Here is a 1,153,433-nt window from a genome sequence, read left to right on the forward strand (position 1 = left end):
AACTGCGTCACACATACCTAGGCCTAGACTCAACACACATACAGGAAGAATTTTGTATTTAGTGTCGTGTTCTGTGTAGCTGTGGGTACATACCTCAGAATTGGTTGACTCTGTGGTCGCTGTTGTCCTTCTTAGGCACCGTCAGCTGGGACATTTGAGGAGATGGCGGAATCCTCTGATGTACCGACTGCTGGTGGACCTGTTAACAATGGAGGAGAGACATTTAATCATCACCTACAGGTTTGACCGTGCCACAATCCAGGAACTGTGTATCCAGTTGGAGCCAGACCTGATGTCACCAATCCGCCATCCCACAGGAATCCCCCCTCAAGTGCAGGTGCTATTAGTGCTCCATTTCCTAGCAAGTGGGTCATTTCAAACAACAGTGGCCATGGCATCAGGGATGTCCCAGCCTATGTTTTCAAACGTGTTGTCCAGAGTGTTGTCTGCCCTGCTGAAACACGTGAGGAGCTACATCGTTTTCCCTCAGGTGGAGGATTTGGCTACAGTTTAAGGTGACTTCTATGCCCTGGGACATATCCCTAACATCATAGGTGCCATTGATGGGACCCATGTAGCTCTGGTCCCCCCCGCAGGAGTGAACAGGTGTACAGGAACCGGAAGAGTTATCATTCGATGAGTGTACAGATGGTATGTTTGGCAGACCAGTACATCTCGCAGGTAAATGCTATGTTACCTGGCTCAGTGCATGACGCCTACATCCTGCGGAATAGCAGCATCCCGTATGTGATGGGCCAACTCCAGAGGCACTGTGTGTGGCTATTAGGGGACTCTGGTTACCCCAACCTGTCATGGCTACTGACCCCAGTGAGGAATCCCAGGACCAGGGCAGAGGAACGCTACAATGAGGCCCATGGGCCGACTAGGAGGGTGATCGAACGCACCTTCGGCCTCCTGAAGGCCAGGTTCAGGTGCCTAAATATGACAGGTGGGTCCCTATTCTACTCACCAAGGAAGGTGTGCCAGATCATCATCGCCTGCTATATGCTTCACAACTTGGCTTTGCGACAACAGTTGCCTTTTCTGCAGGAGGATGGTCCAGATGACGGTGTTGTGGCAGCTGTGGAGCCTGTGGACAGTGATGAGGAGGAAGCAGAGGAAGAAGACATTGATAACAGGGACTCACAGGTGAGAACACATTCCTGCCTACTGCAAGTACTTTCACACTTCTACCTCTATCCTGTCTGTCAATTTGAAGTAGTATTTGCTAATTGAGTGATACATTTCCATTACGGTTTCACAGGTGTGGTTACCAACGTGTGTCATCTGCTTGCATCCTTCATGGGCTTGTGATGTGTAACATAGGTATGTTGACATTACATTTTCGAACGGTTTCTGTCATTGTCATAGATATTACAATTTTTCAAAATCACAGACTGACTCCAGATTGTTTTGTGGTTCAAGGGTGTTTATTGAAGTGCGAATAATTGGAGGGGGTGGCAAAATGGTGATGGGTGATGGTGGAGGAATGTACATGGCAGAGTCCAGTCTATTAGTCTCACAGGTGCTTTGCCATATGGGCATAGGAAGTGGAGTTCGGGCAGTTCCAATCTGGACAGGGTAACAAAGTGGGACAGTGGGAGGACAATCAGGGTGGTCTCATTTCCTGGCGGGGGTCTTGCCATCTTGCTCTGTCCTGTTCCTGGATCTCAGGGACCGCTTGCGGGGTGGTTCACCGTCTGCAGGGGGTGGGGTGCTGGTGTGGTGGTCCTGTGGCAGGGCGTCCTGTCCACTAGCGCCGACAGAGGTGGTGAGCAGTTCATCGTCCAGGCTAGTGTCAGGGGCCCCTTGGAGTGCCACGGTGTCCCTCATGGTCTTTTGTATGTCCTTCAGCATCCCTACGATGGTGCCCAGGGCGGAGCTGATGGTTCTGAGCTCCTCCCTGAACCCCAAATACTGTTCCTCCTGCATGCGCTGGGTCTCCTGAAACTTGGCCAGGACCGTAGCCATCGTCTCCTGGGAGTGGTGGTGTGCTCCCATGATGGAGGAGAGGGCCTCGCAGAGAGTGGGTTCCCTTGGCCTGTCCGCCCCCTGTCGCACAGCAGCCCTCCCAGTTCCCCTGTGTTCCTGTGCCTCCGTCCCCTGGACCGTGTGCCCACTACCACTGCCCCCAGGTCCCTGTTGTTGTTGGGGTGGTGGGCTATCCTGGGTTCCATGCAGTGGTGGACACACAGCTGATTGACGTGTCCTGGGGACGGAGGTATGGGCCCGCTGGGTGGGTGCTGTGCTGGTGTTACCAGAGGGTGGAAGGTCAGTGTTGGGCTGTGCCTGTGTGAGGGGAACCGACTGTCCCGAGGCCCACGATGGTCCGGGCTGGTCATCTGGATCCAGTTGGCCAGAGCTGCTGTCGTCACTGTGGGCCTCTTCTGTGGGGGGAGTGGAGATGTCTGGACCCTCCTGTCTGGTGACATTACGTAGTGGTCCTGCAGGGGTATAAAAGCATGATTATTGCATCTGTGTGTGTCATGGTGTGCAATGGGTGGTTGTGCGTGTACCCCAGTGCAAGCATTCCTGTGTGGGGGCTTGTGTGATGATGGTTGGGGGGGTGTTATGGGTATGTGCAGTGGGCATGCTTTAGTGATGGGTGTCCATGCTTTGTTGTGTCATTCAGGGCTTGGTGTAGGGATGGGTAGTTTGTGTTATTAGTACATTAGTGAGGAGTTGGAGTGATAGGGGAGGGGGTGAGTGTGAGGGTGTGTGATAGCAGGCAGGTAGGGTGGTGGATATTATAGTTAAGATTTGACTTACCAGTGTCCATTCCTCCACCGACTCCTCCGAGGCCCTCTGGATGCATAATGGTCAAGACCTGCTCCTCCCATGTTGTTAGTTGTGGGGGAGGAGGTGGGGGTCCGCCGCCAGTCCGCTGAATCGCGATATTGTGCCTGGAGACCACTGAAAGCACCTTCCCCCGTAGGTCGTTCCACCTCTTCCTGATCTCCTCCCGATTGCTTGGGTGCTGTCCTACTGCATTGACCCTGTCCACGATTCTTCGCCATAGCTCCATCTTCCTAGCTATAGAAGTGTGCTGCACCTGTGATCCAAATAGCTGTGGCTCTACCCGTGCGATTTCCTCCACCATAACCCTGAGCTCCTCCTCCAAAAACCTGGGGTGTCTTTGGCGTGCCATGGGGTGGTGTAGGTGATGTGTGGGGTGGTGTATGTGTTGATGAGTGTAGTGATGTGTAGTGGTGTGGGGTGTTTTGTGCGTGGATGTTGTATGGGTGATGGTGTTGTGTGCCTCTGTGTGGTGGGGTTGTCTATTGCTGTGCTCTCTGTCTGTCGCCTTCGTCTCTAATTTATTGTTGTAGGGGTTTGTGGGTGATGTGGGTGTGTGTTTTATATTGTGATGTGTGTGTGGGAGTGGTGTTTGTATGTGTATCAGGTGTGTGTATATGGAATTGTCCAATGTGGCGGTGTTTTGGAGATGTGTGTGTATTTTGAGCGCAGCGGTGTGTACTGCCAATGGAAGACCGCGGTTGAAAGACCACCGCGTGGATTCGTGGGTTGTAATAGCATGGGCATGTTTCTGTTGGCGTGACGGTGGAGGTTTTTTTTTCGCCAGTTTATCACTGACCTTTGGTGTGGTGAACTTGTGTGGGTGTCTGAATTTCGTCGGATTCCGAACAGTGGGTCGTAATAGCTGTGGCGGAATTCCACGGCCGGGGCGGTGTGTTGGCGGTCTTCTGCACGGCGGTAAGCGGCTTTTACCGCCAATGTTGTAATGAGGGCCTCTGAGTATTGTGATTCTCATGATATAGTGCTATATGATATAAGTGGTGTAGTAGGAGCTTTGCCTGTCTCCTAGTTCAGCCTAAGCTGCTCTGCTATAGCTACCTGTGGTAGGCTACTGACGGTGCAGAGGACTCGAAGCCGTAAATAAGGTAAGTGATTTTTATTTATATAAGTAGATGGTGCAGTTCACGTGATGCAAGGGTGCTGGGGTGACCGCAGATCTGATAGACTCTTCTTTGTTCGCTATTCACCGTCTCTGCTTCTCTCTTCCTTTAGGTTTGGGTGGACGTCACTTCATCTTCCCTCCCGTGGATACCGGAAAAAGAACACAGGGTAGGACAAAGGTAAGTCGGTTGTGGGGTGCTTTGAGGGGTTTCTTTTAACTGTTGGCATGCAAGGAGGAAGGGTACTCTGGGTTGGAGGCGGAGGGATAGAAGGGAAGTGTCCAGTCGTGAGGGTGTGGGTCACAGGTGCTGTTGACAGGTTCTCTTACTCTATTTCTCAGAGCCCTGTCCAGTAGTGCTTCAAGTGCTGACCCGGTGTCCCTTTTCCCCCTGTCCCAACCCCGACCCTCCCCTCGTCTCCCCGGTTCCCTTTCCTTGCTCCCTTATAACTCTGCTAGTGGTTCGCTGTCCTAAAAAGGATCGTACCTTGCTGAGCCACGGGACTCGTAGGCCTTTGCGTCTGGGTTCCTTGGGAAATCCTCTTCGCGGGTCTCGGGCGTCTCTTCCAGATATATGCGCTCGTTCTCGGCGTCCGGTGTCTTTCCCAGGTGTAACCGCTCCTTCTCGGCGTTCGGCGTCCTCTCCTCGTTCGTCTTCCTCTCTGTTGTACGAAACTCCTCACCCTCTTGGGAGTCCGTTCTCTCTTTTCTGCCGAAAACCCAAAAATCCGGGTTTGACGCGTCTGTTAGCGTTCCCATGTCGTCATGGGAACGCGGGAGTGTCTCTAGGTAGGTGCGCGAACGGCGCCAGCTCCGGGAGCTACAAGACGCGGTCGAGGAGACCCGTCTACATTCCCCATCCCATGATCGGGACTGGTAGAGGACCGAAGAGGCGGGAAACTGGGACAAATAATCAGCAGGGCCCTGCTGAGAACCTGGTAAGTGGCGGACCTGGAAGGTAAAAGGTTGGAGCTCAAGAAACCAGCGTAGGACCCTAGAATTGGTGTCTTTATGAGAGGCCAGCCAAGTGAGAGGGGCATGGTCGGTGTAAAGAACGAAAGGTCTGCCCAGGAGGTAATATTGTAAGTTTTCCACAGCCCACTTAATGGCGAGACACTCTTTTTCAATAGCGGGGTAATGACACTCCCTAGGAAGGAGTTTCCTGCTGATGAAGACAATGGGATGATCATGACCCTCTCTGTCAGGCTGCGTGAGAACCACACCCAGACCGACATTAGAGGCGTTGGTATATAAGTGGAAAGGTGCTGAAAAATCCGGACACGTAAGGACTGGTTCGGTTGTAAGGGATCGTTTTAAGTGCTCAAAACTGGCAAGTCAATAGTCGGATAAAGGGTTAAAGTGGAGGGGTGCTGTTTTTTTAGGAGGTCGGTGAGAGGGGCAGCAATCGTGGAATATTGGGGTATAAACCTGCGGTAATACCCCACTAAGCCCAAAAAGGATCGTAGGTCTTTCTTGGTCTTTGGCACTGGTACTTGTGATATGGCCTCAATTTTACTTTTCTGGGGTTTTAGAGTCCCGTTACCTATTAGATAACCGAGATATGATATTTGTGTGTTACCTAGGGTGCACTTTTTCGGATTAGCCGTGAGCCCTGCTTCAGCCAAGGCATTGAATACTTCATCAAGATGGTGTAGATGATCGGACCAAGTGTCACTATAAATTACAATGTCATCCAAGTAAGCTGCCGCAAAGTCATGGAACGGTTTCAATAGCCGGTCCATTAACCGTTGGAAGGTAGCTGGGGCCCCGTGGAGACCAAAGGGCAGCACAGTAAAGTGATATAGGCCTGATTGGGTCGCAAAAGCTGTTTTCTCTTTGTCTTCCGGTGCAAGGGGAATTTGCCAGTACCCCTTTGTTAGGTCGAGGGTGGACAGATATTTAGCTCTTCCTAACTTTTCTAATACATCATCTACACGGGGAATAGGATATGTGTCAAAGAGTGATATGTCATTTAACCTACGGAAGTCTATGCAAAATCGAACAGATCCATCGGGTTTTGGAACGAGAACTACCTGGGAGCACCACGGGCTCACCGAGGGTTCGATCACCTTCAGGGCCAGCATTATTTTTATTTCCTCTTCAATAATGTATTTCCGGGCTTCTGGAATGCGAGAAGGACGGAGACGAATAGTCTGGCCCTCTGGTGTTTTGATTTTGTGGTGGATTAATGTGGTCCTCCCTGGTGTCTCAGAAAAGAAAGGTGAGTGATTTTGTAAGAGGGTGGACAGTTGTGACTTTTCAATGTCGGTAAGAGATTTATTTATGCATGGAGCTACTCCCGGTTCTTTGCTCATAGTGGGACAGAGCTCTAACCCTAGAGCCGTGGATGGTGTGATAAGAAACCCGTTAGCAGAGGTGTTTGTGCTATCTTCTGGCTGTTCCCATTTTTTTAGCAGATTGACATGGTATATTTGAGTTTTTCTTGGGTGTGGATTTAATTCAATGAGATAGGTGACAAGGGAAACTGCTTTTATCACTTTATAGGGTCCCTGCCATTTGGCTAACAATTTATTTTCAGAGGTTGGTCGCATTATGAGTACTTGGTCATCAGGGTGGAAAGATCGTAATTTAGTCCCTTGATCGTAATACGTTTTTTGATTTGTCTGTGCTTTCTCTAGATGTATTCGTACATCTTCCCATATGGTCTGCAAATGCGACTTCAGTTTATGTACATACTCTAGTAAGGGTTTCCCTTCATCCGCTTCCTCTTCCCATGTTTCTGCGGCCATATCAAAGAGGCTACATGGTTGTCTCCCAAATACTAATTTGAAAGGACTGTGTCCCGTGGAGGATTGTTCATGAGTCCGGATGGCATAAAGGACCAGAGGTAGCTTCTGGTCCCAGTCTTTTCCGGAATCATCTACTATTTTTCGCAATAGGATTTTTATGGTACACTTATAGCGTTTCACTAAACCGTCCGTTTGGGGGTGGTATACAGAGGTTTTAATCTGAGTGATCCCTAATAGTTTACAAATCTGCTTCATAAGGCCTGACATAAAAGGAGTGCCTTGATCGGTGAGGATCTCTTGGGAAAAACCTATTCTGGAAAAAAAAGTTATCATGGCTTGAGCTACCGTTTTCGTAGTCATGCTAGATAAAGGAATAGCTTCTGGATATCTTGTAGCGTAATCTACTAGTACCAGAATATAGGTGTGACCTCAGGGTGAGGACAGGAGGGGTCCGACAAGATCCATACCTACGCGGCTAAAAGGGATTTCGATAATGGGTAGGGGTTGTAACGGAGCTTTCCTAGGGGTTCCTGGTTCCGTTAATTGACATCTAGGACACTGAAAACAGTACCGTCTGAGGTGGGCATAGACCTCTGGCCAATAGAACCTCCGTAATAGATATTCTTCAGTCTTTTCCCGACCGTAATGGCCACCCCCTGGCTGGTTATGAGCTAAGAACAGGACTTGATTTCGATAGGGTTCCGGTACCACCAATTGCTTTTTCTCTCCATTTGTAGATGTGGTAACTCTATACAGAAGATTTTTCTGTATTAAGAAATAGGGACCCTCCTCCTTTGTAGACTCCGTTTTGGCTATTTTCCAGGCGTGGCTGAGCGTAGGGTCTTGTCGCTGACTATCCCTAAAGGAGACAGTTGAGTCACTGGTACCGGCTCCCAATTTGCTAGGAACTGGTTCAACCTTTGACTCCTGATATTTTAATTTTTCTTGCCTTTTCTCCCTCCTGGTTAGTTTTATGCGAACGGGAGGACTCTCAATATGACTGTTGGAAAAAGGTGCTTCTGTCCACCAGTCCGGGGATTGTCGGGGTACTCTTGTTTTATCTAAGATATCAAAGAACCGGATATAGTCTGTCCCGATGATACAGTCTTCTATCAGTCTGTCCATAATCCCTACCGGGAGGAAATCATGATACTCGTCCCATTCTACCCTAACCAACCCCAGCGGATACTGTTCCTTGTCCCCATGAATACAACAAATAGTGACCCATTGGCTCGGTGTTTGATCAATTGGGTTCACTAAGTCTTTACGTATCACTGACTGGCTACAGCCCGAGTCAATTAAGGCTTCAGTGGGATGTCCGTTTATTTTTATGACCTGTCGGAACTTATAATTTCCCCTACCTGTACATAATACTCTACGTCGGGTAACCCCGATTTCCAAAGGTTCAACCCCGTCATTTTTCCTGGGACATGTTCTCGCAATGTGACCCCACTCCCCACAGCTAAAACACTGGGGTTGTTGCATAGGACTACCCTCTCCATGTTTGTGTGTTCCGGCTTCTTCCAGTGTATGTCGGGGCGTATATTTAAGTGGGGCCATAGGTGGATCTGGGGGTTATCGGTTTAACATCCACAGATCGGTGATAGGCACAAGCCAGGTCTATGACCAGCTCTGTGTCGACCTTAGGATGTTGTCTTCTCCAATTCCGGGTACTGTTCGGGAGAGAGTCTAGGTATTGCTCCAGAATAATCGTTTTAATTACATGTTCTCTGCTTGTTCCCAGTGGCCCCAGCTACTTTAATCCCAAATCTTTTACCTTGAAGTAAAAGGTACGGGGATTTTCACACTGTCCCCATTTCACCTTCCTGAACTTCATTCTGTAGTATTCTGCGTCATGACCGACCCTTTCTAGGATACTACTCTTAATGTTTTTATAAGGTGTGGTGCCTCCTGGATTACCGGCTTGGTAGGCGGTCTGTAGGATTCCCGTTAGGAAAAGCGCAATATACTGTCCCCACTGTTCTTCAGGCCACTGTGCCGAAGAGGCTACCCGCTCGAAGTTTGTGAAGAAGGAGTCGGGATCTTCTCCTTCCTGAAATTTTTGTAAGACAGAGCTCGGGACATTAGGATGTACCTTGCTGGCTGCTATGGTGTCAGTTAGTTTTTGCAGCGCAGTCTCATGGACCAGATGGTTGTTGGCCATAATCGTTGCTTGGCTTTTTAAGGCCGTTTGAAGGGCCTCTCTGTCTTCTTTTGCCTCTCGTTGATGTGCCTCCCAGACTAGTTGGAGGTGTCGTTGGCCCTCCGCCAGTTGTTTAATCATGTTTTCTAGTGTAGGCTTCTCCCCCATTTTGAGTACCTCTCAGTAGCCTCGCAGGTCTTACAATCCCACTTCTGACACCACTGTGGTAGGCTACTGACGGTACAGAGGACTCAAAGCCGTAGATAAGGTAAGTGATTTTTATTTATATAAGTAGATGGTGCAGTTCACGTAATGCAAGGGTGCTGGGGTGACCGTAGATCTGATAGACTCTTCTTTGTTCGCTATTCACCGTCTCTGCTTCTCTCTTCCTTTAGGTTTGGGGGGACGTCACTTCATCTTCCCTCCCGTGGATACCGGAAAAAGAACACAGGGTAGGACAAAGGTAAGTCGGTTGTGGGGTGCTTTGAGGGGGTTCTTTTAACTGTTGGCATGCAAGGAGGGAGGGTACTCTGGGTTGGAGGTGGAGGGATAGAAGGGAATTGTCCAGTCATGAGGGTGTGGGTCACAGGTGCTGTAGACAGGTTCTCTTACTCTATTTCTCAGAGCCCTGTTCAGTAGTGCTTCAAGTGCTGACCCGGTGTCCCTTTTCCCCCTGTCCCAACCCCGACCCTCCCCTTGTCTCCCCGGTTCCCTTTCCTTGCTCCCTTATAACTCTGCTAGGGGTTCGCTGTCCTAAAAAGGACCGTACCTTGCTGAGCCATGACCCTCCAGGGTCGTGGCGGGACTCATAGTACTTTGCGTCTGGGTTCCTTGGGAAATCCTCGTCACGGGTCTCGGTGTCTCTTCCAGATATATGCGCTCGTTCTCGGCGTCCGGCGTCTTTCCCAGGTGTAACCGCTCCTTCTCGGCGTTCGGCGTCCTCTCCTCGTTCGTCTTCCTCTCTGTTGTACGAAACTCCTCCCCCTCTTGGGAGTCCGTTCTCTCTTTTCTGCCGAAAACCCGGAAATCCGGGTTTGACGCGTCTGTTAGCATTCCCATGTCGTCATGGGAACGCGGGAGTGTCTCTAGGGAGGTGTGCGAATGGCGCCAGCTCCGGGAGCTACAAGACGCGGTCAAGGAGACCCGTCTACACTACCTCTATCAGACTAAGCTGCTAGAACACTACTAATCTACTAATAAGGGATAACTGGACCTGGCACTAAGTGTAAGTACCATCAGGTACCAACTATAAGCAGGCCAGCCTCCTACAACCTGGTCCTTCCTGGACATGGACAGTGACATTTTCCGCTAACCGCGAGCTTTGCGTGTGCCAAGGCTTGTTGACAGACTCCGATGACGCAAACCCAACTGCACTCCTCCATCCAGCGTGGGACACCACTTGCACCCTCCAGGAACCCGACTCTGTTTTTTTTTTGGGTGCAGTACTGACTTCTCTGCTCCACTGGTGGTTCTCCTTTTGCAGCTTCATCCAGATTAGTAGGGGCTCCTGTTCTTCCTGGACTATTCTGTGGTTCTTGGACTTAGTCCCCTTCTTCCAGAGGTCTTCTGGTCCAGGAATCCACTTTTGGTGTCTTACAGTCTCTTCTGGGTTTTGCATACTTCTTCTTCTAGTTTCTGTGTGTGTTCTGGGAACATTACTGTGATTTACTCCTGCTTTCCTGATCACTAGGGTTGGTTGTGGTACTTACCTTTGGCTTTCCTAATACTGCTAGCTCCCCTATACACACTCCACTTACCTAGGTGGGGGACCAACTTTCGTATTCCAATTTTTTAGCATATAGTTTGTGCTCCCCCTCAGCCCATTATTCTCTATGAGTGATTCTCTATATTGCACAGTTTTCTAACTGTTCTTATGCCTATTTCTGCATTCTAGTGTATATATATAATGTATTGCTTACGTCCTAAGGGAGTATATCCTCTATGGTATTTTTGGTATTTGTGTTGACAAAATAAGGTACCTTTATTTTTGTAACACTGAGTGTATTCTTTCATGTGTGTGAGTACAGGGGTGACTACAGTGGTATTGCATGAGCTTTGCATGTCTCCTAGATAGTCCTTGGCTGCTCATCTACAGCTACCTCTGGAGAGCCTGGCTTCTAGACACTGACTACACTACAATGATAAGGGGATACTTGGACCTGGTATAAGGTGTAAGTACCACAGGTACCCACCACACACCAGGCCAGCTTCCTACTGGGAGGGTCTGTTTCACCTATCTCACTCAGTTTTTTCCTTTAATCTGTTTACTCTCAATGTTTGTAAACACAAGCTTTATTCGGTCAACATAACAATTAAAGCTACCATAAGAAAATACAATTTAAGAATATAAATAATTTAAAAAAACACAGAAACAAATTAAAAATCATCCAACAATTAAAATAGAAAAATATGAACACTCCCACTTCATGTACATGGCATACTTATTCACAAAGATTTTGAATTCTTGATAAAAACGAATCCATATATACCAAGCAGCCACAAGGAACTTGCTGACCGCAGAGATTAAAATAGTTGAGGTATCACTTCTAAAAATCCTTAAAGCAGTATGACATTGTCTTATGCCCATATTTCGGCAAATTGTGGAAATCCACTTACACCGAGGAATGGAGTATGCCGGGCAAAAGAACATAAAATATTCAATATATTCAGTGCAATTGTAACACGCAGGGCATTGGTCAGATGTTACAGGCAATCCCATCTCCTTGTTAAGGACAACAATGGCAGTCATCCAAAACGGAATCGAGCATACAAACTCTTCCCCAATGTATCAGGTATGAGATCTACATATGGTTCGACTTGGGGATACCACTTAAAAGCAAGAAATTGATCAGAAAAACGACCGTGTGATGTACAGGAGAGAGATTTGTTTTTTACATAAGACCGATAGGTCGCTTTCAGAATGGATTTATGGTTTCTCCCTAGGTTGTGTGGATTTTCCCAATAGGATCCAAGCCCCAAAATACGAAACCATTTTGACACATGCCTGAACCATGAAATGGATACTACCTTAGGTCTTCTCAAAAGATCAAGAAGGGAGTCCCTCTCTTCAATAAGCTCAGGAGTAGTCCAAATCCTTACCCAGAAAAGCAGGGTTCTCAGGGCTATCAAATCAGCAACACGATTGAACCCGAGATCCAAAAAATACAGGATCAAGGGTGAACTGCGAGGGCACGCAAGTAAGGCCCTGCCTAAATCATTTTTGCCCACAGTTAATTTATTGCCATTGTAAAACCCCCACACCTCGGCACCGTAGGCAGCCGCGCCCTGCGCCTTGGCCAAATAGATCTTAATGGCCAGAGATACTTTTTTTGTTACAGAACTTTTATAGAAATGCAGGATAGCGCCTGCCCTGTGCTGAAGAAGTGCCGCACTTTTGCTGATCTGATCCTCCCATTGTAGATTATTTGAAATCCTCACCCCCATATAATCTATTGAACTAACCTTACTTAAAGGAGTCCCATCTAAAATAATAGTGCATTTCCTAGTTTGTCCTGGACTAATCACCATTAATTTAGTTTTATTAACATTCAATTCCAGGCCAAAATCTGCACAATATAATTTAAACCTATAGACAAGAATTTGAAGACCCATAGGGAGTCATCAGCAAACAGCAAAATAGGAATTTCCTGTGCATTTAGAGAGGGGGCATCATTCTGACAAGAAGACAAAACTTGTACCACCTCATTTATAAACAAGGTAAATAAGGTTGGAGCCAGAACACATCCTTGACAAACCAACCTCTGAATAGGGAAGTGATCTGTTAGTTCTCCCAGATTGCCCCATCTCACCTGGGCATTTGTGTTCTCGTGTAACCGCTGTAATAGCAGAGTTATACTATTAGGAATACCCATCCTATATAACACTTCCCATAATTTTTCTCTAGGGACCATGCCAAAAGCAGATCGAAGGTCCACAAAAACAACATATAAGTTTTGCTTAGCAAGAACTGTATATTTCCAATATAAGAGCATCAACCTAAAAACCTGATCTATCGTACTGGTTTTTGGGCAAAAAACCGCCTGTAGTTGGGAAAGCACCTGATGGTCTTGAATCCGACTTAATAGCCTTCCCAAAAGCTGTTTGGCAAAACTGTTTTGAAGGTTATCCATAAGTCTAATAGGTCTGTAATATGCTGGGGAGCTCACATTGCCCTTTTTAAGGATCATAATTATTTCAGCCCCTTTCCACATACTTGTTATTGGGCCCTCTGCTGCAATTTTGTTTGAAATCATATTTATGTACCATACTATTGGTTCGGATTTATATAAATCCCCCGAAATCTTATCCGGTCCTGGTGCTTTGGCAGACTTTAGTGAGTTGATTGCTACTATAGTCTCATCCATGGTAAAAATAATTGAATCTTCGTATGTAAAACATTCTGATCCTGGATTATCCAGAGAAAAATACATTCTAGTTATCATCAGTGAAGAGAGTTCATGAATTTGGATATTACTAGGTAGGGCATAAAGTTTAGAGCAATAACTCACCCAGCTCTCAGGTTGAATATAGTTACTCGTGGTGCTCTTGCACCCTCTTTGTCTATTAGGCAGTAACTTCCAAAAAGTCATGTTGTCATTGGTTTTATTTGCATTAAGCAGATTAAGCAAAACTGAATCTTCCCAGCTTTTCTTGGCTTGCATTACGGTCTTATTATAGGTGTATCTAGCTGATTGGATTGCTTCCTTAGAATGTGTCACAATAGCTGTTTTTAGTGCTAATTTTGCCTCTGAGCAGTCCTTATTGAACCACACATTGGTTTTAGAATTAAAATCAGGATATTTGATACTAGACTTTTTATTAAAAAAGTCTGAAGTTTCTTCCATAAATCTCAGTGATTACTAAGAAGAGGGATATTGTTAATTTCAAACATCTCATATATATCAACAAACAGCTGATAAATCCCTTTCATCAAGGAGGGATTGGACAGCACTTTGGGCCAACAGACCCAAAGGGAACTATTATCCAGCAATGGTGTTGGAATCACAGACCGGTAACCATTCTATGATCTCCTGAATATATCACTATACATAGTAAGAAGCAAGGGATTATGATCACTCTCATAACGTGGGTCCACCTTCATTTCTTTTAGGAGAGGCCATAGCCTGACATCCACTAAGATATAATCGATTACACTGGTGGACAAACCACGTTTAAAGGTCAGTGTAATCCCCAGATCAGAAGGAGTTCGGCCATTGCACGCCGTGAGACCACATTTAAGACATAAAGGGGGTCATTCTAACCCTGGCGGTCCAAGACCGCCAGGGCTAAAATGACGGGGGCACCGCCAACAGGCTGGCGGTGCCCCACTGGGCATTCTGACCGTGGCGGTTCGGCCGCGGTCAGAAATGGAAAACCGGCGGTCTCCCGCCGGTTTTCCGCTGCCCAAATGAATCCTCCATGGCGGCGCAGCAAGCTGCGCCGCCATGGAGGATTCTGACACCCCATACCGCCATCCTGTTCCTGGTGGTTCTCCCGCCAGGAACAGGATGGCGGTATGGGGTGTCGCGGGGCCCCTGGGGGCCCCTGCAGTGCCCATGCCAATGGCATGGGCACTGCAGGGGCCCCCGTAAGAGGGCCCCAAAAAGAATTTCAGTGTCTGCTTTGCAGACACTGAAATTAGCGACGGGTGCAACTGCACCCGTCGCACCTTCCCACTCCGCCGGCTCAATTCTGAGCCGGCGTCCTCGTGGGAAGGTAGTTTTACACTGGGCTGGCGGGCGGCCTTTTGGCGGTCGCCCGCCAGCCCAGTGTAAAACACAGAATAGCCGCAGCGGTCTTCCGACCGCGGGGCGGTATTCTGGAGGGGGGAAGTCTGGAGGGCGGCCTCCGCCGCCCGCCAGACTTAGAATCACCCCCAAAGATATCATCTGGGAGGCAACACAAGAACGAGTAAACAGTTGTTTAGCCATTAAATGTGGAATACCCCAAAGTTCGTCTTCTTCATCCATTAAACCACTGTTTAAGCAGGAAGGTTCAAAATTGCAGTTCATATCTCCAGCTATCACTAAGGGGGTTATTACAACATTGGAGGAGGTGTTAATCCGTCCCAAAAGTGACGGTAAAGTGACGGATATACCACCAGCCGTATTACGAGTTTCATAGGATATAATGGACTTGTAATACAGCTGGTGGTATATCCGTCACTTTACCGACACTTTTGGGACGGATTAACACCTCCTCCAAAATTGTAATAACCCCCTAAGTTTGTCAGAGGGTGTAAGGTATCCAGAAATTCAGACAACTGCACTAAAGTCTGAGACTCTATTCCCCGTGGGCCAGATCGAGCATAAACATTAATTAAAATAATCTTAAAATCTTGATCAAAGGTGAGTTATATGCCCATTAAATCCGGTGAGTCGATTTTTAACACAGAATGGGCGCACTGTAATCTCTTATTTAACAATACCATTAGGCCCCCTTTTGCACGACCTAACCCTCTCTCCGCTGGTTGAGCCTCGGTACAATATGATAAGAACCCATCTATGTATATTTGGTCCTCAGTCCAGGTCTCCTGAAAAAGACAAATATCCTGATTATTAATATAGCTGACCCATTCAGGATCACCCAACTTCCTGTTGAGACCTGCTAAATTCCAGGACATGATAGATAATTCCGAACTAATTACCTCATATCTGGACTCAGGGCACCATGACTCCCAGCAATGTGGATTCTTGTTGAGTACTCCCTGTCTAATCTCCAGGGGCACTTCCAATTTTATCTTTCTCCTCCACTTTTCTCTTTCCAGCTCTTAAAATCCACACATTACCAGTTTTGCTCTTTTTTTCAACTGTTTATTTCTACTCCTCTCCCTTTTGTTTTTCCTCTTCCTCTTGCTACCTCCTCTTTCAAACTCGCAAAACTTGGCTGTTTCTTTCCTTGTTTCATTCCTTTCTTTTTTCTTCATCAGACGTTCATTCTTTCACTTTGTTTCTTTCCCTCATTCTTTCTTTGTTTTTTGTTTGCTCTTTCATTTGACTCGCTATGCGTCTTTTCACTTTTTTTTTAGATCTTTCTTCCTTCCTCTGGTGTTTTTCTTACCTTTGTCTGTCAATTCACATTTTACTATAAATTCCTCTTTTTCCCTTCTGTATGTGGAAGTCACAAGTTACTTGTCGGGACCCAAAGTGTCAAAGTTTTTTTCCCATTCTGTGTCTGTGGGAAATGTCAGTACCTACATTCCCTGGTTCTTTTGCTGCTTGTTTTCCTCACCATCTCTCTTTTTCTCTAATGTTCATTTTTATTTATTTTTTCACCCTTCTTTCATTACTTTTCCTCCTTATCTTTCATTTTTTCTAGCTTTCTTCCCTTTTTTCTTTTGTCTCACACGTTTGCTCTATTTCTTCTCTTTGTTGTGTTTTCATTTTCTCATTCTTTCTTTCCCTTCTTTCATTTGTTTCTTTGTGATCCCTTCTCTTTCTTTCTTTTTTCTGTTGTATTTCTTTTGCTTTTCTTTTTCTGCCCCATCTGCTTTCTCTCCTGAGGCCTAGTTATCAATGGAGCAACAGGTGTAGAGGCACCGGGGACCAAAGACCTATGGACCTCACTCAACTCTAATTACTGCTGTATTTTCCTACCAAAATTGCAGTCAACCATTTTCCTTTCTTACTCCAGGGCCCACGACACCGCTCCTACGCCACTTGTCCTCTCCATCTTTACTCCCAAATCCCTCTTTTCTTTCACCCTCCAATTCTTCCCAAATTATATTTTTGTTATGGTGTTTTGAGCATTACACTCTAATGCAAAAAGTTTATTTCTGCTAAAGGTTTATATGATTATATATGCTTTAAGATAGAGGGAGAAAGGTAAATGGAAGTGCTTTAGTTAAATGCTGGGCCACAGGAATTATATGGCAGGAAAAAACAAAATTATGAGGTAGGGTTGGCCAATTTATGTGGCAAGAAAAGTCCAGTTATGAATTTATGATGCCAATGGGTCTAACTCAAGAAAATGTAAGCAAAGTCCCGCCGTCAGAATACCGCTGCGCGGTCAAAAGACCGCCGCGGTAATTCTGAGTTTCCCGCTGGGCTGGCGGGCGACCGCCAAAAGGCCGCCCGCCAGCCCAGCGGGAAACCCCCTTCCATGAGGATGCCGGCTCCAAACGGAGCCGGCGGAGTGGAAGGGGTGCAACGGGTGCAGTAGCACCCGTCGCGATTTTCAGTGTCTGCATGGTAGACACTGAAAATCTTTGTGGGGCCCTGTTACGGGGGCCCCTGCAGTGCCCATGCCATTGGCATGGGCACTGCAGGGGCCCCCAGGGGCCCCACAACACCCCATACCGCCATCCTGTGCCTGGCAGCCAAAACCGCCAGGAACAGGATGGCGGTATGGGGGTCGGAATCCCCATGGCGGCGCAGAGGATTCCCCAGGGCAGCGGAAAACCGGCGGTACACCGCCGGTTTTCCCTTACTGACCGCGGCTGTACCGCCGCGGTCAGAATGCCCATGGGAGCACTGCCAGCCTGTTGGCGGTGCTCCCGCGGTCGTTGGCCCTGGCGGATTTTACCGCCAGGGTCAGAATGACCCCCCCTAATACATTGTAAATGCTTGTTTATACATATGTCACCCTTAGGGCAGGGTGACATTTTTTTTAAAAAGAAGACCAGTTCTTTCAGGCTCTACATGTCCTGGTATTGAAAAACTCTTAAATAGTTTTTTCACTACTGCAAGGCCTGCGTCTCCAATAGGATAACATGGGAGTTAAATTAATTTTATACGTGCAATTTCCAAATGGGAGTAGGTTTTCCGATACTGTTTGGTGTCTTTGGAAGGCTCCTACACCGCAGGGGAACCACTCAGGAAGCTGTGTGTCACGGGAGGGAGTGCTGGGTGCTGTAGCTGTGCTCTGCGTGAAGAACTTTGTGGAAGGTTGCACACAAGGCAACTGCAAATCACACGGTGCATGGGGTACTGTCTTGTGTGGGGAGGCAAGCTCTTACCTCCACCAAAGTTGGACAGCTGGACCTCAGGACAATCGGGACCACTACAGTCTACCACCCCTGTTGCTGGATCCACGCATTTCACCAGAAGAGGGGACCCAAGCCACTGGTCGTTGCTGCAGAGGGTACCTGCTGGAGCAGGGAAGTGATACCTTCACTGCTAGGGAGATTCCTTCACTCTTCTGGTGCAGGCTGAAGACTGAATGCCCTCTGAGGATGCACGACTGAAAAACAGTTGCAGTTGCTGGCAGGAGCTGAAGATACAGTGTTGCAGAAGTCTTCCTGGCTTCTTTTTGAAGTTTTGTAGAGCTCCTGGAGGTCCAGCTGCAGTTTCTTCAGGGAGAAGGTGAAGTAAAGGATGCAGAGGATTCCTGCTGGAGTCTTGCAATCCGAATCTGAAGAAGCACCCAAAGGAGAGACCCTAAATAACCCTGAAAGGGGGATCGGTCACCTAACCAGGTAAGCACGTATCAGGGGAGGGTTCAGACATCACCTTCTGGCACTGGCCACTCAGATGCTCCCAGAGTTCCCTGCCAACCTTGGAACCAAGATGGCAGAACCCAGGGACCCTCTGGAGGAGCTTTGAGCACCACCCCTGGGGTGGTGATGGACAGGGGAGTAGTCACTCCCCTTTCCTTTGTCCAGTTACGCACCAGAGCAGAGATTGCGGGTCCCTGAACTGGTGTAGACTGGATTATGCAAGGAGGGCACCAAATGTGCCCTTCAAAGCATTTCCAGTGGCTTGGAGAGGCTACCCCTCCCAAGCCTGTAACATCTATTTCCAAAGGGAGAGGGTGTAACACACCTCTCCCAAAGGAAATACTTTGTTCTGCCATCCTGGGCTCAGACTTTTCAAGCAACAGGAGGGCAGAAACCTGCCTGGGAGGTGACAGCAGCTTGGGCTGCCGAGAAACCCTCAGAAGGCTGAAATGGCAATAATGGGGGTCCTCTAAGGAGCCCTCAGAGTGCATGGAATCATACAACCAATGCTTTCAAACCCTTAGGGTATGATTCCAACATGTTTGATAGCAGACATGCCTATATTCATGGTTACCATTATGTAGCTAGACATAGGTAGTAACCTATGTCTAGTACACCCATAGTACACTCACAAAGTTCGGGAAAGTGGTCCTGGAGGTCATGGAGGCACCTCTGCTAGTGCAGGGGTGCCCTCACACACAGGTACTCTGCACCCTGCCCTCGGCTGGAGGGCCAGCCATAGGGGTGACTTATGAGTAACCTGGTGCAGTGTAAATGGGAGTGAAAGGGTGCATGCAGCCTTTCACGCAGACTGCAGTGGCAATCTTGCAAACGCTTTTGCATGGGCTCCCTATGGGTGTCAAAAAATATGCTGCAGCCCATAGGGATTCCCTGGAAACCCAATGGCCTTGGCACCTAGGTACCATATTCTAAGGACTTATAAGAGGGCACCAGCCTGACAATTGTGGGTGAAATAATGGGTTACCAGTATGCAGCAACCAAATTTAGAGGAGAGAGAGCATAATCAGTGGGGTCCTGTTTAGCAGGATCCCAGTGAACACAGTCAAGCACACTGACATCAGTCAGAAAATAGGGGTAACCGTGGCAAAAAGAGGGTACTTTCCTACAGCAGGATCTTGTGAACAATGGAGACTTTCTTTTGACGTTTGTCTACTTTAAAGCAGGAAGGAGAATAAGTAGTTGACCCAAAACCCCAGACTTTTAGAACACTTCTGGATCAAGGGGAACATCTCCAAGGAGAAGAGCTGAAGAGCTGGAGGAGGAGTACTGCCCATTTGCTGTGTGTGCTTTGCTGGATTGGCCTGCAGTTGCTGCTTCTGCCTTTTGGGGGCAAAGACTAGACTTTGTTGTGTATCCTGCTTGTGAAGTTTCTCCATGGGCTTAGACTGAGCTTGCCCCAGTTCTGAAGTCTCAGGGCCATCAAAGACTTCCTCTGCCAGCACCAGGACTCTCTTGTTGCGATTCCTACACTACTAAGTGGTGCCTCATCTAGTCCCTGGGCCCTTGAAAGAAGGAGCTGTTAAAAAACCAAGAAACTGACCAAGAAACAGACACCCTGACTGACCCCGCTGTCAAATTCCCCAACACCGCCTGCAACTGAAGCTGTGGTCCCTGCTGGAGTGTGACCCCAATCGACCCCACAGGCCTGAAATCGCTGCAGCCTCGCTGAAGTCCACGACTCTGTAAGTCCCGAAGTGCTGTGTCACAGACGTCCGTGACACCTGACTTCACAGCGGCGTTTGCAGCCTGATGGTGTGACTGCCCTGTGAGGTCGCTCCACCGCATCTTGACTGCTGGACATTGACCCCGTTGGAAGTGTAGGGACTGACGTTTCGCACCGACACCACCTCATCTCCACAGCTCTGCAGCAAGGACCTGACACCTCGAACCGACTGCTCTGCACCGCAGCACCAGAACTGACACCACACCGGATCCAGTGATGCCTTCATCCCGACTCCCGTGCAGCAGCTTGTTTCCTAATTTTCACAAGGTAGTGTACCTGGGAATCCGTGTGACTCTGTGACTGGCACCACTGGTGTTGGATTGTTGGGAATGACTCAATCACGATATAGTAACATCACCAAATTAAAGTGTAGGAAGTTGGCTCTGTATGCACTATTTCAAAGTAAGGAATAGTATGCACAGAGTCCAAGGGTTCCCCTTAGAGGTAAGATAGTGGCAAAAAGAGATAATTGTAATGCTCTATTTTGTGGTAGTGAGGTCGAGCAGTAGGCTTATCAAAGGAGTAGTGTTAAGCATTTGTTGTACACACACAGGCAATAAATGAGGAACACACACTCAGAGACAATTCCAGGCCATTGTATAGAAAAATATATTTTCTTAGTTTATTTTAAGAACCGCAGGATCAAGATTTACATGTAATACTTCAAATGAAAGGTATTGCAGGTAGGTACTTTAGGAACTTTGAATTAGCAAAATAGCACATACAGTTTTCACATAAATGACATATAGCTATTTTAAAAGTAGACACAGTGCAATTTTCAACAGTTCCTTGGGGGAGTAAGAGTTTGTTAGTTTTTGCAGGTAAGTAAACCACCTACGGGGTTCAAGTTTGGGTCCAAGGTAGCCCACCATTGGGGGTTCAGAGCAACCCCAAAGTTACCACACCAGCAGCTCACGGCTGGTCAGGTGCAGAGGTCAAAGTGGTGCCCAAAACGCATAGGCTTCAATGGAGAAGGGGGTGCCCCGGTTCCAGTCTGCCAGCAGGTAAGTACCCGCGTCTTCGTAGGGCAGACCAGGGGGGTTTTGTAGGGCACCGGGGGGGGAAACAAGTCCACACAGAAAGTACACCCTCAGCAGCGCGGGGGCGGCCGGGTGCAGTGTGCAAACATGCGTCGGGTTCTCAATATGTTTCAATGGGAGACCAAGGGGTCTCTTCAGCGATGCAGGCAGGCAAAGGGGGGGGCTCCTCGGGGTAGCCACCACCTGGGCAAGGGAGAGGGCCACCTGGGGGTCGCTCCTGCACTGGAGGTCGGATCCTTCAGGCCCTGGGGGCTGCGGGTGCAGGGTCTTTACCAGGCGTCGGATCTTAGAAGTAGGCAGTCGCGGTCAGGGGTAGCCTCGGGATTCCCTCTGCAGGCGTCGCTGTGGGGGCTCAGGGGGGGGTACTCTGGCTACTCACGGTCTCGCAGTCACCAGGGAGTCCTCCCTGAAGTGATTGTTCTCCACAAGTCGAGCCGGGGCATCGGGTGCAGAGTGTCAAGTCTCACGCTTCCGGCGGAAAACACAAGTTGTTTCAAAGTTGCTTCTTTGTTTCAAAGTTGCAGTCTTTGGTGAACAGGGCCGCTGTCCTCTGGAGTTCTTGGTCCTTCTAGATGCAGGGCAGTCCTCTGAGGATTCAGAGGTCGCTGGTCCCTGTGGAAAGCGTCGCTGGAGCAGTGTCTTTAGAAGTGGGGAGACAGGCCGGTAGAGCTGGGGCCAAAGCAGTTGGTGTCTCCGTCTTCTCTGCAGGGTTTTTCAGCTTAGCAGTCCTCTTCTTCTTAGGTTGCAGGAATCTGAGTTCCTAGGTTCTAGGGAGCCCCTAAATACTGAATTTAGGGGTGTGTTTAGGTCTGGGGGGTTAGTAGCCAATGGCTACTAGCCATGAGGGTGGCTACACCCTCTTTGTGCCTCCTCCCTGAGGTGAGGGGGGCACATTCCTATCCCTATTGGGGGAATCCTCCATCTGCAAGATGGAGGATTTCTAAAAGTCAGAGTCACCTCAGCTCAGGTTGCCTTAGGGGCTGTCCTGACTGGCCAGTGACTCCTCCTTGTTTTTCTCATGATCTCCTCCGGCCTTGCCGCCAAAAGTGGGGCCGTGGCCGGAGGGGGCGGGCAACTCCACTAGCTGGAATGCCCTGGGGTGCTGTAACAAAGGGGGTGAGCCTTTGAGGCTCACCGCCAGGTGTTACTGTTCCTGCAGGGGGAGGTGTGCAGCACCTCCACCCAGTACAGGCTTTGTTACTAGCCACAGAGTGACAAAGGCACTCTCCCCATGTGGCCAGCAACATGTCTGGTGTGTGGCAGGCTGCTAAAACCAGTCAGCCACACGGGTAGTCGGTTAAGGTTACAGGGGGCACCTCTAAGGTGCCCTCTGGGGTGTATGTTACAATAAAATGTACACTGGCATCAGTGTGCATTTATTGTGCTGAGAAGTTTGATACCAAACTTCACAGTTTTCAGTGTAGCGATCATGGTGCTGTGGAGTTCGTGCATGACAGACTCCCAGACCATATACTCTTATGGCTACCCTGCACTTACAATGTCTAAGGTTTTGCTTGGACACTGTAGGGGCATAGTGCTCATGCACTTATGTCCTCACCTATGGTATAGTGCACCCTGCCTTAGGGCTGTAAGGCCTGCTAGAGGGGTGACTAATCTATACCTGTAGGCAGTGTGAGGTTGGCATGGCACCCTGAGGGGAGTGCCATGTCGACTTAGTCTTTTTATCTCCACTAGCACACACAAGCTGACAAGCAGTGTGTCTGTGCTGAGTGAGGGGTCCCCAGGGTGGCATAAGATATGCTGCAGCCCTTAGAGACCTTCCCTGGCATCAGGGCCCTTGGTACCAGTTACAAGGGACTTACCTGGATGCCAGGGTGTGCCAATTGTGGAAACAAAAGTACAGGTTAGGGAAAGAACACTGGTGCTGGGGCCTGGTTAGCAGGCCTCAGCACACTTTCAAATCAAAACTTAGCATCAGCAAAGGCAAAAGGTCAGGGGGTAACCATGCCAAGGAGGCATTTCCTTACATAAAGCATTTGTGTTTCTAAGCGCTATATTGAAGTTTAATCTTTGAAAATGTATAAGTTTGCTTGTGTATGTTGGATTTTTGTCGTTTTGGTCTTGGTTTACTCAGATAAATATTGGCTATTTTCTAAACTGGTTTTGTGTCTATTTTGTAGTGTTTTCACTGTGTTACTCTGTGTGTTGGTGCAAATACTTTACACATTGCCTCTGAAATAACCCTGACTGCTTGTGCCCAGCTACCAAGGGAGTGAGCATGGGTTATCTTAGACGTATATCTCCCTTACCCTGATGCAAGTTAGGGTCCCTGCTTAGACGGAATGCAAACTGACTGCCAACCAGAAACCCAATTTCTAACATCAGCCATGTTATTCAAAATTTAAAATGCAGAAAATGGTTGAAGGAGTGAATTTTGAAAAAATCAAAATCGATATAATAAAAATCAAAACCCAAGTACATATTGAAAAAGTAATTTTGCTGTTAATTTCAAAATGTATTTATTTTAACTCAATTGAATTAATTAATTGTGGCACTGCAAAATGAAATGTCCTGGATACCACCTCTGAACCTTAATGTAAACAAGCATTTGCAATGCAATTGGTCTCACATTTGTAAGAGCAAGAGATATTGGCATTGTAAATTACAATGGCCCTCATTTCAACATTGGCGGGAGGCAACCGCCGCCTGCCAAGTTGAAACCACCGGGCGGCCGCCAATGCAGCCACACTCCTGTGGGGTCTATTTGGAGATCCCCGCTGGGCCGCAACACTGGAGGAAGCCGGCTCCAAATGGAGCCGGCGGTGTTGCGGCTGTGCGATGGGTGCAGTTGCACCCATCGCGGTTTTCACTGTCTGCTATGCAGACAGTGAAAAGCTCCATGGGGCCATGGCAGAGGGCCCCTGCACTGCCCATGCCAGCGGCATGGGCAGTGCAGGAGCCCCCAGGGGCCCCGCGACTCCCCTTTCAGCCAGCCTTTTCATGGTGGTTCATACCGCCATGAAAAGCCTGGCGGGAGGGGGACTCGTAATCCCCTGGGCAGCCCTGCAAGCAGCGCTGCCCTGGGGGATTACAACCGACGGGACAAAAGTGGCGGGAAAACACCGGGACAAAAGTGGCGGGAAAACGCCAGGACAAAAGTGGCGGGAAACCGCCAGTCCCAGCGGTGCAACTGCGGAGCTTCTGCCGCGGTCATAATGCCCGAGTTTATACCTCCAGCCTGTTAGCGGTACAAACTCCAAAACAGCCCTGGCGGTCTTTGACCACCAGGGTTGTAATGAGGGCCAATGTCTTTTATCCATGTGTTTTGGGTTGGAGTGTAGTGAATGTATGCCAGGTGCCAGAGCACCCTTCCCAGGCCTGTCACTGCAGAAGACAGGACACAAGGCAGCCATATTTTGGGTGTTTTTTGCTTCATTCCTACAGACTGGCTGTGATATTATACACAGGAGTCCAGAGGCTGATGGGGGAGTGCTCTGCACCTGTGACAGTGCATGAGGGCGGGGGAATGAGGTGGGGCCTCTTCAAACAGGAAGCAGTGCTTTTTGACTGCTGTTTTAGGCAGTACTTCTGGAAGTGGCATCTGCAAGGTAGAAGTTTCTGTGAGGGGACTGTTAAAGCTATTACACCAGTGAATTCTGAGAGGAGGACGTGATGGACTTTGCTCCACTTTTATGCCCTATGATATGCTGCTCCTCTCAGTGTGGCACCCTTGTGTTAGCTTCTTTGTGCTACAGAGTTAGGAAAATGGCTGCCTCTACTGACTGAACTCTATTTGAAAAGGCCCAATTTACATCCAAGGCTAGATGTTTTTTGCTATCAAGCTTGAGGTCGTGAAGTGCTTGGGTCTGGAGTCACAACTATTTTCCCACCATTTTGAAGACAACACCTTTCACAATCTTCTTGCCTAGAACTAACCTATGTGCTTGCTTGGTAATCCTCCAGAGGTTATCAAGAACACGTGATATTGCCTAGTGTTAAGCTCTACTTAAGTAAGTTGGGTAATGCACCAAATAAAGAGATCTTGACAGAACGCGAATGTCACAGATTCCAATCCTGATATAGCTTGTTTCCCTCTTTATCTCTGCAAGGTCGATGCAAATTAATTATAGTGATTTTGTTAAGAATGGCAGCTACTTTGAAGCTCTATGAAGTGGCAGAACCTGTATCACCAAGTGCTATATTAAAAAAATGAGTTATTCACAGACTGCCCCAGCACACACCACACAAGGAACCCTAGGGGGAGAGGATGTGGCTTAAGAACCAGAGCTGCCAACTTTGGATTTGTGGAACACGGTTCGAGTCTTGTGCTAGGTCAACATCTTGTGATTCTAGGCGAATCACTTATTCTCGCCCTTGCCACCAAAAATTAAAGTGTTCTTGTGTAATGTACCTGGTGCTCACGTAAAGAGCTTTAATACATTTGTATTGGTTTTGTGCTAACGGAAATCTATTTGGAGAGGCCCAATTTACATTTAAAGGCTAGATGTATTTTGCTATCAAGTTGGAGGCCGTGAAGTGCTTCGGTCTGGAGTCAGGACTTCTTTTCCACCATTTTGAAGACACCACCTTTCACCATCTTCTTGCCTAGAACTAACCCATGTGCTTGGTTGGTGACCCTCCTTAGGTTATCAAGAGCATGTGCTATCGTCTTTTGTTAAGCTTGACTAAAGTCAGTTGGTTAATGCACCCACTGCAGAGGTCTTGACAGAACGAGAATGTCACAGATTAGAATTCTGGAATAGCTTTATCATGTCTTCATCTCTGGAAGGTCGATGCAAAGGAATAATAGCGATTTTGTTAAGAATGGTATCTTCTTTGCAGCACTATGAAATGGCAGAACCTGTATTACCAACACTGTATAAAAAAACAAGTTATTCCCAGACTCCCCAACAAGCACCAGACAAAGAGCCCTAGGGGAGAGGATGTGGTGAAAGGGCCAAAGCTGCTGACTTTGAAGGTAGGGAACACAGTTAGAGTCTCAGCACCAGCTAAATAGCCTGTGATTCTGGGCAAATCACTTAATTTCCCCTGGCTACCAAAAAGGAATGTGTTCTTGGGTAATATAACCGATTCTCATGTAAAGCGCTGTAATAACTTTGTATCAAGTTTGCGCTATATAAAAATGCACAAAAAAATAATGAAGTGCTCCAACATGTTTGTATCGAGTTTGCGCTACATAAAACTGCAAAAAAATAAAATAAATAAAAAAGACCCACCCCAAAGACATTGCAAAGAAACTGCAGGATGCCTGAAAACAAGGAGGAGGAAAAAAACAACATACAGCCACTAGTCACGGCTCGCACGACTGTGAAGGGGTGGGGTGGCACGCAGGGTGTGTGGGGGGGAATTCAATTAAAAGTTAAAAATAAAAAAAAGTACCTGGGCCGCCGCCGCAAGAACCGCACTGCTCCTCACCTCTTTCTACAGACACAGGCTCCCAGCCTGCCCTGCGCAAATCCTGACACTGCTCAGAGCAGTGTCAGGATTGGCTGGGAGCCCCCAGCCAGGGTGCCCCCAGGTAGACTAGGAGCCTGTGCATGCTCTCTCCAACCCAGCAACCGTGTTGCTGGGCTGGAGAGAGCCCTGTGCCCATGTGTGTTTGGCCGGCCCGAGATGGCCGGCCAAACATACATGCGCTCTAAGGGGGATTGCTGCCCCCCTCATTGCTCATCACCCCTGTGGTCCTGCCCCTTTTCCTCAAAAACCATAATAAACAATGTTTATTATGGTTTTTGTGAAAAGGTTTTGCAGCTGTCGCTGCTGGCGGGGGCGGTGCAGCTTGAAGCAGCGAGGCAAAAGAGAAAAATAGTGAGCCACACTAAGGGGCATAATTATACCCTGTTTGCGCCAAATATGCACCATTTTTTAATGCAAATTTGACGCAAACTGAGCTCCATATTTATATTTTGACATTAGACATGTCTAACGTCAGAATAAAGGAGTTTGCGCCATTTTTGATGTGTGCACCTACCTTGCATTAATGAGATGCAAGGTAGGTGTTCCCATCCAAAAAATTGTGCTATCCCCATAGCCCCATATTTATACTCCATGCTAAAATAATGCAGAGGTAGGAGGAGGGGCTAAATAATGGTGCTTAGCTTACTTAGCACCATTATTTAACTCCTGGGTCAGACCAGATGTTAGGGGACCTGTGGACCTATTTCCATGGTCAGACACCATGGAATAGGTCCACAGGTGCCCACCACAAGCTCCAAGAACACCTCCACCCACACCAGAGGGACACCAGAGGGTGGGGAACCCCATCCCAGGTAAGTAGAGTAAGTATGTTATTTTTCTTTTTTAAGTACCATAGGGGCCCTGACTTGGGGCCCCTTGCATGGCACAGGGTGCAATGGCCATGCCCAGTGGACACTTGTCCACTGTGCTAGCCATTGGGGTAGTGGTCATGACTCCTGTCTTTCTTAAGACAGGAGTCATATTTTTGGTGGTTGTGCACCAAGAAATGGCGCTAGTCTGGTTAGAGGCATTTTTTTTGCCTCTAACCAGGCGCGTGTCATTTTTTGGGGCACAACTTCATCCTTCCCTACCGCCACCCCCTCCCGGCTAACATCATTTTAGTTGATGCTAGCCCAAGCTGAGCACCGGCTTGCGCCATTCCATTAATTTGGAGCCCGGCTGGCGCTATACTTTTTGGTGCAAAACTGCATTCCTGCAGTTTTGCACCAAAAAGTATAAATGCGGGCCTAAGTTACATGGTTGATCGTGCAATATTCTATGTAGGAGGGTCAGTCTGCAAGGAAGTAACAAACAAGCCTCAAGCCAGGACAAACGTAAAGCATTTAACAACGACATCAAGGGATTTTTGAAAGGCAGGCCCAGGAGGCAATGAGCGCCTTGAGACCCTAACGGGTGAGTAGCTGCGCGTTATAAACACTGATTAATTGAATGAACATGATGGGCGTGCAATAAGCGTGGATAAAGCCTACAGAATAGATTACAACATGTTGAGAAGAGCAGCGCTTGTGCGCGCCTGTGCTCGACCTAACAATTCTTAGTTGATGGCAGGGTATCCTCCTCAAGAAACAAACACAATCCTTCTCAGGTAGGTCTCTGCTCTGGGAGCAGTTTTCACATCTCATTAAGGGCTTGAGTACTAAGAGGCCTGCAGCTGGAGCCTTCTGCAAATTAGCCTCAAAAAGCATAAGGCAGGGAAAAGGTAACTTTCGAAAAGTACCTTTCCCTAATCATTTTTTTTTTTAAACCAACTTCACCAGTGACTTGGAGATGAACTTGGCCCTTCCTGCAGAATTATTCCCAAATGTTTTGCTTTCACCCTCCTGTTTTCTGAACCCATTTGTGTTGACTTTTAAGACTTGGCATACTTTACCTTTGCTAACTAGTGCTAAGGTGATTGTGCTCTCTCAGTACATTTAATTCACTTTTCAGTCCCTAGTAAAGTGGTACTGCATGTACCAAGGGCCTGTAAATTTAATGCTACTAGTGAGCCTACAGCACTGATTGTGCCACTCACTTAAGTAGCCTTTTAAACATATCTCAGGACTGCCATCACAGCCTGTGGGTGCAGTTTAAACTGCCATTTCCACCTGGCAAAATGAATGTTTTGCCAGACCTAACCCTTCCTTTTTAATAGATAGTAGTCACTCCTATGGTAGGTTCTACACAGCCCAGAGGGCAGAGTGCATCTTATTTAAAAAGATGAACATGTACCTTTCAATTTTACATGTCCTAATAGTAAAAAAACTCTTACATTTGATTTTCACAGCTTCAAGGCCTACCTCTCCCATAGGATAACTTTGGGTTACATTATTACATTTAATAAGTGATAACTTTAATTTGGGAGCAGATAGGAATTGTGAGTTTGGTGTCTAAAGGATTGTAATTTAAAACCCTTTTTAATTATAAAGTCTGATTTTAAGTCACAATTCTGAAAATTCCACTTTTAGAAAGCTGGAATTTTCTTGTTGTAACCATTTGGTAACCATTTTGTGCCTGCTGCATTTATCCTGGGCCACATGACTAGGTGTAACTGGCAGTTGGTCTTTGTGTATTGCTCTCAGGCAGTGAGAGAAAGAGGGAATAGGTGTTAGCAGGATAGGCCACCTCTGACCTGATGGGGGCAGAGTTGTCACCTATCACATTTGTACATCACAGAGCCTCTGATTTAGCACACTCACAAAAGGGTTTGACACTAGTCTTTTGTGTCCCCCAGACAAGCTGGGGCCAGGGCAGAGAGGCAGAAGATTCCAGACACTTCTGAGGGTGGAACCCTCCAGAACCTTCTCCCACTTCAATGCTGGCACCCGATATAAATATTGGACCCTCAGACCCTGCTCCTCAGTTCACTTTCTGGACCTGTGGAAGGAATCTTAGAGGACTGTCTGCTGCTGTGTAATTCAGAGGAAAGCTTTGCTGCACCAGAAAGGACTTATTTGTTGCCTAAAGCCTGTTTTGAACCCTCAGAGGCCTGCCCTGCTGTTTGAGGCTTGTTCCACTGCTGAACCTGGTACTACTGGAGTGACTCAAAGGCCTAGTTTGCTAGCCACCTGATCAGAGCCTCAGGGACAGAAAAAGATCCAACTATCTTGAACCCACACCTAGACCCAGGGTGAGTGAGTCCTAAACCCCTAAGTGGTGACCAGTCCTAGTTCCTTGCTTGTGATGTTGTGTTAAAGGTGCCTGATAGACAAAATCTACAACTTGGAACTTCGAAAATTTCCTCCGAGAGGAGACCTGGACCAACCTGTTCGTACATATGCCCAAGGTACATCTCCGGTTGGCCTGCTTAACAGCAGCTTGTGCTTTGTTTTTCTCCACAGCAGCAAATCCTGTTCAGCAGTCTTTAACCAAAGGGTATATGGCCTCCTGGAACACGTGCCAACTACAGCCTTCAGCTTCGTCCTACTCAAGATATTTGACATCCCACAATGAGACAAAAGGCCTGATTTAGAGTTTGGCAAAGGGGTTATTCCGCCACAACAGTGATGGATATCCCATCCGCCGAAATCTAAATCCCATTATATCCTATGGAATTTATGCTTTGGCAAATGGGATACCTGTCACTGATGTGACAGAGTAACCCCTCCGGTAAACTCTAAATCGGGTCCTAAGTCCGAATGTAGAAATCTTTATTGTGACTCCATCCAGCGGCTCCCCAATGACTACTGCTCATTTTCTGACACCCCCTGCAGCAATGCTCTGTTGAACTTTACCTTCTCAGAACATTTTTGTTTACATTTCTCATAAGTCTGTAGGTCAGAACCAACAGGGCCCAAGCCACACTTTGCATCCAACTCACACCCCATCGCAGTCGGCTGTATTTTTCGACTATGAGCCGAGTTACGCAACTGGATGGCCACGGTTGGCAGTTTGATCTTTTAAGTGCTAGTTTTTACCTTAAACTTTATGAATTCATAACTCAGGTTCTACTAATTGGATTTTTGTCATTTTGGTGTCAACTTATTTATTGAAATGAACTCTATTTTTCTAGTTTGGCTAGAGATTCTTCTTGTGTTGTGTTTTCAAATTATTACTGTTTGTGTGCTGCATAAATACTTTAAACATTGCCTCTAAGTTACATCTGACTGCTTTTGTGCCAAACTTCCAGAAGTTAAGCACAGGTTAATTTAGTGAGTTTTGTGGCTCACACTGACAGGGACTGTAACTTTTGCTTGAGCAGGGTTAACATCCCACTCAACCAACAACCCAATTTCTCATAATTGGGTTATAATAAATACTACAAAGAGTTCTTGAATTAAGTTTCTGGTATTATTAAATGTAACAGTTAATCCCAGTGTTTCTCTATGGAGCAGCTAAGCTTGCTACATCGAAAATAGCTTTTAGGTGCTAGTCAATGACTAGGCATATTTAGCATTCATTTTCAAGGTGTCCTACTTTTAAGTACCATGCACCTTGCCTAATGGGCTATAAACTCTACTTAGGGGCGACTGATTAATACTTAAAAGGAAGGTTTAGAGCTGTCAAAAGGATTTATTTTAATAGGGCGCATTGCAGTTTTAAACTACTCCATTCAGGCTACAATGATAGACCTGAAGCCATCTTTGCACTGCCACTGCAGTGGATGGCTCAATTGTGCTTCAGTCCACTGGTGGTATTTAACTTACTAGTCCGGGGTACACCTTGCACCATATACTAGGGAGTTATGCGAAATTTAAATATGCACATTAGGGTAATGCCAATTGAACCATAATAAAAGGGGATCACAGACACTTTACTACTGGTTAGCAAGGGGTAACTTGCACAAAGCTTTAAAGCCAGCAAAAAACAGATGGAGCAAAAATCTGAGGGGTGCACCATGCAAAAGATAGTCATTTCCTACAGTGACCTCTTTTTTAAGATGTATAAATGGAGGTAATTAGTAGTCATGCAGACCTAGATATCAGTATTCAAAGTCTAATCCAGAAAAAAGATGAGAGTAGAATGGGAAATACAGGTGACAGACACTGACTGCTCCGAGAAAGGACAAGAAGTGGGAGCAGGTCTACATTTTTAAGAGCACATATTAGGAAGAACCCTGGGGAAGACTGCAGTCTAACCACTTGATCTCAGAGTTAGAAAAATATATTTAACCGTGCTAGGAACAATTACCTAGCAAGGAAAACAACTTGAGGCTAGTGTGCTATATGATGTGTTAACTACGGCAGACAGGACCTCAAATAAGAAGAAGAGAATACAAATGGGGTTGAACTGCTATCGCTTCCAGTTTTACATGCTAATATTTACACTGCATGCTTGATAAAATTAAGAAGACGTATGGGCTACTACATGTATTTTATCACATTAATGATGGCCAGACTCAAAGTTTTCCTGGAAGCGTAGGCTATGGAAGTAGGGGGCAGAGTGGAGTGCTGCAGCACCCCCACAGAAACCAAGCTAGAGTTCAGAAGGTGAATAAGCAATAAGAGGACTTTAAATTTTGTTTTTATTTTTCACATTTATATTTATATATACAGTGGCCAAATGTCAGGCTATGTATTCTGACAAACTGCTGCTTATTATTTTAACATGGAGATTGAGGTTTACTTTTTTTCTCTGTCTGCAAAGTTAGAGGATTTTGTAAAGTGAACCATCTGACATTCTTGCTAGGGTACAGGGAGTGTGAAAAAAGCTGTACGTAATCATTCGTTTTCTAACATGTTACAAAAAGTAAAAGCCTGCAAATAAACTGTACAAATATTTCAAAATAAGCCATCAGTTAGGAAAGCACAAATGAAGCACATTTTTACAAATTCTGAAGTGTGATGGAAACAAAGATTTTAATAGGATCAAAACAAATCAAGACACTTCATTTGGTGATGTGCAAAAGATAAATATTTGCCGAAACCCAATTGCACACATTTTCATTTGTGTGTTGTATAGTATCATAGTAAAACTGTTAGTGCAAATTTTGTGTCATTTCAATGGGAAATGTGTTTCCGTAAATGCCAGTGTGTTACAAGCCCATACTTTAGTATTATATTTTCAACAATGTATTCCAAAATGCACCGCTGGCTACTTATCACGCCCTTACCACACTCCTGCTGAATAGGCATGACTGATTTGCTGTGCTTGTTCTTTGTGAAATGCTTGGATTTTTCACAACCCCTATGAATTCAGTGATGTAACTTTGATTGCAGCACCCCCACTCTATAAAGTTCTTAAGCACCACTGCCTAAAATGTTTCTGTGCATCACATGAAGACAACACATACAGTGGCGGCCGACAGCTTTAGGAGGAAGGGGGGCGGGCGGGGCATGCACACACACACACATTGTTTCACACACAGACATGCACGCACACACGCACATCCATTAACAACACTCATACCATTCAAACATGCACGCACGCACCAAACATTCATTTTAAAACATCACACACACTCATTCTTTCACATACGCAGGCACGCACGCACATCCATTAACAACAGACATACCATTCAAACATGCACGCACACACCAAACATTCAATTTGAAACATCACACACACTTACCTTCGGCCTCCAGGTCCCAGGAGGGTTGGGACTGCTGCCTTCCCTCATTGGCTATCCCTATGTCAGCCAATGAGGGAAGGCAGCAGTTCCAGCCTAGTCACAGAGTGGGATGGGGTCAGTGAGACTGCTGACCCCACCCTACTCTGTGACGAAGTGTCACTGATTGACACTCGCCCTGGGCACTTCAGGGCTTAAACTGAAGCGCCCAGGGAGAGAGTCAATTGGTGACACTTTCCTCGTCACCCAGGAAAGGGCCTCGAGGCACCTTTGCTGGGCTGAGGAGGTCACGCCCATAGGAGCTGTGATCTCCTCAGCCCAGCAAAGTTCAGCTCTGACAGCCAGGAGTCTGCACAAATCGTGCATGTTTGCTCCTGGCTGCCTAACCTGAACATGAAGAGTCTGTCAGGCTGACCTTTGTTCAGCCTGACAGACACTCTTCATGGAGGGCAAAAGGTGTGGGGGGGGGTGGCCCCTCCGCCGTACAGGACGGGCTGCCACTGCAAACATATGACAAATAGAGCACAATTACCAGGAGGCTCAGTGCCTATGCTTATCTAGGTTAGATTGTCTTGCTCCATGCATGACGGGGCATAGGACCTGTCGTAAATGTTGCAACGAAGGTTATACCACTGAGTTTACATTGTAAGAAGAGGGAAGGCCTTGTCCCTCCTCCCCTCAGCGTGAGACCAGGCCCACCTTGTGTAGAATAGATCCTGCCTCTCCCCTGCACGCTGGTCAGTTGCGAGGTCAGCCTGGGATTTCGCGCTACTCTTATTTTAAGGATGTTTGCTCTTTACACTGCCGCGGCCGGGTTGCTCTTCTTGCCTCTGTTCCTCAGTCACTTCTTCCCTTACTGGTGGCAAGATGTCTCCTTCGTCCTAAGCTTCGTTTGGTCCTATATAAAGTTCCAACGCAAGGTCAAACGCAATCCGAACTTCACTTTTCTGGACACTTTCAAAGAGCACGTGCAGCGGGTACCGGACAAGCCGTTTCTGGTGTTCGGTGATGAGGAGTACACGTATTCCCAGATGGACAGACTCAGCAACCAGGCAGCTCGCGCCCTGCTGGAGCACAGCAGCCTGCGCCCTGGAAGCTGCGCCGCCGTCTTCTTGGAGAATTGTCCCGCTTATGTTTGGACTTGGCTGGCATTGTGCAAGATCGGATGCTCCATGGCCTGTCTCAATTATAACCTCCGGTCGAAATCCCTGCTGCACTGCTTTAAGTGTAGTGGGGCCAGTATGCTTATTACATCTGCAGGTGAGTGGGTCTTCGTGAGAGTAATTTACTAATCAATGTCAGTAGTATAAAGAGGCATCTTACGTTCAGAAGTGTGCGCAGGTTTACACTTCACCTTACAGTCGAGGGGCGGCTCTGTTTCGTGAGGAGAAACTGAATATTCTGTGTGAAGCCTGGAAGTCTGTCACCAGGACGCGACACCGTGTTTCAGTCTTGGGACAGCATTTTACAAACCATTCCATTCTTGCACTGGAGTGCATTTGTACCATGTAAAGTATACAAAACTGCAACTCCCAGAATTGAACGGTTGTGAGATGAGCGCCCTGTACTGGAACACATGGAGCTATCAGGTAGCCTTTTTAGATGAGACGTAAGTGTCCAGTGCTCAAACAAAAGAACTAAATGCACAGGGATAAATTAATTAATTGTGACTTCAAGGGGAACGAAAAGTGCATATTTTTTAAGATCGAATGTGTATGTACTAAGCTCACAGCACAAACTAAAAAAAAATGTCTTTATCACCTGCAAACAAGAGTCGAGTATTTGCACACCCCACAGGGTGTGAAGTAACCCACTTCTCACTAATTACTAACCTCTGTCATTATGCACAGCACGCTCAAAAACAGTATAAGGAGCCGACCACTACACTCGCCAGTTTATAAAACCCGCTACTAAATGGCGGTTCTTGGGTTGCTGAAAACACTTCGCTGAGGATCTAACGTGGTTTACTACTCAATGGTGTAATCAATCTCCCTTCTCTCAATACCGCAGGCACTCTGTGAGAAACACCATGCCTCACCACGTTAACAGCTGCAATCTTACAATCTTCGAAATTTAAAGACACTCCAACGAAAATCCCCAAAACTCATTTCATATCAAACTGGTGTTTTAACATCCGTGCCTACGTAGTGTGCACAAGGTAAAGTTGTGTCTACAGTAAAAAAGTATTGATAATGTTCAGCTCTGGTGGCGCCTTGTGCATTAATCTTTTTTGGCACTCCCTTCCCCCCATAAACTACTCCTCGGATTATCTCACTCCTCCCTACTCCCCTACCCCCCTTTGCATAAATGCCCCTCATCTCTCCATGGCCCCTCTCTCCCTCATGCATTTCATTTGTTTTAAAGCGCTGGTAAAGTCTGAGTTTTCTAATCCACTCACCGAACCACATATTACAAACCTGTTCTTTGCAGCAGGCATAATAACTTTCTGCGCTGGCGAGTCAAAACAGCCACTAGACAAATCTCTCGCTAATCACAAGTTATCTTCGCATTTTTATTGCTGACTGAAAGCGGGGGACACTAAGCACTCTGCCGCACCTGCTTTTAAATTAGAAGCCATTGCTAAACACAGCGCCCCCAGTCGCCCTCCCTGCGCCCTCCCCCCGTCAGCGAGCTCCCTCCAGGTCAGCGCCCAGCGTGACCCTTCACACTGCCCTAAATCTGGTCCCGATAACGTTCCAGAAAAACAAATCGATACAAGCAAACTCTGCAGTCAAAAGGGGAGTAACTGGACCGGAACTTCGGGGGAGGGCCAGCTAACAGGTCAACCAAATTGAAGCGAGGCTAACACCAAGCAACGGGACTGAGCTATCTTGATCCCCCAGTACAAGGAGGTAGCGCAAATTGGTAGCACAACAAACGAGTTTGCTTTAGTCAGTGGTCGAAGTGCATATTAAACAAGCATTTGCAATGCAATGGATCTCGCGTTTGCTCGAGTTAGAGCTATTAGCATTGTAAACTCCTAACCCGACTTTTCTTGCCACATAAATTGAAAATGAAAAGTAAAACAGTTTCACATAACTAACCAGACTTTTATTATCACGTAAACTGAAAAGTAAAAGTTCCATATAAGCGAGCTGACAGCCGCCATCAGCACAAAGCAGACACTCAAAAGGAAACAGAAGTTCGTGCGCAGTGAAACGTATCAGCAAAAGTGCAATTATCCATGTAACCTGCAAAAGTGCAATTATCCATGTAACCGACAAAAGTGCAAATATTCATGTGACAGGGTTGATGTCATGCAAAGCGCTCAACTACTGCCCAGCGAGATCGCACTGCAAAATAAAGAGAAAAAGTATTCCAGAAACCATACGGAAAACATGGAGCCTCGCATGTTTTCAGTAGTTGGCTGGTGCTCTTGAGGAGGGCTGAACACTGGAAAAGGCATGACGTAGGCATGCCTTTTACTAATCAAATCAAGCGAATGTTAAAAGGCAAGCCCACGAACCAAACCAAACTGATGGGAGTGACGTGGGCGTGGTTACAAGCCCATAGAGAGATTACACCAGGGACAGAGTGCTTTGCGCTCGACCCTAAAAATTGTGATGCTGCATGCAATGGAAGCAGGGTCAGTCACCATGGGGGCAGGATCAACAAGGTGTCTAAAAAATAAAAATATTCTGTAAGTTTTTTTTGTCGTTCACTTTCAGGTAGCTACATATAAAATAACATGCAGCTTAAATGAAAAATAAATACAAACATTTTTACTCATTGGGAAATGCACTATAGTCACTATAAATGGGCCGGTACTCTCCGGTACTGAGTACCGGCACTTTTTTATTTTGAGAGGGAGAGTACCGGCATATCTTAAGATAAACGTAATACTTTTAATTGGAGAGTACCGGCACTTCTCGGAAACAAGCAGGTACTCTATCACAGAGTACCTGCACTTCTATTTTTCCATTTAAAGCACTGACTATAGTAAATTATGAAACCTCTGTTAGCTAATGCATTGCAGAGTTCTGTGTGTAACCAGAGATCCCCCGAATTAAGCCTTGGTTGGTGCAGTAGAGAAAAGAGACTACGAGGTCACAGCCTGTGACAGAAAGCACTGTGAATATGAAATTCATTATTTTAAACATGCATTACATACAGTATAAGATACACTGCTACAAAATGCACAACATGTTTAATATAAAATAGTGCTTCCAAAATATAATTTTTAGTAGTACCCGGAGTGTATAAATGCAATTGTTTTTACATTACTGCCCCTTCAACACTTCCTAGTGTAGTTACAGTGATATAAATACAATTACAATTAAAAGCATGCACTTTACAGCCCAGTGGCGTAACAAAACTTAAGCCCCCCACCTGCAAAGTACATGGAGGGCCCCCGCTCCAAACTCACTCAGGAGATCTTAGGCCAGGGTACTATGGTGAGGGGGCTCCATGGAGCTCTGTGCCCCCTGCACTGCAGGAGCTGCACGGGCCTTTGTTACACCAATGTCACAGCCCAGAGCTATGAGTGCCATGACCTCACAAAACAATTAAATCCCACATTCCATCACTACAATAGATAATGTCCAGATTTAGTATCCAGATCGTTGATAAAACACTGCTCACCTGGCATAACACTCAGATCCACTCTATGTATGGCCATGATCAGTCCCACTCCCACCTTTAATTAACACATTGCCATAATTGATGCAGTGCTGATGTTGACATTAATTAGTGGCAAATCATTTTAGGCTGCACACAATGTCACACAGTCAGAGCTCTGTCAAAATCATCAAGTTAGTACTTCACAACCCAGCTGTTAACTCTTTGAAACTACCATTCCAAAAGAATACATCTTTGTCATCACAAAGGTTTGAGTGATAAGGTCAATTAAAGCCAGTCCCGGCTCCAAAAGCATCGTTTACATTTGCAGGTTAACTTGCATCTCACATTTACATTTCTTTCAGGCAGCATGCACCCTGGCAGGAAGTTTTTTTTCTCTGTCTGCCCGTTTCCGTTTTACTGCACAGGAGACACACTGAATGACACTTCAGCTGAGGCATTTAAACTGTTGAAATTAACTGTCTGGGACTTTTTACAAAAAGTAGGGGAACAGTGTTTCATAAATCATAAAAGTATGGGCACGTCATGCACCTCCTATCCCACCCACTTCGACCACTGGCTTTAGTGGGTTTAACCATGTTTCCAGGCTATTTATAGAGATCTCTGAAATGGCAAATGAATGATCTGATAATTAAAAAGCAGCTTCTACGCATTTAATAGAAAGGACGTTACAATCGAAAGCTGCTTCTATGCATTTAATAAAAAGGACTTTACAATCAGTTTTAATAAAGCTGTTTAAAAACAGCGAACATTTTTTCCAATGCTCTTAAAATCCCTTCTGTCAAATGACAATGTATTCATGAAATATTTTCAATTGCATCTTCCGAAACACTCTACTGACTGTTGACCAATGTTGTATTTTCGGTCTACTCATTGGGTTGTTCCAACCTATGCTTGTTTGAGGTCCAACACATGTACAGCTGTCAGAATGCTGAGCTAAGTGAGTTAAGGCATCTAACTTCGGGATGTGTGACTAGCAAGTCAGCAGCTTTATTTTGTCTGTGATTGAATAAGTGAGAGCTAATCATTTGGCAGTATTCCCATCTGTTAATTACTCTGTCAGGAATCTGTACTATCCACAGGGTCTTGATTCAAAATGAGTCTTTCATTTTGTGTGTGATTGAAAAAGTGAGAGTCAATCATTTGGCAATATTCCCATCTGTTAATTACTGTCAGGAATCTGCACTATCCAAAATAAAATAATAAAATAGCACTCCACTGTAAGAAAATGGGTTGCTGGTTGAGGGGGGTAAAGCCATAGTCAAGCAGAAACTACATTCCTTGTCAGGGTGAAGTCACAAACAAACCTAAATTACCCTGTACTCAATTCCCTGATAGCTTGGCACAGAGCAGTCATGCTTAACTTAGAGGCAATGTTTGAAGTATTTGTGCAAAACTTTAAACAGTAATACAGTGAATAAGCTCCACAAAAGAATCCCACACCAGAATAAAATAGATTATTCTTTAAAAAATACAACAAAACCAAAACAACAAAAATCCAATAAATCAAACCTGAGGTATGCAGTTTTAAGGACTGCAGTGAAAATAGTCCCAAAAAGCACAAAGCGCCAACTGTGGGTATCTGGTCGTGCTGTACTGGCACAAAATCACAAGTTCAGGCTGACCGTGATGGAACTTGGGCCAGCTCCAGGGACCCAGTTAGGCCTGCTGAACAAGAGTACTTTACATCCTGGTTGTGGAGCATTGCAAGGTCCAGCACCAAGGATGCATCGCTCAGCTGAGGTGATACGTTGGTTCCGAGAAGCTATGATGCAACGTCTGCATCATTGTCAAGAATTCCATCAATGAGGGCTTGCGATGCGAAGTCTGGCATCAAGGATGCATAGCGCAGTTGAGGCGATGTGTTGGTTCTGAAGAGCTGCTGCTGACTAGAGATTTGATATGCGAAGGCCTGTGTCGGGAGAGCTTCAAACAGTTGATGGTTCCAATGTGTGCTGCGAGGTTGATGCAGAGTCTTTGCCCTGAGATAGTCCTTGCAGCAGAGGAGATGCATCAATCTTGCTGGGTCAAAAGATGAGCTGAAAGAGATTTAGAAGTCCTCTTCCAAGGGTCCGGGACTGGGGCGGCACCACTTGGCAGGGTTGGACTCACATATGGCAGAGTCCAAGTGCCTGGTTCAGGTCTGTTAGATCCTTCTTTCCCTGAGGTTCTAGTCAGGAGACCAGCCAACCAGCCCTTGGAGTCACTCTGTGGTCCTGAATTCAGCAGATGCAGGTCCAGTCCTTCTCACCCAGGCAGGAGGACAGCGGGCCAGCACAGCAGGGCAGAAGTTCTTCAGAGCAGAATTCCAGCAGAGTGACAGTCCTTTCAGCAGCACAACAGTCCTTCTTCCTGGCATAACATTCACAGATCCAAAAGTATACTGAAAAGTTTGTGCCTGCAGTCAAATATTTATACCAGGTCCTTCCTTTGAAGTGGGAGAAGCTTCTAGAGGTTTTTCTTTAAAGTCTAGAGGCTTCTTCCCTTTCCTAGTTCCATGCTAACTACAGGTGATAAGCAGCCCTTTGTGTGGAGACAGGACACAGCTTTTTCAAGTGTAAGTAGGGCTGTGCCCTGCTCAGCCCTCCCATCCTGCCAGTGATGGCCCATCCAGGGAATCCTAAACTCCCTATTGTGTGTGGCTGTCTAGGCTGTCTATAAACAGAGCTCATGTGACCCGGAGATGGGCTAACAGGCACTAAAATGGTTACGACAGAAAAGTGGTAACTTTCTAAAAGTGGCATTTGCAAAGTTTTAATTAAAATCCAACTTTACCATAAAATAGTATTTTGCATTACAAATCTAAAGACATCATGCATGAACTGTTTACCTGTTCCCATTTGGAAGTTACAGCTTATTAAGGGCCATATTTATACTTTTTGACGCAAAACTGCGCTAACGCAGTATTGCGCCAAAAAAATTAGCACCGGCTAACGCCATTCTGAAGCGCCATGCGGGCGCCGTATTTATTCAATGACGTTAGCCCATCCCCCATTGAAATGACTCCTGTCTTAGCAAAGACAGGAGTCATGCCCCCTTGCCCAATGGCCATGCCCAGGGTACTTCTGTCCCCTGGGCATGGTCATTGGGCATAGTGGCATGTAGGGGGGCACAAATCAGGCCCCCCTATGCCACACATTTTTTTTAAAAAAAATACTTACCTGGACTTACCTTAATGTCCCTGGGGTGGGTCCCTCCATCCTTGGGTGTCCTCCTGGGGTGGGCAAGGGTGGCAGGGGGTGTCCCTGGGGGCAGGGGAGGGCACCTCTGGGCTCATTCTGAGCCCACAGGTCCCTTAACGCCTGCCCTGACCCAGGCGCTAAAATCCGGCGCTAATGCGGGTTTTTTAGACCCGCCCACTCCCGGGCGTCATTTTTGCCCGGGAGTATAAATACGACGCATATGCATCAGAGTCATTTTTTAAGACGGGAACGCCTACCTTGCATATCATTAACGCAAGGAAGGTGTTCACGCAAAAAAATGACACTAACTCCATGAACTTTGGCGCTAGACGCGTCTAACGCCAAAGTATAAATATGGAGTTAGTTTTGCGTCGAATTTGCGTCGAAAAAACGACGCAAATTCGGCGCAAACGGAGTATAAATATGCCCCTAAATATAATAAGTTTACATTCAGTGTTATCATAGGGGAGACGTCGGCCTTGCTGTAGTGAAAAACAAATGTAAGTGTTTTTCATCAGCTGGACATGTAACACTAAAAGATACATGTCCAACATTTGAAAAACATTGCACCCTGTCCTCTGTCATAGAACTGGCTTACATGTATTAACAAGCATTTGAAATGTAATGTGTCTCACGTTTGCTCGAGTTAGACCTATTAGCATTGTAAACTCCTAACCGGACTTTTTTTGCCACGTAATCTGAAAATGAAAAGTAATACAATTTCATACAAGGGAGACGATGTAAAGCGCCACGCCATGAGTGTGAAGGTGACTAATCAGAACAAAAAGACTTGCCCGGTTTCGCCTTTGCATAGTAAAAAAAAAAAGAGCGCCATAGCACTGTGCAAAATGCTGAATTTGCAAAGGAGTGCTAGAATAAACAATAGAATGAAACTGGTATTTATGAAAAGCAATCGATTAGTTCCCAGCAAGATCGCGCTGTGAGAAAGTAGCCTCTTTCTAGCCTTGTTACCCCCACTTTTGGCCTGTTTGTGAGTGTATGTGAGGGTGTTTTCACTGTCTCACTGGAATCCTGCTAGCCAGGGCCCAGTGCTCATAGTGAAAACCCTATGTTTTCAGTATGTTTGTTATGTGTCACTGGGACCCTGCTAGTCAGGACCCCAGTGCTCATAAGTTTGTGACCTATAGGTATGTGTTCCCTGTGTGATGCCTAACTGTCTCACTGAGGCGCTGCTAACCAGAACCTCAGTGGTTATGCTCTCTCTTTACAAATTGTCACTAACAGGCTAGTGACCAATTTTACCAATTTACATTGGCATACTGGAACACCCTTATAATTCCCTAGTATATGGTACTGAGGTACCCAGGGTATTGGGGTACCAGGAGATCCCTATGGGCTGCAGCATTTCTTTTGCCACCCATAGGGAGTTCTGACAATTCTTACACAGGCCTGCCACTGCAGCCTGAGTGAAATAACGTCCACGTTATTTCACAGCCATTTTACACTGCACTTAAGTAACTTATAAGTCACCTATATGTCTAACCTTTACCTGGTAAAGGTTGGGTGCTAAGTTACTTAGTGTGTGGGCACCCTGGCACTAGCCAAGGTGCCCCCACATTGTTCAGGGCCAATTCCCCAGACTTTGTGAGTGCGGGGACACCATTACACGCGTGCACTACATATAGGTCACTACCTATATGTAGCTTCACAATGGTAACTCCGAATATGGCCATGTAACATGTCTATGATCATGGAATTGCCCCCTCTAGGCTATCCTGGCATAGTTGGCACAATCCCATGATCCCACAGGTCTGTAGCTCAGACCTGGGTACTGCCAAACTGCCTTTCCCGGGGTTTCACTGCAGCTGCTGCTGCTGCCAACCCCTCAGACAGGTTTCTGCCCTCCTGGGGTCCAGCCAGGCCTGGCCCAGGATGGCAGAACAAAGGACTTCCTCTAGAGAGGGTGTTACACCCTCTCCCTTTGGAAAATGGTGTGAAGGCAGGGGAGGAGTAGCCTCCCCCAGCCTCTGGAAATGCTTTCATGGGCACACATGGTGCCTATTTCTGCATAAGCCAGTCTACACCGGTTCAGGGACCCCTTAGCCCTGCTCTGGCGCGAAACTGGACAAAGGGAAGGGGAGTGACCACTCCCCTGACCTGTACCTCCCCTGGGAGGTTCCCAGAGCTCCTCCAGTGTGCTCCAGACCTCTGCCATCTTGGAAACAGAGGTGCTGCTGGCACACTGGACTGCTCTGAGTGGCCAGTGCCATCAGGTGACGTCAGAGACTCCTTCTGATAGGCTCCTTCAGGTGTTGCTAGCCTATCCTCTCTCCTAGGTAGCCAAACCTTCTTTTCTGGCTATTTAGGGTCTCTGTCTCTTGGGTTTCCTGAGATAACGAATGCAAGAGCTCATCCGAGTTCCTCTGCATCTCTCTCTTCACCTTCTGCCAAGGAATCGACTGCTGACCGCGCTGGAAGCCTGCAAAACTGCAACATAGTAGCAAAGACGACTACTGCAACTCTGTAACGCTGATCCAGCCGCCTTCTCAATTGCTTTCCTGGTGGTGCATGCTGTGGGGGTAGTCTGCCTCCACTCTGCACTAGAAGCTCCGAAGAAATCTCCCGTGGGTCGACGGACTCATCCCCCTGCAACCGCAGGCACTAAAGAACTGCATCACTGGTACCTTGGGTCTCCTCTCAGCACGACGAGCGAGGTCCCTTGAATCCAGCAACTCTGTCCAAGTGACTCCCACAGTCCAGTGACTCTTCAGTCCAAGTTTGGTGGAGGTAAGTCCTTGCCTCCCCACGCCAGACTGCATTGCTGGGAACCGCGACTTTTGCAGCTACTCCGGCCTCCGTGCACTTCCGGCGGAAATCCTTTGTGCACAGTCCAGCCTGGGTCCACGGCACTCTAACCTGCATTGCACGACCTCCTAAGTTGTTCTCCAACGACTTGGGACCCCTTTGTGCGACTTTGGGTGAGCACCGTTTCACACATCCTCGTAGTGCTTGTTTCTGGCACCTCTGCGGGTGCTGCCTGCTGCTGAGAGGGCTCCTTGTCTTGCTCGACGCCCCCTCTGTCCCCTGATGCAATTGGCGACATCCTGGTCCCTCCTGGGCCACAGCAGCATCCAAAAGTCTAACCGCATGATTTGCAGATAGCAAGGCTTGTTGGCGGTCTTTCGGCGGGAAAACACTTCTGCACGACTCTCCACGGCGTGAGGGATCCGTCCTCCAAAGGGGAAGTCTCTAGCCCTTGTCGTTCCTGCAGAAACCTAAGCTTCTACTGTCCAGTAGCAGCTTCTTTGCACCCACAGCTGGCATTTCCTGGGCATCTGCCCATCTCCGACTTGCTTGTGACTTTTGGACTTGGTCCCCTTGTTCCACAGGCACCCTCGACTGGAAATCCATTGTTGTTGCATTGCTGGTTTGTGTCTTTCCTGCAGAATTCCCCTATCACGACTTCTATGTCCTTTGGGGAACTTTAGTGCTCTTTGCACTCACTTTTCAGGGTCTTGGGGTGGGCTATTTTTCTAACCCTTACTATTTTCTAATAGTCCCAGCGACCCTCTACAAGGTTACATAGGTTTGGGGTCCATTCGTGGTTCGCGTTCCACTTTTGGAGTATATGGTTTGTGTTGCCCCTATCCCTATGTGTCTCCATTGCATCCTATTGTAACTATACATTGTTTGCACTGTTTTCTAATACTATTACTGCATATTTTGGTATTGTGTACATATATCTTGTGTATATTTGCTATCCTCATACTGAGGGTACTCACTGAGATACTTTTGGCATATTGTCATAAAAATAAAGTACCTTTATTTTTAGTATATCTGTGTATTAAGTTTTCTTATGATATTGTGCATATGACACTTGTGGTACTGTAGGAGCTTCACTCGTCTCCTAGTTCAGCCTAAGCTGCTCTGCTAAGCTACCATTATCTATCAGCCTATGCTGATAGACACCCTATACACTAATAAGGGATAACTGGGCCTGGTGCAAGGTGCAAGTACCCCTAGGTACTCACTACAAGCCAGTCCAGCCTCCTACATTGGTTGTGCAGCGGTGGGATAAGTGCTTTGAGACTACTTACCACTTTTGTCATTGTACTTTTCATAAGAGAAAAATATACAAAACAAGTTCAGTGTGTGTACACATAACCAAAAAGTTTTGCATTTCTTTTCTCACCTCTTTTCTAAAGTGCTGAAAAGTACTTCTAAACTTTCAAAAAGTTCTTAAAAAGTTTAAAAAGTTTTTTTTCCTGTCTTTCTAAAAGTTCTAAAAAGTTTTTCTCACTTTTTCTGTCACTTAAACTCTTTCTAAAATGTCTGGCACAGGCCAAAATGTTGATCTGTCCAAACTTACATATGACCACCTTAGCTGGAAAGGAGCAAGGAGTCTCTGTGTAGAAAGAGGTTTGAGTGTAGGGAAGAATCCTTCCTTGGAATTATTGCTTAACATGCTTAGAGAACAAGATAAGGCCAAAAGGGCCCCATCTGTTGAAAAAGTAGCTAATGGTTCCCAATCTGATCCAGGGACCCCCCTAGGAAAAGATTCAGGAAAGAAACTTCAGAGCCTGCCCATTACTAGACAGTCTAGCATAGTTAGTACTGATGTAGAGTCACACCATACAGATAGTGTTGTCTCACATCATAGCAAAAGCATTCATTCTCACCACAGTAGAAGTGATGTTTCTGTTAACCAAGCTGTTAGGGTGCCTTCTGTAAGGGATAGGTCTCCTTCTGTCCATTCTCACCATACTTCTGTTTCAAGGCATGTCCCTCCCACCCACCCTGATGACAGATTGTTAGAAAGGGAGCTCAATAGATTGAGAGTGGAACAAACCAGACTGAAGCTCAAGAAGCAACAGCTGGATTTGGATAGACAGACCTTAGAAGTAGAGAAGGAGAGACAGAAATTGGGTTTAGAAACCCATGGTGTCAGCAGCAGTATTCCCCATAGTCATCCTGCAAAAGAGCATGATTCCAGGAATCTGCATAAGATAGTTCCCCCTTATAAGGAGGGGGATGACATTAACAAGTGGTTTGCTGCACTTGAGAGGGCCTGTGTTGTACAGGAGGTCCCTCAAAGGCAGTGGGCTGCTATCCTATGGCTATCATTTAGTAGAAAGGGTAGGGATAGGCTCCTTACTGTGAAAGAAAGTGATGCCAATAATTTTACAGTTCTTAAGAATGCACTCCTGGATGGTTATGGCTTAACCACTGAACAATACAGGATAAAGTTCAGAGAGACCAAAAAGGAGTCTTCACAAGACTGGGTTGATTTCATTGACCATTCAGTGAAGGCCTTGGAGGGGTGGTTACATGGCAGTAAAGTTACTGATTATGACAGCCTGTATAACTTGATCCTGAGAGAGCATATTCTTAATAATTGTGTGTCTGATTTGTTGCACCAGTACTTGGTGGACTCTGATCTGACCTCTCCCCAAGAATTGGGAAAGAAGGCAGACAAATGGGTCAGAACAAGGGTGAACAGAAAAGTTCATACAGGGGGTGACAAAGATGGCAATAAGAAGAAAGATGGTGAAAAATCTCAAGATAAGCATGGGGATAAGGGTAAAACCAAAGATCCCACTTCTAATCTTAAACACTCTTCAGGGGGTGGGGATAAAACAAATTCTTCCACTTCTTCTCAACCTACACAAGTTAAAAAGCCTTGGTGCTTTGTGTGTAAAAATAGAGGCCATAGGCCAGGGGATAAGTCCTGTCCAGGTAAACCCCCTGAGCCTACCACCACTAATACATCAAGCTCTAGTGCCCCTAGCAGTAGTGGTACTAGTGGTGGGACTGCTGGCAACAGTCAAGTTAAGGGTGTAGTTGGGTTCACTTATGGGTCCATAGGAGAAAATGGGGTGGTCAGTCCCAAGACAGTTTCTGTCACACCTAGTGGCATTGGCCTTACCACACTGGCTGCTTGTCCCCTTACAATGGATAAGTACAGGCAGACAGTTTCAATAAATGGTGTTGAGGCCTTGGCCTACAGGGACACAGGTGCCAGTATCACTTTGGTGACTGAAAACCTAGTGCACCCTGATCAACACATCATTGGACAACAGTATAAGATTATTGATGTCCATAACTCCACTAAGGCCCGTATTTATACTTTTTGACGCTAAACTGCGCTAACGCAGTTTAGCGTAAAAAAATTTTGCGCCGGCTAACGTCATTCTGAAGCACCATGCGGGCGCCGTATTTATTGAATGGCGTTAGCCGGCGCAAGCAGACCGGCGCTGCCTGGTGTGCGTGGAAAAAAACCACGTACACCAGGCAGCGCCGGCGTTGGGAAAAGTGGCGCTATGGCGTCTTAAAAATGGTGCAAGTCAGGTTGACGCAAAAAATCGCCTCCACCCGATTTGCGCCATTTTTAACGACGCCCAGACGCCATTTACATGACTCCTGTCTTAGTAAAGACAGGAGTCATGCCCCCTTGCCCAATGGCCATGCCCAGGGGACTTATGTCCCCTGGGCATGGTCATTGGGCATTGTGGCATGTAGGGGGGCACAAATCAGGCCCCCCTATGCCAAAAAAAAAAATTAAAAAAAAAAAAAATTATACTTACCTGAACTTACCTGAATGTCCCTGGGGTGGGTCCCTCCATCCTTGGGTGTCCTCCTGGGGTGGGCAAGGGTGGCAGGGGGGGTCCCTGGGGGCATGGGAGGGCAGCTGTGGGCTCATTTTGAGCCCACAGGTCCCTTAACGCCTGCCCTAACGCAGGCGTTAAAAAGAGGCGCAAATGCGGGGTTTTTTGACCCGACCACTCCCGGGCGTGATTTTTGCCCGGGAGTATAAATATGACGCATTTGCGTCGCAGACATTTTTTTGGACGGGAACGCCTACCTTGCATCTCATTAACGCAAGGAAGGCGTTCACGCAAAAAAATGACGCTCTTTACTCCTACTTTGGCGCTAGAGGCGTCTAACGCCAAAGTATAAATATGGCGTTAGTTTTGCGCCAAATTTGCGTCGAAAAAAAACGACGCTAATTCGGCGCAAACAGAGTATAAATATGCCCCTAAGTTTCTTCCCTTAGCTATAATTCAGTTTAGTTGGGGTGGAGTTACTGGCCCTAAGCAGGTGGTGGTATCACCTAGCTTACCTGTAGACTGTCTCTTAGGTAATGACCTAGAAGCCTCAGGTTGGGCTGATGTAGAGTTTTATGCCCATGCAGCCATGCTGGGCATCCCAGAGGAATTGTTCCCTCTCATTTCTACTGAAATGAAAAAGCAAAGGAGAGAAGGCCTGAAACCTCAGGATCCCTCTCAGGTCAAAAGGGTATCACAGTATCCCCTAACCACTCTGCCATTCAGGATACCATTCCTGTGGTGGGAGAAACCTCTCCTGGGGTGGCACCTGTTCCAAGGGAATCATCAGCTGGCAAAGCTGGACTCCCTGAGGTAGAAGTACCTCTCTGTGGGATAACTAACATTGGTGAGAAAAAGAGCACCATTTTAGTTAACATGGAGCATCCCTCCAACCCTCCCAGAGAATCTTTAGTGCAGAAACCCTGCACTGCCTCACAACACTTAGGACAGCATCCCTGCCCTAGTGTGGAGCTAATAGGGCAGCATCCCTGCCCTGCTCCAACTCAAGAGAAACAGCATCCCTGTTCTCTCTTCCAGCCATATGGACAAAGTTTTTGCCCAGCTATGGCTTTACTGAGACAGCATCCCTGTCTGACATTTCCATCACTGCAAATAGGTTCAGTGGACAATTCCCACTGCTCTAAACTAAAACTTACTGATAGAAACTCTGAAAATACATCTTCACATTGTTGCTTAGCTAAAAAACTTCAAACAGGGTGGTTTACATCCCCACAGGGAAGTAACCATATAGTGGATGATAAAGGGAGTAACCAGTCTATTGCAGAGCTACTCTCTACGTATCATCACTTAGACAATAAAGTCTCAACTTGCCAAGGTTAGCCTTATTGTCCTTCGTTTGGGGGGGGGTTGTGTGAGAAAGTAGCCTCTTTCTAGCCATGTTACCCCCACTTTTGGCCTGTTTGTGAGTGTATGTTAGGGTGTTTTCACTGTCTCACTGGAATCCTGCTAGCCAGGGCCCAGTGCTCATAGTGAAAACCCTATGTTTTCAGTATATTTGTTATGTGTCACTGGGACCCTGCTAGTCAGGACCCCAGTGCTCATAAGTTTGTGACCTATAGGTATGTGTTCCCTGTGTGATGCCTAACTGTCTCACTGAGGCTCTGCTAACCAGAACCTCAGTGGTTATGCTCTCTCTTTACAAATTGTCACTAACAGGCTAGTGACCAATTTTACCAATTTACATTGGCATACTGGAACACCCTTATAATTCCCTAGTATATGGTACTGAGGTACCCAGGGTATTGGGGTTCCAGGAGATCGTTATGGGCTGCAGCATTTCTTTTGCCACCCATAGGGAGCTCTGACAATTCTTACACAGGCCTGCCACTGCAGCCTGAGTGAAATAACATCCACGTTATTTCACAGCCATTTTACACTGCACTTAAGTAACTTTTAAGTCACCTATATGTCTAACCTTTACCTGGTAACGGTTGGGTGCTAAGTTACTTAGTGTGTGGGCACCCTGGCACTAGCCAAGGTGCCCCCACATTGTTCAAGGCCAATTCCCCGGACTTTGTGAGTGCGGGGACACCATTACACGCGTGCACTACATATAGGTCACTACCTATATGTAGCTTCACAATGGTAACTCCGAATATGGCCATGTAACATGTCTATGATCATGGAATTGCCCCCTCTAGGCCATCCTGGCATAGTTGGCACAATCCCATGATCCCACAGGTCTGTAGCTCAGACCTGGGTACTGCCAAACTGCCTTTCCCGGGGTTTCACTGCAGCTGCTGCTGCTGCCAACCCCTCAGACAGGTTTCTGCCCTCCTGGGGTCCAGCCAGGCCTGGCCCAGGATGGCAGAACAAAGGACTTCCTCTGAGAGAGGGTGTTACACCCTCTCCCTTTGGAAAATGGTGTGAAGGCAGGGGAGGAGTAGCCTCCCCCAGCCTCTGGAAATGCTTTCATGAGCACACATGGTGCCCATTTCTGCATAAGCCAGTCTACACCGGTTCAGGGACCCCTTAGCCCTGCTCTGGTGCGAAACTGGACAAAGGGAAGGGGAGTGACCACTCCCCTGACCTGTACCTCCCCTGGGAGGTGCCCAGAGCTTCTCCAGTGTGCTCCAGACCTCTGCCATCTTGGAAACAGAGGTGCTGCTGGCACACTGGACTGCTCTGAGTGGCCAGTGCCATCAGGTGACGTCAGAGACTCCTTCTGATAGGCTCCTTCAGGTGTTGCTAGCCTATCCTCTCTCCTAGGTAGCCAAACCCTCTTTTCTGGCTATTTAGGGTCTCTGTCTCTTGGGATTCCTGAGATAACGAATGCAAGAGCTGATCCGAGTTCCTCTGCATCTCTCTCTTCACCTTCTACCAAGGAATCGACTGCTGACCGCGCTGGAAGCCTGCAAAACTGCAACATAGTAGCAAAGACGACTACTGCAACTCTGTAACGCTGATCCAGCCGCCTTCTCGACTGCTTTCCTGGTGGTGCATGCTGTGGGGGTAGTCTGCCTCCTCTCTGCACTAGAAGCTCTGAAGAAATCTCCTGTGGGTCGACGGAATCGTCCCCCTGCAACCGCAGGCACCAAAGAACTGCATCACCAGTACCTTGGGTCTCCTCTCAGCACGACGAGCGAGGTCCCTTGAATCCAGCAACTCTGTCCAAGTGACTCCCACAGTCCAGTGATCCTTCAGTCCAAGTTTGGTGGAGGTAAGTCCTTGCCTCCCCACCCCAGACCGCATTGCTGGGAACCGCGACTTTTGCAGCTACTCTGGCCTCTGTGCACTTCCGGTGGAAATCCTTTGTGCACCTTCCAGCCTGGGTCCACGGCACTCTAACCTGCATTGCACGACCTCCTAAGTTGTTCTCCGACGACGTGGGACCCCTTTGTGCGACTTCGGGTGAGCACTGTTTCACGCATACTTGTAGTGCTTGTTTCTGGCACTTCTGTGGGTGCTGCCTGCTGCTGAGAGGGCTCCTTGTCTTGCTCGATGCCTCCTCTGTCCCCTGACGCAATTGGCGACATCCTGGTCCCTCCTGGGCCACAGCAGCATCCAAAAACACTAACTGCACAATTTGCAGCTAGCAAGGCTTGTTGGCGGTCTTTCGGCGGGAAAGCACTTCTGCACGACTCTCCACGGCGTGAGGGATCCGTCCTCCAAAGGGGAAGTCTCTATCCCTTGTCGTTCCTGCAGAAACCTAAGCTTCTACTATCCAGTAGCAGCTTCTTTGCACCCACAGCTGGCATTTCCTGGGCATCTGCCTATCTCCGACTTGCTTGTGACTTTTGGACTTGGTCCCCTTGTTCCACAGGTACCCTTGACTGGAAATCCATCGTTGTTGCATTGCTGGTTTGTGTCTTTCCTGCAGAATTCCCCTATCACGACTTCTATGTCCTTTGGGGAACTTTAGTGCACTTTGCACTCACTTTTCAGGGTCTTGGGGTGGTCTATTTTTCTAACCCTTACTATTTTCTAATAGTCCCAGCGACCCTCTACAAGGTCACATAGGTTTGGGGTCCATTCGTGGTTCGCATTCCACTTTTGGAGTATATGGTTTGTGTTGCCCCTATCCCTATGTGTCTCCATTGCATCCTATTGTAACTATACATTGTTTGCACTGTTTTCTAATACTATTACTGCATATTTTGGTATTGTGTACATATATCTTGTGTATATTTGCTATCCTCATACTGAGGGTACTCACTGAGATACTTTTGGCATATTGTCATAAAAATAAAGTACCTTTATTTTTAGTATACATGTGTATTGTGTTTTCTTATGATATTGTGCATATGACACTTCTGGTACTGTAGGAGCTTCACTCGTCTCCTAGTTCAGCCTAAGCTGCTCTGCTAAGCTACCATTATCTATCAGCCTATGCTGCTAGACACCCTATACACTAATAAGGGATAACTGGGCCTGGTGCAAGGTGCAAGTACCCCTAGGTACTCACTACAAGCCAGTCCAGCCTCCTACACGTGCTGCCTAAGAAATAAAGAGAAAAAGTAGTCCAGAAACCATACGGAAAACATTGAGCCTCGTATGTTTTCAGTAGTTGGCCGGTGCTCTCGAGGAGGGCTAAACACCGGAAAAGGCATGAGGTATGCATGCCTTTCACTAATGAAGTCAAGCAAATTTTAAAAGGCAAGCCCAGGAACCAATGAACCTGATGGGCAAGACTTTGGCATGGTTAAAAGCCCACAGAGAGATTACAACAGGGACAGAGAGCTTGCTTGCTTGACCCTAAAAAAGAGGAGGATACACAGCTCTTCTGCCAGACGCTGAGAAACACTGCAAACATGCTGAGAGATTGCCACTTCTGGCTTCGGACCTGCACATCAGTAGTAAAAGTTGGAGTGTGCCAACCCAAGCAGTCACTTGACAATCAGAATTTTGAGTATTAGCAGCATTTTTTATTTAAAACCAAAATACATATTTCCTCTTGTTAATGTACAATATAAATCTGCTTACAAAACATTTGCACTACCTGCTTGTGCGCTTGTATATACAAGTTACAGATGTTGGATGCCTGCAATCAAACAGTTGTGAGACAAGGACTTTGTCCTTCTCCGCATCATGTGATACCCCTTTCATAGTCACCATAACACGATCTGCCAAGCTGGTTATACAGTAACAGAGGACTGCTCTCAGATGAGTTTCAAATGAGCGGGGAAAGAGTGGGTTACTGTGTATCGAATGTACAATTTAAAATATTTTAGTTCTCTGTCATAAACCAACTTGCTAACAGTGTCTTCCCAATAGCAACACAATCGTCGAAGTCACAAAATTGCAATAAAATTGCAAGCATGTTAAAATATATGAATGTGTTGAATTGAAGATTTTATGTAGCGCCCTTTACTCCTGGTAAGATGTGAACACACTGTAGAACAATAATAATTATTTAAAAATCACATGCTTTCATTGCTGCGCACTTCTTTCTGTGTGCGAGGCCTTGGTCAGAAAAAGCGAGTCTATGTTGGTCCATAGTGGTGGGGGACGCTTGCAACATATCATAACATTGCATGTTGAGAGTCTGTTCAGGGAGCCCAAAATCACAGAAGCAAGTAACTCAGTATAAGATAAAATGTGCCTCCCTTAAATATATCGACATATAACTGCAAACGTTTATTATACAGCGTCTGGAACATTATGGGGCATATTTATACTTTTTGCCACAAAACTGTGCTAATGCAGTTTTGCAGCAAAATCCTTAGTGCCGGCTACCGCCATTCCATAGCGGCAGCAATGCACCATATCTATGGAATGGCAAACAGCGGCGCTAAGGATAGGCTAAAACAAAGACATTAGCTGGGGGGATGGTGGTAGGATAAAAGGTGTTAGTGGGTCAGAAATTATGGTAGGCTGGAAAGCGGCAATAAATATGCTGCTAACCAGCCTAGCGTTATTTTCTGAAGCACTAGCACCCAAAAATGACACCTGTCTTAGTAAAGACAGGGGTCATGCCCACCCTCCCAGTGGCCAACACAGGGGACCAGTGTCCCTTGGGCATGGCCATTAGACCCAGTGGCATGCGGGGGGGACATGTAAGGTGCCCCCAATGGCACAGGAAAAAAATACTTACCTATACTTACCCAGGAGGGGGTCCTCCATCATGTGTGGGTGGAGGTGTTGCTGGGATTTGGGGTGGGCATCAGTGGGCCCCTTCCATGGTGTGCGGCCATGGAAATGGGTCCACAGGTACTCTAATGCCTGGTCTGACCCAGGCGTTAAATAATGGCGCTGAGCAGGTTCAGCTCCATTATTTAGGTCCGCCTCCTCCGTGCATGACGTTTCTGCGCCGGATTATAAATAAGGCAGTAGGGGGTTAGCGTCATGATGAGGATGGAAACGCCTACCTTGCATCTAATTAGCGCAAGGTAGTTTGCTGCATCCACCACATGGCGCTTACTCCAATATTTCTATGCTAGACAGGTCTAGCATCAAAATATAAATATGGAGTTAGCTCAGTGCCGTTTTAGCGTCAAAATTGTTTACTCTAAAACCGCGCAACCAAAGTTTAACTATGCACCTATATTTTTTAACCGCTACTGAATAACCACAAATTAAAGAGACCCTTAGTCTAATCGGTTGACACCGTGAATTATTGATGGTAAAACTGCTCTCATTTCAGGGAAGAGGTGGGTTAGCCCTGTACTGGCAAGTTCACGTTGTTTACGTTGTGTTTAAAATTCTGCTTTTGTCTCCACAGAGCTAATTTACACCCATCAATAAGCTGGGGACCTGTAAGTACAGGTGTAACATGTGGTCTGTCATAGGCAAGTAGGCTTGTATTTAGAGCGGCGAGAAGACCCACATGTTCCCATGTAATACACTCTGGAGAAAAATAAACAGATGACTATTTAGCGCCTGGCATGTTCCAGTGGGGCTTCTCTGAACTTTCCCATGGCCTGGGGCCTCTGCTATTTAACTATGATGGGAAAGGGCAGAGACTCACACCTCTGGGCATGTATATAGGATCCCTCTATTCTCTAAAGAATAAGCACGAAACAGAAGGCTAGTTCAGCAGTCTGCCACAGAGAAAATGGAGGACCGAACCTTGTAGATAAGAATTGTATGATGTGTAGAACGTAGAGAAGATATTTTAATTAACTGAGTGAAAAATGTAATTTGAATTAGCTATGTGAGAATGATTATCCAAATTAAAAAAAGCATTCGGCCACTCGAGTGTGACCTGTGAGCTTTGTGTTTCACGGCAGTGATTATTGTGTAATCAGTCTTGTTACAGGCTGTAGAAAAATGACTGTTTGCACAACACACGGATGGCTTGTCTTCCGATAAGTGTGCATTGTGGAGTGAGCCGTGCCTGGCTTTGTAGAAACAGACCCCAGGCTGCAGGCAGCCTCCAGAGATTGCTGAATGACTTAGGGTGACCACTTGGCATTGAGGCAAATTCTGGACAGGACTGTAAAAAATTCAGGACAAAGGGTCAAAATTCAGGACAAAATTTCAGGACAAAAGGTCAAAATTCAGGACAAAAATTCAAGAACAAATGTGGGTGTACAGACCTATCCTGCAACATGGAAACTACTCCAGGTCTTCTTGTCATACTACCTGGGTGATTGATGTAGCCAAACCTCTGCAAGATATGGACTAAAATACTGGACTTTCCCCACAAAGTATTCCACAGCTGTCACTTTAAGTAAATTCATAGTGCTTCCTTGTGAATGCATTCTGCCCGTTGCTTGCCATTGGCCTTGTGGTTTGTAACTCACAATTTGTTGCTTTCAATTTGCTGGCTTTATTTGTTTTAGGCTATGCAGCTTGAATTTATCCCTTCCCTTGCCAAAACCTTATTTACAGTATCCTGCTGAGTGCTCCCTTTCTGTAAACAGGCCTGTAAATCTTGTTCTTATCTTATCATATTTGCTGTGCATTCAAAGAACAAAGTCAAATGTCAGGCTCTGTCTTTGGTGGGAACTTAATGTTTACTTCCCTTTCTCTGACTTCAAAGTGAGAGGATTTATGCAACAATCTTGCTGGATACTGGGGTTGGATACTGGGGTTAGGAAAAAGTTTTTTCTATCACATGACAACATTTAAATAGACTTCAGAATATATCAGAGTTAGAAGTACAAATGAAGCACATTTTTGTTAATTCTGAACTGTGCTGGAAACAAATACCTTTACATGATTAAAACAAATAATTGCATTAGGTGATGGAATTTCCACACATCATCGTCTGTGCACAATATAGTTTGATTTGAAAAACTGTATATCTGTGCAAATGTAATGGTCATTTCAATCAAAAATGTGTTGTCTGTAATGGCAGTGTGTTACCACACCATGCATGCTCCACTCCACTCTGCACCACTCCACACCACTGCATCCTACTCTGTATCACTCCACTTTACGCCACTCTTCTCTTCTCCATTCGGACCCACTCCACATTATGCCACTGCTCTCTATGCTACTTCACACTATGCCTCTCTACTCTTTACTACTCTACTCTAAGCCACCGCACTTTGCGCCTCTCTACACCACTGCGCTCTGCTCGTCTGCACGCCATACCCCTCCAGTCTAGGCAACACCAATCTAATCCGCACAACTCCACTCTCTGCCACTCTGTAACACTCAACTCTATGCCCCTGCACTCTACATCAATACACCGTACATCATTCTAATCTACTCTGCACCTCTGCACTCTATGCCATGGCACTCTACACTACTTTGCTCTATGCCATCACACTCTATGCCACTTTATGCAACTCCACTCTAACCTGCACTTCTCCACTCTAAGCCACCTCACTCTACTGTGAAATAATCTACTTTATGCCACTGCACTCTGTGCCACTGCATTCTATGCCACTGCACTCTACCCTGCACCTCTCCACTCTATGCAACTGCACTCTACTCTGAAACAATCTATTCTACGCCACTGTACTCTATACCACTCTCACCACTGCACTCTAGTTCAATGCACTCTACACCACTGCAAGCTGACACTCTGCAACACTGCTCTGGCCGCCACTATACTCTACACCACTCTGCTCTGTACTACTGCATTTTGCACCAATACACTCTATTCCACTGCATTCTATGCCACTCTACTCTGCCCAATGCCACTCTATGCAACTGCACTCTACACCAGTGCACTCTAAACAACTGCACTGCCCTTTACTCTGCACCACTGTACTCTATGCCACTGTTCTCTGTACCACTCTACACCACTGCACTGACACTCTACTCTGCAACTCTGCACTCTACACCACTCTACTCTATGCCACTGCACTCTAGGCACTATACTCTACACCACTCTACAATACTCCACTCTGCACCACTCTACACCACTACACTCTATGCCACCTGAGTCTAATCTGCACTCTATGACACTGCACCACTCTGCATTACTGCACTCTCTGCTACTCTATTGTATGCCACTCTACTCCAATGCACTCTATGTAACTCTACCCCATGCCACTGCACTCTGCGGCAATGCACTCTAAACAACTGCACTGTACGCCACTGCCCTCTACTCTGTACCACTGTACTCTACGCCACTGCTCTGTGCCACTCTACTCCACTCTACTCCACTCTACATCACTGCACTGACACTCTACTCTGCAGTGTTGCACTCTCCACCACAGTACTATACACCAATGTACTATGTACTATTGCGTTCTATGCCACTGCACTCTTTGCCACTCTACTCTGCATCACTCCACTCTACAGCACTTTGCCCTACTCTGCACCACTCTACACTACACCACTGCACTCCCTGTAACGTGAGTCTACTCTGCAATCTATGCCACTGCACCACTCTACACTACTGCTCTCTCTGCTACTCTATTGTATGCCACTCTACTCCACTGCACTCTATGCCACTCTACTCTGTCTCATGCCACTGTACTCTAAACCACTGCACTCTACGCTAACGCACTCTAAACAACTGCACTGTACCCCACTGCACTGTACTTTGCACCACTGGGCTCTACGCCACTGCTCCTATGCTACTCTACTCCACACCACTATGCCACTAGCTTTAAGCCATGCTGAAAAGCAGCTACTCTGGTGTATTACATGGCTAATGGCTAAAACACATTAGCAAAGCCAATAACTCTTTCGTAGATGAGACCTATTGGCTTTGCCAATGTTTGTTAGTACTATGAGGTACCGAAGTACCTGAAAGAACTGTGAAAAATACAATTACATCATAATTAAAGCTGCTACAAAATGCGCAAATACATTTCGGTTAAATTAAAAAAATGTTCTTCTCAAATACAGATTTGAATAATATACAGTTTATACCTAGTGATAAAAAAATGTATAACACTCCATTAAAACCGCATACTCCACAGCTCACCTTGGAACACCATTACAATACCTCTCTGAAAGAAATATCTTTGCCACCAGAAAACTTCAAGTGACTCCCTTTAGTAAAGTCAATACAGGTTTTCAAGCCCCTTTGTATTTGCAGATTTACCAGTTGCCCACATTTGCATGTCTTTAGGGAAGGAGACCCCCTGGCAAGAAGGCCTTTTCTTATCTGTCTGCCCCTCCCTCCCTCAGAGCACAGGAGACCCCCTGCCTGGGAAACTCCTCTGCCCCTAATTTCGCCCTGCCTCCGTTGCCCTTTAGGTGAAAGGCAAAAATTAAGGACAAATGCCTGAGTTAAAGCTTTTTATTTATTTTTATTTTATTTAATGCGTTTTTATATAGCGCGGACTTTACCCGAAGGTGTCAGAGCGCTTCACAATAGGCAAAGTAAAGATACAAGAGGAGAAGAATTACAAGTGAGCCTGTTACAAAAACAAACGTTACATTACATGAGGCAATAGTGATAATTGTGCAAGTATCAAGAGCAAAAAAAATAAATGAGGTAGCAAACAATACGTTACGAAAGGAAAAAGTGACGTGTGCAGGTTACAAGAGCAAATAAAGTACGAGTAGAGGTAAAAAAAAAAAAAAAAAAAAAATTGCAATAAATGGTAGACACTCAAAACACTAAAACAATAGTTACGTTACATGAGGCAGTGGTGGCCGTTGTGCATGTATCAAAAGCAAACAAGATATAAGAGGTAGCAAATGATACGTTGTAAAAGGAAAGGTGCCGTGTGCATGTTACAAAAGAGTACAAAATACAGGTAGAGGTATAATACTGCATTAAGTGGCAGACACTCAAAACACAAAAACACCCTGGGAAGGCACTTCTATAGGCATGGAGAACAGAATTTCCTATAATGGAAGGACTTCCTTCAGAAAACAGAGGGCTTGAATTAAATTTGGAAGTGTCTTTGAAGGAGGAGAGCTTTGAGGTCAGTTTTGAAGGCCTGGGAAGAGGTGGTGGTCCGAAGCTGAGGCGGAAGTGAGTTCCAGATTCTCACCGCGTTGCCTGAAAAGGATTGGGCCATCGATCTTTCCTTCTTGAAAATGGGAAGGTTCAAGCAATAACTTTTCTGCATTACGTGATGGTCTGGAGCCCCCAGAGAGTTTCAGTTTATTCACCAGGTAGCGAGGGGAGAAGGAGTGCAAGGCTTTGTGGGTGATACATGCAGTTTTGTAGATAGATCTTGCCTCTATGGGAAGCCAACGGAGGGTGGCTAAAATGGGTGTGATGTGGTTGCTTCTTTTGGCCCCATAAATGAAACGAGCTGCTGAATGGAGAATAGACTTCAGGGGGGAAAGGTGGGATTTGGGAAGGCCAGTAAGAAGAGAGTTGCAGTAGTCTAATCTGGAGAGAACCAGCGATTGGACCAGGGTTTTAAGGTCGTGCTCCGGGAAGAAGCGACGAATCCCCCAAAGAAGGCGCAGTTGGTGTCGAGCAGACTTTGCAATGGAGTCGATGTGGGAGAGTAGATTGAGTTTTTTGTCGAGTATGACACCAAGGGATTTTGCGCTCTCGACAATGATGGGCTTATTGTTCATTAGATTGATCTGATCCATCCATGATTGCACTGGGGGATGAGAAAGTGAGGAGGAGAGGAGGAGGAATTCTGTTTTGGAGGGATTCAGGATCAGTTGATGAGTTGACATCCAGTTTTGAATGGAGTCGAGAGTAGAGCTAAGGAAGGAGAGATCGTGAGTGGAGGCCACCTTAAGGTAGATCTGAGTGTCATCCGCATATAGATGATAGTGGATCCCGGATTTACTCAGGAGATTTCCCAACGGTTCTAAATAGAGATTGAACAGTGTGGGTGCAAGTATGGAGCCTTGAGAAACACCTTGACTGACCGCTAAAAGAGCTGAAAGACTGTTCGCTATTTTGATCATTTGGGATCTATCAGAGAGGAAGGAGGCAAACCATTTGAGCACAGTGCCCTCCATGCCCATTCTCTGTTGAAGAGTGTTAAGGAGAGTGTTGTGATTGACAGTGTCAAAGGCTGCAGAAAGGTCAATAAGAATTAGAAGACAAGACTCCCCTGAATCGAGAATCCGCAGCGCCTCATCAATCACTAGCAGCAGGGCTGTTTCAGTGCTGCAGTTTTGAATGAAGCCGGACTGGAAATTGTCAAGAAGATCATTTTCCTTGATATGGCGAGAGAGTTGTTTCGCTACACATTTTTCTGTGATTTTCGCAAGAAAGGGTAGGTTAGTGATGGGACGGTAGTTGTTGAGGTCGTTCGCATCAGCGGTGGGTTTTTTAAGCAGAGGGGTGACCTGCCCAGTTTTGAAGGAAACAGGAAGGGAGCCTTGACTGAGGGAGAGGTTGACCAGAGTGGTCCAATAGGAAAGAGAATTAGTATAGAAGTCAATGGCAATGGCACTAGGGATGGGGTCGAGAGAATGGTTAGAGGGCTTTGTATCGAGGATGCATTTAAGGAGAGTATCGTCAGAGATGGGGTCAAAGTTTTGCCAAATGGTTAAGGATTTGCGCTCCTCTGTTGTGGTAGGATGAATGACCTGATCTACAAGTGATTTTACCTTTTCGTCAAAGAATACAGCGAATTCCGCTGCTTTCTTTGTGGAATCTTCCAATTTGGAGGTTGGGGGAGAGCTGTTTGGGTTCTTGATGAGGTCGAATAGTTTTTTGGGTCTATTTTTGGCTGAGTCAAGGAGGGATTTGTAGTGCGACGCTTTTCCAAGGAAGATGAGCTTGTGGTACTTGGATCTTGCTGAACGAAGCGTGGCCAAATTTTCAGTGGAGGGCGCTTGTCTCCAATGTTTCTTAAGGGCTCTTAGGAACTTCTTTTCTTCATAGAGGGATTTGTTGAACCAAGGTGCTGAGGGAGTGGGCCTTTTCTTTTTGCTTTGGAGAGGAGCGACATTATTGATTTCGACTGCAAGGACTGTGAGGCATTGGGAGGTGAGTTCGTTAACATCTAGGTCCGGGTCTAGCCTTGGAAGTGATAGCAAAGCAGAATCACAGAGGGTACTGAGGTCAATATTTTTAGTGTCACGGAACCAGGAAGTAGCCCTCTTAGGCTGGCCAAGAGTTATAGAGTGTGATAGGTGAAGAGAGAATGGGATGTGGAGGTGGTCCGACCAGTCTACATGAATAGGGGTAGCGATAGTCAGCAAGCCTGCTTTAGAAATAACAAGGTCCAGGATTGAGCCTTTAGAGTGTGTTGTTTCTGTGCAGTGTTGGATAAGATCGTTTGCAGAGAGGAAGGTGGCCAGCAAATTCGCATAGGTGTCTTGAGGCGAGCCCCAGTGGACATTGAAGTCACCCATGAAGATCTGATTGTCACTTTGCGTGTATTGGTCGCTGATGCAGTCCGTGAGTTCCTCCATAAACGAAGGGCTGCTACCAGGCGGGTGGTAAATAGCATGGAATCTGAGAGGTGAGCGGTGGTGCAATTGAAGCTCAAGAGATAGGCATTCAAAAGTGTGGAAGGAGCTGTTAGGAAGAGCCTTAAGTTGAAGGGAGTTTCTAAAGATGACTGCAACACCTCCCCCAACTTTGTCAATTCTGTCATTTCTAAGTATAGAATAGCCAGTGGGTACAAGGAGATCAAACATAGAGTGAGAGGTATCGTTGAACCAGGTCTCTGTGAGGAAGAGCATGTCAATATTGTGCAAGTTGATGGTATCGGAGATTTCAAGTTTGTGTTTTATTGCAGATCTGCAGTTGTGGAGCAAACAGCGCAGCTCTGACGCAACTGTTTTGGTGACGGGGGCACTTGGGCTATGAGGCGTGATAGGGATATTGTACTTATATGAGGGCGCTCGGGAGGGTTTAGGTGGGCGAGTGGTTCTGACATAGGAGATGGTCGGAATAGTGTAGATAACAGGGTTACTGGGAAGTGGAAGTGAAGGAAGGATGGCGTTTGAGTGCTTGTGTGGATTTGCAGACGACAGGCTATGCTTAGCTATAATGGGGTGCGGGGGTGAGGTGCATCTTGTGGAAGGGTGAGTGTTTGCCAAGGAATCGAGGTGTGTGGAAAAGTCGAGATCTTGGAGCTTAAAACTAAAATGGTAGCTTCAAGTTGGGAGATGGCGGTGATTAGAGAGCCTAGCTTATTTTCCAGAGAGAGTAAGGAAGAGCACGGCATGTTGGGTGGCTCGATGGAAACAGGAGGGGTGCACTAGGCAGTGTACAGCAGGGAGAGGTGGGGGAACGGGAGGGGAGTAGGGGTATAGGGTTCAGAGGTGGGGAAAGGTTTTGGATGAGAGCAGGAGTTGGTGCGCCAGGGGCGAGAGGAGAGTTGTTGTTGTTGGCGTTGCAAGGAGGATAGGAATTAAGGGCAGAATTAGGGGGCGATAGGAGAGGAGTGGGGCGGTGGGGCGGTAGGAGAGGGGAGGAGTGTGAGGAGTCATAGGGATTAGGGAGGTTTGGAAGGAAGGGAGGGGAGGGGGTTGGATAGGTCCTGGTAGCTAAGTGAGGTGGCTGTGAGGGAGCGGGTATCAGGCAGAGTGGGGGGGATTGGGAGAAAGGGAAGTTGAAGAAAGGAAGTGATTCTGCTCGGTCCGAGGGAGGGAAGGGGTTACCAGGGGAGGAAAGGGGGTAGCACAGCATTGCTGGAGGAGAGTGGGGAGGGAGAGAGATGGAATGTATTTGTGGGGAAATCGGAGTACATAGTGAGGGGAGGAGTGGGCGGAAAAGCAGAGAGGGAACAAGGGGAACGTAGGGAACATAGACAAGGGGAGAGGGCTGGAGGAGAGGTGGTCTAAGGAGGGGGGTGGCCGGAAGGGATAGGGGGGGGGAGATGAGAATGGAGTGTCGGGACGGTGTAGAATGGACGAGGAGCGTGTTAGCTAGAGGTAAGGCTAAAGTGAAGAGGGGAGGGGCATACTGTGGGGGGGAAGAATGGGAGGGGAGGTCCGAGGGGAGCTCATCACAGACAACGGACAGCAGGGCGAAATTACGGACAATCCGTGAAATTTACGGACGGGTGGTCACCCTAGAATGACTGCTGTGAGTCACGTCATGGGGCGGCCAGTCTGCTGTGAGGCTTGAGGGGGCTAATGGCCCAGAAAGTTACCTCCCTGGCTTCACCACCGTGTGCTAAGGAGAGGACGGGGTGCTGCACGTGTAACAATGAACTAAGGAGATGCACTTTGGGGAGTAGAGGGTGTCTTTGAACCAAAGAAAACAAAGTGGGAAATATTACTTTCAGGGAAGAAAATGAAAGGCCTCGCAAAGGAGCGCTACACGTCTGCTGAAGGCCACAGATTACAAAGAGCAGCAGTGGTTCTACATAGCACAGTGCGCAGGGGGCCCACCAAAACCGTCCCCGAGGCGCTGGATGGCTAAGAGGGCAGCGGATATTGTGAGCAGAGAGGAAGGGGTAGCGTGGGCCCTGTCTGCTCCAATCACCAGCCCCGGGCACCGCAATCTCTTCATAACTCGAAACCTGGACTCTCCAGTCCCCTTCTGTTGCACTAGTGCTATCTTACCAAGAAACCTTACCAGGTGCATTTGGGCTGTAAAAGGTGCCATTTTATAAAGCATGCATGATTACCAACACAATCATTACTTGTCAAAATTAGTGAGTAATTAAACCAACAACGCGGCCTCTGCCCTTTAATCAGCTCTTTTGGCAGGCCTTCCGCTTCATTTGTGACATTATATGCGTGAACCCCCATATAGCGCCTTCCCTCCTTTGACGCGCGCGGGCAGGGGGTGCTTATAGCGCCTTCAATCAAAAGAGACATGTGGGAGGGTCTCAGACACACATTTTCCCCCTCAACCGCAACCCCAGCTGTGGTTCTTCACCAGGGTCTGGAAGGAATGAACAGCTGGCATGCTTATTGTGAAGCTGTAGTTCGGTGGCGGGGGTGGGGGTCGGGCTGGGAGGCGACCTCTAACTTCGTGAGCTACACCCAACAAGTGCAGAGTCCTAGAAGTTGCACTGCGCCTGCGCAGCTTTAAGCCCCAGAGCACCGGGAATGACTGCTTGAATGCTGCCGTGATGACACGTGGGTTCTGGTACCGAGATTAAAATGTAATTGATGGAGAAAAAGTTCCGGATTCACGAAAATAAAGTGATTTTTTTTAGGGGTAGCTGTAGAAACTGACATCAGCAGAGACTGTGGATAGGGGTGTGACAGTTTGGGACCCAGTGAAATGTTTCAGAATCCCACCCACTGTTTTCAGAGATCACCAAGGGGATGGGTGGGCTGGGGCAGTCGAGCTGACAAGCACCCACCATTAGCTGGCCTCCCGTCTGACCTTTACTGCATGCAGGTTATTACTACAGGCATAAGTGAGGGAAGGGGCGCCCCCTCATACATGCTGAAGAACACTCAGCTTGTTTTAGTCACAGATCATTAAACAAGTTAGAGCTATCAGCGTTGTAGAAAATACACAGATAAAGTAGTCCAGACCCCAGGCTGAAAACATTGAGCCTCATATGTTTTTAGTAGTTTACCGGTGTTGTGTAGGTGGGCTAAACACCGGAAAAGGCATGGCGTGTGCATGCCTTTCACAAATGAAAGCAAGCGGATTTTAAAAGGAAAGCCCATGAACCAATGTAAGTGACTGATGTTACATGGGCATGGTTTGTAGCCCAAAGAGAGATTACAGAATGGACGGAGCACTTTGCGCTCACCCATAAAAAGGAAGGTTTGGGCCTGGCAAAAGGTTTATTTTGCCAGGTCAAAATGTCAGTTCAATACTGCACACAGGCTGCAATGGCAGACCTGAGATGTAGTTAAAGGGTTACTTAAGTGGGTGGCACAATCAGTGCTGTAGGCCCACTAGTAGCATATAACTTACACGCCCTGGGCTCATGTAGTACTACTTTACTAGTAAATCAAATACGCCAATTGGGGATAAGCCATTATTACCATGTTTTAAAGCATAAAGGAGTGAAGACTAAAGGTTTGAGGCCCTGGTATATTCAGCTTGGACTACTGTAATGTATGTTACCTCGTTGTTACTCAATTATGATTGAATAGGCTTCAAAGTGTGCAGAATGTGGCTGCTTAGACACTGCTTGGGCTCCCGAGACAAGTCTCTATTAGCGGTGCACTGAATAACTTGCACCGGTTGACGATGAAACAGAGTATCACATTTGAGGCTCTCTGTTATTGCTACAGGTGCTGCTCTGCCAAGACCCTGCCTATTTACAAGCTATGGTTAGTGAAAACCAAATCTGGCAATATTTCACTTTCAGGGCATGTAAAATACACCAGTACATGTCCTGCCTCTTAAATATACTACACCCTGCCCATTGGGCTACTTAGGTGTAGGAAAGTACCATCTTGCCTACCATGTTGCCCCCATATTTCACTGTAGATATGTTGTTTTAGTGTATGTGTCACTGGGACCCTGCCAGCCAGGGCCCCAGTGCTCATAAGTGTGCCCTGTATGTGTTCCCTGTGTGATGACTAACTGTCTCACTGAGGCTCTGCTAACCAGAACCTCAGTGGTTATGCTCTCTCTGCTTTCCAAATTGTCACTAACAGGCTAGTGACCAATTTCACCAATTCACATTGGCATACTGGAACACCCTTATAATTCCCTAGTATATGGTACTGAGGTACTCAGGGTATTGGGGTTCCAGGAGATCCCTATGGGCTGCAGCATTTCTTTTGCACCCATAGGGAGCTCTGACAATTCTTACACAGACCTGCAACTGCAGCCTGAGGGAATTAACGTCCACATTATTTCACAGCCATTTACCACTGCACTTAAGTAACTTATAAGTCACCTATATGTCTAACCTTCACCTGGTGAAGGTTGGGTGCAAAGTTACTTAGTGTGTAGGCACCCTGGCACTAGCCAAGGTGCCCCCACATCGTTCAGGGCAAATTCCCCAGGCTTTGTGAGTGCGGGGACACCATTTCACGTGTGCACTATACATAGGTCACTACCTATGTATAGCGTCACAATGGTAACTCCGAACATGGCCATGTAACATGTCTAAGATCATGGAATTGTCACCCCAATGCCATTCTGGCATTGGGGAGACAATTCCATGATCCCCGGGTCTCTAGCACAGAACCCGGGCACTACCAAACTGCCTTTCCCGGGGTTTCACTGCAGCTGCTGCCAACCCCTCAGACAGGTTTCTGCCCTCCTGGGGTCCAGCCAGGCCTGGCCCAGGAAGGCAGAACAAAGGACTTCCTCAGAGAGAGGGTGTTACTCCCTCTCCCTTTGGAAAAAGGTGTCAGGGCTGGGGAGGAGTAGCCTCCCCCAGCCTCTGGAAATGCTTTGATGGGCATAGATTATGCATATCTCTGCATAAGCCAGTCTACACCGGTTCAGGGATCCCCCAGCCCTGCTCTGGCGCGAAACTGAACAAAGGAAAGGGGAGTGACCACTCCCCTGACCTGCACCTCCCAGGGGAGGTGCCCAGAGCTCCTCCAGCGTGCCCCAGACCTCTGCCATCTTGGATTCAGAGGTGTGCTAGCACACTGGACTGCTCTGAGTGGCCAAGGCCAGCAGGTGACGTCAGAGACTCCTTCTGATAGGCTCTTACCTGTCTTACTAGCCTATACTCCTTCCTAGGTAGCCAAACCTCCTTTTCTGGCTTTTTAGGGTCTCTGCTTTGGGGAATTCTTCAGATACCGAATGCAAGAGCTCAACAGAGTTCCTCTGCATCTCCCTCTTCACCTTCTGCCAAAGGATCGACCGCTGACTGCTCAGGACGCCTGCAAAACCGCAACAAAGTAGCAAAGATGACTACTGAAACCTTGTATCGCTTCATCCTGCCGGCTTTCTCGACTGTTTCCTGGTGGTGCATGCTCTGGCGGTAGCCTGCCTCCTTCTTGCACCAGGAGCTCTGAAGAAATCTCCAGTGGGTCGACGGAATCTTCCCCCTGCAACCGCAGGCAACAAAAGACTGCATCACCTGTCCTCTGGGTCCCCTCTCAGCACAACGTGCATGGTCCCTGGAACTCAGCAACTCTGTCCAAGTGACTCCCACAGTCCAGTGACTCTTCAGTCCAAGTTTGGTGGAGGTAAGTCCTTGCCTCCCCACGCTAGACTGCATTGCTGGGTACCGCGTGATTTGCAGCTGCTCCGGCTCCTGTGCACTCTTCCAGGATTTACTTCGTGCACAGCCAAGCCTGCGTCCCCGACACTCTAACCTGCAGTGCACAACCTTCTGAGTTGTCCTCCGGCGTCGTGGGACTCCCTTTTCTGACTTCGGGTGGACTCCGGTTCACTCCTCTTCTAAGTGCCTGATCCGGTACTTCTGCGGGTGCTGCCTGCTTCTGTGAGGGCTCCCTGACTTGCTGGGTGCCCCCTCTGTCTCCTCATCCAAGTGGCGACATCCTGGGCCACAGCAGCATCCAAAAACCGTAACTGCGACCCTTGTAGCTGGCAAGGCTTGTTTGTGGTCTTTCTGTGTGGGAACACCTCTGCAAGCTTCTTCACGATGTGGGACATCGATCCCCTGAAGGGGAAGTTCCTAGTCCTCTTCGTTCTTGCAAAACACCAAGCTTCTTCCATCCGGTGGCAGCTACCTTGCACCCTCAGCTGGCATTTCCTGGGCTCCTGCCCACTCTCGACACTGTCGCAACTCTTGGACTTGGTCCCCTTTTCTTACAGGTACTCAGGTCTGGAAATCCACTGTTGTTGCATTGCTGGTGTTGGTCTTCCTTGCAGAATCCCCCTATCACGACTTCTGTGCTCTCTGTGGGTTGTAGGTGCACTTTACACCTACCTTACAGGGTCTGGGGGTGGGCTATTTTTCTAACCCTCACTGTTTTCTTACAGTCCCAGCGACCCTCTACAAGCTCACATAGGTTTGGGGTCCATTCGTGGTTCGCATTCCACTTTTGGAGAATATGGTTTGTGTTGCCCCTATACCTATGTGCTCCTATTGCAATCTATTGTAACTTTACACTGCTTGCATTACTTCCTTTTGCTATTACTGCATAATTTTGGTATTTTTTACATATATCTTATGTATATTTGGCATCCTCATACTGAGGGTACTCACTGAGATACTTTTGGCATATTGTCATAAAAATAAAGTACCTTTATTTTTAGTATATCTGTGTATTGTGTTTTCTTATGATATTGTGCATATGACACCAGTGGTATAGTAGGAGCTTTGCATGTCTCCTAGTTCAGCCTAAGCTGCTCTGCTATAGCTACCTTCTATCAGCCTAAGCTGCTAGAAACACCTCTTCTACACTAATAAGGGATAACTGGACCTGGCACAAGGTGTAAGTACCTCTGGTACCCACTACAAGCCAGGCCAGCCTCCTACATTAGGGTCTATCTTAAGGGTGACGTTTGTGTAGTAAAAGGGAAGGTTTCGGCCTGGCAAGTGGGTACACTTGCCAGTTCGAATTGGCCATGCAAAGCTGCACACAAAGACATTGCATTGGCAGGTCTGAGACATGTTTACATGACTACTCATGTGGGTGGTGAAATCAATGCTGCAGTCCCACTTGTAGAATTTGATTTACAGGCCCTGGGCACCCATAGTGCACTTCACTAGGGACCTACCAGTAAATCAAATGTGCCAATCATGGAAAACCAATTACCAATATCTTTTAGACAGAGAGCACTTGTACTTTAGTACTGGTTAGCAGTGGTAAAGTGTCCATAGCATCAAAACCAGCAAAAACGAATTACAACACAGGGTCCAAAAATAGGGGATCAGAAACAAAAAGTACAGTGAAACCACTCCAAGAGCTGGACTGCAATATTCTGAACGCCTTGGAACTTGTAAATAGCTGACTCAGGATGGCCAATATAGCAAGCATTCCCATTGTTCAATCTAGAAATTATGGTCAGATTAACAATAGAAGCTTTCAAGTGCCACAAAATGCAAATACCTTTTTCTTTAAGATCCTCCTTTGAAATTAATAAGATGGCTAAAGTACAATAGCCAGAGGCAAATGGAAATGCCATAATTGCAGTATTGTTTGCCATCATTCAGTGCAGCCACGACTGAAAGCTCAGTACTTAAACAAGGTTTAAAACTAATCTGGCTAACATCCAGTTACTGGTGGCCTTCAAGACCTTTAGAAAGCTAGTGAGGCTTCTCACCAGTTTTAGTGGCTGCTGGCAAAAGAAAGATGGCTTAGAGTTAGCTTCTGTCCTGGGACCAAAGTTTAACATCTTTGAGTGGGGCAACCACTTTCTTTCAGCTGCTAGGGACAGTGATAGACGAAAACAGGTGTTAAGATTCAAGATAAAAGTAGGCGTAACAGCTGCAGATAAAGATCCTAGCATCCTGACCGGACATACATACATCATCTGGAGTGTTCAACTTTAGGAAGCAAGGAGGAAAACTCCTGAAAACTCAATGAGAGAGTGTTTATAGGAGTGACAAAAAGGTGTCAAGGTTTGTAATTAAGCTGCCTGAGAAAATATGAAACCAGCTGTTCAACACAATCATAAATTGCCGTGAACTCTTGTTTCTCTTATAGGAAAGAGGCCAAATTGTCATAAACAGTTAGAGAGGTGGAACATTCATTTTGACACAGGACAGTGTTAAGATTGGTGACCATCTGGTCTTAAAAACACTAACCAGCAATTTGTAATGCCTGAGTTGTTGGTATTTACATGGTGCTATCAAAGTCTAGTGTATTTATGCGTACATACACACCTTTCTCTATACGTTCTGATGAAGTCTTGTGTTTACTGTCTTTTGTTGAAATTAGTGTGGTGAAGTCGTCCCCTCCTGTGCATTTATAGACATGATCGGAGGTGATAACTGGACCATTCACCTCTGTTGATCTATCCTCATCACCTTAAGTAGACCACCATGACACTCATTACACATTGCACAGTACTGGCTATGAGGCAGTAGTTAACAGTAACGTGCTGTAACAACCCACCAGAACCATGTAAATGTAAATGAATCCACATGGAATGGGGAATTACTGTGCAGATCCAAATTTACTAGGTGGTATTCCAAGTGGTATTCCCTTTTCCATAGGATTTAACACACACTTTTGGCATTTTCTCTGAGCAGGTGGTAAAAGAGTGCAGGTGGTGGTTGTAAGAAAGAGCGAGTGGTGTGTAGGCTGAGAGAAGAAGATTTTTTGTTGGCAGGGGGAGAATGCAATGCTCCCCAGTGCCTTATCTGAGGTTTGAGCAGGGGTTCTGGAAGAGGTCCAGTGTAAAAGGCAGCCTTGACCTACAGTGATTTTACCTCCTGGGTTTTCCAGCTAGTAAAATCTGGTTTGTATTTCCCAATAAATACTGGAGCAAGAATACCGGTCCTCTTTTATAATGTGGAAGCTATTGGTTTCGTCAATGTTTTAGCCATGTTGTACAGCAGTGTGGCTGCTGTGCAGCATGGATAAAAGTAAAAACAAAACAAGTTCTTATTTTTTCTTTTTTTTTACTTTCAGCCTTGCTGTAAAACAGTGGGCTGCTGTACAACATGGCTTTAAATATTGACAAAGAAACACAACTGCTATGATGTGTGGGCAATAACACAGAGGAAACTCATATGCGGGCAGCAGGGATGGAGGTTGTAGGGGGAAAATCAGAATGACGCTCTTTATTGCGGGATAGGGTAGGTGGGAGACTAAACAGATGTGCAGTTGGCAGGGAGTGGGATAGCAGTACCAAGGACCATGATAAGGTGCAAGGGGATCTGATTGAATAAAGAGTAACAAAACAAGCAGTAGAGGGGACAAGCAGGAGCACAGACAGCGAGAGGGGGCAACCAACAGCAAGTCCAGCAGAGGAGCAAGGATGAAGTATGTATATAGCCTAAAGCAACTCTGAAGACAAGTACAGAAGGGAGCCTACTGAGAAAGACACACAGGCCCCCATTATGACATTAGCGGTAAATCCCGCTTACCGCCATGATGAGGACCGCCAACATACCACCACGGTGGCGAATATCCGTTCCCCATATTATGACACACACACACCCCAATCCAACAGAATACTGCCACATACACAAATCCGCCAGCCCAAAGGACAGTGGTAAAGTGGAGGTACCAACACCCATATGGTTACACCAACAAAACAACACCCACTACATCATAACCCACGAATCACCTCTGTGGACATTCAACGGCGGTAAACCATTGGCGGTACATACCGCCGTGCTCAGAATGGACACCCACATACAAAACAACACTACATTGGCCAATACTAAAAACACACACCTGACTTATACACACACCACACCCACCCACCGACAGCACCATAAAACACACACACCCATTACCCATAACCCTTTATGGGCAACAATTACTAACAGGGGATTGACACAAACAGCACAGAGTCAACTAGACACACACACCTCATACACCCATACATCCCTCACGCACCCCACATCACACACCCCACCACATTACTCAACACACTCTCACCAACACACACCACACAACACCCATGTCCCTACTAAGGCACCTAGTTTCACTGATGAGGAGTTAAGGGTATGGTGGAGGAAATAGTCAGGGTAGAGCCACAGCTCTTTGGAGCACAGGTACAGCAAATATCCATTGCCAGGAAGATGGAGCTATGGCGTAGAATCGTGGACAGGGTGAATGCCGTGGGACAGCATCCAAGAACAAGGGACAGCATCAGGAAGAGGTGGAATGACCTATGGGGGAGGGTATGTTCTGTGGCAGCAAGGCACCAGCTCGCCATACAGAGGAATGGCGGTGGACCCCTCCTCCCCCCCAGCTCACAGTATGGGAGAAGCAAGTCTAGGCAATACTGCATCCTGAGGGACTCGCTGGAGTAGCCGGAGGACTAGACACTGGTGAGTCAAGATTTAGTATTTGTCACCCCCCCATACCTGTATGCCATCACACTCCCTCACCCTCACTCCCATCACTCCACTACATCCCACACACTGCACCTACACATATGGCTAACCCCAATGCCTAGCCCTGCATACAATACCAATGCATGGACAGCCCTCCCAGCCCTGCATGGACACCCATCACTAAAGCATGCACAACACAGGGAAACTAAAAATCCCACAATACATCACCCTACAAAAACAAAGGTGGCTGGGCCACAGCAACAATAGAGGGGAAGCTAGGGATTTGCAATATGTAACACATATGAAGCATAAAACATCACTTACATCCCTGCGGGTGCCCCAGCCAATCCCAGCGGAGAGAAGGTGCCACGACAAACCAGTCCCCCAACAAAAGATGTACACAGTGATGACAGTTACTCTGGACTTCTGGATCAGGATGAACTACCTGGCCCATCAGGACCCACTGGTCAGTCGGTCACCCCAGCCCACTCAGAGTCCACCTCAGAGCCTCACCCATCAGTATCCAACATCACAGCACCCACCCAGCGTACACACACCTCTGTCCCCAGAACACGTACATCAGCAGTGTGCCCACCTGTACAGGGACCCCAGGCAACACCTCGCCCCCAAAACAATCGGGGACCTGGGGTCAGTGGCAGTGGGCACCCATTCAGGGAACACAGGCACAGGGCAACAGGGACACTGGGAGGACTGCTGTGCGCCAGGGGGAGGACAGTCCCAGGCAACTGACTCTTCAGGAGGCACTCACCGAGATCCTGGGAGCCTACCAACATTCCCAGGACACAATGGGCCAAATCCTTGACAACGTGCAAGAGAACAGGTGGCTGCAGGAGGAACAGTATCAGGGGATCAGGGAGGACTTACGGGCCATCAACACTACCTTGATCTCCATAGCAGGGGTCCTGGCAGTCATGGGCAACATCATAAGGGAAGCAACAGCACAGCAGCAGGCCCCTACCATTAGCCAGTCCATTGACCAGCCCTCCACTTCCCCTGCAGCTAATAGGCAGGAGGCCCAGCCACAGGACCCACAGGCCACTAGCACCCCTCCCCCTGCAGAAGGTGAACCACTCACAAACATTCCCTGTGACCCACACTGAAGCCAGAGACTCTTGCTGAGACCAACACCACTACCAGGAAATGAGACTCTCCTGATTGTCCCTCTTGTGTCCCACACTGTCACCTTGTCCACTTTTAACTGCCTTTGCTTCCCTTCCTATGGCCCCTTTGGCACTGGACCTGTGCTACAAACAGATTGGAACAATACCCTGGACATTTATCCACCATCACCCTATTCCATTGAACTTTTCCCTCAATTTCATAGCACTACAATAAACACCCTTGAGCACAACTGGACTACTAGTATTTTGTGTTCTGAAAATGTGCATTTATGGAAACAGTCACATCTAGAGAAAATGATCTGAACACTGTGAGAGCATCTAAATAATGACATGTAGTTGCCTGTAGTCATCACATCAGTAAACAGTTGTTATCTCACAACATTTGTAAAATGACAAGCCATAGGTGACAGTAAGTTGAGATGCAAAGGAAGGTAATGCCATCATGCCACAGCCACACAGAAAACATCAATAGTCAGAGGAATGGTCAGTTGCACTGTCTCACCTGTGTGTCATTGGAAGTATTGACGTATAATTGATGTTCTGTTGTCCACATCCTCATCCTCCTCCTCACTGTCCTCAGGGTCCACTGCTGCCACAGGGGCATCTCCACTCTCCTTCTCCTGCAGAAAAGGTACATGCAGTTTGAGGGCCAGGTTGTGCAACATGCAGCATGCCACTACTATCTGGCAGACCTTCCTGGGTGAGTAGCACAGGGATCCGCCTGTCAGATGGAGGTACCTGAACCTGACCTTCAGAAGCCCGAAGGTCCTCTCAATGATCTTTCTGGTTCACCCATGTGCCTCATTATAATGTTCCTCAGCCCATGTCCTAGCATTCCTCACAGGGGTCAGCAGCCACTATAGGTTTTGGTAGCCAGAGTCACCTGTAAGTATTGAGGGACAACATTTAGCCTCACACAGTGCTATGGGAATCACACCTGAAGGCATACAGGAACATACAGTAGGTGGGGACCAGGGCTCACCTGTTAGGCACACCCTGTGCTTCTGTAGTTGGGCCATCACATTTGGAATGCTGCAATTCCTCAGGAGGACAAAGGCATCATGCACCGACCCAGGATACTTGGCAGTGACGTGGAAGATGTACTGGTCCGCCAGGCACACCATTTGCACATTCAGTGAGTGGAAACCCTTACGATTCCTAAACACCTGTTCATTCTGGGGGCGGGGGGACTAAATTAATATGTGCCGTCAATTGCCCCAACAATGTTGGGGATATGTCCTATTGCATAGAATCCGGCCTTCACAGTGGCCATATCTTCCACCTGGGGGAAAGCTATGTAGCTGCTTATGGGTGTCACCAGGGCAGACAAGACTCTTGCCAACATGATGGACAACATTGGCTGTGACATCCCTGCTGCCAAGCTAACTGTCACTTGGAAAGAACCAGTTTGCCAGGAAATTCAATTATAGCACCTGCACAAGAGGGGGGATCCCAGTTGGATGACAGATAGCAGATATCAGGTCAAGCTTCAAATTGGCACACAGCTTTGTGATTGTGGCCCTGTCCAGTCTATAGGTCAGTATAATGTGCCTGTTCTTCAGTGTAGCCAAGTCCACAAGCGGTCTGTACACGGGGGTTTGTCTCCTCCTCCTAAGCATTTGCAGTGGTAGGTATCTAAGGGATGCAAGAGTGAGTAGGCTGTCACAATTTGAATAATGGAACCACAACCAGAGTGTACATAGTGCATTTACGTAATGGGACAGTGGGAATGGCAAGTTATGTGATAATGTAGGCTGTGAAGCAGTTAAGGTTGATATGATTGTTGTCTGCTACCATGAAATGGCGACCGCCTGTCCTGTATGTAGGGACAGGTGGAAGTGAGGTAACTCTGCCAACATTGGGCGTCATGGTGGAAGGTGCTCTTGCACTGGCGTGCAATTCCTCATTGGTTAATATGGGGCTCTATGGAGTACAGTGGCCAATGGGGTTCAGAGCCGGTGGTGACTGTGTACACCACCACAGTCGTGACCGCCATTTTCTATGTGATTCCTGACTTGTTTCATGACCTTCAACAGGAGAACACTTACTCTGCTGCTGTGAGCTGTGTCTGAAACCTACCATGGCCCATGTGACTAGGGAAAGTGCCCCTGCCTTCCCTGCCGAGGAGTTGGAGCGATTGGTGGATGGGGTCCTACCCCAGTACGGACTGCTGTATGGGCCTCCAGACCAACAGGTGAGTACACCTTGGACACGATGCGTGTGTGAAGGATACATGGAGACGGGTGTGAAAGCATCGTGTCATCGGGGGATGTATTGTGGTGGTGTACATGGTGTGTGCCAGGAGATGTGTGTGCCAATGGTGATGGAAATGGGATTGGTGGGCCATATGTGTGACAGGCTGGATTGTATATGTAATGGTGTCCTCCTGTCTGTATTACCTCTGCTGGCCCATCAAAAGAAGGGATTATGGTGTGCCATTGCCAAGGACGTGCAGACTCTGGGGGCCTATGGCCGGTGGAGCACCCACTGTCGGAAACTGTGGGAGGACCTGGGACACTGGCAACAGAAGAGTGCACATGAGAGTGAAATGTAAAATCTTTGTCCCCTTGGTGTTGATGCTGCCAGATATCCACCAAGTCTAAAAGTGCTATGCTTTGCATTGAGACGGTGGGAGGTTTATGGTTGATTCTGTCTTCTGTAGAGTTAAGGATGACATCAAAGCCCCCTATTACTGTTTGTCGTTTAGAAAAGTGTGAAACTGTTGTCATTAAGTCTGCATTTTCTTTCCCCTCGTAGGGCATGTAAAGGGGAAAAAGTGCAAACACTGAATTTCTTATTTTTATGCGAAGACCCAAATTCCTGCCATCTTTGTCCTGGCACCTGGAGTCTACATCAAACATCAGTCCCTACCACAGTAAACTTGCCACCCATTTTGTTTTGGTTTGGTTCCTAGTGTGAAATTGGACTGAGAACAAGTAGGAACGGAGATGCTGAACATCCTTATTGTCTACTGAAACATGCTGATATCAACATCCTTCAGCTTCAGCCATTGCAACAGGGCTGTTTTTTGATTAGGGAATTGAGGCTATGCACATTCAGAATAATCAAAATTAACTTGTTCATCTTTCCCCCTCCCCCTCTGACTCTGTATCATGTCCTGCAAGGAATTGAGCCAGTTGAGTTGGTGCTAATATCAAAGGAGGTAGCAGTATGTACTTTTGGTCCCACCCAGATCTTTCCACAGTCTGCTCAAACCTGAAGTATATGTCAGGAATTGTTACCATGTGCAACAGAAAAAAGCTTAACCAGAACAAAACTAACAGCAAGATCAAGTAATATTTCATAAGCAAACCTATGTTGCTGAACATTTTCTGTTGGTGAGAATAAAGCAAATGGATGTCAGTTGGTATGAACTGGAATGAGGATCTAGCTCTGTAGGGGGGGTCATGCCTCCCCTACCAGATATCATCAAATCCGTGTACATCTTGTGGGTTTGGAGCTCCACATATTCTAGGTTGTAGAAAGAAGGAAATAACTTGAAAATGTGAGGCCCTGATTCACTGCAAATAAGAAAAAGGCAGTATGTAGAATGCCAAAAGTCTCTATTTGTCAAATTATGGGTAGCAAAGTGCATGTGGTGCTTAGGCTGTTCAGTCGTCTTCCGTTGGTGCTGGCTGTTTCTGTTTTTCTTGTCTGCGTTGCTGTTGTCTGCTTTCCTTACAGGTTTCTTTTGTTATGGAGTGCACCAAGCTCCTCGATTATCTATTAGCTTAGACGACTTTACTTGTTTGCTACATGACAGTCCTGTCGGCAAGGCCCAGTCTTTCTTTCGCCTCTGCTGTCTCTTGCACCCTGTGTCGCATGCCCTTGTATGTAAAATGTAGATAGGAAGGGAACATCCAGTGATATGATATACCCTCTTGTTAGACCTGCCATCCTTGGCCTTTCCCCTGTCTTTTTGCCTCTGCTTCCTGTATTTTTGACCGTGTGCTGGATGTAGTTTTTACTGGTTTTGGTACTCTGGGCACTCTACCACTACTGAGCAGTGCTAAAGTGCAAGTGATCTCTGTGTAAATTGTGATTAGTATTGGTTATCTCTAATTGACATGTTTGATTTACCAGTAAGTCCCTAGTAAAATGCATTAGAGGTGCCCAGAGCCTGTAAATCAAATGCTACTAGTGGGCTTGCAGCACTGATTGTCCCACCCATATGAGTAGCTGTGTAAACATGTCTCAGACATGCCACTGCAGTGTCTGTGGGTGCAGTTTTGCACTGCCAGCTCGACCTGGCCAGTGTACCCACTAGCCAGGCCCAAACCTTCCCTTTTACTCCATATAAGTCACCCCTAAGTAGTCTCATGGGCAGGGTGGAGTATATTTAAAAGGTAGGACATGTGCTGGTATGTTTTACATGTCCTGATAGTGAAATACTGCAAATTTAGTTTTTTACTATTGCAAGGCCTATCTCTCCCATAGGTTAACATGGCGATTGACTTTAAATATCTTTTAAGTGTAGTTTTCGATTGGGAGCAGACAGAGATGTGGAGTTTTGGGTCTCTGAACTCACAATTTAAAAATGCATCTTTTGGTAAAGTTGGCTTTTAGACTGTGAGTTTGAAAATGGCACTTTTAGAAAGTTGGCATAGTCTTGCTTAACCATTGTGTGTCTCTGCTTGGCTGTTGAATCCTGGGTCAGACTGACAGTTGGGCTGTAGTGGACTCAAAACCTTATGCTTTTCAGAACACTTCTGGATCAAGCGGAACCTCTGTCAAAGAGAAGAGTTGAAGAGCTTTGAGGAGGAGTACTGCCTTTTTGCTGTGTGTGCTTTGCTGGGTTGGCCTTCATTTGCTGCTTCTGCCTTAGAGAGGACAAAGATTGGACTTTGCTGTTTATCCTGCTTGTGAAGTTTCACCAAGGGCTTGGAATGAGCTTGCTTCCTGTTAAGAAGTCTCAGGGACATCAAAGACTTCATCTACCAGCACCTGGGCTCTCTTGTTGAGACCCCCTGACTTGCCAAGGGGTGCCATATCCAGTGCCTGGGCCCCTTAAAGGAGAAACTGAGTGAAGATCCACGCACTAGAGCTGATCGTCAGACAAATTGATGCAGCATGTGCCTCGCGGCTATAAAATTGGCGCAGCACCTGCCTCGCGGCTGCAGAAGTCAACTCAGCGCAACTTCACCGTAGCTGTGTGTTCAGATTTTCCACTCATCATTCCTGAGAGTCAAAATCTTCAACATCACCACACGGACTCGAGGGCTTGTCCAGAAACCTAAGCATCCCTTCCCTGTAAGGAAATAATCGACCTAAACTGGTGTGGAGTCCTTTTGTGGTGTTTTCACTGAGATACTGGTGGTCATTCCGACCTAGGCGGGCGGCGGTTGCCGCCCGCCCGTCGGAATCCGCCTGAATACCGCCCCGCGGTCAATTGACCGCGAGGGGTATTCTGACTTTCCCGCTGGGCCGGCGGGCGATCTGATTCAGATCGCCCGCCGGCCCAGCGGGAAAGCGCCTTCCACAAGGAAGCCGGCTCGGAATCGAGCCGGCGGAGTGGAAGGCGTGCGACGGGTGCAGCAGCACCCGTCGCGCTTTTCAGTGTCTGCATCGCAGACACTGAAAAGCCTAGTTGGGCCCTGTTAGGGGGCCCCTGCCGTGCCCCGCGACCCCCCCCTACCGCCATCCATGAATAGGATGGCGGTAGGGGGACCTTGGAGGATTCTAAGGGTCAGTGGAAAACCGGCGGGAGACCGCCGGTTTTCCCGTTCTGACCGCGGCCAAAGCGCCGCGGTCAGAATGACCAAGGGAGCACCGCCGGCCTGTCGGCGGTGCTCCCGCCCCCGTTGGCCCTGGCGGTAGGGAACCGCCAGGGTCAGAATGAGGGCCACTGTGTGTGTTTGAGCAAATACTTTACACATTGCCTCTGAGATAAGCGTGACTGCTTGTGAAAGCTGCAAAGGGGTGAACAGGGGTTATCAGAGCTGTGTATCTATCTTACTCTGACTAGAGTCAGGGTCCCTATATGGACAGAGTGTAAACTGACTGCCAGCAAGAGACCCCATTCTAACACCTCCCATCTCAGCAGGGTGGTTATGTCTTTAAAGTCTTTACATCTTGAAAAGGTATGTGATGAGGCATCCTGGAAGATAGTTACTCTATCACCCATGAAGACTAAACACTCCTGCTTGCATGCCGCCACCTCATAAGCATCCTTTTATAAAAGAAGTGGACTCTTATAATTATCTTGGGAGCCAAATTCCTCTTCTGCTGGAAGGTAGAGAAGAGATTGTGCCTGTGATCAAGCTGTAGAACAATGGGTTGTCTCTGGTAGTAGCTGTCTGCACTTAATTCTTAAGATCCTTGTTGGAGAAGTCTGATGGGATGCCTCTGATATGGATATTGTTTCTCAGTGAGTCATTGTCAATGTTGTTGAGTCTGCTGGCTAGCTCTTTTTGGTGTGTGTTGAGAGTGGATGGTGTCCAGAACATTGCATTCTGTTTATAAGAGGTAGTAGCCAGCTCATTTTCAACTTGACTAAGCATGATTCAGTTCTCTGTATCTGGAGATCTAGTTCAGAAATCAACTTGTTGTTATGTTTTCTCAAGGAGGATATCTCTTTGAGAAATTCATACAGTGCTTGGAGATCCCCCTTTGTGGCAAGGTCATCTGCATCCGTAAAGTCATAAGGTTTTGACGGACCAGGCACTTCTTGAGCAGTAGCTGTCTATGCGTTGTGAGTGCAGCATTTCTCATATGAAGATTGATTTAGTTGTATTTGTCTTGCTTGCTGCCACAACAGCACAATTACTAGGAAGGTTATCACACTCCACCCACTGAATATCTAAGGCAGTGGCTGAGCAGATACCATGTAGGTGGACAAAGATTGTCGCTCATATGGGAGGTGTTGAAGAGCGCTTAGTCAACAATATTTATAATTCTGTATTTACAGTTCATAGTGCTTACAGTGATAGTGTATCCCTGGTTCTCTGAGTGGTAGCCACAGTCAGAGCCAATGGAGGCTACATGGGAGCCAGTAGAGGTGTTGGTGTGGATCGAAGTGAGCAAACCATGCACCCAGAACAGCCTCCAGGCAATTACATTCAGGGCTGCTTGAGCTTCGCAGTGGGAGGCAAGCCTAGTTGTAGCACAGCCCCATCACAGGTCAAGATCTTCATGGGTGGGGCCCCACATGGCTATAAGCATAGGGTGGCACACCAGAGGTGCCATTTCGGGCGGGAGCAAGCCTGGCTCGTGGAGCCCTGGCCAGTAATCAGCCATTTGGGAGCCCCTCTACTGCATTGCATACAGGACATTAGTCATCCCACGCTGAGTTGAGCCCATCGTCCTGCTTCTTCCCCAATCTCACTCCTGCATTTGGCTGCAAAGCAGCTCCAGGAGGATGTAATCTTTAAGCGTGGGTCTTTCATGGCACTATAGAGAGTCTTGAAAATCTGAAATAGTCACCTTCACTCCTGGGGTAGTAAAAAAATGCAAAAAGCCTGCCTAGTATGAGACCTGAAAAAGTCTTTCTGTAGCTGAGTTTTGCACTTGACTTGTGTGGATGCAAAGGCATGTGTCTCTGTCATATCAACCCAGACCTTCTGTTTTGCTAATAGGTAAATGCTGTCACTGAAGCGTTCAGTTGTATTATAATCAGTATTTTTGTTGAATTAGGTTGGAGTGACAATGGTAACACTAAAATAGCATACCCCCTTCCATTATTTTTGTATTTTTTTCAGCAAGGCTTCTTGTGTTGAAATTATTTAACATGTAAAGTAGGTATGTCTTTAACACAATGCACAATTTAGTATTTCAAAGAGTTAAACATAAATCAATAAGCTTTGATCTAAAATGGGAGAAAGAAAGAAACATTTAGTGGCTATATTGCACAAGGTGAAACCAGGAAACCTTGCATGAACCTTAACCACAGTTTGACCACATTGAGTGATTTGGGATGTCTATGAGGCCCCACCAAGTCACTAACTGGACCTGATAAAGAATAGTGACAATATGACTTTGTGGGACCTCAAAGACATCCTAAATAATAATTCACTTTCTCACAATCAACAATCTTTTACCAATGCACAAAATAATTTCTTAAACAGGTACACCCTGAACTTGAGTATTTCAAGATACTCTCATGTGATAATGAAGGAAAGCGAGATACTGTGAAAAAACAGGAATTGTGAGTTTACATTGTAGGACATGTAAAATACAAAATAAACATGCCCTTTTTTAATACCCTTCACGCAGCCTTATGGGCTTAAAAGACGTGCCTTAAAGGGGGAGCTTATAAATATAAAATGGAAGGTTTGGACTTGGCAAAAGGGTTATTTCAATTTGTTGAGTTGGTAGTTTAAATGCTGCCCAACTAGACTGCAATACCAGACCTATAGCTTTGTTTTCACTTTGTCACTGAATTCTGCAAGTCACATTTAATTTACTAGGCCTGGGTTCACTTTGTACCATATACTAGGGACTTACAGGTAAGTTACATTTACCAATCAGATATCAGCAAATTGAGCATACTTTGAGAAATTGGGTTGTTGTTGGACAGGGTTATGAGCACTGGTCAAGCAGCAGCCACTATCTCTTGGATGGTGAACCACAAAAAGTCTCGAAATGAACCTGTGCCTAAACTTGGGTTGTTTGACACAAAAAGACAGCCAGGCTTAACATAGAGACAACGTGGGAAGTACTTATGCAGTACTCAAACAGTAATAAAGTGAAAACACAATAAAAACCCCACGCCAATTCAGAAAAATAGAGTAAGTTTTAATAAATTGTTTGACATCAATACAACAAAAATCCACATCAGTAGAACTGGAGTTCTGATTTTTAAAGTTTAGTTTTCAGGAGGCGTGGCCTGGCCGCGGATCAAGATGGCTGCTTGAGGAGGGAGCTCCGCGCATCGGCGGGCCCAAACAGCAGAAAGAAGCATTGCATGTTCGGCGGGGGTCACCCACTGGGAACCCGGAGCCAACCCGTGCACGAGGACTGGGGGATGACGATGTGGGGGGAGCCCTAAGGCCATAGATTCAGCCCTATTAACGGTCCAGAGGGAGCGAGGCCTAGAGGACTGGGTGTGACAGCAGCTCCCCTTCTGGACCATGGACACCTGCTTCTAACCAGCCCACAGGGCTCGAGCGGCTCCTAGGCAGCAGGACATGCCCGGGGGAGAGCTGCCACTGCATTGGTACCCTCCCATAGACATCACAGCAACTCACCCACCTGACTATCCCGGGCGCAGGCCAGGAAGGAAAGGAGGCCTAGGAGGGGCCTGAAATGGACTTTTCCCTGCTGGTTGAGGAAAGTGCCAACGGGCCTCAGCACCATTATCTGCTCCATGCCTACATTCTTGCCGCCTGCTTCGCCTACAAAGGATAACTGACTAATGGGAGCAAGCCCCGAGGTACAGCGGATGGGTGGCTCCCCAACAGTGGCCCTAGAAGCAAGGAGTGTGCTTACAGTGACCCCCACCCCTTTTATTCTACTGGATCTGAGCTCAGGAAACTGCTCCAAACTCCCAAAGCTGGGCACCTTCATTGATATACACTGCTGCCATTTGTGTCTCTTGGGGCGTAGCAGGACATCGCAACAGCGACCGGCCCTTGCGCAGCCAAGTCCACTCACCCTGACCCAGGATAGGAACAAATCCCATTTGCCACTGAAGCCTGTCCTGTCCTCTGTCTGAGGCTGACTCCAGCACCAGCGACTCTCCTGAGCTCCCCTGTCACCATGGATGTCGGCCTGTATCCTGGAACAGCACCCTAGTATAGGAGGCTGGCCTGGTTTGTAGTGGGTACCTTGGGTACTTACACTTTATACCAGGTCCAGTTATCCCTTATTAGCGAAATGTAGTAGTGTTCTAGCAGCTTAGGCCGATAGAAGTAGCTATAGCAGATCAGCTTAGGCTGAAATAGGAGACATGCAAAGCTCATGCAATACCACTTATAGTTACACAGTACTTATACACAAGTAAAGACAATATCAAAAGTAAAGGTATTTATTTGGGTGACACAGTACCAAAAATATCTTAGAGACACTACTCCTTCAGGAGGTAAGTATTATACACAATATATACACTAGACACCACAATTAGACAAGTAAATAGTCATAGAACAATGCAAACAATAGGAAATACTATAGAATGCAATGGGAGAAAATAGGTCTAGGGGCAACACAAACCTTATACTAAGAAAGTGGAATGCGAATCACAAATTCCCCCCTAGACAAGCGTAGTGTGTGCAGAATCGCTGGGAGAGTAAGAATACAGTAAAGGTAAGTAAGGGCCATATGTACGAACACTTTTTCCCATAGACACAGAATGGGTAAAAACCTTTGCTACATCTGGCCCTAAATTACCACACCCCAGAGCCCAGAAAAGCAGGAGTAAAGTACTGCAAGTTTCCTTAGGACACACTACACCTCATTATTGGGATTTTGCAGCAACCAACCAACTCTGCGAACAACAACTGCTGGATTTCTGGATCTGAAGACCTGCAAAGGAAGGGGACCAAGTCTAGAAGTCAAAAGAAGTCCGTGCTGAAGGTTGCAGTGTTTCCACGCAGAAATACCGCAAACAAGACTTGCTAGCTGCAAGGGTCGTGGTAGAGGTTTTTGGGTGCTGCTGGGGACCAGGAAAGACCAGGATGTCGCCCCTTGGAGATTGTGACAGAGGGGGTGCTCAGCAACTCAGAGAGCCCCCACAGAAGCAGGCAGCACCCGCAGAAGTACCGGAGCAGGCACTTAGAAGATTTGTGAACCGGAGCTGGCTCAGAGTCACAAAGGAGGGTCCCATGATGTCGGAGTCCAACTCAGAGGGTTGAGCACTGCAGGACGGAGTGCTGGTGACCCAGGCTAGGCTGTGCACAAAGGAATCCTTGGAGAATTGCACAGAAGCCGGAGCAGCTGCAAATCATGCAGTACACAGGTTTGCAGTCTAGCGTGGGGAGGCAAGGACTTACCTCCACCAAACATAGACTGAAGGATCACTGGACTGTGGGAGTCACTTGGATAGAGCTCCTGTGTTCCAGGTACCACGCTCGTCAGGATGAGAGGGGACCCAGAGGACCGGTGATGCAGTCTTCTGGTGACTGCGTTAGCAGAGGGAAGATTCCGTCGACCCACAGGAGATTTCTTCTTGGCTTCCAGTGCACGGTGAGGGCAGACAGCCCCCAGAGCATGCACCATAAGGAAACAGTCAAGAAAGCCGGCAGGATGAGGCGCTACAATGTTGCTGGTAGTCGTCTTGCTACTTTGTTGCGGTTTTGCAGGGGTCCTGGAGAAGTCAGCGGTCGATCCTTGGCAGAAGTCGAAGAGGGAAGTGCAGAGGAATTCTGGTGACCTCTTGCATTCGTTATCTGAAGAATACCCCAGAGGAGAGACCCTAAATAGCCATAAAAGGAGGTTTGGCTACCAAGAAAGATAAGAGCCTATAGTAGGGGGTCTCTGACGTCACCTGCTGGCACTGGCCACTCAGAGCAGTCCAGTGTGCCCCCAACACCTCTGTTTCCAAGATGGCAGAGGTCTGGGACACACTGGAGGAGCTCTGGGCACCTCCACTGGGAGGTACTGGTCAGGGGAGTAGTCACTCCCCTTTCCTTTTTCCAGTTTCGCGCCAGAGCAGAGCTGGGGGATCCCTGAACCAGTGTAGACTGGCTTATGCAGAGATGGGCACCATCTGTGCCCATGAAAGCATTTCTAGAGGCTGGGGGAAGCTACTCCTCCCCAGCCCTTCACACCTATTTTGAAAGGGAGAGGGTGTAACACCCTCTCTCAGAGGAAATCCTTCGTTCTGCCTTCCTGAGCCAGGGCTGCCCAGACCCCAGGAGGGCAGGATCCTGTTTGAGGGGTTGGCAGCAGCAGCTGCAGTGGAAACCCAGGAAAGGCAGTTTGGCAGTACCCGGGTTCTGTGCTAGAGACCCGGGGGATCATGGAATTGTCCCCCCAATACCAGAATGGTATTGGGGGGACAATTCCATGATCTTAGACATGTTACATGGCCATGTTCAGAGTTACCATTGTGACGCTATACATAGGTAGTGACCTATGTATAGTGCACATGTGTAATGGTGTCCCTGCAATCAAAAAGTCCGGGGAATTTGCCCTGAACGATGTGGGGGCACCTTGGCTAGTGCCAGGGTGCCCACACACTAAGTAACTTGGCACCCAACCTTCACCAAGTGAGAGTTAGACATATAGGTGACTTATAAGTTACTTATGTGCAGTGAAAAATGGCTGTGAAATAACGTGGACGTTATTTCACTCAGGCTGCAGTGGCAGGCCTGTGCAAGAATTGCCTGAGCTCCCTATGGGTGGCAAAAGAAATGCTGCAGCCCATAGGGATCTCCTGGAACCCCAATACCCTGGGTACCTAAGTACCATACACAAGGGAATTATATGGGTGTACCAGTGTGCCAATGAGAATTGGTAAATTTAGTCACTAGCCTGCAGTGGCAAATTTAGAAAGCAGAGAGAGCATAAACACTGAGGTTCTGGTTAGCAGAGCCTCAGTGATACAGTTAGGCACCACACAGGGAACACATACAGGGCACATACATTGAGCACTGGGGTCCTGCCTAGCAGGATCCAAGTGACACAAGGGCTAAAACAACATACATACAGTGAAAAATGGGGGTAACATGCCAGGCAAGATGGTACTTTCCTACACCTGGCTAGCAGGATCCGAGTGACACAGTAAAAACACACTGACGCACACTCACAAACAGGCCAAAATCCGGGGTAACCATGCTAGAAAGAGACTACTTTCTTACACCCAGAGAATGGATAAGTACTATGCTGCATGTTTTTGCGAGTCACAGACCTCCTTTTATCTGTCTTGGCAAGGTTGACAAGGCACTTGAAAACTGTAATGTCCTTTTGTTGATTGCATTCCAAGTCAGCTAGTACCACCACCCTCCCTGAAGCCTTAGATAGCTGCCAGAGGGACATTTAGGACCATGAACCATATCAGGGGTGAGACCCATCCTGCAGAGAACCAGTTGCACTCAGTGGCACGTGGATCTGGCCATAAGCAACTCGTGCTTACAGAACGCTTTCACCATATACACCGATGTGATTAATCCTATACTAATGTTAATTGTTTTGGGCAGGCACATATGCCCCCCAGTTCAGCCTATTTAGTTGAGATCATTGTGGGCACTATACTAGATCAGATGGTGACCACATCTACTACTGTAGCTGTCCTGCTCAAAGGCTCTAGCTAGTTGTTTGAGGTAAGCTTAACGCTACAAACCCCACTTGGGGCTAGCGCCATTTGATGTGAGGTGGCATGCACTGAGGATATGTTGAGGTACGCTGCTGCATGCACTCACAGAGGCTGGCTGCACTTGGGTTTGTTGCATGCCACTATGATGTATGCTGTTTTATGATGTTTCCTGTTGTGATTATTATCATGTTGTTTCCCTCTGTTCACAATACCTGATAGCTGTGTCCTCTTAACTCCGTGGTCCGCTCCTCTCTTCCTTCCTTTTTCTATCCCTTACCTTTTCTCACAGTTGAACATGAGAGTGCATGAAGACATGAAAGAGGATGCTGGTATAGGTTGGTGTAGCAGGCAGGGCTAGAGCAGCCATATTAATAGGTGCAGGAAAGAGAGAGAAAAGGTAAGGGATAGAAAAAGGAAGGAAGAGAGGAGCGGGCCACGGAGTTAAGAGGACACAGCTATCAGGCATTGTGAACAGAGGGAAACAACATGATAATAATCACAACAGGAAACATCATGAAACAGCATACATCATAGTGGCATGCAACAAACCCAAGTGCAGCCAGCCTTTGTGAGTGCATGCAGCAGCGTACCTCAACATATCCTCAGTGCATGCCACCTCACATCAAATGGCGCTAGCCCCAAGTGGGGCTTGTAGCGTTAAGCTTACCTCAAACAACTAGCTAGAGCCTTTGAGGAGGACAGCTACAGTAGTAGATGTGGTCACCATCTGATCTAGTATAGTGCCCACAATGATCTCAACTAAATAGGCTGAACTGGGGGGCATATGTGCCTGCCCAAATCAATTAACATTAGTATAGGATTAATCACATCAGTGTATATGGTGAAAGCGTTCTGTAAGCACGAGTTGCTTATGGCCAGATCCACGTGCCACTGGGTGCAACTGGTTCTCTGCAAGATGGGTCTCACCCCTGATATGGTTCATGGTCCTAAATGTCCCTCTGGCAGCTATCTAAGGCTTCAGGGAGGGTGGTGGTACTAGCTGACTTGGAATGCAATCAACAAAAGGACATTACAGTTTTCAAGTGCCTTGTCAACCTTGCCATGACAGATAAAATGAGGTCTGTGACTCGCAAAAACATGCAGCATAGTACTTATCCATTCTCTGGGTGTAAGAAAGTAGTCTCTTTCTAGCATGGTTACCCCGGATTTTGGCCTGTTTGTGAGTGTGCGTCAGTGTGTTTTTACTGTGTCACTGGGATCCTGCTAGCCAGGTGTAGGAAAGTACCATCTTGCCTGGCATGTTACCCCCATTTTTCACTGTATGTATGTTGTTTTAGCCCTTGTTTCACTGGGATCCTGCTAGGCAGGACCCCAGTGCTCAATGTATGTGCCCTGTATGTGTTCCCTGTGTGGTGCCTAACTGTATAACTGAGGCTCTGCTAACCAGAACCTCAGTGTTTATGCTCTCTCTGCTTTCTAAATTTGCCACTGCAGGCTAGTGACTAAATTTACCAATTCTCATTGGCACACTGGTACGCCCATATAATTCCCTTGTGTATGGTACTTAGGTACCCAGGGTATTGGGGTTCCAGGAGATCCCTATGGGCTGCAGCATTTCTTTTGCCACCCATAGGGAGCTCAGGCAATTCTTGCACAGGCCTGCCACTGCAGCCTGAGTGAAATAACGTCCACGTTATTTCACAGCCATTTTTCACTGCACATAAGTAACTTATAAGTCACCTATATGTCTAACTCTCACTTGGTGAAGGTTGGGTGCCAAGTTACTTAGTGTGTGGGCACCCTGGCACTAGCCAAGGTGCCCCCACATTGTTCAGGGCAAATTCCCCGGACTTTGTGATTGCGGGGACACCATTACACATGTGCACTGTACATAGGTCACTACCTATGTACAGCGTCACAATGGTAACTCCGAACATGGCCATGTAACATGTCTAAGATCACGGAATCGTCACCCCAATGCCATTCTGGCATTGGGGAGCAAATTCCATGATCCCCCGAGTCTCTAGCACAGACCCAGGTACTGCCAAACTACCTTTCCAGGGGTTTCACTGCAGCTGCTGCTGCTTCCAACCCCTCAGACAGGTTTCTGCCCTCCTGGGGTCCAGCCAGGCTTGGCCCAGGAAGGCAGAACAAAGAACTTCCTCAGAGAGAGGGTGTTACACCCTTTCCCTTTGGAAAAAGGTATCATGGCTGGGGAGGAGTAGCCTCCCCCAGCCTCTGGAAATGCTGTGATGGGCACAGATGGTGCCCATCTCTTCATAAGCCAGTTTACACCGGTTCAGGGATCCCCCAGCCCTGCTCTGGCGCGAAACTGGACAAAGGAAAGGGGAGTGACCACTCCCCTGACCTGCACCTCCCAGTGGAGGTGCCCAGAGCTCCTCCAGTGTGCTCCAGACCTCTGCCATCTTGGAAACATAGGTGCTGCTGGCACACTGGACTGCTCTGAGTGGCCAGTGCCAGCAGTTGACGTCAGAGACTCCTCCTGATAGGCTCTTACCTGTGTTGCTAGCCTATCCTCCTTCCTAGGTAGCCAAACCTCCTTTTCTGGCTATTTAGGGTCTCTGCTTTGGGGAATACTTTAGATAACGAATGCAAGAGCTCATCGGAGTTCCTCTGCATCTCTCTCTTCACCTTCTGCCAAGGAATCGACCGCTGACTGCTCTGGACGCCTGCAAAACCGCAACAAAGTAGCAAAGACGACTACTGCAACCTTGTATCGCTGATCCAGCCGCCTTCTCAACTGTTTTCCTGGTGGTGCATGCTGTGGGGGTAGTCTGCCTCCTCTCTGCACTAGAAGCTCCGAAGAAATCTCCCATGGGTCGACGGAATCTTCCCCCTGCAACCGCAGACAACAAAAGACTGCATCACCTGTCCTCTGGGTCCCCTCTCAGCATGACGAGCGTGGTCCCTGGAACTCAGCAACCCTGTCCAAGTGACTCCCACAGTCCAGTGACTCTTCAGTCCAAGTTTGGTGGAGGTAAGTCCTTGCCTCACCACGCTAGACTGCATTGCTGGGTACTGCGTGATTTGCAGCTGCTCCAGCTCCTGTGCACTCTTCCAGGATTTCCTTTGTGCACAGCCAAGCCTGGGTCCCCGACACTCTAACCTGCAGTGCACAACCTCCTGAGTTGTCCTCTGGCGTCGTGGGATCTTCTTTTGTGACTTCGGGTGAGCTCTGGTTCACTCCTCTTTGTAGTGCCTGTTCCGGCACTTCTGCGAGTGCTGTCTGCTTCTGAGAGGGCTCCTTGTCTTGCTGGGCGCCCCCTTTGTCTCCTCACGCAATTGGCGACATCCTGGTCCCTCCTGGGCCACAGCAGCATCCAAAAACCCTAACCGCGACCCTTGCAGCTAGCAAGGCTTATTTGTGGTCTTTCTGCGTGGGAACACCTCTGCAAGCTTCTACACGACGTGGGACATCCATCCTCCAAAGGGGAAGTTCCTAGTCCTCTTCGTTCTTGCAGAATCCACAGCTTCTACCATCCGGTGGCAGCTACTTTGCACCCTCAGCTGGCATTTCCTGGGCATCTGCCCAATCTCGACTTTGCTGTGACTCTTGGACTTGGTCCCCTTGTTTCACTGGTACTCTCGTCCGGAAATCTATAGTTGTTGCATTGCTGGTGTTGGTCTTCCTTGCAGAATTCCCCTATCACGACTTCTGTGCTCTCTGGGGAACTTAGGTGCAATTTACACCTAATTTTCAGGGTCTTGGGGTGGGCTATTTTTCTAACCCTCACTGTTTTCTTACAGTCCCAGCGACCCTCTACAAGCTCACATAGGTTTGGGGTCCATTCGTGGTTCTCATTCCACTTTTGGAGTATATGGTTTGTGTTGCCCCTATACCTATGTGCTCTCATTGCAATCTATTGTGACTGTACATTGCTTGCATTGCTTTCCATTGCTATTACTGCATATTTTTGGTATTTTGTACATATATCTTGTGTATATTTGCTATCCTCATACTGAGGGTACTCACTGAGATACTTTTGGCATATTGTCATAAAAATAAAGTACCTTTATTTTTAGTATATCTGTGTATTGTGTTTTCTTATGATATTGTGCATATGACACCAGTGGTTTAGTAGGAGCTTTGCATGTCTCCTAGTTCAGCCTAAGCTGCTCTGCTAAGCTACCTTTTCTATCAGCGTAAGCTGCTAGACACCTCTTCTACACTAATAAGGGATACCTGGACCTGGTGCAGAGTGTAAGTACCCCTTGGTACTCACTACAAACCAGGCCAGCCTCCTACACTCCCCGCCCCCCTTAAACCTCCTAGCTGAACAAGAGCCTCATTCCTGGTTTGTCTGGCATCTCCCCCTCCCCCCTCTTTCATTTCTCTCTCAATGCGATCTACCATTTGTGGTGGGCTCACCCTGCTTCCTCTGCATCCCCCAGAGGCACCAACACCAACTAATACATATCCTTGCGGTGCCCTTTCTGCTGGGCTGGGCCTGTCCGGGGCGTTGACGCCCCAAGTTTGGACCTGCGGTATACAGATCTGAGCCCTGGTGGCTTGATTTCAAATAGTATCGAATTCTCACCCCTTGCATCCCCCTCCCACTTATTCACATTCGCCTCACCCCTCCTTGTCTTACACCACCCTCCCACAACCTCTGTCTCCATTTTTTAGCCTATACCCCCTCTTATCAGAGCCCCTGCAGTTGGCGGTCCAATCACTACCCTCCCAGCCAAAGTCTATAGGAATCCCCCTCTACCTCTCCTATCCTACTATACATGTCCGCCTTCTCTCTCCACCCCTATTCATCACTTTTCCTCAACCTGCCTAGTGTCTCCCTCCCTTAGGATATCATGGCCTTCCATCCTTCGCCGCCCTCCTCCCAGTGCCCTGACATAGCTGTCACCTCCGCCTCTCGCGCTCCCCATCCACTCCAAGTTTTGACATGGAACGTCCATGGTTTAACCCACTGCGTGAAATGTAAGAAATTGCTCTCCTACCTCCAATTGAAAGGTGTTGACATGGCGCTGTTGCAGGAGACACATTAAGATGCTCTTGAAGCCAATAAACTGTGGCGCAATTGGGTGGGAACGATCATCCACAGTAGATACCCGAACCCCTGGTCATCAAAGAAGGAGACTGCCACTAAGTGTGGAGTGGTGCTCCTGTTACGCAAAACTCTGCCTATTCCCGTAGTTAGGACATGGTCAGACCCTGAGGGACGGTACTTCTTTGCAAAGCTGAAAATAGGGGACAATTTGTTATGCTGGGGTCTGTCTACACCCCTACAGGCTCTAAACACCTGTTCCACCTCCACCTTAACTGCCTTCTTATTGAGATTGGAGCTTCCCGCTACATAATAGGAGGTAACTAGAATCTTGCATGTCACGCTATCCTTGACAGGACAGGGCCCATCGATGCTTGCAATAATTCAGACAGGGCTTTACAGGACCTCATCTCGGATCATGGTCTAGTTGACCATTGGAGGCTTACCCACCCTGCAGACAGCGAGTATACCTTTCTTTCCCCCGTACCTTACACCCAGTCTCACCTGGACTAATTCCTAGTAGTCTCAGCACCAGAATCGCTGATACTGAAGATGGCGCTCTCGGATCACGCTCCAGTCCTGTTGACATTGAACCTTGGACTCACCTCTCCAGGCCAAAAACCCTTGCGCCTAGCTATAAATCGCAGCCCGACTCCTGAGTGTAAGAGCAACTCCAATCACACGTTTCCACTTACTTGCAGGATAACAGGGGTTCAGTTTCATTCCAGAGGGTACTGTGGGCAGCAGCAAAGGCCACGTAAGGGAAAGACTGATTCAGAATGCGGCTCAGGCGAACAAACAGGCGGTGAACCATCAATGCGAATTCGAGGATCATATCTCGTCTCTCACCCGTCTTTTTACGGCTCACCCTTCCTTGCCTATGTGTTGATGTCTAGAACAAGCGCAAGTAGCTCTCAATGAACTCTATATGTCTAAGGCAGAATATGTGCTCCAACGGCACTAGACCCGTCACTATGAGCAGGGTGAAAAGACCAGATGTCTACTAGCGGCTCAGCTGCAACAGCTGGTGGCAGCACAGGCTATTCCTGCTATTACCTCTTCCTGCGTGGAGAACCTCACGAAACCGCAGGAAATAGTAAATTAATTCACTGAATACTACAAACTTTTATATACTCCTGAGTCAGTGGCCAGTGCCCAACAAATAGCAACCTTCTTGGAGGGAGTACGCCTACCCAAACTGTCCCCCAATGGGCAGGTTTTACTAGAGAGCGATATAAGCAAAGTCAAGATAATTAATGCAATATCCTACCATAAATCCCCTACGGAAGACGGATTCCCGGGGGAATTCTACAAGTGGGTGGGGGAGGAGGCTGTCAACTCCCTCTTCTGGATGCTTGTCGAGCGAGCTCCCTGGGTTCCCTCTCTAATAGGGCCATGACTGTGGTGATCTGCAAACCTATGAGGGATCCCTTGTAATGCATTAGCTACAGGTCCATCTCTCTTCTGAATAGTGACATTAAAATCCTTGCCAGTGTTCTAGCGACTCTTCTCCACAAAGTCATACCCTCCCTCATACACTGCACGCAAGTGGGCTTCATTCTGTGGTGTACCTCCAGGAATCATCTCCGTAATCTGGCCCACACCATGTGGGAAGCAGAAAGCTGCCGGAGGAAACCATAGCCCTGTCCCTGGATGCAGAAAAAACATTTGACTGCATTGAATGGGACTGCTTGTTTGCTGCCCTGCAGAAATGTGGACTAAGGGAACAATTAATTGTCAAGATCCGCCTATTGTATGAAAGCCCGATGGCGCCAGTACACTGTGGTGGTTACTCATCTGACCCTTTTTTGATACGCTGAGGGACGAGGCAAGGTTGTCTGCTCTCGCCCCTCCTATTCCTATTGGCCCTAGAACCACTTGCGGCAACACTCTGACAATCACCCCTTCTCACAGGGATTCCTGTCCCAGAAGGGGAGTCTAGAATCTACCTATAAGCAGATGATATTCTTTTAACGATAACAGACTTAAGCCGCTCCCTCTCTGCTTTACTGGAGATCATAGGCACTTTGCGCTCCTCTCAGGTTACAGGGTGAACTGGGACAAAAGTGAGGCACTGCCCCTCTCCATCTCCACCACGAGCTCGGCGGTCCAAGGGTATACCTTTCAGTGGACAACTTTGTGCCTGAAATCTTTACGCATCCTTGTTAACAGAGGACACAACAGCATGGTGGCGGATAATCTGGTTCCATTTCTAACCAGTATGCGGCTTGATTTTGCCTAATGGTCACAACTGAACCTCACCCTCTGAGGCAGGGTGCAGGCAGTGCGGATGGTAACTCTCCCACGCTACACCTATGTTTTGGGTATGTTAACACTACTGGTGCCCTTATCGACACTCCGCCTTGTAGATCAGGAGATTTGTAATTTTGTGTGGGGCACCTCTCGTCCTCGACTGGCCTCCACTAAACTCATGGCCCGCCACACCTGCAGAGGTTTAGGGCTCCCATCAGTGGAACATTATGCTTTAGCCTTACAGCTATCCCAACTGACATTTTTGCTCCCTGTAGCGCCAGAACCCCCGCAGTGGGTCACCATTGAATTATATCTGCTATCCAATCTGACAGGTAAGGGCCTCTGCCCTCTATACAGGGACAGGCAGCCCTGGCTTCGACCCACTAGCCCCATGGTCCAAGCTATGCAGATGGCCTGACGTAGGGCGCCCAAGCTTCTAGAGACACATCCCCACCTCCATTAACAAGCCCCCCTGTGGGATAATGCTAGTCTATGCTTTGGTGGATTGGTCATCAACTGGCCACTGTGGAAAATGGCTGGTCTTTCTATTCTTGATCAACTAATCACAGAGGACGGGTTTAAAACATTTCCCCACCTACAGGAGGAATATGGTCTCCCTTCCCAACAAAAATAGAGGTACCTGCAGCTAGTGCACTGCCTGCGTCGATGCCTTGGGGCTGACCCTAGGACTCTTGCGTCCTCACCAGTAGTGTCCTATTTTATGACATGGGGTCACTTCAAGGGAGTGATGTTGTATCTTTATGGAGTTCTATTCACCTTTTTTCAAAACCCCTTCTTGACAGCCTTCGCACTAAGTGGCTCACTCGGCTGGAAATAGACATGGAGGAGGAGGAATGGATTGACCCCTTGGAGGCACTGGACAGAGGCGTCCGGGAAGCGCAACTGAAATTCTGTCTATTTAAAACATTGCATGACAGGCACTGGACGCCAGTGAAGTTGCATTGGGCGGGGCTGCTGCCGCATGTGAACTGCTGGTAGTGCACAGCTACTCGCTGTGACATTGCGCATCTCCTCTGTGAATGCCCCTCTGTCCAGCACCTTTGGGAGGAAATCGGAGTCACAATAGGAACAGCGATGCCCATACAGACCCTCTTAGCGCCTCCGCTCATTCTGCTCGATGATATTGGAGACACTCCGGAGATGTTGCGACCTCAACTATGTCTCCTACATACAGCTCTTGCAACGGACAAGACATGTATTCCAAGGCACTGGAGATCCCTTACCCCTCCAACCCCTAAGGAATGGACAGTAGCAATGATATGCAATGCGGCCCATGAAAGGGTCATATATGTCCTACAGGACCAGGTGACACTCTTCACGCAGACCTGAGCACCTTTCATCAGTGATAACCCCTATCTGTAGGAGGCTGGCCTGGCTTATAGTGGGCACAATAGTACTTACACTTTGTGCCAGGTCCAGCTATCCCTTATTAGTAGAGTAGTAGTGTTCTAGCAGCTTAGGCTGATAGAGGTAGCTATAGCAGAGCAGCTTAGGCTGAACTAGGAGCCATGCAAAGCTGGTACTATACTACTTATATCATATAGGTACTATACCATGTGAAAGACAATACTCAGGGTTACTAAAAATAAAGGTACTTTATTTTAGTGACAATGTGACAAAAATATCTCATAGGATATACTCCCTTAGGAGGTAAGTAAAATACACAAAATATACACAGGAAACCAAATCAGGTAAGTAACACAGTCAGAAAGTAGTGCAAACACTAGAATACAATTGGATGCAATAGGCCTAGGGGTGACACAAACCATATACTAAGAAAGTGGAATGTGAAGCACGAATGGCCCCCAGGCTAGTGTAGTGTGTAGAGGGTTGCTGGGAGTGTAAGAAAACACTAAGGGTGTCCAAGATACCCCACCCCAAGACCCTGGAAAGTAGGAGTAAAGTACTACTATTTCCCCAGAAACACACTAAAGTCGTGATAGAGGATTTTGCAAAGACCACAACAGACTGCAAAGCACTGAAGATGGATTCCCTTGACCTGAGGACCTGCAAAGGAAGGGGACCAAGTTCAAGAGTCGTGAAAGTGTTTGGGAGGCAGAAGCCCACTAAACCCCGGATGAAGGTGCAAAATGGCTGCCTCCGGATGGAAGAAGCTGAAGATTCTGCAACAACGAAAAGAGATAGGAACTTCTCCTTTGTGCAGAAGATGTCCCACGGAGTGCTGGAGGATGCTGAGTTGTTTCCATGGCAAAATACCTGCAAATAAGCCTTGCTAGCTGCAAGAGTCACAGTTGAAGAAAAAAGGTGCTGCCCAGGCAGGACCAGTATGTCCCCACTTAGAAGCGGAGACAGAGGGGGCCCTCAGCAAAGTAGAGAGCTCACGCACAAGAAGGTAGCACCCGCAGAAGCCCTTGAACACAGGTTCAAGAAGTCTGAACACGGCGGTCATCTCAACACTACAAAAGAGGGTCCCATGACACCCGAGATCAACTCAGGGAGCTGAGCATTGCAGGAGAGAGTGCTGGGGACCTAGGCTTGGCTGTGCATGCAGGATTTCATAGACATGTGCATGGAAGCCCTTGTAGCTACAGTTCACATTGTGCACAGGATTACTGTCTGGAAAGGGGAGGCAAGAACTTATCTCCTCAAAATTTTGACAGTTGGACCACTGGACAGTCTGGGTCACTAGGGTCCAGCACCTGTGTTCCAGGGGCCACGCTCTTCAGGATGAGAGGGGTCCCAGAGCACCGGTGATGCTGAAGTTTGGTGCCTGCTGGAGCAGGGGGAAGATTCCGTCGACCCACGGGAGATTTCTTTGTGGCTTCCAGTACAGGATGAAGGCAGGCAGCCCCCAAAGCATGCATCACCAGGAAACAGTCAAGAAAGCCGGCAGGATTAGGCGCTACAACGTCGCTGGTAGTCTTCTTGCTACTTTGTTGCAGTTTTGCAGGCGTCCTGGAGCAGTCAGCGGTCGATCCTTGGCAGAAGTTGAAGAGAGAGGTGCAGAGGAACTCTGGTGAATTCTTGCAAGTCGTTTTCTGAGGAAAAGCCCACTGGAGAGACCCTAAATAGCCCTCAGAGAAGGATTGGCCACCTAGTCAGGTAAGCACCTATCAGGAGGGGTCTCGGACATCACCTGCTGGCACTGGCCACTCAGAGGCCTCCAGAGTGCCCTCACAACTCTGGATTAAAGATGGCAGAGGTCTGCGACACACTAGAGGAGCTCTGTGCACCATCCCTGGGGTGGTGATGGACAGGGGAGTAGTCACTCCCCTTTCCTTTGTCCAGTTTCACGCCAGAGCAGGGCCTGGGGGTTCCCTGAACCGGTATAGACTGGCTTATGCAAGGAGGGCACCATCTGAGCCCTTCAAAGCATTTTCAGAGGCTGGGAGAGGCTACCCCTCTCCAGACTTTTAAACCTATTTCCAAAGGGAGAGAGTGTAACACCCTCTCTCAGATGAAATTCCTTGCTCTGCCTTCCTGGGACTGGGCTGCCCAAACCCCAGGAGGGCAGAACCCTGTCTGTGGGGTGGCAGCAGTAGTAGCTGCAGAGAAAACCCCAGAGAGCTAGTTTGGCAGTGTCCAGGATCCATAGTGGAGCCCCGGGGATGCATGGAAGTGGCTCCCCAATACCAGATTTGGAATGGGGGGGGGGCAATTCCATGATCTTAGACATGTTACATGGCCATGTTTGGAGTTACCATTGTGAAGCTACATATAGGTATTGACCTATATGTAGTGCACACGTGTAATTGTGTCCCCGCACTCACAAAGTCCGGGGAAATGGCCCTGAACTATGTGGGGGCACCTTTGCTAGTGCAAGGGTGCCCTCACACTTAGTAACTTTTCACCTAACCTTCACCAAGTGAAGGTTAGACATACAGGTGACTTATAAGTTACTTAAGTGCAGTGAAAATGGCTGTGAAATAACATGTGCCTTATTTCACTCAGGCTGCAGTGGCAGTCCTGTGTAAAGGTTTGTCTGAGCTCCCTATGGGTGGCAAATGAAATGCTGCAGCCCATAGGGATCTCCCAATACCCTGGGTACCTAGGTAACATATACTAGGGAATTATAAGAGTGTTCCAGTGTGCCAACTGAAATTGGTAAAAGTGGTCACTAGCCTATTGTGACAAATTTAAAGGCAGAGAGAGCATGAACACTGAGGTTCTGATTAGCAGAGCTTCAGTGACACAGTTAGTCACTACACAGGTATACACATTCAGGCCACAAACAACTATGAGCACTGGGGCCTGGCTAGCAGGATCCCAGTAAGACAGGCAAAAACAAACTGACATACATGTAAAAATGGGGGTAACATTCCAGGCAAGGTGGTACTTTCCTACACTAGCACAGGGAGGGTCATCTACTCTTTGCTTCTTATTGAGCGGCAGAAGAGGCAGATATATTGCTCCTGCTCTTGCTCTCCCCACTTCCATTGTCACACTTATCCCACCCTCCCTCCCCTCCTACAGACCGTTCGATATAGGTCTTGCCCCACTTGACTATCCAGATGCACTTGCGTAGCTCTAGCATTGCCTTACAAACGGCCGTTCCCTTGTACCTTACCATCATTCCTCGCTCTGTCCCCTGAAACCCCTCCCCACCTCTTGCCTCTACAGGCCATCCCTTCACTTAAACTCCTGGTGGCTGACCCTGAGCCCAACCCGTTGTTAACCCTGTATAGGGATTCTATGCACTTATAGCTAATTACCCAAGGACTTTCTCTTTGAAAGGAACATTCATCTGTATTCTCACAACCCAATTGGGGCTGAAATATACCCAAGAAGGGGGTCTTGAGTCTGTAGTTTTGGGCTTTGAGCTAGGCATTCCAAAACCCCAATTTCAGGTTTCGAGGTTTAGGACCTGAATTCTAGGTTCTGATCTTTGATCCCTGATAGCTGTCTTTTCACCATTGTTCACCACCCCTTTGCCCATACCATTACTGTACTCCCCTGCCCATCATTACCTCCCCCCTCCTTTGTTCCTATGCCTATCCATGTGCAATACATGATTGTTATTGTCAAGTTCTCCCAATTGGTACCACTGTGTAACTGCTTCACGATGTATCGTTTATTCAATAAAAAATTACAACACCAAAAAAAAGTTTAAAGTTCAAAATTGCGCTTAAAGCAAAAAGTGCCAACCACGGACATCTGGTTAGGCTACACTGGGGTTAAGTCAGAACTTAAGGCTGACTGCAATGGATTGCGGCTCGGATACACAAAGTGGATTGGGGCCTGTTAGAAATGGGGTCTTTGGTTGACAGTCAGGTTACCCCCTGTTCAAGCAAGGACCCTCACTCTAGTCAGGGTAAAAGAGAATCACCCTCAGCTAACCCCTGCTTACCCCCTTTGTAGCTTGGCAGAGCAGTAGGCTTAACTTCAGAGTGCTAGGTGTGAAGTATTTGTACCAACACACACAGTAACTTAATGAAAACACTACAAAATGACACAACACCAGTTTAGAAAAATAGGAAATATTTATCTAAACAAAACAAGACCAAAACGACAAAAATCCACCATACACAAGTCAAGTCATCAATAAAAATGCAAAAAGAGTCTTTAAGTAGTTTTAAACACACACTAGCGCTGCTAGCATGATAATGTACCTGGTGTGCGTCAAAAATAACCCCACATGGGCGGGTGTGCGTCAACAAAAACTCCGCACGGCGGTAAGTGAGTCAGAAATCCAGCCGCACGATGATCCGAAATCCCTGCAGCACAGGTTGTGATCTCACAGCCTCCGTCAGCGAAGCTGCACGTTGTTTCTCCTGCTCCATTTATCGATTCTTCGGTCGCGTTTCCTGCGAGCGTCGTTTTCTCAGCTGTGGAGCCGGCGGCGCGTTGTTTTTTCAGCCGCAGATCAGAGTCGCGTCAATCTTTTCCCTGTACGGTGCTTTGTGTGTGGATTTTCTTGTCTTAAGGATGCCAGCTTCTCCTTTCAGGGTCCCAGGAACTGTATGGGTACCACATGGCAGAGTAGGAGTCTCTCCAGAGACTCCAGGTGCTCGCAGAGAGAAGTCTTTGCTGTCCCTGAGACTTCAAACAACAGGAGGCAAACTCTAGATCAAGCCCTTGGAGATTTCTTCTCAAGATGGAAGGCACACAAAGTCCAGTCTTTGCCCTCTTACTCTGACAGAAGCTGCAACTGCAGGATTGCTCCACAAAGCACAGTCACAGGCAGGGCAGCTCTTCTTCCTCAGCCGTTCAGCTCTTCTCCAGGCAGAGGTTCCTCTTGGTTCCAGAAGTGTTTCTAAAGTCTGTGGTTTTGGGTGCCCTTTTTATACCCAATTTAAGGCCTACTTCAAAGTAAAGTCTCTTTGGAATGTGAAATCCTGCCTTGCCCAGGCCAGGCCCCAGCCACTCACCAGGGGGTTGGAGACTGCATTGTGTGAGGGCAGGCACAGCCCTTTCAGGTGTGAGTGACCACTCCTCCCCTCCCTCCTAGCACAGATGGATCATCAGGATATGCAGGCTACACTCCAGCTCCTTTTGTGTCACTGTCTAGTGTGAGGTGCAACCAGCCCAACTGTCAAACTGACCCAGAGAGGGAATCCACAAACAGGCAGAGTCACAGAAATGGTATAAGCAAGAAAATGCTCACTTTCTAAAAGTGGCATTTTCAAACACACAATCTTAAAATCAACTTTACTAAAAGATGTATTTTTAAATTGTGATCTCAGAGACCCCAAACTCCACATGTCCATCCGCTCCCAAAGGGAATCAACACTTTAATCAGATTTAAAGGTAGCCCCCATATTAACCTATGAGAGGGACAGGCCTTGCAACAGTGAAAAACGAATTTAGCAATATTTCACTGTCAGGACATCTAAAACACATTACTATATGTCCTACCTTAACCATACACTGCACCCCGCCCTTGGGGCTACCTAGAGCCTACCTTCGGGGTGTCTGACATGTAAGAAAAGGGAAGGTTTAGGCCTGGCAAGTGGGTACACTTGCCAAGTCGAATTTACAGTTAAAACTGCACACACAGACAATGCAGTGGCAGGTCTGAGACATGATTACAGAGCTACTTATGTGGGTGGCACAACCAGTGCTGCAGACCCGCTAGTAGCATTTGATTTACAGGCCCTGGGCACCTCTAGTGCACTGTACTAGGGACTTACTAATGAATCAAATATGCCAATCATGGATAAGCCAATTACATACACATTTTGTAAAGGAACACTTGCATTTTAGCACTGGTTAGCGGTGGTAAAGTGCCCAGAGTAACAAAAACAGTAAAATCAGAATCCAGCAGACATCAGCAACCTGGGGAACAGAGGAAAAAAGTTAAGGGAGACAACGCAAAGGATGAAAAGTCTAACAGGGCCGGTCAGCACTTATCTTCTAACTTAGAACATTTTTTAAAGAAAATGTCTCTGAGAAGGTAGATGTTCAGTGGGAAAAGGCTTCAAAAGTTTCCGAGGAGGTAGCATTGTTGTTTGATAGCCGTGGAGGGAAGCCACTGTGAATATTTTTACCTTTGGACTTAGTCGTTGAGGTGGAAGGTGAAAATCTCCAGCGGAATAAAGCAGAAGGCTTCCATAGTCAGATGGCCCTCTGAAGAGATCAGAAATGACCTCTGAAATGGATTTGCAGCTGTGAAGAAGAACAAAGTTGGAGACGCAGCGAAGCCAATCTGACCGGTGAAGCACCTTGGGCAGATAGGTGTGTAGATTGGTACTGGTCTTCTCCTGGTTCTCAAAGCACTTGGTGGCCAAAAATAATTTGTTGGCTAAATTTAGTTTAAGTCCTCAGTTTTGAAAATTGTCCATCTGGCACTCCTAGCATCACAGCCAAGGGACCAGGAATGGATGGAGACTTCCGGGGGAGGGAGGGTTCAGGGCTCATCAGGCTGGGTCAAGGTGTGGGTTCAAGATGGTGGAAGCCTGTTATGTTACTGTGGCTCTGAACAGGAGGCCAGCAAACTAGCCCTTGGAATCACCTAAGATGCAGTTCTCAACAGCAGGGCTGGCCTCTGAGGGTTCAAGGCAGGTTCCAGGCATCAAAGCAGCCCTTCCAGGTACACCAGTAGGCTGGTAGATTGCAAAGCAGGTCACAGCAGCAGGCAGTACTCTGAGAGTTCTTCCGCAGGTCAAGTAGTAAAATGAAGCGTGGTCTAAGTGCCCTATTTTTATTCCCTGGTGCCTTCCTCCTAGGATGTGGGAGAAGTTTTTAGACAGATTTTTTAAAGTTCCAGGGGTTTCCTGCCTCACCTGCCTTGGCTCCTAACTGGCTGCACTGACAACACAGGGTCATTAAGCCTATTGTGTGGTGGTAGGGCACAGCCTATTCAAGTGCAAGTGGAGCTGTGCTTAGCTCCACCTTTCCACTGCCAGTGGAAAGGCCATTCAGGCTCTGCTAATCCGGAAAGGCCATTCAGGCTCTGCTAATCCCACTATAATGTGCCTGACGGGGGTGAATTCACAAACTGTCGGTTACCCCCAGTCGTGTGACCTAAGGCAGGCTGCAAGCCAGAGGGCAGGAAAATGCCAACTTTCTTGAAGTGCCATTGTCAAACCTGTAATAATACATTTTATTTTACTATCGAAGAGAGTTTATCGTTACAAGTTCAAAGGTACCTCCTCTCATTTAGGAAGTACAGTTTATTAAATGTAATAGGAAAGCTCCAATGTTATCCTATGGGAGGGGTATGCCTCACATAAAATGAAATTGGGAGTTTATTACTACTAAGACATGTAAAACTTAAAGGTACATGTCCTACCTTTTAATTACAGAGCACCCTGCCCTATGCGCTTTCTAGGGCCCACCTTAGAGGTGACATATATGTAATAAAAGGGAAGTTTAAGGCTTGGCAAGAGGTTTTAAATGCCAAGTTGACATGTCAGTGAGATACTCCAATCAGGCTGCAATGGCAGGCCTGGGCCATGTTTTGAAGCACTATTTAAGTGGGTGGCACAATAAGTGCTGTAGGCTCACTGGTAGCATTTAATTTGCAGGCCCTGCGTATATAGTATACCACTCTACAAGTGAGTTACAAATAAAGTAAATATGCCAACCAGGTGTATGCTAATCAAACCATGTTTAGGGGAGTGAGCACAAGCACCTTAGTTCTGGTCAACAATGGAAAGTGCACAGAGTTTTAAGGCCAACAGAGCAAAAAGCCAGAAAAGATGAAGGCAAGCAGGGGAAACATTTGGGGGAAGACCACCCTAAAGCTGACAGGTCTTATACATACAGTTTGAGGGGTCAGAGCAGATGACCTGTTGGCTGGTCAGCAGGGACTAGAACAATTCTGTCGCTCAGTGGAAGTATTGTATCAACTTTGCTCTGGAGTCAGATGCATCCTCATCAACTTCCTCCTCATCACTCCCTATGTCCCCTTCATTAGCCACTGGTCCAGTTGCCACCTCCTCTGTATCCAGCAATGGGATGTGACGTCTCAGGGCCAGATTGTGTAGCATGCAGCAGGCAACTATGATCTGGCACACCTTCAGTGGTTTATAGAGTAGTGCACCTCTAGAATCTGACCTTCAGTAGCCCAAAGGGTCACTCGATCACACAACTTGTCCTACCGTGTGCCACATTGAAACAATTTTCAGCATCTGTAGTCAGATGTCTCACAGGTGTCAGTAGCCTGGAAAGGTTGGGATAGCCAGAGTCACCTGTGTGCACAGAGGTAGGACCCATGTCCAGACAGGGAGGGAGATAGGGCAGGGTGTGAAGAGAGTTGAGTGCACAGGGCACACACACAAATGGATACATACCGATAAGCCAGGCCCGGTCCCTCTGTAGTTGTGCCATCACGTGTGTGATGTTGCTGTTCCTTAGAATGAGAGAGTCATGCACACAACCAGGCATACAGTGGTCAGCGAGACACACCACCTGCCCATTGATAGAATAAAAGTTTTTTCAGTTCTGGAACACTTGTTCATTCATCCTTGGTGGCACCAAGGCAATGTGTGTGCCATCTATGGCCCCGATCACATGATGGACAAGTGCCACATCGTAGAAGGCAGCTTTGAGAGTGGCAAAATCTGCACATTGGGGAACCTGATATAGCAGGGCAGGTGTCTTAGCAGGACACATAGTACATCCCTCAAGATTTTACTGAACATCGCCTGTGACATCCCTGCTGCCAAGCCCACTGTAGTTTGGAATGAGCCTGTGGCAAGAAAGTGGAGGACTGACAGACACAAGTACTGTGGAAGTGATGGCATTGGGGTGACGTATGGCAGGCAACAGATCAGGCTCCAACTGGGTCACCAGCTCCATGATGGTCTGACAGTTCAGATGATATGTCTCAATGACTTGTCGCTTTTCCTGGATGGCAAGGTTGACTAGGGGCCGGGACACAGGCGCATGTCTCATCTTCAACATTGCACCGTATCTAGGAATAGGAGAGGGAGAAGTCACAAGAAGCTGCATTGACAGTGTGGACACAGTAAAGATGTGCAATATTCACATAATGTCACCCATGACGCACCTAACATTCTGCCACTATTATTCAATATATACATGTAAAATGGCAGCCTCCTGTCCTGCATGCACAGTACAGATGGGAGTGACCTCATTCCATCGGCATCAGACGTCACAGCAGTAGGCGCTCGCAACCATCATGCAAATCCTCATTGGTTAGCATGGTTGTCTATGGAAGACTGGAATCAATAGTGATCTTTGCAGGCGGTGACAGTGAGGTCTGCGACGGACATGACCGCCATTTCATGTGGCACTGCTCATTTGACTCCTGACACTCCTGCACACAAGACCTCCACTGCGCTTGCTCCTGTGTACTGTCTCTGGTAGCCAAGATGCTGCAACCTGCAGGGGATAGGGCCCCAGCCTTCACTTAGGAGGAGCTAGAGAAGCTAGTGGACAGGGTCCTATCCCTGTATGGACAGTTGTATGGGGCACCAGAACAGCAGGTGAGTCAAATGTCTGACTGATAGTGATGTGTATGGAGATGAAAGGCTTTGGGATGTGGCGGATAGTGTGGATACATGGAGATGGGTGAGGAGTCTGAGCGTAAGTGCCATGAAGACATGTGAGTGTGGGCATGAGATGTGAGAGATGTGATTCCACTGCTGTAGGTGTGATGCCACTCTACACACATTTCTCCCTCTGTCTGTGTCACCCATGCAGGTCAGCACCCATCAGAAGAAGGGGATTTGGGGGCCCATCGCTAAGCAAGTGAAGACCCTGGGGGTCCATGCCCGGCGGAGCACCCACCACAGAAAGAGTGGGAAGACCTGAGACGCAGGGCACGGAACACTGCAGAGGCCCAGCTGGGGACATCCTCCCAACGAGGGAGGGGTGTCCGTCGGACCCAGACCCCCCTAATGGCCCACATTCTGGCTGTGGCCTACCCTGAGGAAGATGGGCGCTTGAGGGCATCACATCAGCCACAAGGGGTTAAGTACACACTCTCACCTCATTACTGTGTTGCTTAATTGGGTTTGCGTTGAGTACTGGTTGGTAGCTGTAGCATAGCAACTATGATGATGCTTGTCCACTGTGGCAGGATTGGTATCACAGATGTGTGCCCCTCCCATGCAGATAGTGATTTATGAAGGCAATTACTTCCAATGTGTAATATGTGTGGTCACCTTCAAACTACTTTGGGAACCCAGATCCTGGCTGAGTCATCAGTACACCTGAGGGGTCAGGGCATTGTCATCTGTATTTGCCTTCCACTGTGCCAGGGGATATCAGTGAGAGCTCAATCTGCTGGCATGTACTGGATGTGTAGTGAGGCAGAGAGGGCCAAGATGTCACTGTGCTAATTATCCATGGCTTAGTAGGCATGCTACCTACCCATGCAGGATTCAGTTGATTCAGGAGTACAGGAATTGTTTACCTAGACTCCCATGTGTAGTTGCCAAGTACTGTGCAAGTGTGAGTAATATGACTCATCTCAATTCCATGGGTACAATTGTATCACCATCAGCATTTGACATCAGCATAGCTGTAGTTTCCTCCTTGGTGTCCTACTGTTGTAGCATGTAAAGGTGAGGGCATGACGTGAAAAGGCATTGTAGCAGATGATGATGTTGTTACTCTGTGTGACTGTTGTGCTAGTATTGACCCATTGCACCCTACCTCTCTCCCTACCACCCTCCCTCCCTCTCCTTCTCTGTCTTTGTGTGCATCAGCATCATCTGGGGAAGGAAAAGGGGTACTGGCGAGTGGGGTAGCTGCAGCTCACAGGACCCAGGAGGCTGAATCCAGCGGAGCCAAGGGGATCAGTGGGACAGAGGGTGAGGGGAGTGCCACTGGGCAGACAGAATCGACAACAGTATCCTCAGATTCCTCCTCCGATGGTGGCTCCCTGTCAACACACCGACATGCAGCACACCCATCCTACCTGCAGACACCACTACAACATACACACACATCCCCCCGCCATCTCCCTGCATCTCCTACCCCCTCCTCCCACTACATCTAAAGGCCCACACTCACCCAGCCAACAGTCACACAACACACACATGACATCCATGCACGCACCTGCACCCAAATCACCGCCACATATACACCTCTCAACTGCTCCCTTTACCTCCACTCCCATACCTTTCTGCTATGACCGTCCCTGTGCACCCAAAAAACATTTCCTGCGAGAATTTTCCATGTTCCCTGCCGGTGACCTAGTCCCTGTCCCCCCAATTGCCCTGTTACCCTCCCCATACCCTTCCATTCTACCTCCCAGTCCTCCCCTGGTGGTAGCCATGCCCCTTCCCACCTAATACATCCACCCCTACCAAGTCCACAGTCCCCCCTCCCAAAGCCAAACCCAGACCCACTCCTCCAAACACAAAGTCAAAGGCCACCCCCCCCCCAAACTTCAGGAACCCCCTCCAAGGCCAGACCCAAGGCCCCCCCTCCCAAGGCCACACCCAAGGACCCACCTCCAAGGGAAAATCCAAGGACCCTCTCCAAGGCCAGACCCAAAGACCCCCACTCCAAATCCAAACCCCAACCACCGACCCCCCCAACCCTGAATACAGAAGGGTATAATGCTGAGCCTTGATTTACACTATATTTAACAGACTGAGCAAAAAGGGGAGACAAGCACACTGTGATTGAGCAGAAACAAAAACCCGAAACTAAGGTGTTACCCCTTACTCCTATAGCAAGAAGCTGATGGAGGAGAAATTGAGGGTCAATATTATCAAGAGCATCCGGCAGAGATCCAACAATGTTTCCATCAACCTCTCCTCTTAGCTTATTTTAAAACAGTAAAACACACAAGCCCTGATTCATACTTTTTGATGCACAACTGCGCTAATTCAGGTTTGTGTCAAAAAGTATTGCGCCAGCTTGTGCCATTCCAGGATGCCAGCCTGGCGCCATATTAATAGAATGGTGCAGTCCGGTGCAAAGGGTGGGCTAGGGTCAAAAATTGACGTTAGCCGGGTGGCGGTGGCGGTATGGGAGAAGGGGGTTTTGCACCAAAAAATGGCGTTAGGCTGGTTAGAGTCAATAAAAATGACCCTAACCTGCATAGCATAATTTATTGACGCAAAACCTACCATACCACATGACTATTATATGATAAAAGACAGGAGTCATGCCCACCACCCCAATGGCCTGCACAAGGGACAAGTGTCCCCTGGGCATGGCCATTGCACCCAGTGCCATGTAGGGGGCCCGTTTCAGAGCCCCCAATGACACTTTAAAAAATAACACAAATTACTTATCTATACTCACCTGGGATGGGGTCCCCCATCCTCTGCTGCCCTCTGGTATGGGTGTCCCTGGGGCGTGAGAAGGGCACGTGTGGGCTCTTTCCATAGTGTTCCTCCATGGAAAAAGGCCCACAGGTCCCCTAACGCCTGCCCTGACCCAGGTGTTAAATAATGGCGCTAAGCAAGCTTAGCGCCATTATTTAGGCCCGCCTCCCTCCCGTGTGCCATTTTTGCACAGGAGGCTAAATAAGGCGCCTGGGCCTTAGAGTCATTTTTTGCCCAGGAACGCCTACCTTGCATCTCATTGACGCAAGGTAGTTTTCCGTAGGCAAAAAGGACTTTAATTCCAATATTTTGACTCTAGATGGGTCTAGTGTCAAAGTATAAATATGGAGTTAAGTTTGCGATGAAATAGCGTAAAAAAAATGATGTTATTTCAGCGCAAACAGACTATAAATATACCCCACAGTTTTGTGTCGTTGCATTGTCAGATTCAGCCTGGAAAAAATTTAAACAAATATTGTTCACCTCACCTAACAAACTCAGCTGTTTTACTACATAATCTAAGATTGACCTAGGGTCGATGCAGGAGTACCTTGGCAGAAAGTAAAGATATTGTGGGACATTTTGTACTTTTGTTGTCTGAGAGCAATAAACTGAATACAGTTCTGACACTATGGTGCTCATTCTGACTTCGGCGGTAACTGAACCGCCATGCCGGCAGCGGTCAAAAGACGGTGCAGACCACCAAATAACGAGTGTGTCAGTTTGGCCTGTGCCAAACCGCCATTTTCCCGTTGCTACCTACAGGGCGGTTGGACCCGGCGGGCCGGAGACGAGAATCTCTGACCCGGAGGGCCACCCAATACCGCCTGCGGTATTCCCAGTCCCCATTCCACAAAGGATTCCGTGGCAGGAGCACTGCTGCGAAATCCCTGGTGGAAAGGCTAGAGGCAACAGGAATTTGCATTCCTGTTGCCAGTAGATGACTCCCCCCCACTCCCCAGTAGTGACCCCCTCACCCTCTTCCCCCAGTAGAGACCCCCCACCCTCTGATCCCCATACTAAACCCTGCCCCTCAAATGCACACACGCACATTCGGACACACACACTCACAACACCCTTACACTCATGTGCACACACACATATCACCACAATTACACACAGGCACACACGCACACCCAAACACTTCCCTCCCACCCACCATTCATTACACACATACACACACTCACACACACCCATTCACACACTCCACCCCCCTCCCCTTGTGGAGGACACTTACCTCGTCCGATGAGGTGCTCCTCCCTTAAGGGAGGGGACCCGGTTCTCCTCTCCCACCCCAGGCCCCGTACCTCCATTAGGACGCCACCAGTCGTATACTGGAGGATACTGGAGTATTTCCACCCATACTGAGGTAGAAGTCCTTCAGTACTCGGAATATGATGGTCGGAGGACTGCCAGCACCAGCGGTCCTCTGGCATCTGCGACTTCGGGGGGTCTCACCAGAAGACTGCCGATGTCAGAATGAGCACCTATGTGTTTACTGCCTGAAACCTCAGTACAGATTATGTTAATTTCTAGTCAAACCACAATTGATAGGTCTATTGTTTGCTCAAAATAGATGGCTGGACTGAATTTTTGATTGATACAACCACAATAAATATCACAACATGGCAAGTATAATGGCAAAGACCATCATGGATACCCTACAATGAGATTACATTTCTTCTCCAAGTCACAGCCAGATATGTGTTGGCAATACAATGGAATTTTAGATTTAAGCACCTAACTATTGGTAACAAGGAACATAACAGATACGCTGATGATCTAATGAATGGTTTGAAAGTCTCAATCCAAATTTAAACATCTATGACAGCTTCGGACCCAAAGATTCTCTGAACTCACCAACAACGTCCTAACCAGGATCCACCGAAACCCCACGGCTCCTGCACACCTGGACCCCCCTCACGGCAGATGAGACTCACTCCATCATGAGCAGCATCCATTCTGGAACCCCTACTGAACCCTGCCCCCACTACATCTTCAACAAGGCCAGTGCCTTGATCGCACCGAGCTCCGCTGTTGTGTAGCCATTTTTAGCTATAGTTTTATACACGTTCTTTCAGCAAACTAGGCCTGTCGCTGTTTGCTTTAACCTTGATATATTTTATTTTAGCTTTGTTTTAACATTAGCCACATTTGCGGTCTTGTTTTGTTTTCATTACCTAGCTGTTCTTTGCCTAGGTCAGCACTGTGTTCTTAAACAAGACATTTCTTTCACTTTGTGCTTTTTTTCAAGGCTGCAGTAAGATAGGTTGCCTACAAAAGTGGTACACTTTTGTTGGAAGGTGGGTCATTAGTTGTGTGGCCTGCACAAGTAATGGGTCCGCACGCGACCGCAACTGGGACCCAAACACCCCATTGTAGCGCTTGACTCTTATAGGGTAGCATTGTAGAGCAGTCCAAAGCTTACTCAAGGGAGGTGATGTGGGCTAGTAATCCCCAATCACGAGCACACAAGCATGACTCTCAATAAATGATTGTCCAGTCGGTGCTTTTTTTTTTATAAAGTAAAAGTACATTTATTACTCACACACACACTACTCAATACTATGCAACACTCTACAAATATACACAAAGTGATGGAATCACTCTGGGAGGACATTGTGTAAGCTCTCATGTCTCCTCCAAAGGAGGATTTAATCCAACAACCCACATGGCAAAACAATCCCCTTTGTCCCCCTGCAACATTTGAACATTTGACAGTAATGTGGAATGAAAACACCTACATCTGCAATTAAGTACATATATCCTACCAAGAGGTTGCTGTCAATATCATTATTCAAATTAGCATCAACAGGGAACATATGGAACCATATTTAAGCAATTTAATAATTAGGATTACTTTTAGATTCCTTTTGGACTACTTTCAAATTACTCTGAGTTGATCATCAAATAACAGTTGGATACATTGGGTAATACCAGCCTACTAGGTGTAGGCACAAGCCAGAACAAAAGTCCACATAAGCTTGTGCACTCACAACATGTAGAACCCTTGGGAGGTTATCATTCTTTTGTCCCACCCTACCTAGGGCGACAGCAGCACTCCCCCCTTCCTCTACTACTGCAGCACTCCCCAACGCCATCTTCCTCTTGGGGCCCCAGAATGGGATCCAGGGCCCTCAACGGCATCTTCCTCTCAGGGCCCCGGGATGGGGTCCGGGGCCCGCTGGTGATTTTCACGGGGAGCGCAATGGCACCCCCGACTTGACTTCTGCTGGGGTCCCAGGATGGGGTCTGGGGCACCTTGGGTCATTCTTCACAGGGAGCGCGACGGCGCTCCCCGGCTTCTTCTTCGGCCGGCCCCTCCATCGCCAGTGGGCATCTTGCGGGGGTGCGTGACGGCGCCCCCCCACTCCTCCTTCTTCCTGGGGCCCTGGGATGGAGTCCAGGGCCCTGCAGCACAATTTTCACAGGGAGCGCGACGGCGCTCCCTGACTTTTGTTCGGCCACAGGGGGCCCCGGGATGAGGGCACCCCCCATCAAATCAAACCGGCCAGGCTTCACAGGGCCCCGGGATTGGGTCTGGGGCCCCTTCCTCTTCCGGAGGGTGAGTGCGGCGGCACTCCCCTCACTCCTCTTCCTCCTTGGTCAGCCCCCAGGCCCTGGCCCTCCCCAGGGGCACAGTCTGGAGCAGCGGTGGAGCTCCACGTGCTTCGTCGCTGCTTCTCCAAAGGTCACCATCCTTCTTCCCTGGATATCTCGGGCCCCCAAGGGCCGATTTCCATCATTCCGGTGTCGTTTCGCTCCTGATGACAAGCCCTTGCCACCAGGAGCACTCTCCTTAGGCCTCCTGGCCGCGAAGCATCCCATATCATAGGGAGCCAGTCCCACTGACTCCCTGCGCCAACCTTTCCTCTGGGTGCCCTCTTTTCTTTCTGGGCATTGCGCTCTCCTTGCTCTAGCCCAGTCCTTCCCCAACCTTTAGGGGGATAAGAGGGCCAGCTTGCCTGGCCCTGGCATTCGCCTCCCTGGCCTGGAGTCCTTCAGGGGCAGAGTCCCTGCCCCAGGAGCAGTCAGGGGGTTCCTCCTTCCAGTTGTCCATGATGCCCATCTGCAGTCCCAGTGTCCAGCAGTGAAGAACAGCCAAGAGAGAGACCTCTCCCCTGTGCAGGACCTTTTAAAGGGGGGTGGAAGTGTCCAGCAGGTCTGCACCTCTGGCCTATCCAGATGTGCCACATCACTTCCTTGCCCCCGTCCCCTCCTTCTTGCACAGTCTTCTGGGATAGCTCAAAATGGCATCATCCAGGAGTTAGTTGCCACATGTGCTCTGAAAGTCTTAGCCCCTCCTCACTGACATTCCTTGCAGGGCCTCTCCAGCCTGCTCCTGGCATGGAATAACAGCTGGCTGATTGATGCAAGGCCCTGCTCAAGCAACTGGACAGAGCAGCAATTGGCCCTAATTCTGAGCTGAGTCAGAGAAAGATGACATCCATGGATGACCCATAAGTTGTACAACTATGCTCTTGTAACCTACTGCATCATTTTCTTACAGGTTACAGTGTACTTTGGTGTGACTCTGGTCTCGGTGGACCACAGACAACTGGAGTTGCACCCTAGGCCACCCTTTCCCATTGACATTTAATGGAGTATCCCCACAATGCAAATATATTAAGCACACTGACATTGGCATTTAACTGAGGGTCCCTACAGTGGAAAGACAGTAAGCACCCTGACTCTCCCTCACATGTGTACACCCCTCTCATGAGACCTACTCCAGGTCACCACCCACTCTGCATAGTTCCTCCTGCACCAGGCTTACCTAAGCACAGTTCTTGGGCTGCGCACACCAGGAATCCTCCTCCCACAGCCCTCATATGGGTGCACATCCATGTGCACACATGATCACATGTAACCCGCCCGGGACCTCCTGCCTTTGCTGCGTCACAGCAGCCTTTCCTTAGCACGGCGGCACCGGCGGTAAACACATGCTGTCCATTTTACCATGTGTTTACTGTGCGTGAGTCCCCTCATAGGAGGCTCCCCCAAAGTAAAAAGTAAAAAACCAGGTGGTCAAAAAGCAAAAAATCAGTGCAGACCTTATGGTTAGAACCGTCCTCTAAAAACTTTGGCCCTCATTCTAATGCGGGAACCGCCATTTGGCCGCTACGCGGCCAAAATAGCGCTTCCGGCATTCCAACCTTCCCGCTGGGCCGGCGGGCGCTAACCATGTTAGCGCCCGCCGGCCCAGCGGGAAGGAGGCCTGCAACACAGAAGCCGGCTCCGAATGGAGCCGGCGGTGTTGCGGGCGTGCGACGGGTGCAGTTGCACCCGTCGCGCTTTTCACTGTCTGCTAAGCAGACAGTGAAAAGCTTCATGGGGCCCTGATAGGGGGTCCCTGCACTGCCCATGCCAGTGGCATAGGCAGTGCACTGCCCATGCCAGTGGCATGGGCAGTGCAGGGGCCCCCAGGACACCCGTTCCCGCCAGCCTCTTCCTGGCAGTGAAAACCGCCAGAAACAGGCTAGCGGGAAGGGGGTCAGAATCCCCAGGGCAGCGCTGCTTGCAGCGCTGCCCTGGCGGATTCGCCCAACCGGGGGTAAAACGGCGGGAAACCGCCGGCCCCGGTTTTCTGACCGCGGCTTTACCGCTGCGGTCAGAATGGCCTTGGAAGCACCGCCAGCCTGTTGGCGGTGCTTCCGTCATTCACGATCCTGGCGGTCAAAGACCGCCAGGGTCAGAATGATCCCCTTTGTCTCCATTATTCACAGAAGCATACACAATGTTACGTGGGGATCATTTCTTGGAATATCAAATGTTTTATGATAAAAACACTGCTTTGACCCATGTACGTTAGAGGGAGATTCCAGCTAGATGACCATGACTGTGTGCTGATTCCTTCGTTGCAGCTGCTTATGTAGACTACAGGCCTCTTGCCTGAACCATACTCTGCCTCTGATGTAACTGAGGGTAACGGATAAAATCTGAGTGACCAAAATTCCCTGAGGAGTCATGCATGTCATGCGCCCGGTTGCCCAATCATCCCTGCTCTTGGGTGGAGATGAGGCACTGCTAGTTAGCCAGAGTAAACCCGGATTAGGCCGACAGGTGTCACATTGTGTGGGATCAAACTTAGTCCCCTGCAGTACAAGTGATTCTGCCACCGCAAGATCATCAACTGCTCCCTAGAGTCAGCAACCTTTCCCGAGGACTAGAAGCCCGCCGAAATCCGCCTACTTTTGAAGAAACCCACAGCCAACCCAACTAAGCTCAAGAACTACCACCCCATCTGGCTGCTGCCTTTCCCAGCTAAGGTAGCCGAGAAAGCTATCAATGATCAGCTCCGCCACGACATCGAGGACAACAATATCCTGGACATCTCCCAATCAGGATTCAGAACTAACCACAGCACTGAGACCGCCCTGCTTGCCGCCACAGATGACGTCTGCTCCCTCCTTGACCACGGCCAAACAGCAGCCCTTATTCTACAAGATCTTTCAGCCACCTTTGATACAGTGTCCTACTGCACCATATGCACCAGACTCCACACAGCAGGCATATGCATCAAGGCCTTTTGATGGATATTCTCCTTCCTGACAGGTAGAACACAGAACGTCTAGCTCCCACCACCCCTGTCAGAACCTACAGAAATCAGCTGTGACGTACCCCAAGGATCCTCCTTAAGCCCCACGCTGTTCAACATCTACATGACCCTGCTCACCCCAATCGGCAGGAACTACGGTATGTACATCGTCTTCTATGCTGATGACACCCAGCTGATCATCTCCCTGACCAAAAACCCATTAACAGCCAAGAAGAATTTCAAAGATGGAATGGAAGCAGTTGCCACCTATATGAAGGAGAGGTGCCTTAAGAACTCTGACAAGACGAAGATTCTCATCCTGGGATCTTCTTCCTCAGCCTGGGTCACCTCCTTGTGGCCCTCAACATTTGGCAGCCTCCCCACCCCCACGGACCACGCATGTAACCTTGGCATTGTCCTCGACTCAATGCTCACCATGATCAGGCAGGTCCACCTACACCCTCTGACTCCTACGCAAGATTTTCAGATGGCTACCAAGAGACTGCCAGAAAACCATGACACACACCTTGATCACAAGCAGACTTGACTAAGGCAATGCCCTTTATGCCGGAACTACCAAGAAGAACCTGAGCAAGCTGCAACAAATCCAGAACGCTGCTGCCAGACTCATCCTGAACATCCCCCGCTGGGAACACATCACAGGACACCTGAGAGACCTCCACTGGCTTACCGTTGAGAAAACGATCAATTTCAACAACATCAGACCCAGTTACCTCAACTATGGCATCACCTGCTACTCTCCTTCTAGACCTCTTCACTCCTTTCAGCAGTCGCTCGCCACCGTACCCTGCATAAAGAAGTCCTCACCTACTTGGCAGCAAAAGGTTACCTCTCCACCTCAGACAGTCGCCATCTCTACCTCAATTCAGGAAGGACCTCAAGACCTGGCTTTTCAACTGAACCCTGAGGGCATAGCCCACAGCGCCTTGAGACCCTTTAGGTGAGGAGGGCACTCTAAAAATAATTGATTGATTGAAATTTTACAATTTGGTAGAAATTGCTTAATGGAGTTACATTGAGTAAACATGTATGATTATTTGGTAAATTCTTTGTGTATCATGTGAAAATACTGTGGATAAAATTCCAAGAGAATACTAGTCTGCTGACTTTCAGATTTCTAATTAAAAACATCCTGTTCTCATTCCTCTTTTCCTGTACACTTTTTGCTTTGTGTGGTGGGGTGCTGTTTGGCTGCATATAAAACCAGATTATTATTACAGTAACGATTACAAGGGTCTACACTGGGCCACTATACTACATCTCCAGCAATTTGTGGAATCAAATGATCCTTTGGACCGATTGTAGGCCAGTTTCAATTAAAACTGCAATATGAATCAATTGTTTTGGTCCTACTTTATTTTTCTAGTTTCACACATTCAGTTCAGCTAGCAAACCGATTAGTGGGGTACACAGGCCTAAACTAGATTAAGTCGTTTATGATTGATCTCTCCTGTGCTAATAAGCTCCATCCTCTGAGTTCTTACTTTTTCAGCACTCTTAAGTTATTCTCTGCAATACATCCTTTGGCCCAAACATATTTAAGGTGTGGTCAATCTCTTTTAGAATTTAATCACCCATGTTAAAAGATTGAAAATCTGTGTGTTGAGCCATAACAAATGAATGTGAATGCATAGATCTAAACTTCATCCCACAAGAAAATGTTTCTTTACTTAAGAAACAAAATTAATTCTGATTACAAGATGTGTTGCCTATTAGTCTGGCCAACATCACACACATGTCTAGAAGCCTAAGTATCTGTATGTTTTCTTTGTTAGCAATGAATTGTTGTACATCCTCCACAAGCATTATTCCTTCCATGGAGAACCAATGGTGAGGTCTCTTTGGTCTTGTCACAAACTAGAAAATGCACATTGTCTGTCTGTGCCTTCCCATGTACTAAACTGGTCATCAACAAAGATTGCAGAACGCTGTAGTATGTCTTCTGACTAGTACATATTGGCCCTCTCTACTGATTTCTTTGTGATAGCTTCCTTTAGCACAGCATATTGAATTCAATTGCGGATTCCACTTGACCTCCCACAAACTAAGGCTATAAGTTTATGCACGGTAAACTCTTTGTACACAGCTTCTAGGACCTTACTCGTACCTTCATAACTTTTGAAGAAAGTTTCTAGATTACAGAAAGCATGCACTGTAGGTTGGTCCTTTTCATCTGAAGTATCCTAACTGTGGAACATCTGTTCCTTACATATTTTGTGTATCTCAACCTGTGGTAAATGTGCAATATCTGATGAAAATTATTTCTGAAGTTTGAAGGTTTTAATGATGAATAGTCTTAACTGATAAATTAATCATTTTGCACTTAAAATGAGTTTACTGAGTCATTTTGAAATGTAATTAATACAGTGAAGTATTAATGCCACATTTTCATTTGAGACACCATTTATTTTATATGGAGGCAGTTTTAAGTGTTCTGCTCATCTCGCGCCTGTGCTTTTTGCCCTCCCAATCAGTGTCCTGCTGCAAACCGTCTCTCCTCTCGTTTCTATTGTGTTAAGAAGTGTGCATTGTGAATGACGTTTCCATCGTGTATCTAAAGTATCCTATTCAAGGACTTTTGTTGGTGGTTCCGCTGAAGGCCCGTTAATTTTATGATCCATTGTTTGGGAAATGTTTCATTGGCTTCTATGTTAAGGATATAGGTGTCCCAGTTTTCCAAGCCCATTCTAACCAATCCACTGGACCCTAGTGGGTGTAACATATTGGTTTCAGCTCAGGCCCATAGTAGAAGTGTACGTAACCATTGTTTTGTGTCCGGCGCTGAGGCTTCCTTCCAAATCATGGCTATATGTCACTTAAAGAGGACACTTGCAAGGTCTATGAACAGGTGTAGTTGTTTGTCCCCTTTGGCTCTGGGTCAGTGGCCTAGGAGGCAGGACTCAGTAGCAACATGTGACTCTCAATTACATGGTAGACAAGATCTCTAGCCAGGACACTTGTAGTGGAGGGAAGTCTCACACCATGTAGCTATTTATAGAGAGGACACTCTGGGGGTGATTCTGACCCCGGCGGTCTTAGACCGCCGGGGCCAGGGTCGGCGGGAGCACCGCCGACAGGCCGGCGGTGCCCCGCAGGGCATTCTGACCGCGGCTTTACCGCCAGTGTACCGCCGCCCTATTGAATCCTCCAAGGCGGCGCTGCTAGCTGCGCCGCCGAGGGGATTCCGACCCCCCCTACCGCCATCCAGTTCCCGGCGGTCCGCCCGCCGGGAACCGGATGGCGGTAGGGGGGGTCACGGGGCCCCTGGGGGCCCCTGCAGTGCCCATGCCACTGGCATGGGCACTGCAGGGGCCCCCGTAAGAGGGCCCCTACAAGTATTTCACTGTCTGCTTGGCAGACAGTGAAATACGCGACGGGTGCAACAGCACCCGTCGCACCTTCCCACTCCGCCGGCTCGATTACGAGCCGGCATCCTTGTGGGAAGGGAGTTTTTCCCTGGGCTGGAGGGCGGTCTTTTGGCGACCGCCCGCCAGCCCAGGGAAAAACTTAGAATACCCTCCGCGGTCTTTCGACCGCGGAGCGGTATTTCGGAGGGGGAAGTCTGGCGGGCGGCCTCCGCCGCCCGCCAGACTTAGAATGACCCCCTCTGTGTTAGGAAAAATACTTTTGATATAGTGAGGGGCTAGATAGATATTGTGTGTGTAGTTAGGAATGAGTTAGTGTTAAAGATTTAAAACTTTATGTTGCTGTTTGCTAGAAATGGGGTCTTTGGTTGACAGTCAGGTTATCCCCTGTCCATGCAAGGACCCTCTCTCTAGTTGGGGTAAGTCACACACAGTCCAAATTATCCTGTGCCCACCCTCTGGTAGCTTGGCACTGAGCAGTCAGGCTTAACTTAGAAGACAATGTGTAAAGAATTTGTGCAATAAATGATACAATAACACCATATAGCACAACAAAAATGCACCACACAGTGTTTAGAAAAATATATAATATTTATCTGATAAAATGCAGGTCAAAACTATTAAAATGCAATATGTATATGTTGAGATATCACTGTAAAAGTGACATAAAGTGTCTTAAGCCTTTTAAAATCAATCAAAGTCTCTTTCAAGCACAAAGTACCTTGTTTGCGTGCAAATTCTCTGCAAAGAACCGCAAAGGAGGAGCTGCGTGGAAACAAAGGGGGTGTGCGTTGATTTCTTGGGCTGCACACGGTGATGCATTGTTTAGTTTTCACACAGGGACGGCTGTGCGTCGAATTCCAGCGCACGGTCATGGATCCTGTGCGGGTTTTTCGGACGTCCTAGGGACGATGTGTATATTTCCTGCACTGGCAGGACAAAGTCACAGGAGCTGCGTTGATTCTGTGGGCATTGCCTTAAATTTTCTACTGCACAGCAGGCGCTGCATCAATTCCTCTCTGGAAGTCGGGCTGCGTTGTTCCGGCTTGGCTGTGCTTCGAATTTCCGGTCACTACGGTGGTGCTGTGTCGATCTTCTCGATGCGAAGTTGGGCTGCATCGTTCTGGTTCGGCTTGCAGTTAATTTTTTGCTGCGGTACAGGCTGTGCATCGAATTTCGCTGCACAAGGAGTCCTTCCTGTAGAGACGAAGTCTTTTTGGTCCTGAGACTTCAGGGAACAGGAGGCAAGCTCGATCCAAGGGCTTGGAGAGCACTTCTTCACCACAGCCAGAGAGCAGCAAGGCAGCAGGGCAACAACAAGCAGCAGTCCTTCACAGAAAGCAGACAGGTGAGTCCTTTGAGCAGCCAGGCAGTTATTCTTGGCAGGATGCAGGTTCTGGTTCAGGTTCTCTTCTCCAGGAATTGTCTGAGTTGGTAGGGGCAGAGGCCCTGTTTAAATACCCAAATGTGCCTTTGACGTGGGGAGACTTCAAGGAGTGGCTTAGAAGTGCACAAGGTCCCCTTTCAGTTCAATTCTGTCTGCCAGGGTCCCAGTAGGGAGGGTGGCAGTCCTTTGTGTGAGACCAGTCCTTTGACATGTAAGTGTCAGGCCATCTACCCACCTAGTCCAGGAAGACCTATTCAAAATGCAGATGTATGCAAGTGAGGCTGAGCATCCTGTGTTAGGGGTGTGTCTGAGTGAATGATCAAGGGAGCTGCCAACTAAACCTAGCCAGACATGGATTATAAGGCACAGAAGGATTTAAGTTCAGAGAAATGCTCACTTTCTAAAAGTGGTATTTCTAAAATAGTAATATTAAATCCAACTTCACCAGTCAGCAGGATTTTGTATCAGCATTCTGGCCATACTAAATATGACCTTCCTACTCCTTTCAGATCATAAACTACCACTCAAACAGTGTATGAGGGCAGCCCCAATGTTAGCCTATGAAGGGAGCAGGCTTCAGAGAAGTTTAAAAATGAATTTAGGAGTTTTACACTACCAGGACATGTAAACTACATAGGTACATGTCCTGCCTTTTGCCTACACAGCACCATGCCGTGGGGGTTACCAAGGGGAACACATTAGGGGTGACTTATATGCAGAAAAAGGGGAGATTTAGGCTTGTCCAGTGGTTTTAAAAGCCAAGTCGAATTAGCAGTGAAAACCGCACACACAGACCTTGCAATGGCAGGCCTGAGACAAAGTTAAGGGGCTACTTAAGTGGGTGGCACAACCAGTGCTGCAGGCCCACTAGTAGAATTTAATCTATAGGCCCTGGGCACATATAGTGCACTCTACTAGGGTCTTACAAGTAAATTAAATAGTCCAATTGTGTATGATCCAATGTTACCATGTTTAAAGGGAGAGAACACATGCACTTTAGCACTGGTTAGTAGTGGTAAAGTGTGCAGAGTCTAAAAACCAGCAAAAACAGTATCTAAAAAGTGGAGGGCGGCAGGCAAAAAGTTGGGGGTGACTACCCTAAGGCTGTCAGGTCTAACACTGTTTCTGTTTTGCCAGTGCGACTCTAACAATGATCATACCATGCTGAATTTGCATCATCTATTCATAGAGATTTGATTTGTGTATAAAATCTCTTGAGCCTAGTATGCAGGGGTCTATTTTGTTTATATTTTATGGGGTTCATTTTATTCAGCTGCTGCTGGGTGACTATTTGTTTTTCTCCTGACACTTTCCATTTGTCTTAATTCCTATGGGGATGCTAGAAGTACTCTTTCTGAGTGGACTCTTGGGATTTTTGCCTATATCTGACTAATTAGAGTTAAGTTTTACGAATCTGTATTTCTGTTTTTGAGCCTACATTGCATTTCCATGCATTTTCTTCTGTACTGCATTTACTAAAACAAATTCGGTGATAAATCTAATTTCGGCTATTTTTGATCTAGAACTCAGTTATCAGTGTTTTTTAATTATTCTGTTTTCGTCTGTTGAAATGTATATTTTCCCACGGGGAATGTAGTCTCTAAGTAGTAAATCTATTGGAGGTTCTGGAGCTGAATTAATTGGGCAAGAGTTGGGGAGTTAAAATATTGGGACTCAGATAATTATTGTGGTTCAGCTCCCACAAACCTCAGCTCCATTCACAAAACTACAAGAGACCCCTTTCTGTCTTAAGTCTTTTCAGCCACTTGACCCTGACCTCTTGAGCCAATAAAAATATTTGACCCACCACAACGTGAGCTACATTTGACTTCTGTCTAGAACGTGCAACCTAGTTTCCAGTACCGCATCTTAATATGTAAATGAAATGGTTTGGAAATGGGGTGGTGCTCTTAAGAACAAATAGCCCCAAATCAAGAAAAGTGCCAAATAATAAACATCTCCAGCTGCAGGAATGTTTAACAAGAGATGCCAAAAAGATTGTTAACTGTATTGATCAATCATATATCATCCATGATATCAAAAGTGGTTAAGAGTTTTAAGGAAGGAGCTGATATTATATAAAAAGAGCATCACATGCCGAGATTTCAGGTGTTGGAAGATAATCTAATATATAAATATAATTTGTACAAGAGGTATGCCGTTGCATACAAAAGACATTCAAAATATCAGTTCAATGCATTACACATGCAGTTTCGAAGTCACGCAGCTCACAATGCTAATGCAGCTCACTCAGCTGTTGCACACATCCAGTTTTGCAATTCTTCATTAGAGTTTTAAAGCACAAAAACAATATTACATCAAACAGTATTAATTCAGGTGCTCGGAGTGGTTGTTGGTAGTGCACAAATGTGGCAGAACATGCCTATAAGAGGTACAAAATGCTTATTAAATGAAAGGCTGCAAAGGAAAAAATGAAGCCTGCTGGCTGGTGTAATATCAGAAGGATACTTAGAAGGGACAAAAAACAGACAGGACTGGAAGAGCATCAGTCATAGTTAAAAAATATATCTATAAGAAGGATTCTGAATTCAAGAGCCAAGCAGTTCTCCGAGGGTTACAGTCCAACTCCTAGGATTAGTAACGCAGGCTAACCTTACAACATGGAAAACGTTTATTAATTAGGGTAGCCGTAGGCATGTGAATACAGTTAGGGTGCCACTCGAGATGCAAGCATTCAGAGCATGCAGTATATATGGTAAGTACAGGCTACCGTGATTTAGGCCCTCAATACAACATTGGCGGGCCACCGCCGTCCGGCAAGTTGTAACCGCTGTGCCGCCAATGCGGCCGCACTCCCGCGGTGCCCATTATGACATCCCCGCCGGCCCAGCAGGAATGTGGGTCGCAACATGGGAGCCGGCTCCAAATGGAGCCGGCGGTGTTGCGGCCGTGCGACGGGTGCAGTTGCACCCATCGCACTTTTCACTGTCTGCCAGTGGCATGGGCAGTGCAGCGGCCCCGAGGGGCCCCGTAACTCGCCGTACCGCCAGCCCTTTCCTGCCGGTTCAAACCGCCAGGAAAAGGCTGGTGGTAGGGGGACCAGCTGCCCTGGTGGATTACTACCGCCGGGCCATTGTGGCGGGAAACCGCCGGCCCTGGCGGTGCGACCGCGGTGCTTCCACCGCGGTCGTAATGACCTTGGAAGCACCGCCAGCCTGTTGGCGGTGCTTCCGTCATTTCAGCCCTGGCGGTCCTGTACCACCAGGGTTGAAATGACCCCCTTAGTGTGGATCTGTTCTGTAATGTTTAGGCCTCCAACATATCTCCACATAGTCCATCCAGTCTGACAGGGTATCAGCCAGCGGCAGCCACTGCAAATCTCAAGGAGAGGGGTGGGCTCAAGGGGGGAGGTATGGGACAGGTACGGGGGAAATACAATAATAATAAGTTTAAAAATCGTACCTGTGCTGCTGACGCCTCTGCCAGCCGCCTCACTCCTTTTCTCTCCTTGGAACACTAGCACAGGCTCCCTAGAAATCCTGGTGCTGCTCTCATTTTATACCTAGCATGAGAGCAATGCCAGGATTGGTCTGAGTGACTTTGTCTGCAGCTCAGGCAGTGCATTGGAGTCTGTGCTGTTTCTCCAACCTGGCTGTGCAACACAGCTGGGTTGGAGAAACCTAAGTGCGTCTGTAAGTTTGGCCGGCATAAGACGGCGGCTAAACTGACATGTGCACTTAAGTGCACTCCACTCCTCCTCCCCCCTCTCATGGCCCAGCCCTGCAAATGCTGGCTGTGCCAGCAGCTGAGAAATAAAACAATAGTAAAATATCCTTTTATTTTTCAACTGCTGGCTCTTAGCCAGTGGGGCGACGCTCCTTTCCCATTGCGGAGGAGCAGCCCTGGTATCATCAGCGTAAAACATCATGCACACCCAACGAGTCGAGAAAAAACAGGGAATATGAGTGTCAACTTTGCTTAAGGCAATAAGGTACAAAACAGCACATAATCTTTACTATATTGCGCAAAACAATACTTTTAGATCCTTGACTCTGTTCGGGGAGCGAGCCTGGAAGGAGAAGAGGATCCAGAGACTAGATTAGTGTAAATATGATGCCTGGCCACCAGGCCCAAGCAAATGTATGCTTGTGTGTGTGTAGGGAAGAGTGAGGGGCCTAACGCGAGGTTGGGGTGATGAAATACAAATCTTTGTGATAGTGAAGGATGCTTCGTCTGGAGTTGAACCTAAGGGGTCATACTCTGCCTTGTCCCCTGATAAACGGCTATAACCGGTGTCTTCGGTTAGACCCAACACGTTGGGTGAAATGAAACAAGATGAAATTTAATAAAATTAAATGTAACGAAACAGCCCTGCTTAGGGTCATCTAGCAAAAATGGTGTCCATATATTGAGGAAGATCCCAGCATTATCGGCCAGGCTTATAGTGGGTACCAGATGGTACTTACACCTTGTGTCAGGTCCAGTTATCCCTTATTAGTAGATTAGTAGTGTTCTAGCAGCTTAGGCTGATAGAGGTAGCTATAGCAGAGCAGCTTAGGCTGAACTAGGAGACATGCAAAGCTCCTACTATACCACTTATATCATATAGCACTATATCATAAGAATCACAATACTCAGAGTTACTAAAAATAAAGTTACTTTATTTTAGTGACAATGTGCCAAAATATCTCAGAGGATATATTCCCTTAGGGGGTAAGTAAAATACACAAAATATACACACAAAACAGAATCAGGTAAGTAAACAGTTAAAAAAGTAGTGCAAACACTGTAAAATACAATAGGATGCAATAGGCCTAGGGGCAATACAAACCATATACTAAGAAAGTGGAATGAGAACCACTTATGGACCCCAGGCCTAGTGTAGTGTGTAGAGGGTCACTGGGAGTGTAAGAAAACACTAAGGGTGTCCAAGATACCCCACCCCAAGACCCTGAAAAGAAGGAGTAACGTGACCCTACTTCCCCAGAAACACACTAAAGTTATGATAGGAGATTCTGCAAAGACCACAACAGACTGCAAAGCACTGAACACAGATTCCTGGACCTGAGCATCTGTAAAGGAAGGGGACCAAGTCCAAGAGTCACAAAAGTGTCTAAGGGGGCAGGAGCCCACTAAACCCCGGATGAAGGTGCAAAATGGCTGCCTTCGGGTAAAAGGTGAAGATTCGGCAACAACGGAAGATGCCAGGAACTTCTCCTTTGCACAGAAGATGTCCTACAGAATGCTGGAGGATGCAGAGTTGTTTCTATGCAGAAGAACCGCAAACAAGCCTTGCTTGCTGCAAAGGTCACGTTGAAGAAAAAGGGTGCCCAGAAAGGACCAGGAGGTCGCCACTTGGAAGATGAGACAGAGGGGGCCCTCAGCAACACAGAGAGCCCACAGAGAAGAAGGCAGCACCCGCAGAAGTACTTGAACATGGGTTCAAGAAAACTGGGCATGGCGGTCGTCTCAACACTACAAAGGAGGGTCCCACAAAGCCGGTGGTCAACTCACCGAGTTGAGCAATGCAGGACAGAGTGCTGGGGACCTGGGCTGTGCTTCGCAAAAAGGATTCCTTGCAAAAGTGCACAGAAGCCCTAGCAGCTGCAGTTCACGCAGTACACAGGATTATTGTCTGGCGTGGGGAGGTAAGGACTTACCTCCACCAAATTTGGACAGATGGACCACTGGACTGTCGGGGTCACTTGGATCCAGCTCTTGTGTCCAGGGACCACGCTCGTCACAATGAGAGGGGACCGGTGAAGCAGAAGTTTGGTGCCTGCTTTAGCAGGGGGAAGATTCCGTCAACCCACAGGAGATTTCTTAGTGGCTTCCAGTGCAGGGTGAAGGCAGACAGCCCCCAGAGCATGCACCACCACAGGAAACAGTCGAGAAAGCCGGCAGTATTAAGCGCTACAATGTCGCTGGTAGTCTTCTTGCTACTTTGCTGCAGTTTTGCAGGCGTCCTGGAGCAGTCAGCGGTCGATCCTTGGCAGAAGTCGAAGAGGGAGATGCAGAGGAACTCTGGTGAATTCTTGCACGTCATTATCCGAGGAAAAGCCCACAGAAGAGACCCTAAATAGCCCTCAGAGGAGGATTGGCCACCTAGTCAGGTAAGCACCTATCAGGAGGGGTCTCTGACGTCACCTGCTGGCACTGGCAACTCAGAGGCCTCCATTGTGCCCTCACACCTCTGCATTCAAGATGGCAGAGGTCTGGGAAACGCTGGAGGAGCTCTGGGCACCACCCCTGGGGTGGTGATGGACAGGGGAGTGGTCACTCCCCTTTCCTTTGTCCAGTTTTGCACCAGAGCAGGGGCTGGGGGATCCCTGAACCGGTGTAAACTGGCTTATGCAAGAAGGGCACCATGTGTGCCCTTCAAAGCATTTCCAGAGGTTGGGGGAGGCTACTCCTCCCCAGCCCTTAACACCTATTTCCAAAGGGAGAGAGAGTAACACCCTCTTTCAGAGGAAAGTTTTTCTTCTGCCTTCCTGGGACTGGGCTGCCCAGACCCCAGGAGGGCAGAAGCCTGTCTGTGGGTTGGCAGCAGCGGTAGCTGCAGTGAAAACCCCAGAGAGCTGGTTTGGCAGTATCCGGGGTCCATGCTGGTCCCCCGGGGATGCATGGGATTGGCACCCCAATACCAGCTTTGGCATGAGGGGACAATTCCATGATCTTATACATTTTACATGGCCATATTCGGAGTTACCATTGGGAAGCTACATATAGGTATTGACCTGTAAATGGTTCACGCATGTAATGGTGTTCCCACACTCACAAAGTCTGGGGAAATTGCCCTGAACTATATGGGGGCACCTTGGCTAGTGCCAGGGTGCCCTCACACTTAGTAACTTTGCACCTAACCTTCACTAAGTGAGGGTTAGACATATAGGTGACTTATAAGTTACTTACGTGCAGTGTAAAAATGGCTGTGAAATAACGTGTGTGTTATTTCACTCAGGCTGCAGTGGCAGTCCTGTGTAAGATTTGTCTGAGCTCCCTATGGGTGGCAAAAGAAATGCTTCAGCCCATAGGGATCCCCTGGAACCCCAATACCCTGGGTACCTAGGTACGAGATACTAGGGAATTATAAGGGTGTTCCAGTGTGCCAATTAGAAATGGTGAAAATGGTCACTAGCCTATAGTGACAATGTAAAAGGCAGAGAGAGCATAAGCACTGAGGTTCTGATTAGCAGAGCCTCAGTGACACAGTTAGTCACTACACAGGGATACACATTCAGGCCACACACTATGAGGACTGGGGTCCTGGCTAGCAGGATTCCAGTGAGACAGGCAAAAACAAACTGACACACAAGTAAAAATTGGGATAACATGCCAGGCAAGATGGTACTTTTCTACATAGTGTATGAGTTATTGCTCATATACTTTACACATTGCCTTCTAAGTTAAGCCTGACTGCTCTGTGCCAAGATACAGGAGGGTGAGCACAGGATTATTTGGATTGTGTTGTGATTTACCCTGATTAAGATTGTGGTCCCTACTTGGGCATGGGTGTATACCTCTGCCAACTAGAGAGCCAATTTCTAACATGACTAAACATAGTGGAGAAGTATATGCTTTGGTGCCAATTAAACATTGAGGAGAAGTACACGTTTTTTTACCTGAACTCCAATGGGGAGACTGCCTCTCAGCTCTATTTGTAAAATCTATAGATTAAGACATTGATGGGCTCGATCATACTCCCTTATTTTGTGTGATGTGTACATGATAGTGCCTGAGTACATGTTTTGGTGACTCCTGGATGTATGTAGTCCTGGAATTGTAGAGTGCTTATAGGGTTTAGTGGTAGTCATGGTTGCTGCCTCCTGGTATATACCCCATGCACTGGTCCATACACTCCCCTCTTTCTTTACCAGGAAGTAGGAGAGATGTCCTGTGATAATAAACCTGTGAGCCCTATTGCTACATCCAGCATTCAAAATCTCTTGTTCTCTGTACACCCCAACATTGTACCATTTCTTCAGCCATGATCATATGAGCCAGTGCCATACACCCTGCAGTTGGTACTACTTCTTTTGAGGCATGCAAGTGTTTGTGTTGAACCCCTGCACCTACAGCTGAAGAACTCTTCTGTTTCTATTACAGTCAGCTACGGCAAGCGGACCGGAGTACCAACTCAGCTTTCTTCTGCCTTCCCTGGACTGTACCTCCACCTAAACCCTTGACTTGCAACCCAAGAACTGCATAACTGTTGCTAAACACTGTTTCCTGAGTATAGTTCCTGTATAACTACAAGGAAAGACATCCTGATAGAATGGAGCAGGCACTGCGCGGTTCCATAAAAAGGTTTAAATGCAGATGTTGTGCTTGGCTGTAGTGGGATTTAGCCCCTGTTGATGTATCCCTTATATCGTGACCTATGACACAGTGACACAATGAGCAACAAGGTAACTTTGATCTGCATTGAGAGAAAAGCATGTTATAATATAATAAATATATACAAAAATTACATAAATATAATATGCCATACAAGTGTTTGTTACTGGGGACATTATTTGTTAATAGTAAGGATACTCTAATATTTACATAAGCACAACCACTCTATTTCCTTGTTACAGGTGTGCTCTGATGTCAGAGCACGCCTGTTACAAGGAAAAATGTCACTTGTACTCAAATTTTACATGCATCATCTGATGTCCTCTTCACATACGGCACCAGCGTATTATTACTATGGACGTGAAAAATACAGAGGTTGTATGACAGAATAACGATGGCATTTATAACAAATGCCTTTACAATGAATTTCAAACAAGGGCACAATCTTTACAACTCAAGTCTTTACAGCTACTCTTTTTACAACGAGTATGTCTTTACAACGAATGCCTTTACCACGAAAATGTAAGTACTTTACTGATTTTAATGTATATATACATATACATATATATGGAGCCGACGATTTTTCCTATGACTGATTTTTGGAAATTGTGCTCATTTTCTACTTCTCACAAGCTTTTGGATATTGTGCAGCCTGTTGGTGCTTTATTAGGCTGCACCGTTCTTTGAAAATGATATATATATATATATGTATAATGGATTTATACTTACTTATAAAATACTTACATTTCCGTTCTAAAAGCATACATGGCAAAGGCATACTCGTAAAAAATTAACAGGGAAGTATGAGCACATTTCATACCCTTGCCCCCCAATAACCCATACCCACCCTAAACATACCCTAGCCATCCCAAAACATATACCCACCCTTAACCCTAAAAATACCATTGCCACCCAAAAATCTATACCCACCCTAACCACTAAAAATAACCTTACAACACAAAAACCAATACCCACCTTAAACCCAAAAAACTCTCTTGCAAACCAAAGACTCATACCCACCCTAAACTCTACAAAAAATCCCTTACTATCCAAAACCCATACCCCTAAACCCTAAAAATTCCGTTACTAGCCAAAAAAAAACACACCCACCCGATGCCCTAAAAATTCCCTTACCAGCAAAAAACCTACGCCCACCCAAACCCTAAAAATTCCCTTACCAGCCAGAAACCCTTAGCCAACCTGAACCCTAAAAATGCCCTTCCCACCCAAAAAAAACATGCCTGCCCTAAACCCTAAAATTAACCTTGCCATCCCAAAACCTATGCTCACCCTAAACCCTAAAAATACACTTATCATCCCAAAACAAATACCCACCCTAAACCCTAAAAATACCTTGCCACTCAAAAAAATATATACCCAACCTACACCCTAAAATACCCTTGCCATCCCAAAGCCTATACCCATCCTACACCTTAAAAATACTCTTGCCACTAAAAAATCCATACCCACCATAAACCCTAAAATTACCTTTACCTTTGGCACCCATAAACCCATGCCCAATCTAAATCCTTGCCACCCAAAAACTCATACCCATCCTAAACCCTAAAAATGCCCTTACAAACCAAAAACCCATACCCACCCTAGACCCTAACATTTCCTTACCACCCAAAAACCCACACCCACCCTAAACCTTAAAAATTCCATTACTACCTAAAAACCCTTATCCACCCTAAACCCTAAAAATTCCCTTACAATCCATAAATCCGTACCCACTGTAACCCCTAAAATTACCTTTGCCATCCCAAAACCTATCTCCATCCTAAACCTTAAAAATAGCCTTACCACTAAACCACTGATAGCCACCCTAAATCCTAAAATTACCTTTTCCACCCAAAAAAAGATGCCCACCCTAAACCCTAAAAATACCTTGAGATCCTAAAACCTATACCCAGCCTAAACACTAAAAATTCCTTTGCCACCGAAAACCCAATACCCATCCTAAACCCTAAAAATACCATTGCCATTCCAAGCCCCATACCCGCTCTAAACAATAAAATTACTGTTACCACCCAAAAACTTGTACCCACCCTTGAGCGGGATTGCAAAATACTTACAAATACATGTACATTTTTTACCACACATATTCCTTTACCATTCATGCCTTTGAAATGAAATTCGTTGTAAAGGCATATGTGGTAAAAGCATACTTGTGGTTAAATATTTCGTTGTTAAAACAGTCACTGCAAAGACTGTTTCATTGTAAAGCCTTAATTGTAAAGTCTTCTGTGGATTTGCTTTCCTTAACAATGCTGTTTAGCTTGACAGACACCTTCTGCATAAATTTAAAAACATACTAGAAAAAAAGTATTGCCACAGACCTTTTCAAAGCAGTATCCTGTGATGAACAAATCTAAAAGCATTATTTAATAAATCTGCCTGAATAAAAAATATTCACCATAACGTAATAACACACTACCCAAAACTTTTCGACAACATTTTGAACATACAAATAAATTACAAAGATAAACATGATGAACAATTTTTGGACAACAGTGCAACTTCACTAATGCAAATATATATTAATATGTACAATTATCAACTATATCTGAAATAACCAAAAAGTACAAAATAATTATGCATGACTCAGGCTGTTTGACGCTGTATCTAAAAATTATGATTTTTAAATTCTTTGCATAAAGGTTTGCCAGTTAAAACATTGCTACACGATAAATAATATGGTGCTTCAATCAACTTTTATTACAGTTGAGTTCTGCCCGCACAATGCCTACTGCCATAGACAGGAAAAGAGGGGAAAGGCAGGTCAGGTCATGGAGCATAATTAAAACAGCTGTTTTAAGAATGAAAACAAAGCATTGCTTTTCTTTCCTATGCTCTGATTTTGTTTAGCTGTGCAGTAATAAGTAAAAAGGAAATATTATTTTTACACTCCTTAGGAAATACTAGTTAGGTTAGAATCTTTCTGTATGTTTCTATACATTCCAAGATACTTCAACCTTAAAAAAATGATGTATTAAACTGAACTTTTATACTTCATGCTTGCAAATATGTTTTCTCTTTTAAGCGGTTTGTGGAAATAGTGATGGTGTGACCATGTATTATAAGGAATAACGTACCCCTTGCTATCCATGATAAGGACATTGCAAGTCACCTTGGAGTTCTATGACCTCAGAAAGGAGCTCTACCTTCGACCTTGGTTCTCTATATGCTTCTGGAACTCCTTGGTGACTTGCAGCATACTAATAATGTATGGTGGCGGTACGTTATCACATATATAAATAGGAAGAAAAAAACAATAACACTGCCTGGACATTATAATTATTGTGAGAGATTCATGTGGTAGATAAACTATATGTTCCACCTCAGGTCACCATTTATCTGTAAGCCTTGACAGTTCAAACTCACTAAGCCCTGAATCTTATGGACTAAAGCAATGCACTTGGCAATTCAGTGGTCCTGTGATTCTAAGGAGAGTTGCATTACTTGTTAAAGGATTGTGTGAGACCTAACCTTTTGGATCCGAGGACCGGAAGTGTCCACGGACAATTGAAGTTTCTTACCATTGGTGTCATGGACCTACTTGGCTCCTAAAGCGAGATATATGCTAAGCTCTCATTTAGCATATTAATTGTTTATGACAGCTAGGAAGCACAGACCAAGGCTTACTCAAGGAGTAGACACAGGTTAGAAACTCAGGGCTTCATTATGGGGTTGGTGGAGTTACTGCCACCAACAGCATATGGTCTCCTCATTTAGTAGTGGGAGAGATGCTGTTGGTGCCTTCCTGGCGTACAATTATTGATTGCCCAAGCCCTCATTTAAACCCACCAACACGTAGTGCATGGCCTACAGCCAAGTGTAGTGTCAGCCCCTCTGCAAATAGTCTGGAGCTGGGAAAGTCAACTCCCCACCCCATGAACCCTCCACTCACTCAACAATGTGATAAATGAAACAAGAAGAGGGCAGGCGCAACAACCAAGCAGCCCCAGTTAATTTGAGTATTAGTGTGTTCAGATCTGAGCAGGCGAACAAAAAGTGCAAGGTGCTAAGTGCAGCATGATTATGGACACTAATGCGTCCCTGACATACAACGGATGGCTTGAGTAGCTGCTGTGCAATGCAATGGCCTGAAGAGCTCGGCTGATTATTGCTAACTATGCATGATTCAGCAGAAGCCATGTAATGTCCATGAACACCTACAAACATTTTATAATCACTACATCATACTGGAGCAAATTTGAGGCCCTTTCTCTAGGTTGTGGTAGAGCAAGGGCATCCCAGTTTTAGCACAGGCGCCTTGAGAAATTAGACTGTTTTAACATTTAGGATGGTGTTAACTGGGTTCAGGCAGGCAAATACAGCCTGGCAGCAGGTGCAAACTTCATTCTACAGTCAATACTCCCGAATGGGTGCCAGAATTAATAACTGGTCTATTATTTTTGGGCACAGTGCTACTCGGATTGTTATGTTTGGGGGGCCCTAGTGGTGTTCTGAGTGCTCTCTGAGTCGATTTTTGGAGAAGGGCTTGTATCTAGCCCAGCGATCCCCGTCTCCTGGCTAGTGCTGGAAGACAAACTACCTGTTGGTGAGTTATGCAAGCACAATCAGTAGAGGGTTCAAGAGTTGGTTCTTCAAAGGTTAGTGCATCCAGAGCTGTTCCTGCTGCTTGGGCTAAGAGATCAGAAGAAGAAGGGAGACTGATCTTATCTTTTTGATGTTTCATGAACATCGGGTGGACCATCCCTTGGCTTGTTAGGGTAAAGTTCCTATGCACTTTATTAGGTTGTTTCCTCACGTTTGCGAATCCTCTTGCTTAGTTTAAGCATGATCGTGCTTCCTTTATCCTGTAAGGGCAAATTCTGTTCTGTGATAATGCCATATTATTTTTATTACACGCTGGATGTATGAACGTACAGATACATGACTGCCCTTGTAATATATCCATATTGCTTGAAAAAAAGACTTACGGTTTAGTTAAAGGTGTTGGGGGTGGTGAATACCGGCCACAAAACAAAACTTCAAAGGCATTGAAATATATCAGTTAAGGTAGTAACCTAATCCTCACTCCAATTCCTGCCATCCAGTCTTTGGAATATCAGACATCACTTCACACAATTACCAAGTATAATCATTCTCATTTCACCAATTTACTGGCTGATGGACTGAAAGTCTCACACTCTGTGGCACTCGCATTCAGGCACTTATTTTCATATGTTTGCCACTTTGAAGACATGGTGACAGTGGTAGGAGCTACTATTCAGTTCTTACCTTAACGTTTGTTTTCTTGTCTTTTAGAGTCCTGGTTGATATACAATATTCTCCTACTGCCAACCTTCATTAAATATGTTTATTTTTATTGAATGTTCTCCTCTTTTTCTAGTTAGAAGCCTAGTCTCATCACATGAATAGATCCTGGCTTTAGTGATGTTAATTATCTCACATTGGGAATGAGTGTTTGTAGCTCCATGCATTAAATATTGTTTTGGGTCCCAGGCATTAATGCAATGAGAGGACAATAATTTACCTGGACAAAAAAAAACTTAAAAAGTATATAGGGATTCATGTCATGGATATACCTTTGTTCCTGAAATATATTGGAACAATTTTCATATATGGAAATAAGAAACCATATGCAAATATTGTTACGGTCCTAAAATCAATACCAATAAACTTAGACGAGCTGTGTATGAGGTGTACCTATTCTTAATGTGGTACTACAATTTAAGACAAACAATCCCTAAATAATGCAAATGTCAAGGTGATTTTGAGCTGATCAATCTATCATGTTCGTATGTATGTATGTATGTATGTATATGGTTATTCTCTATCTCAAAACTAGCCAAAAGTCAACCGAGTGCTGTACATGATCAAGTCAAATATGTTAATGAAAAAGTAAAATACATAGATTTTAAGCATTTACTAGTGGTTACAGGAAAATGTACAAAAAATAAACCAATTTTTTAAACGAGTAACCAGTAAATGGACAAAGTGTGAACGCTTCACTTGTATCGGTCAAAGATTCAACACGTGTGGCGCGATCTATGGGTCATTTACCAGGGCTATAAAATGTTGATGAAGGCCATCTGGAAATTATATTATATAAAACAATGAAATCAATAGAGGATTCGAAAATCGCAAAAGTCTCTAAATTGGACAGAGCCACAAAATTAATCAAATATAATTCCTGCAGGAAGCTAAAGGTAGAATCAATCTTGAAGACTGAACATGAACAGAAGAGACTGCATGGCAACCTCAGCTGGTGTAACACTAGGTAGTAATTGTAGAAGGCTAGCCTAGTGGGTACCTTTGGTACTTACATCATATTCCAGTCCCAGGTATCCCTTATTAGTGTAGTGTAGTCAGTGTCTAGAAGCCAGGCTCTCTAGAGGTAGATGTGGATGAGCAGCCAAGACTTATCTAGGAGACATGCAGAGGTCATGCAATACCACTGTAGTCACACTTAGTACTTACACACATGAAAGAAAACACTCAGTGCTACAAAAATAAGGTACTTTATTTTGGTGACACAAATACCATAAATACCATAGAGGCTATACTCCGTTAGGAGGTAAGTAATACACAAATTATATACACTAGTATGCACAACTAGAGATAAAAACAGTTAGAAAACAGTGCAATTAGTGAAAATAAAAATAGAGAGAAATAGCCCTAGGGGGAGCACAAACAATATACTTAAAAAATGGAATGCGAGAGTCGGTCCCCCACCTAGGTAAGTGGAGTGTGTAGAGGGGAGCTGGGAGTACTAGGAAAGCCCAAAGGTAAGTACCACAGCCCATCCCAGTGACCAGTAAAGCAAAATAAATCACTGTAAATTCTCCATAACACCCACTTAAAAGAAAAGAAGAAGAATGGGAAACCCAGAAGAGACTTTAGGACACCAACAGTGGATTCCTGGACAAGAGGACCTGTGGAAGAAGGGGACCACGTCCAAGAAGAACAGCAGGGTCTAGGAAGGGCAGGAGCCTCTACCCACCAGACTGAAGGTGCAAGAGGTGAGTCGACGATGAAGGAGAGTCAGCACTGCACCCAAGAAGATGATGTTGAGTTCCTGGAGGATGCAGGTGAAGTCCCACGCCAGAAGGAGGATTGCAGTCAGGTTTGCGTCTTCAGATTCCACCAGCAAGCCTTGGCGCATGCAAAACTCTCAGTTAATGGTAAGTGGAGCTGCCGGGGACCAGGAAGCACCAAGTGAACTCTACCCAAGATAGGGAGTCAGAGGTGGCCCTCAGCAACACAGAGAGCCCACAGAAGCCCAGACAGCACCCACATGAGTCTCACATGATGGGAACATGAAAGTCGTAGAAGAGGCCCATGCAGCACTGCAAAAAAGGGCTCCCACGATACCAGAGAACTACTCAGGGAGCTGTGTGTCGCAAGATGGAGTGCTGGAGACTGGAGCTTCAAGATGCCTGAAGATCTCATGGATACTATGCCAACAAGCCATGGCAGCTGCAAAGGAAGTGGTGCACGGGGGTACTGTCCCGCATGGGAAGACAAGGGCTAACCTCCACCCAAGTTGGACAGCTTGAAGAGAGGACTGTCAGGACCACTTCAGTCTACCACTTGTGATGCAGGATCCATGCAGCTCAGCAGGAGAGGGGATCCACACAGCTGGTCGTTGTTGCAGTTGGTGCCTACAGAAGCAGGGGAGTGACTCCTTCACTCCAAGGGAGATTCCTTCTTCCATCTGATGCAGGCTGAAGACGGGCTGTCCTCAGAGAATGCACAACTGGGGAAATGTTGCAGTTGCTAGAAGGAGCCATGGATACAAGGTTGCAGGAGGTGTCTTGCTTCTTTGTGGTTTAAATAACCTTGGACATACCAGCCTAATAGATTCAAACCTTCCTTGGCAACATAAATGATAACTGAAATGTTCTTTTTTTCAATTTTTTTTTTTTGTTGCAAACTCTATAACACCTTCACATTCCCCCACTTTCTCATAGCATTTGCCACCCTAAGTGAAAGTTTGCAATTTGGAGTCCTTCAATGTCAAATGCTTCATTTATTTTACATTAGTCCCCTTTAAAGTGAGCGGTGACCCAGCACCTCGCCATCACATACTCTTCTACCTCATGTATAAGTATGTTACATTATGGGGGTCTTCATTGCGTTTTTCTTATGACAAACGCTTATTGAGAGTTTACACCTTCCCATGCTTCTTCACCAACAAAACATACAAAAAATGCATCACTTTCACCACTATCACAATAATCATCCAGTCTGGATCTATATTTTTGTGAGCACCTGAGGGCTGACACATTCTCACAAAATATCCTTTTCTGGCTGTATTTAAAACAAGTTTGGGACATTGCAGGGCAGGTTTTTCTTGTAAGGCTATGGTTATGACTTCCACACTTAAAACACTATACATTGTCACTATAGTTTTAGTTTCTATATGGTGTTTCAATTTACGTGCATACATTCTTTTTATAATGTCTTTGAGGGGCTCTTTGTCCCTTTGCACTTTAATACTTTGCACAATAAGGTGTCTGTTGAAGATGTCGGTATTTTAAAACATGGTTCAGATTTTTCCATATTTCTTGTTATGTTTAAGACAGTTTCAAGATCATGATTTTCCACTGACAACGTCTCTCCTAATTTCCTCTATTGTAAGTCTTCTCTGTTAATTTGTCACGTATAATCTGTTCTTTTAGCTCACAGTGATTACAAGTGGTCGCAAATGTTCTTAAAAAAAGCAACAAAGCAGTGCTTAATTTGTGCTTGTTGATTCCAGTGCAGAGCACCAGCACTTCTTTTTGAGGGCCGGCACTTATTCTTCTGCCTCAAGCATTTACTGCAAGCAAAAGACTCACATGAGAAAGTGTCAGAAAGGGGAAAAGCAGTAAACTGCAAGAGAGAGCTGAAGGGGCAGGAAATGGCTGTAAATGGATAAATGAGGCCTGAGATGGCTTCAGGATTACTCTGCCTCCATTCCATGCTCTCACATTTAAGTGCAGCGGCCGCTTGTTTAAGAGGAGAGCATTGAGCACCCACACGTTTTTATTTACAAATTAAGCACTGCAACAAAGCCATCAATGGGTTTTCCTGGCTGTTGCGTTCTTTGTTAAAATGTATGCATCTCCAATACTACACTTCTGGTAAGAGAAAACTTATTGAATACTGTGCTATACTAATCTAGTATTTCCATTACCACCAGTTCACCCAGCCCTTTCCTGATTTCTTTGTACTTTTGCTTCTCAGATTGGCTTTGGTTCTAAAATTGAGCATCTGCCCTCAGGGCCAAGATTCATTATGAATAATGTTTTTTTCTCTTATTTGTAAAGCTATCTCCATCTATAGCTTTCAGGTATGTGTGAAACATCTCTTTCTATCTTTGCTAATCTAATGATTAAGTGCCAGGCACTGCCAGGAATTAAGGTGGGGCAGTTACTCCATCCATAGTTGGTAATCAAAAGTATTAATATTGAAACAATATAGATGCGGTACACACCATATTTCTTAAGCAAGAAAGCTTTCTTTTTAGTGCAGCACTTCCTGTAATTTTTAGACATGGCATGCTGAAGATTTTCTCATACAATTTTTATTGACTCTGACAGTGAAGTTGGCACAAAGGAATGGGACGTTGTGTGATGCGTGACATCAGATGTCATAAGTCAGTCTCAGTATTGTGGTTGCTGGAGATGCGTAACACGGGATCTTGTTGGTGTTTTTACCTTTAGGAAAGTCACTAAAAATAGCCTGCAAGTAGACACAAGCAATAATTAACTTCTGTGGTGAAAAACAGTAATGAGACTTAGGGCCTCATTACGAATGTCGCGGTTTTCAGACCACCACACTCGCAGTGGCAGTCAGGACCTCCACTTTAAAACCCTGGTGGTCAGACTGGCAGGGAACGTCCAGCTCTGCCAGGATCCATGATCCCTGCGGCCTGGCAGGGGCGGAGAACAAGGTCAGAATCTGCCAGGACAGCGCTGCATGCAGCGCTGCCCTGAGGATTACGACCTTGTTCTCCTGCAGCCTTTCACAACGGTTACACCACCATGAAAAGGCTGGCAGGGAACAGGTATAGCGGGCCACAGGTGGGCCCCTGCACTGCCCAGGCATTTGGCATGGGCAGTGCAGGGCCTCCCCTGCCCAGCACCATCGCAATGTTCACTGAATGCCCTGTCCACAGGTTGGGGGGTATAAATTGGTACTATATGATCTCTTCCACTGTGTCTTGCTTAAGTGTGAAGTAAGAGTCTACAGTTGACAGATACGAAGCTGCCCTCTTACAATTGTTAACATTATATTTGATATCAGGAGCCTGCCTATATAAAGCAGAGGAGAGGCTGCAACTCCTACAATCAAATATACTAAAAAAGAGCAACCTCTTCTGTAAATGAACATACTCCTTATTGTACATGCGCTCCAGCATTCAATGTACAAGATGCATTAGTCTATTTGCTTCAAAGAAATGCATAATATTCCTACTCCCTTTCAAGGAAAAGATGTGCCAATTCTGATATATTTACAAAATAAAGAAAAACTAAATGGGAAACTTCTAGTAAGAGGAAACCCCAGGGAACTTGTATGTATGTGAATGAGCATAGTATACACCACAAGAATTGTAGAAACGAACTCAAAGTGGTTTATTAGTTGCAATGGATTGGTGTCGACCACAATTAATAAAGTCACTATCCTGCTAGGTCAGGTCAAACGTTCCCATAATTTAAGTCTGAGCTCAACCCTGGGTGGCTATGACCCAGCATTCAGATGTAGCTTGGAGAAAATGTGAAGAGCATTTATAAGTATAAAAGCTGTTAAAAAGCCAAAAAGCCTAAAACAAGACACATAAAAATCCTGCTCAGTTTTGTAAAAAGAGAGAAAAATGTAATAAGCAAAATGAAATCATAATTGGCAAAAATCCAATAAGGGAAACCAGAGCAATTCACTTTTTAAAGATTTAAGAGGAAATACCATCATAAAGCTCTGTGAAAATTGTGGTCAATGATTGCGGTAGACCAGGACCTAATTGCGATTTGAGGCCCAGGTCAGATACACTAAGTAAAATGGCTCTGCTAGGGACTGGAAGGAAGGAAAATTGAAAAAGTTTTAAAGTCATAATCGGAAAAGGAACTGTCATTTTTTACAGAAAAATCTCAACGTCAGACAAACCCAAAATTCAATCTGATGCCATGGAACAGTCCGTCCCCCTGAAGTTCTGAAGCAAAAAGGTTTATAAAAGTTATCAGACCTCTTTAGTGGCCAAACAAATGCAGGAGTACACTTCCAAGGCTCCCAGGACCTCAGATGGAGTATTTACAGACTCTCAGGGTGTCAGACGGAGGGCAACAGTAAAGTCCAGTTGCCAATATTGGCTAGATGAATTTTTTATGTGATATAAACTTAATGTCAAAATTGACATAAGGAGCTCCGTGATTGGGATTGAAAATAAGATTATGCCTTTTTTGAGGGAAATTAAATACGTGGAATGACTAATACATCTTGTATGTTCACATTTTTAGCACATTTACAGTATGAAGTATGTAACTTTATAGCAGATGTGGCTCTTTTTTTTATGCCTCATACAATTGGGAACACTGTACCAGAGCACCACCTCCAGTCCACCTTGGCCTTCACAGTGTTGTGGCGCATTTGAATGTTGGCTATTAATTGTTTACCGAAATCTTGTTAACAAGTGCTAATGAGGCAATTCGTAATTTTGAAAAAGATATAAGATATAACTTCCTAGACTTTTGACTTGAGCAAGATAGGGGGAGGCACCACATATGTGTTTACATGGACCTGAAAATCCCCATAGACAGTCACCAATATTAAGTGAAAAGCAAAACAGCTTTCTGGAGCTCCGTCTTCATAACAGAGGAATGCAAGGCTCAAAAATATTTAAAAAAGAAGTGTTTCCTTTTTAAGACTATTTCCTAGTCAAATGCCAATACTGGGAAAGAGTGGAAAAATTGCATCGTGGCTAAAGTGCAAAACCACTCCAATTTCACTGAAGTGGCATAGTTTGGCACTATCTTTAATACTCATATAAAAGCTTCCAAATTTGTAGGAAGCAGTTACCTCACAGAGCATTTCAAGTATGTATGTGTCCTTTATTTTGTAACAATCTACTGGGAATGCCACACCACTTTTAGACAAATAAGTGACACATCCCCTGACCTTGCTCAAACGCTCAGTCATTTTTGCACTCACTCGTTGCCCAAGTGCTGGGAGTAATGGACTCTTTCCTGCAGCACCCCTGCCTTGTCCTAGGAGCAGGAGAGAGAATGCATTCTTTTCTACACTATTCTGGCATTGCCAAGAGACCAGAATTTGTTTTTTACCTCCTTCTGTAAATTAGATCCTTTTAGCTTGTTCACTCCCATGTTTTCTGACTGATACTGGTGGTAATTGACCCTGTGCCCTGGACTCTGCAAATCAGGCCCAGGGCCAGTGCTCTGAATAAAAGGTATATGGTAAAATGACACAATTACAATTGGCAATGGCAGACTCCTGTAAGTCCCTATTAGATAATATTGCAAGGGGGATTCAAACTACCTATAAGTCCCTAGAATATAATAGGGCATGGATGTTTAGAGGCCCAGTAGATTTCCTGCACTGCTGTGTTGCCTGTTGTCATTTTTAAAAGCAGCAGTGCCTTGCAGACTGTCTTTAAAAAGTAAAAGGTGTGCAAATTCGACTGAATAAACTTACTTCCAAGTGATAATCTACATTATTTTTACATATAAGCCACCTCTAATGTCTCCCCTAGGTGCCCCAGAGGCAGTAAGCCATATAACTATAAGCAGGGACATTTTAAAAGATTTTTATATGCCCAGATGAGAGAAAAACTGCAACTTTCGTTTTTGCTCATTGTATTTAGCTTCTTAGGCTGACATGGGAATATTTTCTATAAGCATAAGTATTGCTAGGAAGGAGCTACATGACTCATGAAAGGACCCAAAAGATTGGTAATGATAAATCCAACAACTTGCCACTGTTGAATATATCAAAACGAATCCAGAAAATATATTAGGAGACTAGCTTTCTGAGACTAAGGTTCTGTAAGCCAATTTCCAGCCTGCTAGTCACCTCTGCTGATTGGTCAGCCTTAACAGGATTAGTCAGGCTGCTTTGATGAGTTTATAAGTGTCCTGCACTGAGCATAGGTTATCTGATGGGAGGGGGTCTGCAGCCGCAGAGGCCAGGCAAGGAAGGGGGCTGGGTAAATCAAACTGGCCTTCAAAAGAAGCAGGACAGAAAGGAATGCCCGCCAGGCCTACCCTCTCACCATGTACACCACAGATAGATAGCAGACCCAGGGAAGGAATTCACAGGTGCCGGGGGGGGGGGGGGTTAATGGAAATGAGCCACACCAGTAGGTTGGTTTAACCAGGTCTTGCTCCTGTGGAGGAAAATTGTCTATCTTTTTAAAAGTGCAGTGCTTTATGGGAAGAGAAAATGCCACACTTTGGAGGTAGCTCTCATGCTTTTGGGTGGCAACCTGTAGCTCATTGGGCAGGGGTGCCTCTCTCCTTGTCCCCCAATATGATTGAAAACATGTAACTGAGCTGCATTACAACTCAGATCTGCTGCCTGAAACCACAGGAAGAAGGACTACCCTGCTGGAACCCTAGTCTGCAACCCAAAGGACTGCACTCTGAAATACTGCTCCTGTTGCACACTGGAACAACAGTCCTAAGGACTGAGGAGTGGACTTCCTTAGAGCAACAGGTTAACAGAGCTTGCCTGCACCAACTATTACAAAGGTTCCCAGCCTAGATTGTGTCCAGTGGCCTTTTAAGGATTTAGCCACGTGCATCGTGGGAATTGTGGTCCTGAGCTTCTATAGACCATCTGAGAGCCTCTAGATCCTTGGATTTGTGTTTTTGACACTTTTAACCCTCAAGAACAACTACAGGAAGAAGTTCCAGAAGTTTGGAGGCGTTTGGAGCAACTTTTGGAAAAAGCTTCATAAGTGGATCGACTAGCCATCTTGAGTAAAGCTGACTACCTTCAACTGCAACCTGGCCAGGATTTCAGGTTTGTTCGGCTGAAAGCTCTGGAGTTCCAGACTTGCATGATTTGACCTGGGCCCCACGGAAAAGCAGTTTTAAAATGTTGCATCGAAATTGGCTTGCTGGGGAAGACCGCACCACGTTTAAAGAGAAAAGCTCCAGAAAAGTTTTGAAGTGTGAAGGTAAAATTTTGAACGAGGGCTCCAAGTGTATCCATGCAGAGCTCCATCGTGGTCAGCCTCAAACTTTGACTTTGTTCCAGTCAAGCACAACCAGATGTTCCCGGTTGGCGCTATTGATTTCTAAGCACTAGAGAGCAATTTTTTTTATTTAAACGTAAAAAATTCATAAGTCCTGTTCCCTGCATTGGATTTTTGTCATTTTGGTGTCATTTAAGAGAGGTATTTAGTGGTATAATGGAAGTACCCTGGCATTAGTTAATTCGGCCCTCATTATGAACCTGGCGGCAATCACCACTGACCGCTGTGCTGACGGTGAACAAAAGACCGCCAGTGGCGGTGAACTGCACACCACTGTATAATGATGCTAAAAAGACAAACCTCCAAAACTCTTGCAACCTCCCCCCACCGCTAGTGATGGCGGAAACGCAGTACACCTCACCCCCTGCCACCGCCATGCAGACAAATCCTCCGCCCACCAAATAATGATGCACAGATCAGCTCGGCGGACAGTTAAAGTCGCATGACCATTGACGGTACGGACCGCCACGGCCACCAAATGGGACCCACCAACAACAAATGCACACATTGGTAAGTTCGAAAAGCACACACCACACACATCCACAACACTTTAAAACACACACATACACACCCGCAACCCTTTGCAATGCCAATAGCACGACAGATATTGACACTACAACACGCATATACTGAACTAACCATCACACACACAAAAACACCACCAAAACTCATACATTGCACACCCACCATCACAAGCCACACACCCAACCACACAACAGCACCCTCACCAACACACCTACAACACACCACCCGCAACACACACCATGGCACCCCCTAAGCACCCCTGCTTCACCGACAGGGAGTTAAGGACCATGGTGGACAAAATACTCAGGGTCGAGCCACACCTTTTCGGGGCACAGGTGCAGCAGACACCCTTGGCCACTAATATGGAGTTATGGCAGAGGATAGTCAACAAGGTCAACACAGTGGGAAACCATCAACGCACAAGGGACGACATCATGAAGAGATGGAACGACCTGCTGGGGAAAGTGAATTCCATGGCATCCAGGCACAACATCGCCATACTGAAGACTGGTGGTGGCCCCCCTTTTTCCCCCCAAATACACCGACTGGGTAGAAGAAGGTCACTGCTATCCTGCACCTGGAGGGCCTCACTGGACTTACTGGAGGACTGGACTCAGGTAAATCAACTACAATACCCTAACAGTCACCACACCTGTAATAAATGTATCACCCCATCCATTTCACTACCACCAGAACCCCATCCCTTATCCAGTCCACAACACTACACACTCAAATCCATGTCACCTACATGCACACAATTCCCCATACAAATCACCATCCAGCCCCCTGTGCAAAGTCCCAACCCATGCATGTAATCTCAGGAGCACCACACCACCCACAATACACCACCCCCCTGCAATAAATGCACCAAAAAGAACATAAAAGGACCCTGCATGCCACTACATGGGAATTCCAACACCAATTACTGCTGACCAGTGCTGCAATTGACAAGAATGTGTAGGACACCCACATCTCTAGTCTTTCACACACAGGCACCACCACCCATGCCACCCGGACATAGACGTTAAGGAGTGCCAGTCCTCCACCTGAAGACGAAAGCCCCACTTAGGAGAGTGTAGATGGATGTCTGGACACAGAGGAAATTGGTGGCCCATCCCACACCCCTGGACAGTCACCCTCCAGAAGCCCCACCCAGGACACCACTGACAACCCTACCTCTCAGCCACCACCATCAGCTCTGGCCCAACACCCCCACATCAGTGTCCCCAGGCCACAGACTGACTGTCCACATGTACAGAGGCCTGAGTCCCCACTCACCACCAGGCAGGATGATGAAGGGCCCAGTGCAAGTGGGACTGCCAGACCTGTGCAGGGGGCACAGGCACAGGGGGCTAGGGCCAGTGGGAGGGAATCAGTGGCCCAGGGGGTTGGCCCAAGGATGGATGCTGCTGCCCAGGAGGCCATTTCAGAGGTACTGGGATCATACCATCATTCCCAGGACAGGATGGGCCAGATCGTAGCCACCTTGGAGGAGAATTAGAGGCTGAAGGTAGCACACCACCAGGAGGTCATGGAGCAATGGAAACAGCTCAATGCTACCATGCCACCATTGCTGGGGTGCTGCAGCACCAGACAAACATCCAGCCTGAGTACTACACCCACCTGCAGGCCTCTTCCACTAGCCAGGACACTGCCCTGCCATCTACATCTGCAACAACTACTGGACTTGTGGCACTGCCAGAGGTCTCACAGGACAACAGCACCCCTTTCCCTGAAGCCCAGCTTCATCCTCACAAATGTGGCCTCAGCCCCAGACAACCACTGAAACACCAGCCAATACCAAGCCCACCACCAGGAAGTGACTCTGCCCTGAACTGTCTCCCTTGTGTGTCATTGAGATACCTTGCTGACATGCCACTGCCACTTCACCATCTTTCAATGGCCCTATGGACTGTGCCCCTGTTCTACCAACACCTGTGCAAATGTACCTGAGAATATTGTCCAGCATGTGCCCACTCCCTTCCACTGTCCCATCACTCGTGGATGTTTTGACTTGGAATAAATACACATGTGCATCCTAAGTCTCTGTCCTCATTTATTATGAGCGATCAATCAAATGTGAATATGTGTGCATTAGCCAGTTACCATCATGATGCTGCTTGCATTGCAGGAGGGGGTCTAACAGACTATAGTGTCTGAAGTATGCCACACTGTACATTCCTTTGCGTCAAATCACATCTGCCACTTCAGTCATAAAGTTGCTACATCACTGGTAAGGGACACCACAGCACTTAGTACATGTGTCACCCTGAAACAAAGCAGTGAAGCCATCAGCATCATAGAAAATGTACCTGAGAGTCACTGGAAGTATAGCCGGATTAGCTGGCTCCTGGAGTTGATGTCTTCCCTCTCTTCTTCACCATCACTCTCATCCCTCCTCTGAGGTGGCAGGGCTGGTTGGACAGAATCATCCTCTTCCAGAAGTGGGATAGCTTTCCTCACAGCCAGGTTGTGCAGCATGCAGCAGGCCACCACTATCTGACACACATTGTCCGGGACATAGCACTGGGATCCACCATTGAGATGTAGGCAACAAAATCTTGCCTTCAGGAGTCCTCTAGTACGCTTAATCGCCCAGTTCGACCATGTGCCTCATTATAATGCTTTTCAGCATCTGTTGTGGGATTTCTCACAGGTGTCAGGAGCCATTGCAAGTTTGGGTAGCCAGAATCCCCTGCAAAAGTGGGTGAAAGAGGGTTGAAACACACATTATCTACTTGCATACAGCCTGCCTGTCAGCTCTGTAACTGATCAGTGTCAGACACTCTCACCTATGAGCCAAGCTCTGTCCCCCTGTAGCTGTCCCATCAAGTGTGGCACACTGCTGTTTCTCAGGACAAATTAATCATGGACTGATCCTGGGAACAAACCTTGCATTGACATGTAAATATACTGATCAGCGGTACACACCAATTGGACATTCATGGAGTGGTAGTTTTTACGATTCTGATACACCTGTTCATTTGCTTTTGGGGGTATAAATGTGGGCACCGTCAATGGCACCTATCACATGGGGGATATTTGCGAAAGCATGGAATCCAGATTTGATGGCGGTGAGATGAGCCCTTTGGGGAAACTGGACATAACTTTGCAGGTGTTGCACAATTGCATTCAGGAAATTAGACAGACTGTGGCTGAACATTGGCTGAGATACCCTGGCAGCCATGCCCACTGTCACTTGAAATGAGCCTGTGACCAAAAAATTTAGCACAGATTGTACCTGTGCAGTTGTAGGTATGGCATTGGGATTCCTATTAGCTGGCATTAGAACAGGCTCCAATTCTGCACACAGTTCCAGGATTTTAGTTCGATTCAGGCGGTAAGTTATGATGATGTGACGTTCCTCCATGGTGGCCAGATCTACCAGGGTTCTGAACACAGATGAGGCTCTCCCTTGCCACATGGGTCTGTACCTATGGGGGAGGAAGGAAGACACATTGAGTTGTGGCATACACTTGCATCACATGCCAACATAATTCATGTTTTACATGCAACACAAATGTACCTCACACAGACACACAAAGGAAGTAATCCTGTCAGGTGAGGTGTCTCAGTCATGGCGTCATCACAGTGTAGACACACTTCCCCCCACGATTCCATGTGGAGGACCAGAACTCATGTTAGTACTCAAAGAAGGGGAGAGGGAATGGAGACCCGGCCAGGCTATGGAGGCGTGGTTGATGCAAATAGGCAGCCCCCTGCCATACAGGTAGTGTGGTGTGGAAGTGACTTAATTTCGCTGGCGTAGGTTGTCATAGTGGTATGCGGTATTCACCGCCATGCACCTAATCATTGGTTAACATGGTTGTCAATGGGGAAGCAGGGCCAATCATGATCCCCGCCAATGATGACGGTGCACACTGCCACGGTATCCACTGCCATTTTGACATGCCCTTGACACTTGACTCCTGCACTACAAGAAGGGAAAAACTCCACTGCGTGTGCTGTGGTGTCCTGACTCTGGTCCCTGAGATGGAACATGTGACAGGGGAATAGGCCCCGGCCTTCACCTCGGAGGAGCTGGAGAAGCTGGTGGACGTGGTCCTACCCCTGTATGCCAAGCTGTATGGGCGACCAGAGGAGCATGTGAGTTGCTATTTGTCCTCCTTAGATGTGTGTGAATGTGGCGGATGCCTGTATGCATTTTTGTTGGCTGTGTGAATGCTCACCCATAGTGTGTCTGGCAGTTTTTGGCTTGGTAATTGTCCATATGTATTTCTCCATGGGCCATGTCAGGTTGAACTGGCATGCATTTGTGTATGGGACACCCACACTGACATCTGTTTCTTTACTCTGTGTGCCCCATGCAGGTCAGGGCCCATTAGCAGAGGGGCCTGTGGCAAGCCATCGCCAAGGAAGTGCGGACACTGGGGGTCTACAACCGACAGAGCACCCACTGCAGGAAGCAGTGGGAGGACCTGAGGCGCTGGGTCAGGAAGACCAGAGACGCCCAGCTGGGGAAGGCCTCCCAACGAGGGAGGGGTGCCTGTCGGACCCTGACCCCCCTAACGGCCCGCATTCTGTTGGTGGTCTATCCAGATTTAGATGGGCGCTTGAAAAGGCAGCACAGCAGCCACAAGGGGGGGGGGAGTACCAACAGTGTTGTGATGTCACTATGATGAGTGTATTTAGGTGCTAAGGAGTGCATATGTAGTAGTGCCAGGCACATAGATAGGTGTGTCCCTGTAGTCCTGCCCCCCTCCACGTCTGGGAGATAGTATCCTGGGTAGTTTTGGCTGGGTCTGTAGGCCTGTGAGGGGTCCTGCTTTTGGGACATTGTATACAATGTAGCCTCATGGACTTGCAGATGTGTTGGCTTGGCATCGTCTCTCATTGGTTCACTTTCCAAAGTGTATCAGAGTAGTGGGGCCGGATGGGAATGTAGTGCACTGTGGGGTCATGCCTACCAGTCAGGGGCACATTCATGACATGTGTAGTGTCTGTTGAGGGTTAGTGCCTGAGCTGGTTGGGAGTGTATGTGTCCAAACTTGTACATATTTCCTGGAATTGACATACTTCTTTCTTGTTTTGTCCCCTCGTGTTCTTGTGTCCTTGTGTACTTTAGCATCATCTGATGAGGGAGCTGAGGCACCAGCGAGTGGGGATGCTGCAGCCCACGGGACCCATGTGGCAGAGTCCACAGACGCCAACGGGACCAGTGGGTTGGAGGGCAAGGGAAGTACCAAGGGGGAGGCAACTACCACTGGAGGTAGTGACTCCGATACCTCCTCCGATGGCAGCTCTCTGGTGGTGGAAGACCCTACTGGGCACACCTAAACTTTGCCATCTCTTGCCACCCCCATACCATCACCGCCCACCCAGTAGCTCCCCACCGAGTTGCTGTGCCCGCTCACCCAGGAGGGTGGGCGTCTCCTTCGCCCCAGGCACCTCATCTCCTGCCCCAGTCAGCCCTGCTGCCCTCCCAGAGAAGGCTATTGACCTCCTAAGAACCATCTCTGTAGGGCAGACAACCATCGTGAATGCCATCCAGGGGCTAGCATCCCAGATGCAGTAATGCAATGCATACCTGGAAGGCATTCACAGTGCCATGTCTGGCCTACAGAGATCTTTTCAGGCTCCTCTCTGATGGCAGCCAGTGTCCCTGGTCTTTCTGTCCCCCCTCCCACCACCTCTACCCCTTCCAGCACCCCACATCCTTCACCCATCCCAAGCACACATACATACAGCCATGCACACAGATCCACACACAAGAAGCACACAGAGAAACACAAGCACCACACATCCCACCACATGCTGGCACACACCCAACATACAAAAGCAGACACAACAACATCTACCTCCCCCACTGTATCAACCTCCCCGCTTCCCTGTCTGTCACCTCACCATGCAAACCCACATGCACTGCACCCTCCGTCACTGCTGCTGCCCCCATTCTTGCAGTCACCACAACAGCTGACATCCAGTCATGCACCACAGACACCACACCTGCACTCTCCACAACTACATTCACAGACACTTGCAGCACACTCAACAGACATGCAGACACACACACAACATCCATATACACTTGCAGCATGTCTTCTTCCACTGTGTCCCCCTCTCATCCCAAAACACTCAAACGCTCACACTCATCCATACCCCATACGTCCACCATACATAAGCAGACTAAACAGGCACCTGCATCCACGTCCAACACACCTACACCTCATACCACCACTCCCTCAACCTTCACTCCCAAACCTGGCTCCAAGACCCCTCCAACAGCACCTAAAAAGATTTTCCTCTCCCGTGTTGACCTGTTTGAACCCACTGGCCCACTCCGTCTTGTCCCTGAACGTTCCCGTGTCCTCGCCCAGTCCACTCCTTCCTCTACGAAGTCATCCCCAATCCACCCTTCCCATTCCCATGCCCCTTTCCCAGGGAGGGAGAAGCTCTGTGTTGCCCATGGTCCCTCTACCACCCCCCGTCCAGGCCCACTCCCCCTCCTTCCAAGGGCAAGCCCAAACCCTCTCCACCTCCTAAACCTAAGCCCAAGACCCCACCTTCCAAACCTGACTCACCACCCCCACCCGCTGCCCCGATCCCTGAGCTGCCTGGCTGCCCCATAGATGTCCCTTCTCAGTGGAGTTTCCTTTTCCATCGTAGGAGTCAAGTGTGGCCTATTTTTGTCCTTCCGGGACTTTTATTTATGGACTGGCCTATGGCCTTGTTTGTATCTTTATTATGTATCCAGTTGGAGTACATTTTCCTGCCCAGCAGTCCTGTTGTCACAATATTAACACAATATTGGTGCAGGCATTGGTTGGCTTGTGTCTGGTAAGTGCATCTTGTTATCATATGTATGGCTTGGGATGGTGGGTGGGAGTGCATTGCAGTGTGGGTGGGTGTGTTACTGTGCGCTTTCCTCCTATGTGTACTAGGCTGCAGTACTTACCGTTGTCGTCGGTCACCGTCCTGGAGAAATATGGAAAGGAGAAGCACTTGCATTATCTCCATCTCTCGCTCCATGTCGGTGTCGGCGTGTTCTGTGTGCCTCTGGTGAGTGTTACCCTTTATATGGGTCGTTTCAACCAAGCTTTGCGTGGCAGTGGTTTCCGCTCTGGAACTGATGGCGCTGTGGTGTTTCATTATTTGGTGGGCGGGTAGGGTCTTTCCGCCAGGCCTAAGATGGCCTTCTGCGTCTTTGGCGGGACTACAAAAATGGCTGGGGTGGATGGCCCGCTGGCTGCTTCTCATGTGTGTCATTATTTGGCGGTCCAGACTGCCAGCCTGTTGGCAGTAGTTACTTCCACCGCCGACAGTGCGGTGTTTACCTCCCTGTTCATAATGACAACCTAAGTATTTAGAAGCTACTTCAAGAGACCTTTCACAGGTTCAGAAAAATTCTAAGTCTAATCTTTCAGCATTTAAAGAGGGTTGGAGAATAATAGCATCCAGATCAAGAGTCCACAAAAAAGTCCATGTAGTGGTCACAAGAAATGGTGATTAAGGGCAAAAGATTCAGCAAAGTCTCTTGTCATCAGCATGAGAGAAAGCGACAAAGGTCCTCATTACAAGTTTGGCTAATGGAATTACTCTGTCACAACATGACGGATATCCCGTCCGCCATATTACAAACTCCATAGGATATAATGGAACTTGCAATATGGAAGACGGGATACCCCCCACATATGTGATGGAGTAATCCCCTCTGGCAAACTTGTAATGAGGCCTAAAGTGTCCATGAAGTAGGGGCAATGGAAAGGGGCTCAAGCAGAGCCAAAACGAGAGAGTTCCAGCAAGGCAGGGTGAGGACTAACTCCAAGTCCATCAGGGAACGGTAAATTAAAGTTCATAAAACGTTCTGATTCACTGAAGAGTTCACAATTTTGGGATTGAAATATTCTATCACCCAATAAAGGTGAATAAATCACATGAGGAACATTTGCAACATTTGCGAAGATTCTGATTACCAACATGGAAAAGGGGTCCATCTTCTTCTTCTGTACGAATTTTGAAACAATTGTATTTGAATGCGTTCATAGTTCCTCCCTGTACAAAGTCCAAGGTTACTTTCCTATGTTCATGAAACACAGAACAATGGGGCATTTGATTTCAAAGCTAACATTTGGTGTGAACTGATTTTATAAGAACTAAACTAGCATGTCATGTTAGCAAAACCTGAAGGAAAAGTCATGTTAGCAAGAGAAAATAAGGCATCTTACAGTTTATGCAAAGTCAGAGGCCCAGCAAACCACTATTGCTAAATAAGCAAATAGAGCTAAGTATCATATTTTAATAAATAAAATCAAAAGATCTAAAAACAACTAATTAACTTGTCAGCAATTAGCCTTAATCGGGATCCATGTCCCAGCACATTTAAAAGGAAAAATAACTTGTAAAGTCATCAACTGTAAATATAACATAGAATTCCATTAGTCTTTTCTTAACAGTTGGCATTTAACGCTTGCCTAAAGAAATTCATTATTTTTAAAGTAAAATCTGTAAACTGACATAATAGAGAAACAGTTAAAATCAAACCAAATATTAAACTTAAAAATGTATGGCTGTGCCACATCAATATGGATGCCTAATCAACAGTGAATGCACATCAAAATGGGCTTTCAGAGCATCACTTTACATTTCACTTGTTAGACCTTAATACATTTAAATGAATAGATCATTCCATTTATATCTATATTGTGACAACAGGATAGCAGCCATATCTCTTCTGCATCTGTTCCCACTGTGATGGTGAATTAAGCCATCACACTAAATGGCCTATTCATTTTCAATGAAACAGATCAAAATCCTGAGGTTGAGCCAGGTAAGAAATTCTGGAAATAACTGCTTAATATCACTGTAACAGATGTTTCATCTATTCTCCATCTCAATCTCCTCCTTTCTCTTTCCCTCAGTCCTTCTTCTGCTCTTTTTGCATTAACCTTCTTGAACAATTTGAAGCAACCAAACACAATTAAGGCACACAATGCTATTATCAGTATTGGTCTCAGTACAATGACAACAACTTCTCTTCCTAGAGAACCAAACCAGCTGCTGGAAACCCACTACCTATTGCTTCCCAATCACCTATTGCTTCTAAGTTCTTCAGATACCTTTACAGGTCAGTCATGTTTTTGATTTACTTCCTCAGCTTCTTACTATTATCCAGAATAAATGTGCAACATTGTTGCACTAGCAACAATTTGCAGGCTCTGCCCTCCTTCGTGAGAAAGATGTCTAATGCAAGCCTGTTTTGCAAAACCATTGATCCCATAGCAATTATTTATTTGTCCACTAACAAGAAGGCACCTGTTGTATCTGTAGGCAACTTATATACAATAGTTGACAACTTCCTTATCTTTAGGTCATTTAGGATCAGAGCTACAGATGGAATCAGTGACCAAATGTATCTCCTACTACCTGTGAAGCACTGGCACCTCTATTGCCTCAGACATTTGTCTTCTCCTTCCATACAGGATCCTCAAAGTGTTCTAAATGATACATCTTTGTAAACACTACTCTCAGATAGCATGTACCATACCATCCTTGCATCAATCTAAAATAAGTCTATTTTTCCACAAATGAAATAGACTCCTGGTATAGCAGGGCCTTGTCCAGCTAACATAACGATCCCAACACTTTTAAACAGAAACGCTTGTCTACATTCACTGGTCCCTACAAATGTTGTATCAGTTTTCAATTTGTGTCTGTTCATACACAATTTACCTACATGCTATTTATTCTTGTCCCCAACTTCGAACTATCACTCCTGTTTCTGCCTTTGTTTTCATTTTTTTCCCTTCTATCTTCTAATTGTTCTATGAACTGCTTATCCACTGGGGTAAGAACACTGGTCAAATTGTTTCTCTGGGCATAGACTGTACCAAACGTCAGTGTAGACAGTGTAGACATAAATAATTCTCCTACTGTGTCAATGTGTTTAGCTTTTACAATGCTGCTCAAATGTTTCATGATGGGGACAACTGAAAAGACGTGGGGACTGATTTAGATGTTGGAGGTTGTTGGTTCTGGCCCTTTTTGCAGGGTCATCCCCAAACATTTTGCCTCCCCCTCCTATTTTTCTGACCTCATTTTGTTGGCTCTAGGACTCTGGGCACTTTATCACTGCTGAACAGTGTTAAAGTGCATGTGCTCTCCCTTCTAAACTTGGTATGATTTGTTTGCACCAGATTGGCATTTCTCTGTGCTTATGACAGCCATCACACAGGAGGGGCTGAGTGTGACAGAGGAGGCATCTGCATAATGATTGTCTTCCTGTTCTGGGGAGAGGGAGAGTTGTTCACACCTTATATGTGACTAGGTAGTGTCCTGCCCTCACACCCGGGCTTGATTACCCCTTCTGATGTCTGAAGCCAGGGCTGAGACTGAAAGGGGGGTGTATTGCACTTCTGATGATCCTTTGAAGTGCCCCTTCAGATCAAAGACATTTGGAGTATAAGTGCAGGGGTTGTTTCCCATGTTTGGAGACACTGGGACATTGTAAGGACTGGACATCAGATGCTGCTGGAACGACTCACCAGGAACTGCCTCGGGATTGCCCTGCAATAGGAATTGCCACTTGTTTTCATCAGGAACTTTTGTGCTGGTCTTCTTGCCTGGGCCCTGCAGCCTCTTGCCCCCTCAGCTGTCTCCAGGGGCTGGGTGGTGTCACCCTTTACCCCCTGCATTTATGTTTCTCTAACGCGTGAACATCGATGTTTTCTCTCTTTGGGAAGAGTAGAGTGCGACTACAGCACTCTTTGCTTCATGAAGGGCGCTTCATGTTGTCTTAAAGCAGTGTGTGAAGAGTGCTTTGTTATTCTACACTTTGGCGTGATTGGAGCGCGCCTGACCTGCTGGGAGCTAATGCACCCCCTCTTCCACAAGGAGTGAAGAGGAGCCCATCAGCAGCCTCAGGAGAAGCATGGACTCTGCATGCATTCCGTGGTGCCCCCAGGGCATTAGCAGGCACTTACTCTCACTGTCGGAGCCCGTAGGAAGTGGTGCTCCGGGCTCCTGTTGTAGCATCACCGCTGCAGCCCAGGATAGTGGATCGCTGGTCGAGGGGTTGAGAGGAAGAGAGTGCGGTGCCTCTGTCTCCCCAGCTGCTGGCTCTGAGAATCTGTAGCTGTACCAAAGGCAAAGGGAGTCCTGGAGCAGACCGCTGTGAAGGCAAGTGGATTTGTGTGTTCGTGGGCCACCTGCCCTCTTTTTTGGGATCAGGTACGGGGGATCCCAGGGAGGGTTTCCGCTTCCTGGTTAGGTGTAAACCCCTTTGTTTATTTTTGGTGGCAGTAGCGTATGGCGCTGTAGGCTTCATGTGGAAGGTGTCTTATGGTGATTCCTGGGGAGGTCACACTTCACCTTAGTGTTTCTTCCCTACACATTATACTGTTGTTTCTCCCTTTCTATGACCCGATTCCAGTAACATTTTGTGCTTGCCAGGTTAGGGGAATACGTATTTGGGATGCATTGCCAGGTGTGTTTATGACATATGCCATATAGAGATGTTTCCTTTTATTGGTACTCACCAGGATATTTTATATGACATGTGCAGAGGGTGGGATTGTTGCTCCCTATGTGCATTTATAAATGATGATGATCTGACAACTGCTGTATAGCGGGCTACTGGTGATCTATGTGATAATCTGCCTGTGTAGCAGAGTATTATTACTGATTTATGTCGTTTTTGGTCTACTGATGTTTTGTGTTCATGCAACACAGTTTATTTTTATATAAGTTATGGTGAAGTCTTTTTTTGTGGTGTATTTCTTGTGTCACTGGGTTGTGTGTATTGTGCATACGCTTCATACATTGCCTCTGGGATAAGTCTGACTGCTCGTGCCAAGCTACCAAGGGGGGTGAGCAGGGGTTATCTTGGGTGTGTAGCTCCTTTGCCCTGACTAGAGTGGTGGTTCCTTCCTGGCTGAGGTGCCTACCCTAGCCAACCAGGAACCCCATTTCTAACAGAAGTAACAGTCCCATCCTCGACTTTTCAACTGAAAACCCATCCGCTGCCGTGACGGTCCTCCTGCTGTATTTAGATGTTGGCAATCCCATAGCTGAAAGCCTGCATTTGAGCCACCGTCTACACCACGAAACCTTGTCCTCATTGAGGGGGGAGAGGGAAAAGTGAAAGCTGGAGGGGCCCCAGCCACCTTTTCCGCTGTGCAGAGTTGAATGTGCCTTACCACCAAGGAAAAAGTGGCGGTACAACCTCCACTTCTGAGCAGGCAGACTGGGGGTAAAGAGGTGAAAACTCACCTTTTTCCCCCTTCCACCTCTGCCTTTGACTGGACACTACTGGACAAAACCTGCTGTCACTGCTGCCACTGACCCTCGGAGAAAACACAACCCCCCGTCACCAGACTGGAAGGTAGCAAAGCCACATTGTCAGGGTACATTGGGTGGGAACTGCACTGGCGGTCCGTTCCACTTCAGTCATATATACATGTCACAGTAATTTTTTTAAATCACTGTGACATGTATATGTCGAGGAGACAAGTGTGTCACATATGGCTGGGGACACACTGGAAGAACATACATACCACACACATACACAACTGTCATTGTGCTGTCATCATTCAATGCCAAATGAATGCTGGCACCACAATGATGGTACACTCACACTGGACAACGGTGTCCATGTGTGCACATTGCAAGGGGACTTGTACTGGTAAGTTTGTGCTATCTGTTGTGTATGTGAGTCAGTATGTGTATGTGTGTGGATTGACTGAGTGGTGGAAGTAGCTGGAGTGGGTGATGTGGTTGTGTCTGTATGTGTGTCACTTGCATGTGAGATGAATGTTATTGTGTATGTTGTGTTGCCGTGTGACATATTCAGATTAGTTGTTGTGTACCAGACATTGTTGTGATGTGTGTAGTTGTGTTTGTGTAGCGGAGTGTGTAGCTGTGTTGGTTGTTGTGGGGTGTTGTGTGTGGGTGCAGTGTCATCAATGCACGTGTTGTGTCATGGATGTATGTCAGTGTGTGTTTGTGGCATGTACAGGTTGTGTTGGACTAGTAATGGATGATGGTGTGTATGTAGTGTGTTGTGTAGTGCAAAGGGTCATATGTGGCTATGGAACAGTGTGTGTATCACTTACCTCTATTCCATAGCCCCTGCCATTGTACGAAGTCCATTGGGTTCTGCCGCCATCTCCCTCTTCAGCAATTCAGCAGCAGTCCTCCACTTGCAGAGCTGTAACATCTAAATACAGCAGGCAGAACACCATCAACTTGGCGGTGTTCTGAAGTGCTCAGCCAACGCGGCTTGGCAGTATCACTGTCAAGATCTAAATCAGGCCCATAGTCATAATTTAAGTAATAATACTGGAAATATTCTTGCTAATACATGCGAGTCAGCAACAGACTACAGGAAATTCCATATGTTAGGAGCAAACTATGATCAGTTATTCATTCCCTCTGTAACTGATGAAAGTATCTAGGTACAGACATAGCAGTTCTTAACCTCAATGGTATGTACATACTGATATGGAAGCTTATAATACAGCTTTGTTGACTGATCTCCTCTGAGCCCATCTGCAAGTAACTCTTTTACATCTAAAACTGACTCTTTATATACTATGGGTGTTATTTGAACTGGGGCACTTGTGGATCTAATGTCATTGGAACAAGAAAGTGTGGGTACATTCAGTCCAATCAACAACAAAATCATCATCAGAACTGCTAGAATGAATACTCTTATGCTTATGTATCTAAGTTCACTTCCCTAGATTCTAGTGGGTTCCATTAGTAATCTAAATTCAGACCAACAAATGTGAACTATGAAATATACTCACAGTAGCAAAAATAGAAACTGTCTCATTAATGTCTTTTGTTATGAACATAACTGATAGCGAATTATTATTTCTTCAAAGATGTTCAATATTAGTTGCACAAATCTTCTTGATCTTCTAGAACAGTGGTGCCCAACCATTTGACTTCTGTGGACCCCCACTTTATCATTACTGGAACCCGGGGACCCCCACTGAATCATAATTGCAATCCGGGGAACCCCCCACTGAGTCATTACTGAAAGTTAGGGACCTAATCTGTTAATTATATTTAATTTTCGAAGCAGTCGCGGACACCCTGTGCAGACTTCCCGGGCCCCAAGGGGCCCCTGGACCACAGGTTGGGAACCACTGTTCTAGAAAGTTTTCGTTTTCTTTCTACTAAATGTTCAAAAGTTCTTTAATAAATGCACAGTTCAAAATCACTATCTACTTCCAGAAGGTAATCTCAGCCTATCAGGTGGCAAAGAAATTTCAAAGTTCAGTTTCAACACAAGAAAGTTTTCATTACTACTTGTATTGTTAAGACAAAGGGCTGCAAATGTCTTCTGACATTCATTTGCTGCAAAGTATGTCTATTTAGGTGCTGAATACAGTTGACACAGAGCTCTTCTTTTCTTTGATCTCCGAGCTACTGGTCTTTTTGTGTGGCTTTGACTTTGTCTTGACTCTTCAGTTTCTTCCTGAACAGTTGTGGGTACCTCCACTGGTGGTACAGTTTGCTTACTTGGCCATTTATCTCCAGACCCAACTCTTTTGGCTACAGCACTAGGGGCCACATGTACAATGGTTTTTTCTTATCACAAACAGCCTGATTCACAGCAAAACTCATTTTGCGATGCACAAACCCAATTTTGCAATTCGGTAACCTCTTTACTAAATCGCAAAAAGAGTTTGCAAGTCGCAATTAGGAAGGGACATTCACTTCCTAATTGCAAATCGCAGTGCGATGTATGATTGTTGCATGCCTGTGAATGAGGTCACAAAACAATTGCAGTTAATACCAATTTCAAATTGGTGCTAACCCATTCGCAAACGGGAAGGGGTCCCCATGGGACCCCTTCCCCTTTGTGAATGGAAGCAGAAATATTTTTTCAGAGCAGGCAGTGGTCACACGGACCACTGCCTGCTCTGAAAAATGAAAAGAACATTTTTCATTTTTGTTTTTGGAATACATTCCATTTTCCTTTAAGGAAAACGGGCTGCACTTAAAAAAAAAATACTGCTTTATTTAAAAGCAGTCATAGACATGGTGGTCTGCTGTACCCTGCAGGCCACCATCCCTGTGAGTGCGGCCATTCCCAATGTGGTCAGAAATTGCGACCTACCTCATAAATATTAATGGCATGGGTCATTTGTGACCCCACTGGGAATCGCAAACAGTGTGAGTTACACTGTTAGGCATTTGGTATTGATACTCGCAATTTGCAAATCGCAAAGATTGGCAAATTGCGAGTCGCAATACCAAAGGGTCGTACATCTGGCCCTAGGACCACTGTCAGTACCTGAGCTTTGCACTGTCAACCGTTTCTGTCTCAACTGCTGCTATTGACTCACTCAGATCCCCCTCAGGTGGCAATTGTGGTGTTTTGGTTGTTTGCACATCCCCAACAGCTTGACTAACCTGCTCTCTATGACTCACTGTAATTGACCCTTCAGAGGCAGGTGCTGTATCATCAAGGGGACCTGCAGCTTTTCATGCGTGTGCAGCATGCACCCAATTTGGAAGACCAGCGCACTTCACAGCTGTCTTAGTCACCATAATCACTTGGTTAGGGCCTTTCCAACGCAGATCTAAGCAGGACTTCTTCATATGCTTCTTCACCATGACCCATTCACTAGGTCACAGGTCATGGCAGAGATCGTGCTGCAGCTGGACTGTAGCTTCTCCAACCTGATGGGACACAGAATGAACCACATCAGCCAGTCCTTTGCAATACTCCAGTACCATGTCATCTGTAATGTTCACAAATGCATTTGCTGGCACAGCTGGTAATCACATGGCACGTCCCTTGATGATCTCATAAGATAATAATCCTGTTTTCCGGTCTAGAGTACTGCACAAACTCATCAAAACAAGAGGCAATGCATCAGGCCATTTTAGTGAGGTGAAAGCACAGACTTTCGTCAATCTGGATTTCAGAGTTCTGTTAACTTGCTCCACCATTACAGAAGACTCAGGCCTGTAACTGCAATGTAGCCTTTGCTCAACTTTTAATACCGCACACAGTAATCTCAGGACTTCATTGTTGAAGTGGATACCTCGTACTGACTGTAGAGAAGTCAGGAATCTGAAACATGGTATCAAGTCCTTAAGCAACCAAGAGAAAATACACACAATAACCAAAATGTATCTCGGTCTATTCAGGCAACTGTAGGAAGCTGGCCTGGCTTATAGTGGGTACCTTGTGGTACTTACACCCTGTGCCAGGTCCAGTTATCCCTTATTAGTAGAATAGAGGTGTTTCTAGCAGCTTAGGCTGATAGAAGGTAGCTATGGCAAAGCTTAGGCTGAACTAGGAGACATGCAAAGCTCTTACTATACCACTTATATCATATAGCACAATATCATAAGAAAACCCAATACTCAGAGTTACTAAAAATAAAGGTATTTTATTTTTATGTCAATATGCCAAAAGTATCTCAGTAAGTACCCTCAGTTAGAAGGTAAGTAATATACACAAGTTATATGTACACAAACCTAAGTAAGTAAGAGCCAGAAAAGTTATGCAAACAGTGTAGAATTACAATAGGATGCAATAGGTGAACATAGGTCTAGGGGCAACAAAAACCATATACTCCAAAAGTGGAATGCGAATCACAAATGGACCCCAGACCTATGGGAGCTTGTAAAGGGTTGCTGGGACTGTAAGAAAACAGTCATGGTATCCAAGATACCCCACCCCAAGACCCTGAAAAGTAGGAGTAAAGTACACCTACTACCCCAAAAGGACACAATAGTCGTGATAGGGGGACTCTGCAAGAACCACAAACACCAGCAAAGCACTGAAGACGGATTCCTGGACCTGAGGACCTGCAAGGCAAGGGGACCAATTCCAAGAGTCGCAATAGTGTCCAGGGGGGCAGGAGCCCAGGAAACCCTGGATGAAGGTGCAAGGAAGCTGCCTTTGGATGGAAGAAGCTTAGGATTCTGCAACAACAAAGAGAGCTAGGAACTTCTCCTTTGGAAGAAAGATGTCCCACGGCGTGCTGAAGGTTGCAGAAGTATTCCCATGCAGAAATACCGCAAACAAGCCTTTCTAGCTGCAAGGGTTGCAGTAGAGGTTTTTGGGTGCTGCTGGGGACCAGGAAGGACCAGGATGTCACCCCTTGGAGGAGAAGACAGAGGGAGTGCTCAGCAACTCAGAGAGCCCCCACAGAAGCAGGCAGCACCCACAGAAGTACCAGAGCAGGCACTTAGAAGATTTGTGAACCGGAGCTGGCTCAGAGTCACAAAGGAGGGTTCCACGACGTCGGAGTCCAACTCAGAGGGTAGAGCACTGCAGAATGGAGTGCTGGGGACCCAGGCTAGGCTTTGCACAAAGGAATCCTTGGAGGAGTGCACAGAAGCCGTAGCAGCTGCAAATCACACAGTACACAGGTTTGCAGTTTAGCGTGGGGAGGCAAGGACTTACCTCCACTAAACTTGGACTGAAGGATCACTGGACTGTGGGAGTCACTTGGATAGAGTTCCTGTGTTCCAGGATGAGAGGGGACCAAGAGGACCGGTGATGCAGTCTTTTGGTGCCTGCATTAGCAGGGGGAAGATTCCGACGACCCACTGGAGATTTCTACTTGGCTTCCAGTGCAGGGTGAAGGCAGATGACCCCCAGAGCTTGCACCACCAGGAAACAGTCAAGAAAGCCGGCAGGATGAGGTGCTACAATGTTGCTGGTAGTCATCTTGCTACTTTGTTGCGGTTTTGCAGGCGTCCTGGAGCAGTCAGCGGTTGGTCCTTGGCAGACGTCGAAGAGGGAAGTGCAGAGGAACTCTGTTGAGCTCTTGCATTCGTTATCTGAAGAATACTCCAGAGGAGAGACCCTAAATATCCAGAAAAGGAGGTTTGGCTACCAAGAAAGGAGGATTGGCTACCAAGAGACGTAAGAGCCTATCAGAGGGGGTCTCTGACGTCACCTGCTGGCACTGGCCACTCAGAGCAGTCCAGTGTGCCCCCAACACCTCTGTTTCCAAGATGGCAGAGGTCTGGGACACACTGGAGGAGCTCTGGGCACCTTCCCTGGGAGGTACTGGTCAGGGGAATGGTCACTCCCCTTTCCTTTATCCAGTCTCGCGCCAGAGCAGGGCTGCGGGATCCCTGAACCGGTGTAGACTGGCTTATGCAGAGATGGGCACCATCTGTGCCCATCAAAGCATTTCCAGAGGCTGGGGGAGGCTACTCCTCCCCAGCCCGTCACACCTATTTACAAAGGGAGAGGGTGTAACACCGTTTCTCAGAGGAAATCCTTTGTTCTGCCTTCCTGGGCCGGGGCTGCCCAGACCCCAGGAGGGCAGAATCCTGTCTGAGGGGTTGGCAGCAGCTGCAGTGGAAACCCCGGAAAGGCAGATTAGCAGTACCCGGGTTCTGTGCTAGAGACCCGGGGGATCATGGAATTGTAACCCCAATACCAGAATGGTATTGGGGTGACAATTATTCCATGATCTTAGACATGTTACTTGGCCATGTTCGGAGTTACCATTGTGACGCTATACATAGGTACTGACCTATGTATAGTGCACACGTGTAATGGTGTCCCCGCACTCACAAAGTCCGGGGAATTTGCCCTGAAAGATGTGGGGGCATCTCGGCTAGTGCCAGGGTGCCCACACACTAAGTAACTTGGCACCCAACCTTCACCAAGTGAGAGTTAGACATATAGGTGACTTATAAGTTACTTATGTGCAGTGAAAAATGGCTGTGAAATAACGTGGACGTTATTTCACTCAGGCTGCAGTGGCAGGGTTGCGTAAGAATTGCCTGACCTCCCTATGGATGGCAAAAGAAATGCTGCAGCCCATAGGGATCTCCTGGAACCCCAATACCTTGGGTACCTAAGTATATATACTAGGGAATTATATGGGTGTACCAGTGTGCCAATGAGAATTGGTAAATTTAGTCACTAGCCTGCAGTGACAAATTTAGAAAGCAGAGAGAGCATAAACACTGAGGTTCTGGTTAGCAGAGCCTCAGTGATACAGTTAGGCCCCACACAGGGAACACATACAGGGCACATACTATGAGCACTGGGGTCCTGCCTAGCAGGATACCAGTGACACAAGGGCTGAAACAACATACATACAGTGAAAATGGGGGTAACATGCCAGGAAAGATGGTGCTTTCCTACACAACCTCCCCCCAAACGAAGGACAATAAGACTAGCCTTGTCCAGATGAGTCTTCATTGTCTAAGTGGAAAGATCTGGAGAGTCCATCTGCATTTGAGTGGTTACTCCCATGTCTATGTTCAACTGTATAGTCCATTCCCTGTAGAGATATGGACCACCTCAACAATTTAGGGTTTTCACCTTTCATTTGCTTTAGCCAAAGTAGAGGTTTGCGGTCTGTCTGAACAATAAAGTGAGTACCAAACAGGTATGGCCTCAACCTTTTCAGTGCCCAGACCACAGCAAAGGCCTCCCTCTCTATGGCAGACCAACGCTTTTCTCTAGAGGTCAACCTTCTGCTGATAAAAGCAACTGGTTGATCCTGGCCCTCAGAATTCAGTTGTGATAGTACTGCCCCTACCCCTAATTCAGATGCATCAGTTTGAACAATGAATTTCTTGGAGTAACATGAGCTTTTTAGGACAGGTGCAGAGCACACGGACTGTTTGAGCTCCTCAAAAGCTTTCTGACAGCGAGCTGTCCAGAATACCTTCTTAGGCATTTTCTTGCTAGTGAGAGGGGCTGCTATGGAGTCATAATTCTTGATGAATCTCCTGTAGTACCCTGTGAGGCCTGAAAAGGCTCTCACCTGGGTCTGAGTTGTAGGGGGAACCCAATCCATGATAGTCTGGATTTTCCCCTGTAGTGGTGCAATCTGTTCTCCACCAACCAGGTGGCCCAGATAAACCACTTTCCCCTGCCCTATCTGGCACTTTGAGGCCTTGATAGTGAGGCCTGCCTTTTGCAGGGCCTCCAAAACTTTCCACAGGTGGACCAGGTGATCATCCCAGGTTGAGCTAAAGACAGCAATATCATCTAGATATGCTGCACTGAAAGCCTCCAACCCTTGCAGAACTGTATTCACCAACCTCTGAAAAGTGTCAGGTGCATTTTTCAAACCAAAGGGCATTACTGTGAATTGGTAGTGCCCTCCTATGGTAGAAAATGCAGTCTTTGGTTTAGCACCTTCTGCCAATCTAATCTGCCAATACCCTGCAGTTAGATCAAAAGTGCTAAGATACTTGGCAGAAGCCAGTGTGTCAATAAGATCATCTGCCCTGGGTATAGGGTGAGTATCAGTTTTGGTTACCTGATTGAGCCCTCTGTAATCTACACAAAACCTCATCTCCCTCTTTCCATCTTTGTTGTGAGGTTTTGGTACAAGCACCACTGGGCTAGCCCATGGGCTTTCAGAAGGTTCAATCACCCCTAAATCCAACATTTTCTGCACCTCTTGTTTGATGCAGTCTCTGACATGGTCAGGCTGCCTATAAATTTTACTTTTGACAGGCAGGCTGTCTCCAGTGTCAATTGTATGTTCACACCAGGATGTTGTACCTGGTACAAGTGAAAAGAGGTCTGAAAATTGGCTTAGGAGATTGATGCAGTTGTCTTTCTGTTCTGCAGTCAGACAATCTGCTAAAACTACTCCCTCCACTAAGGCATCTTCTTCAGTGGTGGAGAAGAGATCAGGGAGAGGGTCACTCTCTTCTTCCTGTCCCTCACCTGTTGCCATGAGCAGGGTGAGATCATCCCTGTCATAGTAGGGTTTTAGGCAGTTGACATGAATCACCCTAAGGGGACTCCTGGCAGTCCCCAGGTTTACCAAATAGGTCACCTCCCCATTCTTCTCAACAATTAGATGGGGTCCACTCCATTTGTCTTGGAGTGCTCTTGGGGCCACAGGCTCCAATACCCACACCTTCTGTCCTGGTTGGTACTGGATCAGAACAGCCTTCTGGTCATGCCAGTGCTTTTGCAGCTCTTTGATGGCCTGAAGGTTTTTACTGGCCTTTTTCATGTACTCAGCCATTCTAGATCTTGGGCCAAGTACATAGTCTACTATGTCCTGTTTAGGAGCTTTTAAAGGTTGTTCCCAACCCTCCTTTACAAGAGTAAGTGGACCTCTTACAGGGTGCCCAAAGAGGAGTTCAAAGGGGCTGAAGCCCACTGCTTTCTGGTGTACCTCCCTGTAAGCAAAAAAGGAGGCAAGGTAACAGGACATCCCATCTCCTCCTGAGTTTTTCAGGGAGTCCCATTATCATACCTTTGAGAGTTTTATTAAACATCTCAACCAGACCATTTGTGGATGGTAAGGGGTGGTGAACTTGTAGGTAACACCACACTCCTTCCATATTGCATTTAGGTATGCAGACATGAAGTTGCTACCTCTGTCTGACACCACCTCTTTAGGAAACCCCACCCTGGAAAAGATTCCCAGGAGGGCCTGTGCCACTGCAGGAGCTGTAGTTGTCCTTAAAGGTATGGCTTCAGGATATCTTGTGGCATGGTCCACTACCACCAAGATATATCTATTGCCTGAAGCAGTAGGAGGGTTAAGGGGGCCAACTATGTCAACCCCTACTCTTTCAAAGGGCACCCCAACCACTGTAAGTGGAATTAGAGGGGCCTTTGGAGTGCCACCAGTCTTGCCACTGGCTTGGCAGGTCACACAGGACTTACAAAAGTCTTTGGTGTCCTCTGACATATGAGGCCAGTGAAACAAGGGGACAAGTCTTTCCCACGTTTTCGTCTGACCCAAATGCCCAGCCAAAGGAATGTCATGTGCTAGGGTGAGAAGAAACTCTCTGTACTGCAGGAGAATGACCAATCTCCTGGCAGCTCCAGGTTTTGGTTCCCTTGACTCTGTGTACAAGAGGTTGTCTTCCCAGTACACCCTATGACTGTCACTGATATCCCCATTCTGCTGTTTGACAGCTTGCTGTCTGAGACCCTCTAATGTGGTACAGGTTACTGTGCCACACTCAGCTCTTCCCTGGCAGGCCCCCTCCACCCAAAAGCTCAGCAGTGTCTGCTGCCAGCTCCTCTGGTGTAGGTTCTGCACAGGGAGGAAAGTCCTCTTCCTCAGAAGGGGAATCATCTGTAGAGGGAGGGATAATGGGTAGGGATTTATCCTTCTTACCCCTAGCTTTAGGGAGCACTTGATCCATTTTTCCAGGATCCAAGTTGCCCTGACCTTTTTGCTTTTTGGTCTGAGCCCTGGTTAAAGCAAAAATATGCCCAGGAATGCCCAGCATTGCTGCATGGGCCTCCAACTCCACTTCTGCCCAAGCTGATGTTTCCAAATCATTTCCTACTAGACAGTCTACAGGTAAATCTGTGGCTACAACAACTTTCTTTGGATCAGTAACCCCCCCCCAGTTGAGATTCACAACACCCATGGGGTGGCGAAGAGTGTTTTATGAGCGTCTGTCACTTGGTACTGCTGACCAAGTAGGTGTTGCTCAGGGTGGACCAGTTTTTCTATCACCATAGTTACACTGGCTCCTGTGTCTCTGTAGGCCTGAACCTCAACACCATTGATTAGGGGAAGTTGATTGTACTTATCCATATTAGGGGACAAGCAACCAAGGTGGCAAAATCAATGCCACCATCGGAGACTAAAACAGCCTCTGTGGTCTCCCTCACAAGCCCAAGGACTTACCTCCACCAAACTTGGAGTGAAGGATCACTGGACTGTGGGAGTCACTTGGATAGCGTTCCTGTGTTCCAGGGGCCACGCTCGTCAGGATTAGAGGGGACCCAGAGGACCGGTGATGTAGTCTTTTGGTGCCTGCGTTAGTGCAGGGTGAAGGCAGATGACCCCCAGAGCATGCACCACCAGGAAACATACGAGAAAGCCGGCAGGATGAGGCTCTACAATGTTGCTGTAGTTGTCTTGCTACTTTGTTGCAGTTTTGCAGGCGTCCTGGAGCAGTCAGCGGTCGATCCTTGGCAGAAGTTGAAGAGGGAAGTGCAGAGGAACTCTGGTGAGCTCTTGCATTCATTATCTGAAGAATACCCCAGAGGAGAGACCCTGAATAGCCAGAAAAGGAGGTTTGGCTACCAAGAAAGGAGGATTGGCTACCAAGAGAGGTAAGAGAGGGGGTCTCTGATGTCACCTGCTGGCACTGGCCACTCAGAGCAGTCCAGTGTGCCCCCAACAACTCTGTTTCCAAGATGGCAGAGGTCTGGGACACACTGGAGGAGCTCTGGGCACCTCCCCTGGGAGGTACTGGCCAGGGGAGTGGTCACTCCCCTTTCCTCTGTCCAGTTTTGCGCCAGAGCAGGGCTGGGGGATCCCTGAACTGGTGTAGACTGGCTTATGCAGAGATGGGCACCATCTGTGCCCATCAAAGCATTTCCAGGAGCTGGGGGAGGCTACTCCTCCCCAGCCCTTCACACCTATTTCCAAAGGGAGAGGGTGTAACACCCTCTCTCAGAGGAAATCCTTTGTTCTGCCTTCCTGGGCCGGGGCTGCCCAGACCCCAGGAGGGCAGAATCCTGTCTGAGGGGTAGGCAGCAGCAGCAGCTGCAGTGGAAACCCAGGAAAGGCAGTTTGGCAGTACCCGGGTTCTGTTCTAGAGATCCGGGGGATCATGGAATTGTCCCCCCAATACCAGTATGGTATTGGGGGGACAGTTCCATCATCTTAGACATGTTACATGGCCATGTTCAGAGTTACCATTGTGACGCTATACATAGGTACTGACCTATGTATAGTGCACACTTGTAATGGTGTCCCCGCACTCACAAAGTCCGGGGAATTTGCCCTGAATGATTTGGGGGCACCTTGGCTAGTGCCAGGGTGCCCACAAACTAAGTAACTTGGCACCCAACCTTCACCAAGTGAGGGTTAGACATATAGGTGACTTATAAGTTACTATTGTGCAGTGAAAAATGGCTGTGAAATAACGTGGACGTTATTTCACTCAGGCTGCAGTGGCAGGCCTACGTAAGAATTGCCTGAGCTCCCTATGGGTGGCAAAAGAAATGCTGCAGCCCATAGGGATATCCTGGAACCCCAATACCCTGGGTACCTAAGTACCATATACAAGGGAATTATATGGGTGTACCAGTGTGTAAGGAAATGCCTCCTTGGCATGGTTGCCCCCTGACTTTTTGCCTTTGCTGATGCTGTGTTTACAATTGAAAGTGTGCTGAGGCCTGCTAACCAGGCCCCAGCACCAGTGTTCTTTCCCTAACCTGTACTTTTGTATCCACAATTGGCAGACCCTGGCATCCAGATAAGTCCCTTGTAACTGGTACTTCTAGTACCAAGGGCCCTGATGCCAAGGAAGGTCTCTAAGGGCTGCAGCATGTCTTATGCCACCCTGGAGACCTCTCACTCAGCACAGACACACTGCTTGCCAGCTTGTGTGTGCTAGTGAGGACAAAACGAGTAAGTCGACATGGCACTCCCCTCAGGGTGCCATGCCAGCCTCTCACTGCCTATGCAGTATAGGTAAGACACCCCTCTAGCAGGCCTTACAGCCCTAGGGCAGGGTGCACTATACCATAGGTGAGGGTACCAGTGCATGAGCATGGTACCCCTACAGTGTCTAAACAAAACCTTAGACATTGTAAGTGCAGGGTAGCCATAAGAGTATATGGTCTGGGAGTCTGTCAAACACGAACTCCACAGCACCATAATGGCTACACTGAAAACTGGGAAGTTTGGTATCAAACTTCTCAGCACAATAAATGCACACTGATGCCAGTGTACATTTTATTGTAAAATACACCACAGAGGGCACCTTAGAGGTGCCCCCTGAAACTTAACCGACTGTCTGTGTAGGCTGACTAGTTCCGGCAGCCTGCCACACTAGAGACATGTTGCTGGCCCCATGGGGAGAGTGCCTTTGTCACTCTGAGGCCAGTAACAAAGCCTGCACTGGGTGGAGATGCTAACACCTCCCCCAGGCAGGAGCTGTGACACCTGGCGGTGAGCCTCAAAGGCTCACCCCTTTGTCACAGCCCAGCAGGGCACTCCAGCTTAGTGGAGTTGCCCGCCCCCTCCGGCCACGGCCCCCACTTTTGGCGGCAAGGCTGGAGGGAACAAAGAAAGCAACAAGGAGGAGTCACTGGCCAGTCAGGACAGCCCCTAAGGTGTCCTGAGCTGAGGTGACTCTGACTTTTAGAAATCCTCCATCTTGCAGATGGAGGGTTCCCCCAATAGGGTTAGGATTGTGACCCCCTCCCCTTGGGAGGAGGCACAAAGAGGGTGTACCCACCCTCAGGGCTAGTAGCCATTGGCTACTAACCCCCCAGACCTAAACACGCCCTTAAATTTAGTATTTAAGGGCTACCCTGAACCCTAGAAAATTAGATTCCTGCAACTACAAGAAGAAGGACTGCCTAGCTGAAAACCCCTGCAGCGGAAGACCAGAAGACGACAACTGCCTTGGCTCCAGAAACTCACCGGCCTGTCTCCTGCCTTCCAAAGATCCTGCTCCAGCGACGCCTTCCAAAGGGACCAGCGACCTCGACATCCTCTGAGGTCTGCCCCTGCTTCGAAAAGACAAGAAACTCCCGAGGACAGCGGACCTGCTCCAAGAAAAGCTGCAACTTTGTTTCCAGCAGCCTTGAAAGAACCCTGCAAGCTCCCCGCAAGAAGCGTGAGACTTGCAACACTGCACCCGGCGACCCCGACTCGGCTGGTGGAGATCCAACACCTCAGGAGGGACCCCAGGACTACTCTGATACTGTGAGTACCAAAACCTGTCCCCCCTGAGCCCCCACAGCGCCGCCTGCAGAGGGAATCCCGAGGCTTCCCCGGACCGCGACTCTTTGAATCCAAAGTCCCGACGCCTGGGAGAGACCCTGCACCCGCAGCCCCCAGGACCTGAAGGACCGGACTTTCACTGGAGAAGTGACCCCCAGGAGTCCCTCTCCCGTGCCCAAGTGGAGGTTTCCCCGAGGAACCCCCCCCTTGCCTGCCTGCAGCGCTGAAGAGATCCCGAGATCTCTCATAGACTAACATTGCGAACCCGACGCTTGTTTCTACACTGCACCCGGCCACCCCCGCGCCGCTGAGGGTGAAATTTCTGTGTGGGCTTGTGTCCCCCCCGGTGCCCTACAAAACCCCCCTGGTCTGCCCTCCGAAGACGCGGGTGCTTACCTGCAAGCAGACCGGAACCGGGGCACCCCCTTCTCTCCATTCTAGCCTATGTGTTTTGGGCACCACTTTGAACTCTGCACCTGACCGGCCCTGAGCTGCTGGTGTGGTGACTTTGGGGTTGCTCTGAACCCCCAACGGTGGGCTACCTTGGACCAAGAACTGAACCCTGTAAGTGTCTTACTTACCTGGTAAAACTAACAAAAACTTACCTCCCCAGGAACTGTGAAAATTGCACTGTGTCCACTTTTAAAACAGCTATTTGTCAATAACTCGAAAAGTATACATGCAATTTTTATGATTTGAAGTTCCTAAAGTACTTACCTGCAATACCTTTCGAATGAGATATTACATGTAGAATTTGAACCTGTGGTTCTTAAAATAAACTAAGAAAATATATTTTTCTATACAAAAACCTATTGGCTGGATTTGTCTCTGAGTGTGTGTACCTCATTTATTGTCTATGTGTATGTACAACAAATGCTTAACACTACTCCTTGGATAAGCCTACTGCTCGACCACACTACCACAAAATAGAGCATTAGTATTATCTCTTTTTACCACTATTTTACCTCTAAGGGGAACCCTTGGACTCTGTGCATGCTATTCCTTACTTTGAAATAGCACATACAGAGCCAACTTCCTACATTGGTGGATCAGCGGTGGGGTACAAGACTTTGCATTTGCTGGACTACTCGGCCAATACCTGATCACACGACAAATTCCAAAATTGTCATTAGAAATTGATTTTTGCAATTTGAAAAGTTTTCTAAATTCTTAAAAGACCTGCTAGGGCCTTGTGTTAGATCCTGCTTAGCATTTCTTTTAGAGTTTAAAAGTTTGTAAAAGTTTGAATTAGATTCTAGAACCAGTTGTAGATTCTTAAAAAGTATTCCAACTTTTAGAAGCAAAATGTCTAGCACAGATGTGACTGTGGTGGAACTCGACACCACACCTTACCTCCATCTTAAGATGAGGGAGCTAAGGTCACTCTGTAAAATAAAGAAAATAACAATGGGCCCCAAACCTACCAAAATACAGCTCCAGGAGCTTTTGGCAGAGTTTGAAAAGGCCAACCCCTCTGAGGGTGGCAACTCAGAGGAAGAGGATAGTGACTTGGAGGAAAATTCCCCCCTACCAGTCCTATCTAGGGAGAACAGGGTCCCTCAAACCCTGACTCCAAAAATAATAGTCAGAGATGCTGGTTCCCTCACAGGAGAGACCAACACCTCTGAAATCACTGAGGATAACCCCAGTGAAGAGGACATCCAGTTAGCCAGGATGGCCAAAAGATTGGCTTTGGAAAGACAGATCCTAGCCATAGAGAGGGAAAGACAAGAGATGGGCCTAGGACCCATCAATGGTGGCAGCAACATAAATAGGGTCAGAGATTCTCCTGACATGTTGAAAATCCCCAAAGGGATTGTAACTAAATATGAAGATGGTGATGACATCACCAAATGGTTCACAGCTTTTGAGAGGGCTTGTGTAACCAGAAAAGTGAACAGATCTCACTGGGGTGCTCTCCTTTGGGAAATGTTCACAGGAAAGTGTAGGGATAGACTCCTCACACTCTCTGGACAAGATGCAGAATCTTATGACCTCATGAAGGGTACCCTGATTGAGGGCTTTGGATTCTCCACTGAGGAGTATAGGATTAGATTCAGGGGGGCTCAAAAATCCTCGAGCCAGACCTGGGTTGACTTTGTAGACTACTCAGTGAAAACACTAGATGGTTGGATTCAAGGCAGTGGTGTAAGTAATTATGATGGGCTGTACAATTTATTTGTGAAAGAACACCTATTAAGTAATTGTTTCAATGATAAACTGCATCAGCATCTGGTAGACCTAGGACCAATTTCTCCCCAAGAATTGGGAAAGAAGGCGGACCATTGGGTCAAGACAAGGGTGTCCAAGACTTCAACAGGGGGTGACCAAAAGAAAGGGGTCACAAAGACTCCCCAGGGGAAGGGTGATGAGACAACCAAAACTAAAAATAGTAAAGAGTCTTCTACAGGCCCCCAAAAACCTGCACAGGAGGGTGGGCCCAGAGCCTCTTCACAAAACAATGGGTACAAGGGTAAAAACTTTGATCCCAAAAAGGCCTGGTGTCATAGCTGTAAACAGCATGGACACCAAACTGGAGACAAGGCCTGTCCCAAGAAAGGTTCCACTCCAAACTCCCATCCAGGTAACACTGGTATGGCTAGTCTCCAAGTGGGATCAACAGTGTGCCCAGAGCAAATCAGGGTCCACACTGAAGCTACTCTAGTTTCTGAGGGTGGGGTGGATTTAGCCACACTAGCTGTCTGGCCGCCTAACATGCAAAAATACAGACAGCAACTCTTAATTAATGGGACTAGAATAGAGGGCCTGAGGGATACAGGTGCCAGTGTCACCATGGTGACAGAGAAACTGGTTTCCCCTGGCCAATACCTGACTGGAAAAACTTACACGGTCACCAACGCTGACAATCAGAGAAAAGTACATCCCATGGCAATGGTTACTTTAGAATGGGGAGGGGTCAATGGCCTGAAACAGGTGGTGGTCTCCTCAAATATCCCAGTGGACTGTCTGCTTGGAAATGACCTGGAGTCCTCAGCATGGGCTGAGGTAGAACTAAAAACCCATGCAGCAATGCTGGGTATCCCTGAACTGGTGTGTGTGAAAACAAGAGCACAGTGCAAGGCACGGGGTGAACAAGTAGAGCTGGAGTCTGGAAGAATGGCCCAGCCTACCAAGAGAACAGGAAAGTCAGTTGGGAAACCAACTGCAACACAGCAAAAGAAAGGGAACCTCTCTTCTCAGGAAGAAGTTCTGCCCTCTGAGGGAACTGAGCCTTTGGGGCTTGAACCTTATCAGGTTGAGCTCTTAGGCCCAGGGGGACCCTCAAGGGAGGAGCTGTGTAAGGGACAAGAAACCTGTCCCTCTCTTGAAGGCCTTAGGCAGCAAGCTGCTGAAGAGTCCAAAGGCAAGAAAAATGGAACCCATAGGGTCTATTGGGAAGATGGACTCCTGTACACTGAGGCCAGAGACCCCAAACCTGGTGCCACTAGGAGAGTGGTAGTGCCTCAGCTGTTCAGAGAGTTCATCCTAACATTGGCCCATGACATTCCCCTTGCTGGACATTTGGGACAAATCAAGACGTGGGAGAGGTTAGTCAACCACTTCTACTGGCCCAATATGTCCAACATGGTTAAGGAGTTTTGCCTCTCCTGCCCCACCTGTCAAGCCAGTGGTAAGACAGGTGGGCACCCAAAGGCCCCCCTCATTCCACTTCCAGTGGTGGGGGTCCCCTTTGAAAGAGTGGGTGTGGACATAGTTGGTCCACTGGAACCTCCCACAGCCTCAGGAAATATGTATATCCTGGTAGTAGTGGATCATGCTACCAGGTATCCTGAAGCTATTCCCCTTAGGTCGACTACTGCCCCTGCAGTAGCCAAGGCCCTCATTGGTATCTTTACCAGAGTGGGTTTCCCTAAGGAGGTGGTGTCTGACAGAGGTACCAACTTCATGTCAGCATACCTGAAACATATGTGGAATGAGTGTGGAGTGACTTATAAATTCACTACACCTTACCATCCACAAACTAATGGCTTAGTTGAGAGATTCAACAAGACATTAAAGGGCATGATCATGGGGCTCCCAGAAAAACTCAAAAGGAGATGGGATGTCCTCTTGCCATGTCTGCTTTTCGCTTACAGAGAGGTGCCACAGAAGGGAGTAGGATTCTCACCCTTTGAACTTCTGTTTGGTCATCCTGTAAGAGGACCACTTGCTCTTGTTAAAGAAGGCTGGGAGAGGCCTCTCCATGAGCCTAAACAAGACATAGTGGACTATGTACTTGGCCTTCGCTCTAGAATGGCAGAGTACATGGAAAAGGCAACCAAAAACCTTGAGGCCAGCCAACAGCTCCAGAAGTTTTGGTATGACCAAAAGGCTGCACTGGTTGAGTTCCAGCCAGGGCAGAAAGTCTGGGTTCTGGAGCCTGTGGCTCCCAGGGCACTCCAGGACAAATGGAGTGGCCCTTACCCAGTACTAGAAAGGAAGAGTCAGGTCACCTACCTGGTGGACCTGGGCACAAGCAGGAGCCCCAAGAGGGTGATCCATGTGAACCGCCTTAAGCTCTTCCATGACAGGGCTGATGTGAATCTGTTGATGGTAACAGATGAGGATCAGGAGGCAGAGAGTGAACCTCTCCCTGATCTTCTGTCATCAGACCCAAAAGATGGCACAGTAGATGGAGTGATCTACTCAGACACCCTCTCTGGCCAACAGCAAGCTGATTGTAGGAGAGTCCTACAACAGTTTCCTGAACTCTTCTCCCTAACCCCTGGTCAGACACACCTGTGTACCCATGATGTGGACACAGGAGACAGCATGCCTGTCAAAAACAAAATCTTTAGACAGTCTGACCATGTTAAGGAAAGCATCAAGGTGGAAGTCCACAAGATGCTGGAATTGGGAGTGATTGAGCGCTCTGACAGCCCCTGGGCTAGCCCAGTGGTCTTAGTCCCCAAACTTCACACCAAAGATGGAAAGAAAGAGATGAGGTTTTGTGTGGACTACAGAGGGCTCAATTCTGTCACCAAGACAGATGCTCATCCAATTCCAAGAGCTGATGAGCTCATAGACAAATTAGGTGCTGCCAAATTCTTAAGTACCTTTGACTTGACAGCAGGGTACTGGCAAATAAAAATGGCACCTGGAGCAAAAGAGAAAACAGCATTCTCCACACCTGATGGGCATTATCAGTTTACTGTTATGCCCTTTGGTTTAAAGAATGCCCCTGCCACCTTCCAAAGGTTGGTGAATCAAGTCCTTGCTGGCTTGGAGTCCTTTAGCACAGCTTATCTTGATGATATTGCTGTCTTTAGCTCCACCTGGCAGGATCACCTGGTCCACCTGAAGAAGGTTTTGAAGGCTCTGCAATCTGCAGGCCTCTCTATCAAGGCATCCAAATGCCAGATAGGGCAGGGAACTGTGGTTTACTTGGGCCACCTTGTAGGTGGAGGCCAAGTTCAGCCACTCCAACCCAAGATCCAGACTATTCTGGACTGGGTAGCTCCAAAAACCCAGACTCAAGTCAGGGCATTCCTTGGCTTGACTGGGTATTACAGGAGGTTTGTGAAGGGATATGGATCCATTGTGACAGCCCTCACTGAACTCACCTCCAAGAAAATGCCCAAGAAAAGTAAACTGGACTGTGGAATGCCAACAGGCCTTTGACACCCTGAAACAGGCAATGTGCTCAGCACCAGTTCTAAAAGCTCCAGATTATTCTAAGCAGTTCATTGTGCAGACTGATGCCTCTGAACATGGGATAGGGGCAGTTTTGTCCCAAACAAATGATGATGGCCTTGACCAGCCTGTTGCTTTCATTAGCAGGAGGTTACTCCCCAGGGAGCAGCGTTGGAGTGCCATTGAGAGGGAGGCCAATGCTGTGGTTTGGTCCCTGAAGAAGCTGAGACCATACCTCTTTGGGACTCACTTCCTAGTTCAAACTGACCACAGACCTCTCAAATGGCTGATGCAAATGAAAGGTGAAAATCCTAAACTGTTGAGGTGGTCCATCTCCCTACAGGGAATGGACTTTATAGTGGAACACAGACCTGGGACTGCCCATGCCAATGCAGATGGCCTTTCCAGGTTCTTCCACTTAGAAAATGAAGACTCTCTTGGGAAAGGTTAGTCTCATCCTCTTTCGTTTGGGGGGGGGGTTGTGTAAGGAAATGCCTCCTTGGCATGGTTGCCCCCTGACTTTTTGCCTTTGCTGATGCTGTGTTTACAATTGAAAGTGTGCCGAGGCCTGCTAACCAGGCCCCAGCACCAGTGTTCTTTCCCTAACCTGTACTTTTGTATCCACAATTGGCAGACCCTGGCATCCAGATAAGTCCCTTGTAACTGGTACTTCTAGTACCAAGGGCCCTGATGCCAAGGAAGGTCTCTAACGGCTGCAGCATGTCTTATGCCACCCTGGAGACCTCTCACTCAGCACAGACACACTGCTTGCCAGCTTGTGTGTGCTAGTGAGGACAAAACGAGTAAGTCGACATGGCACTCCCCTCAGGGTGCCATGCCAGCCTCTCACTGCCTATGCAGTATAGGTAAGACACCCCTCTAGCAGGCCTTACAGCCCTAAGGCAGGGTGCACTATACCATAGGTGAGGGTACCAGTGCATGAGCATGGTACCCCTACAGTGTCTAAACAAAACCTTAGACATTGTAAGTGCAGGGTAGCCATAAGAGTATATGGTCTGGGAGTCTGTCAAACACGAACTCCACAGCACCATAATGGCTACACTGAAAACTGGGAAGTTTGGTATCAAACTTCTCAGCACAATAAATGCACACTGATGCCAGTGTACATTTTATTGTAAAATACACCACAGAGGGCACCTTAGAGGTGCCCCCTGAAACTTAACCGACTGTCTGTGTAGGCTGACTAGTTCCGGCAGCCTGCCACACTAGAGACATGTTGCTGGCCCCATGGGGAGAGTGCCTTTGTCACTCTGAGGCCAGTAACAAAGCCTGCACTGGGTGGAGATGCTAACACCTCCCCCAGGCAGGAGCTGTGACACCTGGCGGTGAGCCTCAAAGGCTCACCCCTTTGTCACAGCCCAGCAGGGCACTCCAGCTTAGTGGAGTTGCCCGCCCCCTCCGGCCACGGCCCCCACTTTTGGCGGCAAGGCTGGAGGGAACAAAGAAAGCAACAAGGAGGAGTCACTGGCCAGTCAGGACAGCCCCTAAGGTGTCCTGAGCTGAGGTGACTCTGACTTTTAGAAATCCTCCATCTTGCAGATGGAGGGTTCCCCCAATAGGGTTAGGATTGTGACCCCCTCCCCTTGGGAGGAGGCACAAAGAGGGTGTACCCACCCTCAGGGCTAGTAGCCATTGGCTACTAACCCCCCAGACCTAAACACGCCCTTAAATTTAGTATTTAAGGGCTACCCTGAACCCTAGAAAATTAGATTCCTGCAACTACAAGAAGAAGGACTGCCTAGCTGAAAACCCCTGCAGCGGAAGACCAGAAGACGACAACTGCCTTGGCTCCAGAAACTCACCGGCCTGTCTCCTGCCTTCCAAAGATCCTGCTCCAGCGACGCCTTCCAAAGGGACCAGCGACCTCGACATCCTCTGAGGACTGCCCCTGCTTCGAAAAGACAAGAAACTCCCGAGGACAGCGGACCTGCTCCAAGAAAAGCTGCAACTTTGTTTCCAGCAGCCTTGAAAGAACCCTGCAAGCTCCCCGCAAGAAGCGTGAGACTTGCAACACTGCACCCGGCGACCCCGACTCGGCTGGTGGAGATCCAACACCTCAGGAGGGACCCCAGGACTACTCTGATACTGTGAGTACCAAAACCTGTCCCCCCTGAGCTCCCACAGCGCCGCCTGCAGAGGGAATCCCGAGGCTTCCCCGGACCGCGACTCTTTGAATCCAAAGTCCCGACGCCTGGGAGAGACCCTGCACCCGCAGCCCCCAGGAGCTGAAGGACCGGACTTTCACTGGAGAAGTGACCCCCAGGAGTCCCTCTCCCGTGCCCAAGTGGAGGTTTCCCCGAGGAACCCCCCCCTTGTCTGCCTGCAGCGCTGAAGAGATCCCGAGATCTCTCATAGACTAACATTGCGAACCCGACGCTTGTTTCTACACTGCACCCGGCCACCCCCGCGCCGCTGAGGGTGAAATTTCTGTGTGGGCTTATGTCCCCCCCGGTGCCCTACAAAACCCCCCTGGTCTGCCCTCCGAAGACGCGGGTACTTACCTGCAAGCAGACCGGAACCGGGGCACCCCCTTCTCTCCATTCTAGCCTATGTGTTTTGGGCACCACTTTGAACTCTGCACCTGACCGGCCCTGAGCTGCTGGTATGGTGACTTTGGGGTTGCTCTGAACCCCCAACGGTGGGCTACCTTGGACCAAGAACTGAACCCTGTAAGTGTCTTACTTACCTGGTAAAACTAACAAAAACTTACCTCCCCCAGGAACTGTGAAAATTGCACTGTGTCCACTTTTAAAACAGCTATTTGTCAATAACTCGAAAAGTATACATGCAATTTTTATGATTTGAAGTTCCTAAAGTACTTACCTGCAATACCTTTCGAATGAGATATTACATGTAGAATTTGAACCTGTGGTTCTTAAAATAAACTAAGAAAAGATATTTTTCTATACAAAAACCTATTGGCTGGATTTGTCTCTGAGTGTGTGTACCTCATTTATTGTCTATGTGTATGTACAACAAATGCTTAACACTACTCCTTGGATAAGCCTACTGCTCGACCACACTACCACAAAATAGAGCATTAGTATTATCTCTTTTTACCACTATTTTACCTCTAAGGGGAACCCTTGGACTCCCTGCATGCTATTCCTTACTTTGAAATAGCACATACAGAGCCAACTTCCTACACAGTGTGCCAATGAGAATTGGTAAAGTTAGTCACTAGCCTACAGTGATAAATTTAGAAAGCAGGGAGAGCATAAACACTGAGGTTCTGGTTAGCAGAGCCTCAGTGATACAGTTAGGCACCACACGGAACACATACAGGGCACAAACTATGAGCACTGGGGTCATGCCTAGCAGGAACCCAGTGACACAAGGGCTAAAACAACATACATACAGTGAAAAATGGGGGTAACATGCAAGGCAAGATGGTACTTTCAAACAGCAACTCAATAAAGTTAAGCTGCATGCTGTTGAAGAGTCCTTCGATCTCCCTATGGGACTGCAATTCATTTGCCTACATTCATTTGCAGATAACTGACACACCTGTGACAAGGGGTTTCAGCTATCAATCTGAATCTGGAGTTAAACCAGTTCTGATGAAACAAACACACTGTTGCATCATAACTCACATGACCAGGACCATGGTAATGAGTAGCCATAGCTGGCAACAAGCTGATAGGCATCACAAATCTTCCATCACTTGAAACCCAATTATCATCAGTAATTCTTTTGACACAACCTGCTCTACTTAACTCAGAGGTTCTTCTTCTGACACTTCTTTCTGCAATGCTTTAATATCTTCGCAGGTATCTGAAGCAGTTAACAAAAGATTATAATCTGTTTCATCTTCTCCTTTGCTGGACTACTCTCCATTGAAGGCAGTACAGTTAAGGGCACAGTGCTTAGCTAGTTGTTCAGTGTAATTAATACCAAGTGCAATATAATCAGCTGCTTTGTGGTATACTGAACACTTCACAGTTGCAATCTGGGCAAGCATTTGTAATGCATTCAATAAGTTAAGAACCTTTTCTCCATTTCAGATGGGTGTGCCAGAAGAGGTCATAAACCCTCTCTGGCATTATACCTGTCCAAAATCATGGACAACACCAAAGCCATATTGATGATCTGTGAAAATTGTCACCTTTAGCTGATCAGAAACACAGCATGCTCTAGTATGAGCAACTAGTTCAGTTATCTGAGCAGAAAAGACTCCTTGAAGGCAGGAAGCTTTGATCACACCTGAGTCTGTACGGACGGCATAGCCAGCTCTCAGGTTTCCTTCATGATCTCTCAAACAGGCGCCATCAACAAACATTACATGATCATTTTCAGGAATGGGACATCTTGAATATCACTTATTGGCTTGGTGCATAGTTCACTGACATCTAGCCAGTCATGCTCAACCTCATCAGTAATATTTGCATTTTTCTCATGAATAGGGGTGGGCATATGGGTAGCTATATTAAGCATTGTACACCTCTTCAAAGACACATGTGATATGGCCAAAAGGTTCTGTTCATGACGCATTAGACTGCGTTTATTAGGTATTGAGTCTTGGTTCGGGTTAACAAATTCTCCACTAAGTGGGGCACAAAAAAATTAAAAGTAACTTTCGCACTGTTCAATACTGAAACATGGTGCTGCAACCCACTTAAGACAAACGGACTAAGCAGAAGCTACAGGATCTAAAGTGTCTGAAAAAAAGACTCCTGGCATGTTTACGTTTCCATGAGTCTGAATCAAAACTGAGAAAGTGCACCCCACCTCTCACAGCAAAACAAAGTAAAATATCTTTCATAGTCAAGCATTTCCAGAGCAGGGGCACAACAGAGATTTTCTCTCAGCTCTGTGAAAGCACGTAAACAGTTGTCATTCAATGGTCCTGGATCAGACACATCCTTGTGTGTCAGCCTCTGTAAAGGCTTTGTCAAAAGGGAAACGTTTGGAATCCACTGGAGACAGTAGCCAAACATTCCCAAGACCATCCTGACTTCATTCTGGGTTGTTGGAGAATTCATCTTCAGAATTGCTCATATTGTCTCTTGTGACACCTTCCTTATACCTTTCTCAATGTGGTGTCCTAAGTGCAAAACTACTCTCTTGCAGTATTGCAACTATGTTGGGGACACTTTATCACCATTCACAGCTGAATGGTTCAACAGGGCAGTCGTATTGTACTGACATTGCTCCTGAGTATTTGATGCCATTGACAGATCATCAATATACTGATTCAGGACTGAGTGAAAAGGCATTTCTGGGGACCCCAGATTCTTCTTTAGAATCTGATTAAAGATTGATGGACTCTCCATACACCCTTGTAGGACTCAGCACCATGCCAAAACACGACTGCCGAAATAGAGAGCTAAGATAAACTGTCTCTCTTCATGCAATGGCATTGAAAAGAACACCTGGCAAAGGTCAATCACAGTGAACCATTCGGCTTCACATGGGATTTGACATAAAATCACTGCTGGATTCGGTACCACGGGACAACAAGGAACCACTATCTCATTGATTTTCCTAAGGTCTTGGACTTTGCAGTACTTTTCACTGGACTTCCACAGTCCTAAAATGGGAGAGATACATGGACTTCCCATTATCTCCTTTAGAACCCCTTGCTTAATCAGGGAGTGTGTCATAGGGGTGATCCATGCGATTACCTCAGGTGCCATATTGTATTGAGGTGTTCTGGAATATTCAGTATATGGCTTCGCAGTTATTTTGATAGACTCAACACTTTTGATGAAGCCTATCTCTTTTTCCTGGAAAGTCCCACACTTCAGGAGACAAAGACTCTCATGAAGTTGGTGGCCCAGACTGCCACATAATGAAGACTGTGGCAGCCCTCCTCCACCGCCAGGCTGCCTTCGACAGGCAGCCTGACAGTGGACGGCATCATTATCCGACAGGGCAGCACTGCTGCCCCTTGGATAATGATCCCATTTCCTCCAGTCTTTCCCTGGTGAGTTTCCCTGCGAGGGAAAGGCTGGTGGAAGGGGTGCTCCGGGGCCCCCTTCCCAATCTATGGGCAGTGATCTGCGCGATGGGTGCAGCTGCACCCACCGCACAGAGGCATTGACATTGACAATGTTTCTGCCCGCTGGCCCATCAGAATGTTTATTATACGGCCGGCGGGGCCCCAGGGGGGCTGGCGGTCTATAGAAAGACCACCAGCATGAACACGGTGGTGTTAACCGTGGTGTTCATAATGAGGGCCAAAGTGTCTTTTAAATCTTCTGGTAAATCATTGCAGGTCAATAAAGGTTACAACATGACACCTGGGGTCTGAGTCACAATTCTAAATGCCACATCCTCATCATTGGTATGAATTTCAATACCACTTTGCGTGCAACTGATTGAACAGTTTAACCTGCACCCCAAGTCACATACAACAAGCTCACAGGACTGGATTCACACACCACAAACTGGGGTTCATCCTCAAAGGAATCGATTTTACTGGAACAGCTTATGTCATTGAGTTAACCAATTGCTGATTTGCAACACCTACAACTTTAATTTTCTTTCCAGAAAGTAGCAAATTTGGAACTTCTACTGTTCCTATCGTTGAGTGGGTGCTCCTGTATTGACCAGAAAGGATACATGATGGCCATTTACATCACCACCAACATATGGACCACAATGATCCACTTCTAAAGATGCATGTAGCATGCATTCTTCTTCTTTTGGACATCTTATCTAAAAAATATATGAAAAACCCTCATCACTCAAATCAATTACAGGAAACGGTAATGTCAATAGACCTGATTTTACATTTGTTACCTGGTTGAATTTCTTTCAGGCAACATTTGTTTGTTGTTGTTCGGGCATCAGGCTTGTGGAACTGGCATCTGTGGTCTCTGGGAAAAATTTGAATTTTGCATTTGGGGTCTTTGCACTCTCTGCATTTGAACCTGATTTCCATCTTGCATTTGCACCATTCTATTATTCTGCATCTGATTATTAACACCATTATGAGGACACTCCCACCTCCAGTGACCCAACTGGCCGCTCCCATGACATGGATTAGTTCTTTCCAAAGTCTGCACATCCACAACTCCAGTCTGATTTAATGGAACACCACATCCTCTACCTTGTTGCTGAAAACCACTCTTTGCGTTACACCAACATTTACTGTAAACTGTGGATTCTGAGTTTTGTGCACAGCCTTCAACTGCATCACCATTAACTTCTCTTTTAGCTTTTTCTGCTTCAATTCATCGCTGCAGTATTTTGCTACGTGCAGGATTATATCAATCGGTTTGTTCTGTCAACAAATCAAATACTGCTGAATTATGCTACTTACATTTGGTTTCAAACTCTGCACAGACCTGAACACAAAGTGACTCATCCCTTTTGCTTCTATGTTCGCAGTTCCACTAAAATGCTTAAAAGTCTGCAACAAACTTTCATAATAGGAATGTATCGATTCATTTGACTCCTAAGTCGCTCTGTTAATTCTCAGCCAATCGATATCTTTAGGAAAGACCTTATTTTTCAAAAATCCAATCACTTTCTGGTACTTTTTCATTACCTCATCAGACGGCGCACCTGTCAATGGATCTCTTAGAGGTTCACTGTCAGGCCAATCAACAGCAACCTTAGATTCAGTCCACAAATCACTCTGAACCACAATGTCAAACAATGTTGTCAAATCTTCCCACAGGCATTTTGAAAGTTTCACAAATCTGTATGTTTGCCTATACTATTTGTAAATGACAGAATGTCACTTCTACACCAAGGTGCATGAACATATCCTCCAACAGGAATTTCTCTCATTGGAAGCATTTTAACACTACCCTCACTTTGATTGGCTCCTGCCCGAGGTACATCTTTTCCTACTTTCTTCTGATTTCTTTTCTTTGCTCATCTTCATTCCCACTTATCTAATGCACCCCATTTTTGGATGTAAGTGATCAGTTCTCTAATCTGCATTCTCATTCCAGGAGGTCTGATGTTCAATATATCATTGTCACTGAAATCTACTCTGTAAGTCCCTTTCAAGGGTTTCAATTTTTCTAAATCAACATCATATCTTTGCGCTCATTCATCTAGTCTGTCATATGCTTGGCCTGCTTGTTTTGTAATGTCTTTGCACATGAACCACAGTTCGTCTTCAGTGTAAATCTCCACGTGAACTGTTTCTATATTATCCAATATCATCCTGTTTAATTCTAATTTCAATATCGATATATCCAATGGCCTATCTTTCTCTGGGGTGTTTTCTGCTATTGCACTGCAACTCATTCCTCCTGTTGCACCTTTATGACTCAAACTATTTAGCCAATCAGGTAATTGCTAAGCAGTCCAGATTCGCAAACCTAGTGGATTCTTCTGTAACGTTTCTTGTCTTGGCTGACCTGCAACTGATTGATTCGAAGTACTTAAAATACACGCCTTTTGGAACAAAAAGGGATAACCTTCTATTCAGGGTACTGCAACCAATATTTGGTCTTTTGTGATCTGGGCACAAAATATGGTGAAGATCTCTGTGGAAACCTCAGATCTGAGGTAAATCATTTCTGACCTGTCATTGAAGTCTGATTTGAAATGTATGTAGGTGTCAACAGTCTCAAAAGAAAATTCATTCTCTTCACATCTAACTCACTCAGGCTTACAAATCCTTGTGCACTGTTTGATGCAACTGGTGTAGTCGGGACATGTAATGTGTTTGGATTATTCCTAGTCATGCCTGGAGCATACAAAGGGACAACTGGACCTATTGTCACAGGAACTGTTAATGCATCTGGGTTCATGTAATTCATTGGATTTTGTGGAACTGCCATTCATATGCTCTGTCCTGGTAATACGGTATATAAGCCTTGTCCTGGTGGATTTGGGGTAAATTTCTGCACAGACTGATGTGAATTGAAATGTGGCACAGGCTGATTCGATTTAACATTTATGTTCAAACTCTGCACTGGCTGATTTATGGTAAAGCTCTGATCCGATGGATTTATGCTAGTTGTCTGTCCTACTGAATTCAAATTTGACACTGGGACTCTCTAATTTGAGGTCTGTTCATCTTGTGCAGAAGGCACAACAAAGGTCACATTTCTCTGTGCCTCACTCCTGTCTGCTCAGAATTATATGAAGGCAGATGATTTAACAATAACTGATTTCTAAAATCACCATCCGGATCACTTTCATAAGTTTCAGCTGTCTTTTCAGTATCTGTTGTCGGTTCTGCCTTTTCTGTCTTTATCCTACTCTTTGTTCTGGCGCTTTCTTCTTCTCCGCTAGTAATGACTGGATATAGCCTAATTCCCTCAATTATATCTACTCTCCAAGCTTTTTGCTGACTACCCCACCTTGCTTCAGCAACTATTTTTATTGCTTTCTTTATTCTTCCCTCATATTTCTCTTTCGGTCTCTCATGATCTAAATGTTTCCAAGTATTAAGTGCTTCAAATTATGTGGGTTTTGGAGCTGGTTTTATCTCATACAACATGTCTCAAACATTCAATAATTCTCAAATTAAATGTTTCATAGCGAGGAAATGCAAAGGTGCCTTCCTTCTCTGTTAGTTTATGCCATTGCTCAAGCAACAAACAAACAAAAGGACCTTCCTCAGACATAATATAATGGCCTGGAGTACCTTCAGGTGGAGTCTCCACTCCTCTTCTAACTGCAGTAAATACATCCCATCTTAGCACACTTTTCAAAGTTTAAAAAAAATTCATTTTCAATCAATGTTTCAGAAATTCACAAGTTAACTTTTTTCTTTGCAAATCAGGAAGTAAATTAATTCCCACAATACTCTTCTCTTTGTTCTTAACCAATAACAGTGCAACACTCTGTGACGTAGTCCACCAATACCAGCGCGGCTTCACACCAACCAACCTATACTAGTGCTGAACAATGTGACATCAGTCTCACCCTTTGCAGCAACTCACCCACTCTAGTACAATCGCTCACACACACCTAATGCAAATATTGCAATAAAAAATCAACAACTGTCTGCTTACTAGAGGTTGATGAAATCAAATACTTCAAAGTGGTACGGAGCTAACTTTCCAGCTATACTTTCACAATTGCACAACAAATGATATTCAGCTAGAGAATTTCACCCCGGTTGATACAGATCCCCCATGTATGCTCAGGATTTACTTAATACCAGCCACCCACATGCACTCAAGGAATGCTATTGGCACTGTGGACGATAAGCACCTTATACTGCAGACCATAAATTAACCAAGCATCTGTTACACATGTGCATTATCCCCGGAACCTAGGCCATAGCAGATCCATTTAACAACAACGTCAACTTCCTTACATAAAGCGCCACACACATTTAATTTTGAAAACCTCGCAAAGCACTTCACACTTCACCGCAATCTGAAGCCAAAGCACTGCAAGCGCAATCCCTATTAATGCTCACACATCTGCTGCAAGGAATGACACTGGAACTTCATCAATCCAAATGAACCATGGGAAAAAAAAAATTGGGGTAGCGTTAAGAATTTCTGCACCATTGGACTAAAGTACCCCCTTACACTAGCCCTAATTATCTCACCCCCTCTCGTGGGAGTAAACCAGACTCATGCTACCAGATTTGATGTAGCATTTTACACTCAGGTAAATGCTTTGACAAGGTCGATAACCTTTTCACCCAGCTGGAGGTAGGAGATGAAGGCATTCAGAAAACTACACAATACCTTTTAAACTTCAGTATGACCAATGTGGCCACTCAAGGAAAACCAAGTCCAAAATAAGGTTTAATGGTCTTATTACAAACTAATACACAAGTTAATGTAAACCATTCTCAGAAACAAACTAAAAAGATATAAGACCATCATAGGTTATCTATGGTGTCCAGGTTTTGGAAGAAACAAAGCTTAATCATCATTAAACATACTAAACATTCAATGCAAGCAACACAAAAAAAAGGTGGTCACTGAATACACTTAGGCCCATATTTATACTTTTTTAGCACCGCATTTGTGTCATTTTTTGATGCAAAAGCGGGGCAAACTTAGAAAATACAATTGTATTTTGTAAGTTTGCACAGCTTTTGCATAAAAAAGCGGAGCAAATGCGTCGCACAAAAAGTATAAATATAGGCCTTAGACCAGTTCTCCTCAACAATGGAAACAATTCAAATGCTTCAAGTGAGTTAACAAATAAAGGGAAATCCATACACGGACAGATGTGAGGACACAAGTAAAATGTAAAACTAGGACAAAAATCATTTGGGAGAATGACATCTGGGCCAAATGAAGGCTGACTAAGGTTGGCAAAAGATAAGTAAAAATAGCCAGCATCAGCATTTAGAAGCTCTGATGTTGAAGAGTTCACACTTTTAGACTTGAAAGATTCCATCATCCAATCAGTGTAAATCGTCAAACATCTGCAACATTTGCAAAGTCCCATTACCAACATGGAAAAGGGGTCCATCTTCTTCTCCCATACAACTTTTGAAACAATTGTATTTTAACATCTCACAGTTCCTCCATGTACCAAGTCCAAGGTTACTTTCACATCCTCACGAAGCATAGAGCAAATAGACATCTGATTTCTTAGCTAACATTTGGTGTGCATGGATTTTATAAGAAATAAATTAACATTTCATGTGAAGAAAGCCTTAAAGAAATGTCATGTTAGCAAGAGAAAAGAAAGCGCCTCTCATTTTACGCAAAGTAAGAGGCCTAGCAACTCATTGTTTCTAAACTAAGCAAATAGAATTAAATGGCACATTTCAATAAATGAAATCAAAACATGTAAAATCAACTCACTAACTTGACGTCAATTACTCTTATCCAGAATTTATGTCCTAGCACATTTAAAAGGAAAAATGACTTGTAAAATCATCAACTGTAAGTATAACATACCACTGCATTAGCTCTTTATTAACAGGTGACATTTAACACTTGCCTAAAGAAAATCATTATTGTTTTGGTAAAATCTGTTAACTGACATAACAAACAGTTAAAATCAAAACAAGTTATTAAACTTAACATTTTATAGCTATACCACATCAATATGGATTACTAATATACAGTGAATGCACATCAGTATGGACTTTCAGTGCATCACTTTACAATTCATTTGTTAGACATTAATACATTTATATAAATGTATGGTCATGTTTAGATCTATACTGTGACAACAAGATAGCAGCCATATCTCTGCTTCATCAAGACAATTAGATTTTTTGTTTTTCAGAAAGAAGCTCCTTCTATGGGAGTTTGTTTTTGAAAAACAAGAGTTTGCTGAGTGGCTGCCATTTTTCAATGTCTTCAGTGGAGCCGGTGTGGTGGCGGATCCTCTGAAGGCACACAGATCTCCACTGGGTTTTGGAAATATCCACCTATTAGGGGATGGTAGTCAGGCTGGGTGGCGGAGGTAATTAACTCTACCACCCTGATGGACAGCAGGCTGCCTGCCATGCCCAAAATAAGGTCATCTTTCCTAAACACCACACATGCCATTTGCAACTGCACAAGAGCTCTGGATATATTTTTGTTGTCAGGGTGCCACTTATTGCAATTTGGAAAAACAAAGTTGTCAATATAAACAGTGCATATGTAGTGGGGTCCTGTTTACCAGATCACTGCAAACAAAGAAAAGTATGGCACAAAAGACACATCTTCTTCAGTGCTCCCAAAGGAAGGACAGAGTTATGTTAATTGACTCTTAGGGAGCTGACACTAAAACAACTGTGTCTAGATAGTCCATCAGACTTAGAATTATACAGGTCAGCAAGCCCCATGTACAGTGGATATCTGAAATATTGAGTAGGGAATAGAACTTTATTGTAGCCAAAATATTGAGTACCTCAAGGTTTTGGCTATGATATTGTGATGAGTTGATATGTTCTACTCAATATTCTGTACTACAACCCAGTGAACCACTGTGACACACTGGGCAATAACACCAAACAAAAAATTCCACACCAAGCTAGAAAAATAAATCTTAATTGAATAAACAAGACCAAAACGACATAAATCCAGTAAGTAGAGATCAAGATATGAATTTTTAAATAATATCTGCAATTGTTGTGCTTAATACCTTAAAATGACCACTAGGGCGATCTGGTCGAGCTAGACAGAGGTAAATCCAAAATGACCGCGATCGAGCATGGGCCGGCTACAGGGACCAACCTTGTCCAGCTGAAAAAGTATCTTGTGTGGATGGTTGCGTCAACGTCGAAGATCTGATTTCGAGGAGCATAGGAGACGATGCGTAGGGGAATCATCAGTTCCGATCCTCACTATCAGGTGATGTGTTGCTGGCGGGCCATGGAGTCATCAATCCTTGAGCAATGGTGCAGCGTCAGGCTCCCTTTGCAAGGGCAATGTGTTGTCATTGAGCCACGCAACAAGGTGATGCGAAGGTGGGGCGTTGAGGCTGAAGGTGATGCACTGGTTCAGAGCTGTGGCATTGGTGCTGCAGAATTTTTGCCCTCTGCAGCAGGGGTGATGCATCCCTGAGACTGCAGAATAGGAGGCAAGCCAGTAAGCCCTTGAAGTGACTTGGTTTTGGGGATGTAGAAATTCAGGTCCAGTCTTTCTTACTCCCGGGAAAGGAGCCAGCAGGCAGCTGGGCAGGCACAGCAAAGCAGGGGTCCAGCACAGTTGGTCTGAGTTCCAGCAGGGTGGCAGTCCCTTCACCACAGCAGTCTTTCTTCCTGGCAGAGTGTCTTCAGGTCCAGGAGTGTACAAATTTAGTAGGGTCAATAGTCCAGTTCTTATGCCCAGTGGGCCTTTGAAGTAGGGCTGACTTCAAAGAGGGGTTTTGAATTGCACACAGGTCCGCTATTTCCTGTCCTGTCTCCAGACACACTACAGGGGGGCTTGCAGCTATTTGTGTGGGGACTGGCACAGCCCTATTCAGGTGGAAGTGTCAGCTCCTCCCTCCCATCTAGCTCCAGAAGGTCCATCATTCTGGTGATGGGCCATCAGGATGTAAATGGCACACCTCAGCTCCCTTTGTCTGTGACTGTCTGGAGGGAATGCACAAAGCTCAGCAGTTATCCACCCCAGACGTGTATTGGAGGCAGACACACTTGGCTTAGGAGCAGAAAATGACAATATTCTAAAACTGCAATTTTTAAAGTTGTAATCATAAATCCATTTTTACCATTAAGGAAGCTTTATTATTACAAGTCTATAGATACCAAACATGACAGTCCTAAGCAAATCCCAATGTTCTCCTTTGAGAGCGGTATGCCTCACAGTAGTGAAAAATGAATTTGAAAGTTTTTCACTACCAGGAAATCTAAAACTAAAAAAGTACATGTCCTGACTTTTACTTACACCGCACTCTGCCCTATGGGCTACCCTGGGCCTACCTCTGGGTCTCTTATGTGTAACGAAAGGGGAATTTAAAGCTTGGCAAAGGGTTTTAAATACCAAGTTGACATGGCAGTGATATTGCACATATAGGCTCTGCAGTGTCAGGCCTGACACACGTTTAAGGAGCTAACTAAGTGGGTGGCACAATCAGTGCTGCAGGTCCACTAGTAGCATTTAATTTACAGGTCCTGGGCATATATAGTGCACTTTACTTAGGACTTTTAAATAAAATAAAAATATGCCAAATGTGGATACACCAATGTTACTATATTTTAGGGCAGTCAGCACATTTACTTAAGTACTGCTTAGCAGTGGTAAAGTGCCCAGAGTCCTAAGGGCAACAAAAACAGAGCAACAAAAGTGAGGCAAAGCAGACAAAACGTTTAGGGGAAGACCACCCTAAGGCTGTCAGGTCTAACAATTATTATCCCTCGATACAATGCAGGCAACTCCTGTGACAGATGAATCTAGGATAGCTATACAGTCCCTAGAATGACAGCCTTTTGACTTGTCTCAGTCCTTCCTGGCCTCTAGGTTCATGATGCATGCGTCTGTATTGCCCTTATAACTCCACCGTCTAATGTTTATATCCTGAGGTGGACTTTTCAACTTACATCCTTCACTCTGAGGTTGAATACGTAACTGGATTTCAAGGAAAGCTGAGGGTGGCATGCCACTCAAGGCATCAAGGTTGCAGCAGTTTGTGACTTATAAGCTAGGTCTTGTCTAGGTCTCTTACAAACTGCCTTTCAAACAACGGGCATTCATTTCAGCCTCAAGTTTCATTCCTGCAAGACCAAGCTACATCATTTCTACTGGTCTCATGAATGCAAGTTGAAATTTAACCCTGCCACTTAACTTCCTTCTAAGACCCCGAATTCTAGGCTCGGGGTTAATAGCAATAGACATATCAGTGTCAAGGATGCTGACTATCTTAGATGTGTGACCAATTAGAAACAGCTATGTAAATACCAGCCTCTCAGCCACCATGGTCTTGCTGGCACAGGTGTCCCACAGAGCAGTCATTAAACCCCCACTCACTAGCACTTTCAGAAGGTATCTTGCATTGATCACAGGCATCTTCCACTGATTAGCAGGGTCTACACGTTCACCTTCTACGTCCAAAGTGACCATTCTAACTACCTCTTTGAAAATCCCACTTGTGAGAAGTATTTTAGTACAAATCATATCCCCTCTCCTGTATCTTGGTTGAAGACAGTCATAGCACAACTAAATAAGCCTGCAGTTACTACAGTGCTACTTCCTATCTGTTAACACTTCACTTTTTCTCTGGTGTGTCATGGGATCTCAATGATTTCATTTGAGATGTGGTCAATGATTTTATCACTAATGTCATGTAAGGTGTCATGAGTGATGATAAGCAGTGCATAACGGGGAGTTGACTACGCTATAACTGTCAAATGTAAGTGATTTTCATTTTTTAATGTCAGTTCTTGTGTCATTCCGTCAACTACCTATAACACTACGTTAACCATTGTTTTTTGCAGTAAATTTCCCAGGTTGCTTTATTACATAAGTTACGATCTTATTACAATACATAACTATAATGTCATTGTAACCTTTGTTGGCCAACCCCCAACCCAAGCCCCTCTTTAAACACTATGGGGGTCATTACAACCCTGGCGGACGGTCTTAAAGCTGCGGTAATACCGCAAACAGGCCGGCGGACAAAAAAAGGGAATTATGACCGTGGTGGAAACCGCCAACATAGACAGCCACTTTAACACTCCGACCGCCACGGCAGTACAGACAAACAGCACGGCGGTCACCGCCAACAGACAGGCGGGAGACAATGTACCGCCCACAGTATTACAACCCGCCAATCCGCCACCTTTTCTGGGGCGGATTCACCGTGGATAAAAACACGGCGGAAACAGCTTTTGCAATGGGAAAACGCTCACCTTAGCACACTCCACGAGGAAGGAGGCCACCATGGAGCCGGAACTACAAATACTCCCTGCCCTTGTCTTCCTGCTCCTCTATGAACACCAGCAACAGTGGCGCCGAAGACAATGGTGAGTACTGCACCTACGACATATGGGAGGGGGGAGACAAAAGTCAGGGGGACACACACGCAACACCCCCACCCCCAACCCGACCCTCACCCACTACAACACACACACCAGTGCATTTCCAAACAGCACAGTAACAACCCACAACCCCCCAGAAGAATGCAAAGACAAAAGGAAATCAGTTCAAATATTGTAATGTATCAAAATACAGTAACCAACTATATACAGATATATATATAAACATTTGAAAATCATACATCATGAGTAGTACTGCAGGTATGCACATATCAATGTCCGTGGACCACTGGGCCCAAAATGAATGGGCGAGGCCCACACTAGATACCTGTCCACAAATGGAGAGAACACTGCAGGGGCATCAGATAGAAATACAACAGGCACCTCAGGGGGAAGGGAAGGGGGGGCACCTCAGCCGGATTACAGCACCACACCAGATCCACGACGGGGCTCCATGCCCGTTGATGTATCCTGGGGAGTGCAAAGCCACAGTCTCTCAAGTCTCTACAGTGGGTGGGTTGCCCACTGTACCATCCTGGGGAGTGCAAATCCACAGTCTCTCAAGTCTCTCCAGTGGGTGGGTTGCCCACTGCTTTATCTTGGGGAGTGCAAAGCCACAGTCTCTCAAGTCTTTCCAGTGGGTGGGTTGCACACTGATTTATCCTGGGGAGTGCAAAGCCACAGTCTCTCAAGTCTTTCCAGTGGGTGGGTTGCACACAGATTTATCCTGGGGAGTGCAAAGCCACAGTCTCTCAAGTGGATGCAGGTCCCCACTGGTTCTGGAGAGGACTGGTGCCCAGAGTGCTTCATCCTGTGAAGGACAGACAGAGTGGATGCAGGTCTCCACTGGTTCTGGAGGGGGAATGGTGCCCAGAGTGCATCACGCTCCCCGTGACGGTCCCAGTTCCATCACTGTCCCAGCTGCACATGGGCTAACGATGCTTGATTTGGCGGACTTTGCCCTGTTCAGCGGTCTTCACCATGGCGGTCTTTGCCCTGTTCAGCGGTGCTTGCCTTTGCTTTCTCTGACCTGTTCAGCGGTGCTTTGTCATGGCGGTCTTTGGCCTGTTCAGTGGTGCTTTGCCCTGATCAGCGGTCTTCACCATGGCGGTCTTTGCCCTGTTCAGCGGTGCTTTGCCCTGTTCAGCGGTCTTCACCATGGCGGTCTTTGCCCTGTTCAGCAGTGTTTGCCTTTGCTGTCTCTGACCTGTTCAGCGGTGCTTTGCCATGGCGGTCTTTGCCCTGTTCAGCAGTGCTTTGCCCTGTTCAGCGGTGCTTTGCCCTGTTTAGCGGTCTTCACCATGGCGGTCTTTGCCCTGTTCAGCGGTGCTTGCCTTTGCTCTCTCTGACCTGTTCAGCGGTGCTTTGCCATGGCGGTTCTTTGCCATGGCGGTCTTTGGCCTGTTCAGCGGTGCTTTGCCCTGTTCAGCGGTCTTCACCATGGTGGTCTTTGCCCTGTTCAGCGGTGCTTGCCTTTCCTGTCTCTGACCTGTTCAGCGGTGCTTTGTCATGGCGGTCTTTGCCCTGTTCAGCGGTGCTTTGCCCTGTTTAGCGGTCTTCACCATGGCGGTCTTTGCCCTGTTCAGCGGTGCTTTGCCCTGTTCAGCGGTCTTCACCATGGCGGTCTTTGCCCTGTTCAGCAGTGCTTGCCTTTGCTGTCTCTGACCTGTGCAGCGGTGTGTGGCATTACGGTCCCTCAGTGCCCAGCGGGGCTGTGGCTGCCGGGGCCCTCCAGGTCACTGACGCTGGTGGTGGTCTCCGGACCAGTGATGATACTGCTGCATCCAGGGCACTGACTCTGGCGGTGGTCTCCTGACCAGTGACGATACTGCTGCCCTCCAGGGCACTGACTCTGGCAGTTGTCTCCTGACCAGTGACGATACTGCTGCCCTCCAGGGCACTGACTCAGGCGGTGGTCTCCGGACCAGTGACGATACTGCTGCCCTACAGGGCACTGACTCTGGCGGTGGTCTCCTGACCAGTGACGATACTGCTGCCCTCCAGGGCACTGACTCTGGCGGTGGTCTCCTGACCAGTGACAATACTGTTGCCCTCCAGGGCACTGACTCTGGCGGTGGTCTCCTGACCAGTGACGACAGTGGTGGCGGTGGCGTCCCGGCCGGCGTGGAGGATGGTGCCCTTCTCTGCCATGCTGCTCTCACCAGACTTTGGAGACTTCTTCTGCCCCTTCACCACCTTGGGAGGAGTCACAGCTGACTCAACACTCCCCCCGGGACCCTTGTGAGCTGTTTTGCCGGCAGGAGTCTTCACCCTCTCCCGTCGGCCACTTTCCAACTTAAGGTGCTTTACAGGGGGTGGACTGGCAGTGCTTTGGCTCCGTGTCACACTGGCTGTCCTGGTGGCCGGTGCACTCCACACACCTTTAACACGCACCACTGGTACCGGACTTTTTTTGGCTGAGGTGCTACTACGGGACCTATGAATGGGAGAGGTGGGGGTGGTGTTAAAGAGGTCAACGTTGCTGAGGAAGAGTTTCTTATGAACACTGGGATGGGTAGCTGGAGGGGGTCTGGGACTGGAGGAAGAGGAGGTGGTTGTAGGAGGTGTAACTTTAGGTGATTTGGGTGCAGGTGCAGGTACTGGAGGCTGTCGTGAGGTGGATGGATGTTGGGTGTGTGGGTGCCCGCGTTTGTGTACTTTGGGAGGGGGCGTCACAGACACACTGGGAGTGGACACAGGGGACGTGTAAATGGTAGTGGGGGAGGTGAGTGCAGGTGAGCGGGTGTGGTGCTGGGTGTTCTGGTGCGAGTCCTAGTGCCTGTAGATGTAGTGCATGCAGGTGAGAGTGTAGATGACACTGGGAGGGAGGAGGGAGACGACGAGGAGGGGGACACAGTGGAGGCAGTGGATGTTGCTGTGTCTGTATGTGGGTGATGCTTGTGTGAGTGCCTGTGGGTTGTGTGGTGCTTATGTTTGCCTGAGCTACTTTTGTGTGTTGAGGTGTGTGCATGCTTGTCTGATGGTGTGCTTGGGATAGGCTGGGGTACAGTGGACTGGGTCTGGGTGGAGGAAGTTGGAGGGGGGAGGCTAGAGACAGGGACAATGGCTGCCATCAGTGCTGAGGCCAGAGATTGCAGGGTTCGATGAAGGGCAGCCTGACCAGAATGAATGCCCTCCAGGAATGCATTTCCGTCTTGCAATTCCCTTTCTACACCCTGGATGGCATTCACAATGGTAGACTGCCCAACAGTGAGTGACCTGAGGAGGTCAATTGCCTCCTCACTGAAGGCAGCAGGGGTGACTGGGGCAGGGCCTGAGGTGCCTGGGGCGAAGGTGATGCCCACCCTCCTGGGTGAGCGGGCACGGGGCGAAGGCTGAGGGGCTGCTGGGAGGGCGGTGCTGGTAGGGGGGGTGGCGGCTGTACCTGTAGAAGTGGGGGGCACAGATGGTGCCACCACCACAAGGGAGCTCCCATCGGCGGACGAGTCTGTGTCGCTGTTTGGTGATCCGGTGACCGACGTGAAGCTCCCCTCGCCCTCCGTCCCACTGGTGTCTTCAGAGTCTGTGGTGTGGCCCTCCATGGCCATGTGGGATGCAGCTCCCTCGTGCTCCGGTGCCACTGTACCTCCGCCTGATGATGCTGATGCACAAAAGAACAGAGAGACCACAAAAAGGGGGGGGGGGTGACAGAAGAAAGACAGGTAGAGTGCATGGCTTACCGCTACCGTTGGCGGACAATACAGACACAGCAGCCCCCTGCACTACGCCGTGCTCTTGGGCTCTACAGATGCAATTCCTGGGATCTGGCCTACATGGCTATGGTGGACATCTGCACACATAGATGACACAGGGCCATGTATACCTGTACTTGGCACTCTACAGAGGTGGGGTGGAGTGCCACATGGCCTGCATTCCGGAGGGGCCTAGCCTATGTAACTCGCCCTGGCCTAGGGAAACCCACAGCCCTTCTCCCCCACCCAGACCCCTCCACTGCGCGCAAAGTCCGCAGAATGAGAGTGTACTCAACCCCTTGTGTCTGCTGTAATGCCCTCAAGCGCCCATCCAACTCCGGGTAGGCCACCGCCAGGATCCGGAACATCAGGGGGTCATGTTGCGACGGGCACCCCTCCCACGTTGGGAGGCCATACCCAGCTGAGCCTCCGCCGTCTTCTTGCTCCAGCGGTGAATGTCCTCCCATCTTTTACGGCAGTGGGTGCCCCGTCTCTGGTGGACCCCCAGGGTCCGGACGTCCTTGGCGATGGCACGCCAAATGTCCTTCTTCTGGTGGGCGCTGACCTACATGACATGTACAGGAGAAGAAGAGAAGTCATTACCAACTGCACCGTCGAAGTGAGTGGTCCCCATCCCTACCCTTGCCATGTGGATCATGCATTCACAGTCCTTCATGGTCGCTGAACTCTGCCCCCATCCTACTGACATCCAGCCCTCTCCACCCAGCATAGCCCATACAACGTGCTCCCTGTGTACTTACCTGTTGGTCTGGAGGACCGTAGAGTAGCGTGTACTGGGGGAGGACACCGTCGACTAGCTTCTCCAACTCCTGAGCAGTGAAGGCAGGGGCCCTTTCCCCAGACGCAGCAGCCATTGTCTCTTCCAGACCGAGGTCACAGCAGCACTTGCAGTGTAGGTCCTCTCCTGTCGAAGATCAGGTACCGAGTGATTGAACAGATAGAAAATGGCGGTGACGTCCGCGGCGGTGACGTCCGCGGCGGTGCGTATCATCACCGCTGGCGCACTTCATCATTGGCTCCTGGGACCCATAGGTTCCAATGTTAACCAATGCAGCATTGCGCCGCGGTCTACGACCGCCTACCGCGACGGTGTACAACGCCAGCGCAGATACCTCACATCCCATTGTCCCACTTTAGAGGTCAGGCAGCCGCCATTTCAGGGGCCCACATGGCTTCATTTACTACTGCATCACACATACCTAGGCCTACACTCAACACACATACAGGAAGAGTTTTGTATTTGGTGTCGTGTTCTGTGTAGCTGTGGGTACATACCTGGGAATTTGTTGACTCTGTGGTCGCTGTTGTCCTTCTTAGGCACCGTCAGCTGGGACATTTGAGGAGATGGCGGAATCCTCCAGTGTACTGACCGCTGGTGGACCTGTTAACAATGGAGGAGCGACATTTGATCATCACCTATGGGTTTGACCGTGCCACAATCCACAATCCACAACCCAGTTGGAGCCAGACCTGATCTCACCAATCCGCCATCCCACAGGAATACCCCCTGAAGTGCAGGTGCTATCAGTGCTCCATTTCCTTGCAGGTGGATCATTTCAAACAACAGTGGCCATGGCATCAGGGATGTCCCAGCCTATGTTTTCCAACGTGTTGTCCAGAGTGTTGTCTGCCCTGCTGAAACACGTAAGGAGCTACATCGTTTTCCCTCAGGTGGAGGATTTGGCTACAGTGAAAGGTGACTTCTATGCCCTGGGACATATCCCCAACATCATAGGTACTATTGATGGCACCCATGTAGCTCTGGCCCCCCCGCCCCATAGGAGTGAACAGGTGTACAGGAACCGGAAGAGTTATCATTCCATGAATGTACAGATGGTATGTTTGGGTGACCGGTACATCTCCCAGGTAAATGCTATGTTCCCTGGCTCAGTGCATGACGCCTACATCCTGCGGAATAGTAGCATCCCGTATGTGATGGGTCAACTCCAGAGGCACCGGGTGTGGCTATTGGGGGACTCTGGTTACCCCAACCTGTCATGGCTATTGACCCCAGTGAGGAATCCCAGGACCAGTGCAGAGGAACGCTACAATGAGGCCCATGGGCGGACTAGGAGGGTGATCGAACGCACCTTCGTCCTCCTGAAGGCCAGGTTCAGGTGCCTCCATATGACAGGTGGTTCCCTATTCTACTTACCAAGGAAGGTGTGCCAGATCATCATCGCCTGCTCAATGCTTCACAATCTTGCTTTGCGACGCCAGGTGGCTTTTCTGCAGGAGGATGGTCCAGATGACGGTGTTGTGGCAGCTGTGGAGCCTGTGGAGCCTGTGGACAGTGATGAGGAGGAAGCTGAGGAAGAAGACATATTTTTCCAGTGACACACAGGTGAGAACTATTTTTTTACTATTACATTCACTTTCACACTTCTACCTCTATCCTGTCTGTCGATTTCAACCAGTATATGGTAACTGAGTTGTACATTTCCATTACGGTTTCACAGGTGTGGTTAACAACGTGTGTCATCTGCTTGCATCCTTCATGGACTTGTGATCTGTGACATAGGTATGTTGGCATTACATTTGAAAATGCATTTTGTCATTGTCATAGCTAATACACATTTTCAAAATCACAGACTGACTCCAGATTGTTTTGTGGTTCAAGGGTGTTTATTGAAGTGCTAATTATTGGAGGGGGTGGCAAAATGGTGATGGGTGATGGCGGAGGAATGTCCATGGCAGAGTCCAGTCTATTAGTCACACAGGTGCACTGCCCATATGGGCATAGGAAGTGGAGCTCGGGCAGTTCCAATCTGGACAGGGTAACAAAGTGAGACAGTGGGAGGACAATCAGGGTGGTCTCATTTCCTGGCGGGGTCTTGCCACCTTGCTCTGTCCTGTTCCTGGATCTCAGGGACCGCTTGCGGGGTGGTTCTCCGTCTGCAGGGGGTGGGGTGCTGGTGTGGTGGTCCTGTGGCGGGGCGTCCTGTCCACTAGCTCCGGCAGAGGTGGTGGCCAGTTCATCGTCCATGCTAGTGTCAGGGGCCCCTTGGAGTGCCACGGTGTCCCTCATGGTCTTTTGTATGTCCTTCAGCACCCCTACGATGGTGCCCAGGGCGGAGCTGATGGTTCTGAGCTCCTCCCTGAACCCCAAATACTGTTCGTCCTGCAGGCGCTGGGTCTCCTGAAACTTGGCCAGTACCGTAGCCATCGTCTCCTGGGAGTGGTGGTATGCTCCCATGATGGAGGAGAGGATCTCGTGGAGGGTGGGTTCCCTTGGCTTGTCTGCCCCCTGTCGCACAGAACCCCTACCAGTTCCCCTGTGTTCCTGTGCCTCCGTCCCCTGGACCGTGTGCCTACTACCACTGCCCCCAGGTCCGTGTTGTTTTTGGGGTGGTGGGTTACCCTGGGTTCCCCGTAGTGGTGGACACACCGCTGATTGACGTGTCCTGGGTACGGAGGTATGGGCCCGCTGGGTGGGTGCTGTGCTGGTGTTACCAGAGGGTGAAAGGTCAGTGTTGGGCTGTGCCTGTGCAAGTGGAACCGACTGTCCCAAGGCCCACGATGGTCCAGGCTGGTCATCTGGATCCAGTTGGCCAGAGCTGCTGTCCTCACTGTGGGCCTCTTCTGTGGGTGGAGTGGAGATGTCTGGACCCTCCTGTGTGGTGACGTTACGTAGTGGTCCTGCAGGGGTATAAGAGCATGATAATTGCATGTGTGTGTGTTATGGTGTGCAATGGATGGGTGTGCGTGTACCCCAGTGCAAGCATTCCTGTGTGGGGGCTTGTATGATGGTTGGGGGGTTGTCATGGGTATGTGCAGTGAGCATGCTTTGGTGCTGGGTGCCCATGCTTAGTTGTGTCATGCAGGGCTTGGTGTTGGGATGTGTGGTTTGTGTTATTAGTACATTAGTGAGGAGTTGTAGTGATGGGGAGGGGGTGAGGGTGGGGGTGTGTGATAGCATGCAGGTAGGGTGGGGGATCTGATAGTTAAGATTTGACTTACCAGTGTCCATTCCTCCACCGACTCCTCCGAGGCCCTCTGGATGCATGATGGTCAAGACCTGCTCCTCCCATGTTGTTAGTTGTGGGGGAGGAGGTGGGGGTCCACCGCCAGTCTGCTGAACCGCAATGTTGTGCCTGGAGACCACTGAACGCACCTTCCCCCGTAGGTCGTTCCACCTCTTCCTGATGTCCTCCCGATTTCTTGGATGCTGTCCCACAGCGTTGACTCTGTCGACGATTCTTCGCCATAGCTCCATCTTCCTGGCTATGGAGGTGTGCTGCACCTGTGCTCCAAATAGCTGTGGCTCTACCCGTAGGATTTCCTCCACCGTGACCCTGAGCTCCTCCTCGGAAAACCTGGGGTGTCTTTGGCGTGACATGGGGTGGTGTAGGTGAAGTGTGGGGTGGTGTATGTGTTGATGAGTGTTGTGGTGTGGGGTGTTTTGAGCATGGATGTTGTATGTGTGATGGTGTTGTGTGCCTCTGCGTGGTGGGGTTGTCTATTGCTGTGCTATCTCTCTGTCGCCTTCGTCTCTAATTTTTGGTCGTAGGGGTTTGTGGGTGATGTGGGTGTGTGTTTTATATTGTGTTGGGTGTGTGGGAGTGGTGTTTGTATGTGTCTCAAGTGTTTGTATTTTGAATTGTCCAATGTGGCGGTGTTTTGGAGATGTGTGTGTATTTTGAGCGCGGCGGTGTGTACCGCCAATGGAATACCGCGGTTGAAAGACCGCCGCGTGGATTCGTGGGTCGTGATAGCATGGGCGTGTTTCTGTTGGCGTGACGGTGGAGGTTTTGTTTTCGCCAGTTTATCACTGACCTTTGGTGTGGCGGACTTGTGTGGGTGTCTGAATTTCGGCGGATTCCGAGATGTGGGTGATAATAGCTGTGGCAGAATTCCGCGGCCGCAGCGGTTTATTGGCGGTCTTCTGCACGGCGGTAAGCGGCTTTTACCGCCAATGTTGTAATGACCCCCTATATGCCTGATTTAGAATTTGGCAGATAGGGTTGCTCCATCACAAACGTGACAGATATCTTGTCTGCTGTATTACGGGTCCATTATATCCTGTAGAAATCATAATATGGCAGACGGGATATACGTCACATTTGTGACCGAGTAACCTTTACGCCATACTCTAAAGCTGGCCCTTAAGTCCTTAGAAATGGCAGACATAATTATACCAAATACCAAAAAGCACACTTTCTGAGTAAAGTTCTAACTTTTGTAAAATTTGCTGTTTTATCTCTATTGGAGAGCATAGCTTCCTAAGGGAATTAACATGGAAATTGCTATGTTGCCCCCCCCCCATTTTCTTGACACCTGCTTGATGAATCAACGTAAACCTTTTCATGATGGTGTCAACATGGATGTAGTTTTGTTTTAGAAAAAAAATTATACTGATCTGCCAAACAATGCCAGAGTTATTAGCAGAAAATAAATACCATTCCTATGGAAACTCTGACTTAATTAAATAATAACTACACAGTGGTGACTGCTCCTGTGTAATACCTGTAGTGACTCCAATGTAAACATGCAAGATTTAGCCTGCAAGATGTATTGTCTCCTAATGTACAATTTGCAAACTAAGCGTAGCCCACACAGTTGACACTTTAAGGCAACCGGCTCACCCTCTATAAGGGAGCCTTCTCTGAGAATTATCTTGCAATGACTCACTAGCTAGAAAATCTAGAATCTCTTGTGGCAGTCTTCCAGGATAGGAGGCAGCATGTCACCATGACCAGGAAAGTCAACACAGACCTTCTGTCCCACTTAGTTGGTGGCCCTGTTGATGACCTTCATGCCTGGTTGTCTTGCTGTTCTGTAAATATCCCTTGACACTATACTGCCTTTTAAGGCCTTTGCCATCTCACGTTGGGGAATACTCAGCGGGATCGAGCTATCCGCTATCTCAGAATAAGCCAATATAAGCCTATGGTTCAGTCCTCCTACTCATGGAATTCTCATGAAGGGCCCTCTAAAGGGCTGCACTTTGCCAGAGGCAGTAGTTCTCTTCCCCGGGTATCACCTAAATCATTCTTATGGAACATTCAGGTGCAGGCAGGTAGTCTCTCACAAATCTATGGTCAGGCACATTGTCATGTGAGCCCTTGCCAAAGATACAATTTACTACCATTAGAATTAGATGCTTATCACTAATTTAACCCCAACGTGCTGTTTACAGCAGCGCCTCTTAAGATGACCCTGGAAACATACCCAGCACAGTCTCCCAGTGGTAATCAAGCATTCCAGTGACCTAGCCACTGTAGGTCCTCACCAGCCCATAATCTCATTACCCTTCCAAGTGCGTATGCGCTACCTTGCCTCATCCTCAGGCCCCCTTGATTGGACAGGGCATGCCTGTGTCATTTATGGTCCTTTGCATCAGGAGGTTGACTGAAGGGGAGGTGGACCCACCTCAATCAAGTAAGGACTGAGATCAGGTGTCATATACAGAATTAGACCTTTGACTTGTGATACATCTCCTCAAATAAATAACATAAAATATCCAATAGAACCTTATCCTTGGGGGATGTGGGGTGAGCCAGAGTGCAATGACAACCTGATCTGTGAGCTCTGAACTCCATCTGAGTTCGCTGACAAATATCGCCTGACAATCATGCTCTAGAAGATCGATTATGGGCTTGGCAGATGGCGGAACATGCCAGGCACCTGGACCAGTGTCAATGCAGTGTGGCAAAGTGAAGAAGAACCAATGATTGTCTTGGCAATCCGATAACTTCTTTGTGTATGGTGGGAACAAAATGGCACTCACTCTCAACGAGCGTCCGCAACGATCTTCCTGGCGGAGCAACCAGCGGCTTTCCAATTGGTATGTACTGTGGCGCAGAAGTATGGCACCTTCATGCAATCACTCCCCTTCTATTTTGGGCAATAAATAATCTACAAATTTGCTATGCGGACCATTGTGCCTGAGGCGATCTACTGATCTTGGCCGCACATGTAATGCCCAGCGGCAGGAGGGCCTCAATTTCCATGGATGGGAGCTACATAGAACAGGGAGACAACTGGCACACTTTTACCCACCTAATCTCTTTTGCTGTTGCCCTTGCTTCTGCAACCTACCCTCTCTTGTGCCCCTTGCATAAAAAGAACAGTACTTCCATACAGTGTTCCTACCGTCAACGCACTTGCTGACTCTCTGTGCTTTCACTGTTTCATAGAGGTCTGCCCAGTCGCTTCACATTAGGCTAGATATTATTCTGTTTTGGCCGGTAAAACCTGCAGCATCTACCTATTTAGACACAGACCTACGAAAACCATGTACTGCCTCTTTTTACGCCATTACTGAAGGAATGCTGTCTGCTAGGTTCATCAATAATTACTGTGCAACTCTGTGTGCTAATAGAAACCTACGATCTCTCACAGTCTGCTCTTAGTCAAAAAGTCTTGAGGGGATCTGCTTTTGCTACATACATACACTTCAGTTCCATCTGGATCTACATGTGCAGTCCATTGTGAAATGTCCTACCATCATGTTATATATGCAATTCGCTTGTTCTTAATTTGAAGGTCATATAGCATTTTATCCAACCATGTCCTCATTGTGGTATATTGATTCTCTGCTTCTTCAGGCTTACTCAATTCCTTTCATAAAAGTAGGGAGGCTTGTGATACTAGAGCCTAAGAGCACCAAATCCACCTTGAAGTCCCCTAAAGCTGATCCACCTCTTCCTGAGTCGCCGGTCAAGACTAAAGTGGATATGTCCTAAAGCATTGACACTATTATGCAGTACCTGTGTACACTACATGATCTTGCTCAAGACACTGAAATTATTACAGATACTATGCACCAAAATGTACAGGAACTTCCTCTGATTTCAAAGGGCTTACTATCATACTCACGGAAGCAGAATCCAGAATTAATGCCCTTGAAGATACCTATACAGCAATACGGAAAGGAATAGAATCATCTTTGCACAAGCTATGAGTTAGGGCAAGGGAACTTGCAGAACTTGAAAATCACAATTGCAGAGGGAACTTACATATATTTGGTTTTCCAGAAAATGTAGAATCTGAAGCTAAATCTTGCGCTGACTTCCTGGATTCCACCTCTGCAGGGACTTTCCTTGGATAAGGATTTTTAAATCAAGAGAGCACACAGGGATCACCACTGGTAATCTATCTACCACTCTGTCTTCCTCATCTGCACATCCGAGATTGATGATATTTTGACCCTTATGCTACTGTCACGCAGAAATTATTTTTGCACACATGCAGAAGATATTCAGAAGATGCAGCAGGTACAATGGAAAGGGGCCAAAATAACAATTGCACCGGACTACTTTAAAGAGATGGTAACCATAATGAAAGGTTCTCTTGCCTTACTTCAACCACTAGGTGATCACTCTATCCCATTTTCTTTTGTGGGCCTGGCAAGGGTCCATATCCTTTACAGGGGTAAGCCCATAGTATTCACCAACCCAGGGGTTCTTCAAATCTTCATTGACTATACTGCTCAGAGGGACATGGTAACTTGAGGTGATGTTAATGGGTGAGGAGCATTTTCTAACTGTTCTTGCTCAAATAGCTGAATAGAGCATTTTGGATGGTTGATATATTCACTGTTTTCTGTTGTTTTGCACTCCATGGGAGGCTAATTCTATGGCTACATTCATACACTGTTTAATTTTATATTGATTTCTCGGGACAACTGTACGGCTGTTTCTGTTTTGTTAGATTGAATATTCCTGACCTTCCTCTTACCGATGCCTTCATGTAAAGATCTATCATCTCATTGAGAGTCCAAAAGGTTTTGATGACCTGTGTTATAGCAATGTGGTATTTAGGGTACACTTTGTTCCTAATATACAGGTTAGGCTTAAACATCTTTAGGCCATACAGGATGGACCAGGTTCCCATGGATTGCAGGTTTTGCCAGCCGTGGCCTTACTCTTCCCAAGTAGCATAGGGTGGGGAAATGCATCCTATTTGCATTTCATGGGTGGTTTTCTGGGTAATTTCTTTGGTTTGGGGAAGTATTCATAGTTGTGTTTTTATTGTTATTTCTCATTTTGCTCTCCTATACTTACCCCTCTATCTCGTCTTTCTTTCTTCTCCTTTGGGAGTTTCTAATTCAGGCTTGGCATGTCCTCTGCTTGACTCTTCACCATTGTACGGAACTCAATAGATGTTATTCCCTCCGGTCATAAGTTAAGCAGACATACACACACTTCCTACTACCACACACATCCTTATACTGGATATTACCCCACTTTCATCTGTTGTTTCCTCTACTTCGTATGCAGAAGTGCTGTGTGCCCAATCTGTTTATACATTGCCGAAGTACACGTATTGCTCTACTTTATTTCACAGGGTTTCAATGCCTTTTCAAGTACAAATCATATGGTCTTAGTTCTAACATGTTCACTTCTTTGACATGATATCACTTTAAGGGCCAGATGTAGGAAACTGTTTGCGACTCGCAAACGGCAAAAATTGCAGTTTTCGAGTCGCAAACCGGAGTTTCCTATGCAGAAATGCATTTTGCGAGTCGGGACCGACTCGCAAAATGCATTTCCGAATCGCAAATAGGAAGGGGTGTTCCCTTCCTATTTGCGATTCGCAGTGGTATGCAATTCCATTTGCGACCGCGTATGCGGTCACAAATGGAGTCGCAGTTACCATCCACTTGAAGTGGATGGTAACCCACTCGCAAATTGGAAGGGGTCCCCATGGGACCCCTTCCCCTTTGTGAATGGACCACAAAATATTTTTTCAGGGCAGGTAGTGGTCCCTTGGACCACTACCTGCCCTGAAAAACTTCGGAAACTAAAGGTTTCGGATTTTTTTTTAAGTGCAGCTCGTTTTCCTTTAAGGAAAACGGGCTACACTTAAAAAAAAAAACTGCTTTATTGATAAGCAGTCACGGACATGGAGGTCTGCTGACTACAGCAGGCCTCCATGTTAGCGAGTGCCCATAGTCGCTATGGGGCCGCAATTTGCGACCCACCTCATTAATATTAATGAGGTGGGTCTTTGCGACCCCATAGCGACTTGCAGACGGTGTCGGAAGGACTCGCAAATTGCAACTCGCAATTTGGTTTTTTGCTACATCTGGCCCTAAATTCTTTCTTTAAGTATGTAAGAAAAGTGGCGCAGGATAGGTGGCAATAGCGTCATTATTCATGACGATATTGATGTACTCTGCAGGAGTAGTGCCAAAATATTGGCACTACTTCTGCAGAGTACATAGCGGCCCATTATAAATAATGGAGGTCCCCTTTTAACGCCTGCTCTGAGCAGGCATTAAAAGTACTGTAAGAAACGTTGCAAGGAAATCTGTTAGATTTCCTTGCGCCATTTCTTCGCCCCCCCTAACGCGGGAATGCCCCCTTTGCATACATGATGCCTGACGCAGGCATAATGTAGTGCAAAGGGTTACAAAGTGGCGCAATTCATGAATTGTGCCACTTTGTAACTATGGCATGAAGATTTTGGCCTTGTTGGGCCACATTAGCGTAAAGAAATGGTGCTAATGTGGCACAAGGTGGTGCTAGGGGCTTATAAATATGCCCAAAGGGTTTGAATTACCCTGTGAAACATCGAAAAATTGTAGATAACAAACTGGGGGGATGCTATACTGCTACAGGAAATGCATATTGAGCATTTCAAAGATGCCAAATCCCACCCCTCCTCTTTGGCAGAGGCAGAAATTTCCCCAGCCATGGACAAGAAAAATTGAGTCATTATTCTACTTTCCAAAGAAGCTGGTCTAATGGTCCTTTCGCATACACATGACCACCAGGGTCGCTGACCTATATGGCAAGTTGAAAAGAGTGACAGGATCTTTGCCATTGTAAACATTTATGCTCCAAATTATAACTCTGTAGAATTTTGGAAGGAACTGGTTAAGCAGTTGAGAGACCTCCCTGCAGATTTAGATCTTATCGTCGAAGGGGATTTTAACCTGCCGATGGACGGGAATCTTTATAGAATCTCAGCCCACATATACAAGGGAAGTAAATCACATGATCAAATGAAGATGTGTTCTAAGAACCATAATTTGATTGACATGGGGAGACTTTGCAATCTATCTGGCAGCGCCTATTCATTTTAGTCCTCCCCAAACCACACTTTTTATTTTGGTCAGTAGTCGAATCGTTCCATTAGCTCATGACCCTACAATAGAGCGGATACTGATTTCTGAACATGCCTTTATAACCTTTAATGTCATCTTGGCCCTGCTTGCCAGTCCCCCAAACAATGGCGACTCAATGATGCCCTTCTGAAAGATGATGGCACTGTAGAAACTATAAACAAGCTATTATGACTGAGAATGCTCCTATGGATATGTCAGCTATCACACGATGGGATGCCATAAAAACCACAAGCCACAAGAAATAGAACACTGAGTAAACAATTGGCAGATTCGGAAACTGAAATCAATCACTTATCCGAATCTATTAAACATTCTGCGAGATCAGCTGAACAAAAAAAAAAAAAATACACATTTTCAATACAATTACAATAAAACTCTAAGCTCGAGGGCTCAAAAATGGATGGAAACATCCAATTCCAATAGTGCCAATACAGAAACATAGCAGGGAAGGTTCTAGTGAGTTATTTGAAATATGCTAAAAACAAATCTGCTGTCTCTGTGATCAGATTCGTCAGTAACTTTTGCAACATCACATCAGGATATTCTGAAGGAATTTAAAAGCTGTTATGCATGCTTATATAACCCGAACCATATAACCACACCTGTGCTATTCCACAAATATCTCTTTGTATACCCTTCCTCGAGTCTTGCAGAAAGACTATTTCTTTCTCAATGCCCCGATCGGTAGGGAAGAGATACATTAAGCCATTGGTTCAGTCAAAGTCAGGAAAGATACGGGCCAAAATGGCTACACGGCCAAAATGTTTAAAACCTGTGTCTGGTTCCAAGACTGAGGCCATGATAGTGGTCATCCCAAAAGAGGGGAAGATGATTTGGACACGAATAATTACTGCCCTATTTCCCTCATGAATATAGACTCCAAGTTTATGCCAAGATTTTGGCGTTATGATTGGAAAAGGTTATACTAAAATTCATTGCCCCTTCCCAAATGTTGTTTCTGAAGGGCAGGTTGGTGGCGGACAATATTAGATTATTCTGTGACGTGTTTGATAAAGCCAAACAAGTTGACTCTCTAGCAACAGCGTTAGAGCTTGAAGCAGAAAAAGCCTTTAAAAGGTTTGCTTGGACCATCCTACAGTCTGCTCTGAAGCATTAGCAATACCGTCTGGGTGATGATTTCATTCGCATGACAATGGCGTTATACTTTAGTCCTGTGGAAGAGCTAGGCTTAATGGCCATCTCTCTCTATCCCTTTTCTGATAGCTCGTGTTCTCATTAGTCGTAGAACCTTTGCTGTCTGCACTCTGCTGTAGTGATAATATTAGGAGCATACAGTTTCAATCTGGCAGACAGTTGGCTGCTGCATACGCAGACGACGTGTTAATATTCATTAAAAATCCTGCCATACCACACATCATTATTGAGAAAGGACGATTCTCCCTGGTCTTCTGCTATTCACTCAATAAGACTAACCAGAGTATTCCCTTTAAATATACACTTCACAGCTTCAATTCTTGGTGATTTGAGCTTAAAAGGGAAACATGAAGACCTCAAATACCTGAGCATCTGGTATTGATAAGGACCTCCCGTCCTCCGTAGCTATAAATGGAAGGACTATTTTAGATGAAATTAAGGATCTTATGAACAACTAGTCTCTTAAACATGTCTCATGGTGGGGGCGTACGAAAACGATCAAAATTATTATATCCACATTGATTAATTGTCTCTGCAGTATGCTCCCCATATCTCTCTATCTCCTTCTTCAAGGAAGTGGATAAATTGGTTTCCAAATTTTTATGGAAAGGAAAGATTGCTAGAATCTCAGCTAACAGTCTGAAATTGAACAAGAAGAGGAAAGTATTAACTTACCGGACTTTCCCATATGTCAGAGCTACTTTTTGACAGCCCAAGCATCATGGTGGTTCCAGGATCTGGATGATCTATCTCCTCCATGGCTGTGGCCGACTGAGACATGTTTAATCCACTCCTTACTGCTGTCATCACTATTAACCAGCAAATACATAAAAAACGTACTTTTAGCCCACTCACTATCCATTATATATAAGATATGGATGCAGCTTTACTGTAAGTTGATAAACTCCTCAATAACCCTTTGTCGGGTCCCTTGCCTCTGTGTACAAGAGGTTGTCCTCCCAGTAAACTCTATGTGAGTCACTGACATCCCCATTTTGCTGTTTGACAGCTTGCTGTCTTTGACCCTCTAATGTGGGACAGGTTTGCTGTGTCACACTCAGCTCCTCCCTGGCAGGCCCCCCTCCACCCAAAAGCTCAGCAGTGTCTGCTGCCAGCTCCTCTGGTGAAGGTTCTGCACAGGGGGGAAATTCTTCTTCCTCAGAAGTTGAATAATTTGTAGAGGGAGGGATAGTGGGTTGGGATTTACCCTTACTAACCCTAGCTTTAGGGAGCACTTGGTCCATCGTTCCAGGATCCAAGTCACCCTGTCCTTTTTGCTTTTTGGGCTGAACCCTGGTTAAAGCACAAATATGCCCAGGAATGCCCAGGATTGCTGCATGAGCCTCCAACTCCACTTCTGCCCAAGCTGATGTCTCTAAATCATTCCCTAGTAGACAGTCTACAGGTAAATCTGAGGCAACCACAACTTTCTTTGGACCAGTAACCCCCCAAGTTGAGATTCACAACAGCCATGGGGTGGCTAAGAGTGTTGTTATGAGCGTCTGTCACTTGGTACTGGTGACCAAGTAGGTGTTGTTCAGGGTGTACCAGTTTCTCTATTACCATGGTAACATTGGCACCTGTGTCCCTGTAGGCCTGAACCTCAACACCATTGATTAGGGGAAGTTGCTTGTACTTATCCATATTAAGGGGACAAGCAACCAAGGTGGCCAAATCAATGGCACCTTCAGAGATTAACACAGCCTCTGTGGTCTCCCTAACAAGACCAACCCCAACTAAATTACCAAAAGTGAGCCCAGCTACTCCCTTGGATTGGCTATTAGTAGGTCTGCTCCCACCACCACTGCTATTACTAGGGGCACTAGAGGTTGCAGTAGGGGTTGTGGTAGTGGGAGGCTTGGTGCTTTTCTTTGGACAACTGGCAGCAGTTGCCCAATGGCCATTTACTTTACATAAATAGCACCATGGTTTCTTTACTTGATTAGAAGAGCATTTGGACCCACCACCCCTACCAGAGTGTTTTTGTGGGCCTGATGAAGACTCATTTTTAGATTTGTCCCCACCCTTGTCTGAAGACTTACCATCCTTCTTCTTGCCATCCTTGTCACCCCCTGTATGAACTTTTCTGTTCACTCTTGTTCTGACCCATTTGTCTGCCTTCTTTCCCAATTCTTGGGGAGAGGTCAGATCTGAGTCCACTAGATATTGGTGCAACAATTCAGACACACAGTTATTCAGAATATGCTCTCTCAAGATTAGATTGTACAGGCTTTCATAGTCAGAAACTTAACTGCCATGTAACCACCCCTCCAAGGCCTTCACTGAATAGTCAACAAAGTCTACCCAGTCTTGTGAGGACTCTTTTCTGGTTTCTCTGAACTTAATCCTGTATTGTTCAGTGGTTAAGCCAAATCCATCCAAGAGTACATTCTTCAAAACTGTAAAATTATTGGCATCACTTTCCTTCACAGTAAGGAGCCTATCCCTACCGTTTCCACTGAAAGATAGCCATAGGATAGCAGCCCACTGCCTTTGAGGGACCCCCTGTACAATACAGGCCCTCTCAAGAGCAGCAAACCACTTGTTAATGTCATCCCCCTCCTTGTAAGGGGGAACTATCTTATGCAGATTCCTAGAATCATGTTCTCTCACAGGATTGCTATCGGGAATACTGCTGCTGCCACCATGGGGTCCAAACCCCAACCTCTGTCTCTCTTTTTCTAAGTCTAGGGATTCCCTGTCTAGAGCCAGCTGTTGCTGTTTAAGCTTCAGCCTGGACTCTTCCACTCTCAACTTATTGAGTTCCCTTTCTAACCTCCTGTCATCACGGTGGGTGGGTTGGGAATATTTTGACACAGAAGAATGATGTGAATGAACAGAGGGAGACCTGTCCCTAACAGTTGGCACCCTAGTAACCTGGCCTGCAGGAACAAAAACATCCCTACTGTGATGTGAGCTTCTATTACTACCAGCATTGCTAGGTGGTCTGCTAAGGGGCAGGTTAGAAAGGGAACCCTGTAACACTCCTTCAAGGGCATCCCCTGAGTCAGAGTGTGGCTATCTACCAACTTAGAAGATGAGGGCCCACCTTATCATTCTCAATAAGCATATTAGACAGTAAGGGCCTGATTCTAACTTTGGAGGACGGTGTTAAACCGTCCCAAAAGTGGCGGATATACCACCTACCGTATTACGAGTTCCATAGGATATAATGGACTCGTAATACGGTAGGTGGTATATCCACCACTTTTGGGACGGTTTAACACCGTCCTCCAAAGTTAGAATCAGGCCCTAACTCTCTAGAAGGGTTCTTTCCTACCACTAAACCTCTATCAATGCAGAGACTCCTTAGGCTCTTAACGTTAAGGTGGTCGTAAGTAGTATTGACCAAATTAAGAGGGGTTCCTACACCAGACATGATAGAAAAGGTTTAGGGACAGATAAAAGAGAGAAAAAGTTTTAGGATGTTTTAAAGAACAGGAAAAAAAAACTTTTTCAACTTTTTGAAACTTTTTGAAAGTTTAGGAGTACTTTTCAGCACTTAGCAGATAGTGTAAGAGAAGAAAAGCAAAACTTTTTGGTTAGGTGTACATACACTGAACTTGTTTTGTATATTATTCTCTTATGAAAAGTACAAAATGACAAAGTGGTATGCAGTTACAAGTACTTATCCCACCGCTGCACAACTAATGTAGGAGGCTGGCCTGGCTTGTAGTGGGTACCAAGGGGTACTTACACTCTGTACCAGGTCCAGTTATCCCTTATTAGTGTAGAAGAGGTGTTTCTAGCAGCTTATGCTGATAGAAGGTCGCTATAGTAGAGCAGCTTAGGCTAAAATAGGAGACATGCAAAGCTCCTACCATACCACTGTTGTCATATGCACAATATCATAAGAAAACACAATACACAGATATACTAAAAATAAAGGTACTTTATTTTTATGACAATATGCCAAAAGTATCTCAGTGAGTACCCTCAGTATGAGGATGCCAAATATACACAAGATATATGTACACAATACCAAAAATATACAGTAATAGCAAAAGGAAGTATTGCAAGCAATGTAAAGTTACAGTAGATTGCAATAGGAGCACATAGGTATAGGGGCAACACAAACAATATACTCCAAAAGTGGAAAGCGAACCATGAATGGACCCCAAACCTATGTGGGCTTGTAGAGGGTCGCTGGGACTGTAAGAAAACAGTGAGGGTTAGAAAAATAGCCCACCCCAAGACCCTGAAAAGTAGGTGTAAAGTGCACCTATAACCCCCAGAGAGCACAGAAGTCGCAATAGGGGGTTTCTGCAAGGAAGACCAACACCAGCAAAGCAACCATAGTGGATTTCCGGACCTGAGTACCTGTGGAACAAGGGGACCAAGTCCAAGAGTCGCGACAATGTCGAGAGTGGGCAGATGCCCAGGAAATGCCAGCTGAGGGTGCAAAGAAGCTGCCACTGGATGGTAGAAGCTGTAGATTCTGAAAGAACGAAGAGGGCTAGAAACTTCCCCTTTGGAGGATGGATGTCCCACGTCGTGAAGAAGCTTGCAGAGGTGTTCCCACGCAGAAAGATCAAAAACAAGCCTTGCTAGCTGCAAGGGTCGCAGTTAGGGTTTTTGGATGCTGCTGTGGCCCAGGAGGGACCAGGGTGTCGCAACTTGGATGAGGAGACAGAGGGGGTGCCCAGCAAGTCAGGGAACCCTCACAGAAGCAGGCAGCACCCGCAGAAGTACCAAAACAGTCACTTGGAAGAGGAGTGAACCGGAGTCCACCCGAAGACACAAAAGGGAGTGCCACGACGCCAGAGGACAACTCAGAAGGTTGTGCACTGCAGGTTAGAGTGTCGGGGACCCAGGCTTGGCTGTGCATGAAGGAAATCCTGGAAGAGTGCACAGGAGCCGGAGCAGCTGCAAATCACGCGGTACCCAGCAATGCAGTCTAGCGTGGGGAGGCAAGGACTTACCTCCACCAAACTTGGACTGAAGAGTCACTGGACTGTGGGAGTCACTTGTACAGAGTTGCTGAGTTCCAGGGACCATGCTCGTCATGCTGAGAGGGGACCCAGAGGACCGGTGATGCAGTCTTTTGTTGCCTGCGGTTGCAGGGGGAAGATTCCGTCGACCCACTGGAGATTTCTTCAGAGCTCCTGGTGCAGAAAGGAGGCAGGCTACCCCCAGAGCATGCACCACCAGAAAACAGTCGAGAAGGCGGCAGGATAAGCAACACAAGGTTGCAGTAGTCGTCTTTGCTACTTTGTTGCGGTTTTGCAGGTGTCCTGAGCAGTCAGCGGTCGATCCTTTGGCAGAAGGTGAAGAGAGAGATGCAGAGGAACTCTGGTGAGCTCTTGCATTCGGTATCTGAAGAATTCCCCAAAGCAGAGACCCTAAATAGCCAGAAAAGGAGGTTTGGCTACCTAGGAAGGAGGATAGGCTAGTAACACAGGTAAGAGCCAATCAGAAGGAGTCTCTGACATCACCTGATGGCACTGGCTACTCAGAGCAGTCCAGTGTGTTAGCAACACCTCTGTTTCCAAGATGGCAGAGGTCTGGAGCACACTGGAGGAGCTCTGGGCACCTCTCCTGGGAGGTGCAGGTCAAGGGAGTGGTCACTCCCCTTTCCTTTGTCCAGTTTCACGCCAGAGCAGGGCTGGGGGATCCCTGAACCAGTGTAGACTGGCTTATGCAGAGATGGGCACCATCTGTGCCCATCAAAGCATTTCCAGAGGCTGGGGGAGGCTACTCCTCCCCAGCCCTGACACCTTTTTCCAAAGGGAGAGGGTGTAACACCCTCTCTCTGAGGAAGCCCTTTGTTCTGCCTTCCTGGGCCAAGCCTGACTGGACCCCAGGAGGGCAGAAACCTGTCTGAGGGGTTGGCAGCAGCAGCAGCTGCAGTGAAACCCCGGGAAAGGCAGTTTGGCAGTGCCCGGGTCTGTGCTAGAGACTCGGGGGATCATGGAATTGTCTCTGGCATTGGGGAGACAATTCCATGATCTTAGACATGTTACATGGCCATGTTCGGAGTTACCATTGTGACACTATACATAGGTAGTGACCTATGTATAGTGCACGCGTGAAATGGTGTCCCCGCACTCACAAAGTCCGGGGAATTTGCCCTGAACGATGTGGGGCACCTTGGCTAGTGCCAGGGTGTCCACACACTAAGTAACTTAGCACCCAACCTTCACCAGTTGAAGGTTAGAGATATAGGTGACTTATAAGTTACTTAAGTGCAGTGGTAAATGGCTGTGAAATAACGTGGACGTTATTTCACTCAGGCTGCAGTGGCAGGCCTGTGTAAGAATTGTCAGAGCTCCCTATGGGTGGCAAAAGAAATGCTGTAGCCCATAGGGATCTCCTGGAACTCCAATACCCTGGGTACCTCAGTACCATATACTAGGGAATTATAAGGGTGTTCCAGTATGCCAATGTGAATTGGTGAAATTGGTCACTAGCCTGTTAGTGACAATTTGGAAAGCAGAGAGAGCATAAACACTGAGGTTCTGGTTAGCAGAGCCTCAGTGAGACAGTTAGTCATCACACAGGGAACACATACAGGGCATACTTATGAGCACTGGGGCCCTGGCTGGCAGGGTCCCAGTGACACATACACTAAAACAACATATATACAGTGAAATATGGGGGTAACATGCCAGGCAAGATGGTACTTTCCTACACTATTGGCCTCCTTATGGCACAATCATGAAATCAAATTGAACGGGAAGATGTTGCTTTGGAATCAATGGGCTGTTAGACGTGTCAGCCTTGGGTTGGTCACCCCTAACTATTTGGACACTGTTTTTGCTGGTTTTAGGACAGTGCGCACTTTGCCACTGCTAACCAGTGCTAAAGTGCATATGCTCTCTCCCTTAAAATATGGTGACATTGGATCATACCCAATTGGCTTATTTAATTTACTTATAAGTCCCTAGTAAAGTGCACTATATGTGCCCAGGGCCTGTAGATTAAATGCTACTAGTGGGCCTACAGCACTGATTGTGCCACCCACTTAAGTAGCCCTTTAACCATGTCTCAGGCCTGCCATTGCAAGGCCTGTGTGTGCAGTTTCACTGCCAATTCGACTTGGCATTTAAAAGTACTTGCCAAGCCTAACCTTTTTCTACATAAGTAGGTAACCCATAGGGCAGGGTGCTGTGTAGACAAAAGGCAGGACATGTTCCTGTGTAGTTTACATGTCCTGGTAGTGTAAAACTCCTAAATTCGTTTTGCACTGCTGTGAGGCATGCTCCTTTCATAGGCTAACATTAGGGGTACCCTCAAATACTGTTTGAGTGGTAGCTTCTGATCTGAAAGGAGTAACAAGGTCATATTTAGTATGGCCAGAATGGTAGTACAAAATTCTGCTGACTGGTGAATTTGGATTTAAAATTACTATTTTAGAAATACCACTTTTAGAAAGTGAGCATTTCTCTGCTCTTAAATCCTTCTGTGCCCTAAAATCCATGTCTGGCTAGGTTTGTTGACATCTCCCTTGTGCATTCCCTCAGACAAAGCCCAAACACAGGCTTCTCAGTCACACTTGCATACATCTGCATATCGAATGGGTCTTCCTGGGCTGGGAGGGTGGAGGGCCTGACACTTACATGTCAAAGGACAGTAGCCTGCCCTCACACTAAGGACTGCCACACCCCCTACTGGGACCCTGACAGACAGGATGGAACTGAAAGGGGACCTTGTGCACTTCTAAGCCAATCTTTAAAGTCTCCCCCACTTCAAAGGCACATTTGGGTATTTAAACAGGGGCTCTGCCCCTAGCAACTCAGACACTTCCTGGAGAAGAAACCCTGAACCAGAACCTTCAACCTGCCAAGAAGAACTGCCTGGTGCCCAAAGGACTCACCTGACTGCTTTTCTGCAAAAGTCTGCTGCCCGGCTGTTGCCTTGCTGCCTTGCTGCTCTCTGGCTGTGCTGAAAAGTGCTCTCCAAGGGCTTGGATAGAGCTTGCCTTCTGTTCCGTGAAGTCTCAGGACCAAAAATACTTCATTCCTTCAAGAGAACTCCATATGCGGTGAAAATCGATGCACATCCTGCAAGAAACGACACACAGCCTGCATCACAGTGAGAAAATCACTGCACATCGAACTGAAACGACGCAGCCTGACTTCGCAAGGAGAAGATCGATGCAGCGGCAGACTAGTAACTGGAAATTCAATGCACAGCCCATTGATCGACGCAAAGCTGAGCTGGAACGATGCAGCCTGACTTCCTGAAAGGAATCGACGCAGCACCTGCCGTGCGGTGGAAATTTCCTTGCAACGCCCACCTGATTGGCGCAGCCCCTGTGACTTCGTCCTGCAAGCGCTGGATTTCAACACATCGTCCCCAGGGCATCCAAAAACCCCGCAATCCGAAGCGGATCCCAGTCTGTGTGTCAGAAATCGACGCAAAGCCTGCCCTGCGAGAAAGCTCAACAATGCATCGTCTGTGTGCGCCGGAAAAATTGATGCACACCTTTGTGTTTTCCACGCATCTCCTCCTCCGCAGTCCCTTGCGGAGAACTTGAACGCAAACCAGGTACTTTGTGCTTGCAAGAGACACTTGTTGCTTTTTAAGAGACTAAAGACACTTTATATCATTTTTACAGTGATATTTCAACATATACTTATTACATCTTGATCGTTTTGACCTGCATCTTATTAGATACAATTTAAAAAAAATCTGAACACTGTGTGGTGTATTTTTGTGGTGTTCTACTGTGTTATTGCATGATTTATTGCACACATACTTTACACATTGCCTTCTAAGTTAAGCCTGACTGCTCAGTGCCAAGCTAAGAGAGGGTAGGCAGAGGATAATTTGGATTGTGTGTTACTTACCCTGACTAGAGTGAGGGTTCTTGTTTGGACAGGGGGTAACCTGACTGCCAACCGAAGACCCCATTTCTAACATGGGCCCTCAAAGGTATGACCACAATAGGTGCTTTGGGCACTCCCTCAAACCCTATCCCTTATTCTACATTATATGCTAATCACAACCTTCCTGATATAGAATTTAATAACTTCTTAAAATTAATAGGATGCTTCCAGATACTGCCTATCCCACATTCCTCTGATCTCTCCTCTTTACTGGGTAATTGTATGAGGTTGGGTCATTCGTACTCGTGACTATACAAACTACTCGAACTACTAGAAGCCTCCCTATCTAAAAGTACGATAACAAATTGCAACCTCTTATCCCACTCTCTCACTCATCTCACTTCAAGGATGACGTTTGGAGTAAAATATGACAAGCTACTTTCAAGGCAAACATTACACCATCACTGGCTCAATCGAGAGACTGGTTTATACACAAGACATACCGGACTCCTTCCAGACTCCACACACTAGATCTTATTGCTTCTAATGCTTGCTGGTGCTGTGCCCTTTTTCACTTTTAAGTTTACCTTCTGGACCAGACTACAAAGTAGTGGTCAAATGGGTAGTTGGTGGGTGACTGCTCTTGTGCTCTTCATCAGCATGAGAGAAGTGCCAGGATCGCAGAAAGCGGCCTCGCTCAGTGCTCTCAAGAGCACTTGAGGCCTGTGGTTTCCCTAACTAAGCTGTTTACAACAGCTGAGCTAGAGAGGTGAAAAATGTGCGTGTCTTGCTGGCCTTCTCAAGACAGTCAGCCAAAGAGACATAAGAACTTTAAACTTACATGCACAGCTCGCTGCTGCCACTCAACAGCAATGGCCTCTCCCCCTCCTGATGATCGGTTGAGGACAGTTTGGCGAAAAATAAAATGATAATAAATTAAGTTTATTACCATTTTATTTTTCATCTCAGGGGGGTTTCTGGGGCATTTTTAGTGGGGTGACCCTCCTTGGCTATAATGGAGGAGCCGCTCCTTCTACAAAGTATGATAGAACGTATCTTCAAGATCCCGTTTAAGATCGAGCTTTTAATGATTACCTTAAGATTGACGGCCAACCAAACAGCCATAACATTGCCTGAAAAAGACATATTATCGCTGGACTTGATGATTGCTCTTGGAACAAAAACTATTCTATCAGAATGGAAATCCTCATCAGAAATACCATTCAACAAATGGTGGAACTTGCTATGCGCTTCTAGAAATGCTGACAATATGACGTGCAAAAAACTACAGAACATGTCTAAGGCTGGTTCCCTATGGGAGTCCTTTGATGTAAATCTACAGAGATCCAAACCACCTTGAGCGCCACTCCATTACACAGCTCCCAAATAGACTCTGATCCCCTGGTGAACCATGGCATCCTTCTTGGGCTTTCACCACTGTTCATGACGTCCCATCTACACACTTCTGCTTCCCTACCTTTACCTTTTTCTTTATCTTTCTTTTGTCACTCTCTGCTTTCGCTCACTACGCTTCTTTCACTTCTTCTTTGATCTTTTCCCTTAGATGTTACTCGGTGCACTTAAATATTGAAAATGGTCTAAATATCTTTCTTTGAGCAACTCCCTGTGCTTTACTGTCTTTCAGCCTCCAGGATTGTTTCCAGACTCTACACACGTTTATTTTTAGCTCTTCTTGTTGCATGCTATACGACTCTCTGATGACTTGTTTTTTCACGATTGTTTCATTTTTTTTATTTTTTTGCCGATTTTCGCAGAAACTGTACTCTGTATTTATTGTTTCTTTAAGCAAAACATTTCAATAAAAACTGGCTGAAATAAAAAAAAGAACCTTAACCTTTAGGCAGAACCCCTCTTTACAACCGGATAGCCCTGACACATAGCAGTAGTTAACAATCTTGCAAATTAGTGTAAAGGCTTTTCTAATTATTAAAGGTAAGCATGAATGGTTGGATTTTACGGGCTAATTGTGCATATGTATGTGACTGATCAAAGTTTGAAGCGTCTACTCCCTAGAGCAGTAATGTGTGACGAAATAATAAGGCAAATAAGGTGACTACGTATCCGCTACCACAAAGTGGTCACCAAAATCGACATTCCAGAACTAATCTATTTTATGTATGACGCACTAACCAGGACCAAATTGTTGTACAGTCAGCATTATCGAAACTCTTGCGGTGATAAACAAGTACTATCTTGGTCATTGGGTTAATCATTGTTGATATATGGCAAGCTCCAATATTAGTAATCAGTGCATTTTTCTAACTTAAATGCTATCGAAGCGTTTGCTGTTCTTGTTCCCTAAAGCAATAATGTGTGTTCAGATGTGAGTTTAATGTTTCGTTTTTTCTGTTTCAAAACTACTATTGGTGTGAATTTTAGTGTTTACTTGTTTTCTTAGCTCTGTAGTGGTGGAAATTTCACTTTATTCCTAACAGAAATTATGTTGGATTTGTTTGTGTCATGCTCCTAGTTTCCCTGAGTAAGAGGAGTGTAGTTAGATATATTTGTATTTTAAATGCTTTTGCACCCCAATATCAGTGTTATGGCAATCAAGGGAAAACACACACACACACCAGAGAACACGCGTATGCACAAAAATGCATAGGCACATATGAACTAGTACACATACATATCCATAGTCCCACATACAGAATCATGCACGCGCAACTCGAAACAGTAAACACAGACAACACATGATCACACACAAACACAAATATATAAAGAGCATACACACTTTCAGACACACACATACAGGTATAGAGACAAACAGTGACATACGCTTATGCTCATGTACACTTAGGTGCACACAGATACACACAAATACACAGGTGCATAGAGATACAGACACAAACATGCACTCATATACACACACACAGTAAAACAGCTATGTATTCATATACAGTGAGTCACAGGTACACACATACACACGCATAAGGACAAACACAGATATATGTATGTTCCCACAGTGAAATGCAGACCAAAATACACAAATAGATACACAAAGGCACATAGGCAGCCTTACACAACATGCTCACTCAACACAGATGCACAAACATACACAACTGCACACACATAAATGAACCTTCACATGGTCACACAAGCATGCATAGTTCTTTAGCGCTTACCTTGTTAAACAAACATTGACATAGCCAATAGGTCTCGCCTTTGGGACCTTATAAGTATTCAGCCATGCATCACATTACTATGGGTGCTAAACATCTACTGTTGTTTAATGTGGAAGCTTTGACACTAATAGGAACATTATAGCACTGCATTGGGAAGTACTTATTTAAAGAAAAGTTTTTAAGAAATATTAATAGTATGCAAATTAAGGTAGTTGGGATATCTGACTGTACCACCATGAGGTTTAAAAACTGGATTTGCACACACAATTTATTTTGTGTGGCTCGGACTTGCAGGACCTTGTACCAACACCAGATAGTATTTACAAATTTGGAAATTGGGCTATTAGTGGTGTGGCCAGCACAAGTAATAGTTCCTCAGTTGTCCTCAGTGAGAACCAAAACACCCCATTGTAGCGCTTGACTCTCACAGGGTAGCAAGATGGAGTAGCCTTAGGCCTACTCAACGGAGGTGGTGTGGGCTAGGTTTCACCAATCACTGGCACACAATAATAACACTCAATAAATGATTGTTCAGTCAGTACTTTTTTTTTGGGAAAGGAGAAGAACATTTATCACACACACACTACTAAATACTATGCAATACTTTACAAATATACATTGCCAGATGGAACATACCATAGCTGACATTGTGCAACCACTGGTGACCCTCAGTAGGATCACCAAAACATCTCAAGAGTGTTCAAACAGTCATACTGTAATAAGGATATTAGGTTGGCATGAATCATGGTCATAATTGCAATAAGGAGAGATCAATAAAACATATACAATCATCATGTAAACCTAAAAAAAAACCTTTATCAGAAATAAACTTTGTGTTTGTGCATTCTTCATACACTTGGCATTAGACAGCAATGGTTAGCACAGGCACCACAATAAAAATAGCACTTGAAAGAAACATGATCATGTAACCATATAGCCAGCACCTAGAGGGCATAGCCACATGAAAACAAAATGGCAGAGAGCATTGCAATGTGACTATATATTCAGCCCCTAGAGGGCATAGTGTATTACACATTTTCAGGCCTAGCAGACATGCTAGAATATTACTCCAAAGAAGGCCCTTAAAACACAAATTACTCCTAGTCATAAAACAGAAGTTCCACCCGTGAGAGAGCCTAAAAAGTCGTTGAATGGTGGGAGGAATTATGATTTTGGGGTCCCCCTAAACCTAGTGTGGACATGAAGACCACGTCATGCTGAATGTTTTGGTAGTGGTCCCATTGTCCTAGGACCACCACAGGGTGAGTTATGGGCAACAAAGTGTTGTAAAAGGAATGCCCTGCAAAGCATTATGGGGCAAGTTTCCTGAGTGCAGTGAATATTGTCCTGCTGTGCTGGGAGAGCCATGTTGAGGATTTCCCTTGAGTTTTCTCTATTTAGATGCATTTGGAAGACACATGGTCATGTATCTATATGCTCAGTCCCAGGAGGGCATAACCACATGAAAACAAAATGACAGAGAGCATTGCATTGTAACCACATAAATCCAGACCCTGAAGGGCATAGTGCATTACAAGTTTTCAGGCCTGCTAGAATATTACTCCAAACAAGGCCCTTAAAATACAAACTACTCTCAGTTATAAAACAAAAGATCAACCCCCGAGACAGCTTAAAAAGACATTGAATGGTGGGAGAGGTTACGATTTTGGGGTCTCCCCCAGTTTAGTGTGGGGAGCCAGATGAGGACCTGAGAGAAAGAGCATGTCCAGCTGAATGTTTTGCTGGTGGTCCCATTGTCCTGGGACAACCACAAGCTGAGTTATGGGCAAACCTGTGTTGTAATAGGAATGTCCCGGAAAGCATAATGGGGTAAGTTTCCAGAGTGCTTTGAATATTGTAGTATCGGTTTTCCCGCTGTGCAGGGAGAGACAGTTTGAGGATTTTCCCTGTGTTTTTTCTGTTTAAAAGGCTTCAGATTGCATATTTTTCAAACTGCTAAACTAATGTAGTACAAGCATCACACATTTAGTGCAGGGAGAGGATGTGGCGTAAGGGCCAGAGCTGCCGACTTTGGAGGTAGAGAAGCAGGTTTGGTTCAACGTCCTGTGACTCTGGGCAAACCACATAATCTCCCTGTGCTTACCAAAAATGAATGTGTCCTTGTGTAATGTAATCGGTGCACATGTAAAGCGCTCCAATCTTCAGGTCGAGTTCACGCTGTATAAAACTGCAAAAAAAATAGTAAATAAAAACGAACCCCCTGCAGCCTTTGTCGGGTGCAGACACTGCAAAGAAACAGTGAGATGCCCCACAACAAGGAAGAGGAAGAAACAAGATCCTGCCACTGAATGCGAAGCAGAGAGACAGAAGAAAAAAGTACTGCACACGCACTAAGGTATATGGTAGATCGTGCAAGAACCCATGTAACAGGCGGTAACAAAACAGCCTCAAGGAGGGACAAATGTAAAGCATTTACCTAACAAACAAAGGAGTTTTGAAAGGCATTCCAAGGAACTAATGAAAGTGATGGGCGTGGTGAAAGCCCACAGAAGTAGATTACTGCTGTCAGCAGACCGGTAGGATCCGTGTAAGTAGTAGGTTGAGAATTATACATTATAAATTCCTACACAGGTTATACTACATGACTGTGAAGCTCCATAAATTTGGCCTCAGGCCAGATGCCAGCTGCACTAGATGTGGGACGGAGAGTGTGAGTTTACTGCACCTGGCCTGGCTGTGACCCCTGGTACTGCGATATAGGATAGAAGTTGAAAGTGCAATATTCCTCATGATATCTACACCACTAATGCTTACACCACAGATAGCTCTGCTGGGATATATGGAGGAGTGGAGGGTACACATTGTAGATATAGAAACCTAGGTCTCCTGCTGGCAAAACCGAGGGTGGAATGTAGGTGGGGAAGAGGAAGGGTGCCCAAATTCAAAGAATGGCTATCAGACTTGATATACTGTAAAGAGCAGCTGGAGGTTTATGCGGAGTTGCTGCCCCCACCTCACACCCTAAAGATATATGGGGGCCAAAAAACACATATTTCCTCCAGAATCTGGAACGTATGCTATCTGCATCCATTTAAGGGATCAGCCCTGGAACCATCTGCGAGTCTAGTGAGATAAATCTGTGTGCTTCCCCGACGCTACGAGTCTACAGGGACAGATCCTACCGATGAGAGGGAGAGTTAAGATACAAACTGAGACTTGCCGGGAGGACGGATGGTCATTAGTAATAGTATAAACTTACCGGTCATTACGGACCCAGGTACGAGCGATAATGGCAGTGGGGAGGGGCCATATTGTCAATTTACTTACTTATCCATTAATGGGTGTACAACAGAATGCATAATTGTAAAAGGATGTGGCTTATGGGATGTTAAATTGGACGTTTCTTGTTCTCATTGTGTTTACTGCAAAATCAATAAATAACATAAAAAAACAAAAAAAGAAGTAGATTACAACATGCCGAGAGAAAGCGCATGCGCACTGCCTAGGCTCGACCTAAACAATACAGTGCCAGGGTGCAAAGCAGATCTCAGGTGTTCAATGAAGTGAACTCAAACTGCCAATGACAGCAGTGCCTACGTCTTCATTTTATCAGTTTTTAAAAAGTAGATTTAATAGCTAAATCTTCCACTGATTAATTCTGCAAGTAGCAGATAAAGACGTTGTGCCAGCGTTTAGTGCCAGTGCAGAGCATCAGCAAACGCCAGCGGAAATTAAGCACCTATACCCACTCTACAGAATTCTCTGGCAAGCTGAGGATATAGTACACTTTTGTATTGTATATATATATACACAGACACACAACAATTATAAGGACACCCACATGCAAAACAGAAAATGCACATAGACCAACACACATACAAGCATCAATGCAATCTGAACAACTGTCAATTAATTGTTTGTCTGTGGTACACAGACATGGGAACTCACAAATCAGATTTGCCATCTAGTTGTTCAGCACTGCGTTGGCATGGTGACTTATGGCTACACAATATTCTGGCTTAAGAAGTGAGTGGCTGCAAGTCATATGGTAGACAGCAGTGACCGAGGAGCTTGCATCAGTATGCACTCATGCTCTCTGTACCACAGGCATGTTAAGGATAGCTATTTTACAAAATTAGTTCTGACACCCCACCAGTCGGGTAGATGCTACATAAGTCTCTTTCTTCCCTCTGGTACACGGGCTTTCAGCTCTATAGGCATGCATGCTGTAGTCGCTCCCTTCTATATTCACTGTGTTAGGAGGGTTAAGGTACTGATTGTGCCGCAGTAACCCTGGTTGTCATGTTCATGTCAGAGAAACCCTGACCCAAGGTAGAACACTCATCTTCTTACTTCTGGAATCAGCTGTCAAGACTCAGAACTGCTGAACAGACGATGGACCATAGTTAATCAGTAGATGGGGTAATATCTTGGTTACTAAAGGTGCACGTATCGTGCATAAAATGCATACATCATGGGATGTCTAGGAACTAACCCATAACCACTTTTGCAACAAAGTTGCTCGACCCAAAATTCTATCACAGGTGTTTTCAGGCAACTAAAATCTGGCACATGGTGTACTTTGTTTTCAAATGGCAGATGACTGATTACGGAAACACCTTCCTACGCGTTTTTCTTTCCCCTTACATTTCAAATAGAACCACTTTGGAAGGTTCTGGCCTTAGAAACGTGGATCAAACATTGATTGCCTTTACCCTACAAAGAATGAACATTTCGTTCAAAGCAGATCAAAGTTTTTGTTTGTTCTATATATTAGCTAAAGTAAGAAAATCTACTGGGGTTATCCATTTGGGGTTCCCTCCACGCATCACAATCGTGAAAGCAGGGTAGTTCCAAATAGCTGCTCTACATAAACTGACATGACGGACTCCATTTTGTCAACATGAAATTTATGAAAAAGATATTTAGGCATTACCTTGTCACCACATAAAACATATATTACATAAACACTTCAGTTATTGGCTGCCTTTGTTTGGTTCTTAGAAGAGGCAGGCTTAACCCTTCCTCTGAGGAAACTACAGATATGATTGGCAGTGCCTAATTTGTAAAAGAATAAGTTCTGCGGCTCGAAGTAAGTTTTTCTCAGATTAAATGTTGAAGTTGCTGAATACTGATGCTGTGTAGGCTTGATTACACCTCACGCCTACTTTATACACCACAAGACACTCCCTGCACTGTTCTCTTTAAAGTTTATTTTTCTTACCTGTGTTGTTTTATTTTTCACTATTTTTCTATCTTTCCATTGATCTGGGTCAAAGTTTTATGAGGAGAAATGAGTGCCAGCTCCCAAAAAAGATTGCCGGCGGCGCCCCTATCTGTAACCATGGCTCAAATTAAGCACTGATAATTGGTGGAATACTTGTGACTAGTCTCAGCCTCTGGTAATCTCACAGGGTTACATTCCAGTCCATTATTTTTACCCACTATGCCACTACAGACAGGGACCAGCTACATGCAAATCAGCATTTTTCCTGCACCAATAGGAACAGTCCAGCCTGAACTGCCGAGCCATGTCCCTTCTGAAGGGGAACACAAACAGACCATAAACTTGAACTTCATCAGTGAGATATATCTCAAGTCCTGTGGCATATGAGCACAGTATCCATATTTTGGAATACCCATCATGCTTAGGGTAGTAAACTAAGGAGGGAAAAATGGTGAGGGTTGGAATGCTTCAAAGAACTCTCAGCCACTGTCAATTACTCAACCGCATTCTAGTCCATTGTTTTTCATTATGCCTCTAAAGAATAGAGCTCAGATGTATTTGTCTCATCCTTGATTATATGCAAGTACTGGGTCCATGATCCCCTGTCCTGAAAAATCAGTGGAATTTACAGAGACTTGGTGCAAAAAATGTGGGCACCACAAGCCATTCCTGTAGCTACTGGAAGACCTAACGGACACATCCGCATAGCCACAGTTGTAGCACCATGCTGATGTCCTCCTTCTCCTTAACATTCTTCCCTGACATACCGGCTGTCTCTATAATTAGTGGGAATTACTCCTGCAAGGGTTACCAGGAATTAGACCTTTGGGGAGGTGGTAACTCTATTCTGGTCCAAATGGAGTGCTAATTAACAAAAGAGACATTAACACATTGTACGTGGTTGTGTAGTACAAGCTCAGTACATCACGAAAAACATAGCAGCTGTAGAGAGCATTTCACTGTTAGCCTTCTCCAAAAGTAGCACACACACACACACATGTTCACCAATCCTAACAAAACACACACACACACACACTGTCTCTCTCAATCTTTCTGGCTGGGGCAGGAGGTATAGTAACCCCAGGTTAATATCAAGGTGCGCCATGATGTATACCCATATTGTAATTTTTTGTAGTCTCTGGTTACACTTGCACACGAAAGGCAATACATTTTAATAACTACTCTTTTGGATTGGGGCAGAGCGGTTGGGAAAGACTGGGACATGGATCTGGATTGTCCTCCATCCCACACGGCATTCAGGGAGGAGCCAGAGCATAAATGGGACACCATGCTTGTCCGAGGGCTTATCCTTCACTCCATGGCAGAAGGTGCAGCTTGTTTCTCCCTCCATAACTCCCTCTCCTGGCAGTAACCAGCAATGAAATTACACTATGCCTACAGTAAGGAAGGTGTTAATGGAGTGTGCATCCTGTGAGGAGGTTATGACTGTACAGGGCACCTAACCTACAAAATCAAAAGCTCTCTGTCACTGGTGATAGATGACTTCAGTCTTCTGTCACATCTTTGAATCCTCTTCTAAACTCCACCAATAAATAATTATTATAGAGAGTTAATGGTGTTGTGAACATGTAAAACATCTGCTCTTTAGTGTACCACTAAAGAGTTATTCTCCTAGTTAATTAGCACCCCCTGCTTTGTGAATTGAGTCTAAGGTGGTAAAAGCATTGCAATAATCACTGCAGACCTGCCAACTCACACGGTGCCATTGTGTGACACACGATATCGGCTCCCATCACACGGTCACCTGGTGAGGAACCAATATCACATGGTAGCAGGGAAAACAAGCTGAAAACAACAGCTCGTTTTGGGAGGCTTTCTCCTGCTGACGTCCATTAATGGATGTGTAAACACCCCAGGACATCGGCAAAAGCCCCACAAAGCTTTTGCATTATTTTTTTTAGAGGGTGGGGCTTGGGGCCGGGCTGGGGGCAAATGTGCCTCTTAGGTACTTTTCAGCATGAGGCCCTGTGCCCTCCAAGGACCCGTCCCCTCCTCACATGGTGAGATTTTTGTTGAAGTTGTCAGGTCTCTGACTGTGCTCAGTAGGGGATCATTCATATGTGATGTTTGTTGCAGATGACAGAGGATATTTTCTTACTTAACACAAAATAGAAAATATGATGAGCCTCCACTTTCAATCCAAGTCTGTAATCTACATCTCTCTGAGAGCTTACACATTTGCCAAGCATGTAAATTGCTTTATATAACATTCAAGTACAATTAGTATGTAGCATTTGAGTCGAACAGAGAGTAAAGCAAGCTCATGGGAGGCTCCTCCATGCAGGCATTCAGGCAGTGTCCAAACAGATGAGGAAGGTGGAGGCTGAATAGATTGATAGGCTGCTCTTCTGAACTTGTATTGCCAAACATGGCAGTAATAGTGTGGCAGAGCAACCTTCAGGCACTCACTGGGCATGCAAGGAGGGGCAAGCTCAATGTCACCCCCATTTCAAATGCTCAGTCTTGTCTTGCAGACAGAGACCTCTTGTGAAATGCAGTACAGCCTACTGACTGCATCTGTTGCATCAACTGATAAATATGGATCATCTTTTGTCTCATGCCATTATTGTCACAGGCACAATTATGATGATGATGAATGTGCCTTTATTTAATCGGCACTAAGTTGTTGCAGAAACATGTTGACCTGAGTTGAAAGAATCTAATGATGGATTCTGTGTTCAGCATTTTTATTCAGGTGGTGGGGGACACGAATAACATTTTAGTTTGTCAGGCCTCATACAATTTGATCTACACCTTGTCGTTGTAGGTCAATTTTTCATGATACATTCTGACTTTAGAGGCTTGGGTAGAATAATCATGTTTTGACACTCAGGAACCCAACTAATATTCTTGACAAGAACCACAAAACATCTCTTCCACCAGGAACTTTCCAGTGCTAGATGTACAGCCCTATGGTGAAGCATGCCACACTATGTGAACATGTGATTGCACACACATACACTATCTGAGTAGACCTGCTGAGGTACACTGGCTTACACATAAGTATTTACAAGCACGCCGCATAACCACCATTTGTTCTGGGACGTGGCAGACTGACTGACTTGAAGAGGGTAAAGCTAGACTTGTGAACATTTTGGGAATTCTGCAGAAGTGAAGCTATAGGCAAGTGTGTAGAAGTCTTCAGTATTAAATGCTAATCAAGGGGTGGGAAGTGGAAGCAACAAGACCTGGTTTGTCTTGTACGTTCGTGCATGCCCAGAAATGTAAATTTCTGGGCACACCAGAACTTCTAGTATGACTTCCTCTCACCCAGGAAGTGGGTGGAAAGATAACTACTCCCCTTGAAAGATTGAAAGGGAAACCGATTGCCCCATTTGGTAGTGGTATATGGAAAGAGATTTCTCCACAGTGAAAAATGTTTTCCACACCGAGCATAAGCAAAGAGAAATAAAAAAACTGTGCAGTGGGCTCCATTCCCCCGTGCATGCTGAAACTGACGCTGTATATGGATTTCTTCGCAGCAGAAAGAGGAACCAGCAGGAGAAGTTCTGTTAGGTGACATTATCAGTAGCATGCATCAAAACCTGCACTTGGAGCAGGGAAGCTTTCAGGGTGTACCTCTAGGAATGTTTGTAAATTGAATAACAAATGTAAAAGTACATTTGGGGAAAGATATAAATCTCTGGCTGTATTTTTTTATTTTTTGTAAATGAGGCCAATATCTTTTTAATTTCTTGCTCTAAAGATAGTTCATAGTTTTGTGGTGCTGTATTGGTGTGCTGCTGAACATGCTCAGTACTGCATCGGGCATTCCATTGTTTCAAATTTGCAAAAATCTGGATTTGATTAATGTCTATGTTCATGGGCATTGGCCATGGTCCTCATGAACTGATGCCACTCTTGACTTCAACCCCTTACTGCTACCACCCCTTGCTTGACCCCCAATTTATTGGACCTCATCAAATGCCTTCAATTTTCAGGACTATTCCAGCTCTTCAAATTCCACCAGGCATGGTGCCACTGATTTTCCAAGCGTGTGGAATATTGCAGTGGTGTTATTTACTTTTTTAATGTTGTGCTTGGTGAAACCTGTGGGGCAAAACGCCACTCTGATCACTAGTGTATGAATTACTTTCAAGAGGCAGTTAGCCAGATTTGTAGCTAAAACTTTGGGCTCTGTATTGATGAGATTGGTCTGTACGAAGTGCATTCAGAGCACAGGAGAATGGATTTAAGCAGCACAGCGTTGTTGGCCTTGCACATGTCTTTGGGAAGGAAAAACATCTCTTTAGCGGATGTGAAGAGCTTATCTAAGGAGTCAACCAGAAGAGATGCATAGGCTTCAAAGTGCTCTATGAGGAACCCGTTCAGACCAAGTGTTTTTTGCATCTTTTAATGGTTATCTGGCTCTGTTATCTGTTATCTTCTCAGTCATGATAGCCTTATCCAGTGTGGTGCAAGGAATCGTCCCTCAGCCCGACCCTCTTTAACGTCTACATGGCTCCGCTCGCAAACATCGTCCGGTCTCACAACCTCAACATCTTCTCATACGCAGATGACAACCAGCTGATCCTCTCCCTCAGCACGGACCCAGCCACCCCCAAAACCAACCTTCATGAAGGAATGAAGGGCATTGCCAAATGGATAAAGAACAGTTGCTGAAACTGAATTCTGACAAAACTGAGGTCCTCATACTCGGCTCCACCCCCTCCGCCTGGGATGACTCCTGGTGGCCTGCAACACTGGGAATCACACTGACACCCACCGACCACGCACGCAACCTGGGATTCATCCTGGACTCATTGCTATCAATGACCCAGCAAGTCAACGCCGTCTCCTCCTCCTGCTTCAACACCCTCCACATGCTTTGGAAGATCTACAAATGGATCCCCACTGGAACCAGAAGGACGGTCATCCAAGCCCTCCTAAGCAGCAGACTGAACTACGGCAACGCCCTCTATGCAGGAACCACTGCCAAGCTCCAGAAAAGACTGCAACGCAGACAGAATGCCTCATCTTGGACATCCACAGCCACATCACAGCCCACCAGAGAGACCTGCACTGGCTCCCCGTCAACAAGAGAATCACGTTCAAACTCCTCACCCACGTTCACAAGGCACTTCACAACACCAGACCAGAATACCTCAACAGACTGTTCTCCTTCTACACCCCAACCCGACAGCTTTGCTCCGCTGATCTTACACTCACCACTGTCCCATGCATCCACAGAACAACTGCCGGTGGCAGATCGTTCTCCATGCTCGCCACCAAGACGTGGAACACTCTTACCACCCACCTGCGACAGACACAGGACCTACTTACCTTCAGGAGACACCTCAAGACTTGGCTGTTTGAGCAGTAGCAGCCCCCCCTCAGCGCCTTGAGACCCTTAAGGGTGAGTAGTGCACTTTACAAATGCTTTGATTGATTGGTGCATTCTTCACTGGTCAGGTAGGCGTTTGGTAAGGCATCTAAAAACTGCACGAGCAACTCTGGCTCTATTGGATCATGGGGGGCAGACAGCTGTTAGGGAAAGTGGGCAAATGTTTGAACTTCATCATGCGGGTGATTGAACCCCTCAATTTACCTATCACTCTCATCTCTGCAATTAACCATTAAAACATTTTACCTGTTTTGCTGCCATGTTCATATAATTTGCTCTATGAGGCTTGCTACACCACTGTTGCAAAGCTGAGCGAAGTTTAAGTTTATGTCGATCAAAGTCTGACCCCTCCTTTTGGGCCGCCATTCAAGTATTCACTCTTCCTTTTGATTTTGTTGTACTTTTGTTGTTTAAATGGAGAAATTATGCCAATAGACGTACCGCGTACTACAGGTTTGAGGGCCTCCCACAACATTATTGTGGATGCCACAGAGTGTTTGCTGAGGGCAAAGCAGTGAGTGATTTCTCCTCTGGTGGAGACTCTAACCTCTTTCCGGCCAAGCCAGCTTGCATTGAGATGTCACATGCTCTGCCGTCTGCACATCTCCCCTCCCATTGCGATTTCTTTTGAAGCGTGGTCAGATATGCTGAAAAGCCAGCTGCTTTATTGTAACTGTAATATTTTCAAACAGTGGTTCTCATTGGCATGATTTATATCATTTTTAATACTCAGTGAACTCACTGCACGCATTCAATGCTTATTGTATTACAGTGTAGACTGACACCCACTTAAATTAGGTGAAGACACAGATGTTATCTAATTTCCAAAGCTCATAGACAAAGAAAACGAAAAGTCTTAACAGCACAAAGTGCTGTTGCTGTGCATTGTGGCCCCAGTGAAGGAAAGTGAACTGTAACCAAAACCAACATGAAAACCACTGTTTGAAAATCTTAAGGTGTATCCAAGTTCTCATAGGTTTGAGGGTCGCTCTTTTTACAAAATATTTCATTATACGTGTACGTTTTACATGATGTAACGGGAAGATTGATCAACAAAGTGGAAGCTTTGTTAAATAAACTTTTTCCTCCTTGCATCTTGAAGCTACCAAATACTGCTATATTTTGGCAACATAATTTCATTAACAAGACCCCTTCCACAAGTTTATTTCTTTCTTTACTCTCATATCATGTTCTTTGCTTTCGGATGGTCATAAAGCAAATAAAATGATATGAAAACAACCTACGAAGCATAGCTAATGTCTGTAGGTCTGTCTGGATGGGTGACTGAATGGCTTGTCATCTGTGTATATTGGTGTCTGTAGGCCTGTGTGTGTAGGTTCTTGTTTGTCTGCTGGTTTGTATATGTATATGGGTGGTTGCAGGTGTGGAGTTCCATGTGAATGGTTTTCTGCAGGCAGTTGCGCTGGCTCCATATTTGCTTATATGCAGTATCCATGTTAATGTGTGTGTAAATAACAAATGCATGTGTGCATGCACTAAACAAAGGTCGAACCTGTCAGTCTCACCAATGCTTGCTAAACTGTCTTTATATCTTCTTAGTTCATGATTTATCCTTCCTCAGATATGGCATCCCTTGTACACACTTATTAGTAGCTATGTCCAATGCACACTGAGAATAATCTGGATCTACTTATGGTGAAAGGCACTGCCCAGCCAAAGTGCCCAATTGCTTCTGCCACGAAAGCAGCATTTCTACAGCATAACTATCACCTCTTAATGGATACTTCATTGGCTAGTTTATTGAAAATCAGAATATTTTTCCGTCGGTTTTCTAAAACTACATGTTTGTGGAGGCTGTGGGGGTGTCGGGTCCTGATGATCACAGAAGAGATACAGCAGTTCTAGCACCATTAGTAAAAATCACAATTTGTGAAAATGCCCCTAATCCACAGTACCTGTGGCAAAATCTCAAGTGTAAGCAAATTGCGGAGATATGACTCATGCACTCATGTGAGCCTTTCTATGTCATTGGACAGTGGGTGCCACCCCTCCATACAGTCACCAAATACATTTTCAAGACTATCAATTGCAATGCAAGGAGTTCCTCAACAGGTAACAAGCATTGATTCTGCTAGCGCAGAAGTTTTTAATAAAATTATTAATTAATTTTCATGTATCCTGAGAGTTGAATTTGCGTAGCAAATGTAATAATGAAGGAGAAAATAATGCACACATTTGAAAGTATGACCACATGAGTGGCCATCATTGTTCACGAAGTATACCTAATAATGGCTTATTAATATGAAGTGTTAAGCATATGTTTGATTAATGTAGTAATATGCATTGTGTATTAGCTTTATTAATTGAAAGCTTTAACTTAGCGGAGGTCTTGGCCTAGTTCCATGGCCTCATGTCAGCCTGTATTTCTAAAGTGTGTAATAAAATGTCTGCTTAGAGAATTAAATTGTGATTTTCCACTGTGCTGACTTGATGTGCTCGTAGCAAAAAATCTTTCTCATTAGAAACGCTTGTTAGAGGATGCTGTTCCTGCAAAATGTAACAATGTAAATGTAATGTGTTTAAGACTGACTTTCTCAGGAGAGAACAATTACCATACTGACTGGAGTGTGAGCAGAAACAATATTGTTACCTGATGAGCCGGATGGATGAGGACACTACAAAAGGAGCCAATCGTTGACATGTTACCATGTACTAGTAGAAATGTAGATTTGAAGTTTTAGTTTTATTGGACAAAGTGTGAATATGCGATCCCTTGATCAACAGGGACTTGGGAAGTAGTTTTAGGGAATCTAACTTAGCCATACTGCACCAGGGGGAGAGAGCCCATTCTCCCTATTCTTCTGGAGAGTTTAGTCCATTATTTTCTTGAGCGTCTTGAGAAAAGACATGCTTAACTTTAATGCTTAAATACTTTGCCTTTTCTGAACTTTATTGCTGAATCCTGGTGCCTTGCTGATCAGACTGATGTCCTGAGTTCGTAGACTGACACTGCTTGCTGAACCATACTGAGGATAGGTATATTGACTAATGATAATGTTTGCTATGTCGATTTGCTTTTTTTTCTTGGTACCATTCACGCTATTTTGATAGAGCCATAGATGGATGTTTTTCCAAATTTGTGTTGACTAAATTGTTTTGCATGAAGCCCAACATGCTAATTCTAATCTGATGTTAGTAAGGAGTTCACTGATGAAGTCCGCTACATGAAATATCATTTGATGTCTTTTCTTTTTCTGAATATAAATGCATGTAATATCGTTTGGGCAGTTGTTCTTGCTAATAATTTGTACTGTAATATTAGAATGTGTAGTAGCTCAAGCCTTGATTAGATTGCGTTTCTTTCATCGCTGTTTATCATTAGATTTTGAGATTAATTTATGTGACCTTAGCATTGTTAATATAGGGAAATAAAAATACACATTTTTACATAAAGGTGTGGTTATTCATGACTGCAAGGTCATGGTGCGTCAATTACTGACTCCTATTGATTACTAATGTTATTGATCATTGTTGATAATTGATGTTAAAGATTGCCAATTGGTTATTGATCAGTGTCAGTACGGGACCTATGCGGTGGGAACATCTCAAGTGTGATCAAAAGGTTCATCAACCTATTCGCGTCCTCTTGTAAGTTTACTTATTAAGGTCTGACGCGCTACCAGTGATGGTAGCAGACTGATGGTTTGTTCCCTTGGGAGCCCATCGTAGAGTCCCGGTACATGGTAACAGCTTGAAGGTTTGTCCCCTTGGGTGCCGAACGTAGAGGCCCGGTACATGGTAACAGCTTGAAGGTTTGTCCCCTTGGGAACCCATTGTAGAGACCCGGTACATGGTATTGATAAACAGCAGATGCCCAGTGAGATAGTAACAGCTTGAAGGTTTATCTCCTTAAGAGCTCATCATGACGTCCAGGAAAAGATGGTAGCAGAATATTTGGTCTCAGAGATTGTAGGTGAGAAATAACAGGTGTACCCAGAAATGGAAGTACTTTGATGGTTTTGTTTCTTGAGAGCTCATTATCACCGAGATTTGGATTAATTTTTTTAATGTTACAAATTGGAGAGAAAATGTGCCCCTAGGTCTTGAAATGACTTTCCCAGAATCTTGGAGCTTACCAATGGTGGTTTCAGGATGTTCTTGGTGTTCTAGTGATAGTGTGAGTGAGGTAGATTTTGCGCTTTCACAGCTTATGCAAATTGCAGGTGAATTGTGATGTTTGTGAGGTTTAGGGAGTTTGCGTACTCCAAATGAAGTTATAGAAGAGTGTGCATACTCCGAAGTGTGAGAGTAGGGAAGACGTTGAACTTCCTGTGTGTGGGGCATTGTGCTAAAATAAATTGTCAACGTGGTTGTTGATGTACGGACCCTGTGTGGTCTAAGACTCTGGAGTATATTAAAAAGTGTATGAGGCACTTGGTTTTTGTTGTAATTTGTCTGGTTTAATAGGTCAATCAGGTGTAGGCGACAAGTCACAATGTGAGTCAGAGTGAGTGAAAGAAATTTTTCGACTTGGATCTGGCGAGTTCTATGTGCACCATGACAGACCCACTGATCAGTTGAGAGTGAAATTTGCAGGTCGAATTTTGCTTGCGAATCAGGGAAGCTGAGAAAGAAGGAGTAGCTGTTAGAGAGAAATGCCGTCAGTGAAAAATCTGTAAAGTTTCTGAAGCGATTGTGTTACCTTACCTGGAGTAAACTGACAAATTGGTTTTGATTTTGATTAGTGCTTGCAATATTTTGCATTAGTTTTGTGTGAATCTGAGTTTGGGAGGACAAGCCGCAAGACTTTGTCAGCCGCAGTACGTGTGACTGTGACGTAATTGGAGCCACGCTGGGATAGGTTGCTTAGTGAGAAGGGTTGCCCATGGATTGGCAGCCGTCCGTGAAGTTCAGTTGGTTGAGAAGATAAGGGAAGAGAATTCTGGGATTAAAAGTCACTTCCTGATTTGATTTTGAATAACATAAAGGTTGAAAAGATGAAATTTGTCAAAGCTTTAAAGAGTGCTTTAAGAGGAGATACATACTTTACATCGAGTATAGGGGATATTACACAGCCAGAAGGTACACCAGCTGTTAGAAATGGGGTCTTTGGTTGGCAGTCAGGTTACCCACTATCCAAGCAAGGACCCTCAGTCTAGTCAGGGTAAGTCACACACAATCCAAATTATCCTGTGCCCACCCTCTGTTAGCTTGGCACTGAGCAGTCAGGCTTAACTTAGAAGGCAATGTGTCAAGTATTTGTGCAATAAATCTTACAATAACACCATGTAGCACCACATAAATACACCACACAGTGTTTAGAAAAATATATAATAAATATCTGGATAATTGCAGCTCAAAAATGATCAGCGATGCAATAAGTAAATGTAGAGATATCACTGAAAAGTGATATAACGTGTCTTAAGTCTTTTAAAAGCAAACAAAGTCTCTTTCAAGCACAAAGTACCTGGTTTGCATGAAAAACTTTCTGCAAGGAACCGCAGAGGAGAAGCGTCGAAACAAAGGGGTGTGCGTCAATGTCTCGGGCCGCACACGGCGATGCGTCGTTTAGTTTTCACGCAAGGACAGCTGTGCATTGATTTCCGGCGCTAGGTTGTGGATCCTCTTTGGGTTGCAGGGTTTTCAGACGCCGCAGGGACAGTGCATGGATTTCCGAAGTCACAGGTGCTGCGTCGATTCCTCGCTGGAAGTCGGGCTGCGTCGTCCCGGGCCGGCTGTGCATCGTTCCGGTTGGCCATGCATCGAATTTCCGGTCACTACGCTGGCGCTGCGTCAATCTTCTCAATGCAAAGTCGGGCTGTGTCGTTCTGGTTCAGCTGTGCGTCGTTTCTGGCAGGCTGTGCATCGAATTTCGCCACACAAGGAGTCCTTCTTGAAGAGATGAAGTCTTTTTGGTCCTGAGACTTCAAGGAGCAGGAGGCAAGCTCTATTCAAGCCCTTGGAGAGCACTTCTTCACCTCAGCCAGAGAGCAGCAAGGCAGCAGGGCAACAGCAAGGCAGCAGTCCTTCACAGAAAGCAGTCAGGTGAGTCCTTTGGGCAGCCAGGCAGCTCTTCTTGGCAGGATGCAGGTTCTGGTTACAAATTTCTTCTCCAGTAAGTGTCTGTGAGGTAGAATGTCTACCCCAAGAAGTGTCTGAATTGGTAGGGTCGGAGACCCTGCTTAAGTACCCAAATGTGCCTTTGAAGTGGGAGAGACATCAAAGAGTGGCTTAGAAGTGCACAAGGTCCCCTTTCAGTTCCATCCTGTCTGCCAGGGTCCCAGTAGGGGGTGTGGCAGTCCTTTGTGTGAGGGCAGGCTACTGTCCTTTGACATATAAGTGTCAAGCCCTCCACCCTCCCAGCCCAGGAAAACCCATTCAACATGCAGATGTATGCAAGTAAGGCTGAGTATCCTGTGTTTGGGGTGTGTCTGAGTGAATGCACAAGGGAGCTGTCAACTAAACCTAGCCAGACGTGGATTGGAAGGCACAGAAGGATTTAAGTGTAGAGAAATGCTCACTTTCTAAAAGTAGCATTTCTAAAATAGTAATATAAAATCCAACTTCACTAGTCAGCAGGATTTTGTATCACTATTCTGGCCATACTAAATATGACCTTCCTACTCCTTTGAGATCAGCAGCTACCACTCAAACAATGTATGAGGGCAGCCCCAGTGTTAGCCTATGAAGGGAGCAGGCCTCACAGCAGTGTAAAAATGAATTTAGAAGTTTTACACTACTAGGACATGTAAACCACACAGGTGCATGTCCTGCCTTTTACCTACGCAGCACCCTGCCCTATGGGTTACCTAGGGCATTCCTTAGGGGTGTCTTATGTGTAGAAAAAGGGGGGTTTTAGGCTTGGCAATTACTTTTAAATGCCAAGTCGAATTTACAGTGAAACTGCACACACAGGCCTTGCAATGACAGGCCTGAGACAAGGTTAAGGGGCTACTTAAGTGGGTGGCACAACCCGTGCTGCAGGCCCACTAGTAGCATTTAATCTACAGGCCCTGGGCACATATAGTGCACTCTACTAGGGACTTATAAGTAAATTAAATTTCCAATTGGGTATGAGCCAATATCACCATGTTTTAAGGAGAGAGCATATGCACTTTAGCACTGATTAGCAGTGGTAAAGTGTGCAGAGTCCTAAAGCCAGCAAAAATGAGGTCAGAAAAAGAGGGAGGAGGAAGGCAAAAGGTTTGGGGGTGACCCAGCAGAAAAGCCATTTCCAACACAAGCTTACATTGTAATCAAAGAAAAGCATGTCGTGCCTTATCTTTGGCTAAAGCAATGGTGCAAGATGACAGAGAAATATGGGAGTTTAGCGTTTCCTGCTAAAGGAACATTTAATTTAAGGGGTTTAGAGAATTTGAGGAGGGTGCTGTATGATTTGAAACCCCCTCTGAGACCAACACAGTTTGAGGCATTAGCGATCTGGGAATTGGTAGCCAGACAACAACAGCAACAAAATTTGAGAGGAAAATAAGAAAGGTAGAGAAGACACTAGTGGAGGCTAGATGGGAGGCTAGATGGGACAGTGTTCAGAGACTTTGGAGAAATGAGATTAAGTTATTTTCAGCAGTTACTCAAGACAGCAAGAGAGAAGGAAGGAAAGCTACCCGAAAGACAAACAGAAGCCCTTCTGAGAGTAGAGAGGCTAGAAAATCTTCGACAGTGGAGGAAGAGTCAGACGATGATGAGAGTGGTCCGAGGACCAGTGCTGATCCTACAGCTCCGACACAGGTGAATGCAACAATGAGTCCAGTACAGGTTAATCCGAATGTGACACAGAGTCCGATGCAGAATAGTCTTAACGCACTTACTACTCCAGTAGTACAAACAAAGGTGCCACAGTCAAATGTCCGGAGAATTTACCCTGATGTGCCCATTGTGGAAACTGCCACAAACCTTATAGTGCCAACAGGACAGGTTTTCTCGAGACCGATGTTGGTTCAGACAAAGCCAACTCCACTTTTACTGCCTCAAGTGCAGCCACAGGTAATGCCGAAATACACTCTGATAACCGGGACACAGTCAGATATGTCTGTACTGATGAATCAGAATGCAGGAATTACACAACCACAGAATTTGAGTGTCAGACCAAGCTCAGATGCTGTATCTGTACCTGTTACCATTGGTCCGATTGTACCTTTGTTTGCTCAAGAGAATAACAGAGCAGGTGGACAGGGAGTCCTAGATCAGAATGCAATAAGGGGAGGACTTAATGAGAATACCCGAGTAGTCTCTCCAGTGGGACAGACTTTTGATGGATCGAGATCACTGCTAGACCTTAGTCCATTCGGAGTTCCTCCGGATACTGTGATAGGGTTGAAACTTAGTCAGAGCTTGAACTTACTGACACCGCAGACCCCAAATACAGTTGTGCAACAGGCACCACATGTCCAGGCACAAGCTAACAACATTGTTTTGCAACTTTTAATATGCCCAGCAATTGACTGAATGGTTAGACAAGCTGAATATCCCACAGAGTGCTCCTGAGGGAGAGGAGTACTTGAATTACACTAGACTAGGAATGGAAGCGGGTGAGCTCATTGAGAGAACTATGGGTGTGAATAGGTTAGAGTCCTAGACAGAAGCAGAATGGCGATATCTGTGCCAGAAGATTACAAGAGAAGTGAGCAATGTGCATCAAAAGCTAGCAGACCTGGCAGAGAAGTACAACATAGAAATAGAGAAAGCAAAACATTTGAAAAGGAGCTACAGGTTAGACTTTAAGACTAAGGATTTTGAACACATGAGATCTGCCGGAATAAGGCACACCTTAGGGAGTTGCTTCAAAGTGCCCAGATTTGGGGAGCATTAGACAATTGGGAAGGCAGATGGGTAAAGAAAAGAGATAAGAGGAAAAGGGATTCTACGGAGATGACTGCAAATGTGCAGCAGGACAAGGATCCAGTGAAAATGTTACCAAATCATGTTCCTTGGAGCAGAAGTGACATTCTGTTGTTTGCAAATGATTATCCAAGATTAAGAGAGAAGTCAGTGGAATGGTACCAGCAGACAGACAGGTTTGTGAAACTTGGAAAGTGCCTTTGAGAAGACTTGAACACTATTAGAGATAGTTGTTCCAGCCGATCTGTGGATGAAGTGTAAGAAGAGTATAGATTGGCTGACAAAAGAACCAGAGAGATGCGCCGTCTCCTAAGGTAATGAAATATTAATACAAAGTGATTGAATTCCTGAAGATGAGAATTCCTCCCAAAACATTGACTGGCAGAGAATTGATAGGACAGCTCAGGAAGCAAAGGAGTCAATACATGCGTTCTATGAAAGATTGTTGCAGGCGTTCAAGCTTTACAGTGGTACAGAAACAATTGAGCCAAAAGACATGATTCATTTTGTGTTCAGATTTGTGGAAGGATTTAGACCTTAAATTAGCCAGATGATTAAGAGTCATTTGATTTGCTAACAAGCAAAGCTGATTGGTGAGGTGTCGCAGTATGCAAAGTACTGTAGTGATGAGATTGAATTGAAGTAGAGAAATTTGAATGAAAAGGCAATGGTGATGCAGATTAAAGCTGCACAGACAGGGATGCAGGGAACCACCAGGCCACCACAGCAACATCAGCAGGGAAACATGGTATTTTAGAATCATATGAGAGGTAGATGTTGTGGAGGTAATGTAAATCATGGTCCAGACATGGGTACTGTAGTGGTTCAAAATAATGTGCAGGAAATGAAGAAATTGTTGCCTTGTCGCGCTTGTAGAGCAGTTGGACATTGGAAGCGGGAGTGTCCGATGATGGTGCAGGAAGGTGTTGTTCAGCAAAGTAATAACATCAACTTGCATCAGAACATGAGAGGACCGAGAATGAGAGGTCATAATCCGAATTTCCAAAGTAATGTGAATCAAATGCAGAATTTTCAACCCATGCAGCAGGTGCCAAGTGTGCAAATGACACAGTTGCAGCCAATGTAACAGCAGGGTCCTATGGTATCTAGACAGCAAATTCAAATACCTCAAGATCCAATGGTGCAGCAGCAGGGGATGTTTCCTCAACAGGTTACAGGTCAGAGGCTTAACCAAACTAATAACACAGTACATCAAATCCTGTTACACAGTGAGATTGGAATAAATGATGATTGGGTGAGCGAGAGTTTGGATGAGGAGGAATGAATGCGTGCAGCTTCCTTAGAAGTAGATCAGAAAGGTCACTATGTGAAGGGAAAAGTCAAGGGTCATCGAGTTTCATTCTTGGTTGACACAGGAGCTACATGCTCTATAGTGAGAAGTGCAGAAATTCCGAATTTGCCCCTTTCAGGAAAGGCAGTCTAGGTTGTAGGAGCAGCGAATAAGTATTTGACCAACCCAATTCACAGAACCAGTTCAGGTTAAAATTGGCAACTTTCAGAGAATGCACAGATTTGTAGTCTGTGATTCAAGTCCAGTATCGCTACTAGGAAGAGACTTGCTGTGTAAAACCAGGTGCTCGATCACCTGTTCAAATGATGGAATCGAGATTCAGACAAAGAGCGATGATGAAGATGATCAAGCCCCAGAGACAGAATATGAAACAATAAATGAGGACTACCCTTTGATTAATTTCTTTCCAATGTTCACAGAGAAGGAGCTTCATCCTGATTTACAGGGAACGATTAAAGAGAAAGTGTGGGATCTGACAGGAAAAGAGATAGGTCGGAAAAACGGAGTTGAGCCAGTTAAGGTTTCTGTGAAGCCAAATGCGATTTTTCCTCAGATTCCCCAGTATCATATGCCACAAGATGTTCTTATAAAGGTTGCCCAAATAATTGCCGAATTTGTGAAGCAAGGGGTTTTGAAAGAAGTGTTGAGCAGCCCATGTAATTCACCGATAATGGGATTGAAAAAGCCATGTGGGAAAGTTCAAATTGTCCAGGATTTGAGAAAAATAAATGACATTGTGATCAAATGTTGCCCTGTGGTGCCAAAACCAGCTGTGATAATTTTTCAGATTCCATGTGATGCTGAGTGGTTCACTGTCATAGACCTGTCACAAACCTTCTTTTCTGTGCCTCTTTATGAGGACAGCCAATTTCTCTTTTGTTTCAAATTTTTAAACCAAGTTTACTCTTGGTCTTGAATTCCTCAAGGTTTTCAGAATCACCTTCCATATTAAATCAGATCTTGAAAAATAATTTTGAGTCATTGGAATTGCCTTTCCAATTGACCTTGGTACAGTACATTGATGACTTACTGATTGCGTCCAAAACGAGGGGTGAATGCAAGTATGACTCAGTTGCCTTGCTGAACCATTTGGGAAAGAATGGTCATAAATTAGCCCAACTTAAATTGCAATACTGTCAAAAGGAAGTGAAATATTTGGTTCACCAGGTTTAGAAAGGATCAAGGAGGATATCCAGAGAGAGGGTCACGACCATATTGCAGATTATCCCCCGACCACATAGAGATATGTCAGGATGTTCTTAGAGATGGTAGGCTCCTGCCGTCAATGGATTCCTAATTTTTCAGTCATTTCCAAGCCCTTGCAGAAGTTGACCCACAAGGAGGTCACCGATCCCATAGTGTTAGATCAGGCTGGTATAAAAGCGTTTACTCAATTGAGAGAGAGTATGTTCAAAGCTCCAGCATTGGGTATGCCTGATTAATCAAAACCTTTCACATTGCTTTGTCATGAGCGTGATGCATGTTCTCTGTCTGTTTTGACGCAGGTCCATGGAGGTGTAAACCACCCAGTAGCATATTTTTCAGCTACATAGGACCCAGTCACAGCAGCCTTACCAGGTTGTTTGCATGAAGTTGAAGCGGTTGGACTGAGCCTCACACAGTGTGAGGGCATTGTGATGGGACATCCTTTGACAATTATTGTCCCTCACTCTATTGAGATCCTACTTACAAAAAGACTTAGAAAAAAACCCAATATCTGACAGGTGCAAGATTGACCCGTTATGAGACGAGTATTTTAGGGTCACTGAATGTGTCAATGAAAAGATGTACAGTGCTGAACCTGGCAACTTTACTTCCAAATGAGAATGTTGAAATTGAAAAGGTAGAAGACATTGAGCATTATTGTCTTGAGGTAACTGATCTGTGCACAAAACCGAGACCTGACATTAGAGACACTTGATTGGAAGAAAATGACCAAATTGTTTTTGTTGATGGTTCTTTTCTAAGAGACAATGTAGGGACACTGAGAGCAGGATTTGCCATGTGCACAATTACTGGTATCTTGGAAGCATCTTGGCTTCAAGGAGTGTATTCTGCACAAGTGGTGCAACTAGTAGCCCTTACTAGAGTGTGCCATGTTTCTGTTCAGCTGAAAGTTACCATCTATATGACTAGCCAGTAAGGATTTGGAATAGTTCATGTTTTTGGCCAGTTGTGGTCACAGAGAGGTACCATGACCTCTTCTGGTTCACCAGTGAGAAATGGTGAGAGAATCAAGGAATTGTTGCATGCTATCCAAATGCCTGAAAAGATTGCCGTGGTAAAATGCCGTGCACATCTGAATCACAAGACTTTGTGTCAATGGGAAATTGATACGCGGATCAATTTGTTAGGTTTTGCGTATTGAACTGTATATCATTCAAAGATAATTGGGAACTGTTACCTTAAGAAGATGAAACATGTCGAAGTTAGGCATTGAAAGTAATTTATACGTTGGAAGAATTGAAAACGTTGGAGAATAATGTTGACAGGGAGGAAAAACGTTCATTGACCAAAATGAAATGTGTACAGAGACAGGATGAACTGTGGGTTTCAGAAGAGGGTGAATTGGTTTTACCAAATAGTCTGTTGTCTCAAATGTCTAGGTATTATCATGGTCAAGCACATGTTAGGAGGGATGCCATGATTCGTCTGTTCAAGCACAATTGGTTCAACCCGAGGTTTAGACAAGTTGCTGAAGCAGTTTGCCATTGTTGCGTCATTTGCCAACAAATGAATGCGGGGAAAGGGACAATGTTTAACTTGAGCCACATTGGAAAAGTAAGAGGTCCATTCAGCAGGATGCAAATTGATTTTATTGAGATGCCTGCATGTGGAGGTTTGAGATATGTGTTGGTAATTGTTTGCATCTTTAGTCACTGGATTGAAGTGTACCCTACACGAAGAAATGACAGCCTCACAGTAGCAAAACTGCTGCTTAGGAAGCTGATACCACGTTTTGGGTTTCCGATTTCTTTAGAATCAGATAGGGGAAGACACTTCAACAATGAAGTAATTAAATTACTGTGTGCAGCATTGAACATTGAACGGAAGTTGCATTGTAGTTACCACCCTGAAGCATCAGGACTAGAGGAACAGATGAATGGTACCTTGAAGTGAAGAGTTGCAAAGATGTGTGCATCCATGAATCAGAAATGGCCTTTAGTTCTGATGACAATGAGAAACACACCCGACAGGAGGATTGTTGCCGCATGAGATCCTTATGGGCAGAGCCATGAGGTTGCCAGTGGTGCCTGCAAATGCACTTGTCAACATTACAGATGATATGGTGTTGGACAACTGCAAAGATGATGTGGTTCACTCTTTCTTTCAGCAGGTGGAAGCCACCACACTGCCACTGATCAATTACCAAGGACACAACCTGAGAACCGGTGACTGGGTTGTGGTCCGGAAACATACGAGGAAAACGTGTTTGGAGCCCTATTGGAAGGGTTAATTCCAGGTAGTTCTGATGACTACCACAGCTATGAAGGGTGCTGGATTTCTGAACTGGATCCACACCAGCCACACGAAGAACATGGCGTGTGTCAGGGAGTTCGGATACTTGGGGTTTGCGCCTGTTCCCAATATGTCCACCTCTTGGCAGCTCCAAACTCTACTAGCTGTTATAGCACAGAGTTAAAGAATGGCCAAGTGGGGGAAGGGGTTTTAGGTTGGGAACAGTGTGGAAGGAGACCTGTGGAAGGAAAAGTTAAGAACACAATAATCAGATTATACACTTTGACTCTCATAAGCTTTGTTCAGGATAGCTATGGACTGATAACATGAATGATCAAGAGCCTTCATATATCATAACCTTATTAGCTCTGAGTACCTGAAAAATAAATAAGGATTATGCCAGCTTTCATATGAGCATTTCTTTAGAATACAATCTGAGGCTCTGAACCTTGAACTAACTCAAGTTATTCTTTGAATAGATACTACTTAATAACAATGATCAATAAACACATTAGTTTTCAGGAATAATCTGCGTTAGGTTCATGAATGATACTGCAAAGGCACACTATAACAGTAATCAATGAACACATTGGTTTTTTAGGAATAAACTGTGATACGCTCATGAATGATACTGCAAGGACACACTTTGTCTAGATCTTCAAGATTCAATTGCTTAAGAAATATTTTACATTTTAAATATCAAAACTGAGCATCAAGATTTCAATGTCTAGAAATGATTGCGCTTTCCGCCGATCTGAAACACAAGGGTTAACTGCCAAGAATGACTTTCGCACTCTGCCATTGATTCAACCATCAGGATCCAAATGTCAAAATACAATCGTGCCGATCTGAGTTGCAAGTTTTAATTGTAAAAAATGAATCACGCACACTGCTGCCGATTCGATCATCAAAGTTCAAATGTCAAAACATGATCGCATACACTGTCAATCTGAACTACAAGAGTTAAATGCCAAGAATGAATCGTGCATACTGCTGCCGATTCAACCATCAAGGTTTAAATGCCAGGATACAATCGCACACTCTGCCGATCCAAACTGCGAAAGTTAAATACCAAGAATGAATCGCGCACACTGCTGCCAATTCGACCACCAAGGTTTAAATGCCAGGAAAGGGTCGTGCACACTGTCGATCCAAACTGTCAAAGTTAAATGCCAAGAATGAATCGTGCACACTGTTGCCGATTCAACCATCAAGGTTAAAATGCCAAAATACGATCGCGCGCACTGCCGATCCGAACTGCAAGAGTTAAATGCCAAGAATGAATCGAGCACTCTGTTGCCAATTCAACCATCAAGAGTTAAAAGCCAAGATACAATCGCGCACACTGCCGATCTGAACTGCAGGAGTTAAATGCCAAGAATGAATTGAGCACTCTGTTGCTGATTCAACCATCAAGAGTTAAATGCCAAGATACGATCGCGCACACGCGATGTAACCAAAAGGCCCAAAACTCGAGTATTTCTGAAAACGGAGTTGGGGGCCTAACCCGACCTCTGCCTTACCACCCTGCTTGAAGATCACCAAGGAAATGAAGACAAGGCCTGGAAATCCTAGGTAGGCCTTCGGAACAGGAGCTCAGGAAAATGCTGCTGCTCTGCACCGGGACCTCTAAATAGTTAGCACGTGGAGCTGGGCTGGGTCCCTTAAATACGTGCCACACCCAGCCAGGCTGCAGGAAGGGATTCTAGAAAGGCTTAGAATAGGGACCACACCCTAACCACACCCTGTAATACTGCAGCAAAGCCTTGAAAATGAGCAATACATTGCAAACAGCATTAATGACGTTTCAACATGAATCTCTGCAATGCAAAAGGTTAACATACTTTCATAAGAGTTGGTTTATTGCATTATGACGCCCACAGAGCGCGCACCGTCCAGATGTTGACAGCATGTCCTTCGGACAATGAAGAAGAGTTGTTGAGGGTACCAGCAACGACAAAACAAGTCTCAGAGGCGGAAGGCGAAGAAAGGGGAACTGAGACTGGATCTGAGCCAATTGAGGATGGTTCAGTCACTCCTGTGAGAGACGAAGGAGAAGACCTCCTGGAGGGTGATGGTGAGTTTATCTCATTTGAGGCAGTAGGAGACCCTAATCAGAAGAGGGCTTTCCCAAAAGCAGACGATTTTGAGAAACAGACAGAGCAATTCCAAGACCCCGAGGTGGAAGGAGTTGAGGTGGATCAAAGCCAATGTGGTCTGACTCCTCCTGAACCAGTTGCAGGTCTGTCAAGAGAAAACACCACAGACCACGAAGAAGTTTTAGGTTCAACACTGAAAAGAGCATTGACCAAGGGTCCACTGAAATGAGATGAGATAAGTGGCCGGAGTCACAAGCAAAGAGAAAGGAAGTGGTTGTTGTTACAACAATTGAGGAAGAAGTAGATACGACTAGGAGAGAAGATCTAAGTGAAGGAGAGTTGCAAGGAGATTGAAAGTTGAAGAGAAAGAGAGTGGCAAATCGAAAGTACGCAGGTCCTGAATGGGCGTATGCAACTACAAGTGAATGGCATAAAGAGTTTTTGTCTTTTTGTTTTGATCGAGACATTCCAGGTCAATATTTTGGTACTTGAAGAAAGCTGATGAACTGAACTGTTGAGACAAATTGAGACAAGTGAAAAAGAAATAAAGACTGTTGAGAGTTACCGAATGAGACTTTGATAACCTGATTTGACTTTTGAAAACTGATTTTGACAAGCTGCTAAACCAATTTTTGACAAAGGATCCTGGAAGTGAGACTGAGAGCTGTAAATAACCGTTGAAAGAAGATTTTTGTTTTAGATTTTTGCTGCATTCTTCTAAATTTTCTCTTCTGCTTTCTGATTCTTTACAGATCATGAGTAACATTGGCCAACAGGGTAGGAAAAATAGGTTTTGTAGATACATGAGTATTGCTTTTACAATTGTGTGTGTGATATTGTTTGTGATATTGATTGTGGGTATGACTGTTCTTGACAAAAGGGAAGTCAACCATACTTCTGCTTTAGACATGACTGCTGCATTAACAGCTATAGAGAAGTTTGGGTTAAATGAGAGGTATCTGCATGAGGGTACTAATGCAAATGGAGAAATTTCTTCTTATGTCTTTTATCGCTTATTGAGTGAGTATGTTGATACGATGGATGTGAACGATTGTTATGTATGTACGCGAGTTCCTTCATCAGTCGAAGGAGTTACTTATCATAGCTTGCCTCTTACTTATGGGATAAGTTGTAGTCTGTTACTAACAAGATTCTACAACCAAAAGTACATTCAGTATTTCTATTCAATCACAACGTTGTGTTTTAGTTTTTCCCTATAATTAGGTATCTGAGTAGAGTAGCTAAGGAGAATGACATAGTATTAGAGGTTTCTTTGACCCTACAGTAACTTTTGACACAACATATGCTCACAGGCACAACCTGACATGCTTGCTTACACCTTTAGAAAAGAGCTTTTTAGATCACACAGATGACAGGAGAAATGTTTTGAAGGGGAAATTAGAAAAGGGTTTAGAGAAAAGGACTTACACAAATGATTATGCTTATACTGCACTAAAAACACAAGGGAAATTAGCTTTAGATGTGAAACATGTAGAGAAGCTTTGTGCATATAAGCCTAAATCTCACACTGACACTTTATTTGTGGGAACGAGTGAGTGTAGACGTGTTTTTGTTTCAGAGTAAATGGACATTTATGTTGAATGGACAGGATACAGCGATTCCTGGGATACATTACATCTGTGGTCCTAATGTTTATTACTGTCTTCCAAGAGGATGGTATGGGACATGCTATTTGGTGATAGTATTCCCAAAGTTTTTCCAACTCAATGACTTAAAGACATTTCCGAAAGTGACTGAATTACATCATATTAGACAGAGGAGAGAGTCTCCTTCTGGTATAGTGGGATATATATTTGGAGCAATAATACCTTCAGTAGGAGTTGTTCTGAATTCAATAAATATTCAAAAGTTGTCTACTATCGTGGGTAACATCCTGACAAATTTGTCAGGCGCCATACTCCTGATAGATACTGAATTAGCTGCTGAAAGAGCTATGACTCTTCTGAATCGTCTTGCTTTAGACATTCTTTTAACGAAGGATGTCGGAGTTTGCAAAATGCTTAATTCTAGGCATTGCTGTTCGTTCATTCCTGACAATAGCAAAGAAATTAGAAGCTTACGTACTAATCTGACTTATGATAGTACTGATTTGAAAGAGTTGAAGGAACCAGGTGTTTGGGAGAAAGTTGGCAAAGGTTTTGCTTCAGTCGGAAATTGGTTCAGCAACATTGGGAAAGAGATAATATTGAAAATAATACAGGGGATATTGATTATTGTGGTTTGCTTAATTGGAATATGAGAAATATGTAAATAGCCAGATGGATGACAACACTACAAAAGGAGCAATCATCGACATGTCAACCATGTACTAGTAGAAATGTAGATATGAAGTTTTAGATTTATTGGACAGTGTGAACTTGCGATCCCTTGACCAATAGGGACTTGGGAAGTAGTTTTGGGGAATCTAACTTAGCCAGACTGCACCAGGAGGAGAGAGTCCATTCTCCCTATTCTTCTAGGGAGTTTAGTCCATTGTTTTCTTGAGTGTCTTGAGAAGAGCCATGCTTAACTTTAATGCTTAAAGACTTTGGGGGTCATTACAGCCCTGGCGGTCAAAGACCACCAGGGCTGTTGTGGCAATTGCACCGCCAACAGGCTGGCGGTGCAATCCAGGGAATTATGACCGCGGCGGAAGCGCCACGGTCGTACCGCCGGGGCCGGTGGTTTCCCGCCACATTTGCCCCAGCGGTGATAATCCGCCTGGGAAGCGCTGCTTGCAGCGCTGCCCTGGGGATTACGAGTCCCCCTACTGCCAGCCTTTTCCTGGCAGTTTGAACCGCCAGGAAAAGGCTGGTGGTACGGGGAGTCGCAGGGAACCTGGGGCCCCTGCACTGCCCATGCCAAGGGCATGGGCAGTGCAGGGGCCCCCTGACAGGGCCCCATGCAGCTTTTCACTGTTTGCATAGCAGACAGTGAAAAGCGCGACGGGTGCAACTGCACCCGTCGCACGGCCGCAACACCGCCATTTGGAGCCAGCTCCTGTGTTGCGGCCGAGATCCCTGCTTGGCCAGCGGGCGGAAACCAGTTTTCCGCCCGGCGGCCCAGCCGGGATCTCATAATGACCGTGGCGGGAGTGCTGCCGCATTGACGGCCGCCCGGCGGTTAGATCTTGGTCGGGCGGCAAGGTCATAATGAGGGCCTTTGTCTTTTCTGAACTTTGGTGCTGAATTCTGATGCCTGACCAGATTGATGTCCTGATGACGAAGACTGTCACTGCTTGCTGATCCATACTGAGGATAGGTATATTGACTGATGATGTTGTTTGCTATGTTTATTTGATTTTGTTTCTAGGTACCAACCACGCTATTTTGATAGAGCCATATATAGATGTTTTTCAAAATTTGTGTTGACTAAATTGTTTTGCATGAAGCCCAACATGCTAATTCTAATCTGGTGTTAGTTAAGGAGTTCACTGATGAAGTCCGCTATGTGAAATAACAGTTGATGGGGCGTGGTTTGCTGGCTAAGATGGCGGGCGCAAGCTGAAAGCGCTCCGTGGCAACACCCCATTTGTCCGTCATTTAATTGGATCTGGGGAGCCGATCAGAGTATACAGCAGCGCTCAACCGAACGTGGGATCCCCCCTGGAGCAGGGGGAGCCGTTCGTCAGTGTGGGGGACCCCACTGGGCTGTTGGTGGGGCGACCGGCCCACGGGGAAAGGGTGAGGTGCGGCCTGCTCTGAAGACTGGTCCTGCGCAGTGCTTTCCTTGGGTTTGGAGAGAGCGGTGGACCGGAGGAGTCGCATGAGGCACCCGACGCAACACTGCCCACCGGGCATTCAGCCAGAGGTTGCTGTGCCCTATGCCGGCTGGGCATGCAGGGCCTGTTGGACTCAGCCGCGCCGAGCGCTGAGGTCCAGTCCATGTGGCTGCGATGAAACAGAGGGCGATATGTGAAGAGCCCCTTGGGCCCCTTTGACAGTGCGGGCCTGCAGAAGCCCACCTTACCACCCCCGGCGACGGAGGAGGGAAGCAGCCGGGTCAGTACCTGCTGTGGGACCCAGAGCTGTGGACTGGAGTGCATGAGCACTACCCCATCTCACCGGCTTCCACACCCTGCGTACCTTCAACTAACTGGCTGGAACTGCCGGTCATTCTTGTAACTGATCTGTAGTGGTGGTGAACTGGTGTGACTCCTGTGCAACTTGGCACAGCAGGGAGAGAGGCTGCTCGTGCAGCTGTGCCTGGTCTGTAACATTGTGCATGCAAGCGGGCCTCCTGCATGGATGGTAATACAGGGGCTCCCACGTCTGTGACCTGTGCCATAACACAGAGCCCCCCTCCTGGGCAACAACATGGCAGGAGCGGGTTGCCTCCGTTCTGGAACTGGAGCCAGACCACAGACGCTGCGATCAGAGACTCTATCCCTAGATGGCACTAAACTGGATGCGGTGCTGGAAGCTGTGGAAAGCTTAGGCACCTCTCTGGAGCAAGCTCGAACCTCATTGGAGGGCAAAATTGACAAGGTGGCCAGTGATCTCACCCTCGTACACGCAGACCACTGCAAACTAGCGGATAGAATCCGCACACTAGAGGATCAGCTCCAGGCCCTAACGCCTAAGACGGACCACCTGGAGGTTTCACTAAAAAATGCATTGGACCGAATAGGGACGCTGGAGTGCAGAGTAGAAGATGCAGAGGGTCGTACTAGAAGGAACAACCTCAGAATAGTAGGCCTACCGGAAGGTGCGGAAAACCCGGATGCGGTTGCTTTCGCTGAGTCCTGGCTCTGGGGGCTGATGCCGAAGGGCTCGTTGACACCTTTTTTCTCAGTTGAGCGTGCCCACAGAGTGCCTACAAGAGCCCGCCCGCCGGGTGCTAGACTGCGTCCATTTCTTCTCCGGCTTTTACACTATGCAGACAGGGGCATTATACCATGGGCTGTGAGAACACTACCTGCAATCCGTATGCACAATGCCCCAGTTATGATATTCCTGGATTATACCATTGCCATACAAAGAGAGCGGGCACCCTTCCTGACAGTCAAGCACAAACTCCGCTCCCTTAATCTGTCATATTCCCTTCTATTCCCGGCCAGATTGGGTGTAGTGGCAGATGATAAAACATCCCACTGGGTGATGGCCTGCATATTATTTCTCTATATGCAGACGATCTCCTTCTGTATCTCTGAGATATTGGCAATGTCCATCCTGATATTGCAGTCACCCTGTATCATTTTGCCGCACTCTCTGGCCTGCGTCTTAATTGAGTAAAATCATGCCTTTTCCCTTTAGATCTGGGACGACCGGACCCAAGGCTGTGAATTTCTGGAACGGATGTCCCCTGGCAATCCAGGACATTCCGTTACCTGGGCATACAGATATTTCATATGGAGAGGGACCTCCACGATGGCAATCTCCGTAGAGCAGTGTCTTCCATCCGGTCACAGATGGCCTTCTGGTGGTCCTCCCTCTCCTCCTATACTACTTCTCTAATTTGCCTCATTATGTTCCAGTTGGCTTCTTCTGTGAATTGAAGCCTAGAATACTGGAATTCATTTGGAATCAGGGTCCCTGTAGAGTGGCATTGAAAACAGTGTATTTACCCTTGTCCCAGGGTGGCCTCTCGGTTCCAAACATGGAACATTATTACCTGGCCTCCCAGCTTCAATGGGTGGCGCGTTGGCTGGCGGGTCCCCAACTAACGGATACTGCAACCAATTCCCCACCCTGGATGCTAATTCGGATACTACATCTCTTTTACCCCCTTACTAGTACGCGGATCCCTGCGGAGCTACTGCCTAAGGTGACTCACCGCTGTTACCGTTGGTCCCTGCATTTCACAAGCGACACTGTTCCCTACGCTCCAGCCCTGGCCTTACTGAGTATGTAGCACGGCACTCATTTCACAACTGCCGCTGAACTGGGTCTTGGCATGCAGTTGATCTGCACACTGTAGGTGATCTCTACAGCGGAGGTGTTCTGATTCAGTTTGCTGAGCTCTCAACGGAGACGGGGCTGCCATCAGGGCAGTTTCTTTTGTACAAATCTGATTCAGTTTGCTGAGCTCTCGACGGAGACTGAGCTGCCATCTGGGCAGTTTCTTTTGAACAATTCGCTACTGCGGGCACTATCGCGTGGCTGGGGAGATAAGGCCTCCAAGCCTACTGGTGCAATACTTGCAAGTTCTAGGACAAGGTAGACACCTGATTCGATGGTTCACTAATGCGCTTAGAACACTTACAGCGAATACACACACTACTTTACAAGCCACGTGGGAGGGTGATCTAACGAGACCTCTCACTGATGCCACTTGTTCGGAGGCACTATCCAGCCATACTAATGTCCCCGTAATGCCAGATTCTGCCTTATTCAATTTTACATATTACACACAGCTTACCTCACACCAGCCTGCATTAACAGATATTTTAACTGTGAGGGTTCCGCTTGCCCTTGTTGCATTAATTGGGGTGGACTTCCTTCATATGTTCTGGTCTTGTCCCTCCTTAAGTATTTATTGGCACGGAGTTACTTCATCCCTATCCAAATATATGTCAAGCCCATTGCAGCTATATTGTGGCTTCTGTCTCCAGGCCTTTTCCTGAGGGCCAAAAAGCATAAAGCATGCACAAGATTCTTGGATTTGGGTCTTCTGGCAGCCAAGCGTCTCATTCCTAAAAAGTGGAAGGTCACCAAATCCCCATCGGTACTGGCTTGGAGGTGCTCCTTTATGGTATGGACGGAGGGTGTGGTGCTGTGACGTGCGGATGCTATGGGCACGCATAAATATCCCCTCTCCACTAGCTGGGATGAGATGTTGGCTCAGTTGCAGGGGGAGGAACAAGATGGAGTTGCTGATGACACAGTGCCACCCAACTCCAAACTGGTACCCGCTTCATAAAGCTATATGCAGTATCTATCACCTGGTCATTTATTCGTATGCTTTCCATCCTGGGCCTCTGCTGCCTCTGCTTGAATGTTTCTGTGTTGCCGCAAACACAAGTGACGTTATGGAGATGCTGCCATACTGTGAGTCCCCTGGACACTGGGAGCACGGGGTTTATGAATGGGCTCTAAGTTTTGTTACAAGTTCCTATCATATTATAAATTCTTTTTTTCACTGTTGTTGCGCCTGCAAATACATCAATAATTTCCTATTTGATCGAACTTGTTTATGCCAGAACTGGGCTGACCCTAGATCCGTTAAAAGTAACTCACGGACCTTACGTAATCACTTCATGCATGATATTGTTTTCCAGTACGTTCTTCGTTCTTTGCCACCTTAAAACAACTGTGTATATTGATCTGGCCACTACCACTTTCGTGCACTGGCTGCCTTTCACTGTTTCCCCCTCATGGAGTTTGAATGTGTAAATTGTAAAATTGCTACCTATGACTGAAAAATATCAGTGCCTACCAAATCTGTACGGTATAAAATGGCGCTATGTTAAATAGATAAAATCAATAAAAAGATGTAACAAAAAAAATGAAATAACATTTGGGCCCTCATTACAACCCTGGCGGTCGGTGGAGAAGTGGCGGTAATACTGCAAACAAGCCGGCGGTAAAAAAAATTGAATTACAAGCATGGTGGTGACCGCCATGCAAAACCACCACTTCTTCACTCCGACCGCCAGGGCGGTAAAGACCGCTGGGCTGGAGACTTCGGTCTCCAGCCTGGCGGCCATTGATACACCGCCGGCGACATCACGGCCCTGCATACCACAATGGATTTCGTGGGGTTCTGTACCACCACGAAATCCATGGCAGTAGGCACTATCAGTGCCAGGGAATTCGTTCCCTGGCACTGATAGGGGTCTCCTCTGCCCAGAGTCCTCCCCCTAAACCCACGACCCCCTTACCACCCCCCAAAGGTGGTAGGACCCCCCTCCCCGCCCCCCAACATTGACACACACACCCCCTACACACACTTACACTACAACTACACATACATGTACACATACACACAGACATACACACAGACATACACACACACATTTTCCAAACACACAACACACTCCCTGCATGCATACATGCACTCACACACCCCCTCTACACACTCACACGCACACCCCTATGCACGCACACAACACACAACACCCCCCCACTCCTCTCCCCTAACGGACGATCACCTTACCTGGTCCGGCGATCCTCCGGGAGGGAACGGGATCCATGGGGGCTGCTCTGCCGCCATCTTCCCGTCACCAGAACACCGCCACACCGAATCATAGGACGTGATTCAGTGGGCGGTGTTCTGATGACGTGGCGGTGGAGCAGCCTCCACTTCCCCGCCGACCGCCATTATGACTGCTGGCGTCTCTCCGTCCGAAAAAGGGCAGAGTGCTGCCAGCAGTCATGGTACGCTGTGCGGAAAACCGCCTGCACTAGCGGTCTTCAGCACGGCGGTACCTCTGCGGTCTTGCTTAAAGACCGCCAAGGTTGAAATGAGGCCCATAATGTATTTTCTTTGCTGAATCTAAATGTATGTAATATTGTTTCTACAGTTGTGCTTGCTATTAATTTGTACTGTAATATTAGAATGTGTAGTAGCTCAAGCCTTGATTAGATTGCGTTTCTTTCGTCGCTTTGGACAGCCAGTGTTATTTCTGTATGTTTATCATTTGATTTTGAGATTAATTTACGTGACCTTAGCATTGTTAATATAGGGAAATAAAAAATTCTAACTTTTACAGAAAGGTGTGGTTATTTATGACTGCAAGGTCATGGTGCGTCAATTACTGACTCCTATTGATTATTAATGTTATTGATTATTGTTGATAATTGATGTTAAGGATTGACAATTGGTTATTGATCATTGTCAGTACGGGGCCTATGCGGTGGAAACATCTCAAGCCTGGTCAAAAGGTTCATCGACCTATTCGTGTCCCCTTGTAAGTTTACTTATTAAGGTCTGACGCGCTAATAATTCTGACATGCTTAGTCATCTTCAGAACTCCCTACAGTCCATATACCTGTGGTACACCATGTGTAACTTGTCTTGCTAATGTTTGAGGCATATGTCTCTGACATTGGAACGCATTGTGCTCTTTGTATCATTAAATATCAAAGGGTGATCTTCACGCCAACATGTAGGCAGGTCATTAGCACCATTCTTTTAGCCACAATCTTGTTATACACCGCTCGGAGCCATCACGTTTAATTAGATGTATACTCTGACCTCACCACGCAATATCTATTTTTGAAATCACTGGAGTGCTGCTTAACCACCAGCGTTTCAGTCATCATAGCTAGTATTCTACAGACTTTATAAGAAACGAACATACTTGTACATTCCAGTAAAAAAAAATGCATTTCATTAGTTAAGGGTAATAATGCTCCATCCACTGGTGGATAATACCAGAATACCTTTCTCAGAATATCGGCTGACATAAATATAATCTCGTAAATATTGTTTTCATAACTATCACCCAGGTCGAGGTAAGAAATTCCACACCCAATGGTGTATGTTTTTTAAGTGATCTATTACGCTTCTGCAGATATGTGCCTGCTGGGTTATGTACACAGACGAGCAGAGACATATAAATATTCATACACATACAAAAAAGGGGATTATCCTCACTACTTGATTCACAGAGAAGAAAGAGACAACATACCCACAAATGGCACCGAGGGATTTGCTCTGTGACTGATGCAGGCTGCTGTACCAGGACACATTAAATGCCTCATGCACCGTACTGTGTCCAGTACTCAACACAGGTGAAAAAAGGAGAGAACAGCTGTTATTTGGACGATTGTTTTCATGAACTTAAAGACACATTATTTAATTTCCTCAAGAGCAGTTGATTGTTATGTTCAGATGGATCAAGCTTAGATAAACTGTAAGCTCCAGCAACGAGACGTTTAATACCGTTTGTGTGAGACTGCCTAGACTGCCACTAGAAAAAAAACACATACACGATGTGAACGTTGTTAACAAGTAGCATTTACCTATTGGACAATATTTGACAGTCTATTTCAATAATAGAGCCACTAAGGCGGCTTTGGAGAGCATAGGGCCAGATGTATGAAAAAAGCCTTTTGTAATTCGGAAAAATCGATTTTTAAGAAATCGCTATTTCTGAGTCGCAAAATGCTATGTATCATATTTGCGATTCGGTAATAGCGATTTCTTAAAAATCGCAAATGCTATTACCGAATCGCAAATTGCGATCCAGCCCCCATTAGCACCTATGGGCCTCTCGGCCCATAGGTGCAAATTTTTTGCATTTACCAAATTGCAAATTCCTAACTGGAAATCGCAATTTGGGAAATGCAAACTCCAGGGTGCTGGGGGCCTAAGGCCCCCTCTGATACACCCCAATACAATTTTGGAAGACATGTAAGGTACACACATACCAAAAGGGCATGTGTGCATTACATGTCAATTTTAAAAATGCATTTTTAACGCATTTTTAAAATTTGCACATGGTTACCACCAAGGTCAACTTGGTGGTAATAGCGATTCCTTAATGCCCAATTCGCATTAAGGAATTGCTTCATACGTGTGCTTAAGGAATCGCAAATAAGGATTCCTTATTTGCGATGCCGCATTTAGAGAATCGCAAATTGCGATTCTCTAAATGGGGTCGCAATTTTAAGGAATCGCTATTTTAGAGATTCCTTTAAATTGCGTTCAGAATGCCTTTCATACATTCTGAAGGGCCTTTTTGCATTCGCAAATGGGCATTCGCACCGTTTGCGAATGCAAAAGTCTTCATACATCTGGCCCATAGTTTCATATAGACTGTGAGTTATGTTTAAAGTTACCCAACAAAGAATAAACCAAACGAACTTCACATTTCTTGAACACTGTTAACACATGATTCACAGTATCGCACCAAAACATAATGGGCTTTTCTGGTGCAGCGTGGAGCTGAGTGCCTGTGTTATGCTCCTGTAGTGCGTAAAGTCAATTCATATTACCCAATATTTCAAAAGCAGTGCTTAAAGTTGCATCGTCCTCCCCAGCCTGGATACCTGCTAATGACTATTCCATAAACAGATCAGAATATTACCCAACTTTATTCTTCTGTAACTGCAAACTCTATTAATATTTCATTACATTCTGCACTAACAACTACATCACACTTCTACGTAGTCAGTTCGGAGCCAAAAGGGTTCCATCATAAAACTTGCAAGGCACTACATCTCCCCCTCTATTAAAAATAATTAAAAAAAATTACAAAATCTGTATGTACATCTATTTATATGCATATACAACTACATCTCTTCAATCAGCTTTCTTGGTACTTTGATCAGTCAACCTCGTCTGGTTACTGGAAGATGGGATCTGTGAACTTTAGTGTCAGAGATGTTTGAAGACGGCAAAGAGGTAACAGCAGTCACTGAGTTCTGAGGTTCAGTCTTTCCTTCACCATCTCAATTTGAAGACAGAGGAATCGAAGGCATAAAGTGAGAAGAATCTCTGGTAAATGACTTCACAAGCTGCTGAGCAATCAACATGTGTCCCTTGGCATACACCACAGATTCATTATCATATGGAGTATCAGATTTCCTTCTTCACATCTGCTGGGCAATCACTAAATCTCCTCTCTTAAGACTGGTATTCTTTGCATGTTGCCTCTGGTCTACATTGGCTTTCATTTTCTGCTTGTAACCCAAGTTCCTTGTACAAATCATGTCCTCACTTCTTTCTCTCTTGCTAGTCCATTGAGGAAACTTGGTTGTCATTGCTCTCCCTTACATCAAAGTTGCGAGACTTCCACCTGTGGTCGAGTGAGATGTTGAACGATAAGCTTGTTGGGTAGAATTTATTTCAGTTTTCAAACTGAGCTTCTCAAGAGTTGCACGCTGTACTGCTTTCTTTTGCATATTCATAATACACTCAACAAGTCCACTGGCCATCAGCCACAAAGGTGTGCTCTTTTGATGCTTTATATCCCGATGCTTCAGGAATTTTTTGAATTCCTCACTATTAAAAGGTCAGCCATTGTCATATTTAAAAATGTGTGACACTCCATGTCTCGAAGATGCCATTTATTCTCTCAATGATTCATTCATGAGTTGTGGATGAGAGATATTCAACTAATGGAAAACGTGAGTATTCATCCACAATCACCTTCAGGTGATGTCTATTATTGAGTGGACCTAAAAAACGATGTCTGATCTCTCCCATTCATGCTTAGGGAGTTCTGACATGTTGTTGAATAATATTTGTAGAAAGGCTGTTGCATAATGACCAGCCTTGAGTTCTTTTTCAACCCTATCATCTAAAAAGAAAACCAAACTCTGTTTTGGAGAGCTCTTTTTGTGGCAACGATGCCACAATGTCCTTCGTGAGCCACTTCAATTATTTTCTTTCGCAGACTCTCTGGAATTAGGATCCTCAACCCCTGCAGTATAACTCCCTCCTGAGTTATAGACAGTTCATGTTTGACATTTCATTATTTTTTATATTCTACATCATTGGTGAGAGGTTGAGTGTGCTAAAGATAGTCAGTAAAGCTTAATGATCAGTTACAAGCATAAAAAGCTTTCTGTACAGAAATAAATGGAAATGTTCAAAAGCACAGCTAAACTTTCTTTCTCAGGTTGTGAGTAAGCATGCTCTGTTTGGGGCAAACGTCTGCTACCATATGCCATGATGTGACTTTGAGCGCTTGGGTGCCTATTATGCTGTGCAAGGATAGCGCCTGACCCGACTGGACTAGCATCTACAACAACCTCTTTATGAAGCTTTGGATTGAAGAATGCCATTTCACCAGCATTTGTAATGGCATGTTTGGTTCTCTTGAATCCTTTCTCACATTAGTGTGACCAATGAAATGAAACATTTTTCTTCATTAACTATCATAATGGACCACAGTGTCATAGTCTTGTACGTATCTTGAACACTAAATGGCAATGCCAAGAATGGAAACATCTTGCAGAGGATCAGCATTTGACAGTTCTTGTACTTTCACAGGGTAGGGTGTCATACCCCCATCATAAAAGATAAGACCAAAGAATTTTAGCTTTGTCTTGTGGAACTCTTACTTGTCTGCATTCAAAGTCAAACCTGCATCAGTAAGTGAACTATATTCTTTTGTAAGCACTTCATCGTGCTCCTTCTGTGTAGCTCCGAAAACGAATATGTCATTACTATGATTAAACACATTCACAACAGGCTTACGATACATCAAATGATATCTTGGAAAGGTTTGGCAGCCGATGGCACACCAAAACTTAGGCCCTCATTATAACATTGGCAGTAAAAACCGCCTACCTCTGTGGCGACGGCCGCCAAAAGACCGTCGCCGCAGCCACCCGCCATCCGCCATATTATGACCACAGACGGATTTCCGCCACAAGAATGGCAGAAATCCAGCTGTGGCCATACCGGCGGCTGCCGGTAAGGTGGCACTGCCACCAACAGCAGCGCCACACCAGTAGACCGCCGCCAGCCGTATTATGACCATTAATACAGCCTGGCAGTGTTCTGCTGACGGGTGCTGCTGGCAGTAGCAGCGCCTCATACCGTCCCCTGCCAGAGGACTCCCTGGATCCAGGTAAGTCGGGTCTCTGACTGAGAAAGAGGCTGGGGAGTGTTGTGTGTGTGGGGGGGTGTGTGTGAATGTATGTGTGTGCATGAATACGGGTGTGTGTTGAGTGTTGAATGCGTGTGTGAATGTACGGATGTGTGAGTGTGTGTATGTGGTGAAATGTGAATGCGTGTCTGCGTGTATATTTGGATGTGTGTGATTAGATGTATGCATGCGTGCATGTATGTGTGAATGTGTTTAGGTATGTGTGTGTGTGAAGCGGGGGTTGTGGATGTAGGGGGGAGAGGTGGAAGGGTAACTGGCGAGGTAAAGGGAGGTAGGGGGTAACTGGAGAGGTGGGGGGAGACCCCTATCAGTGACAGGGAAGGAATTCCCTGTCACTGATATTGCCAACCGCCATGGTTTTCATGGCGTTACGAACACCACGAAAAACCATGGCGGTAGGTGGGGTCACAATCCCGCAGGTGGCACAATGGCGGCCGCCGGGCTGGAGATGGATATCTTCAGGCTGGTGGCTGTTACCACCGTGGCAGTCGGAGTGGTACATTCCGCCAACCTGTTGGTGGTACTTACCGACACATTATTGCCGACCACCAGGGTTGTAGTGACCCTCTAAGTCTTTTGTATCGAAACAAACCAACATCTGTATAAAAGATTGTAATGTACCTGTAATTTTTTTCAGGATCCAATTGATGATAACCTTTATTTAAATCAAGGCGAGACAAAATCTTTGCATCATTTAATGGATTTATCGTGTCAGCAATGTGTGAACATGGATGTTGTCCTCTTTATTTTGCATTGTTTGCCACATGTCAATGAATATCATTACAGCTCCCTCATTGTCCTTTTTGGGCAACACTAAACACATGGCATTGGACCAGTAAAATGCTCAATAATGTCATCTAGGAGTAAGAATTTAAGTTTTTTTTCAACAACTTTTTGTAAATGAAAATCAATTTGTCTATGTATGTGATCAACAGGATGGCCATCCCCAATAATATGCAGCTTTACTTTCATAGTCTTAAGCTTTCCTAAACCATGAAGAAATGAAGGGAATTGACTTACTATTTGATGATGAGGATTCATGTTGTAATTATAGAAATCAGTCCCATATTAGCAGCTGTGCTGAAACTGAGTAGACAGGCACTTGGTGCTGTACCTTGAAGCACATGAATGGGTGCTTGCACCTTTGTTTATTGTCTGTCATTGTCACTACAAATAAACCTTGACATTTATGGGTGTCAATGCAGCCCATGTACACACTTTGGTTTTCAATTACCTAAGCCGTGGTAGTGCTGATAGTTTATTGCATTTTTCTTGAGGCATTATCCTCATTGGTGCACCACTTTTGATAATTGAAGGTATTGAACAACCATATATGGTGAAGGGATCTTTGAACAGTGTTTGTATAGTTTTGGTGCTTTGACATATGGTCTTTACTTTGACTGAAATTTTTCTTCACATGCGTCAAGTCCAACATGCATACTTTTCTCTGTGGTAATCATAGACATGGCACAACCTTCTTCCTCACTTTCACTTGATATTGAGACGGAAGAACTGTTTGATGGTGATTTAGATGACAATCAACTTTGTTTAGTGTCGAATTGCCTCAACTAATGTCACCACTTGGCGTTGCGTCAGCCATTGCTTCTGGAAAGTTCTGGCGGCCATTTTGTCTTTACGCCATGTTGCCCTTACTTTTTCCTTCGCTTTACAAATCGTCACAAGATGGTTCTCTTTCCCACAGGATTTACATATCTTTCCAATGGCGTCACATTTATCTTTGTGTGGAAATGAAACTCCACATCTAAAATCTAACTTCTTTTTATGTGAAAATATCACTTTGTGTCCTTCAGTCTTTTGCTTTGGCTTACATTTCACACTTATGACTGATTCACTTTGCGCACCCCTGGCCTCCATGTCAACAGCTTGATTTTCAGCATGCTCTTCAGCTCTGGCAGACATTGACACTCGCACCACATTCTTTTCCTGAATTAATCTGACAAACATCCATCACTAACTCTAAGATGTATAGCTTCATCAATGAATTCATTGAACTTACAATGTTTCATCAGTGTTCTTGGCTGAAAATGCATAATTCATAATACATTTTTGGTACTGGACTGAATTAGAGATTAAGGGCCTCATTCTGAGGCCGGCGGACGGCGGTCGCCGCCCGCCTGGCGGGAACCGCCATATGGCCGCTCCGCGGTCGAAAGACCCCGGAGGCCATTCTGGCTTTCCCGCTGGGCTGGCGGGCGACCGCCAGAAGGCCGCCCGCCAGCCCAGCGGGAAACCCCTTCCCACGAGGAAGCCGGCTCCGAATGGAGCCGGCGGAGTGGGAAGGGTGCGACGGGTGCAGTAGCACCCGTCGCGAATTTCAGTGTCTGCTAAGCAGACACTGAAATTCAAAGTGGGGCCCTCTTACGGGGGCCCCTGCAGTGCCCATGCCATGGGCACTGCAGGGGCCCCCAGGGGCCCCACGACACCTCTCACTGCCATCCTGTTCCTGGTGGTCGGAACCGCCAGGAACAGGATGGCGGTGAGGGGGTCGGAATCCCCCATGGCGGCGCAGCAAGCTGCGCCGCCATGGGGGATTCCTCAGGGCAGCGGAAAACCGGCGGCACACCGCCGGTTTTCCTGTTCTGACCGCGGCCATACCGCCGCGGTCAGAATGCCCTACGGAGCACCGCCAGCCTGTTGGCGGTGCTCCCCCGGGGTCGGAATGACCCCCTAAGGGCCTCATTGCAACCCTGGCGGTTGGTGTTAAAGTGTCGGTAATACCGGCAGCAGGCAGGCAGTAAAAAAAATGGTATCACGACCATGGCGGAAACCGCCAACACAGACAGCCACTTTAACACTCCGGCCGCCACGGCGGTAGCAACAAACACCGCGGCTGTCACCGGCTGTCACCGCCAACAGACAGACGGAAGACATTGTACTGCCCACTCTATTACAAGGCACCAATCCGCCAGCTTTTCCGGGGCGGTACCAACGCCATCAAAAGCACGGCAGAAACTAAACAATGAAGGGGAACCACTCACCTCTCGACATTCCATGAAGAACCAGGATGCCATGGAGCCCGAATTGCAAATCCTACCCATGTTGGTGTATCTACTAATACACCCTGAAGTAGAAAGAAGGCAGCGGCGATGACGGTGAGTACTGCACCTAGCACACAGGGGAGGGGAGGAGGGAAAACAGAGTGACACACACACACACGGCATGCAACATCCCCACCCCTCACCCTCAACAACATACAGACACACATATCCAACAACATCACAGATACACCCCGTCACCCCCCGGAAGAACGCAAGGACAAAACCTAATTAGTTTAACTAGTGTTATAGTGGAACAATCAGATAGATCAAGAGAAAAGCAAATAATCAGTATACCCAAATATTTACTTCAAGTACACAAGTCCGTACACTGTCCCTTGTAAATGTCCGTGGACGAGTGGTCCCAAAAGCATGGGCGAAGCCCACACATGACACCTGCCTCAAAACGGAGAGAACACTGCAGAGGCATCAGGTTGAAAAAACAACAGGCACCTCAGGGGGAAGGGGACGGGGGCACCTCAGCCGGATGATGGTACGACGCCACCGCTCCTCGAGGGGGCTCCATGCCCACTGCTTGGTTCTGGGGAGTGCAAAGACACAGTCTCTCAAGTTGGTGGTATGCCCACTGCTCGCTCCTGGGGAGTGCAAAGCCACAGTCTCTCAAGTCTCTTAAGTGGGTGGTTTGCCCACTGCTTGCTCCTGGGGAGTGCAAAGCCACAGTCTCTCAAGTGGGTGGTTTGCCCACTGCTTGCTCCTGGGGAGAGCAAAGCCACAGTCTCTCTAGTGGGTGGTTTGTCCACTGCTTGCTCCTGGGGAGTGCAAAGTCACAGTCTGTCAAGTGGGTGGTTTGCCCACATGCTCGGGGGGGGTTGTGCCCAGTCTGCTTCATCCTGGCAAGCATTGGGTGAGTGGATGCATTTCTCCACTGGTTCTGAAGGGGGCTTTGTACCCAGTCTGCTTCATCCAGCTAAGGATTGGGTGAGTGGATGCATTTCTCCACCGGTTCTGGAGGGGGCTTTGTGCCCAGTCTGCTTCATCCTGCCAAGGATTGGGTGAGTGGATGCATTTCTCCACTGGTTCTGGAGGGGGCTTTGTGCCCAGTCTGCTTCATCCTGCCAAGGACAGTGAGAGTGGATGCATTTCTCCTCTGGTTCTGGAGGAGGCTTTGTGCCCAGTCTGCTCCATCCTGCCAAGGATTGGATGAGTGGATGTATTTCTCCACTGGTTCTGGAGGGGGCTTTCTGCCCAGTCTGCTTCATCCTGGCAAGGATTGGGTGAGTGGATGCATTTCTCCACTGGTTCTTGAGGGGGGGTTTGTGCTCAGTCTGCTTAATCCTGGCAAGGACATTGAGAGTGGATGCATATCTCCACTGGTTCTACAGGGGGCTTTGTGCCCAGTGATGCTGCACCTGAGGTGTGGTAGTAGACATCCTCTCACCTGGGTGTCTTAGCCATGCGATGTACCTAGAACAGGTAGCATGATACTACATGGAGGCAGAGACACACTTCATCCTGCGGCTGGCAATTGCTCGCTCGTGTCAGTGCTGGAGGTGGTGCCTCAAGTGGCGTGTCCAGGGTCCAGGACGTCACCTGCAAACTCGGACAGCTGCCCACTGGGGATGGTGCTGACGTCCAACAGAGTGGTGTTGGCTGTGTACATGGCAGTGCTGATGGTGGTGCAGGTGGCGGTGGCTGCGGCGGAGATGTTGCCAGTGCTCACCGTGGTGCAAGTGTCTGCTGTGGTGGAGGGAGACACCATACCGTCTCCGACAGCCTCGGATGGCTGATCCATGGGGAGGATGATGCAGCCTGACGTTGTGGAAGCGGCGGTGCAGGTGGCGGTGCAGGTGGCGGTCAGAGCGGCGGAGGTGACTGTGGTGCAGGTCGTTGCCATCTCTGATGATACGGTGGTCACCAGCCCGTCACCAGGAGGCATTGTGCCCTGAGATGACTTGCCCTTTGGCTTGTGGCCCTTCCCCACCTTGGCAGTCGCTGCAAGGACCTTGGCACTGTCCTCTCTGTGTTTGGGCGAGGCCTTGCTGAGTGGGTGGTGTGACTTTCTCCTGCTGGAAGCCGGGCCCTTTTTGACCTTTGCAGGTGACGGAATAGGGTGGTCCTTCATATCTGTCGGTGGCACACTGACAGCTCTGACGGGTGCCCCTTCGATCGTACCCAACTTGCAGGGACCACAGCAGATGCAGATTTGGTGACTGAGGTGCTGGGCTGGGATCTAGACATCCTGGTCCTGGGGGAAGGACGGGGGGAAGTGTAGGGAAGAGGTTAATGTTAGCTAGGAAACGTTTTTTAGACACATTGGGATGGGAAGATGGAGGGGGTGTGGGAGTGGAGGAAGAGGTAGTGGTTGTAGGAAGTGTACGTCTTCTGAGTTTCGGTGAAGGTGCATGGACTGGAGGCTTTTGTGAGGTGGATGGCTGTTGAGTGGGTGTGTGCCTGCGTTCGTGTACTTTGGGAGGAGGGCTCACAGACACACTGGGAGAGGACACAGGGTCGGTGTGAATGGTAGTGGGGGTGGTGATTGCATGTGAGCAGTGTGTTGTGATAGGCATGCTGGTGATGGAGGCAGCGGCTGATGATGTAGTGCATGCAGGTGTGAGTGGAGACGAGACTGGGAGGGAGGTGGAGGACTTGGAGTTGGGGGACACAGTGGGGAAAGTGGATGTTGGTATGTGTGCATGGGTATGCTGCTTGTGTGAGTGCCTGTCGGATGTTTGGTGCTTATGTTTGCCTGAGCCACTTCTGTGTGTTGATTTGGGTGCATGCTGGTCTGATGGTGTGCTTGGGATAGGTTGGGGTTGAGGGGAATGGGACTGGGTAGAGGAAGTTGGAGGGGGGAGGCTAGAGACAGGAACAATGGCTGCTATCAGGGAGGAGGCCAGAGCCTGGAATTATCTCTATTGGGCTGCCAAGCCAAAGTAAATTCCCTTCAGAAATGCATTTGTTTGTTGCAAATGCCCTTCCAGACCCTGGATGGCATTCACTATGGTTGACTGCCCAACAGAGATGGATCGTTGGAGGTCAATAGACTCCTCACTGAGGGCAGCAGGGCTGACTGGGGCAGGGCCTGAGGTGTCTGGGGTGAAGGAGATGCCCACCCTCCTGGGTGAGCGAGTAGGGGAAACATGCTGAGGGGCTGCTGGGAGGGCGGTGCTGGTACGGGGGTGGCGGCTGTATCTGTAGTTGGGGTGGCCACAGAGCTGTCTGCCTCCACCAGGGAGCTTCCATCGGAGGAGGTGTCACTGTCTGAACTGTCCCCTCCAGTCTCTGCCGTGGTGCTCCCCTGGCCCTCCGTCCCACTGGTGCCCTTACCGTCGGTGGATTCGGCCTCATGGGCCATGTGGGATGCAGCTCCCTCCGTCGCCGGTGCCTCTGCTCCTCCGCCAGATGATGCTAATGCACACAAGGATAGAGTGGCAAAACAAAAAGGGGGGGAGAGACAAAGGATACAGTTGGTCAATGCCAGAAACAACACCACAGTTGGTGTACACAACACACAGGGAACAGCCCTATGCACTAGGGCATGCACTACCAGTTACAATGCTAGTCAGCAGGCCATGGAGTACAATGCCTAATGCCAATAGCAGCACACCTGAAACCCACAGGTCCCTGACCAGTAGTAGATGCTGTAGGAAGTTGGCTCTGTATATACTATTTCAAAGTAAGAAATAGTGTGCACAGAGTCCAAGGGTTCCCCTTAAAGGTAAGATAGTGGCAAAAAGAGATAAGTCTAATGCTCTATTTTGTGGTAGTGTGGTCGAGCAGTAGGCTTATCAGAGGGTAGTGTTAAGAATTTGTTGTACACACACAGGTAATAAATGAGGAGCACACACTCAAAGACTTACTTCAGGCCAATAGTTTTTTATATAGAAAAATATATTTTCTTAGTTTATTTTAAGAACCACAGGTTCAAGATTTACAAGTAATACTTCAAATGAAAGGTATTTCACTCAGCTATTTAAGGAAGTTTGAAAAATCACAATATCATGTACAGTTTTGACAAAAATGGCAATAAGCTATTTTAAAAGTGGGCATAGTGCAAAAATCAACAGTTCCTGGGGGAGGTAAGTAAATGTTAAGTTCACAGGTAAGTAAAACCCTTACAGGGTTCAAAGTTGGGTCCAAGGTAGCCCACCGTTTGGGGTTCAGGGCAACCCCAAAGTTACCACACCAGCAGCTCAGGGCCGGTCAGGTTCAGAGGTCAAAGAGGTACCCAAAACTCATAGGCTTCAATGGAGAACAGGGGTGCCCAGGTCTCAGTCTGCCAGCAGGTAAGTACCCGCGTCCTCACAGGGCAGACCAGGGGAGTTTTATAGGGCACCGGGGGGGACACAAGCAGGCACAGAAAGTACACCCTCAGCGGCACAGGGGCGGCCGGGTGCAGAGTGCAAACAGGCATTGGGTTTTGTATTGAACGCAATGGGGAGACCCGCAATGGGGGTGTCTTCAACGATCCAGGCAGGCACGGGGGCTCCTCGGGGTAGCCACCACCTGGGCTAGGCAGAGGGTCGCTCCTGCACTGGAGTTCGGTTCCTTCAGGTCCTGGGGGCTGCGGGTGCAATGTTGGTGCCAGGCGTCGGGTCCCTTGATTCAGGCAGTCGCGGTCAGGGGGAGCCTCTGGATTTCCTCTGCAGGAGTCGCTGTGGGGGCTCAGGGGGGTCGTCTCTGGCTACTCACGGACTCGCAGTCACCGGGGAGTCCTCCCTGTAGTGTTGGTTTTCCACAGGTCGAGCCGGGGGCGTCGGGTGCAGAGTGGAAAGTCTCACGCTTCCGGCGGGAAACGAGAAGTCCTTAAAGTTGTTTCTTTGTTGCAAGAAAGTTGCAGATTGTTGAACAGGGCCGCTGTTCACGGGAGTTTCTTGGTCCTTGGTTGCAGGGCAGTCCTCTGAGGCTTCAGAGGTCGCTGGTCCCTGTTGGATGCGTCGCTGTTGCAGTTTTCTTCGAAGTTGGGAGACAGGCCGGTAGGGCTGGGGCTAAAGCAGTTGTCGTCTCTGTCTTCACACCTCACACATACAGCCCCTATGTGACGCCCTCTCCAACCACTTCCACCACAAAATCATGGACATCCACAACAGCTTCATACCACACACACCACCCACCACACACACCCCTCACTCACCCAAACCAACCCCCAATCATATCCCCCCACCACACTCACCACCTGGGCCCCCACCACACATGAAGAAACCAAAAAAAACATGAACTCCATCCACTCCGGATCCCCCTCTGACCCCTGTCCACATCGCATCTACAACAAAGCCAGCCCAACCATCGCCCCCATACTCCACGACATAATCAACTCCTCTTTCGACTCCGCCACCTACCCAGACCCCTGGAAGCACGCGGAAATCACCACTCTCCTGAAAAAACCCAAAGCCGACCTAGAGACCCTCTCCAACTATCGCCCCATCTCCCTCCCCCCTTTCCCCACAGCACGGAAACCGCCCTCATCGCATGCACTGACGACATCAGGACCAAAATCGACAAAGGCGAGACCGTCGCACTCATCCTCCTAGACCTCTCCGCAGCCTTTGACACTGTCTGCCACCACACACTCCGCACATGCCTCCACAACATAGGAATTCGCCACAAAGCCTTAGACTGGCTCGCCTCCTTTCTCACCGACCGGACCCAGAGAGTCCGCCTTCCTCCTTTCCACTCCACCGCTACCAAGATCATATGCGGAGTCCCCCAAGGGTCATCCCTCAGCCCCACACTCTTCAACATTTACATGATCCCCCTAGCCAACATCCTCCGATCACACGGAATCACTATCCTCTCCTACGCAGATGACACCCAACTCATTCTCTCCCTCACCCGCAACCCCACCACAGCCAAAACCAACCTACACGCTGCTCTCCTCGACACCGCCAACTGGATGTCAAATAACCACCTCAAGCTTAACTACAAAACTGAGATCATCATCTTCGGCCCCAACAAAACCATATGGAACGACTCCTGGTGGCCCACCGCCCTAGGCCCCGCACCCACCCCCGCAAACCACGCACGCAACCTAGACATCATCCTGGACCCCTCCCTCTCCATGACACAGCAAATCAATGCTCTAACCACCTCCTGCTTTCACACACTCTGCAATCTAAAAAAATCCTTCAAATGGATTCCCCCAGAGACCAGGAAGACAGTCACCCATGCACTCATCAGCAGCAGATTAGACTACGGTAACGCCCTCTACGCCGGCACCACACTCAAACTGAAATGCAAACTCCAGAGAATCCAGAACACAGCCGCACGCCTCGTCTTTGGCCTTCCCCGCCACAAACGAATCTCACCACACCTCAAATCCGTTCACTAGCTCCCCATAGACAAGAAAATCACATTCAAGATCTTCATCCACGCACACAAATCCCTCCACAACACCGGCCCAACCTACCTCAACAACAGAGTGAACTTCCACACTCCCACCTGTAACCTCCGGTCAGCCGACCTCGCCCTAGGCACAGTCCCCTGCATCCAACGCACCACCACAGGAGGCAGATCCTTCTCCTACCTCGCCCCCAAAACCTGGAACTCCCTCCCCACCAACCTCCGCAAAACCAAAGACCTCCTGCTCTTCAGAAAGAACCCCAAGACATGGTTGTTCGAACAGTGACCCTCCCTGCCCCCACTCCTTACCCCCCCCCAGTGCCTTGAGACCCTCACGGGTGAGTAGCGTGCTCTATACATTTTTTTGATTGATTGATTGATTAATTCACTGCAGGGCTTCAGGTCAGCAGTCCTTCTTCTGGTTAAGGTTGCAGGAATCTAGTTTCCTAGGTTATGGGGGGCCCTAAATACTGAATTTAGGGGTGTGTCTATGTCTGGGAGGGCAGTAGCCAATGGCTACTTTCCTTGAGGGTGGCAACACCCTCTTTGTGCCTCCTCCCTGTGGGGAGGGGGGCACATCCCTAACCCTATTGGGGGAATCCTCCATCCACAAGATGGAGGATTTCTAAAAGTAAGGGTCACCTCAGCTCAGGACATCTTAGGGGCTGTCCTGACTGGTGGGTGACTCCTCCTTGTTTTTCTCATTATCTCCTCCAGCCTTGCCGCCAAAAGTGGGGGCAGTGGCTGGAGGGGCGGGCATCTCCACTAGCTGGGATGCCCTGGGGCGCTGTAACAAAAAGGTTGAGCCTTTGAGGCTCACCGCCAGGTGTTACAGTTCCTGCAGGGGGAGGTGAGAAGCACCTCCACCCAGTACAGGCTTTGTTCCTGGCCACAGAGTGACAAAGGCACTCTCCCCATATGGCCAGCAACATGTCTGGTGTGTGGCAGGCTGGCAAAAACTAGTCAGCCCACACTGGAAGTCGGTATGTTTTCAGGGGGCATCTCTAAGATGCCCTCTAGGTGTATTTTACAATAAATTGCACACTGGCATCAGTGTGCATTTATTGTGCTGAGCAGTTTGATACCAAACTTCCCAGTTTTCAGTGTAGCCATTATGGTGCTGTGGAGTTTGTGTTTGACAAACTACCAGACCATATACTCTTATGGCTACCCTGCACGTACAATGTCTAAGGTTTTGCTTAGACACTGTAGGGGCATAGTGCTCATGCACCTATGCCCTCACCTGTGGTATAGTGCACCCTGCATTAGGGCTGTAAGGCCTGCTAGAGGGGTGACTTACCTATGCCACAGACAGTGTGAGGTTGGCATGGCACTCTGAAGGGAGTGCCATGTCGACTTAGTCATTTTCTCCCCACCAGCACACACAAGCTGTGAAGCAGTGTGCATGTCCTGAGCGAGGGGTACCTAGGGTGGCATAAGACATGCTGCAGCACTTAGAGACCTTCCCTGGCATCAGGGCCCTTGGTACCAGGGATACCAGTTACAAGGGACTTACCTGGGTGCCAGGGTTGTGCCAATTGTGGAGACAAAGGTACAGTTTAGGGAAAGAACACTGGTGCTGGGGCCTGCTTAGCAGGGTCCCAGCACACTTTCAAGTCATAACTTAGCATCAGGAAAGGCAAAAAGTCAGGGGGTAACCATGCCAAGGAGGAATTTCCTTACAGATGCCCACTAGCATATTTGGGGCTGCAGTGCATCAGACCCTGCCCAACATGGAACCTACCCTGCCATGTTCGTCCTGGCCTAGGGGCACCCACAGACCACACCCCCCACCCAGATAACACCCCACCATGCATAATTCTCTGATTTTGAAACTGTACTTACCCCCTTGTGGCTGCTGTGATGTCTTCAAGCGCCCATACAACTCCGGATAGGCCACCGCCAGTATGTGGAACATCAGGGGTCAGGGCTCAACAGGCACCCCTTCCTCATTGGGAGGCCATCCCCAGCTGGGCCTCCGCCTTCTTTCTTGCCCAGCGGCGCAGGTCCTCCCACCGTTTGCGACAGTGCGTGCTCCGCCTGTCAAAGACCCCCAGGGTCCGCACATCCTTGGCAATGGCATGGCAAATACCGTTTTTCTGATGGGCGCTGACCTGCAGAGAAAGATACATAGGAAAAGGTATCAGCCAAACCGTCCGGCCTGTTACACTCATGGCCCTCCATGTCCCTTCCATCCCCTTACGCACAGACATTGACCACCATACATGCAGTACTCTGCCCAGGACCCCTCAGCCACCCCTCCTTACATGAGGCTTACACACACAGCACTCCATGCATTCATGCCCCATGCATCGTGCTCACAGTGTACTCACCTATTGGTCTGGAGGACCATAAAGTAAACAGTACTGGGGTGGGACCCCATCCACTAGTCTCTCCAACTCCTCCAAAGTGAAGGCTGGGGCACATTCCCGAGACACTCAAGCCATGGTCACTTTCAGAAACAGGTCACAGCAGTACTTGCAGAGTAGGTCTTCTCCTGTTGAAGGTCAGGTAGCAAGTGAGTGAACAGATAGAAAATGGCGGTCACGTCCGCGTCGGTGCGTACCGTTACCGCCGGCGTACATCACCATTGGCTACTGGAACCCATAGGGCCCAATGATAACCAATGAGGAGTTGCACGGCGGTCCTCGAATGCCTCCCGCAACGGCACACAACGTCAGCACAATTACCTCATTTCCACTTGTCCCTCCAAACACGCCATGGCACCTAACTGTGTCGCAGCAGACATAGGCACATTTACGGGACTACATGTTAACATATTGTTTCTGTCACAAAATGCAAGGCATTTTATTCTGAGGATATGTTTGAATATGACCAGCTGCTCACTGTTTTTCACCCTAGAGTTCAACCGCTGAGGATGAATAGGAGATGGAGACATACCCCGTGTACGGACCCCTGGTGGACCTGGCAACAATGGAGGGCAGGCACATTATCCTCACCTACAGACTTGATAGGGCCTCAATCTAAGAGCTGTGTGCCCAATTGGAGCCAGACCTGATCTCAGCTATCCGTCACCCCACTGGGATCCCCCCTCTTGTGCAAGTCCTATCAGTGCTCCATTTCTTAGCAAGTGGCTCCTTCCAAGTGACAGTGGCCATGGCAGCAGGGATGTCACAGCCTATGTTCTCTAACGTGCTGACCAGAGTGTTGTCTGCCCTGATGAAACACATGAGCAGCTACATCGTTTTCCCCCAGGTGAAGGATTTGGCCACAGTGAAGGCTGACTTCTATCCAATGGGACATATCCCCAACATCATTGGTGGTATTGTTGGTACACATATTGCCTTTGTCCCCCTCCGGAAAAATGAACAGGTGTACAGAAATTGAAAGAGCTTTCACTCTATGAATGTGCATATAGTGTACCTGGCGGACAAGTACATCTCCCATGTGAATGCAAAGTATCCTGGGTCTGTGCATGATGCCTATATCCTGAGGAATAGCAGCATCCCATATGTGATGGCTCAACAGCAGAGGCACCGGGTGTGGCTAATAGGTAAGCCCGTGGTCCACACCCAGTGTATGTTGGTATATGGGTGTGGGGTTGTCCCTAAGGGTGAGTGTCTGGCTAACAGGTATCCCTCAATATTTGCAGGTGACTCTGGTTACCCCAACCTCTCATGGCTACTGACCCCAGTGAGGAATATCAGGGCAAGGGCAGAGGAACGTTACAATGAGGCACATGGGAGAACAAGGAGGATCATTGGCCTCCTAAAAGCCAGGTTCAGGTGCCTCCATCTGACAGGTGGATCACTGTGCTACTCACCCAAGAAGGCCTGCCAGATCATCGTTGCATGTTGCACAACCTAGCCTTGAGACGCCAGGTGCCTTTTATGCAGGAGGATTAGGCTGGAGATGGTCATGTGGCAGCGGTGGAGCCTGTGGACAGTGACGAAGAGGAGGCAGATGAAGAGGATGTGGACAACAGAACAACTATCATTCAACAGTACTTCCAGTGACACACAGGTAAGACACTGTAACCTCATCTTCCATTGCTGTCTTGTGAAGTGAACTTTCTCTGGCTGGCTGCTGTTTCCACTACTATGGCCACTTATTGTACCCTTTAACATGTCTATTTGCAGATATTTGTGCCCTTCTGTGGCTCCTGGTATATTGACTGCAGCACATTACAGGTCATACCTCTGTATACATAACTGTACAGTCTATTTGCAATGTCTACAGATTGTTAAGCAACTACATCCTTAAATCATTTGACATACTCCATACTGTTTTTTCCAAAGGTGTTTATTTCAGTGCTGAGAAGTAAATGGGGATGTGCAATGGGCTTGGGTCATGGTAGAGGAAAGTTCAGGATAGATTCCAGTCTATTGGTATCATAGGTGCATTGTCCAACGGGCATGGGAAGTGAAGCAATGGCAGTTCAAGGTGGACAGGGTGACAAAGTTGGACACCAGGGTGACAATCAGGAGAGTCTTATTTCCTGGCAGGGGTCTTGGCAATGTTCTCTGACTTCTGCCTGGATCGCAGGGACTGTTTGCGGGGTGGTTCTCCTTCTGCAGGGGGTGGGGTGCTGGTGGCCTGTTGTTTCTGTGGCGGGGCCTCCTGTTCACAAGCATCAGCGGAGGTGGAAGTCTGTTCATCAGTGTGGCTAGCGTCAGGGGCCGGTGGTGTTCCACTGCTTCCCTCATGGTGTTGACCATGTCTGTCAGCACCCCTGCAATGGTGACCGGGTTGGTGTTGATGTCCCTCAGGTCCTCCCTGATCCCCAGGTACTGTCCCTCCTGCAGCCCCTGGGTCTCCTCCAACTTGGCCAGTATCTAGCCCATGGTCTCCTGGGAATGGTGGTACGCTCCCAAGATGTTGGTGAGTGCCTCCTGGAGAGTCGGTTCCCTGGGCCTGTCCTCCCCCTGTCGCACAGCAGTCCTCCCAGCTTCCCTGTTGTCCTGTGTCTCTGTCCCCTGAACCGTTTGCCCACTGCCACTGACCCCAGGTCCCTGATTAGCCTGTGTTTGTGGGGTTGCCTGGGGTCCCTGTAGTGGTGGACACACTGCTGATTGAGGTCCTGGGGACAGTGGTATGGGCCAGCTGAGTTGGTGCTGTGGTGGTATTTCCTGAGTGGGGAGGCTCTGTGGTGGGATGGGACTTTGCCTGGGTAACCGACTGTCCAGAAGTCCCTGATGGGTCAGATTGGTTATCCTGATCCAGGTGTACAGAGCTGCTGTCATCACTGTGGGCCTCTTCTGTGGGGGGAACTGGATGTTGCTGGCACCTCCTCTCTGATGACGTTGTGTTGGGGTCCTGTGGGGATGTAAATGCAGTGTTATTGTTTCTGCGTGTGACATCTTGTACATGGGTATGTTGCCCTCTATGGTTGGTATTACCATGGCAGCTTTGCCTTGTGTGAGTTGATATTTTGTTGGCTAAGTGATTGTCTCTAGTATGCATGCAGTGGTGATGGTTGTCCATGCAGGCCTGTGATGGGTGTCCATGCATTGGTGTTGCATGCAGGGCTTGATATTGGGGTGGGTGGGTTGTGATGGTGGGATATATGGGAGGTGGTGGAGTGATGGGAGTGAGGGTATGTGATGGCATGCAGGTTGGGGGTGAATGTAGTAAAGATTTGACTTACCAGAGTCCAGTACTCCTGCTACTCCTGCCAGGCCCTCAGGATGCATGATTGCCAAGACTTGCTCCTCCCATTCTGTTAGTTGTGGGGGAGGAGGCGGGGGTCCACTGCCAGTCCTCTGTACAGCTATCTGGTGTCTTGCAACCACGGAACGCACCTTCCCCTGTAGGTCGTTCCACCTCTTCCTGATGTCATCCCTTGTTCTGGGATGCTGTCCCACGGCGTTGACCCTGTCCACGATTCTCCGCCGTAGCACCATCTTCCTTGCAATGGATGTCTGCTGCACCTGTGATCCGAATAGCTGTGGCTCTACCCGGATGATTTCCTCCACCATGACCCTTAGCTCCTCCTCTGAGAAGCTGGGGTGTCTTTGTGATGCCATGGGTTAGTGTGTGTGGTGTATGTAAGTGCGTGTGGGGTGATGTGTTGGGGTGTATGCTGTGAGGTGCGTGGATGGTGTATGGGTGATGGTGCTCTGTGGCTCTGGTTCTGTGGGTGCTCCTGGAGTGGCTCTCTCTCTGTTGTACATTTTTTATAGTGGTAAAGGGTTGTGTGTAATGTGTGTGTTTTATATTGGTGTGTGGGTGTGGGTATGTGTGCCAGGTGTGTGTAGTTTGAATTGTCCAATGTGGTGTTGTTTGGTATGTGTATGTGTATTTTGAACGTGGCGGTATGTACCGCCAATGGTTTACCACGGTTGAAGGTCTGCTGCGGTGATTCGTAGGTCATAATGCTGTGGGCGTAGTTCTGTTGGTGTAACGGTGTGGGTTTTGCTACCGCCAGTTTATCACTGACCTTTGGGCTGGCTGTATGGTGGCTGATTGCCATGTGTGGGTCATATTACGGGTAGCGGTATACCCCCGCTGTCGCAGTATGTTGCCGGTAGTCAGCATGCCGGTAAGCGGCACTTACCGCCAATGTCATAATGAGGGCCATAGTGTTTAAACAGTTATTTTCAACCTTATCACTCAAAGACTTCAGCACAAATAATGCTTGGGAATAGGTACAATTCAAAAGTAAACTGGAGTTTCTGGCACTCACAAAAAATGTCTTACCATACAATGTTCAGTTCAAACTCAAATGTACAGATTGTGCACTCTAAAGCCTTTCCAAGTTCTTGATACATAACTGGTCAAGAAAAATTGATGTGGAGACCTTTAGTTCTGATGCAATTAAAGGTCAGAGCGCTCACCAGTTAAAGACTCCAGAGCGCTAGGCCTTTTAGAAACATAGAAACAAATAAAGTCAGATTTTCAAGAACAGGTTTTCACTTTCAAAGAGCTGAATCTTGGCTTAATCTCAAACTTATCTATGGGTTAGTGCACAATACCCTGGGGATCATGTTTTTAGCCTTATTTTTCATTCCTCAACTGGAGTCTGCAGAAAGACGGGAGACTGTGGTGCAAGAAGCTGAAGAGGAGGAGGGATCATAACTCTGGATGCAAAAATACTGGGAAAGATTGACAGAGTCTGGATCACAGGATTAACAGGAAGGCTTGGAAGACTAGAGCACTATAGGGTTCCGGGCGACTCAGAAGGTGAGTGCAGGGAAGATGCTTGCACAGGACTGGAACATGGCCAAGCCCGACTCAGGGTCAGACGGGGTATTTACACCTGATGGGTGAGAATGTTCCAGAAAGGCACATGGGCCCGTATTTATACTTTTTGACGCTAAACTGCGCTAACGCAGTTTAGCGTCAAAAAATTTTGCGCCGGCTAACGCCATTCTGAAGCACCATGCGGGCGCCGTATTTATTGAATGGCGTTAGCCGGCGCAAGCAGACGGGCGCTGCCTGGTGTGCGTGGCGTAGGGAAAAATGGCGTTAGGGCGTCTTAAAAATGGTCAGGTTGACGCTAAAAAATCGTCTTAACCCGATTTGCGCCATTTTAAACGACGCCCAGACGCCATTTACATGACTCCTGTCTTAGTAAAGCCAGGAGTCATGCCCCCTTGCCCAATGGCCATGCCCAGGGGACTTCTGTCCCCTGGGCATGGTCATTGGGCATTGTGGCATGTAGGGGGGGACAAATCAGGCCCCCCTATGCCAAAAAAAAAATACAATTTTTTTTTGTTTTTTATACTTACCTGAACTTACCTGAATGTCCCTGGGGTGGGTCCCTCCATCCTTGGGTGTCCTCCTGGGGTGGGCAAGGGTGGCAGGGGGGGTCCCTGGGGGCATGGGAGGGCAGCTGTGGGCTCATTTTGAGCCCACTGGTCCCTTAACGCCTACCCTGACCCAGGCGTTAAAAAGTGGCGCAAATGCGGGGTTTTTTGACCCGACCACTCCCGGGCGTGATTTTTGCCCGGGAGTATAAATACGACGCATTTGCGTCGCCGTCATTTTTTTAGACGGGAACGCCTTCCTTGCATCTCATTAACGCAAGGAAGGCGTTCACGCAAAAAAATGACGCTATTTGCCCATACTTTGGCGCTAGACGCGTCTAACGCCAAAGTATAAATATGGCGTTAGTTTTGCGCCGAATTTGCGTCGAAAAAAACGACGCTAATTCGGCGCAAACGGAGTATAAATATGCCCCATGGTTCACATTGAAGGCCGGAAAGTTCCAAAGAAAACCTGTAAGAGAACATGTGTTTAAATAATGGATGTGACCTTTGCTGATCGCAGGTACAAATGATGGTTTTAATCAATTAACCATGGCTGGCAGAACCAAACAGCCTTAGCCTTTGGAGTCAATAGGTCACAGCAGTTGGAGCTAACCAAGGCAGGTGAAACAAATAAGCATAAATGGTTTCAGTCAATAGTCAATGGCGGATACAGCTAATTAACCAGGAAACATGTGATTATCTTATAAGAGTGCAAACAGAGGGAACAATGATATAGAAGGTTCAAGGGGGGAAGAGTCCTGGGAAGGGGACCATTGGTTGCAGGAGGACATGAGATGCCACAGGGAAAAGGAACATGAGCTCTGTGCACAAAACCTATAGTACAGAGGACACAAGAAGGGGTTGTGACATTCCTGAATGTCAGTTTGCACTTTTTTACACCTTGTTGATTTCTGCCTTGGAGCGATTCTGTTTGCAGTGTTTTTGGGAAAGGTATGATTATCTTTGGCTGTGCTTTGTAAACCTGGTTGTATCGGTCTTCAGCGTTAATGCTCCATATAATTGTCAGAGTCACCAGATCCTCTGGGTCTGTGCACGTTCCCAACACTTCCACCACAAGACAGCTCCAATACTCTGATTAGATTTGTCAAAGAGTCTAAGAGAGTCCCAAGTGGGGAAAAGGGGATTAGGAAGGGAACAGCTGGGAAGGAAACCTGTAGGAAGCAAAAGGTTAAAACACACAACATCAAAATTACATCTCATGAAATCAATACTAGGCTATGACTCTAAGCATCGTCATTCTGAAAACATGAACAACCTAAGAATAGACTTGAAATGACTAGGCTTCAAGATGACTGGATACCTGTGAGGGAATCAAGAGAGGTTAAATGAAACTTTCAAATTCAAGTACTTTCCTTTGCATGAGAATCAGGAAAACAATCTGAATAAGTTCTGAACCATCACATGAATCCTTTTTGAGAACACGTATTAGAAACACACTACATTACATCTAAAACTCTGGCCTTTTGTTCTCTCAAAATGTTGGAACATGAATTGCGCACATTGCAGATTTTCACATAGGTAGTAAACACCTTAGAAGGATTGTGCACCATGAATAACACAACGTAGATTCAAAGAATAAATCATGCGACTTGTCAACTCGAGTACTACCAAGTAAATGCCTTAGAATGGTAGCGCACAATGAATAACATGAATTCAGCACGAGGAGAGAATTGCGCGTCTTTCCGATTCGAATGCCACCATGTAACGGCCAAGGAATGGTAGCGCACCATGAATAACATGAATTAAGCATGAGGAAAGAATTGCGCGTCTTGCCGATTCGGATGCCACCATGTAACTGCCAAGGAATGGTAGCGCACAATGAATATCAAGGGTTAAGCATGAAGGATTGTGCACCATGAATAACACAACGTAGATTCAGGGAATAAATCATGCAACTTGTCAAATCGAGTACTACAAAGTAAATGCCTTAGAATGGTAGCGCACAATGAATAACATGAAGTCAGCACGAGGAGAGAATCGCGCGTCTTGCCGATTCGAATGCCATCATGTAACGGCCAAGGAATGGTAGCGCACAATGAATAACATAAATTCAGCACGAGGAGAGAATCGCGCGTCTTGCAGATTCGAATGCCACCATGTAACGGCCAAGGAATGGTAGCGCACCATGAATAACATGAATTAAGCACGAGGAAAGAATTGCGCGTCTTGCCAATTCGAAGGCCACCATCTAACTGTCAAGAAATGGTAGCGCACAATGAATAACATGAATTAAACACGGAGAAAGAATCGCACATCTTGCTGATTCTAGTAACAGCATGCAAATGCCACAAAAACGCCCAAGCGCACATTCACACGCGCAAGATTAATTTGTTTATTATGCAAGAATTAGGCCCAAGAATTAGAGTGTCCTCGATAACGGGGTCGGGACCCAGCCCAACCTCCGTCTTACCACCCTGATTAAGGATCACCAATGTAGTATGAAGGGCAGAGGCCTGGAAGATCAAAGTAGGCCACCGGAACAGGAGCTCAGGAAGTTGCTGCTGCTCTGCACTGGGACCTCTGAATAGTGAGCATGTGGAGCTGGGCTGGCTCCCTTTTATAGAGTCTTGGCCCAGCCCACAACCACACCCAGGCATGCTGCAGGGAAAGCTTCTAGAAGGCCCTGGAAAGGGACCACACCATGACACACTCTGAAAGCCTGCAGCAATACATTGCAAATGAACAGTATTTATAAGCACCTTAAAAATAAGTCTTCAGGATTGAACTCTGCAATGCAAAAGGTTAAACAACAACATATCAGCACAATGCATAAATTACATTATCTTGAGAGTGCTGGGTTTTTGCATTCTAGTCGCCCGTAGAGCGCGCACTGCCCTGGTGTTGACAATATTTTATCTTGCGTGGCATTGCGGTACCTTTATGTATGGACTGACCAGCAGGCTCACAGCCGAAGAAGTGTTGATTCTTTACAATGCTTTTGTTGTCTTCAATTGCTTCACAGAGGCTGGAGCTGCACTTTCCACATGCATGAAGCATCAATTCCATACTTCAACAGCATCACACGTGGCACGCAAGAACAGTTTGCTGGGATCAAGGCAAACTCTCTGGGAGAGCACAATCATTCTTTGGGTTATATTTCCCCTATCTTTTCACCAGTTATAGCATCCTCCCCACCCTGAGAATCTGCCAATGACTATGCCACACACAGAGCTGCATATTACACATCTTTATTCTTCTGCGTTTAACTACAGACTAAACATGCTAAACCAAGCGTTCATTGCATTCTGCTCTAACACATATGTCACACTTCTATGGAGTTTGTTCAGAATCAAAAATGTTCTGTCATAAAACTTGCAAGACACTACAAAAGTCAGGTCTTTTTCATCTTCAGGAGGTCGCAATGAAGTCCTTCTTGCCGCTGCAATGACATGCATAATATAGTGCTGAGGCAAGGTGTTTTGCTCATTTGCATGATACCACGCTCCCATGTAAATGAGATCACACCCAATTTTAAGAAGCTTGTTCTGCATGTGCACTAGCACTATCTGTATTACACAAGGGCTCCACAAGCATCTGTAGCCCCTTCTGTAACAACAAGGTGCCCTCAGGGCTCAGAAAGTGGGCACACATGCCCAGTGCTAAGGACCCTGCACATGCACAGTGATGCGACCCCTAGTGTTCCAGGTGCAAACAGGAACATTGCACACTATTACTGATATTGTGCTGCCCCAAGTCCTTGGAGGAGGGCAGCACATTAGTGAAAGATGGAGCGGCTGATAAAAGCAGCCAGGCTTTCTTTCACAATGCCCTTCCAAGGGAGGCAGAGATATCCCTGCAGATGTACATAGTGAGTGACTGCACCTCCTTCAGGGGGACATCTGGGGAGTCCATGGGACCCTCTTTACCACTTTTTATAGGTTACTTTCAGCAGGTGCAGATGCCTCTACTGACCTAGGTAAATTTTATACACGGCCACCCAAGACATATCAAAAAAGGTGGGCACTCAGGAAGACCAATTTAAGTGCTAATGTCTTGTGTGCTTTGGTCCTCCTGGGCTTGAGCTCAAGAATTCAGCACCACTTGTATTCAGCTTTCATGGAGGTGGTCAATAGAGAGCTATGGATCTATAGATCTCTCTGTTTATAAAAGTTGTACCACTTTTGTTTGTATCCTGGGACTATCCCTGTACACTACAGCCACTCAATACGGCACGCAGACAATTTGGAAAAATGCTGATGTTCATAACAAATTTTTCAAACTTGCATTTCCAGAGAAGTCTCTCAACCTCCTACAGCTCATTCAAGTTACTTGTCCTAATAATGGTCAGTAAGACATCACAGTAGGTATGTAGGGATGCAGAAGCTCCCAACACAGATCTCTGCTTCACATTTTGCAGATGATGCCTTACTACTCCTCGTTATAATATTGAATCCAAACCTATGATGAACATGCGCACTCGCTCCTAAATATCATAATTTATAATTTTGAGAACACATCCACAACAAAAGCTTTCAGGAGAAATAAGTCTTTATATAACGGCAACACTCCCAGGCACACCGGCGGGAGGAGGACGCCTACGACACTCGGCCGTGACAGAAGGTGCATAAATTAAGACTTGCGCTTTCGCTGCGCACAACACTCTGCTTTTGACCACAGGGGCGAAGGGCTCAACAGGACCACACCTCCCAGGCACACCAGAGGGAGGAGGCCGCCTACGATGCTCTGCCACGCCCGTAGGTGCATAAATTAAGACTTGCGATTCCGTCTGCCCATCTGCGCCCATCCGCAACCAAAATAGGCTGGGCTGGGTCTGCTCTCTCAGTTTTGTGTTTCTTATTGTTGCTAGATTAGGCCGCTTATATAACGATGTGTGCTCATAAGCAAAGATGAGTAAATAATTGGGATTTTAATGTGTGCTATTATTGTTTCCCACACTGGATGCCCGCTCCTCTGCAGCTGCAAATAGATCTATTGAAGTGGGTGTTAATATATACCATACAATATAGGCAAACGGAAAACTGTAAGTCAGAAGGTAGATATTGAACCTTGTCGTTCCATCATCGATTCATTTTTAGCACGGGCGGTGGGGGTCCTCTCTATAAGGAAATCGAACTTGCTGAAAGGCGTCTCTATCTCTGGGAGCAGCTGGATTGAGTGAAGGAATGGAGGGATCTCCCAGACCATTACACATGGTAACTGATAGTCATCATAATTTATAACTGACTGCAAGCGCAGGAGCAAGGAAAACTTGGCCAGGAACAAGAAGGCAGCACTGCAGACTGGAGGTGGTGGTCCAGCACCGCAGGAGGCCCTGGACCACATGGAGGAGATGTTGGCAGCCGTCATCCCTGAGGAGATTGTCACGGGGATTCAAGGACAGGACAGCGCAGACTACCAGGAGACAACACAGATGCACTGTAAGTCGCATGGGGAATTAAAATGCACAAATGTTAACTGTAAGCGGGGTGGACATACCTACTACAGAATGCATGTAAGTCATGATATTCAGGGAGTGGCATGGGTAAAGGGGCACGGCACGGGGGCAAGGGCTGTTCAGAGGAAACCTGGGGCACAGTACTACACTACACCAAAAACTTTTGCATGGGGGTAGGCTGCCATGCCAAGGATGTTGGAAAGGTAAAGCCAGTCCAGGAGGGTAGGCTACAACGTAAAACTGGACTGCTGTCACACGACAGCTGGTATTCTCCCTACATGAACTAGGGCTCGATTAACAGTCTCAGGCCATATCCGCAAGTGGAATGTAATACTGACAACAGTTGCCACTACCACCTCTGCTGTGTGTGCAGGTCAAGTAGCTAATGGCAGTAACGACCCCATAGGTCAAACACACCCAAATTAGAGGGTTCAGGATGACAACTTTATCAATCCCCTGAAATCAATACAAATGTTCTAATCCTGTCAAATGTGAATGTCCATAGTTGCTACAAACATCGGCAATTGTCATAAACATTATGAGGTACACAGCACTAATATCATACCCATGCTGCATATGTCAGGGTCCACCCTGTGCCTGGGTCACAACAGCTCCAATGACACCATGCAACATCCCAAATGTTATGCTGCTTAGCAACAGCATTGAGGGGGAGGACATATGTCACTGACTAGTGAAATTCACCCTCACAGTCAAAAGAGGAAATGGAACACTGCTAAGTGCAATCCAATGTAGCAAACATTCCCCAACATAAACATTATACACTACCAATGCTGACATATGTAGTGTTGCATGCCAATGCAATACATAGTGATGCTAGGTCTCAGCAACATATAGCTGGATGTGAAATATCTGAGACTGGCTCACTTCCAGATTGTTAAGTGTGGTACAAGTGCTATCAAAACGCCCACAACCAGTGCAAGGCCTCACCATGAGAATGGAAGTAGACAGAGGGTTGAGTAGGACAAGAAGGTGGCAACATACAATTTGGCCAGCACTAACACCTAGAGGATGTGATGCAGACAAGTCCCCAAACTGGCCACACTACATGTGACATGCAGGTGGGGCATAGGCCTGGGAGAATGCTAATATTACAGACAGGAACAATGGACAGAAACCTATATCACAATGTGCAACAAATAGGAAGGCAGGCATGTCACATTACAAATCCAACAACACAGACACATTAATTGTACAATAACTCATTGCAGAGGACGATGGCTCTCCTGGGGATATGTCTGTCCTGGACTTCCCTAATGACATGGATGACGAGTGTCAGGGAGACCAGATCCTCTGGGCTTGCGCATGTTCCCAAAATGTCCACCTCTTGGCAGCTCCAAACTCCACCAGCTATTATAGCACAGAGTTAAAGAATGGCCAAGTGGGGGAATGGGTTTTGGGTTGGGAACAGCGGGGAAGAAGTCTTGTGGAAGCAAGAGTTAAACAACACAATTGCAAGATTTGTTTCAAATAACACTTATACTGAAAACATGAATGGCCTAAAACTTCACTATAACTAGGCCTCAGAAATCTGGGTACCTGGAAATCAAGAAGAATTATGCAAACTTTCATATGAGCTTTTCTTTTTTAGAATAACCTCTTATGCTCTAAACACTGAATAACACTCTGTTGGATCTGGGTTTCAAGAATACTATGGATATTGAATAACACTCTGTTGAATCTGGGTTTCAAGAATACTATGAACATTGAATAACACTATTGAATCTGTGTTTCAAGAATACGATGAACATTGAATAACACTCTAATGAATCTGTGTTTTAAGAATACGATGAACAATGAATAACACTTTCCAAATAGTTCTTGGAATAGTCACTGCATTATAACAAAGGTCGAAGAGCACCTGGTTTTCTCTGCATGAAATCAACTGTACTAGAATCATGAATAACACTGCTACATCACACTCTGATTAAGAGTTCCAAGACTCAAATGTTCAGGAATTATTATGCACCTTAATCAAAACTGCACATCAAGATTTCAATGTCTAGATATGATGGCACACTCTGCCGATCTGTATTTCAAAAGTTAGAACGCCAGGAATGAATCGTGCACACTGTTGCCGATTCGAACATCTAGATTCAAATTTAATGAAATGATTGAGCGCACTGCCGATCTATAATTCAAGAGTTAAATGCCTGGAATGAATCACGCACACTGTTGCCGATTCAAGCATCAAGAACCAAATGACATGAAATTATTGCGCACACTGCCGATCTATACTTCAAGAGTTAAATGCCAGAAATGGATTGCGCACACTGTTGCCGATTCGAACATCACGATGCAAATGCCATGAAATGATCACGCACACTGCCAATCTGAATGTCAAGAATTAAATGCCAGGAATGAATTGCGCACCCTGTTGTCGATTCGAACTTCACAATGCAAATGCTATGAAATGATCGCGCACCCTGCCGATCTGAATGCCATGAATTAAATGCCAGGAAAACAATCGCACACACGATGTTATGTTTAGGCCCAAAACTTGAATGTCACTGGAAACGGAATCAGGGGCCTAACCCGACCTCCGCCTTACCGCCCTGCTGGAAGATAACCAAATGAATGAGGGCAGGCCTGAATTGACTGGATAGGCCTCTGGGACAGGAGCTCAGGAAAATGCTGCTGCTCTGCACCGGGACCTCTGAATAGTGAGCACGTGGAGCTGGGCTGGTTCCCTTATATAGAGCCAAGCCCCGCCCACGAGCCACAGCCAACCATGCTGCAGGAAAGGCTTCTAGAATGTCTTAGAATAAGGACCACACCCTGTAATCCTGCAAACAAGCCTTGCAAGTGAACAATGTATTACAAACATCATTAATGACTTTTCAAGGTAAAAGCTCTGCAATGCAAAAGGTTAACATACTGCATAGAAACACAATGCATGACATATGCCCTTGCATAAGGACTGGGTTTTTGCATTTACGTCGCCCGTAGAGCACGCACTCTCCTGATATTGACAACGAGCTGACAAACATCAGCCAGCAGACCCTCCAAGATGTCCTTGGAACCCTCCAGACCCCACCTTCAGTTGCAAGGAGGAGCACAGATACAGCAGCCATCACAGATGACCCTCCCACCACCCCAATTGTACGACCTTCCAGCTCCAACCCAGCTGAGGACTCTGATGACACTGGCACCAGCTTTGAGAGAACTGTAGTTGGAGTACAGCGGGAGCTGGCCAAGGAGGTGCGGGTGGGGAGGGAAAATATGGCAGCCAGCCTAGAAGGGGTGCGTTTGTGCATGATGTCAACTGCAGGACAGGCAGCAGCCATGCAAGGACGAACATCAATCTTGCAAGAACTTGAAAAAAGGGTGAAGGAAATCAGCACAGCTGTAAGAGAGTTGACACAGCACCTCCAACAACATACCTTTCAACGCGTGCACAAATGCAATATTGACCCCCTGAGGGCTGACCTGGCTGCCTACCACAGTGATGTGGCTGCTATTCTTAAGAACCAGCAGCTCCTCATTGCTGCACTACTGCCATTAATAGCCCAACAGTTGGCAGCTACCGGGATGTCTGACTCCACATCTTCAAACACTGAGGTGTGTGTTGCCCCTTCACACCCACCACCACCAAGGGCAGAGGAGACAATACACACATCAGAAGATGAAGACGTGGAACAGATCACCTTCACCCGTAAGAGTAACCGGTAGCACTAGTCCCTGCCACCTGGCTACTTATAACCAAGGTCCTGTGCTTTGTAACATGCCAGTCTTGCAACAGCTGCTCTCAAGCACTGTTCTCCAGCCCACTGTTTATCTTGTCACTCTGCCCTGTGATTGTCTCTCACTAACTCGTTGGCAAATCATGTCCCTCTGCACTGTCTGACACTTCACCCCAGCATGTCCAATGTCATGTCCTTTTGCACTTGTGTAGGATCACAATGGAAGGTGTCCCACTAATGAACTCACAATCATGGACAATGTAAATATAGCACTACAGCATTTTATAGTAAATAACACTTACACAACCACTTTGTCTCTGTGTAATGTGACACATCAACCGTGAGGGAGATCAGTGATGTTTGCCTCATGTCAATGATAATAGAATGTCAATATAACTGCCCTGAAAGAATGTGGGCTGATAACTATGCACTGTGGTCTGGATTGTACCGTCATCTGCCCTTCCTGAGGGTTAATTCTGCGGTAAATAAAAAATATACTATATAATGCTGTATTGGACAGAATAAGTCTTCTTCAAGGGATGTCTAAGCCAAAAATTATTGTCTTCAATTTTTTCCCAGACAATCTTTATGTATGTGACATTTGACCCAAATTTTTCCTCACACACACCATACAGCAGGAATGGATGTGTATGAGTGTACGTACAAATAAGTAACCTAGCTGAACAATGTAACAAATGATAGGTGTGAGTTATGTATACTATACTATATGAGATCATACCACCACTCACCTTAAAGGCTTCACTTGAACATCAGGCTGCAGGCAGACGTAACACAGTGTCCTCAATACCAAATCTGGTCCCAAAGTATGTGAGATTGAAAACATACGTCAAAAATTTACAACACATTGGGAACCATAGTAACCTTGAGTGGAGGGTGCAATGGACGGCAGAATCTTAGCAAAGTAGCTCTGGTGTAGCTGCCAATGTAACAGCTCAATTGGGATTTGGTTGCAGGATGGGACACAAATGTAAATACTAAAGAGACACTGTTCACCCATGCCAAGGCCCTGATCCCAAAGCATATGACACATACTGTAAAGGAGTACCTAAATATTTATTTAACAGTAAAAAAGGATATTAAAACCTGGTTAAACACCTTAACTGACATAACCTATCCTAACTACACATTACCCACAACAGGCCCTAACTAACCTAAGCTAAACTTACTTATCACATTTAACTAAACACTCTAAACATCAACTCTCCACCCCCCTTATAAGACGGGACACATGGAGGACAACATATACTAACCTAAACACATACTTTTTTGTATTTTTATACATTTTTTTTTTTTTTTTTTTATTAAACACCAAAACCCCAACATCATCCCCCAATAACTCACCCACCCACCAACACACATAATAAAAAATATTTTCAAAATATCATACCCCCACCCCCCAACCCACTACTACTAACTAAACTAACAGCCTATTGTAACCTAACACTATGCCTCCTAAATCCACTAATTAAAAGAAGGGGAGGGATTCATGGCAGAGGGTATAATTGTTACAAGTTCGCCCTCCACAGGGTCTTCTTGATGGCACACACCCTCTTATTAATTTGTGACACCTCCTGCTGCAGCCTGTTCATTCTCCGCAACATACGTTGCATGTCAGGTTGCATCACTCTGGAATCTGCAGGGTCAATGACTGCAGCAGGGGTGGTCTGAGTGCCAGTTGTAGATGTGTGTCCGGTTGGTGGTGCCAAGCTTGTAGGGGGAGGTGCAGGTGGTGCTGTCAGCAGTCTGGGAGCAGTGGAGCTCGATGGTCCTGCAGTGGTGCCTGATATGCTTGGTGCCACCTGGGTGGTAGTGGTGGTGCTGGTGGTGGCGGCTGTTGTGGACACCGAGGGGCCCCCTTGGGCAAATGTCCTCCACACTCCTGAGGCTCTTTCATGGCGATAATCACGTGCCATGTGGCGGAACCTCGACTCCACATCCAGAATGTGGTGGTAACGCATCGCCCGGCGCTGAAACTCACGAATTTGGATGGCATTCATATTGGCTGCTGTTAAAAAAGATAAAGCCAAACTGTCAACACCAGGACAGTGCGCGCTCTACGGGCATCTAGAATGCAAAAACCCAACACTCGCAAGATAATATAATTTATGCATTGTGATGATATGTTATTGTTTAACCTTTTGCATTGCAGAATTCCATCCAAAAGATTCTTTTTTAAGGTGCTTATAAATACTGTACATTTGCAATGTATTGCTGCAGACATTCAGAGTGTGTTAGGGTGTGGTCCCTTTCCAGGGCCTTCTAGAGACTTTCCCTGCAACATGCCTGGGCGTGGTTCTAGGCTGGGCCAAGACTCTATAAAAGAGAGTCAGCCCAACTTCCAGTGCTCACTATTCAGAGGTCCCGGTGCAGAGCAGCAGCTTCTTCCTGAGCTCCTGTCCCGGCGGCCTATTTGGATTTTCCAGTCTTCTGCACTCATCTCTCATTGGTGATCACTGTTTCCAGGCGGTAAGACGGTGTTTGGACATTTCCCAACACCGTAATTGAGAATTTTCATATTCTTGATTTTAATTCTTAAATGAATAACAGATTACTTGTGTGCTGCCATTTTTTGACATTTGTATGGTGGTTTGCAAATAGGGAGGACGCGCAGTTTATTCCATAAAGATTTGACTTCGTTATTACATTGTTGTTCATTGCGCGCTGATATTTCTCGACATTTACATGATGTCTTAGCAGTTGGCAAGACGTGCAACTCGTTTCATGAGCATTTAACTTTGTTGTTCATTGCGCGCACGCTACCTTTTCTTGACATTTACATGGTGGCATTTGAATCGGCGAAACGCGCGATTCACTTCTCGTGTGTAATTCATGCTGTTCATTGTGCGCTACCATTTTCTGGCATTTACATGGTGGCATTCGAATCGGCAACACGCGCAATTCTTTCCTTGAGTGTTTTTTCATGTTATTCATTGTGCGCTACCATTTCTTGGCATTTGCATGGTGGCATTTGAATCGACAAGACGCACGATTCTTTCCCTGAGTGCTTTTCATGTTGTTCATTGTGCGCTACCATTTCTTGGCATTTGTATGGTGGCATTTGAATCGGCAAGACGCGCAATTCTTTCCTCATGTATAAATAATGTAAATTACTGTGCGCTACTATTCTAAGAAATTTTCTTGGTAGCATTTTTAAGTTGACACGTTGCGTGATTTATTCCTTCAATCTACGTTGTGTGATTTCATGGTGCACAATCCTTTATGGTGTTTAATACTCATATAAAAATCTTCAATGTGCCCAGTTCACTTCCCAATGTTTTTTCTGAGATGAACACAACAATACCAGAGTTCTAGATGTAATGCTGTGTGTTCCTGATATATATTCTTAAAAGGTGATTCATATGGTTGTTTAGAAATTGCTCATAGTGTTTCCTGATTCTCATGCTAAAGAAGGTACTCGAATCTGAAAGTCCTACTTAACTTTTCCTGTTTCCTCCTCAGGCATTCGCTCATCTAAAGCCTAGTCAGTTTTAGGACTATTCTAGGGTTGTTCATGTTTTTTGGAAAAGACGAAGCTTAGAGTGTAGCATGGTACTTATTTCATGAGATGTAATTTTGATGTTGTGTTTTAACCTTTTGCTTCCTACAGGTCTCCTTCCCAGCTGTTCCCGTCCTAATCCCCTTTTCCCCACTTGGACTCTCTCAGACTCTGTGATAAATCTAATCAGAGTATTGTAGCTGTCTTGTGGTGGAAGTGTTGGGAACGTGCACAGACCCCGAGGATCTGGTGACTCTGACACAAACATTAGGTACTTCATTGTGTGATATAGCTACTGATGAAAATCAGACAATTCATCTAATGTAGCTGAAACAGGCCATATCACCATACAGATCACAGATTCTCCCTGAGGAATTACATGCCAACGCAGCCTACACATGTCCTATCTAACAGCATAGCAATGCTCTAAAAGATGTGTAACAACTTAAATACCTATGCATCACTGTTCAGCCATTTGTCACGTAAAAAATGCTGCAAGTCCTCCACATGTGACAGGCCAACTATTGACTATCTTCTGGATGACAATCAAGGGCCACAAGATCTGTGATTTGTAAATGGAATTGCCAGGATGGAATGCAGTTGCTAATCATGAGTGAGTATCCTAGGTTTGGACAAGTGATTTACAGATTTACATGTCTGTATACTAAACTTGGATCATCACACCAAGGTACACATTTCATAACCCTAAGCCTGTGCTTCGGGGGGGATGAACAAGCAACAAATACTTTCAAACATCTAGGATACCCAGGAAGCTTTGGACAGATGTACATGGGTTTGGGCAGTCCACCACAGGTAAGGAGAATGTCCAACTAGGATACACCCAAAACTTGGACAATCCCATCCACATTTATGTTTGTAAATGCAGACAATTGTCAACATCATTTATTACCACTAATACCTGTCTTACAACAAGCAGATAGATGCAAGCACATATCTGGCCATGAGCTGCATGCACACCTATGACATTGTACTCAAGTGCCACACACACGTAGCACAACATGTGGAGCTAGATGCTGCTAGGAAGTCAAACATACAGTTGAACATGTTCATTAGTGAACAGGGAGGCTCAAGTCTATGGGTAAGACTTTGGTATCCCTATTCTGTGAGATTCAGGGTCTGACTTGCCGACTAACTCATGAATATGGGCCTCTGCAAATTTTTCTTTATAAAAATTTCAAATACAAATGTCACCCTCTTCACTTGGCCATACCTACAGGGCTGCACTATAATCCCAAAATACGACTATACACTACTGATTGTCCAACTAAAAGATGGAAAGAAGGTGATACTCCACGTAAGTAACATATTCGATCATTTACCAGCACATCATACCTTGCTCTGTATCCAACACACACGAGTCAATCACACAACAGCTGCAAACACAACACAGGACTGAAATATCAACACTTACTGGATGTGTCTGGGTCCACAAATCGATCCACTTCTCCAATTGTGAAGTGGGCAGGTCCACCTGTAAACCATGGAAGGGAAAAATTTGCTCAATGTCTGTGCACTGTACAACACTTCCAAATAAAAGTACTGTGTGTGACATTAAATCTGAAAGTCCAGCCTCTGCAAACATGTACAGACCCGGGCACTCCAGTGAGTGATACACACATATCTGCACACATGCAGTGGCCCTAACCATCATGGGGTGACAAACATGCTCCATCAATTGTTTGCAGACTCATTTATGGAGTGTACTCCTCTCATCATTTGTAGTAATAAGAGACATGCAAAGCTACTTTCCTGGAGCACTGCAATACCAGTCACTCAGGTATTGTGGCTTGTGCATCAAGAGACAATCATTTACTGTGAACGCACATGGGGGTTGATTTAAGGTCATGATGTATAATGCTTTCTATGGTCCCTTACATGTAGGGCCTGTGTTGTGTATAGGTTACATATGCTACATTAACAGTGAATCCTGAGCCACATATGCCCCCTATGACACTATAATGGCAGGGATCCTGTGCATTAATTAGCGACAGTTGGAGGCTAGCCATGGATTGACCAGTTTTAATATTTGGATACAACAAAGAGATATATGTTGACAGTGATTATTGTAGTCTGCATGGGCACAGGTGTAGTCATTGCACCTGAAATGTGTCACTCATTGCCCTTTGTACCCATTATGGGTTTTGGAAATCACAGTGAGCCACATTCATCATCTTACATTTGCCAAGTTGGTTGATCAGCGGCTATACAGCAAACTGACACTGTCATATTATTAACACATGGTTTAGCAAATGTACCACTGTGTCAATAATGATGATGTAGGTTTAAATTTGTATATACCTTCGGAATAGCAGCAGTCACAGGAATGCTGGTCGTCTGATCTTAGCATACACCCATGTCTGTGATAGCCTCCATACTGGGAAGTTACTTATTAAACATATGCTGCACTAGATCAGCAGGGTTGTGCCAAACAAAACTAGCAAAGTATTAGGGAACTTTATATGGATGATGGAATTGATCAGGAGTCCTTTGCACAACATCATGCACGTAATACATTGTTACCATGCATTCCCCAACGTCAGGTATCCCATGATGATCCCATAACTTATGAGAAGTTCATGGCTATAGAGTAACACAGATGGCAAATGCATTAGCTCTGTTCCAGCTATTGTGCCCAGGACCAATGGAAAACACACAGGTACAATGAACAGAGGGCCATGGATAGTTGTTATCCCTCAATTTGTATCATTTGCTTCATTTATGTGCCACAGCTATGGAAAGTAGCACCAAACATTTAGGTATGAACCCGTGTGCATTACTTTTGGCATCCATCCCTAATTTGATTGTGGCACAACCAAGTCAAACTATCAGCCTAAGATGTTACCTGAGGTTAGAAATAACTTGGTACGTATGTGTCAGAATCCAGTTCAGACATGTATCAGAAATAGTGGGGGACACATTAATTCTTGAAAATATCTGGTGAAAAACATGTCTTTCCTGGTACACTCACAGACCATGCCTAAAACATATTTTAGAGTACCATTTTCATCATCTATTGACGTGAAGGCAGCACCAATTTGCAGGCTCCAGTTTTTTTGTAATTCAGTGCAGCTGTTGCGTCAACAAATGACAGTAATGTGTAGCAATTATTGTATAACTCACGGCCACTGTATGTTTAACTTGCATTCCACATGTCCAAATACATTGCCTGCAGCATATGAACAAATCTGCTACTGTCCTATAGAGCATTTAAATGTGCACATTACTCTGAATTGTACTCACCAACAGGGCCACCAATCACAATCTCCAGGTGGTCCAGCATGTCTTGTTCCCTGGCAACAAGGTCAGCCCAGCGGTGCTTTAGCTGGTGGTCGTTGCACGATGTGTTGTATATGCATTGCAGATAGTACAGGACCTTTGACCACCGGAGCCTCCATGCCTCTGTGTTATACCCCTGTATCACCCTGCCACCTGCTTCTATCATCAATGGGAGGAAGTGGCTCACCAGCCAAATTAATCCCCCCAGCTCCTCCTCACCCATTCTACAAAGACGTGGCCTACCCAACATGCTTGAAATAATAAAAGAATTAAGGGGTACAGAGGATAATGAAGGCAAAAGAGGAGAGGGAAATGAAAAGTAAATAACCCTAAAACAGCCCAACTATCCCCAAACTAACACTACCCACAACAGACTCCCAACAGTACAAAGACAAAATTAGACACCAAAAATGACAAATATACACTTACACAGGATACCACACACTTAGAAAACACCAAAAGACAATATAAAGAGCACACAGGAGACAAATTCACAATATTCACAGAGAGACAAGTCCAAACACAACCACACAATCAAGAAAAATCACAGACTGCAAAGTGAAAGTGAAAGTACACCCACTGTACCAATTCCGTAAACAGGATATCCTATTACATCACTTTCTGCCTCAAATGCTGTGTGTTTTTATTATGATGCGCCAAAATCTTATAACGCTTACAGTCTGTGCGTCATTATTGTTTTACGCATATGCTTAGAAAATACCTGCATCCATATTTTCAAATATTTTTCATTGTTAACCAATTTCATGGAGTACAGTGTGGGAATTAGTGCCCAGGGCCAATGGATGTATCATGGCAGTGAGCGCCATTTTTCTACTCGTTTGCAGTGTTTTTGGACGCATGTGCGTCTTTTTTGATGTGTATGCATCAAAATGTATGTCTTTTACTGGGTTTGGGTCATTTCTCACATTTGTATAGTACATAACAGCTGTAACTATACAGAGATAGGCTGTTTGCACCTACATTGTGCATTCCAGTGTGTGGGCACATGTGGTAGATCACACTACTTCGGACCATGATCCTCTAGTTGTTGTACCGGATTTGCACTCTTCACTGACGCAATAGATCCTCAAACTTTTGGAATACAAATTGGTATTACCCAGTTTGAGCAGGTTGTGTGTCACTAGAGGGTAGCAAGGCTACACAACATAATACAGTACCTCATTGCCTGTGTGTCAATGTGTGCGAACTGGCTATTACAATTTTAGTTGTCCCACTGTGTGAACATCACAAGACGTGTTTACATAAATGTGCTTGTATGCATGTGTTGTAACCATCAGATGCTATTCAGTGTGGAAATGAGTAAGGAAATGTGTTTGTCATACACGTAGCAACAAATGCTGTGTGAACTTCCCAGATTTTTGGGACAAAAGCATCTACCATGACAAACCATGCACAGGATAGATAGAGGACAGTTGATCATGGCAAGGTTCCAAGACTAAGCCATCACATGTCCTGGAATATTGGATACCACTTCCTGGTCACTTGTTTCGATACTACCCATGAGTCAGGCATTTGAAAATGCTATGTGGGTACGGTGTTTGTGACACCGAGTCCCAAAACCAATCCACAAATGTAATGTCACGCCACAGTTTGAGTCATATAAATGACCTATGTTTCTCCTGTGGCAGTGGAGGACCACCAGACCAAGCAGCACGTATTCACATATTTACAGTGGTTAATTGCACAAAGGTTTTCAGTTCAAGTGTGTGGGCCCATGTGTAGCCTGTGTCATTACTGGGGTCCATGTTAGCACAGTTACGTGCAGGTCTAGTCATGAGTCTGTGGAGCCATTCCCTGCATTAACAAAGTATCCTTCACAGAAGAATTGAATGAAAGCTGAAGAGGAATTGAGAACACACATGGGGATAGTCCAGCTATAGCACTGCAGAGGTTTTATGAGACTGACAACAGGGCAACCTTGGTGTGCTCATAAAGTTAATGGATCAGTAATTTTAAACCGGCAGGTTTCCTCACAACATTTGTTCACAGGGTGACCTCTAAAATTCCCACTGCAGCTGGAAACATCAGTGCCTCTGTGCTGATTAATCTCACAGCTATTCACCACGCAAGCCCCATCAATATGTTGAGGCCGATGTGAATCAGTGTGTGGACCGTCAGGGTACAAACATGTGTTGGCATTTCATGCACATTATCTAAAGTTGTTTGTTGTGCTGGACGCACCATACCCAATCCATGCATACAGCCAATGTACACTGTCACATGATTGAAGACATGTCCCACCCCATGATACGATAAGTAAACTGATTACGCTATACTATGTATTTGAGTATTCATTGTAGACCTGCCTGACACAATACCGCAGGAGGAAAGTGAGGGCATGGAAAGCAACTATGAGACAAATGTAGCCACAGAGAACCTTTATGGTAATGCAAAAACAGGAACCAGTCAGGCTAACAGGATGCAGGGTCAGTCAGGAACACAAATGAACAAGGAAAATACACAGTGAGCAAACTGAGACTGGTCAAAGCTGGAACAACATTGTGGAAAATGTAAACTGTATTTGTCCTGTGGACAGGTGATTACAGGTCCTACAGACTACTAGGCAGTGCATTATCCGACCAGAAGTCCATGCAGACAGATGAACTATGACTATGGCATACCATACTAAAGAGGGAAGCACACTGGAGTCAGAATGTGAGTCTGGGTGTGTGTAGATGAAGGATTATCTAGGTACAAATAGTCAATTTCCAGGGCCCCCTAGAGAAGGGTGGGGAGAGACAGAAAACATGGCAGTGGCAGGACTTATGACCTGGGATGGCATGTGCAGGGGATGTCTTGTGAGCAATGCTAGTCATACTTGGGGCACTCGTGCTATCCATTTGCAGCTGACATGGATTTCTTGCCACACATACTCCTTGCAAAGATAGCTGATGTCACACTTACTGCTGTCAAGGGTCTGGTCATACATTCCTGTTACCAATGCAATAGCACATCCACTGCCGCATGTTTTTTTCCTTATTGAATGATGGTGTCTTTGTTGTGTGTCATATGCTGCAATGAACCATGTTGCCAACATGTATGTGTGAAATAGCTGTGGTCCTCTGATATTGCCCTTGAAATGTTAAATTAACAGGATATATGTCACTTACAGTGTGTGTGAAGTTAGCTGTACATTCATACCCATCAAATGTGATGTGGATTTTTCAGTATCCTAATATGTATTTCTGCAATGCCCCATGAGGCTACACTCTGATTATGAATCTTAGGGATAATGTGATGCAAAAATGATTACCCAGACCATGATATAGTGATTAGAACAGGTGTTTAATGACATATGGTAAGAAAGGGGTGATGGTGACTATAGTTAAAAGAAGTTTTGGACAATGTGTTGTCTCCGACACAATCCTGCAGCTGTGTTTGGATGGTCCCCCTCATGTTGATGGACAACGCCCTCCTCTTCCTCCTCTTCAGCCATTTGTGGGTCTGGTTCATAGAGAGGAATGTTCCTCCTTACACAAATGTTGTGCAGGATGGCACAGGTCAAAATGATCTTACAGACCATTTCTGGTGAGTATAGGAGGCTACCTCCGGTGATGTAGAGGCACCTGAATCTTGACTTCAGGATACCAAAAGTCCTCTCGACTATGGTGCATGTCCTCCGATGTGCCTTATTATAGGCACGCTCTGATGCTGTGCTTGGGTTGCAAATGGGGTCATGATCCATGGCTGGATCCCATACCCCTGATCAGCTGAAAGAGAAAATGAGTGAGAACATTTTGATGTTGCTTGCACCATGATTATAACTTTGCATGGCAGTTGTTCTCTTGTGTTGAGTCAGTGACTCATCTGTGTTTGTGTTATTGTGTGGAATCCTAGGCTTCTAGGATGTACCATCAGCATTGGGTTGTTTCATTAACTGAACTGGTCTTTGGCTGATTGACCGGATGTCAGCGGTATTTTTGTAGACTTTTTGTACATTGTGTACTCCCATGCATTATGTCATGTGAAAGAGGTGTCCATGTGTCTTAACTGGGGGTGAAATGATACTTCAATACACAGAATCAGTTCCACAGTGGTGGTAACACAGTTGCATCTATAGGGCCTGGACATCCCATCCAATTTAACATATGCAATAGAATTTGTTAAACATCAGTGATGCCCTTTGAGTTGGCTAGGTGACATTGTACAACACATCTCCATAGGTTGTCAGCACTGACGTGTTGACAATTGACAATACACAAATATCCCATGTGTGACAAGTTCTCTGCAGACCTATTTCTCTGCCCTTGCCGAGTTGACTCATGTTCAAACGTGTACCTATACTACTGAACCTGGTACAGTTCAGCTGGCTAACTTGGTTGTGAGGATGACGTTTTGAGTGTCAGAAGATCCATATGCCTGAACATCTGTTGTGTATATATGTAATTGTCTCAAACCGTATGTGTAGCAATCTGCATTTTCAATATTGTCACATCAATATGTTTTCTTAGCACAGTCCACTTGCTTATTGGTAGTGTAATCAAAAACGCACAGGTAGTAAATGGCAGAAAATCGCACTTCTGAGTGGTGTCCACAGTGGTAAGTGTAAACAGCAATACAGTATACTTAGGTGCACACGTCCAAGTGCCCTACCACCTGAAGGCACAGTATAGTGTATAGGGATATACACAGCATATCATGAACAAATATGACCACAGCACACAACGTACATATTAGGAAAGTACAGGTGAAAGTTTGCTTGTAGCAATTTTATAAATTAATTGGTATTCTTCTTGGTGTTCCAGAAGGTCGTTTATCAGGATTAATTTTCGTAAATCCAGAAATACAGTCAAACAGGCACATCCAACACGTGTTTCGTCACAACAGTAACTTTATCAAGGCTATAGTGGTAGTGTACGAATGGAATATCCAAACGAGGGAAGTATGGTGGCACCTATGTTAATATAAGTAGAACATGGGAGTCCAATACTGTGTGTTGATCCACCAAATGTAATAAGCTGTATTTAGATGTGGTATCATCCAAGAGTACAAGGTAGGTACATCCCAGGCACGGAAAACGTTGGCAGGATCTTGGTAAGTCCGACATAAAGTCCGGAAGCTCCTTGTTGTGTGAGAAACGGAGCTCTACTAATATTCTCACATCAGTATGTGTTCTTAGCACAGTCCACTTGCTTATTGGTAGTGGGCAATGTCAGAGCAGGAGTGATGTGAGATATTGGTACTGCCTCAATGATTCCATGTCACCTTCATTAGACTCATCATCATCATTCTATGTGTCTCATAGTGTTTGACCTGCAGTGAAACACATTACACACCCCTTACACAGTACTTATTGCTTGGAAGGGTGTTTGATTGAGTGTTATTGATGTGATATTGAAAGATTAATCTTCCAAGTTGTACTGCCAGTTAAGGCCATGTCATTGTCATTGTGTTGTTTTAAATTGGTCCCTTGTGTCTGTGGAGTGGCATCTGTTGTTATTTGGATCTGTCATTTGTCCATAGTTGTGTATCCAAATGGGTCAGGATATCGCACATGCCTAGCTGGGTCACAACCTCAGTGTCTTCCTGGCCACGTATCAATGTGGTGGTGTATGTGCTGTGTGTCCTACAGGGCTGCTGTGCTGTGGGTATATAAGTAGGTTTTCTGTACTTACCAACAAGTAGGCAATTTCCATATTGTCCATCCTGGAAGTGTTGATTGATGGTGCAGTGGCGGAAGATGAATGAATCATGTACACTCCCAGGATACTTTGCCACGATGTTGGTGATCAATCTCCAGTGATCGACAATGGCCTGCACATTGATGGAGTGTGTGTACTTCCTGTTGCGGTATAGATGTTCAGTTGCAGCAGGTGGCACAATGCGTACATGTGTGCAATCAATGGCACCAAGCACGTGTGGGAAGCCATTGATTTGGTAGAAGCCCTGTTTTGTCTCCTGCTGCTTCAGCTGTGTGTTGGAGAAGCTGATGTGGCGGGGTGTGAGGGAGATGATGGCATCCAATACCTTGGGTAGGAAGGCAGAGAATGAGGGCTGTGAGATCCCGGCAACCAGGGCACCAGTGGTTTGAATCGAGCCACTTGCCAACATGTGGAGGACAGCTAGCAGCTTGGTCTCTGGTGGAATGATGTGGGGTGTCTGCAAGCTGGGCGCCAACTGTGGCTCAATGTTGCGCAGCAGCTGCTGAATGGCTTGCCAGTAGAGTCTGTACCTCTGGATGATGTCTTGTTTCCGGAGCCCCAGAAGGGTTGTCCTAGTCCTGAATATCCTCTCCTGCCTTCTGTGTTGCCTTTGGGGTCCCTGCTGGTGTTGTGGAAGCTGCTGGTGTTGGTCCTGTGCTCTGCGTCTTCGTGCATGCTGGATGAAAAGCACCTCAATGTCTTCCTTTTGGACCTCTGCTGTTGCTTCTGTGTGTCTTCCTTAAGTACTGGTGTGTTTGCCCCATTTTAACACCTACCCTGACCCAGGCATTGTTTTTTGATGCAAATCGGGCTGTGCGTCAGTTTCCGCCTCCGCCTCCCGGCCGTGAGGGATTTTTGCATGGTAGCATAAATATGGCGCATGGATGTTTAAGTCATTTTTGGGACGGGAATTCCTACCTTGCATGTCATTAACACAAGGCGGTTTACCCCATCCAGAAAATGACGCACACAGCGGAATGTCGGCGTTCGCAGGGTCGGGCGCCATAGTATAAATATGGTGCAAGGTTTGCGCCGAATGCACGTCGAAATTTTTGACACACATTTGGTGCAGAGTATAAATATGCCCCTTTATTTATGAATTATAGAATAACAACACATAAAAACTGCACTGTTCATAGGATACATTGCAGCAACGCAGCTTTACATTCCAAAACAATAATCATAAGTTTGCATCACATCCTCAGCAGAGTCGCTGGAAATACAGAAGTGCAACCTATACAGAAAATGATGAATTGGACTAACCAATATGGCTGACAGAACAATTGCCGCTACACACACAATACAAGGGCTACAGAACGATATATCTCATGCACCATGTGCGCAACAATGTGGAGCATATTACGGACAAACGAGCGTGGAAAACTGACATTGAGCTCACCTAGTGCATCCGAATCAGGGGGGAAACTGTAGATAAGAGGCAGACTGGCTCCGCCAACAGAACCTACTATGGGGGGACCACTCAGCACCACAATAACTCCACACCACGCAAGCAAACCTACCCTACAGGCAGAAGGAGAAACAAACAACCACTCCTTAATGACAATCCTTTGGCGGAAGGGGGGGCAGGGGATCGGACAGTTGGGGGGAAGACCCCACTCACAAATTATCGCTGAACTTTCCAACACTCCACACACACGTTGCCAGCCTTGAATGACAGCTTCCCGTCTCAGCAAATAGCAGCCTGATCTGAGGAGTCCCCAGTAATCTCCACAGGGACCCCCAGTAGGGCATCAATCATACCTCTCCATCCCTCCAGATCATGCTCCGCATGCTCATCTATATGTACTTTTGAAAGTCGACACTCCTCCGCAGTCACCCTTTCAATAAGATCTGCCAACCAAGTATCGTGGAGAGGAGGGGACGGCCTCGCCCAATGTATCGCAATGCGTCGCTTGGCGAGAATGAGTTCCAATAGTGCAAATCTGTACCTCATTTTATGACCTTTTTTGGGGCGAGGAATCAAACCAAGTAGGCAGTGTTTCCTAGACGCCTCTACATTAATTGCTGACTCTTCCCTCAGTGTCTACACTATTTGGAGCCAAAGGGGTTGAATCACACTGCATACCCATGTCATATGGTCAAAATTAGCTGAAGCCCCACCTCAGCGAGCACACCTGTCTGGGCGTGTTGGAAATATTCTACGGAGGCGGTGTGGTGTCATGTAAGCCCGGTGAATGTAATAAAAGTGTGTCAGTTTAAATCTTGCATTAGTAGTTGTAGGAAGGTAGCCTCTTTCTAGCCTTTTTACCCCTACTTTTGGCCTGTTTGTGAGTATATGTCAGGGTGTTTTTACTGTCTCACTGGGACCCTGCTAGCCAGGACCCCAGTGCTCATAGTGAAAACCCTATTTGTCAGTGTGTTTTATATGTCTCACTGCGACCCTGCTAGCCAGGACCCCAGTGCTCATAGATTGTGGCCTGCATGTGTATCCCTGTGTAGTGCCCAACTGTGTCACTGAGACTCTGCTAATCAGAACCTCAGTGCTTATGCTCTCTCTGTCTTTACAATTGTCACTGCAGGCTAGTGACCATTTTCACCAATTCTAATTGGCACACTGGAACACCCTTATAATTCCCTAGTATATGGTACCTAGGAATCCAGGGTATTGGGGTTCCAGGAGATCCCTATGGGCTGCAGCATTTCTTTTGCCACCCATACGGACCAATATTACACAGGACTACCACTGCAGCCTGAGTGAAATAAAGTCCACGTTAATTCACAGCCATTTTACACAGCAGTTCAGTAACTTGTACATCACCTATATGTCTAACCCTCACTTAGCGAAGGTTAGGTGCAAAGTTACTAAGTGTGAGGGCACCCTGGCACTAGCCAAGGTGCCCCCACATAGTTCAGGGCAATTTCCCTGGACTTTGTGAGTGAGGGGACACCAATACACGTGTGCACTACATATAGGTCAATACCTATGTGTAGCTTCACAATGGTAACTCCGAATATGACCATGTAACATGTCCAAGATAATGGAATTGTCCCCCCATGCCAAATCTGGTATTGGGGTGCCAATCCCATGCATCCCCGGGGCTCCAGCATGGACCCCGGGTACTGCCAAACCAGCTCTCTGGGGTTTTCACTGCAGCTACCACTGCTGCCAACCCGCAGACAGGCTTCTGCCCTCCTGGGGTCTAGGCAGCCCAGTCCCAGGAAGGCAGAACAAAGAATTTCCTCTGAGAGAGGGTGTTACACCCTCTCCCTTTGGAAATAGGTGTTAAGGGCTGGGGAGGAGTAGCCTCCCCCAGCCTCTGGAAATGCTTTGAAGGGCACAGATGGTGCCCTCCTTGCATAAGCCAGTCTACACCAGTTCAGGGATTCCCCAGCCCCTGCTCTGGCATGAAACTGGACAAAGGAAAGGGGAGTGACCACTTCCCTGTCCATCACCACCCGAGGGGTGGTGCCCAGAGCTCCTCCATTGTGTTCCAGACCTCTGCCATCTTGAATGCAGAGGTGTGAGGGCACAATGGAGGCCTCTGAGTGGCCAGTGCCAGCAGGTGACATCAGAGACCCCTCCTGACAGGTGCTTACCTGACTAGGTGGCCAATCCTCCTCTGAGGGCTATTTAGGGTCTCTCCTGTGGGCTTTTCCTCAGATAGCGAATGCAAGAGCTCACCAGAGTTACTCTGCATCTCCCTCTTCGACTTCTGCCAAGGATTGACCTCTGACTGCTCCAGGACGCCTGCAAAACTGCAACAAAGTAGCAAGAAGACTACCAGCAACATTTTAGCGCCTAATCCTGCTGGCTTTCTCAACTGTTTCCTGGTGGTGCATGCTCTGGGGGCAGTCTGCCTTCACCCTGCACTGGAAGCCAAAACGAAATCTCCAGTGGGTCAACGGAATCTTCTCCCTGCTAACTGCTTCACCTTTCCTCTGGGTCCCCTCTCATCCTGACGAGCATGGTCCCTGGAACACAGGTGCTGGATCCAAGTGACCTTGACAGTCCAGTGGTCCATCTGTCCAAATTTGGTGGAGGTAAGTCCTTGCCTCCCCACGCCAGACAGTAATCCTGTGTACTGCATGAACTGCAGCTGCTAGGGCTTCTGTGCACTCTTGCAAGGAATCCTTCATGCACTGCACAGACCAGGTCCACAGCACTTCATCCTGCATTGTTCAACTCGCTGAGTTGACCACCGGCTTCGTGGGACCCTCTTTTGTAGTGTTGAGACAACCGCTGTACTCAGTTTTCTTGAACCCGTGTACAAGTACTTCTGCAGATGCTGCCTTCTTGTGCATGGGCTTTCTGTGGTGCTGAGGGCCCCCCTCTGTCTCCTCTTCCAAGTGGTGACCTCCTGGTCCTTCCTGGGCCCGGGCAGCACCCTTTTTCTTCAACCACGACCTTTGCAGCTAGCAAGGCTTGCTTGCAGTCTTTCTCTGTTGAAACAACTATGCTTCCTCCAGCATGCCGTGGGACATCTTCTGGGCAAAGGAGAAGTTCCTGGCATCTTCCGTTGTTGCAGAATCTTCAGTTTCTTCTACCCGGAGGCAGCCATTTTGCACCTTCATCTGGGGTTTAGTGGGCTCCTGCCCCCCTGGACACTTTTGTGACTCTGGGACTTGGTCCCCTTCCTTTACAGGTCCTAAGGTCCAGGAATCCGTCTTCAGTGCTTTGCAGTCAGTTGTGGTCTTTGCTGAAATCTCCTATCATGACTTTAGTGTGTTTCTAGGGAAGTAGGGTAACTTTACTCCTACTTTTCAGGGTCTTGGGGTGGGGTATCTTGGACACCCTTAGTGTTTTCTTACACTCCCAGCGACCCTCTATACACTACACTAGGTCCCTAAGTGGTTCGCATTCCACATTCTTAGTATATGGTTTGTGTTGCCCCTAGGCCTCTTGCATCCTACTGTAGTCTACAGTGCTTGCACTACTTTTCTAACTGTTTACTTACCTGATTTTTTTTTTGTGTGTATATTTTGTGTATTTTACTTACCTCCTAAGGGAGTATATCCTCTGAGATATTTTTGGCACATTGTCACTAAAATAAAGTACCTTTATTTTTAGTAACTCTGAGTATTGTGATTCTTATAATATAGTGCTATATGATATCAGTGGTATAGTAGGAGCTTTGCATGTCTCCTAGTTCAGCCTAAGCTGCTTTGCTATAGCTACCTCTATCATCCTAAGCTGCTAGAACACTACTAATCTACCAATAAGGGATAACTGGACCTGGCGCAAGGTGTAAGTACCCTCAGGTACCCACTATAAGCCAGGCCAGCCTACCAAGGAACAAGCTCTAGACCATTCACTATCTGTAAGCGGACCATCCAGATCAGCATCCAAACTGACTCTGGCTCCCATTAAGCTTATCTGTCTTTCTTGATTGAGAGCCCTGTAGAGCCAGGAAATGATACCACGGACATTACCAGGGTCAACGAGAGTCGCTGCCAGGCAGGATTCGGTTGGTTCAGTAGGAAAAGAGGTCCAAATCCCACGTGCTGTCTGCGAGAGGCTAGAGTACTGCAGAAATTGACCTTGGTCAATTCCAAAGAGGGACTGCGCTTCTTGCTAAGTAATAAACACATTCATTTGGTACAAATCACCAGCAGTATCACAACCGCCATCCAGCCACTTCCCAAAATCTAGTGTTGCTGCAGCACTGGCGAGGGGGCACAGCCACCACAGCCAAAGCAAACGCGCATATGGCGCTTTACACAACACCTTCACAATGACCTGCTCCCAGACCCACGACACCTGCGCAACCAGGAAGGGGATCCCCAAGGGCAGCTGAGATCCACTCATCAACAAGCACGGTAATCGTGACAGACAAACAGATCCATCCAACGGTTCTTTCTCCCAGTTAGAGCCGTCGTCACACCACATGGCCACATATTGCAGCCAGCATACCGCATAGTATAAGTACAAATCGGGCAGGCCCAGTCCTCCGTCAACCAGATCCAGCTTCAGCACATCCATACGAACTCTAGGCCGCTTACCCGCCCACACTAGAGACAGAAGCAACTTATCAAGCTGACGAAAAAAGAGGTGATGGCATAACACAGAACGAGTTCTGTAACGTGTACAGGCATCTCGGGAGGAGAATCATCTTGCAGAGAGCAATTCTGCCAATAACTGACAATGGGAGGGAGGTCCAGAATTGGACCAAGGCACGGAGTCCATTTATCACGCTGCCTATATTTAAGTCATATTGCAGTTGGGAAGAGTGTGTCACCCGCATGCCCCGATACTGAAATGACTCTGTCTCCCGCTCCAAATCCATCTGTGGCAACTCCGAAGCAGCCACTGCAGATAGCCCCGCTATAGGGAACAATACCGTCTTCCGTTGGTTTATTCGGAGTCCCTACCAAAATCGTCCATCAGCATCAATAAGAGAGGGACTGAGCTCTCTGGGACTGTAACATATACCAGGGCATCCTCAGCATACAACAATATAGTGTGTGTTGTTGCCCCAACCTGTATGCCCCAATTACTTAGGCGCGTTCGCAATTGTATAGCTAGGGGTTCCAAGACTAGAGCAAACAGTAGGGGGGATAGGGGGCAGCCTTGTTCAGTGCCTCGCTCTATGTGGAACGTCTCGGACACAATCGCCCCAGTACGAACCCGGGCAGATGAATCCATGACAAAAAGTAAGGACCCAAGCCCTTCTTATATAGGACGGCCCATAAGTATTCCCAAGACAGAGTGTCAAATGCCTTTTCTATATCCAAGGCAACCAGTGCGGCGCGGTGAGGGAGCTCACACGTCTCATGCATAACATGTGACAGGTTCAAGTGGGTCCCTCTTCCAGGGATGAACCCACACTGGTCCTTCTCCACCAACGAGGTCACCACCCGGCCTAGTCGCATTGCAAGGACCTTAGCAAGGAGTTTCACATCCACATTTAACATAGACAGCGGTCTATAGGAGCTCGGGTCAGGGGGGTCTCGCCCAGCCTTAGGTAGCATAACAATCAATGCTTCCCTCATCTGCTGCGGTAGCAGGCCCCCCTTGCGCGCCTCCTGAAGCATTTCCAGTAGTTTAGGAACCAGTTTTGTGGAGTATGCACGGTAAAACTCGACTGGGAGGCCGTCGAGTCCCGGCGCCCTCCCAGAGGCCATGCCACAAAGGGCCCCCTGGAGGTTCTCCAGGGACAGCTCAGCCTCCAGTTCCGTCACCTGACCGTCCGTGATCCTGGGCAACCGAAGGCTATCCAGTATTCATGTATCTGGGAGCTCACGTCACACCGCTGAGAAGAATATATGGCCTCGAGGTGCTCCCGTAAATGTGCGTTCATACATGTTTGACCCAGAAACTTACCACCAGTAGGACCCCGGAGGGATAGGATCATGGGAATGGGGTGTTCACGACGGAGCAGCCAGGCGAGCAGACGCCCAGACTGATCACCCTCACAGTGCAATTGCTGTCTGAATCTTTATCTAGCCTACTCCCTAGGGCACCTATGCAACCACGCACCACCTGACTTTTGGCCTCTAGAGCGTCACCATTGTCAATTTGATGCTGCTGAGCACCCAAGGCGTCCTCCTGCTGCGCTAATTCCAGATCTAGTTTCTTCCGAATGCCATATGTCTCAGTGAGGCTTTTGCCCCTTATCACGTCTTTAAGGGCCTCTCATTCTATGCCGTACTCTGGGCTGTGGTCCAATTTCCGCCAAAATAACCAGTCAATGCCTCCTGAATGTCACGTCTGTACTCAAGGTCACCCAGTAATTCCGGCCTCTTGTGCCAGAAGGGGACCACCGGTCTGGGCATGTGGGTGCCGTATTCCAACAGAAGAGGGGCGTGATCTGACAGAAATCTGACCTGATAATCAGCCCGACGAATATCCAGGGTCCCGTCGTTCGCAAGCAGAAATCTATCTAAACGGCTATATGCTCCATAAGTGAGGGTGAAACAGGAAAAGGTTGTGGAACTGTGATGCATCTCTCTCCATATGTCCACCAAATGTAGATTATCCATTGCACTGCGGAGCATGGCAGTCATATGAGGCTTAGTGCCCATCTTGGGGAGGCTTCTATCCAAGGACCTATCCAAAACACAATTAAAGTCACCCGCCCAGATGATGGGCATCCCTGCGTAGGGCACCAAGTCAAACTGGAGCCTGTGGAAGAACTCCCCATCGTCAGAGTTGAGGGCATATATATTTATGATGCAGAGCTCACGGCCATCCAACTCCCCATGCAGTAAGACATAGCAGACTTGGATATCAGCAGTATAACTCCTTAAATGAAAAGGGGTTCCGGGGGCCACCCAAACTGACACACCCCTGGCATAAGATGAGTATGTTGCTGAGTACAGCTGTTCCTCTGTAATTTTTGTGCTTTATTTTCTAGCAAGTGTATCTCCTGCAAGAGAGCAACATGAACCCCCAAACTTCTAAGATATGTGTGTACCCTATAACGTTTTACAAAGGAGTTCAGCCCCCGCACATTCCATGTGACCATTCTAATCAATGTACCTGCCATGCTCTATGCCAAGCTGCTATCGCCCCTCTCAGCACCACCCCAGCCTCCCCCCAAGACTCAACATTCCACTGGTCCGGCTCCACAATCAGTCGCACTGTCAACGAGAAAGGTGCAGATCGCCCTATCGTCCCAGGAAATACAGCCCAATCAGTGCATGATACAAATCTCCAATAACAACTGAAATTAGAATTCATAACCAACAACCCCAACCCACCCCGGGTAAACATCACCCACAACTAGTGCCTGCCCACACCGTGTGTGCGCCCCGCAATCTACCCTAGAGTCCAGAAGGTAGAGGCATCACTAAACTGTACTACTGCAAGGAACTGGCCAGGACAGAGCTGGGCTACACTCCCACTCCTCTCACCCGACTAATCAGACAATCCACACACTGTACCCAAACTCAACAATACTTCTCTGCAAGTGATTAATATAAGCCACAACAGGTGACACTCCACGCTACAAAAAGTGGGTGGGGGAGGAATAAAACAATATTAGCCTTGGTCAAGCCAAGGGGGGGAACCGGAGAGGGGGGAGAGGTAGCACACAACACCCCTTGAGCTCCGTCCCGTGGCTTGTGGCCTCCCAAGACTCCGCCACTCCGCAATAGAAGAGCCTAACAATAAGGAGGAGGAAAGGGGGGGAGAGGAGAAGAGACGGGGGTATCGAGAAAAAAGGAGACGCGGGGAGCAGACAGTGGTGGCAAGCCCCCAGTCTAGCAACAGACACGACTTCTCACAGCCGGCACAAATATACATTTTAACTGTTGTTCAGGCATTGGTGTTGTCAGAGTCCTGTGTTAATCCACCATCTCCGCATGGGGAACCGAATCAAGTCGATACTTCTGCAGTGACGGATTGCACCAACCGCCTCGCCTCCTCCCGCTCCCGAAGCCTCCTGTCCATGCTCAAGGTGCCATCTGAGCGCACTATCACCCTGGTGTTGCGGGTAGCATGGCATCGCCTACTGGTCCGGCGCAAGGTGGACTGCACTCCACCCATTTTGGTAGATCTCTCACAAATTCCTCTTCCCTGGGACCCCGGTGCTCTACAGCCATCACCAACCTCCAACCAATCCCATACTGCCTCGGGTGACTGAAATAAATGAGAGCGATCTTCATGGAGAACCTTCAGTTTAACAGCGAAGAGTAACATACCCAAGTTTCTTTCAATTTGCGTTTAACCCTCAGGAAGGACTGTCGTTGTAGCTCCACCTCCCGAGTGCAATCCGGAAAAGAGTGGATAATGTGATTCTCAGAAGAGGGGTCCCCATGTTTGCGTACTTTCTGAAGGATTGCGTCCCGGTCTCTGTAACTGAGGATCTTGGCGATGAGCACTCGGGAGGCACACCCGGCGGCGGTGGAGGGGCCAGTGCCCTGTGCGCACATTCCACCACAAACACGGCTGACAAGGAGGCATTAGGCAATGCTTTTTTAATCCAGTCCTCCAAAAAGGCTTCTGGGTTCGAGCCCTCTGCACCCTCGTGGAAACCCACCACATGGAGGTTGGACCTACACGCTCTTCCCTCCGCATCCTTAGCTCTCACTTCCAGTTTGGCGTTTTAACCTCCAGGGCAGTCACCGAAATCTTTAGGGTGTCAATGTCAGTCTGCATGGAGGTCACTTGTTGTTCAGTCACCACCGAACGCTCGGCAACCACCTTCAAATTAGCTCTTAGCAAGTTTACATCAACCGCCATGGCAGCGATTTGCGACTTTACCGCCTGACTCAAGGCCTCATTGGTGGCCAGGATCTGTGTACCTGAGGGTTCACATCCTTTGTTCAAGAGAACCGGGGGTTCTTGCGGCAGAGTACCACCCATAGTCTGCGCTGTATATTGGTCCATACGGGTTTGCTGCGCTCCCTTCCCCGCTTTATCCTTGCCCATGGTGTAACTGTGCCTCAGAATCGCTTCCACCGCACCCTAGAGCACTGAGGGTCCCAGCGCGCAGAACCGGGCCAGCCTACAACCCCACGTTCCTACTGGTCACAGAAGCCTGTGGAGAAAGGCCCAGTAGTAACTAGTCCTCCTAGGCCAGCGTCTCGCATAGGCCCCGGCAGCAATCACCACTGTGCGCTGAGTCCACACCACAGATAGTTATCCCGCTGCACAGGCAGACTGCAATATCCAGTGTTCCACTGTTCCGAGGGGGGGGCCACCGGGTCAAACACCCCAATATCCGCTCCATCCACCACCCATGCTGCGTCCCCGTAGAGGGGGGGGAATCCGTACCCCACCGGAGCCGACCTGGTGAGGCCAAGTTGCCACTCTCCAGGCGACCCTCACTCTGAGCCCCCTGGGTGGCACTTCTCGACGCCTCTCGCCACGAGATTAATGGGAGACCGACACGGTGGCCGCCATGTTGAGGTCAGCCAGTTGGGGGAGGGTCTGCACATCACAGAGCACCCAGCAGTGTAACACCTCCGAGCGCGTGGAGCCAAACCTGTTTCAAGGGTCCCACCAGACCCAAGCCAGCTGCAGGCACAGTCCACTCCCTGCAGAAGGGCTGGACAAAAAAGAGAGGGGGTGGGGTCCACTCCCCGCTCAGACCGACTGTTGCAGGTTAGCCTGCCGATGTCGGGGGCCCCCTACCTCCAAAATCGCATGGTAGTGCTCCGGAAGGCTCCAGCATCGAGTTATCTAGCGATCCGCCTGGCGGCCACCATGTTATCATCAACCAATCCCAGCAGGGCCCAGCCTCAAGACTCAACACCTACATGATCCCTCTCACTTGAGCCGTATCTCCATTCATCAAACCCCCGTGGTCAGTTTGCGGGGTCTGCAGGGCCTCGGGCAGGCAGGATATTGCAGGATTTGGACACGGGCCGCGAGCACTCTGCAAGTGCGTCCGAGTGGCCATCTTGCCGGCCACGCCTCCCCAAATTAGGATATGATTATAATGAATATGTATTTATATACATTTATGAACTTTTATGGTTATTTTGTATTTGCTGAATAAAGTTTTCAAACCGAACGGAACTGTAAGTCAGCTCCATAGATGTCAGATGTAATATTCTTTGTTCATATATTTTCAAGAAAGGAATGAGAGACTAACCTCCCAAAGAACTTGAAAAATCATGTTTTATAAACTCCACATTTCAATGTTCTGAAGAGAGGAACACCTTCAACTTCATTTTTCCTGCCACCTCGAGGTGTGATGCTCACAGATCTTTTTGATGCTCATTCATTTAAAGTTTTTAGGAAATGGCTATGCAATTACTTCACAAATATATGTTAAATGAATGATATTGGATGCATTTTATATTGAGGTATAAATGGGAATCATTACTGTAAATATGTATTTTTCAGCATCAATGCTAGTGATTCATTCAGTTCTTTGGTTTGTTTTCGGACTAGATTTGAAGGCTGTGGTGGAAGATATCCGAACAAGCTTGAGTGACAATGTGCAGATCATCTTTTTGAGTACAGATTCGTCTGCACAAAAAGTGGAGAGTTTCCTGGAAAAAGTAAAAGCCTCCTCGGAGCAACCTTTGTCAGATTCTTTGCGGTCAAGTGTGACCTACACATCTAATGCTCTGTATATTTTCACATCTGGGACTACAGGTATGTCAATGTTGGGAACACGAGTACACACACCTGTATGTTATTGAATCAATGAATTGGCTTCTCCTTTTAACCAGCATTGGGTATATTTTCTATTAAAAACACTGTCATCAGGACGAATCACTTATTGCTTCAAAAAAGTAAGTGATTTAGTTGTCACCTGGAAGAAGCTTCCCCATTTAACAAAAGGCAACGAGCAATTGGAAAGGCTTTTGAGTCATTTTTAGGTCTTAGGGTATTCTTTCTTACCAATGTTAAAGTAGGTCAAAAATAATTCTATGATGACTAACATACGCACACATGCACGCTTACTGGTGTGCAAATGTGAGTGGCCATCTTGGACAGATTTTTGTATTAATATGACAAAATACACAAGTCATTCCAAGAAGGCCACCCACTGCATGGGCTGCCATCATATATTGGGTTTCCCTTAAAAGTATAACAAAAGTGATTCAAAGATTGCCACCCTTATCCGTGCATGCATGCAGATGTGATGTGACCATCTCTGAATATTTCGGTCATACTTTATGATGAAAACTTTCCAATACGGCTGCCTTTGAATGAACATGGATGGGCACACATAGGTGGCTATCTTTAAATGATGTTTTAACTAAGTTATGACAAGCAAACAACAACTTGTAAAGGCAATAGCTTGGTGACCGTCTATAACGGTCAGACCTATTGTCTTTGAGAATGCCCGTTCTCATTGATTTGATGAGACCTCTCTGATTGGTATGCAGTCCAGGTATACCCTCTGAATCAAAAATAAAATATCGAGGTATACAATATCAAGGGCAAAATATCAAAAAGGTAAAGTAAATCTAAATGTTCTATACCTAACTTCAAATCTATCTATCTATCTATCTATCTATCTATCTATCTATCTATCTATCTATCTATTTATCTATCTATCGCTTTTGAAGGTAGGAATAGTAAAGCTTCCTCTATCTCCACTTTCCTTTTGATATTTTGGTCTTTATTTTGTCCATGAAACTCTTGTATCTTAATATGTTTAGCCTTGATATTCAGAGGTTCCTACAGTATTGTGGTGGATATTGATCAGAAGTTGCTGGTAGATGTTGGACAAAGCTGATCTATGAGCATTACTCCTATTTGTCTATTTCTTTCATTTCAATATTAACCACTTTAGTATGAAATGTTTTTGTGGGTTTTGTTTCTTTAATTATTATTTTATTGTATACTGGTACATATTATCAAGATTGCAGTTGGTGATGTTGACTATAATCATTGCTGCTGCCTTCCTTTGTCTTGATGTTCTATACTCATTTCCTGGTTACTAGCATACATTTTCAAGACTGCCGTTAATGAAGATTGGCATAATCCTTGCTACTGCCTTCCTTTGCCTTGATATTTCATAGTTGCCATGTGGTCCCATTTCATGTGCGGCCAATAGTGTAGAGGACAAGAACATTCCTGAAACAACATACTGCAGCAGGCTTACTTGCCTTCTCCCTGATTGCACCACAAATATTATTCACATTCCTGCTACATGTGATGTACCTGTTCCGTATGTGAAGGAACCTTGTGCTACTGCTACAGGTATTTGTCCTGTGAGTTGTGGGTTCAGTAACCCAGGCCTTATGGTAGATTCCATTCTAATTTTCTCAATCAAAACCCGTGCCCTTTTCAGACAACTTAAGCAATTCTGGGATTTGTAGCAAACAATGGTTCAGGGACTTGTAGGTTTGCTTCTTCCACACTAAGCATGCAGAGTGATAGTGACTAAAAAGCGAGGGCTGGATGAAGGTATCACAAATTATGTAGGTCTTTGATATCTTGTAATGCAACAGGTATTCCTATGACACCAAAATCCTGGGGTGTCCAGACGGTTGAATAGCACAATAGTTAGATGCTCATTTGAATGAGACTACCTGTCACGTAGCACTTAAATAGCTCCCATGATGAGGTGTGGTCTTCCTCCGCAAGCTGAGCCAGATGCTTTGTGGGTAGGGAGGTGTTCTGTTTCACTGACAGGATGACTATCTGGGCTATGTCAAGGAACTTAATAAACCTCAAAGAGGCCTACCCTGTCACAGACAAATGTTAGCTGACTCCTGGGTAGGGTTCTCCCCCTCCCCATTCCAGGTAGGTCCCATCCATGTGGGAGTAGAGCTGCCCCCAGACCCGTGGGCTGGGAACACAGACTCTGCAAAAGGGGGAAAGGTTCCACCATCTATGATTTAAGCAGAGAGGGGTACTTCACTGTTGGATTCTTTGCTGTAGGGCACATAGGAAGTTCTGTAATAGTGGATAGGCTCAAACGATCATAACACTGACCTTTTCAAGCTACAGGGAAACAACAAGCTACAAGAGGCCTTTTCTACAAATGTTCAACTGACCATTTCTAACTGGACCTTCCCTGGCCCATGCTGCTGGCTCTGATAAAGTGAGTCTTGACCCCCAACTGCTGTCCCCAAGGTCCTTGATCCTTGGCTGGTGTCAAAGTGTACTCCTCCCAACTTTTCCTGAAACCTGGAGCTTAGAAACTCTGTGGCTCCGAAGACTTTCAAAGGACCAGGACTAACCTGCCTAGCCGATCAGACGAAGGTGCTTTGTTGCTGGGCCACAGATTCAATAATTTAAAAAAAGAGGCAATACCCATAACCCTTGGACCTGGTTAGTTAAAGTAAAATAACAATAATCGTGAAGGGGGAGGTGAGACCCTTGCCTTCCAGGAAAAAAGTCTCTTTGACAGCTCTATCTGTTGCTTTTGGTAAACTTCTCCTCACTATACAAATATTTCAATAATGAATGTCTTTTATTTAATACATTCATTTTCTTTTGCAAGTAAGAACAGTCATTTCAATGTATTGGCCTTGAAATAATCGGTGCTCCTATATGGTTGTACGACGGAACACCGATTTCCTAAACAACTAGTGCCTTAACAACGAGGTCGGAACACCGACCTCGTTGCTACTACTAATGATTTTACCACAAATGCGTTAACAACGATTTTCATTGTAAAGGCATTCCTGATAAAAGCATTACCCCCCAAACCCCACCCCAAAACCTAAAACCCTCTGACCCCCCACTCCCTCCCCAAAACCAAAAATGCCCCACCCCCCAACCTCACCCCAAAACCTAAAACCCCCTGACCCCCACCCCCTCGCCAAAACCAAAAACGCCCCACCCCCCCAACCCCACCCCAAAACCTAAAACCCCCTGACCCCCCACCCCTCCCCAAAACCAAAAACGCCCCACCCCCAACCCCACCCCAAAACCTAACACCCCCTAACCCGCCACCCCTCCCCAAAACCAAAAACGCCCCACCCCCCCAACCCCGCCCCAAAACCTAAAAACCCCTGACCCCCCACCCCTTCCCCAAAACCAAAAACGCCCCACCCCCAACCCCACCCCAAAACCTAAAACCCCCTGACCCCCCACCCCACCCCAAAACCAAAAACACCCCACCCCCCCAACCCCACCCCAAAACCTAAAACCCCCTAACCCCCTCCCCAAAACCAAAACCAAAAACGCCCCACCCCAAAACCTAAAACCCCTTGACCCCCACCCCCTCCCCAAAACCAAAAACGCCCCACCCCCCAACCCCACCCCAAAACCTAAAGCCCCCTGACCCCCTACCCCCTCCCCAAAACCAAAAACACCCCACCCCCCCCAACCCCGCCTCAAAACCTAAAACCCCCTGACCCCCACCCCCTCCCCAAAACCAAAAACACCCCACCCCCCCAACCCCACCCCAAAACCTAAAACCCCCTGACCCCCCACCCCCTCCCCAAAACCAAAAACGCCCCACCCCCCTAACCCCACCCCAAAACCTAAAACCCCCTGACCGTCCACTCCCTCCCCAAAACCAAAAACATCCCACCCCTAACCCCACCCCAAAACCTAAAATCCCCTGACCCCCACCCCCTCCCCAAACCAAAAACGCCCCACCCCCCCAACCCCACCCCAAAACCTAAAACCGCCCCACCCCCCCAACCCCACCCCAAAACCTAAAACCCCCTGAACCCCACCCCCTCCCCAAAACCTAAAACCCCCCACTTACCTTAGTCGAGCCCTTGTCACCTGCGTCCTCCTCCTTCGCCAACTCCCTTCTTTGTACCTTAACCACGCATGTTCGTAGTTCAGAACATACGTAGTTAAGGCACAAAATAACGGAGTCGTGGTTAAAAAAAGCGTTGTTGCGCTTTCGTTAACCACGACTTCGTTAAAAAGACTTCGTAATAAAGGATGTTTCCCATCCTAAACGGTTGTACCTTCAGATAGATGGACCATATGAACCAAATGTGTTTTCCCACAGCCTTACTCTTCAGATTCAAAAAACACTATGGGGTTCATTCTGACTCCCGCCGGCCGCGGTAACCGCGGTGCCGGCGGGAGCCGCCAGAATACCGCTGCGCGGTCAGAAGACCGCCGCGGTTATTCTGTGTTTCCCGCTGGGCTGGCGGGCGACCGCCAGAAGGCCGCCTGCCAGCCCAGCGGGAAACCCCTTCCCACGAGGAAGCCGGCTCCGAATGGAGCCGGCGGAGTGGGAAGGGTGCGACGGGTGCAGTAGAACCCGTCGCGATTTTCAGTGTCTGCATGGCAGACACTAAAAATCTTTTAGGGGCCCTCTTACGGGGGCCCCTGCAGTGCCCATGCCATTGGCATGGGCACTGCAGGGGCCCCCAGGGGCCCCACGACACCCCTCACCGCCATCCTGTTCCTGGCGGTCAAAACCGCCAGGAACAGGATGGCGGTGAGGGGGTCGGAATCCCCATGGCCATGGAGGATTCCTCAGGGCAGCGGAAAACCGGCGGGAGACCGCCGGTTTTCCGTTTCTGACCACGGCCATACCGCCGCGGTCAGAATGCCCTTGGGAGCACCGCCAGCCTTTTGGCGGTGCTCCCGCAGTCCCCGGCCCTGGCGGTCCATGACCGCCAGGGTCAGAATGACCGCCTATATCCTAGAATTCTCAAAGGGGGGGGCTGGGTTACATCCACGTCCATAGGGCTGGAATGAACTGTTTGCTGTTTACTTTACATGAGTGAAAATACATATATTAGCAGGACACTCAATCCTACTGATTCACTTTTTTTCTCACACTAATGATTATTTCACAATCTTTAGAATAGGTCAAAATGATCTGCAATACAAAGAATTTGACTGCAACACAGATGAAATCCAGTAAAAATATTGAGCTTTATCCACAAAGATAAACTTACATTTGTGTGTAAGTTTACTATTGGCTTTTGTATTCCCAAAGTACGAGTTTTTGTACTCACGTACTATGAGTTAATAGGTTACGACTTAAGGGGCGTAGAAGTCTGCACATAAAAAGATATAGACCTATCTTTTTATATTCGGAGTTCTCTGCTCTGACTATGGAAACTCTGCTGTCGTAGACCTACTATTAACATGTAATTTGGGAATACAAAAGTATAAGTTTACCTTTGTGAATCAGGCCCGTGATATGTAAGAAACTAGAAGTACTAGTTGAGAGGGGTGAGTGCCCACATCAACCAGTAATCACAATCCTTGTCAGTGTGAACCACCAAAAGCACCAAATTAACCTGAGGTCAATCCCCTGGTAATTATTGCAGCCTTAACCTTGAGGCACTTTGCAAAGTATTTATGCAGTACCAAAACAGTAATAAAATCCAAATATAGTGCCAAGAAAATCCCAAAGTAGTTTAGAACAATAGAGAATACTTTATTAAATAAAATAACACCAAAACAACAAAAACCCAATAAAGGAAACTGCAGTAATGAATTTTTGAAGTTTAAATGTGACAATTGAGCTAAAAAGCTTTACACGCCAACCTTGGTCATCTGGTTGTACTAAACCAGCACCTAGGCAGAAGATAATGCTGACCACGATGGGTCAGATAGAGAAACTAGTTTTAATTCGGTCAGGAGTTTTACCATCAGACTTTTTTTTAAAGTTTATTTTTCTTTTATTGATAAAGACAGAACTTACCATGCAAACAAGGCAGTATTGTGTTTTCCTTTTCACAATGAGAAAAGATCATTAGACATGCAGAAAAAGACATCACAGGTAACAGTACTTGTCATTTACTCCAGTATCTCATGCTGTTGTCAAATTCGTAAAGGAAAACATCTAGATTGCAGTGTTGCTGCGTGGATATGCAATCTACTGAAGAAGAACATAAACTGGGGAAAAGAGGGATAGAAAAGTACTTGCGGGGTCAAGGGCAGTACTATGAAATGTTCTGCTTTGAAAGAAATGTGGTTTCAGAGTGCAAACAAGAAAGTGAGACATAATCGGTAAAGGGTGTAGAGTTGTGCTGTTACGGGGTGCAATGAATAGCTGGTGGGGGTACAGCTGTGTGGGTAGTGGGTCCGAGGAATATGGAACGGAAGAGGTGGGGAGAGGGTGAGAATTCCCAGTATTCAGGCTTGGGTGATGCTCATCTGTGGGGCAATTAGGTATTGATTGCATTTTTTATTAAAAAGAGGGACGTACTGTGCAGAATACAATTGATTAGGGTGGCATGGTGTCATTGCGTGCATGTTAATCGAAATGTGTGCGTATTATGGCCCAATGATATGAGATAGTGCATTCCCAAAAGCCACGCATCTCCTTATCAGAGTGCCTCTTTTTCAGCCGCACCCCAGTTACACAGGGCTCCCCACCAAGCTTCCACCGGCAGCGGGGATGAGGAACACCAATGCAATATGAGAGTGCAGATGGCCAGCAGAAGTGCCAAGGCTGCAAAGGGGTTACAGACCTTGTTACTCTTTCAACGTTTACAATTATTGAGGGCACTGGGCTTACAAGTATTTAAGTCTGCCAGGTCCATTAACTCTCGGAGTGTGGCATGTACTGAAGACCAATAATGTTGCAGTGACAGGCAAGACCACAAAACGTGGCAGAAGTCCACGCCTAGGAGAGGACAGCATGGGCAGGTAATGTGTGCTGTTGGGTAATAGCGGTTCAATCAGGCCGGGGTGAGATATGCTCTGTTTAAGATGTAACATTTACTATTCTTGAAGAAGTTCCGGGAGACTTGTTTCGGGTGTAATATTGCTAACTCCCATTCTTTGCCCTGCAGTGCCCTCCCTATATCCACCTCCTATTGCTGTCAAAGGGTAATGAGAGGGGGTGTCAATGATTTCACGTATGGCCCTGTAAAGTCAGGTGATAATTTGGCGTATTTTATGTATTGTATGTGTGGCCGAATATGGGGGTGGTTCAGTCTCTGCAGCACCCCACAATGTTTGAGCTATATTGCATAGTTGCGGACACGTAAGGAATCGCCCAGTGGGTAGTGTGCAGTCTGAAATCAGTTGGGTAAAGGGGAGGAGGTGGCCCTCAGTATATAAGTCACCTATGGTGTGTAGTAAGCCCGATGTCCAATTCTCCAGCGTCTTGGTTGTGTAAAAACCTGGAAAACGTGTAAGTCCTACAAAAGGGATGTTGGGGGCATAAAACTGTTTACAGTGTGAGAGCTCACGTATGCAAAGCAAGCATGCATATGCTACTGCCACCTGTAAGGGCCAGAGTGAAGAGAGTAGCACTTTAGAGTAGGTTACATAGTGTAGCTGGTGTCCGGGTACTGCAGGAGTCACTGGGTCACCCATGTAGTGGCCTATGACCTATAGGAGGGAGCTCCCAACGCACTTCACTCCACTGGGAGCTGCAGTGTCTTGGGGGCTACCCAGTGGTGTTTTGCACCATAGATTAACAAGCACAGTAAAGTATTCAACTCTTTGAAGAAGTGGTTTGGGGGAATGAATGGAAGGTTTGAGAAGGTATGTAATAATGTGGGGAGTCCACTCATTTTTATGAGAGCAATTTTTCAGATAGGGGTGAATGGGAGGGATTGCCAAAAGGTTATCTGTGGATACTAGCGAAGATCCTGCGGAGATTTCCCTCCTATAGATCGGATGGTGAATGATAGAGGTGGACCCTCAGGAAGCGGGCCGCTTCTGAGCACCACTGCAATTGTGTCCCTCCAAGAGATATATCACGTTGCGGATGTCCAGGGCCCTGGGGTAGAACACTGACTTAGTCCAGTTCACCTGCAGCCCTGAAACCTAAGCAAATTCTGTAAGGGTGATGTGTATTGGGGCTAAGGCCTGTGTCATATCTTTAAGATATATGAACAATTCTTCCAAATAAAATGCAACTGCATGCACACGGTCCTGTAGGGGAATGCCGCACTCTTGGCCATTCTTTCAAAGAAGGATCGGTATTGGTTCCATCGCTAATGCAAATAGCACAAGGGGGAGAGTAGGAATCCTTGCCTAGTGCCCCTCACACTGGAAAAGGGGCAGAGACAAGAGGACCTAAGTGCACTTGAGACAATGGGTCCTTGTACAACAGGTGAGTGTAGGCGAGCAGGCGTCTGCCCATACCCTTCGAGGTGAGCACCTGAAAGAGATATTTCCAAGACATGGTATCATACATCTTCTCTACGTCCAAGATTAGACAAGCCACTAGTGGATAGTCGCTCTATTCTTTTTTCTGGCCTAAAGGGGGCTAACAGGGGTCATTCCAGCGAGGAATCCACCCATGCTGCATGCCATTTTACAGCTGACCTCAGCCTTATTTTTGCAAGCCAGCTAAGGAGAGGAAGGGCAGACCTTCATTCTAAGATAATGGGGTGGGTGCTCCTCTCAGGTACTAAGTACGGACAGATTGGGCTATCAACACTATGCGCTCGCTAAGAAGCTACATGATGGGCATTAGGTAGGATTTTTGTATACATGTTTATTGCAATATGTTGGGATTGTTAATTCTTTTTTCAATCTTGTTATGCCTCAGTATCCCGATTGTTTTCGCAGCTGATTTCTCGAAGAATTTGAGTGATTTACATAGCCGGAAAACACCCCGCTGTCTCTCCGGGACGATCGAATCCAACCCTATAGATTCTTTGAGAAATCAGCTGCAAAAACACAAAGTTAATCGGTCCCCTGACATTACTATAATTTTAGGACACCAGAGGGCGCTCTGAGGCCATGGCGTGCACACTGATGCACGGTGGAGTCTATTCAAACTGAGCATTTTCGGGGCGGCAAAAGGGATGGAAGCAGTCGTCCTCCTCTGTGTCGAAAGAAATATATAAGTAAGTAATTGTTTGATAGGAATCTATGCACTATGGATATATTTTTATTGTCACGCCCCGCACTGAAATGTGTATATATGCATATTTGAGTCGAAAGAAACAGAAAATAAATATATAAGTAAGTGATTGTTCGATAAGAATCCATGCATTGTGGATATTTTTATCATCATGCCCCGCATGTAAGTGTATATGTATGTATTTATATATATATATATATATATATATATATATATATATATATATATTGGTTTTTTTTTTAGCAGCCCCAATAACTAGGTAACTGAGAGTAGTATATCACGGCTCACGGTGACCACAGAGGACCTAGAAGAGTGATGAATACATCAAATAGATATGAGAGGAATGCTTTGCACTTTGTACTTTTAGACCACGAATAAGTGATATCCCCTGACAAAGGATGAGCAACTAGGCTAAACAGAAGAAGAGACGGTTGGGGAATAACAATAACTACATATATGAGAGATTACACTGATTAACCAACATCCCTTTTGTAGGACTTACACGTTTTCCAGGTTTTTACACAACCAAGACGCTGGAGAATTGGACATCGGGCTTACTACACACCATAGGTGACTTATATACTGAGGGCCACCTCCTCCCCTTTACCCAACTGATTTCAGACTGCACACTACCCACTGGGCGATTCCTTACGTGTCCGCAACTATGCAATATAGCTCAAACATTGTGGGGTGCTGCAGAGACTGAACCACCCCCACATTCGGCCACACATACAATACATACAATACGCCAACTTATCCCCTGACTTTACAGGGCCATACGTGAAATCATTGACACCCCCTCTCATTACCCTTTGACAGCAATAGGAGGTGGATATAGGGAGGGCACTGCAGGGCAAAGAATGGGAGTTAGCAATATTACACCCGAAACAAGTCTCCCTGAACTTCTTCAAGAATAGTAAATGTTACATCTTAAACAGAGCATATCTCACCCCGGCCTGATTGAACCGCTATTACCCAACAGCACACATTACCTGCCCATGCTGTCCTCTCCTAGGCGTGGACTTCTGCCACGTTTTGTGGTCTTGCCTGTCATTGCAACATTATTGGTCTTCAGTACATGCCACACTCCGAGAGTTAATGGACCTGGCAGACTTAAATACTTGTAAGCCCAGTGCCCTCAATAATTTTAAACGTTGAAAGAGTAACAAGGTCTGTAACCCCTTTGCAGCCTTGGCACTTCTGCTGGCCATCTGCACTCTCACATTGCATTGGTGTTCCTCATCCCCGCTGCCGGTGGAAGCTTGGTGGGGAGCCCTGTGTAACTGGGGTGCGGCTGAAGAAGAGGCACTCTGATAAGGAGATGCGTGGCCTTTGGAAATGCACTATCTCATATCATTGGGCCATAATACGCACACATTTCGATTAACATGCACGCAATGACACCATGCCACCCTAATCAACTGTATTCTGCACCGTACGTCCCTCCTTTTAATTAAAAATGCAATCAATACCTAATTGCCCCACAGATGAGCATCACCCAAGCCTGAATACTGGGAATTCTCACCCTCTCCCCACCTCTTCCGTTCCATATTCCACGGACCCACTACCCACACAGTTGTACCCCCACCAGCTATTCATTGCACCCCGTAACAGCACAACTCTACATCCTTTACCGATTATGTCTCACTTTCTTGTTTGCACTCTGAAACCACATTTCTTTCAAAGCAGAACATTTCATAGTACTGCCCTTGACCCCGCAAGTACTTTTCTATCCCTCTTTTCCCCAGTTTATGTTCTTCTTCAGTAGATTGCATATCCACGCAGCAACACTGCAATCTAGATGTTTTCCTTTACGAATTTGACAACAACATGAGGTACTGGAGTAAATGACAAGTACTGTTACCTGTGATGTCTTTTGCTGCATATCTAATGATCTTTTCTCACTGTGAAAAGGAAAACACACTTTGATTACCTGGGAGTTAGACTCGAGGACACGCACAAATGGCAGGCCCATTTATCAAAGGCATACATGAGACTGAGACAGAATTCGGGGGGGTGGTGTTCTGAGATTTGCCAATAGATCCCCTAGATTGGCAATCTCCTGCAATAGAAATATATAAAGCACAAGCTAGAGGGGGAGCTTTGTACGGAGCAGAGCTATGGGGGCATGGCAATCTGAAGGAGTTAGAGCGAGACGACATTTTTTCATAAAAGCCTTATTAAATATACCTTCAAGCTCTCCTACGCTGCCCATTCAGATGGATCTAAATTTATATTCCGTCACTCACATAGCTGCCTTAAGACCAATATTGTACTGGATCAGGATCTGGTCCATGGACATTTTTAGCCCATACAGAACATGGTTGAATGCCTTACTGAACACACACAGAACAAGAAAAATTCCATGGTACAATCATGTTGAAAACAGTTTGACTAAATTAGGGCTGGGTGTGTTCTGGTCAGACCATCTTTACCTTCCAAAAAATGCTGCACAGGTGGTCAAGGACGCATAATGGCTAAACCTACAAGTAGAAAAGCTAGCCGAGGTGCCTTCTTTTAGTTTGATAGACAGATTCATATCAGTTAAATGCCATTATGAATTTGAAAAAATATGGATTTGATTTTATCCCCCATAGCACGTGCACTTTACATCAGGTTCAGGTTGGAATCGCTACCATTACGCGCCTTTCCCTGTGGATGGTTCCAACAGGATAGCCATCTTGATTCATGTCCAATGGGCTGTGGGTATGCTGAATGTATTGCCCATGTCTTAGTCCATTGATCCGCTTATACTAAGCAGCGGGACCAATGGATTATACCACTGTGCAGATCCATGGGCATCAGTAATCAGCCTCTAGCTCTTAGGATCTGCAGAACAAACACCCACGGGATTGTGGTATGTGCATTGGCAAGATTCTTATTATGCAATTTGGCACATTAGGGCAAAACGTTTGGGGACAATTTGTAATGCATTACATTAAAGCTGGCCCAAGTTTGAAGACACAATCGAAAATGTTGCACCTATAGATAATTTTGGATTGTTTAGTGACCTCCATGTAACATTTGATTATATTTTTTATTTTTGATATATTGCATTTTTATCTTGCATTTTAAATTTGCTAGCTAGAGGATTTTATACTAGTGTCTCTGTATATTAGCAACCTTTTTGCAATATTTGATTATATTTTTATATTATCATATCTTGCACTTTTACTATTCTATTTTTAGCATTGTTTAGTCAGAGGATTTTATATCATTGTCTCCTTATACTTCTTAAATGTGTATTGTATAATGTGCATTTATGTTAGTTTTACTACCGAAATAAAGCTAACAACAACAACAACAATATTATCCTTTTCCTAATGTTGCTGAGCCAATTTTATTCTGAAGCAAATCCTTTGCCAACTTTCTCACAAACACCTGGTTCTTTCAACTCTTTCAAATCAGTACTTACTTAGTAAGTAAGCTTCTAATTTCTTTACTATTATCGGGAATAAATGAGCAGCAATGCTTAGAATTAATCATTTTACAAACTCTACCATCCTTTACTAAAAGAATGTCTAATTAAAGCCTGTTCCGAAGAGTCATAGCTCTTTCAGCAGCTAAATCTGTATCTATCAGGAGTATGGCTCCTGAAAAATTTAGTAGCATGTTATCCACAATAGTAGACAACTTTCAAATGTTTATCAAATTCATAACAACTCCTCCTGAAGGTATCATTGCTCCAAATATATCTCCCACTATACCAGAATCACTATACCAATCTCCATTCAATTCTCCTACACTCAGTTCTTTCCTTCTAGTTGTGTCTACTTCTTCCTCGATTGTTGCCACAATAACTTTTTCCTTACTTTTTGCTTGTGATGTAGGCCACTTTTCTCCTTTCAGTGGACCCTTGGTCAATGCATTTTTCAGTGTTGAACTTGAAACTTCTTCTTGCTCTGCAGGATTTTTTCTTGACAGACCTGCAACTGGTTCAGGAGGAGTCAGATCACATTGGCTTTGATCCATCTCAACTCCTTCCCCCTCAAGATCTTGCATTTGCTCTCTTTGTCTCTCAAATTTGTCCACTTCTGGGAAAGCCCTCCTCTGACCAGGCTCTATTGCTGCCTCAATTGAGATTGGCTCACTGTCATCATCCTGGAGGTCTCCTTTGTCTCTCACAAGAGTGACTGAACCGTCTTCAACGAGCTCAGATCCGGCCTCAGTTCCTTTTTCTTCTCCTTCCGGCTCTGAGGCTTGTCTGGTCGTTGTTGGTATTCTCAACAACTCCTCTTCATCGTCCAAAGGACATGCCACTTTCTTCATGTGGCTTGCATGGATCCATTTAGAAACTCCAGCACACTTCATAGCTGTGGTAGTAACCAGAACTACCTGGAACGGGCCTTTCCAGCAAGGTTCCAAACACGTCTTCCACATGTGTTTCCGACCACAACACAGTCACAGGTTCTCAGGTTGTGTCCTGGGTCATGGATCGGTGGCAGTGTGGTAGCTTCCCCCTGCTTAGAGAAAGAGTGAACAACATCAGCGAGACCTTTGCAGTAGGTCAACACCATATCATCTCTATTGCTTACAAGTGCATTTGCAGGGACCACTGGCAACCCCATTGCTCTGCCCATGAGGATTTCGTGCAGTGACAATCCTGTCTTCCTTTCGGGTGTGTTTCTCATTGTCATCAGAACTAAAGGAAATGCATCAGGCCATTTCAGATTCTTGGACACACACATCTTTGCCACTCTTGATTTCGGGGTACCATTCATCTGTTCCACTAGTCCTGATGCTCCAGGGCAGTAACTACAATGAAACTTCTGCTCAATGTTCAATGCTGCACACAGTAATATAATTACTTCATTGTTGAAGTGACTTCCCCTATCTGATTCTAAAGAGATCAGAAACCCAAAACATGGCCCTAAGCAACAGTTTTGCTACAGTGAGGCTGTCATTTCTTCATTTTGGGCACGCTTCAATCCAGTGACTAAAGATGTAGACAATCACCAACACATATATCAAACCCCCACACACAGACATCTCAATACAATCCATCTGCATTCTGCTGAATGGACCTCCTGCTCTTCCAATGTGACTCACATTAACCACTGTCCCTTTCCCCGCGTTCATTTGCTGGCAGATGACGCAACAATGGCAAACTGCTTCAGCAACTTGTCTAAACCTTGGATTGAACCAATTGTGTTTGAGCAAACATACATTGCATCCCTCCCAACATGTGCGTGACCATGATAAAATCTGACCATTTGGGACAACAGACTATTTGGCAGAACCAATTAACCCTCTTCTGAAACCCACAATTCATCTTGTCGCTGTACACATTTAATTTTGTCCCATGAATGTTTTTCCTCCCAGTCAACATTATTCTGGAATGTTTTCAATTCTTCCAATGTGTCTATTACTTTCAATTCAAAACTTGGACATGTTTCATCTTTTTCAGGTAACAATTCCCACTTATCTTTGAATGATATACAGTTCAATGCGCAAAATCTTACAACTTGATCCACATATCCATTTCTTATTGACACAAACTCTTGCGATTTCAGGTGTGCACTGCATTTCACCACAGCAATCTTTTCAGGCATTTAGATAGCATGCAAAAATTCTCTAATTCCCTCACCATTTCTCACTGGTGAACCAGAAGAGGCCATGAAACCTCTCTGTGACCACAACTGGCCAAAATCATGGACTATTCCAAATCAATACTGGCTATCCGTGTAGGTGGTAACTTTAAGCTCAGCAGAAACATAGCACGCTCCAGTAAGGGCTACCAGTTCTGCTACCTGTATAGAACACACTCCTTGAAGCCAGGACATTTCCAGGATACCAGAAATTGTGCAAACAGCATATCCTGCTCTCAGTACTCCTGTATTGTCTCTTAGACAGGAACCATCAATGAAGATAATTTGGTCATTTTCTTACAGTCTGGTGTCAGATCTCGGTTTTGTGTACAGATCAGTTACTTCAAGACAATCATGCTCAATGTCTTCCACTTTTTTCAATTTAAACATTTTCATTAAGGAGTAAGGTTGTTGGGTTCAGCACTGTACATCTTTTTAATGACACATTTGGTGACCCTAAAATACTCGTCTCATACCTAGTCAATCTTGCACATGTTAGGTACTGGGTTTTCGTCTTTGTAAGTAGGATTTCATTTGAATGAGGGACCATGATAGTTAAGGGGTGTCCCATCACAATGCCTTCACAATGTGTGAGGCTCTGTCCAACCGCTGCAATTGCCCACAGACAACCTGGTAAGACTGATGTGACTGGGTCTAAAGTGGCAGAAAAATGTGCTACTGGGCAGTTTACAAGTCCATTGACCAGCGTCAAGACAGAGAAAGAACATGCATCACGCTCATGACAAAACAATGTGAAAGACTTTGTGTAGTCAGGACTACCCAAAGCCAGAGCTTTGCACAGACTGCCCCTTAATTCAGAAAACACTTTCATACAAGCCTGGCCTAACACTATGAGATCAGTAACTTCTTTGTGAGTCAGCTTCTGTAAGGGCTTAGAAATGACTAAAAATTAGGAATCCATTGGTGATAGTAACCTACCATCCCTAAAAACATCCTGATATCTCTCTGTGTGGCTGGGGACACATCTGCAATATTGTTGTGACCCTTTCACTGGATATTTTCCTTGATCCCTTCTCAATCTGGTGACCCAAATATTTCACTTCTTTCTGGCAGTATTGCAATTTAAGTGGTGACACTTTATGGCCATACTTTCCCAAATGGTTCAGCAAGGCAATCGTGTCATGCGTCTCATGCGTGTCATACGTGTCATACTCATCCCTTGTTTCGGACGCAATCAGTAAGTCATCAATGTATTGTACCAAGGTCGATTGGAAAGGCAAGTCCAACGACTCCAAATTCTTTTTTAAGATCTGATTGAATATGGAAGGTGACTCTGAAAACCCTTGAGAAATTCAACACCAACAGTAAACTCAATCTAGAAATTTAAAACAAAAGAGAAATTGGCTATCCTCATGAAGAGGCACAGAAAAGAAGACTTGAGACAAGTCTATAGCAGTGAACCCTTCAGCATCACATGGAATTTGAAATATTATCACAGCTGGATTTGGCACCATGGGGCAACATTTGATCACAATGTCATTTATTTTTCTCAGATCCTGGACAATTCTAACTTTCCCACAGAGCTTTTTCAATCTCATTATCAGTGAATTACATGGGCTGCTCAACACCTCTTTCAAGACTCCTTTTTTCACAAATTCTGCAATTATTTGGGCAACCTTTATAAGAAAATCTTGTGGCATATGTTACTGGGGAATCTGAGGAAAAATTGCATTCGGCTTCACAGGAACTTTAACTGACTCAACTCCCTTTATCAGACCTATCTCTTTTCCTGTCAGATCCCACACTTTCTCCTTAATCGTTCCCCGTAAATCAGGATGAAGCTTCTTCACTGTGAACACTGGAAAGAAATTAATCAGAGGGTACTCCTCACTTATTGTCTTGCACCCTGTCTCTGGAGCTGGGTCATCCTCATCATCACTATTTGTTTGTATCTCAATTCCATCATTTGAGCAAGTAATCGAGCACCTGGTTTTACACAGCAAGTCTCTTCCCAATAGTGATACCGGACTTGAATCCCAGACTACGAATTTGTGCAATCCTTGAAGGTGCCAATCTTAAGATGAACTGGTTCTGTAATTGGGGTGGTCAAATACTGATTGGCTACTCCTACAATCTGAACTGTCTTTCCCGAAAGGGGCAAGTTCGGAACTTCTACAGATCTTACTGGAGAATGTGTAGCTCCTGTGTCAACCAAGAATGAAAGCTTGTGACCCATTACCTTTCCCTTTACATAAGGGCCTTTCTGATCCACTTCTAAGGAAGCTGCAAGCACACATTCCTCTTCATCTGAACTCTTGCTCACCCAATCATCGTTTATTCAAATCTCACTGTGTAATGGGAATTGGTGTGCTGTATTATTACTATGGTTGGACCTCTGACCTGCGACCTGTTGAGGAAGCATCACCTGCTGATGTTCCATTGGGACTTGAGGTATTTGAATTTGCTGTCTACGTACTATTGGAACATGCTGCTGCATTGGCTGCAACTGTCTCATTTACATGTGGCATTTGCACCTGCTGCATGGGTTGAACATTTTGCATCTGATTCACATTATTATGAAAGTTCGGATTATGACTTCTCATTCTCAGTCCTCCAGTGTTTTGGGACGAGTTGATGTCACCTGTTTGCTGAACAACACCTTCCTGCACCATCATTGGACACTCCCGCTTCCAATGTCTGGCCGCTCCGCAATCTTGACAAGGCAACAATTTCTTCATTCCCTGTACATCATTTTGAACCTCTACAATACCCAAATCTCGACCACGATTCATCTTACCAATTCCTCCACGACCTCTATCTCTCATCTGATTTTGAAACACCATATTCCCCTGTTGCTGCTGTTGTTGCTGTTGTGGAAAGTTTCAATGCATCCCTGTTTGTGCAGCTTTAAACTGCATCCATATCCCCTTTTCTTTCAGTTTTCTCTGCTTCAACTCAGTCTTGTCACTACAGTACTTTGCATACTGCAACACCTCATCAATCGGCTTTGCTTGCCAGCACATCAAATGACTCTTAATCATCTGGCTAATTTCAGACTTCAATCCTTCCACAAATATGAACACAAAATTAATCATGTCTTTCGGCTCAATTGTTTCTGTACCACTGTAATGCTTAAACGCCTCTAACAATCTCTCATAATATGCATTTTCTGACTCTTTGGCTTCTTGAGCTGTGCTGTCTATTCTCTGCCAGTCAATGTTTTGGTCAAAATTCTTGTTTTCAGAAATTCAGTCACTTTGTAATAATATTTAATGACCTCAGGAGACAGCGCACCTGTAACCTGATCCCTCTCTGGTTCTTTTGTCGGCCAATCTATACTCCTTTTGCACTCCGTCCACAAATCAGCTGGAACTACTATCTCTAATAGAGTGTTCAAGTCTTCCCACAGGCATTTTGCAAGTTTCACAAACTTGTCTATATGCTGGTACCATTCTACTGGCCTCTCTCTCAACCTAGGGTAATCATTCGTAAAAGACAAATTGTCACTTCTACTCCAAGGGACATGAACAAAGTTCCCTCCTGGAATTTCTCTCATGGGTACGATTTTTACCGGATCCTTACTCTGCTGCACATTTGCAGTCAGCTTTGCAGAATCCCTTTTTCTTTCATCGCTTTTCTTTACCCATCTGCCTTCCCATCTATCTAATGCTCCCCGGGTCTGGGCACTTTGAAGTAACTCCCTAAGGTGTGCCTTCATTCCAGTAGATCTGATGTGTTCAAAATCTTTAGTGTCAAAATCTGATCTGTTACTCCTTTTCAAATGTTTTGTTTTCTCTATTTCTATGCCATACTTCTCTGCCAGGTCTGTTAACCTTTGATGCACATTACTCACCTCCCTTATAATATTCTGGCATAGATATCTCAACTCTGCTTCTGTGTAGGACTCTAATCTGTTCACACCCATAGTCCCTTCAATGAGCTCACCCGCTTCCATTTCTAGTCTTGTATAGTCCAAGTACTCCTCTCCCTTAGGAGTACTTTGCGGGGTATTCAGCTTATCTAAAAATTCAGTCAATTGCTAGGCAGTCAAGCCCTGCAACAAAATATTGCTGACCTGGACAGGTGGTGCCTGTTGCACAACTGTATTCGGATTCTGCGGTGTCAATAATTTCAGGCTCTAACTAACATTCGATCCTATGATAGTATCGGAGGAACTCATAATGGACTAAGGTCTAGTAATGATCTCAATCCATCAAAGGTCTGTCCCCCAGGAGAGACTACTCAGATTTTCTCATTAAGTCCTCCCCTTACTGTTTTCTCACTCAGGACAGCCTGTCCCCTGCTCTGTTATTCTCCTCTGAAAACAAAGGTACGATTGGACCAATGGTAACAGGTACAGATACAGCATCTGGGCTTGGTCTGATACTCAAGTTCTGTGTTGCGTGATTCCCGCATTCCAGTTCACTAGTACAGACATATCTGACTGTGTCCCTGTTATCGGAGTGTATCTTGGCAACACCTGTGGCTGCACCTGTGATAGCAAAAGTGGAGCTGGCTCAGTCTGAACCAACATTGGTTTCAGGAAAACCTGTTCGGTAGACACTATTAGGTTTGTGGCAGTTCCAGCAATGGGTACATCAGGGTATAATCTCGGGACACTCTGCTGTGGTACCTGATTTTATGCTACTGGAGTGGCAGGTGCATTAAGGCTGCTCTGCATTGGGCTCTGAGTCATAGTTGGATTAACCTGTACTGGAATTATTGTTGCGTTAACCTTGGTCAGAGCTGCAGGATTCATACTAGTGCTTGAACAACTCTCTTGCGCTGCATACGGTGGAGGGTGATTTCTCAATAGCTGTAAAATAAACTCATCATCGTCTGACTCTTCCTAATATGTCAGTGGTCCTTTAGACTACATTGGTCTATGCTCCCTACTCTCAGAAGGGCTCCTCTTTGTTTTTCTGGGAGTTTTCCTTCCTCCTCTCTCATTTTCTTGTGTAATTGCTGGGAACAACTTAATCCCCTGTAATGTCTCGGTTCTCCAAAATTTCTGAATGTCGTCCCACCTAGCCTCCGCTAGTGTCCTCTCTGCCTTCCTCATTTTCCTCTCAAATTTCTGTTGCTGTTGCTGTTGCTGTTTTGCTACTAACTCCCAGATCTCCAATGCTTAGAACTGTGCTGGTCTCGGAGGGGGTTTTAGGTCATACAGTGCCGTATTCAGATTCTCTAAATTCCTCAAATTAAATGTTCCCTGGGCAGGAAACACTAAACTCCCATCCTTCTCTGTCACTTTGCACTACTGCTTCAACCAAAGGCATGGCGCAGCACCCTTTTGGTTGATTATAATGTAAACTGGTGTACCTTCTGACGGTTGTATATCCCCTATACTTGTTGTAATGTACATATCTCTCCTTAAAGCACAGTTTAAAGCTTTAAAAAAATTCATTTTTGCAATCTTTGTGTTATTCAAAATCAAATCAGGAAGTGACTTTTAATCCCAGAATTCTCTCCACCCACCTTCTCAACCAATTGCGTTTCACGGACGGCAGCCAATCGGTGTGCGACCCTTCTCACTAACTAACCTATCCCAATGCATCACACTCACAAGCACTGCAGCTGACAAAGTCTTGCAGCTTGTCCTCCCAAACTCAAATTCACATGAAACTAATGCAAATTATTACGAGCACTAAACAAAAATCAAAACCCAATTTGTCCCTTTACTACAGGTGAGGTAACACAATTGCTTCAGAAACTTTATGGATTTTTCACTGATGTTCAGCAATTCGTGCACTTAAGAGTAGAATTGCTGAACATGTGAGAGCACTTAACAATGTAGACATGAAATATCCAATAGTGATACATATAATGAATTGTAATTCACAGACCAATCATAAGAGTTTTGAATTTTTTGGATTAGAACACATCCCCAAAGATCCGAGGGGTGGTAATAGAGAATTAGCCCTACGGCAAAGAGAAGCACTCTGGATCATGAGATTAAGGACCGTGGAATCGGGTCTCAACTCCGAAAGGGAGTTGGAATTCTTCCTTGCAGACTAAGAGGTTACCCAGATTTGTTGATACCTAGGTTAACTCAACCATTCATTATTATTGTTATCTGTTTTCTCTGTTCAAATAAAAAATTTGTTATTTGGTTTATATTTTTCTCCCATTTCCAATGGGGTTTGAACATTGAGTTATGAATCAAAATCCTTCAACAACGTCGCTAGGGTTTTGTTTATACCCTGTTTAATCTTATATAGATGGGTTAATTTGGATACTATTCTTTCTGGTTTAAACTTCAGGAGACAACATATTAGTGCTCCTTCAAATCTTATAGCACCAACCCAAACAAGAGGGATGATTTGTTTGTTAGCTTGAGTATACTTGTTGATCTAGCCCAATTGCCCGTTACATAGGGACAATAGGTTCTGGATGGCTAGTTGCATATAAAATTGCAAGTTGAGGATGAATTGAATTATGACTATTGTTTTAGGAATTTTGGTTTAGAGTCTAGTTTGGCTTCCCATAAATCTGGGATTATGGTGTACCTTCTATTCGTAGGGACTTTTTGCAACATTATCTTGCTTATATTGTATAATTTTTTTGAAATTTTGGTTTTCATTCAGTGCGCGCTTTTATTTTGATGGTTTATTTTGATGGCCTTTCTGGATTCCTAATTTTCGGGTCTAATCATGATAGCACAGTCGGCAAATAATGGTGCTTTCCCCTGCATTGTTTTGAGGTCATTCCGACTTCTTTGACTCATGATAGTCTGTTTTTTAGTTTTATGATTCAGCGTGCGTGCTTTCCAGTAGTCCTCTTTTCATTTTCATGACATCACGTATACAATTTGAACTGGCGGCACAGTTTTACTTCCGGGTCTTAGATGCCAGACTCGTGAGTCGCGCACTCGCGTTTCACAGCTTCCTCACCACGAAATAATTGCGTACTCGCATGCCCTTGCTCCTTTCACGTTCGCTTGTGGGGCACACTTCAATCTCATCTCGGATGCGGTGGGTACCGGTGTCTCCATTATTGTTAAGATATTTGTTTTGTTGGATGGATAACCCGATTGTGGTTCTGTACTGTGTTTGCATTTTCTTGGCGTACCTAACAGCCTTTACTTACGATACATTTTAAGTGTTGCATTAATACTGAAGATGTTTTCTTTTACACATATCTATATCTAGGATAAATAATAGGAGACATTTGGAGTTTGGTTTGGTTTAATATTATTTCTTAATGTGGTGTTTAGACTAATGTAAAATGTTTGCTATTTAATTATTTTCATTCTGTTTGATTTCACGCTAGATTTGGATTTTTAACGAAGACTGGTGTACTTGATATTTACTGATCCTTGGAATTGATACTTATACTGATATGTGAAATCGTACCTTCAAGGATTTAAACCCTGTGAAATAGGTAATCATAAGTGGAATTTTGTAGGCTCACTTTCAATTTGAGGACTTTCCGCGCAAGGATTAGCATTATTCTTTGTTCTTTGATTTGTATCTTTTAGTCTGGAACGTGTGCATACACTGCCTATAGGATCCCGGTCCATCGCTTACTTATCAGCTCATATTTCATGGACGTTGTTGGTTGTCGTTTGAAGTAGGTCAACATTTTGAGGATTAGGAGGTATGACTTTTAAGTGTTATTGCATGATTATCAACACAGTGGTGTCCTCTTATATGAACACTTGAACTTGTGGCCGGTGCACACCAGTGGTTGTTGTTCTTTTAATCATTTAGTTTGGTACTTGTGGGTAGACACATCTATTTCTATTTTTTCGGTTCCCATTCCACCTATTTGGGTTATTCTTGTTAGAAATAAGTCACTATGCGGTAAGCAGTTCGGCTATTTTGTTTAGGCTCCAACTAGAGTTTCTTTCTAAAATTTCCTTTTTGAGACTTTCAATGACTAAGTTCTAGTATTTTGGTTGCTAACTCAATGAATATATTTACAATTGTAGCCCTGAAGAAGTCGTTTGGGAGCTGATTGGAGTTTTCCCAAGACGAAACACGTGTTGGCTTAAATTGTACCAGTTTGGAGATGTTGTCAAACTTGGTTTGAATTGCACCGCTATGAAGACATGTGTACATGAATGAGGAATAACTATTTAAAGCACTGAATAAGACTTGACTCTTTCAAACATGTATTAAAAGTGGATGTTGGACTCTTTCTAATGATCTACTGAGTATATTTATATAAGAAGTCTTTGTTAGGTGTGCCGCACTATATACTATTGTTTGTTTGGGTTATTATAACCTGTAAGGGATGGGTGTGTTCCCTTGTGCTGGCACCCTTGCTTTTTTCTGCTTTCATGTTTACTTGAATTAAATTTATGCAATTTATGATCCTGAGCGCTTGCATGCCCTAATCCTTCACCCCACTATCTGGTGCAAATAGGACTCACCAGATCTCATTTGAAAAATTCTTTCACTCACTTTTACTCACACTCTGACTTGTCGACCACACCCGATTGACCTATTAAACCAGACAAATTACAACGAAAAAAACAAGTGCCTCAAACATTTTTCAATATACTCCGGAGTCTTAGACCACACAGTGTCCGTATACCAACAACCACGTGGGCAATTTTTTAGCACAAAGCGCCCACACATGTGATGTTCGACGACTTCCCTACTCTCACATTTCTGAGTATGCACACTCCTTCTACAACTTCATTTGGAATACGCAAACTCTCTAAGCCCTCACAAACACCACAATTCACCTGCGATTTGCATAAGCTATGCAAGCGCAAAACCTACTTCATTCACACTATCACTAGAATGCCGAGAACATTCTCAAACAACCATTGGCAAGCTCTGAGATTCTGGGAAAGTCACTTTAGGGACTTATGGGCACATTTTCTCTCCAATTTGTATCATTGAATCTAAACAAATCGAAATCTCTGTGATGATAGGCTCTTAAAAACCATGTACCGGGCTTCTATGATAGGCTCTTGCTTAAGGAGACAAACCATGTACCGGACCTCTATAATGGGCTCTTAAGGATACAAACCATCCTCTGCTACCATGTTGGATAGCGCGTCGCACCTTAATAAGTAAACTTACAAGGAGACATGAATAAGTTGATGAACCTTTTGACTCACTTTGAGGTTTTGTCACCATATATCCTGTACATGACAAATCAATAACCAATAATAATCAATAACTTTAGTAATCAATAGGAGTCAGTAATTGTCACACACCATGACCTTTCAGCCATGTTTAACCACACCTTTATATAAAAGTTAAAATGTTTATTTCCCTATATTAACAATGCTAATGTTATGTAACTCAATCTCAAAATCAAATGATAAACTTCCAGAAACAACACTGGCTGACCAAAGCGGCGAATGAATCGTAATCTAATCAAAGCTTGGGCTACTACATATTCTAAGGTTACAATACAAATTATTAGCAAGAATAGCTGCGCAAATGACATTACATACATTTAGATTTAGCAAAGAAAAGACATCAACTGTTATTACATGTAACGAACTTCATCAGTGAGAACCCTAACTAACATCAGATTAGAAGCATGTTTGGGCTTCATGCAAAACAATTTAGTCACTCAAATTTAGAAAAACATCTAACTATGGCTCCATCAAATTAGCGGTTGGTACCTAGAAACAAAAGCAAATAGACTTAGCAAACAGAATCATAGTCAATATACCTATCCTCCGTTTCGATCAGCAAGCTGTGACAGTCTTCGTTCTCAGGACATCAGTTTGATCACCAAACATCAGGCTTCAACTTTAAAGTTCAGAAAAGGTAAAGTCTCTTTAAGCACTAAAGTTAAGCATGCCTCTTCTCAAGACGTTCAAGAAAGTGATGGCCTTTAGGCAAAATCAAAAATGGGCAAATGGCCTGTCTTCCCTCAGTGCAGTCTGGCTAAGTTAGATTTCCTAAAACTACTTCCCAAGTCCATATTGGTTCAAAAATCGCATGATTGCATTTAGTCCAATGAAACTATAACTTCAAATCTACATTTCTACTAGTACATGATTCACATGACAATGATTGATTCTTGTCCCTTCCATTCTCGTCATGGCGCTCATCTGGTAACAATAATGTTGCAGCTTAGACTCCAGTAAGTGAATTCTTTGTCTTATCCTGAGAACTCACATACATTATATTAGACATTGTTGCACTGGCAAGTACATAATCTCCTAGCAAGCAGTTCTCATGAGAAAGAATTTTAGATACGAGCACTTGGTCAGCACAGTGGACAATCATAATTTAATTCTTGAAGCATCCATTTTATTAAATGCCTAAGCAATGCAGCTTGACATGAGGCCGTGCAACTAGGCCAAGACCTCGTTAAGTTAAGGTCTATAATTAATAAAGCTAGTACATACTGCATAACCCTTAATATGACATATTACTACATTAGTTCAAACATAAACCCAACACTGCATATCAATAAGCCATTAATAAGTACACTTCATGAACCTTGGCCGACACTCTGGTGGGCGCACCTTCAAATGCGTGCATTATTTTTCTCTAAGTTAATACATTTTCCACACAAATTCAACACTCAGAGTACATGAATAATCATTAATAATTTCATTAAAAGCTTCTGCGTTAACAAGTACAACAGACTTTCCACGTTAACTGCTGCATTGCTTTCTCACAAGGTTTACACCATACATGTAGAATACATATATCTGTTGGTCATAGGAATACCTTGAACAATGTTTTAAAAGGATAATTAAAGTACATTTCGGAACTATTGTGCTTGTTGTCTGCTTGTTCAACAATCTTCCACTGCTGCTCTGGACACTTGAGGTGATCACCCCGCACTAAGATGCTCTTTACCTTGTGACCTATGATAGGGCTACATCTCTCGCATTGTACTTATTTTGCATTTCTATTTCATATTTTCAAAGGTCTACCGAAGGCTGCAATTATTAAACATAGAAATCTCTGCCTGGGGCCAACTATGTTTGAGATATGCAGAGTCACTTCTGAAGATGTTATCTACACTTCGATGCCCCTCTATCATGCCAGCGCTTTAGTTCTGGGGCTCCACGGATGCATAAGTCTAGGTCAGTATCCCTGGTTAGATGTTTTTACAGTTTAGACGTAGTTATAAAAATGGATTGTGTTATAATATGTATTTATTTATGTTGGTAACCAATCTAAAGAACAATGGGAGAGAGGCCATCCTTTAGATATGAGCAGTGACTGAAGTCACACAATGCCTTAACAGAAAGGCACAAAAATAACAAGCATTTGCAATGCAATAGGTATCGTATTTGTGAGAGTGCAAGCTATTGGTGTTGTAAAAGACAAAGGCCCTCATTACGACCCTGGTGGATGGCGGTATTATGGAGAAAAGTACTGCCAGCAGACTGGCGGTACTTTTCCCCATAATATGGCATTGGCAGTTTGGCCCAAGCCAAACTGCCAATGTACCACTACGTCCGCCACAGCGGTAACAGCCTCCGTCCTGCCAGGCAGCCGTCACTAGACCGCCCGTGGGATTATGACCCCACCTACCACCATGGTTTTCGTGGCCTCCTTACCGCCATGAAAACCATGGCGGTAGGCACTATCAGTGACAGGGAATCCCTTCCCTCTCACTGATAGGGGTCTTCCCTGCCCCCGTCCCCCTCCCCAGATCCCCTCTCACCCCCTCCCTTTCCAGACACACCCCCAACATACACGCACCTTCACGCACCATCACACACACTCATACACACACTTATACCTACATGCACCCACACATGCATTCATCCATTTACACACATATTAAACACACTGACATGCAAACAAGCACACATGCATTCACACAACATAACATACATGCACTCACACATCCACACTTGCACACACATACCACACGCAACACAGACCCATATTCACGAACACACAAACATACACACACACACACACACACATACACACACACAAGACCCCCACCCCGCTCCCCTGTCAGAGCACCCAACTTACCTGATTTCAGGGGGTCCTCTGGAAGGAGACGGGCGGGGCGCTTCTGCCAGCAGCAGCGTCCGCCAACAGAACACTGACAGATGGTATCATGGGTCATGATATGGTCTGCGGCGGTCTACTGGCGTGGTGCTGCTGCTGGCAGCAGCGCCACTTTACTGCCATCCGCCACCATGACCGTAGCCGGAATTCCACCATCCTTCTGGCGGTATTCCGGCTACGGTCATAATATGGCGGTCGGCTGGTAGCCACAGCGACAGTCTTTTGGCGGCCGTCGCCTTGGCGGTCGATGGTTTTTACCGCCAATGTCATAATGAGGGCCAATGTCTTTTATTTATGTGTTTTTGATTTGGAGTGTAGGGAATGTGTGTAGTGTGGAGTCAAAAAATTTGTTTTTTTATTTTAACTGTTTCTTGTGGAATTTTGCGTATGGAATTGTGTGGTACATAGTGTATTTGTGTATTGGAATTATGTGGCATGGTAAATATATATTGGTGAGAGCTGAATAGAATAGATAGAAAGGAAGATAGAGAGGGATAGATAGTTTATTTCTTCACTGAGCGGATACAATGCAAACTTTCCTCACATAGAAGGTACTAGGCAAGCTTCCCTCACAGAAGTTACAATGCATGCTTCCCTCACACACATCTGATACTGCACAGGCAGCAGTGTAAGCTTCCCTCACACACAGCTCAGGCAGCAGTGCAAGCTTCCCTCACATGCAGCGCAGATATAGCACAAGAGCAATGCAAGCTTCTCTGACACACAATCAGATACAGCACAGCAGCAGTGCAATATTCCCTCAGACAGAGCACAGATACAGCACAGAAGCAGTGCAAGCTTCACTCACACCAAGCAGATACAGCACAGGCAGCTGCAGTGCAAGCTTCCCTCAAACACATTGCAGATACAGCACAGGTAGCAGTGCACGCTCCTATCACACACAGTGCACATACAGTACAGGCAGCAGTGCAAGCTTCACTCATACACAGCACAGATACAGCACAGCAGCAGTGCACAAACTATTGGCATAGCCAATAGGTCTTGCCTTTGGGACCTTATAAGTGTTTAGCCAGAGCTATTCGCTTTGCCAATGTCTTGAATCTATATTGTAGATCACTGTGTCTGCTGTTAAAACACCACAAAATGTACAAAGGCAGATTTAATTTGTTTCCTTCCTTCGTTTTATGATGCACCATACAAGTGAGCATTGAGCCAAATCACAGCACTTTCCCAAAGTGCTGAGAAGACGATGTCAGGCCCACTGAGCACTAGTCTGTGTACAAGGGTTTCTCTCTGTCACTTGCAGGTTTGAACAAGATTGGGGAATGGGATTCAAGTTTTGGCATGCTCTTCCTGCAATAACAAAAAAAAAAACTAGGAACACATTTAAATACTCACACCTTTACTGGGGGCACTGCCCTCAAAGGTTCTTCACATTACTGTGCTCAGATAGTCCACTGGGATGGACTGAAGGAGACAGTAGTTAACAGAAGGAAGCTTGGGAAAATGTGCACCACATGGGAGCAAACATCTCCCATACATGTAGAACAGCAGAGACTAAGGGCTGTGACTGTGAGCAGTTATACCACCGATGGGAGGGAGTGCCCTTAGGCAAACTCTTTCAAAACATCCGCTCTCTCCCCTCCCACTATATACAATCACTGAAAGGAATGTGGCTGGCCCAAGAAAACTTCACACCCTCCAGCTAGGGGCAGTTTTGAGGGACCCATGAAAGAGGCAATGCTCTCATGTTGTTAATGTCCTCTGGAATTCCCCCTCATTCTGTCATTTTTTTTCCAGATTAAAATGTTATGATGCAGAGCTGGAGTTTTGCCAGTGGTATCAGCAGTCATATCTAAAGTTTTTTTTTTTTTTTTTTTTTTTCTTGAATTAGCCCTGTGGCTGATTTTGTAATTCTGTTTTTCAATAGAACAATAAAACGTGTGCAAGTTACTGAAACAACAGAAATAACCTTTATTGGAACAGATGCTGTCATAAGCTACTGGCGCTGAGGCGAGGAGAGCAGAAAAGGAAGTGTGTGACTGCTGTGGCAGGAAGGAAAACATTTTAAACACCACCACAGTCTGCATATCTGGACTCTATCTTATAAGCAGGGCCACTTGAATTATAAGGTGGGGAAAAAAAAATTATGCGATAAGTTTGAGTAAACTGAGTCAAATTATGCTTTAGGTTACAAGTGAGGCAAACTCAAAAATATGCAGATCGCACAGCAGCCTGTAGTAATTCCAGTTGCCCTATCAGTATGCTAATAAGAAGTCAGTCGCCTTGTTTCGTACTTGGGGGGTTGGGGATGAAGCCCAGTCCTATGGAGTGGTAGTGCTAGAGGGGCACAATCATTACCTACAGCGTTACCTCTGCCCCAAGGTGGACTACAGGAGCGAAATGGGTGCAAGAGCCACAGTGAAGGGCTTGTGATTCGACGCATAGTTACCGGGTTGGACTCTGAGCTGGATGCTAGCACACCGAATATGCCAGTTGTTAAGCCCAAAAATATAATCCAGTCGGGCTAAAATCATGCTAGGAAAATACCCACCTGCACCGATGCGGTGCATACGTATTTTCCGAACCGCAGAGGTGAAAGCCAGTACCGGATATCTAGAACCCCAGCGAAATATCTGCAGCATGAGTGGAAAAGCACAGGGACAATAACGCACAGTATGGCTGTGTTGTACAGCACTTACTTCTGCTGCTCCCCGAGTCTGAGCTGATCTTCAAAATAAATTAGATAAAGAAAAGTGCTACCCCAATAAAACTGTGGGAGGTAATAACGTGCACTTTTCAGTGCTGCTTGGCACTAAGAAGCCCCTGGGCTGGAATGCAGGGAGATAAACACGCCCTCCCCCTCCCATTTTTCTGATTAAAGCCAGATGCTGTCACAGGGACCTGACGTGCAGCTTCAATGAATTCAGGAGAGCGGAGCACATTTCTAGGAGATCGTAATGTTAATAAATTGTAAGTCTATACAATCATTTGGAATGCAATGGTCTCGTGTTTGCTTGAGTTAGAGCTCTTAGCATTGGAAATTACTCACTGGACTTTTCTTGCCACACAGTCTGAAAATAACAAGAGAAAGGGAGCAAGGGTGACTGGCCCTGGAAAAGCCCCCCTCTGCTGTTGGTCTATGTTTACAGAGGGAACTGGTGGGGAGGAGGGACTGAACACACACCCACAGTGTAAGACAAACAGGCAAATACAAAAAAAAGTCCCACACAGAAGAGATAAACGGAACATAGCATAATTCTACAGTACTTTGTGCTGCTCCCAAAGAGAAAAAGGCAGGACAAAGAGGCGGAACTGACCACTAGCAAACAAAGGGGGTCATTCTGACCCCGGCTGGCGGCGGAAGCCGCCGGCCTGGCTGGAACCGCCAGAATACCGCTGCGCGGTCAAAAGACCGCCACGGGTATTCTGGGTCACCCGCTGGGCTGGCGGGCGACCGCCAGAAGGCGGCCCGGCAGCCCAGCGCGAAACACCCTTCCATGAGGATGCCAGCTCCGAATGGAGCCGGCGGAGTGGAAGGGGTGCGACGGGTGCAGTTGCACCCATCGCGATTTTCAGTGTCTGCATGGCAGACACTGAAAATCTTGGTGGGGCCCTGTTACGGGGGCCCCTGCAGTGCCCATGCCAGTGCCCATGCCAGTGGTATTGGCATGGGCACTGCAGGGGCCCCCAGGGGCCCCACGACACCCCATACCGCCATCCTGTGCCTGGCGGCCAAAACTGCCAGGAACAGGATGGCGGTATGGGGGTCGGAATCCCCATGGCGGCGCAGCAAGCTGCGCCGCCATGGAGGATTCCCCAGGGCAGCGGAAAACCGGCGGGACACCGCCGTTTTTCCGTTTCTGACCGCGGCTGAACCGCCACGGTCAGAATGCCCAAGGGAGCACCGCCAGCCTGTTGGCGGTGCTCCCGCGGTCGTTGGCCCTGGCGGATTTTACCGCCATGGTCAGAATGACCCCCAAAGATTTTTAAAGGACACTGGAACCATGAAATGAAATCACTTGAATCCACAGTATAAGTATACTTAAAAGTATACAGCACGTTGAACGCTAACCCTCGACCTATAAACCATCACAATAATGAAGCCTAAATACCTTATTAGTAATACTCCAGGTAAATATATTGCAATATTTACATGAATCACCACATCCTCCTAATCATCCCTGCAAACATTATCACTGTACTTTTTTACAGTTTTTATGCTTGTTAATCTATAATTAGGCTTTTCTGGTTCAGTTTACATTTGTTGTAAATTTTGGTTGAGGTTTATCAGTGTTTTTAAACATTTTACAAATCAGTGATTATTAGTGTTTACTCTTTATGGCTCAGTGCAAAATCATGGGGATAATTATTTTGTGGTGTTTATAGAGAATTCAGCTTTTATTTTCTGTCTTCCCTTGTTTATTCCTATTATTAATTCTTCCTTTTTTCTTATTCCTAATTCTCTTCTCTTCTCTGCACAGTTTCATTTTTCTACTTGGGACACCAGATATATGTACATCTTAGGGTGTTAGGTTCTCTGTATTGCTAACCTGTGTTACACTGCCCTGCTCTTTGTCTCAATATACAAAGAAATTAGTTATTAAACTGTGGTAGTAGCACTGTCAGATCCAGGAATATTTATGCTTTATATATCTGCAAAAGAATTAATACACAGTGTGCAGGATGCCCTATTTATTTGCCTGTACAGTTCACAACATGAATGGAATTTACTTTATATTGCTGGGCCATGCCTATGGGATTTTGTGTTTATTTGAAAGGCAGCACAAGGACCGCTAAGAAGTGATTTTTACCAAGCATGTTGGCTTTTTTATGAGAAAGCAGGAGGCGGACTGTGCTCCTTCTTGGCCGGTGCAAGAGTTGCACAAGGTGCTTTACCTTTATGTTCTATGTAGCAATCATAGCTCTAGGGCATTTGATTTCTTGGGAAAAAGAATGAGCACAGCTCAATTTGATTCCATTAAATACATCCTTGTAATTTGTGCTGGTTATTGCACCAAGCATGGTGGCAGGAAGAAAAAGAAAAGGGGACAGGTTAGGGACACCATGACCCCTTAGCTCTGAAGCTGGATGTAGGAGGCTGGTGATCTAGTGTAAAAAATGATGTGCACTGTGCAGAGAGTCACAGCAACCACTCCTTGGTATCCAGAGGTAAAAGGCAGACCACCTAATGCTCAGTTTTTGTGATTGTGTGGGTGAGCCTTTAGGCTAATCCAGGAGATATGCTAAGAATTTGTTGTACTCACAATATGAATAAATGTGGGTACACGCTTAGAAGAATAACTCGAGACCAATTTACAAAAATTCTTCAGATTTTCATACAATTTTCAAGAACAAGATCATCAAAATATTTTAAGTACTTTTTTAGTTATATTTCAAAATTTAGTAAATTTTCTGTTCTTGGGCATAATTACACACTATAGAAATCAATGGGAGAAACTCTAAAAATGCATACAAAAACAGGGCATGCTCTCAGAAGTGTCACCTTTTCTTTCTAGATCGAGGTCGTCAAGATGTCCTGTGGGACAGCTGTAGAAGTGCGGGCGACTCCCAATTTTTGGAGGAAGCAGCATCTGAAAGTTTTGGAGCTGGCGCACAAAGGAGAAGGGGACCACTTGAAAACACCCTACACAGCTGGACTTAAGGTAAGTCTGGTGGATCCCATGGGAAGGTAAAGGTGGCAAGGGGTTCAGGACCCCCAGAGCACAGCTGATATGTTGATGCAGGGCCCAGGGAGGCCAGGTGCAGCGTTGATAGGTCAGCCAAGAGTTGTGCATCTTCGGGCCCTTGGAATCAGGAGGAGATCACTGGAAGTTGGATTGCAAATCAGCTGGGCTATTCTGGGGGTGATTCTTGGGTGCCCTGAAGTCCCTCGACTGGTGCTTTCTTCTGGGCTTTTTGGAGTCCAGAGTAGACTTTGCTTCTGGGTGTCTGAAGTTGGGGGTCCAGTGCCATGGGTATTGATACCTTTTGGACAGTGAATGCCTTAGTACCACAAAACTTGGCACATTAGTAGGTTCTGTCGTTCAGAAGTGTTGTGCAAATTTTGGTCAGGCTGATGGGTCTGGTTTGCTGGTCACTGGCCGGTCAGTGAACTGGACTTCACTGGTATCTTGCCTGTGGGGTGCAGGAAGTGATACCTTCACTCATAGGGAGGTTCTTGGCAAATTTTAGAATGCTGGAGGTCCTCTGGGGGTTTGTAGAGTCTTTCCGGTTTCCAGGTGACCCCTCAGCGGCAATGACCGTGTCTTTGGAGCAGCAGGTAAAGTTTGACGCCTTTTTCTTTGTGCAACAGGACTTCTACTCTTGTGCCCATCAAATCTAATCTGTTGGTCTAGGAATGACCCCTAAATACAGCATTTAAGGGGCGTTACGGAATGGGGATGGCCACTCCGACTTATCCTGCTAGTTTTCCTGCCGGTTTTCTCGCTCATAACGAGTGAACAATCATTGGGTGGGCATCTGCTGCTAGCAGCAGAGGCAGAGGACAGGTTTCAAAGGTGGTAAAGCCTTTAAAGCTGACCGTTGGTGCAGAGTGCCTGTCTGGGAGAGGAGGGGTAGCACCTCCACACCGGAAAGGCTTTGTGTTCTGGCTCCTGAGAGCAAACGGTTCTCACCCCAGGCGTCCAAACTCATGTCTGGTGGTGGCAGTTTTGTTAGGACCAGTCAGCAACCATGCCAGGGCAGGTGGGTTTTACAGAGGGCACCTCTAATTTTATACTAAATCCAGCACTGGCATCAGATTGGGTTTATTATTCTGAGTTGTTTGACAACCCAGGGTTCAGGGAGGCCAGTATGTAGCTGGGGATCCTGTAATGACCAGTGTTCAGCAAATGTATTTGCCATGGCTCCCCTTTATACTTACTATGTATTAAAGTTTAGCAAAGACACAGTAGGAACATATTTGCTCTTGCACACATATGCCCTCACATGCATTATAGTGCACCCTCTCTTAGACCTGGAAGGCCCTCCAGAGGGTTGGCTTACCTAAATTGCATGCAGTGTTATTGGGCATGGCATTCTCGGTGCGCTCCATGTCAAGTTTGCAATTTTAGATTCACTTTGTCATGCACTTGCAGTGGCAGTCTGCATGAGGCTGGTGGGGTGCCTCTCGGAGTGGCACAATGGATGCTCCAGTTCTGAGGGGCCCTCTTCAGTACCAGTGCCCTAGGTACCGGGGGTACCATTTACTAGGGACTTACACAGGTGGTGGAAGTGCCAAACATAGTACAGCTTTGTGGAAAGTGATCTGGCCCTGGGAGCCTGTTTAGCAGGCCCCAGGGCACTCACAATTTGAAACCACATAATTTTCCATGCACAAAGTGGGGGGCAAGCCATGTCAAAAGATGCCCTTCCTCACAGTGGGGTCACAGAGGAAAAACACTTTTTAAAGCTTTTTGGTGGAAGTCGCAGTGGATCTGCGGGGTAAGATAACTATAACTCATGCTCTTGCCATGTACTGGTAATTACTCCACACATTTTGACACTCATGACATTTTTGTTAACATCATTGTTAATATTTGCAGTAAAATGTTTGATGAAAAAACTGTGCCTGGCGGGGGTACGAGTTATAGTTACCTCAGAACAAGAGTTATAGTTGAGATAACTGTAATTATAACAGGTGAATATTTATGGTTTTGTACATTTAAAACGGGAGCCTAACTATAACCTTCCTGTGACCTTTGTTTTTTAAGTGAATTTCTATGTTTCTAATACATTCCATTTCCTAACAATAACGTCTCTGTAACCTTTGGTTTATTCTGTGACTATATGAATATATATTTATAGATATAATAACTAGATATATGTAGATATAGATATAGATATATATCAGTGGGAAAACAAAGATTAAAGATAATTTATAGTTAGGAAAACTTTATTTATTCTTTCTATACAACAATACAAACCCAACTTGAACTATACAAACTTTAGAAATTCTAAAGTTTTAGTTATAACTTGAATTTATAATTTACACATCACCTTCAATTTAGCATATGGTACAGTTCCATACACAGTCTTGTCACCTCACTCACCACACTACATTAACTATAACATGCCCTTTCTTCATGCACTGATTATACTGTTGCGTATTGTATTGCTTATAGCATGTGAAATCTTAGCATCAATAATAGCACTTATAAAATAGTGATATGACATTATGTCTGAGAATGGTGATTTGTAGTTTATGTAGTATGGTGAACGGCAAGACTGTGTACACAGGTGTGTGACTTATAGTAAATTGAAAGCGGTATGCAAATTATAAATTAAAGTTATAACTAGTGACGCTTAAATTATAAATGTAAATCATAACTATGAGCCTGATTTAGAACATGGCAGTAACAGATTCGGCACCACTTTTTTGACAGAAAACCCATGCGCCAGCTTGGCGGCCTGCTCACCCAGTTTAGACGTTGGCGGTCCCATAGCCAATAGACCACCCGAGTCGCACCATCTCCGCCATGAATCCTCAGCTGCTTTGACAGCACCATTGGAAACAGTGGCTGGTGGCGGGACTCCAGCCACCTTTACTGCCATGCAGTTTTGGATGTGCATTACTGCCAGACCAGCTGTGGTGGTCCGACCACCGCATTTGAGTTGGTGGATTGGTGGGGAAATTAAGTAAAAACGTGTCTCTTTTCCCGATTCCACTTCCGTTTTCGACTGAACACTACTGGACAAGACGTTCTGTCGCTGCTGCCCTGGACCCCAGAGAAAACACGACCTACCCCACCACTGCACTGGAAGGTAGGGAACCCGCAATGACTGTGTACATTGTATGGGCACTGCACATGAGCTCGGGACCTCTGCAGTCATATGCATGTCACAATAATCTTTTTAAATTACTGTGACATGTATATGTCAGGGAGACAATTGTGTTAGACATGGATGGGGACACACATGTATAAAACACATATCGCACGCATGCACAACTGTCATTATGGTGCCAGTATTCATTGCCAAATGAACACTGGCACTACAATAACAATACAGTAACACATGTCAACTATGTACTAAGTGTGCACATTGCAAGGGGACCTGTGTCTGTAATGTTGTGCTTCCTGTTGTGTATGTGAGTCAGTACATATATGTGTGTGTGCAATTGTATTGACTTGGTGAGGTAAGGGAAGGTGTAGTCATTGATGTGGTTGTGTTGGATTGTGTGCCACTTCCATGTGGGTATGCTGCTGTAGTGTATATTGGTTCTGTGTCATGCTGCTTTGTGTGATATTCAGGTAAGTGTGGTGCTTGGTGTGGTGGTCCTTGTCATGATGTGGGTAGTTGTGGTGCCTTGTGAGTGTGTGTGTGTTGATGATTGTGTGGTTGTGTCATTGTGGTTGTGTTTTTTGTGGGTGTAGTGCCAATAGTGTATATATGTTGCGTCATGAATGTATGGCAATATGTGTTTTTGACATGTATGTATTGTGTTGTGGTGGACTAGCAATGGATAATAGTGCGTATGTTGTGTGTTGTGTAGTGTGTTGTGCAGGGGGATGCCTATGGCTAATGGACATTGTGTGTGTGTGTGTGTGTGTGACTTACCTCTGTTTCACAGCCACTGCCATTGTCGAAGTTCCATTGGGTTCTCCTAAATCCATCAGCAACCCACCACCAGTGCTTCGCCTGTTGAACTGTAACATCTACATATGGGTGGAGGGAAGCCACCAGCGTGAGGGCTGAGAAGAGCCCTCTGTTGTGGTGGTCAGCGGCTTGGCCGCCATACATCTAAATATGGTGTGCGGACCGGTGTTGGCTTGATGGAGTACTCTAGCCCGCCACCACCGTGGTTTGGCAGTAATACCTTCAAGACATAAATCAGGCCCCATATCTCTAAATTTTCAAATTTTTGCATAGTTTAAGTCGGGTTTGTATAGGAAGAATAAATGAAGGATTCCTAAACTTAACTGATTTGTAACCTTTGGGGTTTTCATTGAATTTAAATGGTTTAAATTTTTCAATAAAAATATGTTTTAAATTGTAGTGATGTGCCATTTAATTGAGAGCTATTAACTGCAGTGATTTAGAGTATATTGCAGGAGTCTAGTGCCATAGAGTCTAGTGTTGTAGAGTGGAGTGGAATAGAGTGGCATTACTTATCATTGAGTAAAGTGTCATACAGTGGAGTGGCATGGTGTGTCGTAGAGTGGAGTGTGGTAGAGTTGAGTGGATTGTTTACAGTGGAAAGACGAGTCATTCAGTATAGCTGAGTGTCATTTAGTGGAGTGTAATCAACTGCAGTATAGTGGAGTGAAGCGTCATGAAGTATTGTTGATTATAGTGTTGTACAGTGGCATAGAGTGGTGAAGAGTGTTGTACAAGTTAGTGGCATAGAGTGAAGTACAGTTCAGTAAAGAAAATGCAGTAGTGAGTGTATCGTCAGTGCGGTGTCATACGGTGTAGTGTCGTACAGTGGTGTGTCAGACAGTAGACAGAGGTACAGTGTTGTACAGTATAGGAGGATGTAGTAGAGTTGAGTTCTGTGTCATATAGTGGCGTGTCATGCCACAGAGAGGAGTGGAGTGGCATGTGCTAAAGTGTCATACAGTGTATTACTGTGGCATAGAGTGGGCGAATATAGGTTGGAGTAAAGTGTCATAATGTGGCATAGAGTGTAGTAGAGACTTATAGAATGGAGTTGCATAGAGTATAGTAGGGTGTCATACAGTTTACCGGTGTAGAGTGGAGTGTCTATCAGAGGTGTAGATTCAAGTGTTGAACAGTGGCATAGAGTGGGGTAAACTGTCACACAGTGGAGTCGATTGGAGTGGCGTAGCATAGAGTTGAATAAAGTGTCAGATAGTGGAGTGGCATCTTGTGTAGTACAGTGCCTTGGAGTGGATTACAGTGTAGTGGCATAGCATACAGTGTAGTGAAGTGTTATATGGTGGAGTGGCATGTCGTACAGTGGAGTGGTATGCCATGTGATGTGGTATGGAAAACTGTTGTAGAGTTGAGTACAGTGCAGTGGCATAGTGGAGTACAGTGTTGTAGAGTGGAGTGAGGTACAAGAGGTTGATACAGTGGACTGGCATAGAGTGTTGGAGTTGAGTGGCATACGGTGCCACTGATTGGAGTGGCTTAGAGTGGAGTAGTGTGTTATTAAGTAGGTTGGAATAAATTCTGGTGGAGTGTGATAGTGGGAATTGCATAGAGAGGTGTAGAATGGAGTACCGCCTGGTGAAGTGGCATAGAGTGGATGACAATATAGTGTAGTGGAATAGACTGGCATACAGTGTTGTGCAGGGGAGTAGTATAAAGTGGAGTAGAGTTTGGTAGAATGGAGGTGCATAGATAGTCATACAGTAGATAGAGTGGGGTTAATAGAGAGGGGTAATCTTGAGTGGTATAAACTGTAGTGACGTAGAGTGCAGTATTGTACAGTGTTGTGTCTCCGAGCATCGTGGCATAAACTGTCATGTGTAGAGTGTTGTGGCATATAGTGGAGTGGTTTAGAGTAGAGTGTTGTAGAGTGGAGTGGTGTGCACTGGAATAGCATATAGTGAAGTAGCTTACATTTCAGCGGTGTATGGTGGAGTGACATTCAGTGGAATAGAATAAAGTGGAGTAGAGTACAGTGGAGTGAAACATAGTGGAGTGTGCTAGACTGGAGTGGCATATAGTGCAGTAGGATAGAGTGGAATAGCATACAGAGGAATGGGGTACATGAACTAGCATACAATGGAATGCCATACAGTGAAATAGCAAATAACGCAATGGTGTACAGTAGAGTGACATACAGTGGAATAACATAGATCGAAGTGGCTTACAATGCACTGGCGTAGAGTTGAATAGCGTAGACTTTAGTCAGGTACAGTAGAGTGGCATACAGTGTAGTGGCAGACGCTGGAATGGCATACAGTAGAGGTTCATAGAGTGGGGTAGACTTCAGTGGCATAGACTGGAGTGACGTAGAGTGCAGTATTCTACAATGTTGTGCTTAGAGCATCATGGCATAAAGGGCCTGATTCTAACTTTGGAGGACGGTGTTAAACCGTCCCAAAAGTGGCGGATATACTACCTACCGTATTACGAGTTCCATAGGATATAATGGACTCGTAATACGGTAGGTGGTATATCCGCCACTTTTGGGACGGTTTAACACCGTCCTCCAAAGTTAGAATCAGGCCCAAAGTGTGATGGCATAGAGTGTTGTGGCATACAGTGGAGTGGTTCAGAGTAGAGTGATGTAGAGTGGAGTGGCGCACACTGGAGTAGCGTATAGTGGAGTAGCCCACATTTCAGTGGTCTATAGTGGAGTGACATTCAGTGGAATAGAATAGAGTGGAATAACATACAGTGGAGTGCCATATAATGGAGTGTCCTAGACCGGAGTGGGATATCGTGCAGTAGGATAGAGTGGAATAGCATACAGAGGAATGGGGTACAGTAAACTAGCATACAATGGAGTGCCATACAGTGGAATATCAAATAATGCAATGGTGTACAGCAGAGTGGCATACAGTGGAATAACATAGATTTGAGTGGCTTACAATGCAATGGCGTAGAGTTGAATAGCGTAGACTTTAGTTGAGTACAGTAGAGTGATGTACAGTGTGGTGGCATACAGAGGAGTGGCAGACTATATTGTGGGGTAGAGTGAATTAGCATAGAGTGGAGTGGCATACAATGGCATAGCGTAGAGTGATGTTGTACATTGAAGTGACACAGAATAGAATAATGTAGCGTAGCATGCATTGGTGGGGCATAGACTGGAGTGGTGTATAGTGAAGTAGGGTGGAGTGGAATAGTATATAGTGGAGTGGCATAAACTGTGCTTGGTACAGTAGAGTGATGTCCAGTGGAATAGCTTAGAGTGGAGTGCCGTATATTGGAATAGCGTGCTGTGGAGCGGCATACAGGGGATAGCATAGAGTGGAGCGGCATACAACGTAGTAGCACACAGTGGAATAGCACAGAGGGGCGGGAGTACACATAGTGAGGAGGCAGCACAATAGAGTATAGTGGAGTGGCCTAGAAGGGAGTGGCATACACTGGAGTGGGGTAGAGTGAAATAGCATGCAGTGGAGTGTTATTGAGTAGAATAGCATACAGTAGAGTGGCATACAGTAGAATAGCATAGAGTGTAGTGAAGTACAGTATATTGGCATAGAGTAGAATAGGACAGAGTAGAGTACGTACACTGTGGTGACATACAGTGGAGTAAGGTAGAGTGGAATAGCATAGAGTGAAATGGCAGAGAGTGAAGTTGAATACTGAGGAATAGCCTAGAGTGGATTGCCGTACAGCATATTAGTGTACAGTGGAGAGGCATAGAGTCCAGTCGTGAACAGTGGAGTGGTGTACACTGGATTGGCATACAATGGACTTGAGTGGGAAAACTGGGCTGATTGCAGAAGCCCCCTAATTTTTTGCCCCCATTTTTCACTTATACTTGTGTTTTTCTGACTCTGATGGTGCCCTGGGCACTGATAAATAGTCCTAGGAACAGTGCTCTTATTAAAATGGATATGCAAATTAGGCTAATTATGATTGGCTGTACAAACCTACCTATGAGTCCCTAGTATATAGCAGGGCATGTAGGTTTAGGGACCCCAGCATAGATAGTACACCCATAGGTACACTGCTATGGTGCCAGTGTCATTCTAAAGGCAGACCTGCCTTGCTGGATGCTTTTAAGTTAAAGTTAACCCCAAATTAGACTTTGGAATTAAAAGTACTTCCAAAGTCCTAAGCTACCTTATTTTTACATATAAGTTACGCCTAAGGTATGCCCTAAGTGGCCCCAGAGTTGGGGCAGTGTAACTATAAGCAGGGACTTAATAAAAGATGTTTTATAAGCCCTGGTGAGGGAAAAATAGCTACATTAGTTTTTACCCATTGTAGTGAATGGGCTCCATAGACTAACATGGAGAGACTTTATTTTAAAATAATGAAATCTTATTTTCCATAGGAAGGAGCTAAATATGGCATGTTTAGTATCAAATTAAAAGTTATACAAAATCCAACGTCACTGTTGATCTTAATATAACTTGTACCTAAATAAAGTTTTAGAACTCTTACTAAAAGCTGTCATCTTACGCCCTGTAATGCCCTTCTGTGATTGGTCAGCCTCTGGCAGCCTGAGCCAGGCTACCTTGATGAGGTGTGAAGTGGCCTGGGTTGAAACAAAGGAAGCATCTGGTGGGTGGAGATCATCCTCAGCAAATGGTAGAACAGGATAGGGGTAGACAGCCAAACTGGTCTTCAAAGGAGCGAAGGACATTTGGGGCAGCCCAGTACCTCCTCCATTTCCTGCAAAATCAGACATCCGGGTTTCCCCCTCTGTTTAGATTAAGGAAAGGGTGTGTTAAGGGAAACATAGCCACACCAGTGGGCGAGCTCAGCCAGAACTAAACTCTAAGATTGAAGGGTGTGTTAAGGGAAACGTAGCCACACCAGTGGGTGAGCTCAGTCAGAACTAAACTCTAAGATTGAATTTTTGCCGCCTTGGATTTTGGAGGAATGTTGCTCCCTCGGATTGAATTTTGCCACACTTCCCAGGAAGTGGTCACTCAAGAGGGTGGTGGCCTGCATGTGACTGGGCAGACCCCCCCTGCTTTTCAACCCAGGATAAAATTGGCAAAGCTGCACCACCACCTCAAACCCCTACTGGAACAAGACAAGAAGAAGAAATACTGCCCTGATGGACCCTTGGGCTACACCTGGACACTGCACTCAGAAGGACTGCACCAGCTGCACACTTTGGGGTTCACAAAGAAAAGGACTTTGTCTGTCGTCTACTGCTTCAAGAAGGGACTCCCTGTATGCTACAGGTAGAGGATAGCTGACCAGAGTCCCCTGCATCAAGCCATGAAGAAATTGACTAACTGACCAGTGGTCATTTTTGTATTTGAACCAGGCGCATTCTGGAAGTTGAAGTCCTAACCCACAAGGAGCACCTCAGAGCTTCTGGAACCTTGGGGTGAGTTGTGGACATCTAAAGACCCTTAGAATAACTTCTGAATCCAGATGTTTGGAGAAGTTTGGAGCAACTTTGGAAACAAGCTCCATAAGTGGACCGACCCAAAGTTGAGTCAAGCTAACTTACGTCGAGGGAGACCCGGCCTGTCTTGCAGGTTCATACCGCTAAAAAGCTCTTGATCCCCAGACTTCCAGAGTTTCAATGGGGGCTTGTGGAAAGGCAATCCAACAACTTCAAATCGAAATCGGCTTGCTGTGGAGGGCTGTCCTAAGTCAGAGAGAAAAACCTCAAAAAAAGTTTCAAAGTCCGATGGAGGCTTCCCGCACAATGGATCTGAGGAGGGCTTCAGGGAGGTCAACTTCAATTCAAACTTGGACCAGATGAAGATTTCTGTCCCGAAAAGTTCAATTGTAGGTCTCCTACGATGCGTATCTGAAGAGGGCTCCAGGGAGTTCGGATTCAACTTGTGACTTTGTCCTGGCTCATAAAATCTTCAAGAAAAAGACTAAGGCCCTGATTACAGCCTTACAAATTTGCTGAGGTTGTAACCAGGCCCTAAGTCTGAAGATAAAACATTAACTGAGGCCTCCCGCTCACTGTAGCTGAGCAGTACTCCATTGCGGTTGGCCCCAAATTTTGATTTTGTCCCGATCGAGTGCATCCAGATTGGCGCTTTTAGTTTCCATGCGCTAAAAAACATTTAGGGCCTCATTACGAACTTGGCGGTCATCGGACTGCTGTATTAGGACCCACACAGTGAAAAAACACTGAAACCGCCAGGACACTGGCATGCGGAAAAGAGACAGTCCCACCCCTAGAACCGCCAGCCCGACACAAATCCGCCCACCAGATTACGATCCACAAATAAGCACAGCGGTTCTTCCATGGTGCTAAGACATTGGCAGTGCAAGCCGCCAGGGTCAGACGCCAGCACTGACAGAAGACACCACCACATTGGACAGTTTGAATACCACACACCTGACACACATCCACACACCCACACACCTACACACTGCACTCTAACACCCCCACACACAACCCACAATCCCACAACTAAATACGAAATACTGAGAGCAGGCACATACACAGAGAGCACCCTGACACTATAGGCACATACACATCACACGTATCACACATCTAATAAACAAACACAACACACACATAACCACCACACACATTCCGCTACAACCATCCATTCCTCACAACGCACCACCCACACACCATCATTCACCCAACACTGCACCTTTTCACCGTAAACACAAACTCAAACATCCCCACAAAAGCACCCAAGATTCACAGTTGATTGAGTTGAGGGTCATAGTGGATGAAATTATCAGGGTAGAGGCACAACTGTTTGGAGCATAGGTACAGCTAACATAAATTGCCAGGAAAATGGAGTTATGGCAAAGAATAGTTGACAGGGTCAACTCAGTGGGCAGCCATCCAGGCACAAGGGACAACGTCAGGAAGAGGTAGAATGACCTATGGGGAAAGATGCGTTCCATGGCATTGAGACACCGAATAAACGTGCACAAGACTGGAGGATTCCTACCTGCTCCCCACAGTTCACATCTTGGGAGGAGAAGGTATTGGAGGTACTGCATCCTGAGGGTCTGAATGGAATACCTGTGGGACTGGAGTCTGGTAACTACCCACAACATCAATGTCACACAATTGTCATGTCCTGCATGCTTCCTCACCACCCAAATACCCTATAATTCACTGATTTCCCAACTACACCTACCTGCCAATCACCCAATTCTCCTCTTCTGCATGCCACCACCCACACAGCCCTATTGCCCACACAGCCCTTGGCAAGGGCAGGGATCCCACAGCCTAACCCTATCTGTACGACTCCCACAATGCACCAAATCATTGATGCTAAAACCTGCAATGTGCACATCAGGCCACATTTCATGCATTTATGACTATTGTACAACCTACACCATCTAGAATGTACGACTGAGGAACAGTACTTGGCAATGACAGCAATGCAATGGCACACCACAATGACAAGAAAGGAAAAACACAGCAAAAGCCCTGTAACTATTCAAAATTGACTCAATATACCCAAGCCTGTAATTGACCTACCATATACCAAAGCCTGTGATGGGAAGGAAGACCCCAGACTACATGCATGCAAACACGATCCAGAGGCAGGAGTATTAGCCTTGCATACCCACATACTCTGTTCCCTATGGGATATCATTGGATCATTTTACACCATAGTGTGGGACCCCTACCACACACCAGATACCAGAGTCTATTTGTCATGTCAAGTATCAGATTGTTACATACACCCATCTGCAGTGCCATATGTACCAAAAATTGATGACAACGCACAGCACAGAGTATGGCACTCCTGTCACAGACTCCTAAGTACCACCAAGCTATGCTGTGCAGCAACTGTCATTGTCATTGATGGGAATCATGCTAAGTTATTGTCTGTATCACACAAATAGGGTACCAAACATACTTTCTTAACTGTACTCTGTGTCTCACTTCATCCACTGGTAACCCTGCCATTGCCACCATGGAGAGGATACCAGACACTGCCAGCCCTCCTCAGGATGAAGACACCAGTGAGGAACAACACGCCTGGATGTCTGGACAGTGAAGACCTACCTGGCCCATCCGGGGCATCTGGTCAGTTGACGACTCTCAGCCTCACCTGCAAACATCATTGCCCCCACCCCAGTTGCTCAGACATCACACCCAAGCAAGCGGCCACAAACCTGTGTCCCAAGGACTGTTCAAACGATTATGTGCCCCCAGTACAGGGTCCTGAGTCTGACCATGACACCCCAGACAATGATGGCCCGCTAACATTGGGAGTGGGCACAGGCACCTGCGGGTAGGGGGTGTGGGAGGGATCCTGTGAGACAAAGAATGGGACAGCCAAGGGACTTCACTGACCAGCATACGAGCTCCCAAGTCCTGGGAGCATACCCATCTTCCCAGGATAGGATGGGCCAGATCATCACTATGCTGGGGGGAAATCAAAGGCTGCAGAGTGAATACCACCAGGAGACCATGCATTAGTGGCAGGCACACAATGCCACTATGGCCTCCATGTCAGGGGTGCTGAGGGACATCAACACCACACTGTGTGATATAGCAACCCATCATCAGGCCCCTTCCACTAGAAATGTTACATCTGCCCCCTTTACCATCAGTGGCAGCTAGTGGAATGGAGGCCCTGTCAGGGGAACCCCAAGCCTCAGACACTCCTCCCTCTGTAACAGAAGAACCACCCCCGCAAGGTCCATCCAGACACCGGGCTGCAGCAGATGCCTGACCAAACCCACTGCCAGGAAGTGAACCTCTCCTGATTGATCACCCGTGTATGCCTCTGAGACACCCTGTTTACTGCCCTGAATCCTAACTCCATTTTCCCATGGGACAAGGACAGAGGACCTGTGTGACCAAATGTTGTAGCAGCTGTTCTGATCAATCCATCTCCCATGACTCCACTCATCAACTGTTTGTCATGGACACAACTACTGTACATGTGTGTTTAATAGCACAACAACCTATGTCCTTCAACACAAATGTGGTCTGGTAATGGCCCCCTGATTCCAACTGGCAATGTAATGGCCATCAGACAGATGCCCCCTTAGCAGGACACACAGGACAACAGTAATGTCACTGGACATATGTTACAGTATTTTATTGAAACCACAGTAACACCAGGGTAAAGACCGTTGAGGCATCTGCAATTAGAGCAAGACAGGGGATACCATCAGGATGGAAGGCATGAATACACAATATGCACATGTGCAGGTAATCAACTGTGTGCCTAATGTAGGATGACTCCAAATCTAGGGCATCTAGATGGATGCGATATAGCACAAGGTTCAGGGCCTTCCTAATATCATTTTAACAAGCCATCTGTCCACAATATCTCTCAGAACTGTACTCTTTAACCATTTACAACTGACTATTTATTCCCCAAGCCCTAGGTAGCAGACACACAGATGATATCAACATCCTGTGGGTGGGAGGAGCTGGCAATAGGAGAATACTTGAAATTCAGCTCAAAACTGGTCAGTCCATGAGAGAAGTGAATGTTTGAATCAGTTGCTACAACACATGTTAGGGCAGAACCACTAATACTGTTTAACTAACATTACTTCTGTCTGCTACAACAACTCACACACAGACATGGGACATCATTCCAACAGCACATTTGCTGAAGGTCAGGAGGTGTAATTCTATCCACTTCTGATTGTGCACTGACAAGACATGAAAGGGTCCACCTCACATACCTGTATGTCACTGGAAGTACTGATTGATGAGCTCAGCCCTACAGTCAGCAGCTCCTTCGTCCTCTGGCTCTTCATCACTTTCCATATCACCATTTGCAGGCACAGGTACTGTTGCTTCACCCTCATCAGCTAGCAATGGTATCCAACACCTCAGGGTAGATAGTGGAGCATGCAGCAGGCAACAATGATTGGCAAACCTTGTGGGACGAGTAGAGGAGGGCAACTCCAGATAGATCCAGGCACCTGAATCTTGCCTTCAGGGGGCCGAAAGTATGCTCTTTACATGTCTTGTCCTCCTGTGGGCCTCATTGAAATGGAGTTTCACTGGCGTGGTTAGGTTCCTCACAGGTGTCAACACCCAAGGAAGGTATGAATAGCCAGAGTCACCTGTGAACACAATGGTAGAACAAAACCAATTAAGGTACTGCAATTGTGCAGAATGTGATGAGAGAGCACATAACATTTAAAAACATAGCAATGCATACTCACCAACCAGCCAGGCCCTATCTGTGTGTAGTCGTGCCATCATGGTTGTGGCATTGTTGTTCCGCATAATGTAGGAGTCATGCACTGATCCAGGAAACTTGGCAGTCACTTGGGAGATATACTGGTCTGCCAGACAAACCACCTGCACATTGATTGAGTGGTAGTTCTTCCTGTTCCTAGTTCACTACACTAGTTCATTGACAGAGAGAGGGACCAGGGATACATGGGTACCATCAATGGCCCCTACCACATGAGGAATTAGTCTCATCTGATAAAAGTCACCCTTCCCATTGGTAATATCTGCTCTTTGGAGAAATCTGATGTAGCTGTCTAGGTTTTGCAAGAAAGCACACAGTACATCCCTCAAAACCTGACTGAACATGGGCTGAGACATCCCTGCTGTTACGGCGACAGTATGCTGGAATGAGCCAGTGACCAAGAAGTGTAGCACGGACAATACTTGAATGATGGGAGGTATACAATAGGGATTGTGATTGCCTGGCATCAGATCTGGCTCCAACTGTCTAAATAGATCAATGATGGTCTGGTGTTCCGACAGTAGGTCGGGATGACATGCCTGTCCTCCATGGTTGCCAGGTCTACCAGTGGGCGGTACAATGGTGGTTGTCTTATTTCCCTCATGGCAGGATATCTATTTTGAGAGGAGAAAATGTGCAATAAGTCATACAGTTGGCACACGACAGCAGCACATTGTATACTTGCAGACACCTACACATGTGTATGGGATGAGGAGCAGTGCTGACATAAACATTATAGACCTTAGATATGCACATCAGACACCGTCATTGCAGCACATTGGCTGGAATGTCGGTCTGATAGGAAATGTGACACATATGTGAACATGTGTGGGTGACTGTGCATTTCTGCACTGATGTCACATATGTAGCTAAATTAACCTATTTCTATCAGACACCTATGTATATCAGAGTACCTACACAGACCTGTCCACATATATGCAGACTCAACACTTCATTTTTTAAATCTGTCCCATTATGTAGCACTATCATGAAGTCAGTACATTGGGTGACATAGATTTCTGGTCGATCAGGCACTTATTTAAGAACATGCATCCAGTACATGTGCCCAAAAATCACAGGCTCCTGACCTACTGTTCTGGACAGTTTGGAAGTGACCTAAGTCCGCCGGCGGAAGTCGTCATGGTGGTAAGCGGTCTAACTTGTCATAGGTTAACATTGCTGCCTATGGCAGACTTGGGCCATTGGCGATGACCGCCAACAGTGATGGTCCTGTATGTGGCGGTGGTGAATGCCATTTTCTGCAGTCTTTCTCATTTGACTCCTGGCACTGTTGCTAGCAAGACCTCCACTGCATGAGCTGCTGTGTACTGCCTCTAGCAGCCATCATGTGACATCCTGCATGGGATAGGGCTCCTTCCTTCACACAGGAAGAGCTGGAAAAGCTGGTGGAGGAGGTCCTACCCCTGGATGAACACCTATATGGGGAGCCATAATAATAGGTGAGTTCAATGCCCCAGCCATGTGTGATTGGTTTTGTGTGTGACAGTGAGTTGGGCATGTAAAACTGTTGTTGGTATAGACGCATGCATGTGGTATACCGTACAGGTGTGTGGACAGAGAGGATGGGTATGTGTGCTTACTTGTTGTTACAGTTGTGTTGTGCCAAATACTGTTGGTATGGTGCATGTGTATATGACTTTCTCCTTTTATCTGTGTCATCCATGCAGATGAACACCCATCAGAAGAAAGGGATATGGTGTGCCATTGCCAAGCAAGTGCAGACCCTGGGGGTCCACAGCCGGCAGATCACCTATTGTCATAAGCAGTAAGAGGACCTGAGACCACGGGCCCAGAAGACCACGCAGGCCCAGCTGGGGATGTCCTGCCAATGAGGGAGGGGTGCCGGTCGGACCCTAACCCCCCCAATGGCCCACATTTTGACAGTGACCTACTCTGAGGTGGATGAGCATTTGAGGGCAGCACAGCAGCCAGAAGGGGGTAAGTACTGACTGTTACCTAGTACTTGACTCTGGTTGAATGCTGTTTGCTGTCTCACTGTACCTTCAGTGACAATGTAGTAGCTGACAAATGTTTCTAGACTAGTGGTAATCAGTTGGTACCACCTTGCCAGTGTATGAGATGTGTAGCAGCCATCATGGTTGCTATGTGTGAGTTTTGGAATCATGTATCAAGACATCATTCTGACTGCATGTGGAAATAACCTAATGTCAATGGCACATGTGTTGCACATCCTGCCATTCCTATGCATGTGAGCTGGGGTTTCACAATACTCTTTTAGCCTATCCCGGACCATCCCTCTGCATATGTCCGTCGGTAGTTCTAAGGTGTCGGACCACTCCCATCTGTTCTGATCACCTGTTGTAGCAACAGGTGGAGTCACTTATTTGGTACAGGCTTCAAAGATTACTTTTTACAGGTACAGGTCAGAACTCCATGTGAGGCTGCCATCTCATGTACAACACAGTTATGGCCTTTCTAGGCCAGTACATATCTGTGTTTGTTGTTGTAACTCCATTGTCCGTTTATCTCCATTCAATGGGGTATATTAAGTTAGCAACAAAAGGGACATTCTACTTTGGGGGTCTGCTTTGGGTATTCATAATACTATTGGTTTTAAATGTGATTGGCATGTGGGCATTTCATCTCTGTCCCATTGGGTGGGTAATAGAGAATGTTAGTAGTTTGCCAGATCCAGTCTTCTACAATATCTGATATCAATGGTATGTGTGCAAATGGCCTACCAATTCCTATGTAACCTTGGTAATATGCTGCCTACATCATGTCTCAATGGTTAATTGGGGGCACACCATGTGGAGTAGGACAATCTATGTTACCCTTGGCCTAGCTGATGCGTTCAGTCAGGTGAGGAAAATGCATTACATCACTTATGTGTTCATGAAGTGATGGTCTGATTGTACCACTGTGTCAAAAGCAGGTATGTGTTGTAATGGAAGATTTTTTTAATGCACTGGCAGTCATGTTTGGCCATGTGTAAATCATGTGTACATGTCATTTCCGTGTGACATTTGTATAGTCTTGAGTTAAGTACATGTAATCACATGTCAGGTATGGTTTGAGTGATGTAGGTGTATTCATGTTGCCAAGTCCTGGAACTTTGACTGCTTGTCAGGTGGAATGGTAAGTGGCCCATGATGTCTATAGTGGCTGCCTGTAGTGTAGTTGTTGTGACACTACACTCAGTGATTGGCTATGAATGTGCAATGGGTGATATGTAGGCCATTGTAGCTGGGCATGCAATAATTAAGTGATGTGGTGTATCTGTGTTTGGTGTGTGCAGATATTCCTCTGTTATTGTCTGAATGTCATGCCATAGCTGTTCTCCAGACATGTTTTCTACACATCAGTTGTCACCTGTATATGAGTGCCACTTGTTGTGGCTTGATCAGTTCAGGTACCCCTGTTGACATATCTGTATGGGGGTCAGGCAGCAATGTGATATGTTTGGCATGTGCTGTGTGGGATCTGAATTGGATAGTATACACTTTCAAGGGGCGTTAGTAATTGAGATGGACTGGTCAGGTGTAGTTTCAGGATATGCATGATGTGTTGGGATCAGTCACCTGCTCTTCCAATTGGTGATAGGAGTATGGAGAGATAGGATCTAGAATACGCATGATATATCTATTTCTGCAAAGGCATGAGTATCATGTAGACATGGCTTTACAGGTGTACAGATGGATTAACACAGTCATGCTAACTTACTCAAAATTTGATGTGGGTGAGAGGGATGACCTTAATGGGTAGATAGTATTAACATGATTTGACATGATGTAGACTATGTGTAAAGCCAACGGAGATAGCCTAGCCTGGACCTCTTCACCTGCAGTACTGCATGTTTCCATGTGTGTATGTAAGGAATGTGATAACCCTTTCTCTCCCTCTCTGTCTCTCCTTCCCTCACTCTCCATTTGTGTGCATCAGCAGCAGGAGGCAAAGGAGACGGGGCACAGGCGAGTGGAGATACTGCTGGCCACGGGACCCAGAGTGCTGCGACCGGTGACTGTGAGGGCCCCAGTGGCCTGGAGGGTGAGGGGGTGCCACAGGAGAGACCAGGACATCATCATCATCTTTGGAATCCTCCTCGAGTGGACACTCCCTGGCAGTGGTGGACCAATCTGGAACCACCCCAGCACCGTCTTTGTCCACCACCCCCTTACTAGCATCATCTTTGTCCGCCGCCCCCATTACTACCACTGCCCTACCTGTAGCTCCCCACCCAGTTATCCGTGCCTGCTCACCTAGGAGGGTGAGCATCTCCTTCACTGCAGGGACCTCTGCCCCTGCCCCAGTCAACCCTGCTGCCCTCAGTGAGGAGGCCATTGACCTTCTGAGATCAATCTCTGTGGGACAGTCGACCATTGTGAATGCCATCCAGGGACTTGCAGCTCAAGCCCAACAGAGCAATGCATTCCTGGGGGGCATTCACGGTGCACTGACTGGCCTACAGAGATCCTTTGAGGCTCTGGCCTCCACACTGATGGCAGCCAATTACCCTTTTATCTCCTGTCCCCCTCCATCTTCCTCTACCCACTCCCACACCCCTCTTCCCTGTCCCATCCAGAGCACACAGACAGACAGGCATGCATCCACTCAACAGACAAGGATACTGCAGTCAAGCACAAGCACCACAAGACCTGCCACCAGCTTGTACACAGACAACACCCACCTGCAGACACACCAAGAGCCACTACCTGTACAGACTCCCCCACCAACCCATCGCCACGTACATTACACCTGGCACACCAGCAGATACCACACCAACTTTCTGAGATCCAGCCACAACTCCAGTTCTACCAATTGTCAGCACAATAGCAGACCCACATACATCCACCCCAGTCACCAAATCCACAGCTACTACAACCACCGACACACCTTCATGGAACACATCCACCATACCTGCAGTCACCAACCCAACAGACTTTTTCCTCTCGGAGTTTTTCTCTATTCCTCTCCCACCCCGCATGCCCCCCAAAAGATTTGTTCCCTCCCTAAGTCCAGCCCTACCACCTCCAAGTCCTCCCCTGCCCCCCTGCAAGTACCCATACCCCTCCCCCACCAATAATTCAAACCCTCCTAAGTGTTCCCAGGCCTCCCCTAAGCCACGTCCGAAGCCCCCACCTCCCAAGCCCAGTTCCAAAAAACCCATCCCAAACCTAGGCACAAACCCTCACCACCGCCCCCACCAATCCCTGAGGTGCTAGCCTGCCCCCTTTATGTCCCTACCCATGGTAATTTAGCATTCAGGAGTCAAGTTGGGGGCAGTCTGACATGCCAGCTGTGCATGTTACACTTTGGATTTTGGGACTGGCCTAAGGCATTTTATATTTATAAATACTGCTATCTAAAATATTTTTACATTATTTATATACATTCATCTGGGCCAGCCAGTTGTTGGTTCCAGCGTTATCATCTTTGTCCTGCCTTTCATTCCTCATGGCTGTTATGGTCTTGCCTGCTTCATATTGTGTGTGTGGTTGTTGTACTCCCTGTTGTGTCTGAGCTGCTTGCGTGGGTGTGTGCTTTGCATTCTCTCGCAGTGATAGCTGGGTATGGTGTTTTGGGCATGTATGTGTGTGGGACATACAATTAGGTTGCTTTGTGTAGATTGATTGTGTGGCTGGTATGATTTGGAGTGTTGGGTTCCCTTGTGTGGTTGTACTGTGTGTGTGTGTGTGTGTGTGTGTGTGTGTATGGTGATGGGTATGTCCAAACCGCTGTGTGGTATGATTGCGTGGAATGCCTCATTGTATGGCCGTGTGATTGTATGTCTCATTGCCAAGCTACCAAGGTTTGAGCTAGGATTAATTTATTGAGACCCTGACTGGACCTTGTGGGAGTTTGTTCGCTATTGCTAAGCGTAGGTACTTACTTTCCCTTACCAATAATCCACTTTCAAACAACCATCATAAAGTAGAGTGGCATACAGTGGAATGGTGTTGAATAGTAGGTTTGCGGTTGTGGTAAGCCAGCTTGACTCACCACGGCAGGTCAGTCCCTTTATGGAGCTTTTTTTTCCAAGAGTTCACCAAACTTCTTCAAACTTCTGGATTTTTTTTCCAGAAGTTCTTTGAAGATGCTTTAGGAGTCCACAGCTCACCCCAATGTTCCAGAAGCTCTGAGTTGCTCCTTGAGGAACTAAGACTCCAACTCTCAGAATGTGCCTGATTCAAATCCAGAAATGACCACTAGCGACTGGTCAGCTGGTCAGTTCCTTCAGCATATGATGCAGGGGACTCTGGTTAACTATTTTTTACCTGTAGCAAGCAGGGAGTCCCTTTTTGAACTAGTTGAAGACAGGCAAAGTCCTTTTAGTGGTGAAGTGTGCAGCTGGTGCAGTCCTTCAGAGTGCAGTGTCCAGGTGCAGGTAAGGGGTCCGGCGGGGCAGTCCTACTGATGTTGTTGCTTGTAGGGATCTGAGGTGTGGGTGCAGCTCTGCCAAATGTATCCTTGCTCCTGGGGTGAAAAGCAGGGGGGGCACTGTCCAGTCACAGGCAGGCCACGTCTGCCTTGGATGACCACTGTGAGAAAACAGGGCTGATTGCAGAGGCCCCATAACGTTTTGCCCCCATTTTCCTCTTTTTGCTGGTGTTTTCCTGACTTTGATGGTGCCCTGGGTACTGCTAACCAGTCCCAGGGCCTGTGCTCTGTGTAAAATGGATATGCAAATTAGGCTAATTATAATTGGCTAAGTTAACCTACCTATAAGTCCCTAGTATATGGTAGGGCATGTAGGTTTAGGGACCACAGCATAGGTGGTGCACACCTAGGTGCACTGCTGAGGTGCCAAGTGTCATTTTAAAAGCAAGCCTGCCTTGCTGGCTGCTTTTAAATTAAAGTTATATGCAAATTCGACTTTGGAATTAAAGGTACTTCCAAAGTCTTAAACTACCTTATTTTTACATATAAGTCACCCCTAAGGTGTGCCCTATGTGCCCCTAGGGCTGGGTGCCATGTAACTATAAGCAGGGACTTTATAAAAATAGATTTATAAGCCCTGGTGAGGTAAAAACAGCCAAATTCGTTTTTCCCTCATTGAAGTAAATGGCCTTCATAGGCTAGAATGGGCAGACTTTATTTTAAATTTTAAAGTCTCCTTAAATGTTGCATACCAAGAATTTGGTATCAAATTAATTGTTGTAATAAATCCTACAACTTCCAGTTGTTGGATTTAATATAACTAGTTCAGGTAAAAAGTTTAGACTTTACCTAAAAAGTTGCCAATTTCAGCTCTGCATTGTTTTTGCTGCTGTGCTCTGATTGGCCAGCCTGCAGCAGCTTCTGCCAGGCTGCCTTGATGAGGTGTGAAGTGGCCAGGCTTCACACAAAGGAATGTACTTGGGGGAGAGAATCTCCCCTCAGCAGATGGTGAGGCAGGAAGGGGGAGGGCTGCCAAACTGGTCTTCAAAGGCAGAGAAGGACATTTGCAGCACCCAGCAACACCCCCACATCCTGCAACCCCAGACAATTAGGTGCCCCCTTGATTAGATTAGGAGAGGGCAGGAGAGGGGTGTGTTTATGATTTTTAGCCACACCAGTGGGTGGGCTCAGCCAGATGTAACCTCCAAAAATCAGATTCATCCATGTTGGATTTTTAGAGACTGTTGCCTTCTGGGATGGATTTTTGCCACACTTCCCAGGAAGTGGTCATCACAGGGGGACGACCCTGTCCCTGATTGGAGAACCAGGGCCCCCCTGCTTTTCACCCAGGAGCAAGGATAAAACTGGCAGACCTGCACCGACACCTCAGATCCCCTCCAGAATTCAACAAGAAAGGAACTAAAGAAGAAGAAGGACTGCCCTGCTGGACCCCTGGCCTGCACCTGGACCCTGCACTCAGAAGGACTGCACCAGCTGCACACTTGGGCTTCACCACAAGAAGGACTTTGCCTGGCTTCAACTGGTTCAAGGAGGGACTCCCTGTTTGCTACAGGTGAAAAATTGCTAAACCAGAGTCCCCTGCACCAACTCCTGAAGAAAGCGACCAGCTGACCACTGTCCAGTGGCCAAAAAGGAGTTTGCGCCAGGTGCATTCTGGGAGTTGAAGTCCGCACCCCCCAAGGACCATCACAGAACTTCTGGACCCTTGGGGTGAGCTGTGGACCCCAAAAGAACCTTAAAAGAACATCTGGGTGAAGCCCCAGAAGTTTGGAAAAGATTTGAGAATTTTTGGAAAAAAGCTCCAGAGAGGGACCGACCCGCCGCGGAAATTCTAGCCGGCTTGCCTCAACCGCGACCCGGCCTGACTTCGTGGTTCGTCCCGGTAAAGAAAAACATCCAAAAACGAGACTAAGTCCGAACGTAAAAAGTTCACCAGGACCTCCTAGCCATCGTATCCGAGAAGGGCTCCATGGACGTCGGATCAAGATCCAGGTTTACCCCGGTCGAAGGATTTTCATCTCGAAAAAACGACTAAGTCCGAAGGTAAAAGTCTCCACCGAGGAAACCCACATCGCGTATCCGGACAAGGGCTCCAGGAGGTCGGATTCAACTGGCAGGTTCGTCCCGGTGAAGAAAAACTTCAAAATAAAGACTAAGTCAGAAGGTAACTTTTTAACCGAGGCCTCCCGCGACCTGTAGCCGAGCAGGGCTCCATCGCGGTCGGCCTGAAAGTTTGACTTTGCCCCGGTCGAGGTGCAACCAGATGACCCGATTGGCGCTTTTTGTTTCTAAGCGCTAGAAAAGTAATAATTCTTTAAAAATTCATATCTCCGGTTCCCCTGAACCGATTTTAATCGTTTTTGTGTCATTTAAAAGATAAAAATATAAACTATTTTTATGAATTGGTTTTGGATTTTTAAACAGTTTCCTGTGTTTTATTTAATTACTGTTTTGTGATATTTGAATGCTTTACACTTTGTCTCCTAAGTTAAGCCTTGACGCTCGTTGCCAAGCTACCAAGGGTTGAGCTGGGATTAATTTACTGAGACCTAACTGTACCTATGTGGAGGTTAGTGGCTTGTTGCTAGGTGTAGGTACCTACCTGCCCTACCAATAACCCATTTTCCAACATAATTGGAAGCAGCGACGGGATCCTGTACTTGTGTTCAATATCACGTTACAGTTTTAGGTAAAACAAATTAAAAATCCTTTAAATTGTCCTAGTGCAAAAATTGTTTTTAATTTTTAATTTGGATTAATTTCAATTATTGAATTTTTGTAATTTTTCTAATTTCTTGTTTCCAATTTTTGCAAAAAGTTTTTGTTGACACAAAACTAGGGAACCATGGAGCTTGATCTGGCTAGCCTACCCACACTGACAGTAGTCCAGCTTAGGGGGTTGTGTATTGAAAGAGGGTTGCTTGCAACCACTGATCTCAGGAAGCAAATCCTGATCACATCCCTGACAGCATGGGCTGAGGCCCAAGAGGTAGAGTCAGAAGAAGCTCCAGAGGAGAGAGAAAGAAGGGAGGATGCAAGCTCTAACCACTCAGGGGAGGGAAGGCATCTGAGCCCAAGTGAGGATGAGGAAGAACGGTCCTCAGTAAATACAGTCACTAGGGGCAGATCCAAAGCTAGTGGTGGGAAGGGGGTCCTTTCAGGAGGAGAGAACCCATCCATCAGAGAAAGAGAGCTGGAGGCCCACCTAGCATACATAGCTTTGGAAGCAGAGAAGCTGGCCTTAGAAAAGAAAAAGTGGGCATACAAACAGAAAAGAGATGGAAGCAGCGATAAAGAAGCTGAGGTGACCATGGGTGGGGGAGTTTGCCCCAGATTACCCAAGGGGGTGGTTCCTTCTTATGTAGAGGGGGATGACATAGATAAGTGGCTGGGGGCCTTTGAGAGGGCACTTCAAATGAGAAGGGTTAGGCCTCAATACTGGGGTTCCCTTTTGTGGGAGTTGGTCCCCAACTCAGGGAGGGATAGGCTTCTGACCTTAAGGGGGGAGGAGGCAGATTCATACCCTAGTATGAAGAGGTGCTTAGCCAAGAAGTTTGGTCTGACCCCAGAGCAATATAGAATGAAGTTCAGGGACACCCAGAAGGTCAGTACCCAGTCTTGGGTTGACTTTGTGGACATTTCACTAAAGGCACTAGAGGGCTGGATTATTGGTAACAAAGTAGATACTTATGAGGGGTTATACAATCTGATCATGAGAGAGCACATCTTGACCAATTGTATCCAAGAAAGGTTACGCCAGCATCTAGTGGACTCTAAGCAGACCAACCCTAGAGAGCTAGGGGAGGCAGCTGATGAGTGGTTGAGAACCAGGGTGGTTGTCAAGTCCCAGGGGGGAGACTCCAAGAAGGGGGGGACAGGTCTCCAAAAACCTAAGGAGGGAGGTGGTAAGCCCACCACAGAGACTCACTCTGTACCCCAGAACCCTAAGAAGGAGGAGAGTAAATCCCACTCTGACCAGCAGAGACAGTTAGACCCAGGGTTAAAAAAGCTCTTGGACAGTAGGGCTTGCTTTGACTGTCAGCAGACAGGTCACTTCAGAGGAGATGCAGCCTGTCCAAAGAAGGTGGTTAGCATTGGGCTGTCCAGTGTAGCCATAGAGGAGGATTCCTCAGAAGATGAAGTCCTCCTAGCATTGTGCTGGGAGACATGACCAGATGGTAAGCTGGTGATCCCTGAGGGTGGGAGTAGGCACTTCCACCACATTCAAGTGAATGGGATCCCTACCACTGGCCTGAGGGACACCTGTGCCAGTCACACTATAGTGAGTGACCGGTTAGTGACGACAGACATGTATGTCCCAGGAAAGACAAAGAAAGTCAGGATAGCCACAGGGGAGGTCACCTCCAAACCTGTAGCCATAGTGCCCCTAGAGAGGGAGGGTATCCTTGACTGGATTAGGGTGGTAGTCAGTGCTGACCTCCCCCTAGATTGTATCCTGGGCAATGACCTCCCAGAGGTGAGTCTGGTCACAGATGGGGTGGTCGCCCAGGGCGCCCCCCCAACCCAAAGTCCTGGGGAGTCAGTCCCTACAGTTAGGAGACAGGGGTCCCCAAGAAAAGGAAGGGTAGGCCACTCTTAAAGAGAGTTCCAGGGAGCCAAGGGCCCTCTGCCCCAGTAGGGGGGGAGCCCAGAGTTGGCACTGGTGAGGCCTCACCTGACCCCAAGGAAGTCCTGAGTAGTCAGGCAGCTGTCCAGATGCAAGGTGTTGCCCCTGCACTGACAGAAGGGAGAGTGGAAGGAGGGTGTCTGCCACAGGAGGTGGTAGCCCCCCACTCTAGACAGCAAGAGGGGTACCAGGACCCCAAAGTTGCCCTTAAAGCAGCTCAGCCACCTGTCAGTGGAGAGCTTAGGGTGTGGTTCTGGGTACTGACAGCTGTCAGTAGCCTCTGCTGGGTGCTAGCCTTCCTGGCAGCACTGTACTTGGCCTGGGAGGCAGACCCCAGGGCCAATAGCAAAGTAGGCCCCCTGACCCTATTGGTCATGGTGGGGTTGCTCAGGTGTTGGGTAACCTCTTTGGGTAAGCTAGGTGTTGCCCTAGCAAAGTTTGGAGTAGGGGAGGTGGGCACCTCACTACCCAAGTTGGCAGAGAGAAAGGAGGAAGACCCCCCTAGAGGGAAGTTTCAGTTTGAGTTGGGTCCTTTTACTGTTGGGATGGCTTTACTACCCATAGGGAGTGACCCTGACAGGAGGATATAAGGCAGAGTAGGCCCTGCAAAGGGACAGCCAGTTTTCTTCACTGTCTTCCTCGCCTAACAAGCCAGGAAGACTCTCCCAGGGTTGGGCTGAGTCTCCTGGGCGTGTGGGCTGGGGGGGGGTTGTGTGAGAAAACAGGGCTGATTGCAGAGGCCCCATAACTTTTTGCCCCCATTTTCCTCTTTTTGCTGGTGTTTTCCTGACTTTGATGGTGCCCTGGGTACTGCTAACCAGTCCCAGGGCCTGTGCTCTGTGTAAAATGGATATGCAAATTAGGCTAATTATAATTGGCTAAGTTAACCTACCTATAAGTCCCTAGTATATGGTAGGGCATGTAGGTTTAGGGACCACAGCATAGGTGGTGCACACCTAGGTGCACTGCTGAGGTGCCCAGTGTCATTTTAAAAGCAAGCCTGCCTTGCTGGCTGCTTTTAAATTAAAGTTATATGCAAATTCGACTTTGGAATTAAAGGTACTTCCAAAGTCTTAAACTACCTTATTTTTACATATAAGTCACCCCTAAGGTGTGCCCTATGTGCCCCTAGGGCTGGGTGCCATGTAACTATAAGCAGGGACTTTATAAAAATAGATTTATAAGCCCTAGTGAGGTAAAAACAGCCAAATTTGTTTTTCCCTCATTGAAGTAAATGGCCTTCATAGGCTAGAATGGGCAGACTTTATTTTAAATTTTAAAGTCTCCTTAAATGTTGCATACCAAGAATTTGGTATCAAATTAATTGTTGTAATAAATCCTACAACTTCCAGTTGTTGGATTTAATATAACTAGTTCAGGTAAAAAGTTTAGACTTTACCTAAAAAGTTGCCAATTTCAGCTCTGCATTGTTTTTGCTGCTGTGCTCTGATTGGCCAGCCTGCAGCAGCTTCTGCCAGGCTGCCTTGATGAGGTGTGAAGTGGCCAGGCTTCACACAAAGGAATGTGCTTGGGGGAGAGAATCTCCCCTCAGCAGATGGTGAGGCAGGAAGGGGGAGGGCTGCCAAACTGGTCTTCAAAGGCAGAGAAGGACATTTGCAGCACCCAGCAACACCCCCACATCCTGCAACCCCAGACAATTAGGTGCCCCCTTGATTAGATTAGGAGAGGGCAGGAGAGGGGTGTGTTTATGATTTTTAGCCACACCAGTGGGTGGGCTCAGCCAGATGTAATCTCCAAAAATCAGATTCATCCATGTTGGATTTTTAGAGACTGTTGCCTTCTGGGATGGATTTTTGCCACACTTCCCAGGAAGTGGTCATCACAGGGGGACGACCCTGTCCCTGATTGGAGAACCAGGGCCCCCCTGCTTTTCACCCAGGAGCAAGGATAAAACTGGCAGACCTGCACCCACACCTCAGATCCCCTCCAGAATTCAACAAGAAAGGAACTAAAGAAGAAGAAGGACTGCCCTGCTGGACCCCTGGCCTGCACCTGGACCCTGCACTCAGAAGGACTGCACCAGCTGCACACTTGGGCTTCACCACAAGAAGGACTTTGCCTGGCTTCAACTGGTTCAAGGAGGGACTCCCTGTTTGCTACAGGTGAAAAATTGCTAAACCAGAGTCCCCTGCACCAACTCCTGAAGAAAGCGACCAGCTGACCACTGTCCAGTGGCCAAAAAGGAGTTTGCGCCAGGTGCATTCTGGGAGTTGAAGTCCGCACCCCCCAAGGACCATCACAGAACTTCTGGACCCTTGGGGTGAGCTGTGGACCCCAAAAGAACCTTAAAAGAACATCTGGGTGAAGCCCCAGAAGTTTGGAAAAGATTTGAGAATTTTTGGAAAAAAGCTCCAGAGAGGGACCGACCCGCCGCGGAAATTCTAGCCGGCTTGCCTCAACCGCGACCCGGCCTCACTTCGTGGTTCGTCCCGGTAAAGAAAAACATCCAAAAACGAGACTAAGTCCGAACGTAAAAAGTTCACCGGGACCTCCCAGCCATCGTATCCGAGAAGGGCTCCATGGACGTCGGATCAAGATCCAGGTTTACCCCGGTCGAAGGATTTTCATCTCGAAAAAACAACTAAGTCCGAAGGTAAAAGTCTCCACCGAGGAAACCCACATCGCGTATCCGGACAAGGGCTCCAGGAGGTCGGATTCAACTGGCAGGTTCGTCCCGGTGAAGAAAAACTTCAAAATAAAGACTAAGTCAGAAGGTAACTTTTTAACCGAGGCCTCCCGCGACCTGTAGCCGAGCAGGGCACCATCGCGGTCGGCCTGAAAGTTTGACTTTGCCCCGGTCGAGGTGCAACCAGATGACCCGATTGGCGCTTTTTGTTTCTAAGCGCTAGAAAAGTAATAATTCTTTAAACATTCATATCTCCGGTTCCCCTGAACCGATTTTAATCGTTTTTGTGTCATTTAAAAGATAAAAATATAAACTATTTTTATAAATTGGTTTTGGATTTTTAAACTGTTTCCTGTGTTTTATTTAATTACTGTTTTGTGATATTTGAATGCTTTACACTTTGTCTCCTAAGTTAAGCCTTGACGCTCATTGCCAAGCTACCAAGGGTTGAGCTGGGATTAATTTACTGAGACCTAACTGTACCTATGTGGAGGTTAGTGGCTTGTTGCTAGGTGTAGGTACCTACCTGCGCTACCAATAACCCATTTTCCAACAACCACTTCCTGGGAAGTGTGGCAAAAATCAATCCCAGGGGCAACATTCCTCAAAATTTCAAAATGGCAGAAATTTAATTTTGGAGGTTATGTCTGGCAGAGCCCACCCACTGGTGTGGCTAGAAATCCTTAACAAGTTCCCCTCTCCTGCCCTTTTCTAATCTAATCAAGAGGGTACATGGTTGTCTCTGTTTGCAGGAAATGGATGAGGTCCTGAGCTTCTCCAAATGTCTTTCCCTCCTTAGAAGACCAGTTTGGCTGTTCTTCCCCCATCCTGTTTCATCATCTGCTGAGGCAGATTTCCTCCCCAGGCACCTCCTTTGTGTTCAGACCAGGCCACTTCACACCTCATCAAGACAGCCTGGCCAGGCTGCAAGAGGGTGGCCAATAAGATAAGGACAATATAGGGATGAAACTGGTAACTTTTAGGAAGAGTTCTAAAATTCTTTCTAGGAAAAAGCTATATTGAATTCAACAGTGGCAAGTTGTTGAATGTATTATAAAATTAAGTTTGACACCACACAGGACAGGTCTAGCTCCTTTAGAGACTTTATTAATTAAAATAGACTCTCCCCATTTTACCCTATGGAGCCTATTCACTTCAATGAAGAAAAATGAATGTGGCTATTTTTCCTCACCAGGGCTTATAAAACATATTTTATAAGGTTCCTGCTTATAGTTACACAGTATTCAACCCTGGGGGCACCTAGGGTGCCCTATATGTACAAATCAGGTAGTTTAAGTCTTTGGAAGTACTTTTAATTACAAAGTCGAATTTGCATGTAACTTTACTTTAAAAGCAGCCAGCAAGGCAGGACAGCCTTTAAAATGACACTGGGCACCTCAGCAGTGCAACTATGGGTGCACCACTTTTGCTGGGGTCCCAAAATCTACATGCCCTACTCTATACTAGGGACTTGTAGGTAGGTTGACATAGCCAATTGTAAATAGCGTAATTTGCATACTCATTTTACACAGCGCACAGGCCCTGGGACTAGTTAGCAGTACCCAGGGCACCATCAGAGCCAGGAAAACAGCAGCAAAAAGTGAAATGTGCAATCAGCCCAGTTTTCCCACAAATGGAATGGTGAGGAATGGGGTTCAGTGAGTGGGGTATAGCAGGTAGCATACAGTGGAATAACATACAGCATAGCTGCATACGGTGGTATAGCGTAGAGTGGAGTGGCATGTAGTGAAGTGTTGCAGAGTGGAATGGTGTACAGTGGAGTAGCATAGAGTGCAGTGACATACAGCAGAATAGCATGGAGTGGAGTAACATAGAGTAGAGTGGTATACAGTGGAGTGTCATAGAGTAGAGTGGCATACAGTGAAGTGGTGCAGAGTGAAACAGCATAGAGTGCAGTGGTGTAGAAAGGAGTGGTGTACAGTGGAGTGATGTAGGGTGGAGTAGTGTACACTGGAATGGCATATAATGGTATCACATAGAGTGGAGTGACATGCAGTGGAGTAGCATAGAGTGGCATTCAGTGGAATAGAGTAGAGTGGCGTGTAGTCCAGTGGCATACAGTGGAGCGGTGTACAGTGGAGTGCCGTAAAGTGGAGTGGTGTACAGGTGTAGGTTAGATTAAATTGTCAGGAATGGAGAATATGGTGTGCAGAATAATGCAAGATAGCGATTTGTTCTGTTTTGCATTTCTCGGGATTTGCCAAGGAACTCCAGGCCAAGCATGGTGTCCGGTGACTTGTATTGGTTTGTTAATGTAACTTAAGTATTGTGTTGCCAATGAAAGACCATGCTTGGCATGCGGATGATGCAACACAATAATACATCTGGCCCTTGGTTATTGTGCACCGCAGTAACTTTGCAATATATTGAGATACATGGCATTGACAAGGCAGCATATCATTAGCTAATGGCTCCCTCAACAAAATTAAAAAGCAAGCATTCTTTTTTTTAATACACTTTGGGGGTCATTATGACCCCAGTGGTAAAAAACGCCTACCGCTGCGGCGACAGCCACCAGAAGACCATTGCCGCGGCTACCAGCCATCCCCCGGATTATAACCACAGCTGGATTTCCGCTAGAAGGATGGCAGAATTTGGGCTGTAGCCATGCCGGCGGATGGAGGTAAGGTGGCGCTGCTCCCAGGAGCAGCACCAAACCAGTAGACCGCTGCCGGCCGTATTATGAAAATAATACAGCCTGGCGGTGTTCTGCTGGCAGCAGCGCCCCGTCCCGTCTCCTGCCGAAGGACCCCCTGACTACAGGTAAGAAGGGTGCTCCGACAGGGGAGGAGGGTGTTGTGTTTGGGTGTGTGTGTGTATGTCTGTGCGTGCCTGAATGCGGGTGTGTGTTGCGTTTTGTATGTGTGTGCATGTTTGGGGGTGTGAGTGTGTGTCTGTTGAGTTGTATGAATGTGTGTGTGGGTGTATGTATGTAAGTGTGTGCAGATATGTGTGTGAATGGATGTATGCATGCGTGGATGAATGTTGGAATGGGTGTGTGCATGTGTGAAGGGAGGGGCGTGTATGAAGGGGGGACTTGGAGAGGAAACCTGGGGAGGGCCTGGGGATGGGGAAGACCCCTATCAGTGACCGACAAGAGATTCCCTGTCACTGATAGTGCCTCCTGCCATGGTTTTCGTGGCGGTAAGGATGCCACAAAAACCATGGCAGTAGACGGGGTCATAATCCAGCAGGAGGGCAAGTGATGGCCACCGGGCTGGAGATTGAAATCTCCAGCCCAGTGGTCGTTACCTCCATGGTGGTCAGTGTGGTACATTGGTGGTTTGGCTTCAGCCAAATCGCCAATGTCATAATATGGAGGAGAGTACAGCCAACCTGTTGGCAGTACTTCCCTCCATATTAACGCAGACCGCCGGGGTCATAATGACCCTCTGTCTATTATCTGGATTAGGACCCTAACTATAGGTAAATAGTAGGTTTTATTAGTATTTCCTAACTATTACGACTTTAAGAAAGTGTTAATAGGTTATGGAGTACCGTACTATTACCTAGGAAGTACCATTTTGTTAAGAAATGTACCTGTTTTTCATTTGTACAGTACATTTGCAGTATTTCCATGGTACTCTGTAGAATCTCTTTAAAAAACATTAAATATTTCTTTAAAAAACGAAAACATACATTGTAGTGTACTATATTTGTGAAATACAATGTATAATAGTGTTTTTCATTTTTTACATATATCATTTTATACTTTTCTATAAGTACTGTGGTACCTTCTTGGTAGTAACGTGGTACTCAGTGACATTTTTAAAACATATATAGAAACTATATATAATTTTTCCCTACTTATTACCACTTTAATTAAGTAGTAATGGGTAGGGGAAAAATGAAAAAAAAAAACTAACACTTACCTATATCTAAGCCTCTAACCCACAACACAGGGAAAGTGGCCCTAAAACAACATGGCTGCCTTTAACTTTTGTAAAGACAGTCATTGGCCAATCACGTAATGCCTTGTCATCACTAGGTACCGCTGTATTTTTGCAAAATACTGCAAAATTACTGTGACAACTGATAGCACTAAGTTAAAATACCTTGTCAGTTAAAGAAAATACTTACTCTATTTACCTGCACTACAAAAAAGGATTTAATTGGAAGCCGTTCTGAAATTTTTGCTGCATGTGAGTGCAAAATCTGTGGAGAATTCATTAGTGGCAAAATGTATCTTGGGACTCCACTTTCTTCTTTGCACCCTCTTCAAGAATCTCCATAAAAAAATTGCATCATCTGCCAATGTAGAAAAAGCAATAGGTCTGCAAAGGTTTGGGAAGATTCCTCATTTGGGTGCAAAGTTATTAGAAACCAAATATCTGAGGAATTCTTATCTCGGGGTATCATAACTAGAAAGTGGCTATATATAAATATATATATACACATCCAGGATAATTACAAGGACATTTCATGGGTTCAATATTGAGTGTATAGCAGTTTGTTTTGCACTACTTTATTTAATTACCGATCATTAGTTTTGCATAGATTTGTTTTGGATTTTAGGTTTTAAGTCACTCTAGAGGAAGATATAAAAGTGCTCCCTAATCTATCTTTAATCTGTGGGACTGCACTTTCTACATATTTATATATATTTACAAATACATGCACATCTATCCCAATAGATTCCTTTGCAATAAAGGTCTTTTTCTACCCTCAGTTACCTACTAGCTTTATTATATATTACCACACATCTTGAATGTGATCATGCACATGAGCTTCAGCTGAGTTCCAAAAAAACATTAAAAAAAGAAACGGAGGCAGGCAGGGTATATATACCCTACTACCCTAGCCTTGGTCCTGGGCTTTCCCTGCGTTCCTGCAAGGCTTAAAGGCATTTTAACCACAGAGAAATATGCAATTGGAGCCACTGAGTTATTTGTGATTAAAAGAAATGTGGTCTCCCATGTTAAAAACTGATTTGTCCCCTGTGTCGGCCAGGTGCCGGGAGGATTGAGGGGTTGAAATAGGAAGGGACCATGGAGAACCCCTCCTAGGGCTTTCAGAAGCTCTAGGGACCGCCACCTCACTGGGGCAATATTCCAAAATATGTATGCAGGGGACACCCATGCAGCACACCCTGTGCCCCAGGACCACCACCTACCCGGGGCAATTTGGCAAATGAAAAGTATGTAGGGGCCCATGCAGAACCTCCAATGGCTGGGGGACTGTCACCTTTCCAGGACAATATGCCGAATGAAAAGTATGCAGGGGGCCCGTGGCCTGGAATCCGCTGCCTACTGGGGGCAATATGGCAAATTAAAGGTATGCGGAGAGGGCCTGTGCAGCACCCCCTGCAATCGGGGGACTGCCACATCCCCAAGGCAAGAAGGCAGATCAAAAGTATGTAGGGGTCACATGTGTCACCCCCTCTCATCCTAGGGACTGCCACCTCCCCAGGGCGATATGGCAAAAGAAAAGTATGTGGGGAGGCTGTGTGGAATACCTCAGAGACCGCCATCTCTCTAAGTCAAAATGCCAAATGAAAAGTATGCACTGGGCCTGTTGGGCTCCCACCGTGCCCCAGGACCACCACCTCCCTGGGGCAACATGCCAAATAAAAATTATGTAGGGGGCCAGCACGACACCCCATGCCCTGGGACGCAACGTTCCTGAGACGATATGCCAAATGAAAAGTATGCAGGCCTGCATGGAAGTCCTGGGACCACCCCCTCACCAGGGCAATAATTGTAAGTATGCTGGGGGCAGTGCAGCACCCCTTCACTCCAGAAAGCACCACCTCCCTGGGCTAATAGATGTTGAAGGGGCCCAAATGTCACCCCACGCCCCTTGGGACTGCCACCTCCTAAGGGCAATAGGTGTAAGTAAGCAGGGGGGCCATGTGGTCACCCGGTTCACCAGTGCCCACCACCTCCCTGGGGGCAAATACAATATAAGAAGAGTTGCCATGAGGCCTTCCACTTGGAGCCATATATGGCCCTGGGGACTGCTCCTACAGGGCTGGCTCCTGCTATTTTTTTAGCTGCTCATCCTAAAAGGGTAGCTTGATGCTGCCCCCTTTAAGCTCCAAAACCCTTCAGTTGTGCATAGGACAAGGTTTAAAGCTTAATGGGGGTTGACCACAGGGCCTAGCCACTTGCCACACATGGCTGAAGGAGCATGGTGGGGGTTAAGTGGTTATCCGGCTAATCCCCACCAAGCATGGCCAAAGGGATTGGGTGGTACCTGCAAATGTTCAATAACATGGCCTGGTAGATGCAATAGGTGGGCTGTATATCCCATGATGGTACATCAGGATGTTGTCAAGAAGTGCTGATGTGCTCCGAGGTGTTGTAATTGAGTGCTAATTCAAACCGTACCAAACAGATGCAAAAAGCTGCTATATCAATAATGAATTATATACCGATAAAAATATCCTAACTCAATGTGCATGGTCATGATGCGGGTATATCATAAATGTTATTAAGCAAAAGAGATATAAAATAACAAAAAAAGCCAGGAGTCTATGTATGCCGTCATACAATTAATGAACACTTTAGGGAAAAGCAAAGTTATGCCCACGTGGGTTGGAGTCCAAAGTGCTGTGACCATACATGTTTTACAATGTGTGCCTCGTAAATAATTAGAATCACCTTCACTCAAACCTAAAAATCCATATACAATTAATAATGTACAATGCAATCATATTGTGTCTTCCTTGTGACCAATTAGAATCATATATGTGTATATTTTTTAAGAGGTATTCAAGCCAACAAATGTATAAGGAGAGCTGAGGTGAAGGTCTGTCATGGCTCTAGGAGCCTGTGCAGGAACCAAGCCCCAGACGTTTGATATGTAAATCGTGCAGCAAATATCATGTAAAAATAAGATAGTCTTAAAAAATCATAAAAGTGTATTTAACATGCAGAAGCACTTCATATCACATTGTGTCACTGAAATTAGAGCAATATACTACATGTTTTTAAATGGGATTGCTGCCCCAATCTCACACCCTTATGACCATGCCACTGGTCTACATTGTGTTAAAACATGGATCAACATGGAGCACAAGGTTTTCTACAGTGAAAAAAAACAAAATTGTGTTTTAGATCGGCAGACAAATTAAAAGCTGCATGCCTCCTCAAATTTAGGGGTATATGGGATACTGGTGGTTACTGACTCTTGGCTGTGCCATGGGTACTGCTTACCAGTCCCAGGGTCAGTGCTCTGTGTAAAGTGAATATGCATATTAGGTTAATTACAATTGGCAGTATCAACTTACCTATAAGTCCCTAGAATATGGTAGGGCATGTAGGTTTAGGGACCCCCCCAGCACAGGTAGTGCACCATAGGTCTTTTTAAAGGCAGGCATGCCTTGCTGGCTGCTTTTAAACTAAAGTTATATGCAAATTCGACTTGGAATTAAAATTACTTGCAAAGTCTTAAACTACTGTATTTTACATATGTCACCCTTATGGTGTGCCCTAAGTGCCCCTAGGTTTGGGTGCCATGTAAGTATAAGCAGGGACCTTATAGAAATTGTTTTATAAGCCCTGGTGAGGTAAAATAGCCAAATGTGTTTTTCCCTCACTGTAGTGAATGGCTTCCATAGGCTAAAATGGGGAAACTTTATTTTAATTAATAAAGTCCCCATAAGAGCCAGGTAATTTGAGTTTGGTATCAAACTGTTGCTTTAATAAAAAACACACTTTGCCATTGTTGGATTTAATATAACTAGTTCAGGTAAAGAGTTTTAGACCTCTACTTGAAAGTTGTCAACTTCAGCTCTATAGTATCCTTCTCTGATTGGGCAGCCTCTGGCAGCCTTGACAGGTTGCCTTGATGAGATGTAAAGTGGCCTGGGCTGAACACAGAGGATATGCCTGGGGGAGGAGAGCTGCCTTAGCAGATAGTGAAACAGAATGGGGGGAGAGAATCCAATTTGGTCTTCAAAGGAAGGGAAGGACATTTGGGGTAGCTCAGGACCTCCATTTCCAGCAACCCCAGACAATTAGGTGCCTTCTTAATTATATTAGGAGATGGCAGGAGAGGGATGTGTTTAGGATTTTTAACCACACCAGTGGGTGGGCTCAGCCAGATCTAACCTCCAAAATTCAGTTTCAGCCAAGTTGGACTTTTGAAGAATGTTGCTCCCTGAGATTGATTTTTGCCACACTTTCCAGGAAGTGGTCATACAAGGGGTAAGAGGTCTGACTTCCTCATCCAAGGGGTAAGAGGTCAGTCGCCACCTCCGCTTTTGAGCCCAGGAGCAAGAATGCATATGGCAGAGCTGTACCCACACCTCATATCCCTACAAGGATTAAAAAGAAGAAGGACTGCCCTGCTGGACCCCTGACCTGCATCTGGAACCTGCCCTCTGAAGGACTGCGCCAGCGGCACACATGTGCTTCACCACTGAAAGGTCTTTGCCTGGCTTCAACTGGTTGAAGAAGGGACTCCCTGCTTGCTACTGGTGGAAAATAGCTAACCAGTGTCCTCTGCATCAAATCTTGAAGAAACTGACCAGCTGACCACTGTCCAGGGGTCATTTTGGAGTTTGAGCCAGGTGTATTCTGGGAGTTGGAGTCCTAACCCTCAAAGAGAAACTCAGAGCTTCTGGAACCTTGGGGTGAACTATGGACTCTTAAAAGACCTTCAAAGACCTTCTGGAAGTGCTGTTCCCTCGCCGGCACCGCCGCACCAGCAGGACTCTGCCCGCCGTATTACGAGCCATATACGGCTCAGCGGTGTCCTGCTGGCGTGGTGGTGGCGGGGTGGGAAGACTGCGAGGACCTATCACCTCCCGGACATCTTTCTCAACTCAGAAGGCAAATGGGTGTCTGAAGTGGGTAAGTGGGTGTCCGAAAGGGGAGGGGTCTGTGTGTTTGGGTGTGTGGGTGCATGTCTGCGGAGGGGGGGTGGTGAATGCTTGCGCATAGGCGAATGAATGAGAATGAGTGTGTGCCAGTGAGTGAACAGCACCACCGCCTGCCGGAACGAATGATGGCTGCTGTCTGCCTCAATAATAGCGGAGAGCAGCCACCACTCATAATATGGCTGTCTACTGACCCCCAGCACTGGCAGTCGTCTGGTGGCTTTGGCAGTCAATGACACTGACCGCCAAAGTCGTAATAAAGGCCTTTGTCTCCTAAGTTAAGCCTTGGTGCTCGTTGCCAAGCTACCACGGGATGAGCTGGGGTTAATTTACTGAGAACTAACTGAACCTACTGGAGGTTAGTGGACTATTGCTAAGTGTAGGTACTTACCTGCCCTTATCAATAATCCACTTTCCAACATTTTTGGTGGCAGTGGTAGGATCCAGTACTTGTGTTCAGTATCACACTACAGTTGTAAGTAAGCAAATTTAAAATCCTTTAAATTGTCCTAATGCAAATATTGTATTTGATTTTTAATTTGGACTAATTTCAATGAATGCATTTTTGAGATTTTTCTAATTTCTTGATTCCAATTTTTGCAAAAATGTTTGTTGACACAAAACTAGGAAACCATGGAGCTTGATCTGGTTAGCCCACCCACTATGACACTAGTCCAGCGTAAGAGAATTGTGTCCTGAGAGGGGGTTGCATGCAGCCACTAACCTCAGGAAGAATGTGTTAATGAAATCCCTGACAGCATCGGGGAGGCCCAAGAAGTAGGCCCAGAGGAAGCTCCAAAGGAGGAAGAAGAAGGGGAGGATGCTAGTTCCAACCACTCAGGGGAGAGAGGGCATCTGAGCCTAGGTGAGAATGAGGAAGATCGGTGCTCACTACACACAGTCACTAGGGCCATACCCAAAGTTAGTTGGGGGAAGAGGGTCCTTTCAGAAGGAAAGAACCTCTCCCTTAGGGAGAGAGCGCTGGAGGCCCAGCTAGCATATATAGCTTTGGAGGCAGAGAAGCTGGAAAAAGTAAACAAAGAGAAAAAAGATGGTGGCACTGACAGAAAAGCTGAGATGTCTATGGGAGGGGGGTTTTGCCCCAGATTACCGAAGGGGGTAGTTCCGGCATATGTAGAGGGGGATGACATAGACAAGTGGCTGTGGGCCTTTGAGAGGGTCCTCCAGATGAGGAGAGTTAAGCCTCAATATTGGGGTTCACACCTATGGGAGTTGGTCTCCACCTCTGGGAGAGATAGGCTTCTGACCTTAAGTGGGGAGGAACAGATTCATACCCTAGCATTAAGAGGTGCTTAACTAAAAAGTTTGGTCTGACCCAGAACAGTACAACATGTGTTTTTCATTTTATATTCTTCCTTAAACCTCTTGTTAACCCCTTCTGTTCCCAATTTGTGTAAATATTGTTCTTATGTGTATATACAAAAGACCAGTGAATATAACTTATAGCCAAGCAAAAAACGTTAATGATTGAAACAGTCATGAGTGTTCCATGCATGCTGTGATGTAGGTGGCTCATATCAATTGAGGCGTGCTGCATGCAGCATGCAGTATGTTTGCAAATGCATCATTTGTTTTGACCTCAAAGCACATATTATGATCAACATTTATCATTCAGTTACTGTAGCACAATTTATTGTTAACAAACTACCTCATACGGATGACTGATAATCCTTTGACTAATTTAGGCCAGAATATTGATTCTCAAACCTGGGGAATTGTGGTTACTGGAGTCTCTTCACGATCCTTACCGCACCAATATATCTGAATAGTCCAACATTCATATATTCCACTGGCCGTCCTTCGACCGATTGTAACCTACAAATCATTCTAAACCGCACTTTTATGTTTAAGTGCGGTTTAGACACTTTGTAAAATGTTAACCTAACTATAACATCCCTGCAACCTTAGTTTTTTTATGTATATATATATATATATGTATATATATATATATATATATATACCAAAAAGAAAGGGGGGCACCCGACTTGTCGAGGCTCAGTTTGTGGCGGTCTTGATGTGGGATCGGGAATCCCATGAAATATTTGTGAATTGTTCTCACCCAAACGGAAAGAAATTCAAGACCCCAGTCGGACAGTTTCAAAGTATATTAAAGAAAGTGAAAAAATGTACTTCCTCCCAACACGTTTCAGGCGTAGCCTTGTTCACGGATGGGGGTATATTGCACACACCAAATATAAATACCATTTACAAATAAACAAACATAAACAAAGGACTCATACCACAGTGCTTGTATGTATCACCCTGAAAACATAAGTGCCATCTTGTAAACGTAAGTGAGGCAACATGCCTCTAGTAGGATACCATAAATATATGCAGTTTCTTTACTATCTAATTGTCGGTTTGTATAACATATTTGTATCAACACAATAATTTATAAATGTATGACAATATATTGCAAATTGCATATTCAATACTTAAACAGGTAGCCTTCTATTACATATTAATATATCACATTAATTTAATACCTTTATCAAGATAAAGTGCTATACATCTAAAAAAAAAACAAGAAAAAATTATAATTAAAATATCCAATAGAGATTTGTAGAAAATCTCTAACCTCTAATCATAGAAGCTCGAAAAATCCAATACAATGATCAATTAGCTGCCAAGGTGAGTGTTCATCTCTTCACTCAAATTTAACGCATTCGGAAATAGAGTCATAAATTTTATAATATATTTTGATTCGAGAACACGTAACATTCTCTGTCTGTCTCCACCTCGTACATTAAGTTTAATTTGATCACAGACCAAATATGAGAGTTGTTTCTCATCACCTTGATGTACTTCATGAAAATGTCGTGCCACCGGATAATTACGATAAAAATTACGAATGGCTCTCACATGTTCTAACATTCTCTTTTTTGCTTTATGAATCGTACTTCCCACATATATCTTGTCACAAGGGCATCGTAAACAATACACATAAAAATCAGTATTGCATGTAAAAAATCCCTTTATGGTATGCTCATTTTGGCCACCACCCCATATTACAGTTTTACAGTCTTTACTATGTCTACAAGCCTTGCACTGATGACAGCAAAAAAAAACTGAGATGTCCGATCTCTCATTCTCAAATTTGGTGCTACTCAGCACCATATTGGGACTGAGATTATCTCTAAGCGACCTACCCTTCCGGAAAGTTAATGCCGGGCTATTGCACACAAAATCCTGTAGATCTGGATCTGTCTGAAGGATGTGCCAGCTCCTAGTAAGTGCTCGCCTCAGATTAAATGTTTGGTTGGAGTAGGTCATGATAAACCTGATCTTTTCATCAGTAGAGGTACGTTGGTGCATACGATACAGTAACTCTGACCTTGTGGTACCCTCAACCTTCCTTACAGCCTGCCTAATAATGTTGGCACTATATCCCCTTTCATTAAACCTTGAACACATAATCTTGCATTCTTGCTGATATTTTTCATCGGTACTGCATATTCGTCTTGCTCTCAAGAGTTCCCCATATGGTATACTCCTAATCAAGTTAGGGGGATGAGCACTCTTAGCATTCAACAGGCTGTTCCCTGCTGTTGTTTTCCTATAAAGCCTGGTGTGAACCAGGTTATTTTCAACATTTAATTCAACATCTAAAAACTGAATAGATGTACTGCTGTGCTGTTCACTAAGTTTAAGATTGCACTGAGCCTATTTGAATTTAATACGGTCATTTCTGATTAGAGCCCATAAGACAGACAGTTACATTATTGTTAAAATTGTTACAAAGAAGAAAATGGCTTCCTCATTAGAAGCTCGGCATAAGGAGAAGTCCAATAAGCAGTTTTTTACCCAGCAGACTCATGATAAGGAGGATCTAACATAGGCACTGGTTTACAAGTACAACTCATGCATGACAAATTAGAGAAACCCATGAGGAAAGAGCTTTCAAAATGGTGGGAAATAGAATCTCTTCAACAATATGTTGAGGTTGAACGTGTCCCAAGGGGTTTACGCATTTATACAATCCCTCGTACGAAGATCCTGATCCGGAATTATTGGAGGAATGGGCTGAAAACTCTAAAACCAGTTCTCTCAATATGATGAGAATCTTGATTAAATATGCGTCAAAAGACCGGGAAAAAATTATTGAGGAAATTGAAAAAACTACTAAATTGATTCTCACCTTGGTATCACAAAATACTTTTGATGAAGTTAAAAACAATCTGGACAAAAAACTATCCAAATTTGAGGAAGAAATTACTATGAAAAAACAGAGGAAATTCATACGCGATTTCAAGGACTACCAATCAGGGAGGATCCTTACCTTTCATCACAAATATGACCATATGTATACGGAGGGTTATAAGGATCCGGTACGTTCAGGAGACAATGAAAGATCTGGTGTGAATTTGGGACTAACAGAAGAGAGTGATGTGTCTGATGAAAATCTCTCAGATGCACCAGAGATTTCAGCTGATAAAATTCGAGATATAGATACCAGTACCAACAGGTCTAAGTTTTTAAAACAGTTTCGTCTCCTAAATCAAGGAAGGACAGAACAGAGAAAAGATTTTCAGCCCAGAGGCAGGGGACGAGGACAGAGAGGCAGAGGAAGAGGAATCGTGCAGCGAAGGCAAGAAGAAAGAAAATAAGTTCTCACCACAACTGCAATGACCACAAGAGCACGCAGAGTTCCACAATGACTGTGGTTAATCTGTCCAATAGAATATTGAACAATGAGGAAGAAAATCTCCTAACCTTGGGCCTATCTTTCTGTCCTACCAACAATTTTGACTATGTACAGACCCGGATTGATCTTTTTCACTTTACACGAACACTAAAACAAAAAAAATTGTATAAAAACAAATTAATGACTGATAAGAGTGTGGAAAAAACTAATAATATCAGCAAATTATGTATGTCGGATGTTGATTTATTACACACACTATCTGTGTTGGATGATGATACTATTGCACATGAAGATCCTTTTGTAAATCTATTGAATTTGGGTATTGAAACTGAGCTGTCATGCCCCAGTTCCTTTAGACCGAAATACATTTTCCTGCCAGCTGTTCAAAGTGAAGCCATTCAAGTTTTTGAAAAAGATATGATCAATCAATTTAAAAAAATGAGATTTGGTTCTAGAAATGCTAAGTATGATAATCTTACTAAAAAACAAAAAATAGCTCTGCAAAGTCTGAGCAAGGACCCTGATATTGTCATCCGTGAATCCGATAAAGGGGGCAATGTAGTCATCTTAAATAAGACGCAATACGTAGGGGAAGGAATATGCCAGCTGAGTGACCGTAAATGCTATGTCTATGCCAACCAGGCAGAGTTAAAAATGTCTAGCCTCAAATATCATGAAAAACTGGTTGATTGGAGGGACAAGGGCTTATTGGAGTGGGATGAATACTTTTTTTTTAAATGTGATCACCCAAGAATTCCAGTACTATACCTCTTGCCCAAAGTGCATAAAGACAAACAAAATCCACCGGGTAGACCGATTGTGTCAGCAATGGATTCATTACTGGAAAATACTTCACGATATATAGATTTCTACCTTAGACCCTTTGTTGAGTGCTTACCCTCTTATGTCAAGGATACAACACATTTTGTAAGAATGATGGATGGTTTGGGCTGGGAAGATGATTTTCTATTTTTGACCCTAGATGTCACCAGCCTTTATACCTGCATCCAACACGAACTAGGTCTTCAAGCAGTTAGACATTACTTAAGAGCTAGATCTTTATCATATCTTATGCATACTGAAATGATCTGCAATATTATTTGGTACTGCCTCACAAACAACTTTTTTCTATTTGATGGTCAAATATATAAGCAGACCCAGGGAACCGCGATGGGTACATGCTTTGCCCCCAGCTATGCGAACTTATTTATGGGCTGGTGGGAGGAGCAAGTATCCTCCAATATAACCAACTACGAGGACAATGTAGTGTTGTGGTGCCGGTATATAGATTATATTTTTATCATCTGGAAAGGTGATGTAGACTCAGCACTTAGCTTTGTGACAACTTTGAATGACAATCAGTGCAATCTTAAACTTAGTGAACAGCACAGCAGTACATCTATTCAGTTTTTAGATGTTGAATTAAATGTTGAAAATAATCTGGTGCACACCAGGCTTTATAGGAAAACAACAGCAGGGAACAGCCTGTTGAATGCTAAGAGTGCTCATCCCCCTAACTTGATTAGGAGTATACCATATGGGGAACTCTTGAGAGCAAGACGAATATGCAGTACCGATGAAAAATATCAGCAAGAATGCACGATTATGTGTTCAAGGTTTAACGAAAGGGGATATAGTGCCAACATTATTAGGCAGGCTGTAAGGAAGGTTGAGGGTACCACAAGGTCAGAGTTACTGTATCGTATGCACCAACGTACCACTACTGATGAAAAGATCAGGTTTATCACGACCTACTCCAACCAAACATTTAATCTGAGGCGAGCACTTACTAGGAGCTGGCACATCCTTCAGACAGATCCAGATCTACAGGATTTTGTGTGCAATAGCCCGGCATTAACTTTCCGGAAGGGTAGGTCGCTTAGAGATAATCTCAGTCCCAATATGGTGCTGAGTAGAACCAAATCTGAGAATGATAGATCGGACATCTCAGGTTTTTTTTGCTGTCATCAGTGCAAGGCTTGTAGACATAGTAAAGACTGTACAAATTGTAATATGGGGTGCTGGTCTAAATGAGCATACCATAAAGGGATTATTTACATGCAATACTGATTTTTTTGTGTATTGTTTACGATGCCTTTGTGACAAGATATATGTGGGAAGTACGATTCATAAAGCAAAAAAGAGAATATTAGAACATGTGAGAGCCATTCGTAATTTTTATCGTAATTATCCGGTGGCACGACATTTTCATGAAGTACATCAAGGTGATGAAAAACAACTCTCATATTTGGTCTGTGATCAAATTAAACTTAATGTACGAGGTGGAGACAGACAGAGAATGTTACGTGTTCTCGAATCAAAATATATTATCAAATTTATGACTCTATTTCCGAATGGGTTAAATTTGAGTGAAGAGATGAACACTCACCTTGGCAGCTAATTGATCATTGTATTGGATTTTTTGAGCTTCTATGATTAGAGGTTAGAGATTTTCTACAAATCTCTATTGGATATTTTAATTATAATTTTTTTTTTGTTTTTTTTAGATGTATAGCACTTTATCTTGATAAAGGTATTAAATGAATGTGATATATTAATCAGTAATAGAAGGCTACCTGTTTAAGTATTGAATATGCAATTTGCAATATATTGTCATACATTCATAAATTATTGTGTTGATACAAATATGTTATACAAACCGACAATTAGATAGCAAAGAAACTGCATATATTTATGGTATCCTACTAGAGGCATTTTGCCACACTTACCTTTACAAGATGGCACTTATGTTTTCAGGGTGATACATACAAGCACTGTGGTATGAGTCCTTTGTTTATGTTTGTGTATTTGTAAATGGTATTTATATTTGGTGTGTGCAATATACCCCCATCCGTGAACAAGGCTACGGCTGAAACGCGTTGGGAGGAAGTACATTTTTTCACTTTCTTTAATATACTTTGAAACTGTCCGACTGGTGTCTTGAATTTCTTTCCGATTGGGTGAGAACAATTCACAAATATATATACATATATATATATATAAATGAATATGTTCTCAAGTTACTCACATAAAACCACAGAAATTCAGCAGTTATAGTTATGGTTATTTTGTGATCTCAAGTAACTATAACTCATGCCCTAGGGTAAGTGTAACTAGCACCCTCGCCATGCACAGCTAATTACTCCACATATTACATCACTAAAGACATATTTGATAACATCACTGATAATATCAATGTAATATTTGTAGTACAATTATTGAGGGAAAATAATTGTGCCTGGCGGGGCGCAAGCTATAGCCACCTTAGAGCACAAGTTATAGTTGCTTTAAATAACCATAACTATAACTGCTGAATTTCTGTGGTTTTGTGCGAGTAAAATGTGAGCCTAACTATAACTTCCCTGTAACCTTTGTTTTTTTAAGTGAATATATATAGTAGGTAGATATAGTTAGAACATAGTTTTAGCAAGAAGACTGTTTTTTCTTTTAGGATTAACTTCGGCGCCGCCTGTCAAATTTTAATGACATTTTCAAAAATATACTTCTGCAGCTGTCTTGAAAGTTTTAGGTTGATCCACCAAGTTGGCGCAGAGAGAAAGGGGGGATCTCAAAATGTGTTTTCGCCTTGCATTTTCCCGTAGGGAGTTTGAACAAGACTACAAGCCAAACCACTGGACGGAATTTCACCAAATTTGGCAGAAAACCAGCAATCATTGCAGAAAGCACACTTTTCATGATTTGAATATAGATTTATAGTGATGTAGATCCTCCGCTAATTGATCTGAGAATCCGTGAGTCCCTGAAAGAATCTGATTAGCTAGTTGCAACTTGAAAATTATTTTGCAGCCGCCATGTTGTTATAGCATAGAATGGTCCCTGGGGCAGAAATGGGAGTGTAAATGGACATGATGGGGTCAGGGTGGAGGTTCCCTGACCCCAGAGGGAGTATATAAATGTGCAGTAGGGACAGGTTATTGAGAGAAGAGGTAAAAATATATATTTTCTTTTATACAGTTTCCAAAAAACAACCACAGATTTACACTGGGGGCCGTGCTGAGCCCTGCAGATGGATCTACAAATCTTGGAAAACATCAAAAAAATATTTAGACCTTTTCTCTCAATAACCTGTCCCTACTGCACATTTGTATATTCTACCTGGGGTCATGGCAGCTGTACCCCGACCTTATCATGTTCATTGGCACTCCCATATTTTGCCCCACCATTTTGTTTGTGGGGGAACGGTCCCTGGGGCTGAAGGTAAATGAACACAATGGGGTAAGGGTAGAGGTTCCCTGACCCCAGGGACAGTAGATTAACAGGCATTTGTGAGTAGTAATTGGTACAAAAGTATAATTTTTTAAAAAATGTTTTCGGAGATCCACGATCCATCCACGGGGCTCAGCGCGGCCCCCCCAGTGAAAATCCATGGATGGATCCATGGATCTCAGAAAACATAAAAATATATACATATATTTACTGAAAAAATCAAAGGGACGGTATAGTTAGGAAATAGAATTTAAAAAACATAGAAATTCACTTAAAAAACCAAAGGTTACAGGGAATTTAAATGTACAAAACAATAGAAATTCACCTGTTAGAGTTATCCCAAGTGACTATAAATCGTGCCCTAGGGTAACTATAACTTGCGCACTTTGTGCATTTCACATGCACAAAACCGTTGAAATTCAGCTGCTATAGTTACCTGAGCTAACTATAACTTGTGCCCCTGTAATGCTCTGCTCATGACCTCACATATTACATCACTGATGACATGATCAGGGGCATCACTGATTGTCTGAGTGCTTTAGTGTGTGTATGGGTGTGTGAGTGAGTGTATAAGTTGTGAATGGCTGATTGCTGAGTGCATGAGTGGTGTATGAGTGGGTAAGTGAGTGTGTGAATGGTCTATGGGCGATTGACTGAGTGTATGAGTGCCTGTATGAGTGAGTCAGTGAGTGTATGAGTGCATGGTTGGTACGTGAGTTCATGCTTAGTGTATGAGTGGTTGACTGGGTGTATGACTGCATGTATTGGGGGCTGAGTAAGTGAATTAGTGGTGTGGAGGTGATTGACTCAGTGCATTAGTTCATCTACAAGAGACTGACTATCTGCATGAGTGTGTTTATGGGTGAGTGAGTGTATGTGTGTGTGTGATGGAGGTGGTTCTCTCAGTGAGACAGTGAATCTATGAGTGGTGTATGGGTGAGTGAATAAATGTATCCTTGACCTATGGATAGTTTATTGACTGTATGATGGTCTGTATGGGTGATTGAATATTTGTGTGACTGCTAGTGTGAGTAGCTCAATAGGTGTGCGAGTGGTGGTGTGCCTAACTCCATCAGTGAACTATGAAATAAGCAAAACAAACTAAAACAAAGGTATTCCATCAGCATTTTATATTTAAAAACACTCTCCATTGTGTTTCTGACCTATTTCTCTGGGCAAAGAAAAGTGTTTTGACACATCTAATACCGTTCAACTGTAATCACTGTTGGAAAAAAGAAATAAACATGTTAGTATTTAATCATCATAGTTACACAAATATTCCAATAGTCATTGCTTATACTGTAAGATTATATTGCACTGTAATATCAGTATCATTTTGATTGTTTTACTGTTTTCAGCTGTTATACTTCTTCACCATAAACAGTGGTTTGGATAATGCATCATCTTCGAACAGTGGAGTAAAACAATTAAGGGATTGTTTAAAAAAAACAAAGGTGTACAGTAGATCAATACAAATAAGTGTTACTATGCATTGGACTCCCTATAATACATTGGTTAGTGGCTTTTTCTGGAGATACTTTAGTAACCTAAACAAATATATTTAAAAAAATGTTCTTATATATTATATCTGGTACAATATCAGATATAAATGTGAAGTACTCTTCAATTTTAGAGATCATTTAGAATACATTATCCCTGGTAGGCTAAATGATGTCTAAACTGCAGAAGATCCATGTACAAAAAAATCCACCAACACTAATTTTCTTCAATTTGGACATAGAAGTTTGGTTGGAGAAACAAAAACAGGCAAATTTTGAGTGTTGAGTGCATTTTTTGGTTTCAACTTAAGGCTTCTGTAATTAAAGGTATGACCATCCAGTTTCGGACTTTAATTAGAGAGTGATATATTGAGCACTTTTATTAACCCCTTTCTGGAACATTAACAATACTTTGTTAAAATTCATTTTTAAAAACATTACCCTTAATAGGCCAAATAATATATAAAAAAGAGATGAACCACATAGTGGAAACACAGATTCCACTGTTTAAAGTTTAAAGCAGAATTATTTCTTAGAACTTCGGTTGAAGAAAGAGAAGATATGAGTTTGGTAGTTTGAATGGAAGTTTTGGTTTGTATTTTAGGTTGATGTCATTGAAGTCTGTTCATCCAGTTTAGCTCTTTAAATATTCAGTGTAATCTCTAGAGGTTGTATTAACTCCTTCATGAAAGATGACAGCCAAAGTAGTAATATTTATTTCTGAGAATTATATTTGTCCAGCTTTGAAGTTTGTAATTTGAGTGTCCAATTTGAAACCATCTGGTCTGCACCATTGTAGCATTACTACAAACAATTTTCCTGTTCTTTTTAGGAACAATGTAGAGAGAAGCTAAGGTCTTCAGTTTGGGCATGTCATATTTTGGTTATCATTTCTGTACAATTTCTCAAAAGGCACAGATTTAGAATCTGGTAATGTTAAATGAAGGACTTGGTCAAGAATTGATTTGAAAGCTAGTTGTAAAAGAATAGTCTTCACAATCATGGTTCCGGTTTTAACTGATTCCGAAAAATCATCAATATTTACTTCTTCTTCTTCTAAGATTCCAAAAATGAGAATTATAAATTTCTGTGCATTTTGCTGAATGTTGACAGTAAATATTATTGATTATGCACATACATCTAAAAGGTCTCAGATCACTGAAGCAGAATGTTTAACAGTTTGGTCACTTAATAAATGTTGCAGCAAATGATATGGTACAGAACACATTCTGTTATCCAATTTGTGTTCAATTTGGTTTACTGGACGGGGAAAATGGAACAGGACATTGAGGACAACATTTGCATACCATCTGACATCTGAACTGTTTTCAAACTGGTAAACTACAGTTTCACAGACTTTTTCTCTTCTTAGTACTTTTTGTGTTTTCCTTTTGTCCTTTCTTTTCTTGAGAGTCTGTAGACTGTTTTGTGAGCTTCCACTTTGCGCAGAGTATCCTTTTGTCCTAAACATGATACTGCCCTAAATGATGACTGTATACAGTTCTTAATCGATTGTACTCTGTTACACAGCTTACATTGGCACTAACTTTCAGCCTCATCAATGTCAATCGAAAACAAACCAGACAAGGTTCTCATTTGCAACAGTGATACATATGACATTCCCTCTTTGAATATAGTACTTTCAGTTTTAACCTCAGCTGCATCTATACTTACACATTATGATTTATGGATGGTTACAGCATATGCTAAAGACAGAGGAATCTGTTGTCTTCAGATATATAAGTCTTTCACAAGTAAAAGCTGTATAACACACCGGCCAAATTACTTCACATCATCTATCTGATTAAACTGTATAGCCAAATATTCTACCTCATCTCCATTTGAAAAATTTGAGAAATCAGTAACTTTGCACCATTTACAAAACCTTTCTCGACATTTAAATTGCATTGTAAAATTACTTGACAATTTCTGCATAAACGTAAACATTTCTCTAATCCTGCTGTTTTGGATACTTATTTCTCCAAATAATTGAGTTTTGCTTGTAGTTTTTCTGCCAGTAGTATTGTGATTCCCTGATGTTCCATTTTATCATTAGCTATAAGTTCCAAATATCTTCTTTTTACAGTTGTAGTAATTTCTCATTAAAGTTTGAGCACTCTTGAAGTGTTGGCATTTACAAACCATAGATTTCTCTTCTTTAATGAAACTAAACATTAGTTCAGGTGAAGTAATGGGAGATGAGAATAAATTCTTGATAAGGCGAGCTTCCAAAGTACGTTTCCCCTGTTTTGTCAGGAATTCCACTCTAATATTTTTCAGTATCTCTCCATTTTCCATATCAGAGGCTTGGCGCATGTTACTAATTCTTTATAGTCAAAGTATAACAAAATATTTAGGTTGCCAATACATCCTAGGGAATTCCTTGTTTCATTATGCAAACATGTTTTTAATATCGGTTGTCCTTTTACAGGGGTAACTTGGAGTAGGTCACCAAAAACAATTAAGGGGATCATTATGACCCCGGCGGATGGCGTTAATATGGAGGAAAGTACTGCCAACAGGCTGGTGGTACTTTCCTCCATATTAAGCCAAACCGCCAATGTACCACACCAACTGCCACAGTGGAAACGTCCGCCTGCAGGATTAAGACTCCGCCTACCACCATGGTTTTCGTGGCAACCTTTCTACCACGAAAACGAAAACCATGGCGGTAGGCACTTTCAATGACACGGATTCTCTGCACACACTCATTCCCACATTCATCCACACATGCATACATCCACTCACACACACATCCACACACACTGACATACATGCAGGCACACATGCATTCACACAACACAACATACATGCACTCATACCCCCAGACATGAAAACACATACAACACGCAACACATACCTGCATACACGCACGCACAGACATCCACACACACACCCCCCACACACACACACAACACCCCCCTTCCCTGTCAGAGCACCCGACTTACCTGTTGTGAGGGGAGTCCTCCAGCAGGAGACGGGATGGGTCCGCCAGCAGAACACTGCCAGGCTGTATCATGGGTCAAGATACTGTCTGCTGCGGTCTACTGGCGTGGCGGTGCTGCTGGCAGCAGCCCCATCTTACCACCATCTGCTGGTATGGCCACAGCTGGATTTCCACCATCCTTCTGGCGGAAATCTGTCTATGGTCATAATAGGGCAGAAGGCTGGTAGCTGCAGCGACAGTCTTTTGGCGGGCGATGCCCCTAAATGTTTTCTTTCAAAGAGTACATCATAATTCTGCTGCATCCTCAAGTAAATGAAAGCAACAATTATGTTTGATACCATGTTCAATTCTTCAGTTATTAGAAGCTACATTTTTTTCAATACTCTTGATATGTCATGGCCAGCCTCACCAGATAACTTCTGGTATTCCAGTTTATTGTCATTTTCAACATGTAGCATTAGGAATCTATGCAGGGTAATTCCTTTAATACTATTTGCAGCTAATCCTGTTGGTGCTGTTACTACACATTACAAATTTGAATCTGTAGTCATCTGTAGATAACTGGTGAGAACTTTAATTAGGAAGTGTTTGCCAGTGCCAGCTTATACACTGATGTAAAATAATATTGGTTTATATGTAGAACATTCACATATTTGTTCTTGTGGAGAAATCCGTACTCTATTTTAGTTTTAACTTCATTGTAATTTGTCTTTGTTGATTGCTGAGTTGTTCCACTAACTGTCCAAAATCCATAGTTTCCTCTCTTACCTGTTGCATGGCAACCTCCACTTCATTCATAGCTATACCTGCTTCATTTTGAATTACTGGTTCTCCAAGAGGATCTTGACTTGCAGGTGCAGAACTTTGGCTGCTTTGCGAACTCTCCCAGGCTATTTCAGCAGCTATGGTTTCTTCCTTTTCAACCTCATCTTTTAACATCTGCAGGTATGTTGGACGGACCGCATTGAATAACAGTCATAGGGGCTCATTCTGGAGGGAGCCGCCAAATGGCCGCTCTGCGGTCGAAAGACCGCGGAGGCCATTCTGGCTTTCCCGCTGGGCTGGCGGGCGACTGCCAGAGGGCCGCCCGCCAGCCCAGCGGGAAACCCCTCCCCACGAGAAAGCCGGCTCCGAATGGAGCCGGCGGAGTGGGTATGTGCGACGGGTGCAGTGGCACCCGTTGCGTATTTCAGTGTCTGCAAAGCAGACACTGAAATACAAAGTGGGGCCCCCAGGGGCCCCACGACACCCCTCACCGCCATCCTGTTCCTGGCGGTCGGAGCCGCCAGGAACAGGATGGCGGTGAGGGGGTCGGAATCCCCCAAGGCGGCGCAGCAAGCTGCGCCGCCATGGGGGATTCCCAGGGCAGTGGAAAACCGGCGGGAGACCGCCGGTTTTCCTTGTATGACCGCGGCCAAACCGCCGCGGTCAGAATGCCCTGCGGGGCACCGCCAGCCTGTTGGCGGTGCTCCCGCATCCCCGGCCCCGGCGGTCCTTGACCGCCGGGGTCGGAATGACCCCCATAGTGTTCAAGTAGATCTGATGCAGTTTGCCATGGTTTGAACAGTTGCAAAAGTGCCAGGTAAAAAAACTCTCTGGTGTCTGGAGCTTGGCAACTAAGATTCCTTTGATTAATTAGATTTCTTATGTTTTGCCTTACCAAACAACTATCACATTTAATAACTGCAAATCTTCTATGTTTTCAGTGACATTAGGTCTATATTTATAATGCTGAAGTACTTCATATAGACACATTTTTTCAAGATGGGGACTTTTTCTTGGATAATATGTATCCAGCATGTTAGTCTTTAGAATGTCTGTACTCTCGGGATCAACTTCTGTAACATACTCTATTTCTGGAAAAGACTTTAATAATCTATTATGACTGTTTGCAAGGCCTAAGCTTAACCACATGATTCTTCTAGACTAGCGCCCAAATTTGCAGAGCTCAACTTATCTGCTCATTCATAAGATCTACTTTCCCCCACGCAAAAGCATTTTCAAACTAAAACTGCACAATTTTTTGGTAAGACTCTTTTCTGATTAAATCTCTTCCCACATCTCTTTCATCACTTTCTTTTCTACCTTGGTTATATAAGAAGTGATGTAGCGAGCTCCAGCAATAAAATTATTTGCAGAAAACTGTATATCCATATTTGCATTCCACATCTTCAGAATAATAAGGTTGTAGTCATTTATATATTTCAAAGCTTCTATTCTTCTGAGATTGTATGTATTTTTCAGTGATTTCCATGCCAGGGTCCAATGAACAGAGTTCTCCTGGTGTATTCAAATTGATATATTTCATGTTTGAGTTTGCTTCTCATAAAACTTCACGCAGGTAATCCCATGCATACTCAGCAGAACTCAGTGTGAGAAACCAAGTATGTGATCCAAGGCTTCTTAACATGCATTTCAACTCACCATGTCTATGATACCAATACTCATTGCTTCCACGTTGACACACCCTCAAATTAATCAAGTTTTATACCAGGTTTTCATCTTTTCTCTTAACTTTCACAACAAATTCTCTTGCTGACAAATTCTGCAGACTTACAGATTTACTACTGTTTGGAGATTGCGATTTACTGCACAGGATAAACCAGACAAGTCACTGGTTAAATCTAAGGTCCTCTGAATATAGTCTAGTTGATCTGTATTCTTAGGCCTATCATTAGATCTACCACCTTCTCTAGTAGGGACAGGTATGGAAAAAAACAAGCTTGTAAACTTTTCTCCCAAACACTTAATGGATCTACTTTTCCCTTCTACATTTGAAATGGATCAATAGCATCTCCAAAAATCTCTTTAGAATGTAAAGGATGAATAAGGCAGTGTTCGTAAATTTGTTCTGTTCTTGATTGATCCACCTTTTCAATTGGACCATCCTCCATAAGGGTGATATCTTGAAGAACATGTACATTTGTATAGTAAATGGTATTCTGCACCAGACATAATGTTGCTCTTTTTAATTTAGTAGCATCTACTAACTCTTGCCATATCTTTTTATTCTTGGTAGGCACACCATTGACTAGATTTACAAGTCCTTCCTCCAAATATTTTCACACCCACAGTTTCAAGATTATGCTTAAAATCTAGTGGTAAATACACAACTCTATCTTTTAGACCTTTCTGGCGCTCATTTGGAGGTAACTTTCTTGTCTGTGGTTCCATACGGATTATAGCTTAAAATGGATGTATAAATTGTATAAATATAGATACAGAAACATTCACATCTTGATGTTCTTGTGGAATAGAAACTTGTTGTAAACTGCTCTAGCTGGCATTTTATTGTCCTCTAATTTATTATAACAATACTTATTAAACATCTGTTGAGTGGAGTAATGAAAGCGTTCCTCCACAAACAAATAAGCTGCAAAATCTTGACACTTATCTCTACTGTCATCTTAAGTTTTTTAAAGAGACTACAACATAACAAGTTTGCCTCCTGTAGTGAGTGTGTTGACAAGATACACAAAGAAACTCTGGGTTCTCTGTAGAGATTGTCTTAAACTTTATAATCTCTTGAAATGAAAGGTATCAACAGAAGTACCTGTCTCATGTTCTGCTACACCTGCACTTTCCAAGTGTTCATTTTCTCTACACTTATCTTCAGGTCCAAAGAAACAAAAGTGTACATCATCACAACCCTTTTTCACCTTTACCATTGTTCTGTGCAAAAGAGCTCTATTCATTTCTTTTCAACATAGTGCAGGACTCTTTACATGCTAAAGCTTCCTAACCAAAGTTTGCATTTGTGAGTGGAGCACATCTAACATTCTAAAATGATGAAAGGTGCTTTTCAACACTTTCTTTGATAAACATGCTTGTGAAAGTCCTTGTAGATTTGTATATTTTCCTACTTTACATGGATCTAATCCTTGCAAAATGGCAATCTTCTGTTTAAGACTTTTTCATTGAAAGATACAAAGAACATTTCTCACTAAGTCAATTGATTGCTGGCGGATACTACAAATACTGCTACCCTTCCACTTATATACAGGGACTTGTGTACGCCTTCCTGCACCTCTTCAGCTATGACTTACGCTACATTTCTAGGTACCTTCCTTCTCATAACAACGTCCAGATTCATCAACTGTATGCACTACCCTATTCTGTTGCAAAAAAGTTCTCTTAATTGAACAAAGGCCCAGTACTAGAAATATGTACTAGAAATATGCCTCCATTCACCACTAAAAACCTTGCAAAAGTTAGTTCTGTTTAAAAGTATTTTCTTCCAGCTTTTTCTCCTCATACTGACCACTAATTGGTGTTTTCATCTTGTTTACAATCACAATAAATAGCTTCCTCTTTAAAGCAAAGATCTTATCAACTATACCTTCAACATGTTCCTTTTGTCTAAGAGCTTCTCTCCTTCTTTAATACTTCTTTATACCTCTCATTAGATTCTGGAAGACTCTGCTACAGAGTATTATTTCTAAAAATTGTGCTTCCTTCTAGTTAATTTCTGTGCTGTATTATATGATTTTTTACTTCTCATATCATATACTTTTACTTCTTTCTTAGTAGATATTAAACTTTGTTTCTTATGTACTTCATTTTGATGTCTTTTATGTTGACTACATACTTCTTAAAGAAATGTCTTAATTTTTTTACTAGCAGCTCTTCTTTATTTCACTAATTTTTCTGCATGTTGCCTCTTTTGTTTCTGTTGTGAGCAGATAGCATTTTTGTCTCTGTTTCTTTATTCTCTAAATTTTTGAATGGCATTGTAACTAGATGTAGTTAAGAAGAACTTGATATCTGAAAATAAAACAAAATAGTACATCTTTGTTTTAATTATATACTTTCACTTTAACCATTTTCAATACCTAAGTACCACCGTAAACAGTTCTCTCACTATAATATCAATAACATTATTCTATTAAATATGAAATTGATATTTCTCTTTGCAAATTACTTTCTGTGACAAACTTGAGGTAGGCACTGATAGAGCACAGACATCCTGTGCACTAGTAGGCCTCACCCATTATTAAATCAGTTTTTGCATGGATACATAAAAAGAATGTCTCAGTAGTTGCCTATATATCTGAGTGAATGTAGCGTGCACCTGTAGTACAAGCCATGAGATGTTTTAGTCAATCTGCCGGTATGTGACTACCTGTTTTAGTACATGTATGGCTCTGTAAACGTGTATCTGTTAGAGAATACAGGAGTAGGTAAGTGTGTCTGCAACTGCCTTTGATAGTGCTGCATGTATAAGTATTTTCTGAGTATGTGAATGATTGTAGAAGTCTCTCTCTCACTGTCTCACTGGTCTCACTGGTTGGGACGCAGCATCCAAATCTTGAAAACGTAAATGTCAGTTTCTGTTAGGACTCACACTCACACATGCACGCTTCTTGCTGCTCCCTTACAAAGTAAATAAAGCATGTCATAAATGTGTTTACAGCACAAGCACTTCCCATGTACCTTGTGAGGAGCATGATCTTCCTTCTGAAGACCGAATGTTACATTGCATGTTTGTTTATATTGATAGAGGCAAGTGTTGTCCCATTTCTGAACTGTGTGCCAGGCGGTTTGTGAAGACATTGAATTCCTTTATATGACTCATCAGAAGTGTTTGATGACTCATCACCAGCATGTGTCTGATGACTCATCACCAGCACAGCATTCACACCCCTCATGATTGATGACTCATCACCAGCAAGTGGCTGATGACTCATCACCAGCACACCAGTCTATAAATAGAACTGCCAAGGTGTTTCCTGTGCTTGGCTTCGTGGCTTCCTTCGCTTTCATGTGTTCCCGGTTCAGCTGGAGTTCCCTTTCAGGAGTCGTCTTTTCAGTGTGAGGTTTCATCAGAGCTTCCCTCTATGGAGCGGATTACTTTCGCAGCAACTGGAGAATTTACAAGCAGTATTCCATCTGCCTCAGATAATCAAAACATTCCAGGAGAAGTCGGTTTGTGAGTAATTCCCCTATCGTCTCCCTGTTTTCAGCCTTCTTGAGGTTAGTGACCTTTTGGTGCATTATGAAAGATATTCATTGATGCTGAGAACAAGACTATGAACCAGTGATACAAGACTATTTTCCAAAGACAGCTTAAGAAGTATTTTTAAAAGTTATTCTATTGTGTGAAAATGAACAAAAAAAGATAAATTCATAAGTTTGATTTTATAATTTACAAAAGCGTGCTTAATAGTTGATCAATCGAGCGCTAATAATTATTGTGACTTTGCTGAAAGACTCAGTGAATGTCAATTGAATGATAATAGGTGTTAGTATTTTGCTGAAAGACTCTGTGATATTTGTAGTTCTTTTGTTTTTGATTTGTTCTTGGTCTTAGAATGCCTGTACCAAGCCCTGAGGCAACTTTCTTAGAACAACAGTGCCGTTCCTTCGTGAACCAGTGTTTTGTTTCTCTTCCCTTCCCAAATCCCTGTACCATATCCCTTTCCCCTGGAGGCTAGTCGCTTGTTCCGAGTTCATTTCAGATATGAGAGAATAGTGTTTAGGGGTGAGGGTTTTATTCTCTTCGCTCCCGCGGAATCTGGAATTCAGGTGAGTGGACATGGTATTGTCAGTTTCTTACTGAGTGGTATACTTTATCTAGTGTTTGGAATAGGGGTCTTGAAGTGCATAAGTACATTTCTAAAACAGAAAATGTATGTTTCTTAATCATTTAACCACTTTGTACTATCCTTGATGGCGTACCTACAGCACATTATACAGCTTAAATATTTCCACTAATACATGAGTTTGAGTCATGAGAAAATAATTTTACAGGCCAATTTCAGTGGCCAATGACAGAGCACAGACAGGCCTAGTAGGCCTCACATATGATTAAAGCAGTATTTCGCTCCATAAAGGGGGTTAAGGGCTCATTGTGAGTTTGGCAGTGCAAAGTGGACCACCAAACCTACGGGGAGGCGTCCCCCCTGTCCTATTACAATGTTTCTGCTGGCCTGTCCTGGCTGACTGGTGGAAACCTTGAAATAGAGCATTCCCGCCAGTCTGACCAGAGGGAAGAGTGCTACGAGATAGGAGCTACGAGAAAGGAGAAAGTGCTATCTAGTAACACAGAGGGGGCTGACCAGACAGTGCACATTCCGATGGTACCTAGGCAGGGGGGGCCCCTTGCACTGCCCATGCCATGGGAATGGGCAGTGAAGGTGCACCCCTGTGGCCAGCCTTTTTGTGGTGGGGAAACCACCATGAAAAGGTTGGTGGATAACAAGGTTGTCATTCGCATGGCAGCACTAAATTTAGCGCCACCCTGGCTGATTATAACCAAGACTGCTGTCAACCCGTCGGGATCATTAATCCTGGCAGGGAACAGTGGTCGGTTGGCAGTCCGACCACCATATTTGTAATGTGGAGGTTGGACCGCCACAGCCCCGGTGGTCTGACTGCCACCATGAGGCTGGCGGTTTTGTGACTGCCAGTCTCTTAATGAGGCATTTAGTGTGCATTTCTTTTACTTACCAATTAGAGCGTGTACTGAAACATCATATTATAGAATATACAGCTGCATAACAACATATTGTAAACCAATTTCTTACACAGCTAATCTGTGCATTTGAAAAATTACCTTATTCTTACATACTAATGACTCTATAAAATCACTCACAATAATACACATAGATGATCTCAGCTACTTTCAATGCAGAACTATGTATTTCGTACTCTATTTTAAGCATCTCACGCAGAAATGTATCTTTTAAATATTTTTTTCCTCATAATTAAATGTAATTCACTTATGTTAAAACTGAGTTTGTTGCTGAAACACCTTTCTTGCTCTTATTGGATAGATTCAGTAGCCTCAGGAATTGTAAAAACTAAGCATAAGAATGGGTCACATTCTTATACATAGCAACCATAAATGGCAAACTTTTCAACTTTGCACTATGTGATACTCTGTATGACAGCAAATAAAAACATATTTTTAATTTTTTACTTTTGTAAGTCCACTTCTGAATGATTAGTATGTGTTAACACTTTCATACATTAGGAAACCCAATATGGGAGGCTTTTATACTTAATTGCAAGTTACTTGTGATCATAACGACAAAATCAGGTGTCCAAAATCATACTTATCTTGGTAAATTTATATTTTCAAGAGCATTATTAGCAAATCCTCTATAAACTTAATCCCTTCTTGAAAACTGAGCACAAAAATCTTTCATTTTTTAGGAATAAAGTCTCTCTTTAACACCCTTCCCCAATGCACTCTTAGCATAGTCTCCATGGCAACCCAACACAACCAGTAGTTCACAAGTTTGCAGAACATTCTAGAAGGGGCATACAAGTTACCAAATGAGATGCTGCATGTGTGGTGTACTGTACACATTCAAAACCATATCTAAGCGTCTCTTACATTTTGTTACTTTTACCACAACCAATTATAAAACTAGTTAATAATCCTTTATTGACAACACCTATATTCAGTCACCTGCAGATTTACAGCATCAAATTAAATGGTTTTTTTCTTAAACCAGGAGCACATCTCCATTTTAACTGCCTCCTATTTTTAAAATGGCCTCAATCAGCTACAGTCTTCTCCTGGCTGCTACTACTACTTCACTTCAAAATGGTTAGAGTGTGGATGTTGGGCACAGCTATGTGTTTTGGGCTAGGGCAGGGATACTCAAATTACGGCCCGCGGGCCTCATGCGGCCCCTCTGACCTTTACATGCGGCCCCTGGGGCAACAGGAGCACTAGGCAGATGTTTGCTGACTCCGCACTAACAAAAATATTAAGTACACATACAATCATTTATTTCAAACTCAATTGGTGTTAAAGAAAGAAAGTAACTAGGGACTCCTGCACTTAACTTTAAAAACGCCTTCATTTTTAAAGACATCTTGAAGCATAAGTGTAAAACTAAGACAGTCTCTTAAAAATTAATTGAATGTAGTTAGTTAGCATGCAGAACCTTTTCGCCTTAGTACAATTTATTTTATCAGTGCATTGAGATGTATTCATTTTAAAGTTTTCAAACATAAATTTGGAAAAATTAATTATTTCCCTTACCCTGAGAACACCACCAATAGTAAATTAAAGAGGCAAGTCCCTTGGTATGTGCACTTTAGGGGTGGCCTGGGTTCCTATCATACATAAACATTATAGTTTATTAAATCAAACATAAGCAGGTTTTGTGCAGCGCACACCATGAATCATGCATTTCGAGGTCATCTTGAATGTGATAATGCAAAAAAAGGAGGGAAAGTGACACTAAACAATTGCGTAGGATCACAAAATTTGCAAAAGTGGGTAAGCCGGGATTAATTCCAGGTTTTCTGGTTTCCCATTGTTTATTTCACCCACTAGATGTATATCCTTTGCTTCCCCTACGCCTACTTTGCCACCAATCCCCCTAGTCACCCAACCCGACCGCCACCACCCTGGCATTAATGCGGCTCCCAGGCACGTCACAGACTAAACATTTTGGCCCCTGGGAAAATGTTTGCGAGTACCCATGGGCTAGGGTGTCTAGAAAGAGTGGTATTTACAGGGATCTGGGTTTGGCAAATGTGAACATTGATTGAATTGATTGTGCACTGTGGTGATAATGACCTGGGTACGCTGACTGGGGTAGGACTGAAAATCCTAATGAAGGATACTTTTGCACAATTGACAACACTTTTGCTTCACACTGTCTTGCTGTCCTCCAATATATACCAAAGGCAGAAATGGAATTGACCTAACCAATTCTGTCCACAGATAGAAATATGTTAATAAAACTGTTTCTGCATTCCTCAGATACCATAGCATGGGCTGTATTTATAACAACAACCTGCCCTTTGACATGCATGGTATATATAAAAGTGATGATGTCCACTTCACAGATGAAGGCAACTGGGTCCATTGTTACATGTAGCTATATATATATATATGTATATATATACATATTATGGTCAGTGAAAAAACCTGTGCGTGGCAGCGGTTGGCCACAATGCCTGGCCTGCAGCCAGACTCTGTGGCCAGCCCCCTATAACTACCCAGCCTTTCACTATGCAGCGCCTTCACCCGTGTGCATCAGAGATTGCCCGTAAGACCTGGAATACAGCCTGACCCTGAGGCCAACCTCCCTAACCACCCAACCCCATTCTGCGCATTGCCCTTTGGCCGTGCATGGCAGGAGTTGTCTGCAGCCTCTCTGTGTGTGGGAATAGGTGTGAGGGGACATATCTGGGGGTGACAGTGGCTGTCAGATTGTCTGTCTGAGTGTGTGAGTGTGTACATCAGTGTTTTAGTGGGTGCGTCAGTGTGTGCACGGGTCTGTGAGTGGGTGCATGTGGGTGTGAGCGGGTCTGTGAGTGTGACAGTCTGAGTGGGTGTGTGAGTGGGTGCGTAACAGTTTGAGTATGTCTGTGAGTGGGTGTGTGGGGGTCTGACTTGGGCTGAGTGAGTGCCTGGGGTCTGAGTGTATCTTTGTGTGGAAGAGTGAGTGTCTCAGTGAGTCTGCGAGTGGTTGTGGGAGTGTCTGAGTGGGTCTGTGAGTGGGTGCGTAAGTATCTGAGTGGTTGTGTGAGTAGGATAAATTGATTGAAAGAGAGACAGAAAGAGAGTAAGACAGTGGTGGCAAAGAGGTAGAGTTTTTTTGGGGTTTGACATCTGATATACTTAGAATGACATATTTGTGTACAACTTAAAAACAAAAATATATGTGCTATTTGAAAAAAATAAAAGAGTCTAGCTGGACTGAAACCCCCAACGCTCAGTGTGAATGTCTCGTTTTTTGTTTTCTCATTTTTTTAGTCCTTTATGGGCTGTCTGGGATGCATGGAAGCCCTGAAGGGCTCCCTCGTAGTCACTGTTTAGTTTTTTATTTTATTTTTTTATTTTTTTAAATAGATCTTTTTAAAATGAAATGCCCTTTATGGGCTACCTCTGTACCATCTAGGGAAGCCCCTGTCACCCCGCTGTACATTGGGCATTTTACAATACACCAAATACAACTATACAGAGGGGATTAATATATATATATATATATATATATATTCTTTTATATCACAGTGAAATTATCATTTAATCACTGGAAGAATTTACTTCTTTTCCTTTTTTTTTTCTTTAGTATTTGTCTCTTTACGGGATACCTGGCACTGCGGGTGAAGCCTTAAGGCTTTCCTCGCGATGCCATTACTTCAGCAAGCACGGATCTGTTTTGACAGCAGCTCCGTGCTTGCTGAAGCATTTCATCTCTGTCCCCTGCACGTGTGCAGGGGACAGAGGTAAAAGCTTCAGTTTTTGACAGCGGGACCTGCTTTACAGGTCCTGCTGTCAAAAACTGAAGTGTTCTACGTCCCAGTGTTGGGCACCCCAGGACATAGCAGGAGCCGGCAATGGGGAATGGCGACCCAAGGGCCAACAGTGACTATAAGAGGGGGTCCCCCGCCAATGAGGACTTAGCCCTGGAGAGGTGGTGGTCTTGGGGTTTGGGGATCCTATAGGGACCCCCTTTCTTTTTATTAAAGCTTTGCCCTGGGACTAGTAGTCTTCTCTGGTGAGCGGCAGTAAGATTTGGTATCCCGTAAATTGATTTCTGATCATTAGAAGGACTTCTGGTGAGATTTTCTAACGAGGGTGGTCTCAAGTGGTCGCAGTCACAGGGCTGCATCTATAGTAGATTTTTTACCTGAACAGCAGCAAAACCAACTCAAGTGATCCCTCTCTTTTCTGCTAATTTTGCAGTTGGAAACACGCTATTGGTGCTAGATCACAGTGCAAGGAGCACAATGTGCTTATTTCTGCATGTGAACAGAACTCTAGGGAATCTTTCAGACTGTTCATGTAACTCCACACACCCATAGTTATTTTGAAACACTCCCAGCTGGAGCTCTGTTCTCTTTAGAAGAAATGAATGATACTCCTTCTCTCACATAGCAGCAAAAACCTGTAATAGCTTCCCCACATACCTCTGGACCACCGCCCCACTTCTGGAAGTCCAGAGGGCCCTCAAGACCTGGCTGTTCGAATAAGCCTCTGGGACCTGCAAGCACCTGGATACCCTACCGGGTGATTAGCTGCGCTTTATAAATCCAGATTGATTGATTGCTTTAGCATGAGTGCAAGGCTATCTTGTGGTTATTTTTACAATTGTTTTTTCTGGGCTGAAAAATAACTATGTCTGAGTTTTTCTTTTAACATTTTTCAGCCTAAAAAATGCAATAAAAAACTACTGAAAGGAAAAACTCACAGACTAGTTATTTTTTATTATTAAAACTTGATATGCTCACCCCTTAAAATAGCTATTAGGCCCACCTTTTATATTTTGATGTTCTGACTCTGTGACAAAGAAAGTGAGTCTGCCTGAGTGTTGCTAGGACCTGCGAGATCATCTACACTTTCACACGCCTCAGGCTGTACATGCATGGGATTGCTTGTCTGAAATGGGTTGGACACAGGGCTTGATCCCAGGTCATGCCCTGCAGCCAACCCCACACCACGCATGACCTTTGCCATATTCACAGTTCCTAATTATACTGTAAATTTGATCTTTGCTTTTTCAGTGAATATATATATTTGAAAGGGACATCCTAACACGCTCCTTCCAAAATAGCAATTCGGTATATGTTTCTAATCCCATTTTGCAATTATGTATAATGTTACTAAATTGCAAAATGTGTTTAATGCACAGCAAATGAGCTATTTAGTAATCTAAATGGCTTTCTATATCTGGCCCCAGGTTTCCTGGATTGGCACAAAATTTATTCAGCAACACATAGAACAAGCATGTGCAATGCAATAGGTCTCGCGTTTACTCGAGTTAAAGCTATTAGCTCTGTAAACTCCTAATCAGACTTTTCTTGCCACATAAACTGAAAAGTAAAACAGTTTCACAGAAGTGAGCCAATGGCCACCATGAGCGCAAAGGAAACACAAAAGGAAAATCCGCTTGCAGTGAAAATTATCAGCAAAAAGTGCAATTATCCGCGACAGTGCAAATATCCATGTAACGGTCGATGTCATGGGAACACATTTTCAGTGTTCTACTGAAATAAAAGGAAAAGAGTGAAACAAAGCAGCATCCATTAAAATATCAAAGGGGCTGGTCCACCTAAAACTGATAGCATGCCTCTGTACATGGACAAAGAACAGGGAAATACTCAATAAAAAATCCTGACATGCTGAACTTGTTACAGGGTACAAAATATTATTTTATGAAAAGGAAAGGTTGTCTTTGCCTGGGCACAGAATGGTTTAACATAAGAATGGATGCAGGAAAATGAAGCACTTGGTGTCCCTGCCACTTGAGAATGCTACAGTCATGTCTATGCCTAGGCCTGGGTGGGGCTAATGGACAGGGCAGGCCCATGCATGGTAAAGACCAATAGGACCACCATGGGAAAGAATGGAAGAGTCCAGGTTCTCCAAAAAATATGTACTGGTGGGCCCACTGGCAACCCTCACCGCAATGTAACTACTGGGTTAAGAAGAGGGCACTGTATGGCCATAAAGATAGGGTGGTGGGTATTTATAAAGTAAGGTTTTATTTTAAGGTGTGGGTTAGCATAGGGTCAGTACACTTACTCTTGAATCCGTTTTACTCAATGTAGCAGTAATCTTAGAAGTGGTAATCTCAACAGTGGTAACCACTGCAGGGGTAATTTCAGAGGAAGTAATCACAGTAGTGGTAATAGCAGTGGTAATCTCAGAGTTAGTAGTAACAGTAGTGGCAATCTCAGCAGTGGTAATCCCTGCAGTGGTACGCTCAGAGGCAGTAATCACAGTAGTGGTAATCTCAGTAGTGGTAATCCCTGCATTGGTAGTCAGAGGTAGTAATCACAGTAGTGGTAATATCAGTAGTGGTAATCTCAGTGGTAGTAATCACATCAGTGGTAATCTCAGCAGTGGTAATCCCTGCAGTGGTAATCTCAGATGTAGTAATCCCAGTAGTAGTAATCTCAGCAGGGGTAATCCCTCAGTGGTAAACTCAGAGGTAGTAATCACAGTAGCCGTACTGTCAGAGATAGTAATCACAGTAGTGATAATTCAGCAGTGGTAGTCCCTGCAATAGTAATCTCAGCAGTAGTAATCACAGTAGTGGTAATCACAGTAGTGGCAATATCAGCAGGGGTAATCTCAGAGTTAGTAATCACAGTAGTGGTAATCTCAGCAGTGGTAATCCCTCAGTGGTAATTTCAGTGGTAGGAATCACAGTAGTAGGACAATCAGTAGTGGTAACCCCTGCAGGGATAATTTCAGAGTTAGTAATCACAGTAGAGGTAATATCAGCAGTGACACTCTCAGTAATCACAGTAGTGGTAATAGCATTGGTAAACTCAGAGGTAGTAATCACAGTAGTGGTAATCACAGTAGTGGTAATCTCAGCAGTGGTAATCCCTGCAGTGGTAATCTCAGAGGTAGTAATCCCAGTAGTGGTAATCTCAGATGTAGTAATCACAGTAGTGGTATTATCCGTAGTGGCAACCCCCGGAGGGGTAATTTCAAAGGTAGTAATCACAGTAGTTGTAATTTAGCAGTGGTACTCCTTGCAGTGGTAATCTCAGCAGTTGTAATTACAGTAGTGGTAATCTTAGCACTGGTAATCCCTGCAGTGGTAATTTCAGAGGTAGTAATCACAGTAGTGGTAATATCAGCAGTGGTAATCTCAGAGTTAGTAATCACAGTAGTGGCAATCTCAGCAGTGGTAATCCCTGCAGTGGTACTTTCAGAGGTAGTAATCACAGTTAACATAAGGGGGGTCGTTTACTGTAATTGGAGACAATATATTTTCATTTCCATCCACTGCTTAGCAGTACGTGCAGTTTCAGCTGAAATTTAAACACAACTGCAATACAATACCACCAAAAGCAATACAACTGCACTGCGCATGACTAACCAGAGAGCATTCAGTCATCAGGTATTACTTGGAGAATAGGAAATGATGACCAACTTCCCAAAAGCAGTGAGCCCTGTCAAATGACCCTTTAATGTTCAATCAACCCCAGACCATGTCTGTTCAGCCAATTCCTGCCACTAGGCATTTTTTTAGAAAACGCGCACTTCTTGATTAATAAGAACTTTTGTGTTTGTTTGGTGCGGGCCTAGACAGTGACTCAGTTCTTACGGTTCTTTCTGGACCCGGGTACCTTTTGCAAAGTTGAATAAAGGCCTCTGCCTCACCACAGTCAATGGGGACCTTAACTGTCTCTTTAACTGCCTGCATGAGAAGACGCATGCATATCTCTATATAGGGCCATGTGCCGTCTCACAGTGCCTGCGTCCTCCTGTTCCAGTGTCCCTGCCTCAATGACCTTGTAGTTCTGTCTCTGTGCTACATGTGAAGGTGTCTACACCTGAAGACGCATGCATATCTCTATATAGGGTCATGTGCAATGCAATATGTCTCGCATTTGCTTGGGTTAGAGCTATTGGCATTGTAAATTCATAAGTGGACATTTCTTGCCACATAAATTGGTCAAACCCTACCATATAATTTTGTCTTTTCCTGCCACATAATTCCAGTGCCCATGCCTATAACCAAAGCACTTCCATTTACCTTCTTCCTCTATGTGCAGCAAAAAAGGAAAATTTTGCCATTTAGCATCCTAATTTATATCTGCCTTCTAATTCCAATAGATTACCACTTCCCCACGCCACCATGAGAGTTTCTGGCTTGAGCACTTGACCTACAAATGAAAAACCCCGGACTTGTAAATGCTTTTTTTGTAAACTTTTTGCAGCTTCCGTTCCATCTTCCAGTTTCTTCCTTCTGTGCCTTCGTGCATAACAAGTAAATTTATTTTAAATGAGAAACAAATAAGTACAACCAGTGTCTAAGCCACATTAGCTGTATCAACATGCTATACAAATGCCAATTTCAATACTATCCCAGGGCTGTTCTAAAGAATAAAGTGGCAGTATTTGGTAAAACATAGGTACAGACTGGATAGGAATTAAAGAGACTTTAAATATGAAGCTAAAGTTAAATATGTCCGGATGTTCTCTGACTCTGCACCTCATAGTGGCATATTCGTATTGATCATTTTCACACTCAAATTCAACCAATTGCAAAATAACGCAGAAGAGCATAAATAGTGCATTTAAACAGACACGTTCTCCATAGATGTGCATGTTTGAAGCAAACAATCCTGCAGAATTTTTGATTGGATGCAATGCAGTACTGAAACATGTCCAGCATTGCAGGCAATTATGGCAGACTTTGGTGAACATAATCGAAAAGGGCACAAAATGATTCCAGATACCAATACAACTGTCATAAGGATACTGAAAATAATCAACGTCTTATGCATGAAGTTCTACAGAAAGGAGACAATAATGTATTGTTTTCTTATTCTTGCTGCATGCACCAAATTAAGAATGTATGTCAAAAATGCCACAGTCATAATATAAAGTGAAGTACATCAAATAGTTCAACAAAAAACACGAAGTACTTGGACAGCTCATGTCATATGCTTCATTTTTGGTTTCATACAGAACCTTTTATTTCATCCAGACAGTGTGACAAAAAAGCTAAACGTCTGTGGCACTTCAGATGTTTCAACTTCAAGAATCCAGGCGAACCCATGACCATCTCCTTTACAACACTTGCTGTCTTCAAGGAGCTCTCGAACACACGCCTGGCCCAAGGGCACAGGCCAAGATCCACACACACCGACACGCCTTTCTCATTTGTTTATTCATTTTTTTTTTGTGAGCCGCATAACAAAAACAAGTAACAAACATATGCACACAGACCTCTTGGTTATTATCCATTTAACAGGGTCAATGCAAATCCTTCGACTGCGAAAGGGAGGACAGGAAGGACAACACGTGGAGAGCGAAGGCAGTTTCAAGGGAACCATTAAAGAGGAAATGGCAGTTATAGCCTTGTGGAGCCCAGAGCTGCCCTCACAGTGTTTTCTGTATGTTTTTGTGCCTTTTTCTTGTTTTTTACAGAGTATTTAGTTTGTGTAAGTAAATTGTATGTTGCATTTCCGCTGTATTTAAATGCAGTTTTGTGGGATCATACTCATACGAACATCGCACTTTCAGTCACTAATCAGCAGGGCACACCCTTGAAGCACCTCCGATCGGCGCACAGCAGCTGGTCTTTTACGGCTATGGCAGAGGCAACGAGGAAATTAAAGTTCCCCATTCCAAGCCAAATGTGGGAGCTAAGATAAATAAGGGGGACTGGAAAAGCCTCCTTTTGAAGTTGGTTTTATGTTTGTAGAAGGAGCTGGTGGGTAGGAGGTACTGAACACGCACCCACAGTGTAAGACTAACAGGCAAATACTAAAAAAAAAGTCCCGTACAGAAGTGATAAACAGGACATAGAGTAATTATACAGTAGTTGGTGCTGCTCCCAAAGAGTAAAAGGCAGGACAAAGAAGCAGAACCGACCGCTAGCAAGCAAGGATTTTTAAAGGACACTGAAACCAACAAATGAAATTGCTTGAATTCTCATGAAACCATATTATAACTATACTTAAAAGTATACAACACGTTGAACTCTACGCTTGACCTAAAAATGAGTAAATAATCTTTTGTGATGTAATGATAAGATGCTCATTCAATTTTTCTGTTCCAGGTTTGCCTGTTTTCCCTTGAAGAGCAAAATGGACTGTCCAAATTGTATGCCTAACGTTCTCTGTTATTTCAGGGGCAACGTGTATATTGCGATCTAAGTTCTCTGTCTCTCAGTTCTGGGAAGACTGCAGGAAGCATCGGGTCACTGTCATTCAGTATGTGGGAGAGATGCTACGATATCTCTGCAATGCACCACAGGTGAGAGCCTTATCGTCGGCGGAGTCACACATCCTTTTACTACTCTCTACATATACAATGGGCCAGAATACTGAGAGGAAGGTGTGGGTCTTGCCAAAACTGGAGCTAGGTTACAAAATGTGAGCTTAAGGCATTATCAGTTACATGGGATTAGACCAATTGGTTTTCTGCATAGTGGTAGAGCTGCACAACAGTTTTGAGTTTCCCTTCTGTTATTTTAATGAACATAGCATCACATTTTACCACTTTACTTGTAAGATTTAATCTATATGTGTGAACCAGTGCTAAATATTTTTGCCACTATCGTCCTCTGGAAAATCTGTCATCCCATCTTTCAATATTTTTCATGCAAAAAGCCTAGTTATTGTTTTTTGTCCTGCTTTCATAACCTTCAGCATTTTATTCAACATGAAGCTACACTGTGTCCGTCTTTCTTATTAATCAATTCTCTTCATGTCTGAATTATATAAATTGGTATACAAGTTGACCTTCCATCAATCATATGCATAAAAAATATAGTAAATGATGACACAGTTTGCAGATTTCATGATCCAACTATTCTTGATTATACTGTGTGCATTCAGCAGAATTTATAATATGTTGCAAGCCCCCCTCACCATATCCTACTTATGCTCAAGTACAACACCCTAAGTCCAACAATTGGCTCTTTATTCAATATCATGGTATGAATGATTGCATCAGTGGCACTTCAGCATCTCTTTAATTCCAGAGAAAAGTCCATGATGATTAGGACTTTGTAGAACTGGTCAAGTGTGACAGTTCTTGTGTCTTCCCTTCAGGACTATCACCAGCATCCTTGGGCTTTAGAAAGCTTCTCTGTGCAGTAGTGGGGAATCTCCACACCTAAGGATTTTTTCTGTTGATCTATATGGACAACATGCTTATTTCATCTTCCTTACACTGCTAACCTTCCCACTGCCTAGACTTACTCTTCAACTCTGAATTGTAAGTCTGTGTTCCTGTCAAGGTGAAGGCAAATGTTGGCCTCATAAGACCATGAAGCTCTGTGTATTCAAACTTCCTGAAGAAAAGCTGAGTCAGCTGACTAAGGAACTTCATGTTATGTTTCCTCATTAATCCAGGCAATTTTTCGTGACTCACTTCACTGCAAAGTTCTCTATGGCTGGAGTACCACTTTCTGGAGGAGTTGACAATAGTGCTAGACTATGTAGAGGACTAGAAAGGAAGAGCCGTTTTTTGTTCCCACTCTGAGGTGATCCTGGAGCTGGGACCAATCAGGTTGGGCTGATGGTTCAACCTTCCGGGATTCCATAAAGAATTTCAAAATAGCACTTTAGCTACAAATTGTGGGATGTCTGATAGAATTATGGATGCCAGTCAACTCTGGGATGTCAGATAGAATCATAGATTGCAATCAATAGCAGAGTTATAATCCACTAAGAGGTTCTAAGTAACATGCAGTCAACAAGCAAAAATAATCTTGAGTTGGGTGTGATGTCGCTTGGAATCACCGAGAGGGGAAAATACATTATTGATGCTTGCACATCTTCATTTTATGTTATGAATGCCCCCTTATGATGCATCGAAATCCACAAACAATACAGCCTTCCTTTATCAATAGTCTCCTCTCATTCTCTCCCTCCCACTCCCTGCCTATCACACTCAGAAACTACCCCAAATACAAAAACAACATGTATCCTGCTCTCTCCAACTTCTCCTCTCCTTTAGAAAAGAACCAAGAGTAGAGATTTGTCAATATGCGGAGAGTGGCCATCCCTGAGACTCTATCAGCACAAATTTAAATCTACTGTTATATGTGTGTCTGCATAGATCTGGAATAACAGGGGGCGGTGGTTGGCAGTGAATGTGTCCACAGATACCCTCACCTCACTTGGATCTTCAGAGATCAAAAAAAGATAACTTTGATTTTAATCTTGCAAAACCACCCTAGTTTACATTGCGGACTTACATTCAAAGAAATCAAATGATTGCAAATGCCAATGGGCCACCTGCCCTAAACTGGGCATCTATCTCAAACACTTTCAGGATGTATAATAACTGCCAGAAGAGCCTTTATCTTGGTGGAGCCAGAAGCAGTTGAGTAATCAAAAACATTGTGATACACATCATGTCTTTAGGACAAGCAAATGCACAAATTGCAAGAATTCTGATTGCTGTCCTCTATATCAGGCCAACAAAATTACTCTTAGAAACTAAATGCATGCTAACATGTTGATAGTTGTTTTGACTCATGAGTATATACACAAGGCCAACAGGTAAGCCATGGTAAGCTGAACGGAAAGAAGTGGGTGAGTTCCAGCTACTGGGGTGCATTTGTCTGAAGTTTTGTCAAGGTTCAAGTTAATTAAACAGTGAACATATTTCTGTATTCAGTCATGGGCATTTTGGGATGGCCCAATGGTGATTTAGTCTCTGTAGATTGTTCTTAAAAAACTCCCAATGTGATTTGTGAAAAAAATGAGTCAAGCTGTGAGTTCGAAAAGGAAACATATTGTTAAGAAAAACACTGAATGTCATTGCTGCATGAGGGAATGGATGAGTGGAACCAGGAAATCAGGATGAGGATGTAGAAGAGGCCAGAAAAAGTATGCATAAGACAGTTTAATACTTTGGTGCCAATCCTACAAAGATCTTTTTGTATGGCTCAAGCTTGAATAGGGGCAAAGACAATGCAACCTTTGAGAAACTACCCCTTTCTACATTTTCAACCCTATTTTTGTGCACTTGTGTTAGTACGTCAGACCCTATTAAGTAAACTTACAAGGAGACGCGTATAGGCCGATGGACCTTTTGACTGCGCTTCGAGTAGTTCCCACCATATGACCCGTACCAATACAGATCAATAACAATCAATGACATCAATAATCAATAGGAGTCAGTAATTTTCACTCACCATAACTTAGCGGTCACAAATACCCACCCCTTTATGTAAAAGTTAGAATGTTTATTTCCCTATATCAACAATGCTAATGTCACGTAACTTAGGGGGTCATTATGACCCCGGCGGTAATATGGAGGAAAGTACTTCCAACAGGCTGGTGGTACTTTCCTCCAGATTATGAAATTGGCAGTGTGGCTGAAGTCAAACCGCCAATGTACCACACCGACCGCCACAGCGGTAACGGCCGTCGGGCTGGAGACAAGAATCTCCAGCCTGGCAGCCGTCACTTGCCCGCCTGCAGGATTTTGACCCCGCCTACCCCCATGGTTTTCATGGCTTCCTTACCGCCATAAAAACCATGGCTGTAGGTACTATCAGTGACAGGGAATCCCATCCCTGTCACTGATAGGGGTCTTCTCCATCCCCCTCCCCCTCCACAGGTTCCAACTCCACCCCCATCTCTCCAGACGCCCCTTTATACACGCCTCTCCCTGCACACACGCACATACGCACACCCATTCCTACATTCATCCACGCATGCATGCATCCATTCACACACATATCCATACACACTTACATACATACATGCAAACATGCATTCACACAACTCAACATACACACACTCACACCCCCAAACTGTCAGAGCACCCACTTACCTGTGTCCAGGGGGTCCTCCGGCAGGAGACGGGACGCTGCTGCCAGCAGCAGCGTCCACCAGCAGAACACCGCCAGGCTGTATTATTCTCATAATACGGCTGGCGGCGGTCTACTGGCATGGTGCTGCTGCTGGCAGCATCCCCACCTTACAGCCATCCCCAATAATGGCCACAGCCAGAGTTCCACCATCTGGCTGTGGTCATAATTTGGCAGACATCTGGTAGCTGTGGCGACAGTCTTTCGGCGGCTGTCGCTGCGGCGGCACTCAGTTTTTACCGCCAGAGTCAAAATTACCCCCCTAGGTACTCATCCTTAGTCAGACTATTTAAACTGCTTTTAACTATTTCATTTTTATGACATTTGCCGACTGATTGTGGCCCTTTTTACTGTTTACTTGGTGCTATTTTATATTACTTTTGGGCATTCTATTTTAATATTCTATATTTCGGGGGCATTTTACTCTGATATTTTTTTTTCTTTCCAATTTTTACTGCTGCTGGCGCCCGTGTTCAGTGGCTTCCGGCAGCTTCCTCTCATACCTTTTTCTGCTCATAAGGCCATCTCCGGCCGCCATTTTGGTTAGCGGTTCAGCCGCTAGATCTCTCAGCTTGGGTTCTCCCAGATGGGGTATTTAAAGCCTTCTGTTCGCCGACCATTTTAGGTATGTTGACTCCTTCTGAGTCAGACTATTTAAACTGCTTTTCACTATTTCATTCTTATGGCATTTGCCGACTGATTGTGGCCATTTTTACTGTTTACTTGGTGCTATTTTATATGATTTTTGGCCATTCTATTTTAATATTCTATATTTCGGGGGCATTTTACTCTGATATTTTTTTTTCTTTCCAGTTTTTACTTTAGTGGCTGCCGGCGCCCGTGTTCAGTGGCTTCCGGCAGCTTCCTCTCATTCCTTTTTGTGCTCGTAAGGCCATCTCCGGCTGCCATTTTGGTTAGCGGTTCAGCCGCTAGATCTCTCGGCTTGGGCTCTCCCCAGATGGGGTATCTAAAGCCTTCTGTTCGCCGGGCCGCGCAGTGGGTGCGCCACTGGTGCGCCGGAGGGGCGACAGAGGCAAGCCCGTCTGCACCCATCTGTGTCCAGAAGAGCCCTAGAGATGCTGTTCCTTCTGACACTAACAGGTTGGTCTATTCTCCCTCACAATTGCCTGCACTCAGAACCCCTATGGTCTGTGCTGTCCCTTCAGACACTTGGGGCCTGATTACAACTTTGGAGGAGGTGTTAATCATCCCAAAAGTGACGGTAAAGTGACGGATATACCACCAGCCGTATTACGAGTTCCATAGGATATAATGGACTTGTAATACGGCTGGTGGTATATCCGTCACTTTACCGTCACTTTTGGGACGGATTAACACCTCCTCCAAAGTTGTGATCAGGCCCTTTATGTCTTTGTGACACCTCACCATGCCCCAGTTGTTCTTGGATACCCACTACTTCCCCACCTTCTAAAAATTCTCCTCACCAGTTAGGCAGAATGTTTTTGCTCAATTGTAGCTCTTTGCCGTGACATTGCCTACATATCTACACCCGGTTAGAAGATCTCCAACCCAATATTTTATTTCTTATTGAAACATGGTTGACGGAAAACTCGTCTGTCGATATTTGTAGAACTTTACCATCTACTTACTCAATAGTTCATGTAGCTAGACCTCACATAAGAGGGGGTGGCATTGCTATTATACACAAGAAAACAATTAAATGTGTCACCTCGACACTCGTTATCCTGGGTTGCAAGAGCATGACTTTTTCACTATATCTGTTGCCCACCTTCACCTTTTCTGGCATCCTTCTCTACCGGCCTCCGGGCTCTTGTGTCAGCTTCTTAGAAGCTTTACCTGATGCTGTGGCCAGCCTCATCTGTAAAACCCCCAATTTAACTATTCTCTTTGATTTTAATATTCATCTTGATAATGCAGACTGTTCCTCTGCCAAATCCTTACTAGCCTTTCTTACTGCTTTAGACGTGACCCAATATTCGACTGGACCCACCCACCCTAAAGGCCATACTATTGACCTTATATTCAGTAACGCTCCTGATCTCACTATTTTTACCCCTCTGCCTCTACTTTGGACAGACCATTACCTTTTGTCATTTTCTCCCTCCTGTAAGTACTCTTTAGGTGCGCAACCCAGGACAAAAATATTGGGGCGAATCTGGTCAAAAGTGGTGCCCAATGAATGGAATAATGCATTTCGTGCCTCTTCTATGACCCACAATCACTCGGCTTTGACTACCGCAGAGTCGTTTGATAAATGGATCTCTACCTCCCTGGACTAATCCTTGGTTTTCACCTTTCCTGTTAGAACTTAAAAAGAATTGTAAAAAACTGGAAAGAATTTGGCGGAAGAACTATAGCCTCCCCTCCAAGGAGGCTTATAGGCAATCCATCAGACGCTACCATCAGAATATTAAAGCAGCTCAGACCACTTACTATAGTACCAAAATAGAAGAATCATCTAACTCCCAAAAATAAATCTTTCAGATTTTTAAAGAACTTACCCTGGCTCTTCAAACTGACTCTCCTATAGAGGCATCTACTAAATATAGTAATTTGTTAGCTGCTCATTTCCAGGACAAAATCATTAAAATATACTCTGCATTTCCACCTTCTTCACTTCAAGAAACCCTGGACTGTCAGTCCATTAATCCTTTTCTCTCGGGAATGGCATTAACTGTTTTCCAACCTCTCACAGACGCTTTGGTAACCAACTTTCTTCTTAACATTAAATCGGGTTCTCCTCTTGACCCAACCCCTCCTTCCATTCTGTTGCTGGCTTTAGACATTATTGTTCCACCACTAACAAGCATTCTAAATCATTCTTTATCCTTAGGCTCTTTGCCCCAATCTTTTAAGCGTTCTCAAACCCCTTTTGAAAAAGCCCAAACTTGACCCCGTTTCCCTGGACAATTACAGACCCATTGCTCTTCTCCCCATTCTAGCAAAGGTCCTAGAAAAACATGTCAATCATCAATTGACCAGCTATCTTGAGAACCAGGAGCTCTTAGATCCCTCTCAAATGGGTTTCAGAGCCCAACATAGTACTGAGTCCGCTCTTTTAGCAGTCACTGAATCTGCCCAGCAACTTCTAGATCAAGGTGGTCATGCTGCCATTATCCTACTTGACCTTAGTGCAGCATTCAATACTGTGGACCATAGCCTCCTTTTCTAGAGACTCTCTAAGATGGAGATAGGAGGCACTGCTCTTTCTTGGTTCTCCTCTTTCCTTACGGGAAGATCGTTTCAAGTTTTAGACCACTCATTTTTGTCAGATATTTATCCTCTGACTTGTGGAGTTCCTCAGGGCTCTTCCTTAAGCCCGACTCTTTTTAATATTTATCTATCTTCCTTGGCCAAAGTTGTCACCCCCCACAACCTCTCAATGGTCACCTACGCTGACGACACCCAGCTAGTAGTATCCCTCTCTAGTACCGGAGATTCCTCTTCTGCCAGTCTCTCCCGATGTGTGATGGACATTGGCAATTAGATGACCCAATCTAAACTGAAATTTAACGATGGAAAATCAGAGGTAATGATTGTGGGTAATGGCTCTCCTTCTATCCCTTTGGCGCTACACTCAGAGGCCTTTAGCAGCCTTCCACCCCCAAGGCACACATCAAAAGCCTTGGTTCTTGGCTTGATCCCCGTTTAACTATGGAGCTCCAGTCTAAAAAGGTTTCTTTTATGTGCTTTGGCCTTCTAAGATCTCTTAGGAAGATTTTTAATCTTCTACATTCCACGGCCAGAAGAATCCTCATTCAGGCTTTGAGTCTTTCTCGTCTCAATTATGGCAACTTCCTATTTCTCAGCTATCCGGACTACGTGGTAAAAAAGCTTCACGTTGTACAGAATGCAGCAGCCAGGCTCCTCACTAATCTACCCAGACACCTCTCTGCGAAGCCAGCTCTTGTAGCACTTCATTGGTTGCCCATAAAACAGCGTATCCATTTTAAAACTTTATGTTTTATCCACATAGCCCTACATAACAAGGGTCCCCTTTTTCTCAGACATCGCATTTTTGTCCATGTCCCCCCCAGAATTTTGCGGTCCTTCACCTTTCGGCAAGTCTATATAGCATGATTCAAGAGATCTTGGGGAGGCAACTCTTTCTCTGTTAAAGCTGCCTGGCTCTGGAATTCCCTCCCTTCAGAGCTTCGACATGAACCCTCAGAACGTCAGTTTAGGAAGAATCTAAAAACTGTACTTTTTGTAGCTAACCCTTTGTCCTGATTTTCTTTTCTTTTTCTTGAAAGGAGTCTTTCACGTACCTTAGCGTTGGGATGCCCTAGGGTAGCTACGCACTCTATAAAACCGTAAAACTAAACTAAATTAAACTTAGTCTCAAAGTCAAATGACAAAAACAATACTGGCTGACCAAAGCGACAAAAGAATTGCAATCTAATTAAAGCTTGAGCCACTACACATTCTAAGGTTACAGTACAAATTAATAGCACGAATAACTGCTCAAAGGAAATGGCACTCATTTAGATTCAGCAAAGAAAAGACATCAACTATTATTACATGTAGTGTCATGTGAGAACCCTTACTAACATCAAATTAGAATAGCATGTTTGGACTACATGCAAAACAATTTAGTCACACAAATCTGGAAAACAACTATCAAAATAGCAGTTAGTACCTAGGGACAAAAGCAAATAGACGTAACAATCAGTAACATTGCCTTATACCTTGCCTTAGTATGGTTCAGCAAACTGTGACAGTCTTCCTCAATAGGACATCAGTTCGGTCAGCAAGACATCAGTATTCAGCATTAAAGATCAGAAAAGCAAAGTTTCTTCAAGCAGTTTGGAAAGAATAGCTAAATACGCAAGACAGTTAAGAAGAATATTGCAGGATGGCCTCTTAAGACTGTTAGGAAGAAAATAGCTAATGGCCTCTCGGTGCAGTCCGGTCAAGGTAGATTTCGCAAAACGACTTCCCACATCCTTATTGGTCAAAGAATCGCATGTTTGCATTTAGTCCAATGAAAATAAAGCCCCAAATCTGTTAACTTATTAATACACGGTTCACATGTCGATGATTGGATCATCTTCTCCTTTTCTCGTCATTGCACTCGTCAGGTATCAATATTGTTGCAGCTTATACTCCAGTCAGTGCATCCATTGTCTTCTCCTGGGAAGGTCATTCTTACACATACTACATTATACCTTGTATCCCTCACTAGTACAACATCTTCTAGCAAGCAGTTCTCATGGGAACGAACTTCAGCTATGAGCACTTGGTCAGTACAGTGAAAAATCACAATTTAACTCTCTAAGCAGCCATTTTATAAGTTGTCTAAGAAATGCAGCTTGAGGCCGTGCAACTAGGCCCAAGCCCTCGCTAAGTTGAGTCCTAGGATTAATAAGATAATACATAATGCACAACCCTTAATATGGCATATTTCTAGATTAATTAAACATAGGCTCAACATCGTACATTAATAAGCAATTAATAAGTACACTTTGTGAACATTGACAGCCACTCAGATAGGCGCAACTTCAAATGCGTGCATAATTTTTCTCTACGTTAGTTCATTTTCTATGCAAATCCAACATTCAGAATACATGAGTATTCATTAATACAATTCAGTGTTAACACTAGTGCACCTGTTCTTTTAACTCTGTACACTGAGACCCTGCTGTACATGTGCTCTGACCCCTAAAATGTGAAGGAATTGGCTACCTCATATTTAGCATTTTAACTTTCAAGTAAAGCCATGATATACCGTGTAGGAATATACACTAATATCACTGAAAAGTTAAATGCCACTTGCCGGCTGCAGCACATGTTGTCCATTCACTAGCATGACAAAGTAAACCTACAGCTTGGCTACTGCAGCTTTTAAGCCTGCAAGCAAACCTTCCAATCTTACGTTAAATATTAAATGCCACCCTTACATAGGCCTTGCAGGCCACAGGGTAGGGTGTCTAGTTTTTTAAAAGTGGTACATGCAAACATTTAGTGGCATGTACCTATAGGTTGTAGCCTCAGATGTTAACTTTGAAAGAGCTGTGGCTGCCCTATTGGAAAGAAATTAAAGTCAGAATAACATCACAAGTCAGTTGTTTCTGGTTTGGCACAACCTATTAGAATAACATAACCCCTATTTTGTAATATTAATTAAAAATACAGTTCAATGGTGAAGTTTGATTTTGGAATAAATAGTTAGGAAACGTGACCTTTAAATATTGCACTTTGTCTGCCTGAACCTCCAGTAGACTATTTAGCATTAGACTGTGAGCAGCTGGTGCCTATCACTGTTTCCCCTTAAGGAAGTGTGAAAATAGCTCCCGGAGCAGAGACAATCACTTAGGCCTTTTGGCAGGAAGATCTGGGTGTGAGGTACTTGACTCCTATCAGCATAGGAAGGGCTGCAAGGGAGGGTTAAGGAACCTCAACAAATTGAAAGGGACTACGATAAGTCTTATTTATTCCTAATTAAGTGCAAAGGGAGATCTGGAGAAGATAATAATTTGTATCCTGGACCTTCTATAGCCAGCTTGGCAGCAGCCCAGTAAGAAAAGGAACAGATCTTAGATACACTTTAGTGTAGTTAAGGAGGAGGGGCTACTCATTTCCTAAACACACACACAGATGGCACACCAGCAGTCTTCAAGGGCATAACAGTGATGTTATACTGAGTTTGTCTCAGGCCAAGGCTGGCTAATTGGACGTGACAAGCTGCAAAAGGCCCTTTCCCAGTGGACCAATAGCAGCAGGATCTAGACTGGACCCTACTGGAGGCCTCTTCTGTAGTGAACCATGCCCCCCTAAGTGCTGTCCATGAGGATAAGGGAGCTTAAGAGGAGTCCAAGAGGAATTTCTTATGAAAGTCTGAAAAGTTTGGAATTTTTCTTACTTCAAAAGACCTCTGGAGCATCAGTGGGACCTCACAGCAAATGGGTTTGACTTTGAGAGGACTCTGTCAGATACAGCTTGCAGGCTTGCTCTAGTGAAAGATTTTGACCACCAAAAAAGAGAGTGAGTTATGAGGTAAAAATCTTGACTGGCCAAAGTTGCAAAACGTATCGCCAAATGAGAGGATTTCAGCTGGCACAAAATATGAATTTTCCCTTTCAGAGGCTTTCACAGCAAAACCAATAGCTTCAGTGGAATGTGGTCGCTTTGTCCCACCATTGTATTTCAATTTCCATTTCAGAGAAAAAGTCAGAAGGTAAAATCTTTGACTAGGACAACCCATTTGAGGTATCCAACGCCATCCACTCCATTGCATTCAGTCTCACATCATGCCTAGGTCCTGATCAACCATGAGCATGGACTTCTGATAGGCACTTTACTTTTTCTTGTCGCTTTTTGCCCTAAAAAACAAATATCCAGCTCCCCTTATTGAATTTTAGACTTGGCATCCTTTATCTTATTAAATTGTTCTCTTTTGTCAGATATTGGTTGTGGGATTTTTTTGTGTTATGTTTGGCATTTACTTGTTCCTGTACTGCTAAATACTTTACATCATTTTCCTTAAGTTAAGCCCATCTTCTCTGTGCTACAGCTACCAGAGGTTGAGCCCAATTTTATTAATTGAACTTGTTTGTGGATCTAACAAGATTTTGAACTTATTATATGTAGATTATATCACATACTCCCTGAATAATAACACATTTTCTTACACAGCCATTTACCCTTCTGACACAAAAAGAGTATTGTTGGATTTGGGAAATGAAAAATAGGTGTATTGTATCAAGCTGACTTCCCTTCAAGGAAACTGGCATAACTTTCCACAGATCTATGCTTCATTCAGCATTTTATCGGCACTGCATCAGACATTCCAGGTTTTCTATGGCATGAACTGTAAGTAAATTATTCAATTTTTTTTCAATAGGCTAGTTCACCTGTCATTTCATTATAAATCAGTCCACCTCTGGAAGATCAAAAAAACAGCCCCCATGACCTATGCCTGGCTCATGCTTTTACAAAAGTCAATGAAATTTGATTGACTTCTGTACCTGCATAATAACTGTTAGACCTGGCATCCTTGGTGTGGATGGGCCACTCTGAGTTAACAAGGGAGGTGTCACCTACCACACTTGCACATCAAAAAAGCTCTGCCTGAGCTCTCTTATAAAAGGTTTGACACTGGTCTTTTGTGACAGCAGACAAGCTGGGGCCAGGATAGGAAGGAAGGGGATGCCTGACACCCCTGTGGGGTGGAAACCTACTGGAGCCTCCTCTACATCAAAGTGGTCACCAGGTGTAGGTATTGGGTCAGTCACAACTCCATCTTGTGCCCTATGTGTGACGGTTTTACTCACTCCAAGATCTCCCAGCCATGCTTTACTTAGAGCGCCTTCCAGTCTCCAGCCCTCCATGATTTCACTCCCGGGAAGCCTGAGCCATGGACCCTCCTGTCCTGTTGCAAGGCAAATTTGCTTTATTGTGCACCTGTAGATGTCATGTGTCTTTTTAGAATAGTACATTATATTGGGACCTATTGACTTGAAACATCATGCACTGGGGGATCCGGTGAACTTGCTATTTGTTGCTAACTGCTGTTTGCACCTGTCTCCTGAAAGGCCTCATATCTGTTGTATGTAATATGTGGTCTTCCTCCTAGGTTCATTGGAATATTCCACGCTTCCATGTGGGGCACGTGCCCTTCTGAAGCCTTCTAGCCTGCCAGTACAAATACCCCCTCTGAGTTTGCATCAGGGCTTGGCCTTGTTGCAGTCCTGCACAAGCAACATCCCTGCACTCATCCCCTTAGTGGCCTGGATCTTCAGTGCTCCAGCCCTATGCAGTCTTCTTCTCTGCACTCAATGTCGAGTAGCCCGAAATTTCTAGCATTCCGGTCATCCAAGCCTTCCTGATAACGTCCCGATTTTGGCTTCTGCAACACTTCCAGTGTCTTCCTTCCTGAGCTACGATTCCGCCTCCTCTAGAGCTTCTTGCACCGAGCCTTCTGCTATCTTCGGGTTCCAGATAAATACTAGACAAGGGAAAGTACCTTCTGTTCAGGTTAGTGTGCACTAATCATTTTAGTAGAAAGCAGGCCTGACATTTTGCCTCCTCAAGACACTAGACGTCTCCAGTTCATTCTGTGTACTTTATACTCCTGCATTCCTTGCTTGTCCTTACTCCAGACCATCTCTTCTACATTGGCGCTCAAACTGTTTTGCTCATGGACTAGAGACTCAACCCTGTGTTTTCTTCATAGGACAGAAGTGTTGAGAAGAATGTTCTTTCAAAGAGATTGATATTTGTATGAACCTTGTAACTTCCATACTATTTTCTAGCAAACCCTGGGGTGTGCCAATAAGTCCAATCTTGTTCCAAGTATAGCCTTATTCCAAGTGAAATTGAGTTCAGAGTGTAACCATGTTTCTCAACATACCTTGGGAGTGTTAGTAACCCCAAATCTATGTATCAAGAGTAACCTTAGGAGTGTCATTAACTCTAGCTTATGCACCAAATGTAGTCCTGGAAGTGTGAGTAACTCCAATCTTGTTCCAAATAAAACCTAGTTCTGTGTGTAACCTTATTTCTATGCATACCTTGAGGGGTTGCTAAACTCAAACCTATGGTCGTTGTTTCATACTATGCCTTGGTAGTATCCCCGACTCCAGTGCATGTATCAAGTATACCTTGGGAGTGCCAATAATTCAAGTCTGTGTTCTGAGTAACCCTGGGAGTGTCATGAGGCTCTGATCAGTATTTTAGGTTCTTCTTTGTGATTCTCAGGAGAACTCTCATCCAAGAATCTAGTTATTCTGCTGTTATGCTTTGATTTTTGCAGAAACCTGTAAGTGTTGGTTATTGAAACAGTGCATTGTAAATTGTTTAGAGGCTTGTTATTGTATCAATGGTATTTGCCTTTTCTTGTTGGTCACAGTGTATCGCATCCTCAAAACACCAGTAGTGCTGGTCCTGTAATTGTCCATCTTTATAGGTCCAGAAGGTCCCAGAAGTGACACCTCCTGTTAAACCGAGTAGTTCCAATCGCTGAGCAGTACCAATACCGTAAGTGTCTATATTATTTTGTCCATTCCCCCATTCCACCTCTGAAAGCTTGCCTAGATCTAGGACTATCGCCCCTGGATCTTGCATCTTCCTAAGAGGGAGGTCTAGCATTGGCTCCAATGTCTTCTCTGTGGTTGAAACCAGGTGAGTGTGTGACAAGACCCTTAGACCCAATGCTTAAGTACACCTCTGGGCCTGCGGACTTTGCTAGGAAGGAGGACTGCTGTACTGCTGAAAAGACTGTCAATCTGCTGGACTGCTGCTGAAAGGAATGCTGCCCTGCTGTGTTGACCTGCTGCCCTCTTGCAAGGGTAACATGGAATGGACATGCATATCTAAACCCAGGACTCCAGAGTGACCGAGGGCTAGTTGGCTAGCCTCCTGATCAGAAGCCTCAGGGGCACATCAGGTTTCCAACCACCTTGAATGCAGCACCTAGACTCTGCCATCTGTGAGTCCTTCCCCCCAGGTGGTGCCACCCTTGTCCTGGAGCTTTGAAGTAGGCCTGAAGAGGCTATGCCAGTCTCTCTGTGGATTCATCAGAACCAGCACATCTCCTCTGTTGTGCATCTCCCACAGAACCAGCGCATCACCTCTGCAGCTCAATGCATCTCACTTGGAACTGACTCTTGCACGTACTTCCCCAATGCAAGTGTACAGTAGTCCATCAGAACCAACGTTGTCGACACATCCCCACCCAAGGATATCACCTCACCCATCGTAGCCTACCGGAACTGCTGCTGTATAATGCATCCACACTAAGGGTCATCATCTCACCCAATGCAGCTGTGGAACCGCTGCTGACATCTCCTTACCCAGACCTTGCATCGCCTCTGCTCTGCTACGCATCCTTGATTCCAGACTCTGCATCTTTTTACAACGAGGATTAAGGTACTGTGGTCAGCGGACCTTAATTGATCCCTGAAGCCAACCCACCATCCATCACGGTCAGCCTGAACTTGTGACATTGTCCTGATCCAATGCGACTAGGTAACCACAGTGGGCGCTTTGTGCTATTTGGTGCTATGTCCATGTAAATCTTCAACATTGCATATCTCTGATTCTACTATTATTAAAATTTTCTAAATTGGTGTGGGATTTTTCCTATGTTTTGTTTTCACTTCATTACTGTTTAAAGTGCTGCATAAATAATTTACACTTTGCATTAAGTGAAATCTGACTGCTCTGTGCCAGTGTTAGACCTCTCAGTCTTAGAGAAGTCTTCCCGCCAACTTTACTGATCTCACTTTTGCTGCTATTAGAACTCTGCACGCTATACAACTGGGTTAGGCCCTGGACAGCCAAGAGGGCACGGTGCAAAGTATTTTAAAAGTATGACATGCACTTTTAAGTTTTACATGTCCTGGAAGTGAAAAACCCTTAAATGTGTTTTCATTAGTGCAAGCCCTGCCTCTTTGATAGGATAAACTTGGAGTCACCTTATTACATTTTATTAATGTAATTTCCAAATGGGAGCAGGTAACCACTTCATACTTGGTTTCCCTGGAACTGGAATTTAAAATCCTAACTTATGGTGAAGTTGGATTTTCAATTACAATTTTGAAAAATGGCACTTTTAGAAAGTTTGCATTTTCTTGACTTATCCACTTGGTGCCTGAAGCCTGTACCTGGTTAACATTACTGAGTGTGAATGACAACTGTGCTTAGTGTATACTTCCTAGACAGCCACACACAACAGGGGGCTTAGGAGTGCCTGAATGGGACATCACTGGCAGGAATGGGAGGGAGGAGCTGGTTACAGTCCCACTTAAGCTTGAACAGGCTGTGTCCTGTCTCCACACAAAGGGCTGCATACATCTATATGACGGGGAGACAGAATACGTGAGGACTTCAAAGGGAAAACTCTGGAAGCTTCTCCCCCACTTCAAAGGCATAGCTTGGTATAAGTCCTGGACAGAAGACACCTCTAGAACCACTGCAAAGACCTGCATCTCATCACAGCCCATTTCTGCATTGAAACCGCCACTAAGTGCATCCTCAGCACAGGCCCTTGCACCCCTCATCAACGGCAGCCTTGACAATGATGACGGACCCTGCATCACAGCCTCAGAGCTCCTCAGAATCGATGTATCACCCAAACTGTGCAAAACTTTGCCAATTCTCGACTGCTCATCGCAAGCACTCATCAATGGGATCTTTGACAATGACATGACGGGACCCAGCACTGCTTTGGCTGCATGGCGCATTTTTGACGCAGATCTTCTCAGTGCTCTGCAAACCAGGATTTAAGGTACTTTTTTCAGCTGGCCTACCTGGGTCTCTGTAGCTGGCCCACACTTCATTGAAGTAAGCCTGAACTTGGGACTTTGTCCCACTCCAGCGAATCAAATATCCACAGTTGTCACTCTCACCATTTGGTACTATTTTAACTACAATCTTTAAAACTTAACATCTCCTGTTCTACTGATTGGATGTTTGTCAATTTGGTCTTGTTTTATATATTAAAAATTAAGTTATATTTCTAAATCTGTTGTAGGCTCCTTTTGAGGTGTGTTTTCACTGTATTAATATTTGAAGTGTTGAACAAATACTTTATACATTGCCTCTGAGTTAAGCCTGACTGCTCTGTACCAAGCTACCTGAGGGCTGAGCACATGTCAATTTAGGGTTCGCTTGTGACTTCACCCGGAGAAGAATTGTGGCTCCTCCTTGAGAAGGGTTTGACCTCCCCCATAACAACCGAGTCTCTTGCACTGATGTTCCACAGTGAGGACTTGGACTCATGTTTGTGAAGTGCCTTACATTAATCTTGTGTTACAGTACCACTCCACATAAATAATGGAAGTCTTATTCAAGTTTAAACTCTCCTTGATCGGCTTTTTTGATTTTTCTAAATTTTCTCTCTGACTGGTATGTTTGAATCTACCTCCACAAATATGGAGTTTAAGGTGGCAAACATGGAGTCCTACACTGTGGCCCAGCTCAAGGAGTTCTGTAAAGAGAGAGGACTTCCAGCCAAGAGCACCACCAGGAAGGTGAAACTGCAAAAGGAGTTGAGGTCCTAAGTGGAAGTCTACTAGTCACTGGCTACCACAGCCTAAGGAGATGATGAGACAGACAGGCACAGAGAGGGTTTGGATCTGAGTCCTGAGAGGCAGCAGCCAGCTGAGGGGGATGACTTGGTCTCTTAGTGGAGCTTCCTGCTAGTGCAGATAACAGTGTATCTTCCCACAGCCTGTCCCCAGAGGAGCTGACGGGAAGGAGGGAGGAAGGAGAGTTCAGGCTGGAGATAGCCAAGCTCGGAATGGAGGAGAAGACACTGCCCATGGAGGAGAAAATATCTTTGGAGAACTTGGCTGATAAAAAGATCCTTGAGCAGCTAGAATTGAAAGCAAAGCAGGCTGATTCCAGCAACATTGCTGGCAGCATACCTACAGTGCCTGAAGGAGGCAAAAAGGTCTGCATCCTTAGGGACCCGGTTCCCAGTTATTTGGTGGGAGATGATATTGAAAAATTGTTTTCTGCCTACAAGGTAGCCCTGGGGGGATCACAAGATCCCAGAAGAGCACTGGTGGGGGGCGTGTTTTTGAAAACACATTCCTACAGTGGGGCGGTCACACCTCTCACTTTAGAGGTTAGGGATTAAACCTGGTACACCTCCATGAAAGCCATCTTGATTGCTAGGTTTGGGCTTACCCCTGAGAAGTACCTCCAGAGGTTCAGAGACAGCCACAAGCTTCCCGACCAGTCCTGGGTGGATTATTTGTACTTCTCTAGCAAGGCACTAAATGGTTGGGTGCGGGCAGCAACGTTAGTGAGTACAGTGGGCTGCATATTCTAATTTTGAGAGAGAAAATGTTTAGTATATGTTTTCCAGAGCTGCACCAGCACCTAGAAGACAGTTAGCTAACTGACCCCAGGAATTTTGCTGCGGACGCAGACCTCTGGACCAGCACCAGAGTGTCCCAAAATGTATCTGGGGAGGATTATTAGGGGTCCTACCAGAAGGAAGAGAAGGGAGGAAAACTTGAAAGTAAGGAGTTCTCAAAAGGCCTCTAAAACACTTCACAAGGTAACAGTCAGCAATCCGTTGCCAGTCATTCCACTTGCAGAGCTGTAACATCTAAATACTGTGGGCGGAAGACTTGACGGTCTTCTTGGTTCCATGGCCGACGTGGCTTGGCTGTGGGACTGTCTAGATCTGAATGAGGCCCTAAGGCTTTCTATATATCTTGTGAATGGTGGCAAATGAGTGGTGGTATGCAATTGTTTAGGATTTATATCATATGTAGTTGGTACATAATTGACAGACTTTACAGAAAATACATAAAGAATCCTAGTTTTTTGTTGGATGGAAAAGGTTGATATGTGCAATCTTGTGTTAGAATATAATGCTGTTAATATCCAAGTATTGAGAGAATTTTTATATACGAAGCTTGTTTTACTGATACCGACACCTTCAGCTCCTCTACTTTAATAAAGCATTTTATCAGGTGCACTTAACAATTTTCTCCTCACATATCTTCTAGGGAAAATACAAAATCATCAATGAATTAAATTATTTAATTTCCTATTAAAATGTGTTCCTTAGTAACACATGGGGAGTTTGTGAAGTTAAAGTTTTTAATTTTTGCTTTGATATAGGCTTAAGCTCCTATGACAGAAAAATAATTTTGTCTAAGAAAAATTAAAAGGTGCGTATTGCCATTTCCACCACTTCAAACCAGAAATTTTAATTTTTAATATTTAATACACAGTTAAAGACCGATATTACACTGGACCAATAAAATGTTTCATTTGAACAGATTACTAACAGTTCCCCTTCATATAAATGCCAATCTAGCTCCAACTCAGGTCTGATGTTAAGGGAAAGAAGAAACAAATTATGATAATTTAAAGGACTAACACATATTTCCCTTGTTTTATCAAACTGGAAGTTAATTCTACATGATAAAAATATAACCAATTATTGATCTATTCCAAGTGATTCCTGATAGGATATCACCCTGAATTCTCCAGTTCAACTGCTTTATGCTTAATCAATTTGGAGTTGTTGATCTATGCAATTCATGCATACAGGAATTATAACCATAATGCACTGGCAATTTAGAAAAGATGTTGAGATACAAAAATAATTCTATTTACATTTTGGATTTACTGGATTAGGTAAACCCACTTTAGTATGACTACTAATACTCCAATAATTGGAGAGTGAATCACATGGCAATTGTAAACCTCCCACTTGACAACCGCTTGCGCTTCTTGACTATATATTATTGACAAATCAAAGATTTGGATAAAACTCTTTTTATTAAACACAAATTTCACAGACCAGCCATATTACAACTACACTAAATTTAGTTGATTCAGGGTACTTAGTAGCCAATTTCTGGAAACCCGAGAAATGGATCAACTCTATCTCTTGTGCATAATAACTGAGACCATCCTGGAACTCCTATATAGTATTATCCTAAAGTTTAACGCTTCCCATAGAGTAAAAATGTGAGAGAGGTTGCATGTTTCTGGATGGACAATAGAGTAAAAATCAGCATGGGGACTTGAAGAAAGAAAATGAGAAGTGTAAGTAGATTGCTCCTTATAAAGGTGTACATAGATCTCACCCACATAGAAGAACACAGAACGTCTAAGATCAAGGGCCTGATTTGGATTTCGGTGGACGGGTTACTTCATCGCAATGGTGGTGGATAACCCATCCGACAAAATCTAAATCCCATGGGATATAATGTTATTAAGATTTCAGTAGATGGGCTACTCGTCACTGTTGTGGCTGAGTAACCCATCCACTCACATCTAAATCAGGCCCCACATTCGCAACATTAAGGCTAGCAACTTAATTTGGTGTTTACATAATGTCTTAGCAACCCTATTGCTTTTAGGGAAATTAACATTTAGCATATCTTTGTTATTTATCAGGCCTAAACTAGGAATTTAATAAAACACATTCAGAAATATAGATCTATTAAGAATAAATCACTCTACTGAAAGAAATAGAGTCAAAATTATTTGTCAATTTTCCTAGTAAAGACAAAAGAGACAATAAAACTCTACTTGGAAAGTGTAGTGCATCAAAAGCCAAAGTAATTTCCTGAATCTTTATCTGAATCGGAATCCTATCAAAATGGGGATGCAATTTGATCAAACCAAGATTGATCCCTGAGTTCAAGTTTCTGTTACATGAGAATCAATATTTATTTAAACAGTTTCAATAAGTATTGTTATTTCTGAGGAATAAGGTGTTTAGCTAATACACTGCGCCCATTTCATGAGGTTGTATTATTTTCCTCCTGAGTATTTTTTCACTTATATTTTATGTGTTTCCAGTGTATTATTTTCTTATTTATTGAGTTGACTCTATAGAATTTTTTTAACTGGGGAACGAATTAGAGAGGTGAGAATGTGACCACTGACGGGCTCCATTTGCACCAATCCACAAACATTCTGTTACATTCATGAGCATCTTACAGCTACAGATAACACCATCCAGAATACAAGTCCACAGTTAAATTGAAAACAACCATGTTGTTGCAAAAAGACCACTTTTTGGGTGGTCAACCCATTTTTTATATATTTTTTTTTAACTCACTTGCAGGTAAAGTTGAATTTCAACACTGAGACACTTCTATCCAGTGCCCATTGTATATGTTCTGGACCCTAAAACATGTCATTGTAAAATCTTATTGGCACATTTCCATTTCCAATAGGGACATAGCATATGGTGCAGAAATACACCCCAACATGGAAAGTTAAATGTCACTTGAGGACTTCACCATCTATAATGCCATCCATTAGGCCTGAACCCTGCTGCACATACCTGTCAAAATCACCTTTTTGACAGATAAGAAAACCTGATTTTAAACATGAAATAAGTCAACCCTAAGCACACCTTTCCATCCACATGCTATGGTGGATAATATTTAAGAGTGGAACATGTGTTACATTAGAAATGGCATGTTCCCCCAGTGACTAGCCCTAAAACAACACTGGTCAGGCTGTAGCTGGCACAAAGTAAAAGTTAAAGTATAGATTTTACACTTTAATCAATAGCTTTTGACTTGTACAAGCTACAGAGTCCATTCACAGTCTTCTTTTCATATTTAATAAAAATCAAATCTAATGGTAAAATAGAATGTTCATTAAATGTATGGAAATTATAGCATTCAGTAAGTTACTTTTATCCTACCTGAAGCTTTTGGAATCTAATTAGCTCTCCAGCAATTCTCAGCAAGTCCTTGGCTGGCATTAGGTGTGAAACAGGTATGCAATTTGCTTGCAGAGAACAGAAAACTGGATGACCAGTTGCAGTGGGACAAAGAATATAATTAACTTCAAAAAGGCCTAACCTGTATTAAACAAGTGGTAGGTGACACTTGAAAATGTCCAGCTTTCATCCAAATAGTCACACTGTCACCAAACCTAGTGGAGGGAAACCTAACTCAAATCCCAGTTTTGAGTGACCACAGGGAAGGGGACTGTCATTACCATGGCCAAACCGATGGGTAGTGTACAGGCTTTTCACAAGGGGAGAAGGGTTTCCCCATCTTGGAGTTTGAGGGTGAGGGGCACTGTAAAATTGTGTTTCAAGTACAGCAAACAGGAACTGCAAAGAAAAGTAGGTATGGTTGCCCCCAGGAACTCTTACCCCATTGGTTATGGAGTGTCCAGAATTCTTCCCATCGCCAGGCTGGTGAATGCTATAAAGCTAGATCTTCATCCAGTTTTCCTCAGAACTCTTACTGAACCTGCAGACATTCTAAAGAGGACTGGACCTGCTGTCTGTGACCTTAGGTCTACGTTGGTGGCTATTATTTCAGCAGTGGCCAGGTCAAGGGGGATTTTTCTACTTTAAAAGTGACAAAGTCCATTTCTGCCTTTGGACTAAGATAGTGTTGCAAAAACTTTTGACTTCCAGACTTTCACTAGGACCATTTACTGTATCCGACCAGTGCCCCATTCTGGTGTGTCTCAAATTAGTCCTAGGTCCTGCTCTATAGCCTTAATAGAATCTCATTCTGACTTTGTGCAGTTTTCTCTATTTTAACTTCAATCTTTAAATAAAACAGATCTCTGGTTCCCTTTATTGGATCTTTGTCATAGTGGTCTCATTTCATTCAGAAAATGTTTCTCTATATTTGAAAATTAGAATTTTTGTGTGTTTTGTCAACCTTTTCCTTCTGTGCCTGCATTGCCTAAAATATTTACACATTGCCTTTGAGTCAAACTTGGCAGCTTTGTTTCATGTTACTATGGATTGAGCACGTGTATTTTATTTGTGAATTTCTGAAAAATCTAGCAGGTAGTGACCTTATCCTTTGGGATAGTTCTAAATAATAATTCACTTTTCTGAATGCGTCTTTAAGGATTTTCTAAAGGTTAAATGATCTTCCATAAGACATATTGGCTGAGGGAGGGTGTCCTGGAGAGTAACTGCAGCAAAGGAAAATTCATGAACACCAGCCTTAGACTTTAAGATCTTGGAAAAATATTTGACCTTTCAAGGAGGAAAGACGTTAATATAAGGATGGTGAGGAGTGTTTCCATGCAGAATCTTGTTACAAATGTGTAGAATTTAGAATGTGAGCCTTTTGTCATGTAGCAGCCAATGCAATTATTGTACATGATCAGATATCAGTGCGCAGGGGGAAGGCCAAAGAGAATTCTAGCTGCAAGAATTTTTATAAGCTGTGTAGGAGGCTGGCCTGGTTTTTAGTTGGTACCTAAGGTACTTATCGCTTATTAGTGAAATGTAGACAGTGTCTAGAAGCCAGGCTCTCTAGGGGTAGTGTGGATGAGCAGCCAAGGCCTAACTAGGAGATGTGCAAAGCTCATGCAATACCACTGTAGTCACACAGTATTCACGCACATGAAAATACTCAGGCCCTCATTACAACTCTGGCGGTCGGTAATAAAGCGGTGGTAATACCACCAACAGGCCGGCGGTAAAAAAAAATGGGACCACGACCACGGTGGAAACCGCCAACATAGACAGCCACTTTAACATTCCGACCGCCAGGGCGGTAGCAACAAACACTGCAGCGGTCACCGCCAACAGACAGGCGGAACACAATGTACCGCCCACCGTATTACAAGGCACCAATCTGCCAGGTTTTCTGGGGCGGTACCAACAACATCAAAAGCACGGCGGAAACAGTACACTGAAGGGGAACCACTCACCCTTCGACATTCAACGAAGAACCAGAATGCCATGGAGCCCGAACCGCATGTCCTCCCCATGCTGGTGTATCTGCTAATACCCCAGGAATTTCAAAGAAGGCGGCTGCGACCACCACGATGAGTACTGCACCTAGTACGAAGGGGAGGGGGAAGGAAAAATAGAGTGACACACACACATGCAACACGCAACATCCCCACCCCCTCCCTCACCCACAACACCATACACACAAACACATGCAGCAACATTACATTTACACCCCGTAACCCCCTGGAAGAACACCATGACAAAAGGAATCAAGTCAAATCTGTGATATTTAGAAAATGCATATAAAGTTAACGATTGTAAACAACAGTTCATCCAAATATTTACAATATGTACAGAGGGCCATGCACTGTCCATTGCAAATGTCCGTGGACCAGTGGCCCAAAAAATCTTGGGCGAAGCCCACACTTGACTCCTGCCTCAAAACGGAGAGAACACTGCAGGGACATCAGGTAAAAAAAACACAGGCACCTCAAGGGGAAGGGGAGGGGGGCACCTCAGCCAGAAGATGGTACTACGCCACTGCTCCTGCCCACAGCGATGTCCTGGGGGTTGCAAAGCCACAGTCTTTCAAATCTCTCAAGTGGGTGGTTTGCCCACTGCTTGCTCATGGGGAGTACAAAGCCACAGTCTCTCAAGTCTCTTAAGTGGGTGGTTTGCCCACTGCTTGCTCCTGGGGAGTGCAAAGCCACAGTCTCTCAAGTCTCTTAAGTGGATGGTTTGTCCACTGCTTGGCCCTGGGGAGTGCAAAGCCACAGTCTCTCAAGTCTCTCAAGTGGGTGGTTTGCCCACTGATTGTTCCTGGGGAGTGCAAAGCCACAGTCTCTCAAGTCTCTCAAGTGGCTGGTTTGCCCACTGCTTGCTCCTGGAGAGTGCAAGGCCACAGTCTCTCATGTGGATGGCTTCTCCACTGGTTCTGGAGTGGGCTTTGTGCCCAGACTGCTTAATTTGCCAAAGATAGGGTGAGTGGATGCATTTCTCCACTGGTTCTGGAGGGGGCCTTGTGCCCACTGAAGCTGCACCTGGGGTGTGGTAGAACCCATTCCCTCACCTGGGTGTCTGAGGCACAAGATGTGAAGGGAACATGTAGCATGATACTCCATCGAGGCAGATCCAGACTCCATCCTGTGGCAACTTAGGCTGCAAACTGCTGGTAGTGCCAGTGCTGGTGGTGGTGCTTCAAGTGGTGGGTGCAGGGTCCAGGCCCTCTCCTGCAGCCTTGGACTGCCCATTGGGGATGCTGCTTACGTCTGATGTAGTGGCACTGGCTGGGCATGTGGCGATGCATATGGCGGTGCAGGTGACGGTGTCTGTGGCAGAGATGCTGTCGGTGCTGCCCGTGGTGCAGGTGCTGGTAGTAGTGGAGGGAGACACCAGGCCGTCTCCAGCAGCCTCGGACGGCTGCCCCCTGGGGATGATGCTGCTGACTGTCGTTGTGGCAGCGGCGGTGCACGAGGCGGTGCAGATGGCGGTGCAGGTGGCAGTGCATATGGCAGTGCAGGTGGCGATGCTTGCGGCGCTGCTTACCGCAGTACAGGTTGCTGGCCTGTCAGGAGTGATGGTGGTCACCAGTCCCTCACCTGGAGGCTCCCAGCCCTGAAGTGCCTTGCCTTTGCTCTTTTTTCCCTTCCCCACCTTGGTAGACGCTGCTGGTGACCTTGGCACTGTCTTCTTGTTTTTTAGATTCGGCCTTGCTGGGTGGGTCGTGCGTTTTGTCCGTGCTGCATGCTGGCCCCTTCTTAACCTTGGCAGGTGATGGAATTGGTTGGTCCTTTGCATTGGTAGGTGGCACACAGCCAGCTCTGACGGGTGCCCCCTATGATCCCCTTGGACTTGCAGGGACCAGAGCGGACGCCAAGTTGGTGTCTGAGGTGCTGGCCAGGGATCTTGACATCCTGGCCCTAGGGGAAGGACAGAGGGGGAGGCATAGGGAAGAGGCCAATGTTAGCCAGGAAACGTTTTTTAGACACACTGGGATGGGAAGATGGAGGGGGTGTGGGAGTGGAGGAAGAGGTAGTGGTTGTAGGAGGTGTACGTCTGCTGAGTTTGGGTGAAGGTGTATGGGCTGGAGGCTGTTGTGAGGTGGATGGCTGTTGAGTGGGTGTGTGCCTGCGTGTGTGTACTTTGTGAGGAGGGCTCACAGACACACTGGGAGAGGACACAGGGGATGTGTGCATGGTTGTGGGGGTGGTGACTGCTCGTGAGGGGTGTGTTGTGATGGGCGTGCTGGAGGTAGTGGGTGAAGATGTAGTGCATGCAGCTGTTGGTGGAGACGCTACTGGGAGGGAAGTGGACGGAGAGAAGGAGGGGGACACAGTGGAGGAAGTGGATGTTGGTATGTCTGCATGGGTATGGTGCTTGAATGAGTGCCTGTGTGATGATGTGTGGTGCTTATGTTTTCCTGAGCCACTTTTGTGTGTTGATGTATGTGCATGCTGGTCTGAAGGTGTGCTTGGGGATAGGGTAAGGTAGAGGGGATTGGGACGTGGTAGTGGAAGTTGGAGGGGGAGGCTGGACACAGGGACAATGGCTGCCATCAGTGCTGAGGCCAGAGCCTGAAATGTTGTCTGTTGGGCTGCCATGCCAGAATAAATGCCTTCCAGGTATGTGTTTGTTGCAAATGCCTTTCGACACCCTGACTGGCATTCAGAATGGTTGAGTGCCCAACAGTGAGGGATCACAGGAGGTCAATAGCCTCCTCACTGAGGGCAGCAGGGCTGACTGGGGCAGGGCCTGAGGTACCTGGGGTGAAGGAGATGCCCACCCTCCTAGGTGAGAAGGCACGGGAAACACACTGAGGGGCTGCTGGGAGGGCGGTGCTGGTCGGGGGGTGGCGGCTGTACCAGTTGTTGGGGTGGGCACAGAGGTGTCCGCCACTGCCAGGGAGCTTCCATCGGAGGAGGAATCGCTGTCACTGGTATCCCCTCCTGTCCCCGTCATGGAGCTCCCCTCGTCCTCTGTCCCACTGGTGCCTTCACCCTCGGTGGATTCGCCCTCATGGGCCATGTGGAATGCAGCTCACTCCGTCGTCGGTGCCCCTGCTCCTCCGCTAGATGATGCTAATGCACACAAGGACAGGGTAACAAACAAAAAGGGGAGGGAGAGACAGAGGATACAATTGATCAATGCCAGCAACACCACTACCGTTGGCAGACACAACACACACTGGACTGCCCTATGCACTAGGCCATGCCCAACCAGTCACTAAGGTAGTCACCAGCCCATGGTGTACAATGCCTAACGCCAGCATGTGCACACCTGACACCCACATGACTCTGCCCAGTAGTAGTTGGCCACTTGTACCATTGGGGTAGGAGTGATTCAGAGCCTGCACACAAGGGACCTACCCTGCCATGATCGCCCTGGCCTAGGGGCACCCACTTCCCACATCCCCCACCCAGCTAGCTCCCAAAGCGCGCAAAGTCAGCTTTCTGAACCTGTACTCACCACCTTGTGACTGCTGTGATGCCCTCAAGCCCCCAGCCAACTCCGGGTAGGCTACCGCCAGGATGCGGAACATCAGGGGGGTCATGGTGCAACGGGCACCCCTTCCACGTTGAGAGGCCAGCCCCAGCTTGGCCTCCGCCATCTTCTTGGTCTAGCGGCGCAGGTCCTCTCATCTCTTGTGGCAGTGGGTCCTCCACCTGTGATAGATCCTCAGGGTCCGCACCTCCCTGGCGATGGCACACCAAATACCCTTTTTCTGGTGGGCGCTGACCTAGAGGGAAAAGACAGTGGAAAATGTAATTACTCACCAGTCCGGACTGCCATACTCATTGCCCCCCCAGTTCCCACCCATGCCCTGATGCACATACACTGACCACCTCTCATGCAGCACTCAGGACAGGATGCCTCAGCACCCCCAACATGTGGCTTACATACACACCACTCAAAACATGCATTGCCCACTAATCATGCTCTCAGTGAACTCACCTGTTTGTCTGGAGGACCGTAGAGTAACGTGTACTGAGGTAGAACCCCATCCACCAGTTTCTCTAACTCCTCCTCAGTGAAGGCAGGGGCCCTTTCCCCAGACACATGAGCCATTGTCGCTTCCAGACTCAGGTCACAACAGCACTTGCATTGTAGGTCCTCTCTTGTTGAAGGTCAGGTAGTAAGTGAGTGAATAGCTAGAAAATGGTGGTGACGTCCGCGGCGGTGCTTACCGTCACCGCCGGCGTACATCACCATTGGCTACTGGAACCCATAGGGCCCAATGATAACCAATGCAAAGTTGCGTGCCGGACATCGTCTGCCTACCGCGACGCAGCAGTATGCCAGCGCACTTTCCTCATTTTCCCTTGTCCCTTCTCACAGGTCAGGCAGCCGCCATTTCAGGGGGGCACATGGCCTGGCACCTAACTGCATCACAGCACATATTGGCAAATCAACTGACTCCCGACTTCACACACTGCTTCTGTGGCAAACATTCACAAACTGTTGTGCATTCTATGTGGATATATGACCTTCTGCTCACCGTTCTCCATTGGCTACAACCGCTGAGGCAGATGATGAGATGGCGGCATCCTCCAGTGTACAGACCCCTGGTGGACCTGTCAACAATGGAGAACAGACACATTATCATCACATATAGACTTGATCGTGCCACAGTCCAAGACCTGTGTGCCCAATTGGAGCGAGACCTGATGTCAGCTATTCGTGAGCCCACAGGAATCCCCCCTCTAGTGCAGGTCCTGCCAGTGGTCCATTTCCTGGCAAGTGATTCCTTTCAAACAACAGTGGCCATGGCATCAGGGATGTCTCAGCCAATGTTTTCCAACGTGTTGACCAGAGTGTTGTCTGCCCTGCTGAAACACATGTGCCGCTATATCGTATTCCCCCAGGTTGAGGATTTGGCCACAGTGAAGGCTGACCTCTATGCCCTGGGACATTTCCCCAACATCATTGGTGCCATTGATGGTACACATGTGGCATTTTTCCCCCCGCAGAAATGAATGGGTCTACAGGAATAGAAAAAGCTATCATTCGATGAATCTGCAAATGGTGTGTTTGGCTGACCAGTATGTCTCCCATGTGAATGCCAAATATCCTGGTTCAGTGCATGACGCCTATGTCTTGAGGAATAACAGCATCTCTTATGTGATGGGGCAACTCCAGAGGCACCGGGAGTGGCTATTAGGTCAGACCAAGGTCCCCACATAGTATAAGTTGGAGTCTGAGTATGAGGTTGTGACTAAGGGTTAGTGTGTGTCTAATAGTTGTCCCTCAATATTTACAGGCGACTCTGGTTACCCCAACCTCTCATGGCTACTGGACCCAGTGAGGAATCCCAGGACAAGGGCAGAGGGGCACATGGGCGTACAAGGAGGAAAACTTGAGAGAACCTTCGACCTCCTGAAGGCCAGGTTCCGGTGCCTCCATCTGACAGGTGGATCCCTGTGTAACTCACCCAAGAAGGTGTTCCAGATCATTGTGGCATGCTGTATGTTGCGCAACCTGGCCTTGAGACACCAGGTGCCTTTCCTGCAGGAGGATGAGCCTGGAGATGGCCTTGTGGCAGCGGTGGAGCCTCCAGACAGTGAGAAAGAGGAGGCAGATGAAGAAGATGTGGACAATAGAAAAAACATTATACATCAGTACTTCCAGTGACACACAGGTAACTCAACTTCACATATCAGTATACTTTTGGACATTGTACATGGCAGCCTCTTACCCTCTGTCTATGGACACTGACTGTTCCCTTTGGATTCCCTTTTTTCAGATCTGTGTACCCCATTCTGGCTCCCGCTACATGTACTGCTGCCATCCTGTGGTATAATTCACTGAACATAGACGTTGCAATGCTTTGAGAATGTTGTAAGAATACATCTTTCCAATTATTACACTGACTCCCGTATGGTTTATATTTCAAGGGTGTTTATTTTTTTCTGCTAAATAGTATGGGGGTAGGTGCAAGGTGCTGGGGTGATGGTGAAGGAAGGTCCAGGGTAGAGTCCAGTCTCTTGGTATTCCAGGTGCATTGTCCAATGGGGCATAGGAAGGGGACTAATGGCAGTTCAAGGTGGACTGGGTAACAGAGTGGGACAGAAGGGTGACAATCAGGAGAGTCCTATTTCCTGGTGGAGTCTTGCCAATGTTCTCTGTCTTCTGCCTGTATTGCAGGGAACATTTTCGGGATGGTTCTCCTTCTGCAGGGGGTGGGGTGCTGGTGCCCTGTTGGTCCTGTGGTGGGGCCTCCTGTCCACTAGCGCCGGTGGAGGTGGAAGGTTGTTCCTCGGTTTGGCTAGTGCCAGGGGCCCTTTGTTGTGCCACTGCCTCCCTCATGGTCTTGCCCATGTCAGCCAGCACCCCTGCAATGGTGACCAGGATGGTGTATATTTTAGTGAGGTACTCCCTGATCCCCAGGTACTGTCCCTCCTGCAGCCGCTGGGTCTCCTGTAACATGGCCAGTACCGTGCCCATGGTCTCCTGGGAATGGTGGTATGCTCCCATGATGTTTGAGTGCCTCGTGGTGGGTCGGTTACCTGGGCCTGTCCTCCCCCTGTCGCACAGCAGTCCTCCCAGCTTCCCTGTTTTCCTGTGCCTCTGTCCCCCGAACCGTGTGCCCACTGCCCCTGACCCTAGGTCCCTGATCGTCCTCTGTTTGTGGGGTTGCCTGGGGTCGCTGTACTGGTGGACAACTGCTGATTGACGTGTCTTGGAAACAGAGGTATGGGCCCGCTGGGTGGGTGCTGTGGTGGTGTTTCCTGAGGGGGGAGACTCTGTGGTGGTTTGGGAGTGTGGCAGGGTAACCGCCTGTCCAGAGGTCCCTGATGGGCCAGGTTGGTCATTGTGATCTAGGCGTGCAGAGCTGCTGTCATCACTGTGGGCCTCTTCTGGGGGGGACTGGATGTAGCTGGCTCCTCCCCTCTGGTGATGTTGGGTAGGTGTCCTGTTGGGATGCAGATGCATTGTTATTGTATCTGTGTGTGCCATCTTGTGCAATAGGTGTGTTTCCATGTATAATTGTGGTTTCCCTGTTGCCTTGGCCTTGTGTGAGTGGTGATTATGTGGGCTGTATAATTGTGCTTTCCCTGTCGCCTTGGCCTAGTGTGAGTGGTGATTATGTGGGCTGGGTGAGTTTCTCTAGTGTGCATGCTGTGGTGATGGGCATCCATGCAGGTCTGTGATGGGGGTCTATGCATTTGTGTTGCATGCAGGGCTTGGCATTGGGATGGGTGGGTTGTGATAGTGGGGTATATGTGAGGTGTTGGAGCGATGGGAGTGAGGGTAGGGGTAGGAGTTTGTGATGGCATGCAAGTAGGGGGGGGATATAGTAGTAAAGATTTGACTTACCAGAGTCCAGTCCTCCTGCTACTCCTGCCAGGCCCTCAGGATGCATGATCGCCAAGACTTGCTCCTCCCATGTTGTTAGTTGTGGGGGAGGAGGTGGAGGTCCACCGTCAGTCCTCTGTACAGAAATCTGGTGTCTGGAAACCACGGAACGTACCTTCCCCTGTAGGTCGTTCCACCTCTTCCTGATGTCATCCCTGGTTCTTGGGTGCTGTTCCACGGCGTTGACCCTGTCGACGATTCTCCGCCATAGCTCCATCTTCCTTGCAATGGAGGTCTGCTGCACCTGTGATCCGAACAGCTGTGGCTCTACCCAGATGATTTCCTCCACCATGACCCTTAGCTCCTACTCTGAAAACCTGGGGTGTCTTTGGGGTGCCATGGATGTGTGAGGTGATGTGTGGGATGATGTGTTGGGATGTGTGGTGTGATGTGCGTGGATGGTGTATGGGTGATGGTGTTCTGTGCCTCTGATTGAGTGGGTGCTGTTTGCTTGTCTCTCTGTGCTTGGTCTCTTTTTTTGTTGTTGTAAGGGGTTGTGGGTAATGTGGGTGTGTGTTTTATAGTGGTATGAGTGTGAGGGTGTGGTGTGTGTATGTGTGTCAGGTGTGTGTATTTTGAATTGTCCAATGTGTTGTAGTTTTGTAAGTGTGTGTGTACTTTGAGCGCAGCAGTATGTGCCGCCAATGGTTTACAGCGGTTGAAAGACTGCCGCGTTGACTCATGGGTCGTGATACTGGGGGTGGATTCCTGTTGGCGTGACAGTGTGGATTTTGCTATTGCCAACTTATCACTGACCTTTGGTGTGGCGGACTTGTGTGCATATACCACCAGGGTTGTAGTGAAGGCCTCAGTGTTACAAAAATAAAGGTATTTTATTTTGGTGACATAAATGTTGATGTGTGTTCCTGGTTGGTGCAGAAGATGTCCCACGCGGGATGGATAGTTGGAGTCTGTTTTGCATTGCTGGATTCCACCAACAAGCCTTGCCACATGCAAAACTCACGGTTCGGGAAAAATGGGCTGCTCGGGACCAGGATGGACCTGGTGGACCCTGCCCAGGTGGGGGAATTAAGGTGGGCTCTCAGCAACTCAGAGAGCCCTCATAAAACCAGGCAGCATGCACAGGAGTTCCACAGCACGGGAACTAGGAAGGTGCAAAAAGAAGGGCCATGGAGCACTACAACAAAGGGTCCCACGTCGCCATAGAGCCATGCAGGAAGCTGTGCTTTGCAGGAAGGAGTAGTGGGGGCCGGAGTTGCACAGTGCATGAAGAACCTCATGGAAGGATGCCAACAAGCCTTGGCAACTGCAAAACATGAGGTGCATGGGGGTACTGTCTTGCGTGGGGAGGAAAGCTCTTACCTCCACCAAAGTTGGACAGTTGGACGTCAGGACCGTCAGAACCACTTCAGTCCACCACCCATGATGCAAGATCCATGCAGTTTGTCAGGAGAGGGGTCCCACACAATCAGTCGTCATTGTAGAGAGGTGCCTGCTGAAGCAGGGGAGTAACTCCTTCACTCCAAGGGAGATTCCTCCATTCTTCTGGTGCATGCTGAAGACAGGCTGTCCTCTGAGGATGCATGGCCAGGAAACAGTTGCAGTTGCTGACAGGAGCTGAAGATAGAGTGTTGCAGAAGTCATCTTTGCTTCTTTGTTGCAGTTTGTAGAGTTCCTGGGGGGTCCAGATGCAGTTTCTTCGGTGAGAAGTAAAGAATACAGAGGATTCCTGCTGGAGTCTTGCAATCCGAATCTGAAGAACCACCCAAGAGAGAGAACCTAAGTAGCCCTGAAAGGGGGATTAATCAGCTAAACAGGTAAGCATCTATCAGGGGAGGGCTCTGAATTCACCTGCTGACACTGGCCACTCAGATGCTCCCAGAGAGCCCTGCTAACTTTGAATCCAAGATGGTAAAACCCAGGGACCCTCTGGAGGATCACCCCTGGGGTGGTGATGAACAGGGGAGTAGTCACTCCCCTTTCCTTTGTCCAGTTTCAGGCCAGAGCAGAGACTTGGGGTCCCCGAACCAGTGTAGACTGGATTATGCAAGAAGGCCACCATCTGTGCCCTTCAGTGCATTTCCAGAGGTTTTGGGAGGCTACCCCTCCCAAGCCTGTGACACCTATTTCCAAAGGGAGAGAGTGTAACACCCCGCTCCCAATGGAAATCATGTGTCCTGCCTTCCTGGGCCTGAGCTGCTCAAGCAACAGGAGGGCAGAAACCTGTCTTAGAGGTGGCAGCAGCTGCGGCTGCCTGGAAAACCTCAGAAGGCTGGAATGGCAATACTGGGGGTCCTCTAAGGAGCCCCCCCAGAGTGCATGGAATCATACAGCCAATGTTTGCAAAAGCATAAGGACATGATTCCAAAATGTTTGATACCAAACATGCCTATGTTCAGAGTTACCATTATGTAGCTGGACATAGATAGTGACCTATGTCCGGTACATGCATAAAATGGCATCCCTACACTCACAAAGTCTGGGAAAATGGTCATGGAGCTCATGTGGGCACCTCTGCTAGTGCAGGGGTGCCTTCACACACAGGTACTCTGCACCCTGCCCTCAGAGCTGGAGGGCCTGCTATCGGGGTGACTTATATGTGACCTGGTGCAATGTAAATGGCGGTGAAAGGGTGCATGCACCTTTTCCCACAGGCTGCAATGGCAGTTCCGCAGAAGCCTTTGCATGGGCTCCCTATGGGTGGCAAAAGAAATGCTGCAGCCCATAGTGATCTCCTGGAACCCCAATGCCCTGGGAACTTAGGTACCATATACTAGGGACTTATAAGATGGCACCACTATGCCAATTTTGGGTAAAATACTGGGTTATCAGTATGCAGTGACAAAATTTAAAAGAGAGAGAGCATAATCACTGGGGTCCTGGTTAGCAGGATCCCAGTGAACACAGTCAAGCACACTGACATCAGGCAGAAAATGGAGCAACCATGGCAAAAAGAGGGTCCTTTCCAACAAGCTGCAGTTAATGTATCTGATATTTGGACAGAGCTAAGTTCAGTGTATTCCAGTAACTGAATCGAGAACTGATGATGGCGCTTAGGACTGAAAAGCAGGGTCCTACCTATTCACTTTCAAATATTTCCTATTGGATTAATTTCCAAGAATCACCTTAATAGCGCCTAATCTTTCTAAACTTTGGGAATTTGGTGTGAGGTGGTGCCACAAGTTGTTAATGGTTACTGAATTTTCTTATTGTCATCTTACTTATAAAACACAAAAATATACAGCTGACTTTTTATTTAAAGTTACAGCTTCTATCTGTTGTCTTTTTGGCCCTTGGACTGTGTTTCTCCACCACTCGTACTCCATGTCATTAAGGGGGCTTACAAGGTCTTTGCTGGAAGGCAGGATGGGATTCTGTAGAGGTGGAGTAGGACAACGAAGGGATGCACGTAAAAGGGAGACCCTCTCCTTCTAACCTGCAATGCATCCTAGAAAGCTCAACGCTCCACATCACATGTAAAATGAAAGTGACGCGGTACCAAAAAAGCAAAACTCCACTACATACAGCGGTTAATCTAGACGTTGCATCAATGAGAAGGCTTTTAGGGTCTTTGCTTCAGACCAGGAGGAATCTGCAAAGTTCGAGCCAGATGATTAAGAGGGGTGTTGCCAACTGACTCACTCTCTTTTCAACCAGAGAGCTCTAGAAAGCTCAACACTTCACACTGCAATGATTCAAATTAACACAGTACAAAAACACCAAGCCACAACTGTGCCAACATGGTAACACAGCCTCTGTCTCACTGTGAGGGGATTTTAGGTGTCTCTGCAGAAGATTGGTAGGGAAGGCTGGAGAGGTAGAGCAGGGCAAAGATGGGAACATGGCCAAGGGAGCAAAGCTGAGAACAGCACCATGAAGAAAGGATCTTTGTGCACTTTTTAAAATAATGTGTAGTCAATTGTGAAAACATAATTTATCAATATACTCTACATATTAATTCCTTAATTCTCTAGATCACACTCTTTTCCACCCTTTTCAGGGCACTGATGGATTTCCTTCTCCATTGTAGGATATTCATTCATATTCTTTTGGGTCAACCATAACAGTCGAAATTCACCCAGGACTGCTCCTTTCCAGGAGGTTCTTCTTCCCAATCCTCTCGAAGAATTAGCGCCGAGAGAGATAAAAATGGCTGACAACCACAGTTCTTCGTCAACTAAGGCTCTCCCCTCCTCCTCCATCTTCCCACTCCTCACAGGTCCCATTTCTTACCTGGGAGAAAGAGAGAAGGGCAGTGGTCAACCCTAGTCTCTTTCTGACAAGGTTTTCAGCCTTTCCCATCTCTTCCTAGGTTTTTAAGGGTGTGTCTAGATAAGACTCTAGCTAAAATACTGCCTAAGCTCCAGTCATTGGTTCTCTTCTCCTCCTGTGGATGATTTCCTTCCCCTGAGGCTTCCTAATTGGTTATTTGGAGACTAAGGACAACCCCAAATCCAGCCTCTTGTAAAACTGCTGCCCTCTCTCCATTTCTCTTCCAAGTCCCCACCACATGTGGAATAAAAGTGACAGTGGAAAAAAATCAAAACTCCCCTGAGCAAACAATGTAACACCAGTTCATTTATGATTCATGGTTTGTATGGGCTGAACAGAGTAAGCCACATGTGATCATGAATAGTCTTTCAGACCTTCTGAGGTCCTTATAGTTACTCAGACTTTGAGCAAGTTGTCCAAGTTCTATCCAATTTCCCAGGGAACCAAGTTGTGGGAACATTTTCTCTTTGCTTACAGTGCAGTCCCCTTCTCTTCTCACCAGTGGATTGTGCCTTTGTGACCTACCAAGTCTCAGTTCTGACAGGAAATCTTCCTAATAATAAGCACGTTGCTGTCTAGATATATGTAGGAAGGTAGCCTCTTTCTAGCCTTGTTACCCCCACTTTTGGCCTGTTTGTGAGTATGTGTCAGGCTGTTTTTACTGTCTCACTGGGATCCTGCTAGCCACGGCCCAGTGCTCATAGTGAAAACCCTATGTTGTCAATGTGTTCCATATGTGTCACTGGAATCCTGCTAGCCAGGACCCCAGTGCTCATACGTTTGTGGCCTATATGTGTTCCCTGTGTGGTGCCTAACTGTATCACTGAGGCTCTGCTAACCAGAACCTCAGTGTTTATGCTCTCTCTGCTTTTAAAATTGTCACTGCAGGCTAGTGACTAATTTTACCAATTCTCATTGGCACACTGGAACACCCTTATCATTCTCTCGTATATGGTACCTAGGTGCCCAGGGTATTGGGGTTCCAGGAGATCCCTATGGGCTGTAGCATTTCTTTTGCCACCCATAGGGAGCTTAGAAAATTCTTACACAGGACTGGCACTGCAGCCTGAGTGAAATAACGTCCACGTTATTTCACAGCCATTTTACACTGCACTTAAGTAACTTATAAGTCACCTATATGTCCAACCCTCACTTAGTGAAGGTTAGGTGCAAAGTTACTTAGTGTGTGGGCACCCTGGCACTAGCCAAGGTGCCCCCACATTGTTCAGGGCACATTCCCCAGACTTTGTGACTGCGGGGACACCATCTCACGCGTGCACTACATATAGGTCAATACCTATATGTAGCGTCACAATGGTAACTCCAAACATGGCCATGTAACATGTTTAGGATCATGGGATTGTCACCCCAAAACCACTCTGGTATTGGGGGGACAATTCTATGCATCCCCGGGTCTCCAGTATAGAGCCTGGGTACTGCCAAACTAAGTTTCTGGGGTCTCCACTGCAGCTACTGCTGCTGCCAACCCCTCAGATAGGTTTCTGCCCCCCTGGGGCCTGGGCAGCCTGGTCCCAGGAAGGCAGAACAAAGGATTTCCTCTGAGAGACGGTGTTACACTCTCTCCCTTTGGAAATAGGTGTGAAGGTCCTGAGAGGAGTAGCCTCTCCTAGCCTCTGCTTTGAAGGGCACAGATGGTGCCCTCTCTGCAAAAGCCAGTCTACACCGGTTCAGGAATCCCCCCAGCCCTGCTCTGGCGTGAAACTGGACAAAGGAAAGGGGAGTGGCCACTCCCCTGACCAGCACCTCCCAGGGGAGGTGCCCAGGCTCCTCCAGTGTGTCCCAGACCTCTTCCATCTTGGATGAGGAGGTGTGAGGGTACAATGGACAGCTCTGAGTGGCCAGTGCCAGCAGGTGATGTCAGAGACCCTTCCTGATAGGTGCTTACCTTTCTCTGTAGCCAATCCTCCGCTGTGGGCTATTTAGAGTCTCTCCTGTGGGTATCTCACCAGATAACGAATGCAAGAGCTCACCAGCGTTCCTCTGCTTTTCCATTTTCAACTTCTGCCAAGGATCGACCGCTGACTGCTCCAGGACGCCTGCATAACCGCAACAAAGTAGCAAGAAGACTACCAGCAACATTGTAGCGCCTCATCCTGCCGGCTTTCTCAACTGTTTCCTGGTGGTGCATGCTCTGAGGGCTGTCTGCCTTTACCCTGCACTGGAAGCCAAGAAGAAATGTCCTGTGGGTCGATGGAATCTTCCCTCTGCTAACGCAGGCACCAAACTTCTGCATCATCGGTCCTCTGGGTCCCCTCTCATCCTGACGAGCGTGGTCCCTGGAACACAGGAGTTGGGTCCAAGTGTCTTCGACAGTCCAGTGGCCCTTCTGTCCAAATTTGGTGGCGGTAAGTCCTTGCCTCCCCACGCCAGACAGTAATCCTGTGTACTGCGTGAACTGCAGCTGCTCGGGCTTCTGTGCACTTTTGCAAGACTTCCTTCGTGCACAGCCTATCCCAGGTCCCCAGCACTCCTTCCTGCATTGCCCAACTCACTGAGTTGGACTCCGCATCATGGGACCCTCTTTTGTGACTCTGAGTTGACCGTTGTCCTCAGATCTTCTAAGTGCCTGTTCAGGTGCTTCTGCGGGTGCTGCCTGCTTCTGCGTGGGCTCTCAGTGTTGCTGAGTGCCCCCTCTGTCTCCTCCTTCAAGGGGTGACCTCCTGGTCCTTCCTGGGCCCTAGCAGCACCCAAAATCCTCAACCGTGACTCTTGCAGCTAGCAAGGCTTGTTTGTGGTCTTTCTGCGTGGAAACAACTCTGCATCCTCCAGCACGCCGTGGGACATCTTCTGACCGAAGAAGAAGTTCCTGGCACCTTCCGTTGTTGCAGAATCTTTGGTTTCTTCCACCCGGAGGCAGCCCTTTTGCACTTTCATCCGGGGTTTAGTGGGCTCCTGCCCCCCTGGACACTTGCGTGATTCTTGGAATGGGTCCCCTTCCTTTACAGGTCCTCAGGTCCAGGAATCCGTCTTCAGTGTTTTGCAGTCAGTTGTTGTCCTTGCACAACCCCCTATCTCGACTTTACTGTCTTTCTGGGGTAGTAGGGTAACTTTACTCCTACTTTCAGGGTCTTGGGTGGGGTATCTTGGACACCCCTGGTGTTTTCTTACACTCCCAGCGACCCTCTACACACTACACTAGGCCTGGGGTCCATTTGTGGTTTGCTTGACACTTTTGGAGTGTATGGTTTGTGTTGCCCCTAGGCCTATGTCTCCCTATTGCATTCTATTGTGATTCTACATTGTTTGACCTACTTTTCTAACTGTTACTTACCTGATCTGGTTTGTGTGCATATATTTTGTGTATATTACTTACCTCCTAAGGGGGTATATCCTCTGAGATACTTTTGGCATATTGTCACTAAAATAAAGTACCTTTATTTACAGTAACTCTGATTATTGTGTTTTCTTGTGATATAGTGCTATATGATATAAGTGGTATAGTAGGAGCTTTGCATGTCTCCTAGTTCAGCCTAAGCTGCTCTGCTATAGCTACAACTATCAGCCTAAGCTGCTAGAACACCTCTAAGCTACTAATAAGGGATAACTGGACCTAGCACAAGGTGTAAGTACCACAAGGTACCCACTATAAGCCGGGCTAGCCTCCTACAATATAGAAGTAAAATAGTTATTTGAGATAGAGTGATGGCTACAAGTCAGAGGATCAGATCACAGTATAATACAGCAATAGTTCTGGAGATTAAGGGCCAAATGTAGCAAGCAGTTTTGCCCATTCTGTGTCAATTGGAAAATGTGTTCGTACATATGGCCCTAACTTCTTTGCTCAGAGACAGTTTTAGGTACAAATTCCTGTAAGAAGCTTAGTGGGCTGCAGCAAACCATGCCCAGTCAAATGTATAAGCAGGAAATTTTAGGTTCCAACTCGAAGAAGATGGTTTATTGAATTTAGAAAACCTATAAAGAAATAGATTAGTTGCAGTATAACCAGATATTTTCAAGAAGGTATAAAACTGTTGCTTTCAAGATGTTTTGGATGATTTCTTCACTGCTACCATTTATAATTAAAGTTCACAAGGCAGACATGTTTTATTTAACGCACCTTGGCTGACCAATGTGGTGTTTTTGTTTTCAGAAAAACAATGATCGTGAGCATTGTGTGAAGATAGCTTTTGGCAATGGTTGTCGAGCTGAGGTCTGGAAAGAATTCCTGGACAGATTTGGACCTATTCATATGTACGAGTTCTATGGTGCAACAGAAGGAAACACAGCATTTCTCAATTACAGTGGAAAAGTTGGAGCTGTGGGTAGAATTAACTTTTTCCACAAGGTGAGAATTAATAGTGCTGATCAAACTAAGAACAAAGGCAATGTACGTTGCTGAGAAAGATAATAATAAGTATCACCCTATATGAAGACATGCACAATACCTGGATTATTCTCTGGATGGGTGAATATCTAGGTGTAAGAAATGTGCATTATGGAGGTTAGTGGCTTGATGGGTGACCACAGTGCTCATAGTGGGGATCATGAGAGGGCGCCGACCAGCACCCTTGGAATGTGCACTGTCTGAAAACCAGACTGTGTGCATTCTGATGGTGCTGGGCAGGGGGGGCCCTCCTGTGGCATCCTGCAATTGTTCCCTTCCAGCCTCTTCATCGTGGGGAAAATGCAAGGAAAAGGCTGGCGGAGAACAAGGTTGTAATCAGCAGGGCAGTGCTGAGTTCAGCACCGCCCTTGCTGATCACAACCAAGACCGATGTCACCCCATCGGGATCATGGATCCTGGTGGGGACAGCAGTCAGTTGGTGGTCCAACGGCCAAACTTGTAATGTGGCGGTCCGACCGCCACCTCAAGGCTAGTGGTCTTGTGACTACCAGCCTCATAATGAGTCTGTAAGTATCTTGGGCTTACAAAACAGGCTCTCTAGCACATTCAGATTATTACATTTTTCATGGTCATTCTCTCCTGCCACTCCCTTTTTGAGGCCATTGAACTGCCTAACAATTGTGACCCTAATGACTCTTATGTAATGTTCTTCACACACTATATGGCAAAGCTCCAGCAGTCAGTGTTCAGATGTGCATTTCGTTGCCTATTTGAGTTTCTCAGTGCTGTACACCTTCAAAGAGCAGATACACATTTCTCCCAATCAGAGGTCAATATTTAGGCTACTTTGGTTTACTTTTGGTTCTTTATTAACTTAGATACTCCAAGGGGCATATTTATCAACTCTGCTTGCGCTGAAATAGCATCATTTTTTATATTTTGACACTAGACCCGTCTAGCATAAAAATATTGGAGTTAAAGTCATTTTTGCCTGCGGAAAACTACCTTGCGTCAATGAGATGCAAGGTAGGTGTTCCCAGGCAAAAATGACTCTAAGGCCCAGGTGCCTTATTTATCCTCCCTTGCAGAAATGATGCACGGGAGGGAGGCGGGCCTAAATAATGGCCCTAAGCTTGCTTAGCGCCACTATTTAACACCTAGGTCAGGGCAGGCGTTAGGGGACCTGTGGGCCTTTTTCCATGGTCAGAGACCATGGAAAGAGCACACAGGGCCCCTTCCCTAGCCCGAGGGACACCCCCACACACACCAGAGGGACAACGGAGGATGGGGGAGTAGAGGTAAGTAGAGGTAAGGAAAACAATGTTTTCTGCTGTGTCATGGGGGGTCTAACTTGGGCCCCCTTACATGGCACTGGGCCCAATGGCCATGTCCAGGCCAGGCCAGGCCATGTGGTGGGCATGACTCCTGTCTTAACTTAGACAGGAGTCAAGTCCATGGGGTTTTAAAGTCAGAAAATGACAGTAGTCTGGTTAGAGGAATTATTTTTGCCTCTGACCATACTAGTGTCATCCTTTGACACTAAACCCCCTGTTCCCTCAACAACTCCCCCACCCAGCTAGCATCCTTTTTATGACGCTAGCCGGGCCTTACCACCGACTACTGTCATCTCATAAATATGACGCCTGGCCGGCGTCTTGGGATGGCACTAGCCAGCGGTATACTTTTTGAAGCTAAACTGGGCAGTTTAGCATCAAAAAGTATAAATCTGGCCCCAATATAATAATAGGCCAAGATTAGTAAAGGGGTTGCAACCTATTCCTGGGAATGTTTTACTTCAGACTTTGAACTTTTTCAGTGGAGGTGACTGGAAACGGAGGTCTGTGCATGGCTCCACAAGAAGGCTTCATACTTTTTTCATGGCAAAATACTCTTAGTGGGACAAACCAAAAAAAAATTCAGTAGTTGAGCAGCTGAATTTATGTCTTTTCATATACATTTTGACTCTTTTCGCTTTATTCGAGACAGTGGCATTTTCAATGCCCCATCATTTACCAGATCCATGAGTCCAATATGTGAGAAAAGGCTTCTTGTCTTGAGAAAAAACAGTGGCTGAGATTAATTCAAGCATCTCTTAACACACAAGGGAGAGGAAGAGGTCAAGCTGTTGCATGTCCTCCTAAGACATACAACTATTACAAATGAGTGTGACAGCTATAGGTAGAATACGAGTTACAGTATTACTACCTCCAGGCAAACAAATATAAATCCAATTTGGATGTTTACAGAATTCCTGTACAGGTGCAAGGGAAGGGGACACTCGTTCTTATGGAACTGCAAGCCTTACACACATAGGGGGTGATTCTCACCCTGGCGGGGGGTGGAGGCCGCCCGCCAGAGTTCCCCCCTCCAAAATACCGCTCTGCGGTCGAAAGACCGCTGAGGGTATTTTGGGTTTTGCACTGGGCTGGCGGGCGACCGCCAAAAGGCCGCCCGCCAGCCCAGTGCAAAACACCTTCCCACGAGGACGCCGGCTCAGAATTGAGCCGGCGGAGTGGGAAGGTGCGACGGGTGCAGTGGCACCCGTCGCGTATTTCAGTGTCTGCAAAGCAGACACTGAAATACAAAGTGGGGCCCTCTTACGGGGGCCCCTGCAGTGCCCATGGCTTGGGCACTGCAGGGGCCCCCAGGGGCCCCACGACAACCCATACCGCCATCCTGTTCCTGGCGGGCGAACCGCCAGGAACAGGATGGCGGTATGGGCTGTCAGAATCCCCATGGCGGCGCAGCTCGCTGCGCCGCCATGGAGGATTCTTAAGGGCAGCGGAAAACCGGCGGGAGACCGCTGGTTTTCCACTTCTGACCGCGGCAAAACCGCCGCGGTCAGAATGCCCTGCGGGGCACCGCCAGCCTGTTGGCGGTGCTCCCGCCAACCCTGGCCCCGGCGGTCCATGACCGCCGGGGTCAGAATGACCCCCATAGTAGTCATTATTCATCATCAGCAACCTTTCCCCACCCTGGTAGAACAGTGCCATCAGTGCAGACTAGACCTCCTGTTGGCCTTAGAGCAGGATGGAGTTCTTAGATAAAAAAAAAACACTACTGGATAAAGACGGGATCCAGATCAGTAAGTTAAAAATACCTTTGGGTTCCCCAGTGAAACACTTTTATTACGTGGGGACTGCAGGTAACATTAAAAAATGAGTGGGATGATTGTTGAGAAGTATGACTCACACATCTCAATAATTAGGCCAACATGTATCTGTCCTCATTAGATAGCACTAACGGGTCTAGGGCATTCCTCAGGGCCAAGGATTCCGAAGTAGCTCCTATCGGCCACTTTGGCAACTGTTGTGATGTTGAAAGAAGAAACGTTACTCATGTGTTCAGGTAAGTCCTACCTGAGATGAACAAATTAACTGTTAAACTATTAACACAAAAAGGAATACTTTCGTGGGTAAATACACCTGGCCTCTTGTGATGTGAGCATAGAAGTGGCACTGCACGGCATGCCACTGTAAACACACGTGATATGTGACGAAACACATGCAAGGACGACGCACATGCACTATGCACAATAGTATGCTAATAACTGCAATACTCAAAGATCTGATATACTATAGGCACTTCTTAATTAATTTGTGGTGGAGAATATCCCTTACCTTAGACTTTAGGGGATACTGTCTTCCTGCTGAAAGAGAGGAACAAGGTCCTTTATAATCACACACTGGTCAGTCAAAACAAAGTGAGATAAAAGGTATACATGTTAACTGATACATGGATTCCCTGTTTGCTAGAGGTGCACTCATAAGAGTCTGTATAGATAGTTTTCGTTATGCACGTCTGTCCACAGGACTTTTTAAAAAAATGGTCCTTTGGCCTCAGTGATGAGTTGCTTCAGCCGCTTCCCGGGGTCGCACATAAGGAAAGTGAGCCACTAACGGTGCCTCTTGTATACTCCTTTTAGGATTTGTTGCTATTTACACATTTTGCAGTATTCGGCCTCTTTTAGAACGGCTCCCTGTCTCATCCAATTGCCACTGTACAATTACTCATGAGCATAGCATTATCTTCAGGCCCGTAATGGAGATGGAGAGGAACATCTTCAAATTTGGCATGTTCCTGTGCAGTGGAACTGTTATTTGGCCCATGAGAAAGGGTCTGGAGAAAACATACCCTCATGCGGATTTACTCAGGCATATGTTACCCTAGATCTCCACCTTGAAGGAATATAGAGAGTTAATGCTCCCAGTCTCAAATATAAAAAAATTATGCACAGACAAAAAACATTCGCCATAACATCACAAGCTGTTACTTATCATTGTTGCCTACTGCCTCAAAATACAATTGTGTCCCAAAATTATGTTCTCTGTCAGGGAGACCAGATTCTCTGGGTCTGCGCACGTTCCCAACATGTCCACCAAAAGAGAGCTCCAAAACTCTGATAGAAATATCACAGAGCCTAAGAGAGTCCAAGTGGGGAAAAGGGGATTAGGTAGGAACAGCTGGGAAGGAGACCTGTAGGAAGCAAAAGGTTAAACAACACAATTTCAGAATATTATCACATTCACTTTCACTAGACTATGGTTCTAAGCATTGTCTTACTGTAACCATGGATAATCTAAGAAGTGACTTTAACTAGACCTCAAGAACTCTGGGTACCTGGAACAAATCAAGAATGATTAATGAAATGTTTCATATGAGTTTTTCATGAAATGTCACATAATGTCTAGAAATACAAGGACCTTCTAGAATACTGTTTCAGAACAAACACTGCATTTTTAACATGAGGACAAAACAATCTGAAACATTCCCTGGAAAACAATTGGAATTGTACTAAGGACTTAATATACACAAAGAACGTCACATTTTGAATTTTTCATCTTCGCAGGAAATCCATAGGCTCAGGATAAATGTGTTTACTTCAACAAACATTACACATCAAAGTTTTTACTTGCCATCAAATGATCGCGAAAACTGTTGCCGATCTGAACACTAAGTTTTACATGGAGGAGATGAATCGCGCTCACTGCCGATTCTAACAAGAATATGCAAATGCCATGAAATGATCGCACAAGCCTTTGCCGATCTGAACTCCAAGATTTACATACGGTAAATGAGTCGTGCTCACTGCCGATTCTAACAAGAATATGCAAATGCCATGAAAAGATCGCGCAAGTCTTTGCCGATCTGAACACCAAGATTTACATGCAGTAAATGAATCGCGCTCACTGCTGATTCTAACAAGAATATGCAAATGCCATGAAATGATTGCTCAAGCCTTTGCTGATTTGACCTGAACACCAAGATTTACATCAGAGAAATGATTCGTGAACTCTGAAAATTGCACAAGTAGGTCCAAAACTCAAGAGTCTTTTAGAACGGGGTCGGGGGCCCAGCCCGACCTCCGTCTTACCACCCTGCTCAAGGATCACCAAGATAATGCGGGGCAGGCCTGGAACGTCAAGGTAGGCCTCTGGAACAGGAGCTCAGGAAATTGCTGCTGCTCTGCACCGGGACCTCCGAATAGTGAGCATGTGGAGCTGGGCTGGATCCCTTATATAGAGTCTGGCCCAGCCCACAAACCACACCCAGTCATGCTGCAGAGAAAGCTTCTAGAAGGTCCTAGGTAGGGACAACACCCTAACACACTCAGTCAGTCTGAAGCAATACCTTAACAAATGAACAGTTATTGCAAACATCATTAATAGTGTTTTTCAAGGTTAAAGTCTGCAATGCAAAAGGTATACTGCATATAAACACAATGCATGAATTATGCTCTTGTATAAAGGCTGGGTTTTTGCATTTTTGTCGCCCGTAGAGCGCACACTGTCCTGATGTTGACATTCTCATTCAAACGTGCAACCCCTCAGGGGTTGTCACACCCACTTACTGCATCAAAAGGTACATTGTGCCTGTCCACCTATGCATGCCCACTCTTTGCAGCTGGTGCAAGGTGCGGACAGAGTACAGCTGTTTTTAAAGCCTGCCTGCCTCTTACTGACTCACATAGCTTCTGTGTCACGTCAAGGATTAAGTGAGCACATTGTCGTACATCAGGGCATTCTGGGAAGTGTGTTCTATTCTCAATCTACACAAGGATTACAGAGTGTGAAAGGGAATGGGAAAAGCCTACTAAAGCCCCACATCACTTGTCTCTACTAAACATTATTTTTTGGGGTGTTAATAGAGAAGCGGTTCACATGCGCTTTATTTTACTGGTGTATGCAAATGCTAAAATAACCCTTTCTTAGTATATGCTTTCATCATAAATAACCACTTGTTTTACTTCTGTTAATTTAATATTTGTGGTAATGAAAAATTGATGTATGTGGGAGCACATGTATAACCAACTACCTACTTATGTGCCACAGTAGTTTCCCAGTTTCAATACAAGCATTAGGCAGTACTGACAACGTATTCTGTTGGAGAGTAAGCCAATAAAGCCCCACTATGAATATTAGCAGCCACGAGGGAAGAACCAGTAACCACACAGGAACAAGTGGAAATAGCTGATGCATAGTTCATGTTAATGTATTTGAGTAAGTGTGTATTAGAAAACTAAAGCTGCTATTCCATCACTAGTATCATAAGCGTAGCCTCAAACAGAATCATGTGTCTCTTACTGACACTAGGGAGGTTGGTCATAACATGAAGAACATTACTGGGCATTCAGTAGCATCTACACTGATAGTACTTATGATGGGAAATCAAAGAAGCATCTAGGGCTGGAACCCCACTGAATAATACTGTTGTCAAAAACCTAAGCAATCATTTTAGGCACTATGAGGGTTATACACTCATGATGGCCCACAGGTTGTCATCATTAAGCCCATGGCAGTCTGTATGGAGCCTATTGATCCATCTCTGCTCAAACATTACCAAAGGTCTGGCCATGTCTGCATGTGATTTTTTAAGTTTCTCAACCACTCACCACTCAATCTCATTCTCCCCAAGCCCACTCTCTGTGTAGTGGTTCGTAAGCTTTGTATGGTCACGTTTACACCTGATTGTGCTGCGGTGTTTGATGATGCAGGTGCACACACTCCTGGTAGTCATTCCTATATACTTTAGGTTACATGGACACCTAATCATGTAGATGACATCTTTGGAATTGCAGTTAGTCAGACTTTTCACTGTTCACGGTGTCCTTAGACCAAAGTCCAATTCTTTTATCGTTCTTGTGAGTGGGCACATGCTGCAGTTACCACAGCGTGAATGGTCAACTTGTGGAGGTAATTTCCAAAGGGTGGCCTGATCCTCCTGTGTCTCAGCATTTTTGTAGCCTGTATGCACTAGCATATTTTTAATATTTTTGGCCCTCTTGGATAAGTGCATGGGTTTACTTAGAATGAGTCCCCCTGACCGCAGGATTTTCAGGTGATTATTCCCTCAAAACTTGTTCGACAGGGGGCTGAAGGTAGACACACAGATCAATCTGCTGTTTTCCTCTTTTATGTATGTCAGTAACAACTGGTCTCTGTTGTCAGTCAAAGATTTTTTCCTTCATCATTTTTCTAGGGAGATGGACATATTTTCTCTGTCAACTTTGACGATAGTCTCTTCGCCTGTGATTTATAATCTGCTGTTTCTGAGGCATACAAGTTGTCCCACTGGTACGTTCTCATGCAACGCTCACGGGTGGAAACTTTCAAAGTGAAGCAGATTGTTACGATCAGTCGCTTTGTAAAAGACCTCAGTCTTGAGGTGTCCATTCTTCACCTTAATCAGGAGATCAAGGAATGGTAGTTCATTGCCTCTCACGGTGGCTGTGAAGCACAGAAATGGGTTCAGTGCATACAACCTTCCGAAAAATTTACTGGGTTCTTCCCAAGTACCTGTTCTGATTAGTAGGATGTCATCAATGTATAGTTTCCACAGTCTTATTTTTTCCTTGAAGGGGCTCAGATCATGAAAGATGTGCTAAGATTCAAATGAGTAGACATAGAGGCATGCCCCACTGATATTGCATGTATTTGAAGGAAGCAATCCCCCTCGAATTCAAAGAAGTTGCAGATCAAGTACAAAGTCCTGTGGAGTTATCTACTCCCATTTTATATCATTCAATATTTTGTCTACAACTTCCAGGGTTGCGTCCTTTGGAATGTTAGTATACAAGGACTCCATGTTCAAACTGATCAGCAACTCACTCCTGTTGCCAAAGGGTAGATCCTTTATCAAGTTGAGGACTTCTTTTGTATCTAACAAAAACGTGGGCATATTTTTTCACAAGGGGGCAGAAGAAAATGTCACAAAACTGTGACAAGGGTTCTAGGATAAATCCAATTCCTAAAACAATGGGTCTTCCAGGTGGACCTGTTTTAATGGACCTTTGGGAGTGTGTAAAAATAGGGAACCCTACGGTCGTTTGGGGTCAAAAAGTCTGCCTCATGTTTCATGGTCCACCCATTGTCCAGGCCTGTATCGGCAGGTTTTATTACAATGGATTTATCAGATGCCTATGCATTCAGTTCCCTCTTCTCTTCTTTGCTGGTGTTACAAAAGTGGTTTGGGGGATTGTTCCCTGTGTTATGGATTTTTCTGGTGATAGCTTTTCTGAATGACATCTTGAAAGAAGGAAGTGTGAAAGTAGACTTTGGACATAGTACAGTATTAATTTCCTCTTCAGGATAGGATTTACCCTGAAAAAACACACTCAGCCTTATTTTGTGTAGGAATGCTGCTGTCTCTAATTTCAGTTTGAAACAGTAATTTTTAGGGGTTGGAACTCAGCCTTTGTTCAAAACAGTTATCTTCACCTCATTCAGTAGACGATTGCTATAATTGACCATAATGTTTTTTGATGGATCTAGTTTCTGCTCCTGTTCGGAAGTGCATCTCCCAATGCATTTGGTTGCGGTTGGGTGTCCTTGTTGTGCCATGACACCCCTTTCCTTTTGCCTCTTTGTCTCCCCGACCTCTCTCTAAAAAGAGGGGTTGTGAGGGTAGAACCATGGCATGTTCTGTGGGGGCAGATATACGCGTACTTCATAATTCGGAGGACCCCCATAATTCGGTGCCCAACCCCAGGGGTTTTCATTCTGGGGTGGTGGTGGACCAAAGAGGACTTGAGGATTAAAGAAACACATGTTGATTCCACCTTCTCCCTCTTTTTGGGGTGTAATCTTCATTGGCGTAGGGGTACACTGTCAGATGCGCACAGTTCTTTAGATCTTTTTGAAATTTGGCAATCTTTTGCTGGATGAGGTACTCCCTAAATACTGTGATCATTTTATTGAATTCCTCAAGTTTCTTTAAGGTGGTGGTGCTGAGACCTGCCTTAAAGTTGTTTTCAATAGCTTTGATTTTAATCACCAGGGCATCCGACAACCTTATTTCTGTTTTATAAGGACCAGCCAATCACGTATGCACTTCCACCCAATGAGCAACCAGTCCTTCCTAAATTATTTGCCATCCAGGAAAATCTTGGGCTCATAGTTTACAATCAGACCACCCGGAGCCACACTTCCATGCAGATACTCTGTCTTAACTGCCCCATGGAGCAGTGTTTTTACCTGACATCTTTTAATTTCAACCAGTGTATCCCAGTCCCCTGGCTGGATAATGGTTTGGGCTATTGTTGTGTTACCCAACAAAGAGGGTGAGGCCAAAAAAGCTGACAATTTCCCATGGGCCAAATAACAGTTATAGGGCACATGAACATGCCATACTGGAAGGTGTGTTTCTCTATCCACATTATTGGGCCTGAGGATAAGGCTATGCTCATGAGTAAATATATACGGGCAATTGGAGAAGACACTGAGGGGCTCATTACGACTTTGGCAGTATTTCGGCAAGACCGCTGTGCTGGTGGCCACTGAAATACCGCCAGTGATGGCGGTCTCCTGACCACTGTATTATGAGGCACACACAGGTGACTGACAAAATACAGCCACATTCCACCCACCGCCAGGTCAATCGATGGCGAGAGAGATGCGGTCCCACCACCAACACCGCCACCTCAACAAGACTCTGCCCACCAGATTACAAGCCATAATTCAGCACAGCAGTCACTGCACAGCGGTGAACCATTGGCGGTTTGCACAGCCGTACAACAACCAATGGGGTACCGTTGCTGCCTATGGGGGTCTGGGGCCCAAGATGTGAAATGCCGGCGATGATGGTCTGGTACGCAGTGGCCATCACTGCCTTCATCGGCCCCCTACCTGACAACCTCCACGACGTAGGCTGCTGTGTGATTCCTGCCAGCTATGTGGGACGACTGTATAAGAGGGGGAGTGTTTGTGAGATGTGTATGTTGGGGTGTGTGCGTGTGTGTGTGCAGGCATTTGTGTGCATCTGAATAGGTTTGTGTAGGTGTGGGGGTGAGGTTGAGTGGGACAGGAGTGTGTTTTTCCTGTCTTGGGATGCATTACCATCAGGGTTTTTTGCTGCAGGGCGACCGCCGCAAAAAACCCTGGCTATGTGCAGCCTCGTAATACAGTCAGTGGAGAAGGCACCTACCGGCCGTGGTGGTCTGCCCGCACTGGCAGGACTGGCGGTGGTGTCTCTGTTTGGCACCGGCCACACCACCTTCCTCATAATACGGCGGTCTTCACCACCAGGACGCGGTGGTACCCAGACCGCCAACCTCGTAATGACCACCTGAGATTTGACTGACCAGTGTGTGACTATAAGGACATCGCCTGCCTCTTTGACCAGGATGCCTGTATCCCCTAAAGTCTATGGTATGGGATATGCTCCACGAGATATTAATTAGGAAGTGTCTATAGGACTGAGGACGCTCCATTGGCTCCCAGTAGAGAAGCGAATGAACTTCAAACTACTCACCCACACCTACAAGGCCCTGCACAACATCAGAATGGCCTACCTGAACCACCGTATCTATTTCCATAACTCTGCCAGACCCCTCCGCTCCACCCAGCAGCTGCTAGCTACCGTCCCATGCATCTGGAAAACCACCGCCGGGGGAAGATCTTTCGCATACCAAGAGCTTGAACAACCTACCCATGCACCTCAGACAAGCCCATCTCTCACCATCTTCAGGAAGAACCTCAAAACATGGCTCTTTGAATGAGGTCCAGACCCACCACCAGCACCTTGAGACCCTCATGGGTGAATAATTGCGCTTTACAAAAACTGATTGATTGATATAGTATTACAGGTCTTTGAGTATTACTGTCATTAGAACAATATTGTATGCAGAGCATGTGTGTCATCCTTGCATGTGTTTTGTCACATATCACATGTGTTTGCAGTGGTGTGCCGTGCAGTTTCACTTGTACGCCCACATCACAAGTCCAGGTGTATCTAACCAGAGAGGTTATGACAAAGTATTCCTTTTGTTGTACTGGGTTAATAGTTTATTTGTTCATCTCATTCAGGACTCACCTGAATGCATGAGTAACTATTCTTCTTTTATTATCACAATACTTGGCATATTAGCTGATAGGAGCTACTTAGGGATACTTGGCCCTGAGGAATGCCCCAGACCCGTTAAGGGTCTAATGTGGACAGATACATGTTGGCCTAATTATTGAGATGCTGTGAGTCATAGTTCTCAACAAGCACCCCACTCGTTTTTAGGGTTGAGCCAAGGATAGCTTGCGCTATGAGCAAGCCTTGAGATGCTAGGGGGTGAGTAGTTTGCTCTACAAATGATTGATTGATTGATTGATTGATAGTGCATGGGTATCGCTTGCGAGACGTTGTAGTTAGAAAAAGGCTTGGAGCCCGCATGTCGCTCACCATTTGTTGTCTTGCATGGCACTCTTCTTTACAGCCAATTAATCTGTCCACTTCAGGCCTGGCATCATTGCTGGTCCTGTCTGTTGAGCAGGGACCAAGCACTGATTTATTTAACTTAATTAGTGCCGATCCACAGCTCTTGAGGTGATTGTGGTACTATTTCTCCCCCCTAACCACCACTGTCTGCTGCTCCCCCATTAGCATTTTTTTTTCTTCTTTGGAATGCTTTGTTTTTCTTTTTTTTCGCGTGTGTTCACGTGAGTGAAGAAAGCTTCCTGAGAATTGTAGCACATGAAATTCCAACAGAAGCAGTATGTGGAGCTGTTTAGAAATTCCTCTCGGGATAAGTTGCCTATTCACTTTACTTAACCTATTTTCTTTTGGGTGCGTGTTGACCCGACGCGTTATTTTGTGAGCTTTCTTTTATTTGGCTCTATTGAATAAAGTTAATTTTTACATTCATTTCTTGTCATCCATAAAAAAAGAAAACAACCTCAAGTTGTTGCTATCGCAACCGCCTTTTAACTGTGTTGAGGTCCACATATCCATTACTTGTGTACTGGTAGTTGAATATGGCCCCAGAACAATTTTCAACACTTTTTCCCTTGCACAAAAGGTGCCAGGGGACATTACAGGGTTCTCGTGGTCAATCAGTTTGAACAAGTGTCAGGAGTTAGTTATGTTAGGGTCGTGAATAGAAAGAATTCTGCAAGTGCTGGTCCTGTACGAAGCTAGAATAGTGTCCATATGTTTAAAGAGTGGATGTTTGACTGTAAACTGTCACTGTTTGGCTTTGAATAGCTTGATATGAAGAGGATTACAAGCATATATCAATGCAGCACAGTACACTGAAGATGCTCTCCTAAATTTAAGCCAGTGCTTAATCTGTGCTTGTTGTTTCAGATGCGGAACACCGGCACTTCTTTCTGAGGGCCGGCGCTTAGTTTTCTGCCCCAAGCATTTACTGCGAGCAAAAGACATGGTGAAAAGACGGAGGAAGAGAAAAACAAAAAAGCGTCAGAAAGGGGAAAAGCTGGAAGCTGCAAGAGTGAGCTGAAGGGCCAGGGGATGGCTGTAAAAGGATTGAAAAGGCTCGAGGTGGCTCGCACGTTTAATTGCAACAGCCGCTTGTTTAAGAGGAGAGCTTTGAGCACAGGCACCATTTTATTTAAAAATTAAGCACTGGTTTAAGTGGGACAGTTTTACAGAGACACCTTGAATACATACTGCAATCAAAATGAACTGGGTGTCAACTTTGAAAAAACAATGTAGTTGTCTTTGGCAAGAAAGTTAGAAAAAGGCAACTGGCGTTAAGGGGAAACATCAATATTGTGAAAAAACTGCAAATATCTGAGAGTATGGCTGCAAGATCGGCTGCCCATCAGCTATATCTTAATATATTGAATCTAAAGGTCGCGTCTCTAATAGCTGCCTTTCAGGCACTCTCACGCAAGACGTCTTCTCCATTCTGCTATTGAAAATGTTAAAGGCCTTCCCTGATAGGTTCAGCACTCTCCTTAATATATCTTAGCACAAAGTATACTGTATTTTATTCCACCTCCTTCACACGGAATTGCAGGCATAGATTCGATTGGAATTTGGTTTGATGGATCAAGAAGTGGCTCAGAAAACTCTTATAAACTTCTGTCTGGCTGAAGCATTTAAAGCCCACTTTATATCCAAGTTTTCACAATTTAAGATTTGTTGCATTTCCTTCATACAATGGTTTGCCAAACTGGTCAGGCAGCTTGACATCCGGAATCTTCACACTATGCCAATAGCATCAGGAAAGCATAATTTGCCTACTATGCACCTGCATTTTCCTGCTAAATAACAGTCAGCTTCTGCTTCGCCAAGCATTATTTTTTTTATATGAGAGGAGAATATGCTCATATGACCGTCTGCTGACATAAAACTGCAGCAACATGGCTGCAGCACTCCTACGCACAAAAAGTGTGCACATGGCAGAACAAAGACGTGTGCTTAAACACCCCCTCTTTCACTGCTAAGCGCTTCGTGCAATGCAGCCACCACCTTCGGCTCTGACACCGATCAGCTGGCTTTTATTATTGCCAGTAGTACAAGGAAATGTTTCACTTGCCCGCAGTCTGGGCTTCCTCTAGGTCTCTTTTTATTTTATTCTACATGCCCATATGCACTATTCATTACTTGTTTTTTTGGCTGTGATTGTGTCCCATTCGCATTCTAGTGTCTGGTTAACATCCCACCCAGATAAATGAGTTGGATTTCAGTGGCATGAATACCCACTGATAATGTAGAAGACAACAATATAGAATATGTCTAATTAGAAACTCTAGATTGCAATTTACAATGCAATGCCCCCAAGAACGCCTCATCGTTCGCTTTGCAAGGAAATATTAAATATATGTAGTCCCACATAGGTAGATCTAATTTAATAAACTGAGTCTAACAAACAACCTGACAATGTATTTAAAATATCTTAAATACCTGGGGGAATTACCTGTTAATAGGCTACTTATACACATTTTTGTCTGGAAAATACTAGGTAGAAGAAGCTGTCACATTTTTATTGTAGCAAGAGTTTTTTTTTTTATTTTTTATATGAGGTGATAGACAATGGACTGTGAATGAGGGGTTTGATTGCTGGTAGTCACTTCAATTAAGCCCCAGCAGTGAGAGACAAAAAGTTTTTACTGCTGCAATGCAACAATATCCAGTCCCGGAGTTCCTGCATGCCTCTTTCAGTTCATGTTTATTTCTACTTTTTAAAATAAACAACTGAGAAAGCCTGTTCACAACAGTGGACAGGTTTGATATCCATACAGAACATAAAACTGAATGATAACTGTGAATAAAGGGGATTTTTTACGACCCGATTCTGAGTTGCAACATAGAAAACTAAAGCTTCACTCTCATTACCACATAATTCATCTCCACATAATTACACTCTACTCAATACCACATAAATGCACTCCACATAAATCCACTCAACGCCACATAAAAAAACACATATATACTCTCCAGACCATGCCAGATAATTCCACTCAACATAATTCCACTGAACGCCACACAATCCCATGTCATATAATTCCATTCCACACCACATAATTCTAGACCAGAACACACAATTCCACCCCACAATTCCACTATTCATCACATATATCCCATCCACAACACAGAATTCCACATCATACCGCATAATTCCACTCCACTACATGCCACTCCATGATACCACTACAAATAATTATACTCAAGTCACACAATCTCACTCCACATAACTCCAGTATACTCAATACCACATAATTACTATCCACATAATTCCACTGCACACCATGCCTCATAATTCCACTCCACAACTCCCAACAATACACTGTTCCATATAACACACTTGCACAGCAAACACTTCCAATCCAACCCACATAATTCCACACAACACCACATACATCCATGGCTAAAAGACATTGAAATTGACAATGCCAATAGCTCACAAAATTCTGCATAGGCTAGACCTATTGACACTGCCAATGCCTGTTTAATCTTACCTGTGGTCCCCATGTAATAAAAGTGTTTCACCGGGGAACTGTAAGGTTTGATCTGGATCCCGTCTTTATCAAATAGTTTTTTATCTAAGAACTCTTTCCGCTCTGAGACCAACAGCAGGTTGAGTCTGCCCTGGTGGCACTGTCCTACATGGTGGGGAGGGGTTGCCGATGATGAAGCATGACAACTTCCTCTTACATGAGAATGATCTTCCCCTTTCCTTGTGCCTGTACAGTAGTTCTGTAAACATCCATATTATAACTTGTATTTTGCCTATAGCTGCTGCACTGATTTGTGATGATTAATTCAAGCATTCCATCCACTACTTTTTCTTATACTTAAGTGCAACCCCCAAATGGGACAAGTATTCTCACACATGGTCCCCATGAGGACTATGGGGGTCATTCCGACCCTGGCGGTCCAAGACCGCCAGGGCCGGGGACCACGGAAGCACCGCCAACAGGCTGGCGGTGCTTTCAAGCCCATTCTGACCGCGGCGGTAAAGCCGCGGTCAGAAAAGGGAATCCGGCGGTTTCCCGCCGGATTTCCCGTGCATGGGCTGAATCTCCATGGCGGCGCTGCAAGCAGCGCCGCCATGGAGATTCCGACCCCCTTCCCGCCATCCTGTTTCTGGTGGTTTTTACCTCCAGGAACAGGATGGCGGGAACGGGTGTCGTAGGGCCCCTGGGGACCCCTGCACTGCCCATGCCGTTGGCATGGGCAGTGCAGGGGCCCCCTAACAGGGCCCCATAAAGATTTTCACTGTCTGCATTGCAGACAGTGAAAATCGCAACGGGTGCAACTGCACCCGTCGCACCCCTGCAACTCCGCCGGCTCCATTCGGAGCCGGCTACATTGTTGCAGGGCCTTTCCCGCTGGGCCGGCGGGCGCTCCTTTGGCGGTCGCCCGCCGGCCCAGCGGGAAAGCCAGAATGGCCGCTGCGGTCTTTCGGCGGCCTGATTTTGGCGGGCGGCGTCCGCCGCCCGCCAAAGTCAGAATGAGGGCCTACATCTTGGAGTATCTGTTCAGGCAGTGCAGACTGGCCTGTTCCTATTGGAGGAGGTCTAAAACTGATTTGTGTTGGCTGGGTCCAAACTGAGGTGGCATGGTGTGCAAAATAACGACAAACTGGGATGCAAGAAATTACTATTAGATTACATTATTTCAAACATTCCAAACGTCACTTTTGTAGACTTCTGTGTGATCCCCTGAGCATGACCAACCTAACTAGAAGTAGGTCCCGTGCACATTGTGCCACTAGAACCAAGCTATATCCCAATGAGGAGCCCTAATAATGACAAAATTGGTCTGGGGTTGCTTGTATTCTGGTTTGGTGAGGACCTCGTCTGGCAATTCCGGATGGCCTGTTGCTATTGGAGCATATTGAATACTGATTTGCATATGACAGGGTCCAAACAAAGATGGCATGTACTGGGAAGCCGTCTATGTAATTACCAGTGTTTGAGATTCATAAAATCATTCCATCCATCACTTTTTTGTATTCTTCAGATTATCTTGAAGGCAGGCATGCTGGGTTGAAGGGACACATATACTGTCTTGATGGGTTTTCCCCAACCTAATTTTCCCCTATACATACGTTCATACAGCTTTATTTGGAGCTTTTAAGACAGCATTATTGACTGCTCAAAAAGAGCAGAAAACTGAACCAGGATTGCAAGCTGAAGACGTGAGAATTGCACTTGTGATGAACAACTGAAATAGCTATAAATCTCATGTAGTTTAGAAAATAGCATTACTAACCATAAGACACTGCTAATAACAACTACAAATTACATGCAAGAGCAAGCTAAAGTGCCCCAAATGATTTCCTATATCTCCCAATTGGCTGTTAGCAATTGAGGGCATGTGTGCTTAGGTAGTTTTGTGTTTCAGTATCTAGACTTAGGGGTTGATGCCTGATGATCTAGCATAATTTAAATCCAATCACCAGTGGCAAAAGGGATCCCGTTGTGTTTTAATAAAAATGCTTGCTTATGAACACTATATGGATATGTTTTTTCCTAATAAATAAAGATTGTGAACTGCAGAACTAGTGTGGTGCTAATGCTGGTCGCTTCACTTGTCATTAGTGTTCTCCTTAGGGGATCATGAACATCTTTTTAGATTGTTTGGTTTGGGCAGCAAGGGGATGGCTGCTATGCACAGAATAACAATTAGGACAGGCCCAAACCCCACATTTTCCTCTCTTTCTCCAATATCCGAGGTCAGTAACACATGGCAGACAAAATGCGCAGAGTCTGATTTCAACAAAATTCTTTATATTGTGCTATGAGTAGTCGTGGCCTAAGCGGTTTGTATGATTTTTAAATCTCGCACAGCACAAATGAGCAGTTCATAAGATTTGAAAACCACCTAATTTATTACTACTGTTGTGGCTGAAATCGACTTCCTACCACTGATGTTATGTTTTAAGGAAAACTACTCACATTGGAAATGGTGCCAACCTCAAGAAAATATGAAGCAATCTGTCTCTACAGATAACACGTTGACAACAAATAAAGCAGCATATTAAATTAAATAGACCTTCAGCCAAGAAGGCTCAGGTCCAGTAAGTTTACAAACCATGAAGGTTTATTGAATAATTTGAGTGCAGTACAGAAAGCAAACACAAATAATAGTCAAAATGCATGGTAAATCAATGCAAGAAATTAGCGTAAGGCCTGTCAGATACAGCAAGAAGAGTCTGACATGAAGTCAAACCTCAGAGCAAAAAAATATTCTAAACCCTAAGGAAGAGAAGGGCTAACAAGGGTCAGCTCTCCAAGTTGGGCAAACCAGACTTGTGGCTCAACACCAAAAACAGCTCTTTTCTAGTCAAATAAACAGTGAAAATCACATTGTCAGAATAAGAGGATCACATCATTATACAGACTGATTTTCCAGTTCCGGTGCAAAGTTCATTCGCAGAGACGTGAGGGTCATCGAGCTCGTGGAGAGGAGTTTTTCAAGTGTGGGCTTCATGGGCCATAACGTCCGCAAGGGACTCAGCAGGCTGTCCAGCTGTCCAGAGCAGTGCTGGGATGTGCCATGGCCCTGCCAGCACCTTCGAGGGTGTACTTGGAAGTTGTTGCTGGCTGGCGGAGCTGCCACATGAAGCAGCACTCTGTGAGCAGCAGCTGAAGCAGCAGCATACAAAGCACATGAAGAGAGCCTGCCCTCACATTTCTGTTCCCATTTCCAGCCTCGGCCACCCACTTCAGCCATCCGACCGCCCTGACCCTGTATATGTTTTGGCACCATTTACAGCACCCGATAGCCGATTAACAGAGTGATGTCAGGCAGGTGGACACTTTAATGACTGGAGGCCAGCACGACCAGCTGGACCGGTATGTGGGCATCAAGTGGCAACTAGTGTGCAAACTGAAGTAAGACCCCAGGTCCGCGGCCCGCAGTCAACGGTCATGGATGCAGCTGGCATTATGCCGGTGCAGCTTGTGCCTTACTGATGCCGGGCTGCACACCTGCTCTGCCCCACGCCCTACACCCGACCCATTAAGTTTCTATTGTTGTGTAGACCACAACCTCCCTCCAGAGTCGCCCCAGCATAGCCTACCACAACAGGTCAATGTGCAGACTACTGATCTGCATGATATAACATCTACTTTCCTCCACAGAGGCCAAACTCCCCAAGGAGGGGTTCCATCAGTACACCTCGAAAGCCCAGGAGGGGATTCAACTTTAAACATAAACCAAGAGGAGCCAGCTTCACAGGGCCCACTTGACCAGGGTGGGGGCCCTGACTCAAAGCAGTGTGCTTGTAGTAGATGAAATTTGGGGCTCAATAATCACTCCCCGTCACAAGCTCTTTCTTCAACACGGTTAATGGTAATGTTAAATCTGTAAAAATGTGAGGCCAAGGACAAGGCATAATTGAAAGTCTCATTAATTCCAACCACAGCAAACGTTGCCTGTGACAATGGGCCTACACCAGCTATCACTTCACAACTATCCATGAACTAGTGGTCCGAGGATGCCAAAAACAACAGACTTTCTGAAATCTCCTTCAGAATCAAGCCCATCCGATCAGGTCAATCCCCCCACTAAGATTCACTCCCAATCTACACATACCAGCGGCATGGCTGTCATCAATCAAAATTTGCTTCTGGGAAAAGTGCAGGTGCATGCAACAGAGAAAGATCAAATACCATTAATCCAGCAATCCTATTCCACACCAGTCAAGTCACTGCCAAGCACCTATGAAAAAACTTCTAGCCCCTAGGTGATTTCACTTTATTTCACTGGGCATACCCTAGATGGGTTGCCAGAGGAATCCGCGGTATGGCAGGATCTCCTACTGAACCCTTTTGATGAGCCCCATGATGGCACAACTGCCCAGCATAACACCTCAGACAACTCTGGGTTAAAACATGATTACAACACTCTGGTTTCTCTAATTAGACTGCCCTGCGTAATCAAGCTACACAGATAAAAAACAGCCCACAGGTCAGGTCCATCAAGGTGGGACAAATAGAGCACAACGTCGGCTCCCCTCATATCCAAACTAGTGGTACAGAGGTTCCAATTTCTGCTTTTAAACCCATTAAAGAAAAAAATACATCTTTTTCAAATTCCATATGGGCACCCTTGTTGGATACAATGTTCCATATGGGCACCCTTGTTGGATACAATGAAGGTGATTTCCTCAGCCCTGTTGTTTTAATCTGAAAAACTTGAATTCCCGGAAAATTTACTGAATGCCATGCCAACTATGTTTTAGGCATTAAAAAAAACTGCAGGCCCTAAACGACCTGATCAAGAGAGTTCAAGAAGATCCAGCCACATCTTACCACTCGTGTCAATTTAATGATATCTGTATTTAACCACCAGCACCATTCTGATTACAGACTCAATTTTGTTCTTAACTGAGCTTCCGCCACTTTAGAGGTGCAGGTATTTTTCCATGCACAAGTTATGCAATTTGTTTTTCACTCATGCTTTCACTCTTCATGATCCTTCTCACCAAGGGCTAGAACATAACATGGAGGGGTATGAGTTAGATAAGGATGTACCATGATGATGTTTATGGTAGAACAAAGAACAGTTTGGTCTTGGAAACCTTGGGATGTGGTCAATCTTCAATGTGCCCTTCCCAAAACCAATCTGCTTTGGCCAGCATTTGAACAATAACTCACCTGATGGGAGGGTGGGATTTCTAGAGTTCTCCTCTCCGGCTTGTTTAAAGTATATAAGAGGAGGAAACTAGACAACTGTGGACATATTGAACTCAGAAAGTAAAGGGACGCCTTTGGCCCCCACCACTCCCTGAAGGGTAGCTCTCTCTTCACGGTCAACTGGGTTCACGAAGATGAAGCATGTGAGCCCCATGGTGATGAATTATTTTGGATTATTATTTGTAGCTTTGCATTGTGCATGAAAATTTAATCACTGTTTATGCCGATATATAATCCATGATTAGTGTATTTTCATAGTTTGTTTTTATGATCATTATTATTCTATGGCTGTAATTATTATTTTATTTTTTAACTCTTTTTATTAAACAAAGCTCAACGTGTATTGTATACGTCAGACTTCACAGGATTTCTTAGACAACCATAATTCTTCTTAACATCACATAAAATCGTGTTAAATACAAATTGCATAAGACCATTCAAACATCTTCCCAATGTTTGCTGCTCCTACCTCCTCCTACCCACCTCCCCCCTTGGACTCTTCACCTTTTCCCACTCCTCATATTCTCTAAATGATGACCATTGCAACCATATTTTCTCTTATTTCCTGGGACAGCCCCGACTCTGATAGATCACCTTCTTGGCCCCTTGGCACCAATCCAGATCCCTCTGCCACTCAAGAACCCCAGGTGCCTCGAACACCCCCCAGGATCTTGCTATGTTTTGTTTTGCCACTCCAGCCGCAACATTCAACCAGATTTTCATATGCTTAGGCCATGGTTCTTCCCCCGAGATAAGCAGCAGGGCCCTTCTAGGTTCTAGTGGAATTTGGATAGCTGTCACTTGTGACATAATTTGTATAATCCTCCTCCAAAGCTCCTGAATCCGAGGACACTCCCATAGAATATGAAAAAAGGACCCAGTCATACCACAGCCCCTAACACAAAGATCATCGGCACACTACCCCGGCTTACGGAAGAGTGTCTTTGAATAGTCCGCCCTGTGAAGGATTCTCAGCTGTGTTAACCTAAATTGCACCCTAATAGCAATCTCCCTGGGGCTCTGAATGGCCTCTGCCCAGTCATCATTGTCAATCAGGCCTATGTTCCCTTCTCATACTGATCGAAGGTGCTGTAGAAAATCAGGTAAGTTATTAGGTATTTTTGCATAAATTAATGAAATGGCTTTACTTGACATTGGGTCCAGTAATAATCTATCTTCCAAGGGCATCGACTCTGGAAGCGGCTCTCCCTCTGGTACATGACTCCTCAGGCATGTTTCAGTTGCATATATCGGAACTGTTCAGAATTAACTAATTCGTATTCTCTCACCAGATCCGTAAACCGCACCATCGTCCCCCCTCTCCATACATCTCTCAGATACTCAATTCCAATTAGTCTCCACTGCCTAAACCCTGTCAACCCTCCCACCTCACGCAGTGCAGTGCTGTTCCATAGGGGCGTTCATTTGATCAGCTTGTTTTCCCACCCGAGAAGCCTACAAGCCTCTCTCCAAACTCTGATCACTGTCTGAGTATGTTGCGCTTTCCGCTTCCTTCCCCATCCCATAAAGGAGAGAGAGTTACCCTCCACTCCCCATAGCCTCTCTATCCACCCGATATACCGGGTCATCCTGTTCTGCAAAGACCCATTGGTTGATTATACTTAAGGGAGCTGCCCAATCATAAATGCGTATATCTGGTACAGTCAATCCTCCTTTATGTAGACCGCGCTGGAGCTTAGGCAAGGAAATACGGGTACACCCACCATCCCACAGGAGCCGACGAAGCTCCCCATTTATTTACCTGAGCAATTCCGGCAGCACCAGATAGGGAGTATTTTGCAGGACGTATAGTAGGACGTCATCATCTTAAAGAGGACCGCCCAGCCAGTCAGAGACACTGGCAGTTTCCGCCAATGCTCCACATCTGTACATAGGCGTTCCAGCTGGTGGTATATATTTTCCTGCAAGAAAGCATCAACTGCTCTGGTAACGTATATATACCCAAGTACTTGAAGCCCTTGCAAACTATCTGGGCTTTACTCCTCGCTGAAAGGGGAGGGCCCTTCCCCACCAGGGGAAAGATCAGAGGCTTTTCCCAATTAATTTCATACCCTGATTAAGAACCAAAAATCTGGAAAATATGTAGTAATCTATCTATCGTGGTACGTGGTCTGGTTACATACAGCAGGATGTTGTTCGCATGGAGTGATATACGCTCCTCCCATCCTCCCGCACTCCCTATGCCTGTCACCAAGGGGTCATGCCTAACCCAAGTTGCCAGCGGCTCCAGCGCTAAAGTGAAGAGCAGTGGGGGGAGGGGTTAACCCTGCCTCGTACCCCTCCGTAGTGCAAGGTGGCGGGAGAGTATGCCATTGACCCGTGCCAGTGGAGCCCGATAGAGGAGCCTCATCCATGCACAAAAGGAGGTTCCAACCCCATCCTGGACAGGACCGCAAAGAGATATGACCATTCAATACTATCAAATGCCTTACAGGCATCAAGGGACAGTAGGACTGGGTCCTCATGGTCCCGACGCCTCCGTCAAATGCAGGACTCCGTACAGTCTCCTCAGATTAAGCCTGGTGCCTCTATGTGGTATAAACACTGGGTGGACCAGGGACTTTATGACCTTACGTAGCCTGTTAGCTAGGACTTTTGGAAGCACTTTAACCTCTGCATTTAAAAGGGAGATGGGTCGATATGAACTCGAAGACTCTGGGTTTTTGCCTGGGCTGTGACTATATTTGGATATGTATTTGTGTTGCTGCATTTGACCTACATGCTTCCTCTATTCAAACCTGAAACAGTGCTTTAATTAATTTATTACTCAGACTAAGAGCTCTGCGTTGGTGGAATTCATTTTATTTGCATTTCCTCTCAGTTTAAAGTAAAGCAGTACACCTTTAATTCACTGCGGTGATTTTCTTCAAATGTGCTCTTGTGTTGTACATAATTGACCTTTTTTTTAAATCTTGCAAAGTGCCTTGATAAATGTGTTTCTTGGACTGAGAGGGTGGCATACCAGAAATACATTTCAGTATTTGTGTATTTCTTCTTAGTCTGGACATCCTCAAAACAATTTCAACTATCCTTTCAGATGTTTTAGTGGAAGTCAAAATCGCCAAACTTCTGCCTTCAGCTAAAACAGCACAAATCATTATTCATCCATTGTCAGATATCCCCTCCCATAATTCACCTAAGAGGGAACGCACCAGGCACCAGTGACCAAGCTTTGCCGCAAGGTCACCCCGCTAGTTTTGAGGATGTAAAGCGGCTTGTTAATGAAATAAACACAGCAGAAATATCATATAACTTGACACAGGATTCATCACGACAAAACCAAAGAACCTCCCTGACAAAAAGAAATAGGAAACATCTTAGAAAAACCAGGAACAACAAGCGGAAATTGACAGTAATTCAAAGCACCCTCCATCTTAGTCAATCCAATGAGTAAGCTTGCAATTAGTAGTTCCCAATGGAGATCCAGTGCCATAAAGGGACAGCCCTCACCTACCCTCTATTTTTACAAAAGTAGCAGGTCCACAAAAACACCCATTTGACAAAGTCTAGTCATCACGGCCAGAGCATGATAGGCACTGCAACACAAGAGAATGACAGCTCAATAGTGATGCCAGAAAAAGCTGGCACCACAGTAAAAGCTACAAATTTACCACACATCCGGGAAATGGTCCCTCCGCTAATAAATAGCAAACTCTTTCCTCCAACAAACACCACAGCCACTACCCAAAACTGGCCAAGCCAAGTATCTTTACTCCTCACGAGGCCAGATTAACCCAAAATCACTCAGCCGGCAGGCCTTAGTCATCATGGCCAGAGTGTAAGAGGCACTGCAACACAAGAGAAAGGCAACTCAGCAGTGACATCAGAAAAAGCAGGCACCACAGTTAAAGTGACTAAAACATAAAATATTCAGGAAACAGCCCCTCCACCAACAATCAGTGAGATCTTCCCTCCAACAATTACCACAGTTACCGTCAGCGATCGATCAAACTAAATATCTCCACTCCTCCCACTGCCAGATGGACTCTCTCATTTTACCACTTTAACGGGTGAGTTCCGCCCACCAGTATTTGAGCAGTCAGATCTGCATACTCATCCACCACAAGGACACATGGCTCCAGCTCAGTACAGTCATCAGTATCCGTCATGTCAAGAACCCTTCTTTTGGTTATTCTCTCACCCAGTGTGGAGGGCATTGTCACAATCACAGGAAGACACTAGCAAAACTTGAACTGGTTCCAGGAACAAGTTTGGAGGATCTCACAATGTACTAAAATGAAGTGCCATTTTAGAATTGGCAAGCACTCACCACAACTTCAAACACTTGCAAACACATAATATAGAAGCAGTTGAAGTCAAGCCTAATACATCCATTCCGAGCAGCAGCGCAAAGGTTTTTACTTGGGTTAGTCCAACAGTAGCAACCCAGGTATGGCAAAATAGGGAGAGCTTCTCTAAATGGGGCAATGAAATAAGAAGGCCCGAGTCTGAGTCCTGTCCGAGCCCCCTTGTCCCCTCACAGAGACCATCACCAAAGAGGCTGACACCAATAAGTGGTGCATTAAGAGGAGCAATTGGCCCTACAGATCAATGCATTGACACACTGCAAAATGTAAGCATTCAGCAAGCCAACACCCTAGGAACACAGGCCTACATAAGACATGTTTCTCAGCACCCACAGCAGGGCCCTCCCCTGGGGCCACGTGGAAAGTATGAATTCAAAATCCAGAGGGCTCTACACATGAACACCATCCTTTAAAATTGTGCTCCTGGAACATGAATGATCTCAGGAGTAAGGTGGGTGAGAACGATGTTACAGCTTATCTTTGAAAGGTTTACATCCTGCTTCTGCAGTAAACCTGGTCGTAAATTTTGACACCACTTACTGGATTTAAAGAATTCCATCTTGAAGCAACTAAACCAAACCAGGCAGGAAAAGCCACAGGCGGTCTCTCTATACACATCGGAACTCACCTCAGTGCTCACCAGAAAACATCGATTGGGGTCTAACCTGGGCTCAATTGCCAAACTGTCAGCTCCTCAAACAACCAAACTAACTTCAGCCTCTTGAGCCTTAACTTATACATCCACCCTGGACACAAGGGCAAAGCTGGAAAAATAGAGTCCCTGATTGCGCCACTAAAATCTCTTCAATGTACCTTCTCACAAGCATGTCTGGTACTGTCAGGAGATTTTAATATGAACTTGATGCAAAGCTGGCTTCCATCATCCCATGAGTGTCAAATATACTCGATACAAACACTGCCAGCAGCAATTTCAACCTATATAACAGCTGACCAAATATGGTAAATCATGCATTCTGGCCCTGGAGAACATTGGTCTTTTCATATTAAATGGCCGCCCTCTCCAGGACCATCTGGCAGCTTTCACCAGGCTAACACACAAAACCAAAACAATCCTGGACTACACTTTGGCAGATGCAGAGTTGTTTTCAATGATCACCCACTATGGCACAACAATCACTTTTCTCAGCATGTGGAGCTATATATAATTGCGAATTACCTGCTAACCTCTCCCAGGATTTATAATTTAAAATGTCTAGCATAGGTAGGACCTGCAGTGAAGACAATCATGGACTATGTAAGAATGCATGTATCCTCAACACAACCTAGCTCCACACATCTGCCTGCAACGGTTCAATCCTGAGAGACTGCTTCATCTCTAAATTTTCTTCAAACCGCACTCCAAGCCCCAATGACACCTAGATGAGAACAGCGTGGTTCACTGCATTACTTTTTAAAAAAACAGAGCTCAACAGGGAGACTAGAAGGCTCTTGAAATCAGAACCCCAGATTAGTCAAGACACAAGAAAGACACTATCATCCTTGAGGTGGGTCTACAGAAAAGCCTTCTGGTCAGCTAAAACATCTCACCAGACAAAAGTAAGGCTAAAGCTCTATCACACAAGCACAATGAAGAACAGTATAGTATTCTGGGACAGTAAATTGTTACATAAATGGTGGCATTGTGAGGCAGATTGGATAGCACACGCCCTGCCCCCCTCTGACTCATTCATGAGGAACACTTCTGAAAGGCCAAGGTCCCATGTGCATAATGCCCCAACAGCGGCACTACCACCAAATCAATCTTTTGGCTCATGGCTGACTGAGTTGCAAGTCTGGTGTACCCTTAAGCAACTTCGCTCTGAAGGGGCATCAGGTCCGAACAGAATTCTAAATGCCTTATTTAAGCATTGCCAACAATTCTGGGCTGCAAACCTTACTCCACTGTTCAATCATATCTTTCTCTCCAACTCCATACGGGCATCTTGGCAAGGCAGCATTCTCCATCTGATTTTCAAATCGAACTTTCAGACAGATCCAGCAAATGACAGATTTATTGATCTAATTGATGTTGGAGATAAGAACTTTGCCTCTAACTTCTTAGCTGACTTGGAAGCCTGGGTCTCCTCTGCAAACATCATCCCGAAAATGCAGACAGGTTTTAGGGCAGGCATGAATACGATGACCAACATTTTTGAAGTCAGTCTCCTTGCTGAAAAGACCACAGTCAAAAGCTCAAAACTACGCCTGTTTCGTGGACCTGAAAGCAGCATTAGACAGGGTACCAAGGGATCATCTATGGACTGAAATGGCCAACTGGGGAGTACAATCAAAATAGCTGGAGGCCGTGATTAATCTGTACTCAGATACCTGGGTCCAAGTTAAAATCGGCAATGGTCACAGAACCACCCATAAGATTGGCACCCACATTGGTCCAAAGCAGGGGGGCATTCTAGCCCCCTGCTTATTTTATATTTACATGGTCAATCTCAATAGTTATCTTTCGGAAGTGGCATGCAACCCTCTTTAACTACCAGATGAACCACTTAAATGGAACCACTTTGGCTGGAATTAAATCATAACAGAAAAAAAGTATTACATTTTTCAGCCAATTCCAGGAGCAGCCATCCCAGTTTCAAGTGGAAAGGCACAGGAAAACCTTTAGAACTGTTTAAAACATACAAATACTTAGTTGTTGTAACGAATGCCAGGTTATGGTTCAGGGGGCATTTAAATCAAAGAAAAGCCCTTGCTAACAAACTACGGTTTGCATTTAATTACTTCAAAGAAAGATCAGAAGTACATCTCGGTATAATTTGCTACAGGTCATAACGTTTCTAAGGCTATTTGCTACAGGTTAGCAAATTTATAGAGCCCTTAAAGTTTCTTCCATCACTCATGTATGATTCCGAATTGTTAAAGGGAAACGCAACACCATTAAATTAAGTACAATTGACCTTGTTCAAATGCATCTTCCAGATCCCGTAAAATATATCTCAATAACAGATGAGACTGAAGTTTGGTCTGTTCCATCAAATCCCGCCACAGTGCGGCGCCATTATCAAACTTTGCTGGAAGCCCAGAGCAGCCCCACAAGCTTCACTTGCCACTTTGTGTTGGACGGAAATGAGGAGGCAGCCTAACCTCAAAAGTTCATGGCTAATGGTTCTCCAGACTGGCCTTAAGTAACTTAAATCTAGAAAAAGCCTGGAAATCAAATTTGTGCTTTAAAAGATTAGAAATATGGCAGTAAAACTATAATCTTGGACCATCAAGAAGGCAGAATTTGCCCAGAAATGTCACGCATGGACAGTTCTGCACTCATAGACTTCTTGGATTCTACAACTCTACCTGACAACTCATATCTCAGCGACCACCCAACTTTCACTATCGCTATTTCGAAAGGGAACTTTACCATCAAAAGACCTGTTTCCGGCTTGGAAGCAGTCCGGACTCCTGGCCGGATCTTAAATGTCATCTGAGTGGCCACGGCCAAGAAAGCTTACTTCATTTTTTGTGTGTTTGCCCAGCCGTTGGACTGCTACGTCCAGCATTGAGGGCCCTTCAGATTACATCCTGCTATTCTAAAGTGATGGTCCTCATAAAGGGTCACAATATTCAGCTCTCTTACACGGCCACGAGGTTCCTGAACCACGTGAAAAGACTGTTCTCAAAGTCAGCGCCGGCCCTTAAAATAAAATTGATTACTGTCTCCAGCTAGCAAAACCCTTAAACGCTTTACAAGTATCCTGAACATTATGCAGCAAATCTTAAATGTAATTAATTGATTTTATACTTGTTTTACAATCGTCCACACTTTTGTATTTTTCGTGGACGCCCTAATGAAGACATTGCAGTTATTTTATCTTTTGCCATTTGACGTATTTTAACACTGGTTGTGTACATTGTGATGATTTTTATTAATTGACAATAAAGATTTACTACAATTATACAGACTGACAAATCAGAATACAAAATGTAATGCAACATTATCTAAACCATCCCAACACCATCCCCTAAATGAATATTACCACACCCCTTTTGACCTATTCTCTTTGGCTGTCAGTACAATTCGAGTTACTTCCTAAAATAGTAACAGTTTCATATGAATAGGATTGCAGTAGCACAAGCTATGAAGAACGGTGAATGTTTCGAAAAGTTTCCTCCTAAGTTCTTTGAGAACAACATGTCAAATCAGAGCATTTCGTTTCATTTTGTTCCCTGCACTATGAGGAGAAAACAAAAAGCATCACGGCTGTTACGATACAAAAAAAATGGATGAACGACCTAGGTCTGGCCCAGTAAAGCCAAGCACAGAAAAATACATTTCCAGCATAGAATAGCATTTTTGGTTTAGTGCAAGAAAGTGTGTAATGTTAGGCAAAAATGTTCAATAATTCAAAATCATCTTTCCCACTACTCATTGCAAAACACTGTGAGTGCAGAGACCGAGGAGTCACACTAATTCGCCCTCACCCTCCATGAGCAGGTTCACAGTCTCGTGATCCTACTGAGGATACCTCTAGGCAGGAGCAGCTCGCGGGGTACGGAAGGGGTGGGGCAGCAAGTGAGTGTTGGTGGGAGGGAGGAAATTAAAAATGTAAATAAAAAAAACATTTACCTCCCTCGCTGTGCCATGCGGCACCACTCCATCAGTTTCTTCTCTGCTGACTGCAGGCAAAGGCTCCCAGCCTGCCCTGCGGCCAGTCCTGACACTGCTCAAAGCAGCATTAGGATTGGCTGGGAGCACCCAGCCAGGACGCTCCCAGGCAGACTGGGAGCCTGTGCAGGCTCTCTCCAGCCCGGGAACTGTGTTGCAGGGCTAGAGAGAGCCTACTCCCCAGGTTTGTTTGACCAGCCAAAACACATATGCACTGTGAGGGGAGTGCTGTGTGCATTCCCCTCAAGTGCTCGTCACCCGGTGGCCCCGCCCCTTTTCAAGAAAATGCTAATAATACAGTTTATTATTGTTTTTTTAAAGGTTTTATAGCTGCCGCTGCTGGCGGGGGTGCAACGCTCCTCCACCGTAATGGAGGAGCCACCCCTGCCTCCAGGTATCGTCCTGCAGGAAGGTGCAGTAATGCATTGCACCTACATGAGAGGTAATCCCTGCTCACCCTTCAAAGTGAGGCCTGCAGGGAAAGGTGGATTGGCAGCTTCAGCAGCATATTTTCCTTGAATTAATGTGCTGTTCACACCTGCACTGTGAATGCCATATTCATTGTATTAGGGAGCACTGTTTCGGTCTGTGCCTGGTGTACCCCATCTAGGGCAGGCCGTGGTGCAAAAAGAGAAGGTGAGCCCGAACTGTAATTCTAGCCCAGGTGTTGTGGTCTATGGCATAGGAAGATGTGTGCAGCTGTACCTATCAGGATGTCTGCTTTTCTCAGGCAGCATTTAAGTCATGCCTCCAGAGGGTACATTTGGAATCATTTTAAAGAACAAATCTGTGGTTAATGGATTTTAGTTGGGGTGGGTTTATGGGTGTCATGTTAGCCTATAATCATTTGGAATTGCTGGGATGTGTTTGTAATTTCAGACCCAATGTTTTTTTTTTCTACCTTTGTGTTTCATTCATATCAGTGCACATACATATGTATTTAATTGTATGAAGAAATATATTAGCACATATTTAAGCTATACAAAAATGTGTCAAATTTTGAAGCACACATCTAATCATTTAAAGCAGAGGTCAACTTTGTCTCTAAGGAAGAATATGCCTGTGCAGTACTGAATTATTGAACATTAGGCAGAATTTTGTGTTCACCTAATGTATTTCAATTATCATGACCAGGACATACTACTTCCCATTCACTTCAAGACATGACAACATACAAAGGCCCAGATTTATGAAAAAGTGGCACAATAGCTCTGATGCGCCAATTTTTCTGCGCCTCCCAACTGGCACCTAACACCACCATGGTTGTACCGTATTAAACATAGGCGCACTGTGGAGGTAGTTAGAAAAATAACGTAAAAATATTTGACGCTATTCTGGTGCTTTGCTACACTAGTGTTAAAAAATGTTGACACTAGTGTAGTGCCATAGGCATTTGAATATAGCCAGAGCTAGAGTATAGGTGCAAGGGTTCCTCAGCACATCAACACAGGTTTAAACAAGTCTCCTCTGTTCTCTCCTATTTGCGTTTGTTTTTCAGGACATGTTGAATATTCAAACTGAAGTTTTAACAATCCTCTTTGATGTCCATGTTTTTTCAGCTGACAGTTCCCTTTGAGCTGGTCCAGTATGATGCTGAGAATGGACAGCCTGCTCGGGATGCCAATGGGTGTTGCATCAAAGTACCAAGAGGTAATGCTGCAGCTCGTTAGATAAAATGTTAAAGACCTAGACTGATTCCTGCATATGGGGGCAAATGTCCAGGGGGAAATGAGGAACATCTTGCAAACATGAGGATTTGTGAGCTATGGACATGTTTATCGGTAAAGGAAGAGTCTAGGTCATACACTCTTATTAGCCCTCCACATCTGGAGTCTGATCTCTCACACTGACACCGACTCAGCAAGCAAAAACTGGGAGAAGGGCGTAGGTTGTGATGGGCTGTGAGCATTGAGAGCCTACAAATGGAGAGTGACCATAGTATTTTGAGGGTTTAACTTCCACCCATGTGCACTGTGTTGTCCCTTCTCTTTACCTGTTGCTCATGAAAACAAATGGTCCTCTTGTTTTCTAAAAGTCTGGAGTAGAATGTGGCTAAGTTAAGCCTGGCTGCTTTTGTGCCAAGCTACCAGAGGGTTAAGCACAGGGTAATTTAGTGGCGTTTGTGGTTAACCCTGACAATGATTGTGGTTGTTGCTTGAGAAGGGTTTCCCCACTTCAACCCAAAACCCCATTTCTTACAGTGCTGAATTTACTGTCCTTAACACACATGGTTCCTGGAAAGGTAAAGCTGGCCTTTCCAGGAACCATTTAATGACATGTAAATCAATGCTCATTTCAGCTGTGAGTTATAAACTCACTAAGCCATCCTACCTCCTTTTAAGTAAATCTGGAGAGAAAAAGGTTACAAACATTTGCTATTGTGCATTAAACACATTTCCAAAAGGCGTGTGGGACAGAAATATTCTGCATAGATCTTGCAGCTTTCCTGGACTTGAGTAGAGTGAAAATGAGCCTGCTGTATGGTAAAATTATCTTGCAGTGTGAAAGGCACACTGTGGAATTTCTCAAACTTTGCAAAGGCAGACAAGTCAGGAAACTTCACCTAAAAGAATCTGCACCTACTTCAATGTCAACATTAATACCTGGTACCGCAATCTGATAATACTGTAATCATAAGAAAGCTGGCATGGAGAATCTGTGCCAACAATAGCCTTGTATGAGATGATGAGAAGTAAACCAATTCTAAATATTGGGGAAATTAATGTCAGCAGCTTCGCCATCCAAACAATTTAAGAACTCAATTTTGTTGTCATCTTATTTTTTTGTAGAGACTGATGGCAGTAGGTTCTTTTGCATCTGCGACTTAGTAGAGGAGCAGTCTAAAGTGATTGAAAGACAACTGTGGCCTCTAAAACATTGTCCAAGACTATATAGTCATTTAGCCAGCTCAGAAGGTCAAACGAAAGCAAAATAAAATGTATTATTTGAGAGTGGCCTCTGCCACGAAAAGCTGGGCCTAGCACTGGTATATACAAAAGAGATACAAAGGGGAAATCAAAAAAAGCTTTAATGAAAGCAATGAAAGCAAATTAAGAGCAGCTCCATAACGACTGTGGCAGAAAGGTGTAGGAGCGTCACCCTGAAGGCCTAATACACCACAAAACACTGTGGTTGATCAGTGACAATGATGAATATTAAGATCTTCCAGACACACAATAGAGGGCCACTGTAATTATTAATAAAGGATTCATGTTCCCCACAGAAACCACAAATAACATCAATGTTATTTTGACTAAAATATTTAATATAAACATTAATTAATAAAATCTTTCTTAAGCAACAGTGTACCAAAGTAAATTGACAATGGGAAGACATAAGATAAGATTAGACCAAACTTCCCTTTGTGGAAATGACAGAGATACTAAGGGCCTCATTCTGACCCTGGCGGACGGCGGAGGCCGTCCGCCAGGGTCCCGCCGCTGAATGACCGCACCGCGGTCAAAAGACCGCGGCGGCCATTCAGACATTTCCTCTGGGCCGGCGGGCGCTCTCCAAAAGAGCGCCCGCCGGCCAGAGGAAATGCCCCTGCAACGAGGACGCCGGCTCAGAATTGAGCCGGCGTAGTTGCAGGGGTGCGACGGGTGCAGTTGCACCCGTCGCGTATTTCAGTGTCTGCTTAGCAGACACTGAAATACTTTTCGGGGCCCCCAGGGGCCCCGCGGCACCCCCTACCGCCATCCTGTTCCTGGCGGGCGAACCGCCAGGAACAGGATGGCGGTAGGGGGTGTCAGAATCCCCCATGGCGGCGCAGCAAGCTGCGCCGCCATGGGGGATTCTAAGGGCAGCGGTAAACCGGCGGGAGACCGCCGGTTTGCCTCTTCTGACCGCGGCCGAAGCGCCGCGGTCAGAATGCCCTGCGGGGCACCGCCGGCCTGTCGGCGGTGCTCCCGCCGACCCTGGCCCCGGCGGTCTTAGACCGCCGGGGTCAGAATGACCCCCTAAGTGATCAAACCTCCTTTTGCCCTGCCTGAGCTTGCAGGAGTAAAGTAAGATGTGAAACCATCTATATATTCACAAAACTTAGCCCGGGTCTCTTGACAGCAAAGGATATTATTATAATCTTTAATTAAAGTCAGCCATTCTAGGTTAGATAGCTTGACAGCCAAACCTGCGATATTCCAGGTAGCAAGTCTGCAGGATGAACTTGTTGACCTGTGAGTTGTAGCTATGTTGTCCCTATTGATAGGATCTGGTGGTATGGTGAGTAGGGAATTCAGATGGACTATTCCTCTGCACTAACGTCGAACATTAGGTCTGATTCACAAAGGTAAACTCAGATAAAAAGTCTAAGTGTAAACCTAAAGTCTAACTTTACTCGAAGTTAAGTTAGACTTTTGGCCTAAGTTTAGACTTTTGGTTTAAGTTTAGACTTTTTGGTCTAAACTTAGACCAAAAGTATAACTTTACTTGTATTAAAGTTAGACTTTTGGTGCAAGTTTAGACTTTTTGTCTAAACTTAGACCAGTAGTCTAAACTTAGTCCAAAAGCCTAAATTTACTAAGAGTAAAGTTAGGCTTTAGGTCTAAACTTAGACTTTTGGTCTAAACTGAGACTTTTGGTCTAAGTTTACCTTTGTGAATCACTCCCTTGTTTCTCTTTCAATCTAGGGAGAACATTTGTTAGTAACCCAGATGGAAAATATTCTGGGGAAAGGCAACTCCCTAACCAGATTTTTGTGGGAATGAATGAATAGACTTTTGACCTATAAAAATAGCGTAGCAGACTCAGTCCTACTGTTGACACTAGATTGTTTCAAGCCTGAAGAAGATGTTACAGACAAAATACAGTAATTGTTATCGGGTTTAGGCCTGTTGTCTAACCATTAAATTTGCTGCATATTTATCACATCATGTTGCTGATTAAATGCACCCAGCATTCCATTACACCAGTGAACCACCTTATTAACATGTTGATTAAAGTTCTCAATTTGCCCCAGCATAGGAGGAGTAACCCCCTTGAGTACTTCAGTATGAGGGGTGGCTTCTGGTGATAAATGCAAAATAGAGGGATTTGCTGCTGAAGTTGCTTGGCAGCTAATAGTTGAAACATGGGCAGAGCTTTGCAGCACTCAGGTTTAGTAGGCACAGGTGGTTCAGAAAAAAAAACATTCACAGTGAAGATTACATGTGCATAGTTTTGTTTTGGGGGGGTGCACCAAAGGGGGCCATAGACCCCAGCACCCTTGGATTTGCATTACCTAATTTGCGAATTCCTAATAGGAATTCACAAATTGTGAAATGCAATTACCACAAATTCAGATTTGGTGGTAACCATGTGCAATTTTTAAAAATGGATTGGAAAAGGAAATTGAATTGAAATGGAAAAGGGCATGTGTGCGCTTTACATGTGCACAATTCTTTGGGGGGGGGGGGTGCATCAAAGGGGACCTTAGCCCCCAGCAACCTTGGATTTGAATTACCTAATTTGTGAATTCCTAATAGGAATTCGCAAATTGAGAAATGCAAAACCATTCACATAGGGATAAATGGAGTCCCATTCCCTCTTAGCGATTCCCTAATAGCAATTGCGAAATTTAAGAAATCGCTATTAGGGATTCGCTATTTTCTTGCACCGCATTTTGCATTTCTCAAATAGCGATTTCTCAAAATTCACTTTTTAAGAAATGCAAACCGGGCTTTTGATATATCTGGCCCTAAAAGTGGTGATTTGGTCACACCGGACCAGGACAGAGTCAAAGGTTCAGTCCAACTTCCACAGTCAAGGTGATGAGTCAACTCTAATGAGCGGTGGAGCTGCAATGCAGAATTTAAGTGTCATCATTGAAACTGCCATCGACTGAGATTCAAGGACCTCGTGTTGGGAAAAAGTGTTGGGCAGCGGTGGTTTCCGAAAGGTAATGCATGTGGTCCAATCTTTGCATCAGCTGCAGTGCGTTGATTCTAATTGACGATGCGCTGCTCAGTCAAGGCAATGCGTTAGTTTGGCACAGGGTGCATCGGTTCAGCTGGAGCAAACACCTTAGGCCCACTTCCAAGGGTGAAGGACTGGGGTGGCACTACTTGGCAGGGCAGGACTCACAGAGGGAAGAGCCAAGGTGCAGAAGCAGGGTAGATAGAAGTCTTTTAAGTCCCTGAGACTTCAAATCAGGAGGAGAGCCAGCTAGGCTTTGGAGTCACTCTGGGTTCAAGTGATGCGGGTTCAGTACTTTTCACCCAGGCGGGGCAACAATAGGCAGCAGGGCAGCACAGCAAGGCAGGAGTGCAGCAAAGCAGCAGTGCAGCAGAGTGGCAGTCCTTTAGGAGCACAACAGTCCTTCTTCCTGCCTGAGTATTTACAGGTCCAGACGTATACTGAAATGGTGCTGTCAGATGTCCTGTACTTATACCCAGTTGGGCCTTTGAAGTGGAGGAGACTTCAAAGACAGGCCTTTGAAGTGCACATCAGTCCTGCCTCCAACTTGACTGCAGGTGGTTATGCAATGCTTTGAGTGGGGAAGAGGACACAGCCTATTCAGGTGCAAGTGAGGCTATGCCCTGTTCCTCCCTGCAATCTCCTCAGGGTGGCCCATCAAGTCACAACTAAATTGTCATTGTGTGTGGCTGGCTAGGGGTAATACAAAAAGCCCAGCTGTCACCCAAGCCAGACTAGTGATCAATGACAGGCAGTCGGCACCAAATGACAAAAGTAAGACCATGACAACTTTCTAAAAGTGACATTTTCAGAACTGAAATTCAAAATTCAACTTCACCATAATTTGTGATTTTAAATTGTCAATCAATTAATCAGTAGGTCTTGTAGAGTGCGGCTTGTCACCCTAGGGAGTTTCCAGGCACTGGTGGGGTCTGTGAGCCTTGGTTAGAGGGTGTTTGCAGTCAAAGAGCCAGGTCTTGAGATGCTTCCTCAAACCTTCAGGGATGGGGAGGTGTGCAAGTGGAGGGAGATGTTGTTCCAGGATCTGGCGGTGAGGTAGGAGAAGGTGCATCTACCGCAGCAGTCATGGCGGATGCGGAGGACGTAGGCCAGGCCAAGGTTTGTGGAGGGCTTTGTAGGTGTGTGTGAGGAGCTTGAAGAGGCAGCTTTCCTGGACGGGGACCCAGTGGCGGTCCTTGATGTGAGGGCTGATGCTGGTTCTTCTGGGGAGGCCAAGGACAAGTCTTGCTGCTGAGTTCTGGATGGTCTGGAGTCAGTTCAGGAGTTGTTTGGTGGTTCCGGTGTAGAGTGCGTTGCCTTAGTCGGTACATATGGAAATTAGGGTCTGGGTGACTGTCTTCCTGGTAGAGATTGGGATCCATCAAAAGATCTTGGCTCATGCAGAGAGTGTGGAAACATGAAGGGGATATGGAGTTGATCTGTTGCCTCATGGTTAGTTGTGTGTCCAGGTTGATTCTGAGGTTGCGTGCGTGGCTTGTCAGGGTGAGTGAGGGGATGAGTGCTGAGGGCCACCAGATGTCGTTCCTGGGGGATGGTTTGTTCCCAAAGATGAGGACCTCTGTTTTCTCTGAGTTGATCTTAAGGCAGTTGGTCCTCATCCAGGTGGTGATGTCGGTCATCGTGCTTTGGAAGTTGGCCTTGGTGGAGACGGCATTTTCTGTGAGGGACAGGACAAGCTGAGTGTCGTCGGTGTAGGAGATGATGTTGTGTCCATGGGTGCGAGCGATGTCTGCTAGTGGGATCATGTAGGTGTTGAGGAGGGTGGGGCTGAGGGAAGAGCCCTGGGGTGAGCCACAGGTGATGTCCTTGGGTGCAGAAGCGAAGGGTGGAAGGTAGGTTCGTTGAGTTCAGTCGGAGAGGAAGGTAGTGATCCAGTTAAGTGAGTTACCTTTGTATGCCAATGTGGTGGAGTCTGGTAACAAGAGTGTGGTGAGAGAGGGTGTCGAAGGGAGCCAATAAGTAAAGAAGGATCAGTGCAGCTATTCCTCCTGGGTTGAGGAGGCATCTGATGTCATCTGTTGCTGCGATCCGGGAAGTCTCTGTGCTGTGATTCGGTCAGAAGCTGGATTGGGAGGGGTCCAGCAGATTATTTCCTTCGAGGTTGTCAGTGAGCTGGCAGTTGATGGCTCTCTCCAAGACTTTGGTGGGGAAGGGGAGAAGTGATATGGGGCAGTAGTTTTTGGGTTTGTTGGGGTTTACTGAAGGTTTCTTTAGGAGGGCCTTGACTATGGCATGCTTCCAAGCATCAGGATGGTAGATGTGGTGATAGAGGTGTTGAGTATGTCTGTGAGGGAGCTTGCAATTACTTCTTTTCCTAGGTTGTGGATATGGTGTGGGCAGGGGTCCCTGGGGGATCCAGAGTGGATGGAGCTCATGACAAAGATGGTGTCTTTGATAGAGAGCAGCTTCCAGTCAGCGATCTGCTGGGGGTAGGTGGTGCTGGTTTAGGTGCACAGGTGGTTGAGGTTGGTGAGTTGGGGGTCAAAGTTGCTGTAAATGTCTGAGATCTTGTGATGAAAGTAGTCTGCTAGAGTGTCACAGAGGACTTGGGAGGGATGGATTGTATTCTCTGTGGCAGATGGGCAGAAGAATTCTCGGACAATACTGAACAGTTGCTTGGTGTGGTTGGCACTCACCTCTATGTGGGAGGTGAGGGCTTTTTTCTTGGTCTCTCTAAGATGATGGTGGTAGCTGTTGAGGGTGGATCTTATGTGGAGGCATTGAGGTTGGCAAGGGTCTTGTCAGCGTGCCAGTGTCTCTTGAGTATCCTGCAGTGGCATATAAGGCTCAGAAGCTCTAGGGTGAACCAACTGGCATGCTTGGTGAGTTTGCTGATGGTGGTGCTTTTCAGAGGGGTAAGGCTGCCGGTGACTGAGGAGATCAGTTGGCAAAGCTGTGTACGCTGTTTTCGAGGGTATCTGAGGGGGCAGGGGTAGCTTCTTGATCCAGTTGGGTTCCGTGACCTTCCTCCAGTTACAGGTGGGTGGGTGGTGCTGCCTAGGCTTCTGGTTGGCCGTCTATTACAAAGTGGCTGATACAGTGGTCTGTCCAGGACAGTTCGGTAGTGTGGGAGAATTGACTCTGTTGTTGGAGGAAAAATGGGGTCAAGTGTGGGTCCTGTGCTGTGTGTGGGGTTGGTGGCCAGTTGTGAGAGACCAATGATGCTCATGTTTTACAGAAGCATAGTGGAGTTGGTGTCATTATGATCTTCTAGGTGGAAGTTCAGGTCTCCCAGGAAGATGTAGTGGTTGGAGATGATTGCCAGGGGTGTGGTGAAGTCCAGGATGGAGTGGCAGAAACTGTGGCGAGGTTCTGTGGAAATTCAGGTGTTCCATGATTGGTGGTCTGAGGCAGTGCAGTTGAGGGAGTCCTTGTGGATGATAGCGATGCCTCCGCCTTGTCTGTCAGGGCGGTCATGGTGGATCATTTTGTATCCAAGGAAGGAGGAGGAAGGGGGGGGATGGGAAAACAATGGTGAGGGAGCAGAGCAGGGCTGAGCTCACGCTCAGAGGAGAGGCCAGGCAGGGTCCGGGACCCAGGAAAAGAAACCCTTCAAGGCCAGGCAAGGCCCAGCAAGGTCTTAGCAGCCACCAGCGGTCAAGATCAGGCAGCAGCTGGGTGGCAAAACATGCGGCCATAGGCAGAGCCAAAAGGAGTGCAGAGGGGAGCTAGTCGGGACTTGCTTAATGGGGTTGTGCTTTGACTGCCATTAATGGGGTTCTGGGGTGGGTGGGGCACATAAGCAAGGGGCTGGAAGGGGGGAAACAATGGGAGGAAGCGGGCAGGACCGAGCTGCTGATCAATGGAGAGGCCAGGCAGGGTCAGACACCTAGGAAGAGGAGGCCCGCAAGTCCAAGAATGGCCCAGCGGTGCCTTAACAGCAACCAGACTTGTAGCCACCCTAAGGTACTGGCCACTACTAGGTTCACGCCAAAACACCCTCTAAATACAGTATTTAGTGGGCATCCCTGCACCAAGAAATTAGATTCTATGGACAAAAGAAGACTAGCCACAAAGAAGACCCAAGGCTTGAGAACTGAAGTCCCGCTGCACCAAGAAAAGGTGCCAACCCCTGCCTACTGCACCCAGTACTCAACAATGACAGACTCTACAAACCCTCAGAGGACCCCAACTCTTCAGAAATCACCAAAGATCTCCCTCCAGAGTGAAGGCATCACTCTGGAACTCCAAGGAACCGAAGACCCAGTGAAGGCCACTTCACTGACCGGCTGCTTACCAAGGAACCGTACACCACAGTTGGACCAAACTACACTCATCAGACCCTACCAGGGTGCCAAGTTTGGTGGCACTGTGAACTCTAGAAGCGAGACCATGCAATAGCCCCAGGTACTGATCACCTCACGTCAGACACCCAGAAGGACAGTCCATTCCGGACCAAAAAAGGGCCTGGAGGAAGCCATAGTCAAGGGACTTCAGAAACCACCTGGACATCCCACAAGAGTGCCCCTGCTGACCTTCAAGTGACCCTCCAAGGTACCTACCTCCTGCTCCAAGGGCAACTATGGCACAGCCCTTGGCTCACAAATTCGCTCTGCACCCAGCAGCTCCGTGCCCTCACCCTCAGTGACTATCTGGTGGGGGAAACCAAAAGAAAAGGCCATAAAGCCCCCCCAAGGGAAATATGTAAGCCAAAATAAAAGTAACAAATAGTCTTCTCAAGACCCCCGAAAACCTGCACAAGAGGGTGGATCTAGAGACTCCTACAGTGGTAGGTAAAAAAGGTAAGAACTTTGATCCCAAAAAGGCTTGGTGCATGATTGCAAAAACAGACCGCATCTAACTGGAGATCCTAGCTGTAAGAACAAAAAGAATGCCTCTAGTCAACCTGCAGTAAATTAAGATGCTAATCTCCAGATGGGATTAGAGGTATGGCCTGACCGTGTCAGTGATCCCACAGAGGCAACATTAGTCACTGAGTGTGGGGTACAGTTATCCTGTGCTGCCTGGCAAAGTAACATGCAAAACTTAAGGCAGCACCCTTTGATTAATGGGGAGAAAATGGAAGCACTGACGGACACATGGGCTTGTGTTACCATGGGAACCCAGCACCTGGTCCACTCAAATCAGTTCCTGGTAGGGAAGACTTATCCTGTCACCAATGGTGACAATGAGACAAAGTTCTATCCCATGGCTATGTCAACCTTTGATTGGGGTGGAGAAGTAGGGCAGAAAGAAGTGATTATGTCCTCAACCATTCCAGTAGATTGCTGTATGGTACATTATCTCCTGAAGTAGAACTGAAGACCCATGCAGCAATGCTTGGGAACCAAGCACGGGCATGTGTCAAGACTAGGGCACAAAGCAACCTTCAGAGAGAAAAAGGGGAGTTTGATCCTGAAATAGTGGACAGCCTCCCAAGAGAAAGGGCAAGACGCCTGGGAAACCAGCTTCACAACAGATCCCAGATCAGAAGTCTTCTTCCCAGGAAAAGGACTCACCCTTTCTGGAGGAAACTGAGCTTGCAGAGCTGGAGCCTTACCACCTAGAGCTCTTGGGTCCAGTGGGACCCTCCGGGGAAGATCTGTGCCAGGGCCATACATCCTGCCCCACTTTTGAAGGCCTGAGGCAGGAGGGCACCCTGTCTACTGAGGCCAGAGACCTCAAGCATGGTGCAACCAGGAGGGTGGTAGTGCCCCAGCAGTTCAGAGAATTTCTCCTCACTGTAGCCCATGATATTCCCCTAGCTGGGCATTTGGGCCAAATTAACACTTGGAGTAGGTTTGTTAGCCACTTCTACTGGCCAGGAATGTCACAAAAATTAAAGGGCTTTTGTCAGTCCTGCACTACCTGCCAAGCCAGTGGCAAGGCAGGAAGACACTTGGAGGCCCCCTTAATGCCACGACCTCTGGTTGGGGTTCCCTTCTTTGAGAGGGTAGGGGTAGACATGGTTGCTCCCCTTTATACCTACACAGCAGCAGGACACAGATATATAATAGTGGTAGTAGATCATGCCACTAGATATCCTAAGGCTATAACCCTTAGGACTAATACTGCTTCTGCAGTTGCAAAAGCCTTCCTGGGTAGGGTTCCCTAAGGCAGTAGTATCAGACAGAGAACTTCATGTCTGCATACGTAAAACACATGTGGATGGAATGTGGTGTGACTTATAGGTTCACTACCCCATACCATCCTCAGACAAGTGGGTTGGTTGAGAGATTTAACCAGACCCTAAAAGACATGATTGGAGGACTCCCTGAAAAGCTCAGGAGGAGATGGGATCTCATACTTCCATGTATGATTTTTGCCTACAGGGAAGTTACACAAAAGGAAGTAGGATTCTCGCCATCTGAACTTTTGTTCAGACATCCTGCTAGGGGACCACTGAGTCTTGTTAGGGAAGGCTGGGAGAAACCTCTCAAAGAGCCCAAGCAATACATTTTGGACTATGTACTAGGCCTCTGTTCAAAGATGGCAGAGTACATGGAGAAAGCCAGCCAAAATCCGCAGGCCAGCCAGGAGCTGCAAAAGCTTTTGTATGCCCCAAAACTGCTATTGTTGAGTTTAGCCTAGGGCAGAAAGTTTGAGCGTTGAAGCCTATTGCTCCAAGGGCCCTCCAGAACAAATAGTATGGGCCCTAACCCATACTTGAAAAGAAGGGGGAGATCACTTATTTAGTTGACCTAGGCAGTTGCAAAAACCCAAAAAGAATTATCCATGTCAACCACCTAAAACTCTTTTATGACAGAGATGATGTGACCATGCTCATGGCTACAGATGAGGGACAGGAGGATGAGAGAGATCCTCTCCCTGATCTCCTCTCCAGCAACTCACAAGATGGTTCTGTGTGTGTAGTGCGCTTATCAGATACCCTCACAGAACACCAGAAGGTTGATGGCAGGCAAGACCTCAACTAGTATGCTGAGTTATTGTCCATGACCCCTGGAAAGACAAACTGGTGCACCCATAATGAGGACACTGGTGACAGCTTGCCTGTCAAAAACAAAATTTACGAACAGTCAGACCATGTCAGGGAGATCATCCAAGCAGAAGTTGAAAAGATGCTCGATTTGTGTGTCATTGAACCCTTGGAGAGTCCCTGGGCTAGCCTAGCAGTATTAGACCCCAAATCTTACTCTAAAGGACAGAAAAAAGGAATTAGGTTTTGTGTGGACTACAGGGGCCTCACTTGTGTTAGAAAAACTGATGCACACCCAGTCCAAGAGCTGATGAGCTCATAGACAGATTAAGGGCAGGCAAATATCTGAGTACCTTTGATTTAACATCTGGTACTGGCAGAGTGGCCTGACCCAAAGAGCAAAAGAGAGGTCAGCATTTTCTACTGCGGATGGGCACTATCAGTTCACTGTTATGCCCTTTGGACTAAAGAATGCACCTGCCACCTTCCAGAGGTTGGTGAACCAAGGGGCATATTTATACTCTGTTTGCGCCAAATGTGCGTAAAAAATGGCCCCATATTTAAACTTTGATGCCCGAGCCCGCAGACGTCATAATTCCTCCGTGTGCGTCATTATTTGGATGCGGGAAACTGCCTTGCGCTAATGACATGCAAGGTAGGCGTTCCCGCCCAAAAAATGACTTTAAGGCCTGTGCGGCTTATTTATACTCCAGCATCATTTTGAAACACAGGAGGGGCGGGCCTTAAAAAACAGCGCACAGCCGGATGTGCGCTGTTTTTTAGTGCCTGGGTGAGGGCAGGCGTTAAGGGACCTGTGGGCTCACTTCCATAGTTTCTGACCATGGAAGGAGTCCAGAGGGGCCCTTCCCTGTCCCCAGGGACACCCCCTGCCACCCTCTCCCACCCCTGGAGGACACCCATGGATGGGGGGACCCATCCCAGGTAAGTACAGGTAAGGTGAGGTAAGTATTTTTTACAACATTTTTAAAGTGGCATGGGGGGTCTAATTTGGGCCCCCCTACATGCCACTGTGCCCAAGGACCATGCCCAGGGGACAGAAGTCCCCTGGGCATGGCCACTGGGCAAGGGGGCATGACTCCTGTCTTTGCTAAGGCCTTTCCAGGTTCTTCCACTTAGAGGATGAAGACTCACTAGGGAAAGGATGGTCTCATCCTCTTTCATTTGGGGGGTAGTATAACAAAAAGCATCTTTTGACATGGTTAGCCTCCACTTTATGCCTGGTAAATGATGTAGCCTCACAGTTGTTAGTGCCCGGAACCCCGGCCAACCAGGTTCCCTGGGCCAGATCTCTTTCCCCAAAACTGTTGTGATGCATTGGCACAATGGGAGAAACCTTTAGCTGCATAGGGTACTAAGGGTAGGCCCCTGAGGGCAGCAGCACTGATTGTGCGACCCTCAACCACCATGAACCAGATACACCCAGCATGCCATTGCAGGCTGAGTGTCCTGGTGCAAAGCCAAAAGACACACTCGACATGCCTGTGTGCCCTGTCTACTACACACTGCATGATGTATAGGTAAGACACCCCTTTGGCAGGCCTTCCAGTCCAAAGACAAGGTGCTCTACACTGTATGTGAGGGCATAGCTGCATGGGCAATATGCCCCCATTGTGCCCTGGCCAAACCTGGGACATAGTGAGTTGACACAGATGATTACGAGTTTCACATCTGCATGATGGCCACTCTGAATCCTGAGTTGTTTAGCATCATACAACTGTGAATGATAAATCCAACCTGGTACTAGTACTGGTTTTATTGCAAAATGTACCCACAGGTTACCTAAGAGGTGCCTCCTGCAAAAGCTATCTACCCTGGCATGGTTGCTGGCCGGTCACAACCTGCCTGCCACACCAGATAAGGGCCTGAATCCCTGAGGTGAGAGATCCTTCTCTCTGGGATTCACAACAAAGCCCTTCCTGGGTGGAGGTGTGAACACCCCGTCCCTCAGGAATGTGCACTGCCCTGCTGGTGAGCCTCAAAGGGCCTACTGTCCTTGAAACTCAACCTCCAAGCCTGCTGCTAGCAGCAGATGGCTGCCCCAGTTGCAAACCCCCAACTTTTGGTGGGAGCAATGGCAGGAAAACAAACAAAGGGTAGGAGGTGTGGTCAGTCCTGGCTTGCACCACCCCTCACATGTTATGTGCAAGGTGACCTCTCCATTTCATTTTCCTCCTTCTTGAATGGAAGGAAAATAGCCAGTCAGGTGTGGGGAAGTGACCTTTGCCCACAGGAAATGGTCACTTAGTGGGTGTGTCCACCCTAAAGTAAGTGGTCCATTGGCCACTACTATGTTCCCCCTTCAAACACCCGCTAAATTCAGTAGTTAGTGGGCATCCCTAGACAAGTGCTCAGATTCCATGGACAAAAGAAGACTATCGACAAAGAAGACCCAAGGCTCGAGAACTGAAGCCCTACCACCAAGAAAAGGCACCAAACCCTGCTTGCTGCACCTAGGACGTGACAATTGTTGCTGAGGGAATTCTTTAATGGACTCTACAAACCCCTCAACTCTTCAAAAATCACCAAAGATCTTCCTACAGAGTGAAGACATCACTCTGCAACACCAAGGAACCAAAGACCCAGTAGAGGCCACTTCACCAAGCAGCTACTGACCAAGGAACTGGACACTACAGCCAGACTAAACTTCACTCTTCGGACCGTGCCAAACCCTACCAGTTTGCCAAGTTTGGTGACACTGTGACCTCCAGCGGGCAGACTGTGCAATAGCCCCAGGAACTGGTCACCTCCCATTGGAGACCGAGAAAGACAGTCTATTCTGGACCAAAAAAGGACCATGAGGAAGCCATAATAAAGGGACCACCCAGATCTCCCACAAGAGTGTCCTTGCTGACCTGCAAGGTACCTTCCTCCTGCTTCCAAGGGCACCTTTGCTCACAGCTCTTGGCTCACTGAATCATTTTGCACCCGGCTGCCCTGTATCATGTACCGAAGATCCAGCTGTGACCTATGGGTCCCTTACCCCTTATGACCTCAACACTTCAAGAGGACCCACCGGATTTACCTCTAAGTCCACCAGTGCAGCACTTTTTCAAAGTGGTTCCTCGCACCAGCTCTAGTGAGTTTCTGCAGCTGCTCCCGCCGGAACCAGCAGTTGCCCGAACTTCTCCAGCTGGTCCAGGGTACCCACCGATGACCTTAACATACCTGCAAAAGGAGACACTGGTAAACTCACTGCCTAATTTACTGTGAATTTTCAAAATATTTTGCCATTGATTTCTATGGTGCGTTATTATGCACAAAAAGACGATTTTTAATAAATTCACAAATGCATAACTTAAAAAGTACCCAATTTTGATGATCTTGGTGTTAAAATGTATATCAAAATCTGAAGAATTTTTATAAATTGGTCTTGAGTTATTCTCTTGAGTGTGTGGCCTCATTTATTGATACTGTGTGTATAACAAATGATTTGCAAGATCAGGCTAACTGCTCGACCAAGCTTCCCAAAGATTAGGGCATTTGATTGTCTAGTTTTTACCTCTGTAACCCGATGTGTGGTTGCCTGGATCCCCTGCACAGTGTGCCTAGCTTTGCACACTACATAGAGGGCCAACCTCCAGCAAGGACCACAATGGAACAAAAATTATTACTGCTATTTGGATGAATCTGACTTAAGGCCTCCTCAGGACTAAGGAAGAAAAGCAAACTCAGGCCATTCTGTGTGAAAGCATAATGTCTATTATAGATGAAATTGTGTTTCACATAATATGACCTACAGAGTTTTAACACACAGAACCGGCAATGAATGCTGTGTTTGCACAGTCGATCACAGCACTAAATGTACTAACATCAAGACCCAGATTTACAGGTATTTGGCATTGGTCAGGGCGGGAGGTCACCTTGCTGGGCTGCCCTCTGCCACATTGAAAGGGCAACAATGCCCAGTATTTTTGCAATACTTTGCATTCCTGTCTTTTCTCCCTGCGCTTGCGCTATTTCAGTACCCTAGCATCAATACAGACACCCTTGCAGCATGGTGAAAGGGTGTCTGTGTTGTCGACAGGATAGTTCTTGTGCAGGAAGGAGCACCTTCCTGCATAAAAACAATCCTTAGAGGCTTTTCCTCTTTCTACATGTGCTGCAGCATGAATTCAAATATTTCTCATCATTGTGCATCACATTGGGAGGCGTAAAATTTTAGTGCATCCCCAGGATTACAGACTTACGTAAATCTGGGGAGGTGTCAAAATCCATGGGTGTTAATTGGGAATACCCACTGCAACTCCCATGAAATTTTTTTCTGGTGCAGAGTAAGGCAACACAGTGACTTGCAGTACCTTGCCTTACTCCATATCTATGAGGTTATTCAGACCCACACAAAGTGGCTTTGCGTGGCCTCATAGGTATGGTTCAAAGGTTTTCGTCGCTGCTGCATGTCAAAGTAATGCAATGGCAGTGCAAGCCTCTCATACATTGACGCCCACAACTTTTTACTCCTGCTTATCCTACGACAATCACTCCTAGCATCCCCCTGTCCCTGCTCGAGTGTTTTTGTCTTCCTTAGTCCTGAGGTGACCTTAAATTGGGATGGCCAAATTGTTCCGACCTTTGTGGAAGAATAGTCCTATGCGATATGTCATCCTCTCATTCATTCAACCAAAGGAGTAAACTAAATGTGGATGACTGTGACTACATCTAAGTGGATTAAATACTGTGTGCACTTCATAACCACCTTACTTAAGGAAGCTACAAGGAGCAGACGGACAAAGAGCTGATTTGCTTCCCCAGTGTGCGCTTTTGTAATATATTGTAAATCTTTGTTGTTTAATGGTGTTTTGTCAAGCGTATGTTAATGTGTCTCTCTCTGAGTGTTAATGTTTGAAAAATATGGTTGTATTTTATTTTGAATTGTTTGGCAAAGACAGGCTTCTTTGAATTCATGAAAAAATATTGCTTTAACCGATTAAAATCGTTCTCCCAGTGATAATTTGTGTTGCATTGTGGTATTATTTCGTGTTTTTGAATTTAGCCCGCAATACTCCACCTTCTTTTGTTGTCTTAATAAATATTCTGTGGCCAAGGATGTGAGGGTTTTTAAGGATCTTAGCTCGACATTTGTTCAAACGCTGGAACCTTATGACTAACATGGGGTGGAGGCTAATATTGTTAGCTTCCTCAGGGAAATCTATTTAGAGGTAACTGCCAGTGTTAGATACGGACCTGGCAGAGACCAGACTAACCAGGCATTTAAAATCATAGAGAAGTACGCCAAGGGTGCATCCTGGCACCTTTTTATTCACCTTCTATATAATGGCCTGGAGAAACACTTGCCTAGCCACAACATTGGCTTGCCATGTGTGTGTGCACGTCCAGTATGAAGCTCTCCGTTGTGCCAATGACGCAGTTCTCCTTGCTAGAACTCCATTAGGCCTCCATTGCTTGTTGAACGAATTCTGTATTTTCAAGTCAAAATTTGATCTGACAATAAATCGGGCCAAACACACATTATTATGGTATATGGATGAAAAAGAATAAATGTACATCTTTTACTGCCAATAATAAAACAATTAGCACTGTGTCATCATTTCAGTATTTGTGCGTTTTATTTGATGATTGTCTTAGGTGGGTGATAACGCGTCCAGCCCTTATAAATTACCTGTACCTGGACACGTTGGAGGTCAGTGAATCTTTTAGCTGAGTCGGGCTCTCCTCATCCTAGAATAGTCGGGTCACTCAGATCAATAATCAATAACTATTATAATCGACAATCAATACCCAATTAATAGGTCAAAATAACACATCAGAAATCAATAACAGTTGGTATTTCGGCGCACCATGACCTTTCAGTCATGAATAACCACACCAGTTTATTAAAAGTTAGTGAATTTATTTCCCTATATTAACAAAGCCTGCACGATGTATATGAGTCTCAAAACCAAATGATATATGTATATGAACATTATTAGCTGTCCATAGCGGCGGAAGAAACGCAATCTACGCAAAATCTGAATAATGATACACTCAGTTATGGCAATGCAAATTACTAATATGACTAACTGTATTTGACTAATTTCATACATTGGTCAGCATAACAAGATTTCAAATTTGCATGGTGCATCGAATGAATACCTCGACTAACCTCTAATTAGCATTGGCATGTGGGACTTCATGCAAAACTAATTTAGTCAACACAAATTTGGAAAACTTCTAGCTTGGACCCTATCAAAATAGCAGTTGGTACCTAAAAGGAAAAACACAATGCATAATACAATTATCCTTTCATATTTACCAAATACAATCAGCATTCAAGAAAAGTCTTCGTCCCTCAGGTACCGGTTCGATCAGCATGGGGCAAGTTTCAAAGGGACAAAGTTCAAGGGCAAGCTTCCTTGCAGCGGCAAAGAGAATGGGACCGAGTTACTGCATGGGCAAGACGGGGCAAATCAAAGTTAAAGTCTCTAGGGTGAGAATTCTTAAAAGTCTCTTTCTCTCAGATAGAGAAAAGGGCATCAGGGTGTCGTCCAAAATGGAGTCCGGCATCTGGCTTCAAATTGGCATCAAGGAAAATGGCTGACTTCTCTTTGTCCAGTGGGTTTAAGTAAGAAACATTCCAAATTCTGCAGGGTCTTCCATTGGAGGGTTCATAGGTTGGCTTCAAATTGTCCAATGAAAATTGTCTTTTACTAGCGCTCATTTATGCATACACTGTCCTTGGAGCCTTGGAACACAAGTTGTAACATGGGTTGCCAATTATTTTACTATCTGTACCTTCAATGTCCGCACCTGCAGAGACTGACCTTGTATCAAAGGGGATGAAACCAGCCTAGTACAAAACCTTGAAGATAAGTGTATTAGTCATCTCTGCTGGAAAAATACAACTTCAAGTAAGAATGTATGTTTCATTAGTTCAAGGAAAAGCCACGCAGTTAGAATTTGAGACCAGGCAACTAGGCCAAAGCCTCTACTAAATTTAAGCTAAGCAAAACAGTTTCAAATAAGAAATCATAGCATACATTTGCAATTATGACGGATTACTACATTTTTCAAGTCTTCATGATTAATAAAGATCGCTTATAATGATGGCGAACTACCCCGAGGGCACAATTTCCCTCGTACATTATTTTCTTTACTAAAATCACACTACATTATATGCTTTTGATTACATGATATGTATGAATATATGTTGGACCCTCTTTTCTGCGTCATCAATCCCTCCTCTGATGACTAATTATGTCATCACATCAAATTTATCCACACATTTTATTCCATTAAAATTCTGTACAGTAATTTGGCACTTCAGTCAATTCCCTTTTTCTTTTAATCCCTTTTGATTTTTCTCTATATATCGCTACCATTTTGGCTTGTTCCTTTTCTTCTCTTTTTCTTTCGCGCCTTGTTTTCAATATTTTGATAGCTTTCCATATTCCCCAAAAGCCTAATAAACAAATTAATATTATCAATATTCCCTTCACTATTTTTAGTAACAATCTGTTCCAAACGTTGCTGAACCAATTTCCCACAGAAGCAAATCCTTTTCCAACTTTCTCCCAAACTCCTGGTTCTTTCAATTCCTTTAAATCAATACTTTCATTAGTTAAATTTGTAAGCATCGTTCTAATTTTTCCACTGCTGTCTGGTATATATGTATAACAGTGACGTGTACCAAGCATTTTGCAAACGCCGCCATCCTTTGCTAAAAGAATGTCTAAGGCAAGACGATTTTGAAGAGTCATAGCTCTTTCTGCAGCGAGTTTAGCATCCATCAGGATTATAGCTCCTGAAAATTTTGTCAGCATGTTATCCACAATAGTAGACAACTTTCGTATTTTGATTGAATTCAATATGACTCCTCCTACTGAAGGAATCAAAGCTCCAAATATATCACCTACCACACCAGAAGCTGTCTCTCTTTTCTGAACATAATGTGATTCAGACAGCTTTGGAAATTTCTTTAAGTCGTCCAGTTGATAAATCTTTGGGAACACTATTCCCAAATAACATCTCCCATACCATTCCTTTAGGAAGGCGATAATAGGCGTTGAGACCACAAATATAATATATTCCAGGAATAACTGGGTCTTGTCCATTCAGTATGAACGTCCACTTAGGTTGAAACAAAAACGTATGTTTGCATTCACTCGTTCCCACAAAAACTGTGTCATAATATGATTTATGTCTATGTATACAAAATCTCCCTACGTGCAATGTATCTAAAGCTATTTTCCCTTGTGTCTTTATTGCGGCAAAAGCATAGTTATCTACAGATGTCCTTTTGAGTAATTCCCTTTCTAATTCCTTCATTTCTTTCCTCCTATCGTCAGTGCGGTCTAAGAAGTTTATCTCTACCGGCGAAAGCAAGCATGTAAGGTTCTCTCTATGTGCGTGAGCTGTGTGAAAAGGTGACAACGGCTCAAAGAAGTCTCTCATTAACTTGAAATAATAATCTCTAGATATTTTACTCAGGTACTCGATTATGGGGACATATGCAAATGTAACATCATAATTAGAGTAAAAATAATGAATGTACTGCTGACCATAAAATCTGGACATTACTACACTACATGTAATTCCATACGTAAGAGGCATGCTATGATGCGTCACCCCTTCCACTACTGAGGTAGGTATTTGTGTACACACATAACAATCTTTTGCATCCATGGTCTCAACATACTCACTCAGCAAGCGATAGAAAACGTTAGATGAAAGTTCCTTCCTATCATGCAAATGTCTCTCGTCGTGTTCGAGTCTCTTCAGTTAGTTCAGTAATAATAGTAGGTTTAGAAGTAGAAGCATCATTCGTTTCACTCTCATTCTTACCATGCATTCCAAGAACTATTGCTACAATGATTAGTACGCATGCAGTTATTAGACCTATACACATGTATTTACAACACTTCATTTTATGACCCTGTGTAGTGTAGCCTGTCATGATCTGTATAGAATCAAAAAGTTGAAGACACTTTATCAATTGAGTTTGCAGATATATACAAAGCTGAACGAGTTCAATGTTCACGAAGGTTTTTTTTTTTAGCAGCTTAGTCTCTTATCGGTTAGCAGCTTGTCTCAAAATCGGGTTTAAAGTCAATCAAGTTAGCAATGTCTTAGCCGGTTGAAAGTCAATCAGGTTATCAATGTCTCTATTCGGTAAAGTTCAAGGAGTTTTACTCCTCAAGTGCCAAAGTGAAGTTCTGCCTCTTCCTTCTCGAGGCTAAGGGATACAAATTTGTCTGACCAATAGTTAGTGGCTAAATACGCCCACTCCGGGCCAGAATATCTTTTGCTCGGTATTCTTTTTCTTTTCAATTTTGCATCTCTCTTTGACTCTCTCTCGCTGGTACTTTCTTCCTTGGCCAAGTCTTTCTCTTCACTTGGTGCTGCTATTGCGACAGACACTTCCTTTCTTTTCTCTTTCACCTTTGGCCCTTCACTGTCGTTTAACGTTTCTCTGATTCTTAATTTTACTGGCGATATGCTTTGTCTTCTTTTTGCACTGTGTCCACTTGATGGACCTGCAACTTCTTCTGGAGGAGTTTGAACTGCTTCGCTCTGTCCTGCTTTGTCTTCTCCCTCTGGGAAGTCAATCAGGTTCTCCTTTTCTTTATCTGTATCGTCTGCTTCTGGGAAAGCCCTCCTCTGATCAGGCTCTCCTGCTTCTTCACCTGTTTCGAGCTCTTTGTCACCGTTACCTGCTTCAGGCTCTTTGTTACCTTCAGCCGTTTCAGGCTCTTTGTCACCTTCTTGACCTTCGTCGCTTTCTGAGGCTCCTCCTTGGTCTTCCGCAAATAAATCAGTTGCTTCGTCCTCAGAAAATATTTCTCCTTCCTCTATTTCTGCCTGTTCACTTCTAGTTCCTCTTCGCTCTGTCTCGGCGCTTGGCACTTTGTTATCAGACACTGGTGATTTCAGCGCTTCAACTTCCTGGTCTGTGGGACACGACACCCTCTTTTTGTGACTGGCGTGAATCCAGTTGGGAACTCCCGCACACTTCACAGCGGTGGTAGTTGTCAGAATCACTTGAAAAGGTCCTTTCCAACGGGGTTCCAAACACGACTTCCTCACGTGCTTCTTTATCACGACCCAGTGACCTGCTTTCAGGGCGTGTCCTGGACCTTGGATCGGTGGCAAGGTGGTTGCCTCCACCTGGTGAGAGAAAGAGCGGACCACATCAGCTAGACCTTTGCAGTAGTCTAACACCATATCATCTGTAATATTCAAAAGAGCATTTGCAGGAACTGCTGGAAGTCTCATGGCTCTGCCCATGAGAATCTCGTGTGGGGACAGTCCAGTGTTTCTGTCAGGGGTGTTTCTCATTGACATTAGCACCAAGGGCAATGCGTCAAGCCATTTTAAGTTTGTTGATGCACATATTTTCGCCATCCTCGATTTCAATGTGCCATTCATTTGCTCCACTAGACCTGAGGCTTCAGGGCGGTAGCTACAATGCAACTTTTGCTCAATGTTCATCGCTGCACAAAGTAATTTTATTACTTCGTTATTGAAGTGACTTCCCCTATCTGATTCTAAGGAGATCGGGAATCCAAAACGTGGTATTAGCACACTTAAGAGCAGTTTTGCAACTGTGAGACTGTCATTTCTGCGTATAGGGTATGCCTCAATCCAGTGACTAAAAATGCACACAACCACCAACACATACTTCAAGCATCCATGCACAGGCATCTCAATGAAGTCCATTTGCATCCTGCTGAAGGGACCCCCTGCTCTTCCAATGTGGCTCAAATGTACTACGGTTCCCTTCCCTGCGTTCATCTGTTGGCAAATGACGCAAAGATGGCAAACTGCTTCAGCAACCTGATGGAATTTGGGGTTAAACCAATCAGTTTTAAATAGTCTAATCATGGCATCCCTTCCAAGATGGGCTTGTCCATGGTAAAATCTGGCTAACTGTGTTAAAAGACTGTTTGGCAGAACGAATTTCCCTTCACTTGAAACCCATAACTCATCTAGTCTCTTCACACATTGCGATTTGGTCCATGAGAGTTTCTCATCTTCACTGACATCATTCTGTAAGGACTTCAGTTCATCCATTGTATCTACAACCTTTAGAGCAAAGATTTCGCTTGGTTCAAGTTCTGGCTCATTTATCAAGTTCCATTCATCCCTGAGCAATATACAGTTCAATGCGCAAAACCTTGCGACTTGATCCGCATATCCATTTCCCTGGGAAACATAGGCGGTCATCGCCAGAAGACCGTACCGCGGTCAGAAGACCGTACCGCGGTCTCCGCGGCGGTCATTCTGACTTTCCCAAAAGGCCGCCCGCCCGCCCAGCGGGAAAGCACCAGCAACGATGAAGCTGGCTCCGAATCGAGCCGGCGGAGTTGCTGGTGTGCGACGGGTGCGGTTGCACCCGTCGCGATTTTCAGTGTCTGCCACTGCCACTCTGCCACACTGAATATCTTAATGGGGCCCCTAGGGGCCCCATGACACCCGTTCCCGCCATCCTGTTTCTGGCAGTGAGAACCGCCAGAAACAGGGTGGCGGGAAGGGGGTCGGAATCCCCATGGCAGCGCCGCCGTGGAGGATTCCCTGGGCCAGCAGGAAACCGGCGGGAAACCACCGGTTTCCTTTTTCTGACCGCGGCTTTACCGCCGCGGTCAGAATGTCCCCAGAAGCACCGCCAGCCTGTTGGCGGTGCTTCCGCGGTCATTGGCCCTGGCGGGCCATGACCGCCAGGGTCAGAATGATCCCCATAGTCTTGTCCCTTCGAGTGTGCACTGCATTTTACCACTGCTACTTCTCCTGGTAATTGGATGGCATGTAACAATTCTCTTATTCTTTCACCATTTTTCACTGATGATCCTGAAGAGGTCATGAAGCCTCTCTGTGACCACAATTGTCCAAAGTCATGCACTATTCCAAATCCGTACTGACTGTCAGTGTAAATGGTGACTTTCATCAATGCGGAGAGTTGGCAAGCTCTAGTAAGGGCTACCAATTCTGCTACTTGTGCAGAGTAAACTCCTTGAAGCCAAGATGCTTCCAGAACACCTGTTACAGTACATACAGCATATGCTGCTTTCAATATTCCCAGTGCATCTCTTAAACATGAACCATCAACAAAAATAACTTGATCATTTTCTTCCAATCGGGTATCTTTGATATCAGGTGTTGGTTTGGTGCAAAATTCAGTCACCTGAAGACAGTCGTGCTCGATGTCTTCAGCGTTCTCAATTTCTGCATTTTCACTGGGAAACAAGGTTGCTGGATTCAACGTAGTGCACCTTTTCAGCTGCACATTAGGTGATCCCAGAATTATTGTTTCATACCTTGTGAGTCTAGCATCAGTCATGTGCTGTGTTCGGGAACGTGTCAAAAGTATCTCGACTGAGTGAGGGACCATGACTGTTAAAGGGTGTACCATCACTATTCCTTCACTCTGAGTTAGGCTGATACCAACTGCGGCTACGACACGCAGGCACCATGGCAGTGCTGCTGCGACCGGATCCAAAGTAGCTGAAAAATATGCTACTGGTATGTTTACGCCACCATGGGCTTGGGTCAAGACAGACAAGGAACATGCATCACGTTCATGACAAAACAATGTGAAAGGCTTCGTGTAATCAGGCATACATAAAGCTGGAGCCCTGCACATGCATTCCTTTAATTCAATAAAAGCATCCATCTCATTTCCTTTCAGCTCAATTTCACCCAGTGCATCTTTCTGGGTCAGCTTCAGTAAAGGTTTTGCTAGAGTTGAGAAATTGGGAATCCATTGGAGTAGCTCACCATTCCCAAAAACTTTCTCACCTCCCTCCTCGTTTTTGGGGGACTCATTTGGAGTACACTTGTTATCCTTTCCTTCATAATTCTTCGTGACCCTTTCTCTATTTGGTGACCCAAATATTTCACTTTCTTCTGGCAAAACTGTAATTTTGAAGGGGACACCTTGTGTCCATTCCTTCCCAAATGGTTCAATGGGGCAATGGTGTCGGCTGTGCAGTAACTTACGGTCTTCGATGCAATCAACAAATCATCAATGTATTGCACTAGGGTTGATTCAAATGGTAACTCCAACGATTCCAAATCTTTCTTTAGAATCTGATTGAAAATTGATGGTGACTCCGAAAACCCTTGAGGAATTCGACACCAACTGTAGACTCTGTCTAGGAATTTGAAAGAAAAGAGAAATTGGCTGTCCTCATGAAGAGGCACAGAAAAGAATGCTTGTGACAAGTCGATAACTGAGAACCATTCAGCATCACAGGGAACTTGGAACATTATCACAGCTGGATTTGGTACTATGGGACAACATTTGATTATTATGTCATTTATTTTCCTCAAATCCTGAACGATTCGGACCTTTCCACTTGGTTTTATTAGTCCCATGATTGGTGAATTACAAGGACTGCTTAACACTTCTTTCAGTACTCCCTGTTTTACAAACTCATCAATAAGTTGGGCGACTTTTATGAGGGTGTCTTGCGCCATATGGTACTGTGGGGTCTGGGGAAAAGTTACATTGTGTTTTACAGTCACTTTTACTGGTTCCACTCCTTTCACCAATCCCACCTCTTTCCCTGTCATATCCCACACTTCCTTTCCGACTGTTTCTTATAACTCAGCAGGAATATCTGCTTCAGTGATCATTGGATAAAGGGTAATCAGGGGATACTCTTCATCAGCAGTTTCCACTTCATCCCCTCCTACACTGTCCTCTTCTTCCCCATCACTGTTTGTCTGAATTTTAATTCCATCGTTTGAACACATAATCAAACATCCCAATTTGCACAATAGGTCTCTCCCTAGTAGTGATATCGAGCTTGAGTCACACACCACAAATTTAAGTGACCCTTGATAGTTACCAATTCTGACTTGCACTGGGTCTGTGATTGGGTTCGTCAGATACCTATTTGCTACTCCCACTACTTGAACTGTTCTCCCTGAAAGTGGCAAATTTGGTGCTTCAATGCTACTAACAGTGGAACGCGTAGCTCCTGTGTCAACCAAGAATGAAACGTGGTGACCCATAACTCTTCCCTCCACATACAGACCATTTTGATCAACTTCCAAAGATGCTGCAAGCATACAATTTCCTTCCTCATCTGAACTTTCACTCTCCCATACATCGTTTATTCCATTCTCACTATGTAATGGGAATTGGTGTACTGTGTCACTTTGATTCATTCCTTGACCCGTGACCTGTTGAGGAAGCATTGCTTGTTGCTGATTCATTGGTGCTAAGGGTATTTGCATTTGCTGATTAGGTACCATAGGAAACTGCTGTTGCATTGGCTGCAACTGTGCCATTTGCACATGGGGCATTTGCACCTGTTGCGATTGCATGGGTTGTAAACCCTGCATCTGGTTTATACTGTTTTGGAAATTTGGATTCGGACCTCTCAATTTCGGTCCTCTCATAGTCTGAAATGCATTGACATCATTGTTTTGCTGACCTACACCCTCCTGCACCATCATTGGGCACTCCCCTTTCCAATGCCCGACGATTCCGCACGTGTGACATGGCATCACCTTCTTCATTGCCTGTATACCATTTGGAATCATAACAGTATTCAAATCAGGACCATTATTCACAAAACCTCCTCTGCCTCTCATCTGCGGCTGAAACATGGCATTTCCCTGTTGCTGCTGCTGCGGCATTTGTTGTTGAAAACCTTGCAAACCTGTCTGAGCTGCTCTAAGCTGCATCACCATCACCTTTTCTTTCATTCTTTTCTGCTTTGTCTCAATCTCATCACTGCAGTATTTTGCATAATTCAACACTTCATCGATCGACTTTGACTGACAACAAATCAAATGCGTTTTAATCATCTGGCTGATTTCGGGTCTCAACCCTTCCACAAACCTGAACACAAAATGGAGCATGTCTTTTGCCTCAATCGTCTCTGTGCCACTATAATTCTTAAACGCTTTCAACAATCTCTCATAGTACGCATGAATGGATTCTTTAACTTCTTGGGCTGTTCTGTCAATCCTCTGCCAATCCACATTTTTCGACGCAACCTTGGTTTTCAAGTGCTCAATCACCTTGTGGTACAAACTCATTATCGTAGGTGATGGGGCACCTGTGTCCCTATCTCTCTCTGGCTCACTCGTCGGCCAACCTACAGCCCTTTTACAATCTTCCCACAAATCTGCCGGAACCACAATCTCAAATAGAGTATTCAGGTCTTCCCAGAGATATTTCGCGAGTTTCACAAATCTATCTGTCTGTTGATACCACTCGATCGGCTTCTCTCTCAATTTGGGAAAGTCATCCGTAAAGGATTGAATATCGCAGCGGTGCCATGGTACATGTACAAGTTTCCCCCTGCTGCTTCTCTCATTGGTAACATGGTTATCAGGTCATCATTCTGTTGTGCTTTCTCATTCCGCTCTGGGGTATTTTCTTTATTTTTGTCCTTTTTCTTAACCCATCTACTTTCCCACTTGTCTAAACATCTCCAAACCTGTGCGCTCTGCAGTATCTCTTTAAGGTGTGTTTTCATCCCTGCAGATCTCATGTGTTCGAAGTCTTTTGTCTCAAAATCTAACCTGTTACTTCTGCTCAGGTGTTTAGTCTTACTTATATCGATCTCGTTTCTGTCTGCAATTTCTTGTAATTTCTTATGTATGCTGCTTACTTCCCTTGTAATTCTAGGGCACATGTATCTCAGCTCTTCCTCTGTATAGGATTCTAATCTGTTCAGACCCATTGTTCCCTCTACTAATTCATCTGCCTCCATACCCAATCTTATTTTATTCAGGTATTCTTCTCCCTTCCCGCTGGATGTACTCTGTGGGGAGTTCAGGCTGTTGAACCATTGTGTTAACTGTTGCGCGTTCAGTCCCATCAGTGTAGCAGTTACATCAACTGCTACTGATGGTTTCTGTAATGTTTCAGTCTCTGAGGTTAACGGTACTAATAGTGGTGGACGTGACCTTACCACGGTTGACGGGGCACAAATTGGAATTGGACTAAACTCCGACAAGGACACAGATCCATTTGGCAGTGCCGCTATTGGAGTTGTTTCTGGAGTGGTTTCTATGCATCTTCTCCCTGTCCCACTCTGTATCATTAACCCTTGGTTGCATGTGCTTGAGTTTGCCTGTATGTACAGTGGTACTGGTGGACCTACAGTGATAGGCAGAGATATCGCGTCTGGATTCTGTCTGTTCCCTGAATTCTGTGGCATGTTAATCCCTACATTATGGTTCATCATTGCTGGCATACCTAACTGGCTCTCTGTTACTCAAGTATACCTCGGCACTTCTTGTGCCTGTTTTTGAGGCATCAAAAACTGTGTTGATTCGGCTTGAATCAATGTTGGTCTTTGATAATTCTGTCCTCCCTGAGCCATTGAATCAGAGGTAATTCCCATGTTATGCCCATCACAGCAGTGCCTTTGAACCTGTGGCTGAAAATTATCAGCAGGTTTCAATTTAGGCACGTCTGGGTATATTCTCTGAATCTGTGGTATTTGTGGTGGGAAAGGCATGTCGGAGCTGCTCGGCCTCTGAGATATTCTCAAATTTGGTGTTACATTACCCTGTATTGGTTCTGGAGGGGCAGTACTAATGCTTGAGCCTTTTTCGCTTTCCACATATGGTGGCGGGCGATCATTCAGCAATTGTATAATGAACTCCTCATCGTCTGCCTCGTCTGCCCTTTTCGAGTTTCTATTTTTCTCTCTATCTCTGGACTGACTCCTGTTTGTCTTATAGGTGGCTTTCCTTCCTTCCGTCTCCGCTTCATCGGTAATTGCTGGAAACAATTTAATCCCCTGCAATACGTCTGATCTCCAAACCTTTTGTGTGCTGTCCCATCTAGCATCCGCTAGTGTCTTTTCTGCTTTTCTTATTCTTGTCTCAAATTTCTTTTGTTGTTGGTTTCTAGCTATTAGCTCCCATATTTCTAACACCACAAACTGTGCTGGTCTAGGAGGTACTTTCATGTCGTATAGCGCAAATCTCAGATTTTCCAAAACCCTTAGATTAAACGACCTGTGGATAGGGAACGCCACACTTCCATGCTTCTCTGTTAATTTGCACCATTATTTTAACCAAAGACATGGTGCTACACCCTTTTCTTCAATGACAATGTAAGCTGGTGTACCCTCAGGCGGTGTTTCTTCTCCTACATTTGCTTTAATGTAAACATCTCCCCTCATGGCACTCTTAAGTGCTTTGAAAAATGTCATCTTTCCCGTCTTTTACTTTTCTTAAAATGTGTAATTAAAAAATGACTTTAATTCCCGGAATACTCTTCGCTTGCCTTTCCCCTTCCAATTGCGCTTCACGGACTGTGTCCAATCCGTGCGCGACCCTTTTCACCAACCGACCTATCCCAGCATGGCTCCTAGTGACGTCACACTCACACACTGCGGCTGACAAAGTCCTGCGGCTTGTCCTCTTTCATTCGGTTTCACTCATAAACTAATTTCATGCAATATAACGCGAGCACTAACCAAAAGAATAAAACAAATCTGTCGGTTTGCTACAGGAAAGGTAATACAATTGCTTCAGAAACCTTAGGGATTTTTCACTAGCCTCAGCAGTTATTCCATCTTTCTCAGTTTCCCACTTTCGCAAGCAGAATTTGACCCGCAAACTTTACCCTCAACTGATCAATGAACTATTCTAGTGCACTTTAGAATTCGTCAAATCTCAAAGTCAAAAATGTTCTTTAATTCCTCAGAATTCATACCAACTTGTTGACCACGCCCGATCAACCTATTAAACCGACCAGATCATAACATCAAACAAGTGTCTCATACACTTTTCAACATACTCCGGAGTCTCTTGACCTCGTAGGGCCCGTCTCAACATCAACAACCACGTGGACAATTTTTTTTCTCTGCACAAAGCGCTACACACATGTGAAGTTCGACGACTTCCCTACTCTCACACTTTGGAGTAACACTCCTCTAATATCTTTTTAACCCCCTAAAAAAATCCTCACAAACTTCTCAATTAATTTGCTGCAATAAGCTGTGCAAGCGCAAAACCCTAACTTCACTCATACCGTCACTAGAACCGCCGAAACCATTCTCACACCTCCATGTCCTCCATTCGCAAGCTCCGAGATCCCGTGAAAGTCATTGGCGACTTAGGGCATCATCATCCCTCCAACTTGTTTTATCAAAGAAAATTCTAACTTAACTCCGTCTATTGCTCGGATGGGATCCCAAAGGGCTAAACCATCCTCTGCTACCATATACTGATAACGCATCCAGAACTTATAAATTACCTGTACCTGGACACGTTGGAGGATCAATAATCAATAACTATTATAATCGACAATCAATACCCAATTAATAGGTCAAAATAACACATCAAAAATCAATAACAGTTGTTATTTTGGCGCACCATGACCTTTCAGTCATGAATAACCACACCAGTTTACCAGGTGTACCGCTGACTTTCCGCTGCCCATGGGAATCCGCCATGGCGGCGCAGCTTGCTGCGCCGCCATGGGGATTCTGACACCCCATACCGCCATCCTGTTCCTGGCGGTTCGCCCGCAAGGAACAGGATGGCGGTATGGGGTGTCGAGGGGCCCCTGGGGGCCCCTGCAGTGCCCATGCCAATGGCATGGGCACTGCAGGGGCCCCCGTAAGAGGGCCCCACAAAGATTTTCACTGTCTGCTTTGCAGACAGTGAAAATCGCGACGGGTGCCACTGCACCCGTCGCACCCCTTCAACTCCGCCGGCTCAATTCTGAGCCGGCTTCCTTGTTGACGGGGCTTTCCCGCTGGGCCGGCCGGCGGTCTTCTGGCGGTCGCCCGCCGGCCCCGCGGGAAAGCCAGAATGACCGCCGCGGTCTTTTGACCGCGGAGCGGTCTTTTGGCGGGAACCGCTTGGCGGGCGGCGACCGCCGACCGCCGCGGTCAGAATCACCCCCTTTATTCTTGAAAATAGGCAATAAAAATCTAGGTCTAAAAAGGGCATGAAACTCACAAAAAAATGTAAAATGGGACAATGTCTGTAAAGAAACACCATCACACACATTTGAGGATATCTCTTTTGATCAAACTGACCTAGAGGAAAGCATAAAGTGCATCTAATAGAGCAATAAGCGTCCTTTCCCACCCATTTTTGGCCAGCGATAGATATAGCTTGGGCCCAGGATGTGTCTTAACCATAACAAACACCCGCACAGTTGACTTCATCAATTCAATATCTTCCCTTTTACCCACCGCAAGTTTGTTATATTCCTTCTTAACCCAGTGTTTGTCAGATCGGCTAAGTAGTTCCGGGAAGTAAAAATCTCCAGACGTCCCAAAAGAGAGGCAATGTTTTTAATATAACATAACCAATGGATAGCCTGTCCATAATCGCATGCCAAGCAATCAAGAATCACTTCCCTATTAAGGGAAGCGTGCTCATTGGTCCAAATAGAGATACACAAGAGTAGCAGAGCAATCGTAATACTGTCTTCTACATAACCCAAATCCACCTCCTCATGCAGACAAAATTCAGAACTATTTGGCCCATCACCTAGCAACCTTCTGCAAAACCAATAATCTTTTAGAGCAGCAAACTGCTATGATAACCCCAAATTGAGGCCCCATACAATTGCACTGGAAGGCATTAAGTCTACACCTTGAGTAGGGGTACAATGGGCTTATTCCCAACCACCAAGTGCTGCACTGAAGTGTTAAGAGCACCTCAGAATACAGGGGGCTCAAAGTCCTTTATCATCAAAGGTCACACAGAGATAGGGGAATTCATGGACATGGCTAATAACTTGACTGTTAATTCATATGAAGCCCAATTTGCTTTGAGGTTTCCCACATAGATTATGGTGCATTTTAGCAATTTTGACTTCCAGATCTAACCCAGTCATAAACTCCACAAAGGTATTCACCGCGGTTCATAAGCCATTCATAGTGCTTGCCAATACTACTGCATTATTGGCATAAACTAAAGACGAACATGCTTCCCATTTATTTAGGCACATCCTTACATCTTTCCACAAGTAAGTTGTGCAATCCATTTATATAGAGAAAAAACAGGATTGGTGCAAGAATACATCCCTGCCGCACCCCTCTGTAAAGGATGAAAGGGTCTGTACATTCACCCTTTTGTCCATACCTCACAGTGACATTAGTTCCAGAATTAAGCTTTTTCAAGTGATCTACAATTGAGGTCGACATCCCCATCTTAGATAGCGATCCGCACAGCTTAGCAGGTTTACCCTATCAAAGGCACTGTAAGATCGAGAAATGCCAAGTAAAGAGAGTTTTTTTTAGGCAATTGTATATTTACTAATAAGCAATAATAAATTTAGGGACTGTTCCTGTGTCCCCAACCCCTCCCAGAACTCATACTGTACTCATTAGACCCTTTTCCTCCAACCAGCTCTCAATACCCTGCAAGACAATGCAGCCTAGAATCTTCACGAAGGAATCTAGCAGTGAAATAGGACAGTAGCACTTAGGGTCGCTGTGATTCCCTTTTTTAAATACCTGCACTAAACATGCAGATTTCCACAAAGAGGGAATCCCGAAATCAATAGCTACATTTAAAACATTAACAATAATGGGGGCGCATTAACAAAAAAGTGGGTATTTCCTTTGTCTAAATCCATTCGAATACCATCTGGCCCTAGTGCTTTATTGGCTGGAGTCTCCCTGATAGCAACAAACACCTCGTACAGGCTAAACCTCATTCAAATTATGACCGGGATCACATGGATCCACCTCAGCTTCCTTAGGAGTCTCATAACAGTAGATGCTACAAAAATGATTGACCTACCTATTAGGTGGAATGTTGCATCCCAACCCCTCAGAAGTTCCTGTAGTAAACCTTATCCTGTTGACAATGCTCCAGAACAGACCTGTGCTTTTGGTATGGCAAACATCTCTCCACATCTGTTCATTTAACTCCAGCTTTCTGGTTTTCAGAGCAAGCTTTACTGGGTCCTAGCCATAATCACATTACCTCTATCTCTAGCCAGCATTTTTAACTCCTTGAACAGAGATTTCCCTGCACAATTGCACAATTTGTCAAACCAGCCAACCTGGATCTGTCTAGGCATCCCACCAGCAGAATAATACTTCTGATAGAACTATGCAATCTAGCCAAAGCATCAATAACCTTTGCAGAGGGGGAGTGTTTCCATCAAAAAAGTCCCAAAATCAATTTAAGATTATATTTCACTATGGTACTAGACCCTGAGGAGTATCAGCCTGGCGCTAACACACCCTAAGCCCTTGATCCTTAAGTTCAAAACCAGTAGGGCCCAAAATAGCAGGTGAGGGCCTGCTAAGAGTCGAGTCAAAAGTCAATACAAGAGGATTATGATCACTACAAACCTGCATTTGTTCCCCGCCTTGCCAGACATATTGGGTCACCGATGCTGTCACAAAGACATAATTAATCGTAGTACCAGCCCCCCTACCCACAACGGTTGGGGCCTGTCTCCCTGGGTTATACACCAATTCAGCAGTATTAATCAAACCCAGGTTTAGCAGGGCATTGATTGTCTAACCCCTAATATCACAGGATATGTTAGAAATGGCGGAACAATACCTTTCAAATGGATTACCTAAAATAAGGTGGGCACCAATCTTAGCGTACAAATCCCCTACCACAAAAATGGAATCCTAACTCAAATACACCATTAGGGAAATTTACAATTAGAAACTGTTTCATCCTTGGCGTGGTCTCCCTTAACTTTTTGCCTCTGTTCCCCAGGTTGTTGATGTGTGCTGGACTCTGATTTTACTGTTTTTGTTACTCTGGGCACTTTACCACTGCTAACCAGTGCTAAAGTGCAAGTGCTCCTGTTTAAAGTGGGTACGTAATTGGTTCTCCATGATTGGCAAATTTGTTTTACTGTTAAGTCCCTAGTAAAGTGCACTAGAGGTGCCCAGGGCCTGTAAATCAAATGTTACTAGTGGGCCTGCAGCACTGGTTGTGCCAATCACACAAGTAACCCTGTAATCATGTCTCAGACCTGCCACTGCAGTGTCTGTAAGTGTATTTTTTCACTCTAAATTCGACCTGGCAAGTGTACCAACTTGCCAGGCCTAAACCTTCCCTTTTCTTACATGTGAGGCACCCCTAAGATAGTCCCTATTTAGCCCCAAGGGCAAGGTGCAGTGTATGGATAAGGTAGGACATATAGTAATGTGGTTTATATGTCCTGACAGTGAAATACTGCAAACTTCGTTTTTCACTGTTGCAAGGCCTGTCTCTCTCATAGGATAACATGGGGGCTACCTTTAAATAGGATTAAAGTGTAGATTCCCCTAGAGAGTAGATGGACATGTGGAGTTTGGGGTCCCTGAACTCACAATTTAAAAATACATCTTTTAGTAAAGTTGATTTTAAGATTGTACGTTTGAAAATGCCACTTTTAGAAAGTGAGCATTTTCTTGCTTAAACCATTCTGTGACTCTGACTTGTTTGTGGATTCCCTGTCTGGGTCAGTTTGACAGTTGGGTTGTTTTTCACCTCGCACTAGACAGTGACACAAAGGGGGCTGGGGTGTAACCTGCATTTCCTGTTTAGACATCTCTGCTAGGAGGGAGGGGTGGAGTGGTCACTCTCATCTGAAAGGACTGTGCCTGCCTCTGACAATGCCGGCTCCAACCCCCTGGTGTGTGTCTGAGGCCTTGCCTAGGCAAGGCAGGATTTCACAAGTAGGTGTGAGTCCCCTTTGAAGAAAGGAGACTTCAAAGACTAAAATGGGTATAAGAAGGGCACCCAAATCTACAGACTTTAGAAACACTTCTGGAACCAAGAGGAACCTCTGCCTGGAGAAGAGCTGATAGCTGAGGAAGAAGTGCTGCCCTTCCTGTGACTGTGCTTTGTGGAGCTTTCCTGCAGTGCAGCTTCTGCCAGAGTAAGAGGGCAAAGACTGGACTTTGTGTGCCTTCCATCTTGTGAAGAAATCTCCAAGGGCTTGAGTTAGAGCTTGCCTCCTGTTGTTTGAAGTCTCGGGGACAGCAAAGACTTCTCTCTGCCAGCACCTGGAGTCTCTGGAGAGACTCCTGCCCCGACAAGTGGTGCCCTATCCAGTACCTGGGCCCTTGAGAGGAAAGCTGGTGGAATCCAAGGAAATCGACTTCGGACGACTTCGGACCGATGCCGCTGCTGAATCCGGTAACGCCGCCTGCACCTTACGCCGTGACCTTCGCTGGAACGCGACGCTCTTCGCAGGCCCGACGCAGCAGCAGCCCAGCTGAAGTCCGCGACTCCGTGGAAGTTGCCGCACCATGTCGTGACCGACGCCGCTCGAAGTGCACGGATTCAACGTTTCGCACAGACGCTGAGATTCCCGACTTCGCGCATCGGCTTGTTTTCACTCTTTACCAAAGGTACTGTACTTGGGGGTCTACACGACTCCGTGTCCGGCGCCGCTGGTGTCGGCTTGTTGGGAACGACTCCGTCACGATGCCGTGTTAACATCTCATCAAAGCATTTTTGTTTCTAAGCGCTATTTTTTAGTTTAATCTTTAAAAATTCATAACTTGACTTGTGTATGTCGGATTTTTGTCGTTTTGGTGTTGTTTTGTTTAGATAAATATTTCCTATTTTTCTAAACCGGTGTTGTGTCATTTTGTAGTGTTTTCATGAAGTTACTGTGTGTGTTGGTACAAATACTTTACACCTAGCGCTCTGAAGTTAAGCCTACTGCTCTGCCAAGCTACCAAGGGGGTAAACAGGGGTTAGCTGAGGGTGATTCTCTTTTACCCTGACTAGAGTGAGGGTCCTTGCTTGAACAGTCAACCAAAGACTGTCAACCAAAGACACCATTTCTAACAGAAACATTATATTTGTTAGGAAAAAAACACCCAAACAATTAAGATGCTGTGATGGTTGCATCTACTATGGTATGTCCTGTAAATCTTAGAAATTCAAAGAAGAGTCTCTAGCCTCCCCTCAGGCCATTGGCTGGGAACACGAACAGCAGTGACTGCAAACCTCAGCTTCTCCCTCCGACCATGTCTCTTGCAGCAGGAAACAAAATCAAAAGCAGAAATATTCCCCACTCACTCAGTCAGTCAGTCAGTCAGAGAACTTTATTCGGCGGTTGCCATAGAAGTGCATACAAAGACACATATTACAAATCTATAAATAGTATAAAACACATTTAAATACCATAAAACCATTAGCTAAAAACAGCATATAAATGTCCAATCCAGAAACCCCTTGGCAGATGGCGAATAGATGTACTAGACACAACTTTGAGATCACAAAGAATACAGAATTTGCAGATGTTATCTCACAACAGAAACTATTAACAACTACCTTGTAACGTTATGCACAAATCTCTCACAAACGTATAAGGATTAGATCGAAATAATCCTTTTCCTAATATTTAAAGAAGCTTTAACAAAATGTAGTACATGATGACAGGTTTGAATATCTGTCAGTCTCTGGAAGTGTAATAAAGCTTCCTTATAATGAATGGATCTTAGATGACATAAGATGGGTAAAATGAAGGCCTTTCTGGGAGTAGCATAAAAAGAACAAAAAAGAAAAAAATGGGAAGTACTCTGCTTTGATTTGGAATCACAAGGGCAGGGTGGTAAATCCTTTTGCCAAATACATTGTTTAGGAAAGGCTACCTTAAAACGAATCAGATTAAATCTAAAAAAGGTTAAAAGAGAGCTAATTTTGGAACATGAAAACCAGATCAGATAAGGTTCCAGACATGGAGCCGTGGCAATCCGAATATAAGGATCAAAAGATTTCAATTTCAGGGAGCTATAAAATCTCAAATCTGATGTATACTCAAAATAAGTTGATTTCAAGACAGACCTAGAATTTATAGTTAACAGTTACATATACCTGAGCCCTAACTTCTCAAAAGATTTTCGCAAAAATGCAAGCCAGGGAATCCTATTTGAGTTGTCCAACTGTAAACAGTCAGAAATACAGTCTTGGACAAGTTTTGCTGCTGGATTCAGCCAACATTTAATCCAGAGCAATAATGGGACAATGGAAACTCTGCCCTTGAAATTGGCCAATTTCCTCATGACTGATGATGTTTGCTATGCACTTTGGTACCATCAGTAATCTACGCAGGAATTTATTTTCAGCACTTTGGAGGGAGGATACCTTGTTATAGCCCCAAACACCTGCCCCATGTAAGACTGCGGCAACGCACTTGGAGTTATAAAGTGTTTTCATCTGAACAAGGGGTCTGTGACCTAATTTGCGAGTAAAGCGAAAAATCGTTTCATTATGCCTTGTCATCTGTTGGAACTTAAAATTAAGGTGAGTCTTCCAAAACTAATAAGAACTCATATACATACCTAAATAACAAAAATTCTTTACCTTATTTAAAATATGTCAACCCATGGTAAATTGTTTGGACCTTGTATTATGTGGGCCGCATGTCATAACAAAAGTCTTAGGATAATTTACTTTCAAATCAAGATCCGACATAAATGTATAAAAGAGGTCCAATAAACCCTGTAAACCATTTGCAGTATGAGCAATTAAAACGGCATCATCAGCATATAATAAAACTGGGAGCAGTCTCTGGCCCATCTTTGGTACATCCTTGCCGTATTTTACCAATGAATCATAAAGCCCATTTATATATATTAGAAAAAGAAAAGGCGCTAGGATACATCCCTGTCTTACGCCCCTTGTTGACAGAATGGGAGAGGTTCTCTGGCCAGATGAGCCAATCTAGACTGATACATTAAATCTGTATGTAGGCGTTTAATAAGCTCCAAAAGAGTCATATCACAACCTAAGGCTCCCAAAATTTGCCATAACTTCGACCTATTGACCAAATCAAAAGCACTAGTTAAATCAATAAATGCCATGTGAATAGACTCCTTTTTGGCAATCACATATTTACAAAGTATCAAATGCAAGTTTAAAACTTGCTCAACTGTGCCTAAACCAGGTCTAAAACCAAATTGAATTGGGGATAAAATCTGTGCCTCAGTCACCCAATCTTCTAAACGAGATAAGATCACACTTCCCAAAATCTTAGCCGTTGAATCAATAAGAGAAATTGGTCTGTAACAGAAAGGATCGTGTCTGTTTCCTTTTTTGAAGATGGGAATGATAGTAGCCAATTTCCATGAAGTAGGTACGTTACTATTTACAACACTTCTCAACACATTAGTAACTAAAGGGCCCCAAAGATCAATTTCATATTTAAAAAGATCAACAGGAACCCCATCAGGGCCAGGAGCCTTTCCCTGCCTTAACCGATTAATGGCACCTAGGACCTCATGAAGGTCAAAAGTAATATCTAGGGCCTTAGCATTGGAGTCTGAGATAGGGTGTGCAGTAAAGGTATCCTCCTTATACATATTCTCGTTGTCATCGTTTACTGGGCAAAATACTTTCCTAAAATGAGTCACCCATACATCCTCTGCAATAAGGCAATCATTATCTTAAAAAAATGGGTGATTTACCACTTTCCAGAGTTTAGAAGTGTCCTTCAGCTCAGAGGCAGCCAGAAGTTCGTCCCAAGCCTTGGACCTAATTTCTGATTTCCTTTTTTCAAGAGCAGCCTTGTATTCGGCTCTAGCTAATTTAACTAATTGGCAAGAAGGGGGAACTACTTTAAGAGCTTCTTTAATTTTTTTATGAGCAGAAGAGCACACAGAATCAAACCATCTGTGAACAACCGGGCCCTTCAAGGGCCTATCCGTCACCAAGGCTTGCAAGATATCAGTACTTAAAAGTTCAAATTCATGGACTATACGTTCATGATCTAGCTGCTGGGAGAGACACATATTAATAGAATCAATCCTAGGTCTTATAATTTCCTGATTAAATAATTTTGGATTTATTTTGTCCCATTTTAAGCGTAAGCCGCAATTTGAGTTATAAACAGTACTAACTCTCAAACTTTTATTCTTAGGAACCTGATTAATATTTAAGTCCAATTTAATGCTAAGGGGATTGTGGTCACTGGCACAGTGAGGCGTGATCTTAAATTCTTGTATTAGATGATAGTCTGAGGAGCCAATAAGTATAAAATCAATGATGCACCCCTTCGGTTTCCCTGTGAAGTTTGGTATATTACAGGCATCAGCAGCCAGTTTCTCCATGACATGTACCAAATCAAACTTACATAAAAAGTTGTTTAAATCATCTCCTTCAGCAGAATGAGCAAAATGGGTTGATGACTCTCTGCCCTCATAGGGAAAGGCACACAAATCAGAAAGTTCCTTACAACACAGGAGTGTTGAAATCGCCAACCCATAGTACAATTAGATCATTTACCTGCAAATCATTTGATGAATCAATAAAATCTGCTACATCCTCCAGACATCCCTTAAGAAGACCCCGAGGGATACTGTTATAAAAATTTTAAATCAAAATATCTTTCCGTCCTGTAATAGATACTAGGACGACCATAAAATAAGGAGAAGACCAAATTAAAGACACATTCAATAAAGGGAGATGTAAGGATACGAGAACTAAAAGGCCGCCACGTGCTCTCCCCATTGGAGAGGTTATATCTGGCTGACAGAAAGAAGTAAATCCATCCAGGAGGAATGTGTCCTTAGACCAAGTCTCCTGTAGACAAATTATGCTGTAAGAAGAAATAAAACTCGTCCAATCCGAGATGTCAGTTTTGGACCGAAGCCCCGCTTTATTCCAACTAATCATGGTTAGCGGTTTAAACCCAGAACATGGTGTTAAGTCTCCAGTATTTTTAGGAGTTAACATATCCAATACAAACTTTCCTGCATCCCAGATAAAATCATCATAATCATTCCCAGCCATTGATCTCACCATATTATTAGGGCAAGGAATATCCATGGCTATCAGTCAATCGTTCTCGTCTAGGTAGTTGAGAGCCGAAAAACGATTACTAGTGGGCACATTTACCTGCAAATGGGACCTTACTGGGACAGAGGTGGGGTTTCTTAAATCAGCAGTGGAGCGATGAGGTGAGAGCGAGGGGTCATAAAAATGACACAGAGAATGTATTTGAATCCTATTAGGTGACCTTTAGCATTGGTCAGAATTAGCCAAAAAGTAGTCCACTGAACAAGGGCTTGCAAAATTTAAAACAACATAATCTCCCTCCTCCATTTTCTTAGAATATCCAACCCTCTTCACTCTACACGCCATAAGAATCTTATCATTATAGTGAATATTTGATTTAAAATTAGAATTCAACCAATGACCAGCCTTACTGATTAATGATCGGGTGTCTTCTATTTTGGAACTCTCCAGAGAGGGAACATTTGATAAAACCAATACATACGGATTACAATCTGGAGGTAGGTGCAGAGAATCTGCATGATTTACAGATTTATTTTGTCCCGAAACATGCAGCCTAGAGGAGAAAACTTCCATCTTTTTTCCCGAGCAGAATCATTTACTAAGTTATCTTGACCAGAAACAACCTGCGAATTGGCCAAGGGAATATTAGCTCCTTGAGGTAACAAAGTAGGTAAGGGGTTGGTTTGATGTACCGGGTCATGACTATGAAGTTTTCCCGAATTTAGTAATCCTGGGTTAAGTAACTGGGATAAAGTACTAGTCAAATCATTACAAAAACAATCAAGCTTTCTAGTAAGCATTGTGATAAGTTTCGCCTATAGGGTTGCACAACAAGATTTAAGTATATAATCTATAACGCTAGTAAAATCTTCAGGGGACCCTTCTTCAAAGAACATTCAAGAGTGGAAACCAAAGCAACTGGATCCTTAGCACTTAGGCCCATATTTATACTTTTTGACGCTAAACTGCGCTAACGCAGTTTAGCGTCAAAAAATTTAGCGCCGTCTAACGCCATTCTGAAGCGCCATGCGGGCGCCGTATTTATGGAATGGCGTTAGCCGGCGCAAGCAGACCGGCGCTGCCTGGTGTGCGTGGAAAAAAACCACGTAGACCAGGCAGCGCCGGCGTTGGGAAAAAATTACGTTAGGGCGTCTTAAAATGGGGCAAGTCAGGTTGAGGCAAAAAAATCGCCTCAACCCGATTTGCGCCATTTTTTTACGACGCCCAGACGCCATTTCATGACTCCTGTCTTAGTAAAGACAGGAGTCATGCCCCCTTGCCCAATGGCCATGCCCAGGGGACTTGTGTCCCCTGGGCATGGTCATTGGGCATAGTGGCATGTAGGGGGGCACAAATAAGGCCCCCCTATGCCACCCAAAAAAAATTAAAAAATATAAAAAATTATACTTACCTGAACTTACCTGAATGTCCCTGGGGTGGGTCCCTCCATCCTTGGGTGTCCTCCTGGGGTGGGCAGGGGTGGCAGGGGGGGTCCCTGGGGGCAGGGGAGGGCACCTGTGGGCTCATTTTGAGCCCACATGCCCCTTAACGCCTACCCTGACCCAGGCGTTAAATAGTGGCGCAAATGCGGGGTTTTTTGACCCGCCAACTCCCGGGCGTGATTTTTGCCCGGGAGTATAAATACGACGCATTTGCGTCGCCGTCATTTTTTTAGACGGGAACGCCTTCCTTGCATCTCATTAACGCAAGGAAGGCGTTCACGCAAAAAAATGACGCTATTTGCCAATACTTTGGCGCTAGACGCGTCTAACGCCAAAGTATAAATATGGCGTTAGTTTTGCGCCGAATTTGCATCGAAAAAAACGACGCTAATTCGGCGCAAACGGAGTATAAATACGGGCCTTAGTTCCGGAAGGATGTATGTTCGCTTTTTAGAGCTCAGATCCTTTTTTGTGTTCTTAGACTTTTTCCCAGCTCTCCCCTTCTTCAATGGAGGGGAATCAGCCTGGGAACAGGAGCATTCCAGGGATAAATTAACAATTGGGGTAGGAGAATTGATTGAGTCTGTAAGAGGAATTGCATCATGCCCCAACTGTGTAGTATTAGAGGAGGAGGCCCGTAATAAAGGCCCGGTTCTTGAATTAGTATTTATATGAACAACAGGCTCAAGTGGGGGTGGCTGAGCAGATTTCTGGACAGCCTCAATCCCTTCCTCTACTTGTTCTAATTCAGATTCGATAGCCCCAATTACAGAAGATAGATAACTAGTAATGAAGGGTTGGACTGAAGAGCCCTTCCCACAGTCCCCCTGCTGCAGACTAATTTTCCTTTTCCCCATGATAAATGAAATTCACAAAAGTACCCTTAGACAGCAGTAGTAAAACCTTCTATCGTAGGCGTAAATACCATAGGTCTAAGAACTCCTGACATAGGTTGAGATGTACCAAAGGCAAAATAACCAGGCCCATCCCCCGCAAACGCTAACTACTCCACGGGCAACACAGTGCACAGAGGCACACCCTAACAAGGAATGATTCCTCACCAGGGGAAAACAAAAATCTAAAAATTAGGTAATAAATTAAGAATAAAAACTCCCTAATAAGTTACAAATCCTCTAAATTACTGTAAGATGGACAAAATCTAGCCCGGACGATGGCGGGTGAGGGGGCTTCCTTTAAAAATTAATTTAAGGGACTGCAGGTTCCCGCCCCCAACTCCCGCCAGCCAGCTAGGATCAAGCAGTCCAGCGTGACCCGCGGTGCGAGCGCGCAAGGTTATAATAAGTTTAAAGGGGCTGCAGATTCCTGCCCCCAGCTCCAGACGGTCAGCAGAAATCAGGGACCAGCGCAACAAGCAATATTCCCCTCTCATCCCTTGATACTTGACACACAAGACCTCCTGGTCTGCAGGCCTCAGAGAGGGGGCCCGGCCTCAACCGGTCACAGACAGGCACAGGACAGGCCTGCCCTTGGCCCGGGCTTCGCCCCGGCGCGTCCTGCGCGCGTCCCATGAAGCGGGCGCGCGATCCAAATTTAAAGGGGCTTTCAGGTCTCGCCCCCAGCAGCTCCAGTCTCTCAGTGTTTGTGCGTCCCGTAGCAACGGGCGCGCGATCCAAATTTAAAGGGGCTTTCAGGTCCTGCCCCCAGCAGCTCCGGTCTCACAGTGTTTGCGCGTCTCGTAGCAACGGACGCGCAATCCAAATTTAAAGGGGCTTTCAGGTCCCGCCCCCAGCAGCTCCGGTCTCTCAGTGTTTGCGCGTCCCATTCATATCTCATCCTGGAGCTTAGTATCATACCCTGCGATGTTTCAAGAAATAGGGGCTGAGAAAAACAAGGAATCATTATCAGGAGCAACTCTGGGGCAGAAAATAGCTTAGGCCCCTTTGTACAACCCGAGAGAATCACATTTTGAGCAGGATGACTGGCCAATCTAATGAATCATTGGCCTCTAGACTGGATAGAACAGAAAATCTATTATTGAGGCTGAGTAGGGGCCGGGCGCTGTGCAATCTAGGCACCCCTCATGAATGCATAACTCCTCGACGGAATGCATTCCTATAAAAGAACACTAGGGGACCCAACCTAATTACATCACTAGAAAAGGAACCTAACATACAAGAGGAGATCAGGTGGTGGGCCAATGCTGGGTATCTACAATTTACAACAATACTGTCCCCTTACCTGCTCTTAACCATCGGACCCTCACACCCAATCTGCCTGACAAACAAAATGTCTTCAAAATCTTTAGAGTAAAAATTCACAGCTTTTACCCAGCCAATGCCCAACCTTATTTTTTCAATTCACATGTGCTGAGTGGTAACAAAGGCACATTAGTAAGAATTACAACATAGGGGGCACAATCAGGTGGAAATCCAGCCGAGAAGGCAGAACTAACTGTGTGTTAATAGCCCTTACGTTCCTAGTAACTGAGAAATCACCCTGAAAAGCCCCACCAATATTACAGTTAGTGACATTCAGCACAGGTGGGGCTACGGCAGCCCCAACAGTCCCAACAGCTGACTGATGAGGAGAACAGATGGTGGAGTTTCCAGAGTCCATAAAGGGCGGCTGGCTGGCTGAACGATGCAGGTCCTCTCAAGAGGCTGAAATAGAAAACAAAGAGGCTTCCTTTTCTAAAGAAGGATCCAGGGGACCATTGTGACTGGGAGGATTGAAATTAGGTGATCCCCCAGTCTTGAAGTCAACAACGTGATCACTGTCTCCAAGGAGTGACGTTTATCTATCAAAAGTGCCAGACAAGATTCCACCAACTCCTTGATTTGTCCCAAAAATATGTCAGCACAAAACAATGATTCTGGGCTGAATGCAGAGCCTCATGCAAACAAGAAGGGGCGACATGCACAGACTCAGCAGTTTGTTTACCAGATTTTTTCTATGGTCTTTTCCTTTTGGTCGACGGGCTACCATTACTAGGGATCGTAGCAGTTAAATCAATGGCATCACCTGTACAACACTCAGGCACACTACCTCACAAGTCATTAACATTCTCCAGCATGGGACACCTATATCAATCATCCCGACGTGCAATTACTGTAGGTTCTCCAGTGTTGGTGTTAGTAGGATCATCCACATTAAAAGAAACCTTTTGACGCTCACTCATCTCGAGAGAAAGCCGCCTCATTCATGACACACACAAATTAAAAATATTTAATAAAAGCAACAGGAAATCTAAATCATAACATAAAATGGAGGACAAAGTGCATTTCATTTCAGAAAAATCACAGTCATAACTTTGTGTTGGCATAATGTTGGGCCATTAGTAAGCAGGGGAAAGATGGTGAAGTTGCCGAACAGCTTTGCCAACCCAGGCTAATGATCCATACGAGGCATGAGCTGTTCAGATTCTGCCTGTGGGGCATTTAGGTTCTTCACAACACAGCCCATGTATTTTACGAAACTTGCAGCTAGTCTTTAGCCGGTAGCTTGCAGGGGCTGAGTTACTGCGCTTCTACACGATGGGATTCCTGCTGCAAAGAGGATGGGTTTTAGCCAGTAACTACGTTCAATTTGCAGATCTGGGCAGGTGTGAGTTATGTGCTTGATTGACTCTTTGTGGTAATTGCATAACCAGCACCACTCTCTGTCATCCAGGTTGTGCCAGCTCGGAACCAAGTCTAAGGTCAAAAGATTGCCAAAATGATGCCAGACTGGCTGCCAAGTAAGATTGTGGGTGCAAAGCCTTGTAGTTGTTGATAACAAGGCGGGCATGGGACCACTTTTCTAACATGTTCTTGTCTTCGAGAAAGGAAAGCTGCTGCATGACCTTATTAATTACAGTATCAAAGGACGTAGCAGTGACAACCAAAGACCAAAGGTCCCTGAGTTGCAAAGTTGTATTCCCCTAAGTAAGGTAAGTCCAGGCTGGGAATGATGGACCTTGGTTCAAGATTTCCAACCTCTGGAGGTGATTTAATGTGTCAGCCTTGTAGCTGCAAAGTTTATGGCAGAGCTTAACATATGAGCCCTGGTGCGATATCTTTTGTCTAATGAGCACAAAGTCCAGCCTTACTTGAGAAGTAGACACACTATGTGGTAGCCTGAAGACCTTCCTCTATGTACTGGATACCAGGCTATCGATAAAGTGATAGCCCCTGCCACGAAGGGCTTCAGATCCATAAGAGATGGTCGGTATCAATTTTACTTTAGAATAGGTGTCAGAGAGGACCCGGACAGGTGATCTTTTATTTTCCAAAAGTGTTCTCGAGGGCTCGTGACCTGTTCATTATTTAGTTTTTGGGCCGGAAGGAGTCACTGGTACTTATGTGTTTTCTTTTGAAATGTTTTTTCTGATTAAAAAAACATTTGCCCTTTTTTTAATGTTGTTTCCTATGATCATTATTTTTGTCTTTTGTAAGTTCACCTCCAATTGATTCCTGAAAGTGTAGGCTTTTAAGGTGTTTAGCATACGCTCAAGGTTTATTTTTGTCTGATTTAGGAGAAAGGCCTTATCTGGACATAACATGCACCCCAGATGCTCTCCACTGAATTTAGAGAGGTGGGAAGAGAGATCGTTGGGGGAGGTTACCAGGTCTGCCACAAAAAGGTTTAAGGAGAGCAGGGCAATAGAGCATCCCTGCTTCATGCAAATTCTGGAGACCATGCTCCCAGACCGTGCTCCCATTCACCACCTTTATGCGCACCCATGTGTTTGGTGTAGGAAAGTACCATCTTGCCTGGCATGTTACCACCATTTTTCACTGCCTGTATGTTGTTTTAGCCCTTGTGTCACTGGGATCCTGCTAGGCAGGACCCCAGTGCTCATAGTATGTGCCCTGTATGTGTTCCCTGTGTGGTGCCTAACTGTATCACTGAGGCTCTGCTAACCAAAACCTCAGTGTTTATGCTCTCTCTACTTTCTAAATTTGTCACTGCAGGCTAGTGACAAAATTTACCAATTCTCATTGGCACACTGGTACACCCATATAATTCCCTAGTATATGGTACTTAGGTACCCAGGGTATTGGGGTTCCAGGAGATCCCTATGGGCTGCAGCATTTCTTTTGCCACCCATAGGGAGCTCAGACACTTCTTACACAGGCCTGCCACTGCAGCCTGAGTGAAATAACGTCCACGTTATTTCACAGCCATTTTTCACTGCACATAAGTAACTTATAAGTCACCTATATGTCTAACCCTCACTTGGTGAAGGTTGGGTGCCAAGTTACTTAGTGTGTGGGCACCCTGGCACTAGCCGAGGTGCCCCCACATCGTTCAGGGCTAATTCCCCGGACTTTGTGAGTGCGGGGACACCATTACACGCGTGCACTATACATAGGTCACTACCTATGTTTAGCGTCACAATGGTAACTCCGAACATAGCCATGTAACATGTCTAAGATAATGGAATTGTCACCCCAATACCATTCTGGTATTGGGGGGACAATTCAATGATCCCCTGGGTCTCTAGCACAGAACCCGGGTACTGCCAAACTGCCTTTCCGGGGTTTCCACTGCAGCTGCTGCCAACCCCTCAGACAGGATTCTGCCCTCCTGGGGTCTGGGCAGCCCTGGCCCAGGAAGGCAGAAGAAAGGATTTCCTCTGAGAGAGGGTGTTACACCCTCTCCCTTTGGAAATAGGTTTGAAGGGCTGGGGAGAAGTAGCCTCCCCCAGCCTCTGGAAATGCTTTTATGGGCACAGATGGTGCATAAGCCAGTCTACACCGGTTCAGGGATCCCCCAGCCCTGCTCTGGCACGAAACTGGACAAAGGAAAGGGGAGTGACCACTCCCCTGACCAGTACCTCCCAGGGGAGGTGCCCAGAGCTCCTCCAGTGTGCCCCAGACCTCTGCCATCTTGGAAACAGAGGTGTTGGGGGCACACTTCCCAGACTTCATGAGTGCAGGGACACCATTGTACGTGTGCACTGGACATAGGTCAATACCTATGTCCAGCTTCACAATGGTAATCCCAAATATGGCCACGTAAGGTATCTAACAACTGGGAAATGTACCCTAATACTGTTGCCAGTATTGGTTGCACAATCCCATGCACTCTGTGGGCTCCACAGTGGACCCCCAGTATTGCCATATCAGCCTTCTGAGGATTTCCAGGCAGCCCCAGCTGCTGCCACCTCACAGACAGGTTTCTGCCCTCCTGTTGATTGAGCAGCTCAAGCCCAGGAAGGCAGAACAAAGGATTTACTTTGGGAGAGGGGTGTTACACCCTCTCCCGTTGGAAACAGGCATTGCAGGCATGGTAGGGGTATCCTTTCCGAGCCTCTAGAAATGCTTTGAAGGACACAGATTGTGCCCTCCTTGCATAATCCAGTCTTCACCGGTTTTCTTTGGAGCAAAACTGGACAATGGAAAGGGGTGGTGCCCAGAGTTCCTCCAGAGTGTCCCTGGGTTTTGCCATCTTGGATTCCAACATGGTGGGGCACTCTGGGAGCATCTGAGTGGCTGGTGCCAGCAAGTGATGTCAGAGACCTCCCCTGATAGGTGCTTACCGGGTTAGGTAACCAATCCCCCTTTCAGGTCTATTTAGCGTCTCTCCTCTGGATGTTTCTTCAGATTCGGATTGCAAGACTCCAGCAGGAATCCTCTGCATCCTTTACTTCATCTTCTACCGACGGACCCACTGCTGAACCCTCCAGGAACTCTACAAACTGCAACAAAGAAGCAAAGAAAACTTCTGGAACATTGTAACTTCAGCTCCTGCCAGCAACTGCAACAGTTTCCAGGCTGTGCATCCTCCAAGGACTGCCTGTCTTCAGCCTCACCAGAAGAACCAAAGGAATCTCCCGTGGAGTGACGGAGTCACTTCCCTGCATCATCAAGCACCATTCTGCAGCGATGACCGGTGGCGTGGGTCCCCTCTCCAGATGACGATCGTGGATCCAGCAACACGGGGGATGGACTAAATTGACCCCGACAGTCCCAAGGTCCAACTGTCCAACTTTAGTGAAGGTAAGAGCTTGCCTCCTCACGCAAGACAGTACCCCCATGCACCTCCGTGACTTGCAGTTGCCAAGGTTTTGTGCGACCTTCCAAGAAGTTCTTCAGTGCACAGTGTAGGCCCCCAGCACTCCACCCTGCGACGTAGAGCTTCCTGAGTGGTTCTCTCGTGGCGTGGGATCCCTTTGTGTCGTGCAGCTTTGGCCTCCAATTGCACCTTCTTTGTCCCTGTGCTGTGGAACTCTTGTGCATGCTGCCTGGTCTTCTGAGGGCTCTCTGGGTTGCTGAGAGCCCCATCTGTCTGCTCCTCCTGGGTAGAGGCCACCAGGTCCCTCCTGGTGGCCGGGGCAGTATCATTTTCCTCCAACTGCGAGCTTTGCATGTGCCAAGGCTTGTTGGTGGAATCCAACAATGCAAACCAGACATAATTCATCCATCCATTGTGGGAAATCTGCACCAACCAGGAACCTGCATCTGTCTTCTTTGGTGCGTTGCTGACTTTGCCTTCTCACAGATGGTTCTTCTTTTGCACCTTCATCCGGGTTAGCAGGGGCTCCTGTTCTCCCTGGACTCTCCAGTGCTTCTTGGACTTGGCCCCCTTCTTCCACTGGTCTTCAGGTCCAGGAATCCATTGCTGGTGTCTTGCAGTCTCTTCTAGTTCTTGCATGATCTTCTATCACAACTTCTTGTGTGTTTCAGGAAACTTACTGTGATTTACTCCTTTTTTCCTGGGCTCTGGGGTGGGGTCTATTACTTACCTTTGATGTTTTCTTACACTGCCAGCACCCCCCTACACACTACACCTGCCTAGGTGGGAAACCAACTATCATATTCCACTCTTTTAGTATATGGTTTGTGTTCCCCCAAAGCCCATTGCAACCTATTGTGCTTTTCACTATTTGCACTGTTTTCTTACCTGTTCTTGGTTACTAGTGTATATAATGTGTAATTTACTTACCTCCTAAGGGAGTATAGTCTCCAAAGTATTTTTGGCATTGTGTCACCAAAATAAAGAACCTTTATTTTTGTAACACTGAGTATTGTCTTTCATGTGTGTGAGTACTGTGTGACTACAGTGGTATTTCAAGGGCTTTGCATGCCTCCTAGTTCAGCCTTGGCTGCCCTGCCTACAGCTACCTCTACACATCCTGGCTTCTAGATACTGACTACATTTCACTAATGAGGGATAACTGGACCTGGCATAAGGTGTAAGTACCTTTTCTACCCACTACAAACCAGGCCAGCCTCCTACACACAACTAGGCCAAGAATGACTAAAATAGCCAAGAATGCACAGTAGTATGCCATTGTCAATATTAAGATTTGAACGGAGACAATTATGCCAGAAATTTGCCTCTTCTGGTGGGGGCTAGACTATTCCTTGATGGTCCCTAACATCAGACATTGCTTCCAGGGAGCGATATTGTTTATTAGTGTTAGACTTGGCATCCTTGGCGTGGTCTCCCCTGACTTTTTGCCTCTGTTTCCCAGATTGTTGATGTATGCTGGACTCTGTTTTTGTTACTCTGGGGACTTTACCACTGCTATCCAGTGCTAAAGTGCAAGTGCTCCTATGTAAAGTGTAAGTGTAATTGACTTTCCATGATTGGCATATTTGATTTACTATTAAGTCGGTAGTACAGAGCACTAGCGGTGCCCAGGGCCCGTAAATCAAATGGTAATAGTGGGCCTGCCGCACTGGTTGTGCCACCCACATTAGTAGCCCTGTAAACCTGGCTCAGACCTGCCACTGCATTGTCTGTCAGTGCCAATTCGACTTGGCAAGGGTAACCACTTGCCAGGCCTAAGCCTTCCCTTTTTATGCATGTAAGGCTCCCCTACGGTGGGCCCTAGGTAGCCCCAGGGCAGGGTGCAGTGTATGTAAAAGGTGGGACATGTACTTATGTATTTTACATGTCATGACAGTGAAATACTGCCAAATTCGTTTTTCACTGTTACAAGGCCTATCTCTCACATAGATTCCCTTAGGGAGCAGACAGAAATGTGGAGTTTAGGGTCTCTGAGCTCACAATTTAAAAAATGAGCTTTTAGTGAAGTTGGTTTTTAGATTGTGTGTTTGAAAATGCCACTTTTAGAAAGTAGGCATTTTCTTGCGTAAACCATTCTGTGACTCTGCCTGTTTGTGGATTCCTTGTCTGGGTCAGTTTGACAGTTGGGCTGTTTGCACCTCTCTCTAGAGAGTGAGACGAAGGGAGCTGGGGTGTAGCCTGCATATCCTGATGAGCCATCTGTGCTAGGAGGAAGGGGAGGAGTGGTCAATTACACCTGAAAGGGCTGTGCCTGGCCTCACACAATACAGTCTCCAACCCCCTGGTGTGTGTCTGGGGCCTGGCCTAGGCAAGGGAGGATCTCACAAACAAGAGAGACTTTCCTTTGAAGTAGGCTTACTTCAAAGACAGAAAGGGGTATAAGAAGAGCACCCAAACCCCCTGAAAATTAGATCACTTCTGAAATCAAGAGGAACCTCTGCCAAGGAGAAGAGCTGATTAGCTGAGGAGATGTGCTGCCCTGCCTGTGACTGTGCTTTGTGGAGATATCCTGTAGTTGCAGTTTCTGCCTGTGAAAGGGGACCAAGACTGGATGTTGTTGTGCATTCCTGCTTGAGAAGAATCTCCAAGGGCCTGAACTGAGCTTGCCCCCTCTTCTGAAGTCTCAGGGCGATCAAAGACTTCCCCTACCAGCACGTGGACTCTGCTGAGACTCCTGCCCTGACAAATGGTGCCCTATCCAGTCCCTGGGCCCTCGAAAGGAGAAGCTGGTGAAAATCCAAGAAAACCAACTTCAGACGACTCCGGACCGACACCGCCTGCAACCGACTCAATGGTCCTCGCTGGAGTGCGACGACCCTCTCAGGCCCGACATCGCTGCAGCCCCGCCGAAGTCCCTGACTCCGTGGAAGTTGCCGCACCACGTCATGACCGACTCCGCCCGAAGTGCGCCTGATTCAGCGCTTTGCACAACGCCGCCTCACTTCCACTGCTTCGCAGCAAGGACCCCATGCCACTTCGTGACACCTCCGCTCCTTCGCCCTGCAGCACTGGAACCAACGTCGCGTTGGGTCATGAAACGCCACGATCCCCGACTTCGAACACCGGCTTGTTCTCACATTTTACTAAGGTACTCTACATGGGGGTCTGCGTGACTCTGTGCCTGGCACCATTGGCGTCGGATTGTTGATCATGATGCCGGATGTTTGTCATTTTGGTCTTATTTTGTTTAGATAAATATTGGCTATTTTTCTAAACCTGTGTTGAGTCATTTTGTGGTGTTTTTACTATATTACTGTGTGTGTTGGTGCAAATACTTCACACCCTGTCTCTGAAGTTAAGCCTACCTGCTTGTACCAAGCTACCAAGGGGGTGAGCGGGAGTTAACTGAGTGTGATTCTCCTCTACCCTGACTAGAGTGAGGGTCCTTGCTTAGACAGGGTGTAACCTGGCTGCCAACCAAAGACCCCATTTCTAACAATTAGGGAGTGATACAATGCCAAAAACACACACACCTAAATGTGCACACATGTATATACATACACACACAGATGGGGCTTTTAAATGTCTTAACTCTGGATCCACACCTTGGTGTTCTCAGCTCTTGGTCTGATCATTCAACCAAGTAACACACTCTGACTCCTATAGTACCACACTTTGGTGGATGAACACTGATACTACTTAGGCTAAAGCTAGTACTCTTCTTTAATGCCCCATTGTTCATACACATTGTGTGACTGATGGAGGAGCACTTACAACATGCCCAGTCTCCTTGTGACTTAGTTAGATGGAGAGTGGAGACATATGGTAATGTTACAGACCCCATAGGCCAAACATTGTTTGATTGTTATCCTGAGGTTGTCTGATTGGTTTACTTGGCTGTCATTCTAAGGGTCTTGAGGGGAGCATTGCTGCCTTTCCTAATATGGAGTCTCTCGCAATGAGGTACTGAGCTTGACTACACCTCTGAGAGCTACTTTGAGGTTGCTGGTGAGCTACCAGTAGCTCCTGAGCTACTAGTTGGAGACCCCCCACATATACCATTCTTAAGGAGTTTTCTGTTTTGCCGAAACCCATGCACTCTCACAGTTTTCTCTTGCGAGTGTTAACTGAGAGTGTGAAGGCATTTTATATTATAGTGTATTCCTGGCTTAGATTTTTCGCAGAAGTACTCCAAAACTGTGTTTTCCCTCTTAAGGTTCTAGTATTTTGTATGTGAGTGTGTATCTTGCTAAGCTTTTCCATACAGTGACTCAAAACAAATAAAATTTTGTAAAAAAACATGTTTGCAACAGTAAATGAACTGAGGTTGAAGTATTCTTTGTGAAATACTATAACAACTTAATACGATTTTCCCTAATTTACACAAGAATTCTGCATACTTCGAGAGCTTAAGAAATGTGCTACTTTGCACACTCAGCATGCTGTGTCTATGAACTCGCACTGGTCCTGTAAGGTTGAAATTAATCAAGCAATAATTTTAATATTTATGCCCTGCAATCTGACAAGTTAAGCAATCGAATGCAGTGGTAATAGGTAGAATTACAAGCGCTTTAAAAGAGTTGTCCCTGGCGTTTGCATTTACCACTGTTTTTTTGCTATCGCCAGAATTCTGATGGATTTGTAAAGAGCAATGCCAACAGAATTCTTGCTACAGAACAGAAATGGCTCCACTTGTTTGATTCGTTAGGTCTTCTGTTTGTTTTGTCCATTTCTATAGGTGAGACAGGCCTTCTTGTTGTGAAAATAACAAAGAGCTCTCAGTTCTCTGGCTACGCAGGAGACAAGCGCTTGTCGGAGAAGAAGATTTTGACGGATGTCTTCTGCAAGGGAGACCGCTACTTCAACAGCGGAGACCTGCTGAGGTTTGATGAAGAAGGGTTCATTTACTTCCAAGACCGAGTCGGCGATACATTCCGGTGAGGGAGCATGCTGTATTCATAGTTCACATTTTCATTTTTACAGAAAACAGAATAAATGCAGCAATATGAACATTAACAGATCGTTTCTCTGCACAAACAGACAATACACAAACCGGCCATCGCATTAGAGGAGGGTCAGATAAAAGGAGAGAGTAAAAAAGCAGAGGCTTCTTTAGCATCTACACGATACGTAAATGGTTGAAGTATGAGATTAGAGGACATAAATATTAAAAACAAAAGAGTGTTTCCAAAAACGGTGACTGGCTATTTTCTAACGCAATAACTGCCCGTATGGCTTGATTAGCTAGACTTTACCTGACTACCTACCTACTACAATGTTCCTGCTAAGATTTAAAATATCGTTTGTTGGCCAACCTTCAGATTCTGAGCATAATTTCCTAACAAAGCCAGCGCTCTGATTAAAAAGTTATGTGGTAATTAGCTATAATTACAACTGGCAATGCCAGACTCCTTGTTGCTCTTGGAACAAAGTCTCAAAACCGTTAGTGAAGATAAGACTGTGAGAATCCGTACCATTTAAACGCCTTTTTGCAGATATTAATACTGAAATATTAGAGGTAAAAAATCTCAATTACACGCATACTAGCGTCATGAATCACATATATAATAACTATTTAAAACTGTTTTTTAGATTTCAGTACTGAACACCTGTTTTTCAGATGCTTGAAAAGAGGCCATTGGCTAAAATTGTTTGTTGTTGCTTAATGGACCAGTAACTGATTGATGCTCCATGGCTCTTCTTTTTACTGTAGGAAGACAATGTGCCTCTGATGGAATCTTATCTATCTCATCACATGTTCAGAGACTATATTAAAATCATCTTCTAGTATCAGTGATTTCGAGCCTATCCTGCCTTGATCACAACAATACAATAGTTGCGGTTCGCATCTGTATATTGAGGCTAAAGGTGTACAGATCACCACTCACAGGCACCCTAAAAAACAACAATTTTCGTCGCGCTTGACCACCACATGTCTATTCTCGCACTTTGAGAGTGCTGGCTCGGGCAGTTGAAAATCCTCCGTGGGTGAATGCCCACCCCAGAATAAGATCGGTGTGTCTGACCCATGTCAATGACCTCCCTTTTGAGATTGCTGTTGTTTTTTCTGTCGGTTAGTTGAAACTCAGTTTCTAACAACACTGACCACTAGTTGTGCTTTGTGTCGGCAATGGTTTTTCCCTGTCTATTGCCTTTCACTAGAAGAGTTCGAATTTGCTATTTTGAGAGGTCTATGTTACAAATTTACTCTTAAACTAAGTCAACGAAAGTATTAACTAAAAAACTGAGCAGAAAGATTCTTTTTTCGTCAGGTCATGTAAAATATTGGGCAGCCTGACTCCCACTGTCCCTCTCTTCTTGTCCACTTAGCAGTATCCAGCTTTCTGCATGTTCCTAATCTGTTGTTGTCCCATATTTTTGGAGAACATAAATGGGGGGGCTCACATTCTTGGTCTACAAAGGTAAAAACAATATTATACATTGGTACATTGGTACTGGAATATTCCTATACATAACCAGCAAACATAAGCAGGACCGGCTGTAGCGCTGGTGGCGCCCAGTGTCATTTAATTTCTTTTCTGTAACAGTTATGATAATTTCAAGTGTAGCAAATTGCTGGATTTATTATTACCAATCATTTGAGTCCTTGAATGACTTTTATAGCTCCCTCCTAGCAATATTTATACTTAAATAAAAATATTCCAATGTTGACAGAGCTAGGTATCTACAATGGGGGGAAACAAAATGGGCAGTTATTCCTTCACCATGGCATATAAAACATCTTTTACAATGTCCCTGCTCATAGTTACATGGTACCCCACCCTTGGGGCTCCTAGAGGAGATCTTAGGAGCGACTTATATATACAAATATGGTAGATTATCACTTTGATAGTAGCTTTAATTCCAAAGCTGAATTTGAATATATTTTACTTTTAAAGACAGTATGAAAAGCAGGGCAGCCTTTAAAAGTGACAACAGGCAACACAACAGTGCACATTCCAGTGCAGGAAATCTACTGGGCCTCTAAACTTCCCTGCCCTGTTATATACTCTGGATTTATAGGTAGTCTGAATCCCCCTCACCCTATTATCTACTAGGGACTTACAGGAGTCTGGCATTGCCAGTTCTAATTATAGCTAATTACCATATAACTTTTTAATCAGAGCACTGGCCTTGGGCCTGGTTAGCAGAGCCCAGGGCACAGTCAGAGTCAGTTACTGTCAGTATCAGTCAGAAACAATTGTGGTGAACAGGGTTAAAAGGATGACTTTCTCACACTTACTCAATTTCATAACAATAAATGTACTGAAAGAGGAAACTCTATGCTAGCCATGCAAAAATGTTTGATCTCATTAACAGATAGGTGAATTCCAAGCGTGTGCGCTCAAGGAAAGGGGAATCGTGGTAATAGCTCACATGGCCTTCTCAAGTAAGGAAGCTAGGACTGGCTGCAATTTCTGTTTTGAGCATGTAGAGCGGACCTAATGTGTTATTCATGTTTTAAGCATCCCAGATAAGAAGATATTTTAAGACATTTTGAGAACTGCAAATAATTTAAAAAATAAGATAGATATACAGCATGCAGCAGCAGGTCTGGGGTGTTCATTAATAAATGTGAAAGTGTTGTTTGGAGTATCTGGTCTGCCCTGATTTTTGTGCTTTTGGATCACCTGGGTTTTAACCTTTTACTGTGAGGGAGCCTCATAATTTGGGACTCACCCACAGTAAACTCATGGTAAAATGGACTGCAAGTGTTTACAGCTGGTGCCACCTTGCTAAGCAAAGGCTGCTGTGAACGCAGCAAGGGTAGGAGGCCCCAGGCTGGTTACATGTGATCACATGTGCATACACATGTGCACCCGTGTGAGGGCTGCGTGGGGAGGGTTACTGGTGTGCACCTCCTCAGAGCTGTGCTTAGGTAGCCTGCCACAAAAGGGACCATGCAGAGTGGTTGGTGGCCTGGAGTAGACCTAATGAGATGGGTGTACACATGTGAGGAATAGTCAGTGTGCTTACTGTCTTGATTTTAGTGACACCCCATTATCTGTTAATGGTAAAGGCTGGCCTACGGTGCAACCCCAGTTCCCTAGGGTCCACAGACTCCAGAGTCGCACCAATGTACACTGTAACCTGCATGAAAAGAATAATGCAGTAGTTTACACAAGCATACCTGTACAGCTTATGGGTCACCCAGGACTGTCATCTTCCTCTGACTCCTCTCAGAATTAGGGCCAATTACTGCTCTGTCCAGTAGAAGGAGCACAACCTTGAATCAATTAGCTAGCTGTCAATCCATGCTACAAACCGAGCCTGCCCTAGGTGACAGTCCAGGAAGGTTGGGACAGAGGCAGAGAAGTGACGTGGCACATCCGAATAGGGCAGAGGAGCAGCCCTGCTGGACACTTCCACCCCCTACTTAAAAGGTCTTGCACAGGGGATAGAGCTCTCTCTTGGCTATGTTTCTCTGCAGAACACTAGGACTGAAGATGGGTGACATGGACAACTGGAAAGAGGAACCCCCTGACTGCCCACTGGGGCAAGGACTTTACCGCTGAATGACCCCAGACCCAGTGGGGCACACTCCAGGACCAGGTAAGCTGGTCCCCTTATACACCCTGCAGACCAGCTGGGGGTTAGACTGGGCCCTGGCGCAAGGAGAGCGCACTGCCTAGAAGAAAAGAACACACCCAGATGAAGGCTAGCGTAGGGAGTCAGTGGGCTGGCTCCTACCAATTTGGGAACCTTCTAGGCCAGGAGGCCTAAAGAGAGTGCTCCAGGAGGCAAGGGACTCCCACCAGGAGTAAAATGTGATGAAGATTGCCAAAACTGGCCCAACGGGCCCGAGATATCACAGTGTGAAGTTTGGTGACCTTTTCCCAGCCAGTGACAAGTGTCTGGGGCTCCGCTGGCGATTGGGAATTTGCCTCCAGAGTGGGCCAGGGCCCATAGGCTGCCCCCATGAAGGATAAAGCCAGGGAGTGCCTTTGCACGCCCTCAGCGAAGAGGCTGTTTGGCAGAAGTGCCATCGGGCTCCCTCGGGAGTGAGTGACCCAGAGCCCCAGCCCTGGGCACCAGCACACAGACGTTAAGCTGGGGGATGCCGCTCCACCCCCCTGCGCTGATGACCCAGAGGGGCTCCAGACTCATCCCAGGGCCCCACAAAGAAGCAAAGTTGGGGAGCGCTGTTGCACTTCCTGTGATGATGGCCACCCCGTGGCTGAAAAGAAAGTTGGGGTGCACCGACGAACTCCACCTGAAGGTGAAGGAGGAAGCCCTGGACCCCATCTCCGGGCCCTGAGGGTGCCAAGAAGGTGGGGGAGGGCTGCTGTACTGCCACCTGCAGCCCGACCAGCCGCAGCACCCGACTTGTGTGCCTGCTGGAGCAGGCAGACCCTCTTAACAAGCTGGCTCATGCAGCAGCACAGGAAGGTGCTGGCCGTGCGGGGAGCCGGCGGAAGCTGCCAGGTGTGGGCTTTATGGGGCGCTCCCAACAAACCTTTCCTAGAGTGGGTCCAGACACCCTCAAGATGGTGACCACTGTCCAATAGCAATGTGGATCTCCCCAACACCGCAGACTGGGAGAGCTGCTAATAAAACATGCATGCTTCATCAAGGAGTGCCCCATGTTGCCTTGCTAGAAACAAAAATTGGGCCGCAGAGAGTGCTCTTTTTCAACTTGTGGTGGTCCCAGGAAGATGGGGCCACCACCAATGGAAAGTAAATGGATAGGGGGAGCTGTAGGAGCAGCACAGTTTCCCTCAACAGGAAGCTTTGTGCCCCCAACCTAGGTTGGGTGGGGCTTGGAAATGATAATCCCCTCCAGGGTTCCAATGTGTTTCTGAGCAAATCCCAGCTGGAACCTTTGTTTCAGGGTGATGGAACTGCATCCTCTAGGGGCAAAGATCATGGCTGCAGTCCTTGTGACCTCAATGGTGATAACAATGGATTGTTATAATGGTGAACTCCCTCTAGGAGTGAAAGGCTGTAATTACAGGCGTTTTGACAGGATTGGAGTCCTTTACGGACTATGGTTAAAATGGTAGCATGTTATGCTAAATGTGATTAAAAATGTATGGCTGCAGTGTTTTGGCCAATGATATGACTTGGGTGCGGTCATATGAAAAGGGCACCCTTTAGGTGTGAAAGATAGTATTACATAATGATTAACAACTAAGTGATGTCCTTTAGGGACTGTCAACTTTGCATTATTTTTATGTTGAATGTTTCAATATGGGATATGATGAAGCTTGTATATATCTGTAAATTGTTACACAGTATTGAGTACTGTGTGTGTCATAAATGTACTTTTCCTTTATCTAAAGAAAAAGCACAAACTGGACAATTATGTATTGAGTGTTATTCCCGTGTGCTTGTGAATGGTGATTACTAGCTCCCAACACCTCCCTTGAGTAAACCTTGGACTGCTCTGCAAAGCTACCCTATGACAGTTAAGATCTAAAATGAGGTATTTTGTTCCCAGTGGTGGTCGAGTGCGGACCCTTTACTTGTGCAGGCCACAAACTAATGACCCACCTTTTAACAATATTGAACTTTGGAATATCGTATTATAGGTCCAACACACATTTGACATGAAACGTTCCATGCTGCCAAAAGATGGTAGGGCACTCAAATGAAAGGCAACGGTTGGTGAGAAAAAAAACTGCAAAAATTAGAAGTATGATGCTTCCTACTTGGACAATGGATTCACCTGTGTCACCATAGCTAGTGAAATTAGGCCACAGTGTGTGGTATGTGGCATGAACTTGGTTAACGAAAGGCTGACACCAAACAAATTAAAGAACAACTTGCAAATAAACATGAGTGCCTGGTAGGAAAGAATAGATATTTTTGCCAGAAAGCTGGAAGACATCTACCAAAAAGACACTATGAAAAATGTGGTCTCCATGCTAACAAATGCCTTGAAAACCTCTTACCAAGTGGGGTCCCACACTGGCAAAAACAAAAAAGCCTTTACAGATGGAGAAAAAGTGATTCTTCCAACAATTATCAACGTGGCCATGACAATGCTTGGTTAAAAAGCGGCAGACACAACAGTTTGCTGCCGCATCTCAGTCATGTCAGAGGAGATCCACAGACAACTAATAGCACACTTAAAATCAAGCTTGTTTGCTTTGCAATGGGATGAAGAAACTAACTTATCTAAAGAAGCTAAATTAATTTTTCAATACTGCCACAAAACTGTAAAAATGAAAGATTTTTTATTCTGTAAATCATTCAAGGGAAAGGTAACAGCAGCAGCGCTGTTTGATATTCTCAATGACTTCCTGTGCTCCATTGACTTAAAATGGGACAGCTGTGTTGGTATCTGCACAGATAGTGCTCCTTTAATGTGTGGGTCTAGGGCTCCCTATATTCTATGGACCAACTGTATGATACACAGGGAATCCCTTGCAGCTCAAAACACGGATACAGAACTTTGGGATGTGTTGAATTCTGTGGTGAAAATTGTTAGTTTTATAAAAGCTCACCCCACGAGGGCTCATATGTTTGCAATTTTATGTGCAGAAATGGGAGCTGAACACAATGGTTTACTCTTCAATAAAGAAGTCTGATGGTTATCCAGAGATGAAGGTGCTGAACCTCATTTTTGAATTGAGAAGGGAAGTATGACAATTCCTGCTGGATTTGGACCCCTACAAAGCAGAACAGCTCTGTAACACCTGTTGGCTTCTGCTTTTGCCATACTTGTAGACATCTTTGATAAATTCAAAATCCTTGAATTTGTCTTTACAAGGAATTGAAAGTACATCTTTCACCATGTCTGAAGAAATATCTGCCTTCAAGAAGATGCTGGAGTTGTGGAGAAGACTAATTCAATGTGGTCTGCTTGAGGCATTCCCGTGGTTAGCAGAAGCTCTTAAGGACACCGGATATGAACTTGAAAGTGCTGCTGAGGTCATAAGAAATCAATTGATTTCTCTCAGGGACAGTTTAGAAAAGTACTTTCCTAAGGACAATGATCATGTCATAACTGGGTCTTTTAACCTTTTCTAGTCGATGCAAATACTTATCTTCCAAAGTACCTTCAAGTATGCCTAATTGAGCTTCAGAGTGTCCGCATTATGCAGATACAATTCAGCAAAATCTCACTGGGGGAATTTTGGCTGAAAATATCTGTAGAACATTCAGGTTTGTCAAAATTTGCAGTCAAGACTATTCTGCCTTTTAGCTCATCATATTTATGTGAGATTAGGTTCTCAGAATTGGCAGTATTAAAGATGAAGTGCACGCTGTTGGAACTCTCCTATTGTGATCTGTCCTGCGTTTACCTGACTTCTGGGATAGTAATACGTCCCCCAGCAGGTTGTGCTTCAGCCCAGGAGAAAGGGGCCAGTGGCTCCCACTACTAAAGCATAACATTATAATTGAGGCACTGATGTGCTTTTGTAACTCTGCTGCTATGATCTGCCCTGCCTTTCCCTGAAGTGCTGGGGTGGGAAAACATCCCTCAGCAGGCTGTGCTGCAACCCAGGAGGAAGAGGCCAGGGACTAACACTGCAAAAGCGCAATATTGTAACCGTGGGCCAAGATCTGACCCATCTGCACCCGTCTGCAACCGGACGAGGTGTCTCTGGGTCAAATCTCTTTGAAGTTTGTCACACCTGGTTCCTGCTTGGGTGCGTGCCAACAGGTGAGAGATCTCTCTGTTTATTGCAGCTATGGCCAAGAGCGACCACTGACTGTATGCATGACAGGGCACTTGAGATAATTTCTACTGAAATCGGTCTCGCCGATTGTAGACTCTCTTTGGGCAATGGCCCTTCTTTAAACAATAGTAAGGGCTGTCCTTTCTTAAATGCTAGCACCCCTGAAGTCTTAAACCCCAGCGACATTGGAGCAGTTATAATGTATTCATGTTTCCCAACTAGCGGCCTTGTTGAAGCACCATCTGTTATTGATAAGAACACAGAGTCCAAGCTGCCCAATTCTAATTTTGCACAATCATATGTTCAGCCTCAAGGTTCAAAGAGGAAGAAAACACCAGGAAATATCAATCCACCAACCAAAACAAACCTACCTGCCACCCTAACCAATAGTTATCCCCACAAGTACATCAAAGCCAGCTTTGGTTGTGGGTACAACCTGTAACCCAGCTTCTAACTCAGTCACAACAAACTCAAATCCAGGACCTTCCACCACAGGCCCTCATAGGACGTAACAGTATGGTGATGAAATTTAGTTCCATCCTAGCAGATAAATTGCAGCCAATAGTGGACTGACTCGGTCGCCTTGAAAGCTGGCTAGCTGGTCCTCTTAGTAATCAATGTGTGAGTACTGACAGACAAAGCCTCCTGGTACAAAATCAAATTGTTTGTAGTCAGCAAGACCCTAGTAATAAAGTGGACAGTGTCAAACGTGTTGCAACCCTTTCAATCTATACATGTAGCTGTCTACCCACCAGGATGCTCCCCTCAGAGATCAGTTGCAAACTCTACAATCCAAACACTGATAGGTGCAACACAGTCAACTTGGAATTCCGCATCGACAGGTGGTTCAACAGAGTGCAGTAGTACCTCCAGCAAGGATATCCCCCACAAGCAGCTTGCCCATATGCTGTAATTTTTTCAGGAGTCCCCCCCTGTCAGGGCTGAACAACGAGAAGCATGGGATCAATTTCAAAATAAAATACCGTTCTGTTTAAACAAGAATACATATTGTAATCAGAGTGATCTTAAAGAGGTTATTATACTGAGAAGAGTAAGCTGGGTGGAGTATTAAAAAAAAACTATTGAAGGAGACTGCATTGTGGTCAATTTTTGTAACTAATTTTTTGTCCAAAAAATACTAGGCATGAAGGAACTCAGCAGCATCTACGAACCGGGAATCACTGGAAACCCGCTCGGTTATTTTTGCAAGCCAGCTTCATTATACCCCCTTATGAGCCAACTTGCAGATCAGGTGCCCCTCTTTGCCTGTGCTAATAGGTCCACACCTTTAAATGGTCTTGAGGATGTAGAATGACTCACCGGGGAGATAACAGCCAAACAAGTATTAGGCTTGAAGAGCACAGTGTGTCCTCTCCCCAACAGTGCCACAACCATCACCAAAGCCTTGAATGCCTCCGGGGACTACACACTGAAAATATTACGTTGGAACACTGCAGGGCTTCGATCACAGTTCCGCCTACCTGAATGGTTATCTTTTATAAAGAGATACAACTTTATAATATTTTAGTAGGCCTGGGACTTATCAGTCTCTATGGTCGATGGCTCCCAGTGTCTCTGTATCCCTGCCCTACCCTGTTGTCACGGTTGTGCCTCTGCGGACTTACTCAATAGTGATTTTCAAGTTGTACTACTAAATACTGTAGGAAAGTACCATCCTGCCTGGCATGTTACCCCCATTTTTCACATATATGTAAGTTTGTTTTTGCCTGTCTCACTGGGATCCTGCTAGCCAGGACCCCAGTGCTCATAGTTTGTGGCCTGAATGTGTGTACCTGTGTAGTGACTAACTGTGTCACTGAGGCTCTGCTAACCAGAACCTCAGTGCTTATGCTCTCTCTGCCTTTAAAATTGTCACTATAGGCTAGTGACCATTTTCTCCAATTCTAATTGGCACACTGGAACACCCTTATAATTCCCTAGTATATGGTACCTAGGTACCCAGGGTATTGGGGTACCAGGAGATCCCTATGGGCTGCAGCATTTCTTTTGCCACCCATAGGGAGCTCAGACAAATCTTACACAGGACTGCCACTGCAGCCTGAGTGAAATAACGCACACGTTATTTCACAGCCATTTTACACTACACTTAAGTAACTTATAAGTCACTTATATGTCTAACCATCACTTAGTGAAGGTTAGGTGCAAAGTTACTAAGTGTAAGGGCATCCTGGTACTAGCCAAGGTGCCCCCACATCGTTCAGGGCAATTTCCCCGGACTTTTTGAGTGCGGAGACACCATTACAAGCGTGCACTACATATAGGTCAATACTTATATGTAGCTTCACAATGGTAACCCCAAATATGGCCATATAACATGTCTAAGATCATGGAATTGGCCCCCCATGCCAAATATGGTATTGGGGTGCCAATCCTATGCATCCCCGGGGCTCCACTATGGACCCCGGGTACTGCCAAATCAGCTCTCTAGGGTTTTTTCTGCAGCTCCCACTGCTGCCAAACCAACTACATGGTTCTGACCTCCTGGGGTCTACGCAGCCCAGTCCCAGGAAGGCAGAACAAAGATTTTCCTCTGAGAGAGGGTGTTACACCCTCTCCCTTTTAAAATAGGTGTTAAGGGCGGGGAGGAGTAGCCTCCCCAGCCTCTGGAAATGCTTTGAGGGGCACAGATGGTGCCCTCCTTGCATAAGCCAGTCTACACTGGTTCAGGGAACCACCAGACCCTGCTCTGGCATGAAACTGGACAAAGGAAAGGGGAGTGACCACTCCTCTGTCCAACACTACCCCAGGGGTGGTGCCCAGAGCTCCTCCAGTGTGTCCCAGACCTCTGCCATCTTGAATCCAGAGGTGTGAGGGCACAATGGGGGCCTCTGAGTGGCGAGTGTCAGCAGGTCATGTCACAGACCCCAACTGATAAGTGCTTACCTCACTAGGTGGCCAATCCTCCTCTGAGGGCTATTTAGGGTTTCTCCTGTGGGCTTTTCCTCAGATAACGACTTGCAACAATCCACCAGAGTTCCTCTGCATCTCCCTCTTCGACTTCTGCCAACGATTGACCGCTGACTGCTCCAGGACGCCTGCAAAACTGCAACAAAGCAGCAAGAAGACTATCCTGTTCACTTTCTCAACTGTTTCCTGGTGGTGCATGCTCTGGGGGCTGTCTACCTTGACCCTGCATTGGAAGCCACAAAGAAATCTCCTGTGGGTCGACGGAATCTTCCCCCTGCTCCAGCAGGTGCCAAACTTCAGCCTCACTGGTACACTGGGACCCCTCTCATTCTGATGAGCATGGCCCCTGGAACACAGGTGATGGACTCAAGTGACCCAGACTGTCCAGTGGTCCAACTGTCCTAATTTGGAGGAGGTAAGTCCTTGCCTCCCCTCTCCAAACAGTAATTCTGTGTACTGCGTGAACTGCAGCTGCTAGGGCTTCTGTGCACTTTTGCAAGGAATCCTTCGTGCACAGCCTAGCCCACGCCCCCAGCACTCCGTCCTGCATTGAAAAACTTGCTGAGTTGACCACCAGCTTCGTGGAACCCTCTTTTGTAGTGTTGAGACGACCCCTGTGATCAATTTTCTTGAACCCGTGTTCAAGTACTTCTACGGGTGCTGCCTTCTTGTGCATGGGCTCTCTGTGTTGCTGAGGGCCACCTCTGTCTCCTCTTCCAAGTGGCGACCTCCTGGTCCTTCCTGGGCCCGGGCAGCACTCATTTTTCTTCAACTGTGACCTTTGCAGCTAGCAAGGCTTGTTTGCTGTCTTTCTCCAAAGAAACAGCTTTGCATCCTCCAGCACTCCGTGGGACATCCTCTGCACAAAGGAGAAGTTCCTGGCACCTTTTGTTGTTGCAGAATCTTCAGCTTCTTCCATCCAGAGGCAGCCATTTTTCACCTTCATCCATGGTTTAGTGTGCTTCTGCCCCCCCGGACACTTTTGTGACCCTTGGACTTGGTCCCCTTTCCTTTACAGGCCCTCAGGTCCAGGAATCCGTCTTCAGTGCTTTGCAGTCTGTTGTGTTCTTTGCAGAATCTCCTATCACGATTTTAGTGTGTTTCTGGGGAAGTAGTATCACTTTACTCCTACTTTTCTGGATCTTGGGTTGGGTTATCTTGGACACCCTTAGTGTTTTCTTACACTTCCAGCGACCCTCTGCACACTACACTAGGCCAGGGGTTCCTAAATGGTTCTCATTCCACTTTCTTAGTATATGGTTTGTGCTGCCCCTAGGCTTATTGCATCCTATTGTATTCTACTTTTCTAACTGTTAACTTACCTGATTTTGGTTTGTGTGTATATTTTGTGTATTTTACCTACCTCCTAGGGGATTATATCCTCTGAGATATTTTTGGCACATTGTCACTAAAACAAAATACCTTTATTTTGAGTAACTCTGAGTATTGTGTTTCTTATGATATAGTACCTATTTGATATAAGTGGTATAGTAGGAGCTTTGTTTGTCTCCTAGTTCAGCCTAAGCTGCTGTGCTATAGCTACCTCTATCAGCCTAAGCTGCTAGAACACTACTAATCTACTAACAAGGGATAACTGGACCTGGCACAGAGTGTAAGTACCGTCAGGTACCCACTATAAGCCAGGCCAGCCTCCTACAAATACCCACATACATTTGTACTTAGTAAGTTTTTATAATAATGATTTAATCAACACTCCAAACACTAATTTTTCTGCATTGTTTGATCATAATAATACGCTAAAAGATGGAGTTACCACCTCAGCCCATCTAGTTTACTCGTGTTTGACTGGAGACTTTAATGTTAATTTGCGCCAATGCACAGTACTTCAAGTAGTGGCGCATTTCTCCCACGTAATATGGATCTTAGGAGTTAGGACTTAGCATCTCACTTAGCGTTGTGTGATTTATTCAAAGTAATGGAAGCTGCTGTCTCAGTAGACTCTGCCCAACACACTTACAGAGGCAAGGGTAATCCCTTTTTGATAGATCATATATTCATCACACACAGTCTTGAAGGCATACTTTGATATGGGTCAGAAATTGAGTCAAACTACGGTGATCATAACCCTCTAGAAGTTGCTTTTCTCATAGCCCCCAAGGAGAGTCTCCAAACCTCAACAGTTTACCTCAGGTTAGTGCAGAGAACTCTCCCAGTTCTTTCATTTTATAATTAGAGAAAATCGAGAACTGGTATACTTATGTTTAGCGGGGGAAGACATGGCTTTTCTGGTACTCAAAGAATTTATTTGTCTCTGTACAAATATTAGGAAAGGACTTCTGAAGGCCTGTTATCCTACAGTCAACTCCCCTAGGTGGTTCAGTCATGACTGTTCTTTAGTTAATCGTAAATTACATCAGGCCCTTGAAACAAAGCCTAGAGACCGTGCTACTGTGATCTCTGCAAATAAGCACTATAAAGAGGTTACTTCTAAACGCTGGAGGGAAGTTCTCTTACAGCAGTGGGATTTGTTGGTACATGCAGCCTCGGTGAAGGAGAGCAAGTTTTTTCTGGTCTACAGTGTCAGAACTGACACGTAAAACTAAGCCACTCACTTCAATGTCCTGCCATATTGTTAGTAAAACTTGGGAGGTTCATTTTCTTAATATTGACTCAGCTCCCCCGCTAGATGTTGAGTTTGATATAAACACCACCAGCATGCAAAGTTTTCAAGTTAGCCTAGATGAAGTAGTGGATGCAATCAATCAGTTAATGGCAAGACACCCAGCCCTAAAAGCACCCCGATTGACCTTATAAAACACAATACTGATTTTTAGGCACCTTTCTTAATCACTGTTTTCAATAAGCTAGCCCACTCCCATTTGCCTTCCTCATTGTTTAAACTATTTTAGTACTCATTTTTGAAAAAGGTGATCAGTTTCGTCTTAGTTCATGTAGACCGATTTCTCTGATTGATTCTATGGTAAAAATCCTGGGAAGGGTTCTATACAGTAAAATCAAGGAGTGGATTCAAACTGAGTCGGTCCTATAGCCGTGTGAGTATGGGTTAAGAAGTAAGTCAGGTACAATCAAGCAGTGTTTAAATTTGAATCTCATGCTTGGGAAACATAAACAAACTCCACTTTATCTGGCATTCATGGACTTCTCCTCAGTTTTTGATTGTGTTAACCTCTCTAAACTTTGGCATATGCTTATCTTACATGGGAAGGATGATGTTTTAGTGCACTTTCTGGCATATTTACACACTGACAGGAAGGCAAGAATCAGAATTAGCGGACATGGAAAGGTATCTGGTGATATAAACGTGCACTGCGGGGTGAGACAAGGGTGCGTCCTGGCCCCTCTCTTATTTATCTTATGTATCAATGAGCTTTATCCATTTCTACACTCCATTACGCAGAATGTACCCAAAATCAAAGGAGTGCCGTTACCTACTCTCTTCTTTGCAGATGACGATGTGCTTATGGTACATACGTCTAAGGCACGGTGTTAAGTTTTATTCACCAGAAGAAGCCAGGTAAAGTTGTAGTAAAGTTTCTTGAGCGTCTCATCTCTCCACCTCTGTCTGCTCTCCTAGCTTGACAGGTTAGAATCATGCGTCCCAGCATTCTAATGCAGACTCTTTTCTCAACTGACGGAATGTTCTATTTTAGATTACAGGATAGGTGAGAAGGAGTAGAAGCATTAGATCATATGTAATAAAAAAAACATGTGGTATTTACTGGAAAAGGATAAATATAGCAATGTTAATTGTAACACACTTCATCTCCTGGTTCCTGCTTTTGTGGATTTAATGGCCACCTTAGACTTGCATACAAACTTTTCAAAATTATATATTTGATGTGTGGCCCTAAGTGCAACCAGCTCACGAGTCTCTCAATTGTAACCAGTCACTCAAGTTGCACAATCACTTTTCCTTATTTGGGGGTCACCTTCTCCTCTTCAGGGTCTTGGGTGCCTTATATAGCCCTGCGAAGAGCACAGTTGTTAGGTGCAATTAGCTTGTTGTGTAGCCCTGCAAGAGCCTGTGGGAGGTGGCTTTCTTTGTCTGCAGAGCTGCAAGCCCCAATGTATATCCATTGCTTTGTACGTGGCTGAAGTTTGGGGTATATCAAATGTTGCAGTTATTCAATGTGAAGAAAATCACTTTTGTAGACGATTGCTCACAGTTCGCATCTCATCATCCAGTTATATTTGTGACGAAGAGCTGGGTCTGAGTTTTTTGGAAGATCTTATTAGTGCACAACCGGTACTATTATGGGCAGTCATATGACAGGCCAGTTTAACAAAGGACGTTATTATGGATGGTCTCTTCTGTGAAAGAAGAATGCGTATTCCATGGCTAGCTTATGTAAAATCTGCTTACTCTAGGATTGGGCAGTCATGTGCTTTTGATGAGCCTGAATTTTGTAACACCCTCAGTAAAAAGAATGTATGTCAAGCCTTGCTTAATTGTGAGTATTCTCAACAAACCATTTTGACATAAACACTCAACACCCTTCTCCAGAGTGTAAAAGACCATTTATTAGGACAGACTTGCTATCATAACATAAACATTAACAGAACCGTAACTTGATTGAACACTTCAAACTTTTCACTTTAAAACTTTAAACTCCCGTCTTCCAATCTCACTTCCTTCCCCACTTCTCTGTTTACCCAGCATCCTCTTCTATTCTGACACGCATCACCCTTTGCATTTGTCCCCTGCCTGAAAACAGGCATCCCACTCGTTCATCCTTCACCTGCATCTTTTTCCCTGGTGGAAGGGTGGCCAGGCCCACATCTGACCATCCACCTTCCCCGTCTACTGCCACCCAGCATAAACCCTCTAGGCATTTTGCTGCCCCACCAGCGAACCCACTGCAACATGAAATCAGACAGGCTCGCTCCTCCATAACTTCTCTCCCCACAAATCAGTCAGCAAAAAACGCAATTCCATCATGTAATGAGCATTCCCCATGTTCAACAAATGTACTCCATCATCTCTGAAAAGTACCTGTTCACTCTCTTTAATCCTTTTGTGCATCAGCACTTTGATGTCTCAGTAGCAGCACCAATCCGGAAAGAATGAGTTCCAAAATTACCCGGATGCCTTCCGACCTGCCTCAAAGACATTCTCATCACAGCCAACAACTGGAAAGCCGTAAGCTTCTTCCCGTTCATGTGACAAAAAACCCAATTTTCCTGCTCAGAAACGTTTGACTGAAAAGAGTCCCACTCCTGCACCGGACATGCTTCCCCCTCTCCCCCTTTATCCAACCATATCCACTTTCCCCTCCCCAACTGTTCCATCTTCAAGCGCCTCAACCAGATGCCCAAACGTGCTCCCTGCCATCGCAGATCCTCCTTCCGAATTCCACAATCTTTACCCACTCCCAGCAATTCAGACACTCGGAATGCCTCAAAAAACATCCATATCATACACAAACAAAAAAGTGCTACTTCATATGCATCCGTACAACAAACAGGCAACACATGTAACAGTTGTACCAATAGCGTGAACGTAGTAGCCACTTGCACCATCCTTCCTGACCCTGATCGCACCCTGCCCCACCCTTTCAACATTTTCGGCAGAATGTCATCCTTTGCCGGGTCCCTGCCAAAAAACAACTTCCCATAAAAGGATACACCCCCCAGTATACCCCCAATCGTGGCTGGCGACAAACCTTTGTGAATCAGAAATAACACAAAATGCACCACACGCGCTTCAAGCACACCCCTCCCTTGCCACCAGAAACAGTCTCCATTCGTCTCAAAAACCTGAAATTCCAACCGTGCTAAATGGTAACTCCTCAGCGTGGATTCAGCCAGCGACATCTCCACCAGTTTCATGACCATCATGCCCCCCACTCCCAAATGTCTGCAGGGACCGTAGTCTTGTGCTCTTCTGCACCCGGTGCCAATGTGCAGAAACACTGCCACTGTGAACGAGACAGGGAATCTGCGATAGAACTGTTGACCCCAGGAATGTGTGCAGCCTTAAATATGAAGTTCAAAGACAAGCAGCGCAGCATGAATCTTCGCAAAAGGCGCAGCCCCCTAAGATTTCTTGGCCTCTGACTGTTCACCAAATCAACCACTGTCAAGTTGTCAACATGAAACATTACAGTCCTGTTCGCCAGCTTGTCACCCCACACCATCAAATCCAGCAACAGTGGGACGAATTAAAAAAATGCAATGCTCCTGCCCTGGTTTCACCAATGTGCTGGCCAAAGTTCTGCGCACCCCTGTCCATCCAAAAAAAGGCCCCTGCTGTATCTGAAAAGATTTGCACCTGCCACACTGTGTCCTCTTCCTGAAAAGCCATGGAAACCCCATTAAACTATGTCAGGAAAAGCTCCCATACCCTGATGTCTTCTCTCAAACCTACCATCAGCCGAATCCTGTGATGAAGAAGGGATGCTCCAGACATCGCCAGCACCATACATTTACAAAATGTCCTTACTCCCCCTGCCACCCTACAAGCAAAATTAAGGTAGCCCAGGAGCTGTTGTGCCACACGCAGCTCTATCCTCTGTCTCAACCTGACCTGTTGCAGAAATTGCAAGATTTCAGCAACCTTATCTGCCGGCAAACGCGCCATGAATGCCACTGTGTCCAGCTCAATGCCCAAACATGACAACACGCAACTAGGTCCTTCTGACTTTTCACGTGCCATAGGTTCCCCCAATTCCTGCGCCAAGTTCTCTAAACATCGCAAGGCCTTCCCACACACTCCAGAATCTGGTGCCCCCACAAAAAGAAAATCATCCAGATAGTGTGACACTGTCCGATTCCCAGTCAGTTGCACAAAAACCCACTGTAAGAAGGTACTGAAGGTGTCAAACAATGCGCAAGAAATCACGCACCCCATAGGTAGCACCCTGTCCACATAAATAGCCCCTCCCAACTGCATCCCCAGCAAAGAGAAATCCTCAGGGTGGCTAGGAAGCAGCCAGAAAGCTGCCTTGATGTCACACTTGGCCAACTCTGCACCCTTACCATATCCTCTTATGAGCCGTATAGCGTCATCTACAGAGGCAAATACCACCTTGGTATCATCAGGTGAAATAAAATCATTGACTGATGCCCATTCTGGCCATGACAAATGGTGTATCAAACAAGACTCTCCTTTTGTCTTCTTGGGAACCACACCCAAAGGTGAGACCATACGATTCTCCATGGGCCACCCGTAAAAGGGGCCTGTAATTCTGCCCTCTGCCACCTCCTTGGCCAGTTTTGTCGCTACCACATCAGGCATGGCCAACGCTGACCCATTCCTCACCCGCGTCCCTTGGTACCCTACTCAACAATCCTGTCTGAAACCCCATTCCAATTTGCACGCCATGTCCGCATCTGGGTACATGTCAACTAGGGCAGTAAACTATCCAATTTAATTGGAGTAGGCGCCCTTCAGCCAAGGAGCACTTTGGCCTCCTCTGCCCCTGGAGGATCTCCACTGCTCCGCCGGATTGGCCAATGAAATACATTGTGTGACTGGATGTCTGCCCCCACATTTGGAACATTCATGCTTGAATTTGCAAAGGGTGCCCAGAGCAAAACGCCTTGTTGAAGTTCCAACATTCTCCTGAGTTAGTTAACGGAGCTCTTGGTACGACCCACCCCAACAGGAGTGGGACTCTATTGAAAAGGCCTATAGACCACAGGAAGACCACTAGCTGTATGGGTGGATGCAGCAGACTGCGAATAAGCCATCCACTGCATCCATAGCTCTGGGTTCATGTCCCCCGTGGTTTGTCAGGGTTAACTCTCACTCTAGCCCGAAACTGCTCATCATAGCTCAACCATGCAAAACCTCCAAAATGCATTTGGGCCTTGCGATTAATATCCATGTATTTAAACATGGCGATGGCTCTGTCCGCGTATTTTTCGCAGGAAATACTAGCATATATCAGGAATGCCGAATGTCAATTATCGATGGTGATAGGTACCCTAGGCCTTTGCGCCAGCTCCCACTCTTCCTCTTTTGAGCCTTTCCTAGCCTGAATGTCTCTGTGCAAGAGCCAAAATACATCCACATACTTATGCTTCCATATCCGAGCCTTTGTCTTCTCCGCCATGTGAGATCCCAGTGACATTGCTAAATCCATGTAGGGTAGCCGTTTCTTATGGCTATCCCCTTCTTTAGTACCACCTTCTTTGTCCCCGCTCACCACAGCATCCCCCTTTAAGCTCTGTGGTGTCGCAACCTTCACTATCTCTTGCTCCTTACCATTCACATATACCGCACTGGTATCCAATGTGCCATGTACTAAATCATCCCCCACTCCAATAGACTTATATTGGACCGCACCAGCCTTGCCCCTACACTCGCCCCACGGGGACCACCAGTCTCCCTTACCTTGTACTCCATGAGCCCGAGTACTCTCCTCCAACCAGGCCTTGGGCCCTCCATCTCCCGTGCGCGACACCTCCCACACTCCAGCGCCATTCTTTGATGTCTGCAAAACAGGAAAAGAATCCTGCACCTCGCTCCCCCCAGAACCTCACTTACCTCCTTGTTGCATATCTCTCCTTCTTCCCATTCCTCCAATCTCTCTTCATAGTGCAAATTTCCCACATCTTCCTCATCCATACTCCATTCATCTATGTCACCTTCAGCATCCATCGCATCACGCTAGCCGACCCTCTGATGGCCCCTATGGCGTTTGCCATCTGCACCTTTCATGCGGTCTCGCGGCATAGATAAAGCTGCCGAAGACCCCTCTATTGCTTCAGGCCAATGTCCAGGGGCCGTAAAGTGCTCCATTGGCTTTGCCACCTTTCTGCCAACCTCTGCTGCTGGCATTGACTCTCCTTGCCTCACATGGCCGTGTGCGGCATGTGTGCGGCAAGTGTGCTTGTTGCGCTGCCCACATCACAGGTCGCATCAGCTTCCTGCTCCCTACCTTGCTCCTCATTAGGGACCCATACCCAATTTCCGCTCCCAAGCTACGCCCTCTGGGTACCTTACTGCCCCCCTGACTTTCTCTTAACCTGCCTGGCCCGACCCTCTGCCTCACCCCTTTCTTTACATAGGCACATCCACTGCTCCTCTGTCTCCGCCACTAGCTTCCTTTGCTCCTGTACGTTGGCCTCAATGTCCACTGCTGAGCAGCCAGTGGTGGGCTGTTGCTGGCAAACCTTCCCCATTGGACCCTCTCCACTTGACTCCCCAGCTCCATATTGGGCCCCATGGCCGTCACCCTCACCCTACTCTACTGACACCCACCTGGGCCCTGTTCTCTGCCACCTGGGCTTTCTTGCCTTTGGCCCTTCCTTTGCCCCCCCATAACCCTCTGTCAGTCCCTTCCTGCCAGCTATGCCTGACTGGCTGGCCACTGACAGGTCCAGAGGCATCTCCGGGGCCCTCAGGCCCACTAGGCCTCAAAATGTCAATGGGGCTGTCCAGCCCTGTTGGTAGGCACTGGGCCCAGGCGCCTCATCAGCTACCTCCCTTGTCTGCCCCTCCCCCACCTAAACTATCTGCACATCAGGCTCCCCCACTGCCCCACTCACAGTTTTGGGCCCCAGGAGGGCGGACCTGCAATGTCCTCGCCCCCCCTTGCTTTCTTTCCTCCCCTTGTTGCAGGTGAGCAGCAGGCGCCGACCGCAAACTCAACGCCATGAGTAGCAGCGCGTGTAGCATGCAGCATACCAACCAGGGCCTGGTCTAATACAACAGGCCTGAGCAGGTCACTACGTCTGGCTTTTCCCAACACGCGAAGCGAGGCCTAGACGAGCGCCGTGTCATGCGCCGCAACCATTCTTAACACAATGACTTGCCCCCCGGAGATCGGCTCCAATCTTGTCAGCAGCGCGTCAAGTTGCGAAGAGGCCGATCCCCAACCCCGTCCCCTCCTTTATCCAAAAACCTAACTCCCTCCCCTTCCTCCCCCCTAGCCTATCCCACCCCAGGCCATTTCTTTCCAGCCCGAAGCTTCCCGTGGAGAGACTGGACTGCGTCCATCTCTCCACAGGGCCCTCCAATAGGGAAGCAATGAAATCAAGTGTGTCAGGTTATCAAAGTACGATCTTCCCAAACAGTACTTTCAATTACCTCTGGAATGTGCAGGGGCAGTGGGAACGCTCACTTTTATTCTGTTTTAGGGCAGACACAGTTACATTTCTGTTGTGTTTCCTGTTAGGTTTCTCACACAATTTAGATGACGTCCTTTGTCCCTGTGACGGCATATCATGTCAATCCATGTTACAATTTGCACTCTTTTGTAAATGTAATGAAAGATACACAAAACATTTTTTAATTCTGCTTTTAAAGAAAAATACAGGGATATTAGACAGGACAGCTTTATTGTTCCTACTGCCATTATCAGATTTAGAAACTGTTTTGCATGTGGGTTTGTTCTTAAAATCTGCTGTAAAGGCACATAAAACCATCCTTTTTTAAATCCCTATTATTTATATGGCATTATTTTTTATGACTGCCCAGGGATTGATGATTTGACCATTATTCAATGTGTGTTGCTTTTATATTCAGGCTGTTATTTTGTTTTAATATATGGCTGCTGTGTGCTTGCCACTTTGTATATTGATTTTATCACAAAAATACATGATATAACATTATGGGGTATACGGATATACCATCAGCCGTATTATGAGTTCCATAGGATATAATGGACTCATAATACGGCTGGTGATATATCCGTCACTTTACCGTCACTTTTGGGATTGATTAACACCTCCTCCAAAGTTGCAATAACCCCCTATGTTTTTAAACACTATTTATTCTCATATATCTTTTATGAATGTGTGTTACATCCAAATAAAGCTCTGAATTTGAATTAAAGACGTTCAAGATTTGAAGTGGAGCACAACCTGAGAATAGCAGTAGCAATAATACATCCACAGACTGACCGTCTCTCTGGAAAACAAACAGGCACACCTATCACACTAGCTCAGAAAGGTGTTTTCATCCAAATAGGTTTTGTCAAATTATGTTTTGCTTGTGAAAAATAAAGTACCATTGTGCATTTTTGAGCAATTCTTTTTAGAAATATTTTATTCAAACTGTGTGGTAAGCCTCTGACACCAAACCACAGTCACCCACAAACCTTTGGTTTGCTAAACGCTGCTTAATATTTTTTCCCCACCGTAAAACTGGTTTGCCGTGGGAGTGGGGATTTTTATGGTTGTCGATGATGAGGAGTACAAAGTTTTAGAAATTTTGTCAGGAGGGCATTCTTAAGCATAATCATTTTGACAGGGGAGTCTCAGCGTCAAAACAGTTTGAAGATATCTTCTATACAGACACATACAAATGTAGACACCACAAGCCACCACAAATGTAGACACCACATGTCGTCAAGTTTCCACACCCTCCAAATCCTTAAAAAGATTTTCAAGTGGATCCCCCAACACGAGGAAGACAGTCACACACACACTTGTCACTAGCAAACTGGACTACGACAACACATTCTATGCCGGCATCACCAACTACATTCAAGAATACAAGGAACCCAGAATGCAGCAGCCGTACTCATCCTGAACACCCCCTGACACAGCCACATCTCCTCCCACCTCAGAGACCTATACTGGCTCCCAGTCAACAAGCGCATCACATCCACTATTCTAATCCACACCTTCAAGGCACTACATAACATTGGACTGGCATACCTCAACTACTGCCTCGCCATCTACGTACCCAGCAGACAGTTCCGTTCTTCCCAGCTCACTCTTGCAGTCATTCCCAAGATCTGGAAAAGCACAGCAGGAGGAAGATCGTCTCCTACCTCACAGCCCAGACATGGAGCATGCTACCTCTCAAAGTCAGGCAGACCGCATCACTGAAGCAGTTGAGGAAGGACCTCAAGACCTGGCTCTTTGATCGAGCAGCACACCCGAAAACAGCACCTTGAGACCCTACAGGAGATTAGCCACACTTTAGAAATCACTGTTTGATTTGAAATTAATATCAATTAACCCAATCAGAAGACAGTGGTAAGCTGCTGCTCTTGTGCGTAGCCTATGACAACAGATGTTAATTGAAACAACACACATAGACCACCATTCATTATAGTTCTCTCTCATTATCCGCTGTACGGTGGCTAGATTACACTTATCAGTAAACACTGTCAGCAGGCGTTGTTAACTGCTTTTCTTACACACATCTTATAACAATAACGCTTAGTTGAAACTGAAATGTAGTAAGTATGTTAGTCAGTGGTCCTCAACCAATGTGCTCAAACACAACAACTGCATCCCTCTGTTGGCAGGCCTTTGGACAGAATGGGAAAGCAAAATCGCAGAGCTACTCGATTGCATGAAAACAGGACTTCTTCCATAAATGACAGAAGAAGCACCCAGAAACACTCGCGAAATAGTTGATTGATGTTGTACTGATTTATAATATATGTGCTGGAAACATACTTTTAATTTGTTTAAAGCATGGACCAGAAAGCGGAGATTAAATACATTTAAAGCAACAGGTAAGGTTTTACATATGTATTCAGCCGGCTACATGAAGTGAACTGATTTAGCAATGACTTCAGGGCATTTCTTCATGATCCTCTAATCCGACCATTAGAATAGTTCAAAGACATATCCAGTGTGGGTTCAGAGCAGCCACTATCATTCCAGGTTTTCAGAATATCCATGTAAGATACATTTAGGTACAATGCAACTAAATGGAAATGATTTACTTATACATTTATTATTCTTAATTCTATATCTATGTACTATAACAATATATGTATTGGCATGTTACATATGGTTGGATTAAGGGTGAGAAAGTAAAAGGCAGTTGACAGGCGACTAGAGAACATGGTCCAGTGCTGGGGTTGTATATGATGTTATTCTGATTTTCTGAAATGTGAATACTAGCAACTACATCTTACTGCCATGCACTGTGGTTCTGGCTGCTGCTCCAGCTCTGGCAGTGTCCTGACTTTCCTGATGGTGTGGTGTCGAAATAAACAGTTACCCAAATTTCACAAGGCAAGTGAGTGAAGCAAGTAACACAGAGTTACTGAAGAATTGTTTGTGGGGGTTTCTACCCCCTGGAAAATGTTACAGTACAATTTTCTAATATGTTGAGAACAACTTTTTTATTAGCAGTATTAGAAGGCCTCACTTTCCTAATGTGATAAATTGCAAGTGTACAAAGAAACGCGAGTGAGTGCAAATAGGGATTCATCAACAAAAAATAAACGTTGAAAGCCACAAGAGTCACAATTTAATTTTGATCTCATAGCACAGCCCTAGGATGAAGATGGCAGTTGAGGGTTAAGGGGGCCGAGTTCTTCTCGATCTCTTAAAACTGATGTTGGCAGTTGGTCAAGTATCACTGATTGTGGTTGCTTAGGGTGGCCATAATCCTCCCAATCTGTCAAGCCTACAGTCACCTGTATAGTCACCATGTCGTGGCCTCCTCCACTCCCACCATCGAGGGGATTCAGGCCTTGGTAGCTTCCTGTAGGTCACTTGCTGGTCACACCTTAAAGGCAAAGACTCTCCACCGTAGGCACTCAAATAGGTGTTTGCTTCCCAGAGTCCTGTCTCTGATCAAAACCCAGTCCCCCACCTTCAGTATCAGATGCGTGGCCCCTCCTTTTTCAGCTGGCTGTGCAATTGTTTTCCATCCTTCTCAGCTGGGTTTCAGGTGCTTCAAGAGTGTGTGGTATCTATGGCACATCTGGGAGCAACCTGTCTCCCACCTATCGCCCAAACATCAGAACTGCTGAGGACCACCGGGTTGTTCGGTGGTGGGTGTGGTGGGGATATGTTCTAAAAAATTGATGAAAAACAGCAGTTCTTGATTTGTAAATAAAAACGTGCCAGTGCCCAAAGCTCGTCTCTGAAACTCGCGGCTGCTGCAATTAAATGTGCGAGCACAGAATACTGAAGCCACCTCAAGCCTCTTTAATTCAATCACAGCCACTCCCCGCCCCTTCAGCTCACTCTTGTAGTTTTTTGCTTTTTACTATTGTGACACTTTTTCATATTTCTCTTCTTCCTTCTTTCTCATATGTGTCTTCTGCTGGCAGTAAATGCTTGAGGCAGAGAAATAAGTGCCGGCCCTCAAAACTAAGTGCTGATGCCCCGCACTGGAAACCTCTGGCTCAAGTTAAGCACTGAATTACAGCCTCAGCATTCATTTGTTGCTCTCTCCAATTAGCATGGCCTTCTTAACTGTACGCACGGTCATGTAGCAATAAAAGTCCCCGCACTAAAAATGCCAGCCATTGTTCATCTTTAACTGGTTGGAGATACAACAAAAAGGGCAACAGTATTTTCAAGTGTGCAGTTTCCAAAATGCTGTTGACTCATTCATTTTAACCACAGGGAACTTTGGTTAAAGGTCCATCATCACAAGGTGTTGGCTACCATCTGGCAAATGCTAAAAATCTTCACTCACAGTATCCCATGGTGCTGAGAAGGGCTCTGAGTGGCCAATAGCACTGGTGGTTTCGGACCTCCAGTAGCCTAGTACAATAGATATGTTCTTATCAGCTGCTCCACCTGTGTTCATATCAGGAAATCAGAGTGTTTCTCTCAGTTGGGACTTGGTTTAGTTATGTCTTGATACTTAATGTGCGCTCGCTGGTTCACATAGCTATGGAGAACCCTTGAAATAACAATGCGTGTTCCCTTCTGGAAGACCTTATAGTTTTAAATCACTTACTGCATGGAGAGGCCGCTACAGCCCTTGCATATCCTGTCTGTTGACTGTGTTTTGTCCAGTTATCTGACCAAGAAATAAGGCTCAATCATTTGTCATGAAATCCTCTTGTGCCAGTTGGAAACACTCATCCTCCAGTGATGTAGCTGAAATGCCCTGATGGATAGTGCCTTTGGGCAGCTCATATCCTTGATAAAAATAATGTGCTTTTCTGCATCTTCATTGGCTTGGCTCTCTCAGGCCCTGGATGCCAAGAAAAAAAATATTCTGAGCTCCTATGATTTTTGGGGAATCCCACGTGGTGCCACTGCTAAGGCCATTTGCCTGTGGTATATCCACTTCCTGGCGAGTAGACACACTCATGTCCACCAGTTGTTAGCAGCCAATGCAGTCAGAGCTGTCTTGACCCGCCGACTTCATTGACTTCGCCGGAGGTAAGGAACTGGCGATTTGCACCGACACCGCATCGCCTCCATTGCTCTACAGTAGGTAACCGGATCCAACGACACCTCACCTCCTGACTCCGTGCACTGGCTTGTTTCTTCGTTACCAAAGGTACTGTACCTGGGGTTCCGTGCAACTCCGTGACTGGTGTCATTGGCGTTGGATTGTTGGGCACGACTCCGTCACGGTGCCATGATAGCACCAAATTGAAGCTTTTGTGTTTTTAAGCGCTATATTGAAGTTTGCTCTTGAAAACTTCATATCTTTTCTTGTGTATGTTGTTTTTTTGTCCTTTTGATCTTATTTTACTTAAATAAATATTGGCTACTTTTCTAAATTGGTTTTGGGTGCTTTTGAGGTGTTTTCACTGTGTTCATGTGTGTGTTTGTACAAATACTTTACACATTGCCTCTGAGATAAGCCTGACTGCTTGGGCCAAGCTACCAAGGTGGTGAGCAGGGGTCGTCTGAGGTGTGTATCTCCCTATCCTGACTAGAGTGAGGGTTCCGTACTTGGACAGGGTGTAAACTGACTGCCAACTAGAGGCCCCATTTCTAACATTGGTGATCAACGGTGAGGATAGGACTTGTATTTGTACTTAATCTACAGTGATTGAAGTACACTTCTGTTTTTATTGTAGACCATTACGAACCAGCATACTGTTTTTCTCTTTCTGTTCTTTTTTTTTTTGCAACTCTTGAGTTTGGACCACAATCATGTCTCAGTCTGGTGAGTCATCAGCAGTCACTGAAGATTTGGTGTTTGAGCAGGTGAGGTTGGAAAACTATACAGTGCCTCAGGTCAAAAAGTTCTGCCGAGAGTTAAAGTGTTCTTTTAAAGGCCTCACTAGGAAGGAGGAACTGCGAAAAGCACTGAGGGCCTGGTTGGAAGACAAGCAGGCTGGTGAGCACACAGAGAAGGGGAATGATGTTATGGAGGAGGAGGAACAAAGTCTGCCTTTGGGATGGCAGATGGAATCAGCATCACCTTTGGGGCAGCAGGGTTAGCCTGAATGGCGGAGGAGCTCTTTCCAGAGTTGGCAGTACTGTCTCCTCTCCATGCCTGTCTCCAGAAGAGCTGGAGAATAGACAGAGAGCCAGGAATCTCTAGTTGGAGCAGATAAAGCTCAAGTTAAAGCAGGAGAGAGAAAAAGCTTTGGAGGAAATGAGATTGACCCATGCAGAGAAGAAAGCTCTTTTAGTTCAGGAGCTTGGTCTGAGGGAGCAGGACCTGAGAGCCAGGAGGGCTGGGTCCAGCACAGAACATGGCAGCAAAAGCTTTAAATCCAGTACCGTAGGAGAAGTGCACATGCCCAGAGACTTGGTGCCCAACTTGAAAGAGGGGGATGACATCCACCAGGAGGTTCGGGTTTATGAGGTAGCTCCAGTGGTGCGCAGGGACCCTGAGGTGGATTTGGGAACTGGCATGGAGAGTCATATTCCTAGTGGTGGGAGGGACACTCTACTGGCTCTAGGTGAGAGTGAGAGGGGTTCCTCCCTGGTAGAAGACCTGGTAGTGAAGTATGAAGACACCCGAGAAGAGTGTGGGCTGAGTGTCAGACACTGTCAAACACTGTCTCACCAATCTCAGGAGGGTTATGTGGGGAACTTTTTCAAAGCACTGGATGGTGAGGTGAAGGGTAGTTTGGTTAGCACATGTGAGGGGCTGTATAATGTGATTGCTGGACATCATATGTTCAGTCTTTGTTTTCCAGAGCTACGCTAATGCCAGGATGGAGTGTGAGTCCTCTGACCCCAGGGAACCTGCACAGGAGGCAGACGTCTGGGTGAGTACCAGAGCATCTGAAGAGCCATTTGGGGGCGCTCCAGAAGGGAGTGGCTGAGATTTTCCTCAACCAAAGGAGGTGGAATAGGTTCGCAGTGCCCCAGGTAGGTCCCAGTGTAGTGGGTTGGGTGAAGGGTCCCATGTCCTGTCTCAGAACAGAGGGAGTGGGGGTGGGCAGAGGTCCAGGTTGGCCAAGACCTAGTCCCAGAGCCTGGAAGGTTCTATGATAGAACCCCAGGGAGGAGCCTAGTCCATACCGGGAGAACATCTGCTGAGGGGGACCCCGTAGTGTCAGAAGGACTTGGGGGGCGGATGTCACCACCATCCTGCCAGTCCTGGTGTCTGGCAGTACCACTCCAGAGTGGAGGGTGCAGGAGGCCAGATGGAGGTGTGAGAGGGGGAGGCAGTCCCCAGTGGAGAACCTGAGAGGTTCAGGGGTCAGCTCTGAGGTCAGAGCTCCCCAGAAATTATCCTGGTGATACCACTTCTGGCCTGTGGGGGCTCTATGCCCTGCCAAATGGGCAGGGGTCGGGAGATCAGCACCAGACAGAATTTTGCGCTACCCCGGAGGAAGGTGTTTCCATTGTGGGTAGGAATAATCCCCAGGAAGTCCTCGCTTGCCAGGAACAGGTCCAGCTTCAGGGTACAGACCCTAGTTTGGAGGAAGGGTTCAGGGTGTTCCCCCTGACCTGGAGGGAGGGGTGACAGCTAACAGTGTCCCTACTCTGTTGTTTGCAGGGGGCACTTCTCCCAAAATGAGGGAACAGGGCCCCAGAGAGGAGGGCAGAGGTAGGAAGGACTACCTCCTGACTCCTGTCCAGCCTAAGGATACAGACCCTGGGCTGGAGTACCACTCTCAGAATACCACACCTGAACTGGTGGGAGGGAGAGTGGACAAAGGGTGCCAGTCACCTGGGGCTACCGCCCCCCACTCTGAGAAGCCACAGAGGCTAGAGGGCCCTGGAAGGGCAGAGGCCTGGCTTTCATCACTGACAACTGTCAGTGGTCACTGTGGGTTGCTGTCCTTGTGGACAGGGTTGCCCTTGGGTAGGGGAAAGGAGTCACACCCTGAGAGTAGAATGGGCCACACCCCTATGTTGGTACGGTCTGCTTACTGAGGTACATCTGTGAGCCAAGTGAGGTCCACAGGTGAGGAGAAGGTTTCCCCATGTGTTAGGTTAGTGGTCCCTGAGATTATGAACAGAGGGATCCAACTGGCTTCAGAGAGGCGTAGAACTGAAACGTGCCCCTCCTGTTTTGCGGGCCAGGGTCCATGTTCTGTCCCCTCAAGCAGGGACGCTCATCAAGGTATTGATTGGTCTTCCCTTGCTTTAGGCTGGTGGAGGTTGTGTTGGACTTGGCCCTTTTTGCAGGGCCCTCCTCAAACTTTTTACCGCCTTCCTCCTATTTTTACTGACCCGTTTTTGTTGGCTTTAGGACTTTGGGCACTTTACCACTGCTGACCAGTGCTCAAGTTCATATGCCCTCTGTCTAAATTGTATCGGTGATTGGTTTATCCATGATTGACACATTTGATTTACTGGAAAGCCCCTAGTATAGTGCACCATGTGTGTGCAGGGCCTATAAATCAAATGCTACTAGTGAGCCTGCAGCACTGATTGTGCCACCCACACAAGTAGCCCTGTAAACATGTCTCAGGCCTGCTACTGCAGTGTCTGTGTGTACAGTTTTGCACTGTCAATTAAATCAGGCAAGTGTTCCCACTTGCCAGGCCCAAACCATCCCTTTTACTACATGTAGGTCATCCATAAGGTAGGCCCTAGGTAGCCCCATGGAAAAGGTGCAGTGAATTTAAAAGGTAGGACATGTGCTGGTGTGTTTTACATATCCTGATAGAGAAATACTGCCAAACTCATTTTTTACTATGACACAGCCTATCTCCTCCATAGGTTAACATGGGCATTGCCCTTAAATATCTTTTAAGTGTAATTTCCCATTTGGAACAGATAGAGAATTGGCATTTGGGGTCCCTGAACTCAGAAGTTAAAAATACAGCTTTTGGTAAAGTTGGTTTTTTGATTGTAAGTTTGAAAATGCACTTATAGAAAGTAGGCATTCTCTTGCTTAACCATTATGTGCCTCTGCCTGGCTGTTGAATACATGTCTCGGTCAGACTGACAGTTGGGCTGTTTGTGAATTAATTCTAGACAGTGACACAAAGGGAGCTGAGGTGTGTCCTTCAAATCCTGATGAGTCTTTCTGAGCTAGAGTGGGAGGAAGGAGCTATGACCTGCACTTGAAAGGGCTGTGCTTGCCTTCACACAATACTGACTCCAACACCCTAGAGTGTGTCTGGGGCAGGGCAAGGAAGAGGCAGGGTCTTGTGCACTACAGACACTTTCCTTTTAAGCATGCTTACTTCAAAGGCCGAAATGAGTATATAAGTATTGGACTGCTGACCCCACAGCTTTAGATTACTTCTGGATCAAGAGGAACCTCTGCCAAGGAGAAGAGCTCGCTGCTTGAGAAGAACCTGCCACTCTGACTGTTGCTTTGCTGTCCTGGCCCTCTGCTGCTGTTTCTGCATTAAGAGGGAAAGGACTGGACTTTGCTTTCTGAAATCCTGCTTGTGAAGTTTCTGTAAGGGCTTGGGCTGAGCCTGCCTCCTTTTAAGAAGTCTCATTAACAGCAAAGACTTCACCTACCAGCCTCTGGGTTCATTTGCTGTGGACCGTAACTCGCCAGGTGGTGCTTACTTCCTTGGGAGTAAAAGCTGGCCTGAAAACAAGAAGGACCAGGTGCACTGACTCCGGATGACTCCAGGATCGACGCCACTGCCTGACTCCTCAACGCCACCTGCACACAAATCCACGGTCCCCGCTGGATTGCGATGACCGCGACTGACTCCGCCGCCCCCACACCGCCGGAGCCCTACTGACTTCCCACTACTTTATGAGTCCTCTATGGTGTGCCACCAATATTCGCTGCAACTGACTCTGCCGCACGCCTGCAGCCCCATGGCGTGACCACAATCCCGAGAGGTCACCCCACCACATTTTGACCTGCCGGCTTCATCAATTCTGCCAGAGTACGAGGAACTGATGCTTCGCATCAACGTTGCATCACCTCCCCTGCTTTGCAGTAAGTAAGTGACATCGCACCGGATCCAACGATGCCTCGCCTCCCTGACTCATTGCACCGGCTTGTTTCTTCGTTACCAAATGTACTGTCCCTGGGGGTCCGTGTGACTTCTTGACTAGTGCCACTTGTGTCGGATTATTGGGAACGATTCTATCACAATGCCGTGATAGCATCAAATTTAACCTTTTTTGTTTCTAAGCACTATATTGAAGTTTAATCTTGGAAATTTCATATCTTTGCTTGTGTATGTTGGATTTTTGCCATTTTTATCTTGTTTTACTCAGATAAATATTGGAAATCTTTTTAAAATGTTGAGTGATTTTGTGGTGTTTTCACTGTGTTACTGTGTGTTTTTGTACAAACACTTTACACATTTCCTCTTACATAAGCCTGACTATTTTGGCCAAGCTACCAAGGGGGTGAGCAGGAGTTATCTGAGCTATGTGTGTCCCTTATCCTGACTAGAGTGAGAGTCACAGTCACAGGGTGCAAACTGACTGCCAACTAGAGACCCCATTTCTAACAGGCTTACATGCTCTTACTGACAGCAGCCCTGTCAAGCCCACAAGCCTTAGAGGGCCTGCTCAGAATCACTTTAATGGGTGACTTTAACAGTTGAACTTTACAGGGCCATCTTTGGCCTACTAAAATTTCATTAACATTTTATTAAGCTTTGCAGGGGTTGTTTTTCTTAGCTCTGTTTGTGAAGTCAGGCAACTCCAGTGAATGACTGATGCACTGCACTTTAATTAGAAGGGCATAGTTGTTGACAAAATTGCCAACTTGTGGTGAAAATGGAGAAGGCACCTGCAGAATTGTATTCTAGATTAAACTCAGGTGGGGTTGGATTAGTGCAGTTTTATAATCAAACAGTGCAGTTCAGCTAACAGACATACCTCAGCACAAACACAGGAATAAATTATACATTTTGGCATTGGTGGCCTCTCAGTTTGCAGATCTGTTTGTCTCCCTGATTGAACGTTGAGACATAATGTCATTGCTTAAATTAATATATTGGGCTACTTTGCAACTTCATTGGTATGTGAATCAGGGGCACCACTGGCTGTGCACAATTATTGCATAGTCAATGTCTGTGTGAAATTAAATCATTAAATCAGATGTAAAATTGATTTGACTTATAAAAATAAGGTGAGATTCTCTACTCCTGCGGTTTTTACTATGTGGTTAGCGGACCACTGAAGGTTTGCAACACCTACTCAGAAGTTTTGTGAATATTTAAAAAAAATAAACTTTTGTGGAATCAGCAGAAGTACTTCAGACAGAATGTAGTGTGGACAATTAGTAGTCTCAAATAAAGCACAGAGGGCAAAGACAAAAAGAGAGCATTAATTGAATTTAGAGCACACAAAAAAGTAAAAACTACTTTTTAAAAGCCTGAACCTTCACATTAAAATTAACATTCTGATATTTGTATTTTCAGTTTGTGAATTAAAATCTGTTTTATATATATTTGTTTCTGTATTTTTGTGTCTAGGCTGGGGGTCTCCATTTTGTAAAAAAAATGTCATTAAAAGGGCCGTCATCAGGAGGCCACTGCAGCTTGCACCACCCATTTCCTCATCGCTGCTGGCAATGGCATTTCCAAAAAAACTAATAACCATCACACTCTTACAAGTGTGACAATTTAAACTATTCCAGGCCACCCAACGATAAAAAAAATGGCTTGGGTGGGAATGGATATTGAATTATTTAATAAGTGTTTTTGTGCTCATCTTTAAATTTGTAAACAGTCTAATTAAGCTCTAGGTCCCTGGCTTCCAATAATAATTCACTTGTTGTCCTAAGAAGTCAAAATGTTAAGAAACACTGCTCTACACAGAGGTGTTCTTGAAAGTGGCCTTGATGTGTTAATATTTAATACAAAACACTAGAGTAATCTAAGATTGGTTTCAACATCTGTTCTAGTGGGCAGGGGCCCAATATGTCTTGCATGTGCTGCAAGTTACTTGTCAGGCCATGTGCACTGAAGTGCCTACTTGGGGACTGGTATCACAGTGTTAAGTCATACAGGCCACATAAAAATAATCAAAAACAAGGCAGTTAAGGTTTTCGGTTCAAAGGTAAAAGTTCTATCTATCTGCACCTATCTTTCTAGATCTCTCTATACCTATCTATCCTAGATCATGTCAATGTGTCTACGCCTACCTATGACTGAATTTCAATTGCTATCTATATATCTGCCTAGAGGTACCTATTACTATCTATCTATCTATCTATCTATCTATCTATCTATCTATCTATCTATCTATCTGTTTGACCTGGCTCTCTCTGCAAGGTCATCCCAAGCTTTTTACCTTTTACCCTCCACTTTTCATTGAATATGTTTTTGTTGACCTTAGAACTCTGTGCACTTTACCAATGCTAACCAGTGCTAATGTGCTTGTGCTCTCCGCTTTAAACTTGGAAGAACTGGCTTTTTAATTTACTTGTATGTCCCTTGTGGCGTGCTATACCATATACCCAGGGCCTGTAAATGTATTGCTACCAGTGGGCCTGCAGCACTTATTGTACCACCCAGTTAAGTATCCTGTTAAAACATGTCCCAGGTCTGCCATTGCAGCCTCAAAGTCAGTGACATCATCAATTATGTCATTTCAGATGCCTTCATTGATGTAATACATGATGTCTTAGAACATGTAATGAGTGATACAATATGTAAGGCCATAAGCAGTGCATGGCGAGGGCCCAAGTTATAGTTAGTGCCGCTTAATCTAGCTGCTGAATTTCTGTGTTATTTTAAATTCAAAACATTAATTGTGTCACTGAGAAATTCACCTAACTATAACGTTACTTTAACTTTTTTTTTTTCAGTGAATTTCTAGGTTTTTTTAAAAGTAAATTAATTATGTTTTGAGTGTATGTATGATAGAATAACTGTATAATATATCTGTGTGCAGACATTAGTTTGAAAGGGAATGCTTTTTTATTGTAACATAACAGGAAAGGGTTCACAGTTTGCAAAATATTTCAATAAATTGATGTGTGAGTATAAAACAGAGTAATACAACAATATTTCATTTGAGATTGTGCATTCCCTCAGTTCTTATAACTTTTATATTAAGAAATCTTCACAGCAAGTTCATTAGTATTCTAATACCATACCTGTCATAGCCTCTGTATATGTTTTCACATTAAAGTCATAATTATAACTCAGAAAAATACACTGTGCCTGCTCAGATACTTACTGCTGTACAAGACAATAATTCTACTTCACTTAATAAGGCTCTTTTTTACTCCTTATGTAAGCGGATAATTTTTTCATTACAGACAAGGAGAGCTGTACAGAATAAGCTTCTGTGAGACCACAAATGTCCCTTAGGCGTTAAGAACAAAATCAATTCTACAATTAGGTTTTTTTCTCACTTTCCACAAAGTTATTGTTGTTTTCTGTTTCTTCCACAGTGAACACATTTTGTTTTTCTCCTCCATATATTTTCTGACATTCTACTTTCTTTTTCACAAACTTTGTTTCCCATTGTCCTCCTAAAAAAGACAAAGTAACCAGAAAGTTTAAAGTTACATACTAATCAGTCATTGATAACAGTGATAGATAACTAGACTCTAAACGTTTCTACATTTTTCACCTGCAACCACATACTTATATCTAGTGTACCAGTAACTTGTTATTCATTTCGCCTGAAAAATTCCACTCCCTCAAACAATGTATTTTAATTTTTTCACCATTAAATTATAACATGACATCAACCCTTGTTCTAACATATTCCTCTTGGCACACCTTTCCTAACAGTGAACGCATTGTTTCACTCTAGAAATAGCAATATGTCAACTCAAACATCTCATATGGGTAAAGTATGCGTACAGCAATGTTCATTAATGCACTAGAGCTTGTATTAACAGATTCAAGATTCTATATTTTAGCATTTGAGAAACACTGTCTCCTTTACTTACAACCACGTGCAGATTGAACACTTCATTCCTCATTATGAGATTGGCGGCAAATGCTGCACACGGCTACAGCCGACAACATACCGTCGCCGTGACTACTGACCGTCCATGCCATTATGACCGTAGACGGAATACCGCCAGAAGGCTGGTGGAATTCCGTTGACGGTCATGGCGGCCGACGGCGGTAAGGTGGCACTGCTTCCAGCAGCAGCGCCACGCCAGCAAAACACCACCTACCATATCATGTACCATGATACGGCCTGGCAGTGTTTTCCTGGTGGACACTGCTGCTGGCAGGAGCGCTGCGTCCCGTCTCCTGCCGGACGACCCCCTGCAAGCAGGTAAGTCAGGTTCTCCAACAGGAGAGAGGGTGTTGTGTGCGTGTGTGTGAATGCGTGCATGCGTGTGTAATGCGTGTGTGTGTGTGTACGTGCATGTTGTGTTGTGAGATTGCGTGTGTTCTGGATGTATGTCCGTGTGTTGAATGCATAAATTCATGGATGAATGTGTGTATGCATGTGTGTATGGGTGTGTATGTATGTGCATGTATGTGTGTAATGTGTGGGGGGTCAGGAGAGGGAGGGGGAGGGTGGCGGAGGACTCTGGCGAGGGGGAGGGGGTGGATTGAGACCTCTATCAGTGCTAGGGAAGGAATTTCCTGGCACTCATAGTGCCTACCGCCATGGTTTCAGTGGCAGTACAGAAACCACTGAAACCATGGCAGTGGGTGGGGTCATAATGCCATGGTGGGCCTAGTGACGGCCGCCGGGATGGAGGCTGTAGTCTCTAGCCCGGCAGTGGTTACCGCCGTGACGGTCGGTGTGGTACATTGGCGGTTTGGCTTTGGACAAACCGCCAATGTCATAATAGTGAAGGCAGGTATCGCCAGTCTGTTGGCGGTATTACCTCCACTATCCCACCGACCGCCAGGGTTGTAATGAGGGCCTTCATGTTTTAACAAAACTTGCAATATTTACTGATAACTCTCTAAATTTTAATGTCTACTTCAAAAGCTATATTGAGAAATCTGCACATCTACAACTTTTCACACAGTTAACCTTATGTAGAATAAGTTTACCAACAGTAGTGCACTTACTGACACTTCTCAATGTTCATAAAGCATATTATTAGGTACCTGAACTTGGACCTGTTTCTTAAATGCAGCTGAAAACACTAGTCTCTTTCAGTTCTGACTTAAGTCACATCTCCTGAGCGCAACTTTAAGAGACTTCCTTCTCCTCCAAAGCACCAAGGACACTATGAGCTATCTCTGGCTCTGCAGCCAATCACATCCCAGCATTTCTTTACCATGTAATAAGAATGTTAACCATTGGTCTTGGACCTTCTTTTCTACTTTTCCCTATACAGTCTCACAAGACTCTAGCAGGATTACAAAACACCTTGTGGCAGGCTCACTAATTTTCCATCTGGCTTTCGCAATACTTTTGCTGGATCAAATGAGCCTCATGCCACAAGCTTCACTCCCTAAAGCTTGCATTCCACTCTCACCAAAGTCTTGTGAGATCACAAGTCAATTGTAAGAAAATAGTAATATATGGAAGGGACTAGCTTCTCCAATTACAACCTTCCCTTGCATAATGTCCATACTAGGGTGTGAAGAGAGACTGTCTTCTCTTTTTCAAACCTCTCTCTCGGATGACAGGTATGCATAGCAGGGTGTGTGGAGAGATTAGTCTCTCCTCTGAAACCACTCTCTTAAATGAAGGATTTGCAATAGGGAGGGATTGGCCTCTCCACTCAGACTTCTCTCACAGATGATGACTGTGCACTCTAGTGACTGGGGAGGGACTTGTCTCTCAGTTGAGACATCTCTCTCACATGATGGGTGGGCAATGTTAGGGTGTGGGGAGGGAGTGGCAGGCCTCTCCTTTAGGACCTTTGTCTCAGATAACAGATGTGTGTCATAGGGTGTATGAAGGTAATGGCCTCTCCTTTTAGATCTCTCTCTCAAATAACTGGTTTGTATAGTAAGGTGTGGGGAGTGACATGCCTCTCCTTTCAGACCTGTATCTCAGATGACGTGTGTGCATAGTAGAGTGTATGAAGTAACTGGCCTCTCCTTTCAGATCTTTCTCTCAGTTAACAGATTTGTGTAGTAGAGTGTGGGAAGTAACAGGCTTTTCCTTTCAGATGACGGGTGTACATAGTAGTGAGTGGGGAGGGATTGCCCTCTCCTTTCAGACCTCTCATCCAGATGACTGCTGTGCATAGTAGGGTGTATTGAAAGGGACTGGCCTCTCCTTTAAGACCTCCCTCTCAGATGATGGGTGTGTGGAGTAGGGTGTGTGGATGAACTACCCTCGCTCCTTTGAGACCTCGCTCTCAGATGACAGATGTGCATAGTAGGGTGTATGAGAAAGGACTGGCCTCTCCTTTCAGACCTCTCTCTCAGATGATGGGTGTGCTTAGTAGGGTGTGTGGATAGACTGGTCTCTCCATTGAGACCTCTCTCCCAGAAGACAGATGTGCATTCTAGGGTGTATGGGAAGGGATTACCTCTCCTTGAAGACCTTGTTTGTAGATGATGGATGTGTGCACTAGCCAGTAGAGAGGGACTGGCCTCTCCTTCCAGACCTCTCTCTTGAAATAGCGGGAGTGTGTTGTAGGATGTGTGGATGGACTGGTCTCTCCATCAAGACCTCTGTCTCAGATGACGTGTGTGTATTAGGGTGTATTTGGAGTAACAGGCTTCTTCTTTCAGACCTCTTTCTCAGATGAGAGGTATGAATAGTAGTGAGTGAGGAGGGACTGGGCTCTCATTTGAGACCTTTCTTTTAGATGAAGGGTGTGCATTGTAGGGTGTATGGATGCACTGGCCTCTCCTTTGAGACCTCTCTCCCAGATGATGGGTATGCGTAGTGGATGAACTGACCTCTCGTTTGAGACCTCTCGCTTTGAGTTGATGGGTGTACATTGTAGGGTTATGGGGAGCAATTTGTATCTTCTTTGAAACCTCTCTTTAAGATGGCAGGTGTACGTAGTAGGGTGTGTGAGTAGACTGGTCTTTTCTTTGAGACCTCCAGTGGCAGCCTCTCCATTGGAGCGGAGGATCAACACCTCCCTGCTGCTAGCACTGCAAAAGGCAAAAAATTAAATGGTAATAAAATGAATCTATTGTCATTTTATTTTTCCCTTTCCCCAGCCAGCTCTGTTTGGGGGCGAGGCCAATGATGCTGGCTAGCAGGAGGGGAATGGTGCTCACGCCACCAGATTCGAGTGTGCATGTCATTTTGGCCGGCTGTCTTGCAATGGCCAGCATGACATGCACACTTTAAACCACTCCAGAGCAGGCATAGGCCCCCAGTGCCTGCAGTTGAGTTTAGGCAGGCCACTCCAGCCAATCCTGCCACTGCTCTCATGCTGCTTAACATTACCAGCTGCAGGAGAGCAGCATCTGGTTTGGTGTGAAGACTTCAATTACTGCAGAGACCAGCAGCACCGAGGGACTGTAGAACTAGGAGGACCTGAGGAGGTGAGTGATCGGAGTAAGTCCATTAGTTTTTTTATGTCTATCCTACTGACAAGCACTGCCCTCAGACTCAATGCCAGAGCTCTCAGTCATGATTCTTTATAAACACTATTTAAGATGAACCTTGACTGATAGCTTTGGCACTTACCTCATGCTGGTCAGTGGTTGGTTGGTTGCTCCACCAAATATTTAGGGTACCAGCCACCACTGGAGACCCCACTCTCAAATGATGGTCTTGCATTTTAGTGAGTGGGGAGGGGCTCTCTTCTCCTTTCACACCTCTCTCTCAAATGACTTCTGTATGAGTAGTAGGGTGTATGGATGGACTAGCCTCTCCTTTAGAACCTCTCTCTCAGATGACAATTGCACATAGAAGGGTGTATGGCGAGAGACTGCCTCTCTGCTGGGATCTACCTTGGATGACAAGTGTGCATATTAGTCTGCTTACAGGGACTACCCTCCCCTGTGTGTTTAGTAGCATGTGGAAAGATTTTGGGGGTGCCATGCGACCAAAATACCGCTGCCTCCATTCCAACATTCCCGTTGGGCCGGCGGGCGCTAACCATGTTAGTGCCCGCCGGCCCAGCAGGAATGAGGCCTGCAACACAGGAGCCGGCTCCGAATGGAGCTGGCGGTGTTGCGGCCGTGCGACGGGTGCAGTTGCACCCATCGCGCTTTTCACTGTCTGCTAGGCAGACAGTGAAAAGCTAACCGGGGCCCTGTTAGGGGACCCCTGCACTGCCCATGCCAGTGGCATGGGCAGTGCAGGGGCCCCCAGGGGCCCCAGGACACCCCTTACCGCCAGCCTCTTCCTGGCGGTGAAAACCGCCAGAAACAGGCTGGCGGTACGGGGGTCAGAATCCCCAGGGCAGTGCTGCTTGCAGCGCTGCCCTGGCGGATTCACCCAGCCGGGGCAAAAACGGCAGAAAACCGCCGGCCCCGGCGGGGCGACCGCAGCTTTACTGCCGCGGTCAGAATGGCATGGGAAGCACCACCAGCCTGTTGGCGGTGCTTCCGTCATTCGTGACCCTGGCGGTCCAAGACCGCCAGGGTCAGAATGACCCCCTTTATCTCTACTCACAACTCATTCCAAGCCAAATGGGCCACAATAGTAGATTTTGATGAACACCATCTCCAGTAAGACTCCTTCCTAAAGTAACAAGTCCACATACTACTGTGTATTTAAAGATCACTTACTCCTTTCTATTTTTGCCGATCCTGCAAGAGTCTCGCCAGATCGCAGCATAATTTTTTTTTTTTTTTAATAATTCTACCCATCACAGTATTTATCTCTTACACACTTCCCCTCAATAACAAGGAGCTTAATATGCATTCCTACTGGTAGACCTTATTGAGAACTCACCTTACTATTCATGACCTCGGAAGAGTCTTGAGGCATCATTAAACTTTTTTAAAAACAGTATACATTTACTTTTATCACAGTAGTTATCCCATAAAGAACTCCTCTGTAAATCTAGAGGAATAGCATGCCTCTCTGCTGTCCGGTTATATAGCTCTTTACTTCATTTCCACAACTCCTACAAATTTTCACAGGTAGACAGTAATGGCAGCCATTTCATTTATAAAATTGCAACAGCCAGTCAATCAGAGCACTCACCCTCCCAGGACTTGCATGAGCGTGAAGGATCACGGAACAAAAGACTTAACGCACAGAAGACCCCTCTTCAATACATAGAGCACCACCAGGTAAGTGTCACACACAAGAACCAAAACCACTGCTGGCTGAATGTTTGTGTGTGAGAAACCCAGGAAGTTAAGCAGAAAAATACTTAAGTTTGTATTACATTACTTTGGTGTTTGAGCTTTTGGATGATGTATACACATACTGCTTTGAATTGTTAATTTTCCATGTGATGTAACATTATGATGTATCAGAATGATTGATTAAATGAATGTTGAGAATATTGTTAAATAATCTGTTTTTATACATGGCTCCATTCCTAGTTTGAAGTTATATCCAAAGGAGTTATACCTATACCTATAAAAGAGTTGAAAGGAACGGTGGTTATGTTTTTTGGGTGTAACAAGATAAAAGGGCCTTTTTGACCCTAATTTCTCAAAAACTACTAAACAGATATACACCAAATCAAAAAAATTACAAAAATTACAATATGCAGACTAAGATCTAGCCTCCTGCTGCATTTGGTGTTCAGCAGTTTTTGCTGTAGTCCATCCTAAAGAGGTCTATGGAAAATGCATGGGGAGTTTGCATTTTGAGACCCCCTTTTTACTCAGTGCCCCACTTGATGGATCACCCCAAAACTTGCCATGCGCAAGCTAGTCAAAAGATAGCAGCTTTCTGGAAAACTTCATAGAGATTCATCAAACGGTGCCAAAATTATTAACCACAGAAAATAAACTTTTCCTATGGAAAAGCAGACCTAACAATAACTACCTAGTGGTGACCAGCATTAGGTGATATTCCCATTTATATGTCTATTTGTGTTTACCTGTCTGTCTAGTCATATCTATCTATCTATCTATCTATCTATCTATCTATCTATCTATCTATCTATCTATCTATCTCTCTATCTATCCATTTGTCCCTCTCTGTATTCCTGGCCCTCTCTTTGTACCGCTATGTCTCTCTCCATACTTCTCTCTGTAGGAAAGTGCCCCTTTTGGCATGGTCACCCCTCACTTTTTGCTTGATGTCAGATGCTAGTGTGTGCTAACAAACTGCTAACCAGGCCCCTGAACGAGGTGTTCTTTCCCTAAACTGTACAATTGCTTCCAAATTTGGCACACCTCTGGCACCCAGCTAAGTCCCTTGTAAAAGTGAGTCCAAGGGCTGTGTGGCCAGACAGTTTCTCTAAGGGCTGCAGCGTGTATTATGCTATCCTAAGGGACCCCTCACCAAACACCTGCACACTGTCATTGTGGATTGTGTGTGTTGATGCAGAAAAAAAGGTAAAGTCAACAGGGCACCTCTTTCTGGGTGCCATGCCTACAAAACACTGCCTGTGGCCTAGGTAAGTCACCCCTGTAGCAGGCCTTACAGCACTAAGGCAAGTTGCACTATACTGCAGGTGATGGCACAGCTGCATGAGCAATGTGCCCCTACTGTACCTCAGTTCATTCCTAGACATTGTGCAGTGAAGCCATATTGGATAAATGGGCTGAGAGTTTGTCACTACAAACTCCACAGCTCCAAGATGGCTTTACTGAATTCCTGGTATACCCACATTGAAGCCAGTGTTGAATTTATTGAGAAATGTACACAGAGGGCATCTTGGAGATGCCTCCAGAAATTCCCCCAACTCTCTAGTGTGTAGCTTGCCGGGCTATGCCTGCCTGGCATCACAAGACATGTTTCTGACCCCCATGGGGTGAAGACCTTTGTGTTCCTGCTAGTCAGGAACAAAGCCTGCTTTGGGTGGGGATGCACCACACCTCCCCCCTGCAGGAACAGCAACATTTGACGGTGATCCTTAAATGCTTCTGCCATTTGTTGTGCTGACCCAGGGCATTCCAACCAGTGGAGATGCCCACCCGGGGACCAAGACCCTCTTTTGGTAGCAAGTCAGATGGTAAAATTAGTAAGCAAGAGTAGGAGTTTCCACCCCAGCTAAGACCACCTCTAATGTGCCCAGAGCTCAGGTGAACCACTCTCTTCAGAATACTCCATCTTGTTTTGGAGGATGTTAGCCAACCCTTCATCTTGTTTTGGACGGTGTTAGCCAGTAGGGTTAGGAACGTGCTCCCCTCCCCAAAGGGAGTGGGCACAGGAAGGGTATAGCCACCCTCAGGGTCAGTAGCCATTGTCTATTGCCATCTGACCCCTGTAATGCCCCTAAATCTTGCATTTAGGGGCACCCCTAAATCTTGATCTTCCAATTTCTGGTGACCTACAGAAGAAGGACTGAACAGCTGCACTGGCAGAGAAGACTTCAGACAATGACTGACTTGGTCCCAGCCCTACCAGCCTGTCTGCAGCTTCAAGACTCCTGCTACAAAAAGATAACTCATCCTGCAGGACCAGAGACCTCTACAAATCTCCAGAGGATTAAGAACTCTGGAGGACAGGTGCCCTGTCCACAAAGAAACCTCCAACAAGGACTCCAGAGCACTCTGGATCTGTTATTCCTGCCCACTTTGCACCTGATGCCCCTGGACCAGTCCAAGTGGCCCACAGGTCCAGAGAAGGTCCTCAGGCAATTCTGACCTCATGTCCACCCTGGGTTGACCCCTTCTGACTGAAAGAATGATGCCTGCAGCCTGAATCCAGAGGAACCCTCTGACTGCGACCGGCTCTGGTGAAAATTCCTGACACCTAAATGTACCCTTGCACCCACAGCACCCTGGCCTTGGGAATCACACCTGATGGTCCACTGACGTCAAGAGGGATCTCTACTTACCTGTCCAGCTGTTGGATTTATTCAGCTGATGCCCTGGACCAAGCCCGCACCCTCTCTGTGAACCCGGAGTTCCTCATTCAATTGCATTAAGCACCCAACGCTGTTTGTACCCTGCAACCTGGCTGCCCCATGCCACTGAGATTGTATGTTTGGTGCTGACCTATGCCCCCCCCCCCCAGTGCTGATCTAAACCCTGTCAGGCCTGTGCCCTGAAACTGTGTGTACTTACCTGCAATCTGTTTCCTGCTAAATGCCCCCAGTCTCCATTGGTTTCCATTCGGCGCCCAACACCAACTTTGACCTCTGCACCCAGCTGGCCCCATGTTGCTGCTGTACTCTTCGTGTCTTCTTGAAACTTGTCCTGGACACCTTAACCCCGACAGACTGGGACAGTAAATCGAGTGCTTACCTGTAAACTGTGCCTGTATCTTATCTCCCGTAGGACTGTAATGCCTTCAATGATTTTTTCACTGTATACTTTTGCTATTGAACAGTATTATGTACCTGAAACCTGTGTTAGCTGTGAATGACAAAGTGCATTTGAGACTTAAATAGTAATACATTCTTGGAACTGACTTACCTGCAACAAAGATCCTTTTGGTTCTAGAAATAAAGTAACAAAGTATATTTTTTACACATAAACATTGGACTGGAGTTAGACATTAAGGGGGTCATTCTGACCCTGGCGGTCGGTGATAAAGCGGCGGCCAACCCGCCAACAGGCAGGCGGTCAAAAAAATGGAATTCTGACCCTGGCGGGAACCGCCAACACAGCCCGCCACTTTAACACTCCGACCGCCACGGCGGGACAGACAAACAGCGCGGCGGTCACCGCCAACAGGCAGGTGGCAGACAATGTACCGCCCACCCTATCACAACTCACCAATCTGCCACCTTTTCCGGGGCGGGAGCCCCGCCGATAAAAACACGGCAGAAACAGAGTACGAACGGGAAAACGCTCACCTATACACACTCCACGAGGACGGAGGTCAGCATGGAACCCGAATTAAACATCCTACCAGCTATTGTCTACCTGCTCATCTACCACGAGTACGAACGCCGGCGCAGACGACAACGGTGAGTACTGCACCTACGACACAGGGGAGGGGGGAGGAGAAAAGGTTACGGGCACACACATACGCGACACACCCACCCTCCCACCCCCCTCAAATCCCTACACACCAATGCAGAGCAACAAGTCAGAGTGACACCCCCCAAACCCACCGGGATAATGCAAAGACACAAATTAAATGATCTTTAAAATATATGTATAATATAGCTCCATTGAAGTCATGGGAAATATGCAAAATGAAAGATACAAAATAAGGAATGAACATAGTAAAAAATATATACATAGGCAATAAGTCCTGCCCATTCTGTCAAAGTTCCATAGTCCGTGGGCCAATGTGCACAAACACTGGGGCAAAGCCCACACAGGAGACCAGATACCATTGGAGAGAACACTGCTGGGGCATCAGAGGATATAACTACAGGCACCTCAGGGGGAAGGGAAGGGGGGCACCTCAGCCACATGAGTCCACGACACCAGATCCACGAGGGGCCTCCATGCCCACTGTGCCATCCTGGGGAGTGCAAAGCCACAGTCTCACAAGTCTCTACAGTGGGTGGATTGCCCACTGGACCATCCTGGGGAGTGCAAAGCCACAGTCTCACAAGTCTCTACAGTGGGTGGCTTGCCCACTGTGCCATCCTGGGGAGTGCAAAGCCACAGTCCATCAGATGGATTACCGACTCCACTGTTAATGGAGGAGGCATGGTGCCCAGAGTGCTTCGTGAAGCCCTGCTCGACACAGAACCGGCACTGTCAATGGGCCAGCAGTGCTTGAGATGGCGGTGGCCAGCGGAGCGGCGCTTGACAGGAAGGGCCCAGCGGAGCGGTGCTTGACAGGAAGGTCCCAGTGGAGCGGTGCTTGAGACGGCGGTGGCCAGCGGAGCAGTGCTTGAGACGGCGGTGGTCAGCGGAGCGGTGCTTGACAGGAAGGGCCCAGCGGAGTGGTGCTTGAGACGGCGGTGGCCAGCGGAGCGGTGCTTGAGACGGCGGTGGCCAGCGGAGCGGTTCTTGTCACGGCGGGCCCCTGTTCAGCGGTTCTTGTCACGGCGGGCCCCTGTTCAGCGGTTCTTCTCACGGCGGGCCCCTGTTCAGCGGTTCTTCTCACGGCGGGCCCCTGTTCAACGGTTCTTGTCACGGCGGGCCTCTGTTCAGCGGTTCTTGTCACGGCGGGCCCCTGTTCAGCGGTTCTTGTCACGGCGGGCCCCTGTTCAGCGGTTCTTCTCACGGCGGGCCCCTGTTCAGCGGTTCTTCTCACGGCGGGCCCCTGTTCAGCGGTTCTTCTCACGGCGGGCCCCTGTTCAGCGGTTCTTCTCACGGCGGGCCCCTGTTCAGCGGTTCTTCTCACGGCGGGCCCCTGTTCAGCGGCCCCTGTTCAGCGGTTCTTCTCACGGCGGGCCCCTGTTCAGCGGTTCTTCTCACGGCGGGCCCCTGTTCAGCGGTTCTTGTCACGGCGGGCCCCTGTTCAGCGGTTCTTGTCACGGCGGGCCCCTGTTCAGCGGTTCTTGTCACGGCGGGCCCGTGTTCAGCGGTTCTTCTCACGGCGGGCCCCTGTTCAGCAGTTCTTCTCACGGCGGGCCCCTGTTCAGCGGTTCTTCTCACGGCGGGCCCCTGTTCAGCGGTTCTTGTCACGCGGGCCCCTGTTCAGCAGTTTTTCTCACGGCGGGCCCCTGTTCAGCGGTTCTTCTCACGGCGGGCCCCTGTTCAGCGGTGCTTGTCCTGTGTTTCTAGGGAGCCAGACCTGGCCAAGACTTCACGCTCACTCGCCATCCGACGTTGCGGTCGCGGGGCCCTCCTGTGATGGAGTCCTGGGCCCGTGGGTGTCGTCCGTCACAACCGGAATGGGGCTGGTGGGGCCCTCCTGGGCAGCTCGCCTGCTGCCTGACTTCTCCGCACTGCTACCCTTGTCCTCCTTTGCTGAAGCTCTGTGGCCCTTGCCTCCCTTTGATGATGTGGCAGGTGACAGGGCAAGGCTACTGTCCTTTGTGGCAGCCGTCTCAGGCTTGTCGCGCCGGCCCTTATTTTTTCTTGTCCTCTTCCCAGGGGGTGGGCTGGCTGTCCCCTTGCTGCTGGCCGATGTTCCTGCCCTAGGAGCTGGTGGACTCCAATAGCCCTGCACTATGGTCATAGTAGATGCAGGGCTGGTGGTGGCTGAGATGCTTTTTTTACTCTTACCAGATGGAGGGGGTGGGTCAGTGGTTGGAACGAGGTCAAGGTTGGAAAGGAAAAACACTTTGGAAGGACAGGGATGGGTAGGTGTACTGGGTATGGGAATGGAGGAAGAGGATGGGTTTGTAGGAGAGTCAAGTGTGCTGTCTTTGGGTGCAGGTGCTTGTGACGGAGGCTGTCGTGTGGTTTGGAAGAGGGGGTGACAGACACACTGGGAGAGGACACAGGGGACGTGTAAATGGCAGTGGGGGTGGTGACTGCACGTGTGCGGACTGTAATGGAGGGTGTGCTGGTGATGGACGTACTGGCTGATGGGGGTGTGCATGCAGGTGTGAGTGGAGACGTCACAGGGAGGGAGGAGGGAGAAGAGGAGGTGGGGGACACAGAGGAGGTAGTGACTGTTGGCATGTCTGCATCTGGATGTTGCTTGGGTGAATGCTTGTGTGATCTGTGGTGCTTATGTCTGGATGAGCTGCCCTTGGGTGTTGAGGTGTGTGCAGGCTGGTCTGTAGGTGTGGATGGGATAGGCATAGGAACAGGGGACTGGGACTGGGTGGAGGGAGTTTGAAGAGGGAGGCTGGAGACAGGGACAATGGCTGCCGTCAGTGCTGAGGCCAGAGCGTTGAACGATCGCTGATGGGCAGCCTGACCCGAATGAATGCCCTCCAGGTATGCATTGCTCCGATGCACCTCCCTTTCTACACCCTGGATGGCGTTCAAAAGGGTAGACTGCCCAACAATGAGCGTCCTGAGGAGGTCAATGACCTCCTCACTGAGGGCAGCAGGGGTAACTGGGGCAGGGCCTGAGGTGCCTGGGGCGAAGGAGATGCCCGCCTTCCTGGGCGAGCGGGCACGGAGCGAAGGCTGAGGGGCTGCTGGGAGGGTGGGGCTGGTGCGCTGGGTGGCGGCTGTACCTGTTGTGGCGGTGGGCACGGATGTTGCCACCACCGCAAGGGAGCTCCCTTACGAGGACGTGTCGGTGTCGCTGACGTCTGCACGGGTCCCCGTTGTGGAGCTCCCCTCGCCCTCCGTCTCACTGGTGTACTCGGAGTCTGTAGCATGGCCCTCCGGGGCCATGTGAGATGCAGCTCCCTCATGCGTCGATGCCACTTCTCCTCAGCCTGATGATGCTAATGCACACATGAACAGGAAGACAAAGAAAAGGGGGGGAGGGAGAAATGAAGACAGGTTGAGTGCATGCATTGGCAACACAGTTGGCGGAGAGGACAGACACAGAAGCCCCCTGCACTAGGCCGCGCAATCGGGGTACACTACTCAGTTATTGTGACTAGGCCTACAGGTCTATGGACGACAAATGCACACATGGGTGAGGCCGGACCATGGATAGCTATACTTGGCACCCTACAGAGGTGGGGGGCGGGGGGACAGGGCCATGCCTAACGGAAGGGCCTAGCCTACAGAATGCGCCCTGGCCTAGAGATAGCCACAGCCCTCCTCCCCCAACCAGACACCTTCACTGCGCGCACAGATAGCAGAATGTGCTGATACTCACCCCCTTGTGTCTGCTGTGATGTCCTCACGCGCCCATCCAAATCGGGGTAGGCCACCGCCAGGATCCGGGACATCAGGGGGGTCAATTGGCGGCTGGCACCCCTCCTACGTTAGGAGGCCATCCCCAGCAGAGACTCAGCGGTCTTTCTGGTCCCGCGGCGGATGTCCTCCCACCTCTTTCGGCAGTGGGTGCCCCGTCTGTTGTGGACCCCCAGGGCCCGGACGTCCTTGGCGATGGCACGCCAAATGTCGATCTTCTGATGGGCGATGACCTATGTGACATGTACAGGGTGGGAAAGGAAATCTCATTACTTTTCTGCCTGGTCAATGTGAGTGGACCCCCCTCCCCAACCTTGCCATGTGGCACATGCTCTCATCTTTCGTGCGTTGCACTCCTCATTCGCTCCCCACCATCTTACATCCACCCCACTCAACACAGGCATAGCCCATTCAACGTGCACCCTGTGTACTAACCTGTTGGTCTGGAGGACCGTAGAGTAGCGCATACTGGGGGAGGACCCCATCAACAAGTTTCTCCAATTCATCAGAAGTGAAGGCAGGGGCCCTTTCCCCAGTCGCAGCAGCCATTGTATCTTCCAGACCGAGGTCACAGCAGCACTTGCAGTATAGGTCCTCTCCTGTGGATGATCAGGTCTCGAGTGATTAATCAGATAGAAAATGGCGGTCACGCCCGCGGCGGTGCGTACCGCCGCGGTGCGTCCCGCGACTGCCGGCGCACATCGTCATTGGCTACTGAAACCCATAGGGTTCAATGTTAACCAATGCGGCTTAGCACCGCGGTCTTCGACCGCCTACCGCCACGGTGTGCCACGCCAGCGCATTGACCTCACATCCCACTGTCACACTTCACAGGTCAGGCAGCCACCATTTCAAGGGCCCACATGGCGTAATTTTTACTGCGTCACACAGGCCTAGGCCTTGCATTGCCACTCATACAAGCCTTTCAATGCATAGCGATTCGTGTACTGTGCAAGCTGTGTGAACGAACCTGTGGGTTGCTTGACTCTGTGCTCCATGTTGTCCTTCCTAGGCACCGTCCGCTGGGACTTGCGAGGAGAAGGATGAATCCTCCCGTGTACCGACCGCTGGTGGACCTGTCGACAATGGAAGAACGACATATCATACTTACATACCGGCTTGACAGAGCAACTATACATGAACTGTGTGCCCAGCTGGAGCCAGACCTGATGTCCCCCATCCGCCACCCCACAGGGATTCCCCCTCTGGTGCAGGTTCTGTCAGTACTCCATTTTTTGGCAAGTGGGTCTTTTCAGACAACAGTGGCCATGTCATCTGGGATGTCTCAGCCTATGTTTTCAAAGGTTTTGTCCAGAGTGTTGTCTGCCCTGATGAAATACATGCGGAGCTACATTATTTTCCCTGAGGTGGGCGATTTGGCTACAGTAAAGGGTGATTTCTATGCCCTTGGACATATCCCCAACATCATTGGTGCCATTAATGGGACCCATGTGGCCTTGGTTCCCCCCAAAGACAGTGAGCAGGTGTACAGGAACAGAAAAAGTTATCATTCTATGAATGTCCAGGTGGTCTGTTTGGCTGACCAGTACATCTCCCATGTAAATGCCAAGTTCCCTGGGTCAGTGCATGACGCGTATGTCATGCGAAATAGCAGCATCCCTTATGTGATGGAACAGCTACAAAGACACCGTGTGTGGCTAATTGGTGACTCTGGTTACCCCAACCTGTCGTGGCTACTGACCCCAGTGAGGAATTCCCGGACCAGGGCAGAGGAACGGTACAATGAGGCCCATGGGCGGACTAGGAGGATCATAGAAAGGACCTTCGGGGTCCTGAAGGCCAGGTTTAGGTGCCTGCATATGACAGGGGGATCCCTAATGTACTCACCAAAGAAGGTGTGCCATATCATCGTGGCCTGCTGTATGCTTCACAATCTTGCTTTGCGACGCCAGGTGCCTTTTCTGCAGGAGGATGGTCCAGATGGTGGTGTTGTAGCAGCTGTGGAGCATGTGGAGAGTGAAGAGGAGGAAGACGACGGCGACGACACGGACAACAGGGATACAGTCATACAACAATATTTTCAGTAGCACACAGGTAAGAATCACCCACGCCATATTACATTTACTTAAGGCCTCATGCGTCTCTACTGTCTGTGTTTCCCCCCAGTTCCTGTTCACTGATTTGTGACTTTCCCTTCCCTTTTCAGAGCTGTATGACCCACTGCGTGACTTCTGCTTTGTTTGCCCATGGACTAAGGCTTATTGAAATTGGTATGTTGTCATCACAAAGTAACTGGACATTATTGCACCGTTATGTGTAATACATTTGTTAAGAATACAAGCAGACTCCTGTTATTTTAAGTGCAATAGGTGATTTATTTTAAGTGCTACATATACTGTAGGTACATGATTGTAAAACGGTGATGGGTGGGGGTGGAGTAATGTCCATCGCAGAGTCCAGTTCTCAGACGCACAGGTGCATTGTCCATATGCCTCTGGAAGGATGGAGCAGGGGCAGTTAAAGGTTGGACAGGGTGACAATGTGGGACAGTGGGATGACATCAGGGGGTATCTTATGCTGGCGGGGGTCTTGGCATCCTACTCTGTCTTCTTGTGAGATCTCCGGTTCCGCTTGCGGGTGGTTCTTCTTCTGCAGGAGGTGGGGTTCTGGTGGCCTGTTGTTGTGTGGGGGCCTCCTGTCCACTAGCGCCGGCGGAGGTGGTAGGCTGTTCCTGGCCTGAGCCAGTGACAGGGGCCCTTTGGGGTGCCACATGGTCCCGCAATGTGGTGACTATCTGGTTAAGGGCGAGGACGATGGTCCCCATTGCGGAACCGATGTTCCTCAGTTCCTCTCTGAACCCCATGTACCGTTCCTCCTGCTGTGCCTGGATCTCCTGGAACCTGGCCAGTACCGTCGCCATCGTCTCCTGGGAGTGGTGGTAAGCTCCCATGATGGTGGAGAGGGCCTCTTGGAGAGTGGGTTCCCTGGGCCTGTCCCCCCCCTGTCGCACAACAGCCCTCCCAGTTCCCCTGTGTTCCTGGGCCTCTGTCCCCTGGACGGTGTGCCCACTACCACTGCCCCCAGGTCCCTGTTGTTGTTGGGGTGGTGGGTCAACCTGGGTGCCCTGTAGTGGTGGACACACCGCTGATTGACGTGTCCTGGAGACAGAGGCATGGGCCCGCTGGGTGGGAGCTGTGCTGGTGTTCCCAGAGGGGGTTGGGTCTGGTGTAGCCTGTGGCTGTCTGTGGGGAACCGACTGTCCAGAGGTCCCTGATGGTCCGGGCTGGTCATCTGTGTCCAGGGAGACAGAGCTGCTGTCATCGCTGGGGGCCTCTTCTGGGGGTGGGATGGACATCTCTGTACCCTCCGTGGCGGTGTGGTGGCGTTCGGGTCCTGCAGGGGTATGAAGGTATGGTTATTGCTTCTGTGTGTGGAATTTCGTGTGATGGGTGGGTGTCCGTGTACCCAAGTGCAGGCATTCCCTTGTGGGGGCTTTTGTGAGGATGGCTTGTGGGGGTGATGTGGGTGTGCAGTGGGCATGCTTTGGTGATGGGGGTCCATGCTTTGTGGTCGCATGCAGGGCTTGGTGTTGGGATGGGTGGGTTGTGATGGTGAGCCATTTGCAGGGAGTTGGTGTGATGGGGGTGGGGGTGAGGGTGGGGGTATGATTTGGCATGCAGGTGGGGTGGGGGGAATGAAGTAGTGAAGATTTGACTTACCAGAGTCCATTCCTCCGCCTACTCCTGCGAGGCCCTCAGGATGCAGGATGTGCAAGACTTCCTCCTCCCATGCTGTGAATTCTGGGGGAGTAGGTGGGGGTCCGCCGCCAGTCTTCTGCACCGCAATGTTGTGCCTTGATACCATGGAACGCACCTTCCCCCGTAAGTCGTTCCAGCGCTTCCTTATGTCATCCCGATTGCGTGGATGCTGTCCCACCGCGTTGACCCGGTCCACTATCCTTTGCCATAGCTCCATCTTCCTGGCAATTGTGGTATGCTGCACCTGTGCCCCGAAGAGCTGGGGCTCTACACGGACTATTTCCTCCACCATGACCCTGAGTTCTGCGTCACTGAACCTGGGGTGTCTTTGGGGTGCCATTGGGTGGTGTGGATGAGGTGGCGTTTGTGGTGATGAGTGTGGTGCGTGTAGTGGTGTGTGGTGTTTGGTGCGTGGATTCTGTGTGGGTGATGGTGTTGTGTGCCTCTGTGTTCTGGGTTTGTCTATTCTGTGCTCTTTCTCTAGCCTTCGTCAATAATTTTGGGTCGTAGGGGTTTGTGGGTGATGTGGGTGTGTGTTTTATATTGTGTTGGGTGTGTGGGAGTGGTGTTAGTATGTGTATCAGGTGTGTGTGTTTCAAAATGACCAATATGGCTGAGTTTTCTATGTGTGTGTGTATTTTGAGCGCGGCGGTGTGTACCGCCAATGGAATACCGCGTTTGAAAGACCGCCGCGTGGATTCGGGTGTCGTGATAGTGTGGGCGTATTTCTGTTGGCGTGACGGTGGAGGTTTGGTCATCGCCGTCTTTTCGCTGACCTTTGGTATGGCGGACTTTTGTGGATGTCGGGTTTTTGGAGGTTTGCAAGTTGCGGGTCAGAATGACCGTGGCGGTTTACCGCGGCCGCGGCGGTGTTGTGGCGGGCATCTGACCGGCGGTAAGCGCCTTTTACCGCCGAGGTCAGAATGACCGCCTAAGTGTGGGCCTCATTTCTTGGCTGTATGTGTATAACAAATGCTTAGCACTACCCTCTGATAAGCCTAACTGCTCGCCCACATTACCACAAAAGAGAGCATTCATATTATCTACTTTGTCCTCTCTAAAGCCTCTGGAGAACCACTGGACTCTGTGCACACTATACCTTACATAAGTATAGTATATACGGAGACAGCTTCCTACACTCTCCCTGTCTGTATCTGTTTCTCGTCTTTTCTCTGTCTCTCTCCCCCCCGTTTTCATCCCACTCTCTATCCCCAACTGTTTCAGCCTCATGAGTCGCTCTTTTTTGCAATGTCATTCTCCACCTGCATTACCTTGGTTTCTCTTAATCTGTGTGCTGGGACAGGAGTGTACTCTGAGGAAAATCTGACTTAACGGTGTATGGACATTAGCTTAGGGCTTTAGCTGCTGTGCAGTCTATTGTTAATTTGAGGAGACAGTGTGAGGTTGTGGTTCCAGAAAGATTAGTTATGGTGGTATCACTCTCAAGAGATGGGTGGCTCAGTACTGGCATCACTGTCAGAAAGTGGGAACCTTAGCATGATGGAATTAAGAGAAGAAAAACTCTGCAATGATGTTAATGTCAGGCAGTGGTGAGCCTGGCATTGGTGGCTTTGAGAGGTGAAACTAAGCTTGGCACTGATGTTATGAGGAAAGGTTCTGTTATAGTCAGTGTGAGTGGATAGACATCTCAGCGATCATATCACTGTGAGGTGATAGGAAGCTGGCATCATTCTAAAGTAGACTAGTAACATGGAGAAACAAAATTCAACCTTGGCGTCACTGTGATTAGATGGGAAGCTCAGGCAAGTTGTATTATGAAAATAGAAACATGGTGTTGGAATTGCTGTGAAGAGGTGGAAGGTCAGGTGCTGGTGATGCTTTAAGTAGACACGTGCTGTGAAGACTCTGCTCGGAAATGCACAGCTGTCCACAAATAATAGGCAGAAAGGTCTTTGCTCATACCACTGAAAGAGGAGTGCAAATTTGCAGATCGCTTGACAGTAAGGGGCAGACATTGGCAGAAAAATGAAATAATAGAGTTCTCAGGTTTCTGAGGTCTATGCATGACAAACACATCTAACCCTGATTTTTTTAATGGGACCCAAATACTGGATGAGAGATGCATGGACCATGGAAATTTGAGACATTCCGAAACTGCATGTGCTTTAGCTCTATTCTTTGGTAAGCCTGTTTCAATCCCATTGAACAATTTATAAATAGTTACCCTTGCAAGATGTCACAGCTGCAAATAAAACCCCGGCTCCTTATATGTAATCCATTAAGTAGTTTTTTATTGTGTAGTGTAATCCACTGGGAGGTGCTAGACCTGTCAGCCTTAGGGTGGTCTTCCCCCAAACCTTTTGCCTTCTTGCATCTATCTTGTTTATGTTTTTGCTTAGTTGACCTTAGGACTCTACACACTTTACCACTGCTAACCAGTGATAAAGTGCACGTGCTTACTTACCTACACATGGTTTGATTGGCATATGCCTGATTGGCATATTTAATTTGCATGTCAGTCCCTTGTAGAGTGGTATACCACATAACCAGGGCCTGTAAATTAAATACTACCAGTGGGTCTGCAGCACTATTCTGCCACCCACTCAAGTAGCACCTTAAAACTTGTCCCAGACCTGCCATTGCAGCCTGAAGGCAGTGTCCCATTGCCATGTCGAATTAACATTGAAAAATCCCTTCCCAAGCCTTAAACTCCCCTTTTATTACATGTATGTCACCCTACGGTAGGCCCTAGGTAGCCCACATGGCAGGCTGCTATGTAATTGAAAGGTAGGACATGTACTTTTTAATTTTACATGCCCTAGTAGTGAACAACTCTTAAATTTGTTTTCTCACTACTGAGAAGCCTCCCTCTCCCATAGGGTAACATTGGGGATTCCTTATTACAATTAGAAAGTTATAATTCCTAAACCAGACGTAGTACATATATCATGATCAGTACCTATGAACTTGCAATGGTAAACCCTCTTTAATGGTAAAGTTGAATTTATCATCACAAGTTTGAAAATGCCACTTTTGAAAAGTTAGCATTTTCCTACCCTTAGCCCTCTGGGCCTGTAGCTTGCCTTAGGTCACACGACTGGGTATAACTGCCAGTTGGAACTTTGCAAATTCGCTCCAGGCAATGACACAATTAAGGGATTAGCAGAGCCTCAATGGAGCATTAACTGACTTGATGGGCCGGAGCTAAGCACAGCCCCACTTGCAACTGAATAGGATGGGCTCTGCCACCACACAATAGGGTTAAGGATCCTGTATTTTTAGTGCAGCCAGCTAGAAACCAGGGCAGGGGAGGCAGGAATTTCCTGAAACTTCAGAGAACCCTTCTGGAAACTTCTCTCAGCTTCTAAGAGCAGAGCACCAAGGTATAAAGTTAGGGCTCGCAGAACCTTCTCCTCAGTTCACTAATGGAAATGTGGATGGACTCTCAGAGGACTACCTGCTGCTCAGATCTGATGTGCATTCTGCCAGACTGCTGCTGTACCTAGATGGACTGTTTTATTGCCCAGAGCATGCTTGGAGCTTTCAGAGGCCAGCCCTGCTGTAAAGCCGTGCATCACCAACTGGAGTGTGGTGTCACCTATAAGTTTTCCACACCCTATCATTCACAAACCAATGGACTTGTTGAGAGGTTCAACAAGAACCTAAAGGACATGATTGGAGGCCTGCTTGACCCTCTGACTGGGGAGGAAGTGGGTCGTTCTCTTACCATGCCTCCTCTTTGGTAATAGGGAGATACCACGGAAGGGGGTTAGTTTCAGCCCCTTCGAGTTTCTGTATGGTCATCCTGTGAGGGGTCCTTTCAGTCTAGTTAGGTAGGTTTGGGAGCAAGCTCCCAAGAAGTCTTCACAAGATGTGGCTAGTTACAAGCTAACCCTCAGGAACCAGATGGCCAAGTTCTGGAAGAAGGCTTCTGAGAACTTGAAGGTAAGTCAGGAGTTGATGAAGCAGTTGTACGACCAGAAAGCTGCAGCTGTGGCACTCCAGCCAGGACAAAAAATGTGGGTGATGGAGACAGTAGAGCCCAGGGCCCTTCAGGACTACTGGACTGGGCTTTATAAGGTAGTTGAAAAGAAGGTGGATGCCAACTATTTGGTGGACCTCAAGACCCCAAGCAACCGTTGAGGGTCCTTCACATCAACCATCTCAAATCCCACTATGAGAGGTCTGAAGTCACCATGCTGATGGAGAGTGAATCTCTCCCTGACCTCCTGTCATCAAAAGATCAAGATAGGTCAGTGGAGGGTGTAAACCTTTCCCCCACCCTGACCACAGAGCAGCAGAGGGACTGTTGCCAGTTGTTGGAACAGTTTGTCTCTGTGTTCCCACAATCCTGGGTTTACACATCTGTGTATCCATGACATTGATACAGGAGACAGCCCCCCTGTCAAAATCAAGATGTACAAGCTGTCTGACTTCAGAAGTGACTCCAAGGCCTAGTTTAGCTAGTCTCCTGTTATGATCCACAGGGACATAACAGGCTCCTACGATCGTAAACCTGCACCTGGGCCCAGTCTCAGTGAGTCTTGCACCCCTTAGATGTCTCTCTATCCTCCTTGACCCTTGGTTGTGGTGCTAAAGGTGTCCAGGCGGTCGTTTTCTAAAATTGAATGCTTGCTATTTTGAACCTTAAGAATAACTCTGGTTCTACTGATTAGTTTTCATGGTTCTGGTGTCAAATAATTTATTAAAACTTTCTCTATTGTTTCTAAATTGGTTTGGGATTTATATTGCATTCTCTTTTCATTGTATTTGCTGTTGTGTACTGCATAAATACTTAACACATTGCCTCTCAGTTTAGCCAGACTGCTTTTTGTGCCAAGCTGCCTGGGTTAAGCACAGGTTAAATCAGTGACTTTTTGTTATTCAATCTGCAAGGGATTGTAGCTGTTGCTTGACCAGGGCTCACACCCCAGTCAACCAACAACCCAATTTCTCATAGGACGGTAGTAGAAATGTATGAAAGTGTAGAGGGACAGGGGAAAACTGAGAAATGCAGAAAAGAAAAGATAGATTGCAATAGAGCATAGGACAGGGTTCTCCAACTGTTTCTATAGCAAGAGCTACTCCTGATTGACGATAGTAATGCAAAGCTACCAATGAGTTTCACAATTTTTGTCATAGTGATCTTATTGGTGACAATCAAAATAGTGACCACACCTTTCCGGATTACTAGCAGAGGCCATTGAGATGTATGTCACTAAACTGACTAATGACAAAATATCATATCCAAATTATTGACTGTTGGGCGTGACCCTCTCTGCATGGTCACCCCCAAATTTTTTGCCTTCACCCGTCTTCTTTTCTAAACTGTTTATGTGGGCTTTTAGCATGCTGCACACTTCACCAGTGATAACCAATGTTAAAGTGCTTGTGTTTTCTCCCTAAAATTAGTAGCATTGCCTTACACCCAATTGGCAGATATACATAGCATGTAAGTCCCTAGTAAAGGGGCGGTACATATACCCAGGGCCTGTAAATAAAATGCTACTAGTGGGCCTGAAGTATTCATTGTGCTGCTCACTGAAATAGCCCTCCAAAAAATTTCTCAGGCCTTCCTCCGTAGTATGTTTGCATTAGTAAACTTCCATTTCAACCTAGCAAAGTAAACCTTTTGCCAGGCTTAACCTTTCTGTTTTTAATGCATAAAAGGCATCCCTAGAGGAGGCCCTCAACAGACTATAGAGCAGGGTGCATTTTAATTAAAAGGTTGGACATACACTTTTGAGTTTTTTTATTTCCTGGTAGTGAAAAACTCTTAAATTCTCTTTTCCCTACTGGAAGGCCTACCTCTCCCATATGGTAGGATTAGATCACCTTATTACATTTAATAAGGGATAACATTTGTTTCAGAACAAGTAGAAATGTCATGTTTACACTCAAATGATTTGCAATGTAAAACCCTCTTTAATGGTAAAGTTTGACTTTAAGTTACACTTCTGAAAATAAAAATTTTTGAAAGTGTAATTTTCTTCTCCTACCCATTTGGTGTCTGCAGCCTTTGTCTTGGTTCACATGACTTCATACAGTTGGCCTTTCAATGAATCAATCAGTACTTGTAGAGCATGGCTTATCACGGGTAGGGTCTTAAGGCACTGTGGTGGGCATGCTGATCATTCGAAGAGCCAGGTCATGAGATCCTTCCTGAATAGCTTTAGTGATGAGGCTGGTCTGAGGTTGAGAGGGAGTGTGTTCCATGTCTGGGCTGCAAGGTAGGAGAATGATCTGCCTCTGGCTGTGCTTTTCTTGATTCTGGCAATGGCAGCGAGGGCAAGATGAGAGGATCGGAGTTGCCTAGTGGGGGTGTAGAACATCAGGCGTTGGTTTGAGGTAGGCTGGTCCAATGTTGTGAAGTGCCTTGTAGATATGAGCCCTTAGCTTGAAGGTGATGAGTGGAGCCAGTGGAGGTTTCTGAGGTGGGTTGAGCTGTGGTTGTGGCGGGGAATGTCTAGGATGAGCCTGACTGCAGCATTCTGGATTCTCCATAGTCTTGCTTGTAGCTTCTTTGTGATACCAGCGTAGAGTGCATTGCAGTAGTCCAATTTGCTGCTGACCAGGGCATGAATGACCACCCTTCTAGTCTAAGTGGAGATCCACTTGAAGATCTTTCAAAGGAACCGCAATGTGTGGAAGCAGGCTGAAGAGACGGCATTGACTTGACAGGTCATGGAAAGCGTGGAGTCCAGGATGATGCACAGGTTGCGTGCATGGTCGATGGTGGCGCTTCCTAGGGCAGCTGGCCATCTGTAGTTGTCCCAAGTGGAGGGGGTGGAGCTGAATACGAGGATCTCTGTCTTGTCTGAGTTGAGCTTGAGGCAAATGGCTTCCATCCAGACGGTGACTGCTCTCATACTGCTGTGGACATTTCTCTTCCCTGTTGATGGGTCGTGGTGAAGGAGAGGATCAGCTGGGTGTCATTGGAATAGGAGACAATGTTTCGTTTTTGCTGTCTGATGATCTTAGCCAGCAGGGCCATGTAGATGTTGAAGAGGGTTTGGCTTAATAGACCTTTGTACATTCTTTCCAGGCAGTGTAACAAAGGGGGGCTGGTATTGTTAGGATGGGAGGGGTGGAGCTGTTCCCTGCTCAAATTACAAAGGAGCTGCCTCAGAATACTTGCAAAGAACTTAACATCAAGCTTTTGTCACTCCAGACCGCCAGGGGTATAATGAAGGCCCCCAGAGGAACTGCAGTGCGGAGAGCAGGTTTACCCTTATTGGAGAGGGCCCCCACAGCCCCTACTGATGTGAGTGTGGGTTCCCCTTCAGCATACCTTGCAGAGGGTGCCCTCATATTTTGTTTTGCCACTGCAGACATTTTGAGCCCTGGGCAGGGGAAAGAAGTACATTTTAGAACCAAATGTGGGAAAACGTCTAGAAGTTTCTTCCACTTCAAACCTGGCACCAAGTATAACTATTGGACACCACACCTTCAGTACATTTCTGGACCTGTAGACTCTACAGAAGAAGGAGCGCCCTGCTGCCAGAAGGAAGACTGGACCTGCCCCCTTCATCTCAGGCTACCTGAGTGACTTGAAGGTTCAGCTTGCTGACCTTCTGTTCAGAGCTAAAGGGACAAAGCAAGCTCCAAAGGTCTCCCTCCAGCTGGCATGCTACAACTAGACCTGCAACTGGATCTGCCTGAGTCTTGCTGGTCCCTGCTAGAGTGAGCCCTGATAGCCAGACTGCACCAACCCAGTTCCTGGGAACTTGTATGGTATCAGAGTGCACTCTTCTGTAAAATAGGGAGAAATGTGGTAGTTTTTAGCTCATTGACTGCCAATGTGGAGCTCCGTGAACTGCATGCTACAGGGACCACCAGCGATGAGCAGCAAGGCAAGATCTGCCCTTTGTGCTACAGCATCAACAGTATGCGATAACCACCAGCTAGAAGTTCTAGCAACAACCATCCAAGATGCTCAATCCAGACAGTCTTCATGCTTCATGCTTCAGCAGCAACCATCCGCAACTTCAGTTCTGCTCTTTGCACTACAACACAGACCATTTGTGACATTTTCCCTGCTCATTGCAGCCTCCTCCATCATGAACTGGAGTCTTAGCACCGCAATTTGAGAAGGTAACCTTTACAGTGGAACTAACCTGGATCCTGTATCTGGCCTACACTTTACCTGGCTTGCGCTCCATCATGGTCAGACTGAACTTCTGACATTCCCCCAGTCTAGTATGAATAGATGGCTGTGAGTGGCACTTTGTGCCTTTACGTACTATACTTATCTACATTTGTAAAATTGCTTATCTCCTGTTCTACTGATTGAATTTTTGTTGTTTTGGTCTCAATTTATTTATTCAGTTTTGCTCTGTTTTTCTTAATTGGTTTGTTTTTTTGTGTTATGTTACTACTGTTGGTGTGCTACATGAATATTTTACATATTCCCCTCAAGTTAAGTCTGACTGCTTTTTGCTTTTGTGCCATGCTACCAGAGGGTTTAGCACAGGTTAATGCAGTGATGTTTGTAAGTCACGCTGAAGGGGTTTGTGGTTATTGATTACAAAGAGTTTCACCATCTCTCAAACTATAATCCAATTTCTCACATTGACTAATACAATATCATGAAGAATCATATATTTAGTGCAAGAAATGTGAGTATTAGTTGAGGGGGTGAGAGCCCACCTCAAATAATACGCACAATCCTTGACAGGGTGAACAGCAAAAGCCATTAAATAAACGTGTGCTTAACACTCAGATAGCTTAGCGCAAAGCATTCAGGCTAAACTCAGAGGCAATGTGTAAAATATTAATGCAGTACATAAACAGTACCACAACACAACAAACACAACAGAAGAAAAATCCCAATCCAATTTAGGAAAATAGGCAAAACTCCAATAAATACAACAAGATATATGCATTGTTAAATTTAGAATTTAAAATAGTGCCCACTGGGGTAATCTGGCCGGTGTAGACCAGGTCAAAGTAAAAAGTTAAGGCTGACCACGATAAAGCGCACATCAGATAGAAGGACTAGGTTCGTCTTGGTGGAAATTTTACTATCTGACATAGAAACGTTTATGGAGAAACTGCAAGTTGGATATGAAGCTGGCAGTTTGTTAGAGAGCAGGGTTCTAGTGCAGTCATTGACAATGCCATTAAATCTCCAAATGGGTAATGTCTGGAGACCATGCCAGGTAGGCCTCTGCATCAATGGGATGCTGCTCAGTGTTGGCCCAGTGATGCTCTCTACATGCAGACCTACGTTGCAACAGTGTGGCAAATCAGCAAGTTGAATCCAACCAGTGATTCAATGTCCATGGCTTTGGTATGACGGCGGTCCCAGTCTTCTGACTGCTCGTTCGAGTAAAGCCTTGCAAAACATTTTTATGTCCCAGTTTTTGCAGTTTGGGCAGGAGTAGTACACTTTAACACCAGCCAAGGGTACAGCAGCTAAAGGGCACCACTCATAGGTGAGGACTCACTACAAAAGAGGCCAGCAGCAGTGTCCAGGGCAGATCCCGTTGGAACTGTTCATCTGGGCAGTTGCAGGGTGAGAGGCCTCCAAAAGCATGTTGTGTCCCTCTAGTTCAAATAGGAGGTGAGCCAACTGAACTGTCCCTTAGAGCCACTTCTAGTGCTTGGGTTCAAGGCAAGCATTTCTAGTCTGGGGTTGAAGACAGCAGTACAGCCCTTCTTATGTTTCTCCACATTAGAGCGTACTGGGAGTACCACAATTATGCCCCCTTCCACCCTGTGGGTGGGAGAAACTCCTGGTCACTCCCTAACCCAAGGGGTAAAGGCTTCCAAGAGTGACCTTAACAAAATCTGCAGCACTTCCTATGTGTTTTACTGTGAGCTATCCCACAGTTCCACTCTATCCTTAAAACACAATATCAGAACCTTTTTTTCCCCTGGTCAGAGCTCCCGGTGGTCTCCCAAATGTGTTGCTGTGTAAATGGACAAACCTCCCCTTGTGGTCACTCCAAACCAGCTCTGGCGAAGCTTCCCCTCCAACTTGGTTTGGAGCCAAGCTGGCTGGCAAGGCGAAGCGAAGGCAGGCTTAGCTGTAAGCTACATATGCCAGTAGCAATTAAAGCATCCCTTGAAGCTCTGGAAGTTGGTGAGCACAGCCTCCCCCTTCCTTATCAAGTAAGAAAAACACTTCCCCACACCCAAACCTGTCATCCGCTGTCTGGGAGCAATCCACATTTCGCCACTGGCATCCATCAGCAGTCAGGTGACACTAGTAACTGGAGAAAAAGCCCATTTGGCTTAGGCAGGAAAATGAGTACTTTCTAAAAGTGTCATTTCTAAAATAGCAAATTAAGAAATGCAAATAAACCAAATTGAAATAGAAATATAATAATTTTATTTATACTTACCTGCTTGATGTTATGCTAGTCTATATTCTGGATACAATAGTTTGGCTGCACGATAATTGAAATTTGATATTGGAGTAGAACACCAACCACCTCAACACATAAGGCAGAGTTATAAACCACACTATCAGCTTATCAAAATCTTTATCATAACCATCCTATTAAAGTGCATCCATGTGACTAATTAAATAGTAGCAAGTGCCCATTGACACACAGTAAATATTAAAAGCTATAAATCTCCTCAACTCTGTATGAACAATCATTTAAGGTGCATCTGAAATATGATTTGGGTTTCCAATCATTTTATTTTTAAAACTTCAGCAGTGTCTCAGAAGACATGGGCCCGTATTTATACTTTTTTAGCGCCGCATCTGTGGTCCCTAAGATGACTTTTCTCTGAATAATAGTCGGGCACCAAGAAATACAAAATCGATTTTGTAAAGACACTGTTCCTGATGTCATGAGGAGGCCAGATTCATAAAGGCCGAAACGTGTCGACTATATCTGTGGAGGAATTTACGCTTGAACTTTTGAAAAAACTAGATGAAATAAATTGGACTGTATCGGATATTTACATCAGCGATAAAGGTTTGGCTGATGGACGATACACTACTTACATTACCTCAATGTAATACTGCTAGCCAATGAATGGCTCAGCAGCTTACAGACTAAGGGCCTGATTCTAACTTTGGAGGACGGTGTTAAACCGTCCCAAAAGTGGCGGATATACCACCTACCGTATTACGAGTTCCATAGGATATAATGGACTCGTAATACGGTAGGTGGTATATCCGCCACTTTTGGGACGGTTTAACACCGTCCTCCAAAGTTAGAATCAGGCCCTAAATTACGACAGTGCATATAGGAACTATTTTGATATTGTTTTCCTAATGTTGTCTTTCTATTTATTTTATTTGTAGAGTATTCTCATTCGTTGTTATAAGTTTTTCTGTTTAATGTTTGTATAATGGTTTTTAATACACCTGGTAGTTTTGTTATTTGTTAATTTGGCCCATATCCCATGAGAGTGGGACTTGGAGACACTAAGAATAATTTAATAGATTTAACTGTGAATAAAGAAATAATTTTCCAGTGATTAATTTATGTTTTCACTGTGGTACTTTGTCCTATATCTATCCCCACTGAATGTATGTTGGAACGACGCCTGCCGGAACAATGAATGCCTGAACAACGAGGTCGAAACAATGACCTCGTTGTCACCACTAATGCCTTTACCACGAATGCCTTAACAACGATTTTTCATTGTAAAGACATTTCTGGTAAAGGCATTAGTGATAGGCATGCATTGTTCCTGCATGCGTCCCCTCTGGACCCCCACCCCTAAAGATTACCGGAAGCCCCCCACCCTCCCTAAAACCACACCTACCCCCCACTCTTGCCCCTAAAACTACCCCAACCCCTACCTCCTCCCTAAAATTACCGTGACCCCCACCCTACCCCAAAACCTAAAACAACCCCAACACCCACCCCACCCCTGAAGCCTAAAGTACCCCAACCCCCACCCCTAAAACTACCCTGAGCCCTCCACCCTCCCCCTAAACATAATCCCCTCCAACCCCCTCACCCGCCCCTAAAATTACCCAACCCCCCAACCCACCCCTAAAACCTAAAACCACCCCAACCCCCACCCCTAAAACAACCCCAACCCCCACCCCATCCCTAAAACCTAAGCTACCTCAACCCCCACCCCTAAAACCACCCCAACCCCACCCCTAAAACAAGCCCTACCACCACCCCGCCCACCCCTAAAACTAAAAATACCCTGACCCACCACCCCTAAAACTAAAACCCCAAACCCCCACCCCTACCCCACCCCTAAAACTGAAAACACCCTGACCCCTACCCCCGCCCCTAAAACTAAAACCCTGACCCCCCACCCCTGCCCCTAAAACTGAAAATACCCCGACCCCCCACCCCGCAACTAAAACTAAAATCCCGACCCCCCAGCCCGCCCCTAAAACTGAAAATATCCCGACCCCCACCCCCGCCCCTAAAACTAAAACCCCGACCCCCCATCCCCACCCCGCCTCTAAAACTGAAAATACCCCAACACACCACCCCGCCCCCCTGCCCCTCACCCCTTAAACTGAAAATACCCCGATCCCCCACCCTGCCCCTAAAACTAAAACCCCGACCCCCCACCCCCGCCCGCCACTAAAACTGAAAATATCCAGACCCCCCACCCCGTCCCAAAAACTAAAACCCCAACCCCTCCAACCCGCCCCACTTACCTGAGTCGTCGCCTTGTTGCGTCGTCCTCCTCAGCCAACTCCCTTGTTTGTGCCTTAACCACGCATCTGTGTTGTTCAGCACATGCGTGGGTAAGGCACAAAACAACAAAGTTGTGGTTAAGTTAAGCATAGTTCCGCTTTCGTTGCCCACTACTTCGTTGTTCTGGAGTCGGCCTTCAGGGCATTTCCCATCCCCACTGTATATTTGTATTTAGTTTGTAACTTTGGCCCTGATACAGTGGGGTTAAAGGGCTCCCCCTTACAGGGTATATATTCTGCTTTTTGACACAAAAGCGGCATAAACTTACAAAACACAATTGAATTGTGCAAGTTTGCGCAGCTTTTGTGTCAAAAAAGTACGCAAACGCAGCACTAAAAAAGTATAAATACTGACCATGGTTTTCTGTTACATATGCACTTTTATTTTGGGTTGACATATGCAACATTTTTGCCTCAACAGTCAGCCTTTATGCATGAGTTCTTTAATTCAAATGTATAATATAGATTCGGCCCCACCTGCCCAGGTTTCATCATCACATAATTCTGCAATTTCTGCTTACCATAATGCTAAGAACCCTCATATCATGTCAGGCATGAACCTTATTATTTCAGGACGGTCAGATTTTTGTGATGGATGACCACAGTTAAGCAAAGCCTATTCAGAATATGGCAGGTATAGCTGCCATTGTTAGTCCAATAATGCCCAGCATATATCAACATTTGCTATTATTATGTCAGTGCCAATGTTATATGAAATAGACATATTTTTGTCTGATATGGCTGCTTCAGATACATTTGGTGTTCCCTGACAGCAGGATTCCTTCCAAAAAAGATGTCTTTCAAGGGCACAATGCCAGAAGCATTCACAACACATACATAAAGGGAGGCATATATGTATGGAAGCACACAGAAGCATTTAAACAAATATGCATACATATGTACCATGTATGGTTGTCAATATCTTCCACTCTGTCTCTGGCAGTTCCACTCGAATAACTCAGCTCTGGCAGTTCCTGATTTTTCTGGTCCAGTTTTCACTAACAATGTCTGACTGATAGAGTACAGTGTACTAAGTGACAATGCTCCACATGACTTTGCTAAATTAAAAGTGGAAGTATGAATTGCAGGCTGTGTATGTAAGCATATTGCATTGACATATCCTTGGCTGGGAATCACTCCAAATATATGAAGATGTGTAGCGCTGCTTTCTTCAGTATGGCTAGACTCTCTGAATTACGCACTGTGATGGGCTGCACTTCATAAAGATACTTCCAGGGCACTGGTGCATTACCAGTAGTTTCTGAACTACCAGTTGGAGACACCTGCTTTGGTGACTGCGGGCGCAGATATATGCTGTGCCTTGCAGAGTCCCACTTAGTGAGAAGGGAGCAGGGCATGAATGAAAGCCACCTCCTGTGCCCAGCGCAAGCAGTGTTTGCCATGCACAGAGGTAGGCTGAGCCCAAATGCCACTGGTGACCAGGGGCATGGCATGGTCAACTGGCCTTTGGCCTCTCCCTTCTGCCAGTTCCACTACCTTTCTCTGAATACCGGGGTGCCCATACTAGCATGTGAATTACAGGGCATTTCTCAATTAGATGTCTTTTTTACACACTGGCTTACATTTGGAAGGAAAAAATGTAGAGAAAGACTAGGGGCAATAACACTTGTTCTGCTATTCTGTGTTCCCCCAAGTCTCTTGATAAATATGGTACCTCACTTGCGTGGATAGGCCTGATGCCCGTGACAGGAAACGCAACATGGACACATCACATTTTCCCAAAGAAAACTGAGCTGTTCTTTGCGCAGTGCCTAGCTGTGGATTTCGGCCTCTAGCTCAGCCGGCCCCTAAGGAAATCTACCAAACCTGTGCATTTTTTTAAACTAAACCCTAGGGGAATCCAAGATGGGGTGACTTGTGGGGCTCGCACCAGGTTCTGTTACCCAGAATCCTTTCCAAACCTCAAAATTTGGCCACAAAAAAACTTTTTTCTCACATTTCGATGACAGAAAGTTCTTGAATCTGAGAGGAGCCACAAATTTCCTTCCACCCAGTGTTCCCCCAAGTCTCTGCATAGATATGGTACCTCACTTGTGTGGGTAGGCCTAGTACTCGCGACAGGAAATACCCTAAAACACAACATGGACACATCACATTTTCCCAAAGAAAACAGAGCTGTTTTTTGCAAAGTGCCTAGCTGTGGATTTTGGCCTCTATCTCAGCTGGCACCTAAGGAAACCTACCAAGCCGGTGCATTTTTGAAAACTAGACACCTAGGGGAATCCAGGAAGGGGTGACTTGTGGGCCTCTCACCAGGTTCTGTTACCCAGAATCCTTTGCAAACCTCAAAATTTGGCAAAAAAAATACATTTTGGTAACAGAAAGTTCTGGAATCTGAGAGGAGCCACAAATGTCCTTCTACCCAGTGTTTCCCAAAGTCTCCCGATAAAAATGGTACCTCACTTGCGTGGGTAGGCCTAGTGCCCGCAACAGGAATAGATAACACAACGGTCAATGTTGGTCCTTACATGAGGGCAACTGTTGACCCTGGGGTGATCCATTCCTGATGTAGGCACTCGGAACAGGCACTCAAGTGGGGTAGTGTTTTTATCAGGACAGGTGGGGAAACACTGGGTGGTAGGAATTTAGTGGATCCCAGCATATTCCTGTAGTTTGTGTGACAGAAATGCAAGAAAAAATAGAGTTTTTATTCAACATTTCAGCTTTGCAGGGTATTCTGGGTAAGAAACCTTTGGGGAATCCATACAAGTCACACCTCTATGGACTCCCCCAGATGTCTAGTTTTGAGAAATGTCTGGGTTTGGTATGTTTCCCTGTATGGCCGCCGAGCCCAGGTCCAAAAACACAGGTGCCTGCCTTACAAAACCAGTTTGTTTTGTGATAGATAATTTTGATGTCTCCACAATACGATTTGGCCAGTGGAATTTGGGGCTGAACTAATTTGGGGAACTCCCAAGAGAGCACTCTCTCTGTGCTTGCCGCCGCATGCACCTGCTGTCTGGGTTGGGCTAACCCGCTAATATCCCATTGCACAGACTGCGCTTGCGAAGGGACAGCAGGACTGTCCTCAGAACCTCCCTCATAATCACTGGAAAAGGAGATTTCAAATGGGACTCTTCCAACTGAAAAATCACTCCAAGAGTCTGCACCATTGTCCTATCCCTCAGATGCTATCTCAGTATCTGCTGATCCAGTCTCTGACCCTATGTCAGCAATCATCCAACGAGATGCCATCTCTTCTACTGGTTAAACTGCTGCTATAAAACACTAGCCTAGGTAGACAGTCACAAAATTGCTGGTGTGTGTGTGTGTGATACGTGCAACAGTAGAGGTCACCTTACCTTCACTTCTTCCCTCAATCAGCACGTTCTTTCAAGACACTCAAAAAAAGACACACTATTATTTCACCTTGTCACATACCAATCGTCACAGTCTTTAGCAACTCTAGCGCCCAGTTCAACAATCATTATTGGTGCTTCCACTGTCATGACCACATCCTCGGATTTCCTCACTACCACCCAGCAAAAGTTCCCTTCATCTCTCCATAACCCCCCCCGCACATACATTTCATTTGTATCATAACACAGGTAATGGCTGACTTTTCTAATATACTCAGCTATTTACATAAAATACAGATTTGATCTTTGCAGTAGGCATATAAACCTTCTGCCCTACTTTATGGCATCAAAACTGCCACTAGACAAAAGTCTGATCCTTTTGTAGCAGAAACATAATCACAAGACTTACTTGACTTTTTTACTTGACCTAAAAGCTACAGTTGAAACGCGTCAGTTGAAGTATGTGCATTGCTTTGAAGATGCAAGCTGCAACTGCAAGGCAACTGGTGGTGAATTTATATATATCACTTTTAAATGTAGATCCGGTTTTCCTGGGGGCCGATCGCAGCCCCCAGGGAAACCACACACACATTGACAAAAGTGATCCATATATATATATATATATATATATATATATATATATATATATATATATACAGCTATGTAGATAGATATATCTATTTTAATAGATAGATATATCTATCTACATAGATATATATATATATATACGGGCAACCACCAGTCAATTTTACATTTTTTTTTTTTAATTTAGCCTCAGGGGTGGGGGGGGTGCGATTGGGCGCAATCGTGACCCCCATGCCCTCCCACCCCCCCCGGGGACACCTACCTTTTTTTGAAAAAATATGTCCAGTGGGGGGGGGGCCCGTTTGCCGAGGGGGCCGACCCCCCCAAGGGAAATCCTTGGTGTCTAGTGGGGTTTCCTGGCCTTCGTTCGCAGTCTCCCCTTTCAAACGAGGCCTTCCTGAACAAGGCCTTGCGGCGTGCTGATGTCATAAAGAGTGGCAGGGGACACATGGAAGATCTTTCGTGTCTCCTGGGATATTTTCAAATAAAAAACAATCCTCAGGTGTTTTTATCCCCCTCCCTGGTGTCGGCCACAGGTCTTGACCTGCACCAGGAAGGTAGTGTGGGCGTCGGCCAGTGGCCAACGCCCGCATTAAAGAGGTTAAGTATTTTAGTTCAGTGATTGTTACTATATAGCAAAGAACAAACTAAAACCTGTGCACACCTTAAACATTGTTTTAATCTCTAATAAAGTATGGTCATCAATTGTATAATAGTTTAAGGGATTTGGCAAATCTACACCACATGCACATCTCACAGATATCGCAATATGCACAATATTCCACAAGCAATGAGTTTACCAAGCCATAAATAGTATATGTAAACGCTACTGGTTGCACTTTTTTTGTCATATATTTTTATTTAACTTTTATGTTGGAAACCTCAACCTAGGGTGCATAAGATAGGAGATTATATAAGCACATCCATAGTATGATATTCACACACAATATCTTTGAAGATTTATAGATGCCTATTTTACAGTCTATATCAGTCATATCACAGTTATACATCAATTTTTAGATGCATTTTGATATGGGTGTGTGGTCATGGGACCTTTTCACTTGGAATATGCATATACTTTGCTGGAAAGTGTGATGTTAATAATTATAAAGTTATTATGACGTGAAAAAGTAACTATGAAACACTTGCCGGAGTCAGAAGAAGGAGAGGAGCAAGGTATGGGTCAGTGATTAATCAGAGGACTCTAACATTTGGTGATCATGTTAAGGGGGTGAGTTGTTGTCACTAAGGTTCTCGGACAATGCCGTCCAAAGCTCCTCCCAATCCTCCATTATCAGATGTTTCCACAGACCCCTGCCTTCCTTCTTTTGCAGGGCCTTGCTTTCACCCTGCGACCATCTCAGTGCTGTCACTCGCCAGTATGGAACAGAGTGGGTTATCATGGACCTTCAGTGGGCTGTGATTGCCTTTTTTGCTAGGAGAAGATCAATGAACCATGTAAAGTAATCTGCATTAATAGGAGTGTCGAAAGATTCCTAGTGCACAGTGCACTCACATGAGTACGGGATTATGCCTGTACAATGCATCAGGGTTTGGAACATGGACAGGAAGTCACAGAGCATGTTATATAAGTTCAGAGTATGATGGCATCGGGAGCAGGAGGCAGATGCCCCCGGGGAAAGTTCTAATCCTTCCCATGCATGGGAAAGATAGGCGTGGTGGAGCATGTAAAATTGGATTAGTTGGAAATAGGCATTCTGTGAAATTGTGTGTGGGTATTTGAAGGATTTGAGCCATTTGTTATCATTCAAGAACCCTTGGAATTTGATTTCTTATATCGCTCAGAGATGCAGGGGGATGCAGATTGCAACTTTATGACCAATATAGTCAGGGCACACAGTGTCTGCTAATGACCGAGTATGATGTATGGGTCGGTTGATGAACAGGTGGTTTCTTGTCCACCAGTACCCATGTGATTCAGAGTGTGTGTTGGAGTAGACCATGAGTTAAGATTTGGCCACTGTGGAATGAGTGGTTGTGGGTTAGATCTTGGAACAACTGTAAATGGCTGTTATAGACTAAGGGCCCAATTTATCTTTTTTAGTGATGCAAAAGCGGCACAGACTTACAAAATATAATAACATTTTGTACGTTTGTGCCGCTTTTGTGTCAAAAAATGATGTAAATGAGGTGCTAAAAAAGTATAAATCAGGCCCTAAATCTCCAACGGTCCCTAATCCTACCATCATCCAAAGTGTCAAGCGTCAGGAATCCAGGTATGAATGCAGGTAGACCAGGAGTGGGATATTGGGAACATAGGGAGTTTTACAGCCAATCAGAGTGCAGAGTTAAGAGCTACCTTGACTAGGAAGGTGCCTGGGAACATGTGTGACCAGGGAATACCAAGCTATTTTTCGCAGCTTGGGTTATGGATGGGAGAATTGTCCTAGTCTCTTCTAATGCATTCCTTGGGAGCCACCGGGAGAGCCAGTGCAGCTTGACTGCCAAGTAGTAGGACTCAAGATGTGGGGCTCCCAGGCCTCTGTGAGTGGGGGGAAGTGCAAAAGTGGTAAAGTCAGCATGAGAAAGCCAGTCCACTATGTGAGTTCCACTAACAGTGAGTACAGATCATGGAAAAAGCTTTGCGGGGGGAATAGAGGGAAATTGACAAAATAAAACAGGAGTCTCTGTGCCACCTCCATTTTAGAGATATTGCGATATGGACCCTGACCAAAAGTGTCCTCCAGAAGGCCACCAGGACCCTCAAGGAGATCTTGTAAGGTTGCCATCATGCTGGTAATTTTCCCCATGAAAAATGTTATTGCTGAGCTATCTAAAGTGTGGATCACTCCTGTCTCAATGGATCAGACCACAAGGAAAGTGCAATCGGCGGGGGGCTCCCAACATAGGGTAAAGAGGCAAGAGTTTCCCTTATTTACTGGGAGGCCTGAGGCTCTTCCAAATGCCTCAAGGGCATGTGTAATGGAGTCTGACATCCTGGATAATATATTAGGACATTGTCAGCATAGAGGAATATGCTCTGGTGGGCATTCAAAGGGGAATTCCCAATGTGCAACCCCCCTGTTGCATCCACTCAGCAAGGGGTTTCCTGGCCAGGACAAATAAGAGGAGGCAACCCTGACAAGTCTCCATACTGATCGATATTGTAGAAGAGACAGGGCCCTCAAGCTTAACCCTTGCTACTGAGCTGCGTAAAAGAGCTGGACAATTTGGACATATTTTGGTCTGAATCCAAATTTCTGAATTACTGTAAACAAATAGCACCATTGTAACATATCATGGGCTTTCTCCAGATCAAGGATTAATGCAGCTGATAAAGTCCATCATCCCACAGTTGCATTTATAATATGGAATACTCGCCAAATGTTGAGGGAGGTCGACCTGGTTGGTATAAACCAACTCTGAACAGGATAGACTAGACGAGAAACAACTTTGTATAGATGGTCTGTTAAAACTTAGCTCTGTATTTTCTAATCTGCGTTTGAGAGCACTATCAGCCTATAGAATGCAGTGTCTTTGGGAACTTTTCAAGATCAGAAGCAGGAAAGTCTTTGTCAATGGGGGGGAAACTGTCTTGAGACTATGGCCTCCTTAAAGAGTTGGAATAGTTTAGGTGCAAGCGCTATTAAATAGGTTTTATAGATTTTGATCCCGAGACTATTGAGGCCAGGGGTCTTATCCAAGACAAGGGTTTTTTTTGTGTCGTTTTTATTTCTTGTAGGGCAATGGGATCCTTCATTTCTGCACAGAGGTCAGGTAGGAGAAGCACAACAATGATTGCAGCTACGAAAGGATGAATGTTCATGGATTGTGGGGCTCATGGGCGTCTATAGAGCCACAGTGTGTAAACAATGTCTTGTTGAGTGTATACAGGGCTGACTGTCTGATCATGAAGTGCAAGAACGGAGTCTCTGTGCCAGTCCCTCAAACAAATCCTGAATAAAATGTGTTCCGATTCATCTGCTTCAGAGGGGGTTCTGGCAGTGTAAACTGAACAATCTAAACAGCAAAGCTTTTCTGATAATACTGCCTCCTCTTTATGGAGGGCACCAAAGTCTTTCCACACTGTGGTGGCGGAAACTATTCTTCATTGCTTCCTATTCTAGAGCTCTTGTAGAGGCAGTAATATCATTTTGATAAAAGTATTCTATTAGTCATGTGGCCAAGGTTTCTCTGAGATGTCTGTCTTCAAGTAGAGAAGCAGGATGTTTCCATATTGGAAGGGGAGGGCAGGGAGAGGACGAGGCTTACCCCACTGCAGGTTTAGGATTAGGGACTTATGGAAGGATATATGTCTTCCTATTTATTTCACCTTTTTAAGGAAAGAACATAGGTTAGAAGAACACACCGCCTCATCTAGTCACACATAGACTTCACAGACAGAGGAGTAAAAGGAATACAGGCATAGGGTGGGATTATGCACCCACCATCTGTAAGCAACCAGTGGAGTATTTCAGACCTGTAACAGCAAACAAAACAAGATAAAGAAATGGAACCCAAAAAGGCCAGATCACAACCAACGGACTGCCCAGAGGAAACCGGTGTCTTCTCAAAGGATCCATTTAGTGGAATTTTAGCTTAGCATCATCAAGGGCCAATGGTGTTTCCAATGAAAGGATGAAACGTCAGGGTGAGAGTAGCGGTGTGAGTTAAAACCCTGAAGACTACTGGTTGCACTTGATCTACTAATGACAATCATTTCCACTGCATGTCCCAAGAATCATTGCCACTCCTCAAATAAGTAATGGTTGAGTTCATCCTTTAATCAAATGGCAGACACAATAAGACCAAATGCATCAGTAGGTCGGATCAGTCAAGGTATGCTTCCAGCAGTTGAGTCCTGTCACACCTCTTAAGCGTGCCTCTGCCAGAATCTCTCACCAAGGCTACTACTTCTGTTTATGCTTTTACAGTTTGCTGTTTTTCATCCTCACAGTCTGAATGTAAACAGTTGACAAGGAAGAAGCTCTGTCCATTCCTTGCCTACAACTACAAGGTAGATCTTGAGCGACATGCATCAAAGAAACAGCTATAGCACTTTCTAGCTCTTTGACTGCCAAGATGGAACTACATTAAAAGTGCCTGAACACACATCTAAATTACTGATTACGAGTTATGAGTTATGATTTTTTTTTCTGACCCCTGTCCAAATCCCTGTTAGTGTTGAGGTAATAACTGGATGTTCTAATGTCCGCACCTACATTTTGGAAGGTAAAAGTGTTTGAATTTAAGAAGAGAAAAGGATATGGTATTTACTGTGAAATACAGAGTTTGGTGCAGTAGGCACTTGGAGTCTGACCTTATTAGACACAATATATAGCACCAGTAGCGTCTTGCTTCGCTCATAAGGGGCGGGGTGGGTGTGACACACAGGAGTGGGGGAGGCAGGGGTAAGAGGGGATTAAAATTTATTTTCAAATATATATATTTTTTAAACGTACCTGCTCCACTCCTGCGCCACACGGCTCCTCTTTCTCCCGTCACTGCAGGCAGGCACAGGCTCCCAGCCTGCCATGCAGCCAATCCTGACGCTGTTCAGAGCAGTGTCAGAATTGGCTGGGAGTGCCCAGGCAGGGCGCTCCAAGGCAGACTGGGAGCCTGTTTAGGCTCTCTCCAGCCCTGCAACTGTGTTGCTGTGCTGGAGAGAGCCTACTGCGCATGTGTGCTTGGCCGGCCCACCAAACATACATGCGCACTGAGGGGAGTGTACAGTGCACTCTCCTCACTGCTGCTCCTCACCCCTGTTGCCCCAACTCTATAACAAACAAAACCATAATAAATATGGTTTATTATCTTTTTGTTTGTTAAAGGTTTTGCAGCTTCTGCTGCTGGCAGAGGGGGGAGGGGTGACGCTCCTCCGCCCTAACGGAGGAGTCACCCCTGTATAGCACCTACCTTCTGGGACACTTTTAATCCGGATCTTGGTAGTAGAATCATATTAGACGTGTTAACCTTGAACTAATTGGAGTCTGGAATCTGTTTATGAAATATCCTTGATCCCTTCTAGGTGGAAAGGGGAGAATGTGTCAACAAGGGAGGTGGAAGCTGTTATTGGAGGACATGATATTGTGGAAGAAGTAAATGTATACGGAGTTACTGTGCCAGGTAGGAATATTCCATGTCATGTCAATACATTGTGTGCAGCTTCCAGATCTGCATAAAGTGCCATCATTTCCATTTGTGTTATACACGTTAAGTGATACTTAAAACGCAAACAAATATTGCCCTAAGGTTAGTGTAACCCGGCTATCTGCAAAGCTTATAGTGTGATTGTATCTTAATGGTTCTTCAAAAAGTTTGAATAGACAAATTTCATTTTAAAAGAGGCCATATTAACTTTAGTTCGCTCAATGTGTTTGAATGTGACTTTATCATATCGTCCCTATTAAGTACAAATTCAGAGGAAAACTATTTCGAGCATTCATTATGCCTGTAAATCAGGGGGAATTGTTCGCTCTGTACCATTGTTCAACCAGATGGTGGTGGTGACCATATCCTGCGTCCATTACTTGAAAACCTCTAGTACAACTGTGCAGATCTCCAATGCTTAATTTGTAGATAAAAGGTCCCGGTGCTGAAAGCCCTCCTCTTAAACACGCAGCTGCTGCATTTAAATGTGCGCGCACAGAAAACTGAGGCAACGTAATCCTGAAGCCATCTCGGGCCTCTTTATCCATTTAAAGCCACTCCCTACTCGCTCAGCTCACCCTTGCAGCTTTCTGCTTTCTCCCATTGCGACTCTTTTACGTTTTCTCTTCCTCTGTGTTTCCCCATGTGTGCCTTTTGTTCGCAGTAAATGCTTGCGGCAGAAAAATAAGCACCGGCCCTCAAAAATAAGTGCCGGTGCTCAGCACCAGAAACAGCAAGCACAAATTAAGTACTGCAGACCTCGCTATTGTGTAGAGACGACCGATATCACACCAGCCCTGGGGTTGCAGCACTCGTTCTTAAAATAAACTAAGGGGGTCATTCCAACCTCGGCGGTAAAAGGCGATTACCGCCAGACAGAAGACCGCCATAACACCGCCGCGGTCGCGGTAAACCGCCACGGTCATTCTGACCCACAACAGGCAAACCGCCAAAATACCGACATCCACAAAAGTCCGCCACACCAAAGGGCAGCGAGAAACTGCCGATGACCAAACCTCCACCGTCACGCCAACAGAAATACGCTCACACTATCACGACACACGAATCCACGCGGCGGTCTTTCAACCGCGGTATTTCATTGGCGGTACACACCGCCGCGCTCAAAATACACATACTTGTACAAAACACTACCACATTGGACAATTCAAAATACACACACCTGATACACATACACACACCACTCCCACACACCCAATACAATATAAAACACACACCCACATCACCCACAAACTTCCACTCCTAGAGATTCGTGAACATGCACCGAGAAAAGACATCCGAGCACCCAGACGCCCAATTCACTATCACCCAGCAATATTAGCACGCACTTCACACAACACAACAATACACATCACCACACTTAGCACCACACAATCCACCCTACACATCACCCACACCACCCCATGGCACCTCAAAGACACCCCAGGTTCTCAGATGATGAACTCAGGGTCATGGTGGAGGAAATTGTACGAGTAGAGCCACAGCTGTTCGGGACACAGGTGCAGCACACCACCATTGCCAGGAAGGTGGAGCTATGGAGCAGAATAGTCGACAGGGTCAACGCTGTGGAACAGCACCCAAGAAATTGGGACGACATCAGGAAGAGGTGGAACGACCTACGGGGGAAGGTGTGTTCCATGGTATCCAGGCACAACATCGCCGTGCAGCGGACTGGCGGCGGACCCCCACCTCCTCCCCCAGAATTTACATGGGAGGAGCAGGTCTTGAACATCCTGCAACCTGAGGGCCTTGCAGGAGTAGCTGGAGGAATGGACTCTGGTAAGTCTCATCTTCACTACTTCATCCCCCCACCCCACCAGCATGCCAAATCATACCCCCACCCTCACCCCCACCCCCATCACACCTACTCCTAGCAAATGTCTCACCATCACAACCCACCCATCCCAAAACCTAGGCCTGCATGCGACCACAAAGCATGGACACCCATCACCAAAGCATGCCCACTGCACATACACATACAACCCCCCCAAACCACTGTCACAACAGCCCCCACAAAGGAATGCCAGCACTGGGGTACACGGGCACCCACCCATTGCATGCCATTGGCACACACAAAAGCAATAACCATACTTTTGTACCCCTGCAGGACCCGAACGCCAGGTCACTGTGCAGGAGGGTCCACAAATGTCCACTCCACCCCCAGAAGAGGCCCACAGTGAGGACAGCAGCTCTGTCTCCCTGGATCTAGATGACCAGCCCGGTCCATCGGGGACCTCGGGACAGTCGGTTCCCCTCAGACAGCCACAGGCCACAGCAGACCTTCCCCCCTCTGGGAACACCAGCACAGCACCCACCCAGCGGGCCCATACCTCTGTCCCCAGGACACGTCAATCAGCGGTGTGTCCACCACTACAGGGAACCCAGGCTAACCCACCACCCCAACAACAACAGGGACCTGGAGGCAGTGGTAGTGGGCACACGGTCCAGGGGACAGAGGCCCAGGGAAACAGGGGAACTGGGAGGGCTGCTGTGCGACAGGGGGGGGACAGGCCCAGGGAACCCACTCTCCACAAGGCCCTCTCCTCCATCATGGGAGCATACCACCACTCCCAGGAGACGATGGCGACGGTCCTGGCCAGGTTTCAGGAGATCCAGCTTCTGCAGGAGGAACAGTATATGGGGTTCAGGGAGGAACTAAGAAACATCAGTTCCGCCATGGGTACCATCGTAGTGGCCCTGAATCAGGTAGTCACCACATTGCGGGACACTGTGGCACCTCAAAGGGCCCCTGTCACTAGCATGGACCAAGAACTGCCTACCACCTCCGCCGGCGCTAGTGGACAGGAGGCCCCGACACAAGACCAACAGGCCACCAGAACCCCACCCCCTGCAGAAGGAGAACCACCCCGCAAGCGGGCCCTGAGATCCAGGAATAAGACAGAGTAAGATGTCAAGACCCCCGCCAGCAAAGGATACCGCCCTGATTGTCATCCCACTGTCCCACATTGTCACCCTGTCCAACTTTAAACTGCCCCTGCTCCACTTTCCACAGGCATTTGGACAATGCACCTGTGATACTGATAGTCTGGACTCTGCCATGGACAATCCTCCACCATCACCCCTCACCGATTTGCAACCACCCATCCAATTTAGAGCACTTGAATAAACACACTTATTGCACATAATAAATCTGGAGTCTGTCTGTGATTTTAACAAATGTATTAGACATGACCGTGCCAAAATGTTCATTCACATTGTGATGCCAACAAACCGCTGTCACACAGCTGTAGTCCATGGCGAAACAAAGCAGATGTCACGCAGTGGGGCCCACATCCCTGAAAACGTAAGGGAAAGTCACAACACAGTTACCATACACTGGGGGAAAAAGTCAGACAGTAGAGAGGTAGAAGTCTTTAAGTAAATGTAATATGCCGGTGTGTACTCTTACCTGTGTGTCATTGAAAATACTGCTGTATTACTGTGTTCCTGTTCTCTATGTCGTCCTCTTCGGCTTCCTCCTCTTCACTCTCCACAGGCTCCACAGCTGCTACAACACCACCATCTGGACCATCCTCCTGCAGAAGAGGCACCTGGCATCGCAAAGCCAGGTTGTGAAGCATACAGCAGGCCACGATGATCTGGCACACCTTCTTTGGTGAGTACATTAGGGATCCACCTGTCATATGGAGGCACCTGAACCTGGCCTTAGGGAGGCCAAAGGTTCGCTCGATCACCCTCCTAGTCCGCCCATGGGCCTCATTGTACCGTTCCTCTGCCCTTGTCCTGGGATTCCTCACTGGGGTCAGTAGCCAGGACAGGTTGGGGTAACCAGAGTCCCCTAATAGCCACACCCGGTGCCTCTGGAGTTGACCCATCACATACGGGATGCTGCTATTCCGCAGGATGTGGGCGTACATAATTAGAGTGTATAGTCTGAATAGAAAACAATAAGTTAGATAGGGATAGGGAATAGATAGGGAACTTGGCATTAACATGGGAGATGTACTGGTCTGCCAAACACACCATCTGTACATTAATCGAATGGTAACTCTTCCTGTTCCTGTACACCTGTTCACTCCTGCTGGGGGGGACCAAAGCAACACGTGTCCCATCAATGGCACCAATTATGTTGGGAATATGTCCAAGGGCATAGAAATCACCCTTCACTGTAACCAAATCCCCCACCTCAGGGAAAATGATGTAGCTCCGCATGTGTTTGAGCAGGGCAGACAACACTCTGGACAACACCTTGGAAAACATGGGCTGGGACATCCCTGATGATATGGCCACTGTTGTTTGAAAAGATCCACTTGCAAAGAAATGGAGTACTGACAGCACCTGCACTAGAAGGGGGATCCCTGTGGGTTGGCGGATGGGTGACATCAGGTCTGGCTCCAGCTGGGCACACAGTTCCTGTATAGTGGCTCGGTCAAGCCTGTATGTCAGTATGACATGTCGTTCCTCCATTGTCGACAGGTCCACCAGCGGTCTGTACACGGGAAGATTGCTCCATCTCCTCGCATGTCCCAGCGGACGGTGCCTATGAAGGACAACAGCGAGCACAGAGTCAATCAACCCACAGGTACGTTCCCACAGCTTGCACATAACACGATTCACAATGTATTGAATGGCTTGTATGAGTGTTGATGCAAGGACTAGGTATGTGTGACGCAGTAGTAATTAAGCCATGTGGGCCCTTGAAATGGCGGCTGCCTGACCTGTGAAGTGTGACAGTGGGATGTGAGTTCAATGCGCTGGCGTGGCACACCGTGGCGGTAGGCGGTCGAAGAGCGCGGCGCAAAGCCACATTGGTTAACATTGAACCCTATGGGTTTCAGGAGCCAATGACGATGTGCGCCGGCGGTCGCAGTACGCAGCGCCGCGGTACGCAGCTCCGCGGGCGTGACCGCCATTTTCTATCTGCTTAATCACTCGATACCTGATCTTCCACAGGAGAGGACCTACACTGCAAGTGCTGCTGTGACCTCGGTTTGGAAGAGACAATGGCTCATGCGTCTGGGGAAAGGGCCCTTGCCTTCACTTCTGAAGAATTGGAGAAACTCGTGGATGGGGCCCTCCCCCAGTATGCGCTACTCTACGGTCCTCCAGACAAACAGGTAAGTACACTGGGACCATGCTTTGTTGCCAATGCCTGTGTTGAGTCGGGTGGATGAAAGATGGTGGGGAGGGGAGCGATTGAGGCATGCATCAAATGACAGATGAGAGCATGTGCCACATGGCAAGGGTGGGGATGGGGGGCCACTCACATCGAGCATGCAGAAGGTGATGATTTTTTTTCTCCCCCTGTACATGTCACATAGGTCAGCGCCCACCAGAAAGTCGCTACTTGGCGTGCCATCGCCAAGGACGTCCAGACCCTGGGGATCCACAACAGACGGGGCACCCACTGCCGGAAGAGGTGGAAGGACATCCGACGCTGGAGCAGGAAGACGGCGGAGGCTCAGCTGGGGATGGCCTCCCAACGTAGGAGGGGTGCCAGTTGTACTTTGACCCCCCTGATGTCCCGGATCCTGGCGGTGGCCTACCCCGATTTGGATGGCCGCGTGAGGACATCACAGCAGACACAAGGGGGTGAGTACAAGCACATTCTGCTGACTTTTCGCGTAGTGGAGGTGTCTGGGTGGTGGAGGAGGGCTGTGGGTATCCCTAGGCCAGGGCGATTTCTGTAGACTAGGCCCCTCCGTAAGGCATGGCCCTGTGCCCCCGCCCCCCACCTCTGTCGGGTGCCAAGTACAGGTATCCATGGCCCTGTGTCATCTATGTGTGCAGTTGTCATCCATAGGCTTGTAGGCCATGTCCCACTGATTGAGTAGTGGACCCCAAGTGCGCGGCGTAGTGCAGGGGGCTTCTGTGTCTGTCCACTCCACCAACGGTGTCACCTATGCATGCACTCAACATGTCTTTATTTCTCCCCCCCCTTTTTTGTGGTCTTCCTGTTCATGTGTGCATTAGCATCATCAGGCGGAGGAGAAGTGGCATCGGAGCACGAGGGAGCTGCATCCCACATGGCCCTGGAGGGCCATGCAATGGACTCTGAGTACACCAGTGGGACGGAGGGCGAGGGGAGCTCCACAGCGGGGACTCGTGCTGATGTCAGTGACAGCGACTCGTCCTCTGAAGGGAGCTCCCTTGTGGTGGCGGCAACATCCGTGCCCCCCGCAACAACAGGTACAGCCGCCACCCAGCTCACCAGCACCGCCCTCCCAGCAGCCCCTCAGCGTTTGCCCCGTGCCCGCTCACCCAGGAAGGTGGGCATCTCCTTCGCCCCAGGCACCTCAGGCCCTTCCCCTGTCACCCCTGCTGCCCTCAGTGAGGAGGTCATTGACCTCCTGAGGACCATCATTGTTGGGCAGTCTACCCTTTTGAATGCCATCCAGGGTGTAGAAAGGGAGGTGCACCGGAGTAATGCATACTTGGAGGGCATTCATTCTGGTCAGGCTGTCCATCAGCGATCGTTCAACGCTCTGGCCTCAGCACTAATGGCAGCCATTGTCCCTGTCTCTAGCCTCCCCCCTCCAACTTCCTCTACCCAGACCCAATCCCCTGTACCTCTGCCTATCCCAGACACACCATCAGACCAGCCTGCACACACCTCAACACCCAAGGGAAGCTCATCCAGACATAAGCACCACACATCACACAAGCATTCACACAAGCAACATCCACATGCAGACATACCAACAGCCACTGCCTCCTCTGTGTCCCCCTCCTCCTCGTCTACCTCCTCCCTCCCTGTGACGTCTCCACTCACACTTGCATGCACAACATCTTCAGCCACTAAGTCCATCACCAGCACACCCACCAGAACACTCCGCACACGTGCAGTCACCACCCCCACTACCATTTACACGTCCCCTGTGTCCTCTCCCAGTGTGTCTGTCACCCCCTCTTCCAAACCACACAAACGCAGGCAGCCACCCACCCAACAGCCATCCACCTCACGACAGCCTCCAGCCCAAGCACCTGCACCCAAAGACACCAGACTTAAGACTCCTACAACCACATCCTCTTCCTCCACTCCCATACCCACTACACCTACCCGTCCCTCTCTTTCTAAATTGCTTTTCCTTTCCAAACTTGACCTCTTTCCAACAACTCCCCACCCCGTCCATCTCATAAGACTCCAATCAGCACCTCAGCCACCACAAAACCAGGACCTATCAAGACTATTTGCCAAGGACTGTGGAGTCCCCCACCCTCAAGGGCAGCTAGTTCTGCTAGGAGCCAAGGCACGGCCAGCCCACCCCCGGAAAAGCACCCAAAGATTGCCAGTGCCCGGCGCGAGAGGCCAAAGACACCAGGGACCAACATCCCTACCCTGGCTCCAGCAGGAAGTGGGGTGCCACCTGGCACACCGCCAAAGGTGGGAAAGGGCCACAGACGACCAGGGAAGGGTGGGAAGGGCAGCACGCCCGACAAGTCCGGCAGCAGGCCAGCTGCCCAGGAGGGCCCCACCAGCCCCATCCCAGGTGTGCAGGAGGACACCCAGAGGCCCGGTACTGCAGCCCAGGAGGGCCCCGCAAGCCAACAGACAGATGGGCAGGAAGGCCCCGCCAGCCACATGTCAGGTGGCGAGTGACATTCATGCCATGGCCGGATCCGCTGCACTGGACACTCATCTCAAGCACCGCTGAACAGGGCACCGCCGTCTCAAGCACCGCTGAACAGGGCACCGACGTCTCAAGCACCGCTGAACAGGGCCCTTCATCTCAAGCACCGCTGCACTGGGCCCTTCATCTCAAGCACCGCTGCACTGGACCCTTCATCTCAAGCACCGCTGCACTGGGCCCTTCATCTCAAGCACCGCTGCACTGGACCCTTCATCTCAAGCACCGCTGAACAGGGCACCTCCGTCTCAAGCACCGCTGAACAGGGCACCGCCGTCTCAAGCACCGCTGAACAGGGCACCGCCGTCTCAAGCACCGCTGAACAGGGCCCTTCATCTCAAGCACCGCTGCACTGGGCCCTTCATCTCAAGCACCGCTGAACAGGGCACCGCCATCTCAAGCACCACTGAACAGGGCACCGCCGCCCCAAGCACCGCTGAACAGCGCCCTTCATCTCAAGCACCGCTGAACAGGGCACCGCCGTCTCAAGCACCGCTGAACAGGGCACCGCCGTCTCAAGCACCGCTGAACAGGGCCCTTCATCTCAAGCACCGCTGCACTCTGGCCCTTCATCTCAAGCACCGCTGCACTGGGCCCTTCATCTCAAGCACCGCTGAACAGGGCACCTCCATCTCAAGCTCCGCTGAACAGGGCCCTTCATCTCAAGCACCGCTGAACAGGGCACCGCCGTCTCCAGCACCGCTGAACAGGGCCCTTCATCTCAAGCACCGCTGCACTGGGCCCTTCATCTCAAGCACCGCTGGCCCATTGGCAGAAGGGGCAGGCCCTCATCTGTGTCGGGCAGGGCTGCACGAAGCACTCTGGGCACCAGTCCCCCTCCAGAACCAGTGGAGACTGTCATCCACTTGATAGACTATGGCTTTGCACTCCCCAGGATGGCACAGTGGGCAGCCCACCCACTGTAGAGGCTTGTGAGACTGTGGCTTTGCACTCCCCAGGATGCAGCAGTGGGCAAACCACCCACTGTATGGACTTGTGAGACTGTGGCTTTGCACTCCCCAGGATGTGACAGTGGGCAAACCACCCACTGTATGGACTTGAGAGACTGTGGCTTTGCACTCCCCAGGATGGTACAGTGGGCAAACCACCCACTGTATGGACTTGAGAGACTGTGGCTTTGCACTCCCCAGGATGTGACAGTGGGCAAACCACCCACTGTATGGACTTGAGAGACTGTGGCTTTGCACTCCCCAGGATGGAACAGTGGCCATGGAGCCCCCTTGTGGATCTGGCGTTGTGTACTCATGTGGCTGAGGTGCCCCCCCTTCCCTTTCCCCTGAGGTGCCTGTAGTTTTGCTATCTGATGCCCCTGCAGTGGTCTCTCCGTTGGTGTCAGGTATCCTGTGTGGGCTTTGCCCATGTGATTTGGGCCCAGTGGTCCACGGACAATGCCTGCAAAAATTATCGGACTTTTAATATTTATGTATATAATTGTTTTAAATGTGTGATATTTTTATAAGCCAGTAATACAATATATTTGACTGTTTATGATCATTTCCTTTTGTCTTTGCCTTCTTCCGGGGGGCTTGGGGGTTGCAACTGTGATGTATTGCTATGCATTGATGTGTGTGTTGTAGTGGGTGAGGGTGAGGGTGGGGGCGGGTGTGTTGCGTATGTGTGTGCCCGTAATATTTTCTCCTCCCCCCCTCCCCTGTGTCGTAGGTGCAGTACTCACCGTTGTCTTCTGCGCCGGCGTTCGCGCTCCTGGTAGAGGAGCAGGAAGACAATAGCTGGGAGGATGTGTAGTTCGGGTTCCATGCTGTCCAGATTCCTCGTGGGGTGTATGGAGGTGAGCGTTTTCCGTTTGCAATGGCTGTTTCCGCCGTGTTTTTATCGGCGGGGCTACCGCCCCGGAAAAGGTGGCGGATTGGTGGGTTGTGATAGGGTGGGCGGTACATTGTCTCCCGCCTGTCTGTTGGCGGTGACCGCCGCGCTGTTTGTTTGTCCTGCCGTGGCGGTCGGAGTGTTAAAGTGGCGGTCTCTGTTGGCGGTTTCCGCCAGGGTCAGAATTCCATTTTTTTAACCGCCAGCCTGTTGGCGGGTTAGCCGCCGCTTTAACACCGACCACCAGGGTTGGAATGACCCCCTAAGTCATGAAATTGCGGTCCTTCATTTTCTACTGAGAGACTTGTACAATCAGAACAGTCCTTTAACTATGTTTCTCAGTTGCCCTATTAGTTGCTCTCTATTTATTCCCCATAACTAGATCCGTATTACAGCTTCTGGTACAAACCTTTTAGTGAAATAACTTAAAATACACTTTGGCTGAAACTTTTTTAAATAGTTTGTGACTAAAAACCAAAAAAAACAATAAGATTTGACCCTATCCCATTTGTAACTCAGGTATTCCTTTCACCACTATAGCTTCGCCAGAGCCAACACTCTAGGATGTCTATTGCATGGTTCAGGGACTGGCAAGGAATACATGTGAATGTTTTGATGGGTAGGCTGTAATGTTGAAGTAAGAGTAGCAGGAGTAAATATCGTAAGAAGCTGAGGTTGCTGTGACATAACTCGAACCATCAGCCAAGCAGATTTTAAAGAGGTAAATATGCACTTCTTTTTCCATCGGGTCTTAACTGTGTAACTCACAAGTAAATAAAAAGTTACAGCAGGAAGTAGAGTGAAAATAATGGAACAAAGGCCAGAACAAAAGCCCTCAACTATTTGTGGAGTTGCTCAATCCACGTATTTTCCTTTGTATAATCGTTAGAACTGGTTTAAACATTTTATAGGCGCATCCAACAAGTAAACCAGAGCATCAAACAACTTTTCACTGCTGCATTAGTAGTTATCTAAATCACTTAATCTGATTTAAATGCATTGTTGACTCTCAAGTACTAAAATGATAGCATTGTGTAGTGCAATTTTTGGTTCAATAAATGAAAGCCTGTGTTTGGTTTTGTAGGTCACGAGGGGAAAATTGGAATGGCCTCGATACAGCTTAAAGTTGGACAATGCTTTGATGGACAAAAACTCTATGACCACGTTCTTGATTTCCTACCCAGATACGCTGCACCACAATTTATCCGCATTCAGGTAACTGGCCATAGACTCAAACCTCTTCAGGGTAGTCCTTTAACAACTGAAATCCTTAGTTTAAGTGCACTTGAGGACACATCTGGTGTTTCCTGTTGTACAGATTTTGCTTAATGAGCCCACTAAGTTTACATCAATGCCTTCATTTAGAGCCCAGCAATCAGAGCAACAGCTCACTAAGTCAGCAGAGCCTATGTCGTTTTTAGGTCGAGCCTAGACAGCTGCCTGCAAGACCTGTTGGGATGAGTATAGGAATTTGCGCTCACCATAGGTTGAAGGAGGTGTCGTTCTTGTTTTGCTGCCTTCTAACTGCTTTGGTAGCCGATACGTCACTTCCTGTACTTGGCTGAGGAGCACCGGCCAAGTACATTTTAATTACGCCTGGAATGTTCTTCTGTTGGTTGGACGGACTATTTGTTTTGTTTCCTGCCTTTTGTGTTTGTCAGTAAGCACTCATTTTCACGCGCGGTTCGTTTACAGTAAATGCAAGTAGTTGTGTTGTGCGTGTGTTTTGTAAAACTTTTTGTGGCTTTATATAGCATTAAATCAACCCAGGAATGAATCCTCATCAGCTGCTCTCCCCGCACAGTGGGAGAGCCGATACTACAATATTCATTGCACTCAGAGAAACTCACCCCATAATGCTTTGCAGGCATTCATTTTACAAAACATTTTTGGCTATAACTCAGCCTGTAGCGGTCCTAGGGCAATGGGGCCACCACCAAAACATTCAGGACGATGTGCTCTTTAGGCTAGATTAGAGGGGGACCAAAAATCATAACCTCTTCCACCATTTAATGCATATTTAAACTTCTCTCTTATAGTTAGAACTTTTGCTATTACATCTGAGAGGAGTTTGTGGTGTAAGGGCCTTGTTTGTAATGATATTCTGATAGCCTTGCTCTACCTGCAAATGTGTAATGCACTATGCGCTCCAAGGGCAGAAGGATGATAATTGCTCGAAGGCACTACTAACTCAGTAGGCTCCACAGAAACAGCTAGCCATGACCAATGGTATTGCACCTTCTGCTAATTCACAAATACAGTTTATTTCTTGTAAAGATCTAATGTATGCACAGAATCTCACCCCATAATGCTTCGCAGGCATTCCTTTTATAAAATTGTTGGCCATAACTCAGCCTGTGGTGGTCCTAGGGCAATGGGGGCCACCACCAAAACATTCAGAACAGTGTGCTCTTTCCATCCAGGCCATCTTGGGGTCACACTAGATTAGAAGGAGGGGCAAAAATCTAACCTCTTCCAACATTCAATGCATATTTAAACCCTCTTATAGTTGGAACTTTGTTTTTACAGCTGAGAGAAGTTTTTGTTATAAGGACCTTGTTTATAGTAACAATCTGACAGCCCTGCTCGGCTTGCAAATGTGCAATGCACTATACTCTCCAAGGGCTGAAGGATGATAATTGCCCCAAGGCACTAATAACTCAATGGGCTCCACAGTGACATCTAGCCACGACCAGTGGTACTGCACCTTCTGCTAATGCACAAACACAGTGTATGACTGATAAAGGTTTAGTGTATGCACAAACAGTTTATTTCTGATAAAGGTTTAATGTGCATCAAAGCATCACTTGGAACAGTAAAACATTAACAAAATATATTATTGTACTCATATATGTAATTTATTTTATTATTACAATGTACACTCTGTGCAGTATTGGCCTCTTACCACTCTGGATACACCTCTGGGACAATTAACTAAATGTTACATATCATCTCTAAAAACATTACATCCAATACATAGCCCTTATGCGTTACTAATTTCTAACATTGGTGATCAGTGGTGAGGATAGGACTTGTATTTGTGCAGTGACATACAATAGCTACGTGTACACTACCTACCCACAGTTGAAAGTCAACTTGTTTTTTTAAATCTTTTTCTGCAATTACATTTTCTACCTGACATTTTTAACTAAGTCCTCATTCAACATGTCTCTGGCTGGGTCTCAAGCAGGAGGTGAAGTTTTTGACCTATCCAAGCTGGAGACATACACTGTTAACCAGCTGATGGGTTCTGCAAGAGGATGGGAGTACCTACCCGGGGTGCCTCCAGAAAGGAGGGATACCAAAAGGCGCTGAGGGCCTGGGCAGAAGCCCATTCAGATGAGTATGTTGAGGAGGAGGAGCAAGAGGATGGCCCCTCAGAGGATTTTTTGCCAGTAGCGGGGGATGTTACCCCTGAAATTGTGCCCCCTACTAAACCAGGGAGAAGTGCCTCTAGCCATGGCCTGACTGCAGAGGAAAGGAGGGAAGAGAAAGAATTTCAACCCCAAATTGCAAAGTTAAAAATTGAACCTTAACAGGAGGAGAGGAGGGCAGAAAGAGAAGCCAAGCAGGCTGAAGCTGAAAGGGCTTCGGCTCAAAATAAACTTTTGTTGGCTCATGAACTGAGTCTCAAAGAGCTGGGTATCAAGATGAGGCAGTCTGAGTCCAGCACTGATGGTGGCAGCATACATGCAGGACCTGCTGAGGAAAAGAAGGTTTGTATTCACAAAAATGTAGTGCCAAGTTATGTGTTGGGAGATGACATTGATAAGTGGTTGGCTGCTTATGAAATTGCACTAAGGACTCATGGGGTCTCTGAAGAGCAATGGGGGGAGGCCTTGTGGTGATACGTATGTACCAGTAGTGGGGAAGTACACACTCCTTGTATTGGATCCTAGGCTTTACTTGCCAAGTTTGGGCTGACACCTGAGAAATATCGTCAGAGGTTCAGGTACAGCACCAAACTCTCCACACAGAACTGGGTAGACGTTTTTGATTGCTAGGCTGCCCTCTGGATGCATTTTACAATAAATTCCACACTGGCATCAGTGTGCATTTATTGTGCTAAGAAGTTTGATACAAAACTTCCCAGATTTCAGTGTAGTCATTATGGAACTGTGGAGTTTGTGTTTGACAAACTCCCAGACCATATACTGTTTATGGCTACACTGCACTTACAATGTCTAAGGTTTTGCTTAGACACTGTAGGGGCATAATGCTCATGCACACATGCCCTCATCTGTGGTATAGTGCACCCTGCCTTAGGGCTGTAAGTCCTGCTAGAGGGGTAACTTAACTATGCCACAGGCAGTGTGAGGTGGACATGGCACTCTGAGGGGAGTGCCATGTCAACTTAGTCATTTTCTCCCCACCAGCACACACAAGCAGTGAGGCAGTGTGCATGTGCTGAGTGAGGGGCCCCCAGGGTGGCATAAGCCATGCTGCAGCCCTTAGAGACCTTCCCTGGCATCAGGGCCCTTGGTACCACGGGTACCATTTACAAGGGACTTATCTGTGTGCCAGGACGGTGCCATTTGTGGAAACAAAGGTACAGTTTAGGGAAAGAACACTGGTGCTCGGGCCTGGTTAGCAGGGTCCCAGCACACTTTCAATCATAACTGGCATCAACAAAATGCAAAAAGTCAGGGGGTAACCATACCAAGGAGGCATTTCCTTACAAGGTGTCACTAGTATCCCTGGGAGACAAGGAAATTGTGCCAAAGAGCCAACATGCCTGCCAATACTTCCAAGTATAGGCAGTGGGTCACCATTGATGGGCAAAGGGTGGAGGCTCTGCGTGACACAGGAGCCAGTATGACTACTGTCAGGGATCAGCTGGTGTCCACAGAGCAGATCATCCCTAATACATTCCACCAGGTCATAGTTGCTGACAATCGTGAGAGCCACCTACCGGTAGCTCTGGTCCCCTTTGAGTTGAGGGGAGTCTCTGGTACTCTAAAAGTAGCTGTGAGTCCTGCCATGCCTGTAGATTGTCTGTTAGGCAATGATCTTGAGCACACCTCCTGGAAGTCAGTAGAGCTCAGAACCCAGCAAGAGATGTTAGGTTTGCCTGAGTGGGTCTGTATGATCACATGGTCCATGCCTGCACCGGAAGGGAGTCAAGGACGTCTGGAGCCTGGAACAATGGCCCAGACAGCTGCTATGAGGAAGGGCAAAGGGTGCAGGAAACCAGCCCAAGATATTCCCGCAGTGGTTGATAGGGCCGCAGAAGAGGAGGTCCCTGAGCCAACTGGTGAGGATATTGCTGCCCTGGGTAACCTTCCTGAGCTTGCTGGCTGGCAAGTGGTGGGTGGGCCAACCAGGGAGGAATTCTGCAAAACACAGAAGGAGTGCCCCACTCTTGAGGGTCTGAGGCAACAGGCCTCAGCCCAAGCAGCAGGTGAAGCCTCTGGCGATCACCACATATATTGGAAGAATGATCTCTTATACAGTGAGCCTAAGGTACCGGCTGCTGAGGCAACACGTGTGCTGGTGGTCCCCCAGTGTTTCCCCCAGGCCTTCCTACTGGGCCTGGCTCACGACATCCCCCTGGCAGGACTTTTGGGCAAAGACAAGACCTTTGCCAGGCTTGTCACCCACTTTTATTGGCCTCGTATGTGGGTAGCCTAAGATGCTTCCTGTAGGTCCTGCCCAACCTACCAGGCTAGTGGGAAAACAAGGCTCAAGGCCCCCCTGATCTCACTCCCCATCATTGGCACCCCCTTTGAAAGGGTGGGGATCAATGTCCTTGGTCCCTTGGAGCCCAAAACCAACCTAGGCAATAGGTTTATCCTGGTTTTGGTGGACCATGCCACCCGCTATCCAGAGGCAATCTCTCTAAGGACAGTGACTGCACCCATGGTGACCAGAGCTCTGAGGTGGATATTTACCCATGTGGGGTTCCCAAAGGAGGTTTTGTCTGACAGAGGTACAAACTTCATGTCAGCATACATGAAGTCCATGTGGGATGAGTGTGGGGTAACCTACCGGTTTACTACCCCTTACAATCCTCAAACCAATGGGCTTGTTGAAAGATTCAACAAGACCCTGAAAGGCATGATCACTGGCCTGCCTGAGGCCATGAGGCATAAGTGGGGCACCCTCTTGCCATGCCTTCTCTTTGCTTATAGGGAGGTGCCCCAGAAAGGGATGGGGTTCAGCCCCTTTGAACTTCTCTATGGATACCCTGTCAGGGGACCACTAAGCATAGTCCAGGATGGGTGGGAGAAAGCTCCCAAGAAACCTTCCCAGGATGTGGTCAGTTACATGTTGGCCCTCCGTAACCAGACACACTGTTTCTGGAAACAGGCCAAGAGCAGCCTTGAGGCCAGTCAAGAGGTGATGAAGGAGTGGTTTAACCAGAAGGCCACTCTGGTAGAATTCTCACCTGGAGACAAAGTATGGGTGATGGAGCCAGTAGAGCCTAGAGCTCTCCAGGACCGCTGGACTGGCCCATTCGAAGTCAAGGGGCGAAAGGGGGAGGCCACTTACCTAGTGGACCTCAAGACCCCCTAAGGGTTCTCCACCACAACAGATTGAAGCCTAATTTTGAGAGGTCTGACTTCAGTATGCTTCTTGTGAGAGATGAGGGCATGGAGAGGAGAGTGAACCACTCCCAGACCTCTTCTCTGCCAAGGAAGGTGATGGATCAGTGGAGGGTGTTAATCTCTCTGACTCCCTGACTCTAGATCAGAGGGGAGACTGCTACGAGTTGTTGGAGCAGTTCTCTTCCCTGTTCTTCCTCACTACTGGGCTCACACACTTATGTGTCCATGATATTGACACAGGAGTCAGTCCACCTGTAAAGAACAAAATTTACAGGGTGTCAGAGGAAGTGAGGCCCAGCATCAAGGATGAAGTTGCCAAGATGCTGGCTCTTGGGTGATAGGGAAGTCCAGTAGTCCCTTGTCCAGCTAAGTGGTGTTGGTTCCCAAGGCTGCTGCTCCTGGTGCCAAGCCAGAACTCAGGTTCTGCATAGACTACCGGGGTCTCAACTCTCTCACAAAGACAGACGCTCACCCATCCCCCGAGCTGATGAGCTCCTAGACAGGTTAGGCCCTGCCAAGTTCCTTAGAACCTTTGACCTCACTTCAGGTTACTGGCAGATCGCCTTAACTAAAGGGGCTCAAGAGAGATCCACTTTTTTAACTCCTGAGGGTCATTACCAGTTGAGAGTGATGCCCTTTGGATTGAAAATTGCCTCCGCTACCTTCCAGTGGTTGGTTAACAGGGTCCTAGCTGGCAAGCATGCCTTTTGCACAGCCTACCTAGACGACATTGCCATCTACAGTTCCAGCTGGGAGTAACACCTGCTCCACCTCATGGAGGTGCTTCAGGGCCTGCAACAGGCAGGCCTGACCATCAAGGCCAGTAAGTGCCAGATTGGGCAGGGTTCCGTGGTGTACTTGGGACACCTAGTAGGTGGTGGCAAAATGCAGCCTCTCTAGGCCAAGATTGAAACTATCAAGGCCTGGCAACCATCTAGAACACAAACAGAGGTGAGAGCCTTCTTAGGCCTCACAGGATATTACTGCAGATTCGTTAAGGGATGTGGCACCATAGTAGCCCCCTTAACAGAACTGACATCCAAGAAACAACCTAGGTTGGTGAAGTGGACAGAGGCTTGTCCGAAAGACTTTGACTCCCTGAAGGAAGCCATGTGCATGGCCCTCGGAGGGCCATGTGCACGGCCCCCGGCGGGCAACTCGCTGAGGGGCTACTGGGAGGGTGGTGCTGGTACGGGTGTGTCGACTGTGCCAGCAGCTGTGGTGGTCACAGAGGTGTCCAGGGAGCTCCCATTGGAGGAGGTATCTGAGTCTGTGTTGTCACCATCTGTCTCCGCCGTGGTGCTCTCCTCGCCCCCGTCCCACTGGTTCCCTCGGCGTCGGTGGACTCTGCCTCCTGGGTCCTGTAGGATGCAGCTCCCTCTGTCGCCGGTGCCCCTGCTCCTCTGCCAGATGATGCTAATGCACACAAGGACAGGATTACAGAATAAAAAGGGGGGGAGAGACAAAGAAAACACTGGGTCAATGACTGCACCAACACTACAGTTGGCATATACAGACCGTCACACACAGGGATCAGGCCTAAGCACTATGCATTGCACTGTCAGTGATATGGCTAGATGCTAAGGAAAGATGAGGGACACACACCACCAACTGCACCCCTCCTGGTACCCACGAAGCACTGCCTGAAATGGAATGCTAACAAGCTAGATTACCTGCATTTGCTATACACCCATTACCCTAGAGTTGACTCACGCTGCAAAGTCTGGCCTGGCCATAGGGGCACCCACTAACTCACATCCACCACCTGGATCCCACCCCACCTGCACATTTTTTGAATAATATCCACTGTACTTACCCCCTTGTGGCTGCTGTGATTCCTTCAAGCACCCATCCAGCTCTGGGTAGGCCACCGCCAGTATGCGGGCCATCAGAGGGGTCAGGATCCGACGGGCACCCCTTCCTCATTGGGAGGCCATCCCCAGCTGGGCCTCCGCAGTCTTCCATGCCCAGCGTCTCATGCCTTCACATCGTTTCCGACAGTGGGTGCTCCATCTGCCATAGACCCCTAGGGTCCGCACATCCTTGGCGATGGCACGCCATAATCCCTTATTTTGATGGGCGCTGACCTGCAGAGGCAATACAGACAGGAGAACACCATTAAACAAACAGTGCAGCCTGTCACACAAATGGCCTACTATTCCCGTTTCCATCACCGTTGGCACACACATCGCCCGGCGCACACTATGTACACCACCACAAGACATGATGCTTGTACACACATCTCCATGCATCCTTCCCACCTTCATCGTGCCCAATGTGTACTCACCTGTTGGTCTGGAGGCCCATACAGCAGTCCGTACTGGGGTAGGACCCCATCCACAAGTCGCTCCAACTCCTCCGAAGTGAAGGCAGGGGCCCTATCCCCCAGTAACACAGGCCATGGTGGGTTCCAGACACAGGTCACAGCAGCACACGCAGTGTAGGTGTTCTCCTGTTGAAGGTCAGGAAACAAGTGAGGAGTCAGATAGAAAATGGCGATCACGTCTGTGGCGGTATACACCATCACCGTCGGCGCTGATCCCCATTGGCCACTGTACTCCATAGAGCCGTATATTATCCATTGAGGAATTGCACGGCGGTGCAAAACAGCCTTCCGCCACAATGCCCAGCATCTGCAGAATTACCTCACTTCCACCTGTCTCTACATGCAGGACAGGCGGTTGCCATTTCGGGGGGGGGGGTGGAATACAGTCATATCGACATTAACTGCGTCAAAGATTAGATTGGCACATACCTCGCCATAAACACTGTCCCATTACATAAATGCACCATATACACTGAAGTTGTGGCTCCATTTTTCCAATTGTGACAGCCTATTCAGTCTTGTGTCTCTTAGATACCTACCACTGTGAACGAATAGGAGGTGGAGACATACCCCTGTATATACACCCCTTGTGGACTTGGCTACACTGGAGGACAGGCACATTATCCTCACCTGTAGACTGGACAGGGCCACAATCACAGAGCTGTGTGCCCAATTGGAGCCAGACCTTATCTCAACTATCCGTCATCCGACTGGGATCCCCCCTCTTGTGCAAGTGCTATCAGTGCTCCATTTCATGGCAACTGGTTCTTTCCAAGTGATAGTGGGCTTGGCAGCATGAATGTCACAGCCAATGTTCTCAGTTGTGCTGGCAAGAGTCTTGTCTGCCCTGTTGAGACACATGTGCAGTTACATTTCTTTCCCCCAGGTGGAATATTTGGCCACTGTGAAGGCTGTATTCTATGCAATGGGACATATCCCAATATTAATGGGGCGACTGACAGGACACATATTGCGTTTGTCCCCCCGCCAGAATGAACAGGTGTTCAGGAATCGTAGGAGTTTCCACTCACTGAATGTGCAGATGGTGTGCCTGGCGGACCACTACATATCCCACGTCAATGCTAAGTATCCTGGGTCCTGCATGATGCCTTTGTTCTGAGGAATAGCAGCATCCCAAATGTGATGGCCCAACTGTAGAGGCACAGGGTGTGCCTAATAAGGGAGCCTTGGTCCCCACCCACTGTATATTAGTGTATGCCTTCAGGTGTTCCCCTCATAGGATTGTGTGAGGCTCAATGTGGTACCTCAATACTTGCATGTCACTCTGGCTACCCAAATCTATCATGGCTGCTGAACCCTGTTGGAATGCTAGGACAGGGGCTGAGGAAAATTATAATGAGGCGCATGGACGAACCAGACGGATCATTTGAGGACCTTCGGGCTCCTGAAGGCCAGGCTCAGGTGCTTCCATCTGACAGTTGGATCCCTGTGCTATCCACCCGAGAAGGTCTGCCAGATAGTAGTGGCATGCTGCATGTTGCACAACCTGGTCCTCAGATGCCATGTACCTTTTCTGCTGGAGGAGGAGACTGGAGATGCCCCTGTGGCAGCAGTAGACCCTGAGGACAGTGAGGATGAAGAGGCTGAGGATGAAGAAGAGGATAACAGAACATCAGTTATCCATCAATACTTCCAATAACACACAGGTGAGACAGAGCAACTGAACATTCCTATGACTATTGGTGTATTTGGTGTGGCTGCAGCATGGCATTAACTTCGTTTGCATCTCATCTTACTGTCACCTATGGCTTGTCATTTTACAGATGATGGTGATATAACAACTGTGTACTGACGTGCTGACTACAGACAGCTACATATGATTATTTCTATGCTCTCACAGTGTACAGATCATTTGCACATGATATGACTGTTTCCATAAATGTACAATTCCAATACATGAAACACTAGTAGTCAAATTGTGTTTCTTGTAGTGCTAAGAAATTGAGGGGAATGTGCAATGGAATGGGGTGATGATGGAGGAAAGTCCAGGGTATTTTTCCAGTCTGTTTGTAGCACAGACGCAGTGTCCAAGTGGCCATAGGAAGGGGAGCAAAGGCAGTTCAAAGTGGACAAGGTGACAGTGTGGGACACAAGAGGGACAATCAGGAGAGTCTCATTTCCTGGCAGTGGTCTTGGCAAGTGTCTCTGGCTTCTGTCTGGTTCGCAGGGAACATTTGCAGGGTGGTTCACCTTCTGCAGGGGGAGGGCTGCTGGTGACCTGTGGGTCCTGTGGCGGGGCCTCCTGCCCACTAGCTGCAGTAAAAGTGGAGGGCTGGTCAATGGACTGGCTAGTGGTAGGGGCCCGCTAGTCTGCTGTTCCCTTCCTCATGATGTTGGCCATGTCTGCCAGCACCCCTAATATGGAGATCAGGGTGGTGTTAATGGCCTGAAAGTCCTCCCTGATCCCCTGATACTGTCCCTCCTGCAGCCGCCTGTTCTCTTGCATGTTGTCAAGGATCTGGCCCATCATGTCCTCAGTATGTTGGTAGGTTCCCATGACCTCGGAGAGTGCCTCCTGGAGAGTCGGTTTCCTGGTCCTGTCCTCCCCCTGGCGCACAGCAGTCCTCCAAGTGTCCCTGTTCCACTGTGTCTCTGTCCCCTGAACGGTGTGCCCACTGCCACTGACCCCAGGTCCCTGACTGTCTTGGGTATAAATTGTGGACTGGGGTCCCTGTACAGGTGGTCACACTGCTGATTGACGAGTCCTGGGGACAAAGGTGTGGGTACGCTGGATGGGTGCTATGGTGTTGGATACTGATGGGGGATGCTCTGTGGTGGACTGATGGGCCAGGTAGGTCATCCAGATCCTGAAGTCCAGAGTTACTGTCATCACTGGGGGCATCTTCTGTTGGGGGACTGGATAGTCGTGGCACCTTCTCTCCACTGAGATTGGCTGGGGTACCTGTGAGGATGTAAGTGATTTATTATGCTTCATGTCTGTGACATATTGTACATCCCTGGCTTCCCCTCTATCATTGGTGTTGCCCTGCCACCTTTGAAATGTGTATGGTAATGTATTGTGGGATTGTTAGTTTCCATATGCTGTGCATGCTTTAGTGATTGGTGTCCATGCAAGGCTGAGAGGGCTGTCCATGCATTGGTATAGCATGCAGGGCTTGGTATTGGGTTATTCATATGTGTAGGTGCAGTATGTGGGATGTGGTGGAGTGTTGGGAGTGAGGGTGAGGTTGTGAGATGGTATGCAGGTATGGGGGGGTGATAAGTGGTAAATATTGATTTATCAGTGTCCAGTCCTCTGGCAACACCAGGGAGTCCCTCAGGATGCAGTAATGCCAAGACTTGCTCCTCCCATGCTGTGTGCTGTGGGGTAGGAGGCTGGGGTCCACCGCCAGTCCTCTGTATGGCGAGCTGGTGCCTTGCTGCTTTGGAACGTTCCTTCCCCCATAGGTCATTCCACCTCTTCCCGATGTCGTCCTTTGTTCTTGAGTGCTGTCCCACGTGTTCACTCCGTCCACGATTCTCCCCCATAGCTTCATCTTCCTTGCAATGGATATCTGCCGTACCTGTGCTCCAAAGAGCTGTGGCTCTACCCTGACAATTCTCTCCACCATGACCCTTAACTTCTCATCAGTGAAACGGCGGTGCCTTTGTGGGGACATGGGTGTTGTGTGGTGTATGTTGGTGAGAGTGTGTTGAGTAATGTCGTGGGGTTTGTGATGTGGGGTGCGTGAGGGATGTATGGGTGTAAATGGTGTGTGTGTCTAGTTGTCACAGTGGTCTTGGTGTCAGTCTGGTGGCAATAATTTGTATTCGTAAAGTGTTGTGTGTAATGTGTGTGTGTGTTTTATAGTGCTTTGGGTGTGTGGGCGTGGTTGGTGTATGAGTGTCAGGTGTGTGTTTTTAGTATTGGCCAATGTGGTGTTGTTTTGCATGTTGCTGTCCATTCTGACAGCTGCGGTATGCACCGCCAGTGGTTTACCTCCATTGAATGTATGCTGTGGTGATTTCGTGGGTCATAATGTGGTGGGGGTTGTTTTGTTGGCGTAACGGTATGGGTAATAGGGATCTCCACTTTTCCACTGACCTTTGGGCTAGCGGATTTGTGTATGTGGCTGTATTCTGTCCTATTGGTGCGTGTGTGTGTCATATTATGGCTAACAGATATTCGTCACTGTGGCGGTATGTTGGCGGCTGTCACCGCAGCGGTATTTACTGCCAATGGCATAATGAGGGCCAAAGTCTTGCAACTTAAGATGCATGCAGCATTTCACCACAGCAATCTTTTATAGCATGCAACAGTTCTTTAATTCTCTCTGGTGAACCAGAAGAGGTCATGAAACCTCTCTGTGACCACAACTGGCCAAAGTCATGGACTATTCGAAATCCATACTGGCTATCCGCATAGATGGTAACTTTTAGCTGAGCAGAAACATGGCAAGCTCTAGTAAGGGCTATCAGTTCTGCTCCTTGTGCAGAATATACTCCCCAAAGCAAAGATGCTTTCAGGATACCAGAAATTGTGCACATGGCATATCCTGCTCTCAGTGTCCCTCTATTGTCCCTCAAACACGAGCCATCAACAAAGACAAGTTGGTCACTTTCTTCTAATCGAGTGTCTCTCATATCAGGTCTCGATTTCGTGCACAAGTCAGTTACTTGAAGACAATCATGCTCGATGTCTTCCAACTTTTCAATTTCAACAATTTCATTTGGAAGTAAAGTTGCCGGGTTCAGCACTGTATATCTTTTCAAGGACAAAATTGGTGAGCCTAGAATACTCGTCTCATATCTGGTCAATCTTGCACCTGATAGGTATTGAGTTTTCGTCTTCGTGAGTAGGATTTCAATAGAATGAGGGATCGTAATAGTTAAGGAATGTCCCATCACAATGCCTTCACACTGTGTGAGGCTCTGTCCAACCGCTGCAACTGCAAGCAAACAGCCTGGAAAAGCTGCTGCGACGGGGTCCAAAGTAGCTGAAAAAATACTACTCGCCAGTTTACACCTGTATGGACCTGCGTCAAAACAGACAAAGAGCATGCATCACGCTCATGATAGAACAATGTGAAAGGCCTAGTATAGTCAGGCATTCCCAAAGCCGGAGTTTTGCACAGACTCTCTCTCAATTCAGAACATGCTTTCATGCAAGCCTGATCTAACACTATTGGATCATGACTTCCTTGTGGGTCAGCTTATTCAATGGCTTGGAAATGACTGAAACATTTGGAATCCATTGGTGGCAGTAGCCTAACATCCCTAGAAACATCCTGACATCTCTCTGAGTGGCTGGGGGACTCATCTGCAATATTGTTGTGACCCTTTCTCGAGATATTTTCCTTGGTTCCTTCTCAATCTGGTGACCCAAGTATTTCACCTCTTTCTGACAGTATTGCACCTAAAGTGGTGACACTTTATGACCATTCTTTCCCAAATGGTTCAGCAAGGCAATTGTGCCATACTTGCACTTGTCCCTTATTTTGGACGCAATCAGCAAGTCATCAATGTACTGTACCAAGGTCGACTGGAAAGGCAGTTCCAGTGACTCCAAATTATTTTTTAAGATCTGTTTGAATATGTAAGGTGACTCTGAAAACCTTGAGGAATTCGACACCAACAGTAAACTCAGTCCAAAAATTTGAAACAAAAGAGAAATTGGCTGTCCTCATGAAGAGGCACGGAAAAGAAGGCTTGTGATAAGTCAATGACAGTGAATCACTCAGCATCACATGGGATTTGAAACATTATCACAGCTAGACTTGCCACCATGGGGCAACATTTGATCACAATATCATTTATTTTTCTCAAATCCTGGACAATTCGAACTTTCCCACAGGGCTTTTCTAATCCCATTACCAGTGAATTACATGGACTGCTCAACATTTCTTTTAAAACGCCTTGGTTTACAAATTCCGCAATTATCTGGACAAACTCTATAAGGACATCTTATGGCATGTGGTACTGGGGGATCTGAGAGAAAATAGCGTTCGGCTTCACAGAAACTTTAACTGGCTCAACTCCCCTTATCAGACTTATCTCCTTCCCTGTGAGATCCCACACGTTCTCTTTAACTGTTTCCTGTAAAACAGGATGAAGCTCCTTCACTGTGAACACTGGAAAAAATCAATCAGAGGGTATTCCTCATTTGTGGTTTCATACTCTATCTCTAGAGTTGGACCATCTTCATCATCGTTATTTGATTGTATCTCGATTCCATCATTTGCGCAAGTAACCAAGCACCTAGTTTTACACAGCAAGTCTCTCACCAGTAGGGATACAAGGCTTGAATCACAGACTAGGAAACTGGAAGTTGCCAATCTTAACCTGTACTGGATCTGTATTGGGTTGGTCAAATACTGATTTGCAACTCCTACAATCTGGACTGTCTTTCCTGAAAAGGGCAAATTTGGGACTTCAGCACTTCTTACTGTAGAGCGTGTAGATCCTGTGTCAACCAAGAAGGAAACTCTGTGACCCATGACTTCCTTTCACATAGCGACCTTTCTGATCTACTTCTAAGAAAGCTGCAAGCACACACTCCTCCTCATCCAAACTCTCACTCACCCAATCATTGTTTATTCCAATCTCACTGTGTAAACGGAATTGGTGTACTGCGTTATTACTATGGTTGGACCTGTGACCTGCTTAGGAAGCATCTATTCTCTGGCAGTCAGTGTTTGAAGGGGAAATTCTCATATACAGGAATTCAGTCACCTTACAGTAATATTTCATTACCTCAGGAGACGGCGCACCTGTAACCTGATCTCTCTCTGGTTCTTTTGTCAGCCAGTCTATACTCCTCTGACACTCCATCCACAGATCAGCTGAAACCACTATCTCTAATAGAGTGTTCATGTCCTCCCACAGCCACTTTGCAAGTTTCACAAACCTGTCTGTCTGCTGGTACCATTCTACTGGCTTCTCTCTCAATCTGGGATAATCTTTTGTTAAGGATAGAAAGTCACTTCTGCTCCAAGGGACATGAACAAAAATTCTGTCTGGGAATCTCTGTCATTGGCAAAAGGTTTACTGGATCCTTGTCCTCCTGAACATTTACAGTCATCTCCGCAGAATCCCTTTTTCTTTTATCTCTCTTCTTTACCCATCGCCTTCTCATTTGTCTAATGATCCCCAGGTCTGGGCACTTTGAAGTAACTCCCTAAGGTGTGCCTTCATTCCGGCAGGTCTCATGTGTTCAGAATCTTTAGCCTCAAAGTCTAACCTGTAACTCCTTTTCAAATGCTTCTTTTTTTCTATTTCTATGCCATATTTCTCTGCCAGGTCTGCAAGCTTTTGATGCACCTTGCTCATTCCCCTTGTAATCTTTGGGCACAGATATCTCAACTCTGCTTCTGTGTAGGACTCTAACCTGTTCACACTCATAGTTCCCTCAATGAGCTCACCCGCTTCCATTCCTAGTGTAGTGTAGTTCAAGTACTCCTCTCCCTTAGGAGCACTCTCAGGGGTATTCAGCTTGTCTAGCCATTCAAATTGCTGAGCAGTCAAACCTTGCAATGAAATGTTACTGGCCTGAACAGGTGGTACCTGTTGCAAAACTGCACTCGGTGACTGCGGTGTCAGTAACTTCACGCTCTGACTAATGTTTGACCCTATCACAGTTTCTGGGCGGAACTCCTAATAGGCGAAGGTCTAGCAATGACCTAGATCAGTCAAAGGTCTGTCCCACAGGAGAGCCTACTCGGATATTCTCATTACGTCCTCCCCTCATTGAATTCTGACTTAGGACTCCCTGTCTATTCACACCATTTTTCTTGCAAACAAAGGCACAATCAGAACTATGATAACAGGTACAGATACAGCATCAGGGCTTGTTCTAGCACCTAGGTTCTGTGGTTGAGTAGCTCCCATATTTTGGCTCATCAGTATAGACATATCTGTCTGGGTCCCTGTTATCAGAGTATATCTCAGCAATGTTTGTGCCTGAGCTTGAGGCAGTAAAAATGGAGTTGGCTCTGTCTGAACCAATGTCGGTCTCGGGAAAACCTGTCCTGTAGGTATAATTATGTTTGTGGCAGTTTCCACAATGGGTACATCAGGGTAAATTCTGTGGACATTTGGCTATGGCACCTGAGTTTGTACCACTGGTGTAGTAGGTGCATTAAGACTACTCTGCATCGGACTCTGTGTTGGGCTAGGATTCACCTGCACCGGACTCGGTGCCACATCAACCTGTGTCGGAGCTGAAGGATCAGCACTGGTACTCGGACCACTCACATGTGCTGCATATGGTGGTGGACGATTTCTCAATAACTGCAAAATAAACTCATCATCGTCTGGCTCTTCCTTCACTGTCATAGATTTTGTAGCCTCCCTATTCTCTGAAGTGCTTCTGTCAGTCGTTCTGGTAGCTTTCCTCCCTTCTCTCTCGCTGTCTTGTGTAACAACTTAATCCCCTGTAAAGTCTTGGTTCTCCAGAACTTCATTGTCCCATCTAGCCTCCGCTAGTGTCTTTTCTGCCTTTCTCACTCTCCTCTCAAATTTTTGTTACTGCTGCTGTCTGTCTGCTAACTCCCAGATCGCTAATGCCTCACACTGTGCTGGTCTTGGAGGGGGTTTCAAATCATACAGCACCCTCCTCAGATTCTCTAAACTCCTCAAATTGAATGTTCTGTTAGCAGGAAACACTAAGGTCCCATCCTTCTCTGTCACTTTGCACCCTTGCTTTAGCCAAAGACATGGGGGAGAGCCCTTTTCTTCGAATACAATGAAAGTTGGTGTACCTTCTGATAGTGCTATATCCCCTATACTTGTTGTAATGTGCATACCTCCCCTTAACACACTCTTTAAAGCTTTGAAAAATTACATTTTTTTGACATTTTTGTTATTGAAATCAAATCAGGAAGTGACTTTTAATCCCAGAATTCTCTTCACCCACCTTCTCAACCAATTGTGCTTCACGGATGGCTGCCAATCCGTGTGCGACCTTCCTCACTAACCGACCTATCCCTTTGCGGCTCCAATGACGTCACACTCACACTTACTGCGGCTGACAAAGTCTTGCGGCTTGTCTTCCTAATCTCAGATTCACATGAAACTACTGCAGAATATTGTGAACACTAAACAAAATCGAAACCCAATTTGCCAGTTTACTAAAGGTAAGGTAACACAATCGCTTCAGAAACGTTACGGATTTTTCAATGACGGCGTTTCCTTCCAGCAGCTACTCCATCTTTCTCAGTTTCCCTGATTCGCAAGCCAAATTTGAACCACAAAATTCAGTCTCAACTGATCAGTGGGTCTGTCCTGGTGCACATAGGACTCGCCAGATCTCAGTAAAAAAAATAATTTCACTCGCTTTGACTCACACTCTGACTTGTTGACCACGCCCGATCGACCTATTAAACCAGACAAATTACAACAAAAAACAAGTGTCTCATACACTTTTTCAAAATTCTCCGGAGTCTTAGGCCATGCAGGGTCCGTACATCAACAACCACGTGGCCAATTTTAGAGCACAAAGCACCACACACATGTGAGGTTCGACGACTTCCCTACTCGCACACTTTGGAGTGCGCACACTCCTTCTACAACTTCATTTGGAGGACACAAACTCCCTAAAGCCTCAGAGACATCACAATTTACCTGCGATTTGCATAAGCTGTGAAAGCGCTAAACCTATTTCATTCACACTAGTACTAATTAGCCAAGAACATCCTCAAACAACCACTGGCAAGCTCCAAGATTCTGGGAAAGTCACCTTAGGACTTAGAGGCGCATTTTCTCTCCAATCTATATCACTGAAAAAATAAATCCAAATCTCAGTGATGATGGGCTCTCAAAAGACAAGACCATCAAGCTGCTACCATTTCTGGGGGCACCTATTATTTCTCACTTATAATATCTGGAATCCAATACTCTACTACCTCTCTTTCTGGGCTCTTATGGAGACAAACCATCAATCTCTGCTACTGTCAGAAATGGGGTCTTTGGTTGGCAGTCAGGTTACCCCCTGTCCAAGCAAGGATCCTCACTCTAGTCAGGGTAAAAGAGAATCACCCTCAGCTAACCACTGCTTACCCCCTTGGTAGCTTGGCACGAGCAGTAGGCTTAACTTCAGAGTGCTAGGTGTAAAATATTTGTATCAACACACACTAACTCTGTTAGCATGAAAATGTACCTTGGGTGCATCAAAAATAACCCTGCACGGGCGAGTGTGTGTCAACAAGGGCTTGTGATGCATCGATTTCACTCATGAGTGAGACCTTGCATCATTTCTCCTTTAGTCGGGTCGGGCGCGTCGTATCTTCTCTCCGCAGGAAAATGATGCGTTGATCCGGTCAGCACTGTTGGGTCCGGGCAGGCCTTGCGTTGTTTTTACACAGCCAGCAGTACTTGTGTCGGAAATCCAGCCACATGATGATCCGAAAACCACGCAGCACGGGTTGCGATCTCACCAGGCTCCGTCAGCGATGTTGCACGTCGTTTCTCCAGCTCCGTGCATTGATTCTTCGGTTGCGTTACAGGCGAGTGCCTATTTTCAGCCACGAAGCCAGCAACGCGTCGATTTCGCAGATCGGAGTTGTGTCGGCATTCTGTGCGTGGATTTCTTCTTCTTATGCTGCTAGCTTCTCCTTTCACGGTCCAAAGAACTGGATGGGCACCACGGGGCAGAGTAGGAGTCTCTCCAGAGACTCCAGGTGCTGGCAGAGAAAAGTCTTTGCTGTCCCTGAGACCTCAAACAAAAGGAGGCAAGCTCTAAATCAAGCCCTTGGAGATCTTTACAAGATGGAAAGCACACAAACTCCAGTCTTTGCCCTCTTACTCTGGCAGAAGCAGCAACTGCAGGATAGCTCCACAAAGCACAGTCACAGGCAGGACAGCTCTTCTTCCTCAGCTCTTCAGCTCTTCTCCAGGCAGAGGTTCCTCTTGGTTTCCAGAAGTGTTCTAAAGTCTGTGGTTTTGGGTGCCCTTCTTATACCCATATTGCCCTTTGAAGTAGGCTTACTTCAAAGCAAAGTCTCTCTTGTTTGTGAAATCCTGCCTTGCCCAGGCCGGGCCCCAGACACACACCAGGGGGTCGGAGACTGCATTGTGTGAAGGCAGGCACAGCCCATTCAGGTGTGAGTGATCACTCCTCCCCTCCCTCCTAGCACAGATGGCTCATCAGGAAATGCAGACTACACCACAGCTCCCTTTGTGTCACTGTCTAGTGAGAGGTGCAACCAGCCCAACTGTCAAACTGACCCAGACAGGGAATCCACAAACAGGCAGAGTCAAAGAAATGGTTTGAGCAAGAAAATGCCCACTTTCCAAAAGTGGCATTTTCAACCACACACACAATCTTAAAATCAACTTTACTAAAAGGTGTATTTTTAAATGTTAAGTTCAGTGACCCCAAACTCCACATATCTATCCGCTCCCAAAGGCAATCTACACTTTAATCATATTTAAAGGTAGCCCCCATGTTAACCTATGAGAGGGACAGGCCTTGCAACAGTGAAAAATGAATTTAGCATTATTTCACTGTCAGGACATATAAAACACATTAGCATATGTCCTACCTTAAACATACACTGCACCCTACCCTTGGGGCTACCTAGGGCCTACCTCAGGGGTGTCTTACATGTAAGAAAGGGGAAGGTTTAGGCCTGGCAAGAGGGTACACTTGCCAAGTCGAATTTACAGTTAAAACTGCAGACACTGCAGTGGCAGGTCTGAGATATGAATACAGAGCTACTTATGTGGGTGGCAAAACCAGTGCGGCAGGCCCACTAGTAGCATTTGATTTACAGGCCCTGGGCACTTCCAGTGCACTCTACTAGGGACTTACTAGTAAATCAAATATGCCAATCATGGATAAACCAAACAACCATACAATCTACACAGAGAGCATATGGGCTTTAGCACTAGTTAGCAGTGGTAGAGTGCTCAGAGTTCAAAAGCCAACAGCAACAGGTCAGAAAAATAGGAGGCAGGAGGCAAAAAGATTGGGGATGCCCCTGCATAAACTCAAAAGTCTAACAGCTACCATCTCTGTTAGCACATCTGATCTTATTAAGTAAACTTACAAGGGGACGCAAATAGGTGGATGAACCTTTTGACTGTGCTTAAGATGTTCCCACCATATATCTAGTACATGCAGATCAATAATCAATACTTAATCATCAACATCAAAAATTAATGACAATCAATAACATTAGTAATCAATAGGAGTAAGTAATTGTCATACACCATGACCTTACAGTCATGAATAACCACACCTTGTAAAATGTAAAAGTTAGAATATTTATTTATGTAGTTTAATCTCAGAATCAATTGATAAACATATAGAAACTACACTGGCTGACCAAAGCAACAAAAGAATCACAATCTAATCAAAGCTTAAACTAATACACATTGTAAAATAACAGTGCAAATTAATACTAAGAACAACTGGGCAAACGATATTACATGCATTCAGATTCAGCAAGAAAAGACATCAGCTGTTATTACATATAGCAAACTTCATCAGTGAGCTCCCTTACTAACATCAGATTATAATTAGCATGTTGGGCTTCATGCAAAGCAATTTAGTCAACACAAATTTGGAAAAACATCTAACTATGGCTCTATCAAAATAGCGGTTGGCACCTAGAAACAAAAGCAAATAGACATAGCAAACAACATCAGAGTCAGTATACCTATCCTCAGTTTGAATCAGCAAGCTGTGACAGTCTTTGTCTTCAGGACATCAGTCTGGTCAGCAAGGCATCAGGATTCAGCATCAAAGTTCAGAAATGGCAAAGTCTTTAAGCAATAAAGTTAAGCATGTCTCTTCACAAGACGGAAAATGGGCTGTTTCCTCTATGTGTAGTCCGGCTAAGTTAGATTTCCTAAAACTACTTCCCAAGTCCCTATTGGTCAAGGGATTGCATGTTCATACTTTGTCCAATAAAACTAAGACTGCAAATCTACAGTTCTACAACTACACGGTTCACATGTTGATGATTGGCTCCTTTCGTACTGTTCTCATCATCCGGCTCATCAGGTAACAATTTTGTTGCAGCTTATACTCCAATCAGAGTCTCCATTGTCTTCTCTTGAGAAAGTCAGTCTTACACACATTACATAAAACACTGTTGCATTAGCAAGTACAGCATCTTCTAGCACGCAGTACTCATGAGAAAGACTTTTATCTATGAGCACATTAGGTCAACCCAGTGTTAAATCACAATTTAATTCTTTAAGCAGACATTTTATTAAACGCCTAAGAAATGCAGCTTGACATGAGGCCGTGCAACTAGGCCAAGTCCTCCTCTAAATTAAGTCTTACAATTAATAAAGCTAAGACATAATACACAACCCTTAAAATGACATATTACTACATTAATCAAACATAAGCTTCCTATTAATAAGCCATTAATGAGTGCACTTCGTGAAAATTGACGGCCACTCACGTGGTCACACTTTCAAATGCGTGCATTATTTTCTTCTAGATTATTACAATTTCTACGCAAATCCAACACTCAAATTACATGAATATTCATTAATAAAACTCATTAAAATTCTGCATTAACAATAGATGTGCAGTTTTATAACACTGAAATAAACTAAAAATCGCATGTTCATACCAAGATAAACACAATTGCTAAAATAACCATATAATCTCCAAAATAATGCTCTCACAAAGGACAAACAGTAACCCACATCAATTCTTATCGTATTGTACCACTTCTTTTCTAAACAAAACTCCTCAATTATCCTCTTTCCCAGAGGTTAAGCTACAAGATAATTAACTGTTGAGGACAGGACAGCAGGGATATAATAAACTGGCTATTAGAATTCCAGACGTACTCTAATCTTGGCTAAATTTGTCAAAGGGAAAGTGTCCTTAGCTCAACATTTTCCTCAATGTGTACCTCACATGACATCTATCTCTCAGACCAGGCAAAACCTAAGCACTCGATTTTCCTCACAGGATCCAACATTGCCTTTTCTGTGTTTACTGTAGATCCCAAGTCCTCCAAAAGAGAGACAGTCATTTGCATCTTTTGCAACAAAACCATCTGATCTTGAGCAGTTAACAAGATAACAGCCAAATAAATCGGGGTTTGTAAGATTCACAGAAATTGCTTTAACATAATTACATGAATTTTCAGCAAAACTGTGCTAAATTACACTAAATGCAAATCTGGAATTTTGCACTATGTTTTAGCATGATATGCATCCTAACCTCCATTTTTGGATCAAGGGAGTATTTAAAACAAGAGCAACACAAGCAGCAGTTATTCATGTGTGTTCACGGAAATGTTTTACAGCAAATTGCCACACATTATTTGCAATAAATGTTTACCACAAATAGCTTATTACTATAAGTGATAGTATAGTGGAGTAATTTTTGGAATGTTGCATTACATGAATTACGGAGGTGTAATTAAATTTTTGCCCAGGCCTACAAAAAACAATCAATCATTTGCCACAAGTAACCCATAACAGGCCTTGTTAATGTAAAAAAACATCATGGTGCAGATGAAAGACAAATGGGCAACAAATAAAATGCCAACACTTCTCTTCCCATTCTAACACCAAGAACTTGCAAATGATCCCTGTGTATTGAATTGTAAAATAGGTATCCTTACGTATCCATGCAGTCCTTGGCTCTGAGGATATCCATTAATAGATGTATCCCCTCCATTTTGAAGTGTCAGTACACAACCCATTGCTTTGGAACAAGTCATTTTTTTCTTCACTAAGAATACATTGCTCATGAAGGCCATCTCTGCCAAACAAACTTCATCTATAGCTGCTTTCCTTACCATATCCTGAATCTTCTTTCGTACTAAAACTCTTTGTTGTTCTGAAAAATGAATCTGTGTTTAAAGTTCTTCTGTATCGCATCACAGTCTCTAGCACACAGTGGTCTCAATTTATCTTCTTCTGCCACACATTTAAACGCTGTCTCAACATACCTATTACCTATGGTGTATAGCAATTAGAAATGGAAGTTACACTTACCTGAAGGATGGCCTGGGTTTTTCCCTCTCCCACGTGTGAACCTTGTCCTGACACTTCTTGCTGAGGGTAGAAACCAGTTATTATCCCCACATAACAAATTTTGGGCTTGATTTATGAAAAGTTAGCGCCGCCTTTGTGTAATTTTTTTAAGCAAAAGCGGCGCAAACTTACAAAATATAATTTATTTTGTAACTTTACTTCGCTTTTGTGTCAAAAAATGACCTTAAAGGCGGCTCAAACTTTTCATAAATCAGTGTCCTTGTGCCCTAGGGCCACGTAAACTACCGCCATATCATACAGAAACTCGATATCTGATTCTAAAGAGCAAGCCTGTTCCCCAACTTCTTTCTGAAATGCAGAAGGTGATCTGCCTTGTCATCCTTCCTCACCCCACAGGTAATTTTATCTGAAAGGCCACACTTTCCAATAAATTCTTTCAGCTTTTTTCTTAAAAAGGAATATTTTATTGATAAAGTCTGAATAACTAGGTTCTTAAACCCTATCAAATATCTATGAACTAAACTGCCTTACCTACCAATTGTATCCAGTTTTCCATGTTCTCTATCTGCATCTAATAAAGAAAAATATTTCATCTTCCTGTCCTACATCACCCTTCCTTTTCTCAGTTTACTGCCTACTTATCTTATCCATAAACACTACTCTAATCTCATAAGCTATCCATTCCCTCATATCATTGGAAATGAAACTCCTTCCTGGATATCTCAGTAGTAGAAGGATGGGGCTTCATGACACTAACTTTAAGCACCCCCTAGTTTCCAAACAATATCCACCTAAACCAAAAACTAGAGAATCTAATTGGCTCTCTGGGCCTAATCAGAACGAATGGTCGAATCTAAGGCTTGCATTCACAAAGACTAAACTACCCAAAAATAACTGCCACAAGCTTGAGGGGCTCAATCCTTTCTCTATTTCAAGATCCTAGCAACTGCCACTTAAGAGGTTCATGCTTACAACAGTCACGATGTGCAGAGTTTGTGCTCCAACTGAAGCAGGGAAACGCGTTGCTTCCCGCAGCAGAGGGATTAAGACAACAGGCCCCTCTTGAGTTTACCTAGAGGTACAGAATGTTAACACTTGCGCCACTGAGGAGGCAAACTGAGTGTATGCGTTATTGGCATTACACCCCATTTGTTCACTTTACCAAACCTGCACATTGATTAAAAAAAAAACACACTAAAAAAGTCTCACAAAAAGCAACTTATCTCCGGGAAACAGCACTAAAAGGGACTGCATTATAGGGGTTATAGAATGTATTGTAGGGAAAGTTCTGTGGCGGTCTTTTTCTTGAAGTAAATTGCATTAAGGGAGACCAAAATCAAAATGGTCCATCATTTGTCATTTCCGGGCTTTGCCATTTTACCTGAACTGCTAGATCTGTGTAATTTTGTACTATACTCTCGTCTCAATACTCTTTATTTTCTAATTGCATATTACTGCATAGGACACACCAAGACCATGATTTTGAGTGGTCTGGGATGGAATTAGGTATTTACTAAACTGAGAAAAAATACTGATAACCCGGTTAGAGTTAGTTATTAAGTGTGGTAAATGCCTAGTTTTATGACTTGACACTTGAAAAATGAGAAAATTAAAATTAAAGTAGTTTCTTACTGCACACATTTCTGCATGTATTGGGGATGTGCCAACTACATTTTGGTGGCTTAGGCTAACTGAAATTTACCAGGAAGAAATTGCAGGGGATGCAGTAATCACTGCATCACACATAATTGAATCCCTGCACAATCTCCTTTTTTCACAGATATTGAAATGTATTTTTGTAGTCACAATCAAACCCTTTGGTGCCTAACATTATTGAGAACACATATATCACAGACATAAATTATATGGGCAGTAAATATATGTTTGAGACATATGTGGCTGTAGATACATATGCTTTGCATTTTATTGCCATCTAGTGTTGGGCCCGGATGTGTGCAAGTTGTCTTCTAAGAATTCTTCTTGAGTCACAAGGTAATGTGACTCCAACTCTTGCTTGTAATGCCCATGGTCAGTGGCTCCATTGGTACATTGTTTTCTTTCTGCTGTTGGGTTTGAACATGTGTTCCTGTGCTACAGATGCACACTGTTATGGTGTTCTTTTTGCCCTTCACAGTTCCTGTTCCTCTGTCGGTATTGTCTGTGATTACATTCCCCTACCCTTGTATCAGGTTGATGCCTGCAGTGTTGTCTGATTGTGCCTCTGGTCAACTTTAGTCTCCGTGGGGCATTACCCGTTGGGACCTTTGTCACTTGTGGCTCCGCTCTCATCATGCCTCACCTGTGATGGAATGAATGCCCTTTCAATACTGCACTTAGTGTGATGCAAATTACTAATGTGCTGGCCTTCATCAGGTCTGTAATTTTTGCTCTCTCACCTTATCACAAAGAGGCCTAATACGACTCCTGTCTTTCCTTCCAGTTCAAAAAGACTCTTCATGCCTGCCAGGCCTGTCAACTCAAGATGTCCCACAGGAGCAGTGAAGACACTCCACAACTCTTTCGCACCCTGGGTCTTAAGTGGGAACATCATTGTTAGAAATGGGGTCTCTACTTGGCAGTCGGTTTGCACCTGTCCAAGTAGGGACCCTCACTCTAGACAGGATAAGGGAGATACCTGCTCAGAAAACCCCTGCTCACCCCCTTGGTAGCTTGGCACGAGCAGTCAGGCTTATCTCAGATAATCAATGTGTAAAGCATTTGCACATAACACACAGTAATAAAGTGAAAGCACTACAAAAGGACACCACTCCAGTTAAAAAAAAATAACTAATATTTATCTATGCAAAACAATACCAAAATGAGAAAAATCCAACATACAGTAATAAAGATATGAATTTTGCAGGAATTAACTTGAAAGTTCCTTGAAGTCAGTAGCTCCACCTGGTGGTATCACGGCATGGTAATCAACAAAACCAACAGCTCAGGCCGGCCGTGGTGTTGCGGGCCAGCTATGGTGTCAGGAAGGCCCGCAAACAGTACTTTGGAAGTGCAGGGCGTTGTGATCCTTGCAATGAGATCCGGATAGTGGCGTCCCTGGCGTTGCAGATGTTGCTTCGGGATGTCAGTTCCGGATGTAGGTGCAGGGGTCATCGGGCCCTTGATGTCACACGCGTTGCGGATCGAACTCCAGGCTGATGAAGTCAGGAGCACTGGCATGGATGGCGTGGGGGCTGAAGTTCGAAGCAGGACGATGCGATTTGCAGTGCCCACAGGTCACGGTGCAGGTAGCAGCTCAGTGACGCATCCAGCGGCGTTGGTGAGGCCAGCGCTGCTATGTGAAACAGGGTGGTGCGACGTGCGATGTCACCAGGTCACGGTGCAGTCATTGAGGCTGAAGCGCAGTCGTTGGTAGGCCTAAGTTGGTGGTGCAGTTCGTAACAGGCTTTGTGCAGCATCCACTGGTCACGGTGCAGACTGGGTGACAGCACAAGAGTCGATGGTGCTGGCGTCAGAGGACCGGAGCTGCGGTGCGGAACGGGACTTTGCTTTGTGTACCTCACGAGCTGTGTCCATAGGCCACGGTGCAGGCAGCGGCGCCGGTGTCAGCAGGAGCGTCGTCGTCGGGATGGCCAGGCTGCAGTGTGAGCAAGGCGATCCTGGAGTGTGTGGTCCACAGGTCACGTTGCAAGCAGCGGCTCGGTGGCAGCATCAGATGGTGGCTTCAGTGAGACAAGGGCTGCAGTGCGAAGCGGGGCAGTGCGGCTCAGTGCAGCGTCGGCAGCTCATGGTGCATGCCAGTGGTGTCGTTGGCAGCATCACAGTGGTTTTTATTCTTGAACAGCACAAAACACACAGTTCCCAGTGCTGAAAGCAGATTAAACTGAAGCCTTTGGTGTCCCTAAGACTTCCAACAGGGGTCAAGCTCTACTCCAAGCCCTTGGAGAACTCTCTCAAGCAGGATACACAGCAAAGTTCACCCTTTGTTGTCTTTTAAGGCAGAAGAAGCAACTGCAGGCCAACCCAGCAAAGCAACACAGCAAAGGGCGGTGTCCTGATGGTGGGGTGCTGCCAGTGCTGAAAGTGCCGGGTCCTGTTCCCTGGCGGACAGCCTCCTCGCCGGACAATATAAGTCAATCATTCAACAGGGGAGGGGGTGGGAGGTGTTGTGTGTGCGTGTGTGACTCAGTGTATGTGTGCATGTGTGAATGTAAGTATTATGCGTGTGTGAATGTAAGTGTATATGTGTGTGTGAATGTAAGTGTGTATGCATGTGTGTATGCATGTGTGATTGTTGAAGTGAGGGAGTGTTGGTATGTTTGTGTGAATGAGTGTATGTAGAAAGCTGGCCTGGTGTGTGGTGGGTACCTATGGTACTTACATCTTATACCAGGTCCAGATGTCCCCTCTCAATGAAGTGTAAGCAGTATCTAGAAGCCAGGCTCTCTAGACGTAGGTGTGGATGAGCAGCCACGGCTTAGCTAGGAGACATGCAAAGCTCATGCAATACCACTACAGTCACAAAGTACTTACACACAAGAAAGAAAACACTTGGTTGTACAAAAATAAAGGTACTTTATTTGTGGAACACAGTATTAGAAAATACTAGAGAGGAAACCCTCCAATAGGAGATAAGTAAATACACTATATTTATACACTAATAAACAGTAAGAGGCAAATAAAGGTTAGAAAACGGTGTAAAATAGCAATAAGCAATAGCAGCCCTAGGGGGATCCCAAACCATATACTAAGAAAGTGGAATGCGAACACAGGGCCCCCACCTAGGTAAGTAAATCATGTAGAGGGGAGCTATGAGTACTAGGAAACCACACAGGTAAGTAATGCTGTACCCCCCTAGGCGACCAGGAATGCAGGAGTAAAACACTGGATTTCCCCCAAACCACCTTAAAGGATGAAAAGAAGAAAAAGAGGACACCCAGAACAGCCTTCAAGAAATAAGTGGTGGATTACCAAAGATGGAGACCTGTGCAGAGAGGTGACCAAGTCCAGAAGTGTCTGTGGAGTCCAGGGGGAGTAGGAGATACTACCCACCCAGAGGTACCTTTTGGAGTTGGTCGACGAGGAAGGAAGACAGGTCAGCACTGCAGCACAGAAGCTGAAGAAGGGTTCCTGATGTGTGCAAAATGTGTCCCACGATGAAAGCTGGATTGCAGATGGGTGTGGGTTTTCCACCAACAAGCTTTGGCAAAGGCAAATTCGCAGTTGGAGGAAAAGAGATGCTGCGGGGGACCAGCAAGGTTCAGGAGGACTCTACTCAGGAGAGGGAGTCACAGGGGACCCTCCACATTGCAGAAGGCCCACAGGAGCAGAGGCAGCATCCACAAGTGTCCAACAGAACAGGGACACAGAAGTCACTGAGGCAGCCCACACAGCATCAAAGAAGTTGCTGCCACGTCGCCGGAGGACCACACAGAGGCCCAGGAGTTGCAGGAGGGAGTGCTGGGGGCTGCAGCTGCACGTCACCCAAAGTTCCCCTTGGAGGTGATGCAAACAAGCCTTGGCAGCTGCAAAGGATTCACTGCACAGGGTACTGTCTTGCGTGGAGTGAGAAGGACTTACCATCACCAAAAGGCGACAGCTGGTAGAGAGGACTAAGTGGAACTCTCTGGACCACCACCTGTGATGCAAGACCCACGCCACTCAGGATGAGGGGAGATCCATGCAGCCGGTCGTTGTTGCAGCCAGGTACCTGTGGATGCAGGGGAGTGATGCCTTCACCCCAAGGGAGATTCCTTCTTCTTCTTGTGCAGGCTGAAGAGTCACAGACTTCTGAGGATGCACAGCCGGGGAAATGTTACAAAGCTGGCAGGAATTCTGGATACAATGTTGCAGAAGAGTCTTACTTGTGGATCTGCAGTTTGTAGGTTACTGGAGGGTCCAGTCACGGTTCTGGAGGCCAGAAGTTGAAGCAGAGGTTGCAGAGGAGTCCTGCTGGAATCTTGCAAGTCGAATCTAAGGATCCACCCAGGAGAGAGACCTGAAATAGTCCCGAAAGGGGGACTGGTCACCTAACCAGGTAAGCACCTATCAGGAGGGGGCTCTGACGTCACCTGCCTGGCCTGGCCACTCAGATGCTCCCAGAGTTCCCTGCCAACCTTGGAATCAAGATGGCAGAACCCAGGGACCCTGTGGAGGAGCTCTGAGCACCACCACTAGGGTAGTGATAGACAGGGGAGTGGTCACTCTCCTTTCCATTGTCCAGTATCATGCCAGAGAAGGGACTGGGGGTCCCTGAACCAGTGTAGACTGGTTTATGCAAGGAGGGCACCAAATGTGCCCTTCCAAGCATTTCCAGTGGCTTAGCAAGGCTACCCCTCCCCAGCCTGTAACATCTATTTCCAAAGGGAGAGGATATAACACCCCTCTCCTAAAGGAAATCCTTTGTTCTGCCTTCCTGGGCTTGAGCTTCTCAAGCAACAGGAGGGCAGAAACCTGTCTGAGAGGTGGCAGCAGCTGGGCTGCCTGGAAAACCATGTAAGACTTTTGATAGCAATGCTGGGGGTCCTCTAAGGAGCCCCCAGAGTGCATGAAATCATACTTCCAATACTTGCAACAGTATTGGGGTATGATTCTGACATGTTTGTTACCAAACATGCCCAGGTTCGGAATTACCATTATGTAGCTGGACATAGGTAGTGACCTATGTCCAGTGCACATATAAAATGGCGTCCCCGCACTAACAAAGTCCAGTAAAATGGGGCTGGAGTTCATGGGGGCACCTCTGCTCGTGCAGGGGTACCCTCACAAACAAGTACCTGCCCCCTGCCCTTTAGGCGAAGAGGGCCTACCATAGGGGTGTCTTAAGGTGGCCTGGTGTAGTGACCTGTAGTGAAAATTGGTGCATGTACCCGTTTCACACAGGCTACAATGGCAGGCCTGCAGAACCTTTTGCATGGGCTCCCTATGGGTGGCAGAATAACTGCTGCAGCCCATAGGGATCCCCTGGAACCCTAATGCCCTGGGTACCTAGGTACCATATACTAGGGACTTACATGGGGGACCAGTATGCCAAAAGTGAGAAGAAAAAGGTACAATTTAGAGGAGAGAGCAAAACTACTGGGGTCCTGGTTAGCAGGAACCCAGTAGACACAGTGAAACACAGTCAAACATACTAACAACAGGCAGAAAATGGGGGTAACCATGCCAAGAAGGAGGGCACTTACCTACAGTGTATGTATGCGTGTTTTGTGAATGCAGGTATGTATGCATGTTGGTGAATGAATGTATGCATGCGTGTTGGTGAATGAGTATATGTATGCATGTTGGTGAATGCGTGCATGTATGCATGTTGGTGAATGAGTGCACGTATGCATGCTAGTAAATGCGTGTATGTATGAGTGTTGGTGAATGAGTGTATGCATGCGTGTTGGTGAATGCATGTATGCGGGGTGCGTGTGGGTGTGTGTATGCGGGGAGGGTGGAGTGAGGGGAGGGGGTGGTGTCATGGAAGGGGGTGGTGCAAGGGGGTGGTGTCATGGATGGGGGTGGAGGGGTGAAGGAATCAAAGGGGTGATGGGGGAGTCATCTGCCGGTGACAGGAAAGGAATTTCCTGTCACTGGCAGCCTTTCCACCAGAGTTTTTGTGGAGGTGCTACTGCTGCGGAAACCCTGGCACAAAGGTGACTCATAATACCGCCAGCAGTCTTCAGTGGACAGCCGGCCCGGTGGTGCTGTCCTCTGGCCCGGCTGTCCTACCGCCCTGCCGGTACCAGCGGAGATGTGGCGGTTTGGCAGAGGCCAAACCGCCACACTCATAATGTGGTGGTCTTCACAGCCAGCCCCTCGGCAGTGAGACCGCCACTGCGGCCATGGCGGTCTTGGGACCATCAGGGTCGTAATGAGGGCCAGATTGTTTTCTATACTTGTATAGACCCTGCCAGCAATAGCACTTCTGTCGCAAAGAAACCTTGGCCGCCACACCTGCAAGAGCAGGTGCTACACCATCATGAGCAGCTATTATTAGTTCTAGCCTGAAGTCCTGGTTGGGTATCACACAATCACCCACCCCAGGGATGGTTGCAAAAGTAACGTTTTGGGCACTGAAGTGATAGTGCCATTGCACAAGGCAGTGATGGCAGCCATAATATCTTTATCCGCCCTCATATGTGACTGAGACATTGCTGCTACAGTTGCACTCCTAACTGCAGATTTGGCTGCTTCATTAGCCAATTAATTCCCTACAATGTGTATTCCAACATGCTGGTGACTCAATGTGTGTATGACATAAGCCTGTGGTAAAAATGTCTTTAAGTTGTGCTACCTTCCCCCCAAAGCAGTTTATACTTGATAGTATTACCTTTCGAGTCTCTTTATCCATTCAGTCTCCAGTAATGTAAGTTGTTGTTAAGACTGGACACAAAAATACGAATTGCACACTGAGTGTGGGGAATTCTAGAGCCGCATTTTCTAGTGCCAGAATGAAAGTTTTTAATACAGCCAGTTGTGCAGTACAATCCCCTAAGGATTGTGTAAATGTTTTTTGGAGATAGAATTATCCATCTTTCATGACACGGTATACTACAGTGCAGGACGATGAGTATTGAAGTTTAGTGCATGCAGCAGGCTGGGCAGAACCATCAGTATATATGATGTATTTATACAGTTGAAGAGATAATATATCACGAAGCACTAGGTATTCTTGTTCAGACTGGAGAAATTCTTGAGTTTGTAATGTAGGGTAAAAGACATAGGCCCTCAATATAACATTGGCGGTGACTGTTAAAGTGGTGGTAATTACTGACAAATGATAACCACACTAACCACCAGGGCGTTAACACCACGCACCACGGTGATAGCCATCAACAGCCAGGCGGAAGACAAGGTTCTGCCCACCATATTGTGACACTGCAAACCGCCACGCTTTCCAGGGAGGTACCAACGCCATTAAAAGCCTGATGGAAATACTGCACAGAACAGAAAAGACTCACCAACAGAAACACAGAGAAGACCAATACCGCCGTGGAACCGAAACTGCAAGTCTTCCCAATGCTCCTCTACGCCATGCTCCACCTGGAACTCCAACGCCGATGAAGACGACGACTGTGAGTACAGCTGCCTAGCACACAAGGGAGGGAGGGAGGGAAAGGAGAGTGACACACACACAATACACACAACCAGCTGCAAGCGTAAACCATTGGCACACAACACACGGCATAATAATACAAGGACTACAGTTCGGCAGTACCTACATTGTAATAGCAAAGCAACACCCACCATATGAACCAATTCAATAACAAAGATACATGATTAATTGTCCAGAAAGGGCCAATACCCAGTCCAAAGTACATTAGGCTCACATGGCCACAGGGCACAGTCGAAGCCCTAACTTGATCCTGACGAATTCCGTACAACACTGTACAGGGAGACACCTCAGATGAAGCCAGGAACTTGCCCACTGTTCCAGGAGGGGGCTCCATGCCCATTTCCCAATGCTGGGAAGTGCAAGGTCACAGTCTCTGAGGTGGGGAACTTGCCCACTGCTCCTAGTGGGGGCTCCATGCCTATTTCCCAATGCTGGGAAATGCAAGGCCACAGACTCTGAGTTGGGGAACTGGAGGGGGTCCTTATACAACAGTCCCTGGATGGTGGCCTACATGCCCTCTGCTGGAGGTGAGGGCTGCATTGTCTCTGCTGAGGAGGAAGTCTCCTGGGAAGCCTCTTCTGGAGGTGAGGGCTGCTGTGTCCCAGTTGGAGGTGAGGGCTTCATGCCTGATATTGGTGGTTGAGTGGGATCCTTTTCTGACATTGGTGGTTGAGTGGGATTGTAAGAGGCTGACCTGGTTTGTAGTGGGTACCTAAGATACTTACACCTTATACCAGGTCCAGTTATCCCTTATTAGTGAAATGTAGGCAATGTTATAGCAGCTTAGGCTGTCTAGAGGTAGCTGTGGCAGAGCAGCTTAGGCTGAACTAGAAGACATGCAAAGCTCCTGCAATACCACTGTAGTTACACAGTACTTATACACAATAAAAGACAATACTCAGTGTAACCAAAAATAAAGGTACTTTATTTTAATGACACAGGGTCAAAAATATCTTAGAGACAATATTCCTTCTGGAGGTAAGTATTATACACAATATATACACTAGAGACCAAAATCAGGTTAGTAAATAGTCAGAGAATAGCGCAAACAGTATAAAATACAATAGAATGCAATGGGCCCAGGGACAACACATACCATATACTAAGAAAGTGGAATGTGAATCACAAATTCCCCCTAGGCAAGTGTAGTGTGCAGAGGGGCACTGGGAGTGTAAGAAAACACTAAAGGTAAGTAAAATACCCCACCCAGAGCCCAGGAAAGAAGGAGTAAAGTACTGCAGGTTTCCTCAGGACACATTACAAGTCATGATAAGAGTTATTGCAAGAACCAAGCAAGACTGCAAGCAACAAGTGGTGGATTCCTGGACCTGAAGAACTGTGAAGAGAGGCGACCAAGTCCAGAAGTCGCAGAAGATTCCAGGAAGGACAGGAGCCCCTGCCAACCTAGAAGATGATGCAAAAGAGGATTCTCTGATTAGAAGAAGTCTGCAGAAATGCACCAAAGAAGATGGCTGTGGGTTCCTGCATGGTGCAGAAGATGTCCCACGTTGAGATGTTGGATGCAAGCTGTTTGCGTCGCTGGATTCGTCCAACAAGCCTTGGTTCAAGCAAGTTCCCGGTTTGCATCAAAATGGCGCTGCCTGGACCCAGGAGGGACCTGGGAGCCTCAACTTGGACTGAGGAGGCAGAGGGGGCTCCCAACACTGGAGAGAACCCACAGATGACCAGGCAGCACCCACGGGAGTCCCAGGACACAAGTACAAAGAAGGTGCAAATTGCATTTGGTGCAGCACAACAAAAGAAGGTCCCACGCCACCGGAGAACAACTCAGCGAGTTGTGCATCACAGGAAGGAGTGCTGGGGACCTGGGTTACACTGTGCACAAAGGATTCTTGGAAGAAGTGCACAGGAGCACAAGGAGATGGAGATGACGTGGTGCACAGGGGTACTGTCGCAAACCCGGAAGGCAAACTTGGACAGCTGGACCTTAGGACAGTTTGGGTTGTGTTGGTCCACCACCTGTGTTCCAGGGAGCACGCTCATCATCAGGAGATGAGTCCCAGAGAACAGTTCATCATCTTGGAAGGTGCCTGCAGGAGCAGGAAAGTGACTCCACAGGAGAATCCTTTGGTTCTTCTGGTGCAGGGTGAAGACAGGGAGTCCTCAGAGCGTGCACACCTTGGAAACTGTTGCAAATGGCTGGCTGGAGCTGAAGTTGCAGGTCACAGGATTCATCCTGGATACTTTGTTGCAGTGACAGCAGCTCCTGGACAGTCAGAAGCTGAAGCAGAGGATTCAGAGGATTCCTGGAGGAGTCTTACAAGCTGAATCTGAAGAGGAACCCACAGGAGAAACCCTAAATAGCCTTGAGAGGGGGGTTGGCAACCTACCCAGGTATGCAGCTATCAGAAGGGGTCTCTTACGTCGCCTGCTGGCACTGGCCACTCAGAGAACTCCAGAGTGTCCCCACACCTTGAAAAACAAGATGGCTAATGCCAGGGACACACTAGAGAAGTTCTGGGCACCACCCCTGGGGTGGTGATGGACAGGGGAGTGGCCACTCCCCTTTACTTTGTCCAGTTTCACGCCAGAGAACCATCTGTGCCCTTCAAAGCATTTCCAGAGGCTCTGGGAAGCTACCCCTCCCAAGCCTGTAACACCCTTTTCCAAAGGGAGAGGATGTAACACCCTCCTCCTAAAGGAAATGCATTGTTCTGCCTTCCTGGGAGTGAGCTGCTCAGACCCCAGGAGGGCAGAACCCTGTCTGTGAGGTGGCAGCAGCAGGGGCTGTAGTGCAAGCCTCATAGAGCTGGTTTGGCAGTACTGGGGGTCCATGGTAGAGCCCCCAGGATGCATGGGATTCGCCCCCCAATACCAGATTTGGAATGGGGGGACAATTCCATGATCTTAGACACCTTACATGGCCATATTCGGAGTTACCATTGTGAAGCTACATATAGGTATTGACCTATATGTAGTGCATGCGTGTAAGGGTATCCTCACACTCACAAAGTCTGGGGAATTGGCCCTGGACAGCGTGGGGGGTACCTTTGCTAATGCAAGGGTGTCCTCACACTTAGTAACCTTCCACCTAGCCTTCAGTAAATGAAGGTTAGACATATAGGTGACTTATAAGTTACTTAAATGCAGTGAAAATGGTTGTGAAATAGTGTGGGCACTAGTTTAATCAGGCTGCAGTGGCAGTCCTGAAGAAAGATTTGTCTGAGCTCCTTATGGGTGGCAAAAGAAATGCTGCAGCCCATAAGGATCTCCTGGACCCTCAATGCTCTATGTACATCGGTACCACATACTAGGGACTTATAAGGGGGGTCCAGTGTGGCAATTGGAATTGGAATATGAAGTCACTAAACTATAGTGACTAATTTGGAAGTAGAGAGAGCATACACACTGGAGGTCTGGCTAGCAGAACTTCAGTGACACAGTTCAGCACTACTGACAACATACACTTTAGGCCACAAACTATGAGCACTGGGGTTCTGGCCAGAAGGATCCCAGTGAGACAGGCAAAACATACTGACAAACAGGTAGAATTGGGATAACATGCCAAGAAAGATGGTACTTTCCTACAGGGATCCTTTTCTGACATTGGTGGTTGAGTGGGATCCTTTTCTGACATTTGTGGTTGAGTGGGATCCTTTTCTGACATTGGTGGTTGAGTGGGATCCTTCCCTTTTCTGGCTGGTGGAGTGGGATCCTTTGCTTTCCTGGCTGGTGGAGTGGGATCCTTCACTCTCTTGCCTCCATGATTAGGAGGTGCCTCTACTGTCCCCATGACTCTTTAGCTGAGGTGCTTGGCTGGATCATTGGGACCCTGCTCTTACGTGCATGACGGGGGGAGAGGGAGGGAATAGGTCAAGTTGGGCAAGGAAAAACTTCTTAGGGACGGTGAGGTGGGATGAGGGAAGAGGGATGGGAGTGGAGGTTGAGGGAGTGGTTGTTGGAGGAGTACGTCTGCTGGACTTGGGTGCATCTACATGGGCAGTATGTTGATGTGAGGTGGATGGGTTTTGGGTGTCTTAAGTGCCTGCATTTGTGTCCTTTAGGAGGGATGGGGACAGACAGGGTGGGAGAGGACACATGGGAGCAATGGATGGATGTTGTTCAGGTGTCTGCTAGTGAGGTGTGTGTGCTACTTGATGTGATGGCTGTTGAAATAGTGCATGCAGGTGTGAGTGCGGACGTGACTGTGAGGGAGGTGGAGGAGGAGGAGGGGGAGACAGTGGAGGCAGTGGCTGTGGATGTGTGTGCAACTGTCTGTTGTTTGTGTGAGTGCTTGTGGACTGAAGTGTGGTGCCTGTGTTTGACTTTGACACTCTAGTGTGATGTCTTGTGTGCATACTTATCGGTATGTGTGCATGGGATGGGTTGGGGTTCAGGAGACTGGGAAGTAGTAGTTGGGGGGGTGGTATGAACAGGGACAATGTCTGCCATCAGAGAGGATCTCTGCTGGGCCGCCAGTCCACTGTGGATGCCCTCCAGGAATGCATTGTGAATGCCAGCCCCTAGATGGCATTCACAATGGTTGACTGCCCTACAGAGATGGATTTCAGGAGGTCAATAGCCTCCTCACTCAGGGCAGCAGGTCTTACTGGAGCAGGGCCTGAGGTGCCTGGGGCGAAGGAGATGCCCACCCTCCTAGGTGAGCGGGCACGGGCAACTCGCTGAGGGGCTACTGGGAGGACGGTGCTGGTACGGGGTCACAGAGGTGTCTGCCACCACCAGGGAGCCTTCATCGGAGGAGGTATCAGAGTCAGTGTTGTCACCTCCTTCCTCCGCCGTGGTCCTCCCCTCGCCCTCCGTCCCACTGGTTCCCTCAACATCGGTGGACTCTGCCTCCTGTGTCCTGTGGGTTCAGCTTCCTCTGTCACCTGTGTCCCTCCTCCTCTTTCAGATGATGCTAATGCACACATGAACAGGATGACAGAAGGAGAAGAGGGGGAGGGGGAGAAAGGGAGTACTGGGTCAATTACAGCACCAACACCACAGTTGACATACACAGTACTGTCACACAGGGATCAGGATTGAGCACTATGCATTGCACTGCCATTGAATTGGCTATACGCCACAGCAAGATGAGGGCCAACCACCGCCAACTGCACCCCTCCTGGGACCCACAATGCCCTGACTGACGTGGAATGCAACCGATCTAGGTTACCTGCATTTGCTATATCCCCATTACCCTTGAGCTGCATCACGCTGCAATGTCTGTCTTGGCATTAAGGGGCACCCACTAACTCACACACACCACCCGGATCCCATGCCACCAACCAATTAATGTAGTAATGCCCACTGTACTCACCCTCTTGTGGCTGCTGTAATGCCCTCAAGCGCCCATGCGGCTCTGGGTAGGCCACCACCAGTATGCGGGCCATCGGGGGGTCAGGTTCTGAAGGGCACCCCTTCCTCGTTGGGAGGCCATCCCCAGCTGGGCCTCTGCGATCTTCCATGGCCAGCATCTCAGATCCTCCCACAGTTTCCTGCAGTGGGTGCTCCGCCTGCTCTAGACCCCCAGGGTCTGCACGTCCTTGGCGATGGCACACCACAATCCCTTCTTTTGATGGGCGCTGACCTACAGAGGTAATAGGACAGGAGGACAGCATTACACATACAATCCAGCATGTCACACATATGGCCCACAAATCCCGTTTCCAAATACATTGGCACACACATCGCCCGGCGCCCACCACGTACACTACCTCCAGACATCCCCCAATGACACAATGCCTCCACACACATCTCCTTGCCACCTTGCCACATGCATCATGCCCAAAGTGTAGTCATCTGTTGGTCTGGAGGCCCATACAGGTGTCCATACTGTGGTAGGACCCCATCTACCAAGTGCTCCAACTCCATCGAAGTGAAGGCAGGGGCCCTTTCACCGGTTGCACGGGCCATGGTAGGTTCCAGACACAGGTCACAGCAGCGCATGCAGTGTAGGTGTTGTCCTGTGGAGAGTCAGGAATCAAGTAAGGATTCCCATTGGCCACTGTACTCCGTAGAGCCTCATATTAGCCAATGAGGAATTGCATGGTGGCGCAAGACCACCTTCCGCCACAACACCCTACATACAGGACAGGCGGTCACCATGTCATGGTGGGGGACAACATTCAGATCTTCCATACCTGGGTCATTTATGAAAATTGCACATACATTGCTATTCCCACTGTCCCATCACATTAATGCTGTATGCACACTGCGGTGGTGATTCCATTGTTCAAATTGTGACAGCCTGCTCCTTCTTGTGTCCCTTAGATACCTACCACTGCAGATGAATAGGAGGAGGAGACAAACCCCCGTGTACATACCCCTTGTGGACTTGGCTACACCGAAGGAAAGGCACATAATAATGACTTATAGACTGGACAGGGCCACAATCACAGAACTGTGTGCCCAATTGGAGCCTGACCGGTTGTACAACGGAACGCCGACTGCCAAAACAACGAGTGCCTGAACAACGAGGTCGGAACACCGACCTCGTTGTTACTACTAATGCCTTTACCACGAATGCCTTAACAACAATATTTTGTTGTAAAGGCATTCCTGGTAAAGGCATTAGTAATAGGCACCCATTGATCCTGCATGTGTCACCCCAAACCCCACCCCAATACTTAAAAAGCCCACCCCCCAACCCCACGCCAAAACCTAAAACACCCTGACCCCCCACCCCGCCCCAAAACCTAAAACACCCCACCCCCCCATCCCACCCCAAAACCTAAAACCTCCTGACCCCCACCCCATCCCCAAAACCTAAAACACCCCACCCCCCAACCCCACCCCAAAACCTAAAACCCCCTGACCCCCCACCCCTCCCTAAAACCTAAAACGCCCCACCCCCCCAACCCCACCCCAAAACCTAAAACCCCCTGACCCCCCACCCGCTCCGCAAAACCTAAAACGCCCCACCCCCCAACCCCACCCCAAAACCTAAAACCCCCTGACCCCCCACCCCAAAACCTAAAACACCCCACCCCCTCAACCCCACCCCAAAACTTAAAACCCACTGACCCCCCACCCCCTCCCAAAAACCTAAAGCGCCCCACCCCCCACCCCCGCCCCAAAACCTAAGATGCCCCACCCCCCCAACCCCACCCCAAAACCTAAAACCCCCTGACCTCCAACCCCAACCCCGCCCCAAAACCTAAAACCCCCTGACCCCCCACCCCACCCCAAAACCTAAAATGCCCCGCCCCCCCCAACCCCTGCCCCAAAACCTAAAACCCCCCAACCCCGCCCCAAAACCTAAAACCCCCCACTTACCTGAGTCTCGTCATCTGCGTCGTCCTCCTCAGCCGACTCCCTTGTTTGTACCTTAACCACGCATGTTCGTTGTTCAGGACATGCGTGGTTAAGGCACAAAATAATGAAGTCGTGGTTAAAAGAAAGCGTTGTTCCGCCAGGACTTCGTTATAAAAAAGTCGGCGTAGAGGACATTTCCCAGCCTGACCTGATATCAGCTATCTATCATCCCACTGGGATCCCCCCTCTTGTGCAGGTCTTATCAGTGTTCCATTTCCTGGAAACTGGTTCTTTCCAAGTGAAAGTGGGCTTGGCAGCAGGAATGTCACAGCCAATGTTCTCAATCGTGCTGGCAAGGGTATTGTCTGCCTTGGTGAAGAACATGTAAAGCTACATTGCATTCTCCGAGGTGGAAGATTTGGACACTGTGAAGGCAGTATTCTATGCAATGAGACATATACCCAATATTATTGGGGTGGTTGATGGTACACATATTGCATTTGTCCCCCCCACCCCCCAGAATGAACAGGTATTCAGGAATCAGGAGTGTCCACTCGCTGAATGTGCAAATGGTGTACCTGGCGGACCAGTACATCTCCAACGTCACTGCCAAGTATCCTGGATCGGTGCATGGCACCTTTGTTCTGAGTAATAGCAGCATCCTAAATATGATGGCCCAACTACAGAGGCACAGGGTGTGGCTAAAAGGTGAGCCTGAGTCCCCACCCACTCTATGTCAGTGTGTGCCTTCAGGGGTTATCCTCGTAGCATTGTTTAAGTCTATTGTTTGTCCCTCAACACTTGCAGGTGACTCTAGCTACCTAAACCTATTGTGGCTCCTGACCCCTGCGAGGAATGCCAGGACAGGGGCTGAGAACCTTTATAATGATGTTCATGGACGAACCAGGAGAATCATTGAAAGGACCTTCGGCCTCCTGAAGGGCAGGTTCAGATGCCTGCATCTGATAGGTAAATCCCTATGCTACTCACCCGGGATGGTCTGCCAGATAGTACTGGCATGCTGCATGTTGCACAACCTGGCCCTCAGATGTCCTATCTGCAGAAGGAGGAGACTGGAGATGACACTGTGGCAGCAGTGGCCCCTGAGGACAGTGAGGATGAGGAGGCAGAGGATGAGAATGTGGACAACAGAACATCAGTTATAGGTCAATACTTCCAATGATACGCAGGTGAGCCAGTGGAACTGATCATTACTCTGACTATTGATTTTATCTGTGTCGCTGTCGCATGAAGGCATTCACTTCCTTTGCATCTCAATTTACTGTCACCTAAGGCTTGTCATTTTACAGATGTTGGTGATATGACAACAGTGTCCTGATGTGATTACTACAGACAGCTACAGGTCATTATTTGTATGCTCTCACAGTGTTCAGATCATTTGCACTAGATGTGACTGTTCTTATATATGCACATTTTCAACACATAAAACAGTGTCATCCAACTGTGTATTCAAGGGTATTTATTGTAGTGCAAATAATTGAGGGAAAGGTGCATTGGAATGGGGTGATGGTAGAGGTAAGTCCAGGATATTGTTCCATTCTGATTGTAGCACAGGTCCAGCGTCCAAGGGACCATGGGAAGGGGAGCAAAGGCAGTTCAACGTGGACAAGGTGACAGGGTGGGACACAAGGGGGACAATCAGGAGAGTAATTTCCTGACGGTGATCTTGGTCATGGCAAGTGTCTTTGGCTTCTGTCTGGGTTGCAGGGAACATTTGCGGGGTGGTTCACCTTCTGCTGGTGGAGGGGTGCTGGTGGCCTGTGGGTCCTGTGGCGGGGCCTCCTGACCACTAGCTGCAAGTGGAGGGCTGGTCAATGGACTTGCTGGTGGTAGAGGCCCATCCTGTGCTGTCGATTCCCTCATGATGTTGGCCATGTCTGCCAGCACCCCTGCTATGGAGTTCATGGTGGTGTTGAGGGCCTGCAAGTCCTCTCTGATCTCATGATGGTGTTCCTCATGCAGCCGCTTGTTCCCCTGCATGTTATTAAGGAACTGGCCCATTGTGTCCTCTGATTGTTGGTAGGACCCCAGGATCTTGATGAGTGCCTCATGGAGAGTTGGTTCCCTGTGCCTGTCCTCCCCTTGGCGCACAGTGGTCCTCCCAGTGTCCCTGTTGCCCTGTGCCTGTATCCCCTGGATGGTGTGCCCACTGCCACTGTCCCCAGGTCTCTGATTTTCTTGGGGGCGAGGTGTGGGCTGGGTGGGTGCTATGGTGTTGGATACTTATGGGGGGGCTCGGTGGTTGACTGTGAGTGGGCTGGGGTGACTGAATGACCACTGGTCCCTGATGGGCCAGGTAGTTCATCCAGATCCAGAAGTCCAGAGTTACTGTCATCACTGGGGGCATCTTCTGTTGGGGGACTGGTTTGTCGTGGCACTTCCTCTCCGCTGGGATTGGCTGTGGCAGCTGTGGGGATGTAAGTGATGTATTATGCTTCATATCTGTGACATATTGTACATGCCTGGCTTCCCCTCTATTGTTGCTGTTGCCCTGCCACATTTGAATGTGTATGGTGATGTATTGTGGGATTGTTAGTTCCCTTATGCTGTGCATGCTGTTGTGATGGGTGTCCATGCAGGGCTGGGAGGGCTGTCCATGCATTGGCATAGCATGCAGGGATTGGCATTGGGTTTAGTCACATGTGTAGGTGCAGTGTGTAGGATGGTGTGGGTAATGGGAGTGAGGGTGAGGGGGGAGATGGCATGCAGGCATGTGGGGTGATAAGTAGTTAGTATTGACTCACCAGTGTCACCAGTGTCCAGTCCTCCGGCTAATCCAGTGAGTCCCTCAGGATGCAGGATTGCCATGACTTGGTCCTTTCATGCTGTGAGCTGTCGGGGAGGTGGTGGGGGTCCACCGCCACTGGTGAGCTGGTGCCTTGCTGTCACAGAACGTACCTTCCCCCATAGGTCGTTCCACCTCTTCCTGATGTCATCCCTTGTTCTTGGATGCTGTCCCATGGCGTTCACCCTGTCCACGATTCTCGGCCATAGCTCCATCTTCCTTGCAAAGGATATTTGCTGAACCTATGTTCCAAAGAGCTATGGCTCTACCCCGACCATTTCCTCCACCATGACCCACAACTCCACATCAGTGAAACGGGGGTGCCTTAGTGGGGACATGGGTATTGTGTGGTGTGTGTTGTGCAGAGGGCGTTAAGTGATGTGGTGGGGTGTGGGATGTGGGGTGCATGAGGGATATGAGGGATGTATGGGTGTTTGTGGTGTGTGTGTAGTTGTCTCAGTGGTTTTTGTGTCAGTCTTGTGGCGCTTATTGGTATTCATAAAGGGTTGTGGGTCATGTGGGCATGCGTTTTATAGTGCTGTAGGTGTGTGTATGAGTGTCAGGTGTGTGTTTTTGGTATTGGCCAATGTTGTGTAGTTTAGTATTTGGGTGTCCATTCTGAGTGCGCCAGTGTGTACCGTCAATGGTTTACCGCCACTGAATATCTGCCTTGGTGATTCGTGGGTCATAATGTGGTGGGTGTTGTTTTGTTGGCGTAAGGGTATGGGTGTTGGTACCACCACTTTAGCACTGACCTCTAGGCTGGCGGATTTTTGTTTATGGTAGTATTCTGTTGGATTGGTGTGTGTGTGTATTAATTTGGCGAAAAAATGTTCACCTCCGCAGCGGTATGGTGGCAGACATCACCGCGACGGAAAGCAGGTTTTGCTACCAATGTCATAATGACCACCATAGTATATATCAGTAGCTGTCGCGGAAGTGGGCCAATGTGTTTTTACGTTAGGAACACTGGTCTTTGTGACATCCTCTAAGGCTCGGACGGGAGTAACCACAATTATGTCTCCATGGGTCATCTGAACTGCAGTCAATATGCAAAACGTATTTCTACATTAGAATATAACTTAAATTAATATGCAGTGGGTACTGTGTCGTCCTCTTTGAGTGTGACATGTGAAACCAATGACACAACGATACAGATTATCAAGTTTGTTTTGTTGACAGGTGCGTAAGTGTCTAGATGCAAGTATTCCAGTTTGTAGTGACATAAGAATTTGTGTATATTCTGATATCCAAAATGTACTGGAGAAATCAGGTCAAATTAAATTGCACAAAAATTTTAGGCGTTGTGTACCATCTGGTATGCTTGTTCTACCAAAATTGGGGAAACCTGTCATTTTTTAATAGTGTTTGTAAACGAGCACATTTGGTGCCAGGGTCTCTCCCTCATTTGATAACTCGTATTCTAAAAATAGGAGAATGAGAAAGGCAATTTCAGTTTTCTTTAAATTAAATTTGTAACCATGTTCAGGAAATCCTAAGACAATGTGATCTACTTTGGCTAAGTGTGTATTTGAGTCATGATCCATGAGATATATGTCATCAACACAGGACAATACTTCTGCATGAATATCATGTAAAATTTATGTTACTCAGGCAGCAAACAGTCCAGGACTGTTCTTATACCCCTGAGGGAGTTGACAAAAGCGACACTCTGATCCTAGTTCTGGGAATGTGGTTACATTCCTGTTTTCAGGCACTATAATTTGGCAAAAAAAAAAGTTGGAAATATCCAAGGTTGTTTTATCATTTTTACGGATAAGATAGGTCATTACTGCTGTACTGTGTGAGTTTTCAATTGCATGTGTGCATCTCTGACTTTTAAATGTCTGTAATCTAAGACTATGTAATAGGAATGATCTGGTTTACCTACCAGGAATAAAAGGTTATTGATAGGAAATGCACATGGTTCAATCACTCCCTTGTACTCTAATTGTGAGAGAATTTCCCTCACAGGAACTTTTTCTTCATGTTTTATTGGATACTGTAGTTGCACATGCCGACGAGGCCTTATGGGTATAATGTTGCAAGGCCAATCCTTAGCCCAGTCAGTGCTTGGGCTTGTAAATGAGCACATTCTATGGCATGTGCTTGTTTAACGTCTTCAGGGGCAGGAATGAAAAAAGATGGTAGTATTCCATCTTCTCTTTGTGGGACTGTTCTAAAAAACGCCAGTGGCCAATCGACTTCAGCCAGGAGAATGTCATAGCTAAGTGTTAAATTTTCCCAGAATAGTATTGTAATAGTACGCGTTAGTCACCCTCAATTTGTACATTTAATTTGTAAAGTCTGTCAAGAAGGCTGACCCGCTGATCTGGTGTTTCTACCTCAATAAAGTCATTAATTCCTTTTGGAACTAGAAACATTCTGGTGAAGTATTGTGACCGATGACGCACTGTCTAGCACTGTCACTGCACACATCTTGTTCTGAAGAAGCGTTCTCAATATGAGTGGCATGTTTGGCCAAAATACCTGCAGCCACTTTCTTTTTAAATTAGGGTTTTTGTTGTGGAATTTTCTTTTCTTTTTTTATGATGGTGTCAGACGAGTTGTGTGAGTCCTTTTTTGGTTTTACATACTCTTCTTGTCTCCGCTCCGAGTGCCCCCTCTTTCTGATCGCTTATCCTATGAGTCATGAAAGGAACAAGAATAAACGAGAAAGGCATGTAGCAGTGTATTGATACGTATCAGGCTGTTTCATTGTATCACAGTTACGTAGATTGTAACATCTATCAGAGGGCTCCAGTTGTGGAGATCCATCCCTAGATATTGCTTTTTCTTTATTTTTCTCGTTGTCCCCTTGTTTTGCTTGTTTGGTTTTGTCCTTTTCAGAATTAGCTTTAACCTGTGGATTATTTGGTCTGGCTCTCAAATTCTCTCAACTTATAAACGTATAGGTGTCTTCAATAATTTTTGCCAGTCTGCGCTCCAGGTCTGCAGCCATGACCTGCATGAAGCACTGGCATATTGCCTGGGCCGCTGCTTATTTTCAAAATAATTAAGGAGATAGTAGCAAAATTGCCACTTAAAGTCATCCCCAAATCCAGGGCAGGAGCGGCCCCATGCTCATTTTGAATCTGCTTTAGCACTTCAAGCAAAACAGCAGATGCTGGTGTACCCTGTGTTATGGTGTATATTGCAGCAAAGATTGTAACCCAAGTGGTGCAGTCATCAATAGGGGAACTAATTCAAGAGGTAAGCACCTGGTGAGAATTTGGTGTCCTGGAGTCCAGTATGGTGAAGCACTGCTTCAGGCTGTTTTTCTTTTTTGTGCAGTCCAAAACAGAGGTGGTCATTATGAACATGGCGGTAAACATCGCACCGCCCATGCCCATGAGAAACAAGTAGCGGTCCATCCACACACTGCCATCTTTGCAGTCCTGACGACGACGGAGGAGGCTGCCCACAGGCCGGCGGAAAGGCCCTACCACGCCCACCAAATAATGAAACACAAGGCTGCCATCAGTTCCAGGACGGGAACCACGGCCAGGTGAAACGTGGCGGAAATGAACAATATAAAAGGAAACACTCAGGGGAGGTACACAGAACACGCTGGCGCAGACATGGAGTGAGAGTTGGAAATAATGCCAGTGCTGCTTCTTGTCATATTCCTCCAGGACCGTGACAGACGATGAAGACGACAATGGTAAGTATCACAGCCTAGTACACATCGGAAGAAAGGGCACAGTTACATACCCACCCCAACCACCCTGCAACGCACTCCCAACACCTCCCACATGCCCAACCATAGATACCATAACAAGATGTACTTACCAGACACAAGCCAAGAAATACCTGCACCAATGTACACACATGTATACACCACAGATGCCCCACTCAGAGGGCAGAGGGACCTGGGGCAACACAGGGCCTCTTCCTCCTTTGGGAAGGGGCACGGGAAAGGGAAGGGCAGACTGCGGCAGACTTAGACAAGAAAGGAGTGGACTGGGCAAGGATTTGGGAACGTTTAGGGACAAGACAGGGTGGGCCAGTGGGTTCAAACAGGTCGACACAGGAAAGGAAACGCTTCTTAGGTGCAGTTGGAGGGGATTTGGAGGCAGGTCTGGGAGTGGAGGTTGAAGGAGTGCTCGTACCAGGTGTTGGTGTGCCGGTTGTGGATCCAGGTGCCTCTATAGTCTGCTTATGTGTGGTGGATGTGTGTGAACATTTGAGTGTTTTGGGAGGAGGGTGGTGGACACTGTGGGAGAAGACAGCCTGCCAGGGTAGATGGATGTTGTCTGGGTGTCTGCAGGTCTGGTGAGTGTACGGCAAGTGTCTGTAAATGTAGTCCTGGTGAGTGCAGTTGTGGTGTCAGGGGTGCATGTCTGGATGTCAGATGTTGTGGGGACTGTATGAATGGGGGCAGCAGTAGTGACTGAGGGTGCAGTGAGTGTGGGTGTGCATGGTGAGGTGACAGACAGGATGGCGGGGGAGGTTGACACACTGGGGGAAGTGGATGTTGTTGTGTGTGCTTTGGTATGTTGAGTGTGTAAATGCCTGTGGTGGGAAAGTGTGGTGCTTGTGTTTGTCTTTGTGCTTCTTGTATGTTGATCTGTGTGCATGGCTGTCTGTATGTGTGCTTGGGATGGGTGAAGGGAGTGGGGTGCTGGAAGGCGTAGAGGTGGTGGGAGGGGGACGGAAAGACCAGGGGCATTGGCTGCCATCAAAAAGGAGGCCAGAGCCTGAAAAGATCTCTGTAGGCTAGACATGGCACTGTGAATGCCTTCCAGGTATGCATTGCATTGCTGCATCTGCGATGCTAGCCCCCGGATGGCATTCACAATGGTTGTCTGCCCTACTGAGATGGTTCTCAGGAGGTCAATAGCCTCCTGCATGAGGGCATCAGGGCTGACTGGGGCAGGGGATGAGGTGCCTGGGGTGAAGGAGACGCCCACCATCCTGGGTGAGTGGGCACAGGCAACTCGGTGGGGAGCAACTGGGAGGGCAGTGATGGTATGGGTGGGCCCATTAGGGTCCACCACCACCAGGAAGCTCCCCTCGGAGGAGGTATCAGTGTCACTACCTCCAGTGGTAGTTGCCTCCCCGTGGTACTCCCTACAACCCACTGGTCTCCTTGGCGCTGGTCAACTCTGCCTCCTTAGAACCGTGGGCTTCTGCATCCCCACTCGCTGGTGAATCAGCTCCCTCGCCAGATGATGGTAATGTACACAAAGACACAAGAACACAGGGGAAACAAAACAAGAAAGAAGTGTGTCAAATCCTGAATATATGTACATTTTGGGTCACACACACTCCCACCCAGGTCAGGCACGTACCCTCAGCAGAAACAACATGCGTTATAAATGTGCCCCTGACTAGTGGGCATGACCCCAGAATATACCACATAACCATCATGAAACACGACCCTGATACACTGTGTGAAGTAGACCCATGAGAGAACGTGCACAGCCAATGCACTTACAAGTCCATAAGGTCAGAATTAATATCAGATGACAAAAAGGGGACCCCTCATATGCCTATAGTGCCTGCCAAAACTAGCTATCACACCATCCCAAGGACTTGGAGGTGGGCAGGACTGCAGGGACACATCTGTCTAAGTGCCTAGCACTACAATGCATACATCCCACACCACACAAATTCAACCATCAAAGTGGTATCACAACAGAGTTTCTACTCACCCCCTTATGGCTGCTGTGCTGCCTTCAAGCACCCATCCAAATCCGGATAGGCCACCGCCAAAATGCGGGCCATTAGGGGGGTCAGGGTCCGACGGGCAACCCTTCCTTGTTGGGAGGCCTTCTGCAGCTGGGCCTCTCCGGTCTTCCTGGCCCAGCGCCTCAGGTCCTCCTACCACTTCCTGCAGTGGGTGCTCTGCCAGTTGTAGACCCCCAGGGTCTGCACTTCCTTGGCGATGGCTTGCCACATGGGTGCTGACCTGCATGGGACACACAGATCAAAGAAACAGACATCAGCGTGGGTGCCCTGTATACATATGCCATGCTGTTCCATATTGAACGGCCAATGTTGACATGCATTTGAACAAATTACAGGCAGAACGTGCCAGGCAACTAACGGCTGGGCAGTCACACATCGAACACACATGCATACAGGCATCTGCCACAATCACACACATCAACAGATGACAGATGGCAACTCACCTGCTCCTCTGGTCGCCCATATAACTTTGCATACAGGGGGAGGACCCCATCCGCCAGCTTCTCCAGCACCTCCGCGGTGAAGGTCTGAGCCCGTTCCTCTGTGACATCTGGCATCTCAGGGACCAGAGTCAGGACACAGCAGCACTCGCAGTGGAGTACTACCCTTCACGTGATTCAGGAGTCAAGTTTCAAGGGTCTGACAAAATGGCAGTAAATACCGCAGCGGTGTGCACCGTCACTGCTGGCGGCGATCATGATTGGCCAAGGTTCCCCTTTGACAACCATGTAATACCAATGATTAGGTGCACGGCGGTGAACACTGCCTTCAACCATGATGACTAACGCCAGCTGAATGAAGTCACTTCCACTCTATCATACCTGGATGCCAGGAGGCTGCCATTTCGCTTCCGCCACGTCTCCAAAGCCTGGCCAGGGGCCTCAGTCATGGCCCCATTCTGTCTTCCCTTCGTCGCTTGCTGACATGATTCTATGATCCCTACATGTACCCATGGTTGGAAGTATGTCCACACTATGATGCCATTATGACAGAGAAACCTCAGCACACATTGGCCTGACGGTGTGCCTCATTCTTTCTGCTTGTATGAGTTATCTATGTGACGCATTTTGAAAAATACAGAGACATCATGTGATGCAAGTGTATGTTGACACTCAGAATGTGTTCTTTCCTCCCCCATAGGTACAGACCCATACCATCACTGCCCTCCCAGTTGCTCCCCACTGAGGGCCCCATCTGTTAACAGACCCCTGGTAGATCTAGACAATATGGAGGAACATCACATCATTATCACCTACCGACTCAACAGAGCTACAATCCATGACCTCTGTGCAATAATGGATCCTGTTCTGAAGCCGGCTAATCAGAATCAGCATGCCATCCGTACAACAGTGCAAGTGCTATCTGTGCTCCATTTTTTGGCCACGGCCTCATTTCAGGAGACAGTGGGCATGGCTGCAGGGGTCTCACAGCCAATGTTCAGTCTCATCCTGTCCGAATTCCTGAATGACTTTGTTCACCACTTGCAAACTTATGTCCAGTTTCCCCAAAGGGCTGAACTCACCGCCATCAAATCTGGATTCTATGCCTTCCTTATAATCCCCAATGTGATAGGTGCCATTGATGGAACCCACATAGCTCTTATACCCCAAGAGTGAATGAAGAGAAGTATAGGAATCGTAAGAACTATCACTCCATGAATGTACAATTAGTGTGTGCTGCTGATCAGTACATATCACATGTCAATGCTAGGTTCCCAGGATCAGTCCATGATTCTTTCGTCCTGAAAAATAGCAGGGTGCCACACATGATGGGAAAACTACAAGGGGACAGAGCCTGGCTCATAGGTGAGTGTGTATGACACTGGATCAGTTACAAAGCTGACAGGCATGCTGAATGCAAGTAAAGGCAGTTTGTTCAAGTCCTCTTTCGCCCACTTTTGCTGGTGATTCTGGCTACCCCAGCTTGCAATGGCTCCTGACACCTGTGAGGAATCCCAGGACAGATGCAGAGAGGAATTATAATGAGGCCCCTGGTCATTATGGGAGGGTGATGGAGTGCACTATAGGACTCCTGAATGTAAGATTTTGTTGTCTCCATCTCTCCAAGGGATCCCTGTGCTATGTCCCTGACAAGGTGTGTAAGATAGCAGTGGCCTGTTGCATGCTGCACAACTTGGCTGTGAGGAAAGCTATCTCACTTCTGGAAGAAGAGTGTGCCGTCCAACCAGCCCTGCAACCTCAGAGAGGGGATGAGAGTGATGGTGAGGAAGAAGAGGTGGAAGATCTCAACTCCAGGACCCAGCTAATCCAGCTATACTTCCAGTGACTCTAAGATACTGTTCAATGATGCTGATGTCTTCACTGCATAGTTACAGTCTGTCTTGTGTAATAAGTACTGTGGTGACTTTTGTCAGTGACAATGCTAAATCATGAGTGAAGTGGCATGTGCCAGGTACCCCAATTTTAGGTACAGTGTGACATACTTCCGACGCTACAGTGTGTTGGATTCCCCTCCTGCAATAAAAGTGTGATTATGATAGTAACTGGCTATTGCATTCACAATCACAATTAATCTCTCATATATATGAAGGACATACGATTTGAGTGCATAGGTGTATTTATTCAATGGCAATATATACATAGGTTTTGGGACAGTGAAAGAGAGTGGGCACATGGTGAAAAACATACTCAGGTACATATGCTCAGCTGTTGGTTGCACTGGGGTTTAGCCCATGTGGTCATTGGAAGATGGTGTGAAGGCAGTGGCATGTCAACAAGGTAGCTCAGTGGCACACAAGGGAGACAGTTCAGGGCAGAGTCACTTCCTGGTGCTGGGCTTGGTCTTGGCTAATGTTTCAGTGGGATATCCTGGTCTGAGGGTACATTTGCAAAGGTGCAGCTGGGCTGCAGGGGTAGGGATGCTGGTTTCCTGTGAGTCCTCTGGCAGTGCCACTGGTCCAGTGGATGCTGCAGATGTAGATGGCAGGGCAGTGTCCTGGCTAGTGGTAGGGGCTTGCAGGTGAGTGGAGGACTCAGGCTGGCCCTGGTACTGGTGCTGCAGCACCCCTGCAATGGAGGCCATTTTGGCATTCAGCAGTTTCCGTTGCTCCATGGCCTCCTGGTGGTGTCCTATCTGCAGCCTCTGATTGTGCTCCAGGGTACCTGTCTGGGTATGGTGATATGCTCCCAGGACCTCAGATATCACTTCCTGGGCTGCTGCATCCATCCTTTGGCCACCCCCCCTGGGCTGCTGATGCCCTCCCACTGGCCCTAGCCCCATGTGCCTATGTCCCCTGCACAGGTCTGACAGTCCCACTTGCAGTTGGCCCTTCATCATCCTGCCTGTTGGTGCGTGGAGTGTCTGGCCTCTGGACATGTGAGCAGCCAGTCCGTGGCCGGAAGACACTGTTGTGGGGTCGTTTGGCCAGAGTTGATGATGGTGGCTGTGTGGTAGGGGTGTCAGTGGTGTCCTGGGTGGGGCTTCTGGAAGGTGACAGTCCAGGACTGTGGGATGGGCCAGGGATTTCCTCTGTGTCCAGACATCTCTCTGCACTCTCCAGAGTGGGGCATCTGTCTTCAGGTGGAGGGCTGGCACTCCTTGACGTCTCTGTCTGGGTGGCATGGGTGGTGGTGCCTGTGTGTGGGAGAATAGACATGTGGGTGTCCTGTACTTTTTCAAATGCTGCTCTGGTCTGCACTATTTTATGCTTATATTCCCCTGTAGTGGCATGTAAGGTCCCTTCATGTACATTTTGGTGCATTTATTGTGGGGTGGAGGTGCATTGTGGGTGCTGTAGTGCCACTGGGATTCCATGCAGGGGCAGGTGACTATGCCCAGTAGGCTGGATGGAGATTTGTTTGGAGGATTCTGGGCATGCAGGGAACTTGGATGTGGGTGTTGTGGACTGGGTAGCAGCTGGTGGCGGTGAGAGGATGGGGTGATACATGCATTACAGGTGTGGTGAATATGAAGGTATTGTAGTTGACTTACCTGAGTCCAGTCCTCCAGTGAGTCCGGTTAGGTCCTCTGGGTGCAGGATAGCCAGGACCTTCTTCTCCCAGTCAGTGTATTCGGGGGTGGGAGGCGGGGGATCACCACCAGTCTTCTGTATGGCGATGTTGTGCATGGATGCCATAGGCCGAACCTTCCCGTGCAGCTCATTCCATCTCTTCCGGATGGCGTCCCTTGTGCGTGGATGGTTCCCCACTGCATTGACCTTGTTGACTATCCTCTGCCATAGCTCTGTCTTCCTGGCCATGGGTGTCTGCTGCACCTGTGCCCCAAATAGTTGTGGCTCGACCCTGAGTATTTCATCCACCATGATCCTTAGCTCCCTGTCAGTGAAGCAGGGATGCTTAGGGGGTGCCATGGTGTGTGTTGTGGGTGTTGTGTTGTAGGTGTATTGGTGAGGGTGCTGTTATGTGGTTGGGTGTGTGACTTGTGTGATGTTGAGTTCGGTAAATGTGTGTTGTGTTGTCAATATCTGTTGTGCTATTGGCGTTGCAAAGGATTGTGGGATGTGTATGTGAGTGTTTTATGGTGCTGTGGATGTGTGTCAGGTGTGTGGGTTTCAAACTTGCCAATGTGTGCATTTGTTGTTTGTGGGTTCCATTGCTGGCCATGGCGGTCCGTACCGCCAATGGTCGTTCGTCATTCACTGTCTGCCAAGCTGATTTGTGCATCATTATTTGGTGGGCGGAGGATTTGTCTGCATGACAGTTGCTGGGTGGAGTGTACTGTCTTTCTGCCGTCGTTGGCTCAGGCGGTGGGTGGAGTTTGCAGGATGTTTGGAGGTTTATCTTTTTGACATCATTATTTGGCGGTGTGCAGTCCACCACTGGCGGTCTTCTGTTCACCGTCGGCGTGGTGGTTGGCGGTGATTACCACCAAGTTCAAAATGAGGGCCACAATTTCCTCCCATCTGGTGGGAATTTTGCCCATAATAGCATTGATAGTTACAACACTAACCGAAGACACAGATAACTGTGGCTGGGAAGTTTGAGCTGTCTCCAAATGCTCAACATAAGCACTAGGATATCTTGTTCTATGTTCCTTGCCTTGAACGGAGTGTACAGATTACATAGTGAGAAAGACTTACTGAAAACAAGCAGCATGTATAGCATATTCTCAGAATAATACTGTGCAAGCATAAACATGTAAAATAATATTGCTAAGAATGGTGCCCACCTAAAAGTGTGAAAAGATCAAAACTAAAATTGAGAAACAAGGTGGGCCTAAGAAGGCCTCACAACAGATGCCTACTTGTACATCCTGATGCATCCAGTGCACTGGTTCTATCTCCAGTTTGTGGTAGGCGGCAAACACTATCAGTTTAAAATGCTGCACCTCTAGGCCAAGATTGAAGACGGCCTAGTGCCATTCTAATGCCACATTAGCATCATTTTTTTACTCTAAACGCTGCACCATATTTACATAGTGGCGCAGTGCGTGCATTGTGCCAATTTTTTAACGCTTGAACCATATTATGCCTGACCCAGGCATAATGTATGCAAAGGGGGCATTCCCCTGTTAGGGGGAGATGAAAAAGTGTTGCAAAGAAATCTAAGAGATTTCTTTGTGTTATTTATTTTGGCACTTTTACTGCATGCTCTGAGCGGGCATTAAAAGGAGGCTCCGGCTCCCATTGGTTACAATGGGCCTCTAAGTGCTTTGCAGGATTAGCGTCAACATTTTTTATGTTAATCCTGCATTGCGCCAAACTAGCATCAAAACCTATGATGCTAGGTCCCCTAACTACCATATATATTAAATACGCCACACAGATGGTGGCGTTAGGGGGCATTAGGAGGCGCAAGAAAAGTGGTGCTGCACTTTTCATAAATATGCCCCCTAGTTTTTACAAACTGCCTTGCAGTAGTAGTCGCACACCTGTGAAAACAGGGCATCTCTCTGTATTCCCATACCTGGACGATTGGCTGATAAAAAGCCCAATGCAACAGCAAGGTTGCATACACACCCAAGCTAGTATATACCTGCTTTATGAACTGGGCTTTACCATCAATGCTTTAAAGTCTCATCTATCAGTCCCTTCAAATCCTGCACATTTTAGGGGTCATCCTCAATGCAGAGGTCAGCAGGGCCTATCCAGTCCAGCAGTAGTCCAGTCCTTCCATGTCTTCCTTCCTCATTTGGAGCCAGATCAACAGGTCACAATCTGGACAGTCATGTGCCCTCTCTGCGTGACGGCCTCCTGCATCTCCATTGCTCCCCATACAAGGCTACATGTGTTCACTGTAGGAATGCTTAATGCAACAATGGTCTCTGGTGGAGGGTCACCTGGGAAGATTTATGGTTGATAAGCTGCTGCATTCATTGCTCTCTGCAGTGGAGTCTTTCTCAACCCAGTTCCGCAGATTACCATTACAATGGACGAGTCTCTCACTGGGCAGGGGGGCGCATCTAAAAAACCTGAGTGTCCAGAATCAATGGTATCCCAGTTTAAGGGGGCTCCACATCAACTACCTGGAGCTGTTGGCTGTCTGTGGCCTTCCTTCCCCACATAGTGGGCAAGATGGTCCTCATCCTGATGGACAACATCATAGCCATGTAGTGCCTACCTACTCCTCAGCTCTTTCAGTTAGCCCAGTCCATTCAGCACTGGGCTCTCAAGATCCACCTTCTGGTGGAGCACCTTCTGGAGGTGGGCAATGACTTTTCTGACTTTATCAGCAGGATGCAGCAACACGTCTATGAGTGGGAACTCCACCCAAGAGTCCTCCTCTAGTACTTCTGGCAATGGGGGCTTCCAGATGTGGACCTCTTCGCCATAGCAGAAAACACAAAATGCCCAAGCTTTGCCTCTAGATTCCCACATTCGCAGTCCATGGCAATGCACTTTGGATGAACTGGTCAGAGATATTTACCTACACTTTTCAAACCCTCCTCCTACTACCATTTGTAGTCCAGAGGCTTTGGCAAACCTCCCTCACACTCATCCTAGTGGGTCCCACTGTCCTAAACAGCCCTAGTTCACCACTCCCATCAAATGTTCGGTGGTTCACCATGAAAAAGCTCACCAACTGGCCAGACCTTCTCAGGCAGAACCATGGAGAAATCAGGCACCCCAACCACGGGAGTGGCAACCTTGTGATCTGGCTCATGAAGTCTTAGAGTTTGGTTACCTCAATATACCTCCTGGATGCACGAATGTACTCAAAGATGCATGCAGGGCCACTACTTGTGCCTGTTTTGCTGCCGAATGGCAAGTATTTGTCTGCCACTGCTTTTCAAACCACATTGACCCCTTAGCAGATAACTTTAAAAACATTGTTTGTTATCTACTACACCTACACACCTGTAGAAAAGTCTTCACCTCCATTTGGCTACACTTGTCTGCTGGGGCTGCTTATCTACAAAGTAGGCAAAACCTGTTCGTTGTTAGGATTTCACTTGTTAAAGATTTTAAGGAGTGACTTGAGAGATTCATTCCTCCTCTGGTTCCCCCGTCCCCAGTATGGAGCCCCTCCAGTCACGTCACCTTCAGTTTCTCTCTTGGAAGGTAGCATTGGAAGGACTTTTCTTTAAGATACCTAAGGATAGAGTGTCCTCTGCACTAACCCTAAATTTATTCCTAAAATGGTTACTCTTTTCTATCTTAACCAGTCTATACAACCCTAAGGGGCAGATTTACAAGAAACTGGTGCATCAGCACTGATGCACCAGTTTTCTTGCATCGCCCCTGCCCCACCTAACGACACCATGGGTGCACCGTATTTACAATACAGTGAACCATGGCAGTCGTTAGGACAATAGCTTCAACATTTTTGACGCTATTGTGGAGCTTTGCTGCACTAGCATTCAAAATATTGACGCTAGTGCAGCAAAGTGCAGGGAGGCCCAATGATTTCCATGGGTGCGTCACTTTAATGCCTGCTCTGAGCAAGCGTTAAAAATGATGGAAAAAATGTTGCAGTGAAATCTTGTAGATTTCATTGCACCCTTTTTTTCAGACCTTCCTGCTCTGGAACCCCCCCCCACCTTTGCATACCTTATGACGCAGCCATAATGTGGAGCAAGGGGTGCAAGTGGTGCAATGCATGCATTGCACCACTTTGTAAATCTGGCACAGCAAAAATGCCTTTGTTACATCACATTAGCGTAAAACAAAGTACGCTAATGTGACACAAGGAGGTGCTAGGGGCTTGTAAATATGCCCCAAGGTTTTTTTTTCTAAACCTGACTCAGTTGTAGAAAGGGCTCTGCATACCCTAGATGTTAAAGGCACATTAATGTACTATGTGGATAAGACAAACTCTTTTCAAAGACTCAACACATTTTTGTTGCATTTTCTGACCCACATAAAGGCCTTATCAAAATTGGGCATATCCAAGTGAATAGTTAAATCTATCAAAAAAGGTTTTGCCTGTTTCTCCAAGAGCCTGCTCTACTAGAAAGAAAGCGTCTCCTATGGCCTTCCTGGGAAAATCCCCACTGCTGACATTTGTTAAGCAGCAACTTTGTCTCCACCACACACTTTTACTAAATACTATTGGGTGGGCTTACTAGCTCACCAACAAGCCAAAGTTTGTTATGCTGTACTCCGTACCCTTTTCAATCTTCTCTAAGACACACAGGCTGGCCACTGCTCATGGGAGGACTGCTTTACAGTCTATGCACAGCATGTGTACATACAGCAACACATGCTTTGAATGGAAAATGTTACACTTTAAGCATCTGTTTGTGGCATGTAGTGCTGTAGATTCACATGTGCCCATTCCCCCCACCCGAGTCCTCTGGCTGTTGCAGTTACCTTTCTTTCTTACTACTCTTGCATGATCATCTTTCTTTCTCTCTTGTGTATCACTTTAATCCGGCTCCATACTTGCCCACCATACAGAAACAATCTAACAATGTAGCCGATGAGCTTGTGCATTACAAGCAAGAAGTGCAGTCACATTACCTCATTACTCAAGAAGAATTATTTGAAGAAAAACATCTTGAACACATCCAGGCCCAGCACTAGAAGGCAGGGGTATGCACAGCATGTGAATCCACAGTACTACATGCCAAAAACAGATTCTTACAGGGTAATAAACATTTCTTGGAGAACATCAGTGATATTCACAAGCAGTCTTTGTGGTAATATACTCCTATATGAAGGACTGAATATGCATCAAACGACCTTTAGCCTTCTTGGTGGAAGTCCACAAGAATGTTTCTTCAAGTAGGAGTTTCAGTTAACTTAGTTCTTACATTATCAACAAGACTAAATCCATGTGAGACTAATTTTACTAACAAGTGGTCCTGGAACCTTCCATTATGTAGAGGCACACATTGTCCTTGTTAAAAAATTTAAGTCATGTTTTATTTTTACACTGAAGTAATAGACATCTTCCTTTACTTCCCATCATGGGAAGAGCTCACGTTTCTGTAGAAATAAACCATTGGAATTTAGATTATTTGTCAAGCTATAGACCATGTGAATGAGGTAGTTGTCTTGTTTGTAGACGATTATTCAGTTGCTAAATCTGCTGATAAAATATTGTGACCATCCAACTTTGTTTCTAGCGATTCACTGATCACAGTCATTTGAATGCATGAAGACATGACCTTTGTTGCAGACTTCTTGCAATATTCAAGGAGAATATGTCATTCATTTATGTGATATATCTATTAGTAAAATGAAAGAAACAGGAGCAACGCCTTTCACTACTTTCTTTCTTGTGAGAAGAAACTAAGAAATTAAGATAGATAAAGAGATGAGGGAGAAAAGGTGAAAAATGGAAAGGACCAATTAAAAGTGACAGAAAGGCAAATAGTGCTGAAAGGTACTTATTTGATGCAACGTTAATTCCAAGGGATATCTTGGGGTTAAGAACAACTAAGTGAACCAAACAGCTTACTCTAGGACATGTCAAGGTCAATAGGTTAAAAGTAATGATGAGAATGAAGCAGCCATGTTTTTAAGGCATTCGTAAAATTGAACATTGCACCGAAGGTAGAGGTGCAAGGCAGGGCATGTCACTTGGTTGCTGCAGTAACAGAGAAAGTACATTCAGGTTTTGAAAAGATGTTCAAGGATTTCACAGAGAAATGTAGCTTTGGATCTCATATGCTAATTGGGGTTGTACCAGTTTAAGCACCTGCACCACTGTGAAAGGCTGGAGCTGTAAATTGCTCTGTGGACAAGGCAGAAAAAATTGCAGCATAATAATTTCCAGTTAAATGTAATACTGGAGCCAGTGCAGCGTACCAAAGATGTGGAAATATGGTTTCAGTGTTTCAGACTCAGCACTACTCTAGAAGAGTAGTTCTGAATTAACTACAACGTCTGAATCAGATAATCAGGAAGGTTAAGATAAACTGAGCATGGGCTGCTCCTTTGCTATGGCGAAGGAGTGTCACCCCACTGGCTGAGCCAGAAGCTGAAAAATAAAACTATTGTTTTATTTTTCAGCTTCTGGCACAGCCAGCAATTCAGGGAGGGGTGAGGCAGGGCCACAGGAGGTGGGAGTGGGGAGGAGGGGAGAGTGCACCTAACTGTGCATGTGTGTTTGCCAGCTGTCTGAGGCCGGCCAAACACACATGCGCACTTAGGTTTCTCCAGCCCGGCTGTGTTTAACAGCCGGTCTCGAGAAACTGCACAGACCCCAGGGCTGTGTCTGAGCGGCAGTCACTGCCTCTCAGACAAATCCTGGTTCTGCTTTCATGCAAGCTTTTGCATGAAAGCAGCGCCAGGATTGCTGGGTAGCCTGTGCTGGTTTCCCAGCAGTGAATGCTGGGACACCACGGACACCAGAAGAGGAGTGTGAGGAGACAGGAGGTGGCAGGGACAGAGGCAAGGTAAGTGCTTTTTAATTTTTTTTATTTTTACCTCATCTCCATCCCAACCCCTCACCTGCCCCGCCCCTGCCCTTAAGTTATGTGGCGGGCCCCCGTTGAAACTGAGTTTCAGTAATCTAGACTCTCAGAAATAAAAGCATTGAGAATGAAAATCTTAGAGAGAATGAGAACAGATACAAAATATGTTTCAGTGGGATGTAGCTGAAAAAGTCAAGATTTAACAACTGCCTGTCACGGTTGACTCGTTGCTTACCAGATTTATCCACAGGACGGCCTTGCCGCTTGTAGGTCCTGCCTTGGCCGAGATAGGGCGACCCTTTCTGGTAGCCACGTTGCTGCTGACAATTGGGCGTCAGGGCAGTCCGTGCCTTCCAAAAGGAGTCCCTGAGGAAAAACCCAAAGGAAAAAACCTCAAATGCTGGAACTCCCTAAAACAACAAAAAGAAAAAGGCACAGGCAAGGTAAGTTTTCAATAACAAAATATCACTAGAAGGGCCGGGAAAAGGGTGCCAAAAGCTGGAAAAAATGGAGCGAGATCACCACCAAAGGAAGGTTTGCAGCGCAAGAAGATCAAGTGTCTGAGACCTTATATACCCAAGAACAGGAAGTGACCTTCAGGAAGAGGAAAGACGCCATGTTAGTTTGGGGAAAACTACCATAGGAATGTAGAAGAATTCACCATGTTAGATAGGGATCCTGATGCATGCAGGGAAGAGAAGGACATGCTGGGAATAAACAGAGCAAAAACATAGCTCCACCCAAAAGAGACAGGAAATAAAAGAAGGAGGGAAAATAGAAGAGAAAAGAACAGAAGAGAACAAAAACCTGGTAAGTGTTAATGTGGGGGAAGGTCCCGTCACTAGCTCTCAGGCCGCGCCGCACCCGCACTCGCACTCGCCGAGGCTTGAGAAAGCCCCAGGGCCTCGGGCGAGCAATACACAAAAAGGGAGCGGGGCACAACCTGCAGCCCAGAAGATGAACCGCAGCAACCGCAACCCGACTCAGTACCTCCGAGCGTGCCGTGGCAGCCCGCGGCGCAACACTGCCTTAACTTGATATGGCACCGTCCAAGCAGAGTCAATTGTGATACCTAGGCTTTTCAATCATCGAACATGGGTGGATTTTGGTCCCAAAGAAGGCTAATAAAGAAGGATTCAAAGAGAGAATGGTATTATAAACCACCAAATTCTGCTAGCCAGGAGAAAGTGGGCATCTTGGACACATTTCTCTTGAGGTTTGCTACTTTTCTTACACGTATACTAATGTATGCCAGCCCAAAAGATCATTAGCTGTGCAGTGGCGTAGATTATCTATTGTTGCCACCGCTGCCACTCTGCAATGTAGCAAGCGCAGACACCCATCTTAGGAGGATGTTATGAAAAGTTGCATCAAATTCTAGCAAATTAGTCAGAGAAGGTAGTTGGGAGATTAGACAATATTTTGCCAGATTTTCAGGAACTTCAAGAGAATTTTTTTCAACCGTAGTGGGGCATGAGCAAGCTTTAGACTGTTCTGAACCATACTCAGTACTGAAGAAGTATTTAGTATGACATTGTGAAGAGAGTGATTGGATAGTAGTAAACCTTTAGGTAATTTGGCTATACCACAGCAACAAAACCATTGGTAGTGAGGTGGGTAATGCTGGCTTATCTCCAATTGGTATATTTAATTTACTTGTAAGTTCCTAGTAAAGTGGTCCTACATGTACCCAGGATCTGTAAAGTTAATGCTACGTGTAGGCCATTAGCACTGATTGTACCACCCATTTAAGTAACCCTTTAAACATATCTTAGGTCTGCCATTAAAGACTGTGTGTGCAGTTTTCAACTGCCATTTCGACCTGGCATACTAAACCTTTTGACAGGCCCAAACCTTCCTTTTCAGACAATGTCACAATTATCATTGATCATTATTTAAAAGCTATGCCGTTTTTCAGCTTTAGCCATAAGCTTTTTATTAGTAGGCCTGATTAAAATTTTATTTTGAAATTAGTCTGAAGGTGAAAACAGGAATAGGGGAGTCCTTTACTCGACATTCAATTCAGATGCCTCACGACCTCTGCAACCTTTGCATCCAGAATATGGAAAAGAGAAAAAAAAATCAGGAGAGTTTCATGACTGTATGACACCAAAACTAAGCACTCACCATCGGATGGAGAAAGAGATCAACACCATGCCTGGGTGCTGGGGGTGTTCCTGGCAGGCTGGCTTGTCGTTGACGCTGTACATGGAATCGTTGTGGGGTTCCTTAAATATTCGCTCAGCTTCAGTCATGGAGCCTGCCCTGGAACTACTAGAATGGCAAAAAACTGCTGCTACTGGAAATCTTAAAGTGGAAAAATGGTGGTCAGTAGGAACTCGTACCAGTCTATCCAATGCAACGTCTGCTAAGGGGTTAAAGACTTCTACTCAAGGTCTAAAACACAAAACCTCACAAAGTGATCAAATACACTCACAGTACAGCCACCCCCGAGCTGATTAAAACCCAACAGTAATAAGTGTGAAATACAGACCTACCAACCTTAAGAAAAAATTCACTGTGTGAGAAGGGGCGTGACCTTGGAAGGGGTAGGATTTTGTGCCAGAACTACCTTGGAGGCACTTCTGAACCCTCCCCCAAAAAACCCTCGCCTCCTAAACAGAAGCCTGCTGAGACTGGTGCTGACTTTCTGGGTTGCTCTTACACTCAAAATAGACATTGCCTTTTAAAAGGCTCCAAAAACAAACAAGCATTTGCAATGCAACGGGTCTCACATTTGTCCGAGTTACAGCTGTTACCAGTTGTAAACTCCCAACCGGATTTTTCTTGCCACGTTACAGTAATGAAACCTAACGGTAAAAGTGCAATTATGTACATAACCGGCAAAAGTGCAATTAACTGTGTAACAGGGTCGATATTATGCAAAGCGTTCGACTTCTGCCAAGCAAGATCGCACTGCGAAAATAGAGAAAAAGTAGTCCACAAACCTGACAGGAAACAGCAAGCCTTGCATGTTTTCTGTGCTTGGTCGCTGCGCTCAAGGAGGGCTAACCACCGGAAAAGGCATGATGTATGCATGCCTTCCACTAATCAAAGAAAGCAGATTCTAACCGGCAAGCCCACGAACCGATGAAAGACACTGACATGACGTGGACGGGGCTCCGAGCCCTTTTCTAATTCCTAAAGTGTCTCGCTAGCGATACGCATGCGCAAGCACATGCAACGCAGGCTCGACCCTAAAAACGAGCTGGAAAGCTACTCTTCGCAGTGGCTTCTAACTTTGTTTCCTGCCCCCATGTGATATCAGCTTCTCACCCAGTGACTGTGTGAAGGGAGCCAATATCATGTGACACACAATGGCACCGTGTGAGTTGGCAGGTCTGAAAATAGTAGCAAAGCAGATTAAAATGGCTGTAACTCCAATAAGTGGCTGATTTCTTAGATGAAAGTACCCGCAGGTTGTATACAAAAGAACTAGGCCTTAATAAGGGCAAATATCCTCCCGAACCTTTAGTCGTGGAGCCTGTCCTGAAAACACTGGCGTGCTAACAAAAAAGAGTTGTTGACAGTACATTTCTTGAAGTGGAAACATGGTAGTTGTAGTGCTCAGGACAGTATGACCTTGTACTGGTTTTCCCAAGGAAGCATGTGCCCATGAAACAAAGACCTTAAAAAGTAAAACCACCAAAACATTTTATGTTTCACAGCCCAAAGTGATCCAAAAAACTCTCAATGACACCACCCCAAGAACTAATTTAACCCAGCAGAAAAAGTGTGAAATAGCAGCACAGGCGATTAAAATGGCCATAACTCTAGAAGGTTGGCTAGTTCCTAGATAAAAGTATTAGCAGACTGAATAGGACAGAACTTCACCTAGGTCTTAATAAATAGACACGAAAGAGAGATGTGGAGAAAACGCAAAAGAAGATATACATTGAAAATGAAACGAAAAAAACAGCAAAACTAGAATGGAGGCAAGAAGTAGTGAGATAGAATGCACACATCATGTGTGCACATCAGCGGCCATCTTGGAAGGGGGTTTCTTTAACCGGTTCTGTGCCGAGGACGTAATGGTTACGTCCTGCGGCACAGTGCTGCTGTGCCCAGGACGTAACCATTACGTCCTGGGCACCCAGCCCAGAGGGAGCGCTAGGGGTTCCCCCCCCACCCTCCAAGTCAGGGATGGAAGGGGAAGCCCTTCCCCTTCCACCCCCGACCCCCCAACCCCTGTGACATCAGCGCGCGAGCGCACGCTGATTGTCACAATACCTCCTCCTTCGCGCTGGAATATCAGCTTCCAGCGCGATGATCGGAAGAGAAATACAAAGCATTTATCTTCCGATCACGTGGAGGAGGCAGAGAGGCTTCAAAGGGAAGGAAATGTATTTCCTTCCCTTTGAAGTCTCTCTCTGCGTTTTGGCAGCTGGATTGAAAGCAATCCGGCTGTCAAAACGCCCACTAGACACCAGGGATGTCTTTTCTAAAAATGAAAGTGGCATGAGGGAGTAACCCCTTGGGCAAGGGTCGCTCCCAGGGGGGGCATTTATTTTTAAGGCCTTTTCTGCCCCCCCTGGGGGCAGATTGGCCTATATTTATGAGGCCGATCTGCCCCTAAGGTGGGCAGAAACCACTAGGCACTGGGGATTTTTGTTGTTGTTGTTGTTTTACAGATAGGGAGCGACCCCTTAGGCAAGTGTCGCTCCCCTGGAGGGGCAAATTGTATTTAGGCTATTTCTGCCTGCTTTGGGGGCAGATCGGCCGATTTTAGGTCAATCTGCCCCCAAGGGGGGCAGAAACCACTAGGCACCAGGGATCTTATTTTTGCGCCGTCACGCAAGGGGAGCGACCTTGTAGGCAAGGGTCTCTCCCCGGTGTGGGTGGGGGGCAAATTTATTTTAGGCCGATGGGGGCAGATCGGCCTATTGGTATTAGGCCGATCTGCACCTAGGGGGAGCAGAAACCTCTAGGCGCCAGGGCAACATTTTTTTTTGTTTGTTTGTTTTTTTAGAGATGGGGAGCGACCCCTTAGGCAAGGGTCTCTCCCCTGGAGGGGCAAATTGTATTTAGACCATTTCTGGCAAATCTGACGATTTTAGGTGAATCTGCCCCCAAGGGGGGCAGAAACCACTAGGCACTGGGGATCTTTTTTTTTGCGCCGTCACGCAAGGGGCGCGACCCCCTAGGCAAGGGTCGCTCCCGGGGGGGGGAGGGACAAATTTATTTTAGGGCATTTCTGCTCCCCCCTGGGGCCGGCTGAGCTAGAGGCCAAAATCCACAGGTAGGCACTTTGCAAAAAACACCTCTGTTTTCTGTGAAAAAATGTGATGTGTCCAAGTTCTGTTTTGGGCCATTTCCTTTCGTGGGCGCTAGGCCAACCCACACAAGTGAGGTACCATTTTTATCGGGAGACTTAGGGGAATGCTGGGTGGAAGGAAATTTGTGGCTCCTCTCAGATTCCACAACTTTCTGTCACCGAAATGTGAGGAAAATGTGTTTTTTTAGCCAAATTTTGAGGTTTGCAAAGGATTATGGGTAACAGAACCTGGTCAGAGCCCCACAAGTCACCTCATCTTGGATTCCCCTAGGTCTCTAGTTTAAAAAAATGCACAGGTTTGGTAGGTTTCCCTAGGTGCCGGCTGAGCTAGAGGCCAAAATCTACAGGTAGGCACTTTGCAAAAAACACCTCTGTTTTCTGTAAAATAAATGGGATGTGTCCACGTTGTGTTTTGGGCCATTTCCTGTCACAGGCGCTAGGCCTACCCACACAAGTGAGGTATCATTTTTATTGGGAGACTTGGGGGAACATAGAATAGCAAAACAAGTGTTATTGTCCCTTGTCTTTCTCTACATTTTTTCCTTCCAAATATAAGAGAGTGTGTAAAAAAGACGTCTATTTGAGAAATGCCCTGTAATTCACATGCTAGTATGGGCACCCTTAGAATTCAGAGATGTGCAAATAACCACTGCTCCTCAACACCTTATCTTGTGCCCATTTTGGAAATACAAAGGTTTTTTTGATAGCTATTTTTTACTCTTTATATTTCAGCAAATTAATTGCTGTATACCCGGTATAGAATGAAAACGCACTGCAGGGTGCAGGTCATTTATTGGCTCTGGGTACCTAGAGTTCTTGATGAACCTATAAGGCCTATATATCCCCGCAACCAGAAGAGTTCAGCAGACGTAACGGTATATTGCTTTTAAAATTCTGACATTGCAGGGAAAAGTTACAGAGTAAAACGTAGAGAAAAATTGCAGATTTTTTCACCTCAATTTCAAAAATTTTGTTTCAGTTGTTATTTTCTGTAGGAAACCCTTGTAGGATCTAAACAAATTACCCCTTGCTGAATTCAGAATTTTGTCTACTTTTCAGAACTGTTGCGGTTTCTGGGATCCAGCATTGGTTTCATGCCCATTTCTGTCACTGACTGGAAGGAGGCTGAAAGCAAAAAAAAGTAAAAATGGGGTATGTCCCAGTAAAATGCCAAAATTGTGTTGAAAAATTGGGTTTTCTGATTCAAGTCTGCCTGTTCCTGAAAGCTTGGAAGCTGGTGATTTTAGCACTGCAAATCCTTTGTTGATGCCATTTTCAGGGAAAAAACTACAAGCCTTCTTCTGCAGCCCCTTTTTCCAATTTTTTTGAAAAAAAAGAAATTTTCACTGTATTTTGGCTAATTTCTTGGCCTCCTTCTGGGGAACCCACAAAGTCTGGGTACCTCTAGAATCCCTAGGATTTTGGAAAAAAAGGACGCAATTTTGGCGTGGGTAGCTTATGTGAACAAAAAGTTATGAGGGCCTAAGCGCGAACTGCCCCAAATAGCCAAAAAAAGGCTCGGCACAGGAGGGGGAAAAGGCCTGGCAGCGAAGGTGTTAAATGAAAACCAATCTCAACGGTTGCTATTCATGTGTGTGCATGCGTCATGTCACTAGGAAAGAGTACTGGCAAAGCCAAATGCTATGGTTTTTAGAGCAGAGACCTATTGGCTTTGCCGGTGCATAGTTTGATTTTTTCATTGAGTGAACCTTCTTAACTGGCTGAAAAAACGTTTAGTTCAACTATTGGTCCGGCTTCAAAAAAATATACCATTTGGTCTTAATTGAGAAAACAGTTTTCAGACTAGCCCTAACCAAAATCCAGTTCAGGGAGGTATCTGATGACTATTCTGTGGTGTATTTGTGCTCTTATATATACAGATTGGTGGGTGAGAAAATGAAGCTGTGGAGGTCCTGGACGTCTGTATAAAATATTGAATTATTAGTTGTATTAATTATGTATTCTTTAAATTATAATTATCGGTTAAATCATTTCAACTAGATGTCTACATATGGAGAAAAGTCCATCAATAATCCTTGTGTCAGATGTTTTGAATGCACACATTCCACACTGTCTTTATGGTTTGCAAAAAGCTCACCTTTCCAATTTCAGGATTCCCCTTGACGAGTGTCTTATATCTCTCCATCATCAAGGCTTTCTTCTATTTCTGTAGTTTTCTTTGATGCTCATTACGTGGAATCTTATAACAAAAACAAACTATAATGAAGACCATGCAAAAGGTAAGCCATTTAAGCAAAGCACAACTTGCCCCAATAGACTGAGAGCTCCGGTTGCCGTGGGATCCTTTTGCATGTATGCATGGTTGATTCTCTAAAACTAACTTTGTTTTTTGCTATTTTCTAGGGCTCTATTGAAATCACAGGAACATACAAACAATGTAAAATGAATCTAGTGAAGGAGGGCTTCGACCCGTCTGTGATTCGTGATCCTCTCTACTTCATGGATGGCAAAACAGCTTGCTATGTTCCAATGACACATGAAATTCACGACTCTATTCAGCAGAAGAGACTGAAGCTCTAAATCAATAGGATTCAAAGTCTGCTTTTGAATCTTCCTTTATTTCCCTCTTGATGTGATGTTGATCTTGACAGTTTGTCAGCATGGATGCTCACCTATTCACGTATGAATCACTTATTTACTTGATGTTGATGACTAGAAACAAACCCTGTAAAGTAATTTACAGTATTAGTCTGATTCCTCTAATCATAGAGCTACACGTTATGTGGCAATTTACCATCTGGAATATTCTATTCGGCTACTTTGAGGTGGTGCCAACAAATAAACATGGAATACGATTGCGTAATTCTACTGTATTTGGGGACTTTTGTGTGCTATTTGTTGGTAAATTCATGTTAAAAATCCTTATCATTAAAACATGTTCAAGCAGCAGATAGCTACAAGCATCATCACTACTATGGGTAGGATTCACAAAGGTAAACTTACAGTATTCTTTAAGTTTACTCTTTTTTCAGTGTTCACAAACAAATGATTTAATAGTAACTCTCTGACTGCGGAGTGGGGCGAAGAGTTCCACACATAACAAGCATTTGCAATGTAACAGGTCTTGCATTTTCTTGAGTTAGAGCTATTGGCATTGTAAATTCATAACTGGACTTTTCTTACCACATAAATTGGTCAACCCTGCCTCATAATTTCATCTTTTCTCGCCATGTAATTCCAGTGGCCCTGCATTGAACTAAAGCACTTCAATTTACCTTCTTCCTCTATCTTAAAACATATACAATTATCATATAAACCTTTATCAGAAATAAACTTTTGGCATAAGAGTGTAATGCTCAAAACACCATAACAAAAATATCATTTGAGATGGATTGGAGGATGAAAGGAAAGAGGGAGTCAGGAGTAAAGGTGCAGAGGACAATAGGCGTAGTAACAGTGTCATGGGCCCTGGGATAAGAAAGGAAAATTGTTGACTGGAATTTCGGTAGGAAAATACAGCAGTAATTAGAGTTAAGTCCGTAGGTCTCTGGGACCTGGCGCCAGTACACCTGTTGATCCATTGATTACTAGGCCTCAGGAGAGAAAGCCGGTAGTACAGAAAACTTGAAGCGAAAGGAATACAACAGACAAAAGGAAGAAAGAGAAGAGGTCATTTTATGAAGAGAAACCGGACAGACATGTGATTTTAGTACATCACAAGTTTAATCTTCAGCGACACAACCTGGCGTCAGGCCGGCTCCAGGTCAACTGACCATTTCAGAACTCTGCTCGCCTTCCATTCTAGAACTTATGATGCAAAGATGCATCATAACACATCCTCTCCCGTTCATTAATGAAATACAAATAAGAAAAACCAAACACATTAAATTAACATACAAGAAATCAGAGTATAAAAACAAGAAATGAAATTTCAAATGATAATAATAAAAACATTCTCAATTTATCACTTATCTAACGAAATCCTTCAAATAAGAAGGTGGTCTCCTGATTCTCTTCCCGAGAACAGGATCGACACCATGCTCATGCCCAACATCCCCGGGAACAGGATCATCACCACTCTCACTACCAACATCCCCATGCTGTCGTCCAACAAAACCATCCAGTGATATTCTCCCCCTCTCACTAACAACCTCATCATCACCACCCATGAACATCATTCCTGAGTAAACTTCACCACTATTCCTTTCAAACATCCCACCCTTTTGATATAGGGTCACATTCTGAAATTCCACCTCTCACCATTCTCCAAAATTACTAAATACGTACCAACTCGCTGAACATGGAAAGGACCCCTGAACTTGGTCAAACCTCCCTGTATCCTTCTCAACTTCACTTTGACCCAATCTCCTACTTCCACCCGTAGTCTAGCTTGCCTTGCACCCCTCTTGAGAGACTTGTCTAGGTCATTGGCACGCACATCATCATACAACACCCCTTTCAACCAGGCTGGCACTAGTTTGGTGCTTGGCCATCGCCCCCTCATATCCACAAAAGGAACCCTCTCAGTAACATTATGTGGTGTGGTGCAAACCGGCCATACCATGTCTGAAATGGTTTCTCTGACATCACCCCGGTTTGCCAAAGCCAACTGCAAAGTTCCCTTGAGAAGTCTGACAGCCCTCTCAGCCACTCCATTTCCCCTTGGATTATATAAGGATGTACACGAATGCCTAACACCCCAAGCCCTTAAAAATCTTACCATCTCATGTGAAGTGAGTTGTGTGCCATTGTCCGTAATAAGGACTTTTGGGGCTCCTTCTCTTTTGAAAATTTTCTCTAAGACACCAATGGTGGTCTTTGTGGTGACATCCCTCAAAAATTCCACTACCAACCACTTCGAGTGGATATCCACCATCACCACTGCAAATTTCATATCTAGAGACAACTCCCTCAAAGGTCCAATAAAATCCAAACAGATCATATGCCAAGGCTTCCCCGGATCTCCTAGATGTCCACCCTCGCACTTCTCAAGAACCAACCTCTTTTCGCTTTCTCTGCACAGGTTACAACTTCGCACCCACTCCTTGATTTGATTATCCAAGCCTGGCCACCAAAAGTTTGCTCTCACCCTTCCGATGGTCAATCCTTGTCCAAGATGACCCTCATGTGCCAGCTGAAAAATTCAGAACCTCAACCCCACAGGAGGAACAAAACAGTCTCCCTTCATAATCACCCCATCACCACAGACAGAGAGTTCTTCCAGAACCTTCAAATAGGGTCTCACAGCTGGGGCAAGAGTCCTCTCTCTCACCTCTCCACACCTAATAATTTTAAGTACATCTCTCATTACTGGATCTCCTTCCATTTCCTCTCTCCACTGCAACACCGAAAAAGAACCTGTGCCGCTATCTACTGCATCTTGTACAGCGGCGACCTCACCTTCCATGTCTGCATCTCTCACACCAACACCATCAACCTCTTCCCAGTTCAACGGTAATCTAGACAGACACTCTGCCTGAACATTCTTCCAGCCTTGTAAAAACTCAACCGTGTAGTTATACTCCCGAAGTCTTGCCACTAGTCTAGCTAGCCTGGCTGAGCCTTTCCCTGCACCACCTGGGGCTAGGATCCTTATTAGTGGTTTATGATCAGTCCGTATAACAAATGGCAATCCCCACAGGTATACACGAAAATACTCAGCACCCCAGGCTGCCCCTAAAGCTTCTCGCTCTATTACCGAATAATTTTTTTCAGCTGATGTCAAAGTACGAGAGGCAAACGCCACAGTCCTCTCATCACTTCCATGGAATTGTGAAAGGACCACTCCCAAACCAGATGCACTGGCATCTACCGTGAGTGCAGATTTCAGACTCCTGTCAAACACAGTCAATATGCCTGCTTGGCATATGTCTCTCTTAATGTTGTCAAAACAAAGTTGCTGTTCTTCCTCCCACTCAAACTTATTTCCCTTGCATAAGATTTTTTTTAAACCTTCTGTCTTCTCTGCAAATTTCTCAACAAACTTGGCATAGTACTCCACAAGCCCCAAGAATGATCTTAGTTGATCTCTATCTTTCGGAACTGGTGCTTTACTTATGGCATCCAACAAAGAGCGTTTAGGCTTAATCGACCCCATAGCAATGGTATAGCCCAAATACTCAACCTGTTGGGCCAGTAAAATGCATTTCTCTTGATTTAGCGTGAGGCCAAATTCCTACAATTCCCTCAACACTAAATGTAAAGTGGCGTTATGTTCACCCTTAGTTTTCCCCATGACCAGAATGTCATCTTGGAAGTAAATTACAACATTTACCCCTTCTAGAACCTTAGTTATTGCCCTCTGACAAACACTAGCAGCCGATGCTAATCCAAATGGTAACCGATTGAATTGAAAAGTTCCTTCCGGGGTGACAAATGTTGTGAGTGACTTGGAGCTCTCATGCAACCTAACTTGGTGATAAGCACTCCTCAAGTCAAGCTTTGAGAAATATCTCTTGTCCTTCACAAAGGTAATTAACTCACTTATGTTAGGAAGAGGAAAGACATCAACCACAATATTCTGGTTCACTGAGCGTAAGTCTACACAGAATCTCAGACGACCATCAGATTTCTTCGTAATCACCACTGGCGAAACCCACTCTGACGCTTCCACAGGCTCAATCACACCATCCTCTAACATTTCTCCTAACAATTTTTTCAACCCATCAAGAACAGACAGTGGCACTCTTCTCAATGTATGTTGTATATGGGTAATGTTGGATTTCACTTTTACTTTGTGTACATAACCTTTGAGACATCCCAATTTTTTGCAAAAAACATTTTCCGCTCCAGTCAACACCCTCTCCAAGGTGAGTTCATCCACAACCAACATCTAATTAGGGGCTCTGGGATGTAACATGATATTTAAATCAAACTGGTGCATCCACCCCAAAATCGGTGGTCCTTCCATTGACACGTAAACCTTACCCGTGGTACATCTTGAGCCATATCGTATGTTGCCTTCCATGTACCCCAAGATGTCTATGGATTCTCCTTGATACCCCCCCCAGGTTTATGTCGTTAGGTATCAGATTGACATTCTGCCAATGCACTTTGAAAACCCGTTCAGGTATAATGGTGTACATGGACCCAGAGTCAATCATGAGTTCAACATCCTTCTCACACACTTTGAAGATAGCTGTAGGCCTAGACATCCTCCCTTTTTCCTGAGATATAACTGCACTTTTAAGTTTGTGACCCACATTTACTACAAAGACTATGGGCCTCATTCTGAGGCTGGCGGGCGGCGGTAGCCGCCCGCCTGGCGGGAACCGCCAAATGGCCGCTCCGCGGTCGAAAGACCGCGGAGGCCATTCTGGTCTTCCCGCTGGGCTGGCGGGCGACCGCCAGAAGGCCGCCCGACAGCCCAGCGGGAAACCCCTTCCCACGAGGAAGCCGGCTCCGAATGGAGCCGGCGGAGTGGGAAGGTGCGACGGGTGCAGTTGCACCCGTCGCGAATTTCAGTGTCTGCACAGCAGACACTGAAATTCTTTGTGGGGCGCTCTTACGGGGGCCCCTGCAGTGCCCATGCAATTGGCATGGGCACTGCAGGGGCCCCCAGGGGCCCCACGACACCCCATACCCCCATCCTGTTCCTGGCGGGCGAACCGCCAGGAACAGGATGGCGGTATGGGGTGTCGGAATCCCCATGGCGGCGCAGCAAGCTGCGCCGCCATGGAGGATTCCGTCGGGCAGCGGAAAACCGGCGGGAGACCGCCGGTTTTCCTCTTCTGACCTGCGGGGCACCGCCAGCCTGTTGGCGGTGCTCCCGCCGACCCCGGGTCGGAATGACCCCCTATGTCAGTAAACAAGCTTTCCGCCGTACTTTCAACCACCCCCACACCAGAATTCCCACTCTTGTTCACTTTACAAGATTCTCTACAGACTCTCGCATAATGGCCCATCCGCCCACACCTCCTGCAAATTTTGTTCATAGCAAAAAAAAAATGTGAGTATGTATCATGGAAGATGCTACCACAACGGGCTCAGTCCCTCTTACTCCTGGCCCCTGGAAAACTTTGTTCCACTTTATTCCTGGATGCTGATAGGCCATACTCTCTCTTTCTTCTCTCTCCTCCTAATTACACATACTTCATTTTCAACATCGTCCTGTTGGCCTGGATTAATCACAGATACATCAGTTGCCCTGTCTCTTTTGTTCATTTCCTTCATGCACCTCTGCGACTCCTCAATTACTTTAGCCATTGCAATAGCTTTCATGAGTGATAGATCCTTTGCTGCCCATAGTCTTTCTTGTATTTTCTTTTCCCTGCACTGCACAATCAACTGGTCTCAGATTAACTCTTCCATCATATTTCCGAAGCGGCACTTAATGGAGAGTTCCCTGAGTCTGGCCACAAACTCATCAATAGACTCATGTTCTGCCTGAGGTTGAGTGTAAAATGTGTACCTGGCCATAACCAGATTTACCTCTCTCGCAAATCGGTTCTCCAACCTTTTTATAGCCTCAGTGTAGACGTCATCCATAGGTTGACCATTGGGACCCAACGCTACTGACAGATACTTAAAAACTCTTTGTCCCTCATTGCCAAGAGCACTCAATAAAACAGCTTTTTTCCTGGCTGGAGAAAAGTTCTGATCATCAAGTGCTATGATGTAGTTTTCTAAGATTTCAATCCAATCTTCCCAACAAACGTCAGGTTGACCTGCTTGTGATAGTAAAAACGGTGGTGTAATAATATTTCCAAAAGAAGCCATGACAAATATTTCACCCAATGCAAAACACAGGTTTTATCTAAGAAAAGGAGAAAAATAGATGTTGTTTATTTTCCTCTCTCTCTCTTTCCTTTCTTTTTTTTTTTTCTCAACCCATATGACAGCCAAATACTCTGAAAAACAACAGTAGTCACTTGCTGGTGAGCAATCTAGTTTTAGTTTGTTTTTTTCCACAAATATGGCTGTTCCGATGTAACAAAGCATTAGAAAAATAAATAAATAAATATAAGATGGCCGCCGCGTTTCTAAAATGAGCAGTCTAGTCTTTCCTCCCTTGTTCGATGAAACTTAAGATGGCCGCCACTCTCCTGTGATAAGCAAAAAAAAACTTAAGATGGTCGTGGAGATCCAAAGGAAAATGACCGCTAGACCATCTCACGCGCATGCGCGTGTTCCGCAGTGTCGAGAATCCTCAGATAAAAGAGCAGCGCTGCCTCTTCCTCATGGCTCACCCGGGTCGCTGTTTCCACAAAATGCAGCTGCACAGGGCACAGTTAAACAGCAGGTGAGTCAGCATTCGCCGAGCCGCCAACCCCTCGTCAGCGCTGACGCGAAGGCAACAAACAACTGCATTCAGCAGCTGTAAGACCCAGGTTGTGTCCGCTCATGAGGTCAAGTAAGCTCGTCGCCAAAATGTTGTGAAGAGAAACCGGACAGACATGTGATTTCAGTACATCACAAGTTTAATCTTCAGCGACACAACCTGGCATCAGGCCGGCTCCAGGTCAACTGCCCGCCTTCCATTCTAGAACTTATGATGCAAAGATGCATCATAACAGGTCACAAAGAAATAAAAGAAAGAAGGGAAAGAAAGAACGAGAATATGAAAACACAACTAAGAGAAGAACTAAAGAAAACATGTGAGGCAAAACAAAGAAGAGAAGGAAGCTAGTGAACGAAAGATAAAGAGCAAAAAATAATTAAAGAAGTGTTAAAAGAAAGAGAAAATGAACAACAGAGAAAAAAAGAGATGGTGAGAGAAACAATCAGTGAAAGTTCCAGGGCATGTGTGTACTGACACATTCCCCACAGTCACAGAATGAGAAAACCACTTTGACACTTCAGGTCCCAACAAGTAACTTGAGGCTTCCACATGCAGACAGGAAAAAGAGGGATTTATGGTAACACTTGAATTGACAGTTAAAGATAAGAAAAACACCAGAACAAGGAAGGAAGAAAGATAAAAAAAAGTGAAAGGATGCATAGCGAGCCAAGAAAAGAGCAAAGAAAAAACACAAAGAAAGAACGAAAGGAAGAAAAAAATAGTGAAAGAATGATCACCTGTTATAGAAAAAGAGAGGGACGAAACAAGGAAAGAAATAACCACGTTTTTAAAAGTTTGAAAGAGGTAGCAAGAGGAAGAGGGAAATAAAAAAAAAGGAGTGTAGTAGAAATAAACAGTTGAAAGAAAGAGCGAAACTGTTAACATGTGGATGTTAAGAGCTGGAAAGAGAAAAGTGAGGGAGAAAGAAAACATTGAGAGTAAACAGAATCCCTCCTAAATAAAGATGGCAGCTAAGAATAGATTTATTTCGCTCCCCCTTGTCCTCAGACAGAAGTCAGAGTGTGGAACAGCAGGGGGCACTGCAGAACAGCAGGAGGTGCATTAGAGTTGTATGTGAAACCCAATACAGCAAACTAGGGGAGCTTCAAATCAGGATTGGGGGTGTAGATAGAGCAGTGTCCCCGACCAGTGCTGGAATAACAGGAAGACAGTGGGTGAGGAATGAGAAACAGAGGCTGTGTGATTCCTAGTATTGGAATAATGGGGCGCTGCAAGTTAGGGTTGAGGTCCACTGACAGAGTTATACGTGGGCTGCAGTATTGGAATATTAACGGGCACACAAGGTGAGAAGTGAGGTATGTTATTGGAGCTATGTGTGGAACCTAGTATTGGTGTGCCAGTGTTGCCGAGTGTTAGCCTGGAGGTGCCCTGGTGAAGTTGTGTTTGGGGCCCAGCATGGCAGTGTCATTGCCTCTGAACCACAGAAGCGAGGAGTTCTGAGGGGTGTGTGTGTGTGAGCCTTAGTACTGGGCAGACATGTTCACTGAATGTTAGAATCAATGGATTCTGGTGGAGCTGTGTTAGTTCCCATCAACAGTGGCATTGGATGTTAGACTTGAGGTGCCCTGGCTGAGCTGTGTTTTGCTCTTTTGAGTCCAGTATTGACATGGCAGTGGGACTGAATATTAGAATTGAGCTGCTGTAATGGAACTGTATGTGAGCGGGTCCCAGTATAGGAAAGGAAGTGACCTTGCGGGGGCAGAACTGAGGTGTACTGTGTGGGGTTCTGGCACGGTTGATGGCTTGGAGTATGTGAACTGAGGTGCACTGACGGAGCTGCGCCCGCAGTCCCAGTACTGAAACAGCAGAGTGTACTGACTGTAAGGACTAAGGTGCTCTGGCAGACAGCGTGTGTGGGGTTCTAGCACGGGCATGGCTGAGAGGCATGTAGTGTGTGAACTGAAGTGCACTTATGGAGCTGCACCCAAGGTCCCAGTACTGAAGCAGCAGTGTGTACTGAGTGCAAGAACTGAGGTGCTCTGGCAGACAGTGTGTGTGGGGTTTCTGGCACAGCTGAGGGCTTGGAGTGCATGAACTGAGGTGCACTGATGGAGCTTCGAGTGGGATCCCAGTATGGAGCAGAAGTGGGCACTGTCACTAAGGATAGCAGAGCCCTGGAAGAGCTGGGTGCCCAGGCTGTAAGCAATTACAAGTGATCCTCCGCCCTTGCTCTGGTGTAGAGAATGCACAAAGACCAAATGTGACCAAGATAATAGCCTGATTTATAGCCTTCTTTAGAGCTAAGCTCAGAGCAAGAATGCTGTGCAAATGAAAAGGGAAGCTTCCCTGGACAGGAGCAGGAAACAAAGTTAAGAAAAAAGTCCACTACAGACCAGATAAACAGGACAAAGGGTAATTATACAGTAGTTGGTCCCTGCTCTCACACAGAAGAATGCAGGACAAAGAGGCATGACTGACCACTAGCAAGCAAGGATTTTTAGATGACACTGAAATAGCTGGAAGCCCAAAGAAGAAGTATTTGTAAAAGTATACAAGAGGTTGTACACTTACGCTCAATCTAAAAAGAAAGGCCTGTCCAAACAGATGCTTTAACAGTAACTTTATGATTGCAGAGACTCCTCAGTTAGGGCATTGCACTCCACAAATAAAAAGATAAGCTGTCCTATCATTTTAGGAGTGGTAAAGTTACTATTGAACTGTTTGTTTGTGAAGACCAAAAAAGAGTAAACTTACACAAAAGTGGAAGTTTACCTTTGAGAATCGGGTCAACAATCTGTTCCCCAGTCAATAGGTATGTTGGGCCTGCGAAGGCCCTTCTCATGGAGTTACAGAATACCACTAAAATTGATAAGATTATGTAATAATGGCGCTTGGAACTATTGAACATATTTTTTGTAATGATAATTAAATATGGACTAAAGTAATGGTTGTTATAAACCCTGCGGCACGTGAAACTCCATTGCAGTAAGAAATCTGTAGGTAAGGTAAGTATCTTAAGTCAAAAGATTTTTTGGCCTCTTTCAATACTGTGTGAGCCCCATAAAATGTGTTTGAAAATAGCAAAAATAATTATTCACATCAGCCATCTTCAATTTAGCTGTAAATCAATGTATCAGTACCAGATTACATAAAGTGCCCCTTTGGTGCTAGTTTTCTCTCAAGGGGTATCGTGATATTTTGCTCCATTTCTCCTTGTGACAGTCGATACTGATTTGAGGTAGCAAAGTTCAGATAATGACAATTCCGTTACTGGATTGCAATGCAGATGAAATTATACTTCTAGATTGCCAATCCAATATTGCAGTATAATTAAGATATAAATATCCTTTCATTCAATTATGATTTAAAGGAATAATGGACACATAAGAGTAGCAATTAATATATAGGCCTATTTTTGTTAGAACACAATAGGTAACAGTACGGGTGCACAATATCATGTTCAGAAAGAAAACAGAAGAAGCAGTCCTACCCAGCTACAAAGTGTGTATTAATGGCCTTATTTCGTCCGTGTGCACATCTACTGGGTGCCAGTTGAATGGACTTAAACATTGGACTTTTCTCAAGATTGGGGCCATCGTAGTGAACCACCAAGGTTCCTTTCAATCTGATGTCAGCCCCTCTACTTTGGCACGTTCCGCGGAATTTCGTCATCGTGTCACAAAACATTATGCACGCCTTGGCTTGGTGCGCACGTTTCCTGATTTTTATTAAGGTCAACTAATTGCAAAGAACCCGCAGCTAAGCCTCCCAGCACTTACTGCACACTTCTATTTGTGAGATGATATGCTAGAACTCTACCGCCGTGTTCATCATATGTATACCGCAACATCACAGGATAACATTTAAGTGGAATTTTCTAAAATGTAATGTAACTCACCACAGCGGTGCAGCAAAGTGAGTGAAACGCAGCGCCATATCTACTAAGATGTGATGCTGTTTTTCTCTCCTCCAGCTCTGATGCTATTTTTCTCTCCCCCGTGCAAGGGTGTGTGTATGATGTCAATCACAGGCTTTGTGCATCCAATACAAAACCTATGCTGTACAGGATGCACAGTTTCTTTTACACTGCCTCAATGAGGCATCTGGTTTTAGCACAAATCCTAGTCTACGTACATAGAGATTTGCATCAAAATGGGACGTCCATGTGCCACCCATGAAATGCCCTCTTGACATAATATAGTGCAAAGTATTGCATAGTACTACTGTGTGTTACTTTGGTCAGCTTAACTAGTGTGGGAAAGTAAATCCCACCTAAGCACTCTAGTAGTATGTAACAACCCCACAGCTAAGCTAATGTCCAAGCAATAGTTTAAAGTTTGTCCGTTTCAACAACAGCTGGAAACTGGATAAACCTCAATAAAATCTTTCCCTATAGAAAATGAAAATGTGAAGTTCTGCCCATGTCTTGAGACCTACACCTTTTGCTTCGCTACTTTTGAAAATAAACATAAGGAGGAGAGTAAGAACAAAGAGTAGATTGCCTCCCAGAGGCGTGCACTGTAGTTGCCATTTCCCTGGTCATTCCTTTATTACCTACAAGCCTCTCTTGATGATGGTTTCAGCAAGAAAGGGAGAACACAACATTGTCTTCTAGTACTACAATCTGGAAAACTTTAGATGTCATTGACACACTGCAATATTGACTAGTTGTATCAGTGGGGTGATCTTCTGCAGTTTTGTAAAGTGGGTCATTGGTAGTGGTAAGTATAGGAAAATCCTCCTTTTTGCCCTGCTCACCCCCAAACGTTTTGGACAGGTACTGGTGGTTACTGTCTCCTGGCTGTGCCTGGGTACTGCTTACCAGTCCCAGGACCAGTGCTCTGTGTAAAGTGGATATGCAAATTAGGCTAATTATAATTGGAAAAATTAGCCTACCTATAAGTCCCTAGTATATGGTAGGGCATGGAGGTTTAGAGACCCCAGCATAGGTAGTGCCCCCATAGGTGCACTGCTGAGGTGCCCAGTGTCATTTTAAAGGCAGGCCTGCCTTGCTGACTGCTTTTAAATTAAAGTTACATGCAAATTAGACTTAAATTTAGTTCCAAAGTCTTAAACTACCTTATTTTTACATATAAGTCACCCCTAAGGTGTGCCCTATGTGTCCCTAGGGCTGGGTGCCATGTAACTATAAGCAGGGACATTATAAAAAATACTTTTATAAGCCCTGGTGAGGTAAAACAACCAAATTCGTTTTTCCCTCATTGTAGTGAATGGCCTCCACAGGCTAAAATTGGGATAGTTTATTTTAATTTTAAAAATCCCCTTAAGTAACAAATACCAGAAGTTTGGTATCAAATTAATTGTTATAATAAATGCCACAACTTCCAGTTGTGGGATTTAATATAACTTGTTCAGGTAAAGAGTTTTAAACTTTGCCTGAAAGTGTTTTTTCTGCTGCGCTCTGATTGGCCAGTCTCTGGCAGCCTGGCCAGGCTTCTTTGATGAGGTGTGAAGTGGTCTGGTTCAGCACAAAGAGATGTGCCTGTGGGAGGAGAACTCCCCTCAGCAGATGGGGAATCAGGAAGGGGGAGGGCTGCCAAACTGGTTTTCAAAGGCAGAGAAGGACATTTGGAGCAACCCAGCAACGCTCTCACATCCTGCAAACCCAGACAATTAGGTGTCCCCTTGATTAGATTAGGAGAGGGCAGGAGAGGGGTTTGTTTAGGATTTTTAGCCACACAAGTGGGTGGGCTCAGCCAGATGTAACCTCTGTAGGAAGGTAGCCTCTTTCTAGCCTTGTTACCCCCACTTTTGGCCTGTTTGTGAGTGTATGTCAGGGTGTTTTTACTGTCTCACTGGGATCCTGCTGGCCAGGACCCCAGTGCTCATAGTGGAAACCCTATTTGTCAGTGTGTTTTATATGTCTCCCTGGGACCCTGCTAGCCAGCACCCCAGTGATCATAGTTTGTGGCCTGAAAGTGTTCCCTGTGTGGTGCCTAACTGTGTCACTGAGGCTCTGCTAACCAGAACCTCAGTGCTTATGCTCTCTCTGTCTTTACAATTTTCACTGCAGGCTAGTGACCATGTTTACCAATTCTGATTGGCACACTGGAACACCCTTATAATTCCCTAGTATATGGTACCTAGGTACCCAGGTACCCAGGGTATTGGGGTTCCCGGAGATCCCTATGGGCTGCAGCATTGCTTTTGCCACCCATAGGGAGCTCAGACAATTCTTACACAGGACTACCACTGCAGCCTGAGTGAAATAACGTCCAAGATATTTCACAGCCATTTTCCACTGCACTTAAGTAACTTATAAGTCACTTATATGTCTACCCCTCACTTAGTGAAGGTTAGGTGCAAAGTTACTAAGTATGAGGGCACCCTGGCACTAGCCTGTCGCGTAGGCTCTCATTACCCTAATGAGACTACTGGATTTTGAGCAACAAGATCATCCACGATGTGGGGGACTGAGTCTGGCCCACGGTAGATGACGCTTGTCACTCCAAATCTGGGTTTTGCTCCAGCTAACTAGCAGTGCCTCATCTCTCCCAAATGGTGAATCAATTGGAGGTGAGTTTCCACTTCAAAAATTAAAACTACTCAGCTTAATGCTTCGGTAATGATTTATTGAGAGAAAGAGAAAGAAAAAAGTAATCAGTTCCAGAAGTTATTAGTCCAGAGAGTTTTTTGACAATCAGGAAGCTGGTGTTCAAATCATAAAACAGTCCAATCTGTTGATATCACTGGTTTGGAACAAATGGCAACATTCAGAAGAGGAACAGTCAACACGTGTTTCGCCCCTTAAGCGGATAGGCGGGGGCTTTCTCAAGGCCCATCCAGAACAGAATGAAATCTTCTGGCGTCCGTAGTCACAATTGTAAATAGAAATCTGGGATAGCAGTAAACGAGGGAAATCCTCTGCAGAGAATAGGCCAAACACTCCTCAGTGCGTCCTGCGTTGAATCGATTCAACATACAGTAGTGGTTCCCTGGCTGGAATCTCCCTCTTGACGTGTACTAGGACTAGAAAGTGTTTTTATAACTAACATGCATATGTTCTAAGAAAATGTCCCTACGTAAGGATGTGTATTTTCTACGAATGCTGGAGACTAAACTTCTACCACGTTTACAGGCAATGCACCAGACTGTAGCCTTGACTGAAGCACAGGACGATCAATAATGCATTATTTGAGAACACAGTGCTGAGCTAAGCTAAACAGTGCGATAGAAGAAATTAAAACAAGACCGTAAAAACTGGTTATTGTAAAATAACAATGCAAAGCTGAATAAAATATATCTAGGGCAAAGTGTACAGCGGCCTAGTATGTTAAACTAACGTGCATGGAGCTATACTTGAAATGGCTACACAACACCCTCCCCTTGTCGGTAGAAAGTGGTTCAAGCCAAAGCTAAAATGCCATAACCTAAAATATATCTAAAACCCTACTTAATTCTGACAATTCAAGACGACACACAAGCATACTACTCGGCAATTTAAAAATGAGCGTGCAGCCAAGAGCCGAATTCAAAGGAAAATATCAATTTAGGACAGTTCCAAATCAAGCATTAGTCATGGAAAGCAGGAGATCCTCCACTTCGGCAGATGACAAAACCGGTAAATCCACACCAAAAGCGACTAAAGAGCAGGTGTGTTCCATAGCCCCAGTGTCAACCAAGGCGGCATCCAGTGCAGTGCCTATTAACGAGTTATTGGTAACTTCCTCCAGGAAGGGTAGCTCGTAATCAGCTTCTCTGGTCAAACGCAGCCGCAGTGCGCATGTCTGGTAATGAACCCTCAACGAGAATATCAACAGATCAGCATCAATCACGGAGGGGTGTTGCTGTGAAAGACAAACTTCAAGTGCATGTTCAAAAGAGCACCAACGGCACTGAAACATGGGCTGCACACAATCCAAAACCGGTCTGAATGACAGAGACCAGTCACACCCCAAATGTTCCAAGGAGTGTTGCTCCGAACTGCTGCATCATGCGCTCACGACACAGCTGCGCTGTTGGAAGCGCCTTCATTTGTACTTGTTGTAGCGGGACAGCCATTGCGGAAAAACAACAGCAACAGCAAAATGCCAGCTAATAAAGCCAGAGTTATTGGAAATCCCCCAAAAATGCTTCCCAAAATTGAGTGAATAGCCGAAGGTATCAACCCGAATATAGAGGAAAAGGTGTGAACAAAACCAATCCCAACAGCTTTGAAAAAATGTGCTAATCCAGCCGTGCTGGACGCATTAAATATACGTCCCACGAGTTCACCAAAGTGTCTCGGAAAATTTGTATTTAACAGGGACTGTATTTCTGCCGACGACCTTGCCACTTGAATTGCGGAGGTCTCACGTGCAGATGTAAGGACCACATGCTTCTGAAACAATAAAGCCTTCAGTCTACTTAACTTGTCAAAATTCACCTTGGAAGTAGCAATGTGAGGCCAGATATCAGCTACCTCCCTAAATGTAGTCGGGGGAAACAACACGTTCCCACAGCATGGTACGACCTTAGAGATCGAAACAACGTAAACTATTCCGTCCCGCATACCACAACAGTCTTCACTATTGAGAAGGACATAGCTGCTGTTTGAAAGCACCTGCCGGTGTACTGTGTGCCATTGTATAGAGCGCGGCAAATACCATTCCCCATGTGCTACAGTGCTACAGTGTTCAACTGTAGGGACCATCCCAAAGGGCAAGCACATAGTCAATATTCTATGTTTATCCTGAGGTCCTCTATGGGGAAATACTGCCTCCAGCGCCGGATTTATACCTGGTGTTACTGCATGTGGTTGTGCTGGAGCAGCACGCGCTGGGTTTGTATAAAGTTTACATCACAAATTGTACTAATCGTCTGTATATAAGGATGTGTATGTTCTACGAATGCTGGAGACCAGTGGCGGCTGGTGAGGTTTGTGAGTGGTGGGGCTGGGCTTGGCATCGAGGGGGATGGGCATGCGCATTTTTTCGGGAGGTTGGTAGCAATTTCCCTTTCTTCTGCAAATCCTATTTAACAAAATAGAGATACATTTTTTAAGATAAAAAGGACCAAAATAGCTTTCATTGGCCTGGCTTGGTAGGCAAGCCTGACTTCCTTCTTTAGCAATGTGTACAGCCTCAAGACGTTTTGGGGTTGATAGCTCACTCACAACATGTATGTGAAATGAGTTCTCCTCTCCATGTGAATATGTCAGGCGGATATATAGAGAATAATACCATTTTAATGATGTTGCTGTTGCATAAAAAGGTTGGAGCTGTCTATTGAGCCAGTACATGCCAGAGATAAAATGGCATTCAGGATGGTCCAACAAAGTCAATGCCTTCTTAGTCCACATACAATAATATATTGTTTAGTTTTCCCATACTGAAACTCAAGATCATGCATAAAGGCAGCTCACATACACTAAAAAAAAGAAACATGGAGAGATAAAATATATACATGCAACACAGAAAATGCTTTTCTTACCTTTACTGTGTGTCTGTTTCTTTTCTGAAGCATCATTAAATATGTATTGGTTCAAAGAAGAAATAAACCTGTCTCCATGAAGTATGGGTTTACCCATTTATATATAAAATATATTATCTGACACCCATGCCCCAACACAAAATCTTGCTAGTCGTAGATAAGTCAACATGTGCCAACGTACACAAACATTGTTTTATCATCATTTATCAATCAAAAATGAGCCAACATTCAGACAACTTTGAAAATGTAAGTGCACCTTCATAGCATTTGCATCACTGCAGATGGCGATTAGACTCAGATTCTGCTAAACAAACACACTTGATCAACATGAAGTGGTGCCACCTTTATATAATTGTTTGAACTATGAACCTTTTTACTTTGGCATTGAGCAATCAAGTTTGACGTAACACGCCATGTGTAGATCTAAAGCTATTCACTGGTGTCAAATAATCTACTCTGCTCTTCAGTGGAAAAGGATATTAAGCCATATCTATTCAGCAAGGAAGACTGTCATTATAAAGCAGGAAATATAATCAACAAATTCACTCATTATCAGTCCATGTGGTACACATAGCCCTAGATATGGTAAACATTCTATAGGCTTCTAACAGTACAGCAAACATTACAGCTTATGATTTTGCAATTTGGAAAAGAACAAACAATGAATGCTTCATCAGCCGGATAGCCATCAGAAAATCCCTTCTCCTAAAAAAACCCTTTCTGTACTGCTAGAGTTTGCAAACCACGACTATAATACCCCCAGGAAAGATGAGAGCAATAAATAGACTCTTGTAGTTTCTTACAAGACTGGTTGTTGGTCAGTATGCGCCATCATTACGTATGTCATGGAAGGTACATTGTCAGTCTGTCTGGCTGTGGTTTTTGAGTTTGTCCAAAGCTTTCCAGAGTTTAGCTTATTTACATAACTGGGCCATATTTGCTGGTGAACTTAAAAAAAAAAAAAAAAGGAAACAGTGAAAGGTATATTATCTAATACCCTGAACAACACCAAGCTATGTGGCTTTGTAAGGATAAGCAAGCCTGAATTCCTCTCAGGCAATGCACAATACTGAAACATACATTAAATACATGGTGCACTTTCTTGCATACAAGGTACCTACGGTATTTCTTAATGTTACTTACAATACAAACTAAACCAAATCTGTATTCCCTAGGAACAATATTTTAAAATACTACATGCATTGCCATGGTTTCTATTTATACAGAAAGTTTGCATGACGTTCTTTAATGTGAGCAAACCTTTCAATAGTTCTTTTGTTGAATTCTGGAATCTGATGTATTAGTTCCTTTTCCATTGATAGCATGGCTAATGCATTTAGTCGAGCTTGAGTCATTGTGTTTCTTAAAAATGTTTTTATTCTCTTCAGTGTAGAAAAAAATCTTTCAGCTTCAGATGTTGTCATGGGCGTTGTAATGACAATTCTCAATAACTTTAGAGTCTCAGAAAAAGATTTCTGCAGGTTATTTTGACATCAAAATATATATAAAGACCTGGCACCACCTGTAGCCTGATGAAAATCCTGTCTTCCATACAGGATTGATAGCTCAGTGCGTAGTCTTGACTTTGTTAGCATTGGATATGCATCAACTGTTTCATTGAGAGCTGCACTAGGAAAACATTTGGCATGTTTTTGAAACAGCTCACTATGCAGTAGTGTTGCACTGACAAGATGCCTTGTAAATGCAAAGCGCTCCCTGGCATGCACCACAATAATGTCACATACTTCTTTTCCCTCCTGTATCAAGGTACTAATCTGGAGTTTGCGGTTTGTAAATTGACAATCATGGGGCAATTCAGAGTCCAAATTGTCAATGGATTCCCGTACCTTATTGATGCTTATCACAAAGTCTGAAGTGGCCCTTTGTACAAATAAAGTATCAACGTCTCGCTTTTGCAACTGATTGTATAAAATATTGACATGAGGCTTTATGCTGTGGAACAGCAGAAGAAAAAAAAGAAACTCCTTGTCTTCCAGAGTTCTGGTGAAGCCCTTTGCTTCACATACAGAAGTGGAATCAAATGTAGTGTTTTGTGTAATAGATTTAATGCATTCTACAAGGTCCTCTCTGTGTTCGTGAATTATATTGATAGCTCGAATGTTGAAGTTCCAGTGAGTTGCAGACCCTCTTGGTATTCTTCTTGCTACTATCTGTTCAAGAACTTCAGTCCGTTTTGGAGAACGGGAAAAAAATGCAGTAATGCCACCCAGTTCTTTAAAGAAAATTCTGACTCTGGATATTTTTGATGCAGCCTGTTCCATTATTAGATTTAGTTGGTGGGCGTAGCAGTGGACATAATGTGCATTAGGGTATATATCTCTGATTTTTTTTTGAACCCCACCAGAGGCACCACGCATGACACTAGCGCCATCATAGCTCTGAGCAATTAACTTCTCTTTACCACTCTGCTCTGGTAATATAAGGTTAAGTTCATTAAGAATAGCTGCTGAAATTGTATCTGCAGATGAATCTTTCAGATACGAGAAGCAATAAAATCTTTCTACCACCTTGGAATTGCCATCAATGTAGCGAAAAACAAGTACTGACTGTGTCTTGGTAGAGACATCAGTTGTATCATCGGCGTGGATAGCCACGTAATCAGTGCTTCTTAATTGCTGTACAATGGTTTCTCTTGTTACCTCCAGCATACAGTCAAGCAACTCATTCTGGATTGTCCTAGAAGTGCCTTTAAATACAGTTGCACTTTTCCAGTGTGCTTCCATTGCACTGTCTATACTGGACACAAAATCAACCAGCCCTCTGAAGACACCGGGATTTAGTGACTCTTCTGTTTCATCGTGGCCTCGCAGCGCCAATTCAAAGGCTCCACAAAATTTCACACAGTCAATCAATTTGGATAATATATAACGGTTCTTATCAACCTCCTCATTATGTTTGATTACTCCCTTGCAGTAGGATACATTTAACTGGAGTGCAATATTTGATTTTCCAAACAAAGATAACTTTAACACATTGGTCAAGTGGGATTCACTGGAGTCGTGTCTCTTTATTTTTTCTGCCAGATGCTTAAGATCAGTAACTCCTGTTCTAGTCCAGCTAACTTCACCCCCAAAGAGCAAGCAGGGGAAACAGAACAAGGCATTCTTAGAAGAACTGGCAGTAAGCCACTCCATTTTATCAAACCATGTTCGTGCAAACCTGCATGTGTAACCTTTCCCCCAGTCTTTTGCAGATTGCTCAATGTGTATGTCGGGTTTCTCTGGTCCTAGTGCTTTAACACGAAGTTTGTCTTCGGGTGTCATTCCCAGAAATGGTTATGTCAGTAAACTGTCTACTGTATTCATTTTTGCAAACAATTAAATGAACAAGACAAAGAAAGGCTAAACTAGATTATATATTCTTCAACCACTTGCAACTGCACTTCAAGTTACTTTTTAGCAACAGGTGATGAACTTTCTGCTGATTTAGTAAATCATGCCTCCTGATAAACTATCTGCTGAGTTCCTCAGGAATCTGGAGACAACTTTCTGCTGAGTTCCTCTCTTGATCCAATTGATAGGCTATCTGCTAATTTCCTTCCTGGCACTTGTCAACCTATCTGCTGCTTTTCTCTGGTGCCTGGAGAAAACATTTCTGCTGGTTTCCTCTCTGCTGCTTGAGATTTAGCTATCTGCTGACCTCCTCCCTGGTGCCTGTGAATAATTGAAATATGATATAAGCTTTGAGACTATGGACCATTGGATACAGAGAGTTGCGTGCAAAGAGACTTACAATCACAGCAACAGTAGCCCCGGGCCAGCCCCCAGCCCCAAGCAAGAGGTGTGTGCATTTTTGTTTTACAGATTAAGAGTTTGTTTTCACTTTTGTAATGGGGGCGGAGCCCCAACACCCTCATGCAGAAACCACCACTGAAACAAGCATCCTGGGATCGGTTTCAGAGTATCACCATTTATCAGCCATGCTAGCTTAAATCTGGTGGCATAGCAAGCACAGGACCCACGTCTGGGCATACCCTTCCCACTTGGGGCGACAAATGCAAAAACAACAGATGATGGACGGAATGCAGAGCAAATCAAACATTCACTCCCAGTCACAGATCTGGGTTTAATCCATCAGTTTTTTTTGCTTCCCATGCCATTCCAGTTTGGACCCACCCATATGCAAATCAATCTTGACCCTGTTCCCCATGGGAGCAGTCCAGCTCAAACTGCCAGGCCAGGTCCTCCCTGGACCAGAAACAAGCATATTGCATTTTTATAGCACTTCATACCACTGACGAGGTGCAAAGAGCATTACTGGATGAATGGCATGCTACACTATTGTTAGGAGAATATTGGGTTTTAGTGTGGACTGTGGGTGGCGTGTTTTGGGTTGATTTGTGTTGGCCATAATGGTGCTGTTACCCTGACATCACATGTTGCATACAGTGTGCATGTCTTAATTCTGAGGTCTCCCAGAACTGACTGGCTGCAGTTTAAGGCTTGGAGAATTTAAATCCATGTTAAAGTTCTGTTGAATGTGTCAATCTGTACTGTTTGTTAAATGCATGCTTGTGCTTAATTAGTGCAGTCACATCCTAATCTACTGGCTAAGTGCAGACCTTTCTGTCACCATCATTGAAGGACTAGACTTCATGTCCAGCGCACTAGGGAGATACTGTGGAAAATGTGAACATTGCATCTTGCCCTCCACAGTAAAAGGGTTAAAGAGGTGCTGTTTTCACTCATGCATATGTTTTTTTAACCAGGGCCCAGTCATTATTTTGGCTTCCACAGTTACTCCTCTTTGGAGGCACTCCCCTAAAAAAACAAACCTACCTTTAACTTACCAACTCACTATAGAGGGAAAGGCTTCTAAGCAATCCTGTAAACTTAAAGGTAACAAAGGTCGATTGATTCAGAGCAACCACTAATCGAGAGCAAAACTTGTTGCTATTGAGAGAGAAAAAAAAACTTCTGCCCTGTTGCCTTCCGCGCTCACCCTTAACAACTCGAAAACGTGCTGACATTTACAACACAAGGCACACAGGGACAGAAAATGCTGAGGGAGAGAGGCCATGGCTGTGCACTTTAAATATGAGGAGATCAAGCGCCACCGACCGGGGGTTGGAAACTGAGGATTATAACTAAAAACAATTCACAGCCGAGGAATTCTGCAGCCCCGAAGACAAAGTAGGGCCTGTCATGAGGACTCAGGCTGTCAGGTGCGAGTTGCTCATCCAGTTCGTGCTTTTTTTTTGGTCCCGTGGAACTTCTAGGTCTGCATTTTTTTAAAAATTATTTTTATTCTGTTTTTTTGTTATTATGTAACAACAGTAACCATAAGAAACCCGGTGCACACAAGCGTCCACATTATTTGTAACACTCATAGTTTGGTGTGATGTAAGGTGTACTGCCTATGATGAGGACTCTATATTTGTCATAAAAAATAACTTAGAAACTTCAACACACTAGCACCTATCAAAGAAACAATATTACAACACTTAAAGGCCCAACTAAAAACATAACTTTTTTGAGCAGGAGACTTCAGCAATCCAACTGACACTACACCTTTGAATACCTCCTTCCGCACCATGCCGCTGTACAAACACGAAAAGTAATTTTGGGATTGTGGCGCACATTATCCCAACTCGAACCCGAATGCAAGTTTTTGTGACCACTCAGCCCCCTGTGAGTTCATACAATACATGACAGTTGCCGGCGCACAGGGGTTGCGACTCCCTCCAGCTGAGTTGTGGTGTTTAGTTACTTGTGGCCAGAAAAACTATTCCATTCCTCTCCACCCAGCTCCACTCATATTAGAACCTGGTCCAGGGACATATCCTGCCTGCACCCAAGGAGTGATCAGTTCTCAACAGGTCGCACATCCGCGGAATGGCCTAGGGGTATTAGTTACACAAACCCTTACATACGATGGTACTACTGAATCTGAATATCGACTGGCAGTATCATGATGGAAGAATATGGTGACCAGAACACGGAGAGACAAAGTATCAAAAGTAAGTGCATATAGGGAATTACAAATGTACTATTCCTAACTCCACATCTATGTACCGTGAAGATATATTTATATGTGGAGTTAGAGATAGAAAATCTAGACCTACTATATTTTTTGATAATTTGTCTTCAGTATTGTGTCCCTCTGATATTCTGGGGTTTACATTCAGGGTGCACATCCTTACATACTGGGTATAATGGGTATGGGCCATCAATGGTACCCTACATGAAGGAGCATTGAAGATGCTGCCTTGTTAATGCTGCTTTGCATGTTGGGTTATTGTCAGGGAGCAATTTGTGACCTGGCCTGCTCTAGTGCTTCAACTAGTGAAGCTATGCAGATACTGATCTGGCTACATCACTGTGCCTACTGAGCCACTGCCAACAACAGCATTATGGTGTTTTCCATAAATTCCAGGATGACAGCGCTGTTTGATGTTGAAGTCTGCAAGGTCAGTAATTTCCCCGCCGCCAGGAGTGCATTCATAGCTAAAGATCAGGCTTGTTCTTGTGGCTTTGGGATCCTTAGTCAAATAGCTGCTGTCCTGGGAGCTGAGCAGCTGTGTAATGTTTCAGGCACCTGCTGGGGCAAAAGTCAGTGGTTGCATTCATTGGTGATAAGAAGGCAGACTGAATTCCAGCTAGATGATAGATGACAGCCAGTAGCTAGGGGCAGATATCAAGGAGTTTGCAGGCTAACAACTCAAAAAGAGAGAGTTGCAAGCGTGTCAGAGAGCGAGAATGCAAGAACGAAGCAGTGCAGCCAGCCCAACAGACTAAAAAAGGTGGCAGTCCTCCAAACAATACCTGTATGATAGTGGCAGTTTGGGATTCCCTGATGACCAATCTCTTTCTGAGTGAGATTAGTAAGTGGTTCTCACCAGGCTATCCAACGTTCCAGTGCAGCATGCACAGAGGCATATACTGGATGGAGGAAACTGGCACTCAAGGACAACAGAGGAGTAGAACAGCCATGCACATTCCCCTCTCTAGGCACGGGAATGAAGCCAGAGATCTTAGTTGTGGAGGTCTACATACCCTCCTCTCAACTGGGTTACTGCCAGTGGCGACATCTGTTACCTAGGAGAAGCTGGGTCTCTAGTCCAACGGTAACCACATTGATGCAAAATTGGATAGAGGTCATCAGATGGCCAGATGAGTTGAGGTTTCCCTGAGTTCAAATATGAACCATGAGAGGTAAGGGTATGGCTTCTAATTGTATAAATCAAGTTGAATGTACAGGTTGGGCCTGGCAGAAGCTGAACAAGATAGCAGGCAACATAGTTTCAACCCAGGACTACCAGCCCAGGACTACCAGACAACCCTTCTTCACTACCACTGGAACCCAAAGCGAAGACACAATTATTGGAAGTGTAATTGCAGATGTTCGAATACTTTTTTCTGGATGGCAGTTTGTTGACTTTATTGTCGTCTTTGTGCCACGTGCCAAACCTAGTACCTGCAGATCTGCCAACCTGTGAAACATTTTCACTGTGCGAGGGGACGGTGTGGCCTTATGTGGAGCGCAACTTGATGCACTTCAGCTCATAGCCTCCCAAACCAAAAAAAAGCTTCTGAAGCTGCCACAGAAGACCTGGAGGAGGTTTCACAATCAAAATGGGCACTGGCTGCAAAAAGCCTCATAAATTAACTAGAAACCTGCTCTCAGCAGTTGTTTCTGGTTGATTGTGTGCACACCGTGTGATATTGACTCCTCCCTGGATGATCTTTGTAAATTTGGTGAGGTGATTTTGGCCTTGTTGGACCACATTAGCGTAAAAAAAAATACAATAATGGGGCACAAGGAGGTGCGAGGTGCTCTTAGATCTGCCCCTTAAGCGGTTAGCTGAGAAACTCTGAATGATGATGTGGGCTACTGTTGATGCCACTCTCCAGATGCAGGATTCTCACCTAGTGCCAATCCACCCGCCTGTCAGTCCATTGATCCATCCGTCTGTTTGGCATCCATCCATCTGTTTGTTTAATCTATCTATCTATCTATCTATCTATCTATCTATCTATCTATCTATCTATCTATATGTCTGTCTTTTATTGCAAATCTGTCTATCTTTTATTGCAAATCTATCAATCTATTATTACAAATCTATCTATCGATCTATGTGTTTGTCTCTCTGTCTGTCTATCTGTTATTGCAAATCAATCCATCAAACTATCTATTTATCTATCTGTCTATCTATTATTGCAAATATATCTATCTTTCTATTTAGCTATCTGTCAAGGTATCTATCTATCTATCTATCTATCTGTCTTTTATTGCAATTCTCTATCTATCTATCTATTATTGCAAATCTATTTATTGATCTATCTATGTGTCTGTCTGTCTGTCTATCTGTTATTGGAAATCAATCTATCAAGCTATCTATCTATTTATCTATCTATTTGTCTATCTATCTATCTATCTATCTATCTATCTATCTATCTATCTATCTATCTATCTATCTATCCGTATGTTTTCCTATCTGTCTGTCTCTCGATCCCACATCACTCGGACGCAGTAGCCATCTTCTTTCAGTCTATCTAATAATCTATTTCTCAGGATCTCATCCTGTTTTCACATTTTCTCTCAGTGTAGGTCAATCTGCCCCATTACGACGTTTAATCATTGAGTCATTCTGCACCCTTCACATGAAACCAATCATTTAGTCAACATACCTGTCCGCAGGTGCACCGGTCTTTCTTCACACCTATGCTGTCTAGTAATATCTGTGTGTACACGGCTTTAACAATGTCTATCAACAGAAAGGAAGTGCTTTATATCGGGGCACAGACCTGCGCCTGGAAGCGTACGGACAAGTTAAAATGCTGCAGTGGCCGACTTCGCATTTATTCCGTCTGAGGTTGATAACCTAGGAAGCGTCCGCCCTTGGTTAAACTTGCACCTTTAATTCTTGTGCAAGGTGTTTTGTCCATTTGTGGTGTGTGCTATGTGCAGGGTCAGTGAATGTCTGTCAAGGATCCTAACCTGGGGGTGGACAGTGAAAGAGCGAGACCTTCCCCTGAGATCAGTTTCTACGTCAACATCGGGTGACCGAATCAGTAATCCTCTGTTGTGGTGTAACGTGGCCTCTTTTCAGTTTGTTGCGTGCGCCTCTATTTTATTTTACAATTACGTATAAAAACCCAGTAAGTTTTGAAATATATTTTTGATTTTACTAAGCAATCAATAAGCAGCACTCGGCTGACACGGACAGGCACTGTTGACCTGCTTCTGGACCTGGCAGCAGTTTCTTCCCAGAGCCCCCCGCCAGATCCCTGCGGGGGGGTTCTTCTAGAAGATCACGGTACAAATCTTAAAAGGTCGTGTTTTTTTACACAAACTACAATTGATCTGATTCAGCAAGGTTTGTAGCTGAAGGAAAAGTCTTAAATCAAAGCAGGTTTCCTTCCCCAAATGCTTTTTTCCTGTGTATTTTCGAAATAAATCAAGCATAAACACTGTCCTGCCAAATTAAGAATATTTTGCGTGTTTGAGACAGAAAATGTCTCTTATTACTGTCAGGCTGCATAGAACCCCCTCCTGACCAAAGCTTGAGATAATAGTACCTTTTCCAATTATGCACCAGTTTTAGTATTTTTTTTATTGACTGAGAATAAATGTACACATCAGAGGGCACATACTTAAATGCGTATTCGGCTGTCAATAGGTGGAAATTATTCCTGCCTGTCGTTTTGTCCCCGATACACCAATAATTGCACTGACGTCCATCTGGAAATGCCAGGCACGACATCTTAGATTACACGTAAAACAATTCACACGAGTTTTCGCAAAAATGAAAAACGTACATTTTGTTCCATTTTTACTACTTGCATAACAATGAATAATTCAAACTGGTTTTGCTCTAAAGCAACGTTTTCTATCGGGACAGAAAAATGAGCACGCTGGTATTACCTTCTACCTTAGATTTCAGTGGAGTCTACTGCCCGACTGAGACCGACTCCCATCCGCAGCGTGGGAAGCAAACACCTCGTGTTTGTGCACTGTTAGCAAACTACGCAGACACGATTTTGAGCTTGCTGCCTGCAGCCCCGCCCACCATTTCCCAACTTGTCACAGGGCTAGACCCACCCTCTGTGACGAATTGGGAAAGGGTGGGGTGACCATCCTCCACTATCCTGACTGACGTGAAGCCCCTAGCGCTAGAGGGCTTCAACCTGAAGCGCCCAGGGCTAACTTTATTCACACGTCAGTAGGGGGTGGAGACTGGTCCTGTGAGCTATGTCTTTGCCGAGCTGATGACCTCACAGGCCTCCGGCTGTGAGCTTGTCAGCCCAGCAAACATAGACTCAGTCAGGGGAGGGCCTGGCCTGATGCTGCCAGTCTCATGTCACGTGACACAGTAGCCCCAAGCCAGGTCCCAGCCCCAAGCAAGAAAGAGGTGTGTGCATTTGTTTTAGGGAGGGAGTTAGGGGAGTTTCTTTCACTTTTTTTTTGTTTGTTATGGTTACAAGCCCTCGTGCAGAAACCGCCACTGCTGGAGACTAAACTTCTACCATGTTTACCGGCAATGTACCAGACTGTAGCCTTGACTGAAGCACAGGACGATCAAGAATGCATTATTTGAGAACACAGTGCTGAGTTAAGCTAAACAAAGTGATAGAAGAAATTAAAACAAGACAGTAAAAACTGGTTATTGTAAAATAATGCAAAGCTGAATAAAATATATCTAGGACAAAGTGCACAGAGGCCTAGTATGTTAAACTAATGTACATGGAGCTATACTTGAAATGGCTACACAACAAGCCAAGGTGCCCCCACATTGTTCAGGGCAATTTCCCTGGACTTTTTGACTGGGAGGACACCATTACATGCATGCACTACATATAGGTCAATACCTATGTGTAGCTTCACAATGGTAACTCCGAATATGGCCATGTAACATGTCTAAGAACATGGAATTGTCCCCCCATGCCAAATCTGGTATTGGGGTGACAATCCCATGCATCCGGGGCTCCAGCATGTACCCTGGGTAATGCCAAACTAGCTCTCTGGGGTTTTCTCTGCATCCACCGCTGCTGCCAACCCTCAGACAGGTTTCTGCCCTCCTGGGGTCTGGGCAGCCCAGTCCCAGGAAGGCAGAACAAAGGATTTCCTCTGAGAGAGGGTGTCACACCCTCTCCCTTTGGATATAGGTATTAAGGTCTGGGGAGGAGTAGCCTCCCCAAGCCTCTGGAAATGCTTTGAAGGGCACAGATGGTGCCCTCCTTGCATAAGCCAGTCTACACCGGTTCAGGGATCCCCCGGCCCCTGTTCTGGCACTAAACTGGACAAAGGAAAGGGGAGTGGCCACTCCCCTGTCCATCACCACCCCAGAGGTGGTGCCCAGAGCTCCTCCAGTGTGTCCCAGACCTCTGCCATCTTGAATGCAGAGGTGTGAGGGCACAATGGAGGCCTCTGAGTGGACAGTGCCAGCAGGTGACGTCAGAGGCCCCTCCTGATAAGTGCTTACCTGGTTAGGTGGCCAATCATCCTCTGAGGGCTATTTAGGGTCTCTCCTGTGGGTTTCTCTTCAGATAATGAATACAAAAGATCACTGGAGTTCCTCTGCATCTCTCTCTTCAACTTCTGCCAAGGATTGACTGCTGACTGCTCCAGGACGCCTGCAAAACCGCAACAAAGTAGCAAGACGACTACCAGTAGCGCCTAATCCTGCTGGCTTTCTCGACTGTTTCTTGGTGGTGCATGCTCTGAGGGTTGTCAGCCTTCACCCTGCACTGGAAGCCAAGAAGAAATCACCAGTGGGTCGACGGAATCTTCCCCCTGCTAACGCAGGCATCAAACTTCTGCAATACTGGTCCTCTGGGTCTCCTCTCATCTTGATGAGCATGGTCCCTGGAACACAGGAGCTGGATCCAACTGTCTCAGACAGTCCAGTGGTCCTTCTGTCCAAATTTGGTGGAGGTAAGTCCTTGCCTCCCCACTCCAGACAGTAATCCTGTGTACTGCGTGATCTGCAGCTGCTAGGGCTTCTCTGCACTTTTGCAAGGATTCCTTTGTGCACAGCACAGCCCAGGTCCCCAGCACTCCGTCCTGCATTGCTCAAATCTCTGAGTTGACCACCGGCTTCATGGGACCCTCTTTTGTTATGTTGAGATGACCGCCATGCTCAGATTTCTTGAATGCCTGTTCAAGTGCTTCTGCGGGTGCTTCCTGCTTCTGCATGGACTCTCTGTGCTGCTGAGCGCCCCCTCTGTCTCCTCCTCCAATGGGCGGCCTCCTGGTCCTTCCTGGGCCCGAGCAGCACCCATATTCTTCAACTTGTCACTCTTGCAGCTAGCAAGGCTTGTTTGCTGTGTTTCTGCGTGGAAACAACTCTGCATCCTCCAGCACGCCGTGGGACACCCTCTGACCAAAGGAGAAGTTCCTGGCACCTTCCATTGTTGCAGAATCTTTGGCTTCTTCCACCAGGAGGCAGCCATTTTGCACCTTCATCCGGGGTTTTGTCAAATGCACATATTTGCAGATACTTACAAATGCATTTACAAAGGAGTTTTTGACACGGAGAGCCGGAGTGAAAAATCAATGACCAAAGGTCTGTTTATTTTTGCTGCAGCAAAAGAGGACAGGTTTAACACTGGCATCCCAGGCCCGAAGTAAAGTGTGCTGGCTTGAAGCGTTTAACAGTGATATTTATACTCATACATCAAAGGATACATAAAGTATGTAAATAATGATATACGTCATACAGATATTTTAAGGTGTTAATCAGTTTTCCACACACCGGTTCCATTCCCAGCTTTGTCCTCGACTCCCTTCTGCAGCTGCCTGACTCCCCACATTCTTGAGACCCTTCAAAGGATTGCATGGTTCAAAGGTATAGATATCAGCCTTTCCCTCCCCAAAATACAACAGCCGAGGTCGGTTAGTTATTTTGACCACATGATTATAATGAGTAACGTGCCCCAGTTAGGGAAAGAAACCAGCTGCAAGCCTGTGGTGTGGAGCCAGGCTTATTTTATTTAAACAAATATACATAAGATAACATATGGGATAGAGAGTACGTTGAGAGAGGAAAGAGCTCAAACTTACACGTGTCAAAAGAAAAGAGTCAATACAAAATGGATTCTAACAGTTTAGTGGGCCCCTGACCCCCCGGACACCTGCTTGACTCTTGGACTTGATCCCCTTCCTTTGCAGATCCTCAGGTCCAGGAATCTGTCTTCAGTGCTTTGCAGTCAGTTGCTGCCTTTGCAGAATCCCCTATCTCGACTTTACTGCCTTTCTGGGTAGTAGGGTAATTTTACTCCTACTTTTCAGGGTCTTGGGGTGGGGTATCTTGGACACCCATAGTATTTTCTTACACTCCCAGTGACCCTCTACACACTACACTAGGCCTGGGATCCATTTGTGGTTTGCATTCCACTTTTGGAGTGTATGGTTTATGTTGCCCCCAGGCCTATTGTGTCCTATTGCACCCTTTTGTATTCTACAGTGTTTGCACTACTTTTCTAACTGTTTACTTACCTGATTTTGGTTTGTGTGTATATTTTGTGTATTTTACTTACCTCGTAAAGGAGTATATCCTCTGAGATACTTTTGGCATACTGTCACTAAAATAAAGTACATTTATATTTAGTTACTCTGAGTATTGTGTTTCTTATGATATAGTGCTGTATTGTATAAGTGGTATAGTAGAAGCTTTGCATTATGATATAAGTGGTATAGTAGGAGCTTTGCATGTCTCCTAGTTCAGCCTAAGCTGCTCAGCTATAGCTACCTCTATCAGCCTAAGCTGCTAAAACACTACTAATCTACTAATAAGGGATAACTGGACCTGGCACAAGGTGTAAGTACCATCAGGTACCCACTATAAGCCAGGCCAGCCTCCCACAACCTCTGAAAATCACTTTCAGCCATGATGGATTTTTGAGGAATGTTGCTCCCTGGGATTGATTGTTGCTCCCTTGGATAGATTTTTGACACACTTCCTAGGAAGTGGTCATCACAGGGGGAAGGACCCTGCCCCTGATTAGAGAACCAGGACCCTCCTGATTTTCACCCAGGACCAACGATAAAACTGGCAGACCTGCACCCACACCTCAGACCCCCATCAGATTCCAACAAGGAAGAACTACAGGAGAAGATGGACTGCCATGCTTGACCCCTGGCCTGCACCTTGACCTTGCACTCTGGAGGACTGCACCAGCTGCACACTGTTTGGCTTCACCATAAGAAGGACTTTGCCTGGCTTCAACTGGTTCAAGGAGGGACTCCCTTTTTTGCTACAGGTGAAAACTTGCTAACCAGAGTCCCCTGCACCAACTCCTGAAGAAACCAACCAGCTGACCACTGTCCAGTGGCCAAAAAGGAGTTTGCACCAGGTGCATTCTGGGAGTTGTGGTCCACACCCCCAAGGAGCATCTCAGAGCTTCTGGAACCTTGGGGTGAACTGTGGACTTCAAATAAACCTTAAAAGAACATCTGGAAGCAGATCCAGAAGTTTGGAGAACTTTTTGAAAAAAGCTCCATAGAGGGACCGACCCGCCGCAGCAACTCTAGCCGACTTGCCTCAACCGCGACCCGGCCTGACTTGTAGGTTCATCCCAGTGAAGAAAATCTCCAAAAAAGAGACTAAGTCCGAATGTAGGAAGTTGACCGGGACCTCCCAGCCAGGTTATCCGAGGAGGGCTCCAAGGACGTCGGATCAAAATCCAGGTTTGCCCCAGTCGAAGGATTTTCACCTCGAAAAAACGACTAAGTCCGAAGGTAAAAATCTCCACGAGGGCTCCCGCGACGCGGATCCAAGGAAGAGTTCCAGGAGGTCGGGTTGGACTGGCAGGTTCGTCACTCTGAAGAAAATCTTCAGAAAATCGACTAAGTCCTAAGGTAAACTTTTGATGAGGCCTCCCAAGGGCTGTAGCCAAGCCGGGCTCCATCGCAGTCGGCCTTAAACTTTGCCCCGGTCGAGGTGCGACCAGATGACCAGATTGGCACTTTTTGTTTCTATGCAATAATTCTTTAAAAATTCATATCTCAGGTTCCCCTTATCCGATTTTATTCGTGTTGGTGGCATTTTAAATATTTCCTGTTTCTTTAAACTGATTTTCGATTTTTAAACTGTTTCCTGTGTTTTATTTTATTACTGTTTTGTGATACTTGAATGCTTTACGCTTTGTCTCCTAAATTAAGCCTTGTCGCTCGTTGCCAAGCTACTAAGGGTTGAGCTAGGTTTAATTTACTGAGACCTGACTGGACCTAAGTGGAGGTTAGTGGCCTATTGCTAAGTGTAGGTACTTACCTGCCCTTACCAATTACCCATTTTACAACAGTAAGCATGCACCTACCACTGGCAATAAGGCCACTAACACAATACAGGGTCAGTAAAGATGTCATGAAATTAGCCCCTGCTCAAACTTTGGTAGCTGTAATTGAGCAGGCAAGTCTAACTTAGGAGACAAGCATGTTAAGCATTCAAAAATGCCAATACAACAAATAAGTGAGACACAACACACAATAAAAATAGCAAACCAATTTATAAAAATAGGTTATATTTTTATGAGTAAATAGACACCAAAATGACAAACATCCAATATAGGGAACTGGAGATATGAATTTTTAAAGTGCTTAGAAACACTAAGGCCCATATTTATACTTTTTCAGCACTGCATTTGCGAATTTTTTTTAAGCAAAAGCGGCGCAAACGTACAAAATATAATTATATTTTGTAAGTTTACGCCGCTTTTGCATAAAAAAATTATGCAAATGCGGTACGAAAAAAGAATAAATATGGGCCTAAGCGCCAAATCGGGACATCTGATCAAGGTAGACTGGACCAAAGTCAAAGTTTGAGGCAGACCGCAATGGAGTCCTGGTCGAATACACTAAGCGGGAGGCCTCTGTCAAAATTTTACTTAGACACTTTTCTGGAGCTTTTTCTTCCAAGGGCCCTCAATGCTCTTTACCAGGCTGGATTCGGTGAAGGTTCGCAGGATTGATTTTCAGTGTGCTCTTGGTCAAATCCTGGAAGTCCGACCTCTAGAGCTTTTCAGCGGGACAAACTTGAAATCCATGCCGGATCTTGGTGAGTGTGTGCTGGCTTGACTTCCGGGGACTATTAGGTCACCTGCTGGATTTGTTTTACCAAAATTCTCCCAACTTCTCCCCATTTCAGAATGTGTTTCCTGAAGTCCTTCTTGCAGTTCCAAAGGTTCCAAAACACAAATCCAAGGGTCTGGAATCTCCTGGATGGGCCTTGGAAAGTTGGGACCACAGTTCCCATAATGCACCTGGCCAAATCCTTAAATGTCCACTGGATGACCTCCAGGCTGGGGAATCTTGCTGGAGATGATGCAGGTGAAACTCTGTTAACCTGTAGGTTCAGGGAGTCCACTCCTGAGTCCTTCTTGAAGCAAGGCACAGTCCCCAGGGCTGTAGTACCAGCTTGTGCAGCTGGCAAAGCTCAGTAAGAGGTGCAAGCCAAGGGTGAAGATCCAAGTTCCAGCAGGACAGTCCTTCTTGCTCTTGTAGTTTCAGGCAGCAGAACTGAGAGGCTATGCACCTCTCACATATGTATTCACAGCTCCTGGGCATCAGGAACGGGGGCACCCATGACCATCAGAATGCAGGGTGACACTCAGGTGCATGGCCACTTCCTCCAAAGTGTGGCATATTCCTGTCCAAGAAAGCATCATTCTTCCAAAACCCATGATAGCTGAAATTTCAGCAAAGCAACCAGAGCTAACTTAACCAACTCCCAGTGTGGCTCATTTCCATAGTGCTCCTCCTCATAACATCTGCAAATTCCTTCCTTAAGTATGCTACCTGGCTGAGGGGTAAGGGATGGGGGTAGGTGCTCAGGCATTCCCTGCCTGCCCTGCCCTCCTTTGAGACTGGATGCTTTATCACCCTTCCCCTTCCCTTCCCCCTGTTCTGGCTGTCAGAGTCACCAGCTCCTCGGGGTCTGTGCACGTTCCCAACACGTCCACCACAAGACAGCTCCAATACTCTGATTAAAATATCACAGAGTGTAAGAGAGTCCAAGTGGGGAAAAGGGGATTAGGTAGGGAACAGCTGGGAAGGAGACCTGTAGGAAGCAAAAGGTTAAAACACACAATATCAAGATTATATCTTATTAATCATTACTAAGCTATGACTCTAAGCATTGTCATACTGGAAACATGGATAACTTAAGCATGGACTTAAATAACTAGACATCAAGATGACTGGATACCTGTGAGGGAATCAAGAAAAATTAATACGACTTTCCTACGAACCACTCAATGAAATGTTATATCCCTTGATGACACTACCTCTGCTTGGAGCTGCGTAATAACCTTGACTAGCTCTTCCAGTGTAGCCATGCTGAGAACACACACAAACCAAGAGGATAATAATTCCTGGGCTCACTATTCTGTCAGAGTCACCAGATCTTTGGGGTTTGAGCACATTCCCAACACATCCACCACAAGACAGCTCCAATACTCTGATTAGAATGTCACAGAGTCTAAGAGAGTCCAAGTGGGGAAAAGGGGATTAGGTAGGGAACAGCTGGGAAGGAGACCTGTAGGAAGCAAAAGGTTAAAACACACAATATCAAGAATATGGGGGTCATTACAACATTGGTGGTAAAAGCCGCTTACTGCCATTACGAAGACCAGCAACACACCGCCGCGGCCGTGGAATTCCTTCACGGTCATTATGACCCAAAGTCTGGAATACGTCGAAATCTAAACACCCACACAAGTCCACCACACCAAAGGTCAGTGATAAACTGGCGATAACAAAACCTCCACCGTCACGCCAACAGGAATACGCCCACACTATCGCGACCCACAAATCAACACAGCAGTCTTTCAACCGCGGTATTCCATTGGCAGTACACACCGCCGCGCTCAAAATACACACACCCTTACAAAGCATATCTACATTGGACAATTCAAAATACACACACCTGATACACATACCACTCCCACACATCCAATACAATATAAAACACACACCCACAAACCCCTACAACCACAATTGCGACTGAAGGCCAGAGAGAGACACCACCATCTACAAATGAGCACCCACAGGCACTCAACACCATCACTCACATAACATCCACGCACCTCACACAACACACCTCTAAATATCACCCCACACATCTCAACACACACACCACCCCACACATCACCCACACCACCCCATGGCACCGCAAAGACACCCCAGGTTCTCTGAGGAGGAGCTCAGGATCATGGTGGAGGAACTCATCCGGGTAGAGCCACAACTATTCGGATCACAGGTGCAGCATACCTCACATAGCTAGGAAGATGGAGCTATGGCGAAGAATCGTGGACAGGGTTAACGCAGTGGGACAGCACCCAAGAAATTGGGATGACATCAGGAAGAGGTGGAACGACCTACGGGGGAAGGTGCGTTCCGTGGTCTCAAGACACCAGATTGCAGTTCAAAGGGCTGGCGGCGGACCCCCACCTCCTCCCCCACAACTAACAACATGGGAGGAGCAAGTCTTGGCTATACTGCATCCTGAGGGCCTCGCAGGAGTAGCTGGAGGAATGGACTCTGGTAAGTCAAATCTTTACTACTTCATCCCCCACCCAACCTGCATGCCATCACATACCCCCACCCCCATCACTCCAACTCCTCACACATGTCCCAATATCACAAACCACATATCCCAAACCCAAGCCCTGCATGTAATGCCAAAGCATGGACACCCATCACCAAAGCATGGCCACTGCACATACCCATACACCCCCCAACCCATCATCCCACAAGGTCCTACACAGGAATGCAAGCACTGGGGTACACGGTCACCCACCAATTGCACACCATGCCACACACAGATGCAATAATCATGCTTTTACACCCCTGCAGGAACCCTACCCAACGTCACCGGACAGGAGTGTACAGATATGTCCACTCCACCCACAGAAGAGGCCCACTGTGATGACAGCAGCTCTGTCCAACTGGATCTAGATGACCAGCCTGGCCCATCTGGGACCTTGGGACAGTCGGTTCCCCTCACACCTGCACAGCTACTACAGAGCTTCCCCCCTCTGGAAACACCAGCACAGCACCCACCCAGCGGGCCCATACCTCTGTCCCCAGGACACGTCAAGCAGCAGTGTGTCCACCACTACAGGGAACCCAGGCTAACCCACCACCCAAACAATACCAGGGACCTGTGCGCAGTGGTAGTGGGCACACTGTTCAGGGGACAGAGGCCCAGGAACACAGGGGAACTAGGAGGGCTGCTGTGCGACAGGGGGAGGACAGGCCCAGGGAACCCACTCTCCACGAGGCCCTCTCCAACAACATGGGAGCCTACCACCATTCCCAGGAGACGATGGCAACGGTACTGGCCAAGTTTCAGGAGACCCAGCGGCTGCAGGAGGAACAGTATTTAGGCTTCATGGAGGAACTCAAATCCATCAATTCCACCCTGGGCACCATTGTAGGGGTGCTGAAGGAACTCGTCAACACCAGGAGGGACACTGTGGCACAACAAGGGGCCCCTGACACTAGCCTGGATGATGAACTGCCCACCACCTCCGCCGGCGCTAGTGGACAGGAGGCACCACCACAGGACCACCACACCAGCGTCCCATCCCCTGCAGAGGGAGAACCACCCCGCAAACGGTCCCTGAGATCCAGGACAAAGACAGAGAAATGAGACCACCCTGATTGTCATCCTTTTGTCCCACCTTGCCACCCTGTCCATCAATAAACTGCCCCAGCTCCACTTCCTATGCTCCTTTGGACAATGCACCTGTGAGACTAATAGACGGGACTCTGCCATGGGCATTCCTCCACCATCACCCCTCACCATTTTACGACCCCCTCCAATATTGAGCACTTAAATAAACACCCTGAAAGCACAAAACTATCAGGAGTCTGTCTGTGATTTTGAAATAGTGTATTAGCAATTACAGTGGCAAAATGTAGCAGGCGGTGTTGTCTTCTTACCTGTGTCTCACTGGAAGTATTGCAGGATCACCGTGTTCCTGTTGTCGATGTCCTCTTCTTCTGCTTCCTCGTCTTCACTGTCCACAGGCTCCACAGCTGCCACAAGACCTCCATCTGGACCATCCTCCTGCAGAAAAGGCACCTGTCGTCGCAAAGCCAAGTTGTGAAGCATACAGCAGGCCACGATGATCTGGCATACCTTCTTTGGTGAGTAGAGTAGGGAACCACCTGTCATATGGAGGCACCGGAACCTGGCCTTCAGGAGGCCGAAGGTCCGCTCTATAATCCTCCTAGTTCGCCCATGGGCCTCATTGTAGTGTTCCTCTGCCCTTGTCCTGGGATCCCTCACTGGGGTCAGTAGCCATGACAGGTTGGGGTAACCAGAGTCACCTGCAAATGTTTATGGACAACTGTTAGACACACACTAACTCATAGGGACATCCACAGACCCAGACAACTATTCCCACTGTATTGGGTCCACGTCCTCACCTAATAGCCACACACGGTGCTTCTGGAGTTGCCCTATCACATAAGGGATGCTGCTACTCCACAGGATGTAAGCGTCATGCACTGAGCCCGGGAATTTTGCATTAACATGGGAGAAGTACTGGTCTGCCAAACACACCATCTGCACATTCATGGAATGGTAACTCCGGTTTCTGTACACCTGTTCCCTCCTGCGGGGGGTACCAAGGCCACATGTGTCCCATCAATGACACCTATGATTTTGGGGATATGTCCCAGGGCATAGAAATCACCTTTCACTGTAGGCAAATCCTCCACCTGAGGGAAAATGATGTAACTCCGCATGTGTTTCAGCAGGGCAGACAACACTCTGGACAACACTTTGGAAAACATAGGCTGGGACATCCCTGATGCTATGGCCACTGTTGTTTGAAAAGACCCACTTGCTAGGAAATGGAGTACTGACAGCACCTGCACTTGAGTGGGGATTCCTGTGGGATGGCGGATAGCTGACATCAGGTCTGGCTCCAACTGGGCACACAGTTCCTGGATTGTGGCACGATCAAGCCTGTAGGTATTGATCACATGTCACTCCTCCATTGTCAACAGGTCCACCAGTGGTCTGTACACCGGAGGATGCCGCCGTCTCCTCACATGCCCCAGCGGACGGTGCCTATGGAAGAGAACAGCGAGCAGAGAGTCAACCAACTCTGAGGTACGTAAACACAGCTTATTCTGAAAATATTAGCAAATCGAAATATGCCTGTATGAGTGTTTAGGCAAGGCCTAGACATGTGCGACGCAGTCCAAAATAATGCCATGTGGGCCCCTGAAATGGCGGCTGCCTGACCTGTAAAGTGGAACAGGGGGATATGAGGTAACTGCGCTGCCGGTGTACACCGTCGTGGTAGGCGGACGAAGACCGCAGCGCAATCCTGCATTGGTTAACATTGGACCCTATGGGTCCCAGGAGCCGATGATGATGTACGCTGGCGGTGACGGTACGCACCGCCGCGGACGTGACCGCCATTTTCTATATGTTCAATCACTTGATACCTGATCTTTGACAGGAGAGGACCTACACTGCAAGTGCTGCTGTGACCTCAGTCTGGAAGAGACAATGGCTCGTGTGTCTGGGGAAACACAGCACGGAGGAGTTGGAGAAACTCGTGGATGGGGTCCTCCCCCAGTACACGCTACTCTACGGTCCTCCAGACAAACAGATAAGTACACTGTGAGCATGCTGTATGGGCAATGCCTGTGTGGAGTGGGGTGGATGAAAGCTGGGGGGGGTGAGAATGAGGCGTGCATGAAACGACGGTGAGTGTATGTGCGTCATGGCAAGGGTAGGGATGCGGGCCAATGACTGTGACAGTGCAGACGGTAAGAACTTCTCTTTTTCCCCTGTACAATTCCTGTAGGTCAGCGCCCACCAGAAGAAGGACATTTGGCGTGCCATCGCCAAGGAAGTACGGACCCTGGGGCTCTACCACAGACACAGCACCCACTGCCGGAAAAGATGGGAGGACATTTGCCGCTGGAGCAAGAAGACGGCGGAGGCCCAGCTGGGGATGTCCTCCCAACGTGGGAGGGGTGCCCAATGCACCATGACCCCCCTGATGTTCAGGATCCTGGCGGTGGCATTCCCGGAGTTGGATGGGCACTTGAGGGCATCACAGCAGACACAAGGGGGTGAGTTCACTCTCATTATGCTGATTTTGCGCGCAGTTGAGGTGTCTGGGTGGGGGAGGTGGGCTGTGGGTTCCCCTAGGCCAGGGCGAGTTTAGTAGGCAAGGACCCTTCTTGAGGCAGGCCCTATGGCACCCCACCCCACCTGTGTACAGTGCCAACTACACCTAGTCAGGCTCCTGTGACATCCATGTGTGCAGAAATCGGGCATAGCCATGTAACCCATGTCCCTGGGATTGAATAGTGGACTCCAAGTGCGCAGTGTAATGCAGGGGGCTTCTGTGTCTGTTGTGTCCGCCAACGGTATTGCATGCATTGAACATGTCTTTCTTCTGTCTTCCCCCCTTTTTGTGGTCTTCCTGTTCTTGTGTGCATTAGCATCATCAGGCGGAGGAGCAGTGGCACCGGAGCAGGAGGGAGCTGCATCCCACATGGCCCTGGAGGGCGACACTATGGAGTCAGAATTCACCAGTGGGACGGAGGGCGAGGGGAGCTCCACAGTGGGGACAGGAGCTGACACCAGCGATACGGACTCCTCCTCTGATGGGAGCTCCCTTGCGGTGGTGGGCCCATCTGTGCCCCCCGCATCTACAGGTACAGCTGCCACCCCCCCTACCAGAACCGCCCTCCCAGCAGCCCCTCAGCGTTTGCCCCGTGCCCGCTCACCCAGAAGGGTGGGCATCACCTTCGCCCCAGGCACCTCAGCCCCTGCCCCAGTCACCCCTGCTGCCTTCAGTGAGGAGGCCATTGACCTCCACAGGTCCCTCACTGTTGGGCAGTCTACCATTTTGAATGCCATCAAGGGTGTAGAGAGGCAGTTGCAACAAACCAATGTATACCTGGAGGGAAGTCGCTCTGGTCAGGCAGCCCTTCAGCGAGCTTTTCAGACTCTGGCCTCAGCACTGATGGCAGCCATTGTCCCTGTCTCTAGCCTCCCCGCTCCAACTTCCTCCACCCAGACCTACACCCCTGTACCTCAGCCTATCCCAAGCATACAATCAGACCAACATGCACACTCACAACACACAATGGAAGCTCTGGCAAACATAAGCACCAGACATCCCACAGGCACTCACTGTCATGACCACACAAACTTGCAAAGTCAAATCAAAGAAGTGCATGAGAAAAGCAAAGAGATATCCTCAGTGGAGACAGCAAAGCCCAAACTGGAAGAAGGTTTGCAGAGTAATCTTGCGCTTATTTCAAAGGAAGAATCAAGAAGAGAAGATCCAAGATGGCCGCTGTGAGTCCTGAAGGTTAGTTACAGTTCTAGTCTTGCAATCGGTTGGTTGCTAGGTTACGAGCTCTCCAGCTGGAAGCCTTGCACTTCAACTGAGGTCTGGCAGGATACAGCTGTGTGGAGAGAGAGCGCGCTTCAGAACAGAAACTCCTGTGAGGTAAAATTACATTTGAAGATTATATTACAGAAAACGGATAAATATTGTCAAGGTTTATTCGAAGAGTTTGATAGTAGACCGTTCCCGTGGAAGTCGGCAAGGCTACAGAGTTAATGTATGAATTAACCTTATGTTTACACGGTTCTTGTTTAAGATCAAAAATGCAGCAGGCCTGGAAAGAGCACGCATCAATCCCTAGAAGTATCCAACCGTGAAATAACATTAATTAGGTGAATATGGTGTGCAACTCCACCCTGGTCCTTGCTGCAAAAAAGGACCAATAAGGCAAAAAGCCCCAATACTACAATACAGTTTTTTATGGGGTGTGCACCACTGAGAAGACGTCCAAAAATCACAATAAATACAAGCAGTCTAATGTCGTAGAGAAAATATACGAAGATCTTTTCAGATTGTATTCCCAAAGTGTTTTATTGTTGTCAAACGGGGCTTGTTGTGGCAAAAGATGCATAAACACGGAAGCAGCCAACGCGTTTCGCCCCATACAGAAGGGGCTTCCTCAGGGCTGCAAGGTAACATATAATCATAAGACCAACAATGAATAATACTACATACTAATAGATAATAATAGAATGTGATAAAGCCCATACACCATCAAAAACAAGAGAGTAGGGGGCAAATATTAACAATAAAAATAATAATAATGTTTGTGTTTTAGATACTAACATTAAGATAAACGCATTATGTAGTAATGAGTCCAAAATATGATGCACCAAGAAGATATTGAGTATTTACAAACATTTTCTAAATTATTTTACTTTCTAAACTATTTACATCTAGTATTAGTCAGGAACAGCGAGGAGATAGTGCATGAACCAAAGAACCGGCAAGAGAGTCAAGACAAACACCAACGGCGTCCAAACAGTGCAAACGTGAGTTAATTGAAGATTGAAAAAAAAAATTTAATTTTTTTAAAATATTTTTTCGTGCAAGGATCGTGATAGGGCCAGGTAAGTCATAGGAAATAGATATACAAAAAATGTGTTGAAAGTTAAGACCAAGAAAGGTTCCCTGCCTAGGGGCACCGTTCACATAGATAAAGGAAGGAGGTAAAACAGATATCTAAAAGAGTAATATGAAAGAAGGGGATATGTCAAAAAAAGGGGGCGCACATACCAATGTGATATTCCTGATGATGTAGAAATGAAAAAGTACAAAACGACCACGTAAAGGCATAAAATAAGCCTGTTAGGGAGAAAATATATATAAAGAAGTATATGTAACGATTGGCCTGATGCGCATATGAGAAAGTACATAATGAAAAGAGAGAAGAAGAACACCCGACAGGTTTGTCGTGTTTTACCTGAAAAGTTTGTGGGGAAGACTTGTTGTCTTCTAATTAGTTCGCTCCAAAGAGTATCAAGGCCGGTAGGTCGGAAAAGGTCTACGGGCCCGGACGTGTGCCACCCGTATTGTTAATTGTGTCAGCGCGTATCCCGTGCGCCGAGCCATATTTAAAGGAAGGAGAGAGAGAAGGAAGTTACCAAGAGGAACTTCCGTCAGGCCAGAGGGAGCGCATGGTAGTAGAGAGCGGACTGCATGTGCCCATATGGGGCCGGTAGTCATTGTTGGTGTAGACGAGCTTCATGTGCATGAACAAATAGAAATAAAGAAAGGACCGCGTTTCCCATTCGACATGTAAAAGTATATAAGCTATTTAGTAAGGAAAAACAGAGAATTGTACTAGGGCGGCCATTTTGAGAAAGTGGAGACGAGCAACAACCGTGCTCAGAGATCTGAGACTTACCCCTTATACCCAGAAAGTGTTATTACAATATGTTAGCAAAGTAAAAAGATAAAAAGATAACAGAAGAGGGTAAAGTCCATAAAGATCAAGGAGAAAGGAAAAAAGGTTTGGTAAGTAAAAGGAAAGGAGAAAACAATACCCAAGAAAGTGATTAGTGTTGCTACGTCGAAGCAGATTATGGATGAAAAGTCAAAACAACACATGAAATAACATAACAAAGTCAATAAGAAAAACATTATAATGAGTTATACATTTAACAACAAAGAAGGTTGTATAAATTGCAATCAAAAACTTGAGACCGGGAGGAAGGTATATCAAGCAGAAGGAGAGATACAAAATAATAAAAATAAAAAACTTCCAAATCAATTCTATTCGTCAATTCAGTGAAAGTACCTGTGATTGGTCAAAACGAATACAAAGAATATCTCTTTCTTATCCGTTGAGTTGTGATGAAGGCCTATGGCAAGACATCATAAACATTTTATAAATGAAATTTAAACACAAGAGCGCTTCTTTATACAAATGTACACATAAGCAAAAAGAAGATTTTTGGGGAAAAATTCCACAAAGAAAAGAAGAAGATTCTCATGAGTACACATCATTATGTGAAGAAGCAAAATGTTTAGTACAATAAATCATAAAAAGAAATGGAATTTGTGATTGGGTATTAAGTCCAAGTTCTACTGCTCGTAATCGACATATCCATGCGGCCTCCTTTTTGTGTAGTTGTAATTCCCTATTACCTCCCCTAGGATTTAAGGGGATATGATCGATTCCTTGGAACCGTATAGAACCGTCATGGGGATGGGCCAACGCTATATGTGATGTCAATGGGTATCTATTATCATTATTCCTAATGGCCCGCACATGTTCTTGTATTCTTAGTTTGAGGGATCTTATAGTGCTACCCACATATATCTTGTTACATGCACATCGTAAAATGTAAATCACAAATTTGGTATTGCAATTGATAAAGCTAGTAATAGTACGTGTCCCTGTACCATTATAACAGAAAGTCTTTGTTTTATCTAAACCAAAGGAACACATATTACATTCACAACAGGTGTAAAAACCTGAGGGTTTCGTAGGTAGCCATGTGGTAATGTTGGACACAGGTGTGTAACTGGGACAAAGGTAGTCCCTGAGTGTCTTGCCCCTCCGGTAAGTAATCTTAGGAGTTTTAGGGAGGAACCCTTTAAGTCCAGGTACATCATTTAGCAAGTGCCAATGTCGTTTAAGTATTTTGTAAATGCCCTGACTGAGTATTGAGAATCTAGTAACAAAAGACAGGTGTTCTGAACATTTTTTATGTTTGCCACGGGGTGCAGGGATCAAAGTGTCCTGTCTTGGTATGTTCCTAATACGTTGTTCTGCTTTGGAAAGGATCATATGGTCATAACCTCTATTGGAAAATCTTTGCTTAACCGTACCTATATGTTCCAGAAATTTGTCATCCGTGCTACAATTGCGTTGTACGCGTGTCATTTCACCAAAGGGAATGTTGTTGATAACAGAAGAAGGGTGTGCACTGGTCGCATGAAGAAGACTGTTACAAGAAGTGGATTTCCTATATAGAACACTTTGTACAGAATTATGTTGTATGAAAAATCGTATATCAAGAAAGTCAATAGAAACCTTACTGTGTTGAAGACAAAGTTTGACATTGTACGGATTATCGTTGAGGAAGGCATGGCACTGGGTAAGCTGTTCAGTAGTGCCATTCCATATCAGAATAATGTCATCGATATACCTCCCCCAAAATACAATACATTCAGTCCAGGGGGAGGCTAGTTTACCCCAGGCATGTATTCTCTCGAACCATCCCATAAAGAGACAGGCGTAGGACGGGGCAAATTTAGAACCCATCGCCGTCCCCTGTGTTTGTTGGAACCACTTAGTATTGTGTAAAAAGTAGTTCCTGGATAGGATGATATCAATCATTTCCAAAAGCATCTGGTTGTGAGCAAAATGATCGGCAGTACGAGTGTTGAGAAAAGAGGTGACCGCCAGTATACCAAAAGATTTCTGAATACACGTGTAAAGGCTATTCACATCCATGGTCACAAACATAAGATCTTCAGACCACGGAAAGTCCTCGAACTTATTGAGGATGTCTTTACTGTCCTGAATATATGACGGTAAATTGGAAACAAATTTTTGTAGAAAAAAATCTACAAACTCTGATAATCTCTCTGTGGGAGAGTCAATCCCTGATATAATGGGTCTCCCAGGGGGGAACATACCTTCTTTAAGTATTTTCGGGAGAATATATATACAATGATATCTTGGATATTTTACTAGTAGATACTTGTATTTGTGATCAGAAAGAAGGCCCAGTTCATGCCATCCACACAATTTATGATTAATGTACTCTGTCAATGTCGTGATTGGATTACCAGTGAGGCATCTGTAACACGCAGAGTCTGCCAATTGTCTATCTATTTCTTGCATGTAGTCGATCTTGTTCATAATAACTACATTCCCACCTTTGTCCGCCTCGCGAATTACGATGGATTGATCATTTTTAAGGCAAGTAAGAGCCTTGCGTTCTAGTACAGAGAGATTGTCTTTATATCGCCAGTTAATCTTGAGAGTGCTAAAATACTTATATAACTCAGATGAGACATTTGTTGAAAATAAATCAATATTGATATGTGTGTTAGAAGGTATAAATTTAGACCTTAATTTAAGGCCACTAGATGTGTGGATATCCTCCTTAATTTCTAGATCAGTTCTAATGTCTTCAATACTAGTTCCACCATCATCCTATAGGGACATCAAAAGTTGAATCCCATAGAGGTCCGATACTGATTCAACATGTGTGTGAGTATTCCCATATGTGTGATCAGTGGACTGTAGAATAGGAGTGCCACCACTGGAGAGCCCTCCATGCCTGGAAAGGAAGTGATTCTTCAACTTGAGTTGGCGAGTAAATTTGAAAAGATCAACAAAGGTCTCTACCTGATCATTGATCTGTGTAGGACAAAATCCCAGACCTCTTCTCAAAAGATTACATTCTGTTTTACTCAGGAGACGGTCAGATAGATTGACAATTGTCAAATCATCTCCGGATTCACAAGTGTGGGGGATGTTGGATTTTAGTCCTTTTTGGAACGAGTGCGGACCCCCTGTTTTTCTGAACCTCTTTCTCCACTGTCTACCACCCCTTATGGTCTTATTTCTCTCCGGTTTGTTTTTGTACCGAGGCGTAATCGTTCCATTTCTACTAAAAAATTGTTAGAGGCACCGTGGAGATTTGGCTCAGAAGGGCTGCTTGTTTTGGACGAACTACTCTCAAGGGAGGACATAGAGCTACCGCTCGAGAGATCAGTATCATTTGTAAAGCCACCTCTTTTGGCCATACTCTCGGAGACCTTTATATTATCAAATTTGCGCGCAAAGGTGTAGATTCTGCCCAATTTGTAATCAAGGTCGTCGCGTTTTACTTTACGTAGTTTTTTATCCCTAAGGTAAATTTGATAATCTTCTACAATCCTTTCCAAAATCTCATAATTCTTTTTTATAAGATCTTTCTGAGGAATTTCATCGATCTCTTTCTCAAATGTTTCTATGTCACTCTGCAACTTGGTAACCTTTTTATCAGTATGTTTGATGAGAATACACATCATGTTAAATGATGCATTTTGCAAATTGTCCTCCCAGTCCTTAAGTGACTCTGCATCTAAGTCCTCATAAGTTGGAAAGATCAAGATTCTGAGACCTCTTGCTATCTTGTTATTGTCTAAATATTTTGATAAGGTGGTCCCATCCCACCATCTTGCTAGCTCCTGTTTTCTTAGTTTTTCTAATTTCAGAAATTTGACTCTCAGGCTATCGGTCTGTCGTGTAAGTGTACTAGTTGAGACCGAACTCATTTGGTGTGTGAATAAGTCCCTTGCCAGTTCCTCGCGGTTGTCCTTAAAGCGTGACATGTTAACAAAAAGAAGGGGGGGGAAATAGGGAGTGCGTGGGGACCTTAACAATAAATTACAAGAACAAAAATGCAGCAGGCCTGGAAAGAGCACGCAACAATCCCTAGAAGTATCCAACCGTGAAATAACATTAATTAGGTGAATATGGTGTGCAACTCCACCCTGGTCCTTGCTGCAAAAAAGGACCAATAAGGCAAAAAGCCCCAATACTACAATACAGTTTTTTATGGGGGGTGCACCACTGAGAAGACGTCCAAAAATCACAATAAATACAAGCAGTCCAATGTCGTAGAGAAAATATACGAAGATCTTTTCAGAATGTATTCCCAAAGTGTTTTATTGTTGTCAAACGGGGCTTGTTGTGGCAAAAGATGCATAAACACGGAAGCAGCCAACGCATTTCTCCTCATACAGAAGGGGCTTCCTCAGGGCTGCAAGGTAACATATAATCATAAGACCAACAATGAATAATACTACATACTAATAGATAATAATAGAATGTGATAAAGCCCATACACCATCAAAAACAAGGGAGTAGGGGGCAAATATTAACAATAAAAATAATAATAATTTTTGTGTTTTAGATACTAACATTAAGATAAACGCATTATGTAGTAATGAGTCCAAAATATGATGCACCAAGAAGATATTGAGTATTTACAAACATTTTCTAAATTATTTTACTTTCTAAACTATTTACATCTAGTATTAGTCAGGAACAGCGAGGAGATAGTGCATGAACCAAAGAACCGGCAAGAAAGTCAAGACAAACACCAACGGCGTCCAAACAGTGCAAACGTGAGTTAATTAAAGATTGGAAAAAAAATTGAAATTTCTCTCTTTTCATTATGTACTTTCTCATATGCGCATCAGGCCAATCGTTACATATACTTCTTTATATATATTTTCTCCCTAACAGGCTTATTTTATGCCTTTACGTGGTCGTTTTGTACTTTTTCATTTCTACATCATCAGGAATATCACATTGGTATGTGCGCCCCCTTTTTTTGACTTATCCCCTTCTTTCATATTACTCTTTTAGATATCTGTTTTACCTCCTTCCTTTATCTATGTGAACGGTGCCCCTAGGCAGGGAACCTTTCTTGGTCTTAACTTTCAACACATTTTTTGTATATCTATTTCCTATGACTTACCTGGCCCTATCACGCTCCTTGCACGAAAAAATATTTTTTAAAATTTTCAATTTTTTTTTCAATCTTTAATTAACTCACGTTTGCACTGTTTGGACGCCGTTGGTGTTTGTCTTGACTCTCTTGCCGGTTCTTTGGTTCATGCACTATCTCCTCGCTGTTCCTGACTAATACTAGATGTAAATAGTTTAGAAAGTAAAATAATTTAGAAAATGTTTGTAAATACTCAATATCTTCTTGGTGCATCATATTTTGGACTCATTACTACATAATGCGTTTATCTTAATGTTAGTATCTAAAACACAAACATTATTATTATTTTTATTGTTAATATTTGCCCCATACTCCCTTGTTTTTGATGGTGTATGGGCTTTATCACATTCTATTATTATCTATTAGTATGTAGTATTATTCATTGTTGGTCTTATGATTATATGTTACCTTGCAGCCCTGAGGAAGCCCCTTCTGTATGGGGCGAAACGCGTTGGCTGCTTCTGTGTTTATGCACCTTTTGCCACAACAAGCCCCGTTTGACAACAATAAAACACTTTGGGAATACAATCTGAAAAGATCTTCGTATATTTTCTCTACGACATTGGACTGCTTGTATTTTATTGTGATTTTTGGACGTCTTCTCAGATTGTGCACCCCCCATTAAAAACTGTATTCTTGTTTAAGATATTAAAGTCAAAGAAAAAACGAACTTTAAAAGAGCAAGTATCTACAAATGTCAAGGTTTTAAACAAAGGCCAAGTTTAAAGTAGAAACAAACTGTTAACAAATAAGCATTTACAAATTCAATGGTAATAAACCAAAATAGAGTTTAAAAGAGAAACGAACTTAAATAAACAAGCATTTACAACTACAAGTTATCGACAGATGTCGAAGTAAGGAAGGAGAAACTAACTGTAATAAACAAGCATTTACAAATACAAGTTATCAACTAATGTCGAAGTAAGAAAGGAGAAACGAACTTTAATAAACAAGCATTCACAAATACAAGTATTGACAGAAGTCACAATAAGACAGGAGAAATTAAATAACATCAGCTGATTTGAAGAACGCATTATCACCAACTATATATATATATATATAGCAACATGAAACCAATCTCTAACAAAGGTTGAGAAGTTCTTCCAGAATCAGTAATAAGCATTTTTTTAAGAAGAGCTATCATTTATAGAGAGAAGCAAGGCTACAGAGAACCCAGGGTGAGTGAAGAAATAATAGAATTAAAGAGAATTAAGTGTTGAGAGTAGAAAGTGAAAAACTGATGTTGTATGTCCCTAGTAATTGCGACTGTGACTCTTGCAGGTGCTGTATCCAATCTTTGATGTGAAGAGGCAGACTGAGTACTGGCGTTCATCATCTCTGTGGCAGTCTCTCTACCTTCCCATTCCCCCTCCGGGGTACTCAGCACGAAGGATTAATATTCGTTGTGAGTAGCTCGGGTCGGGACTGAGGAGTTATCTTCTGCTTCTGAGGAATTCGAATTGAAGTATCCTAACACTCACGCAAGCATCACACACATGCAGACACACCAACATCCACTGCCTCCACTGTGCACCCCTCCTCCTCATCTCCCTCCTCCCTCCCTGTCTCGTCTCCACTCACACCTGCATGCACTACATCCTTAGCCACTGCGTCCATCACCAGCACACCCACCACCACACCCCGCTCACGTGTAGTCTCCACCCCCACTACCATTCACACGTTCCCTGTGTCCTCTCCCAGTGTGTCTGTGAGGCCACCTCCCGAGGTACGCAAACACACACCCACCCAACAGCCATGCACTTCACGACAGCCTCCAGCCCATGCACCTTCACCCAAAGTCACCAAACGTATACCTCCTACAACCACTACATCTCCCTCCACTCCCAAACCCCCTCCAGCTACCCGTATCAGTGTTCCAAAGAAACTTTTCCTGGCCAACATTGACCTCTTTCCCTCACCTCCCCCACCCCTTCAGTCTCCTAGGGCCCGACTCTCCAGGTCCCAACCTAGCACCTCAGCCACAACATCAGCGGGACCAGTGGTGCCAGTAGTCCGGATTCTGGAGTGCACCAGGCAGCAGGGCAGCCAGTGTGGCACGGACCCAGAGCACGGACAGTCCCCTACCTGTCAAGCATAAAAAGTTGGACAGTGCCTGGCAGGAGAGGGGAAAGAAATCAGCCACCAAAGCCGCTCCCAGGGGTACAGTTGGGAGTGTGGAGACAGCTGCAACACCATCCAAGGTGGGGAAGGAGCACAGTAAAACCTGCAAGTCTGGGAAGATCAGCACAGTGGACAAGACCACCAGCAGCCCCGCTGCCCAGGACTAGACGGCCAGCAGCCCTGCTGCCCAGGACAAGACTGCCACCAGCAGCCGCGCTGCCCAGGACAAGAATGCCAGCAGCCCCGCTGCCCTGGACAAGACCGCCACCAGCAGCCCCGCTGCCCAGGACATGACCGGCAGCAGCCCCGCTGCCCAGGACAAGACTGCCAGCAGCAGCCCCGCTGCCCAGGACAAGACCGCCAGCAGCCCTGCTGCCCAGGACAAGACCGCCACCAGCAGCTCCGCTGCCCAGGACAAGAACGCCAGCAGCCCCGCTGCCCAGGACATGACCGCCAGCAGCCCCGCTGCCCAGGACAAGACCGACAGCAGCAGCCCCGCTGCCCAGGACAAGACTGCCAGCAGCCCCGCTGCCCAGGACAAGACCGCCACCAGCAGCCCCGCTGCCCAGGACAAGACCGCCACCAGCAGCCCCGCTGTCCAGGACAATACCGCCAGCACCACTGCAGGACAGTGAGCACCAATGATTACAACGCTACTGAGGCCGCCACGGGCAGGATGAAGCACTCTGGGCACCAAGCCCCCTCCAGAACCAGTGGAGAAAGGCATCATCTACCTCTGTCCTTGGCAGGATGAAGCACTCTGGGCACCAAGCCCCCTCCAGAACCAGTGGAGTATCACTTCCACTACCTCGGTACGTGGCAGGATGAAGCACTCTGGGCACCAAGCCCCCTCCAGAACCAGTGGAGAAAGGCATCCACTACCTCTGTCCTTGGCAGGATGAAGCACTCTGGGCACCAAGCCCCCTCCAGAACCAGTGGAGTATCACATCCACTACATCTGTCCTTGGCAGGATAAAGCACTCTGGGCACCAAGCCCCCTCCAGAACCAGTGGAGAAATGCATCCTCTACCTCTGTCCTTGGCAGGATGAAGCACTCTGGGCACCAAGTCCCCTCCAGAACCAGTGGAGTATCACATCCACTACCTCTGTCCTTGGAAGGATGCCAGAACCAGTGGAGACTGTTATCCACTTGAGAGACTGGGGTTTTGCACTCCCCAGGATTGAACAGTGGGCAACCCACCCACTGTAGAGACTTGAGAGACTGTGGCTTTGCACTCCCCAGGATTGAACAGTGGGCATGGAGCCCCCTTGTGGATCTGGTGTCGTGCACTCATCCGGCTGAGGTGCCCCCACTTCCCTTCCCACTGAGGTGCCTGTTTTATTGCTATCTGATGCCCCAGCAGTGTTCTCTCTGTCTTGTTCAGATATTGAGTGTGGGCCGCGCCCATGCCTTTTAGGCCCAGTGGTCCACGGACTATGATGGCGGAATCCCTTGGACTTGTGTTCTTGGTGTATATAATTGTTTATAGTATAAATGCATATATATGTAAATATTTTGGATTAATGTAATTGAATATACAACAATTATTTGACTCATTTCCTTTTGTCATTGCATTCTTCCAGGGGAGGCTGGGGGGTGTAACTGTAATGTATCATGCTGTATTTGTGTGTGTGTTGTAGTGGGTGAGGGTGGGGGTTGGGGTTTTGCGAGTTGCGTGTGTGTGTCACTGTTTTTTTCCTCCCCTGTGTCGTAGGTGCAGTACTTACCGTGGTCTTCGCCGCCGGCGATCGTGCTCCTGGTAGAGGAGCAGGAAGATAAAGGCTGGGAGTATCTGAAGTTCCGGTTCCATGGCGTCCTGGTTCCTCGTGGGGTGTGTAGAGGTGAGCGTTTTCCCTTCCAAGTCCGGTTTCCGCCGTGTTTTTGTTTGCGGTGAATCTGCCCCGGAAAAGGTGGTGGATTGGACTGTTGTAATTCTGTGGGCGGTACATTGTCCTCCGCCTGTCTGTTGGCGGTTACCGCCGCAGTGTTTGTTTGTACCACCGTGGTGGTCGGAGTTGTTAAAGTGGCTGTCTATGTTGGCGGTTTCCACCACGGTCGTAATTCCATTTTTTTTACCGCTGGCCTGTTGGCGGTTTTACCGCTGCTTTAACACCGCTATGACTCTAAGCATTGTCATACTGGAAACATGGATAACTTAAGCATGGACTTAAATAACTAGACCTCAAGATGACTGGATACCTGTGTGGGAATCAAGAAAGATTAATACAACTTTCCAATGAACCACTCAATGAAATGTTACACATGAATTAGAAACATCAGAACCTTCTAGAATTTCAAATTCAAGTATAGTCTTTTGCATGAGGACCAGGAAATAATCTGAATGATTTCTATAACACCATATGAATAGCACTTGGGGGACTTATTATGCACATACAATATGACATCTAGAATTCTAACACTTTAGTTTTCTTAAAATGCAGGAACATGAATTGCGCACATTGCAGATTTTCACAAAGGGTTGTAAATGCCATGAAATGATTGTGCACAATGAATAACATGAGTTAGACTCGAGAAATGAATCGCGCGTCTTGCCGATTCGAAGGCCACCAAGTAAATGCCATGAAGTGGTAGCGCACAAAGAACATCGTGATTTAAACACAAGAAATGAATCGCGTGTTCTGCTGATTCGAATGTCACCACGTAAATGCCATGAAATGGCAACACACAATGAATACCATGAATTAAACACAAGAAATTAATTGCGCGTCTTGCCGATTCGAAGACCACCATGTGAATGCCAATGAATGGTAGCGCACACTGAATATCATGAACTAAGCACAAGAAATGAATCACGCGTCTTGCCGATTCGAAGGCCACCATATGAATGCCAAGAAATGGTACCGCACACTGAATATCATGAATTTAGCACAAGAAATGAATTGCGCGTCTTGCAGATTCGAATACCGCCATATGAATGTCAAGAAATAGTACCATACAATGAATAACTTGAATTAAGCACAGGAAATGAATCGCGCGTTTTGCCGATTCCAATACCGCCATATGAATGCCAAGAAATGGTAGCGTACAATGAATAACGTGAATTAAGCACAGGGAATGTGCCGATTCGGATGCTACCTTGTAAATGCCATAAAATGGTAGCGCACAATGAATATCAAGATTTGTGCACGAGTAAAGAATCGCGCGTCTTGCCGATTCGAGTGTCAGCATGAAAATGCCATAAAGCTTCGAGCGCACATTCACACGCATAAGAGCAAGAATGTTTTACCATGCAAATTAGGCCCAAGAACTCGAAAACCTTCGAGAACGGGATCGGTGGCCCAGCCCAACCTCCGTCTTACCGCCCTGATCAAGAATCACCGACAAAGTGAAAGGGCAAGGTCTGGAAGATCAAAGTAGGCCTCCGGAACAGGCCTCCGGAACAGGAGCTCAGGAGCTCTGCACCGGGACCTCTGAATAGTGAGCACGTGGAGCTGGGCTGACTCCCTTATATAGAGTCTTGGCCCAGCCCACAAACCACACCCATGCATGCTGCAGGGAAAGCTTCTAGAAGGCCCTGAAAAGGGACCACATCCTGACAAACTCTGAAAGCCCGCAGCAGAACATTGCAAATAAACAATATTTATAAGCACCTTGAACATAAGTCTTCAGGATTAAACTCTGCAATGCAAAAGGTTAAACAACAGCATATCAGCACAATGCATAAATTAAGTTATCTTGAAAGTGCTAGGTTTTTGCATTCTAGTCGCCTGTAGAGCGCGCACTGCCCAGGTGTTGACACTGGCATTCCTATGCAGCTGCAGAGCTCCCTTCAGCAAGAGACCTCCAGAAGGCTGGATTTTCGCTTACAGAAAGAAAAAACTCATAACTTCTTTACTGTACAAGTTATGATAAATTCACCAAGGGCAAATTGCTGGATTTGTCTAAACAAATCTTTTAAGTCCTGGAATTACATTTCTACGCATTTCCTAACAATATTTGCATCAATTACAATACGTTAGCCTATGGTGACCAGTTTCTACAATAGGGGAAAAATTCAATGAGCAGTTTTCCGTCACCAGGCTTTATAAACAAATACCTTTTATAAGGACCCTGCTTATAGTTGCATGACCCTCCACCGCTGAGACACCTAGGGGATAGCCTGGTGGTTCCTGGTATGTGAAAATACTGTAGATTATCACTTTTAAAGTGCCTGCAACCCCAACGTCGAATTGAGACACCATTTCCATTTAAATGCAGTCTGCAAAGTCAGGCTGCATTTAAAATGACACAAGACCTCCAGCACTGCCCACCTGCAAAGGTCAGCAAATATGCTGGGCCTCTAACGTCCATACCCTATCTACTAGGGACTTATAGGGGCTGACATGCAAGCGTAAGGTCAGTTACCATCAGTACCAGTCAGCAACAAAAAAGTGAAGGTGAATTAGGCAAAAGGATGACTTTGCAGCATGTAGACAGTCAGTGTCTAAGTGCAACATCTTTACACTGGAATTCACTCGTTTAAATTCAACACTGGGTGGGAATTCCCCCAGGCTTTCTCCACTAAAAACAGAATAATCTTCTGGGGGAGGGTACTTGGATCACAACATTCTTCTTAATTACGGCTGCAGTCTCTTTTCTCAATGGCTCTTTTTCTTTGGTACAGGCACTGGGATAAGATTGGGATCTAAAAAATTGAGTAAAATTCTTCAGCCGTACAACTCTAGATGAAATCTAAAACTCAGAGGTCTATGACATTACCTCAAAGTTTTGGATATACCCTTTATTTAACAAGTGGATATTCGTCTATCACACTTTGTCAAGAATACTGAGATTTCTGATCTGAAATCTGAAGTCTAGGATCTTGGAGGTGCTTTTGTCCCTGAATGCCATGTTTGGCATCTCCTCTTCTTGTACTTTGATGACTGCGGCTGATATTTGTAGGGCTCTGGAGTGTCTGACGATGTATGGTTCTTCTATTTGAAAACCCTGGTACCTGTGAATTCTAGCTGTTCTCCAAATAAATTCACCCCTGCTAACAGCATCTTTAGAAATGCAGCTTTCTCCATGCCTTCTGCCTTACAGCCCCTAAACAACATGTTATGATATGCCAACACCTCTACAGCTGAAGCCATGGCAGTAGCTCTTAAATCATCACATGCCATATCGGTTAAACAGCTGGCTTGCTGTATTTCAATAAAATGCCAGACTAGTTTTCCACATCTTACATCGCTCCTGCCAGAATGCCAAACCCCAGTAACCAGTAAGCAGTGTATGATACGTAGGCACTTTTTCTTATTACCAGGTTAATACTCGCATACTCCTTCCTAAGGCAACTCTCACCATTCTTATCCGGGGCATCCGTTGGTGTACAATCAAACAGATTTTCGAAGTTCGAAGTGTTCAACATGGAGTCAAATTTCAAAGTGTGTGGTAACACCTTCTCTGCACCCAGCAAAGCGTATGTCTTCTGCATGAATCTGGTTATGGCTAAGTGTTCCAAGGCTTCCTTTTATCACACAATCAGCATCTTGATCTTCTCATGGAGGAGAAGGAATTGCCCTGACTGTCATTACATTGAGGAAATAAGGATTTGGGTGATTCCTCATGTAGCTGTACCAGTGGAAACCCCAGATCAGATTCTCTCAAAAATGACCCCCAGTCTATGATACTTCCTCTCAGCATATGTACTTTCCCCCACTACAAGGACATGCTGTTTCTGGTGATTGTGATGGGGAAGAAACAAAAGGTGGCACTTCCCCTCTTCTGTACCTTCTACTCCTCACCCATCTACTGACCCTGTCAGCAGCTGAAGCTTTCCCCACAACCACTGCAGTTCTGACACACCAACCCTCTCTTAGTAGATAGCACCTAGAGGCAGAGGGGTGCACATTTGGAGTGAATACCCTCATCCTCTCTGCATGGGGCACAAAAACTGATAATAATTTGGCTGGGTGGGGAGCACAGTGTCTACTGGATAATAGAAGTGCCAAGCCATCACATCCTGCTATGTGTTCCTAGCGCTTTGAAGGGTAATTCCCTATGACCATGAAGAATGAGATTGTTTATAGGCCCTTCCACACTCACAGGGAAACAAGGAAGATGTTTCCTGGGTACTGGGCTGCAACTGTTGGTTGTTGCAAAACCATCACACCCTCTTGTGCCGGAGCAAGAGTCTCAAACTCTGACCCAGAGGGGTGTGGAAGGGACGGGCCACCGAAGCAGCACACAACAGCTTCTGCTCCGGTGCCAGGCGCTTGGTCTCTTCTCCATGACCATGGAGTCTGGTTTCCAGAGCTATGAATGCTGAGGTCACATTCATAATGCATCAAAGATGAAATAGTCCAACATTAATCCGGTGTGAAGTATAGAAAGAGTAGGAGTATAGTAGCACACAGTTCTCGGTTGATTGTAAACAATGTTGTCATGAAATGTGTTTGTTTGTGACTTAGGTCTCTGTTAATATGTATTCCACTTTAAAATTAACTGATTCTAGAAGGAGCGTGACACTAACTAGTGGTTTGGGGAAGACAGCAAAGCCACTAAGAAAGGGAGCACAAACCTACAATAGACAGGTGGTGGCAAAGCTACGCTGAAAGTGACTGAAAAACTAATTGGCAATATAGGCAGGAGATAGAATCCACACAAAAAGTGGAAGGGCCACTAACTTACCACACGGGGAGCGAAGTGAAGCAACTCTGACAGCTGGGATTGCAGTAACCTGCTTTGGTGAGAAGGGGGGCATTTAGAAAGTGGGAAGGACATCAATAGCGGTATGGGGAGGGGTGCGAAGCGAAACTGGAAGGAGGTGCAAAGGGTGAAAAAAGAAAGCAAGCAGGGCAGTGTTAGCGTGAATGGGACCTGCTGGGGCGCTCGCAAAAAAATGTAAAGGTAACATTGGAAAGCCAAAAACAGAAAACAAGAAATTAAAGCAGAAATTGGCCCACCATTTGTGTCACTGAAGTGGGCTATTTCTTTGGTAGATGTGCATATCTGTACAGGCAGAATGCCTCACAATAAACACAACCGCTAGCTGAAGTGGACTAACCCATTTCACCCCATGATGTATGCTGCGGTGGGTGTTAGAAAAATATGACTGACCTTAGAAGTAACTATATTATATATATTTATTAGTTTACTAAAATCAAAAGTTCTTGATAATAATACATCTAAAAATGAGTCTGCAGCGCCCATTCCCAAATGTATGCCTTGGCCTGAAAACTCTAACTTCTACTCCTGCCAATGCAAAACCATAACAAAGGAGAAAGGCCATACTTCGTATAAGGCTGACCACTCTCTAACAATGTCCAGTTACACATCAAATAACCATAGACATTTGAAGGCAAGAATACAAATATAGTTTTCCTAATGAATGACCCATAACCAGCTGTTATAAAAACAAATGAGAATTACTGAAGCAATAGGACTGAATTCTAGTGAGTCCACAGACAGTAATCTGAGGTTCAGTTCCTACTACTAACAAATATACTCTTCAGTACAAAATGTTAAATATATTTATTTAAGAGATAATTGAAATTCATACAATTCCTTTAGACAGTGAATGAAAAGGCACATTTATTTAGCTTTTCTGGAGAGCTCAATGAACTGTGTGATCCTAGATGAGTTTCCACTACTTGAATCTGTACTTAAATAAATGCACATGCTACGCGATTTTCACAGGCATCCAGGAGGGCAGGCAAGATAACTGCCTTCATCAGTTTCTGAATGGTTGAACTCTCATGTTCTTCCCAAAGATTCTCCCGGACACTTAGCCATGGTGCAGGAACTGTTGACTTGCTAAGGTGTGTGATTCTTATCTCCAAGCTACGTACCTATATTCATATTTCGTGCGTGCTTTTTTTTCGTTGCAAGTTTCATATGCACTGTGTAGTTGCTCCAGAGGTAAAGGAATTGTCTTCGTTCATGGTGTGTGTTAAACATGGAAAACATTAATGTGAACTACATGTTCTCATAATGATCTTCTTTAGGGCGTCTTTCACTTCCTTGTTTCTCAAACTGTAAATCAGAGGGTTTAACATTGGGACAAAGATTGCATAGAAGACGGAAAGCACCTTATCCTGCTCGATGGTGTGGGTGGAAACAGGTTGTAGGTAATAAATGAAGAGCGTCCCGTAGAATATTGAGACGGTGGTGAAGTGGGACACGCAAGTGGAGAAAGTTTTTTTCCTCGCGTCTGCAGAGCGAATTTTAAGTATAGCTGTAATGATGCATGAGTATGATACCGTAATGAGAAAACCAGTGGTAGTTAGGTTGAAGCCCGATGACCAAAAGACAGCAAATTCTTTTTTGCTTGTGCTGGTACATGATAGTTTTATTAAAGGGGGGTCGGAACAGAAAAAGTGGTCAATGGCGTGAGACCTACAGTAGGATAAAGTCCAGGTAAAATAGGTCTGAACGCCTGCATCAGAAACACCATACACATATGGGACGGCGACCAATAAAATACAGACCTTCCAAGACATCCTGGTTGTATACGTCAAGGGATAGCAAATGGCGACATAGCGATCATAGGCCATAACCATGAGAATGTATTGCTCCGTAATCACAAAGACCAGGAAAAAGTAAAACTGAATGACACACCCAACATACGTGATGATCTTATTGCCTGTTAACAGCTGTGCTAGCATTTTAGGGGCCACCACTGAGGCATAGCAGGCATCAACAAAAGAGAGGTTGCAAAGAAAAAAGTACATAGGAGTATGGAGACGTGAGTCAATTACTGTTAGCACAATTAAGCCGACATTCCCAACCATTGTGATTAAATAGACCACGGAAAACAAAAGGAAGAGGACAATTTCTATGGCCCGCTCATTGGTCAATCCAAGCAAAATATATTCCTGTGTGTTTGATAGATTTCCAATTTCCATTCTTCGCCAGACCTTCTTCTGTGGGAGAAAAGGGACACAATTAACAGAATAAAGATACAATTCAGACTATAGTAGAAGGCTGAAAACAAGAACATCATCAATGATAGAAAACTCTGTATTTTCCAGTGAATTTACCTTTTACAAAGGTTTATTGCAATTAATGTCAAAATGTGTACACTTGGAAAACAGATCTTAGTTGTGCGCTTTTCAATGCACGTAGGGGAAATTGTAAGCATTTAACAAAGAAAGTAAACATTTCAAACCAAAGACTCTGGTTCATTAAAAGTCAGCCAGTAAAAAGCTTGATATTTTTCTTCCCCACCTCCCCTTCTGAAATTACCTTTACCGCAGGCACATGGACGTCGATTCACCAAAATACCAGGGTTAGCGGTAGTGACATCACGTCCTCTGATCTCCACTTTTATTGACACACACATAGTTATACATACATACAAAATCACACTTACATACACTCTCTCACACATAAACACACTCTCATCTGCAAGAATGCACAGAACATACACTTTAAAGTATTTTTTACTTACCTCAGCTACCATGGAAGGCCATATTCCAGCTAATTGTACTCTACTTTTATTACACTAACAGTGAATAATATGTTATTATTCACTGTTAGTGTAATAAAAAATTGACAGAAAATAAAGCGAGTGAAGCCCCAGCTAACATCCATAAGGACAAGCTGTCACTGTGTTCCTGGCACTGAATTTGCCACCAATGAGGTCAGGGGTCGCGACAGCAATGCTAGGGGTCGTAAAGGGCAAGCCAGGGGTCGCACTGCTGACTCAGAGTTAACTCAAAGCTAACTCTGCCCTTATTACAAGATTGCAAGTTTTTGGAAAATAACATGAGGGAATTTTTCTGTACCTTTTCCACAGTGATTTGCCAGATACTTTACCAGCATTAAGCAGGCAAAAAACGTGTGCAGTTCCCAGACCTGCAGTGTCCTTTTTGACTGGGATGCCGTTGTGCCATTTATCAACACATCACTGCTAGAGGAGCAGCGCAATTTAGACTCCTTTACACAGCATCATCGTGTAAATACGCATTTATATTTGGCATTATATTTACTGTGTGCCTTAAACAGTGCTTAATTTGTAAATCAAAATGTGCCTGTGCCCAAAGCTCTTCTCTGAAACATGCGGCTGCTGCAAATAAATGTGCGAAAACGGAATACTGAGGCAGCATAAGCCTGATGTCATCTCGGGCCTCTTTAATCCATTTACAGACACTCTCTGCCTCTTCAGCTCACTTTTGCAGCATTCTGCTTTCTCCCTTTGTGATGCTTTTTCATTTTTCTGTTCCTCCATCTTTCCCATATGTGCCTTTTGCTCACAGTAAATGCTTGGGGCAGAAAAATAAGTGCCGGCCCTAAAAAAAAAAAGAAAGAGCTGGTGCCCCGCACCAGAAACAACAAGCACAAATTAAGCACTGGTCTTAAACAATATTAATGTGCTTAAACACTTAAATGCATTAATGAAATGTAAACACTGAAATACTGAAGCTTTATAAACGTGTGCACTAATGTTCATTTAAAATGCTCACACACATTTATTATTCATGTTCACATTACATGCAGAAAGTGCATGAGTGAATGAGTGGGTATGTGGGTGAGTGAAAGTTTGCATGAGTTGTTGAATGGGTTATTGGGTGGGTACATGAGTTTCTGTATGGGTGAGTGATGGAGTGGGTAAGTGGGTATATAAGTCAGTGAGGGGGTGCATGAGTGGTTGTATGTGTGAGTGAGTGGCTGCATGAGTGGCTGTATGTGTGAGTGAGAGGGTGAGTGAGTGGATGTATGCTTGAGTGACTGGGTGCATGAGAGTTGTATGTGTGAGTGAGAGATTGCATGAGTGGTTGTATGGGTGAGTGGGTAGATGCATTAGTGGTGTATTAGGCAGTGAGAAGATGTGACAGTGGGTGTATGTGTGAGTGAGTAGGTGCATGAGTGTGTATATGGGTGAGTAAGTGTGTCAGTGGCTGTATGGGTGAGTGAGTTGGTGCATGAGTGTTTGTATAGGTGAGTGATAGGTTGCATGAGTAGCTGTATGGTTGAGAGACTGGGCACATGACTACTATGGGTGAGTGATGGGTGCATGAGTGCATGTGTGGATGAGTGAGTGGCTGCATGACTGGCTGCATGGGTGAGAGGATGCATTAGTGATTGTATGGGTGACTGAGTGGATGCATGAGTGAGTGTATGGGTGAGTGTCAGTAACTGTATGGTGAGTGAATGTGTGAATGGGTTTATTGGTGAGTGAACGTGTGCATGAGTGGCTGTATGTTTGACTGAGAGGGTGCACAAGTGGTTGTATGTATGAGTGAGTTGGTGCATGAGTGACTGTAGTTATAAGTGAGATGTTGCAGGAGTTGTTGTATGGGTTGTTGAGTGGCTGCAAGAGTTTCTGTATGGATGAATAATGGGGTGCATGAGTAGCCGTATGGGTGAGTGATGGGGGCATGAGTAGCTGTATGGGTGAGTGAGTGGTTGTTTGAGAGGCTGTATGGGTGATTGAGAGGGTGCGTATGTGCTTGTTGTAGGAGGCTGTCTCTCTCTATAGTGCCCGAAAAACAAGATGTGCACCAAGAAACCCGCTGTGCTATCCAGAGGTAAAAAGCAGACCACCTAATGCTCTGTGTTTGTGGTAATGTCCGCAAGCACTCAGGATTATCTTAGAGGTGTGCTAAGCATTAGTTGTACTCACAGTATCAATAAATGTGGACACACACTCGGAAGAATGACTCAAGACCAATTTAAAAAAGTACTTTTTAAGACCAAGATCATCAATATATGGTAAGTAATTGTTTTGTTATGATTTTTCAAAGTTTAGAAAATATATGCCTTTAGTGCGTAATCACTCACCATAGGGTTAAATGGGAAAATCTTTAAAGATGCATATAAAATCAGGCAATGCTCTCACAAGTGTCACCTTCTATGTTTAGGTTGAGGTCACCGAAATGTCCAACAGGAAATGTGCAGGCAGTTCCTGGTTCAAGCGGGAGCAGCGGCTGAAAGTTTTGGAGCTGGTGCACAACAGAGAAGGGGACCACTTGGAAACAACACTGCACAGGTGGACTTAACGGTAAATCCGGTGGGTACCCTTGGAGGGTAGAGGTTGCAAGGGGTTAGGGACCCCTAGAGCACAGTTGGTTTGATGTTGTAGGGGCCAGGGAGGCCAGGTGCAGTGCAGATACATCAGCCAAGAGTCCTGCATCAGGGAGTCCTTGGAGCCAGGAGTAGGTCACTTGGAGGGTAAGTTGCAGATCAGCATGGGCCACTCTGGGGATAGTTCTTGGGTGTCCTGCGGTCCTTTGACTATTGCTTGCTTCTGGGCTTTGGAGAGTCCAGAGTGGATTTTGCTTCTGGGTGTCTGATTTTGTGGGTCCAGTACCCCGGATAATAAGACGTCCGAGGCCCTGAAAGTTGCAGTGTCATGCCATCAAACTTAGTACACTGATAGGTTTAGTCCTTCAGGTCTGTCTTTTAGATTTTGGTAATGCTGCTGGGTCCGGTTAATTGGTCAGGGGCCGGTCAGTGAACTGGACTTCACTGGTTCTTTGCTTGCAAGTTTCAAAAGAGTGATACCCTCACTCTGAGGGAGGTTCTTGCCAATTTTCAGAAGTCTGGCAGTGCTCTGTGGTTTTGTAAATTCCTTCAGGTTTCCAGGTAACACCTCAGTGGAGATTGTCGGGGTTTAGGCGCAGCAGGCAGGGTTTGGGACATTTTATTTTGAGCAGCAGGACCTCTGTTCTCATGCCTTGGGTCTTCTTTGTTCCTGGTCTTCTTGTGTCCGTCAAATCTGATCTGTAGATCTAAGGATGCCCACTAAATACTGCATTAGTGGGCATTAGGGGGAGTACCTGTTAGTGGCCAATGGGCCACCTACCTTAGGGTGGTGACACCCACTAAGTGACCCCTTCCTATGGGAAGGGGTCACATCCTTAACCCTGATTGGGTATGTTCCTCCCATACAAGATGGAGGAAAATGAAATGGAGTGGTTGCCTTGCCTGCCACACTTGAGGGGGGGTGCAGGCTGAGGGGGGCCACTCCTCCTACTCTAGCTAAGTTCTCCCACCGGTTTTTCCACTCAAAGTGGGGGGGGAAAACATTGGATGGCCATCTGCTGCTAGCAGCAGAGGTGTGGGTCAGATTTCAAAGGCAGTAAAGCCTTTGAAGCTGACAACTGGTGCAGGGTGCCTGTTTGGTGGAGGAGGTGTAACACTTCCATCCAGGAAAGGCTTTGTGTTCTGGCTCCTGAGATCAGAAGCTCTCACCCCAGGAGTCCAGACTTCTGTCTAGTGGTGGCGGGCTGGCTAAGACCAGTCAGCAACCATGCCAGGGCTGGTAAGTTTCGCAGAAGGCACTTCTAAGGTGCCCTCTGGGTACATTTTATAATAAATCAATCACTGGCATCAGTGTCGGTTTATCATTCTGAGTTGTTTGAAGCCAAATAACCCATATATAGAGAGGCCATGATGTAGCTGGGAACTCATAATGACTAGTGTCCAGCACATGTGTTTCCTATGGCTTCCCTTACACTTACTATGTCTTAAGGTTTTACAAAGACACAGTAGGGGCATATTTGCTCAAGCACACATATGCCCTCACATTCACTATAGTGCACCCTGCCTTAGGACTTTAATGCCTGGCAGAGGGGTGACTTACCTATATTGCATGCAGTATTAGTGGACATGGTGCTCTTGATGAGTGTCATGTCGAGTTTGCAACTTTTAAGTACACCTTGTCATGCACTTCCAATGGCAGTCTGCATGAGGTTGGTGTGTGGCCTGTCAGAGTGGCACAATTGGTGCTGCAGCTCTGGGGGGCCCTCTTTAGTGCCCATGCCTAGGTACCAGGGGTGCCATTTACTAAGGACTTACAAGGGTGGCTGAAGTGCCAAACATAGGACAGTTTTGGGGAAAGAGATCTGGACCTGGGAACCTGTTTAGCAAGGGGCCAGGGTACTCAAAGTTTGAAACCACATAATTTTTCAGGCAAAATGTGGGGGGCTACCATGTCAAAAGAGGCCCTTTCTCACTACCCTCCATGAAAGGGGATAAAACTACCTTTCCCCTGGGGAGTCTTTATCCTCTAAGTAAAAGAACATGGAAAGGCCATCTGCATTGGCATGGGCAGTCGCAGGTCTGTCTTCCACTTTAAAGTCCATTCCCTGTAGGGATATGAACCAACTAACAGTTTGGGTTTTTTACCTTTCATCTGTTGCATCCACCTGAGAGGCCTGTGGTCTATCTGAACTATGAAGCGGGAGCCAAACAAGTATGGCCTCAGCTTCATCAAGGCCCAGACCACAGCAAAGGCTTCCCTCTCTATGGCACTATGTTTTTTCCCTAGGGAGTAGTCTTCTGCTTATAAAAGCAACTGGCTGGTCATGTCCTTCATCACTGGTCTGTGCTAGAACTGCTCCCATCCCAAGTTCTGAGGCATCTGTTTGAGCAATAAACTGCCTGGAGTAATCTGGAGCTTTCGGGACTGGGGCAGAGCACATTGCATCCTTCAGAGTGTGAAATGTTTTTTTCACAACTCACTGTCCAGTTGATCTTTCTGGGCATCTTCTTAGAGGTAGGTTCTGTGAGGGGGGCCACTATGGTTCTATAGGGAAACGGCCTTAAGGCCGACTCCCAAACAACGAAGTCCTGGATAATGAAAGCGGAACACCGATTTCCTTAACCACGACTTCGTTATTTTGTGCCTTAACCACGCATGTGTGTTTAGGGCCGGGGGTGGGGGGTCAGGGTATTTTCTGTTTTAGGGGTGGGGGGGTCGGGGTTTAAGTTTTAGGGCCGGGGGTGGGGGGTCGGGGTTTTAGGTTTAGGGCCAGGGTTGGGGGGGTCGGGGTATTTTTTGGTTTAGGGGCGGGGTGGGGGGTCGGGGTTTTAGGTTTAGGGCCGGGGGTGGTGGGGGCGGGGTATTTTCTGGTTTAGGGGTGGGGTGGGGGTTGGGGTTTTAGGGGTGGGTTGGGTGTTGGGTAATTTTAGGGCGAGGTGGGGGCTGGGGGGGTTTAGGTTTAGGGGCAGGGTGGGGGTCTCGGAGTAGTTTTAGGGGTGGGGGTTGGGGTACTTTAGGTTTCAGGGATGGGGTGGGGGTTGGGGTTGTTTTAGGTTTTGGGGGTAGGGTGGGGGTCAGTTTTAGGGGCGGGGTGGGGGGTTGGGGTTTTAGGTTTTAGGAGTGGGTTGTTCCGACCTCGTTGTTCTGGCATTCATTGTTCCGGCAGGCGTCATTCTGACATACAACCGGTTCTATAATCCTTCACAAACCTCCTATAGTACCCAGTCAAGCCAAGGAATGCCTTGTCTGGATCATGGGTTGTAATGGCTGAACATGTCCTCCACCTACCATGTGGCCTAAGTACACAACATTTCCCTGCCCTATCTGGCACTTACTGGCCTTGATATTGAGCCCTGCCTTTTCAAGGGCCTCAAGGGCCTTTCCAAGGTGGGTCAGGTGATTCTGCCCGGTGGAGCTGCAGACAGTAATATCATCTAGATAAGCTGCACTAAAGGATTCCAACCCAGCCAGGACTTTGTTCACAAACCTCTGGAAGGTGGCAGGGGCATGCTTTAATCCAAAGGCCGTGACACTGAACTGATAATGCCCACTTGGGGTGGAGAATGCTGATCTACCTTTTGCTCCAGGGTCAGTCTGCCAGTACCCAGATGTAAGATCAAAGGTACTCAGGTATTTGGCTGCCCCCAATCTGTCTATGAGCTAATCAGCTTTTGGAATTGGGTTTGCATCAATTTTTGTTAAATGCTTGAGGCCCCTGTACTCCACACGTAACCTCATTTTGTTTTACTCAACCTTGGAGTGAGGATTGGGAACGAAAACTTTTGGGCTAGCCCAGGGGCTCTCAGAGGGTTCAATGACACGCAAATTAAGCATCTTGTTGACTTCAACTTGGATGCTTTCCCTAACATGGTCTGGCTGCCTATAAATGTTGTTCCTGACAGGCAAGCTATTACCAGTGTCCACATCATGGGTATACAAGTTAGTCCTACCAGGGTCAGAGAGAATAGTTCAGCATACTGGTTGAGGACTTGCCTGCAATCAGCCTGCTGTTGTCCTGTGAGAGTGTCTGACACAACCACTCCATCCACAGAACAATCTTGTGGGTTGCTGGAGAGGATATCAGGCAGAGGTTCACTCTCTTCCTCCTGTCGCTCACCTGTAACTAGGAGCATGTTAAAATAGGGCTTCAGATGGTTGGCATGTATAATCCTTTTGGGAATTTTTCAACTACCAAGGTCAACCAAGTAGGTGACCTCCCATTTTCTTTCAAGTATGGGGTACTGCCCGGAACACCTGTCTTGGAGAGCCCTAGGAGTCACATGCTCCAACACCCAAACTTTCTGCCCTGGTTGGAACTCCACCATGGCAGCTTTATGGTCATAATGGTGCTTATGGAGCTCCTGGCTGGCCTGAAAATTTTTGCTTGCTTTCTCCATGTACTCATCCATCGTGGAATGAAGGCCGAGTCCATAATCCACAATCTCTTGTTTAGGCTCTTTGAGAGGCCTCTCCCAAGCTCCCTCACAAGACTCAATGGACCCCTAACAGGATGCCCAAACAAAGGTTCAAAGAAAACTTTTCAGGGAGCCCTCCAATTATGCCTTTTTATGTCTGGTTAAATCTTTCAACCAGTCCATTGCTCTGTGGATGCTATGGAGTAGTGAATTTATTAGTCACTCCAAATTCCTGACACATGTCTTTCAAGCATGCCGACATGAGCTTTGAGCCCTTGTGTGATACTACATCTTTAGGAATGCCAACCCTGGTTAAAAAAACAAGAGGGTCTTGGCCACTGCAGTAATGGTCCTAAGAGGAATGGCTTCAGGGTATCTAGTGGCGAGATCCACTACCACAAAAATGTATCTATTTTCTAAAGATGTTTGAGGGTCAAGGGGGCCAACAATGCAAACAATACCCTTTCAAACGGCACCCTAACCACAAGTAGTGAGACTAAGGTGTCCTACAGGTGGCTTCATGCTTTGCCACTGGCTTGGCAGGTGACACTGGACGGACAAAAGTCCTTCACCTTCTGGGACATTCCAGGCCAGTAAAAGTGATTAACTAGCCTGCACCAGGTTTTGTTTTGGCCCAGATGCCCAGCAAGGTGAATATCATGGGCTAGAGAGGGAAGAGACACTCCGTACTGCTGGGGCACTACAACCCTCTTGGTTGCACCAAGCTTGAGGTCTCTGGCCTCAGTGAACAGGAGTCCATCCTCCCAATAAACCATGTCAGTGCCACTGACACTACCGTTTTTACTGTGCAGTTTGCTGCTTCAGGCTTTCAAGAATGGGACAGGTTTTTTTGTCCCTGGCAAAGATCCTCCCTAGAAGGTTCCCCTGGTCCCAAGACCTCTGGGTGGTATAAGCTCTGCAGGCTCAGTTTCCTCTGGGGTTAGCAAGTCCTCTTCCTGAGAAGAGGGGTTATGACTTGTGGTCTGTTTAGAAGCTGGTCCTCCAGTCTTCTTGCCTTTTCTCTTGGAGGCTTGGTCCATTCTTACAGGATCCAACACCTCTTATTCATTCTGGAGTTTGCTCTATGCCCTAGTGTTGGCACAACCTCTGTTAGAAATGGGTTCGCTAGTTGGCAGAGGTATACACTCTTGTCCAAATAGGGACCACAATCCTACTCAGGGTAAGTCACACACAATCCAAATTATCCTATGCCCACCCTCTGGTAGCTTGGCACTGAGCAGTCAGGCTTAACTTAGAAGGCAATGTGTAAAGTATTTGTGCAATAAATTATACAGTAACACAGTGAAAACACCACAAAAATACACCACACAGGTTTAGAAAAATATAAGATATTTATCTGGTTAAATTAAGGTCAAAACAATAAAGATGAAATAAGCACAAGTTGAGATATCACTTTTGAATGATTAAAAAGAGCGTTAAGTCTTAGAAATCAACAGTTGTCTCTTGTTTGCACAAGGTACCTGGTTTGCATAAAAAATAACATGCACGGGGACCGCAGAGGAGGAGTTGTGTGGAAAATAGGGTGGGCATCAGATTTTCCAATGCGGCACAGACGATGCGTCGTTTCTGTCCACGCTGCAAGGGGCTTTGCGTCGATTTCCGGTGCGCAGTCTTGGTTCCTCACTACGATGCGGGGATCTTTTTGATGCCCAGGGACGCTGCAGGCCTGGGTGTGTGGGAAGAAGTCACAGGTGTTGCATCTATTCAGTAGGCGATGTGCCATATTTTCCGTTCCAGGGCAGGCGCTGCGTTGATTCTTCATTCGGGAAGTCAGACTGCGTCTTTCTGGTTCAGCTGTGCGTCGATCCGGTGGGATGTGCGCCGAATTTCTGGCTCAAGGCAGGCGCTGTGTCGATTCTTCACTCGGGAAGTCCAGCTGCGTTGTTCCGGCTCGGCTGAGCAGCGATTTCTCAGTCGCAAAACGGCTGTGCGTTGTTTCTGGCAGGCTGTGCATTGACTTTCGGTGCACAAGGAGTTTCTTCAGGAGGTGAAGTCTTTTTGGCCCTGACACTTCAGGAAACAGGAGGCAAGCCTAATCCAAGCCCTTGGAGAGCACTTCTCAGCAAAGTCAGAGGGCAGCAGGGCAGCAGGGCAACAGCAGGGCAGCAATCCATTTCAGCAAAGCAGTCTAGATGAGTCCTTTGGGCAGCCAGGCAATTCCTCTTGACAGGTTGCTGATTCAGGTCAGCCCATAGGGTCCCAGTAGGGGGTTTGGCAGTCCATTTTGTGAAGGCAGGCCACTAACCTTTAAAATGTAAGTGACAGGCCCTCCACCCTTCCAGCCCAGGAAGACCCATTCAGTATGCAGATGAGTGCAGGTGTGACTGAGTATCCTGTGTTTGTGGTTGTATGGGTGAAATGCACAAGGAAGCTGTCAACCAGCCCAGCCCAAACGTTGATTGGAGACAGGCTGTAAGGCACAGATGGATGTTAAGTGCAGAGAAATGCTCCATTTCTAAAAGTGACATTTCTAAAATAGTAATATATAATTCAACCTCTCCAATAAGCAGGCTTTTCTATTGCCATTCTAGCCATACTAAATTCAAACAGTATATGAGGGTAGCCCTAATGCTAGCCTAAGAAAGGAGCAGGCCTCACAGTAGTGGAAAACAAATTTAGGAGTTTTCCACTACCAGGACATATAAAACACACATGTACATGTCCTGCCTTTTCCCTACATAGCACTGTGCACTATGGGTTGCCTAGGGGTGACTTACATGTAGAAAAACGGGAGTTTAAGTCTTGGCAAGTACTTTTAAATGCCAAGTCGAAGTGGCACTGAAACTGCACACACAGCAATGGCAAGCCTGAGACATGGTTAAGGGGCTATTTATGTGGGCGGCACAACCAGTGCTGCAGGCCCACTAGTAGCATTCAATTTACAGGCCCTGGGCACATGTAGTGCACTTTACTAGGGACTTATAAGTAAAACAAATATGCCAATTGGGAATGAACCAATGTTGGCATGTTTAAGGGAGAGAGCATATGCACTTTAGCACTGGTTAGCAGTGGTAAAGTGCGCTGAGTCCTAATACCAGCAAAAACAGTGTAAGAAAAGTGGAGCGAGGCAGGCAAAAAGTTGGCGGGTTACTATCCTGAGGCTGTCAGGTCTAACAGCCCCATTCTGGGAGCCCATGCATCGCTGCATGAGTCTTCAGTTGAGGTTCAGCCCAGGAAGATTGCACCAAATCATTTCCAAGCAGACAGTATACAGGGATGGATGGGGACAAAGCCACGTCTTTTTGTCCAGCTACTCCCCCATGTCAAAAGATACCATTGCCAAGGGATTCATCTTTCTGACATTGATAGTGACACTAGCCCCTGTGCCCCTCAAGACTTCTGTAGGAAAGTACCCTCTTTCTTGGCATGGTTACCCCCTTTTTCTTCCTGATGTCAGTGTGTTTGACTGTGTTCACTGGGATCCTGCTAACCAGGACCCCAGTGATTATGCTCTCCATTTTCCTGGACTTTGTGAGTGCGGGGACGCCATTTTACGCGTGTACTGGACATAGGTCACTACCTATGTCCAGCTACATAATGGTAACTCCGAACCTAGGCATGTTTGGTATCAAACATGTTGGAATCATACCCCAATACTTTTGCAAGTATTGGTTATCTGATTCCATGCACTCTGGGGGCTCCTTACAGGAACCCCAGCATTGCTCCTACAGCCTTCTGAGGTTTTTCAGGCAGCCCCAGCTGCTGCCACCTCACAGACAGGTTTCTGCCCTCCTGTTTCTTGAGCAGGTCAAGCCCAGGAAGGCAGAACAAAGGGTTTCATTTGGGAGAGGGGTGTTACACCCTCTCACGTTGGAAATAGGTGTTACATGGTTTGGGAGTGGTAGCTTCCCCAAGCCAGTGGTATGCTTTGAAGGGCACATTTGGTGTCCTCTGTGCATACACCAGTCTACATCAGTTCAGGGACCTTTGGTCCCTGCTCTGGCACGAAATTGGATAATGGAAAGGCGAGTGACCACTCCTCTGTCCATCACCACCCCAGGGGTGGTGCCAAGAGCTCCTCCAGAGGGTCCCTGGGTTTTGCCATCTTGAATCCAAGGTTGGCAGTGAACTCTGGGAGCAACTGAGTGGCCAGGATAGCCAGGTGACGTCAGAGCCCCTTCCTGATAGGTGGTCATCCAGCTAGGTGACCAATCCCCCTTTCAGGGCTATTTAGGGTCTCTCTTTTGGGTGCTTCCTCAGATTCAGCTTGCACGATTCCAGCAGGATTCCTCTGCATCCCATTCTGACCAAAGAAACTGCATATGGACTCTCCAGGACCTGACAATCTGCAACAAAGACAAAGACTTCACCTGCAACATTGTTTCTCCAGCTCCTTCCAGCTTCTGCAACATTTCCTTGGTCAAACATCCTCTGAGGACAGCCCGTCTTCAGTCTGCACAGGAAAGAAGAAGGAATCTCCCTTGGAGTGAAGGAGTCACTCCCCTGCATCTGCAGACACCACCAGCAATGACGACCGACTGCGTGGATTCCTCTCCTGTTGAGCTGCGTGGATCCTGCATCACAGGTGGTGGTCAGAAGTGGTCCAGATGGTCCACTCTACCAGCTGTCCAGCTTCGGTGGAAGTAAGCCCTTGCCTTCCCAAGCAGGACAGTACCCCCGTGCACCACGTCTTTTGCAGCTGCCAAGGCTTGTTGGCACTTCTTCCAAGGGGTCTTTAGGCATCGTGTAGCTTCCGCCCCAGCACTCCTTCCTGTGACGCACAGCTCCCTGAGTGGGTCTCCTGCGACGTGGGATTCCTTTTTGGAGTGCTGCATGGGCTCCATTTGCACCTTCTGTGTCCATGTCCTTTGGGACTCCTGTGCATGCTGCCTGTGCTTCTGTGGGCTCTCTGCGATGCTGAGGGCCCCGTCTGACTTCTCCTCCTGGGATGAGTCCTCCTGGGCCTTCCTGGTCCCTGGCAGCACCACTTTCTGCCAACCACGAGTTTTGCCTGTGCCAAGGCTTGCTGGTGGAATCCGAACACGCAAAACTGACTGCAGTCTTCCTTCCGGCGCGGACATCACCTGCATCCTCCTGGAACTTAACTCTAACTCCAGGGCTGCAGTGCTAACTTTTCTTCCTCACCCTCGACCAACTTCTGCATCCTCAGCTTGGTGGGTAGAGGCTCCTGCCCCCGCTGGACCCTGCTGTGTATTCTGGACTTGGTCCCCTATTTCCACAGGTCTTCCTCTTCAGGAATCCACCATTGGTTTCTTGAAGTCGCCTCTGGGTTTTGCATTTCTCTTCTTTTCTTCTAAGTGGGTGTTCTGGGAAAATTCTAGTGATTTACTCCTGCTTTCCTGGTCGCTGGGGGGTGTTGTGGTACTTACCTTTGTGCTTTCCTGATACTCCCAGCGCCCCTCTATACACTCCACTTACCTAGGTGGGGGTCCAACTCTTGCATTCCATTTTTTGAGTATATGGTTTGTGCTCCCCCTAGGGCAACTATTCTCTATTGTGTTTTGCACTGTTTTCTAAATATTTGTATGCCTATTTCTGACAACTAGTGTATATATCTTGTGTCTTACCTCCTAAGGGAGTATTGCCTCTATAGTATTTTTGGTGTTGAGTTACCCTAACAAAGTACCTTTATTTTTGTAATACTGAGTGTATTCTTTCATGTGTGTAAGTGCTGGGTGATTACAGTGGGATTGTACAAGCTTTTCATGTCTCTTAGATAAGCCTTGGCTGCTTATCCACAGCTACCTCTAGAGAGTCTGGCTTCTAGACAATGCCTACACTACACTAATAGGGGATATCTGGTATAAGGTGTAAGTACCTTAGGTACCCACCACACACCAGGCCAGATTCCTACAACTTCTACCTTAGTCCCATAAATCAAAGGGTGCTGCCTGTATTTTTGCTTGGTAGTATGCTAGGCAGCACAGGATAAGTCTGTCCCTCCCTCTGTGACTAATGTTGCCTCTGTGGGTTCAGTGACATGGTCAGGCCATAACTGTGATCACATCTGGAGATTGGCAACTGCATTTCCTGCAGCTGGACTAGAGGCATTTTCTTGTTTTTATAGGTAGGGTCTCCAGTTTGGTGCCCTCTATTTTTGCAATCATGGCACCAAGCATTGTTGGGTTCAAAGTTCTTACCTTTGTACCCACCCTTAGGCTGTGAGGAGTCTCGGACCCACCCTCCTGAACAGGTTTTTAGGGGGCTGATGAAGACTCTTTCTTTTTCATTTGGTTCCCATCTTTCCCTTGGGAGGGGGGCTTTTTGGACTCTTTCTTTTGATCTCTCTCCCCCACCCACCTCTAGTGGTTGTTTTGGTCACCCTTGCCTTGACCCAGTGGTCTGCTTTCTTCCCCAACTCTAGAGGAAAAAGTAGACCTAGGAACAGATGCAGTTTCTCATTGTGAAAATTACTCAAAAATGTTCTTTTATAATTAAATTATAAAGCCCATACAAATCTTGTACCTTGTTACCTTTTAACCAGCCACCCAGCATTTTTACTGAATAGTCCACCAATTCTACCCAGGAATGACTCTGGGTTTTTCAAGCCTCCCTGAAATTAATTATGTATTCTACAGTTGTCGCAAGTCCAAAGCCCTCAATCACAGTAGACTTCATGAGGTCATAGGACCTGGCATCTGCCTCATTCAATGTCAGGAGTCTATTCCTTCATTTTCCTGAGTAAAGTTCACACAACAGAGAGCCCCAATGTCTTCTCTTCATATCCCTGGCAATGCAGGCTCTCTCATAGGAGAAAAGCACTTGGTGATATCATCACGTTTTGTATAAAGCGGGACAATTCCTTTGGGGAGTTTTAGGTTAAAATACTTCTCCTTCTCCCTAGTTACTTGAATACTGCCACTAAAGATGGATCCTAGGCCCAACACTCTTCTTGTAACTTCTGATTCCAAAAGCTGGGCTTCTAATGCCAATATTTAGGTTACCCTTTCTAGAGCCAAATCCTCCTCTGAGGGGGCTCCTGCTTCTGAGATGGGGGATCCTACCTTTTCATCCTCAGCTTCATTGGAGTGTTCCTGATTTTCTGTTTATAAGGTTTCCCCTTCATGCATTTGGTGTGCAGTCTTATATTTTGCTACAAGCTGCCTACACTTTTCTGTAGTCACATGGGCACTTGCTACTTGCATTAATTTGATAACCTTTGCAGAGAGCACTTAGTTGGGGTTATCTCAGTTGCATCCAAGGGGCCAAGTCAAGCAATAAATAAATCATAGATTTGTAAAGCACGGCTAATCACCCATAGGGTTTCAAGGCTCTGAATGTAGGTGTGCTGCTCAGTCGAATAGACAGGTCTTAAGGTCCTTACTGAACTGCTTCACAGATGCGGTCTGCCTAAGCTTGAGGGGTAGTGTGTTCCATGTCTGGGCTGCTAAGTAGGAGAAGGATCTTCCTCCTGCTGTACTTTTCCAGATCTTGGGGATGGCTGCAATGGCGAGCTGGGAGGAATGGAGACGACTGTTGGGTACGTAGAAGATGAGGTGGTGATTGAGGTATACTGGTTCTATGTTGTGAAGTGCCATTAAGGTGTGGATCAGGAGTTTGTATATGATGCGCTTGTTGACTGGGAGTCAAGTTCTTCAGCCTGGTTCTCTGCATCAGACATTTTTCTCACTGCAGTTGAGACCTTATTAACTTTTGTAAAAAAGGTTTGCAAACTTTTCGAAACTTTTTCAAAGGTCTAACTATAGTAAGGACTTCTAATGTCTAATCACTGTTTTAGGGACCTAAATTATTTTTAAAATTTAGAAAAATAGTCCAATTGCAAAATACATCTAGGCTACAGACAATTTTTAGAGTTATTGGTGTGATCACTTAGTGACAAAGTGGTATCAGCAAATGCAAAGTTTTGCATTCCAGCGCTAATCCACCAAATCTAGGAGGCTGGCTCTCTCTCTATATAGTGTACGAAAAAGAAAGACGTGCACTGTGCAGAGAGTCCAAGCAACCCCACTTTGGTATCCAGAGGTAAAAGCAGACCACCTAATGCTCTGTTTTTGTGGTAGTGTAGGTGAGCAGTTAGGTTTATCATGGAGATGTGCTAACCATTTGTTGTACTCACTGTATCTATAAATGTGAACACAAAGTTGGAAGAATAAATTAAGACCAATTTACTAAAATATTTCAGATTTCCTATAAAAACTTTAAGTTTAAGACCAAGATCATCAATATATGGCAAGTACTTCTTTTCTTATGATTTTTCAAAGTTTTGAAAATATATGTTTTATGTGCGTAAGTACACACCATAGGAAATGTTTGGGAATTTCCCGGTTCAAGCTGGAGCAGCGGCTGAACTTCTTGGAGCTGGAGCACAACAAAGAAGGGGACCACTTGGAAACACACTGCACAGATGTACCTTAAGGTGTGGTCGGTGGGTCCCTTTGGAAGGTAGAGGTTGCAAGGGGTTAGGGACTCCTACAGCGCAGCTGGTTTGGTGTTGCAGCGGGCAGGGAGGCTGGGTGCAGTGCAGATAGGTCAGCCAAGAGTTATGTGCCATGGAGTCCTTGGAGCCAGGAGCCAGGAGCAGGTCACTTGGAGAGTAGATTGCAGGTCAGAAGAGCCACTCTGGGGGTGGTTCTTCGATGTTCTGAAGTCCCTCGACTGGTGTTTGCTTCTGGACTTTGGAGAGTCCTTAGTAGACTTTGCTTCTGGGTGTCGGACGTCGGGGATCCAGTACACCGTACAATGGGACATCTCATGCACTGAAAGTTGCAGTGCCACCAAGCTTGGCAAAGAGGTAGGTTTTTTCCTTCAGGTCTGTCATGTGGATTTTGGTTGGGCTGCTGGGTCCAGTTTGTTGGTCAGCAGCTGGTCTGTGAACTGGACTTCACTGGTTTCTTGCTTACAAGTTTCAGGAGAGTGATACCTTCACTCTGAGGGAAGTTCTTGGTGATTTTTAAAAGGCTGGAGGTGCTCTGGCATTTTGTAGAGTCCTTCAGGTTTCCAGGCAACACCTCAGTGGCAATTATTGAGTCTTTGGAGCAGTAGCTAGGGTTTGGTGCCCTTTTCTTTGTGCAGCAGGACTTCAGTTCTCCTACTTTGGGTCTTCTTTGTTCCTGGTCTTCATGTGTCCGTCAAATCTCATCTCTTGGTCTTGGGATGCCCACTAAATATTGCAATTAGTGGGTGTTAGGGGAGTAGCTGGTAGTGGCCAATGGGCCACCTACCTTAAGGTGGCTACACCCACTAAGTGACCACTTCCTGTGGGAAGAGGTCACATCCTTAACCTGTTTGGCTATTTCCCTACCATCCAAGATTGCAGAAAATGAAATGGAGCAGTCACCTCGCCTGCCACACCTGAGGGGTGGTGCAGGCTGAAGGGGGCCACTCCTCCAACTTTGGCTAGGTTTTCCCAGTGGTTTTCCTGCTCAAAGTGGGGGAAAAAACCATTGGGCAGCCATCTGCTGCTAGCAGCAGAGGCAGGGGTTGGATTTCAAATGCGCCAAGGCCTTTGAAGCTGACTGTTGGTGCAGCGTGCCTGGGGGAGGTGATGTAACTTTTCCACCCAGGAAAGACTTTGTGTTCTGCCTCCTGAGAGAAGAGGTACTCATCCCTGGCATCCAAACTTCTGTCTGGTGGTGGCAGGCTGGCTAAGACAACTCAGCAACCATGTCAGGGCTGTTAGGTTGTACAGGGGGCACCTAAAAGGTGCTTTCTGGGTACATTTTATAACAAATCCAACACTGGCATCAGTGTGGGTTTATCATTCTGAGTTGTTTGATACCAAACCACCCAGTATTCAAAAAGGTCATCATGTAGCTGGGGAACTCATAATGACAATTGTCCAGCACATGTATTTGCTATGAATTTCCTGTACACTTACTATGTCTTAAGGTTTTGCAAAGACACAGTAGGGGCATATTTGCTCATGCACACATATGCCCTCACATGCATTATAGTGTGTCCCACCTTAGGGCTGGAAGGCCTGCCAAAGGGGTGATTTACCTATATTGCATGGAAGCCCCCAACTTTTTGCCTGGAAAATGATGTGGGTTCAAACTGTATCTTCCCTGGGCCCCTGCTACACAGGTTCTCAAGGCCAGATCTCTTTCCCCAGTGCTGTACTACATTTGGCACTTCAGCCACCTTTGTAAGTCCCTAATAAATGGTACCCCTCGTACCTAGGGCATGGGTACTGATGAGGGCCTCCTAGAGATTGAGCATCAATTGTGCCACTCTGCGAGGCCCCACAACAGCCTCATGCAGACTACCATTGCAAGTGAATGAAAAGGTGTATCCAAAGCTGCAAACTTGACACGGCACTCACCAAGAGTGTCATGTCCATTAACACTGTATGCAATATAACTCAGAAGCAAACACCATTCAAGGGACTTCAGGACACCCAAGAATCACCCCCAGAGTAGCCCTGCTGAACCTACAATCCACCCTCAAAGTGGAGCCTCCTGGCTCCAAGGACTCCAAGACGAACGACTACTGGCTGACCTTTCTGCACTGCACCTGGCGTTCCTTGCTCCTGCATCAACAAACCAGTTGTGCTCTAGGGGTACCTAACCCTTTGCAACCTCCACCCTCCAAGGAGACCCACCGGGCCATACCATTAAGTCCATCTGTGCAGTGTGTTTCCAAGGGTCCCCTTCTCTGTTGTGCCCCAGCTGCAAGACTTCAGCCTCTACTCCCAGTTGAACTGGGAACTGCTGGAACTTCTCCAGCTAGCCCAAAGAACATCTCAACGCCCTCAACCTAAATATAGAAGGTGACACTTGTGTGAGCATTGCCTGATTTTATATGCACTTCTAAAGATTTTACCATTGATTCCTATGGTGCGTAACTATGCACATAAATAGAACATTTTCTAAATCTTGCTTCTTAAAAATTGTATAAAAATCTGAAGTATTTTTTCAAATTGGTCTTGAGTTATTCTTCCAAGTGTGTGTCCACTTTTATTGATACTGTGAGTACAACAAATGCTTAGCACATCTCCAAGATAAGCCTAACTGCTCACCCACGCTACCACAAAAACAAAGCATTAGGTGATCTGCTTTTTACCTCTGGATACCAAAGTGGGTTTGCCTGGACTTTCTGGACAGTGCACGTCATTTTCGTACACTATATAGATAGCCAGCCCCTTGTGAGTGAGTGGCTACCTGAGTGGCTGTATGAATGAGTGAGAGGGTGTGCAAGTGGGTGTATGGTTGAGTGAATAGGTGCATTAGTGGTTGTATGGGTGAGTAAGGGATTGCATGAATGTTTGTATTGGTGAGTGAGTGGGTGAATGGCACTATTAGTGAGTGAGAAGATGCTTGAGTGGGTGTATTATGAGTGAGTGGGTGCATGAGTGGTTATATGGGTGGGTAAGTGTGTTAATAGCTGTATGTGTGAGTGAGTTGGTGCATGAGTGGCTGTATAGGTGAGTGAAAGGGTGCATGAGTAGCTGTATGGTTGAGTGAGTGGGTGCCTGACTGCTGTTATGGGTGAGTGATGGGCTGCATGAGTGCCTGTATGGATGAGTGAGTAGGTGCATGAGTGGCTGCATAGGTAAGTGAGAGAATACATTAGTGATTGTATGGGTGACTGAGTAGATGCATGAGTGAGTGTATGGGTGAGTGAGTGTGTCAGTGACTGTATGGGTGAGTCAGTATGTGAGTGGGTGTACTGGTGAGTGAATGGGTGTATGAGTGACTGCATGTGTGACTGAAAGGGTGCATAAGTAATTGTATGCATGCGCGAGTTGGTGCATGAGTGGTTGTATTTGTAAGTGAGATGTTGCATGAGTTGTTGAATGAGTTATTGAGTTATTGAGTGGCTGTAAGAGTTTCTGTATGGGTGAGTGATGGGGTGCATGAGTGGCAGTATGGGTGAGTGAAAGGATGCATACGTAGCTGTATGGGTGAGTGAGTGGTTGTATGTGTGGCTGTGTGGGTGAGTGAGAGGGTGCATACGTGCTTGTAGAGTTGAGTGAGTGGGTGCATAAGTGGCTGTATGGGTAAATGTCTGGGTGCATGAGTAGCTGTATGAATGAGTGAATGGGTGTATGAGTGGCAGTATGGGTGAGTGAGAGGGTGCGTGAGTAGCTGTATGGGGGAGTGAGTGGATGTATGAGTGCCTGTATCGGTGAGTGAGTGGGTGCATAACTTTGTATAAGAGTGAGTGGCAGTGTATGTGAGTGCCTGAATGAGTAAGTGATTGTGTGCATGGTTGTATGTGTGAGTGTCTGCATGAGTGTTTGAATGGGTGAATGAGGGGCTGCATGAGTAGTTGTATGGGTGAGTGACTGGGGGCATGAGTGGCTTTATTAGTGAGTGAGAGGATGAGTGGGTGTATGGGTGAGTGAGTGGGTGTATCAGTGGCTGTATCTTTGAGTGAGAAAGTGCATAAGTGGTTGTATTTGTGAGTGAGTGGGTGCATGAGGGGGTGTCTGGGTGGGTAAATGACTGAATGCCTGAGTGCATGAGTGGCTGTTTGTGTGAGTGACAGGGAGCATGAGTGTATTGTGAGTGAGTGGGTGCATGAGTGGCTCTATTAGTGAGTGAGAGGATGAATGGGTGTCTGGGTGAGTGAGTGGGTACATCAGTGGGTGTATGGGTTAGTGAGAGGGTACATGAATGTCTCTATGTATGAGTGAGTGGGTGCATGAGTTTCTGTACCGGGTGAGTGATGGGTGGATGTGTGGGTGCACAAGTCAGTGGGTGTATGAGTGCCTGTATGGGTGAGTGAGAAGGTGTGTAGGCGGTTGTATGGGCGAGTGAGTGGGTGTATGAGGTGCTGTATGGCTCACTGGGTACATGAATGTCTATATGGGTGAGTGGGCGCATGAATGCATGTATGGGTGAGTAACTTGGTGCATGAGTAGCTGTATTAGTCAGTGATGGGGTGCATAAGTGGCTGTATGGGTGAATGAGAGTGTGTGTGACTGCATTAGTAGCGTATAGGTGACTGAGTGAGTGCATGAGTTGTGCATGGCTGAGTGAGTATATCAATGGTGTATGGATGAGTGAATGACTCTATGAGTAGTGTATGTGTTAGTGAGTGACAGCATATCTGAGTGAATGAGTAAGTGAGTGTATAGATGGTGTATGTACAGTTGGTGAGTGCGTACATGGGATAGTGACTGAGTGTGTGTGTCAGGTACTGTATGGGTGACTCACAAAAAAACAACCTGGTGGCAAAGCATATGAAATACTGTCTATGTAAGAAGACTGTCTCTATAAGTATCTGAAAGAAATATTTCTCTGCCACTACTAGTATCCTCACAGATGTGATGAGATAGGTCTCCAAACACTGTTCACTACAACTTGTAAAAAATGTAATTAAGCTACAATTACTAGACTAACCAGAAGTAAGTATGTTTCTTATTATTATACCTGGTACAAAACTACTACCAGATATAATCCACCTTTTATTTGTGCACCTCCATTTGTGGACATGACTCCTGATAGGATGAATGTTGTGTTAAACAGTAATGATCCACATAGAGGGAGTCTGTATACTTCATTTTAACTGAAAAGTCTATGAATACATTTTATTCACACTTCATTTTTGGATATACTTTTCTAGGCATCACCCCTGACAGGCCAAATTATATCTTAAGCAGTGATGATCCACATAGACAGAAGACCACATAGTTTGTAGCAGGATACACTTCATTTTTGGATATCCTTTTGTTGACATCACCCCCCATAGGCCGAATGATGTCTTAAACAGTGATCACTGATGTAGAAACAAAACTGTATACCTGTTTTTATTCCAGAAATCCATTTAACGACTTTTCATCCATATGTTATTTTCTGACATCTTTTTCAAGACATCACCCTTGTTAGGCCGAATTATGTCTTAAGCAGTAACAATTCACATAGAGAGAAGACTGTATCCAATATGTTTGCACACATCCTTCTTAGAATTTTGGCTGAAGAAACAATGAGTAAGAATCAGGAAGTTTGAAAGGTAGTCTTTGTTTGAACTGCAGACTGCTGTCATTGCATTCTGTCCATCCATTTTGAGTCTTTAAATATACAGTATAATGTCCAGATGTAGTATTAAGGCCTTTATGGAAGCTGATTCCCAGAAACTGATACTGGTCCAGCTCCAAAGTTTGCAATCTCGGTGTCCAATTTTGATCCACCTGCATCGTTGAAACATTGTTATAATGTATTTGCCACTTCTCTGTCTAAGCAATGTAGACAATATATTTGATTTACAACTTGGACAGGTCATGTTTTGGTCACTATTTATTATTAGTTATCAAAAGTAGAGATATCGTTCAGATTGGATTTCAGTGGCAGATGAGAAAGAGCATTCTTCACACTCATGGTCCCATGTACAACTCAGTACAAATATGTCATCGATATTTACATCTTCTTCTAAAACTCCAAGGATCACCATAATAAATTCCTGTGCATCTTGTTGAGCATTTAGAGTAAGTACCATATATACACTATGTTAGAAATGAGGTCTCTAGGTGGTAGAGGTATACACCCTTGTGCATGTAGGGACCACAAACCTAGTCAGGGTAAGTCACACAGAATTCAAATGATCCTGTGCCCACCCTCTGGTAGCTTGGCACTGAGCAGTCAGGATTACCATAGAAGGCAATGTATAAAGTATTTGTGCAATACATCATACAGTAATACAGTGAAAACTCCATAAAAATACACCAAACAGGTTTAGAAATATAGATAATATCCATCTAAATAAAATAAAGTAAAAACAACAAAGATCCAATAAGCACAAGTTGAAATATCACTTTTGAAAGGTTTAAAAGAGTCTTAATCCTTGGAAATAAACAGTTGTCTCTTTGTTACACACAGTACCTGGTAAGCATCAAAAATAAAGACGCACGGAGACCGAAGAGGAGAAGATGCTTAGAAAAATAGGGTTTCGCGTCGAGTTTTCCGACTTGACACAGACATTACGTTGTATCTTTCCATGATGCAAGGGGCACAGTCTTGGTTTCTCAAGGCACGGGCACTGCGTCGATTCGGTAGGCGATGTGTTGAATTTTCCATCACAAGCCAGGCACTGGGTCGAATTTCCAGTCAGGAAGTCAGGTTGCATTGTTCCGGTTGGCTGTGCGGTGATTTCTCTGTCACAATGCAGGCTTCACGTCAATTTCGCAGGTAGTGCGTTGATTTCCGATGCACAGGGAGTTTTCCTGAAGAGATGAAGGGCCTGATTCCGACTTTGGCGGGCGGCGGGCGGCGGAGGCCGCCCGCCAAAGTCCCGCCGACAAATGACCGCACCGCGGTCAAAAGACCGTGGCGGCCATTCTTACATTTCCGCTGGGCCTGCGGGCGCTCTCCAAAAGAGCGCCCGCCGGCCCAGTGGAAATGCCCCTGCAACGAGGATGCCGGCTCCGAATGGAGCCGGCGGAGTTGCAGGGGTGCGACGGGTGCAGTGGCACCCGTCGCGTATTTCAGTGTCTGCATTGCAGACACTGAAATACTTTGTGGGGCCCTCTTACGGGGGCCCTTGCAGTGCCCATGCCATTGGCATGGGCACTGCAGGGGCCCCCAGGGGCCCCGCGGCACCCCCTACCGCCATCCTGTCCCTGGCTGGAGACCCGCCAGGAACAGGATGGCGGTAGGGGGTGTCAGAATCCCCATGGCGGCGGAGCGCGCTCCGCCGCCATGGAGGATTCTGTAGGGCAGTGGTAAACCGGCGGGAGACTGCCGGTTTACCCTTTCTGGCCGCGGCTGAACCGCCGCGGTCAGAATGCCCTTGGGAGCACCGCCAGCCTGTTGGCGGTGCTCCCGTGGTCGGTGACCCTGGCGGTCACCGGCCGCCAGGGTCAGAATGACCCCCGAAGTCTGAGACTTCAGAAAACAGGAGGCACGCTCAATCCAAGCCCTTGGAGAGCACTTTTGGGGAAGGCAGACTCCTTCTCAGCAAAGTTAGAGGCCAGCAGGGCAACAGCAGGACTGCAGTCCTCCTCTGCAAAGCAGTCTAGATGATTCCTTTGGGCAGCCAGGCAGCTCCTCTTGATAGGGTGCAGGTGTAAATCCAGAAGTGTCTGGTTTGGTGGGGTCAGAGACCTAGTTTATATACCCAAAAATGCCTCTGAAGTGAGGGAGACTTCAAAGAGTGGTTTTGAAGTGCACAAGTTCCCCTTTCAGTTCAGCCCTGTCTGCCAGGGTCGGAGTAGGGGTTTAGCAGTTCATTGTGTGAGGGCAGGCCAGTGGCCTTTGAAATGTAAATGTCAGACCCTCCACCCACTCAATAAGCAGATGAATGCAGGTGTGACTGAGTGTCCTGTGTGTGTGGTTATGTGGGTAAAATCCACAATGAGCTGTGAACCAGCACAGACCAGACGTTGATTGTAGACAGACTGTAAGGCACAGATGGTTTTAAGTGTAGAAGAATGCTCACTTTCTAAAAGTGGCATTTCCAAAATAGTAATGTAAAATCCAACTTCACTAATAAGCAGGATTTTCTATTACCATTCTGGCTATACTAAACATGACCTGGATACCCCTTTCAGATCAGAATCTACCACTCAAAAAGTATATGAGGACAAGCCTAATGCTAGTCTATGAAAGGAGCAGGCCTCACAGTAGTGGAAAACGAATTTAGGAGTTTTCCACTACCAGGCCATTTAAAACACAAATGTACATGTTGTGCCTTTTACCTATAAATCACGCTGCCCTATGGGTTACCTAGGGTTTAGGTATGACTTATATGTAGAAAAATGGGAGTTTAAGGCTTGGCAAGTACCTTTAAATGCCAAGTTGAAGTGGCAGTGAAACTGCACACCCAGGCCTTGAAATGGCAGGCCTGAGACATGATTAAGGGGCTACTTATGTGGGTGGCACAATCAGTGCTACAGGCCTACTAGTAGTGTTTAGTTTAAAGGCCCTGGCCACATGTAGTGCACTAGGGACTTATAAGTAAATCAAGTATGCCAGTTGGGGATGAACAAATGTTACCATGTTTAAGGGAGAAAGCATACACACTTTAGCACTGGTTAGTAGTGGTAAAGTGTGCTGCGTCCTAAAACCGGCAAAAACAGTGTCAGAAAAGTAGAGGGAGGGAAGCAAAAAGTTGGGGGATGACCAACCTAAGGCTGTCAGGTCTAACACAATATATTTGTCTACTAGTTTTCAAATGCCTGAAGCAGAATGTTTTACACTTCTATCACGAGATAAGCGTTGAAGGCAGTGAAATTGCTGTACACAAAGTGTTCTGTGGTTTTTGTTGAATTGCATTTACAACTTGTGGTAAATGGAAGAGAACATTGAGAACAACTTTATCATAGCAGTTTACATCTTTAGTGTTAGCAACTGGTAACTTGCAATATCTCCATCATTTTCCAATTTTCTTTTCTTGACACCTTTTTGTTTATCTTTGCTTTCTGTCTTTTCATTAATATTCATTGTTTCTTTTGTCGATTTCTGCTTGGCACATTATACCCATTTTTACCTGTTTTTAATAAACAGGATATTGTCCTAAATGAGTAGCATATTTAGGGCCAGATGTAGGAAGCCTTTTGCGCCTCGCAAACGGTGAAAAACGCAGTCGGTACCGACTCGCAAAATGTGATTCCGACTCGCAAATAGGAAGAGGTGTTCCCTTCCTATTTGCGACCGCATTGCGATGTTGAGTTGCTTTGTAACCACAAAAGCGGTCGCAAACCAACTCGCAGTTACCATCCACTTGAAGTGGATGGTAACTCATTCGCAAAAGGGAAGGGGTCCCCATGGGACCCCTTCCCCTTTGTGAAAATGCCACAAAAAATATTTTTCAGAGCAGGCAGTGGTCCTATGGACCACTGCCTACTCTGAAAAAAACGAAACTAAATGGTTTTGGTATTTTTTCTTTTTGCAGCTCGTTTTCCTTTAAGGAAAACGGGCTGAAAAAAGAAAAAAAAATGCTTTATTTAAAAGCAGTCACAGATATGGTGGTCTGCTGTCTCCAGCAGGCCACCATCCCTGTGAGTGCCTAGACTCGCTATGGGGTTGCAAACTGCGACCCACCTCATAAATATTCATGAGGTGGGTCTTTGCGACCCCATAGCGAGTCGCAGAAGGTGTCTGAGACACCTTTCTGCATTTCATATTGCGAGTTGCAATTTGTGAGTCGATATGACTCGCAAATTGCAAGTCGCAATATGAAACCTACCTACATCTGGCCCTTACTTCTTAATCTGTTGTACTCTATTTAATTTGCGTCTGCACTAAGCTTCGTCTCATCAAAATCAACCCAAAACAAACCAGACAATGTTCAATCTCGTGACAATGCTACATACAACATTCCTTCTTTCAATACCATACTGCCAATATTAATAAATGGAGCATCAACACTTAAACCTAGAGATGTGTGGATAGTCACATCATACCCAAGACAGACTAGGTACTGCTTTCGCCAGACATATAAGTCTTTTACAAGCAAAAGGAGAACAACACATCATCCAATTTGCTTCACGCTGTCAACCTGATCAAACTTTATGGCCAAGAATTCAACCTCAAGACGGTTAGAAAATTTAATGACATCGATAATTTTTACCCATCGCACCATTTACTAATCACTATTCAACACTTAAACTATGTCTTAAAATTACTCTACAGTTTTTGCAGACATGCAAACACTTCTCTAGTCCACCAGTCCTGGATTCAGATTTCGCCAAAGAGTTCAATTTGTCTTGTAATTTTCCACTGAGTAGCACTGCCACTTCTTGATGTTCCATTTTGTCAATAGCAGTAATCTCCAACATTTCTTAATTCTCTAGTTTTAGTAATTGTTCATTATAATCAGCACACTCTTGAAGTGTAAGCATTAAATAAACTATGGATTTTCCTTCTTTACAGAAATTAAACATGAGCTCTGCATGATAGAAACATGGTGTTCATAATGACAAAATGGGCACCCTAACAGGGGTGCTGAGTGAAAACACCACCACCCGGAGCAGGGCTTTCACCCCACCATCTACCCCTTCCTGTGTGGCAACTACATCACTCCCAAATACATGTGTGGCAGCCAATGGAAGAGAGACCCTGCCAGAGGTACAACCACCCACAGACATCCATGCCTCTGCAGCAGCCCCCACCGCCCCTGTCAAGCAGGGACATCCAGCAAAGAATCCAAGAGGTGCAGATGGCAAGACAGCCACCACTGCCAGCAATAAACCTCTTCCTAAATGTCTTCTTTTGTGTGTCACAGATACACTCTGTGGACACTGATCCTGAACCAAAATTCCATTTCCAATGAGAGGAATACGCTGGACTATGGATTTCCAAAGATGTGGTATCTACTCTAATTAATGAATTCACCATAACTGACCCCTTCACTTTACATTTGTGTTTCTTTCTGTCACAAATATATTTTGTTTATAGTAGCATTGCAGTAAATTCATCCGTCACAAACTCATTGTCTGCTGTCTTAAATTTCACATTTAGCCATGTAGTATTGTCAGACCATGTGAATATGTGATGGAACAACTAGGTCCTAAAAAACTACTTGCCTAAACCACTACTGCTAAACAACTAAAAAGTCTCTACAACGAAGCACTGAACAACTACTGTCTAAACAATGATTTTGCCTGAATAACGATTGCCTGAACAACGAATTATAAGGTACGTTTTTCTTTTTTTTTAATGGTTTATTAGTTGTTTAGAATTTTTTATTTATATATATATATATATATATATATATATATATATATATATATATATATATATTCTAAAGGTTTATTAGTTGTTTTGAATTTATATATATATATATATATATATATATATATATATATATATATATAGACAGTAGTTGTTCAGTACTTCGCTGTAGAGACTTTTTAGTTGTTTCGCAGTAGTGGTTTAGGTGAGTAGTTGTTTAGTTGTTTAAGACCTAGTTGTTGAGGATGTTTCCAGCTGTCAATATATCTGAAACATAGCAAATCATGCATGATTAATTCATACTGGGTAAATGATCAAATTTACAGGTACAGACCTCCAGACCATGGAAGGAAGGAATTTATCAGACATTGGCCCTCATTACAACCCTGGCAGTCCAAGACCGCCAGGGCTGTAATGACGGAAGCACCGCCAACAGGCTAGCAGTGCTTCCTAGGTCATTACGACCGCGGGGTAGCGCTGCGGTCGCACTGATAATCCTCCAGGGATTACGAGTCCCCGACTGACAGCCTTTTCCTGGCGGTTTGAACCGCCAGGAAAAGGCTGGCAGTACGGGGAGTCGCGGGGCCCCTGGGGGCCTCTGCACTGCCCATGCTACTGGCATGGGCAGTGCAGGGGCCCCCTGACAGGGCCCCATGCAACTTTTCACTGTCTGCTATGCAGACAGTGAAAAGCGCAACGGGTGCAACTGCACCCGTCGCACGGCCACAACACCGCCGGCTTCCATGTTGCGGCCGAGATCCCCGCCGGCCCAGCGGGGATGTCCAAATGGCCACCGCGGGAGTGCGGCCGCACGGTGGCCGCACGGCGGTTACAACTTGCCACCCGCCAATGTTGTAATGAGGGCCATTGTCCTGTAGAATAGGCAAATAGGCAAACATTAAAGTGGATGATGTCATTAGCTGAAGCCATATCGCCTACCGCACAAAAGTAATCCAACATCATGTAATGCAAGACTCAGACAGATGGCAGTGCAACAGTTTCTGATTACAGGGTCATGACATTCCAGTGCTTCTGCATCCGGTGGTATGACACAAACAAATGCCTGTGATGTGCCACAGGCACTTTGGCCTACAATGATAAAACACATCAACAGCTACATACAGTTCATACAAGAGTGTTTAGCCGATGTGAAGGGAAACTAACATGAATTTGGGCTAGCACTACACATTTTCTGACCACATGATGACACACTTGATGCATCAGGGCCACCAGACAACAAGGAATAACTACAATGGAGCAATGGAGTCTTCTGCACTTCCATCTTATCACTGTACAAGCTGTCTTGGCACAGGTCTTCAACTCCCAAAGTCTGTGACCTACATTCCCAGGAACAATCCATGTCCACTTTGTATGTCCAAACAGCATCACCTGCCAATGTCACAACTCTGAAATGCCCACATGAAGATGTCATAGTGAAGGTACCTGAACAAAGAAGAAAACAAGAAGTATAGGTATGACACCATTCATATAACACAAGTCAAATAGCAAGCATCTGGAGAACAAAGTAATTTACAATAAATCTGACACAAACAAAGCAACATCATCAAGATGTGGATGTGTCAAAAGCTACACCCTTTGGCTGATTTTGCCTGAGCATCAGCTCCCTTACTTTTTCCAAGAATTAACTCTACACGTTAACATAACCACAGTTCATTGTACAGTCAAAGTCATTACATCTCATGACATATCCACACTCATGAGAAGAAGCTAAGAAGCTGTTATTGAGATCTTGTCACAAGTCAGCTCCTTCCTCTTTACCACTATCACCTTAATTTGGCATTTTAGGATTCTAACCCAGTGGCACTGCAGGCTACCCCTCTTCTAGGATATGAGGGATATTCCTCAACAAGGTTATGCTATTGAGCATGCTGCATGCCACAGTGATCTTGCACACTTTCCCTGGTGAGTAGAGGACGGCTCCCCCAGTCCTGTCCAGACAGCAAAATCTGGCCTTCAGGAGCCCAGAAGCCCGATCCACTGCCCGCTGTGTTTTTCCATGGGCCTCATTGAAGCAGACTTCCGCTGGCGTAGTTGGATTTCTCAGCTGCATCAATAACTCAGGACAGTTTGGATATGCTGAGTCTCCTGTTTAGGAATGAGACATTACTGCAGCAATGAGTCACTCACTTCATGAATTTAGCCATTGCACACACAAAATCTGGACAGATGTGACTTACCAACCAACCAGGCCCTCTCTGGTTGCAGTTGTGACATCAGCTGGGGAATGGTGCTGTTCAGCATTACAAATGATTTATGAGCTGAACCTGGAAACCGGGCACGGACGTTTGAGATGTAGCAATACGTCAAGCAGACATCTTGCATGCTGATAGAATGGAAGTGTTTCCTGTTGTGATAGACTTGTACAGTGGCCTACAGTTGCACCAAGGAAACATGTGTGCTGCGAATGGCTCCAACCACATGTGGGAGGCAGGGAAAACCACAGAAATCAGCCTTCACATTGTCTAAATCCTCATTTCTGGAGAACCTGATATAGCTGTCAATGTGTTTCATCATTGCTGATAGCACATCTCTTAACACAACACTGCACATAGGTTGGGACATACCACCAGATATGGCTACTATATATTGGAAGGACTCTGTGGGTAGGAAGTGTAATACTGCCATGATTTGAACAATGAGTTTAATGCGTGTTGGATTCGTGTTTTCAGGCATCAGATCTGGTTCCAACTGACAGCATAAATCCACAATTGTTTGCCTCTTCAGACGGTACTGTTTGATGATGTATCATTCTTCCATGGTTTGAACATCTGGCAATGGACGGTACACTGAAGTTGTTGCCTCCTCCCTCTACCACGGTACCTATTTGTGAAAATACATGAGTTAGAGCATTAGTTACTGTGTCCACACCAAAATACATGATGTATAGCAACAAAATCATGTGACAAAGCAATTCTGACTGGAAATACATTACACCTACCACACATCACAGCTGTCAGGGGTCAAATGAGACCCTCCATGGTTGTTAACACATGTGAAAAAGAATACAAGGTACACAGTTCCGAAATAAAAAAGGGAAACTACCCATCACTGAATCAAGGGAAAAAGTATTCACAGGTCAGCAGACATCTCAGAGAGTCAGGAGCAAGAACCCTGGGGTGAATCAGATCAGAAGGAGAAACCCTTTGGTTCCTCCGTGATTAACTCCTGGAATGGGGAAACCTAGACCTGTGTCAGACCCATTATCTACACTACAGGGTTCGCGGTCAACATGTTTCTCACCCTATTAGTCCCTGTAGATTAGTGGCGATTCTTCAGGACGTAAACAAGCCTAGTCCTCACTAAGAAAGTAGAAAGGGCTCAAGTCTAAGGATAATACCTGACTACTGAATCAATGGAAAAATACCTCTTAGTGGTGTAGACCCTCCTAATGTTAGAAACGGGCCGCTTGGGAATGCATGAGTGCTACTACTCCCTTACCCTGTAGTGTAGATAATAGGTCTTCACCCTAGGAGAAAATTTGGACATTATACCAAGGATTCTCCTCCTTTATTTTAACTTTGACATAGGCTCATTTTTGTCTCTATTAAAACTATTTTTTGAACCTATAGTCAATTTTTCTTGCACCTCTTGCTGGTCCTCTCCACACTGTACCTATTCCGGCTATCTTGATCAAAGATCTCCGGCGAATAGCCCCTCACGGGCCTGTCAGGCATTGCACTGCTGGCCTGATGTGGAGCTCAGATGGTGAGTGAGGGTTCTTGCTTCTTACTCTCCGAGATGTCTGTTGACCTGTGAATACTTATTCCCTTGATTCAGTGATGGGTAGTTTCCCTTTTTTACTTTCGAACTGTATACCTTGAATTCTGTTTTGGTTGAAGTTTAGGGAGGGTTTACACAGGACCATCCAATCCTCCCAATCCCGTTTGTTTTTTCTGTCAACACGTGTCCACAACATGGATTTGGGCAACACCCAACTATCTGCTCTTCAAATGGCCCTTGAAATTTAACAGTCTGTTTCGACCACCAAAAATACCGTCAGCGCTGGTGAATAGTGCACCACTGTACTATCCCTTCTGTGCCCAGCAGCACACTACACTGGTGATTGTGTAGCAGAACCTACACAACAAGGCTGCTTGAGAATATTTGTGATGATCCGACACATATATTGGTGTTGTGACACATTTATCAGAGCCCAGTACTGTATTTCCAACTGCCAAAATGGCAGATGCCTAACCTACTTCACTGGACATTAGGAACCGCCCAAGGACGGCGGCAGAAGTTGACTTCACGGTGGGCGGTCCCAACCACAGCAGAAACAGCCATATGCTAACATTGTTACCTGTGACAAACACAGGCCAATGGCTGTGGCTGTCGGTGGTGATGACCACATACGTGCCATACATGCAGGCCGCATTTTGCAATTTCATTTCACTCACTTGACTCCTGACACTGCTGCCATCAACACCTCCACCACTTCAGCTGCTGTGTGCCACCTCTGGGTGCAATAATGCCAGGCCAAGCAGGTGAAAGGGCCCCTGCCTTCTCTCCTGAGGAGCTGGAGAGGCTCGTTGAGGAGGCCTTTACCCTGTATGGTCAGCTCTATGGCTCAACAGAAGAGGAGGTAAGAACCTCATAGGCATATTTGATTATGTTCAACACCATCCTTTCCTTGCTCATAAGCTTCAATGTGCCTCTGTGTGCCTGTAAGACTTTTTAAGTGCTTGTTTCACATTTTGTGTGCCATACATGCGATGTATATTTTGCAGGTAGTGGAGAAAAGTTCTTTATTTCTGATTATCATTGTGTTATGTGATGGGCAATAAGGCCTAGATCCTCCTTGTGTTGCATTCATATATATAGGCAAGGAGACTTTGCAGCCATTCAATGACATAAAAGTGGATATGATGGTTTTAAATGTCAAATGACATATATGTGCATCATAGCATGATCTGTGTATGCATTCTGTTTGAGTCATTTGAGGATCTTGTTAGCAATGTGCATAGTGCCACAGAGCACTCAGTCCACATCTGGACTTGGAAAACTGTTATATGAGAACCATACAGAAATCACTGTGCCCTTCAGAGTGCCACAGAAGCCGCAACCCACATAGAGGATGGGCACATGATATAAGGTTGTGCATGGAAGTGATGGAAATGTGAGTGTCATGTAGGTTCTGTAAGCTCAGCCTGCAGAGACCAGGGCCTGCCATATATATCTCTCAGTATGGGCCTGAAGGCATTTGTCCATTGGCTACATTAGGCAGGGGAACTAAGGTAACTTCCTGATCTAGTACATGTGTGTATTTTGCCTCATTGTCAATGTGTGTCATTGACTTCTGATAGGTCCCCTACTCCTGCGGCTTTGTTGTCACCTTTAAATAAGTGTTATTTATCCAGCACAGGCGTATTACACAAGTGCCAAACCAACAGTGCAGATAGTTTTTGATACCGAGGAGGGCATGACATGTGACTCATTAGCTTGGTTACATGCAACCCATCAGACCAAAATGACCTTAGTATGTTGGATGCCATTTCTGTAGGATGGCCACATATGGTGAAAAGTGTGTTCTGCACGTCAAGGAAAGGAACATCACACAAACCCTCCCAGAAGTGGTATGAGTTACCATTGGGTAGCCCACATGTCCACACATGTACAGGGAAGAGAATTTCTGTGACACCCATGGCAGCCCTATCATTGTCACTTAAGTGTTAGGGGGAAGTCTATACTATAGTAGTTGCCTGGAGGGACTGTATGCACTGTGTCAATGTGACTGGAGGTGCATGTGTCTGTCCAGTCTGGCCCAAGGATGTTACCCTTCAGAAGGCCACAATGTTGTGTTGTGTTGTGTTTCATTGTGGCTCACATCACAATGCATGTTGCTTGAGCCTGGGCTAACCAATGTCAGTAGGCTTCCTTAGTCAGTGTAGGCCATGAGCAGGGTAGTGGGCTAGTCTGCAGATGTCTTCAAAACTGTGTAGCCATGTCCCTTTACTTATCAGCATGTGTGCTTTGCACTTGTGCTGTGTTAACAATTACAACATTTTGTGGCTAGTGTTTCTGAAATGTGTGTGACTCAACCATTTGGGCAAATAAATGGATTTGTAACCTTTTGATTTGTCTCTTGCATCCATACAGACCAAAACCCATCAGAGGAAAGGTATTTGGAGAGCCATCACCCAGAAGGTGCAGACCCTAGGGGTCCACAGCTGGTAGAGTGCCCACTGTCAGAAGAGGTGGGAGGACCTGAGATGCTGGGCCCGGAAGATCAAAGAGGTCCAGCTGGGGCTGTCCTCCCAAATTGGGTAGAGAACACATCAGAGTCTGACCCCATTAATGGCCTGCATTGTGGAGGTGGCCTACCCTGAGCTTGATGGGCATTTGAGGGGAACACAGCAGCATTAAGTGGGTGAGTCTTGTGCATATTCCTGTCTGTTACATTGCCAAGTTGATGTGTTAGAGTGTGCCATCTTCTCCTGAAGATTGGAGATGGGCCATCAGTGATTGTTTGTGTAGGTATGGTAGGTGGTGCATACTGATGTGCCTTGTCTATTGGCCCAGTGACCTAAGACACAACAGAGTATAGTCCATAACCAATTAACTCTCCAGGGCCAAAACATGGCTGAGTACAGTGATTAATCAGGCCATTTTGTATGCTGTTGTGGGTGTCATTTCTTACCTACAGTCCACTTCTCCTTAGTGTGTCAGCCGAAACAACATGAAGTAATAGATGAGTGTTCTCATCCATGTGTCTTCTCAAGTCTATTGGCATCTGTCCCCCACAGGCCAATTGTGTTCAGTGTGTGATGAATGCTGGTACCTCACTGCTGTCTGTCATGGGAAGGTGGCCATCATACAGGTGACAAAGCATACATTGCCATTTGGGTGCAGTCTCAGATCAGAACTTCCCCTTGGTAAGTAGTGATTGTCCAGTGACATGATTTTGTTGACATCACTGTTGCCATCATTCCTTGTGCTACATTTTAGCATGTGTACCGTTCACGTTTGCCATATCATTTTCACTGCTGTTTCATGCATGGTCTACCTGTCTTTATGGGATGGTGTCTGATTCCTTCACATATGTGTGTATAGCAACATGTGTTTTGAATTGGATATATGTGATGCGGCTACAGTTCATGTGGTGCCACAGACAAAAGTGTGTCACCATTGATTGGTGGCTCACACATACCCTCACCCGTCATTCCATTTAATTTGGCATGTACAACTGCAGTAGTAATGAAGTACATCATAGGTAGGTGTTAGAAATGGGGTCTTTGGTTGGCAGTCAGGTTACCCCCTGTCCAAGCAAGGACCCACACTCTATTCAGGGTAAAGGAGAATCACTCTCAGTTAACCCTTGCTCACCCTCTTGGTTACTTGGCACGAGAGGCAGGCTTAACTTCAGAAGCAATGTATAAAGTATTTGTACCAACACACACAGTAATACAGTGAAAACACTACAAAATGGACACCTCACCAGTTTAGAAAAATAGGCAATATTTAACTAAATCAAACAAGACCAAAATGACAAAAATCCAACATACACAAGTCAAGATATGAATTTTCAATAGAATAAGAGTCTTAGGGCCAGATGCAGGAAACGATTAGCGAGTCGCAAACGGCAAAAATTGCAGTTTGCGACTCGCTAATCGCATTTCCCTATGCAGAAATGCATATTGCGAGTCGGGACCGACTCGCAATATGCATTTCAGAATCGCAAATAGGAAGGGGTGTTCCCTTCCTATTTGCGATTCGGAGTGGCATGCAATACCATTTGCGACCGCATATGCGGTCGCAGATGGTATCGCAGTTACCATCCACTTCAAGTGGATGGTAACAAACTCGCAAATTGGAAGGGGTCCCCATGGGACCCCTTCCCCTTTGCGAATGGACCCAAAGCAATTTTTTCAGGGCAGGTAGTGGTCCAAGGGACCACTACCTGCCCTGAAAAAATACCGAAACTAAAGGTTTCATTTTTTTTTTTAAGTGCAGCTCGTTTTCCTTTAAGGAAAACGGGCTACACTTAAAAAAAAAAACTGCTTTATTGATAAAGCAGTCACGAACATGGAGGTCTGCTGACGACAGCAGGCCTCCATGTTTGCGAGTGCCTAGACTCGCTATGGGGCCGCAATTTGCGACCCACCTCATTAATATTAATGAGGTGGGTCATTGCGACCCCATAGCAACTCGCAGACGGTGTCTGAGACACCGTTCTGCATACCAATTTGCGAGTTGCAAATTGCGAGTCGCAGGGACTCGCAATTTGCAAGTCGCAAATTGGCATTTTCCTACATCTGGCCCTTAATTCTTAGAAAACAGTGAGAATGCTGTTGTTACACAAAGTACCTGATTAGCGTAAAAAATAAAGCCGCACAGGCGAGCGTGTGTCAAAAAAGGGCAGCAATACGTCAATTCCTTACTCGCAAGTGAGGCCATGCGCTGTTTCCTTCTCTAGTCGGGTCGGCGATGCATCGTTTTTCTCCCTAGCAAGAGAGCGATGCGTCGATTTCCAGATGGGACACCTCAGATCTGCGCAGAGTTCGGTTGACTTGGACGCCCAGGGTCGATGCGTGGCAAATCTGTTCGCACGGTATTAGAAAACCGTGCTGGTTGTGGTTTGCATTGTTATCAGCCTCCGTAGGCGAGTGTTGCGTGTTGTTTCTCTAGCCGCGATGCATCGATCTCCCAGCCACAATGCAGGTGGTGCGTCAATTTCAGCTGTGAAGCCAGCAGCGTGTCGTTAATGAGCTCCGCACGGCATTCTGTGTGTGGATTTTCAGTTCTTGTCTGCCAGCTTCACTTTTCAAGGGCCCAGGGACTGGATAGCGCGCCACTTGGCAGGGCAGGAGCCTCAGCAGAAAGTCCAGGTGCTGGTGTGGGAAGTCTTTGATGGCCCTGAGACTTCAACAACAGGAGGCAAGCTCTGTTCAAGCCCTTGGAGATTCTTCTCAAGCAGGAATGCACAACAAAGGTCAATCCTTGTCCTCTTTAACAGGCAGAAGCAGCAGAAGCAGCAACTACAGGATAGCTCAACAAAGCACAGTCACAGGCAGGGATAGCACTTCTCCTCCGCTCTTCGCCTTGGTAGAGGTTCCTCTTGATTCCAGAAGTGATCTAATTTTCAGGGGTTCGGGGTCTACTACTTATACCCCTTATACCCCTGTCTGCCTTTGAAGTAGGCAAACTTCAAAGGAAAGTCTCTCTTGTTTGTAAGATCCTGCCTTGCCCAGGCCCCAGGCACACACCAGGAGGTTGGTGGCTGCATTTTGTGAGGGCAGACACAGCCCTTTCAGGTGTGAGTGACCACTCCAACCCTCCCTCCCAGCACAGATGGATCATCAGGATATGCAGGCTACACCCCAGCTCCCTCTGTGTCACTGTCTAGAGGAGAGGTGCAACCAGCCCAGCTGTCTCAGATAGGGAATCCACAACACAAACAGGAAGAGTCAAAGAATGGTTTAAACAAGAAAATGCCTACTTCCTAAAAGTGGCATTTTCAAACACACAATCTAAAAACAATCTTTACCAAAAGGTGTATTTTTAAATTGTGAGTTCAGAGACCCACCCATTTGGCTGTGCCTGCTCACCCAAGAGAGTCGACGTCTCCTTCTCCCCAGGCACCTCACCCGGTGCCCCATTACCTCTTCTGCCCTGAGAGAGGAGGCTATTGACCTGTTGAGGAGTATCCCTGTGGGTCAGACTGCCATTCTGAAAGCCATCCAGGTGCAGGGCAGCCAGCTCCAGCAGATGGTTGTGTACTTGGAAGGCATTCATAGTGCCATGTCTGGCCTACAGAGATCTTTTCAGGCTCTGGCCTCCTCAATGACGGCAGCCATCCACCCCCATAATCCTCCCCCACCACCTCCCTCTTCCCTATCCAATTTCCCTATTCACCTGCTTATCCCAAGAACACAGACACATGCGCATGCACCAGCCTCAATACACACAAGCAGTACACATAAACACAAGCACCACAAGACACACTGGAATGCAAGCACTCAACAGTCACTCACACACACCACAAAAAACACAATTCCCACAGACAGCACCCCCACCGACCCACACACCACAACCGCCATGCAAAGACACCACCCCAGCACCCACTGACATATCTACCACACCAACATACCACCAGACACCACCTCAATACCTGCAGACCCACACACCACACATATCATGCCCCCAGGCACCACCCTAACACCCACAGACACATCCACCATACCCCCAGATACCACCCAAACACCCACAAACACAGTCTCCACTCCCACATTACACAGCACCTCTACCTCACAGAACCCCAAGAAACGCAATCACCCACACTCAGACATGCAACAGACACCACACAAATCCAAGCATTCCTCAGATATGCACACCAGCGGCATCAAAACCCACAGGCAAGACAAGCACTCCCTCAACCTCCCAATCCCTAACCCCTTCTGCAAACCCTATCCATTTTTCCCAATACAGTTTCCTTTTTGACCTTGCCCTTACCCCTATGATCCCTGCCCCCTCCAAAAACAAAAGAACCCCAATCACATCTCAACCCATCTCTTTTACATCCAAGACCTTCCCTGTCACACCCAACTCCCCGGCAAGCAGCCATACCCGTCCCACCCCAAAGAAGAAGTCCACTCCTCCAAAGGTGAAGATCACCTCCTCCTAACCCACCCATCCCAAATTCGATCCCACGCCACCCAAAAATGGTCCCTGAGGTGCCTGCATGCCCACTTGATACCCCTTTCTGAGGAGGTTCTCTGGCAGTGATCAGATTCAAGCTGGTGCACAGTACTGTGCATGGAGTTTGGTATGGATTGGCCAATGGCCTTTGATCATCATCAGCTTTTTCTAATAAACCCAAGGTGTTGTTTTTTGGGTACACATTTGTCCTGCCATTACTTTTCTAGCTTTTTGTTGTTCCCGAGTAATTTGTCTTGTATCCCTACATTTGTATGTGTTTCACCTGATTGCTGATCTATTTGCTGTGGTTGGCAAGATCTGCTTTGTGGGTAGTGCTGATGTCAACCAGGACAAGGGTAGATGTTCACTGTATGGATATGTGAGTGGTAATCCCATTGGGGTATCCTTGCATTGTGTTTTGTTTTATATGGTCAGTATTTAATTTTGGCTTAGCCAGTGTCAACAAGTATTGTGTTAAATTTGTCTCCCTGATATCAACTGGACATTTGTCTCATGTGTGCAACCTAGATTTTTTTTATCCACACATGGAGGGTGTTCAATTGTGCTACCTTCCCATACATTTGACTGACAATATGTAAATTTTCATGTGCGTACCTAGCAGATACTTAATGTACATGTGTGACCCATGCTGTTACTGTTGTATTTGCTTTCTTGACTTGCACTTACACATTTGGCAAATTGGCATATTACTAGGCTCTATTATTGGTTGTCTCTGAAATACATAAAGGGCCAGTTCTTGTGCAAATGGTGTTTTAGTTGCATGTGCAAAGTGAAATGTGTCCCAGGGCAGCATCCTTCCTGGAGTGCCCCTGATGCTGCCATCCCTATTTTGCAGGTATTGTTCACATTGTGAACTTTAGATATTTGTCTTACAAAATATTCTACATACCATTGACCTTCCATTGTGTTGCAATGTGGGTGATATATGTGGGTCTATCACAGGGATGTTTCATGAACGGCGTTTTGGGGTTAAATGACACATCCATACAAATGTGTCTTCAATATCATGACAGGCCATGGAATGTGAGCAATGTGAGGGTGTCTGTTTAATTATGTGTGATGTTGATGCGGTGTTGCGGTTGTGTGACACAATGTTCTATACACTTCACTGTCCCTGAAACTGGGATGAGAAGACATGTGTGTTTTAGTGGAGTGTGTCGGTGCAGTGTCAGTGACCTGCCCAAAGGGGGAGTCATGTGGCTGTGCATGGGTCATTCGTTGTGAACGACTCCGACCCGGGACACAAAAAAGTGTACTTGGTCCACGCAGCATAACCCACATACCAGCTGGATTGTAGTGCGTCAATCAGTTGTTGAGTTATGGAACACGGAAAGGTGTGTGGTCTTTCTGTCAGTTGCATCCTTGGTAGCATGGAATTGGTGTTCCATTTATGAGGTGGAGCAGCGGCAGGATGTGTATGATTGGCCCTATGGCAGCACAGGATGTGTGACACTGCCTGTAGGTATGTTCTTGCTTTTATGCCTTTGTCTCTGCGAGCTGGGACGTGGTGAGTGGACTATCACAGTCACATTGGTGAAAGGCAACATCATATTCTGTCCGGCGGAAACAATAACTCCAACTGTCTCATTGGCCTATCTCGCCACCACAGCAGTCTGCTCTGCATGGCCAGTGGCATTCTTTTGTCTTTGGAACTGCATCATAATACGGTGGTTCGACCATCAAGCCAAAGGCGGTCGGGCCACCGTAGCCCCCATGGACCGCCAAAATCAAAATCAGGCCCTCCGTACTAACTATAACTATGTAGTGGCAACCACCACTAGGTATTATATATGTATATATGGGTAGGGGTGTTTTTAGGGTTTAGGGTGGGTAAGGGAATCTGGGTGGCAAGGGTGATTTTTATGGTTTTGGGTGGGTAAGGGCATTTGGATGGCAAGGGTATTTTTATGGTTTAAGGTGGGCAAGGGCACTTGGGTGGTATAGGTATTTTTACGATTTACAGTGGGTAAGGGCATTTGGCTTGCAAAGGTAATTTTAGGGTTTATGGTGGGTAGGGACATTTGGGTGTTAAGGGTAATTTTAGAGCTTAGGGTGGGTAAGGGTAATTGATGTGTTTTGGGAGGGTAGGTTAATTTTAGGGTTTAGGGTGGATGGGGCATATGAGCGGCAGGGTATTTTTAGGGTTTACGGTGGTATTGGCATTTGGGTGGCGAGGGTATTTTTAGGGTGGGTCAGGTCATTTCAGTAGCAAAGATAATTTTAGGGATTAGGGTGGGTAAGAGCATTTGGGTGGCAATTTAAAAAACAAGTTTACCAAAAGATTTATTTTTAAATTGTGAGTTCAGAGACCCCAAACTCCACATTTATCTCCTCCCAGAAGGAAACTGAACTTAAAAGTTATTTAAAGGCAGCCCCCATGTTAACCTATAATTTGTTTTCATCCCATATTGCTTCTGATGGTGTATTTAAGTTATTTACATACAATGCGGACATTATATGGAGTTTAACTATTACTATACAGAGCTGTGCTCTCAGTAACATGAGGTGAATGACACAAACACAATAACAAGGAGGCTCTTTATACGAGTGTTTATCTTACATACTTCTTCATGCTAAGGTTTTAGCACAGGTCCTGAGAATGAAAACTGCCTTCTCATGCACATTTTCACTCTGTGTAAACTGAAATGAAGGGGCATGATGTTTCATATAATGGGCAGACAGGGTTGTACCATCCACAGGGCTGTGCCTGCAAGTTCAAATGGCATTTTCCAAGCCTTGCCCAGGATTATCCGTGAGCTGCACTTACCTTGGCTGCATTTGGCCTGTTACATGTATGCAAAACTTGCATCTCACTTCTCACAATGACTGTACGTTTGCTGCTAGCAATTAGAGTAATGTTTGGAATACACAGATATATTGATTGCTTTGGTTTTTTATAATTTATACATTTATTAAGTTCACTATTTGTCAATAGTACTGTGACATTTGACTGTATCTTGCTATATATTTTAAAGAGAAGGATTTGTTTTACATGATCATCCCCAATGTTTGAACATATGCTGCTGCTTTTTATGACTCTGAAGTGTACTGGGCCCTGCTGACAAGGCCCCAGTGCATGTGCTCTGGACTGCTCTGAGTGTATGTGCAATTCGCTAATCTCTGATTGGAAGATTTAATTTACCAATAAGTCTCTGATATATAGTACAAAGTGTACCCAGGGCTAGTAAATTAAAGGTTGTCAGTGGATTGCAGCACTTATTGTGCCACCACTGCTGTGAAAAAGTGAAAAAAACATGGCTCTACGTCTGCCATTGCAACATAGTAGGGCAGCTTTTAAACTGCCAACTCAACACGGCAAAATAACCCTTTTGCCACATCCAAACCTTGCTTTATAATATTTGTGAGTCATCCCTAAGCCAGGCCTTAGAAGCCCATAAGGCAGTGTGCCAAATATTGAAAGGTAGGACATGTCAAATTTAAACTTTACATGTCCTGACTGTGAAAATTTGAAATTGTTGATTTCACTGAACTAAGGCCGGTAGTCCCATTGGCTAGCATGGGGTTTCATGAGCCCATGTGCTAAGTGCTAACTTCTTTTTGAGACCCCTGAATATAGTACTTCAAGGTATCAACTTAATTGTTACAGTAAACCTGTCTCATTGCTGATGCCTGAGTCAAAGTAAATTTTAATGCAAAGGTGACTGCTGAAAGTCAAAGCTTTCTTGTCCTAAAGTTTTTGTAGCTTTTTCTGAAAAACTACAACAATTGTAACCTGGGACAGCCTGCCAAGAGATGTGACACGCTCTCAGGAGTGGGAACAAAAGGACTAGTGGTGGGAGGAGGTGTGACCTAATCCAACAAGAAGCCAAGAGCCTGTGGCCACTGATGGCCCAGCTTCAAAGGGGCTACAGCCTCTGCTGGACAAATGTGAATAACACTACAACCTGCCCTTACCTTTGTGCAGATAGTATGGCTGGCTTCTATTCAAAGGGGGAAAACTCATGGACGCACCAGTTTTCCAGGATGGGCAACTAATTATACTGGACACTCATCAGGGGTGTGTCCATGGCTCTGTCCCAGGGAAGAATGGTCCCGACATCTTTGAATTGGGGAGAGAGATGCACTGTGGCACAGAAAACGGTGTAAACTTAGGTAGGGCTAGCCCACGTTAATAGTAGCCTCATTGACAACTGAGCATTCCCAAAAAACAAACTCAAAATTGGCACAAAAGTGGCATCCCTCCCTGGCTTCCAGCCTCAGAATACAGCTGAACTTCAAAGAACAGAGGAAAGACTTCACCTGCTGGCCAGTGGACCGCAGGAAGAAAGTTTGCACCAAGGAAGACTGCACCTGTTGCACCTACTGATCCAAGACAGGGCTTCAGAAGCAGAAGGACTGCTCCTGCTGTTGAACCCATAGAAAGAGACCCCCAAGGACTCAGCCTGCTCCCGCTCATGCCAAGGACAAGTGTTAAACTTCAGGGACCAAAACCTCCACCTGCAAAGTACCCAGCTGACCAGTTCGCACTAGACTTGGACTGGACTCTGCTGGTGGAGTAAAAAGCGCCCCCAAGAGTTCCTTCACAGGGTTTGGAGCTTTGGTTAGTGCCAGAGTGTACTCTTTTTTCATCATAGAACTTCAAGCTGCCAATGTAAAGCCAAAAATAATGTTTTTTTAGCATACGGTCCAAGGTTCATAGACTACCGCTACTTGCCGGTTTGTGGGAGCCTCAAACATCTCAGAGAACCAAGGCTTTCACCAGACATCTAGGTTTAGCTTGTCTGCCATTGTCAAACCCAGAGTCAAACTCAAGCTAAAGAGGACCCAGCCGACCTCATGATCAACAAGAAAAAGAACCAGAAAAATTTCTAAATGCAAAGGTAAAATCTGGATATATCCAATGCCTGCATCCGACACAGGCTTCCATTGCGGATGGCCTGAAACTTTCACTTTGCCCCGAAATCTTGTGTTCAAGGCTCGTAAACTAAAAGTGAAAAGCAATGATTTACCAACTTTTTAAAAATTTTCCAAACTTTTTTGAGTGAAAAGCAATGATTTATGAAACGTTACCAAAAATCTTAACTCCGGGTCTCTTCATCAGCTTTTTGTCATTCTGGTGGGTATTTCAAGATAAAAAAAGATACTCTATGTTTATAATTTCTAGAGGAGGTTTACAGTATGTTATTTCTTACTGTTTTGGTACTAATAAATGCTTTACACTTGTTTTCCTTTTAGTTAAGCATTACTGCTCTGTGCTACAGCTACCCAGGACTGAGCTATGGTTTGATTTAAATATGGACTATGGTATTATTAAATGGTGATGTCTCACAACCACCCCAACTAATAATCCACTTTTCTAACACATATATTTTGAACTAGACTGACATATAACCAACAAATATTGTTTGCATAACTATCCTTTATAGTGTGTCTGTTGACGGTTGGCTAGGAAGAACTCCCCCTGCTTTGGTCTCTGGCAGGGCTGACTGTACCACAATTATGAGATTTTCTTTAGCTGCAGTCTGATGGAGGGGTCATGGGACACCTGTATATTTTCTCCTCCCAGCAAAACTCATGAGATATGCCTTTTCTTTTCTTCCTGGCAGGCCACCCCTGCAGCTCTTTGCAGCAATTATAGCAAAATAGTCTGATTCCCTTGATTTCCATGACTCTGCTGAAACTAACAAGTGGCTTTTCCTCAGATGCTCACTTCTCTATGCAAGGCATCTAAGCCACTGCTTCCAGTGCAAGACCATCCACTTTATCCATTTAATGCCAGCATCCCTTCGTTTACAAAGCATAGGCCTTCACTGCCTCTCAGATACACTTGGGTCAGTGACCTGTGCCCATCAAGCATATTCTGGTCTACCACCTGTTTTGTGTGGTCAGAGGGTTTGCTACTCTATCGGAAAGCAGCAGACTCACTTCCCTGAGAGCCCTAACAAAAGCGTATAATATTGCAGGACTAGCTTTCCGTCCCCTAATCTCCCTACCTTGCAGTTTTAGCACCCTCTCTAAAGTTTGGTTTTGGTACCAGCTTGCTGAGGACCCATGTACTGAGAAAAGCCTTCATCCACCTGCTGAAATGATGATTGTACTACTGAAGCGTGGCGTTAAGAATATTGACTTAATAGAATATTGAGAACAGACTATCAAGGGGCAAAATGTCAAAAAGTAAACGCATGTGGAGAAGTATACATGTACTCTTCCTAACACCACATCGATGTATCCTGAAGATATATGTACAACTTAACCAAATATGTGTGGAGTTACTTGTAGGAAACCTGGACAGGTATTTAGTCGGATTAATCAACTGAGGCAATACAAGTCTTTGGTGGTTAATGATCCTGCTCTTGAGGCTCACCATATAAGATTCCTTCTTTTCTCTTAGCCTGATATAGCTGAATAGATCATCTCTAGGACTCTCAGATTTACCCTTACAGGTTTTTGAATCTTGCCTTTACTTATGCAAGAGCCTCCTTTTTGGATCTGCAAATTGTTTGATGTTCCATTCATGTTTGCACACAAAATATAAACAAATGGCAGTCAATTACCTGAATAGATGTTTATGGGCTTTGTGTAGAATCATATATTCCCTAATGCTTCTCTGTTCTACTTCTGCTCACTAAACTATGAAGAATATCTTGGATTTCTTGCTCTGAAATATTCTTCTCAAGTATATCATGTCTTCGTGAGTAACATGGGGGTTCTTGTATACTCAAAATAGTATTTAAAAAGTAAAAGACATTTTCTTCACAAAAAATACAACAGTAACATAAAGTATTTCTTGTCCGAGTAACCCACCCACAGCCGAAAGTGACAGAAAATTCTAAGCGCATTCTGTAGCCATAATCTATTGGACAAATAATGGTACCAGGCCCACCAACCATGACATGGTCCCCCAGCCCCATTAATTTGGAAGGGAAACAGACAGTAAAAATCATGAAGGTTATTTGGCATTTAACAAGCATAAACAAGCAGAACCATAAATGGTGTGAAATCCAATCAAATGTCTTCCATGCTTGTCAATAGGTTAAAAACCTCCATTCAGATATCCCTGATACTTGGGCAGCACCAAGCCAGATGAATGACATCAGCCTTTTCTTCTCACTTCTCTGACATATGGGCTCCATGTGCAGCCTATACCTATGAGCCCAAAAGCAGAGTTATAAGCCTGATTTATGGCTCTGTAGTCTAACAATCTGTAACTGGTTTGTACACAGCAATATGGTCACTGGCCAACAGTAGGAGACAACCCAGGTTTATGTCCCTGCACCTTCTTGGCGAGACTCCTCCTGGTTTACTAGCCTCAGTATCGCTGCATAAATTCATGAGACACAATCTAACAACTGATGCCTGCTCAGTCTGTGACATGACTTTGCTAAATTGGGATTCTAAGGAGAATGAAGAGTGCTACACTCCAAAGAAGCTGTACAACCTGAAGTAGAGGAACATATTAACCACAGAGACCTTCCCCGTATCCTTTATCTGATCCCCTGAATATTAAAAGTCTATTTACAAACTATTCCACAACGCAACGCAACCCTGTGGGCAAGCCAGGCTTGAATGCAAATGAAATAGCTGAGGTTCTGGTAAGGGGTATGTCTGGAGTGTAAAACATCTCAAGTTGTGCTACATCTGAGATCCTATGTGAAGTCCAAACGGTGCATGCCCCTCTTTATGCCTGGACTGATGATTTGTTGATAGCACACCAAAACTGTACTAATCTAAGTAGCGAAACCAGTTCTCTCAATGACAAAGTGGGAGGCGTAAGGCAGGGGGTGATACCAATATGCTGCAAAGTGTGCTATTACAGCATAGCAGTATATATCTGGGCCAGGAGCTACAAGGACCCCTTCATTAAAGAAGAGCATTAGTGTGTTATTTTTCATGTGAGCTGAGCCATGATTTTCCAAATAATGTCCTTATCACTTGTATTGGGATATTTTAAAACAAATGCAGGTATTTAAATTTAAATCTCGGGAGCACAATCATCTTAAGTAAAGCAATCCAGCCTGCTATGGCTATGTGTCAATTACTAACACAGTGCAATTGTTTGTGTTATAATGATTGATGTTCATTCCTCTGGCTGGAGGATGGAGATACAGACACCAAAGTGAGGAGGTTGGTTGGTTGGAGACAGAGCTACATTTAGAAATTCTATGAAGACTTTGATAGCAAGGGGTTGCTGATTAGTTATTCCTGAGCAATGCTATTTGGTTGATTGCAGGGGGTGGACTAGGGTTCTGTTGTACAAAACAAGAACGTTTCTTGACCAGGCCTGCCCTTCTGTTTGTCTCTGCTTACTGCTTCAAGATGGCAAGTGTGCCTGTGTTTTGGTTACTTCTTGCTTGCATCACCCCCATTGCTACCTGCTTGGAGAAACATCACTTTACCCACACAATGTGTCCGGTGAGCATCTTGGAGGTGGCCTTTGAAACACACTTAAACCAAACCAGTTCTGAAGCCTCAGACCACGTGTCGTCTCAGATCCACATGTGTTGTCTGGAAATTGTGCTTAAAAGTGGGATTCATATCACCCCACTTTGTTCCAGGGATGGTGTCTGACACTCAGTCTCCCAGAGGTGGAGGGACTTCACCTCAACTCTGTACTTCTGCTGATAGTCTGCCTAGTTCCAAGAAGCATGCCTACCTGCTGAGATAGGGAAGGAATGTGCCTGGCCTTACTGCCCAGGGTGAGAAGCCCTGCATATTCCCAGCATGAGAAACTCTCAGAGAGACTGGACTACACTGAGATTGAAGTTTTGAGTAAGCCATTTAAGTGTAGTAGGTTCCTGCTGGGACCTGCCCCAAAAGACTTCATAAGCACAACTACCATCATGCTCACAGGCAGCCACAATATAATGGATGGCAACATGAATTAGCAGTGATATTACAAATGTTATGGGCTAGAGATACATCTTAGATCTCTTTCATATTTTTTAATGATACAGGACAATAACTCAAGTCTACATTAAGCAAGAAGCTTATGTCTCCCGCCATGAAGATGTTGAGTCTCAGAAATAAGAACTAGAAATGTGGATTCTGCAAATTGTTATAGTTGAATGTAAAATTGGGTTATAGGTGAGGTTGTACTTTACATATTGAAGTTTCTGAATAATGTGATTGCTTTTCAGTGGTGATATCATGCACTACATATCCAAAGTTAAAATAAGTCATAGAAGAATAAGATACAAATCCAAGTGTTGAATACTGGTAGAAAGGTTTAATGAAAACCATAGTGATGTTGGAATAAGGATGTGTATCAACAGAATGAAGTACTGTGAAAAAAACTAAAATCAAATACAGTTGATAATCATGGTTCAAAGACTGAATACGGTTAGCAATACTTATGCCCAGCTGCCAAGCAATAGTAATGTAAGATTTTATGCCTGGAACAATGTGGCCCAATGATTTTTAAAGTATGTTTAAAATACTGTTGAATTGATAAATCAACCCATATAGATGAAGAGCGTGATCTAATGCCAAAAGACTATGGTTTTATATCTAAAACTAGGATCTAATCTGTTGTTTTATGATGTGTAATACATATAAAGTATTGTTTAATGTTTTCATTATATGTTTATTTTTACTTTTTCTTCTTTCCTGTCTTCCTTCAGTCATAGGATTGCACTGTTCTTCACGGTCCTGAAGAGGCAGTAGAGTTAACAGAATGAAACATGTGTTGGTTATTAATATTCAATAATATTCATTTGCATATTTTTAAACTTTTGTAATAGAAAAAATTTACTGTGAGACATGTATAAGAATTTTAACTTAATATTTTTAGAGAAAATTATAAAACTATTTTGTAATAAAAATGTTATTTTAATGTTTTGATGTCAAAAATGTTATTTTGACTTCCCGCCATTAGTTATTCCCTATTGGAAGTTACAGTGGAAACATTGTATTAAAGGAGTGCTTTCAGATAGTCAGTGTATTTCCCTGCATTTTCATGTGATACAGATCCACATGGAAGTCACCTATGTTCAGTTTTATTAATGTTGCAAATAGAAAGCATCTATAGGGGATTTCAGTCGGATAAATGTATGTATTTTCAGTATACGCTAATATTATTGACTGTAATTTTTCTTTTCATTGGTTTCTGGGTCTAAACTTGTTTTTTGTAATGATTGGAATAGAAAGTCAGTGTTGATAGCACTTACTGTGTCACTGTGTTGGTGGGCCCGCCTAGATTAGGTTCGGTTGGCTTTAGCTGATTGAAGGTTTCACTGTATGTCACAGTAGATGTAGGTGACCTCTGAGAATAGGGGGAAAGCCACTCTTCTCACAGCAAACTCAGAAGAGCAGACCAGCCCCCACAAGCAGGAATCACCCAGAAGGGAGCCAAATACCCTGTTGACAAAGCTCTTCCAATCTGAAATATCAAAACAGTAAAAAGTCACAATTAACATGACACAAAAAGAGACTATCAAGGGAAAGATTTGAAAGTATTCAGCTTCTAACTGCAGCAGGCTGTTTGTGGATCTATCCATCCCCTATTTACCAAGGATGAATCGCATGACATACATAAACACAAAGCTGCACATAATTGCTTGGTGGAGTGTTGAGGAATTAGGCTAACTCTCTCACAGAGGCCTTGACATATACTAAAGCATTGGCCTTGGTTCTTTGAGTACCACTCTAGATTGTAATCTAGCAGCCTACTGACAAGATCAAGACTGCACCATGAGGGAACGAGAATATGGCAATACCTAGAAGCCTACTGCACATAGAAGGGGAGCAGGCAATCCAAGCAACCGTACAGTGCCTGGGCTTCAGTTCCAGTTAGTAAGGCTCAGAAACAGTGAGTAAGGTTTGAACATTCTGTTTCTGAGTTGTGCTATCTGAAAATGAAGCACTCATTTAGAGAAAGATTGGGTTAAATAACCTCACTTTACACACTGCAGGTTCATAACATAGGAGCTCGACTCCATCATGATAGGGCTCCAGACCTCTCAAGTTTTCAGACAGCATGTTTGAGTAACTTATTCACTGCAGTGTTTTATTAGCATTGTTGTGCTCCTAGTCTACTTAATTTCAATAAAAATGAGGAACTTCAAGTTTCATAACGCCAAGAAAGAGCAACTGGGAAATTGGAGAGGGTTGCTAGAGTGATACAAAACACGGCAACGACCATGACATGTAATTGGTTTTGTTTATACGAGTAAGTGCAAGTTAAGTGGTCTGTGTGCATGAATTCCTATAGGTGTGTGTGTTCAGATGCAGTTTGTCTACTGTTCTGTGTGTGAGAGCGTTAGTTGATGTGTTTACCTAAGTGTATGTGAATACTGGAAGCCATGTCGCTTTTTTCCATATATGTATGCATGATATAGTGTGCACTGATGTTGTATGTCTGTCGGCATTTTACAGGGTCAAATACATAGTATTTATGAATTCCTGTTTAAATCAGCAGAGGGATAGGGACTATATTTTATTTTCTGCCATGAGAAAAGCCACTACTCTACAGCTGAACAATAAATCCATGAGTACTGCACCAATGCATTATTAATGTTACCTGGAACTGCAGCATTACACTGGGATTTAGAGTCCAGAGCAAATGGATGTGGTAAAATGTACAGCATAATGAGTATTAATGCCTTATTAATTAAAGCACTTATTCTAATCCACTTATCTGCATTTATTGCTGCCAACTTTAGCCTGGCACCAACAATTGATGGTACTTCTGTGAGTTAATGCAGTATTACAGCAGTGAAGGACACCAATATCAATTCATAAACAAAACAAAAGAAATGGGGAACAGAATACAGAAGGTAAGAAAAGGTAAGAATATTGTTATTTATTTATTGTATAATATTTTTTTTAAAAGTATAGGTGTATATAATATTGTTTACTTTAATATAGTTGCATTTAATAATGTTTTTGTAATGAATGTACTATATACTAATCATTATAAAAAATGTATGTGTTAATATTACTGCAATTGATTTATTTTAAGGTTTTATTGCAGTTTGTAATTTTTAACGTGTAATTATTATTTACGTGTAATTAGTAACTGATCATTTGTAATCCAAAACTTTTCCTGATTTTGCTTATGCTGGAAAGGAAATAGTAAATGTAACCTCAGTTGAGTCTAACACTTTTTCCACTATCACTTAGATTAGAAACAGATTAGTTATTCTAACTACTTTGAAGCCCATCACCTAGCTAGCCAGTGTTGTTTAATGTTGATTCTTGCCATTTTTTAGGATTTTATATGTTTTATTTAATGTTATATTATGTTAGAAATTGGTTCTCTAGTTGGCAGTCAGTTTGTCCCCTGTCCAATTAGGGACCTTCACTCTAGTCAGGGTAAGGGAGATACACAGCTCAGATAACCCCTGAACACCTCCTTGGTAGCTTGGCACAAGCAGTCAAGCTTATCTCAGAGGCAATGTATACAGTATTTCCACAAACACATACAGTAACACAGTAAAAACACCACAAAAGGACTCCACACCAGTTTAGAAAAATAGCTGATATTTATCTAAATCAAACAAAACCAAAATGACAAAAATCCTACATACACAAAAAGAGATACCAAAATACTAAAGTAAAAAGAGTCTTAAGCCATAAGACTCAATGGATACGTTGTTTTAGTACAAAGTACGTGGTATGTGTCAAAAATAAAGCTGCAGGGGTGAGGATGTGTCAGAAAAGCAAGCAATGCTTCGATTCCTTACTCGCAAGTGAGGCAGTGCATCAAATCTTTCCCCGACGGGTAAACAATGTGTTGTTTCTTTCCTCACAGGAAAGGAATGTGTTGATTTCCAGATGAGCAGCCTGGGGTCCGTGCGGTAATGTTGAAGATATTGATGCCCAGGGATGATGCATTGAAAATTCGGACGCATGGCAACAATGAAGTTGTGTTGAGCTGGTGCTGCACTGATTTCTGCAGTTGTGAGGCATGTGCTGCATTGATTTTTTTTCTGCCGCTCGGCCCCAGTGCGTATATTTCAACTCAAGTTCCTGCCAGCTTCTCCTTCCAGGGGCCCAGGGACTTGATGTGGCACCACTTGGCAAGTCAGGGGGTCTCAACGTGAGAGCCCAGGTGCTGGCAGGTGAAGTCTTTGATGTCTCCGAGACTTCTTAGCAGGAGGCAAGCTCAGTCAAAGCCTTTGGAGAAATTTCGCAAGCAGAATACACAGCAAAGTCCAATCTCTGTCTTCTCTAAGGCAGGAGCAGCAACTGCAGGCCAACCCAGCAAAGCACACACAGCAAAAGGGTAGTACTCCTCCTCACAGCTCTTCGGCTCTTCTCCTTGCAATAGGTTCCTCTGGCTCCAGAAGTTTTCTAAAACTGTGGGGTCAGCAGCCCAACAATTATACTCATTTCTACCTTTGAAATAGGCAAACCTCAAAACAAAGTCTCTGTAGTGCACAAGACCCTGCCAAAGCCACACTCTAGGGGGTGGGAGTCTGTATTGTGTGAGGTCAGGCACAGCCCTTTCAAGAGCGGGTGTCAGCTCCTTCCTCCCACTCTAGCACAGGAAGACTCATCAGGATATGCAGGACACACCTCAACTCCCTTTGTGTCACTGTCTAGAGTGAACTCACAAACAGCCCAACTGTCAGTCTGACCCAGACATGGATTCAGCAGCCAGGTAGAGGCACAGAAGAGTTAAGCAAGAAAATGCCCACTTTCTAAAAGTGGCATTTTCAAACAGACAATCTAAAAACCAACAAATCTCTATCTACTCCCCCTGGGAAATCCCACTTAAAAGGTATTTAAAGGCAATCACCATGTTAACCTATGGGAGAGATAGGCCTTGCAATAATGAAAACCGAATTTGTCAGCATTTCGCTGTTAGGACATGTAAAACACACCAGTACATGTTCCACCTTTTAAATACAGTGTACCCTGCCCATGGGGCCACCTATGGCCTAGCTTAGGGGTGCCTTACATGTACTAAAATGGAAACTTTAAGGCTGGCAGGTGGGTGCACTTGCCAGGTTGGCATGGCAGTTTAAAACTGCACACACAGACACTGCAATTGCAGGTCTGACACATGTGTACAAGGCTATCAAGTGGGTAGCACAATCAGTGCTGCAGGCCCACTAATAGCATTTGATTTACAGGCCCTGGGCACCTCTTGTGCACTTTACTAGGGACTTACTAGTAAATTAAATATGCCAATCAGGGATAATCAATCATAATCACAATTTAGAGAGATGGCACTGGCACCTTAGGACTGATCAGCAGTGTAAAGTGCCCTGAGTACCAAAACCATCAAAAACGAAATCTAGCACACAGTCAAAAACACAGGAGGCAGAGTCAAAAAGACAGGAGAATGCCAGGTGTAACATTTCACATTTAAAATGCATGCTTATTCAAATTGTACTTTTCATATTCATGTTATGCTTTGATTAATTGTGATCTTTTACTGTTAATATATCATTGTGAATTTTACTTTTTAATTCACTGTATTATTAATGAAATGTTTTATTTGTTTCACCATGTTTTATATTTTTTTTGAATTTATAAATATAATATTTATCTATTTAGTTCACAGTATTAAAGAAACATATTTTTCTATTAATTTTTATATTTCAATTATGTTAAATATATGCATTGGTTAGGTATATGTTTGTTCATTTTTCCTTTAAAGTTATTGTTTCTATTTTTAATTTAATGTATTTTCAAAATTGTTTGCAAGTTCATGAGAGCTTTGGGATCTCACTACTTCGGAGTGGCTAGCTTTTGTCAAAGGACAATGCATGACAAAAAATTTGATTTGGCATCCAGCATCTCTTTGATTTTCATAATGTCTCGCCAGTACACATACACAACTCTTGAACCCTCGTTATAAGTGGCTGCCTAATTGTGATGGGGTCAGTGGCAGCAGTCATCTACACCATCGAAATTATGAGATCTAGGGACCACTTAATTTTTACACACGAGATTCTGACTGCGTAAAATTGAATTCTCAGTGTGAAAGTATGACTTGAAAATTAGGAATTGCTGAGGAAATTGTAACCACAATTACTGATTGCCCAGTGATTCCTCATTTCTTAGTGGAGCCACCCCCAGACGTTTCAGCAGTGGTGAAATACCGCCCATATTTTGTGGGCCCCTTATAATGCGGACCTTAATGTAAGTGACTGTCAAAAAAGCTCATCTCGTCCAAATGTAGCAGGTGTGATGCTACTGAGTTGACCAGCTCGTTCAGCCTATGGCATAAAATGCAGAGAATGCCTTCCTTCTAAATAGCCTCACCTCATCATGCTCTATCTTCTATCAATACAGCCGAGGGTGGTTTCTGATATTTATGCACAGGTCCTCATTGTTTCCCGTCCAAGCGTGCACTATGGAAATGGAAATGTGAAAAGAGCAAACACACTCCACAGTGCCTTAATGCCACCCTTGCATATCTTAACTTTTATGAATCACACCTTTTCAGTATGGACTTCCTATTGTTGTTCCTACAACAAACTGTCTTTGATTGCAGAAGTGTCAGCGCACATTACACAGCATTATATAAAACGCAACTGTGCCAGCTTCCCACTGTGTCATGGAAGATGTCAGGAGTCCCGTACTGCCGGTGCAATTATTGCAGCAGTTGCATAATTGTTGCAACATTCCAGTTTAACATAAAATAAATAAACTATTATTACTTTAAATGACTACACAATATCCATCAACTAAACAGCACAGTGATGGTGACATATATGTGCTATGTGAATCCTTATAGCATAAACTGCACAATACAATTTCATCTAACAGCCATAGAGGATCCTGCAGGTATGTGAAATTCTCTACCATGTTGTAGTTGCATTTATGTAGCGGTTAATACACCTGACAAGGCATTGAGGTGCTTTACTCCAGGCAGCACACTCCTCTGAAACTGAAGAATGATGGTTAGTTAAAGGTCATTGGTAATGGAATTAGGGTCAGATTTAGCAAGGCTTTTGCACCTCGCAAACAGCGAAAATCACTGTTTCAGGCACCAAACAGCTGCATCACCGGTCCTCTGGGTGCCCTCTCATTGACGAGCGTGGCCCCTGGAACACAGGAGCTGGATCCAAGTGACCTCAACAGTCCAGTGGTCCTTCTGACTAAATTTGGTGGAGGTAAGTCCTTGCCTCCCGACGCCAGACAGTAATCCTGTGTACTGCGTGATCTGCAGCTGCTAGGGCTTCTGTTCACTTTTGCAAGGATTCCATTGTGCACAGCACAGCACAGGTCCCCAGCACTTCATCCTGCATTGCTCAACTCGCTGAGTTGACCACCGGCCTCGTGGGACCCTCTTTTGTTGTGTTGAGACAACCGCCGTACTCAGATTTCTTGAACGCCTGTTCAAGTGCTTCTGCGGGTGCTTCCTGCTTCTACATGGGCTCCCTCTATTGCTGAGCGCCCCCTGTGTCTCCTCCTCCAAGGGGCGACCTCCTGGTCCTTCCTGGGCCCAGGCAGCACCCATTATCTTCAACTGTGACTCTTGCAGCTAGCAAGACTTGTTTGCGGTCTTTCTGCGTGGAAACACATCTGCATCCTCCAGCACACCGTTTGACATCTTCTGACCAAAGGAGAAGTTCCTAGCACCTTGCGTTGTTGCAGAATCTTTGACTTCTTCCACCCGGAGGCAGCCCTTTTGCACCTTCATCTGGGGTTTAGTGGGCTCCTGCCCCCCCTGGACACTTGCATAACTCTTGGACTTGGTCCCCTTCCTTTGCAGCTCCTCAGGTCCAGGAATCCGTCTTCAGTGCTTTGCAGTCTGTTGTGGTCTTTGCAGAATCTCCTATCACGACTTTAGTGTGCTTCTGAGGAAGTAGGGTAACTTTACTCATACTTTTCAGGGTCTTGGGTGGGGTAATAATAACTTTTATTTGGTATGAAAAAAATATCATCCATTAAAATAAATAATCTACAAAACATTTGTTAAAGTTAGCAATAAAACCATAAATAATAAGAACACCCATCAAGAATAAAAACATATATAACACATGCATAGGAACAATAAAATAGAAAAATTCATTCTAAAAACTCTACATTGTTACGCCAAGTAATAGCTCCCTTCAGGAATGATCCCAGCCCCTTCCACACCAATGCATCCGAGGCCATCTGCAGCCACATAAAAGCAGGACGATATTGCACAAAACCCTTGGGCCTTAGGAGAGGTAATAAAAAACGAGTTCTGAATGGTGCATAGAAAATACAAAACAAAGTAAAATGGGGGAAGGTCTGTTGGGACACCCCATCACAGGGGCAGGGTCTAATACATTTGTCCCCATACTGACCTAACGGGAAACACAGGTTACTTCTGATGATCCCCAAACGGAAACGGTTTATGAGAGACCTTTCCCTCACATCCTTTATCTTTAAGAGATAGCGCTCAGGGCCTACCCACATCTTTAACATAATGAAATCCCTGATCGATTTTTTCCCTAAAGCCTTCCCCTCCATCCTATTCTTCTGGATTCTTAAAAAATTCTCCTTAGCCCATTTCTTATCACACCTGGTCAGGCCTTCAGGATAATCAACCAAATCAGGCCGCCCCAAATCACAAGCCATCTTCCTTATGTGCATGAACCAGGGAATATTCGTTACATTGTCACAAGCCAGACAATCCTTTAAGATATCCCTATTCAGAGTGGCATGTTCGTTAGTCCAAATTGAGATCCATAGCAGAAGGGGAGCCAACTGAATAGTGTCCTGGACAAACTCAAGCTCCAACTCCAAATGAAGACTAAAACCAGGGATATTTCGTCCAACTCCCAATAGCCTTCTACAGAACCGATTTTCTTCCACCGTAAGGGCTCGGGAGTCCCCATACCCCCAAAGTGCAGCACCATACAGCAGAACAGGGAGGCATTTCCGCCTATAAATTTCAAGCAAAGGCTTGATGGGTTTACTACCTACCCTAACAGCAAAGTCAAAAGTCGCGCCAACTGCTGCATGAAAAAGCGCACCCCTTCTGGCAATACAAGGTTTCCAAGATCCTTTCTCATCAAAAATAATCCCTAGGTATGGAAACTCATGGACCCTACTAATAATTTGATCTTCCACCCTTAGCTCCCCCACCCTACTCAGGGGTTTTCAACACACCATAAAATGAGATTTCTTAAAATTGACCTCTAAACCCAAAGCTGACATAAAGGTGGCATAAGCTCTAACTATTTCCCGGAGACCATTCATAGTACGGGCCATGAGGACTGCATCATCCGCGTACGTTAGCACAGGGATATCAGTACCATTCACCTTTTGAACATCCCTACAATGTTTCATCAGAAAATCAGACAATCCATTTGTATATAGAAGAAACAAAGTAGGAGCCAGAACACACCCCTGGCGCACACCCCTTGAAAACTTAAAGGCCTCTGAGCATTCCCCATTCGACCCCACCCTCACATTTGCAACCGTCCCAGAATGTAGATATCGGAGCAACTCTACAATATTAGGATCCAGCCCTAACTGATTTAATCTCTCCCATAATATAGAGTGATTCACCTTATCAAAGGCACAGCTAAGATCCATAAAAGCAATATAGAGCGTACCTTTCCTAGCCTGCGTGTATTTGCCGATCAACATCAGTAGGTTGAGACATTGGTCTCGCGTGCCAAGGCCTTCCCTGAAACCATACTGGTCCCGGCTTAAGATATCATTCCCTATCATCCAGGACTCCATACGCCTTAAAATAATCCGTCCCAGAATCTTCATCGAAGAGTCCAGTAGAGAAATAGGGCGGTAGGACTTAGGATCATTTTGGTCGCCCTTTTTAAACACTGGGACAATACATGCCAAACTCCAAGAGGCAGGGGTACCCACAGTAACTGCTGCATTAAGGACATTTAAAAGAACAGGTGCCCATAACTGGGGGTTCGCTTTATACAAGTCCATAGGGATCGAATCCGGGCCCGGAGCTTTATTGCTCGCACTACTTTGCATCGCATCCATAACCTCCTGGAGCAGGAACCTGATTGCTAGGTTAGGAGCCATCTCATCCTCGTTCTCCCGGTTATTTCTTAGGGGAGAACCCTCAAAAATACTACAAAAGTGAATTACCCATGCTTCCGGAGCGATGTTACAGCCAAGGCCCTCAGATGTATCTGTTCCAAAGGAACCTCTATTTACCACTTTCCAAAACAGGCCAGGATCCTTCAGAGCTATGGCACGTTCAAATTCTTCCCAGGCTTTATCTTTATGTTTTATCTTGCTATCCCTCAGGGCCCTCTTATATTTAATTCTAGCTTCTTTTACAAGGACCAAATCTCTAGGATGTTTCTTAGTGGCCATCTTCAGGTTTGCCCTTGGAACATAGCAGGTCTTATCGTACCAACCACAATTATGTTTACTAGGTTGGCTGCTTACTGAAAAAAGGCAGTCTCTCACTGCTGCATTTACTCTTGTTATTGCATTCATAACAGTCTTCGGATTAGGAGCCTCTGTCAAGAGTGTGTCCATAAATAAATGTAAATTTTCCCCCACCACCCTTTCTACAACTTTTAGGGAATCCACTTGCTTCCACCCAAGCCGCCTACCCTGGTCCTTTATCTCCACTACTACCGGCCTACCTCGTCCTAAATTACGTAGTTCCCCAGGGAGTTTAAAGGATACTATAAGGGGATTATGATCACTGAAACTCTCCCCTGCACCTCCCCCCCAGTCACCAGGTCTTTCAAGGGTGGAGACATAAAAATATAGTCAATAGTGGATTCAGATCCTCTTCCCACATAGGTTGGGAGTTGATGAGTGCCAACGGCTTCTATATCACACACATTCAAAAGGCCCATCTTCCTGAGTCCCTTGATTAGAACCCTGCCTCTGGAGTCCTGCAAACCATCCACTGAATAATCCTCGCAGTCAAAAATAAAGGGATTAACCACAGTACTGAGCCTCCCCAGCTTAGCATTAAAGTCTCCAGAGACAATAACACAGAATTCTAACCCCATCTCCTCCATTCTGTGTTTCAAAACCTGAAGAACGGAAAACAGGGCCCCAATTTGGCATCCCATATCCCACACAGCATTATAAAAGTTAACCAGTAAAATATTAAAATTATTAGAGAAAATTACCCACACCAGCAATATACCTTGGTGATTACAGTTAATTTGAAAAGCACCCACTATCTTAGAGAAGCGGATTAGGGTAACCAAGCCACCTTTTGAGCGGCCACCAAGAGACTTCACAGCTGGAATTGCAAATCTGTTATGCCCATCCCACACAGACAACCCCTCTGACCAGGTTTCCTGAAGCATGATCACACCAAAATTAGTCATACACCTAATCCATGCCTGATCAGATAACTTAGCATCATAGCCCGCAATATTCCATGAGATAAGTTTACACTGTGGGGGCACCTCTTCTCGTATAGCCAGGGTCTTGGCGCATTGTCAGTCCACCCCTTCCAAGGATAAATTACTGTTAGTGATAGTTCTTCTGCTGGTTCCCTGGTGACTATTCTGACCCAGGGGGGGAAACCTACCAGGACCCGGAAACACCCTGGCACTCAATTGCATGTGGTCATAAAAATAACCCAGAGGGACCATACCAATTGTACCAGGTCTATATACAGCAGGGCGGTAGGTGGAAAGGAGCCTTTGACTCAGGGCTGGGTATCTAACATTTATATTAATACAATCTTCATCCCCCACCTTATTTTTGGGCCCAACCCATCCAATTCTTCTGGCAAACAAAATATCATTGAAATCCTTACATGAGAAATCACAGTTCTTACTCAACCAATATCCAGCCTTGTTTGTGAGTTGGGCCGTGCACTCAGTTACCCCAGGGGCAAGAGCAGGTACATTCGTCAATACCACCACATAGGGGGCACAAGCTGGGGGGGAGATCCAAACAGGTCAATGCAGGCCTGGCCGTCGGGAGATTCAGATTATTATTCCCAACCAGCTGTTGGTCAGCCCCCCCGCTGCCACAAATTCAGGATCAGGCTGCCTACTACAGCTAGGCCTATTGACAGTCCTATTCGTCCTTAATATAGAGGTCGGTACAGCCGATGCAATCTCAGCATGAGCGCCCTGACCCCCAGATTTTCCAAAATTAGCCAATAGCTGAGATGATTTTCCCAGAGGCCCCACTGACCCTGCAGCGTCCTCCAGCAGGAGCAACTCCTCACAAGGATGGGATCGCCTGGTCGGGGACACACATCCACCTGCACAATGCCTCCCCTGACTTCCTTGCACAGATATCAGAGAGACTGCCTTTTCTATGGCCGATAGTTTCTCCACAACGGGGGATAGAATCTCCTGGATCATTTCACGAAATTTTGACAATAAAATAGTAACGTCACAACCCAGCTGCTGGCAAGGTGCAGGGTCACTACTCGTATCCTTAGGGAGTTCCAAGGGGGATGTTTTTGACTTGGAATCGATTTCTTTAAGACCTTTTTTTCCTCGGGGGGCTACATTCATCCAGGGGGCAGGCCGGGGGAGAAGATAATAAAAGTCTTTTGCTTCTTCTGGAAGAGCCTTGGCCACCAGAACCCTCTTTAGTCTCTATTCGCTCAATTTGAGCAGGTTCAACAGCAACCATGACAGTACCTTGATCTCCCCCCCGGATAAGTCACCTCCACATCCACAACCTCCTGAGGACCACTATCTATTGGGGCCAGACGCCAGTCCTCCAGTTCCATGGATAACCTCCTTTCTACCAGATCAATCTCCTTCGTTACGACCACAACGGCTCTTGCGAGGAAGGAGTCCAATGTGGTGGTGCCACTTCCCTGTCTACTGCCGTCACCACCCCCTCCCATGGGACCAGTTAACGGACCTCTTTTCCTGCCCATTTTAACAGAATGTTTTATTAACGAATCAAACAAAACAGACTAAAAACAGACTAAAAAATTAAAAAATATTAAAGACCCACTAGACCCACTAAAAAGGCTCCAAAAATGATCCCCAGTATATAGTAAATGTATAAATAGTCACCCTTCACTGGAGATGAAAGAGGGGTGGCCCAGCCCAGCCTCTAACGGGCGATGACGGGCGCAGGATGGGCCCGCCCTTGGCTCGGGCGCCGCCAGGGCGGCGCCCGCGCACGTCCCGCGGATGCGGGAGCGCTAAACAGTTTTTAAAGGGCTCCTGCCCCGTAAGATTATGCCGCCGCCGCCTCCACCAGTGACGCGCTTCCCGCAGATGCGGGAGCGCTAAACAGTTTTTAAAGGGCTCCTGCCCCGTAAGATTCTACCGCCGCCGCCTCCACCAGTGACGCGCTTCCCGCAGATGCGGGAGCGCTAAACAGTTTTTAAAGGGCTCCTGCCCCTTAAGATTCTGCCGCCGCCGCCTTCACCAGTGACGCGCGTCCCCTGGGTGGGGTATCTTGGACACCCTTAGTATTTTCTTACACTCCCAGCGATCCTCTAGACACTACACTAGGCCAGTGGTCCCTAAGTGGTTCGCATTCCACTTTCTTAGTATATGGTTTGTGTTGCCCCTAGGCCTATTGCATCCTATTGTATTCTACAGTGTTTGCACTACTTTTCTAACTGTTTACTTACCTGATTTTGGTTTGTGTGTATATTTTGTGTATTTTACTTACCTCCTAAGGGAGTATATCCTCTGAGATACTTTTGGCATATTGTCACTAAAATAAAGTACCTTTGTGTTTCTTATGATATAGTGCTATATGATGTAAGTGGTATGGTAGGAGCTTTGCATGTCTCCTAGTTCAGCCTAAGCTGCTCTGCTATAGCTACCTCTATCAGCCTAAGCTGCTAGAGCACTACTAATCTACTAATAAGGGATAACTGGACTTGGCACAAGGTGTAAGTACCACAAGGTACCCACTATAAGCCAGGCCAGCCTCCTACAAATACACTTTTGTAGCGTTAACAAGATGCCACTAAACCCCAGCAGAGCAGAATGAAGATTTATGGCCCCCAATAAAGATAAGCAATGCCCTGTGTGCCATGTCCATGTCGTGAGTGCTGACAGGGATGGGCCCTGGAGAGAGAGAGAGACTGAGAGACTCTCAGCGATGTAAGGGAATATAGGGGGTCATTACGACACCGGCAGTCGGTGTTATACTGGCGGTAGTACAGCCAACAGGCTGGCGGTACATACTGCCATAGTGTGACATTTTCGGTTTCGCAAAAGCCAAACCGCCAATGTACCACACCGACCACCACGGCGGTAATGACCGCCAGGCTGGAGACAAAAGTCACTAAGCCGCCCACGGGTATATGACCCCGGCTTCCGCCATGGTTTTTGTGGCTTCCTTACCGCCACGAAAACCATGGCGGTAGGCACTATCAGTGACAGGGAATTCCTTCCCTGTCACTGATAGGGGTCTTCCCTGCCCCCCCCGTGTTCTCCCCCACCCTCCCCCTCCCACTCCAGACCACCCAGACATACACGCACATTTACGCACCATTATACACACGCATACACACAACACAACATACACGCACACTCACACCCATTCATGCACACACGCATTGCAAACGCCACACACCCGCATGCACCCACACGGAAACATACACACACACTCACACATACATACACAACACCCCTCACCCCCTCCCCTGTCGGAGCACCCGACTTACCTGCTTGCAGGGGGTCCTCCGGCTGGAGATGGGACGGGGCACTGCTGCCAGCAGCAGCGTCCGCCAGCAGAACACCGCCTGGCCGTATCATGGGTCATGATACGGTCTGCAGCGGTCTACTGGTGTGGCGCTGCTGCTGGCAGCAGCGCCACCTTACCGCCGTCCGCCACCATGGCCGCAGCCGGAATTTCGCCAGCCTGCTGGTGGAATTCCGGCTATGGCCAAAGTATGGCGGACGGTAGGTAGCCGCGGCGACGGTGTTTTTTTGCGGCCGTCGCCATGGCGGTAGACGCCCATTGTCATAATGAGGGCCATAGTGCTTTATTAAATAAAATAAGCTTATTTTAGGAGTGGTTTATTTAGTCAAACAAGCTGATTAGAAAAATACGCTTATTTTAGGAGTAGGGTAGAGGACAGCACTGGAATAAAGCCAAAACAAATGTCAGGGACATGGTACATGGGAGGAGGTGGGAGGAATGGAATGCTGCAACAAAACGCAGGCAGCTACCAGCCTAATAGGGAGCACCAAAGAAATGTCACAAATAGTCCATCACAGCAAAAGATAAAGAAACCAAAGTGGAGAGATACAGTAATAGGTTACTGCTCTGAAACAGAAAAAGGTGGGAGAAAAGGGCAGAACTGACCACTACCGAGCAAGAATTTTTAAAGGACAGGGCAACTGACAAATGAAATTGCTTTAACCCACAGTATAAGTATAATAAAAGAATACACCATGTTGAACGCTAACGCTCGACCTAAAAAGGAGATCCAGGAAATGCTGGAGTGGATGTCTTCTGGTGTATAGCCTTAAAGTTTGCCTCACAGCATAAAGTACCAAAGTAAAATGGAATCCATTTGGATGCTCCTGGATTAGTATGACACAGGGTGGGAGTGAGTATAGATTACCAGCCAGTGGTAGTGCATAGACTTTGTTCCTGTAGTTGGAGGGAGGAGACCCAGACACTTAAGCGAGACGAAAGAGACCAGGCTATCTTTAGAAATCTGAAAAGGCCTTTTTGTGTAACATGGAGAGGCAGATTGCTGTTAAAGAGCACAGTAATTTGTTGGCAGGCAGAGGTAGGAGTGGAACTGATGTTTCTGTTTATCAAGTAGAGGAAGCTTGTGGGCCAGGCTAGGCCTGTCCCAATTGCTGCTTCAGGAAGACCTCACATGTCTTTGTACCCAACTCATGGGTGCTCCACCCTGGAGAAGGGCCCAGTTCTTCCTGATGTGCAGTGCTTTAAATGGGAAAATAGAAGTACAGCTTCACTAGTTAGAGTGACTGTTTGTGCCTGAGAAGTGCTGGTACTCTTCTGTTAAATGTATTGCAACAGTGCTGAGAAGTACAGGTACTCTCGCTTTCAAATTAAAGAAGTGCAGGTACCCAGTACCAGAGAGTACCTTACCATTTAAAGCACTGCTGATGTGGGAAAACATACTTTACACAAAGGGTGTGTCGCCATAGTAGCCTGTGGAAGCTACTTGGACAATAACAATCCCATCCCAATGTGCACTTACCAAAATAAATGTAATTACACGGACACATTTTATTTAGGTTTCACGCTATGCGTTCCATGTATATCACTATGCAACATAATGTAAAGATGTAATCATATAAACAACAAAACTGTTGACAACATTATAGGCTAGAGATAGAAAAACAAAAAAAACACTAACAGCTTCATAAAACAAAGAGAGGTGTTATAGAACAGCCAACCAGTTGCATAGAATGTGGTTGCTTATTGTGCAAAGAGTTATGACAAAATTATGAAGCGTATCGTAAATAAACTGGGGAAACCATTTTAGTGAAAAATGTGTTGTGCAATGCCTGAGAGAGCACTTAGGGGCATATTGACAATCCCCTTGCACCACAGGTGAGTCACTTTTTGCAACGCTTCAGTGGCGCTGTGCCCTGCTCCACATTTACAAGGCACCGTTAAGCCACTTTATGTGGCTTAACGCCACCTTGTAAATATGGGCCACCCTGATGCAGTTTTCTGTGGCAAAGGGGCATGCAATAGGTGTTGCTGTGGGCGTACCCACACACCACCCATTGCTTTTTGACACTGCCCCATATTTACAAGGAAACATAACTCTGAGGCAGCGCCAAAAACTAAAGATACCCCAGGGGTGGTGTTAGAGTGGGATAATGAGGGAAAAAAATTGTGGTTCTCCTCGTTTTTTGCTCTCTCTATGTGTGCTGCATTCTGTAGCACACATAAAAGTAGCAAATCGCCATTAGTGATTGTTTTTGTGCAGGAAGGTATCCCTTCCTGCACAAAAACAATATCCCCCACAACTCAGGCACCCTCCCCCAGCCCTTCTGTGCCTCTTCTTCTGACCCTGGCTCTGTGTCTCACACCTAATATGTTGGGGCTGTCAGTTCCCTTAGAGAGTTAGAAGAAAGCTTACTCTGGGTGGTGTAGAAAGCTGGCCTGGTGTTTGGTGGGTACCTAAAGTTCTTACACCTCATACCAGGTCCAGGTATCCCCTATTAGTGTAGTGTAGGCACTGTCAAGAAGCCAGACTCTCTAGAGTTAGCTGCGGATGAGCAGCCAAGGCTTATCTAGGAGACATGAAAACTCATGTAATACCACTGCAGTCATACAGCACAAAAGAAACCACACAGTGTTACAAAAATAAAGGTACTTTATTATAGTAACTCAGCAACAAAAATACTATAGAGGCAATATTCCCTTAGGAGGTAAGTAATACACAAAGTTATTTACACTAGTTGTCAGAAATAGACATAAGAATAGTTGGAAAACAGTGCAAAGCAATGTAAAACACAAAAGAGAATAGTGACCCTAGGGGGAGCACAAACCATATACTAAAAAATTTATTGCGAGAGTCAGGCCCCCACCCGGGTAAGTGGAGTGTGTAAAGGGGCGCTGGGGGTACCAGGAAAGCACAAAGGTAAGTACTGCAACACCCACCAGCGACCAGGAGGGTAGGAGTAAATTACTAGAATTTCCCCAAAACACCCACTTAGAAGAAAATTAGGAATTGCAAAACCCAGGGATGACTGCAAGAAACCAACGCTGGATTCCGGAAGAGGAAGACCTGTGGAAAGAGGGGACCAAGTTCAGCAGACACAGCACAGTTCTGTGGGGGCAGGAGCCTCTACCCACCAGGCTGAGGATACAGGAGCTGGTCGACGGTGAGGAAGGAAATTTAGCACTGCACCCCTGGAGTTGGAGTCGAGTTTCCTGGAGGATGCAGGTGATGTTCCACGCCAGAAGGAACATTGCAGTCAGGTGTGCATGTCTGGATTCCACCCACAACCCTTGGCACAGGCAAAATTTGCGGTTGGTGGAAAGTGAAGTGAAGCTGCTGTGGACCAGCAAGTCCCAGGAGGACTCAACCCAGGAGGGGGAGCAAGAGGGGGCCCTCAGCACAACAGAGAGCCTACAGAAGCACAGGCAGCATGCACAGGAGTCCCACAGGTCAGGGACACAGAATTTGCAAAAGGAGCCCACACAGCACTACGAAAAGGAGTCCCACGCCGCTGGAGAGCCACTCAGAGAGCTATGCGTCTCAGGGAGGAGTGCTGGGGGCTCGAGCTACATGATGCCTGAAGACCCCGTGGAGGATGTGCCAACAAGCCTTGGCAGCTGCAAAAGATACGGTGCACAGGGGTATTGTCCTGCGTGGGAAGTCAAGGGCTTACCTCCACCCAAGTGGCACAGCTAGTAGAGAGGACCGGAGGGACGACTTCCGACCACGACCCATGTGGCAGGATCCACGTAACTCAGCAGGAGAGGGGATCCACGCAGCCAATCATCATTGCTGTTGGTGCCTGCAATTGCAGGAGAGTGACTACTTTACTCCAAGGGAGATTATTCTTCTTTCCTGTGCAGACTGAAGACGGGCTGTCCTCAGAGTATGCACGACTGGGAAAATGTTGGAGAAGCTGGAAGGAGCCGTGTAAACGATGTTGCAGGCAAAGTTCTCATCTTTGTTGCCCATTGACGGGTCCTGGGGAGTCCAGATGCACTTTTTGTGGTCAGAAGTTGAAGTAAAGGATGCAGAGGAATCCTGCTGATATCTTGCAAGCCGAATCAGAGGAACCACCCAAAAGAGTGACCCTAAATAGCCCTGAAAGGGGGATTGGTCACCTAGCTGGGTGACCACCTATCAGGAGGGGGCTCTAACGTCACCTGCCTGACCTGGAAACTAAGATGCTCCTAGAGGTCCCTGACAACCTTGGATCCAAGATGGCAAAACCCAGGGTCCCTCTGGAGGAGCTCTGGGCACCACCTCTGGGGTGGTCACTCCCCTTTCCATTGTCCAGTTTCACGCCAGAGCAGGGACTGGAGGTTCCTGAACTGGTGTAGACTGGTTTATGCATGGAGGGCATGTACCATTCAAAGCATACCAGTGGCTTGGGGAGGCTAGCCCTTCCAAGTCCAGCAACAACTATTTCCAAAGTGAGAGGGTGTAACACCCCTCTCTCAAAAGAAATCAGTTGTTCTGCCTTCCTGGGCTTGAGCTGCTCAAGCAACAGTAGGGCAGAAACCAGTTTGTGAGGTGGCAGCTTCTTGGGCTGCTTGGAAAATCTCAGAAGGCTGTAGGAGCAATGCTGGGGGTCCTATAAGGAGCCCCCAGAGTGCATGGAATCATACAACCAATACTTGAAAAAGTATTGGGGTATGATTCCAACATGTTTGATACCAAACATGCCTAGGTTCGGAGTTACCATTATGTAGCTGGACATAGGTAGTGACCTCTGTCCAGTACATGTGTAAAATGGTGTTCCCAAACTCACAAAGTACTGGAAAATGGATCTAGAGTTTGTAGGGGCACCTCTGCTAGTGCAGAGGTGCCCTCGCAGACCGGTACCTGCACCCTACCCTCTGGGCTGAGAGGGCCTACCATAGGGGTGACTTATAGTGACCTATAGTGAAAACAGATGCATGCACCTGGTTCACGCAGACTGCAATGGCACGCCTGCAAAACCCTTTGCATGGGCTCCTTATGGGTGGCAGAACAACTGCTGCTGCCCATAGGGATCCCCTGGAAACCCAATGCCCTGGGTACCTGGGTACCATATACTATGTGCTTACATGGGGACACCAGTATGCCAATTATGGGATAAAATACAGAGTTTTGGGAGAGAGAGCATAATCACTGGGGTCCTGGTTAGCAGGATCCCAGTGAACACAGTCAAACACTGACATCAGCCAGAAAAAGGGGGTAACCATGACAAGAAAGAGTGTGCTTTCCTACAGGTGGCATCATGACTTCCACTCGTTGGAGATTCATTGTGACATATCAATAACTATATAATCCAGTGGATGTGCCCCACAATTGGGCTGTCAGCGATAAAATGCGTTCAAACCAGGGATGCAGTTTCTTTGAGAAAATGTTTTCAAAGCCAAGCTTATCTTTATTGTACAGTGCTGTCACACGTGTTGGTTTTTAGCAGCGCTATATCAAGAGTCACTAAGTAAAAAAGTGGAAATACGGGGACAAGCAATTGAGAGAGGAGCATTGAGAGTACCAGAAAGAGACAGCTGACCATGGACAACTAGGGAAGGGTACCTGAAGGCAGGCGTGATGATATTGACTCTCTCTAAGAAAGAGGGAGATATTATGTTATGTCACGAGGACAGTAGGACCATGGGGATGCCAGGGATGGCATTCGGAGACTGGACACTACCTCCAGTGTGACATGAGAAAAAGACAGAAAATAAAAGGCACAAAGGGATTTCAGAAAGGGGTATCGTAGGTACAGCATGGGTGGAGATTAGCTTCCTAGCAGTAGAGAAACATATACCAAAGGTAAAGCCATTCAAATAAATGTCAGTTTACATCATCAACTTGTCTCCGAGTCATCCCTTTATCCAGCAAATAAGACGTGATAACTGGCGACGAATGAAAAATACAGATCCACGCGTGGTAAAGAGTCCATATATGCACTGATGGAGGACACTGAAGATGATTCCTGAAACTGAGCTGGGTGAGCTGGGAGTGGGAAACAGCACAGAGAAAGAGTCCGTCCTCGCACCTAACTACTGGAGTGCAGAGAGAGGAGACCTCTCGTGATGTGCTTTGGCTACAGTGTAGCCGTAATGGACCCAACATCCAAGAAGGCCAGGTATTAGCCAGTCTAAGCAGACACAAAGGGGAGGGCACCAAAAACAAATTCCAGCGGTGAGCTGGAAGCAAGGAGATCGCTGCCCTTGAAAGAGAGTGAGCGGCTTGAACAGCCACACTACCGACGAGGCTCTCAGGCCCGTCAATGAAGGAGCAAAATAAATAAATAAATACACATCAACTGAAGAGCCAAGGAAAACATAATTCCCTCGTTAAATAAATAACTGAAGTGGAAACGGAAACCGAGACAGAAAAAGCACATAATTGCGTTTATTCATGGATGTCATTTAGGAGTCGCCACGGGTCGCAATTGTGACCCTTGGCTTGCTCTTTGCGACCCCTGACACTGCCTTTGTGACCCCTGGGTACAGAGGTGGCGAATTCAGACCCATATTTATACTTTTTGATGCAAACCAGCGCCAGCGCTGGTTTGCATAAAATTTTTTACCGCCGGCTAACCCCATTCCTACGCGCCATGCGGGCGCCTTATTTAAGGAATGACGTTAGCCGGCGCTGTGGACTGGTCTGAGTCAAAAAAGATGACTCAAACCACGCAGCCCCGGCGTAGGGGAAAATGGGGGTTGTGCGTCAAAATATGGTGCAAGTCAGGTTTGAGGCAAAAATTATGCCTCAAACCGGACTTGCGCCATTTTTTGACGCACAACCCCCATTAAAATGACTCCTGTCTTAGCAAAGACAGGAGTCATGCCCCCTTGCCCAATGGCCATGCCAGGGGACTTCTGTCCCCTGGGCATGGTCATTGGGCACAGTGGCATGTAGGGGGACCCAAAATAGGTCCCCCATGGCACTTAAACATTTTTTTTTACAAAAATACTTACCTCAACTTACCTGTACTTACCTGGGATGGGTCCCCCCATCCATGGGTGTCCTCCAAGGGTGGGCGAGGGTGGCAGGGGGTGTCCCTGGGGGCAGGGGAGGGCACCTCTGGACTCCTTTCGAGCCCACAGGTCCCTTAGCGCCTAACCCTGACCCAGGCGTTAAAAAACGGTGCACACCAGGCTGTGCACCGTTTTTTAAGGCCCACCCCCTCCTGTGCGTCAAAATGACGTGGGAGTGTAAATAAGGTGCACAGGCCTTAAAGTCATTTTTTGGGCAGGAACGCCTACCTTGCATGTCATTAACGCAAGGCAGTTTCCCGCTTCCAAAAAATGACGTACACAGTGGATTTTTGACGTCCGCTGGGTCGGGCATCAGAGTTTAAATATGGGGCAAGGTTTGCTCCTAATGTGCGTCAAACTTTTTGACGCACATTTGGCGCAAACAGAGTATAAATATGCCCCTCAGTGTCAGGGGCATAGTGGCAGCTCGTTCTTATTGACGTCAGTTGGGACCTCAGTCTCTTTGTTTTCTGTAAATTTTTGTTACACTAATAGTGAATAATAACATATTATTCACAATTAGTGTGATAAAAATGGGGTACAATTCGCTGGGGGTATTGCTTCCATGGCAGCTGAGGTAAGTAAAAATGCTTTTAAATGTATGTTGTATAGGTGCTTGTGGGTGGACGTGTGTTTATGTGAGAGAGTGTGTTTGCGTGTTAGTGTGAATTTGTGTGTATGTGTAAGAAGTGTGTGTGAGTGAAAGTGGAGGTCAAAGAGTGTGTGATGTCACTTCCGCTACCCCTGGAATTTTGGTGAATTGACGTGCATCCATTTATTTAGTGGTTAATATCCCTGATGTGGTGTTGAAACACATTACTAAACAAAACTTAAAATACAAAATTGAACTTCAAGTAAAGCAGAGGGAGCACGACTCAACCAGTCTGAGCTAACCCCAGCAACTATTGGGGACCGAAGAAGGGGAGAGTTGGAAACTATTCTGGGTAGTGCCAGAGAACTAAAGTCCCCACCTACAAACATTAAATATTAAGTACATTACGGATAGACAGGCGAAAAGGTGCGGTTGACCAAAGAATGGAGTTACTGCATGAATCCCTGAATAACCAGTCTAAATCCCTGCTGGGCTTGCTGGACGTTCACCTTTTAAGTGCAGTGACCTGCAAAACACTGAATATAAGACGAGAAACATGAGTAGCACGGACACATGACCAAAATCACTGATTGAGGAGGAAGACCAATAGACCTGAACAACACAATAACTGAAGAAGACCAGCACAAAAGCCACGAGTAACTGGTGTCTAATCAGCTAAACATCATTAATGCAGAAGGAATCTGGACATACAGGACTGACAAAATAGTACACCCACTGAGTAGGGCAGCTGTCTTTAACCAGTCAAACGTAAGCTACCAGTAGCTCCCAGATCCCTTCAGAGTAGCTCACAGCCTGGAGTTTCATTTTGAAATAGGCTCAGGGTCAGATTTTCCTTTTAAAGTAAAGGGAAGGCTGTGTTTATTTTACATTATTATTATCAGGCTGCAGACATCAGGGCCTGATAAGAAGCAGTGCTGTAGTCAGATTTATGACCCAGGGTAGAGAGGTGAAGAATTGAAACACTTAGGTGCTCATTGCAACTTCAGCGGTCTTCCAAAAAGACCGCCGAAGCTGCGAGCGCCACTATACCGCCAGTGCTGGCGATATTTGTGGCACTCTATTATGACTTTTCCGCTGGGCCGGCGGCCCAGCAGAAAAGTCACATCAACATTGCAGCCGGCTCATGATAAAGCCGGCGGCACTGTTGATGTGCAGCGGGTGCAGCAGCACCCGTCTCGCATGCGCGATGGGGCTGTGCCTGGGGGCCCATGCCAAGTGCATAGGCAGTGCAGAGGCTCCCAGGGGCACCCCGAGTCCCCCTTACCGCCAGCCTTTCCATGGCGGTGTTTAATGCCATGGACAGGCTGCCGGTTGGGGATTATGACCGCTAGGCAGAAGGCTGGCAGTATGTTGGAGGGGCCGGCGATATGGCCGTGGCTAAACCGCTGGCCGCCAGGGTCGTAATGAGGCAGTAAGTTATTTATCTCTTGAATAAAAGTCTTTGTCAACTCAGTATTGGAGGTGAGAACCAAATGAGGTATCACAATGCTTTTAAATCCGACAAAATTAAAATGAAAAGTCACTGTATAATTAAGTTTACTTTTCATTTTAATTTTCTCTATTTTTTCAAAGCATTTCATTTTCAAACAGTAGGCCTCTTGCTCACAGTGGCCACTAGAGCACTGTGCCATATTTAGAACTGAAAAATACAGTCAGTTTTTTAAATAGGAAACATTTAAAGTGCAGAAAAATCTTCCACATTATGAACATTTTTGCACCTTAAATTTCTCACATTTAAGACAATGGTTGTATGCTTGTGTTGTATATGTAACAGTGCCACATATGGCGAAAGGTATGTCCTGTGCCACAAGGACATATAACACAGGCTCTCAGTTACTCTCAGGCACACATGTTCATACATTCCCAAAGATCACTCACTCACTGACACATATGGCAGCCCTACCATAGTTTCCCTAGTCAAAGTGTTTTGAAAAGTACCATCTTGCATGGCATGTTACCTCCAATTTCACTGTATGTATGTTTGTTTTTGCCTATGTGTCACTAGGATCCTGATAGTCAGGACCCCAGTGATCATAAAGTATGCCTTGTATGAGTTCCCTGTGTGGTGCCTAACTGTATCAATGAGGCTCTGCTAACCAGAACCTCAGTGTTTATGCTCTCTCTGCTTTTAAAATTGTCACTGCAGACTAGTGACTAATTTTACCAATTATCATTGGCACACTGGAACACCCTTATAATTCCCTTGTATATGGTACCTAGGTACCCAGGGTATTGGGGTTCCAGGAGATCCTTATGGGCTGCAGCCATTCTTTCGCCGCCCATATGGAGCTCAGACAATTCTTACACAGGACTGCCATTGCAGCCTGAGTGAAATAACGTCCACGTTATTTCACAGCCATTTTACACTGCACTTAAGTAACTTATAAGTCACCTATATGTCTAACCCTCACTTGGTGAAGTTTAGGTGCAAAGTTACTTAGTGTGTGGGCACCCTGGCACTAGCCAAGATGCCCCCACATTGTTCAGGGCAAATTCCCCGGACTTTGTGAGTGCTGGGACACCATTACATGCATGCACTACATATAGGTCACTACCTATATGTAGCGTCACAATGGTAACTCCGAACATGGCCATGTAACATGTCTAGGATCATTCCATGCATCCCCGGGTCTCCAGCATAGAGCCCGGGTACTGCCAAACTAACTTTCCGGGGTCTCCTCTGCAGCTACTGCTGCTGCCAACCCCTCAGGCAGGTTTCTGCCCCCCTGGGGCCTGGGCAGCCCGGTCCTAGGAAGGCAGAACAAAGGATGTCCTCTGAGAGAGGGTGTTACACCCTCTCCCTTTGGAAATGGGTGTGAAGGGCCTGGGAGGAGTAGCCTCTCCTGGCCTTTGGAAATGCTTTGAAGGGCACACATGGTGCCCTCCTTGCATAAGCCAGTCTACACCGGTTCAGGGATCCCCCCAGCCCTGCTCTGGTGTGAAACTGGACAAAAGTAAAGGGGAGTGACCACTCCCCTGACCAGCACCTCCCAGGGGAGGTGCCCAGAGCTCCTCTAGTGTGTCCTAGACCTCTGCCATCTTGGATGCAGAGGTATGAGGGCACAATGGACAGCTCTGAGCGGCCAGTGCCAGCAGGTGACGTCAGAGACCCCTCCTGATAGGTGCTTACCTTTCACTGTAGCCAATCCTCCTCTGTGGGCTATTTAGGGTCTCTCCTGTGGGTATCTCACCACATAACGAATGCACTTCCCTCTGCACTTCCCTCTTCGACTTCTGCCAAGGATCGACCGCTGACTACTCCAGGACGCCTGCATAACCGCAACAAAGTAGCAAGAAGACTACCAGCAACATTGTAGTGCCTTATCCTGCCGGCTTTCTCGACTGTTTCCTGGTGGTGCATGCTCTGAGGGCTGTCTGCCTTCACCCTGCACTGAAAGCCAAGAAGAAATCTCCAGTGGGTCGAAGGAATCTTCCCCCTGCCAACGCAGGTACCAAACTTCTGCATCATCGGTCCTCTGGGTCCCCTCTCATCCTGCCAAGTGTGGTCCCTGGAACACAGGAGCTGGGTCCAAGTGTCTTCAAATGTCCAGTGGCCCTTCTGTCCAAATTTGGTGGAGGTAAGTCCTTGCCTCCCCACGCCAGACAGTAATCCTGTGCACTGCGTGAACTGCAGGTGCTCGGGCTTCTGTGCACTTTTGGAAGACTTCCTTCGTGCACAGCCTAGCCAAGGTCCCCAGCACTCCGTCCTGCATTGCCCAACTCACTGTGTTGGACTCCGACATTGTGGGACCCTCCTTTGTGACTCTTAGTCAACCGTTGTCCTCAGATCTTCTAAGTGCCTGTTCAGGTGCTTCTGAGGGAGCTGCCTGCTTTTGCATGGGCTCTCCATGTAACTGAGCGCCCCCTCTGTCTCCTCCTTCAAGAGGCGACGTCCTGGTCCTTCCTGGGCCCTAGCAGCACCCAAACTTTTCAACCACAACTCTTGCAGCTAGCAAGGCTTGTTTGCGGTATTTCTGCATGGAAACAACTCTGCATCCTCCAGCATGCCGTGGGACATCCTCTGACCAAAGGAGAAGTTCCTGGCACCTTCCGTTGTTGCATAATCTTCAGCTTCTTCCACCTAGAGGCAGCCCTTTTGCACCTTCATCCGGGGTTTAGTGGGCTCCTGCCCCCCCTGGACACTTACGTGACTCTTGGACTTAGTCCCCTTCCTTTACAGGTCCTCAGGTCCAGGAATCCGTCTTCAGTGTTTTGCAGTCAGTTGTTGTCCTTGCAGAATCCCCTATCTCGACTTTACTGTCTTTCTGGGGTAGTAGGGTAACTTTACTCCTACTTTTCAGGGTCTTGGGGTGGGGTATCTTGGACACCCTGAGTGTTTTCTTACACTCCCAGCTACCCTCTACACACTACACTAGGCCTGGGGTCCCTTTGTGGTTCGCATTCCACTTTTGGGGTATATGAGTTGTGTTGTCCCTAGGCCTATTTCTCCCTATTGCATTCTATTTTGTTCTACATTGTTTGCACTACTTTTCTAACTGTTACTTACCTGCCTTGGGTTTGTGTGTGTATATTTGGTGTATATTACTTACCCCCTAAGGGAGTATATCCTCTGAGATACTTTTGGCATATTGTCACTAAAATAAAGTACCTTTATTTTTAGTAACTTTGAGTATTGTGTTTTTTTATGATATAGTGCTATATGATATAAGTGGTATAATAGGAGCTTTGCATGTCTCCTAGTTCAGCCTAAGCTACTCTGCTATAGCTACCTCTATCAGCCTAAGCTGCTAGAACACCCCTATTCTACTAATAAGGGATAACTGGACCTGGCACAAGGTGTAAGTACCACAAGGTACCCACTATAAGCCAGGCCAGCCTCCTACAAAGTGTTTTGTCCAAACCATATTTTCTGGCTCTATGGGCATTAGGCTTAAAGTCAAGGAAGCTGTGGAAGTGAGGGTGTCTCGTAATAATGCACAAGTAGTTTAGCTTTCTGTAGCTCACACTAATTTTCACTGATCAGAAGTAGCTCTCACTATAGAAAAGGTTGGAGGCCCTTGGAGTAGGGCATTGAAGTTAACAACCAAAGCAGTTGTGCCACAGTAAGCCAGTATGCTGGTACAGAGAGATGCATCAAAGGCTACTGCCCGTATCAAAGTGCCACTACTAGTCCCACAGGCTGACACCCAGAGCTTGGGACCCAAGGGTTGCTGGATGGTTTTCTTGAAGCAGCTGGTGAATGAAGTGACAAACAAAAGCAGCAGCTTCTTGTTGATCTGGTTGGGCATGACAGACAATGCCTAATTAGGACATTTTCAACAAAGAAGACGCAACCATGCAAAAAAACTCAAAAAAGCACTGTGTGCACCTAAAAAAGAATGTGGACCAAGAATGTCATATTTTCAACACAGCACATCAAGAACAGAAGGTCTCATTAGTGGCTTTTCCCACAAGGCTAGAAATCCTGGCAGAATACTGTCCCTTTAATACATTCACAGCGGGAGAAGCCAATCGACTGCAGGTCATTGAGTGCTGTTTGTCATCAAACACACGACAGAAGCTCCTCAAAAAGACGCTTTCACTAAAGGAAATCCTCAAGAGAGCATGAGCGAGTGACCTGGTCAAAGACAAAGCATTACACCTCAGTGGCTGGGACAAAAAAGAATAAGAGGAGACACCTTGTGCACCGTCAAGGAAGACAAACGGGACTGTGAGAGAAAGAAAGGGTAGCAAGACTATAGAGCTATCTCAGGAGGATAAGGCATGGCCAGCCAAGGAACACCACAACCGAAGACGTGACACACAAAATGGTTGTCAGAGCACTGACTGGAAGTCAGGAGTGAGGCAGGGTCCTGGTCGTCCAAAGATGAGGCCAGTTGAGTTAAGAAAACATGAATGGGTCAGAGGGATCACATCCCACAAGTGGCATCATACCTCACCAACTCTTCAGAGGAAGTGTTTAGCAGTGATGCCCTCGATGTAAGTGGCACAGACAATGATCGGCCCAGTAAGATACAAGAGAATACAAGTCACCCAAGGCCTGTTAGTGAAGTCAAATACTGAGAATCACAACTCAAAGATATACAAGAAAGACAACAACAAAGGGAGTGAACTGAGAGGAACAGCCAACGTCCCTAAGAGATGACACCAAACACTTGTGTTGACAACATCAACTTAGATCACCAAACTAGGTCAGAAAAGAACATGAATCAGGTAGACATTAGCAAAGCTCTACAGCTCCAAGCAGCAGCTTAGATGGGAAAACACCTGAGAACAGCCGTTGGCTGACAGCAAGAAAATAACCTGAAGACACAGGGAATACCTCCTCACGTTGCAAAATCAACTCAACCACAAATCACAGCAAAATCATGAGAATTTCCTCGTAGGGAGTCACCCAGAAACACATCAGACTCCAAGGGCATGCCAGCACAATCTTCTAGGCCAATGGAATAATTAACTTCACCAATGATACAGGGAAATACCAAAAATGACGATGGAGGCAGAAGATCTACTACAAAGCAGCAGCAGCAGAACAGACTGATGACTCTTTGCAAGCGCCTGTTACACAACCAAATACTCCAGGTCTATAGGAGGCACACAAGAACATCAACCATGCACCGTCCCCTGCAATAGGAGCAGCCCGACAGATACAACAAACTTAGATGTGGCAAGATCAGATACATGAAAAGTCACCAAGGGGGTCTCCTCCTCCAGTGGTGGGAAAATGTCATGTCAACCTTCTTTAAGAAAAAGGGAGATGTTATATCAGATATGTGTTGGTTCTTGTTCGTCTTTGGTGTGGTTTCCCCTGACGTTTTGCCTTCTTGCCTTCTGACCTCCTGTTTTGCTGACTTCATTTTTGCTGGCTTTAGGATTCTGAGCACTGTAGCACTGCTAACCAGTGCTAAAGTGTAGGTGCTCTGTGCCCTAAACATGGTATCATTGGCTTATCCACAATTGGCATATTTATTTACTTGTAAGTCCCTAGTAAAGTGCACTATATGTGTCCAGGCTCTGTTAATTAAATGCAACTAGTAGACCTGTAGCACTGATTGTGCCACCCACTTCAGTAGCCCTTTAAACATATCTCAGGCCTGCCACTGTAAAAATGTAAATTAGCACTTGTATAGCGCACTACTCACCTGTTAGGGTCTCAAGGCGCTGTACTCATACCGCTATGGAACCCCTCCTGAGCACCCCCAGGGTGAAGCCAGGCATCCAAGCACTGTTGGGGCCGTTGTGGAGATTAAGCAAGGTATTGCCCAGAGTTGCACCCATGAATTAGATTAGGCACCAAGGCGAGAATTATCTGGTCAAGGGGAATTGAGCCCAAGACCAGCTGAAGCGGGACTTGAACCCTGGTCTTGAGCCAGATCTCTGCTTCAGGGTCTGCCGCTCTAACCATTGAGCCACACTTCTCCACTGCAGGGTCTATGTGCACAGTTTTAAACTGACATTTCAATCTGACAAGTTCATCTACTTACCAGTCACAAACCTTCCTTTTTATTACATATAAGTCACCCCTAAGGTAAGCCCTTGATGACCCCTGGAGCAGGGTGCAGTGTTTTTAAAAAGTGAAATACTCTTAGATTTGTTTGTCACTACTACAAAGCCTATCGTCTCCAATAGGTTAACATTGAGATTAACGTGTTACAGTTTATAAGTGTAAATTCCAATTGGGAAAAGATAGAAGTTTGGACTTTGTTGTCTCTGGACTCACAACTTAAAATTGCAACTTATGGTGAAGCCAGATTTTAAATTGTAAGACTTTTAGATAATTGACATTTTGTTACTTTAACCATGCTGTGCCTCTGTCTGTCTCTGAATACATGCCTGGGGTGGGTGACAGCTGGGCTTTGTGCATTTCTTCTAGAAAGTCACACACTAACGGAGCTGGGATGTAACACTCACATCCTGATGGCCCGTCACAAGGCTGATGGCCCTTTCTAAGCTAGACCGGGAGGGAGGAGCTGACACTTGCACCTAAATAGGGCTGTGCCTGTCCACACACAAAGAGCTGTACACCCCCTCTGTAGTGAGTCTGGAGCCAGGGCAGGAAAGGTAGGGACCTTGTATACCTTAAAGGCCTTTGTGAAGTCTCCTCCACTTCTCTGTGACACCACCAACTCAGTACACTTCTGGATCTGAGGACATTCTGCCAGGAAGAAGGACTGTTGTGCTGCCAGGAGAGACTGCCACTCTGCTGAACTGCTTTCTTGTGCTGGCCTGCTGCCTCTTACCTTGGAATGAGGGTGACTGGGCCTGCCTCCCTACATCCTCAAAGAACCTAAGTGACTCCACAGGTTTGCTGGCTTGCCTCCTGTTTTGAAGTTTCAGGGCCATCAAAGACTTCCTTCAACCCTGCTTCAGCTGCTGGACTCTGCCTACTCTCAGTCGTACCCTGCCAAGAGGTGCCAATCAGCCCTGGGCATTGAAGATGGGTTTTGTAGCTGTTTAGCTACAAAAATTGATGCATCATCATCATTGCACCAATCGGAACCGCTGCATCCCTTCTTGACGCCAATGCATAGCCACTGCGGATGAGAACTTTGCATCACTGACTGCGCAGCTCAGGATCGACACATTACCATCAGCTCTGGGGCTTCACCTTCACATCGCTACCTGCACGGCTCGACAACAAGGCATCGCCTTCATCGCAAAGAGTTCAGCACTGCACAGATAGGACATCACATCGATGACTGCATGGCTCGACAAGGAAGCATCCCACGACTGATGCATCGTCATTGCCTCCTTAACATTGATGCAACTCTCCATCCAAGGTATTTTTTCAGTAAGCCCTGCACGGGTACTGTATCCAGCCTGTCCTCCATTGCAGTCGGCCTGCACTTTGGATTTACCCCGGTCCAGCAAAACCTCAAGTAACCTTTGAGCGCTATTGACTTCTAAGAATGATATTGCAGTTTTTTTCTTTAAAAACTCATATCTCAAATTATGCTTATTGGATTTATGTTGTTTGGACTTGTTCTTCTCATAAAAAGCCTCTTCATTTTTCAAAACCGGTGTGAAGTCTTTTTGTGATGTTTTCACTGGGTCACTGTAATTCAAGTGTTGCACAAATACTTTACACATTGCCTTTTAAGTTAAGCCTGATTGCTCTGTGCCAAGCCACCAGAGGATGAGCACTGGTTAATTTAGTTTGTGTATATGACTTATCCTGACTAAGGCTGTGGTCCCTACTGGGACAGGGTGCAAACCTCTGCCTATTAAAGACCTACTTTCTAACAGTTCTCTTTAAGGAATGAGAGGCAACATGATATTGTTTCTCTCAAAAAAGGGGGAGTCCGGAGGACACCCAGAGCATGGAATGCCACAGATGGCAGCTGGATACTGGACACTTCTTCCTCCAGGACATGGGAAAAATACAGGAAATGACCAGGAGAATGGGGATTCCAGTAAAACATATCATAGAGACAGGATGGGTGGAGATTGGTTTCACAGAGCAGAACCAAAATAAAATGATGGACGGAGTCTTGAAACTTTTCAAACACTCAACCCTAGTCACAGATCTGGGTTTAATCCATCATTATTTTTGATCGCCACATTACCTGAATTTGGACCCAGCCATACGCAAATCAGTCTTGACCAAGCTCCCCATAGGAATAGTCCAGCCCAAACTGCCAAGCCCGGTCCAGTCCCAGGTTACTCACTGTGCCACTGGATTCAAGCTAGCCTGGCTGATGAGGGGTGAAACCCTAAAACAAGTCCAAGGATGCTTGTTTCTGGTCCAGGGAAGACTTAGCTCGGCAGTTTAGGCTGGACTGCTCCCATTGGGAGAAGGGTCAAGATTGATTTGCATATGGCTGGGTCTAAACTGGGGTGGCATGGTTAGCAAAGGAACAATGGATTCAATCCAAATCTATGACTGGGGTAAGTGTTTGAAAAGTTTCAACACTAGGTCCATCATCCTTTTCAGTTGCTGGAGATTAACTTCCCCAGCAGTAGAGGGACAAGTACTATAGACAAAGCCACTGGATCAAAAATCAGTCTCCAGTCATAAGTTTATTCAGGAATTAAGGCACAACACCAGACACCTGCAACAGGAAGGGGCAAAATTAAATGAGTGGGGGAATAATCTGATTTGCATTGAGGAGGCTTAGTTGCACAAACATTATGGCCATACAGGGGTAAGTGAGCAAGGGAGCATTGAAAGCCTCTATGCCAGAAACCGGCACCAGGTTTCATCAACCTGGAGCGGGGAAGAGGGAGTATTGACAGCCCCAGTACAAATTCCAGGCTTGTGCAGTTGCACCACAACAGTCATCAGCATTATAGAAATATAGCTCAGTTTCACCAGGCACAGGTCGGATGCCATAGAAGAGAGGGTGTGGAAAGTAATACAGCCGTGTTTGATTGACATACCCTCATGACATTGCACACAAAAGAATGGTGCGGGAATGTGGGAACAAAATACCCCCAGTAAGTTTCCTGAGCTCCCACACGCCGACTTTGGAACTAGGGAACCCGGTTCAAGTCTTGGCATCAGCTCAACATCCTGTGATTCTGGGCAAAGCACTTAGGCCCTCATTTACAAGGGCATTGTGCCACTGGAACACTTTTACGGACGTTCCAGTGGCGCAATGCCCTGCCCCATATTTACATGCATCACTTTGCATGAAAGGAACATGCAATGGGTGTTGCTTCGGTCATTCCACTGCAACACCTATAGTATTTTGATGCTGCCCCAGGTTTATGAGGATTAGTAAACCTGAGGCAGCGCCAAAAACTAACACCACCCCTGAGGTAGGATTAGCATGGAGCTCGTTTTTGCTTTTTCTATGTATGCTGCATTCTGCAGCACACATAGAAAAAGCAAAACGCCATCAATGATTGTTAATGTGCAGAAAGATGTCACTTCCTGCACATAAACAATCATTACATAATGACGATTTGCTACTTCTATGTGTGCTGCATTCTGCAGTAACAAATTAACATTATTGATTGTTTATGATAAACAATCATTCCCTGCACAATTGCACATCTTTTTTTGACAAATTAAACACCTCACATAGCGCTTCAGCTTGACATTAATCAACATATCGGTCCCCAACCACAACACCCCCCCACTCACCGTCCGACGCACGCCACGTTCAAGATTCTCTTTCACTCGATGGTCACATTTACTACTTTAAGAACGTTTTACTCTTGTTTGTAGAGATCTAAGGAACGAAGACCATTTTTGGGGAGCAGGAGGGAATAGTCTGACTGAAGATGCTGCACTGAGCATACGCGGAGATCTACGGCCCCTGCCCTAGCTGAACTTGTGCGCTGCTGGCACCTCCTGCCCCTCTCCCCTCCTCCTGGTCTGGCCTCCACAGTGCCTGCCTACTGCTGCTTGTTTTCAGTCATGTGGCTATTCAAAGACTCGCATGTTAAGTCTCCCTCCAACAAATAAAGGATGATCTTAGCTTCATGACATTTCAGTGCAGCTAACCATAGGAAGGGGATAGCAAAGAAAACTGCCATTGACGGACATGAGAGGTTTGTCAAACCTTAGTCATTTAAACAGTTTCAACTTTTTCGGTTTATCTTCTTAGACACTCCATAGCAAAAATGTCAGTAGTAAACAACAAAAACATTATGTATTAGAGAAATTAGATGGGGTATAATGATATGGAGGGCTGCGCACAGGCACTGAAATTTAAACTAGACATGCAGATAACCTCAAGGGGCCTTCATGGTGTCTGCAGACTGACTGTCATGCCGAAATCTGAAAGAAATTCACTGGTTCCCGGTGGTCTTGAGAATCGCTTTGAAACTATTCTGAATGATTCTCAAATCTGAGGGAAGAGGGTGGGTCCTCCTTCCTAGCAAACCCTATCACCTGCCTACAGAACTAGTCGGAAGATCAGATCTAACAAAGGAACTCTAATTGTTTAAATCAGATTAACTGGAAGGATACACTGAAGCTAAGCACCCGGAATCCGTAGCAACAACTTTGGAAGTGGTTAAACTAGGACTAAAGAAATCAACTAAGTTTATAATGGTTTAAAAGAAATCTGAAAAACATTTTCAGAGAGGTTTCTTCCTCGCCCTACTAAACCCAGTGCTTAATTTGATGTGGTGGTTTCCGGTGCTGACACTGCACTGTATTTCCACACCAGCACTTATGACAGTATGTAACATGGTGGACTGTCTGTATAATTAAAAAACGAACAATACAACAGTCATTTATTATTTCAATTTACACCAAAGGGACAAGTATCGGTTGCCGAGCCATACTTACAGTGCTGGGCGCTGGAGCTGTCACTCTTATAGGAGTGTGATGGTTAGTAGTTGTGTGGGTATGTTCATTAGCATTCCTGGCAGGGGCAATGGGTGGTGCAAGCTTCAGTGGCCTCCCGACGAGGAACCTGGTACTTCATTTTTGTTTATTATAAATTAAGCACTGACTAAATGTCACAGAAACAATCGAAAAAAAAAAAAGCCTGCCCCCCCCCCCCACTCTTTCCCCAGGGTCCCCCCCACATACACCAAGCTGCTGATAAATTCCAACTGTTGTCTCAGTGGGAAGAATGTCTGAACATGGAACCTAATACATTTGAAAGCTCCAGCACCGCGAAGTGGCCTTTGTATTACAAGCAACTCTTATGAAAACCAGTTAAATAAAGAAAAACCCTCCGTCACAAAAGAATCTAAGGATGTTTTAGATGCATTAGCTGAGGTGAAATCTCAACCACCATAGGATAAAAATCACCTCACAGAGCCGCTACTGAAGTGTCTGTGCGGTGTCAATTGTCTATCACGGGGAAATTAACCTCACACCAATTAGGTGGTTTCTGGGGTACGCCACTAATGTAATCTTGAAGTCCTATGTATGGGCCAGAGAGCTCCGTGACATCTCAGATGGACCGAAGAGTGAAGCGTGATCTTTCATAGGCCCCGGAGGGCAGCGAGGCATCTCTCAGACTGAGAGAAGAGTAGGGCGCAATCTTCCATTGGCCTCTGAGGGATCTGCGCCATCTCCCAAACGAATAGAAGTGTAAGGCGCACCTTCCATAGACCCAGGATGGCTGTGTCACATCTCTACCAGAGAGAATTCACCATCTTACATAGGTCACAGGGAGCTCCGTGACATCTGTCAGACGGAAAGAAGAATATTGCGCAATTTTACATAAGCCCCGAAAGGTGTGTGACATCTCTCAGACGGAGAGAAGGGTGGGGCGCAATCTTACCTAGACCCCTGAGGGCTGTGTGACATCTCTCAGACGGAGAGAAGGGTGGGGCGCAATCTTACCTAGACCCCTGAGGGCTGTGTGACATCTCTCAGACGGAGAGAAGGGTGGGGAGCAATCTTACCTAGACCCCTGAGGGTTGTGTGACATCTCTCAGGTGAAGAGAAGCGCAAGCACACTGTGCAATGTAATGTAGGCGCCAGAGGGTTCTGTAACATCTCTCACATGAAGCAAAAAGTAACCTAACCTCACAAGAAGTGGACACCAGAGGGCTCCGTAATATTTCTCACACAACAAGAAGAGTTAGGCAACCTCACAGTCCCACCTACCATATGTGCCAGAGGTTCTGTGATATCCCCATACAACAAGAAGACTAAGATAACAGCGCACTGCTAGAGGGGTGTCCGTTGAATTAATCAAACCTCTACCTAAGAACCAGGTACATCAATTAACCTCAGAGCTTCAGAACATTTGGCGGCACCTAGACACAACTGTATGAACAGTTAGATAACGCAATTCCACTGGCCTTTGGGTCTTCTAGGCGCTCAGACAAACCCTGATCGCATTCTAGCTTCATTCCATGTAATGCAGACACAAGTCTACAATAGAACTTTTCACCAGGGCACCTGCGCTTCAGCTGTGTCTGGCCTGGATTCGTTTCTGACTTCTCATTTTTCATGACAGAGCCGCACTATGTTATTATACCTTGCTTAACCATAACTGTACACCAAAGGCTTTTCCATTCCCGCCAACCGCAATCTTGAAATATCATAATTAGTGCAATACTCATACACTCTTTCAGTAAATGTCGCTCCTTTACTTTCTGGTGCTGTTTTGATTGGGTCCTTTTTTGTGAAGTCTCCCAAAATAGCCCAAACACACCACAACACACTGCTCTCTTCCATTCTCCCTCCCCTTCTCTCTCTCTATTTCTCTCTCTCTCTCTCTCTCTCTCTCTATATATATATATATATTTATATATTTATTTACACATTTAAAAGGCTCGGTTTCAAAATTTGAGGGAGTTGCATGTTTCTCTCTCGCTCTCTCTCTCTCTATATATATATATACATATATATATATATATATATATGTATATATATATAAATATACACACACTGCATTTAAACGAGGGCTACTTTTGAGATGATTCTAGTCACCTTTTATTTTTAATTTTGCAATAACCCCAGTTGAAACAATGATTTATATCGAGCAGTTAATATTCATTTTGTATATAACCACACGAAAAGGCTTGATTTCGGAATCGGAGTGGCTTGCATGTCTCCCTCTCTCTCTCTATATATATATATACACACATATAAATATATATGTATATCTATATAAATACAAAATGAAAATTACCTGGTCGATATGAATCATTGTTTCAATTGGGGTTCTTGCAAAATTAAACCTGATAGGTGACTTCAATCCTCTCAAAAGTAGCCCTAGTTTAGATGCAGTCTGGAACACAACACGAATCATTACCTCAGCAGGAGCCAATGTCCGTCCTACCACTGCAAGAATGTGTCAGTTTGTGCTCTTCTGTGTTGTTTACAGCGGGTGCCTTTATTTATACCTTAATTTATCCCACCTGGGACCCATTTATAAGCGCATTACTACACCCTAAGTCCCAGTGTAACCTGGTCGGATAATTAGGACATGTTTATGCAAGAGTGCTGGGAACACAGAAATACAGCAGCAGTTTACTCTACTGATTTAAACCTTTGGGATCTTGCATTATGCTGAGAATTGTTGTTGCTTACATTGCAACCAATGACATTTTCGGGCACTATCTAGAGTCTAGATTCTAGAGCCATCTTCAGATTCAGCATGGATTAAAGGGGTCTCCGGTGAATGATATCACAATAGATCTGCAAACCTAAGTGGACATCATCAAACAAAGGAATATCCTCGAATGCCTACTGATGGTGATCTTTAAAGATGCAGTACTGAATAATGAGAACTGTTTCTCCTACACCGGCTGGTCTCTTTGAAGTGGTGAAAATAAAGGAATCAAACTGATGATGCTTTTTGTCAGGTTTCCCCCAAATAATGTAATAACTGGAACAACCAAGCAGTATCAAAGGTGAGACTGCTGGTGTTTCCACTCAGCCAGGATATTGGGCACACCAAGAATCTTTGAATCGCTAGTTAGATGAGGACAAGCAATCAATGCTCAACTCATCTGAGGTCATGTGGGGTTCAGTCAGGCTGCGTTACCCCCAACTATCACAGATGCAATAAAGAATGTGAATGTCCAGTCAGAATTGTGAGTTTTTGTGAAGACTCAGCTCTTCAATATCTCACAATTCATAGATATGGACAATAAAACCAAAGGTCAAACAGTGAAAATCACACAAATAAGAAACATTAATGCAGTAACAAAAGTAAGCCAAAGCCCTTGGATGTGCACTATATATATATTCACTAAAACAAATACAGAGAAAAAGTAACAGGTGAACATTTCTGTGAAAATGTAACATTGTAAAAAAAAAAAGCACTGAAATTCACCAGATATACAGTTTAAAACATTGAGTTGTCACTGAAATTTTCATCTATAACTTTTTTTTAACCTTTAGGTTTTTCAGAGAATTTTCAAGGTTTCTGTAGTGCTTGTGGAATTCTCGGCATGCAACACATACCGAGAATTCCATAATCTAGAATGCTTGGTGGGGCTCGAGGGTGAGTTGGAAAAACGTTAGGAATCGATGGGAGAACTGGAGGTTGGTGAGGGAGCTTTCTTGTCTTTGTGCCAACTGTGTGGATCAATAAAACCCAGAACTGAACACCGCTTCCGTGTGAACTCTTTCCCAAGGATCTTAACATTGGCAACAAGCGCCTATTTCTATCTCCACACTATGGGAGCACGAAGATTCATAAGTGACAAACCCGCGTTTTGGAAACCGCAAACTTACAACAACAAAAAAAGGTACTAGACAATTTGCCGGGAGACTTTCAAGTGACTTTCATTTTATTTATTTGGAAAAGTACCTTCACTCGTCTGAGCCTGTCAGCCGTTGCGCGCCTCAGCCAGCTCATCATGCGCATACAATCGAGTGCCGGCACGCACCACAGCCGGCAAGTCGCATGCATTCACAGCCATCAACATGCAAGCTTATGGCCTATTTCCTGCTGAAACCTGACGTTCGGCATTAAACAACCCCCACTGCCCATAAAATCATACATCAGAAGACGTGGCAGCCATCTTTAATTTAGAAAATATTTCATGGATATGTGTGTTACATCATCTACTTACTATTTTGTCTCACACGTTAAAAAAAAACTAAAGAATTTGCTAAGATATTAACTACAAAATATTCAAATATTATGGACACATTATAATTACAATAATGGAACAGTTTTGTCAGTCATTCTTGAAAGTATTATATACATTATTTTAAGGAGTATTTTCTTTATAAGAAAATTTACATGGCTACTAATGCACAAGGAATAGTGCAACCCACTTTGTTCCTTGCCCAACCTAGTGACCCACCTATTCCTTGGGAAGAATCGATTGATATTTTTGAAAATTATTTGGTGGCACTCGATGGTCAGGATTTAAGGGCACCGAGAAAAAAAGCCACCCTTCTCAGCACATTGGGTCAGGAGGGTCAGTGCATATTTAAATACTTACATCCAATTTTGGAGCAGGATGGACAACAGGCAGCGGATGTGTACAAAGAAGCAAGGAAAAGATTGGAAAAAAGGTTCTCAAAGAAAATTAATATTGTAATGGCGAAACACAAATTTTATACCCAACCACAAAGATCAGAAGAAAGCATCGATGAGTTTGTTACAAGATTGAGGGACCTATCTACTAAATGTCACTTTGGTGTGATGACAGAAGAGTTAATATGTGACCAATTAATAGTACAAGGTCATAGCAAAAAGATGCAGGAGAGGTTATGGGCAGCAAAAAACCCTACATTAAAAGACGCCATTCAGATAGCAAAAATAGTAAAACAATCTGAGTACTGCATGAAGGAAATGGAAAAAAAAGACAAAATGTACAATGACGATTCTGATACAAATTGTATTGCTAAGGAGAGTAATGATGTATTAGCGAGCACAAACGATGTACATACATCTAAAAATGGTAACAAAAATGTATACAGTAATATGAACAAAACTTCTAGTAAAATGTGTACTAGGTGTGGGAGCAAGTTTCACAATACAGAATCAGGACATGTTTTGCTTTGGGTAAAGAATGTATGAAGTGTGGTAAAAAGGGGCATTTTGCACGCATGTGTAAGACCAGCAACAAATCTAGGGTGGGTGTCATCCATGAAGAATGTATGGCATTGGAAGAAGAAGTGGACAGGGTTCTGTCATTAGTAAATAATTATGATGGGAAAAAAATGTATCCAGGCCACCCAGACCAACGGCGAACTTTATAGTGCGTGGGAGGAGTGTTCAATTAATGATCGACTCCAGTTCTTTATATACAATTGTACCCCAGAACATGTTTTTGAAAGAATGGCCTAAGTTACGCCTCCTACTGAAAGATATTAATTAAGGTGGATATCAAGGTTATTATAATAGGGTTCATGTTGGCGAAAATAAAATTTGGGGAAAGACAAATTGAGGAGAAGGTTTACGTGGCCACTAATGGTCCACCAGTCTTGGGATGGCACCATCAATATGATTTACACATTAAAATAGGTCCGAGACAGATGATAGGGTTATGATGTTACAAGACATCACTCTAGATGAAATCTTAGTGGAGAATAAAGAAGTCTTTGCTAACAAGTTAGGAGAACTCAAAGGGTATGTACATAGAATCGTAGTAAAGAAGGATGCGGTCCTGGTACAGCATAAGTTCAGGAGGGTTCCCATTAAGGCAATGAAAGAGGTAAAAAAAAATATTTCTGATATGGTACAAGAAGGTATTATTGAACGGATTGAAACCTCAAGTTGGATTTCTCCATTAGTTATTACGAGCAAATCAGACGGCTCTTTGAGATTTTGTGTTGACCTTAGATCACTCAACCAAAATATTGTGGTGGATAATTATCCGTTGCCGAACATTAACAAATTAATCCTACTGCTAGGAGGGGAAAAGTACTTTTCCAAGTTAGATCTTAGAAGTGCGTATCATCAAGTCAAGTTGCATGAAGATTCAAAAGAACTTACTGCATTCATCCTAATGGATTGAGTGGTTAAAATGATCAGGGAAGAAGAGAGGAGAGAAAGTACATTGAATGTTCAGGTTCGACCATACTTAAAAGTTCTGGAGGAATTGTCTCTTATTACAAAAGACAGTGTGGTGAGGGGTGATAAATTTGTTCCTCCAGTGGGCTTTAGATTCAAACTATTCAAATTGGCCCATGAGGGTCATTTAGGCCAAAAAGTTACTAAAAGAAGACTGAAAGAAATTTTTTGGTAGCCAGGAGTCGATAGTGATGTGGATAACTGGGTTGAAAGGTGTGTTGATTGTAAGGAGAGTGAATAAAGGTTGAAGGTAGGAAAACAGAACATAATGGGAACAATACCATATCCTGGTATGACATGGCATACTTTATGCATGGATTTCATTGGGCCATTGAATGGAGTTGCATGGGACATGAGGTATGTGTTAGTAATGGTTGATGTTCATTAGAAGTGGGTGGCAGTGAAGTTCATGAAGGAGGTCACCACTAGAAGCACCATTAGGGTAATGCAAGAAATATTTAATGAAGAGGGATGTCCAGTGAAAATTATCACGGATAATAGAACACAATTGGTGTCCAATGAAATGGAAGAATTTCTTAAACAATGTGGCATTTGCCATGCCCTTACTGCATTGTACAATCCACAGGCTAATGGTATTGTTGAGAGGTGTAATCGTATGGTGAAAGGAGTTATCCAAATGGCGTTAAGAGGTGGCAAAAATGTATGTACTATAGTGAGTGATTTAGTATGGGCTTATCGTACTACTATGAACAGTGTGACGGGCAAAATACCATTTGAGGAAATGAAAGGCAGAAGGGCACGCGCAAAATTAACCCACCTTGGATGTCATCAGTATTAGAAGGAGAAAGTTTAGTAAAAAGGATGGTAGGAACACCTGCTTTGAATTGGGAGAGGAACATAAGGAGGGGAGATTTGGTAAAAATAAAATCAGGATGTATAGGAAGAGGTATTATGAAATTCCGTGGACCATATGTAGTTAAAGACGTACATGAGTTCCATGTGGTTTTGGAAAATGGAGAACGGTAGAACAAGAGGAGAGTAGCCTTATCTAGCAGAGGCAACAAGGAGAGGAAATTCTGAAGAGTACAGTAGCTTTTTACTTATGAGTGATGAAGATCTATTGTGTAGTGGAGAGGTTGGTAAAGAGGGGTGCATTCAGACACAGTCAGGTGTTCATGAGGCCCAAGCACCAAGGGTTGGTCTGGGAATTGATGCTCATAAAGCCAATGCAAAGGATACCCAAACAAGAGGAGTCTGCCCAAGAAGTCATAAACGGATTATGTTATGTAAAGTCTGTTCTCTAAAATGTTCGTATTTTTGTGAAGTAACTTATATATCTCGTTATATGGATTTTTCTTTTGTTTTTTTTGTAAAGGAAGTAGATATGTAGTGCTTGTGGAATTCTCGTCATGCGACACATACCAAGAATTCCACGATCTAGAATGCTTGTTGGGGCTCGAGGGCGTGTTGGAAAAACGTTAGGAATCGATGGGAGAGCTGGAGGTTGGTGAGGGAGCTTTCTTGTCTTCGTGCCAACTGTGTGGATCAATAAACCCCAGAACTGAACATCGCTTCCATGTGAACTCTTTCTCCAGGATCTTAACAGTTTCTTTTAATGTAAAGTAAGATATTATATCACATTCCTTACTATAATGTCACTTTAACCTTTGTTTTTTCAGCAAAAGTCTAGGTTTTTTAAAATGTAAAGTAATGGTTTTATTACCATAAGTGAAGCCAATCCCCTGTCCATGTGTGGTGTGGGTTTGCCCAAAACTTTTCATGAAGAAACTAGTTACCACTGGGTGATATGTCTGTTCTGTAGGAACATAAAGTTTAAAAAACACAGAAAATTCAAGTTATAGTTATTTCAACTAACTATAACTCGTGCCCTGAGGTAACTAAAACTCGAGCTCCTGCCATGCCTTGTTTTGTTGACAATGATTTTGTTGCAAATGTGGCAGTGATGTTATCAATGATGTCATAGAAGATGTCATGAGTGTTGTAATATGTAGGATAATTAGCAATGCTTGCCAAGGGCACAAGTTATAGTTACCATAGGGCTTGAGTTGTAGTTACGTGAGATAACTATAACTGAATCTCTGTGGGTTTTTTTGGATTAAAATGTTATGACTGAACATTTCACCTAACTATAACATTACTTTCATCCTTTGTTTTTTTAGTGAATGTTTAGGGTTTTTAATATACGGTAATATTTTGTTATCATACATAACACCAAACCCTGGCTGCACATGGCCTTCAGCTGATAATGGCGGGAGGTTGGCGGTGGGGCCTGGCATTCTATCCATCACCTTGTTCTTTTCTCATTTGCTGCCCTACATATACCGGGTATGCCCAGGCATGGGTCCCAGGCTCACTGTGCCACAGAAAGCAAGCTGTACTGTGGTGATAAAATAGGTAGAATTGTAATGAGCAGAGAATGTAATAAAGTCATGTGATATAATGTAATGATATATTGGAATGTAGGGGGAGAATTTGTTGAGAGTTGAGAGGGTAAGCTGAAAGGATGCCTAAAGGTCATCTGGAGATGTCATTGAATATGCTAATAAATTTATAAAGAAAGTTGATCTTTACATTGGGGACAAGTGAAGAACAAACTGTGCAGGGGACAGACGTTTGACATCTCCACCCCTGGATTTCATATGTAGTGAAGGAATGAGAAAATTAAATAACTGATGGAAACCAGAGAAAATATTAGAGGAACTGAGCAATGTTGTGTGAAAAAAAAACTAAGGCAAGTGATGCTCTAGATTATTATCAGATATCAGAGGAATATAGTATCAGGACTGTTACGATGTGAGCATTGTGAGGAGAGTAAACAGCGCAAGGAGAACACTGACAGAACGCCAGCGCATGCCGTAGAAGAAACTGTTCTATCACAAGACATCCACAGAGGCGCGAGCTGTCAAAGCAAGCTCCAGCACATGTTGCGAAGATAAACGAAGGGAGTGTTAGACCTGACAGCCTCAGGGTTGTCTTTCCCCAACTTTCTGCCTGCCTCCCCCCATTTTCTGATCACCTTTTTGCTGGTTTTAGGACTCTGCGCACTTTACCACTGCTGACCAGTGCTAAAGTGCATGTGTTCTCTCCCCTAAACATGGTAACATTGGCTCATACCCAATTGGCATATTTAATTTACCTCTAAGTCCCTAGTAAAGTGCACTAAGTGGGCCCAGTGCCTGTAAATTAAATGCTACTAGAGGGCGTGAAGCACTGATTGTGCCATCCACATAAGTAGCCCCTTTACCATGTCTCAGGTCTGCCATTGCTAAGCCTGTATGTGCAGTTTCACCAGCACTTCGACTTGGCATTTGAAAAAGCCTTTAATTCCCCCTTTCCTTCATATAATTCACCCCTAAGGTAGACCCTGGGTAAACCATAGGGAAGAGTGCTATGAAAGTAAAAGGCAGGACATGTGCTTATCAGTTTTACATGTCCTGGTAGTGAAAAACTCCCAAAGTCGTTTTTCACTACTGTGAAGCCTGCTCCTCTCACAGTCCAGCATTAGAAATTCCCTTATATGCTTTTAAGTGGAGATTTCTGATCTAAGAGGAATATTCATGTTTGTCTTGTTTGATATGGTTGGAATGGTAGTGAGAAATCCTACTTACTGGTGAAGTTGGATTTTACATTACTTTTTCAGAAATGCCACTTTTAGAAAGTAGGCATTTCTCTGCACTAACTGCCATCTGTGTCTGACAGCCTGTCTCCGATCCACATTTGGTCTGTGCTGTTTGACCTCTCCCCTTGTACATTCCACCCAGACAGCCACAAGCAACCATAAACACAGGTCACTCAGCTGCAACTATATTCATCTGCATACAGATGGGTTTCCCTGGGCAGGAAGGGTGGAGGGGCTCTCACTTACATTTCAAAGGTCAGTGGCTTGCCTCACACAAAGGACTGATAACCCCCCACATGGCTCCTGGCAGACAGGGTTGGTTTGAAAGGGGAACTTGTGCACTTCAAAACCACTCTTTGAGCTTTCTTATACTTCAAAGCCACTTTTGAATATATATTCTGGATCTGTGACCCCCACCAAATCAGCCACTACTGTACCTACAACTGTGTTCTGTCAGAGGGACTGTCTGGATGGCCAAAGGATACATCTGGACTGCTTTGTTGGAAGGACTGCTGGCCTGCTTGTTGCCCTGTTGCCTGCTGACCCCTGACTCTGCTGGAAAAACTCTACCTTCCTCCTCAGGTGCTCTCCAAGAGCTCGGATTGAGCTTGCCTTCTGTTCTGAGGTCTCAGGGCTATCAAATACTTCACCAAAGAAGAGAAGCTCCAGCACATCGGAAAATTGACACAGGACCTGCAAAATATGACACAACACCTGCCAGATTGAGACAGCGCCGGCCTTGTTGCTGAAAAATCACCACATTGTCTGCCAGATCAATGCAGCACTTGTTGCCTTTGCTCAATGTGTTCTGGATTTTCCATACATCATCCTTGGGTGTCAAAGTATCCTGCATTGCAGTGAGCAACCAAGGCTGCACTCCTGGAAACCGACGCAACGCCTTGCAGTGTGGAAAGAAACAACGCATTGCCTCTGTTGTGCTGGAAAAATCAACATATCGCTTAACTTTTCAACTCATCCCCTCCTCTGCAGCCCACCTTCATCGTTATTTCTGACACATGGGTTAAAAGGATACAACCACTGATTCTTAAGGATTGAGACTCATTTAAACCTTTAAGAAGTGATATCTTGACTTGTGCATATTGGATTTTTGTCGATAAATATTAACTATTTTCCTAAACTGTTGTTGAGTACTTTTTTGTGGTGTTTCCACTGTGTTACTGTATGAGTTATTGCACAAATACTTCACACATTGCCTTCTAATTTAAGGCTGCCTGCTCTGAGAAAAGCTACTGGAGGGTGAGCATAGGATAATTTAGGTTGTGTTGTGACTTACACTGACTAGGATTGTGGTCCCTACTTAGACAAGGTGCATACCTCTTCCAACTGGAGACCCAATTTCTGAAAGGGAGTGACTTCATTCTCCAGCACATGCAGTAAAAGAAGGCAGCTGCACTCACCAAAACGCGAGATTAATGGAGCAAGATTAAACAAAGCTCTGGTGCGCTTAGAGCATGTTTTGAAAATAAAGAGGCAATAAGTGACAACTAATACGTTGACTATACAAATATATGAGACTATAAATTGAAGTTACCTGATTAGGACTGCAAAATGCTTCTTATCTTCGATACACATACAGCAAGTTCAAGAGCAAGAAATAAAGGAAGGACTTAATACCAGAAAAGAAGAACATGCAAGTAGGACTCTAGCAAATACATGTTGGAACATAAGAAAACAACAGTACATAAAACAACATAAAGAGAAATACAGATATTGAAGAAGTTATTATTTTAGCAAAATATTTTAGTTTCTTATTTTAATTTATTATATTACATTTTTATTTTACATTTTTATGTTTGTTTATTATATTACATTTGGCAGATCAGAGCATGACATCACCTCCACCGTTCTTATCAACGACAGGACAATCATCTATACCGTGGAAACAGTGGAAGAAAATATTCAATATGTATATATTAGCCAATGGAGTGATAGGTATGGACCACCTAGGCGTCAAGCCATTTATCTTCATCATCTTGTTACAGAAGGGAGAAGGGTTTATGAAGAATTACCTGAAGTGTTGTTATGATTAGGTGAAGGTCAGTCCAATACTGCTTTTGATATGTCCATGCAAATGTGAGACTTACAATTTATTCAGAAAACAAATCTAGTTTTGGAAAGACATAGGCCCTCATTACAACCCCGTGTCGGTCGGTGTTAAAGCGGCGGTAATACCGCCAACAGGCCGGCAGAAAAAAAATGGAATTACGACAACGGCAGAAACCGCCAACATAGACAGCCACTTTAACACTCCGACCGACATGGCGGTACAAACAAACAGCGCGGCGGTAACCGCCAACAGACAGGCGGAAGACAATGTACCGCCCACCCTATCACAACACGGCAATCCGCCACCTTTTCCGGGGCGGAACCAACGCGAATAAAAACACGGCGGAAACAGTACACAGAAGGGGAAATCACCCACCTCTCCACACCCCACGAGGAACCAGGACACCATGGAGCCAGAACTGCAGATCCTGCCGGCGATTGTCTTCCTGATCCTCTATCAGGAGCTCCAAAGACGGCAGCGACGACCACGGTGAGTACTGCACCTACAACACAGGGGAGGGGGGAGGGAAAAGAGAGTGACACACACACGCAACACGCAACACCCCCACCCTCACCCACAACACCATACACACAAATATCTGCTGCAACATTACATATACCCCCCAACCACCCCATGAATAACACCAGGACAAAAGGAATTGATTTGAACGATTGTAATCACTAAAAATCCAGTAGTTAAAACTCAAAATACAGTATATACAATTATGTACACCAACTACACAAGTCCGGATAGTGCACCAATCATTGTCCGTGGACCACTGGGCCCAAAATGCATGGGCGAGGCCCACACTAGATACCTGACTGGAAACGGAGAGAACACTTCTGGGGCATCACACCAAAAATATACAGGCACCTCAGGAGGAGGGGCAGGGGAGGCACCTCAGTCTGATGAACGCACGATGCCACTTCTCCACGAGGGGGCTCCATGCCCATTGATTTATCCTGGGGAGTGCAAAGCCACAGTCTCTCAACTCTCTCCAGTGGGTGGTTTGCCCACTGCTGCATCCTGGGCAGTGCAAAGCCACAGTCTCTCAAGTCTCTCCAGTGGGTGGTTTGCCCACTGCTGCATCCTGGGAAATGCAAAGCCACAGTCTCTCAAGTGGGTGGGTTGCCCACTGCTGCATTCTGAGGAGTGCAAAGCCACAGACTCTCAAGTCTCTCAAGTGGGTGGTTTGACCACTGCTGCATCCTGGGGAGTACAAAGCCACAGTCTCTCAAGTCTCTCCAGTGGGTGGTTTGCCCACTGCTGCATCCTGGGGAGTGCAAAGCCAAAGTTTCACAAGTGGATAACAGTCTCCACTGGTTCTGGAAGGGGCTTTGTGCCCGGAGTGCTTCATCCTGCCAAGGACTGAGGTAGTGGATGTGATACTCCACTGGTTATGGAGGGGGCTTTGTGCCCAGAGTGCTTCATCCTGCCAAGGACAGAGGTAGTAGATGCCTTTCTCCACTGGTTCTGGAGGGGGCTTTGTGCCCAGAGTGCTTCATCCTGCCAAGGACTGAGGTAGTTGATGTGATACTCCACTGGTTCTGGAGGGGGCTTTTTGCCCAGAATGCTTCATCCTGCCAAGGACAGAGGTAGTGGATGCCTTTCTCCACTGGTTCTGGAGGGGGCTTTGTGTCCAGAGTGCTTCATCCTGCCAAAGACTGAGGTAGTGGATGCCTTTCTCCACTGGTTCTGGAGGGGGCTTTGTACCCAGAGTGCTTCATCGTGCCAAGGACTGAGGTAGTGGATGTAATACTCCACTGGTTCTGGAGGGGGCTTTGTGCCCAGAGTGCTTCATCTTGCCAAGGACAGAGGTAGTGGATGCCTTTCTCCACTGGTTCTGGAGGGGGCTTTGTTCCCAGAGTGCTTCATCCTGCCAAGGACTGAGGTAGTGGATGCCTTTCTCCACTGGTTCAGGAGGGGGCTGTGTGCCCAGAGTGCTTCATCCTGCCAAGGACTGAGGTAGTGGATGTATCGCTCCACTGGTTCTGGAGGGGGCTTTGTGCCCAGAGTGCTTCATCCCGCCAAGGACAGAGGTAGTGGATGTGATACTCCACTGGTTCTGGAGGGGGCTTTGTGCCCAGAGTGCTTCATCCTGCCAAGGACAGAGGTAGTGGATGCCTTTCTCCACTGGTTCTGGAGGGGGCTTTGTGCCCAGAGTGCTTCATCGGACGACTGACCACTGGAGATGGCAGCCATGTCTGTGGTGGTTCCAGTGGCTCAGTATGTCGGGGTGCCGCTGGCGGTGCTTGGGGCGGTGTCAGTCGCGGCAGTGCTTGCGGCGGTGTCAGTCACGGTGGTGCTGGCTGCGGGCTCTGTGGCAGCGGTGCTGGCTGCGGGCTCTGTGGCGGCGGTGCTGGCTGCGGGCTCTGTGGCGGCGGTGCTGGCTGCGGGCACTGTGGCGGCAGTGTTGGCTGCAGGCTCTGTGGCGGCAGTGCTGGCTGCGGGCTCTCTGGCAGTGTTGCTGGCAGCAGGCTCTGTGGGGGTTCAGGTGGCGGTGCAGGTGGCAGTCTTCTCCGCCGTACAGGTTGGCGTCGACGTGGACATAAGGTTTCACACTGGTCCCTCAGTTGGTGCCACCATACCCCCTCCTGACCTGCCCTTCACTTTCTGGCCTTTCCCCACCTTTGAAGGTGGCGCAGCTGTCTTGCCACTGTCCCCTTTCGTTTTCCCTGAGCCCTTGGTGGCAGGTGTTTTCGACTTCTCCCTCCGGGATGTGGCCAACTTTTTTAGATTGGCAGGTGGCGGGATGTCCTTGCCCTCGCGCCATGGCACACTGGCAGCCCTGATGGTTGGCGCACTCCAATAGCCCGCAGTTGCTGGCACCACTGTGCCTGGGGATGTGGTGGCTGAGGTGCTGGGTTGAGACCTGGAAAGCCTGGCCCTAGGGGAAGTGTAGGAGGCTGGACTGGCTTGTAGTGAGTACCTAGGGGTACTTGCACCTTGCACCAGGCCCAGTTATCCCTTATTAGTGTATAGGGTGTCTAGCAGCATAGGCTGATAGATAATGGTAGCTTAGCAGAGCAGCTTAGGCTGAACTAGGAGACGAGTGAAGCTCCTACAGTACCACATAGTGTCATATGCACAATATCATAAGAAAACACAATACACAGATATACTAAAAATAAAGGTACTTTATTTTTATGACAATATGCCAAAAGTATCTCAGTGAGTACCCTCAGTATGAGGATAGCAAATATACACAAGATATATGTACACAATACCAAAATATGCAGTAATAGTATTAGAAAACAGTGCAAACAATGTATAGTTACAATAGGATGCAATGGAGACACATAGGGATAGGGGCAACACAAACCATATACTCCAAAAGTGGAATGCGAACCACGAATGGACCCCAAACCTATGTGACCTTGTAGAGGGTCGCTGGGACTATTAGAAAATAGTAAGGGTTAGAAAAATAGCCCACCCCAAGACCCTGAAAAGTGAGTGCAAAGTGCACTAAAGTTCCCCAAAGGACATAGAAGTCGTGATAGGGGAATTCTGCAGGAAAGACACAAACCAACAATGCAACAACAATGGATTTCCAGTCGAGGGTACCTGTGGAACAAGGGGACCAAGTCCAAAAGTCACAAGCAAGTCGGAGATGGGCAGATGCCCAGGAAATGCCAGCTGTGGGTGCAAAGATGCTGCTACTGGACAGTAGAAGCATAGCTTTCTGCAAGAACGACAAGGGCTAGAGACATCCCCTTTGGAGGACGGATCCCTCACGCAGTGGAGAGTCGTGCAGAAGTGTTTTTCTGCCAAAAGACTGCCAACAAGCCTTGCTAGCTGCAAATTGTGCGGTTAGTGTTTTTGGATGCTGCTGTGGCCCAGGAGGGACCAGGATGTCGCCAATTGCGTCTGGGGACAGAGGGGGCATCGAGTAAGACAAGAAGCCCTCTCAGCAGCAGGCAGCACCCTCAGAAGTGCCAGAAACCAGCACTACAATGATGTGTGAAACGGTGCTCACCCAAAGTCGCACAAAGGAGTCCCACGTCGCCGGAGAACAACTTAGGAGGTCATGCAATGCAGGTTAGAGTGCCGTGGACCCAGGCTGGACTGTGCACAAAGGATTTCCGCCGGAAGTGCACGGAGGCGGGAGTAGCTGCAAAAGTCGCGGTTCCCAGCAATGCAGTCTGGCGTGGGGAGGCAAGGACTTACCTCCACCAAACTTGGACTGAAGAGTCACTGGACTGTGTGAGTCACTTGGACAGAGTTGCTGGATTTAAGGGACCTCGCTCGTCGTGCTGAGAGGAGACCCAAGGTACCGGTGATGCAGTTCTTTGGTGCCTGCGGTTGCAGGGGGACGATTCCGTCGACCCACGGGAGATTTCTTTGGAGCTTCTAGTGCAGAGAGGAGGCAGACTACCCCCACAGCATGCACCACCAGGAAAACAGTCGAGAAGGCGGCAGGATCAGCGTTACAGAGTTGCAGTAGTCGTCTTTGCTACTATGTTGCAGTTTTGCAGGCTTCCAGCGCGGTCAGCAGTCGATTCCTTGGCAGAAGGTGAAGAGAGAGATGCAGAGGAACTCGGATGAGCTCTTGCATTCGTTATCTAAGGAATCCCAAGAGACAGAGACCCTAAATAGCCAGAAAAGAGGGTTTGGCTACCTAGGAGAGAGGATAGGCTAGCAACACCTGAAGGAGCCTATCAGCAGGAGTCTTTGACGTCACCTGATGGCACTGGCCACTCAGAGCAGTCCAGTGTGCCAGCAGCACCTCTGTTTCCAAGATGGCAGAGGTCTGGAGCACACTGAAGGAGCTCTGGGCACCTCCCAGGGGAGGTACAGGTCAGGGGAGTGGTCACTCCCCTTTCCTTTGTCCAGTTTCGCGCCAGAGCAGGGCTAAGGGGTCCCTGAACCGGTGTAGACTGGCTTATGCAGAAATGGGCACCATGTGTGCCCATGAAAGCAATTCCAGAGGCTGGGGGAGGCTACTCCTCCCCTGCCTTCACACCATTTTCCAAAGGGAGAGGGTGTAACACCCTCTCTCAGAGGAAGTCCTTTGTTCTGCCATCCTGGGCCAGGCCTGGCTGGACCCCAGGAGGGCAGATGCCTGTCTGAGGGGTTGGCAGCAGCAGCAGCTGCAGTGAAACCCCGGGAAAGGCAGTTTGGCAGTACCAGGGTCTGTGCTCGGAGTTACCATTGTGAAGCTACATATAGGTAGTGACCTATATGTAGTGCACGCGTGTAATGGTGTCCCCGCACTCACAAAGTCCGGGGAATTGGCCCTGAACAATGTGGGGGCACCTTGGCTAGTGCCAGGGTGCCCTCACACTAAGTAACTTAGCACCCAACCTTTACCAGGTAAAGGTTAGACATATAGGTGACTTATAAGTTACTTAAGTGCTGTGTAAAATGGCTGTGAAATAACGTGGACGTTATTTCACTCAGGCTGCAGTGGCAGGCCTGTGTAAGAATTGTCAGAGCTCCCTATGGGTGGCAAAAGAAATGCTGCAGCCCATAGGGATCTCCTGGAACCCCAATACCCTGGGTACCTCAGTACCATATACTAGGGAATTATAAGGGTGTTCCAGTAAGCCAATGTAAATTGGTAAAATTGGTCACTAGCCTGTTAGTGACAATTTGAAAGTAATGAGAGAGCATAACCACTGAGGTTCTGGTTAGCAGAGCCTCAGTGAGACAGTTAGTCATAACACAGGTAACACATTCAGGCACACTTATGAGCACTGGGGCCCTGACTAGCAGGGTCCCAGTGACACATACAACTAAAACAACATATATACAGTGAAAAATGGGGGTAACATGCCAGGCAAGATGGTACTTTCCTACCGGAAGTACGGGGGGAGGTGTAGGAAAGAGGTCAATATTAGCCAGGAAAAGTTTTTTTAGACACACTGGGACAGGTAGATGGAGGGGGTTTGGGAGTGGAGGAAGAGGTAGTGGTTGTAGGAGGTGTACGTCTGCTGAATTTGGGTGAAGGTGCATGGGCCGGAGGCTGTTGTGAGGTGGATGGCTGTTGGGTGGGTGTGTGCCTGCGTTTGTGTACACACTGGGAGAAGACACTGGGGATGTGTGCATGGTAGTGGGGGTGGTGAGTGCACGTGAGCGGTGTGTGGTGAAGGGCGTGCTGGTGATGGAGGTAGTGGCTGAAGATGTAGTGCATGCAGGTGTGAGTGTAGACGAGACTGGGAGGGAGGAGGGATACGAGGAGGATGGGGACACAGTGGAGGCAGTGGATGTTGGCATGTCTGCATGGGTATGATGCTTGTGTGAGTGCCTGTGGGATGTTTGGTGCTTATGTTTGCCTGAGCCACCCTTGTGTGTTGAGGTGTGTGCATGCTGGTCTGATGGTATGCTTGGGATAAGCTGAGGTACAAGCGATTGGGTCTGGGTGGGGAAAGTTGGAGGGGGCAGGCTGGACACAGGGACACTGGCTGCCATCAGTGCTGAGGCCAGAGCCTTAAATGCTCTCTGTTGGGCTGCCTGGCCAGAATGAATGCCCTCCAGGTATGCATTTGTTTGTTGCAAATGCCTCTCAACACCCTGGATGGCATTCACAATGGTAGACTGCCCAATAGTGAGGGATCTCATGGGGTCAATAGCCTCCTCACTGAGGGCAGCAGGGCTGGCTGGGGCAGGGCCTGAGGTGCCTGGGGCGAAGGAGATGCCCACCCTCCTGGGTGAGCGGGCACTGGACACACACTGAGGGGCTGCTGGGAGGGCGGTGCTGGTAGGGGGGTGGCGGCTGTACCTGTTAATGCGGGAGGCACAGAGGGGCCTGCCACCGCAAGGGAGCTCCCATCAGAGGAGGAGTCGCTGTCACTGCTGTCACCTCCTGTCCCTGCAGTGGAGCTCCCCTTGCACTCCGTCCCACTGGTGGCTTCAGGCTCCATTGTGTCGCCCTCCAGGGCCAAGTGGGATGCAGCTCCCTCCTGCTCCGGTGCCAGTGCTCCTCCGCCTGATGATGCTTTTGCACACAAGAACAGGGAGACCACAAAAAGGGGAGTAAAAGACAGAAGAAAGACATGTTCAGTGCATGCAACACCACTACCGTTGGCGGACACTACAGACACAGCAGCCCTCTGCACTACGCCATGCACTTATAGTTCCTAGATTTATCACATGCCCATGGGGTCCAAGGCCTAAGCCCGATTGCTGCACACATGGAAGTCACAGGAGCCTGACTAGGTGCAGATGGCCCTAACCACTAGTGGGGATGGGGTGCCACTAAACCTGCCTTACAAGGGACCTTGTCTACCAAGCCCGCCCTGGCCTAGGGGAACCCACTGCCCACCACCCCCACCCAGACACCTTGTAATGCGCGCAGAGTCAGCTGAATGTGACTGTACCTACCCCCTTGTGGCTGCTGTGATGCCCTTAAGTGCCCATCCAACTCTGGATACTCCACAGCCAGGATCCGGAACATCAGGGGGGTCATGGTGTGACGGGCACCCCTCCACGTTGGGAGGCCATCCTCAGCTGGGCCTCCGCCGTCTTCTTGCTCCAGCGGTGAAGGTCCTCCCATCTTTTCCAGCAGTTGGTGCTCTGTCTGTGGTGGACCGCCAGGGTCCGGACTTCCTTGGCGATGGCACGCCAAATATCCTTCTTCTGGTGGGCGCTGACCTAGAGGAATAGTACAGGGGAAAAGGAAAATCTGTACACGTCCGGACCGTCATACTCATTGGCCCACGTTCCACCCTTACCCTGACGCACAGACAGTCACTGTCCGCTCATGCAGGCCTGACTCCCCCTACCATGTATCTTCCATCCACACCACTCCAAACAGGCATTGCCCATGCAGCATGCTCACAGTGCACTCACCTGTTTTTCTGGAGGACGTACAGTTGTTTGTACTGGGGGAGGACCCCATCCACTAGTTTCTGCAACTCCTCCGAAGTGAAGGCAGGGGCCCTTTCCCCAGACACATGAGCCATCATTGCTTTCAGACTGAGGTCACAGCAGCACTTGCAGTGTAGGTCCTCTCCTGTTGAATGTCAGGTATCAAGTGAGTGAACAGACAGAAAATGGCCGTCATGTCTGCGGCGGTGCGTACCGTCATCGCTGGCGTATATTGTCATTGGCTCCTCGGAACCATAGGGTCCAATGTTAACCAATGCAGGATTGCGCCGCAGTCTTCGACCTCCTACAGCGACGGAGTACAACGCCAGCGCAGTTACCTAATATCCCCTTGTCCCACCTTACAGGTCAGGCAGCCGCCATTTCCGGGTGCCACATGACATATATTTTAAATGCGTCACACTGATGCACACAGTAACAGGCACATTACGGATTAATAACGTTTCTGCAAAAAACACATTGTGATACCACAGTGTTGGCTGACTCTCTGCTCGCTGTTCTCCTCCATAGGGCACGTCTGCTGGGGCAGGTGATGAGATGGCGGCATCCTCCGGTGTACAGACCGCTGGTGGGCCTGTCGACAATGGAAGAGAGACATGTAATAGTCACCCACAGACTTGATCGTGCAACAATCCATTAACTGTGTGCCCAGTTGGAGCCAGACCTGATGTCAGCTATCCGCCATCCCACAGGAATCCCCCCTCTAGTGCAGGTCCTGTCAATACTCCATTTCCTGGCAAGTGGATCCTTTCAAACAACAGTGGCCATTGCATCAGGGATGTCCCAGCCAATGTTCTCTAACGTGTTGTCCAGAGTGTTGTCTTCCCTGCTGAAACACATGCGCAGCTACATCGTTTTCCCTCAGGTGGAGGATTTGTCCACAGTGAAAGGTGACTTCTATGCTCTGGGACATATCCCCAACATCATAGGTGCCATTGATGCGACACATGTGGCCTTGGTTCCCCCCGCAGGAGTGAACATGTGTACAGAAACCGGAAGAGCTACCATTCTATGAATGTGCAGATGGTGTGTTTGGCCGACCAGTACATCTCCCATGTGAATGCCAAATTTCCTGGCTCAGTGCATGACACTTACATTCTGAGGAATACAAGCATCCCTTATGTGATGGGGAAACTCCAGAGGCACCGTGTGTGGCTAATAGGTGAGGACAAGGACCCTATACAGTGTGAATAGTTGTCTGGGTATGGGGTTGTCCCTACGGGTTACTGTGAGTCTAACAGTTGTCCCTCAACATTTGCAGGTGACTGGTTACCCCAACCTGTCATGGCTACTGACCCCAGTGAGGAATCCCAGGACAAGGGTAGAGGAACGCTACAATGAGGCACATAGGCGAACTAGGAGGGTGATAGAAAGGACCTTCGGCCTCCTGAAGGCCAGGTTCCGGTGCCTCCATATGACAGGTGGTTCTCTCCACTACTCACCAAAGAAGGTGTGCCAGATCATCGTGGCCTGCTGTTGGCTGCACAACCTGGCTTTGCGACGACAGGTACCTTTTCTGCAGGAGGATGGTCCAGCTGGAGGTCTTGTGGCAGCTGTGGAGCCTGTGGACAGTGAAGAAGAGGAGGCAGAAGAAGAGGATGTCGACAACAGAAACAACGTTATCCAGCAATACTTCCAGTGAGACACAGGTAAGAAGATGTCACTGCCTTCCACAGCTCATACTATTTTTTGAGCTAACAGAAGTCTGTCATTTTCACTCAGTGTATGGACCGTGACTTGTCACTTTGCCTTTCTATTTAAAAGATGTGGATCCCACTTTGTGCCATCTGCTATATTTCATCCAGCCTTACAGCTATGTTTCATCGGTATGTGAACAATTAAATTGACATTGCTATATTCCAAAGTTATTGCAGTTACACATTTGTGAAAGCACAGACTGACTCCAGATTGTTTTGTGATTGAAGTGTGTTTATTTCTGTGCAAATAAGTGGAGGGAGTTGTAAAATAGGCCGGGGCGATGGTGGAGGAATGTCCATGGCAGAGTCCAGTCTATTTGTTTCACAGGTGCATTGTCCAAAGGGGCATAGGAAGTGGAGCAAGGGCAGTTGTAGGATGGGCAGGGTGACAAAGTGGGACAGAAGGGTGACATTCAGGGAGGTCTCATTTCCTGGCGGGGGTCTTGGCAATGTTCTCTATCTTGTTACTGGATCTCTGGGACCGTTTGCGGGGTGGCTCTCCATCTGTAGGTGGTGGGGTGCTGGTGTTGTGGTCCTGTGGAGGTGCCTCCTGTCCACTAGGGCCGGCGGAGGTGGAGGGCTGTTCATCATCCAGGCTAGTTTCAGGGGCCCCTTGGTGTGCCACAGTGTCCCTCCTGGTGTTGACAAGGTCCTGCAGCACCCCTGCAATGGTGACCAGGGTGGTGTTAATGGACTTGAGTTCCTCCCTGATCCCCAGATAGTGTTCCTCCTGCAGCCGCTGGGTCTCCTGAAAGTTGGCCAGTACCGTTGCCATTGTCTCCTGGGAATGATGGTACGCTCCCATGATGTTGGAGAGGGCCTCGTGGAGAGTGGGTTCCCTGGGCCTGTCCTCCCCCTGTCACAGAGCAGTCCTCCCAGTTCCCCTGTTTTCCTGTTCCTCTGTCCCCTGAACCGTGTGCCCACTGCCACTGTCCCCAGTTCCCTGATTTTCTTGGGGTGGTGGGTTTGCCTGGGTTCCCTGTACTGGTGGACACACTGTTGCTTGACGTGTCCTGGGGACTGGAGGATGGGCCCGCTGGGTGGGTGCTGTGGTGGTGTTCCTGAGGGGGAGGCTCTGTGGTGGCTTGTGCCAGTGTCAGGGGAACCGACTGTCCCGAGGTCCCAGATGGGCCGGGCTGGTATTCTTGATCCAGTTGTGCAGAGCTGCTGTCATCACTGTGGGCCTCTTCTGTGGGGGGACTGGCTATGTCTGGAACCTCCTGTCTGGTGACATTGGGTAGGGGTCCTGCAGGGGTGTAAAGGCATGATTATTGCATCTGTGTGTGCCATTGTGTGCAATGGGTGGGTGACCCTGTACTCCAGTGCTTGCATTCTTGTCTAGGTCCTTGTGTGATATTTGGTTCGGGGTCTGTGTGGGTATCTGTAGTGTACATGCTTTGGTGATGGGTGTCCATGCTTTGGTGTTGCATGCAGGGCTTGGTGTTGGGATGGGTGGGTTGGGATAGTGGGGCATATGTGAGGTGTTGGAGTGATAGGGGTGAGGGTCAGGGTGGGGGTATGTGATGGCATGCAGGTAGGGTGGGGGATATAATAGTTAAGATTTGACTTACCAGAGTCCATTCCTCCTGCTACTCCTGCGAGGCCCTCAGGATGCAGTATTGGCAAGACTTGCTCCTCCCATGTTGTTAGTTGTGGGGGAGGAGGTGGGGGTCCACCGCCAGTCCTCTGTACTGCAATCTGGTGTCTGGAGACCACGGAACGCACCTTCCCCTATAGTTCGTTCCACCTCTTCCTGATGTTATCCCTAGTTCTTGGATGCTGTCCCACTGCGTTGACCCTGTCGACGATTCTGCGCCATAGCTCCATCTTCCTAGTAATGGAGGTGTGCTGCACCTGTGATCCGAATAGCTGTGGCTCAACCCGGACGATTTCCTCCACCATGACCCTGAGCTCCTCCTCAGAGAGCCTGGGGTGGCATTGAGGTGTCATGATGTGGTGTGGGTGATATGTGAGGTTGTGTCGGTTGTGATGTGTGAGGGGTTGTGTTGTTGTGTGTTGTTTGAGGTGCGTGGATGTTGTGTGAGTGATGATGTTGTGTGTCTGTGGATGCTAGTGTTATTTCTGGTGGTGTCTCTCTCTGGCCTTCTTTCGAAATTTTGATAGTAAGGGTTTGTGGGTGATGTGGGTGTGTGCTTTATATTGATTGGGTGTGTGGGAGTGGTGTGTGTATGTGTATCAGGTATGTGTATTTGGAATTGTCCAATGTGGTTGTGTTTTGTAAATCTATGTGTATTTTAAGTGCGGCAGTGTGTACCGCCAATGGAATACCGCGGTTGAAAGACCTCCGTGTGGATTTGTAGGTCGTGATAGTGTGGGCGTATTCCTGTTGGCGTGACGGTGTCGGTTTTGTTATCGCCAATTTATCACTGACCTTTGGTGTGGCGGACTTGCGTGGGTGTCTGGATTATGGGGGATTCCGAGCTGTGGGTCGTAATAGCTGTAGCGGAATTCCGCGACCGCAGCGGTGTGTTGCCGGTCTTCTGCATGGCGGTAAGCGGGATTTACCGCCAATGTTGTAATGAGGGCCATTAATTCTTTTTGAGAATCCAAAAAGCAGATGAGGCTATTGCATCATATATGGCTGCGTTAAGAAGACTAGCATTATCTTGTTATTTTGAGCAACAAACTGGCCCTCGGCTACGGTTGCCCAGTGCCAAGGACGAGACCAGCTCATCCTGCTATGGGCCCTCGTGGGGAGCGCTAGTGCGCCCCCCCAAGGGCCAAGCACACCCTTCCCTGGGCAAGGATGGAAGGGGAATCGCTTCCCCTTCCACCCCCGCCCTCCCCCTGAGCCCTCATCAGAGGCCTATCACTCTGGAAGACCAGCTTCCAGCATGGATCGGAGGAGAAATGCAACAGCATTTCTCCTCCGATCACGCGGAGGGGCCGTGAGGCATCAAAGGAAAGGAAAGGTCTTTTCTTTCCCTTGATGTCTATCTCAGCATTTCTGCTGCCTGATCGCGATGCGCCTTGGGGGAAAATCGGCCTATTTTTATTAGTCCAAACTGCCCCTGAGGGGAGCAGAAACCACTATACACCAGATTTTTTAATTTTTTTGCATCAATTTCACGCACTGGGAGCAACCCCTTGGGCAAGGGTCAGTCCCCTGGGGGCAAATTTATTTTAGGCCATTTCTGTCCCCCCCTTGGGGTCCGATCGGCCTATTTTTATTAGGCCGATCTGCCCCCAAGGGGGGCAGAATCTACTAGGCACCAGGGAGTTTTTTTGTGCCAATTTCACGCAAGGGGAGTGACCCCTTAAGCAAGGTTCATTCCCCTGGGGGGGAATTTATTTTAGGCCATTTCTGCTCCCTTTGGGGGCAGATCAGCCTATTTCTATTAGACCGATCTGCCACCGGTGGGGGCAGAAAACACTTAGGCACCAGAGATTGGTGTGTGTGTATGTGTTTGTTTTGTTTGGGGGGCAGCCCCTTGGGCAAGGGTGGCTCCCCATTGGGGCACATTACTGTTGGCCATATCTGCCCCCCTTGGGAGCAGATCGGCCTATTTTTGGAAGGCCCATCTGCCCCCAATGGTAGCAGAAAGCCCACCAGAGACCAGGGAAGATTTTTTTTTTAAATAAGAGGGTGGTTGTATGGCCATAACCCCACCCCAAATAAATGGGGCCAAAATTGTTCTGCCCACAAGTGGGCAGATGGGGCAATTACCCCCGATCCACACCCCGGGGGGGTGGGCAAAAATCTACTAGATGACAGGGAATTTTTAAAAAAATAGTGTGGTGGTGGCTACCAACCAGTATGGGTATGCTCCCACTCCAACTGAAGGAGGTAACAGTCTTTCAGCTCTCCCAGCACACTAAAACATCTTATTCCATGGCAAGCAAGAGGACATTTGATTATTTTGGGTTTTGGTTTTACATTTAGGCCATTAGAGCTTGGCTAACTCTCAAAATCATCCCACTTGGAATGGTGAGAGATACAATTTTTGGACTTTGGGACACTGCTATGTAGAAAAATCCACAAGACCTAGACACATCTGAAAACTAAACATCTGGGTGAGTCCAGGGTGGTGTGCTTCACATGCTCCCCACACCATTTTGTTACTCACAATGCCCAGCAAACCTTCAACTTTGCTGGAAATCACACATTTTTTCCACATTTTTGTGAGGGAACCTGTTTTGGCTCTTCCCTGTCACAGGCTCTTGGCCCACCTACACAAGTGAGGTACCATTTTTATCGGGAGACTGAGGAGAACATTGGGTGGTAGGGAATTCGGCCCGGTGCCGTGATGCCACACAGAAATGTGGGAAAAATGTGATTTTTTTAGCTAAATTTGAGGTTTGCTGAGTATTCTGGGTAAGAAAACACTGTGGATCCAAGCAAGTCACACCTCCCTGGACTCCCTTGGGTGTCTAGTTTTCAGAAATGATTGGGTTTGGTAGGTTTCCCTATATGGCTGCTGGGCCCAGGACCAAAAACACAGTTTCCCTCCCCACCAGCAAAAACAGGTAGCTTTGTATTTGATAATTTTGATGTGTCAAGATAGTGTTTTGGGGCATTTCTTTTTGCAGGCACTAGGCCTACCCACACAAGTGAGGTACCATTTTTATAGGGAGACTTGGGGGAACCCGGGGTGGAAGGAGATGTGTGGGTCCTCTCAGATTCCAGAACTTTCTGTAACCGAAATGAGAGGAAAAAGTGTTTTTTTGGCCAAATTTTGAGGTTAGCAAAGGATTCTGGGTAATAGAACCTGGTGAGAACCCCACAAGTGACCCCATCTCGGATTCCCCTAGGTGTCTAGTTTTAAAAAATGCGCAGGTTTGGTAGGTTTCCCTAGGTGCTGGCTGAGCTAGAGGCCAAAAACCACAGCTAGACACTTTGCAAAAAACAGCTCTGTTTTCTTTGTCAAAATGTGTTGTGTCCACGCTGTGTTTTGGGGCATTTCCTGTCACGGGTGCTAGGCCTACCCACACAAGTGAAATACCATTTTTATCAGGAGACTTGGGGGAATACTGGGTGGAAGGAAATTTGTGGCTCCTCTCAGATTCCAGAACTTTCTGTAACTGAAATGAAAGGAAAAAGTGTTTTTTTGGCCAAATTGTGAGGTTAGCAAAGGATTCTGGGTAATAGAACGTGGTGAGAACCCCACAAATCACCCCATCTAGGATTCCCCTAGGTGTCTAGTTTTCAAAAATGCACATGTTTGGTAGGTTTCCCTAGGTGCCGGCTGAGCTAGAGGCCAAAATCCACAGCTAGGCACTTTAACAATAGCTCTGTTTTCTTTGGGAAAATGTGATGTGTCCACGTTGTGTTTTGGGGCATTTCCTGTCACGGGCCGTGGGCCTACCCACACAAGTTAGGTACCATTTTTATCAGGAGACTTTGGGGAACACTGGGTGGAAGGACATTTGGAGCTCCTCTCAGATTCCAGAACTTTCTGTCACCGAAATGTGAGGAAAAAGTGATTTTTTGACCAAATTTTGAGGTTTGCAAAGGATTCTGGGTAACAGAACCTGGTGAGAGTCCCACAAGTCACCCCATCTCGGATTTCCCTAGGAGTCTAGTTTTAAAAAATGCACAGGTGTGGTAGGTTTCCTTAGGTGCCGGCTGAGCTAGAGACCAAACTCCACAGCTAGGCATTTTGCAAAAAACAGCTCCGTTTACTTTGGGAAAATGTGTTGTGTCCACGCTGTGTTTTGGGGCATATCCTGTCACGGGTTCTAGGCCTACCCACACAAGTGAGATACCATTTTTATCGGGAGACTTTGGGTAACGCTGGGTGGAAGGAAGTTTGTGGCTCCTCTCCTATTCCAGAACATTCTGTCACCGAAATGTGAGAAAAATGGCCAAATGTTGAGGTTTGCAAAAGATTCTAGTTAACAAAATCTGGTGAGGGCACCACAAGTCCTCCCATCTTGGGTTCCCCCGGGTGTCTAGTTTTAAAAAATGCACAGGTTTGGTAGGTTTTGCTAAGCACTTTCCAAAAAACAGTTTTCAATGTAAAAAGGTGATGTGCCTTTGTTGCGTTTCCTGGTGTGGGCGTTAAGCCCACCCACGCAAGTGATGTACCATTTTTATCGGGAGACTTGGGGGAACACAGAATAGCAGAACAACTGTTAATGTCCCTTGTCTTTCTCTAAAATTTTTTCCTTCCAAATGTAAGACAGTGTGTAAAAAAGACACCTATATGAGAAATGCCCTGTAATTCACATGCTAGTGTGGGGACCCCGGAATTCAGAGATGTGCAAATAACCACTGCTTCTCAACACCTTGGCCCTCATTACAACATTGGCGGTAAAAGCTGCTTACCTCCGTGCAGAAGACTGCCAACACACCGCCGCAGCCGCGGAATTCTGCACAGCTATTATGACCCATAGTTCGGAATCTGTCAAAATTCAGACACCCACACAAGTCCGCCACACCAAAGGTCAGTGATAAACTGGTGAAAACAAAACCTCCACCGTCACGCCAACAGAAATACGGCCACACTATCACGACTCACGAATCCAAGCAGTGGTCTTTCAACCGCGGTATTTCATTGGCGGTACACACCGCCACGCTCAAAATACACACACATTTACAAAACACAGCCACATTTGACAATTCCAAATACACACACCTGATACTCATACACACACCACTCTCACACACCCGATACTATATAAAACACACACCCACATCACCCACAAACCCCTACGACCAAAAATTCCAAAACAAGGCCAGAGAGAGACAACACCAGCAAGAACAACAGCATCCGCAGGAACACAACACCATCACCCACAGAAATTCCACGCACCTCACACAACACACCACTACATATCAGCACACTTATCACCACACACGCCACACCACACATCACCTACACCACCCCATGGCACTGCAAAGACACCTCAGGTTCTCGGAGGAGGAGCTCAGGGTCATGGTGGAGGAAATCATCCGGGTAGAGCCACAGCTATTCGGAGCACAGGTGCAGCACACCTCAATTGCAAGGAAGATGGAGCTATGGCGAAGAATAGTGGACAGTGTAAACACAGTGGGACAGCACCCAAGAAATCGGGAGGACATCAGGAAGAGGTGGAATGACCTACGGGGGAAGGTGCATTCCGTGGTCTCAAGACACCACCTGGCGGTTCAGCGGACTTGCGGCGGACCCCAACCTCCTCACCCACAACTAACAACATGGGAGGAGCAGGTCTTGGCGATTCTGCATCCTGAGGGCCTCGCAGGAGTAGGTGGAGGAATGGACTCTTGTAAGACAAATCTTAACTATTACATCCCCCAACCTACCTGCATGCTATCACATACCCCCACCCTCACCCTCACCCCCAGCACTCCAACTCCTCACAAATGTCCCAACATCACAAACCACCCATCCTAACCCCGGCCCTGCATGCAACAACAAAGCATGGACACCCATCACTAAAGCATGCCCACTGCACATACCCATACAACCCCCTAAACCATCATCACACAAGGTCCTATACAGGAATGCAAGCACTGGGGTACACGATCACCCACCCATTGCACACCATGCCACACACAGATGTAATAACCAACCTTTTATACCCCTGCAGGACCCCTACCCAATGTAACCGGACAGGAGGGTCCACACATGTCCATATCACCAACAGAAGAGGCCCACAGTGATGACAGCAGCTCTGTCCAACTGGATCTAGATGACGAGCCCGGCCCATCGGGGACCTCTGGACAGTTGGTTCCCCTCACCCAGTCACAGGCCACCACAGACCTTCCCCCCTCTGGAAACACCAGCAGAGCACCCACCCAGCGGGCCCATACCTCCGTCCCCAGGACACGTCAATCAGCTGTGTGTCCACCACTACAGGGAACCCAGGCTAACCCACCACCCCAACAATAAAAGGGACCTGGGGGCAGTGGCAGTGGGCACACGGTCCAGAGGACGGAGGCCCAGGAACACAGGGGAACTGGGAGGGCTGCTGTGCGACAGGGGGCGGACAGCCCAAGGGAACCCACTCTCCACGAGGCCCTCTCCTCCGTCATGGGAGCCTACCACCACTCCCAGGAGACAATGGCAACAGTACTGGCCAAGTTTCAGGAGAACAAGCGCCTGCAGGAGGAACAGTATATGGGCTTCAGGGAGGAACTCAGAACCATCAGCTCCACCCTGGGCATCATCGTAGGGGTGCTGAAGGAACTCATGAACACCAGGAGGGACACTGCAGCACTACAATGGGCCCCTGACACTAGCATGGACGATGAACTGCCCACCACCTCTAGCCGGTGCTAGTGGAAAGGACGCCCCGCCACAGGACCACCACACCAGCACCCCACCCCCTACAGAGGGAGAACCACCCCGCAAACGGTCCCTGAGATCCAGGAACAAGACAGAGCACGATGCCAAGACCCCCGCCAGGAAATGAGACCACCCTGATTGTCATGCTACTGTCCCACTTTGTCACCCTGTCTATACTTAAACTGCCCCAGCTCCACTTCCTATGCCCATATGGGCAATGCACCTGTGAGACTAATAGACTGGACTCTGCCATGGACATTCCTCCGCCATCACTCCTCACCATTTTACTACCCTCTCCAATATTGAGCACTTAAATAAACACACTTAAAGCACAAAACAATCTGGAGTCTGTCTGTGATTTTGAAATAGTGTATTAGCAATTACAGTGACAAAATGCTCTTTGAATTGTAATGTCAACATACCTATGTCACACAGCTCTAGTCCATGAGGAATCTAAGCAGATGTCACACAGTGGGACCCACATCTGTGAAATCGTAAGGGAAAGTGACAACTCAGTGACCATACACTGGGTGAAAACGACAGAGAGTAGAGAGGCAGTAGTGTTAAAGTACATGTAGTAGGCCGGTCTGTGCTCTTACCTGTGTCTCACTGGAAATATTGTTGTATCACTGAGTCCCTGTTGTTCATGTCTTCTTCCTCTGCTTCCTCGTCTTCACTGTCCACAGGCTCCACAGCTGCCACAACACCGCCATCTGGACCAACCTCCTGCAGAAAAGGCACCTGTCGTCGCAAAGCCAAGTTGTGAAGCATACAGCAGGCCACGATGATCTGGCACACCTTCTTTGGTAAGTAGAATAGGGATCCACCTGTCATATGGAAGCACCGGAACCTGGCCTTCAGGAGGCCGAAGGTCCACTCGATCACCCTCCTAGTTCACCTATGAGCCTCACTGTAGCGTTCCTCTGCCCTTGTCCTGGGATTCCTCACTGGGGTCAGTAGCCATGACAGGTTGGGGTAACCAGAGTCACCTGCAAATGGTGAGGGACAACTTGGACACGCATTAACCTGTAGGGATATCCCCAGACCCAGACAACCATTCCCACTGTCTTCCTTCCAGGTGCTCACCTAATAGCCACACACGGTGCCTCTGGAGTTGTCCCATCACATAAGGGATGCTGCAATTCCGCAGGATGTAGGCATCATGCACTGAGCCAGGGAACATGGCATTCACATGGGAGATGTACTGGTCTGCCAAACATACCATCTGTACATTCATTGAATGAAAACTCTTCCGGTTTCTGTACACCTGTTCACTCCTGTGGGGAGGTACCAAAGCCACATGGGTCCCATCAATGGCACCTATGATGCTGGGGATGTGTCCCAGGGCATAGAAATCACCTTTCACTGTAGGCAAATCCTCCACCTCAGGGAAAACTATGTAGCTCCTCATGTGTTTTAGAAGGGCAGACAACACTCTGGACAATATGTTGGAAAACATAGGCTGGGACATTCCTGATGCAATTGCCACTGTTGTTTGAAAAGACCCACTTGCAAGGAAATGGAGCACTGACAGCACCTGCACTTGAGGGGGGATTCCTGTGGGATGGCGGATTGCTGACAGCAGATCTGGCTCCAACTGGGTACACAGTTCCTGGATTGTGGCACGGTCAAGCCTGTATGTGATAATCACATGTCGCTCCTCCATTGTCGACAGGTCCACCAACGGTCAGTACACCAGAGGATGCCGCCATCTCCTCACATGTCCCAGCAGACGGTGCCTATGAAGGACAACAGCGAGCACAGAGTCAAACAACTCAGAGGTACGTACCCACAGTTTACACAGAACACCATTCATACACAAAATGTGGCCTGTATGTGTGTTGAGTCTAGGCCTAGGGATGTGTGAGGCAGTTGAAAATTAAGCCATGTGGGCCCCTGAAATGGCGGCTGTCTGACCTCTAAAGTGGGACAATAGGATGTGAGGTAACTGTGCTGGCGTTGTACACCGTCGTGGTAGGCGGTCGAAGACCGCGGAGCAATGCTGCATTGGTTAACATTGGACCCTATGGGTCCCAGGAGCCAATGACGATGTACGCCGGCGGTGACGGTAAGCACCGCCCCCGACGTGACCGCCATTTTCTATCTGTTCAATCACTTGATACCTGATCTTCGACAGGAGAGGACCTACACTGCAAGTGCTGCTGTGACCTCGGTCTGGAAGAGACAATGGCTCGAGTGTCTGGGGAAAGGGCCCCTGCCTTCACATCGGAGAAGTTGGAGAAACTTGTGGATGGTGTCCTCCCCCAGTACACGCTACTCTACGGTCCTCCAAACAAACAGGTAAGTACACAGGGAGCATGTTGTATGGGTTATGCCTGTGTGGAGAGGGCTGGATGTAAGAAGGAAGGGGGTAGAGTGCGGCGTGCATGAAAGACGGTGAATGCATGTGCCACATGGCAAGGGTAGGGATGGGTGTCAATCACTTTGACGGTGCTGTTGCTAATTACTTTCTCTTACCCCTGTACATTTCATGTAGGTCAGCGCCCACCAGAAAAAAGATATTTGGCGTGCCATCGCCAAGGACGTCCGGACCCTGGGGGTCTACCACAGACAGAGCACCCACTGCCGGAAAAGATGGGAGGACATTCGCCGCTGGAGCAAGAAGACGGCGGAGGCTCAGCTGGGGATGGCCTCCCAACGTGGGAGGGGTGCCTGTCGCACCATGACCCCCCTGATGTTCAGGATCCTGGCGGTGGCCTACCTGGAGTTGGATGGGCGCTTGAGGGCATCACAGCAGGCACAAGGGAGTGAGTACACTCTCATTCTGCTGACTCTGCGCGCAGTGGAGGTGTCTGTGTGGGGGAGGTGGGTTTCCCTAGGCCAGAGCGAGATCCGTGGGCAAGGTCCCTCCGTAAGGCAGGCCATGTGGCACCCCACCCCACCTCTGTAGAGTGCCAAGTACAACTAGTCATGCCCCTGTGTCATCTATGTGTGCAGATGTCCTCAATAGCCTTGTAGGCCATTTCCCAGGAATTTAACAGTGGAGCCCAAGAGTGCGGCGTAATGCAGGGGGCTTCTGTGTCTGTCGTGTCCGCCAACGGTAGCGGTAATGCATGCACTCAACATGTCTTTCTTCTGTCATCCCATCCTTTTTGTGGTATCCCTGTTCTTGTATGCATTAGCATCATCAGGTGGAGGAGCAGTGGCACCGGAGCACCAGGGGGCTGCATCTCACATAGCCATGGAGAGCCACACTACGGACTCGGACTTCACCAGTGGGACGGAGGGCGAGGGGAGCTCCACGGCGGGGACAGGAGCTGACACCAGTGACACGGACTCGTCCTCTGATGGGAGCTCCCTTTTGGTGGGGGCAACATCTGTGCCACCCCCATCTACAGGTACAACCGCCACCCCCCCTTCCAGCACCGCCCTCCCAGCAGCCCCTCAGCCTTTGCCCCGTGCCCGCTCACCCGGGAGGGTGGGCATCACCTTCACCCCAGGCACCCCAGGCCCTGCCCCAGTCACCCCTGCTGCCCTCAGTGAGGAGGCCATTGACCTCCTCATGTCCCTCACTGTTGGGCAGTCTACCATTTTGAATGTCATCCAGGGTGTAGAAAGGCAGTTGCAACAAACAAATACATTCCTGGAGGGCATTCATTCTGGTCAGGCGGCCCCTCAGCGAGCTTTTCAGACTCTGGCCTCAGCACTGATGGCAGCCATTGTCCCTGTGTCTAGCCTCCCCCCTCCAACTTCCTCCACCCCAACCCAATCCCCTGTACCTCAGCCTATCCCAAGCACACCTACAGACCAGCATGCACACACGTCAACACACAAGGGAAGCTCAGGCAAACATAAGCACCACACATCCAACAGGCACTCACGCAAGCATAACACACATGCAGACACACCAACATCCACTGCCTCCACTGTGTCCCCTTCCTCCTCATCTCCCTCCTCCCTCCCAGTCTCGGCTACACTCACACCTGCATGCACTAACTCTACAGCCACTATGTCCCTCTCCAGCACACCCACAACCCGCTCACGTGCAGTCACCACCCCCACTACCATTCACACGTCCCTTATGTCCTCTCCCAGTGTGTCTGTGACGCCCCCTCCGAAGATACACAAACGCAGGCACACACCCACCCAACAGCCATCCACCTCACAACAGCCTCCAGCGCATGCACCTTCACCCAAAGTCAGCAAACGAACACCTCCTACAACCACCACCTCTTCCTCTACTCCCAAACCACCTCCAGCTACCCATCTCAGTGTGTCCAAAAAACCTTTCCTGTCCAACCTTGACCTCTTTCCCACACCTCCCCCACCCCGTCCGTCTCCTAGGTCCCGAAGTAGCACCTCAGCCACAACATCTCCTGGACCAGTGGTGCCTGTAAACACCAGAATCTGGAGTGCACCGGCCACCGGGGCAGCCAGTGTGGCACGGAGCCACAGCACAGACAGTCCCCCACCTGTGAAGCATCATAAGTTGGCCAGTGCCCGCCGGGAGATGGGGAAGACTCCAGCCACCAAAGTCGCTCCCAGGGTTCCCGGTGGGAGTGTGGAGTCAGCTGTGACACCTTCCAAGGTGGGGAAGGGCCACAAGAAAGCTGCCAAGTCTGGGAAGAACAGCACAACGGAGAAGACCGCCATCATCCCCGCTGCCCAGGAGGCCACCTCCAGCACCAGCCCAGCTGCCCAGGACAGGCCCACCAGCACCAGCCCACCTGCCCAGGACAGGACCGCCAGCACCGGCCCAGCTGCCCAGGACAGGACTGCCAGCACAAGCCCAGCTGCCCAGGACAGGCCCGCCAGCACCAGTCCAGTTGCCCAGGACAGGCCCGCCAGCACAAGCCCAGCTGCCCAGGACAGGCCCGCCAGCACCAACCCAGCTGCCCAGGACAGGCCCGCCAGCATCAGCCCACCTGCCCAGGACAGGACCGCCAGCACAAGCTCAGCTGCCCAGGACAGGCCCGCCAGCACAAGCCCACCTGCCCAGGACAGGACCGCCAGCACAAGCCCAGCTGCCCAGGACAGGCCCGCCAGCACCAGCCCACCTGCCCAGGACAGGACCACCAGCACAAGCCCCGCTGGGCCATGAAGGACCGCCAGCACAAGCCCCGCTGGGCCATGTAGGTCCGCCAGCACAAGCCCCACTGGGCCATGAAGGACCACCAGCAAAAGCCCCGCTGGACAATGAAGGACCGCCAGCAAAAGCCCAGCTGGGCCATAAAGGACCGCTAGTAGCTGAGTCCCTGCAATGGAGACTGCCGTCTCAAGCACCGCTGCACAGGGCACCGCCATATCAAGTACCGCTGAACAGGGCACCGCCATCTCAAGCACTGCTGCACAGGGCACCTCCATCTCAAACACCCCTGAACAGGGCACCGCCGTCTCAAGCACCGCTGCACAGGGCACCGCCATGTCAAGCACTGCTGCACAGGGCACCACCGTCTCAAGCACCGCTGCACAGGGCACCACCATCTCAAGCACCGCTGCACAGGGCACCACCGTCTAAGGCACCGCTGCACAGGGCATCGCCATCTCAAGCACCGCTGAACAGGGCACCGCCGTCTCAAGCACCGATGCACAGGGCACCGCCATCTCAAACACCGCTGAACAGGGCACCGCTGTCTCAAGCACCGCTGGCCCATGAGCGGCAAGGGCACTGACGCAACTGAGTCCGTCACGGGGTGAATTATGCACTCTGGGCACCATGCCCCCTCCAGAACCAGTGGAGAGATCCATCCACTACCTCTGTCCTTAGCAGGATGAAGCACTCTGGGCACCATGCCCCCTCCAGAACTAGTGGAGACTGTCATCCACTTGAGAGACTGTGGCTTTGCACTACCCAGGATAAAGCAGTGGGCAACCCACCCACTGTATAGACTTGAGAGACTGTGGCTTTGCACTCCCCAGGATTGAACAGTGGGCAAACCACCCACTCTAGAGACTTGTGAGACTGTGGCTTTGCACTCCCCCGGAGTAAACAGTGGGCAACCCACCCACTGTAGAGACTTGAGAGACTGTGGCTTTGCACTCCCCAATATTGAACAGTGGGCATGTGGCCCCCTCGTGGATTTGGCGTCGTGCACTCAAGCGTCTGAGGTGCCCCCCCTTTCCCTCCCCCTGAGGTGCCTGTTTAGTTGCTGTCTGATGCCCCTGCAGTGTTCTCTCCGTCATGGTCGGGGATCTTGTGTGGGCCTAGCCCATACTGTGTGGTCCCAGTGTTCCACGGACTTTATTAGAGCACTACCTGGACTACTATGCTTGGTATATATTTTGGATATGGTGTATATATATTTTTTTGCCTACTTGCTTTTAATATATTACAATGGTTACACTCATTTTCTATTGCCTTTGCATTCTTCCAGGGGGTTTGAGGGGTGTAACTGTGATGTATTGATATGCATTAGTGTGTGTGTTGTAGTGGGTGATGGTGGGGGTGTTACGTGTTGCATGTGTGTCACTCTCTTTTCCCTCCCCCCTCCCCTGTGTCATAGGTGCAGTACTCACCGTGGTCTTCGCCGCCAGCGTTCGTGCTCCTGGTAGAGGAGCAGGAAGACTATTGCAGGTAGGATTTGGAGTTCCGGATCCATGGTGTCCTCGTTCCTCGTGGAGTGTGTAGAGGTGAAAGTTTTTCATTCGGGATTCCTGTTTCCGCCATGTTTTTATCCGCGGTGAATCTGCCCCAGAAAAGGTGGTGGATTGGCCTGTCATAATAGTGTGGGTGGCACATTGTCTCCCGCCTGTCTGATGACGGTGACCGCTGCGCTGTTTGTTTGTACCACCGCGGCGGTCAGAGTGTTAAAGTGGCTATCTTTGTTGGCGGTTTCCACCACGGTAGTAATTGCAAATTTTTTACCGCCAGGCTGTTGCCGGTCTTACCGCCGATTTAACACCGACCGCCAGGGTTGTAATGACCACCCTTATCTTGTGCCCTTTTTAGAAATACAAATGTTTTCTTGATACCTATTTTTGACTCTTTGTATTTCACCAAATGAATTGTTGTAAACCCGGGATAGAATGAAAACGCATTGCAGGGTGCAGCTCATTTATTGGCTCTGGGTACCTAGGGTTCTTGATGAACCTACAAGTCCTATATAGCCCCCCCAACCAGAAGAGTCCACCAGATGTAACGATATATTGTTTTAAAAAATCTGACATCGCAGGAAGAAGTTACAGAGTAAAACGTGGAGAAAAATTGGTGTTTTTTTACCTCAATTTCAATATTTTTTTATTTCAGCTGTAGGATCTACACAAATGACCCCTTGAATTCAGAATTTTGTATACTTTTCAGAAATGTTTAGCTATCCGGGATCCAGCATTGGTTTGACACCCATTTCTGTCACTAACTGGAAGGAGGCTAAAATCATAAAAATTGGTAAAAATGGGGTTTGTGCCAATAAAATGCCAAAATTGTGTTGAAAAATGTGGTTTTCTGATCAAGGTCTGCCTGTTCCTGAAATCTGGGAATGTGGTGATTTTATCACTGCAAACCATTTATTGATGCCATTTTCAAGGAAAAAACCACAAGCCCTTTTTTCCATTTTTTTTTTTAATCCGAAATTGTTGCTGTATTTTGGATAATTTCTTGATCACCTTCAGGGGAACCCACAAACTCTGGGTACCTCTAGAATCCAAAGGATGTTGAAAAAACGGACGCAAATTTGGCATGGGTATCTTATGTGGACAAAAAGTTATGGGGGCCTAAGCGCGAAGTACCCCAAATAGATAAAAAAAGGCCTGGCACCTGAGGGGGAAAGGCCTGGCAGCGAAGGGGTTATTGAGAGAGCAAATAGTGAGATGAACTAACAGTAAAAGAATAAGAGAAAAACTCTTAATTAAAGATCCCAGTTTAGATGTGGTGTATCCATTCACCAGAAAAGCAGGGCAATGAAAGATCCCTTGACATCCCGGAATACCTCTCAATGCTACTGGAATTGTCACAGGAGTCTCAGTCAGTGTACTGACGTAGGCTTACTTCTGTAGGAAAGTACAATTTTGCCTGGCATGTTAACCCCATTTTTACTTGTGTGTCTGTTTGTTTTTGCCTGTGTCACTGGGATCCTGTTAGCCAGGACCCTGGTGCTCATAGTTTGTGGCCTCTATGTGTTCCCTGTGTGATGCCTAACTGTATCACTGAGGCTCTGCTAACCAGAACTTCACTGTTTATGCTCTCTCTGCTTTTAAAATTGTCACTACAGGCTAGTGACTATTTTCACCAATTCTGATTGGCACACTGGAACACCCTTATAATTCCCTAGTATATTTTATCTAGGTACCCAGGGTATTGGGGTTCCAGGAGATCCCCATGGGCTGCAGCACTTCTTTTGCCACCCATATGGAGCTCAGACAATCCGTACACAGGACTGCCACTGCATCCTCAGTGAAATAACGTCCACGTTATTTCACAGCCACTTTACACTGCACTTAAGTAACTTATAAGTCACCTATGTGTCTAACCCTCACTTAGTGAAGGTTAGTTGCAAAGTTACTAAGTGTGAGGGCACCCTGGCACTAGCCAAGGTGCCCCCACATTGTTCAGGGCAATTTCCCCGGACTTTGTGAGTGCAGGGACACCATTACACGCGTGAACTACATATAGGTCAATACCTATGTGTAGCTTCACAATGGTAACTCTGATCATGGCCATGTAACATGTCTAAGATCATGGAATTGTCCCCCCAAGCCAAATCTGGTATTGGGGTGCCAATCCCATGCATCCCTGGGGCTCCAGCATGGACCCCGGGTACTGCCAAACTAGCTCTCTGGGGTTTTCACTGCAGCTACCACTGCTGCCAACCCTCAGACAAGTTTCTGCCCTCCTGGGGCCTGGGCAGCCCAGTCCCAGGAAGGCAGAACAAAGGATTTCCTCTGAGAGAGGGTGTTACACCCTCTCCCTTTGGAAATAGGTGTTAAGGGTTGGGGAGGAGTAGCCTCCCCCAGCCTCTGGAAATGCTTTGAAGGGCACAGATGGTGCCCTCCTTGCACAAGCCAGTCTACACCAGTTCAAGGAGCCCCCAGCCCCTGCTCTGGTGTGAAACTGGACAAAGGAAAGGGGAGTGGCCACTCCCCTGTCCATCACCACCCCAGGCGTGGTGCTCAGAGCTCCTCCAGTGTGTCCCAGACCTCTGCCATCTTGAATGCAGAGGTGTGAGGGCACAATGGAGACCTATGAGTGGCCAGTGCCAGCAGTGACATCAGAGACCCCTCCTGATAGGCTCTTACCTGGTTAGGTAGCCAATCCTCCTCTGAGGGCTATTTAGGGTCTCTCCTGTGGGTTCCTCTTCAGATAACGAATGCAAGAGCTCACCAGAGTTCCTCTGCACTTCTCTCTTCGATTTCTGCCAAGGATCAACCACTAACTACTCCAGGACGCCTGCAAAACTGCAACAAAGTAGCAAGAAGGCTACCAGCAACATTGTAGCACCTCATCCTGCCGGCTTTCTCAACTGTTTCCTGGTGGTGCATGCTCTGAGGGCTGTCTTGCTTCACCCTGCACTGGAAGCCAAGAAGAAATCTCCCAGGGGTTGATGGAATCTTACCCCTACCAACGCAGGCACCAAACTTCTGCATCACCGGTCCTCTGGGTCCCCTCTCATCGCGGTCCCTGGAACACAGGAGCTGGATCCAAGTGACCCTGACAGTCCAGTGGTCCTTTTGTCCAAATTTGGTGGAGGTAAGTCCTTGGCTCCCCACGCCAGACAGTAATCCTGTGTGCTGCGTGATCTGCAGCTGCTAGGGCTTCTGTGCACTTTTGCAAGACTTCCTTTGTGCACAGCACAGCCCAGGTCCCCAGCACTCCGTCCTGCATTGCCCAACTCGCTGAGTTGACCTCCAACTTCATGGGACCCTCTTTTGTTGTGCTGAGACAACCGCCATGCTCAGATTTCTTGAATGCCTGTTCAAGTGCTTCTGCGGGTGCTGCCTGCTTCTGCGTGGGCTCTCTCTGTTGCTGAGCACCCCTTCTGTTTCCTCCTCCAAGGGGCGACCTCCTGGTCCTTCCTGGGCCCTGGCAGCTCCCAAACCTTTAACCGTGACTCTTGGAGCTAGCAAGGCTTGTTTGCTGTATTTCTGCATGGAAACAACTCTGCATCCTCCAGCACATCGTGGGACATCTTGTGACCAATGGAGAAGTTCCTGACACCTTCTGTTGTTGCAGAATCTTCAGCTTCTTCCACCCGGAGGCAGCCCTTTTGCACCTTCATCCGGGGTTTAGTGGGCTCCTGTTCCCCCCCTGGACACTTGCGTGACTCTTGGACTTGGTCCACTTCCTTTGCAGGTCCTCAGGTCCAGGAATCTGTCTTCAGTGCTTTGCAGTCAGTTGTTGCCTTTGCAGAATCCCCTATCTCGACTTTACTGTCTTTCTGGGGTTGTAGGGTAACTTTACTCCTAATTTTCATGGTCTTGGGGTGGGGTATCTTGGACGGCCTTGGGGTTTTCTTACACTCCCAGTGATTCTTTACACACTACACTAGGCCTGGGGTCCATTCGTGGTTCGCATTCCACTTTTGGAGTATATGGTTTTTGTTGCCCCTAGGCCTATTTTCTCCCATTGCATTCTATTGTGTTCTACAGTGTTTGCACTACTTTTCTAAGTGTTTTACTTACCTGATTTTGGTTTGTGTGTATATTCTGTTTATTTTACTTACCTCCTAATGGGAGTATATCCTCTAAGATACTTTTGGCATATTGTCACTAAAATAAAGTACCTTTAGTGTTGTGTTCCTTTTGATATAGTGCTATATGATATACGTGGTACAGTAGAAGCTTTGCATGTCTCCTAGTTCAGCCTAAGCTGCTCTGCTATAGCTACCTCTATCAGCCTAAGCTGCTAGAACACTACTAATCTACTAATAAGGGATAACTGGACCTGGCACAAGGTGTAAGTACCACCAGCTACCCACTATAAGCCAGGGAGGCCTCCTACAACTTCAAAGAAAAGTCTCTCTTGTTTGTGAAATCCGGCCCTGCCCAGGCCAGGCCCCAGGCACACACCAGGGGGTTGAAGACTGCATTGTGTGAGGGCAGGCACAGCCCTTTCAGGTGTAAGTGACCACTTCTCTCCTCCCTCCTAGCACAGATAGCTCATCAGGATATGCAGGCTACACCCCAGCTCCCTTTGTGTCACTGTCTAGAGAGAGGTGCAAGCAGCCCAACTGTCAAACTAGCCCAGACAGGGAATCCACAAACAGGCAGAGTCACAGAATGGCTTAAGCAAGAAAATGGCCACTTTCTAAAAGTGGCATTTTCAAACACACAATCTCAAAACCACCTTTACTAAAAGATGTATTTTAAAATTGTGAGTTCAGAGACCCCAAACTCCACATGTCTATCTGCTCCCAAAGGGAATCTACGCTTTAATCATATTTAAAGGTAGCCCCCATGTTCACCTATGAGATAGATATGCCTTGCAACAGTGAAAAACGAATTTGGCAGGATTTCCCTGTCAGGACATATAAAACACATTAGTATATGTCCTACTTAAACATACACAGCACCCTGCCCATGGGGCTACCTAGGGCCTACTTTAGGAGTGTCTTACATGTAAGAAAAGGAAAGGTTTAGGCCTGGCAAGTGGGTACACTTGCCAAGTTGAATTGACAGTTAGAAACTGCACACACAGACACTGCAGAGGCAGGTCTGAGACATGATTACAGAGCTACTAATGTGGGTTGCACAACCAGTGCTGCAGGCCCACTAGTAGCATTTGATTTACAGGCCCTGGGCAGCTGTAGTGCACTGTACTAGGGACTTACCAGTAAATCAACTATGCCAATCATGGAAGTCCAATCAACAGTACAATTTACACCAAGAGCATATGCACTAGTTAGCAGTGGTAAAGTGCTCAGAGTTCAAAGCCAACAACAACATGTCAGAACACATAGGAGGCAGGAGGCAAAAAGATTGGGGATGACCCTGGATAAGGAAAAAAAGTCCAACAATCTCCTTAAGTTCTTTTGCCCTTCCGCTGTCCCAAACGATTGTCCAACCAAACAACTAAGGGTCCGATTATGAGTTTGGTGGTTGAACCGCCCGAACTCCAATACAGCGGTGGGGAGGCAGCCGTAAAGCCGGCTGACTCACCACCATCATAGTAGGATGTTTTCGACAGGCTGACCAGCAGAAACAGTGCAGTGTCATTGGTCTTGGCTCCCTCAGGGAACCAAGGCCAAAGCTGTTGCACACTGCACCCTTGGAATGCGCACTGTCTGACATAGCAGAGAGTGTACATTCCAATGGTGCTGACAGGTGGGCCCCTCCAATAACCACAACATGATCGAAGGCAGTGCAGGGGCTCCCCTGTGGCCCCGAACTCTGACTTTCTGGCAATGTTTTCATGGCGGGGACCCTGCCATGAAAAGGCTGGCAGAAAGGAAAGTTGTGATCTGCATGGTGGTGCAAAACTCAGCACCGCCGTGATTGACCACGACTTTCACCACCGCGAGCCCATTGGGATACTTGATCCTGGCTGAGGTGACGGTCTCCTGTCGGTCCAACTGCTAGGATCGTAATCTGGCAGTTAGACCAATAGGATTGCAGTGGTCGGACCACCACTGCGAGTTTGGTGGTCTTAGGACCACCAAACTCATAATAAGCAGGCCTCGAAAAATCATAAAAATGCTACTAGATCTGTAGGTGGAGTAACTTGAATAATATACTCAACCTAACTATAATGTACTCGACCCATAAACGGGTCTCAAATTGTATGATCCTAGGCAAATAGTTTACAGAGTCGCATTTTTCTTCATTCTCACATATGATTGCACCTTCAAATATGTGAGCACAGCATTTCTGAAGTACAAAAAAAACTCTTTTGTTTGTTTAAGTGGAGTAGAGTTCGCTGCATGTATCACAAGAATCTAGCCCACATATAGAGGGCACATGACCCATGACTTGCTTTTAGTTTACTAATAGCATTGCCATCAGGGCATGAGTGTTTCTCAGTTTGTTTATACACTCACTTAAAAAAAATCTATTACTAAACCATGATGTGGTAGCATACGGTCATCTACACACCGCACATTTCTGAGAAATGTCCAAAAAACATTCCTCTAACTTGCAGCTTTACTGATAAAACTATAAAGTGTATAAACAACCAGTGAAAATTGGGTGGTTTCAGGAAACATATCCTTTGCACATCAACACATAAACTATTCTCAATTGTTTTTATCGTATTAAAGTATTTTTTTCATCACACAGAAATACAAAAAAAGGACCTTTCACAACTACTGACATATATTTTTAAATGTTTGTAGAGCTGACTTAGTCATTTAAATGTTGTGTGTAAGTAAACACCTGACACCCTGTAGCCTTCTATTTCATACTCTAAACAGCAGGTCAGACAGTTCACCTACAAAATCCTGAAACTCTGCAGTCAGAAGGAAAATTAATTGTAAGACAAACTGACTTTTGACCTCTTTCTGTGAACACAGAGCAAATGTGACATACAGGAACAAGATTTAAAGGCATCTTCTATTGACTCTCCACTTTCTGACTGAACAGAACACCTGTTCTTTTTGAACTCGCTGGAAGGGGTGAGTAAGTTCTAAAAATAGCTAGACTTGATTAAATATGACTCACCATAGCAAGTGGTCCAGTAGATTTTTCAAGCCCCAATAAGGCCCTAAGTCTATGAACTTTGAACACTCTTTGGGGGGGGAGTGTTCTACAATTTGGGCTAGAACATCCTTGAGATCATCTCAGTAAAAAAGGTACTTCCACTTTTCTTCTGGCCACTCTGTCTTAGGAGTTAGCTAGTTGTATGAGGTAACATAGGACAGCAAGTCCTTATTCCCTTGGCATGGGTTCAGCAACACATTGTCTCTGGCTTGTACAAACAAGTGTTTAGCACACAGTTTATGAATGGCTTCCTTAAACTGGTCAAGGTTGTAGAGTAGTGGATCATTGCACTCAACAAAATGTATAGCCAATGTTGCCGCATTCCCACCTAAGTATGAAATAAAGAAAGCCACTTTAGCTGTATCATTGGGAAAAACTGGTGGGCGATAAAAGAACTGCAGCTGACAATGGTTAATGAATATACTGTGCTTAGAGCTGTCACAGAAGAATATGTCTGGGGCAGCTAAAGGAACAGGTGTATATGTAGTACCAGTTAACTTACTGGCTGTGACACTGAGGATGTTGTAGTAGTGTGAGCATGAGTCATGGAAGGGGGAAAATCAAAGCGGGGTGGCTGCATGACAGGCACTTTAATTTAGGTGTAGTAGCCCCTGCCGACCGGTTAGTCCTCGACTCCTTGTACTGTTGCAACTTTACCTGTAACTCATGATTTTCTTGCTTTAAGGAGGACTTCTCATGCCGTAAGCTTGCTAGGGACCTAAACAAATCAAGAAAGGCATTTCATCATGCTGTAGAGCCTAAGCCAACCCCTCGAAGGTACCCGTGGCAGGATCCAAGATCCAAGCAGCACTCATATATTTTGGCTTTGCTTTATGTTGTGTCCACTCACCTAAAAGGCAGGACATCTTCAGGAATGAAGAAAGATCCCTTGACCTCCAAGAACACTCCTTGAGGCTACTGGAATTGTCACAGCAGTCTCAGCAGGTGTTCTAAAAGGGAAGGGGAATTGGAAGGAAGACAAAAAGACACTGTTACACCTTGCTGCCTGGTCCAGCCAGGCTCCCGGTCTTTGGGGAATGCAATGGGGGCAGTGCTCTGTCTGTCTCATCTCACAAGAGTGCATGGAGTATAAAAGGAGTGTGCTTGTGGTGAGACAACAGGACAGTATATTAGTAATACACACACACTCCCACAAAAAACAACTAGTGCATTTAGGGGGCAAGTACACATGTAAATTAATCTAGTTATCACATTATAAAGCTAGACAGGCTTTTTGCCAAGATGCCCTCTTTGTGGGCATTAGTAAGAAACAGGTTTTAAACGATTCGCTCTCATTCAAATGTTTTCTTGTCAAGTACAGGAATGTCACAGATTTTTGCTGAGCACTCTGAAGTCGCAGCGCAAAAGTGACATGACATTAGGCAATACCTTTTAGCACTAGGCTCTCGGGCACTATTCATCAAAAACATAAAGGGAAATACAGTACTGTAGGTTCAATCTCAAACATAAGATAAACCAAAATTCACAACACAAGGAAAAACCAAACAAACATAAATATAATCACAATGCTCCTCGTAGGTGCTTCAAAGTTATGCAATCAAGCTGTTCGGGCAATATGCGTGAATCAGTCCTAGTCAAAAGCACACTTATGAGGAGGAAATGAATAACTCTGTGAAAGTTTGTTTCGATACACACATGCACTTAGCTGCTCTGTTGCTTTGTTGCTGCTGAGATGTCCACTGACTGAAGGATGAGTGGACTAGCCGGCTAGAATCGGGTTATAGAAGTCTCAGGGTGCCCAAGGCAAAACTGCAGCCGATGCCGAGAAGAGCTGCAAGATTGAACCACTAGTCTGAAGAGTCTGGATCGCAGGAACTGACGGAAAAGAGTGTGCTTCCCACAAGACTAAGAGCCAGAAAATAAAAGCCAATGTTGATGATAACAGTACAGTAGTCTGGAGAAGGTGACATGGAAATACTCATGTCACTCTGGAAACATATCAACAATATACACTTCACCCTGTGAAGTCAAATGTGTCTCAATGGAGTCATGGAGGTAGTATAGATATGCCACACATTTGGCATGGGAAGGTACAGTATAGACATCATGTGCATAATGTCAGTGAGATAAGTCCCTAAAATCCACAACATAATGAATCAGCAAGCCCCAGGGAAATAACCACTAACGTCTGGCACCCCTTACAATGACATACTCTGATTGCATCAGTAGACACCATTAGTCCTTTGAATGCTGAAGAGGAACAGTAATTTGCAAGTACTAGTAGAAGGCCCTCAACATGTTGCCCAATGGGAAAAAACACACAAATTGCAATTCAAAGAATTGCATTTACATGATCATGTGCCCCTGTGGACTACGTTACATAGGGATGACCACACGCCCTGTGAAGATACGTATCAATGAACACAGGAGCAACATTAGATGCCGTAGAATTACTACCAAACTTAGCGCTCATTTCATTGACTTTCCCCATACCCCGGATGAGTTACGGTGGGTGATCCTGGAAGCACCAAGAACAACACAGAATGTTACCCAGTCTCTTTTTAGAATCGAACAACGTTGGATTTTTCGACTGGGTACCTCAATTCGGGGATTAAACGATGATATTCCATGGTCCTTACTCACCCCTAGATAAATTATGTCTTCTTACCAGCAATTGACATTCTCTGACAATTGAACATACTGACTATTTTTGTAATCTCTATTATGACATAATCTCTATGCTCGTGACCCCTTTATATGATTTTGATAATTTTAATTGTCTCTCTATTATGACATAATCTCTGTATTTGTGACTCCCTTATATGATTCTAACGATTCTATTTGCCTACTGAGGGTTTGACTATTTTGTCCCATTACCAGCGTATTTAAGATTCTGGCATTAGTAATTCACATGTTTGGAGTCTTTTACTACTTTTTACTATAAAGGTTCTTACAATTTTTCGAATTGTTTTCACTTTGTCCGTACTCAATAGCTTTGAATTCGGTTGTTTTCCTTTCAAAAATGGCGACGGAGCGGAAGTCCGTCTTTGATTTTTGTTTTTTTGTTTCCATGACTACATAACAGACAGCGCGCACATTCGATTGCACTTCCGGGTCCTCAATACGTATTTGAGGACCACGGAGATACGCTTTGTTGTTGGCACGGGGACTTTATCAGGAGGGTAGGTGCTAAATGCCCTGCATACCGGCAATAGAAGTAAGTACTTCGTATTGTCTATACCTGTCCTTTACCGCTGCTCCAACGAAAACCTCGGGGTTCGTCCATAGGATCCCGACGGTGGACAAGGTTGAATTCTCTTCCTTTCACCGCGATCGTTTTAGTATTTTGGACAACACGGGCGATATCACTTGTTATTATCTTATTACCAAGCTCCTGTGCTATCGGATTTTATTATATTTAAAAAAACAAATTTCCGATTTTTGTCCACGTTTTGACTTTACAACAATACCTATATTTGAGACAATTGTTGCACTTGATTCTTGACTGTTTTTGGTATTACTCCTGATATTTTCTTTTACACTACTACGATATTTTCTTTTACACTACTACGACATTTAGAATGTTTGTTCCGGTTCCTGATTTTGATTCCCATGGGGCTCTATCCAAAGACCGGGGATGGTAAGCCTTAAGAAATGTTTTATATTTTAGATTATTATATGTTTTTCTGTCTTGCGCATGATGTACTTAATCTAATTGCGTTCGTGTGCAACTAATGGGCACTCTATTTTCTACATGTTGTTGCTTTATTTATTTTCTAGGGCGACCTTGACTGACATAAATAACTTCACAGTAAGTGACTGTGTTTTTTCCTTAATTTTTGCTCCTAATTGGATTTTTGATTTTTTGGAGAAGTTTTTCTATGGTCCTGATGAAGCGTCGAGGGATCCGTATGGACCACCACACGCGAAACATGTAGACCCTTTCCTGAGGAGCCACTTTTGGGTTTTTCCTCTAACTTATATGTTGTGTGCGAGTAGATGAGCATTATAACTCAGTTTTACTCCCCTCTTGGTTTTTAATTTTGGTCTCCATCACAGTAGTATTGATTAAAACCATGATTATTGAATGTAGATGGATAACCAATTTTACTCTTGTCTTCTCTCCTATATTGCTTGGGTAATCTCTGATACCCTTTCAGACTGATTATTATCTCTAACTAACAGTAGAGCATATACGGTTAAGAGCCCCCTCAGTGGAGCCCGTTAGGCATTGCAGCACCGGCCTAACGAGGAGCTTTCCCAATGATGAAATCATACATCCAATGTGACGCTTGAGGGTTCCCGCTCCTGTAGAAAATAGTCCCGGTTAGTTATTATTTGGAACAGTGTACCCTTCTTTTCTTACTATTGCAAATGGGAGACTGTACACTGGACCACTAATCTCCCAGGTCCCTCTCCTTTGTTTTCAGCCCAATGGGAAGCTACATCACTGTCTCCATGTTGGTCCTACAAACCCAGATGTATTTGGATGAATGGGTGTACGCAAACACATATGATTCCAATATAACTGCAAGTCGCTCCGTGATGCATGCCAAGAGTCAGGGTACAAAATTTGCCCATTACACATGTGCAGTGCATTTTCCCACATCCATGGCATGGAAATGCACATTGTGGGTAATACTTCTAGTCATACACTTCATGTCCCTTATTGCTACTGCAGTTGAACATGCCAAATGAGATGCAATGTCGGGTTAGGGTATGTCAGCCAACAATCAGTGGTGACACACTCCTGTCTGTGGCACGACAAGAAATGTACCCCCATTGTAAATGCCCTATTTCATACAAAGGTTGGCATGCACATATATGTGAGGGAAAACAGAAATCATCCCATGAACACAGGTAGACCATGCATGAAACAGCAGTGTACACATTTAATCAAAAGAGAAAGGGATGCAGGCTAACAAGTAGGCACAAGGAATGTTGGCAACAGTGATGGCACACAAATCATGTCAATGGACATTCCCACTTACCAAGGGAAAGTAGTGGTATAGCTGACCCAAATAACAATGTATACTCTGTCATATGTATGATGGCCATCTTCACATTACAGACAATATTGAGGTACCAGCACTTGTCACACGTTGAAGACAAGTAGCTTCTGGGTGGCAGATGCCAACATACTCATTTGACTGGACACATGGCTGAGGATGGTGATCCATCACTTTCTTTTCTTTGTGCTGTAACACTGAGGAGTAGTGGTCTGCAGCATAGAATTTACACCCACAACAACCAACAGTCTTGATTGATCAATGTACACAGCCATGTGTTGTCCCTGGAGAGCAATTTGTTTGTGAATTGTACCCAGTTGTGTCCTAGGTCCCTGGGTCTATAGGCAAGGCACATCATTATGTACCACATTACATATCAAAACAAACAATCACTCATCTACTGTGTCACACATGGCTCCTCCCTAAACATAAAGAGGAGATGTCAGAAACTAACACATTAACTTAGCAATGTGCAAGGGAGGAATAATCATGTACTCACCCCCTTGTGGATTCTGTGCTCCCCTCAAAAGCCCATCAATGTCTGGGTACGCCAATGCCAGGATATATGACATTGGGGGGGGTCATGATCTGATAGGCATCCCACCCACTTTGGGAGGACAGCTCCAGCTGGACCTCTGCAATCTTCCGGGCCCAGCGTCTCAGGTCCTCCCACCTCTTCCCACAGTGGGCAAGCCACCAACTGTGGACCTCCAGGGTCTGCTCCTTCCAGGTGATGGCTCTCCATATCTCTTTCTTCTGATGGGCGTTTACCTGTATGGATGCAAGATAAAAATCAAGAGATTACAATCACATATTTTGGCACAAATGGTTGTGTCACACATGTCAGAAACACCAAGCTAAAAGCGTTCCATTTGTCAACACACCACAAATATAAAGCACACAAACCAATAGGTACAGGGACACGACTACAGACATTTGTATCCTGCTCAGGGCCTACAATGACTAAGCAAGCCTACTGACATCAGGTAGCCCATGCTCCAGCAACATGTACAGTGATGTGACCACAATGAAACACTACACATATATGTGGCTTCTGAAGGGTAAACTCCTTAGACCTGAATGGACCAACACATTCACACTCTGCAAAACTGACTCACTGCATACAGTCCATAAAGGCAACTTCCATAGAACAAACTTCACCATTACACTTGAGTGAAAATGAAGGGGCTGGCATGGTGCATACAGAAAGTATCTTCCCTGTGCATGTGTGGACCTGTGGCCTACCACATGCAGACTCATGCCACTTCAGGGGGTGTTCTGTGGTATGTACCTGTACCACAGAAAACTACTTTGGACATATGTGTCTATCCTACAGAGATGGCATCTGTTGAACCTGGTCCTTTTGCAGGGCAAGCTGTAAATGAGTGACCTCCTCCAGTCTTAGTTTAAAGATGGAAGGTTGCTGGACCATCTTCGGGTTATCTCCTTAAAAGCTTTTAAGATCATATAGAAAAGCAATTTGGCACTGTCATTATTCAAATTAAATTGGTCTTGCAAGTTTCCAAAGTGTGAGAAAACAGGGCTCATTGCAGTGGTCCCCTGACTTTTTGCCCCCATTTTTCACTTTTTGCTGGTGTTTGTAATGGTGCCCTGGGTACTGCTAACCAGTCCCAGGGCCTGTGCTCTGTGTAAAATCAGTATGTAAATTAGGCTAATTATAATTGGCTAAGTCAACCTACCTATAGGTCCCTAGTATATGGTAGGGCACGTAGATTTGGGGACCCTAGCATAGGTAGTGCACCCATAGGTGTTTAGTGTCATTTTAAAGGCAGGCCTGCCTTGCTGGCTACTTTTAAATTGAGGTTTCATGCAAATTCGACCTCATTTTTATATATAAGTCACCCCAAGGTGTGCCCTATGTGCCCCTAGGGCTGGGTGCCATGTAACTATAAGCCGAGGACCTTATAAGCCCTAGTTATATAAGCCCTGGTGAGGTAAAACAGCCAAATTTGTTTTTCCCCTCATTGTAGTGAATGGGCTCCATAGGCTAGAATGGGTAGACTTTATTTTAATTTATAAAGTCCCCTTAAGTGACAGATACCTTATGTTTGGTATCAAATTAATTGTAATAATAAATCCCACAACTTACAATTGTTGGATTTAATATAACTTGTTCAGGTAAAGAGTTTTAAACTTTACCTGAGAAGTTACCAACGTCAGCCCTGCAGTGTTTTGCTGCTTTGCTCTGATTGGCCAGCCTCTGGCAGCCTGGGCAGGCTGACTTGATGAGGTGTGAAGTGGCCGGGCTCAACACAAAGGGATGTGCCTGGGGGAGGAGATCTTCCCTCAGAAGATGGGGAAGCAGTAAGAGGGGAGGGCTGCCAAACTGGTCCTCAAAGGCAGGGAAGGACATTTGGAGCAACCCAGCATCTCCCTCACATCCTGCAAACCCAGACAATTAGGTACCCCCCTGATAAGATTAGGAGAGAGCAGGAGAAGGGTGTGTTTAAGATGTTTAGCCACACCAGTGGGTTGGCTCAGCCATATGTAACGTCCAAAAATAACTTTCAGCCATGATAGATTTTTGAGGAATGTTGCTCACTGAGATAGATTTTTGCCACAGTTCCCAGGAAGTGGTCATCACAGGGGGAAGGACCCTGCACCTGATTGGAGGACCCCCCCAGTTTTTCACCCAGGAGCAAGGATAAAACTGGCAGACCTGTACCCACACCTCAGATCCCTACCAGATTACAACAAGGAAGAACTACAGAAGGAGAAGGACTGCACCAGCTGGACCCCTGACCTGCACCTGGACACTGCACTCTGGAGGACCACACCAGCTGCACACTTGGGCTCCACCACAAGACGGACTTTTCCTGGCTTCAACTGGTTCAAGGAGAGACTCCCTGTTTGCTACAGGTGTACAATTGCTAACCAGAGTCCACTACACCAACTCCTGAAGAAACTGACCAGCTGAACACTGTCCAGTGGTTGTTTTGGAGTTTGTGCCAGGTGCATTCTGGGAGCTGTAGTCCACACCCTCAAGAAGCGATTATACGACGGAACACCGAATTAAAAACAACTACTAACCTTAACAACGAGGTCGGAACACCGACCTCGTCCTTACTACTAATGATTTTACCACGAATGCCTTAACGAAATTTCGTTGTAAAGGCATTCCTGATAAAACCATTACTAATAGGCACCATTCACCCTACATCCCTCACCCCACCCCCCCAACCCCACCCCAAAACCTAAAACCCCCTGACCCCCCACCCCCTCCCCAAAACCAAAAACGCCCCATCCCCCCAACCCCACCCCAAAACCTAAAGCCCCCTGACCCCCCACCCCCTCCCCAAAACCAAAAATGCCCCATCCCCCCAACCCCACCCCAAAACCTAAAACCCCCTGACCCCCCACCCCCCCAAAACCAAAAACGCCCCACCCCAAAACCTAAAACCCCCTGACCTCCACCCCTCCCCAAAACCAAAAACGCCCCACCCCCCCAACCCCACCCCAAAACCTAAAACCCCCTGACCCCCCACCCCCTCCCCAAAACCAAAAACGCCCCAACCCCCCAACCCCACCCCAAAACCTAAAACCCCCTGATCCCCCACCCCCTCCCCAAAACCAAAAACGCCCCATCCCCCCAACCCCACCCCAAAACCTAAAACCACCTGACCCCCCACCCCCTCCCCAAAACCAAAAATGCCCCATCCCCCCAACCCTTGATGTTTCCCTCAAGAAGCATCTCAGAGCTTCTGGAACCTTGGGGTGAGCTGTGGACAGCAAAAGAACCTTAAAAGAATATCTGGAAGAAGATCCAGAAATTTGGAGAATTTTGGAGAACTTTTGGAAAAAAGCTCCATAAAGAGACCGACCCGCCATGGCAACGGCTTGCCTCAACGTGACCCAGCCTGACTTGCAGGTTCGTCCCCGTGAAGAAAATCTCTGAAAAAGTGACTAAGTCCGAATGTAGGAAGTTGACTGGGCCCTCCTAGGCAGTGTATCCGAAGAGGGCTCCAGGGACGTCAGATCAAGATTCAGGTTTGCCCCAGTCGAAGGATTTTCATCTTGAAAAAACAACTAAGTCAGAAGGTAAAAATCTCCACCAAGGGCTACCGCGATGCGTATCCGAGGAAGAGTTCCAGGAGGTCGGATTGGACTGGCAACTTGGTCCCGCTGAAGAAAATCCCCATAAAAACGACTAAGTCCGAAGGCAAACGTTTGACCGTAGCCAGGCTGGGCTTCGTCGCGGTCAGCTTCAAACTTTGACTATGTCCCAGTCGAGGTGTGAGCAGATGACCAGATTGGCGCTATTCATTTCTAAGCACTAAAAAGCATTAATTCTTTAAAAATTCATATCTCCAATTCTTCTTATCCGATTTTATTCGTTTTGGTGTCATTTTAAAGATAAAAATATAATCTATTTTTATAAATTGGTGTTGGATTTTTATCCAGCTCACACTTCTTGCAACTAACCATACAACCTGTCTTGATTTTCAATAGCTTTTACAGGGTCCAAACAGTCTGGTGGATGGAAAGCAGATGGTTTCTCCTTAAATATTAAATAGGCAGGTTTGACTGTGCTGTACAAAGGATTTGTAGATATTTTCTGTAGGTCTCTTATCTGCATCCCAGACAAGCATTCTCCCCATACTTTCTCTGGTAGCAGCAAGACTCCATCTGTCAAGTCCACCACCAACCAATACCATCTTGTGATTTCCTTCTTCGTGAGAGCCTCTTGGTATAATAGCTCTTCCAGCTCATTCAAACCTTTTACCTCATTACCAAAACTCTGCACCCAACTTTGGACTTGAAGATATTTAAACTTTGAAATGTTCCCACCCATCTCCAAATTAATTTCCTCCCAGGATAACAATGCCCCACCTTGACAAAACTGACCCCACTCCAGAAATCTTGCCTCCCTCAGGGGGACTGCTAAATTATCATCAGTCAATTCCCAGGAGCCTGGGGAATCACATATGGGCGCATGCTTGCTGCAGTACGAGAGATTGGTGGTTTTCCTGACGTGATACCAAAGTTCTGCCAAGTCTTGTAACAACTTGAACCTCACCTTTTTGAAAAACTTAGGATCACCAAATTTGTATATAAAACCAAAATCTGCGTCTTGAATGTATATACAGCCCTCACCCCTCCCTGGGCTGCTCAACAAAACATTGCCATTTTTCAAAAAGAATGCCCACAAATAATACTGAAAATCAGGGAGTGTCAATCCCCCTTTCTAATATTTCCTCCTCAGCTTTTTCCAACCAATATTTACCCTCCTTGAGACCCAGATGAAGCTGTTTATCCTGCCCTGTAATTTATCAAACCACCCTTTCCTGAACATCAATGGCAACAAGTTAAAAATGAACATAAATTAGGGAAAAATTTACATCTTAACAAGATTAATTCTCCGTAGAGTGGTCAGGGGTAGATGTTACCAACTCTTCATTAACCTGCAATAGTCCCTCATAACCTTATCATAATTTATTTCTGAAGCTTATTGATTTCCTGGGTAATTGTTACCCCCAAATACCTCATTTCACTTTTAATTAGTGCATATTCCCTTGGCTTATTCCAAACCATAACTTCCTTCTTACTATTATTGACTAGGTACCCTGCCACCCTTTGAAACTCTGCTGTTAACCTCTCCAAAGCTGGCAAAGTGCCCCTTAAATCGACCGTATCATCAGCATACAGCAGGACATTCCTTTGCCAACCGTTACACCTGAAAGACACAATACCCTTCTCCTTTCTAATTCTAAATGCAAGGTGGTCTATGTACAGGTCAAATAATAACTGTGACAATGGACATGCCTGCCTTGTTCTCCTCGCTATATTGAAAGGCCGAGTAAGGGAGCCATTCCCCAGAACTTTTGCAGGGGGATTCTGATAGATCCTTTGTAGTACTCTGCCAAATGCCTTCATGGTATCTAGCATAACTACAGTCAATGAAGCCGCACATGCTATGGCTAGGTCGGTTGAACCAATCAGACCATCTGTTAGCTCATGCTTAAACCTTCCCTTCAGAAAATCTTTGTGGTCATTGTGTAGGAGCCCACCAATCACACTACACAATCTATCAGACAATATTTTCGCAAAGATTTTATAGTTGCAGTTTAAAAGCGATATTGACCTGTATGAACCACAGCTCCTTGGGCACTTTCCTGGTTTTAAGATTAGCATAACAATAGCTTCAATCCAGGACAGGGGTAGAAAGGCACTTGACTCCAAGATCTCTCCAAAACGTTTGGGCATAATCAGTATTATACTCTCACTCAGAGCCTCATAAACTTCCAAAGGCAGACCATTTGGGCCCGGAGCCTTTCCCACATTTCTAGTCTTAATAGCCTGTTCTACCTCAAACCACTCAATATAACCATTAAGTAGTATATCCTCCTCTTCACTCAGTACACCTAAGTCTTCATCCTTAACTCAGCTCTGCACCATCTCTTCCGTGACCTCCAAGTATAAAGCCTCGAAGAAAACATGAAAGGTGTTTTCAATATCTCTACTATTCCTTACAATGGTCCCAGTTCTCCTACAATCTAGTTCACTTATTGTGTTTCTAGACAAGTCAGATTTTTTTCTTCCAGGTGAGTAACTTCCCCCAGTTTTGCCCCTACTCAAAATGGACTAATCTATTAACCTCACCTCTCTTCCTGACTCTACCTTCGACCACCGCTGTAAGCCTGTCCTTTGCTGATTCAAGCAGCACCTTCCTGTGCTCTATCTCCTCAAAGCCAAGGCCATGCTGGGACAATTTATCCTCCACTTCCCCCACTCGTAACTCCAAATCAGTAATCTCCTTGCTGTAGGCCTTTCTTTTAGAAGAAGCCATCCTGACAAATCTACACCTTAGAAAGGCTTTAAAGGAGTCCCAATTCATCCCAAGGGAAGCCGAATTTAAACTAATATGGAAAAACTTCTCTGTAGCTGAACAGGGCTCATTTATCACATTTTCATCCAATAGCGGTGTGCAATCTAATGTCCACCTGCGCTGCTCAGCTTTACCCACTAAATTGATATCCAGGCTTACAGAACAGTGGTCTGACAAATGGCCCCCCACATGCAAAACATCCTGAACAAGTTCCTTTAACCTCTGATCAACCAAGAAATAGTCAGTCCTTGAATGATGCCTGAATGTATATCATCGCAACAAGCCCATCCTTTCTCTCCACACATTGCATAACCCCAGTTGTTTCATCATAGATTTTACCTGAGACCTCATTTTCTCATTAGCTCTTGACTTTCCACCTAACGATCTCTCCAAGTCATAATTCAAAACCACGTTAAAGTCCCCTATCAGAATGATAGGATCAGGAAACTGCTGCATATGCTGAAACATATGTATGACGAGACCAGTGTCATCAACATTCGGCCCATAATAGCCTTTGAAACTGACATGCATGGTCACATGCTGTCAGTATCAAAATTAATGACCGCCCTGACTTATCTACCACGCTCTCCCCAATCGAAGTTGTTGAGTGCTTCTTGAGCACAGTAGCAACACCTTTCATTCCCACGTTTTGACTTGTGCACACAAATTGTTGTACCTATTTTAAAGACCTGAACACATCCTTACACTCTGATTTAGTCAGATGTGTTTCCTGTAGGGCCATTACATGCGCTTGGGAGTCCCTTAGGTACTGTAATAACTTACTCTGCCTCCTTTTTACCCCTAGTCCAATGATATTCTAGGACAAAATGTATTATGCATCAGTCAGTCCCACTCATCCTGTCTTCCCCCCTTGAGTGATTTCCCTGTGGTTCCAATAACAGTTCTAAATCCTGACATTTTTGGCACACTAAAAGTCTAATCGGTTCCTGAGGACATTTTTAGTTTTTTTCCACATGCTCCCCACACCATGCCCACACCCCCCTACTCACTCTATCCCCAAACACAAACCCACGGAGAACCCCCCTGTCGTCCACATGGCGTACCGCCTTTGGAAGTCCCTACTGAGTGCAAATACCATTTTGTCTCAACACGAGAACTAACTAAATTCCAGGGTGAGCTAAAACCAACTCCCAAATAATCAAATCATGACCAAATCACCAATAAATGCACCCCAGAGTAGAAACTTAACAAAAATACAATTTAAAAAAAGAAAGGAGACAGAGAAAGAGGCGCTGGGGGAAAAAAGGTTCCAGAAGTTCTGGGTTGCTCCTTGAGAGTTGGGACTACAATTCCCAGAATGCATCTGGCCAGAATCCTCAAAAGGCCACTGGACACTGATCAGTAGGGCTCTTCTTACAGGACCTGATGCAGGAAACTCCTGGTAGCTCCTTTGTACCTGTTGCTTACAGGGTGTACGATCCTGAAAGTTGAGAAGCAGGAGAAATTCCTTCTTGTGGTGAAGCACAGAGTGTGCAGCTAGTGCAGTCCTTGTGGGTGCAGTCCTTCAGAGGCAGACCAGGGGTCCAGCGGAGCAGTCCTTCTTCTTCTGATGTTTTTCCAGCAGCTGACCAGCTCTTCCATATTAATCCTTGCTCCTGGGTTGGCAAACAGGGGGGCACTCTAACCAATCGTGTGCAGGGTGCCACTCTCTGAGGTGACCACTTCCTGTGAGGTGTGGCAAAAATCAATCCCAAAGCAACATTCTTCAACTGTGCAAGATGGAGAAAGTCTCTCCTTGGAAGTTAGATCTGGCTGAGCCCACCCACTGACGTGACCAAGTTTCCCTAACACACCCTCTTCAGCCCCTCTCCTAATCTAATAACTAGGGCTCTCATCTGGCTGGGAAAGCAGGAAAGGGGAAGGTCTGGTTTCTGTCCCAAGTGGCTTTCCTCCTTTGAAAACCAGTATGATCACCCTGCTCCCTTCCTGCTCTGCCATCTGCTACAGCAGTTTTCCTCCTATCAGGTATTTCCTTTGTTTTAGCCCAGGCCATGTCACACCTCATTAAGGTAGCTTGGCCCAGGCTGCCAGAGGCTTACCGAACAGTAAAGGGCACTACAGGATTAATTTTGGTAGCCTTCAGAAAAGGTTCTAAAACACTTCACCTATAGTAGTTATAATAAATCATTGGCAAATTGTTGGATTCCTTCTAACAAGTAATCTAATATAAAACATGACATATTTAGCTCTTTCCTAGCAGAAATGAGACATTATTATTTTAAAATGTTAGTCTAAGGAGCTAATGTACTACAATAGAGAAAATTATGTTGCCAGTTATAAAACATCTTTTATGATGCCTCTACTTATGTTTTATCTGCACCCAACCATTGGGGCACCTAGGGCAGACCTTAGGGGTGACATATGTAAAAAGAAAAGGTAGTTCAAGACTTTGGAAGTACAGCAGCCAGCAAGGCAGGCCTGCCTTTAAAATGTCACCAGCCAACACAGAGGTGAACCCATGGGGTCCGTAACTCCACTGGAGTCCCTAAACCTACATGTACCTACCATATACTCGGGACTTATGGGTAGGTTGTCAGAGCCAATTATATGCCTGATTTGCATATACCTTTTAAACAGAACAGTGGCCCTCGGACTGGTTAGCAGTGACTAGGGCACAGTCACAGTCAGTAACTACCAGTATCAAACAAAAAAAGGGGGGTGATCAGGGCCAAAAGGATGACTTTCTCACAATAGCGAAATTTAAGCTTTCACAAATGGAACCTGCTGTTTGTTTAAGGCAAATTGCATCCGCTGCTATTGACATTCGTTAAAATTATATGTCATTTAACAATATGGGCAAAGCTAGCTGATGTCCATTATGCATTTGAGTTGGACTTTACAGGTTCTGAAGTCGAATCGCGTGCCCTGGAAGCACATGAACTCCAAAGAGTTATCTGCAGCAGTCAATATAACGCTGAATCAACAGATGATGGTGAAGAAGGAAGCTAGTTGCACCATGCTTAATACAGAAAAGCTAGAAAAGTTGCCTTTTACAGTAGCTTTTACAGTAGCTGGAACACCATCATCAGTGTAGTTAATACATGGGGTTATATGCATACCGATATCTACATTTCAATCCACCTCATGTTTGAAACATGTTTCTAATGGCAGGTTTCGAAAATTTAGTGGGGAGTTATAATCATTAGGTGTTGGGACTGCCTTTCGATTTCAAATGCATGAATGGGTGAAAAAAGTTTTTTCTTAGCGGAAGCAAATGTGCGACTTCGGTAAGCCATTCAATGATTTGTAAACAGGTGCAATTGCATGGCGTATGCAAACTATCAGCGGTTAACTTCGCCTGCTACTTGAAAGAGCTGTTGTGGGAAGAGAACAGGTGTCCCACATGTGATTTCTCCCACATGTGATTTCTGTTTCTCAAGTATTCCCCTTCCATGCAAGAGATAAAAGTAGCATATTTTTGGCCTGTCATTGCTACTTCCAATGTCAATTTTGACCAGTGGAGCAGACAAAATGCTTTCTTGTTTCAAAAACATGTTGTGCTCACATTTGCCTGTGAAACATATGACCTACAAGTGGCAAGGTCATCAGCTGAGCACCAGTCCCTTTTAAATACGAACTTCTGACTGGACTTCCCATTTTCAACACAACCATGACCGTAGGGATTTGTACACTTTTTTATGGCTTTTGGGTCTGGATTTGTAAGTACATTCTAGACTGTTTTCAGAATAATACCATCAGCCATTCACTCATTGTTTTTTAGTGTTTTTGGAAGTTTCCTGATTGTCTTGGCATTAATTTGCGGTATCCTGCTGTTGCTATTTTTGATTCACAGTGGCTGTACCATCTTTACCAAACAGAGTGATGGAGCTCCAAACCAGCCCAACTGTGTCGTGATCTCATGATGCAGTACTTTGGAGAATTCGTGTACGAACAACTTGATAAGGACTGGTCATTGTCATTTCAACCATTATTCTGCTGTGTGCAGCCGCTCCTCAGTTGATTATGGTGCCATTTTGAGAATGCAATTTAAGTTTGTCTTTTTCAGCAACAAGTACTTTCTATGAGCCTGATGATGTTCCCAATGAGGGTTAATTCTCAGAGTTGTCTTATGAGATTGCAGTTGCTCCATGGCACCTTCTATGAGCCATCCTTCATGGATCAGGTCACTGTAGCTCCCTGTGCCCTGGTTATCTAGTACAGCACCAAATGCTGCCCCCTCGGCCATGGCTGAGGCAATGGATCATGTGTGCTCCTTTGACCTTTTGGATGAGGCTCTGGTGGTAATATCGTCTGCCGGGTCTTTTGAATTCCATCTTCACAGATGTGTTTGATGACCTCATGTGGGATACCAAGGGTTTTTAATTGGCACCTCCTTTTTTTAAAAAGACCTGTTTTGTGTAATTTGGTCTTGCCTTCCGATTGTTCTGCTTGTCAACTAGGACATAGTCTTTTATACCACATTTTATGTAGCTTGTCACTTTATAGGGATACTAGAATCTGCACTCCTAATCTGGCAAGGGGAGTGTGTTGTAGGGACCCTTTAGTATTGGGGTTGTACAGCCCTAGTTTAGCTTAGTTCCCTAGTTTGTGCCTTTCGCATTCATACCCTTTTAGTCACATTTTCTTCATATTCTTTACCAACCTTGCTTTTAGCAATTGTTTTATAGATTTTATCAGTTGCCTCTTCTATAAAGGCAGAGTTCACACTGCACATTTTATCAGCCACGGTACAACATGTAATCTGTCCCTTTGTCCAAGGCTGCAATGTACAGTACATGATATGCTAAGATGTGTTGCCAGCCCAGGAGCCCGTTTTTATCTTCCAGGCACAGCATCACGTCAGGCCTGTTCTCTGAATGCTGTTTGAGTTGTTACATAAACAACACAAAGACCCATGGAGGACAGCCACTCCGGTCCTGGAGTGCGTATCACACGAAATACAGCTTTGCTGACCCTGACACTGACTCATCAGCTTCCAGAGAGGATTGTCATCCAGGCAACAGGCAGACAACTACTATTCTATTCAGGTATGGGGATGGGGCTGATCCTTCAGGTCCGACCACATAGAAGGGTTACAACCACTATGCTCGCTGGTCTAGAAATATGGTTTTGGTAGGAATGCAATTGCGTCAATAAATAAATTGAAAATTTGTTAGCATCTTGTATCTTGCCTTGGCATGTATGAGAAACCAAGTGAAAGGGGTATAGTCTGTTTCTATGGGTTTCTGGAGGAGTCAGAGCGTGAGATTCAGGTTCCCACCTGGCCGTAGAGGGCATCGGGCATTTTCCCAATTGGCTGGAAGAGTGGGGCCAGTTTTGGAGTGGTGGGGGCCGGTTTTGTGACTGGGGGAAGGTTTTGCAGTGCTGCACAGAGGACTGGGGGTGGACCCTCACCTCCTCCCCCACAACTAACAACATGGGAGGAGCAAGTCTTGGCAATACTGCATCCTGAGGGCCTCGCAGGAGTAGCAGGAGGACTGGACTCTGGTAAGACAAATTGTTACTACCTTATCCCCCCCACCCCACATGCATGCCGTCACATACTCCCACCCTCACCCTCACACCCATCACCCCAACAACCCACAGATACCCCACCAACACAACCAACACATCCCAAAACCAAGCCCTGCATGTAACACCAATGCATGGACACCCATCACCCAAACATGGCCAGTACAGAGACTCACTCATGCCCCAAAATCACCAATAACACAAGGACCAAGCCAATAATGCAAGCAGTGGAGTAGAGGGTAACTCACCCATTGCACACGATGGCACACACATATACAATAATTATGCATTTACACCCCAACAGGACCCCTACCCAACGTCACCGGACAGGAGGTGCCAGACATATCCAGTCCCCCCACAAAAGAGGCCCACAGTGATGACAGCAGCTCTGCACACCTGGATCAAGATGACCAACCCGGCCCATCTGGGACCTCGGGACAGTCGGTTCCCCAGACACTGTCTCAAGCCACCACAGAGCCTCCCCCCTCAGGAAACACCAGCACAGCACCCACCCAGTGGCCCCATCCCTCTGTCCCCTGGACACGTCAATCAGCAGTGTATCCACCACTACAGGGAACCCAGGCAAACCCACTAACACAGGACGATCAGGGGCCTGGGGGCAGTGACAGTGGGCACACTGTTCAGGGGACAGAGGCACAGGATAACAGGGAAGCTGGGAGGACTGCTGTGCAACATGGGGAGGACAGTCCCAGGGAACCCACTCTCCACGAGGCACTCTCCAACATCATGGGAGCTTACCATCATTCCCAGGAGACGATGGCAACGGTACTGGCCACGTTTCAGGAGACCCAGCGGCTGTAGAAGGAACACTGCCTTGGGATCAGAGAGGACTTGAAGTCCATCAACACCACCCTGGTCACCATTGCAGGGGTGCTGGCAGACCTTCTCAACACCAGGAGGGACACAGTGACACAACAAGGGGCCCCTGACACTAGCCTGGACGATGAACAGCCCTCCACCTCCACCAGCGCTAGTGGACAGGAGGCACCGCCACAGGAACAACAGGACACCAGCACCCCAACCCCTGCAGATGGAGAACCACCCCGCAAACAGTCCCTGAGGTCCAGGAACAAGACAGAGAACATTGCCAAGACCCCCACCAGGAAATGAGACCCCCCTGAATGTCACCCTTCTGTCCCACTATGTCACCCTGTCCATTCTTAAACTGCCAATGCTCCACTTCCTATGCCCCTTTGGACAATGCACCTGTGAAACAAATAGACTAGACTCTGCCATGGACATTCCTCCACCATCACCCCAGCCCATTTTACAACCCCCTCCACTTATTAGCACAGGAATAAACACACTGCAATCACAAAACAATCTGGAGTCAGTCTGTGCTTTCACAAATGTGTAATTGAAATAACTATGGAATATAGCAATGTCAATGTACTTGTTCACATACCAATGTAACACAGCTGTAGGCCAGCAGTAAACATAGCAGAGGGCACAAAGTGGGACCCAGATCTGTGAAATAGAAAGTCAAAGTGACAAGTCAGGCTCCATACACTAAATGAAAATGACAGACTTATGCTAGCTCAAACAATAGTATGAGATGTGGGAAGCAGTGACATCTTCTTACCTGTGTCTCATTGGAAGTATTGCATGATGATGTTGTTTCGGTTGTCGATATCCTCTTCTTCTGCCTCCTCTTCTTCACTGTCCACAGGCTCCACAGCTGCCACAAGACCACCATCTGGCCAATTCTCCTGCAGAAAAGGCACCTGGCGTCGCAAAGCCAGGTTGTGCAGCATACAGCAGGCCCCGATTATCTGGCACACCTTCTTCCGTGAGTAGTATAGGGTGCCACCTGTCAGATGGAGGCACCGGAATCTGGCCTTCAGGAGGCCGAAGGTGCATTCGATTACCCTCCTAGTTCACCCATGTGCCTCATTGTAGCGTTCCTCTGCCCTTGTCCTGGGATTCCTCACTGGGGTCAGTAGCCATGACAGGTTGGGGTAACCACAGTCACCTGCAAATGTCAAGGGACAACTGTTAGACACACACTAACCCTTAGGGACAGCCCCATACCCAGACACCTATGTCAACTGTATTGGGACCTTGGCCTCACCTATTAGCCACACACGGTGCCTCTGTATTTGCCCCATCACATAAGGGATGCTGCTATTCCTCAAAATGGAAGCGTCATGCACAGAGCCAGGATACTTGGCATTCACATAGGAGATGTACTGGTCTGCCAAACACACCATCTGCACATTCATTGAATGGTAGCTCTTCCGGTTTCTGTACACCTGTTCATTCCTGCGGGGGGCACAAATGCCACATGTGTACCATTGATGGCACCAATGATGTTGGGGATATGTCCCAGGGCATAGAAGTCACCTTTCACTGTGGGCACATCCTTCAGCTGAGGGAACACGATGTAGCTGCGCATGTGTTTCAGCAGGGCAGACAGCGCTCTGGACAACACGTTAGAGAACATTGGCTGGGACATCCCTTGGCCACTGTTGTTTGAAAAGACCCACTGGCCAGGAAATGGAGTACAGACAGGACCTGCACTAAAGGGGGGATTCCTGTGGGATGGCGGATAGATGAAATCAGGTCTGGCTCCAACAGTGCACACAGTTCCTGGATTGTTGCACGATCAAGTCTGTATGTGACTTGGATGTGTCTCTCTTCCATTGTTGACAGGTCCACCAGGGGTGTGTACACCAGAGGATGCTGCCATCTCATCACCTGCCCCAGCGGATGTGCCCTATGGAGGAGAACAGCGAGCAGAGAGTCATCCAACACTGAGGTATCACAATGTGTTATTTGCAGAAACGTTATTAATCCGCAATGTGCCGGTATCTGTCTATATTCCCAGCCTAGATAGGTGTAACACAGTTAACATCCATCCCATGTTGCCTCCTGAAATGGCAGCTGCCTGACCTGTAAGGTGGGACAAGGGGATATGAGGTAACTGCGCTGGCGTTCTACACTGTCGCAGTGGGCGGTCAAAGACCGCAGCACAAGTCTGCATTGGTTAACATTGGGCCCTATGGGTCCCAGGAGCCAATGACAATGTACGCCGGTGGTGATGGTGCGCACTGCCGCGGACGTGATCGCCATCTTCTGTCTGTTCACTCACTTGATACCTGACCTTCAACAGGAGAGGACCTACACTGCAAGTGCTGCTGTGACCTGTGTCTGGAAGCGACGATGGCTCATGTGTCTGGAGAAAGGACCCCTGCCTTCACTTCAGAGGAGTTGGAGTGGATGGGGTCCTCCCGCAGTACACGCAACTGTACGGTCCTCCAGACAAACAGGTGAGTACACTGTGAGCATGCTGCATGGGCAATGGCTGTTTGGAGTGGTGTGGATGGAAGATTCATGTGGGGGGGCTGAGGCCTGCATGTGCGGATGAGGAGTGTATGTGCGTCAGGGCATGGGTGGGAACTGGGGGGCAATGAGTATGACGGTCCAGACGGGTAAGTAATTTCCTTTCCCCCTGTACCATTTCTCTAGGTCAGCGCCCACCAGAAGAAGGCTATTTGGCGTGCCATCGCCAAGGACGTCCGGACCCTGGGGGTCTACAACAGACGGAGCACCCACTGCCGTAAAAGATGGGAGGACCTGCACCGCTGGAGCAAGAAGACAGCGGTGGCCCAGCTGGAGATGGCCTCCCAATGTGGGAGGGGTGCCCGTAGCACCATGACCCCCCTGATGTTCCGGATCCTGGCGGTGGCATATCTGGAGTTGGATGGGCGCTTGAGGGCATCACAGCAGCCACAAGGGGGTGAGTACACTCTCATTCAGCAGACTCAGCGCGCATTACGGGGTGTCTGGGTGGGGGAGGTGGGCAGTGGGTTCCCCTAGGCCAGGGCGAACTTGGTAGGCAAGGTCCCTTGTGAGGCAGGCCATGTGGCATCCCAAACACACCAGTGGTAAGAGCCATGTACACCTAGTCAGGCTCCTGTGACTTCCAGGTGTGCGACAATTGGTCTCAGGCCTTGTACCCCATGGTCAGCTGAAATTTCTAGGAACTGTCAGTGCATGGCGTAGTGCAGAGGGCTGCTCCATGTGTGTTGTGTCCGCCAACGGTAGTGGTGTTGCATGCACTGAACATGTCTTCCTTCTGTCTTTCCCCCCCCCTTTTTGTGGTCTCCCTGTTCTTGTGTGCAATAGCATCATCAGGCAGAGGAGCATTGGCATCGAAGCAGGAGGAAGCTGCAACCCACTTGGCCCTGGAGGGCGAAACAACGGAGTCTGAAACCACCAGTGGGATGGAGGGCAAGGGAAGCTCCACGGCGGGGACAGGAGCAGACAGCAGTGACAGCGACTCCTCCTCTGATGGGAGCTCCCTTGCGGTGGCGGGCACCTCTGTGCCTACCACATCAAAAGGTACAGCCGCTACCCCCCCCTTCTAGAACCGCCCTCCCAGCAGCCCCTCAGAGTGTGTCCCGTGCCCGCTCACCCAGAAGGGTGGGCATCTCCTTTTCCCCGGGCACCTCAGGCCCTGCCCCAGTCAGCCCTGCTGCCCTCAGCGAGGAGGCTATTGACCTCCTGAGATCCCTCACTATTGGGAAATCTACCATTGTGAATGCCATCCAGGGTGTAGAGAGGCATTTGCAACAAACAAATGCGTACCTGGAGGGCATTCATTCTGGGCAGGCAGCCCAACAGAGAGCATTTCAGGCTCTGGACTCAGCACTGATGGCAGCCATTGTCCCTGTGTCCAGCCTCCCCCCTCCAACTTCCTCCACCCAGACCCAATCCCCTGTACCTCAGCCTATCCCCAGCACACCATCAGACCAGCATGCACACTCATCAACACACAAGAGTGGCTCAGGCAAACATAAGCACCACACATCCCACAGGCACTCACACAAGCACCATCCCCATGCAGACACAGCAACATCCACTGCCTCCACTGTGTCCCCCTCCTCTACATCCTCTTCCTCCGTCCCTGTCTTGTCTCCACTCACACCTGCATGCACTACATCCTCAGCTACTGCCTGCATTACCAGCACGCCCATCACCACACACCGCTCACGTGCACTCACCACCCCCACTACCATTCACACATCCCCAGTGTCCTCTCCCAGTGTGTCAGTGAGCCCTCCTCCCAAAGTACACAAATGCAGGCACACACCCACCCAACAGCTATCCACCTCACAACAGCCTCCGGCCCATGCACCTTCACCCAAATTCAGCAGACGTACAACTCCTACAACCATTACCTCTACCTCCACTCCAAACCCCCTCAATCTTCCCAGTGTGTCTAAAAAACTCTTCCTGGCTAACATTGACCTCTTCCCTACACCTCCCCCCCGTCCTTCCCCTAGGGCCAGGCTTTCTAGGTCCCAGCCCAGCACCTCAGCCACCACATCCCCAGGCACAGTGGTGCCAACAACTGCGGGGTCATCGATTGCGCCACCCATCAGGGCAGCCAGTGTGCCACGTAGCGAGGGCAAGGACATTCCGCCACCTGCCAAGGTGAAAAAGGTGCCCACATCCCGGAGGGAGAAGCCGAAACTACCAGCCACCAAGGGCTCAGCAAAAACCAAAGGGGATAGTGGCAAGACAACTGCGGCACCATCAAAGCTGGGGAAGGGCCAAAAGCTAAAGAGCAGGCCAGGAGAGGGCATGGTGGCACCGACTGAGGGACCAGTGTCACACTTTCTGTCCACGACCACGCCAACCTGTATGGCGGCGAAAACCGCTAGCTGCCTCCCCACCACAACTGCCACTGCACCGCCGCAAACACCGCCACCTGCACCGCCTCCAGCACGTCTACAGCCTCAGCGACGGTCCCCAGCCTCTTCCCCAGTGGGCAGCCATCCGAGGCTGCAGGAGACGTCCTGCTGTGTCCCTCAGCAGGTGCTGACTTATGCACCGCCGCTAGCACCGCCGCCACCTGCACCGTCGCAGGCACCGTCGCAGACACCGTCGCAGACACCGCAACCACAGACACCGCTGCAAGCACTGCCGCCACAGACACCACCGCAAGCACTGCCACCTGCACCGCCCCCGGCGTGTCTACAGCCTCAGCGACAGTTCCCAGCCTCTTTCCCAGTGGGCAGCCGTCCGAGGCTGCAGGAGACGTCCTGCTGTGTCCCTCAGCAGGTGCTGACCCATGCACCGTAACCAGCACCGTCGCCACAGACGCCGCTGCAAGCACCGCCACCGGGTCCGCGGCATCCTCGGACACTGGCAGCACTGCTGTCATGTCTACCACCACCAGTGGTCAGTCGTCTGAGGCTGGAGGAGAGTTCCTGGACCCTGGGCAGCTTCCATGAGGCATGACTTCCATCACTGTTTGCACCTGCAGGTGGAAGGCGCAGCCGCAGCAGTGTGGGGTATGTTGCTGCCTCCATGGCGCAACATGCTACCTGAACCTCTCAAATCTCGTGGCACACACACCCAGGTGAGAGAATTGTACCAGCCACACTGCACGTGGAGCAATCTGGGCACCAGGCCCCCTCCAGAACCAGTGGAGGATCACATCCACTACCTCAGTCCTTGGCAGGATGAAGCACTCTGGGCACCAGGCCCCCTCCAGGACCAGTGGAGACTGTTATCCACTTGAGAGACTGTGGCTTTGCACTCCCCAGGATACAGCAGTGGGCAAACCACCCACTAGAGAGACTTGGGAGACTGTGGCTTTGCACTCCCCATGATAAAGCAGGGGGCAAACCACCCACTGGAGAGACTTGAGAGACTGTGGCTTTGCACTCCCCAGGATAATGCAGTGGGCACACCACCCACTGGAGAGACTTGAGAGACTGTGGCTTTGCACTCCACAGGATACAGCAATGGGCATGGAGCCCCCTCATGCAGCAGTGGCATTGTGCGTTCATCAGGCTTAGGTGCCCCCGTCCCCCTGAGGTGCCTTTATATTTTTGATCTGATGCCCCAGCAGTGTTCTCTCCGTTTCGAGTCAGGTATCATGTGTGGGCTTCGCCCATGCATTTTGGGCACAGTGGTCCACGGACAATGATTAGTACACTATCAGGACTTATGTAGTTGGTGTACATATTTGTATATACTGAATTTGGAGTTTTGACTAATGGATTTTTCATGATTACAATCGTTACAATCATTTCCTTTTGTCCTTGCGTTCTTCCAGGGGGTGGGGGGGGTGTATATGTAATGTTGCTGCATGTATTTGTGTGTATGTTGTTGTGGGTGAGGGTGAGGGTGGGGGTGTTGCGTGTTGCATGTATGTGTCACTCTTTCCTCCCCACCTCCCCTGTGTTGTAGGTGCAATACTCGCCGTGGTCGCCGCCGCCGCCACCGTTCGTACTCCTGGTAAAAGAGGAGGTAAACCAACATGGGTAACACCTGAAGTTCGGGCTCCTTGGCGTCCTGGTTCCTCGTTGGGTGTCCAGAGGTGAATGTTTTCCCTTCTGTGTACTGTTTCCGCCGTGCTTTTGATAGCGTTGGTTCCACCCCGGAAAAGGTGGCGGATAGGCCTCTTGTAATATAGTGGGTGGTACTTTATCTTCCGCCTGTCTGTTGGAGCTGTCCGCCGCGCTGTTTGTTTCTACCGCCATGGCGGTCGGACTGTTAAAGCGGCTGTCTATGTTGGCAGTTTCCGCCACGGTCGTAATCCCATTTTTCTTTCTGCTGGCCTGTTTGCGGTATTACCGCCACTTTAACACCGACCGTCAGGGTTGTAATGCGGGCCAAAGTATTTAGTAGTGTTTGTAATAAATGTACTTTTCCAATTGAATAGAAAAAGCAACATCTGGACAATCATTTATAGAGTGCTAATATTGCGTGCCAGTGAATGGTGATCACTACCCCTCACCATGTCTCTGAGTAGGCCTTGGGCTGCTCTGCTTTGCTACCCAAAGAGAGTTAATTGCTACGATGGGGTGCTTTGTTCCAAGTAAGGAGAAAATGTGACATATTACTTGCACAAGCCTCACATCCTGCACAACTAATTACACAGTTTCTTACACAATTGGGCAGTGTTTCTACTTTAACTAGCTCACATAGGGGGTCATTCTGACCCCCGCGGGCGGCGGTCGCCGCCCGCCTGGAGGGAGCCGCCATATGGCCGCTCCGTGGTCGAAAGACCGCGGAGGCCATTCTGGCTTTCCCGCTGGGCTGGCGGGCGACCGCCAGAAGGCCGCCCGCCAGCCCAGCGGGAAACCCCTCCCCACGAAGAAGCCAGCTCCGAATGGAGCCGGCGGAGTGGAGGATGTGCGACGGGTGCAGTGGCACCCGTCGCGAATTCCAGTGTCTGCAAAGCAGACACTGGAATTCAAAGTGGGGCCCTCTTACGGGGGCCCCACGACACCCCTCACCGCCATCCTGTTCCTGGCGGTCGGAACCGCCAGGAACAGGATGGCAGTGAGGGGGTCGGAATCCCCCATGGCGGCGCAGCAAGCTGCGCCGCCATGGGGGATTCCCAGGGCAGCGGAAAACCGGCGGGAGACCGCCGGTTTTCCTGGTCTGACCGCGGCCAAACCGCTGCGGTCAGAATGCCCTGCGGGGCACCGCCAGCCTGTTGGCGGTGCTCCCGCATCCCCGGCCCCGGCGGTCCTTGACCGCCGGGGTCGATATGACCCCCTTAATGTTTTTAAAGGAATCTCTTAATGCTTCTTTTTTTAGGATTAGAATTGGATGGTGTCCCTGCTATGAGAACCTCACATTGTGTTTCTTGATTAAGTGCAGATTTTGACTGAATATGCGTATTTTGGGCTACAATTGGGAGAGCTGTTAGGCATAGGTCTTTTTTTTCAGATGTTTTGTGATCCTTTGATTGGTGCTTTCCTCTTCCCTCATCTGACTGGAAACTTGTATCCCCTCCTTACGGTGGTCAATGGATTAATATTTATGAAGATTCCAACATCCACCATCAGTTCTTTGACTGATGATGAATACTGCACTTCGGCACATGTGTTAGTACCTCTGTCCTTTGATAGTGAATTTATAAAAATGAGTTAGGCTAATGTTTGATATCGTTTGTTTAAATATTGTTTTTAACTTTTTCTTAGTTGCATCCATATCTTTACCATCATTTGAATTTAAATTCAGGTTGGAATCTATTAGTGCCATTTCCTTAGACTTAAATACTTTGGCTCGACTTTGGGATGGTCTTATTCTGGGAGTCGTGATCCTCTCAACTGACAGGGCTTGGTAGCATCGGAAATGAAAGCGGACCCGAAAGCGACCAACTGGGCGCATTTTCCCAATTGCGGTGATAGCTGTTATTTGGGTAGTTTGAGTTTTCTTTGCCTAATATGGCCTGAGTTGTAGTCTCCAGTTTGATATAATTTCACTGCATCCCCTAGCAGCCTCATTGACATTGCGGGCCCAAGGATACGCGTGGGCGTACCCGGGCTTGCGCCCGGGTGAAGACCGGGACAAGACTGGGCCCTTCTTAGCTCATCATAGTCCAACATAGGCGGGACCAGGCCCACCTCTTGGTTTTTTAGTTTAAAGTTGGTGTTTTGGATAAAAGAAAGGTAACCCCAGGTGGAGGGTTCAATGTGTAAAATAAGCATACAAGATCAACCGTTGACAATTTCCTGGTAAACTGGTGATCTTGTAACGAATGAGATTATTTTGGCTGAGAGGTGACTTTCTTTCACAACTGAGAACCTCTTGGCCTTTTCTGTGCAAGTCCCCTCACCATCTGTGGTAGCCCCAGGGAGAGTAAGTTCTAATCCAAGTGGGGACAAATCATCTCGTGCATTAGTATCCGAATCCCCAATGGGGTTTCAGAATCAGAGATCCCGGAAGCCTATTATTGAGGGGTGGTAGGCACTGAGTACTGTTAGGAATTGAGGGATCAGATCTACTAATGCCCCCCCCTCAATCCTATGACCTCCCCGTACAAGAGGTAGCTGGAGAGACCCCACCCAAATGGTGGAATAGAATTTCTAAGCATGAGCCCAGGAGGAATAAAGGAAGGAAAATGACAACTCTGCATGTACCATCCACTCCAGCGAAACCAGGGTACCTCCCTGGGGATTTTTGGGAACTCTTCAAAGAAAGCATAAATGATATATTGGAGGATAAATTGAGATCACTTTGTGAGCGCCTCTCGATTAGAGAGGCAAGCATATTGCAATTGTGTCAACTATTAGCCAAAAATGGAAAGAGTGGGGTCGGATAGCTACACAGATTATGTCACCCGCAACCAAGTCCCCGATAGCAGTGGGGCTGCACTCCTCCGGAGCCCTGGATACTCAATCATTATCACAGCAGTCAGAGGGCTTGCCACAGGTGAGTGAAAGGGTCCATAGGAAAGGTTTGGGAAATCAAACACAGAGCAATAACATTCCATTGGGAACACCACACCGACTCAGCCACCAATGCAAATGTCCAGCCCTTCAGGCCAAATTGGAAATAAGAGATCCTGTAGAAAAAGTAACCTCGGTATATCAAATCACCTGCCTGTGTCGGATCTCCAGCCAGCTTCATGTCCTTATGTTATAATACTAGGAAATGTTCCCCAGTTGCCTCCAGGCACTCAGGAGACGGTGGAATCTCTTCAAAACAAGGTGTTGTTTTGGCTAAAGTGAGTTGTGAATATTCCCAGTGGTCTTGCAAATGAGATATTGCTTGTTGAGGAGACTGAGATTGGCCCCTTAGGGAAGAATTATACAGGTGATACAGTGATTGTAAACTTCAGAAGCCTAAGCTTGTGGATGATATTTTGTCTCAAGTATGTTTGGGCATGATTAAACCCGACCCTTTGATGATCTTGCCAGTAGGTTTTTTTATAGGCACTTACAAACTGCTATACAACTCCCAGGTGGGTCTAAGAGTTTAAATCACATCTAGTTATACAGCCCCTTAACCCTCCTAATTCCAAATGCAAACCGCTTATTGGTACTGAGTGATCTTGAAGCAAATGAGTGACTTAGCCATGATGGGGTTGGGGAATTGTTGAGTGAAAGGGATAAGGATGGGGTCACACAGGATGAATCAACATTTCTCAAAAAATGTGGCATAGAAGATATAAATACACCTATACCCAACACTGTTAGCAGAGGTATGTACCTGCTATCCTAGAACATCTCAGGGTTTAGGAACAAACTGCAAAACAAGGACTGGATGGTCCTTATTGGGTCCTATGATGTAATCTACTGTCATGAGACATGGGCCATTGATAACATTGTCACAAATGGCTTTAAGCCCTATTGCAGTAATGCGATCTGGGGGTTGTAGGTAGAGGTAAGTTGTCTAATTCGATCAGAAATGTGGAAATTAAGCAAAATGACTCACGTCCTTATTATCAAATTTTAAGGTTCTACTCTCTGAGTAAGTTTAGGATCCTTTTAAATAATTTGTATTTTAATTTCTTTTTGTCACATCCATCTCATATTATTGAGGAGTTAGACAGGAAAATCACAGGTTGTGTTCAATCATTGGGCAGGAAATGTTAACATTCTTCAATGCCCATAGGAAGGGAAATGTATATGTGCAGTTTCCAATAATATAGATAGCGATTTGGGGCATTTTGTTCATACCCCTTATGGAGAGGCCTTTAATTATTTGATTTTACATTTAAATTTAGTCACCCAGGGGTCAGAAAAAGTAACCGCTCCCACATTTATATGTAGGGGAAGGAGTTTGACAATTGACTTTATACAACTTTCGAGAGATTTGATTTGGTATTCTGCGAATTATGAGGTTTTATCCCTCCCCTTCAGTGATCATAACCCAGTTAGTCTTAAATTGCACTTACTGAATTTAGTAAACCCCTCCCAATTGCCCATTCGGTAAACAGGGAGTTTCGCTTACAGTGGGGTACTATTGATCACAAAATATTTTTTGAATCCCTGATCGTAAAAAATTACAAGGACATTTTAGGGTGTCTGTCAGGGCCGATGATTCTTTCAATGTCTCAGAGAACTTTGAGGTCCTCTGTAAGGCCCTACTACGGGGGTAACTGTAAAGAGACCTGAAACTGCTCAGCGAAGTGCTTCATGGTTTTCACTCAAATGTACAGTGTAGGAGGCTGGCCTGGCTTATAGTGGGTTCCTGATGGTACCTACACCTTGTGACAGGTCCAGTTATCCCTTATTAGTAGATTAATAGTGTTCTAGCATCTTAGGCTGATAGAGGTAGCTATAGCAGAGCAGCTTAGGCTGAACTAGGAGACATGCAAAGCACCTACCATACCACTTACATCATATAGCACTATATCATAAGAATCATAATACTCAGAGTTACTAAAAACACAGGTACTTTATTTTAGTGACAATGTGCCAAAAATATCCCAGAGGATATACTCCCTAAGTAAAATACACAAAAGATATATACAAATCAAAATCAGGTAAGTAAACAGTTAGAAAAGTAGTGCAAAACTGTAGAATAAAATGCAATAGGCCAAGGGGCAACACAAACCAAATACTAAGCAAGTGGAATGCCAACCACGTAGAAACCTGTGGCCTAGTGTAGTGTGTAGAGGGTTGCTGGGAGTGTAAGAAAACACTAAGGGTGTCTAGATACCCCAACCCAAGACCCTGAAGAGTAGGAGTAAAGTGATACTACTTTCCCAAAAACACAATAAACTTGTGCAAAGACCACAACAGACTGCAAAGCACTGAAGACGGATTCCTGGACCTGAGGACCTGCAAAGGAAGGTGACCAAGTCCAAGAGTCACAAAAGTGTCCAGGCGGGGCAGGAGCCCACTAAACCCCAGATGAACGTGCAAAATGGCTGCCTCTGGATGGAAGAAGCTGAAGATTCTCCAACAACGAAAGATGCCAGGAACTCCTTTGTGCAGAAGATGTCCCATAAAGTACTGGAGGATGCAGAGTTGTTTCTTTGGAGAAAGACTGCAAACAAGCCTTGCTAGCTGCAAAGGTCGCAGTTGAAGAAAAAGGGTGCTGCCCGGGCCCAGAAAGGACCAGGAGGTCGCCACTTGGAAGAGGAGACAGAGGGGGCACTCAGCAACACAGAGAGCCCATGCACAAGAAGTCAGCACCCGCAGAAGCACTTGAACACGGGTTCAAGAAAACTGAGCATGGTGGTTGTCTTAACATTACAAAAGAGGGTCCCACGAAGCCGGTGGTCAACTCAGCGAGTTGAGCAATGCAGGACAGAGTGCTGGGGACCTGGACTAGGCTGTGCATGAAGGATTCCTTGCAAAAGTGCACAGAAGCCCTAGCAGCAGCAGTTCACGCAGTACACACGATTACTTTCTGGAGAGGGGAGGCAAGGACTTACCTCCTCCAAATTTGGACAGTTGGACCACCGGACAGTCTGGGTCACTTGGGTCCATGACCTGTGTTCCAGGGGCCACGCTCGTCAGGATGAGAGGGGTCCCAGAGTACCAGTGGTGCTGAAGTTTGGTGCATGCTGGAGCAGGGGGAAGATTCCGTCAACCCACAGGAGATTTCTTCGTGGCTTCCAGTGCAGGGTGAAGGCAGACAGCCCCCAGATCATGCACCACCAGGAAACAGTCGGGAAAGCCGTCAGGATTAGGTGCTACAATGTTGCTGGAAGTCTTCTTGCTACTTTGTTGCGGTTTTGCAGGTGTCCTGGTGCAGTCTACGGTCGTTCCTTGGCAGAAGTCGAAGAGGGAGATGCAGAGGAACTAGCCCTTAGAGGAGGATTGGCCACCTAGTGAGGTAAGCACCTATCAGGAGGGGTCTCTGGCGTCACCTGCTGGCACTAGCCACTCAGAAACCTCCATTGTGCCCTCACACCTCTGGATTCAAGATGGCATAGGTCTGGGACACACTGGAGGAGCTCTGGGCATCACCCCTCGGGTGGTGATGGACAGGGGAGTGGTCACTCTCCTTTCCTTTGTCCAGTTTCGCACCAGAGCAGGGACTGGGGGTTCCCTTAACCGGTGTAGACTGGTTTATGCAAGGAGGGAACCATCTGTGCCCTTCAAAGCATTTCCAGAGGCTAGGGGAGGCTACTCCTCCCCAGCCCTTAACACCAATTTCCAAAGGGAGAGGAGGAAATTCTTTGTTCTGCCTTTCTGGGACTGGGCTGCCCAGACCCCAGGAGGGCAGAACCCTGTCTGTGGGTTGGCAGCAGCGGTAGCTGCAGAGAAAACCCCAGAGGTTTGGCAGTACCAGGGAGCCATGGTGGAGCCCCGGGTATGCATGGGATTGGCACCCCAATACCAGATTTGGCATGGGGGACAATTCCATGATCTTATACATGTTACATGGCCATATTCAGAGTTACCATTGTGAAGCTACATATAGGTATTGACCTATATGTAGTGCACGCGTGTAATGGTGTCCCCGCACTCACAAAGCCTGGGGAAATTGCCCTGAACTATGTGGGGGCACCTTGGCTAGTGCCAGGGTGCCCTCACACTTAGTAACTTTGCACCTAACCTTCACCAAGTGAAGGTTAGACATATAGGTGACTTATAAGTTACTTAAGTGCAGTGAAAAATGGCTGTGAAATAATGTGAACGTTATTTCACTCAGGCTGCAGTGGCAGTCCTGTGTAAGAATTGTCTGAGCTCCCTATGGGTGGCAAAAGAAATGCTGCAGCCCATAGGGATCTCCTGGAACCTAAATACCCTGGGTACCGAGCTAACATATATTAGGGGATTATAAGGGTGTTCCAGTGTACCAATTAGAATTGGTGAAAATGGTCACTAGCCTATAGTGACAATTTTAAAGGCAGAGAGAGCATAAGCACTGAGGTTCTGATTAGCAGAGCCTCAGTGACACAGTTAGTCACTACACAGGTATACACATTCAGGTCACAAACTATGAGCACTGGAGTCCTGGCTAGCAGGATCCCAGTGAGACAGGCAAAAACAAACTGGCATACATGTAAAAATGGGGGTAACATGCCAGGCAAGATGGTACTTTCCTACATACAGTCACTCTTTAAGCACTTAAAGCTGCAACTAATAGTATTGCATGTAATTGTTAGAGTGTCAGAAAAGCCAGATATAAATATACCCTAGCCCTCAGGTGCAGGCCTGGGAAGATCTAAAGAAGGCTGCCTAATTTATTTTTGAGTATTGTCAACCGCCCTTTCTTTAAATCTTGTGTCCGATAAAATTGCATGCCATATCATGGAACAAGGGTGGGCGGACCATTTTTCTGCAGTTTTTAACCTGGAAAATGTTGAGAGGATAGTGGAGGATGAAATTGGGCAGAAATGTGAGAAAGGATGGGTTGCAGAGCTAGTTGGATTACCTTCAGTCATTAGCGCGATCAAGAGAGACAATTCCCAGTAAGCCCCTGGTCCGGATGGGGTCCCAGTAGACCTGTTAAAAGCCAACTTTTACTTCTGGGCACCCCTGATTACTAATGTATTGGGAGCGTCAGTTTAGAATGGTTCCCCTTCCTCTTGAAGGGAATCGATAATTGCTCCCATTTTTAAGACCAATCGGCCTACTTGCTATCGCCCAATCTCGTTGATTGATTCAACAATGAAGATTTTGGGCACGGTGATCCTGGGGAAGTTAGAATCTTTAAAAAATATATATTTTTACACATTAACATGCCCGAAGGACACAGAGACAGGAAGCATTGGCATATGAGTCAAAACATAGGCGAATCTCACAATTATATTGAGACGTCTGTCATGCAAACTCAGGCTAGTGGTATTCACATAATCACATTTATTGTCCTGTGTGCTGAGTGCAATAACAAGCCCAAATAGTCTCCCTTTCCTCACTGCGCTACATGTCCTGCAAGCCATGATATACTTTTTATGCACCCTACACCTTGTTAAATTTACTTGGACAGCCACGGGTTTGATTAATCACTTTTTCTGCCATCATGAAGAGATCCATCCTCACTCTCCACTCACTCAGAGTGGGAGCCTCCGGTGATCCCCAGTGATTTGCCACATCCCTATTAGCCACCACCAGAGCCAGATTACTAAAAAGGAGCTTAGTGTGTGGCAAATCAACCTCTGTTAGGAGGGTCAACTCGGGTCAACTGGGATCTGCACACTCAATACCTCTCCAGTTTCTCTAAGAATGCTAGCCCAATAGCTCTGGATTTATGGGCAAGAGCATATTGTGTGCAGGAAGGTGGCCCTGCTTGCCCCACAGTGGAGGCAAGCCAGGGTCTAGGCCCTCCACATTTGGTGGAGCCTCACTCCGTCATAGTAAGTTCTATGTAAAATTCTGAACTGTATTAACCGTAGCCGGATACGTATGGCCATTTTGCATTGGTGCATAAGGGCAGCCTCCCAGTTCAGGTCCTATACCCACCTTCATCTCAGGTGACGAAGCGTGTAAGACATATTATTATTCAGTGTTTTGTATGTCCATGATAATTCCTTTCCCTTTACTTGATCCATGAGGAGTCTTCCTTCTAAGGGGGCATAGTCTGGAAGGGTAACTATGGCAAGGTCTTCAGCCTACCAAGCATGTACTAGTCAGAGATAGTGGTATCGCAGTGTCTGTGAGAGGTGTATGACTTCAGTGTTTCTTCACTGATGAGGTCTCCCAGCCGATAAATGCCTAATCTGTCATATAATTGGAATCCACGGAGTTTCCCCAGTTCTTTCAGGTATATGTGCCTACCATAGCAGGATTTCCCTTGTGAGTTTTGTTTCCCAACCTATCTTACTAACCGCTTTGGTCCAAGCTACTATTGTTAGCCTTGTAGGCAGTAGGAATGATAGTGTCTCTGCTGATTAGTATTAAAGGGAGCTTCCTCCATCGGTCTGTATCTTTTTGGAGTTCCGTCTGGACCCTCGTAACATTCTGGTCACAACACCTATCTGGATTATGTGTCACAGAAATCTCTGTCACTAGCCGTAGGTCATCTACAGAGGCTACCTGTTCATAATGGCCACCTATTTGGTAGAGGCACGATTTAGTCCAATTAATTCTGTGCCCTGAGTAGGAACCATCCTCCTTAGATGTAGCTAGAATGTAAGGCAGTGTTTTTCTGGTGCGAGTAACATAGAGGATAATATCATCCACATACAATGAAAACTTTTCCGCCACCCCCCTACCCTCATGGATATGAAAGCTCGAAATGTCTGGGTGCGCATTGTTAATACAGGCCAAGGACTCAATCATCAGGGCAAATAGTAGTGGCAGGAACGGGCAGCCCTGCCTCGTGCCCCGCTCAATCGGGAACTCGCCTGACTGTTGGACTCTCACAACCAGGTTAATATGTAGCAGGAAGGCCCAGTCCTTAAACTTGTCACAAGTCTGAACTTTTCTAGCATTTTCATCATTAACGGCCAATGGACCATATCAAATGCCTTCTGGGCGTCTAGTCTTAGCAGCAGATGGGGGTTCTCAGGCTCCTGCACTGCATCAATCCAGGTATGGAGCCTGCAAATATTGAGCCTCATCGATCTCCTGACATAAATCCCGCCTGATACGAATGGATTGGGGACGAAATGACCGCCACCAACCACGCAGCAAGCACTTTAGCAAGGATTTTTGTCTTGAGCGGAATGGGGCGGTAGGAACTACAGTACCCAGGAGGTTTCCCCTCCTTAGGGATTACCACTATTGTAGCTTTCTGTAGGTCCCATGGGAACACTCCTGGCTCCCTGGCTTCTTGAAATATGTTGAGGAGGTAGGGGCAAAGAGTATCCTTATGTTTCTTGAACAATTCTACTGGAAGACCGTTGGGCCTAGGTGTTTTATCCGGTTTCATTGCGGCTATTGTTGCCTCTATTTCTGACTGCTCTATATCCTTATCGAGGGAGACCCTATCTACCGTCGACAGACGCAGCAGGGTATATCATCCAGGTAGGCCTCAATCAGGGATATGTCTACGAATGTATGCTGGCTGTAGAGTTCCTTATAGAACTTAGCACATTTGTTAGCAGTCTCCATATCAGTATTGTATGTAGTCCTGTAGTCCCCTTCAATTCAAGGTACCCAACGTGCTTCATAGAGATAGTACCTTGTTGTGAGGTATTGGACTTTCGCTTCTTGGTGCACTAATGTGCGGTATTCCTTCCACAGGACCATGATTTTACGCTGGGCATGTGGATCTGTTGTAGCCCTCGGGTCTCTTTCTAAGTCTAGCAAGTGTTGCTCCAGGTATTCCATAGTTTGGTTCTGTCATTTACGTTTTTGCGCTATGGTATTTGAGCTCTATCTCTTAGGACCATCTTGTATGCCTCCCATAGAGTAACTGCAGAGGCCACTGAGTCTTTATTTTCTTGAAAGCATAGCTCACTTTCAACCCTCACTGCCTGTGATATCTCTTCATCCTTTAACTCCAGGTGTTAAAACTCCAGTTATCCCTCTCCTTATGATGTCAGATCCGAAGCGTAAGCCATAGAGGAGAATGGTCTGACAGCCCCTTCACTAGATAGTTTGCTTCCCGTGCCACAGCCACTTCACCTGACGGGGCCAGGACCTAGTCCAGTCTGGAAAAGACTATGCAAATTGTGTAACTCCAGGGGTGCAGCTGTGCCAGAGGTCCGTTAGACTCAGGGATGCTACCATGTCAGCTAGCGGGGTCCCTCGAAAGGGGGGTCGTTGTTAACTGTGAGTGGCCTTGTTTAGCATTAATGACATCATTAAAATCCCCCCTATTAAATGGAGTGATGAGGTCAGTTCTAACAGGGCCCCCGTCACCTTTGCATATGTTTGTTGTTGGAGTCTAGGTGGGGTGTATAAACTCATAAACATAATTTATTGCCTGTCCTATCATCCCTGGACTGCCACAAATGTACCAGCAAGGTCTCCCCAGTATCTAATCCTCTGAAACGTGGGGGGATTTCTTAATGAGTATCGCTACCCCTCTGGACCCAGTGGTGAATCCCGCATGAGCTAGGACAGAATATGTACCCCTGGCTATAAAGTTATCATTTGAACATTTGAGGTGAGGACTATGTCAGGTCTGCGTTTTTTAAGATATGCACATACCAACCCCCTTTGATTTTACTGCCCAGCCCATTAGCCTTCCATGACAATACAGTATATCTGCCATTCTCACCCATTAGATATGTGTATCTGAAATCTGCTCGGTATGACAGACCTTTCTCCGATTTGCGGATGCCATTGTGTCTTCTTGTTGCCATGTAATAACAGTACCATTTGCACAGTTCTTGCTCCCATGTCTCTAAACAGAATCCAATCATCAAAGTAAGAAACTCCCAACACCCTCCACACCACCCTGCACTGTTCTTTGTTGCTAGTGTCATCCTCAACCAAAGAACTGTTTCATAAAGAGACTGGAGAGGTCTGTATTCCCGTCCCAACCATATTAGAATACCACTATTTAAGATGAATGTCTGCTTCAAAAAATTCACTTAAAGTATCCAAAGCAATCATTAAATGCTTGGTGCAACAGGTCAGTGTTATGGCTATAAATCAAGCAAACCACTTCATTTGGGGGGGGACGCCTAGTCCATCTCCGCGCCCCAAACATAAATGATAGTCGGCCAGCACAGCCAACCCCTTTAAGTCAAGCTTGTTGTCAGTATGTCTCGGGACTTCCTGGTCCATCATCTCCACCTACATTCGCAATATGGCAGATACCAATGGATGTCTAGAGTCAGAGACTTTGGCTTTGGCGATTCCGGATGTTCCGCTCCAGGATGTATTCTCTGTCCAAGTTGTATATTGACAAATCACTTTACTCCTTTTTGTGGCCATCTGCAGACCCTCTTCCGAGTCGTAGGTGAGTGGTCACATCTTGGATCTGGTCTTTTAGTTTCTGGAAGGCCTGTTCCGCCTGGCAGTGTTCAGTGTTTTGTGTTGAGAGGATGATTGCGATTTGGTGTAGTTGTCTCTCTCCCAGGCGGGGAGCCCAACCCCCTCCATTCATCACCAATCCCCAGCCTTGGCCTCTCCTCAAGCCATTCCCAGGCCTCCTCTGAGGACTGGAATAAATTGGTTTTGCCTTGGAAAAGGACTTTCAACTTGGCTGGGAAGAGGAGGATGTACTGCAAGTGGAGAGTGCACTGCATCAAAAGTGCGTTGTTGGCATTTGACTTCCCTCATGTAGTCAGCAAAAATTTGAATCAGAGAGTTCTCATAGCTCACCTCCTTCAATCACCTGGCTTCAGATAGGATAAAGTCCTGGTCTTGGTAATTGAGGAATCGTGTTATAATTGGTTGGGTGCCGGGCAGCAATACATTGCTCAGTGCCCGATGAGCGTGTTCCAGCGCAAAGCACAGTGAAAATCTCTCCCTGGGGAACACTAGAGTGAGCCAGTCCATCAAGAATTTGCATGCCTTTGGGCACTTGCCCCTTCTGGGAACCCCACAACATGTAAATTGTTTCTCCGTGCCCTGTTTTCTGCATCTTCGAGGCGCCACACAACATCTTTGTTGACTGCGTGCCCTTCTGTGACCTCTGTTCTGAGGGTGTGGATCGTGTCCTCCAAATCCAATATCCTTGTTTCAGCTGTTGTCACTCTTTCTGGTATGTTTCTCAGGTCTTGTTGAAGGAGGGAGTCCTTCGATCTGACTTCGCCAATTCCACCCTTCAGGGCCAAACAGGAGGATTGTACAGCTTGCAGCAGCGCAGCATTGTCCGGGCCCTTCTGTATCGGGGGATGCTCTTTTGCACCTGTGATGGAGGAGACCAGGCTGGTGTATTTGACTAGTTCTCCCCGGTGGGACAGTTGTTGTTCCTTATACTTGGCCAGTGATCACCTGGGGAACACCCCCCTGCACCTCTATGCTGAGGTCGTAGCACGGCTGGTCCTCCGCCCCTGGTCAGAAGGAGTCCTTTTATGGGTGGACCAGGGTCATCGTCACTTGCAGCCTAGGGTTCAGGGAGGTGACTTGGTGTTTTGCCTCTGATGGTCTTGGGGCTACCTCCCTAAATTCCCAGGCTCTGTGCTATTACGGCGAGGGGTTAATCTCCCCTAAGGAAGCCAGCATGACCCGGAAGGGTCATCGGAGGCCTCCCACGCTCTAACCAAGTGTCCGGCCCCTCTAGCTTTGCCTACAAGATTCTCCCCACAGTGCCCGATGCCTGTAAGGAGTACTCAGTGGCCTGGTAGGTACACTCTGGGGTTAGCCAACCACCTGGTCCCATCTGCGTAGTCCCGCCTTTCTGTCGTCTGGACCTGAAGTGGGACACTGTGCACAGAATCAGACCCCCCAGGGGAGTGGGTTGCCACATCTGCACCCCTCTCCTACCTCTTGAGTTACTCCTGTGGTCTCACGCCATCTCCCCTTGTAGCACAGCAAGGTTTGAGTCTTTATCCCTCTGTGGTTTTATAGAGCAGGCCTTCTGCGTCTGCCTGGACTCAGAAGGATGGCCCACTCGTGTGCCACTCGGACCACTGCCTCTTTCAAGCTTTGCGCTGGCCGCTATATAGCTTACCCCTGGGGGAAGGACAACCAGTCCAGCACAGCAGCAGGCTGCTCTTCTTGGCTCCTTGTTCTCCAGGTACAGTCACTCCCACGGGCGGGGCTTGCGGAACAGCTACGATCAGCAGTCGCCACTGCTACCCTATATCGGATCTCCCGCGCTGCAGCTCCTCTTCCACCTGTCAGAGGACACATCGGGGTGGAGTTGGTCAGACATGAGCTGGAGTCTCGTCCGCCTGATCACTAAATTCCCTCCTGGGAGGGGGGGGGGCGGCAGCCACACACTGGCCCCTATCAATCCAGCGGTGCGGGCCCAGGATCAGAACTTCACCTGGGGGACCCAGCCGCGCAATGCATAACCCACCCCTCCACCCAGCCTCTCACGACCCAGCAGTGGCAGTAGCTCAGGAAGGCCCCAGGTGGCTGCGGTTGGATCTGGGGAGGCCACCACTGCGTTTCAGCAACAACGCCTGCTCTGTGCCTCTACTTACTCCAACGTCACTCCCTGCATGGTCAGAGTCAATCTAGGGCCCGCCAGCAGGCCACAACCCCCACCACAGGGTGGGCCATTTCCACATCCACACCTAGCAACCAATCAGGGCCTTCTCTCTCTGGATGCAGTCGAGGCTGAGGTTCCACCGGTCAATGTCTTGGGGCGTTCATAGTGCAGGATTATGTAGGATTTATTTGGGGCTAGTCCCGGAGCTTTTCATGCCGCATCATGGCCAATCCCCCAGGAAAGTTAGAATCTTGGGTGGACGAGACCTCTTTTTTTAATCCAACACAACATGGTTCTCGACCGGAATGGGAACCATAGAGCAGGTGCTAGACCTCACATTGACTGTGGGCAAATTTGTGATGGCCAAGGGAGGGGCCCTGTATATGGCCTTTATGGGCCTCTCTTGTGCCTTCGACACAGTGGACAGGCAATTATTGTGGGCCAAGATGGAACAGGTAGGCATTGACACTCCCCTACTGGGCCTTATAAAGCGACTGCATTGGGAGACATCTACTAGAATCCATTACTCAAGTGATCAGTATTCTGCATTTGATAATGCTGGGAAAATATCGATATGGAAGTATGTTTTAATCCTGTTTTTAATTTTTCTGTTACATAGTTGGCATGTGAAAGCAAAGGAGCTATATATTTGTGCACTAGGGTGAGAGGTGGGGGTTCAATATAATATTGCCCACTTGGGCTAGATTGTTTGCGTAACAGGTTATCATGGAATTATGTTAGATTGTTCATAAAGCATAGATATTTTGAGTTAGAAAACTTTATAGGTATTCCTTATTTAAGTGAGCATGATTATGTTAAGTTTCTAAGTCAAAGGTCGTGATACATTTTCATATACTTTTGTTGGTTGTTACACATGCCCGTAAAGTGGTAATTGTGTAACCATCCACCTCATTAAGAGATATATGGGCAGTTTCACAAGAGTCAAACTCAAATGAATTAGTATAATGAGAAAAGCCTGTTAAAGCAGGTACTATGTATAATTCATGGCAGCTATGTAATGACATGTTGATACGTTTTTAAAAAGAATTGTTTACTGTCAGTAAGGATGTTTATAGATGCATCATATGATTGTATAAATAGTAAGCAAACATGGAGGTGAACAGGTTGACAAAGGCATTTTTATGCCGAAACGCATTTCTGTTTTCCCTTATTGGAAGAAATAAATGTTACAATTTAACCTTTCTTCAAGTCAACCATCCAGCATACTGTCATAAAAGTACAAATGTATACAAAATTACAGTTGACAAAGCAAAATACTATTGTTCCAAAAAGAGTCTAACAAGGATCATTGTAATACATATCTTCTATCCTCAAAGTTTGTCTAGTACTGTGATCTGCAAAATTCCATGTAACAAAATAGCTGCCTACAGGCTTTAGAACAATGTATTACTAATCCATCCTTAAAAGCCTATTGGGTTTAACACATGCCTTTCACAATAATCTGTGAGATTATATTCAACAAAATTTGCTGTCACACAATGTGATTTAAAAAAAAAAAATCCTTAAAGACTTACAGGCTCTAACAAATGCATTCACAATTAATAGAATAGACCAACTACCATTGCCGTAATGTCTCATAATAGGCAAAACTATTTCACCATACATAACATTTCCCATTGTACCAATCTGGCCTATAGCTTGTCACCATAACAAATTCAGGCCTACTGTTTTAAGTGTAAGCTTTTCCACAAGGCAGTCATCAGACATACAGTCATAAACTTGTGAAAGAATACAAAATTAGCATTGGCTAAGCAACACCCCGTATCTTTTTGAGGGCCTCATAAGGATTCACACTTGGGAAACATTCTATATCCACGGATTGTCACAAGGAGTAACCATCAGCAAAGCATTGCCTACTACAGTATTCTGTGAGAGACCATATGACAAAATATCAAATGGTAGGTTTTAGTATAGAAAAATAACTATCAACAATTAAGCTCCTATTGTCATTAACATGCTGTTCATAATAAATGTTACAGGCTTAGTATTTTATCATAACATTTAAAAACAGATGAGGACTATAGCCATGATCATTAACTTGCCACTATAACCAACTCAGTCCTACATCGAGTATAAACTTTATCAAAAGCCAAACAGTACTACAAGCAGTCTTTTTAGTAAATGTATATACATTCAAATCCTGTACTCATGGAAATCAACATGTGGGTGGAAGCTAGGCCCCTCTTTCAGTAGTATTCTGAAAGGTTTGTTTTGTTGATCACATAACTTTAGGTGACAGGTGTACTGTCAAGCTAGATATAAAAGTCCAGGTGTAGCAGTGGGTATCCCATACTGCTCTCAAACACAAATCTGCACTTTAAAGCTAGTGAAAAAATGGGAGGGTCCTGGATCAGCAATCCTCATAGCTGCCCTCCTCCTATCTGTGCTGCTGTCAGAGAAAGACAAACACCATAAATCACCTAAGGCCAGATGTAGGAACATTCTGAATTGCGACCCGCAAATTGCGAGTCAGAGCAACTCGTAATTTGCGAGTCGCAATTCAGAATGTTGGATGGTGTCCCTGATACCATCTGCGATTCGCAAGGGGGTCGCAAATGCCCACCTCATGAATATTCATGAGGTGGGTCGCAATTTGCGACTCCCTTGCGAATGGCGGCCCTCACAGGGATGGTGGCCTGCTGAGGACAGCAGACCACCATGTGACTGCTTTTTAATAAAGCTGTTCTTTCTTTTTTGTAATGCAGCCCGTTTTCCTTAAAGGAAAATAAGATGCATTACAAAAACGAAAAATGACACGTTTTTGTTTCAATTTTTCAGAGCAGGCAGTGGTCCATAGGACCACAGCCTACTCTGAAAAAAAAATTCAGTGCCATTCTCAACGGGGAAGGGGTCCCATGAGGGCTGCGATTGGTTTTCGACCGCGTTCGCGGTCACAAAGCAATCCTGCATTGCACTGCGACTCACAATTAGGAAGGGAACACCCCTTCCTAATTGCGACTCGCAAACCCGTTTCACGATTCGGTAACCAAGTTACCGAATCGCAAAACAAGTTTTGTGCATTGCAAAGTGCTTTTTGCATGTCGCAAAAGCGAAATTCACTGTTTGAGACCTACAAACTGCTTTGTACATGTGGCCCTTAGTTATCTAAGACACTTTTATAGCTTTACAGTGTCCTGTGTGTGCACCGGAATGGAACGTTCAATCTTTTTGTGAAAGCAGACAACTTCTTCCAAATCAAAACTGTACCCCTGGATTGCAACACAGGGGAGTAGCCAAACCCACTCTATTTTAATACTCACATAATCGTCTTGTTACAGAATTTACCTCCACACACTGGGAGAAAACTCTGAGGCCCAGATTTACAAGTGGCCGCGCCGCCGATAAATCGCTTTTTTTGACACATTAGAGGTGCAGGTTGCTGACCCACATCTACGCGGCCACACAAAGCCGCTTTGTTTGGCTTTACATTGCTGTGTAGATATGGAGCAAGGCAACGCAGCGCAAGTTGCTGCACTGCCTTACTTTGCGTTGGGAAGGTGTTTCCATGGTGTTTCGTGGGTGCTCCCACACAACACTCATGGATTTTTACGCACTCCCAGATTTACAAGGATTTGTAAACCTGGGAATGCATCAAAACCCTACGCCACCCCTGAAATGAAACAACCTGGAGAATATATTGATTTCTACCCGTTTTTTCCTCTTTCTATGTGTGCTACATTTTGCAAACTTTCAGTACATTCAAATGAACCGCCGTGGTACACAGCTCTCCACCATGTGAGCAGAGATCTCCAAATATTTTGGGCAGTAGTCCACCAGGGAAGCAGAGGTAATGATCTAAATTGCACTGGGGTGCAAAGGTGTGTGCTTGGTAGGTAGAAAGTGCGTAAGACCTGGGAAAAGAGCAGCAGCCCATTTCTTAGTAGATATGGTGCTGTCCTGCTGTCCCCCTCTCATGCAATGCAGTGCACTGCATTACGTGAGATATTAGTAAATGTGGCCCCAGGAGAGTCTATTGAAACAATGTTGATTCTAACACAAGTTAATGTTGCTCAACAGCAAACGTTCTCTGGATAGGACCACGATGAAAGATTTACTTCCGTTTCTTCAGGTGTAATATGAATGTGTCACTCAGCAATCATTTTTTACAATGTTTTCTCGTATTGCGTGTCCTGTGAGATATGATTTTGCTAAGTTTATTTCAGCATTAATTGATTCATCCTGTTATGTATTTTATACGGACTTTTTGTTGTCAAACGTGTTTTGCGTCCATGGCTCCTGATTTCCATTTTTAGAGCAGATGGTCTGTTTATATTATTACCCACCCATTTTACGAAACAATGAAAAAAAACCACAAACCTTTTTGTTCGGTGATATTGTTAGATATTTTAAATAATTCCTCGAAAATGTACATCAATTTTATTTCTTTAATCAGTAGATGGCGCTCGAGCTATATAAATAATATCCCTACAGAAAACGTGTGTTGCTGTAGAAATATACAGGTATAGTGTAATTTGCTACCATTTATTTATTTCAACAATGCATTTATTCATTAAAGAGCGGTAGCAATATCACTTCAGCAAGAATTTCTGTACATAGATTCACTTCTTATTGTGTTCAGCTCAAAAACGGTTTGATTGATAACATAAAAATAATGATGTTACTGGTATTCGCAAATAAGTGGTGATGCAATGCATTATACACATTACAACGGTTTACATACATTGATATATGTTACCTGTATTTTTATGGGAATATGGCTAAAATGACGGGACGAGTGAGTGGGGGGACAGGATTGTGATGGATTAGTCGATCTTCCTTATATTAAGAAGGTATTCTAATTAGATGAGTTTTAGTGGAGAAACAGAACAGTAAGATTGACTTATACTCAGAGGGGGAATATAACAATGATGGGCACTGTATTTCAAAAGCTTAGCTCTTCATTACGTTTCGCCTGCACAACGCTTTTTACTGAGATTCCACCCCTTTACCTATTTTAACTTCCCATTTGGTCATTTCAATGTCCATTGAATTTACTCGCTTTTTATTGGCTGGCACGTAACATCCTGCTTTTCCATTCTTTTGCAGGGGTCTTCAAACTATTGGAAAAAAATCATCGGGGACTCCCGCAAAGTCTTCACAATTATTTTATTAAACTGGCAATGTTTAAATATGTCTAGACTTTTTTAAACATTGCAGTTAAGTTTTGTTGCCGATTTAAAATTGTAATCAATACATTATTGCTAAAAATATTATTCTTGTCAGGCAGGCTTTACTAACATGTAAAAGTATCCAGTGTGATTAGTAGAGATGGGGTGAGGGTTTTGAAGAATATTTAAAGTCCCTTCCTTTCTGATACCTTTTCCCAGCCAGATGTTAGTGATGGTCCATTAGAGAGCGCGTTACTGCTGCTCACTAAAACAAAACACTGTTATCAGTATAATGGTTCTTTTGGCCAGAGCCTGGTGCCCCCCTGTGCCCCCTGGGATCTCTTGCATGGTGCCCCCCACCTGAGATCACTCGAGGCCCCCCTAGGGGGGCCCGCCCCCCAGTTTGAAGAGCCCTGCTTTTGCCGAACCTAGGAGCGTGGCCGAAGTACACCTAACGGTTTTTGGTGATTGGTTACTTTTTTGTGTGCTTCCTCTGGTTACTCTCGTTTTTCTTAACATATAGAAATAATTACTTTATGAAAGAACATGTGTTTGTTGTATTAGTATTATGTAGTGGTAAAACACACAAGGTAGCATGTCCCTTTTGAAGGGATAATTATTAGGAGCCTGTTTCTTCTGCTTAATCTAGGAATGGAGCCTGGTATCACACCTTAGAGTTGCATGCTCCACAGGCAAATCTAGTAACCTAGAGGATACTGCACAGTGCAGATGCTTGCTCAGCGTAGACATTATGGAATTAAAATTGGTTATTCAAGATTAAAAACGACCATGAAAGTCACAAATTGAGTGCAATGCTCAATTACTTTCAAAGAGCAAAAACAGCAGAGGACTGCAACGTTGCGGGAGCGCTATCCAGAGGTTAGGTCCATGGCAAGGGACCTCCAACATAATTTGTCTTTTGGAGTTCTTGGAATGCACTTCCCAAGGGGCCCGATCTCGAATTGAGGGTGGGCCACCTTCCTTTGACTCAACCAGTTTGCTTGACGTAAATGACTGTTCTGCACTCCTAAGTTTAGGTTTCCTTTTTATCTTTTGATTGACTTTTTTGTAGTATTTGGATAAGAAGTATTTATGTTTGGTCCTGATGAAGCGTCAATGGATCCTGTTGGACCGAAAGACGCAAAACATGTTGACCCTAATTTAGAGGTACCTTAATTGTTGTAGTCCTCTGCGGTATTTGCTCTTTGAAAGTAATTGAGCATTGCACTCAATTTGTGACTTTCATGGTCGTTTTTAATCTTGGTCTTCATTCCTTGTTTGAGCTGATTAAAATTATGATGGATTTGTGGGATGAATAACCAATTTTAATTCCACAGTTTTTGTTCTCTCCACCAGCGCCGGTGCCTGAATGCGGGCACTTTTGTCTTCATAATTTGAACCTACCAGCTAATATAAAATTAACACGGCCAAGAGCCCCCGTCCAGGGAGCCCGTCAGGTGTTGCAGCGCCGGCCTGGCGTGGAGCATCCCCGATGATGATGCCAGTCATCCACTGTGATGCTTGAGGGTTCTTGCTCCTGAGACATCAGGTCTCCTAGAATGTTAGTATAGTTTGGAACAGTGTACCTTTTGTTTATACTACTCATACAGACACCATGTCTTCCACTGCCGATTGGCGCTGCTCTGCTTCCTTGAGACGGCTTTTGTGGTTTTCCATTTTCTGGGTGAGGGTGCCCATTTGAGTATACATAGGGCCTCATTACGACCCTGCTGGAGCCCCCATGGTCAGACTGCCGACACCAATAGGTTGCCGCCAGCCAACAGCCTGGCAGCGCCAGCAGTCTCAATCCGGGATTACCAGTCCCTTTTCCACCAGCCTTTGCATGGTGGTAGCCCCGCTATGCAAAGGCTGGAGGATAGGGGGTGCCGAGGGCCCCATGGGGGCCCCTGTAATGCCCATGCACTTGGCATGGGCAGTGGGGGGCCCCCATGGACAGCACCAGATGATTGCCACTGGCTCAATTACGAGCCGGCATCAATGTTAAGGCCATGTTCCCCAACGGGCCGGCTGGCGGAAACACTATTTCTGCCGGCCGGCCCAGCAGGCAACTCTTAATAGGGCAAGCGGGTGGAAGACCGCCGCCCGTCAAACTCATATTAAGGGCCATAGTATCCATTTTGGTCTCAATGGAGGATAGGCTTTGTTGCATAGCCAGTAGGAGCGTTTTCATGTCCGTCTCTTCTGTGGGATTGCCCAAGGGATGGTAATCTGGTTGAGTTTGATCGACTGCCCCCGCCAGCTCCAAGCAGAGCATTTGGTGTCAAACTGTAGTTTGGATTATCTGCTGTCTGTCTTGCCCATAGTGTTTGCAGGGATGAGGGCAACTGGGGCGCCCATGTGCCCTGAACCAAGTTGGTTGGTGTTGAAAAGTGGATTATTGGTGAGGGCAAGTAAGTACATACACTTAGCTTCATCGGGGACCAAGTTGAAATTGAATCTGATCTCCCTGGAGTCCTCCTCGGATATACTGCGAAAGAAACCTCAGTCAAATTTTCACGTTAGGACTTAGAAACATTTTTCTGAGTTTTTTCTGTCTGACATCTGCGACCCTCCATGGCCAGCCGATTTCGATGTGACATTGTTGAATTGTCTTTCTACGAGCCCCCAGTGAAATCCTGGAAGTCTGAAGCTCAAGAGCTTTTAAGTGGGTGTCGACAACTCACCCCAAGGTTCCAGAAGCTTTGAGTTGCTCCTTGGGGGGTTAGGACTATAACTCCCAGAATGCACCTGTTTCAAATCCAAACATGACCACTCCTCAGCTAGTCAATTTCTTCAGGGATTGATGCAGGGACTCTGGTCAGCTATTGTTTTTACCTATAGGATACAGTTGCCTTCTTGAAGCAGTAGAAGTCAGGCATAGTCCTTTTCTTGGTGAAGGCCAAGTTAGCAGGTGATGGAGTCCTTCTGAGTGCAGTGTCCAGGTGCAGGTTAGGGGTCCAGCAGGGCAGTACTTCTTCTTCTTGTCTTGTTCCTGTAGCTGAGGTGGGATGGAGCTCTGCCATATTTATCCTTGCTCCTGGGTTGGCAAGCAGCGGGGGGCTCTGTCTAATCATGTGCAGGCCACCACCCTCTTGAGTTTCCACTTCCTGGGAAGTGTGTCAAAAATGAATCTCAAGGGGCAACATTCCTCCAAAATCCAAGATGGCAAATGTTCAATCCTAGAGTTTAGATTTTGCTGAGCCCACCCACTGGTGTGGATAAGTTTCCCTTAACACATTCCTTTCCAGCCCTCTCTTAATCTAATCAGGGGGCACCAGGCTGTCTGGGTTTGCAGGAAATGGGGGAGGTACTGTTGCTGTCCCAAATGTCCTTCCCTGCTTTGAAGAAGAGTTTGACTGCTCTCCTCCCAACATGCCATCCTGTTCTACCATCTGCTGAGGCAGATCTCCTCCTACCAGATGCTTCCTTTGTATCAGCCCAGACACTTCACACCTCATCAAGGCAGCCTGTCTCAGGCTGCCTGAGGCTGACCAATCAGAGAAGGGTACTTCAGTGCTGCAGTAGGTAACATTTAGCAAGAGTTCTAAAACTCTTTCTAGATACAAGTTATTTTAAATTCAACAATGGCAAGTTGTTGGATTCATTATAATTTATATTTTGGTACTAAACATGTCATATTTAGCTCCTTCCTATGGAAAATACGACTTTATTATTTTAAAACAAATTCTCTCCATGTTAGCCTATAGAGCCCAATCACTACAATGAGGGAAAGCACATTTAGCTATTTTTCCCTCACCAGGGCTTATGAAACATAGTTTATAAATGTTATGGGTACACCAGCACATCCCAGAGCTCAATTACAGTAAGACGCTGTTGCTTGCAACATACAGACTTCTTTGGGTATATTCATTATATCTTTGAATATGAAATTTGCAATAATCAGTGCTTGTTAAATGTCTCATTTCTTACAACTAATGATTGTTGAATGTACACATTGTATTCCATCTGCTCCAACTGTAACTGCCAAAATATTTGCTCTTCACAATGTGATCTGTATGTGCCACAATCAGGAGGATAATTGCTAATTTCCTTAACAAGCAACCAACTGCCTTTCCACCTGCTCCAACTGTAACTGCCAAAACATGTGCTCTTACAATGTGATCTGTGTTGAACATGTGCCACAATCAGGAGGATAATTGTTCATGTCCTTAACAAGCAATCAACTGCCAAAAGGCACATGTGCACATTTTATTATTTCTGCATGCTTGTGATTCTGAGCCCTTGCTTGGCATCGTACCTATTGCTCTGCTCACCTGTTTCCAGTCAAGTTCCTTATCCTCCAGCCTACCTCAAGTCGAGTTCCAATGCTAAATATGTTCCTTGTTCTCCAGCCTGCCTCCAGTAGAGTTTCAGTGTTCCTTGTTCTCCGACCAGCTTCCAGCATTTCAATGGATTAATAAAGTAATTGTTTTGCAGCCCAGAATCCTAAAAAACCAAGAACCTTGTATTTGGAGAAATCAGAAGTCCTGACACCCAACATGACGCGCAGTCCAGGGTGCAGCAATCCGATTCTGTAATCCACAAAGCAGAAGCTGGTATTTTCTAATGTCCCTTCCACAAACCCCCTTATCCTTGAGGACTTGTGAGAGGGCAATGTACTCACAGTGACGTTAGTCCTCACCGGGATTGGGGAATTGTCATCACCCCATCAGAATGCCTGGAATTCAGGTGAGTGCCTCACACAGAACAATAAAGTACCTGCTTATAGTTACACTGCAGCCAACCCTGGGACACTTAGGGCATACCTTAGGGGTGACGTAAATGTGCAAATAAGGTAGCTTAGGAACTTGGAAGTACTTTTAATTCCAAAGTCAAATTTGGAGTTAACTTTAACTTAAAAGCATCCAGCAAGGCAGGTCCCCTATGGGTGTACTATCTATGCTGGGATCCCTAAACCTACATGCTCAATCATATACTTATGGGTAGGTTGATTTAGCCAATTATAATGAGCCTAATTTGCATAATCCATTTTACACAAAGCACTGGCCCTGGGTCTGGTTAGCAGTACTCAGGGCACAGTCAGAGTAAGTAACCGCCAGTATCAGTCAAAAGGTTTGGAGGTGACCAAGGCAAAAAGGAGAACTGTCCTACACTGCCCCCCAGATGAAAGGTGATGGTACTAACTTACACCCTGGTAGTCCTCATCAGGTAAGGGAAAAAACCTTGAAAGGCCATCTGCATTGGCATGGCAGCCCCAGGTCTATGCTCCCTGTAGGGAAATGGACCAGTTCAACAGTTATGGGTTCTCCCCCCTCATCTGAATGAACCATCTGAGAGGTCTGTGGTCAGTTTGAACACGGAAGTGAGTGCCAAACAGGTATGGCCTCAACTTCTTCAGGGACCAGACCACAGCAAAAGCCTCTCTCTCAATGGTACTCCATCTTTACTCTCTAGGGAGTAGGCACCTGCTGATAAAGGCAACTGGCTGATTCTGGTCCTCCTCATTTATTTATGCTAACACTGCCCTAATCCCTGTCTCTGAAGCATCTGTTTGCACAATAAATTTCTTATTGTAGTCAGGGGCCAGTAGAAGTGGTGCTGAACACATAGGCTCCTTCAGAGTGTCAAAATTATTTTTGACACTTGGGTCCAAATTACCTTTTTGGGCTGCTTCTTTGAGATGTGGTCTGTCAGAGGGGCCACAATGGTCCCATCATTCTGGACAAACCTCCTGTAATACCCAGTTAGGCCAGGAAAGGCCCTGTGCTGAGTCTGGGTTTTAGGAGCCTCCCAATCCAGGATGGGCTGGAGAGGCTGTGCATGGCCTCCACCTACAAGTTGGCCCAGGTATACCACTGAACTCCACCCTATCTGGCATTTGCTTGCTTTGATAGTCAGGCCTGACTGGAGCAGGGCCTGAAGCACTGCCCCTCAGGTGGACCACGTGATCCTCCCAGGTGGACCTGAATACACTGATTCTAACCCAGACAAGACTCTGTTCACCAACCTTGGGAAGGTGGCAGGAACATTTTTCAAACTAAAGGGCATCACCTTGAATTGAAAGTGGCCCTATGGGGTGGAAAAATCTGACCTCTCCTTAGCTCCTGGACTTAGAGCAATCTGCCAGTATCCTGAGATCAGATCGAATGTGCTTAGGAACATAGCATCCCCCAACCTATCAATGAGCTCATCAGCTCTAGGTGTGAGGAGAGCATCGGTCTTAGTGACTGCATTCAAACCTGTCTTGTCTACACAGAATCTCTATTTCTTTTTCCTACCCTGCGGATTACGTTCAGGCACCAGCACCACTGGACTGGCCCAAGGACTTTCACAGGGCTCAATTACCCTTAATGCCAACATCTTAGCTACCTCACCTTTGAGGTTGGCTTGGACCTGGTCAACTTATTTTTTGACAGGTAAACTGTCACCAGTGTCAATGTCATGGACACACCAATTGGTGGGTCCAGGGGTGATGGAGATCAGCCCAGCAAACTGCCTTGACACTTGTCTGCAGTCTCTTTGTTGCTGAGCTGTCAGTTTGGGGTAGAGTACTACTCCCTCCACTGACCCATCTTGTGCATTGTTAGAGAGGAGGTCTGGCAGAGGTTCACATTCCTCCTTTCCCTCATATGTGACCTTAAGCATGGTCATGCCTGCCCTATCTTGTTAGGGTTTCAGTCTGTTTACATGCAGGATCCTATGGGGATTCCTGGGTAGGTGACATCACCCTTTTTCTTCAGAATGGGGAAGGGCTCAGTCCACTTGGCCTGGATGGCCCTAGGAGTTGGGGGCTCCAAAACCTACACCAACTGACCTGGATGTTACTCAGGCATAGTAGCCTTTTGGTCATGCCAGAGTTTCATGAGCTCTTGACTGGCCTCCAGTTTGCTGCTTGCCTTCTTCATGTACTCAGCCATACATGACTGCAAGCCTAGCACATAATAAAACACATTCTGTTTGGACTCCTTGAGAGGCTTCTCCCAAGACTCTCTCACCAAACACAATGGGCCTCTCACAGGGTGCCCAAACAGTAATTCAACAGTTACTTCCTTGTAAGCAAACAGCAGGCATGGGAGGAGAACATCCCATCTCCTCCTGAGTTTGTCAGACAAATCCATGGTCAGGCCCTTCAGGGTTTTGTTAAACCTTTCCACCAGACCATTGGTCTAGGGATGATATGGTGGGGTGAACTTGTAAGTATCACCAAGTTCCTCACACATTGCTTTCAGATAGGTAGACATTCATATCTTGCCCCTATCTGAGACCACCTCCTTGGGAAACCCCACTCTGATGAATACACCAAGTAGGGCCCTAGCCACTGTGGGAGTTGTGACTTTCCAGAGGGGTATGGTCCACTACCACCAAAATGTATCTGTTGCCTGAGGCAGTTGGTGGGTCTAGGGGACCAACAATAGCATTCTCCACTCTGTCAAAGGGAGTGCCAACCACTGGCAGAGGTATTAAGGGAGACTTTGGTTTTCCCCCTGTCTTACCACTGGCCTGACAGGTGAGGCAGGAGTTACAGAACTCCTTTACTTTTTCTGACATGTGGGGCCAATATAAAAGGTTGACCAGCCTATTCTAGTTCTTAGTCTGCCCCAAATGTCCTGCCAAGGGAATATCATGGCTTAAGGTGAGGTGGAATTCCCTGTACTTCCAGTTCAAGGGGGACCACCACTCTCCTGGTTGCTCTTAGATTGGGGTCCCTTGCCTCCGTATAGAGGATTCCATCCTCCCAATAAACCTTGTGGTGTCCATTGACACCCCCCCTGCTCTTGTGTTAAGGCAGTCTGCCTCGGGCACTCAAGAGTGGGACACTCCCTTTGGCCCTGGCACAACTCTTCTCTGGTGAGTCCACCTGCCCCTTGCAAGTCGGCCAAGTCAGGCAGAGCTTGCAGGGGAGGTATCCCTCCCACAGAGGTCAGATCCTCCCTCTCAGAATTGGATTCCTCCTGCACCTCTGTGACCTTTTGAGCTGGCAAGCCAGACCCTGTGCCCTTTCTCTTTCTCTTGGAGGCTTGGCCCATTTTTCCAGGGTCCAAGTGCCCAGCACTTCCCTGTCATGCAGTCTGTGACCTGGTCACAGCACACACCCATTCAGGGAGGTCCAGCAACTATGCATGGATCCTCTTTCTTGCTCTGACCATTCAGATGCTTCCAGATCATTCCTCAGTAGATACTCTACTAAGAGGGCAGGAGCTATCATTACCTTTTTATGGCCAGTCACACCTCCCCATGCTAAGCTCGCCATGTGATGGATCTTAGTTTTGCTGTCTGCATAATTCACCTGGTGGAATATACCAGGTAAGACGTGCTCTGGAGAAACCATAGTCACACTGGCTCCTATATCTCTCAGAGCCTCCAACTCAGTCCCATTGACTTTATGCCTCTCTCTGTACCTCTCCATGCTGGGAGGTAAGGTGGTCATGGCTTTAATATCCACCCCACCCACGAACACTAAGGTGACCTCTGTGTACCAGACACGGCTCCTTCACTATGGCAGAGGACCCTCACCCCTCCCCCCCACCAACAGCAGCAGCTGCAAACCTTTAACAATAAAACGATAATAAATATGTTTATTATTCTTTTATTGTCAAAGGGGTGGGCCATTGGGCATGACAGGGACAGAGGGGAGTGCACAGCCGGCCCAAGCCGGCCAAACACACATGCTCACTAGGCTCTCTCTAACCTGGCACTGTGTTCCTGGGTTAGAGAGAGCAGGCAAGGGCTCCCATTCTGCCTTGGAGCTCCAAGCCAGGGCACTCTGGCCAATCCTAACGCTGCTTTCATGCTACCAGTAGTATGAGAGCAGCATTCGGATTGGCCACAGGGCAGGCTGTGAGTCTGTGCTTTCAGTAGAGGCTGAAGAGCAGTGCGGAGGGGAATCAGGTAAGTGATGTGTAGGAAGGTAGTCTCTTTCTAGCCTTGTTACCCCCACTTTTGGCCTGTTTGTGAGTATATGTCAGGGTGTTTTCACTGTCTCATTGGGATCCTGCTAGCCAGGGCCCAGTGCTCCTAGTGAAAACCCTATGTTGTCAGTGTGTTTGTTATGTGCCACTGGGATCCTGCTAGCCAGGACCCCAGTGCTCATAAGTTTGTGGCCTATATGTGTTCCCTGTGTGGTGCCTAACTCTGTCACTGAGGCTCTGCTAACCAGAAACTCAGTGTTTGTGCTCTCTCTGCTTTCTAAATTTGTCACTGCAGGCTAGTGACTAAATTTACCAATTCTCATTTGCACACTGGTATACCCATATAATTCCCTTGTATATGGTACTTAGGTACCCAGGGTATTGGGTTTCCAGGAGATCCCTAAGGGCTGCAGCATTTCTTTTGCCACCCATAGGGAGCTCAGACAATTCTTACACAGGGTTGCCACTGCAGCCTGAGTGAACTAACGTTCACGTTATTTCAGAGCCATTTTTTACTGCACATAAGTAACTTATAAGTCACCTATATGTCTAACCCTCACTTAGTGAAGGTTGGGTGCCAAGTTACTTAGGGGGTCATTCTGACCTCGGCGGTAAAAGGCTCTTACCGCCGGTCAGAAGACCGCCATTCTACCGCCGCGGCCGCAGTAACCCGCCACGGTCATTCTGACCCACAACTGCCAAGCCGCCAAAAACCCGACATCCACGGAAGGCCGCCTCATCAGCGGGCAGCGATAAACTGGAGATGACCAAACCTCCACCGCCACGCCAACACAAACACGCCCATGCCATTACGACCCACGAATCCACGCGGCGGTCATTCAACCGCGGTATTCCATTGGCGGTACACACCGCCGCGGTCAAAATACACACCCAGCTCCAAAACCCAGCCACATTGGACAATTTGAAATACACACACCTGATACACATACAAACACCACCCCCACACATCCAAACAACTATAAAACACACACCCACATCACCCACAAACCCCCACTAGTTGGAAATCGGAGAGAAGGCGAGAGAGAGAGAGAGAGAGAGAGAGAACAGCAATCGAAAACCCCAACACACACAGGAGCCCAACATCATCAACCACACCACATCTACGCACACATCACCACACACCACCACTCACATCACCACAAACACCACCCCACACCTCATCCACACCACCCCATGGCACCCCAAAGACACCCAAGGTTTTCGGACCAAGAACTCCGGGTCATGGTGGAGGAAATCATAAGGGTAGAGCCCCAGCTCTTCGGCACACAGGTGCAACACACCACAATAGCCAGGAAGGCGGAGCTATGGCAGAGGATCGTCGACAGGGTCAACGCTGTGGGACAGCATCCCAGAAACCGGGAAGACATCAGAAAGCGCTGGAATGACCTACGGGGGAAGGTACGGTCGATGGTCTCCAGACACAACATCGCTGTGCAGAGGACTGGCGGCGGACCCCCACCCACCCCTCCCGAATTCACAGCATGGGAGCAAGAGGTCCTTAACATCCTGCATCCTGCGGGCCTCGCTGGAGTAGGCGGAGGAATGGACTCTGGTAAGTCTAGTCTCAACTACTCCCCCCCCCAACCACCAGCATGCCAACCCACACCCCCACCCTCACCCCCAACCCCCCAGCACACATCCTCCCTGCCAATGTCCCACCAGCACAACCCACCCAACCCAAAACCAAACCCTGAATGCCAACACAAACCATGGACAACCATCACCTATGCATGACCACTGCACATACCCATACCCCCCACAAACCACCCTCACAACTCCTGCCACAAGGGAATGCCAGCACTGGGGGACAAGGGCACCCACAAATCGCACGCCATGGAACACACAGAAGCAATAACCATACTCTTTCACCCCTGCAGGGCCCGAACGCCAACACACCGGCCAGGAGGGTCCAGATATGTCCATCCCACCCCCAGAACAGGCCCGCAGTGAGGACAGCAGCTCTGTCAACCTGGAACCTGACGACCAGCCCGGACCATCGGGGACCTCTGGACAGTCGGTTCCCCACACACAGACACAGGCCACAGCAGACCTAACCCCCTCTGGGAATATCAGCACAGCTCCCACCCAGCGGGCCCATGCCTCTGTCTCCAGGACAGGTCAATCAGCGGTGTGTCCGCCACTAGAGGGCACCCAGGCTGACCCAACACCCGAACAACAACAGGGACCTGGGGGCAGTGGTAGTGGGCACACCGTCCAGGGGACAGAGGCCCGGGAAAACAGGGCAACTGGGAGGGCTGCAGTGCGACAGGGGGGGAGGACAGGCCCAGAGAACCGACTTTCCAAGAGGCCCTCACCACCATCATGGGAGCATACCACCGCTCCCAGGAGACGATGGCGACGGTACTGGCCAGGTTCCAGGAGATCCAGGCACAGCAGGAGGAACGGTACATGGGGTACAGAGAGGAGCTCAGGAACATCGTCCAGGCCCTGAACCTAATAGTCACCACATTGCGGGACCATGTGGCACCCCAAAGGGCCCCTGTCACCAGCCCGGACCAGGAACAGCCTACCACCTCCGCCGGCGCTAGTGGACAGGAGGCCCCCACACAACGACGGGCCACCAGAACCCCACCTCCTGCTGAAGATCAACCACCCCGCAAGAGGAGCCTGAGATCACAAAGGAAGACAGAGTAGGATGCCAAGACCCCCGCCAGCCTAAGATCCCCCCATTGTCATTCCACTGTCCCACATCGTCACCCTGTCCAACCTTGAACTGCCCCTGCTCCATCCTTCCACAGGCATATGGACAATGCACCTGTGCGCCCGAGAACTGGACTCTGCCATGGACATCACTCCACCCCCACCCATCACCGTTTTACTATCATGGACCTATATGTAGCACTTTAAATAAATCACAAATTGCACTTAAAACACACAGGAGTCTGCTTGTATTCTTAACAAATGTATTACACATAACGGTTCAAAATTGTTCAGTTACATTGTGATGACAACATACCAATGTCAATGTGCTTTACTCCATGGCCGAACAAACCAGAAGTCACGCAGTGGGTCATACAGCTCTGAAAAGCCAAGGGAAAGTCACAATTCAGTTGAAAGGAACTGGGGGGAAACACAGAAAGTAGAGATGCAGGAGGCCAGAAGTAAATGTAAAATGGCGTGGGGGATTCTTACCTGGGTGCTTCTGAAAATACTGTTGAATGACTGTGTCCCTGTTGTCCGTGTCGTCCCCGTCGTCTTCCTCCTCTTCACTCTCCACAGGCTCCACAGGCTCCACAGCTGCCACAACACCACCATCTGGACCATCCTCCTGCAGAAAAGGCACCTGGCGTCGCAATGCAAGATTGTGAAGCATACAGCAGGCCACGATGATCTGGCACACCTTCTTGGGTGAGTACATTAGGGATCCCCCTGTCATATGCAGGCACCTTCAGGAGGCCGAAGGTCCTTTCTATGATCCTCCTAGATCGCCTATGGGCCTCATTGTACCGTTCCTCTGCCCTCGTCCGGGGATTCCTCACTGGGGTCAGTAGCCAAGGCAGGTTGGGGTAACCAGAGTCACCTATTAGCCACACACGGTGTCTCTGTAGCTGTTCCATCACATAAGGGATGCTGCTATTTCGCATAACATACGCGTCATGCACTGACCCAGGGAACTTGCCATTTACATGGGAGATGTACTGGTCAGCCAAACAGACCACCTGGACATTCATTGAATGGTAACTTTTCCTGTTTCTGTACACCTGCTCGTCGTTTTTTGGGGGTACTAAGGCCACATGGGTCCCATCAATGGCACCAATGATGTTGGGGATATGTCCAAGGGCATAGAAGTCAGCCTTCACAGTGTCCAAATCACCCTCCTCAGGGAAAATAATGTAGCTCCGCATGTATTTCGTCAGGGCAGACAACACTCTGGACAAAATCTTAGAAAACATAGGCTGAGACATCCCTGATGACATGGCCACTGTTGTCTGAAAAGACCCACTTGCCAAAAAATGGAGGACTGAAAGAACCTGCACCAGAGGGGGAATTCCTGTGGGTTGGCGGATGGGGGACATCAGTGCTGGCTCCAGCTGGGCACACAGTTCATGTATAGTGGCTCGGTCAAGTCGGTAGCGAAGTATTATATGACGTTCCTCCATTGTCGACAGGTCCACCAGCGGTCGGTACACGGGAGGATTCATCCTTCTCCTCGCAAGTCCCAGCGGACGGTGCCTAGGAAGGACAACATGGAGCACAGAGTCAAGCAACCCACAGGTACGTAACTACAGCTTGCACAATACACGATTCTCAATGCATTGAATGGCTTGTATGAGTGGCAATGCAAGGCCTAGGCCTGTGTGACTCAGTAGTAATTAAGCCCTGTGGGCCCTTGTAATGGCGGCTGCCTGACCTGAGAAGTGTGACAGTGGGATGTGAGGTCAATGCGCTGGCGTGACACACCGTGGCGGTAGGCGGTCGAAGACCGCGGCGCAAAGCCGCATTGGTTAACATCGAACCCTATGGGTTTCACGAGCCAATGACTAGCTGCGCCGGCGGTCGCGGAACGCACCGCGGCGGTACGCGCCACCGCGGCCGTGACCACCATTTTCTATCTGGTTAATCACTCGAGACCTGATCATCCACAGGAGAGGACCTATACTGCAAGTGCTGCTGTGACCTCAGTCTGGGAGATACAATGGCTGCTGCGACTGGGGAAAGGGCCCATGCCTTCACTACAGAAGAGTTGGAGAAACTTGTGGTTGGGGTCCTGCCCCAGTATGCGCGACTCTACGGTCCTCCAGACCAACAGGTAAGTACACTGTGTGCACGTTGAATGGGCTATGCCTGGGTTGTGTATGGTGGATGTGAGATGGTAGGGTGGGGAGACAATGACGAGTGCAAGGCACGACAGATGAGAGCATGTGCCACAAGGCAAGGTTGGGGAGGCGGGGCCAATCGCATCTATCATGCGGAAAATTGATGATATTTCAATTCCCACCCTGTACATGTCAAATAGGTCAGCGCCCATCAGAAAGTTGACATTTGGCGTGCCATCGCCAAGGAAGTACGGGCCCTGGGGGTCCACAACAGACGGGGCACCCACTGCCGCAAGAGGTGGGAGGACATCCGCCGCGGGACCAGGAAGACCGCCGAGTCACTGCTGGGGATGGCCTCCCAACCTAGGAGGGGTGCCAGTCGTACCCTGACCCCCCTGATGTCCCGGATCCTGGCGGTGGGCTACCCAGATTTGGATGGGCGCGTGAGGACATCACAGCAGACACAAGGGGGTGAGTACCAGCACATTCAGCTATCTTTACGCGCAGTGGAGGTGCCTGGGTGGGGGAAGAGGGCTGTGGGTGACATTAGGCCAGGGCGCTTTCTGTAGTGTAGTCCTCTCCTTTAGCCATGTCCCTGTGCCCCCGCCCCCCACCTCTGTAGGGTGACAAGTACAGCTATCCATGGACCTGCATCACCCATGTGCGCGTTTGTTGTCCCTAGACCTGTTGGCCTAGTCACAAGTACGGAGTAGTGTACCCCGATTGCGCGGCTTAGTGCATGAGGCTCTTGTGTCTGTCCTCTCCGCCAACGGTGTTGACAATGCATGCACTCAACCAGTTTTTATGTCTCCCCCCACCCTTTTTCTTTATCTTCTTGTGCATGTGTGCATTAGCATCATCAGGCGGAGGAGAATTGGCACCGGAGCACGAGGGAGCTGCAACTCACCAGGCCCCGGTGGGCCATGGCACAGACACCGAGGCCACCAGTGATACGGAGGGCGAGGGGAGCTTCACAACGGGGAGCCGTGGTGACACCAGCGACACCGACACGTCCTCGGATGGGAGCTCCCTAGCGGTGGCGGCAACATCCGTGCCCCCCGCCTCTACAGGTACAGCCGCCACCCCGCGCACCAGCTCTGCCCTCCCAGCAGCCCCTCAGCCTTCGCTCCGTGCCCGCTCACCCAAGAAGGCGGGCGTCTCCTTCGCCCCAAGCACCTCAGGCCCTGCGCCTGTTACCCCTGCTGCCCTCAGTGAGGAGGTCATTGACCTCCTACAGACCATCATTGTTGGGCAGTCTACCCTTTTGAATGCCATCCAGGGGGTAGAGAGGGAGGTGCATCGTAGCAATGCATACCTGGAGGGCATTCATTCGGGTCAGGCTGCCCATCAACGATCGTTCAATGCTCTGGCCTCAGCACTGACGGCAGCCATTGTCCCTGTTTCCAGCCTCCCGCTTCTAACTGCCTCCAGCCTGTCTCTGTCTCCTGTTCCTCTGCCTATCCCATCCACACCATCAGACCAGCCTGCACACACCTCAACACCCAAGGGCAGCTCATCCAGACATAAGCACCACAGATCACACAAACATTCACCCAAGCAACACCCAGATGCAGACATGCCAACAGCCACTACCACCTCTGTGTCCCCCACCTCCTCGTCTCCCTCCTCCCTCAATGTGACGTCTCTACTCACACCTGCATGCACACCACCAACAGCCAGTACTTCCATCACCAGCACACCCTCCAGTCCAGTTCGCACAAGTGCAGTCACCACCCCCACTGCCATTTACACGTCCCCTGTGTCCTCTCCCACTGTGTCTGTCACCCCCTCTTCCAAGACACACAAACGCAGGCAGCCACCCACCCAACAGCCAAGCACCTCACGACAGCCTCCAGCCCATGCACCTTCACCCAAGGACAGCACACCTGACTCTCCTACAACCACCTCCTCTTCCTCCACTCCCATAACCACTACACCTACCCTTTACCCTGGTCCTAAAAAACTTTACCTCTCCACTCTTGACCTCTTTCCCTCTCCTGACCCCCCCTCCATCTGCTAAGAGTCCCAGGAGCGCCTCAGCCACCACCAGCCCGGCTTCAAGGGTCACCGTAGTGCATGGCTTTTGGAGTCCCCCCTTTGCCAGCAGTGATACATCGGTCAGCAGCAAGGGGACAGCCAGCCCCCCCCCTGGAAAGAGGACCCGTAAAGTAAGGGGCCGCCGCGGGACGACTGACACGGCTGCCCCCAAGGACCAAAGTTCTGCCACTTCACCTGCCACAACATCCAGGGGAGGCAAGGGCCCGAGAGCCAGATCGAAGGAGGGCAAGGGCAGCAGGGCGGAGAAGTCAGCCAGCAGGAGCGCAGACCAGGAGGGCCCCACAAGCCCCATCCCGGGTGTGAGGGAAGACACCCAAGGGCCCAGCACACCGTCACCGAAGGGTCCAGCAAATGCACGGTCGGAGGGCGACTGAGCAGGGAGTCGTGGCCAGGTCTGACTCCCTTGACTTACAGAACAAGCACCGCTGAACAGGGCCCCGCCGTGCAGAAAGGCACCGCTGAACAGGGCCCCGCCGTCCAGAAAGGCACTGCTGAACAGGGCCCCGCCGTCCAGAAAGGCACCGCTGAACAGGGCCCCGCCATGCAGAAAGGCACCGCTGAACAGGGCCCCGCCATGCAGAAAGGCACCGCTGAACAGGGCCCCGCCGTGCAGAAAGGCACCGCTGAACAGGGCCCCGCCGTGCAGAAAGGCACCGCTGAACAGGGCCCCGCCGTACAGAAAGGCACCGCTGATCAGGGCCCTGCCGTCCAGAAAGGCACCGCTGAACAGGGCCCCGCCGTGCAGAAAGGCACCGCTGAACAGGGCACCGCCGGGAGGAGCACCGCTGAACAGGGGCCCTTCATCTCAAGCACCGCTCCGCTGGGCCCTTCCTGTCAATCACCGCTCCGCTGGGCCCCGCCGTCTCAAGCACCGCTCCGCTGGGCCCCGCCGTCTCAAGCACCGCTCCGCTGGGCCCTTCCTGTCAAGCACCGCTCCGCTGGGCCCCGCCGTCTCAAGCACCGCTCCCCTGGGCCCTTCCTGTCAAGCACTGCTCCGCTGGGCCCTTCCTGTCAAGCACTGCTCCGCTGGGCCCCGCCGTCTCAAGCACCGCTCCGCTGGGCCCCGCCGTCTCAAGCTCCTCTCCGCTGGGCCCTTCCTGTCAAGCACCGCTCCGCTGGGCCCCGCCGTCTCAAGCACCGCTCCGCTGGGCCCCGCCGTCTCAAGCACCGCTCCGCTGGGCCCTTCCTGTCAAGCACCGCTCCGCTGGGCCCCGCCGTCTCAAGCACCGCTCCGCTGGGCCCTTCCTGTCAAGCACGCTCCGCTGGGCCCTTCCTGTCAAGCACCGCTCCGCTGGGCCCCGCCGTCTCAAGCACCGCTCCGCTGGGCCCCGCCGTCTCAAGCACCGCTCCGCTGGGCCCTTCCTGTCAAGCACCGCTCCGCTGGGCCCCGCCGTCTCAAGCACCGCTCCGCTGGGCCCTTCCTGTCAAGCACCGCTCCGCTGGGCCCCGCCGTCTCAAGCACCGCTCCGCTGGGCCCCGCCGTCTCAAGCACCGCTGGCCCATTGACAGTGCCAGTTCTGTGTCGTGCTAATGTTCACGCTGCACTCGGGCCACCCTGCCTCCTCCATTGCCTGTGGAGACTGTTATCCACTTGATGGACTGTGGCTTTGCACTCCCCAGGATATGACAGTGGGCAAGCCACCCACTTGTGAGACTTGAGAGAGTGTGGCTTTGCACTCCCCAGGATATGACAGTGGGCAAGCCACCCACTGTAGAGACTTCAGAGACTGTGGCTTTGCAATCCCCAGGATTGAACAGTGGGCATGGTGGCCCCTTCTTGGATCTGGCGTCTTTAACTCATGTGGCTGTGGTGCCCCCCCTTCCCTTCCCCCTGAGGTGCCTGTAGTTTTATCATCTGATGCCCCTGCAGTGTTCTCTCCAACGGACTCAGGTCTCCTGGGTGGGCTTTGCCCATGTGTTGATACACTTTGGCCCACGGACATTTGCAATTTCTGTGACTGTGCGGGACTTTTTGCCTCTATTTATCGGTTACGCAATGTTTACACTTGGATTTTTTTATTTCATTTTCCTATTTTACCATGACTTCAATGAACCTATTTTTTACATAAATGTTGTTTCTCACTTTAATCTTATCTTTTCGTTATTCCGGGGGGTTTGGGTGGGGTCACTTTGACTTGGTGCTCTGCATTGGTGTGTAGATAGTTGGGGGGTGGGTGTAATGCGTATGTGTGTGCCTGTAACCCTTCCTCCTCCCCCCCTCCCCTGTGTCGTAGGTGCGGTACTCACCGTTGTCGTCTGCGCCGGAGTTCGTACTCGTGGTAGATGAGCAGGTAGACGAGAGCAGGTAGGATGTTCAATTCGGGCTCCATGCTGTCCTCCGTCCTCGTGGAGTGTATAGAGGTGAGCGTTTTCCCGTTCGTAGTCTGTTTCCGCCGTGTTTTTATCGGCGGGGCTCCCGCCCCGGAAAAGGTGGCGGGTTGGTGAGTTGTGATAGGATGGGCGGTACACTGTCTGCCGCCTGCCTGTTGGCGGTGACCGCCGCGCTGTTTGTCTGTCCTGCCGTGGCGGTCGGAGTGTTAAAGCGGCGGGCTCTGTTGGCGGTTCCCGCCAGGGTCAGAATTCAATTTTTTGGACCGCCAGCCTGTTAGCGGATTGGCCGCCGCTTTATCACCGACCGCCAGGGTCAGAATGACCCCCTTAGTGTGTAGGCACCCTGGCACTAGCCAAGGTACCCCCACATCGTTCAGGGCAAATTACCTGGACTTTGTGAGTGCGAGGACACCATTACACGCGTGCACTATACATAGGTCACTACCTATATATAGCGTCACAATGGTAACTCCGAACATGGCCATGTAACATGTCTAAGATCATGGAATTGTCCCCCCAATACCATTTTGGTATTGGGGGCACAATTCCATGATCCCCCGGGTCTCTAGCACTGAACCCAGGTACTGCCAAACTGCCTTTCCGGGGTTTCCACTGCAACTGCTGCTGCTGCCAACCCCTCAGACAGGATTCTGTCCTCCTGGGGTCCAGGCAGCCCTGGAACACAGGAACTGTATCCAAGTGACTCCTACAGTCCAGTGATCCTCCAGTCCAAGTTTGGTGGAGGTAAGTCCTTGCCTCCCCACTCTAGACTGCAAACCTGTGTACTGCGTGATTTGCAGCTGCTCCAGCTCCTGTGCACTCTTCCAGGATTTCCTTCATGCACAGCCTAGCCTGGGTACCCAGCACTCCGTCCTGCAGTGCTCAACCCTCTGAGTTGGCCTCCGGCGTCGTGGGACCCTCCTTTGTGACTCTGAGCCAGGTCCGTTTCACAAATCTTCCAAGTGCCTGTTTGGGTACTTCTGCAGGTGCTGCCTGCTTCTGTGGGGGCTCTCTGAGTTGCTGAGCACCCCCTCTGTCTCCTCCTCCAAGGGGCGACATCCTGATCCTTCCTGGTCCCCAACAGCACCCAAAAACCTCTACCGCGACCCTTGCAGCTAGCAAGGCTTGTTTGCGATATTTCTGCGTGGGTATACTTCTGCAACCTTCATCGCAACGTGAGACACCTTCCATCCAAAGGAGAAGTTCCTAGTCCTCTTCGTTCTTGCAGAATTCCAATCTTCTTCCATCCAGAGGCAGCTTCCTTGCACCTTCATTTGGGGTTTCCTGGGCTCCTGCCCCCCCTGGACACTGTCGCGACTATTGGACTTGGTCCCCTTGGTTTGCAGGTCCTCAGGTCCAGGAATCCGTTTTCAGTGCACCGCTGGTGTTTGTTGTTCTTGCAGAATCCCCCTATCACGACTCTTGTGCTCTTTTGGAGTAGTAGGTGTACTTTACTCCTACTTTTCAGGGTCTTGTGGTGGGGTATCTTGGACACCCTGACTGTTTTCTTACAGTCCCAGCGACCCTCTACAAGCTCCCGTAGGTCTGGGGTCCATTTGTGATTCGCATTCCACTTTTGGAGTATATGGTTTGTGTTGCCCCTAAACCTATGTTTGCCTACTGCAACCTATTGTAATTCTACACTGTTTTCATTACTTTTCTGACTCTTACTTACCTGTTCTGGGTTTGTGTACATATAACTTGTGTATATTACTTACCTTCTTACTGAGGGTATTCACTGAGATACTTGTGGCATATTGTCATAAAAATAAAGTACCTTTATTTTTAGTAACTGTGTATTGTGTTTTCTTATGATATTTTGCTGTATGATATAAGTGGTATAATAGGAGCTTTGCATGTCTCCTAGTTCAGCCTTAGCTGCTTTGCCATAGCTACCTTCTATCAGCCTAAGCTGCTAGGAACACCTCTATTCTACTAATAAGGGATAACTGGACCTGGCACAGGGTGTAAGTACCGCAAGGTACCCACTATAAGCCAGGCCAGCCTCCTACATGATGTTTTAATTTTTTTTTTTCTCTTTACCCTGAATCCCCTGCCAGGCCCCACCTGCCCCTTTTTCACGCCACAAGCGTGCTCCTGCTGAGTGCCCTGACCACAACCCTGGGCCAACTTTTACCCCTACACCTATACTAGCAATCCCATGGGACTGACCACCAGTGGGGGGCTTCTTTGAGCAGACAGCATCCCCTCTTTTGTTTCCAGACTGGTGACACTCAAAGCACTCTCGTGCCTTAGCAAGTTCCTGAAACTTTCCTGCCTTAGCAGGATCATAATTCTTCCCCTGTTACCTATTCCACTTAGAAGTGGCTCAGGGCTTCCCATCCCTGTGCAGATTTTGGGGGCTCTTGTTAGGAGTCCTTGGACTTTTTATCTTCCTTCCCCTGGGCTTTTCCCATCAATCAATCAATCAGGCACTTGTAAAGCGTGGCTTATCATCTGTGGGGTCTCAAGACGCTGTTACAGGCATGCTGCTCACTCGAAGAGCCAGGTCTTGAGATCCTTCCTGCACTGCTTCAGCGAGGCTGACTGGGAGCGTTTTCCATGTACGGGATGTGAGGTAAGAGAAGGATCTGCCTCCAGCTGTGCTCTTCCTGATTCTTGGGATGGTTGGCAATGGTGAGTTGGGAGGATCAGAGCTGCCTGGGGGGGTGTATAAGGTCAGGCGGTGGTTGAAGTAGGCTGGTCCGATGTTGTGCAGTACCTTGTAGGTGTGTGTCAGTAGCTTGTAAGTGATGCATTTGTCAATCGGGAGCCAGTGCAGGTATCTGAGGTGGGTGGAGATGTGGTTGTGGTGGGAATTGTCCAGTCTGAGTCTAGCTGCTGCGTTCTGGATTCTCTGTAGTCTTGTTTGAAGCTTCTTTGTGATGCTGGTGCTGATGCTGATGCTGATAAGGGCGTGGATGGCCACCCTTCTTTTCTCAGTCGGTATCCACTTGAATATTTTCAGAAGGAGGCACATGGTGTGGAAGCATGACGATGAGACGGCTTTGACCTTACGAGTCATGGAAAGTGTGGCATCCAAGATGATGCCCAGGTTAAGAGTGTGGTCGGTGGGTGTGGGGGCATTTCCTAGGGCAGTTGTCCACCAGGAGTGGTCCCAGGTGGAAGGGGTGAACCTGAGTATGAGGATCTCTGTCTTGTCTGAGGTGAGTTTGAGGCAGCTGGTTTCCATCCAGGCAGCGACTGCTTTCATTCCATTGTGGACATTTCTCTTGACTATTGATGAGTCATTGGTCAAGGAGAGGATCAGTTGGGTATCGTCAACTTAGGAAACGATGTTTAGGCCGTGCTGACGATTTTAGTGAGCAGGGCCATGTAGATGTTGAAGATGGTTGGGCTTAGTGAGGATCCCTGTGGTACTCCGCAGCAAGTTTCATTGGGTGCCGAGGTGAACGGCAGGAGTCTGACACTCTGGTTTCTTCCAGTGAGGAAGGATCAAATCCATTTCAGTGCTTTACAACGGATGCTGGTGTCATGGAGTCTGGTGCAGAGGGTGGAGTGGGAGACTGTATTGAAAGTGGCAGAGAGATCGACGAGGATGAGGGCGCCCATGTCTCTGGGGTCCAGTACAGGGCAGATGTCATTGGTGGCTTTGAAGAGGGCCAATTCGGTGCTGTTGCTGCTCCTGAATCTGGACTGGGAGGGGTCTAGGAGCTGGTTTGCTTTGAGAAACTCTGTGAGTTGCATGTTGATGGCCTTTTCAGTCACCTTGGCTGGGAAGGGGAGCAGAAAGATGGGTCTGTAATTCTTCAACTCCCTTGGGTCGCCTGAGGGTTTCTTTAGGAGCGGGTTGATCTCTGCGTGCCTCCAGTCAGATGGGGAAGTGGTGGTCTTGATGGGATGGTTGATAGTCCGGCAGAGCTGTGGTGTAATGGTGGCGCAGGCTTCTGCCAAGGATCGACCGCTGACTGCTCCAAGACGCCCGGAAAACTGCAACAAAGTAGCAAGAAGACTACCAGCAACATTGTAGCACCTAATCCTGACGGCTTTCTCAACTGTTTCCTGGTGGTGCATGCTCTGGGGGCTGCCTGCTTTCACCCTGCACTGGAAATCACGAAGAAATCTCCTGTGGGTCGACAGAATCTTCCCCCTGCTTCAGCAGGCACCAAACTTCAGTGTCACCGGTACTCTGGGTCCCCTCTCATCCTCACGAGCGTGGCCCCTGGAACTCAGGTGGTGGACCCAAGTGACCCAGACTGTCCAGTGGTCCAACTGTCCAAATTTGGAGGAGGTAAGTCCTTTCCTTCCCTCTCCAGACAGTAATCCTGTGCACTATATGATCTGCAGCTACAAGGGCTTCTGTGCACATTTCCAAGAAATCCTGCATGTACAGCTGAGCCTACATCCCCAGCACTCTGTCCTGCCATGCTCAGCTCCCTGAGTTGATCTCCGGTGTCGTGGGACCTCCTTTTGCAGTGTTGTGATGACCGTTGTGTTCAGACTTCTTGAACCCATGTTCAAGGACTTCTGTGGGTGCTTCCTGCCTGTGCATGGGCTCTCTGCATTGCTGAGGGCCCCATCTGTCTTTTCTCCCAAGTGGCGACATCCTGGTCCCTCCTGGGCCCGGGCAGCACCCTTATTCTTCAACCACAAATCTTGCAGCTAGCAAGGCTTGTTTGTGGTATTTTGCCAAGGAAACACTTCTGCATCCTCCAGCACGCCGTGGGACATCTTCTGCCTCTTCGCGTTGTTGCAGAATCTTCAGCTTCTTCCAACCAGAGGCAGCCATTTTGCACCTTCATCAGGGGTTTAGTGGGCTCCTGCCACCCCTGGACACTTTCGCGACTCTTGGACTTGGTCCCCTTCCTTTGTAGGCCCTCAGGTCCAGGAATCCGTCTTCAGTGCTTTGCAGTCTGTTGTGGTCTTTGCAAAATCCCTTATCACGACATTAATGTCTTTCTGGGGTTGTAGTGTGTTTCTGGGGAAATAGTAGTACTTCACTCCTACTTTCTAGGGTCTTCGGGTGGGGTATCTTGGACACCCTTAGTGTTTTACTACACTCCCAGTGACCCTCTACACACTACACTAGCCTAGGGGTCCATTTGTGGTTCGCATTCCACTTTCTTAGTATATGGTTTGTGTTGCCCCTAGGCCTATTGCATCCTATTGAATTCTACAGTGTTTGCACTACTTTCTGATTGTTTTACTTACCTGGTTTGGTTTTCTTTGTATATTTTGTGTATGTTACTTACCTCCTAAGGGAGTATATCTTCTGAGATATTTTTGGCACATTGTCACTAAAATAAAGTACCAGAGATATGAATCCATGGCTTTAGCCAACACGCCAATGTCATAATGTGACAGTGAGTACCGCCAGCCTGTTGGCGGTACTACCGACACATTAACGCCAACCGCCAGGGTCATAATGAGCCCCTAATTGTTTTCTAGCGCATAGAAATCAAAAATATCAATCTGGACATTTGGTCTCACTCGACCGGGGCAAAGTCAAAATTTGAATCCCAACTGCCATGCTTGGCTACAGTGAGCAGGAGGCCTTGGTTGAAGTTTTACCTTTGGACTTGGCCTTTCTCTTGAAGATTTTCTGGGCGGGGACGAAGTCACCCATTGAAGCCGACCTCCCTGGAGCCCTCTTCAGATACGCATTGCAGGAGGCCTCAGTCAAGGATTCTATGTTCGGACTTAGATGATTTTTCGGGATGGAAATAGTCATCCGGGACCAAGTTGAAATTGAAGCCGACCTCCCTGGAGCCCTCTTTGGATCCATTGCAAGGGTCAACTTTTTACATTTGGACTTAGAAACTTTTTTGGAGCTTTTTCTCTCTGACATTGGACGACAGTTCGCTGCAAGCCAATTTTGATGCAACATTGTCAGATTGCCTTTCCAAAAGCTCCTGGTGAAATCGTGGAAGTATGGGCTCCTGAGCTTTTCATTGGGATAAACCTACAAGTCAGTCATGGAGCTTTTTTCCAAAGTTGCTCCAAACTTCTCCAAACTTCTGGAACTTCTTCCAGAAGTTCTTTTAAGGTAATTTAGCTGTCCACAATTTACCCCAAGGTTCCAGAAGCTCTGAGTTGCTCCTTGGGGTTTAGGACTCCAACTCCCAGAATACACGTGGATCAAATCCAAAAATAACCACTGGTCGCTGGTCAGCTGGTCAGCTGGTCGATTTCTTTAGGGCTTGATGCAGGGGGCTCTAGTCAGCTATTTTCTACTTGTAGCACACAGGGAGTCCCTTCTTGAAGCAGTAAAAGTCAAGCAAAATCCTTTTGTTGGTGAAGCCCAAGTATGCAGCTGGTACAGTCGTTCTGAGTGCAGTGTCCAGGTGCAGGTCAGGGGTCCAGCAGGGCAGTACAGATCTGAGGTCAGGTACAGCTCTGCCATATTTATCCTTACTCCTGAGGTGGCAAGTAGGGGGAGGCCTCTGCCCAATCATGTGCAGGCCACCACCCTCTTGAGTGACCTGCGGAGTGCGGCAAAAATCAATCCCAGGGAGCAACATTCCTCCAAAATCCAAGATGGTAAATTCAATCTTAGAGTTTAGATCTGGCTGAGCCCACCCACTGGTGTGGCTAAGTTTCCCTTAACAGATCCCTTACCAGCCCTCTCTTAATCTAATCAGGTGGTACCTGGCTGTCTGGGTTTGTGGGAGATGGGGGAGGTACTGTTGCTGTCTCAAATGTTCTTCTCTGCTTTGAAGTCCAGTTTGGCTGCTCTCCCCCATCCTGTTCTACCATCTGCTGCTTCCTTTGTTTCAGCCTAGGCCACTTCACACCTCATCATGGCAGCCTGGCTCAGACTGCCAGAGGCTGACCAATCAGAGAAGGGTACTGCAGGGCTGAAGTTGGTAACTTTTAGTTGATAACTTTTAGTTTAGCCTATGGAGCCCATTCACTACAACGGGAGAAAATGAATTTAGCTATTTTTCCATCACCAGGGCTTATAAAGCTTCTTTTATAAAGTCCCTGTTTGTAGTTACACTGCACCCAATCCTTGGGGCACTTAAGGCATACCTCAGGGGTGACATATGTAAAATTAAAGTAGTTTAGGACTTTGGAAGTACTCTTAATTTTAAAGTCGAATTTGGGGTTAACTTTAAACTAAAAGCAGCCAGCAAGGCAGGCCTGTTTTTAAAATGACAATGGGCACTACAGCAGTGTACTTATGGGTGTACTACCTATGCTGGGGTCCCTGCATGCCCTACCAAATACTAGGGACTTATAGGTAGGTTGACACAGCCAATTATAATTAGCCTAATTTGCATAATCCATTTTACACAGAGCACTGACCCTGAGACTAGTTAGCAGTACCCAGGGCATAGTGAGTCAGCAACTACCAATATCAGTCAACAAGTTTGGCAGTGACCAGTGCAAAAAAGAGGACTTTCCTACAGTTAGTCAAGGCCCCTACAGACTGTCAGCTGTGTTGTGGCCCTGTAGTTGGGGATTAGTAGTGCTTGGAGCCACACTTACAGCCAGACAGCGGGTGTGGCCACTGACCCAGTGATGGGTGATGATGTTCGGTTGGGGTTAAGCAAGAAGTACTGCCACAGCTTTGTGGGTGGTGTTTATATTGCCTGGCACCCCATTCTCACCCCACCCCCGTAGGTCCCTGGCAGGGGGCACAAACAGATTGAGGCGCACACAGGTTGCATGTTGGTTACTTGATAGAGGCAAGGCAGGATCCAATATGTTAATGTCTGAGCGTTGGGTACTGTCCCGCAAGGATCCTCACTCTATGAGATTGCAGGGGGTATCACGGTGTGGCTATTTGTGGCTATGGGTATTTGCGGGCTTAGATGTACCGTGCCCAAAGGCGCCTGAAAGCGATTACCGCCGCTTAAAGTTTTAATTTCATGGGGCCTCAATCATTGCAATTGCAGATCGTCATGACTCTTGAGTCTGGGTATTTGCAGTATTATAGGGGGGCCAATGTGGAGTATTGCCCTTAATATTAGAATCGTTGGGCTTAGTCTTTAGCTGCTCGGAGGCGATAAGGTAGAAGCGCTTCATTTGACATTTTCTTCCAGGTTCCTGACGAGCTCTTTAACTCCTGGGTTAGATGTTATTGCAGTTTGTTTGAAGTGAGAAATCTGGGCCTTAGGTGCTGCAGTAAATGAGGAACAGGTGCCGCCGTGAGTGCCGAGGCCCTGGCCGGCCCACGCCTTCTGTGTTTCCGGCAGCAAAGACCCTCTCTTGATGCTTATTTTTATGAGTGTTTTGCTCCGAGAGGGTGCCGGCATAGGGGCCGGGCAACGCATAAGCTGGAGACAAGACCCTCAATTTCGGAGGCCAGCCACACTGGGCCGTTGCTCCGTCAGGTATGTCTCTTGCTAGTCCTGCGCACGTCAGCGGGGCGTTAGAATGATGGCAGTGGAAGGTAGGGTTTTTATCAGCAGTATGAGCCGAATAGTAAAACACATTCACGGGGAGGGCACAACTTAGCACTCACCACCTATACAATTGTTGCAAGTAGCAGCAGCCTGCCTTCAGCTCCGAGCGGCTGCAATTTCCATGTCACTGCCCAGCCCAAAGTTTTGGTCATTTGCGCCCAGGTTTAGGACCAGAAACGCTGCAAGTTGATGTTGTGCCGGCACTGTGCACTGCAAGTTGGTTTATATAAAAAAGGGAGCTGCTTCCAGGCCCGATTGCAAACGATGTTGACGTGTAAATGCCCTGGATGGCAGGAACCTCACACAAGTGCAGGCATCTTGCGCACCGGCTCTCTGGAGCCCCCAACTACCTGGGAATTTCATTCAGTTCAACACTAATGCAGAACCGTCTGCTAACCATGAGAAATCAAGAACTTCACAAAACTAATGAGACAGTGTTTACATTTGCACATAAATGTCATCAGAAGCCGAACAAAGAGTTATTTAACATTAATGAGAATTAATGAATTCCAGTTGGGTCATATAGGTCAGGTATTTAGGGTTATAGTAACTGTGCTTTCTGGCACAATTCCAAAAACAAATTTATTTGCAGGTAAACCCCAAGAAATACAGCATCCATTATTTGCCATGAAGAAGTAGGTTTATCCTACTTAGAAGACACTATTGGCATTGCCGCTCTGATTTATTAGATCAACTGTTGAGCTAAGCAGGAAGAAGGACTTGTGAGGGAATTCCTTGGGGATTGTCGGTCAATTGATAGTATATGTTTAGGCTTATATGCTTAGGAAACTTGGAGCTCCTGAACTGTTTAACAAACCAGGGGTGTAGGGAGCTGAGTTCTGGCCGTAGTATCCCACCCCCACACCTTTTGCCTAGTTTTTAGATGCAACTTCCCAGTGCCAGTGTTCCTTCCCTAAAATAAAGACACCATTCATCCCTCTATATGCCCCTAATAAATGGTACCCCTGGTCCCTAGGGAATGAGTATTGGCGAGGGCCCCTCAGAGCAGCAGCACAACTTGTGTCACTCTAAGGGACCCAGCACCAACCCTATGCAGACTGCCACTGCAGGCTGCGTGACAAGGTGCTCTCGAAATTGAAAATACAACACGGCACACAGCCTGTTTGCCATGTCCCCTAACACTGTATGCAATATATGTAAGTCATTCTTCTAGCGGGCCTTACAGCCATGATGGAGGGTGCATTATATTACATGTGAGGGCATATATGATTGAGCAGATATACCCCAGCTATGCTGCTGTTGATTCTGAGACATAGTAAGAACACAGGGAAGCCATTTTAAATGTATGTGCTAGACACTATTTACTATGAGTTCTCCAGCTACATGATGGCTTCTTTGAACCAGGGGATGTTTGGTATCAACCATCTCAGAATAATAAACCCTCACTAATCCCAGTGATGGACTTATTAAGAAATGCAAATAGATGGCACCTTAGTGATGCCCCCTGAAAACCTACCAGGTACAAGTCTGTTAACTCACTAGTTTCTAAATTGCTTCATCTTATTTGGGAGGAATTAGGCCATGAGGGCTAGGGTTTTGCTCGCTTCCCAGCGGAAGTGGTCATAAGTAGGGTGTAGTCACCATGAAGGTGGTCACCCCATTGGCTACCGCCTGGCACTCCCTGTAACACCCCTAAATTGAGTATTTAGGTAGCTCCCCCGAACACTAGAACTCTGATTCCTGACAACCTAAGAAGAACTAGACACTACAGAGTTGCATCAGAAGAGAAAACGGCAGACACCAACTGACTTGGCCCCTGCCCTATCGGCCTGTCTGTAGCCCTCAACGATCCTGCACCAAAAGATGACCCATCCTCTAGCCCAACAACCTCCAAAGGTTTGAGAGGACTGCCTGCCTTCAACAAAGATCAAGATCTCCGAGAACCTCAGACCTGTTCAAGAAGAAACTAACTCTAAAAGAAAATAACTATGCTAAGAGGAACCACAAGACCTCCTCCGGACCCACCTCTGCACCCGATACCCATGGCCTGGGTCCAAGTGGCCCACTGGACCTGTAAAGGTTCCCCACCGAATCCATTGTGAGCTGACCCCTGCCGGACTCTGTTTCAAAGCCTGCAGCCTCAAATCAAAGCTGTTCTCAACACCAAAGGACGCCTCTGCACCCAGGGCCCCTTGGTCTTAGGGAGTTAGTCCGTTGGTGTCCCTATGTCCACTAGCGTCAGAACTTACCTGGGCAGCTGTGAGTTTTCTTCATTCAGCCTCCTGTCCCGAGCCTCCAGCCTTTTTCTAAAATTGATCTCCCCCATTGACTTGCATCGGGTGCCCAATGCAGTGTTGGCGCTCTGCACCTGGCCGCCCCTCTGCCGTTGAGGGTGCAGGTTTGGTGCTTCCTTGTGGCCCCGTGCTTACCTCATCCAGAGGAGATGGACTCCTGACACCAGTTTACTCACCTGTAAGCAGCGCATCTTCGGTTACCCCCAGTCTTCATTGGTTAACATTGGGTGCCTGATGGTGTGTTGTCACTCAGCACCCAGCCGCCCCCCTGCCACTGAGGGTGTAAGTTTGGTGCTGCCTTCTGCTCCCCAACCTTGTGCTTATCTCAACCGGAGGAGGTCAAACCCTGACACTGCTTTACTCACCCCTGAGCAGCGCATCTTTTTTCACCTCCCAGTCTCCATTGGTTAACATTGGGCACCTGACTCAGAATCCAAACTCTGCACCCGACCGCCCCTGTGCCACTGTGGGTGCACTCTTGGTACTGAAACAAACCTTGCCTGGTGTTGACTTCAAATCTGGAAGGCTGGATTTGTAAATTGTGTACATGCCTGCAAAAATGCATTCTTGTTTTCCTCGTAGGATAACATTGCTGAACTGACAAATCGCAAAGAGTTTATTTATCTTTTTTAAACTGCTGACCTTATAATGAAGTTCTTTGGTTCAAAGCATATATAAAAGCAAATGTTACTTTTCTAAATTGGTCTTAGATTTATTCATTGAGTGTGTGTCTCATTTATTGCCGCTGTGAGTACAACAAATGCCTAACATGACTCCTCTATAAGCCTAACTGCTAACCCACAGTACCACAGATAGATCATTAGGCGTATCTACTTTTGCCTCCGCAATTGGAGATCCACTGGACTCTCTGCATAATGTACTTCATTATAGTGCACTGTATAGAGTGCCAGATTCCTACAAGAGGTCATGAATTTGTGGTGTAAAGCAAAAATCAAGCACTGTTACCAGGAAAATTGCATGGAGCAAAGGAGGGCCTGTGCAGCCAGTATCCCAAGTATTGTGAAGTACTCTGCTAATTGTACCTGAACCTTCCTTACCTGTGGTTTATAACTAATCCTACAGACCGCTTTTACTTAACTCACTTAAGGCAGATCACAGTGCACTTTACTGTTGCTTTTCCTCTCCAAGGCACTTTGTTTCGAACATTACCATGCTGCCCCTATTACAATACTTCCAGTCAAAAAGCATATCACTTTATGCTCTTTCGCACATTATATTCAGGTCCATGTTGCATGTTTTTGAGTCCTATTCTTCATCAGGTGAATTTTAGAACTTATAATTCAGCTATAGTCTTTCTGAAGAGTTTAGAAATGCTTGATGTATGCTTTGCGGTTTTATACGTTATTAGAAGTGCAATTATACTGAGGAAGCAAACTGAATCAAGTTTATTGCCCCTATAAGCACACCATAGCATAAGCAAACCATAGTATATCTCAGCTAACCGTGAGATCTCCCAATTCAATAAACTTTGGGTATTGCATTTTAGCTTGTTTTTAGATAAACTGTTGGACTTTTTGCATTTTATTATTTCTGTATTTAATGATTTATGAAGAAATTGGTATGATGTAATGCACATGTGTAATTGGTGAACGTTGTTCTTTTACGGCTATTTATAGTTGAAAAAAGATTTATTGACTGAGTTATGGATGTATTTGCATCAGATAAGTGTTTGTTGCATAATCATTTTCATACTATATTATACATTTGGGATAGCATAAAAACAACATTCTTCATCTTTTTTCTTTTGCGCACATTTGACACAAAATATAAATATTTTATACTGTAATTTTTATTCACGCATTTTTATTTCACATATCATTTTCTTTTATTTTTTACATTTCTTCCCTATTTGATTCTTCAGATTCGTATTGTTTCACAAGTACTTTACATGTAAACATTTTTATATTATTGACATATATTTTTATATATATTAATTTGTACCATTGCTCTATACTGTGTATTTTTGTAGTAATTTTTAATTATCTATGTTTCATATTTTTACATTCTATACACTATAACTTAGTTTTAACCTTTTTTTCATATATAACCTTTGTTTGAATGTATATATATTTTTTTGTTCACTGAAAAAAAGAAATGTTACAGGGACCTTATAGTTTGGTTTATGTTTTACCCATACAAAACCACATAAATTTAGTAGTTATAATTATAGTTATACTTATCTGAAGAAACTATAACTCATGCCGGAAAGTAACACTGGGCAATGAGTTATAATTTCTTAACATAAGTGCGACTATAAGTATACTTAGAACTGTTGAATTTCTATGCTTTTTTAATGCGCATGTTAATATTCCTATCAGGTTGCAGCCAACGAATCAGGGCCTTGCTTTTTCCTAGGATCCTAGGAGGGTCTGAGGAGGATCCTTGAATCTGCAGATCAGCTGAAAAAAAAGGGCAATTGTTTGCCAATTACGGGTTCCTAAGGGACCCTTTCATGTGTCCTACGGGGTCAGGCTACCTGTATCCTGACCCCTTATATGTTTTGCACTGTTTTTCTCACACCCAAGGCAATGTGAAAAACAAAATGGTGGGTGCAACTTTTCTGTCAGGTTGCGGCCAGCCAATCAGGGCCTTTCTTTTCCTCCAAATCCACAGGGAATCTGAGGAGGGTCTACAACCCTATATATACAAATTTGGTTTTCATTTACTAACTAGAACACTACTGAATGGATTTACACCAAATCACAAAAAAGGGAGCTTTCTGCAAAATTTGCTGTAAATCTGTCCAGCGATTTGGGTTGTAGTTGTGTTCAAAATCCCTATGGAAATCAACATAGGGAAAACGTGTCTTGGGATATCCCCTTTTTCCCAGCCCCCACTTGACGGACCACGCCAAAACGTTCGGGACAGCAGCTGAAGTAAGCGTTGAATTGTTTTCCGAACATTTCGTGAAGATACATGAATAGGCGTCAAAGATATAGACAATTAAAAAAAAAAAATCTCAATGGAGACTACGTTCTAAGTATAACTACCACCAGCAGGTAATATATATATAAACAGAGGTTACAGGGACGGTTTAGTAGGGCTCAAATTCTAGATGAACAAAACCATAGAACTTCATCTTTTATAGTTAAAGTTATTTCAAGTAACTATAACTTGTGCCTTAATGTAACTATAACTATCACCCCATATATATATATTTATCATCAGTGATGTTATTAGTGATGTCACTGACCATGTCATGCGTGATGCAATATGTTTGGTCATAAACAGTGCATTGCCGAGGCATGTTATAGTTAGGGCTGGTATGTATAACTGCTGACATTTATGGTTTTGTGCAAATAAATTATAAATGCATTACCTAACTATAACATCCCTGTGACCCTTGTTTTTTTCAGTGAGTTCCTAAGGTTTTCTTCATTCTATTTCCTAACTATGACTTCCCTATAACCTTTGTTTTTTTCAGTGAATTTCTACGTTTTTAATTATATCCAACTAGACCCTTTATACCACTTCTTCTGATCTGTTTTTCAGCCCCGAGAACCATCCGGTAATATAAATTGGCAGCCAAAACTTTCTACTCAGGTTGCGGCCAACCAATCATTACACTTCTGTTCGCACTTATAAATATACAAATTTTGATTTCCTCTAATTTCTCAACAAATCCTGAATGGATTTACACCAAATAACAAAAAGAGTGATCTACAGAACAAAAGCTACCTTTCTGCCACATTTGCCGTAATTCTGTCCAGCGGTTCAGGATGCAGGCGTGTCAAAAGAGTCTATGGGAAGTAACATGAGAAACACACTTTTTTTACCCCCCCATATTTTTCTCAGACCTTGATTGACAGATCACCCCTCAACTTCCCAAGCACAACAAAACCCTATAAGACACTTTTTGTTTGGAAACAAGGTCCTAACTATGACTACAAACTGGCAACCGCCAGTAGGTAGTATATACATATATATATAAATTTTGGACACTTGCCTCCATTGCAGTGCAAAGCATCAGAGACTTTTTACATCATAAAAGGACACCCAATCATCACATACATACATACATACATCACATGTTTTATCTCACCGCCCTCCTCCTCCATAGTGTTGCATACTACATATGGAACAAATACATCACTTCTAAAAGACTACTGAATCCTGACACACAAGGCCTTTGTGCCCCCACAGCAGTAGAGTGACACTGCATTCAAAAGGTGAAAAAAGAAGGTGCTGAAGCCGAAATTTTCTGTATAGATTTAAAAGAAAACTATGTAATAAAACTCTTGCATACAGCGATCAGCATACATCACTAAGCCTATCCATACAATTCCAGCCAGGTACATTGGTACGCAAATGCTAGAGATGGGTGGTTAATTTACTGACATGGTAAGGATACAAGAATGCTGGGGGAGGTTCTTTTGATTGTGATCTTAACAGTAATTGAAACACAGGTTGTAAACAGTTGTAATTAGAGTGAAAACAAAGTTCAGTATATTTCTCAACCTCAGAGACTAAAAAAGTTATATTAGTGAGGAAAAGTTTTAATAAAACATGTGAAGCACAACAGGAACAACGTTATGGATGAACAGTGAGTTGAGCATAGTGTTCATGTCGCCATATAACTGTCCCAAAGTTGCTGCATGTGCTGGTAGAGCTGATCATTTAAAGATCTGTTAAATCAACAAGTACTTTGATACCTACTGTCGAACAGTTTCACTAGGTGCAATTCCGTAACGAGAGTTAGAGCTAGTAGCATTGTAAATGACAATGTCTTGCCATGATACAGACCCCTGGTCCATCTGCTATTCTGATGCACAATAAAACAATGTGGCAACATGCAGTTTAAAGATTGCTGAAAAACTAAGCACAGGCAGTGGTGGTCAGTGAACCAAGCTATTCGTCACATCCAGGGAGAAGAGATTTACACAATAGGTAGGTCTTATTTCTGCAAACTATCCAAAATACACTGAGCCTCCACCCTACAGACAACATATAGAAGGATCAATTGTTCAGCCCTAGGTGGGCTACTAATCATGCTTGATCTGCATACTAAAAGCTTAAATATTCAAAGCAATCATACTGCATACCTGTGTCAACTGGGTGATTCACTGATGTATTGGTGTCACTGTGCAGCTGCACAGATTCTCATAAAACAGGACAGCCACTCTCAATGGTTAAAGCTTTTTATAATATGCACAATGGGATTTAGCACAGAAGCTTCCATGCTTTGCTTGAGTTCCTAGATTGAGCCAGAGACTGGTCTTTCTTTAGTGTGAACCTGGATTTAGAAATCCAGAAGACTGCTCATAAGATCAAGTGGCCCCCAAAACATCAATACTCACTCCATACCCTTCTCAACAACCAAAATTACAGATATCTGCTCCTACAACACAAACGGCCATATAGAACTGAGGGTGCCAATGGCCTATCTGGGCTAGTCTGATGTTCTGTTTCATATGCAGTGTCTTGGGAAAGCATTTTCCTAAATAAATGCCTAAATCAGTGTTTTTCTGCAAGATTATACAGAATACCTCTCCTCCTATAATGAGGTGTAGGGTGGAATAACCTGAAATGGAAGACTGCAAACTCCCAACCCAGGACTGCACTCCAAAACAAGAAAAGATTTTGAGAGGAGGAAGCTACTGATTCTGGCTGTGGTATGACAACAGCCACAGGAAACATGTACAGAGCACTGGAAGAGCAAGTGTGTGCTAGAGGGGGCCAGGGCAGAACAGCACAGGAAGCATTGTGTGTGCTGAACTATGGGATGCGGGGTTTCCTCAAAAGGCCCACAATGAATAGGAAGCAATGCAGGCAGCAGCTCGCCAGTGTGAAAGCTGAATTAGTAACTAATGATTTTGGTAAGAAGTTGTATGGAATTAGGAAAACATAGAAAGATAATGTGTGACTTGGAAAATGTGCCCACTTGAGTGGCCATCAAGAAATACATACATGTTTTCAGTGAATGCATATTATTAATACTTATTGTGCACATTTAGAGAAGAATGTATTAATATGTCACATTAATGGATTTATGTTATGTATTTGATTTATTAACTTTTGGCCATAAGTTGGGGAAGTGTGGGCCTACAAACCCTCATGTTAAGATGCAGAGTTTAATAAATGATGGGAAAAGTCTTATCATACTAGAAAATGAATGCTTCATTGTTAACACTGTGCTGACCAAACAACATGCAGATGTCTTCAACTTTCTCATGAGAACTGCTTGTAGAACAATGTTGTGCTTGAAAAGATACAAACGTGAACTTGATGCATGAGATTGAAATGTTCACAGGAATCAACAATGGACGCACTGACTAGAGTACGGATTGCACCAAAGAAGATACCTGACAAGTCTGACAATGGGAACAGGAGAAGAGGAGCCATTCATCGATGTGTGAAAGACAGTTTAGTTATAGCTTAGATTTGGGTTTTAGTTTCTATTGGGTCAACTGTAAACATACGATTTTCCGACAAATGATGATGTGGGAAGATACTTTAGGGAATTCTAACTTATCCTGACTGCAGAAAGAGTTCCGTGCCATTTGTTAGCCATTTTAGCATTAGTAGTTTTGGCATTACCCTGTTCTTCTTCGTGCATGGTTTTATTCTGTTTTGGGAGCTGAACAGTTCCTAAAGATTTATTTCCCTTTACAACCATCCTCATAGAGTAAATCTGTGCTAATACTGATTCCTTAGCTTGCTAAAATTAAATGGTTCAAAGCTTTAAGCCCACTGTGTTTGAACCATTTTTCTTTGTACTGCCTTGTACTGACCAGACAGATGTCCAGCTGATGAAGAGAATTGCATCTTGCAGATCCCATTGAAAAGCGGAATAACAAAATGCTATTGTTTGTTGAAGGTTTTGTTTTTTAAATCTCTAGGTACCAACCGCTGATTTTGATAGAGCCATGGTCAAATGTTTTCCAAATTAATTTTGACAAAATTGCTTTTGCATGAATTCCAAACATGCTATTCTAATTAGAGGGTTAGTGAGAAAGCCTAATGCTGACAAATGTAATTAATTGAGAATTTATCTTATTCACCTGCTGAGACCAGATTTATGTCACTTTAATTGCGCAGTTATTGTTACTATTGATTTGTCCTGTAACTCTTGTGCTTAATTGTGAATGATGTAGTTAAATTGAGATTCTTCGAAGATTTGGTTAGCCAGTGTTATTCATCTATGTTTATCATTTGGTATTGAGACTAATATACGTGTTGGTAGCATTGCTAATATAGGGAAATAAACTTTCGCGAAGGCCAGAACTGCCGGCATTCTCTCTGAGGACCCGGGTTCAAGTCTTGGTGTCGACTGCAAGACATTACGTCCTCCTTGCAAATAAATAAAACGTGATTGAGCCATATACCCACTGTGTCCGAATAGGGATATTTAAAAAATTAATTCTAAGAATATCTCATGAACGTTTTGAGCTCAAAGGTGGGCTAAACAGTATACACCAAGCTCATCCCAAAAATGTGGACCACCACCTGTTAAGTGTGTTTTACTTCGAGCACACTAGCCCCCACCCACCACATTCTTCCCTAGTGTCAGAAAAGCTGGGGACACCAATGCAATCGAGCACAGATAAATATCAATATCAAGAACAATGATGCACAAAGAGACCATCCTCATAATATTAAAGTTGCTCCTCACCACAACTAGAATCTAAGAAGCAGAAAGAGAAAGACCTTAACCTGGGAGATAAAACTGGTTTTGAGAAAGCGACTTGGCAGGGTTTCTATAGTCACGCCTCCGGTCTCTGCACATAATAAAAGAGATAGCTATCTGTGCGCAGCACACTCAGTCTGCCAAAATCCATGGTAGCTGTCCAGGGACCCGCGCACTTTTCAAACATAGCTAGAGGGGTCTGGAAGAAAGCAGGTCGGGAAGTTAGCTCTATTGCTTGCAGCTTTCCCTAGTGCACAAAACAAACACAGAAGGCGGAATTTCGGTCTCCGAAACAACAGTCTCACATTTCCCGAATGCTATCAGTTTTAATAAAAGGCTGTATTTTTCTCGTTCATGTTTTCATGGAAGGCTCAGGGGTCATTTACTGACACTGTTCCTTGGTGTGGTGTGTGAGATTTTGGAGTGTCTGGTGGTAAGTCCTAGTTGACAGGGAGACCAAAATTTACTGATGTAAAACAGACGTGCTCTGAAGTGAGAGTTTTGTACTTATCTGAGTTCTAAATTGAACAAATGAGTACATTGATTTGTGACTCCCAAGCTGCCATTAGCCCTCTGCTGGCTGGCGTCTTGGGTCTTCAAAACAGAGAAATGGTATTTGGGAGAAAATTTGAAAAGTAGCAATAGGGAGGAGAAGATGTGGCGTAAAGCCAGAGCTGAAGGCCCTGTCTCTGGGGAACCACGTTCGAGTCTCTGCGTCATGCTATAAGCACCTGCAAAAAATAAAGTCTGGGTGGCCACCATACTTAAAGATAAAGCGTGCCACACTGCAACAATTCCCCCACAAAAAGAGCTTACCCCAACAACATATGAAGAATGCAAGGGGAAGGAAACTGTAGTTGAGTGGTGCTCCTCTCCAAAAAATATAAGTGAGGTATTGCTGTGTTAACCAGTTAGGAAGCAGTAAAGAAGAATGACACTGGATTAAGCCAATGGGAAGCAGCAAGTGGGAGCAAGGTCCTTTATTCAATATAACAGGTCTTCCAGACAGCACATGCATGCTGCCTAGGCTCGTCCTGAAAAGACAAATGCATGCACTGAAAGGACATGTACGGCATTTCACAGAACATAACACTGATCAGGACATTTCAAATCGAAACCCACTCTACGACTCAGACATAGGTTTGAATATTTGTTTTACAGATAAATGTCAGATGATATAACTATGTAATTAAAATGCCAGTGTTTATAATATGAGTGATGCAGAAACACTTTGTGGCACATAGGATGTTTAAAAAATAACCAAACTGGAGGTCACTGCATTGTACATGATGCTTGTAAGCTCCACTTGAATTATGGAATTACATTGATAATAACTATTGTAAGTATGAAAAGAATTGGATTACTGAATAACAGATTTTATAAAAAGCGTATCTCAAGAAGACGTGTGTGAAGGCAGCAATTAAGTACGAATGGAAATGAACAATACATACAAGAGGAAATCGAGTTTTTTTCTTGTTGATCAGGCATCTAATTTTAATTCAATTTAATTGATAGAAGACAACATGATGGAAAGCAAAGATATGAAATGATTCTCCAAGATACCATACAAAACGTTCACATGTGCAGAGGCTACTATTAATTCCCAGGCCTCGCTCATCCACAGGAAGACCTCTTCAGTAATGCTGTCCTCGCATGACGTACTGGCATTCAGAGTTTAAAGGACACAGGGAAGGTTTAGACATACTTATTCTTAGCTGGGTTCTAGATCATAATTCTAAATATGTTTTTTTACTGTGATCTTAATTCTCCATCATAAGCGATCGCTCTGAATCCTTAAGCAATATATTGTTTTTGCGGACCTGCGGGATTCCTTCGACACCTTTTCAAAGGGTATTTTTTCAACATTAGAAAACAAAATAGAATATAAAGAAAGCATAACTACAGAAGAAAACATTTTTGAGGCTTTTTTTTTTTATTATACTAGTCCTTTGAATCTTAATTCTATAATTTCGTGTCATCTGCAGCTGAGTCGACTTTGCTAAACCTCTTCCCCTTGGTACGAGTTGGAATAGGCTCTCATTCTAATAGACTACTGGATTTTGAGCCACAGAATCACCTGCGGAGCGAGAGACTGAGTCTGACCCGCTACAGGTGATACCTGTCGATCCAATCTAGGTTTTGCTCTGGCTAACTAGCAGTGCCTCATCTCTATCTAAGGTCAGAGATGATTGGGCAGTCGAGCGCATGACATAACTGGTTTCTCAGAGAAGCCGTGGTCACTCAGGTCTCATCCGTTTCTTTCAGTTACATTACACTCATATATACCATGACAAACAGAGGCAGTATATGTTTCAATAATGATTTTAATGAAGCGACTGCATCTTAGATAGCAATAGCGTGAGCTGCAATAACCAGGACGATATAGCATGACAAGATTACAATTGTGACAAGGAGAGGGAAGCATAAGAATAACGCTACCATGTTGTCACTACAGTCAATAGACTAATTCCTACCTAGGCTATAACAGAGCACAGCGTGTTTAGCTCTAATTCTGCCCTTCAGGTTCCCCTGGGAAGACATCAACCCCCATACCCGAGCAAAGGCCTGAAGTCTGCATAGGCAGTTGTAGCGAAGCATTCAGCAATCAGCATACAGTTGTGGTTCTCTGGCTGGAATCTCCCTCTAACGTGCAAGGGACAAGGAAATGTTTTTATAATAAAACAGCTGATGTTCTGAGAAAATGTCCCTATGTAAGGATGTTTGTTTTCTATGAATGTCGTTCATCAGCAACCTATCTTACTGTAGCCTTGGAAGAAGCACAGAGTGAGCATGAAATGTCTTGTTTGAGAACAGAGTGTTGGCCTAGGCAAAAACAGCTAGATAGAGAAAATTAAACAAGACAGTAAAAGTGGCTATTGTAACAATAATAAAATGAAGCTGAATAAAATATATCTAGGTTAAAGTGCACAGCGGCAGGCCTAGTATGCTAAAATAATGTGCATGGAGCTGTAGGAGAATGGCCTGGCTTATAAGTGGGTACCTTATGGTACTTACACCTTGTGCCAGGTCCAGTTATCCCTTATTAGTAGATTAGTAGTGTTCTAGCAGCTTAGGCTGATAGAGGTAGCTATAGCAGAGCAGCTTAGGCTGAACTAGGAGACATGCAAAGCTCCTACTGTACCACTTATATCATATAGCACTATATCATAAGAAACACAATACTCAGAGTTACTAAAAATAAAGGTACTTTATTTTAGTGACAATATGCCAAAAGTATCTCAAAGGATATACTCCCTTAGGAGGTAAGTAAAGTACACAACATATACACACAAACCAAAATCAGGTAAGTAAAACTCTTAGAAAAGTAGTGCAAACACTGTAGAACACAGTAGAATGCAATAGGAGACAATAGGCCTAGGGACAACACAAACCATATACTCCAAAAGTGGAATGCGAACCACGAATGGGCCCCAGGCCTAGTGTAGTGTGTAGAGGGTCGCTGGGAGTGTAACAAAACACTAAGGGTGTCCAAGATACCCCACCCCAAGACCCTGAAAAGTAGGAGTAAAGTTACCCTACTACCCCAGAAAGACAGTAAAGTGGAGATTGGGGATTCTGCAAAGACAACAACTGACTGCAAAGCACTGAAGACGGATTCCTGGACCTGAGGACCTGCAAAGGGAGGGGACCAAGTCCAAGAGTCATGCAAGTGTCCGGGGGGTCAGGAGCCCACTAAACCCCGGATGAAGGTGCAAAAGGGCTGCCTTCGGGTGGAAAAAGCAAAAGAGTCTGCAACAACAGAAGGCGCCAGGAACTTCTCCTTTGGTCAGAAGATGTCCCACAGCGTGCTGGAGGATGCCGAGTTGTTTTCACACAGAAAGGCCGCAAATAAGCCTTGCTAGTTCCAAGTGTTGTGCTTGAAGATAATGGGTGCTGATCGGGCCCAGGAAGGACCAGGAGGTCGCCCATTGGAGGAAGAGACAGAGGGGGCACTCAGCAACAGAGAGGGCCCACGCAGAAGCAGGCAGCACCCGCAGAAGCACTTGAGCAGGCGTACAAGAAATCCCCTGGGTACCTAAGTACCATATACTAGGGAATTGTAAGGGTGTTCCAGTGTGCCAATCAGAATTGGTAAAATTAGTCACTAGCCTGCAGTGACAATTTTAAAAGCAGAGAGAGCATAAACACTGAGGTTCTGGTTAGCAGAGCCTCAGTGATACAGTTAGGCACCACACAGGGAACACATACAGGGCACAACTTATGAGTACTGGGGTCCTGGCTAGCAGGATCCCAGTGACACAGACACAAACAAACATACATACAAGTAAAAAATGGGGGTAACATGCCAGGTAAGATGGTACTTTCCTACACAATCCCCCCCGAAACGAGGGACAATAAGGCTAACCTTGCCCAGATGAGTCTTTATTGTCTAAGTGGAAATATCTGGAAAGTCCATCTGCATTGGAGTGGGTACTCCCAGGTCTATGTTCCACTGTATAGTCCATTCCCTGTAGGGAGATGGACCACCTCAACAATTTAGGCTTTTCACCTTTCATTTGTTTTAGCCAAAAGTAGAGGTTTGTGGTCTGTTTGAACAATAAAGTGAGTACCAAACAGGTGTGGTCTCAACTTTTTCAGTGCCCAGACCACAGCAAAGGCCTCCCTCTCTATGGCAGACCAACGCTTTTCTCTAAGGGTCAACCTCCTGCTGATAAAAGCAACAGGTTGATCCTGGCCCTCAGTATTAAGCTGTGATACCACTGCCCCAACCCCCAATTCAGAACCGTCAGTCTGGACTATTACCTTTTTGGAGTAGCAATGGCTTTTTAGGACAGGTGCAGAGCACATGGCCTGTTTGAGCTCATCAAAAGCTTTTTGACAGCTAGCTGTCCACAATACCTTTTTAGGCATCTTCTTACTAGTGGGGTCATTAAGAGGAGCACCAATAAAGCCATAATTCCTGATGAATCTCCTATAGTGCCCTGTGAGGCCTAAAAAGGCTCTCACCTGGGTTTGAGTTGTAGGGGTAGCCTATTCCATAATGGTCTGGATTTTCCTCTGCCGTGGTGCAATCTGTTCCCCACCTACCAGGTGGCCCAGATAAACCACTTTCCCCTGCCCTATCTGTCACTTTGAGGCCCTGATAGTGAGGCCTGCCTTTTACAGGGACTCCAGAACTTTCCACAGGTGGACCAGGTGATCATCCCAGGTGGAGCTAAAGACAGCTATGTCATCCAGATATGCTGCACTAAAAGGTTCCAACACTTGAAGAACTGTGTTCACCAGCCTTTGAAAATTGGCAGGTGCATTTTTCAGACCAAAGGGCATCACAGTGAATTGATAGTGCCCTCCAATGGTTGAACATGCAGTCTTGGGTTTAGCATCTTCTGATAATTTAATCTGCCAATACCCTGCAGTTAAATCAAAAGTGCTTAGATACTTAGCAGAAGCCAGTGTATCTATCAGCTCATCAGCTCATTTGCCCTGGGTATAGGGTGAGCATCTATCTTGGTTACTTGGTTGAGCCCTCTATAGTCAACACAAAACCTCATCTCACTTTTACCATCCTTACTGTGAGGTTTTGGGACAAGCACCACTGGGCTAGCCCATGGGCTTCCTGAAGGCGCAGTCAGTCCTAAGTCTAACATTTTCTGAACCTCTTGTTTAATGTAGTCTCTGACATGGTCAGGCTGCCTATAAATCTTACTTTTTGTCTCCAGTATTGATTGTATGCTCACACCAACTAGTGGTACCAACTAGTGGTATCAGTAAGAAGAGTTCAGAAAACTGAATTAAAAGATTTACACAGTTATCTTTCTGCTCAGCAGTAAGACAATCTGCAAGTACTACTCCCTCCACTAAGCCACCAGCTTCAGTGGTGGAGAAGAGATCAGGGAGAGGGTCACTCTCTTCCTCTTGTCTCTAATCAGTTGCCATGAGTAGGGTGAGATCAGCCCCGTCATAGTAGGGTTTTAGGCGGTTGACATGGAGCACCTTAAGGGGACTCCTGGCAGTGCCCAGGTCTACCAAATAGGTAACCTCACCCTTTTTCTCAACAATTAGATGGGGTCCACTCCATTTGTGCTAGAGTGCTGTTGGGGCCACAGCCTCCAATACCCACACCTTCTGTCCTGGGTGGTACTGGGTCAGGACAGCCTTCTGGTCATGCCATTGCTTTTGCAGCTCCTGGCTGGCCTGAAGGTTTTTACTGGCCTTTTTCATGTACTCAGCCATTCTTGATGTTAGGCCAAGTACATAATCCACAATGTCCTGTTTAGGAGCTTTTAAAGGTTGTTCCCAACCCTCCTTAACAAGTGCAAGGGGACCTCTCACAAGGTGCCCAAAGAGGAGTTCAAAGGGGCTAAAGCCTACTCCTTTTGGGGGTACCTCCCTGTAAGCAAAAAGGAGGCAAGGTAATAAGACATCCCATCTCCTTCTGAGTTTTTCAGGGAGTCCCATAATCATACCTTTGAGAGTTTTATTAAACCTCTCAACCAGACCATTTGTTTGTGGATGATAAGGAGTAGTGAACCTGTATGCTACCCCACACTCCTTCCACATTGCTTTAAGGTATGCAGACATAAAGGGGGTCATTCTAACCCTGGCGGTAAAAACCGCCAGGGCGAATGACCGCGGTAGCACCGCCAACAGGCTGGCGGTGCACCGCTGGGCATTCTGACCGTGGCGGTTCAGCCGCGGCCAGAAACGGAAAGTCGGCGGTGTACCGCCGACTTCCCGCTGCCCTTGAGAATCCTCCATGGCGGCGGAGCACGCTCCGCCGCCATGGGGATTCTGACACCCCCTACCGCCATCCACAGGATGGCGGTAGGGGGTGCCGCGGGGCCCCTGGGGGCCCCTGCAGTGCCCATGCCAATGGCATGGGCACTGCAGGGGCCCCCGTAAGAGGGCCCCAAAAAGAATTTCAGTGTCTGCCTAGCAGACACTGAAATTCGCGACGGGTGCTACTGCACCCGTCGCACTCCAGCAGCTCTGCCGGCTCCATTCGGAGCCGGCTTCATCGTTGCTGGGTCTTTCCCGCTGTGCTGGCGGGCGGCCTTTTGGCGGTCGCTCGCCAGCACAGCGGGAAAGCCAGAATGGCCGCCGCGGTCTTGTGACCGCGGTGCTGTCATTTGGCGGTAACCGCATGGCGGGCGGCGACCGCCGCCCGCCACGGTTAGAATCACTGCCAAAGTTACTACCTCTGTCTGACACCACTTCCTTAGGGAAGCCCACCCTGGAAAAGATTCCCAGGAGGGCCTTTGCCACTGCAGGAGCTGTAGTGGTCCTTAAGGGGATAGCTTCAGGATACCTAGTGGCGTGGTCCACTACCACAAGGATAAACCTATTGCCTGAAGCTGTTGGAGGGTCAAGGGGGGCAACTATGTCATCCCCTACCCTTTCAAAGGGCACCCCAACCACAGGAAGTGGAATTAAGTTGGCCATTGGAGTGCCACCAGTCTTGCCACTGGCTTGGCAGGTGACACAAGAGCGACAACACTCTTTTCTGTCCTTTGACATATGAGGCCAATGAAACAGAGGAACAAGTCCGTCCCAAGTTTTACTTTGGCCCAAATGCCCAGCCAAAAAATGTCATGTGCCAAGGTAAGAAGGAACTCACTGTACTGCAAAGGTATGACCAATCTCCTGGCAGCTCCAGGTTTAGGGGTCCCTTGATTCAGTATACAGAAGGTTGTCTTCCCAATACACTTTATGGCTATCACTGACATCCCCATTGTGCTGTCTGACAGCTTTCTGTCTCAAACCCTCTAGTGTGGGACAGGTCTGCTGTGCCACACTCAGCTCTTCCCTAGCCCCCCTGCACCACCACAGCTATTACTAGGGGCACTAGAGGTTGCAGTTGGAGTTGTGGTAGTAGGAGCCTTGGTGTTTTTCTTTGGACAAGTGACATCACTTGCCCAATGGCCTTTTACTTTACGTAAATAACACCTTGGCTTTTTTCTGATTATGAGAAGAGGATTTGGACCCACCACCCTCAGAGGATTTTTGTGGCCCTGATGAAGACTCAGATTGTTTTTTATCTTTGCCCCCACCCTTGTCAGAAGACTTACCATCCTTCTTCTTGCCATCCTTGTGACCCCCTGTATGAACTTTTCTGTTCACTCTTGTTCTGACCCATTTGTCTGCCTTCTTTCCCAATTCTTGGGGAGAGGTGAGATCTGAGTCTACCAAGCACTGGTGCAACAAATCAGACACACAATTGTTCAAAATATGCTCTCTCAGGATGAGATTATACAGGCTTTCATAGTCAGTCACCTTACTGCCATGTAGGCCTTCACTGAACAGTCTACAAAGTCTGTCCAGTCTTGAGCGGACTCTTTTCTGGTGTCTCTTAACTTAATCCTGTATTGTTCAGTGATTAAGCCAAATCCAAGAGTGCATCCTTCAAAACTTTGTAATTGTTAGCATCACTTACTCTGACAGTAAGGAGCCTATCCCTACTCTTACCAGTGAAAGATAGCCACAAGATAGCAGCCCACTGCCTTTGAGGGACCAACTGTACCATAGAGGCCCTCTCAAGTGCAGCCGACCACTTGTTAATTTCATCCCCCTCCTAGTAAGGGGGGACTATCTTATGCAGGTTTCTGCAATCTTGCTCTCTAACAGGATTACTATCAAAAACACTGCTGCTGCCACCATGGGGAACTAACCCCAACCTTTGCCTTTCCCTTTCCACATCAGGAGAATCCCTGTCTAAGGCCAGCTGCTGATGTTTAAGTTTCAGCCTGGCCTCTTCCAACCTCAGCTTTCTGAGTCCCCTTTCAATTAAGTTATCCTCAGGGTGGGAGGCTTGGGAATTGTGAGATAAAGAAGAAATGTGGGAATTGGCAGAGTTGGACCTGTCCCTAACTGGCTGGACCCTAGTAACCTGGCCTTCTGGAGTGAAAGGTGTCCTATTAGTTTGTGACCCCCTCCCACTACCAGTGTCACTAGGTGGCCTGTTAGATGGCAGGTTCTTGGAAGAACCCTCCCCAGCATCCTCAAGGTACTCCTCTGAGTCTGGCTGGGTACCCCCTCCTCTACCTCCTGATCCTGGGATGGGCCAGACTGGTTCTGGTCACTTTGTAGGAGAAGACTAAGGAGAAGATCTTTTGTAGGATTCTTACCAATTTCTAAACCTCTTTCAATGCAGAGACCTCTCAAACGTTTAAAGTTTAGATTCCCATATGTTGCCTGGACAACTGTGGGAGTAAGCTCTACTGCAGACATGATAGAAAAGGTTTAGGACAGAGAGAGAAAAATGATTTTTTGAACTTTTAAAGGAACAGAGAAAAACTTTTTCAAACTTTTGAAAACGTAAAAAAGTTTTCAGAAACTTTTCAGAAACTTTTTAGAAAGTTTTAGAGAAGGAAAGTTAAACTGTTTAGGTTACTGTGTATATTGTGTAGTATTTGGTATATGGTTTTCTTACGAAAAGCACCAATGACAAAGTGTTAAAGCAGTTACAAGTACTTATCCCACTCTGCACCGCCAATGTAGGAGGCTGGCCTGGCTTATAGTGGGTACCTTATGGTACTTACACCTTGTGCCAGTTCCACTTATCCCTTATTAGTAGAATAGTAGTGTTCTAGCAGCTTATGCTGATAGAGGTAGCTCAGAGGATATACTCCCTTAGGAGGTACGTAAAATACACACAATATACACACAAACCAAAATTAGGTAAGTAAAACACTTAGAAAAGTAGTGCAAACACTGTAGAACACAGTAGAATGCAATAGGAGACAATAGGCCTAGGGGCAACACAAACCATATACTCCAAAAGTGGAATGCGAACCACGAATGGGACCCAGGCCTAGTTTAGTGTGTAGAGGGTCGCTGGGAGTGTAAGAAAACACTAAGGGTGTCCAAGATACCCCACCCCAAGACCCTAAAAAGTAGGAGTAAAGTTACCCTACTACCCCAGAAAGACAGTAAAGTCGAGATAGGGGATTCTGCAAAGACAACAACTGACTGCAAAGCAGTGTAGACAGATTCCTGTACCTGAGGACCTGCAAAGGAAGGGGACCAAGTCCAAGAGTCTCGCAAGTGTCCGGGGGGGCAGGAGCCCACTAAACCCCAGATGAAGGTGCAAAAGGGCTGCCTCTGGGTGGAAGAAGCTGAAGATTCTGCAACAACGGAAGGTGCCAGGAACTTCTCCTTTGGTCAGAAGATGTCCCACGGCGTGCTGGAGGATGCAGAGTTGTTTCCACGCAGAAAGACCACAAACAAGCCTTGCTAGCTGCAAGAGTTGCGGTTGAAGATTTTGGGTGCTGCCAGGGCCCTGGAAGGACCACAAGGTCGCCCCTTGGAGGAGGAGACAGGGGGGTGCTTAGCAATAGAGAGAGCCCACGCAGAAGCAGGCAGCACCCGTAGAAGCACTTGAACAGGCGTTCAGGAAATCTGAGCACGGCGGTCGTCTCAGCACAACAAAAGAGGGTCCCATGAAGTCAGAGGTCAACTTAGTGAGTTGGGCAATGCAGGACAGACTGCTGGGGACCTAGGCTGTGCTGTGCACAAAGGAAGTCTTGCAAAAGTGCACAGAAGCCCTAACAGCTGCAGATCACGCAGTACACAGGATCACTGTCTGGCATGGGGAGGCAAAGACTTACCTCCACCAAATTTGGACACAAGGACTACTCGACTGTCGGGGTCACTTGGGTCCAGCTCCTGTGTTCCAGGGACCACGCTCATCAAGATGAGAGGGGACCCAGAGGACCAGTGATGCAGAAGTTTGGTGCCTGCGTTAGCAGGAGGAAGATTCCCTCGACCCACAGGAGATTTCTTCTTGGCTTCCAGTGCAGGGTGAAGGCACACAGCCCTCAGAGCATGCACCACCAGGAAACAGTTGAGAAAGCCGGCAGGATTAGGTGCTACAATGTTGCTGGTAGTCTTCTTGTTACTTTGTTGCGGTTTTGCAGGCGTCCTGGAGCAGTCAGAAGTTGATCCTTGGCAGAAGTTGAAGAGAGAAGTGCAGAGGAACTCTGGTGAGCTCTTGCATTAGTTATCTGAAGAGAAACCCACAGGAGAGACCCTAAATAGCCCTCAGAGGAGGATTGGCTACCTAACCAGGTAAGAGCCTATCAGGAGGGGTCTCTGACGTCACCTGCTGGCACTGGCCACTCAGAGGTCTCCATTGTGCCCTCACACCTCTGCATTCAAGATGGCAGAGGTATGGGACACACTGTAGGAGCTCTGGGCACCACCCCTGGGGTGGTGATGGACAGGGGAGTGGTCACTCCCCTTCCCTTTGTCCAGTTCTGTGCCAGAGCAGGGGCTGGGGGATCCCTGAATTGGAACACCCTCTCGCAGAAGAAATCCTTTGTTCTGCCTTCCTGGGACTGGGCTGCCCAGGCTCCAGGGGGGCAGAAACCTGTCTGAGGGTTGGCAGCAGCGGTAGCTGCAGAGAAAACCCCAGAGGGCTAGTTTGGCGGTACCCGGGGTCCATTCTGGTGCCCCGGGGATGCATGGGATTGGCATCCCAATACCACATTGGTATTGGGGGACAATTCTATGATCTTAGACATGTTACATGGTCATGTTTGGAGTTACCATTGTGAAACTACACACAGGTATTGACCTATGTGTAGTTCATGCGTGTAATGGTGTCCCCGTACTCACAAACTCCGGGGAAATTGCCCTGCACAATGTGAGGGCACCTTGGCTAGTGCCAGGGTGCCCTCACACTTGGTAACTTTGCACCTAACCTTCACTAAGTGAGGGTTAGACATATAGGTGACATAAGTTACTTAAGTGCAGTGTAAAATGGCTGTGAAATAACGTGGATGTTATTTCACTCAGGCTGCAGTGGCAGTCCTGTGTAAGAATTGTCTGAGCTTCCTATGGGTGGCAAAAGAAATGCTGCAGCCCATAGGTATCTCCTGGAACCCCAATACCCGGGGTACCTAAGTACCATATACTAGGGAATTATAAGGGTGTTCCAGTGTGCCAATGAGAATTGGTAAAATTAGTCACTAGCATGCAGTGACAATTTTGAAAGCAGAGAGAATATAAACACTGATGTTCTGGTTAGCAGAGCCTCAGTGATACAGTTAGGCACCACACAGGGAACACATACAGGGCACAACATATGAGCACTGGGGTCCTGGCTAGCAGGATCCCAGTGACACAGGCAAAAACAAACATACATAAATGTAAAAAATGGGGGTAACATGCCAGGCAAGATGGTACTTTCCTACAGGAGCTATATCTGAAATGTCGTTGAAGGTGGTTCAAAGCCTCATTACATATAAAGTGCCACTAAAAAGCTCAACCTAAGATGTATATGTAAAAGGAAAAATTTAAATAATGACAAGTTAAAAGGACAAATGAGCTTATAGAAGGACAGTTTAAAATGTTAACATGTGGCTTAAAAGAACCGAATTTCAAGAGTCAGAATAATTTTTAGAGTTTCCAATCTGTTCCAGGACAACGGAGGACATGAGATCTTCCACTTCGACAGGTGTTAAAGTTGAAAAGGCATCGCCGAGAAGGACCAAGGGCCAGATGTATTAAAAAGTTTTGCACTCGCAAACGGTGCAAATCTGTAAATTCGGCCGTTTGCAAGTGCAAAACCGTGGTCTGCGATGCATGAAATGCATTCGCAGACCACAAATAAGAAATTGCTAAAATAACGATTTCTTGCGTTGCAACCTGGAAATTGCAAGTCGCAATTTGCGATTCACAATTTCCAGGTCACAAGGCTATTCTGGAAAAAATCGCAAATTGTGATTTTTCCAAAAATGGCATTTTGAACTTGCAAAATACCATGCTTTGCAACCAGGTGGTAACCTGGTGCAAAATTAAAAAATGCAGTTAAACTGCATTTTTAAATTAAACATGTAAAGCACACATGCCCTTTTGGCATGTGTGTACCTTACATGTTTAAAAAAAAGTTTTTGGGGTGTAGGAGAGGGGGTCTTAGGCCCCCAGCACCCTGGCCTTTTGCATTTCCAAAATTGCGATTTCTGGTTCTATGTTGGCCCATAGCTGCGAATGGGGCCGGTATTGCAATTTGCGATTCGGTAATAGCATTTGCGATTTTTAAGAAATCGCTATTACCGATTCGCAAATGTGATACATGGCCCTTTGCGAGTCAGTAATAGCGATTTCTTAAAAATAGCTATTACCGAATCGCAATGGGCTGTGATGGTACATCTGGCCCCAAGGAGCATCGGTGTTCCATAGCCTGAGCCTCAGCCAAGGCGGCATTCCGTGGTGTGCCCAATATTGAGTGAAAAGCTGTATCCTCCATGAAGGGCAACTCATAAGTAGCTTCCTGTAGCAAACGCACCCTCAACACGCATGTCTGGTAATGAACCCTAAGCGAGAACATGAACAGGTCAGCATCCAATTAAAGCAAGCGCTACGTAGAAAGAGAAACTTACAGTGCATGTTTGGAAAAGCACCAGCGGCATCGAAACGAGGGCTGCACATAATGTAGAACCGGTCTGAATGACAGAGACCAGTCACACTCCAACTGCTTGAAGAGTGTTGCGCCAAAATACAGCATCATGCGTTCACGACACAGCTGCGCTGATGGGAGTTCTTTCATACCTTCTTGTTGCGGTGGGACAGTCATTGCGCATAAAAAGTAGCAACAACAAAATGCCAACAATTATAGCCAAAATTATTGAAAATCCCCCCAAAATGCTCGAGAAAATTGAGTGGAAGGCTGATGGTATTAAACCGAATATGGTGGAGAAGGTGTAAACAAAACTAGAACCAACAGCTTTAAAGAAATTTGCGATTCCAGTAGTACTGGACGCATTAAATATCCGTCCCACGAGTTCACCAAAGTGTCTCGGAAAGTTGGTACTTAAAAGGGACTGTATCACTACTGACGACCTTGCCACCTGAAGTGCTTAGGTCTTTCATGCAGATGTAAGAGCCACATGGTTTTGAAACAATAAAGCCTTGAGTCTGCTCAACTTGTCAAAATTCACATTAGAAGTAGCAATATGAGGCCAGATGTCCGCTACCTCTTTTATTTTAGTGGGAGGAAAAAGTGCGTTCCCGCAGCATGTAACTATCTTAGAGATCGAAACAACATAAACTATTCCGACTCGCATCCCACAACAGTCTTCACCATTCAGGAGGACATAGCTGCCTTTTGAAAGCACCTGGAACGCAGGTCTAATCAAGGGGACTGGAAGTCCCTTCAGATAGCAAGCCAAATTTGCTGCAGACGCTTCTCACGCCCCATGCAAGGACAGTTGTTTACAAACCATTATATGGCTGACTGAAGTCACTACCGTTAAGAAAGACTTCTTTCATGCCACTAAGTTATTTGTATGCGAAGGGTAGCTCCCACACCTCATGGATGTAACTATCTCCCAGCCTTTCATATCTGCCTACCGGAATGTGTTTTAAACAAGAGGTGAATTGAAGTGTGGAAATAGACAGATTAATGACCTGTGGCTGAAATACCTCTCAGCAGATGGTATTTCAGCCACAGTAAAAGGCAACTTTTCTAATTTCTCGACGTTTAGCATGACATAAGTCGCTTCTTTCTTAGCCATTAGTTGTTTTTGTCATGTTAGATTAAAGGAAGAAAATATTTCCCTTGCGCTGACATGTTGCCAGGGAATGCGACCTGCCTTCAGCGCTTGAAGTGTCCAACCCAACTGCATAATGGACCTTAGCTGACTCTGTCCATGGTGTAATGAAGACATATCTGTTTGTATAATGTCTATAGCAGAAGAGACGATGTTATTTAAGGCATATATAGCAGGTCGGACAGGGTATTAATCCCATTATCTAAAACAGCTAATGCCTTTTTTAGATTTTCCTGGTCTATTTGCCTTAACCGGGAAGCAGCTTTTTGTTGAGAAAGCTTCTAAATTTCATTATATACTTCATATAAGAAACGCTTTCTGTGATGTTTTCTGGGGCCTAACAGAAAGTCCTGTAAGTCAGTGTTATTAGACAGGAGACTGAGGTGTTCTCTAATCGCATCTAGTGAGAAAGTTCTTAACCATTGCTGGCATAGTTTCCCTACACTGTATACCCGCATTTTCGGACGATATATAGTGAGGGCCTGGCCTACTAGTTCTAAACCCCCCGAGGAGTTGATAAAATGTTTGGGACACCCTTTGGTATCTGTTGGCCACAATAACCACCCACCAGGACATGTCAGTGAAACATTAAATGTGCCATTCTGGACCCATCATCGAGCTTATTTTGAGTTGCATTTATGCATTTTTGCCATTTATAAAATTTTGCAGGGGCAGGTATACTTGACGTGTTCAATTCCTTAATCCTTGCTAAGCCTAAACAACTCGTTTTTTGTACAGTTTCATTTTAAAATATCATTTGAACAGGTATCAGGCATGCTCTAAATAAAGATTCCTTCCCCCTTATTTGCCAATGTCTAGTTCCCCACACACTTTTTAAGTCAATCGACTTCAGCCAATATTCATAGCCTTCTATAGTCAACCGGGAAACAAAGGAATCCGAATATATAAATTTCGTATTTCTCAATAATATATGTATGTTTTCTGTAGGTGGCAATTTAAAATAACACGACTCAGCATTTTTAACATCACGCCCAGAAAAATATGTAAACGTTTCAGAATACGTTTTGGAACTCCCTTGTGTGTAATTAAAAACAGTCTTTGGGGTGCTTGCTCTGTGGATGAAATGGTGCCCATAATAATTATAGCAAAACATATCACTATAATTCTCTTTAGATTGATAAACATCTTTGTTTTCAAATACAGTATAATACTGCAATTCAGTCATCATAAAATCGACTGTTTTCATATCCCAATCATCAGAAACAAATCCGGGTATTATTATATCATTAATTGAAAGTTTAAACACATATGGTATTTGAATGACCTCCGTAGGGCAGTATATATCAGATGTTACTTTATCCCAAACAATCCCATCAGGAATTGGTATAGCGGAAAGTTTCACAAAAGACTTATGTAAGGAAAAATGTGGTATCAGGACCTCATCCACCAGTTCAACTGTTGATTTTTCAGGAAGAAAATGACCATGTATTAACAAAAAGAAAGTGATGACAAACCTAATCCAAAGCAGGAAAGCGAGTATAGTCAAAGAAAGCCAAAGATAGTTCCATGGAAGAATAAAGTATGTTACTTTAAGCCAGTTTATTAGCTTACGTGTTTTGACAGTTCAGGTGTCGAAGAGGTGAATGAGTCAGAGACGTCATCGTTGATGTCGGCAAAGTATCCAGAAGCAGTTAGTGTAAAAACTGGAGCCGTGTTAGTTGGTGGAGCTGGCGTTTCCCGTGAAGGTACAGAGTAAATGGCACCATCCGTCTGGGATGAAGATCTATCAAATAGATCAACTATATCTGTATTATTTGTTGTTAGTGGAACTAATGCAAGATCATTTTCCACCCTCCCCAAGCTCGGAGAGGTGTCAGTGTTGCTGCTTCCAACTTGTAGAGGAACCTCTTGACCAGTAGTGAGAGGGATTCGGGATCTACTGGCTGTTCCTTTTGGTCGGTTGTGCAGGATTGGCCACATGGCGTAGTTTGACATTGTCGAAGGAGACAAAACTATTTTCCTTGGCACCTGCCAACGGTGGTAGAATGACAGTTCTGGTACTGTGTATTCCCAAGACTGGAACTGCTGCACAAGAAGAAGGACCAAATTCAGTTTTCACAGCAACCTGTTCACATACTAGATCCCCCACATTTCAGGAATCCAGCGCCTGTTTTTCTGTGATTCCTGTAAGACAGTGACACGTTCATTTATGTCAGAGGTGTTTCTGCGCCTCCACGCCAGGACCATCAAGATCTGGATCATACATTTGAGTTCCGAACAGACACTCATATGAAGTACGACCCCCTCAGGAACCTTCTAGGCAGATTGTTAAGTGCTCTCTGGACTCCATACAGGTGATTAAGCCAACTACCACCTGTACCTAGGACTCTGGCTGTTAAGGATTGCTTCAAATCACGGTTTAATCGCTCCACGACACTATTTCCTTGGGATGAAATGGGGAGGAGTACTGGAGTTGGGCCCCAAACAAAGCCATGGTGTCCCTGAATGCCCTTAAGGCGAAAGCAGGGCCCTGGTCCGAATGGAAAGTCGCAACAGCATATGTACCGATAAAGACTCACAAATCTTTAATAACAGCCCGAGCATCAGCCGAGAACAGTGACCACACCCATAGAAATCTGGAGCAAGATCAACAGCGACTAGGATAGTTAGGGGACCACAATTGTCCAAGTACACACATTGTAAAGGTTTATTAGAAATCAAGAGGGGTGTCTGCGAAACTTTAATTTGTTGACAGATGTTGCAACAAAGGAAATACTGCTTGGCCTCTTTGTATAGGCCTGGCCACCAATAGCGGGCTTGTAGCAAAGATATTGTAGCCGCCACACCAGCATGGGCAGATGCTACCCCCTCATGCGCTGCTTTAATCAACTCTGATCTTATATCTTTGTTGGGAATATCTCAAACTCCTATGCCTGGTATTTTAACTTCAGTGTTTAGGCAGCCTCCCATTCAGTAGGAATATTTAGCCAGAAATGCTTTTGGATAGGGCGTACCATCAGCCGTAGCTTTCACAGCAGCCCATATGTCTTCGTTCGGTTTTGCACTTAGGTGAGTTACTGCAGCAACAGCGTGTGCACATCATAGATGTTCGGTAGCGTTTCCTTCAGATCCGCTACTTTCCCCCACAGAAATCTGTGTTTAATGGTGTTGCCTTTAGAATCTCTGAACCCATTCTGGAGCCAGTAATGCAGGTATTCGTTGAAGGACTGGACACAATAGTACGAATCACAAACAATCAGTGTTGGCTGTGCAGGATACGTATGTTCCAGTGCCATCACCAGAGCTTTAAGCTCTGCTAGTTGTGCTGTGCAATCCCGTAGGGTTTGTGTAAATGTATGTTGGGGACAACATTTATTATCCTCCATGTAGCCACTTAGCACTGAGCAAGCAGCAGAGTATTGATGCTTTGTGCCAATTGCCGGTTGTGCGGAGCCATCAGTGTACATGACTCTATGATATTGATCAATTGGCAATGTGTTTGCTGGAACTGGGTATTCTAGTTCGTATTGCAAAAATACTTGAGTTTGTAATTTTAGGTCAAAAATTTAGTCTGCATCGGTGGCTGTCAAAGATGTGGCCCATTGTATCCAACGTGGATGTAATGCTTTAGCGTTAGGAATGCTGGCTTTTGTGACAGCTTCAAGGGCTGGGATAGGAGAAACGACAATAATGCGTTTGCCCTGGGCTAGAGGTCTTTCTTTAATGACAGCCATCTGAATAGCAGTGAGAATTATCTCAGTGGGAGAAAAGTGTTGTTCTGCTGATGAGTATAAGTGTGATTGGTACGCAATCGGGACTGTCTCACCCTCATTAAAGGTTACATAGGTGAAACCAGTGGCATCAGCAATTACTCTGATGACCAAATGTGTTTTGTTGTCCCTAGAGTGTAAGTGTTGTGCTGCAAGCCTGTCTGTCTGCAGGTCTCTGAGAATGCGTGTGTGTTCGACTGTCCAAAATTTACTGGAAAAGTCAGGACGTATTAAGTCATATAAAGGTTTTATGCATGATGCATAATCAGGAATGTAAGTTCTGCCGAAATTTAGGAAACTCAATAGAGATTGGATTTTTTTAATCGGATTTGGTGGTTGTAGTTGTGCGCATTTTTCTAAGAATTGTGGCGCTAGGCTCTTTCCTTCACTCAATAGCTCATATCCCAGAAACAGGATGCTGAGGAAGGTTATTTTTGTTTTTTTAAGTTGAATTTCTAACCAAATTCAGAAAATCCTACAACAATGTGGGCTACCCATCTTAAACGTTGTAGCAATTCATCATCATGAGATAGATGTCATCTACATAGGACAATGCCTCAGGGTCAATGTCGTGCAAAATTGCAGTCACACGAGCTGCAAACAGTCCTGGACTGTTTTCGTACCCCTGGGGTAAACAACAGATTCTGACAGCCTAGTGCGCTGAAACTTCTTAAGTTTCTACTCTCAGGCGCTATATTCTGTCAGAAGAAACCATTGGAAATATCCAGTGTTGCTTTGTGTTTTTTATGCACTATGTTGTTCATCAGAGCTGTGCTATGTGAGTTTTGTATAGCATATGTGCATGTATGACGGTTTAAGTGTTTGTAGTCTAAGACTATTCTATATGAATGGTCCGGTTTAGCTACTGGGAGTTAAGGATTATTCATTGGAGAGACACAGGGTTCAATTACGCCCTGGTACTCTAGTTGTGTGAGACATTTTCTTACAGGTGCTTTTGCATCATGTTTTATTGGATACTGTGGTTGAAGTTGGGGTTGATTTTTAATAGGAATCACATGGTAGGGGGAATCCTTATCCCATCCTACATGGCTGCGATATAACGCGGAAGCCTGCGCCAGTGCCCAATCGATGGCGTAGGATTCAGCGAGTTTCTTCGGAACATGGGGCAAAAAGGAAGGTTAAATAACCTCTTCCCCATATGGGCAGGTACAGACAAATTCAGGTGGCCAATCTTGTTCAGCTAACAAAACATCATATATATTTACCACGCGATCCCAAAAGATTGCGTCGATTGTGCCTTCAATGTCTCCTTCTAACTGTAGCATTACTTTATACACCCTATCAGGCGTGGAGATTCATATGTCCGCAGTTTCTACTTGTAGAAATTCATCAGTTGCTTTCCCCTTCAGATTCTCCAGAAGACTCAGGTGAACTATTGTGACCTCTGCCGCGCTGTCTAGCAGCGCTAGTGCCCACTTCCTGTTCTTCAAGAGGACCCTCTTCTTCAGTGGCATGTCGTACTGCAACTGCTGCCCCCTTTTTCTTTTTAAATTGGGGTTTTTGTTGAGGAGGTTTCTCTTCCTTTTTAACAGAAACCTCTGATGAGCGTTGTGATTCCTGTCTTGGTTTCAGGTATTCTGTTCTTCGCTCTGATCGCCCACCTCTCTCACTTCATTTTTCCTATACGTTCTGAAAGGAACGAGATTGGCCTGCATCATTGTATTGATATCTATCAGGCATTTTTATATTATCTCTATTTCACATATTACATCTATTCTGTGGGGTCTCCGTACACGGAGATTCTCCCCTTTTTTTTGTAGGTGTTCGTTGTTTTTCATCCCAGCGTTTCTTGTTACCCTCAGGAGCTTGCTTGGAAAAATCTTTATTTGATTTTCCCTGAAATTGTGGTTTAGCTGGTCTGGCCCCTAGACTATCTCGACCAATGCTAGAATAGGTCTCTGCGATAATCTTTGGCAGCTCGCGTTCTTGATCCTGTTGAGGAACATCCCGGAGCCGCATGTGCACTGCTAGTGAGACCGCTCCCCCTTTAATGTTACTTAAAATAATTGAGGATACTATGGCACAATTGTCCATTAATTGCCTCCCCAAATCTCGGGCTGGGGCAGCCCCATATTCATCTTGAATTTGTTTCAACACTTCCGGTAAGTTGGCAAGTGTTGGTGTACCGTGTGCGGTAGTGTAGAGCGCGGCAAACACTGTGACTATCTCGACCAATGCTAGAATAGGTCTCTGCGATAATCTTTGGCAGCTCGTGTTCTTGATCCTGTTGAGGAACATCCCGGAGCCGCATGCGCACTGCTAGTGAGACCGCTCCCCCTTTAAGGTTACTTAAAATAATTGAGGATACTGTGGCACAATTGCCCATTAATTACATCCCCAAATCTAGGGTTGGGGCAGCCCCATATTCATCTTGAATTTGTTTCAACACTTCCGGTAAGTTGGCAAGTGTCGGTGTACCGTGTGCGGTAGTGTAGAGCACAGCAAACACCGTGCCCCATATGTTACAGTTATCAACTGCAGGGACCATCCCAAATGGCAAGCACATTGTTAGAATTCTATGTTTATCCTGAGGTCCCGTATGGGGAAATACTGCTTCCACTGTGTTTATTTTTTGAGCTAGCCAAAACTGAATTTCTTCTCGTTTAGCGGGTACTTTACCCATGATCGAATGTACAGTCAAAGTGTTAATGCCTGGTGTTACTGCATGTGGTTGCGCTGGAGCAACACGTGCTGGGTTGGTATTCAATGATTGCATTACAAACTGTACTAATCGTTTATATATTGCTGTCAACTCAGTATATAAGCGACAGACCTCAGCTATTGCTAAATTTGCTACTGCAGGGTGAGGTGTATAAGTGGCCAATAAAGGCCAGGTGGGACCATTGTTGCTTAGATGACCTAACCTAACTGGTAAAATTGTGTGGGGTAGGGTGCCATCAAGCCAATTATTATGTTCTTGATAAGATAAAGGTATTTCTAAATATGCATATGCCCTGTATTGTCCAGGTACATTTGCAGGCGTATAGTGATGAAATGTATTTGTGTTCCCATCAACTGCTGGAAATGTGACCCAAGAATAGAAAAGTTCTGTTCTATAAGCTGCATGTGCGTCCACCACAAATGTGACTGGACCCCCTTGGGCCGTTAGATGTGCAGTCAGGGGTTGTCTCATATTGACTGCGATTGCTACATGTTGCGGATTTGCGGTAGTATATGATAAATTTGTTCAGAGAAGGCACACCAAATGGGGACTTTCCTTTTAGAGTTCAAGCTTGATGACCTCCAGTGTCGGATAGGGTTCCCTACTTAGCAGAGGAGGAAATCCTCAATACCACAGAGGTATATAGTACCTAGGTGTCTTTGTATTTAATAAGACAGAGATACTCAGGAGGACCCGTAAATTAGAGCCTGACCAAGCGTTGGTGGTGCCATGTCATGCAGGCTCTCATTATTCTAATGAGACTACTGGATTTTGAGCCACAGAATCGCCTGCAGTGTGGGAGACCGAGTCTGACCCATTACAGGTGGCACCTGTCGCTCCAATCCAGGTTTTGCTCTGGCTAACTAGCAGTGCCTCATCTCTATCTAAGGTCAGAGATGATTGGACAGCCGAGCACATGACATAACTGGTTTCTCAGGGAAGCAGTGGTCACTCAGGTCTCATCCGTTTCTTTCAGGTACATTAGTCTCATATATACAATGACAAACAGAGGGAGTATATGTTTCAATAATGATTTTAATGAAGCAACTGCATCTTAGATAGCAAAGCGTGAGCTGCAATAACCAGAACGATATAGCATGAAATGATTAAAATTGTAACAAGGAGAGTGAAGCATAAAAATAACGCCACCATATTGTTACTACAGTCAATAGACTAATTCCTACCTAGGCTATAACATAGCACAACATGTTAAACTCTAATTCTGCCCTTCAGGTTCCCCTGGGAAGACATCAACCCCCATACCTGAGCAAAGGCCTGAAGTCTGCATAGGCAGCTGTAGCGAAGTATTCAGCAATCACTATACAGTTGTGGTTCTCTGGCTGGAATCTCCCTCTAACGTGTAAGAGACAAGGAAGGGTTTTTATAATAAAACAGCTGATATTCTGAGCAAATGTCCCTACGTAAGGATGTGTGTTTTCTATGAATGTCGGAGACAAAACTTTATACCACGTTCCTCGGCAACCTATCTTACTGCAGCCTTGGAAGAAGCACAGAGTGAGCACGAATGTCTTGTTTGAGAACAGAGTGCTGGCCTAGGCAAAAACAGCTAGATGGAGAAAATAAAACAAGACCGTAAAAGTGGCTATTGTAACAATAATAAAATGAAGCCGAATAAAATATATCTATGTTAAAGTCCTGGAGAGTGCAAGGCCACAGTTTCTCCAGTGGATGGCTTTTCCACTGGTTCTGGAGGGGGGCTTGTGCCCAGTGTGCTTCAGCCTTGCAAGGAGGGGGTGAGTGGATGCCTTCTTCCACTGGTTCTGGAGGGAGCCTTGTGCCCAGTGTTCTTCATCCTGCAAAGTAGGGGGTGAGTGGATGCCTTCTTCCACTGGTTCTGCAGGGGGCCTTGTGCCCAGCGATGCAGATCCTGGATGGTGCAAGGTCACAGTCTCTCACCTGGGTGTCACACCTACAGTTGTTGCAGGGGCCGGGACGCACTACAGCACATGTTGGCACGACTACACACTGCTCGCCGGCGGTGACGGCTGCTCAGTGGTGGCAGTTGCGGGGCTGGTGGCGATGCTGTCAGTGGTGGGGGGAGGCTCCAGCCCTTCGCCTGTAGCCTCGGACGGCTGCCAACTGGGGCTGCTGCTGCTGGCAGTGGTGCAGGTGGCGGTGCTGGCGGCAGTGCAAGTGGTGATGCTGTCAGTGGTGGGGGGAGGCTCCAGGCCTTCCCCTGCTGCCTCGGATGGCTGCCCACTGGGACTGCTGCTGCTGGCAGTGGTGCAGGTGGCGGTGCTGGAGGCAGTGCAGGTGGCGGTCATGTCAGTGTTGGGGGAGGCTCCAGCCCTTCGCCTGCAGCCTTGGACAGCTTCCCACTGGGGCTGCTGCTGCTGGCAGTGGTGCAGGTGGCGGTGCTGGTGGCGGTGCAAGTGGCGATGCTGTCAGTGGTGGTGGGAGGCTCCAGCCCTTTCCCTGCAGCCTCGGACGGCTGCCCACTGGGGCTTCTGGCAGTGGTGCAGGTGGCAGTGCAGATGATGGTGTTGGTGGCGGTGCTGTCAGTGGTGGGGGGAGGCTCCAGCCCTTCCCCTGCAGCCTCAAACGGCTGGTGTTGTTTGCCCACATGCTGCTCTAGCCCCAGGCACCAGCTCCATCCTGCCTGCGGCGTCTGTGCCTTTTTCATTGCCCTTGGCAGCTGGTGTTTCCTTCCTGCCCTTGACAGCTGGTGGTGCCTCCTTGCTTCTGCCAGCTGGTGTTCCTTTTTTGCCCTTGCTGCTGGTGGTGCCTCCTTGTCCTTGCTAGCTGGTGGTGTCCCCTTACCCTTGCTTGCTGGTGGTGCCTCCTTGCCCTTGCTAGCTGGTGGCCCCTTCTTGCCCTTGGCAGGTGGGGCAGGCACACTGGCAGTGCTGATGGGTGCCTCCTTGGACCCTCTCACACATGCAGTAGCTGCAGAAACTACAGTGGCGTGGACTGGGTGGCTGAGGTGCTGGCCTGGGCTCTGCCCACCCTGGCCCAAAGTGGAGGGGAGGGGCAGGGAATAGGTCAAGGGAGGAGAGGAAAAGCCTTTTAGGTAAACGGGGACTGGAAGAGGGTGAAGGTTTGGGACTGGAGGAAGAGGGAGTGATTGTAGGAGCTGTCTGCCGGCTGTGTTTGGGTGCAGGTGCATGGGCTGGATGCTGTCGTGAGGTGGATGGCTGTTGGGTGTCTGAGTGCTTGCGTTTGTGTACTTTGTGAGGAGGGGGCACAGACACAATGGGAAAGGACACAGGGGACTTGTGCATGGATGTGGGGGTGGTGACTGCCAGTGAGGGGCGTGTAGTGATATGCGTGATGGTGATGGAGGTAGTGGATGAGAATGTAGTGCATGCAGGTGTGAGTGGAGATGCTACTGGGAGGGAGGTGGACGACAAGGAGGGGGTGACACAGTGGAGGCAGTGGATGTTGGTGTGTCTGCATCTGGGTGGTGCTTGCGTGAGTGCCTGTCGGAGGAACTGTGGTGCTTGTGTTTGCCTGAGCCACTTCTGTGTGTTGATTTGGGTGCATGCTGGTCTGAAGGTGTGCTTGGGATAGGCTGGGGTTGAGGGGATTGGAACTGGGTAGAGGAAGTTGGAGGGGGGAGGCTAGAGACAGGGACAATGGCTGCCATCAGTGAGTTGGCCAGAGCCTGGAATGATCTCTGTTGGGCCGCCACGCCAGAGTGAATGCCCTCCAGGAATGCATTTGTCTGTTGCAAATGCCCTGCCAGACCCTGGATGGCATTCAGTATGGTTGACTGCCTAACAGAGATGGATCTCAGGAGGTCAATAACCTCCACACTGAGGGCAGCAGGGCTAACTGGGGCAGGGCCTGAGGTGCCTGGGGCGAAGGAGATGCCCACCCTCCTGCGTGAATAGGCACAGGAAACATGCTGAGGGGCTGCTAGTAGGGCAGTGCTGATATGGGGGTGGCGGCTGTACCTGTAGTTGGGGTGGGCACAGAGGTGTCTGCCACACCAGGGAGCTTTCATCGGAGAAGGTGTCGCTGACTGAACTGTCCCCTCCAGTCTCTGCCGTGGTGCTCCCCACACCCTCCGTCCCACTGGTGCCCTCACCGTCTGTGGATTCGGCCTCATGGGCCATGTGGGATACAGCTCCCTCTGGCACCGGTGCCTCTGCTCCTCCGCCAGATGACGCTAATGCACACAAGGATAGGGTGAAAAAACAGAAAGGAGGGGAAGAGAAAGAGAATACACTTGATCAATGCCAGCAACAACACCACTGTTGGCGTACACAACTCAGAGGGAACAGCCCTATGCACTAGACCATTCACTACCAGTTACAATGCTAGTCACCAGGTCATGGGGTACAATGCCTAACGCCAATAGCAGCACACCTGAAACCCACAGGACTCTGCCCAGTAGTGGATGCCCAGTAGCATCATTGGGTTTGGAGTGCATCCGAGCCTGCCCATCATGGAACCTACCCTGCCATGTTCGTCCTGGCCTAGGGGCACCCACATCCCCACATTCCCCACCCAGATAACACCTCAACATGCGCAATTTCATGATTCTGAAACTATACTCAGCCCCTTGTGGCTGCTCTGATGCCGTAAAGCACCTATCAAACTCCTGATAGGCCACCGCCAGGATGCGGAACATCAGGAAGGTCAGGGTACGACGGGCACCCCTTCCTCGTTGGGAGGCCATCCCCAGCTGGGGCTCCTCTGTCTTCCTTGCCCAGAGGCGCAGGTCCTCTCACCGTTTGTGACAGTGGTGCTCCGCCTGTCAAAGACCCCCAGGGTCCGCACCTCCTTGACAATGGCACACCAAATACCCTTTTTCTCATGTGTGCTGACCTGCTGAAAAAAATACATAAGAAAAGGTATTAGTCATACCGTCCGGCCTGTTGCACTCATGGCCCACCACATCCCTCCCACCCACATACCCCCACCCAGGTAACACCTTAACTCGCGCAAAGTCATGATTCTGAATCTGTACTCACCCCCTTGTGGCTGCTGTGATGCCTTCAAGCGCCCATCCAACTCCAGACAGACCACCGCAAGGATGCCGGACATCAGGGGGGTCAGGGTACGACAGGCACCCCTTCCTCCTTGGGAGACCAACCCCAGCCGTCTTCCTTGCCCAGCGGCACAGGTCCTCCCACTGTTTGCAGCAGTGGGTGCTCCGCCTGTCAAACACCCCCAGGGCCCGCACCTCCTTGGTGATGGCACGCCAAATACCCATTTTCTGATGGGTGCTGACCTGCAGAAAAAGATACAGCAGAAAAGGTATTATTCATACCATTCAGACTGTTATACTCATGGCCCAACATATCCCTCCCATCCCTTTACGCACAGACATTGCCCACCAAACATGCAGCACTCTGCCCAGGACCCCTCAGCCCCCACCACACGAGGCTTACACACACAGCACTCCATACATCCATTCCCCATGCATCGTACTCACAGTGCACTTACCTGTTGGTCTGGAGGACCATAAGGTAAAGGGGACTGGGGTAGGACCCCATCCACTAGTCTCTCCATCTCCTCCAAAGTGAAGGCAGGGGCCCTTTACCCAGACACTCGAGCCATGGTCGCTTCCAGACACTGGTCACAGCAGCACTTACAGTGTAGGTCCTCTCCTGTTGAAGGTCAGGTAGCAAGTGAGTGAACAGATAGAAAATGGCGGTCACATCCACGGCGGTGCTTACCGTCACCACCGGCGTACATCACCATTGGCTCCTGGAACCCGTAGGCCCCAATGATAACCAATGACGTGTTGCACAGCGGTCATCGACCGCCTCCCGCAACGGCGCACGTCAGCGGAATTACCTCATTTCCACTTGTCCCTCCCCATAGGTCAGGCGGCCGCCATTTCAGGGGGGAACAGGCCATGGCACCTAACTGCGTCACAGCAGACATAGGCACATCAACAGACTTACATGTTCACATACAGTTTCTGTAAAAAAATGCAAGCCATTTTAATCTTAGGATATCTTTGAATATGACCATCTGCTCACAGTTTTTCACCCTAGAGCTCCACAGCTCAGGATGAGTAGGAGGTGGAGACATACCCCCGTGTACAGACCCCTGGTGGACCTGGCGACAATGGAGGATAGGCACATTATCCTAACCTACAGACTTGATAGGGCAACAATCCAAGAGCTGTGTGCTCAATTGGAGCCATATCTGATCTCAGCTATCTGCCATCCCACTGGTATCCCCCCTGGCAGGTACTGTCAGTGCTCCATTTCTTGGCAAGTGGGTCCTTCCAAGTGACAGTGGCCATGGCAGCAGGGATGTCATAGCCTATGTTCTCAAACGTGCTGACCAGAGTGTTGTCAGCCCTGATGAAACACATGCGCAGCTACATCGTATTCCCCCAGGTGGAGGATTTGGCCACAGTGAAGGCTGACTTCTATGCACTGGGGCATATCCCCAACATCATTGGTGCTATTGATGGTACACATATTGCCTTTGTGCCCCCCCCCCCGGAGAAATGAACAGGTGTTCAGAAATCGAAAGATCTTTCACTCTTTGAATGTGCAGATAGTGTGCCTGGTGTACCAGTACATCTCCCATGCAAAGTATCCTGGGTCTGTGCATGATGTGGCTCAGGGTGTGGCTAATAGGTGAGCCCATGGTCTCCACCCATTGGCTGTTGTTATATGGGTGTGGGTTTTGCCCTAAGGATGAGTGTCTGGCTAACAAGTATCCCTCGATATTTACAGGTGACTCTGGTTACCCCAATTTCTCATGGCTACTGATCCCAGTGAGGAATGCCAGGACAAGGTTAGAGGAACGTTACAATGAGGCAGATGGGCGAACAAGGAGCATCATTGAGTGCACCTTTAGCCTCCTGAAGGCCAGATTCCAGTGCCTCCATCTGACAGGTGGATCTCTCTGCTAGTCACCTGCCAGATCATCGTTGCATGTTGCATGTTGCACAACGTGGCCTTGAAACGCCAGGTGCCTTTTCGGCAGGAGGATGAGGCTGGAGATGGTCGTGTGGCAGCAGTGGAGCCTGTGAACAGTGATGAAGAGGAGGCAGAGGAAGAGGTTGTGGACAACAGAACAACTATATTTCAGCAGTACTTCCAGTGACACACAGGTAAGACACTGGAACTTCATCTTCCATTGCAGTGTTGTGTTGGACATTGTACATGGCAGCCTGATTTTCCTAATTCAGTGGTACTTACTGTACCCTTTGGCATCTCTATTTTCAGATATCTGTGCCCCACTCTGGCTCCTGGTGTGTTTACTGCTGCCCACTACAGGCCATACCTATGTATATATAACTGTACAGTGGAATTGCAATGTTTACAGCTTGTTAAACGAATAGATATTTCAATCAGTTGACTCCATACTTGTATTAGTTCCAAGGGTGTTTATTTATGTGCTAATAAGTGTAGGGGTTATTGCAATGGGCTGGGGTGCTGATGGAGGAAAGTCCAGGATAGAGTCCAGTCTATTGGTATCACAGGTGCATTGTGCAAGGGGGCATAGGGAGTGGGGCAATGGCAGTTCAAGGTGGACAGGGTGACAGAGTGGGACACAAGGGTGACTTTCAGGGGAGTCTTATTTCCTGGCGGGGTCTTGGCAATGTTCTCGGACTTCTGCCTGGATCGCAGGGACCTTTTGCGTAGTGGTTCTCCTTCTGCAGGGGTGATGGTGGCCTGTTGTTCATGTGGCGGGGCCTCCTGTCCACTAGCGTTGGCGGAGGTGGAGGGCTGTTCATCGGTGTGGCTAGTGTCAGGGGCCAGTTGGTGTGCCACTGCCTCCCTCATGGTGTTGGCCATGTCTGCCAGCACCCCTGCATTGGTGACCAGGGTGGTGTGGATGTCCCTCAGGTCCTCCCTGATCCCCAGGTACTGCCCCTCCTGCAGCTGCAGGGTCTCCTCCAACTTGGCCAGGATCTGGACCATGGTATCCTAGGAATGGCAGTAGGCTCCCATGATGTTGGTGAGTGCCTCGTCGAGCGTCGTTTTCCTGGGTTTGTCCTCCCCCTGTCGCACAGCAGTCCTCCCAGCTTACCTGTTGTCCTGTGCCTCTGTCCCCTCAACCGTGTGCCCACTGCCACTGACCCCAGGTCCCATATCGTCCTGTGTTTGTGGGGTTGCCTGGGGTCCCTGTAGTGGTGGACACACTGCTGATTGACATGCCTGGGGACAGTGGTATGGGCCCGCTGGGTGGGTGCTGTGGTGGTGTTTCTTGAGGGGTGAGGCTCTGTGGTGATATGGGACTGTGCCTGGGTCACCGACTGTCCAGAGGTCCCTGATGGGCCATGTTGGTCATCCTGATCCAGGCATGCAGAGCTGCTGTCATCACTGCGTGCCTCTTCGGGGGGGGGACTGGATGTTGCTGGCACCTCCCGTCCGGTGACGTTGTGTGTGGGTCCTGTGATTATGTGAAAGCAGTGTTATTGTTACTGCATGTGACATCTTGTGCATGGGTATGTTTCCCCCTATGGTTGTTTTTACCAAGGCAGCTTTGGCTAGTGTGAGTTGTGATTTGGTTGTGTAGGAAAGTACCATCTTCCTTGGCATGTTACCCCCGTTTTTCACATGTATGTCAGTATGTTTTTGCCTGTCTCATTGGGATCCTGTTGGTCAGAACCCCAGTGCTCATAATTTATGGCCTATTGTGTATGCCTGTGTAGTGCCTAACTGTGTCACTGAGGCTCTGCTAACCAGAACCTCAGTGCTTATGCTCTCTCCGCTTTCAAATTTGTCACTGTAGGCCAGTGACTTCATTTACCAATTACAATTGGCATACTGGACCCCCCCTAATAAGTCCCTTGTATATGTTACCAAGGTACACAGGACATTGGGGTTCCAGGAGACAAGGGAGCTCAGACAATTCTTACACAGGACTGCCACTGCAGCCTGAGTGAAATAACGTCCACGTTATTTCACAGCCATTTTTCACTGCACATAAGTAACTTATAAGTCACCTATATGTCTAACCCTCACTTGGTGAAGGTTAGGTGCAAAGTTACTTAGTGTGTGGGCACCCTGTCACTAGCCAAGGTGCCCCCACATTGTTCAGGGCAAATTCCCCGATATTTGTGAGTTTGGGGACACCATTACACATGTGCACTTCACATAGGTCACTACCTATGTGTATCATCACAATGGTAACTCTGAAAATGGCCATGTAATATGTTGGTTGGTTTTGGCGGTGGTGGGGTTGCGGGTGAGGGAGAGGATGAGTTGGGTGTCATCTGCGTAGGAGAGGATAGTGATTCCGTGTGCTCGGAGGATGTTGGCTAGGGGGATCAAGTAGATGTTGAAGAGTGTGGGGCTGAGGGAGGACCCTTGGGGGACTCCGCAGATGATCTTGGAAGTGGTGGAGTGGAAAGGTGGAAGACGGACTCTCGGGGTCCGGTCGGTGAGGAAGGAGGTGAGCCAGTCTCAGTCTTTGTGGCGAATTCCTATGTGTTGTGGAGGCGTGTGCAGAGTGTTCCAATCAATCAATCAAAAATCTTTATTCAGATTCTAAAGATATCCATAAAAGAGCATATGTACAAAGTTAATTAATAAGTTAAAATGATAAAAAGAAACATCTATAAATAGCAATCAAATATATTTACATAAGATGATCATTACAATAATTGGAACCTCTAAAAATTTGCATACCTGATCAAATAGTCATTTGGACATCTAAAATCTAAAATATTATTTGTCGAACTGTGCCTCAATAAATAGAAAATGGGATATATGTACATGAGATGATCAGTACAATAATTTGAACCTCTTAAAATGTGCTTACCTGATCAGATAGTCATTTGGTCATCTAAAATATTATTTGCTGAGCTGTGCAAATTTATAGCAAAGTGCTTAAAAGTTAGAATCAAGATATTTCCTTTCTTTTCTCACTGCAGCAATAAAGCGATAAATAACTATACATATCAACTGCAGATGAAAATAGCTTCATTACACCTCCTGATTTAAGAAGTGGCATTAAAAAGACCTTCCTCTGCTCTTTGTACAGCTTATAGAATAAAAATATATGCATTTCTGATTGTTCTACACGCATATCACATGGACAGGATATTAGGCCCCTATTGCGGTACACATTAGGGGGATAAGCCACTAAAAAATGGGCCAGGCCCAGGCAAAAACTTGTCAGGAAAAATCTATGGCGGGACAGTTAAAAGATAGGGTTCGATATTATATGTGGTACATAAGGGAAGATAAGTTATCACCATGCCTTCCCCCAAATTGTGCCTCTCCCTATTAATAGCCAATTTCTCTTGGAAAGTTTTACTACTGGGATGTCTGCTTGACTATGGCCTCAGGGTTAAAGAATAAGTCTGATCTGTTAAGGCTGCTCAAGGACTCTTTAATGTACATAACCCAGGGACATCTCTGTATTCCATCCAGCCTCATGCAGTCCATAAGCGGTGTCTGAGTGAGAGCTGCTTCCGGCCTCGTCCAAACAGACATCCAGAGGGCTAAAGGTGCTAACTTAATCAAGTCCTCCAGAAAAGGGAGACCTAACACTGCATGTGGAAATGTAGCTGGAACGCTGAGTGAGAGTGATAGTCAGAAATATGTTTTCTCTTATTTGCAGAGATGACGCGCCCATATAGCCCCATACCCCAGCTCCATATCTGACAATCGAAGTAGGCCTTTCCTTATAGATGGTGGTGATGGGCTTTAGTGGTGCACAGCCTAGTTTGATAATGAATTTGCGTAAAGCTGCCACTGCTTGGTTGTATTGTGTGACCCTAATTTCTCTATGGTGCTTCCAGTTAGACCCATTATCAAAGGGAATCACCAAATACGTAAAGGTATTCACACTGCTCAGTTGAATGCTTTCAATATAAAACTGAGGGGCTCTAGTTCTTGGGCGGCCACATAGTATATGATTTTGTTTTTTTTGGTGGACAATCCCAAAGCCGACATGAAATCCACAGATCTGTTTAAAAGTTTTGGGAGCCCCCTTCCAGTTCGTGTCATGAGGACACTCTCATCGGCATACATTAATACTGGTTGTGGTCTGTCAGCAATCTTAGGGGGATCTGCCTTTTTGTCAATCAGAGCTTCCTCTAGACCAGTGGTTTCCAAACTTTTTAATTCTGCGCCCCCCAGTTGAAAAATAAAAATCATTGGGCCCCCATTCAGAATTTTTCACAAATATTTTACAAAGTTGGTAATGTTTAAATATGTCTAGATATATTTAAACATTGCAGTTAAGTACTTTTGCCATTTTAAAAATGCAATAACATGTTTCTGCTTAAAAGAAAACACTGTTATCTGTGAAATGCTTCTTTTGGCCAGAGCCTGGTGCCCCCCCTGCGATCCCTTGAGGCCCCCCTAGGGGTGCTCACCCCCAGTTTGAAGACCCCTGCTCTAGACCATTTATATAGAACATGAAGAGAAAGGGTACAAGATTACAACCCTGTCTTACCCCTTTCCTAACCTTAAAGGGGCTGGTGCATTGCCCCTCTTGCCCAAATCTGACCTTAGCTTCCACATCATGGTGAAGGTGGGCCAACAGGGACACTATTTTTGGATCAGCACTTTTATGGGTTAACATCACCCATAATTTGCTTCTCTCCACATTATGTAAAGCAACCATTAGATCCATAAATGCAAAATAAAGACACCCGTGCTTTGCCCCCACATACTCTTCTCTGATCAGGTGGAGGTTCAAACATTGGTTGACTGTCCCCACTGCCTTCCTGAAACCAAACTGAGACTTGGAAATTATGTTATTGTCAAGAGCCCAGGCTTCCAAATGGTCCAGGAGGATTAACCCAAAATTCTTTGCGGTGGAGTCAATCAGAGAAATTGGACGATAAAAAGCAGGATCACTACGGTCTCCCTTCTTAAAAATAGGGACAATTATGGCACTGGACCATGAAGGATGGAGGACAGAGGTTGACGCAGCTCTGAGTACGTTTATCAAAATTTCTAGCCCAAAGACCAATGTTATACTTAAGGAGATCAGCTGGGACCCCATCTGGCCCTGGGGCCTTATCTGGCAGTGAGCTCTTAATAGCTAGTATGACATCATTCAGGTGAATATCCAGCTCCTCAATGCCAAGCATGGCAGGGGCATTTACGCAGCCTTCCAATTGACCTTCATATCGCTTTGTAAAATGACTGACCCATCTCTGCTTTGAGATGTGTACCCCAACAACTTTGTTGGTATCAGAGCTAAAAAAAAGGAGTATTGACAACTTTCCAGAGTTGTACCCCGTCATTAATAGCTGAGGCAATGGTCAAATTCTCCCATGCTTCTTCTCTTATAACTTTCTTCCTAGCTGAAGCTGCCTTCTTGTACTGAGCCCTGCATTTTGTGACTTCTGATTTGTTTCTCGGAGTTAAATGTGCCCTAACTGCCAGGCAGATGTCTGCGAAAGCTGCCAGGACCTTGATATCATTACATGATCAATTACAGAGCCACCCTCGCCCTCCCAATGAAAGTAATAGTCAATGGTCTGTCACTCTCTCTAAGTCAATCAGCATTATCTAGATAATGGCCCAGAGAACTATATCGGTTCTGAGAGGGGACAGAAAATTTAGAGGCATTACGAGGGTTGCTGCCGACGCACTTCGGTGGCTGATAAAAATAGCCCAGTGGTATAGCCTGGATGTTGACATTACTTTCCTGCATAGTTTCACACTGCTTGAGTATCTATTCTACCTGCTGTGGATTTTTAAAATTTACTACCACACAATCACCTGGGAGGCTTTTCTTACTGTTACCCAGCCAAAGTACCCTCCTTTCTCCAATAATACCACTCCAAAGGCACTCACTGTTCCCCCCCCAGTATTTTATTTAGCCAGAGGACTACTTTATTTTTGAGTTGGTCATCCTGCTCGTTAGTGCTGAGTGACAAGGGTGGGACATTTGTCAACACAATTACGTAAGGGGTACATTGAGGTGGAAGTTAGAGAATTTTCAGGTTCTTTCACATAGGTGAATTGTGTGCTTTAAACTCTATTAGCCCTTTACTCCTAGGGGCCTGTCCTCTCCAATTTTTCCCTAGAGGTGGATATAAGGATTTAGCTGGAATTTTACTGCAATTGGCAGGCTGCTCCATAGAAGTGTTTGTCAGCTTATTCGGTCCTCCTAATCTAGGATGTTGGCCCTTATGACGTACTGCAGCACAATGTTTTGGTGCTGGGCCTGAGGGACAGACCACCGTGTCCGGCTCTGAATTCGGAGTGAGGGTTAGGCTACACTTTGTGGATTCTAGTAAGTGTTTTAGTGTTGAGTCTATACTCTGCAACAAGTTTACTAGAGGTTTAATGGCTTTCTCTATCAAGGATTCCATGAAGGCTTTGTCCCCACAATTGGCCTTGGGATCTTGGGGACCCACAGGTTCCTCCTCTGGTTTTTCCCAGCTATAGGTGGCTTACAGGCCAGGGAATCGCCCCACTTAGACCCATTAGCTTTGGAGACTTTTGCCTTGAACATGCTCTAATTCCCAGGGGCAGACTTCTTCCGTATATAGGGGGAGAAGCAGTATCTTCCACACACACAATGGCGTCTTTATCTTTAATGGACAGGTTGTATTCTCTACCAGAGGAGGTGTTTAGTTCATCCTGCAGGACACACCCCTTTTGTATGCTAGATATCTTGCGCCCCTTCTTTGCCTTACTAGCCTCCAGGGGGTTCCTGCCCTCCTCCCCTCCATAGTTACGGTTTTACTTGTCTTGGACATGGGAGGGGCAAGGAAACAGGTGTTTTCCTTGATACCCCCAGTTTTTCTTCGACCGATTCAATTTTGGTGTTTACTGCGGACATGGCTGTGGTAAGGTATGATATCATGGAAGCTGTGGGGTTAGTATCTTTCTTTTGCCCGTTTTGACTTGAGGGCAAAAGAACCCAGAGGAAGAATACAGCAATACAATGTAAAGTAATGTAGAGTACCAACGAGGCCTGCTGATTATACATGTTAAAGGTATGGCCCAGCCTCCTTCTGGCTCCGACGGGCATGGACGGGCCCACCCTTGGTCAGGGCTTTGCCTCCTGGAGCTAAAAGCAGCCTGGGACTCGTAGTCTCCCTCTCAGTGTTCAGCGCGTCCTGCGCTGCAATGTCCCCCTGGCACTTTATAGCGCTTGCTGGCAGGGTGAGTGGGGGCAGCTGGAACAAGAAAATGGCCACCTCCTGGGGCCAAAACCAGTCTGGTACTCGTAGTCTCCCTCTCAGTGTTCAGCACGTCCCATGCTGCGATGTCCCCCTGGCGCTTTATAGCGCTTGCTGGCAGATGAGTGGAGGCAGATGGAGCAAGGAAATGGCTGCCTCCTGGGGCCAAAAGCAGTCAGGGACTCGTAGCCCCCTCTCAGTTCTCAGCACACCCCTTTCATCTCTGTTTTCTCTAACTTGCTGATGTACGTTGTGACTTATCAAGCAGTGGGATTCTCTGCAACAAAGTGCATGTCCATTTTTGCATTCCATAATGTAAGAACATCTTCCATAAAATTTTCCTTTAAATCAGAACCTTCAGCAGCAATACTTGCCACACCTATGTGTTTGAAACTGTAGAACGTGCTGTTGTAGCATTTAGTTATAACTCTCATCTGGGATGGTGCATATAACATACTATTCTATGAAAAACAGTACACACTCATCACTATCAGTTCCAAATTTGGTACATCCTTTATACATAAGAACATATGTAGAAGAGGAGCACCTCTTGCCTGGTATTATTTTCTCCAAAACAATCAGTGACTTGTCCAAGAGGGGGATTTGTTTTACTACATATAGAATCCAGCATTGCTCGAAACTTGTGATTGAAATACCTACATATATCAGCAGTATCCAAAGAGCAAAGTTCTCCTGCTATCTTCAAATGGATATCCTTAATGTTACAGTTTGCTTCTCTTAGAAAGTCAAGTAAATTATCCCATGCATAGGCAGCACAACTAATGGATTCAATGCAAGTAGGTGGACCTAAGTTTTAGAGCATACATTTAAGTTCTCCATGACGAGGGTACCAGTATTTATTAGTCCCACGTTGAGATGTCATCAAATAAATTAAATGATACTCCAGATTTGTATCCTTACCTTGCATTTTACAAACAAAATCCCTTGCAGAATGATTTTGCAGATTACCTCCTGATTAACTCCTGTTTTAGGATTACAGTTGACAGTATAAGAGAGTCCTGGCAAGTCACTGTAACATAACAGATGGAATATATAGGTAATACATTGACGAAACCTAGGATCCTTTGAATGTAGTCTTGGTGACCTGTATTCACTTGCTGGAATTTGTACAGGTCGATCATCGTAGTGGCCCCCTACTCCTGTGGGAAATAGCTATGGAAAGCAACAAGCCTCTAAACTTTTTTCCCACCTACTCATTGGAGGTCTTCTAGCTTGTTTCATTTGAAACAGCTCAATAGCATCCTCAACAGCATCTTTTGAATTAAGGGGATGAATACTATAGTGCTCCTATATTTCTTCTGACTTCTGCTTATCCACTTTTTCTGTTTGTCCACTTGATTGTAGTACTTCATCATCAACGCAACTTACATTTCCAATAATATTAACATTTTTTTTTTAAAACATTACTTTCTTTAAAAAATATTGTGGCTTTTTTAGTTTATTCACATCCACTTGCCAGATTGTTTTACTTTTCATGGACACTCCATTTACTAGAATAATGAGAGGTTCATCTACATCTTTCTCAACACCCGAAGTGTTAACCTTTTTCTTAAATTCAAAAGGTAAATACACAACTCTTCTTATAAGAATTGATATATACACATTTAATTGATCAAGTTCTCGTGGTATTAGTACCAATTCTATTCTATTATAAATTGATCTTGCTGGCTTTTAATATCATCTAATTTATCATAACAATACTTACATATTGTTTGCTTTGTGTCTAAATGAAAGTGTTCTTCTACAAATAGATATGCACCAAATTCCTGCCACTCATCATTATTGTCTTGCCCAGTTTTATAAAATGCAACTATATTATGAGTTTGCTTCTTGTAGTGGAGTGGAGCGACAACAAATACAAATGTACTGGGGTTTCTCAGAACATAGTACACCAAACGTTGCTATCTCTTTTCAATACCAGGCTGTGCCCTGTTGTTCTACTGCAGTCACTACGTCCTCATTTTCCCTATACTCTTGTTCAGGACCAAATAATTGGTACTGAACGTCTTCACAAACCTCTCAACCTTTGCCACAGTTCCACGTACTAGAGCTCTCTTCACATCTCCTAAACATAAAGCTGAGATTTTTACATGCTAAAGTCTCCTAGCTAAATTGTGCATTTTTGAATGATGCACAGATAACATTCTAAAGTGATGAAAAGTATTTCTACACACTTTCTTTGAAAGACATGGCAGTTAATGTCCTTGTAAGTTAGTGTATTTTCTAACCTTGCATGAATCTAATCCCTGAAGCATTTTAATTTTCTGTATGAGACTTCTTCCTGAAAATTATCTTAGGAAAGTTTTCAAATTGACAATTGATTCCTGACGGCCAGTACAAATGCTACTACACTTATACTTGTACACACAAGCCTGTTTACACCTTTCTTGCACTTCTTCAGATATCACTTCTTCTACATTCCTAGGATCTATCTGTTCTTCTTCTATAGGACTACCAAGATTTACTTCATAGCAGCAACCACTTGTGTCAACTACTTGTACTAATGTGTTCTCTTGCAAGTAACTCTCTTCATTAAAAAGCAGTTCTGTGCTAGATGTGTTCATACATTCACCTTTAAATACTTTACAAAAATTACTTTTGCTAATAAGCCTTTTCCTTAATGTTCTTTTTTTCTCATGCAGAGAACTGTTTTGTCTAGTGTCTTTATTCTGTTCAATATTAAGATAAAACATCTTCAGACCAAATGCTTTGTCCACTATACTCTCAATATATTGTTTTAACTATAGCACATTTCCTCTAATACTTCTTCATTTTTTTATTACGCTACTATTGTTTCCTCTTATCCCTCTAAACTATTTCTATTCCCAAGTCAAATTCAGGGTTTCCTTATTACTCTTTCTATTTTTAGAAGTATGTAGTCCTTCCTGTTTATCATTTGATTTACAACTCCTGCTTTTACTGGACAAATTTCTTTCACTTTGCAATTTAGCACATTCTGTTTTTCAGAAGCTCCTTAATGCTCTTACCAGCTGTACCTTTTTCTTGTCTATATTCTCCAACATATCTGTATTTTATTACAGTATGCATTATGTAGTATTGTTTCCACTGTTTCTTTCTTCTTTCTCTCACATCAGGCATTCTTTGTTTTTTTTTTCAGTACCAATGAAGATCTGCAAATCAAAATAGAAAACTACATTTAATTCTACAGAAAGTAGTATTTAATGATATAATACACACAATAAGGTATACTAGTGTCTCTAGTCCCAAGTATATTTGCATCACTGATTGTCTTGGTGAGTTATTAGTAGGAAAACTAAACTATAAGTCTTTGAAAATGGATGCATAGTAGCATTGCTGTCACATTTGAAATTTGAAAGAGTATAGGAGTCTGCAACTACATGTCTAACTCAGTGAAACTTAGAAAGATGTTTAGGCCCTTATTACAATCCTGGCGGTTGGTGTGAAAGTGCTGGTAATACCACCAAAAGGGCAGCGGTAATTACCGCCAAATTATGACCATGGCGGAAAGATCTCCGATAGACAACCAATGTACCACATCGACCGCCAGGGCGGAAACAACAGCCACCACAGCGGTAGCCGCCTACAGCAAGGCAGAAGTCAATGTTCCGCCTGCCGTATTAAGACACAGGAAACCGCCACCTTTTCTGGGGCAGTACCAACGTCATCAAAATCCTAGCAGAAACAGACCTCAGAAGGGAAAGGACTCACCATTGGAGATACAGGGAAAAACCACACTACCATGGAGCCCGAGCTGCATGTCTTCCACATGATCTTCTACGTGCTGCTCCACCATGAACATCAACGCCGACGAAGACGACGATGGTGAGTACAGCCGCCTTGCACACAAGGGAGGGAGGGAGGAAAAAGAGAGTGACACACACACACAACACCACCAACACCATACACACAATCAGCTGCATCACACAAACATTTTTACCCCGTAACTCGGGTGAATAAAGGACAAATCGATTTTGAAAAAGGGAATGTAATGAGAGCACCACATCAAGATAAAGTACTTAGGCAAGATAATAGATATATACATATGTACACAAAAAGGGACACAGCCCAGTCCACAATGTTTGTAGACCACATGGCCACAGGTCAAAGTCCAAGACCACACATGTCACCTGCATCAACACGGAGAGAACACTGCAGAGGCATCAGTTGGTAAATAGGCAGGCACCTCAGGGGGACGGGGGACGGGGGACGGGAGGACACCTCAGCCGGGAGATGGAACAACACCACTGGTTCTGGAGGGGGCTCCATGCCCTATGCCTGGTCCTGGGGAGTGCAATGCCACAGTCTCTTGAGTGGGTGTCATACCCACTGGTTCTGGAGGGGGGCTTGTGCCCTGTGCTATTGATCCTGGGTAGTCTGGATGACGTGGGTGTTATACCCATTGGTTCTGGAGGGGACCTCATGCCTTGTGCTCTTGATCCTGGGTAGTCTGGACAATGTGGGTGTCATACCCACTGGTTCTGGGGGGGCCTTGTGCCCTGTGCTCTTGATCCTGGGTAGTCTTAGCGATGTGGGTGTCATACGATTTTAAGCTGCTTGTTTTTTAGATGTTTTAAATACTTTTAACCATTTTTAAACTACTGTGTTTTTGCACCTACTGTCTCCCTAGATTTTGTCTGTGCCGGTCCGTGTTTAGAGGCCGACACTGCCGATCCTTTCCTGACCACCATTTTTACCCCCTACCTGGTGCCCGTTTCTCTGCCGCCATTTTTGGGAGGTCAGCCTTCTAGTAGCTGACTTCCCAGCTACTTAGGGTGCGCTATGCAGCAGACATGCAGCAGACGCGCGCAGTGGGCATGCCGTGGACACACCGAAGGCAAGCCGGTCTGCGCCCGTCCGCGCCAGGCCGGCCCAGGGGCCTGGACCCCTGCACAATCTGGCCCCAAGATTGGTTTATGATTCCAAGTTCCTCTATGCATGTAGGCCCGCACTCCCGAGATAGGATTGAAGTCGGGGGAATATATTAAGGCTTTTTCTCCTCCTACTGCTGATAATCATACATATGCTCAAGCTGCTGCCCAGAATCATATCGCTACAAATTATACACAGGAAGAACTGGTAAGCAGTCTCTGTTTGGCTAACTGTAGATCCCTAGTGGCGCATAAATTAGTTGTTAATCTTCTCCTAAGTACAAAGAAACCCACAGTGTTTTTCTTAACAGAGACTTGGCTCCATGAGGGGTCAGGGCCAGATAAAGCACTGGCTCTGCCCAGTGACTATTGTATAACAAGATTGGAGAGACCCTCAGGGAAAGGAGGGGGAATTGCCATAATTTTTGAAAACATAGTAAGAGTCTCGACGTACCCCCTTCACCTCCCTGATTGTGAGAGTCTTCTCTTTTCTATTTATCTGAACCCGCAGTATACCATGACAGGCGCCCTAACATATAGGCCTCCTGGTCCAGTACAAACATTTCTTGACTCCCTTCCTGAGAAGGTCGCAGATCTGGTCTATACCAGACTGAATTTTACGATTCCTGGGGATTTTAACATCCACGTGATAACTATGAATAATGCTGCAAGAACACTTATAGATGATATGAAAGCCTTAGATCTTATTCAGTTGGTTAGAGGCCCTACCCACAACAAAGGGCACACAATTAATTTGGTCTTTAGCAACTCTGCTGAATTAAGCGTCCTCCCACCTTCCCCTCTAGCTTGGTCAGACCATATGTGAATTCCACTGACTCTTACTCTAAAAAAATCCACCAAGTCCTCCTATACAAGATTTTAACCATACAGGCGGTGGCACTTGCTGAATTCCAAAGAATGGAGTGGCATGTTAAATAATTCTATACCAACTTTTAACGGAAATTTAGCCAACTCCTCAGTAGCCTTCAAAAGGTGGATAACCAATAGCTTGGATGATACGCTTCCGTTAACAATTAGCACAGTTGGCAATCAGAAAAAATGCCACCCCTGTTTCTCCCCCAAGCTTCAACCTCGAAAAAGAGACTGCAGACGTCTTGAAAGAAAGTGGAGGAAATCATATGATAATTCTATTAAAAAGAAATACAGGGATGTTATCAGACAATTTCACGTGGAAATCAAAGCTGCGCAGAGCAGTTACTATGCAACGAAGATAGAACAAACAGCCAACTCTCCTAACAAAATCTTCGGCATTCTTAACAAAATAGTATAACCACAGGCTCAAACGGAAGATATAGAAGCCTCCGCTGAACATAGCAATGAGCTTGGCTCTTTTTTTCCAAAAATATATTGACATATATTCAACCTTCCCTAAACAGTCCTATGGCCCGCAGGAGGGGAGCGGACCAGGTGACACGGACACAGTCAGCCTAGCGAGGATTCCAGCTCTGTCCACAGAAACGACGTTGAATCTGTTACCTACTCTGAAATCTGGATCCCCTCTAGACCCAGCTCCCCCTTCTATCTTAGTCCAGGGAGCATCTACCATTGTTTCCATCCTGATAGATTTAATAAATCTATCATTAATTGTAGCTCCTTGCCACCTCAGTGGAAGCATGCAATTCTAAAGCCGCTGCTCAAAAAGCCCAATCTGGACTCAGCGGTACTAACCAACTATAGGCCGATTTCCATGCTACCTACTGTTGCAAAAATTCTGGAAAAGCATGTGAATACCCATCTTTCTAAGTTCCTGGAAGATAACCAGATTTTTCACCCCTCTCAGATGGGCTTTAGGCCCTCCCACAGTACTGAGTCAGCTCTGTTGGGAATGACAGAAGAAGTCAGGAAACAAATGGATCAGGGTAAGGCTTCCGCAGTGGTGCTGCTCGATTTGAGCGCTGCTTTTGATACCGTTGACCACGGTATTTTACTTCACAGATTGAAGGAAATTGGAATCACTGGAAATGCCCTGAAATGGTTTACAGATTTTTTGGATGGAAGAACCTTTCAGGTTCTCTCAGACAGCTTTAAGAGCTTTTGGGGAGTCCCGCCGGGCTCATCATTGAGCCCCACGATTTTCAGTGTCTATATGAGTCCACTGGCAAGAATAGTGGAACCCTTTGGTCTCTCGTTGGTGTCTTATGCTGACGATACCCAGCTCGTAGTCTCCTTTTAGGCCTTTCACAAGTCTTTTAAATTGCAGCTTGCCCCATGCCTACGAGCGGTTTCAAACTGGATGGTGGAGTGCAAGCTCAAACTTAATGGAGATAAAACAGAGGTCCTGATCATGGGACATCATTCACTACCGTCTCAAGTAACACCTATCCTGGACTTACTAGGTGACCTTCCACCCCCTAAGGATCAGGTTAAGAGCCTTGGTGTATGGTTAGACCCTTGGCTCACAATGGACTATCAGGCTAAGAAAATATCTTCCATTTGTGTTGGAATACTCAGACTTCTTATAAAAATCTTTTAAATCTTCCCATTTATTGTTAAGAGGATTATTGTACAAGCATTAATTACCTCACGGCTGGACTATGGTAATGGCCTGTTCCTGGGCTCCCAGTCTATACTAAGAAGAAGCTGCAGGTAATTCAGAACACGGCGGCGCGCATCCTCTTCAATTTGCCTAGACATCAGCCGGCTAAACCAGCCCTCATGGTTCTTCACTGGCTTCCTATGGAGCAAAGACTAAAATTCAAGACTCTATGTTATTTCCAGGGAGCTCTGTACGCTAGGGGTCCCCCACTATTACACTCCTTAGCCACTTTTTATGAGCCCACTAGGTCTTTCTCAGCAGCATTAGCAGTGATACCGCCGATAAAGAAAGTTAGATGGGGTGGAAGATCCATGTCCTTTCTTGGTGCTAAGCTTTGGAACTCTCTCCCTCTCTCTCTTCGGCAGACAAGTCATGAACTATCATTCCGTTGTCTCTTAAAAACGTGGTTGTTTTAACACTTGTACTTTTTGCCTATCTGAGGAGTTTTTAGTCTCAAAGTGCTGGGAAGCCTGAGGGCAGCTATGCGCTATGTAATCACACATAACATGACATACCACTGGTTATGGAGGGTGCCCCGTGCCCTGTGATCTTGATCCTGGGTAGTCTTGGCGATGTGGGTGTCATAACTCCTGGTTCTGGAGGGGGCCTCGTGCCCTGTGATCTTGAACCTGGGGAGTGCAAGGTCACAGTCTCTCAGGTGGGTGTAATACCCACTGGATTTGCAGGGGGCAGGACACACAGCAGGCCATGGTGGCAGGATTACATCCCGTCCGCCGGCGGTGACGGCTGCTCAGTGCTGGTGCTGCTGCTGGTAGGGGGAGGCTCCTGCCCATCCCCTGCAACCTCGGACGGCTGCCCTCTGGAGGTGGTGGTGCTGCTGGTGGGGGGAGGCTCCTGCCCATCTCTGCAACCTCGGACTGCAGCTCACTGGAAGTGGTGGTGCTGCTGGTGGGGGAAGGCTCCTGCCCATCCCCTGCAACCTCAGACGGCTGCCCACTGGAGGTGGTGGTGATGCTGGTGGGGGGAGACTCCTGCCCATCTCTGCAACCTCAGACGGCAGCTCACTGGAAGTGGTGGTGCTGCTGGTGGGGGAAGGCTCCTGCCCATCCCCTGCAACCTCGGACGGCTGCCTACTGGAGGTGGTGGTGATGCTGGTGGGGGGAGGCTCCTGCCCATCCCTGCAACCTTGGACGGCTGCCCACTGGAGATGGTGGTGCTGTTGGGAGGAGGGGAGGCTCCTGCTCATCCCCTGCAAACTCGGATGGCTTCACATACATGGTTGGTGGTGGGGGCTCCGTCGCAGTTCCTGCCCCATGCCCCTTACTCTTCCTGCCTCCTGCCCCAGGCTCCTTGCTCTTCCTGCCGCTGGCGCAGGCTCCTTGCTCTTCCTGGCAACTGGGGCAGGCTCCTTTAGCTACTTAGCAGCTGCTGGAGCAGGCTCCTTGGTCTTTCTGGCAGCTGATGCAGGCTCCTTTGTCTTGAGGCTGCCTGGTGCAGGCTCCTTCACCTGCAGGACATGTGGCCTGGATTTTTTTCCACCACGAGTGGGTGTGGCAACGACTGGGCCTGTGGACTGGGTGGCTGAGGTGCTTGGCTGGATTCTCCCTACCCTGGCCACATGTGCAGGATGGGGGGAGGGGTAGGGAAGAGGTCAATGGTGGATTGGAACAGTTTTTTAGGGACATTGGGGTGGGAAGAGGGAGAAGGAATAGGAGTGTAGGAAGAGGAAGTGGTTGTTGAAGATGTCTGTCTGCTAATTTTGGGTGCAGGTGCATGGGCTGGATGCTGTTATGAGGTGGATGGCTGTTGGGTGTCTGAGTGCTTGAGTTTGTGTACCTTGGGTGGGCAGACACAGTGGGAGAGGACACAGGAGACGTGTGCATGGCTGTTGTGGAGGTGTCTGCCAGTGAGGTGTGTGTTCTGCTTGGTGTGGTGATGATGCTGGTAGTGAATGATGATGTAGTGCATGCAGATGTGAGTGTAGACAGAACTGGGAGTGAGGTGGAGGAGGAGGAGGAGGCGGAGGGGGAGACAGTGGAAATAGTGGATGTTGGTGTGTCTGCATCTGGATGGTGTTTGTGTGAGTGCCTCTGGGATGAAGTGTGGTGCTTGTGTTTGCCTGAACCACTCTTGTGTGTTGTCTTGTGTGCATGCTCTTCTGGCTGTGTGTTTGGGATAGGTGGGGGTTAAGGAGAATGGGAGGGGGGAAACAGGGACAACTCCGCTGAAGTGAAGGCTGGGGCCCTTTCCCCTGTCACACGGGCCATGGTAGGTTCCAGACACAGGTCACAGCAGCACATGCAGTGTAGGTCCTCTCCTGTTGAAGATCAGGTAGAAAGTGAGGGATCAGATAGAAAATGGTGGTCACATCTGTGGCGGTGCACACCGTCACCGCTGGGGTAGATCACCATTGGCCACTGTACCCCATAGGGCCCAATATTAACCAATGAGGAGTTGCACAGCAGTTGCCGACCGCCTCCAGCAACGGCGCACAACGTCAGCGGAATTACCTCATTTTCACCTGTCATTTCAGAGTGGGCAGGCCCTGGATAATGTTTGCGTCACTGGTGAAATTAGGACATACTGTACAAGTCACACTGACCCATTACAAGTTAACAGCATGCAAAGTTCTGTTGTAGCCCCATTGTTCAGTTTTTGACCGGCTCCTCACTCTTTTGCTCCATAGATTGCTACCGCTGCGGATGAATAGGAGATGGAGACATACCCCTGTGTACAGACCCCTGGTGGACTTGGCAACAATGGAGGACAGGTATGTTATCTTCATCTATAGACTGGACAGGACCACAACCACAGAGCTGTGTGCCCAATTGGAGCCCAACCTAATATCTGCTATCCGTCACCCCACTGGGATCCCCCTTCTTGTGCAAGTTCTATCAGTGCTCCATTTCCTGGCAACTGGTTCTTTCCAAGTGACAGTGGGCTTGGCAGCAGGAATGTCACAGCCAATGTTCTCAGTAGTGCTAACAAGAGTGTTGTCTGCCCTGATTAAACACATGTGCAGCTCATTGTATTTCCCCAGGTTAAAGATTTGGTCACATTGAAGGCCAAGTTCTAAGCAATGGTACATATCCCCAACATAATTGGGTCGATTGATGGAACACGTATTGCGTTTGTCCCCCACCTGCCAGAATGAACAGGTGTTCAGAAATCGGAAGAGTTTTCACTCTATGAATGTACAGATGGTGTGCTTGGCGGACCAGTACATCTCCCACTTCAATGCTAAGTATCCTGGGTCAGTGCATGATGCCTTTGTCCTGAGGAATAGCAGCATCCCATATGTGATGGGCCAACTACAGAGGCACAGGGTGTGGCTAATAGGTGAGCCCGGGTACCCACCCAGTAGATGTTGGTGTATGATGTGGGCCATATGGGATAGTGGGTGGCTAAATGTTGTCCCTCAAAATTTGCAGGTGACTCTGGTTACCCCAACCTATCATGGCTGCTGACCCCCATGAGGAATACCAGGACAAGGGCAGAAGAACGTTATAATGAGGCACATGGGTGAATCAGAAGGATAATTGAAAGAACCTTTGGCCTCCTGAAGGCCAGGTTCAGATGGCAGCATCTAACAGGTGGTACTTACTCAAGAAGGTCTGCCAGATAGTAGTGGCATGCTGCATGGTGCACAACCTTGCCCTGAGATGCCATGTGCCTTTTCTGCAGGAGAGGGAGGCTGGAGATGCCCGTGTGGCAGCAGTGGACCCTGTGGACAGAGAGGATGAGGAGGCAGAGGATGAGGATGAGGAGCAGGACAACAGAACATCAGTGATCAGACAATACTTCCAATGACACACAGGTAAGACAGTGTTACTTCACTAGTCTATAGAATATCTGTGGCACTGGCATGCTGTTTTTTCACACTTCTATGCCCACTTACTGTACCCTTTGCAAATTCCTTTTGCAGATGTTGGTGACCTCACATATTCTGCTGGTGTGATCACTGCAGCCATCTACACGTCATTAATCTATGGTCATTTCCTGTACAGTTGAATTGCAATGTTTGTACCTGTTTCAATGAATACATACTTGGAGAATTTGACATACTCCATACTTCTTTTTTTTCCAAAGGTGTTTATTGAAGTGCTAAAATATAGAGGGGCAAGTGCAATGGGATGGGGTGATGATGGAGGATGGTCCAAAGTATTGTTCCAGTCTGTTTGTAACACAGGTGCATTGTCCAAGGGGACATAGGAAGGGGAGCAATGGCAGTTCGAGGTTGACAGGGTGACTGAGTGGGACACAAGGGTGGCAATCAGGAGAGTCTCATATCCTGGCGGGGGTCTTGGCAAGTGTCTCTGGCTTCTGTCTGGATCGCAGGGAACATTTGTGGGGCAGAGGCCCGCAGTTGTGTGACTGCCTCCCTCATAATATTGGCCATGTCTGCCAGCAACCCTGCAATGGAGATCAGGGTGTTGTTGATGGCCTGCAAGTCCTCCCTGATCCCCTGGTACTGTCCCTCCTGCAGCCGCCTGTTCTCCTGCTCATTGCCCAGGATCTGGCCCATCGTGTCTTGGGAATGTTGATATGCTCACAGGATAGTCTGGGAGAGTCTGTTCCCTGGGCCTGTCCTCCCCCTGGCACACAGCACTCCTCCCAGTTTCCCTGTTGGCCTGTGCCTCTGTCTCCTGAACCGTATGCCCACTGCCACTGACCCCAGGTCCCTGATTGTCTTGGGTGTGAGGTGTGGCCTGGGGTCCCTGTAGAGGTGGATACACTGCTGATTAACGTGTCCTGGGGAGAGAGGTATGGGTACGCTGGGTGGGTGCTGTGGTGGTGTTTTCTGATTGGGGAGGCTCGGTGGAGGTGTGTTACTGGGCCTGGGTAACCGGTTGTGCCAGGTTGGTCATCCAGATCCAGAAGACCAGAGTTACTGTCATCACTGTGGGCCTCTTCTGTTGGCGGACTGGATATTGCTGGCACCTCCTCTCCGCTGACATTGGCTAGGGGACCTGTGGGGATGTAAATGATGTGTTATGGTTTCTGTGTCTGACATATTGTGCATCCTAGACTTGCTCTCTTTAGTTGTAGTTGCCCTGGCATATTTTACTTGTGTACATTTGTATATGGTGGGATCATTAGTTCTCTACAGTGTGCATGCTTTAGTGCTGAGTGTCCATGCAGGGCTTTGAGTGGTGTCCATGCATTGGTAAAGCATGCAGGGCTTGGTATTGGGATAAGTGAGATGTAATGGTGGAGTGTATGGGAAGTGGTGGAGTGATGGGAGTGAGGGTCAGGGTGGGGGTATGTGATGGCATGCAGGTGGGGGGGTGATAATAGTGGAGAGTTGACTTACCAGAGTCCAGTCCTCCTCCGACTCCGGCCAGGCCCTCAGGATGCAGGATTGCCAAGATTTGCTCCTCCCATGTTGTTAGTTGTGGGGGAGGAGGTGGGGGTCCTCTGTACAGCGAGCTGGTGTCTTGCTACAATGGAATGTACCTTCCCCCGTAGGTTGTTCCACCTCTTCCTGATATCATCCCTAGTTCTTGGGTGCTGTCCCACGGCGTTGAGCCTGTCCACGATTCTCTGCCATAGCTCCATCTTCCTATCTATCGAAATCTGCTGCACCTGTACTCCAAATAGCTGTGGCTCTACCCTGATGATTTCCTACGCCATGACTCTTAGCTCCTCCTCTGTGAAGTGGGGGTGTCTTTGTGGTGCCATGGTTGTTGTGTGCGGTGTGTAGGTGAGGGTGTGTTGGATAACGTGTTGGGGTGTGATGAGGGGTGTGTGAGTAGTGTGTGGCTCTGGTTGTGTCAGTGGTCTTGCTGTCTCTCTGGTGGCAATGGTTTGTAATGGTAAAAGGTTGTGGGTACTGAGGGTGTGTGTTTTATAGTGGTATGGGTCTGTGGGTGTGGTGTGTGTATGGGTGTCAGGTGTGTGTTGTTTGAATTGTCCAATGTGGTGTTGTTTTGTTTCTGGTGTCGATTTTGAGCGCAGCAGTATGTACCGCCAATGGTTTACCGTCTTTGAATGTCCACCGTGGTGATTCGTGGGTCATAAAGGGGTGGGAGTAGTTATGTTGGCGTAATGGTGTGGGTTTTGATACTGCCAGTTTATCACTGACCTTTGGTGTGGCAGATTTGTGTCTGTGGCTATTGGTTTATGTGTGTCATAATATGGTGAACGGATATCCTCCGCAGCAGCGGTAAGTTGGTGGCACTCAGCCTGGTGGTAAGTGGGATTTACCACCAACGTCATAATGAGGACCTAAATGTTTTAAGCATAAAGCACCTGCGTTGTTCCAGCATGCGTTGTTTCGACATACATTCCTATGAGGGAAACGCCGTGAAAGACGAATCCCTAACAACAAAGTCGTGGTTAACGAAAGCGGAACAACGCTTTCCTTAACCACGACTTTGTTGTTTTGTGCCTTAATCACGCATGTGCTGAACAACGCAGAACAAGGGAGTCGGTTGAGGAGGACAATGCGATGAGTCAGGTAAGTGGGGTGGGGATTTGGGTTTTTAGTTTTAGGGGCGGGGTTGGGTTCGGGTATTTTTAGTTTTAGGGGCGGGGTTGGGGTTTTAGTTTTAGGGGCTGTAGGAGGCTGGCCTGGCTTATAGTGGGTACCTTATGGTACTTACACCTTGTGCCAGGTCCAGTTATCCCTTATTAGTATATTAGAGGTGTTCTAGCAGCTTAGGCTGATAGAGGTGGCTATAGCAGAGCAGCTTAGGCTGAACTAGGAGACATGCAAAGCTCCTACTATACCACTTATATAATATAGCAGTGTATCACAGGAAAACACAATACTCAGAGTTACTAAAAAATAAAGGTACTTTATTTATTGACAATATGCCAAAAGTATCTCAGAGGATATGCTCCCTTAGGAGGTAAGTAATATACACAAAATATATGCACAGAAACCAAAATCAGGTAATTTCAAGTTAGAAAAGTAGTGCAAACAATGTAGAACACAATAGAATGCAATAGGGAGAAATAGGCCTAGGGGCAACACAAACCATATACTTCCCATGCAGAAGCAGGCAGCACCCGCACCCGCAGAAGCACCTGAACAGGCACTTAGAAGATCTGAAGACAGTGGTCAGGATCACAAAAGGGGGTCCCACGACATCGGAGTCCAACTCAGCAAGTTGGCCAATGCAGGATGGAGTGCTGGGGACCTGGGGTAGGCTGTGCACGAAGTAAGTCTTGCAAAAGTGCACAGAAGCCTGAGCAGCTGCAGTTCACGCAGCACACAGGATTACTGTCTGGTGTGGGGAGGCAAGGACTTACCTCCACCAAATTTGGACAGAAGGGCCACTGGACTGTCGAATGCACTTGGACCCAGCTCCTGTGTTCCAGGGACCACGCTTGTCAGGATGAGAGGGGACCCAGAGGACCGGTGATGCAGAAGTTTGGGGCCTGCGTTGGCAGGGGAAGATTCCGTCGACCCACGAGATATTTCTTCTTGGCTTCCAGTGCAGAGTGAAGGCAGACAGCCCTCAGCGCATGCACCACCAGGAAACATTTGTGAAAGCCGGCAGGATGAGGCGCTACAATGTTGCTGGTAGTCTTCTTGCTATTTTGTTGCGGTTATGCAGGCGTCCTGGAGCAGTCAGCGGTCGATCCTTGGCAGAAGTCGAAGAGGGAAGTGCAGAGGAACTCTGGTGAGCTCTTGCATTCGTTATCTGGTGAGATACCCACAGGAGAGACCCTAAATAGCACACAGAGGAGGATTGGCTACTGAGAAAGGTAAGCACGTATCAGGAGGGGTCTCTGACGTCACCTGCTGGCACTGACCATTCAGACCTGTCCATTGTGCCCCAACACCTCTGAATCCAAGATGGCTGAAGTCTGGGACACACTGGAGGAGCTCTGGGCACCTCCCCTGGGAGGTGCTGGTCAGGGGAGTGGTCACTCCCCTTTCCTTTGTCCAGTTTTGCGTCAGAGCAGGGCTGGGGGATCCCTGAACCGGTGTAGACTGGCTTATGCAGAGATGGGCACCATCTGTGCCCATCAAAGCATTTCCAGAGGCTGGAGGAGGCTACTCCTCCACAGCCCTTCACACCTATTTCCAAAGGGAGAGGGTGTAAGACGCCAGAAAGGCAGTTTGGCAGCACCCAGGTTCTGTGCTAGAGCCCCGGGATGCATGGAATTGTCCCCCCAATACCAGGAAGGTATTGGGGGTCAATTCCATGATCCTAGTCATGTTACATGGCCATGTTCGGAGTTACCATGGTGACGCTATATACAGACATATATATTGACCTATATATAGTGCACGTGTGTAATGGTGCCCCCGCACTCACAAATTCTGGGGAATTCACCCTGAACAATGTGGGGGCACCTTGGCTAGTGCCAGGGTGACCAAACACTAAGTAACTTGGCACCTAACCTTCACCAAGTGAGGGTTAGACATATAGGTGACTTATAAGTTACTTATGTGCAGTGAAAGATGGCTGTGAAATAACGTGGAGGTTATTTCACTCAGGCTGAAGTGGCAGTCCTGTGTAAGAATTGCCTGAGCTCCCTATGGGTGGCAAAAGAAATGCTGCAGCCCATAGGGGTCTCCTGGAACCCCAATACCCTGGGTACCTAGGTACCATATACAAGGGAATTATAAGGGTCTTCCAGTGTGCCAATGAGAATTGGTAAAATTTGTCTCTAGCCTGCAGTGACAATTTCAAAGCAGAGAGAGAGCATAAACACTGAGGTTCTGGTTAGCAGAGCCTCAGTGATACAGTTAGGCACCACACAGTGAACACATACAGGGCATACATTATGAGCACTGGGGCCCTGCCTAGCAGGATCCCAGTGACACAAGGGCTAAAACAACATACATGCAGTGAAATATGGGGGTAACATGCCAGGCAAGATGATACTTTCCTACACAACCCCCCCCCCCCAAAAGAAGGACAATAAGACTAGCCATGACCTGATGATTCTTCATTGTCTAAGTGGAAATATCTGGAGAGTCCATCTGCATTGGAGTGGGTACTCCCAGGTCTATGTTCCACCATATAGTCCATTCCCTGTAGGGAGCTGGACCACCTCAACAAATTAGGGTTTTCACCTTTCATTTGTTTTAGCCAAAGTAGAGGTTTGTGGTCTGTCTGAACAATAAAGTGAGTGCCAAACAGGTATGGCCTCAACTTTTTCAGTGCCCAGACCACAGCAAAGGCCTCCCTCTCAATGGCAGACCAACGCTTTTCTCTAGGGGTCAACCTCCTACTGATAAAAGCAACTGGTTGATCCTGTAGACTGCCCCTACCCCTAATTCAGATGCATCAGTTTGAACAACACATTTCTTGGAGTAACATAAGCTTTTAGGACAGGTGCAGAGCACATGGCCTGTTTGAGCTCCTCAAAAGCTTTCTGACAGCTAGCTGTCCATAACACTTTCTTAGGCATTTTCTTACTTGTGAGATCATTAAGAGGGGCTGCTATGGAGCCATAGTTTTTAATGAATCTACTGTAATACCCTGTGAGGCCTAAAAAGGCTCTCATCTGGGTCTGAGTTGTAGGGGGAACCCAATCCATGATTGTTTGGATGATCCCCTGTAGTGGTGCAATCTGTTCTCCACCTACCAGGTGGCCCAGATAAACCACTTTCCCCTGCCCTATCTGGCACTTTGAGGCCTTGATAGTGAGGCCTGCCTTTTGCAGGGCCTCCAAAACATTCCAAAGGTGGACCAGGTGCTCATCCCAGGTTGAGCTAAAGACAGCAATATCATCAAGATATGCTGTACTGAAAGCCTCCAACCCTTGCAGGACTGTGTTCACCAACCTCTGAAAAGTGGCAGGTGCATTTTTCAAACCAAAGGGCATTACTGTGAATTGGTATTGCCCTCCTATAGTAGAAAATGCAGTCTTTGGTTTAGCATCTTCTGCCAATACCCTGTAGTCAAATCAAAAGTGCTAAGATACTTGGCAGATGCCAGTGTATCAATGAGCTCATCTGCCCTGGGTATAGGGTGAGCATCAGTTTTTGTTACCTGATTGAGACCTCTGTAGTCTACACAAAACCTCATCTCCCTTTTTCCATCTTTGGTGTTAGGCTTTGGTACAAGCACCACTGGGCTAGCCCATGGGCTTTCAGAAGGTTCAATCATTCCCAGATCCAACATTTTCTACACCTCTTGTTTAATGCAGTCTCTGACATGGTCAGGCTGCCTATAAATTTTACTTTTGACAGGCAGGCTGTATCCAGTATCAATTGTGTGTTCACACCAGGATGTTGTACCTGTCACAATTGAAAAGAGGTCAGAAAATTGTCCTAGGAGATTGATGCAGTTGTCTTTCTGTTCTGCAGTCAGACAATCTGCCAAAACTACCCCCTCCTCTAAGGCATCTGCCTCAGTGGTGGAGAAGAGATTAGGGAGAGGGTCACTCTCTTCTTCCTGTCCCTCATCTGTTGCCATGAGCAGGGTGAGATCAGCCCTGTCATAGTAGGGTTTCAGGCGGTTGACATGAATCACCCTAAGGGGACTCCTGGCAGTGCCCAGGTCTACCAAATAGGTAACCTCACCCTTCTTCTCAACAATTTGATGGGGTCCACTCCATTTGTCTTGGAGTGCTCTTGGGGCCACAGGCTCCAATACCCACACCTTCTGTCCCAGTTGGTACTGGATCAGAATAGCCTTTTGGTCATGCCATTGCTTTTGCAACTCCTGGCTGGTTTTTGCTGGCCTTTTCCATGTACTCGGCCATTCTGGATCTTAGGCCAAGTACATAATCCACTATGTCCTGTTTAGGAGCTTGTAAAGTTTGTTCCCAACTCTCCTTCACAAGAGTGAGTGGACCTCTTGCAGGGTGCCCAAAGAGGAGTTCAAAGGGGCTGAAGCCCCTCCTTTCTGGGGTACCTCCCTGTAAGCAAAAAGGAGGCAAGGTAACAGGACATCCCATCTCCTCCTGAGTTTTTCAGGGAGTCCCATTATCATACCTTTGAGAGTTTTATTAAACCTCTCTACCAGTCCATTAGTCTGTGGATTGTAAGGAGTGGTGAACTTGTAGGTAACACCACACTCCTTGCACATAGCTTTCAAGTATGCAGACATGAACTTGCTACCTCTGTCTGATACTACCTCCTTAGGGAAACCCATCCTGGAAAAGATTCCCAGGAGGGCCTTTGCCACTGCAGGGGCTGTAGTGGTCATTAGAGGAATTGCTTCAGGATATCTTGTGGCATGGTCCACAACCACCAAGATAAACCTATTGCCTGAAGCAGTAGGAGGGTCAAGGGGGCCAACTATGTCAACCCCTACCCTTTCAAAGGGCACCCCAACCACTGGTAGTGGAATTAGAGGGGCCTTTGGAGTGCCACCAGTCTCGCCACTGACTTGGCAGGTCACACAAGACTTGCAAAAATCTTTGGTGTCCTCTGACATCCTAGGACAGTGAAACAAGGGACAAGTCTTTCCCAAGTTTTGATCTGGCCCAAATGCCCAGCCAAAGGAATGTCATGTGCAAGAGTTAAGAGAAACTCTCTGTACTGCAGGGGAATGACCAATCTCTTGTCTGCTCCAGGTTTTGGGTCCCTTGCCTCTGTGTACAAGAGGTTATCCTCCCAGTAAACTCTATGACTGTCACTGACATCCCCATTTTGCTGTTTGACAGCTTGCTGTCTGAGACCCTCTAATGTGGGACAGGTTTGCTGTGCCACACTCAGCTCTTCCCTGGCAGGCCCCCCTCCACCCAAAAGCTCAGTAGTGTCTGCTGCCAGCTCATCTGGTGAAGATTCTGCACAGGGAGGAAATTCCTCTTCCTCAGAAGGGGAATCATCTGTAGAGGGAGGAATAGTGGGTAGGCATTTACCCTTGCTACCCCTAGCTTTAGGGAGCACTTGGTCCATTGTTCCAGGATCCAAGTTACCCTGTCCTTTTTGCTTTTTGCCTGAGCCCTGGCTAAAGCAAAAATATGCACAGGAATGCCCAGCATTGCTGCATGAGCCTCCAACTCCACTTTTGCCCAAGCTGATGTCTCTAATTCATTCCCTAGTAGTCTACAGGTAAATCTGAGGCAACCACAACTTTCTTTGGACCAGTAACCCCCTCCCCCCCTCAGTTGAGATTCACAACAGCCATGGGGTGGCTAAGAGTGTTGTTATGAGCGTCTGTCACTTGGTACTGCTGACCAAGTAGGTGTTGTTCAGGGTGGACCAGTTTCCATATGACCATAGTTACACTGGCTCCTGTGTCCCTGTAGGCCTGAACCGCAACACCATTTATTAGGGGAAGTTGCTTGTACTTATCCATATTAAGGGGACAAGCAACCAAGGTGGCCAAATCAATGGTACCTTCTGATACTAAAACAGCCTCGGTGGTCTCCCTAACAAGACCAACCCCAACTACATTGCCAATAGTGAGCCCAGCTACACCCTTGGATTGGCTATTAGTAGATTTCCCACCACCACTGCTATTACTAGGAGCACTAGAATTTGCAGCAGGGGTTGTGGTGGTGGGAGGTTTGGTGTTTTTCTTTGGACAACTGGAATCAGTTGCCTATTGGCCTTTGACTTTACACAAATAATACCAAGGCTTTTTAGGTTGATTATTGGAAGAGGATTTGGACCCACCACCCCCGAGGATTTTTGTGTACCTTATGAAGACTCAGTATGTTTACTTTTGTCCCCACCCTTGTCAGAAGACTTACCATCCTTCTTCTTGCCATCCTTGTCACCCCCTGTCTGAACTTTTCTGTTCACCCTTGTTCTGACCCACTTGTCTGCCTTCTTTCCCAATTCTTGGGGAGAGGTCAGATCCGAGTCCACTAGGTATTGGTGCAACAAGTCAGACACACAGTTGCTCAGAATATGCTCTCTCAGAATAAGATTATACAGGCTTTCATAGTCAGATACCTTGCTGCCATGTAACCACCCTTCCAAGGCCTTCACTGAACAATCCACAAAATCTGTCCAGTCCTGAGAGGACTCTTTTCTGGTGTCTCTGAACTTAATCCTGTATTGTTCAGTGGTTAAGCCAAATCCATCCAAGAGTGCATCCTTCAATACTGTGTAATTGTTAGCTTCACTTTCTCTAACAGTAAGGAGCCTATCCCTACCCTTTCCAGTGAAGGATAGCCACAAAATAGCAGCCCACTGCCTTTGAGGGACCAACTGTACCATACAGGCCCTCTCAAGTGCAGCAAACCACTTGTTGATGTCATCCCCCTCCTTGTAAGGGGGGACTATCTTGTGCAGATTCCTGGAATCCTGCTCTCTAACAGTATTACTATCAGGAATACTGCTGCTGCCACCATGGGGTCCTAACTCCAACCTTTGTCTTTCCTTCTCAATATCTAGGGATTCCCTATCTAAGGCCAGCTGTTGCTGTTTAAGCTTCAGTCTGGTCTCTTCAACCCTCAACCTTTTGAGTTCCCTTTCTACCAAGTTATCCTCAGGGTGGGTGGGTTGGGAATGCTTTGACACAGATGACAAATTGGAAACTTCAGAGGGGGGCCTGTCCCTAACTGTCTGGACCCTGGTAACCAGGCCTCTAGGAATAAAGGATGCCCTACTGTGATGGGAACCTCTATCACTACCAGCATTACTAGGTGCCCTGCTAGGGGGCAGACCCTTGTCAGAACCCTCCCCAGCTTCCTCAGGGGGTAACTCTGAATCAGACTGGGAAGCTTCTACTAACCTCTCATTGGATGGGCCAGACTGGTTCTGGTCATCCACCATAAGCATGTTAAACAGAAACTCTTCTGTAGGGTTCTTTCCTATAACTAACCCTCTATCTAAGCAGAGACTCCTTAAGCTCTTGTAATTCAAAATGTCATAAGTAGCGTTGACAGTTTTGAGAGTGGAATCTACCACAGACATGAAAGCAGAAGGTTTAGAGATAGGGAGAAGAGAGAAAAAGTTGTAGAACTTTAGAAAGTACCGAGAAAAAACTTTCTAACTTTTAAAAAACTTTTAGAAGTTTTAAGAAACTTTTCAGAACTTTGTAAAAAGTTTTAGAATAGAAAAGCTAACTTTTTTGGTTAAGTGTACATACACTGAACTGTTTGGTATATGATTCTCTTATGAAAAGTACAAAAATGACAATGTAATAAAGCAGTTGCAAGTACTTATCCCACCGCTGCACCACCAATGTAGGAGGCTGGCCTGGCTTATAGTGGGTACCTTGTGGTACTTACACCTTGTGCTAGGTCCAGTTATCCCTTATTAGTAGAATAGGGGTGTTTCTAGCAGCTTAGGCTGATAAAAGTTAGCTATGGCAAAGCAGCTTAGGCTGAACTAGGAGACATGCAAAGCTCCTACTATACCACTTATATCATATGCACAATATCATAAGAAAACACAATACACAGAGTTACTAAACATTCTGAAAATATGCCACAAGTATCTCAGTGAGTACCCTCAGTAAGAAGATAAGTAACATACACAAGTTATATGTACACAAACCAAAATCAGGTAAGTAAGAGTCAGAAAAGTAATGCAAACAGTGTAGAATTACAATAGGTTGCAATAGGAGAACATAGGTCTAGGGGCAACACAAACCATATACTCCAAAAGTGGAATGCGAATCACAAATGGACCCCAGACCTATGGGAGCTTGTAGAGGGTCGCTCGGACTGTAAGAAAATAATCAGGGTGTCCAAGATACCCCACCCCAAGACCCTGAAAAGTAGGAATAAAGTACACCTACTACCCCAAAAGAGCACAATAGTCGTGATAGGGGGATTCTGCAAGAACAACAAACACCAGCAGTGCACTGACAAACTATTTCCGGACCTAAGGACCTGCAAGGCAAGGGGACCAAGTCCAATAGTCGCGACAGTGTCCAGGGGGGGCAGGAGCCCAGGAAACCCCGGTTGAAGGTGCAAGGAAGCTGCCTCTGGATGGAAGAAGCTTGGAGTTCTGCAAGAAAGAAGAGGACTAGGAACTTCTCCTTTGGAAGACAGATGTCCCATGTCGTGATGAAGCTTGCAGAGGTGTTTCCACACAGAAATATCGCAAACAAGCCTTGCTAGCTGCATGAGTCGCAGTAGAGGTTTTTGGGTGCTGCTGAGGACCAGGAAGGACCAGGATGTCGCCTTTTGGAGGAGGAGACAGAGGGGGTGCTCAGCAACTCAGAGAGCCCTCACAGAAGCAGGCAGCACCCACAGATGTACCCCAACAGGCACTTAGAAGAATAGTGAACCGGAGTCCACGTGAAGTTACAAAAGAGGGTCCCACGACGTCGGAGGCCAACTCAGAGGGTTGTGCACTGCAGGACGTAGTGCTGGGGACCCAGGCTAGGCTTTGTACAAAGGAAATCTTGGAAGAGTGCACAGGAGTCGGAGCAGCTGCAAATCACGCAGTACACAGCTTTGTAGTCTAGCATGGGGAGGCAATGACTTACCTCCACCAAACTTGGACTGAAGAGTCACTGGACTGTGGGGGTCACTTGGACAGAGTTGCTGTGTTCCAGGGACCACGCTTGTCAGCATGAAAGGGGACCCAGAGGACCATGCCACTATGTACCCTGAAGCCATCCCCTTAAGGACCACTACGGCTCCTGCAGTGGTAAAAGCCCTCCTGGGAATCTTTTCCAGAGTGGGTTTCCCTAAGGAAGTGAATGAATTACCATCCTCTTCAAGTGGATGGTAACTGCGAGTGGGTTTGCGACCGCATTCGCGGTCCCAAAGCAACTCAGCATGGCGATGCAGTCGCAAATAGGAAGGGAACACCCCTTCCTATTTGCGAGTCGCAGCCTCAAATTGCGAGTCCTACATCTGGCCCTTCATGTCTGCATGCCTCAAAGCAATGTGGAAGGAGTGTGGTGTAACTTACAAGTTTACTACTCCTTACCATCCACAAACAAATGGTCTGGTTGAAAGGTTTAATAAAACTCTCAAAGGTATGATAATGGGTATCCCTGAAAAACTCAGAAGGAGATGGGATGTCCTGTTACCTTGCCTCCTTTTTGCTTACAGGGAGGTACCCCAAAAAGGAGTGGGCTTCAGCCCCTTTCAACTCCTTTTTGGGCACCCTGTGAGAGGTCCCCTTGCTCTTGTTAAGGAGGGTTGGGAACAACATTTAAAAGCTCCTAAATAGGACATTGCGGACTATGTACTTGGCCTAAGTTCACGAATGGCTGAGTACATGAAAAAGGCCAGTAAAAACCTTCAGGCCAGCCAGGAGCTGCAAAAGCAATGTTATGACCAGAAGGCTGTCCTGACTCAGTACCACCCAGGACAGAAGGTGTGGGTATTGAATCCTGTGGCCCCAAGGGCACTCCAGGACAAATGGAGTGGACCCCCATCTAATTGTTGAGAAAAAGGGTGAGGTTACCTATCTGGTAGACCTTGGCACTCCCCTTAGGGTGCTCCATGTCAATCGCCTGAAACCCTGCTATGACAGGGCGGATCTCACCCTGCTCATGGCAACTGATGAGGGACAGGAAGAAGAGAGTGACCCTCTCCCTTATCTCTCCCTGATCTCTTCTCCACCACTGAAGCTGATGGCTTAGTGGAGGGAGTATTACTTGCAGACTGTCTTACTGCTGAGCAGAAAGATAACTGTGTAAATCTTTTAAGTCAATTTTCTGAACTCTTCTCACTGATACCAGGTACCATTACTTGGTTTGAGCATACAAATGATACTGGAGACAGTTTACCTGTCAGAAGTAAGATTTATAGGCAGCCTGACCATGTCAGGGACTGCATTAAACAAGAGTTTCAGAAAATTTTAGACTTAGGAGTGATTGAGCCTTCAAAAAGCCCCTGGGCTAGCCCGGTTGTGCTTGTCCCAAAACCTCACACTGAAGATGGAAAAAGAGAGATGAGGTTTTGTGTTGACTACAGAGGGCTCAACCAAGTAACCAAGACAGATGCTCACCCTATACCCAGGGCAGATGAGCTCATAGGTACACTGGCATCTGCCAAGTATCTAAGCACTTTTGATCTAACTTCAGGGTATTGGCAGATTAGGTTATCAAAAGATGCAAACCCATAAACTGCATTCCCAACTTTTGGAGGGCAGTATCAGTTCACTGTGATGCCCTTTGGCCTGAAGAATGCACCTGCCACTTTTCAGAGGTTGTTGAACACAGTCCTGCAAGGGTTGGAAGCTTTTAGTGCAGCATATCTGGATGATATAGCTGTTGTTAGCTCCACCTGGGATGATCACCTGGTCCACCTGTGGAAAGTTTTGGAGGCCCTGCAAAAGGCAGGCCTCACTATCAAGGCCTCAAAGTGCCAGATAGGGCAGGGGAAAGTAATTTATCTGGGCTACCTGGTAGGTGGGGAACAGATTGCACCACTGCAGGGGAGGATCCAGACCATTATGGAATGGGCTCCCCCTACAACTCAAACCCAAGTGAGAGCCTTTATAGGCCTCACAGTGTACTATAGGAGATTCATCAAGAATTATGGCTCCATAACAGCTCCTCTTAATGATCTCATTAGCAAAAAGATGCCTAAAAGGGTATTGTGGACAGCTACCTGTCAAAAAGCTTTTGATGAGCTCAAACAGGCCATGTGCTCTGCACCTGTCCTAAAAAGCCCTTGCTACTCCAAACAATTCAGAGTCCAGACTGATGCTTCTGAATTAGGGGTTGGGGCAGTGCTATCACAGCTGAATACTGAGGGCCAGGATCAACCTGTTGCTTTTATCAGCAGGAGGTTGACCCCTAGAGAAAAGTGTTGGTCTGCCATAGAGAGGGAGGCCTTTGCTGTGGTCTGGGCACTGAAAAAGTTGAGACCATACCTGTTTGGTACTCACTTTATTGTTCAGACAGGCCACAAACCTCTACTTTGGCTAAAACAAATGAAAGGTGAAAACCCTAAATTGTTGCGGTTGTCCATATCTCTACAGGGAATGGACTATACAGTGGAGCATAGACCTGGGAGTACCCACTCCAATGCAGATGGACTCTCCAGATATTTCCACTTAGACAATGAAGACTCATCTGGGCAATGTTAGCCTTATTGTCCCTCGGTTGTGTAGGAAAGTACCATCTTGCCTGGCATGTTACCTCCATTTTTACTGTATGTATGTTTGTTTTTGCCTATGTGCCACTGGGATCCTGCTAGTCAGGACCCCAGTGCTCCTAAAGTATCCCCTGTATGTGTTCCCTGTGTGGTGCCTAACTGTATCACTGAGGCTCTGCTAAGCAGAACCTCAGAGTTCATGCTCTCTCTGCTTTTAAAATTGTCACTGCAGGCTAGTGACTAATTTTAACAAATCTGATTGGCACGCTGGAACACCCTTATAAGTCCCTTGTATATGGTACCTAGGTACCCAGGGTATTGGAGTTCCAGGAGATCCCTATGGGCTGCAGCATTTCTTTTGCCACATATAGGGAGCTCAGACAATTCTTACACAGGACTGCCACTGCAGCCTGAGTGAAATAACGTCCACATTATTTCACAGCTGTTTTACACTGCAGTTAAGTAACTTATAAGTCACGTATATGTCTAACCCTCACTTAGTGAAGGTAAGGTGCAAAGTTACTTAGTGTGTGGGCACCCTGGCACTAGCTAAGGTGCCCCCACATTGTTCAGGGCAAATTCCCCAGACTTTGTGAATGCAGGGACACCATTACATGTATGCACTACATATAGGACAATACCTATATGTAGCGTCACAATGGTAACTCCGAACATGGCCATGTAACATGTCTAGGATCATGGCATTGTCACCCCAATCCATGCATCCCCGGGTCTCCAGCATAGAGCAAGGGTACTACCAAACTAACTTTCCGGGGTCTGCTCTGCAGCTAACGCTGCTGCCAACCCCTCAGACAGGTTTCTGCCCCCCTGGGGCCTGGGAAGCCCAGTCCCAGGAAGGCAGAACAAAGGATTTCCTCTGAGAGAGGGTGTTACACCCTCTCCCTTTGGAAAGAGGTGTGAAGGGCCTGGGAAGAGTAGCCTCTCCTGGCCTCTGGAAATGCTTTGAAGGGCACAGATGGTGCCCTCCTTGCATAAGCCAGTCTACACCAGTTCAGGGACCCCCAGCCCTGCTCTGGCGTGAAACTGATCAAAGGAAAGGGGAGTGACCACAGAGCTCCTCCAGTGTGTCTCAGACCTCTGCCATCTTGGATGCAGAGGTGTGAGGGCACAATAGACAGCTCCGAGTGGCCAGTGCCAGCAGGTGACGTCAGATACCTCTCCTGATAGGTGCTTACCTTTCTCTGTAGCCAATCCTCCTGTGTGGGCTATTTAGGGTCTCTCCTGTGGGTATCTCACCAGATAACGAATGCAAGAGCTCACCAGAGTTCCTCTGCACTTCCCTCTTCGACTTCTGCCAAGGATCGACTGCCCCAGGACGCCTGCATAACCACAACAAAGTAGCAAGAAGACTACCAGCAACATTGTAGCACCTCATCCTGCAGGCTTTCTAGACTGTTTCCTGGTGGTGCATACTGTGAGGGCTGTCTGCCTTCACCCTGCACTGGAAGCCAAGAAGAAATCTCCTGTGGGTCGACGGAATCTTCCCCCTGCCAACGCAGGCACCAAACTTCTGCATCACCGGTCCTCTGGGTCCCCTCTCATCCTGACAAGCGTGGTCCCTGGAACACAGGAGCTGGGTCCAAGTGTCTTCGACAGTCCAGTGGCCCTTCTGTCCAAATTTGGTGGAGGTAAGTCCTTGACTCCCCACGCCAGACAGTAATCCTGTGTACTGCGTGAACTGCAGCTGCTCGGGCTTATGTGCCCTTGTGCAAGACTTCTTTTATGCACAGCCTAGCCCAGGTCCCCAGCACTCCGTCCTGCATTGCCCAACTCGCTGAGTTGACTCTGACGTCGCAGGACCCTCTTTTGTTGTTCTGAGTCGACCGTCGTCCTCAGATATTCTAAGTGCCTGTTCAGGTACTTTTGCAGGTGCTGCCTGCTTCTGCGTGGGCTCTTTGTGTTGCTGAGCGCCCCCTCTCGTCCTTTCTGGGCCCTGGCAGCCCCCAAAATCCTCAACCGCGACTCTTGCAGCTAGAATCTTTGACTTCTTCCACCCGGAGGCAGCCCTTTTGCACCTCCATCCGGGGCTTAGTGGGCTCCTGCCCCCCCGGACACTTGCGTGACTCTTGGACTTGGTCCCCTTCCTTTACAGGTCCTCAGGTACAGGAATCGGTCTTCAGTGTTTTGCAGTCAGTTGTTGTCCTTGCAGAATCCCCTATCTCCAATTTACTGTCTTTCTGGAGTAGTAGGGTAACTTTACTCCTACTTTTCAGGGTCTTGGGGTGGGGTATCTTGGACACCTTTAGTGTTTTCTTACACTCCCAGCGACCCTCTACACACTACACTAGGCCTGGGGTCCTTTCGTGGTTTGCATTCCACTTTTGGAGTATATGGTTTGTTTTGACCCTAGGCCTATTGTGTACTATTGCATCCTATTGTATTCTACAGAGTTTGCACTACTTTTCTAACTGTTTACTTACCTGATTTTGGTTTGTGGGTATATTTTGGGTACTTTACTTACCTCCTAAGGGAGTATATCCTCTGAGATACTTTTGGCATATTGTCACTAAAATAAAGTACCTTTATTTTTAGTAACTCTGAGTATTGTGTTTCTTAAGATATAGTGCTATATGATATAAGTGGTACAGTAGGAGCTTTGCATATCTCCTAGTTCAGCCTAAGCTGCTCTGCTATAGCTATCTCTATCAGCCTAAGCTGCTAGAACACTACTAATCTACTAATAAGGAATAACTGGACCTGGCACAAGGTGCAAGTACCATCAGGTACCCACTATAAGCCAGGCCAACCTCCTAAGCCTCGCCAACATCCTCCGCCCCGCGGCATCACCATCATCTCATACGCAGACGACACCCAGCTCATCATCTCCCTCACCAGGAACCCAGCCACCGCCAAGACTAACCTGCATGCCGGACTCCTCGACATCGCCAAATGGATGACAGCAAGCCACCTCAAATTAAACTCAAACAAACCAGAGATCATCATCTTCGGCTCCAACAAGTTAGTATGGAACGACTCCTGGTGGCCCACCACCCCCGGAGCCCCCCCAACCACCCACCACCCACGCACGCAACCTTGGCTTCGTTCTAGACTCATCTCTCTCCATGACCCAGCAAATCAATGCCATATCATCCTCCTACTTCAACACCCTTCGCATGCTACGCAAGACTTTCAAATGGATTCCTTTAGAAACAAGGACAGTCACCCACGCCCTCTTCAGCAGCAGACTGGACTACATCAACGCCCTCCACGCAGGGACCACAGCCAAGCTTCAAAGAAAACTCCAGCGAATTCAGAACGCAGCCGCGCATCTCATCCTCAACCTTCCTTACCACAAACACATATCCACCCACCTCAGATCCCTACACTGGCTGCCCATCAACAAAAGGATCATTTTCAAAGTCCTCGTCCACACTCACAAAGCACTCCATGACACTGGACTAGCCTACCTCAACGAACGAGTAAACTTCCACATAACAACTCGACAGCTCCGCTCCGCTGACCTTGCCCTCGCTACAGTCCCCCGCATCCAACGCACCACCTCCGGGGGCAGATCCTTCTCCCATCTCACCACCAAGACCTGGAACTCCCTCCCCACCAACCTATGCAAGACCCAGGACCTCCTAACATTAAAAAAAGCACCTTAAAACATGGCTATTTGAGCAGTAACCGGCAAGCCCCCCTCCCAAGTGCCTTGAGACCCTAATGGGTGAGTAGTGCTCTTAAGAAATTATTTGATTGATTGATTGAATAAGAGACTAGGTTATTAGAGTACTTCATTACAGATTAGAGTGATTGTATCAGTTGCTGTCTTGGTATCACAATACTGCATAAACAGCTGCTTTCTGTGTGTGACTTCATGCAGTGTCTCTAATGCCAAGTATATGTGCATCACTGATTGTCTATGCCTTGTTTATATAAGTTTTAGTATAGCTGGCAGAGTATATATATATACACCTGGGCATACCACTCTGCAAGTGCACATCTAAGTCACTGAAACTTAGAATTACATTTGTCACCTTTTAATCACTGACCACCGTGCTCTATGCCGATGTACAGCCTACCAATAGGGTAGGTTTTCTGTACTAAAATGCGTGTGCAACACTTCACAAATAGGTTTTCGAAAGCCAAGTCAAACTGGACACTTACACTCACCAATAGTAGGCCCCAAACCATGTGGAAATGACTGCTTGTCTGAATGACCAATTACATTATGAAATACTTGCCTACATATTAGAGTAACTGTATCAGTTACTAACTTGGTCTGATACCACAGCACACATAACTGTTGTCTGGATGTATCCATGAATGTATGAAGTGTCTCTTTCTATGTCTGACTGGATGTGTGAGTGGGCTATCCTTTTTTCAATAGATATGTAACTTGACGTATGGCTGGATATATATCTATGCAAACCAGTCTGCAGGCACACATCTAAGCCAGTTAAACTAACCAGTACAAGTTTCACCTTCTAATCATTAACCACTCTGCTCTATGCCTATGTGCAGCCTAACAAATGGGTAAGTGTTCTATACTAAAACAAGTGTGTAATGCTTCTCAAACAGATTTGTAAAGCCAAGTCAAACTGACACTAAAAGTGGATACTTAGACTCATCAATAGTATGCCCAAACTATATGAAACAACTGCTTCTGTCAATAAGTGACTAGGTCATAAGAGTACTTCACCACATATCACGCTGATTGTATCAGTTTCCAACTAGGTAATATACTATAGTATAAATATACCTCCTGTCTGGATGTATGCATGAACATATAAGTAATAACAAATGGCCCCATTGTATGCCTACCTACAGGCTATCTAAGGGCTACCTTTTGTATATTAAAAGGGTGTGTAGCAGTTGTCAAGCAGGTTTTGTAATTCTAAGTCAAGCTGACAATAAAACTGAACATTCAGGTTCACTAGTAATAGCCCCAATCCATGGTTAAATTACAAAAAAAACAAGTTACGACAGTACCTCACTATATATTGCAGTGACTATATCAGTTGGTAACCAGCTGTCATACATACTACTGCTATCTGGATGTGTACATACAATTATAAAGAACTGTTTCAGTGTTTCACTGGGTGTGTGACTATTCTATCCTTTTCTTAATAGACATATGAATTGCAGGTTGGCAGGCACAGTATATATATTACTTTGATTATTTGTGAAAGTCCGCATGTAAACTAGGCAGAAGGGTCTGCTAGTGCCCATCTTAGAGAAACTCAAAAAGAACTTGTTTTACTTTTTAACCATAAACTACTCTGTTATGGTATCTAGCTACAGCTTATCTTAGATATCAGTTTTGTGTATTAAAAGTAAAGTTTAAAACTTTCGAAACCACATTTCGATACCAGGACCACCTGGCAGTACAAATTCCCACTAGGGATCTGTAGTAGTATACCCAAACCATGATTAAACAAGTACTCATAATAATATCCATCTATATTGCATAAGTACTTTACAACATAGTTTACAAAATGTATCACAACACAATTACTTTTGGCACAGCTTGATGCATACTTACTCTCTGCTGTATGTATGAACGGGTAATTGTTCTTTCAGTATCTCATTCAATGTAAAAGGCTCTATCCTTTTCTAAATACATATGTTAATTGGACTAAGGTGGTCATTACAAGCCTGGCGGACGGTGTTAAAGCTCTGGAAATACCGCCAACAGGCCGGTGGACAAAAAAAGGGAATTATGACCGTGGCGGAAACCGCCAACAAAGACAGCCACTTTAACACACCGCCCGCCACGGCGGTACAGACAAGCAGCGCGGCGGTTACCGCCAACAGACAGGCGGGAGACAATGTACCGCCTACACTATTACAACCCGCCAATCCGCCACCTTTTCCGGGGCGGATTCACCGTGGATAAAAACACGGCGGAAACAGCTTTTGCTATGGGAAAACGCTCACCTCAACATATCCCACGAGGAACGAGGACACCATGGACCCCGAATTACAAATCCTACCTGCCCTTGTCTTTCTGCTCCTCTATGACCAACAGCTACGTAGGCGCCGAAGACACCGGTGAGTACTGCACTTACGACACGGGAGGGGAGAGGCAAAAGTTAGGGGGACACCCACCAAACACCCCCTCCCCCACCCTCGCATATTACAACATACATACCAATGCAGTCACAAAAATCACAGTAACAACCCACAATCCCCCCAGAAGAATGAAAAGACAAAGCGAAATTCGGGCAAACATTGTAATGTGCCAATATACATGTCATACAAAAATATACATATATATATTTCAAAATCACTCATATTTATATATACAATCCGAGAAGTAGTGCAGATATGTACACAACAATGTCCATGCACCAACAGTCCAAAAATGCATGGGCGAGGCCCACAAACTATACCTGACCACAATCGGAGAAAACACTGCCGGGGCATCAGATAGAAATACTACAGGCACCTCAGGGGGAAGGGAAGGGGGGCAGCTCAGCCAGATGAATGCGAAGCCAGATCCACTACGGGGCTTCATGCCCATTGATGTATCCTTGGGAGTGCAAAGCCACAGTGTCTCTACAGTGGGTGGGTTGCCCACTGTGCCATCCTGGGGAGTGCAAAGCCACAGTCTCTCAAGTCTCTACAGTGGGTGGCTTACCCACTGTGCCATCCTGGGGAGTGCCTAGCCACAGTCTCTCAAGTAGATGGAGTTCTCTACTGGTACTGGGTGGGACTGGTGCCCAGACTGGATGAGTATCCCCGTGAAAGTTCATGTCCTGTCACTGTCCCAGCTGCACATGGGAGAAGGATGCCTGATGTGGCGGCCTTTTCATTCCTACACGTTGCTTGCCCTGTTCAGCGGTCTTCACCATGGCGGTCTTTGCCCTGTTCAGCGGTGGTTTGACATGGCGGTTCTGGACTGTTCAGCGGTGCTTTGCCATGGCGGTCTATGAACTGTTCAGCGGTGCTTAGCCATGCCGGTCTATGGACTGTTCAGCGGTGCTTTGCCATGGCGGTTCTGGACTGTTTAGCGGTGCTTAGCCATGGCGGTCTTTGCCCTGTTCAGCGGTGTTTTGACATGGCGGTTCTGGACTGTTCAGCGGTACTTTGCCATGGCGGTCTTTGCCCTGTTCATCGGTTCGTTGACATGGCGGTTCTGGACTGTTCAGCGGTGCTTAGCCATGCCGGTCTATGGACTGTTCAGCGGTGCTTTGCCATGGCGGTTCTGGACTGTTTAGCGGTGCTTAGCCATGGCGGTCTTTGCCCTGTTCAGCGATGCTTTGACATGGCGGTTCTGGACTGTTCAGCGGTGCTTTGCCATGGCGGTCTATGGACTGTTCAGCGGTGCTTAGCCATGGCGGTTCTGATACGGACATTGGTGTGTGGCATGACGATCTCTACACTGGGCATTGGTGTGTGGCATGACGATCTCTACAATGGGCATTGATGTGTGGCATGAGGTTCTCTACAATGGGCATTGGTGGGTGGCATGACGTTCCATCATTGCCCAGCGGGGCTGTGGCATCCGGGCCCCTCCTGGGCACTGACTCCAGCGGTGGTCTCCTGACCAGTGACGATACTTGGGCCCTCCTGGGCTGTGACTCTGGCGGTGGTCTCCTGACCAGTGACGATACTTGGGCCCTCCTGGGCTGTGACTCAGGCGGTGGTTTCTGGACCAGTGACGATACTTGGGCCCTCCTGGGCTGTGACTCCGGCGGTGGTCTCCTGACCAGTGACGATACTTGGGCCCTCCTGGGCTGTGACTCCGGCGGTGGTCTCTGGACCAGCGACGATACTTGGGCCCTCCTGGGCTGTGACTCCGGCGGTGGTTTCTGGACCAGTGACGATACTTGGGCCCTCCTGGGCTAAGACTCTGGCGGTGGTCTCCTGACCAGTGACGATACTTGGGCCCTCCTGGGCTGTGACTCCGGTGGTGGCGGTGGTCTCTGGACCAGTGACGATACTTGGGCCCTCCTGGGCTGTGACTCCGGCGGTGGCGGTGGTCTCTGGACCAGTGACGATACTTGGGTCCTCCTGGGCTGTGACTCTGGCGGTGGTTTCTGGACCAGTGACAATACTTGGGCCCTCCTGGGCTGTAACTCTGGCGGTGGCGGTGGTCTCTCGACCAGTGACGACGGTGCTGGCGCACTTCTCCGCCGTGACACTCACAACAGGCTGGGCAGACTTCCTCTGGACCTTCCCCACCTTTGTTGGAGTTACAGCTGACTCACCAATCCCCTTCGAACCCATGTCACTTGTTGTCCCACCAGGAGTCTTAACACCGTCCCGTCGTTCACTCTCCAATTTTAGAGCCTTTACAGAGGGTGGGCTGCCAGTGCCTTGGCTCCGGGTCCTATTGCCTGCCCTGGTGGCCGGTGCACTCCACAAGCCTTCAACACGCACCACTGGTACTGGAGGCTTTTTGGCTGAGGCGCTACGACGGGACTGATGAATTGGAGGGGGGGTGGGGGCAAAAAGGTCAATTTTACATAGGGACAGTGTCTGACGGACACTGGGATGGGTAGCTGGAGGGGGTCTGGGAGTGGAGGAAGAGGAGGTGGTTGTAGGAGGTGTCACTTTAGGTGTTTTGGGTGCAGGTGCAGGTACTGGAGGCTGTCGTGAGGTGGATGGATGTTGGGTGAGTGATTGCCGGCGTTTGTGTACTTTGGGAGGGGGGGTCACAGACAGACTGGGAGAGGACACAGGGGACGTGTAAATGGGAGTTGAGGTGGTGAGTGCAGGTGAGCGGCTTGTGGTGCTGGGTGTCCTGGTGCGATTCCTGGTGCCTGTAGATGTGGTGCATGCAGGTGTGTGTGTAGACAAGACTGGGAGGGAGGAGGGAGAAGAGGAGGAGGGGGACACAGTGGAGACAGTGGATGTTGCTGTGTCTGTATGTGGGTGAGGCTTGCGTGAGTGCCTGTGGTGTGTGTGGTGCCTATGTTTGCTTGAGCTACTTGTGTGTGTTGACTTGTGTGCATGCTGGTCTGTAGGTGTGCTTGGGATGGGCTGGGGTACAGGGGATTGGGTCTGGGTGGAAGAAGTTGGAGGGGGGAGGCTGGACACAGGGACAATGGCTGCCATCAGTGCTGAGGCCAGAGATTGCAGGGTTCGCTGAAGGGCAGCCTGACCAGAGTGAATGCCCTCCAGGAATGCATTACCATGTTGCAACTCTCGTTCTACACCCTGGATGGCATTCACAATGGTAGACTGCCCAACAGTGAGTGACCTGAGGAGGTCAATGGCCTCCTCACTGAGGGCAGCAGGGGTGACTGGGGCAGGGCCTGAGGTGCCTGGGGCGAAGGTGATGCCCACCCTCCTGGGTGAGCGGGCATGGGGCGAACGCTGAGGGGCTGCTGGGAGGGCGGTGCTGGTAGGGGAGGTGGCGGCTGTACCTGTAGAAGTGGGGCGCACAGATGGTGCCGCCACCACAGGGGAGCTCCCATTGGCGGACGAGTCCGTGTCGCTGGTTGGTGATCCGGTGGCCGATGTGAAGCTCCCCTCGCCCTCCGTCCCACTGGTGCATTCAGAGTCCGTGGTGTGGCCCTCCATGGCCATGTGGGATGCTGCTCCCTCGTGCTCCGGTGCCACTGTACCTCCGCCTGATGATACTGATGTACAAAAGGACAGGGAGAGCAGGAAAAGGGGGGGAGACAGAAGAAAGAGAGTTTTAGTTCATGGCATTCTGCTACTGTTGGCGGACAAGACAGACGCAGCAGCCCCCTGCATAACGCCGTGCTCCTGCCCTCTGCACATGCAATTTCTGGGATATGGCCTACATGGCAATGGTGGACATCTGCGCACATGGATGCCACAGGGGCAACTATACCTCAACTTGGCACTCTGCTGAGGTGGGGTTGAGTGCCATATGGCCTACATTACGGAGGGGCCTTGCCTACCGAACTCGCCCTGGCCTAGGGACACCCACAGCCCACCTCCCCCACCCAGACACCTCCACTGCACGCAAAGTCCGCAGAATGAGGTTGTACTCACCCCCTTGTGTCTGCTGTGATGTCCTCAAGCGCCCATCCAACTCCAGGTAGGCCACCGCCAGGATCTGGAACATCAGGGGGGTCATGGTGCGACGGGCACCCCTCCCACGTTGGGAGGCCATCCCCAGCTGAGCCTCCGCCGTCTTCTTGCTGCAGCGGCGAATGTCCTCCCATCTCTTCCGGCAGTGGGTGCCCCGTCTCTGGTGGGCCCCCAGGGTCCAGACCTCCTTGGCGATGGCACGCCAAATGTCCCTCTTCTGGTGGGCGCTGACCTACATGACATGCACAAGGGAAGAGGAACAGTCATTACCAACTGCACCATCGTTGTGAGTGGCCCCCTCCCTACTCTGGCCATGTGGCCCATTCATTCCCATGCATTAATGTTCTTAGAACTCTGCCCCCTTCCCTCTTCCACCTAGCCCTCTCCACCCAGGCCTAGCCCATACCACGTGCTCCCTGTGTACTAACCTGTTGGTCTGGAGGACCGTAGAGTAGCGTGTACTGGGGGAGGACCCCATTCACAAGTTTCTCCAACTCCTGTGCAGTGAAGGCAGGGGCCCTTTTCCCAGACGCAGCAGCCATCGTCGCTTCCAGACCAAGGTCACAGCAGCACTAGCAGTGTAGGTCCTCTCCTGTTGAAGGTCAGGTGTCTAGTGATTGAACAGATAGAAAATGGCGGTGACGTCCGCGTCGGTGACGTCCGCTGCGGTGCGCATCATCACCGCCGGCGCACCTGTTCATTGGCTCCTGGGACCCATAGGGTCCAATGTTAACCAATGCAGCATTGCGCCACGGTCTACGACCGCCTACCGCGACGGAGTGCAACGCCAGCGCAGTTACCCCACAATCCCATTGTCCCAGTTTAGAGGTCAGGCAGCCGCCATTTCAGGGGCCCACATGGCTTCATTTACTACTGCGTCACACATAGCTAGGCCTACACTCAACACACATACAGGAAGGGTTTTGTGTCTGGTGTAGTCTTGTGTGTAACTGTGGGTACATACCTGGAGGAATAGTGACTGGTTCTTCACTGTTGTCCTTCGTAGGCACCGTCAGCTGGGACATATGAGAAGATGGCGGAATCCTCCGGTGTACCGACCGCTGGTGGACCTGTTGACAATGGAAGAAAGACATGTCATCGTCACCTACCGGTTTGACCGTGCCACTATCCAGGAACTATGTACCCAGTTGGAGCCAGACCTGATGTCACTGATCCGCCATCCGACTGGAATCCCCCCTGACATGCAGGTACTGTCAGTGCTCCATTTCCTTGCAAGTGGGTCATTTCAGACTACTGTGGCCATGGCATCAGGGATGTCCCAGCCTATGATTTCCAACTTATTGTCCAGAGTGTTGTCTGCCCTGCTGAAACACGTAAGGAGATACATCATTTTCCCTCAGGTGGAGGATTTGCCTACAGTGAAAGGTGACTTCTATGCCCTTGGACATATCCCCAACGTCATAGGTGCCATTGATGGGACCCATGTAGCTCTGGTCCCCCCCCACAGGAGTGAACAGCTGTACAGGAACAGGAAGAGTTATCATTCCATGAATGTCCAGATGGTCTGTTTGGCAGACCAGTACATCTCGCAGGTAAATGCTATGTTCCCTGGCTCTGTGCATGACGCCTACATCCTGCGGAATAGCAGCATCCCTGATATGATGGCTCAACTCCAGAGGCACCGTGTATGGCTATTGGGGGACTCTGGTTACCCCAACCTTTCCTGGCTATTGACCCCAGTGAGGAATCCCAGGACCAGGGCAGAGGAACGCTACAATGATTCCCATGGGCGGACTGGGAGGGTTATCGAACGCACCTTCGGCCTCCTTAAGACCAGGTTCAGGTGCCTCCATATGACAGGTGGATCCCTATTCTACTCACCGAAGAAGGTGTGCGACATCATCGTCCCCTGCTCCATGCTCCATAATTTGGCATTGCGACGCCAGGTGCCTTTTCTGCAGGAGGATGATCCAGATAACGGTGTTGTAGCAGCTGTGGAGTCTGTGGAGCCTGTGGACAGTGATGAGGATGAAGCTGAGGAAGGAGAAAACGACAACAGGGAGTCAGTCATACAGCAATATTTCCAGGGACACACAGGTGAGAACATTTTCTGGTTTAACATTACATTAACGTTCACACGTCTACCTCTATCCTGTACCTCCATTTCAATCACTATTTCTTAATTGAGTTGTACCCTTCCATTTCAGTTTCACAAGTGTGGTAACCTACGTGTCAACTGCTTGCATCCTTCAAGGGCTTGTGATGTGTGACATAGGTATGTTAGCCTTACAATGGGTAACCCATTATGACACTATAATTCATAATACAAAGTACCAAATCATAGACTGACTCCAGATTTTTATGTGTTTCAAGGGGGTTTATTTAAGTGCTCAAAAAAAGAAGGGGGGTTGTAAAATGGTGATGGGGGATGGTTGAGGAATGTCCATGGCAGAGTCCAGTCTATTGATCTCACAGGTGCACTGCCCATCTGGGCATAGGAAGTGGAGCTGGTGCAGTTTAAGTATGGACAGGGTAACAAAGTGGGACAGTGGGAGGACAATCAGGGTGGTCTTATTTCCTGGCGGGGGTCTTGCCATCTTGCTCTGTCCTGTTCCTGGATCTCAGGGACCGCTTGCGTGGTGGTTGTCCATCTGCAGGGGGTGGGGTGCTGGTGTGGTGGTCCTGTGGCGGGGCGTCCTGTCCACTAGCGCCGGCGGAGGTGGTGGGCAGTTCATCGTCCTGGCTAGTGTCAGGGGCCCCTTGGAGTGCCACGGTGTCCCTCAAGGTCTGCTGTATGTCCTTCAGCACCCCTACGATGGTGCCCAGGGCGGAGCCGATGGTCCTGAGCTCCTCCCTGAACCCCAAATACTGCTCCTCCTGCAGACGCAGGGTCTCTTGCAACTTGTCCAGGACCGTCGCCATCGTCTCCTGGGAGTGGTGGTATGCTCCCATGATGGAGGAGAGGGCCTCGTGGAGAGTTGGTTCCCTTGTCCTGTCCTCCCTCTGTCGCACAGCAGCCCTCCCAGTTCCCCTGTGTTCCTGTGCCTCCGTCCCCTGGACCGTGTGCCCACTACCACTACCCCCAGGTCCCTGTTGTTGTTGGGGTGGTGGGTTACCCTGGGTGCCCTGTAGTGGTGGACACACCGCTGATTGACCTGTCCTGGGTAGGGAGGTTTGGGCCCGCTGGGTGGGTGCTGTGCTGGTGTTACCAGAGGGTGGAAGGTCGGTGTTGGGCTGTGCCTGTGCGAGGGGAACCGACTGTCCTGAGGCCCACGATGGTCCAGGCTGGTCATCAAGATCAAGTAGGGCAGAGCTGCTCTCATCACTGTGGGCCTCTTCTGAGGGTGGAGTGGTGTTGTCAGGACCCTCTGGTGTGGTGAGGGTCCTTCGGGTTCCTGCAGGGGTATAAGAACATGATTATTGCATATGTGTGTTTAATAGTGTGCAATGGGTGGGTGTGCGTGAACCCCAGTGCAAGCATTCCTGTGTGGGGGCTTGTGTGATGATGGTTGGGGTGGTGTCCAGATACATATACCTACCCAGGAATGAGGCAGAAATCAACAGCACCAAGTTGGAATTCTACAGGATTGCCAACTTCCCTCATGTAATAGGGTGTGTAGATGGGACACACATACAAATCTGCCCTCCTGCAAATCTGGAATATCTGTTCCGCAACCGTAAGTGTACCCACTCACTGAACATCCAGGTGGTATGTGACGCCCATTATGTTATCACTGACATGGTAGCCAAATTTCCAGGGAGTACACATTTTCAGGCATGGTGGGATACACCAACGCCTAGAACGTGGGGAGTTTGGAGACGGATATCTCCTAGGTATTGCTGAATACACCCTGAAGACATGCACACAGGTCAATGTGGAAACCATCCATGCCCTGCTAACATTGTCCATTTTTGCCAAACAGGTGACAGTGCATATGCGCTACGACCATGGATACTTACACCGTACTTAACACCCAGCAATGAGACTGAGAGGCGATACAACAGTGCACATAGGAGGACCCAAAATGTTATAGAGAGGACCTTTGGACTGTTGAAGGCAAGATTCAGATGCCTCCACAGAAGTGGAGGTGCGCTCCAGTATGCCCCAATAACAGCATTCAAGATAGTTGGCGCATGCGCTATACTGCACAACATTGCCACCAGACGAGGGCTACATCTCCCCCCAGAAGACCCAGATTCGGAGGATGATGAGCAAGAGCTACCACATCGCCATCATGGGGATAGAAGCATTGCAAATCAAGGCAGACAGAAAGGACCACATTGCAAACCAATACTTTGGAAGGTATGTGCTGCCTGTCACCACACACACAAATGTCACACACAAAGAGCCCAGGTGTGAAGTGGAACAAACAAGAACTTTTATTAAGTGAACCTAATAACTAAAGAACTGAACTGTTGGTCAGGGGCTGTAAATGTCCACCTACAATGAGGACACATTCACCTCATGTGCCTCAATTGTCCGCAAGTGCATAGCTCAACTCCTACGCCTGGGACGGCCAGCATGGCTAGTGCCTGGAGTGTCAGCAGATCCCTGACGTGCACTGCCATTCCTCAATACCCTTGTGTCCGTGGCAGATGCACTACTGATGGTAGAGCCCTCCTCACTATCTTGAGGTGTGTCTGCCGTGCCCCTAGCCACCTGTCTTGCCTCCATCATGTCCACAGCGTGGCTTATCCGTCCCAGTCCACGAGCCACATCCCCTGCAAAGTGGCCCAAGTCTACTTGCAAACTGACTGTTCGGCGTGACAGCCCTGTTGTATTGACAGCCAGGCGGACGATTGAGGCAGCCATGCGGTCCAAACGGTGTATGAGTTGGCGCTCACGGCGCCTTGCACTTTCTCTCTCTGAAACAAGTTCAGTTACTAGTTGCCGGATGGAGAGTGCAAGGTCACTGACATGACTGTTCAGGCTTTGAAAGTCTGTGTGCACCTGTGCCAGCCCTGTGGTGAAATTCCTCTCCATACGCTGCATGGCCCCTGATATGACTCTCATCTGCCTTGTTTGCAGGCGCTGACCTCTGATGAGAGCTGCCTCGGTGGTGGACATGGAAGTGTCCCCTACATCTCCCTGGGACACTGCAGGGACATGGACACATCGTCTGCAATGCGGTGGAACATCAGGGTCCTGTTGGCTGGCACTGTGGCTGGGACCGGGTGCTGGGTCAATCTCCCCAATGTCCAATGGTACAGTTGGAGGGGACTGTGGTCGGGTGGTGCTGGGCCCCGTGGTGGCTGCTCCTGAGTGTTGTGCTGCCTGTTGGCTGACCTCTGCACCCTGGACGGGCTGGCTGGTGAGGATGTCTTGTGGGAGACCTGTGGGACATAGGGAACACACTGTCAGTATCTAACATCTGTTGTATGCTTCCTAATAAACTGTTGCCTATCAGCTGCCTACTGGACTTCATTGCCCATAATGCACCATTCTGGTGGTTGCTAGTCTGAAATGGAGCTAATTTGGTTGTGCATGCTGCTGTGTATTGGGTGGGTGGGAATATGGCAGATATGGGTGTACATGCATGTTTCATGGTACTCACTTGTTAATGTTCCTGGCGCTGACGTGTCCAGCTCTCCAATTCCAGCCACTGCCTCTGGCTCCAGAGTCTGTTCCACACGTTCTTCCATGGGTGTGGCTGGTGGGACAGTGGATGGGCCTCCTCCTGTGCCCATCATCTCCCGGAGGCGCTCTGCCACCCTCTCCTTGGTCCTGGAGCACAGGTCGTACCATCTCTTTTTGAGCTCTTCAATGCTCCCGTGGCTCACCCCTATTGTATTTACCTTCTCCTGTATGTCAGTCCAAATCCTCCTTTTGTCAGTCTCTGGCACACTGAGGGCAGCCCTTCCAAATAGCTGGTCATGGTGCTGGCAGCATTCATCTGTCAGCACCTCCAGTTCCTTCTCTGAAAACTTAAGTTTCCTCTTCCTGCCAGAGTCCTCCATTCTTGCTGCTGTTCTTCCTAGTGGTTGTTCAGGAGTTGGAAATGGTTGTGGTCCTCCCTCCTCCCAGGTGTATTTGTAATCTTCCTGCCTGTGATGTCATCAGCAAGAGCCAGGAAGTGTTTTCCAGACTGTTCTGCTGCACCTGCATGCAATTTGCGGCACAGTCGCAAATTGCGACACCCACGCGCAATTTGCGTGTTCGTTTTTAGCGAGTTCGCAAAAAGCGACCTTGCAAACACAATCTGCGGTGCGACTTCATTTGCGAGTCGCAAAATGAACTCGCAACGACTCGAAATTTCCGACTCACAAATTTTTTGCTAACTACTTCTGGCCCTTAGTCTCTTTTGGAGATTTTCTTCACCGGGACGAACCTGCAAATCAGGCCAGGTCACAGTTGAGGCAAGTCGGCTAGAGTTGGGCATCGAGTCGGTCCCTCTATGGAGCTTTTTTTCAAAAGTTCTCCAAACTTCTCCAAACTTCTGGATCTTCTTCTTTAAGGTACTTTTGGGGTCCACAGCTCACCCCAGGGTTCCAGAAGCTCTGAGATGATCCTTGGGGGGTGTGGACTACAACTCCCATAATGCACCTGGTGCAAACTCCTTTTTGGCACACTGGACAGTGGTCAGCTGGTCGGTTTCTTCAGGAGTTGGTGCAGGGGACTCTGGTTAGCAATTTTTCACCTGTATCAAACAGGGAGTCCCTCCTTGAACCAGTTGAAGCCAGGCAAAGTCCTTCTTATGGTGAAGCCCAAGTGTGCAGCTGTTGCAGTCCTTCAGACTGCAGGGTCCGGGTGCAGGCCAGGGGTCCAGCAGGGCAGTCCTTCTTCTCCTGTGGTTCTTCCTTGTTGGAATCTGATGGGTATCTGAGGTGTGGGTGCAGGTCTGCCTGTTTTATCCTTGCTCCTGGGTGAAAAACAGGGGCAGGGTCCTTCCCCCTGTGATGACCACTTCCTGGAATCCTGGATCCTGGGACCACTTCCTGGGAACTGTGGCGATCCCAGGAGGCAACATTCCTCAAAAATCCATCATGGCTGAAAGTGATTTTTGGAGGTTACATCTGGCTGAGCCCACCCACTGGTGTGGCTAAAAATCATGAACACACCCCTCTCCTGCCCTTTCCTAATCTAATCAAGGGGGCACCTAATTGTCTGGGATTGCAGGATGTGGGGTGTTGCTGGGTTGCTCCAAATGTCCTTCTCAGCCTTTAAAGATCAGTTTGGCAGCCCTCCCCCTTTCTGCCTCCCCATCTCCTGAGGGGAGATCTCCTCCCACAGGCACATCTCTTTGTGTGAAGCCAGGCCACTTCACACATCATCAAGGCAGCCTGGCCAGGCTGCCAGAGGCTGGCCAATCAGAGCACAGCAGCAAAAACACTGCAGGGCTGAAGTTGGCAACTTTTCAGGTAAAGTTTAAAACTCTTTACCTGAACAAGTTATATTAAATCCAACAACTGGAAGTTGTGGGGTTTATTATAACAATTAAGTTGATACCAAACTCTTTGTATCTGTCACTTAAGGGGACTTTTAAAATTAAAATAAAGTCTCCCCATTCTAGCCTATGAAGGCCATTCACTACAATGAGGGAAAAATGAATGTGGCTGTTTTTATCTCACCAGGGCTTATAAAACTATTTTAATAAGGTCCCTGCTTATTTTACTTAGTTACATGGCACCCAGCCCTAGGGGCACATAGGGCACACCTTAGGGGTGACTTATATGTAAAAATAAGGTAGTTTAAGACTTTTTAACTACTTTTAATTCAAAAGTCGAATTTGCATATAACTTCAATTTAAAAGCAGCCAGCAAGGCCGGCCTGCCTTTAAAAAGACACTGGGCACCTCAGCACTGCACCTATGGGTGCACTACCTATGCTGGGGTCCCTAAACCTACATGCCCTATCATATTCTAGGGACTTATAGGTAGGTTGACTTAGCCAATTATAATTAGCCTAATTTGCATATCCACTTTACACAGAGCACTGGCCCTGGAACTGATAAGCAGTACCCAAGGCACAACCAAGAGTCAGTAACCACCAGTACCTGTCCAAAAAGTGTGGGTGTGACAAGGGCAAAAAGGAGGACTTTCCTACACATTTGTCTCTTCAAGATAAGCACTCTGCCAATATACGAGGTCTGAAATACACCAGCTGTTGTAGGAAAGCGCTGCACTCAAAGAACAAACTCCCTGGAGAATACTAGTCACTTAGCTGCAGTCTTTTACGGAGTGCTGGAGGAATGCCTGGTGTCAGCTGGTACAGGAACAAAGAAAATAATTGCCTCAGAAGTCCTGAATACGAGGATGACAGCAGGGGCTGGACTGCCACATCAGATGCTGAGATCAGGAAGCAAAACAAAGCCAAGCATGGAGGCATGCTTCACTCTGCTATTTATAGTCAAACAGGAAAGCAGTTGAGTTTCCACATGTGGATGAGTCACCACACCCTATTAGAAGCACATGTCTACACCATACCCAATTAGAAGCACATGTCTACAACTGCTCACATTAGCAAACAAACATTGGTAAAACAAGCATTGATAACACCAATTGTGTAACACAGCACATTATGTTTACTAAGAAACATGAAGGTTTAACCAAGAACAGAGATATGATTTAACCCTAATCCCTGGGGATGCTGACAGATAACGCAGCAGGCACCTTGGTGATTCCTGACACCAGCCACCATATTCCCCTGCAGACCTACAAGTGCGCCACCATGTTGGTATCAGGCTGGGACCCAGATTCCCAGTGAGGAGGAGGTCCACAGAGTGGAGATAAGGGGTGGAGCTGTTGGGGCGGGCTCAAGGTGGCTGTCGCGATTTGCGTTCTAAGAACGCTCTCCACTTGTCTGGGAGTAACATTACTGAAAGCATTCATTGTTGCTTTCTGAGACTCTGCAGTCCTCTTTAATAATCGCTACTTCTGTCGGCCATCCTATCACAAAAAAACTTGCCAACACACTCCTAATGCTTTTGATTGTTTGTCATCAGACAAAGCAAACATATGCTGTACAGCCTTAAGCAAATATGTGTAAAATAGCAAATCAAATAAGAAAAGAAGTTCTGAAACCAAAGCGTATGAACACAGCACTTGGGCCTCGGGACACTAATAATAACAAACACACTCAAAACAAGCATTGGGTAGATGCAACAAAATAGTGCTACTGCCAACAGAAATGGTGGAAAAGTAAGTGGCAAGAACCAAGGAAAGCAAGGAGAGGCTGTAAGCCCCTTTTACGATTTATATTAAATATAATATATATAGATTTCACAAGCACAGAGCAAGCGCTGTGCAGGTGAAACCTAAAAAGGAGAAGGGGCTGTGTTGCCCCCTGAGCCTTTATAGGCCTCAGTGACCTCATCCTCTAGGGACTTTTTTGTTTAAACAGGGCCCTGTCCCTGAGCCTTATTAGGTCAAAGACAATTATAAAGGGAAGGGGGTGTCACTCCCATTCCCAAGCCTTCTTGGGTCCCAAGGACCACCGTCTCCTGGGAAAAATGTAATAAAAAAGGGGAGGGGCATGTGGCCTCTTCCCGTGCCTAATCAGGTACTGTTGACCTCATCCCCTGGGGCCAGACTTTAAGTAAAAGGTGCGGGGGACTGCGCAGCCCTCCCCCGAGCTTTTTTAAGCCCTGGAGATCCCGTTACCCTCCTGGGGCTCCACCATCGCCCAACATGTTGGGGGGCAATGGGGGAGCCCTATGGGCTTTGCAGCCACAGTCACATCCCCGCATTGTGCTGGAGCTGACATTGCTCCTGCCAGGAGGGAGCGGCTATTTATATTGCTGCCTGTGGGTGGGAACAACATGTGTTCAGTTTCCCTGCCTGCATCAATTCTGTAGCAAACATAGAAAAAGTAAAAAACCTCCAATCCTTCCAATAATATAGGCACCAAATTGAGCGCCAGAACTGGCTGAAAGTACAGGAATGCACCACATCTCGTAAATACGGTGCATTCCTGCCCTTTCAAATTGGTGTATTGCAGTGCAGCAACAATACTTGCGGTGCTGCCCTATGCTAATTTTTATATACCTCTTAGGCCCCCTTTTAAGAAAAGTGGCACTGCATCCAATGAAGCACCACTTTTCTTGCACCCCTTAGAGCACCCCTTCCACCACCATGTGTGCACAGCATTTAATATACGGTGCACCATGGCACAAGATAAGGGCAATAGCATCAAACTTTTTAATGCTATTGATGTTCTGTGCAGGATTAGCGCCACAATTTTAGTGCTAATCCTGCAGAGTACATAGGGGTCCATTGAAAACAATGGCATGCCCCCTTTTCACGTCTGCTCTGTGCAGGCATGAAAAATAGTGGCTAAAAATGGTGCAGTGGAATCTCTTAGGTTCACTGCACCATTTTTGCGGTCCCCCTAATGGGGTGGGGCAAAGCCCCCCTTGCATGAATTATACCTGGTGAAGGCATAATGTAGCCCAACAGGTTACAAAGTGGCACAGTGCATGCATTATGTCACTTTGTAAATATGGTGTGGCAAATTTGGCCTCATTGGGCCACATTAGCGTCATAAAAAATAACGCAATAGTGGCACAAGGAGGTACTTGGCCCTCTTAAATCTGGGCCTTAGAGTTTGCTCCCATTTGATGGGAGATTGAAAAAGCTCCCTCCAGATGGGAGCAGACATTTGTTCCCAGCCTGATGTAGTGCGGGCAGAAAAAAACTGTGTCCCAGGGGTAGGCTCCTCAGGACACAGTAAGTGAGCTGGCCCTGGGGATGGGGTCCCTGGGCCATTAAAGGCTCAGAGAGGGGTGTTGTGTGGCCCCCCCTCCCCTTAATAAGTACATTGGGCCCCAGGAATCGAGTCCCCAGGCCTGTCAGTGGCTTAGGGAAGTAGCCACATGCCCTCCTCCCCTTAGTACATATATTGGCCCATGGGAAAAAGGGTCCCTGGAGCCACAAACAGCTATGGTAGGGGGGCCGTGCAACCCCTCTTCTTATTAAATATTTTGGGCCATGGGGATATGGTCCTTGGGGCTAAAAATGGTTCCGGGAGGGGAGTCACATTCCCCTTCCCCTTAACTATAAAATATAAGAAAGTGACTTCTGATTCTTGTTGCGCATGGGAAGTTTTGAGGTGATCCGTCAGGCGGGGGCCAAGAAAAAGGGCACTCCAAAAACGTTGCATTTCCCATGTTAATTCGCATAGGACTGTCAACACGTCTACAGCCCAAACCACTGGACAAAATTACACCACATTTGGCAGAAAACTAGCTGCCAGTATGCAGATTGTGCTTTTGGTATAAATCTATTCAGTAGTTTAGGAGATATTTAGGGCAAATAAACTTGTATATCACTGGCTGCAAATATTTTGCAAAATTTGCACATTTTCGCAAATATGTGTGTGAAAGGAAGCAAAGCAATTGGCTGACCAAAACCTGACTAGAATGTTGCGACCACCATTTATTTCACGGGACACAGTCTCCAGGGTTGCAAATTCAAATTGAAAGTGGTATAAGGGGTCAGGGTGAGGGTACCCTGACCCCAGGGGTGTAATATAGATGTGTTTTAAGGGCAAATTATAGGTCTAATATAGGTTTCTTTCACGGTGTGCGATATTCGTGAAAATTCATAAATTTCCTTGAATTATTCACAAAATATTTGCGATTATGGAAAATTTTGAAAGGATAACCACAGACTCATGCATACATTAATTTGTTCGCTTACACATGCACTCAGAGGCTCAGGCATCCACTCAAGCACTTATGCAGCCACTCAGACCCATTCATAGACTTACACACCTACTTTCAGAACCACTCAAAAACTCAAGCACTCACTTACACATCCACTGAGAGAGATAGGCCCTGTTGCCAATCTGGTCTGCACATGGGCCAAGGCCATGCGTGGTGTAGAGTAGGGTAGTTATAAGGGGTTGGCTGCAACCCTTAACTCGCAAACTCGCATCCTAAGGTAACTATAGCTCCCGCCTTCACCATGCAAAGCTAATTATTCCACATTTTATGTCATTGATGAGATCTTGTATGGCATCTTTGATATCACTGCAACGTTTGCAATAACAGTATTGATAATAAAACTGGGAGTGAGTTATACTTACCTTATGGCGCGAGCTATAGTTACTTGAAAGAACTGTAACTATAACTGCCGAATTTCTATGGTTTTGTATGAGTAAATTCAGAACCTATCTATAATGTCGCTGTAACCTTTGTTTTTTTTCATTGAATACATATATACATATAGATATCCTTTTCAGACAAGTCGCACGCTCATCTGCGTCCTATCGGCAGACCGAGACGGGGTCGCAAACTCCTAAACTTTATGTCCTAATGCTTCCTTCCTCATAGAAAAGAAACGTCTCAGCCACACAACGTCCTTATTCTGAATAATTTATTATGGCAAAAAATAAATCACCCAGCGCGTTTCAGGAGTCTACTCCCTTGTTCACAAGCAGTGTTAGTCCCTACTTTCCTTTCCATATATTCCCTACACCATTTTAATCAACAGCGATGACGGTCACAAATTCTCTCCTTAATGCGGCGGCCATTCTAGCTCCTGGTCTAGAAATTGCCCCTTTTGTTATTTGATGTAAATCCTTTCAGTAGTTTTTGAGAAATTAAAGAAAATTCTAATTTGTATATATGGGGACTCAAAGGATTCACAACCGAAGGTGTGCCAAAGACAAGCCCGTCTTCGCCCATCCGTGCTTAATCACACCCTGCGCCACAGACCCTGTTCCCTGCACCTCCCATTATTATGACGCTAGCCAATACTTCATCCTCAACACCGGACGACCCATTGCCTGCCACCTTACGTTGCCAAAGGACACTCAAGACCCATTCACCTGCCGCAACTGTGCCTTCTCCTGCCTCTGCACACTGGACCCTCCTAGCACACGCCCACTTAGAACCAGATCCGACCACGCATCTTTCTCAACACCTACTCCCTCATCAAACATGAGGTGGAGATCTGGGACTTGCTCGACTCCCCCTCTCCAGATGTCACCTTCTTTACAGAAACCTGGATGACCCTCACCTCAGCCCCGGACACCACCACTGCCATTCCTGATGGCATCAAAATCATACATTTGGCACCTTTGTCTATAGACTCCCTAGACCCCACCCCATTCAACAAATCCATAGCTGACTTCATCACCCGCCACAGCCACATCTCTGGTCACCTGAGAAACTTTTACTGGTTCCTGATCAACAAAAGAGTCACCTTCAAGCTCCTCGTGCATGCATACAGGGCCCTACACAACACTGGATCCGCATACCTCAACCACCACCTGACCTTCTCCACGCCCACCCAACACCTCCGCACTGCCCAGCTGGCCCTCGCAACACACCTAAGTATACGCAAGAAGATGCCTTTTCCATTTCTTGGACCATGTACAGGCGACCCCTTTACGTAAGAGACTAGTGATAGGAGTAACTAAATGAGAGAAATTATGGATAAATCTCCTGTAAAAAACTGAGAAACCAAGGACTTGGGAGATGTCCATTCAACCACTGCACATAACTGTCCATTTGGATGCCTTGGAGGTGATAACAGAACTCAAAAAAATTCCACAGTAGTGGTGTGCAATTCACATTTGCTAAGTTCTGCATATAATCAATTCTCCTGTAGTTTCTGTAATACTTTCTTCATATGCTTCACATGCTCAGCCTCTGAGTTCGACTTAACAAGGATGTCATCGAAATAGATGACCACAAAATTATCTAGAACTTCTGAAAATACTTAATTTAGAAAGAACTGGAGTGTTACTGGAGCATTAAATAAAGGCGTTGCTTAATATTCGCAAAACCCAATTGGGTCTTAAGGCTATCTTTCACTCATCTCCTTCCCTGACACTAACTAAGTAATAAGCTTCACAAATGTCTTATTTGGAGTATATAGTGGAAGTCTTCACTTGATCAAGGAAGAGGGAAATAAGCCTTACCCAAGGCCTGATAATCTATGCACGGTCAGAGCTAACCATTAGCTTTTGTAATAAAACAAATTAGCCTGAGGGTCTTCCAAAAACTTTGAGATGTTCATTCTCCGCTGCCATTAGTGCATTGGCTCGACTACTGGGCATTTGGGCTTCATCTATGAGGTCAATGTGGCAATCGAAGGTCGAAGGGTTGGTGAGAGGTAGTATCTCAGCTCTTTTTTTATCAAACACTTAGCTATAGGATGCATAACAGTTTGGGAGCTCTCACAGGAGCTCAATAATTGGCATTTGGGGTGGGGTGGGATGTGGGCCTCTTTAAATAATCAGAGAACACACCTGCCAAACTCAGCTGTCAGGCCATGCTACCTATGTCAGCTGTTGGGCAGCACCCAATTGGTTCATCCCTTCGATGACAGCAATCTGTCTCCACTCTTTGGCCACACCTCCCTGACTCAGCTCTCAAAATGACTACTGAGGCCTTATCGAGGGACAAAGCTCTTACTGCTCCACTGTGCTTCAAGCTCACTGTGCAAATGGGAACAGCACACTTCCTTGCTGGCCCTTGCTGTCTACTTGGACCTTGATGTGTACTATTTTTGCTCATAACCTACCACTGCTGCTATATTTCCAGCAGAGTGCGAACTGTGAATTCGCAAAGTCATTTGATGAGTCCGGGGAAAAAATTGCAAGGTACTGACATTTACCTATTATCTTCCTTCCATAACATGTGATATGCTCATGGACTTGATGAATGCTATGTTTGTCTATATCTCACTTTTCTATAATCCCCCCTACCCATCCACTCATAAACCTTTAACCCTTCTTCGCCGGGTTGTGTCATCTGTTGAGGTGTGTGTTCATTATCACCATTAACAGATCCCATACTTAGATGGTTAAAGCAACATCAGCAGCTACAGGAGGACATTATCAAAATGTATGCATTTACCCATGCCACCCTTCCTACTCAGGCAAGAAGTTGACATGAAAGGGAAGAGACTAAACTACAAGAACAATATTTGGCCAACGATATGCAGTGGGTCTAGAATCTATGCCCTAGGGATTCTACTGAGTTCAGACTTGAGGTGTTCATTATGTTTACTTTGTAGGAGGCTTGCTCTTTATATATTGTACGAAAAAGACATGCACTGTGCAGAGAGTCCAAGCAAACCCACTTTAGTATCCAGAGGTAAAAAACAGGCCAAATAATTCTCTGTTTTTGTGGTAGTATGGGTGAGCAGTTAGGCTTATCTTGGAGATGTGCTAATCATTTGTTGTACTCACAGTATCAATAAATGTGGACACCCATTCAAAAGAATAACTCAAGATCAATTTACAAAACAACTTCAGACTTTGGCTGAAGTGTCAATATATAGTACAGTTTTGGGTAAAGAGATCTGGCCCTAGGAACCTTTTTAACAAGGACCCAGGGTGCTTACAGTCTGAAACCACATCATTTTCTAGGCAAAAAGTGGAGGGCTACCATGTTGAAAGAGGCCCTTTCTCACACTACCTTCCCCCCCCCAAACGAAAAGGGATGAAACTACCCTTCCCCCGGGGAGTCCTCATCCTCTAAGTGAAGAACCTGAAAAGACCATCTGCATTAGCATAGGCAGTCCCAGGTCTATGTTTTGCTTTAAAGTCCATTTCCTAAAGAGAAGCCACCTGAGAGGCCTGTGGTCTGACAGAACTATGGAGTAAGAGCCAAACAAGTATGGCCACAGCTTTTTCAAGGCCCAGATCACAGCAAAGGCTTCCTCTCTATGGCACTCCATTTTTGTCCCCTAGGAAGTAGTCTTCTGCTTATAAAAGCAACAGGGTGGTCATGTCTCTTGTCATTGGTCTGGGCTATGACTGCTTCTATCCCAAGTTCTTAGGCATCTGTTTGGACAATAAACTGCCTGGAATAATCTGGAGCTTTCAGAACTGGGGCAGAGCACATTGCATCCTTCAGAGTGCCAAAAGGCTTTTGACAACTCACTGTCTAGTTGATCTTTTTGGGCATTTTCTTGGAGGTACATTCTGTGTGAGGGGGTCACTATGGTGCTGTAATCCTTCACAGACTTCCTATAGTCTTCAGTCAAGCCAAAGAATGCCCTGACTTGGGTCTGGGTAGTTGGAGCTTCCCAAGCCAGAATTGTCTAGATCTTTGGGGGTTCAACTTAGCCTCCACCTACCAGGTGGCCCAAGTACATAACCTTTCCCTGACCTATCTGGTACTACTGGCCTTGATAGTGAAGCCTGTGTTTTGCAGAGCCGCAAGGACCTTTCTAAGGTTTATCAGGTGATCCTGCCAAGTGGAGCTTTTAGATAGCAATAGCATTTAGATATGCTGCACTAAAGGTTTTCTAGCCCAGCCAGGACTTGGTTCACCAACCTCTGGAAGGTGGCAAGGGCATTCTTTAATCCAAATATCATGACTATAAACTGATAGTGCCCACTTTAAGTGGAGAGTGCTGATCTCTATTTTGTTCCAGGGGTCAGTCCAATCTGCTAGTACCTAGGTATAAGATCAAAGGTACTCAGGTAGTTGGCTGCCCCTAATCAGTCTATGAGCTCATCAGCTCTTGGAATTGGGTGTGCATCTGTTTTTGTGACCGAGTTGAGGCCCCTGTAGTCCACACAAAACCTAATTTCCTTTTTTTCTCCTGTGGAGTGAGGTTTGGGGACTAAAACTACTGGGCTAACCCAGGGACTCCCAGAGGGTTCAATGACACCCAAATCCAGCATCATTTTGACTTCCACTTGGATGCCCTCTCTGACATGATCTGACTGCCTTTAGATTTTGGTTTTAACAGGCAAGCTGTCACCAGTGTCCACATCAATAAGTCAGCATACTGGTTGAGGACTTGCTTGCAATCCGCCTGCTATTGGCCTGTGAGGGTGTCTGACAAGACCACTCCATTCACAGAACCATCAGGTGGGTTGCTGGAGTGGAAATCAGGGAGAGTCTCACTTTTCTTCCAGTCTCCCATCGGTAACCATGAGCATGGTCACATCCGCTCTGTCAGAATAGGGCTTCAGGCGGTTGACATGTATTATCCTTTTGAGATTCTTGCAACTGCCACGGTCAACCAGATAGGTAACCTCCCCTTTTATTTCAAGTATGGGTTAAGGCCTAGACCACTTGTCTTGGAGAGACCAAGGAGCCACAGGCTCCAATACTCAAACTTTCTGCCCTTAGTGGAACTCCACTAGTACAGCTTTGTGGTCAAACCAGTGCTTCTGGAGCTCCTGGCTGGCCTGAAAATGTTACTTGCTTTCACCATGTACTCAGCCATCCTGGAACGAAAGCCAAGTACATAGTCCACAATGTCCTTCTTAGGCTCTTTGAGAGGCCTCTCTCAGTCTTTTCTCACAAGACTTAATGGACCCCCTAACAGGATGCCCAAACATAAGTTCAAAGGGGGGAAACCCTACGCCCGTTTGTGGCACTTCCCTGTAGGTAAAAGCAGGCTTGGAAGTAAGGCATCCCATCTCCTTCTGAGTTTTTAAGGGAGTCTTCCAATCATGCCTTTAAATGTCTGGCTAAATCTATCAACCAGGGCCCTAGCAATTAATTTAAAAAAAAATCCGCTTCTAAAAATACAACTAGAGACAATGTTTAGAGTTATTCATGTGCTCACTCGGTGACAAAGTGGTATCAGCAAGTCTTGTATCCCACTGCTCTACCACCAAATGTAGGAAGCTGGCTCTCTATATAGTGTATGAAAAAGGCGTGCACTGTGCAGAGAGTCCAAGCAACTCACTTTGGTATGCAGAGGAAAAAAAGCAGACCACCTAATGCTAGTTTTTTGTGGTGGTGTGGGTGAGCAGTTAGACTTATCTTAGAGATGTGCTAAGCATTTGTTGTATACATAGTATCAATACACGTGGACACACATTCAAAAGAATAACTCAAACCCATTTTAGAGAAATACTTCAGATTTTTATAAACTTTTTAAGACCAAGATCATGAAAAACAGGTAGGTACTTTTTAAGTTATGATTTTTCAAAGTTTCGCAAAAATAATATTTTGTGCGTAATTACGCGCCATAGAAATCACTGGGAGAAATCTTTATAAAAGCATATAAAATCAGGCAACGCTCTCACAAGTGTGACCTTTTGTTTTTAGGTCGAGGAGATTTTCTGTGTGCCAGTCAGAGAAGGTCGGGCATTTCCCAATTTAAGCGGGAGCAGTGGTTGAAAGTCTTAGAGCTGGTGCAGAACGGAGAAGGGGACCACTTGAAAACACACTGCACAGGTTGACTTAAAGTAAGTCCGGTGGGTCCTCTTAGAATGTAGAGGTTGCAAAGGGTTAAGGACCCCTAGAGTACAGCTGTTTTTCTGATGCAGGGACCAGGGAGGCCAGGTGCAGTGCAGATAGGTCAGCCAAGGGTCATAATCAATGAGTCTTTGAAGCCAGGTGCAGGTCACTTTGAGAGTGGATTGTAGGACAGCAGGGCCACTCTGGAGGTGGTTTTTGGGTGTCTGAAGTTCCTCAACTGGTGCTTGCTTTTGGTCCTCAGTGTCTGGATTGGACTTTTCTTCTGGGTGTCAGACATTAGGGGTCCAATACCACAGAATATGGCACGTCTAAGCCACTGGAGGTTGCACTGCCACCAAACTAGGCACACTGGCAGCGTTTGTCTTCCGGATCCATTGGGCGGAATTTGGTCAGGCTGCTTTGTCTGGTTTGGTAGTCAGTGGCTGTAGGAGGCTGGTATGGCTTATGGTGGGTACCTGAGGGTACTTACACCTTGTGCCAGGTCCAGTTATCCCTTATTAGTAGATTAGTAGTGTTCTAGCAGCTTAGAATGATAGAGGTAGCTCTAGCAGAGCAGCTTAGGCTGAACTAGGAGACATGCAAAGCTCCTACTATACCTCTTATATCATATAGCACTATATTACAAGAATCACAGTACTCAGAGTTACTAAAAATAAAGGTACTTTATTTTAGAGACAATGTACCAAAAATATCTCAGAGGATATACTCCCTTAGGAGGGAAGTAAAATGCACAAAATAAACACACAAACCAAAATCAGGTAAGTAAACAGTTAGAAAAGTAGTGCAAACACTGCCTTGGGGTGGAAGAAGCCAAAGATACTGCAACAATGAAAAGGGCTAGGAACTTCTCCTTTGGATGGAAGATGTCCCACGGCGTGCTGGATGTTTCAGAAGTGTTTTCCAGGCAGAAATACCACAAACAAGCCTTGCTAGCTGCAAGAGTCGCGGTTGAGATTTTTGGGTGCTGCTGGGGACCAGGAAGGACCAGGATGTCACCCCTTGGAGGAGGAGACAGGGGTGCACTCAGCAACTCAGATAGCCCCCGCAGAAGCAGGCAGCATCTGCAGAAGTACTGGAACAGGCACTTAGAAGATCTGTGAACTCAGAGTCACAAAAGGAGGGTCCCACGACCTCGGAGTCCAACTCAGCGGGTTGAGCACTGCAGGACGAAGTGCTGAGGACACAGGCTATGCTGTGCATAAAGGAATTCTTGGAGAAGTGCACAGAAGCCGGAGCAGCTGCAAATCACGCAGTACACAGGTTTGCTGTCTGGCGTGGGGAGGCAAGGACTTACCTCCACCAAATTTGGACAGAGTGGCCACTGGACTGTGGGAGACACTTGGACCCAGCTCCTGTGTTCCAGGGACCACGCTCGTCAGGATGAGAGGGGACCCAGAGGACCGGTGATGCAGAAGTTTGGTGCCTGCGTTAGCAGGGGGACGATTCCGTCGACCCACAGGAGATTTCTTCTTGGCTTCCAGTGCAGGGTGAAGGCAGACAGCCCTCAGAGCATGCACCACCAGGAAACAGTTGAGAAAGCCGGCAGGATGAGGCGCTACAATGTTGCTGGTAGTCGTCTTGCTACTTTGTTGCGGTTTTGCAGGTGTCCTGGAGCAGTCAGCGGTCGATCCTTGGCAAAAGTCACAGAGGGAAGTGCAGAGGAACTCTGGTGAGCTCTTGCACTCGTTATCTGAGGAATAGCCCACAGGAGTGACCCTAAATAGCCAGAAAAGGAGGTTTGGCTACCAAGAAAGGAGGTTTGGCTACCAAGAGAGGTAAGCACCTATCAGGAGGGGTCTCTGACATCACCTGCTGGCACTGGCCACTCAGAGCAGTCCATTGTGCCCCAACACCTCTAAATCCAAGAATGCAAAGGTCTGGGACACACTGGAGGGGCTCTGGGCACCTCCCCTGGGAGGTGCAGGTCAGGGGAGTGGGCACCCCCCTTTCCTTTGTCCAGTTTCATGCCAGAGCAGGGCTGGGGGATCCCTGAACCGCTGTAGACTGGCTTATGCAGAGATGGGCACCATCTGTGCCCATCAAAGCATTTCCAGTGGCTGGGGAGGCTACTCCTCCCCAGCCCTTCACACCTATTTCCAAAGGGAGAGGGTGTTACACCCTCTCTCAGAGGAAATCCTTTGTTCTGCCTTCCTGGGACTGGGCGGCCTTGTCCTCAGGAGGGCAGAAACCTGTCTGAGGGGTTGGCAGCAGCAGCAGCTGCAGTGGAGACCCTGGAAAGGCAGTTTGGCAGTACCCGGGTTCTGTGCTAGAGACCCGGGGGATCATGGAATTGTCCCCCCAATACCACAATTCCATGATCTTAGACATGCTACATGGCCATGTTCGAAGTTACCATTGTGACGCTACACATAGGTAGTGACCTATGTGCAGTGCACGCGTATAATGGTGTCCACTGTGCTACAAACAGACTGGAACAATACCCTGGACTTTCCTCCGTCATCACCCCATCCCATTGCACATGCCCCTCTATATATTAGCACTTCAATAAACACCCTTTGAAAAAAAACATTTGGAGTATGTCATGTATATCAAATATGTATTCATTGAAACAGGTACAAACATTGCAAATTAACTGTACAGAGAATGAGCATAGATTAATGACCAGTAGCTGTCTGTAGTGATCACACCAGGAGTATATGTCAGGTCACCAATGTCTGCAAAATGAATTTCCAGAGGGAACAGTAAGTGGGCATAGAATTGGGAAATATCAGCATGCCATTGCCACACAAATTACAACCAAAGTCATTGAAATGACTGTCCTACCTGTGTGTCCTTGGAAGTATTGTCGGATCACATATGTTCTGTTGTCCTCATCCTCATCCTCTGCCTCCTCATTCTCACTGTCCACAGGGTCTACTGCTGGCACAGGGCATCTCCAGCCTCCTCCTCCTGCAGGAATGGGGCATGCCATCTGAGGGCTAGGTTATGCAACATGCAGCATGCCACTACTATCTGGCAGACCTTCTTGGGTGAGTAGCACAGGGAACCACCTTCAGGAGGCCAAAGGTCCTTTCAATGATACTTCTGGTTCACCCATGTGCCTCATTATAACGTTCTTCTGCCCTTGTCCTGGCATTGCTCACAGGGGTCAGCAGCCAAGATAGGTTTGGGTAATCCCAGTCACCTGCAAATATTGAGGGACAACATTTAGCCACACAATATACTATATGGCCCACACCATACCCATACACCAACATATACTGGGTGGGAACCAGGCCTCACCTATTAACCACACCCTGTGCCTCTGTAGTTGGCCCATCACATTTGGGATGCTGCTATTCCTCAGAACGAAGGCATCATGCACCGACCCAGGATACTTAGCATTGACGTGGGAGATGTACTGGTCCACCAAGGACACCATCTGAACATTCATGGAGTGAAAACTCTTTTGATTCCTGAACACCTGTTCATTCTGCCAGGGGGGGACAAATGCTATATGTGTTCCATCAATCACCCCAATTATGTTGGGGATATGTCCCATTGCATAAAACTCGGCCTTCACTGTGGCCAAATCCTCAACCGGGGAAAACAATGTAGCTGCACGTGTGTTTTATCTGGGCAGAGAACACTCTTGTCAGCACTATTGAGAACATTGGCTGTGACATTCCTGCTGCCAAGCCCACTGTCACTTGGAAAGAACCAGTTGCCAGGAAATGGAGTACTGATAGCACTTGCACACTTGTTACCAGTCGGGTAACGGATAGCAGGTATCAGGTCAGGTTCCAGCTGGGCACACAGGTCTGTGATTGTGGCCCTGTCAAGTCTATAGGTGAGGAAAATGTGCCTGTCCTCCAGTGTTGCCAAGTCCACCAGGGGTCTGTACATGGGGGTGTGTCTCCATCTCTTATTCCTCCTCAGCGGTACGTATCTAAGGGACAAAAGAGTGAGAAGCCGGTTACAAACACAGCATGTAATATGTCAGGGTGATTTGTCCAGTATGTGGTAATATCTCTTGTGACGCAGCATTAATCCAGGGCCTGCCCCCCACCGCTGAAATGGTGTCCGTCTGTCCTGTGTGGAGGGACAGGTGGAAGGGAGGTAATTCTGCTGACGTTGTGTGCCCTTGCAGGAGGCGGTCAAGAACTGATGCTCAACTCCTCATTGGTTAACATTAGATCCTACGGGGTACAGTGGCCAATGGTGATCTGCACCGGCGGTGACGGTATGCACCGCCACGGACGTGACCATCATTTTCTATCATATTCCTCACTTGCTACCTGACCTTCCATTGGAGAGGACCTACACTGCATGTGCTGCTGTGACCTGTGCCTGGAACCTACCATGGCCCGTGTGACTGGGCAAAGGGCCCTAGCCTTCATGTCGGAAGAGTTGGAGAGACTGGTGGATGGGGTACTACCCCAGTACGACTGTGGTATGGGCCTCCAGACTAACAGGTGAGTACACTATGGGCACCATGCATGTGCCATGAATGCATGGAGTTGTGTGTGTGAAGGCCTCCTGTGAGGGGGTGGGTGGATGTCATCTTGGCGGTGTACATGTTGTGTGTTGGGCTATGTGTGTGCCAATGGTGATGGGAATGGGTATGGGGGCCATATGTGTAACAGGTAGGACTGTTTGTCTAAGGGTATTTTCTGTGTGTATTGCCTCTGCAGGTCAGCGCCCATCAAAAGAAGGGTATATGGCGTGCCATCGCCAAAGACATGCAGACCCTGGGGGATCTATGGCAGGCAGAGCACCCACTGTCACAAACGGTGGAAGGACCTGAGACGCTGGGCACAGAAGGCAGCGGAGGCCCAGCTGGGAATGGCCTCCCAATGAGGAAGGGGTGCCCATCGAACCCTGACCCCCCCTGATGGCCCTCATACTGGCAGTGGCCTATCCAGAGCTGGATGGGCACTTGAGAGTATCATAGCAGCCACAAGGGGGTGAGTACAGTGCCCATCATTACAACTTACGCATGGTAGGGTGGTATCCGGGTGGTGGATGTGTGTCAGTGGGTGTCCCTAGGTCAGACCTGGCATTGCAGCGTAGGTCCCCTGGTGGCTAGGGTTCTGAAGGGATAATCCTGCTACCTAGCTCTTAGGCATCCACTACTGGTCAGGGCTGCGTGGGTCACAGGTGTGCTGCATTTGGTGGTATGTGCCTCTCCCCTTGCCTTGCTGGCTAGCAATTTCTCTGGTAGTGCAATGCATAGTGCGTAGGGCTGTTCCCTGTGTGTGAGTGTACTGTGTATGCCAACGTTGGTGTTGGTTCAGCCATTGACCCAGTGTATCCTTTGTCTCTTCCTCCCCTTTCTTGTTTTGTCATCCTGTCCTTATGTGCATTAGCATCATCTGGCGGAGGACCAAAGGCACCGGTGACAAAGGGAGCTGCATTCCACAGGACCCAGGAGGCAGAGTCCACTGACGGCAAGGGCACCAATGGGACGGAGGGCAAGGGGAGCACCATTGTGGAGACTGGAGGGGAAACTTCTGACACAGATACCTCCTCCGATGGAAGCTCCCTGGTGGTGGTGAACACTTCTGTGACCACCCAGCTACAGGTACAGCCACCACCCTCCGTACCAGCACCGCCCTCCCAGCAGCCCCTCATTGAGTTGCCTGTGCCCCCTCACCCAGGAGGGTGGGAATCTCCTTCGCCCCAGGCACCTCAGGCCCTGCCCCAGTGAGCCCTGCTGCCCTGAATGAGGAGGCTATTGACCTCTTCAGATCCATCTCTGTAGAGCAGCCAACCATTGTGAATGCCATCCAGGGGCTGGCAGCCCAGATGCAAAAATCTAATGCATTCCTGGAGGGCATTCACACTGCATTGGCAGCCCAACAGAGATTGATTCAGGCTTTGGCCTCCTCTCTGATGGGAGTCATTGTCCCTGTTTCTACCGTCCCCCCTCCAACTTTTACTGCCCAGTCCCATTCTCCTCAACCCCAACCCATCCCAGGCACACATACAGATGAGCATGCACAAAAGAGTGTCACAGGCAAACACAAGCACCACACTTCATCACACAGGCACTCATGCAAACACCATCCTTGTGCACAACAACATCCACTATTTCCACTGTCACCCCCTTCTCCCCCTCCACCACCTCCCTCCCAACCATGTTCACACTCATACCTGCATGCACTACATCATCATCCACTACCAGCATCATCACCACACCAAGCAGAACACACACCTCACTGGCAGACACCTCCACAATATCCATCCACTCGTCCCCTGTGTCCTTTCCCACTGTGTCTGTCCCCCCTCCTAAAGTACATTAACGCAAGCACTCAGACACCCAACAACCATCCACCTCACAAAAGCATACAGCCCATGCACCTGCACCCAAATGCAGCAGGCAGACATCTCCAACAACCATTCCCTCATGCTCCACTCCCATTCCGTCTCCCTCTTCCCACCCAAATGTCCCTAATAAACGTTTCCTATCTCCATTGACCTCTTCCCTACCCTTCCTCCCCTGTCCTGCACGTATGGCCAGGGCATCAAGAACCCAACCAAGCACCTCAGCCACACATTCCTTGTTCCCAGTCCGAACTGCACCCACTCGTGGTGGAAAGGGATCCAGGCCACATGTACTAAAGGGGAAGGTGCCCGCACCAGCCAGCCTAAAGGGGAAGGAGCCTGCCCCACCAGGCAAGAAGGGTATGGAGCCTGCACCTGCCACCCGAAAGGCCAAGGAGCCAGCACCTGCAGGCAGAAAGGGCAAGGAGCTTGCACCAGCAGGCAAGAATTCCAAGGAGCCTGCACTAGCAGGCAGGAAGACCAAGGAGCCTTCAGCAGCAGGCAGGAAGATCAAGGAGCCTGCACCAGCAGGCAGGAAGGGCAAGGAGCCTGGGCCAGCAGCTGTGACCATGGTTGTGCATCCGTCCGAGGGTGCAGGTGATGTGCAGGAGCCTCCCCCCACCTGCAGCACCACCACAGTGCATCATTCTGAGGGTGTAGGGGATGTGCAGGAGCCTCCCCCAACCAAAAGCAGCACCACAGTGCAGCCGTCACCGCCGGTGGACGCAATGTAATACTGCCTCCATGGGCTGCTGTGCGGGCTCCCCCTCCAGAACCAGTGTGGATGACACCCACTCGAGAGACTGTGGCCCATCACTCCCCAGGATCAAGCACAGGGCAGGTTGCCCCCTTCATAACCAGTGGGGAAGACACCCACTCAAGAGACTGTGGCACATCACTCCCCAGGATCAAGCACAGGGCATGTTGCCCCCTCAAGAACCAGTGGGGAAGACACCCACTCGAGAGACTGTGGCCCATCACTCCCCAGGATCAAGCACAGGGCAGGTTGCCCCCTCCAGAACCAGTGGTCGTGTTTCATCTCCCGGTTGAGGTGCCCCCCACCCTCCTGAGTTGCCTGCCTATTTACCAACTGATGACCCTGCAGTGTTCTCTCCGTGTTGAAGCAGGTGACAAGTGGGGCCCTGGACTTTGGCCTGTGGCCCTGTGGCCCACGCAAATTGAGGACTGGGCAATTTGTATATATCTGTTATATTGCCTAACTTATTATTTGTGCTGTGTTGATCTTATTACAAACACTTTGGCGAAATCGTTTTGTCTTTGTATTTTTCAGATGAATTACGGGGATTAACTTGTTTTCTTGTGCAGCTGGCTGTGTGTATGGTGTGTGTGTATGGGGTGTGTATGGTGCGTGTGTGTGTGTCACTGTCATTTTCCTCCCTCCCTCCCTTGTGTGCTAGGCGGCTGTACTCACCGTCATCGTCTTTGCCGGCGTTTTGTTCGTGGTGGAGCAGAATGTAGAATATCATCGGGAAAACATGCAGTTCGGGTTCCATGGCGGCGTGGTTCTTCCCTGAGTCTCCAATGGTGAGTTCTTTCACTTCTGTGCAGGGTTTCCGTCAGGCTTTTGATGTTGTTAGTACTGCCCCGGAAAAGGTGGCGGATTGCAGGGTCTTTATGTGGCGGGCGGAACATTGACTTACGCCTGGCTATAGGCAGCTACCGCTGTGGTGGCTGTTGTTTCCACCCTGGTGGTCGGTGTGGTACAATGGCTGTCTCTCGGAGATCTTTCCGCCATGGTCATAATTTGGCGGTAGTTACCGCCAGCCTGCTGGTGGTATTGCCGCCACTTTATCACCGACCGACAGGGTCTTAATGAGGGCCTCTTTCTTTTAGAGGTACCTGGACATGGGGTGATGGTGGCTGCACAGGTGGGGAACGTGCCTGGACAGGAGGTGGTGGAGGTGTACGGGGAAGGTGCCTAGACAAGGGGTGATTGTGGCTGTTCAGCTGGGGGATGTGACTGTATGGGGACTGATGGTGACTGTACAGGTGGGGGCTGTGACTGTGCAATTGGGGCATGTGCAAGTATAGTGGTGCCTTTGAAAATTGGTGGCGGGCCTGTGCAGGTTGTTGTACCAGGGGCTGGGTGTGACATGGTGCAGGTAGATGGCTTGGCTCCCCTCAATGTATTGACTATGTAGCTGACTTGGTATAACCTCCAGTATGCCCTACATCATCTTCCTAGACAATGCATGGTGTCTTGCATGCTTGTACTGTAGTGAGTCTAACATGTCAAACAGAGTAAGCTCTATGCACAAATGTCCTGCCTTATGTCAGACTGCTCTTGTAAGAAATCTTCCTCCCACTCTCCATCATAAACATCTGCCAGCCCTCTCCATCTGGGATAGCCTTGGAGTGGCTGCCAGGTCCACTAGTGCGGGGGTGGGGGTGGCAGGAGGGAGGATGTGGGGAGGAGATTTGTGCCTAGGGCCTGCCTGCTCCTCATCAGGGCTGGCATGTCCCTCAGATGTTGGAGAGAATGACTGGGAGGCACTCTCAGGGCAGAAGTATGTGGGAGCCAACACGTCTGACCTGGATGTGAAGGCTGTTAGGAGGTGATGGTTGTGTTGAGGTATGTGAGGAATGGACAATCGTTGGGGTAGAGTAGGAGGGACTATGCTTACTGGAGGAAGTGAAGGCTTAGATGTGATGCAGCATAGGTCAACAACAATAGGCAGTGCCTGATCTTCATCCTCTAATTTCTCCTCCTTCTCTTGTGCATTTCTGCCCGTTGCCCACTACTGGTGGATAGTCCTTCTTCCTGAAGCAACTCATCATTCTCAGCACCTGTAAGCAGAGGTTGCAACAGGCTAAGTATTTGCCTTACAATATCATACAGTGAAACACAAGGATTTAGTAAAATTATGGTTGCATCAACCAATGTTTCACATGTGACTTGGTTTGTGTACACCTACACGTCACATAACAGCTCACACTAAGGTGTTCAATGGAGATGTATAATACAAAAACAAACTCACCAGCTCCAACCATAGATCTGTGTGGTATTGAGATCCCCTTTGATGTCAGCTACTGGACCTGGCTCCTCCAGTGTGTAGCAGAGGATATGGTCCTCGATCCAGCAGCTTGTGAAGGAAGTGTAGGAAAGTACCATCTTGCCTGGCATGTTACCCCCATTTTTCACTGTATATATGTTGTTTTAGTTGTATGTGTCACTGGGACCCTGGTAACCCAGGGCCCCAGTGCTCATAAGTGTGCCTGAATGTGTTACCTGTGTAGTGACTAACTGTCTCACTGAGGCTCTGCTAATCAGAACCTCAGTGGTTATGCTCTCTCATTTCTTTCCAAATTGTCACTAACAGGCTAGTGACCATTTTTACCAATTTACATTGGCTTACTGGAACACCCTTATAATTCCCTAGTATATGGTACTGAGGTACCCAGGGTATTGGGGTTCCAGGAGATCCCTATGGGCTGCAGCATTTCTTTTGCCACCCATAGGGAGCTCTGACAATTCTTACACAGGCCTGCCACTGCAGCCTGAGTGAAATAACGTCCACGTTATTTCACAGCCATTTTACACTGCACTTAAGTAACTTATAAGTCACCTATATGTCTAACCTTTACCTGGTAAAGGTTAGGTGCAAAGTTACTTAATGTGAGGGCACCCTGGCACTAGCCAAGGTGCCCCCACATTGTTCAGAGCCAATTCCCTGAACTTTGTGAGTGCGGGGACACCATTACACGTGTGCACTACATATAGGTCACTACCTATATGTAGCTTCACCATGGTAACTCCGAATATGGCCATGTAACATGTCTATGATCATGGAATTGCCCCCTCTATGCCATCCTGGCATAGTTGGCACAATCCCATGATCCCAGTGGTCTGTAGCACAGACCCTGGTACTACCAAACTGCCCTTCCTGGGGTTTCACTGCAGCTGCTGCTGCTGCCAACCCCTCAGACAGGCAGCTGCCCTCCTGGGGTCCAGCCAGGCCTGGCCCAGGATGGCAGAACAAAGAACTTCCTCTGAGAGAGGGTGTGACACCCTCTCCCTTTGGAAAATGGTGTGAAGGCAGGGGAGGAGTAGCCTCCCCCAGCCTCTGGAAATGCTTTGTTGGGCACAGATGTGCCCAATTCTGCATAAGCCAGTCTACACCAGTTCAGGGACCCCTTAGCCCCTGCTCTGGCGCGAAACTGGACAAAGGAAAGGGGAGTGACCACTCCCCTGACCTGCACCTCCCCTGGGAGGTGTCCAGAGCTCCTCCAGTGTGCTCCAGACCTCTGCCATCTTGGAAACAGAGGTGCTGCTGGCACACTGGACTGCTCTGAGTGGCCAGTGCCACCAGGTGACATCAGAGACTCCTGCTGATAGGCTCCTTCAGGTGTTAGTAGCCTTTCCTCTCTCCTAGGTAGCCAAACCCTCTTTTCTGGCTATTTAGGGTCTCTGTCTCTGGGGAAACTTTAGATAACGAATGCATGAGCTCAGCCGAGTTCCTCTGCATCTCTCTCTTCACCTTCTGATAAGGAAACGACCGCTGACCCCGCTGGAAGCCTGCAAACCTGCAACATAGTAGCGAAGACGACTACTGCAACTCTGTAACGCTGATCCTGCCGCCTTCTCGACTGTTTTCCTGCTTGTGCATGCTGTGGGGGTAGCCTGCCTCCTCTCTGCACCAGAAGCTCCGAAGAAATCTCCAGTGGGTCGACGGAATCTTCCCCCTGCAACCGCAGGCACCAAAAAGCTGCATTACCGGTCCCTTGGGTCTCCTCTCAGCACGACGAGCGAGGTCCCTCGAATCCAGCGACTCTGTCCAAGTGACCCCCACAGTCCAGTGACTCTTCAGCCCAAGTTTGGTGGAGGTAAGTCCTTGCCTCACCTCGCTGGGCTGCATTGCTGGGAACCGCGACTTTGCAGCTACTCCGGCCCCTGTGCACTTCCGGTGGAAATCCTTTGTGCACGGCCAAGCCTGGGTCCACGGCACTCTAACCTGCATTGCACGACTTTCTAAGTTGGTCTCCGGCGACGTGGGACTCCTTTGTGCAACTTCGGCGAGCACTGTTTCACGCATCCTCGTAGTGCCTGTTTCTGGCACTTCTCCGGGTGCTACCTGCTTCAGTGAGGGCTCTTTGTTTTGCTCGACGTCCCCTCTCTCTTCAGGTCCAATTTGCGACCTCCTGGTCCCTCTTGGGCCCCAGCAGTGTCCAAAAACGCCAAACGCACGATTTGCGTGTAGCAAGGCTTGTTGGCATCCTTCCGGCGGGAAAACACTTCTGCACGACTCTCCAACGCGAGAGGGATCCGTCCACCAAAGGGGAAGTCTCTAGCCCTTTTTGTTCCTGCAGAAACCTCAGCTTCTTCTGTCCAGTCGAAGCTTCTTTGCACCCGCAGCTGGCATTTCCTGGGCATCTGCCCATCTCCGACTTGCTTGTGACTTTTGGACTTGGTCCCCTTGTTCCACAGGTACCCTAGATTGGAAATCCACAGTTGTTGCATTGTTGGTTTGTGTCTTTCCTGCATTATTCCTCTAACACGACTCTTTTGTCCTTAGGGGAACTTTAGTGCACTTTGCACTCACTTTTCAGGGTCTTGGGGAGGGTTATTTTTCTAACTCTCACTATTTTCTAATAGTCCCAGCGACCCTCTACAAGGTCACATAGGTTTGGGGTCCATTTGTGGTTCGCATTCCACTTTTGGAGTATATGGTTTGTGTTGCCCCTATCCCTATGTTTCCCCATTGCATCCTATTGTAACTATACATTGTTTGCACTGTTTTGTAAGACTATACTGCATATTTTTGCTATTGTGTATATATATCTTGTGTATATTTCCTATCCTCTCACTGAGGGTACACTCTAAGATACTTTGGCATATTGTCATAAAAATAAAGTACCTTTATTTTTAGTATAACTGTGTATTGTGTTTTCTTATGATATTGTGCATATGACACTAAGTGGTACTGTAGTAGCTTCACACGTCTCCTAGTTCAGCCTAAGCTGCTCTGCTAAGCTACCATTATCTATCAGCCTAAGCTGCTAGACACCCTATACACTAATAAGGGATAACTGGGCCTGGTGCAAGGTGCAAGTACCCCTTGGTACTCACTACAAGCCAGTCCAGCCTCCTACAGGAAGTCACACAGTACTTAGGCCCTCATTACAACCCTGGCGGTCGGTGTTAAAGCGGCGGTAAAAAATATGGGATCACCACCATGGCAGAAACCGGCAACACAGACAGCCACTTTAACACTCCGACTGCCATGGCGGTAGAAACAAACACCGCAGTGGTAACTGCCAACAGACAGGCGGAAGACAATGTACCGCCCACTGTATTACAAGGCACCAATCCGCCAGATTTTCCGGGGCGGTACCAACACCATAAAAAGCACTGCAGAAACAGTACACAGAACAGAAACCACTCACCTCTCGACACCCAACGAGGAACCAGGACGCCATGGAGCCCGAACTACAGGTGTTATCAATGTTGGTTTACCGCCTCTTCTACCAGGAACATCAAAAATGGCAGCGACTGCCACGGTGAGTACTGCACCTAGCACACAGGGGAGGGGGGAGGAAAAAGAGAGTGACACACACTCAGCATGCAACACCCCCACCTCCACCCTCACCCACAACACCATACACACAAATACATGCATCAACATCAAATTTACACCCCATCACCCCCTGGAATAACGCAAGGAACAAATGAAATGATTGTAACAAGTGTAATCATTGAAAATCCAGATAGGGCAACAGGTCTGTAAAAGAGCAATACATACAAAATGTACAGCAACTACACAAGTCCGGATAGTGTTCCATTCATTGTCCGTGGACCAGTGGTCCCAAAATGCATGGGCGAAGCCCAAACATGATCCCTGCCTCAAAATGGAGAGAACACTGCAGGGGCATCAGGTTGAAAATAAACAGGCACCTCAGGGGGAAGGAGAGGGGGGCACCTCAGCCGGATGATGGGATGACACCACTGCGCCACGAGGGGGCTCCATGCCCACAGATTGGTCCTGGGGAGTGCAAAGCCACAGTCTCAAAAGTCTCTCAAGTGGGTGGGTTGTCCAACTGATTGTTCCTGGGGAGCGCAAAGCCACAGTCTCACAAGTCTCTCAGGTGGGTGGGTTGCCCACTGATTGGTCCTGGGGAGTTCAAAGCCACAGTCTCACAAGTCTCTCAGGTGTGTGGGTTGCCCACTGATTAGTCCTGGGGAGTGCAAAGCCACAGTCTCTCTAGTGGATCCTTTTCTCCACTGGTTCTGGAGGGGGCTTTGTGGCCAGGGTGCTTCATCCTGCCAAGGATAGGGGTAGTGGATCCTTTTCTCCACTGGTTCTGGAGGGGGCTTTGTGCCCAGAGTGCTTCATCCTGACAAGGATAGGGGTAGTGGATGCTTTTCTCCACTGGTTCTGGAGGGGGCTTGGTGCCCAGAGTGCTTCATCCTGCCAAGGATAGGGGTAGTGGATGCTTTTCTCCATTGGTTCTGGAGAGGACTTTGTGCCCAGAGTGCTTCATCCTGCCAAGGACAGGGGTAGTGGATGCTTTTCTCCACTGGTTCTGGAGGGGGCTTTGTGCCCAGAGTGCTGCACATGGTGTGTGGCAGTTCTCATTCCCTCACCTGGGTGTGTGAGCCACAAGATTTTCTGGGAACAGGTAGCATGATACTCCATGGAAGCAGAGACACACTCCACCCTGCGGCGACTTTGCATGCCAACTGCTGGTACTGCCAGTGCTGGTTGTGGTGCCTCATGTAGTCTGTGCAGGGTCCAGGACGTCTCCTGCAGCCTCGGATGGCTGCCTTCTGGGAATGTTGTTCATGTTGGCTGTGGTGGCACTGTCTGAGCACATCGCGGGGCAGGTGGCGGTGGTTGCGGTGGAGTCTGTGGCGGAGATGCTGCCGGTGGTGCATGTGTCATCACCTGTGGAGGGAGACAGCAGGACGTCTCCTGCAGCCTCGGACGGCTGCCAACTGGGGATGATGCTGGGGACTGTTGCAGAGGTAGCAGACGTGCAGGTGGAGGTGCAGGTGGCTGTGCAGGTGGTGGTGTTGGTGGTGGTGTTTGCGGCGTTGGCCACCGACGTACAGGTTTCAGTTCTGTCTTGCAGAAGAGATGACACCAGTCCCTCACCCGGAGGCTCCGTGCCCTGAGCTGAATTCCCTTTAGCCTTGTGTCCCTTCCCCACCTTGAAAGTCACTGCTGGGACCTTGGCACTGTCCTCTTTTGTCTTGGATGAGGCCTTGCTGGGTGGTTGGTGTGGTTTTTCCCTACGGCATGTGGGCCCCTTCTTCACCTTGGCAGGTGGTGGAACAGGGTGATCCCTGGCCTCACTAGGTGGCACACTGGCAGCCCTGATGGGTGCCACCCACGATGTTACTGGACTTGCAGGGACTAAAGTGCTTGAGCATTTCGTGGCTGAGGTGCTGGGCTGGGATCTGGACATCCTGGCCCTAGGGGAAGGCCGGGGTTGTAGGGAAGAGGTCAATGTTAGCCAGGAAATCACACTGGGACGGGAAGATGGAGGGGGTTTGGGAGTGGAGGAAGAGGTAGTGGTTGTAGGAGGTGTACGTCTGCTGAGTTTGGGTAAGGGTGCATGGGCTGGAGGCTGTTGTGAGGTGTATGGCTGTTGAGTGGGTGTGTGCCTGCATTTGTGTAGTTTGGGAGGAGGGCTCACAGACACACTGGGAGAGGACACAGGGGACGTGTGCATGGTAGAGGGGGTGGTGATTGCACAGTAGCGGTGTGTGGTGATGGGCGTGATGGTCATGGAGGTAGTGGCTGAGGATGTAGTGCATGCAGGTGTGAGTGGAGACGAGATTGGGAGGAGGAGGACATGGAAGAGAGGGACACAGTGGAGGCACTGGATGTTGGTGTGTCTGCATGGAGATGGTGCTTGTGTGAGTGCCTGTGGGATGTGTGGTGCTTATGTTTGCCATGTCCACTCTTGTCTGTTGATGAGTCTGCATGCTGGTCTGATGGCGTGCTTGGGATAGGCTGAGGTAGAGGGGATTGGGTCTGGGTAGTGGAAGTTGGAGGGGGAGGCTGGACACAGGGACAAGGGCTGCCATCAGTGCTGAGGCCAGAGCCTGAAATGCTCTTTGTTGGGTTGCCACGCCAGAATGAATGCCCTCCAGGTATGCATGCGTTTGCTGCAAATGCCTCTCAACACCCTGGATAGCATTCAGAATGGTTTGATTGCCCAACAATGAGGGATTTCAGGAGGTCAATAGCCTCCTCACTGAGGGCAGCAGGGCTGACTGGGGCAGGGCCTGAGGTACCTGGGGCGAAGGAGATGCCCACCCTCCTGGGTGAGTGGTTACGGGAAACATGCTGAGGGGCTACAGGGAGGGCAGTGCTGGTAAGTGGGGTGGTGGACATGGATGGTGCTAGGGGGGAAGAGATGGGTTCGCCACCACCAGGGAGCCACTATTGGAGAAGGAATCTGAAGTAGATGACGTAGTAGCTTGAGTCTCCCCCGTGGTGCTCCCCTTGAACTCTGTCCCACTGGTCCCCTTGGCTCCGTTGGTGCCAGCCTCCTGGATCCCATGGGCTGCAGCATCCCCACTCACCGGTGCCCTTCCTCCTTCACCAGATGATGCTAACGCACATATAGACAGAGGTGGACAGAGAAGGAGGGTGGGAGCAAAAGAAAGGGAGGACAGGGTAAATACCTACACATTGAGTACACATACAAACAATACACACATTTGCCCTGTCATGACAACAAGAGCCAAGATTATAGTTATGAATAATAGAGTCCTGGAAGCTGTGACCAAGCCTATCACCTATTACCTCACCTCTGCAGCCTAGACACATGGTTGAACATCCTATATGCCTGACAACTGTCTAACTCACTCATCTATCAATTTAATCCATGAAAATACACAACTACATATGAGTCATTACATGATGAATGCAATCTGACTTCAGAGGTACTGTGTACACAAACGAAATGACAGGCATGTGTGGAATACATTCTGTACAGATGTCCAGTGATATTGCAATGATACCAATTTCAATGTAAACTACACATACTTCTTTACCCAAATACAGTGCCAACAAAATCACTTTGGACTAGTATAGTAGACTCAGGGATAGAGTATGAAGGCAGTAAAATGCCTCAACACTTGAGTAAGGTACATGTACAGTAGAAAATTAGGTACAGTACCACCACTTCAGTTCCTGCATGGCTGCACATAGCTAATGTACTGGAGTGCAACCTGATTGGAGTGACAACCACGATTGTACACTCCCCAAATTTGATCTGACCTTGTCAATCCCAAGTCCAGTGAGGGACGCAATAGACAACCATGCAGAAGTCACCTAACAGTCTGCATTTATCCCCTTGTGGCTGCTGTGCTGCCCTCAAGCGCCCATCGAACTCTGGGTTGGCCACCGCCAGTATGTGGGCCATTAGGGGGTCAGGGTCTGACAGGCACCCCTTCCACGTTGGGAGGTTGTCCCCAGCTGGGCCTCTGTAGTCTTCCGGGCCAAGCATCTCAGGTCCTCCCACTGCTTCCTGCAATGGGTGTTCCTTCAGCTATGGACTCCCAGGGTTCGTACTTGTTTGGCGATGGCTCTCCATAACCCTTTCTTCTATTGGGCACTGAACTGCATGGGAAACAATGAGAAAATGGAGAACATGATGTAAATGACACCTATACAGCTGCAACCTTTGGCGAAAAACAACATACCTGGCCCATGCACATTGCCAGTAATCCAAACACCACATACATCATATGTATACAATACCCCAATTCAGACATCACATGTCAATGTGCACACACATTCACCGTCAAACAACACCCAAAATGCAAGACAACGGACTTTGCTGTTCTGGAGCCCCACACAACTGTCCATACAAGGGTAGTACCCCTTTGACCAGTTTGTCTAGCTCATCAGCAGTAAAGGCTGGGGCCCTATGCCCTGCAGTGCGTGCCATCGTGGCTCCAAGATACAGGACACAGCAGCACACAAAGTGGAGGTCTTCCGTGTCTGAGTGGCAGAAGTCAAGTGAGCTAGGCCATACAAAATGGCGGTCGGCGGTGATAGTCATTGGCCCCAGTTACCCATAGCTGTCAATGTTAACCATTAAGGAGTTGCACAGCAGTCCCGACTGCCTTCCGACATGACGAATGCTGCAGGCGGAATTAGGTCACTTCCATCTGTCCTATGCATGCAGGACAGGCAGCTGCCATTTTACATAGTTACATGACTGTCGTGGGTTCCCACTGCGTCATTACCTGCATATCATCACAATATGCTTAAATGTAGGTTACATTTTGTCAATACTTGCATATGTAGTGGGTGTCAGGTGAAATTACCACAGTTGTTCCTACATGTGTCTGTATTGACAATCCGAATAGTGAAACATATGGAAAGGTTTTGTTTGTACATCACTGCAAGTCCTGTACACGTCCCATGTCACAGGTAGGGCAACATGAGGCATTGCCATGATGTCTGGATAGGAATGGTGTGTGGAGTAATGAGTCTTTCTACAATGTGACAGCCAACTAACATGAACAATACTTCCTGATTGTCAAATGTCATACATGGGTCACTAGATTGTGAGATGTGTTCAGATTGTTGTTTGTCTCCCTGCCTAGATACTGCCAAATTGGAGTGATAAGGAATGCACCAGTTTACCGGCCCCTAGTAGATCTTGAAACCATGGAAGAGCGGCACATCAGTATGACCTATCAACTGAACAGTATGTCCATCAGGGGACTGTTTGCCCAGTCCTGCCAGCTTTAAGAAATCCCCATGCCATCCCTCCAACAGTCCAGGTGTTGGCAGTCCTGCATTTTGTGGCCAGCAGCTCATTTCAGGTGACTGTGGGACTGACTGCAGGGATGTCACAGCCCAAGTTCAGTATGGTATTACAGGATGTGCTGGATGCCCTACTCAAGCATATGAACTGGTATCTAAGGATCCCACAACACGCACAATTGAATACGGCTAAGGAGGCCTTTCACAACATTTCAAATGTCCCACATGTAATAAGGGCCATTAATGGGACTCACATCACCTTGGTACCTCCGATGGCCAATTAACAAGGGTACAGAAACTGAAAGAGTACATATTCGCTTAATGTACAGTGTGTCTTGCAGACAAGTACATTTCACATGTGACAGCGAAAGCGAGAAAGGGCTTGGCTAATAGGTATGTGTACTGCTGTCCATGTCATACGTTTGTTCCCTACACAGTCAGCACTATGCCTATCACTGTTTCCTATAGTTATTTATCCATTTCCACACAGGTGACTACCAGCCTGCCCTGGCTCCTGACACCTGTTAGATATCCAACTACCGATGGGGAGAACAGGTACAATGAGGCACACGGCCGGACGAGGCGGGTGATGAAGAGGGCATTCGGCCTTTTGAAAGCTAGATTTTGTTGCCTCCATGTGTCCGGTGGTGCCCTACAGTACCGACCAGGGAAAGTCTGCAAGATCATTGTTGCATGCTGCACGCTACATAATCTGGCCTTCAGAAGGCACATCCCCCTGTTGAAGGCGGGGACATTGATGCAGGAGCTGTGGCTGAGGCCTGTAACATCTAGCTACTCCTGCTGGATGACCTGCCTCAGAGACCCACCTCTGGTGGCAGGCAGACGCTCAACTCACCTCTAAAAAAACAGGAAGAAATTGATGTGGAGTACCATTGGCTGGTGGTTCTTTAGGGAGAAAAGGAGAAAGCCACCACATGGAGGGACCCCAGCAACAATATTGTAGGAACTCAGCGTCCTGAGCCACCTAAGACACACCCTCAATAGCCACAAATTCTGCCCTCCCACAAAACATTGTGTGAGACCCAGAGAAAATAAAGCAGGGCCAACAAGAATTTATGAGGCATATGGAACTGTGGAGGCTCATTTTCTATAGGGAGTTAGTGGGACATTTGTTGTGGCATGTGAGGTTGGAAATAGTTAGGGACAGGACAGTTTCTTTTTAATGGTTGAGTGGAGGGTGTAAGGTGGGAGGGATACATTGCGAAGACAATTGGAGACAGGGTTGTTTATTTTTTGGATTTTTTTTTTTTTTTTTAGAACAATAGGATTGGGCCTGTTGCAGAAGGAGAGGTTGTGTGCTAATGTTTTTTTACTAATAATAAATTAATGAATGGGGTTGTTTTTTTCTTTGACTATCTGCCTTTGAATTAAATGTTAGTGTAGCTTCACCATTAAAGATCTTGCAATGTAATAATGACAGAGGCTGTCCTCACCATCTGTCCCATTTCAAAGCAATTGTCCTGCACTGTACATGCCCTTCATCTTCTCTAGTTTTTGTATTTCCCTCCCTGAGCTCCTTTGCCATGCTTTGTTAAGAAGGTTACCAACTTACCCTACCTCTGTCAGTACAGTACACTCCCTGTAACCGGTGTAGGAAAATTGACTAGAACCATACTCAACCCTCCCACTCTCTAATGGCTTCAACAGGCTGAGCAGCATCCAACCTCCGAACAATATCAGTATTAATTGGATACTACTTACCGCCCTTCCCTTACCCTCTGTAACGAGTAACAGTTAATAAGGCCTACCAACATACAGCTATAACAACAATCTCTCTTTCCCGAGAACTTATTTTCTCAACGGAATAGATTGAGCAATGTCTGTTTACTTTCCCCTTTGGCCTCTACCATAATACAGGGTTTTCCAAATGGCCTGCTTAAAGCTGGTGGTGGTCCACTGCTAACAGGGAAGACATCAAAGAAAAAACAAGGTTCTTTCTATTCTGAATGATGCTGGTGAGGTAAACCAGCCAAAAGATTAATTATGCATCACAGGCAACTGTACTAAAATAAAACACAGAATGAGTGGAAGATCCAAGACTGAGACCACAATGATAAACCAACAACTAGTAACGTCGGGCCCATTTCACAAAGGTAAACTTAGACTTTTGGTCTAAGTTTAGTCCAAAAGTCCAAGGTTATGACTTTTTGGTATTCACAAAGTTAAGTTACGAATAGCATCATTAAGTCAGCACTCAGGGCAGATTATCTGCACTCGGGGCAGAAACTCTGCACTTGGGGTGGATTTTCCATACTCAGGTGGATTATCCACACTTGGGTGTGGATGCTCCGCACTCGGGACCGTATTATTGTAAATACATACACCTGAACACTATCAATACCACCTGCAACCCGCACCAAAAACCAGATAAAAGCAGCTCACATCAAAGGCTCTGTTTTTTTCTACACCATCATTCCACCTGCCTGCTCTGAAGACATGCTACCACTCAGGAGGAACAAAAATAATAAAGCAGTAGATCCCCATGATCCTCACTTTCATAGTGAGCCACTACAAAAGACTGCATGGTCTACCCCCCTACAGCAGCAGTGCCTTACAGAAGGCAGCCCTATGGCAGCAGTTGGCCATGGCTGTCACTGCAATGGGGGATGATATATGTACAGTGACAGATATTAAGAAGAAGTGACAGGATGAGAAGAGGAGGGTGAAGGAGAAATTCAACAAGACAGAGGTGGCCAGAGCTCTTCCAAGTTTACAAAATTGACCCTGCCCCCAAATCACCCCACTTGAGAGGGACTTCCTCTCTACCATAGAATCCCACCTGCTTCATGGGCTGCCTGTGAGTGATGACCTCAATGTGGTACCAGGCAATATGTGGTGATCCTAACATTGACACTAAATGATTGATGTCTGGGATACACTACAAATGTGACCATGAATGTTTTCATAAGTATGTGCAATTTGCATGGGGAGTTAGACCCTTGTGTTTCTCATTTAATCCATTCCACTACAAGTCCCAGAATCATTTGTGATGGAAATGGCAACTTCCAATTCCTCATTCCCAAACGGTTGCCCATCATTGCTGCCTTATCCAGTTAACACTGGTAAATGGCAATATGTAATGCCCCACATTCATGTATCATTACTGTCGGCATGTTGATGCAATTGTGTACATCTGTGACAGGCTGCACATATTCAAAAAACTTAGTTAAGACTCATGATCTTTCCCTTTTGTTGCCATGTACAACCAGAGTACAGTCACACACTTGAGCAGAGGTCCCTGCATGATAAGGGAGGGAACATAATCAAGCACATCAACCTGTATCATCAGCACAAACTGGTATATAAAAATTGCCAGGAGAGGGTCCTAACTCCTATACAGTGATACGTCAACTCATAGATAAATTGAATGGAATCCATAAACAGTGCCAAACCTGAGAGATGAACTAGGAAATGTTGTGCATCACATGTCAACTAGAATTTAAACTGGAAACACACATATCATTGTAGGCCCATGGACATTGTCCAGCAATTCAAAAGCCTGCAGTGAATTTTGCTACATGTATGGGTGTGACATCTACTCAGGCATCTGGCCAGGCACCACACACGGGGCGTGTGCTGGACGCTGGTACGTACACCTAAAAATGACTTTATCAAATGCTTATATTCCTAAACTGTAGATTAAGGGGGTCATTACAACCCTGGCGGTCGGTGTTAAACCAGCGGTAAGACCGCCAACAGGCTGTCGGTCTTACTTTGGGGAATTATGACCATGGCGGTTACCGCCATGGTCATCCGCCGGTTTTCCGTTCCGCCCACCAGGGCGGAGACGACCGCTGGGCTGGAGATCTGGGTCTCCAGCCCGGCGGCTGTCACTAGACCGCCGGCGGTATTTGGACCCGGCTTACCGCCGTGGATTTCCAGCAGTGTGAACCACCATGAAATCCACGCCGGTAAGCACTATCAGTGCCAGGGAATTCCTTCCCTGGCACTGATAGGGGTCTCCCCCACACCCACCCCAAGTCCCTCCCCTACACCCCCCACCACCCCTGCCACCCCCCAAAGGTGGCAGGGCCCCCCTCCCCACCCCGACCCCCAACATCACATCACCCATACCCACACAACACGCATGCAGGCACCATCTACACCCTTACACGCACACACGCCGACATACATGCCAACATCCACACACACAGTCAGACACGCACACCCACATTCAAACATACACGCACACATCCATACAGACATACCCACAGACATACACGCACTCATTCCCATACACACAACACCCCTGCAAGCATACACGCACTCACACACCCCCGCTACATACACACACCCCCATGCACCCACACAACACCCCCCCACCCCCCTCCCCTAATGGACGATCGACTTACCTGGTCCGTCGATCCTCCAGGAGGGGACGGGAGCCATGGGGGCAGCTCCGCCAACACCACACCGCCAACAGAACACCGCCACGGCGAATCACAGGACGTGATTCGCTGGGCGGTGTTCTGTTGGCGTGGCGGTGGAGGTGGAGCAACCTCCACTTCCCCACCTCCAGCCAGTATGGCTGTTGCCGGCTCTCCGTCGGTAAATGGACGGAGAGCTGCCAACAGTCATAATAGGCCGAGCGGAAAACCGCCACCACTGGCGGTCTTCCGCACGGCGGTACGCCGAGGTTGTAATGACCCCCTAAATTTCAGCATTCATTTTCAGCAGTATGTGGTGTGTGTCTAATATTACTGTTGTCACTCATTTCAATATGCTCACCTATGGCACATAACAGTATACCACATCACAACATATTGACTAATGAAAGGTTATATGTACAGTGTGTACTCAAGTGTTTATATTGGCCCTCATATAGGTGGATTTGGCATAGGTCAGTGCCGCAAGTCTTTACGTTACAAGTCATTATGCCTTACCTCAGGAGGTTTAAGGGTTTTGTTCATCCCCGGGTTTACATGGTTCTGCCACTCTGGAGAAGTGTCACAATCCATGGGTTTTTTGTGGGAATACCCCCCCACAATGCTCATGAAACACCACCCAACTGCAGAGTAAGGCAACACAGTGATTTGCGCAGTTTTGACTTACTCCAAAGCTAGGAGGCCATTCAAGCTATGCAGAGCTGCATGCAAAGTGATGCTCTAGCTGCTCAAGGAAATATTTAGCCAAGTCTCTTATGTAGAGGAGTAGCCACAACTGGTTTGAGAGTTCATGACATGGATACTTGCTGACAAACTCTCAAGGCCCAAAGGGTATAGTAATGTTGTAGATGAGGGGTGCTCTGGTGCCAGCAGGCTTGTGGTTGGGGAGGGGTGTTGTGGCGTGTAAGGTGGGTGTAGAGGAAGTGAAGCATATACATCGAGGGGTTGAACTGCACAACATGAAACCAGTAAAGGTAGGGCTCAGCCTAGTTACGTAAATTGACCAAATTGTATGATCCTAGACAAATATTTTTTCCACTTTGCCTCCTCTTTCCGCATAATCACATGTAAACAATTCTTGGAATACAGGACTTCCAGTGTCAGGTAAAATAGACCATGATGCTGTTCATTTACACTGGGAACACAGTCCAGCAAAAGAGTGCATAGCAGAATGGTTGACCTCCAAGTCCACAATGGGCAATATTGGCTGCGGGCGGGGGGAAAAGTAGAATGAATGTTACCCAAACCTTGGTTGATAATTGTGCATATCAAACTTGTGCTCTGCAATGCACTGACATGATCTTATGTGCAAAGATGAACCAGATCTGCATGTTGTGGAAAACGCCTTTAGAAATTTGAAGAGATCACATCACGCTAATGATGCATGATGCCCCTAAAATGAATTGTGTCCAAAGGTAGGCAGTGCAGGACACCCTAGTTATTTCTGTTCCGTAGCTCTCAGTAACATTCAAATACATGTTTGCTGTAAATGTGATACCTGGTTGGTATGAGAGCTGTGTTGAATTAACAGCTGACCAGTGTTGCTTTTGACCAGGGTACCACATGTAAAGGTCAGGAGGCCCGTGCCTGTAACTTGAAGATCACTGGTCTATACCTATGACATGTATATGTAGAATTATTACCATCATCCTTTGCACTTAAATATGGACAAGTATGTTACATTACAGCTGCTGGCAGGAATACCTGAGTGATACAGATGACACCATGCAAGGCTTGATATGCATCCTGTCTGCAGCAGTCAAACCCACTGCCATCGGTCCGTCAGGTAAGCATGCCATATAGTCTTGTAGACTCTTGATACCCTACTCATGCACAATAACCAAATCCTTGTGGAAGGGCCTTAGCAGATGTAGCAGATATAGCCACTTCTGCATCCATCTGAAGTTGGTATGCAAAATGACCCCAACATAACCAGTGATGTGTGTGTCAAGAGTGCATATTCACATACAATTCAAGCAGAACATTAAGGCCCTCATTACAACCCTGGCGGTAAATCCCGCTTAACGCCGTGCTGACGGTCGTCAAGATACCGTGGCAGAAATCTGATACAGGTATTACGACCCACATCTCGTAATCCGCCACAATACAGACACCCACACAAGTCCACCACACCAAAGGTCAGTGATAAACTGGCGATAGAAAAACCTACACTGTCACGGTGACAGAACTACGCACACACTATCACGACCCACGCATCAACGCGGCGGTCATTCAACCACGGTAATCCATTGGCGGTACACACTGCTGCGCTCAAAATACACACACATTTACAAAACACAACCACATTGGACAATTTTAAATGCACACACCTGATACCCATACACACACCACACCCACACAATAATAACACTATAACACACACACCTACATTACCCACAAACCCTTACAACAAATTATTTGGAAGAAGCACAGAGAGAGAGAATAGCAAACCCAACACCAGCATCCACAGGCACACAACACCATCACTCATACAACATCCACGCACCTCAAACAACACACACCAACACAACACATCACACAGCACAACAAGCAGCACCTCACACATTACCCACACCACATTATGGCACCTCAAAGACACCCCAGGTTTTCTGAGGAGGAGCTCAGGGTCATGGTGGAGGAAATCATCCGGGTAGAGCCACAGCTTTTCAGATCACAGGTGCAGCCTCCATTGCAAGGAAGATGGAGCTATGGCGGAGGATTGTCGACAGGGTCAACGCAGTGGGACAGCACCCCAGAACACGGGATGACATCAGGAAGAGGTGGAACGACCTACGGGGGAAGGTGCGTTCCGTGGTATCCAGACACCAGGTAGCAGTACAGAGGACTGGCGGTGGACTCCCACCTCCTCCCCCACAACTAACAACATGGGAGGAGCAAGTCTTGGCAATAATGCATCTTGAGGGCCCTGCAGGAGTAGCAGGAGGACTGGACTCTGGTAAGTCATATCTTTACTACTATGCCCCCCACCCTACCTGCATGCTATCACAAACTCCTAGCCCAACCCTCACCCCAACACCCCTTAGATACCCCACTATCACAATCCACACATCCCAAAACCAAGGCCTACATGTCACACCAATGCATGGACACCCATCACCAAAGCATGTCCAGTACAGATACTCACCTAGGCCCTGAAATCACTAATCACACAAGGGCAAAGACAATAAGCCAAGCACAGGAGTAGAGGGTAACTCACCCATTGCACAAGATGGCACACACAGATACAATAACTATGCATTTACACCCCAACAGGACCCATACCCAATGTCATCGGACAGGAGGTGCCAGACATATCCAGTCCCCCCCCACAAAAGAGGCCAACAGTGATGACAGCAGCTCTGCACGCCTGGATTAAGAGGACCAGCCGGGCCCATCAGGGACCTCTGGACGGTTGGTTCCCCTGCCACAGTCACAAACCGCCACTGAACCTCCCCCTCAGGAAACACCACCACAGCACCCACCCAGCGGGCCCATCCCTCTGTCCCCAGGACACGTCTATCAGCAGTGTGTCCACCACTACAGGGACCCCAGGCAAACCTACCAACCTAAGACAATCAGGGACCTGGGGTCAGTGGGAGTGGGCACACGGTTCAGGTGACAGAGGCACTGGATAACAGGGAAAATGTGAGGACTGCTGTGTGACTGGTGGAGGACAGGCCCAGGGAACCCACTCTCCACAAGGCACTCTCCAACATCATGGGAGCATACCATAATTCCCAGGAGACCATGGGCACGGTACTGGCCAAGTTTCAGGAGATCCAGCGGCTACAGGAGGAACAGTACCTGGGGATCAGAGAGGACTTGAAGTCCATTAACACCACCCTAGTCACCATTGCAGGGGTGCTGGCAGACATGACCAACACCATGGGGGACACAGTGGCACACCAACTGACCCCTGACACTAGCCTGAACTATGAACAGCCCTCCACCTCTGCCGGCGCTGGTGGACAGGAGGCCCTGCCACAGGAACAACAGGCAACCAGCACACTACCCCCTGCAGAAGGAGAACCAGCCCGCAAATGGTCCCTGAGATCCAGGAACAAGACAGAGAACATTGCCAGGACCCCCACCAGGAAATAAGACTCTCCTGATTGTCACCCTTCTGTCCCACTATATCACCCTGACAACCTTGACCTGCCATTACTCCTATGCCCCCTGGGACAATGCACCTGTGATACCAATAGACTGGACTCTACCATAGCCATTCCTCCACCATCACCCCAGCCCATTGCACAGCCCCTTCCACTTATTAGCACAGAAATGAACACCCTTGAATCACAAATCAATCTGGAGTCAGTCTCTACTTTCACAAATGTGTAATTGCAACCTCTCAGAAAAAAAGCAATGTCAATGTTCATTTTCACATACCAATGTCCGGCAGTTGTTGGGCATCAGTAAACATAGCAGAAGGTAGAAAGTGGTACCCAGATCTGTGAAATGGAAAGCCAGAGTGAAATATCAGGGTCCATACACAGAGGTAAAAAGGCAGAATCATGCAATGTCCTACAGTAGTATGATATGAGAGGAGCAGTGCCAGTCTCTCACCTGTGTCTCACTGGAAGTATTGCATAATGATGTTGTTTTGGTTGTCTATATCTTCTTCTTCTGCCTCCTCTTCTTGTCCACAGGCTCCACAGCTGCCACAAGACCAACATCAGGCCTGTCCGCCTGCAGAAAAGGCACCTGGCGTCGCAAAGCAAGGTTGTGCAACATACAGCATGCCACGATGATCTGGCACACCTTCTTTGGTGAGTAGTATAGGGAGCCACCTGTCAGATGGAGGCACCGGAACCTGGCCTTCAGGAGGCCGAAAGTGCACTCAATTATTCTCCTAGTTCGCCCATGTGCCTCAGTGTAGCATCCCTCTGCCCTTGTCCTGGGATTCCTCACTGGGGTCAGTAGCCATGACAGGTTGGGTTAACCAGAGTCACCTACAAATATCAAGGGACAACCGTTAGACACACACTAACCCTTAGGGACAACCCCATGCCCAGACACCTATGTCATCTGTGTTGGGACCTTGGGCTCACCTATTAGCCTATTAGCCACACACGGTGTCTCTGGAGGGATGCTGCTATTTCTCAAAGTGTAAGCATCATGCACTGAGCCAGGATACTTGGCATTCCCATGGAAGATGTACTGGTCTGCCAAACACACCATCTGCACATTCATGGAATGGTAGCTTTTGCGGTTTCTGTACACCTATTCATTCCTGCGGGGGGGACAAATGCCACATGTGTACCATCAATGGCACCAATGATGTTGGGGATATGTCCCAGGGCATAGAAGTCACCTTTCACTGTAGGCAAATCCTCAACCTGAGGGAAAACTATGTAACTGCGCATGTGTTTCAGCAGAGTAGCTCCAACTGGGCACACAGTTCTTGGATTGTGGCCCTATCAAGCCTGTAGGTGATAATGATGTGTCTGTCTTCCATTGTCGACAGGTCCACCAGGGGCCTGAATACCAGAGGATGACGCCATCTCATCATCCGCCCCAGCGAACGTGCCCTATGGAGAGGAAGCGTGAGCATAGGGCCATACACCATATAGCTTGCACAAGGGTATTTAGAACAATCGTGATGTAATCGTTGTGTTGCGATGTCTGTCCGTATTCCTGCCCAAAAGTGCTGTGACGCAGTTAGTTGCCCTGCCATGTGCGCCCCCGAAATGGCGGCTGCCTGACCTGTAAGGAGGGACAAGGGGAAATGAGGTAACTGCACTGGCGTTGTTCAGCGTCGTGGTAGGCGGATGAAGACCGGAGCGCAAATCAGCATTGGTTATCATTGGGCCCTATGGGTTCCAGGAGCCAATGACAATGTACGCCAGTGGTGACGGTACGCACCGCCGTGGACGTGACCGCCATTTTCTATCTTTTCACTCACTTGATACCTGACCTACAACAGGAGAGGACCTACACTGCAAATGCTGCTGTGACCTGAGTCTGGAAGCGACAATGGCTACAGTGTCTGGGGAAAGGGCCCCTGCCTTCACCACGGAGGAGTTGGACAACCTGGTGGCTGGGGTCCTCCCCAGTACACGCTACTCTACGGTCTTCCAGACAAACAGGTGAGTACACTGTCAGCATGATGGATGGGACATGAATGTATGGAGTGGCATGGATGGAAGAAACGGGGGGGCAGAGGGCAGCATGTGAGGATGGTCAGTGTATGTGTTTCTGGGCCAGGGTGAGAGGTTTGGGGCCAATGAGTAAGAAGAACCGGACGGGGGGGTAAAATCCATTCCTACTTAACTTTTCCTCTAGGTCCGCGCCCACCAGAAGAAGGGTATTTGGCGTGCCATAGCCAAGGAAGTGCAGACCCTGGGTGTCTATCATAGACGGAGCACCCACTGCTGCAAAAGATGGGAGGACCTGCGCCGCTGGAGCAAGAAGACGGTGGAGGCCCAGCTGGGGATGGCCTCCCAACGTGGAAGGAGTGCCTGTTGCACCATGACCACCCTGATGTACCAGATCCTGGCGGAGGCATATCCTGAGTTGGATGGGTGCTTGAGGGCATGACAGCAGCCACAAGGGGGTGAGTACTGTCTTATTCAGCTGACTCAGTGCGCTTTATGAGGTTTCTGGGTGGGGGAAGTGGGCTGTGGGTTCCCCTAGGCCAGGGCAGACGTGCCAAGGTAGATCCATTGTTAGGCAGGCTTAGTGGCACTCCAACCCCAAAAGTGGTAGTGGCCCTCTGCACCTAGTCAGGCTCCTGTGGGTTCCAAGTGTGCATCAAATGGGTCTAGGCACCGTCCCCCATGGCCATGTGATTTTCCCCTGAACTGTTAGTGCATGGCCTAGTGCATAGGGCTGCTCCCTGTGTGTTGTGTCCGCCAACTGTGGTGTTGTTGCAGGCATTGACCATGTGTCTCTTCTGTCTTTCCGCCCCTTTTTGTTTTGTCACCCTGTCCTTGTATGCATTCGGATCATCTGGCGGAGGAGCATTGGCACCGGAGCAAGAAGGAGCTGCAACCCACATGTCCCAGGAGGGTGAATGTACGGAGTTAGAATGCACCAGTGGGACGCGGGGCGAGTGGAGCTCCATGACAGGGACAGGAGGAGACACCAGTGACAGCGAGTTCTCCTCTGATGGGAGCTCCCTTGCGCTTGTAAGCGTTTAAAGTGACCATCTGTTCTTGCATTACTTCCTTAGGTATTAAGGAAAAAAGGTGTCAAGCTGAGCGCAGGGCAGGGCTAGAATCTGCTGTACATCAGCCTAATCTGGAAAGTTTAAGAATTAGATCTCATATAAATAAACTGTTGTTCAGGCAAGCTAAACAGCTAAAGCAGAATTATTATTCGAGCAAGGGTATATTTCCAATAATGCATACCCTCAAAGGATATATGAAGAAAGCAAGTATGCTAGAAAACTCTTAGCTTGGCAGGCCTGTGAGTGACAGGCTTAAAACAGCATTACATCACTTTTTGATGCAGTAACAAAAACTTGTATTTTGTACCCTAAACAAATACAAGAAAAATGTTTAAAGCACTGCAAACAGTAGATATTTCTCAATTTAGATGCTTTTGAGCCATATCTCCTTTTGAAAGTTGAATCAGAAGCAATTGCAAGCTCTGATATTCTCCCTAGATGTAGTCGAGGAGGGTATTAAATCCCTGACCAATGGGAATGCTTGTGGAGAAGATGGATTACCAGCCAAGTTAAATAGGAAATTCACATCTGTTTTGAATCCTGAAATATTTAAGCTTGCTAACCACATTATAAGGGGAGGTGAAATACCACGATCATTTAGAATGGCAATTGTGGTAGTTTTTTTTAAAGAAGGGTAAGTGTAGGGAAAATATCATCTCTTACAGGCTGATCATCCTTATAAACATTGATTATAAGGTTGTGATGAAACTCCTTGCAATTTGCATCACCAAAATCTTTGCAGCAATTGTCTACCCAGACCAACGTTGTTTTGTTTTGGATCAACAATTGTTCTCCAACGCAAATTTTTGGGTTGAGGCTCTGGGTTATTTTAAACAACACACACCAAAGAGGGGAGAGAGGTAAGCACACAAGAGGGGAGAGAGGTAAGCACTCCTTATCTGTCCTCCCAAATACTGACACTTATGCATGCAAAATAGGACTAGGAGAAAAAGCAGATACTTCTTAAGAATCGTCAAAGTTCTGCCTTAATAGGAAACAACATTGGGTTCTTAAAAATATCTTCACTCACTAGTTGTGGCATGCTTCATCATCAGGCTTTTGCTTCAACATCTCTGTGATAGCCAACATCCCGGATGAAGCAAAAAGGTAGGTGTTTAGACAATACACAACATAAACCTAGGGATCTACTCCACAGAACATATATATGTTAAAAATATCTCATGGGTACCCTAATCTCATTGATTCATCGGTCCCCTGGATGGGGTTAAAAACCTTATATTGCTGTGGTGATACTGGGGATTATCACTTATTCACCCCTGTCATCTGCTGCTATTGTGTCAACATGTTTCGCCCATTCCACTCTGTCCTTATAGGTCTGACGCCCTTCATCAGGATATTGGATCCCTCTATCTCCACCCGCACCTGTATTTGTAGATTATTTGGCAATGAGATATGCTGGACTCAATGGTCCTTTACCAGTACACACACACAGAAGTACCGCGTTTCATAGCCCCTGTCTCTAAAACTGGGACAAGGACAAGGGGGGGCCACAAGGCAGCACCAAACTTACACCCTCAGCAGCACAGGGGCGCTGGGTGCAGAGTGCCAGCACAGCATCAGGCTCCCAGTGTAGTCAATGCAGAGCAGGGGTCAGTCCATGATGGACTCTGAGTCAGAAGCACTGGGGAACCTTGCTGGACTGGTGGGCCACTTGGACTCAGGACCATGGGAGTCGGGTGCATGGTGGTTCCAGGCAGAAGTTTTGCAGTCCCAGAGACAGGCTTCTTTCTTCTTTGAAGATGTTTCTTTTGGACAAGTCCAGTGTCCACTAAAGTTCTTGTACTTTATTGAAGGCAGGCAGTCCTCCCAAGGCTTTGGAGGTCACTGGGCTGCAGGACAGTCGTCTTCTGAGTGCAGGTTTCTTTGAGGGCTGCAGACAGGTTGTAGGACTTGTGCCAAGTCAGTTGGTGTCGTGAGTCTTCTCTGCTGGGCAACTTCTGTTTTTTCTAGCTCTTTTCAGCTCAATAGGACACTGATTCTAGGGTTCAGGGGTGCCACCTAAATACTGAATTGAGGGATGTTAAAGGAAGTGGCAGGTGGTAGCCAATTGGCTACTCACCTTTAGGATGACTACACCCTTCCTATGACCACTTCTTTTGAGAAGTGGCATAGCCCTAACCTTAATAGCCTAATTCCTTCAATGAAAGATGGAGGAATTTAAAAAGTAGTGTCTACTTCAGCTCATCTACCCTGGGGGTGGGACTGGTATGAAGTGAGCACTGCTCCTAATTTACCTAAATTTCTCACCAGTCCTGCCACCAAAAGTGGGGTCAGGAACTGTGAGTCAGCCTCCTCCACCATTTGGAGAGGCCTGGGTTGTATTTCAAAAGCAGCAAGGCCTTTGAAGCACCTCTCCCTGGAATGTCCACCCTGCCTGGGAGAGGAGGACACACCTCTGCCCCGAGCGGGCCTTTGTTCTGAACCTTCAAGAGCATTTTCTCTCAACTCAGGGACCCAGAACTCTGTTTAAAGTCGCTGCACTGGTTCTGACCAGTCAGTGCCAACTCTAGGAGTTGGTAAGTTTTAAAGGGTACCGCTATTACTAGATTCAGTGAGGGTTTATTAATATGAGATGTTTGATACCAAACATCCCTATTGTCAGTGAAGCCATTAGGTAACTGGGGAACTCGTAATGATCAGTGTCCAGCACATGTACTTAAAATGGCTGTACTTTACTATGTCTGAGAATCAATAAAGACATAGCAGGGGCATGCCTCACATGTAATATAATGCACCCTGCCTTTAGGGCTGGAAGACCTGCCAGAAGGGTGACTTACATATATTGCATGCAATGTGCAGGGAACAGGGCACACAAACTAAATTTTATAATGTGTCTCCGTCTGTTGAATGTTTGTTTGCAATAAACTCGGATATGTGCTGATTTCAAGTATGAAAATTATTTTGTCTGATACTGAGTAGCAAAACCTTTGGTAAAAGGACATACCAGTCGAGGTATTATTTTACTGAGAAGTGATATAAACTGGAATCCTAAGGTGTTTGTTCATCCTTCAAAACTATGCCTTTGCTTAAAGTTAGTTCTGTCCAGTGGGACAGTTGGGTCGTATTCAACTCATCTATTGGTAAATGTTTATATGCCCCCTGCAAGGTCTTATGATGCTTTAGTTGCTTCTGTGCGCTCTTTCATACACAATACTAGTGTTTTGGAAGATGGCATTCTGATTATTATTATGGGGGATTTTAATGCTAAAATTTCAAACTCTACCTGTGTGACCTTTGGAAATTATGAGCAGGAAGAGGCATGGTGCATTCCTGAGGTTATAGTTCCTGGAAACTATTAAACCAGATAGGCAGCGTTTATGTTTTTTGAGGAGCTTGAGATCAAATTAACATATTACCCTAAAAGGTAAATTCCCTGAGGATTCTCCAACTTATTTTACTTTCCATTCTTCTCAAGAACAATCATCAATTGAAATGGTGGCATCTTATCAAATGTTTGGAGCCTGTACCCAGTTTGAGGTATTGAGGATGGACTTCAGTGATCATAGTATCCTTTCGGTGGTCATTGACTTAGACTTTAAGGTGCTTGACTCCTGGAATCTCAGGGAAGGTACTGTAGTTTGTTGTACTATTTGGTACAGTAATAACATACTGAATTTGGCTTTTTGTATAAAAACTGTGAGTCCAGGCTTTTTCAGGTAATCCTATCCCTTGGTTTGAAAAGCAATGGACCCTTTTTCTCACTTTTGGGAGTAGAGTTGAAACTATTAGAGCTAAGCTCCTTGGATGGTTAAAAAAGGTGAATTGTGATGTTAATTCCTTGGTAAGGAAACAGCTTAAGTTGCCATCGGTATTCAGTCAAAGGGAAGTCAACTGAATGAAACCTGTAAGAACTAGATTGAAGGCGTCTGAATGTAGGGAGGAGGAGAATCACAAATTGATTAATTTGATTAATTTGAGAGAAACTGCCTACTCTTGTGATTCACATAGATATTGGACTCTAATAGCCCAGTACTGTGACTCAAGAGTTAAGGCTAATGCCGTTCTCATTTCTGATGAAGGGTGGACTGTGAGAAAGTAGCCTCTTTCTAGCCTTGTTACCCCCACTTTTGGCCTGTTTGTGAGTGTATGTCAGGATGTTTGTCACTGTTTTCACTGTCTCACTGGGATCCTGATAGCCAGGCCTCAGTGCTCATAGTGAAAACACTATGTTTTCAGTATGTTTGTTATGTGTCACTGGGATCCTGCTGGTCAGGACCCCAGTGCTCATAGGTTTGTGGCCTATATGTATGTGTCACTGGGACCCTGTCACACAGGGCCCCAGTGCTCATAGGTGTGCATGTATATGTTCCCTGTGTGGTGCCTAACTGTCTCACTGAGGCTCTGCTAACCAGAACCTCAGTGGTTATGCTCTCTCATTACTTTCAAATTGTCACTAACAGGCTAGTGACCAATTTTACCAATTTACATTGGCTTACTGGAACACCCTTATAATTCCCTAGTATATGGTACTGAGGTACCCAGGGTATTGGGGTTCCAGGAGATCCCTATGGGCTGCAGCATTGCTTTTGCCACTCATAGGGAGCTCTGACAATTCTTACACAGGCCTGCCACTGCAGCCTGAGTGAAATAACGTCCACGTTATTTCACAGCCATTTTACACTGCACTTAAATAACTTATAAGTCACCTATATGTCTAACCTTTACCTGGTAAAGGTTAGGTGCAAAGTTACTTAGTGTGAGGGCACCCTGGCACTAGCCAAGGTGCCCCCACATTGTTCAGGGCCAATTCCCTGAACTTTGTGAGTGCGGGGACACCATTACACGTGTGCACTACATATAGGTCACTACCTATATGTAGCTTCACAATGGTAACTCCGAATATGGCCATGTAACATGTCTATGATCATGGAATTGCCCCCTCTATGCCATCCTGGCATAGTTGGCACAATCCCATGATCCCAGTGGTCTGTAGCACAGACCCTGGTACTGCCAAACTGCCCTTCCTGGGGTTTCACTGCAGCTGCTGCTGCTGCCAACCCCTCAGACAGGCATCTGCCCTCCTGGGGTCCAGCCAGGCCTGGCCCAGGATGGCAGAACAAAGAACTTCCTCTGAGAGAGGGTGTGACACCCTCTCCCTTTGGAAAATGGTGTGAAGGCAGGGGAGGAGTAGCCTCCCCCAGCCTCTGGAAATGCTTTGTTGGGCACAGATGTGCCCAATTCTGCATAAGCCAGTCTACACCGGTTCAGGGACCCCTTAGCCCCTGCTCTGGCGCAAAACTGGACAAAGGAAAGGGGAGTGACCACTCCCCTGACCTGCACCTCCCCTGGGAGGTGTCCAGAGCTCCTCCAGTGTGCTCCAGACCTCTGCCATCTTGGAAACAGAGGTGCTGCTGGCACACTGGACTGCTCTGAGTGGCCAGTGCCACCAGGTGACGTCAGAGACTCCTGCTGATAGGCTCCTTCAGGTGTTAGTAGCCTATCCTCTCTCCTAGGTAGCCAAACCCTCTTTTCTGGCTATTTAGGGTCTCTGTCTCTGGGGAAACTTCAGATAACGAATGCATGAGCTCAGCCGAGTTCCTCTGCATCTCTCTCTTCACATTCTGATAAGGAAACGACCGCTGACCGCGCTGGAAGCCTGCAAACCTGCAACATAGTAGCAAAGACGACTACTGCAACTCTGTAACGCTGATCCTGCCGCCTTCTCGACTGTTTTCCTGCTTGTGCATGCTGTGGGGGTAGTCTGCCTCCTCTCTGCACCAGAAGCTCCGAAGAAATCTCCCGTGGGTCGACGGAATCTTCCCCCTGCAACCGCAGGCACCAAAAAGCTGCATTACCGGTCCCTTGGGTCTCCTCTCAGCACGACGAGCGAGGTCCCTCGAATCCAGCGACTCTGTCCAAGTGACCCCCACAGTCCAGTGACTCTTCAGTCCAAGTTTGGTGGAGGTAAGTCCTTGCCTCACCTCGCTGGGCTGCATTGCTGGGAACCGCGACTTTGCAAGCTACTCCGGCCCCTGTGCACTTCCGGCGGAAATCCTTTGTGCACAGCCAAGCCTGGGTCCACGGCACTCTAACCTGCATTGCACGACTTTCTAAGTTGGTCTCCGGCGACGTGGGACTCCTTTGTGCAACTTCGGCGAGCACCGTTTCACGCATCCTTGTAGTGCCTGTTTCTGGCACTTCTCTGGGTGCTACCTGCTTCAGTGAGGGCTCTTTGTCTTGCTCGACGTTCCCTCTCTCTTCAGGTCCAATTTGCGACCTCCTGGTCCCTCCTGGGCCCCAGCAGCGTCCAAAAACGCCAAACGCACGATTTGCGCCTAGCAAGGCTTGTTGGCGTCCTTCCGGCGGGAAAACACTTCTGCACGACTCTCCAAGGCGAGATGGATCCGTCCACCAAAGGGGAAGTCTCTAGCCCTTTTCGTTCCTGCAGAAACCTCAGCTTCTTCTGTCCAGTAGAAGCTTCTTTGCACCCGCAGCTGGCATTTTCTGGGCATCTGCCCATCTCCGACTTGCTTGTGACTTTTGGACTTGGTCCCCTTGTTCCACAGGTACCCTAGATTGGATATCCACAGTTGTTGCATTGCTGGTTTGTGTCTTTCCTGCATTATTCCTCTAACACGACTTCTTTGTCCTTAGGGGAACTTTAGTGCACTTTGCACTCACTTTTCAGGGTCTTGGGGAGGGTTATTTTTCTAACTCTCACTATTTTCTAATAGTCCCAGCGACCCTCTACAAGGTCACATAGGTTTGGGGTCCATTCGTGGTTCGCATTCCACTTTTGGAGTATATGGTTTGTGTTGCCCCTATCCCTATGTTTCCCCATTGCATCCTATTGTAACTATACATTGTTTGCACTGTTTTCTAAGACTATACTGCATATTTTTGCTATTGTGTATATATATCTTGTGTATATTTCCTATCCTCTCACTGAGGGTACACTCTAAGATACTTTGGCATATTGTCATAAAAATAAAGTACCTTTATTTTTAGTATAACTGTGTATTGTGTTTTCTTATGATATTGTGCATATGACACTAAGTGGTACTGTGGTAGCTTCACACGTCTCCTAGTTCAGCCTAAGCTGCTCTGCTAAGCTACCATTATCTATCAGCCTAAGCTGCTAGACACCCTATACACTAATAAGGGATAACTGGGCCTGGTGCAAGGTGCAAGTACCCCTTGGTACTCACTACAAACCAGTCCAGCCTCCTACATGGACTCAGTATGTTTCGCAATTATATGCCTCTAATTCTAACAATAATATTTAACTGGAGTTTAATGTTGAGGTTCACTGAATATTTATGGTCCACCCACCTCAAGGAGATTGAGGCTGACTCACTGATATATGAAGAGGCTCCTTCCGGTAGGTTCAATATTCCTTTATTTAGTGAGCTTCATTGAAGTGCATCCAACAGGGCAGCCACCAAGACAGCAACTGCCAAACTTCCGAACCTCCCTTAAACATTCCCATTCCATTGCCTCACAAACACACTGCGCGTGCATTGACATGAACAGCACGCGCAGGATACAACACATCTTCCACCTTCATAAACTTAATGAACATTGAAATAATAACAATGATAATAATAATAAAATGAAAAGGAAAGAGAAAGCTCTACACAGAACAGGACGCTAAAATAAACAATGCTTTGTAACTAATTACAAAACTATTCCAACCCATTATTCAACATACTTACGCAACCACAGAGGTTTCTTTCTTTCCCTTTCCAACCTTCTACACACCCCCACAAATGTATGGACATACCCTTTACTTTTTTCCACTTCTCCATCCATTTTTGTTGTATCACGGCCCCATTCCTTTGAACAGCAACCCTTTTCTTTGTTTCACCACTTACCATCCTCTAATTTAACAACACACCTTTTTACTTCCACCACTTTTTTTGGCACAGAAAGTTTGGAGCTAACCTTGGCAACGGTAATCTAATGCACACCCAATCACCAACTTCCACATTCCTTTCCCTATTTTTTCCTTCTTCCACATACTTACTCTGAGCTTGTTTCCGCTTCTCCAACACGTCTCCTCTTCTCATTCAACAACTCCACATCAAGCATCCATGGTCGCACCAACGTACTCGTTGCCTCCCTACCCTTGAGCAGAGTAAAAGGAAATAACCCTGTGGACGCATTAGGAGTGGCCCAAAATGCCCACGGCAATTCTTCCAACTCTCTCCTCCATTCTAAACCATTCACCAAAGATAACTGTATGTTATCTCTCACTACACGATTACACCTTTCCACCAGACCATTGCTCCTTGGATGATATAATGATGTCATTACATGTCCCACTCCCCAGCTTTTCATGAATACATCAAATTCCCTAGATGCAAATTGCACACCATTATCCGTGCCAGTTTCTACAGGAACACCTCCACAGAGGTCGGTGACTTGACCCACTTAACCTCTGGCCACTGTGAAAAATAACCCACCAACACTATACTGAATCTACGATTCTCGCCCAACATGTTTATAGGCCCAATTATCTCCATTCCCAACTTATACCATGGTCTCTCCGAACACAACACAGCTTCAACCGGGCTGGGCACAGTTACCTGTGATTCATCACTTATAGCACACGGAACACACTCCCTCACCCATTGTTCGATCTGTCTGTCAACTCCTGGCCACCAAAATGTTTCCCTAACTCTCCTCTTCATCGTACGCATTTCCACATGGCCTTGTGTGCTAAATTTAACACCTTTTCCCGCATGCTAATGGGAACCACCAACAAATTTCCTCTTCTCACTATCCCATCCACACAACTCAATTCCTGGAAAACTTCCTTGTACATTCTTACCTCCTCACTCATCGGATTCCCAACCTCTCCAATAACTAAATTCCTAGTAAGATCTTGTAGCACCCGATCTTGCTTCACAGCATCCTTCTACTCCTGCTCGCCGATGCAGCCATTTTCTTCCATCATGGTACACGCAACCACCTGGAGATCATCACTCACTTGATCATCACTTCCCATCTCCGCTGGGAAACGCGATAAGCAATCCGCGAAAACATTCTTAACACCAGCAATATATTCCAATTTAAACTGAAACTCCTGCAACCTATAATGCCACTTAGCAATCCTGGGTGTTGCCTTGTATGCCCCTTTTGTTGAAAACAAATCAACTAAAGGCTTATGATCCGTCCTCACTATAAATTCAGTTCCCCACAAGTACTTCCTGAAGTGATTCACTCCCCACCAACACGCTAAAGCCTCCTTCTCAATCACTGAGTAGGTACACTCAGCTCCACGCAGCGGTCTAGACCCAAAAGCTACAACCTAATCTTTACCTTTCGTGGTTTGCATTAATACAACACCCAATCCATACCGACATGCATCCGTGACAACAATGCTTCGATCATTTGTGTCAAACAGCATCAAAGGTATGGCCGCAGCTAAACATTCCCTAATTTTATCAAACTCACAATCTTTATCCTCTGACCATTCAAACTTTGATTTGTTCTGTAACAATTCACACATTCCTTTAGTTTTTTCTGCACACTTTGAAAAAAAAAACGTGAGTAAAATTCCACTATCCCCCAAAAAAATCTCAGCTGGTGTAGGAGGCTGGCCTGGCTTATAGTGGGTACCAAAGGTACTTAAACCTTGTGCCAGGTCCTGTTATCCCTTATTAGTAGATTAGTAGTCTTCTAGAAGCTTAGGCTGATAGAGGTAGCTATAGCAGAGCAGCTTAGGCTGAACTAGGAGACATGCAAAGCTCTTACTATACCAATCATATCCTATAGGTACCATATCATGAGAAAGACAATTCTCTGAGTTACTAAAAATAAAGGTACTTTATTTTAGTGACAATGTGCCAAACATATCTCAGAGGATATACTCCCTTAGGAGGCAAGTAAAATACACAAAATATACACACAAACCAAAATCAGGTAGGTAACACAGTCAGAAAGTAGTGAACACACTGTAGAATACAATAGGATGCAATAGGCCTAGGGGCAACACAGACCATTTACTAAGAAAGTGGAATGCATACCACGAATGCACCCCTAGGCTAGTGTAGTGTGTAGAGGGTCTCTAGGAGTGTAAGAAAACACTAAGGGTGTCCAAGATACCCCACCCCAAGGCCCTGGAAAGTAGGAGTAAAGTACTACTATTTCCCCAGAAACACACTAAAGTCGTGATAGAGGATTTTGAAAAAACCACAACAGACTACAAAGCACTGAAGATGGATTCCTGGACCTGAGGAGCTGCAAAGGAAGGGGACCAAGTCCAAGAGTCGTGAAAGTGTCCAGGGGTGGCCAGAGCCCCTTAAACCCAGGTGATGGTGCAAAATGGCTGCCTCTGGATGGAAGAAGCTGAAGATCCTGCAACAACAAAATATTCTAGAAACTTCTCCTTCATGCAGAAGGTGTCTCATGGAATGCTGGGGGATGCAGAGTTGTTTCCTTAGCAAAATGCTGCAAACAAGCCTTGCTATCTGCAAGAGTTAAGGTTGAAGAAAAAGGGTGCTGCCCAGGCCCAGGAAGGACCAGGATGTCGCCATTTGGGAGAGGAGACAGAGGGGGCCCTCAGCAATGTAGAGAGCCCATGCACAAGAAGGTAGGACCCGCAGAAGCACTTGAACATGGGTTCAAGAAGTATGAATATGGCGGTCATCTCAACTCTGCAAAAGAGGGCCCACAGCAATCTGCCTATAACTGGCAGGAGACGTTTTAGAACCTTTGTTTTATAAGGGTAGAACAATGCTTCACTTCCCTTCTAAGTGGACGGTATGACCCCAGTCCAATAACAATACTGAAATACAGGACACAAAAAAAGTGCCCATGCAGAGAAATCTTGTTTATTAGGAGATATCAGAAGCTCATCAGGACCCATTGCCCCTGAGGACCTTACACCCTTAATATGCCCTCTATCTCATTGCATGTGGGTGGACCATTAATATTCAGTGAGTGTTGTATCCTGCGCATGCTGTTCATGTCAATGCACGTGCAGTGTGTTTGTGAGGTAATGGAATGGGAATGTTTAAGGGTGGTTCGGAAGTTTGGCAGTTGCTGTCTTGGTGGCTGCCCTGTTGGATGCACTTCAATGAAGTTCACTAAATAAAGGAATATTGGACCTACCGGAAGGAGCCTCTTCATATATCAGTGGCAACGAGCGGCATTTCAGACCAAGCAGTCTGTGTTCCAGCAGGGCGGCGACAGCGGAGATATGGTGGCTGGCGGAGCACGATTTGAGTGCAATGTCGGCGAGTTCCTGTAACTGAGGAGGTCGATTGGTGGCCACATAACGCTTCATGGCGAAGTGGTGAGGACTTCAAATTGCCAGTAAACGGGGCTTTCTACCTGTTATTTGTGGCAGCAGGAAAAGGTGCACGTGCAACGTCAGTAGAGCCTCGTGGGTCTGATGTTGTTTGTTGTGGTTGCTTTGACAATGTGCTATGCAGGACTGCAGAGGAGGAAAGGAGTTTCCTTGACTACGCATCTGACGTTGGAAGCCTTGGTTCCTTGCCTCCTTAGCAACTCGTGTCGGCAAGCCAGCAGCAAGCAGGATCGAGGAGGAGGGAAGGAGACCATCCGGTTCGTGAGAGATATGTCAGAGCCTTAGTTTATGGTTTCCTGGACAATGGATCACGTTGTTTTGTTTTGGTTCGGCAAAGGAAGGAAGGAGGTTTGTGGACCATTTATCGGGAAGTTGATGGCCTCGCAAGGAACGTTTTGGGGCCAATATTTCAACATTTGGAATGACTGTTGACTTAAAAGGACACATATTCTGTTTGTTCTATGAATTGTTCTTGCATAGGTGATTGCAGGGACAGTATTTAATTGTATACTGGCAGCATAATGTTGACTGTTATACTCAAGGAATTTAAGATTTTTGCATTGATATTGTGCAGGACCTTTAAAAAAAAATATGCAGCAAGCAGTACTACCTCCAATTCCATTTTTGCTTCACCGGGTTTACCACCTGTGGACTGGGAGCAGTGGTTAGAAGGATTCGAAGCGTATTTGGATGCTATTGATGGAGACATTTTCACCCAAAAGCAGAAGCTTGCTATATTGAAACATTCTTTGGGAATTGAGGGTAGGAACATTTTTAAACACTTACCAATTGTGCCGGTTGAAGGAGAAGGAGATGAGATTGACAAGTATGGGGCGGCTATAAAGGCGTTGGATGCTTGTTTTAAAAGGAAGAAAAATGTCATTATGGAGCGTCATAAATTCTGCAGGTGCCCAATGAGTCTATAGAGAGTTTTCTGGAGGATTTAAGAGTTTTAGCGGCAACGTGATTTAAAGTCTTTTGAAGATGAGGTCATTCGTGACTAGATAGTTGAAAAATCTTATAGCACAAAAGTCCAGGAAAAACTGTTGACAATGGAGAATCTTACTTTAGACAAAGCCATAGAGATTGCTAGTAGGACTGAGTCCACAACTAAGTATATGGAACAGATGAATGTGAAGGGTGATGTGCAAAGTGTTCAGATGAAACGTTTTTCTAAGCAGAAAGAGACATTTCAGATGGGTGGTGGTGGTAAAAGTAAGTTTGGTGAATGTTATCATTGTGGAAGCAAAAAGCATTTGGGTAATTCACAAACTTGTCCTGCCATTGACAACATTTGTAATAAGTGCAAGAATAAAGGGCACTTTATGAGGGTGTGCAAAGGGTACTGGGTGAAGAATTCCAGGGGTGGGAAGTCAGTGAACGTGGTGGAATCTTGCCCAGTGGAAGAGAATCAAAGAGATTCCGGTGAGATGAATGTGGTGCTTTGGGTTGAAGAGGATGCATATGTGGTGTCTCAAGTACAAAATAGGAGACCAATGTGTTTGATGAAAATCAATGGTTGTGAGTACCAGTTGATGGCAGACTCTGGGCGTTCTTCTCTTTCATCAATTTAGCTGATTATAACAAGTTACAAAATGTCCAATTGATACAATCCAATGTAACTCCGGTTGCGTATGGGGGAAACCTATAGATGTTGTGGGAGAATTTGAAGCTACAGTAGAGTTTAAAGGTAACCAGACACAAACTACAGTTTATGTGACACGGATGGATGGTAATTTTTTTGGGGTGGATGGATCAGAAAAAGTTGGAAATTGTGTTGGACCCGAATAGTGAAGAACAGGTGATGATACGCCAGGATGTGATAAACTCAATTTCAGAGGGGAGCTGTGTGTGAGAAAGTGAGTTCCCAGAGGTATTTAGTGGCAAATTGGGGAGGATAAAAGGTTTTGTACATCAGATACAATTGAAGACTGGGGTGGTACCTGTGGTTCACAAACCAAGACATGTTCCTATTGCTATGAGGGAGGAACTAACAAAAGAGTTGGAAAGATTGTGTGTTAATGATGTTATAGAACCCATTGAAAGTTCTGAGTGGTAATTTCCTATTGTTTTGGCAAAGAAACCCAATGGAGCTCTAAGAATGTGTATTGATTTGAGGGATTTGAATTAGAGGATTTGGGTTGATTGGCATCCATTACCCTACATTACAGAGATGTTAACCATGGTTAAAGGTGCGAAGGTGTTTGCAGCCTTAGATTTATCTTCGGCATATCACCAAGTGGTTTTGCATAAAAAGTCTCGCCATTTTTACATCTTTTGTCACACCAAATGGGGCATATCATTATAAACGTATGCCGTATGGTTTGGCGTCTGCTTTCTCAGTATTTCAGAGAATAATGTAGGCAAGGTCCAAGGATTGGAAGCCTTTAGTGCAGCATATCTAGGTGATACAGTATAGCTGTTTTTAGCTCCACCTGGGATGATAATCTAGGTAGGTGTGGAACAGATTGCACCACTGCAGGGAAAGATCCAAACCATTATGGAATGGGCTCCCCCCACAACTCAAACCCAGGTGAGAGCCATCTTAGGCCTCACAGGGTACTATAGGAGGTTCATTAAGAATTATGGCACTATAGCTGCCCCTCTTAATGACCTCACATCCAAAAAGATGCCTAAAAAGGCATTCTGGACAGCTAGCTGTCAAAAGGCTTTTGATGAGCTCAAACAGGCCATGTGCTCTGCACCTGTCCTAAAAAGCCCTTGTTATTCCTAGAAATTCATAGTTCAAACTGATGCTTCTGAATTAGGGGTAGGGGCAGTTCTATCACAGCTTAACACTGAGGGCCAGGATCAACCTCTTGCTTTTATCCGCAGGAGGTTGACCCCTAGAGAAAAGCGTTGGTCTGCCATAGAGAGGGAGGCCTTTGCTGTGGTCTGGGTCCTGAAAATGTTGAGACCATACCTCTTTGGTACTCACTTTATTGTTCACACAGACCACAAACTTCTATTATGGCTTAAACAAATGCAAGGTGAAAACCCTAAATTGTTGAGGTGGTCCATCTCCCTACAGGGAATGGACTATACAGTGGAACATAGACCTGGGATTACCCACTTCAGTGCAGATGGACTCTCCAGATATTTCCACTTAGACAATGAAGACTCATCTGGGCAAGGTTAGCCTATTGTCCCACGTTTGGAGGGGGGTTGTGTAGGAAAGTACCATCTTGCCTGGCATGTTACCCCCATTTTTACATGTATGTCAGTTTGTTTTTGCCTGTCTCACTGAGATCCTGCTAGCCAGGACCCCAGTGCTCACAGTTTGTGGCCTGAATGTGTATACCTGTGTTGGCTAACTGTGTCACTGAGGCTCTGCTAATCAGAACCTCAGTGCTTATGCTCTCTCTGCCTTTAAAATTGTCACTATAGGCTAGTGACCATTTTCAACAATTCTATTTGATACACTAGAACACCCTTATAAATCCCTTGTATATGGTTCCTAGGTACCCAGGGTATTGGGGTTCCAGGAGATCCCTATGGGCTGCAGCATTTCGTTTGCCACCCATAAGGAGCTCAGACAAATCTTACACAGGAGTGCCACTGCAGCCTGAGTGAAATAACGCACACGTTATTTCACAGCCATTTTACACTGCACTTAAGTAACTTATAAGTAACGTATATGTCTAACCTTCACTTAGTGAAGGTTAGGTGCAAAGTTACTAAGTGTGAGGGCACCCTGGCACTAGCCAAGGTGCCCCCACATAGTTTAGGGCAATTTCCCCGGACTTTGTGAGTGAGGGGACACCATTACACGTGTGCAGCACATATAGGTCAATACCTATATGTAGCTTCTCAATGGTAACTCCAAATATGTCCATGTAACATGTCTAAGATCATGGAATTCTCCCCCCATGCCAAATCTGATATTGGGGTGCCAATTCCATGCATCTCCGGGGCTCCATCATGGACCCCAGGTACTGCCAAACCAGCTCTCTGAGGTTTTCTCTGCAGCAACCGCTGCTGTCACCCTACAGACAGGGTTCTGCCCTCCTGGGGTCTGGGCAGCCCAGTCCCAGGAGGCAGAACAAAGGATTTCCTCTGAGAGAGGGTATTACACCCTCTCCCATTGGAAATAGGTTTTAAGGGCTGGGGAGGAGTAGCCTCCCCCAGCCTCTGGAAATGCTTTGAAGGGCAAAGATGGTGCCCTCCTTGCATAAGCCAGTCTACACCGGTTCAGGGATCCCCCAGTCCCTGCTCTGGCGTGAAACTGGACAAAGGAAAGGGGAGTGACCACTCCCCTGTCCATCACCACCCCAGGGGTGGTGCCCAGTGCTCCTCCAGTGTGTCCCAGGCCTCTTCCATCTTGAATCCAGAGGTGTGAGGGCACTCTGGAGGCCTCTGAGTGGCCGGTGCCAGCAGGTGACATCAGAGACCCCTCCTGATAGGTGCTTACCTCACTAGGTGGCCAACCCTCCTCTGACGGCTATTTAGGGTGTCTCCTGTGGGTCTTTCCTCAGATAACCTTTGCACCTCTCTCTTCAACTTCTGCCAAGGATCGACCGCTGACTGCTCCAGGACGCCTGCGAAACTGCAACAAAGTAGCAAGAAGACTACCAGCGACATTGTAGCGCCTAATCCTGCTGGCTTTCTCGACTGTTTCCTGGTGGTGCATGCTCTGGGGGCTGTTTGCCTTCACCCTGCACTGGAAGCCAAGAAGAAATCTCCTGTGGGTCGACGGAATCTTCCCCCTGCTAACGCAGGCCCAGGTCCCCAGCACTCTGTCCTGCATTGCTCAACTCGCTGAGTTGACCACCGGCTTCGAGGGACCCTCCTTTGTAGTGTTGAGATGACCACCATGCTCTGTTTTCTTGAACCCGTGTTCAGTACTTCTGTGGGTGCTGCCTGCTTCTGCATGGGCTCTCTGTGTTGCTGAGCCCAGGCAGCACCCATTTTCTTCAACTGCAACCTTTGCAGCTAGCAAGGCTTGTTTGCAGTATTTCTGCATGGCTACAACTCTGCATCCTCCAGCATGCCGTGTGCATCTTCTGTGCAAAGGAGAAGTTCCTGGCATCTTCCGTTGTTGCAGAATGTTCAGCTTCTTCCACCCGGAGGCAGCCATTTTGCACCTTCATCGGGGGTTTAATGGGCTTCTGCCCCCCCAGACACTTGCGTGACTCTTGGACTTGGTACCCTTCCTTTGCAGGACCTCAGGTCCAGGAATCCATCGGCAGTGCTTTGACATTTGTTGTGGTCTTTGCAGAATCTCCAATCACGACTTTAGTGTGTTTCTGGGGAAGTAGGGTAAATTTACTCCTACTTTTCAGGGTCTTGGGGTGGGGTATCTTGGACACCCTTAGTGTTTTCTTACACTCCCAGCGACCCTCTACTCACTGCACTAAGCGTGGGGTCCCTAAGTGGTTCGCATTCCACTTTTGGAGTATATGGTTTGTGTTGCCCCTAGGCCTATTAAATCCTATTGTATTCTACAGTGTTTGCACTACTTTTCTAACTGTTTACTTACCTTATTTTGGTTTGGTCTCCTAAGGGAATATATCCTCTGAGATATTTTTGGCACATTGTCACTAAAATAAAGTACCTTTATTTTTAGTATCTCTGAGTATTGTGATTCTTATGATATAGTGCTATATGATATGAGTGGTATAGTAGGAGCTTTGCATGTCTCCTAGTTCAGCCTAAGCTGCTCTGCTATAGCTACCTCTATCAGCCTAAGCTGCTAGAACACTACTAATCTACTAATAAGGGATAACTGGACCTGGCACTAGGTGTAAGTACCAACAGGTACCCACTATAAGCCAGGCCAGCCTCCTACACACAGGGTGGGGGGGTTGATGTGGGCAGCGTGAGGCAGAGAGTGGTAGACAGACAAGTAGTCACAAATGGGCCCGATAGGTCATCAGTGTCCAGATATCCAGCGGCATTGTCCTCACTGGGGACTTCATCCTAAGGGGGGCTGGCTGTCTCTGGTATCTGTAGGAGACGGGTCTGGTTTGTGGTGGGTACCAAAGGTACTTACACCTTATACCACATCCAGTTATCCCTTACTAGTGAAATGTATTCAGTGTCTAGCAGCAAGGCTGTCTAGGGGTAACTCTAGCTGAGCAGCCAAGGCTGATCTAGGAGACATGCAAAGCTCTCGTAATATCACTGTAGTCACACAGTACTCACACACATGAAAGGAAATACTAATTGTAACAAAAAAAAGGTACTTTAGAGACTATACTCCCATAGGAGGTAAGTAATATACACTAGAATGCAGAAATAGCTGTACAAACAGTTAGAAAACAGTGCAAATAGTGAACATCACAATAGGTTGGAATGGGCCTGGGGGAACGCAAACCATATACTAAAATAGTGGAATGCGAAAGTCGGTCTCCCATCTAGGCAGGTGTAGTTTGTAGAGGAGGCGCTGGGAGTGTAAGAAAACACCAAAGGTAAGTAGAACCCACCCCAGAGCCCAGGAAAACAGGAGTAAATCACAGTAAGTTACCTGAAACACACAAGAAGTTGGGATAGAAGATTATGCAAGAACCAGAAGAGACTTCAAGACACCAATGATGGACTCCTGGACCTGAAGACCTATGGAAGAAGGGGACCAAGTCCAAGAAGCACTGAAGAGTCCAGGAAGAACAGTAGCCCCTGCTAACCTGGATGAAGGTGCAAAAGATGAACCACCGGCTTACAAGCCTTGGCAACTGCATGTCATGTGGTGCAAGGGGGTACTGTCTTGCGTGGGAAGGCAAGCCTTACCTCCACCAAAGTTGCACAGCTGAATGTTCGGACTGTTGGGGTCACTTTAGTCCACCACCCGTGTTGCTGGATCCACGCTCATCGTCTGGAGAGGGAACCCACGCCACTGGTCGTCATTGCAAAGAGGTGCTTGCTGAAGGAGGGAAGTGACTCCTTCACTCCATGGGAGATTCCGTCTGTCCTTCTGGTGCAGGCTGAAGACAGGCAGTCCTCGGAGGATGAATGACCTGGAAACAGTTGCAGGTGCTGGTAGGAGCGGAAGATACAATGTTGCAGAAGTTGTCTTTGCTTCTTTGTTGCAGTTAGTGGAGTTCCTGGAGGGTTCAGCTGCGGTTCCGCTGGTAGAAGATGAGGTAAAGGATGCAGAGGATTCGTGCTGGAGTCCTGCAATCTGAATCTGAAGAAACACCCAGGAGACAGGCCCTAAATAGCCCTGAAAGGGGGATTGGCTAGCTACACAGGTAAACACCTATCAGGGGAGGGCTCTGACATCACCTGCTCACACTGGCCACTCAGATGCTCCCATACTGCCCCACCACCTTGGAATCCAAGATGGCTAAACCCAGGGACACTCCGGAGGAGCTCTGGGCACCACCCCTGGGCTGGTGATGGACAGGGGAGTGGTCACTCCCTTTTCCTTTCTCCAGTTTCGCACCAGAGACTCGGGGTTCCTGAAGCAGTGTAGACTGGATTATGGAAGGGCACCATCTGTGCCCTTCAAAGCATTTCCAGAGGCTCTGGGAGGCTACCCCTCCCATGCCTGTAGCACCTATTTCCAAAGGGAGAGTGTTTCACACCCCTCTTCCATAGGAAATCCTTTGTTCTGCCTTCCTGAGCTTGAGCTGCTCAAGCAACAGGAGGGCAGAAACATGTCTGTGATGTGTCAGCAGCTGGGGCTGCCTGACAAACCTCAGATGGCTGGTATGGCAGTACAGGGGGTCCACTATGGAGCCCCCAGAGAGCATGGGATTGTACAAGCAATACTAGAATCAGTATTGGGGTACAATTACCAGGTGTTAGACACCTTACATGGCCATATTCGTAGTTACCATTGTAAAGCTGGACATAGGTATTAACCTATGTCCAGAGCACGTGTAAAATGGCGTCCCCACACTCACAAAGTCTGGGAAAATGGTCCTGGACAATGTGGGGCATCTCTGCTAGGGCAGGGTTGCCCTCACACACAGGTACTTTGCACCTAGCCTTCAGGGTTGAAAGGCCTGACATATAAGTGACTTATAAGTGACCTGGTGCAGTGTAAATGGCTGTGAAATGGTGCATGCACCATTTCACACAGGCTGCAATGGCAGTCCTGTAGAAGCCTTTGCATGGGCTCCCTTTTGGTGGCAAAAGTAATGCTGCAGCCATAGGGATCCCCTGCAACTTTCATGCCCTGAGTACCTAAGTACCATATACTAGGGACTTATAAGGGGGCAGCAGTATGCCAATTTGGGATGAAATACTAGGTCACCAGTATGTAGTGACACATTTGAGAGGAGAGAGAGCATAAACACTGGGGTCCTGGTTAGCATGACTCCCTTGACACAGTCAAACACACTGACATCAGGCAGAATTTGGGGGTAACATGCCAAAAAGAGGGTACTTTCCTACAGTATCCTCTAGTATCCTCTCTGTAGTGGCAGTGGCAGAGGTACCTATGGATGGAGTGAGAAGGGGTTAAGTGGTGGCGGTGTGATTGGTTGTCTGTTTTTCTGATGGATACAGTGGCTTGACTTGATTCCCACCAATGGCGATGGCAGGTGCAGCTGTGCTAACACAGTTTGTGGATGGCGGATTGTGACATGTATACCATGCTCCATAAGGGTTGTTTTGCATTATTTAGTGCCATTGCATCGCTGTCATTCCCATGTCGAGGTCCTCAGTCGAAGCATCCAGTTGTAGCTAGTGCAATAGTCATGCATGCAAGTCATGTGATGTGGAGTGCACACTGCAGGTATTGATGTAGATGGGCTAGTGCATTGAGGGAGTGGTAGTGATAGTAATTGGTTGTGATGTCTGCGCACTTGGCAGGGAGTGTGTGGGCATTAGGACAGGGTGGTGGTGTGGCATGCAGGAGAGGGGCATTGGGTGATTATTTGGGAAGTTTAGTGGGAGATGGGGTGTAATGGGGAATGGCGAGGAAGCATGCTGGACAGGTTGATTTAGTGTCAGGGGAGTGCTAGTTACTCATTAGAGTTCAGTCCTCTGGGTATTCCAGTCAGGCCATCAGGATGCAGTAAGTCTATGACCTTCTTCTCCTACGATGTGAGCTCTGGAGGAGGAGGTGGGGGCCCATCACAGTCTCGTGCACGGCTCTCTGGTGTTGTGAAGTCATGGAACGTACCTTCCCCCTAAGGTCGTTCCACCTCTTCCTGATGTCCTCCCTTGTGCGTGGATGGTTGTCCATTGAGTTGACCCTGTCGACTATTCTCTGCCTTAATTCCATTTTCCTGGCTTTGGAGGTGTGCTGTACCTGTGCTCCAAACAGTTGTGGCTCAACCCTGATTATTTTATCAGCCATGACCCTCAACTCATCACTGATGCGTGACTGCTTTTGATGTGACATAGTGTTTGTGTTGTGGGTGGTTGTGGTGTTTGTAGGGTGCTTGTTGGGGTGAGGGTGTTTGGTTGTGAGTGCTTGTTGATTGTGGGGTTTGTGTGTAGTTGTGGTGTGTGAATAGTGTTGTTCGTGCAGTTGTGTGGTGAATGTGAAGTGTAAATGTGCTTATGGTGTATGGCTGCTGAGTAATTGGATTGTGGCTTCCCGGTACATGTGGTGGCCATTTTTAGTCACAAAGGATTGTGGGTTGTGTGGGGGTGTGTTATTTGGTGCTGTGAGTAGATGTGTCTTGTGTGTGTTTTTGTGTCAGGTATTCAAACAATGTGGTGCTGTTTTCTGGCAGGAGTGTATTCTGAGTGTGGCCGTTCAGAGCGCCAATGTTTTTCCACCATGGAAGAAACGCTGTGGTGATCTGAGGGTCGTATTCTGGTAGGTGGAGGGTTCTCGGCGTGGCGGTGCTGGAACCGCCTCATTCCTGCCCTCCCGAGTCCTGGCGCTGTCAATTTTGTTGCTATATTTTGGTGGTCTTCATGGTGTGACTCAATACGGTGGTCGGATTACCCGCCAAACTCGTAATGAGGCCCTAAATGTCAATAACTTCAAGCAGACAACCAAGTCAAAAAACAGTTTAATTTTCACATCACCTGGCTCTACCATATTTTTAGATTGTCAACTCTTCTCCTCTTTCACCTATAGAACAAGGGTTCTGTCACATCCATTACTTCAGTGACCCTCTTCTCCATTTGCACACTCGAGCGTCACTTTTCAACATGCCCAGTTTTTAAAATAAATTGTATATTTTAATTGACTTGCAGGCCACTGACTCCAATTGGTTATAGCCCATTCTTCATCACACCTATAACAGGCAATGTATGAATGGTGTTTTCTTTTCTTCCATTGTTTGTACCAACAATCCATTTTTTCCAGACGTAGAGACAATTTCTTTACTACCATTCTCTATTTTTATCTCATTAATTCAATCATTTTTCTACTACCAAAGCTTCATACAGGGCTCGTGCATCAGTAATCCAGGGTTCCTTCATTAAACCATGGTTTTTCTTGCATTTTATCACTCTTGTACTTCAAATTAATCCCTAATTCTCTCCTCCATCGACTTGTAAATTTAAGTTATTTACCTTAATGCTATTCCTCCACTCTCTTCCTCCCTCTCTCAGCTCAAAATCTCAAAATAATATATTTTTAATACTGTATCACCTTTGGGTTAAGTATGGTTTGTCAAGTTTTAGAATACGCATGTCATATTAATAAAATCGCAGTTATTCATTCTGTTTAATATTATTTTCAAACATTTTTAACCCTCTGCCCATAGACAGTGCATTACCAAACAGGGTTTCCTTTCTTCTGCCATAATAGTTCCCCATACTCTTCCGTAATAGAAGAAATCTTTCTTCCATTAACTGTTCTTTATGTTGGTTTCACCTGATGGTGTTACGAAAAAGGTGGTGCAGTAATGCACTGCATAATAACTTTACTGCAGCTCTGCAATAAAAAGAATAACTAAGTACGCTCTACTCTTGTTCCGTATTACATTGTCACGGCCCAATGCTATGCCAACACTATTCTTTGTTCCCCCTTCAGTTTCTTTCAACTGCCTTGGTTGGTAATTAGGGACCATATCATCAATATCTGACACAATGCTGGAGTTACCCAGCCCAATTCCACAGGTGTCTGATATATTTCCTTTCTGCTGCTCCTTTTTTTCTGGTACTCCTTTTAATCCTAAACATGTGCTCACATGTGGTGACATCAAATGCTTTAGTATTTAATCCTATACTTTTACATTCTACGTTCCTTTTACTGAACTCCGCGAACATGCCACACAAGTATTGTGTTCTTTTGAGACAGGCTGCCTAACCTACTAAGAGGTCATTACTATATGACATGAGTATCATCTGTGGTGGACCTTTGCAGCAAGGAGGCATCTGGAAAAAAGTATCAAGAAGGTTCAAAGACTTCAAAGGTTAGTATAGACCTTTCTATTAGTACAACGTTATTGTTATTTGAATATTAAGCATTGAAAATCCTGGTATCGCCTCTGCAGCAGTTTCCACTACTTACCATGTAGCATGCCTCCTGTATGAAGCTAGGTATGGCTCTCTGTCTACAACTCTCTAGTGGTTCTGATCCATGACTCCATTTCATGTTCCCAGTTTCTCTGTCAGTAAAGACCACATTCCACACAATCCCAAACATACTTGCAAGGTGAGTATAATTTCCACACCTTTAAGCATGATGCTGCATGAGTCTGGGATGTTTTTTCCTGTGCTAATCTCTAAATGTTATTTTTGTTGGTAATTCATGCCCTCCCTTACAACGTTTGTTGTATGCGGCCTAACTTCAAAAATAGCATAACTTATGCTTATGCTGTCCATAGTCTGGGTGTTTTCTCCAGGTTGTGCAGGACCGTTCAGGACTTGTCTGCTGCTATCAAATTGTTGTACAAATACTGTATTATGGCCGTCAGGAGATGGTGCCACAGTTGCTGCCTTTAAGAAGGTGGTCCCTCATACAACATCCCATCAGCATTGAGTCCTCCACAGGGGCTCTGTCATCAGGAAAACCAAGGTGTTTGAGTACGAGAGAAAACATCTTAGGCAGGTGTTAGACCTGGCATCCTTGGCGTGGTCTCCCCTGTCTTTTTTGTCTCTGCTCCCCATGTTTTGACTGTGTGATGGACTCTGTTTTTGTTGTTTTTGGCACTCTGGGCACTTTACCACTGCTGACCTGTGCTAAAGTGCAAGTATTCCTGTGTAAATTGTACAGTATGTTTAATTGGCTTATTCCTGATTGCCATATTTGATGTATTAGTAAGTCCCTAGTAAAGTGCACTAGATGTGCCTAGGGCCTGTAAATAAAATACTACTATTGGGCCTGCAGCACTAGTTGTGCCACCCACATGAGTAGCCCTATAAACATGGCTCAAACCTGCCAATACAGTGTCTGTGTGTGTAGTTTTAAGCTGCCAGTTCAACCTGGCAAGTATACCCTCTTGCCAGGCCTAAACCTTCCCTTTTCATACATGTAGGATACCCCTAAGGTAGACCCTAGGCAACCCCATGGGCAGGGTGCAGTGTATGTTAAATGTGGGACACGTACTGGTGTGCTTTACATGTCCTAACAGTGAAATAGTTTTCACTGTTACAAGGCCTATTTTTCTCATAGGTTAACATGAGGACTGCTTTTAAATAATGTCAGATTCCCTTTGGGATCAGATAGAAATTTGGAGTTTGGTGTCTCTGAACTCACAATTTAAAAATCTGCTTTTGGTAAAGTTGTTTTTTTTAATTGCCAGTTTGAAAATGTCAGTTTTAGAAAGTGTGCATATTTTTGCTTAAACCATTCTATGACTCTGCCTGTTTGTGGATTCCCTGTCTGGGTCTGTTTGAAAGTTGGGCTGTTTGTGAATCTGCTCTAGACAATGAGATAAACGGAGCTGGGGAGTAGCCTGTATATCCTGATGGGCCCATCTGTGCTAGAGTGGAGGGAGGGGTGGTCACTTACACCTGAATAGGCTGTGCCTGCCCTGTCACAATGCAGTTTCCAACCCCCTGGTGTGAGTCTGTAGCCTGGCCTGGGCAAGGCAGGATCTTGTAAACAACAGAGACTTTCCTTAGAAGTTTGCCTGCTTCAAAGGCAGAAAGAGGTATAAGTAGTAGACCCGAAACCCCAGACTTTTAGATTTCTTCAAGGATTCAAGCGGAACCTCTGCCAAGGAGAAGAGCTGAGGAGCTGAGGAGAAATGCTGCCCCTGCCTGTGACTGTGCTTTGTTGGGCTATCCTGCAGTTGCTGCTTCTGTCTGTGAAAGGGGACAAAGACTGGACTTTGTTGTGCATTCCTTCTTGTTGCAGTTGCTGGCTGGAGCTGAAATTGCAGGGTCACAGTAGACTTCTTGGATACTTTGTTGGAGTTACAGTGTTCCTGGAGCAGTCTGCATTTGATCCGACGGTCAGAAGATGAAGCAGAGGATGAAGAGGAGTCCTGGTGGAGTCTTGCAAACCGAATCTGAGGAAACACCCAGAGGAGAGATCCTAAATAACCCTGAGAGGGGAATTGGCTACCTAACCAGGAATGCACCTGTCAGGAGGGGTATCTGACGTTACCTGCTGGCACTGGCCACTCAGATGCTCCCAAAGGGTCCTCACACCTTGGAATCCAAGATGGCTAACGCCAGGGACACTTTGGAGGAGCTCTGGGCACCACCCCTGGGGTGGTGATGGACAGGGGAGTAGTCACTCCCCTTTCCTTTGTTCAGTTTCGTGCCAGGACAGGGACTGGGGGTCCCTGAACCGGTGTAGACTGGTTTATACAAGGGGGGCACTGTTTGTGCCCTTCAGAGCATTTCCAGAGGCTCTGGGAGGATGCCCCTCCCATGCCTCTAACACCTATTTCCAATGGGAGAGGGTGTAACACCCCTCTCCTAAAGTAAATGCATTGTTCTACCTTCCTGGGATTGAGCTGCTCAATCCCCAGGAGGGCAGAAACCTGTCTGTGAGGTGGTAGCAGCTGGGGCTGCGGTGGAAACCTCAGAGAGCTGGTTTGTCAGTTCTGGGGGTCCATGGTGGAGCCCCCAGGGTGTGTGGAATTGGCCACCCAATACCAGAATCAGATTGGGGGCACACTTTCTCAATCTTAGACACCTCACATGGCCATATTCAGGGTTACCATTGTGAAGCTACATATATGTATTGACATATGTGTAGTGCACACTTATAATGGTGTCCCTGCACTCACTAAGTCTAGGAAATTTGTCCTGGACAACGTGGGGGCACCTTTGCTAGTGCAATGGTGCCCTCCCACACAGTAACTTTGCACCTAGCCTTCAGTAACTGAAGGTTAGACATACAGGAGACTTATAAGTTACTTGGTGCAGTGAAAACGGCTGTTAAATAGCGTGTTCACTATTTCGTTCAGGCTGCAGTGGCAGTCCTGAAGGAGTGTTTGTATGATCTTCTTATGGGGGCAAACGAAATGCTGCAGCCCATAAGGATCTCCTTCAACCCCAATGCCCTGGGTACCTAGGTACCGTATACTAGGGACTTATAAGGGGGGTCTAGTGTGCCAATCTGGATTGGAATATGGAGTCACTACACTATAGTAACAAGTTTGGAAACAGAGAGCATGAGCAGTGGAGTTCTGGTAAGCAGGACTCCAGTGAGTCAGTCAAGCATACTGACAACACAGTAAAACACATTGACATATAGGCCACAAACTATGAGCACTGGAATACTGACTAGCAGGATCCCAGTGAGACAGTAAAAACACACTGACAAACGCTGACAAACACTGACAAACAGGGCAAAAATGGGGGTAACCATGCTAGAAAGAGGCTACTTTCTCACACAGCATATGGGAGCACTGCAAAATATACCATTGGTGGAAGTGTCTTCTTCTGGGTGTAAGCGACATGATGCCTGTACGAGTAATCTATAACCATAAACATAAACTATAACTTTGCCCAAGGAACCACATTAACCTCGATGTAGCATCCAGACAGCACAAATTGAGTCTCCCCTGGGCCACAGCCGCACAAGCACCATTAACACATTAATTCCTTTGGGAAACAATGTATATTCTTCGTTCTCTCTGATGATCTGCTCCCAAAAGACTGTCTGTGAAACAGATTTAAGGGAGACTCATGCATGAAAATGTAGCAGCAGAGGAGGACGAAGTAATTCTTCAATAAGAAAGAACATAATGCAGCATGAACTATGCTCAAAGAAGCCTTGAGGTGAGAGTATTGATTGTGATTTTTTTACTACAGTTATCTAGACCAAGAGGTAACTGATGAAGTCTCTAAGTGTTTGAAGGTGTTCATAATCCACACCTGTTTGAAATCTGCTCTTTAAATGCATGTACTTGTTTAATGTTTTCAAAGGACTGAACATGTCATATGTACTGGTGCCTGAGACAGATGTTAGCTGGATCAGTGTGGGGTTCGAGGAGCTCCGTCACTCTTATTAGTTATGATCAAGGTAAGGGTGCTAACCCTCTGCCATTCCCAAGGTCAAACCACTGAGGAATGTGCTTGATCCTGCGTATTCTATGAGGTCTCAGATAAATGATGGTCACTCTTCCTGGTTTCTTTACTACGTTCACTCATACCAGCCATACCAGCCATAACTCCTGTTCCTAAGGAGTACCTTGCTGCAGTGGTGGGTAGTTGTGTGTTATCAGGCAATAAGTACTGCAACAGCCTGTATGCAGGACTGCTATTATGCTACCTGGTAAATTTGCATTTCATTCCAAGTGCTGCAATTCGCCTAATCTGCTACACAAGAAAGCATGTATCATAGGCTCGTTGCAAACTCTTTATGTTCTGAAACTCAACAACCGATCGATGTGCCGCAATTCAGCTGGTATGTGGGTTATGCTATGTGGACCAAGAACACTTTTTTAGTGTCCCAGGTCCTAGTCGTTCACAACAAATGACCCATACACAGCCACATAATGCTCCCTCACGTGTCCGCTCATCCCAGTTTCAGGGACAGTGATGTGTATAGAACATTGTGTCACAGAACAGCAATACCACATCAACATCACATATAATAAAACAGACACCCTCACATTGCTCACGTCATGGCCTGTCATGACATTGAAGACACATGTGTATGGATGTGTCATTTAACCCAAACACACCTTCCATGAAACATCCCTGTGATGGACCCACACATATTACCCACATTGCAACACAATGGAAGGTCAATGAGATGCACAATATTTTGTGAGACAAATATCCAAAGCTCACAATGTAAACAATACCTTTGCAATATGGATGGGTGCATCAGAGACACTCTAGGAAGGATGCTGCCCTAGGACACATTTCATCTTGCACATGTCACTAAAACACCATTTGCACAGGACCTGGCCCTTCATGTACCTCAGTGACAACCAATAGTAGAACTAAGTGACATGCCAATCGCCAAATGTGAAAGTGCAAGTCAAGAAAGCAAATACAACAGCATGAGTTACACATGTAGATGAAGTAGTTGCAAGGTACACACATGAAAATGGACACATGGTCAGTCAAATGTATAGGAAGGTAGCACAACTGAATACATTCCATATGTAGACAAACAAAACTCTAGCTTGCACACATGAGACAAATGCCCAATTGACTCAGGGGGACCAATTCAACACAATACATGTTAAATTGGGCAAGCCAAGATTAAATACTTACCATATCAAACAAAACACAATGCAAGGACAACCAATTGGATTACCACCCACATATCCATCCATTGTGCATCTACCCTTGTCCTGCCCGCAAAGTCAGATCTTGCCAAACACAGCAAATGGATCAGCAATCAGGGTGAAACACACACACTTCAGGGTGGGATTGTGTGGTGTTTACTTGTAGCACAGAACACACGTTTTACCATATGTGGCAAACCTACAGAGATGAAGCCCTCCCCGGAATCAACCAACTATCTGTCCTGTAGGTTTGTCACTTGTGCAATACACCTGTACAGGACAAATATGACTTATGTAAAGGTGACAACAGGGCTGTGGGAGTAAGGGATCTGTCACAAGTCAATGGCACACATTGACAATGATGCAAAATGCACATATGTACTAGGTCAGGGATTTACCTCAGTACCCATTCCTAATCCAGTCAATGGACAAAGGCCTTCAGGACAAGTCTTGCCACTGGAGCCTCATATTGGCCACATGCAAGAATCTGCAGGTCTACAGGGAGCGGGCACGATGCCACAGTTGCATAGTCACAGTAACTCTAACCCAGCCTGGACTATGCCCCATACTTGGAGATATATTTGACAGACCGCGGCCTCTGCAGGCTGAGCATACAGAACCTACATGACACTCACATTTCCAACACTTACATGAATGACAGTACATCATGTGGCCATCATCAATGTCGCGTGTGTGACACTGAAGGGCAAAGTGAGTTTTGATATGCTTCTCATACAACAGTTTAGCAAGGCAAGATGTGGGCTAAATGATCTGTGGCACAATACACATTGCCTACAAGATCCTCAAATGACTCAAACAGTATACATGCTTAGCTCATGCTGTCATGCACATATGTCATTTGACATTTACAACTATCGTAGTCAAAGATGTGTCATTGTATGGATGTAACGACTCCTTGCCTAGATATATGAATTCAACACAGGGATGAACTAGGCCTCAACACACAACACACTGTTAATGTGCAATACATAGGGTAGTCTACTACATGCACCATGTGCATCCCATCTATGGCATACAAAATGTGACAATAGGCACACTAAAAGTCTGACTGTCACACAGAGACACATTGTAGCTTGTGAGGAGGAAAAGGATGGTGTTGAACAGCATCAAACATGCCTTTAGGTTCTCACCTGCTCTTCTAGTGAGCCATAGAGCTGACATACATGGGAAGGACTTCTTCCACAAGCTTCTCCAGCTCCTCTGGAGAGAAGGCCGGGGCCCTTTCACCTGCTTGGCATGGCATGATTGCTCCTAATGGTGGAGGTGTGGTGGACTTTCCCACTGGGCTGACAGGTGGAAACCAAGCTTTCTGACAGTCAGCCCAGTGGGAAAGCGGCAGCAGCATTGTCGCCAGCTCGTAATAGAGCCAGCAGCAATGCTGCTGTATGCAGAGGGCACCAGCACCCTCGACATTTCAAGGGTGCTGCACGGGGTGACTCTAAGGGCATGGGCAGTGCAGCCCCCCCCATTGCCCCCTGCACCTGTTCTCCATCAGCCTTTTCATGGTGGTGGCAGAGAACAAGGTTGTAATCAGCAGGGCAGCACTGACTTCAGAGCAGCGCTGGCTGATTGCAACCTGCACCATCATCAGCCAGTAGGGATCACTGATCCTGGCAGGGATGGCGGGAGATCGGCAGGTCTGCCCACCAACCTCATAATGTGGCTGTCCGACCGCTACAGCCGCGGTGGTCAGTTTTCAGACCGGCAGCCTCCTAATCTTGCCCAATGTCTGATAAATCCCTTCCTTCCATGGTCTGGAGGTCTGTCCCTCTAAATTGGATCATTTACCCAGTATGAGTTAAACATGTATGATTTGCTATGTTTCAGACATATTGACAGCCTATGTGCTGAACAATGTAACAACATTTCTTCTTTGACAAGACACTTGTATGTATGTTTTTGTGTGAAATGGTTGTAATCCTTAGGTGGGCACTGTGTACATGCAACATATCCCTGCTTGCACAAGTACCTTGAATCATCGTTGTATGGTCCACATGGTCTGACATATTGATGGATAAATGTGAAATTTAAGACAACAGACAATGAGTTTGTGGTGGGTGTATTTATTGCAATGCTACTACATACAAAAATATTTGTGTCAGAAAGATACAAAAGTGAAGGTATCAGTCATGGTAAATAACATCACTGGAGTAGATGCCAAACCATTAGAAGTCCAGAGTATTCCTCCCATTGGAAATGGAATGTGGTTCAAGATCAGTCCACAGAGTGTATGTATGATACACAAAGGAGGACATTAAGGAAGAGATTTATTGCTGGCTGTGGTGGGTGTCTTGCCATCCACACCACCTGGATTCCTGCTTGCAGGGGGGGATCAGCTGCTACAGAGGCAGGGGTGTCTGTGCAAGGTTGTGCCTCTAGCAGTGCCTCCCTTCCTGTGGCTGGGGCTGATGTACATGGGCCTGATGTTGTTGACCCAAAGGAGGGGAAGACTGGGTTGCACAAGCCCCGATCAGGGTTGTATGAATGCTTCTTAGAACCCCTGTTCGGGAGGCCATGTTTGAATTGTGGGCCTCCATTTGTTCACACATGTCCCTATGCATGTCCCTCTGCAGCTGCTTCCTTTCTCGAAATTCAGTCAATACCTGGCCCATCACGCCTTGGGACTCCTGAAAGACCTCCAAGACTGGTTAAATCCTGGTCATGAGTGGCCCCAGTGGCCTCACTCTGCCGGCTCACAGCATCCCTCAAATGGACTATACCCCCATGACCCTGTGCCCTCAGCACAGGGTGCCCACTCCCAGTGGGTGCTGAAACCTCAGTGTCAGGATTGTTGTGTTGGACCTCGGGATCCAGGACTTGGGGGCACAGGATGGTAGAAACTGTGCTACATACATAGGTTGGGGGGAGCCTTTTTGTCTGTGATGTCAATGCAAAAAGGCTGGGAGGTATAGTTGTGGATACATTGAGACTCACTGATGCCGTATGACCAGGTTGCCCAGATGTGGCAAGACCATCCTCCATATCCACAAGTCCAGGAGTGTTGTCATCACTGAGGACTTAATCTAGGGGTGGAGTAGCAGTCTACCCAGGGGCTCTGCCAGCTCGACCTATTGAGTAAGAGAGTACATTGTTATTGGTTGAAGTGTGCCATCTACCTCCTAAGGTTTCTTGTCATAGTGAGTGAAGACATTGGACATTTTTAAGTTCTAGGGTAGCTCATTGTGCCATGTTACCATGGTACTGGAGTACTTGACGTGACGTGTGAAGATTGGCTGGACTATTGGACTGAAGCAGCTCTGTAGATGTGCTGATCATTTGCAGTGTGGATGAGGGGATGAAAATGACATTGTTAAACTTGGCATCCTTGGTGTGGTCTCCCCTAACTATTTGCCTCTGTTTCCCTAGTTTTTTATGTGTGCTGGACTCTGTTTTTGTTACGCTGGGCATCTTACCACTGCTATCCAGTGCTAAAGTGCAAGTGCTCCTATGTAAAATGTATGTGTAATTGGCTTTCCATGGCTGGCATATTTGATTTATTAGTAAGTCCCTAATCCATTGCACTAGAGGTGCCCAGGGCCTCTAAAACAAATGCTACTAGTGGGTCTGCAGCACTGGGTGTGCCACCCACGTGAATAGCCCTGTAAACATGGCTCAGACCTGCCACTGCAGTGTCTATGTGTGCAGTTTTAAACTGCCAATTCGAATTGGCAAGTATACCCACTTGCCAGGCCTAAAGCTTCCTTTTTCTTACATGTAAGGCACCCCTAAGATGGGTCCTAGGAAGCCCCATGGGCAGGAGGCAGTATATGTTTAAGGTAGGACATATACTAATGTGTTGACAGTTAAATACTGCCAACTTTGGTTTTCAATGTGCAAGGCCTATCTCTCTCATAGGTTAATATGGGAGCTGCCTTTAAATATTGTTAAAGTGCAGATTCCCTTTGGGAGCAGATAGAAATTTGGAGTTTAGGATCTCTGAACTCACAATTTAAAAATACATCTTTTAGTAAAGTTTGTTTTTAGATTGTGTGTTTGAGAATGCGACTTTTAGAAAGTAGGCATTTTCTTGCTTTAACCATTGTGTGACTCTGCCTGCTTGTGGATTCACTGTCTGGGTCAGTTTGACAGTTGGTCTGTTTGCACCTCTCCTCTAGACAGTGACACAAAGGAAGCTTTGGTGTAGCCTGCATATTCTGATGAGCCATCTGTGCTGGGAAGGAGGGGAGGAGTGATGACTCACACCTGAAAGGGCTGTGCCTGCCCTCACACAATGCAGTCTCTAACCCCCTGGTGTGTGTCCGGGGCCTGGCCTGGGCAAGGCAAGATCTTACAAACAAGAGAGAGACTTTCCTTAGAAGTTTGCCTACTTCAAAGGCAGAAAGGAGTATACGTAGTGAACACAAAACCCCTGGAAATTAGATCACTTCTGGAATTAAGATGAACCTCTGCCAAGAAGAAGAACTGAAGAGCTGAGGAGAAGTGCTGCCCCTGCCTGTGACTGTGCTTTGTTCAGCTGTTCTGAAGTTGCTGCTTCTGCCTGTGAAAGGGGACAAAGACTGGACGTTGTTGTGCATTCCTGTTGAAAAGAATCTCCAAGGGCTTCAATTGAGCTTGCCTTCTGTTGTTGAAGTCACAGGGCCATCAGACTTCCCCTTCCAGCACCTGGACGCTCTGCTGAGACTCCTGCCCTGCCAAGTGGTGCCCTATCACATCTCTGGGCCCTTGAGAGGTAAAGCTGGCAGGCAAGAACTGAAAATCCATGCACAGAATGGCGTGCGGGGAAATTGATGACGAACCTTCCACAACATGGATGACAAACGATGCACCGCTGGCTTTACGGCTAAAATCGATGCTCCACCCACAATGCGACTGAGAGATCAATGCAATGCACCCAGAGAAATTATGTGCTAACAGAGGCTGATAACAAAGCAAACCCACCCCAACGCAGCGCGGTTTCCTGACACCGTGCGACAGGATTTTCCACACATCGTCCCTGGGCGTCCAAGTCAACCCAACTCTGCATGGAACCGAGGTGCCCTGCCTGAAAATTGACGCACTGTTCTCTTGTGAGGAAGAAAAACAACACATCGCCAACTAGACCTTTCTGACGCACAATCGCCTGTGCGACTTTATTTTTGACACTAGCCAGGTACTTTGTGTAACAACAGCATTCTCACTGTTTTCTGAGGATTAAAACTCCTATTCTTTTGATAATTCATATCTTGACTTGTGTATGCTGCATTTTTGTCATTTTGGTCTTGTTTTATTTAGATAATATATTTACTATTTATCTAAAATGATGTAGTGTCCATTTTCTAGTGTTTTCACTGTATTACTGTGTGTACAAATACTTTACAAATTGCTTCTGAAGTTAAGTCTACCTGCTCGTGCCAAGCTACCAAGGGGGCAAGTGGGGGTTAACTCAGGGTGATTCTCCCTTACCCTGACTAGAGTGAGGGTCCTTGCTTGGACAGGGGGTAAACTGACTGCCAACCAAAGACCCCATTTCTAAAAGACATCTTAGCAACTGTGAAGCCAACACAGTGGCGAGGCATCATGTGCATTTTACCATTTGGAAGCCTAGAAGAGTGTAATACAGGCAAACACACAACTTTGTTGTATATGTATCTGCGTTCCTCATGTATGCAGTGATGTGTTAATATGTTTGCTGCTGCTACCAATCTGCTAATGCAGCTTAAGGCCTTAGGAATACTTGATGTACTGACTTGGTAAGGTGCCATTCCTGCCCTTACTAGTTTCATTTTGTGATGCCAGGTCAAGATGGAGCTTGTTAGAAACACACATCTCTGATATGAGCACAATCTGTATTTTGCTCATTCCAGGTGAGTAAACTTCATTTGGAAGTTTACTAACAGATGTATTTGGGCAAGTGAACACTGGGCTGGTGTTTGGAGTTAGAGAAACATGGCCTCTTAGGAGTAGTAGTCAGGTCACTCCCTATACTTCCCACCACTTGACAAATGGTGAGAATTACATATCTGTTGCTAGACTGCATTTAGGTTGGAGCATACATTTACATGTTGAAACATTCCATGAGTCCTGTGAGGAATTTTGTTGTTGAAACTCTTACAGGCACCATTCCAAATATGGCATGTGATGGTCCTTGGTAGTTGTGATGTTAGGTCCAACAATACACATTGACATTCTTACATCTCAGATACACTGGGTATTGAATGTTGTTAGAGTCAATGAACAGCATGGTGGCAAAAGCTGAGCTGTGAGCAGGTATAACATAACAGTTTAGTAACAGTTTTTGTGTTGTAACTCATCAGACTCCTCTTCCCCAGGTATTCCTGTCAAGCCTTCAGGATGCAGGATGGCCAAGACCTTCTACTCCCAGGGAAAGAGTTGTAATGGGGCACTGGGAGGGCCACAGTTAGTCTTGTGTGGATCGATCTGTTGCCTGGAGTCCAGGGAACCTACCTTGCCCCTCAGGTCATTCCACCTCTTCCTAATGTCCTTCTTTGTGCACAGGGTGGTGCCCACAGCATTCACTCTTTGTTATTGATTATAGGAAGTTGGCTCTGTATGCACTATTTCAAAGTAAGGAATAGTATGCACAGAGACCAAGGGTTCCCCTTAGAGGTAAGATAGTGGCAAAAAGAGATAATACTAATGCTCTATTTTGTGGTAGTGTGGTCGAGCAGTATGCTTATCAAAGGAGTAGTGTTAAGCATTTGTTGTACATACACACAGGCAATAAATGAGGAACACACACTCAGAGACAATTCCAGGCCAATAGGTTTTTGTATAGAAAAATATATTTTCTTAGTTTATTTTAAGAACCACAGGTTCACATTTTACATGTAATATCTCAAATGAAAGGTATTGCAGGCAACTACTTTAGGAACTTTGAATAATCACAATAGCATATATACATTTCAAATAAAACACATATAGCTATTTTAAAACTAGACACACTGCAATTTTCACAGTTCCTAGGGGAGGTAAGTAATTGTTAGTTCTTGCAGGTAAGTAAATCACCTACAGGGTTCAAGTTTGGGTCCAAGGTAGCCCACCGTTGGGGGTTCAGAGCAACCCCAAAGTTACCACACCAGCAGCTCAGGGCCGGTCAGGTGCAGAGGTCAAAGTGGTGCCCAAAACACATAGGCTTCAATGGAGAAGGGGGTGCCCCGGTTCCAGTCTGCCAGCAGGTAAGTACCCGTGTCTTCGGAGGGCAGACCAGGGGGGTTTTGTAGGGCACCGGGGGGGACACAAGTCCACACAGAAAGTACACCCTCAGCAGCGCGGGGGCGGCCGGTTGCAGTGTGCAAACAAGCGTCGGGTTTGTAGTAGGAATCAATGGGAGACCAAGTGGTCTCTTCAGCGATGCAGGCAGGCAAGGGGGGGACTCCTCGGGGTAGCCACCACCTGGGCAAGGGAGAGGGCCTCCTGGGGGTCACTCCTGCACTGGAGTTCCGATCCTTCAGGTCCTGGGGGCTGCGGGTGCAGGGTCTCCAGGCGTCGGGATCTGGGAATCAGACAGTCGCCGTCAGGGGGAGCCTCGGGATTCCCTCTGCAGGCGTCGCTGTGGGGGATCAGGGGGGACAACTTTGGTTACTCACAGTCTCGGAGTCGCCGGGGAGTCCTCCCTGAAGCGTTGTTTCTCCACAAGTCGAGCCGGGGGCGTCGGGTGCAGAGTTGCAAGTCTCACGCTTCTGGCGGGAAATGGTGTTGTCTTTAAGTTGCTTCTTTGGAAACAAAGTTGCAGTCTTGGGTGAATAGGGCCGCTGTTCTCTGGAGTTTCTTGGTCCTTTTAGAGCAGGGCAGTCCTCTGAGGATTCAGAGGTCGCTGGTCCTGGGGAAAGCGTCGCTGGAGCAGTTTTCTTCCGAAGGGGGGAGACAGGCCGGTAGAGCTGGGGCCAAGGCAGTTGGTGTGTCCGTCTTCTCTGCAGGGTTTTTCAGCTCAGCAGTCCTCTTCTTCTTAGGTTGCAGGAATCTGAGTTCCTAGGTTCTGGGGAGCCCCTAAATACAGAATTTAGGGGTGTGTTTAGGTCAGGGAGGGCAGTAGCCAATGGCTACTAGCCCTGAGGGTGGCTACACCCTCTTTGTGCCTCCTCCCAAGGGGAGGGGGTCACATTCCTATCCCTATTTGGGGGATCCTCCATCTGCAAGATGGAGGATTCCTAAAGGTCAGAGTCACTTCAGCTCAGGTTGCCTTAGGGGCTGTCCTGACTGGTCAGTGACTCCTTGTTTTTCTCATTATCTCCTCCAGCCTTGCCGCCAAAAGTGGGGCCGTGGCCGGAGGGGGCGGGCAACTCCACTAGCTGGAATGCCCTGTGGTGCTGGAACAAAGGGGGTGAGCCTTTGAGGCTCACTGCCAGGTGTTACAGCTCCTGCCTGGGGGAGGTGATAGCATCTCCACCCAGTGCAGGCTTTGTTACTAGCCACAAAGTGACAAAGGCACTCTCCCCATGTGGCCAGCAACACGCTCGAGTGTGGCAGGCTGCTAAAACCAGTCAGCCTACACAGGTAGTTGGTTAAGGTTTCAGGGGGCACCTCTAAGGTGCCCTCTGGGGTGTATTTTACAATAAACTGTACTCTGGCATCAGTGTGCATTTATTGTTCTGAGAAGTTTGATACCAAACTTCCCAGTTTTCAGTGTAGCCATTATGGTGCTGTGGAGTTCGTGTTTGACAGACTCCCAGACCATATACTCTTATGGCTACCCTGCACTTACAATGTCTAAGGTTTGGCTTAGACACTGTAGGGGCACAGTGCTCATGCACCGGTGCCCTCACCTATGGTATAGTGCACCCTGCCTTAGGGCTGTAAGGCCTGCTAGAGGGTTGACTTATCTATACTGCATAGGCAGTGTGAGGTTGGCATGGCACCCTGAGGAGAGTGCCATGTCGACTTACTCGTTTTGTCCTCACCAGCACACACAAGCTGGCAAGTAGTGTGTCTGTGCTGAGTGAGGGGTCCCCAGGGTGGCATAAGATATGCTGCAGCCCTTAGAGACCTTCCCTGGCATCAGGGCCCTTGGTACCAGGGGTACCAGTTACAAGGGACTTACCTGGATGCCAGGGTGTGCCAATTGTGTAAACAAAAGTACAGGTTAGGGAAAGAACACTGGTGCTGGGGCCTGGTTAGCAGGCCTCAGCACACTTTCAATTCAAAACATAGCATCAGCAAAGGCAAAAAGTCAGGGGGTAACCATGCCATGGAGGCATTTCCTTACACAACCTCCCTCCCCAAACGAAAGAGGATGAGACTAACCTTTCCCAAGAGAGTCTTCATTTTCTAAGTGGAAGAACCTGGAAAGGCCATCTGCATTGGCATGGGCAGTCCCAGGTCTGTGTTCCACTATAAAGTCCATTCCCTGTAGGGAGATGGACCACCTCAACAGTTTTGGATTTTCACCTTTCATTTGCATCAGCCATCTGAGAGGTCTGTGGTCAGTTTGAACTACAAAGTGAGTACCAAAGAGGTATGGTCTCAGCTTCTTCAGGGACCAAACCACAGCAAAGGCCTCCCTCTCAATGGCACTCCAACGCTGCTCCCTGGGGAGTAACCTCCTGCTAATAAAAGCAACAGGCTGGTCAAGGCCATCATCATTTGTTTGGGACAGAACTGCCCCTATCCCATGTTCAGAGGCATCTGTCTGCACAATGAACTGCTTGGAGTAATCTGGAGTTTTTAGAACTGGTGCTGTGCACATTGCTTGTTTCAGGGTGTCAAAGGCCTGTTGGCATTCTACAGTCCAGTTTACCTTCTTGGGCATTTTCTTGGAGGTGAGTTCTGTGAGGGCTGTCACTATGGATCCATATCCCTTCACAAACCTCCTGTAATACCCAGTCAAGCCAAGGAATGCCCTGACTTGAGTCTGGGTTTTTGGAGCTGCCCAGTCCAGAATAGTCTGGATCTTAGGCTGGAGTGGCTGAACTTGGCCTCCACCTACAAGGTGTCCCAAGTAAACCACAGTTCCCTGCCCTATCTGGCATTTGGATGCCTTGATAGAGAGGCCTGCTGATTGCAGAGCCTTCAAAACCTTCTTCAGGTGGACCAGGTGATCCTGCCAGTTGGAGCTAAAGACAGCAATATCGTCAAGATAAGCTGCACTGAAGGACTCCAGGCCAGCAAGGACTTGATTCACCAACCTTTGGAAGGTGGCAGGGGCATTCTTTAAACCAAAGAGCATAATAGTAAACTGATAATGCCCATCAGGTGTGGAGAATGCTGTCTTTTCTTTTGCTCCAGGTGCCATTTTGATTTGCCAGTACCCTGCTGTTAAGTCAAAGGTACTCAAGAATTTGGCAGCACCTAATTTGTCAATCAGTTCATCAGCCCTTGGAATGGGATGGCCATCTGTCTTGGTGACAGAATTAAGTCCTCTGTAGTCCACACAAAACCTCATCTCTCTCTTTCCATCTTTGGTGTGAGGTTTGGGGACTAAGACCTCTGGGCTAGCCCAGGAGCTGTCAGAGTGCTCAATTACTCCCAATTCCAGCATCTTGTGGACTTCCACCTTGATGCTTTCCTTAACTTGGTCAGACTGTCTGAATATTTTGTTTTTGACAGGCATGCTGTCTCCTGTGTCCACATCATGGGTACACAGGTGTGTCTGACCAGGGGTTAGGGAAAAGAGCTCAGCAAACTGTTGCAGGACCTTCCTGCAGTCAGATTGCTGTTGGCCAGAGAGGGTGTCTGAATAGATCACTCCATCTACTGAACCATCTTTAGGGTTTGATGAGGGGAGATCAGGGAGAGGTTCACTCTCAGCTTCCTGGCCCTCATCTGTTACCATCAACAGATTCACATCAGCCCTATCATGGAAGAGCTTTAGGCGGTTCACATGGATCACCCTCTTGGGGCTCCTGCTAGTGCCTAGGTCCACCAGGTAGGTGACCTGACTCTTCTTCTCTAGCACTGGGTAAGGGCCACTCCATCTGTCCTGAAGTGCCCTGGGAGCCACAGGCTCCAAAACCCAGACTTTCTGCCCTGGTTGAAATTCAAACATTGCAGCCTTTTGGTCATACCAAAACTTCTGGAGCTGTTGGCTGGCCTCAAGGTTTTTACTTGCCTTTTCCATGTACTCTGCCATCCTTGAACAAAGGCCAAATACGTAGTCCACTATGGCGGTCATTCTGACCCTGGCGGTAAATACCGCCAGGGCCATGGTCCGCGGGAGCACCGCCAACAGGCTGGCGGTGCTCCTTTGGGCATTCTGACCGCGGCGGTACAGCCGCGGCCAGAGACGGAAAGTCGGCGGTCTCCCGCCGGCTTTCCGCCGCCCAGGGGAATCCTCCATGGTGGCGCAGCTTGCTGCGCCGCCATGGGGATTCCGACCCTCATACCGCCATCCTGTTCCTGGCGGTTCCGGCCGCCAGGAACAGGATGGCGGTATGGGGTGTCGTGGGGCCCCCCGTAAGAGGGCCCCACTTAGAATTTCAGTGTCTGCTTAGCAGACACTGAAATTCGCGACGGGTGCTACTGCACCCGTCGCAACCCTTCCACTCCGTCGGCTCCATTCGGAGCCGGCTTCCTCATGGAAGGGTGTTTCCCGCTGGGCTGGCGGGCGGCCTTTTGGCGGTCGCCCGCCAGCCCAGTGGGAAACCCAGAATGACCGCCGCGGTCTTTTGACCGCAGTACGGTCTTCTGCCGGTTCCCGCTTGGCGGGCGGCTCCCGCCACCCGCCAAGTTCAGTATCACCCCCTATGTCTTGTTTAGGCTCATGAAGAGGTCTCTCCCAGCCTTCTTTCACAAGAGTTAGTATTCCCCTTACAGGATGGCCAAACAGAAGTTCAAAGGGTGAGAATCCTACTCCCTTCTGAGGTACCTCTCTGTAAGCGAAGAGCAGACATGGCAAGAGGACATTCCCCCTCCTTTTGAATTTTTCTGGGAGCCCCATGATCATGCCCTTTAATGTCTTGTTGAATCTCTCAACAAGGCCATTAGTTTGTGGATGATAGGGTGTAGTGAATTTATAAGTCACTCCACACTCATTCCACATGTGTTTCAGGTATGCTGACATGAAGTTGGTACCTCTGTCAGACACCACCTCCTTAGGGAAACCCACTCTGGTAAAGATACCAATGAGGGCCTTGGCTACTGCAGGGGCAGTAGTCGACCTAAGGGGAATAGCTTCAGGATACCTAGTAGCATGATCCGCTATTACTAGTATGTACATATTTCCTGAGGCTGTGGGAGGTTCAAGTGGACCCACTATGTCCACACCCACTCTTTCAAAGGGGATCCCCACCACTGGAAGTGGAATGAGGGGGGCCTTTGGATGTCCACCTGTCTTACCACTGGCTTGACAGGTGGTACAGGAGACACAAAACTCCTTGACTTTCTGGGACATGTTGGGCCAGTAGAAGTGGTTGACTAGTCTCTCCCATGTCTTGGTTTGTCCCAAATGCCCAGCAAGAGGAATATCATGGGCTAAGGTCAGTATGAACTCTCTGAACTCCTGAGGCACTACCACTCTCCTAGTGGCACCAGGTTTGGGATCTCTTGCCTCAGTGTACAGGAGTCCATCTTCCCAATAGACCCTATGTGTTCCAGCTTTCTTGCCATTGGACTCTTCAGCAGCTTACTGCCTAAGGCCTTCAAGAGAGGGACAGGTTTTTTGCCCCTTACACAACTGCTCCCTTGAGGGTCCCCCTGGGCCTAAGAGCTCAACCTGATAAGGTTCCAACTCCATAGGCTCAGTTCCCTCAGAGGGCAGAATTTCTTCCTGGGAAGAGAGGTTCTCTTTTTGTTGTTGTGTTGCAGCTGGTTTCCCAGTTGTCTTTCCTTTCCTCTTGGTAGGCTGGGCCCTTTTTCCAGACTCCAGCTCTACTTTTTCACCCTGAGCCTTGCACTGTGCCCTTGTCTTGACACACACCAGTTCAGGGATACCCAGCATGGCTGCATGGGTTTTCAGTTCTACCTCAGCCCATGCTGAGGACTCCAGGTCATTTCCAAGCAAACAGTCTACTGGGATATTTGAGGAGACCACGAGGTTTCAGGCCATTGACCCCTCCCCACTCTAAAGTTACCATAGCCATGGGATGTACTTTAGTTTGATTGTCAGCATTGGTGACTGGATAAGTTTGTCCAGCCAAGTATTGACCAGGGGAAACCAGTTTCTCTGTCACCATGGTGACACTGGCACATGTATCCCTCAGGCCTTCTACACTTGTCCCATTAATTAAGAGCTGCTGCCTGTATTTTTTCATGTTAGGAGGCCAGGCAGCCAGTGTGGCTAAATCCACCCCACCCTCAGAGACTAATGTAGCTTCAGTGTGACACCTGATTTGCTCTGGGCACACTGTTGACCCCACTTGGAGACTAGCCATTCCAGTGTTAGCTGGAGTGGAGTTGGAAGTGGTACTTTTCTTGGGACAGGCCTTGTTTCCAGTTTGGTGTCCAGGCTGATTACAGCTACGACACCAGGCCTTTTTGGGATCAAAGTTTTTACCCTTGTACCCAAAATTGGTTTGTGAAGAGGCTCTGGGCCCACCCTCCTGTGCAGGTTTTTGGGGGCCTGTAGAAGACTCTTTACTATTTTTGTTTTTGGATGTCTCAACACCTTTCCCCAGGGGAGGCTTTGTGACCCCTTTCTTTTGGTCACCCCCTGTGGAAGTCTTGGTCACCCTAGTCTTGACCCAGTGGTCCGCCTTCTTTCCCAATTCTTGGGGAGAAATTGGTCCTAGGTCTACCAGATGCTGATGCAGTTTATCATTGAAACAATTACTTAATATGTGTTCTTTCACAAATAAATTGTACAGCCCATCATAATCACTTACACCACTTCCTTGAATCCAACCATCCAGTGTTTTCACTGAGTAGTCCACAAAATCAACCCAGGTCTGGCTCGAGGATTTTTTAGCCCCCCGAATCTAATCCTATACTCCTCAGTGGAGAATCCAAAGCCCTCAATCAGGGTTCCCTTCATGAGGTCATAAGATTCTGCATCTTTTCCAGAGAGTGTGAGGAGTCTATCCCTACACTTTCCAGTGAACATTTCCCAAAGGAGGGCACCCCAGTGAGATCTGCTTACGTTTCTGGTTACACAAGCCCTCTCAAAAGGTGTGAACCATTTGGTGATGTAATCAACATCTTCATATTTAGTTACAATCCCTTTGGGGATTTTCAACATGTCAGGAGAATTTCTGACCCCATTTATGTTGCTGCCACCATTGATGGGACCTAGGCCCATCTCTTGTCTTTCCCTTTCTATGGCTAGGATCTGTCTTTCCAAAGCCAATCTTTTGGCCATCCTGGCTAACTGGATGTCCTCTTCACTGAGGCTATCCTCAGTGATTCCAGAGGTGCTGGTCCCTCCTGTGAGGGAAGCAGCATCTCTGACTATCACAGTTGGAATCAGGGATTGAGGGTCCCTGGGTTCCCTAGTTAGGACTGGAAGGTGGGAATCTTCCTCCAAGTCACTATCATCATCCTCTGGGTTGTCATCCTCAGAGGGGTTGGCTTTTTCAAACTCTGCCAAAAGCTCCTGGAGCTGTTGTTTGGAGGGTCTTGAGCCAATTGTGATTTTCTTTATTTTGCAGAGTGACCTTAGCTCCCTCATCTTAAGATGGAGGTAAGGTGTGAGGTCGAGTTCCTCCACATTCACATCTGCACCAGGCATTATGTTTCTAAAAGTTGGAATACTTTTTAAGAATCTAAAACTAGTTCTAGAATCTAATTCAAACTTTTACAAAACTTTTAAACTCTAAAAGAAATGCTAACAGGGACTAACACAAGGCCCTAGCAGGACTTTAAAAAATTTAGAAAAATAGCACAAATTGGAAAAATCTATTTCTAATGACAATTTTTGGAATTTGTCGTGTGATCAGGTATTGGCTGAGTAGTCCAGCAAATGCAAAGTCTTGTACCCCACCGCTGATCCACCAATGTAGGAAGTTGGCTCTGTATGCACTATTTCAAAGTAAGGAATAGTATGCACAGAGTCCAAGGGTTCCCCTTAGAGGTAAGATAGTGGCAAAAAGAGATAATACTAATGCTCTATTTTGTGGTAGTGTGGTCGAGCAGTAGGCTTATCAAAGGAGTATTGTTAAGCATTTGTTGTACATACACACAGGCAATAAATGAGGAACACACACTCAGAGACAATTCCAGGCCAATAGGTTTTTGTATAGAAAAATATCATTTCTTAGTTTATTTTAAGAACCACAGGTTCAAATTTTACATGTAATATCTCAAATGAAAGGTATTGCAGGCAAGTACTTTAGGAACTTTGAATAATCACAATAGCATATATACTTTTCAAATAAAACACATATAGCTATTTTAAAACTAGACAGTGCAATTTTCACAGTTCCTAGGGGAGGTAAGTAATTGTTAGTTCTTGCAGGTAAGTAAACCACCTATGGGGTTCAAGTTTGGGTCCAAGGTAGCCCACCGTTGGGGGTTCAGAGCAACCCCAAAGTTACCACACCAGCAGCTCAGGGCCGGTCAGGTGCAGAGGTCAAAGTGGTGCCCAAAACACATAGGCTTCAATGGAGAAGGGGGTGCCCCGGTTCCAGTCTGCCAGCAGGTAAGTTCCCGCGTCTTCAGAGGGCAGACCAGGGGGGTTTTGTAGGGCACCGGGGGGGACACAAGTGCACCCGGCACCCTCAGCAGCGCAGTGGCGGCCGGGTGCAGTGTGCAAACAAGCGTCGGGTTTGTATTAGGAATCAATGGGAGACCAAGGGGTCTCTTCAGCGCTGCAGGCAGGCAAGGGGGGGACTCCTCGGGGTAGCCACCACCTGGGCAAGGGAGAGGGCATCCTGGGGTCACTCCTGCACTGGAGTTCCGATCCTTCAGGTCCTGGGGGCTGCGGGTGCAGGGTCTTTTCCAGGCGTCAGGATCTGGGAATCAGACAGTCGCGGTCAGGGGGAGCCTCGGGATTCCCTCTGCAGGCGTCGCTGTGGGGGCTCAGGGGGGACAACTTTGGTTACTCACAGTCTCGGAGTCGCCGGGGAGTCCTCCCTGAAGCGTTGTTTCTCCACAAGTCGAGCCGGGGGCGTCGGGTGCAGAGTTGCAAGTCTCACGCTTCTGGCGGGAAATGGTGTTGTCTTTAAGTTGCTTCTTTGGAAACAAAGTTGCAGTCTTGGGTGAACAGGGCCGCTGTTCTCTGGAGTTTCTTGGTCCTTTTAGAGCAGGGCAGTCCTCTGAGGATTCAGAGGTCGCTGGTCCTGGGGAAAGCGTCGCTGGAGCAGTTTTCTTCTGAAGGGGGGAGACAGGCCCGTAGAGCTGGGGCCAAGGCAGTTGGTGTCTCCGTCTTCTCTGCAGGGTTTTTCAGCTCAGCAGTCCGCTTCTTCTTAGGTTGCAGGAATCTGAGTTCCTAGGTTCTGGGGAGCCCCTAAATACAGAATTTAGGGGTGTGTTTAGGTCAGGGAGGGCAGTAGCCAATGGCTACTAGCCCTGAGGGTGGCTACACCCTCTTTGTGCCTCCTCCCAAGGGGAGGGGGTCACATTCCTATCCCTATTGGGGGGATCCTCCATCTGCAAGATGGAGGATTCCTAAAAGTCAGAGTCACTTCAGCTCAGGTTGCCTTAGGGGCTGTCCTGACTGGTCAGTGACTCCTTGTTTTTCTCATTATCTCCTCCGGCCTTGCCGCCAAAAGTGGGGCCGTGGCCGGAGGGGGCGGGCAACTCCACTAGCTGGAATGCCCTGTGGTGCTGGAACAAAGGGGGTGAGCCTTTGAGGCTCACTGCCAGGTACAGCTCCTGCCTGGGGGAGCTGATAGCATCTCTACCCAGTGCAGGCTTTGTTACTAGCCACAGAGTGACAAAGGCACTCTCCCCATGTGACCAGCAACATGTCTCGAGTGTGGCAGGCTGCTAAAACCAGTCAGCCTACACAGGTAGTTGGTTAAGGTTTCAGGGGGCACCTCTAAGGTGCCCTCTGGGGTGTATTTTACAATAAACTGTACTCTGGCATCAGTGTGCATTTATTGTTCTGAGAAGTTTGATACCAAACTTCCCAGTTTTCAGTGTAGCCATTATGGTGCTGTGGAGTTCGTGTTTGACAGACTCCCAGACCATATACTCTTATGGCTACCCTGCACTTACAATGTCTAAGGTTTGGCTTAGACACTGTAGGGGCACAGTGCTCATGCACTGGTGCCCTCACCTATGGTATAGTACACCCTGCCTTAGGGCTGTAAGGCCTGCTAGAGGGGTGACTTATCTATACTGCATAGGCAGTGTGAGGTTGGCATGGCACCCTGAGGGGAGTGCCATGTCGACTTACTCGTTTTGTCCTCACCAGCACACACAAGCTGGCAAGCAGTGTGTCTGTGCTGGGTGAGAGGTCCCCAGGGTGGCATAAGATATGCTACAGCCCTTAGAGACCTTCCCTGGCATCACGGCCCTTGGTACCAGGGGTACCAGTTACAAGGGACTTACCTGGATGCCAGGGTGTGCCAATTGGGTAAACAAAAGTACAGGTTAGGGAAAGAACACTAGTGCTGGGGCCTGGTTAGCAGGCCTCAGCACACTTTCAATTCAAAACATAGCATCAGCAAAGGCAAAAAGTCAGGGGGTAACCATGCCAAGGAGGCTTTTCCTTACAATGATCCTTTGCCATGGTTCAATTTTCCTATTGAGAGGAGTGTGCTGGAACTGGGCTCCAAACAATTGTGACTCTACTCTAATGATTTCATCCACTATGACTCTTAGCTCATCCTCTGAAAAAAGGGATTTTTTTTTACGTAACATGGTGGAAAATTAAAGCAGGTGACAAGGTGTTACTTACAAAAGGAAAGTGATGTGGGGAGTAAATGGAGAAAAGTGTGTGAAAGGGGTTTAACAGGAGAGTGAAAAAGGGATAGCTAATCAATCTGAACAAAATCAAATGTGGTCTCTTGGTTGCAGTGGAGATGCAAAGGACCGTGGCCTGTGAAGGAGTGTGTTTTATAGTGTGATTTGCAGCTGTGTCCACTGGGCCCATAATTGTCAGCCGTGTTGTTTTTTAATTCATCCAATGTGCACTTGTCTTTTACTTTGCTGAACACGGACTGCAGTGATCGACCGCCATTCGCTAACTGAGTCAAGGAGACTGCAAGGGCTACTGTGTCTTTGAAATAGGCTTGTGGTTGGCCGCTTCCCTTGTAAATAATGTCACCAGTTTGGCACAAATTAGGGAGTCTTCATGTTTAATACTTTTCATGCTAGAGATGTTTTTAAATGTAATGAGTAAATGTTTTGCAATATTGACTGATATCATTGTGTGCATGCGCATAGTAAATGATTTAGGAAAATACTGGTGCACCAAGCATTAGGCCCATCCTTATCTATTTATGAACATTTATTTCTTCAACTGCTCATTCTCAGTTTCCAGAGATGTCTGGAGGGAATATTTAAGGTCATCTGCGTAGACAGAAAATACTGCATTGTATTCTGGGGAGCGGATCATCTATGACTCCTCACTGAGAACAACAACTTTTCCCCAGCCCAACTTGCTGCCCCCCCCCCAAAACTAGAAGATGCACGGAATCTGACTGCACTAGCACTCTACCAAAAAAGTGAAGACAAATATTGTGAAGCTAGAATATTGTTGGAATAATATTGTGAAGAAACAAATATCATCAACTTTAATTTCACAGTTAGGGATATCGTTTTTAAGTGTTTTAATAGTGTTATCAGGATATTATTGTTTAAAATTTGATTTTGTTTAATAGAATTTAATGATAATCTATTTGTGCATATGTTTTATTTTTATATTTTTTCAAATAAATTTAAATATTTAAAAGCAGGATGTTTGGTTTGTAGGGAAATAGGATCAGAAGCATTTTTAAAATTTTCTAAGAATGCCTATAATGTGGCGCGCATTTTTTGTATGTTAATGTTTAATGCATATCTATTGCTTTTTATTTTATTTTTAAATCGTTATCATATTATTATAATATTGTTTTTTAATATAATACATTGATGTATATGTATATATGTATTTTTTTTTTTTCAACTATTTTAATGGTTTATCATCTATATTTCTTTATATCAACATGATATTTTTATTTAAAGTTATGCAACATATTCGTGTTTTTATTGGTTTCTTTATATATTGCAGTTTTGTTAGCTATTTTTTGTTATTTAAAAATATCTTAATTTAGCTTTTAGTAAATGTATAATGTATTGACATGTATTTTTAATTTTTTACAGTAATTTGTTTGCATTTCATTTTGAAAATTAATCTTTGTATTTCTTAAATATAATTGTATAGCATACTCTGTAATGTATATTTTACATTCTATTTATGTTTTGAAATGTTTTTCAGATGATAATTATTATATGTTTATTTTTTCAATGTAATAAAAGGTTTGTTGCAATATTTTATTGCATAAAATGTATTTGTTGTTTACAAAGATATTAAAAATATACGTTTTATTTTTTATTGTTGAAAATAAAGGTGCTATTTTATTGTTTTAATTATAGTCAGTGATTTGTTTTATAGAATAGTACTTTTATCAATGTGTATTGTATTGGATGAAAAATATTTATTTCAATGTCATGAAGTTTAGCTATTTCCCAAATAAGTCTTAGATTAAAATGAGGATACTAAACCTACTCTCCTCGATGTTCAACATTAACCCCTCCATTGAACCATCTTGGGTGTTGTTGCATAGAAGGTCTGGGGGAGGCTTACTCTTCTGTTCCTTCTTGCTATCAGTAACCATGACCATGGTCGGGTCTGCTCTGTCAAAGTGGGGCTTTAAGAATGTTGATATGGATCCTCCTGAGGGATGGTCTGGGGGGATGCCAAGATCTACCACGTAGGTGATCTCACCAATCTTCTTCAGCAGCATGTAGGGCCCAATCCATTTGTCTTTCAGAGCCCTAGGAGCAAAAGGCACCACTAACCACACTTTCTGATTACTGGTATATTGGTTATACCAGTGCTAACTAAGCTCCTAGCTTCCCTTCTTTTTAGCCCCCTTCATGTACTCCACAATGCTGATATGAAGGCCAAGCACATGATCTACAATATCCTGTTTGTGATCCTTGAGAAGTTTCTCCCACTCTTGTCGGACAAGACTAAAGGGACCTCTGTCATGGGGTCCATACAAAAGTTCAAAGGGGCTGAAACTCACTCCCTTTAGTGGCACCTCCCTGTGGACCAATAAAAGGCATGGGAGTAGGACCTTCCTATGAAGTTTCTCAGTCAATCCTATAACCATACCTCTTAAGGACTTGTTGAATCTTTCAATAAGGCCATTGATTCAAGGGCCGTTCGAGGTGATGACCTTATATGTCATTGCACACTCATCATACATAACCTATACTGGCCCCCTATCTGCTATTAACTCCTAGGAAACCCCTACTTTGGTAAAGATACCAAGCATGGCCCTGGCCATTAAGGGCACAGATAACATCCTCAGAGGTATAGCTTGAGGGTACTTACTGGCATTGTCCACCACCACCAAGGTGAACTTATTCTCTGAAGCAGGTTCAGAGTGCAGGAAACCGACAATGTCAATATCCACTCTCTCAAAAGGTGTCCCGACCACAAGTAATAGAATCAAGGGAGCCTTGCATTGCCCTTCTACCTTGCCATTGGCTTGACTTGTGGAGCAGCAACAACTAAACTCCTTCACTGTTACAGACATCTTGGGTCAGTAAATGTGTTTGACCACCCTGTCCCAGGTTTTGGCTACCTCAAATGCCCAGCCAAGGGGAGACGGGAAACATCACTTACAATGCGCTACATGCAACAAAATGCATTTACCACGATGCCTTTACAACGCATGTGGGTATGGGTTTTGTGGTAGTAAGGGCATTTTTAGATTTTAGGGTGGGCATGGGTTTTGGGGTGGTAAGGGCATTTTTAGGTTTTTAGGTTTTAGGGTGGATATGGGTTTTAGTGTGGTAAGGGCATTTTTAGGTTTTAGGGTGGGTATGGGTTTTGGGGTGGTAAGGACATTTTTTGTATTTTAGGGTGGGTATGGGTTTTTGGGTGGAAAGGAAATTTTTAGGTTTTAGGGTAAGGGATTTGGGGTGGTAAGGGGTGTTTAGGTTTTAGGGTGGGTATGGGATTTGGGGTGGTAAGGGGTGTTTAGGTTTTAGTTTGGGCATGGGTTTTGGGGTGGTAAGGTAATGTTTAGGGTTTAGGGTAGGTAGGGTTTTTGGGTGGAAAGGTGTATTTTTATATATATATATATATATATATATTTTTTTAAACGGTGCAACTCACACACCAAAAGGCTGCACAATATCCAAACAAGCTAGTGGAATGTAGCGAGTGAATCTAATAATTAAAAATCACTCATATACGAAATCGTCGGCTCCATTTTATTGAAAGAGTTCATATAAAAGGCAAAAGTAATAATAAACAAAAATGAATGAATAAATGGCACTTCCAAAAATTTCCTTCAATGCAAAAATCTGTAAAGTGCCCACAATGAACAAACAAACACACGCTGCCCCAGCCAAATGTCGACGCGTTTCGGCAACAGCCTTCAACTGGGCATTAGCAGACATTTTTACACCTGACTATTTAAATCCCATAGTCCTTCTTTGCTTTTGACAACATAGCTAAAGAGAAATGTGCAAAAGGAGCAGCCATTTTGTAACATGACAGTCTTAAATTCAAACTATCAATTGCTTATCCATGTACTTGGGTTAGATTTAAACTTTTAAACATTGCATTGCATATGTCTTATATAGTCCCCTGTGGCATCATATTGTAACATTCCCACCTATAAATAAATAAATATACTTTCAATTGTTGATAAAAAATTGTATAGAAGAAAACAACCCACATATGAATTTTTTCTTATATAAATACTATCAAATTCTAACTTTGCTGTTCCAAGTGCATAGTGTATGAATAACTGTATGCACTATTATATAAACATCTTCGATTTATAAATACAATTAGTATATTCAAGCTATAAATAGATTAAATGATTCCAATCTGTATATATATAAAGAGTGATGATAAAAGAGATGTATAAAAGAGATAAATACTAAGTTAATATATGTAGATAACCGAACATCTTATCATAATTGATACCAACATTTAAATATCTCAATTCATCTTGGTAGTAATGCTAAATTCATATATAGATTGATAATTAAATAATTCTATAAAAGGGTTAAAATCTTCTAAATATACGTATTACATCAATTGAAAAAGTTATATTTATGACACAAACTCAGGATCTATGTCAATGTAAAGGTATAAAGGAAAAAACCTATTTGGTCCAAGGACAAGGATGTACATATAGAAACCGCTAAATATTCCCCCAAAAGTGCTGATTAAGTGCAAAACTAATGAATTAGGTGTAAAAAAGATAAAAGAAAAATTCTATATATAATATATATATTAACTGGAAAAAATTATCCTAGTCAGGAAATACTGTTAATCATTACAGAATCCCATAAAAAATCTCATTACGATATCAATTATTGCTTAATGTATAAGGAATTTCATTGCTTCTGATGAGAGATTGCAGAAGTTAGAATATATATATATATACATAAACACACACACACACACACACACATTTATATACATATATTTACAAATATATATATGTTAGAAATGGGGTTTTTGGTTGGCAGTCAGGTTACCCTCTGTCCAAGCAAAAGCCCTCACTCTAGTCAGGGTAAGTCACACACTATCCAAGATTATCCTGTGCCCACCCTCTGGTAGCTTGGCACGAGCAGTCAGGCTTAACTTAGAAGGCAATGTGTAAAGTATTTGTGCAATAAATCATACAATACCACCATATAGCACCACAAAAATACACCACACAGTGTTTAGAAAAATATATAATATTTATCAGGATAATTGTAGGTCAAAAAGAATAAAGTTGCAATGGAAAATTGTAGAAATATCACAGGGAAGTGATATAGAGTGTCTTAAGTCTTTAGAATGTAACAAAAGTCTCTTTCAAGCACAAGTACCTGGTTAGGAGTGGAAAAATCTCCTCGGAGGGCCACAAGAGAAGAGGTGCGTGGAAAAAGGGTGTGTGCGTCGATTTCTCCCCAGCACACACGGACTTGCGTTGTTATTTTCAACGCGGGGAAGTCGGGCGTCGTTTTCCGGCGCGGGGACAGTCTCTTTCTGTGGATTGCGGGGATTACCAGATGTCCCTGGTCTGTGCGTGGATTCTCCTGCTTGTTCTCCGGCTGTACGTCGATCTGCGGGGCTGCGCGTCGAATTTATGAACTCACGGCAGGCGTCGCGTCGATTTCTCCTCTAGACTTCGATCTGCGGGGCTGCGCGTTGAAATTACGATCTCACGGCAGGCGTCGCGTCGATTTCTCCTCTAGAGGTCGGGCGGCGTTGTCCTTGCGAGGCCGTGCGTCGGATCTTCGATCGTCCCAAGAGCGTCGCGTCGATCAGCGTCGGTGTGCAGCGTTTTTCTCGCCACGAAACAAGCTGTGCGTCGAAATTTTCGGCGCACGGAGAGTCCAAGTAAAAGAGAGAAGTCTTTTTGGTCCTGAGACTTCAGGGAACAGGAGGCAAGCTCTATCCAAGCCCTTGGAGAGCACTTTCACAGCCAGACAAGAGTTCAGCAAGGCAGCAGGGCAACAGCAAGGCAGCAGTCCTTTGTAGAAAGCAGAAAGGTGAGTCCTTTGAGCAGCCAGGCAGTTCTTCTTGGCAGGATGTAGTTTCTGGTTCAGGGTTCTTCTCCAGCAAGTGTCTGATGAGGTAGGGCAGAGGCCCTGTTTTATACCCAAATGTGCCTTTAAAGTGGGGGAGACTTCAAAGAGTGGCTAAGAAGTGCACCAGGTCCCCTTTCAGTTTACTCCTGTCTGCCAGGGTCCCAGTAGGGGGTGTGGCAGTCCTTTGTGTGAGAGCAGGCCCTCCACCCTCCCAGCCCAGGAAGACCCATTCAAAATGCAGATGTATGCAAGTGAGGCTGAGTACCCTGTGTTTGGGGTGTGTCTGAGTGAATGCACAAGGAGCTGTCAACCAAGCCCAGCCAGACGTGGATTGTAAGGCACAGAAGGATTTAAGTGCAAAGAAATGCTCACTTTCTAAAAGTGGCATTTCTAGAATAGTAATATTAAATCCGACTTCACCAGTCAGTAGGACTTTGTATTACCATTCTGGCCATACTAAATATGACCTCCCTGCTCCTTTCAGATCAGCAGCTGCCACTTCAACAGTGTATGAGGGCAGCCCTAATGTTAGCCTATGAAGGGAGCAGGCCTCTCAGTAGTGTGAAAACTAATTTAGGAGTTTTACACTACCAGGACATATAACTACACAGGTACATGTCCTGCCTTTTACCTACACAGCACACTGCCCTAGGGGTTACCTAGGGCACACCTTAAGGGTGACTTATATGTAGAAAAAGGGGAGTTCTAGGCTTGGCAAGTACTTTTAAATGCCAAGTCGAGGTGGCAGTGAAACTGCACACACAGGCCTTGCAATGGCAGGCCTGAGACAAGGAAAAAGGGGCTACTTAAGTGGGTGGCACAACCAGTGCTGCAGGCCCACTAGTAGCATTTAATTTACCAGCCCTATGCACATAAAGTGCACCTTACTAGGGACTTATAAGTAAATTAATAGTCCAATCAGGTATGATTCCAGGTTACTATGTTTTAAGGGAGAGAGCATATGCATTTTAGCACTGGTTAGCAGTGGTAAAGTGCGCAGAGTCTATAAACCAGCAAAAACAGTGTCCAAAAAAAATGGAGGGAGGCAGGCAAAAAGTTAGGGGTGACTACCCTAAGGCTGTCAGGTCTAACAATATACATATATGTACATTTGTATATATATATATATATATATATATATATATATATATATATATATATATAGTACATAAACAGTGAGAAACTGCTCGCCGAACGGCTGGACCAAGTCAATCAAGGATCCAAAAAAGACAGAGGAAGCCAATTTCTTCAAATATAATTCAGTCGCTTTATTATCGATTGTAATCAAAACAACGCTGTCTCCATCAAAATGTCTACGCGTTTCGGCTACCGCCTTCTACTGGGCATTGACAGCTATCTTCGACACACCTACAAATACAAACTAAACCCTCATTTGTTTCAGTGACACACTAGTGCAAAATCACATGGCGGCCATCTTTAAACATGTATATTGTTACAAACACACCATAGAGTTCATTATAATGATACTGTCAATTCACATAGCCATAACAGCGGAATACGTATTCAAGATAAAAGTACAATGTGACCAAATGTTATCCATATATAAATACATTAAGAAATAATGATTGATATTTAAATCAAGCCACAATGAACTTATTACAAACTTAGTTGTTGTAATCAAAACATTCCTGAAAACGGATTCAACGCCTCAGTGATATCAAAAATGATCTTTTCACTCACAACTAAAGTTCCTGGTACTTAACACATCTGTAAAAGTGTTAAAAGGAACCAGTATAACTAACGACATCAATATATCCATAAATATTTATCAAAGTACAAATTTGTCAATGAATAAGTCACTACTACACCTCTATTTTTTCATGTATGTTCAATAACATATAAAACTCAGCTATTACGTTATCAAAGTGTGCAATATCAGCCATGTTCTATAAAGTACCTAGTGCAAAAGTGCTAACCCATCAAATATATTAAAACCAAAAAACAGTGTATAAAAGAAAAAATATATAAAGTGATCACATTTCCAGCTTCTAAATGTAAAAAATCCACATGTTGTCAGATATTATTCAATGAGATACACTGTCTATATATGGCAAAAATAAATAAATCATTTAAGATATATTTTGTCATTGCTTAAAAAATGAAAAAACTAAGATAACCAAAGGTTAAGCTCACATCAATGTCAGATCAACTACATCCTGAGGAAGCTCATAAATGAACATGTAGTTCTGCATCTAGTTTATGTCCCTATGGGTTCTCTGAGCCAAACAATAGTTCCATTTTAGATTCTATCTGTCTCAGATCCAATGTAATATCACCTCCCCTTGGGATCGGTATAAGAGATTTGATTCCATAAAAGGTCAAGGTACTGCAATCTCCTACATGTATATCCTTAAAATGTTTGGCTAGAGGGTAAGATCTGTCATGACTCTTAATCGCTCTAAACTGTTGTAAAAATCTGATCTTAAGTCTGTGAATGGTGCTGCCTATATATTTCTTCTGGCAGCCACATTCAATAACATATACAACATATTCTGTTTCACAAGTTATCCGATCTGTAATCTCACAATTTTTACCATCAAATGTTCTATAATTCTTGTGTATCAATTCTTGTGTATATATTTCACATTCAGTGCATTTTTACATGTTTTACAATGACCACACTTCCAAAAACCTAAACTTCTTTTAGTTAACCATGCTGTACTATCTTTTGTGGAAAAGAGGCTCCTATTCAGATGATCTCCGAGTGAATACGCCTTCCGATAAGTGATTTGGGGATGTTGACCAATAGTGCCTTTATTATGGGGATCTTGTTGCAAGATATGCCAATTCCGTTGTATGATATTTTTAAGTGCCACATGTTGTTGGTTAAATTAGAAACATAATTGTGGAGAAGATCTATTTCTGTTAGATTGTCCTCACTTGATGAGTTATTAAAAAGCAATTCTTCTCTAGTTTTACTCATGACTCTATTCTGTGCATCAATCAAACTTTTAAGAGGATAACCTCTATTCAAACATCTTTGGTTCATTGTCATAATTTCAGCTTTAAATCCCTCATCATCTGAACATATCCTACAAGCACACAGGAATTGACTATAAGGTATGCTCCATTTTAATGCCTTAGGATGCCCACTGTTGCCATGCAATATGGAATTGCATGCAGTTGGTTTGAGGTATACTGGGGTCTCCAACTTATTATTCTTAACTTCCAACATAACATCTGAGAATTCAATAGTGTGTCTACTGTATTAAAATTCAAGATGAATATTAAACTTATTATTGTTAAGCACACTAATGTATTCCAACATGGTCTGTTCATGACCATCCCATATAAGAAAAAGATTATCAATATATTGCACCCATAGTACTACTTTGTCCATGTAAAGATTATGAGTCTCAGACCAGACTATTTCTTTCTTCCACCATCCCATATAGAGATTGGCACGCGTGGGAGCAAATGATGCCCCCATAGCTGTTCCCTGTTTTTGAAGATAATGTCTATTATCAAAGAGAAAAACATTATGGGGGTCATTCTGACCCTGGCGGCCGGTGACCGCCAGGGTCACCGACCACGGGAGCACCGCCAACAGTCTGGCGGTGCTCCCGCGGGAATTCTGACCGCGGCGGTTCAGCCGCGGTCAGAAAGGGTAAACCGGCGGTCTCCCGCCGGTTTACCGCTGCCCCATTGAATCCTCCATGGCGGCGGATTCAGACACCCCCTACCGCCATCCTGTTCATGGCGGGAATCCCGCCATGAACAGGATGGTGGTAGGGGGTGCCGCGGGGCCCCCGTAAGAGGGCCTGCAAAGTATTTCAGTGTCTGCATTGCAGACACTGAAATACGCGACGGGTGCAACTGCACCCGTCGTACCTTCCCACTCCGCCGGCTCCATTCGGAGCCGGCATCCTAGTGGGAAGGTTGATTTGCCCTGGGCTTGCGGGCGGCCTTTTGGCGGCCGCCCGCCAGCCCAGGGCAAATCTCAGAATCACTGCAGCGGTCTTTCGGCCGCGGTGCGGTGTTCTGACGGGGTTACTTGCCCACCAAAGTAAGAATCACCCCCTATGTGTGAGACAAAACTGTAACATAGACATGAGCACATTGATGTGTTGGGAAAACTCAATGGGTTGTGTCCCTAGAAAATATCTGCAAGCTTCCATCCCATATTGGTGCTTGATTGATGTATACAAAGAAGCTACATCCATGGTGACCAACAGATAGTTTTCATGCCACGGAATATTATGTATTTTGGATAGAAAATCATTGGTGTCACGTAAGTAAGAAGGTAATTCAGTGACATAAGGACATAAAAAAAGATCCAAATACCTTGAGGTATTTTCCAACAGTAATTGATTCATGCTGACACTGGGTCTACTTGGAGGATTGTATTTGTTCTTGTGTATTTTAGGTACAAAAGTAAATACATGGAATTTTTGGAGAGTCAATTTTTAGATATAATTACTCTTCATAATCAATGAGACTTTCTGTAAACCAACCATCTAACATCTCCCAATAAGTCTGTTGGTATTGGGTTGTGGGATTAATACATAATTTGTCATAATGATCAACATTGGTTAGTTGCCGATTGGCTTCTTTGACATAATTTTGTACATCCATAATAACAATGTTACCACCTTTGTCAGAAGGCTTAATAACAATGGTAGTATTGGATTTGAGGGAGTTCTAGTCTCTCCAATCATTAACAGTGAAATTTGTGGATCTGAACTTCTTAGATTGCGAATTCCTACGAAATGTATCACTGTCCCCAACTACCAATTCATGGAATGTATCAATCAAATTACCACTTGGTAGCTGAGGATTGAACTTACTGGAAGGTTTCAGGGAGCTAGTCACACAATGATTAGTTGTAAAGCCTATCGTTGTTAAGGTAATAATATCTGTGCATGCATTCTCAACTATCTGAAGTTCACCTGCGGCCCCTTCCTTAGTTAAATCATTAATCATAACCAATTCTGAGGTAATATTAAATCCTGAAAAGTTAACCACACTAGTTGCACTTAGACAATGTGTGGCCAGTGGTTTGCTGGAGAAATGTTTCATCAAACGCAGTTTACAAACAAATTTATATAATTCAATGTGTGTCTTCGCATAATCCCAGTGAATAGTTGGACAAAAACGGAGTCCTAAATTGAGAATGCGTTCTTGATTGGGGGTCACACTGATTTTAGAGATATTTACAATAATGTTAGCATTGTTCAAAACAGTATCAACATCTATTCCTTGTGTTTGTGGTCTCTTCTCTTCCCCCGCCTCGTCTTGTGCCTCCCCGACCTCGTCCTCTGCTTCTGCCTGGAATGGTCATTTGCATGAGTCACATTTCCCCTCGAAAATCCAATTTATTAAGTGGCGCCTCATCCGCCAATGAGCCCAGATCAGAACTCTCATCGGTATGATTCTGCTGTATAATGACATCTACTCCATTGTTCATCTTCTCTTTCAATCTTAATGTGTCATATTTCCGTGCAAAAGTATAGATCCTCCCATGTTCATAATTCATTTTATCTCTGTTAAACTTGTGTGCCTTACGTGTTTTGATCTCATCTTCTGTTTTCTTAATTTGTTCCTCCATTTTCGTTAGTAGATGTTGTACTTCTTGCTGATTGGCTACTCTTTCTAGTTCTTCAGTCAATTGTTCAATAATTTTAATCTGTTCCTTCATGCGTCTTTTTGTGTGGATGATCAAAGTGCCCATGAGTTTAAGAGAGCAGTCTGCTGTGTGGATTCTCCATTGTTCTAGCAAATCCGAGTCCATGTCATCTAAAGTGGGTAATATCAAAATATGTAGACCTCGTGGTACCCTACCATTTTCTATATATTTAGTCAGTGAGGTCATCTCCCACCACTTTTTAATTCCGAAATGCGAGCTATTTGATGTTGTGCGAATATGGGTACCATGAGGTGCATGGTCCTCCCTGGTTTCATCAAAAAGTTCGGCTGCTGCTTGTTCCCATAATAATCTACGCTCTCCCATGGTATTTAAATCCCAAGCAAATCGCACACAATTCAGTCTGAGATCAGTCAAGTATTTCAATTATATAGAACGAATTCAATCTTTTGAATCTTAAAGTTGTGCTGGAAAAATCTAAATCAAAGAGGAGGCAGCGTTTAAAAGTGTTCAATGTTGTGTACTCACAAAAAAAGCAGAAGAAAAACAGTCCTCAACACCTATCAATGATGTTTGGATCCATTATTCCAAATTGTTGCTATTACTCGACAGGCTGGACTTCAAATGCCAACCACTGGCATGTCTGGACCGTGCGCCACTGTTCAAAGGAGCTGCCACCTGTGAATCCACGGCAAAAAAGCCCTTTAATTAAGGGTGCCCTCCGACGTCCCCAGAAAAAGGAACAGTCTTACTGTGGTTCTGTGGCACATATCCTGATTCCAGAAAGCACGGCACGGTGCTGCGTGCTTAATAAAATACTTAATTTCTCCAGTATGGGGTTCCACCCGCACTCAATCCCGGAGTGCCAGCCGTACCGCGTACTGGAGAACCGCGGTAAATATTATCCATAAAAGGTGAGAAACTGCTCACCGAACGGCTGCACCAAGTCAATCAAGGATCCAAAAAAGGCAGAGGAAGCCAATTTTTTCAAATATAATTCATCCGCTTTATTATCGATTGTAATCAAAACAACGTTGTCTCCACCAAAATGTCTCTGTGTTTCGCTATACACACATATATATAGAAATATATATATACATATATATGTTTGTATATATATATATATATATATATATATATATATATATATATATGCCTTTACTACAAACTTTTTGTGGTAAACACATGCGTGGTAAAACCATATGCGTGGTAAAAACATTTAGTAGAAAGTGCATGCGTGGAATGACCATGCATTGTAGTTACTGGGTTGTAAAGGCATGCGTTGTAAGTACATGCGTTGTTCCATCATATCCAGGAAACATTATACTACTTTGAAGAAAATGGCCCTGTATTGTTGGGGAAATACCAATCTCATGGTTGCTCCAAGCCTTGGGTCCCTAGTCTCACTATAAAGAATACCTTCCTCTCATTAGACCCATTGGGTTCATCTAGTATCACTCTGCTTCTAGACTTTAGCCTTTTGCCAAAGACCTTCAAGGGTTGGAAATATCTTTTGTGCTTGACAGAATTCCTCCTGGGGTCCTGCTGCCTCAGGCAACTCTGAGAGATCTGATAGGTCTCTCAGGCCAGGGTTTTCTTTCCCTTTGGGCTCCAGATCCTCCCACTGGGAGTCAGATTCCTTCTGGGCCTGGAAAGTTTTGAGGCTGGTTTCCCACTCCTCTTGCCCATCCTCTTGGTTGTGGGAACCTGGGCCATTGTTCCAGACTCCAGGCTCCTCTGACTTCCCTGACTGGTTCCCTTATGGCCACATACACACACTCCATTTCATTTTCACATGTCTTCCTTTCCACCTCCCCCCATGCAGAGGCCTATAGGTCATTACCCAATAGACACTGCACTGGAATGGCAAGGCTTACAGCTGAGAGGTTTTTTGGGCCAGTGACCCCTCCCCAATTAAAGGTGACAATTGATATGGGATGAAACTTCAACTCATTGTCAGGGTTGGCTACCTTATGAAGAGTATATTGGATCATTTGTTATGGGAAAACCAGCTGACCCATCACTGTGATCATGCTGGCTCATATATCCCTCAGAGACTCTACCTTAGTCCTGTTGATGACTGGCCATTGCCTATACTTCACAGTGCTAGGAGGTAAGGTGGCCTGAGCTTCAACATCCACCCCACCCCCAGAGGCTGAACTTACTTCAGTATAACCCCTAGAGTCCCTTAGGAAAACTTCCACCACAATAATTACACTTGCAATCCCTCATGACTGCCCACTGGAGAAGGGAGGGCTTCTTGGAACAGACTTAGGCCCTCATTTCAAGTTTGGTGGATGGAAAACTCCAATCACCAAACTTGCAGGGAGGAGGCAGCCATCATACTGGTTGCCTCCCCCCGGTCGTATTACGATATTCCCACAGGGCTGACCAATGGGAACATCATATTACAACAGTGCTACGATACTGGTCTCGGCTCGCTTAAGGGAGCCGAGGCCAATACTGTAGCACTACATCACCGTCAGACTGTGAACTGTCTGCAAAGCAGGCAGTGTGCATTCCGAGGGTGCTGGGCAAGGAAGCCCATGCATTGCACATGCCCTGGGCAGTGCAGGACTGCCCCTGTGGCCCCCAATACTGTGTTTCTGCCTCCCTCACCCACTAGTTAGGACTAGGCATAAACATTCACCTCATTTGTTAGGGAGGGGCCTTAGTCTCTCTCACCCACTAGTTAGGACCAGGCATAAATGTGACTTCCTCTGTCAATCTCCCCAGAATGCTTGCTGGTCCTGAGGAAGATGAAGACTGGACCTGAGAGGAGTCCTGAAGGACTGGACCCGCTCCCTTTTGTACCCAAGGCAAAAATGGGCTCCACGTGTCTGTTGATTGGTATTCTGTTTGGCTACCGGGCTACAAAAAGCTGCAAGATGATTTTGCTTGAAACTCCAGGATGACCAGTGACAACTGGACCAGATCTGGACCCCACTGGTGGCCTCTTTTGAAGTGAGTCCTTATCCCCAAGTGGTGTTCATGATGCCCTAGACCCCCTAGCTGTAGCTAGCTAGACTACTTCTTCCACCCCTGAAAACCTGGGAGCTAGAAACATTTTGGATCTGAAATCCTCTGGACGACCAGGAAAACACAAACCACCCAATGGTGCCAAGACCCCCAATGGGTATAAGCGAGCTCAAAAAATCTATTTTTTATTTCATTTTTTTTGTTGAAGGCAATCTGCCCAAGACACGTTCCTGCTGGGCCACAGAAACAGGTTTCTTCCTGTTAGTCCTGACAGCCTTAGAGGTGGTCATCTCCCAACTTCTTTCCTGCCTCCCTCCACTTTTCTAGCACGGTTTTGCTGGTTTTAGGACTCTGCTAACCAGTGCTAAAGTGCATATGCTCTCTCCCTTAAACATGGTAACATTGTTTCATCCCCAATTGGCATATTTAGTTTACTTATAAGTCCCTAGTAAGGTGCACTACCTGTGCCCAGGGCCTGTAAATTAAATGCTACTAATGGGCCTGCAGCAATGATTGTGCCACCCACATAAGTAGCCCCTTAACCATGTCTCAGGCCTGCATTGCAAGGCCTGTGTGTGCAGTTTCACTGCCACTTGGAGTGGGCATTTAAAGGTACTTCGCAAGCCTTGAATTCCCCTTTATCTACATATGTCACCCCTGAGGTAGGCCTTAGGTAACCCATAGGGCAGGGTGCAATGTAGGGAAAAGGAAGGACATGTACAGATATGTTTTATAAGTCCTGGTAGTGAAAAACTCCTACATTTGTTTTCCACTACTGTGAGGCCTGCTCCTTTAATGGAATAGCATTAGGGCTGCCCTCATATACTTTATGAGTGATAGATCTTGACTTGAAAGGGATAACCAGGTCATAATGTTAAGAGAAAATCCTGCTTATTTTGTGAGGTTGGATCTTATATTACTATTTTAGAAATGCCACTTTTAGAAAGTGAACAAACACAAATGATGGACAGAATGCGGAACCAATCAAACATTCACCCCAGTCACAGGTCTGGGTTTAGTCCATCATTTTTTTTGCTCACCATGTCATCCCAGTTTGGACCCAACCATATGCAAATCCCATGGGAACAGTCCAGCTGGAACTGTTAGGCCAGGTTATCCATGAAGCAGAAATAAACATGATGGGACTGAATTCAGAATATCACCCTTCATCAGCCATACTAGCTTGCATCCAGTGGCATAGTGATCCCACACCTGGGCATACCCGGCGCACTTATGGCGACAAAAGCAAACAAACACAAATGATGGATGGAATGCAGAACCAATCAAACATTCACCCCCAGTCACAGATCTGGGTATAATCCATCAAATTGTTTGCTCACCATGTCACCAGAGTTTGGGCCCAGCCATCTGCAAATCAGTCTTGACCCTGTTGTCCATGGGAACAGCCCAACTGGAACTGACAGGCCAGGTACTTCCTGGACTGGAAACAAGCATCCTGGGACCAGTTTCAGGGTCTCACCCTCCAGCAACCAGGCTAGCTTGAATCCAGTGGCATAGTGAGCCCGGGAAGGGTATGCCTAGATGGGGTCTTGTGCTCCCTATGTCCCAGGATGCTTGTTTCCGGTCCAGGGTAGACCTAGTCTGGCAGTTCGGGCTCGACTGTTCCCATGGGGAACAGGGTGAAGACTGATTTGCATCTGGCTGGATCCAGCCTGGAATGGCATGGGTAGCAAAAAAACTATGGATTTAGGCCCAGATCTCTGTACTGAGGGTGAATGTTTGACATTGTTCAGCATTCCATCCATCACTTGTTCTTTTTGCATTTGTTGCCCTAAGTGGGAAAGGTATGTTCAGACGTGGGTCCCGTGTTCCCCATGCCACTGGATTCAAGTGAGCCTGGTTGAGAAGGGGTGATAGCTTCACACTGGTCCTGGGATGCTTGTTTGTGGTCTAGGGAAGATCTGGCCTGGAAGTTCAAGCTGGACTTTTCGTATTTGGAAAAGGGTCAAGACTGAGTTGCGTATGGTTGGGTCCTAACTGAAATGCCATGGATAGCACACAAAATTATGGATTTAGTCCCATATTTCTGTACTGGGGATGAATATTTGACATTGTTCAGCATTCTGTCCATCACTTGTTTTTTTTGCATCAGTTGCTCTAAGTGGGAAGGGTATGCCCAAACATGGGTCACTTGCTTCCCCATGGCACTGGATTCAAGCTAGTCTGGATGAGGAGGGGTGATGCCCTGAAACCAGCCCCATGATGCTTGTTTCCGGTACAGGAAAGAACTGACCTGGCAGTTTGGGATGAACTGTTCCCATGCAGAACAGGGTTGAGACTGATTTGCATAACACTAGGTTCAAACTGTAATGCCATGGGTAGCAAAAAAAACAATGGATTTAGGCCCAGATCTTTGTACTGGGGGAATGTTTGACATTGTTCGGCATTCCGTCCATCACTTGTTCTTTTTGCATTTGTTGTCCTAGGTGGGAAGTGTATGCCCAGAGGTGGGTTCCGTGCTCCCCATGCCACTGGATTCAAGCTAGCCTGGCTGAGGAGGGATGATAACATGAAACTGGTCCTAGGATGCTTGTTTTTGGTCCAGGGAAGACGTGGCCTGGCAATTTGGGCTGGAATGTTCCCATGGGAAACAGGAATAAAACTGATTTGCATATGGCTAAGTCCAAACTAGAATGGCATGGGTAGCAAAAAAACAATGGATTTAGGCCCTGATTTCTGTACTGGAGGTGAATGTTTGACATTGTACAGCATTCCATCTATCACTTGTTATTTTTGCATTTGTCTCCCTGAGTGAGAAGGGTATGCCCAGTCGTGAGACCCTTGCTCCTCCATGCCAATGGATTCAAGCTAGCTTGGCTGAGGAGGGGTGATACTTCAAAAGCAGTCCCAGGATGCTTGTTTCTGGTCCAGGGAAGACCTGGCCTGGCAGTTCAGGCTGGACTGTTCCCATGGGGAACAGGGTCAAGACGGATTTGCACGTGGCTGGGTCCAAAATGGAATGGCATGGGTAGCAAAAAAATGATGGATTTAGGCCCAGATCTCTGTACTGGGGGTGAATGTTTGACATTGTTCAGCATTCCATCATCACTTATTCTTTTTGCATTTGTTCCTCTAAGTGGGAAGGGTATGTCCAGACGTAGGTCATGTGTTCCCCATGCCACTGGATTCAAACTAACCTGGCTGAGAAGGGTAATACCCCAAAACCGGTCCCAGGGTGCTCGTTTCCAGTCAGGGAAGACCTGGCCTGGAATTTCGGGCTGGATTGTTCCTATGGGGAACAGGGTCAAGACAGATTTGCATATGGCTGTGTCCAAACTGGAATGGCATGGGTAGGAAAAAAATGATGGATTTAGGTCCAGATCTCTGTACTGAGGGTGAATGTTTGACATTGTTCAGCATTCCAACCATCACTTGTTCTTTTTCACTTTTGGAAAGTGAGCATTTCTCTGCACTCAAAACCATCTGTCCCTTACAGTCTGTCTTCAATTAACATCTGGGCTGGGCTGGTTGACAGCTCCCTTGTGCATTTCACCCAGACAACCACAACACAGGACACTCAGTCACACCTGCACTCATCCGCATAATGAATGGGTCTTCCTGGGCTGGACGCGTGGAGGGTCTGACACTTACATTTCAAAAGCCAGTGGCCTGCCTTCACACAATAGACTGATCACCCACCTCACTAGGACCCTGGCAGACAGGACTGGACTGAAAGGGGAACGTGTCCACTTCAAAACTACTCTTTGAAGTCTCCCTCATTTCAAAGTTATTTTGGGTATATAAACTGGCTCTCTAACCCCACCAACTCAGACACTTTTCGAACCTACACCTGAACCCTGTCAGGAGCTGCCTGGCTGCCCACAGGACTCATATGGACTGCTTTGTTAAGAAGGACTGCTGCCCTGCTGTTGCTCTGCTGCTCTGCTGGCCTCTGACTTTGCACAGAAGGACTCTGCCTTCCCCAATAGTGCTCTCCAGGGGCTTAGATTGAGCTTGCTTCCTGTTTTCTGAAGTCTCAGGGCCAAAAAGACTTCGGCCCATATTTATGCTTTTGTTGCGCCGCATTTGCGTCATTTTTTAGTGCAAAAGCGGCACAAATGTACAAAATATATTTTGTACGTTTGTGCTACTTTTGCGTCAAAGAATGACGCAAATGAGGTGCAAAAAAAAGTATAAATGTGGGCCTTCATCGTCTGGAAGCTCCTTGTGCCTCGAAAATCGATGCACCGCCTGCCGAAATCACCATGAAGCCTGCATTGTGACTGAGAAATTGCCGCACAGCTGACCTGAACAACGCATCCCGACTTTCCGAGTGGAAATTCATCACAGCACATGCCTCGCGATAGAAAATTCTACGCATCGTCTGCTGGATGGGCAAAGCGTCCCATGCCTTCTTCCAGCGTGTCAAGGATTTTCACCACATCGTCCCTGGGCGTCAAGGAGTCAAAACTGCTCGCCAAAAAACATGCAAGCCCCTCAAGGCATGGAACGAAATGATGCATCGTCGTGCCGCATCTAAAAATCAAAAGCACACCTTATTTTTCCACGCATCTCCTCATCTGCGGTCTGTGTGCGTCGTTATTTTTGATGCATACCAGGGACTGTAACAAAGAGACAACAGTTTATTTCTAAGGATTAAGACTCTTTAATCTTGCAAAAGTGATAGTTCAACACTTGCTTATTGGATCTTTGTCGTTTTTACCTTATTTTATTCAGATACATATTCTCTATTTTCTAAACCTGAGTGGTGTATTTTTGTGGTGTTTTCTCTGTACTACTGTATGATTTATTGCATAAATACTTTACACATTGCCTTCTAAGTTAAGCCTGACTGCTCAGAGCCAAGCTATACAGGAGGGTGAGCAAATGATAATTTGGATTGTGTGTGACTTATCCTGACTAGGATTGTGGTCCCTACTTGGGCAAGGGTGTATACCTATTCCAACTAGAGACCCCATTTCTAACACTTCCATTCTGAGTTTTTCCACATTAGCAAATCTGTTTCAGCGACACCTCTACAAGAAATTATCTGACCTTGTAAAGCCATCATCGATAGAGTCTGCAGACATGCGCCTCTGCAACATTCTGATCTCTGAAAAATAGACTAAGGGCGTGATTTAGATCTTGACGAAGGGGATACCCCATCGCAAGTGTGATGGAAATTCCATCCACCATATTACTATCTTCATAGGACATAATGGGATTGTCATCCGGCAGATGGGATATCGAGCACGTTTGTGACAGAGTATTCCCCTCTGCCAAGATCTAAGTTAAGGGCTAAGTCGTAATGTGGAAACTTTAACTGGGCAAAGGTGTCAAAAGTATCCAACCAGAGAGAGGACCTCCCTGAGTATGAAATTTGACATTTACCACCAAAAACAATGGCTTTACTGGAACCTTGTGCAATGGCTATCCAATGTCGTGGAGTCAATATCAGACCACAGCCTGCTACTTTGCACACTGAAAGATTTTGACTCCCATTTTTGAGTCTACACACCAAAGTAAATCCTCAAACCAAGTGAAACCTGATTGGTGTCTCCAACCAGTGGTCCACCATGGTTAGCCTGAAATGGCAGTGAGGTCCCTGTCTACCATTACCAGTTGACCCACTTTGGTATTCAGTGCTTTTTTGGCACTTTTTCTTTGCTTACAACTCTTAAAGCTCGTATACATGGTTCCCCTTCTTAGATTTTTGTTACTTTGGTGTCTTTTTATTTAGCAAAATCACTCTATTTTTCTGATTCAATTTAAGATTATTATTGCTTGGTGTTTTTAGTTTATTACTGTTTGGTACTACATAAATCCATTACACATTGCCCTAAATTAAGCCTGTCTGTTTTGTTCGATAGCTACCATGGGGTGGAGCTCATGATAATTAAGTGATTGCAGGGCTTCATCCTAACAAGGGTTGTGGTTATTACTTGAGGTGGGTAGTCATCCATCCCAGTTACACTATTCATTTACCATTTCGTGACCTCTCATAAGCTTCTGAAACTCCATTCAGAATAAATGTAACATTTCACTAGGTTTACGATATAGAAATGCCACATATATATCAACACATATACATCAACCCCTTGTCTCCGAAGCCTGGATGGAACAAAGTCAAGTAACTGTGCCCCATGTAGAGTGACCTCTGGGTGCAGAGTGTGATTTTAACCACACACTCTGACTTGTGACTTTTATCTTAGAGGGGTGTAGCGAGCATACTAACCTCCTCAGCATCGATTCCAGTCGAATTAATTTCACATAAAATATAGCATTCTATACCCTTCTGAAATGTGCAGTCTACAGCAATGTCAAAAACATTAATTTGTGTTGACCATATACTGCTCATGGACGTATTGTACTCAGCATCTAATGTGTATGAATAACATTTGTCCCCAACAGTGTAGTATTTTAGTGGTGAAGGCACCTTTGTAGTTCATTACTTCTTTAATAATATTCATAAGAGATCCACAATACAAGTAGAATATGGCACATTTCCTCCAATACATCAATTTACTCCTATTTTTTTTTTAATGCCATCTTACTTAAACTAGTACACATTTAATACTGTAATCACATTATACGTGTTGAGGTGAAATCTTATAACATGTTCTTCTTTGACTTTCAGTGTATGGGCCGCACCCAGTGCATAACTGAGGAGTGCTGCTAAGACTGGACCTATCTCACTTATGTTGCCCAGGTGATCCAATCCATGTGTGAACACTGTTTGAATATTCTATAACAGCACAGAAGGAGACTGAGCATGTAAAATCAAAGGGAATCCCCTTCAAAACTACTGATAAAAATACAATCTGCTTGATTTGCGAAGTGGTACAAATTTCTTGGGGAATAATCAAAATCAATTTCACAGGAGTTTTTGTATTTAAAGTGAACATTTCCAAATTAATTCATCAGTCAACCTATGAGCATGTCACTATAATGGATGGGAGTAACAGAAGTAATGTGATAGAATTTATTCTCCTGGGATTCTCAGAGAAGCCAGGGGAACAGGTTATCTTCTTCCTGGTTTTCCTGATGACGTACTTGACTACAGTGGCTGGAAATCTTGCAATCATTTTGCTGGTCAAGACTGCTTGTCAGCTTCAAACGCCCATGTATTTTTTCCTCATGATATTGTCTTTTGTGGATATGAGTTTCTCATCGGTCACCGTTCCCAAGATGTTGACTAACATTTTCTCATCCAAGAAAACTATTAGTATCGCTGGCTGCTTTACACAGATGTACTTCCTCATCTTTTACGCAGCGACCGAGTGCATGCTGCTGGGGGTTATGGCCTATGATCGCTACGTAGCAATCTGCTACCCTCTGCGTTATTCCCAGTTGATGAACCGGAAGCTCTGCCTCCAGATGGTGGTAACATCATGCATCAGTGCCTCCCTGCACTCTCTGCTGCATGTGCTACTTATCACCATGCTATCATTCTGTGGGCCTAACCGCATCCACCATTTCTTCTGTGATATGATACCACTGTTACAGCTGTCCTGCTCTGATACTTCAGTCAATGAGATGGTTGTTTACACTGAGGCACCACTGGTAATCATGGCCCCGTTTCTAGTTACTGTGGTCTCCTACGTCCGCATTGCCTCAGCTATCTGGAAGATTCCATCTGCCACTGGCAGGCGCCGGACATTCTCAACATGCTCCTCACATCTTACTGTGGTCATTATGTTTTATGGGGCAATCATTAGCACCTATTTCCGTCCCTCCTCAAACCTTTCTCCGGATAGTGATAAGGTGAAGACTGCGATGTACTCTGTTGTGGTTCCAATGTTAAACCCCTTTATCTACAGCTTAAGGAATAATGATGTCAAAGAGGCTTTTAAGAAAGCTATTTTTAGAGGCAAGTTCACAAAAAAAACCTGAAGGGAACCACAACATCAAAGAGGCTTTCCGGAAAGCAGGTTTTAGAAACGAGTTCGCACAAAAAGCCTGAAGACGTTTTAGGGCATCCAGCGCATCCAGTGTAAGCAACCCTTTACCACTTCACAATAAGAAAGAGGCAGAAGCCCACCTTCGTAGTTATGGCATCGTGACCATTTTTCCGCCCCGGACAAACCCCTTTTGTGCATTCCTCCGTTCGAATTTGGAATTTCGAATTTAACACATAATTTCAGCTAGTTCAAGCCCGCATAACGTCAAACAATAACGAATTATGCTTACATTTCAGAAATGGAGGTCACACATAAAAGCTGAAACATGTCTTGGCCAGTGCCCCAAAAATCTTTTGCATGACACTTAGACAGAGAAAGAGAGGGTGGAAGAGGTAAACAGAGAGGGAGAGAGGTTGAAATAAATAAATAAACAGAGGTGAGATAAAGAGAAAGATCACATTGCAAGGGCTTGCATTGGCAGGGGGGAACTCTGGAAAATTGCCCATAACAGACAAGACTGAAACAACTCATATACAAAAGTACCAAAACAAGTTCAACAATTGCTAGCGAGAGTTTCAAGCAAACCATTTCAGAGGGAGGGCCAAACAAGCCAAGTCTATCATCAGCAACCAAGATTATATTATATTTTATGAAAATTGGCCTAAAAAAGTGACCACATGCGAATTCAGACATACCAAAGTAACGTGATTCAAATTCTGAACATGGGAAAGATAGAGCCCACAATATCTCTTATCCTTTGAAATACCTTCCCAGGCTCCTGTAATATCATATCGTCATTAGTAGATTCAAACTTAATAGCAAAATGATTGTACATACCCCCATGTGAAGACTGACTACAAAGTGAAATATCTCTACTCCTGTAACTGTGAACAATAACTTTTTTATCCAGTTTTGCAGCATAGATTTTGGGTGAGGGACATTCCCAGCCAGAGCAAGTTTGAACGTTTCCAAGGCTTTCATATAGGTAGAGTAAACTGCACTTTTTCCTTTCATAATTTGAAATATTTCTGACCTCAATGCAGCATGAATAGAGCACATTTCACCACCCAATATGCTATTTCCCCACCTCAAGACTGCAGCCAGTCCAATCACAAAAGTGAAGAGTAACCCAAATTCAAGCCTACGGGCTGGAGGAGAGGCCATGGAGTTCAAATTACAAATCTGAAGCCAAATACTCTCCTCAGTCTTCTCGAAGAAAGTCCCAGCACCGACCATCCATCACTTTGCAAGCGTAACTCAAAGTAGGTGGAAGTTTTACCTTATATACTGATAATGTGTGAAAAATGCCTCTGCCAACAACTTTTGTACAATCTTTGAACAGCTGAAGCCTGAGCCAGTGCTTTACTTCTGCAGTAATTTATATGATCAGCACTAGAACAAATACTAGAGAAAACTCTTCAGCGATAGGGATAAAACTGCACTTCTTCAATCCCAGAATTCTCCAGGGTTCAATTAAACTTTTTCTTTGATCTTACCCCCTCGGTTTTAAAAATCAAAACTTTACCCTTAGCAATACTTATTTTTTAAAAGTTCTCCTTATTGTATTTATCTAATGTACAAGCCGTTTTTTGAGACCTATTGCCATTAAATCCAGCAAGATAACATCATCAGCACAGAGGAGACAACTGGCATACTTTAATCCAAGTTTAGACTGATCTCCTTTTACAGAACCAACTCTGCTAGGCAGGTCATGTGTATAAAGGGAAAACAGAAGCAGTGCTTGCAAGCACCCCTGCTTTAAAAAAGTTTGTGTTGCCACTCTACTGGACAAACCTCGATTCCTCCCCTCCATCAAAATCTGAGTCCAAATAGAGGAATGCAATGCAAAAAAAGGTGAGATGGAATCCCTAACGCATATAGTTTTCTCCATAGCATCTCCCTGTCAACCTTGTTGAACACTGTGAAATATTATTTTGAAGCAAAATTGCAATTCCTCAAACTGGTATGACCTTTAGCGGAGGATATCGCTCCACAGGAGTAAACAAAATAATTACCAACTGAAAAATCAGTACAAAGCCAAGTTTCCTGCACACATATAGCTAACGGCTTTAGTCTTGCTACATAATTAAATTTTACATTAAGTTGACCTAAGCCACCCATGTTCCAGGAAACTAATTTACCTTGAGGGCAACATCAGCAGCACTGGAAGCTCTTTGGGTTGTTTCTATTCTCATTCAATGTGCCTGCTACCCAATTCCAAGTGGGTGACTCATCTTTCTTCCCAGGGGTCCTACCACGCAAAATCCTCATTCCCGCACTGCTCATTACTCTCCTCCCTGTATCTTTGCCTACAGAGAGGATAATGTTTTTCAGGTTAACGGATCCTCTAGGAGAGGGCAACAGAAGCAACAGAGTGGCAAGGCAAGACGAGGAGGACTAGAAAAGGAAGGAAAACCAAGATGAGGAGGAGAAAAGAGAAATTAAAATGGAAAAATATGTGAATTGAGGAGAATATAGTTATCAATCTCTCCTCTAAGACACTTAAGGCCACATTTATACTTTTTGATGCAAAACTGCGCTGAAGCAGTTTTGCATCAAAAATGTTAATGCCGGCTAAAGCCATTTTCTTGCGCCAAACGGACTTCAAATTTATACTTTGACGCTCGGAGGCGCAAACCACTGGTTAGAGTCTTTTTTTTGTACTGCAACCAATGCGCAACGTTGTTAAGAAAAATGACGTTAACGCAGCAAAAATGACTTTAATCCGGTTTACGACGTCGCAAACCGGATATGAGCCATGTTTCACCACAATAGCGCCAAAAAGCGGTGCAAACACAGCAAAATGTGCATAGGAGCCCCACAATGGATCCCAGAAGCCATGAGAGACCTCAGGAAGATGACAACTGACCAGGAACAAGCCAGAACAACCGCACAAGACCCAGGAGAAGGAGAAGAAGAAAAGAAAGTGTCGGTTCAGTGCAAAGGAGCATGAAATACTGGTAAAAGAGGTAACTGAACACCATCACCAACTATTTGTCACCTCTAAATTGCCAATTGGGAGGAGAGAGGCAAGTTGGCAACAAATTGTTGATAAGATCACAGTGTGGCAGAGGTACGGAGAACAGTCACTGAGTGCAAGAAACACTGGCATGACTGCAAGCACAGGACCAAGGAAAAGATGGCAAGGAACAGGAAGGCAGCACTGCAGACTGGAGGTGGGAGGCCAGCACCGCAGGAGGCCCTGGACCACATGGAGGAGATGGTGGTAGCAGTCATCCCAGAGGAGATCATCACAGGGATTCAAAGACAGGACAGCGCAGACTACCAGGATACAACACAGATGCAGGGTAAGTGGCATGGGGAACAAAAATGACTATTTGTTAATTAAAAGTGGGGGGCATACCTTATATGTCAGCCATGACAATCAGGTAGTGGAAAAGGTAAAGGGGCACGGCACGGGTGCATGGGCTGGGCAGGGCAAACCTGGGGCACAGCACATCACTACACCAACAACCTGTGCATGGGGGTACTCGGCCATGCCAAGGATGTTGGAAAAGCAAAGACAGTCCAGGAGGGTAGGGTACAACGTAAAACAGGCCTGCTGTCACACAATAGCTGGTATTGTCGCTACATGAACTAGGGCTCAATTTCCAGTATCAGGCCATATCTGCAAGTGGTATTTGCCAATGACAACAGTTCCACCTCTGCTGTGTGTGCAGGTCAAGTAGCTAATGGCAGTTACGTGCCCATGGATCAAACACACCCAAAATAGAGGGTTCAGGATGACAACATTATCAATCCCCTGTAATTAATAAAAATGAGCCAATCCTGTCAAATGCCCATGTCTATAGGCGCTACAAATATCAGGTGTTGTATTTGACATTATGAGGTACACAGCAGTAATGTCACACCCATGCTTCACATGTCGGGGTCTACCATGTGTCTGTGTCACAATAGCTGCAATGCCACCATGCAACATCTCAAGTGCCAAGTGCCATAGTGCTAAAACAACAGCATTGAGGGGAAGGACATATGTTTCCAGCTAGTGAAACACACCTGCACAGTCAGAAGAGGAAATGGAACACTGCTAGGACTATCAGTGCAATCCAATGTAGCACACATTCCCCAACATCAGCAGTACAAACTACCAATGCTGACACCTGTATTGTGCCATGCCAATGCTATACATAGTATATGCTAGGACTCAGCAACATATAGCTGGATGTGAAATATCAAAGACTGGGTCAGTTCCAGATTGTTAAGTGTGGTGCAAGTGCCATCAGAACACCCACAGCCAGTGAAAGGCCACAACATGATAATGGAAGTAGACGGAGGGTTGGATAGGACAAGAAGGTGGCAACATACAATTTGGGCAGAACCTACACCTAGAGGATGTGACGCAGACATTTCCCCAAACTGCTCACACTACATGTGACATGTAGGTGGGGCATAGGCCTGGCAGACAGCTAATCTTAATGACAGGAACAATGAACAGGAACCAAGATCACAATGTGCAACTAATAGGAAGTCAGGGACGTCACATTACAAATGCCACAACACAGACACACTAATCATACAATATCTCATTGCAGAGGACAATGGCTCTCCTGGGGATATGCCTGTCCTGGACTTCCCTGATGACATGGATGACGAGCTGACAAACATTAGCCAGCAGACCCTCCAAGATGTCCTTGGGAACCTCCAGACCCCACCTTCAGTCACAAGGAGGAGCACAGAAGTGACAGCCATCACATAGGACCCACCCACCACCCCAATTGTAGGACCTGTCAGCTCCAACCCAGATGAGGACACAGAGGACACTGGCACCAGCTTTGAGAGGACTGTAGTTGGAATACAGCGGGAGCTGGCCAAGGAGGTGCGGGTGGGGATACAAAATATGGCAGCCAAACTTGAGGGGGTGTGTTCGTGCATGATGTCATCTGCAGAGCAGGCAGCACCCATGCAAGGGCGAACATCTATCCTGCAAGAACTTCAACAAAGTGTAAAGGAAATCAGCACTGCAGTAAGGGAGTTGCCACAACACCTCGCACACCAAACCTTTCACTGCGTACACAAATTCAATCATGTCCCCCTCAGGGCCGACCTGGCTGCCTACCACAGTGATGTAGCTGCTATACATAAGAACCAGCAGCTCCTCCTTGCTGCAGTACTGCCCATAATAGCCCCACAGTTGACAGCTACCGGTGTTTCTAACTCCATGTCTTCAAACACTGAAGTGTGTGTTGCCCCTTCAAACCCACCACCACCAAGGGCAGAGGAGACAATACACACATCAGAAGAAGAAGACGTGGAACAGATCACCTTCACCGGTAAGAGTATCCGGTAGCAGAAGTCGATGCCAAATGGGCAATTGAATTCTAGGTCCTGTGCTTGTTAACATACCAGTCTTTCAATACCTGCTCACATGCACTGTTCTCCAGCCCACTGTTTACCTTGACACTATGCTCTGTGATTGTCTCTCACTACTTCATTGACAATTCATGTTCCACTGCACTGTATGATACTTCACCCCAGAATGTCCAATTACATGTCCCATTGCACCTGTGTAGTATCACAATTGAATGGGTCACAATAATGGACTCACAATCCTGGACTGTGTAAATATTGCACTACAGCACTTTAAAATAAATAGCACTCACACAACCATTTTGTGTCTGTGTAATGTGACACATTAACTGTGTAGGAGATTAGTGATGTACGTCACATGTCAAGGGCCATTGAATGTCAATACAACAGTGTTGAAAGAATGTGGCCTGATAACTATGCACTGGTGTCTGGATTGTATTATCATCTGCGCTTCCTGAGGGTTATTTTTGTAGTAAATAACAAACTAACAGTATAATGCTGTGTTGGACTGAAAAAGTCTGCCTCAAGGGATGTTTAAGCAGAAAATCAATGTGTTCAAAATTCACTTCTAGACAATCTTTATGTATATGACGTCTGACTATAAACTTTCATCACACACACACACCATACAGCAGGAATGGATTTGTACGAGTGTATGGACAAGTAAGTGACCTGGGAATACAGTGTGAGAAATGATAGTTGTGAGTTATGTATACAATACTACATAATATTATACCATCACTCACCTTATCACGGTTCACATGAACATCAGGCTGCAGACAGATGTACCACAGTGCCCAAGATTCCAAATCAGGTCTCAAATGATGACAGATTGAAAACAAAAATCCAAAGTTAACAACACATTGGGAACCATAGCAACCTTGAGTGGTGGGTGCAATGGATGGCAGATGCATAGCAAAGTCACTTTGGTGTAGCTGCCAATGTGATGGCTCAATTGGAATTGGGAATAACCATGTCAATAATGGGATTTGGATGCAGGATGGAACACAAATGCAAATACTAAATTGACACTGTTCACCCATGCCAAGGCCCTCATCCCCAAGCATATGACACATACTGTAAAGGAGTCACTAAATATTTATTTAACAGTAAAAAAGGATAGTAAAACTAGGGGAAACACCTTAACTAACTGTAACCGTATGGGTGCGGATGAATCACTCTGGACCGCGTTATAGTCTGGAAAAATAAATTTTATTTCTGGTATTTGATGTGGTATTGATCAGGTAGGTATACGTCAGTCTTCGGTTGCTGGGGATAGGGTGGTGGGATGTTCTTGAGGTTTGTTCTTCACTCTTCTCTTTCCGTCTCACTGTTTCACAGGTTGTCCCCGGGAAGCGCATGTGGAGAGAAGAGAATAATAGTGGTAAGTGGACAGGGTAATTGTACCTATTTTGTATCCTTAAGCTTTCTTATTTTCTTTTCCTGTCTCACTGTTCTTGTCAGGGTTACGTTTCTCAGACTGGTTCTCGTTGTACTATGCGCTTTCTTCTGTCTGTTTACTCTTGATCTAACTCTTGTGCTTTCTGCCTCATTATTCCTCTTCAGTGCTCATACGTTCCTGTGCGTGGTGCCTGAGGTGGACTATTCTGGATACTTTGCTCTATGGTGGCCGGTGGTAAGTATTTATGTCTCTCCCGGTTTGTGTTCTTCCCCCCCCCTCAGTGCCCATGCCCTTTTGTCTTCCCCTTTTATTTGTACCCCCCCTTCTCCCCTTTCCCCCCTTCTTTCTCTCTCTCCTTCACGCTCGTTCAGGGACGTGGTCCCACGCACCTGAACTGCCACGCTTCTCCAGAAGCGTGGAGGGATGCAGCGTTTCGTCCTCCCGGTCGCATGGAACAGGGGCTTCCGTCACACGTCTCCAGCCTTCTCCTCGGGTGCAATAATGGTTCCGCTGTCTCCAGATCCTGTTCGGACTCCGCTCTTCATCTTCCTCGTTCGCCTCTCTCTCTCCGATTTCCTCCTCTGATAGATGGTTCACGGCTGCTTTCTCGCCTCCAACTTCTTCCTCACAACCTCCGAACACCGTATGTTCTGACAGCGGCGCTTTAGACCTCCCGGCGTCCCGCCACTGCCGATCTTCCCACCAATCATGGTATGGGAGGCCATGAAGCCTGGGATTACCAGTGGCAGCGTCAGCACAAGTGAGGGCCATGTGCGGGCGAACTGGTTCCAGCCCGTCACACTAACCTAACCTATCCTAACTACACATTACCCACAACTGGCCCTAACTACCTTAAGCTAAACTTACTTATCACATTTAACTAAACACTCTAAATATCAACCTCCCCTTATATGACGGGACACATGGAGGACAACATATACTAACCTAAACACATACTATCTTATCCTAAACAATAATATTTTTTTGTATTTTTTTAATATTTTTTTGTATTTTATTTTTATACACAAAAACCCCAACATCATCCCCTGCCAAAAAAAAACACATATAAAAATAGAATCCCCTCCAACCCACTTATACTAATTAAACTAACAGCCTATTCTAGTCTAACAGTAAGCCCCCTAAACCCACTAAATATAAGAACCAGGAAAGAGGAGGAAGGGGAGCCTGTCCATCCTGCGCAACATCCATTGCATGTCAGGTCGTATGTTCATAAATTCCGCATTGTCAATGACTGCAGCAGGGGTGGTCTGTGTGCCACTAGTGGAGGGTTGTGCTGGTGACAGTGCCATGCTTGGAGGGGGAGGTGCAGGAGCTGTTGTCAGTGGTCCAGGAGGGGGTGATGTTGCGTGACCTGCAATGTTGCCTGTCATCCTTGGTGCCACTTGGGTCAGAGTGGTGGTGCTGGTGGTGGCAGCTGTTGTGGATACGGATGGGCCCCCTTGGGCAAATGCCCTCTAGACCCCTGTGGCTCTCTCATGGCGATAACGCTGTGCCTTGTTGCGGAACCCAGACTCCACATCCAGAATGTGGGGGGTAACGCATTGCCCTCCTCTGGAATTCTCGGATCTGGTTTGCATCCATATTGGCAGCTGTAAAAAAAGATAAAGCCAAACATTAGTTACATCATTGTGTGATATAGCTACTGATGATATTCAAACACTTCCTCAAAATTAGCTTAAGCAGGCCAAATCACAGTACAGATCATAGATTGTCCCTGAGGAAGTACATGCCAACGCAGCCTACACATCTCCTATCTAACAGCACAGCAATGCTCAAAAAGGTGTGTACCTACTTAAATGATCTATGCATCATTGTTCTGCCATTAGTCACATAACAAATGCTGCAAGTACTCCACATGTGACAGGCCAACTAATGTTCTGGATGACAATCAAGGGCCACAAGATCTGTGATTTGTAAATGGAATTGCCAGGATGGTATGCAGTTGCTAATCATGAGGGGGTATCCTAGGTTGGTACAAATTAATTTTTGAATTACATTTCTGTGTTCTACATTGGGATCCTCACACCTAGGTACACATATTTCATAACCCTAACCCTGTGCCTCAGGGGGTAATGGACATGCAACACATACTTTCAAACATCAAGGACAGCCAGGAAGCTGTGGACAGCTGTCCATGGTTTTAGTCTGTCCACGACAGGTAAGGAGGGCGTCCAACTAGGATAGATACAAACATTGGACAATCACATCCCCATTTATGTTCCTAATTGCGTACAATTGCCCACATCATTTGATATCACTAATACCTTTCCAAAAACAAGCACATAGATGCAAGCGCCCATCTGGGCTTGAGCTGCATGCACACCTGTGACATTCTACTCAAGTGCCACACAAACGTAGCACAACATGTGGAGTTAGATGCTGCTAGGAAGTCAAACATACAGTCCTATATGTTCATTAGTTAACAGGGAGGCTCAAGTCTGTGGGAAATACTTCGGCATCCCTGCTCTGTGTGATTCAGGGTATGACTTGCTGACTAAATCATGAAAATGGCTACCTCGAAAAGTTTCATTACAATAAATGTAGCAACAAATGTCACCCTGTTCACCTGCCCATGTTACAGCGCGGCACTAGATTCCAAAATTATAACTCTACGCCACTGAGTGTCCAACTCAAATATTGAAAAACAAGTCAAACTCCAGTCAAGTCACATATCACATCATGTGCCAACACATCATACCTTGCTATGTGTCCAACACACAGCAGTCAATCACACAACAGCTGCAAACACAACATAGAACTAACATATCAACACTTACTGGATATGTCTGGGTCTGCAAATCAAGCCACTTCTCCAATTGTGTAGGGGGCAATGTGCTCAATGACTGCGCACTATACAACACTTGGAACAAACAATTACTGTGTGTTACATTATATATGATAGACCAGCACCTCAGGCATGTAGACACCCCAACAGACATACTACTGCAAACATGTATTGTCCCTGTCACTCCAGTCACACACACATATGCATACATGCAGTGGCCCTAACAATCATGTGGTGACAAACCTGATTACTCAATTGGTTGCAGATTAATTTATAGAGGTACTCCATTTATTCATTTGTTGTTATGAGAGACATGCAAAGCCACATTCCTGGTGCACTGCAATACCAGCCACTCAGGTATTGTGGCTTGTGCATCAAGGGACAATCAGTTAATGTGTGATGCTCATGTTGGTTGAGTTTAGCTCATGAATTATTATGCTTTCTGTGGTCCATTAAATGTGGGCCTGTGTTGTCTGTAGGTTACATATGCTACATTGCCAGTGTACCCAGAGCCAGATATGCCCCATATGACACCGTGATGGCAGGGATCCTGTGTGTTACTTGATGACAATCGTACTCTAAACATGGATTGGCCATTTATCTAAATCAAAACAACAAATAAATATATGCTGACAGTGTCTATTTTGATCATCCGTGACAGAATGCATGGGCACAGGTGTGGTCATTGCACCTGAAATGTGTCACTCATTGCCCTGTGTACCTATATCGGGTATTGGAAATCACAGTTAGCCACATTCATCATCTTACATTAGCCAAGTTGGGTGATCTGCGGGTATACAACAAACTGACACTGTCCCCTAATTGAAACATGGTTTAGCAAATGTCCTACTGTGGCAATATTGATGAGGTAGGTCTCAATTTGTATGCACCTTGGGAAAGGCAGCAGTCACAGGAATCCTGGTCTGCTGATATTTGCATACACCCATGTCTGTGATAGCCTTCATACTGGAAAGTTAGCTATTGTACATATGATGCACTAGATCAGCAGGGGTGTAAAAACGTAAACTAGCAAACTATTTAGTCACTTTATATGTATGATGGAAGCGGTCAGGGGTCCCTTGCCCAACATCATGCAAGTATTAATTTGTGACCATGCATTCACCAAGTTCAGGTATCCCATGATGACCCATTAACTTATGAGAACTGCATTGCTATAAAGTGACACAGATGCCAAATGCATCAGCTCCGTTCCAGCAATTGTGCCCAAGGCAAATTAAAACACACAGGAACAATGAACAGAGGGCCAGATATATTTTTTATCTTCAATTTGTAGCATTTGCTTCATGTTTAACACTGCAGCTATGGAAAGTAGCACCAAACATTTAGATTATGCCGTGTGTATTACTTTGGCTACCATTTCTAATTCAAATGCTGCACAACCCAAGCCAAAGCATCAGCCTAAGATATTACCAGAGGTTAGGAAGAACTTTGTATGTATGGCCATGAATACAGTTCAGACATGTATTCCAAATAATTGGGAACTACAATCATTCCTTGCTTTAGCTTGTGAAATAGTTCTCTTTCCTGGTACACTCACAGACCATGAATGAAACATAATTTTGAGCAGCATTACCATCATCTATTGACGTTGAAGCAGCACTAATTGACAAGATCAAGTCGTGTTTTGTAAGTTTGTGCAGCTTTTGCGTCAACAAATGACGGTAATGTGTAGCACATATTGTATAAATCAGGGCCACTATATATTTAACTTGCATTCCACATGTCCACAAACATTGCATGCAGCATGTCAACAAATCTGCTACTGTCACTACAAAGCATTTAAATGTGCACATTAGTCTGAATTGTATTCACCAACAGGGCCATCAATCACCACACCCAGGTGGCCAAGCAAGTCTTGCTCTCTAGCAACAAGGTCAGCCCAGCGATTCTTGAGTTGGTGGTCGTTGTGCTGTGTGTTGAAAATTCTCTTCAGATGGTACAGCACCTTGGACCACCTGAGCCTCCTCAACTCCATGTGATACCCCTGTATCAGCCTGCACCCAGCCTCTAACATCAGGGGAAGGAAGTGACACACCAGCCAAATGAATGCCCCAGCTCCTCCCCTTCCCGTTCTCCCCAGAGGTGGCCTACCCAAGATGACAGAAATAATAGGGATAGGAAAGGGTACAGAGGATAATACAGGGAAAGGAGGGAGGAAAATGAAACTTAAGTAACCTAGAAACAGCCCACTACACACTCCCAACGGTACAAAGACAAAAGTAGACACCAAAAGTGACAAAAACACACTTACACTGAATAACTGAGACAATTACAAAAACAACAGATGACCATTAGAATGACACTTCAGGAGACAAAAGCACTATTTGGACAGACAAAACTCTCAGCACAGCCGCACAGTCTAGAAGAATCACAGACTGCAAAGTGAACGTGAAAGTACACCAACTGTACCATTTCTACAAACAGGATATCCTATTACATCAGTTTCTGTCTCAAATGCGGTGCATTTGTATTATGATGCGTGAAAAGTTATGACGCTTACGGGCTATGGGTCAAATTTTTTTGACGCAAATGCTTCAAAATTCCCCCACTTCAAACTTCAATATATTTTTCATTGATAACCAATTTCATGGGGTGCAGTGTAGGAATTACCACTAGGGACCAATGGATGCATAATGGCTGTAAGCATCATTTTTCAACGCATATGCAGCAAAATTTGATGCATATGCGTCTTTTTTGACATTTGCGTCAAAATATCTGCCTTTAACTGTGTTTGTGTCATTTCTCTCATTTTTAACGTACATGAAAGCTGTAACTGTACAGAGATAGGCTGTTAGGGGCTGCATTGTGTGTTCCAGTGTTTGGGCACATGTGGCAGACCACACTACTGCGGACCATAATACTAATGTTGTTGTGCGGGATGAGCACTCTTAAATGACACAAGAGCAACCCAAACATTTGGAATATAAATTGGTATTCCCAAGGATGAGCAGGTGGTATGTCAATAGAGGATAGCAAGGCTACGCAACTTAGTACGTTCACTCATTGTCTGTGTGTTTATGTCTGTGAATTGGCTATTTCAATTGTTGTTGTGCCTCTGTGTGAACGTCACAAGGCGTGTTTTGAATAATGTGCTTGTATGCATGTGTTGTAAATGTGGATAACCCTCAGATGCCATTCAGTGTGGTACATCAGTCAGGATATGTGTTTGTCATACCCGTAGCATCTAATGCTGTGTGAACTTCCCTGACTTTGGGGACCAAACATCTCCCATTACAAACTATGCACAGGATAGATAGAGGACGTTTGACAATGGCAATGTAACAAGGGTAAGCCATCACATCTAGTGGAATGTGGGATACCACTTCCCGGTCACTTGTTTGTATACTACCCATGAGTCAGGCATTCGAACATGCTAGGTAGGTACAGTGTTTGTGACACAGAGTCCCAAAACCAATCCAAAAATGTAATGTTACACCACAGTTTCAGTCATATAAATGACATATGTTTCTCCTGTGACAGTGGAGGGCCAGCAGACCATGCTGCATGTGTTCACATATTTCCAGTGGTTCATTGCACAAAGGTGTCCAGTTCAAGTGTGTGGCCATGTGTACCTTGTGTCAGTATTGGCCTCCATGTTGTCACAGTTACGTGCAGGTCTAGTCATGAGTCTGTGGAGCCATTCCCTGCATTAAAAGAGTATCCTTCAAAGCAGAAGTGACCGAAAGCCAAAGAGAAATTGACAACACACATGGGGATAGTCCAGCTATGGCACTGCAGAACTTTTATGAGGCTGACAACAGGGCAACCCTGTTGTGCTCACAAACTTTATGGATCAGTAATATGAAACAGGCATTTTTCATCACATTTGTACACAGGGTGGCCTCTAAAATTCCCACTGCAGCAGGCAACATCAGTGCCTCTGTGCTGATTATTCTCACAGCTAGTCACCATGCAAGCACCATCAATAGGTTGTGGCCAATGTGAATCTGTGTGTGGACCATCAGGGCACAAACATGTTTTGTCCTTTCATACACATTAGCAACCCTTGTTTGTTGTGCTGGAGGCACCGTACCAACTCCATGCATACAGCCATAGTACACTGTCACTGTTTGTCACTCATGAATACATGAAACTCAGAAAAGGGATGGGGGCTGGATTAGGCTATTTGAATACATGTCCCAGACCATGATACAATAAGTAAACTGATTACACTATACAATCTATTTGAGGATTCATCATAGACTTACCAGACACAATATCCCAGGAGGAAAGAGAAGGCATGGAGAGCCACTATAAGACAGATGTAGCCACAGGGAACCTCTATGGTAACCCAAAGACAGGAACCAGTCAGGCTAACAGGATGCAGGCTCTGTCAGGAACAAACAAGAACAAGACAAATACACAGTGAGCAGACTCTGACTGGGAAAAGCTGGAACAACACTGTGTGAACTAAAAACTGTATTTGTGCTGTGGGCTGCAATGTTACACAATACCCCAAGACTTGTGTTACACAAGTGATTTATAAGGCAATGCACAACAAGGCTATTCATAAAATAGTAGCTTCTAAGCAGTTCCAGGCAGTAGCAATGGCAGTACAGGTTCAAATGGCTGGCCTGCATGGAATTGCTCACAGGTGTGTGCAGCTTCAGTCTCTCACAAGTCCTGTAGGTGAGAATCAAGTTCAAAGGGCCAACAGTACCTTTCATATGGGAAGCAAAGGGCAGGTGATTACAGGTCCTACCAACTACCAGGCAGTGCATTATCGGACCTGAAGTCCATTCAGACAGATTAAATATGACTATGGCATGCCATACTAAATTGGGAAGCATACAGGAGTCAGAATGGGAGTATGGGTGTGTGTAGATGAAGGTTATCAGGGTACAAATAGTCCATTTACAGGGCCCCTTAAAGAAGGGTGGGGAGAGACTGATACCTTGGCAGTGGCAGGACTTATTACCTGTGATGGCATGTGCAGGGCATGTCTTGTAAGCAATGCTTGTCATACCTGGGGCACTCGTGTTATCCATTTCCAGCTTAGATGGACTTCTTGTCACACATGGTCCTTGCAGAGATAGCTGATGTCACACTCACTGCTGTCAAGTGTCTGCTCATACATTCATGTTAACAACTAAATTGCACATCCACAGCCTCATGTATTAAGCACTTTTGTAACTTATGATTGATGGTGTCTTAGTTGTGTGTCATATGCTGCAATGGACCATGTTGGCAACATGGATGTGTCTCATAGCTGTGGTCCTCTGATATTGCCCTTCAAATGTCAAATAGACAGGATATATGTAATCAATACTGTGTGTGATGTTGGGTGTACATTCATGCCCATCAAATGTGATGTGGCTTTTTCAGTACCCTAATCTGTATTTCTGCAATGCTCCATGAGGCTAAACTCTGATTATGATACCTAGGCATCATGTGATGCATAAATAATTACCCAGACCATGATTGAGTGATGAAGTGAGGTGTTTAATGACATATGGTAAGAAAGTGGTGATGGTGACTAGAGTTAAAAGAAGTTTTGTAATATCCTGCTGCAGTGTTTGGATTGCCCCCCTCATGTTGATGAACATCATCCTCCTCTTCAGGCATTTGTGGGTCTGGTTCGTAGAGGGGAATGTTCCTCCTTACGTTGTGCAAGATGGCACTGGTCAAAATGATCTTGCAGACCATTTCAGGTGAATATAAGAGGCTGTCTCTGGTGATGTCGAGGCACCTGAATCTTGACTTCAGGATGCCAAACGTCCTCTCTACTATTGTGCGTGTCCTCCGATGTGCCTCATTATAGGCACGTTCTGATGCTGTGCTTGGCTTGGCAAATGGGGTCATGATCCATGGCTGGACCCCATACCCCTGATCAGCTAAAAGAGAAAATGAGTGTAAAAATGTGGATGTTGCTTGCACCATGATTATAACTTTGCATGGCAGTTGTTATCTTGTGTCGTCTGTGTCGTCTGTGACTCATCTGTGTTTGTGTTATTGTGTGGAATCCTAGGCTTCTAGGATGTTCTATCAGCATTGGGTTGTTTACTTATCTAAACTGGTGTTTGTCTGATTGACCGGATATCAGCGGTATTTTTGTAAAATTGCAGTACATTGTGTATCTCCCATGCATTATGTCATGTGAAAGAAGTGTCCATGTGTCTTCACTGGAGGTGACATGATACTTCCACACACAGAATCAATTCCACTGTGGTGGTGACACTGTTGCACTATGTGGCCTGAAAATCCCATCCAATTCAACATATGTAATAGCATGTGAAAAACAACAGTGATGCCTTTTGATTTGGCTAGGTGTCAATGTACAACATATCTCCATAAGTTTGCAGCACTGAAGTGTTGACAATGCACAAATATCTCATGTGTGACAAGTTCTATGCAAACCTATTTTTGCGCCCTCACTGTGTTGGCTCATGTGTAAACGTGTACCTACGCTACTGAACCTGGGCGAGGTAAAGTGGCTAACTCGGTTGTGGGGGTGAAGGTTTAATTGTCAGAAGGTCCATATGCCTGTACATCTGTTGTGTATATGTGTAATTGTCTCAATCCGTATCTGTAGCAATGTGCACTTTGCAATAATGTCACATCAATATGTGTTCTTAGCACTATCCACTTCCTTATTGGTAGCGGGCAATGTCACCCCAGGAGTGATATGAGATGTTGGTACTGCCTCAATGATTCCATGTCCCCTTCATTAGAGCCAGCATCATCATGCTATGTGTCTCATGGTGTTTGACCTGCAGCAAAACACATTACACACCCCTTATACAGTACGTATTGCTTGGAAGGGTGTGCGATTGAGTGTTATTGATGTGATATTGGAAGGTTCATCTTCCAAGTTGTACTGTCAGTTAAGGCCATGTCATTGTAACCGTGTGGTTTTAAATTGGTCCCTTGTGTCTCTGGAGTGGCATCTCTTGTGATTTGCATCTGTCATTTGTCCATAGGTGTGTATCCCATTGGGTCAGGATATCAAACATGACTAGCAGTGTCACAACCTCAGTGTCTTCCTGACCACGTGTCCATGTAGTGGTGTATTTGTTGTATGTCCTACAGGGTTGCTGTGCTGTGTGTAAATTACTAGGTTTCTGTACTTACCAACAAGTAGGCCATTTCAATTTTGTCTGTCCTGGAAGTGTTGATTGATGGTGCAGTGGCGGAAGATGAATGAATCATGGACACTCCCCGGATACTTTGCCAAGATGTTGGTGATCAATCCCCGAGAATCCACAATAGCCTGCACATTGATGGAGTGTGTGTGCTTCCTGTTGCGGTATAGATTCTCGGTTGCAGCAGGTGGCACAATCTGTACATGTGTGCAGTCAATGGCACTAAGCACGGGTGGGAAGCCGTTGATTTGATAGAAGCCCTGTTTGGTCTCCTGCTGCTTCAGCTGTGTGTTGGGGAAGCAGATGTGGCATGGTGTGACGGAGATGATGGCATCCAGTACCTTAGGTAGGAAGGCAGAGAATGAGGGCTGTGAGATCCCGACAACCAGGGCACCAGTGTTTTGAAAAGAGCCACTTGCCAATATGTGGAGGACAGCTAGCAGCTTTATCTCTGGTGGAATGATGTGGGGTGTCTCCAAGCTGTGTGCCAACTGTGGCTCAATGTTGCGCAGCAGCTGCTGTATGGCTTGCCAGTTTAGTCTGTACCTCTGGATGATGTCATGTTCCCTGAGGCCCTGAAGGGTTGTCCTGGTCCGGAATATCCTCTCCTGCCTTCTACGTTGTCTTTGGGGTCCCTGCTGGTGTGGTGGAAGCTGCTGCTGTTGGTCCTGTGCTCTGCGTCTTCGTGCATGCCTGATGAATAGCACCTCCATGTCTTCCTTTTGGAGCTCGGATGTTGCTTCTGTGTGTTTTCCTTAACTACTGGTGCGTTTGCCCCATTTTAACGCCTGCCCTGACCCAGGCGTAAATTTTTGACACAAATCAGGCTGTGTGCCATTTTCCGACTCCGCCTCCCAGCCGTGCAGGATTTTTGCGCGGTTAGATAAATATGGCGCACAGGTGTTTAAGTCATTTTTTGGACGGGAACGCCTACCGTGCATTTCATTAATGCAAGGCGGTTTCACGCATCCTGAAAATGACGTTCGCAGGGTCAGACGTCAAAGTATAAATATGGTGTTAGGTTTGCGCCGAATTTGCGCAAAAAATAATAATGCAAATCCGGTGCAAGCAGAGTATAAATATGCCCCTTAGTTCAGATCAAGTTAAGGTCCTCAACAATGGAATGCCATTTTGCCCAGAGGCAGAGATCAATCTTGCTAATCTACATATTGATTTATATAAATTCTGCCATAAATTAAAAATTAAGACATATTTTGAAACCCATCCCCCTGGAAATAAAAGTGATATAATGAGCCAACAGGAAACTTCAAGCATCACGGTAAAGGACTTACCAACCTTGAGAACACTTGTAGAACTGGAAGATGAATCGGAGAGAAATATCAGGGATAAGACTCTACTAGAGGTATCTCAGGAACAAGTTTGTAAGGACTTTGGCCTCAGGTGGAAGAGAGGTGACAGTGGACTAAAACCGTAGTCAATTATTTGCCCACAGTTACCACCTGGTAACAAAATGTACCTCTTCCAAGAGCTAATGGTAGAGGAAGTGAATCGTTTAGTTCACAGAAGACAACCAATGCAAAGGCTAAGTAATCTAACTCAAAAAGAACATAGAACCTTTAAACAGTTGAGGGAAGACACAACAATCCTGATTTAAGACTCGGATAAAGGGGGTAATATAGTGGTTCAATATATCTCTGCTAACATAGCAGAAGTGTTGAGGCAACTAAATAATGACCAACATTATCAAAAGTTGGAGAAGAATCCAATTAAATCTATAACCATTAAATTCCATCAGAGGCTACATAAATGGCATAGCTTAGATCTTATTGATATGGAAGAATAGAGATACCTCAAGATTGAGCACCGTATCACTCCAACTATTTACTATTTTCCAAAGGTGCATAAGTGTTTACAGAAACCACTGGGCAGACCCATTGTTAGTTCTATTGGGTTGCTGCTTGAAAACACCTCGAAATTAATTGATACCTTCGTGGTGAAATATGTCACTTCCCTGCCTTCCTTTATTTTTTTTGTTTTCCAACTCTTTATTGACCATATAATCAAAACAGACTGACACATCCAGTACAGCAGGTTAAGAGAGAAACACTATCACTGGAGTATAATGGAAAATCTGTTTGCTGTAATACAGTGAAACACATTGTGAATCTTCTGGAGCCCCGGCTCTGAGAAGGTGGGTGGGTGACAACCTAGAGATGGAGGATGTATGGGGAGTGATAACTGGGGGGCATGAAAACATGGTCCCCAGTACATTGAGAGAGAGGGAGGGTATCTTGTGCTAGCATCCTATCTGGGATGGTAGAGCCAACAGGGCGCGGGCAGGGAAACAGAATGAGGATGAAGCGTGCCTGCGGAATAATAATAGGGCCCTACGTGATGCAATGGGGGCTGTAGGGGCTAGCCAGGGCCTGAGGGAAGTCGGAAAACCTTGTAGGGTAATGGCATAGAGAGACCTGGAGAAATGGGTAAGGCTGGACAGGGAAGGCGTAGGAGGGTTAGGGATTGATGGGCAGGTAAGAAGCAGAGGAGGGGAGAGGGGAGATGAGGACCGGGGAGGGGGATGGAGGTTTCCAAGGCAGATGTGGGGTGGACATCTGTGGGTGGATGAGAGACAGGATGACCTTCCGCAACCAGGCTGCCAATAATCCGGCAAGAATTTTAATATTGCCATTCAGGACGGCAATCAGTCTGTAATCACCGCACAATAACGGGTCCCTGCCCTGTTTGGGGAGGACTACTATGGTTGCACTGTTGGAGATGGGACCAAGGGTGCCAGCCGAGGTCATGTCCCGGAAGGCCTCGTATAATGAATCTACCACATCCGCACCTGCCCAGTTGTAGAATCTGTCCTTGCCTGGTGCTTTGTTTTCTGGGAGCCTGTAATGGCCTGTGTGATTTCAATCTCTCCTTGCAGCAGGTCTCTGTGAGTTGGGCAGGTGAAGGACTTCCAGGTATGAAGTGAGGCTTTCAGGGTCTTCTGTCATTTTGGGGGTGTGAAGGGCCTGATAAAAGTCAGCTAACTTGTGGACATTATATTGGGGGTGGGTGAGGATGTCTCCGTTAGAGGCTTGGGTGGCTGGGATGGCTAATGCTGCTTCTTGTTGGTGCTCAAGAGAGGGTATTTGGCTTTAGAGGTATAGAGGGTGTTGAGGTCCATTTTGGGCCAGTTCAGCTTGCGGCGATTAGTTGGGGAGGGGTCTGTGGTACATAGGACTGCTGTTCAATACCTTTGCTTTCAGGTCCTTCTGCTGGGAGCTTTGGTGTGCATTGGTAAGGGCTACATCCCTCATTAATTGGCCCCGAAGGGTTGCTTTTGCGGCTGCCCACAGCATTCTAGGGGACGAGACTGAACCCTTGTTGTTGGCAAGATAGGTGGAGACGTGGGATCGTAGTTGGGTTTTGCCTTGAGGTGTACAATAGTGTGAGGTATTCAATTTTTTTATTTGGTATAAGCCTTAAAAGTATAAAAACAATAGAATTTACAATTACATATTACATTAACACACAGAGGGCCTGATTACGATTCCGGCGGGCGGCGGAGGCCGCCCGCCAGAATTCCGCCCTCCATAATACCGCTCCGCGGTCAGAAGACCGCGGAGGGTATTATGAGTTTTTCCCTGGGCTGGCGGGCGGTCTCCAAAAGACCGCCCGCCAGCCCAGGGAAAAACTCCCTTCCCACGAGGATGCCGGCTCGTAATAGAGCCGGCGGAGTGGGAAGGTGCGACGGGTGCTGTTGCACCCGTCGCGTATTTCACTGTCTGCAAGGCAGACAGTGAAATACATTTTGGAGCCCTCTTACGGGGGCCCCTGCAGTGCCCATGCTGTTGGCATGGGCACTGCAGGGGCCCCCAGGGGCCCCGCGACTCCCCCTCCCGCCATCCGGCTTGGAGGATTCCTTGGGGGCAGCGGGAAACCGGCGGGAGACCGCCGGTTTCCCTTCTCTGACCGCGGCTAAGCCGCCGCGGTCAGAATGCCCCGCGGGGCACCGCCGGCCTGTCGGCGGTGCCACCGCGGCCCGCGGCCCTGGCGGAAGTAATCCGCCAGGGTCGTAATGACCACCAGAGTTCTTAGATCATTCCAATTCTTATTAACCAACTCTAGTTGCATAATTCATTTGACTAAAAATCAAGTTCTTGCAGTTCCTGATAGTGCAGAGTGCCAACTTAAATTATCCCACATACAGTTCTGATTAGACTCTGGTCCTTGTGATCTCCTAAGGGCAGTTTCCCATTTTAGAATGCTCCACGTTTTATTTCTTGCCTTGTTATGCATAGCAAGGTTATCTAGAATAACATCAACCAATACCATTTTAGAATAAACAAGCTCTTCTTTCCTTTTACTTCCTCCATAATTCAAGTTCTTTTAGATTCATAAAGTGCAACATGCCAACCAATTTCTCCCCTAAACAGCTCTGAAGATCTCCATCCTTACTTTATCATAAAGCGCTTTTTTTCAATAAAAAGTGCTCTGCATATTATTTCTTGCCTTCTCCTACCATAGAAAATTTCCTAAAATACCATCAACCAATATAATAGTAATCAATTATAACTTTTAAAACTCTACATTCCGCATTATACCCTACCTTCTATCAACCCCTATAAATCTGAATATTTCCCTTCTTAAGTCGTTTAGAAATAGGCCCAGTGCACAGGTTACATTTAAAAATCTCATATCAATAAGTAGTCTAAGCGCTTGGTCCCGATTAGTAATATTATATTCCTTAAAAATTGGTTTTAAAATGTTCTTGCACACTCCTAAAAACCATTGACAATCCACAAGTAAGTGTTGCATGGTATATTTCTGTTGTAAACCACATGTACACAGACTATCCTTAAGAAATGCTTTTGCTTTGGGATCCATATATCCAGGGTTCAGCCCAATCTGGAACTGTAGCACCAAATTTCTTAATCTTGAATTAGGTAGAGCCTCTATATCCAGGAAGTTTTCTGGATTCCTCCATCCAGCTATCATAGCATATGTTGATATTTTATTTTCTAAGTACTTCAGGTCAAATTCTCTTGCTCTTTCCTTCACTATTATTCTTAAATTATACTTTGAGATTTGCGCACCACACCATTGGTTATCAGGTAAACCTAGGAGGTCGCAGATCTTTTTTAACCGTCCTCTCACTTGTGATGCCCAATGTAACTCACTTATTGTAATTTCTTTCTTGCACAATCTCGCGATCTTACAGAACCCTTCATCTGTTATGCTTAACCAAAACTTCAGTGCGGCTCGTAGGCCCAGATAAGTCCATGCCATCATTTGACATTCCGCTCTTATGGCTTGTAACATACTCAAGGGGAGCAATGAAAGCATGCACTTTATGCAGATGCTTTCTTCTGTTTCCCAATTTAGTTTCCCTGAGAAAGTTAAAACTTCCACCCCATATTGGAATTGGGGGTGAACCTTAGCATTGAAAGCAGAGATAACCGGCTGGAGAGAAGGACCTCCATATTTACTATTGAGTTGTCTTAATCCCCAGACTGAAGATAAGGCTTTGTTTTTTAAAGTTTCAGTATGAACTTTCCATCTTAAAGGTGAGTCGAACCATATGCCCAGATATTTATCCTCTTTTACCTTCTCTATTTTGGGCCCCCTAGAGTGTAATTAAATGCGCTTTTCTCTTTCCCTATGGACATTATTTTCATTTGTTCCATATTTACTACCAATATTTCCTTTGACAGTAGGTATAAACCATCTCTAACTTCCTTTGTAGCCCTAACTCTTTCATATCTATTATCACTAAATCATCAGCGTATAGTAGGCAGGGAACATGCACAGCATCCATTTTTGGGCTTAGCCCATTAACCTTCCGTAACAACTCTGGCAGATCTGACAAGAATAATGAGAATAAAATTGGGGCCAACACACAACCTTGATGGAGACCGTTCATTATAGGAATCCTTTTTGAAAGTGAGCCACTCATATCTGAAATTACTTGGGCCCAATTTTGTGAATGCAGGCCCTGGAGAAGAAATAGTATATCCAAATCAATTCCTACCTGTTTTAACATATCCCATAGCAATTTCCTGTCTACCAAATCAAATGCTGCACGAAAGTCAACAAAACAGCAAAATAGGCTTCCTCGCAATTCAACTGATTTTTTTGCCAAGGCCCAAAGACTAAAGCAGTGGTCAATTGTCGAATGCCCTTCCTTGAAACCACCTTGCTCTACTGGTATCAAATCTTTATCATCTGCCCATTCTTTGAAGCCCAGCGGCCGACGTCCGTCTCCAAGGAAACATTCTGCAAGTCTCCAACGTTCGGCAAGAGCAGTTCTCTCAAAAGTGTGAGGTATTCAATCTCCACAGCTTACATCCCAGGGAGGAGAGCCCCAGGTCCATGGTAAGAAGGACAGGAGAGTGGTCAGAGAGTGTGGATGCAAAGAGTCGAGAGTCACAGAGCCACGCTACTTCCTCTGGGAGGTCAAGAAGTAATCTATACTGGATTGGGTACCATGAACCGGGGATAGGAATGTATATTTCCTGTCCAGCGGGTGGGCAAGTTGCCATGGGTCGATTAGGCCTCGATTAGCCAGGAGGGCCCTGTCTGCTTGATTATGGACCCGTGTGGTCGAGCACAGGATCAGGGGAAAGGTTCCAGTCCCCTCACAGAAAAAAGTTTGAGGCCCCGATTTCAGTGAGGAGGCAATTAGGGGAAAGAAAAAAAAGGACACTTGGTACTTGTGGGGGCATAGACCGAGCTGAGGCATTTTACACTGTCCCTGATCTTGACTTTGGCAAAGACGTAGTGGCCTTGGGTGTCTGACCATGTTTTTAGTATAGTGAGGGGTAAAGATTTCCGGAAAAGGATGGCGATACCATACTCCCTAGTTAGGCCTGTAGAGGATGGTGAAGCTGACGGACAGCTGCTGTGGATCGACCGGCCCACCCAATCGTGACGCAGTTTGTCAGATTCGACAAGAGACGTGTGTTTCTTGCAGTATGGCAATGTCTGCCCCCTGGGACTATAAGTAGGCCAGTATTTTCTTCTGCTTGATCTAGTGAGTGAGGCCATGAACATTACATGACATAACGGTCAAGGTAGGAATTAGGTGTGTAGGGCCAGCCTGAGTCATCCGGACAATCATTTGGGTAGTCTGTAATGAGGGGGGAGGTTCCAGGGTGGGAGGTTGAGTCGTGGGACTAAGGAGGGGGAGTGTTGTGAAATGGAGAAAGAGGACCCTGGGGGTATCCCACGGTCACCGGGGGGGTAGACTACTACTGCTGATGGTGGAGGGCGGTGTAGGGGATCCCTGGTGTTATAGGAAAGGTGGGGTGTTGGGGGTTTAACGGGAAAGAGGGTAAGGTGGTCAAGGATTGGAGATGTAGGGAGATATAGGCAGATGGGGTGAAGGGAAGAGAGGGGAGGAGTTAATAAGAAGGTAGTGCCAGAGTAAAGGATAAACCCTGGTACAAGTTGGGAACTTCTAACTGTGGACCTAAAGTTGTGTAGCCCACATGCCAGAGGCCCCCTGCATGAACAGGAGGGGCAGAAGTGAAACCAATAGTATAATCAGTACCAGTGCATTAAAGAAGCTGGAGGTGCTTGCAAGACGTTAAGGACGGGCACAGAAGGAATAGGGGGGATGGGGCAGCCGGCTATGTGTTCAGTGAGTGGGGTAATGTCTTGCCCAGACTGGGAGAGGGACAATGAGGGTTCACTGCCTCAGCATGCAGGGGGTTTATGTTGGGGTGACATCATGTCATCGTATCACTGGGACCACTCCGGTGCATTGTGGAATCATCTGTGGGAGGAGAAAGGGGAGAATGTAGAGCAGAATGCGGGATGCACATCAGCAGCTGGAACCATGGATAAGCAGTGCATGGCACAGCCATGACAGGAGCAATGGAGTAGTATGGGAGACCCATAAGGCCAGCCGGTGCATGCAGGGGGGCCTGCATTCACCACAGTGGCCCAAGTGGGACCTAGGGAGTGCTGTGGCAGAGGGCTATTGCATAACAGAGGTGAAGCGGGGGCAGGTGCGTCCTGGATATAATGCAGTTGTCCTGTACGAAGGGACAGTATGGGTCCAGATATGAGATGGGTGATAGGTGGTAGGTGCCCGAGACATCTCTGGTGATGTGGCCGGCTGTGGGCATGCGAATTAGGGTGGAGTAGAGTGCTCGACCCTCGAGAAGTATCCGCAATGGTGGTAGGTCGAATCGTAGCATAGCATGGAGCAGGGCAATGTGACAAGCATGAGGGTTCTGCATCTCGCACATCGGCAGGGGCATAGAGATCACAGTTGTGGAGGTAAGCACAGGTCAGAGAGTGGCATGTGTCCCCTAAAGTAGTTTGGGGTGATGGAGGCTAAGGACGGAGGGAGCATGCATGATTAGTCATGTGTGGGAGCCTAAGTGTGGGAATGATACCTCTGGGCCCAATATGGGCCTGGGTCCTACAAGACAGGGTAATGAGGCTCCACACCCCCTCGGATCATGGTGAAAGTGACCGCTGTGTTGGGGACTCTGAAGTTACAAATGTCTGACGAGTGCTGTCTTACACAATCAACATCAATCAACAAGCAACAGTCAACATCCCAATGTGCCAGAGAGGGCAGGTGTCAAGGATCACAATCCATAAGCCTGCTATAACAACCACAATAAGTACATGGCAAAAGGTGGGAAATAGTCACAAGTTCACTTGACATCAGGTCTGTGTTTAGAACAATAGTATAATTATCCAGTCTGGGGTACGTGTGGGACAAAGACACCCCTCCCCTGGTCATTGCTGTAGCAGTGTAGTCCAGTCTTCATGGGTGAGGACCGCCATTGCCCGGAGAGCCGTTTCTCTATCCTCGTGCGATATAGGAGGGCGGTCAGTGGGTCTGTCCTGTTTTCGAGTCTAAAGCCCGCCAAAGCCCCTTCTGTCCCCGAGATACTGGGCTAGGCAGATGCCTCATGCAGGCATGGAGTGGCTGGGCAGAGTTAGAGGAAGAATCCATGGGTTGCTGCAGTAGGCCATCAAAGAACTGGCATAAGGCTTGAGGGTCATAAAAGTCTTTTGATTTGTCATCCTTTGTAATCCACATGCTTGCGGGCTTGAACAGGCCAAACTTAATGTCCATTTGCCGAAGCTGGGGCCACAGTGCCAGAAATGCTCTCCGTTTATCATTGGTGTCACGTGAGAAGTCCGTAGCAATCCCCAATTCTCACCCTGAAAGTCATAAGGCCCATGAGCACGAGAAGCAGTCAACAGCTGTCGGACTTTGTCATGTCGGAGGAAGCAGGCAATAAGGGGGCGAGGACTGTCATCCCGGCCTTTACACAAAGGGCCTATCTGGTGAACCTGTTGGAGCTCCAACCAGGGGAAAATGTAAGGCTTGTGATGGTAGAGAGGGTGTTTATGAGGAAGGCTTTACCATCTGTGCCTTCCACCTGCTCTGGGAACCCAAAGAAGTGGATGTTGTCCCTGCTGCTCAGGCCCTCGAGGTCAGTAAGTGTGTCCAGAAGGTATTTCAGCTCTTGGTCCCTGCTGTGAATTGAGTTGAGTTTGTCTTCCATGAGTGAGAGACAGTTTTCCATACCAGTCACTTTATCCTGGAATCCAGCGATGTCAGTAAAAATGGACCTGGATTCCACTGAGCGGTCTGAGATCTTGGTGTCAAAAACATGGTCTTTTGTGGAATTGCCTCAAGTGTAAGCATTCTAGATATCGCAGGTAATAACTGACATGTGTCTTTCATCAGCTTCCCAAGGAATATATATGTGCAAAACTGCAGTTTAAAGTGCAAAGACATTACATGGTGCAAAGATAATTCATTGCATCAGTTTCAAATATACTATGCACAACAACCTGCAAAGATCATTAATCGCATCAGTTTCAAATATACTATGTACAACAACCTGCAATGAATACTGAATTCCTTTATCAATTTAGGACCAAACATTTTGCATAAATATATGTGCAAGTTTCGTAAAAAATATGTAAAAAAAACTGCGAGATGTTCGAATACTTTAGCTGCAAATATCATATGCATCAAATCTACCATCTGTATCCTATACGCGTTACAAAAATGATAATCACACACTCACTGATGGACTTGCCTTAAAATTAAGAAATATAGAAATTAATTCATTTCCTGCATAATGTGTTATGAATTTCACTTTACACCTCCATATCGATTATAAAATGATTCCTCAAAAACGAGGTCACAGACTTAGTCCTCCAGTGATGTACATTTGTACTTCCTGTTAAAGGCATAATCTTAAACACGATGGGCAATTAAATTATGTCTCAGAAACAACACAAATGTACATGTAACTTTGCGTCCAAGTTGTGTCCACGTGGAGTCTCCATTCCCAGTAATATTATCAAACAGGATTCCATTCTTCTGAGAGCCAATACTCTATGGGCCAGATGTAGGAAGAAACCAAATTGCGACTTGCAATTTGCGAGTCCATGAGACACGCAAATTGCAACTCGCAATTTGGTATGCAGAAAGGTGTCTCAGACACCTTCTGCAACTCGCAATGGGGTCGCAAAGACCCACCTCATTAATATTATGTATGGGCACTCACGGGGGCACTCACGGGGATGGTGGCCTGCTGTTTTTTTTTTTTCTACCTGCAGCCCGTTTTCCTTAAAGGAAAACGAGCTGCACTTAGAAAAAAAAACGAAACCTTTTGTTTCGGTTTTTTTCAGGGCAGGTAGTGGTCCATTG

At 46.3% G+C, this 1,153,433-nt stretch overlaps 3 protein-coding genes across 3 annotated transcripts; 2 read left to right on the forward strand and 1 right to left on the reverse strand.

Moving 5' to 3' along the window:
- Positions 1–33,523: 33,523 nt before the first annotated feature.
- LOC138299639 (long-chain fatty acid transport protein 2-like) lies at positions 33,524–678,671 on the forward strand. Its single transcript, XM_069238086.1, has 10 exons — positions 33,524–34,236; positions 306,604–306,810; positions 332,288–332,446; positions 406,502–406,626; positions 445,039–445,233; positions 476,120–476,210; positions 528,121–528,319; positions 601,663–601,760; positions 612,321–612,451; positions 678,245–678,671. Exons 1-10 carry the CDS (start codon positions 33,762–33,764, stop codon positions 678,419–678,421), a joined length of 1,857 nt encoding a protein of 618 aa, XP_069094187.1. The 5' UTR covers positions 33,524–33,761; the 3' UTR covers positions 678,422–678,671.
- Positions 678,672–734,846: 56,175 nt separating this feature from the next.
- Positions 734,847–735,822, reverse strand: LOC138301527 (olfactory receptor 5M5-like). Its single transcript, XM_069242042.1, has one exon. The coding sequence runs from the start codon at positions 735,820–735,822 to the stop codon at positions 734,884–734,886; it is 939 nt and encodes a 312-aa protein (XP_069098143.1). The 3' UTR covers positions 734,847–734,883.
- A 389,371-nt stretch (positions 735,823–1,125,193) lies between these two features.
- Positions 1,125,194–1,126,138, forward strand: LOC138301528 (olfactory receptor 1f45-like). The gene has a single exon (XM_069242043.1). The coding sequence runs from the start codon at positions 1,125,194–1,125,196 to the stop codon at positions 1,126,136–1,126,138; it is 945 nt and encodes a 314-aa protein (XP_069098144.1).
- The last annotated feature ends 27,295 nt before the right edge of the window (positions 1,126,139–1,153,433 follow it).

The sequence above is a fragment of the Pleurodeles waltl genome, chromosome 6, assembly GCF_031143425.1.
Source record: "Pleurodeles waltl isolate 20211129_DDA chromosome 6, aPleWal1.hap1.20221129, whole genome shotgun sequence".
NCBI lineage: Eukaryota > Metazoa > Chordata > Amphibia > Caudata > Salamandridae > Pleurodeles > Pleurodeles waltl.

What these genes read in the sequence shown, in the direction of transcription:
- LOC138299639 (XM_069238086.1), top strand. Translation starts at nt 33,762, where the DNA reads ATGTTTGCTCTTTACACTGCCGCGGCCGGGTTGCTCTTCTTGCCTCTG. An exon ending in TATGCTTATTACATCTGCAG is followed by an intron (nt 34,237 to 306,603) that starts GTGAGTGGGTCT and finishes TTTTCGGACTAG; the next exon opens with ATTTGAAGGCTGTGGTGGAA. An exon ending in TTTCACATCTGGGACTACAG is followed by an intron (nt 306,811 to 332,287) that starts GTATGTCAATGT and finishes ATATTTTCAAAG; the next exon opens with GTCTACCGAAGGCTGCAATT.
- LOC138301527 (XM_069242042.1), bottom strand. Translation starts at nt 735,822, where the DNA reads ATGGAAATTGGAAATCTATCAAACACACAGGAATATATTTTGCTTGGA.
- LOC138301528 (XM_069242043.1), top strand. Translation starts at nt 1,125,194, where the DNA reads ATGGATGGGAGTAACAGAAGTAATGTGATAGAATTTATTCTCCTGGGA.